Below are 1,119,079 nucleotides of genomic sequence, written 5' to 3'. Positions count from 1 at the left end.
TCGCTAAATGTCCGCAATAGTCACTTATTCTGGTTTGTTTTTCCTCACGTTGCGCCCCCCCGAAGAACTCCGGCGCCCCCTAGGGGAGGCGCGCCCCACACTTTGAAAAGCCCTGTTTTAGTCTAAACACAAGCGATTATTTTAAAAAAAATGTAAATAAATTGTGTTCAAAAAAATTTTTTTTCAAACTTCAAAAGCAGCATCTACAGTGCCTTGCAAAAGTATTCATACCCCTTGAACTTTTTCACATTTTTCCACCTTACAACCACAAACTTAAAAGTTTTTGATTGAGATTTTATGTGATAGACCAACACAGAGTAGCACATAAGTGTGAAGTGAAACGAAAATGATAAATGGTCTTCAAAATTTTAAACAAATAAAAATCTGAAAAATGTGGTGTGCATTAGTATTCAGCCCCCCTGCGGCAATACTTTGTATAGCCCCCTTTTGCTGCAATTACAGCTGCAAGTCTTTTGTGGTATGTCTCTACCAGCTTTGCACATCTAGACACTGAAATTTTTGCCCATTCTTCTTTGCAAAATAGCTCAAGCTCAGCCAGATTGGATGGAGAGCGTCTGTGAACAGCAATTTTCAAGTCTTGCCACAGATGCTCAATGGGATTTAGGTCTGGACTTTGACTGGGCCATTCTAACACATGAATATTCTTTGATCTAAACCATTCCATTGTAGCTCTGGCTGTATGTTTAGGGTCATTGTCTTGCTGGAAGGTGAATCTCCTTCCCAGTCTCAAGTCTTTTGCAGCCTCCAGCAGGTTTTCTTCCAGGATTGCCCTGTATTTAGCTCCATCCATCTTCCCATCAACTCTGACCAGCTTCCCTGTCCCTGCTGAAGAAAAGCATCCCCATAGCATGATGCTGCCACCACCATGTTTCACAGTGGGGATGGTGTGTGCAGGGTGATGAGCAGTGTTAGTTTTCCGCCACACATAGCGCTTTGCATTTAGGCCAAAAAGTTCAACTTTGGTCTCATCTGACCAAAGCACCTTCTTCCACATGTTTGCTGTGTCCCCTACATGGCTTCTTATGCCTGTCTTTCAACAATGGCTTTCTTCTTGCCACTCTTCCAAAAAGGCCAGATTTGTGGAGTGTACGACTTCTAGTTGTCCTGTGCACAGATTCTCCCACCTGAGCTGTGGATTTCTGCAGCTCCTCCAGAGTGATCATGGGCCGCTTGGCTGCTTCTCTGACCAGTGCTCTCCTTGCTCGCGCTGTCAGTTTAGGTGGACGGCCATGTCTTGGTAGGTTTGCAGTTGTGCCGTACTTTTTCCATTTTTGAATGATGGATTGAACAGTGCTTCTTGAGATGTTCAGAGCTTGGGATATTTGTTTATAACCTAACCCTGCTTTAAACTTCTCCAGAACTTTATCCCTGACCTGTCTGGTGAGTTCTTTGGTCTTCATGATGCTGTTTGTTCTTCAGTGTTCTCTAACAAACCACTGAGGCCTTCACAGAACAAGTGTATTTATGCTGAGAGTAAATTACACACAGTAGGACTCTTAACTAATTAGACGACTTCTGAAGGAAATTGATTGCACTGGATTGTATTTAGAGGTATCAGAGTACAGGGGGCTGAATACTAATGCACACCACATTTTTCAGATTTTTATTTGTTTAAAATTTTGAAGACCATTTATCATTTTCGTTTCACTTCACAATTATGTGCTACTCTGTGTTGGTCTATCACATAAAATCTCAATCAAAAACTTTGTAAGGTGGAAAAATGTGAAAAAGTTCAAGGGGTATGAATACTTTTGCAAGGCACTGTAGATATAATAAAGGTGCGGCGCAGACTTGTGTCTCTTATCTACATCGACTCACATCAAATAAATCCCAGTTCCATCTTCCTGTGGATAGTTTTAGAGCATCTTTAGGAACAGCATTCTCGTTCATCTTCATCACTTACAGTGACGAAGCGATCGGACGCCATTTTGCCGAGTCACTCAGCGATCATCGAGGAATAGTCCGAATGTCTCGAGCAGTCAGCCCAGCGCACACGATTCCCTATAATCACCTGCGTATTTATACTAGTTATTCTGAACCATGTTGTGGAGTACCTTTGTGCCGTTTGCTGTGGCAGTGTTGTTGCTGCTCGTATCTGAAGTGCTCACAGGGGACGTCTTGGTCTTTAATCAGGTCTTGACAAGTTCCTGCTTTTTGCCCGAAGGACGGACATCCGTCGGATCAGCTTCGACACCGAGGACAAATCGGACGACGTTGTCCCTCTGGCGGACGTTCGGAACGCCGTGGCGCTCGACTGGGATGCCAAAGATGGAAAAATATACTGGACCGACGTCACCACAGATTCCGTCGTCCGCGCGCTGTGGAACGGATCAGAACAGGAAGTTAGTGACCGTTCGCTACTCTGAGACTATAATCACATTCTGTCACCCTCTACTTGTTTTTATTCACGTATGATTGGCTAACAAACCAGACACTCTTGGTGTGTGTCATTTTGCACCTAGTGGCTAAGGCAGCTGGGCCATAGAAGGTTCACGCTGCATGCTGCACGCTACACGCTACACGTTCACGTGAAGAACCGGACCCTGGGCCATTAAACTTCATGCTTGGATGTTCACGTGTTGCGTCTGTTCTACTTTGACCGAGTAATACAACAATAACCAACAATATGGACTCTTCGGATGACGACGATTGCCTCATTCTGCTTTTACTGAGACAGAGGAAGAGAAAAAGGAACAGAATTTGGAGCCGAGAACACTTCCTTCTGAGAGAAACCCGTGGTGAATTTCACCGAACATTCTATAATCTGCTTGACAATCCCGATGAAGAACTATTTTTCAATTATACCATTCAATTATATTTTTTCTGAAGTTTTCCCCTGAAAGCATAGAGTTATCTCCCTAGACCCGTTCTGATTGGCTGGCGCGGCGGTGACCGCATGCATTGACTGGAATTTCCATCTTCACGCCTAGAAAAAAGTGTGCATGTTCATTTCACGCTTCACGCGTGAAGTGTGCAGCGTGCAACGTGAACGCCGTTCTATGGCCCAGAGCAAGTCATGCTACGTTTGTCCACTTTTCTTTACACGCGTGTAGCGTGCAGCGTGCAGCGTGAACCTTCTATGGCCCAGCTGCCTAACAGGTGTGTGTGTGTGTTTCTCTGTACTGCCTTTAAAACTCGATCAGGTGAAAGCGAGTCACTCATTACTGTGCGTTTTATTTACAGATCTTTGTGTTTTATTCCTTTGACCTGTTTAATTATCCTGCCAACAGCTTCACGGGTCTTTTTCTGTACTTTATAATCAATCCGTAAAAAATATCTTCAGGCACAAAAGCTCGAGTCGTGTCCCAAACCGCATTCTGCCCGAGGCCCGCTGGTGTCCCTGTACTACAGTGTCGTAGTCTGCTATCGTGTGTTGTATCCTGCAGCGATGCTGTGCTTAAAGGGACGCGTTTAATGGTGCTGAATGGATCTTCAGATACACCTGTGTGTGTGTGTGTGTGAACAGATAGCAGGGTTCAGTTAAAGGATATGGGACATGGATTTTTTTCTGTGTATAATTATGTATAAAGGACATAAGAAATGCCATCTAAATCACTGCAGGACGTCAAAAATGTGAAAATCATCACATTATTCAACTTTTTTATACATCAGCGTAAAACAATGATTCATTAATTAGCTAGGTGGTCACGTGACCCGTGATGTCACAAAAACTTTCCAAGGAGCCAGCGCTTGGGAATCTAATGTAAACAGGTTACCAAAATGGACACCATCGACAGTGACATTCCCGATGTTTCACAGAGATGTGAAGTTAGACCCTGTCAATTCGAACCGATAGCTGGAAATTCACATGAACATAGATCTTGTCTTTACTCTGACGGGTCAGATGATTCTGAGAGTGAGAGTTCATTCAGCCCTCATGAAACTGAAAGCGGTCGGCTCGATAACACTTCCTGGTAAGTTAAAAACAATTCTGCTCAAAGGCTAATGATCTGTTGAAAGAAGTATTATTTTTGTATCATACATTGAAAGTTCATCATAGATCTAGCTAAAGTCCGTTGCAAGCTAGTTTTTTTTTTGCTGATATTTTTCGAGATTGATTGAGATACAATGCTTCCAGAGTCCGAGATGAAAACATTCAAAATGGCAAAACAAGTCAGAATTATGATAATCAATAATTGATACACCCAAAATTATAATACTAATCCTTACCGCATGAGGCCCATGGTAAAACCACACTTCCAGGAGGGGCTGCCGTCTGCCTCCCAAGCCGGCCGAGAGCGCTCCTCGTCGGGCGCGGCCAGGCGGGCGAATGCCCTGGTCCGTCCGCCCTGTCTAAAAAATAATGGTACAACTCCGAGTGCAGGTATCAATGCGCTGCCGAAGCGCGCAGAAGGTGTTAGTACGCCTGTCATTATAGTGCAGACTTTCCATAGCATAGAAAATCGCCACGTTTCAATTTGTGTAACTGAACTTGTTTCATATCACTGGTCATATAAACCTATGTAAACAGGAAAAACGCGGAAGAGTTTGGTCGCATCTAACTACAGCCCCAAAAAATACCATTGGCCATGCTGAGCCTAGCTACATTGCTAACAGGAGTAACAGCGCGTCTGACTGACTGGGAGGTCGCAATACACCATGATGTTCAATGTACGTTAAACACTCTAAAAACGAAACAATTTTCTTGTCATCCAAGACACAAAAACTATTTTGTCGCATTCATCATCATCACGATTCACACTTCTCCATATTCATCTACCCGCTTGTGCTGTACCCGAAAGTTTTTGTGACGTATGATCACGTGACAGCGGCTCTTCCGGATGTAAAATATGCATATCGGAGCTCGAGCAGAAATGCCATATAATCATCACGAATATAACGATTTTGCTGAATTTAATACATAATTTTGTATTTGTTGATGCAATTATTTCATAGTTTTAATGGAAAGAAACTGATATAGCATGCATTTATGTTTCATGTCCCATATCCTTTAACTGTGGCGGCGCTTTCTACTCCAGCCGGTGCTGTCGTGACTGTTATAAAACACTGCCCCCTGCTGTAGGACATGCAGAAGTGCAGCCTGCACATTTCTCGGGTGGTTTTCTTTTCTTTTTTTTTTTGTTTAATTATTTAGTTCATTCATTATTACATTTCCTCTCAGGTTCACTGAATGTCTCTGTTCAGAGATTTTTTTATATCCACCTGCTTATCTTTTTCTTTTTTTCCCCCCATCTGTCTTTCTTTTCTCCTTTCTTCTCAGGTTGTAGTGGACACCAGTCTGGAAAGCCCTGCAGGTCTCGCTATTGACTGGCTCACACACAAACTCTACTGGACTGATGCAGGTACTCACTAATCGCATACTCATTACTCAACAGCTGCTGGGATTTGAACTCGCAACCTTCTGATCAGTAGCCCCCACCACTGTCATAACAAACACACCAACGAATAAACACCAATCCTCGCCCGTCAGCTCGGATCGTCAACATCACAGCCATTTGTGTTGAGTTTGTGGAGGTCATGTGATCACTCTCATCATGTTCCTTGGTGTCTCTCAGCAAATAAAATCCAAACGCAGACTCGGTTTTATTCCACCAGCGTTTATTTTATACTCCTGATGTCTTAGAAAGGAACCAAATGTTTGTTTTCCAGGTACCGATCGCATCGAGGTGTCCAACACGGACGGCAGCATGCGCACCGTGCTCATCTGGGAAAACCTGGATCGCCCTCGAGACATCGTGGTGGATCCTATCGGAGGGTGAGGAACCTGAGATGCACTCATGGTGTTCGGGTCGATCTCAACCGAGAGCAAATCCAGAATATCTGGCTCGTATAAACGTGAGGGCGAAAATGTGATATGGGGGACTCTGAGGCTCCATTTTCCATCCGGACTGTTTATATTCATCATTACCGAGATCGTGTCATCGAACCTACTGCGTTTTAAATGGGGTTCCAGGTATATTGTTGTAAAATCTACTGAAAGACGCATCATATTTATTTTGCTCACATTCTTCAAGCAATAAAGTAGTGTTGCATTTTTTCAAGAAAAGAAATTGTTTATATTACTGAAAAAAATGTACAGGTCGTCGTCGACTTACGACTGCGTTTGGTTACGACTGGCCGGTCGTAAACCGATCTGGTCGTAAGTCGGCTGCTGTTAAATGAACGTAAGTATATTGTGATGTGTAATGATATTGTAATCATCTTAAAGTCTTATTTTATCAATATTTTTTTATTTCATTACCTTGGCTCACTGCATGCTACACTGCGTACAGTACAATTCGTTTAATATGTGCAAAACAAAAAATACGAAATACAGGTGTGAAAATTAGAAAACATACCAAAATACAAATGTAAAACAGCAAAATACAAAACTTAGTGACCGCTGGCATCACTGATGCTTGGCTGTGGGTCGTCTACGTCATCATCAGCTGTTGCAGCGCTCGGGCTGGCGGGAGGATTTGCTCGTTTCATAAACCAGGAGCTGGGGCGGAAACTGTCGTACGCTCAGCTAGCTCAGCTGGGAAACACTTGCCAGTCGTAACCAGACGGTCGTAAAGTCGATCAGTCGTAAGTCGCATAGGTTGTAAGTAGGGATGTTAACCGATGACCGTTTGACCGGTGGTTGACCGAATCAACGTCAACCGGTTAATTTTTTTTTTTTGTTGTCGGTTAAAAAAAAAAAATAAATAAATTGTTTTGAAGCTGCTGATTTTGGAGCGGAGGACTTGGAATTGTGTGTTGTAAACGCTTGGGGCATGCCATGCGGTGTAAGGACGACAGCTGACGAATCAGAAACACCTATTCAGTCATGTCCCGCCCTCCCGCCCCAGTTAAAGACAGCTAACAAATCAGAAACACCCATTCAGTCATGTCCCGCCCCAGTTGAACACAGCTGCCACTCAGCGAAAGAAAAAAAAGTGTAGACACAGGCTTTTTAGCTTACAAATTACTATTTTTTTTTAATTATTATTAGAAGGCACATGGAGTTTAGTCCTGCCTTGGCCAGTGCATTCTGAAAGTATGTTTCGGTCTGTAGCCAACAATGCATGTTACTGCAGATCATATCTCTCCACACAAACTAAAGGCTCAGATGCCGACTTTTTCATGGCTGAATCGTGCAGATCTGATTGCTTTCCTTTGAGCATACAGAATTTACTCTGATGAAATTATTCAGACACTCCAACACCCCCCCTAAAAAAAAAAAAATCGGATCTGCACGATTCAGCCGTGAAAAAGTCGGCATCCGCTAAAAGGCGCGCCATTTGCATCCCTGATTAAACTCATAGGTTAACCGACTTTAACCGGCTAATGAGGCTCGGTGGTCGGTCAAGATTTTTTTTAGTTTTCGCCATCCCTAGTTGTAAGTCGATGACTACCTGTGTAATCATTGTTTTTTTTTTTCAGATTCAAAACATTAATTTTGGTATATTTATTTGTATAAAATATTTAAAATAGAAACGTCTTTAAACAATTTAAAAGATTTTAACATCGCATGCTACCCGTCAGAGGTGTAATTATTTTTGAAAAAATATATCATTTAATTTGAAAAAATCACGATATCCATAATATCTCAGAAAAGCTTTCTGTGACAAAATGTATCACGATACTGATATTATCTCACCGTATCACCCAGCTCCGGCAGTGAACACGACCTGATGTATAAACAGAGCTGTCGTCTCCCTCCGTTAGATTCATGTACTGGACAGATTGGGGAGCGAACCCGAAGATCGAGCGAGCCGGAATGGATGCGTCCAATCGCATCGTTATCATCTCTACCAATCTAACGTGGCCCAATGGATTAGCGATCGATTACGAGACTCAGCGGCTTTACTGGGCCGACGCCGGCATGAAGACCATCGAGTTCGGCAACTTCGACGGCTCGGACAGACAGGTATGTGCAAGCTAATGCTAATTAAAACATCCAAGAGTATTTTGTGTAAAATGGAGACGGACCTATTTTAGACTGAAGGCAAATACTTAAGACATTTTTTTTTCGTATTATCTGATTGTAGGTGTGTAACGATGTATTGTGATGTGCATCATGAGAATGTGTGATTCACATGGCGGGGTCAACATTTTATTGATTCTGCAGTTTGAGCAGCTGAACCCACAGAGTTAAAGTTTATACAGAGTACACTTGGGCCCGAGAACACATGCTATAGATCACGCAGTCACACCATCACGTTAAAAAGAGCTCTTCAGTAGCTTTCAAATCACACCAGACCCGCGGCGCTGTGACGAACAGTGTTCGAGAGTGAGCTCGCTGAAAACGGTCACTTTAGCCGACTCTGGAGCTCTGTTTCTGATCTAAATGAAGTCTCCGTTGCTGCTCTGGACCTTATTATGTTTCCGTCGATGTTTCAGTTTTCCCCAGGCCTGAGACTTTGTTTAATAAATCACATTTGGGTGAATTTATGAATATATATATATGTATGTTATTGGGAGGTCCGTATGGTGAAATACCGTGACCGAGGTCTTGAAAGTACTGAGCAAGGCCCTCTGGGTTGAGGTCAGTATTCAAGGCCGAGGTCACGGTATTTCACCATACAGACCGACCTTAAGCTTATAATATATTTACTTTTTTCTTTACCAAATTCTAACAGAAAACGAGAGCGCCCAAAAGGGAAAACTGAGCCAAGCCGCCATTTTGAATCCTCATTCACGGCTGTAATGCAAATGGCTTCCTCCTCGGTATACAAGTGCACTTCCATGGCAGGAAAAAAACTACATTTTGCTCCCTATGTAGTCCCCTATTTATACAAATAGGAGTCATTCAGGATTCAGCCATGTTTTTGCTCGGCGTTAGCAACAGTTACAGGTTTATAGCTTTCTCCTGAAATGTTTTCTTTTATTTCTCCTTCCTCAGGGTAGTAAAACTCGCTCTCGCTGTGAACGCTGTCGTTATCGCTATCCATGCTGTAAAATTAATGCTATTCTCCTGAGAAATGCTGGCAAACATTTATAAGATTTTTGATAATCTTATAAAGAAGAAAAGATAAATGTTGGCAAAAAATGCTACTACGTTTGTTGTTGTTGTGAACGAGCGACTCGCCAGAGGTCCGTAACCGCCAGCCAATCAGAGCGCAGGATTTGATGGAAACCGGACTTATTTATTTTGAATATATACGGTGACCCGTGAGGCTGTAGTACATTGTGTTTACAGTATTGACTGATTTATTTAGATTTCTGCAGATAAAAATGCAGATTGTTTTGCCCTGTTTATCAGGGGTCGAAATTAACTTCTGAATGTACTCGCCCTCAGGGCAGCCAACCCCAAACATGTACTCGCCCGCGTGCGTGTATCAGTCGCCCTACTTTTTTGCAGGTTGGCTGGGTAAGTAATTTGCATAAAAAGCAATCTGGATGTATATTATAGAGAATGCAGTAAAATATTTCAGCTTGTTTTGCCATTGTTTGATTACTGACTGATAGAAATAAAGTTAGAACACTGGTCTGTGTTCGGTGTTTATTTCATCATGATGAACAGTAAAACGACTCGGTGTAACTACCAGCATCTTCTATTAAACATGTTCCACAGTCAGAGAACATCAGGTCATCATGGTCAAGTGGAACTGATCAAATCAGAATTAAAATCAGTCCAAAAAGACGCTTCGTTCGTTCTAGCCTGCGCGACAGCGGCGCCTCGTGTGAATAATCAGAATATCATGTAGCGCCATCTCGCGAATGGAAGTGTCAACGACCGCGACGGACCAAAGTCAAGGACAAACGAAAGAGAAGACGGGAAAAATAAAGCTTTCGTTCTGTTTGTTATACGGAAGCCGAGAGAGGCCCTTCATATAATCTTTTTCTATTCACCTTGTTATCCCGAGATAACGACATAATTAATTCAGGGTGTCGAGAAAACAACACAACTAATTCGAGATCGCGAGAAAACAAAACAATTATTTCGAGATCTCGAGAAAACAGCTGAGATTTCTAGCAGAGCTGCGCCCCCTGTGGGTCAGACAGCGAAGACTTAGAAATTGTCGGACATGTAACAGAGCAGAAATGGCTTTTTACGATGCCTTGGGGGGGGGGCAGTCTTCTGCAGAGGTGCCGCGGACTAATTTTGAAATGATCCCTTATTAAAAGACTTAATGCAATCTCTCCCTGTGTCAACCCCTGATCAAAATATTACCTTATTAGGTGATCGATTATTCCAGACATTCTAATGACCAAAGTTGCGTCTATACAGAATGAGAAATAGCCCCAAAGTCAGCATATCACAAGTCTCTTGGCGCACCTGAATGAACCATTTCTCAGCTGTTTACTTGAGATCATCAAATAATTGTTTTGCTTTCTCAAGATCTCGAAATAACGGTTTTGTTTTCTCAAGATCATGAAATAATTGTTTTGTTTTCTCGAGATCTCGAAATAACGGTTTTGTTTTCTCGAGATCTCGAAGTAATGGTTTTGTTTTCTCGAGATCTTGAATTAACGATTTTGTTTTCTCGAGATCATGAAATAACAGTTTTGTTTTCTCGAGATCATGAAATAATTGTTTTGTTTTCTCGAGATCTCAAAATAACGGTTTTGTTTTCTCGAGATCTTGAAATAACGGTTTTGTTTTCTCGAGATCTTGAAATAATTGTTTTGTTTTTCTCGAGATCTCGAAATAACGGTTTTGTTTTCTCGAGATCATGAAATAATTGTTTTGTTTTCTCGAGATCTCAAAATAACGGTTTTGTTTTCTCGAGATCTTGAAATAACGGTTTTGTTTTCTCGAGATCTTGAAATAACGGTTTTGTTTTCTCGAGATCTTGAAATAACGGTTTTGTTTTCTCGAGATCTTGAAATAATTGTTTTGTTTTCTGGAGATCATGAAATAATTGTTTTGTTTTTCTCGAGATCTTGAAATAACGGTTTTGTTTTCTCGAGATCTCAAAATAACGGTTTTGTTTTCTCGAGATCTCAAAATAACGGTTTTGTTTTCTCGAGATCTCGAAATAACAGTTTTGTTTTCTCGAGATCATGAAATAACAGTTTTGTTTTCTCGAGATCATGAAATAATTTTGTTTTCTCAAGATCTCAAAATAACGTTTTTGTTTTCTCGAGATCTTGAAATAACAGTTTTGTTTTCTCGAGATCATGAAATAATTGTTTTGTTTTCTCGAGATCTCAAAATAACGGTTTTGTTTTCTCGAGATCTTGAAGTAATTGTTTTGTTTTCTCAAGATCTTGAAATAACGGTTTTGTTTTCTCGAGATCTCAAAATAACGGTTTTGTTTTCTCGAGATCTTGAAATAATTGTTTTGTTTTCTCGAGATCTTGAAATAACGGTTTTGTTTTCTCGAGATCTCGAATTAGTTGTGTTGTTTTCTCAAGATCCTGAATTAATTATGTCGTTATCTCGGGATAACAAGGTGAATTAAAAAAAGGATTATATGAAGGGCCTCTCTCGGCTTCCGTACTGTTAGGAATCACAACAACTTAATTTTTCTTGGTAAAACAGACATTCAGACACGGGTGTCTGACGGATAGCTAGTGATAATTGTATTGTTGCCCGAGTATGAGAAGGACTTGCCCGTGTCCGTCGGTACATGCTTCATTTCGACCCCTGGTTTATGATTCAGGAATAAAATGAGTCTTTTCAGTTGTCGTTTGTTTTTCATTGAACTCGAAACAAATCAAAAGAAATCTTGATCATGAATCGCATCGAATCAGAGTGCATCGTCACCCCCCGAGCTGACTGGGTATAAAACGCACGGTGTTTGTGGATTTGGATTCACTCTGTCTTTTAAGCTACAAATTGTCTGCTTTGAGGAAAAATCGATAGCTCTGTTTACTTTAGCAAATCGTTTTCATCAGCATTTTCTGTAACGTTTGTGAAGTGGTGCTTCAGTCCGGAGAGTGTTGCCGGAGTTCTGCTCCGAATCGTTCCCAGGTAGTCCCGATCTGGGAATCACATGAAGGAGTTCAAATATTGAGTCATATTTGTGTTGTTATTATTTGCTCCCTGTTTCCTTGTTGATGATGTGGATCCTCCAGATTAAAGTAAACGTCAGAGCTTTTTTTTTCCCCTGTGAAGGTGCTGATTGGCAGTCAGCTGCCCCATCCGTTTGGCCTCACACTGCACGAAGACAAGATCTACTGGACAGACTGGCAGTCCAAGAGCATCGAAAGTGCTGACAAACTGACCGGTTTGGGACGAAGCACATTAGCGGACAATCTGGAGAACCTCATGGACATCCACATGTTCCACAGACACCGAGAAGCAGGTCAGGATCACAGCCATGATCTCCAGAGTCAAGGTTGGAATGTGCTGAGGGATGAACTAGATGACGTTAGCTGTGATTAGTGTCTGTCCATTCCAGATTATCACTTCTTCTCCTTATACACACACCACAATCTCGGATACAAGGAATTTTTTTCCTCATGGGTGAACACGTACCGACAGGAAGCCAGTGTTCAGGTTGTGTATCTGTGTGTTCCTCCGTTCAGAGGAGTGTACGAGTGACCTCAGTGCCTCGCAGCGGTCGCGCTGACGGCCCTTTGTGGCATTCGGTGTCTCATTTCTTTTCAGAAACAAGGATCAAGTGATCCTGTGTAACTAATCCCCACTCAGTGGCTCCGGGAAAAGAAATGGATCAGATCCTTTCCTGCTTTCGAAGTATCTGTTGTTCTGTGGTGGTGCACGCGGGTCAGAAAGAAGTCAAGCGATCGGGGGGGGGGAGACACGAAGGAAGACGTAGAAACCATGAACGTGTGAAGAACATTAAAGCATTTAGACTTTACAAGTGTCAACCAGTTGGTGTTTTTTTTGTAATTTCCAAAGTTTCTCTTACAGTAATCTAATTTATTAATTAGTTTATTTGTTTGTTTATTTGTTTTCCTCTCTCCAGTCCAGACCGCGTGCGCGGTGAATAATGGCGGCTGTAGTCATCTGTGTTTACTGGCTCCTGAAGGCTCCAGCTGTGCCTGTCCTACTGGAATAAACCTACAGGTGGACGGAAAAACCTGCACTCCAGGTCAGATTCTGTTTGTGTTTTGGGTTTTTTTTTTCTTGGATGAAGCTCTGAAGATCCTACAGGGTTCCCACGCGTCCTGGAAAACCTGGAAATTTAGAGCGTCATTTTCCAGTCATGGAAATGATCTGGAAATTGATAGAAATGGCCAAATGTCCTGGAAATAAATTTTCTTGTCCTGGAATTTTATTTCTGTGTTTTCGCTTTTTAATTTTTCTGTTTGAAACCGCTCGCTGGTCGTAGTCTAGATATAAGGACAGCTGAGCTCCATCGTAGCTCGATCTGCTGCGCTATGTCTCCACCGGTTGCCTATACTGAGCAGGGATGAGAGTTTTCCGCTTTTCGGCGGATTTCCGCTTTTTCTGAGCAAAAATCGATATTATGCCAAATCTGTTGAGTTTTTTTTTTTCATTGAGGGGGGTTGGGGTGTGTTCCTTCGTGATACTCAAGCGTACAATGATGTTACATGTTTACATTTTCGCCATCTTTAGTCTCGCGGTAGAATACGTGTTATCTACAATGTCATTGGCCAAAACATCGCTGGCGAGAGCATGATAGCCAATCATAACAGTTCTTACAAAAGTACCCGCATCTGTTCTGTTTTATCGAAACTTGCACATGTTCATCGTCGCTGCGCTTCAAAAATACGTTTCTCTTTCGTATCGGCTTTTTTACTCAAAATGCCGAATATAATTGACAAGCGAGACGAAGCGAAGGTACGTGAAATCGATGCTGGTATAAAAAACAGAGAGACGACTGACAAGGTTTTGTCTTCGGCCAAAAGGCTGAAGAAGTCGTCGAAATGATTAAATGAAAATGAGAAGTGACTGTGAACTATAAATAATTGTATAAAGTGTACACAGACATTATCCCATAAACTTAGCATTCGTTTGATTTAATACACTGAACATGTATATGATGGTCAGTAAATCTGAATTAATGCTGACAGTTTTGAAAACTTAAATATTTCAAAAGACTTTGAAATCATATGCAACTAATGAGGACACAGGGAGACTGACCTTTTCTCCCTAAGAAATTTTATTTAATATATGAACATTTTGATAATTAATAAAACTTACGTTTAATGTGAATTTAGTTTGTCATTTTTGTTGATCATAAATTACAACCCCGATTCCAAAAAAGTTGGGACAAAGTACAAATTGTAAATAAAAACAGAATGCAAATTAGGTGATTTTAAATTTCATGACAACAACACATCTCAAAAAAGTTGGGACAAGGCCATGTTTCCCACTGTGAGACATCCCCTTTTCTCTTTACAACAGTCTGTAAACGTCTGGGGACTGAGGAGACAAGTTGCTCAAGTTTAGGGATAGGAATGTTAACCCATTCTTGTCTAATGTAGGATTCTAGTTGCTCAACTGTCTTAGGTCTTTTTTGTCATATCTTCCGTTTTATGATGCGCCAAATGTTTTCTATGTGTGAAAGATCTGGACTGCAGGCTGGCCAGTTCAGTACCCGGACCCTTCTTCTACGCAGCCATGATGCTGTAATTGATGCAGTATGTGGTTTGGCATTGTCATGTTGGAAAATGCAAGGTCTTCCCTGAAAGAGACGTCGTCTGGATGGGAGCATATGTTGCTCTAGAACCTGGATATACCTTTCAGCATTGATGGTGTCTTTCCAGATGTGTAAGCTGCCCATGCCACACGCACTAATGCAACCCCATACCATCAGAGATGCAGGCTTCTGAACTGAGCGCTGATAACAACTTGGGTCGTCCTTCTCCTCTTTAGTCCGAATGACACGGCGTCCCTGATTTCCATAAAGAACTTCACATTTTGATTCGTCTGACCACAGAACAGTTTTCCACTTTGCCACAGTCCATTTTAAATGAGCCTTGGCCCAGAGAAGACGTCTGCGCTTCTGGATCGTGTTTAGATACGGCTTCTTCTTTGAACTATAGAGTTTTAGCTGGCAACGGCGGATGGCACGGTGAATTGTGTTCACAGATAATGTTCTCTGGAAATATTCCTGAGCCCATTTTGTGATTTCCAATACAGAAGCATGCCTGTATGTGATGCAGTGCCGTCTAAGGGCCCGAAGATCACGGGCACCCGGTATGGTTTCCGGCCTTGACCCTTACGCACAGAGATTCTTCCAGATTCTCTGAATCTTTTGATGATATTATGCACTGTAGATGATGATATGTTCAAACTCTTTGCAATTTTACACTGTCGAACTCCTTTCTGATATTGCTCCACTATTTGTCGGCGCAGAATTAGGGGGATTGGTGATCCTCTTCCCATCTTTACTTCTGAGAGCCGCTGCCACTCCAAGATGCTCTTTTTATACCCAGTCATGTTAATGACCTATTGCCAATTGACCTAATGAGTTGCAATTTGGTCCTCCAGCTGTTCCTTTTTTGTACCTTTAACTTTTCCAGCCTCTTATTGCCCCTGTCCCAACTTTTTTGAGATGTGTTGCTGTCATGAAATTTCAAAATGTCTCACTTTCGACATTTGATATGTTGTCTATGTTCTATTGTGAATACAATATCAGTTTTTGAGATTTGTAAATTATTGCATTCCGTTTTTATTTGCAATTTGTACGTTGTCCCAACTTTTTTGGAATCGGGGTTGTATAACCATACCCTTGAATGTAGAATGTGATTTTATTTTGAATCCAAACAGTACTCCTATTGATTTGAAACATATTTTCATGTAAATATATAAAAAAGACAACAGATTTTTTTATCTACTACAGCTCAGATTGCAGGAAAAGTGGTTTGTAAGGCCTTATTTTTCAAAAGTTTCCTGGGGGGTATCCCTCCCAGACCCCCGGCTTCGGGCGCCATCTTGTCTTCTGCTTTTTTGGTGACCACCCACTCTCATCCCTGACTGAGGCGTGTATAAGCAATTTACATTTGAGTTTTGACCCTCTGAGGTTGCTCTAGCTTGTCATGACAGGAGAACAAGGGAATAAAAAAGTTTAAAGCAGCACGTAACAAAAAGAGGTCAAACAGCTGCATTATACAATTTGCATCGATGTTGCCTTGATGTAATTTAGCACATCAGAGACGCTACGCCCCTGCATATTAAAAAATAAATTAAAATGGTGTTAAGCCTGCGACTAAAGTGCATGACCGTATGACCAAATCCTGTCATGAATTACCTAAAAAAGCTCCTGGAAAATGATTCCTTAAAAAGAGTGGGAACCCTGTAATTATCATTTAATCCTAAATTGCCAGAAGGCAGAAATCTCTTAATCTCTTAAACCATAAGAGATTTTTTTTTCTCGCGACGTTCACGTTTTGTTAAACATCCAGCGGTGAGGTCGCGGTGCGCGGCGTACCGTACGTGCTGCTTTAATCCCATCCCTAGTCTGTGGCTTTGTTTTGCTTCTTCTGTCAGACTCGTATTTTCTTTGAAACGTGACACGTGTTAGAAATCTCCCTAAAGGCGAAGGGTTTACAGTGATCTCTTAATCCCGCCGTCTTTTAACCTGTTAGCTTCTCATGTAGAAGTGCTCCATGCTGGTGTAACAGTGAAGACAAAATGCATCTCAATCAGTAAAAAATGAATCTTGTTCACGTAATTTAATTCCTGCAATAAGACAGTGTGAGATGAAATCAGATGAGCTTTGTGTGACATGAATACACTGAAATTTACACATAAATGACACTATAATTAACAATTAACGGTTTTGTAGTTGTACCTGAATGAAGCTCGCTGTTAAACACACTGCAGTTTCTCTCTCATCTTCCTTTACACGGCAGGAATGAACAGTTTCCTAATCTTCGCACGGAGGACAGACATCCGGATGGTTTCTCTTGACATCCCGTATTTTGCTGACGTGGTTTTGGCTGTTAACGGGTCCATGAAGAACACCATCGCCATCGGCGTGGATCCCAGAGAGGGTACGGCCCGTCCTCTTTACCTCACCAGGGCTCGGAATTCTTTTTTTTTTCCCTTCCAAAGTAACTCACTAAACAGAAAATCAACTCGCCAAAATTTGTTCATGTATGAATTTTATTTCTGTCAGAAATAACGCAAAAGAGAGTCGTTCCCATTGTTCATGACTAATGTGCGTTTATTTCAAGACCCGAGTATTTTGATCCTGTTGTTAAATGCATAATATAATATCAACAAATAATAATCTATTGGAAAACTTGGTGTGTGAGTATTGAAAGCAAATCTACTGACTATCATGACTATCGCACCCAAAATACGTCCAACATGCTTTCTGTATTTAACCGTTTATGAGAGAGAAAGCATTCGGAGCTCCATACTGACGAGGAATCAACCTGAAAAAAATTAATTATTCCATAAAAATCGTATCGCCGCCGAGGCCGACCCCGCTCCCACGCTTGCTTAGAAGTCCTTTGTCGTTTCTCCTCTTCAGACCGAGGTCGCTTTGTCCCCGTCTCTGGCGGTTTCTGTACACCTTTCAGAAAATTCCACATCGCAACGGAGCTTTGGCAGATGTAGATGTAAACAACAACAAAAACACATGTTTAAATGGGCGATAATGTGGCCACATCTATTGAATCTGATAACGTGATGTGGCAGCGGGGGCGTGGCCAAGCGTCGGTCTGTGAATGGAGGGCGGAGTCAGGGAAGGTAAGTGGTGGGATCATTGCACCTGATGGGGATTAACCTGTGTTTGTGCGTCTTCCCCAGTGACCGCGCCCTTTAAAAGGAGAGGAGAGCAGAGAAAGGGAGCTCTCTCTCTCTCTCTCTCTCTCTCCAACCAGAACACGCAGCTGGGAAGTGATAAAAGGCTGAAAAGCGAGCAATAAATAGTTCATTGAGAACTCAGTTCTGGCCTGCCGTGCTTCTGTGCTCCGCCCACCTGGTCCAATACGACACGTGATTACCACGATATTCAGCAAGATGCGTTATATCAGACCTGGGCATTTTCCGGCCCGCGGGCCGCATCCGGCCCTTCGGTTCATTCTGACCGGCCCGCGTAAGGTTAATTAGAAATTACAAAATAAACGTATTTTCTAATTTTACCTCATGCATGGACTGAATGTGCATTGCTTTTATTTTGAAGTTGTGTTCAACAAAAACGCAATGCGCGCGACATGAACATGACATGAAATCCCACGAAACCTAATCCTGCGATAACTACTGCCGTAATTTGTCCAGACCAACCACAAACTTGCACGTCATCCTTCAAACGGTCCAGCCAGCAGGCGCCGGAGCCCGAGCCGATCTGTAGATCTGATTCCTACACCGAATCGACTGATGATCATCTGTCAGCTGTGCTTCGCATCTCCACCTCAGACATTCAACCTGACTCTGATGCACTCGTTAAAGACCAACAGAGACGAGATTTCTCTCACTGAACAAATAAAAAACTGAAAAACACCAAATGAGGTGATTAGACTACAAATGTGGGCATCATTATTATAATATGATGTATCTTGCTTGATATTTGGAGTAGAAAGACAATACTGTGATGTCTTTATTGTGTTTTGGGCTGAATATGACTGGAAAAAAAGTACAAACGTTCACATTGTTAACCATCGTTTTGGGGAATTTGATTGAATAAATGACATTTTTTGTAAGGCAACCTCGTTTTTTCCAGACTCTTACCAGTCTTAGCAGCTTGTAAAAACAAATGTTATTTATTGCTTTATATAAAGAAATACACTTACCATTATGCAGAATTTAGTTCAGCGTTTTGGTCCGGCCCTCCACAAAATTTTCTGTTTCTCATGTGGCCCTATGGAAAAAAATAATTGCCCACCCCTGCGTTATATGCATGCGCAGTAGTGAAAAAACCGACAGCCTGACTCGCACACGATATGATTCGGAATTCTTCGGTAGTTTCTGTCCTGCCGATAAACACATCGATTAACACAGACACGGCACGCGCTTAATATATGGCGGCTTTAGTTGACGGCGTGTCTGAATCTTCGCTTCATATACACTACTGTTCAAAAGTTTGGGGTCACTTTGAAATGTGCTTATTTTTGAAAGAAAAGCACTGTTCTTTTCAATGCAGATCACTTTAAACTAATCAGAAATCCACTCTATACATTGCTAATGTGGTAAATGACTATTCTAGCTGCAAATGTGTGGTTTTTGGTGCAATATCTCCATAGGTGTATAGAGGCCCATTTCCAGCAACTCTCACTCCAGTGTTCTAATGGTACAATGTGTTTGCTCATTGCCTCAGAAGGCTAATGGATGATTAGAAAACCCTTGTACAATCATGTTAGCACAGCTGAAAACAGTTGAGCTCTTTAGAGAAGCTATAAAACTGACCTTCCTTTGAGCAGATTGAGTTTCTGGAGCATCACATTTGTGGGGTCGATTAAATGCTCAAAATGGCCAGAAAAATGTCTTGACTATATTTTCTATTCATTTTACAACTTATGGTGGGAAATAAAAGTGTGACTTTTCATGGAAAACAAAATTGTCTGGGTGACCCCAAACTTTTGAACGGTAGTGTATGTTTTTTATTTCCAACTAGCCAGCCGGGCTGCCTAGTGACAGGAATTACCCGCCAAATGACAAATTAAGGCGACCGGACCACCGCGAATTTTGAGCCCTGCTCACTACTACACGTTTCCTCGAAGGCTAGCGGAGCGCTGATGTAGCGAACTCACTCAGTGAAACAGTGCAAGCTGAAATTCTGCCGTGTGTGTGTGTGTGTGTGTGTGTGTGTGTGTGTGTGTGTGTGTACAGGTAAAGTGTATTGGTCAGACAGCACTCTGAAGAAGATCAGCAGAGCCAACATGAACGGCTCAGGACACGAGGACGTCATTTCCACCGGTACGGAGCTCACACTCTGTTGCACTTTGACTCCTAACTGGTAGTAACTGGCAGCTAATGCACTTCCTTCAGCTGTCGTGAATGAATCAGAGGGAGAAAACACAGAAAAATCGAAAGTTATACTTTTGAAATATTAAGAAATTGTTATACATGTATGAACAGCTTGATTTTTTTTCCCAACATTTGGTGTTAAAATGGCTAACCTGCCGTCACTGGTGCTCTAAAGTACGGTAATGAAACGGGTTCAGGCAAATCTAGGGAAAGCTGAGGGAACGTTAAAAGCCTGCGCTACGTTCATTTCCTGTTCCGCGCTCTGGTTTTAGGTTTGGTGACGACCGATGGTCTTGCTGTCGACTCAGTCGGAAGGAAAATCTACTGGACGGACACGGGAACGAACCGCATAGAAGTGGCCAATCTGAACGGCTCCATGCGGAAAGTTCTGGTGTGGAGAAACCTGGACAGCCCTCGTGCCATCGCTCTGTACCATGAAATGGGGTAAATAAGCTCAGGGAGCGTGCTCCTGCCTCTCCTCGTTTCAGTCCCTTTAAAGCGTCTGTATGGCGTTAAACAAGGTAGCAACAGTAACCATGACAATTACTAATTCGAAATAAATCTGACGTGCGGTTTATCGTGTACATGATGTGCATAACTGGTGTTTTTAGCTACATGTACTGGACAGACTGGGGTGAACATGCCAAGCTGGAGCGAGCGGCGATGGACGGGTCCGGCCGCGTGGTTCTGATCAATAATAATCTGGGCTGGCCAAACGGACTCGCCATAGACAAGGCTGGGTCACAGCTACTCTGGGCCGACGCCCACACAGAGGTGAGGGGAAAAATCTTTGTTGATCCATTGTTCGTCGTGGATAAAAGCTTGACCGACACGGAGCTCAGTGTTTGAATCGAAATTAGTCCTCGTGTTTCCGTCTCATAGCGAATCGAAGCAGCGGATCTGAATGGGTCGAACCGCAGGACGCTGGTTTCTCCGGTTCAGCACCCGTACGGCCTTACGCTGCTCGGGCCGCACATCTACTGGACCGACTGGCAGAGTCGCAGCATCCAGAGAGCTGACAAGAACACAGGAGACAACATCATCACCGTCCGCTCCAACCTGCCCGGACTCATGGACATCCAGGCCATGGAGAGGGACAGGCCTCTGGGTACGCTTCCATTCGATTTGGGTCATGTGACCAATCTGAATACGTAACGTAATTACGACTTCTGGAGCACATTTCATGCATGGCCGATGTACTTCCAGTGCCTTGCAAAAGTATTCATACCCCTTGAACTTTTTCACATTTTTCCACCTTACAAAGTTTTTTTGATTGAGATTTTATGTGATAGACCAACACAGAGTAGCACATAATTATGAAGTGAAACAAAAATGATAAATGGTCTTCAAAATTTTAAACAAATAAAAATCTGAAAAATGTGGTGTGCATTAGTATTCAGCCCCCTGTACTCTGATACCTCTAAATACAATCCAGTGCAATCAATTGCCTTCAGAAGTCATCTAATTAGTTAATAGTGTCCTACTGTGTGTAATTTACTCTCAGCATAAATACACTTGTTCTGTGAAGGCCTCAGTGGTTTGTTAGAGAACACTGAAGAACAAACAGCATCATGAAGACCAAAGAACTCACCAGACAGGTCAGGGATAAAGTTCTGGAGAAGTTTAAAGCAGGGTTAGGTTATAAAAAAATATCCCAAGCTCTGAACATCTCAAGAAGCACTGTTCAATCCATCATTCAAAAATGGAAAAAGTACGGCACAACTGCAAACCTACCAAGACATGGCCGTCCACCTAAACTGACAGAGCGAGCAAGGAGAGCACTGGTCAGAGAAGCAGCCAAGAGGCCCATGATCACTCTGGAGGAGCTGCAGAAATCCACAGCTCAGGTGGGAGAATCTGTGCACAGGACAACTAGAAGTCGTACACTCCACAAATCTGGCCTTTTTGGAAGAGTGGCAAGAAGAAAGCCATTGTTGAAAGACAGGCATAAGAAGCCATGTAGGGGACACAGCAAACATGTGGAAGAAGGTGCTTTGGTCAGATGAGACCAAAGTTGAACTTTTTGGCCTAAATGCAAAGCGCTATGTGTGGCGGAAAACTAACACTGCTCATCACCCTGCACACACCATCCCCACTGTGAAACATGGTGGTGGCAGCATCATGCTATGGGGATGCTTTTCTTCAGCAGGGACAGGGAAGCTGGTCAGAGTTGATGGGAAGATGGATGGAGCTAAATACAGGGCAATCCTGGAAGAAAACCTGTTGGAGGCTGCAAAAGACTTGAGACTGGGAAGGAGATTCACCTTCCAGCAAGACAGTGACCCTAAACATACAGCCAGAGCTACAATGGAATGGTTTAGATCAAAGAATATTCATGTGTTAGAATGGCCCAGTCAAAGTCCAGACCTAAATCCCATTGAGCATCTGTGGCAAGACTTGAAAATTGCTGTTCACAGACGCTCTCCATCCAATCCGGCTGAGCTTGAGCTATTTTGCAGAGAAGAATGGGCAAAAATTTCAGTGTCTAGATGTGCAAAGCTGGTAGAGACATACCACAAAAGACTTGCAGCTGTAATTGCAGCAAAAGGTGGCTTTACAAAGTATTGCCGCAGGGGGGCTGAATACTAATGCACACCACATTTTTCAGATTTTTATTTGTTTAAAATTTTGAAGACCATTTATCATTTTCATTTCACTTCACACTTATGTGCTACTCTGTGTTGGTCTATCACATAAAATCTCAATCAAAAACTTTTAAGTTCGTGGCTGTAAGGTGGAAAAATGTGAAAAAGTTCAAGGGGTATGAATACTTTTGCAAGGCACTGTATTTATAACTTTCAGTGCATCTGCGATTATCAGTGAAATACGATTTAGAACAGAACACCACCTTACTGAAGAGGCGTGTTCTTTTCATCGTTGTTGTTGTTGTTATTATTTCAGTAATTTAAGCCTTCTGTTTGTCAGGCTTTAATCGTTGTGGTCGGAATAACGGCGGCTGTACCCACCTGTGTCTGCCACGTCCGAACGGCACGTCGTGCGCTTGTCCTACAGGCGTTGTACTGAAGAGTGATGGCAGGTCATGTGACGACATTCCTGAGTCTTACCTGCTCTTCTCAAACCGCGTCAGCGTGCGGCGTATCTCCCTGGACACCAGCGACCACACAGACGTCCACGTCCCCGTCCCTGAGCTGCACAACGTCATCTCGCTCGACTATGACAGCGTCCAGGGCAAACTGTACTACACCGACGTCTCCCTGGATGTCATTAGGTGCTTAAAAATCGAACATGCTAACGTTAATTCCTCGGCTAATTGAACAGTATTAAAGGACCCGTCAGGAACATGGCAACCTCTGCAACACCAGATTCTCTAGTCATCATCAGATGATCAAAAACCATGTCGGTAATTTATGTTGGTTTTCAGACGGGTGAATCTGGACGGGAGCGGGATGGAGACGGTGATCAGTCAGGGTCTGAAGACTACAGACGGACTTGCCGTCGACTGGGTGGCCAGAAACATGTACTGGACCGACACGGGTCGAAACACCATTGAGGTTTCCAGACTGGACGGATCAGCACGGAAAATCCTGATCAACAACAGCCTGGATGAGCCGAGAGCCATCGCCGTGTTCCCCAGTAAAGGGTGAGGACTTCAGTGTGTGTCCTGCGTTTGTCACCTGATATTCACTCAGTTGTCTTCCCTGTTGCTGTCAGAACCATGAAAGCCCTGACTGCTAAATATGAAAAGTAAAAAATGTCAGTACTGTATGGATAGTGCGAGTATGCTACAGAGTATGCTGTGCGTACAGTACGAGTGTGCCCGTACTCGTCTGAATTTAGACCTGGTGTTGTGCCTCGAATGCTGACTGATTCATTTCTCTGACTCTTTTTAGGTATTTGTTCTGGACAGACTGGGGTCATATCGCTAAAATCGAGCGCGCTAATCTGGACGGTTCCGACCGCAAAGTTCTGATCAACACGGACCTCGGGTGGCCGAACGGACTCACGCTCGATTACGACACGCGCAGGTGGAGAACAGGAAGAGAACGGCGTGCACACTTAATCATTTATGCAACATGCCACAGTGTTCAGATCGACATGATGTGGCGTTTTAGAAAGAAAGCGTTTCAGTAGCAGCAGCTCGGCGGCGTTATTCAGTGTTTGCTATCAGAGCTAACTGTGTTTATATCTAGCTGAGAAGCCATGAAGGAAACTAAAGGTATCTCACAATCTGCTCCCATTGTTACATTTAGCACCATTAGAGCATCTGAAGTAGTCAGGCAGTCAGTGAGTCAGGCAATCAGTGAGTCAGGCAATCAGTGAGTCAGTTGGTCCAGTTATCAGTGAGTAAATGAATCAGGGAGTCAGTTGGCCAGGTCGTCAGTGAGTCTGGTAATAAGTGAGTCAGTTGGTCCAGTAATCAGCGAGTCAGGGAATCAGTGAGTCAGGTGGTCCAGTAATCAGTGAGTCACTGAGTCAGGTAATCAGTGAGTCAGTTGGTCCAGGCATCAGTGAGTCAGGCAATCAGTGAGTCAGTTGGTCCAGTCATCAATGTGTCAGGGAATCAGTGAGTCAGTTGGTCCAGTAATCAGTCAGTCAGTTGGTCCAGTAATCAGTGAGTCAGTGAATCAGTTGGCCAGGTAGTCAGTGAGTCAGGTAATCAGTGATTCAATGAGTCAGGTGATCCAGTAATCAGTGAGTCAGATAATCAATGATTCAGGGAGTCAGGTAATCATTGATTCAGTGAGTCGGGTAACCAGTCATTCAGTGAGTCAGGTAATCATTGATTCAGTGAGTCGGGTAACCAGTGATTCAGTGAGTTAGGTAATCAGTGAGTCAGGTAATTAATGATTCAGTGAGTCAAGTAATCTATGATTCATTGAGTCAGGTAATCAATGATTTAGTGAGTCAGGTAATCATTGAGTCAGGTAATCAATGATTCTATGAGTCAGGCAATCAGTGAGTCAGGTAATCAATGATTCATTGAGTCAGGTAATCAGTGAGTCAGGTAATCATTGAGTAAGGTAATCAATGATTCAGTGAGTCAGGTAATCAATGATTCATTGAGTCAGGTAATTAATGATTCAGTGAGTCAGGTAATCAGTGAGTCAGGTAATCAATGATTCATTGAGTCAGGTAATCAGTGATTCAGTGAGTCAGGTAATCATTGAGTAAGGTAATCAATGATTCAATGAGTCAGGTAATCAATGATTCAGGGAGTCAGGTAATCATTGATTCAGTGAGTCGGGTAACCAATCATTCAGTGAGTCAGGTAATCATTGATTCAGTGAGTCGGGTAACCAGTGATTCAGTGAGTTAGGTAATCAGTGAGTCAGGTAATTAATGATTCAGTGAGTCAAGTAATCTATGATTCATTGAGTCAGGTAATCAATGATTTAGTGAGTCAGGTAATCATTGAGTCAGGTAATCAATGATTCTATGAGTCAGGCAATCAGTGAGTCAGGTAATCAATGATTCATTGAGTCAGGTAATCAGTGAGTCAGGTAATCATTGAGTAAGGTAATCAATGATTCAGTGAGTCAGGTAATCAATGATTCATTGAGTCAGGTAATTAATGATTCAGTGAGTCAGGTAATCAGTGAGTCAGGTAATCAATGATTCATTGAGTCAGGTAATCAGTGATTCAGTGAGTCAGGTAATCATTGAGTAAGGTAATCAATGATTCAGTGAGTCAGGTAATCAGTGAGTCAGTTGGTCAGCAAGTCCTTTAATGAGATGGAAGCATCTCTTACCGTGTGTGTGTGTATGTGTGTGTGTAGGATCTTCTGGGTGGACGCCCACCTGGATCGCATCGAAAGTTCGGACCTGAGTGGCAAACTGCGCCAAGTTCTCGTCACGCCTGTATCACATCCGTTTGCTCTCACTCAGGTAGCTGAGGTTCTTCTTGATCTTCGCCTCCCTCCCACTCACTCACTCCTCAGCAGTCCTCCCTCAGACCCACTCATTCTTCTCATTTTTCACCTCTAACATTTACTGTCTCCTTCATCCACACCCTTCCATCTCTGACCCTCGTATTTCCTCCCCCTCCTTTATCTCCCTCCTCCCTTTCCCTCCATTTTCCTCTCTCCTCTGTACCCAGCTGAAGCCGGTTTCCTCCCCTCTAATTCGTTTCTCCCGCATCTCGCAGCAAGACCGCTGGATCTACTGGACAGATTGGCAAACCAAGTCAATCCAGAGAGTGGACAAACACACGGGCCGCAACAAAGAGACCGTCCTTGCTAACGTCGAGGGGTTAATGGACATTATAGTGGTGGCACCCAACCGGCAGTCTGGTAAGGGCAGTGCGAGAAGTTCACACGTTTTTCTCTTCATTGCTTTGCTTTTATAATGTGCTGCAATATTACTTTAACACTCGTTCCTTTCACGTACATTACGGCTCTTAATGGTTTAGAACAGATGGGTCCAGTAACCTGGGCTCAGTAGAACTCCATTAGGACGAACAAAAACCGTTCAGCTGTGTGCACTATTCAGTTATTATACTGAGTAAACTTTTGATTTTTTATAGGCTTTCCAAATATCTAGAATATATAACGGTAATCAGTAGATGTAAAAAGATCGTACACTCCATGTCTTTAGTCTCCCATCTGTCTTGTGTTCGTGCTTCATCGTCTTTTCCTTTTTTCCAACACACCTGTGATGCATTTTGGACTAAAATGAATTAATCATCAGCGTGTCCTGTCTTCTCTCAGGCACTAATCACTGTGGGGTGAATAACGGAGGCTGTACACACCTGTGCTTCGCCAAGTCAAATGGGTTTGTGTGCGCGTGTCCTGATGAGCCTGACGAGCGGCCGTGCTCCACCAGTGAGTTTAACACATACGCACACACGTTAGAGTAATAATGGTAAGGACGGGCCATACAGTTAGGTCCATATATATTTGGACACTGACACAAATGTTGTTTTTTTACCTGTTTACTGAAACATATTCAAGTTATAGTTATATAATGGACATGGACATAAAGTCCAGACTTTCAGCTTTCATTTGAGGGAATCCACATTAAAATTGGATGAAGGGTTTAGGAGTTTCAGCTCCTTAACATGTGCCACCCTGTTTTTAAAGGGACCAAAAGTAATTGGACAATTGACTCAAAGGCTATTTCATGGGCAGGTGTGGGCAATTCCTTCGTTATGTCATTCTCAATTAAGCAGATAAAAGGCCTGGAGTTGATTTGAGGTGTGGTGCTTGCATTTGGAAGATTTTGCTGTGAAGAAAACATGCGGTCAAAGGAGCTCTCCATGCAGGTGAAACAAGCCATCCTTAAGCTGCGAAAACAGAAAAAACCCATCCGAGAAATTGCTACAATATTAGGAGTGGCAAAATCTACAGTTTGGTACATCCTGAGAAAGAAAGAAAGCACTGGTGAACTCATCAATGCAAAAAGACCTGGACGCCCACAGAAGACAGCAGTGGTGGATGATCGCAGAATAATTTCCATGGTGAAGAGAAACCCCTTCACAACAGCCAACCAAGTGAACAACACTCTCCAGGAGGTGGGCGTATCAATATCCAAATCTACCATAAAGAGAAGACTGCATGAAAGTAAATACAGAGGGTTCACTGCACGGTGCAAGCCACTCATAAGCCTCAAGAATAAAAAGGCTAGATTGGACTTTGCTAAAAAACATCTAAAAAAGCCAGCACAGTTCTGGAAGAACATTCTTTGGACAGATGAAACCAAGATCAACCTCTACCAGAATGATGGAAAGAAAAAAGTATGGCGAAGGCGTGGTACAGCTCATGATCCAAAGCATACCACATCATCTGTAAAGCACGGCGGAGGCAGTGTGATGGCTTGGGCATGCATGGCTGCCAGTGGCACTGGGTCACTAGTGTTTATTGATGATGTGACACAGGGCAGAAGCAGCCGGATGAATTCCGAGGTATTCAGAGACATACTGTGTGCTCAAATCCAGCCAAACGGATTGGTCGACGTTTCATAATACAGATGGACAATGACCCAAAACATAAAGGCAAAGCAACCCAGGAGTTTATTAAAGCAAAGAAGTGGAATATTCTTGAATGGCCAAGTCAGTCACCTGATCTCAACCCAATTGAGCAGCATTTCACTTGTTAAAGACTAAACTTCAGACAGAAAGGCCCACAAACAAACAGCAACTGAAAACCGGTGCAGTAAAGGCCTGGCAGAGCATTAAAAAGGAGGAAACACAGCGTCTGGTGATGTCCATGAGTTCAAGACTTCAGGCAGTCATTGCCAACAAAGGGTTTTCAACCAAGTATTAGAAATGATTACAATTATTTAATTTGTCCAATTACTTTTGAGCCCCTGAAATGAAGGGATTGTGTTTAAAAAATGCTTTAGTTCCTCACATTTTTATGCTATCATTTTGTTCAACCCACTGAATTAAAGCTGAAAGTCTGAACTTCAACTGCATCTGAATTGTTTTGTTCAAAATTCATTGTGGTAATGTACAGAACCAAAATTAGAAAAATGTTGCCTCTGTCCAAATATTTATGGACCTAACTGTACAGCTCCTTTCCCCTGTGTAACAGAGTCATGCGTTCAGGAGTGCCTGATGTTTTTATTTCAATGTTTCTGTCTCTTAAAGTTGCTGGTTTTGTTCCTGTCGTGCCAGACAAAGTGACCGCCGGCACTCAAGCTCCGAACAGACGAGTAAAACTGCCGACAGACAGACCACAGCAGGGCCGACCTGCACAGAAGTGAGTATTTAAAAACTAAAACGCTGACACTTTGGGGTTTGAAGTATAAAATCACCGGTTGTGTATATTTATATTTATTCATATACATACACACAGAGTGAACTGCTCGTACATTGGAGTTACTGCACTCGTTCACTAACACACTCGATTGCTGTTCCAGCTGCACAGAGAAGAGCGGCGCTGTGGACGGCTGTGTTCAGAGCAACGTGGTGTCTGCGCCTCACGGTACGAGATTTACTGGCACAGTAAACGGTGTTTAATTCGCTGCTCGACGGAGGAGAGTAAACCATGTGAGAGATCTCACTCCGTCACCTCTTTTCTCTTTATTACTGAAAAGGTGAAGGCCTTCACATCAGCTATGTGATTGGAGGAGCGCTGACGGTGCTGGCCATCCTCATCCTCATCGCCGTCTTCATCATTTACAGGTACATCAGTGCACATTTAAAATACCTGCTGCCTCACACTCATCACCAGCCTGACCAGGACAAAGCCGATTAACCTGGTTTTCATGATTATTACAGGTACAATACAATACGTTATGGATGTTCGCGAGCCTTTCTTATCAGAGACGGCGCTGACTCAGGGCGCTGAGCACGTACCAGCAAAAAAACAGTGGGAAAAACCCACATGAATCCATTCTGATCCCGTGACCAATGGAAAATTGGGAGAAAATAATCAGAACTGGAAATGTTATAGCTGTATCAAGAGAGTTGACTGTACGTTTTTGTTAGGATAGATTTAAAGTTTAAGGGATTTTTATGCAGAAGAGGTAAACAGAATAAAAAAGCAGCAGTTTTGTGTAAATCATGTTTTTGTACAGTGGGGCAAAAAAGTATTTAGTCAGTCACCAATTGTGCAAGTTCTCCCACTTAAAAAGATGAGAGAGGCCTGTAATTTTCATCATAGGTATACCTCAACTATGAGAGACAGAATGAGAAAAAAAATCCAGAAAATCACATTATCTGATTTTTAAAGAATTTATTTGCAAATTATGGTGGAAAATAAGTATTTGGTCAATAACAAAAGTTCATCTCAATACTTTGTTATATACCCTTTGTTGGCAATGACAGAGGTCAAACGTTTTCTGTAAGTCTTCACAAGGTTTTCACACACTGTTGCTGGTATTTTGGCCCATTCCTCCATGCAGATCTCCTCTAGAGCAGTGATGTTTTGGGGCTGTCGCTGGGCAACACGGACTTTCAACTCCCTCCAAAGATTTTCTATGGGGTTGAGATCTGGAGACTGGCTAGGCCACTCCAGGACCTTGAAATGCTTCTTACGAAGCCACTCCTTCGTTGCCCGGGCGGTGTGTTTGGGATCATTGTCATGCTGAAAGACCCAGCCACGTTTCATCTTCAGTGCCCTTGCTGATGGAAGGAGGTTTTCACTCAAAATCTCACGATACATGGCCCCATTCATTCTTTCCTTTACACGGATCAGTCGTCCTGGTCCCTTTGCAGAAAAACAGCCCCAAAGCATGATGTTTCCACCCCCATGCTTCACAGTAGGTATGGTGTTCTTTGGATGCAACTAAGCATTCTTTCTCCTCCAAACACGACAAGTTGAGTTTTTACCAAAAAGTTCTATTTTGGTTTCATCTGACCATATGACATTCTCCCAATCCTCTTCTGGATCATCCAAATGCTCTCTAGCAAACTTCAGACGGGCCTGGACATGTACTGGCTTAAGCAGGGGGACACGTCTGGCACTGCAGGATTTGAGTCCCTGGCGGCGTAGTGTGTTACTGATGGTAGCCTTTGTTACTTTGGTCCCAGCTCTCTGCAGGTCATTCACTAGGTCCCCCCGTGTGGTTCTGGGATTTTTGCTCACCGTTCTTGTGATCATTTTGACCCCACGGGGTGAGATCTTGCGTGGAGCCCCAGATCGAAGGAGATTATCAGTGGTCTTGTATGTCTTCCATTTTCTAATAATTGCTCCCACAGTTGATTTCTTCACACCAAGCTGCTTACCTATCGCAGATTCAGTCTTCCCAGCCTGGTGCAGGTCTACAATTTTGTTTCTGGTGTCCTTTGACAGCTCTTTGGTCTTGGCCATAGTGGAGTTTGGAGTGTGACTGTTTGAGGTTGTGGACAGGTGTCTTTTATACTGATAACGAGTTCAAACAGGTGCCATTAATACAGGTAACGAGTGGAGGACAGAGGAGCCTCTTAAAGAAGAAGTTACAGGTCTGTGAGAGCCAGAAATTTTGCTTGTTTGTAGGTGACCAAATACTTATTTTACCGAGGAATTTACCAATTAATTCATTAAAAATCCTACAATGTGATTTCCTGGATTCTTTCCCCCCATTCTGTCTCTCATAGTTGAAGTGTACCTATGATGAAAATTACAGGCCTCTCTCATCTTTTTAAGTGGGAGAACTTGCACAATTGGTGGCTGACTAAATACTTTTTGCCCCACTGTATTTGTCTTGTGTTTTTTTATTCATGGCTTAGTAATAGCGTTTACAGGAAAAACTATCGGCTGGGTATCGAAAAAGTGGTGTTGCATCATCGCTAATCATTATAACACGGCATTGTGACCACTCCTCATAACAGTATTGTTCTTCTGCTACTTTTTTAAATGACTGTATTGTTATTATTTTTGTGATCATTACTTCAGAAATGAGGAAATTAACATGAGCCTTCTGTCGTCCATTTCCTCCCTTAGCAGATCCCAATTAACACAAACCTGTCAGTTCTCGTAAAAAGATGGAGAAATTTAACATGAAAGGAAACCGTACTGTCTCCGAGACTCCTTTTCTAACACTCATGTGACACAATCAGGTCTGGAAAAGCCTTGAAGAGAGACAGGAGATCTGGAGAAGGGGACTTGCTGATGAGGGTCTGTTAAGTTCCTGGAACGCAGCCGTGTTGAGATTGTTGTGGTTATCCTTTTGTCCTCAGGCACAAAAAGTCCAAGTTTGCTGATCCTGGAGTGAGCAACCTAACGTACAGTAATCCTTCCTACCGAACCTCAACACAGGAAGTGAAAATAGAAACGGTGCAGAAACCACCGATATACAACCAGCTACGATATAAAAAAGAGGTACGCTTATTGCTTCGTCTTTTCTTGTGACCTGTTTTGTTTCATCACGTTAAACAGTGTAAATTTGTCACTTTTGAAATGAACATAAACACGTCAGAGTAAAAAGAGCCTCTGTGGCCATTTATTTTGACTAACCTATCCCATCATGCATCACTGCACTCAGTGAGCAGCGCGTAACAGATAAACAAGTCTGAAATAAAAACCGGTAGTCATGGTGATGATCAGTAACGCGTGGAGATTTTCATCTATCGTTCTTTTCTCAGCACAGTTTACTTTGTTTCGACTCTCACTCTCTGCCTCTCATCTGATTGGCTGCTGCCTCCTGGCCCTCACCGTGTACTCAGAGTGTTTTGTGCTGTGCGTTAGGGCACGACGTGTTTGACACATCTGAGCTGACGGATGATGTACAGTGGTGCTTGAAAGTTTGTGAACCCTTTAGAATTTTCTATATTTCTGCATAAATATGACCCAAAACATCATCAGATTTTCACACAAGTCCTAAAAGTAGATAAAGAGAACCCAGTTAAACAAATGAGAAAAATATTATACTTGGTCATTTATTTATTGAGGAAAATGATCCAGTATTACATATCTGTGAGTGGCAAAAGTATGTGAACCTTTGCTTTCAGTATCTGGTGTGACCCCCTTGTGCAGCAATAACTGCAACTAAACGTTTGCGGTAACTGTTGATCAGTCCTGCACACCGGCTTGGAGGAATTTTAGCCCGTTCCTCCGTACAGAACAGCTTCAACTCTGGGATGTTGGTGGGTTTCCTCACATGAACTGCTCACTTCAGGTCCTTCCACAACATTTCCATTGGATTAAGGTCAGGACTTTGACTTGGCCATTCCAAAACATTCACTTTATAGACCCCTTCGCATGTTTGTGAGTCCAGGATGCGCGCGCAGCCTGGACTCAGAAACAATGGCGCTGCCCATAGACCGGCATTATGAGCTGTCAGATTATGCAAAACAATTGTCGTTACAAGATCGAGAATGCTACATAAATAAGTTAACTCTAACAAGTGGACATCGCCTACTGGATCCGTATTTAATTAAAGAGTGGACGGACGATGTTAGTAAGTTCCCTGGTATACAATGGCCAGATATATACTCGTACCTTATTGACAGGACTTCAGTGTACACCCACGGAAAACTTCGTGTCTACAAGTCTTTAGACGCAGATGATTATGTTATGTGCGGGCATGTACAACTTGATTAACAATGGGACATTCATATTCATTTTGTTTTAATCAAATGATGCCAGTGATGTGATGGCAATGTGGCTTTAGCTACAACAGCAAATCCCAACACTAAACAGCAATTTGCAGGAGGTGATGGCATGAAAGGAACGATAGTGTAAAGAGTGCAGCTAAGAGAAATCAGAGCTGCGTAAAAAGCGAGGGGCAGAGAGCAGAAATGAAACTGAACGGGGCGGGAGCTCGGTTAGAGCAGTCAACGTAAGTTGGCATTTAGAGCGAGGGCACACAATTTTACCTTTCCATCCTTGCTTTAAAATTGTGATTTTCGGCATACACAAATAATGATGGCACAAAATCTGGACTGCTTGAGTCAAGCGAGACCTCTCCTACAAACAAAACTGCATGCGAAGCTAAGCTAACATGCTAACAATATTCATTACATTGTGTAACTATGACCCAGCGAATCAGACAAACGTTACCAAAGTATTTTGCTACATCAATAAACGAAGACTAGAAAGAATAAAAAAGAAAGATTTAATAAATAGCCTGATCTTACCTGTGATGAAGTGGGCGCTGCAAACCCACACATTTTTGATGGTGCTTTCATCCCAGTCTACACGTTTGATGGCTTGTAGCCATAGACGTCGGTGATTTTTTGGAATGGGTGAGATCCTGCTGGAATTCTGAACATTTTAACCCCATCACTGCTCCGATTCTGACACCCGACAACACAACAACTAGGCATTTCTTCCAAATATTTCTTCTCGTCTCTACCGTCGCGGAGTCTTTTTTGGGTCCAGGCTGCACACGCAATTTCCTCTTACGTATGAATGACGTTTACTGCGAAGGGGTCTATTCTTCTTTAACCATTCTTTGGTAGAATGACTTGTGTGCTTAGGGTCGTTGTCTTGCTGCATGACCCACCTTCTCTTGAGATTCAGTTCATGGACAGATGTCCTGACATTTTCCTTTAGAATTCGCTGGTATAATTCAGAATTCATTGTTCCATCAATGATGGCAAGCCGTCCTGGCCCAGATGCAGCAAAACAGGCCCAAACCATGATACTACCACCACCATGTTTCACAGATGGGATAAGGTTCTTATGCTGGAATGCAGTGTTTTCCTTTCTCCAAACATAACACTTCTCATTTAAACCAAAAAGTTCTATTTTGGTCTCATCAGTCCACAAAACATTTTTCCAATAGCCTTCTGGCTTGTCCACGTGATCTTTAGCAAACTGCAGACGAGCAGCAATGTTCTTTTTGGAGAGCAGTGGCTTTCTCCTTGCAACCCTGCCATGCACACCATTGTTGTTCAGTGTTCTCCTGATGGTGGACTCATGAACATTAACATTAGCCAATGTGAGAGAGGCCTTCAGTTGCTTAGAAGTTACCCTGGGGTCCTTTGTGACCTCGCCGACTATTACACGCCTTGCTCTTGGAGTGATCTTTGTTGGTCGACCACTCCTGGGGAGGGTAACAATGGTCTTAAATTTCCTCCATTTGTACACAATCTGTCTGACTGTGGATTGGTGGAGTCCAAACTCTTTAGAGATGGTTTTGAAACCTTTTCCAGCCTGATGAGCATCAACAACGCTTTTTCTGAGGTCCTCAGAAATCTCCTTTGTTCGTGCCATGATACACTTCCACAAACATGTGTTGTGAAGATCAGACTTTGATAGATCCCTGTTCTTTAAATAAAACAGGGTGCCCACTCACACCTGATTGTCATCCCACTGATTGAAAACACCTGACTCTAATTTCACCTTCAAATTCACCGCTAATCCTAGGGGTTCACATACTTTTGCCACTCACAGATATGTAATATTGGATCATTTTCCTCAATAAATAAATAAATGAGCAAGTATAATATTTTTGTCTCATTTGTTTAACTGGGTTCTCTTTATCTACTTTTAGGACTTGTGTGAAAATCTGATGATGTTTTCGGTCATATTTATGCAGAAATCTAGAAAATTCCACAAACATCATCGCAGCAGCTCACGAGTCTCGTCACGTTACGTCAGTGTGTTTTAGTCCAGAGACTCAGCCATCATGTTTATTTTACTTCAGCTTTAAGTCACGTAAATCCGGTACTGTAGTCGAGTTTGTTGTGTGTTTTCTCATAAAATTTCTCACAAATTCTTTTTATTCTTCTCGTACTGTAAAACTGTCTTAACAAAACACAATAATACAGCTGTCAGTGCACTGAGATTTCTCAACCCTACAGTCATCATTTTTATTTCATCTGTTTTTCTTTCCTCCCCTCTTCCTTCACTACAGCTTTCTCACCCGTACAACTCCCTCTCTCCTTTCATCTTCTAATTCACTCTTTCCGTTTCGCCAGAATGGCCAAATGAAGGTAGTTGAACAGCATGACGGGGTGTTTGGATTGAAACAGAGAGTGTGCTCCAGAGATCAATATAATGAGCTCGAAATCACTCACATGCACGTGTGTGTGTGTGTGTTTAATGATATTCACTGCTTCTGTAAATAAGACTTTATCGATACAAAGGAGAGAGTTTTATGAGCAGACGGATTAAATAGCTTGCTGTCTGCTGTACGTTCAGCGTTTTTGATGCTGGTGTCGCTGAACACGTCTGCATGATGTGTGTGCGGCTTTTCCCTGCGGTGTGGAGTCGAGTTGGACGCGTCACACTGCGTGGCCTCGTTCCTCAAACTACGCAAATATGAAGTTGTGTTGAATTTGCAGTCCTTATCCTAACTGATGAACTCTGTGTGTGTGTGTGTGTGTGTGTGTGTGTCAGCAGGAGAGTAGTTATACCAACGAGAAGATCCGTATCGTGGAGGGGGTGTGTCTGCTCTCAGGGGAGGAGCTTTACTGGGAGGATCTGAAGCAGCTGAAAGTGTGTCGAGGAGGCACCTTTAAAACCTGCATGCGCACCGACACGGTGTCCTTACAGGCGAGCTCCGCCTCCCTTCAGGCAAGCTCCGCCTCCTTAGATGACACCGAGACCGAACAGCTGCTTCAGGGTGACCAATCAGAATGCTCGAGTCTGAACACTGCTCCCGTGGTCACGCCCAAACGCCACAGCATGCTCCCGGACACGGGCTGGGTCCCAAATCGCAAACCCTCCACTGAGAGCGAAGTGTGAAGCTCAGTCACACACACACACACACACACACACACACACACACACACACACACTGCACTGGCTCACCATCCAGTATCTTCAGTGGACGAACAATGCTACTATTACATCGTATATTGTTTGTTTGTTTTCAGAGAAATACGATCAGACCCGGCGCAAAAGAACAACAGACAATTTAAGAAACACTAAAATATTGATCTATCAGTATCCTGGGCACTGTTGTTGTTGTTGTTGTTGTTGTTGTTTTAAAAACAGATTATTGTGTGTAAAATTAGTTGTTTTTTTTCCTGATTCGATGGTAACCACCAGACGGTTTTTAACAGGAGGCTCCGCCCCTTGCCCGGCCCCCTTCATCACTCATCTTTCCTTTATGGACTTTATTTCTCTGGAAATCTTTCCTCAGTATAAAGTGCTGAAACTGCTCAAGGCCTCACCGGACTCGGATGGCTGACGGCGCGGCGCACACGTCCAGAGCTCCGTCGCGGCTCTTTCTCAGCCTCGTGACAGATAAACAGCCTCATGATGGAAACACGCCTTCCGTTCCTCACCGTCTGTCTCTCAGCTCCAACGTTTTACTCCCTTCTTCTCCTTCTTTTGTAAATGTAGACAGTATCGGCATCATGTACTTGATTGACAGCTCAGTCAGAAATCACACACGCCCCTTTTCCACCAAAGCAGTTCCAGGGCTGGTTCGGGGCCAGTGCTTAGTTTGGAACCGGGTTTTCTGTTTCCACTGACAAAGAACTGGCTCTGGGCCAGAAAAACCGGTTCCAGGCTAGCACCAACTCTCTGCTGGGCCAGAGGAAAGAACCGCTTACGTCAGCGGGGGTCGGAGTTGTTAAGACCAACAACAATAACAAGACGGCGAAAGATCGCCATTTTTAAGCGACGAGAAGTCATCCATTATTATTATTATTATTGTTGTTGCTGCTGCTGCTTCTTCCGTGTTGTTTTCGCTTCGATATTCGTGCCAAGGTTTATGCAAACGTAGCGACGTAACTGACGTATACAGCGACGTAATGACGTGGCTTCCCTTAGCACCGCGAGCTATGGAAAAGCAAACTGGTTCTCAGCTGGCTCGCAAGTTGAACGAGTTGTGAACCAGCACCGGCACTGGCCCTGAACCAGCCCTGGAACTGATTTGGTGGAAAAGAGGAAACATGCACGCACACACGCGTTCCTCTTCACCCAAATGTAGCTGTTCAGTCCAGACGCTGAGTGGTTTTTGCTTCTTTGCCGTTTTTTCCACATCACAACGGAACAAAACTTCTATCCTGAGATCGTGTAGCATACAACCACGACAGCGGTTCGAGTTGTGATTTACCATCTCACTGAAAATAAGAAAGCAAACGAAAAAAGCAAAAGTATTGGTACTCTTACCCCGTAGTCCTGAATGTGATTCCTGACCCGCTCCTCTCTCTCTCTCTCTCTCTCTCTCTCTCTCTCATCTCCTAACCGGATTGGACTCGTTCAGGGCAGCGTCAGAACGCGCCGGTGTTTTTCTCCTCCTGTGTTCTTGCGTGCGTTTTGCTGATGTTTATCCTGCTGAAGGCCCATGGCCTGTTTCTGACACTGAGCTTCAGAACGCCTTGATAAATCTTCTGACTTCCCGGCGATCTTCGAGCCTTCACGCTGTTCTTCCTCCCCCCTCAGACCCTTCTCTGATTTTCCTTCTGTTTGCCCGTTCAGCAGCGAGAAGCGGAACTCCATCCATTCCAGCTGGCTGCCTGACTCGTTCTAAGCTTAATAACGATTGTGCTAGTCATGTCGATCTGAACAGTCTGCGCAAACTATCACCACAGGTCAGGTTTTATTTCTTACAACTTTTCAAAGGGTACCAATAATTTTATCCGGTGAAAACCAAAGAGAAAATTTTTTCTTGACACAAAATCAAGCAGAGGGGTGCCAATATTTTTCGGCCACGTCTGTGTTTCCTCTTGTATCAGTCGCAAACAGATTCATTCATCCAGCATGCATGCCTGTTATCAGAAGAAAATAGAAATAACTCCGTAATGACTTCCTTAGCTGTTTTTTTTTTTCTGCTCCCCGGGTCGTCCTGGGTGTTTGGCGTAAGAGCTCGTTTTTAACCAAACTGTTCCTTAATCCACGGAGTCTTTTACCACAACTAAATCATCACGACGCGCCTCGATCATGAAACTGTTTTAAGTATCGCGATATGATGTTTTAAGCGTATCGCTCAGCCCATATTCAGAAGACTGAATTCCTCACAAGGCGAAAGCGTTTTTAAAAAAAAATAACCGTATGAATGAAGTGGAAGTGCCAAATGGTGTGATGTTTTCTTCACTGCATACTGTATTTATATTTCTGGAGGTGTGTCTGGATTTTTTTGCCTTTTTTTTTCTTCACATTTTTGAGTCAGTCCATGGTCGAAAACCTCTTGATTTCAGTGAATGGACACACACACACACACACACACACACACACACACACACACACACAGAGCGCTATAGATCAGTTAACTTCTCAAGTTTCAGCACAATGCTGATTTGCTGCTAACACACACACACACACACACACACAGGGCATGTGTCGATAATTGGTGTTCCAGTATATTTATCATATCGTACCGTACGATATCCACAGTATTTCAGTATAAACAATTCGACTTGCTGCCCCAGCGTGCTTTACTCAGGGCAGGCGGTGTGGACCGGCGACGCCTTAAGGGGCAGTGGTGTGAGGAACACGCAGGAACAGAGCGGCAGTGATGTAATGACCAGAGAAATTTGGCGACCTGTAGCAAAGACGTGTGAAATAACCGCTGGCCATGCAAGTGAAACTAATCAGAACTTTGAGGCGACGACCAGCGGGACTGAAGGATACCACTGACCAACCAATAAATATACAAGAGGGTTACCGACGCAACCAGAGCCTGGACTGTCCCCAAGCAACCAACTGCCAGTTACAGTAAAGTGTCAGCAAGGTTTCTGTCTGCCTGTGAACTGCGGTGATGACGTCACCACGGTTCACTCAGCGCGACGGTGATGATGTGTCTAAATCGGCTGATGTTCTTCTCACGGTTACATTTAGCTCGAGAACGAGCAGGAATCACCTGTCCGTTTGCTTCTTGCTCCATGAGCTGCCTCAGAGTCTGAGCAGTGACTTGATTAGCGGTTCAGCTTGCGGAGGTGTGTGTGAGACTGCTGGAATAAACATCAAGAAAAATCCCAAATCAGACGAAGGCCTTTGTTAGGAACACAATCAGAACAGGCAGTCATGGAAACTTCAGTTCAGAATTTTTCTTTAAAAAAAAAAAAGTGAAGAGTTAATATCGGCACATGCCTGCCACACACGCTAGGGTGCATCCGTCGCCCTCACTTTCATAAAACCTGATGCGTTTTTGTTCGGGTGTTCCTTTTCACCAGTAAAGACATCCTGTAGAATTTTTGGGCCATATTCAAAAGTCTAATGGTGGCACCATGAGGTTCATTTTTTGCCAAAAAACACTTAAGGCCCCGGTCACACCGCCCGAACTTTGCTGGCGCGTTCCTTGAACGGTAGGGAGGGGGGGCCGAATTTCGACAACGCTTGTCACCGCGCACAAAATGGGAAAAAAAATCGAAAACACTGGCGTTTGCTTAGCGGTGCACCACTGAAGCCGGCGTTGGTTTAGCGGTAGCGAGCGTTGGTTTAGCGGTGACGCGAGCATTGGTACAGCGGCGTTCTGCGCATGTGGGCTTTGGCTCGGTGGGGGTATAAAGTTGGTTTAGCACCAATCATAGCAAGTCTCTCAGCATCCATGGTGATACAGTTTTACTGTAACTTTGAGCAAATTCGATATAGATGAGGTCTGAACTCAACGGCAGCTCGATTCCAAATGAGCTCCTGGTCCATTTCTCCCCGTATTTATAGCCAAATTCTGGTCCCGCTCCGACACCTCTATACCAACGCCAAACCAAAGTTCATCGCCGCCATGGATAGCTGCTTCAACGCCCGACACCGTTCCAGCAACCCCGTGTCCGCTCGTAAAACGCTTACAACCGCTCCACCGAAGTTTGTGCAACGTTTAATCGCCGCCCGGGCAACGCTGGCGAAGCAGCGGTGGTCCAGCGTTCAAGATTTCTGCGTTGGCCTAGCGGACCCAAGCGTCCACGAACTTGCGTCTAGCGGTGCCAAACTTTGACTGGGTGTTGGTGGAGCGGGGGTGAACTTTGCCGGGGCGGAAAATTGCCCCCTCCTCGCCGCTCGCAATATTTTGTGCAGCTCAAAACTTTCGGAGCGGTAGGAGGGCCCCTCGAGAAACATCAGTGGTGGCCGAGCGTATACGGCGTTGCTTTAACGGGGGCCAACTTTTGTTAAACGGTGGTGAACGGTTACGAGCGGTGATGAATTTTTTTCACCGCTCCAGCAAAGTTTGGGCGGTGTGACCGGGGCCTAATGTTTTCGCGTAAGGTTTGAATCACAATGTTGGACTCCGTTTATTGATTTCTTGTGACCCAGAGATCGTGTTAAGAACCTTTGCAAGGGATTGAGAAGCATTAATGTGATATATCTGATGATCATCTGCTCTCAGCACCAGTGTCACAGTGGGATGGCTTGGCATCTTAGCAGAGGATAAAGGCAACACTCTCAAACTTCATTGTGACAAATGATGTGGCAGCGCGTGGCGTTAAACTAACCCAGGAGAAAGTTGGTTCTGCCACAGTAGAAGAAAGATTCCAGAACATTGTGCAAGTTGTATCTTCAGTTGTCTTCAAAACAGGTAATCCAGCAGCATTATAACGTTAATAGGGGCTCGCATACCGTATGCATAGGCGGCAAGCTTAAAACCAGGCTTACAGCATTGATAGATAATGCTAGTGACACCCTAAAATAAACCTCCAAATATTTTTAGACATACTGTCTACAGTATCTAAGATATTTGGTATACTCTATAAGGTGCCATAATGTTTCATGAAAAGTGATTGAAATTTTGTCATAAAAGTTGTAAAATAGCAGCTTTTTCCATAACTTTGAGCTCCTGGTGCCGCCATTAAACTTTAGAATTGTGTCAAAATATTTCACCCAGTGTGTTTTCTCACCAAAAGGAGCATAAAAACAAAAATGCATCATGATCGGAGGAACTTTTCATTTTTAGGGGGCAACTGATGCACCCTAACACACACACACACACACACACACACACACACAGCGAGGCCAATAATCCGGCCAGATGGACTCGGCAGCTACTTCAGCCTCCGCTCTCGGCTTTCTCTAACACGTCCATGTAACCCGCTTCCTGTTTGACCGACAGATTTCAAGATGACTGACGCAAAACCAGTTGTACAGAGTTTAAACTGCAGAGATGCATTTCTGTCTGTTAAAATAAGTTTTATTGTTGTTGTATAGTTCCTTTTTTGTACAAAGGGATTTTTTTCTTTTTTCTTTTTTTTTTTTACTCGTGTTAAAGGGATTGTGAGCATTTTTCTAATTTATTCACACAAAGTCAGACGGATTCAGCTTCGTTTTATGTTTTATTTTCTTCTCTGTGTCCAGGTTTAATAGCATCAATAATAATAATAATAATAATGTTTTATATTTTAGAGATGGTGTTAAGTGTTTTAGCAGCTCTGCTTGTCTTCATTAATCCATTTTCATAAACTTTTAAAAAAAATACTAAATTAGCTATGAGTTCCGCGCAGCAAAACTCAGAAGTGTCCAGCATGTCACTGACCTCACAGCTCTTCATGTACTCGCTTCAAATCATGGCAGTTTTAAATAAGTGATTTTTGTACGGTAAAATAGCTGTTATAACAGAGTTATTACTGTACTCTATTGGGGTTTATAAAAACGAACCACGAAGGCAGTTTGTGACGGCTATTTAAACCAAAAACTCGGGTACGTTTTTGTTTAAAAATGAACATTATGACTGGTTCTGTGATGATTTGATGCACGAGCTGTAGGAAAGCTGTGTTTATCAGGATTTTAAATCCCGTGAGCTGTTTCTAAACACGGACTGAACAGCAGCTTCTGCACTCGGAGAAGAAATAAAACGGTGAATCGCTCCTCCTGACTTTGTGAAAGCAGATTTAAAAAAAAAAAACATTTAATTGCCAGAACGCTCGACAGTCCCTTTATCTTGACTCACTGGAAAGGATTTAATGAACCACTTTCTCTCTTTGTTTTTTTTTATTGTCCACGCCATGTTGATGATGTGCCAGTTATTTAACAGAGTGCTCTTTTATGTCTCAGAAAGATCAGTACACATGTAACTGTTGTAAAGTTAATTAAGAGATATTTATAATTCCTTTGTTTGGATGTCACTTGGATGTAAATATGAAAAATCTGTATATGAATTTTCTGCTTTGCGATACTAACAAGCCGTGTTGCGTGACCGTGAATTACTTCTTTCCTATCTTTTAATATAAAACTGCATTTGCATTTGAATAGAAATGTAGTGCTTTGTTTTGTTTTGGGGTTTGTGTGTGTACCAAACTGTGCATTTCTGAAATGTGATTTAATAATAATAATAATAATAGACCTGATTTTTATGAATTAAATAATCCACAGATTGAACCAACAACCGAAACAACCCTGTACTCCTCCTCATCTGCAACGTGCATTTCTTTCAATACACACAAACTTTTCATCTCAGTCCAGCCTGAAAGCCAGAGCCTGAGTTTCTGGATGAATCGTTATCAGCATATCTCCGTATTAGTAACGCAAAATGTCATCTGAATCAGTGAGTGCGTTTACATGCACATAGAGAAAATCGAATTTCTGCCGTAGCTCGACTGAAATCGAAGTTCTAAATGCCATGGAAACACCTTAGCTCGGCTGAAATCGAAACGAACTGGATTTCTCGTAATCGAGCTACGCGACCTAGATTATGCGATTGTAGCCGAGCTACTTAGTGCATGTAAACCCTATCGAGCTACGGAGTCGAGCTACTTACTTCCCTTCCGGGAGTGACGAGACCACAAGCGGGAAACACAACAGCCTCGGTCGGCATGACGAGCAGCAGAAGAGGTCAGGAGGAACAAGGAGACAAAAAACAAAAACAATTGAACTTTTTGTGTGTTTATTAAGACATAAGTTAAATTGTAAGCAAAAAATGGACTTTAGAAAAATATACAATTGTGCAAAATAAGTTGTCTTACAAAACAGTGGTCTGTGCAGGACAGTTTGTAGCCAACAGGTGGCAATGACACGTGGTGTGAATGTAAAGTGGAAATCACTCCTCTTCTTCATGACGACAACCGGAAGTGTACCAACACGATGGGGCGTGTAGCGCCACCTGTGGCTCGGGTGCACAATGTACCTCACACCATAGATTTACATAGAAGACTAGATGCCTCGTCAACGAAGTCAAACGTCCGCACATGGCGGCCATCTTACCTCAGACAGCTGGCTTACCCATTACATTGTGTTGGTAGCGATATGTACTTTTCAGATGACCGTAACTTCCTCAAATTTCAATCGATATTCAAACGGTTGGGTTTGTTATATAAAAAAACCAAACGGAAGTATGTATTTATGATATTAATGATGAATAATCATTTTATGTTTTAAAAAAATACGCATAGCTTGGCGAAAATATTTCAGTATACTACAGACTGTAAGACAGGATGCATGCTGAAATTCCTGTGCTGTGAGAAGCCGAACACTGCATACTTATGGATAACTGCGGCCTTAGGACAAATAACCATACAATTTATTTCCAATTTTTAGTGAAAATATTTTTACATGTGATAGGGCCGTAGGGGAAGCTAAAGTTAAATAAACAGCTTACTCACTTCTGAAACTTCAGAAATACTTCATCCACCTCAAAAACCTAATGCACTCACAGCATAGCATAATAACAAATGTAAACCCACATCATAGCATAGAGTAGAGTGGGGGGGGGGGGAAGCCCCCCTTAAGGAAAATTCAGTTTTTCTCCAAGTTGAAATGAACCATGTGTTTAGTTTAATCATAGTTTTTGACAACAGTGACATGAACAATAATGCCACCTAAAGTTAATACTTAATTTTTTTTTTCTAACAAAAACAAACATTGTGCCAAGGGGGCCTTTTACCCCCCCCCAGTGGGGTAAAAGGCCCCCTGAGGTGGGGCAATAGGCCCCCTCACTCAAAAAAAGCTGTTTGGATAGCAAAAGTGTTTACTTAAGCCTATAATGTGAAAGAAACAAGAAAATATCCCTGAATTAATGAATAGATGCATTATTTTATTATATTTCACATTTTAATTTCATTTTTTTTAAAATTTCAATTATTTTTAATATCAAGTTCAAATTACTTGCTTTACTCAACCAGGTAAGCGAGATGTTATTAAAAACTATGTATCTGCTATTCAGAAATGTATGAAATACAGTAATTATGATAAAGGAAACGATGCCCCCTGGGGGCCATTTACCCCGCCATTAAGGGGGCGTTTTACCCCACAAACTACACTTTTACAAAAAAGCGTCTTACTTTCAAAATGTGATTCAACTTTTTATACCTAATGTATTTTTTTTAACGTACTGACTTGTCTACTCATACCACATACACAGCTGTGATATCTGATGAAATAGCAGCTATCTAAATACAGTTTTACTGATATCTGAAAATTATATCACTTACCATGAAATTTGATTTCTCTCCGCTGCGTTGCTGATATGCGATCCACAGTGGATATTTGTATATCCCCGTTGTCAAGCCAGTCCATAGCAACAATAGAAATGTAACTTTGCGCCATCTGGTGGTTATTTTGGGTAAAACAGGCTGGGGGCGTATTACCCCACAGGGGCGTATTACCCCACTCTACTCTAATAACAAATGCACTGCCCGAGTAAGTAATAGTATAAAACAGTGACAGCGACTCACGGTAGTTTGTGACAAGAAAAAGCATTTCATTAATCACATGTGGTTATACTTCCAAGGATAAAAAGATATCTTTACATTTACAAAAAGAACATTCAAAGCTGATTATCATGTCAAAGTCAATATATGTTAGCACAGAAGATTGAAATTTCATTTGACCAGGCTCCAATGTGCAGTTAAAATAAAACTAAACATACGGATATAAACATCTACAATTAAAACACACACATCATCTTGTCATCAAAGTCAGTACTTTGATTTCCTGTAAATCATAATGTGAGTGCTGGGCTGTGCTGTGCTTGCGTAAGTCTTCATACCCCTTGTCTGTGGTAAGATGGCCGCCCTGTGCGGACGTTCTGGAATACGCGGTGAGGAATCTAGTCTTCTGTGTAAATCTATGCTTCACACAATAGCTCGATTTCCTTGTGTGCATGTAGGATTGGATTTCTCTGGCACCCCTGCTGGGACCCTTAGCTCGATTACCGACAGTAGCTCGATTTGGATGTGCATGTAAACGCACTGAGTGTTGCAGTCGAGTCACTAAACCTCGAGTCCGAGTCCAGTCTCGAGTCCCCACTGTTCAAGTCCGAGTCATTAAAAAAAATTTGAGTTGAGTCCAAGTCCAAGACTCCGACTGCACCATGTGACGGTGTCTGTTTCAGCACCATTATCATGAGTTTGATCCTGAACATGGCGTATGAACAGGTGAATGTGCTTCTCTTTATCAGGGAGTGTGAAGTATTCTGTCAGAGATGGTTGGGAGACGGATGGAAGTGCAGAAGGTGTGAAAAATCGTCAAAGAACATGGTTGATGTAAGACCATTCTTTTTAGAAGGAGGAGGTCTATAGATGGATATAAAGCGAAGAGATTTATTTCCAGCACTAACATTGATGTCAAGACACTCCATAGCAGTAAATTTACACAATGGCTCGTTCTCAGTAATACTGAGGCCTTTCCATGTTATCACTGCAATTCCACCGCCAGTTCTATTTAATCTAGGTAGATGAGTGATTACATGAGTAGGTAATGCATTCATAAAATCAGCGATAGTCCGGTCGTCTCGACCATCACCGTTCAGCCAGGTCTCAATTATAACCATAACATCAATTTGGCGGGAAATTATAAAATCACACAAACTGGTTGATTTGTTCTTCATGGAACGAGCATTCCAAAAAGCGAAACGAACTTTAGGACTATACGAAGTTGGAATCGTTTTAAAGATGTTCAGATCTGTTCTTTCTGTGATTCTTGAATTAGTTGGAATGTGTATCAAGTTTTGAGAACCAAAACAATGCTGATAATTATATGCAAAATCACGATGAGGCCGTTGAGCCGTAACACGTGAAGCAATATTACTGTATGAGAGTTAAAGGAGCCAGGCATTGAGACCACTAGAACTAGAGGCAGAAATTGTTGCCTGGGCCAAAGCGGGAGCTAAACAGCTGAATTGAGTCCGACGGCAAAATCAGGATAAATACTCCAAGGGCGAGGCCAAAAACAACCAAGATAGATAGATATCAAAAAACGGATATCTAATATTAAATTCAAATTAATAATGATAAACATGAGTGCATAAAATCCAAAATAATGAACGACTAAAAACCAGTGCAGCCTTGCTCATCGACGCATAACAATGACGTCACCAACAAACAACATTAAAAAAAATTTGAGTTGAGTCCGAGTCCAAGACTCCAACTGCACCATGTGATGGTGTCTGTTTCAGCGCCATTATCATGAGTTTGATCCTGAACATGGCGTATGAACAGGTGAATGTGCTTCTCTTTATCAGGGAGTGTGAAGTATTCTGTCAGAGGTGGTTGGGAGACGGATGGAAGTGCAGAAGGTGTGTTTATTAATACAAGTGAAGACGGCAAACAATCCAGAACGGCAGGCAAAATCGTAAAACAATGAAACAGGCGATAGAGGCCCAAACAGGCTATCGTAGACTCAGCAGGATCAAAGACGAGAAACAGGAAATCGGGGATCAGGAACCCAAACAAGGAAATAAGGCTCAGTAACATGTCAGCAACACAACTCAATACTTCGCAAAGTATGTGCGTTTTCACAGTCTTTATATCGGCGCGCTGATTGCATCTTAATCCTGTGCAGGTGTGAGTTGTTTCCAGCAAGCGTGCGAGAGTCCGCTTGGTGCCCGTGCGCTGTCCGGAGCGCGCCCGAGAGTCAGTCTGATGCATGTGCCAAGGCGCGCAGGTGTGACACTCTTACACAAAATTAGTATAAAAATTAATGTAGATATAAATATCTTAAGCCAAATTATTATGGCATGTTACAAAAAAATAAAGAAAAAAATCCGAGTCTCCAATTTACGAGTCCGAATGCAGTTAACGTACGAGTCCGAGTCATCAGTGCGCAAGTCTGAGTCCTTAAAATTAGGGCACGAGTCAGGCTCGAGTACCACAAGCCTGATCTGAATTAAAGTTACTCCTCCATCATACACCATGTAAGGAGTAAAAACCTTTACAGGACATTAAACTTTCAGGAGACTCGAACTTCCTCCTCTCACCCTACTGTATTTAATTCAAGGGCTCTGACTGACTCAAACTGCAAAATCAATAAAATTACATACGCTGATAGATTTAAAGGACCCATGGCATGGTGGTTTGTTGATGCTTTAAACGGGCTCGTGGAGGTTTCCGGATGTTATATCCGCAGCCTTTCTTGAAATGAATCCTCGGCACGTAAATATAGCCTCCTGGGAGAAAGCCCCATTTCAGCGCTTTTCCCAGTGCGTTGTTTTGCTAATGAGAAGCAGGAGGCGGGGAAGGGTAGAGGGTGGGGGCGGGCCATGGGGGGAGGGGGAGGGGCTTGACCAAGCTGCGCACACACATACTCGCTGCTATCAGCGCCTGTAGCCACGCTGCTAAGACAAAACCCCGTTCTCCCTCGGACTCCTTTCGTAAACTCAACGTGACACAGAGAGTGAGAGTGTTCGGAGTGGTAGTTTACGAACATATAATACCCTAGGCTTGAACACGCACTCCATAACCAAAGAGGATAGAAGCAGCAACTACAGCAACATATCGCTTATCCAACAGAAGACATGCATTGCGGAGCAATAGTCAAACATAAGCTCATAAATTACAGTCAATTTCCAGACTAAACTCAGTTTAACAGAGCATGCTGCATGCTCTTTAGTTTTGTAGCGCAGATTACCTGGCTAACTGCAGGAAGCGGTTAGCTGCACAGCTAATGTAGCCATTGCTAGGCTAACGCACCGATTTTAAAACACGGCAAAACGACCAGTTATACACTTACTTGTTGGGTGTTTGTGGCTGATGCGGCAGGGATGCTTGGTACGGACCCAGGCTTCAGTGACAGTTGATGTGCAAAACCTGCCCTGTACTGTCCCAAGTTGTGGAAACATTCCTCAGGAAAATGCTTCCGACAAACATGCACCGTCTTAGGTAGACTCGACAGCGTATTATTGAAGTAAATAAAACTAAGCCACTGCGTCTTCAGGGGCTCTCCCGTCGGCAGTAAAAACAGACTCTTTTCTGTGTTGTCACATCCATGTACAGCGCAACTTCCATGTTTCGCTTGCTTAGGTGATGCCATGTTGTTGTGTCCTCTATGGTCTCCTCACTACAACTGGGCGGGGCAATCCATACAGTGGGTGGGAATCCAGAGGGGGGGCGTGGGGATCATCTCCCTTGCTGATGTAGTAAAGGGAAGAGCTTATCAACGCGCCGTTTTGACGTGCCATTCTCAAATGTTGGGCATAGTTTGGTTTACACATTATGAAATTTCTAGCCACTGGGGTGACTTAAGAAGGTCAGAGGAACTCATTTTAATGTTAAAAAACCTCAGAAAGTGAAAATTTCATGCCATGGGACCTTTAACAAAAACAGTACCAAGTGTGCATTAAGAAAATAAAATTGTTTTTCAGCGCGACTCTGCTGGAGAAAATGCTGCAGGTATTTGTGAGGTAACTGACTTCAGAAAGCCCACCGGACATCACATTACACACTTCTTTTTTTGGGCGGGGTCCGTCCTCCTTCAGTCCTCTGCTTTTATTAATCAGAGCCTAAAAAATAGTTGTGTTGTTTTTGGTCACCAAATTCTATAAACAAACAAATAAGCTCAGGTGACAACAAAAACACAACAGATTTCAATATGTAGTCATTTATTTCCCAAAAGGTAAAAAATAAGTACACCCTGTAATTCAGTAAAATGTACGTAGCACCACTTTTAGCAACAATAACCTGAAGTAAATGCTTTCTGAAGGAGTTTATCAGTCTCTCACATCATTCTGGAGAAAATTTGTCCCAGTCTTCTTTACAACATTGCATCAGTTCCTTGATGTTTGAGGACATTCATTTATGCACCGCTCTGAAGATCCCACTGCAGCATCTCAATGGGGTTGAGGTCTGGACTTTGACTTGGTGGTTCCAACACCTTGACTTTTTTCTTCTTTGGTTATTCAGATGTTTGATTTGCTGGTGTTCTTGGGATAATTGTCCTGGAGCATGATTCAATTTCAGCCCAGCTTAATCTGCTGGACAGATGGCCTCCCATTTTTCTCAAGAATATTCTGGTATAAAATGGAGTTCATCATCGTTGTCCCAGTGAAAGTTTGTGAACCCTTTAGAATTTTCTATATTTCTGCATAAATATGACCTAAAACATCATCAGATTTTCACAAAAGTCCTAAAAGTAGATAAAGAGAACCCAGTTAATTTGGTGACTGACCCCTTGAAAATGGTTCCTCCAGGAACGATGACTTTTCAGTTGTCAAGACAACGGAAAAACTAAAATACAAAAACAGAAAGATACGTCACAATACTTTTGTGCACAAAACAAAATGCTCTTGTATTTTAGTTTTTCCGTTGTCTTGACAACTGAAATGTCATCGTTCCTGGAGGAACCATTTTCAAGGGGTCAGTCACCAAAGGGTTAAACAAATGAGACAAAAATATTATACTTGGTCATTTATTTATTGAGGAAAATGATCCAATATTACATATGTGAGTGGCAAAAGTATGTGAACCTTTGGTTTCAGTATCTGGTGTGACCCCCTTGTGCAGCAATAACTGCAACTAAACATTTGCGGTAACTGTTGATCAGTCCTGCACACCGGCTTGGAGGAATTTTAGCCCGTTCCTCCGTACAGAACAGCTTCAACTCTGGGATGTTGGTGGGTTTCCTCACATGAACTGCTCGCTTCAGGTCCTTCCACAACATTTCCATTGGATTAAGGTCAGGACTTTGACTTGGCCATTCCAAAACATTCACTTTATTCTTCTTTAACCATTCTTTGGTAGAACGACTTGTGTGCTTAGGGTCGTTGTCTTGCTGCATGACCCACCTTCTCTTGAGATTCAGTTCATGGACAGATGTCCTGACATTTTCCTTTAGAATTCGCTGGTATAATTCAGAATTCATTGTTCCATCAATGATGGCAAGCCGTCCTGGCCCAGATGCAGCAAAACAGGCCCAAACCATGATACTACCACCACCATGTTTCACAGATGGGATAAGGTTCTTATGCTGGAATGCAGTGTTTTCCTTTCTCCAAACATAATGCTTCTCATTGAAACCAAAAAGTTCTATTTTGGTCTCATCCGTCCACAAAACATTTTTCCAATAGCCTTCTGGCTTGTCCACGTGATCTTTAGCAAACTGCAGACGAGCAGCAATGCTCTTTTTGGAGAGCAGTGGCTTTCTCCTTGCAACCCTGCCATGCACACCATTGTTGTTCAGTGTTCTCCTGATGGTGGACTCATGAACATTAACATTAGCCAGTGTGAGAGAGGCCTTCAGTTGCTTAGAAGTTACCCTGGGGTCCTTTGTGACCTCGCCGACTATTACACACCTTGCTCTTGGAGTGATCTTTGTTGGTTGACCACTCCTGGGGAGGGTAACAATGGTCTTGAATTTCCTCCATTTGTACACAATCTGTCTGACTGTGGATTGGTGGAGTCCAAACTCTTTAGAGATGGTTTTGTAACCTTTTCCAGCCTGATGAGCATCAACAACGCTTTTTCTGAGGTCCTCAGAAATCTCCTTTGTTCGTGCCATGATGCATTTCCACAAACGTGTTGTGAAGATCAGACTTTGATAGATCCCTGTTCTTTAAATAAAACAGGGTGCCCACTCACACCTGATTGTCATCCCATTGATTGGAAACACCTGACTCTAATTTCACCTTCAAATTAACTGCTAATCCTAGAGGTTCACTTACTTTTGCCACTCACAAATCTGTAATATTGGATCATTTTCCTCAATAAATAAATGACCAAGTATAATATTTTTGTCTCATTTGTTTAACTGGGTTCTCTTTATCTACTTTTCAGGCTTGTGTGAAAATCTGATGATGTTTTTGGTCATATTTATGCAGAAATCTAGAAAATTCTAAAGGGTTCACAAACTTTCAAGCACCGCTGTATATCTCTCAGCTTTAAACAGTCCAACCTTGGACTGAGTGTACTGGGATGTTCAGCTCCTTAGAGGATTGACAACCATCTTGAAGGCTCTCCATTTTTAAACAGTCCTTCTGGCTGTCAGATGGTGAATCTCACATTGTTTGGAGATGGCCTTATAACCCTCCCAGACTGATAAGCAACAACAGTTGCTTCTCTGAGGTCATGGCTTATCTCCAAGATGTAGACACACACCTGAGTGCTCCAGAACACCAAACTGCCAAAAGTTCTGCTTTTATAGAGGTATCATTTCTTGATGATTAACAAATCTTAATCTCACTTCATTTGTAACACCTGGCTGCTAATTACGCTAAGTGTGAGTGTGGAAGTATGAAGGGTGTACTTCTTTTTGAAAAAATGACTTATTTTGTCAGTTTAACTTATTTGTTTATAGAAGTCGGTGAGGATCATACAACTGTTGTTGAATGAAAACATAGAATTAAAGAAGGGTGTACTTTTTCCCCATGACTGTATATGGCCAAAAGTATGTACACTGACCATCTCACCCAGAGGTGGTTCTTCTCCAAACTGTTGCCACACGGTTGGAAGCACTAAATTCATTTGAGAAAATCTTTGTATGCTGTAGCTTCACAGTTTCCCTTCACAGCATGACAATGCCCCTGTGCCCCTGGAGTGGAAGAATTCAAATGTCCTGCACAGAGCCCTGACTGAACTCAACCCCACCGAACACTTTGGTTTCTGTATAAACACCTACCTGTTCTGGGAATAATTAGAAGTACAATGTCAAAAGGCATAATGTGTGTCAATTTGAAGTGGATATTTGGATGAGAAGTTTATGAAATAACAAAAACGAAAGTGTCTGAATACTTATTTCCCCTCAGTGTAGATGAGGTAGTATGACCAATTAGGAGGACAAGCTGAACGGCATGAATGTAGGACTTAGTAAGGCCCTTGATATGATTGTATTGTTTCTGGTGTAAGTGTGTGTGTGGGTGAGTGCTCAGCAAGACCTAGCTGTTATACAACCCCAATTCCAAAAAAGCTAGGACACTGTGCAAAACATAAATAAAAACAGAATGTGAAGATTTGCAAATCATGGAAACCCTATATTTCATAGAAATTAGTACAAAGACAACATATCAAGGGCGGCACGGTGGTGTAGTGGTTAGCGCTGTCGCCTCACAGCAAGAAGGTCCTGGGTTCGAGCCCCGTGGCCGGCGAGGGCCTTTCTGTGTGGAGTTTGCATGTTCTCCCCGTGTCCGTGTGGGTTTCCTCCGGGTGCTCCGGTTTCCCCCACAGTCCAAAGACATGCAGGTTAGGTTAACTGGTGACTCTAAATTGAGCGTAGGTGTGAATGTGAGTGTGAATGGTTGTCTGTGTCTATGTGTCAGCCCTGTGATGACCTGGCGACTTGTCCAGGGTGTACCCCGCCTTTCGCCCGTAGTCAGCTGGGATAGGCTCCAGCTTGCCTGCGACCCTGTAGAAGGATAAAGTGGCTAGATATAATGAGATGAGATGAGACAACATATCAAACGTTGAAACTGAGAAATTTTATTGTGTTTTGAAAAATATATGCTCATTTTGAATTTGATGTCAGCAACATGTTTCAGAAAAGTTGAGACGGGGCAACAAAAGACTGAAAAAGTTGTGTAATTCTAAAAGAACTAATTTGGTTAATTGTCAACAGGTCAGTAAGATGATTGGGTATAAAAAGAGCATCCCAGAGAGGCGGAGTCTCTCAGAAGTAAAGATGGGGCGGGGTTCACTGCTCTGTGAAAGACTGCGTGGGCAAACAGTGCAACAATTTTTTTTTCTCTGATTATCTTTCTATTATAGTTTTCAAAAAGGGCACATCAAAGACAAATGTACAGATACTATAAGGATGGAGCATAAATGAAAGTAACAAGAAATACAAATAATAAAAAAGAAAGAAAAAAATTATACACACACATACATACACACATATACAATTATAAAATAATATAAAAACACAGAACACAACACAGAACTCATGCTGGCAGCAAACCCAGACAAAACTATTCATAGAAGCTCTTCATAGAAGGGCAGCAGCTATGTTCATCCATGTGTTCACAGTGGTTTCCTTTGCCTTGTTCATTTTTGCAGTTGTACCCTCTAAACAAACAATATAATGGAACGAGACTATCCAAAATTGTCTAAGGTTGGTATCTGGGTGTATCCATTGACGTAATATAGTTTTTTTAGCAGCGGTGAACCCTGCCATTAACACCCTTTTATCACACAGCGAGAACTGGTACATTGAGTCATCATTAAGTAAAAGTAAGCAAGGGTTCAAGTCAAAGTGTAGACCTGTGAGATCATATAACGTATGAATGACAAACATCCAGAAAGTTTTGGACAGTCCCAGAACATGTGTAGAAATGTACCAGTAGTTCCTGTGTTACAGATACTGCAGTATGGATGGGGAACAAGTTTCATGAGATATCGTTTGTAGGGTGTATAATAGAAATGATGGATAGTCTTAAAATGAATAAGTGCATGGCTAAGGTTTTTAGAAGTAAGGCAAAGGTTTGACCACACTGTTTCCCAATCCGGGTGGAATCCTAACCAGGAAAGTTCTACCTCCCATTTTGATAGAATCTGTAGAGGCTTTTGAATACTAATGAGTAAATTATTGTAAATTATTCTGACTACACCCCTAGAAGACTTAACAGGATCAATCCAGCTAAACATTGGGTGGTTACATAAAGCAGAATTCCATGGGACACCATAGGCTTTCATTGCAGATTGTAACCTGAGGTATAAGAAGAATGAGAAGCCAGGTAGACTGTGTTCATTTTGGATATCCTGGAATGTGCGCAAACCATTTGCATCAAATATATTAGAAAAGGTGAAAAAAAAACCTGGATGACCACAGAGGATAAGCAAAAGGTTTATGATCTGATAGGAAGCGGGAATTATACCATAGAGGAGATTGTTGAAAGAATTTCTTTGAAAGGCCTGTTGCTTTTTCAGCACTATACCATGCAGCTAAGGTTGACGAAACAATATTACCAAATTTAGGGTTGGGTTTATGCTTCCCCACCCCTGTGAAAGGCAAATCTTGGAGTCTGTGGGGGTGCACTATAGCTGATTCTATACTTCTCCATGGCACTACACTTTCAGTGTCTGTCCAGGTGCGCATAGCCCTGATCTGAAATGCCCAGTAATAGAGCTTAAAATTAGGGAGGGCAAGCCCCCCCTTCTGACTTTGTGCGTTGCAAAACTGAAAAACGTATCCTGGGTTGCCTCCCAATCCAGATAAAATTGGATACTGCTGAATTCAAATCTTCAAAATATTTTGGAGGTGGTATGCATGGGATCATAAAAGATAAAAAGTTAAGTCTAGGTAAGACATTCATCTTTACTGTACTGATTCTGGCTTGCATTGAGATTTTAAGATTAGTCCATCTTTGTAGATCAAGTTTTAATTTCTGGCCAATTTCGCTAAAATTAATATGAATGATCCTTGACAGAGAATCTGTTATTTTAATTCCAAGATATGTGAATGATTTAGTGAATGCAATGTTCCTAGGGAGGATGATGTGTTGAGAAATGGTATTAAGGGCCATCAAAGATGACTTATCCCAATTTATCTTGTATCCTGACATATTGCTAAATTGTTTGAACAACTGTAACACCTTTGGTATAGATATGTTTAAGTCTGACAAGTACAAAATTATGTCGTCCGCATACAATGATATGTGATGTTGAGAGCCAAATAATGAAACTGGGGAGATAACTGGGCTTTGCCTAATGGCCTGGGCTAAGGGTTCCAATGAGAGAGCAAAGTTGGGGTGATAGAGGACAGCCTTGGCGACAGCCTCTCTGTAATGGAAAGGGTAGAGACTGGGAAGTACCTGTTGAGATAGAAGCTGTAGGATGTTTGTAAAGGGTCTGAATGATATTTATAAATTTAGGACCAAAACCAAAGTGAGTCAATACAACCCATAGGTAGTCCCATTCAAGTCTATCAAAAGCCTTGAGTGCATCAAGAGAGAAGGCTGCGCAGGTGTCAGGATATGTATGAGCATGTTCAATAATGTATAGCAGGCACCGCATGTTATCTGAGGCTAGCCGCCCTCTAAGAAACCCAGTTTGATCAAAGTGAATCAGATTGTCCATTACGGGCTCGACACGGGAAACCAAGACCTTAGCTAGAATTTTTACATCACTATTAATTAAAGAGATACGACAATAACTAGAGCAATCTAATGGGTCTTTATGTTTCGTCTGTAACAGAATAATAAGTGCTGTGTTTTGATCTCGATGAAGAGTACCATGTTTGATTGCATAGATCATTGAGTCCTGTATTAGGGGCCCGACCACATCCCAGACAGCTAAGTATAATTCTGGGGGAATGCCATCAGGACCTGGGGATTTACCTTTTTTGAGTGACTTGGCTGCCTTATAAAATTCCTCCAGGGTTAATGGCTCCTCTAGAAGTTCTCTATCCTGTGCTGAAAGGACTGGTAGGTTAAGGTTCTCTAAAAATGTTTTGCATGAGTCTATGTCAGGGACCACCTCTGAAGAATACAATGTGGAATAAAATTCTTTAAAGGTGTTATTAATAGCACTAGGATTGGTGAGAATTTTGCCGTCTCTGTTTCGTATTAAATCTATATTAGTTTTGGACTCTGTTTCTTTCACCCTCAAAGTAATAATATTGAAAATAATATTTCTGTTTAGTTTTGTGAATAATAAACTCAGCTTTGGACATTGATAGACGGTTGTATTCTAATTTCAATGCCAAAAGTCTCTGACAAGCTTCTTCTGAGAAAGACTGGGTCTGCTGGTGTTCCAAACACTTTATTTCCTGTTCCAGATCAGTGAAGCGTTTGTTTTTAAGACTCTTAGCATTTGAGGAAAAAGCAATACAGTTCCCTCGTATATAGCATTTTGTAACTTCCCAAAGCACCTGTGGGTTTGGGCAATGGTCCATGTTATGTTCCAGAAATTCCATAAGCCCTGTTCTGAGTTGATCTAAAAATGACACATCATATAGCAATGAATCATTAAAGTGCCATCTACAGGATTTGACAAGTGTGGACACAGGGGTGATATTACAGATAATGGGAGAGTGGTCTGAAATCAAGATAGGCAATATATCAATAGGGGACATGCACTGAAGTAAGGGTGCGCTAACAAAAATCTAATCAATTCTAGAGAATGATTTGTGTCTTGGAGAATAAAATGTGCATCCTTTCACATGGGGATTATGCACACGCCATGGGTCAGTTAGATTCAATTCTGTAATAAAGCTATTAAGCAAAGATGAAGACATAGAGGTAGAGGAGTTAGGTATAATAGATGAACGATCCAACCCTAAATTAATGGATGCATTAAAGTCTCCCCCTATAATGGTATTGTGGTCACTGAATTCTAATAATTTGTCTGTGATATTGTGAAAAAATTGTTGATCAGGTTCGTTTGGGGCATAAATGGATGTCAACAGGAGTTTGGTATGATTTACTGTGACCGCTGCATAGACAAAACGGCCAAGGTCATCTCCTCCCACTAAGTTCACGGTTAAACGTAAAGACCTCTTAGCCAATATCGGTACGCCTTTGGATTTATTAGAAGCACAGGAGTGCGCTAGTAACTTATAGTTCTTGTTTTGGAAGCGATTTACATCCTCCTCTTTCAAGTGAGTTTCTTGCACAAATGCTATGGATATCGCTTTGCGGTTCAGAAACTCTAAGTTCGCTTTACAGGTGTATTAAGGCCACACACATTTCAGGATATAAAGTTTAGACTAGACATGGTTACTTAGGTAGAAGAGACGCAGGATTGAGAAACAATATTTCTTAACAATCGCCCTATGAGTCAAATTCCATACCCAGACAAGAGAAAAGTTAACAGCTGCCAGCGAAACTATACAAATAACTGCAATCTTAACTATATACAAATACTTTACAAGCCGCAAGGAGTTCGTCAGAAAAGCCCCTTTGGCTAGCAAAAAAAAAGACAATTTCAGAGTCGTGGCTCTTCCCAGCAATGCAACCCCCTACCCGATTCGATTCTTGGACCATTACTATTCAACCTTTATATGCTCCCACTTGGGCAAATTATCAAGAACAATTCAATTTTATATCACTGCTATGCAGATGATACCCAAATTTATTTTGCTCTATCACCTAATGATTATGCCCTCCTTGAATGTCTCTGCCAGTGTATCGACCAAATCAACAACTGGATGTCACAAAATTTTCTTCAGCTGAACACAGATAAAACAGAAGTAATTCTATTTGGAAAAAAGATGAAAGACTCAGGATTACCACTATTCTTGACACAAAGGGGATTAAAACTAAAGAAATGGTTAAAAATCTTGGTGTTTTCATTGACAGCGAGCTAAACTTTGACAGGCACATGAAAGCAATCACTAAAACGGCATTTTGTCACCTAAAAAACATTTCCAAACTAAGAGGACTTATGTCAAAAAATGATCTGGAAAAACTGATACATGCCTTCATCTCTAGTAGGGTTGATTACTGCAATGGCCTTTTCACAGGCCTGCCAAAAAAGACCATCAAACGACTTCAGCTGGTTCAAAATGCAGCGGCTAGGGTTCTCACACGAACAAAAAGAACAGAACACATTACTCCAATTCTAAGGTCCCTTCACTGGCTTCCAGTAAGCTACAGAATTGACTTTAAAGCATTGCTGCTGGTGTACAAATCTCTAAATGGTACAGGGCCCGATTACCTCTCTGATATGTTGCAGCGGCCTAACCCAATCAGATCTACCAGATCGCAGCAGAAAAATTTACTGTTAAAACCAGTTGTTAAAACAAAGTGTGGTGAAGCAGCTTTTAGCTCCTATGCAGTGCAGCTATGGAACCAACTGCCAGAGGACATCAAAAATGCTCCTGCTGTTGGCAGCTTCAAATCTAGACTAAAGACCAAGCTGTTCTCAGATGCTTTCTGCTAAATTATTAATATTGCCATCTCTACATGTTTTAAACTCTTTACTTTTACATCTCTACGTTTTAAATTTTACTTAACTTTTATTCTATTTTATTCTGCTGTTTTTTTAATTGAACTTTTATCTCATTTTATTATTTTATTTCTACTATTGTTTAATTCTTATTAATTTTCTTCCCCATTTATTTTATGTAATTTTATTTTCTATTGTTTACTGTTTTGCTTTTACTTCTGTAAAGCACATTGAACTGCCACTGTGTATGAAATGTGCTATAGAAATAAACTTGCCTTGCCTTGTCTTACCCACCCCACTCGTTACAGTGACATGAATAAATAAAGTAGAGCAAAATATTGCTAGCTCTTTGATCAGAGTAAAGGTTTAAAGAAATCCATGCAGCAAACTACTGCATTAACCAACCTAGAAGTCCATCAATACCTTTCAAATTATGAGAATGTTAATGCACGCAACACTAACGTTACAGGAAGTCAGAGGGCTCTGCTATCAAAATCATGTCACCAATGCAAAAGAACTATGGATGCATTAGAGTTAGCTACACAAGACAGCTTCTTCAATCAGTACTTGCAGTGAGCGCAGGTTGTTCTAGCGTATCCATCTGGAGTTCTGCAGAGACCTCGCCGTCCACTTCAGGTATTCGGTCGACCCCCGAAGCCTCTCTTTCTCCCCCCGGTATAGAGCCAATGGCCTCCCTGGGGGTAAGGTTGTTAGCCATGAGGAACTGCTCTGCTTCAGCCGGTGATCGACACAGAATTTGCCAGCCACGGTGAGTGATCTTCAGTGTAGCAGGGAACAGGAGAAACATCTGAATCCCGTATGCCTCTATCCGCTTTCTGGCTTCAGCAAAGGCCTTTCGTTTCTTGGTGGTGTCTGCACTGAAGTCCGGAAAGAAACGTAGAGTATCCATACCATGTTTAATCGGATGCACTGCTCTTGCACCGCTTAGGATGGCTTGTCTGTCGGTGTAATCTAGCAGTTTAAATATGATTGTGTGTGGGCAGCTAGCATTACTGGACTTGTCAGAGTACAAGCGATGGGCTCGTTCTATCCTGATGTCTCGTCCCACAACAGCAGGGATCCATGTAGGCAGGTTTGCCTTTAAGAATGTGATGCAGTTCTCACCTTCCACTCCTTCGCTCAGGCCAACTAAACATAAATTGGATCTTCTGCTTCGGTCTTCCATGTCAGCCATTTTGATGTGCAATTCGTCGATTTTCAGCCTCATAGCAGTGACCTGGTCTCTATCATGTCTAGCCGCTGCCTGTGTAGAATCACACCTTGACTGAAGACGTTTAACCGTTTTCCCTAGTTGTTCAATTTGGCCTGTTGCTGTTGTTATAGTATCCGTAGTGTGTGGTGCCGAAGTTTTAGAGGTTTTAACGTAGTTCAGCATAATTTGCTTCCAGAAAATGTAAAAGTAACGAGTGGTAAGTGGAGCTCGACAAATTTATGACTGCACCGCCATGAACGTCACGTGACTCCACAGTGCAACAATTTAAGAATAACGTTCCTCAATGTAAAACTGCAAAGAATTTGGGGATCACATCATCTATGGTCCATAATATCATTAAAAAATTCAGAGAATCTGGAGAAATCTCTGTATGCGAGAGACAAGGCTGAAAACTGACAGTAGATGCCTGTGATCTTCAGGCCCTCAGGAGACACTGCATTAAAAGCAGACACGTGTCTGTAGTGGAAATCACTGTATGGGATCAGGAACACTTCAGAAAACCATCGTCTGTGAAAACACTTCATCACTGCATCCACAAACGCAAGTTAAAACCAGATATAAACAACATCCAGAAACACCGCCACCTTCTCTGGGCCTGAGCTCCTCTACGATGGACTGAGGCGAAGTGGAAAACTGTCCTAAGGTCTGACGAATCAAAAGTATAAATTCTTTTTAGAAATCATGGACCCCACGTCCTCCAGGCTAAAGAGGAGAGGGACCATCCGACTTGTTATCAGTGCAAAACTCAAAAGCTGCATCTGTGATGGTATGAGGGGGCATTAGTGCACCTGACATGGGTAGCTTGTACATCTGGGAAGGCATCATTAATGCTGAATGATATAAACACGTTTCAGAGCAATATGCTGCCATCCAGACAAAATCTTTTTCAGGGAAGGCCTTCCTCCTTTCAGCAAGACAATGCCAAACCGCTTTCTGCACATATTAAAATTGCATGGCTCTCTAGTAAAAGAGTCCGGGCGCTAAACTGGCCTGCCTGCACTCCAGACCTGTCTCCCATTTAAAACATTTGAAGTGCAAAATATGACAAAGGAGACCCCGAACTGTTGAGCAGCTGAAATTGTACATCTTGAGCAGTCAAATTTTTGGATCTTTCTCTAGTCCTGTCTTTATTGTCAGATTATAAAGAGTAAAGTTTTACATTAAGGTTCCTTTAATGGACATTATTTACCAAATGAGTTAGCGTGAACACACCATTCTTCATACTTCAAGTCAAGTCAAGTTTATTTGTATAGCGCTTTTAACAATAAACATTGTCGCAAAGCAGCTTCACAGAATTTGAACGACTTAAAATATGAGCTAATTTTATCCCTAATCTATCCCCAGTGATGAAGCCTGTGGCGATGGTGGCAAGGAAAAACTCCCTCAGACGACATGAGGAAGAAACCTCGAGAGGAACCAGACTCAAAAGGGAACCCAACATCATTTGGGCAACAACAGACATTAACAGTTTTAACATGAAGTCAGCTTCGTTGATGTTATAAACTCTTCATTGATGGAAACTTGAGTGCAAAACTGTTCATGACAACTGCAGTCCTAAAGTTAGCAAGTCAACTGTAGTCCTCAGCCATAAAAGCATTACTGTAAGAGTCCAGAGCGTCCTCCAAGTGTGACTTTCAACTGTCCACATGGGGCCGTCCTCCACAGGAGCGATGCGATGAGACTCCAACCAGACACAGGGCACCAGGATGGATCAGGCAGGTCTGAGGAGCAGAAGAGGTTCAGCATCTCGATCCCAGGACTGACATGGAACTCAGAGGGACAGATGGGGGGGGGGGGGAGAAAACACAGGTGGTTAGGTATGCCCAATGTCACCTGAATAAGTAGGAACAGTATACATATTGCACTGAGTACAAGCAGGGACTCCGGCAACTAACTATGACAGCATAACTAAAAGGGGAGAGCCAGAAGGTAACACAGGCATGAGGGAGCCCTGGGACATAAAGCAGCAGCCACTATACCGTCAACAAACTCGAGTGAGCAAGTGAGTGGGGACTGACAGCATCCATACATCCCAGTTTACCAAAACACTCTGTCTGAGGACCCTCCAGATTTTACCTTTACCTCATAAACACCATTAACACAAGGCTTGACTAAACAGATATGTTTTCAGCCAAGACTTAAACGCTGAGACTGTGTCTGATTCCCGAACACTACTTGGAAGGCTGTTCCATAACTGTGGGGATTTGTAAGAAAAGGCTCCGCCCCCTGATGTAGCCTTCACTATACGAGGTACCAGCAGATAGCCTGTACCTTTTGATCTAAGTAGGCGTGGCGGGTCATAGAGGAGCAGAAGTTCACTCAGGTACTGTGGTGCGAGACCATTCAGTGCTTTAAAGGTCAATAGTAGTATTTTATAAACAATATGAAATTTGATTGGGAGCCAATGCAGTGTGGATAAGACAGGGGTGATGTGGTCATATTTTCTAGTTCCCATAAGGACTCTTGCTGCTGCATTTTGAACTAACTGGAGCTTGTTTATGCACTTATTGGAACATCCAGACAGTAAGGCATTACAATAATCCAACCTGGAGGGAACAAAAGCATGAACTAGTTTTTCCGTGTCATGTAGTGACATTAAATTTCTTATCTTAGCAATATTTCTGAGATAAAAGAAAGCTATCTGGATAATGTTATCAATGTGAGTTTCGAATGAAAGACTGGGGTCAATAATCACTCCGAGGTCTTTTACTGCTGCATGTGAAGAAACAGAAAGGCCATCCAGAGTTACTGTGTAATCAGAAAACTTACTTCTAGCTGCATGTGGTCCTAGGACAAGTACTTCAGTCTTGTCAGAGTTAAGCAGAAGGAAGTTAATAAGCATCCAGTGTCTAAAGTCCTTAACACATTCCTCAATTCTATTAAGCTGGTGTCTCTCATCAGGTTTTGCAGAAACATACAACTGTGTGTCATCAGCATAACAGTGGAAACTAATACAATGTTTGTGAATAATATCACCCAGAGGTAACATATATAGAGAAAAAAGCAGTGGACCCAAGACAGAACCTTGTGGAACACCAAACTTTACCTCAGTACGTCTAGAAATATCACCATTTATATCAACATACTGATAGCGATCAGTTAAATAAGACCTGAGCCAGGAGAGGGACGTTCCCTTAACTCCCACAACATTTTTGAGTCTATCCAGAAGAATGGAATGATCAATGGTATCAAATGCTGCACTAAGGTCAAGCAACACAAGTAGCGAGACACAGCCCTGATCAGACGCCAACAGTAGGTCGTTTACTACTTTAACCAGAGCTGTCTCTGTGCTATGATGAGGTCTAAATCCTGACTGATACATTTCATGGATGTTATTCCTCTGTAAATATGAGCATAACTGCTGTGGCACAGCTTTTTCAAGGATCTTGGAGATAAAGGGGAGGTTTGATATTGGCCGATAATTGGACAGATGACAGGGATCAAGGTCAGGTTTTTTAATCAAGGGTTTGATAACTGCTAGTTTAAAGGATTTGGGTACATAGCCGATCCTAAGAGAAGAATTTATTATTTTTAGAAGTGGTTCAATTACTTCAGGTATTATCTGTTTGAATAGATGTGTCGGTAAGGGATCTAGTACGCAAGTTGAGGCTTTTGATGCCGAGATTAATGAAAGTAATTAAATTTCTCTAAAGGGAGTAAAACATTCTAATTGCTGATCTGATACAGTTATATTGTTAACTACAGGGTCATTTACATTGTCTGACCTTAAATTAGTAGTTTGAATTTTTTGTCGGATATTCTCAATTTTGTCATTAAAAAAATTCATGAAGTCGTTGCTACTACATACTGCAGGTGTGCATGTGTCTATAGTGGACTTATTCCTGGTTAATTTTGCTACAGTATTAAATAGGAATCTAGGATTATTTTTGTTATCTTCTATTAGGGAGGAGAGATATGTTGATCTCGCAGCACTAAGAGCTTTTCTGTACTTCAGGAAGCTCTCCTTCCACACTAATTTGAACACTACCAATTTTGTTTGATGCCATTTACGTTCCAATTTTCGAGTGGTCTGTTTTAATGTGCGAATGTCATCATTATACCAGGGTGCTAATGAATACTTCAGCATTAATAACATTGATTAAGCAACTACCCTTTGTCTGATGTTATTAACTGGCAAAATGCAGAATTTTGTGGAAAGAGAAAGCATACATGTAAAAGTACTGAAACTGTAGAAATACACTCCCCGGCCACTTTAATAGGAACTTGTTGGTTCTAAGATCCCTGTTCTTGGCTGCAGGAGTGGAACCCAATGTGTTCTTCTTTCTGCTGTTGCATGCTGAGATGCTTTTCTGCTCACCACGGTTGTAAAGAGTGATTATATGAGTTACTATATCCTTCCTGGCAGCTCAAACTAATCTGTCCATTTCCCTCTGACCCTCTCTTATCAACAAGGCGTTTGTTTCCACCCACAGAACTGTCGCTCACTCACTCAGTGTTTTTTGTTTTCCGCGCCATTCTGTGTAAACTCTAGAGACTGTTGTGTGTGAAAACCCCAGGAGGAGATCAGCAGTTTCTGAAATACTCAAACCACCAACCGGCTCAAACCAACACCCATACCACAGTGAAAGAAAGAAAATCACACTTCACTGTGAGATAATAATTTTTCCCATTCTGATTTTTTTAAACATTGTGAACGTTAACTGAAGCTCTTGATTTGTATCCGTATGATTTGATGCACCGTGCTGCTGCCGAGGGATCGGCTGATTAAAGAACTGCAGAAAACAGCAGGCGGATGTAGGGGTATTCCTAATAAAGTGGCCGGTGAGTGGAATTAATCCAAAAGTGAATGTTGTGATCAAGATAAAGACTCGAGTAAATAAGTCCACTGGTGAAAAACTACCACAAATGACTTCTTCATATGTTGACAACTGACGCAACTAATCTAAAAACATTCCATTTTCTTTTCTGATCAGTTTTCCTTCTTACCCTACTGAGCTGTTCTGAGTCAGACTGCACTTACACTAAGCCGTGTAATTATGCGACGACAGATGTTATTGACTTGGGTCTCTAAATGTTGCTGCTTGGAAATATGGGACAATATTATTTCCTTTCCATTCATTAAGGATGGTCCAGTGTGCCCTGTGCTAATGGAGATAAGAAAGGAAGCACTGAAGCACATTTTCCTTAAAGAATCCAAACACCTCGCGTCACTGATGGCTGCCACTGAGATACTTCCAGGTCATTTCACTCAGGAACCTTCCTCAGAAAAAAATAAATCAATACTATCCCACCAGAGCCTATGGCTCCAAATTTGACAACATGGTGGACGAAGAATTTTGGCTTCGTTTCTATAGAACAGAAGGGCATTGAGCCAGGCCGCCCATGCGTTTACAGTCACTGACCTCAACAAACTGACAGTGAGACTTCAGGTCTCCAAGGCCATAACAGTGCTAATGGATCTTGATGAAATCTTTGATGAAAGCAAAGTCTGAAGCACTAAACTCTTATTCTAATCTTTATTTCTAACCTCATCAAGGTCTTTGCTAGATTTTCTATTCGGTTTGCGGGATAAAATTATCATAATAAAATTATTATTTGATGAATAAAAGTGTGAGTTTTTGTGGAAAATGTACATTTTTCCCGATGTTTGAACAGTAGTGTACTGGATAACTGCAGTGTGGGAAATAAGGCTGGATGGGCAGACACTGACCGGTAATTTTCGTGTTTGTCCGCCTGTATTTTTTTTTTTTTGTATTTACTCTATTTTTACATTAATCTTTTATTCTTATCCCTTACTTATTAAAGGTCTTTTAGTATTTTGTTGCCATGCTTCTTATCGTCTATGCATAGGTTTCCATTGTCTGTGCTTTCAATGTTTATTGTAAATGTGTGATTTTACTGGAGGTCTGGGTTTTTTTTTCCTCTGTAAAGCACATTGAAATGCCTTGATGTAAGAAATGCGCTATACACATAAAACTGCCTTGCCTTGTATTTCAAAAGCATCAAACCGGATGGCCCATGAAAAATTGGAAAGATGTATGTCTAATCTACAACCCCGATTCCAAAAAAGTTGGGACAAAGTACAAATTGTAAATAAAAACGGAATGCAATGATGTGGAAGTTTCAAAATTCCATATTTTATTCAGAATAGAACATAGATGACATATCAAATGTTTAAACTGAGAAAATGTATCATTTAAAGAGAAAAATTAGGTGATTTTAAATTTCATGACAACACCACATCTCAAAAAAGTTGGGACAAGGCCATGTTTCCCACTGTGAGACATCCCCTTTTCTCTTTACAACAGTCTGTAAACGTCTGGGGACTGAGGAGACAAGTTGCTCAAGTTTAGGGATAGGAATGTTAACCCATTCTTGTCTAATGTAGGATTCTAGTTGCTCAACTGTCTTAGGTCTTTTTTGTTGTAGCTTCTGTTTTATGATGCGCCAAATGTTTTCTATGGGTGAAAGATCTGGACTGCAGGCTGGCCAGTTCAGTACCCGGACCCTTCTTCTACGCAGCCATGATGCTGTAATTGATGCAGTATGTGGTTTGGCATTGTCATGTTGGAAAATGCAAGGTCTTCCCTGAAAGAGACGTCGTCTGGATGGGAGCATATGTTGCTCTAGAACCTGGATATACCTTTCAGCATTGATGGTGTCTTTCCAGATGTGTAAGCTGCCCATGCCACACGCGCTAATGCAACCCCATACCATCAGAGATGCAGGCTTCTGAACTGAGCGCTGATAATAACTCGGGTCGTCCTTCTCCTCTTTAGTCCGAATAACACACCTTTTTTGTACCTTTAACTTTTCCAGCCTCTTATTGCCCCTGTCCCAACTTTTTTGAGATGTGTTGCTGTCATGAAATTTCAAATGAGCCAATATTTGGCATGAAATTTCAAAATGTCTCACTTTCGACATTTGATATGTTGTCTATGTTCTATTGTGAATACAATATCAGTTTTTGAGATTTGTAAATTATTGCATTCTGTTTTTATTTACAATTTGTATTTTGTCCCAACTTTTTTGGAATCGGGGTTGTACTTCTAATTTTCTTCCAAACATTACACTGGGTGAATCCATTACGTTGTAACACGGCCAGTGATTGGCGGATTGCGGATGCTCTCGATGAATGACAAGTTGCCTCTCATCAGTGAGTAGGACCACATTCTGGCCTGACACCACGCCACACTGTTATCAGCCAGGTAGGTTTACCACTAACAGTAAAAGAAAATAGACTACTACAGGTTTTGGACCCTGACAAAGTGTTTTTTTCCATCGTATTTTAACCCTCTGGGGTTGAGAGCTTCACCGGCGAAGCTCGGCAGGTTTAGAATGAGTCGGTCATGGATTTAGATAAATATCTTTGTGAGTTTTTATCATACAAGCATGATAAACATATTGACAGAAATTTTATACTTTACACTTTCCTATGTGCCCACTGGCAAATAATATTATAGTTTTTAAATTACTTAAATTAGATGAAACATAAATCTTAGCCAGATGTAAAACATCTCTGCGAACTCCCCTGCAAAGACACCATCTATGTCCTGTTTTATTTGGCAGCCCGTCATATGCTGCCTATTTGCCATATGGATCAGAAGCCTTCTTCACTTTGGCTCTCCGCCGTCAATCGGCCATTTTGGATTCATTGTCACTCAATTCAAGATCTTGTGCTCTTAAGTTATTCGCTAGTGGCGTGCTTTTGCTCAGAGGAGACGTGAGCCTCAACCCTGGCCCATCTAATGCTCCATCTGAGCGTGGTTTAAATGCGCTATATTTAAATGCCTGAAGTGTCAAGGCTCTCATTCCACTCGAAGAGAACCCTTCGCGTAAAGTATGCAAACTAGCCATTCTGCAAGAGTTGGTCTACCGAAATTCGTATGACGTGGTTTGCATTAGTGAAACATGGCTGGTTGAGTCAGTTTTATCTTCGGAGATTTTTACAGGATGCACTATCTTTCGCAAGGATTGAGTAAACAAAACTGGCGGAGGCGTACTTATTGCAGTTAAGCCCGAAATCAAGACTCGATGCCAGCAAGAACTAGAGAGAGACAATGATGAGTTTATAGTCGTTGAGCTCTACAAGGACAATAATTCACCGGTTATTCTTTATACATTTTATCATCCTGAACCAGGGCCTGAAGATCTACATGAGCTCAACCTCTCTTTGCAAGAGTCACCCGAGACAGCTTGTTTTGTTCTCGTCAGAGACTTCAATCTTCATTCTGTCATCTGGTCTCCGGACGAATCTACTCCAGCAAACACGGGCGTATCTTCAGTAGACGAGGCGTTTCGTACTCTTATGGAGGATAATTTCTTTCGTCAATTCATTCAGGGACCAACTCACATAGCGGGAAACAAATTAGATCTGTGGAGGTTATTGAAGATGTAACGACATACACTCCAGCTGAAAGCGGATTTCCCTTGGATCACTATCTGATAGAGTTCGTCATAAGACTAAAATTTACACGATCTAAAACTGTGCGCCGTAAGACGTACAACTACAGTAAAGCCGATTTTGATGATCTCAGAAGACGCCTGGAACTGGTCTCATTTGAATTATCTCTATCGGACGATGCCGATAATTCCTGGACTCAGTGGAAAGATTTGTTTCTAGCTGCGGTAGAAGAGTGTGTGCCGGTTAAAATCATACGCGATACAAACACTCCGCCTTGGATTGACGGTGAGGTCAGGTATCTTATGCGGAAGAAATATCAAGCGCTAAAAAACTTTAGGAAAAACAAAGCGTCCAAACGGGGTGGCACGGTGGTGTAGTGGTTAGCGCTGTCGCCTCACAGAAAGAAGGTCCGGGTTCGAGCCCCGTGGCCGGCGAGGGCCTTTCTGTGCGGAGTTTGCATGTTCTCCCCGTGTCCGCGTGGGTTTCCTCCGGGTGCTCCGGTTTCCCCCACAGTCCAAAGACATGCAGGTTAGGTTAACTGGTGACTCTAAATTGAGCGTAGGTGTGAATGTGAGTGTGAATGGTTGTCTGTGTCTATGTGTCAGCCCTGTGATGACCTGGCGACTTGTCCAGGGTGTACCCCGCCTTTCACCCATAGTCAGCTGGGATAGGATCCAGCTCGCCTGTGACCCTGTAGAACAGGATAAAGCGGCTAGAGATAATGAGATGAGATGAGATGAGAAAACGTCTGAACGTAAACAAAAACTTTGAAATATTAGGAACGATCTCAAGACCCTAGTTAAATGTAAGCATCGTGACTATTTGGCTAGGATTGAAGGATCTCTTACAGACAACCCAAAACTGTTTTGGAGCTATCACAAAGCAATTCTGCACCATCGCTCAAATACAGACGCTGTGATTACTCACAACGGTCAAAGTGCTAGTAAGCCCGCAGATAAAGCGGAAATGTTTAACAACTATTTCTGTTCCGTTTTCACTTCTCCCAGCTCAGACAAGGCGTTTTGTGGTTATTCATGTCCCTTGAGATCAGATGAAAAAATATCTAAAATAACGCTAACCGTTGACGAAGTGCGTGACTGTCTATCAAATCTAGATGTAACAAAAGCCACTGGTCCCGATGGAATTCCTGCTCGTATTCTAAAGGAGTGTAGCTCACAAATAGCTCCAAGTCTTTGTGATTTATTTAATCGCTCCTTAAAAACTGGGTGCTTTCCTTCAAACTGGAAATGTGCCGATGTCACTCCTGTTCACGAGAAGGACTCAAAGGAGCCTGCTGCAAATTATAGCCCTATCTCTTTGCTTCCAGTTGTAAGTAAAGTTTTGGAGCGCTGTGTTTGCAACAGACTTTATGATCACATCTCGCGACTAATAACATCACTCCAGCATGGCTTTGTGCGCAGTCGCTCGTGCGTCACACAACTTCTGTCCGTACTTCACAAAATCGGTGAAGCTCTAGACAAAAACAAACAATCGGACATTTTATATCTGGACTTCGCAAAAGCTTTTGACTGTGTCGACCATACTATCCTGGTTGAAAAGCTGAAATGGTACGGTATCGATGGGTGTCTGCGAGAGTGGTTTCGAGATTATCTTGGGGGAAGAACACAGAGTGTTAGTTGATGGCGCGGTTTCTAAGTCTCTGCCTGTGACCGCCGGTGTGCCTCAGGGCAGCCTGGTCGGTCCTGTGCTTTTCATTATTTTTATCAACGATCTTCCCGAGGTCGTGGATAAAGAAACTGGAGTCGCTTTATATGCAGACGACACAAAATTTTTTCGCACTATCTTGACACCTGAAGACAGCGAGCAATTACAGCGCGATCTAGCTAATGCCGAGGGGTGGAGTTGTGAATCAAACATGCAGTATAATGCCAATAAGTGCAAAATATTGACCGTCACGCGGAAAAAAACTCCAATCATTCACGACTACCACCTGGGCAGTACGTGCCTTCAACGAGTTGACGAAGAAAAAGACCTGGGCGTGGTTATTTCAAGTAATTTAAAATAGGATTCGCACGTCTGTTCAATAGTCAATAAGGCTAACCGGATGCTTGGCTTTCTAAAAAGATCTTGTCCCTTGCTGACGGAAATTCAAGTGAGGAGGACTTTATATTTGTCGCTCGTTAAGTCACAGCTCTGTTACGCGTCTGAAGTATGGTCCCCTGCTAATGTCAACCTTAGAAGCCTGTTAGAGAGAGTCCAACGACGTGCAACGCGCTGGATACTACAACAGCGTATTGGGGATGCTACTTACTCAGACAGACTCAGAAGCCTGCACTCGCTTCCTCTGATTTATGACAGGGAGATTAGAGACTTCGTCTTTGTATATAAATGCATTAATGGCCAAACAGATTTGAACATAAACTATTACGTGTCTTTTATAACTCATGATTGGTCTAGGGCCCAAAATCCGAAATTAATTTTAAAACCTGCATATTGCAGAACCTCAATTTATCAGGACTCATTCTTCAATAGGATTGTTAAACCATGGAACTATGGATGTAAATATTTTTCCCCAGATAAATTCCATAGCCTCCCTGTTTTCAAATCATCCCTGTTAGAGCTGTACTTTGAATTACTGACCTCCACCTATAATACGGACTTTTCATGTACTTGGTCTGTGTACCGTGATTGTGGTTGCCACAGATCATCTCATCTCATCTCATCTCATCTCATCTCATCTCATCTCATCTCATCTCATCTCATCTCATTATCTGTAGCCGCTTTATCCTGTTCTACAGGGTCGCAGGCAAGCTGGAGCCTATCCCAGCTGACTACGGGCGAAAGGCAGGGTACACCCTGGACAAGTCGCCAGGTCATCACAGGGCTGACACATAGACACAGACAACCATTCACACTCACATTCACACCTACGGTCAATTTAGAGTCACCAGTTAACCTAACCTGCATGTCTTTGGACTGTGGGGGAAACCGGAGCACCCGGAGGAAACCCACGCGGACACAGGGAGAACATGCAAACTCCACACAGAAAGGCCCTCGCCGGCCACAGGGCTCGAACCCGGACCTTCTTGCTGTGAGGCGACAGTGCTCACCACTACACCACTGTGCCGCCCTGCCACAGATCAATTTAGTCTAATTTTAATTGTATGATTTTTCTTTTTTACATCTTTGGGGAAATGCCTCGCATGGGTTGCCCGTTCCCATTCTCCCCTTTGGGCTGATTTATTTTTTTATGTTTGTTTTGTAACAGTCCAATAAAGTTGGTAGAAAAAAAAGACTTGTCCCCTTCCTCAGTCACACCGGAGTCAGAGCGCTGAGCGTGCAATTACACGTTCATAAAAGCCTATTCACATGGAAATGCCATGATAATCACTTTCACTCTTTTGGTTTCCACTGGTCTCTCTTTCGCCGTGCTTTCTTCTATTTTCTAAGCTCAGCAGATTTTTGTCTGAATGCCAAATGATTTGACCCTGTCTAGTTTTGAGTCATTTTAAAAGTCATTTTGTTACAAAGTTACTTGGAATCTTGTCCTCAAAAATGTAAACTATTATGTAAAAAGAGTTGTATTGTAGCCCTGCGATGACCTGGCGACTTGTCCAGGGTGAACCCCGCCTCTCGCCCATAGTCAGCTGGGATACAGTAGGCTCCAGCTTGCCTGCGACCCTGTAGAACAGGATAAGCATCTGCAGATAATGGATGGATGGAGTTGTATTGTTAATTACTAAATTTCTTATAGATTTATTATAATCATAGTATAAAAATAGTCATCTCATCTCTCATCTCGTTATCTCTAGCCGCTTTATCCTTCTACAGGGTCGCAGGCAAGCTGGAGCCTATCCCAGCTGACTACGGGCGAAAGGCGGGGTACACCCTGGACAAGTCGCCAGGTCATCACAGGGCTTAAAAATAGTCATGGTTGACATAATGTTTAATGAGTGTTCTTATAGTACTGATATATGAGTACCAGTAAGTTGTAACCAACTGGAACATCCTTCCCCCTCTGTACCTTTTTCTAGACATGGAACTGACCTGTGTGTGCTACTGTTTTCTTGAATCTTCTGACATTTTCCTGTAAATTGTATTCGATTTGTAGTGAAATTAGCAACTAGTGTAATTTGGCCTTTGAAGATCATAAAAATGTGCCTGGAAATAGCTGAGAAACATCTCCAGCCTGACTCCAGGCATCCAAAGCCCTTCAGGTTACAGAGCCCTAAGGCGGGCCGCATTGCTCTGGTAGGGTGACCAAACGTCCGGTTTTCCCCGGACATGTCCGTTTTTCACGTCCTGTCCGGGGCGTCCGGGTTTCTTTTTAGAAAGTGGGGAAATGTCCTGTTTTTTATTACCTTTCATTGGACCATTAAATTGCCCGGCACTAGGGCACTGTGCACGGCGCTGCGTGTGACGTAATCCCTGAGCCGCATCAGTGCGATCAGCTTTTTATAATCAGAAGACAGCGTGGCTGTCAGTACGCCAGCAACATGCCGAAGCGCAAATGCACGTTTACAGACGACTTACAAAAGAAGTTCCCCGCTTTCAGACCGGGTCGAGACAAGTGGGAAGCTTTGTGCACAGTGTGCAAAGCAGGTACATATGTCTCGGTGTCCAGTGGAGGTGCCAGGGATCTAAAATTCCACCTGGATACCGAGAAACACAAAAAAGCTGTTCGAGGCGAGAGTACCTCAAAGTCGATAACAGAGTACTTTGTGAAACCAGGGAACGAGGATGCCGTGAATGCAGCGGAGGGTGCCTGGTCATTTCACACAGTGAAACAGTTATCATAGCAGTGCCACAGTTATCATAACAGTTATCGGTCTATGGACTGCACAAGTTCATTGTTGAAAAAGACCCTCCCTGATTCTGACACGGCCAAAAAGTTCAGTTGTGCCCGTACTAAGACGGAGGCAATTGTTAATGGTGTTCTGGCACCTCACTCTGTCGAATTGGCGCACGAAGCGCCCAAAGATATCCCATTCTGTGGTGTTAGTACTGACGGGAGTAATCACGGTGCAGTAAAAATCTTCCCCATAATTATCCAATACTTTGATTGGAAGGAGGGTGGTGTGCAAACCAAATTAATTGAAGTGAAAGATACACCAAATGAGACCGCAACCACCATTGCAAACTACCTAATGGAAACATTGGCAAAGAACAATTTGTCTTCCAAATGCATCGCATTTACTGGGGACAATTGTAACACTAATTTTGGTGGAACCCAGCGTGATGAAGGGGGAAACAATGTATTTGCGAATTTGAAAAGATTGCTGCAAAACAAAACACTGATTGGCGTGGGTTGCCCAGCGCATATACTGAACAATTGTGTCCATCACAGGGCAGACACACTTGATGTGGACCTTGAAAATCTCATCTCATCATCTCTAGCCGCTTTATCCTGTCCTACAGGGTCGCAGGCAAGCTGGAGCCTATCCCAGCTGACTACGGGCGAAAGGCGGGGTACACCCTGGACAAGTCGCCAAGTCATCACAGGGCTGACACATAGACACAGACAACCATTCACACTCACATTCACACCTACGGTCAATTTAGAGTCACCAGTTAACCTAACCTGCATGTCTTTGGACTGTGGGGGAAACCGGAGCACCCAGAGGAAACCCACACGGACACGGGGAGAACATGCAAACTCCGCACAGAAAGGCCCTCGCCGGCCATGGGGCTCGAACCCGGACCTTCTTGCTGTGAGGCGACAGCGCTAACCACTACACCACCGTGCCGCCCGACCTTGAAAATGTAATTTTTAAAATATACCAGTATTTCCACATTTACACCGTGCGTACTGAGTCCCTCAAAGAGTACTGTGATTTTGCTGACATTGAGTACAGGAGGATGCTTTCACACAGCAAGACAAGGTGGCTCTCTCTGTTCCCAGGCATAGAGAGGATGCTACAGATGTTCCCTGCTTTAAAAGCATTCTTTATGTCTCAGCAAAAGCCACCCATGGTGATCAAGGCGTTTTTTGAAAACCCATTTAGTGAGATATACTTGTGGCACATGCACTCACTCATGTCCATCTTCCACAATCACATTCAAGAAATGGAAAGGGAGAATAACTCCATCATGGAGGTTAAGAAAATATTGAGCAGCATCCACAACATTCTTCTTGAACGGAAGAACAACAATTTCATGTCCCTCAAAGTTAAGGGACTGCTGACCAAAAATCGCAGAGATGGACTTGAAGGGGGCTGTGACAAGTTCATGGCTGATGCGCTCGGCATGTACAGTTCATGTTTAGAGTATCTGGAGAAGTGGATGACTCCCATGGAAGAGTTCTCACCATTCATGTGGATGGACATGAGTGAGCCACCAAAGTGGAATGATGTGGAGGCCTGCATCAAGTACCTTGGAGAGAAGGGGGTGCCAATTGATGACGTTAAATGTTTTGACCAGGTTGCCAATCTGAAGAAATTCATTGAAAGCTGCAGTGACGATGAGTTCATGGGCCTGCATGTGCACCAGAAGTGGACCAAATACTTTGAGAAGGCCAAAAACATTGCATGCTACTCAGAACTGCTGAAGATTGCACAGTTTGTCTTTGCACTTCCTTCTCACAATGCAAATGTGGAGAGAGTTTTTTCACTGATGCAGAGCCAGTGGACAAAGGAGAGGAACCAGCTCTCTGTTGAATCATTGAAAGGGATTCTATTTGTGCAATACAATTTCAAAGATATGTCTTGCAAAGACTTTCATGCTTATTTGTTGAGCAACAAAAAACTGCTAAGAAAGATCAGCTCTACAGCAAAATATCAATGGGCAAACAAGGAGGATGAGGAAGAAAAAACAGACGAAGAGGAGGAAAAACCAGACGAAGAGGAAGATGAGGATTAAGCAGGAAACTAAAGATAGACTATTGATATTTTTTGTTAGTTTTTTTTACATTTTTGAGTTATTTTTAAAGTAAATATACAAGAGGTATTTTTGTTAATTAGCTAATTTGTTAATTTATATTTTCCAATAGCCTACAGATCAGACAGTATTTCTTTCATTACTGAAATTGAGGCTAACTGAGTATCAGTATATTTGTTATTGGGAGTTGAGAGTTATTGTTAACTTTTATTGTTAATATGAGTGAGTGTGGTTTAGATGAGACATTATTTCTTTCATTGTGTCATTCATTCATTACAGAAATTGTAAAGCATTTTTGAATACATTTTAAATATCATTTGTTATTGGAGTTATTGTTGTTGACTTTTATGAAAAGCATTTTTAATAAACCAACTTTAAATATAATTTTATTTGTATGTTTGTTAAGTGAGTGCATGTGCCATAAGTATATCTCACTAAATGGGTTTTCAAAAAACACCTTGATCACCATGGGTGGCTTTTGCTGAGACATAAAAAATGCTTTTAAAGCAGGGAACATCTGTAGCATCCTCTCTGTGCCTGGGAACAGAGAGATCCACCTTGTCTTGCTGTGTGAAAGCATCTTCCTGTACTCCGTGTCAACAAAATCACAGTACTCTTTGAGGGACTCAGTACGCACGGTGTAAATGTGGAAGTACTGGTATATTTTTAAAATGATATTTTCAAGGTCCACATCAAGTGTGTCTGCCCCATGATGGACACAATTGTTCAGTATGTGTACTGGGCAACCCACACCAATGAGTGTTTTGTTCTGCATTTGGAAGACAAATAGTTTTTTACCAATGTTTCCATTAGGTAGTTTGCGATGGTGGTTGCTGTCTCATTTGGTGTATCTTTCACCTCAATTAATTTGGTCTGCACACCACCCTTCTTCTTCCAATCAAAGTGATTACTCCAGTCAGTACTAACACCACAGAATGGGACACCTCAACAGAGTGAGGCAAGTTTGTAGTTTGATATTGTTACTAACACTACTACCCCCCCGCACTAAGGTGTCCTGGTTTTCCCAAATCAAAATATGGTCACCCTAGCTCTGGGCCTTGGACAGACAGGCAACGTTTGAGACTCGTCTGTCCTGTGAGAGTCTGATTAAAATTGCTTGTGTCCCTCTCACACTGTAACTGTGGATTATATCTTGTAAGTAACCAGGCTGTGTGGAAGGGCTTCCTCAGGAGGACTGGGTTATTTTATTTTATTGGTACAAAGATTACAGTATTGGCACTGGAACGCACACTGCAGTGTAAAAAAAAAAAGTGCTGAAAATCATTTCTCACACAGGAATTCGTGAATATAAAGTGACGTCATTACTAACAACAATAAACGTTGAGCAAATTTGATGTAAATTCTCTTCCGCCTTCAGTGCGCCATGTGATCCTCGGTCCCGTTTGAACTGACCTATCAAGGCCCTTCTTGAGAGCACGTGATCCGACCCAGGAGAAGCGCCGCGCGCATGATCTAGCCAATCAGAACCGACCTTTCTGTTGAGTACAAACTTTAAAAGAAGCTCGCGAGGGTGAGAGAGAGAGAGAGGCTGATGCTAAGCTAAGCTAACGCAGGCTCTGCAGCTGCTCGGGAGAGGTGTGGGATTTAACCGCGGTACAGCTGCTCGGGAGAGGCGTGGAGTAGGTTTTGTGGTAAGTTTTTTTTTAAGTCTAAATAGTACAGTTTTTAAAAGTTATTTTGTCCAGGTTTTTGTTTTGAAGCCTTCTCCAGTGCGCATGCGCAGTGTGGCTGTGAGGAGTTGAGGAGTTTGGGATTCGAACCCTCACACAGCTGTGTGTGTGAGTGCAGCAGTAATGAACAGGGGCTGGAGCTTCTCTAGTGTCCTGTCCTGCTGCTGTTTGCTTTGGGGCTCAGTAATAATAAACCGGGTTACAGTCAGCTGACCAGCTTTACTGTCTGAGGAGAACCGGGACACTTCCGGTTCGGCGGGGAAAAGGTCGCGAAATAAAACCTCCTGCTTTCTTCTCTGGAATAATAATAAAAAGGGATATTTCTGGTTTTCATGTATCTTGATCATGCATGTGCATAAAGTGTGATTTTCCTCACTGAGTGCACTGTAGGCCTGTTCTAAAGACTGGGAGAAACTCTGTGGGCTGGGAGACTGGGCTCACTGAAATACAGCTTTTAGACCCATGTATTAAACTACCATATATATATACTAGTGCATCTCAAAATTAGAATACCATGAAAACGTTCATCTCATTATCTCTAGCCGCTTTATCCTGTTCTACAGGGTCGCAGGCGAGCTGGAGCCTATCCCAGCTGACTACGGGCGAAAGGCGGGGTTCACCCTGGACAAGTCGCCAGGTCATCACAGGGCTGACACACAGACACAGACAACCATTCACATTCACACCTACGCTCAATTTAGAGTCACCAGTTAACCTAACCTGCATGTCTTTGGACTGTGGGGGAAACCGGAGCACCCGGAGGAAACCCACACGGACACGGGGAGAACATGCAAACTCCGCACAGAAAGGCCCTCGCCGGCCACGGGGCTCGAACCCGGACCTTCTTGCTGTGAGGTGACAGTGCTAACCACTACACCACCGTGCCTCCTCCTTTTTTTCATAATTTAATTAAAAAAAGGTAAACTTCCATATATTCTATATTCATTACATGTAAAGTGAAATATTTAAATCCTTTTTTGTTTTAATTTCGATGATTATGGCTTATAGCTCATGAAAATCAGAAATCCAGTATCTCAAATTATTAGAATATTCCCTAAGATCAATCAAAAAAAGGATTTACAATACAGAAATGTCCAACTTCTGAAAAGTATATTCATTTATACACTCAATACTTGGTTGGGGCTCCTTTACCATAAATTACTGTATCAATGCGGTGTGGCATGGAGGTGATCAGTCTGTGGCACTGCTGAGGTGTTATTGAAGCCCAGGTTGCTTTGATAGTGGCCTTCAGCGTGTCTGTATTTTTGGGTCGGGTCTTTCTTCCTCTTGACAATACCCCATAGATTCTCTATGGGGTTCAGGTCAGGCAAGTTGGCTGGCCAATCAAACAGTAATATCATGGTCAGCAAACCATTTGGTAGTAGTTTTGGCACTGTGGGTAGGTGCTAAGTCCTGCTGGAAAAGGAAATCAGCATCTCCAAAAAGCTCATCAGCAGAGGGAAGCATGAAGTGCTCTAAAATCTCCTGGTAGATGGCTGTGTTGACTTTGGACTTGATAAAATACAGTGGACCAACACCAGCAGATGACATGGCACCCCAAATCATCACAGACTGTGGAAACTTCACACTGGGCTTCAAACACCTTGGATTCTGTGCCTCTCCACTCTTCCTCCAGACTCTAGAACCGTGATTTCCAAATTAAATGCAAAATGTACTTTCATCTGAAAAGAGGACTTTGGACCACTGAGCAACAGTCCATTTCTTTCTCTCCTTAGCCCAGATAAGACACTTCTGACATTGTCTCTGGCTCAGGAGAGGCTTGATATTAGGAATGCCAACCCGGAGGAAACCCACACGGACACGGGGAGAACATGCAAACTCCGCACAGAAAGGCCCTCGCTGGCCACGGGGCTCGAACCCGGACCTTCTTGCTGTGAGGCGACAGCACTAACCGCTACACCACTGTGCCGCCCTGATTAAAAATATACAAAACACTATTTAAATCAGTTTAATACTTCAATCCAAGCAATTTCAAGGTGTGGTAATGCTGTTACGAATAATCCCAGTCTCCTAGCCTAGTAAAGTAGACCCAACCGCCTAGCGGCCAAAAATATTTTTGCCTAGCAAGTGGGTCTAGCCTCGCACCATATCAACAAAAACACCCCGGGCATCAAATCGTGCCCGTCAATCACAACGCAAGGTTTTTGTTTGGATTCTTTGGGCGGGCTTTTGCAGGAGTGACGACAAAGCTGCGCAACGCTGGAGAAAGCGCAACAGGAAAGATGGCTACGGCTAGTGAACAGCGCGCGTTTGACTCCGCTTTGGAATCAGTCTTAGAAGAATTAGACTTGGAGTTTTCGTTGAAACATGAGCAGGAAGAGGCTCTCCGCTCATTCCTTTTCAAGAAGGACGTTTTCGCTGTTTTGCCGACCGGCTATGGCAAAAGTCTGATCTACCAGCTGGCCCCGCTCGTAGCCAAAAGGATGGGGCTAGTTTGTGCAGTACGAAGAATTTAATAAACAGCTTTGAAACATTACTTTTTGATTGTTTCTTATTTTCCCGTTTATTTTAAATTTAAGGGAAATTATTTCACCAAACACCACTAAATAAAAACTCTCACAGTTTAAGCAAACACTTGGAAAAAAATGTGTATGTGGTACAGACTCCAAACTTGTGGTCATTATCTCCAAACTTATTAATATCTAGAACCTGTTTATTAATTTAATACGCATTTTGAAAAATTTTCAAGGCCTCCTCCACTGCTTTCTGTCGCTCTGACTACGTCACTGTTGCGCTGATTGGTCAGAGCGTTGGCCTATACGCACAGACAGTTTGAAAGACGGCGGGTTGTTCCTCCTACCCGCTTCGGAAATGTCTACGGATCGAGGCCAGACTAAATATTCACATTTAGTCTGGCTTGCCAGGCTACCAGTCTCCCACAGCCTCCTCAACTGTAGCCATAGCTGACTTGATGATGGGCCTAAATGTGTAACGTGTTCCACATCACAGCTAATTAATTATACAGATTACTGACACTCTGGTAACATTACCATAAACCCACAGGCAGCTACTCTGTGGGAAAATGCACCAGTTTGTGTGTCAGTTAGTTTATGCTGTTGAACTGTCTCAATTTTGCCTCGGCTGGGTTTCTGTTACAGCAATGCTACGTCTCCGTACGGTGTGACAACGTCATGTCATATACAACCTCTCAAAATGGAGCTTGCACATTTAACTAAATAACATTGATGATCAATATCACTTAGGCCTACAAGAAAAGACTATGGTTCACCTGTCCAGGAGTGGATGAAGTGATCTGTCAAAGCTGAATGACTTGGTTTAGGTGAAGATTCTAGCGCAGGGATGGATCCAGGAAAATGGGAAGGGAACGCATCAACCCAGGGTCCCCCAGGAAACTCTGCAGTTTCTAAATGCCTGGAGGTGCATTGTGAAGTCAGGGACATGATGTAAATGAAATCTCTTCAAGAAAATTATGGTATCGACGATGTTTTACAAGTATGAACTTTCAACCATTTTATTAGTTGCTGAAAATGATAGTTGCAGGTAAATGCACAGACCGTAACTACAACTGATGTATGGTCATTTATGAAAGTTGCATTACCATGACACTACAGTGTAGTACACTGACCACAAAACCCCTATCAATAAACTTATTACTGTTTTAGCCACTGCACTCTGAGCTTCTGCTCAGGACATTCAATGTACATATTCTTACATGCATTCCTATAAGAATACAAGAATAAGAATACTTGTAAGAATACAACCCCAATTCCAAAAAAGTTGGAACGCTGTGTAAACTGTAGATTAAGTCAGAATGTGATAATTTGCAAAACATGGAAACCCTATTTTTCATTGAACATGGTACAAAGACAACATTTTCACATGTTGAAACTGAGATTTCATTTGTTTTTTGAAATATATGCTCATTTTGAATTTGACGTCAGCAACACATTTCAAAAAAGTTGGGACAGGGCATATTTACCACTGTGTTGCATCACACATCTACTTTTAACAACACCTGGTAAACGTTTGGGAACTGAGACCAATTGCTGTAGGTTTGAAAGAAATGTTGTCCCATTCTTGCCTCATGTACAGTTTCAGTTGCTCAACAGTTCGGGGTCTCCTTTGTCTTATTTTTGCACTTCATACTGTAATACACCAAATGTTTTAAATGGGAGACGGGTCTGGACTGCAGGCAGGCCAGTTTAGCACCTGGACTCTCTTACTATGGAGCCATGCAGTTTTAATATGTGCAGAAAGCAGTTTGGCATTGTCTTGCTGAAAGAAGGAAGGCCTTCCCTGAAAGATTTAGTCTGGATGGTAGCATATTGCTCTGAAACGTGTTTATATCATTCAGCATTAATGATGCCTTCCCAGATCCACAAGCTAGCTATCCATGTCATGTGCACTAATGCCTCCTCATACCATCACAGATGCTGGATTTTGAACTGTGCACTGATGATAAGCTGGATGGTCCCTCTCCTCTTTAGCCTGGAGGATGTGGTGTCCATTATTTCTAAAAAGAATTTCTACTTTTGATTCGTCAGACCTCGGGGCAGTTTTCCACTTCACCTCAGTCCATTGTAAAAGAGCTCGGGCCCAGAGAAGATGGCAGTGTTTCTGGATATCATTTATCTGGTTTAACTTGCATTTGTGGAAGCAGTAATAGTGTTTTCACAGACGGTGGTTTTCTGAAGTGTTCCTGAGCCCATACAGTGATTTCCACTACAGACATGTGTCTGCTTTTAACGCCGTGTCTCCTGAGGGCCGGAAGATCACAGGCATCCAGTGTCAGTTTTCAGCCTTGTCTCTTGCATACAGAGATTTCTCCAGATTCTCTGAATCTTTTAATATTATGGACCATAGATGATGTGATCCCCAAATTCTTTGCGGTTTTACATTGAGGAACATTATTCTTAAATTGTTGCACTGTTTGCCCACGCAGTCTTTCACAGAGCAGTGAACCCCACCCCATCTTTACTTCTGAGAAACTCCGCCTCTCTGGGATGCTCTTTTTATACCCAATCATCTTACTGACCTGTTGACAATTAACCAAATTAGTTCTTTTAGAATTGCACAACTTTTTCAGTCTTTTGTTGCCCCGTCTCAACTTTTCTGAAACATGTTGCTGACATCAAATTCAAAATGAGCATATATTTTTCAAAACCAATAATTTCAGTTTCAACATTTGTACTATTTTCAATGAAATAGTGTGGGTTTTTTTTTTTTTTTAAACAAATCTTCATTGTTTTTATGTACAGTTTACACAGCGTCCCAACGTTTTTGGAATTGGGGTTGTATATGTAATTCACTGAATATACTCAGGTAAAGTGAGGGAATGGCAGTGGCCACGTAATACCGACAGAACTATAAACACAAAGAGCTGCACATCTGTAATACGAAGTCAGTAAGTGCAGTCTGAGCTCCTGAGTCGAACAGACTGAGAGAACAATACAATAATTGAGCTGCATGTGAAAGTCTTACAAGAAGTCTTATTTCCTAAGACCCAGGGCATTTCAAGCAGGTTTTCTTCAGAGCTGTTGCAAAAATCTGACTGATCCAGCCACTGCTGTAGAAATCAGTGAGGCTCCACCCCAAAATGGCACGTGTCCCATGTGCGTACGCAGGGTGTAGTGAGTACAGGGACACTGTTAATGAATCCGGGCAGGAGCGGGACAGCATTAAGCCTGCTGCAGCATATCATTTTGGTTTGTGAACGCGCGTGCTAATGATGCCATAAACATGAGGATGGTGTGCACCCTTTACACAGTCTACAGGGCAGTCTGGGAATACAGTATGTTATGTCGATGCATGAAGTTCTGGCACCCTGTTCAAACGCAACAGGGCTCACTTTTCACTGCATTCGTGTAACAAACAAAAAAACCTAAGGTAGGACCTACTGTTAAATATATACCATAAACTTTTTAGCTCAATCCCACAACCGTTTATTTTTTAAACCTTATTAATTAAAAGGTGGGCATACAGTGGGGCAAAAAAGTATTTAGTCAGCCACCAATTGTGCAAGTTCTCCCACTTAAAGATGAGAGAGGCCTGTAATTTTCATCATACGTACACTTCAACTATGAGAGACAGAATGGGGGGAAAGAATCCAGGAAATCACATTGTAGGATTTTTAATGAATTAATTGGTAAATTCCTCAGTAAAATAAGTATTTGGTCGCCTACAAACAAGCAAGATTTCTGTCTCTCACAGACCTGTAACTTCTTTAAGAGGCTCCTCTATCCTCCACTCATTACCTGTATTAATGGCACCTGTTTGAACTCGTTATCAGTATAAGACACCTGTCCACAACCTCAAACAGTCACACTCCAAACTCCACTATGGCCAAGACCAAAGAGCTGTCAAAGGACACCAGAAACAAAACTGTAGACCTGCACCAGGCTGGGAAGACTGAATCTGCAATAGGTAAGCAGCTTGGTGTGAAGAAATCAACTGTGGGAGCAATTATTAGAAAATGGAAGACATACAAGACCACTGATAATCTCCCTCGATCTGGGGCTCCACGCAAGATCTCACCCCGTGGGGTCAAAATGATCACAAGAACGGTGAGCAAAAATCCCAGAACCACACGGGGGGACCTAGTGAATGACCTGCAGAGAGCTGGGACCAAAGTAACAAAGGCTACCATCAGTAACACACTACGCCGCCAGGGACTCAAATCCTGCAGTGCCAGACGTGTCCCCCTGCTTAAGCCAGTACATGTCCAGGCCCGTCTGAAGTTTGCTAGAGAGCATTTGGATGATCCAGAAGAGGATTGGGAGAATGTCATATGGTCAGATGAAACCAAAATAGAACTTTTTGGTAAAAACTCAACTTGTCGTGTTTGGAGGAGAAAGAATGCTGAGTTGCATCCAAAGAACACCATACCTACTGTGAAGCATGGGGGTGGAAACATCATGCTTTGGGGCTGTTTTTCTGCAAAGGGACCAGGACGACTGATCCGTGTAAAAGAAACAATGCATGGCCCCATTCATTCTGAGATTCTGAGTGAAAATCTCCTTCCATCAGCAAGGGCATTGAAGATGAAACATGGCTGGGTCTTTCAGCATGACAATGATCCCAAACACACCACCCGGGCAATGAAGGAGTGGCTTCGTAAGAAGCATTTCAAGGTCCTGGAGTGGCCTAGCCAGTCTCCAGATCTCAACCCCATAGAAAATCTTTGGAGGGAGTTGAAAGTCCGTGTTGCCCAGCGACAGCCCCAAAACATCACTGCTCTAGAGGAGATCTGCATGGAGGAATGGGCCAAAATACCAGCAACAGTGTGTGAAAACCTTGTGAAGACTTACAGAAAACGTTTGACCTCTGTCATTGCCAACAAAGGGTATATAACAAAGTATTGAGATGAACTTTTGTTATTGACCAAATACTTTATTTTCCACCATAATTTGCAAATAAATTCTTTAAAAATCAGACAATGTGATTTTCTGGATTTTTTTTTTATTTTTTTTTTCTTCTCATTTTGTCTCTCATAGTTGCAGTGTACCTATGATGAAAATTACAGGCCTCTCATCTTTTTAAGTGGGAGAACTTGCACAACTGGTGACTGACTAAATACTTTTTTGCCCCACTGTATCTCAGTATCTGCAATACAAACACTTATTTTTTTTGCAGAACATCTCTGCTATTGGCCTGAGCCCGTCTTGGTGATTCACAAAACAATACGCGAGGTGTCTATCTGGTAGATGTTTTGGGCTGGGGTCTGGTCACCCTTTGTTAAAGTAAAACATGGAGCACATAAGCTTCTGTTTATTCCTGTTTCTTTAACCAACATGGCAGAGAGAAACAGGATTTTTTTTTTTTCCCCCCCTCCCTCCCTCCTTCCTTTCTCTAAAGTCGTAACTCCTAAAGGCTGTGATCTGTACAGCATAAGTAACACTCCTGAATGTACGGAGATCTGCTGCTGCCTGAAAAGCTGAGTCAGTAAATGAGTGATGGAGGTTTTGTGACCTCTTGCTCCAGCAGCCACTATCGAGCAAACCCCGGGGAGTGTTTTAAGGCTTTTAAGTTTAGTTTGGGTCTACAAGGGTGGCACTGTGGTGTAGTGGTTAGCGCTGTCTCCTCCCAGCAAGAAGGTTCTGGGGCCTTTCTGTGTGGAGTTTGCATGTTCTCACCGTGTCTGTGTGGGTTTCCCCCACAGTCCAAAGACATGCAGGTTAGGATAATTGGTGGCTCTAAATTGACCGTAGGTGTGAATGGTTGTCGTCTGTCTGTGTGTCAGCCCTGTGATGACCTGGCGACTTGTCCAGGGTGAACCCCGCCTCTCACCCATAGTCAGCTGGGATAGGCTCCAGCCTGCCTGTGACCCTGTAGAACAGGATAAGCAGCTACAGATGATGGATGGGTCTAAAAGTGGATTATTAATGCAATTTTATATCCTGTATTTCGTAAGACCACACAGACTTTCATACGGAGTTGGACGAAACGGACCATCATGGGAGACGACAGCGAATGGATGAAGCTTCCTACAGACCAGAAATGTGAGCATAAGGTAACGTAATCTCACAGAGTTCTGGAATGGCAGGGATTAATTTGTGGCTCTGCACGGTTGAGCCTGAGCTCATGCATCCAGCACGGCCGGAGTCTGAGCTATACAGTCTTCTTAAAATGTCCTTTTTAAACTCCAGGTTTGGAAAGCGAGGTTAAGCGGCTACACCGAGGCTCTGCAGCACTTCCAGAGGATTCCAGATGAGAAGAGTCCAGAGTGGAGCAAATACCAAGGACTGATCAAGAGATTTGTGACCGATTCGAATGCAGTGGCACAACTTAAAGGACTAGAGGCAGCTCTGGTTTATGTTGAAAAAGCACATGTAGCATCGAGGTAATCTTGCGCTTTTTTTTTTTTGTGCTTTTCCACCAGATTGGAAGTTCTCAAAAGTGGAAGTAATTTTGATTCCTATGTACAGTACACAAATGTTTAGCAGTGGAAGAGCATCCGAGAAGGTTGGAACCAGGAAATAAATGAAGACCAAAATTGGTTGAGGTGAAAAGTTTGATATGATTAAAGGAGGATTTAAAAAAAAAAATCTATAACAGAATATTTAGTCCAGGGGGCGTCGTGGCTCAGGTGGATAAGGCTCCATACCATAAATCCGGGGACCCGGGTTTGATTCCGGCCCGAGGTCGTTTTCCGATCCCTCCCCGTCTCTCTCTCCCGCTCATTTCCTGTCTCTACACTGTCCTATCCAATAAAGGTGAAAAAAGCCCAAAAGAAATCTTTAAAAAAAATTTAGTCCAGATCAGTTGGTTGGACGAGTTTGCAGTATCCACGGCTCTTGTATGATTTAAGACTCGCGTATTCCAAACTTGTTTAAATTCTCTTATACCCTGTCCACACTAGGGATTCTGTACCGATACGATACTACTTTCGTACCGCAACACCTGCCCACACTAGCAACTATACCGGTACTGTAGCGGTATAACTGTATCAGTACGAAACCCACACATGTATGGGTTTCGTATCGGTACTGTAGCGCTTCGCTGTAGTGTGGACCGATGAAGCGGTTCTGTATCGATACAAATATAATGCGCAAAGTCACACACCTCAATCGATGTCTTCACTGAATAAAATAGTGAAGAACGGCAATTTTGTTTTCTTTTTCTTTCTCAACTGCCTCGCGTGTTTTATACGATTCGACTGAATAAATGACCACCAGAAATAGACTGTACATTGACAAAAAGCACACATGCTGTTTCATCCACCATATTCTCAGAAGGAAGTTACTCGGTAACCACGGAAACATTTCGCGCACGCGCATTTCAACTACCGTGAAAGAAAACCGCAAACATTTCTTGCTAGTGTGGACAGATGCACTAAACTGTACCGGTGTACTTTGTATCGATACAGTTATACCACTATCGTACCGGTGTGTGTATATATGTGAACACAGCGTTACAGATGTTCATGAATACATTTCATTGTTGGCCTGAGTGCTAACATCAGGAACAATTCAACACTGGATTGTTCTGCTCGTTTCCTCACACTGATGGCTGCGTACAGCTTCATCGCCATCCAGACCAAACTGATGAGAGTAGAGCTAATGAAAAAGCAGACGTTACACAATCGGCTCTAATCTCTTAGGGGATGTGTTTTGTTTAAACTTCCACAGTAATTTTTCTGTGTTTTAGAACGGTTGGTGAGGTGGTGTCCGGAGTGGTGTGTAAAGTCTTTAACCAGCCGAAAGCACGTGCTAAAGAGCTCGGCTCTGATATCTGCCTGATGTACGTGGAGATTGAGAAAGGAGACCCGGTTCAGGAAGAACTTCTCAAAGGCCTCGACAATAAGAACCCGAAAATCGCGCTGGCCTGTGTGGAGGTGTTGAGACGGGCGCTGAGGTGAGTGAGGAGAATCCTGAGCCGATGGAGTTTATATCGGATTCTAATAAAATGGGCCACACTTTATCTCGTAATGCACACTGCACTCGCACCTACTGGTTTCTGACCTCAGAGCTGACTGGAGCTTAACTTTAGCCAGCACTGTTTCAGTCAGCGAAGGTTATTTGTAAAGTGACAGTGTAATCCTCCCCGTAGTGAATTTGGAGCAAAGATCATCACCTTGAAGCCGGTAGTGAAGGTGCTGCCAAAGCTCTTTGAGTCCCGGGAGAAGGCAATTCGGGACGAGGCCAAACTGCTCGCCGTCGAGGTTTACAGATGGATCCGTGATGCGCTGCGTCCTCCGCTTCAGAATATTAACTCCGTCCTGGTAAGGAAGAGACGCGCCATGGCAACCTCACTGAAGGCTGTTGTTGAATTTATGTAACTTAAAGCTAGTTTGTGTGTGTGCGCGCGCGCCAGCTGAAAGAGCTGGAGGACGAGTGGGCGAAGGCATCAGCACCTCGACAGAGTCGCTTCCTGCGATCACAGCAGGACCTTCGAGTCAAGTTTGAGCAGCAGCAGGACAACGGAGACGAGGAAGGAGACGGTACTGTAGTGTTCTTTATAAAGTGCACTCCTCCTGTAGAGTCTGTCTTCATGGAAATGACCCGGTCTTTCTCCTGCGTTTCAGGCGACGTAGAGGAAGCCGTTCCTGCCGTCGACACTTATGAGCTTCTGGAAGCAGTGGAAATCCTCTCGAAGTTACCTAAAGACTTCTTTGAGAAGATCGTAAGGAGATCTTGGTCCTGCTGTGTTTAATCATCAGCACACATTTGAATGAGTTGAATATGAATCTTGCTGTGTTGTAAACAAGGCTGGAGTTGGTGATCAGTATGAAACTGTATTTGCTCAGTTATTTTAGTAATTTGTGGAAGTGGCTGACTTGGCAGTAGAGGACAAGTGGTTTTCTTTGTAAACTGTTGTCTGTATGCCATGATTTTAATGGAACATGATTTAAGTGGCGTCTTTTTTTGTATGTTTTTTTATGTAGGAGGCGAAGAAATGGCAGGAGAGGAAGGAGGTGCTGGAAGCTCTGGAAGCTTTAACCAAAAACCCAAAACTAGAGGCTGGGGATTATGGAGATCTCATCAAAGCACTGAACAAGGTAAAAACTAAAGTGGATGGGGGCATCGTGGCTCAGGTGTATAAGGCGCCATGCCATAAATCCGGGGACCCGGGTTCGATTCCGACCCGAGGTCATTTCCTGATCCCTCCCCATCTCTCTCTCCCGCTCATTTCCTGTCTCTACACTGTCCTATCCAATAAAGGTGAAAAAGCCCCAAAAAAATCTTAACCTAAAGTGGATAAATATCTCCGCGTGAGGATTTTCAGTTTGTGCTTGGTGTATGTAATGCTTTAAAATGAATATACAGTTAGGCCCAAAAATATTTGGACAGTGACTAGTTTTATTTTAGCTGTTTATGAAAACATTCAGGATACAATTCTATAAGGGTTGTTTTACAATCAGGGTACAAAGTTTGTCACCAGGGTCCAAAATTCAAACTGGTTTAAAAAAAACAAACTATCAAATCTGCACTTTTGGAAATTAATATACATATTAACATAGGCATGTGTAATAGTTTGTATTACAAGATGATGAAGTGTAGCTTTAAGCAGGGCTGGGAGAAACAAATGAAGTGATTCTCGGAGAGGACTTTTTTTTTTTTTGAACAATTCAGAATCCACGACTTCCATAGTGCTTTTAAATATAAGGCTGTAAAGGGTGTATCTCGCCAACGGAGACGTCGCCGTGACGTCTCCAACATACCAGTCGCAGCAGTCACGGAGACGTTTCCAACACAAAAATGGCTTGCGCTCTCACCAAGGAGACGTCTCAATATATGGTACAAGAGAGTACTTACTGAATGAGTCTCATGCCCAAGATGCCGGTGTCCCTCAATATGCTTCCGCAGAAAGGTATACCTGTTTACGATGAAGGTTTCCTTTGCAGTGTAGGTGTGTGCTGGCTGTCCCGACTTTTTTTTTTCATGCATCTGTTGAACCTTGTACACATGTTGTGAAGATGTCCTATGAACTGTGTATCTGGAAATAGTAATATTACAATTCTATCGAACTACTCACTTCATAAGGTTCATAAGATGTGTTTATTGTCCTCATTACATAACATGGAAATTTGTTGAATATACATGGTATTGAAATGTATGCAATAATTCATAGAATGGAATGCATAAAAATATTTTTCTATATAAAAACCCTTATGTGAAATATTTATTCTAATGCAGTAGAATGTATGGAATTAAGTGTACACTCAAGTGGGTAGCGGCTTCTGTTCTTCAAAGATAGTTTTCTGATCGCAAAGGAAGGATTCAACAGCTGCTTTCTTGTACATATCTTTAAATTTTTCGTGGGATTTATCGTAAAATTCAGGATGATCCTCCCAAAACTCCGCCATTATCTGCTGATGTTCCTGTTTCCAGTCAAATTGTTTGGTGTCTTTGGTCATGTTGGCATCGGTTGCCTCAGCAGCCACAGCTGCTTCAACAGCTAAAGCATCCTTCTTGCGGCCCCCACTGCCCTTGGGTGGCATGTTGGTGGTAGTAGTGGCTGCAACAAGTTTCTAAATCTGATGGAGACTTTTGCAGGCTTCTGCACCTCACTTGGACCAGGAGGGATGTCAATATGCGTTCAGCCACATGGTTTCTGTAGTGGGTCAAACAGCGTGAAGTAGTCTCCGCGACATCTCCGCAACATGTCATCAGTCTTTCTGGTCTCCAGCAGGTCTCCGCAACATCGCGGAGATGTCTCAGCAGTCACTGAAATAAGTCTCCGCGACGTCGCCGCAACTGATGGAAACGTCTCGGACGTCGCGGAGACTGGAAAAAGTCTCCCAAAAAATCGAACATGTTCAAATTTCTTGCGACTCCTCGGAAACTCCGTAATTTTCAGGAGGCGTCTCTGAGACGTCGCGGAGACATCTCTGCAACTAGCAAAATCTGTAGTCGTGAACTAGTTTCATGTTCGGTGAGATACACCCTTAAGCTTTGTGTTCGTTGTCTCTAATATTTATGTCCCAATATCTTGACCACATTTTAGGATGAAAATAATCATTTTAGATATGTTATTTTATATTGAAAAATGAGCTGTCTCGGAGAGGACTTTTTTTTGACAGAATTACAGACTAATTTAATCAAAATAGTCTGAAAACTTACTGGCATTCAACATTAAAACTTAACTATGTTTCCAATGATATGGAACCAAATATGTGTGTTATGGTATAGAGAATGATGTAAGTGCATCCCTTTTGGAGCTACCTGTGGTCAAAAAAGCACTTTTTCTAAATGACACGAGTAATTTTGCTAAATATGACACACATTGCCATACATTCACCAAAAATAACGTTATCACCAAATCTTTTTTTTTTTTTTTGCATGGTAAATAGAGCGATCACACGGCTACAATAAACAACCAAGTTTTAGTCAAGCCTTTTGATATTGAAGATAAGTGTTAAATGTGATTTTTAGCTTGTGTACCCTGATTGTAAAACAACCCATAATCAATATGGGCTTAAAGTGCAGACTCTCAGCTGTAATTTGAGAGTATTCACATCCAACTTGGAGCAAGGGTTTAGGAATTACAGCTCTTTAATATGTAGCCGCCTCTTTTTCAAGGGACCAAAAGTAATTGGACAATTGACTCAGAAGGCTGCAAAAAAAAAAAAGCCAAGGCTGCATGGGCTCTTCCCTCGTTAAGCTGTCATCAATTAAGCAGTTAAAAGGTCTGGAGTTGATTCCAGGTGTGGCGTTTGCATTTGGAAGCTGTTGCTGTGAACACACACATGCAGTCAAAGGAGCTCTCAGTGGAGGTGAAACGGACCATCCTGAGGCTGAAGAAAAAAAAAAAAAGAAATCCATCAGAGAGATGGCAGATATGTTAGGAGTGGCCAAATCAACAGTTTGGTACATTCTGAGAGTGTGCACTGGTGAGCTTGGGAACTCAAAGGCCTGGACGTCCACGGAAGACAACAGTGGCAGATGATCGCAGAATCCTTGCCGTGGTGAAGAAAAACCCCTTCACAACATCCACTCAAGTGAAGCACACTCTCCAGGAAGTAGGTGTATCAGTATCCAAGTCTATCATAAAGAAGACTTCATGAGCGTAAATACAAAGGATTCACCACAAGGTGCAAACCATTAATCAGCCTCAAAAAAAGAAAGGCCAGACTTGACTTTGCCAAAAAACACCTGAAGAAGCCAGCCCAGTTCTGGAGCAGCGTTCTTTGGACAGATGAGACTAAGATCAACCTGTACCAGAATGATGGGAAGAAGAAAGTTTGGAGAAGAATTGGAACAGCTCATGATCCAAAGCACACCACATCTTCTGTAAAACATGGCGGAGGCAGTGTGATGGCATGGGCATGCATGGCTTCCAATGGCACTGAGTCACTTGTGTTTATTGATGATGTGACAAAAGACAGAAGCAGCCGGGTGAATTCTGAAGTGTATAGGGATTACTTTCTGCTCAGATTCAGCCGAATGTAGTAAAGTTGATTGGACGGCGCTTCACAGTACAGATGGACAGTGATCCAGAACGTACTGCAAAAGCAACCCAGGAGGTTTTTAAAGCAGTGAAGTGGAATATTTTTCAATGGCTGAGTCAATCACCAGATCTCAACCCAATCGAGCATGCATTTCACTTGCTCAAGACAAAACTTAAGGCAGAAAGACCCACAAACAAGTAACAACTGAAGATGGTTGCAGTAAAGGCCTGGCAAAGCATCACAAAGGAGGAAACCCAGCGTTTGGTGATGTCCATGGGTTCCAGACTTCAGGGGGTCATTGCCTGCAAAGGATTCTCAACAAAATATTGAAAAGTAACATTTTACTTGGGGTTGTTTATTTGTCCAATTACTTTTGAGCCCCTGAAACGGAGCGTTTTGTATAAAAATAGCTACAGTTCCTACATGTTTAATCATATATTTTTGTTCAACCCCTTGAATTAAACCTTAAAGTCTGCACTGCAATTCTGTTTCATTTCAAATCCAATGTGGTGGCATGCAGAGCCCAAATCATGAAGATTGTGTCCCTGTCCAAATATTTCTGGGCCTAACTGTACGGTATATCATTAGTTACAACACAAATGAATTTATAAAGCAGGGGGGAAAATTTTTATTTTTTAAAGTACAAAACTATTGATAAATCATGGCTTCTGGATCTCAGAAAAAGGCAGCCTTGCCCCAGGTTTCATCTCACATGACCTTGCACACAGAACCCTGGTTATCTGGGTCACCTTCTGTTCATCTGACTCCGTTTGTTTACTCACTGAAATTGGATATTGTTGGAATCTTGCAGAAGTAACGCTGGGAAAGCACGGAGTTGTGTTTTGGATGTTCAAATTCAGGGCCCGTTTACATGAGGACGCTGTCGGGTAAAAACGACTAAATATTTTATCAGAAGTGCCTTTCGTCTCCACGGGGACGGCGTTTCTGAGGCTGAAAAACGGAAAAAATTGAAACGCCTTCCAGAGTGGATAAGTTAAAAACAGCCCCCGTTGCATATCCATCTAAACTACCCAATACGCCAAACTCTGCTCGGATCTGCTCACGTCGGGTACGCGTTTGTCATATACTGTACATGCCAGCCCAGGAAGTAAGAAAGTAAGAGCATGTCTGATTACATCGATCCAACGGACCTTCAAGCTGCTCTGGCAGCTTTAATAAACGTCCAGGAGTCCTTCGAACATCTATACCGAATCTGCACATATACTGTTAATGAACAGAGGCGGGTATAGTATGCTCTTACTTTTCTTACTTACCATAGCCAGAGCAGTCAAAGTTTTCGCGGCGCAGATGTGCAGATCAGACAAGACGGAAGACGTTGCGCATGCGTGCAGACATAGCGGAGGTCTTTCACAGCACCACCTAGCTGCCTGGCATGCACATCCAATTGAATTCCACACATTTATGCGTCACCGTATAGACGCAGATTTCCTCCTTGAAAACGGTCGTGTAGACGCGGAAAAAAGTGAGAACGAAAACGGACTTTTGCGTTTTTGTTTCAGACCGTCCCTGTGTAAAGTGGGCGTCATATACAAGATACTCGGTTCACAAATTTCCAAGGAATGACCCTAATCTCAAGCGACAGGTTTGTGCAAACGAAGTAGGTAGATCTTGTCACCTAGTAATAAATCTGATTCATCAAGTGTTCATCACCACCAGAATGACCACATGGGAATTACTGGAGCAGAAAGAAACCCATTTATTTAAAAAGTGACCTTTTGATCTGACATTTGGACAGTTTGTCGATTCCCCTGTGGTCACCTACTTATTTTCTTTCAGTAGTTACATTGTGTATTTTAAAAATTTATATTTCTGCATTTATTAAGGTGTAAATATTGTCCCTATAGTTTTGCAGTGCCCAGCTTAGAATAAAAATCCACAAACCAGTGTGTTTCCAGTTCTCTCTGGTTGGTGGTGTGCTATCAGCGGTGAGTGGGACTGTCGTGAACTGGCAGTTTCTCATCTTGGGCTCAAAAAGGGAACTATTTACTCTGGAGTATCCTTGATCTTCTGCCCCTTCATCTGACATTTATAAGAATCCCAATCACTATCAGAATTCTCTCCAAAACATGATTCCATATCGAGACTGAGCCGCGCACATGAACGAAATCGATCCCTGGATTGTTGCGTGTGACATCACGCACCCCTTCAGGACCTTCCGGTTCAGTCTCAGCAGATTCCGTGAAAATCTGCTGATCTTATTGATTTTACATTAATTTATGGCCTTTTGGATCAGCTATGGTTTGAAAACACATGGTCAATCAACAAAGATTGCTTTGTGCAAGAAAGAGTGGGGTTTAGGGGCATTACATTCACTTTAAAACTCTTAGTGGTTTCTTAACACTTAAACCGATCCCAAGATCATGATGGCTGTAAGGAGTTAAACCACTACACCATCTCTACTGATGGAAATGATCCTGAGTTCAGCTGTATCTCTCTACAGCCCTGATCAGCTTCACATGCACGGTGTTGTAGCTTTATTGCACATTAGAGAAGTGGGGGATTTACTTCTGTCATGTGTGGGGTTTGTTAATCAGTCCATGGATTTTCTTGCAGGTCATCGGAAAGGATTCGAACGTCATGCTGGTGACGCTCGCCGCTAAATGTGTAGCTGGACTTGCTGCTGGTCTCCGGAAAAAATTTGGCACCTATGCTGGTCATGTAAGTTCTTATATACTAGGAGTGTGTGACCTGCTACTTGTGACGTCTCTCATGCTTATTTGGTGTGTGTGTAGTTGGTGCCAACCATTTTGGAGAAGTTCAAAGAGAAGAAGGCTCAGGTGGTTCAGGCGCTGCAAGAAGCATTAGATGCAGTGTTTCTTTCTGTGAGTAGCTTAAAAAGTCATTTGATGCAGTTATTTTCCAATCGTTTCATTTTAAAATGGTGTGTTGATGAGGTGAGGTTTGGTTAACGTGTAGCCAGAAATCGCTGACTTTCTGCTCCAATGTAAAGTGAAAAATTTAAAAACTGATTTTCTTTCAGACAACGCTTGAAAAAGTAAGCGAGGACGTGTTGGCTGTGATGGACAACAAAAATCCATCCATCAAGCAGCAGGCTTCTCTGTTCCTTGCCAGAAGTTTCCGCCATTGTTCTCCCACTACGCTGCCGAAAAACCTTCTCAAACCGTTCTGTGTTGCTCTGCTGAAGGTAAAACTCCAGATCAATGCTGATGCCTGCCGAACACTCATTAACCCTCGTCCTTAGTGTTGGCTGCAAGTGATAAAGAACAAGCTCGGCTGGCTCATTAAATGGATCTAGTAAACTAGTATTGTGATCCAGATCACTTCGAATTAAACAGAGATGAGAATTTTCTGCGGAATTCCGAGTTTTTCCTGCTGAAAAGGTCATTTTTGTGAAACGTGTAAATCCGTTGAGAATTTCGGGGGGGTAGGGGTCGGCACGAGGCGAGGCTTGTGGTGGCACAAGCAGGCAGGACCGCCCGCCAGCATCTTTCAGCAACGCTCATCGCAAAATTAGTTGCAGCTGTGATAACGGAAATCGTCACTGCTTTCTTCAATATTTATGCTAACGACAACTCATGATGATTTCCAGCAACGTTTTGGCGCTAGTTTCAGCTCACTTCTACAATTCATGGAGAAACGAGCTATACGTACGCGGTTTTGATCACTTCTTAAGTTCTAGTTATTTTGGTTAGTTTTCAAAGTTACTTCGCCAATATGGCGGAAGTTTTGGACCGCAAAAATGAGGATCGTGCCAGGGAAATCGATAAATTGAACGGGATAAAGAACTGTTTCCGATGGGCATGGCTCGATAGTAGCGTTACCGTGCAGATAGGGACACAAACTGTGACGACGTGCCTGACGGAACATATCCGAAAAGTGGGCGTGCCGGGAAAGGTTCTGTGTATTCTGTGCTCAGATACGATCAATTATGGAAACAGAGGAGCTAAAAACATCCAGGAGCACATCAAAACAAAAAAGCACAAAGGTACGTTTTACTGAAATTGTCAGATAGACAGGAGGAATCTAGTATGTCGTTACGGTTACCGCCATTATTGCTCACGATATATATATTGGTGCACCCCCCCCCCCCCCCCCCCCCCCCCCCCCAATGTATGCTTTGCGTGCATTATGTCTGCCCTTGGCAGACTTTTATTTAAAAAAAAAAAAAAAGTCCCATTCTCATCCCTGGTTAAAACCTTTTGCGCTAGTGTTTTTCTCTGCAGATAAACATGATGAATAACCAGCTGGAAGTGACTGTGTAAAGTGTGACTGTTTCTTGTTCCTGTAGCAAGTGAACGATTCTGCTCCTGAGGTTCGAGACGCAGCTTTTGAAGCTTTGGGCACGGCGCTCAGGGTGGTGGGTGAGAGGGCCGTTAACCCTTTCCTGACCGATGTGGATAAACTAAAAGTTGACAAGGTTTGTCCGAAAGTTAATGCTTTTCCACTTGCAAATAACTTCCTGAATATTTACCATGTTAAGACTTTTTGTGCCTAAAATGGTTTGCGTGTTTGTAGATTAAGGAGTTTGCTGAGAGAGTGGAGCTGCCTGGAGGAAAGAGAACTGCAGGCCAGGTGAAGGAGAAAAGTGCTCCGAAAGCCCAGCCCGCAACAGCAGCTCCAGCGAAAACCTCTGCTCCTGCCAAGAAAACGCCTGCAGCCACTGCTGCAAAGGTAATGAAGGGTTTTTGTTCTAAAGTGTTTGGTTTTTCTTTCCTGATAAAGGAAAGCTTTATGTAATTAAAGGACAGACAGGACATGAAGTGGGTTTTTTAAATATGTATGCAGTTCTAAGGCAATGAAAAACCAGACAGTCTTAAATTTAAAGAAGTTAAAAAGGCTGGAAACTGACTTTTGTTGAATAAGAGAACCTGGTTGTGCAGAAAGGTCAAGGTGCAAAAGGTTTTCTGATCCTATATCCAAGGATGTTGCACTTAAGGATCTACACTGCAATGCTCTTTTAATGTCTGATTGTGGTTGGTGTCTCAGTAACTTCCAAGGGTTTTTTTTTTTTTTTTTTAAAGCCATCTGCCTCCAACAAGAAGAGCAAACCCTCTGCTCCTGCCAAAGCTAAGAAACTCGAGACCAAGGACATGACTGAAGCTGAGCTCTCGGTAAATAAACCTCAAGTTTGTGCCCCCTCCAATATGTGGTTGGGTTGTTTATGAAATGACGTTTGACTTTGCTCAGCCTGAGGTGTGTGAAGAGAGAGCTGCTGCTGTTCTGCCAGCGTCCTGCATCCAGATGTTGGAGAGTGCAAACTGGAAGGAAAGGCTGGCTGCCATGGAGGAGTTTCTTAAGGTAATGTGTGTAGGGTCCGTACATACAAAACTGCTCAAGGGAACTTTGGTCTCAGGTTCCTGGAAATCAGGAAATTTATTCCTACACTTGGGCCTAAAAATAAGGGCTGCATATTTATTTAAAAAAAAAAAGGCTGCGTGAGTATTTGAGTGCTTCAGAAGCATTTCAAGCTCTAGTTTGGCAAAAAGTGGTGGTGCAGAGATGAGACTCGTACCCAGTCTCACCTTGTGCTTGGAATAATCTACTGCAGTTGATGGAGTTCATAAAGATGACCCTGATCAGCTATGAGTTTGGGGGGCGGGGGTTAAATTAGAAGTGCATTAGTTGATTTTGATTTAAGACTAATTGGAGTCTTGGTAGTAATTGTTAGAAGTAGGTATATGATTTGGCCAGTTCACAATTAGACTTTCCTGTGATATTTGGGGGAATAAAATTTTACCAAAGTAAATGAATTAATCGATTATTTGCATGATTTCTAACGCCGGAGTCCGGTAAGATTCATTTTGAATGAATTGTTTAGGAACAACTCGTCACTACCCCGCTCAGTTAATGTTACGGTTATCGCTGGTACCTTGATCAACTACTACCAGAAAAAGGAAAAGTTAATTGTACTAATTACAAAACATGAACAGACTGAGAATTTGAGTTTTAGTATTGATTCACACGTGGACCTGTTTTTTGTTCTGCTCTATTTGCTTCATGTGAGCAGATCAGCCATGTTCTTCCGGTCTTGTGACTGCAGGTCCATGGTTTGGCCACGCCACTGTACTTTTACAGACCAATCAGGACAGCCCTAATTTACATATTAGAATCCTATTCATTGTCAGTGTAATGTAAATTGAAATACATTTTATAATAAATTGACGCATCAAGTTATTTGATTGGGTTGATGTCAGCTCTCCATACTTCCATGTGTAGTCGGTGTTCGTCACCCCAGCACTCTCGGTTTTCAAAAGTTCAGTGCTTGAAAAACCTTATGTCCGAGATGACTATAGTCTGTGCAAGGACTAGTAAGACTTTAATGGCAATTGTCCTATCGGACAGCAAAAGTTAGTGCTGGCAACCTTAACAACACCGGCGCTAAGAGCAGGGAACCAGTCTAAAGTAGCTCGTCTTGTTTCACAGGAAATGCATGGTTTTGTTCATCAACACAATGTAGAAGTACAAAAATATTTTGAGAATTATTCAAATTTCCTTGTTTTTGATTATAATTCGAAGTTTGAGTGTACTGGAAAAGCTCGGCTCAGAAAGGTCCACGCAATGATGTAATTATACCAATTGGCTAAGGGCAATAAGGGTCAAGGACATTGTGCCAGCAGCACGGTTGAAGCGGGCAGGTGTCAAACTTGGAACTTTTAGATCACGATTGGAGTTAATGATAAGCGATATCACTGAATAATGTTCCTGACCTCTAACCTGTGTATGACTTTTTTTTTTTTTTAAATGGTTTCATATATTTCATCACTTTATCTTCTAAATATTTAATCAACATACTGCCATTATGGCATGGGAGCCTGTGATTGGTGGACAGCTGACAAAGGGGGTCTCCTATTGGTTGTAAATCGTGACCTCATAAACACGTACGGGACCTGCTGATTGGCTGTTCACATACTGAACCCAAGTGAAGATGTCCAGCATCTGTTGCTGTTTGAAGAAAACTACAGCTAAAGCTCTACTACCGGATTACTCAGACAATCTTGGTCAGAAAGAAGCACAGGGTAGATGTACACGGAAATTTATGCCCAATTCTAATTTCTTCCCCTTGGCCCTTCCCCTTGAAACTGAGCTACAAGGGATAGGGCTTGAAATTCAACCCTTACGTATTGGGATAGCCCTTCAACGATCGCATACGTCATCACGTACCTCCGTCAGCGTTTACGTTAGCAAAACGCGACCATTGGCTGCGACCAGCCGCTACAGTCAGAGGCAGAACCAGAAATTTCTGCTGGCAGGGTGTGATTTGTTAACTAACACCACTGAATGGGATATCTTTGGCGCTTCGTGCACCACATCCGACAGAATGAGGTGTCAGAACACTCATGTAAACAAAGCGAGAATAACAGAACAAAACGTATGCAGTCAAGCAACCGAAAACAATACTCACTCCCAAAGCTTTTTAGCAGCAGCTTGGATTTCAGAAATCGCTGCTCATTCTCAGCTCGAAAGCGAATCAAGCAGCGTGTTTCCTCTGGATAACAACTTAAAACACGTAAATAATGGAGAAAATACATTTATGACAATCTTTCGCCGCGGGAACCGCCATCTGTCTGAAATCCGCATGAAATCTCGCTGAAATCCGCATGGCATTGTGGGAAATCACTCAAACCCCTTCGTTCAGAGTCAGCTCCAGGAAAATCTCCGTTTGGAGGGGTACAGAAGCCCTACCCCTTCCCCTACCCCTCCGCGTTAACTGGGATTGGGATACCCCTACCCCTTCACGTGAACGCGCAAAATGGAGGGGAAGGGCCAAGGGGTTGGTTCAAGGGGTGAAATGGGATTCGGCCTAAGTTTATTAGCAGTTCTGATCCATGCAAAACTCCTCAATGACTGGAGTGATGGTGCAGATTTGTGGCCTAGTGTTAGCATTAGCTACATGTTGGAATGTACATTCTTTTTCCTGAAGAGGCCTGATATGGAAGAACAAAACTTTTGCGTAAAGATTTTTTTTTTTTTCCCCCCCATGACCTCAGCTTTTGGGAACAGAATGTTGTGAAAGCTCTAAAGGCTCTGACCTGAACTGTGGGCTCGATGGTATCCCCACCCCTCCGTGTCTCAACTCCAAGGACATGTAGTTACACAGCTATCTGCGCACTCATTCATACAGTGGTGCTTATTGTTAAAACAATATCCTGAAGTGTTTTGTGAGATATATTGCTCTAGACTTTCAAACAATATTGTAAGATTTTAATTTTGTTAGTGGTCAGTGCAATAATTATAAGGCCAAAAAAAGTGTTTCTCCGGTTACGTAGATTTCAAAACTAGGGTCGGTAGGCAGGCTTTTTTTTTTTTTTTTTTTTTTTTTTTTAATTTTGAATTTTAAGATGGCTGCCATAACCTATATTTAGACAGGAATAATTTCACAAAATATAATTTCTTTGCAGGTCACCTGAGTTACCACCTTCTGATGAATCTGATGCAGCATGAGACACCTTTTAACATGAATTTTTCTGTAAATATAACAGCTCAATACACCATGAGAGAGAGAGAGAGCAGCCCCGCCCCTCTCTGCTCCCTGAGTGCAGCTCGTCGCCTTGGTAACGGTGCAGGGAAAAGACACAATATAACAAGCAAAGAGCGCTTTTTCTGAGTTCCCTCTCCTCGAACAACGCTGATTTACATGGAAACGAAAGGAGCTATTCACAAAATTCTTTCACATTGAGTGCTACAAGGCTCCCATGAACACACTTTTTTTTTTTTTGGTCCCTAGTGTAAAAAATGTGGACACTAGAGCGAGTTAACAAGTGACTTTTCTGATTTTGCAGTAAAAGTGCTGCCACGTTTATAATGTGAGTCTATGGGAGAGCGCGGCTGTCCTCTCCTTACTTTCAGGCTTCTCATTCAAAAACTGTAAATCCTATCGCTCAGGGAGGCACATTGTGTGAATCAGGACAAGTGTGACTACAACTTTTTTGAGAAAATTGTGTGTGTAGAGTGAAAATTGTGGCTGAGAAAACAGTTTAAATGAGAAAGTTAGAGCTTTTTTTTTTTTTTTTTTTTTTTCTTTCAAGCTGCCTACACTCTAAACTCCTGAGCTCCACTGGTGTGTAACGCAATAGACACCCATTATAAAGCCTGAATTTCTCCAGATTTGCTCATGGTGTTTGATCTGTGACTGATCAAAAAGTATAGAACCTAGCAAAAAAGTTGAATGCCAGATCCACACAAGAGAATTTTGTCTCCGTTTTAAAGTTTGAATCATGTCTCTCGGTGAAAGACAAAATAAGCGTTATCTCTGCTTCTGTTCCCTCCGCTGGCCCCGACACACTACTGCCTCCGCAGAGTGCACGCGCACACCATGTCGGGGCGGCGGATGAGTTACTCTCCCCTGATCAATGAAGTCGGCGGGGAATTTGTGGTTATTATCGGTACAAACAGCGCGAATCACAACTTAAATGAGTGCAGTTCAATTTGACATTGTCAGTCCGTTAGATAAACATTTTAATTTTATTAAAATCGAAAATTAATATTTAGAGCCTGTAGGCTACAAAAATAAGTCATTAAAGTAGCCGGCTGGACTTAATTGTGTAGTTGGCTGTATGGCCGGCAGCCGGCGCTTGTGGAAAGCCCTTTTTTTTTCCCCAGTGAGTGACAAAAACTTCCGGTTCACGCGGTTGGGTTATATGTAAAAGTCGCGACTGGGAAAAAAACGAAAAAAAAGTTTAGGGTCGGGCGGTACGGATTAGGGTCGGTCGGGTAACCGGAAAAAAACACTTTTTTTTTTTTTTTTTTTTTTGTCTAAACACTAACAGAATCAGCAAATTCCCGTTGTAGCTGTAGTTATACAGTAACTATATAATCATTCTTGTAGTAATAATTTCAATAAATGGTTAATGTTCAGTTCCCTTTTCATGTATTCTCAATTCAGAGACAAAGCTGATTCACACAGGTTGATCAGTGTGTAACGGACAATTTTATCATTGTTTTTACACTCAGTCTGGTTCCACAGTGACATTTTGCACAGGACTGTGTTCCTTTGATAACAGAAACAAGGCTCCAGCATTATACTCCTTCAGTACTCTACAGCTTAATATGCCCTGAATTATTCATTCCTCTGCTACTAGAACTTCTCTTTCTGAATGTGTCTGCATATATTGGTGTTATGGCTTTGTGGATTTATGATAATTATGCTGCTTCACCTATTTAAAAATAAAATCAACTGCATCCTGTCCTCTCCAAAATAAAATAAAGCTCTGGGTGAGTGGAGTTTTTTGGGTGAGCGTTTGAGGTGCTGCTTGTCCATTGGGCAGGTAAGGTTGGGAGTTTTTTTTTTTTTTTGAGGAATGAAGTTTCTTGAAAAGCACACATTTGTAATACTTCAGAGTGCTTTTTGTAAATTTGGTGTGGAAGTAAAATTAGGGTTTATTTTCCAGGCCATAGATCTCCTGGACAGTAAAGAGATGCCCTGCCAGGCTCTTGTCCGGATGCTGGCGAAGAAACCTGGCTGGAAAGAGACAAACTTCCAGGTAAGTGTCGTCTTTTTCTTCAAATAGTGCCTTGGTTGCAGCCCTTATTCGTTTCAACATCTCCTCCTTTCTGCTGTACGTTCTGAGCTCTCTGGTGATTTTGATGCACACTTGGGTTTGTTTATAGGTGATGCAGCTGAAGCTGCAGGTCGTGTCTGCCGTGGCTCAGAGAGGCTCGTTTTTCTCCAGAACGTCAGCCCTGTTTGTGCTGGACGCTGTGGTGGATAAAGCTGGAGATGTGAAGTGTGGTGTGAGGGCTCGGGAGGCTCTGACGGCCATCGCTGAAGCCTGCACTCTTCCGTGGACTGCAGAACAGGTTAGTGGTGTAGAATATAATCAGCAGACCGAGCAGATTGGTTCTTTTGCTGAGATGAGACTTGTTTGTTGTTAAATGCCAGGTTCTGTCCCTGGCCTTTGGTCAGAAGAACCCTAAGAACCAGGCTGAAGCTCTGAACTGGCTTTGTGGTGCTATAAAGGAGTTTGGGTTCACAGGGTAGGTCACTTTCAACATCTGGACACTTCACTGATCTGTGCTTTTAGATGGTATGTTGTGTAAAAGCAAAGTGTTCCAGCTAATATTTTTTGTTTTTCCCCACAGAATAAACGTAAAGGCGTGTATTAATAACGTAAAGACTGCCTTGGCTGCAACCAGTCCAGTGAGTGTCTTCTAAACATTTCTCTTGTATGCTCGCATGCAGGGTTTGTAATGTGTTTTTGCTCACTTCACGTTTATGAACCCTTCTCTTACTCAGTCAAGTGATTTATGGCATCGTTTTCCTTTGCTTTGTCAAGTGCCTAAGCAAACGTAATGAGTTTGTGTGTAAGTTTTAATGTGTGTCCTCGTTAGGCTGTGAGAACTGCTGCCGTGTCTCTCCTGGCTGTGATGTACCTGTACATGGGCGCTCCTCTGCGTGTGTTTTTCGAGGATGAGAAAGCTGCGCTGCTTTCACAAATAGACGCGGAGTTCGAGAAGGTCTGTGTGGCATTTATTTATTTTTATTTTTGTTTTTTAAGCTGCAGCAGTAGGATATTAAGTGGCGCTACAGCTCATTTTAACACTTTCCAGAAAGTCAAATATTCTAGAATAGTTTTACATTTTTAATGACACCCCCTCCCCCCCAAAAAAAAAATCAGATGAAGGGCCAAATGCCGCCGCCTCCGATAAGAGGTTTATCAAAAACGTCTGGGGTAGGAGAGGAGGAAGGTGATGATGAGGAAGAAAATGACAGAGGTGCAGATGTTGTGGATCTTCTACCTCGGACAGACATCAGGTGAAACAGTCCTCCATGCACACTTGTCCTTTTTGAACATTTTACATTTTTCCCTGTCTTTTTGCTGTGACTTTTTTTTTTTTTTTTGTTCTAATAGATAAGGAAGTGCAGAATGTTTACACATTGTATATCTTAATGCTTTTCCAGCGACAAAATCACCTCCAACATGGTGTCGAAAATTGCTGACAAGAACTGGAAGATTAGGAAAGAAGGACTGGAGGAAGTTACTGCTGTAATTTCTGAGGCTAAATTCCTCAAACCCAACATTGGGGAACTTCCTGTGGCGCTAAAGGCTCGCCTTACAGACTCCAATAAAATACTGGTGAGCCTATTGTCCTGGGGCTGGGGGTTAAATGCACATCTAGATTCTGACTGGAGGGGGAAAGGGTTTGTGTTTCTCTGCAAAGTGTTTGTGTGTGTGTGTGTTTCTTAGGTCCAGCAGACTCTCTCCATCCTCCAACAGATGGCCACAGCAATGGGTCCTGCCCTCAAGCAGCATGTGAGAGGTCTCGGCTTCCCGATCATCTCCGTACTCGCTGACAGCAAGGTGAGCTACAGAAGTGCTCAGTGAATTCCTGTTAGACTTGCTGTTTAAATCTTTCCATGCCTTCTTGCACCTGTCCTAATGTTAAAAAAAAAAAAAAAGACGGATTATGTGACAAATACCCTCCACAGTTACTTTATACAATCCAACGATGTATAGAGATCTTGCAGTCACGTGACCGGAAAGTACACAGCTGCCATCTTGTCGGTAAAAAAAAAACACCGCTGAATACTGCTGCACTCGTGTACAAAATGGATCAATTTCAACCGACGGACTACACGGCTCATTTTTCTAATGAACAGATAACTAGATATATGTCTAAAATAAACGACCTACGGATTAGTGACCCTTATGGCTTACCGGACGTAGTTTTCACGACCGTGTCAGTGGACATTGAACTGCCAGAGGTGGAATACCCAGATGTGTATAATTACCTCATTAACTTTCTCTCGCTGTTCAGTGGTGAAGCACTGCGTGCTTATAAATCTCTGGACAGTTATCTTTACAGAAATTCAGGATTTGTCAGCGACTCACATGTGGCATCTTGTAAACAAGAAAATAACAATCCTCATTGGACGGGTAAGTCACTTAAGTATTGAGTACTAGTATTGATACTAGAGATATTAGTAGTATCTAGTATAGCACTGACCAGCCAATTATAGAATAAGGTAATTCCATTTGTAATTCCAAATCGTCCGTCTTGTTTACATGGATCTGGCGTTGGAGAGGTAGAGGCTTAGCAGTGGAGATTTGAGTGGCTGTTTTCTGAGCTTAGTCAACAGGCCGGCTCTGCCTGCAGCCTCGCTTTTGCTTCCTCTCCCGACGCCGCCTCCTTCGCCTGCCAGACCCGATAACAATCCACGGAGACCCCGCTGGTCTCGCTATCTCGTCCGGAATGTTGTGCATGCGATGGAAATCGCTACAAACCGTCATTTTCTGCTGGAAACCAATATCCAGTAAGTCCATACGGTTGTAGTGGATATTGAAGTCCGGTACACACGAACAACACGCAAAAATACACACAAACATAAACGTGCACAGGTAGGGAGAGCTTGTAGCCGCAGCCGTTGTAGTAGAATTGTATATAGTAGGGTTTTCCAGAAGAAAAGGTAGAACCAGAATGAAGTAGAAGGCGGAAATATGGCGTTTGACCGACAAGATGGCGTCTGTTACAATCTGGATCGGCTGTGACGTCACATGCAAGATCTGTATCGGTTTGCTAACAGGCAGGAGTGGGGTTTCAGTAGCGCTGTCTAAAACCCTATGAAATGCCGGGTTCTATATTCCTCTTAATACTGAAAATAAATTGCACTCTTACCCACTGAAATCCTATCAGCGTATTGATGGAATTGTTGTCCTTCCCAGAATGCTGTGCGTGCAGCAGGTTTGGCTACACTGAACGCATGGGTGGCTCAGACCGGGATGAAGGAGTGGTTGGAGGGAGAGGACTTGGCTGAGGAGCTGAAGAAGGAAAATCCATTCCTGAGACAAGAGGTTTGTTTGGATGCTTTATTTACCCAAAAGTCTCAGAGAGGCCTTTGACTTTTTTTTTAAATTAAAATATAAAGTTCACCTGCAGTCTGGTGCTTCACGGTTTGCTGCAGTGACCAGGCTTACCAAAGTCTCACAATTTAACCCTTAAGAGTCCAAGGCTTCATTTAAGTGACTTAACAGACATGACTTTTTATAAACACAAAAATTATGCACCACCTCACTGTAATTAAACTCAGTCTTTGAGAGTTGACCTTTCTTTCCTGTACTTGTCTAGCTGTTGGGTTGGCTAGCTGAGAAATTACCCACCTTGCGCTCTGTTCCCTCGGATTTCGCACTGTGTGTTCCTCATCTCTACTCCTGCTTGGAGGATCGTAACGCAGATGTGAGGAAGAAAGCCCAGGAAGCACTTCCAGTGTTTATGATGCACCTGGGTTATGACAAGATGAACAAAGCTGCTGCGAAGCTGAAGGTGTGGGGTTTTAAATTACATCGTTAATACACATGGCTGGCTTTCCTGCAAACAGATTTTGATTTAAGAAGTGGTTATCTGAAGTTATTTTAATAAAAGTTTTGAACTTGATGTTTTGTCTTGTAGCCTGCATCTAAAGATCAGGTGGTTGGCTTGCTGGAAAAAGCTCGAACTGCCATCCCTGCTAAACCTGCAGCTCCGAGTAAAGCAGCACCTGCTGCTGCCAGCAGTGTAAAACCTGCTGCTGCAGCTCCACCAGGTTAGTGGTTTTACGCTACCCACCCGCTGAAGCTCTGGTTTTGATGAGTGCACCAGTCAGGGCCGGTCTCATGAAGGTTTGAGCTGTGTGATGCATGGTGGAATTTAAACTGCAGCAAAATCCATCAAGGATGTAATATCCTCTCTGCAGAAGTTCTGGAGCTAGCAAATGAAAGACTTCTGGTTCATGAGGTTTTGTTATAAACAGTACAGGTTTTATCAGGTTTAAAGCTTTGAGCAGCATTAGTTAGACTCAATGTGATTTTTAAATGCACAGAGCTCATTTGTGTGTGTATAGCTCCAGACAAAACTGTTCCAGTGAGCGAACCACCACCACCAGCAGCAGCAGAATCCAAAAAGACCAAACCAGCAGCTGCACCTAAAACAAAGGTGAGTTTCTGCCTTTGGCATGGCCGAGAGAGAAGTGTTGCAGTTAAAGTCTTAAAGGAACAGTCCACCGTACTTCCATAATGAAATATGCTCTTATCTGAATTGAGACGAGCTGCTCCGTACCTCTCCGAGCTTTGCGCGACCTCCCAGTCAGTCAGACGCGCTGTCACTCCTGTTAGCAATGTAGCTAGGCTCAGCATGGCCAATGGTATTTTTTGGGGCTGTAGTTAGATGCGACCAAACTCTTCTGCGTTTTTCCTGTTTACATAGGTTTATATGATCAGTGACATGAAACAAAAAGTTCAGTTACACAAATTGAAACGTGGCGATTTTCTATGCTATGGAAAGTCCGCACTATGACAGGCGTACTAACACCTTCTGCGCGCTTCGGCAGCGCATTGATGCCTTCACTCCTCTTCGGGCACGGCCAGGCGGGCGAATGCCCTGGTCTGTCCACCCTGTCTAAAAAAAAAATGGTACAACTCGAGCCCCATGGTAAAACCACACTTCCAGGAGGGGCTGCCGTCTGCCTCCCAAGCCGGCCGAGAGCACTCCTCGTCGCTCACGGCCAGGCGGGCGAATGCCCTGGTCCGTCTGCCCGCCCTGTCAAAAAAAATAAAAAGGTACAACTCCGAGTGAAGGTATCAATGCGCTGCCGAAGCGCGCAGAAGGTGTTGGTACGCCTGTCATTATAGTGCAGACTTTCCATAGCATAGAAAATCGCCACGTTTCAATTTGTGTAACTGAACTTTGTTTCATGTCACTGGTCATATAAACCTATGTAAACAGGAAAAACGCAGAAGAGTTTGGTCGCATCTAACTACAGCCCCAAAAAATACCATTGGCCATGCTGAGCCTAGCTACATTGCTAACAGGAGTGACAGCGCGTCTGACTGACTGGGAGGTCGCGCAAAGCTCGGAGAGGTACGGAGCAGCTCGTCTCAATTCAGAGAAGAACATATTTCATTATGGAAGTACGGTGGACTGTTCCTTTAATCTTTGTTCCCTTTACTTTCTGGCTCCACCCATCTTATGTCTGACGACCTTTTTTTAAGAAAAGGGAGAGCTCTTCACTTGGGTTTATTTTTCACTTTTCCAGACTGTTATGAAGAAAGCTCCTGGCAAAGTTGAAGAGCAGAATGGTCCCATCTTCATCCTTGTTCCCAACGGGAAAGAGCAACGGATGAAGGAGGAGAAAAGTCAAAAGGCATGTTGCAGTGTTCAGGTTACTATGGGATTAACCAGTAGAAACTGTGCACCAGTAAGTGCACTTGCATAACTAATTGTACTTGGGTTTGTTGGTGCCATGCGGGCTGGTGTGATCTTGACCGTTCCTTGCTCATTCACAAGCACAATGTTATCTGTTCAGAACCAAATAAAACAGGGCAGTCAGGAACTGCTTGCTGGCAGTGTTGCCAGATGCTGCTGACGTTTTCCAGCCCAAAATATGTTCAAAATGCACTTAAAACTGCCCAATCTGGCAACACTGCTTGCTGGCAGTGGGGATTGTGGAAACTTGGCTGGGGCATGGATTTTGTGGAACACTCCCCAATAAATAAATGATGCTCAGTAAAAACCTGGTGTTTCGATGACTTTTACAAATCCGTTGTCTGATCCACATGGCCAACAGTTTTGGGTCAGCCCAAAGTTTTTGATTGTGTCTGCGGTCTGCCCAGTGTGGCTTTACCAGGGATTCAGTGTTGACCTGCGCAGTCACATTCCCCATGTGTATGCTGTTTGCAGGTGTTGAAGTGGAACTTTTTAACACCACGTGAGGAGTTTGTTGACCAGCTGAAGAATCAGATGGCAGTCTGTGTAGCCAAATGGCTGATGGAAGACCTCTTTCACATGGACTTCCAAAAACACATTAAGGCAATCAACACCATGATGGAGGTGAGTCCCAGTCCTGTGGAACTCTTCCACTGTGTCTCGTTGAATCCCTGCCACTATGTCCACACTGTTCAGAGCTTTCAGCTGCATTTTATATGGACTTTGGCTGCCATAACATGTTCTGGTGGGGTGGTTCTCTTCTCCCCCCTCCCTTTTCCCATTGTCTTAGCACCTGGAGATGGGGTCTGAGGCCACAGTCAGCTGTTTAGATCTGATCCTGAAGTGGTTCACCCTGCGCTTCTTTGATACGAACACTAGTGTGCTGATGAAGGCTCTGGAGTATCTCAAGCTCCTGTTTGTCACACTCTGTAACCAGGACTACCATCTCACGGAGCACGAAGCCACACTGTTCATCCCTTACTTCATCCTGAAGGTGCTTTGAGCATTTCCCATGAATTATTTTCAGCTGCTGTTACTTGCACAGTTTGCACACAGTCAGGCCTTGGAAATGTAGAGGGTTTTTATTGTGAATTGATGCGTAGCTTTGTAACTCTAACGAACCGGATGAAACCGATTTTAGTACTACTGCATGCAAAAAGTTTAACTCTGCTCTTCATACTGCTGTCTGTGCATCACATTTTAAAAGGAGCATTTATTAAAGCAGTGCTGGTTGAGTTTCAACACTGAGGTCCTGGGCATGTCAGGCACTCTGTGGCAGTCTGATAAACCCTGACATTTAAGTATTTTTCACCTAACTAAAAGCATCCATGCAACAATGACACACATGGTTATATTCTGGACACCCTCAGCATAGGGATGGCGAAAACTAAAAAAAAATCTTGACCGACCACTGAGCCTCATTAGCCGGTTAAAGTTGGTTAACCTATGAGTTTAAACAGGGATGCAAACGGCACGCCTTTTGGCGGATGCCGCCTTTTTCATGGCTGAATCGTGCAGATTTTTTTTTTTTTTTTTTAGGGGGGGGGCGTTGGAGTGTCTGAATAATTTCAGAGTAAATTCTGTATTAAAAATACTAAATGAGCAAATGTAATCTTAATACAGAATTAACTCTGAAAATTATTCAGACACTCCAACGCCCCCCCCCCCCCCCAAAAAAAAAAAAAAAAAAATCGGATCTGCACGATTCAGCCGTGAAAAAGTCGGCATCTGCGCCTTTAGTTTGTGTGGAGAGATCTGATCTGCAGTAACATGCATTGTTGGCTACAGACCGAAACATACTTTCAGAATGCACTGGCCAAGGCAGGACTAAACTCCATGTGCCTTCTAATAATTAAAAAAAAAAAAAAAAATAGTAATTTGTAAGCTAAAAAGCCTGTGTCTACACCCCCCCCTTTGCCGAGTGGCAGCTGTGTTCAACTAGGGCGGGCCATGACTGAATGGGTGTTTCTGATTTGTCAGCTGTCTTCAACTAGGGCGGGACATGACTGAATGGGTGTTTGATTTGTCAGCTGTTGTCCTTGCACCACATGGCATGCCCCAAGCATTTACAACACAGAATTCCAGGTTCTCTGCTCCAAAATCGTCAGCTTCAAAACGAATTTATTTATTTTTTAAACAGACAACCAAAAAAAAATTAACTGGTTGATGTTGATTCAGTGACTTCGTACAGTGCTTTCATTTTTGGCTTAAACATTCACAATGAGCAATACACTTGGTCTTGGCCTCTAGTTCCTGTTTTTGAGCTGAGGTAATCTGTAGGTGCTAAAGAAGGCAACTGGACTTGCTTGAAATCCTTGATGTTTCACCTCTCATCCAAAAGGCTTCAGTTCTGTCTGACTAGTGGAGAGTTCTAGCTAATCATCTCATGGGTATTCTGTCCTTGGGGTGGACCAATATTTATTTTATTAGTCCACCCCAAGGAATATCCAGACAAACAGGACAATGTAGTGTATGCAGTGAGGAATACACATCTGTATATTGGGGGGGGAATGAATCAACTGCTTCATAAGGGCTCAACACAGGAGACCCAGTTCCTCAGGCCAGGACTCTGCAGAGGAGTAAAAGAAGCCATCTTTGTCAGCCTGGAATGACAATCACGGAGCAGAGGAGGTGGTCTGAGATCACTTCTCAGCAGTCCTTGGCACACTTCCCAGAAAACTGAATATACATCCACACCAAGACTCTGCTGACTTAATGACTCTCATGATGGCAGAGAGGGTTAACGACCCACAGATCATCCGAACAACCCTCTAGGCCAGTATTTCTCAACCTCTTTTCAGTCACAGCACCGTTCAGAAGTATGCAAATTCTCAAGGCACCCCCATATAAAATGTACGCAGTCACACTGACCCCAGCAGTGATGTGACCTGGGAAAGGGGGCCGTGAGACACATTTTGATGCATGAGGTGGCGATGATCTGCATTAGATCATGTTGATCCTGGGATTGAGATGCTGGCCTCTTCTGCCCCTCGGACCTGCTTGATCCATCCTGGTGCCCTGTGTCTGGTCGGAGTTTTATCGCCCCACTCCTGTGAAGGACGGCCCCATGAGGACAGTTGAGGGTTATACCTGTTAAAACTGTTAATATTATAGTCAGGCTGTCTGTTGTTGCCCAAATGAGGATGGGTTCCCTTTTGAGTCTGGTTCCTCTCGAGGTTTCTTCCTCATGTCGTCTGAGGGAGTTTTTCCTTGCCACCGTCGCCACAGGCTTGCTCATTGGGGATAGATTAGGGATAAAATTAGCTCATGTTTTAAGTCGTTCAAATTCTGTAAAGCTGCTTTGCGACAATGTTTATTGTGAAAAGCGCTGTACAAATAAACTTGATTTGATTAGTGTAACTAAATTCATTTTATTTATTTCAATGTTAGAATTTATTTTTTGATGGCACCCCGGTTGAGAGAGGCTGCTCTAGGCTACTAACGCTGTTCACACCCAGCCTCCAGTGATCTGAACACCTACTGAGGTTTTTCACCTGACGCCACAGGGTCACGTGATGCCCCGGTGTCCGCCATTTTGAACGTCAAGCTAGCTAATGTCAACATAGTACCTAGTATGTTACTGTAGCAGCGTTTACGTTCAGTCATTTGGATGACTGTTAAAACCTTTCAGTCTCAAGTTTTTCCTTTACTGTATTTACTAGTTTACTGAGCTAGAGCGCTCCGGGGCAGGCTGGCGCTAGCCTGCCCCAGAGCGCGCTAGCTCAGTAAACTAGTAAATACAGTAAAGGAAAAACTTATAACGGGCCATGTCTCAACAGACTAAAGTTATTTCAATGACATTTTAATAACATTTTGTTTTTCCTGAGGACCGAAAGTAAATGAAAATGTGAACAAACCTTAGCTGTCGGTGAACAATCCTGGTGGAAGCAGGTAAATGTCGTTCTCTAAGCCTGCTAACCTCAATTTTTGCAAATACCTCTCCTTCTGCTCGCCCTGTAAATGCCCTACATCGCTGGATAGTGAAGGTGTTTTCTGCATCTCGCTCCTTTTTCTTTTATGTTTTTCGTTTGTCGCCTTCTTCGCATTCAAACTGATTCGAGCCGTGAAGTCCAAAATGGCAGCCTCACATGACTTGGTCACGTGGGTGAAAAACCTCAACAGGATGACTTGAGAGGGTCGACAACCCATGTGACCTCAATGACTCCTTAGGGTTGCTTTTGGTCCACTAGAGGATAAATACCTGGAACTTTCCCCTAGCCAGACAGAACTGAAGAAGCCTTTTGGATGGGAGGTGAAACGTCTTCAAGAATTTCCAACAAGTCCAGTTGCCTTCCTTAGCACCTACAGTTTATGACCAACCTTCAGACATAGAGCTGAGGTAATGCATGTGTGTGGTGAGCAGTCACATTCGTGGTCTATGGATTACAGGCACAGAATACTTTTCTGAGTACATGTGCATGTTTTCAGATGGGTGAGCCGAAAGATGTCGTGCGTAAAGATGTGCGCCACATCTTTAGCCTTTTGCGCAAAGTTTACCCAGCGAGCAGAATCTTCCCCTTCCTCATGGATGGAACAAAGTCCAAAAACTCCAAACAGAGAGCTGGTAAGTAAACTCGGATTACATCCTCAATCATGTTGGGTGGAATGCAGTCGCAGTTCTTACTTGTTGCTCAGGTGTGGGGGTTTTAAATTGCATCAACAGTTGATTAGATTCATTTGATCGGTGGAAAGGGAAGATGGGTTTACTGCACCTTCAGTGTCCTAGTGCTATTCTGGAAGATGATCTGAAACTGTTATGTCCAGCTTAATTTATAAGCACATAACAGGAGTGAGGGGGGGAGAGAGAAATGTTTCGTTCCCTTAGATCAAGTCAGCTGGTGAATTGCTCCTAATTAGCTTATGCAGCTGTTTTTGCTAAAAAAAACTTTTATAAATGTGGCGCTTTACCAGTTGATCCTGTTCTCATTCATCTGCAGAGTGTCTGGAGGAGCTCTGCTGTCTTGTTAGACTGTGTGGAATGTCGGTCTTGCAGCAGACGGCAGCAAAATCCTTGCGTGAAATTGCTGTTCACATCGGTGATCGAGACACGGCTGTTCGTAACGCTGCTTTAAACACAGTAGTGGCAGCTTATAACGTCTGTGGAGAACAAGTGTACAAACTCATTGGCCAGGTAGGTCACTGCATGAGTCTGTGCACAGGGTTTCTTTTTTAAAATCGAGCACTTGCAGTATAATGTTTTATTTTCTGCAGCTGTCAGAAAAGGACATGAGCATGTTGGAAGAGAGGATCAAGCGTTCTGTGAAGAAACCCTCAGCTCTCGCTGCTCCTATTAAACTTCAGCCAGAGGAGAGAACTTCTGGAGCAGCTAATGCGAACCTGCAACGCAAACCAACCTCTGAAACCACAGCAGCACTTCCTAAGCTGAGGTAGGCTCATCAGCATGTTTAGTTGTGTGTGTGTGTGTGAGACCTGGTATGATGAGGTGGTGATCTTCAGTGCTGGCTGGAATCTCCACACAGACTCCAGATGTGAGACAGGGGCCATCTGTGTGTACACGTACCACACCCTTCTGTAGTGTGGCTTTTTTTTTTCTAAATTTTATTAAATTTAAAAACTTTTTTTATTTTGGCTCCAAGACTAAAATTATACTGTATTTACCACCACTTGAGGCCCCCATGCATGAAATTTAATGTGATCTTTCAAAGCACTCTCGAAGAAATACTATAGTTTCAAGTATTTCAATGCAGTATTTTGTCACTTTAATGAACATTTGTTCCTTGTCAAAGATTACTTTATTAATCCCAGAGGGAAATTCAAGGTATCAGTAACATTTCTGCGTTCCACAAGATCAATACAAAAACTAATTAGCATTATATGTTAAAAACAAATACCAAAATAAATAAAACATTACCAATAAGAGTAAGTAATAGAATATACATCTCTGTGTGGGAGGTAGTGAGGTCATGCAGTTGGCAGTAACCAGTCACAGTGCAAATAAGTGTAATGAGCAGTGCAAATACTTTGTGGACAGTTACGTACGTGTGCAGTGTGTTTAGTGGTATATGATGGATAAAAAGCATAGCATATTACATGATGGGCATCTATGCGTATAATGTACATCTATGTAAGCAGCAGAAAAGAGCAGTGTAACTAGTCCTGAGTACAGCAGAGTCGGTCTTATTTTTGCTGAGCCAGGAGGAGTTGAACAGTAATGGCCTGAGGGACAAAAAACTTCCTGAATCTGTCTGTGGTGCAGGGCAGGGACTATGGTCTGCCTCTGCCTGATGGTGCAGTGCAGAGGGTGGTGAATGTTGTCCATGATTTGAGAGCAATTTGCTCAGGGCCCTTTGCTCTGCCACTGATGTAAGGGACTCCAGCTCGGTTCCCAGCACAGAGCCAGCTTTCCTTACCAGCCTGTCAAGCTGTCCAGCATCTCTTAATGCTGCTTCCCCAACACACCACAGCACAGAAGGACACTGGCTACTACAGACTGGTAGAACAGCAGTTTTCGGCAGATCCTGAAGGACCCAGCCTCCTCAGGAAGTAGTCTGCTGACCCTTCCTGTAGAGGGTGTCAGTGTTCACTGTCCAGTCCAGCTTTTCGTCCAGATGTACACCCAGGTATTTGTAGGGCCTGCCCGTCTCCACATCGACCTCCTCAACAGAGATCGGCTGCAGAGTCAGCTTGGACCTTTTAAAGTCCACAAGCATTTTTGTTTTGCCAGTGTTCAGCTGCAGGTGGTTAGATTTACGCCATAACAGTCCTGTATCAGGCTCCGTACTCCTCCTGTCCATCATGAACACATCCCACAATCAGTATCATCCGAGAACTGCATGTGGCAAGACTCTGCGTTGTATTTGAAGTCTGATGTGTAGAGTGAACAGAACTGGAGAGGGCACAGTCCCCTGTGGTGCTCCCATGCTGCTGATCACTGTCAATGCTGTTCCTGATCCTGACATGTCTCCTGGTGAGGTGGTCTAGGAGACTAGATGTGTGTCCACCTCCATCTCCTCCTGCAGCTTATCTCTCAGTAGAAGGGGCTGGATGGTGTTAAAGGTGCTGGAGAAGTCAAAAAACATGATCCTCACTGCACTGCTCCCCTTGTCCAGATGAAGGAGTCCTTTGCAGAAGATGGAGGGTGGCATCATCCACTCCCACCTTCTCCTACGTGAACTGCAGTGGGTCCTCCGCATGGTAGGCCTGGGATCTGAAGTTCAGCAGCAGTCGCTCCATGGTCTTAATCATGTGATGTCAAGGTGACCGGCCTGTAGTCATTCAGTTCCTTTGGATGTGTCTTCTTAGGAACTGGAATGAGGCACGACATCTTCCGCATGACCGGAACTCTCCCGAGGCGAAGGCTCAGGTTAAAGACGTGTTGGAGGGGCTCCCCCAGTTGGGCAGCGCAGGCCTTCAGCATCCTGGGACATGCCTTGTCTGTGCCTGCTGCCTTCCTGGGGTGGAGTCTCTTCAGCTCTCTCCTGACTTGGTCTGCAGTGAAGATGGGGGAGTGGATGTGTATTCCGTCTGTAGGTGTTGATTGCTCTAATGCTGATATTGGTGGTGAGGGCTGATGTGACGAGGTGATAACTGCTGCAGGAGGAGGGGGCAGCAGGAGCAGGACAACCAAACCTGTTGAAGTAATTAAACTGGTTTGCCCTGTCCATGCCCCCATCTGCTGAGCTGCTGCTGTTCTTGTAGCCTGTGACGGTCTTCATCCCATCCCAGACCTCCATGTTTTCTGTTCCACCTTTTTCCTGTATGACTTCTTGGCCTCTTTTAGCCAAACTGAGTTCCCCCTGTACACACTTCAGCTCTGACCTGTCTCCATCTTTGAACACCCTCTTTTGGTTGAGGAGGCCTTTAACTTCACTGGTAATCCAGGGCTGCTTGTTTGGAAAGCAGTGTACAGTTTTTGTGGGAACAACGTCCCTGCAAAAGTTCAAGTAGTCCGTTGTCACCTCCTCAATGTCCTCCCCATGCGGGTCTAACGGTACATTTCCATTCGGTTGTCCTTGAAGCAGTCCTTAAGAGTTTCCTCTGCCTCGGGAGACCAGGCCCTGAATAAATGCATGGCGGTGGGCTGCCTCAGAACCATTGGCTTGTACGGAGGCTGTAGGAGAACCAGATTATGGTCAGATCTCCCCAGCGGCAGTAGTGGGATTGCCCTGTATGCATTCCTTACATTGGCATACAATGGGTCTATGGTCCTGTTTTTCCTAGTGGGACAGTCCACAAACTGATGAAAGGCAGGGAGGGTGGAGTCCAGAGTGACGTGGTTAAAATCCCCAGAGATCGCAGAGAGCCTCAGGGTGTTGTCTGCAGTGCTGCTATGGTGGAGTGAATGACGTCACACTCCGCCTGCGTGTCTGCATGCAGATGAATGTAAACACGGGTGAAAATGGCATGTGTAAACTCCCAAGGTACGTAATACGGTCAGAGACTCTCTGCTAACAGTTCCATGTCCTGGCAGCAGATCACCTTAACATTTACGTGTCCCAGGTTGCACCATCTGGTGTTGGTGCAAGTCCCCCACCTTTGCGCTTGCTGCTCAGCTTTGCATCCCTGTCCGCTCTTACTGTAGTGAATCCAGGTAGCTCCACGTTAAAATCTGGTGTGTTGCTGTTAAGCCACATCTCTGTGAAACACAAACTACACTCCCTGTAGAGCCTCTGGGTTTTCACCAGTCCTGCCAGCTCATCAGTTTTGTTGGTTAGCGAGTTCACATTCCCCATAAGCACCGACAGAACCGAGGGTTTGTACCTCCACTGCCCCTCTATCTTCACCTTGCACTTGGCCCCGGCTCTGCAGCCATGGTACCTCCTTAGTTCTGCAGGTATAGAATGGACAATGCCCTCGCATCCCCTCGGTCGTAGGGCGAGCAGTTGTTCCCAAGTAGAACCACGAAAATCTCCGTTGCACTGCATGTTGACTCCAGAAATATCTATAGAATATAAATACACACCAGAAAGACTCTAATTTAAAAAAAAAAATCCACTAAAGTCAAAGGCGATACGGACGGAGCTACTGGAGAAGCTGCCGCTATGTCAGGATTTATCCACGGAGCTTAACAGGAGCCATACCTGATTCCACTTATTGAACTGGGGGTTTTTTTTTTTTTGGGTCTTCATGCATTGTTGTGGCTTCCCGTTTCTGTATTCCTGGGGTCTTAATCATAAACGGTGCCTAATTTTTCATTCCTCAGTGAGAATGCAGCAGTTCAGCAGCAGAGCCCTGTGGTGCCACGCCAGTTTCAGCTCGACCCAAATTTCATTGTGGATCTCCCCAAAGCCATCATGCCAGAACTTCTGGTGCTGGAGACGACCGACTCGCCTCTGGATGTACCGGAGTTCAAGTACAAGTAGGAATTCTCTTGAAATAAAACTAACGAATCATGTGTCTCTCTATAGCACTTAACAGTGTTGCAAAGCAGCTTTTACAGAAATATTTTAAACCTCCACCCCCTAATGAGCGAGCCTGAGGTGGCGATGGCCAAGAGGAACCAGGCTGAAGGGAGCCCATCCTCATCTGGGTGATAACTCGCTGGGATTTATAAATGCCTAGCTTTGAAGTGTCCTATATGATCAACAAAAGACTTCAGGTTGAAACCAATATTTTTCTGGTTACACAATTTAACTTTCTGAAGTTAAACTGTTCATTGATGGAGACTTGAGTGCAAAACTGTTCATGACAACTGCAGTCCTAAAGTTATATCAATTGTAGCAAAACTGCGAGTGTCGGAGCAATCTTCCAAGCGCGACTTTTAGCTATCCATATGGGTCCGTCCTCCACGTGAGCAATGTGATGAGACTCCAGCCAGAAGTAGGGCGTCAGGATGGATCAGGCAGGCCTGATTTTGTTTAGTACTTTTTTTTATAATCCATGTGAAACTTGATTTGAGAGACAACGCAGTGTGGATAAGGGAGGGGTAATGGTCATGTCTTCTAGTAAGGACCCTTTTCTGCTGCGTTTTGGACTAAATAGAGCTTGTTATCGAGAAGGTGTGACAGGCATGAACTAGTTTTTCTGCACCTTGTAGTGACATTTTCTCATCTTGGCAGCATTTGAGATGAAAGAAGGCTATTCTCATCTACAAGAGTTTGGAAAGACCGTATGGCCTTTGTTTCATGTGCAGCAGTAAAAGACCTGAGGGTGATCATTGACTGACTAGAGCGACCTATGTAATTAAACTAGCTGCATGTGGTCCTAATCCTCTTATCAGAATTGAGTAAAAGGAAGTTACTTTTCATCAGTTTATTTTTAAAAGCTTCCATCTCTGTAAACTCTTAAGATTTTTTTTTAACTGAATTTGAACTGGTTAAACCCATAGTGTTTTTTTTTTTTTTGTTTTAAATTTACTTTTTTTCCTCTATAGACAAAGTCCACCTCTCCACATGGCTTGCTTTGTCTTGTGTGTTTGTCTGAATAAGACGAGATGTTATTTTTAAACATCTATAGTCTCAATCATGCAGCAATTTTTTTCCTTCCACTTCAATCTCCTGCACTTGCAGGATTTCATCTGTCTCCCTTAATGAGCGTGACTGGTGCTGTCGGTCATTGCCTGCCTGCAGGGTAGCGTCTAGGTCTGATTACTTTCAACGTGGGTGTTCAAAAATCATTAAATTCCGTCCCTTGCCCATGTCTGCCATCTCACATGGAAATCCATGTTATGGAGGAGTGTTTGAATTCCTCAATATTAACTCATGGCTGTCAGGCCTGTGTGAGGTTTTAAATATCCTGTTAGTAAGCGTGAGACGTGAGTTTTGATTCTCTGAGCTGTATCATGTATACTGGAGTCCTGACTGACGTGTCCTCTTGCACACTAGGTGGCAGCACCAGAAGTAACAGCATACCGAGCATGAAGTCTGAGTAGGAACTGAACTGCATCGAGGCATGCTTAAATAATGGTCCGAAAAAGTTAAGCGAATGAGAAGGAAGTGTTATGGCACACATGTCGACCACTAGGCCTGCAGCCTCGTTTCACTGTGTGGTTCACTACTGCTCAGAATTCACAGCAGATTCGTACTGTAGTTATTGGACAGTTTCTGTAAATCTGGCTGATTTGGTCTAAACACTGGTTCAGAATCGGCACCTGTGGAGTGATCAGGAGTTAACTGAAGAAATGTCTGAAGGAAACCTACAAAATAAAACTGTGCTCGTGTGTTTCAGGTGGCTGTCACAGCTGTAGGAGGGGTGATGACCCTGATTTACTGTTTAGACTCCTCATTTAAGGCTCAATCTATTGTTGAACTATTTCCAGATTAACGATGTTGCCATGAAATATTTACAACACTGCAAAAGACTAAAATGACCCCTAATAGGGGAAAATTGCACCATAAATCCTGATCTTTTCTTACAAGGTATAGATATTGCAGTGGTCCTTACAAAATTTTTGTATTAAAATGTTATGAAGCCTGTTGCAGTATATATCTCCCGGCTTTAGCGCATCATGTCTCTGCCCATTGGCTAAGAATTGAAGACTAAAGCCTTGCCCCTTATTTATCATCTCAAACCACATCTGTTCTTAAAGACTTTGATTTCTCAAGTTGCTAAAGATTTGTTGTTTCAAGCACTACCAGAAATCCTTTACACTGCAAAAAATGGCCTTTCAAAAATAAGAAAAGATTAAAACAGCCTATTTGCTTGAATCAGGTGAAAAAAATCTGCCAATGGAACTCGTCAAATTTGACTTGGTAAGATTTCTTAAAATAAGATGAAAAATCTAACCTGTTTTTAGATTAAATAATTCCAAAATAAGATTGGGGAACTTGTTATGCGAGATCTGATTAACTCAAAATAGTTCTTATAACAAGATCGTACTTACATTTAGCCATTCGAGTCATTTTTATTTATTTCATTTTAAGGGTATTTCACTTAAATTCATGAGTCTTAGCAGTAAAAACTGAATTTAAGATAAATATACTAATATTAGGATTGTTAAATTCTACAACTAAGCATTGCTAGCTTAAGATTCTCCTTTTGTGACCTGTAATTAGTAAAATACTCTAGATATGGGACCAGAGACTATCTTGAATCAAGTTGACGACATGTGTAGCATTGCAACAAGTTTGTTTATTATTATTATTATTATTATTTTATTTATTTTTTTTTCCCCATTTCAATATTAAAACATCTCTTAAGATTCCACTTCCCCAGGACCTCAGGCACCAAAAAAAGTCTACGCATTTTGACTTGCAGTGCTTACACAACGCCAAAGCAACAGTGCATTTTGGGGGCACTGACTATTCATGTGTACGAGGGGTTTACAAGATCAGGCACAAAAAACACTGAACTTAACTCGAAGCATTCCAAAAAGACCTCACTAAAACGCCCTCCACTCACTCATAGCCTTTTTGAAGGCACTTGTCTGGTCTAGAGTCTGTACAGCATCTAGAAGGAGCTCACTCTGAATGACTGAGTAAACAGTCATAGTATTTAGTAAATACTATAGTAAACTTGGGATCTGAAAGGTGACCCAAACGTCTGTGCATTTTGACTTGTGCCGCTTTTCCACTACCAACGCGGCTGAGTCGTGTCGGGCTGAATCGAGCTGAGTGGGGCTGTTGGAGTTGCATCTCGACTACAACCGCGCTGAACCGTGCTGGCTGGAAGTGGGTGGATACATTGGGTGGAGTTAGCGAAAGTGGGTGGACGTCACGTGATGTCGTTAGGCGGCGCAAACAGTGACATCAGTGATCTTTTAAGCCGTAGTCTCACGACCCGGATAGTAAACAATAAACATGGAGGACATGTAGTCGTTAGTGTTGCTGGTCTTGGTGCTGTGGCTTGTTGTCACCGACAACGCCAACAGATACTGGCAAGTAGGGTATTAGGCAGAAAAAGAAATTTACCAGTCAAAAATAATATTTTATATAATCCTGATAAGCGCCGCAGGTGCGAAGACGAGCGCCGCAGGCGCGAAGTCCCTCTAGGGGGGTCTGGGGGCATGCCCCCCCAGAAAATTTTTGAAATTTAGACTTCATTTCCTGCATTCTAGGACATTTTCAGGGTGAAATGACGTGTAATTTTTGATCAGAAATATTGCATATTTTTACTTTGTATTTTTTTCAGTTTCACTCCTGAATGTATCAGATGTATGTATGGTGTTTGATTTGGTAACAAAAGTGAAAAGAAAATAAACAACAATGAATTGTATATAATCTTTTGATCTAGTTACAGTATTTAATAAAAAAAAAAACCAACAGTATTCTATTTTACCATACCCCAATGAAACCCCCTTGTTAATCAATGTATCACACATACCTTTTCTGTCTTTTTGTGGAAAAACGAATCAGTTTTTGTCACATTCAATTTGGGGCGTTTGTTGGGATTCATCTTGATCCAGAAGAGTGAGTCAGCAAAAAAAAAAATGCGGTTCTCCCGCCAAGAAAGAGGAAACTACAACGCAGGGTGTTTGGCAATTTTCGACCAATCAGAATTCGCGATTTATTCAGTCCGCATGTTACAAGATTCAGTGCGGGCCAAAATGGCGGAAACGATGAAATATTCTGATTTTTCATTTCAAGTTTTCAGTATTTTTCGTATTAAACTGTGTTTCTTACGATTTGTAAATGATGGCGGAACCACACACGGACTGGCCATCGGGAGTAGCGGGAGTTTTCCCAGTGGGCCGGTGGTTCAGTGTGGGCCAGCGGAGAAAAAAAAAAAAAAACAGTTGCGCGCTGGCCTTTAATATGATAAGCAATGTTAACAGTTTCTTTAACAAACTGTTAACATTGCTTATATTAAAGGCCAGCGCGCAACTGTAATAAGCAATGTTAACAGTTTGTTAAAGAAACTGTTAACATTGCTTATCATATTAAAGGCCAGCGCGCAACTGTTTTTTTTTTTTTTTTTTTTTTTTTTTTTTCTCCGCCGGCCCACGCTGAACCACCAGCCCACCGGGAAAACTCCCGCTACTCCCGATGGCCAGTCCGTGTGTGGGCGGAACATAACTGGATTTATCGGATGACATGTGGGAGTATTCATGTGCGAAAATTTTCGGCATTATCGTCCGTTTCAGTATCCGTCTGTGTGTATACTTGCCCGTTGAAATCGGCAATTGCCCGTCAAATTTACGGGTGGACGGGTCTCTGCCTAATACCTTACTGGCAAGAGCATATAGATGAGGCGAGGCGCATAAGGCTTCAGAAATTCTCGTAATTTGTAATTCTTCTTCCGGGTTTATGGTGTTTACAGATCCCAGCGTGCTCACGGGGCGTGTGGGGGCATGTGAGGACACTCCTCCTCACCAATCAGTGCACAGGAGAGTGTCTGCTCACGCCCCTAGCCCCACTCGGCTCGGTTTGGCTCGCTTCAGCCCCACTCCAAAACCGTGCGAGTTTTGGGTGCTGAGCAGGGCTGAAGCGAGCTGAGTCGTGCTGCTCTGAGGTAGTCGAAACGCGAGCCGTGTCGGGCTGAAGTGAGCTGAAAAAGGGTAGTGGAAAAGGGCCAATAGTGCTTGCACAACGCCAAAGCAACAATGCATTTTGGGGGCATTGACTATTTGTGTGTGTTTTTGTTTGGTGCTTGATTTCAGTAAAGTTAATTTATTCCCAAAACAAGGATACTTTTTCTTGAAACAAGATGAACAGCATTTGACAAATGTCCAGAGTGTACGTACTTTTTTTTTTTTTTTTTTAAACTTGTTTTATTTTCAAAGATGCTCCAAATAAGACTTTTTTGAAGACATTTTGTCTATACAAGATTTTCAAGATGGACTGTCTAAAAACTAGCCTTTCCAGCTAAATGAGGTTTTGCTTGTTAGGCAATTATGCCTTTATAATAAGGGTGGCGAGATGTTTTGACTTGAAAATAGACAAACTTCCTAAGATTTTTATTCTTTGCAGTGTAACTTTTTCTGGTTTGTTCTCTCTAGGTTCTCTGCCTTCAGCAGTCTTGAAGAATCTGCAGCCAGCATTAGTTTGGTGATTTCGCAGGTTGCCAGCTCTGACATGGAAACCAGCATGCAGGGTCTGGCTAAGGTACAGCACGGTGTCTAATCCTGTGGAATGTATAGAGCTGGATTTTTGTACGCAGAGAAAATAACTGAACAATTTTCCTTAGTGCTGTGGGGGTTTCAACAAACCCCAGGGGACGTCTGCAAGGGCACGATAAAATACACTTTATGACCAGCTGATGTACTGGTTGAACTAAGAGCTGTTCCTTTCCTCTCCTGTCAAACCTTAATCTCAGATAATGGAGATTTTGCATAAGGAGAGCGAATGGAAGTTGATGTCTGGTCACGTGGAGGAGTTCATCGTGGCAGCACTGCTGCAACTCGGCTTACAGGCCAGCAGGCGCATGGGGAATGGAGGAGCGCAGCACGCAGAGAAACTCTACGCCTCTGTTATCAGCTCGCTGAACTCGGTGAGGATGCTGCACTCCTTTTCCACCCAGTCGTCTCTTTTTAGCCTCCAAGCTAGAAATGTCAGATTTAAGGACTGGACAGATGAATTCTGTTTTTCTTTGGTAGACTTTAAAGTAACTTTTTTTACTCTGGATTTGTGTAGCTGGTTCTGGCAGGGAAACTGTCTCATGAAGCCTCTCCAGGTGTGTTGAAGAATCTGGTTCAGACTCTGCTCTCTATTGCGCTGGATCCTCGGCATCAGCAGAGCGCCGGAGAATCTCAGCTCATCCGCTCTGTTCATATCCTGCTCACAACTTTATTCAAGACTGCTGATCCCACCAGCACACTCAGGTACAGTACTGTGTATGAGGAGTGTAAGGGTTTTTATCCCCCTCCAAAAAAATTAATATATTTTACAAAGATTTATAGCTATGCTTCAAGTCAGTCAATTTCACATAGCAACATCTTCCATTACTGCAGATAATGTTCACTGGCTTTGGAAAGAATCTATTCATCAGTTCTTTTCTTTACCCTCCACCCCAGTGCTTTGCTGATGCTGTTACAGGAGGCCATCAACTCCACTGCATCTGTGGAGTTTTCTGAAATGGTCATGAAGGTAACGTCTGCATTCTGTGAATTCATCTTTTTTTTTTTTTCCCCCCCCTAATGAGTTCAACCGTTTGAGTAAAAGATTCAGCTGTTGATCATCCATATGTTGGAGTATAAAGGTGTAGGTCATTTACAATGGAGATTTTTAGCAGAGGCTCCACTAGCTTTAGTGCAGGGGTGGGCAGTTATTTTTTCCATGGGGCCACATGAGAAACAGAATTTTGTGGAGGGCCGGACCAAAAGGCTGATCTAAATTCTACATAATATTAATTATATTTCTTTATATAAAGCAGTAAATATCATTGTTTTTACAAGCTGCTAAGACTGGTAAGAGTCTGGAAAAAACGAGATTGCCTTACAAAAAATGCCATGTATTCGATCAAATTTCCCAAAACAATGGTTAACAATGTGAACGTTTGTACTTTTTTTTTTTTTTCAGTCATATTCAGCCCAAAACACAATAAAGACGTCACAATATTGTCTTTCTACCCCAAATATCAAGCAAGATACATCCTATTATAATAATGATGCCCACATTTGTAGTCTAATCACCTCATTTGGTGCTTTTCAGTTTTTTTATTTGTTCAGTGAGAAATCTCGTCTCTGTTGGTCTTTAACGAGCGCATCAGAGTCAGGTTGAATGTCTGAGGTGGAGATGCGAAGCACAGCTGACAGATGATCATCAGTCGATTCGGTGTAGGTATCAGATCGACAGATCGGCTCGGGCTCCGGCGCCTGCTGGCTGGACCGTTTGAAGGATGACGTGCAAGTTTGTGGTTGGTCTGGACAAATTACGGAAGTAGTTATCACGGGATTAGGTTTCATGGGATTTCATGTGATGTTCATGTCACGCGCATTGCATTTTTGTTGAACACAACTTCAAAATAAAAGCAATGCACATTCAGTCCATGCATGAGGTAAAATTAGAAAATGTTTATTTTGTAATTTCTAATTAACCTTACGCGGGCCGGTCAGAATGAACCAAAGGGCCGGATGCGGCCCGCGGGCCGGAAAATGCCCAGGTCTGGTTTAGTGTAAAACTGAAGAACCTAAGCTGTCCTGGGTGATGGACTGTATCTGCACTAGGAGGAACTCCTCTGGAAGAGGATCACATCGATGTAGGAACGAGTTTCACTCCCTTTTGTTTGCGGTTTATCCCGTTCAGTGTCACTGGCGTATGATAAAGCTGCTTCCAGAGAAGATCGAGTCGGTCTACCTGGACAGAGTTCTTCTGGACATCCATAACTTCATGAAGGCTTTTCCCAAGGAGTGGCTGAAACAGAAACCCAATGATATGGCTCACCGCACCGTCAAAACACTGCTGCACACGCTGTACAGGCTTGTCGGCCCCAAGGTACAGCACTTCCTGTGTGTGCGCACAGGTGTTTGGCCACTTTAAATGATGGGTATGGGGGTGTTTATTCGGTTTTCCTGTGACTACTACTTCTGATTTGACAGATTATGAATCATCTGAGTCTGATTGAGAGCAGCAGCGAGTCAGAAGTTGAAGCTCATCTGAAGAGAGCGATGAAGCACTCCGTCTCCGCACCATCTCAGACTGTAAGTCTTAATGTTTCAGGATTCCTCCCCCTGATGTAAATCTGTGTAAACTCCACTCTTGTTACAAGTTGCAGTAAAATCCTCCATTAATTTGCGCATCCTGGTGACGGGCAATGAGCTTATGGCATTGTGTTGTCCACATTTCACGAAAATCACTTCTCAGTTCGGGTTTTTATTCTTTTTGGCAAGAAGGTAGGTCTGCCTGGGGTGCATTATAGCTTCTACACAAATTGGCATAATTGCAGTTAATAATGAAGGTATGGAGTAATTAAACCCTAACGAGCAGTTTCCACACGCATCACTCCTCCTTCTCCGTCAGTTCTTCAGATTTTGATTCTGGCATGAAGTTCACGGTGCATAGTGTGTATAGCTTGCAACAGTTATTGCACACTTTAGATCGTTCCTTCTGCACTAGACGGGGCCGGAGTGAGCTGCAGTCATTGACTCGTTCTTAAATACCTGCAAAGTAAATGAATCTTTAGTCATGATTATGGTTATTAATCATGATTTATCTGAATAATATTCCTGATTTAACTGCAGTACATTTTTCCTTGAGTCAGTTGAGGATGAGTCTGGTCTCTTCTCTCCCCTTTCCAGTCACAGAACCCAGAAAATGCTACTAAAATGAAGGTCCAGGCTTCTGCAGGTTGGTCTTTTTGCTTCTACACTCAGAACGAATGCTGTAAAAGGTGGTGAGCAAACAAGTTTGTGTTAAACGCACAGATGCTGAGAGAGGTGTGAAACCAGCAGCAGGATCGTGTCCCCGTGCTGAACCTCTGAACATCGCTCACTTTCAGGAGAAACTGCGGGCTCTGAAACAGATCCATGGGTTTCACAGCAACATGGAGGTACTCTTCACTGTCTCTTCATGGTACATTATTAGACTGTCTGGCTGTGTAGCTAAACGTAAAATCATACAAGTCATTAACTGCTGACATTCTGTTGAATAGATGTTGATTGCTAATGGTCTGTTTGGCAAAGTGAATCAGTGAATGATGAGATGATGCTGAGGATATTCACAGAGCCTGAGGGATAATTTAGTACAAATACACAGGTGACTTTTAAAAAAAATCAATTTTCAAAAGTGGCATGCGAATGTAATGTGTGCAGACTTGTCACTTATCTACACTTTGTTCTGAAATAAGTTACAGTTCCACCTTTGAATAGTTTCAGACCAAACTTCGGCACATGTTTAGTGTCTAGGATCAGCGGTTTTGTTTGTATTTCTTCATCACCTTAGTGACGAAGCGATTGTCTGCCCTTTTGCCGAGTCACTCAGCGATTGTCGAGAGTCTGAATTTCTCAACCAATCAGTGCACGATTTTCCAGAATCACCGCTTTAAAGTAGTTCAACACCACAGTAAACTTCAGACATTTCAGTCAAGGATTTGCGGGCAGAGGAAACGTCCTTTGGTTGCTATTAAGCATCTTCAACCTTACCGTTATGGTCCCATGGCGAAAGCATGAGTCTTCAACACCGGTACAGTCAGCTCCAGAATTATTGGCACCTTTTGGTAAATAAAGGGGGTGGCTTATGAAACTGAGGCCAATTAGTTTAAATGAGCTGTAAACTAAATGACTGTACTGTGATAACTATTTATTACATGGATGCAAACGGTGCACCTTTTGGCAGATGCTGCCTTTTTCACGGCTGTCTGCAAGCGTGCAAACGGTGTGCTTTTTGGCGCATTCCGCTTTTTCCCTGGCATTTTGGGCGACTTGTGTAATTCATGCAGATCCGAAGAGGTGGTTTTTTTTTTTTTGGGGGGGGGTTGCTCTCCGGTAATCCACTCTGGTAGTAATGATGGACCCGAGTACTGTGCAGACCATACAACGTTTGGTTCCCCCTGGTGGATATATGGAACCATTGCCAGCAGAGATAGTAAGATTGACAGTGTAGCTGCTGGCTGCTATTATAATATTCAACAGCGTTCCGTTACAAACTGCGAGCTGCTACACTGTCAGTGGATGGAACTGATGGCTGGGCAATCTGGTTGCTAAGGAATGTGACTCCTGGGCTTTTCCTCAGATCGGTGTGTTCATTTATCAACTTGCTGAATTTCATCTACTAGTGTGTATTTCTTTGGAGCCTCAGTGACTGGGAGTAAACGATCAGCGTTGAAGTGGAAGTCATTTACTCGTCTACAATCAAAGCGTATGTGTTAAAATAACTGATTTTATATATATATTGTGTCTCGTAATCTAGCCTCCTTCATCTAACCATATTAGCCATGACCTATCCTTGGGGTAAAAAACGCCTGAAAAACGTAATGTTATTTGAGGAGTTGCATGATGACTGTATATGTTCTCAGCGTAGTGTCTACATGGGTTAATGACTATTGTTTTTTGTTCCTAGATAATATTTAAGTGCCGTAATACCGTTCTATACGTGCAAGAATTGGTCTTATTAAAGCTTGTGGCTGTCTGGCTTAGTTAAAATGCTAACCGTTAGCACCCGACTAGCTGCTATTTTAGAATATTGAGTGATCGAACAGTAATGTGTAACCCATGTGTGTGTTATAAATTCGTGGTGCATACATCCATCCGTGGTAGCCACAACATTAGTCACTTAGGCTGTCTAAATTAAATTAAGCAAAAACATTGGCGAATTTCGCCTCCTTTCAAAGTCCGTGAGAGCGAAGCGAAATTCGTTTGTGTTGGGATGGACCGTAATTAAGTCTTTATTTAAACATAACGTTCCTTGATGAGTGTCATTCCGTTTCATGTGTTTGCTGGGTGGGCCGTGAGTGCGGCCTAATGTTAAACTGATTAAGATTTGGCCACCGACTTGGCTATATTTACAGTGTCAGTGTTGGGTAATTTGGCTTCAGTTACAATCCTGCACACACGGTGTTGCTATGTTGACAACTAGTTTACTTCTAAACTATTAAAAAGCTTGACATGATTCAGAAGAAAAAGGAGTAAAGATGGACTGACTTTGGGGTGGGGAACTGAAGATGGATTGGGAACTGAATTAATAAATAATAGTAATTAATGTTCTGTTTTGTTGAAACTGTTGTCTGACTGATATTTTGTGTGTGTGTGGTGGTGGGGTCCGCGTCGCCGCGCTACTTCACCCTCTTTTTTGACCATGGTTGTGTTTGCATCCCTGTGTCTGGGGGACTTGTGTGAATCGCGCAGATCCGATGAGGGTTTTTTTTTGGGGGGGGGAGGCACGTTGGAGTGTCTTATAATTTCATCAAAGTAAATCTATATTAGTTACTAAATAAGCAAATGCCGTTACAGTCCATGAAACATAAGTATGAGAAGAAAACAGTAAATCAGAAAGCTGTGCATGTAAAGCCAATTATGTAACTTGCATAACTTGCGTTGGACTGATGGAAATCCTGGCGCGTGCAGCCAGCAGCAGATAATGGCACGCAGCCAATTGGCTTTACGTGCGCAGCTTTCTGATTTTACTGTTTTCTTCTCATACTTGTACTTCCTGTTTCATGGACTGTAACGGCATTTGCTTATTTAATAATTTTAATACAGAATTTACTTTGATGAAATTATAATCACACTCCAACCCCCCCCCCCCCCCCCCCCCAAAAAAAAACCTCATCAGATCTGCGCGATTCACGCAAGTCCCCCAGACAGCCGTGAAAAAGGCAGCATCCACCAAAAGACGCGCCGTTTGCGTCCATGTTATTAATAGCGGTGCTGATGGTAAACACTTTACAATTTTTAAAAATGGGTTAAATGGTTCAGATCGCCAGCTGTTTAAAATGATCCTTAATCTTGCAGGGCTGATGCTGATGTAGAGTTGACTGTTTCTTTGACATTTTTCATCCACAAAGTTGCAGCTTCTTGGACCAAGATTAAGTGACGATCTCCTGGTATCCTAACAATATTGGACAAATTTCCAGAAATATCGCCAACACTGGTGCTTACTTTTGTGGATTTGATGGGGGGCATGCGTTTGTTCCCCTGATATTTATACCCCAGTGAAACAGGAAGCCATGGATGACCCTTTCATCTGGACAAAATCTAAACAGTCATCACTGGTGTGCCAATTATTAAGGGTTTACTTTCTTGGAAATAAACCAAGAACATTCTTTTTAAAGGTTATTCTATGGAAGGTTAACTTTCATGGATATTCAGTATCTTATGCACATTTGGAACTTTGTTAAACACTCTGTAATTTTCTTCTGGTCCCAAGAAGTATTAAGTACTAATTAAAATAAGTTAGTGCGGCTCGTGGTGAATTTCTGTTCGGCTATTTTCGTGACCACTCAGCGTGTGATGTCATTCAAGACGAACAAATCACTTGAGTTGAGTCCACTTCCGTTTACTTGCATTGCCGTTCGGTTTGAGTGCAGGTCTGCGTTCAGGAATTTCCAAAGAAAAACCCCCATGCCTTATTGTGCCGTGAACTGTAACAGGACCGGTTCAGGAAGAAGTTTTTACCTTTTTCCGGAAGAGGTGGGTTTACTTTTTCCGGAAGAGGTGGGTTTACTTTTTCCGGAAGAGGAGGGTTTACTTTTTCCGGAAGAGGAGATGAGGTGGGGAGGGTGGATTGTGAGCGTGAAACAAAATCGGTGAAGGAAGAAACTGAGCAGCAACACTCAAGCAAAAAGATTGGAGGTAAACATTTTTACCTTTGCCTGCAATTGACAAGAATCCTGAGGGATCCTGTATAATCATTGTGGAAATGAGACAAAGGGATATTTCCTCGCTTCGAGTCGGCTATAAATAGTATAATGCCGCGGATGGCAGGCTAATGTGGCCTCCTGGCGCACTATCCAGTAATCGTTCCCTATATCCACTAGTGAGGGCGGTTTAATTATTCTTCAAAAAGGCTCTTGTTTAGTATTACGGCGAAAGTAGGAATTTATCATAACTACCAGGATAAATCGTTTGGGTGCGAGTCTTGTTGAGGTCCGGGGTCACCGTGATCAGAGTCGGCCGAGTCGCTGTCGGATTCCGAGGCTGCACGGTCAAACCAGTGAACCACATTCACCGATTGCTTCACAACAGCCATAGGTTCATACATATACGGCTTCACCTCTCGATATTCAATTTGGAGAGTTCCTACTTCAAAATCGCTATCAGACATTTTACACAACCTCTCACGACCGTCCGTACACGTGTGCTCGGTTTGCATGCAAACGCAGAGCTGCTCCCGATCTGTTTGGCTTGAATGACGTTACGATGACGGTCCCCTGGCGGTGAAAGTGCGCATAAATGAGCTGTAAACAAACCTTCGGAAACTGGGCAAAACGGTACATTTTAAGCACTTTTATTCAATTTTAGGATGCAAATTAGACACCAGGAAGATTTAACTTGCTTTTTGGGTTGTTCTTCTAGACAAAAGTTGATATTCTACATTTCGCCTATGACCTTTAAAGTGCCATTCCACCATTGGATGTATTTTTTGGCATAAAATACAATATATTTTGACAACATATATAAATGGTATCACTAGATAGAGAAATCTTTTAGCTTCAAAATGATATATCAAACATAATTTTTTGACAACGACAAGTATATTAATTTTGCGACCAAAGTCACCTACCCTTTTAATTTCCGCGCGCGATGTCATCGGCAGGTTCCCCTTGTGTACCGTGTGACGTGGCACATATCAGCAATGGCGGATAGAACGCGATAATACCAATAAATCTAGCTAATACCAATAAATCTAGTTAACTGAAAGATTAACGCAATTTTTTGCAATTTTTTTGGCCCCCATGTACGAGGAGAAATGACTCTCTCACTTTGGGGGTTTCCTGGTCTAAAAATAGACCGACACGTGGTACACAAGAAGGGGAACCTGCTGATGACATCACGTTTCACTACTGCATGGAAATTAAAAGGGTAGGTGACTTTGGTCGCAAAATTAATATACTTGTCGTTGTCAAATTGAGTGATTCCACGCTTATGGGTACTGAAATGGGGACATGAACTTATTTTTAAAAATTCACCTAAAACCATTTTTTTTTTTTTTTTACCATCAGGTCACAAAACATGTAATCTTTAATGAATGATATGTTAAAAGATAACTTTAATTTTCTGAGATGTAATAAAAACATTTATATGCCAAAGTCAGAACGTAACAGAAGTGTTGTGGACATATAGATTCTCAATTTTAACAATGTAGAATTACTTTTTGAAACATAGGAAGGTGATGTTTTAGCAAATATAATTAATAAACATGTGTAGTAGAATAAACATACACATTCTTTCAATAAGATTAACATGGTATAGAGCGAGATTGTAATTAATTTGTAACAGACGCGAGATGGACAATCGTAACAGAAGTAATGGAACAGACATCATTTTGGAACTCATAGGCTTGACTTTGGCATATAAATGTTTTTATTACATCTCAGAAAATTAAAGTTATCTTTTAACATATCATTCATTAAAGATTACATGTTTTGTGACCTGATGGTAAAAAAAAGAAATGGTTTTAGGTGAATAAGTTCATGTCCCCATTTCAGTACCCATAAGCGTGGGATCACTCGTATATCATTTTGAAGCTAAAATTTCTATCAATCAATCAAGTTTATTTGTACAGCGCTTTTAACAATAAACATTGCCGCAAAGCAGCTTTACAGAATTTGAACGACTTAAAACATGAGCTAATTTTATCCCTAATCTATCCCCAATGAGCAAGCCTGTGGCGACGGTGGCAAGGAAAAACTCCCTCAGAATTTCTCTGTCTAGTCATAAAATATATTGTATTTTATGCCAAAGAATACATCCAGTGGTGGAATGGCACTTTAAGCTAATTAACCTTTTATTTTTTAATAAAACAGTTTGTTCATACCAGTAATTCTGGAGCTGACCATCTGCACAGAAGTGATGAAGGGAAACTGAGTATCTGATTAAACTTTTCCAGAGGCTCCTCCTTCAGTGTTCTGATGACTGGTTCAGGTTCTCCACAACTCTTCAGTCAGGTGCCCTGAAGACCATGGTGTACAAGTTAAATCACCTTTTTATGCTCCTGAAATTGCTTGTGTGTGGGGGGCGGGGTTGTACTGGAAGAGACCACACCCATCAGGACAGAGCTTCCATGGGAGAAGAGCTCAGAATGGCTGTGCCAGTAAAATAAATGCTCCCACACCATAACCAAGCTGCCAGTTTTCCTTTCATTTGTCAGCCATCTTGCTTTATACATGCACCATAGCAAGGAAAAGTGTTTTCCAGAAGGGAAATCTTTAATCTTTCTGCTCATTTCCTGTGTCCCCCTCTTTCCTCAGGTGAAGGAGGACAAGTCCAGCCTCCCTGTAGTGAGCGTTAACCCAGCTGTCCCCTCTTCAATGGACATGCTGCGCTCTCAGATGGCTAAACTGCGCGAGTCTCGGGAACAGCAGGGCAGTGAGAACGTCAGGCCTCGCAGTCCTCCTCGGGATATTAACGAATTGCGAGCAAGACTGGAGAAGATTAAAGCCAACCTGCGTTGATGCGCGTCTGAACATTTCCTGTGTTTGTCTGAAGGCTGTGTCTTCTGCAGCCAGCCGTCTTGCACGTCGCTGTATTTACGTATGTGTGTTCCTGTACAGATTTGAACTTGCCTTGTTAGATTTTTCAGTAATGGCTTCTATATCAGTGTTTGATGCTTTTACTTGTGCCTTTTCATGATTAAAAATTTTTCAAGATTTTCATCTGACTTTTTTTTTTTTTTTTTCTCCCCCAGAAGGTTTTCAGATGAAAATGTAGTTTGTAGTAGCCAGGTCTGTGGATCACGATGGTTCTGTTTAAACCCTCTGAACTGGTCTTGTACACAGGCCAAACGTAGTGTTTAAATACAGGTTGCACTGTGATGTAGAACAAGTCCGACATGTTTTCAGCTTGGCATTCGCCACATGGAGCGTTTATAACTGAACTTTCAATTCACTTCAAGTTGTTGCCTTGTCAGCGTTACCAGCTTGGATTGTTGGCGATCTGCCATTGTGACCTTTGCAAAAATTGCATTGTGGTAGGTTTATTTTCCTCTTGTTTCTTCCTTGAAGGATTGTGTGGCCTGCTGATTTGGGCGGCACAGTGGCGTAGTGGTTAGCACTGTCTCCTCACAGCAAGAAGGTTCTGGGTTTGAGTCCAGTGGCTGATTGGGGGGGGGCGCCTTTCTGTGTGGAGTCGGAGTTTCTCCTGCAGTTTACACACTCCATCCAGAAGAGTAATTTTGCACAAGGCCGTCTGTCTACAGCAGAAAAAAAAGCACGTCTGGAAAAATCCCAAGGGAGTCTGGAGCCAGATTCGTGACGTCACCTGCGGAAGCGCCAGCAGGCTGCGAGAGGTTTCAGTGCACAGCCTGTGGAGACCAAGCGCTCCCATTTCTCTCTCATTGTCCGGTCTTTTGCAAAACGATGAGTACTAATCCCATCATGATTGGTGTTGCTACACCCTCCTACGATACATCTGTTAACCATTTTAATAATTACGTGATAACTTTGAAGAAATTTGCAGAAAACCACCAGGTCGTTTTCTCAAACAAGCCAGCGCTGATGTAGGATGCAGAAGGAGGCGTCCACGAAAATCAATGTTCGCCGGGAAATCCAAATGCAAAGTTTTTTCAGAGGTGGACCAATTCGCCTCAAATGGCTCGATTTCAACTGAATTTTTGATATTGCGCAAGGTACAAAAAATTCCAGAGAATGCGGAATGTTAGATATTTGATAAGTCTAATATAAAATAGAATTACATTGATCTTGCTCCTGAATTTACCCGTGATGTGCACTTTCACATGGAGTGCCCTTGAGTAAGGCCTCCCAAACATGTGTTCTCTGCTTCAGTGGAGTTAATTTCAGAGGATGAATCCGTGTGTGTGTGTGTGGTGCTGATGGGATGAGTGAGTGAGTGCTCATGAGGAATAGAAACAGTAAATACACTTAAATCCTGGAGTTTGATTTGGAGTCCGCTCTTCCGGTTTATTGCCTTCACTGTGGTTTGTTCCTCCTTCCTTGATTTTCCCAGGATGGTCTCCAGGTTCACTGCCACCCTGATCAGAATAAAGCAGTTACTCGATCAGTGACTAAAATACTAATTATTAGCAGTCGTGGACGATCCTGAAACCCTCAGCATTCCCACTTTTCAAGAATTATGTTTTGGGGTGGTTTTTTTATTATTTTTATTCAATAAAGGGGAACTCCAACCCATCATGGTTACGCTGTTTTACATCACTGCAAAGTCAACCTTGCAATGGATCAATACACTTTTTTTTTTTTTTTTTTTTTTTTTTTTTTTAAATAAAAAGTGATCTATTGGGTCTGCTCTGCTCTGATCACCTTTTGAAAGGAAATGGTATGATTTCTCCATCAGATGAGACAAATCTGCACTGTTTCACTGAAGGGCCTCAGGAATGCGAAACAGGATTCCAGGTCAAAGTTGTTTCCTACAACAATCATCTGTATAAAATTGTGCGTATCCAATCAACACTCCGTGGTAAGTGCGTTCAGGAAGGTCTGAGGTTTATGTACTGTGTGTGGGGGTGTTTTTTCCTTCCCCACACTGAAGTGGAGCTGCTTGGTTCAGAAACATGAAGCCTTTCAGGTCTTTCCTGGTGTTTGTCCTATAATTAAAAAAAACTTTTTTTTTTAAATTAACGTAATTTATATTGACCGTGGAGTGGAATTTTTTATTTTTTTAAATTGTAGTCCGCTCAGGTCTTGGTGTGTCAACCAGCAGAGTGCGCCTTCGTCTCAGAAACAAATCCTGAGTGATCCACAGGACCCGTATTCGATTAGAGAGAACAACTTGGTTTCCCAGAGCTGCTTGTTGGGTTTTTAGACAGCAGTTTGGTCGTCTAAAATTTTCTTTATCTTGCTTATGGCATGTTTCAGTGTTCATGCTCAAACACTTTACCTGCTCTGTATGCCGTGAGTTGTAAATGTGTAGTTCCCCATTTCCATCAGCTTGATGGTACTAATCACTGTTTTGAGAAGGGAATAATCACTGACATGACTGTTAGACGGCTAGCTTGTTGCTAAGGTTAGTCATCGTAACAGTAGCCACTTGGGCCTGTTACTGTTGAAACAAGGTCAGAGTAGAAGCTTTATAAGCTTTGACCGGGCGAACAAATGTGCTTTCTCATCTCGTTGTAATGACATCATTACAACTTTGAGCATTAGCATGAGATTGCGCATAAATTCTCCCAAGAAACCTGGCTGCACAGTTGACATGCTCCAAACCAAGCACCAGCTTAGAGTTAGCTTTAAAAGCAACACGGCGTTAGAGTGATCTGCTTGCTAAAATAATGCTAGGAGAGCGTTACAGTACTTTATAGCAGTGGTTTTCAAAGTGGGGGGCGCTAGGGGGGCCTCAAAGTTGGAGGAATAACGAAAAAATATATACTTTTTAAAATAATTATTAAATATATTGTAATTAGTTTTTTAATCGTTATAAAATATAATACATCATATCGAAACGTTGTTTGCCATGCTCATCTCTCCGATTGCCTGTGACGTTGCGGTTTGCGCTATTTATCAAGCTGCTTTGCTCCTCAAGCTAGCGTATTGCTAGCGCAAAATGGACAGGTTTTTGAAGAAGAGACCGAAGGAACAAACCAACAGCCCTGCTGTGGAGAACACTGCTGCGAAATAAACTAAAGTCCTGGCCAACTAAAATCTGAAAATATGAGGCAGCATACATTAAGTATGGCTTTACAGCCATACAGAAAAATGCCCATGATTGCCCGAAATGCGTCCTCTGTCTGGAGACCCTGTCAAACGAGTGCTTAAAATCTTCGAAACTTCAGCGTCACTTGGTACAAAAACATCCGACAGATGCCGAAAAAACAGTAGATTTCTTCAGACGCAAAGAAGAGCATTTGGTCAGGCAATCTGATGCATTCACCCAGCAAGCTACTGTCCCCGAGCGGGCCCTGAAGGCATCATTTTTAGCCTCGTACCACATTGCTCGTGCTAAAAAACCTCACTCAATTGGAGAAGATTTGATTTTACCAGCCACCAAAGACATTGTCTGAGAATTGCTTGGTGAGGATGCTGCCAAAAAAAAAAAATCGATGCTGTCCCACTCTGATAACACCGTGAGCTGACGGGTTGGTGACATGGCTCAAGACGTATCTGCTCAGCTGTTGGAGCAGGTGAGAGCCAGCGAATACTTCGCACTTCAGCTGGATGAGAGCACAGATTTATCCAATGAGCAGGGCTCTACAGTGCCCACATTTCACTCGCATTTGCGAGCGAATTTTTCGGCATGCGAACGAAGGGAAAAAACGCTCATTGATATTGATAGTTGATAAAATACGGCAGAATATTGCTCATAATATACCTCAGTTGCAAAAAATTGAAATACTGCAATCACCAATGACACAGATAGATAACTTAAACACACTGTCAGAATTTTAATTGATTGAGACGCTTGAAAAAACTGTACAAAATCTCAGTTCCTCAACATCTGAATTGGACATTCTGCCCACCAACTTTTTTAAGTCTGTTCTTCATCTTATAATTACAGATGTGCTTCAAATTATAAATACATCCCTAGAGACTGGCGTTGTTCCTGTGTCCCTAAAAAAGCCGTTGTAAAGCCCCTACTTAAAAAAATAATAATCTGGATCCTTCAGTATTAAATAACTACAGGCCAATATCAAATTTACCATTCATTGGGAAAATCCTTGAAAAAATTGTCTTCAATCAATTAACTGCCTTCTTGATATCAAACAGCCGTTTTGATAATTTTCAGTCAGGATTTCGTGCCAATCATAGCACTGAAACAGAGCTGATTAAAGTTATAAATGACATACGTCTTAATACTGATGCAGGCAAAACATCGGTCCTGGTATTACTGGACCTCAGTGCAGCTTTTGATACTGTTGATCACAACATACTGCTATATCGACTTGAACACTGGGTTGGGTTGACTGGTAAAGTTATCAATTGGTTAAAATCATACTTAAAAGAAGCTTCTTTGTTACCATGGGAAATTGTTCCTCAATGTCAATGTCCTTGACCTGTGGTGTCCCCCAGGGGTCGATTCTTGGACCATTACTATTCAACCTTTTTATATGCTCCCACTTGAACAAATTATCAATAACAATTCAATTTTGTATCACTGCTATGCAGATGACACTCAAATTTATTTTGCTTTATCACCTAATGATTATGCCCCCCTTGAATGTCTCTACCAGTGTATCGACCAAATCAACAACTGGATGTCACAATTTTCTTCAGCTGAACACAGATAAAACAGAAGTAATTCTATTTGGGGAAAAAAGATGAAAGACTCAGGATTACCACTATTCTTGACACAAAGGGGATTAAAACTAAAGAAATGGTTAAAAATCTTGGTGTTTTCATTGACAGCGAGCTAAACTTTGACAGTCACATGAAAGCAATCACTAAAATGGCATTTTATCACCTAAAAAACATTTCCAAACTAAGAGGACTTATGTCAAAAAATGATCTGGAAAAACTGATACATGCCTTCATCTCTAGTAGGGTTGATTACTGCAATGGCCTTTTCACAGGCCTGCCAAAAAAAAACATCAAACGACTTCAGCTGGTTCAAAATGCAGCAGCGAGGGTTCTCACACGAACAAAAAGAACAGAGCACATTACCCCAATTCTAAGGTCCCTTCACTGGCTTCCAGTAAGCTACAGAATTGACTTTAAAGCATTGCTGCTGGTGTACAAATCTCTAAATGGTACAGGGCCCAATTACCTCTCTGATAAGTTGCAGCGGCCTAACCCAATCAGATCTACCAGATCAAAACAGAAAAATTTACTGGTAAAACCTGTTGTTAAAACAAAGTGTGGTGAAGCAGCTTTTAGCTACTATGCAGTACAGCTATGGAACCAACTGCCAGAGGACATTAAAAATGCTCCTGCTGTTGGCAGCTTCAAATCTAGGTTAAAGACCAAGCTGTTTTCAGATGCTTTCTGTTAAATAATTAATATTGTCTTCTTTACATGTTTTATAATCTTTACTTTTACAGTCTCTGCATGTTTCAAATTTTACTTAACTTTTATTCTATTTTATTCTGCTGGGTTTTTTTTTCTTTCCCCTCTTTGAACTTCTACTTCATTTTATTTTATTTCTACTATTGTTTAATTTTTATTATATTTCTTCCCATTTATTTTATGTAATTTTATTCTCTATTGTTTACTGTTTTGCTTTTACTTCTGTAAAGCACATTGAACTACCACTGTGTATGAAATGTGCTATAGAAATAAACTTGCCTTGCCTTGCATTCGTGCGAGGACTTCTTGCGGCCAACAATTTAGGAAAGCACAGACGCGACGAGTTTAACATTCTAAAATGTATCAAACGTTAAACTGCAAAGTATGTAAATCCAGTGCTGGATAGCCTACCTAATATCATATTTTTTACACTAGAGACAAGAAAATTACATCAATGTGTTCAGGAGAGTCTTGTAGTGCTCAATGTGAAAGAATTTTGTGAATATCTCCTTCCGTTTTCGTGTAAATCCCCATTGTTTGGAGGGTGCCCTCTGAGAAAATCTTACACTTTCTGTGCAGTGTTGCCAGATTTGTTGAGGTTTTAAGTGCATTTTGGCGGGTTTTGAACATATTTTGGGCTGGAAAACGTCAGCAGTATCTGGCAACACTACTGTGTGACACTCTGTGTCTCTGCTCGCAGTGCGCGGGTGGGGGAGGGGCTGCTCTCTCTCTCTCTCACACACACACACACACACACACACACACACACACAGGAGGGAGGGGCTGCTCCCTCTCAGAGACACACAGGCCAGAGGTCTGCGCGGGACAGAATTTTCAGTCCTGCCCACGCCTGCCATATTTTGTCCCGCTCCCACCCGCAAATCCCGCATGATGCAGACGTTTGCGTTATTTCTCACGAAAGTTCTTGTCATTGGCTTGGGGAATTAAACATGCTGAGCTCTCCACTGACCGATCCTTCATTTATTGTAAGTTTATTGTTTAGACTCTGACATTCTGCTGACACATTCCAAGTTGAGCGCTGCATGCGCTCATGATTAACAGCTCTCGCTTTGATTGACAGCTCTCGCTTTGCACACTCGCACTCCCACTTCCGAGTCTGTGGCGTTATGATTCCAACCGCGATTTCATTCTCCTCTCATATGAAGTGCTGCGCAACCACAACCAGCTCCTCAGATTATACACTGTCTCTTTCTAGCTTTATATTGAACAATCTGTGTGATACACAGTCCTTTTTAATACTAGTTAATACTTTTTAATACTTAGGACTAATACTCTTGACTTTTTAACGGTAAATGTACCTCTTTTTAAAGCAGCACTTACTTCTGAAGCACTGTGAGCTTCACTAGAGGAGCTCTGCTCTTCTGCCATGATCGGAGATCTCAAACACGGAAGAACGGAAAGGAATCGGAAACGTACGCGAGATTAGCCCACATCCGCAAATTTAGGCATCTTAAAATGGTTTTATTAATTCCAAATAAAATATCCAGCACAAATTATATACGATAGACATAAATTAATAATTTTATAAATTTTATTTTAAACACGTTTTTAGTTAGCGGGACTACAGCTTATCACCTCTCCCGCCCACATTGTGCACTCCCGCCCGCGCCCGCAATGAGCTTTCAAAATTTGTCCCGCGCCGCACTGCTTTGCGTCGGGTCCCGCGGGAGTGCAGGGCTCTAACACAGGCTTGTAGCATCAGGGCAAGTCACACATTCACACAGTTCAGTGCAGCTCCTGCAATAGCGACTGCTGCGCGCACTGCATCACTCTCACAATTTCCCACAGGGGAATTGTCTCTAGTTAGTTATAGAAACTCAGTTCAGCTACAAAACTCAGGATATTGCACTGTATTTGGTATTGCATTGTATTGGGTATGGATGTAAAAGTGTAGAAATATAAATATAAAATATACAAAAGCTCTAAAAGCTAAAAAGTTGCTCTGTGAGGTTGCACTGTAATAAGTATTGCACTGCATCAGGTAAGTGTGAGAATATTGTCCTTTTAGGTCCTTGTTGGTGCATTGTTGCACCTGCCAGAAGTGGCGTCAGTCAGTGCATGTAATTAGCCTTTTTCACATTACGTCACTTGCAGAAGAACCTCACATCCATTTTCAGCCTTTTGAATGGAAGAAGAGGCGGCATGCTAATCTGCTGGCTAGCAAGTAGCAACCATAGAAAGTCAGTAAACTTCCTTTCCAAAACAAGGCAGATAGGTGACTGGAATGGTCGCTAACAATACGTAATGATAAACAACAATGCACAATATTATCAATCTTATCTGTGAATGACACAGTTTTGTTAACATATGTTGCCACCGTATACCTCTTCTTCCATTCAAAAGGCTGAAAACGGATACGAGTTCCCCTGCAAGTGACGTAATGTGAAAAAGGCTAATTGTTCAAGGTGGTTATGGCCTGTGGGAAAAAACTGTTTTTGAGCCTGTTGGTCCTTGCTTTGATGCACCTGTAACGCCTGCCTGAGGGCAGCAAGTCAAAGAACTCAGAGCCAGGGTGGGAGCTGTCCTTGATGATGTTGTTAGCTCTGCTGAGCTCTGCTCTCTGTTTAGCTACTGTTTGTTCATTCATTCGTTCGTTCATTCATTCATTCTCAATTGAATTTTGCGTTTTGTGTGTTGGTGTGTCTAAGGTCTGCGCTGCAATAAACCTTTAAAATGAAAACCTGCTTGTGCCCCCATTTTTTTCCCTGTGCTCCTAAAATTTTTAACTTGGGAGCACGTGTGCTCCTGAAAAAAAAAAGTTAGTGTAGAGCCCTGCCAATGAGGCCCAACTGCTTGTGTACATCAGATTTATTTCACAGGAAAGATTTGTGGAGGAAATACTATTTTGTAAAGCACTTGAAAGAAGAACTACTGGGAAAGACATTTTTCAAGTTTTGGACGATTACATCAAGTCTAACGGATTGGACCGGACCCATTGTGTGGGGGTGTGTTCGGACGGAGCCGCGGCAATGACCGGGAAGATCAGTGGAGTGACCGCGCTCATTACGCAGAAGGCCCCGCATGTAGTGGCCACACACTGCACGCTCCAATGCGAGGCACTGGTCGCAAAAAGGATGGATAACGAGTTGAATCAGGTACTACAGGAGGTTATACAGTTTATTGTTCAGTGCGAAAATATTTGTGTTGAAAACATGTTAGTTAATAATATTCTTATGCTAAACAAATGTAACAATTATTGAATAAAAGTAAGAGAAAACATTCTAAAAGTTGATGTTTCTTTACATATTTTGTAGCACTGTCTGTGGGTCCCCGGCCAGAAGCTAATGCTGTTTGGGGGGCCTTGGCATGGAAAAGTTTGGGAACCCCTGCTTTATAGCATCACCTAGAATTTTCTCATTTTAAAAAGTTCAATATCACAAAGTAAACTTGTGCAAAAACGTGCGTTAGTGCAAGGCGGGGTTTTGTTGGAGCTCTGCGCTGTGAGATTTGACACTTTCATGGACTGTGCTTGCGTTGCCTGTCTGTAGCTACATCTCTCTTAACCAGTCAAAGGTGTTATCGCAAACAGGAAATGAGGTCATCCAGGGACTCTGCTCTAATACACCAATGGAGGTCTGTATTCTTTGGTTATTAAGTTCTCAGCCTCTTAATCACTGCTGGCAGCTATTGTTAACATTATTACTCAACTTCCTCTCTGTGTGTTACAGATCTAATTGGATTAGTTAGAAGCTTAATGAGAAGTCTGTGTAAACTCTATCACATGCAATTACTGTTCCTTTGTAATCTTCAGACTTCATATGACTCTGTAGAGACTTTATGCAGCCAAGTTTTCTGAAACGTCCAATCCTGGCCTCGTTACTGGATTGATGTGGTTCTCGAGGTGTGTGTGTGTTCCACCACACACCCCTGTCCCAAATCTCATGGGTGACACATTGACCTAATGTCTTGTCTTTTATCAAAATATCTCCCTTGTGCACAATAAAATGGAGATGTACGGAATGTGTGTCATTTTTAAACCGTCCAGTTTTTCCATGAATGAAATCTGCTGCCTCTACAGTTCGTCCCACTTGGTTGCTTTGTGATTTCAACACTCAGAACTCCGACTACAGGATGTGTGAAAGCCACAATCCTAACACGTCTGTGTAGCGAGAGTAACTGTGTAGTTAGTTTAACCTCAGTCAGTTACATTCACAGCTGATGGGTTCGTCAGGGTCTGAAAAGAGATTTTAGCAAGTTAGAACAAGTAAATGCAAAACTAACTTCTCTTTTAAAAAATAATAATTTCAGGTTAAATCTGCACAATGATTAATTACTATGATGTAGTATAATCTGAGTAAATGTGGACAGTATGTTCATGTAGGAATAATCAAATCTTTGTCGTCATCTTCCGGCTGTTCCTGTTAGGGGTCGCGACAGCAGATAATGTCCCTCCATCTCCTCCTGTCCGCTGTAGCTTTGTCTGTCCCACCGACCGTCCTCATGTCCTCCTTCACCACATCCATAAATTTCATCTTTGGTCTTCCTCGTTTCCTTCTACCTGCCAGCTCCATCTCCGGCGTTCTTTTCCCAACAGACCCTGGATCTCTCCTCTGGATGTCCAACGTGTGCTGTCCGTCTAATATTCAATAATCAAATTATATATCACATAAACCTTGCTGAAAGACACACTTTAATTCATAAGAAATAAAAGAAAACGATGACATTACCTTTTAATTACAGATCTCAAATCAGTTTCTGTATCATTTATGACTTACTGTATACAATATCAAAAATAAGAACTTTATTGCACTGATCATGAAAAAAAAAACCAATCATGGTTGAGTTTCTGTGAGAACCTGGGGATGAGTTACTGCACTCTCTGTCAGTCATCGCTGCTGAGCTGAATATGCATGAAATGAAATGACTAACGCTGATGAATAAATCACACCGGACATCGACACACCTGTAAAGCGTTCAGAAGAGCTGCAGCGTTTCTGACACCGAGAAAGGAGAGTAAATCATTTCACACTCAATTTTATTGTCTGATCTCTGCTTATGTTTATTTTTAAACAGCTCATGAGTAATCCCCATTCTCACACCCATGGAAACAAAAAAAAGGATAAAAATTCAGTGTCCATTTATTTTTTGTATTGTATGTTGCAGCCAGGGCAGCACGGTGGTGTAGTGGTTAGCGCTGTCGCCTCACAGCAAGAAGGTCCTGGGTTCGAGCCCCGTGGCCGGCGAGGGCCTTTCTGTGCGGAGTTTGCATGTTCTCCCCGTGTCCGCGTGGGTTTCCTCCGGGTGCTCCGGTTTCCCCCACAGTCCAAAGACATGCAGGTTAGGTTAACTGGTGACTCTAAATTGAGCGTAGGTGTGAATGTGAGTGTGAATGGTTGTCTGTGTCTATGTGTCAGCCCTGTGATGACCTGGCGACTTGTCCAGGGTGTACCCCGCCTTTCACCCGTAGTCAGCTGGGATAGGCTCCAGCTTGCCTGCGACCCTGTAGAAGGATAAAGCGGCTACAGATAATGAGATGAGATGAAGGGCCTGGTTTCCACCTATGAGGCCATTATACTGTTACCTAGTGGTGGCAGAAGAGTATAACACATTACAGGTTAGATTCAAGATGGCTGACAACACACCCAGAAGTTCAGATGGCAACTCCTGATCCAAACATCGACCAGGTAAAAAAATTGATCAGATTTTGTGGCTGATTCTTGTTCAGATATGTATAAAAGTGTTCAGTGTTTGTTATGGAAGTCAAATTTTACAAAAGTTAGTCACTGTAATGATTTACTATGTCGCTAAACATGATGCACACGTATGTGGACTTGCAGACTTAGTTTTATTAGTTTGTTGACAATGTCCACAAATGTGGACAGAGGGAGTCATATTATGCTAGCAACAACATAACATAAATCTGCATAATTTTTAATTTGATTTTTCTCGTGATGCATTTTTCCAGAGCGTTATTCTCTGTCAAAAGCACTGGAGTTACTGGGGTTAATTGGTGGAGACAGCTCAGAGGTGGAAGATTTGTCAGACATCGATGATCCTGTAGGGGATGCTGAATATCAACCCCCACGACAGGAGCCAAGCAGCAGTGAGGAGGACAGTAGTGGGTATGAGGACCCCATTCCACAGCCCTCTCAGCTTATCAGGGGACATAAACATCTCCGTGATGAATATGAAGGATAGCGTTCAGATCGTGACATTGCCAGATCACGCACTCCTAGACGTCGCTCTCGGACACAGCAAGATGAGGCTGATGTCTCAAACAATGTCCCTGAAGAAACAACACCAGGACCAAGCCATCAAGAACAGTCCAAGAAAGGGTGTGGGATGCGATGGAGGGCTTCTTCACTAACACCAAATCAAGCCCAGTTTGAGCATGAGGAGGAAACTGTGCAGGACAGAGAGAACTGGACCCTACTGGACTATATAGAACAGTATATTGATAAAGATTTGATGAAAATGATTGCAGATTGCTCTAATGCTACATCACTGGCTAGAAGTGGGAACCCACTCAACACATCCACTGATGAAATATATAATTTTTTGGTGCCTGTATTTTGATGTCTTGCGTACCGTATCCTGCAATCAGGATGCACTGGTCCAAAACCTTTTAAATTCCCTGCCATCACTGACAAGTTCACACGTGACCGATTCTTCAGACTGAGGAGATCACTCAAAGTGCTCATTGATGATGATGTTCCAGAGGATCTGAGAGAGTGTGATAAATTCTGGGAGGTGAGGCCGTTTCTGAACCGCATTCTGAAAGGCTGCAAATCTCAGGCTCGACCAGAATGCGTTTCCACTGATGAGCAGACGATTCCATTCACAGGAGCTTGTCTGTGCTGACAATATCTGCCAATGAAACCAAGTCCAGTTGGCATGAAAAACTTTGTTTGTGCAACAGCAGATGGTATTGTGCTGGATTTTGACATTTATCAAGGTGCAGATGCACTCCTTGTGCAGGTTGAAGAACCAGGGGATCTGGGTTTGGGAGGCTTGGTTATAGATCGTCTGTCTCAAACTCTGCATCCTAATACAAATATCTATTGTGATCGGTTCTTCACGTCCATCCAAGGTGTGGAACACATGATGAAGAAGCAGATGTATGTAACTGGTACAGTTATGAAGAATCGGGTCGCTGCAGCAGTACAGAAGCTACCAACTGACAAAAGGATGGAAGAGGTACCTCAGCACAAGTTACCACTGAGGATGGAAAGATTTGCATGGTGAAGTGGTATGACAATAAACCGGTATTGATGTCTGCTGTTCATGATAGAGAGCCAGAAGACTACTGCCAGAGATGGGATAAAAAGCTGAAACGATATGTGACCATCTCGAGACCAAATATCATCCATGCAGTGGTGGCTGGTAGTCTTTCAAACAGGGGAGGCTGGTCGGTTACGATATTTCCAGATTTTAAAAGAAAAAACCTCAATTTTGCCCATATTCTTGCCTCTGATCTGGCTGATTGTTGGCAGGGTCACAAACTGTGAAATAACAGGTTCTTTTGGCCCATTAGCCTACTGTCCAATATACATGATGGTGGTGTTGGGGGGGAGGGGTATATTTTAACATTTTATATTTTAAAATTGTGGCATGTTGTTTAAAAATTGATCATTATTGAAAGCAGCTCTTTGTCAGGAACCTCAGCAGTAACAGCAGAGTGTTCTGGAATAGGCACAAGCACTGACCTTGGGGAGCCAAACATAGAGCTGGGTGCCACACATTTCATTCAATGACACTTTCCCTATATTTTACTTATTTTGACTGAGAAACGTTTTATTGACAATTTTGATAACCCTTCACTTTTAATCCAGGTCTGTAGTGTGAAATGTTCTCGGCTGTGTTTTTGTTTAAAAATGTTTTCCAAATTGTAGCTGTGTTTAATTCATATCCAGAAAAATATATATTCCAATATGTCAAGTCAAGTTTGTCAAATATGCTATACATGCTCGACATACAGCACAGATGAAATATCAGCATAATAAATATAAAATAAATAATATAATATAAAATAAATAATTATATATGTATATATATAAAATAAACTAATATTAAATAAATTATATACTCAGCATAAACATTTTAAATAGATTCTATATTTTTGGTCCATCCATGACATATTACTAAAGTAGCCTATTTACTGTTGTTGATGTGGGTCACTTGCTGTTAGCCAATTCACTTTCTCGTACCAGGAGAGCTGAAAGGAACGAGTATTATTCCCTACCTTTTTCACCAAGTCAATTTGAGGCGTTGGTCTACCCTGCTCTTTAATTTTAATTTTTTCCTCGAAAGGAAGACTGGCAAATGGCTTCGCCAAAATTAAATCAGCAATGCTTGGCATCCGTGCGCAGCTTTCTTGCTAGCTGACTAGCCCCCTCAAGTTCAAGTTCAGTCACTCAAATAAACGACATTTCTGGAACTAAGATAGCAAACTTGACAACACTATATTTACACTTTATTTACAATGAAAATATATACAAACTAAAAAAGCTGGTAGAAACCGTATGTAATGAATGAAATCGAAATGTAAGCTGATCTCTTACAATACACCACAGCACTTGCAAATCCGTATGGGACTGAACTGAGATTCACCGCTACCTGTCTATATTTGAAACGAGCTGTCAATCAAAGAAAATATCCGGCCGCTTTCACCAATCACCAGTCTCCTCGCGGAAAGCTTTGCCATGTCCCTCCCACTGTGAGGCTGGGAGTCCATGGGCAGGCATTTTTGCAATATTTGTCCAATAATCGCCTTGCATTTTGATATTGAAAAGCGCAGAGCTCCCAAATGCCATTGAAGTCCACTGAGGCTGGGAGTCCGTGGGAGTCCGTGGGCGGGCATTTTTGCAATATTTGTCCAATAATCGTCTTGCATTTTGAGATTGAAAGCGCAGAGCTCCCAAATGCCATTGAAGTCCACTGAGGCTGGGCTGCATCGCGCTGTCACGAGGGGAAAAAAACTCACGCACACATTAGGCGAACTGGGGAAAGTTATAACGGAATGATTTCGCACTGTAGTGGGTTGAGCACATATATTTCTATGATTCTGGATCTGAAATAGCAATGTTATAAGGTCGGCTATAACATAAGCCTAGCGCAATTCATCCTACACGATGTTCGTCATTTTTAGAGGAGGCTGAGCCTCCCTCGTTGTCTAAGAGCAATCGCCCGTGCATCCATGAATACAACTCCAAGATGGGTGGAGTAGACCTTGTCGATAGAATGATGAGTTACTATTGCATGAGTGGCCGTACAAAGAAATGGACGCTGCGGATGCTAATGCATGGAGTTTATTGAAATCTAAAACGAAAGTCCTCATATGTGGACATAATTTTTCTCAGAAACTACATCATGTAAAAAGATAATTCTTTGTTTTTACACTCATCAGGTGCCAATCAGCCCAAATAGCAATGAGAAATTAAAAATACATGCTATACAAGAGTTCGGGTCTTAGAGGTTAAAAATCAGAAGCATCTTCTCTTCCTTCTAGCATTTAAAGTGAGCAGAAATGAAATGAAGTCTTGAAGTACTGTGGACATGCAGGATTTTCAAATCCTGTCATTACTGTCATCATAACTTCTTGATTAACGTAAATTCAATTCAGTTAAATTCTCCATTGTGACTGTGCACACATTATGGACCAATGCCTTTCTGTTGTATATTTCCCTTTACTTTTTAACTACTAAGCTTAAAAATGAGCAATTTTTATTTGAAGCACTTGATTTAAGATGGCCATCTGAAAAAACAAACAAACTGCTGACTGTACAGGAAGAAATACACGAGTAATGACATAACCCGGAAGCCTTTTACTCAACTAATGGGCCAAATTAGAGAATCTCACTGGTCTTAATGTATCTTACAGTGGTGCTTGAAAGTTTGTGAACCTTTTAGAATTTTCTATATTTTTGCATCAATATGACCAAAACCAGGGTGGCATGGTGGTGTAGTGGTTAGCGCTGTCGCCTCACAGCAAGAAGGTCCGGGTTCGAGCCCCGTGGCCGGCGAGGGCTTTTCTGTGTGGAGTTTGCATGTTCTCCCCGTGTCCGCGTGGGTTTTCTCTGGGTTTTCCCCACAGTCCAAAGACTCTAAATTGACCATAGGTGTGAATGGTTGTCTGTGTCTATGTGTCAGCCCTGTGATGACCTGGCGACTTGTCCAGGGTGAACCCCGCCTTTCACCCGTAGTCAGCTGGGATAGACTGCAGCTTGCCTGCGACCCTGTAGAACAGGATAAAGCGGCTAGAGATAATGAGATGAGATGACTTAAACCATCACATTTTCACACAAGTCCTAGATAAAGAGAACCCAGTTAAACAAATGAGACCAAAATATTATACTTGGTCATTTATTTATTGAGGAAAATGATCCAATATTACATATCTGTGAGTGGCAAAAGTATGTGAACCTCTAGGATTAGCAGTTAATTTGAAGGTGAAATTAGAGTCAGGTGTTTTCAATCAATGGGATGACAATCAGGTGTGAGTGGGCACCCTGTTTTATTTAAAGAACAGGGATCTATCAAAGTCTGATCTTCACAACACATGTTTGTGGAAGTGTATCATGGCACGAACAAAGGAGATTTCTGAGGACCTCAGAAAAAGCATTGTTGATGCTCATCAGGCTGAAAAAGGTTATAAAACCATCTCTAAAGAGTTTGGACTCCACCAATCCACAGTCAGACAGATTGTGTACAAATGGAGGAAATTCAAGACCATTGTTAACCTCCCCAGATGTGGTCGACCAACAAAGATCACTCCAAGAGCAAGGTGTGTAATAGTAGGTGAGGTCACAAAGGACCCCAGGGGAACTTCTAAGCAACTGAAGGCCTCGCTTACATTGGCTAATGTTAATGTTCATGAGTCCACCATCAGGAGAACACTGAACAACAATGGTGTGCATGGCAGGGTTGCAAGGAGAAAGCCACTGCTCTCCAAAAAGAACATTGCTGTTCGTCTGCAGTTTGCTAAAGATCACGTGGACAAGTCAGAAGGCTATTGGAAAAATGTTTTGTGGACAGATGAGACCAAAATAGAACTTTTTGGTTTAAATGAGAAGCATTATGTTTGGAGAAAGGAAAACACTGCATTCCAGCATAAGAACCTTATCCCATCTGTGAAACATGGTGGTGGTAGCATCATGGTTTGGGCCTGCTTTGCTGCATCTGGGCCAGGATGGCTTGCCATCATTGACGGAACAATGAATTCTGAACTATACCAGTGAATTCTAAATGAAAAGGTCAGGACATCTGTCCATGAACTGAATCTCAAGAGAAGGTGGATCATGCAGCAAGACAACGACCCTAAGCACACAAGTCGTTCTACCAAAGAATGGTTAAAGAAGAATAAAGTTAATGTTTTGGAATGGCCAAGTCAAAGTCCTGACCTTAATCCAATGGAAATGTTGTGGAAGGACCTGAAGCGAGCAGTTCATGTGCGGAAACCCACCAACATCCCAGAGTTGAAGCTGTTCTGTACGGAGGAACGGGCTAAAATTCCTCCAAGCCGGTGTGCAGGACTGATCAACAGTTACCGCAAACGTTTAGTTGCAGTTATTGCTGCACAAGGGGGTCACACCAGATACTGAAAGCAAAGGTTCACATACTTTTGCCCCTCACAGATATGTAGTACTGGATCATTTTCCTCAATAAATAAATGACCAAGTATAATATTTTGGTCTCATTTGTTTAACTGGGTTCTCTTTATCTACTTTTAGGACATGTGTGAAAATCTGATGATGTTTTAGGTCATATTTATGCAGAAATATAGAAAATTCTAAAGGGTTCACAAACTTTCAAGCACCACTGTAATCAGGTGGAACTGCTTCCATGGCCGGCTTCACATAACCGATCACATAACACCACTGCATCAAAGGTAAGGGTTTATATGAACCACCTTCACAGAAATGTCTGTAATGCTAGCTAAGTCCCATGCAGCTAACAATGCTACAAAAAAAAAAAAAACAGGAAACACTTCCTACAGCACCAAACCGGGATAAGTTGACTTGATCAGGGATTCATGCTAAATCCCTGTTACGGAGGTTTGTACTGTACAGAACAAAAAGAAAAAAGTTTTTATTTTTTATTATATAGATGTACCTACCTGTACCTGTAGAATCCTCCACAAAATGGACGTTGCTGTTACAGGGGCGACCTGAAACATTTCCTTATTGAGTCGGCGAACCCATTTGTGACTGGGTCATACTTTTCGCCTGGTCACCGGAAACTCTACGGAGCTTGGATATCTTCACCGAGTACTTTCTTTCCGGTTTTGCAAATAGTAATATTTTAGTTAGTGCTGTGTTTTCTGCACAACAAACATGGCCGATGTACTTCCAGTGCCTTGCAAAAGTATTCATACCCCTTGAACGTTTTCACATTTTTCCACCTTACAACCACAAACTTAAGTTTTTTTTATTGAGATTTTATGTGATAGACCAACACAGAGTAGCACATAATTGTGAAGTGAAATGAAAATGATAAATGGTCTTCAAAATTTTAAACAAATAAAAATCTGAAAAACGTGGTGTGCATTAGTATTCAGCCCCCTGTACTCTGATACCTCTAAATACAATCCAGTGCAATCAATTGCCTTCAGAAGTCATCTAATTAGTTAATAGTGTCCTACTGTGTGTAATTTACTCTCAACATAAATACACTTGTCAGGGGCGATTCTAGCATCTGATCTTTGGGGGTGCTTAGCCCCCAGAGCTGACAGAGGCACCTGGCTTGAATGACAGTGTTTCCACGTTTATTCTGCATTTAGACAGACTTAACTAGACAAGAAGACTAGACTAGCAATTCTGCAATGTTTTAACAGAAGCTGACCCAATAAACTATGATATCTACACATTTAAAACCACTGACACAAATATTTACGTTATATTTTTAACAAGACGTACTACTGCATTTGTAATGTTGGAGCTATTCATTTTTTAACAGTGGTAATTGTTAATTAATGTGTTGTTGTGTATTGTGTAATAATAGTGTGTATTATTATGATTTTACATTAGTAAACGCTATGTTACATTAAATAAAATTGACTAACACACGGTGGTCTAGCACCGTAGGACTTGTACAGCTCTGCACAAAAGTATCTCGATATGGATGATAAATGTCGTTTTTATCATTCTGTTCATAGACCAGGGAACATCAATATTGCATTATGCATATTATTGTGTTGTGTTTAACAATTGTAACTCCAGTCCGTACCTTCACATCTCGCTATGCCAGTAATACTCAGGTGCTACTTCGAGTTCCTCATCGGCGTGGAATCCAGTTAAAAAAACACCATGTCGTAGCAAGCACTCGCACGGACAGGCAACCCAATCAGAGGGGACGCAAGGAGGAGAGGGATTTTACTGCTCATAGAACTATCACGTAACAGGTGAATTCAAGAACACACACACGCCCGCGCACACATTCATTGCGCAGTGCGCAAGGGCACTTATTTCTGAAAATTACATCCAAAAGCAGTGTTTTTGAGGGTGCTGAGCTAGGGGGTGCTCAGCTCGTTTTGGGGGGTGCTTGAGCACCCCCAAAAATAGGCTAAACACGCCCCTGACACTTGTTCTGTGAAGGCCTCAGTGGTTTGTTAGAGAACACTGAAGAACAAACAGCATCATGAAGACCAAAGAACTCACCAGACAGGTCAGGGATAAAGTTCTGGAGAAGTTTAAAGCAGGGTTAGGTTATAAACAAATATCCCAAGCTCTGAACATCTCAAGAAGCACTGTTCAATCTATCATTCAAAAATGGAAAAAGTATGGCACAACTGCAAACCTACCAAGACATGGCCGTCCACCTAAACTGACAGAGCGAGCAAGGAGAGCACTGGTCAGAGAAGCAGCCGAGAGGCCCATGATCACTCTGGAGGAGCTGCAGAAATCCACAGCTCAGGTGGGAGAATCTGTGCACAGGACAACTAGAAGTCGTACACTCCACAAATCTGGCCTTTTTGGAAGAGTGGCAAGAAGAAAGCCATTGTTGAAAGACAGGCATAAGAAGTCCTGTTTGCAGTTTGCCAGAAGCCATGTAGGGGACACAGCAAACATGTGGAAGAAGGTGCTTTGGTCAGATGAGACCAAAGTTGAACTTTTTGGCCTAAATGCAAAGCGCTATGTGTGGCGAAAAACTAACACTGCTCATCACCCTGCACACACCATCCCCACTGTGAAACATGGTGGTGGCAGCATCATGCTGTGGGGATGCTTTTCTTCAGCAGGGACAGGGAAGCTGGTCAGAGTTGATGGGAAGATGGATGGAGCTAAATACAGGGCAATCCTGGAAGAAAACCTGTTGGAGGCTGCAAAAGACTTGAGACTGGGAAGGAGATTCACCTTCCAGCAAGACAATGACCCTAAACATACAGCCAGAGCTACAATGGAATGGTTTAGATCAAAGAATATTCATGTGTTAGAATGGCCCAGTCAAAGTCCAGATCTAAATCCCATTGAGCATCTGTGGCAAGACTTGAAAATTGCTGTTCACAGACGCTCTCCATCCAATCTGGCTGAGCTTGAGCTATTTTGCAAAGAAGAATGGGCAAAAATTTCAGTGTCTAGATGTGCAAAGCTGGTAGAGACATACCACAAAAGACTTGCAGCTGTAATTGCAGCAAAAGGTGGCTCTACAAAGTATTGACGCAGGGGGGCTGAATACTAATGCACACCACATTTTTCAGATTTTTATTTGTTCAAAATTTTGAAGACCATTTATCATTTTCATTTCACTTCACAATTATGTGCTACTCTGTGTTGGTCTATCACATAAAATCTCAATCAAAAACTTTTAAGTTCGTGGCTGTAAGGTGGAAAAATGTGAAAAAGTTCAAGGGGTATGAATACTTTTGCAAGGCACTGTAAGGTATTGGCTATAAATGACGTCACATCTGGGTGTTTTGAGAATCTTCTTGATCCGCTCATTCATATAAATGAAGGCATAATCTGTCTCTTCATCGTCACGTCCTGTAATGTGCCTTTGTTTCCATTCATCTTTTACCATACTTCGTAGACATTGATTCCAACATGCCTCCAGCTTCTTAAGCTCTTGTTCATTTGAAAGTGAAGCAGCTGTTCCATACGCAAGCCTCTAAGTCAGACCTGGGCATTTTCCGGCCCGCGGGCCGCATCCGGCCCTTTGGTTCATTCTGACCGGCCTGCGTAAGGTTAATTAGAAATTACAAAATAAACGTATTTTCTAATTTTACCTCATGCATGGACTGAATGTGCATTGCTTTTATTTTGAAGTTGTGTTCAACAAAAACGCAATGCGCGCGACATGAACATGACATGAAATCCCACGAAACCTAATCCCGTGATAACTACTTCTGTAATTTGTCCAGACCAACCACAAACTTGTACATCATCCTTCAAACGGTCCAGCCAATCACATAGTGTGATGTCACCAGTAGGCGCCGGAGCCCGAGCCGATCTGTAGATCTGATACCTACACCGAATCGACTGATGATCATCTGTCAGCTGTGCTTCGCATCTCCACCTCAGACATTCAACCTGACTCTGATGCGCTCGTTAAAGACCAACAGAGACGAGATTTCTCTCACTGAACAAATAAAAAACTGAAAAACACCAAATGAGGTGATTAGACTACAAATGTGGGCATCATTATTATAATATGATGTATCTTGCTTGATATTTGGAGTAGAAAGACAATACTGTGATGTCTTTATTGTGTTTTGGGGTGAATGTGACTGAAAAAAAAAGTACAAACGTTCACATTTTGTTAACCATTGTTTTGGGAAATTTGATTGAATAAATGACATTTTTTGTAAGGCAACCTCGTTTTTTCCAGACTCTTACCAGTCTTAGTAGCTTATAAAAACAATGTTATTTATTGCTTTATATAAAGAAATACACTTACCATTATGCAGAATTTAGTTCAGCGTTTTGGTCCGGCCCTCCACAAAATTTTCTGTTTCTCATGTGGCCCCATGGAAAAAATAATTGCCCACCCCTGCTCTAAGATCTTGCGCCTTGTACGTAGATTGACATTTGTATCACATAGTACAGCTTTAAACTCATGAAACTTCACTACTCACTCACTCACTCACTCAGCTCCGCACGCTCCCAGAGGGAGCGTGGCGCCTCTGCATATGGCTCTCCAGATGGATCTGTTCCTGGCAGCCTCCCAGGTGGTGGCGATGTTGAGGCCAGCAGCTTGCAGGTCGTCGCTCAGCTGGTCGGACCATCTGCGTCTGGGTCGGCCTCTGGGACGGGACCAGGTGGTGGGGGTCGGTTCCCTCAGTAGGGCAGCTGGTTCCAGGGGTGGCTCCGCCCTGGCGATGTGGCCAAATAGGTGGAGACGGGCCGAGTGGATCTTGTTGATCTCACGCAGGGTGGCATTGGAAATGTGGTCATGCCACCTGACCCCCAAGATCCTTCATTGGACTTGGTGTCGAAGGCATCCAGGCAGTGTTCCTGGGCAGCTGTTAGAGTCCAGGTCTCGGCTCCATACATAAGGATGGACAGCACGAGGCTGTTATACAGCCTGATATTAGTTTGGACCGAGAGTTTCCTGTTGGACCATACGCTGTCAAGGCTTGCCATTGCAGAGGCGGCATAACCGATGCGGAGCTGGATGTCAGAGCTGCTCTTGCAGTCAGACGTTATCATGCCTCCGAGGTAGCAAAACCTGTCGACAGCTTCAACGGGGTGGGAGTTAATCACCAGTCCTGCTTGGGATGTCTCTTAGTCTTCGCTACAGCTCTCTCAATTCTATGTTGTGCAAAGCATTCATTAACATCATTAGTTATTACTTGTCCAGGGTGCATAAAGGATCGTACAGTCTCTATTTCTTGTGATTCAATGCTAAACAGAGTTTCCTGCTTTGCCAGTTCTTCATTATTGAACACTTGTGTCTTGGTCTTCTTGAAGGAGACAGTCAGTCCGAATCTTTTTTACACGTATCATTTAGGATGTCAAATATATCTTCTGCATCGTGGACTGCTTTACAAAATAGAACACCATCATTAGCATACAATATCCATCTTATAATTTCAGTTCCAGATATTTTCCATTCCTTCATTGGTTTCTATTTGTACAGTAGTGTGGAACATTTGTACTGAATTGGAACTCCCCAACCCTCAGGAAATGCTTTATCAATCTCGTGTGCAGCAACTTTGAGAACATAATCAAAGTAATAATTGAAAATGCATGGCGATTTCTGTCCTTCCTGATGACAACCAACCGGACATCGAAAGTGGTATTCATCCCTCTTACTGAGGCTGTTGTTCCTTCATACATTTTCTTCAGTACGTTAATGAGATGGCTTGCTCCTGTACGCATGGTTAGGATCTTGAAAAGGAAATCACGCGGAACATGATCATATGCCGCAGTTAGATGTACAGTATATATATAGCTATTAACGTTCCCTTGCATTTCTCAATTATCATCTTTGTTATGAAAATCGCATCTGATGTTGATCTATTCTCTCTGAAACCGAATTGTTCCTTCCCAATATGTAATTCATATGCATGCTTCAATCAGTCCATAATAAGCTTTGGCAGGATTTGACTCATGTTGGCACCAATGGAAATACCTTGGTACTTTGCAGCAACACTCATAAGAGCTTTCTTCAAAAGGCATGTGATGCTGCAGTGCAACCAACTGCTAGGAACTTTGACAAGTGTCCATATCAGCATCATAAGGGCCAAAATTGCAGTTATCAAGTTGTTATTGTCGTTATACTTTAGCCCTTCAGTTTGTAACTTATCCGTTCCTGCACTTTTGTTGTTCTTGAAGTTGTTGACAACCTTCTTCACTTCCTCAACAGTGGGAATACTTTCATCTACTGGAATAATCTCATCTATCAGAGATGCAAATTGATGAGGATTCTCAATTTCTAGACGAGTTGGTAATTTGCATGGAGCAAAATGTTAATGATGTGAAATGATGCAAAAAAGTGCAAGTTGAAGAGTTTGTTGAAGATATAGGACTTTAGCCTTCAATGGAGGGCCAAGGGACATTCATTCCACCATCTGGGTGCCAGAGCAGAGAAGAGTCTGTGAAAACCTGTTTTCTCTTTCCTCCCCCTCTCTTTCTCTGCCTCTCCCTCTGTCTATCCTTCTCTGTCGAGTTACATGTCGATCCTGAGACACCAGTGATGCTGACCTCTCTTTTTCTATTCGGACCTGCCTGATCCATCCTGATGCCCTACATCTGGCTGGAGTCTCATCTCATCGCTCCTGTGTAGGACGGCTCCACATGGACAGTCGAAAGTCGCACTTGGAAGACGCTCTGGACACTTACAGTAATACATTTATGTCTGAGGATTACAGTTAACTTGCTAACTTTAGGACTGCAGTTGTCATGAAAAGTTTTGCACTCAAGTTTCCATCAATAAGCAGTTTTAACTTCAACAAAACAGACTTCATGTTAAAACTAGGCGGTACGGTGGTGTAGTGGTGAGCGCTGTCGCCTCACAGCAAGAAGGTTCTGGGTTCGAGTCCAGCGGCCGGCGAGGGCCTTTCTGTGTTTTCCCTGTGTCCGCGTGGGTTTCCTCCGGGTGCTCCGGTTTCCCCCACAGTCCAAAGACATGCAGGTTAGGTTAACTGGTGACTCTAAATTGAGCGTAGGTGTGAATGTGAGTGTGAATGGTTGTCTGTGTCTATGTGTCAGCCCTGTGATGACCTGGTGACTTGTCCAGGGTGTACCCCGCCTTTCGCCCGTAGTCAGCTGGGATAGGCTCCAGCTTGCCTGCGACCCTGTAGAACAAGATAAGCGGCTACAGATAATGGATGGATGGATGTTAAAACTATACAAATAAACTGACTTGACGAGTCATGATGCACATCTTCCATGTTCTTTGAGCTCCAGTGGGTCCGATCGAGCCATGCTGGAACCATAATGAATGTTCACAGGAAGTAACATGGTCTAAGGTACGTTTTTGACTTTTAAATCTGAAGCAGCAGCCAATAAAGGAAGCGTAGCAATGGGGTGGTGTGGGAGACTTTGGGGAAGTTGAAAACAAGTCATGTAGCTGAATTGTGCCCACTCGAGATGTCTTTAGATAATGAGACATTGAGTCAGGATGGTGATGTGAGGCGAGCAGGACAGTAATCGTTTGTCCAGAACACCTCCAAAGATCGAGTGTCAGATCGAGTGACCTAAAGATTGTCGACGGAGATCATAAAATCTTGATGTTGTAAAAATCATGCTTGGGTTTAGTTTCAAAAGATGATTATGATGATTATTATTTAACTTGAAGCAGTCAGTATTTTGTGGGTGTGACTTACTGCTTATTGCTGCATACTGTATGTTGCATTCGAAGCAGAAATCAGTAACGTGGTTTATAATAACTGTGTTATCCTGCAGGCTCAGACGTGTTCTCCTTTAATCAGTTTAACAATGAAGTCACTGTGAATGATGCTGTGATTCAGCGTGGAGCAGAGAGCTGAGCTCTATTATATTATTCACTTGTCAGGCTTGCTCTTCCTTTCTTCCTTCTTCTGCTTCCTCTCTTCTCCCATAATGTCAGCACATTGTTGGATGTCACAGCCTCAAAAGGCTGTTCATCTACTTTGGCTGTTGTCTGCTGTGACCTGATTTCTCACCCCTCTTCCCTCCCACGAGCTCCTCCTTCCCCTTTCAGAATGAATATAGGAGGGGTTTTTTCTCTTATCTTTCTTTTCATCACAGGTTATTAAATAAGGTTCTGAGATGATGAGACAGCTGGGTGGAAATGAAGATCACCCAAACTCATTAGCGCATGTGTTTGTGTTGAGCCCATCACAGGGACAACATCCTGTTCATACCATGGCCTCATGAGAACGTAGTAATAAAACCCAAACACAGCAACGTTGTTTTATTTCCCTCTGTGTGCAAGTCCATACTGACCAGGAAGTCGCTGCACGCAGAGTTTAAAGCTGAAATCTCCTGATTCATATATCAATAATAAGGATTGTTTATTTGTTTTAGTGGTATTTTTAGGGTTACGCCAGCACCAAGCTCACAGTAGTATAACTTCTCAATCTGGATTAAAAAAAAAAATCTGTCAGATGAGTAAAATACACAGTTGTGGTCAGAAGTTTACATACAGTGACATGAATGCCATCTTGGATATGAAGGTCACGGCAATATTTGGGCTTTCAGTCATTTCTCTGAACTGTTCTTTTTCTGTGGCAGAATGATTGTACAGCATACAGCTTTAATAAAATAAAAACCCACTAGAATTTGGTGCACGAGTTTTAATTTTCTTTGGGTTTTCTGAAATCAACACAGGGTCAAAAATATACATACAGCACACCTAATATTTGGGTAAAATGTCTTTGCAAGATTCACCTTGACCAAACATTTTTGTTTACCATGAACAAGCTTCTGGCAGAATTCTGGTTGGATATTTCACTACTCTTCATGGTAGAATTGCTAGAGTTCAATTAATTTTTTTTTTCTTGGCATGGACTCGACTTATAAGCATGGTCCATATATTTTCAATAGGGTTGAAATCAGGACTTGTTTTAAGCTTAATGTTTGCCTGCTTTATCCTCCACAACCAGCTCTGATGCGTGTTTGTCTTGTTGTAAGTCCCAAGTTGTGTTCAAGTTTCTAATGGTTTATGCTGAAGAATTCTGAGGTAGTCCTCCTCCTTCATTATTCCATCCACTTTGTGTAATGAACCAGTTCTACTGGCAGCAAAACAGCCCCAGAGCGTGATGATCCTACCGCCACCACCAGCTGGTACAGTGTTCCTCTGTACATGGTGGTCATTGTGGCCAAACAACTCAATCTTTGTCTCATCTGACCATACAGCTATCCTTCAGAAGGCTTTTTTCTTTGTCCGTGTGGTCAGCTTCAAACTTCTTTAATTAAGTTTGAAGGTGTCAGTTTTGGAGCAGGGGGTTATTTCTTGGATAGCAGCCTCTTAGTCCATGGTGATCTGAACTGTAGATAGTGATCCATCAGCTTTCAGTTCATGGTGGTTCCCAGGTTGTTCCTGACTGTCCAAACCAATTTCCTTTCAGCTGAGGGTGACAGTTTGGGTTTTCTTGAAGCAAAGTAGCTTGGCAAAGTGACGACACCTCACAATAACTTGGATACAATTGTTTGAACTGATCTTGGAATTTGCAGTTGTTTAGAAATGGCTCCAAGAGACATTCCAGAGTTGTGTACATCTGTGATCCTCTTTCTCAGATCTGCACTGAGCTCCTTGGACTTTCCCATTTTACTGTGTGTTGGTCAATCCAATGAGTGCTGTAAACAAACCCTTTTTATGAAGGCACAGAGAAGCTACCAGCTGTAGTCAATCATGATCACTAACAGGAAGTCAAGAGACCTCGGCCTTGGCAAGATAAGAAACGTTTTGGAAGTTTCAGCCCCTCTGAATTAATAATCTAGGTGAGTATATTTTTGACCCTGTATTTATAATTTTGACCCTGTGTTGATCTCAGAAAACCCAGAGAAAATAAACTTGTGCACCAAATTCGAGTGTTTCTTTTTTATTAAAGCTGTATGCTGTACAATCATTCTGCCACAGAAAAAGAACAGTTCAGAGAAATGACTGAAAGCCCAAATATTGCCGTGACCTTCATATCCAAGATGACATTCATGTCACTGTATGTAAACTTCTGACCACAACTGTAAAATGTGAAATGTCTTAATGATCCTTTAAAGTAAAATCACCAACAAACAGGCATGTCATAACTTGTCTAAACACTTAAATCACACATCATGTCACTGCTAGCTGCAGCACATATTATATTAGTATTTTACGATGATATAATCTGACAAATGCCATGTCAGGGGTAATGCAGTAGTAATATAGTTTGTGTTTTGTCAAGATACCTGACGTATGAATATAAATAACAGCAGGATCTGGGAAAAGTCATTCATTAGCTGGGCCTCAGTGAAGATACTTCTGTACAATGCATGATTGTCCATAACAGTCTCACCAGTTCACTGATAAATATTTATCATTGTACAAAAGATCTAATCTTTTTTTTTTTGTCTGAAGGAGTGTGCAACAGCAACAGACACATTTCCTATCATGCACCTCGAATAAAAAGAGGAGGAGCTTGAGTCAGATCGTTGTTCTGTGTCTTTGAAACGATGTACGTTTCATGCTTGTTTCGTGTCCTTGTCTCAACAGGACACTTCTCACACATGCACGTCCTCACACTGCTTTTTAAAGCAAAAGAACTGAAGTGCCCTCATTTCCCCTTTAACGTATGGCCCAGGTGGTCAGAAGAAGTTTCCTGAAGAGTGAAAAAGTAATTTGTCTTTCAACAGCAGGTCCTTCTCTGCTTTCTCATGCCGTCTGTTCATCATTTCTGCTGATCACCCAGAGCGAGGGCCAAGACTCCCTTATTGTGTAGTGTTCGCACTCTAAAGCTGTTTCGCCAGCACAGCGAAAAACATGGGAATGTGCTTTCTTTGCATTTTACATTGTACGTGGTGTAATGGGGAATAAGAGTGTTCAAGCCAAAAGCAACAAACATAACCAGTACTCTGGATTTTGAACACAGTTGGAAATGATTTAGTATTGTTTCTATTCCAACTGAACTGTCAGGTTGTGTACGGGTAAAAGTGGCTAATTTTCAGCTAATTTCATGTTTTTTTTTTTTTATATATAAAAATACCCATTTGAATTTAATTACATAGAATGTAATTAATTCCATTCTATCCTGATGGGAGCGCGCTTCAGGATTACAATACACATTCTCAGCCTACGCAGTCACCGGTAGCAGTTTAGGAATTACAGCCATTTTTATAGTCCCTCCATTTTACAGGCTCAAAAGTAATTGAACAAACTAACATTATAAGAATTATTTTCAATACTTGGATGCAAATCCTGCATGTTCTCCCCGTGTCTGCGTGGGTTTCCTTTGGGTGCTCCGGTTTCCCCCACAGTCCAAAGACATGCAGGTTAGGTTAACTGGTGACTCTAAATTGACCGTAGGTGTGAATGTGAGTGTGAATGGTTGTCTGTGTCTATGTGTCAGCCCTGTGATGACCTGGCGACTTGTCCAGGGTGTACCCCGCCTTTCACCCGTAGTCAGCTGGGATAGGCTCCTGTGACCCTGCACAGGATAAGTGGTAATGGATGGCTGGATGGATGGATGCAAATCCTTTGCAGACAGTGACTGCCTGAACTCTGGAACCCATTAACATCACCAAATGGTGAAAAGTCACCCAACTGGGTTGTCTGACTTGGCCATTCCATTTCTTTGCCTTAAGAAGCTCTTGGGTTGTTATCCATCTGCACTGTGAAGAATTGCACTATTGGTTTTTCAGCATTTGACTGAATCTGAGCAGAAAGGAAAAGCTCTGTACACTTCAGAATTCATCCTGCTCCTTCTATCAGCAGTCACATCATCAATAAATGCCAGTGACCCAGTTCCACTGGCAGCCGTGCACACCCACGTCCACCATTTTTAACATAGGATGTGACGTGCTTTGGATCATGAGTCCTTCCTTTCCTTCTCCACACTCTTTTCTTCCTATAATTGTGGTACAAGTTAATCTTGGTTTTATTTGTCCAAAGGATCATGTTCCAGACCTGGGCAGGCTTTCTAGTGACATCTCATCTGGCCTTTTTGTTCTTGAGCGTTACCAGTGGACGGTATTTACATTCATGAAGGCATCTCTTGATTGTAAACTGTGATGGTGATAGGCTGACCTCCGTGAGAGTGTTCTTAACTTGGCTAGATGCTGTGAAGTGGCTTTTCTTTGATCATTCACTTTACAGTGTCTTGCAAAAGTATTCATCCCCCTTGGTGTTTGCCTTACCACATGCCTACCACTTTAAAGGTGCAATTTTTAAAAACTGACACAAAACATAATTAAGATAAAAAAAAAAAAACAAATAAAAAAAACCAAACAACTCCCCCCCCCCCCCCCCCCCCGAAATCTGGAGTGTGCATAGTTATTCACCCCCCACCCGCCCCCCAAAGTCAATACTTTGTCTCTTGGGGTATGTCTCTGTTAGCTTAGCACATCTAGCCACTGGGATTTCTGCCCATTCCTCAAGGCAAAACTGCTCCAACTCCTTCAAGTTAGATGGGTTGCGTTGGTGTACAGCAATCTTCAAGTTATGCCACAGATTCTCAATTGGATTGAGGCCTGGGCTTTGACTCGGCCATTCCAAGACATTTAAATGTTTCCCTTTAAACCACTCCAGTATAGCTTTAGCAGTATGTTTAGGGTCATTGTCCTGCTGTAATGTGAACCTTCATCCCAGTCTCAAACCTCTGGCCGACTCCAACAGGTTTTCCTCCAGAATTGCCCTGTATTTAGTGCCATCCATCTTTCCTTCAGTCCTGACCAGCTTTCCTGTCCCTGCAGATGAAAAACATCCCCACAGCATGATGCTGCCACCACCATGCTTCACTGTAGGAATGGTGTTCTCAGGGTGTTGGGTTTGCACTACACATGGCGTTTCCCATGATGGCCAAAAAGATCAGTTTTAGTCTCACCTGACCAGAGAATCTTCTTCCATGTGTTTGGGGAGTCTGCCACATACTGTTGGGCAAACTCCAAAAGTGATTTTCTTTAAGCAATGGCTTTTTTTTTTCTGGCCACTCTTCCATAAAGCCCCTCCCACTCTGTGGAGTGTCCGGCTTAAAGTGGTCCTATGGACAGATACTCCCATCTGCGCTGTGGATCTTTGCAGCTCCTTGTGTTGTCTTTGTTGCATCTCTGATTAATGCCCTCCTTGCCCGGTCTGTGAGTTTTGGTGGGCGGGGCCTTCTCTTGTCAGGTTTGTAGTGACGCCATATTCTTTCCATTTTGCTATAATGGATTTAATGGAGCTCTGTGGGATATTCAAAGTTTGGGATATTTTTTATAACCCAACCCTGATCTATACTTCTCCACAACTTTGTCTCTGACCTGTTTGGAGGCTCCTTGGTTTTCATGTTGCTTGCTTAGTCGTGTTGCAGAGTCAGGGTCCTTCCAGAACAGGTTGCTTTATACAGACATCATGTGACAGATCATGTGACACTTTGATTGCACACAGGTGGATCTTAATCAACTAATTATGTGACTTATGAAGTGAATTGGTTGGAGCAGCTCTTATTTAGGGGTTTCATACGAAAGGGGATGAATACTTATGCACACTCCAGATTTCTGTTTTTTCATCTTAATTATTGTTTGTGTCAAAATAAAACAACAATTTTCACCTTTAAAGTGGTCGGCATGTTGTGTAAATCAAATGGTGCTAACCCTCTAAAACCCCATTTTAATTCCAGCTTGTAATGTGACAAAACAGGACAAACACCAAGAGGGATGAATACTTTTGCAAGACACAATAGTTGTCTTCTGTGGTCCTCCAGGGCTTTTGGTGTTCTTGAGTGCATTCTTTCTTTTTAAGAACGTACCACATTATTTATTTGGCCACTGCTGAAGTCTCTGCTATCGCTCTGAGAGGTCTGTTTTGTTTTTCCGCCTTCACTTCTCTTTGCACTGCATATTGAGAGTTCCGACGAACAGCTGCCAAATGCAAATTCAGCACTTGGAATCAACTCCAGACCTTTTATCTCCTTAATCTGACGTGAAATAATGAGGAAACAGGTCACACTTGGCCATGAAACCGCTTATCAGTTAATTGTCCAATTAATTTTGAGGCTGTGAAAATGAAGGACTGTGCTACAAATGGCTGTAATTCCTAAATGGTCAATGTGATATTTTTGTGAAACACCTTGAATTAAAGCTGAATGTCTACACTTCACTCACATATTGATTGCTTCATTTCAAATCCATTGTGGTGGTGCACAGAAGCAAAATTATGGAAATTGTGTCGCTGTCCACATACTTATGGACCTGACTGTATGGTAACATATCTCATCTCATTATCTGTAGCCGCTTTATCCTTCTACAGGGTTGCAGGCAAGCTGGAGCCTATCCCAGCTGACTACGGGCGAAAGGCGGGGTACACCCTGGACAAGTCGCCAGGTCATCACAGGGCTGACACATAGACACAGACAACCATTCACACTCACATTCACACCTACGCTCAATTTAGAGTCACCAGTTAACCTAACCTGCATGTCTTTGGACTGTGGGGGAAACCGGAGCACCCGGAGGAAACCCACGCGGACACGGGGAGAACATGCAAACTCCGCACAGAAAGGCCCTCGCCGGCCCTGGGGCTCGAACCCAGACCTTCTTGCTGTGAGGCGACAGCGCTAACCACTACACCACCATGCCACCAAGTTACCATCTGATAAATAAAATAAAAACACTGTTAAACAGTTAAAAACACAATCATCATTGGATTCATACAATGACAAGGTTTATTTATTAAAAACATCCTCTAGTCCATGACAAGCATATAAAATAAGCACAGGCTACAACAATCACTGGTACCTTAACCCTTAGTGATAATATTCCAGGTTCTGAGCCATAGCGCCATGTTGCTGCTCATCATTAGCATCAGTATGTTCTGGCCCAGTTTTGGCCTCAGGTATGTCGATGCTTTTGATGTTCAAAAAGAATTTGAGATTGATCTGGTTTGCTGTTTCTTGAGTGTGACAGCTGTTTTGAACTCCACCTCAGGCCCGACTAAACATATCAGATTGAACACGGTCATTAGGCACTGTTCTTCCAGACCTTTCCATTAACATTAATGAGGTGAAAGTCCAGTCCTCCCTTTTAGTGCATATAACCTTCAAATTGACTCTTACATTAAAGAACGTTCCAGAAATCAAACACTGGCTTAGCATTCATCTGGGACTTTTTTTATATGCTTTGTTTTTTTTTTTTAAGCTCATGAATGTATTCATTTGAACATACCAAATCAAATGTATGTTCATGAATAGATTTTATTTTACATTAATGCATTCAAAACATTTTCCACTTACCTTGATAGAAAGCGAGGATGCTGCATGAGCAGGTTGAAAGATGAAAGAGTATTAATGTAAGATAGAAGGAAAGGGGTGGGGCTTCCAGACTGCCAATGCCACTCAAAACACCAATGCAACTGTCAGGCCTTCTAGATTTACATGTCAGTTGGTTCATCTGTCATTTTTATTGAGGAAAAAGAAGATGAAATTTTTTGCATATTTTTGAGTGAAAACTCATAGCAGCATACCTAGATGATAAAATGTGGAGTTCCTGTGCATAATGCATAAAGAATAAAGGTCAGCAGGTCTCTAATGAAATATAAGACCAAATAAAAATTAATAAATACAGTGGTGCTTGAAAGTTTGTGAACCCTTTAGAATTTTCTATATTTCTGCATAAATATGACCTAAAACATCAGATTTTCACACAAGTCCTAAAAGTAGATAAAGAGAACCCAGTTAAACAAATGAGACAAAAATATTATACTTGGGGGGCGGCACGGTGGTGTAGTGGTTAGCGCTGTCGCCTCACAGCAAGAAGGTTCTGGGTTCGAGCCCCGGGGCCGGCGAGGGCCTTTCTGTGTGGAGTTTGCATGTTCTCCCCGTGTCCGCGTGGGTTTCCTCCGGGTGCTCCGGTTTCCCCCACAGTCCAAAGACATGCAGGTTAGGTTAACTGGTGACTCTAAATTGACCGTAGGTGTGAATGTGAGTGTGAATGGTTGTCTGTGTCTATGTGTCAGCCCTGTGATGACCTGGTGACTTGTCCAGGGTGTACCCCGCCTTTCGCCCGTAGTCAGCTGGGATAGGCTCCAGCTTGCCTGCGACCCTGTAGAAGGATAAAGCGGCTAGAGATAATGAGATGAGATATTATACTTGGTCATTTATTTATTGAGGAAAATCATCCAATATTACATATCTGTGAGTGGCAAAAGTATGTGAACCTTTGCTTGCAGTATCTGGTGTGACCCCCTTGTGCAGCAATAACTGCAACTAAACGTTTGCGGTAACTGTTGATCAGTCCTGCACACCGGCTTGGAGGAATTTTAGCCCGTTCCTCCGTACAGAACAGCTTCAACTCTGGGATGTTGGTGGGTTTCCTCACATGAACTGCTCGCTTCAGGTCCTTCCGCAACATTTCCATTGGATTAAGGTCAGGACTTTGACTTGGCCATTCCAAAACATTAACTTTATTCTTCTTTAACCATTCTTTGGTAGAATGACTTGTGTGCTTAGGGTCGTTGTCTTGCTGCATGACCCACCTTCTCTTGAGATTCAGTTCATGGACAGATGTCCTGACATTTTCCTTTAGAATTCGCTGGTATAATTCACAATTCATTGTTCCATCAATGATGGCAAGCCGTCCTGGCCCAGATGCAGCAAAGCAGGCCCAAACCATGATACTACCACCACCATGTTTCACAGATGGGTTAAGGTTCTTATGCTGGAATGCAGGGTTTTCCTTTCTCCAAACATAACGCTTCTCATTTAAACCAAAAAGTTCTATTTTGGTCTCATCCGTCCACAAAACATTTTTCCAATAGGCTTCTGGCTTGTCCACATGATCTTTAGCAAACTGCAGACGAGCAGCAATGTTCTTTTTGGAGAGCAGTGGCTTTCTCCTTGCAATCCTGCCATGCACACCATTGTTGTTCAGTGTTTTTCCTGATGGTGGACTCATGAATATTAACATTAGCCAATGTAAGCGAGGCCTTCAGTTGCTTAGAAGTTACCCTGGGGTTCTTTGTGACCTCGCCGACTATTACACGCCTTGCTTTTGGAGTGATCTTTGTTGGTTGACCACTCCTGGGGAGGGTAACAATGGTCTTGAATTTCCTCCAGTTGTACACAATTTATCTGACTGTGGATTGGTGGAGTCCAAAGTCTTTAGAGATGGTTTTGTAACCTTTTCCAGCCTGATGACCATCAGCAACGCTTTTTCTGAGGTCCTCAGAAATCTCCTTTGTTCTTGCCATGATACACTTCCACAAACATGTGTTGTGAAGATCAGACTTTGATAGATCCCTGTTCTTTAAATAAAACAGGGTGCCCACTCACACCTGATTGTCATCCCATTGATTTAAAACACCTGACTCTAATTTCACCTTCAAATTAACTGCTAATCCTAGAGGTTCACATGCTTTTTCCAGTCACAGATATGTAATATTGGATCATTTTCCTCAATAAATAAATGACCAAGTATAATATTTTTGTCTCATTTGTTTAATTGGGTTCTCTTTATCTACTTTTAGGACTTGTGTGAAAACCTGATGATGTTTTTGGTCATATTTATGCAGAAATATAGAATATTCTAAAGGGTTCACAAACTTTTAAGCACCACTGTAAATACATTCATGTTTGATGATTGATACAGTTCCTGGTCGTGCTCGAAGATATTTGGTCTCAAGCAGTAGGTATGTTAATGATAATGCAGAGAGAGGAGACGTCACTGTAGAGATTGTCCTGGTTTTTAGGACATGGTGGATCTCACAGGATTGCTCTCTGGGCATCTGGGTATTGATTAATGCATGTTTGGATTAAAAAAAAAAATCACACAGACATAGTTTCTCTCATGCCTCCAATGTCACCTTGGCACTGAAGGGTCACAGCAGGAATCCGCCATATGTTCTCGCTCACTACCGGTACATATCAACGTTGTCCTATTGCCCCGGTCCAACATTTTAGATTTTACAGCAATGATTGTTTTTCCATCCCCAAGTCTATCTTCATTTATCTCAGTGATGATCAAATTAAGCAGTACTTATGACAATGGAGCCCCAAAAGTCCTTCCTTTGTATGCTAAGATGTGGGTATAAAGTTAAGAGATTTTAATGTTTAACACTCTCGGCTTAAAGTTTTTCTTTCCTTAGTATTTTATTGTCGCTAATTTACTCTGAAAAAGATGGCAGACGTAGCTGATTTCTTGAAAGCTTGATTTCAGTTATATCTGGCTGGTGATATTTGGAAAGGTTTCATGGCAATTTGTACAACTTCAAAAAATGCTTCCATCCTTCGTAATTATGATATACACAACACTATATATAATTGTATTTATTATAAATACGCAAATAACACAGATGATTGTTTATTTAAATTTATGGTGTGTCTTGGAGGTAAAAATTTTCTTTACCATTCTAATCACAAAGTTTCTGTTTATCGATTAATGGAGGTTGAGCCTTCAGGTACATTTAGCTGGCGAACATAAAGTGACCCCATAGAAACTGCACATAATATGGTGAATGAGTTAGTCAGCCAGACTGTCAGTATAGAAGCTGTTTAAAAATTATTAAACTATTTTATTGAAAGTGCTGTCCGATGGGATATGTGTATATCTACCATCACCATCCAGAATGCATGTAAGCGAAAGCACAACTAAATATGACCTAAAGCCCCACTTCAATTTAGAGTCGATCGAGTAGAAAATTAAATCTTACCCATTTGCTTTATTTATAACCTGAACCGCTCAGTCCTTACTCACACTCTACACTCAACCCAATGTGCGTGAGAAATATAAAACACAACAGCTGAGATGGAAAGGGATCATTGAGAAATAGTCAGGGAATTATTGTTACATGAATGTAAATGAGATCAAAAGCAGTGAATAATCATCCAGAACACATCTATCAGTCATGTCCCTCAAAAAGTGTCCGTGTTTTGTGAGGCTTCTGCGCAATAGATCATTAAATATAAGAGACATAGCAGTGTACAGAAACTCTCTATCGCTGGAAACCCCAAAAGCTGTATCTTTTCTCAAGAGAAGAGCTGTTCATCACAGTAGATATAGCAGAACACTGTATCCACATGAGTTTCAAATTACAAACCAGCTTCAACATTCATACCAAAGTCTTTTCTCATGATGTAACTGCAAGATCACTGGGAGATACTACGGTACATAATCAAAAACGTTACGTCTAGCTCCCTAGTAGAAATCCTTGTCTTGTTGGGAATGTCCAGATGTAGGAGGAACATCTGGAGATTCCCAAAACCCTCGTGGGTTTTTAGGAGGTAGTAGTGGCTCAGTGTTTAAAAACTCTGGGCTACTGATCAGCAGATCATGAATTCAAGCTCCAGTGCTACAAAGAAAACACTGGCCCTTAGACAAGGCCTTTACCCCTTTCTGCTCCAGGGGGCTGTATGATGCTAAGGAGCTGGGGTGAGTTAAAAAGAAGAGAAAGGAGGAGGACATAATCTAGGATCCAATATCTAATATCCTTAATACATTAATCAAATTTATTATCTCTTTTGGCTGACACATACGAATGCATGTCATCAACATAGCAGTGGAAGCTTCTACCATGATTAAGAATCTAGAAGTAGAATATATAATTAAGTAAGCAGTGGCCCTAGAGCAATAGCTTTGAGGAACATCAAATGTTACCCTGTCATACATAGAGAAGTCACCATTAACATTTACAATCCATAGTGCAACCCTATGGCGATTAGCAGGTCATTTACTACTTTAACCAGCACTGTTTTAGCACTAGCCCTGCAATGACCTGGCGACTTGTTCAGGGTGTACCCCGCCTTTTGCCCATAGTCAGCTGGGATAGGCTCCAGCTTGCCTGCGAGCCTGAACAGGATAAGCGGTTACAGATAATGGATGGGTGGATGGATGGATGTTTTAGTGCTGTGGTGGAAAAAGTACAGAGAAATTATACTTCAGTTAGTGAAAGTATAGATAATGTCCAAAAATCTTACCTGACTAAAAGTGGACATACCCCTTGAACTTTTTCACATTTTTCCACCTTACAGCCACGAACTTAAAAGTTTTTTATTGAGATTTTATGTGATAGACCAACACAGAGTAGCACATAATTGTGAAGTGAAATGAAAATGATAAATGGTCTTCAAAAATTTAAACAAATAAAAATCTGAAAAATGTGGTGTGCATTAGCGATAAAATTTCGGTCCCTCTCACTATAAATCAAAATCTGATTAGTTACTAAATCATCTGTCACTTCCGACATAAACATACACTGCCATGGCCTTCTGTCCCGGTAATGAAGTCCTAACCAATGAGTGAGCAGCTCTAAACTCTTCTCAGCCTAGACACAACAATCTCATTGGAGAACTCGATTTTAATGTTTTCAGGACAGTAACCCTTTCATTTCTGAAGCACATTTGATAGAACATGAGGCCAAATTAGAAGTAGAAGAGAATAATTATCGTGAAATTATGAAAGAAATTGAATATAACATTTGAAATGCTGAGATGTTTGGGCTTCTCTGAATGCATAGAAGGCCCTGACGGTTCCCTTCTGTACTCAAGTATTAAAAAGGTATAAAGTTAATGTTTTTACCTGATGAAATTAAGTTAGTGGGTTTTTTTTATGTGAAATGTAAATTTTATTATTTATCTGAAACTGTTAGGAGATGCTTTTGATTTTAAAATAATTATGCCAAGCTGTTTTCAGATGCTTTCTGTTAAATAATTAATATTTTTACATTTTTTATAATCTTTACTTTTTCTGCATGTTTTAAATTTACTTTAATTTTATTCTATTTTATTCCGCTGGTTTCTTTTTCTTTTTCTCCTTTTTTCTTTTTGGCATTTTATTATTTTAGTTCTACTGTTGTTTAATTCTTATTTTCTTTTAATTCTTTTAATTAATTGTTTTAGATTAAAAATAAAATTATTTTATGTAATTTTATTTCTCTATTGTTTACTGTTTTTGTTTTTGCTTCTGTAAAGCACATTGAACTGCCATTGTGTATGAAATGTGCTATATAAATAAACTTGCCTTGCCTTGCCTTTTTGCATGAATCTCTGTACGTTTGCTGATCATGTGCAAAGCTAACAATTAGTTTGATAGTGAGTTAATTAGAAATAAAATATCATGTAATTAAACAAGAATTAACACTCGCTACAATTTGACTTGCTGCCTCGTAAATTCATGTTCGCTACTGCACTCAGTGCTAGTACCTCATGCCTTATGTGGTGAGTCGCATTGCTGCCTCACAGCTCCTGAGCTTGGGTTACTGTCTGTGAGGAGTTTCACACGTTTTCCCCATGTTTGCATGAGTTTCCTCTGGGTTGTTCAGTTTCCTCCCACTGGGCAAAAACATGCCAGTGGACTGGCTATGCTAAACAGTCCCTAGGTGTGAATCAGTGTGTGGGTGGTGCCGTGGGAAGGATCGGTGTCCCATCTGTGTTGAATTCTCCTGCCTCGCCCTTAACGTTCCTGAGATTGGCTCCAGACTGACCAGGATAGAATGATTACTGAAGAATGAATGAATAATGTGAGGAAATTAGCAAAATTAGTTCATGCCTTCTCGAAAGACAAAGCAGATGACTCATTTTATAGCAGACTTTGTTTATTCCAGCACTGAAACATTTTAGTGAGGTAGAGCCGGGGGTGATCATCGTCAAGACAGTGCAGTCTATTCGTTTATCCACATTAAAACATATGGATAGTTGGAGCATTGAACACACTACTGGAGCTGATAATGAATTAGCAGCATTCTTGATTTTTCTACACTGTTGAAACAATTGGATGCTAAGCTACACTGAGCTTTGACAAGATTGACATCTTAACTTTGGAGTAGGTTTATGTGTATAAAGTGCAAGTGTCCTCGTTATACCAGAGTGCTCGCTTTTCCCCCATATGAAATATTATCAACTATTGCTGTACATTCAGTAACTTCATTCAATTCTATGGGCTCAAAGGACATCAAATTAGATTTGATTATTTTCAATTAGATTTGAATTACATTTTCAATAAAGCTGGGTCTCAATAAAGTTGATATGACTTTACACATAATGCTGTACAAGCTAAAATGCAAATATTTTGACTGAGACACAATTAAAATGAAATGAGGTTGTGATCAAACTGGGGAGAACAAGAGCGCTTTCTGCATTTAAAGGCCAAAACACATGATTAAATCAAGGGTGTTTAATATGTAGTGAACAGGTCCAGTATGATATCGAAATGTGCTCAGTGTTATAGTTATTGCTTTTTACTACTAGATTCAGGAGTCTGAACATTCATGAGGAAATTCATAAGTTATTTATTAATTAGTGGAAATAACCAAGTACATTTATTTTACTTGCTTGCTGATTTAAGGGGAAAAAAAGACCCTACTCTATTTTGTCAGGCATCAGATAAACGGTGCCGTAAAAAACCTGCTTTGATGACTGAGTTCACACAAAGCTAGAGGTAGAATACAGAACTATTCTTTTATCACAAGTGATTATATTCCTAATCATTATTTACTTCTGCATTTACTCTCTGCTCCTGATTAAGTTCGATTTCTGTTTAACACTCTCACTTTCAAAAAAGACTTTCAATGCCAATAGCATTCAAACACTTACTTCTTCTTTCAGCTGCTCTCGTTAGGGGTCACCACAGCAGATCCGTTCTGCATATTTTGATTTGGCCTAAGTTTTACACCGGATACCCTTCCTGACGCAACCCTCCCCAACCTATCCGGGCTTGGGACCAGCACTAAGCACGCATTGGCTTGTGCAACCCCTGGGTATTTTACCTAATCTGCATGTCTTTGAACTGTGGGAGGAAACTGGAGCACCCGGAGGAAACCCACGCAGACATGGAGAGAACATACAAACTCCACACAGAAAGGCCCTCGTCAGCTGTGAGGTTTAAACCCGAAACTAGTGCTGTCGTCGAGTCACTAAACCTCAAGCCCGAGTCCAGTCTCGAGTCCCCAGTGTTCATCTCATCTTATTATCTGTAGCCGCTTTATCCTGTTCTACAGGGTCGCAGGCAAGCTGGAGCCTATCCCAGCTGACTATGGGCGAAAGGCGGGGTACACCCTGGACAAGTCGCCAGGTCATCACAGGGCTGACAGACAACCATTCACACTCACATTCACACCTACGCTCAATTTAGAGTCACCAGTTAACCTAACCTGCATGTCTTTGGACTGTGGGGGAAACCGGAGCACCCGGAGGAAAGACACGGGGAGAACATGCAAACTCCACACAGAAAGGCCCTCGCCGGCCACGGGGCTCAAACCCGGACGTTCTTGCTGTGAGGCGACAGCGCTAACCACTACACCACCGTGCCGCCCCAAGTCCAAGTCATTAAAAAAAAAAATTTGAGTCGAGTCCAACTGCACCATTTGACGGTGGCTGTTTTAGTGCCATTAACATTAGTTTGTTCCTGAATATGACGTCCTGGACTCGAGTACTCCAAGCCTGCCCAGAACCTTCTTGTTGTGAGGCAGCAGCGATAATCACTGCACCACCGTGCAATGGCATTCAAACAGATCCTCTGAAAAGGTTTTTCGGAATGTAAACTTTATAAACAGATTTCACAGTCTTGTCTACAATTTTACATTTGCATCATATTTCAAGCCTTTCTTTCCTGTACATCTTGTCATCTGCAAACAGGCATTATTGAAGCTGCGCTCTGTGTGTAAGCTAGTACAGTAATTACCTAACTACACTGCCCTGCGGAAAAAAAAGTTGCACACTAATATTTGGTTGTACCACCTTTAGCTTTGATTACAGCATGTGTTCACTGTGGCACTGTTTTGGTAAGCTGAGGCAAAGTCACAACATTTATTTCAGTCCAGATTTGTATTATGTTTTCACTGAGATCTTGTCTTGGTGACAGGAGAGTTGAACCACTGCGTAACGTCTTCTCTAGTACATCCCAAAGGTTCTCAGTGGGGTTAAGGTTGGGAATCTGGGGGTTAATTCATGTGTGAAAATGATTCCTCATGCTCCACACTTTCACAATCTGAGGCATGAAATTAGGGCTCAGATTGGGCTCATATCTTTTCCATGAGCACGGAATCCGTCTTCCAACATGGTAGTTTAAGGAATGAGAAGCTACTCACTGCATCAGTTAGGGTTAAAAGAATTGTTGCAGCTGAAATGCATTAATCACTGCAGTAATTATCCAATCAAACGCTCTTATGTATTTGCTTATTTAAATCCTAATGGTAACTTTTTTTTGGGGGGGGGGGCGGGCAGTGTAATTGACATTAATGCCGATGTTCATAATACACTACTGTTCAAAAGTTTGGGGTCACTTTGAAATGTCCTTATTTTTGAAAGAAAAGCACTGTTCTTTTCAATGAAGATCACTTTAAACTAATCAGAAATCCACTCTATACATTGCTAATGTGGTAAATGACTATTCTAGCTGCAAATGTCTGGTTTTTGGTGCAATATCTCCATAGGTGTATAGAGGCCCATTTCCAGCAACTCTCACTCCAGTGTTCTAATGGTACAATGTGTTTGCTCATTGCCTCAGAAGGCTAATGGATGATTAGAAAACCCTTGTACAATCATGTTAGCACAGCTGAAAACAGTTGAGCTCTTTAGAGAAGCTATAAAACTGACCTTCCTTTGAGCAGATTGAGTTTCTGGAGCATCACATTTGTGGGGTCGATTAAATGCTCAAAATGGCCAGAAAAATGTCTCGACTATATTTTCTATTCATTTTACAACTTATGGCGGTAAATAAAAGTGTGACTTTTCATGGAAAACACTAAATTGTCTGGGTGACCCCAAACTTTTGAACGATAGTGTATGACTAGAAGAAGATTAATGAAAGGGAAATAATTAAAGACAATACAAAGGGTTTACAACCGTTTTGTTCAGTTATTAAGTTTCAATTATCATGCAAAATCAGACTGCTAATTAGAAAAAGAGAGACATTATATACCATTACATCACATGTCAGGATCATAGTCTAATGAAAAGAAGAAAAACATTACTGGTCAATAAAACCTTCATTAAGCAGAGAGCAGAATGTGTGAGCGAAGATAAATCTCAAGGATTTAACTAACCAAAACACGTAGCAATCAGACCAACCTATACCAGTTCAATCATGCCAAACATATATTTTTCTCAATGCCCTCTTAGATCCTGAAAGGATCTGATACATGCTTGATCACACTGGACTTTCCTTGTCTTTAAGTTTGAGGTCTTGCAATGGTACGGCCATTCACAAGTGGCATTCACAAGTCGTGCCAGCATACGGGTCATAAGTGAGTGTTATGAGAAAGCTAAAACAAAGATTATATGTGTATGTGAAAAAGTGAGATGAGAAGTGGTCCCCTAAGGACTTCTTGATTGCTGTATTTCTCCTGTCAAAGGTGAAATGAGAGGAGTCAGGGATGCTGGAGGGCACCTTTTCAGACGACTGGTGCGTATCCACTGCGGCTGGGTGTCAGTGAGGGTGGCTATTCTTGTCAGCTGTTCTTGTTCAGGCTGTGGACTAGAAAGAAATGTGTGAGTAGGCTTTTCTGCAGGCAGAGAGAGAGACACAGGGACATCAAGTATACTGTTCAAGTTTTCAATCAAAGCTTAAAAAATCGCCAACAAGTTACTTTTGGTCCAAGGGGTTGGAAATGGTCGGCCCATAATTACCTCAAAAGGAGACAATTTGGATTTCGAATTGGGAGTTATTCTAATTTTGCAAGGGATGGACGGTAGGAGGTCAATTCGGCCTCAGTAGCCTGAGTCTGTAGAAAAGCTTTGTCTAGTCTGTCATGAGACAAAAGAAAAATGAGAAAACATCGGATAAATGGGTGATTCAGAAACATTTGGGCAAGGTTTGCTCTCTTTGACTGTCCGCTTATTGATTTGGTCTGTTAAGTGAAGTCAAGTTTATTTTTACAGCGCTTTTAACAATAGACATTGTCGCAAAGCAGCTTTACAGAATTTTAAGAACTTTAAACATGAGCTAATTTTATCCCCAATGATGAAGCCTGTGGCCACAGTGGTAAGGAAAATCTCCCTCAGATGACACGAGGAAGAAACCTTGAGAGGAACCAGACTCAAAAGGGAACCCATCCTCATTTGGGTGATAACAGACAACATGATAACATTTTTAACAGTTTTAACATAAGAAAGAGAGAGAAAACACAGGTTGTTAGGTATGCCCAATGTCACCTGAATAAATAGGAACAGTATACAGTGGTGCTTGAAAGTTTGTGAACCCTTTAGAATTTTCTATATTTCTGCATAAATATGACCTAAAACATCATCAGATTTTCACACAAGTCCTAAAAGTAGATAAAGAGAACCCAGTTAAACAAATGAGACAAAAATATTATACTTGCTCATTTATTTATTGAGGAAAATGGTCCAATATTACATATCTGTGCGTGGCAAAAGTATGTGAACCTCTAGGATTAGCAGTTAATTTGAAGGTGAAATTAGAGTCAGGTGTTTTCAATCAATGGGATGACAATCAGGTGTGAGTGGGCACCCTGTTTTATTTAAAGAACAGGGATCTATCAAAGTCTGATCTTCACAACACATGCTTGTGGAAGTGCATCATGGCACGAACAAAGGAGATTTCTGAGGACCTCAGAAAAAGTGTTGTTGATGCTCATCCGGCTGGAAAAAGTTACAAAACCATCTCTAAAGAGTTTGGACTCCACCAATCCACAGTCAGACAGACTGTGTACAAATGGAGGAAATTCAAGACCATTGTTACCCTCCCCAGGAGTGGTCGACCAACAAAGATCACTCCAAGAGCAAGGAGTGTAATAGTCGACAAGGTCACAAAGGACCCCAGGGTAACTTCTAAACAACTGAACGCCTCTCTCACATTGGCTAATGTTAATGTTCATGAGTCCATCATCAAGAAAACACTGAACAAGAATGGTGTGCATGGCAGGGTTGCAAGGAGAAAGCCACTGCTCTCCAAAAAGAACATTGCTGCTCGTCTGCAGTTTGCTAAAGATCATGTGGACAAGCCAGAAGGCTATTGGAAAAATGTTTTGTGGATGGATGAGACCAAAATAGAACTTTTTGGTTTAAATGTGAAGCGTTATGTTTGGAGAAAGGAAAACACTGCATTCCAGCATAAGAACCTTATCCCATCTGTGAAACATGGTGGTGGTAGTATCATGGTTTGGGCCTGTTTTGCTGCATCTGGACCAGGACGGCTTGCCATCATTGATGGAACAATGAATTGTGAATTATACCAGCAAATTCTAAAGGAAAATGTCAGGACATCTGTCCATGAACTGAATCTCAAGAGAAGGTGGGTCATGCAGCAAGATAACAACCCTAAGCACACAAGTCATTCTACCAAAGAATGGTTAAAGAAGAATAAAGTGAATGTTTTGGAATGGCCAAGTCAAAGTCCTGACCTTAATCCAATGGAAATGTTGTGGAAAGACCTGAAGCGAGCAGTTCATGTGAGGAAACCCACCAACATCTCAGAGTTGAAGCTGTTCTGTACGGAGGAACGGGCTAAAATTCCTCCAAGCCGGTGTGCAGGACTGATCAACAGTTACCGCAAACGTTTAGTTGCAGTTATTGCTGCACAAGGGGGTCACACCAGATACTGAAAGCAAAGGTTCACATACTTTTGCCACTCACAGATATGTAATATTGGATCATTTTCCTCAATAAATAAATAAATATTTTTGTCTGATTTGTTTAACTGGGTTCTCTTTATCTACTTTTAGGACTTGTGTGAAAATCTGATGATGTTTTAGGTCATATTTATGCAGAAATCTAGAAAATTCTAAAGGGTTCACAAACTTTCAAGCACCACTGTACATATTGCACTGAGTACAAGCAGGGACTCCGGCAACTAACTATGACAGCATAACTAAAAGGGGAGAGCCAGAAGGTAACACAGGCATGAGGGGCCCCGGGACATAAAGCAGCAGCCGCTACACCGTTAACAAACTTGAGTGAGCAAGCGAGTGGGGACTGACAGCATCCAAACATCCCAGTTTACCAAAACGCTCTGTCTGAGGACCCTCCAGATCTACACCTTTACCTCATAAACACCATTAACAAAAGGTTTGACTAAACAGATATATTTCCAGCCGAGACTTAAACACTGAGACTGTGTCTGATTCCCGAACACTACTTGGAAGGCTGTTCCATAACTGTGGGGATTTGTAAGAAAAGGCTCCGCACCCTGATGTAGCCTTCACTATACGAGGTACCAGCAGATAGCCTGCACCTTTTGATCTAAAAAGCTAAGTGGTTTCCACTGACCTCACTCGAGTCACCAGAGTCATGACCTTTGGTTAATTTGGATAATTATTTTGGGCAGGGAACATGCTTCCAAAAGATCCATGACAAGTGAGCCATGTGATATGTTTACCATCAGTGGCCTTAAAGCCTGAAATCACAGGTTCAGTGTCCTTCTCCTTTTCAGGGGACAGTGGATATTGTTTACAGTAAACAGGGACAGATGTTTTCAAACTGGCAGTGTATAAAGGTACCTGTACATATACAGCCTCATTGGAGTGTGACGCCCAGAGAGTTTGAGGCACCTGATTCAAAGTCTGAAGAGCAGAGACTTCAGTGCCTGTGGCTTCCTCCAGGTCTGATTCTGAGAAAACAACAGAAGCAAAAGATTATCTGGTGTAAACAGAACAGTACAGCCTTGTTCAAAAGAAATACAACAACTGAGTTTAGTCAAAATATCGTGGCCTAATAGATTAAAAGGGGAGCTAGGAATGACAACAAAGCAATGCATGGAATGCAGTTTAGGATCATGTGGCATGGTCACAAGTAGGGGAAAAGTCTTAGGGCATCTAACAGGATCCCCATTTATTCTGGGTTAATAGTGGCCCCTGATACTGGCCCATTGTAAGATTTCCCACTAAAAGATGATCTAGTGGCACTTGTGTCCACCATAAAGAGATAAGTGTTACCATCTACACAAAAATCGATTATGGACAGTGTGCTGGAATCAGTAGCAAGAATCAGGGACAACATATTGGGCTTAGTGTCACCCTGTGGGCAGCCCCATTGCTGTGTAAACTCCAAAGCAGTGGGATACTTGGGGGGGGGTTGGCTAGATTAGGCAGACTACGATGTTCAAAGCGAGTGTTACCTTTTCTCTTGTCACGTGCTTTTTTCCAGCATTCACGTTCCCAGTGACTAACTTTGCCACAGTAGCGGCATTGGCCAGGCTTAAGGTCGAACTTCCAGTCACCTGGAAACGGTTTCAACATTGTGGAATCCACCAATGATTTACGCTCACTTGTCAGAGATTTGGGCTTAATCATAGGGTCAAAGGCACCAGCGGAATCCAAGTTTTGAGTCTGACAACTCGCTTCCTCAATACTCATGTCATTTAGGGCACCTGCAGTAAAATTCTCAAAACATGAGTATTTTCAGGAAGCAGATTATTCAGAAAAGCTGTTATGAAAAGCACAGTGAAATGCCTACTGTCTGCAGGATTAGAGGGAAGCCCTGCATGCTCGTTCCATGCAGTTTTAAAACGTGAAAAAGGCAGTAAAATTCTCAAAACATAAGCAGATTATTCAGAAAAGCTGTTATGAAAAGCACAGTGAAAACTGAAAACTACCATGGGGTGACACTAAGCCCAATATGTTGTCCCTGATTCTTGCTACTGATTCCAGCACACTGTCCATAATTGATACTCACGTTTTGAGAATTTTACTGCCTTTTTCACATTCTGATGTTGTTTAACACCTGTTACCTGAGCGAGATCAAAAGCAGATTGAAATTTACAACCCCAATTCCAAAAAAGCTGTGTAAACTGTAAATAAAAACAGAATGCGATAATTTGCAAATATCACATTGTCTTTGTAGTATTTTAACTGAAAATAGTACAAAGACAACATATCAAATGTTGAAACTGAAAAAATTTATTGTTTTTTGAAAAATATATGCTCATTTTGAACTTGGTGTCAGCAATATGTTTAAAAAAAGCTGGGACAGAGGCATGTTTACCATTGTATTGTATCTCCTCTACTTTTAACAACGCTCTATAAACCATGGGGAAGCCATGGCCTAAAGGTTAGAGAAGCAGCTTTGGGACTAAAAGGTCACTGGTTTGATTCCCTGGACCAGCAGGAATGGCTGAAATGCCCTTAAGCAAGGCACCTAATCTCCAACTGCTCCCCAGGAGGCTCTGGGTATGTTGTACATCGCTCTGGATAAGAGTATCTGCTAAATGCCATTAATGTAAACATTTGGGAAATGAGGAGACCAATTGCTGTAGTTTTGAAAGAGAAATGTTGTCCCATTCTTGCCTGATATACTGTACAGCAGTTCAGGATCTCCTTTTGTGCTTCATAATGCACCAAATGTTTTAAATGGGAGACAGGTCTGGACTGTAGGCAGGCCAGTTTAGCACGTGGACTCTTTTACTAGAGAGCCATGCAGTTTTAATATGTGCAGAAAGCAGTTTAGCATTGCCCTGCTGAAAGAAGGAAGGCCTTTCCTGAAAAAAGATTTTGTCTGGATGGCAGCATATTGCTCTGAAATGTGTTTATATCATTCAGCATTAATGATGCCTTTCCAGATGTATAAGCTACCCATGTCATGTGCACTAATGCACCCTCATACCATCACAGATGAACTGTGAACTGCGCACTGATAACAAGCCGTATGGTCCTGCTCCTCTTTAGCCTGAAGGATGTGGGGTCCATGATTTCTAAAAATAATTTCTACTTTTGGCTCGTCAGACCTCGGGACAGTTTTCCACTTCACCTCAGTCCATTGTAAAAGAGCTCTGGCCCAGAGAAGGTGATGTTGTTTCTGGATATTGTTACCTTGCCCAGGACGGAGTCCACCAGGGGGCGAGATATTGTTTTCGGTGGGGTTTGTTTGTTTTGTTAATGAAATTACAGGAAAACGGCTGAACAAATCTTCATGAAACTTTCAGGATAGATGGGCATTGGTCTCAAATAGAACTTCCAACATTTTGAGGGTCATCCGGTCAAGGTCACCAAAAAGGTCAAAATTGATTTTTTGTGATCTCTTCCTTCATATTCATCATAAGTGCTACCGGGTGAGGTTTGTTTTGTCTGGCAACACTTGTTTAGATCTGGTTTTAACTTGCATTTGTGGAAGCAGTAATAAAGTGTTTTCACAGACGGTGGTTTTCTGAAGTGTTCCTGAGCCCATACAGTGATTTCCACTACAGACACGTGTCTGCTTTTAACGCAGCGTCTCCTGAGGGCCTGAAGATCACAGGCATCCAGTGTCAGTTTTCAGCCTTGTCTCTTGCATAAAGAGATTTCTCCAGATTCTCTGAATCTTTTAATGATATTATGGACCATAGATGATGTGGTCCACAAATTCTTTGCAGTTTTACATTGAGGAACGTTATTCTTAAATTGTTGCACTGTTTGCCCACGCAGTCTTTCACAGAGCGGTGAACCCCGCCCCATCTTTACTTCTGAGAGACTCCGCCTCTCTGGGATGCTCTTTTTATATCCAATCATCTTACTACCCAAATTAGGTTTTTTAGCATTACACAATATTTATTTCAGTCTTTTGTTGCCCCATCTCAACTTTTTTGAAAGATGTTGCTGACATCAAATTCAAAATGAGCATATATTTTTTAAAACACAATAAAATTTCTCAGTTTCAACATTTGATATGTTGTCTTTGTTCTATATTCAATGCAATATAGGGTTTCCATGATTTGCAAATCTTCACATTCTGTTTTTATTTGTTTTACACAGTGTCCCAATTTTTGTGGAATTGGGGTTGTATTCTTCAGAAACCCGGTCAACTGTTCAAGCACACTTGTGATGGGTTTTGCATCAGACCATACAAAATAGTACTCCCAATTGTCCTCTGACCCCTGTGTAGGTTCGAGAGGCATGTCATAGTAATCACTTAAAGCTCTCACCTCCTCCTGTAACATAGCATCAGTGACCTCCAGACCCAAAATACTTGTGAGAATCCAGTGATTAATCAGCACCAGTGAGTTGACCATAAATAAATTTATTAATTTTACCAGCCTTTTTTCCATGAGCATGGGCACGGTCTCAATTATGTTTCTGATTACACCAAGCATTCAAAGTATGCTTCATGTAGTCAAAATCCCAGCTGGGATCTCCCAGCTTATCATATACCATTAAACCAGTGCTTAACAAATGGTTCTCATCAAAAGTACCATCTCTAGGATAAGATTTCCATTGTGGTTGAGTCCATCTGGCCAAATTATCAATGAAAGTTTGCACAAACTAACCAAAGCCCTTATCACACATGAACTGATTTGGAGTCCGATCTTCAGTCTTAGACTGACCACTTCCACTCATTTTGACACACACAAAGCACACATGAGGAGAATTTCCTAGGCAGAGGAAGGTGAAATTTCAACAAATTATAGTCTTGGGAAATAATTTTCAGGTTAGAGTGTGTAGACCTCTCAACCTGTCTCTGGGAACACCATTGAGAACATGTCCACACAGTAAAGGGCAGCTTTAGAACATACATGGTTGAGTAAGACTCAATGACACTCTTATTCCCTAGAAACACTTGGACAAATCAAACTAATCAAATCAGACAGATCAAAACGCAGCGTCTTACAGTCGGCCCTAGGAAACACCACTGGACTATTTACACTATGCATGTATGTGTTCGATTGGGATAACCAAAAACTACTTCATCCAGTCAGCCCTCAGAAACACCACAGGACTATTTATACAATCAACGCATGTGTGTGATTGGGATAACCAGATTTTAAATCTCTAGATGGAAGAAGAGAACCCAATGTACTTTAAAAAAAAAATCTCTTACCTTCTGCGTGGAGATCCCGGACATGAGCCCCCAGAAAACTGTTAGGTTTTGATCTGTCTGTAGCAAAGGTGGTTGACTTGACAAAGTATGGTCTAGACCTCTGCCATAGAAGAATCAGAAGCACTTTATTAACCCCGCCGACAGTAGCCGGAGGGGTTATTATTTTCACCTGCGTCAGTCTGTGTGTGTGTGTATCTGTCTGTCTGTCTGTCTGTCTGTGTGTCTGCAAGATATCTCAAGAACCAATGGATCGATTTGGACCAAATTTTGTACGTGTTGCCAATCACCCAGGAAGGAAACCATTAAATTTTGGAGGTCAAAGGTCATGGCAGAACTTCGAAATTTTCGCCCAATGTATTTTAATAGGGAAAAGGCGGGGTTTGCACTCGTTAGAGTGTCCCTGTCTAGTTGCCAGGTATGTTACACACATGAGGAATTTGACTCTGGTTCGACTTAGCTTTCATAGTACAGACAGAAAGAAAGTATAGGAAAACACACACACACACACACACACACACACACACACACACACACAGAGTCTCACTGCAGTGAACTCCAGGGGGAGAATCGTGTTTCTACAGCGACGGCCTTGAAGGCAGTGCTGGCTAGGAGAGCCAAGATAAGATTGGAATTTGTTTAGACTTAAGATGGGTAGACGTGTCCTTTTTCGCTTAACCTGCTTGTCCATTCTGGCCACCAAAATGATCCATTTCTCTTTGCAAAGTCATCAACTTCTCCATGATGTTATCAATGTTGCGACTCAAGTTCTGAATAGCTACAGTCTGAGTGCTAACAGCTCTGCCCACCACCTCAATCATGTCGGGCAGCTTTGTGGGGCTTTGAACAGCTGCCACCGTTAACTGATTTCCTCGTTACACCAGGGCAATGCCAAGTCCAATCAGCAAAAATCCTGTGATCATGGTTCTGAATAGGTACTTTATCCTCAATGTCCTCCACGGAAAGAATCGCCAAGCACACCACACACCACTTCTCCCAGGCATCCATGGTGTATCCGGCTGCAAACGTTCTGGCAGGACAGGCAGGTTCCCCCAAACCCAGACTTCTAGTCAAGAAGATTGTGTCAATTGCGTGAAGTGACCAGTTGATCAAATCCATAATTTCGATTCGGAGAACAGTGCAGGAAGGGTCTCTCAGACAAGACGAGTCCGCAGAAGCAAAGCAGGAGAGAGGCTTGTCAGGAAGGGAGAGGCTGAGAAATGAGAGATGAGAGGAAAAAACACCCACACATTTCGCTCCTATCAGGACCGGAATGTGTAGGCATTAAAAAAAACCCTCAGCGCAGCATTCCGTGAAGCACGGAGAAGAATTAACACAACAATTACACAAAAACATAGAAAGTACGAGAGAGCAAAGTCCCGTGGCAGCCGTCTGTGGCGCCATCTTGGATGAAAAACAAATTCACCTGCTCTAGTTTGTATGTTTAGCTAAGAACTGTTGCTGTTATCATCCCAGGACTCGTTTTCACAGTAAGTTTGAACTGAACATCCATTCATCACACTATAGAGACTGTTTGTCTCTTCTGATTGATGAACTTATTAGCTGCATGTGAACAGATTTGTTTGTAAATCATTAGTATGAGCTTTTACACAGATAATTTGGTATTTGTAAAAATAATTTCAGGAAAAAACTTCATATCCTGCTCGTGCCAGAGATATTATAGTTTTGAAGTTTTCATTAGCTTTTATTTTTATTGAGTTTTTCAGTTTTTTTTAAAAACTCTATTTAGTTTTAGTTAGTTTTACAAGTGCATGAGTACTTTTAATTTTATTTTGAGGAATGGACTAGTTTTAGTTTAATTTTCATGAGTGTTAGTTTTAGTTTTTCAGTGGGCAGCATGGTGGTGTAGTGGTTAGCGCTGTTGCCTCACAGCAAGAAGGTCCGGGTTTGAGCCCCGTGGCCGGTGAGGGCCTTTCTGTGTGGAGTTTGCATGTTCTCCCCGTGTCTGTGTGGGTTTCCTCCGGGTGCTCCAGTTTCCCCCACAGTCCAAAGACATGCAGGTTAGGATAATTGGTGGCTCTAAATTGACCGTAGGTGTGAATGTGAGTGTGAATGGTTGTCTGTGTCTATGGCTACATCCACACGACAACGGCAACGAGATGTTATTTAAAAATATATCGCGTCCAAATGGGCAACAATCAGTAAAATATCAGGTCCATATGGCAACGCAACGCAACGCTTGCTGAAAACGATGAAATACACATGCCACACCTCTAGGGGCGCTGTAAGACGGTCCCTTCGGAGACACCAGAACAATAGAAGAAGTAAGAACGCATGCGCATAAACTATTATGCGCGAGACTTCATATTAGCCACAAAGTCAGGAAAATCTGTTCGTAAAATTACATTATAATGACCAAATACAATGAAAAGTATTTTTCCAGTCTCACCTGTGAAAGGTAATCCCATGTGATCTCGTTTGGATGGCAAACCTGTTGGTACAGTTAAACGCAGCTAATCTTTATTCTCCACTTTGACCTCTCCAATATGGCGGCGAGGATGACGTATGATTCTACGCGGAAGGCGGCGTCTTTAATGGTCCGGAATAAATTGAATGCTACACGTTGATGGATTAATTTGTTGTTTCTCACCTGTGAAAGGTAATCCCATGTGATCTCGTTTGGACGGTAAACCTGTTGGTACAGTTAAAGGCAGCGCATGAATCTTTATTCTCCACTTTGACCTATCCAATATGGCGGTAAGGATGACGTATGATTCTACGCGGAAGGCGGCGTCTTTAATGGTCCGGAATAAATTGAATGCTACACGTTGATGGATTAATTTGCTCCTCTACGCCCTTTTTGAGGAATGTATTGTAGGACTAAAACCAACATCTGAAGAGGTGAGATCGCTCCTTTTTTTTCCCTATTTTTGCTGGCGGGATTGACTCTGCCCTAAGGGCAGAGTCTCTCTCTCTCTCTCTCTCTCTCTCTCTCTCTCTCTCACTTTGCACCATTACACAATAAATATTCACAGTGAAAATATTTTGTAAGCGCGTTTCATGAACCAAGTTATAGGATTTGTTGACAACTCGCATCGCATCGCAATGAGAAGATCATTGGCACTACTGGTGTTAAGAATCAGACCATTTCATAAATGAATATTTTGCTGTAGAGCTGCAGTGTTTGTACAATTGCATGTTTTTGCTTCACTATTACTGTCACTATTCTGCTTCTTGCATTACTACTGTGAACTAACACTGAACATAATAATAATAATAATAATAATAATAATATCCAAGCTCGTGTTTCACTCTCACTAGTGCTCTGTAAGGCTTTTTCCTGGTGATATTCGTTACACTTCTACCCGGCGTGAAGCACTCACAGTCATGTGGTTGTGACGTCATCGTAAACAAATCCGTTCTACTCATCCAGATGACTTCACAACGGCAACGTTGCCAGATCTTTCCACTCTGGAACCCGTTCTCAAAGAGATTGCGTTTTGGGCACCCAAAACGCCGGTGCCGTGTGGACGCCAGGCCTAAACGATAAGCAATTGTATCGGAGTCACCTGAATCCGTTGCCGTGTGGACAGGGCCTATGTGTATCGCTCTGCAATGATCTGGCGACTTGTCCAGGGTGAACCCCGCCTCTCACCCATAGTCAGCTGGGATAGGCTCTAGCTCACCCGCAACCCTGCACAGGATAAGCGGCTACAGATAATGGATTAGTTTTTCAGGTATTACACAGCAAGAATCTTCTTCTTCTTTGGACTTTTACAGAAACCTGCATTACATTACTGCCACCTTCTGGATCTAGTCTGTTACTGTCTCAAGGGTGAAAACAATGAAAACAAAGCTGATTTTACCTGTAATTCAATTTCATTTTAGTTTGTCTTGCATTGTTCACTGTAGTTTTTCATTACTTTTCATTTTTTAAACTCTCATTTTTATTTTAATTTTAGTTAACAAAATATATTTCACTGCCAGTTTTAGTCTTAGTCTTAGTTTTTGTTCACTGTACTGTATTAACCCTGGCTCGTTCTCCTCAGTGTGTGTAAACATATCCGTAAGAAGATAAACTGAAACCTCAGCTGATTTGATTTGGAGCCAATAATTTGCAAATGAGTTCCTGAATTTTAACATCCAGATTAATTGGTCAGGCTTTCATCAATTATTTATTTCAATTACACACAAATGTAATATTTTTGTATAGGTTTGTATATGTATTTGTAAATGTAATACTTTTTCTTTTTTTTTGTCGTGAATGTCAAATTTGCCAATCACGTTTCTTAGATTTGCTGCATTGTCCTTCACCGCTCTGATCATAACGTCTTGCTTTTCCAAGACGGCATGAGTGAGGACTATTAGTTTCGCCTTTTCAGTTGCCATGACTTCGCTACTTAGCAATGCAGCTAAATACTTTTTTCTTGTAGACGTGAGCGTAAATTACTGGGCGTGTACACAGCACATAATATGGCTGTCACTAAATGCAAACGACTGTGAAGTGCAACTGAATTTTCTGGCGACTGTTGGACAGTGGACAGGTTTAGTCTACAATGGACAGAGTAGCGTAAGGACGACTTTTTTTTTTGCAAAAACACATGCTCAAAGAGTAATAACTACACACACACACACACACACACCAAAAAAAAAAACAAAAAACGTCGTGCTTTCAGTGTGTTGTGGTGTGAGTGGTGCACTTTGAAGCCATGTGTGATTTAGTCTTTTGCTCTGCCCTTTATCAGAAGAGAAATCGATTGCAATGGCATGGTTTGTGCTTTGTTTGTTCCTTCCTTCATCTATGCAGAAGCAGCAACGTTTCCTGTGTTGAATAATGAACACTACAGAGCAGGGCAGGACAAATACAGATGGAAGAAAACTTCCAGTTCAGCAAAGCACAACACACAGTGTGGAAAATATGGAGTGAAATATGAAGTGCAGGTCTTGCTATGACCTACAGACGTCCATTATCAAACCATGTTACTAATCAAGAAAGGGCTTTGTCGAGGTAGTGCTTGGATCACTGGGATAGCCGACTTCATCTCATCTCATTATCTCTAGCCGCTTTATCCTGTTCTACAGGGTCACAGGCAAGCTGGAGCCTATCCCAGCTGACTACGGGCGAAAGGCGGGGTACACCCTGGACAAGTCGCCAGGTCATCACAGGGCTGACACATAGACACAGACAACCATTCACACTCACATTCACACCTACGGTCAATTTAGAGTCACCAGTTAACCTAACCTGCATGTCTTTGGACTGTGGGGGAAACCGGAGCACCCGGAGGAAACCCACGCGGACACGGGGAGAACATGCAAACTCCACACAGAAAGGCCCTCGCCGGTCACGGGGCTCGAACCCGGACCTTCTTGCTGTGAGGCGACAGCGCTAACCACTACACCACCGTGCTGCCCGGATAGCTGACTTCTTAGATATAATTTTACACCCTACTCTGAATTTATGAAATTCTATTACCATATCTTTAACTTCTTTAAGATGCTCCTTTGTCTTCATTTTCACTCTATTCCTCAGACTGACAGTCTCTTCCAGGACAATTGAACCGAGGTGATTTTTATTCAGAAAATGGGAGCTGCGGCATGGACGCTTTTATTATTTCACAGGTGAAGACCAATTAAAAGTCAGTTGTGCCCTTGTTACGACAATATGTTTCATGTGGAGCTTCCAGAACCTGGAGGGGGCGGTTTAATACTTATCCAAGTTGCATTTTTCAGTTTTTGATTCAAATCTGATCAATTCCAGGGGGCTGAATACTAAAATTCATTGACATTCATCTTCAGGAGCATCTTGCAGACACTGACTGTGAAATATCGCCATTAGTGGGTGTAGTGAAAGAGCTGGAAATGCAGGAGCAGTACTGCAAAGAAGCTGGAAGTGTCTGTGCACTGAGTGCATAGCCAAAGGCTTTTCTCTCTCCACTGTTTAGTGGTCTATTTATGCAGGAGATTAGTTACTGATGCAACCCCTGCTCCTGCTATCGGTTCTTCTGAACTGTTCTCCAGGACAACTCCAACCCCCACAGATAAACTCTTTTCGGTTGGGTGGGACAGTGGTGTGGTGGTAATCACTGTCACATCACAGCAAGAAGGTTCTGGGTTTAAACTTCATGGCTGACTGGAGACTTTCTGAGTGGAATTTGCATGTTCTTCTCATGCCTGCGTGGGTTTCCTCATGGGTGCTCCGGTTTCCTCCCAAAGACATGCGCATTGGGTCAACTGGCTACTCTAAATTGCCCATGAGTGTGATGGCTGTTCGTCTCTGTGTTAGCCCTGTGATAGCTTGGTGATCTGTCCAGGGTGAACTCCACCTCTCACCCTCACTCAGGTGGTATTAGCTTCAGTTTCCCCTGTGACTCTCAATGGATAAGTGGCATAGATGATGGATGGATGAATTTTCAGTTTGAAAGAATTAGAACAGCAGCTCCAAAACTACTGTTGGAACTACAACACCCACCAGTTGGGCATGTTTAACCTCATATTTGTAATAACCATGTTTTAAAAAAATAACTATTTTATAATTGACAAAGAAATAGAAAATGGTCAACAGATACAGTTAAGTGTGGCTGAGTAATTATTAGCAATAATGTCATAAATGATGTGCTAATCCATGATAGGTTGCAAGATTGATAATGCTGTTCCAATCTTCAACCTTATTGACCTTGTGTAGATTATACTCTCTCTCCTCTTTATTATTGTCAGGGTTGCAATAGATCCAGAGCTGCAGGAACACTGTGTATCGGATGCTCTATGACATTTTTTGATGTTTGAATATATTCAGAAGAGTTGATTCAAAACAACAATATTGTGCATCTTATCTACAGCAGGCGTTATCAACCTTTTCTACTTTAAGGCCCAGCTATTCATACTTGTAACGAGTCGGGGCCCATTAAAAAAGATCCCCAAATATTTTGGCTCATCTATTCTATTAGAATCTAATAATCTACTGTAAAGTGTATTAATGGCATGTGACATCACTCCCTGTTACAGATGGGAGCCCAGGAATTAAATAAATGCAGTAAAAACAAACTGTTTTTAATTATAGGTATGGAGCACTTGCATGTGACGTCACAGCCGATCCAGATTGTGACAGACGCCATCTTGTCGGTCAAACGCCATATTTCCGCCTTCTACTTCTACTTCTGGTTCTACTTCTGCTTTTACTTCTACCTTTTCTTCTGGTAAACCCTACTATATACAATTCTACTACAACGGCTGCGGCTACAAGCTCTCCCTACCTGTGCACGTTTTTTGTGTTTTTTGTGTGTATTTTTGCGTGTTGTTCGTCTGTACCGGACTTCAATATCCACTACAACCGTATGGACTTACTGGACATTGGTTTCCAGCAGAAAATGACGGTTTGTAGCGATTTCCATCACATGCACAACATTCCGGACGAGAAAAAAAAAAAAAAACATTCCGGACGAGATAGCGAGACCAGCGGGGTCTCCGTGGATTGTTATCGGAAGCAAAGCGAAGGAGGCGGCGCCGGAAGCAAAAGCGAGGCTGCAGAGCCGGCCTGTTGACTAAGCTCAGAAAACAGTTACTCAAATCTCCTCTACCTCTCCAACGCCAGATCCATGTAAACAAGATGGATGATTTGGAATTACAGCTGGAATTACCTTATTCTATTCTATAATCGGCTGGTCAGTGCTATACTCAATACTTAAGTGACTTACCCGTCCAATGAGGATTCTTGTTTACAAGATGCCACATCTGAGTCACTGACAAATCCTGAATTTCTGTAAAGATAACTGTCCAGAGATTTATAAGCACGCAGTGCTTCACCACTGAACAGCGAGAGAAAGTTAATGAGGTAATTATACACGTCCGGGTATTCCACTGGCAGTTCAAAATCTGGTCGTGAAAACTCCGTCCGGTAAGCCATAAGGGTCACTAATCTGTAGATCGTTTATTTTAGACATATATCTAGTTATCTGTTCATTAGAAAAATGAGCCGTGTAGTCCGTCGGTTGAAATTGATCCATTCTGTACACGAGTGCAGCAGTATTCAGCGGTGTTTTTGACCAACAAGATGGCGGTTGTGTACTTTCCAGTCACGTGACTGCAAGATCTCTATTGGATTTAAAACTGTATGGATGTACCAGAAGCCAACATAAACCCATGCATGCGGAACATTCGCAGTCAAAAGGGATTAATGATCCAAAAGTGGAGTCTGGTCCATTAACACAAGAACTTTATTGCCATGTTTGTGTTCAGCAAACAAGCAAGTTATTAAAACCAAGAAGGTCACTCAAAAGAAGTGGATATAGAACCCACTCGATGGGATTAGATCCTTACACGCTAACAAAGAAGGATTGTTCCTCATCTCACCTCATTATCTCTAGCCGCTTTATCCTGTTCTACAGGGTCGCAGGCAAGCTGGAGCCTATCCCAGCTGACTACAGGTGAAAGGCGGGGTACACCCTGGACAAGTCGCCAGGTCATCACAGGGCGACAATAGTTATGCAAACTATTAATTAACTTAATGTGAAGATAATCAACAGATTTTAAAGTTTTTTTTTTAAAGATTGTGTATATTTTTAGTCCTTTGTATTTATAATTATTTGTATCTGTCCATGCATGACCCCACCAGCTCTGCTGATCAACTCATCGTGTTTCAATAAAGTAATTAATTCATTCATTCATTAGGAGTTAAAAAATGATCCATCCATTGAGTTCCCGACGTCTCAAACTACCTGGTGCTGCAGACATCGTTCTACACGGGGACACAGATGAAAACCTGGAAGAGCATGGAGGAGAACAACTTTTTATATGTGGCTGGGTTAAAGATCTGGGGATCAGGACACTCCAAGATGAATCCTGGATTGTTTCTGCCTGGGTAAGGAGGAGTTTCTGGGCTTTTTGTCCACGTCTTTGAGAAGGTTGCTAGGACGCTACAAGTTTTAGTATCAGGTGTAAACAAACCACAGCTGCTCGATTCTCAATCCTCCCTGCTCTTCTCTTCCAGCAGGCATCACAGATCCATATAATTTACCCACAAATGTATTTATTTATTCAGTCCACTGCTCTCTCTCTCTCTCTCTCTGTGTGTGCAGGTTAAATGTGACAAAATATTGGCTTGTTCTTCTTACTTTACCCGGTAAATATATTTATTCCACTTGAAAAGTATACGACAAACAAGCTACCGAATTTGGGAACCTATGACATCCTGAACTATTTAGTATTTGGCTTCAAACTTGAAAAAATTTCGCGGCCCGCTAGATGGTGCTTCACAGCCACAGCCCAGTGGTTGAGAAACACTGGTTTAGAACATATCACTCATATCCTTAAATTCTTACACTGGACTCATTCTGAATTATTACTTTTTTTGATCGACATGGTTATCTCTTTTGGCGGCACTGTGGTGTAGCGGTTAGCACTGTCGCCTCACAGCAAGAAGGTTCTGGGTTTGAACCCAGCGGCCAGCGAAGGCCTTTCTGTGCAGAGTTTGCATGTTCTCCCCATGTCTGTGTGGGTTTCCTTTGGGTGCTCTGGTTTCCCCCACAGTCCAAAGACATGCAGGTTAGGTTAACTGGTGGCTCTAAATTGACCATAAGTATGAATAGTTGTTTGTCTCTGTGTGTCAGCCCTGCGATGACCTGGCGACTTGTCCAGGGTGTACCCTGCCTCTCACCCATAGTCAGCTGGGATAGGCTCCAGCTTGTCCGCCACCCTGCACAGGATAAGCTGCTACAGATAATGGATGGATGGTTATCTCTTTCACCAGTCAATGGCCCCCAAAAGATCAAAACTATCAGATATTTCTCTCTCCCACCCATATCCCATACACATCTCTGGTCATTAATTTGTTCTACACCAGTGGGACACATGCTGTTGTTTGTTATAGTAGCTACTGCTTTGTGTCATCGCAGCCTTCCTTCTTTCTAATTGGAGGGCCGGAACAATGGCCCCGTACGCATTATTTGGCTATGTTCTAATTTAGAACATTTGTACATTTATCTACTTAAGAGGACAATAACTAAGAATGAGAGGGAAAATAAAGATGGATGGCAAATTAAATGTCAAACAGACCAGCAAATTGTTGGGCCACCACAAGAGCGCTGTGTTCTTCCAGTTCAAACCTTCTCACAGGTGCTCAGTGAGGTTGAGATCTGATTACTTTGAAGGCCACAGCATACGGTCATCATTTTCATTCTCATTAAACCATTTGGTGAGGCCTTGTACCCTGTTCATGGAGCATGGAGTCATTTGGTAAAGACCACTCCAATTAGGAAAACAGTGAGTCTTGCTTCTATGGGGAATCGTGGACCCAAAATGGCACCCACAGCTTAACAAAGACACTACTTTTCCCTTTGTCACCTTTCTCTAAGTATACTGTATGTTGCATATGATTGCGCTGCATGGTACCATGGGTGAAGTATTTTAGGAAACCAGGAGAGTAGCTCTTTCTCCAGACTAGGACACTGCGCCCTTTCTCTGTATGGTGCATAAAGGCAGTGGCACGCCCTGACTGATGTTACACACAATGAGAGAGGCATTTAGAAGCAAAAGAGAGACAAGAACATCAGGCTTCCAAAGGCAAGGCAAGGCAAGTTTATTTATATAGCACATTTCATACACAATGGCAGTTCAATGTGCTTTACAGAAATAAAAACAAAAACAGTAAACAATAGAGAAATAAAATTACATAAAATAATTTTATTTTATTCTAAAACAATTAATTAAAAGAATTAAAAGAAAATAAGAATTAAACAATAGTAGAAATAAAATAATAAAATGAAGTAGAAATAGGAGGAGAAAAAAAGAAACCAGCAGAATAGAATAAAGAATAAAATAGAATAAAGTTAAAATTAAAGTAAATTTAAAACATGCAGAGAAAGTAAAAATTATAAAAAAAAAAGACGACAATATTAATTATTTAACAGAAAGCATCTGAAAACAGCTTGGTCTTTAACCTAGATTTAAAACTGCCAACAGCAGGAGCATTTTTAATGTCCTCTGGCAGTTGGTTCCATAGCTGTACTGCATAGTAGCTAAAAGCTGCTTCACCACACTTTGTTTTAACAACAGGTTTTAACAGTAAATTTTTCTGTTTTGATCTGGTAGATCTGATTGGGTTAGGCCGCTGCAACATATCAGAGAGGTAATTGGGCCCTGTACCATTTAGAGATTTGTACACCAGCAGCAATGCTTTAAAGTCAATTCTGTAGCTTCCAAAGACTTCCTGTCACCAATAGATAGGTAAGGATTATGAGAAACATGATTATGAGTTCATTTATAAGTAAACACAAGTCTGTTGTCTGAATCATTCCCTTTGCTTTCATTAGTGGTAGTCATCATTTTTATGTTTCTCTTTATTGATGAAGTAATTGGTTAGTTAAAATCTGACATTCTGTATCAAATGTCTTTGAGTATTGCATCTCGTCTTTTAATTTTAACACTCCAAAGCCACTACCACTGTTGAATGAAATGACCAGTGAGTGTAAATACCAGCCTTCTTCTCCCCTGATTGTTTCCGCTTCATTTGTTAACTGTCTTGAGAATGTGACCTAAGTAACTCTGTATGATTAGCATACACCATGTTGCAACATGCAGTACACACACTCATTAATTTGTCCTGTTAAGCTATTTTTGACTGGCTCATGAATTATTGAGGGAGGACGTGTCCCTTTTTAAATATTCTCTGAGCATACAACCTGTTCTATTTAAAGTGTGCTTCTTTGCCATCAATTTTTCTCTTTACCTGTTTTTTTGCATCCTTCTGTTTCCTCTTGTTCTAATTATAGTGTTTGATGACTGAGCATCACTCAGCAGAGGAGCAAGAGTTTGACCTCAGATAACCTCGAATTAAGAAAGGAACATCAACTCTGGTAATTAGTGCACTCATTCCTTCTTAACAAACGAGACTTCATGTTAAAACTATAATGAATTTCCTGGTTTCACAGTTCTACTTTGCGGCTATATAGGATACAGTTATAGAAGTGAGTTATTTATAATCACACTGTCTGTTATCACCCAAATGAGGATGGGTTCCCTTTTGAGTCTGGTTCCTCTTGAGGTTTCTTCCTCATGTCACCTGAGGGAGGTTTTCCTTGCCACTGTAGCCACAGGCTTGATCATTGGGGATAAAAGTAGCTCATGTTTAAAGTCTTTAATTTTTTGTAAAGCTGCTTTGTGACAATGTCTCATCTCATCTCATTATCTCTAGCCACTTTATCCTGTTCTACAGGGTCGCAGGCAAGCTGGAGCCTATCCCAGCTGACTACGGGCGAAAGGCGGGGTTCACCCTGGACAAGTCGCCAGGTCATCACAGGGCTGACACATAGACACAGACAACCATTCACACTCACATTCACACCTACGCTCAATTTAGAGTCACCAGTTAACCTAACCTGCATGTCTTTGGACTGTGGGGGAAACCGGAGCACCCGGAGGAAACCCACGCAGACACGGGGAGAACATGCAAACTCCAAAGCGACTTCAAAGCATGCTGCTCACCCTTCAGGGCTACTGCCTGAATGTGGTGTACAAACCAGGTCCAGAGATGTTTTTAAGTGACACACTGAGCAGAGCCACAACACCCCCCCACAGTTCGGACCAGCCTTACATACGACATTCAGTATGCACAGTGGCACAGCAGGAATGGATGGAAGCTGAACAAGTTGACCAAACTGATTACCTCAATATCACAAGTCAGCGCCTAGCTCAGATCATACAGTACACAGAGACTGACGACCACCTTCAGGCCCTGAAGTCAACAGTACTGGAGGGCTGGCCAGACCTGAGAGGACAGACACCAATTGCCATCAGAGAATACTGGGCCTTCAGGGACGAAATAAGCGTGCAGAATGGGGTCCTCTTCAAAAGCGACAGAGTCATTGTCCCCAAGAAGCTGCGTCCTGAAATGCTGCGCCGCATCCACTGGAGTCACACAGGAGCAGAGGCTTGCTACCGACAGGCTCGTCAAACACTCTTCTGGCCCAACATGCAAGGAGAGATTAAAGATTTTGTGGGCCAATGTGGCGTATGCAATGAGTATGCACACGACCAGCAAAAGGAAACAATGATGTTGCACCCCCTCCCAAAGCGGCCCTGGCAGATCGTGAGCATGGATCTATTTAACCATGCGGGGAAGGATTTCCTGTTGATTGTGGATCACTATTCAGACTTCTGGGAAATAGAAAACCTTCCTGACCTGTCAGCAGAGACTGCAATCAGAAGATGCAAGGCCCAGTTTGCCAGATATGGACAACCTGATCGTGTTATCACCGACTGTGGCCCACAGTTTGACTGTGGCCTCTTTCGTCAGTTTTCCCTAGACTGGGGCTTTCAGCATTTCACCTCATCCCCACGCCACCCAAAGGCCAATGGCAAGACCGAATCGGCGGTGAAAATTGCAAAGAACATCTGTAAACGTGCCTCACGAGCAGGAGAGGACCCATGGAGGGCTATCCTCCTTTGGAGAAATACGCCCACAGCAGGCATGGATAGCAGCCCAGCACAGCGGCTCATGGCACGCAGACTTAAGACACCTCTTCCAGTGTCGGACTCATTACTCGAGCCATCTGTTGTGCCAAGTGTACCTGAGAAAATACAGAGCAAAAGACAGGCTGCTAAACATTACTATGACAGATCTGCTAAGGACCTTCCGAAGCTGCAGGTTGGACAGGGTGTCAGGATGAAGCCTCTTCCTGGTGATAGGACTGGGAGATGGCGCCCAGGCGTATGCCTTCAGCAGGTAGCACCACGTTCATATCTTGTGGAAGTGGAAGGTGCCACATATCGCCGTAACCGGGTAGACCTGTGGCCAGCTGAGCAAGCTCCCCCTGAGACCGGTGTGCAGCCAGAACACACCACCGCTGATAGAATGCCCAAGGAGAGCAGCATTCATCCCCAGGAGGATCAACGGGAGCCTCCCTGCATGCCAGCCAGCCCCCCAACACCTCCGCCACCCGCTCAGCAGACCCTGGACCGTGCAAGTCTGAGCCCTGCACAGGCGCCTGTGCAGCCTGTGACCCATACAAGGAGTGGCAGTCACAAGACCCCCACTGAGACTCAATTTATGAACTCACACTATGTACTATGGGTAAAAAAAAAAAAAAAAAGTATGTACACCGGTCCCATGTTAATGTCTCATGAAAATGCTCAGATGTTGTTAGGATGGCCAGTTAAGGTAATTATTCAGTTTAGTGGTTAGCAATGGAATTAGAGATTGCCATAGTACAGTTATGTTTGAAATGTTTATTTCAGAACAGTAAGGTTTCAAAGAAACTGTTAAAAAAAAAAAGGGGAGATGTTATGAGGTAAGCTGCGCCACCTGTTGGTGGCTCGCGTAACCGATGAGAAACCTAGTACACAGCATGACAACATGTTCTCTCGTTGTACAGTTGTATTTGCAACAGGCCATTAAACCTGTGCTTGGGTAAAGCGGTTTCCCTGACTCTGTGTGTCAAGCATTACACACAAACACTCCTGGCCTCTGGACGAGATTTAACTTCCTCATCGTCTTTGTTTGAAATCATTTCTTTCTCTGTCATTTTCTTTTCAACTCATTTCATCTTCATACAGTTCCTCTAGCACCCATAATTCTTGATTTTAAAACTGCACCACGTGCTGTAGATCTTTACAAATGAGTGTTTTCCAAAAGTTGATGAAAGTTTCCACTTGATGTCAGGTTGCTGCAGATTCAGACAACGTTAAAATGTGGTACATCTTGTTGTCGGATCATTCCAGAGCTGATTTTAAAACTCAAATCCACCACCTGAGCATCTGCAGCATATCAACATTCTCTGTTGGTGTGAGCCATTTTGAAACAATCAAACCATGGTGGTGTCTGATACTTGCACTTATACAGATCACACCACAACTACGGAGTGCAAAAAGCATCCAGCATCCCAGTGGTACTGAGAACAACATCTACGACCAATACGTACAGCATACAGAAATATGTTATTATTACAAAACAGATTAGTATTTTAGCTAAAACAGTTTTTAGGATGAGTCTGTTCCAGGTCAACTTTGTGTGTGTGTTGGTCCTTCAGTCATTGATAACACAACTTGATAATGCAAGGCCAGAAAATATAAAATGGCATGTTGATGCTGCTGCTTTCCACCAATTTTGGGCTCAAAATTCTCCAAAAGCCACTTAACCCTCACATTTTGTTTGGCCTACTTTAAAATTCGTCCCAGAAGTGGGTCACTACTAAAATACTTTTTCCAACATAAAACCATGAGCTGTATACAGTGGTGCTTGAAAGTTTGTGAACCCTTTAAAATGTTCTATATTTCTGCATGAATATGACCTAAAACAACATCAGATTTTCACACAAGTCCTAAAAGTAGATGAGCTCAAACTGCAGACTTTCAGCTTTCCAAATCAGGCGAGCGGTGCAGGAATTAAAGCTGTGGGTTTCTTCCAAAGTATGCTTCAGGTTATTGTACATCTGCACTGTGAATCTTCACTGTGGTGAACCTTCTGTGTTCTCTCTGGTGAAGTCTTCTCTTGATTATGGACTTTGACACAGATTCACCTTTCTCCTGGAGTGTGTTCTTGATCTGGCTGACTGTTGTGAAGAGGTTGTTTTTTTTTCACCAGGGAAAAGAATTGTTGTCATCCCACGCAGTTGTTTTCTGTGGTCTTCAGGGCCTTTTGGTTTTCCTGAGCTCAACAATACATTCTTTCTTTTTAAGAATGTACCAAACAATTGATTTGGCCACACCGAATGTTTATGGGACATTCCACCAAATGGGTGCCATTTGTTTGTTGTACCACTCCCAAATTAAACTTAATTTGTTATATCTTTTCAACACTGATTATAATAACACACATATTTAACTATTCAAAATGTGTATTGGTCAACCTCAGGCTACGTTACAAGGTTTGGAAGTCAAAGATGGCTGCATTTTTTTCAGTCCTGTTACCAAAACTCTCAAAGTAACAGGACTAAGTTTTTAGTCTAGGATTAGCTAATACATGGAATTAAGCCACATGGCATCATCGCTAATAGCATGACCACACTTAGCACATTCTACTGATTTACCAAAAATCTGTATTTTTAAAATAAACAAATATCATCTAAGAAATAATTTAAGTAACAGGACAATATGTTGACATTTACCTTATCAGTCAAAGTTAAAAAAAATCATCAAATATACAGAAAAGTAAATGAGAGAACTAACTTTTGGTCTTCCCATGGCCTTCAGAAGACACAACTAATGTAACTTCCTGTTGAGCATGTGATTTATGGAATGTTCCAAATTTGTCAGATGGGGTAATATGTTTGGGTAACAGGACTGAGTGAAAACCCAGGGACACGACTAAAATGTGTATTTTAACTAAGATATTGTGGATTTCTTATGAAAAAAATATATTTAAACCATGGATAGGATATGGAGTCACACAACAGTGCAAAAGAAATACTGTTTCTGAAGGATTTTAATCATAATATTTCATAGTTAAGTATAGAGTGTGGGGACAGGTAACACATGCTATTTTTCAGTGTTTTAGGTAGTTTTTATTAATCCTTACAATTCTATATCTTAAATTTGAAATCAGATCAATGTACAGGACATTCTGCGTAATAAGGAAATGTATTTTAAAGTACATTTTTATGTGCATTTATACATATAATTTTCTAGGGACGGAAATAGCACCGATTCGGTGGAATGGCTCTTATACTGTCTCTCTGATGGGTTTGTTTTGATTTTTCAGCCTAATTATGGTTTGCTTCACTGGCAGCGACAGCTATTTGGACTTCCTATTGAGAGTTCACAGCGACAAATTTCCAAATGCAAATGGAACATTTCATTAACTTTTATGTGCTTACTTGTAAGTGAAATATCAAGGGAATAATTCACACCTTGCCTTGGAACACCAGAGCATCCGATTGTCCAATTACTTTTGGTCCTTTCAGAAAGGGAGGCCCACATATAAAAAGTGTTGTAACCCAGTGTGTGTGTGTGTGTAGAGAGAGAGCTGAGCAGTAAAGGGTTAAAGGCCCTTTTCCCAATACACACCACTAGGACTCTCAGTCCTTTGATTTAAAATTTCCAGTCATTAGTGTAGAACATAAACTGCTAAAGCATGACTGGTTGGAGCGCTTAAATTGGACTTGTTAGCTAGAATTCATGCCACAGCAAGCAGCGGTGCTAAGGTGCAGGGTGATATTGTAATTTATTACATTTTTGAATGCTTGGAAAGGACGATTAAGGAGGTCTATGGTTGGAGAAACAGAGCAAGGCGAAGAACTGGACAAGAGAAAGGATTCACACACACACACACACACACGTCAATAGTGGAAACTGTTCAAATACGGGCAACCATTTTACATGACCATAAATTCTGCATTTTCCAAAATGGACACTAACACTTTGCTGAAGACATTTTTCAGGGTCAGAGTGCCAATTTCTGTTGCTCCACCACTGAATGTATTTTGCATTAAATCTGGGGGAAAAAAGGAAATGAGAGAATATATATATATATATATATATATATATATATATATATATATATATATATATAAATATAAAATTTGAGCGAAATGCTGAAATACCTGAGGCATTTTTCTCTAATACATGCCTTGTATTTGTAACCTTATATTTCTGAGGTTACAAACCTCATTTGCTCCATAGCTGCTCTTCATTATGCAAAAACAGCATCTCAGATCCAAGAACATGAGATATTGGAAATAGGCTTCACTGGGAGAAATCTGCTCTATTACATTATCTCTCGCAAAGCCTCACAGTTAGAGTACAGCTTCCCAGTGAGTGTTCAGACTCAGACAGTCTCAGGGTTTAAGTCTGGGCTGAAACACGTTTGTTTAGTCGAGCTTTTTATCAGGTAAAGGTGCAGATATGGGTGTAGAGTGTTTAATTAAACTGGGATGTTTGGATCCAACATGTATGAGGGTTAGAAGAGGATCCTATACCTCCATATGTCATCTCATTCTCATCTGTAGCCGCTTTATCCTGTTCTACAGGGTCGCAGGCAAGCTGGAGCCTATCCCAGCTGACTATGGGCGAAAGGCGGGGTACACCCTGGACAAGTCGCCAGGTCATCACAGGGCTGACACATAGACACAGACAACCATTCACACTCACATTCACACCTACGGTCAATTTAGAGTCACCAGTTAACCTAACCTGCATGTCTTTGGACTGTGGGGGAAACCGGAGCACCCGGAGGAAACCCACGCGGACACGGGGAGAACATGCAAACTCCACACAGAAAGGTCCTCGCCGGCCACAGGGCTCGAACCCGGACCTTCTTGCTGTGAGGCGACAGCGCTAACCACTACACCACCGTGCCGCCCTATACCTCCATATTTTTTGCAATATCGTCTTTTTTAGTTATATTCCAAATAATATACTCCAAGCACTCCTGAAACCCTGTGGCTGTGTGAGGTATCATTGAGCAGTCACTGTTGAGCGGAGGTGCGTAGCAGCAGGAGTTTCTATCTCAGTCTGTTAGAGTGCAGCCAAAAAGCAGAAATATGTCTCAATTCTTTGACTATTGTCTCATTTCCAGGTTAAGTGTGCATATGTGTGTCTGTGAGAGTGTGTGAGTGAGTGAGTGAGTGAGTGAGTGAGTGAGTGAGTGTGTGTTGTCCATTTGACGCCTGAAGGTGAGATTTATTTTCGAGCCCCATTGTCCTCATCAAAAGATGAAAGGGATGTTATCAGTGGGCGACAGACACGTTCATCTCTCTGTCTCACGCTTGCCTTCTCTTTCCCCACATAATGCTTCCATTACTCTTTACTCACCGTCCTCCCCAGCTGGAGTTTATTACTGCCTCTTTACGCTTTATCTCATCAGACTAAGCCATATTACAGTCCAGAACACATGACCACATCACAAGAGCATTTGTGTGTGTGTGTGTGTGTGTGTGTACATTTTGACAAGCTGAAGAGTGTAAATGAGAGTGAAGTTGGAGATAACACGCTGCACCCCGTTAGAGGAGTCACTGTAGCTGGTACACTGCAACCCCACTATAACGAACTCCTTGTTGGGCGTCCAAATAGTTTGTTATACTGAAAAGTATGTAATCCTGAAATGGACCCACCTGTCACAGCACACACTCACTCTTACGTAAAATTAGACCAACTGTGTTTTTATTTATATTTACACTTAATTCACTTCCATATTTACGAAATAAAGGAAGTAAGTCACTCTCGCTGTCATTTGTTTGCTGAAGTCTTGGTGCTCTTTTTCTTTAAAAGTTGAAATTGAATTTTTCAGGATGCCGTAGTCTTTAGACAAATTCAGTGCTTTCTTACCATGCTTTAGATGCTCCAGGATATGAAGTTTGTCTTCGACAATGTCACACCTGTGCACACGCAGTAGCCCGCCTCGAACTGCTATTCACATACACACACACAGCGCCATTAGGACTAATTACCACATACCTGTTCCAGATTAGAGTGCAATCACAGCACATGGACTCTCAGTATACACAGACTTTGTGAAGTATACACGCTCTGTACTCGAGTTGAGGGGGGATGGGGGGGATGCCATCCCCCCTGGAATAAAAAAATGGTCAAAATCATCCCCCCTCCCTTCCCTTGAGCAATTTTATCAATAAATGTGGACATTACTTCTATTTAACATTGGAATTAGAAATGCCATTCCACGTAGCTTTGCTGAAACTGAGCATACAATAAGCTACCGCGAGAGAGGGCACGCGCAAGCGAAGCGTTTGAGGAGGTGACATTCAGTTGGGGTTCCGTTATTTTTTATTTCATTCGGCGTCAGTGACAGCAGCGGATTGCAGCATCATGGCCAAGCAGAGTGGACAGCAAGACCTAAGCAAGTTCGGATTTAAGGTTGCAAGAAAAAACATTTCAGGAGGTAAGTCAAGAGTTACGAATATCAGTCACACTTTCTGTGAGCCCACTATCATGCTGTAAAGTTCCCGATATGGAGCCTAATTTGTGGGTGGCGGAAAACAACACAGCTATCGTAATGAATGTTAGTTTGGAGTCTATCCAGCTATTGATAGCTTACTCAGGTTCATGTTAGCTTTGATTTCTTGTATAAGGCCATTAATTTAATCAGCCTGGACGTTCGTTTGTTATTCTTCAGGCAACAAAAAGTGTTATTAAAGACAGGAAGGCTAAAATAAACGACACTAGCAGTTTTGAAGGCTTCATTGCCTCATTAGAGAGTCGGTCACAACATGTAAGGCAGAGCAGGATTGGTGTAGGACTCGACAAAGTGTCTGCTAAAATGCAGCTTTCTTTTTCTTCGTCATAGGCTCTTCTTCTGTCTCCTCAATGGGCCTTTTCCCCTTTCCACAGAAACTTTCCAAAGATGCCTGCTTTTAACTCATTTTGCTAGCTTGTATCCAGTATGTATCAAAGTGCTGCTATGTATCGAAGCAAAGTATCAAAGTATCCAAGGCAGCTCCTTGGTAACCGTCAACGTTAAGGTGTCACGTGACCTAGATAACAGCGGGAATGAACGTTACAGAAAGAATCCGGTCATTTTTCAAAGCTCAAATCCTCGTTCAGATAATAAATAAATCAGAAATAACATTATAAGTACTTTTCTTTCCATTAAAATAATAACTGCTATGGACATGTATAATTTGCATTACTCATAAGAATAAACACAATAATAACAAAAAGGAAAAAACAAAAAAATGCATAATGCCTCAAACATCTTTTAGGAAGTTTAGTCTGATTTACAATTTACTGTTGCTTGTTTTAGCTTATTGGTTCCCTACCTACCTCTGTATTTAACTCAATGTTCCCAATGTTCAGTTTTGAATAAAAATTCTATTGACTTGATATGAAAAGATTCAGTTGTTCATTTACATTGCCTGCTGAGGTTTTAATAAATTATTTACCAAACGATTTAAAAGGAGCCTACCGTGACTATGAAGTTACACTTCAAATTTGTCCTCTGCATTTCACCCTAATATGGAGAATGTGGTCGGTATGTCAGCCAGGAGACTGACTAAATATGACACATGACATCCACACTGTGCATGTTTTACAGTAAAATACCAGTGTATTATGTTTTTTACAACAATAAAAAGGGTACACAGTGTGTACTACACACTTTATCAGCACAAAATACTGTATGTCTGGTAAATGAACAAGGTCCACAGACCTACGTTGTGTGCAAACCCTCCTAAAAGCAAACCAGTTTCCCACCGACGGACCGACCGATGGGTCGACACGCGACTAAAAATTTCACCTTCCCCCCGGTTTGATTTTACAACTCGACCACTGTACACGCTGTACTTTGTGTCTCATGTTACGAAGTGTTTTGTAGCTCGGTGGCGATGTTCTGGTTTCCGACTCTGTGTTTTGGATTTTGTCCTTTGTGTCTGCCTTTGATATCCTGTCCATGCCTCGCCTGACCATTGCCTGTTTCTCAACTCTGATTTTTGATCACTGATTTGGATCTGTTTGCCAGCATTTTTAAATAAAACTCTTCCAGTGATTGCGCATACATTTTATGACAGACACAGAGTATCTTACATTTGAGTAGCCATGACAACAATGTTTACGCAGTAAAGACTCGAGTAAAACTGCTTTTTAAGGGTTTTTTTGAAGTCAGTGATTAAGGTTCTCAATAATTGTTTGTCTCTGGTGGGAAGAGGAGCACAGTCCTGTTTTTTTTTTTTTGAAGACTCAGACTCATTGTCACTAAAGGCCAGGGACACAAATTTAGTTTTTTATATGCGAAAGTTCATAGTAAAAGAGTTCATTATAGTGGGGTTGCAGTGTATTACTGAACGCAGTGTTGATTGTTAGTCTGCTCCTTTTTCTGTTTAGCACAGCTATTGACAGCATGGTGTGCATTCAATATGGTTTTGTATTAATATTTAGAAAGTCAAATACAACTCCACCTTAAATAGTAGTAAGAAGCGTGTCAGTGTTTAATTCCTTTCAGTTTGATCAGGTCAGTTTAACACCACAGCTCCATACGCTGTTATGTACTACAGGAATCCAACACAGACACATCAGTGAAACTTATTTTAAGCGCCAAGCAAGAATTTTGCACATTTTGAGCGACTCACTACCTGTTTCAGCATTCACTTACTGATCTGTGTAAAAACATAAAAATAAGTGTGAAAAAGCACATGAATAGGAATGAAATGTGCTCATGTGTCTGTAACGTTCACATTAACATTGATTCATTCTGCTCTGGACATGCAAGCATGTAAGCGCTTGTTATTGTTGTTATTGCGGAATAAGTTATTATGGCACTCCCAATTTTTCACATCCAACAAACACATAATCTGGTAAACACTGAATGTACAAAATATGCACAGTCCTTCACAGCTTTTTATTTATTTATTTATTTATTTTTGCTTGCTTGGTCTTTTCAGACCAGAAGAGCTCAAGGTGTTAAAACATGACCAACCCCAACCTTCCCCAGCGCACACACACACACACACACACACACACACACACACACGCTTTTGCCTGGGTTTCATCTTCACTTCTTCATCTTCTTCGTGCCAGACCTTTAAAAAAAAAAGATAAGACACACAATCTACTGTACTTAAAAAAAAAGATTATTTAAACTCAATTTATAGTATGAAAAAGAGCTTTAATAATCAACTTTAGTGTTTTAGTTCCTTAATAACAATAATAACAGTACGGTGGTGTAGTGGTTAGCACTGTCGCCTCACAGCAAGAAGGTTCTGAGTTTGAGCCCAGCGGCCGACAGGGGTCTTTCTGTGTGGAGTTTGCATGTTCTCCCTGTGGGTTTCCTCCGGGTGCTCCGGTTTCCCCCACAGTCCAAAGACATGCAGGTTAGGATAATCGGTGGCTCTAAAATACAGTTATGCACTATACATACATACATACAAATACTCACTTTTTATATAATATATCCGTATGTACCCATACCCACATATATACACTCATATTATCAATAGCATGTTCCTATACCTTTTTTTGAACTGGTTTATAGTTGTACATTTCATGAGCTCCACATTCAAACTGTTCCATAGCTTTACTCCACAAATACTGAACATTTTTAACGTTGTCCTAGCACTGCAAATTTTAAATTTCAATTTCCCCCTAAAATTATAGCCCCCCTCTCTATCCGAGAACATCATTTGGATATTCCTTGGTACTTTATAATTCCTTACTTTGTACATTACTAATGCAGTTTTATATTCTATAATATCCCTGAATTTTAAACATTTTGAATTTAAGAATAGTGAATTAGTATGATCTCAGTAACCAGTAGTTATTGCATGAAGTGAACATTTATACGTATTTCCCCATACCACTACATTATGCAGAATTTAGTTCAGCCTTTTGGTCCGGCCCTCCACAAAATTTTCTGTTTCTCATGTGGCCCCATGGAAAAAGTAATTGCCCACCCCTGCTCTAAATTGACCGTAGGTGTGAATGTGAGTGTGAATGGTTGTTTGTCTCTATGTGCAGCCCTGAGATGATCTGGCGACTTGTCCAGGGTGAACCCCAGGGTGAACCCCATTTCGCCTCCCAGGGCGAAAGCCCATAGTCAGCTGGGATAGGATCCAGTTTGCCCGCGACCCTGCACAGGATAAGTGGCTACAGATAATGGATGGATGGATGGATGGATGGCTAGTAGTTCACCGTATACATTGCACATATTTCGTGAAAATAAATTGGGAGAAAAAAGCATAACTGTGCTGTCCAACACTGAATCATTTGGGTGGCATGGTGGTGTAGTGGTGAGCACTGTCGCCTCACAGCAAAAAGGTTCTGGGTTCGAGCCCAGCGGCCGACAGGAGCCTTTCTGTGTGGAGTTTGCATGTTCTCCCTGTGGGTTTCCTCCGGGTGCTCCGGTTTCCCCCACAATCCAAAGACATGCAGTTAGGTTGATGTGGGGTGGCCTTGGGCTGAGGTGCCCTTGAGCGGGGTACCGAACCCCTGACTGCTCTCCGGGCGCTCTGGTGTGGCTGCCCACTGCTCTGAGTGTGTGCGCGTGTGTTCACTGCTTCAGATGGGTTAAACGCAGAGGATGAATTTCACTGTGCTTGAAGTGTGCATGTGATGAATAAAGGTTTCTTTTTTTCTTTAGAATCATTTGATTTAATGTATGCATGCTCTGATAATCATTCATACTGTCATGTGCAATTGTGAGGAGTGTTCTGTCACTAATCCTCACTAATCTGTCTTTTTATCCTTCCATCTGTTCCCTCTGTGCATCTGCTTATTAGTGTGACAGAAATAAGAGGCCAGAGAACATTTTCCAGATGTTGGCTGCACCACTGTTTTGCTCATGGTTTGCTGGATTAAACCTCTGAGTCATGATGAAATCACTCACGTTCAATTGACTGTAAAGTTGATTAAAAAAGCCTTCTGGAAACCAGAGGCTTGGTTGTGCTTCCGGTGAATACAGGTGTCTTTTTTTTATCTTTAATCTAACAATTTATCAAACAGATGGACACAATGTTCCCCTTATCCTTAACATGTACAAGGTGAATGTGTCTCACAAGTAAGTGAAGTATATAGCAACCAGATTAACACACGTCAGGGAAGCTTAGGGGAGAGCGGGGTAAGATGAGCCACTTTTTACATTTTTCATCATAACTACATGTTAAAGCCATTTTTGCTTCCAGTCTACACATCATACCAAATTTCAAAGTGTACTGTTACTATCTGAGCAAAAAAAAATTGATAAGCTCTTATGGTTAGAGTGATATTACCTCTTGAAAAAAAAATGTCAAGTGGCTCAACTTACCCCATGCACGGGGTAAGATGAGCCACTGTGTGGGGTAAATTGAGCCAACACAAAACATGTTAGGTTAACAAAGTAAACAACTTTTATTATTAGAAATGCAATCAATGAATCAAGTCAAGTCAATCAAGTGGGGGATGGGGCCGTTGCATAGAGAAGGGGAGATGAAGAGAGAGGTGATAGAACGAGATGGGATAGGGAGGGATAGATAGATGGATAGAGAGAGAGAGAGAGAGATGCATAGATAGATAGAAAGAGGGATGGTTAGAGAGGGAATGAGAGATATACTATATTATAGAAATTACTAAAACAGTAGAACAGTGCCAAAAAATCTTATTTCTTTCAGTAGGTTAAAACATTGCTAAAACATGCAGCAATCATTCCATCAATCATTTCATCATTATTCAATGTTCCAAGCGTTCAAATTGCAAGGGAACACCATTTGCCTCTCCCTCCGTGCTGTCCCCCCAACAGTAAAGGGGTGGGGCAATTTTTTCACAATATCCTGTCTTGACAGGACAGCCTCATCTTTCTCTTTGAAGACAAAGGTCGGCTTTCTTGCAGAGCCATGGCATGACCGGCTTCTTTTGACAAATCTTGCCTCTATTTCGAAGACATCTAACAACTGGTCTTCCTCATCTGATGTCATATATATATATATATATATATATATATATATATAAAATGTTGTTGTCATATATGACCAGTAAATGTGAAAACTTAAGTGTCATCCATATTGGGTAAGCTCAGCCACCAATGGGGTAAGTTGAGCCAGTGGCTCAACTTGCCCCACATCTAATGGCTCGTCTTACCCCGTGGCCACCATTTTGTAGAAAAATGCTAATAAAGGGGATTAGGCTAATCAAAATTATTTTTATTAGCATTCATATCATAGCTTAGAAAGCCACTAACTTAACCCTAATGTGTCTAAATATTATTCTACTTTTGTCTTCTCTAAATCATCTTCACTGTGGACAAACATGGAATTGACTTAGAAAGCACAAAAACACATTTTTATAAATATCTCCCTCACCTAGTTTGACATGTGGTGCTCCTCTCCACAAGTGTAAGTAAATGGTCCCGCCCCCCTTTGAATGTGGTCACATGATCACATTTGTTTACTGTTTCTTAGAAACAGGGGGTGGCTCATCTTACCCTCTGGCTCATCTTACCCCGCTCTCCCCTACTGTGTCTTGCAAAAGTATTCCCCCCCCCTTGGTGTTTGTCCTGTTTTGTCGCATTACAAGCTGGAATTAAAATGGATTTGGGGGGGGGGGGGGGGGTTAGCACCATTTGATTTACACAACATGCCGACCACTTTAAAGCTGGAAATTGTTGTTTTATTATGACACAAACAATAATTAAGATGAAAAAAACCCCAGAAATCTTGTGTGCATAAGTATTCACCCTCCAAAGTCAATACTTTGTAGAGCCACCTATTGCTGCAATTACAGTTGCAAGTCTCTTAGGGTATGTCTCTATTCCTCTAGTCCTGACCAGCTTTCCTGTCCCTGCAGATGAAAAACATCCCCACAGCATGATGCTGCCACCACCATGCTTCACTGTAGGAATGGTGTTCTCAGGATGTTGGATTTGCACCACACATGGCGTTTCCCATGATGGCCAAAAAGATCAGTTTTAGTCTCATTTGACCAGAGAATCTTCTTCCATGTGTTTGGGGAGTCTGCCACATGCTGTTGGGCAAACTCCAAACATGATTTCTTTAAGCAATGATTTTTTTTTCTGGCCACTCTTCCATAAAGCCCCGCCCACTCTGTGGAGTGTATGGGTTAAAGTGGTCCTATGGACAGATACTCCCAACTCCGCTGTGGATCTTTGCAGCTCCTTCAGTGTTATCTTTAGTGTCTTTGTTGCATCTCTGATTAATGCCCTCCTTGCCCGGTCTGTGAGTTTTGGTGGGCGGGGCCTTCTCTTGTCAGGTTTGTAGTGGTGCCATATTCTTTCCATTTTGCTATAATGGATTTAATGGAGCTCTGTGGGATATTCAAAGTTTGGGATATTTTTTATAACCCAACCCTGATCTATACTTCTCCACAACTTTGTCTCTGACCTGTTTGGAGGCTCCTTGGTTTTCATGTTGCTTGCTTAGTCGTGTTGCAGAGTCAGGGTCCTTCCAGAACAGGTTGCTTTATACAGACATCATGTGACAGATCATGTGACACTTTGATTGCACACAGGTGGATCTTCATCAACTAATTATGTGACTTCTGAAGTGAATTGGTTGGAGCAGCTCTTATTTAGGGGTTTCATAAGAAAGGGGGCGAATACTTATGCACACTCCAGATTTCTGTTTCTTCATCTTAATTATTGCTTGTGTCACAGTAAAAAAATAATAATAATAAATTACACATTTAAAGTGGTCGGCATGTTGTGTAAATCAAATGGTGCTAACCCTCCAAAAGTCCACTTTAATTCCAGCTTGTAATGCGACAAAACAGGACAAACACCAAGGGGGATGAATACTTTTGCAAGGCACTGTATAGCATGTAGCTACCAGTTTAGACTGAAGTGGAAGAAAGTTGGAGCAGCAATAATATTTAATGATTTACAGTCTGAGGAATGTATTGCATTAGAAATAAAATGTTTTACAGAAATGTTATAATTAGTGCTACACACCCATCAAAAAGCAGATCGCTGCTCACACTGGAGTTCATCAACGTTTGCGTTTTATACAAACTGACAGGTTGTGTCGAGCAGCTACTGGAACTTTTTTAATGTTGCACAATGTTGAAGTCAATAATAAAAATAATATATTTATTATTGATATAATAAATATATCTGTAACAGTAAAGAGTGAACAGCCACACTGCACATTGTGCGTCCTGGTACTGATTTTAAACACATCCTGGATTAGTTTCCATTTGCTTGAATCCTCAAGCAATTCAAGCAAACAGAATTGCTTTCTTATCCTGCCATCTTACTCCAGGATAAGAAGAAGAAGACTTTATTTGTCACATGGATACTCAAGCACAGTGAAATTCCTCCTCTGCATTTAACCCATCTGAAGCAGTGACCACGTGCACGCTGAAGCATTGAGCGCACACACATACCCAGGGCAGTGGGCAACTATACAACAGCGCCTGGGGAGCAGTTGGGGGTTAGGTGCCTTGCTCAAGGGCACTTCAGCCATGATGCAGAGGGAGAGGAAAGTGCTGTTCGTTCATTCATTCAACTCCCCTCACATTTTCCCTGCCGGTCCCAGGAATAAAACCGGCAACCCTTTGGGCCCAAGGCTGCTTCTCTAACCTTCAGGCCATGGCTGCCCCAGCTCAAGTCAAGTGTCTTGGCATCAGCATCACTACAGACCTGAGGAGCCAAACTTACTCAGAAGGCTTTACTCAGTTTCTGATGGTTGCTGGTGACCAGAAGAAATGAAACACTCACACTCACCTGTGATGGAACTGCACTGTTTTACTCATCTCGCGGGTTACGGAACTGCTGCTGGACAGAGTGAGCTGCATGTGGACACTGATGTAGAAGATACACACTTCAAATAGCGTGTTAAACAGTACTGGAGCACAGAGCAGGACGCAGGAGTGTCTGAAAGGTCTTTGAAATAAACAGGGCTGTGTACTATAGACCAGGGGTTCCCAAACTTTTCCATGCCAAGGCCTGCCAAACAGCATTAGCTTCTGGCCGGGGACCCCCTTTGCAAACCCACAGACAATGCTACAAAATATGTAAAGAAACATCAACTTTTAGAATGTTTTGTCTTACTTTTATTCAATATTCAATAATTGTTACATTTGTTTAGCATAAGAATATTATTAACTAACATGTCTCATCTCATCTCATTATCTCTAGCCGCTTTATCCTTCTACAGGGTCGCAGGCAAGCTGGAGCCTATCCCAGCTGACTACGGGCAAAAGGCAGGGTACACCCTGGACAAGTCGCCAGGTCATCACAGGGCTGACACATAGACACAGACAACCATTCACACTCACATTCACACCTACGGTCAATTTAGAGTCACCAGTTAACCTAACCTGCATGTCTTTGGACTGTGGGGGAAACCGGAGCACCTGGAGGAAACCCACGCAGACACGGGGAGAACATGCAAACTCCACACAGAAAGGCCCTCGCCGGCCCCGGGGCTCGAACCCAGGACCTTCTTGCTGTGAGGCAACAGCGCTAACCACTACACCACCGTGCCGCCCTAACTAACATGTTTTCAACACAAATATTTTCGCACTGAACAATAAACTGTATAACCTCCTGTAATGATTCAACTCATTATCCATCCTTTTTGCGACCAGTGCCTCGCGATGGAGCATGCAGTGTGTGGCCACTACATGCGGGGCCTTCTGCTTAATGAGCGCGGTCACTCCGCTGATCTTCCCGGTCATTGCCGCGGCTCCATCCGAACACACCCCCACACAACGAGTCCAGTCCAGTCTGTTAGACTCGAGGTAATCATCCAAAACTTGAAAAATGTCTTTCCCAGTAGTTCTTCTTTCAAGTGCTTTACAAAATAGTATTTCCTCACAAATCTTTCCTGTGAAATAAATCTGATGTACACAAGCAGTTGGGCCTCATTGGATAAATCTGTGCTCTCATCCAGCTGAAGTGCGACGTATTCGCTGGTTCTCACCTGCTCCAACAGCTGAGCAGATACGTCTTGAGCCATGTCACCAACCCGTCAGCTCACGGTGTTATCAGAGTGGGACAGCATCGATTTTTTTTTGGCAGCATCCTCACCAAGCAATTCTCGGACAATGTCTTTGGTGGCTGGTAAAATCAAATCTTCTCCAATTGAGTGAGGTTTTTTAGCACGAGCAATGTGGTACGAGGCTAAAAATGATGCCTTCAGGGCCCGCTCGGGGACAGTAGCTTGCTGGGTGAATGCATCAGATTGCCTGACCAAATGCTCTTCTTTGCGTCTGAAGAAATCTACTGTTTTTTCGGCATCTGTCGGATGTTTTTGTACCAAGTGACGCTGAAGTTTTGAAGATTTTAAGCACTCGTTTGACAGGGTCTCCAGACAGAGGACGCATTTCGGGCAATCATGGCCATTTTTCTGTATGGCTGTAAAGCCATACTTAATGTATGCTGCCTCATATTTTCGGATTTTAGTTGGCCAGGACTTCTTAGTTTTTTTCGCAGCAGTGTTCTCCACAGCAGGGCTGTTGGTTTGTTCCTTCGGTCTCTTCTTCAAAAACCTGTCCATTTTGCGCTAGCAATACGCTAGATTGAGGAGCAAAGCAGCTTGATAAATGGCGCAAACTGCAACGTCACAGGCAATCAGAGAGATGAGCATGGCAAACAACGTTTCGATATGATGTATTATTATTAATAATTATATTTTATAATAATTATTAAAAAACTAATTACAATATATTTAATAATAATTATTTTAAAAAAGTATATATTCTTTTTCGCAATTTTTTTGTAATCGTCCCTCCAACTTTCTGAGGCCCCCCTAGCGCCCCTTGGCGGCCCCCACTTTGAAAACCACTGCTATAGACACTGGTTTTCTACACCATTTCCGATAATAATGTTAACTTTATAAAGTTTACACATTGGCCTTCTATCACGACCCACTCCAGGAAAAAAATAAATGAAACTAAAAAAAACCCCAATTAAATTTCACCTGCAGGCTTGCAAATAGTTATACACTGGTGACTACAAATTCACACAACTTAACATGCATAATGCTAATTGGTAGCCAGTAGCTGAAACAAATTGGTGTCCTCAGTAGAAAAGCAAACAAAGAAACAAACAAACAAAAAAACCCAGTGTATAATGTACAGGGAAGGATCACATCCACACAGTATTTCTTTTCTTACTGTATTTACAAGGTGGACATCCATATAAACAAACCAAATACACAGATAATAAATTTAATTGAATACAGCATCTTTCTGAAGCCTGAAGATGCTACACAAAGTCAGACAAGTCATTAAAGAACAGAACAGAACAGACATCCAAAAATAAATACACATATGAGAGCATTCTGAGGACATTTTAGAAGACAACACGTATAGTTACACACTAGTGTCAAGAGCAGGGAGGAAAAACATGTTTATTTGTTTATTTAAAATCCGATAGATCTAAATGATGCTCGCTAGCTTGGGTTACCTTGCTTTTAAATAAGCTAACTAGCATTATAATGAAGGGCTGTGTGCGAACATGCTAACTTGCTAGCTAGCTGGCAAGTTTTACACCAAGTGGCTGTCACTCGAGTAACTAAACATGGATAACTCAATGGCTAACTAGCTCATCTCATCTCATTATCTCTAGCCGCTTTATCCTTCTACAGGGTCGCAGGCGAGCTGGATCCTATCCCAGCTGACTACGGGCGAAAGGCAGGGTACACCCTGGACAAGTCGCCAGGTCATCACAGGGCTGACACATAGACACAGACAACCATTCACACTCACATTCACACCTACGCTCAATTTAGAGTCACCAGGCTAACTAGCTTAGTAGTTTTTTTTATTTATTTTACATTATCATAAACAGTAGTGTTTTAGTATAGAGTGCTTGTTGTGTACTTAAACACATGAGAGTTGTGAGAAAAGTGGATTTCAGAACATTTAATCAGTCGTAGCCTACCGGTAGGTAATCGATAAGCTAAATAACCATACGCAGCCATATGAGGCAACATAATACTAATGATAGAAGAATATAAAGCTTAACAGGGTAACAGGTAAAATAGTTCTTAATACCTGATGTTTAATGTTATAAAACTTCAATGCATGCTTGCAGTGCGTTCTGGAATGATGAGGAGATGTTTGTTTTTGCTTACTTGAGACCTTCATAACATTCACAAAGCCGTATTTTTTTTTAATTGACCTATGATGAATTGAATCAGTGACTTTTTTAATGAACAGAACATGCTGACTGAATAAAATGACACTGAGGCTTTATTACTGTCAACAATAAAAAAAATTGAGCTGTTTTCATAACAGCATTAGAGCTGTGTTACTTCTGCCGACAATGAAGTCATGTGTATTCCTGCTATTTTATGTTATTGTGCCCTCCGCTGTCTAAACAATGCAATTATAGATAGGAAAAGTGAAGAGATTATGCAGCCTGATAATAATCATAATTCATTTTTTATTTCATCAATACGAATCCTTATATATTTGTATTGCAATTTATCATCACACGGTATATCGTTACATGCCTAGTAGGTAATGTTTAACTACTGCCAGCTAAATGGCAGTTACGAACTACAGTGGTGCTTGAAAGTTTGTGAACCCTTTAGAATTTTCTATATTTCTGCATAAATATGACCTAAAACAATATCAGATTTTCACACAAATCCTAAAAGTAGACAAAGAGAACCCAGTTAAACAAATGAGACAAAAATATTATACTTGGTCATTTATTTATTGAGGAAAATGATCCAATATTACATATCTGTGAGTGGCAAAAGTATGTGAACCTCTAGGATTAGCAGTTAATTTGAAGGTGAAATTAGAGTCAGGTGTTTTCAATCAATGGGATGACAATCAGGTGTGAGTGGGCACCCTGTTTTATTTAAAGAACAGGGATCTATCAAAGTCTGATCTTCACAACACATGTTTGTGGAAGTGTATCATGGCACGAACAAAGGAGATTTCTGAGGACCTCAGAAAAAGCATTATTGATGCTCATCAGGCTGGAAAAGGTTACAAAACCATCTCTAAAGAGTTTGGACTCCACCAATCCACAGTCAGACAGATTGTGTACAAATGGAGGAAATTCAAGACCATTGTTACCCTCCCCAGGAGTGGTCAGCCAACAAAGATCGCTCCAAGAGCAAGGTGTGTAATAGTCGGCGAGGTCACAAAGGACCCCAGGGTAACTTCTAAGCAACATGGCAGGGTTGCAAGGAGAAAGCCACTGCTCTCCAAAAAGAACATTGCTGCTCGTCTGCAGTTTGCTAAAGATCACGTGGACAAGCCAGACGGCTTTTGGAAAAATGTTTCGTGGATGGATGAGACCAAAATAGAACTTTTTGGTTTAAATGAGAAGCGTTATGTTTGGAGAAAGGAAAACCCTGCATTCCAGCATAAGAACTTTATCCCATCTGTGAAACATGGTGGTGGTAGTATCATGGTTTGGGCCTGTTTTGCTGCATCTGGGCCAGGATGGCTTGCCATCATTGATGGAACAATGAATTCTGAATTATACCAGCGAATTCTAAAGGAAAATGTCAGGACATCTGTCCATGAACTGAATCTCAAGAGAAGGTGGGTCATGCAGCAAGACAATGACCCTAAGCACACAAGTCGTTCTAACAAAGAATGGTTAAAGAAGAATAAAGTTAATGTTTTGGAATGGCCAAGTCAAAGTCCTGACCTTAATCCAATGGAAATGTTGTGGAAGGACCTGAAGCGAGCAGTTCATGTGAGGAAACCCACCAACATCCCAGAGTTGAAGCTGTTCTGTACGGAGGAACGGGATAAAATTCCTCCAAGCCGGTGTGCAGGACTGATCAACAGTTACCGCAAATGTTTAGTTGCAGTTATTGCTGCACAAGGGGGTCACACCAGATACTGAAAGCAAAGGTTCACATACTTTTGCCACTCACAGCTATGTAATATTGGATGATTTTCCTCAATAAATAAATCTAATCTCATTATCTCTAGCCGCTTTATCCTTCTACAGGGTCGCAGGCAAGCTGGAGCCTATCCCAGCTGACTATGGGCGAAAGGCAGGGTACACCCTGGACAAGTCGCCAGGTCATCACAGGGCTGACACATAGACACAGACAACCATTCAGACTCACATTCACACCTACGGTCAATTTAGAGTCACCAGTTAACCTAACCTGCATGTCTTTGGACTGTGGGGGAAACCGGAGCAAACCCACACGGACACGGGGAGAACATGCAAACTCCACACAGAAAGGCCCTCGCCGGCCCCGGGGCTCGAACCCAGGACCTTCTTGCTGTGAGGCGACAGCGCTAACCACTACACCACTGTGCTGCCTCAATAAATGAATGAGCAAGTATAATATTTTTGTCTCATTTGTTTAACTGGGTTCTCTTTATCTACTTTTAGGACTTGTGTGAAAATCTGATGATGTTTTAGGTCATATTTATGCAGAGATCTAGAAAATTCTAAAGGCTTCACAAACTTTCAAGCACCACTGTAACAGACTAGTTAGCTCGTTATCATTTAGCTACTCCAATGACCACCCCTTGGTATAACACTAACCAGGTAGCTTTAATACTTTATTTTAAGTCATCGTTAGCTAGCTAGCTCACTAAAATATTTAGCTAATTTACTCAAACCACTTTTGCCTGATTTTCCCAGAAATTTGAAAAGTCTGGTTGTCCACTCTATAATACATGTGCACAGTATCTGAAGCATGCACACACTATATGACATGTTCCAGAAATATCAGCACTGTACTGATCATATGTATTTATTTTACAGCAGAAAGAGTGTGTCGTGTTTTCATTGAGTGATTGAGTGTTTTATGTTGTGGTTATAGGACTAGTTAACTGGTTTTGGTTGAAGATGGAAATTTAACTTGTGAGATATTTTGTATAGTTATGTGTGTTTTTTTTATTAGCATTTAGTTTGTACCTGGCATTATTAAATAGCCTGGCTAGAACTATAAGTTCGATTAATTATTCAGTATCGTGAAGCATGAATATTTTTTTCCTTCTTGCTAACTATCAATCTTTGCTGTCTCACTAACTCCGATGTACCTCATACAGCCACGGCTAGCTTAATCCAATTATCTCCCCATAACAGCAATCCTTTTCATACAACCCCGATTCCAAAAAAGTTGGGACAAAGTCCAAATTGTAAATAAAAACGGAATGGAATAATTTACAAATCTCAAAAACTGATATTGTATTCACAATAGAACATAGACAACATATCAAATGTTGAAAGTGAGACATTTTGAAATTTCATGCCAAATATTGTCTCATTTGAAATTTCATGACAGCAACACATCTCAAAAAAGTTGGGACAGGGGCAATAAGAGGCTGGAAAAGTTAAAGGTACAAAAAAGGAACAGCTGGAGGACCAAATTGCAACTCATTAGGTCAATTGGCAATAGGTCATTAACATGACTGGGTATAAAAAGAGCATCTTGGAGTGGCAGCGGCTCTCAGAAGTAAAGATGGGAAGAGGATCACCAATCCCCCTAATTCTGCACCGACAAATAGTGGAGCAATATCAGAAAGGAGTTCGACAGTGTAAAATTGCAAAGAGTTTGAACAGATCATCATCTACAGTGCATAATATCATCAAAAGATTCAGAGAATCTGGAAGAATCTCTGTGTGTAAGGGTCAAGCCCGGAAAACCATACTGGGTGCCCGTGATCTTCGGGCCCTTAGACGGCACTGCATCACATACAGGCATGCTTCTGTATTGGAAATCACAAAATGGGCTCAGGAATATTTCCAGAGAACATTATCTGTGAACACAATTCACCGTGCCCTGTGATGACCTGGTGACTTGTCCAGGGTGTACCCCGCCTTTCGCCCATAGTTAGCTGGGATAGGCTCCAGCTTGCCTGCAACCCTGTAGAAGGATAAAGCGGCTAGAGATAATGAGATGATGAGATGAGACAATTCACCGTGCCATCCGCCGTTGCCAGCTAAAACTCTATAGTTCAAAGAAGAAGCCGTATCTAAACATGATCCAGAAGCACAGACGTCTTCTCTGGGCCAAGGCTCATTTAAAATGGACTGTGGCAAAGTGGAAAACTGTTCTGTGGTCAGACGAATCAAAATGTGAAGTTCTTTATGGAAATCAGGGACGCCGTGTCATTCGGACTAAAGAGGAGAAGGACGACCCAAGTTGTTATCAGCGCTCAGTTCAGAAGCCTGCATCTCTGATGGTATGGGGTTGCATTAGTGCGTGTGGCATGGGCAGCTTACACATCTGGAAAGACACCGTCAATGCTGAAAGGTATATCCAGGTTCTAGAGCAACATATGCTCCCATCCAGACGACGTCTCTTTCAGGGAAGACCTTGCATTTTCCAACATGACAATGCCAAACCACATACTGCATCATTTACAGCATCATGGCTGCGCAGAAGAAGGGTCCGGGTACTGAACTGGCCAGCCTGCAGTCCAGATCTTTCACCCATAGAAAACATTTGGCGCATCATAAAACGAAAGATACGACAAAAAAGACCTAAGACAGTTGAGCAACTCGAATCCTACATTAGACAAGAATGGGTTAACATTCCTATCCCTAAACTTGAGCAACTTGTCTCCTCAGTCCCCAGACGTTTACAGACTGTTGTAAAGAGAAAAGGGGATGTCTCACAGTGGGAAACATGGCCTTGTCCCAACTTTTTTGAGATGTGTTGTTGTCATGAAATTTAAAATCACCTAATTTTTCTCTTTAAATGATACATTTTCTCAGTTTAAACATTTGATATGTCATCTATGTTCTATTCTGAACAAAATATGGAATTTTGAAACTTCCACATCATTGCATTCCATTTTTATTTACAATTTGTACTTTGTCCCAACTTTTTTGGAATCGGGGTTGTACAAATACATTTAAGGAAATCTGTTGTTCAGATCTGTGTGAATGTTGGTATATGAATGTGGAGCTGCAGCCTCACGTTACTTAACATGAAGTGTAGAGATTTTTTTTTTTGGGGGGGGGAATGAGCTGTGATATCAGCTAATGCTTTGCGTAAAAATATTGTTTAAAAAAGTGTCTGCCCCAGTATGTGTCTAAATGTTAACATTTTATTAATTTATTATTCAATTAAATTTATTATTCAATAAAAACAGCTGTCAGACCTAAGTCAACAAAAATTGTGTTCCCTAGTGTAATCAGATGTACATCAACTCAAGATACAAAGTTTTAAAATAAGTGACATGTACAAGGCGGGGTCATGTTGCCTAATGAAATTGGAAAAAGAACGGTTTTGTCGTATGTTGAACATTTTCCTTTATTACTGCTGAAATTCTATTCTATGAGTTTGTATTGTGGTTGGTGCAGTGGTTATCAGGTTATCAGTTCAAACCTCATAGCCAACTGGGGTCTCTCTGTACGGAGTTTGCATGTTCTTCTTATGCCTGTATGGGTTTCCTCCGGGTGCTCTGGTTTCCTCCAACAGTCCAGAGACATGTGGATTTGGACAACTGGCTCCTCTAACCTGCCCAGAGGTGTGGATGTGAGTGTGAGTGGCTGTTCGTCTCTGTGTTGGTCCCGCAATGGATTGGTGATCTGCCTCTCGCCTGATATCAGTTGGGATTGGCTCCAGCTTCCCCGCAACCCATAAAGGATAAGTGGTGTAGGAAATGAATTTGTATTGTTATATTCTGCAGTGTGATTTCTACTTCATGATAATACATGTGGAGGCATGGTGGTGTAGTGGTTAGCGCTGTCGCCTCACAGCAAGAAGGTCCGGGTTCGAGCCCCGTGGCCGGCGAGGGCCTTTCTGTGCGGAGTTTGCATGTTCTCCTTGTGTCCATGTGGGTTTCCTCCGGGTGCTCCGGTTTCCCCCACAGTCCAAAGACATGCAGGTTAGGTTAACTGGTGACTCTAAATTGACCGTAGGTGTGAATGTGAGTGTGAATGGTTGTCTGTGTCTATGTGTCAGCCCTGTGATGACCTGGCGACTTGTCCAGGGTGTACCCCGCCTTTCACCCGTAGTCAGCTGGGATAGGCTCCAGCTTGCCTGCGACCCTGTAGAACAGGATAAAGCGGCTAGAGATAATGAGATGAGATGAGATAATACATGTGTTGAAGTCATAAATAGTGTTTTATTGTCATTAACTAATTTTGTGTCAAATAACACTTTTTTTGTGTCGGGTTTTAGGCACGTTTTTTTAACAGTGTGTGTAGCCAAGGATAGCACATGATGTGTCAATATTATGTGTTTACACATTGTTATGTCCGTGTGCATTTGTGCTCAGTGTGTGCACTGCAAAGACTGATAATGACATACACCTGTTCCCAATCAGAGTGCAATCACAGCGCACAAATAAGGACTCTGGGAACTCAAAGACTTGGCAAAGTATACGTTCAGTACCCTGTGTCTGACTATTCCAAGCCTTGTATCTCTGTGCTTTTAACTTTGTTCTGCTCATCTCGCCTTGCCTCTTATACTCCGCTTACGCCTTGTATGACCCTTGCCTCTGCCTTTGCCTCATGCTATTGTGTTGTTTGCCTGCTTGTAAATAAATCTTCCTGTGATTATATCCCTTTGCAGTCCTCCATACATGACACACATCATGTTAATCTTCCTGACACATTCACTGTGTTCAATCATGAAATTAACAGAAGTGCTGTCCCAAAACTCACCCACTGATGTGTAAGAACTTAATACAATGTGTGTCAGTCCTTTCTAACACATCCTTTCTTACAGTGTATTTGCGAGAACTGTCCATTCTTACGTCACAATGAATACACGCTGAAAGTGACTTAAGTTTCTTTGATTTTTGAAACAGACTGCTCATGTGTGTTCCAGATCAGGAAGTCCCTTGTTGCGATGCTAGCGAGCTTATTTAATGCCAAATTCTGGTTCGCTTTTTTAAATAATTTTTTAATGGCTACAACATTTTTCACTTCATTCCAAACTCTTATTGGCTCTCCTGCAGCAGCGACGTGTACGGATTAAACGAGGCAGTGTTACACCGAGAGCATACTCGGTACAGTCGTAGCTAAACATTATCTGTATAACTAGCGATCTAACTAAGCAGGCTCTTTTATAAGGATTCCAGGGACGACAACAACAATCCAGCTTGATTTTTTTTTCATTCAGAGTGAGACACCGTTAATGTTAACTCACTCTGCTGAGGATGATAAGCTAATGATAAAAATATTTCAAATTTTTTTTTATTACAAAAAAAGCTTCAGTTTCCACAATTAGCATGCTTCAGGAGGAGCTTGATAAAAAAAAAAAAAACTGGTAAAAACAAAGAAAGAAAGAAGGAAACAAGCAAAGTCTGACATATGGTTACACCGTCATTTTTTATTGATTTATTTTAAGTCTCAGCAGAAAAAAATGCCAAATTGTGCAACACTTTCTTCAGAAATCATCCAGTACATCACAATCATGTACGGGGAATTTACTATTATTATTATTATTATTATTATTTTCTTTTTTTTTTTACATATAATCTTTTCTTTCTTTCTTTCTTTTTTATTTCAGACAAGATGATCTACAAGCCACTTTACAATTCTCCTTAAAATTTCACAGCCCGGTGCTTACTTAGGTCCAGAGGGCTTAGTCCTATTTTAGGGGACACACACACACACACACACACACACACACTTTGAGATTTGGAGAGAAAAATGTGTCTCTCGTGGGTTAATAAGTTTCTTCAGTCTGACGAAGTTCACTGGGTCACCAGTCCCGTGTATATGTGGGCGGAGCTTTGTGAGTGAGAAAGATGGGTAGGTTGGTGCTGAAGTGGCATCTGAGAGGAAACAAGTAAATCAGTCTGAAGCTCTGAGACCATGTGGACGGGTTAAATAAGGGTTTTCAAGCTAAAACACCTTTTTTTTTTTTTTACAGTTTGTAACTTGTACAGTGACACATTACAAGCAGGCGAATGCACAAATCATATTTTATATGCAATAAATATAAAAAATTTGACTGCACATAAGCTCTTTATTAGCCCCCACACAGGCACACTAGAGGAAATAAACATTATTATAAAGTCAAACGTTTCAGAGTTAAACACTGCTCTGTAACAGCCTCTTGGATGAAGTGATGGACAGATTTGGAACAGGACTCTCAGCTCAGGAAACAAGACGGAGCTGAACTACAGCAACACTAATGGGACAAAATCTATTCTACACATTCTTCACATTTTAGAGTCGATTTTAGATTTGATATACATTGTTTTCCTTTTAAGCAGACAAACGTAGACATGTTATGTCTTGCCCTCGGGAGCAACTAATCGTCCGGGGGAAATACAGTCGTGTACAGTATTGCAGGCTGCATTTGTCTTTTTGCTAAGAAGAAGCTGTAAACCCAGAATATTGTTCTGCAGCACGTGAAGGTCAGCGCCACAGATGGGATCCAGAAGGAGAAAAGAGCATTTTATATTTCTTGCAAGACTTCTGAAAATCTGGCTGGTCCAGGAGGAGGGGAAATAAAATCTTGCCGATGACAAGGTGACATGTTTAATTGTTCTGGATGCAGTCCAAATCGACAGAGCAGCAGATTTTCCCATTCTGCAGGAGACCAGAGTGTGACATTATTTATTACCCATAACACACCACAAAAAAAAAATCAAAATGCTAATCATCAGCAGCTTTATTCAGCATGCTGTAAAACATGCCTTCCAGCCAAGTCCATCCTGTTGTGTTGACTGTTTATAATCTACTACACTCACAGAACACTAATCAGTTTTATTTACCAGATCGTTATGGCTGCTGGAATCAAGATCATCTGTTTCCTCAGAGGCAACATGAAAATCACACGACATTATGCATGCTAAGCATTACGGTGTCTATTCACTTGTATTATCACTCCACTAGCGATTGTATAGTCACTTATACACACACACACTAGTCCCTCTCAGAAAATTAGAATATCATGAAAAAAGTTCATTTTTTAAATTATTTAATTAAAAAAAACAACTTTCATATATTCTATATTCATTACATCTAAAGTGAAATATTTCAAGCCTTTTTTGCTTTAATTTTGATGATTATGGCATATAGCTGATGAAAATCAGAAATCCAGGATCTCAATTTATTAGAATATTTCATTGCAAGTTTAAATAAAACAGTATAAATGCCGTGTATCTCTCAGTCTAGTTCAGTACACACAACCACAATCATGGGGAAGACTGCTGACTTGACCATTGTCCAGAAGATGATCATCGCCCCCCTCTACAAGGAGAGTAAACCACACAAGGTCGTTGTTGAAAAGGCTGGCTGGAAAAGGTGCACAATCAACAGGGATGAGTGCAGCCTTGAGAGGATTGTCAAGAAAAGTTGATTCAAGAACTTGGGAGAGCTCCACAAGGAGTGGACTGAGGCTGGTGTCAGTGCATTAAGAGCCACCACGCACAGACGTCTTCAGAAAAGGGACTACAACTGTCATATTTCTAATATCAAGCCTCTCCTGAACCAGAGACAACATCAGAAGCATCTTACCTGGGCTAAGGAGAGAAAGAACTGGACTGTTGCTCAGTGGTCCAAAGTCCTCTTTTCAGATGAAAGTAAATTTAGCATTTCATTTGGAAGTCAAGGTCCTAAAGGCTGATGGAAGAGTGGAGAGGTACAGAATCCAACATGTTTGAAGTCCACTGTGACGTTTCCACAGTCTGTGATGATTTGCGGTGCCATGCCATCTGCTGGTGTTGGTCCACTGAGTTTTATCAAGACCCAGCGTCTACCAGGAGATTTTAGAGCACTTTGTGCTTCCATCTGCTGACAAGCTTTATGGAGATGCCGATTTCCTTTTCCAGCAGGATTCAGCACCTGCCCACAGTGCCAAAACTACTACCAAATGGTTTGCTGACCATGATGTTACTGTGCTTGATTGGCCAGCCAACTCAACTGAACCCCAGAGTGAATCTATGGGCTATTGTCAAGACGAAGATGAGAAACATCCGACCCAAAAATACAGACGAGCTGAAGGCCGTGATCAAAGCAACCTGGGCTTCAGTAACACCTCAGCAGTGCCACAGGCTGATCGGCTCCATGCCACGCCCCATTGATGCAGTAGTTCATGCTAAAGGAGCTCCAACCAAGTACTGAATATAAATGAACAGACTTTTCAGAAGTTGGACATTTCTGCATTATAAATTCTTTTTTGATTGATCTTAGGAAATATTCTAATAATTTGAGATACTGGATTTCTGATATTCATGAATGATATGCCAGAATCATCAAAATTAAAACAAAAAAGGCTTGAAATATTTCACTTTATGTATAATGAAGATAGAATATATGAACATTTATCTTTTTGAAATAAATTATGAAAAAAGAGCTTTTTCACAATGTTCCAATATTTTGAGATGGAGTAGTGTGTGTGTGTGTGTGTGTGTATAGATATACAGTGGGGCAAAAAAGTATTTAGTCAGCCACCAATTGTGCAAGTTCTCCCACTTAAAAAGATGAGAGAGGCCTGTAATTTTCATCATAGGTACACTTCAACTATGAGAGACAGAATGGGGGGAAAGAATCCAGGAAATCACATTGTAGGATTTTTAATGAATTAATTGGTAAATTCCTCGGTAAAATAAGTATTTGGTCACCTACAAACAAGCAAGATTTCTGGCTCTCACAGACCTGTAACAACTTCTTTAAGAGGCTCCTCTGTCCTCCACTCGTTACCTGTATTAATGGCACCTGTTTGAACTCGTTATCAGTATAAAAGACACCTGTCCACAACCTCAAACAGTCACACTCCAAACTCCACTATGGCCAAGACCAAAGAGCTGTCAAAGGACACCAGAAACAAAATTGTAGACCTGCACCAGGCTGGGAAGACTGAATCTGCAATAGGTAAGCAGCTTGGTGTGAAGAAATCAACTGTGGGAGCAATTATTAGAAAATGGAAGACATAAAAGACCACTGATAATCTCCCTCGATCTGGGGCTCCACGCAAGATCTCACCCCGTGGGGTCAAAATGATCACAAGAACGGTGAGCAAAAATCCCAGAACCACACGGGGGGACCTAGTGAATGACCTGCAGAGAGCTGGGACCAAAGTAACAAAGGCTACCATCAGTAACACACTACGCCGCCAGGGACTCAAATCCTGCAGTGCCAGACGTGTCCCCCTGCTTAAGCCCGTACATGTCCAGGCCCGTCTGAAGTTTGCTAGAGAGCATTTGGATGATCCAGAAGAGGATTGGGAGAATGTCATATGGTCAGATGAAACCAAAATAGAACTTTTTGGTAAAAACTCAACTTGTCGTGTTTGGAGGAGAAAGAATGCTGAGTTGCATCCAAAGAACACCATACCTACTGTGAAGCATGGGGGTGGAAACATCATGCTTTGGGGCTGTTTTTCTGCAAAGGGACCAGGACGACTGATCCGTGTAAAGGAAAGAATGAATGGGGCCATGTATCGTGAGATTTTGAGTGAAAACCTCCTTCCATCAGCAAGGGCACTGAAGATGAAACGTGGCTGGGTCTTTCAGCATGACAATGATCCCAAACACACCGCCCGGGCAACGAAGGAGTGGCTTCGTAAAAAGCATTTCAAGGTCCTGGAGTGGCCTAGCCAGTCTCCAGATCTCAACCCCATAGAAAATCTTTGGAGGGAGTTGAAAGTCCGTGTTGCCCAGCGACAGTCCCAAAACATCACTGCTCTAGAGGAGATCTGCATGGAGGAATGGGCCAAAATACCAGCAACAGTGTGTGAAAACCTTGTGAAGACTTACAGAAAACGTTTGACCTCTGTCATTGCCAACAAAGGGTATATAACAAAGTATTGAGATGAACTTTTGTTATTGACCAAATACTTATTTTCCACCATAATTTGCAAATAAATTCTTTAAAAATCAGACAGACAATGTGATTTTCTGGATTTTTTTTCTCATTCTGTCTCTCATAGTTGAAGTGTACCTATGATGAAAATTACAGGCCTCTCTCATCTTTTTAAGTGGGAGAACTTGCACAATTGGTGACTGACTAAATACTTTTTTGCCCCACTGTATATATGAATGATATTCACTTTGAGAGGAACTGGGTAGCTTGTATGTGTGGAGTGTCAAGAAAATACGGTGAGGCTTGGTATAAATTCTGTTTTACTGGATGAACATTTAAAAACAGAATGTAAACATTTATTAATTATAAGTTTCGTAGCGAGCAATTTATTTCTTGTTCCTCACATGGTTAAATTTAGACAGCTAACACGACAAGCTGTGTATGAATGCTGCTAATGTTTGTTAATTTGTGAATTATTACATGAAGTACAGTTATAGACCTGTTTTTACACAGCTGCACTACACATAGGTTTGAATGAAAGTTTTAGTGTGTTGGAGTGGTAAAGCAATGTGTGTGTGTGTGTGTGTGTGTGTGTACCTTGCATGTGCAGGTGGTGCATGGTGCATTGGGGTCGTGCCAAATGATTCCGCTGAGGCGGGTGATGCCGTCAGGGTCATGACACGTCTGCCTGGGGTCAGAGGTCTCAATGTCATTGATACAGGGGTCAGAAATGCAGCGTGGACAACATTCTCCCTCCATCACGGTCGAGTGATTACACAGCAGGACAGGACAGGAGAGGGATACACACCCCACCTCTCCCTCCTATACCCATGAGAGAGAGAGATCGAGATCAGAGTGATGCACATGGAATGCAGATATTTTCAATGCTTTTCTTTCTGACATGTTGGATAAGAGCAATGCAGCAAGATTAATCCGTGAGAAACAAAAGAGTTTCTTCAAATCTGTTTAAGACTAGAGAATAAACTCATTCTTATTCTTCCAACGATAATTCTTATCTTGCACTCGTCTCACGCCGTTGTGTATTCGCTCTTTATGCAGTCTCGCATACTGTTATGTGTCGTGTTGCACCACCGTCCTGGAGAAATGACACTTCATTCTCATGTATACAAGCTCGACAGAGGAGTGCCAGTGAAAACCCACTTGACTTGGAACTCTTTTGAAGGAAAATGCATGGACACGGCCATGCTCCTGCCTTGCTCTTAGTCACCATGTTCAAAAAGAACATCATCAAAGAAACAGAACAAGAGATGGCTGTGGGGAAAATGGATGATCAGTCAGTGTGTTTCGTACACTGCCGAAGATAAACCACAGAAAATAATTAGCCATTATAATGCCTCAGTGATGCGAGAAAAATACTCCATTAAATAATCTTGAGGTGCCAATTCATGTATAGTGAATGAGACAGAGTGCAGCTCAATCGTGAATGATCATGTCTTTAGAAGGCTGCACAATCAATCATTTGTTCTTTGGGGATACTAGAGCTGTACAGTTTCATTTTACCGTCATTTTAACAGTAATATTATTTGAACTTGTCCCTGCAGCCATTTTTCCATTCAGAGTGCACTGCAAAGTCTTTTGGGAGCGATGTGTCCATCACTCAGTCTCTTCATCAGTAATAAAAGGGTATTTTAAAGTAATAGTTTGGACTCTGCGTAGGATTTATTTACTTCATTTGTACTATGCAGAGATAGAGGGAAACGTAGTGTATGAAAGAATTAATCGTCTCCGAGCAGAGCATTTTTTAACATATTGGTCTCCTAGTCAATGCCAAACCAGCTTCACTGGGAGACCAAATTTTAAACCGTTATGTCTTATCATTTGGTTCAATCAGTTGCAATTAATTAACCAAGTACCATGTAAGTATACATTTAACAAGGAAAACGAAGATCTATGTTATAAGATATACACACAAGATCATGTTGGTTAAGAAAAACAAAACTAAAATTTGGTTACTGAGATGGCTGATGTCAGAATCCGATGTCATTACTGTGTAACTTTGAGTGTCTTTGACATAACATTTCTGTGAAGATTCTCAATCATCCAGGTCATAGTAAACTGTGGGTGGTAGAAATGGGCAACTGAACTTGCTTGAAGATTCTTGAAAACGTTTCACCTCTCGTCCAAAAGGCTTCCTCAGTTCTGTCTGACTAATAGGGAGTATCAGATATTTATCCTCTCCTGGCTCAGAATCAGAATTCTGATGACCAGCTCATCTAAGGTGTCATTGAGGCATCATGTTGGTGTGGGTCGCTGGAGGCTGGGTGTGAACTTCACACCCAGCCTCCAGCGACCCACACCAACATGATGCCTCAATGACACCTTAGATGAGCTGGTCATCAGAATTCTGATTCTGATTTTGGACTCTGCGTAGGATTTATTTACTTCATTTGTACTATGCAGAGATAGAGGGAAACGTAGTGTATGAAAGAATGATTCCTATTAGTCAGACAGAACTGAGGAAGCCTTTTGGACGAGAGGTGAAATGTTTTCAAGAATCTTCAAGCAAGTCCAGTTGCCCATTTCTACCACCCACAGCTTACTATGACCTGGATGATTGAGATCATTAGATGAGCTGGTCATTGAGGCATCATGTTGGTGTGGGTCGCTGGAGGCTGGGTGTGAACTTCACACCCAGCCTCCAGCGACCCACACCAACATGATGCCTCAATGACACCTTAGATGAGCTGGTCATCAGAATTCTGATTCTGATTCTGAGCCAGGAGAGGATAAATATCTGATACTCCCTATTAGTCAGACAGAACTGAGGAAGCCTTTTGGACGAGAGGTGAAACGTTTTCAAGAATCTTCAAGCAAGTCCAGTTGCCCATTTCTACCACCCACAGTTTTCTTTGACATAACATTTGTGCTTGGTAATTGCTCTTGATAGCTGTGTAGTCACTGTAGTGTGTTTGTCTGGATGGTGATTGGTGAACCACTTTGCATCACAGAATATGCCGCAGCGGTGCAGCCGCATGGACTCTGGGGCCTGTGATTGTATTGCCCAGACCAGTTGGTCTCCTAGTGGAAAATCCTTAAAAAATGCTCTGTCTCCGAGGGCTCCAACTAGACACTTCTGGACTGTTTTAGCTTATCACGTGGCCCTTGTCCTTATCTACAGGAAGAGCATGTTCCATCGTTTAACAATTTTTTTGACAGTTATTTTGCAGTGTATGTACAGTAAGTATACTGCATGCACAGTCAGCTCCAAAATTATTGGCGACCTTGGTAAACATGGGTAAAAATAGGTTAGAAAAAATCTTTTGTCGCATTTCATTTGTGTATTCTTTACTCTCCGTCACGTTCATGAGTGTCTTGGGATTTTATGTTACCTCACAAATATACTTTTCGTACTGTATTTTCATATTTGCAAAAAAACCAACAATATTTACAGAGACATTTTCTTTAATCTTTACCAAGGGTGCCAACTGACTACAGTATATATACTGTATAAGGTGCACCCTAAATTGTGATTGGGCAACCGACATTCCAAGAGTGCTAATATTTAGTTTAACAGCACTGTGTGTACCACTCCATTTGTCTTGGTGACTACATACAATTTCCAATTCAATGGAATTCTAGTGAAATTGACAACATGTGACTCTCTATGGCTTCTTTGGGGACTATTTTCTTTGATAGAATATTAAAACAAACCAGAATATTTCTTTTCAAACTGCTGCTCAAGCTGCATCATGGAGCAGTGTGACACTTGGAGGAAGGTGCTATCTACCCTCTTCCACATACATGAGCTGACAGCCAAGCTGTGATTGGCTAGCGTCACTGTGATTGACAGGGGAGAGAGTGTATGTCCGTCTGCTGTCTTGGATGCCCAGCCACAGATTTTATATTTACCAAATATTTATGCACCAACAGGCATGGAAAACATTTCCAAAGTGTAAGCAACATAACAGAAAAAAACCTCTCTGTTCATTTTCTCTGCATTGTAAAGTTCATGTCTGATATCTGGCTGCATTGATGGTTTGTTCTTCTACTCATCAAAGGCATAAAGTGGCTTGCAATGATTTTGCATTCAGCCCCATTTATACTTCAGTTCAGAAAACTTCAGACACATCAAATATAAATTACATCATCCATATCCCAGCACATAACCACTCCGCGTGATCCCTGTGGATTCTCAGCTTGGGCTGCTGTCTGACCAAACATTGACATAATTACACATCTCTAAATCTTTTACAATCTAGGCTAGTTTAAATTACAGCATGACTTTTAACTGCTCGTCTTATTTATAAAACCAGCACTAAGCCTCGTCTCGTCTCGTCTCGTCTCGTCTCCTTCCGCTTATCCAGGACCGGGTCGCGGAGGCAGCAGTCTAAGCATGGAAGCCCAAACTTCCCTTTCCCCAGACACCTCGGCCAGCTCCTCGGGAAGAACACCGAGGCGTTCCCAGGCCAGCCGAGAGACATAGTCCCTCCAGCGTGTCCTGGGTCTTCCCCGGGGCCTCCTCCCGGGGGGACATGCCTGGAACACCTCCCCAGGGAGGCGTCCAGGAGGCATCCGAAAAAGATGCCCGAGCCACCTCAGCTGGTTCCTCTCGATGTGGAGGAGCAGCGGCTCTACTCCGAGCTCCTCCCGAGTGACTGTGCTTCTCACCCTATCTCTAAGGGAGCGCCCAGCCACCCTGCGAAGGAAACTCATTTCAGCCGCTTGTATCCGCGATCTTGTTCTTTCTGTCATTACCCAAAGCTCATGACCATAGGTGAGAGTCGGAACGTAGATCGACCGGTAAATTGAGAGCTTCGCCTTTTGGCTCAGCTCCTTCTTCACCACGACGGACCGGTAAAGCGACCGCATCACTGCGGAGGCTGCACCGATCCGCCTGTCGATCTCACGCTCCATCCTTCCCTCACTCGTGAACAAGATCCCGAGATACTTAAACTCCTCCACTTGAGGCAGGACTTCTCCACCAACCTGGAGAGGGCAAGCCACCCTTTTCCGGTCGAGAACCATGGCCTCGGACTTGGAGGTGCTGATTCTCATCCCAGCCGCTTCACACTCGACTGCAAACCGCCCCAGTGCATGCTGAAGGTCCTGGTTTGAAGAAGCCAACAGGACAACATCATCCGCAAAAAGCAGAGATGAAATCCTGTGGTTCCCAAACAGGATTCCTTCCGGCCCCTGGCTGCGCCTAGAAATTCTGTCCATAAAAATTATGAACAGAACCGGTGACAAAGGGCAGCCCTGCCGGAGTCCAACATGCACTGGGAACAGGTCTGACTTACTGCCGGCAATGCGAACCAGACTCCTGCTCCGTTCGTACAGGGACCGGACAGCCCTTAGCAAAGAGCCCCGAACCCCATACTCCCGAAGCACCCCCCACAGAATACCACGGGGGACACGGTCGAATGCCTTCTCCAGATCCACAAAGCACATGTGGACTGGTTGGGCAAACTCCCATGAACCCTCGAGCACCCTATGAAGGGTATAGAGCTGGTCCAGTGTTCCGCGACCAGGACGAAAACCGCATTGTTCCTCCTGGATCCGAGGTTCGACTATCGGTCGAATTCTCCTCTCCAGTACCCTGGAGTAAACTTTCCCTGGGAGGCTGAGAAGTGTGATTCCCCTATAATTGGAGCACACTCTCCGGTCCCCTTTCTTAAAAAGAGGGACCACCACCCCAGTCTGCCACTCCAGAGGCACTGTCCCTGACCGCCACGCGATGTTGCAGAGGCGTGTCAACCAAGACAGCCCCACAACATCCAGAGACTTGAGATACTCAGGGCGGATCTCATCCACCCCCGGTGCCTTGCCACCGAGGAGCTTGCAAACCACCTCAGTGACTTCGGCTTGGGTAATGGACGAGTCCACCTCTGAGTCATCAGCCTCAGTCTCCTCAGTGGAAGACATGGCGGTGGGATTGAGGAGATCCTCAAAGTATTCCTTCCACCGCCCGACAATGTCCCCAGTCGAGGTCAACAGCTCCCCACCCGCACTGTAAACAGTGTTGGCAGAGTACTGCTTCCCCCTCCTGAGGCGCCGGACGGTTTGCCAGAATTTCTTCGAGGCCGACCGATAGTCCTTCTCCATGGCCTCCCCGAACTCCTCCCAGTTCCGAGTTTTTGCCTCCGCAACTGCCCGAGCTGCAGCACGCCTGGCCTGCCGATACCCGTCGGCTGCCTCAGGAGTCCCGGAGGTCAACATGGCCCGATAGGACTCCTTCTTCAGCTTGACGGCATCCCTTACTTCCGGTGTCCACCACCGGGTTCGGGGATTGCCGCCACGACAGGCACCGGAGACCTTGCGGCCACAGCTCCGAACAGCTGCGTCCACAATGGAGGTAGAGAACATGGTCCACTCAGACTCAATGTCCCCCGCCTCCCTCGGAAGCTGGGAAAAGCTCTCCCGGAGGTGGGAGTTAAAGACCTCCCCAACAGAGTGCTCGGCCAGACGTTCCCAGCAGACCCTCACCATACGTTTGGGCCTGCCAGGTCTGTCCAGCTTCCTCCTCCGCCAGCGGATCCAACTCACCACCAGGTGGTGATCAGTTGACAACTCAGCCCCTCTCTTCACCCGAGTGTCCAAGACATAGGGTCGGAGATCAGATGACACGACTACAAAGTCGATCATCGACCTCCGACCTAAGGTGTCCTGGTGCCACGTGCACTTATGGACACCCCTATGCTCGAACATGGTGTTCGTTATGGACAAACTGTGACTAGCACAGAAGTCCAATAACAAAACACCACTCGGGTTCAGATCGGGGAGGCCGTTCCTCCCAACCACGCCCCTCCAGGTGTCACTGTCATCGCCCACGTGAGCATTGAAGTCCCCCAGTAGCACAATGGAGTCCCCAGTCTGAGCACCCCTCAGTACCTCTCCCAGGGACTCCAAGAAGGCCGGATACTCTATACTGCTATTTGGCCCGTAGGCACAAACAACAGCAAGAGCCCTCTCCCCAATCCGAAGGCGCAGAGAGGCGACCCTCTCGTTCACTGGGGTAAACTCCAACACATGGCGGCTGAGCTGGGGAGCTATAAGGAAGCCCACACCAGCCCGCCGCCGCTCACCATGGGCGACTCCAGAGAAGTGGAAAGTCCAGCCCCTCTCGAGGAGCTGGGTTCCAGAGCCCAAGCTGTGCGTGGAGGTGAGCCCGACTATCTCTAGCCGGTACCTCTCAACCTCCCGCACAAGCTCAGGCTCCTTCCCCCCCAGCGAAGTGACATTCCATGTCCCAACAGCCAGCCGCTGTGTCCGGGGGTCAGGTCGTCGAGGCCCCTGCCTTCGACTGCCACCCAATCCACACTGCACCAAACCCCTACTGCTACCTCTGTGGGTGGTGAACCCACAGGAGGTCGGGCCCACGTCGCCTCTTCGGGCTGAGCCCGGCCGGGCCCCATGGGCAAAGGCCCGACCACCAAGCGCTCGCATACGAGCCCCAACCCCGGGCCTGGCTCCAGGGTGGGGCCCCGGCTGCGTCCTACCGGGCGACGTCACGGTCCTGGATTTTTTCTCCATAGGGGTTTTTTGGTGAACTGCTCTTGGTCTGGCCTGTCACCTAGGACCTGTCTGCCTTGGGAAACCCTAACAGGGGCATAATGCCCCCGACAACATAGCTCCTAGGATCATTCAAGCACACAAACCCCTCCACCACAATAAGGTGGCAGTTCTAGGAGGGGCAGCACTAAGCCAGTGTTGGTTTCTCTCACAAGTGTGTTTCTGTTTGGGTGACTGAGTGTTAGAGCCTGGAATTGTTCCACATTTCCCAATCAGCATAGTTGGAGGTTTGCTCCTAGAGTGACATCAGTAGCTGGCTACACTGATAAAGATTGAGCCCTAATCATTTTTAATTAAAGCTGCATGCAGACATTCGTCAGCTAGTCGAGAAAAACCTCTGCCATCAAACCAAAGCTCACGGGTTCTTCAATTAGCTCAATGTGGAGATGTCTACTGACAGTGTTGTCCTTTGAGGGTTCCTGGCTTCTGCAGATGAAACGTCTCGAAAGTGAATGTGAATGTGCGACTACATGAACAGGATATAGTAAATGGCATGTCAGCCTTGGATTTTGAAGATAACTATGAGTGCTCGGCTTGAAGCTCCATTTCCATTACTGCTACACTGTGCTACATGTGAGGGTGAGGAAACTGGACAGACAGGCGTCTGTCTCTCTGAGTGAGGCGAGTGAGAATGGAGAATGAGTGCGTAGAATAGATGGATATGGAGAAAATGTGGCCAGTGTGGTTTTCGCTGTGTTTTGTACATTGAGCTGTGAAACACTTCTTGATGAAAAAATACCTCACTGCACTAGTTCACCTACTTACTCATAATGGCTCTGCTCTCAGAAAGGTAGCAGCAATTAGAGGAGCTTTTCCTTTATCCTGCTGTGCATTGCAGCAGTCATATAACAGAATTAATTGCAAAATCTGGCAGCCCTCCATGACGCCCTGACCAACCCTGCCAGCTGCAATGAACTCTGGCAGAAAGACCATGGCAGAAAAGAGATAGCAGCTTTCAGGATCAGATGAAGTGCAGAAATGGGGTTTTCCTTTTTTTAAAAAAATTTAATTAATTTACAATATTCATTATTATTAAGATCAATATTCTGCACAATAAATCCGGTCAATAAACCCTGCACTGATGAGCCGTTAGCACCTTAGTAAACAAAAATAAACAATTGGTATTTGGGTCAAGGGAATTTCTAATTCCTGTGATTAAGATTGGTACTGATGTAGAATCATGCTGCAGTGAATGATGCGCTGAAGTATAATTTATAGGGAGGAAATTCCAACTGTGTAAGCAGCCAGGTGAATATTATTTTGATTATTTTACAGCATAGTGCAAATTTAATTATGTAATGATAATTCAGAAAAAAAACACCAAGAATGTTAAACAGGGAAGAAAATTAAATTCTTCTTAACTGCTATCAGTAAGAAAACATGTCTTTTTCTTTTCAGCTCATGGTGGGCGTGACCCTTAAATCACCTGACGTGAAGGTAATTTCAGTTTTAAATTATTGCCATTTTTGTGTGTACAATCCCTAGTGAATGTTAGTGGATAATTAACACACTGCAGATGGACTTTATATTCTTCCTACTTTCATCTTACTTCCTGTTCTCGTCTTGTCGAGGAGGAAAGGGTTAAAATCTGTGATGGTCCTTCTAGTACTACTTACTACTTACTACTAATTTCACCACAGTGTGTTGCTGAATAAGAAACGTGACCCATGATTTGACATGTAGAAGCGCATGTGCTGGAGATGCAGAGTAACTAATATTAAAATCTTAAATGGTCCATGAAATTATAGTTTGTTGGAATTATTGAAACATGTGCCTTTTGTGTATTTCAGGGCAGGATGGAAGTTGTTTGCTCTGCCTCGCTGCACAATGGACATGACCCAATTGTTTGGGACCTGAACATCTGTGGCACGCTTACAGAGCCCTGACCCAACTACAGCGCAATGCCATTCGCAACATGCAAAGTGGCCGGCTATGAAGATGTTGCTGGTGAGATGGCTATGAAGATGTTGCTGGTGAGCATTACCTTGCTTTGGCAATAGGTTGAAACAAACAGCAGATATCATGGCTGAAGAGCCCACTAGGAAGGAAAAGGTAGCTCTGTCATGCTCCGCCCCGGACATGCACTCTGGAGATTACGGCTCTCCCATGCCAGTGCCGATCTGGATCCGGAACGGGAATTCCATCTCACCTGAACTCACGTCCTGTTTTTCACCGCTGCATATTTAAAGGCCATTCTCAGAGTCTGACTTTGCCAGAATGTCTTGTTTTGCTACTCTAGCCATTTCTGTGCCTCATTGCGTTTCATGGGTTTTCTCTCTAGCTTATTTTTCTAGTTCATGGTTTTTTGCACTAAGGTTTTTCTTGTTCATGGTTTTTTGCTCTAGTGTTTTTGTCCTTACCTGTCTCGTGTTTTTGTCAAGTTTTTTGTCTCTTTTTACCCGGACTATTTTTGCCATTTGTGTTTTTGTCCTGTTTGTTTACCTTTTTGCCATGCCCTTTTTTTCCCTGGATTAAATCACCTTATTTATTGGATTACTGTCTGTGTTCTGCTTTTGGATCCTTATCTCACCACACCTCCACCACCCCTAACAGTACGTTCTGGCCAACATGGATCCAGCAGAACTCACCTGTCTGAGAATGGCCATCCAGCAGCAAGGGACTCTCCTCGGGGCCCATCAACAAGACCTCCAGCAGATCACCCAGAACCTTGCCACCCTGTCTAACTCACTCTACCTCCTCACCACATAGATGCAGCGCTATTGAGCCATGCTTACCCCTGCCCATCCGCCTCCTACTTCAGCTCCTGCCACTGCTTTTCTCCATGAGCCGAGACTCCCAGCGCCTCAGCCCTATGATGGAGAGCCAGGTACTTGCAGATCATTCCTATCTCAATGCTCATTGACCATGGAGCTGCAACCTCTGACCTTCCCCACAGAATGCTCCCGGGTGGCATATATCATCACGCTCCTCACCGGCAAGGCCAGGGAGTGGGGAATAGCGGTCTGGGACGCCAATGCTCCCTGTCGCTCCAGTTTCAAAGATTTCTCCAAGGAGATGGGGTGAATTTTTGACTGCTCTCTGTCCGGCTGGGAGGCGGCTAGGGAACTCCTGGAGCTGCGGCAGGGATCCCGGTCTACGCCATCGAGTTCTGGATGTTGGTGGCATTGTATGGTTGGAATGATAGCGCCCAGGTCAACACATTCCTGCATGGCTTGTCTGATGCCAATAAGGATGAACTGGTATCGTGGGAACTGCTGTCGGATCTCTCCAGTCTCATGGACCTCGCCAATCGTATAGACACCCGGTTCCAGCAATGGAGGAGAGAGGAGACCTGCCCCAGCTTCACCTCCTCTCCTACCTCCCGCCTCATCCGTCGAACCCATGCAGGTAGACCGGGTACGGGTGTTAGTGGAGGAACAACAGCGCCGGCGGAGCACAGGGGCCTGTTTCTACTGCAGTCAACGAGGACACATCTGCCAAGCCTGCCTGCTAAAGGGAACGCGACCACCAGTGAATCGAGGGGCCCTGGTGGACAATGCTCGGAACCAGCCCCCTGCTGATCGACCGTTACTCCCTGTCATCATCCACAACAACCAGTATCACCATCTCCAGGCCCTCCTCGACTCGGGGGCAGACAGGAACCTGATCTGCTCTGCCACCACCAAGCATCTGGGAATTCCGCTACTCGCCCTTGACGTTCCTCTCACAGTCCTGACACTCAGTGGCACCCGCTTGACCACCATCACCCACCTTACGGCCCCCTCACCCTGAGGATTTCCAGTAACCACTCAGAAACCATCCAATTCCATGTCATGAATGACCCCCACGTACCCATCATGCTAGGATTACCCTGGTTAACGCAGCACAACCCCCACCTGAACTGGACTGACAACACCATCCTAGGCTGGAGCCATTCCTGCCTAGCTTCCTGCCTGAACTCTGCTCTGCCCCCCACCAAATCACCGCAGCCTTCAGCCAGCGAGTTTCCCGACCTCTCTCATGTGCCTCTGGAATACCTGGACTTAAGACTCATCTTCAGCAAGACCCAAACAGTGTTCCTCCCTCCTCACAGACCCTATGACTGTGGAATCGACCTCCTGCCTGGGATGGCGCCACTCAAAGGGTGACTCTACTCTCTCTCTCTCTCTCTCTCTCCTGTCAAAAGGCAAGCCATGGAGAAGTACAAGTCTCTGGCAGCTGGGATCATCTGCCTTTCCTCCTCCCCAGCAGGGGCAGGATTCTTCTTTGTGGAGAAGGACAAGTCACTCCGTCCCTGTATTGACTATTGAGGTCTCAACGCCATCACGGTCAAGAACCGCTACCCACTACTGCTCATGACCATGGCCTTTGAACTACTCCAGGGAGCCAAGATATTTTCCAAGTTGGACTTATGCAATGCCTACCATCTCATCAGGATCAGGGAGGGGGACGAGTGGAAGATGGCCTTTAACGCCACCACTGGCCACTACGAGTACCTCGTGGTCCCTTTCGGCCTGATCAAAGCGCCCACAATCTTCCAGGCACTCATCAACGACGTCCTAAGGGACTTTCTTAACATCTTCATTTTTGTGTACCTGGATGACATCCTGATCTTCTCTCGCTCCCTGGAGGAACATCGGGGCCACGTCTGGCAGGTCCTCCAGTGCTTGTTAGAAAATAAGCAGTTTGTCAAGGCGGAAAGGAACAAATTCCACCAGAGCTCTGTCTTGTTTCTGGGGTTCATCTCCCTGGCTAGGATCCAGATAGACCCCCTCAAGCTTGAGGCAGTTGCTGACTGGCCCACCCCATCCTCGTGATGAGAGCTCCAGTGTTTCCTGGGATTTGCTAATTTCTACAGGCGCTTCATCTGCGACTTCAGCATGGTGGCTGGACTTCTTACTGCATTGACCTTGATTAAGACCTCATTCAAGTGGGGGGGAGGAAGCAGAGAAAGCCTTCTCCATGCTCAAGCGCAAGTTCACCACAGCACCCATTCTCACCATACCCGATCCAACCAAACAGTTCATCACGGAGGTCGATGCTTCTGAGTCCGGGGTCGGAGCCATTCTCTCCCAGAGGGCCAACAATAACAAGGTCCACCCCTGCTCCTTCTCTCGCCGGCTGTCCCCTGCTCAACGAAATTATGACATTGGCGACAGAGAGTTGTTGGCCATCAAGCTAGCCTTGGAGGAGTGGAGGCACTGGCTCGAGGGGTCGGATTTCCCCTTCCTTGTCTGGACCGACCACAAAAACCTAGAATACCTCAAGTCCGCCAAATGCCTTAACTCATGGCAAGCCTTCCCGGTTCCGATTCACGCTCTCCTACCGCCCAGGCTCCAAGAACAGCTAACCCGACGCCCTGTCCAGGATATTCTCTGCCCACCAGGAGGAGTCTACACTCTAAGAAATGATTCATGGGGTTAGTAAGTATAGCTCAAAATCAAGAGCTTTATCTGCATAAAAAAATAAGTTTGTGTATGTATTATAATGAGTTGATAATTTAATAAGTTGTTCTAAATGAAAGTAAATAATAGTCTTAACTCAGTAATACATGAATTTTCAACAGATATTTCTGCCTTAACTCAACATAGAGGTGTATTCAGGCAGCACAACTTAAAAATCTGTGTCCGTGTTTGTTAAAAGCTGAGTACAAGGCTGACCTGCTTGGACATGTTTAGCATGAACAGAGCATGCACAATGACTGTTGGAAGCATGAGGCTGGAAGACACGACTGAGCAGAGCACAGAGTTGAAGAAATGCGTTTGCAAACTTTACGGCTTGGTGAGTACAATTTTGACTTGTTTTATTCACAACAGCTAATAACTGCATCAGCAGACAGTACGACAGTACAAGAAATAATTTTACACAACACTAGATGCTTTTTCTCGGTCAGCAATGGTAATGTGTAAGCTAGCAGTAATGGTAGTAATTCAGTCTAACATTAGTGTTTGTTTTGTTTTACGGTGGCAGGTTTTAATTGGCACTGGTTTGCCGTACTTGTAACTTTGTTTCTTTCAAATTTATTTAAAATTTGTAGCAGTGTTGAAGTTTTGAGCGGCAATAGCTTCATGGCTAGGCCGTTGTAAGTGACTGAGCACACATTTGGTTTGTTAGTCAGCCATTGCAGCAGTAAGTGCCAAGTCTAAACACCGCGGCGACGAAGCGAATATTGTTGGGACACTGCAGGAGTGGTCATACCATTAAGCTAGTTGTTATAACAGCACAAGTGTGCAATTGCTCACTGCCCATTTCTTTGCAGTAGTTTGCGTGCATTTTCTCATTTTTCATCTTTAATAGTCAAAAACTGTTAAATAAAATTTACTGTACTTAAGTTGCACAAGTTGTAGCACCACAGCCTTCTGAGTGACCTAAATTCAAGAAATTTAAACAGAACCGCTTTTAAATGAAGTGGGCCTGTAAAATTTGCAAATTTGAAACACCAAGAAAGACAGATCTGTTAAAACATTATCGACTTAGACATGGTCATGGTGGAGAATCTCTCCCTTGTCTTTATTGGGAGTGCACATGGGGCAGCCTGCGAACCCACCTGTCAAGAAGTCACTCCACCCGTGAGACAGTGACATTGCCCACTGTACTGTCCATGTTGCCCCTTAAACACTATTTCCACAGAAAGAGAATACTTTGAGCATATTGGCCATCATTTAAAGAAACAGGAAACTGTTGTGTTTTTGAAAATTGTCCTTTCAAAACAAATGTTTATGGAACATTTGCTTCTCATAGGAGCCGGAAACACACTCCTCACACCACACCACACATCACACTTTTGATACCTCTTCAAAAGCTCAGGCTTGAAGTTGTCAATCCCCTAAATGCAGGGGACAATCCTGTGGATGAGGGTGATACTGAGGGTGCAGTGAATGAAGATGCTGAAGATAATGAAATGAGAGAATTGCCTAATTTTAATAGAAAAACATGTAGCCCACCTGCTGCTTAAATTGCAAAGCATATTCAATGTACCACAACGGTGTATTGATGAGTTATTTGCAATGTGTTGTTAACATACTGTATAGTCGGTGTACTGTTGAGTTTATTAACTACACCTAGTTCAAAGTAATGTACTTTTATACAAAAGAACTCCAATCAGTCTCAAGAGCATGACTGTCAATATGTTCAATCTTTCTGAGACAGTTTTACAGAGCAATGTTATGTTGCAAGTTTCCTGATTTATTTTATGAAGGCTACATTTGTGTACTATTAATGTCAATATACACTCAGTCTTGTTACTGTAAGTGAGATGCTGACTGGTGTTTTAAATAAACAGATCATAAAACTGGAATTTAAATGTGTGATTTATTCTGATTTAGATAAATAAGTTCTTGTACTAAAAAATTAAGGTAACAATTTGCATGGACATTTCTGAGTAGAATGAAAGGAAAAGAAATAAGTTAGAATAACTAAAAGGAGTAATTTTAACACAATTAAAATTAAGTCAGTTCAACTTAAATAAGCTTGTAAACGACAAGGCAAATCATGTTGCTTGTACTAAAGTAGTTGAGTTGGCCTAACTAGAGAAGTCTTGTGGCATGTACTCAATACTAGGTAAGTTGAAATAACTTGAAAATATCCATGCAAATTGTTACATCAACTTTTTACGTTGAGCCAGCACATTTGTTAGTGTAGTATGCCTGAAACCATCCTTCCTCCACACTGGTGGGGGCCACCCTACTTGAGATGGAGACATTAGTGCAGAAGGCCCTGGAGCAGGACCCCGGAGAAGGTAACTCAAGTAACATGCCACCTAACCTTCTGTTTGTTTCCTGTTCTGAGCAAACCCAAGTGCTGCAGTGGGGTCATGGCTCCAAGTTGGCTTGTCACCCGGGAGCTGCTTGAACCCTGGCACTTGTCCAACAGTGCTTCTGGTGGCCATCCATCAAGGAAGACATCCAGGAGTTCGTGGCAGCCTGCGACACATGTGCCCAGAACAAGACAGCCAATTGACCCCCTGCTGGCTTGCTAAGATCCCTCCCGACTCCTCATCAACCCTGGTCTCACATTGCCCTGGACTTCGTCACAGGACTCCCCAACTCAGGTGGCAACACATGTATCCTCATGGTTATTGACTGGTTCTCCAAGATGGTCCATTTCATCCCTCTGCCCAAGCTTCCCACAGCTAAAGAAACCGCCGAATTATTCATCCTTCACATTTTCCACCTACATGGACTCACCACTGACTCCGACCGGGGTCCTCAGTTCACTGCGCAGTTCTGGAGGGCCTTCTGCAAACTCACTGGGGCCTTCTGTAGTCTCTCCTCAGGGTTCCATCCTCAAACCAATGGCCAGGCGGAATGAGCGAACCAAGATTTGGAGGTGGCACTCCGGTGGGGCAGAGAATCATGCTCTCCACGTGCCATCTGCCACTCAGAACCGTCTCCCATAAGCTGGCCCCCAGATACCTAGGATCAGCAAGGTAATTAATCCATGTTCCGTCAGACTGGCATTACCACTCACCATGCGATGTATTCACCCCACTTTCCATGTCACAGCTCAAACCTCTGGTCTCTAGTTCTTTGTTCCCACCCTCCAAACCACCTCCTCCTCCCAGGCTCATTGATGGCGGCGAAGCCTACATGGTCAAAAAGCTGCTGAAGGTGTGGTGGTGAGGCAGAAGACTCCAGTACCTGGTGGACTGGGAAGGTTATGGTCCCGAGGAGAGAAGTTGGGTCCCTGCCAGGTTCATCTTGGACCCAACCCTCATCTCCGACTTCTACTGGCAACACCCCGACGCTCTTCCTAAAGCGCCTGGAGACACTCATTGAAGGGGGGGTACTGTCATGCTCCGCCCCGGACATCCACTCCGGAGATTACGGATCTTCCATGCCACCACGGATCCGGGACGGGAATTCCATCTCACCTGAACTCACTTCCTGGTTTTCACTGCTGCATATTTAAAGGCCATTCTCAGACTCTGACTTTGCCAGAACGTCTCGTTTTGCTACTCTAGCCATTTCTGTGCCTCATTGTGTTTCATGGTTTTTTCTCTCTAGCTTATTTTTCTAGTTCATAGTGCAAAAAAACAAGGTTTTTTCTTGTTCATGTTTTTTTGCTCTAGCATTTTTGTTCTTACCTGTCTTGTTTTTGTCGAGGTTTTTTTTTTTTTGTCTCTTTTTACCTGGACTATTTTTGCCATTTGTGTTTTTGTCCTGTTTGTTTACCTTTTTGCCATGCCCTTTTTTTCCCTGGATTAAATCACCTTATTTATTGGATTACTGTCTGTGTTCTGCTTTTGGATCCTTCTCACCACACCTCCACCACCCCTAACAAGCTCAACTTTGAAGTAGACTGAAAATTGGAATGAAAAGCATAGGCATGGCACTGAAAGGCCTACGGACTGAGGTGAAGCCTGTCTTGGCAAAATTAAAGTTGAATTCCCCAAACAAGATGGCTGGATGTATGCCTTATTCATTTTGGGGTATATACACCCATGCAAGTGGTGGAGCTATTCCATTCCAAAAGGTATATGGATTTCTTTGACAGATGTGCCAGCATTCAAAGCCTATGGTACACTGGCTTGTTGTCACAATGCCACATTCGCCACTTGCCTCAAGCAATGTGATGGGCACAGAGAGATTATGGGAGACATGGCAAAAAAGCAGATTCGGAGACATGTTTGGCTGGCTCAAATGTCAGTCACCGTCAGAGCCTGGTCAAAACATGCTGCATCAGCTGCCATTGGCACCTGGACAGCGCTTTGGTGCATAGGCCTTGAAGCATTAAACCATCACCTCCTTTTACCTGAGACAAGACCAAACATGAAGAAACAGGCTTAGGCACTATGTCTGTTCTGGAGTTGGGTTTCAAAGACAGCACGTACCACATTGGTGCCAACCACAAAGATGGCTTCATGCTTCTACAAGGTGTGATCAAGGCTAATGCATGATTTGATCAAACCTGCCAGGGGATCTTGGTGAAATCACAGGCCTGATGATGGGATAGTTCCCCTCCTCTGTAACTAGAACATTTGAGTTGAATAAGAACAGACCAGTGACTACTGAGCACACTGCCCATGGGGCAGTGTTGTTAAGTCACTAAACCTTGAGTCTGACTCCAGTCTTGAGTCCCCAGTGTTCAAGTCTGAGTCAAGGCTTAGGCACCGTCATTCAAAGCCTATGGTACACTGGTGAGTCTAAGTTGTCACAATGCCACATTTGCCACTTGCCTTATAAAATGCGATGGGCACAGAGAGCTTCTGGGAGTCAAGGCAAAAAAGCAGATTAGGAGACATGTTTCAAAGACAGCAGGTACCACACTGGTGCCAACCACAAAGATAGCTTCATGCTTCTACAAGGTGTGATCAAGGCTCTAATGCATAATTGATCAAAACTGCCAGGGGATCTTGGTGTTGGTTCTGAGTACCATAGGCTTTGAATGACATAGTGCCTAAGCCTTGACTCAGACTTGAACACTGGGATTCAAGACTGGAGTCAGACTTGAGGTTTAGTGACTCGACTACAACACTGCCCCATGGACAGTGTGCTCAGTAGTCACTGGTCTGTTCTTATTAAACTCAAATGCTCTAGTTACAGAGGAGGGGAACCATCCTACCATCAGACCTGTGATTTCTTTGTGGTTGGCACCAATGTGGTACCTGCTGTCTTTGAAACCCAACTCCAGAACAGACATAGTGCCTAAGCCTTGACTCATTCCAAAAGGTATATGGATTTCTTTGACAGATGTGCCAGCATTCACAGCCTAAGCTTAATCATTAAATTTCAAGTCAAGTCTGAGTAGAGTCCGAGAACAAGACTCCAACCGCACCATGTGACGGTGTCTGTTACTGCCTTTATGTGAAAGTGTCTCTGTTACTGTGTTGGACTAACGTTACTGCTCGACTGCCCCATTTTAGTTAATAGGCTCTGTAGCCTATTAACTAAAATGGGGCAGTCGAGCAGTAACGTTAGTCCAACACAGTAACAGAGACACTTTCACATAAAGGCAGTAACAGACACCGTTATTTGCCCTGTTGATAGTGGGCGGGGCTTGCTGAGTGATGAACAAGCTTTTTATCTGTATAAAAAGCTTGTTCATCACTCAGCAAGCCTCGCCCACTATCAACAGGGCAAATAACTTGAGAGAGGGTTAACACTAGCTAGTTCATCTCTCAGCAAGCAAGCCCTGCCCACTATCAACAAAGCAATGAACATAGCGTGTCACTTCCTTCTCTGGATGGAGTCTTGCCAAATGACGATTGAAGTGCGAGGTTGTCCCCGTCGTCTCTTCGATAGTTCTTCTACATATGGAACACATAGCAGTTTATTTTTTCCCACTGCAAGAGAAGTCTGTATAAGCAAAGCCGACAATCCTCGGGGCGTTCTCTCCAGGTGTTTTAGCGCCAATAACATTAGTTTGTTCCTGAACATGATATACTGTGAGTTGGCCTAGTGGTTAGCATATCTGCCTCTTGATCAGGAGATCGTGAGTTCTGTTCATGGTTGTGTCATACCAAAGACCATTGTAAAAATGGTACCTGCTGGCAAGGCATGCTGCAATACAGATGCGAGTGGGGAGTCAAACTCTTGTGGTTACCAGAGGACTAGCCCCCACTATAACCCTAGCTATGTGAGATGCCGAGGGCTACAGAGATTGGTGCCGCCACATAGCATGGGAAGGACTTTGATTTGTTCCTGAACAGGTAAATGTGTGTTCTCTTGCACAAAATTAGTATAAAAAATAATGTAGATATAAATATCTTATGCCAAATTATGGCATGTTACAAAAAAAAGAAAAAATCCGAGTCCTTGTCTCCAATTTATGAGTCCGAATGCAGTTAATGCACGAGTCAGAGTCCGAGTCATCAGTGCTCAAGTCCAAGTCGAGTCACAAGTCCTTAAAATTAGGGCACGAGTCAGACTCGAGTACTACAAGCCTGCCATCATTTACAGTTTCACTGTTGAACACTGCCTAACACAGGCATCTACCACATACAGGTTCGATACTAATGCAAATTTGCCTGAATGTTGTAGCTGTATGGAACAGACGCAGACAGCTTTCCACTCGATTTTGGCTATACTGACTGTGAAAGTGCAGTCAATACTCGATGGGGACTAGATGGACCAGAAAGCCTCAGTTTCTTTTTCCAAGATATTTTCTCATTCCAATAAAAGAAAACAATCATCTCAATCTTTTGATCTGAGAGATTTAAATATCTGCTAAGCTGTATACACATACAGTATCTGGCCAAAAGTATGTGGATGCCTGACCATCACACCCATACGTACTTGCTCAACATCCGATTCCAGGGTTAGTCCTCCCTTTTGCTGTTTTAACAAGCTCCACTCTTGTAGGAAGGCATTCCACTAGATTTTGGGGTGTGGCTGTTGGGATTTGTGTTCATTCAGCTACAAGAGCATTCATGAGCTCAGACACTGATGTTGAGTGAGAAGGTCTGGGGTGCAGTCGGTGTTCCAGTTCGTCCCACAGGTCTGAGCTCATGAATGCTCTTGTAGCTTAACCACTTTGTGCATGGGGCATCGTTATGCTGGAACGGGTTTGGGCCTCTTAGTTCAAGAGAAGGGAAATTGTAATGCCACAGCATACAGAGACATTCTATACAATTGTTTACCTCCAGCTTTGTGGCAAGAAACACATATGGGTGTGATGGTTAGGTGTCAACAAACCACATAATGCATTAGATGTGATGCAAACTGAAAACAACTATGACTGGTTTGTAACCATAGATCTCAAGGATGCATATTTCCTCATTCCTACTGTTGTTGAGCACAGCCGATTCCTCTGCTTCCACACAGGCAGACTGATGCATCTCTCAAGAGCCATTGCTGTGGGTTAATTTTGGTACTTTGGCATGTCTAACTTGAGAAATGAAAGTCAGTTATGAGGAAAATGTGTAGAAAAACCTCCAAGAGAAAGCTGGTGAATATGACAACATTTTCAGGAACCCCAAACCTCCTAAAATGTACTAGCGTTGAAAAACAAACACCATGGTGGTATTTTACATGGTACAAAATCACAAGCTATGTTGAAGTGGGCAAACAAGCTGTGGAAAGGGGCAGATGCACACCTCCTGCCATTAAGACTGGGTCAATAAAATCAGGCAGTGGATGAGCCGTCTCGCAGCAAGCCTGTACCTGGGGACTGGCGGATCTACACGAAGGTAGTGGGATTCATTTTGAACAACTGTGGAAGTTTGAGCTATTTGTGAACAGACAGCAATTCACTGCCCAATGCGGTTCACGGACAGGGCAGGGAGAGGCTGTGGGCCTGGCTGCACTGTCATATGACTGGTTAAGTGTCACATGAATGGATGTACTTGTCCGACTCTCCAAGATGAATGGTTCACTGTGGCACAGCAGACCTTGAAGTTGCGCCCAGTTACAAAGCTGTGCCACTCAATGCCACTGCTGTGCTGAAATGATCTACTGTAGAAGATCAAGTCAGATCTGCTCAGCTCTCTATTAATGAGCATGGTCGAGAGGAACTGACAAACTGTGCAGAACATCAGGGCTACTTCTAGTAACTGTACACACACATCTGTAAAGCACAACAAAAGTGACTTCTCAAATCTGATTGGTCAGAAGGTGTGTATTATTGTGGTATAACTGCTCGGCTTGGACACTAGATCTGACTGTAACATGAACAACAGGTTTATATTTAAGCACTCCAACTAATACGTTATCATTACTAGCTCTTACACAGGGACCTGTACTGCGGACTAACGACTGTTTTATTGCAGCTATAACGTAAGCGAGAACAAACTAACTTGTCCCTTGGACATTTTTACAGCATTATATCTTAACTATAACACGTGAGATGTCGTTCTGTGTTTAATTTAACACTAACTGTTGGTAAAATGCTATGCTACAAGCGGAACAGCACACTCCTTGTGGTATGCTGCATAGTTATTTTGTTTAAATCTATGAAATAAGCATTATGTTTTATTGTGGTTGTAATGAATAGTGGCTTTATTGAATGTGTGATTTATGTTTATATTAATATAGAAACTCTTGTGGGGTCCCTCCCCCCGGAATGTTGCACCTCCTTGCAGCTCTATTTTACTCTCCTGTAACCCGCCCATTGTACAGCATTTACATAACACAGAATTCATATTCTGTCAATTCACAGTCAAGCTCTGATAATACATACAGTAAAGGACTATTATTTTTCATACCAGGAAAGGCCACTGAAATTTGAGAAAGGTGTGTGTGTGTATACCAGGCATTGACATTGCTGGCAATTATAGATCCAGGATTCTCCGCTGTGGTAAAGTGTGTGTCCGTTCTGATGAACACAATGACTGCTCTGGCGCGTGTCACACTCTGGACAGCAGGACAGATCCAGGTCAGGAGCGGCACAGTCACACACTATCCGCCTGCAAAACACTCTGCCATCCTACACACACAAACACACACACACACATTATTTAGATATATCCTGGAAACCAGTCACATGATGTATCACAATATTCAATGCACATGATATTCTCGGTGTTGTGAATTTTAATGATCTTCTCGAAAATAATTCCTGAGGCTGTGTTTGTGCTCCTAATTGGTGTGTGTGAATACCTTGCAGGTGCACGCAGTGCAGCGATCGTGGTTGAGGCTCCACTCTTCTCCATTGTGTTTTAGCTCGTCACCTTGCATGCAGTCCCCAGTGCATTCTGGGCCGTTCATACACACACAGTCGAAGGTTCCTGGCAGGTTCACACACACCGAGTCGTTCCAGCATGTGTGTGTGTGCATGGTACACTCGTCAATATCTACAACACAAAACCATGTTCACACACAAATGACCCCCAAATAGTGCACTAGTGCACAGCAGGTTATCACTCACTGGTCACATTTCACCAGTTATATCAGTCAATGCAAAAAACATCTTTCTTAACAAATGCATTTGATACTGAGCAGAATCCAATGTTTCACTCTGAGAGAAATGCAATATGTCGTCGCTGTTAGGTCAAAACCTGCTACCTGCTTTTTCCTTTTTTACAGGAGATGTAAAAAACTGAATAAAACTCTGAAATAACAAGCTGAGAAGCCAGTAAAAGTTTACTTGTTCTATTATTAGCTTTTCTAATTAGCATAAATGGAAGCACGAGGTCAAAATTGACCAATCAGCATAGAGAACCCAATTTGACCTAAACTGTCACATAGCAGGTTTTGAACTGACAGCGATGATGTATTTATCTGAATATTGTATTCATGCCTTTTTTCAGATAGTTGTTATGCCATAGAGCTCATTTACAGAAACACACATGCACTTTTTCTACAGAATACAGTACGCATCACTGACACGACATCAGAGAGGTAGATGAAGCCTCCTGAGATGATGATAAATAACGTCAATCCGTTACAGCTGTATTGGATTTATTTTTAAAAAAAGGAGAAATATATTGTGCTTGACAAGGTACTGAGACTTTAAACATATGAAGGAGATGAGATTAAACGTACACTGTGTGCTGTAATTATAAACATAATACAATTAAATATGAGCAGAGATAAATAACTGTCACTGTTGATTCAATGCTGATAATAAATGATGAAATACAACTCAAAAGTAGAAAATGTCACATTTATGTATCAAACACATCAACACAGGACTTGGTGATTAGTTCTAACTTCTTTTTATGTCCACAACAATTGAAGACTGTCGTCACCATGGCACCAAAACGCATTTTAATTCCAGCTTGTAATGTGACAAAACAGGACAAACACCAAGGGGGATGAATACTTTTACAAGACACTGTAGTCCACTCGCTTGTTGGACAGTTGACAGTTTCTGTCATGTAGAGGTGATAGATGGATGTAAGTGCAGGAAGGGTTTTATTGAAAACACACTAACAAACAGGTCCAAAACGGAGACAAAGACAGAGTGGAAAAACAGGCAGTGGTGGAGTGAGACACAGACAGGATATCAAAGGGAATACAATACTCACAGTCCAAAAGCACAAACGGTCAAAACCAGAAAAGTGATAAAAAATACAAGGCTTTCACAAAGTCTCTGTTACTGAGAGTCCTGATATGTACGCGCTGTGATTGAGCTCTAATCAGGAACAGGTGCATGGTCATTAGTCCTAATGGTGTGCGCACTTTACAGTCTGCGGCTGCACTCTAAGTTCCAACACACGTGGACGTGACAGATGTAGGCAGATAAATGTTTGACGTATCGAGTGTGATATTGGATGGTGACTATATAGTGATGATGTAAAGTGAAAGTGCTGGTTCACTGCTGTCCCCCAGGCACCCAGCAGAGTCACACCATAATAAATGTGTTAGTGGTGTTTCTGGTGCATGGCATGCGGTGTCAAAGAAAGGAATAAATATGTATCGTAACTGTGATGTGTATCTCATTATTGGTCTCACTGTTACAAGAGAATGCAGTGATTTATGACGTGAAATAGATGACACAATTTGACGGTTCATATGCTGTAATATTTTTATTCTATTCAGGTTGATTTTATGCCCTTGCAAATATTTTGCTCTTCAACTCATCAGGAACTCCACACTTAGGCACTGACTAAATATTGTATATCACAGTAGATTGTAATTATAACACTCACATTAGAACAACTCAATGAGATCTATAAGTCTCTCTCTCTCTCTCTCTCTCTCTCTCTCTCTCTCTCTCTCTCTCTCAGTAATATTATGACCATTCAGATTGTTAATATGAAAGATGCAAACATGGGTATTTAGCCCTTCAGAAGATCATTAAAACATTTTTAATTTGTTCTCTGAATTTTTTTTCAGCAACATGCACGTTGTGCACCAATCCGAATGCAGACTGTGTTAGAGCCCGCCCTCCCAACTCTGAGAAATTTAAATCTAAAGTGTAATGTCCATATAGATGTATGTTTCTTATCCTTTGGCACCTTGATGGCATACTGAAATACGCATCGTGGCTTGAAGAGAAGAGAAAACACACACTCCTAGTAGTTACCACTCCACACACAGCAGTAGAACATCTGTCACCCAGCATGATCCAAACAGGAATAAATAAATAAAATGTCATGTTTGACAAGCCGCAAAGTGCACAACACGACTTTATCATGCAGTATAGAAATACAGATGTGACAGTTCAGCTGTGAAAGAGGAAAGCTGTTTATAGAGCCAAGAGAAAGAAAAAGGGAGGCTTGTACAGTAGGTTTTTAAAGAGAAAGAAACATAAGAAGGAGGACAGGGAACAAAGAAAGGAAAGGTGTTGGACGACTTCTTCAGCATTCTGCCTGATGGCAGGTCCACTTTGACAGCTCCAGCCATCAAAGTTATGAGGAAAGAATTATAGTAGTGGTTTCCTGTTACTGGATTTAGAGGTTTTCTCCTCTCAACCATTCACATTCAAACTCACGGTCCATTTAGAGTCACCAGTTAGCCTAACCTGCATGTCTTTGGGGGAAACCCACACGGACAACATGCAAACGCCACACAGAAAGACCCTCGTCAGCCACTGGGCTCGAACCCAGAACCTTCTTGCTGTGAAGCGACAGTGCTAACCACTACACCACCGTGCCATCTGGTGTTGTACTTTGTTTTGGTCAATTCATAAGAAACATGATTATGCATTGCAGTAGTATTTTTTAAAATTCTGCATGTGTGTGCATCACCTGCATCATCCAAGCACGTCCTTGCAGCACAACAAACTGAAGCATATGCAAAGATTTTTCAGCAGGAACATATTCAACATCTGCACACCTGTATTTAGCTGTACAGAGCTGCACTGGTTTGCTATAGACCTAGCATCTTGAGTCATCATCGTCTTTAAAAAAATGATGCAATAGCTGGAATAAAAACATGGCACGTATTACAGAAAGTCACATGAGATATCACTTTTGAAATATTAAATATTTTATTGCTCCTTGTTACTGCTTCTGCCATCATTCTGAAAGGAGAAGTGTGCCAGAAATCGAGAAATGCCTTCTGGCTAACTCACTGAATCGATTGGAAAGTAGAATAAAGGAAGAGCGAACTTTTAACGAAGAGGAAAAAACAGGCAAGGATGCATTAAAACAAGATTTTTAAGTGGCTGTCCAACATGAGCTGTTTAAAGGGTATCTGCAGTGGAAAAAAAAAATAGGCGAGACATATTACACATTTTGCACAAATGCAATTTGCCTCCCCTGTATTGTCAGACTGTGTTGCATAAAGCAGTGCTTTAAAATTCTTTTGTATTCATGCTCACTAAAGGGTGCAGCCATATTGGCATTTTGTGGGCAGAGTCTGTTGAGGTATCATTTAGAAACACTCTCCTTTCGTCAAAATTCTGTTGTTTGCGAGGACCATTTTGAGCCCAATTGCTTTGAAAGGAATCTACAGGCTGAGCTTTTGGGTTACACAGGTCACCTTAGACTCAAACCCAGTGCTGTGCCAACAATATTCAAACACCGTCCACAGAAAAGGGATTCAGGCCATGCAAGCTCATCTCATCTCATCTCATTATCTCTAGCCGCTTTATCCTTCTACAGGGTCGCAGGCAAGCTGGAGCCTATCCCAGCTGACTATGGGCGAAAGGCGGGGTACACCCTGGACAAGTCGCCAGGTCATCACAGGGCTGACACATAGACACAGACAACCATTCACACTCACATTCACACCTACGGTCAATTTAGAGTCACCAGTTAACCTAACCTGCATGTCTTTGGACTGTGGGGGAAACCGGAGCACCCGGAGGAAACCCACGCGGACACGGGGAGAACATGCAAACTCCACACAGAAAGGCCCTCGCCGGCCCCGGGGCTCGAACCCAGGACCTTCTTGCTGTGAGGCGACAGCGCTAACCACTACACCACCGTGCCGCCGCCATGCAAGCTGATTAGCTAAAATAGCATAAACATTCAAAGCTAATATATATATATATAAAACATAGGCCATATATGTGCACTGCCTAAAAGCAGAGTTCCTGATGAGTGTAAAATGCTAATAAATAATCACGTTATTTTTTTAAAAGCAACTTAAAAATAAGCATTGGATAAAAACCCATTTATCTTGTGCACACTGCATATCTATACCTGTATTCACACAATCACTCACTCAGTAAACAAACAAATAAATAAATTTTATAGCCAGTATTGACACACACAGCGGCACGGTGGTGTAGTGGTTAGCGCTGTCGCCTCACAGCAAGAAGGTCCGGGCTCGAGCCCTGTGGCCGACGAGGGCCTTTCTGTGTGGAGTTTGCATGTTGTCTGCATGGGTTTCCTCCGGGTGCTCCGGTTTCCCCCACAGTCCAAAGACATGCAGGTTAGGTTAACTGGTGACTCTAAATTGAGCGTAGGTGTGAATGTGAGTGTGAATGGTTGTCTGTGTCTATGTGTCAGCCCTGTGATGACCTGGCGACTTGTCCAGGGTGAACCCCGCCTTTCGCCCGTAGTCAGCTGGGATAGGCTCCAGCTCGCCTGCGACCCTGTAGAACAGGATAAAGCGGCTACAGATGATGAGATGAGATGGACACACACAGATACAGTGGTGCTTGAAAGTTTGTGAACCCTTTAGAATTTTCTATATTTCTGTATAAATATGACCTAAAACAACATCATTTTCACACAAGTTCTAAAAGTAGATAAAGAGAACCCAGTTAAACAAATGAGACAAAAAATATTATACTTGGTCATTTATTTATTGAGGAAAATGATCCAATATTACATATCTGTGAGTGGCAAAAGTATGTGAACCTCTAGGATTAGCAGTTAATTTGAAGGTGAAATTAGAGTCAGGTGTTTTCAATCAATGGGATGACAATCAGGTGTGAGTGGGTACCCTGTTTTATTTAAAGAACAGGGATCTATCAAAGTCTGATCTTCACAACACATGTTTGTGGAAGTGTATCATGGCACGAACAAAGGAGTTCTCTGAGGACCTCAGAAAAAGCGTTGTTGATGCTCATCAGGCTGGAAAAGGTTACAAAACCATCTCTAAAGAGTTTGGACTCCACCAATCCACAGTCAGACAGATTGTGTACAAATGGAGGAAATTCAAGACCATTGTTACCCTCCCCAGGAGTGGTCGACCAACAAAGATCACTCCAAGAGCAAGGCGTGTAATAGTCGGCAAGGTCACAAAGGACCCCAGGGTAACTTCTAAGCAACATGGCAGGGTTGCAAGGAGAAAGCCACTGCTCTCCAAAAATAACATTGCTGATTGTCTGCAGTTTGCTAAAGATCACGTGGACAAGCCAGAAGGCTATTGGAAAAATGTTTTGTGGACGGATGAGACCAAAATAGAACTTTTTGGTTTAAATGAGAAGCGTTATGTTTGGAGAAAGGAATACACTGCATTCCAGCATAAGAACCTTATCCCATCTGTAAAACATGGTGGTGGTAGTATCATGGTTTGGGCCTGTTTTGCTGCATCTGGGCCAGGATGGCTTGCCATCATTGATGGAACAATGAATTCTGAATTATACCAGCGAATTCTAAAGGAAAATGTCAGGACATCTGTTCATGAACTGAATCTCAAGAGAAGGTGGGTCATGCAGCAAGACAACGACCCTAAGCACACAAGTCGTTCTACCAAAGAATGGTTAAAGAAGAATAAAGTTAATGTTTTGGAATGGCCAAGTCAAAGTCCTGACCTTAATCCAATGGAAATGTTGTGGAAGGACCTGAAGCGAGCAGTTCATGTGAGGAAACCCACCAACATCCCAGAGTTGAAGCTGTTCTGTACGGCAGAATGAGCTAAAATTCCTCCAAGCCGGTGTGCAGGACTGATCAACAGTTACCGCAAATGTTTAGTTGCAGTTATTGCTGCACAAGGGGGTCACACCAGATACTGAAAGCAGAGGTTCACATACTTTTGCCACTCACAGATATGCAATATTGGATCATTTTCCTCAATAAATAAATGACCAAGTGTAATATTTTTGTCTCATTTGTTTAACTGGGTTCTCTTTATCTACTTTTAGGACTTGTGTGAAAATCTGATGATGTTTTAGGTCATATTTATGCAGAAATATAGAAAATTCTAAAGGGTTCACAAACTTTCAAGCACCACTGTAAGTAAGCCGTACTGTGCAAAAGTCTTAGGCACATGTAAAGAAATGCTGTCAATCAAAAATGGCTTAAAAATAATGAAATGAAATGTTTCAACATTAAAAAAAAATACTATTAACAGTAATCAGTGAGCCATAATAAATGAAACAAAGTCAGTATTTGGTGTGAGACGACCCTTTGCTTTAAAAAAAAAATCTGTCTCAGGTCCAGTGAGAGCCCTGTGATGACCTGGCGACTTGTCCAGGGTGTACCCCGCCTCTCGCCCATAGTCGGCTGGGATAGGCTCCAGCTTGCCTGCGACTCTGTAGAACAGGATAAGTGGCTACAGATGATGGATGGATGGATGGATGGATGGATGGATGGATGGAAGGTCCAGTGAGTGCAGTTTTATGTGGAAATGATCTGTAGGTTTTCCTGAGCATCTTACAGAACCAGCCACAGTTCTTCTGGACACTTTGACTGTCACACTCGCTTCTTCATTTTGCACCAAAACCCAGTAGCCTTCATTAGGTTTTCTTTTTTAATCTGAAAAGTGCGCTCTTATGGAATATGCTGCTCAGATACAAACTTTTTTTCTGTAACATTTAATTTTGTGCTGGAAAAAAATGAACATTTGGACTCTAAAATGTTTTTGTAATGACTCAATAATGTAGAAGGCATAAAATAGAACTCTATAACAAAGTTTATGTGAAAACAAATATAGGGTGCCTAAGACTTTTGCACAGAACTGTACATAAATACGAGCGTGCACACACACACACACACACACACACACACGAGTTTCTATATAAAGAGTTTCTGTATAAAATAGGCTACTTACTGATTTATGAGTTCTCCATCTGGTGCTCTCCCTCTCACATCAGGCTACACACAGGATATCATGGTCTGTATATAGTCCATTTCCAACGCAGGCTTGTGTGTGACATACGTTTCCAACAGAAGTGGAGAGTAACGAAGTACTTTTACTTGAGTACTGTACTTAAATACACTTTTTGAGTATCTGTACTTTACTTGAGTATTTTTTTTGGAAACGTATGACTTTTACTCCACTACATTTGAAAGACAAATATTGTACTTTTTACTCCACTATGTTTCTATCAAGGCCCTCGTTACTATGAAGCGACTTTGAAAGTGGATGTTTTTTTTCTTTGCTTTTCTAAAACATGATTATTTTTTTCGCAGGTGACACTGAGGCAGTCTATTAGCAATCACTAGAGTCACGTCACATCCATAGACTGGATAAAATCAAGTTCAGTGATTTCTCAGCAGCTTTATTTAACACAATCAGTTGATGGCAGAATGAAAGGAGGCGGTTCTTCCGGGGAATTCACACACCCATGGTTCTATACTGTAGCTAGAACCCATGGTTCAGTTTTCTGAAAGGAATGATAAGTCGTTTTGTTTTAAATGTTTGCTTTGTTTGCCTAAAACGGAGCAAATCGCAGCCTACAAAAACCTGCGGGAGCATACTGAGGTCTGTAAAAGTTTTATTCCAAGAGAAAGCTTGTCATGAAGTTGTCTGTGCTTTTAGAGCTAGCGATAATGTTGTAATACCTATGCAGTCTGGTTCGTCAAACGACTTTCTATGGATTTTCCCACCAAGTCACCATCGCCTTGTCCACGGCTAATGTTTACTCATAGCTAGTTAACTTGGACACTGTTAGTTAGCATGTAAAAACTGAGTTACACTAACATGAATAAAATTAACTTATCTGAAGTCCTTTCAGAAATGTTTTAGCATAATCTTGCCAAATAAACAAAATGTAGAACTCTTTCTTTTCTAGTAACGTTAGCTACCCAATATGATTTTGAGTTTGAAAAGATTTTGCTAGCATGTCAGGTGGCGCTTCACTGACTAGCTCGCTTAACATTAAACCACCATGATTCCACAGGCAGATTCATACGTATATGAATACATACACTTACACGCATGCACATGAGACCTGTGAGATGGACAGTACTGTACTAGTCAGTCACAACAAATTGCTGGAATTTTTTGCTTTGATGTCAGATGATCGTCTTGCACTTTTTCGTCTTGCTTAAAGCAGTGCTGCTGTTGGGCTGTTATTAAGCTCGAGGTGTGGATCTGGGTTTTAAATCAGGTTGGATTGTCAGTTTTATTTTCTGAACAAGCTGCATTTACCGTACAGCTATTCCACTGTCTTCCTGATTAACATACAGATACATGTGTGCACTACCACAGCTGGGTCAGAACACAACCATGCTGCTTTGTGGGGGTGGGGAGGAGGGTTACAATTTAAAAAAATGAAAATGGTCCTTTTTCAGTTCAGTTGTGTTTCATTTTGTAACGTTCTACCAGGTGTTTATTCTACAGGTTCTACAAGTTATTCAGTAAATCCAGTTGGTTGCTTCAGAGGCATTAGGTTTCGTAAGTGTTGTGGCAATAATACAACAATGCACTGACAGAAAATGTACTTTTAATATTTAAGTATTTTTAAAAGCAAGTACTTCAGTACTTTAACTTAAGTAAAAATTTGACTGGGGCGGCACGGTGGTGTAGTGGTTAGCGCTGTCGCCTCACAGCAAGAAGGTCCTGGGTTCGAGCCCCGTGGCCGGCGAGGGTCTTTCTGTGTGGAGTTTGCATGTTCTCCCCGTGTCCGCGTGGGTTTCCTCCGGGTGCTCCAGTTTCCCCCACAGTCCAAAGACATGCAGGTTAGGTTAACTGGTGACTCTAAATTGACCGTAGGTGTGAATGTGAGTGTGAATGGTTGTCTGTGTCTATGTGTCAGCCCTATGATGACCTGGCAACTTGTCCAGGGTGTACCCCGCCTTTCGCCCGTAGTCAGCTGGGATAGGCTCCAGCTTGCCTGCGACCCTGTAGAACAGGATAAAGCGGCTAGAGATAATGAGATGAGATGAAAAATTTGACTGGACAACTTTCACTTGTATTGGAGTAACATTTGACCAGTGGGATCTGTACTTGACTTAAATAATGAAGTTGGGTACTTTGTCCACTTCTGGTTTCCAAACCAGGTTTATCCATGAAACAGTTCAATGACTGTGCCTGTATTATATCACAAAAGTTTGTGCTCTTTACAACAAACACATTTAGTGTCATTTTCTGCTTGGCGCACTTTCCACATCAGCACCCGATAGCTGCCGAACCCTTTTTCCTGCCTTCCTGACTTTGCACTTGTAAAGCACTTCATCATTAGAATCATCTGATGATTCTCTGCTGAGATCATTTCCCAGATGTGGATAGTCTTTTTTCTGAGGTTCATACAGATATCTGGTTTCTCCGCGATCCATACTGATTTGAAGATAACTCTTTTTTCTTCTGACTAAATCCAGGCTAACAAGTATATTTACATCAGCTCCACTTAACTTCCGCTACCTGGCTATTAATTAATTTACGTCACATCCTGGACGCCATATTGGTTACTCATGTGCAATAAAACTTGATGTGCTTTTGGACTTTTAAACTTATGATAGCTAATCAGGTGGCTGCACTTGTGCATTTTTATAATCAGGGCTTGTAGTATCGATATCAATCATATTTAAATGTTGTACCCGGGCCCTTTAAATAATTAAAAGGTTTAAAAAAAAAAAACTTACACACAGGTACTTGATAATTTCGAGAACACCTGTCTCATGAATAAACAGAGTGACTGCTGCTGTTGATGTGTGTATATGGTGTGTTAGCATGAATGTAAATAAATATTACTTAGTACATGTACAAGTCTAGGAGAGAGAGAGAGAGAGAGAGGTCCCAATTCCGCACTCGACTCAGGTGAGTTGATAGCGTTTGACTTCTCTTCTGATGGCAGTTTAATTTAGTTTATGTAAATGAACCTGTCACATCATTTCCTGGCTTTCTCCCAATCACTTTCAAAAGAAGGTTTATTCAGGAACTAATTAAAATTGGGGACGTTAGCTGAGAGACCAGCTGGGAGGAAACCTCGCTTTCCTCTTTCTTTATCCCATTCTTTTTGTTCTCTCTCTCTATCTCTCTCTGTACTGCAGAAGGAAATCCAGGCATGCTGGACAGCCTGGGAAAACCCTTCACAAGGTCAGATTTGGACATTTTCTATGATATAAAGTTTGAAATCTACGGAACTAATATGTGTTTTTCTTCTGCATGCACTTTACTACCTTACATGTGTCACATCTACTTGCTCTAGAGATTTCATAACCATATTTTATCTCTTGAACAGCAGCAGTGACATCAGCACTAGGCTGGAGGCTCACACTGTACTCGAGTTGAGGGGGGATGGGGGGGATGCCATCCCCCCTGGAATAAAAAATGGTCAAAATCATCCCCCCTCCCTTCCCTTGAGCAATTTTATCAATAAATGTGGACATTACTTCTATTTAACATTGGAATTAGAAATGCCATTCCACGTAGCTTTGCTGAAACTGAGCATACAGTAAGCTACCGCGAGAGAGGGCACGCGCAAGCGAAGCATTTGAGGAGGTGACATTCAGTTGGGGTTCCGTTATTTTTTTATTTCATTCGGCGTCAGTGACAGCAGCGGATTGCAGCATCATGGCCAAGCAGAGTGGACAGCAAGACCTAAGCAAGTTCGGATTTAAGATAACGTGACCAGACGTCCCGGTTTGACCGGGACAGTCCCGATTTTGAGTCGCATGTCCCCAGTCCCGACAAAGGTCCGTCAGGACGCTGAAATGTCCCGGTTTACACCAAACACTAACAAACTGTCCCGGTTACAGCGATCCTATATAGCCAACGAGATGTCAATAAAGCTTCTAGCAATTCAGCATCAATGTGCGTGTGTGCGCAGTCAACCTTACAATGTATCTATTTGTACCATCTTGCAATATAGAGGCTGCGTCATAACGTTTTTTTTCGCTAGCGACAGTGCCGAATGGATGAGCGCTGGGTGGAGATGTTCGCGCACTTCAAAAGTAGGGAGATTCCTTACAGCAATGTCAGCCAGCTTTGCCAGTTTGCCATGTGCCTACCTGGCACCAATGTTCCAGTTGAGCGAATATTTTCACTCATGAGTAACACCTGACTGACGAGAGGAATCGCGTGACTGTGCCTCCTCTCGAAGCCTTGCTCATTACCCAGGCCAATTTCGCCGATACTTACTCGCAGTTTCACAGCAGGCTCTCGGGCAATAAAGCGCTACTGGAGCAAATTCACTCATCATGTAAATATATGCAATAAAATGGCATCTTCTTTAGCGTGGGTGGCTGTGTTTCTAAAACATTTTTTGTTGTCTTTCATCTGTTTCATGTGTCTTTAATCTGTCTTGACTTGTTTGATGCTGTTGTCAACTCAGGGTTCACATTTTCAAAATAGTTAATAGCCGACACTGGTTAAGATTAAACAGAGGCATTTTGGGTAAACGTTTGGAGGTGATAACGATTAGGCTCATGCGCTCATTCCTGTTACAATGCATAGCCTATTGTTTAAAAAAAAGTTTATTGCATAAAATGTTGACGTTAATATGCAAGCAATGCATTTTCTTGGCGTTTTCACAAAGGTGAAATAAATCAGTTGAAGTTTAGGCTGTTGGCCTACTGTATTCCCTATCATCACATCTGCTGTCTGATTTTCTTACTTTAACTGAATTGTGATAGAAGTGCATGTAGATAACAAGAAAATACTTGATTATTCTCTGAAATGTTGATAAAAGTGAGCTTCTACAAAATGATAAAAGCACCTGTCTGAGCCATGGTTTGAGCCGGCGCATGTTTACATCAAAACGCGTGTGCGTGCACGAGTATCACGGTCACGCGCAAAGTGTCCTGGTTTTAGACTCGAGAAATCTGGTCACCATAATTTAAGGTCGCAAGAAAAAAAATTTCAGGAGGTAAGTCAAGAGTTACGAATATCAGTCACACTTTCTGTGAGCCCACTATCATGCTGTAAAGTTCCCGATATGGAGCCTAATTTGTGGGCGGCGGATAACAACACAGCTATCGTAATGAATGTTAGTTTAGAGTCTAGCCAGCTATCGATAGCTCACTCAGGTTCATGTTAGCTTTGATTTCTTGTATAAGGCCATTAATTTAATCAGCCTGGACGTTCGTTTGTTATTCTTCAGGCAACAAAAAGTGTTATTCAAGACAGGAAGACTAAAATAAACGACAATAGCAGTTTTGAAGGCTTCATTGCCTCATTAGAGAGCCGGTCACAACATGTAAAGCTTATTTACAATTTACTGTTGCTTGTTTTAGCTTATTGGTTCCCTACCTACCTCTGTATTTAACTCAATGTTCCCAATGTTCAACTTTGAATAAAAATTCTATTGACTTGATATGAAAAGATTCAGTTGTTCATTTACATTGCCTGCTGAGGTTTTAATAAATTATTTACCAAACGATTTAAAAGGAGCCTACCATGACTATGAAGTTACACTTCAAATTTGTCATCTGCATTTCACCCTAATATGGAGAATGTGGTAGGTATGTCAGCCAGGAGACTGACTAAATATGACACATGACATCCACACTGTGCATGTTTTACAGTAAAATACCAGTGTATTATGTTTTTTACAACAATAAAAAGGGTACACAGTGTGTACTACACACTTTATCAGCACAAAATACTGTATGTCTGGTAAATGAACAAGGTCCACAGACCTACGTTGTGTGCAAACCCTCCTAAAAGCAAACCAGTTTCCCACCGACGGACCGACCGATGGGTCGACACGTGACTAAAAATTTCACCATCCCCCCCGGTTTGATTTTACAACTCGACCACTGGGCTCACAGGTCACTGATGTCACTGTTTAGCAGGGTGAGCATCCTATCTTTGTTCATCGAAGGTGCTCTTGTTTATCCCTGAATGAGAAGCCTTGACGATAGTGATAGCGAAAAGGTTCCGGGCTTGAATCTCACGGCCGATGGGGGCCTTTCTGTTTGGAATTTGCATGTTCTATAGACCCCTTCGCAGTAAACGTCATTCATACGGAAATTGCGCACGCAGCCTGGACCCAAAAAAGACTCCGCGACGGTAGAGACGAGAAGAAATATTTGGAAGAAATGCCTAGTTGTTGTGTTGTCGGGTGTCAGAATCGTAGCAGTGATGGGGTTAAAATGTACAGAATTCCAGCAGGATCTCACCCATTCCAAAAAAATCGCCGACGTCTATGGCTACAAGCCATCAAACGTGTAGACTGGGATGAAAGCACCATCAAAAATGCGCGGGTTTGCAGCGCCCACTTCATCACAGGTAAGATCAGGCTATTTATTAAATCTTTCTTTTTTATTCTTTCTAGTCTTCGTTTATTGATGTAGCAAAATACTTTGGTAGCGTTTGTCTGATTAGCTGGTCATAGTTACACAATGTAATGAATATTCTTTGCATGCAGTTTTGTTTGTAGGAGAGGTCTCGCTTGACTCAAGCAGTCCAGATTTTGTGCCATCATTATTTGTGTCTGCCGAAAATCACAATTTTAAAGCAAGGATGGAAAGGTAAAATTGTGTGCCCTCACTCTAAATGCCAACTTACGCTGACTGCTCTAACCTAGCTCCCGCCCCGTTCAGTTTCATTTCTGCTCTCTGCCTCTCGCTTTTTACGCAGCTCTGATTTCTCTTAGCTGCACTCTTTACACTATCATTCCTTTCATGCCATCACCTCCTGCAAATTGCTGTTTAGTGTTGGTATTTGCTGTTGTAGCTAAAGCCACATTGCCATCACATCACTGGCATAATTTGATTAAAACAAAATGAATATGAATGTCCCATTGTTAATCAAGTTGTAGTCTCGCTGTAACCAGAATGTTGATGGCAGGCTACTTTTGTAAATATATATATATTTTTTTGAGTTTGACATTTTTTGTAAATAGTATGACCGCCTTCAGGTATCAGAGGAAAACTTACTAACATCGTCCGTCCACTCTTTAATTAAATGCGGATCCGGTAGGCGATGTCCACTTGTTAGAGTTAACTTATTTATGTAGCGTTCTCGATCTTGTAACGACAATTGATTTGCATAATCTGACAGCTCATAATGCCGGTCTATAGGCAGCGCCATTGTTTCTGAGTCCAGGCTGCGCGCGCATCCTGGCAACAGTTTACAAACATGCGAGGGGGTCTATAACTGACATGCGAGAAGAAGATGATTGCTGGCTATTATCTGCTTGGAGGTTTACTTTGAAATGAGATTCGCATTACTCTATCGGTACATCTGGCTGCTAATGTCACTGTAGCAGACAACAATTAACTTCGATGGCTGGTAAAGAAGGAAAAAATGCAGCCTTCATCAATCAAAAACAGATTGTGCTTCACAGAGTCTTAATCAATTGCTAATTTCTTTATCAAGTGGTCAAAAGTAACCTTTCTTTCAGTGGGACTGATGTATCTCATCTATTCCACATGAACTGAAAGCTCCTTAAAGGGCTGATGACACGAACATGACTCTATGCAATTTCTTAAATAAACTATACAACATGGCAAACATGTTAGATTTCTGTTATAATTACGTGAAAAGAAGCTGTTGTTACGCGAATATCCAACTTTTAATTGCACAGCGCAAGAAAACTGGGTCCGTGGCTTGCGGCCATGTTGTGACGTCAGCGGGAGAACACGCTGCGGTTCACTGGCTGTTCTACTCTGGTTCTACTCAATGGAAATGGCGCATGAAAACGCCGGTGAACTCTCTAGTGCTAGCTCTTCCTCTTCTGGGAGTCTATAATTGTGTTGATCTCTTCCGAATAGAATCTATGATAGCCTACCCTCTTTACCCTTTGCCTCTCGTTGCTAGGTGGCAGTTACATGAAAGCCGCAAGCTTTCACAAGCAAATACATGACTGATATCACGCCGACTTTATGATTACATTTATGATTATCATGTAAAATCTATAGCTCTACGTACCTTTATTTTATGTCATTTCACAACACATGTTCTGACAGGAGGACTGTCTTTGGATCCGGCATAGCTACTAGTAGACCCCCTCCGGAATACTGGCAGTGTTGCCAGATTGGAAGGTTTCCCGCCCAGTTGGGCGGTTTCAAGTGCATTTTGGTGGGTTTTGAACATATTTTGGGCTGGAAAACTTCAGCAGTATCTGGCAACAGATACTGGCAACAGATACTGCTGACATTTTCCAGCCCAAAATATGTTCAAAACCCACCAAAATGCACTTGAAGCCGCCCAACTGGGTGGGAAACCTCCCAATCTGGCAACACTGTGTAGGCACTGCTGATGGTAGTAACACACGTTTGTGCTGAACTGAACACCCAAGAGATTCTTTTAAGCTGGGAAGGGTGTCAAAACAATCCAAATCGAAGTGTTCAGAGCACAGGACAGATGTTGGTGAGGGCTCCCACTTGTCACGAGTGTGCCTGACTTGCTTCACCCACTTCGCATGCAGCTTGGGATCTCTGGTAAACTTGAATAAACTTACCCCATCCTTGTGGGTTTTGGAGCAAAAGCTGGCAACACAACGCGAAGGCATAATATATATATATATATATATATATATATATATATATATATATATATATATATATATATAAAATGTATAATAATGTCTAATAAAAATACTAATAATGATAAACTGAACACCTGTCGCATCAACAACAAACTGGTAAGTTAGGAGGAAGGTTCTTTCGCTGATGTCATATAGCTCCTCCTCCTCCTTCGTCTCCTGGGTGCTGCAGCCCCGTCAAATTTGCCCAAATAGCCGTGTTTTTTATCATAACTTGTAAAATAGGCGCCTTCGTGAATTAATATATGGATCATCGGGAATTACTTTTTATGTTATAAAACATCGCCAAAGATGTCAAAAACGTGTCATCAGCACTTTAAGGTGAAAATCAAATGTTATTTTATCACTGGACAAGAATTCAGAAACAATGGATAGTATTTTGATTATAGGGTAGGTGGATATATTCTGTGGATTTATGTCCACATTTCCCCCCAAAAGTAAACCTACATTCAGAAACTACAGTAGGTGAAAAAAAAGTGAACCATTCCTACATGAGATTTGTTAATCATCAACAAGTGCGACTCCCTCTATAGTAGCATAACTTTTGGTAGTTTGGTGTTCTTGAGCACTCAGGTGTGTGTCTACATCATGCCAAGAAGACAGGACATCAGCCATGACCTCAGAGAAGCAACTGTTGCTGCTTATCAATCTAGAAGGGTTATAAGGCCATCTCCATGCAATTTGAAATTTACCATTCTAGAGTGAGAAGGACTGTTCAGAATTGGAGAGCCTTCAAGACAGTTGTCAATCTTCCCAGGAGTGAGCATCCCAACACACTCAGTCCAAGATCAGCTCATTTAACACTCAGAGATGTATAGAAAAACCCAAAGCTACAGCTTGTGAGCTACAGTTCTCTGTACACACACTATTATACCTGGGCTGCCAACTCTCATGCAATGAGCGTGAGACACACGCATTTGATTGTCTTCACACGCTCACACGCCATACCTCCGATTTCTCACGCTAGAAAAAAATCTAGTTTATCTGTCTGATCTAGGCTACCCATTGCGTCGCGCCAACCACTTGCGATCGATCAATTACACCTTACACACGGCTAAACAGGCAGAGCGGTGTTCCCTTCTGTACACACTCCCCTATGGTAGGTGGCGCATCTAATGATGCTGCACTCGCCGGAAGTTGGATAATTGCCTACCGTCAAGAGGAAGAGGAGAGAGAAGAAGGTATCCGAGTTGAAGACGGGTGTCTCAGACAGGTTTGTACATATGCACGCCAATGTGTGGCGTTACTGGCGTAATTATGAACTTATATAAAGTTTCTTAATCGTTTTAGCCTATAAGTGTTGTGAGAATATTTAATGGCATATCGAGAGCTGTGTACTAGGCATGCTATTGTATCATTATATCATAAATCATTATAGGCCAACTGTCATGCCACAGCCTCTATCTTCCCCAACAAGCAGCACGGGAGAGCACCTCCTTAGCACACGGTTATTAAGGCGCATTTTTAGTTTGTTTACTGTATGTTATCATACTTTATGACTTTATTTGAAGCCATACTGGAAATGTTGTAAAATAAAGCAAGTAAGAGATAATATTACAAATGCAAGAAGAGCCATTAGCCACCATACCTATTGTTTATTTACAGGGTATTTATTTTTAATTATTTATGATGTATGTAATTGCTCAGTTAAAGTAAATAAAGCATGGTCACCTGTAATATCAAAGAACTTCAACTTGTGAATAATTAAAAAAAAAAGACAGAGAACAATATACTGAGGAGACAGGGTTTCAAAGAGGGCAAGACAGGTAGAGAATATTTGTCAGATAACAGGCCCTGATGAATGCTCTATTACTAATAAGAAACATAGATAAGAAATAAATTAATAAGAAATATATTAACATAGCTTATTTAAGTATGACCAAAATTTTTAAGCCCAACTTTGTGTGCACAGTCCCACCTATGGCCAAGGTTCAGCTTTTTGTGTTTCAATACTGTTCAAACTTAATCATTTTAATGTTTCTTGTAGCACATGCACATTTTGCTTACTGTTTAAGCATTTTATTTGTTCTTTTGCTGTTGATATTTTTCCCCGTGCCAATCTTCTGCTGAACCCAGTGGTGGGGAAAGCCCTTAAATGCATAATGAATAGTCAGTGAGGGACAATCTTATTTTTTGCAACAGTTATTAAAAACTTAACATTTAGTTTCAGTTCAGAAGGTGTTTAGGCTTAGCTGATGTAATATTTTCAAACATGAACTTGCCTTTAAATCTGAAACACAGGTCTATAGGGCTACAGGAACATTGGCAGTCATCTGTAGTTTTCTAGTGTGGGGGCTTTTAAGCCAAAACTTGGTGCTTTTGTTGGCCACAAGCTGAAGGCCTGGCAAGTCAGGATGTGTAAGAATATAGGTATGGCACAGCAGGCCACTCCAAAAATCCACCAGAATGCAGGAACATCTACTAAATCCAAAATCTCAACACCCCCCCTTCATTGTCCATCTCCAGCTGGACGACCCACAAACAAAACACCAGAATGCAGGGGGACAAGTGAATATCAAACTGAATACAAAATTCCCACTTACTGCGTGGTGTGCGGAAAAATTTTGCCGTTGACCCCCCCCCCCCCCCCCAAAAAAAAAAACCTCACTCCAAGGAATTTTGAAAAGTTGGCAGCCCTGATTATACACAGTGCCTTGCAAAAGTATTCATCCCCCTTGGTGTTTGTCCTGTTTTGCTGCATTACAAGCTGAAATTAAAATGGATTTTTGGAGGGTTAGAACCATTTGATTTACACAACATGCCGACCACTTTAAAGGTGCACATTGTTTTTTTATTGTGACACAAAAAATAATTAAGATGAAAATACAGAAATCTGGAGTGTGCATAAGTATTCACCCCTCAAAGTCAATACTTTATTGAATACCTATGCACACTCCAGATTTCTGTTTTTTTTTCATCTTAATTATTGTTTGTGTCACAATAAAAAAACAAAACAAAACATTGTGCACGTTTAAAGTGGTAGGCATGTTGTGTAAATCAAATGGTGCTAACCCTCCAAAATCCATTTTAATTCCAGCTTGTAATGCGACAAAACAGGACAAACACCAAGGGGGTGAATACTTTTGAAAGGCACTGTACACTGTTATGACAGCACCATCAGGAAAAAAAAAAGAATATGCAGCTTGACTTAGGTTTGCGGGGCGGCGCGGTGGTGTAGTGGTTAGCACTGTCGCCTCACAGCAAGAAGGTCCGGGTTCGAGCCCCGTGGCCGGCGAGGGCCTTTCTGTGTGGAGTTTGCATGTTCTCCCCGTGTCCGCGAGGGTTTCCTCCGGGTGCTCCGGTTTCCCCCACAGTCCAAAGACATGCAGGTTAGGTTAACTGGTGACTCTAAATTGACCGTAGGTGTGAATGTGAGTGTGAATGGTTGTCTGTGTCTATGTGTCAGCCCTGTGATGACCTGGTGACTTGTCCAGGGTGAACCCCGCCTTTCGCCCGTAGTCAGCTGGGATAGACTCCAGCTTGCCTGCGACCCTGTAGAACAGGATAAAGCGGCTACAGATAATGAGATGAGATGAGACTTAGGTTTGCAAAATTACATCCTAACAAACCACAGAAGTTCCTTTGGACTGATGAGACCAAGGTCATCATGCACAGGATCTTTTACTGTCTTATACTGTGTAGTTCTAAAAGCTACATATTTTACTGAACCGACCTCCAAAGGTAAAAAGGAGAAAACTGTTTTTAAAGATTTCCTTCTCATCCCACTGCATACCTCTACATTTCTAACCTCAATGCACTCAGTGATGCCAAATTTGAGGAACGATAAGTTTATGATGGGAAGTCTGTTCTCACTTTGATGATCATCTTCATCATCTACATCTGCCTCCATCTCCTCACCTGTGGTAAGTCACTCCAGACATTTAAAAATGAGCCTCATCATTAACACGAACATCCGCGGGAAAATAAAAGCTGATTCATTCACTCATTGCTATTCTGTTGACTAAGTTTCTTGTTGTTAAATATCTTATGTGGTGATTTAAACATTTTAAAAGTTTGCTGATGTGTTAAGTGTGTTAACAAAGTGTGTTAACGAACTTTTTCTCCATTTGGATGTGCAGTCATTTTGACAGCCTCTGTCTGATTTACATTTGTAATTTTAACAGAATTATATTAAAATTTCTTTATGGCCATATCAATCTAACAACAATCAAATCATGACATTTGTAATCAAGGTTTTAATCTGTACGCAAAGTTACAGCTGTTGAAAAATGATCTGTGTTGGAAGAACGCCTAAGGCAAGATCAGAAAATAGCCTCCACACAAACAGCTCCAAGTCGTTTTGTTGAAAATCTGATACACCACCGTTCAAAAGTTTAGAATCACTCAGAAAATTTCACATTTTCCACAAAAGCTTATCAAATACGTTGCAAATTGAACAGAACATATAGACAATCAAAGAATCCTCCATTTGCACTATTACAACCTCGGAGTCCTTCGGCAGTCTGGCTGTCAGTTTGTTGAGGTAATCTGCAGAAAAGTCACACCTTGCTTTCTGAAGCACCTCCCACAAGTCTGGCTTAATGGATGCTTTTTCATCTGGTCAATCTGCTCCCACAACAGTTCAATACATAGTTTTCACATGATGTCACAGAGTTGGGGATTCCCTAGTGACGGCCATCTTGTGGGTCAAGCTTACCGTACGGGTCACTGAGCACACATTGTAACGCGTGAGTACAAAGTCTTCAAAAGAACCCAAGCAGGCTATTTAAAGCTAGCAATGGTGCACACCTGTTGTATTCATGGCTGTCGTAATAGGTCAGATGATGACGTCAAGCGGAGCTTTTATGGAATTCCCACTGTACAGGAGCACGAAGGCGAGCAAACAAAGAAGCTCAGCATACAAAGGAGAAATCTATGGCTTGCGAGAATCAACCGCAAGGATTATCAGCCTTCCAAACACAGCAAAGTCTGCTCCGATCATTTTATAAGTGGTAAGTTGTTTAAATAAACAATCAATTGTGTTTAAGTATAAGGATGAGAAAAAACAGTTTAAATCGGAAAGCTGCGCACATTTGCGCAGCTTCGTGCAAATGTGCGCAGCTTTCCGATTTAAACTGTTTTTTCTCATCCTTATACTTCCTATGTTTCATGGACTGTAACGGATTTGCTTATTTAGTAATTTTAATACAGAATTTACTTTGAAATTATAATCAGACACTCCAACGCCCCCCCCCCTAAAAAAAAAAAATCGGATCTGCGTGATTCAGCCGTGAAAAAGGCGGCATCTGACAAAAGGCGCGCTGTAGAATATATAAAGTTGTATATATCAGACAGCCTTTAAAGTTTGATGAAGTCAGTTTCAGGCTTTGGAGCAGGCTTTGGCAGTTTCAGGCTTTGGCAGCCCTGCATAGTCACTTGAAAATGCATCTTTGTCCACTTTGTAGGGGTCAATTCCCCCAATCAAGGCCAGTTTGGCTGCATACCGTTGTCGTGAGATGTCGTCTAATGTATCTATATACTTCTGTTTGCTTGATTTTGCCGACATTGATCTTTATTTTAGAAAACTGACTATATAACTTCATAAATTCGTCCGAGATAATGTAGCCGGTAATGGCGATGGTCCGTTTTGTTTGCCCCACAAGATGGCGGCTGGAGGGCGTTCCCCGGAATGCCGTGACGTCAGTGAAAACTATGTATAGGGTTGAGATCTGATGACCCATCCATTACGGACAGAACTCCAGCTCACCGCTTCTTCCTTAAACAGGTCTTGCATAATTTGCAGCAGTGCTTTGGGTCATTGTCCTGTTGCAGGATGGAATGAGCTCCAATCAAGCACCATCCACAGGGTATGGCATGGTGTTGCAAAATGGAGTGAAATGTCCTTGTTCACGATTTCTTTTGCCCTGTATAAATATCCCACTTTACCAGCACCAAAGCCCATGACCATCACATTTCCTCCAAACGGAGTTAAGCTCTCGTCCAGCATCTTTTATTTGTTCTCTGTTATCCAAACACATCCAACTTAGATTCGCTTGGCAGAAGACCTTTTCTCAATCATCCTCCATTCAATGTGTCTGTTCTTTTGCCCATTTGAATCTTTTCCTTTTCTTGGCCAGTCACAGATACGGCTTCTTCTTTGTCAACTCTGCCAAGAAGCCCAGCATCCTGGAGTCACCTCTTCATTGTTGATCAGACTAAAACTGCTGGCTGAGGACCTGTGAGGTGTCTGTTTCTCAAACTAGAAACTAGAGACCTAGTTGTGCACCAGGAACTCAGCTGCAGTCACACCTGATGGGTTTTTCTCAGACCACCACACATAAGACGTTTTTATGAGGTACGCCTGCTGTGATTTTATAAAACCAAAATGGTGTATACTTGTGTATCACCACTATATGAGCAGACATAGCTATGTGTGTGTGAAAGAGAGAGAATTTATGTATCTATGTATGTACGTGGAATTTGTATGACTGCATCACTAAAACAACACTGAATTTTAAGATACTGAAAATGTCACACTTGATGTCTGTGTTATTTTTAACACTGGTCATGTTGTTCCACCGTGTCGGTGCACAGTCAGAGGCTGCAGCCATGTTTTCATGCAGTGCCTGTCCTTCCTCAGTGCCAGTTTGTGGTCACAGCACCAGTTTGGCTGGATATTTTTGGTTTTGGACTCCATTCAGCACAGCAGTGACACTGAGTTGCTTACACACACACACACACACACACACACACACATATATAAATACCAATATTGTACCTGATACACTTTTCCCCATGCCACACACACAATGCCAGTGTCACTGCTGTGCTGGAAATGATCCACCACCAACATAATGTCTGCTCAGTGGAGGTCCGATGGTGATCTCTGTATACTGATGAACAGGGGAGGGTGGAGTTTACAAACTGAATAGCACAAAACATCAGCTGTGGGCAGTAATTGTGCACCTTGGGTGCTGTATTTCTCTTCAATCTCTCTCTCTCTCTCTCTCTCTCTCTCTCTCTAAGTTCACTGTCCCTCAGGCCTTGACACACTTTTTCCCTTTTTTGTAACAAGGATTTTTTGTATCTGACTTCTCCAGTGGCTATCCAGATCACATTTATTTGAAATTATGACTGTTATACATTGTATGTCTAATGAATTGTGGAATACACTCCTCTTCTTCTTTTGGGTTTTACAGTAGCTGGCATCCACAGTGTTGCATTACTGCCATCTACAGGTTTCCCTTTGAGCGTGCGCTGACAGTGCCATCATTCTGTCGCTAAACGAACAGCTGATCACACCGAGGTGCTCGCTGAGCGCCCATATTTATTAGTTTGGTCCTGCGTTTCCTTTTCTTCGTATAGAACATAACGTCTTTTCTTCTTGCTTTCTTTCCGTTACTGTAGTCACTCTTTCACGTTTCATTCCTCCATTTTTCTCTCCTGTTTCAGATTTGTATCCCACAATGCCTTGCGTGAACGGGGAAAGCCCACCACGGGATGTGATGCACGGCGTAGTACCTTGAATTGGGTCATGGTGAAGCAGGAAAAAACAGTGGAGAATTTAGAACCATGTGGCTCTAAATTCATTAATTGTTCCATTTAAAAAAAACTAATAAAATTGAAAGTCTGCGATTCGAATTCAGTAGCTTTCGGTCACTAAACAAAAATAATTGGATGTCGGGGAAAATTCTTTTTATGACCTACACTTGAAAAATCTGAAAGGCAGTCTAGCTTTAATTTTTTAAGTGAATTGAATTTTATTTGTGTATTTTGTTTGAACAGATTAATTACAGTAAGATTTACGGAATCTTGTCTGCATTAGAATTATTTCTTTATGAAGGACACAACAATATCTTTCTTCGCTTAATAAATTTAATAAAATCTATTCAATAAAAAAGCAAATCTATCTATTTATTTCTGACTGTCCTACTCCTGTTGAATCAAAGCCAAGGGGCAAGGAGAAGAAGGCACTTCTGAGAATTGGGACCAAGCCACGGAGTCATAAATATATGGGTAACCCAGTTTCAGAAGTGAGAAAGTTTCACAAAGGCTCTCAGTGGGAATAACACGCATGGCTCTGCATGAAAAGTTGTGTTCGTCAGTCTGAGTACACTACCAAGAACTGTTCCACTAACAGCCCTTTTCCACTGACGCGGTGCCGGAGTCTAACGTAGAGCCAGGTCCACACATTTTGTCCCCAAAAAAGACCAAGACGTTCACACCGGCGTGCCACCACAAAATCACTGGTCCAAAAGTTGGAATCACTGATGTCAGTTCCTATGGGAGGGGCCACTGCAAGAAATTCACCGCATAACCATCAAGTAGAACACAACCATCATCTGTTATGGATGCTGTTCGGGGTCACTACACGCAGGCAACCTTCAAATGCAAGCAAAGCAGAAGGAAAGCTGATTGGACTCAAGTGTTCAATGTTGTCATGGTAATGTCGACAAGAACACACACCATGCACAGGAAATAAGATTGCCTGCAGCGCGAAAACTCAGTCCATTATGTTCATTATTATTTATCTGTTACTCACAAAACGTTCTCATTATTCATACTTATTTGCCAAAATGGGTCTCTAAAATATTCTATGGTGATAATTTATACACAGGGCCCTCCACAATTATTGGCGCCCCTTGTAAAGATCAGTAAAAAGGGTTAGAAAATATCCACGTTTTGGTCAAGTTGCTTCATCTCATGCTGAAAAATTGAGAAAAATCCAACCTTTAATTGAAATAAACTGATTCAGAGAAAAACAAATCCCTCATCAAGAAATAGTTGTTTTCAACAAAAACATGTCATTATTATTGGCGCCCCTGCATTTAATACTTTCTACAACCCCCTTTGCCAGTCAAACAGCACTGATTCTCTCCTATAGCATTGAATAAGGTTGGAGATACAGAGCAGGGCATCTGAAACCATTCCACTTTACACAATCTTTCCAGATCATCCAGGGTTCTCGACCCTCTCTTGTGCTCTCTCCTCTTCAGCTCAGCCCACAGGTTTTCACTGGGGTTCAGCTCAGGGGACTGAGATGTTCAGGGCAGAAGCTCGATTCTGTGCTCAGTGACCATTTTAGTGTTGATTTGGACATCGGATCATTGTCCTGCTGGAAGATCCAGTGATGGCCCAGTTTTAGCTTCCTGGCAGAGGAGCCAGGTTCTGATTTAAAATATCCTGGTATTTCATGGAGTCCATGATGCCATTTAGGTTTCCATGGCCTTTGGAGGAAAAACAGCCCCAAAACATCACAGAACCCCCATCATATTTTACAGCTGGAGTCATGTTCTTTTCATTATAGCCATCCTTCTTTTTACACCAAACTTGCCGCGAGTGTTTATTGCCAAAGATTTTTGTTTCATCAGACCAGAGAACACAGTTCCAGTCAAAGTTGTTGTGGCATTTCACAAACTTCAGGTGCTTATGTTTCTGGTTAACTGACAGAAAAGGCTTTGTTCTGGCAAACCTTCCAAATAATCTGTTGGCATGGAGGTGGAGTCTGATGGTGGTTTTGGAGACTTGGAAATCCCAATATTTTACTTTTTCACCAACAGTGATCCTCGGGGACTTTTTTTTTTGCCTCTCTTACCCTCTTCCTCACTGTACATGGGGGTAAAATAAACTTGGGTTCTCTTCCAGTTAAATTTGTAACAGCTCCAGTTGGTGTCCACTTTTTTATTTTTGCCCTAGCAGTAGAAATGGACATTTTCAGGTGAAGAGCTATTTTTTTTATAACTGTTCCCTGACTTATGAAGATCAACACACTTCTCTCTCATTTGGTTTGTGTGTTGTCTTCTCTGATCTTTCTCATGTTGAGGGAATTTGGCCTTTGTGCCATCTCGTATTTGTTCCCCAGTTAATCAGGAAGTCATGGATTACAGCTTGAAAGTTCCTACACACGCCAATCAACTCCAACATGTACAAGTTAAATGGAGAACATGCTTCAGGTACAGTGTGTTCACTATCATTTCCAGAAGTGCCAGTAATACAGTAGTGCTCCAAGTGTTTTTGTTGAAAATAATTGTTTCTTGATGAGGGATTTGTTTTTTCTCTGAATAACTTAATTTCAATTAAAAGTTGGATTTTTCAGTGTGAGATGAAGTGACTTCACCAAAAGTTGGATTTTTTTCTATCCTTTTTTACTAACCTTTCTGGGGGGGGGGGGGGGGGGGAGAGAGAGAGAGAGAAAGAGAGAGGGAGGGATAACTGTGAAGGGCCCTGTACCTGGGCTGGCCACCCAAGTAAAGTCTGCATGTGGGAAACACTGACCCAACTTCTGCTATGTAACATTCACTTCTCAAATCTGTCGAAATGCGAACCAGTTCTGAAAAGGCGCCGAGGCAGAACTGGCTCCGCACCGCACCGGCACCGTTCTGGTGGAAAAGCGCGATAACAGATCTAACACAATAAGATTCTGTAATGTTTCGCTGTGAGAACAGTGCAGTGAGTTCTTATTGGCTGAAAGCAGTAGGAACCATAACACAGAACACAGAGCTGAACAAAAACAACAATCCTGCTCCTCCATCCCTCCATCTCCACTCTTTCACCATGCATCTCTCTATCCTCCCATTTATCTATGTATTTCTCTTGTCTCCATCCTTCCACTTTCTATCTTCTGTCCTGATCCTTCAATCACCTGTCCCTGTTCCTTCACGTCTCTAACCTCCTCATCCTCTTTCCCCATCCCTCCATATCCCTAACCCCAAATCTGTCTCCCTCTTCAATTTCCACACAAACCTGAGAACTCTCTCTCTCTCTCTCTCTCTCTCTAATTAAGGAAGCTGAAAGCTGAATGTTCATGTGAACATATCAGAGTATAATTAAAGTGAAAGGGGGAGAGAACTTGAGATGGACAGAAAGAGAATGTGAGAGAGTGAAGAAAAGTAGGATACAAAGCACAAGAGAAAGAACATAAAGAGATGGAAAGACAGATGGTGAGAAAGGAAGAAATAAGTAGGAAGATGGATTTATGAATACATAGATAAACGCTGGTGAGATACAAGTGATAAGTGAACGGTAGGGTAGAGACGTGGAGGAACAGATAGAGGAAAGAGAGACGAGTGAATGGCGCTAAAGAGAAAGAAAAGCATGATGGGATGACAGTGAGAGATGGAGTGATGAACGGAGGAGAGAAATGTGGAGAGGATGTGTGATTAATAAATTAACTGAGTGATGGCGTGATTGTGAATGAGAGAAATGTGGAGAGACAGAGCGAGAGTAACAGGATGTTTATTTGTACAGTGTCTTGCCCAGACCCAAGGACACACATCAGTCAAGAAAAAGATGGAGTGATGAAGAAATGGAGTGATTAACAACAGTGCCAGTGAGAAAAAAGAGATAATGAGTGACGAAGGAAAGGAAAGTGTAAGAGAGAGAAAAAAATATGGCTAGAGAAATGTGAAAAAGAAACAAAAAATGGATGGACTATGAAGATATAGAGGGATAAAAGTTGAGAGGTTGAGGTGAGAGAAGGAGGAAAGAGAGAGGGAACAGCAAGGGGGAAAAAAGAAAGGAAAGTGATAGAAAAATGAGAAACGAACCATGGAAGGATAGCAAGGAGGAATAGAGAGCAGAGAGATGAAAGTGTGCAAGAAGAGCGAAAGGGAAGCGAGAAGGACGCGGATGAGGGATTAAATGGCAGGAAGTGATGATGTAAGCGTGACCCACCCACGCAGGAGCTGCCGTTGGGCAGGTGAGAGCCGTCGTCATGGAAACCGCTCCGACACTGACAGTGGTACCATCCAGGCAGATTGGCACATAGAGAGTGTGTGTGGCACTGAGCAAAACCTTCCACACACTCGTCAACATCTATACAAACACACACACACACACACAATTACAAAAGTAGTATGCTGTTGGGGAAGCAGAAAGGTGTCACAGTAACAAGGACATAATAATAATAATAATAATAATAATAATAATAATATCTCAATTGTGTTAGGATTTCATAATCATGCAGCTGAATTTGGACAGACTTTATTTAATGCTCAATGAAACAATTAAAAATAATAAACACACAGACATTAAACAGTACTATGTTCCAGAAATCAAAACCACTGCTTGGGAAAAAATATTTTATTGTGTGTGTGTGTGTGTGTGTGTGTGTGTGTGTGTGTGTGTGTGTGTTGAATCTCAATGTGGAACCACGAAATTAAGAAATTTTATATTCAATATAATTTATTTTTAAATATATCATACTATTTTTCCCCTTGAATGCCTTCCATTCTCTCTCTCTCTCTCTCTCACACACACACACACACGCACACAGAATCTAAAACTGTGACAGCACACACTGTCTAATTGAACCACCCATGCTGGCATAATAATCAAAGCTTCCCCTCCCATTTAGATTCTTTATTTGATGCTAAATCAGAGGAAAACATGTAAATATGTAATTTCCCCTTCAGCTGTATCACACTTTTCCGACTCGATAGTGTGATTTGCTTTCCAGTTTGGTTTTCCTTTTTCTGATGCCACAGTAATTAAGAAAGATGCCTATGCTAACGAAGGTCCATCACAGCAGATAATTAGCTTCAAGCGCTTATTTCAGAGCAATGCGTTTACAGACATCGTTTACAGTGGATTCTCAAAATCAGTGAAATTCAAAGAGAAAATGCTGACTGGCATCTCTGATTTCTGTTACAGTCCCAAAGGATGTAGTGTAATGTACAGTTCTGAAAAAATTAAGAACCCACTTTGATTTTTTCTTAAATCAGCATCCCTATTTCATTCCAGTGTCTGTACTGGGGTTCCAACACAAGCACATCTCATTTTACTTACTGAGGGACTGAGATAATCATCTGAACCAAATCTTATTTAACGAGGAAAAGTATAAAAACCACTGCTGTGGTCATCACTATCCTCTTGCAATAGGACCAGTTTGGATGGCGAAAACAGTGCGAGTAGTACCTTAAATTTAATGGGAATTAAAAAATATCGATTCATCATGCCAAAAGAGTTAAAAAGAACAGTTTTGAGTAAGAAAAAGAAGGGTTCAATTCTGTCTTTACTGGCAGAGGGATACAGTGAGCGTCAGGTTGCTTCCATCCTCAAAATTTCAAAGATGGCAGTTCATAAGAACAAGGTCAAGCAGGAGAAAAGCCAGGCTGAGGTTTGCTAAAGACCATAAAGATTGGACTGTCTGGGACTGGAGTATGCTCATCTTCTCTGATTAGTCCAATTTTCAGCTTTTCCCATCACCTGGTCACCTAATGGTTAGCAGAACAATGCTCCATATCACACAGCCAGGTGTGGATGGAGGACCACAAGATCAAGACCCTGTCATGGCCAGCCCAATCTCCAGACCTGAACCCCACTGAAAACCTCTGCCATGTGATGAAGAGGAAGATGCATGGCCACAAGCCATCAAACAAAGCTGAGCTGATTGAAATTTTCAACCAGGAGTGGCATAAAACCACTTGCAATGTGAAAGACTGGTGGAGAGCATGCCAAGATGCATGAATACTGTGATTAAATGTCAGGGTTATTCCACCAAATACTGATTTCTGAACTCATCCTAAGTTCTAACATTAGTAGTATGCTGTTTAAAATTTAATATGATCTTGATTTTTACAGGGTCTTGCAAAAGTATTCATCCCCCTTGGTGTTTGTCCTGTTTTGCCGCATTACAAGCTGGAATTAAAATGGATTTTTGGAGGGTTAGCACCATTTGATTTACACAACATGCCGACCACTTTAAAGGTGCACAATGTTTTTTTTACTGTGACACAAACAATAATTAAGATGATAAAACAGAAATCTGGAGTGTGCATAGGTATTCACCCCTCAAAGTCAATACTTTATTGAGCCACATTTTGCTACAATTCCAGCTGCAAGTCTCTTGGGGTATGTCTCTATTAGCTTAGCACATCTAGCCACTGGGATTTTTGCCCATTCCTCAAGGCAAAACTGCTCCAACTCCTTCAAGTTAGATGGGTTGTGTCGGTGTACAGCAATCTTCAAGTTATGCTACAGATTCTCAATTGGATTGAGGTCTGGGCTTTGATTAGGCCATTCCAAGACATTTAAATGTTTCCCTTTAAACCACTCCAGTATAGCTTTAGCAGTATGTTTAGGGTCATTGTCCTGCTGGACCCTGAACCTTCATCCCAGTCTCAAACCTCTGACCGACTCAAACAGGTTTTCCTCCAGAATTGCCCTGTATTTAGTGCCATCCATCTTTCCTTCAGTCCTGACCAGCTTTCCTGTCCCTGCAGATGAAAAACATCCCCACAGCATGATGCTGCCACCACCATGCTTCACTGTAGGAATGGCGTTCTCAGGGTGTTGGATTTGCGCCACACATGGCGTTTCCCATGATGGCCAAAAAGATCAGTTTTAGTCTCATTTGACCAGAGAATCTTCTTCCATGTGTTTGGGGAGTCTGCCACATGCTGTTGGGTGAACTCAAAATGTGATTTTTTAAGCAATGGCTTTTTTCTGGCCACTCTTCCATAAAGCCCCGCCCACTCTGTGGAGTGTACGGCTTAAAGTGGTCCTATGGACAGATACTCCCATCTGCGCTGTGGATCTTTGCAGCTCCTTCAGTGTTATCGTTGGTGTCTTTGTTGCATCTCTGATTAATGCCCTCCTTGCCCGGTCTGTGAGTTTTGGTGGGCGGGGCCTTCTCTTGTCAGGTTGTAGTGGTGCCATATTCTTTCCATTTTGCTATAATGGATTTAATGGAGCTCCGTGGGATATTCAAAGTTTGGGATATTTTTTATAACCCAACCCTGATCTATACTTCTCCACAACTTTGTCTCTGACCTGTTTGGAGGCTCCTTGGTTTTCATGTTGCTTGCTTAGTAGTGTTGCAGAGTCAGGGTCCTTCCAGAACAGGTTGATTTATACAGACATCATGTGACTGATCATGTGACACTTTGATTGCACACAGGTGGATCTTAATCAACTAATTATGTGACTTATGAAGTGAATTGGTTGGAGCAGCTCTTATTTAGGGGTTTCATACGAAAGGGGGTGAATACTTATGCACACTCCAGATTTCTGTTTTTTCATCTTAATTATTGTTTGTGTCAAAATAAATAACAAAACAAAACAACAATTTTTACCTTTAAAGTGGTCGGCATGTTGTGTAAATCAAATGGTTCTAACCCTCCAAAAATCCATTTTACTTCCAGCTTATAATGTGACAAAACAGGACAAACACCAAGGGGGGGGGGTGAATACTTTTGCAAGACACAGTATGCATTATTCGATGTCTGAAAACACTTCATCTTTTTTTGTTATTTTGACCAGTTGTCGTTTTCTGCAATGACCTGCTCTGAGTAACAACATATTTATGTGGAATTTGGGGGAATTGTTTTCAGTAGTTTACGGAATAAAACAGAAATATTCACGTTCCTCAAACACACACACACACTGATAAATAGTAAAACCAGAGAAACTGATAATTTTGCAGTGGTCAATTTTTTTTTCCAGAGGTGTATATTAAAAATGTTGAGTGCTATATTAAACATCCAGGAATTTGGTAATAGTAATAAATTAATGTAAACTTCTATAGCTCTCTTCACTAACTTTCTAAACAAAAACAAACAAAACACAAAACTAAAGTCGAAATATTTGTGTCAGACACCACAAAAACTTACATTTTTAAAACTTTCCTTCCTTCCTTCCTTCCTTCCTTCCTTCCTTCCTTCCTTCCTTCCTTTCTTTCTTTTTTAACTCATTAATTTTTGATACTGAGACAGAATCAAAATTCATATATCGCGCAATTTTAAATAAAAAAAATAAAATATCTACAGAATCTGGATATGTGTGCAAATAATTTATGCGTGAAAGGGTTAATATAAGTACAAGTGGCCTAATATAAATCCTGCTAATTTGGTGAAACCATCATAGTGGTAGTTCATTACTGAAGGACAAAAAAAAAAGTATTAGGAGTACACTACTCTTATTCTTGGTTCATGCCAGCGCTGGAATCCGTCCAAAACTCCACTTCCCAATACACACCATGACCTACAAACATGGCTGCCATGGGCTACAATCCCCAGCACAACACTCCACTCGCTCGCCTGAGCTCTAACCATGAACACCTGTTACCAATCACCCACATACCCGATTATAAACACAGACCCTACGTCCGAAGTCACTCACTACTCACTATATAGTGGACTGTATAGAGAGTTTGCCATGTTGTCATGCTGTCTGAATGTATAGTGAGAATTATTACACCCTATATAGTGGACTCATAGTATCCCCCATAATGCACCGTAAAAAGGAGTGAACAACTGATGGTCATTAACCAAGCGATATATACCATCACGCATTGTGGTCACGCTGAAAGAAAAAAAGTGTTGGGGTGAATGGACGGAGGAATAAACGGACATTCAAGTACAATTAAAAATAGTAAGAGAATAAAAAAAATAGAATAAGACAAATAAAATACAAGAATAAAAGTTACAGTGCAAAGCAAAGAATTAATCAAAAGCCTCAAATTTGATTGAATAAAAGGCAGCAGCAAAGAAGAACGTATTCAGCCTTGATTTAAAAGAACTGAAAGCTGCAGCAGACACAAAGTACTTTGTATTTATTAATGTGGGACATTTGCTCAGTATAATATGGACTTATTATTTTGAAAACCCACCAGCCGACTGCTCTGGCACGTTTTAATTGTGCAACAGTAATGATGTAAATAACGACGCGGTGGAGTAGTGTCCGAAAGTGTGTTTTCATTTTATCAATGAGATCACTATATAGTCCTCTATATAGAATTCCCTCGATAGTGAGTAGGGAGTAGTGAATGAGTGAGTGATTTCAGACACAGCCAGACTCTCACAAGGACTCTTCGTGAAGTAAAGCTTGGTGTGTTTGGACCTGACTTACCAAGCCTCGCATTTTTGTCACAATATTCTGATATTTGATCTCACATTTTTGTCACACTTTTGGATTTGCCGAAGTTGTTCTGTTTGCTAATCGCCTGACCTAAAGCCTGTACCTGATTCATGAGTCTGCTTTATGATTTGGAACGGTTGGCTTGTGATTTTTAATAAAAACATCAAACCTGCATTTGCATCCATCTTTGGCTCAGTTGTCTGACAGATTACTTCACCATCTCCATGGATGCAGCAGGAGACATGAACTGGCAAAGCACCATGACAGCCCAAGGGAAGCTGATAGGAGAACAGTGTCTGGGTGAGCTGGACGTCAAGCTTAACATCCTCACCAACGCAATGTCCTCCACCTTCATCTCACACCGAACCCTGGCTACAAATACCAGTTCACTCAGCTCACATCCCTAAACGTATTCAGGAGAATGCACCCACAAGCTAATGGACAGGTGGAACAGGCTAATCAGGAGGTCGGTTGTTTTCGGAGAACTTTTTGCTCAGAAAATCAGGATATCCTGTAGGCCAAGTCTGCCCAAAACTCACTGCACCACTCAGCCTCTCAAACTCTGTGCTAAAGTTAATGCTGACACCTTTCTGTTTTCACCAGCATTAACTTTTTTAGCAGTTTGTTCTACAGTAGCTCTTCTGTGGGATTGACCATATAAGCTAGCCTTCGTGCCCCATGCGAATCAATGTGCCATCGACACCCATAACCCTGTCGCTGGTTCACCTACCTTGGACCATTTTGGTAGGTACAAACAACTGCATATTGGGAACACTCCACAAGATGTTCCATTTTGGAGATGCTCAGACCCAGTCATCTCGCCATTATAATTTGGCCCTTGTCAAAGTTGCTCGGATCCTTACACTTGCCCATTTTTCCTGCTTCCAACACATCAACTTCAAGAACTGACTGTTCTCTTGCTGCCTAATACAGTGCCTTACAAAAGTATTCACCCCCTTTGGTGTTTGTCCCGCTTTGTCGCATTACAAGCTGGAATTAAAATGGATTTTTGGGGGGTTAGAACCATTTGATTTACACAACATGCCGACCACTTTAAAGGTAAAAATTGTTTTATTGTGACACAAACAATAATTAAGATGAAAAAAAAAACAGAAATCTAGAGCGTGCATAAGTATTCACCCCCTTTTGTATGAAACCCCTAAATAAGAGCTGGTACAACCAATTCACTTCATAAGTCACATAATTAGTTGATTAAGCTCCACCTGTGTGCAATCAAAGTGCCACATGATGTCTGTATAAAGCAACCTGTTCTGGAAGGACCCTGACTCTGCAACACGACTAAACAAGCAACATGAAAACCAAGGAGCCTCCAAACAGGTCAGAGACAAAGTTGTGGAGAAGTATAGATCAGGGTTGGGTTATAAAAAATATCCCAAACTTTGAATATCCCACGGAGCTCCATTAAATCCATTATAGCAAAATGGAAAGAACATGGCACCACTACAAACCTGACAAGAGAAGGCCCCGCCCACCAAAACTCACAGACCGGGCAAGGAGGGCATTAATCAGAGATGCAACAAAGACACTAAAGAGAACACTGAAGGAGCTGCAAAGATCCACAGCGGAGATGGGAGTATCTGTCCATAGGACCACTTTAAGCTGGACACTCCACAGAGTGGGCGGGGCTTTATGGAAGAGTGGCCAGAAAAAAGCCATTGCTTAAAAAATCACATTTTGAGTTCACCCAACAGCATGTGGCAGACTCCCCAAACACATGGAAGAAGATCCTCTGGTCAAATGAGAAAAAAATTGAACTTTTTGGCCATTATGGGAAACGCCATGTGTAGAGCAAACCCAACATACTGAGAACACCATTCCTACAATGAAGCATGGTGGAGGCAGCATCATGCTGTGGGGATGTTTTTCATCTGCAGGGACAGGAAAGCTGGTCAGGACTGAAGGAAAGATGGATGGCACTAAATACAGGGCAGTTCTGGAGGAAAACCTGTTGGAGTCGGCCAGAGGTTTGAGACTGGGATGAAGGTTCACATTCCAGCAGGACAATGAACCTAAACATACTGCTAAAGCTATACTGGAGTGGTTTAAAGGGAAACATTTAAATGCCTTGGAATGGCCTAATCAAAGCCCAGACCTCAATCCAATTGAGAATCTGTGGCATAACTTGAAGATTGCTGTACACCGACACAACCCATCTAACTTGAAGGAGTTGGAGCAGTTTTGCCTTGAGGAATGGGCAGAAATCCCAGTGGCTAGATGTGCTAAGCTAATAGAGACATACCCCAAGAGACTTGCAGCTGTAATTGTAGCAAAAGGTGGCTCTACAAAGTATTGACTTTTGGGGTGAATACCTATGCACACTCCAGATTTCTGTTTTTTCATCTTAATTATTGTTTGTGTCACAATAAAACAACATTGTGCACCTTTAAAGTGGTCGGCATGTTGTGTAAATCAGATGGTTCTAACCCTCCAAAAATCCATTTTAATTCCAGCTTGTAATGCAGCAAAACAGGACAAACACCAAGGGGGATGAATACTTTTGCAAGGCACTGTATATCCCACCCCTTGACAGGTGCCACTGTAATGAGATAATCAATGTAATTCACTTCATCTGTCAGTGTTTTTAATTTTATAGCTGATCAGTGTATGTATGCATAACTAACATAACATTTGTACCAACTAACCAAGTTAAAAAAATCAAGAAAAAAACTTGTATCTGGCAGTGATGTGGCAGTGAAAAAGTGATCAAATTGTTGTTGCCATTGACTACAGTTATGTTTCCTATCCATGCACCCTGAAATAATAAAAATCACAAATAGAAAGCAATCTGTTCTTCCAATGTGAGGTGTGCAATGGGACTGGGATCTGACTGGACCCAACAAAAATTCATGAGTGGGTAATTTTTATTCTTGTAAAGGTCATGTGCTTTATCCTGGTTAAAAATTACTGATTTGTTAATATTTTTTGGGAACCAACTGATGGAGCTCACTAGAAAATCTCAGACGGGTAAATTCAGAACTGATTGCAGGAGAAATTGGGGTTGGTCAAACTGAGTGGAACACTTTAGATCTTGCATGTCAGTTGAGACACTTACCGTAAATTATTTTAAAACAGTTTCCCTGTGTGACGTGGCCATACTTCCCTGGGAAGAGTGTACTGTAGATTGTTTTTATCTCCTTCTTTTTCATATCACCATTTTTTTCTTGTCAACTCAATTAATTCACCCCAATTCACCTTTTCTGTAATTTGTCCCTAATATTTCTAATGGCACAGAAGTGACTAAAAATATCTTCCATTTCTGCCTTTGCACCAGTTACAGTGGTGCTTGAAAGTTTGTGAACACTTTAGAATTTTCTATATTTCTGCATAAATATGACCGAAAACATCATCAGATTTTCACACAAGTCCTAAAAGTAGATAAAGAGAACCCAGTTAAGCAAATGAGATAAAAATATTATACTTGGTCATTTATTTATTGAGGAAAATGGTCCAATATTACATATCTGTGAGTGGCAAAAGTATGTGAACCTTTGCTTTCAGTATCTGGTGTGACCCCCTTGTGCAGCAATAACTGCAACTAAACGTTTGCGGTAACTGTTGATCAGTCCTGCACACCGGCTTGGAGGAATTTTAGCCCGTTCCTCCGTACAGAACAGCTTCAACTCTGGGATGTTGGTGGGTTTTCCTCAATAAATAAATGACAAAGTATAATATTTTTGTCTCATTTGTTGAACTGGGTTCTCTTTATCTACTTTTAGTTTTTACGTGAAAATCTGATGATGTTTTAGGTCATATTTATGCAGAAATATAGAAAATTCTAAAGGGTTCACAAACTTTCAAGCACCACTGCAGTAGTCATTTCGTGCCCCAACCTCATGGCCTTTTCTCATCTCATCTCATCTCATCTCATTATCTCTAGCCGCGTTATCCTTCTACAGGGTCGCAGGCAAGCTGGAGCCTATCCCAGCTGACTACGGGCGAAAGGCGGGGTACACCCTGGACAAGTCGCCAGGTCATCACAGGGCTGACACATAGACACAGACAACCATTCACACTCACATTCACACCTACGCTCAATTTAGAGTCACCAGTTAACCTAACCTGCATGTCTTTGGACTGTGGGGGAAACCGGAGCACCCGGAGGAAACCCACGCGGACACGGGGAGAACATGCAAACTCCACACAGAAAGGCCCTCGCCGGCCACGGGGCTCGAACCCAGACCTTCTTGCTGTGAGGCGACAGCGCTAACCACTACACCACCGTGCCGCCCCTCATGGCCTTTTAATTGAGTTGTTTTTTTCAGACTCATTAAATGCAAATGTGCTGCGTCAGGATGTGCTTTGTACTTGACGGGTGATCAGTGTACTGTACACATGCGAGTACAAAGAAAATCAGCCTCGCTGAAACTTTTGTAAATCTGACAGAAAATGTTAAATGAACTATGTGGAAGAGTTAAAGTCGCTGTCTATGTCCAGAATTTTAAAGTGATGAACAAGCATACACAAATTCTTAGCTGCTAAATATTCATGGTAAGTCTCATTTTGGCTAAACATTTCCTTTAAAAAGGGGATTTTAAAATGTACTCGATTTAAATGCTCATGGTGGTGATAACACGGTAACAGCTGATCTGCTGAATGAACGGGTTCACCAACGGACTGATGTTTTAGCATTCATAAAATACAACCCCGATTCCAAAAAAGTTGGGACAAAGTACAAATTGTAAATAAAAACAGAATGCAATAATTTACAAATCTCAAAAACTGATACTGTATTCACAATAGAACATAGACAACATATCAAATGTCGAAAGTGAGGCATTTTGAAATTTCATGCCAAATATCGGCTCATTTGAAATTTCATGACAGCAACACATCTCAAAAAAGTTGGGACAGGGGCAATAAGAGGCTGGAAAAGTTAAAGGTACAAAAAAGGAACAGCTGGAGGACCAAATTGCAACTCATTAGGTCAATTGGCAATAGGTCATTAACATGACTGGGTATAAAAAGAGCATCTTGGAGTGGCAGCGGCTCTCAGAAGTAAAGATGGGAAGAGGATCACCAATCCCCCTAATTCTGCGCTGACAAATAGTGGAGCAATATCAGAAAGGAGTTCGACAGTGTAAAATTGCAAAGAGTTTGAACATATCATCATCTACAGTGCATAATATCATCAAAAGATTCAGAGAATCTGGAAGAATCTCTGTGTGTACGGGTCAAGGCTGGAAAACCATACTGGGTGCCCGTGATCTTCGGGCCCTTAGACAGCACTGCATCACATACAGGCATGCTTCTGTATTGGAAATCACAAAATGGGCTCAGGAATATTTCCAGAGAACATTATCTGTGAACACAATTCACCGTGCTATCCACCGTTGCCAGCTAAAACTCTATAGTTCAAAGAAGAAGCCGTATCTAAACACGATCCAGAAGCGCAGACGTCTTCTCTGGGCCAAGGCTCATTTAAAATGGACTGTGGCAAAGTGGAAAACTGTTCTGTGGTCAGACGAATCAAAATTTGAAGTTCTTTATGGAAATCAGGGACGCCGTCTCATTCGGACTAAAGAGGAGAAGGACGACCCGAGTTGTTATCAGCGCTCAGTTCAGAAGCCTGCATCTCTGATGGTATGGGGTTGCATTAGTGCGTGTGGCATGGGCAGCTTACACATCTGGAAAGACACCATCAATGCTGAAAGGTATATCCAGGTTCTAGAGCAACATATGCTCCCATCCAGACGACGTCTCTTTCAGGGAAGACCTTGCATTTTCCAACATGACAATGCCAAACCACATACTGCATCAATTACAGCATCATGGCTGCGTAGAAGAAGGGTCCGGGTACTGAACTGGCCAGCCTGCAGTCCAGATCTTTCACACATAGAAAACATTTGGCGCATCATAAAACGGAAGATACGACAAAAAAGACCTAAGACAGTTGAGCAACTAGAATCCTACATTAGACAAGAATGGGTTAACATTCCTATCCCTAAACTTGAGCAACTTGTCTCCTCAGTCCCCAGACGTTTACAGACTGTTGTAAAGAGAAAAGGGGATGTCTCACAGTGGGAAACATGGCCTTGTCCCAACTTTTTTGAGATGTGTTGTTGTCATGAAATTTAAAATCACCTAATTTTTCTCTTTAAATGATACATTTTCTCAGTTTAAACATTTGATATGTCATCTATGTTCTATTCTGAATAAAATATGGAATTTTGAAACTTCCACATCATTGCATTCCGTTTTTATTTACAATTTGTACTTTGTCCCAACTTTTTTGGAATCGGGGTTGTAATTGCTTAATTTGAGCATATTCATATTCATAACGAAGTTTATATAACACACACATACAAACATTATTCATGGGTTTATACTCACTGTGCTAAATATGAGAGTGAGTGAGTGAGTGAGTGAGTGAGCAAGAGAGAGAGACTAAAAAACAATAAGGTCCTTGGCAGGAGGGTAACAGATGAAGTATGTAAACTCCATTTGCCACCAGGCATTTCATAGTGTGCACTAAGATAAAAATCTGCTTCTTTCATCACAGTAGAAGAGACAGATGGAGGTCCTGCCTCACTTCCAGAATGAACATTTACACACTGAAGGGCTTCATGTGTCTCTGAAACACCGCCAAGAGGTCTGCAGGGAGGAAACTCATTACCGAGATGACGTTTTTTATTTGCAACATACAAGCAATGTTTTTTTTTTCCTTTAGAAATTGAAGCACCTCCAACTGCCTCAGTTCCCTTGCTAGGATGTAATCGAGTGTGTATGATCCTCCGTATCAGAGATATGACACGCCAGCTGTGTGATTATGAAAAATTACAGGTGGAATTAATGTGTTTTAGGCTGGGCTCAAATGGTGTTTACAAGAATTAAGGCATCTGATAGAAATGGAGGGAGACTACACCATTCCTACCAGTGTGGTGATGACGACGACAACAACAACAACACATTACACAATAGAATAGAATGCCTTTATTGTCACTGCACAAATGTACAACAAAATTTTGTTCATCATAGGAGAGCAAAGCCGCTGCATACGTGCATGCCGCCACTCTTGGGCACTTCACCCCAAGGCCGTCCCATGATAACTGCATGTCTATGAACAATTCCTACCAGTGTGACAACAAAACACTAGGTAAGGACTGTGAAGTTATAAGTTACTCTACAAAACATTGCTCAACTAGATTCAAGCTCTTCTCCAGAGAATTTTAGCTGCTACACCACAACCTATGTAGCTAAAGTAGCTTAACTACACTGAAGTAGCAATGTGAAGGAAAAGTGGTGAGACACCGGCTCACAAATTCAAGAGGTTGACCATGGAATGTCCTCAGCGCCCTCATTCATTATGACATTACTGTCATTCTGCACTTGCTCAAGATGCTAAATCCTGAAGTTCACAGCACACTTCAAACATGGACTACAATCATCAACAAGCACCGCACTGCCGTCCCTCCCTCCCAGAATTCTGATCAGCGCTACACCTGTTCCACATTTCAGCCAATCACCACACACTAGTTAAGGACTCTCATTCATTCAGTTTACTGTGAAGTAATAAGTGTTCAGTGTTCTTGCCTGACTTTACCAAGGCTTTATTCTCCGTATTGATTTCCTGGCTTGATTTCATTCACACATTTTTGACTTTGTCTTCTGCTCTGCCTCTGATATTCTGTCTGTGCCTCACTTGACCCTTGCTACACCTTGACTTTTGCTTTTGGATTATGATTTGGATTTGTCTGCAAGTTTGCTGCATCAAGTCTCTCGCTTTTACAGCCATCTGTAGTCTGAGTTTCTGACACTGACTGGAAATCACAGAGGCACCAGGGGTGGGAAATTTGGAGATGTTGAAAAGGAGAAGGTCAGCACTTTTTGACTGAGAAAAATCCAACTCAACTGGTACACAATCAAAGCTCTCAAAGCAACAGCAGCCCAAACTACTGTACAGCACTAACCAGAGACTATTTTAGCTGCCTCATGCTAGTGAGGAAGGGTCTGAGATGGGTTTCCCTGAAATGGTCTTTGTCATTCAAAAGAACATTATTTAATGAACAAGTGTTTCCTGAAAGCATTTGAAAATGAATGAGTAACCTGACCCACTCATTATTCACGCAGTAATTTAGTATTCAGAACTTGAGCGTGCAGGTCTACCTCAAAAAGGCAGAGGCTGTGAATTTCTATACAAAAATCATCACACACAGAGTGAGTGAGATCCTTTGCCTTTGTGTCAGCTTCATTAGTAGAAGTGTCCAGGATACGGTGATTAAGGCATCAGCTTTGGTAACTGCCTGTGTACAAAAACAAATTAACTAACAAAATATTACTGTATGTCCCTAACAAATTGTTGATTATGCTTGTCTATTTTCCACTATTTGTAAATACTATCTATTTGCCCATCAGTTTCTGCTCTTTAAGTCATTGATTCATCTATTAAATTTATCTCCCGACTGTGAACTGATTGCTTGACTGTAGTGTCGTGTTGCTTTTGCTAGACTTGGGCTGACTTCATCATGATCCGGAAACCCACTCTTGGGCAGTAGCAGTGCCAAAATTATGCAAAATGCACCCAGTGCCTTGATGGTGTAGTGGCTGCTGCTTTATGTCCCAGAGCTCCCTCATGTCTGTGTTACCTTCTGACTCTCCCGTTTAGTTATGCTGTCATAGTTAGTCTCGCCAGAGTACCTGCTTGCACTCAGTACACAATGTACACTGTTCTTAACCTTTAGGTGACAATGGGTATATCTAATAATCTGTTTCTCTCTCTCTCTCTCTCTCTCTCTCTATCTCTCTCACACACACGCGCTTGGAGTTACAGTGGTGCTTGAAAGTTTGTGAACCCTTTAGAATTTTCTATATTTCTGCATAAATATGACATCATCAGATTTTCACACAAGTCCTAAAAATAGATAAACAGAACCCAGTTAAACAAATGAGACAAAAATATTACACTTGGTCATTTATTTATTGAGGAAAATGATCCAATATTACATATCTGTGAGTGGCAAAAGTATGTGAACCCTTGTGCAACAATAACTCTACAACTAAACGTTTGCGGTAACTGTTGATCAGTCCTGCACACCGGCTTGGAGGAATTTTAGCCCGTTCCTCCATACAGAACAGCTTCAACTCTGGGATGTTGGTGGGTTTCCGCACATGAACTGCTCGCTTCAGGTCCTTCCACAACATTTCCATTGGATTAAGGTCAGGACTTTGACTTGGCCATTCCAAAACATTAACTTTATTCTTCTTTAACCATTCTTTGGTAGAACGACTTCTGTGCTTAGGGCCGTTGTGTTGCTGCATGACCCACCTTCTCTTGAGATTCAGTTGTCCTTTAGAATTCGCTGGTATAATTCAGAATTCATTGTTCCATCAATGATGGCAAGCCATCCTGGCCCAGATGCAGCAAAACAGGCCCAAACCATGAGACTACCACCACCATGTTTCACAGATGGGATAAGGTTCTTATGCTGGAATGCAGGGTTTTCCTTTCTCCAAACATAACGCTTCTCATTTAAACCAAAAAGTTCTATTTTGCTCACATCCATCCATGAAACATTTTTCAAGCCTTCTGGCTTGTCCACGTGATCTTCAGCAAACTGCAGACGAGCAGCAATGTTCTTTTTGGAGAGCAGTGGCTTTCTCCTTGCAACCCTGTCATGCACACCATTGTTGTTCAGTGTTCTCCTGATGGTGGACTCATGAACATTAACATTAGCCAATGTGAGAGAGGCCTTCAGTTGCTTAGAAGTTACCCTGGGGACCTTTGTGACCTCGCCGACTATTACACGCCTTGCTCTTGGAGTGATCTTTGTTGGTCGACCACTCCTGGGGAGAGTAACAATGGTCTTGAATTTCCTCCATTTGTACACAATCTGTCTGACTGTGGATTGGTGGAGTCCAAACTCTTTAGAGATGGTTTTATAACCTTTTCCAGCCTGATGAGCATCAACAACGCTTTTTATGAGGTCCTCAGAATCTCCTTTGTTCGTGCCATGATACATTTCCACAAACGTGTTGTGAAGATCAGACTTTGATAGATCCCTGTTCTTTAAATAAAACAGGGTGCCCACTCACACCTGATTGTCATCCCATTGATTGAAAACATCTGACTCTAATTTCACCTTCAAATTAACTGCTAATCCTAGAGGTTCACATACTTTTACCACTCACAGATATGTAATATTGGATCATTTTCCTCAATAAATAAATGACCAAGTATAATATTTTTGTCTCATTTGTTTAACTGGGTTCTTTTAATCTACTTTTAGGACTTGTGTGAAAATCTGATGATGTTTTAGGACATATTTATGCAGAAATATAGAAAATTCTAAAGGGTTCACAAACTTTCAAGCACCACTGTACACATGTCGCTCCTGAGACACCAGTGATGCTGAACCTTTCCTTCTCTTTGGACCTGCCTGATCCATCCTGATGCCCTACTTCTGGCTGGAGTCTCATCATATCACTCCTGTGGAAGACAGCCCCATATGGACAGTTGAAAGTCACACTTGGAAGACGCTCTGGACTCTTACAGTAATGCTTTTATGGCTGAGGACTACAGTTGACTTGCTAACTTTAGGACTGCAGTTGCCATGAACAGTTTTGCACTCAAGTTTCCATCAATGAGCAGCTGATAACTTCAACAAAACAGACCTCAAGTTAAAACTATTATGAATTTCCTGGTTACACAGTTATACTTTGTGACTACTGTATATAGGACACAATTATAGACACAAGTTATTTATCATCATGCTGTCTGTTATCACCCAAATGTGGATGGGTTCCTTTTGAGTCTGGTTCCTCTCAAGGGTTCTTCCTCATGCCATCTCATGAAGTTTTTCCTTGCCACAGTCACCTCAGGCTTGCTAAGTAGAGATAAGTTTATTAATTCATATATTTTAAATCTATATTTTTCTGTAAAGCTGCCTTTAAACACGCTATACAAATAAATGGACTTGACATCAACTGGAACTGTTACAAATTTGCCTGGAAGAGGACCCAAGTTCATTTGCCCCCATGTGCAGTGAAGAGGAGGGTAAGAGAGGCAAAAAAAAAAAAATCCAAGGATCACTGCTGGTGAATTACAAGAAAAAGTAAAATCTTGGGGTTTCTAAGTCTCCAAAACCACCAACAGACTCCACCTCCATACCAACAAATTATTTGGAAGGTCTGAGAGAAAAGAAGCCTTTTCTGTCAGTTAACCACAAATGCCTGGAGTTTGTGAAATGCTACCACAACTTTGACTGGAACCATGTTCTCTGGTCTGGTGGAACAAAAATGGAGCTTTTTGGCAAAAAACACTCAAGGTGGATTAGGTGAAAAAGAAGGATGGTGATAATGAAGAACAATACGCGTAAGCCCTTTGATTTATCACATGTACACTCAAGCACAGACTTAAGCACACAATCCCTCCTCTGCATTTAACCCAGCCCTGCGATGATCTGGAGAATTGTCCAGGGTGTACCCCACCTCTTGCTCATAGTCAGCTGGGATAGGCTCCAGCTTGCCCGTGACCCTGCACAGAATAAGTGGTTATGGATAATGGATGGATGGCATTTAACCCATCTGAAGCAGTGAATACACACATGCACACACAAGTGAGCAATGAGCACACATACATACCCAGAGCACCCAGGGAGCAGTTGGGGGTTAGGTGCCTTGCTCAAGGGCACTTCGGAGCGCAGGTGGCCAAGTGGTTAGAGCGCTTGACCGCTAAGCGAATGGTCCCTGGTTCGAGCCTCGGCTCGACAGGGATCTGGGGCTCGCTCCCTGTCCACCCAGCAGTGAATGGGGACCTGGTGGAAACACTGGGGAAGTAAAGGCGGCGAGGAAAGGAACTGGCCACCCTACCTCACTATGCCGATGGCCCAGGACAAGTGCGCTCTCTAACAGGCACTCCCCCAATGTACGAAAACGTATATGGGACTCTCTTTGCTTTGCAAGGGCACTTCAGCCCATGGCCGCCCCATGTTAACCTAACAGCATGTCTTTGGACTGTGGGGGAAACCAGAGCACCCAGAGGAAACCCACGCAGACTAGAGTGTGGATCGGGCCGATTTTTTCTGTCCGAGACCGGCCCGCATCCGACAGAGCGATGCTCGAAACCGACCCGAGTCCGAAAGGAATTGAGATATTTGTGCCCGAGCCCGACCGAAGCCCGAAGCCATTTAAATCACACTATTTTCATTAGCCTACTAAAGACCCACGTATGATATTTTGTGTGGAAAGTTTGTGTGGTTTTATCAACAAACTGAAAAGGGCATTTTGAGTCATCAACACCGGCGAGCGCTCTAAGCGCACGCTTGGAGCAAGTCTGCCAGGCTCATGTAGCCTACTCACTTAACCTAAGCAAACCAAAAATAATGGAACAGCAGAACAAATCCACAACATTCAGACAAAGGGTTCTGTTGACCTAATAAACACTAGGCCATTTAATGAAATTCAACAAATAATTGAAATGAAAATCCCGCTGTCTGTCTGCACACGTCATAAACACACACTCGCGTGTGCACCAAAATAACATAGCCACAATATTGCTGTAAAGCCATCACATAACCTACAAATAGGCCTAACCAAGATATTATATGGGCCTAAGTCTGTAAATTAAATTAACTTCTGCTCCCAGCACGGTAACAATAGCCTATTGGCCAAACATAAATGGTTTAGGGGGATTAACAAAAACACTCACCATTCAAACAGGGAATTGTTTACATTTACATGAGTCCATCCAAAGATTATGCTAATCCATATGCTTGTGGAGAAAAAGGATTGCATCAACGGTGGATGGCTTCAAGGCTGTCCTCCTCTGCTCAATTGTCCCGCCAGCAGCGCTGAAGTTGCGCTCACTGCTGCTGCTGCTGCTGCTGGCTGGTACGGCAAGGATGCCGTGGGCAAGAACGCTGAGCTTCGGGTATTTATGTTGCTGATCTCTCCACCAGCCCAAAAGATCTCTCTCGTCCTGCATTGCATGATTTTCAGTTGAGTACATTTCGACTTCGTCCCTGCCCTCTGCCATGGGTACATTTTCCCAGTCCTCAAATTCACATGCCGCTTTCTTGGGTGCTGCTGGTCCTTCAGAGGCGGCCTCGTCAGTGCGGAGCTCACTGACTTGTCTGCGAACCTCCAGGTGAAGATTGTCTCTGTCCGAGGCGGACAACATGCGGAGCTGACTAAATTTAGGCCAAAGGAAAGTTGCGATTTTGTGGAGTTCTTGGATCTCCACTTTACGCAAAATCCATGTGAGATGTCGCTCGCAGATGGTGACTTGATAGGGGATGTCAGTTGTCTTTCTGTTGCAGTGGCGCTTCAGTCGCTCGAACCACAAAAACACCAGGTTAATTGTTGGGTACTGGTCCCCTTCCAGTTCACGCTGGGCATCATAGAATGGTTGCAGAAACTCGATAAGAAAGTCAAGGACATCTAGGGATATGCCATCGAGCCGCCAGCTCTCTGCACGGTCATCCAGTTTCCCGCGCAGTTCTTGATACACTGAGCGGACAGAGTTCAAGGTGAGATAGACTGTGCTAAATCTTGTGTCTGCCATTTGCGTCACTGTTTTTGACAGTAAAGCTGCGATGCCTGACTTTTTCACATATTTCACAAGTGCCTTGGTAGCTTGCAAAGTCTCTGAAACCGTCGGAGCATATTCGGCCAGTTCTGTGAGGTCCAGGGCGTGCCTCATCACTGTGTTGTACAGGTGGTCTTGAAAATCAAGTCTCCGGTATGGTCTGAGGGCACTAATGATGTTAGAGCCTTGGTCTGTCACCCAGACCACTTTGTTCAGCAAACTCATGTCTAGGCCATACCCTGTCAGAAGTCGGATGATTTCTCTCCTGATATTCTCCCCCGTTTTAGCATCTTCCAGTGGGAATGCTGCTGTTGTCAGCACGGCGCTTGTCAATATAAATCCCCTCGTCACAAAATGGCAAGTAATGGTGATGTAGCTTAATTTGTGGTAGTCTTCTGTCCAGATGTCCGTTGTCATGCCAATTAAATTCACCTCGGCCAGAACGGCATTTAAATGCTCTACCAGATTTGCACGTTTCTCTGTTGCTAGCGATTGGCACCGTTTCGATACGGTGGTGGGGTCAGGCAGTATGTCCTGTGCTGCCAGTGAACCATACGTAGCACCAACATTGATAAGTTGCTGGGCCAATTCCATGAAACCCCTTCCTTTGATAGAATGAAATGGCTGTATATCTTTGCAGCAGAACTCGACACATTTTTCAATCACTTTCTCCTTAGCCTGCATTGGTATTTTTCTTGAGGTAGCAAATGTGGTGATATTCGGCTGCAATGGCCCATGCGACTTGCAACCTCTGTCCACGTGTCTCTGCAGCTGGGAATTTCCCGTTTTTTTGCTGTCATACTTCAAGATGGTTCCGCACATCTTACACTGAACACGTCCGACAAATTCGTTACTCTTGGCTCCAACGATCATGTTGAAATGTTTCCACACAGTGGATTTGCCCTTATCATTTTCAGTGGTTTTCAATTCTCTGGAGTGTAACTTCTTTTTGATGTCAGCTTCCATTGCACACTCAACTGCGCTGACCACGCTTTGTCGCTACATCAAATCCCGCGCACAGCTATGACGCGTATGAAGCGAAACTGGTTTAAAGTGACTGCTTTTAAATTTACACATTAATTTTACACAAAGTCTTATCGTGAGCATACAGTATGTCCAAGCCCGACCCAAGCCCGAGCATAATTTCTAAATATTTGTTCGAGTCCGACCGAGCCCGTCAGGTTCCGACGGGTCCCGACGGGCTTCGATCGGGTTTCCATGCCTTGACGCAGACACAGGGAGAACATGCAAACTCCATACAGGAAGGCCCCTGTCGGCCACTGGGCTCGAACCCAACTGCACCACCGTGATGCCCGGTGAAAAGAACCCTGTCCCATCTGTAAAGTATAGTGGAAGTCCTGTGATGTTCTGGTGCTGTTTTTCCTCCAAAGGCCCTGGAAACCTTGTTAAGGTACATGGCATTCATGACTTCATGAAATACTAGGACATTTTAAATCAACATCTGGCTGCCTCTGCCAGGAAACTAAAACTGGATCATCAGCAGGACAGTGATCCGAAGCATATGCCTTGGGTGGGTGTCCTGCATTAATAGTCGTACTAGCAAATTGTTTTCAAGGTGCAGATCTCAGCCAGTGAGAACATGGAAAATGTAGCATGGATTTGCTTTACTGAAAACAGTGCTGGGCCAAATCCTCTTGTTTGATGATATCATTGTGACAGACAAGAATTATGCAGAACACATCCTTGGCAAAATGTTAACCAAAATGGGAGAGTCAGATGAACTGTTCATTATGAACCATCTCATCCCATCACACCATCAGGTGTGCAGTGCATCCCCTTGCAGCAATGGTGCTGTTTTTTCATCCAGTACGAATGACGGTTCTGAATGTCCAGCTGTGTTTGCTTTAAGATCACTGACGAGCACAACGTAAGTATGAACAGATTGGCCAAACAGTCTTTCGTCTAGTACGGGGAATGAAGTTGGAGCTACATGTGGTGAACAGGAAGAGATAGACAGCTTGAAAACATGACCAAAAGCTGTTCAGAATGGTAAGTGCACACTGATGAACTTCATGTTTCTGACTGCTGTGAAGTCAACCACAAAATTGCTTTGAGGACTATCTTCTCTAGAAATAGCCTACCACAACAAATTGGACCACAAGTCAGCTCTTCATCACCCAGCAATGAATGGGTTAGTTGAAAGGTTTGTCCTCAAGAAGTCCAAAACTATTCATCAATACGAGATGGAGAACTTCTTTCATTGGATTTTGGAACTCATTTCATGTAACAGCAAACTACATTCAAGCACGCTTCATGTATGGATATCATAGATCTTCTACAACCAGTTCTATGGAGGAAAGTGAAGAGTAAACACCTGGCAAGTAAAATAGCATGGAGCTTTGAGGTTGGACAGGAGGTCTTAGGATATAATGGCCATGAGGACAAGCAAAGGCTGGGAAGGATGGTCAAAAGACTGGACCACAGAAGTACACAGTGTATGCTTGCAGTACATGGATAGATGGAGAGTCAGCTGAAGAACACACGTGAGTCGTCTCACATCCAAAAAGACAGACACAGTGCATCTACCAGGCTAACCTTGCAGTGATGTTATTAGATGTCTCTACTAGTAATATGACATACCAAATGCAGAAGGCTGTCTCTGATAAGACACCTGCTAAACCTGCTGTCATTGCACAGGTCCAGAGGTGCTATCCTCATAGAACAGAGCACCATGCAAAAGACTGAATCTTATGTAGAAAAGGTGGTTAGGAGAGCAGGTAGATGGGTAAGGGAAACTACCTGTTCTGGTACACAAGTGGAGGAAGTTTAGTGAATCTCTTGGTGTAGTGGCTCTAGTTTGGGGTAATGAATCTGTACAACATAGTACTGATTGCTGTTTGGTAACTTGCCTGTGCACACTGATATGTTGTTCTCTCTGTAAAGCTAATACAGAGAGCTAATTTCACCTTTATTAAGTGTTAGTTGTACAGACAATACAGATATGGATCTGGTTGACCTGGACTGTCAGAGGCACTCGATCATTTACATTCATTTTTATGGTGGTTTACAAAGATGCATAGCATATGTTAAGGAAGTTAAACGTCAACATGTTTTCGCACCACTTCACTCCCCGTGTGACAATGAAACCTTGCTACTTCAATGTAACTTAGAGCTTAATTACTTGTAGTGTCTGATATTGTACACAGGGATTCTGTGTACATTGTGTTTTGCTTTCTGCTCCCAGTCCTCCATGGTCCCTCTTCCAGCTCCATGCTTGGTTATGGTCTGGTTGTTCATTTCATAACAATTGGCCCATTTGTCAGTGTATCATATTTACTTCTGTTTGTGGGGTTTGCGAAGTGTTGCACATTGCCACAGCAATTCCATTTCCACAGCTACGTTTCCTTTCTGACTGCGTCTGATTCCATACTCTTACATTAAGTGCTTGTTATGAGAGTTTCCCATCAGTTTATGTAATGTTATCAGAAGTGGCAGTCATAAGGTACAGTTTTTATGGTCTGTTTAGAACATCTCCTCTGACATCTTGTTTGCAACATAATCATAATCAATGTCGAATCTGAATTCCATGAATTCTTTAAAACACCCACAGCTGATTGAGTGTGAGTGTCATGTAGTTTATAGTGTATCACCTATAGCATTATGCATTAACATGAATTTCAGCTGAAGAGTTTAATGTAAGAATGACTGAGATCTGATAAACTACGCAGTAGTTTGTAGCCAGCTGGATTTGTAGCCATCTGTGAAATGCTGAATGCAAGACTGTTTCTAAGTGGTACAAGGGGTCACTTAGGGCCTCTGGACTATCAGGGGCCGCAATTATTTTTACACTAGGTATGCCAAAAGGCACACTGGTTAAAAAACAAACAAACAACACACACACAAAAAAAACCCCCCCTAAAAACAACAACAAAAAAAACATGTACCGTATGTATCAGGAGCCAATTTGCGGTGTGATGAGAATAGAAATGGCAATTTGTGTAACTAAATTATGTAAGTTCCATAACTAACGTCAAAAGATCATGAAGAAGTGGTGATCATGAGGTGTTAAAATCAAATTGGGGTGGAAAAATGCAAAAAGAAAAAAAAAACCTAAATGAGGTGAAATGGACCCAATATGCCAGTAAGAAAATAATGCTAAATGTAGCTGCAAGCAATGATGAGGGGGCCAAGTAGCCCAGCAGTGCATAGTTGCCATGGAAACCTCATGTCATTTTGTATGCACTAACAGCAAGTTTGATGTCAATTTACCAAAGACTGGCTGAGATATGAGCTCTCTTCCTGTTTGGCGGCTTTGCTGTTGAACTTGTGAGGCTCTAATAGTTGAACGGTTTTGAAAAAAAAATCTGTCAGATCAGTTTTGTAAGGGTTTGGCTGAAGACCATCTGTGCCAAATTTGGTGAAGATTGGACAAAATTTGTGCCCTGTGAAAAATTTAAACAGTTTGATAAAATCCAGAAAGGCAGAAAATCCAGTATGGTTGAAATTGATGTTATGGGGTGTGTTGAACTGAGCTTGAGCCAAGGAATCCAGTGGTATTTTTGAAAATAAGACATGTGGTTCAAAAGTTACATGTATAAATGTGCCCCTAACCTTGACCCACTGGTGGCGCTAGGTGCAAAGAAGTATCAAAACTTTTTACCATACGGTTCTATGGGCTGCCATAGACACTTTAGCCAGAAGATGATGAAACACAATGGGCGCCTAGCTAGTATCCAGAGTAAGAAGTTTTAGGCTAACCCATGTTAAGTTGCTGGGCTTGCTAATGCAACAACTGTTTTAAAGATGATCAGACTTTAAAGATAATCGCTGCTCAGGTCGTCAAAACGTCAATCACTTACAAAACTACAGCACTTCAGATGGTCTTAATCAATGAAGAACTGATTTCCCCGAGTTCAGACCTTTCACTCTGAATAACGTCAGTAGTATAATGCTCTAGTGGTCATTTTTCATGTGCTGTAAAGAAATATTCTGAAGCACTTCGTGAATGTTAGAATCAACTGGAAGTCATACAGGTACATTTTTTTTTAGGTGAAATTCAACTTGACTATATATAAAACGAGCTAATTTCCCTTTCTGTTATGTCTAAGTTATGGTCTAAGGTTAAGTGAGTGAGCATTTTAAAGCAGATTATTACAATCTTGGGCTGTATCTCCTGAGCAGAACTTTCACATTCAAGTTCCAAATGCTTAAATATCATGTGTGAGAGAAAACGCTGAGATTAGGACACTTAGGAGGCCAATATGTTCAGAAAAGGACCTCAAGATTTGGTATAGATGTAATTTCAAGAGGACATGTTTACCTGTCTCACAGAGGCGTCCAGTGAAGCCTGAAGGACACACACATGTGTTTGGAGATGCACACGTTCCTCCGTTGAGACAGGCATCCTTACAAAATGCTGGTGGAAGGAAACAGACACGAGTCAGTCCCGGGATTTTTTTGTCCTTGCTAGTGTAAAGGGTTTTAGCAAGACTATATATACAGTGCCTTGCAAAAGTATTCACCCCCCCTTGGTGTTTGTCCTGTTTTGTCGCATTACAAGCTGGAATTAAAATGGATTTTTGGAGGGTTAGCACCATTTGATTTACACAACATGCCGACCACTTTAAAGGTGCAAATTGTTTTATTGTGACACAAACAATAATTAAGATGAAAAAAAAACCCAGAAATCTGGAGCGTGCATAAGTATTCACCCCCTTTCGTATGAAACCCCTAAATAAGAGCTGGTCCAACCAATTCACTTCATAAGTCACATAATTAGTTGATTAAGATCCACCTTTGTGCAATCAAAGTGTCACATGATCTGTCACATGATGTCTGTATAAATCAACCTGTTCTGGAAGGACCCTGACTCTGCAACACGATGAAGCAAGCAACATGAAAACCAAGGAGCCTCCAAACAGGTCAGAGACAAAGTTGTGGAGAAGTATAGATCAGGGTTGGGTTATAAAACATATCCCAAACTTTGAATATCCCACGGAGCTCCATTAAATCCATTATAGCAAAATGGAAATAATATGGCACCACTACAAACCTGACAAAGCCCCGCCCACCAAAACTCACAGACCGGGCAAGGAGGGCATTAATCAAAGATGCAACAAAGACACCAACGATAACACTGAAGGAGCTATAAAGATCCAAAGTGGAGATGAGAGTATCTGTCCATAGGACCACTTTAAGCCGTACACTCCACAGAGTGGGGCTTTATGGAAGAGTGGCCAAAAAAAGTCATTGCTTAAAATAAATTGAACTTTTTGGCCATCATGGGAAATACCATGTGTAGCACAAACCCAACACCCTGAGAACACCATTCCTACAATGGAGCATAGTGGTGGCAGCATCATGCTGTGGGGATGTTTTTCATCTGCAGGGACAGGAAAGCTGGTCAGGACTGAAGGAAAGATGGATGGCACTAAATACAGGGCAGTTCTGGAGGAAAACCTGTTTGAGTCGGTCAGAGGTTTGAGACTGGGATGAAAGTTCATGGTCTAGCAGGATAATGACCCTAAAAATATTGCTAAAGCTATGATGGAGTGGTTTAAAGGGAAACATTTAAATGTCTTGGAATGGCCAAATCAAAGCCCAGGCCTCAATCCAATTGAGAATCTGTGGCATAACTTGAAGATTGCTGTACACCAACGCAACCCATCTAACTTGAAGGAGTTGGAGCAGTTTTGCCTTGAGGAATGGGCAGAAATCCCAGTGGCTAGATGTGCTAAGCTAATGGAGACATACCCCAAGAGACTTGCAGCTGTAATTGTAGCAAAAGGTGGCTCTACAAAGTATTGACTTTTGGGGTGAATACTTATGCACACTCCAGATTTCTGTTTTTTCATCTTAATTATTGTTTGTGTCACAGTAAAAAAAACAATGTGCACCTTTAAAGTGGTCAGCATGTTGTGTAAATCAAATGGTGCTAACCCTCCAAAAACCCATTTTAATTCCAGCTTGTAATGCAGCAAAACAGGACAAATACCAAGGGGGGTGAATACTTTTGCAAGACACTGTACATAAGTCCAAGGCTAACTTTCAGCCAATAAAAAAAAAAAATCAGCAAAACTGATAAAAACAACAACAACAGAAAAACACAGACATGATATGTTTTTAGTCATCTTATAACAAACAGACGTTTGGTAGATTTGAGAAAATTAACTTTGTCATCTCAAGGCAGCGAGGTCATACATCAGAATGTGCATGAAAAGCAATAAACGTTTAATCCTCCAACATGTGCTGTTCTATAAAATCTCCATCATGCCACTTTTTTTTTTTAATGAAAAACATGTCAGAAGATCGCTTTTAATATTTTACTGTCTAAACACACTGCTTCAGAAAACAAGCTCCGAACCATTGATACACTGTTCACTTCTTCCTGGCTCTCAGCATTAAGACACTCTCGGGAGGAAACAGACAGGACGTGTGAAAAAAGGGAGGACTTAAAGGCAAAAAACAAAAAAGGAATGTCAATGCAGTTTTACTAACAATGCTCTTCAACTGCTATGAATCTCAACATTAACATCAAGCACGTCTTTTGGTCATATGGCAGAATTGCCTGATGTTGACCTTATTATCCATTTTTTTTCATACAAACCCCATTTCCGGAAAAGTTGGGATATTTTCCAAAATGCAATAAAAACAGTCTGTGATTTGTTAATTCACATGAACCTTTATTTAACTGATGAAAGAACAAAGGAAAGATTTTCAATAGTTTTACTGACCAACTTAACTGTATTTTGTAAATATAAACGAAGTTAGAATTTGTTGCGAGGGCGGCACGGTGGTGTAGTGATTAGCGCTGTCGTCTCACAGCAAGAAGGTCCTGGGTTCGAGCCCCGTGGCCGGCGAGGGCCTTTCTGTGCGGAGTTTGCATGTTCTCCCCGTGTCCGCGTGGGTTTCCTCCGGGTGCTCCGGTTTCCCCCACAGTCCAAAGACATGCAGGTTAGGTTAACTGGTGACTCTAAATTGAGCGTAGGTGTGAATGTGAGTGTGAATGGTTGTCTGTGTCTATGTGTCAGCCCTGTGATGACCTGGCGACTTGTCCAGGGTGTACCCCGCCTTTCGCCCATAGTCAGCTGGGATAGGCTCCAGCTCGCCTGCGACCCTGTAGAACAGGATAAAGCGGCTAGAGATAATGAGATGAGATGAGAATTTGTTGCCTGTAACACACTCAAAAAAGGCCTTGAGCATGACTTCAGTTCACTTGTCTCCTGCATTCATCATAAGCAAATGTTCTTGATTTTATTTTTTTAGATTATGGCGTGCTCTTTTTCCAATGGTTTAGAGTCTTTTTTTAGGTTTGGGTGCTCTTTAATCCAAGGTATTCTAGATCCACAGCCAAAAAAGAGAAAAAAATCTCTGACTAAGGCTACGTTTACACTAGACCGTATCTGTCTCGTTTTCTTCGCGGATGCACTGTCCGTTTACATTAACCCCCCTGAAAAAGCGGGGAAACGGGAATCCGCCAGCATCCACGTATTCAATCCAGATCGTGTCAGCTCCGGTGCTGTGTAAACATTGAGAATACGCGAATACGCTGTGCTGAGCTCTAGCTGGCGTCTCATTGGACAACGTCACTGTGACATCCACCTTCCTGATTCGCTGGCGTTGGTCATGTGACGCGACTGCTGAAAAACGGCGCAGACTTCCGCCTTGTATCACCTTTCATTAAAGAGTATAAAAGTATGAAAATACTGCAAATACTGATGCAAATACTGCCCATTGTGTAGTTATGATTGTCTTTAGGCTTGCCATCCTTCCACTTGCAAGTAATAAGTGATATGCGCTGGGATCTCACACACAGCGGCTCAGTCCCGAATCGTGGCTTGTTCACTTCACTCGCGCGCTCTGTGAGCTGCGCAGGGCCGGAGTGCACACCCTCCAGAGGGCACTCGCTGTTCAGGGCGGAGTGATTTGGAGCGCAGGATGCCTGCGGAGCCGAGCGTATCCGCGTATTGGTGTTGCTGTGTGCACGGCTAACGGTTTTAGTGTAAACGCGAATCATTTTAAGAACATTAATCTGATGATCCGCTGATTCGACGTAATGTAAACGTAGCCTAAGGCACTCCAGATTAAAATGTCTTTAATATTTTAGACAAGTCCTACATGGACAAATTAAAAACAAAGCCCACGCGTAGCGGCATGGGTGCCTTCTTCAGGGCAATATCACAAAGGAACAAGGTAGCTTTGTTCAAGATGTAGAAAAGGACAGGTGAAGACAATTGGATAATAAGAGTTCAGAATGAGGATTATCCTATGGCCAAGCATTATAAAGATGCACATCACAGTGACCCTTCAAGCCTGAAAATCCAAGGCATTGAAATTGTAAAAACATCAATCTGTGGAGGTGACAAACTGAAGTTACTATTACAACGGGAAACTTTTTGGATTTGGAAGTTAAAAGCAATGGAGTTTCCAGGCTTGAATGAGGAAATAGACTACACACCTTTTTTGTGATGGTTTTTGGCTTTGCATGGTTCTATCTGAAAGAAAAGACTTTTATATTTTTTTCTCTCTCTCTGTACCCTTTGTGCATGTATGTGGGTTGTGTATACTTGCAGTGACTGGAATATATGTGTATTTTTGATGTTTTTGCAATATTTTGAATGATGGCTATCTTGGATTGGGAGCCGTGTGAGAGGCGGGCCCAAGCCATTGATTGACAGTTTTTGATGGAAAACTTTTTAGTGCTGGGAGCTGTGTGAGGGGCGGACTCAGCAATGTGTAGAGCTTCAGGACTAATTATCCAATTGTCTTCACCTGTCCTTTTCTACATCTTGAACAAAGCTACCTTGTTCCTTTGTGATATTGCCCTGAAGAAGGCACCCATGCCGCTACGCGTGGGCTTTGTTTTTAATTTGTCCATGTAGGACTTGTCTAAAATATTAAAGACATTTTAATCTGGAGTGCCTTAGTCAGAGATTTTTTTCTCTTTTTTGGCTGTGGTTCTTGATTTTATATTAGAATTAACAATTATTCACTGAAGGCGAAGTGCATATCGGTGAATAATAACCAAGACGAAGTTGAGGATATTCACAGAGCCTGAGGCGGATCATTGTTTTAGTATAAATACGCGGGTGAGTATTTAAAAAAAAATTGTATTGCAAAATAATTTATTTCAAACTTCAAAAGCGACGTGCAAGCGTCGCAGACTTGTGTCACTTATCTACACCGATTCACATAAAGTACTTTGTTTTGAAATCGATAAAATAAATCCCAAATTCCACCTCACCTTTGAATAGTTTTAGACCAAACTTCGGAGCATCTTTAGTGTTTTTAGGCACAGCATTTTCTTTCATCATTTGTAATTCTTCCTCACTTACGGTGATGAAGCGATCGGCCGCCATTTTGCCGCGTCGCTCGAGGTGATTATCGAGAAATAGTCCGAATTTCTCAACCAGTCAGCATGCATGATTTCCTGTAATCACCTGCGTATTTATACTATGTACTGCGTATTTATCACCGTACTTTACTGTAAATACATTTTACATTGTTGACTGTAAATTTGTAGAACTGTGTTGCCAGTAAATCAATGTAAAATTTACAATAACTTTTGTTAGTTTTTTTTTTTTTCATTCCACAGAGGGCTTTCTATTAAAAAGAAAAAAAAAACACTATCCATAAGGCTAGGGTTAACAACTTTCATCTGCAGAGAAATCTATGATAAAATGAGACAAAATCCAGATCAAAGATGAAACGTCCTCTTGAAGTCAACACTCTTAGGATTATCACAGATCCGTCAAACTCGGCACACGACGAATTCACCGCAAGATATCTGAACTCGGCCAACACCTCAGACAGCAGGCGGCTTCCTTCCTACTGCTGCTCTTCAGTTAGTGCTAATCCCATCATGCCCAGCCATGCACTCAGGCCTTATATTACACAGACACTCTTCTGATTATGTTTATAAGATTGCACTTCCCAAATCTATCATTTGTAATGCATGGAGTTATAATCCCATTATCTGGAGTCACGCATAAACAGATGGGACTCCTTTTGAGTTTGGTTCCTGGTTCCTCTCAAGGAAGCTATAAATCTACACCTGGGTTTGAATTTGCTCTAAAAGTTTTGCATTCAATGTTCCTCTGTAATTGTAAAGAAATCTATGTATGCTGTACTTTGTGCATGGTCTGGATTCACAGTGTATTGATTGTTCTCTCCTTACAGTAAACCTATTTCCTGGAATCAAACATTTTAAATATTTTTAAGCCCCTAGTTTGTAAACAATAAGGTTTAATTTAACGAGAGCTTTGAGAGAAAGTAAAGAAGGCAATAACAATGCTAAACACGTCTCGGTGCAGAACTAATAATTCTGATATGCACAAATAATTACTAACGTGGGCTTGTGAGGCCAGACAGAGACCAGATAGAGCACCAAAAACAAACCAATTACAAAATAATAATAATAGAGAAAGAAGAACTTTACAAATGGGAACGAGAACTCCGGTTGAGTATGAGGAGGAGCCAGATTATCACCTCATTACTGCAGAAGCAGCAGGACGAAACCACACAGTCAGATTATAGAAGAGAAATGATAATATCGAGTAAACATGAGATTAACACAAAGCTCACGCAGAGCAAAGGCTGCTGTGATACAACAGGGGCTGGTGTTAGATAAAACGTTTCTACAAACAGAACAGTAACTGGTACACTGCCCTCCAGAATTATAGACATGTGAAGAAAAGGATTTCAATGTACTCTCATGTATACATGATAAAATAAAAGGAGGGTGAAGGAAGAAAAAAAAAGAGTCCAAAGATCAGTTTAACAGCTGCACTGTTTAGTTTGCTGTAAAATTATAACCCACTGCTAAAAATACCATTTTCATAAGAAGCTGCTTGGAAGCATTTTTTATTTACTATTATTTAAATTTTACTTAAATATTGGTACAAGTGGGGCGGCACGGTGGTGTAGTGGTTAGCGCTGTCGCCTCACAGCAAGAAGGTCCAGGTTCGAGCCCCGTGGCCGGCGAGGGCCTTTCTGTGCGGAGTTTGCATGTTCTCCCCGTGTCCGCATGGGTTTCCTCCGGGTGCTCCGGTTTCCCCTACAGTCCAAAGACATGCAGGTTAGGTTAACTGGTGACTCTAAATTGAGCGTAGGTGTGAATGTGAGTGTGAATGGTTGTCTGTGTCTATGTGTCAGCCCTGTGATGACCTGGCGACTTGTCCAGGGTGAACCCCGCCTTTCACCCGTAGTCAGCTGGGATAGGCTCCAGCTTGCCTGCGACTCTGTAGAACAGGATAAAGCAGCTCGAGATAATGAGATGAGATGAGATTGGTACAAGTGTCTACCAATCAGGCCAAGAGTCACAAAATAAGAAATGTACACTCATTGGCCACTTTATTAGAAACACCCATACACCTGCTGTTTTCTGCAGTTCTCTAATCAGCCGATCCCTCGACAGCATCACGGTGCATCAAATCACGCAGATACAAATCAAGAGCTTCAGTTAATGTTCACAATGTTCAAACATCAGAATGGGAAAAATTGTGATCTCACACTGAAGTGTGACTTTCTTTCGTTCACTGTGGTATGGGTGTTGGTTTGATCCAGATGAGTATTTTTGGTTTGAGTATTTCAGAAGCTGCTGATCTCCTCCTGGGGTTTTCACACACAACAGTCTCTAGAGTTTACACAGAATGGTGCGGAAAACAAAAAACACTGAGTGAGTGAGCGACAGTTCTGTGGGTGGAAACAAACGCCTTGTTGATAAGAGAGGGTCAGAGATCAGAAAATGGCCAGATTGGGTCGAGCTTTTCTGCCAGGAAGGATATAGCAAATCATATAATCACTCTTTACAACCGTGGTGAGCAGAAAACCATGGTCTCAGCATGCAATAGCAGAAAGAAGAACACACTGGGTTCCACTCCTGCAGCCAAGGACAGGGATCTTAGAACCAAGAACAAGTTCCTATTAAAGTGGCCGGTGAGTGCAAAGGTGCTAATAATTTTGAAGTATACATTTTACAGGAAAAACAAACAAACAAACAAACAAACAAAAACAAAAATTTTCTCTTGAGGGAAAAAAACCCCCAACATTTTAAAATAAAACCGTCTGTGCTGCTGTCAGGCTGGGGCTCGAGTCGGAACTGGCTTGTGTGCTGAAACCATCCTCCCTGATGGCAGCTTGATTGGATCACGCAGCCTGGAACGTAGATTTCTACGCCCATGGTTACACACACCTGTCCTTAGTTTGTATGGTAATTAGTTTTCAGATAAAAAGCCTCAGTTGGATAAGTTTCCTTTGTCAGGCTTTAAACTAATGCCATGTTTCTACATCACTCGCCCAGGTTCATGGTTTTGGTCTTTCCACCTCCAGTGCCCTTCTGTGAGAACTGCCCCTGTATTTTTGAGCTCAACATATTGCTTGTAATCTATTTTATGTATTTATTTTTGTTCAGTTTCATGAATAGTGCCAGTAATCATGGAGGTCACTGTGTAAATATAATAGGTACGATGTGCTGACTGAACAGAAACAGAATGAATCTCGTCCAATGAACAGCAGCAAAGGTAAGGCAGAGCTTTGGCAGACATCTGTATTTGTGCATCTGTGTGTTCATTTTCCATAATTTAGTGTTATTGGGGGTAAAAGCGTCAAACCTCACACTGTATGTGAGTGCAGTGTGAAAGATCGTCTCTCCAGAAATTTGGACAGTTACAGTTAGGTCCATATATATTTGGACACTGACACAAATTTTGTTTTTTTACCTGTTTACTGAAACATATTCAGGTTTTGGGCAATTCCATGTAAATGTCAACCTCACCATGCAAAAATAAAGCAACATGTAATACATCAAAACCACTCCCAGAGATATCATCTAGGCCTGTATTTTACAGATGTGAATAAGTTGAACCAATTTGTAACCAACCTAATGTGTCACTGTCAGTCTTTCTTTCTTATAATGTAAACCCCAAGCTAAAATCAACTTTGATCATGTACAATTCTATATTATTGCCACAAGCCACAGAAATGTATGCTAAAATCCACAAAACAGCAAAACAATAGCCATCCTAAATATTATTTAAGAACTTTGATAGTTTTAGCTGATATTTAGAGAGCTTTTCAAAGGGTTATGGTGGTTAAATTGCTGATTTTCTAAACATATGCCATGTCTATTTCAGACGCGTCACATCCATAACGGAATTTCGTCACATCCATAACGCTGACTTTTCCTTCCGAAACTCTGCATGAAATACAAAATATTTTAAACAAAGATTTTTTTAATATTCACCTTGGACCCCTCTATCAAATAGATATCTCCATTTCGACATTAGGTTTACGATTTCACAGAGTTTGATAAAAATGTACAGTCACCCAAGAAAAGTGATACTTTTTCTGTCACATCCATAACGCATCTTTTATTGGCATTTTCTGGCATGCCCTAGATGTACTATGGGAATTGTTCTTGTTCTATCACTTCTCCAGTATGGTACAGCCTTAAAATATGCAACACCTGTTTAAATACCGGGAGACAATAAAACATGCACTGGGTCATTTGTTGCCATTTTGAGTTCAAGTGTCACGTCCATAACGCTGGAATTGCTCTTATAGTAATATAATGGACATGGACATAAAGTCCAGACTTTCAGCTTTCATTTGAGGGAATCCACATTAAAATTGGATGAAGGGTTTAGGAGTTTCAGCTCCTTAACATGTGCCACCCTGTTTTAAAGGGACCAAAAGTAATTGGACAATTGACTCAAAGGCTATTTCATGGGCAGGTGTGGGCAATTCCTTCGTTATGTCACTCAATTAAGCAGATAAAAGGCCTGGAGTTGATTTGAGGTGTGGTGCTTGCATTTGGAAGATTTTGCTGTGAAGAAAATATGCGGTCAAAGGAGCTCTCCATGCAGGTGAAACAAGCCATCCTTAAGCTGCGAAAACAGAAAAAACCCATCCGAGAAATTGCTACAATATTAGGAGTGGCAAAATCTACAGTTTGGTACATCCTGAGAACGAAAGAAAGCACTGGTGAACTCATCAATGCAAAAAGACCTGGACGCCCACAGACGACAACAGTGATGGATGATCGCAGAATAATTTCCATGGTGAAGAGAAACCCCTTCACAACAGCCAACCAAGTGAACAACACTCTCCAGGAGGTCGGCGTATCAATATCCAAATCTACCATAAAGAGAAGACTGCATGAAAGTAAATACAGAGGGTTCACTGCACGGTGCAAGCCACTCATAAGCCTCAAGAATAAAAAGGCTAGATTGGACTTTGCTAAAAAACATCTAAAAAAGCCAGCACAGTTCTGGAAGAGCATTCTTTGGACAGATGAAACCAAGATCAACCTCTACCAGAATGATGGAAAGAAAAAAGTATGGCGAAGGCGTGGTACAGCTCATGATCCAAAGCATACCACATCATCTGTAAAGCACGGCGGAGGCAGTGTGATGGCTTGGGCATGCATGGCTGCCAGTGGCACTGGGTCACTAGTGTTTATTGATGATGTGACGCAGGACAGAAGCAGCCGGATGAATTCTGAGGTATTCAGAGACATACTGTGTGCTCAAATCCAGCGAAACTGATTGGTCGGCGTTTCATAATACAGATGGACAATGACCCAAAACAAAGCCAAAGCAACCCAGGAGTTTATTAAAGCAAAGAAGTGGAATATTCTTGAATGGCCAAGTCAGTCACCTGATCTCAACCCAATTGAGCAGCATTTCACTTGTTAAAGACTAAACTTCAGACAGAAAGGCCCACAAACAAACAGCAACTGAAACCCGCTGCAGTAAAGGCCTGGCAGAGCATTAAAAAGGAGGAAACACAGCGTCTGGTGATGTCCATGAGTTCAAGACTTCAGGCAGTCATTGCCAACAAAGGGTTTTCAACCAAGTATTAGAAATGAACATTTTATTTACAATTATTTAATTTGTCCAATTACTTTTGAGCCCCTGAAATGAAGGGATTGTGTTTAAAAAATGCTTTAGTTCCTCACATTTTTATGCAATCATTTTGTTCAACCCACTGAATTAAAGCTGAAAGTCTGAACTTCAACTGCATCTGAATTGTTTTGTTCACAATTCATTGTGGTAATGTACAGAACCAAAATGAGAAAAATGTTGTCTCTGTCCAAATATTTATGGACCTAACTGTAAGAAATGATTCAGTTTGAACTATACACAATGTGCACAACTGTCCAATTGTCTTCTCAGGCCTGATGGGAAGGCACCTGATGCCTCCTGGAAGGGTAGAATGGTGTAAAGAGAAAGTGATCTGAGGTCTTTCCTTCTCTTTCCCTTCCTGATTAAAAACTTAAAGCTGTGATTATTGCGTGACAACTTACTGCAGGACTGACAGAGCAATCAGCACTTTATCACACAGCAATGTTCAGACAATGAAGGTGCAATTCGAATAGAAAGGGATGAAGGATAAAGATGTCAAGGAGAAAGATGATGTATGGGACACACACAGGGAAGTTCTATGGATTCGCATCTGTGATTTGTCCTTCTATTCCCTGACTGCCTGTGGGCCTTTAATAAACAGACCTTTAACAGCCCTGTGTTTATGTTGGATTCTGATCTGCTGATTGACCAAATAATAAGATGCTCTGATCACTACTCCTGGCTTCCATCGGTTACATTTACAAGCAATTTTCTTTGAGAAATTGTAAGTCATAACTCAAACTATATTTTCTTTTCATTTTGCTTTCATTCTATTATCGGTATTTATGGCAATTTCTTTAACATTGCTTCTGTTTTATTTAACAGATATATATGATATTGCACGAAGATATAAAGTTTATCTTCAAGTAGTGAACATATCACGAGTGAGTGAAGCAAATGTGATATTTTTCAACACAAGAGAATAAATTTCATATCTTCACGCAACTCTGTAATGATCTTTATATTATATGGATACATCCACAAAAATACACACGTTAATCAAAAGAATTTTAATTTTTAACTGGTTCACCATTTTGACAACACACACCGAGTCAGCATGAAAACACTAGGAGTAACGTCATCAGAGTGAAACATCAGGAATTATTATATATCGGGGCCACTTTTTCCATGGAATAAAAACATGTTCTATTCCCTTTTAGTGGGTTTATTGATGGCATGCAATATTGTTATCATATCGCTTATCTTCCCTGTATTACGCCACTCTCCCCAATGGAGAATGAGTGTGCAATATTGTTATAATATTGCATGTTGTCAAGACAGCACAATGTCACACTTTGGAGCTCATGCGAAGATCCAATGACAAAACTTTTCTGTTGCACATGCGCACAATCCTTTCTTTGTTGGCCAGGAAAGAGAGAAGATGGGGTTAATTCAGTGCTCGGTTTAAGTATTAAATAAATAAACTGAAACTAAAGATGCGCTGAACACCCGAAAGGCTACCAAAACTTCATTATATATTCTTCACGCATATTTACAAAAGAAAACCATACCAACGGACATTGAAAAACTGGAAAAGAGATGTCGGAGATGTAAAACTTTTGTGCTGTGACTGTGACAGTTTGCACACAAACATGGCCGTGAGGTTTGCTTCATTAAAAGCCAAAGATTTAAAGAGAAAGACACGCTGAACACCCAAAAGGCTACCAAAACTTCATTATATATTCTTCACACATATTTACAAGAGAAAAAAACATACCAATGGACATCGAAAAACTGGAAAAGAGAGCAATAGCGGAAATATTGTCAAAGTTCTACTTGAAGGTGAGGAAAAGTGACGGAGACTTTTACAAGAGGACTTCACTCGTGGACTTCACTCAGCAAAGCCCTTTTGTTTTGAACAACTGCAATGGAACAATTAAGTTCAACCAAAAGTAACTTTGAACTTGAACTGTCAACCTGGATATAGCTTGTCGGGTTGTTGAGGGTTTTTGGACTTGTACCATTTTTATTGTTAGAACTTTGACTTTGTACATTGGATTGACAGAACATTGAATTACATTCAGTCAGAATCAGCATTCAATATTGGTAAGTTACCGCCCTGTTCTTAACTTTTTGTAAAATCTGTAATTGTTCCATCGAGTGTGTATGTTTAATAATAATATTGTCTGGCTTTTTTTCGTGGTCTATCAGATATATTCCATTCAGCTACATACATGTCAACCTTTGGTCAAACAAACCTGTATAACCAACCCCCAAAATCCGTATTTCCCTTATAAAATCAGTATAAGATGCAAATTAAAATAATTTACCTAAAATTTGTTTATTATCATTAACAATGATGTATCCCAGTTACTTTTTATTCAATAACAATAAACCTTCAGAATGAATACAAAGCTCCAATGTTTGACAAAAACACAAAGTGTTATTAGCGTAGTTACGAAGGAAATACTTCGTTGTCTGGAGACAGGTTTCACCGAGCGGCTATTATGCGCGAGACTTCATATTAGCCACAAAGTCAGGAAAATCTGTTCGTAAAATTACGTTATAATGACCAAATACAATGAAAAGTATTTTTCCAGTCTCACCTGTGAAAGGTAATCCCATGTGATCTCGTTTGGACGGTAAACCTGTTGGCACAGTTAAACGCAGCACATGAATGAGGCGTCTTTATTCTCGGCTACTGTCTAGACACTATACCAGAGACGATTGAAGAATCTCCACTTTGCCACATCCAATATGGCGGCGAGGATGACGTATGATTCTACGCAGAAGGCGGCGCCTATGTTTATATGTCTATGACTTCACGGTTGGCGGGATTCTCGCAATGCGGTGTGCGCATGATCAAAAGTGGAACGAAGTCTCGCTACCACAAGATAACGCGCGATTTCAAAAGACTTTTTACTGGCTGTCCGTGGTGTACAGTACGTTTGTAAATGTTATGCGCTCTTTTATCATCGTGGGAATTGATTATAGCTCTAAATAAATATTTAAGTTTTTTTAAAGAATCCATATAACTTTATTTATACGCCCGTATACTACGTTTATTGAATCAAATCCGTATAAAATACGGACATTCCGTATAGGTTGACATGTATGCAGCTATTCGTCTTTGACTTGTTCAGTATCATGCTAGCTGAATGGAATATATCTGATAGACCACGAAAAAAGCCAACCAATATAATTTAAATATGTCACTCAGATCTGTGATATATTTCGTATGAAAAATGCAAGTTTTTCAACATGAGAAGATAAACTTCAGATCTTCAAGCCAACATGTGATTTTCTTTTAATTATATCGACACATTCACAAAGTAAATGTACCAAAATTTATCAAAACAATTCATCAATTTCCTCACGAGTAAGGAAATTAAAAAAAAAAAACATGCCATGGTTGTAGTTCTCCATGTCCCGGATGCTGAAAAAGTTAATGCTGGTTAAAACAGAAAGGTGTCAGCATGAACTTTTTCAGCAGTTTATGCTACAGACGCTCTTCCGTGGGATTGGACCATATGGGCTAGCCTTCATGCCCCGTGTGAATCAACAAGCCTTCGACACCCATGACCCTGCCGCCGAACCTTGAGAGGAGAAGTCGATTAGGCCATGATTAAAAGAAGACTGGAACTAACACCAAAAGTAAATAGAATTAGAGGCAAACAAAGGACGAGTTGACAAAATTAATGGATGAGCTCCATATCAAGTGACTGCTCACGCATTTTAAATCGGATAGATTAACTCGAGTCTGACAAGATTTATAGTCAAGCTGGAGAAAATGCAGTTTTGTTTCCATGTAACATTTACAAAGTGTTTTAAGAAGCATATATTCACAAATAAATAAAACTGGACTTATAATTATCTGCTGTCAATCACAATAATCTTTATATGCATTACCAAATCCAGCAATAATAATAATAATAATACAGTATTATTTATATATGTGTAGTACTATCACAAATATTATTATGCATACCTTTTAATACAATGTACGATATTTAACAATGTAATGCTTCTACCTATAAATAAGTATTATTCATAGTTAATATCAGTAATTATACTAGAGTGGTGGCTACAATTATCGACGCCTTAACGATCTTTTAGCCGTTGCAAAAGTACAAAAGACTTTCAATACGTAAATTGTGTATGAATAATTACTGAAACTTCCACTGGAAAAAAAAAGAGTTGATTCCTGATTACTTAATGTATCAGATCACGTGACACTATTCCACAATTATCGACACCTTTGTCCACAGTTATCAACACCATTCCACAATTATCGACACCCAGATGATCATTTCTAAAAAAAGAATCGGTATGTGGTATTAATTTAGCAAAACAGTTTTTATTTAAAATTTGGTTTACATAGACTTATATTTAGTACAAAATATCTTTTATATAAATATATCGATGTCATTGTTTACGTAAATGAGGAAGTAATTCCAATATTTGAAACAAATGAACTGATAATGTTTAACCTGCGTTGGAAAATCCTTTTGTTCCACTTTCGAAGTATTTTCCTAGATCACATTTTGTTAATCATTCGTTGTTGTTTGTATTAATTTCTAGTTTTGTAGTTTACCAATAAATGTCAACAGGGACTCGACATTATAACCACATGAACATCCAGGTCAAAGGTCGCATCTCATTCCTCGAACCAGAATTCTAGGTGCCTTGTTGTCAATCGAGGTCATCCTAAACTTGTTCTGCTCTACTTTGGTACATTTTTATAGTGTTAAAATAGATCTATTAAATCTGAATATTTCAAGCATGTACTTTTTTATATGCTCGGAATTTAATTCTGGTCTAATTCTATTCAGACTCCAAATACTCTATAAACATTCCACTCTGTTATGAATCAGAAAAAAAAATCTTATAAATCACAGCACTTTTATTTTTTTAAAGTACTTCATCTACTTCAACAATGTTACACAAAGATCGATCCATAACAGTTGTAAATGTCACTTAATTCCACAGGGTGTCGATAATGGTGGAGACCGGTGAAAATGATCACTATTATCGACACCTCACGCGACTTCTCAAACGCACGTTTAGATACAAAATGGCGACTGTCAAATGAAAGAATAAGAAACAACAAGGAGATCATGAAATTTTGGTGAATTTGATCAGTAAAAACATGTACATGATCTTTCCACCATGCTTACCTGCGATGATAACGTACGGGTTTTCTGAAAAATTGCTGATCGTGCTAAAACAATTCCATCTCAGGTAACGAACTGTGTCATCAGACGACGAGATCAAAGGGCGAGGCGGGTCTTCCGGTTAATTAATTAAGCAATAATAACTGTTGTGACTGAAACTCACCTTTGTAAAATTGTTTTTTATTGGTAAATCTGAAAAGGTGTCGATAATTATGGACTGTTGATAACTGTAGCCGCTGCTGTAGTAGTGGTTGGAAGGGTCTTGATGTAATGTTAGAATGTTATTTTCTGCACTGTTACGTCTCCCAAAATACTTTAACACAGTTTAAACTAAAGAATGAATCGAATCGCAAACAAGGAAGTAGATGTATAAACTGAAAGGCTTATTGTATACATCAAAAGTTCAAAGAAAAGATGCCGAAACACCGGCCCAAAACTAAAGAGAACCGAAACTGAAGAAAATCTGCCAAACAAATAAACACTCTCCCAACCGGGAGCAATGCCGACCCCGGCACCCACTGTAGACGCGCCGCATGCACACACTACACAGTCAGAATAACACACAGCAAAAATACTGCCAACACACCGGACACGCTCAACAACACACAAGAGCTCCAACACAACACACCACACAGATAAACTGTACGCTCTCGTCTGGCCCACTGGCCTTGTCAGTAGGTTTGGTCCGGCCTTTTAACCCCTGCAGTCCTGCCAGGCAAATTAAAAACCGGTGTGTTCAATCACCCGCTTCCATGGTAACAAAGGAGGAGGGCGGTACCTGGGCAAAAACACAAGTAGAGAAACACGCGCACACCACAGCTGTAACATGCACCATGAAAGGTTCTTGGTAACATGGAATTATACAGAATAGAGCGCTATATACATGTATACACTATGTATACTGTGTACTAGTTACAATAATAATGTTTAATAATTATGCATGAGGCATTAGGTAGACTAATAGTTATATGTGTGTGTGTCCCCATGTAAATTGTCCCCAGGTGTGAAGGAGGGTGTGAAGCACGGGCGATTGCTCTAAGACAGCGAGGGAGGCTCAGCCTCCTCTAAAAATGACGAACATCGTGTAGGATGAATTGCGCTAGGCTTATGTTATAGGCGACCTTATAACATTGCTATTTCAGATCCAGAATCATAGAAATATATGTGCTCAACCCAACTACAGTGCGAAATCATTCCGTTATAACTTTCCCCAGTTCACCTAATGTGTGCGTGAGTTTTTCCCCCTCGTGACAGCACGATGCAGCGCAGCCTCAGTGGACTTCAATGGCATTTGGGAGCTCTGCGCTTTCAATCTCAAAATGCAAGACGATTATTGGACAAATACTGCGAAAACGCCCACCCATGGACTCCCAGCCTCACAGTGGGAGGGACATGGCAGTTTCCGCGAGGAGACTGGTGATTGGTGAAAGCGGCCGGATATTTTCTTTGATTGACAGCTCGTTTCAAATATAGACAGGTAGCGGTGAATCTCAGTTCAGTCCCATGCGGATTCGCAAGTGCTGTGGTGTACTGTAAGAGATCAGCTTACATTTCGATTTCATTCATTACATACGGTTTCTACCAGCTTTTTTAGTTTGTATATATTTTCATTGTAAATAAAATGTAAATATAGTGTTGTCAAGTTTGCTATCTTAGTTCCAGAAATTTAGTTTATTTGAGTGACTGAACTTGAACTTGAGGGGGCTAGTCAGCTAGCAAGAAAGCTGCGCACGGATGCCAAGCATTGCTGATTTAATTTTGGCGAAGCCATTTGCCAGTCTTCCTTTCGAGGAAAAAATTAAAATTAAGGAGCAGGGTAGACCAACGCCTCAAATTGACTTGGTGAAAAAGGTAGGGAATAATACTCGTTCCTTTCAGCTCTCCTGGTACGAGAAAGTGAATTGGCTAACAGCAAGTGACCCACATCAACAACAGTAAATAGGCTACTTTAGTAATATGTCATGGATGGACCAAAAATATAGAATCTATGTAAAATGTTTATGCTGAGTATATTATATTGGAATATATATTTCTCTGGATATGAATTAAACACAGCTACAATTTGGAAAACATTTTTAAACAAAAACACAGCCGAGAACATTTCACACTACAGACCTGGATTAAAAGTGAAGGGTTATCAAAATTGTCAATAAAACGTTTCTCAGTCAAAATAAGTAAAATATAGGGAAAGTGTCATTGAATGAAATGTGTGGCCCCCAGCTCCATGTTTGGCTCCCCAAGGTCAGTGCTTGTGCCGATTCCAGAACACTCTGCTGTTACTGCTGAGGTTCCTGACAAAAAGCTGCTTTCAATAATGATCAATTTTTAAACAACATGCCACAATTTTAAAATATAAAATGTTAAAATATACCCCCCCCAACACCACCATCATGTATATTGGACAGTAGGCTAATGGGCCAAAAGAACCTGTTATTTCACAGTTTGTGACGCTGCCAACAATCAGCCAGATCAGAGGCAAGAGTGTGGGCAAAATTGATGTGTTTTTTCTTTTTTCTTTTAAAATCTGGAAATATCGTAACCGACCAGCCTCCCCTGTTTGAAAGACTACCAGCCGCCACTGGTGTGAAGGTATTCCTGTGTTGTATCCATTGTTCTCGGGACACACTCTGGATCCAACGTGACTCTGACCAGGATAATGCACTTAATGAAGATGAACGAATGAACAGTATCGTGCGTAGAGTGTAATAACGGTAACATGTACAGTAATAAAGCACCAGGTAAGGTATCAGTTCGAGTAATGGGTATTCCAACACTGAGAGTCCCTGAATACTGTTTACTCACAATATACATCCTTTTAAACCTCTACAAGACACGAGCATACCTAATAATCTGCTCTATCTCCTGAAACTCACCCGCTGCTCCTGAGGATGGTCCCACATGACCAGTCTAAAGACTGCACTTTGACTTTTGCACTTATAAAAGCAGTTTATAGCCACGTGTCTCTCCTGTCCTTCAGTGGATAATGTCACTCAAATACTGGAGATTTGAAGCTAAAAAATTGTTCATTAAAAAAAACAAAAACAAACAAACAAAAAAAAAAAACGCTGATGCTCTTACTGAAGCTTCTTTCAACACATTTAATACTGTTTGACTTTACACTATACACTTATAACAGAGTCATAATTTATAATCCTCTACCACCCAATATCACCCAGAAGAGGATGAGTTCCCTTTGGAATCTGGTTTCTCTCAAGGTTTCTTCTTCATGGCATCTGTTCCTTAGCAAAGCAAAAGCTATAAGTGTCATTAATGAATCTTGGTCGTTGCGCTGAACTCGTCTAATTCTTAATTTAGAGTCTGATTTCTTCTCTACTGATAAACTGCACACATGGAAATTAACTACACTTACACTGATGAAATTTGGCTGTGAGACTCCCACAGTCTTCAATCAACCCAGTTTAATCTGGTTTCGAATTACAGCAAAAAGGAAAAAAAAATCATATCAAATTTATATCAGACTTAATCCATTTCTGGATCTTTATAACCCTGTTCAATGCTGTTACCCCTTTCAGCTAAAGCTACTCTCTTTGACAGTGAGAAGAACTTCATTCTGCCATCTGTATGAGAAGTTGCTTTGTGAGAAACTCACCCATTACTTGTTTTCCTCTCATTCTTTTCAGGAATTTCAGGCAGCTTATTATTTGAGATTGTCTCATTACTCTATGATATGTGATTCTAGTTGCTTCAGTGTTTCGCTGCATTCTACACTTTTGGCTGAATTCCTGAGTTACATTACATCATACACTCAAGCTGGCATAGTTTGGATGAACATTAAATGAGGGATTGAGTTGACAGTTAGCCAGAAGGGATTGTTCTCGTCGAATGCAGTTTCATTCGCAGTCAGTTCAACAATTACTGCAAGATTAGAGAATACACACTTGAAATGAGACAACAGTGTGTTGACCTCCACAAATCAGTTAGTGACTATAAAAATAGTTACAGTTAGAAATTTGCAGAAGATTGGTGTCACCAAGGGCAGCACAGTGGTGTAATGGTTAGCACTATCACCTCACAGCAAGAAGGTTCTGGGTTCGAGTCCACTGGCCAACGGGGGCCTTTCTGTGTGGAGTTTGCATGTTCTCCCTGTGTCTACGTGGGTTTCCTCCAGGTGCTCTGGTTTCCCCAACAGTTAGGCTAATTGGTGGCTCTAAATTGACCATGAGTATGAACAGTTGTTTGTCTCTATGTGTCAGCCCTGCGATGACCTGGCGACTTGTCCAGGGTGTACCCTGCCTCTTGCCCATAGTCAGCTGGGATAGGATCCTGCGACCCTGCACAAGATAAGCGCTTACAGATAATGGATGGATGGTGTCACCAAGTCTCTAAAGCTACAATATATTTAAATAAAAATCATTCAGAAGTTGTGACAGAACAATGCCTTTTTTTGTATCGGACCACAAATTTATGCATCTGGAGTTCGCAGCATACTACTGGAACTCTGGTTGGAACTGGGTTCTGTGGTCAGAGGAGACAAAAATATATCTTGTTGGCAACAAATAAGCAGTATGAAGGTACACTTAGTGTAAAAAAGAAGGATGGGTATACAGAAGAGAAATCAAACCTCTCTGTTAAGTATGTCATGGGCCTGTTTTTTTTCTCAAAAGACCCTCAAAAGGCATCACAGACTTCATGAAGTACTAGGAGATTTTAAATGAACGTCTGGCTGCCTTTCCCAAGGAGACACAACTAGGTTATGGTCATATCTTCTAGCAGGATAATGATCCAAAACCTAAGTCCAAATCTCAGTTCCCTCATGCAAATCCAACTGAAAATCTGTGGGGAGCTGAAGAGACAAGTCACAAGACATGACTAAGGACCCTGGAGGATCCAGAGAGGTTCTGTCCTGAGCAATGCTCTCACTTTCCCTGCTCTGTACTCCTCAGATTAATCAAGCATTATAAGAAAAGACTCAGTGCTGTTGGAAAGGGAGGCTGCACAAAGTACTAAACACAGGGAGCCATTAATTGTGGCCAATAGCTGTCATAAGGGATTTTTTTCCTCCTTAAAATAAAATGATTTCAAGTAAAGGCTTGATTCGCATCACACCTTTAGTGTGAAATTAAGGTAATCACAAAGACTAAGTTCCAATATGAACTGAAATTCTTTTGAAGCCCCACCCCTTCCTACCATTTCACAATACTCAGTGGATAAACAAATTGAACTTGAGGTGGTGTACTTTACACTATACTGCACAAGCGAGATAAACAAATTAATAAATATAATATTGGCCACCGCTGAATAAGACTTGCAAGCTGAAGCATTATGACAGCGCCTGAAGGCCAATTTCGAAAAGGTTTCATGGACAGATGACGTGAGAGTGACTCGAGATGGATCAGAGGAGTGGGCCCGTAGGTGGATCACTAATGGGCACAGAACATTTGAGCGAGTTTGAGCGAAACACCAGCATGGTGGAGGAGGGGTTCTGTTGTGGGTTCATTAATGATGAGCTAGTTGGACCTTTTTGGGTTGAAGATGGACTTAAAATTAACTCCCAAACCTTCTGCCAGTTTATAGAAGACACTTTCTTCAAGCAGTGATACAGGAAGAAGTCAGAAACATTCAAGAAGCCCATGATCTTTATGCAGAACAACACATCGTCACATCCATCAAGGTACACCACCACATAGCTCGCCAGCAAAGGCATTGAAGATGACAGAATAATGACCTTGCCCCCTTCCTCACCTGACTTAAATCCTATTGAGAACTTCTGGGCCATTCTCAGGCACGAGATTTACAATTCACCTCTCTGAAGAGCATCTGGGAGGCTGTGGTGGCTGCCTCATCTAAAACCCATCATCAACGGATCAAGAAACTGACAGGTTCAGTGGATGGAAGGTTTCATGGTGGTTATTGGGGAGGTTACTATATATTCATTAGTGAATTGTTCTATGTTATTTATTATGGGTTATTTTACGTTAGTTATTTGTTAAATAATACTTTAAGACTGAAGAATAAATGTAAAGTGACAAAAAGGATAATTTATTTGCCTAAAAGTTGTGCATGCTAATGATTTCCCTCGAGAAAGAAACACTGCATGTTTTCTTTGTTAAACACTTTATTTTGATGGGAAATAAACTTTTAGGATCAACTGAGGCCACTGTATTTGCTCACCAATAAAATGAAGCTGTGCCTAATAACTGTGCACCCAGTGTAGAGTGCAAGGAGGGCATCTTTTTCATGTAACGACACAAAGAATAGCTTTTTGCAAAATATGCAAAGGAAAGCCTCGCATTGAGAAACAAACTTTATGTGAAAACATGTAAGAGCTGAAAATGCATCACTGATGCCATGACATTTTACCTGGCCAAGGAAATTAATATGTATTCATTCATTCAGTACTTAGCTGTACAGAGCTAACCACATAAAATGCCTTCAATAAAACCGCATACATACAAAACAGATGCTGAGCTGAGGGAGGATAAGCTAATTTTACAGTAAATCCTTAGACATATTTTCAGGTTTTCTCCTGAAACTAGACTGATACGAGTGCTCGAGACAGAATGTGGCAAAAGAAAGATTAAAAATATGTTCTGTGATTGTTAGAGCTGAGAAAGAAGAGACTGCGTTTGTTTAGATTGCATTAGTAGCAACACAGTGTGAGAAAATATGGAGTGTGAAGTGAGGCAGGAGTGTATAATATTTATTAAAAGCTGTTTTGAGTCACAAATCACACAGTCATCAAGTGTGACATGAGGAGGAATAAAAAAAACCAACAACTTCTGGATCATGTAGTATCACTCAGTATTAGTTTGGTCAGGATGGCCAACACGAATACTAATACTACTACTTCTTGCTGTTATTATTATTATCTCATCTCATCTCATTATCTCTAGCCGCTTTATCCTGTTCTACAGTGTCGCAGGCAAGCTGGAGCCTATCCCAGTTGACTACGGGCGAGAGGCGGGGTACACCCTGGACAAGTCGCCAGGTCATCACAGGGCTGACACATAGACACAGACAACCATTCACACTCACATTCACACCTACGCTCAATTTAGAGTCACCAGTTAAAGGAACAGTCCACCGTACTTCCATAATGAAATATGTTGTTCTCTGAATTGAGACAAGCTGATCCGTACCTCTCCGAGCTTTGCGCGACCTCCCAGTCAGTCAGACGCGCTGTTACTCCTGTTAGCAATGTAGCTAGGCTCAGCATGGCCAATGGTATTTTTTGGGGCTGTAGTTAGATGCGACCAAACTCTTCCGCGTTTTTCCTGTTTACATAGGTTTATATGACCAGTGACATGAAACAAAGTTCAGTTACACAAATTGAAACATGGCAATTTTCTATGCTATGGAAAGTCCGCACTATAATGACAGGTGTACTAACACCTTCTGCGCACTTCGCTTCCAAGGAGTGCAGGCTACTTGTCTTGGTGGTCACGTTGGTTGTATTGACGGAAGTTGGGGGGCCGGGGGAGAGAAAAAAAAACAGGAGTGAAGGTATCAATGTGCTGTCGAAGCGCGCAGAAGGTGTTAGTACGCCTGTCATTATAGTGCGGACTTTCCATAGCATAGAAAATCGCCACGTTTCAATTTGTGTAACTGAACTTTGTTTCATGTCACTGGTCAAATAAACCTATGTAAACAGGAAAAACGCGGAAGAGTTTAGTCGCATCTAACTACAGCCCCAAAAAATACCATTGGCCATGCTGAGCCTAGCTACATTGCTAACAGGAGTAACAGTGCGTCTGACTGACTGGGAGGTCGCGCAAAGCTCGGAAAGGTATGGATCAGCTCATCTCAATTCAGATAAGAACATATTTCATTATGGAAGTACGGTGGACTGTTCCTTTAACCTAACCTGTATGTCTTTGGACTGTGGGGGAAACCGGAGCACCCGGAGGAAACCCACGCAGACACGAGGAGAACATGCAAACTCCGCACAGAAAGGCCCTCGCCGGCCACGGGGCTCGAACCCGGACCTTCTTGCTGTGAGGCGACAGCGCTAACCACTACACCACCGTGCCGCCCCATTATTATTATTATTATTATTATTATTTAATAAGTAAAAATGCAGATACTTCTATGACCTTTGATCAAATCAGCATTACCGTGAATTATTCATGACATTTCTAACCACAGAAATAACTTAATGACAGTTTATCAGATTTATGTGTTACACAGCTGCATCCAGTACAAAGTACACGGGGGGGAAAAAAAATCACAAAATCTTCAAAACCAACAGGACAGCACATACCAATGAGAAAAAAAAAAAATCATGTAACATCAAGCCAAATGCTAAAGTGAGCAAATTAGCTTATCTTCCCTCAGCTCAGCATCTGTGCCTAGCATCTGTTTTGTATGCATGCAGTTTTATTGAGGACATTCTGTGTGGTTAGCTCTGTAATAATCTCTCACACAGTAATCCAGTCTGACCTGCTTGATGCGCACTCACATATCGATACAGAGTACTGTGCAAAAATCTCCAGAACTGCAGCAGTTTCTCCAGGATGCTCAGAAAAACAGTGAATTTCCTTATACGGTAAAACTGAGGAACTGAGATGATTTTTAGGCTAAGGTTTGTCACACTAAACATTACCTTCCCTAGTTTATTACACAGTTAACTGCTGTTTATAGCATTGTAGAAATGTGATTAATAATTTCATTACTTTTGAAGCCATCCTGGCTTTATGGCATTTCTTTGCATGTACTTAAAATGTTTGCACAGTACTATATGTACACGTTACCCCATTTGCTGCATCTTAGTAAAAAAACACCACCACAATACCATTTCACCTAACTGAGTATGCTGGACTGAATCATTATTTTTCCTGTAAGGGAACAAAGTTATCTGTTCTGCCACACATTATTTTTACCCACCAGTATTTTGGCAAATTGCACCTCCTGAAATATGGCTCATAATTCACCCTTGTAAGTGCTTTATCATTATCGTTAATATGCAGAGAATAACCACCCACGCAAAAGAAAAAAGAAAAACAATGAAAAACTGGACTGTACAAGCAAGAAAACTCTAAGACTAAAAGACCAGTTAGCAATAATAAAGCAGGATTAGTACAGCAAAGTGACAGAGCAACAAGCAAAAAGACATTTAATTAAAAACAAGCAAAAAAGATTTAGGCATTTTAGAAACTGATACACTTTTCCAACTTTCTGTCTGTTTGGTAACGCTCTCTCAAAACAGTTAAATAAATAGGAGATAGTTCTGTCCAAAGTGTGATGGGTGTGCAGATTCAATTGTTGTTGGCTCCGTCAGTCTTAGTAGACCATGAATGTACCCATTTGAGGTCTCAGTCAAACATAGAGCATCATTGGCTGTGGCTAAACAAGCCAATGCGTGAGTGACAATCCTTTGCACCTGAAGGCTGATGGTTCTGGCTGGGTGGCTGCTGCTGCAGCTTTCCTTCTCTCTCTCTCTTCTGTCTGAGCAGAGAGTTTGATTTGCTTTTCATCAGCGGTGGTGATGCCTGTGCATACAGCCTGTCACCATGCACAATGGCTTGTAGCTGTCTCTTCCCACGTGTTCACATTGATGTTGGCAGACTTCAGGTCACACTTGCAAACATCCCTATATCATAGTAGTGGGTGCCCTGTGGGCTGGGATGCCATGGTGAGCTCTCTGTACAGGATGTCTTTGGGTATCCAGGCATCCTACATGCGACAAACATGGCTGAGCCAACGTAGTGGTTGCTGTGTGAGAAGGGCATACATGCTTGGTATGCTGACCTGGTCCAGGATGTTCTTGTTTGGCACACAGTCCTTCCAGGAGATGCCAAGGATCTGGCGCAAGCACCACATGTGGAAACTGTTGAGGCAGTGCTCTTGGTGCTTGTTGGCTGTCCAACTCTCGCTGCCATAGAGGAGAGTACTCAGTACACAGGCTCTGTGTAATGTGATCTTCATGGCTGTGATGGGCTTCTTGTTTTCCCACACTCTCTTAGACAGCTTGACCGTGGCGGCAGCAGCTTTTCCTATCTGCTTGTTGAGCTCAGGGTTGAGGGATAGGTTGCTGGAGACTGTTGTTCCTAGGTAGGTGAACTCATCCACCACTTGCAGGGTGTGATTGCTGATGCTGAGTGCTTTTGCTGATATCCTGGACCACGATCTCCATCTTCTTCAAACTGATGGTGAGGCCAAATTCCTGAGACGCATGTGCAAGGGAGCTGACCAGCCTCTGGAGACCAGCTTGTGCGTGGGACATGAGGGCAGCATCGTCAGCAAATAGGAGTTCCTGGATCAGGACTGGGTAAACTTTAGTCTTTGCTCTGAGGTGTGCAAGATTAAAGAGCTTGCCATTGGACCGAGTGTGTAGGTAAACTCCATTGTCAGATGCCCTGAAGGTGTACAACAGTACAAGGAAGAAGAAGATCCCAAAAAGCATTGGGGTGAGGACACAGCCCTGCTTCACACTGCTTTGGATGGAGAAAGCCTCTGAGGAAGAACTGTCAAACTGCACTATCCTCTGCATGCCATCATGAAAGGAGGTGATAAGTTTCAGCAGCTTTGGTGGACATCCAAGCTTCTTCAGGAGTGAGAATAGGCCTGTTCTGCTCACCAAGTTGAAGGCCTTGGTCAGGTCGATGAAGGCAACATATAAAGGCTGCCTCTGTTCTCAGCTCTTCTCCTGTAGCTACCTCAGTGAAAAGATCATGGCAACAGTAGATCTCTCTGCCCTGAAACCACACTGAGACTCAGAATAGATGTGCTCTGCTAGTGTCTCTTCAGAACCACTCGGGTGAGTGCCTTGCCAACACCACTGAGCAGGGATATGCCTCTGTAGTTACTGCAATCACTGTGGTCTCCCTTGTTTTTATACGGTAAAGTGTGACGATCTTTGCATCTTGCATGTTTTGGGGAACTGACCCCTCCTCCCAGCACTGGCAGAGCAGTTCATGAAGGTGGCTCAGTAGCACTGGTTTCTCACACTGGATCACTTCAGTAGGGATGCCATCCATGCCTTGCCATGAGCCAGTGAGTCAACGGCCTTGTTGAGTTCATCCACTGAAGGGAGTATGTCCAATTCTACCATGACAGGCATAGTGGGGATGCTGGCAAGGGCAGGCTTAGCGACCACATTCTCAGTGGAGTACAGGTTCTGGTAGTTCTCAGCCCACTTCTCCATCTGCCTGGCATGGTCTTTGAGGACTTCACCATCCTTGGATTTCAGTGGCGTGATCTTGCAAGCAGTGGGTCCATAGGCTTTCTTCATCCCCTCATACATGCCTTGCACATTGCTATTGTCAGTGCAGGACTGGATGTTCCGGCAAAGGTTCTGCCAATACTCACTTGTGCAATGTCTATCCATCCTTTGGGCATTGCTTCATGCTGTTCTTAATGCAGCAAGGTTCTTCTCTGATGGGTCTCTCTTGTAGTCGATCAGGGCTTCTCTCTTGGCACAGGTTCCATTTCTGATAAGTTGGCTACAAACCAATGTTGGTTTTTCCTCTCCTTCCCAAGGGAAGCCATGGCCATGTTGTAGATGGTGTCACAGATGAGTTGCCACCTCTCCTCCATGGACGTGGCTGTGTGTTCTTTAAAGGCCTGTTCCATCTGACTGTTGAGTGCTGGGTGATGCTCTGGATTGGCTGCCCTAGTGGTATTGATGCATGGGCATCCTTTTTGCTTGGTGTGGTGGATCTTCTTAGGTTTCAGTCAGACTTTGCTGCACACCGTGGAGTGGTCTGTGTCACAGTCGGCACTGTGAAAGCTCTGTGTGAGAAGCATGCTGCTGAGAACAGCTCTTCTGGTGATGATCATGTCCAGCTCATACTAATGTCCAGAACTTGGGTGTCTCCAGGAGACTCTGTGGTGAGACCTTGTCTTGAAGAATGTGTTGGTGATGCACAGCTTGCAGTAAGAGCAGAGTTTCAGCAGCCTCTGGCCATTATCATTCATCTTGCCAATACCAAATTGTTCGAGACAATCTGGCCACGAGCTGTGGTCTGATCTGACTCTAGTGGTGAAATCACCAAGCAGAATGATGTGTTCTGATTCTGGTATCTTGCTAATGGTAGTGTCAAGGTCCTCATAAAACTGATCTTTTGTCTCTTGAGGTGAGGACAGCACTGGGGCATAGACACACAGAATGTTCACTTTGCCTATCGATGTTGAAAGGCTGAGGGATAGGATGTGTTCTGAACCATCAGTAGGAGGAACTACCATGGGTAGCAGGCTGTTCTTGACTGCGAGTCCAACATCATGCAAGTTGGGTTCCTAAGGGGGTCTGCCCTGTCAGAAGAAGGTATAGTCCTTCTCTCACAACATGCCGTCTGCAGCAAGCCTGTTTTTTTTTTTTGCAATGCTACAATGTCTATGTCCAATCTCCTCAGTTCAGAGTTAATGACTGCCATTTTTCTACTGTCATCAAGCTGCTGCAGGTCATCTGAGAGGTCAGGACACATAGTCCTGACATTCCAAGTGGCCAGTTGCATAACTTGTGCTTTCTCCTTTCTTCTTTGTAGTTTGCCTGGTATAGAGATAGCTGTCTACTTGTCAATGAAAATCTAAGCTTCAAGCACCCATTGAAGCAGGCAGGCAGTGGCAGATCAGCACCTTACTGTCTGAGGGCTGCCCAGATTGAGGCAGGCAGTAGCCGATCAATGAGATTCGATGACCTCCCACCGACAGAGGCAACCCATAGCACCCATACCTTATGCCAATCAGATTGGACTTATAACTTGTAACTGCTGCCTCCCGTGTTGATTATGCCACTTTGCAGCAGCACCGAAGTGACCTCTCCAGAGTGCAAACCTGGGTGGTGAATGTGGAGATCCTAAGCTGCCCATACATAGAAGATCCCCCTCTTGGCCTTGCAGATGTGATCCAAAAGAATGCCTAGCAGTACATTTGGCATCAGCTTGGCTGCAGGAGTTGTCGGAAGGAGATGTCATATGTCATCCTACTGCCTTAGGGGCTTCACTCTGGATTTCTGTAGGGTTTAGTCCTTAGCCTTCTCTTCTCCTGAAGAGAATGAGAGTTTGAATCAGAGTTTTCCTTCTCCTAGATGGTTTGCATTCCCATGCTAATGAGTACCATCTACCCAAAGCAGCTGGTTTTGAGGCACCAGAAGCTCCCCTTCTCCTGTTAGTAAAAGCAGTTCTGCTGAGCTTAAGAGCTAAGCCACATGTGCAGTCCAGGAGCTGGACTTGGTTGTCAGAGGCTGTTAGAGACACAAGCCTTGTGGGAGTGCTTTATGAGAAGTGGGAGCTTATCCCCGCTACCACTCCTGGCTTTAACAACCATTTGGAACTGCAAATTCAATAGCACACATAATAATGAGTCCCTGAACAGAAATTACTATGCATTTATAAACTTGTAAACACAATGGATCTCATTGATGAAACAAATGTACAACAGAAAACTGGGCATATGGTCATGTCCATAAAAAGCTCAGCCGTTAGCAATCCTGAGTGTGTGTAAATTTATGCATAAGAAGACTAAATAATATACATCTACTGAATGGCTTCAAATCATATCACATAAATTGAGTTACTGCAATTACGTATATAGTCATGGGCAAATGACAGTATACCCAAATTAATTCTATGTTTTTATTTATCAGAGCCTGAATAACAACTGTGTGATCCTCACCAACTTCTATAAACTAACAGACAAACAAGCAATAAATAGCCTCAGGTCACAACAAAAATACAACAGATTGTAGTCCTTTTCCCCCCAAAAAATATGTAGTCCTTTTTCCCCAAAAAAATAAACCAATATTAAAAAAAAAGTACAAAAAAAAGAAAAAAATAAGACCTTTCCTAATCCAACACTCATTAAGAAGGTAATTAGCATTCAATTGTTAGTAATGAAATGCACAAGATTAAAAGTAGATGGGCTTTCGATTTCATAAAATCTGTAAATTTTTGTTCCCTCTGAAATTTGGTCATTCTGATATATGTTTATTTCTGTAATATCTAATGATAATATTAAAAAAAAAACAACCCGAGGCCATTCTGTGGCTGGCCTGTGATGATCTGGCGACTTGTCCAGGGTGTACCCCACCTCTCGCCCATAGTCAGCTGGGATAGGCTCCAGCTTGCTCATGACCCTGCACAAGATAAGCAGTTATGGATAATGGCTAATGGAAAATTCTGTGGCTGGGAAGTTATTTAATTTGAGGGGATGCCCTAGCAAATAATGTGCATGAAATTGCTCACTTCATGCAGTCAAGCCGACAGAGGAAGTCCATGTGTGCATGCGCAGGTTTACCTTTGAGCGTGCACTGACAGTTACATCATCTTGTCGCTAAACAAACAGCTGATCACACCGAGGTGCTCGCTGAGCACCGATATTTATTAGTTTGGTCCTGCGGTTCCTTTCCTTCGTATATAACATAACGTCTTTTCTTATCGCTTTCCATTACTGTAGTTGGTCTTTCACATTTCATTTGCACACTCACATCCTCCATTTTTCTCTCCTGCTTCAAATTTGTATCCCACAATGCCTTACATGAACGGGAAAATCCCACCACGTGATGCATAACATAGTCTCTTGTTTTGCATCATGCTGAAGCAGGAAAAAATAGAGGAGAATTTAGGGCCACTTGGCCCTAAATTCATTAATTGTTCTATATAAAATAAATAAAAATGTATATATATTTGGAAGTCTGTGATTTGAATTCAGTAGCTTTTGGTCCACTAAACAAAAATAATTGGGTGTCGGGGAAAATTCTTTTTATGACCTACACTTGAAAAATCGGAAAGGCAGTACAGCTTTAATTACTCATCAAAAAGTGTGACTACCTCTGTAAAAGAACTTTTGGCAGTTTGGCATTCTTGAGCACTCAGGTGCATGTCTACATCATGCCAAGAAGAAAAATCATCAGCCATGACCTCAGAGAAGCAACTGTTGTTACACACATACATGCATCTCAACGTTCATTAACGCACTGAACTCAGGGACCGCACATCTCACTTTACCTCGCTCATTTGCACTATTCCGCACTACCTCACCTTAACAGCTGCTAGTTTGTTTATACTGCTTATTTCATGTTTACCTGCTATACCTCAAGTGCCCTTGACTGTTTATTTGCACCAATTTACGTGTGTGTGTGTGTATATGTATATATGAGTGTTTAGTCTAAGTCTAGTTCTTAGAGTGTTTATACTGTTTATATTGTTTGTTTGAATGCTTAGTCTGTCTAGTTCTTATCTAGTGTTTATACTGTTTATATTGTCTGTTTGAGTGTTTAGTCTTTGTCTAGTTCTTATCTAATATTTCCCATCTCATCTCATTATCTCTAGCCGCTTTATCCTGTTCTACAGGGTCGCAGGCAAGCTGGAGCCTATCCCAGCTGACTATGGGCGAAAGGCGGGGTTCACCCTGGACAAGTCGCCAGGTCATCGCAGGGCTGACACAGACATAGACAACCATTCACACTCACATTCACACCTACGCTCAATTTAGAGTCACCAGTTAACCTAACCTGCTTGTCTTTGGACTGTGGGGGAAACCGGAGCACCCGGAGGAAACCCACGCGGACACAGGGAGAACATGCAAACTCCACACAGAAAGGGCCTCGCCGGCCACGGGGCTCGAACCCGGACCTTCTTGCTGTGAGGCGACAGCGCTAACCACTACACCACCGTGCCGCCCCTATCTAGTGTTTATACTGTTTATATTGTCTGAGTGTTTAGTCTGTCTAGTTCTTATCTAGAGTGTTTATACTGTTTATATTGTTTTTGTTTTTTCAATTATTCTATTTTTATTTATTGCATTGCCTGTTTGCACCGTGGGTCAGAGAGGACTGAGATTTCATCTGTGCTGTATGTCAACCATGTATAGCATATCTGACAATAAAGTTGACTTGACTTATCAGTCTGGGAGGGTTATAAGGCCATCTCCAAACAATGCGAAATTCACCATCTGACAGTGAGAAGGACTGTTTAGAAATGGGCAGCCTTCAAGACAGTTGTCAATCTTCTCAGGAGTTGAGCATCCCAATATACTCAGTCCAAGGTTTGACTGTTTAAAGCTCAGAGATATAAAGAAACTCCCAAGAGCTACGTCATGTGACCTACAGACCTCTGTACGTGCATTAAATGTTTGTTTATGTGTGTGTTAAATAAACTTGACTTGACGATGTTCTTGACAGCACATTCAGAGAAAGACTGAACAAGTATGGCTTTCATGGCAGGATAACTATGAAAAAGCTCCTTTTGTCCAAAAAGAAAATGGTGCATGGCTTAGATCTGCAAAATTGTATTAGAATAAACCACAAAAGTTCTGGAACAGTATCCTTTGCACTGATGAGACCAAGGTGGAGATGGTTAGTCCTCATGCACAGTGCCATGTTTGGTGAAAACTGAACACCACGTATCACCACAAACACTTCACACCAACTGTGAAGCATGGTGATGGAGGGGTGATGATTTGGTCTTGCTGTGCAGCCACAGGACCTGGGAAATTTGCAGTCATTGGGACAACGATGATGAACTCCATTTTATACCAGAATATTCTTGAGAAAAATGGCAGGCCATCTGTCCAGCAGATTAAGCTGGGCTGAAACTGAATCATGCAACAGGACAATTATCCCAAGAACACCAGCAAATCAAACATCTGAATAACCAAAGAAGAAAAAAGTCAAGGTGTTGGAACCACCAAGTCAAAGTCCAGACCTCAACCCCATTGAGATGCTGCAGTGGGATCTTCAGAGCGGTGCATAAATGAATGTCCTCAAACATCAAGGAACTGATCAAAGTCCTTCCCACACCATTCATGGGACGTTTGGTGGCACCAATCTCCGTTTCATAGCCCTCGGCCTCTCGCCTATATTACATAGCTAGGGTTACAGTGGGGGGCTAGTCCTCTGGTAACCACGAGAGTTTGGCCCAATCCTAATTCTAATTTCTACCCCTCCCCCTTCCCCTCCCCCTTCCCCTTGGCCCTTCCCCTTGAAACTGAGCTACAAGGGATAGGGCTTGAAATTCAACCCTTACGTATTGGGATAGCCCTTCAACGATCGCATACGTCATCGCGTACCTCCGTCAGCGTTTACGTTAGCAAAACGTGACCAAATGCGTCATTGGCTGCGACCAGCCGCTACAGTCAGAGGCAGAACCAGAAATCTCTGCTGGCAGGGTGTGATTTGTTAACTAACACCACTGAATGGGATATCTTTGGCGCTTCGTGCACCACATCCGACAGAATGAGGTGTCAGAACACTCATGTAAACAATAAAAGCGAGAATAACAGAACAAAACGTACGCAGTCAAGCAACCGAAAACAATACTCACTCCCAAAGCTTTTTAGCAGCAGCTTGGATTTCAGAAATCGCTGCTCATTCTCAGCTCGAAAGCGAATCAAGCGGCATGTTTCCTCTGGATAACAACTTAAAACACGTAAATAATGGAGAAAATACATTTATGACAATCTTTCGCCGCGGGAACCGCCATCTTTCTGAAATCCGCATGAAATCTCGCTGAAATCCGCATGGCATTGTGGGAAATCACTCAAACCCCTTCGTTCGGAGTCAGCTCCAGGAAAATCTCCGTTTGGAGGGGTACAGAAGCCCTACCCCTTCCCCTACCCCTCCGCGTTAACTGGGATTGGGATACCCCTACCCCTTCACGTGAACGCGCAAAATGGAGGGGAAGGGCCAAGGGGTTGGTCCAAGGGGTGAAATGGGATTCGGCCTTTGACTCCCCACTCGCATCTGTATTGCAGCGTGCCTTGCCAGATGGCAGTAGGCACCATTTTTATGACGGTCTTTGGTATGACCAAACTGTGAGTAAAACTCGTGAGCTCCTGATTGAGAGGCAGACATGCTAACCACTAGGCCACTCACCGCTAGTGCATCAAGGAACTGATGCAATCTTGTAAAGAAGACTGGGACAAATTTTCTCCAGAATGATGCGAGAGACTGATAAAATCCTTCAGAAAATATTTACTTCAGGTTATTGTTGTTAAAAGTGGTGCTACATGTTACTGAATTATAGGGTGTACTTATTTTTTCCTCACCTGGAATCTGAATGTTGGCTTACTTTTTTGAAAAAAAAAAAAAGACCACATATTGAAATCTGTTATGTTTTTTTTTCTTCGTCACCTGAGCTTAAATCTTTGTTTACATAAGTTGGCGAAGGTCACACAACTGTTACTGAGGCCCTGATAAATAAAAAAAATACAGAACTGAAGATGGGTGTACTTTCTTTTTCCCCATGACTGTATATGGATTATGTTGATTAGTGTAAATAGCTTGTGTATTTTTAGATACACACACGTTTCATGAACCGTTTGTAAAACCCAGTGGTTTTAACTAAAGGAATAATAAATATGAAAAAATAATAAAAAGACTAGTGATTTAATGAAGAATATTGCTGTATAAACATCAGTCAGACTCGGGTGGTGTATACGTCGGTTCCATTTGCCACGACATCATCTATTAATGCGATGCAGCACCTTATGGCGACTGATAAGTGACAGATCTGGTGTGTCTCAAGCCGCAATGCTTCATACACTGCCTAGTGTACTGCACTGTATTCACTTCCTGCGGACACAGGCCCTTCTGCTTTTCTAACATGGCGTGAGGAAGGGTGCGAAAGCTATCTGACTGAAAAAAAGCAACACCAAATGTAAATCAGCCGTGTCGTGCGCACGCCTGCTGAATAACAATCACCTGTAAATTATTAATTTATACGCTTCAGCATGAAGAAAATCAGCATTTCAGAAACTTTTAGAACACACACACGGGTCTAAAACCTGATTTAAAGTCAGAGGTAACGCATTTCCTGGGCGGTGTCACTCTGTTCTGTAAATTGCCCGTTGCTCCACAATCACTGCAGGCTCACTGCCGCTTTCTTTACCTCACTGTAGTCAAGTCCGAGCCAAATCTATACATATAACAACAAAAATGGGGAAAAAACACATAGAAAAATGAGAAATTTGGTCACACAATCTTGTCTTTATCTGAGATCTCATCTCATCTCGTTATCTGTAGCCGCTTTATCCTTCTACAGGGTCACAGGCAAGCTGGAGCCTATCCCAGCTGACTACGGGTGAAAGGCGGGGTACACCCTGGACAAGTCGCCAGGTCATCACAGGGCTGACACATAGACACAGACAACCATTCACACTCACATTCACACCTACGCTCAATTTAGAGTCACCAGTTAACCTAACCTGCATGTCTTTGGACTGTGGGGGAAACCGGAGCACCCGGAGGAAACCCACGCGGACACGGGGAGAACATGCAAACTCCGCACAGAAAGGCCCTCGCCGGCCACGGGGCTCGAACCCGGACCTTCTTGCTGTGAGGCGACAGCGCTAACCACTACACCACTGTGCCACCCTTATCTGAGATCATTAGATAATAAATGGTTATTCCATGAAATCGAGTTGTACATAAGCTGATAAGCGACGAGGCGCGTAGCACCGAGTTGTCTATAATCCATGTACGACGAGATTGAGTGGAATAACTGTTTTATTCTATCCACATTCACTGGATTTTGAGAAACAGAGCTTTTTTATTTTAATTTTTTGCAAATTCAATAAATAAAATCTTAATACAAAACGTCCGACAAAATAATTTTCGCTTAGAACGTAAACAAACCGGAGAAATGACAGGAGCAATTTGTGAAAAATGCGATAACAATAATAATTCTTGAAAAATAAAAAAAGATATGTTCTTACCATCAAAATACTTTTATTCCATATTTTGTTGCTTTTTATCGTTTTTGAGTAGAGTTTTTATTTTGTCCTTGGTTGGTTCAGCAACACGCTCTGCCATTTTGTTTTTCTTCTTTTTTAGGGTTTTTTTGGCGGTTGGCAAACCGACTTAAAGGTGCCCTACCGCCACCGACTGGGCTGGAGTGTGGAACAGGAGATATTGGGGGGTGGGTGGGGGGTATGTTCTTTTAGCTATTTCTGTTTCTTTTAAATACTTGATAAGAAAGTTATATATCTGACTTGATGGGCTCCACTATTTTGTTTTTCTCTACTCATGGTATATGAGCTGATGTCCTAATAGTAGAGTAGCCAATCAGAGCACGCGATTGCTCATATCCAGTGAATGTGGATAGAATCAATAATATTTTAGGTGCTATTCGAGCAGGGCCACATTTCCAGATGTTCATCTGTTCGGTGATGGAGGACGTCTGCAGTAATTCTCATCCATCACAGAGATGGGCGTGTCTTCATATAATGATGCGGTTGATCATTAATAGGTCACATGTCCAGTCTGTAAGATGTCCAGCTTCACCTGTGCTAGGAATGAAATAACTTGCCTTTGGTGGTGTTGTTTTTCTAACAGTATATTTTATTGATCTGTGTTTTATACTCAAAGCCAATACTTGGTTTGGTTTCTTTTGTAGATGAGAGAAAAGAACATTTCCTGGAATGTCTTTGTACTGATGAAAAAGCATGAGATATACAATATTTTCAGACTTGTTGACGTTCAGTCAGTAAATATGACGGACATGGGCGCCGCCAGGGGGGGAAAGGTTAGAACAATTCTAGGGGCCCAGCACTGCCATGGGGCCCTTTAAGGGGCTGATAATATGCTTTTAATGATTTTAATAAGACTTTTGAAATAACAACAATGCAATATTCCATCTGGTAAAATGAGCTAATTGAACAAGGTTGTCTATTTCTTGAGTTCTTCAACATATTGTCATTTAACCCTCCCCCTTTTGCGAAATGGTACGGTCCAGTTCTGGTAGAAGCGCGATGCGTTAAATCTGTGTGCTGATCAGTGCAACGCTACTTGCTGCTGTGTCGCGGTGCAGCAGCCAGCCAGCCAGCAGTGGAGTGCGTACAGTCTATCATCGCTAAATATGAAGAGTGGCTGTCAAAAACGTAAAGAAAGGCAGCTGAAAGCTGAGAGGGACCGGAGAGGCAGGCAACTGGTCACTCGGTTTTTCCCAAAGAAAGGTAGCTATCGCTCACATGTGTTCAAAATATTAGCGAATGGTAAATGAACAGTATGAACGTGGTTGGATTAGCCTATCGAGAACACTTTTACAGTTTGTACAGTGACATTTTTTCCATTTTAATAACTGAACTGACTTGTGTGATAAACAAGATGAAATATTATGTTATGCTGGTGCTAATAACTAGTGCTAATAACCAGTTTCATAACTAATGGGGTGCCCTAAGTATGCACAGATTCAGCCTCAGGGGGACCTCCGCCCTACCAAACCACTGAACCCCCCTTTGGAGAAGGAGGTAAGCAGCAATACAACCCATAAATGCTTTAAGATTGCTGCTTTTGTTGAAAGTTGGGGGGCCCAAAATTCTAATCTTTCATGGGGCCCAAAATTTCTGGCGGCGCCCCTGATGACGGACATGACAGATTTGGGTGTGACTAAAATCCTTAGTGAAACATGGATCATTGTGAAAATCCTGGAAAACTAGTCCAATCTGAATAGGCCTCTGCTTGCCTCGTTGCTTGGCTGTTGCAACGACTTCAACATTTTTTTTTTTTTTTTGCCTTGATGTTTTGTTTTCCTCCAACATGTCTTTAATATTTGAGCAGAATCGAGAACATGCCCATGTGCTTTCACAGTTCAGGGTACTTCAGTACTGGGAGTGAAGTCAACATGACGTGAGGATAAAAAAAAGCTCTGGTGCTCTTGGGATTTGTGGGGTTTCCATTTCACTGGGTCTTTTGAAAAAAAAAATCACATGGCAGCATGACACGCTACCTGAGTCAGAGTGAATATGATTATCCACAGAGCAGCAGACCTTCACTCGTTCGACACATCCACCATCCACATGGGAGCATTTACAGCTGAGTGCTCGTAATGGAACGCCATCCAGTTTCTGAAATTCCGACAATTTCTTCATATGAGCGCAGATGTCAAGCTCTCTCCCTCACACACACACACACACACACACACACACCCCCTGCCAGAGACATTACTCATTGTGTCATGCCCATCTTAGTTCTGATTATGTTGGGTAAAACTTTTAGAAATCCTGAAAGTAACACGAGTACAGAGAATTCTCCTTGGGGAAATTACAGGATGTGGACATAGTAAAGAGTGACACACAGTCCTCGTTACCAGCACACAGCTTCTCAACAAGCGCTAAATCGGCAATTTGTCCATAAATCACCTGCAAACATGACAGTTTGAGTGTTTCTTGTGTATTTCTGTTTTCGCTGAACTCCCTAGAGAATAAACACAGGAGTGTGACACGTCAGTTGTCAACCACACACACACACAAACACACACACACACTTTCTCTTCGTGGGTGAAGTGATCGATTAGCAGTGAAATGAGCTGTTCTGCTTTCAGAGCTTCATGGACCGATAATGATGCTACTGACTTTCTCTCTCTCTCTCTCTCTCTCTCTCTCACATTTTGATTTAAAAACAAACAGAAACCCAAATACTTATCAATACTAATTTAGCAGTTATTCAAGAAATATTAGCAATACAAATAGTTACAAAAACTCTGATCAGAATGTCGTGGGCATGTCAGATCAGCATCATCGCTGACAGTGGCGTCTCCCTGGCAACATGAAGTGCCCGTGCCAGAGAAGTGCGTAGAAAAGAAAGCAGTTTTGTTCCTGCACACAAACATTTTATTGTCTGTTGGTGTATTTTGTGCATCTTTCTAGCACTGTAATGCAGCTAAACCAACTTAAAAAAAAAAGAAGCTGCCAAGGCAACACACAGCTCTCAGCCGGTTTAATAAGAAAAGATGAAAATCAACTTTACTGTCCTTTGCCCTGCCTGTAAACACACAACAGCAAACAGCTTATCAACAGATTCGCTTTGTTCTGTTTTTCCGCTTATTGTCGCTGTGTGATTTTGTTCTCAAAACAAACAAACACTTTCAGAATGAGTCCACAATATTCAGGATTTAACATTGCAGAAAATGTTAACCATCCTGTTGTGTTTCAGTCAAATTTATGACGGCATATTAGGGCTGTTGTAGGAAAACAAAAAGGAGCTGAGGGAGGGGTAATATTCATCTCATTATCTCTAGCCACTTTATCCTGTTCTACAGGGTCGCAGGCAAGCTGGAGCCTATCCCAGCTGACTAGGGGCGAAAGGCGGGGTTCACCCTGGACAAGTCGCCAGGTCATCACAGGGCTGACACATAGACACAGACAACCATTCACACTCACATTCACACCTACGCTCAATTTAGAGTCACCAGTTAACCTAACCTGCATGTCTTTGGACTGTGGGGGAAACCGGAGCACCCGGAGGAAACCCACGCGGACACGGGGAGAACATGCAAACTCCACACAGAAAGGCCCTCGCCGGCCACGGGGCTCGAACCCGGACCTTCTTGCTGTGAGGCGACAGCGCTAACCACTACACCACCGTGCCACCCTAGGGGTAATATTCTGAAAGAAAAACTGAAATTACTGTAAGAAATGTATGAGAAAAAACTTGGAAAAACAGCCTTTTCTCTGAGATCATAAAATCTTAAATTTGTGAAAAAACCCTAAAAAATTCCAAGATTAAAAAAAAAAAAAAATCACAAATTTACAAAGAACATTGGAAAAATAGTGGGGTTTTTTTGGTCAAAGAACCAGATTACTTCACTTTCCAAGGTTGGATCCACACCACAGATGCCACGGCTGAGCCGAGAGTTTTCGGAAATACAGTCTTTCCTCCTGAATTACGCACCAAATAAAGCGCTGAGATTTTCAACTACATTTCCCAGAATGCACTGCAGCCAGGAAGCCGGAAAGCATGAGAGTTTTATTTTCCCTTCTTTCTCAAAAATACATTTGTGACGTCTTCATCTTGGAAATTCTGACTTGTTCCTCAAATTTATGAGTTCTTTCTCACAAATTCATGACTTAACTCAAGATACTCTGAGAGTATCAGAGTTTTTTTCATAAATGTACGACTTTTTCTCTCTCTCGCTCTCTCTTATTTTATTTTTATCTACAGTGTCCCTAATATACCAAATACAAATTTGAGCCATTTACTATTTTCCTCGAACATAACACAGGACAAAGATTAATAAGATTACACATTTTAACTTTTTAAACAAAAACAGGCTCCGGACTTCTGCTCAAAAGAGAAAAAGAAAAAGGACATCTCAGTCAGCCATTAAATTTCACTCGGTTAAGAGTTAATAATCCTGCACTGAATCAGAACATCATAATCACTTCTCAGGAAGACATAAGGGACTGTGAGCTTCTTTATTCGGAGAGACAGAGAGAGAGAGAGAATGAGGTAATTACTGTAGTCTGGCTCCCGATCTCACGGCACGACGTGCTTGAGAAAATTGCATTGTTTTTTCCTTAACGCACCATCACATCCTATTCAGAGAATCACACACACGTCTCCACACAGCAGTGGAAGGCGGCCACTTCCACACATCCACTTCCCGCATGCTCACTTCCGCACGTTCACTTCTTGCAAGTTCACTTACACACATTCACTTCCACAAGTTCACTTCCGCATGGTCACGTCTACATGTTCATGTACACATGTTCACTTCTCACACGTTCATTTCCGCACGTTCACTGCTGCATGCCAGTGTTGCAGTCGAGTCACTAAACCTCGAGTCCGAGTCCAGTCTCGAGTCCCCAGTGTTCAAGTCTGAGTCAAGTCCAAGCCATTAAAGAAAAAGATTTGAGTCGAGTCAAGTCCAAGAACAAGACTCCAACCGCACCATTTGATGGTAGCTGTTTTAGCATCATTAGTTTGATCCTGAACATGGTGTATGAACAGGTGAATGTGCTTCTCTTTATCAGGGAGTGTGAAGTATTCTGTCAGCGACGGTTGGGAGATGGATGGAAGTGCAGAAGGTGTGTTTAATAATACAAGTGAAGACGGTAAACAATCCAGAATGGCAGGCAAAATCGTAAAACAGTGAAACAGGCCCAAACAGGCTATCGTAGACTCGGCAGGATCAAAGACGAGAAACAGGAAATCAGGGATCAGGAAACCAAACAAGGAAATGAGGCTTGGTAATGTATCAGCAACGCAACTCAATACTTCGCAAAGTAAGTGTGTTTTCACAGTTTTTATATCGGCGCGCTGATTGTGCCTTAATCCTGTGCAGATACCCGTACGAGTCGTTTACGGTGTGCGTGCGAGAGTCCGCTTGGCGCACGTGCGCTGTCCGGAGCGCACCTGAGAGTCTATCTGATGCACATGCCAAGGCACATAGGTGTGACACTCTTACACAAAATTAGTACAAAAAATAATGTAGATATAAATATCTTATGCCAAATTATTATGGCATGTTACAAAAAATAAAGAAAAAATCTGAGTCCAAATGCAGTTAATGCACAAGTCACGAGTCCAAGTCCAAGTCATCAGTGCTCAAGTCCAAGTCAAGTCACAAGTCCTTAAAATTAGGGCACGAGTCAGACTCGAGCATTGCAAGCCTGCCGCATGCTCACTTCCCACGTGTTCACTTCTGCACATTCACGTCCACACACTCCCTTCCGCAGTAACTCTCTTCAGCTCTCTGACTGTCTGCTCTTGTCCTTTCTGTCCTGCTCAGTTAGAAAGCAGCCGTATGCGGAAAGCAAACAGGTTATGAAATGATACAGAATTATGAAAAGAAATATATAATACAAAAATGACATGGAATTGTGGTTTTTGTTTTATTCTTATTATTTAATTTTCTAACCTTGCAGTCTACTTGCAAAGATCTCACTGGTTCAGGAACGCACAGGCACTTAAAACAAATCTCAGGCATAAAGCTCGTTTAAAAAGCATGTTATTAACCAGTGGGTTTGAGATTATTTCCTTGATTTTATTTGACTTGTTGCTGTGGTGATAAAATCTGAAGGCTGAAATGTAAATGGATGAACCCTCTCGCTAAGATTAGCCAACGAGACACGCTGGCAGTTTCTGTAACCGGCTAGTTTTCTTAGACAGTATATGGTGAGATGAATGGCTCGCGTTATTTCCTGTGTGCACTACACTGTAGTTTTCTATGCTAGCTATCTTTCAAGCAAACATGGCCACTGATTTATCACCTAGTATAATATTTATCCTAATTTGTCCTCATTTGCTAGTGAACATGGCTTCTAGATTCTATTAGTTTATTTCAACTTGCTTATCTAATGTTAGCTTACTTGCTAGCAATGATCGACAGCTACGTAACATCGTATTGTTACTGCTGAAGAGAAAAGGTTTTAGTTAACGATTAACATCAGCTAACTACTTAACCAGGCAGCAACCGATACATTCGTCAGTACGCTTGGTGAAATGACACCATGGCTGCTGTGATTCGGTTGTGCGTGCTGTACTGGTTTACAGGAACCAGTACAGCACGCCTTCTGATGACACACTTCAGCAGTGACTGAGCTGTTTGTGACATTCCGCTTCAAACTTGTTTTCCCAGGTTTTTTTTTTTACAGCACCAGACGAGGATGAAGGCAAGGTTTAGATTTACGTAACTTTCCCTACGTCATCATTCCCACCTGATACAGTGCCTTGCAAAAGTATTCATACCCCTTGAACTTTTTCACATTTTTCCACCTTACAACCACAAACTTAAAAGTTTTTGACTGAGATTTTATGTGATAGACCAACACAGAGTAGCACATAATTGTAAAGTGAAATGAAAATGATAAATGGTCTTCAAAATTTTAAACAAATAAAAATCTGAAAAATGTGGTGTGCATTAGTATTCAGCCCTCTGTACTCTGATACCTCTAAATACAATCCAGTGCAATCAATTGCCTTCAGAAGTCATCTAATTAGTTAATCGAGTCCTACTGTGTGTAATTTACTCTCAGCATAAATACACTTGTTCTGTGAAGGCCTCAGTGGTCTGTTAGAGAACACTGAAGAACAAACAGCATCATGAAGACCAAAGAACTCACCAGACAGGTCAGGGATAAAGTTCTGGAGAAGTTTAAAGCAGGGTTAGGTTATAAAAAATATCCCAAGCTCTGAACATCTCAAGAAGCACTGTTCAATCCATCATTCAAAAATGGAAAAAGTACGGCACAACTGCAAACCTACCAAGACATGGCCATCCACCTAAACTGACAGAGCGAGCAAGGAGAGCACTGGTCAGAGAAGCAGCCAAGAGGCCCATGATCACTCTGGAGGAGCTGCAGAAATCCACAGCTCAGGTGGGAGAATCTGTGCACAGGAAAACTATAAGTCGTACACTCCACAAATCTGGCCTTTTTGGAAGAGTGGCAAGAAGAAAGCCATCGTTGAAAGACAGGCATAAGAAGCCATGTAGGGGACACAGCAAACATGTGGAAGAAGGTGCTTTGGTCAGATGAGACCAAAGTTGAACATTTTGGCCTAAATGCAAAGCGCTATGTGTGGCAGAAAACTAACACCGCTCATCACCCTGCACACACCATCCCCACTGTGAAACACGGTGGTGGCAGCATCATGCTATGGGGATGCTTTTCTTCAGCAGGGACAGGGAAGCTGGTCAGAGTTGATGGGAAGACGGATGGAGCTAAATACAGGGCAATCCTGGAAGAAAACCTGTTGGAGGCTGCAAAAGACTTGAGACTGGGAAGGAGATTCACCTTCCAGCAAGACAATGACCCTAAACATACAGCCAGAGCTACAATGGAATGGTTTAGATCAAAGAATATTCATGTGTTAGAATGGCCCAGTCAAAGTCCAGACCTAAATCCCATTGAGCATCTGTGGCAAGACTTGAAAATTGCTGTTCACAGACGCTCTCCATCCAATCTGGCTGAGCTTGAGCTATTTTGCAAAGGAGAATGGGCAAAAATTTCAGTGTCTAGATGTGCAAAGCTGGTAGAGACATACCACAAAAGACTTGCAGCTGTAATTGCAGCAAAAGGTGGCTCTACAAAGTATTGACGCAGGGGGGCTGAATACTAATGCACATCACATTTTTCAGATTTTTATTTGTTTAAAATTTTGAAGACCATTTATCATTTTCGTTTCACTTCACAATTATGTGCTACTCTGTGTTGGTCTATCACATAAAATCTCAATAAAAAAAACTTTTAAGTTTGTGGTGGGCGGCACGGTGGTGTAGTGGTTAGCGCTGTCGCCTCACAGCAAGAAGGTCCTGGGTTCGAGCCCCGGGGGCGGCGAGGGCCTTTCTGTGTGGAGTTTGCATGTTCTCCCCGTGTCCGCGTGGGTTTCCTCCGGGTGCTCCGGTTTCCCCCACAGTCCAAAGACATGCAGGTTAGGTTAACTGGTGACTCTAAATTGAGCGTAGGTGTGAATGTGAGTGTGAATGGTTGTCTGTGTCTATGTGTCAGCCCTGTGATGACCTGGCGACTTGTCCAGGGTGTACCCCGCCTTTCGCCCGTAGTCAGCTGGGATAGGCTCCAGCTTGCCTGCGACCCTGTAGAACAGGATAAAGCGGCTAGAGATAATGAGATGAGATAATGATGAGTTTGTGGTTGTAAGGTGGAAAAATGTGAAAAAGTTCAAGGGATATGAATACTTTTGCAAGGCACTGGAGCTACCAGTTATGCTAATTAGCAAAACGCTACACACAGCTGAGTCAGAATGTTATAATTCTGAAACTGTAACCTGCATTTGCAAGTCTTCTGCTCCGGTTGGCTTTTTGGAGAAGGGAAATCAGATCACAGCTCCTCTTTGTTATGTGTCAGAGATGTCCATGCAATTCCGCGAGGTCGTCTAACCAACTCCGCTTCACCTGATAAACCAGGGAAGGCCTTAAAATTGCAACCAAGGGCATATTGGAATGCAGCACAGAAAACACAGCACCTCCAATCTCCAGTGGGCTTAAAAAAACAAAAAGCTTTTCCCTGAGCTAATAGCAGCAGCCAGGCGAAACGATTGCTTTGCGGAACTGACAAAACCCCCAATCAGCTCCTCCAATCAGCTCGGACTGTGAGATGCTGTAGGAAAGAAGGTCAGGAAGGGAACGAGCAGAAATCAAAATCAATTCTCATCATCTCCAAGCTGCTGCATGTGTGCGTGTGTGTGTGTGTGTGTGTGAAGATTGAGGGCTCTACCTGTGCAGATGGTGCCGTTACCCATGAATCCTGGCTTGCAGGTGCACAAGTGGCCGTGGATGGTGTTAGTGCAGATGGCATTGTCGTCACACGAACTCTGACCGCTAACACACTCGTCACGCTCTGAAAGGAAATGGGAAGTGTGTGTGTGTGTGTGTGTGTGTGTGTGTGTGTGTGTGTGTGTGTGTTAGTGCATGAGAGCGATTCAGAACAATGTTTTCCAAATGCCTGAGGAGCCATTATTTTAGATTAGTCTTGCACTTTCTATGAAGCCCATAATTCATTACAACATATTTAAAAGTGTCAGGTCATTAATTTTGGCACCCTACTGGAGCTAACTGTTAGAGTAAAAATCCAATTACAGTCATTTTACTCGAATGCGGGTTTTGTAGAAGAGAACAATTTTCTTTTCGGTCTCTCTTCTGCTTGGATATGTTAAAGTTCTGTAATAAATAGACATCGTGTTGACTGGTTTGTTTTCACGGCGCTGCTGGATGTTTCATTCTCATTGCTCACAATTCATTTTCTATAACAGTGTGAATCTGACAGCAGTGTGCTTGTTCTATCCTTTGTTTCCCTAGTAACAAATAACACACACACTTGTACGGTGGATGGTCTAAATCATATTTAGATTAAAAAAAGAGTGTAGAATTATTGATAGGGTGATATGAAGTTTTCTGTTAGGAGACGTTTATTTCACGTTTTCTGGAAGGTTGAATGCTTTGCAAGTCGAACCTTCAGTCTTATTACTTTCTAAAGAAAGAGAAAAATGTGCCCCTCCTAGAACTGCCACCTTATTGTGGTGGAGGGGTTTGTGTGCTTGAATGATCCTAGGAGCTATGTTGTCGGGGGCATTATGCCCCTGTTAGGGTTTCCCAAGGCAGACAGGTCCTAGGTGACAGGCCAGACCAAGAGCAGTTCACCAAAAAACCCCTATGGAGAAAAAATCCAGGACCGTGACGTCGCCCGGTAGGACGCAGCCGGGGCCCCACCCTGGAGCCAGGCCCGGGGTTGGGGCTCGTATGCGAGCGCTTGGTGGTCGGGCCTTTGCCCATGGGGCCCGGCCGGGCTCAGCCCGAAGAGGCGACGTGGGCCCGACCTCCTGTGGGTTCACCACCCACAGAGGTAGCAGTAGGGGTTTGGTGCAGTGTGGATTGGGTGGCAGTCGAAGGCAGGGGCCTCGACGACCTGACCCCCGGACACAGCGGCTGGCTGTTGGGACATGGAATGTCACTTCACTGGGGGGGAAGGAGCCTGAGCTTGTGCGGGAGGTTGAGAGGTACCGGCTAGAGATAGTCGGGCTCACCTCCACGCACAGCTTGGGCTCTGGAACCCAGCTCCTCGAGAGGGGCTGGACTTTCCACTTCTCTGGAGTCGCCCATGGTGAGCGGCGGCGGGCTGGTGTGGGCTTCCTTATAGCTCCCCAGCTCAGCCGCCATGTGTTGGAGTTTACCCCAGTGAACGAGAGGGTCGCCTCTCTGCGCCTTCGGATTGGGGAGAGGGCTCTTGCTGTTGTTTGTGCCTACGGGCCAAATAGCAGTATAGAGTATCCGGCCTTCTTGGAGTCCCTGGGAGAGGTACTGAGGGGTGCTCAGACTGGGGACTCCATTGTGCTACTGGGGGACTTCAATGCTCACGTGGGCGATGACAGTGACACCTGGAGGGGCGTGGTTGGGAGGAACGGCCTCCCCGATCTGAACCCGAGTGGTGTTTTGTTATTGGACTTCTGTGCTAGTCACAGTTTGTCCATAACGAACACCATGTTCGAGCATAGGGGTGTCCATAAGTGCACGTGGCACCAGGACACCTTAGGTCGGAGGTCGATGATCGACTTTGTAGTCGTGTCATCTGATCTCCGACCCTATGTCTTGGACACTCGGGTGAAGAGAGGGGCTGAGTTGTCAACTGATCACCACCTGGTGGTGAGTTGGATCCGCTGGCGGAGGAGGAAGCTGGACAGACCTGGCAGGCCCAAACGTATGGTGAGGGTCTGCTGGGAACGTCTGGCCGAGCACTCTGTTGGGGAGGTCTTTAACTCCCACCTCCGGGAGAGCTTTTCCCAGCTTCCGAGGGAGGCGGGGGACATTGAGTCTGAGTGGACCATGTTCTCTACCTCCATTGTGGACGCAGCTGTTCGGAGCTGTGGCCGCAAGGTCTCCGGTGCCTGTCGTGGCGGCAATCCCCGAACCCGGTGGTGGACACCGGAAGTAAGGGATGCCGTCAAGCTGAAGAAGGAGTCCTATCGGGCCATGTTGACCTCCGGGACTCCTGAGGCAGCCGACGGGTATCGGCAGGCCAGGCGTGCTGCAGCTCGGGCAGTTGCGGAGGCAAAAACTCGGAACTGGGAGGAGTTCGGGGAGGCCATGGAGAAGGACTATCGGTCGGCCTCGAAGAAATTCTGGCAAACCGTCCGGCGCCTCAGGAGGGGGAAGCAGTACTCTGCCAACACTGTTTACAGTGCGGGTGGGGAGCTGTTGACCTCGACTGGGGACATTGTCGGGCGGTGGAAGGAATACTTTGAGGATCTCCTCAATCCCACCGTCATGTCTTCCACTGAGGAGACTGAGGCTGATGACTCAGAGGTGGACTCGTCCATTACCCAAGCCGAAGTCACTGAGGTGGTTTGCAAGCTCCTCGGTGGCAAGGCACCGGGGGTGGATGAGATCCGCCCTGAGTATCTCAAGTCTCTGGATGTTGTGGGGCTGTCTTGGTTGACACGCCTCTGCAACATCGCGTGGCGGTCGGGGACAGTGCCTCTGGAGTGGCAGACTGGGGTGGTGGTCCCTCTTTTTAAGAAAGGGGACCGGAGAGTGTGCTCCAATTATAGGGGAATCACACTTCTCAGCCTCCCAGGGAAAGTTTACTCCAGGGTACTGGAGAGGAGAATTCGACCGATAGTCGAACCTCGGATCCAGGAGGAACAATGCGGTTTTCGTCCTGGTCGCGGAACACTGGACCAGCTCTATACCCTTCATAGGGTGCTCGAGGGTTCATGGGAGTTTGCCCAACCAGTCCACATGTGCTTTGTGGATCTGGAGAAGGCATTCGACCGTGTCCCCCGTGGTATTCTGTGGGGGGTGCTTCGGGAGTATGGGGTTCGGGGCTCTTTGCTAAGGGCTGTCCGGTCCCTGTACGAACGGAGCAGGAGTCTGGTTCGCATTGCCGGCAGTAAGTCAGACCTGTTCCCAGTGCATGTTGGACTCCGTCAGGGCTGCCCTTTGTCACCGGTTCTGTTCATAATTTTTATGGACAGAATTTCTAGGCGCAGCCAGGGGCCGGAAGGAATCCTGTTTGGGAACCACAGGATTTCATCTCTGCTTTTTGCGGATGATGTTGTCCTGTTGGCTTCTTCAAACCAGGACCTTCAGCATGCACTGGGGCGGTTTGCAGTCGAGTGTGAAGCGGCTGGGATGAGAATCAGCACCTCCAAGTCCGAGGCCATGGTTCTCGACCGGAAAAGGGTGGCTTGCCCTCTCCAGGTTGGTGGAGAAGTCCTGCCTCAAGTGGAGGAGTTTAAGTATCTCGGGATCTTGTTCACGAGTGAGGGAAGGATGGAGCGTGAGATCGACAGGCGGATCGGTGCAGCCTCCGCAGTGATGCGGTCGCTTTACCGGTCCGTCGTGGTGAAGAAGGAGCTGAGCCAAAAGGCGAAGCTCTCAATTTACCGGTCGATCTACGTTCCGACTCTCACCTATGGTCATGAGCTTTGGGTAATGACAGAAAGAACAAGATCGCGGATACAAGCGGCTGAAATGAGTTTCCTTCGCAGGGTGGCTGGGCGCTCCCTTAGAGATAGGGTGAGAAGCACAGTCACTCGGGAGGAGCTCGGAGTAGAGCCGCTGCTCCTCCACATCGAGAGGAACCAGCTGAGGTGGCTCGGGCATCTTTTTCGGATGCCTCCTGGACGCCTCCCTGGGGAGGTGTTCCAGGCATGTCCCCCCGGGAGGAGGCCCCGGGGAAGACCCAGGACACGCTGGAGGGACTATGTCTCTCGGCTGGCCTGGGAACGCCTCGGTGTTCTTCCCGAGGAGCTGGCCGAGGTGTCTGGGGAAAGGGAAGTTTGGGCTTCCATGCTTAGACTGCTGCCTCCGCGACCCGGTCCTGGATAAGCGGAAGAAGACGAGACGAGACGAGACGAGAAAAATGTGACTGGTGAGGTGATGCCTGTTTATTTATAGCTACGAAAATATTAAATGTAATAGAAATTAATAAAACGGGGCGTCACGGTGGTGTAGTGGTTAGCGCTGTCGCCTCACAGCAAGAAGGTCCTGGGTTCGAGCCCCGTGGCCAGCGAGGGCCTTTCTGTGTGGAGTTTGCATGTTCTCCCCGTGTCCGCGTGGGTTTCCTCCGGGTGCTCCGGTTTCCCCCACAGTCCAAAGACATGCAGGTTAGGTTAACTGGTGACTCTAAATTGAGCGTAGGTGTGAATGTGAGTGTGAATGGTTGTCTGTGTCTATGTGTCAGCCCTGTGATGATCTGGCGACTTGTCCAGGGTGAACCCCGCCTTTCGCCCGTAGTCAGCTGGGATAGGCTCCAGCTTGCCTGCGACCCTGTAGAACAGGATAAAGCGGTTAGAGATAATGAGATGAGAATGAGAAATTAATAAAACATAGGTTTTGTTTCATTCTTTAGGCTATGGACACACTCCAGTTCACGATGCTGTGCGATGGGTTATTGATGAAAATGAAGCGTTTTGGTGGCGATGCTTGGCGATGTGTACTTCGTACAGATGAGTTAAAAGTTGTGGTCACACAGCAGGCGAACACTTGGCCCTTTTCTTTTGAGGAGACGAGGTGTTTTTCCTCAGAGGCATGCTCGAGAGTTTTGTTCGTATCGGCGTCTGGCAGGAGAATGATCGCCGATGCCTTGCTCAATAGATTCCAACAATGCGTGACATCAGCACCAATCAATCAGCGACGATCACAAACGCGTCATCTGTCACTGAACATTTGCTGAATATTCATGAATCCTTCACCCAACTTAGTGAAGGATCGCAGAATGTAAATGCACTTTTCAAGTCTCGGTGAACCCTTACAAAAAAGAAGTTTATTCAAGTGTGCTTCTAGTATACTTCTTTTAACCTAAAAATAAGAGAGTATGCTTTCAGTTTACTTTTTATTTACTTATCAGAGATATACACTACCGTTCAAAAGTTTGGGGTCACTTTGAAATGTCCTTATTTTTGAAAGAAAAGCACTGTTCTTTTCAATGAAGATCACTTTAAACTAATCAGAAATCCACTCTATACATTGCTAATGTGCTAAATGACTATTCTAGCTGCAAATGTCTGGTTTTTGGTGCAATATCTCCATAGGTGTATAGAGGCCCATTTCCAGCAACTCTCACTCCAGTGTTCTAATGGTACAATGTGTTTGCTCATTGCCTCAGAAGGCTAATGGATGATTAGAAAACCCTTGTACAATCATGTTAGCACAGCTGAAAACAGTTTAGCTCTTTAGAGAAGCTATAAAACTGACCTTCCTTTGAGCAGATTGAGTTTCTGGAGCATCACATTTGTGGGGTCGATTAAATGCTCAAAATGGCCAGAAAAATGTCTCGACTATATTTTCTATTCATTTTACAACTTATGGTGGGAAATAAAAGTGTGACTTTTCATGGAAAACACAAAATTGTCTGGGTGACCCCAAACTTTTGAACGGTAGTGTACTTAATAAAGTTATACATAAGTATACTTGGATTATACTGTAAATATAGAAAAGTCTAAGTATATTAAGCTTATGCTTAAACTTTTGATCAAAATATACTTAACAAAAGTGTAATAAAGTATTAAAATACTTGTGCCTTATAGACAGCATTGTTGACTCTTAGCTATGTCTGTGGTTCCATATAAGTTTTTTTTTTTATTGCTCCTGAGTGGGATAATTAAATTTTCTTTCTTTCTTTTTCTTTAGCGCTTGGATGTCAATTTCAGTTGTCACTGCCATGTTTTTATACTTTGGAATTTAACACAATGCTGCTTTAAATTTAGATTTTTAAAGAACATATTCATTTTCTTAATCCTGAGTATCTGTTGTTATTTTGTGAATTCTTACCTTTATAACTTCATTGTAACTTAAGGTACAAAACACTTAAGTTGTCTCCTGGTAGTGTGCATGAGGTAAGCGTTAGGGCTCGAAAACTAATAATATACCTAGAAGGGTAATTGCAGTAAACTTCAAAACTAAAAAGTGGACTAGAAGTATAAAACAAGTAAACTCATAGTATACAGCACCCTCCACAATTATTGGCACCCCTGGTTAAGATGTGTTAAAAGCCTTAAAATAAATTCAATTTTTATTGCAGAAGCATAATCTCACACTGAAAATTGTAGAAAAATGTAACCCTTAACTCAAGTGAATTAAAAAAAAATCCCTGACTAAGAAATAATTATTTTTCATAAAATCACCTGTTCCACAATTATTGGCACCCATAACAATTCCTAGAAAATAAATGTAATTGAAGCATTTCTGTCATTTCTACTGTAGTTTATAAAGTTGATCAGAGTATCTAGGAACCTTTAATTAGTAATTCATCACATCCTGGGTGGCACGGTGGTGTAGTGGTTAGTGCTGTCGCCTCACAGCAAGAAGGTCCTGGGTTCGAGCCCCATGGCCGGCGAGGGCCTTTCTGTGTGGAGTTTGCATGTTCTCCCCATGTCCGCATGGGTTTCCTCCGGGTGCTCCGGTTTCCCCCACAGTCCAAAGACATGCAGGTTAGGTTAACTGGTGACTCTAAATTGAGTGTAGGTGTGAATGTGAGTGTGAATGGTTGTCTGTGTCTATGTGTCAGCCCTGTGATGACCTGGCGACTTGTCCAGGGTGTACCCAGCCTTTCACCCGTAGTCAGCTGGGATAGGCTCCAGCTTGCCTGCGACCCTGTAGAAGGATAAAGCGGCTAGAGATAATGAGATGAGAGATGAGATCACATCCTGTTTCCCTGGGGTATAAATATGATGTGACACAGAGGCCTATTTCTCTTATCCACTCTTCAACATGGGAAAGACAAAAGAACACACCATTCAAGTAAGGCAGATGTGTGTCGACCTTCATAAGTCAGACAATGGCTACAAGAAAATAGCCGCTCGCCTACACCTGCCCATATCTACAGTCAGAGGAATCATCAAGAAGTTTAAAACAACTGGAACAGTGGCAAACAAGCCTGGACGAGGATGCAAGTTTATCTTGCCACCACGCACAGTGAGGAGGATGGGAAGAGAAGTAAAAGGTTCTCCAAAGCTCACTGTTAGAGAATTGCATCAAAGAGGAGCATCTTGGGGTCACAAAGTCTCCATAACAACCATCAGGCGCTATCTACATGCCAACAAGCTGTTTGGGAGGCATGCACGGAAAAAGCCTTTTTTCACTTACAAGCATAAATGTAAACGTCTGGAGTTCGCTAAGCGGTACTGGGATTTCAACTGGGACCGTGTGCTTTGGTCAGATGAGACCAAGATAGAGCTTTTTGGCAACAAACACTCTAATACATCACAAAAGATGAGTATGTGGAAAAGCACCTCATGCCCACTGTGAAGTATGGCAGAGGACCGGTGATGCTGTGGGCCTGTTTCTCTTCCAAAGGCCCCGGGAACCTTGTTAAGGTGCATGGCATCATGAACTCTTTGAAATACCAGGACATTTAAAATCAAAATCTGGTGGCCTCTGCCCGAAAGCTGAAGATGGGTCATCAGTGGATCTTTCAGCAAGATAACGACCCTAAACATGTGGCCAAATCTACACAAAAATGGTTCACCAGACACAAAATCAAGCTCCTCCCATGGCCATCTCAGTCCCCAGACCTCAACCCAATTGAAAACCTGTGGGGTGAGCTGAAGAGGAGAGTGCATACGAGAGGACCCAGGACTCTGGACGATTTAGAGAGATTGTGCAAAGAGGAATGGTCGAAGAGCCCTCTCTCTGTATTCTCCCATCTTGTGAAATGTTATAGGAGAATATTAAGTGCTGTCTTGTTGGCAAAAGGGAGTTGTACAAAGTATTAACATCAGGGGTGCCAATAATTGTGGCACACATGAGTTCATGTAAAAGAATTATTTCTTAATGTGGGAATTTTTTTCCTACTGAATAAATGTACTTGAATTAAAGGTTGGATTTTTCTCTTTTGTTTGCATTGTTGTCCTATATTATTAAAAAAAAAAGAATTTATTAGAAGCCTAAGGGTACGCTGACACTTGCACGATTCCGTGGCACGCATTGGCACGACTCGAGTCGTGCCAGTGCGCAAACTAGTCGTAAACTGGCGTGAAGTGTGCGTAAACCCGTCGTGACTGCGTGCCATGTCGGGACGAGAATTTTGAAATGTTCAAAATTTTGGTCACGACAAAATTTCGCGACCGGGTCGTGAACTATGCGCAAACTGTTCGTGATCTCGTCGTGAACTCGTCAGGACGATGCGGGAGGATGCGTGCCAGTGCGTGGAAGTGCGCGCCATGCCACGACTGTCACGAACTGCCACGAATAGTTCACGAACAGCTCACGTCGAGTTTACGAATTGGTGCGCGTCGCAGCGTGGCCATGCCTTCCCACTGACATGGTCACGCATTGATGGCAAGAGCAGTTCACGACTAGTTTACGCACTTCACGAACAGTTTGCGCATGGCACGAGCAGTTCACGACGAGTTCACGAGCAGTTCACGACTACTGCGTGACAGTGGCGCTCGTGTCGGTGCGGGGGTATATATAGGGCTTCCCGGACACTTCTCGCCATTCGCAATTTTTTTTCTTGCTTTTTTCTTTAATGTCTTTTATTTTCTATTCCTTCATGACTTTTTTTTTTGGGGGGGGAGTTTTGTTTCTTTTATTTCAAAAATGGAACAACTGTGGATGCAGCTCATGAAGCTACTACCATTCTTTCTTGCCAAGGGACAGCACCAGCAGGGGACATGCAGTAATGTGACAGGTAGTCTCGCTGATCCTTTGCATCCTTCTGGGTATGATGGCCGGTTAGAGGCAGCAGCCCCTGCAGGTGTCGGTCAGTCCTCCATCCACCAGGGATCATGTGTGTCCGGATCTTCACAGTCCACTTCTGAAATTGTGTGTGGGTATCTGATGAGGATGAGGTTGTGCATGACACAGGCATGCCCAAGTCGGCACGACACCGTCCGAATTGCGCAAACTCGTCGTGCCAATGCGGGAAGTGCGTAAACTATGCGCAAACTATGCGTGAACTCGTCGTGCCAGTTCGTGAATGTGGACGGGCACGCATTCGTGAACTCGTCGTGAACTATGCGTGAACTAGTCGTGAACAGTGCGGGAGCCTCCCAGTTCGTGCCCCAAAATGGCACGACTTGCCACGACAAAATCATGGCCAAAAGTCGTGCAAGTGTCAGCCTAGGGTTAGAACATATCTTACAAGGGATGCCAATAATTGTGGAGGGCACTGTATTTCCAGTATACTATGAAGTAGGCTCTTGTAAACTAAAGATTGGACTACAAGTATAGAACTATTAAACTATTAGTATATAAGCTTACTTGTGGTCTACTTGCATCATCGGAGTGAAATATCGGGAATTATTATACTAGTTGTATACTCAGAGTTTACTTCTCTTAGACTTAAAGTATACTTTTTATAAACTAAAGTGGGCCAATTTAGTCCCAAGAAGTATTAGATTAGTTTACTTACAAGTATACTGTAAGTACATTGATATCAGTATACTTGGTACACAAAGGTATACTTAAGGAAATATACTTTAACTTTACTTAAGTATACTTAATAAAATTAATTTGAAGTATACTTCTTTTTGATAAAGGAAGGTTAGGCTACGTCTCGCCGCTGTGTCACTGAGGCTCCTGCGAGATATAGAGTCGAGACAAATACATCTCAAGAGGCCAGGTGAAGGTTCCCTGAGCTTCAGGAAGTATTCCCAAACCCATCTGTGAGGATTCGCTGCTTAGTTAATTATCTGAACCTGCATGTCTTTGGACTATGGGGGAAACCGGAGCACCCGGAGGAAACCCAGGACCTTCTTGCTGTGAGGCGACAGTGCTGGTGAAAATATTGCCACCAAATTTTAGTGCATGCATTGAAATTTTTAATGAAGCAGAGAAACACCACAAAACAATGCGCGAAACTCGGACGACATTTGCCGTGCATCGCACAATTGGTGGCAATGCTACCAGTTTTTCATCGCCAAGTATTCGCAAACCCATCGCGAGCTCCAGTGTGACCAGGGCCTTAATAAATAAACTGTCACTGATGGTAAACTGCTGTGGTATAAGAGCAATAAAACACTTTTAGGATGCTATTGAAAAATAATCACCTTTAGGGTCACAATAGTGATTACACTACCTTGGCCAGTGAGTTTTACAGTGGTGCTTGAAAGTTTGTGAACCCTTTAGAATTTTCTATATTTCTGCATAAATATGGCCTAAAATATCATCAGATTTTCACACAAGCCTGAAAAGTAGATAAAGAGAACCCAGTTAAACAAATGAGACAAAAATATTATACTTGCTCATTTATTTATTGAGGAAAATGATCCAATATTGCATATCGGTGAGTGGCAAAAGTATGTGAACCTCTAGGATTAGCAGTTAATTTGAAGGTGAAATTAGAGTCAGGTGTTTTCAATCAATGGGATGACAATCAGGTGTGAGTGGGCACCCTGTTTTATTTAAAGAACAGGGATCTATCAAAGTCTGATCTTCACAACACATGTTTGTGGAAGTGTATCATAGAACGAACAAAGGAGATTTCTGAGGACCTCAGAAAAAGCGTTGTTGATGCTCATCAGGCTGGAAAAGGTTACAAAACCATCTCTAAAGAGTTTGGACTCCACCAATCCACAGTCAGACAGATTGTGTACAAGTGGAGAAAATTAAAGACCATTGTTACCCTCCCCAGGAGTGGTCAACCAACAAAGATCACTCCAAGAGCAAGGCGTGTAATAGTCGGCGAGGTCCCAAAGGACCCCAGGGTAACTTCTACGCAACTGAAGGCTTCTCTCACATTAGCTAATGTTAATGTTCATGAGTCCACCATCAGGAGAACACTGAACAACAATGGTGTGCATGGCAGGGTTGCAAGGAGAAAGCCACTGCTCTCCAAAAAGAACATTGCTGCTCGTCTGCAGTTTGCTAAAGATCACGTGGACAAGCCAGAAGCCTATTGGAAAAATGTTTTGTGGATGGATGAGACCAAAATAGAACTTTTTGGTTTAAATGAGAAGCGTTATGTTTGGAGAAAGGAAAACACTGCATTCCAGCATAAGAACCTTATCCCATCTGTGAAACATGGTGGTGGTAGTATCATGGTTTGGGCCTTTTTTGCTGCATCTGGGCCAGGATGGCTTGTCATCATTGATGGAACAATGAATTCTGAATTATACCAGCGAATTCTAAAGGAAAATGTCAGGACATCTGTCCATGAACTGAATCTCAAGAGAAGGTGGGTCATGCAGCAAGATAACGACCCTAAGCACACAAGTCGTTCTACCAAAGAATGGTTAAAGAAGAATAAAGTGAATGTTTTGGAATGGCCAAGTCAAAGTCCTGACCTTAATCCAATGGAAATGTTGTGGAAGAACCTGAAGCGAGCAGTTCATGTGAGGAAACCCACCAACATCCCAGAGTTGAAGCTGTTCTGTACGGAGGAACGGGCTAAAATTCCTCCAAGCCGGTGTGCAGCACTGATCAACAGTTACCGCAAACGTTTAGTTGCAGTTATTGCTGCACAAGGGGGTCACACCAGATACTGAAAGCAAAGGTTCACATACTTTTGCCACTCACAGAAATATAATATTGGATCATTTTCCTCAATAAATAAATGACCAAGTATAATATTTTTGTCTCATTTGTTTAACTGGGTTCTCTTTATCTACTTTTAGGACTTGTGTGAAAATCTGATGATGTTTTAGGTCATATTTATGCAGAAATACAGAAAATTCTAAAGGGTTCACAGACTTTTGAGCACCACTGTATTTATTTTTACAGCATGTCTGGTTGTATTTTATTCTACTTTATTTCAAACACATATTCTGATACCTTGTTTTTCCTTTACCAGAGCTAAAATGAAATTCAGCCAGAAGCGAGAGAACTTACAGTCAATCAATGAAGAGAGGTTTGGTGTCTGATGCAGATCCAAAGTCAAATAAAAAACTTAAATGGTGCATAAATGTTTAAACCACCCTTAAGCATATCATGCCCTTTTGACCCTTTTCCAGCATGACGATGTTTTAATTGAGCCCTATCGAATGTGCCCTACGGTGGCAGGAGACGAGGTGGCCATGTCATGATTCATAACCGATGACTAATGATGGAGATTAATCTAATAAATATTTCAGACACCTGCACTCAAACGTGAAATTAGCATTGCTCGTGCTGTGTGCCCTCAACTCTGCTGGCCTTCGGTGTGTTCAGGAAATTGATCTCTCTTTTTTTTGTTGCTGTGAACAGTGTATTTAGCACGTGTGCTAGTTTTTGAAATGAACCACGTAATCAGGTTTATATCACTATAACAACATGGCAGGTTCCTCATGCAGGCTTTATATTAACACGCTTCCTGAAACATTACTGTATCTGTTGTACATATGACAGGCACTCCGAAAACTAATGTGCGGTTGTTAATCTGGTGAAGTTTTCTGTAAGGAGGGGTCTATTTGGCCTTTTTAGAAGGAGTCTCCAGTGTCAGTGTAACAGCCAGAAATAAAGCTGTTCGTTTATGTTTTCCGACACAAGCTGGAGGACTGTGCAGTTTCTTGGGAACATGAAATAAAAAAAAAAAAACACAACAACAACGAAAGGCTGGTGAGGGCGGTAACAGGAAGTAATAACAGGAAGTACTTTTATAAATGCACCATAGCATTAAAGCTAGACTGCCTTTCAGATTTTTCAAGTGTAGGTCATAAAAATAATTTTCCCCGACAAGCAATTATTTTTGTTTTGTGACCGAAAGCTACTGAATTCGAATCACAGACTTCCAATTTTATTATTATTATTTTTAACAGAACAATTAATGAATTTATCTCCATGTGTCCTGAAATTCTCCGCTATTTTTTCCTGCTTCACCATGACCCAATTCAAGATACTACGTCATGCATCACATCACGTGGTGGGCTTTCCCAGTTCACGCAAGGCATTGTGGGATACAAATTTGAAACAGGAGAAAAAAATGGAGGAATGAAAAGTGAAAGAGCGACTACAGTAACAGAAAGCGAGAAGAAAAGACGTTATGTTATATACGAAGGAAAGGAAACGCAGGACCAAACTAATAAATATAGGCTCTCAGCGAGCACCTCGGTGTGATCAGCTGTTCGTTTAGCGACAGAATGATGGAACTGTCAGTGCACGCTCAAAGGGAAACCCGCGCATGCACAGACACACACAGACGGACTTCCTCTGTCTGCTCGACTGCACGAAGCAAGCAATTTCATGCACATTATTTGCTTTAATCCCCTCAAATTAAATAACTTCCCAGCCACAGAATGGCCTGGGTTTTTTTTTAGATATTGCAGAAATAAACATACATCATAATGACCAAATTTCAGAGGGAACTCAATAATATCTGGAACGGTACTTGGTGGGGCGGCACGGTGGTGTAGTGGTTAGCGCTGTCGCCTCACAGCAAGAAGGTCCGGGTTCGAGCCACGTGGCCGGCGAGGGCCTTTCTGTGTGGAGTTTGCATGTTCTCCCCGTGTCCGTGTGGGTTTCCTCCGGGTGCTCCGGTTTCCCCCACAGTCCAAAGACATGCAGGTTAGGTTAACTGGTGACTCTAAATTGAGCGTAGGTGTGAATGTGAGTGTGAATGGTTGTCTGTGTCTATGTGTCAGCCCTGTGATGACCTGGCGACTTGTCCAGGGTGTACCCCACCTTTCGCCCATAGTCAGCTGGGATAGGCTCCAGCTTGCCTGCGACCCTGTAGAAGGATAAAGCGGCTAGAGATAATGAGATGAGATGAGATGAGATGAGATGAGATGAGATGGGTACTTGGTGGGGAGCGAGGAGGAACTGTTGAAGTACGTCGCTAGGGTGGAACAAGTAAAGAAGGATGAGGTTGAATCCAAAGCAGATTTTAAGAACAGGACTGAAAGAGAGAAGGAAGAGAACGTGATGGATAAGATGCTGCATTGGCAGTTCCACGAAGATACTATGGAAATAAAAGATCCTGAAGCATCATGGCTATGGTTAAGTAAAGGTGATCTTAAAAAGAAGCTTACTCATTGCCGCTCAGGATCAAGCACTTAACACCAATTCTGTGAAGTGCGACATATATCATACTAGCGCCACCAGCCTATGCCAGTTGTGTGGAGTTCCTGTAGAAAATATCACGCGCATAGTAAGTGCATGCAAGTGCCTTGCACAGAAAGAAAACAGGTGTCAGCATGATAAGGTCTGCTTGAAGCTCCACTGGCTTTTGTGCAGAAAGTATGGCTATGCCATGGAAGACAAGTGGCACCAACATACACCTGAGAAAGTCCTAGATGAGGCAGGGAAGCCCAAGATCCTTTGGGACTTTGAGTTCCAAACTGACCATGTAAATGAAGCTCGAAAACCTGACTTGGTGGTCTTTAAGAAGGAGCAGAAGGAATGCCTGATAATTGATGTCGCAATACCAGGTGACCATAACATTGTCACCAAACAGGCAGATAAGATCACCAAGTATACTACTGAAAGTCGAGATCTCAAAAATGTGGGACCTGCCAGAATCAAAGATCAAGGTCGTTCCAGTTGTTATTAGCACCTTGAGTTCAATTCCAAGGATGTTAAAAACATACTTCAACATTTTGGATGTGAAGTATGACACATTATGACCCTACAAAAATCAGTTGTGCTCAGAACCACCCACATATTGCGAAAGGCGCTGTCTGTCTGAGGTCCTTGTTCCGACTTGACAGATAGCTGAAAACTCCAGGACACCAATGTCACCACAATTTTGTACTGTGCAACAATGCAATAATAATAATAATAATAATAATAATAATAATAATAATAATAAACCCTGGTTGAAATCAGTATTTAGAACTCCATACAACTTTTACTGTTTATAACTTTTGGCACCCATGAAAGAAGTCGGGCTCCTATGTGCAATCTCCTGTATATTCTCTGAAGTGTGATCAGAAAGTTCTGTTCCTGTTGCGAACAAGCGGAGTGCACCATGGTCATCTGCCTCAGCAGGAGCGAGCAGTAACCCTCATTAGGAGTCAATACGCCACGTGATGTCACGCTGTCAGCATCGGGACCTTTGTTACACGTGTGTTTGTTCAACGTGCACATGCGCATTTGCGATTTTACTGTGTCAAATTCTGTGTCAAACTCGCTCGGGGAATCAGCAACAAGGAGCCTGGAAATGTTTCAGCAAGCCAACGGCGATTGAGCAAAGATCCGGGAGAGGTGTATTGAGTGGCATTTGTGCATCAAGAAGGACAGAACTTCATTCTTCAGACAAATCAGGAGAGTTACTACCCACTCCTGCTGCATGTGCATGATCTCGCTGCGCTCCGTTCGTTCACAACAGGAACAGCACTGGAACTTTTTGATCACACTTTATAATTAATGTAGCAGTATTTCCTATTCCATAATGATCAATATTTTTAGTAAACAAAAAAATATATCACACGTTTACTAACACAACATACTGTAGACAGCTGACTCACACTTTTGTGTGCGTTCCTCTGAGTCAGGTTTTTCCAGACTCTTCCGAACCTCTGTCTGGTGAACTGAATTATGGGACTGCCTTCTCCAAGAAGGACTTGTGATTGATAGATAGATAGATAGATAGATAGATAGATAGATAGATAGATAGATAGATAGATAGATAGATAGAACCCTGATTCCAAAAAAGTTGGGACAAAGTACAAATTGTAAATAAAAACGGAATGGAATAATTTACAAATCTCAAAAACTGATATTGTATTCACAATAGAACATAGACAACATATCAAATGTCGAAAGTGAGACATTTTGAAATTTCATGCCAAATATTGGCTCATTTGAAATTTCATGATAGCAACACATCTCAAAAAAGTTGGGACAGGGACAATAAGAGGCTGGAAAAGTTAAAGGCACAAAAAAGGAACAGCTGGAGGACCAAATTGCAACTCATTAGGTCAGTTGGCAATAGGTCATTAACATGACTGGGTATAAAAAGAGCATCTTGGCGTGGCAGCGGCTCTCAGAAGTAAAGATGGGAAGAGGATCATCAATCCCCCTAATTCTGCACCGACAAATAGTGGAGCAATATCAGAAAGGAGTTCAACAGTGTAAAATTGCAAAGAGTTTGAGCATATCATCATCTACAGTGCATAATATCATCAAAAGATTCAGAGGATCTGGAAGAATCTCTGTGCGTAAGGGTCAAGGCCGGAAAACCATACTGGGCGCCCGTGATCTTCGGGCCCTTAGACGGCACTGCATCACATACAGGCATGCTTCTGTATTGGAAATCACAAAATGGGCTCAGGAATATTTCCAGAGAACATTATCTGTGAACACAATTCACCGTGATCCGCCGTTGCCAGCTAAAACTCTATAGTTCAAAGAAGAAGCCGTATCTAAACATGATCCAGAAGCGCAGACGTCTTCTCTGGACCAAGGCTCATTTAAAATGGACTGTGGCAAAGTGGAAAACTGTTCTGTGGTCAGACGAATCAAAATTGGAAGTTCTTTATGGAAATCAGGGACGCCGTGTCATTCGGACTAAAGAGGAGAAGGACGACCCAAGTTGTTATCAGCGCTCAGTTCAGAAGCCTGCATCTCTGATGGTATGGGGTTGCATTAGTGCGTGTGGCATGGGCAGCTTACACATCTGGAAAGACACCATCAATGCTGAAAGGTATATCCAGGTTCTAGAGCAACATATGCTCCCATCCAGACGACGTCTCTTTCAGGGAAGACCTTGCATTTTCCAACATGACAATGCCAAACCACATACTGCATCAATTACAGCATCATGGCTGCGTAGAAGAAGGGTCCGGGTACTGAACTGGCCAGCCTGCAGTCCAGATCTTTCACCCATAGAAAACATTTGGCACATCATAAAACGGAAGATACGACAAAAAAGACCTAAGACAGTTGAGCAACTCGAATCCTACATTGGACAAGAATGGGTTAACATTCCTCTCCCTAAACTTGAGCAACTTGTCTCCTCAGTCCCCAGACGTTTACAGACTGTTGTAAAGAGAAAAGGGGATGTCTCACAGTGGGAAACATGGCCTTGTCCCAACTTTTTTGAGATGTGTTGTTGTCATGAAATTTAAAATCACCTAATTTTTCTCTTTAAATGATACATTTTCTCAGTTTAAACATTTGATATGTCATCTGTGTTCTATTCTGAATAAAATATGGAATTTTGAAACTTCCACATCATTGCATTCCGTTTTTATTTACAATTTGTACTTTGTCCCAACTTTTTTGGAATCGGGGTTATAGATAGATAGATAGATAGATAGATAGATAGATAGATAGATAGATAGATAGATGTCCTTATGCAACACAACAATGATGAACAAGCATGATGTCTACAATTGCCCCCCTCCTCACGCATATTGTTTATGCTGAATTGTGCTTTGGAGACAGTAATGCCGCTTTTCCACTACAAACGCGGCTGAGCCGTGCCGTGCCGTGCCGAGTCGAGCTGAGTCGAGCTGAGTGGGGCTGTTGGAGTTGCATTTCGACTACAACCGCGCTGAACCGTGCTGGCTGGAAGTGGGTGGACACATTGGGTGGAGTTAGCGAAAGTGGGTGGACGTCACGTGATGTCGTTAAGCAGCGCAAACAGTGACATCAGTGACAGTGGCGGAACAAGTCAGAGCCGGGCCGGGGGCGGGGCAAATGACCGGGCCCTTTATTAAAGCTTATCATAACATCATTTTAGGCTACAAAATGTCCGCAACTGCGGTGTTTACCAATTTCAACACTACCGGGTGCAACTATGTTATTTAGTACATCAAGTCCTTCAAACGAACATGTAACTCAGAAACAAAAAACATTAGGATACTGTACATGGCTCATAATAAAACAGCAATAGCCTATACTGCGCACATTATTTGAAGGGCATACGAATGAGCGCTCAGAGTGGTGACAGGAAGAGTCAGAAATAAAAGGAGGGCGGTGCAAACCTCACTGAATGCACTGTGTTTACCAATTTCAACACTACGGGGTGCAACTATGTTATTTTGTACATTAAGTCCTTCAAACGAACATGTAACTCAGAAACAAAAAAACATTAGGTGACATACTGTACATGGCTCATAATAAAACATCAATAGCCTACTGCGCGCATTATTTGAAGGGCATACGGCGAGCCTTGCGCTCCGCGAACTCGTCCACGATGCTCTGTATGTCACTGATTCAGTGATCTTTTAAGCGGTAGTCTCACGACCCGAATAGTAAACAATAAACATGGAGGACATGGAGTCGTTAGTGTTGCTGGTCTTGGTGCTGTGGCTTGTTGTCACCGACAACGCGGACAGATACTGGCAAGAGCGTATAGATGAGGCGAGGCGCATAAGGCTTCAGAAATTCTCGTAATTCGTAATTCTTCTCCTTCCGGGTTTGCGGTGTTTACAGATCCCAGCGCGCTCGCGGGGCGTGTGTGGGCATGTGAGGACACGCCTCCTAACCAATCAGTGCACAGGGGAGTGTCTGCTCACGCCCCCAACCTCAGTCGGCACGGTTTGGCTCGCTTCAGCCCCACTCCAAAACGGTGCGAGTTTTAGGGGCTAAGCAGGGCTGAAACGAGCTGAGTCGTGCTGGTTTTTGGTAGTCGAAACGCGAGCCGTGTCGGGCTGAAGTGAGCTGAAGCGAGCTGAAGTGAGCTGAAAAAGGGTAGTGGAAAAGGGCCATAAGTGATTATCAGCAGCAAACCTGCTCGTAGTAAGACAATGTTAGATGAAGACAGCTTTTTTTAATAAATAAGGAAAACTGAACTTATTAGCATAGACGTTGTTCATCAATATGCAAAAGACATCTTAATCATGACTAATGCATTTCCTCCTTAATTAATGACTCCTGCTTATTGAGACTTTAAGCAGATTAAACACATTATTCAACATTTTTTCCCTCTCAAGATGTGTGTGTGTGTGTGTGTGTGTGTGTAAGTAAATTTCACAGACATTGATATGATGTGCAAATTGTCCGGGAAGGGAGGACAAGTGGTGAGACACAGACACACTAATTAGGATTTAAATCCCAATAAGCTAAGATTTATTCCCTTCGGAAATGCTCTCATGAGACCTGTACAAATTTAATATATAAAATTAATAACACTGCCTTGCAGTTTCTGGAACTTTTTGAATTTTTTTTTTTTAAATTAAGCAACAGAATATTTAACCTGAGCCTTATTTAATGTTTACATAATGCATGTTACATTTGCATGAATTTATCCTCTTCAATTGAATTACTGAATAAAACTACAAGCTGAAAAAAAAACCCAGACCAAAAGTCGAATAAGGATGAGAAATGAGAAGCTTTTCATCCTCTCGCCACAATCAGAGCAGTAATGAAACAGGAAGTTAAATCCACACAGGAAACGGCTGAAGTTAGCACTCTCAGGTCTGAGTGGAGATGAACAGAAAGTAGATGCGAAGCGGATGTTGATCTCGAGTCTCAGACATTTACAGGATCGTTGACACTGTGAGCTGTGAACCGGTTCGAAAGTGGAGTGGATGAAACCGGCTCCAAAAGTGAGTCTCATAAGCGTTTCTGTTGTCTGTTTTTCAGCAACTTCTGCTGAATCGGATGAGAATTCTTCAAAAAATGAAAGGGATAGCGATTGAACTTCATTCATTAACATTTCTATACAAATACAGTGGTGCTTGAAAGTTTGTGAACCCTTTAGAATTTTCTATATTTCTGCATAAATATGGCCTAAAACTAGCCTAGTAAACTAGACCCACCCGCCTAGCGGCCAAAAATATTTTTGCCTAGCGAGTGGGTCTAGCCTCGCACCATATAAACAAAAACACCCCGGGCATCAAATCGTGCCCGCCAATCACAACGCAAGGTTTTTGTTTGGATTCTTTGGGCGGGCTTTTGCAGGAGTGACGACAAAGCTGCGCGACGCTGGAGAAAGCACAACAGGAAAGATGGCTACGGCTAGTGAACAGCGCGCGTTTGACTCCGCTTTGGAATCAGTTTTAGAAGAATTAGACTTGGAGTTTTGGTTGAAACATGAGCAGGAAGAGGCTCTCCGCTCATTCCTTTTCAAGAAGGACGTTTTCGCCGTTTTGCCGACCGGCTATGGCAAAAGTCTGATCTACCAGCTGGCTCCACTCATAGCCAAAAGGATGGGGCTAGTTTGTGCAGTACGAAGAATTAATAAACAGCTTTGAAACATTACTTTTTGATTGTTTATTATTTTCCCATTATTTTAAATTTAAGGGAAATTATTTCACCAAACACCACTAAATAAAAATAAAAACTCTCAAAAACAGTTTAAGCAAACCCTTGAAAAAAATAAGAGTGTATGTTAAGTATGTGGTACAGACTCCAAACTTGTGGTCATTATCTCCAAACTTCTTAATATCTAGAACCTGTTTATTAATTAATACGCATTTTGAAAAATTATTTATTTCAAGGTCTCCCCCACTGCTTTCTGTCACTCTGACTATGTCACAGTCACTGTTGCGCTGACTGGTCAGAGCATTGTCCTATACGCACAGAGACAGTTTGAAAGACAGCGGTTTGTTCCTCCCACACCCGTCGGAAATGTCTGCGGATCGAGGCCAGACTAAATATTCACATTTCGTCTGGCTTGCCAGGCTAGCCTAAAACGTCATCAGATTTTCACACAAGTCATAAAAGTAGACAAAGAGAACCCAGTTAAACAAATGAGACAAAAATATTATACTTGCTCATTTATTTATTGAGGAAAATGATCCAATATTACATATCTGTGAGTGGCAAAAGTATGTGAACCTCTAGGATTAGCAGTTAATTTGAAGGTGAAATTAGAGTCAGGTGTTTTCAATCAATGGGATGACAATCAGGTGTGAGTGGGCACCCTGTTTTATTTAAAGAACAGGGATCTATCAAAGTCTGATCTTCACAACACATGTTTGTGGAAGTGTATCATGGCACAAACAAAGGAGATTTCTGAGGACCTCAGAAAAAGCATTGTTGATGCTCATCAGGCTGAAAAAAGTTAGAAAACCATCTCTAAAGAGTTTGGACTCCACCAATCCACAGTCAGACAGACTGTGTACAACTGGAGGAAATTCAAGACCATTGTTACCCTCCCCAGGAGTGGTCGACCAACAAAGATCACTCCAAGAGCAAAGTGTGTAATAGTCGGCGAGGTCACAAAGGACCCCAGGGTAACTTCTAAGCAACTGAAGGCCTCTCTCACATTGGCTAATGTTAATGTTCATGAGTCCACCATCAGGAGAACACTGAACAACAATGGTGTGCATGGCAGGGTTGCAAAGAGAAAGCCACTGCTCTCCAAAAAGAACATTGCTGCTCATCTGCAGTTTGCTAAAGATTACGTGGACAAGCCAGAAGGCTATTGGAAAAATGTTTTGTGGACGGATGAGACCAAAATAGAACTTTTTGGTTTAAATGAGAAATGTTATGTTTGGAGAAAGGAAAACACTGCATTCCAGCATAAGAACCTTATCCCATCTGTGAAACATGGTGGTGGTAGTATCATGGTTTGGGCCTGTTTTGCTGCATCTGGGCCAGGACGGCTTGCCATCATTGATGGAACAATGAATTCTGAATTATACCAGCAAATTCTAAAGGAAAATGTCAGGACATCTGTCCATGAACTGAATCTCAAGAGAAGGTGGGTCATGCAGCAAGACAACAACCCTAAGCACACAAGTCATTCTACCAAAGAATGGTTAAAGAAGAATAAAGTTAATGTTTTGGAATGGCCAAGTCAAAGTCCTGACCTTAATCCAATGGAAATGTTGTGGAAGGACCTGAAGCGAGCAGTTCATGTGAGGAAACCCACCAACATCCCAGAGTTGAAGTTGTTCTGTACAGAGGAACGGGCTAAAATTCCTCCAAGCTGGTGTGCAGGACTGATCAACAGTTACCAGAAATGTTTGGTTGCAGATCTGTTTCGACCTCGCTCTGACCGTCACTACGGTCTAAAAAAAGAATGATCACCTTTGTTCTGCCTATCACCGAGACCATGTGTCATCAAAGTCATGTCCATGACCTCCGGAAGCAGAACGACTCGCGTTATAAATAGCAGAGATTGCTCCTGGTTCAGTCTCTCACCTTGATCGCCTCGTACGAGACCGTAAGTAAGAGACCCGTAAGGTAAGAAATCCTGATTCCTTTGCTTCACATTCCACTAATTCGTTACCTGCGTGGTACAGGAGCCTTGTGTCCCTGAGGATTGTTGTGGTTTGTGTATTTCTGAGCTAATTGCTTTGCTTAATTTGCCAGTAGGCTGTAAGCTTGTTTTTTCAGGTATCCTTTTTGTTTGACGTTATATGCGCTAGATTTCTGGGTAATCTGAGTTTGTTACCACTGTGTGCCTATACCGCTGTTCGCAGCCGTGGGCTTAGTGCGAGCCCACTAAGTGCGTTCGCGCGCTGGTGTGGGCCACCCTAATACCTATGTTCTGGGTTTTTTACTGCTGTTGTCGCAGCCGGAAATTGTGTGAGCCTGTCAGACTGCTGTTACAGGCCACCTAGTGCTATACTTGTTTGAATTGTTATTATAATGCATTGAATTGTTTGGATTTGTAATATACTCTTGCTATTGTGTTGTTGTTCACTGGTGTAGCCTGCTAGGTGTGTTTGCACACTGTGCAGACCTCGGCAGTGTTCCCGTGCCACACCCTATACCCCTGTCTGCAGCTGGTGGGGCTAGTGTGCGCCCACTAAGTGCATTCGTGCGCTGGTGAAGGCCATCATAATACCGTGTGCTGTGTTTTTCCTATTTCCATCAGGTGCACTCAGCTGCAGGCCGCAACAGTGCTCCTCTGTGACGCTCTCCTCTGCCACGCCCTAGACCCCTGTTCGCAGCTGGTGGGGCTAGTGTGCGCCCGCTAAGGGCATTCGCACGCTGGTGCGGACCACCATCGTGATCCTGTGGCATACCCTATACCGCTGTTCGCAGCCAGTGGGGCTAGTGTGCGCCTGCTAAGTGCATTCGTGCACTGGTGCGGGCCATCATAATACTGTGTGCTGTGCTTTTCCTATTTCTATCAGGTGCATTCAGGTGCAGACTGCGACAGTGCTCCTCTGTGACGTCCTCCTCTGCCACGCCCTATACCCCTGTTCACAGCTGGTGGGGCTAGTGTGTGCCCGCTAAGTGCATTTGTGTGCTGGTGCGGACCACCATCGTGACCCTGTGGCATATCCTATACCGCTGTTCGCAGCCGATGGGGCTAGTGTGCGCCTGCTAAGTGCATTCGCGCGCTGGTGCAGGCCACCATAATACCTTGGTGGACTATTCGAGGAGGACTCCAGACTTCAGACCGTCTAGGCCTCTGTGTGGCTACAATGGCTTCCCACTACTGCAGGATTTGCAGGGTCTCAATGAGTTTCAGAGATGGGCACAGGGAGTGTCCAATGTGCCTTGGAGCTGCCCATGTGCTGGAGGACGTGGACAACCCCTGCATCACGGCCTGCGACCTCTCCAGGGGGGAAAGACAGCGCCGGGCCAGCCAGGTAGGTGGCCATGTGCGCGAGAGCCGGAGAGAGAGGCAACGCTCCCCCAACCAGCCATCCCTCTCCAGTAAGCATGGGCATAAGCACAAACGCAAGCATTCATGTGACCGGCAGCAGGAGTCCCCCCACAGGCCTGCCCAAAGAGAGGCGCCCAGACCTGCTAAGCACCCTGCCTCAGCTACGGTGATGGAGAGTGGTAACATGGAGTCGCTCCAGATCCTCTCAGTTCTCCAGGCTCTGTCACAGAGGATGGACAGGCTGGAAGGTCACCAGGGCTTGTCATCTACTTCCCTGCACCTGGGCCAGGGGGGTACCCTCTCATCCAGGCCTGAGAGCTATGGTTAGGAGGATGGGCGGGGCGATGTGGATGTGCTATCCCTCTAAGCTCCCCACACAGCGACAGACAACACAACAGGTAGGGACGGCCTTGGGGGAGACCTGCATTCTGGCTCTGCAGAGCTGGCTGACGGCTCCCCGGGGACGGAAGAGGTCCCTGTCAGCTCCCTGGTGTCACGGGTGCTGAGTGCTGCCAAGGTCTTGGGCTTTCAGGCGCCTGCACCTGCCCTGGCTCCTTTGGGAGGAGTTTGGGAGGGCGTCTCTCACGCTACCCGACCACCTTCTATACCTCTGGCGGATGATTACGCAGCAATGCTCAAGTCAACATGGGGTAAGTTGTCGCAATGCCCCCGGTTTCATGCAGGCTGCCGCCAGCTGGCAACAGCTGGTTAGCTGGTTGAGACTGGACTGGGGAACATGCCACCAGTTGAGCCATCAATGGCTGCATTGACATCCCTGGGCCTTGCCCGTGTATCCCCCAATCCATGTTGCCCTCATAAGGAGTCCGCCAAGATGGACCGCCTGGCCACTCCCTCTTTTAATGCATTGGCACGAGTGGCCCGAATGGGTAACACTCTAGCCATCACCCTGGCAGCTCTACAGAAGACACTGAGCCCAGACGATCAGGACACCAGGGCCCTGGTGGACACAGCTCTTTCTTCCCACTCCCAGCTGACACAAGATGTGGGGGACGCTATGGCCTCTGCAGTGCTGTGCCGCAGACAGGTTTGGCTGGCACAAACCTCCCTGCTGGAAGCCATCAAGCAGAAGCTGCTGAGCCTCCCCGTGGTGCCTGGGCACGTCTTTCACCCAGGATCCCAGGAGGTGCTTGATCGCGCTGAGCACACTGCGGCATCTAGGGAAGCTGTCCAGCGTGTGTGCCGTAAGTCAGCTTCAACTGCCAGCCAGGCACCTATGGGTAGGTATAGGCTGCGGCAGCCCACCTGGCCTCCACCGGCGGGCAATGACCCGGTGGCCCCATGGGACTGGCGATTTCGTTCACCCGACTGAAGTATGGCCCCAAATCCCTGACCCAGGGGAAGAAGAGGACTGCAGCAGGGCACAGGCAGGGGTGCAGGCTGCGTAGGAGTCTTGGGTAGCCTGTTGATTGTCCTTCCCAGCTGTCACTGACCTCCTGGGAGGGGATTGCGCCAGACCCTTGGGTCATGGCTACAGTGGCTTGTGGCTACCGATTGCAATTTCGACAGCAACCCCCTACATTTTCAGGGGTCAGGGTAACATCCGTAAAAGATCCGGCTTTGATGTCCGTACTCATCAAGGAGGTTCAAGAGTTACTTCTAAAAGGGGCCATCTCAGAAGTACTGCCAGCACACAGCTCACTGGGTTCTACTCCAAGTATTTTATTGCTCCTAAGAAAGACGGTGGTCATCGGCCTGTTCTCGACCTCAGGCCCTTGAACCGATATCTCAAGGTGCTGCCTTTCAAGATGGTCCACACAAGAGTGGTGATGCAGTCCATCCAGCAGGGGGAGTGGTTCACATTTCTGGACCTAAAGGACATGTATTTCCACATCCCAATCTGCCCAGAACACAGGCCCTTCCCATGCTTTGCCTTCCAGGGCAGGGTGTTCCAGTTCCAGGTCCTTCCTTTTGACCTTTCCCTGGCCCCAAGAGTTTTTACTTGTGTGGTGTCAGTCGCGCTGTCCCCCCCTCCAGGCTTGAGGTCTGAAAATCCTACCCTACCTGGATGATTGGCTCATCTGCGCCCCCTCCTGAGATCAGGTAGTGCGTGACACAGACACAGTTCTGGCCCACATCCAATCCTTGGGCTTCACTATCAACCACAAGAATAGCAACCTGCAACCCTGCCAACAGGTGGAATTCCTTGGCATCTTCCTCGACTCAGTGGGCATGACGGCGTCTCTCACTCCACGGAGAGCGGACAGCTTGATCAAAATGCTGAAGTATTTCCACTTGGGCAGTCTTGTTATGGCTCACAGAGTCCAGAAGCTGCTGGGTTTGATGGCTGTGGCAGCAGCAGTAATTCCTCTTGGCCTGCTGAGGCCATGCCCCCTGCAGTGCTGGTTCAATGCTTTCCATCTCCATCTGAAAGATGACAGGCAGGTGAGGCTGTGTGTGTCTTGGGCTTGCATCCAAGCTCTACGTCCTTGGAGGGACCAGGAGTTCCTGCGCCGAGGTGTCCCACTGGGGGGCCTTCCCCACAGGAGACAGGTCATCTCGATGTATGTGTCCCTGACAGGCTGGGGAGCTGTCTGGGAAGGACGGTCAGTGAGGGGCATGTAGCAACCCCCATGGAGGTTGGAGCACATAAACATCTTGCTCTTCGAAGATTCCTGCCAGTGTTGCAATACCAACATGTTCTTGTGAGAACAGACAGCACCTCGGGGGTGTATCATGTGAATCACCAAGGGGGCACGAGGTCCCAGTGGTGCCTCCAGGTGGTGGAGGAGTTGCTGACATGGGCATGGCCACAACTCTCTTCACTGAGGGCAGTGCACATCCCGAGTGTGGAGAACAGAGCGGCCGACATTCTCTCCACGACGGGGCCACTCCCGGGAGAATGGAGACTGAACACAGACGTCATCGGCCAGATCTGAATGCGGTACGGTGTTGCACAAGTGGATCTCTTTGCATCAGCAGAGACAACACACTGGCCGGAATGGTACTCCCTCATGGGGCAGGGCGGCAGTCTGGGCCTGGATGCTCTGTCACAAGAATGGCCAACAAGTTTGTTGTATGCTTTTCCTCCACTCCCTCTCATAGCTCAGGTCCTCCGGAGGATCGGAGAGGGCCAACACTCAGTCCTGCTGGTTGATGGTCCATGATGGTCCATGATGGACCATCATGGACCATCCATGATGGTCGTCGAGGCCTTGGTTCCTGGACCTGCTCTGGCTACTGCAGGGTCAGCCATGGCAGTTACCGTGCAGAGCGGATCTTCTGTCACAGGCAGACTGGTGGATCTGTTATCTGAACCCAGGTGCCCTACTGCTATGGGTCTGGCCCCTGCAGAGTCCATCACTGAGCGGCTAGACGAGTCTGTTCAAGAGACACTCGATAACACCAGGGCTCCATCTACTAGAGCTTGCTATGCACTCAAATGGAGGATCTTTTCAGATTAGTGTGCCGGCATGGGTCTTGAGCCAGCAGTTTGCCCTGTGCCACATGTTTTACACTTCTTGCAGTCCCATTTGGATCAAGGCAAGGCAGTCAGTACAGTAAAGGTCTATGCTTCGGCCATTTTAGCCTTTCACCAGGGCACAGACAACAGACCCCTGGGTAGGCATCCTTTGATTGGCCAGTTCTTGAAGGGAGCCCACCGGTTGCGTCCAGGTCACACCTTGCGGGCGCCGAGCTGGGACCTGCCCACAGTCGTAACATCACTCACTGAAGGTCCGTATGAGCCTATTTCAGATGCAGATTTGTGATATTTGTCCCTTAAGACTGCTTTTCTCTGGGCACTCTGTTCAGCAAAGCGGGTCGGAGAGCTGTGTGCTCTCTCCATTAGCGACAACTGTCTAAGGTGGCAGGCAGGAGGCACTGGCGTGTCGCTTTGGCCAAATCCAGCTTTTCTACCAAAGGTTCTTAATCAGCAGTCCATCAACCAGGTTCTGGAGGTGTCCCAATTCCAGCTTTCCTCTGCCTCGCAGGCAGAGCAGGACAAGTTGCTCACTTTGTGCCCAGTCAGGGCCTTGAGGGCTTATCTGGCCCATACACAGTCCTTAAGGAGAATGCACTCTCAACTTTTTGTCTGTTATGGGGCGGCGAAGCGCGGGCTGCTGCTTTGCAAACAGAGGCTGTCTCATTGGCTGGTGGAGGTTATTTCCCACGCTTACAGGGCTCAGGGGATACCGGTCCCTTCGGGTATGAGGGCTCACTCTACCAGAAGTGTAGCTACGTCTTGGGCTGCCCTTAGGGGTGTGGCAGCAGGCAATATCTGTGCAGCGGCTTCATGGGCTATGCCATGCACTTTTACCAGATTTTACAGGGCGGATGATGCCGCCCTCATGTCCATGACCGAGCGAGGTTCTAATGATTAATTCTGGGTTCCTCGTGACTCTTTTGGTATGTGTCATCCCTTTTTTAGACTGTAGTGACGGTCAGAGCAAGGTTGAAACAGATCGTAAGTTACAAAGGTAACTATGGATCTGTGAGACCAAGGGATGACCGTCACTATCCTTGTCGCTCGGACCATCCTGAGGCGCTCAAGGTAGGAAACGGAACCAGGAGCAATCTCTGCTATTTAAAACGCGAGTCGTTCTGCTTCCGGAGGTCATGGACATGACTTTGTTGACATATGGTCTTAGTGATAGGCAGAACGAAGGTGATCATTCCTTTTTTAGACTGTAGTGACGGTCATCCCTCGGTCTCACAGATCCATAGTTACCTTCGTAACTTATGTTATTGCTGCACAAGAGGGTCACACCAGATACTGAAAGCAAAGGTTCACATACTTTTGCCACTCACAGATATGTAATATTGGATCATTTTCCTCAATAAATAAATGACCAAGTATAATATTTTTGTCTCATTTGTTTAACTGGGTTCTCTTTATCTACTTTTAGGACTTGTGTGAAAATCTGATGATGTTTTAGGTCATATTTATGCAGAAATATAGAAAATTCTAAAGGCTTCACAAACTTTCAAGCACCACTGTAAATAAATATATAAATAATGAATTAAATGAAAAAGTGGTTTGAATGGAAGCCCTGAACTGTAGCTGATGAAAAATAGTTGAAGTGTGATGTCTTATTTTAACAAAATCTCTTATGTCAATGTAATCAAAACTTATTTCAAGATATTGCTATTAATTAAAAACTTATGTTATTTCTACAAATATCATTATCTTGATTCAAACTTAACTCGTTATTCTGAATTAAGCTCTCGATATTTTGATTTTACTCGTTATTTCATGATATTATGTGCACGCCTAACTCTGTTTCCACAGCATATTGTTGTTCTGTTGTTGTTGTTGTTGTTTTTTTTGACATTGCTTGTTCTCTAGATTTTGTATTTTGATATTGTCCTCTGCCTGATGTTTGCTGATCGCCTGAACTATTTCCTGCTTCTGATATTCTAAGATAATATTAATAGCATAATATCCTGAAATAAAGACGAGTGATAGAGTCATACACAGAAATAAGACTGATAAGAATGATAAGGTTTCGTCCAAAATCAGTCAGTCAATGTTATTTATAGATATTATTTATTGACTTTGTAAGTTATATACTGCTTTAGGAGCTAAAGGCTTTGGATTCCTGGGACGTCTGAATCACTGTGTGTCTTTAAAGGAAGATGGATGACCCACTTCTTCACCAAGCACTTAACTGAGCATTAAATTGCTTTCTTGTTGTTGTACTAACTCCTGTCTAACACGATTCCAGCTTCATGGTGTCCTTACAGCCCGACGTGTGCATCTTTCACGTCTGTAAGTCCCTCTGGACAAGGATGCTAAATGGTATGAATGGAAATGTACAGCATGTGTGGCAAGTTGCTTTCAAACGCAACATAAAATTAAAAAGTCATTGTGCTTTGACTGATTATGGTGCAATTTTAAGGTGAAAGAAAACACAGAAACTCAGAATTTAGAGATGTCAAGATGTCATGTAACCTGCTTTACTGTGTGCAGGAGCAGCAGAAGCACAGGAACATGTGAATTGAATTCAACACATTATGACAGAACGCACCCTTTGAATTGTTACGAAACCTGTGGAAAGGTGTGAGTTTTAGTGCAGCTCTGATTACACAGCGGCACGTGCAGAAGCAGAGGTGATGTGAGCTGCAGTACGCACACACTCACCTGCGTATCTTGTTTATTATTAAAGCTAGACGGCCTTTCGATTTCATAAAATCTGTGAAATTTAGTTCCCTCTGAAATGTGCTCATTGTGATATCTGTTTATTTCTGTAATATCTCACAAAATATCTGGCCATTCTGTGGCTGGGATGTTATTTAATTTGAGGGGATTAAAGCAAATAATGTGCATGAAATTGCTTGCTTCGTGCAGTCGAGCAGACAGAGGAAGTCCATTTGTGTGCGCATGCGCAGGTTTACCTTTGAGCGTGCACTGACAGTTTCAACATTCTGTTGCTAAATGAACAGCTGACCACACCGAGGTGCTCGCTGAGCACCGATATTTATTAGTTTGGTCCTGCATTTCCTTTCCTTCGTATATAACATAACGTCTTTTCTTCTCGCTTTCTGTTACTGTAGTCGCTCTTTCACGTTTCATTCACACACTCACATCCTCCATTTTTCTCTCCTGTTTCAGATTTGTATCCCACAGTCCCTTGTGTGAACGGGGAAAGCCCACCACGTGATGTGATGCATGACGTAGTATCTTGAATTGGGTCATGATAAAGCAGGAAAAAATAGCGGAGAATTTAGGGCCACGTGGAAATAAATTCATTAATTGTTCTATTTAAAAACACCTAAATAAATTAGAAGTCTGTGATTCGAATTCAGTAGCTTTCGGTCACTAAACAAAAATAATTATGTGTTGGGAAAATTATTTTAATGACCTACACTTGAAAAATCTGAAAAGTAGTCTAGCTTTAAGATTTCAAAGCAGCATGGTATGTCAGAGCCAAAACATTCCTGTCCATCAGGTTTCCAAGTGGAACTATAAAATATTTAATGATTTTACACACAGCGATGTTTCTGGTGAGTTCTGTCTCCCTTAAAACTTTCCGCTGTTGTCGTGACTGTTGCCATGAACTCCGTCTCAAATTGAAAAGTCTGATCTTAGATTGAAAAGTGTTTCCTAATGCTTTTATACATTTGTGCTGCTCTTCACTAGATTTCCACCTGCACAGAAATCTGTAGACTAAACGACGCTTACACCTTATTTTTAGCTCTTGAGCAAAGAAAATTCAGGAAATATGCTGTTAATTAGGTACAATGTTAACATAAAGGCATCTTATTAACTCTGATAACCACTGATTTGAAAGATCAATGCAAAAACATCCTTTACACACACACACACATTTCAGTTGCACCTTGTCTACGTTAATAGACGTAACCATGTGAATTTGAGAAGGAGAAAATGCCTGCAACATCACACTCACTTTATTCCTGCTATTTATTTTTACACATTTAATTTTGATGACGTGCTTTCACAGATTGTTCTTCTACTTGGTCCTCTGTCTCGCTTCCCTTTCACCTGTTTTATTGGCACTTTCTCATCTCTCATTCTCATCTCATCTCATTATCTCTAGCCGCTTTATCCTGTTCTACAGGGTCGCAGGCAAGCTGGAGCCTATCCCAGCTGACTACGGGTGAAAGGCGGGGTTCACCCTGGACAAGTCGCCAGGTCATCACAGGGCTGACACATAGACACAGACAACCATTCACACTCACACCTACGGTCAATTTAGAGTCACCAGTTAACCTAACCTGCATGTCTTTGGACTGTGGGAGAAACCGGAGCACCCGGAGGAAACCCACGCGGACACGGGGAGAACATGCAAACTCCGCACAGAAAGGCCCTCGCCGGCCACGGGGCTCGAACCCAGGACCTTCTTGCTGTGAGGCGACAGCGCTAACCACTACACCACCGTGATTGGCACTTTAGATGTTTTGATATTTAGCAGATGATCTTATCCAGGCTGATTTAGAACAAGTACTTTGTAAGATTAACATTAAGCTAAAACCCTGTTCGAAAGGAGGTACGACAGCAAATCGAAGCGTTTACACGCTCGACATGAACTCTTTAATCCACTGGTCCAGTCGGACAAGCAGCAAGATTTTTCACTTTTCTTGACCAGAACCTTTTTATTCCTGTGTATTTACGAATTCAATGAAAGGAAAGTGATTAACAAAGTTTATCAAAAAGCAGGTATAGTTATGATAATCCTTATGCTTTAATTATTTAGAATTTTTCAATAAAACTCAAACTTTAACTGTAACAAAACAGAAACTATTCAAAGCCCCATTATGGTGTGTGTGTGTTGTTCTAACCCATGACCTGATCTGCAGTTTTATGAGTTAGACTCGCCCAAATTCAAAGCTTCTGGGGGAAATAAAGTTACATCCTGATTAATCCAGTAAAACTTGGCGTATAAATTAATTTAAAGAAATGAAACCAAAAGAAAATGAGTTGGACATGATAAGGGGGACAGAATCATATGGTGAATGAAAACAAACTGAGTTCGGCACTGTCGTAAAATTCCCATGAAATCTCATCTCATCTCATTATCTCTAGCCGCTTTATCCTTCTACAGGGTCGCAGGCAAGCTGGAGCCTATCCCAGCTGACTACGGGCGAAAGGCGGGGTACACCCTGGACAAGTCGCCAGGTCATCACAGGGCTGACACATAGACACAGACAACCATTCACACTCACATTCACACCTACGCTCAATTTAGAGTCACCAGTTAACCTAACCTGCATGTCTTTGGACTGTGGGGGAAACCGGAGCACCCGGAGGAAACCCACGCGGACACGGGGATAACATGCAAACTCCGCACAGAAAGGCCCTCGCCGGCCCCGGGGCTCGAACCCAGGACCTTCTTGCTGTGAGGCGACAGCGCTAACCACTACACCACCGTGCCGCCCATTCCCATGAAATATTCTGCAATAATGTGTTAATGTGTACCATAAAAAAGGAAAAATGTAATAAAAAGTCCAAATGAAATGAAGATTCACCACAGATATTTATTTTATTGAAGTATTTGATCCCCGTTTTGATGAATTCAGAGTCTAATAGCCTATAATTAGATATTACAGCATGGTTGTTTTTACACACACACACACACACACACACACACACACACACACACACACACACACACCTACCTGCTGGACTCGGCTTTCCCGGAGTTTCGTAAACAGTAACATGGCTGGGTCACTGAGGGGATTGAACTGGTTTTGTTGGAACTTTATTGATGTGACTCTGGAATAATTTCTATTAATTTTTTGGGTGATTTTAGACAATCCCTAAAAGATGTCGTCCCTAAAAGCTATAAAAGCAAAAGGTATCATTACTAATTGTCTGGAGCAGTTATATGTAACACTCTGAGTGATTTTCTCTCGTCTGTGAACCAAATTAGATCGGCCTGTATGTAGAAATGTGCAATGGTTAGCACTGTCGTTTTGCAGCAAGAAGGTTCTGGGCTCGAACCCTGTGGCCGACGGGGGCCTTTCTTCTTTCTGTGTGGAGTTTGCATGTTCTCCCTGTGTCTGTGTGGGTTTCCTCCGGGTGCTCTGGTTTCCTCCACAGTCCAAAGACAAGCAGGTTAGGATAATTATAGGCTCTAAATTGTCCATACACTGGTGCTTGAAAGTTTGTGAACCCTTTAGAATTTTCTATATTTCTGCATAAATATGACCTAAAACATCATCAGATTTTCACACAAGTCCTAAAAGTAGATAAAGAGAACCCAGTTAAACAAATGAGGCAAAAATATTATACTTGGTCATTTATTTATTGAGGAAAATGATCTAATATTACATATCTGTGAGTGGCAAAAGTATGTGAACCTTTGCTTTCAGTATCTGGTGTGACCCCCTTGTGCAGCAATAACTGCAACTAAACGTTTGCGGTAACTGTTGATCAGTCCTGCACACCGGCTTGGAGGAATTTTAGCCCGTTCCTCCGTACAGAACAGCTTCAACTCTGGGATGTTGGTGGGTTTCCTCACATGAACTGCTCGCTTCAGGTCCTTCCACAACATTTCCATTGGATTATGGTCAGGACTTTGACTTGGCCATTCCAAAACAAACATTCACTTTATTCTTCTTTAACCATTCTTTGGTAGAACGACTTGTGTGCTTAGGGTCGTTGTCTTGCTGCATGACCCACCTTCTCTTGAGATTCAGTTCATGGACAGATGTCCTGACATTTTCCTTTAGAATTTGCTGGTATAATTCAGAATTCATTGTTCCATCAATGATGGCAAGCCGTCCTGGCCCAGATGCAGCAAAACAGGCCCAAACCATAATACTATTACTGGAAACCACTACTGTAATGTTCCCTAGAGACTCTGATGGTTGAAGCCGTCAGAGCAGACCTGACATCAGGCAGAACACCGAAGAAGAAGAAGATATGCAAACTACATATAATATTTATGTAAACTGCTTATTACTATTATTTAACTAATTTTTATATTTGATTGCGACTTTAAAGTAAGTCTTCAAGGAGTTTGGCCTTATCGTGTAGCCTTAGCTGCAAGTCAGCGAGTATAAATAATATGCACATGAACAAAGGACACTGTTAAACTCACCTCAACATGTCTTTTACAATCATGGGCAATGCTAAAGTCACTGTTACAAAGAGTACATTGCACAACACCTTCATTATTTTACCCCATTAGGTAAGGGGACACTTTCGTGTAGTCTGAGGTGAAGTGGGTTTTGTATTTCCAACTTTTGGGGCATTCAGGCATGATGTCCCTGGATATACTGAACTGATGGGCTCTCGGTCTGGGAGAGAAGACATAAAAGCCCACCCACACAGAACACTGATTGGTCTACTTAGCAAGACAGAGCAATCAGGATGTGAGAATCTCTCTCTCTCTCTCTCTCTCTCTCTCTCGGACACTCTTGCTCACTTGCTCTAGATTTTGGGATATTGTATCTAATTTGTGGGCGTCAGGGAGCCACTACAAGGAAGACTCCCAGAACTTCTGGGAGATTTGGGAATAATTCATCTTGTCCCGTTGGACAAGCGGATGCACACCAAACATTTATGGCCCTTTTCCACTACCCTTTTTCAGCTCACTTCAGCTCGCTTCAGCTCACTTCAGCCCGACACGGCTCGCGTTTTGACTACCAAAGAACAGCACGACTCGGCTCGCTTCAGCCCTGCTTAGCCCCTAAAACTCGCACCGTTTTGAAGTGGGGCTGAAGCGAGCCAAAGCGAGCCGAGTGAGGCTGGGGGCGTGAGCAGACACTCCCCTGTGCACTGATTGGTGAGGAGGAGTGTCCTCACATGCCCACACACGCCCCGCGAGCACGCTGGGATCTGTAAACACCGTAAACCCGGAAGAAGAATAATTACGAATTACGAGAATTTCTGAAGCCTTATGCGCCTCGCCTCATCTATACGCTCTTGCCAGTATCTGTTGGCGTTGTCGGTGACAAGCCACAGCACCAAGACCAGCAACACTAACGACTCCATGTTTATTGTTTACTATCCGGGTCGTGAGACTACCGCTTAAAAGCTCACTGATGTCACTGTTTGCGCTGCTTAACGACATCACGTGACGTCCACCCACTTTCGCTAACTCCACCCAATGTGTCCACCCACTTCCAGCCAGCACAGTTCAGCACGGTGGTAGTCGAAATGCAACTCCAACAGCCCCGCTCAGCTCGACTCAGCCCAACTCAGCACGGCACGGCTCAGCCCGACTCAGCCGCGTTTGTAGTGGAAAAGCGGCAATAGTTGTCCCGGGCAGTCGGACAACCATTAAATGTCGAGCCCTGGTTTAGCGCTCCACAGGCTATATCATTTCAACCAAAACCATTCTGCAAAATAAAGCACTTTGTCTGATTAATTAAAGCAAATTCACTGTCAGTATTTAATAACAGTTCTGTCTACAGCACATACAGCAGGTACTACAATTACAGAGCTGGAAAAATAGCTGGCTCTTTATGGGTAAGACGTTTTTAAACTCAGTTTGTTCAGGTACCCTGAACAGTGGTTGACGCTGGTGTCTACAGTCTGACTACTGTGCAAAAAAATAAAAAAGCTTTCATATAAAAGAAAATAGTGACAATATCAACTAAAGCTGCATGCCATCTTTTAAAGTAATGAATTATCGAACAGCATGAATTGAAATTGGAGCTCTCTCTGTATGTATGCTGAGGAGCACTCGATAACTGGACCGACATGTCGCCTTATGTGATGTAACATGGCCAAGTATTTGGGACATCACATTACAAATCAAATACTTTTACCCCAAAATCCTCTTCCAACAAGATAACAGTGAGATATAGCTGACAGGAAGAAATAACACTCATCTCGTAGTTTATTTAGCCATTGTAGGTTATACACCATAAATACACCATCATAGCAGTGCTTAAAGTGTGGGACAATAAGATTTAAACTGAAAAAAGAAAAAAAAAACCTTGTCTCCATTTTGCTGAGAATCTTTCCCCCATCAGGTGTAACATAAATTTCAAAATGAGATGTCATGCACGCTTTTGTAACCTACCCTTGTTGTAGCTAATGAACAGAGCACTTGTGAGCATGAGAGAATTGTCACACTTGGAGCCTTTGCACCTCTGAGGTCTGTATTCACAGCTCGTATAATTGGACTTGTATTTTAATTAAACTTTCACTCTGGCCATGTCTATGAAGGAAGACGAGATGTTCCTCCTCCACTGTCACTCAAATACCTACAGGACGTTTTCCAACGCTTAACCTGAATTAGAAATGTAGTTTGATAATTACTGTCTCTCTCTCTCTCTCTCTCTCTCTCTCTCACACACACACACACACACACACACACACACACACACGTCTCAGAATTTCATATCTCAACCCAGAAACGTTTGTAAATTTGGTGTGCTTTCATGCCATATGTTGCTTTCTTTCTTCATATACACACTTTTTTTTTCTCAAACATTAAATTTTTTATTGGAAAAGTAATGTTCGGAACTTTTTTTAAGAACCCCAATAATCAAGCAATGCAGATTTTTATGTAAATCAGGCCAAATTTGAAGCATCTAGGGAAAACAGGACGCTTCCAGAGTGGTTAAAAAGTATTCTACTCAAATAGCGAGTTTTCTACACTTCGTATAAACACCTGATGATTAATATCTGCCTACTTTGACTGTTAACTAGTTTGTCTGTGATATACGTGCTGTATAATGTTAACTTGCTGCTGATTGTTAGCTGCATTGTCTTACTTTGAATGTGTTCTACATCTGAAAAATATTCCTCTGTGTAACTTTCTTTCACTGTGGCATAGGTGTTGGTTTGAGATGGATGGACTGGTTTGAGTATTTCAGAAACTGCTGATCTCCTCCTGGGGTTTTCACACACAACAGTCTCTAGAGTTTACACAGAATGGTGCGAAAAACAAAAAACACCGAGTGAGTGAGCGACAGTTCTGTAGGTGGAAACAAACGCCTTGTTGATAAGAGAGGGTCAGAGAGAAATGGCCAGATTGGTTTGAACTTTTCTGTCAGGAAGGATATATGTATGTGAATCTCTAGGATTAGCAGTTAATTTGAAGGTGAAATTAGAGTCAGGTGTTTTCAATCAATGGGATGACAATCAGGTGTGAGTGGGCACCCTGTTTTATTTAAAGAACAGAGATCTATCAAAGTCTGATCTTCACAACACGTTTGTGGAAGTGTATCATGGCACGAACAAAGGAGATTTCTGAGGACCTCAGAAAAAGCATTGTTGATGCTCATCAGGCTGGAAAAGGTTACAAAACCATCTCTAAAGAGTTTGGACTCTACCAATCCACAGTCAGACAGACTGTGTACAAATGGAGGAAATTCAAGACCATTGTTACCCTCCCCAGGAGTGGTCGACCAACAAAGATCACACCAAGAGCAAGGCGTGTAATAGTTGGCGAGGTCACGAAGGACCCCAGGGTAACTTCTAAGCAACTGAAGGCCTCTCTCACATTGGCTAATGTTAATGTTCATGAGTCCACCATCAGGAGAACACTGAACAACAATGATGTGCATGGCAGGGTTGCAAGGAGAAAGCCACTGCTCTCCAAAAAGAACGTTGCTGCTCATCTGCAGTTTGCTAAAGATCACGTGGACAAGCCAGAAGCCTATTAGAAAAATGTTTTGTGGATGGATGAGACCAAAATAGAACTTTTTTGGTTTAAATGTGAAGCGTTATGTTTGGAGAAAGGAAAATACTGCATTCCAGCATAAGAACCTTATCCCATCTGTGAAACATGGTGGCGGTAGTATCATGGTTTGGGCCTGTTTTGCTGCATCTGGGCCAGGACGGCTTGCCATCATTGATGGAACAATGAATTCTGAATTATATCAGCAAATTCTAAAGGAAAATGTCAGGACATCTGTCCATGAACTGAATCTCAAGAGAAGGTGGGTCATGCAGCAAGACAACGACCCTAAGCACACAAGTCATTCTACCAAAGAATGGTTAAAGAAGAATAAAGTTAAGGTTTTGGAATGGCCAAGTCAAAGTCTTGACCTTAATCCAATGGAAATGTTGTGGAAGGACCTGAAGCAAGCAGTTCATGTGAGGAAACCCACCAACATCCCAGAGTTGAAGCTGTTCTGTATGGAGGAATGGGCTAAAATTCCTCCAAGCCGGTGTGCAGGACTGATCAACAGTTACCGGAAATGTTTGGTTTCAGTTGTTGCTGCACAAGGGGGTCACACCAGATACTGAAAGCAAAGGTTCACATACTTTTGCCACTCACAGATATGTAATATTGGATCATTTTCCTCAATAAATAAATGACCAAGTATAATATTTTTGTCTCATTTGTTTAACTGGGTTCTCTTTATCTACTTTTAGGACTTGTGTGAAAATCTGATGATGTTTTAGGTCATATTTATGCAGAAATATAGAAAATTCTAAAGGGTTCACAATCTTTCAAGCACCACTGTATTAAAGTGGCCAGGGAGTCTATAAAGTGGACTGACTGAATGAAGAAAACATCAACATAATGTTGCAAGACTTTTCACACCAAAGATAGAAAGTGCGGCTGTGCGAGGTGGCTGGTCTGCTCTTTCTGCTCATGTGCTGCAGACTTTATTCTTGTGACATTGTATATACAGTCTTCATTTTATCGTGGGCAGGTAGATAGACTGGTGACCCTAAATTGCCCCCAGGTGTGCATATGTGAATATGAGACATTAATGAATTCCTTGTGTTTTTTGTACACCAGTTCAAAACGGACATTTCTTATGAAAAGCCCACTCATAATTATAATCTAACCTCCGGCATCATCCATGCAGACCTGACATTTTATCATCATTACTCTGCATAAATCTTTTTATTGTAATTGTAGACCTTCATTATGTGAATATCGCCATGTGATATGAGACATGGCTTCAGGACAATGGAGGGAAGCATTAATTAAGCTGCAAGCTAAGACTCACATCTGCAGCATTGGAGTGTATCAGGTCCTCGTTAGCTTTTCCACGAACTAATAGCAATAGGCTATTTTTAGCTGCTGCAAGGACATTGCAGCCATGTTTCTGATGAGGGTTGGAAGAGTCACATCCCCAACAGCATCGTGAGTGTAATAGAAGACAATCAAATTAAAGCATGATTTAAATTGACCTTAGAAGTTTTATGAGGGATAAAAAAAACCCCTGCTTTGTAAAAAATGAATCATCAGCTTTGCACAAGTGTAAAAAACTGGCTGTGAGCTTTAGGCAGGATGGATGTCATACTCTCTCTAATCCTGCTAATCATAGCGATACGAGCCAGTCGTGTGTGTCTGTGAGTTCATGTATGCAGAAGAGGGTAGACAGTTAGCCTGGGCCCGCCCATCCTAAGCGTGACGCAACATGATGGCCTGTTGCGAGCTTAGTCTGGCCAGGCAAGCTATCTACAGCTCTTCCAAGCTCCCGAAAAATCGGGAACCAATCAACTTTGAGCATCTCCAACAGCCCTGGGTAGAGGCGTGTTCAAGGCACTGACGTAGTAGAACTGCGACCGGAAGCCATAGATTGCTTACAGAATCTATGCCGGAAGCGCTTCATTCACGCTTCCGCATCTATTACGCATAGATGCTGTATTGAAAGCATTCAACGGGAAGTTCTCATTGAAAAAAGAGCAAAAAGCAGCCCTGGAGGTATTTATTGAAAGGAAGGACGTTTTCGCCTTGCTCCCGACCGGCTTCGGTAAGAGTTTAATTTACCAGTTAGCCCCGTCGCGTCGCATACGTCAGAGGAAAGAGTGATGTGATTGGTTTAAGCTTTGTCACAGCCTTTTCTGGCTTCAACCAGTAGCAAACTGAGGCATTTCAGGGAGGCGGGTCAACCACGGGCTCTGGGAAATGGTTGGGCTTAATATCTTGGCCAGACCAATAGCTCGGAGAGCTTTGCAGTCGCGTTAGCCAGACTAGTAGACAGTGCTCAACTTGTCTGACACAGTAAAAGCAGCAGCTCAATAAAATACTTTAATTTCCTCACATCTCGCAGTGAAATTCAATACACAGGTATTTCAAGACATTGCCATTGACGCTGTAAATCACGCAGGTTGCATGTCCGCTTACTTTGTGTGACGGAATAGAGCCGTAGTAAACTGAACATTATTTCAACATTATTTAGACAGAGAGAAAAGAGGCACATGGAGGTATTCATCTGGGAATGTTCCTCTTTAGGGTTCTATGCTAAATTATGCCTCTGTAGCACGATGATGGCGACCTTTGGAGCTGACGTTCTAATTTTACACCAGCCGAATTGACCTCGTTCTGTCTGGACTGTTCAGAGTCTTGGGAGAAAGAACACTTTCCTTCCCAAATGTAGAATATTCTCAAGAAAAGACTGCCCTCTAAAATAGACAAAAGTTCTTGAGCTTTTCTTTTATTACACAGACGTCTAGACTAAAGGCTAATTTATGTTGACAACCCAGTCCTCGCAGATAGCATCGCAGACAGTGTCTGCGTAGCCCCCCCACCTTCGCAGATGCTCTGCGCGCACCTCCCAAAAATTGTGACCACCGCAGAAGCCTTGCAGACAGCGCCGCAGACAAGAGGGCTCTGATTGGTCCACTCTACATCCGCTGTACACGCACTTCCGCTTCCCTACTTTCCCGGTTTGGTTTGTTTTCACGACCGCCATTTTTAAAAACACGAGCAAAGATGGAGCAGCACGAAGAGCGGTTGATTGAGGAAGTACGGACATCTATACGACTCCAGTTCTAGTCATTATAAGTAACCGGAGGATAAACACTCCACTAACCACACCCACCAACTACTCCTAGCGACTTCGCGCCCCCTTGCGTTGTGCCGGTGAATAACATCGCGCACGCCTATTACTCCCCGCTCAACAATAAATTACAACTGTCTGCGAAAAGCTATCTGCGAAAGCCTTGTCGCAAGAGCATGCAGAGGCCTTAAGCGTCCTCAGTCATGTTTATGTTTGTGGGCTATTGGTGTAGTCACACTTTAACTGTGTTCCAATCAGACAGTAGCTCCCCAGATAGGCGGCTTCGTGTGGATCGCATTTGTGTGCTGTCCCATTTGGAAGGCAGATGCTCTCTGAGCTCCTTATTTTGTCCACATTTGAGAGAGTACCTTTCTTGGTTTAGGCAATCCCATCATTCAGTTCACTGGACCAGACTGGAGCACCATGTATGTGTAGACAAACGTGGTAGAACAGGAACACATCTGACCTCAGCAGCAATAACAACATGGCTCAAATGATTTCCTTAGAGATTTGCACTCTCGTCTGCAAAACCTGTGGGGCTTTTTTGGCCATGCAACATGAATGAGTACGGTCAGATCGGGATTCAGGTGGCTTTTTCAGCTTCTTGACCTGATCATGTGCAGCTGATGAACTGTTTCCTGTCCTCCAGTGCAAACTATGATGCATACATTAACCACTAGGGCATCCATTTATTTGCTTTTAATACTGTGAGTCGTCTCACAAATATAATATTTTTTGTTAGTGGTGATGGAGATAATTTGTACAAAAATGTATCAATGTGTGCATGCATGCCATTTCGGAGGAGCGATGCGTTCACATTACGGTTGTCTATAGATCACTTGTCATTATGAATATGTACCTTCAAGACAGGCAAATCTGATCTGAGAAAAAAAAATCAGAATTGAACAATGAAGCTTGTAATGTGAACGTAGCCTTAATTCTGGTTCACTAATCTGATTGGATGAATGGCGTTCCAAAAGTGCTTCTATTTCATATAACCACTCTGGGACGTTTCCCTGTGTGTCTCACTCCCTCAGCTCTCTGTTAGTCATGTAAAATTCCACTTCTAGTAACATTCCCACTAAAACCATTACTTTAGGAGAGTTAAGCCCGGTGCACACGGGCAACTTCTCGTCGCAAGCGTATTGCGATTTTTAGACGCAAGTTTCCCCTCTCGGGTAGCTGCGTGTGCGCGTTATCTGCGACCAGTGGGCTATTTGGGGAGGGGGATGCAAGTCACGTGGAAATCACGTGACTACTTCACAGGCGAGGATTGGCTTAATCTTTGGAGGTGATCGCTTCGTTATCGTTAAGACACACACACGTGGCGATATCTCTGTAACAAGTCAGCTCTGGCGATTTTTTGTCACAGAATATCAAGCATGTTTGATACCTGCGATCTGTCGCAAAGCAACAAAAAAATTGCCGTTGCAAATATCCGCACAGGAAGCAATTTTTGCTTGCGTCAAAAAGTTGCCGACCAAGCGACGGAAAATCACCCATGTGCGCCGGGCTTTATCAAAATCATAGCAAGCGAGACATTTTTCATGAATATAACTTTGAATTTAATATGAAAGCTCATCAGATGAAGATAAAGATCATGCACCTTTAACAGGAATATACAAATCAAACTAGGCCCAACGAGCAGCAAGCTATCAGTGGGTGTGGCTTCTTCAGGAGCAAAAATAAACAAAACATTTGGTCATACTGTGTCTCCGAAATGTCAGTTACTCAATATTAATTTCTTGTTATATAAAACAATCTTACACTGAATATTGGCATGGCTGATAGTGACACATATTCAGTTTATAACTGCACTCTTGCTTGTGCGTTAGAGACTCAAATTAAATATTTAGTCAAAAAGCAGGTGCCGGAGTGATTTTTACATAGTTTTGCAACAAACAGAAATTTTGTCTGACAATTTAGAAATTAAACAGCCTGAGTATATTGCAGCAATGCTTCCTCCAAATGTCGACAGTGATCAGCCTTCATGTGGACGTGAGCAAGCGGTGAGATATTACGATGAAATAAAGACCATGTTTGGAAACATCAACATGTGATGGTCATAAGCGGTAGTTTAAATCATGCTATACATTTGCTTATAATTTAGGAAAAAGAGCCAATCAAAGTCATTCAAATATATTGCAGAGAGGTACAAACAGAAATAACTACATGAGAGGGATGTTTTTTAAACCAGTCACGCATCTCTAATTAAAAACTTGATGGAAGTGATGATGAGGAATGAGTGAGGAGGATTCACACACCATAATGACAGTGCTGGCATTTCTACCATTTTTTTTCCCAACGTTTCCATGGGCATAGTGGAAGATTTCAACAACAACAACAACCACTACTACTACTACTTCAGGTTTAGGCCACACCCCGCTCAGGTTTAAATCAGATTACAGATAGAATATAGGGATAATCTGAACACTAAACTGATACAGATAGAGTGGCATTGTGTTACAACCCCACCATATAGCCATACTCTAGATCAGTTTTTCCTGATAATCAGACAACGAACAATATGAAGAGCTGAAGCTCGAACTAACACTGTCACAATCAAGGTCAGGTACCTTCAGGAATGCATTCCTAAATATGATCTTCCCTTCTTGATTTACACTCATTTTTTTGCCCTTGGCAGCTGAAATGTTCTTATGGTGAGGAAAATGACAGAATAATTAGCTTAGCTGAAGTAACGCTGCTTTTTTTTCCCCGATGTAATCATGCGGAACTTCACATGAAGACTTCAAATGTATGTGTCATAACTGGACTTTCATACAGTAAAGTCTCTGTACTAATGAAAATGTTCTTCTTGTTATCTGTACAAGTACAAAAAAATGCGAGTTGGCCCAGTGGTTAGCGTGTCCGCCTCTTGACCGGGAGATCGTAAGTTCTACTTGCGGTTGGGTCATACCAAAGCCTATCATAAAAACGGTACCTTCTGGCAAGGCACGCTGCAATACAGATGCGAGTGGGGAGTCAAACTCTCGCGTTTACCAGAGGACTAGCTCCCCACTGTAACCCTAGCTGTACAGGCAAAAGGCCGAAAGCAATGGAAATGGAGATCGGTGCCGCACCCATGCACCTCAAAAGAGGTGGTTAGTACTGGGACAGGAGACTGCCTGGGAAGACCAGATCCCGGTGTGGAAGGGACTTTGACAAGTACAAAAAGAAAGAATGTTAGCCTGATTAAAGTTAACAGACTTTCTTAACTGTTTCTCAGCAAAGCTTTTTAACCACTTAACCTTTTGTACAGTTTTTAAGAGGCTGATAACTTGTCTAGATATGCAGTAATGTGTAACTATTAGTGATTAGTTTATACTAATAAATAGAATGATTCTAAGTTGTTATTACTTCTGTCTAGCAGGGTGGAGTCTGAAGAGATGACCTCTAGTTTGAATATGATGAATGACGAATGATGAATAAACCTACTTCATTCATCATTCGGCATTTTATTTAGAACATGTCATGGTGTCTGTTTGCTTATCAGACCAGGGTGGGTAAATAAAAATGGAAAAAAACTAGATAGAACTCGACGCCAACGGTGTCGATGGGGACGCCTCCACCCAGTAGACTACATGCCTTATTAAGTTGTGATTTAGGGATGGACATTTGACCTCGCAGTAATCTTGACCTGGTGAAATTACTTGTATCAGCCTTGGAGATATTGTGTTCACAAGGTTTTCGGACAGACATTTGACCTCACAGTGACCTTGACCTTAGACCTTTTGATCTCAAAATCTAATCAGTTCATGTTTGTCCCAAAGTGCACAAATGGTGAAAGGTTGGTGAAATTCCTTTCATTAGCCTTTGAGATATCGCGTTCACAAGGTTTCGGGATGGACGCACGCACGCACGGACGGACGGACAACCCAAAAACATAATGCCTCCTGCACCTTACAGTGGCGGAGGCATAAAAAAATCTGCTCTTTCTAACTATAGCCCTGTACTTTAATCTCTGGTCAGATGAGCTGTCTTCAGTGCAATAAATGACACAAAGGCAAAAAACATTAAATTTATGCAATTTTTAAAAATCTTTTTTTTTATGCCTCCACCACTGTAAGGTGCAGGAGGCATTATGTTTTTGGGTTGTCCGTCTGTCTGTGCGTCCGTCCGTGCGTGCATCTGTGCGTCCGTCCCGAAACCTTGTGAACGCGATATCTCAAAGGCTAATGAAAGGAATTTCACCAAACTTTCACCATTTGTGCGCTTTGGGACAAACATGAACTGATTAGATTTTGAGATCAAAAGGTCTAAGGTCAAGGTCACTGTGAGGTCAAATGTCTGTCCAAAAAACCTTGTGAACACAATATCTCCAAGGCTGATGAAAGGAATTTCACCAAACTTTCACCATTTGTGCATTTGGGGACAAAGATAAAATGATTAGATTTTCAGATCAAAAGGTCTAAGGTCAAGGTCACTGTGAGGTCAAATGTCTGTCCGCATGCGTCCATCCCAAAACCTTGTGAACACAATATCTCAAAGGCTAATGAAAGGAATTTCACCAAACTTTCACCATTTGTGCGCTTTGGGACAAACATGAACTGATTAGATTTTGAGATCAAAAGATCTAAGCTCAAGGTCACTGTGAGATCAAATGTCTGTCCGAAAACTTTGTGAATACAATATCTCCAAGGCAGATGAAAGGAATTTCACCAAACTTTCACCATTTGTGCATTTGGGCAGAAAGATAAACTGATTAGATTTTGATATCAAAAAGTCTAAGGTCAAGGTCACTGTGAGGTCAAATGTCTGTCCGAGAATCTTGTGAACACAATATCTCCAAGGCAAATTAAAGGAATTTCACCAAACTTTCACCATTTGTGCATTTCGGGACAAAGATAAACTCATTAGATTTTGATATCAAATGGTCTAAGGTCAAGGTCACTGTGAGGTCAAATGTCTGTCCGAAAACCTTGTGAACACAATATCTCCAAGGTTGATACAAGTAATTTCACCAGGTCAAGATTACTGTGAGGTCAAATGTCCATCCCTAAATCACAACTTAATAAGGCATGTAGTCTACCGGGCGGAGGCATCCCCATCGACGCCGTTGGCGTCGAGTTCTATCTAGTTTGGTTACTACTCTGTTAATATTGGTTCCTTCTGACATTCCACACAGGCATTGATGCAGCAAAGTAGAATCAACATTCAGATATAATGGTGCTTGAAAGTTTGTGAACCCTTTAGAATTCTCTATATTTCTGCATAAATATGGCCTAAAACATCATCAGATTTTCACACAAGTCCTAAAAGTAGATAAAGAGAACCCAGTTAAACAAATGAGACAAAATATTATACTTGGTCATTTATTTATTGAGGAAAATGATCCAATATTACATATCTGTGAGTGGCAAAAGTATGTGAACCTCTAGGATTAGCAGTTAATTTGAAGGTGAAATTAGAGTCAGGTGTTTTCAATCAATGGGATGACAATCAGGTGTGAGTGGGCACCCTGTTTTATTTAAAGAACAGGGCTCTATCAAAGTCTGATCTTCACAACACATGTTTGTGGAAGTGTATCATGGCACGAACAAAGGAGATTTCTGAGGACCTCAGAAAAAGTGTTGTTGATGCTCATCAGGCTGGAAAAGGTTACAAAACCATCTCTAAAGAATTTGGACTCCACCAATCCACAGTCAGACAGATTGTGTACAAATGAAGGAGATTCAAAACCATTGTTACCCTCCCCAGGAGTGGTCGACCAACAAAGATCATTCCACGAGCAAGGCGTGTAACAGTTGGCGAAGTCACAAAGGACCCCAGGGTAACTTCTAAGCAACTGAACGCCTCTCTCACATTGGCTAATGTTAATGTTCATGAGTCCACCATCAGGAGAACACTGAACAACAATGGTGTGCATGGCAGGGTTGCAAGGAGAAAGCCACTGCTCTCCAAAAAGAACATTGCTGCTCGTCCGCAGGTTGCTAAATATCATGTGGACAAACCAGAAGGCTATTGGAAAAATGTTTTGTCGACAGATGAGACCAAAATAGAAATTTTTGGTTTAAATGTGAATCGTTATGTTTGGAGAAAGGAAAACACTGCATTCCAGCATAAGAACCTTATCCCATCTGTGAAACATGGTGGTGGTAGTATCATGGTTTGGGCCTGTTTTGCTTCATCTGAACCAGGATGGCTTGCCATCTGTGGCAGTGGGGGCATGGTCAAGCGTCGGTCTGTGACCAGAGGGCGGAGTCAGGGAAGGTAAGTGGCAGAATCACTACACCTGATGTGAATTAACCTGTGTTTGTGTGTCTTCCCAGCAACCACGCCCTATATAAGGAGAGAGAGAGAGAGAGAGCAGAGGAAGTGAGCTCTCTCCCGAACCAGATGATTGATGTGTGTGTATATGCATGTGGCTGGGAGAGTGTACGTTTGCGACTGTAAAGTGCAAATAAAAAGAGTTTTTGGAACTCAGTTCTGGCCTGCCGTACTTCTTGCTCCACCCACCCACTCTGACTTCTACACCATCATTAATGGAACAATGAATTCTGAATTATACCAGCAAATTCTAAAGGAAAATGTCAGGACATCTGTCCATGAACTGAATCTCAAGAGAAGGTGGGTCATGCAGCAAGACAATGACCCTAAGCACACAAGTCGTTCTACCAAAGAATGGTTAAAGAAGAATAAAGTGAATGTTTTGGAATGGCCAAGTCAAAGTCCTGACCTTAATCCAATGGAAATGTTGTGGAAGGACCTGAAGCGAGCAGTTCATGTGAGGAAACCCACCAACATTCTAGAGTTGAAGCTGCTCTGTACAGAGGAATGGGCTAAAATTCCTCCAAGCCGGTGTGCAGGACTGATCAACAGTTACCGCAAACATTTAGTTGCAATTATTGCTGCACAAGGGGGTCACACCAGATACCGAAAGCAAAGGTTCACATACTTTTTGCCACTCACAGATGTGTAATATTGGATCATTTTCCTCTGTAAATAAATGACCAAGTTTAATATTTTTGTCTCATTTGTTTAACTGGGTTCTCTTTATCTACTTTTAGGACTTGTGTGAAAATCTGATGATGTTTTAGGCCATATTTATGCAGAAATATAGAAAATTCTAAAGGGTTCACAAACTTTCAAGCACCACTGTGTTACTGAGTTTTACTACAAATGTTGTATCTCAAATATTATCATAAAAAAAAAACTTTCGTGTTCACATTGTTGAAATACTTTAGTTTGTATTGTGGTGTCTTACAACAGATAACAAATAACAATCCAGTCGATATCCTCATTCTTTCTTTTTTCTCTCTCTTTCTTTCCCATTTACAGATGTCTGTTTATTACTGCCTACATGGCATTAACACAGCTTACACACAAACAAACACACTCATAAGCTATACTTCAGCACCTTCCTGAACAAAAATCTGTATGGAAGAAGGTCCTGACAGGAACAGAACCAGCACAATTATTCTCTCCAACCAGCATCCATCTAAGAAACCTTTATTTGTCACATGCACACTTCAAGCACAGTGAAATTCATCCTCTGCGTTTAACCCATCTGAAGCAGTGAACACACGCACACACCCAGAGCAGTGGGCAGCCACACCAGAGCGACCGGGGAGCAGTCAGGGGTTAGGTACCTTGCTCAAGGGCACCTCAGCCCAAGGCCGCCCCATGTCAACCTAACTGCATGTCTTTGGATTGTGGGGGAAACCGGAGCACCCGGAGGAAACCCATGCAGACACAGGGAGAACATGCAAACTCCACACAGAAAGGCCCTTCCTGAAGAGCAGAAAAAGGAACATAATGGACAAGAATGACAACAGGAACAAATGCAAGAACATTGTCATTCCCTACATTTCTGGTCTATCTGAGAAACTCAGGAGGATCTTCTACAAACACAACATTCCGGTATATTTCAGACCCAGTAACACCCTGAAGCAGAAACTGGTCCACCCTAAGGACAGAATACCCAGACACAAACAGGACAACGTAGTGTATGCAATTCAGCGCAGTGAGGAATGCACGGACTCGTATATTGGGGAAACAAAACAACCGCTTTACAGGCGCATGGCTCAACACAGGAGAGCCAGCTCCTCAGGTCAGGACTCTGCTGTCTACATTCATCTTAACAACAAAGGACACTCATTTCAGGATTGTAACGTATGCATTTTAGCCAGAGAGGACCATTGGTACCGTATGAGCGAGGAGTTAAAGAAGCCATTTTTGTCAACCTGGAATGGCCATCTCTGAACAGAGGTGGGGGTCTGAGACATCATTTATCAACGATCTACAATGCGGTCTTGGGCACACTTCCCAGACGGCTGGGTGCATGCCAAGACCCAGCTGTTTTCTGTGACTCACAGGAGGACAGAGAAAGTCAGCTTTCCATTGATCACCCTAACGGGCAATCCGTTGATCACCCTAATGACTCGTCGTTCACACCCAGCCTCCAGTGACCCACACCAACATGATGCCTCAACGACACCTTAGATGAGCTTGTCATCAGAATTCTGATTCTGATCCATGAGAGGATAAATATCTGATACTCCTTATTAGTCAGACAGAACTGAAGAAGCCTTTCGGATGAGAGGTGAAACATTTTCAAGAATCTTCAAGCAAGTCCAGTTGCTCTTTTCTACCACCCACAGTTTACTATGACCTGGATGACTGAGAATCTTCACAGACAGGCAATGCAATAAATAAAAAATAGAATAATTGAAATAATAAACAATACAAACAGTATAAACACTCTAGATAAGAAATAGACATAGACTAAACACACACACACACACACACACAATAAACTAATAGCTGTTAAGGTGAGGTAGTGCGGAATAGTGCAAATGAGCGAGGTAAAGTGAAATGTGCAGTCCCTGAGTTCAGTGTGCGAATGAATGTTGAGAGTATGTGTGTATGTGTGTGTGTGTTGGGGGGGAGGGACTGTGAAGGTGACATGATGTCAGATGCTGAAGGGGGGGCAGGGGGTTGTGCGGGCAGAATCTGTGGCAGGGGGCAAAGGGGGGAGGAGGGGCAGAACAGGGAGGGAGTTGAGCCTCCTGACTGCCTGGTGAAAGAAACTGTCCTTGAGCCTGCTGGTTTTGGCTTGGACACTCCGCAGTTTCCTCCCCAACGGCATCAGGCTGAAGAGGCTGTGAGATGGGTGGGTGGGGTCACCTGCAATCCTGATGGCTTTGCGGGTGAGGCGGGAGTTATAGATTTCCATAAGAGAAGGGAGAGAGACACCAATGATCCTCTCAGCTGCTCTCACGATGTGCTGCAGAGACTTGCAGCAGGACACGGTGCAGGCGCCGTACCACACGGTGATGCAGCTGGTCAGGATGTTCTCAATGGTGCCTCTGTAGAATGTGTGCATGATGGGGGCCGGGGCTCTTGCTCTCCTCAGTTTGTGGAGGAAGTACAGACGCTGTTGGGCTTTTTTGGCCAGTGATGCAGTGTTGTTGCTCCAGGACAGGTCTTCAGAGATGTGCACACCCAGAAACTTGGTGCTGCTCACCCTCTCCACTACAGCACCGTTGATAGTTAGTGGAGCATACTGGGTGTGCGCTCTCCTGAAGTCCACAACAATCTCCTTCATCTTCTCCACATTCAGGTGGAGATTGTTGTCTTTGTACCACATGGCCAAGCGGCTCACCTCACTCCTGTAGATTGTCTCATCGCCACTGTTGATGAGACCCACCACAGTCGTGTCTTCTGCAAACTTAATGAAGTGGTTGGAGCTGGATGTTGGTGTGCAGTTGTGGGTCAGTAGAGTGAAGAGGAGGGGGCTCAGCACACATCCTTGGGGGGCCCCCGTGTTCAATGTGATGGTGCTGGAGGAGTTGCTGCCGGCCCGTACAGACTGTGGTCTCCCCGTCAGGAAGTCCAGCAGCCAGTTGCACAGGGAGGTGTTGAGTCCCAGCTGGTCCAGTTTATGAATGAGCTGCTGAGGAATGATTGTGTTGAATGCTGAGCTAAAGTCTATGAACAACATTCTGATGTATGAGTCTTTTGTCTGCAGGTGGGTGAGGGCTGAGTGGAGGGCAGTGGAGATGGCATCATTGGTCGAACGGTTGGACTGATATGCAAACTGGAAAGGGTCCAGGGCAGGGGGGAGGGCAGACTTGATATGCCGCATGACTAGCCACTCGAAGCACTTCATGAGGATGGGAGTGAGTGCAACCGGGCGGTAGTCATTGAAGCAGGAGGGAGACGGCTTCTTCGGGACCAGGATGATGGTGGGGGCTTTGAGGCACGTGGGGACAACAGCCTGGCTCAACGAGATGTTGAAGATGTCTGTAAAGACATCTGTGAGCTCCTCGGCACAGTCTCTCAGGACACGACCAGGAATGTTATCAGGACCCAGGGCTTTCCATGCATTTGTCATCCTGAGAGCTCTCCTCACGCTGTCTGGGGACAGCATCAACACCTGGTCACCAGAAGGTGGTGGGGTCTTCTGTGCCATGGTGCTGTTGTCTGCCTCAAAGCGAGCGAAGAAGTCATTCAACTGATTCAGCAGAGAGGTGGAGTTATCACAGGTCTGCGGCAAGGGCTTGTAGTCTGTGATGGTCTGAATCCTCTGCCACAGGTTCCTGGTGTCTCTGCTGTTGTTGAAGTAGACAGCAATGTTCCTGGAATACTGTCTCTTGGCCACCCTGATGCCTCGTGATAGGTTGGCCCTAGCTGTCCTCAGGCCCACCTTGTCCCCAGCTCTGAAGGCAGCATTCCGAGCCCTCAGGAGCCTGTGGACTTCCCCTGTCAGCCATGACTTCTGATTTGCCCGAATGGAGATGGTTCTGGTGACTGTAACGTCGTCCATGCACTTCCTCATGTAGGCAGTGATGGTCTCCGTGTACTCCTGGAGATCTGTAGTGTTGTTGTAGGTGGCCGCCTGTCTGAACATGCTCCAGTCAGTGGTGGAAAAACAGTCCTGGAGTGCCTCTGAGGACCCCTCTGGCCACACACGTACCTGCTTTGTAGCTGGTTTGGTGACTCCAGTGGCCTGTATGCTGGCATTAGCATAACAGTGGAGTGATCTGAGGCCCCAAGGTGGGGGAGGGGGAGGGCTTTGTAGGTGCCTTTGTGCATGGTGTAAACATCTCATCTCATCTCATTATCTCTAGCCGCTTTATCCTTCTACAGGGTCGCAGGCAAGCTGGAGCCTATCCCAGCTGACTACGGGCGAAAGGCGGGGTACACCCTGGACAAGTCGCCAGGTCATCACAGGGCTGACACATAGACACAGACAACCATTCACACTCACACCTACGGTCAATTTAGAGTCACCAGTTAACCTAACCTGCATGTCTTTGGACTGTGGGGGAAACCGGAGCACCCGGAGGAAACCCACGCGGACACGGGGAGAACATGCAAACTCCACACAGAAAGGCCCTCGCCGGCCCCGGGGCTCGAACCCAGGACCTTCTTGCTGTGAGGCGACAGCGCTAACCACTACACCACCGTGCCGCCCTGGTGTAAACATCATCCAGAGTATTGTTTCCATGTGTGGGAAAGTGGATATGGACTCAGGTATTAGCATGGGCATGGAATCAGGCATGACTCTGGGCTTGAACTCTGACCTTGGCATGGACATGGACTTAGATCTTGGCATGGGTATTGGTGTTAGCATGGGCATGGACTTGGACATGGGCTTGGATCCTCACATGGGCACTGGAGTTACAGTTACAACATCCACCCTGAAATCTGGCAGTGGACCAAGGACCTTGTCCTCCCTGAAGCCTGGCAGTGAAGCGAAGAGCTCATCCCTGTCGATTCCATGTAGCAGAACAAAGAGCTCATCCCCATAAAAGACTGGTGGTGGACCAATGACATCTTCAGAGCCAAGCCGTGGAGCTAGCAGTGGAGCAGAGGCTGCCCCGTTGGCATCTGGTGCAGGCTCTGGAGCGGGCAGTGGAATGGAAGCTGTCCTGTCTATCTCTCGTGCAGGCTCTGGAGCAGGCAGTGGGGCTGAGGCTGCGCTGTCAGCCTCTGGTGCAGGCTCTGGAGTGGGCAGTGGAGTGGAGGCCACCCTGTCAGCCTCTAGCGCAGGCTCTGGAGCAGGCAGTGGAGCAGAGGCCGCGCTGTTGGCCTCTGGTTCAGGCTCTGGAGCGGGCAGTGGGGCAGAGGCCGATCTGTCGACCTCTAGTGCAGGCTCTGGAGCAGGCAGTGGAGCGAAGGCCACCCCGTCAGCCTCTGCTCTGGTGCAAACAGCAGGGCAGAGGCAGCCCTGTCAGCCTCCCGACTCGCAGCGCCCCCCCCAAAATTTTATGGGGTTCCCCTTCCTGGAGGACTGGAACCAGGACTTGAACTCCTCCCCAAATGACTGGGAGCTCTGGAAGCATGGGTGCTGCAGTCTCACTAGGCATTTAGCCCACCGGCGTGGTGATCTGGTGAGCCATCAGATCATGCATCTGACCCACAAGCACTCCAGAGGTTTGGGCTCCACCAAGTCCTCGTGAAAGAAGTGAGACTGCAGTAAAAATCCATTGGGTGTCTACTCCACCCTGTCATATTGAACTGGAATGTTCAGCCCTAGCCGCTGAAGGAAGATAACAGATCCCGGGTTCAGTAATGTGACTTTAGCATGGAACTGTGCGGTGTGCCTGCATCTTCCTGCTACATCCATTGTGAAGTATTCTGTCAGGTGAATGACACTGAGGTGGATGTACAAGCCCAATTCCAAAAAAAGTTGGGACAAAGTGCAAATTGTAAATAAAAACGGAATGCAATGATGTGGAAGTTTCAAAATTCCATATTTTATTCAGAATAGAACATAGATGACATATCAAATGTTTAAACTGAGAAAATGTATCATTTAAAGAGAAAAATTAGGTGATTTTAAATTTCATGACAACAACACATCTCAAAAAAGTTGGGACAAGGCCATGTTTCCCACTGTGAGACATCCCCTTTTCTCTTTACAACAGTCTGTAAACGTCTGGTGACTGAGGAGACAAGTTGCTCAAGTTTAGGGATAGGAATGTTAACCCATTCTTCTCTAATGTAGGATTCTAGTTGCTCAACTGTCTTAGGTCTTTTTTCTCATATCTTCCGTTTTATGATGTGCCAAATGTTTTCTATGGGTGAAAGATGTGGACTGCAGGCTGGCCAGTTCAGTACCCGGACCCTTCTTCTACACAGCCATGATGCTGTAATTGATGCAGTATGTGGTTTGGCATTGTCATGTTGGAAAATGCAAGGTCTTCCCTGAAAGAGACGTCGTCTGGATGGGAGCATGTTGCTCTAGAACCTGGATATACCTTTCAGCATTGATGGTGTCTTTCCAGATGTGTAAGCTGCCCATGCCACACGCACTAATGCAACCCCATACCATCAGAGATGCAGGCTTCTGAACTGAGCGCCGATAACAACTTGGGTCGTCCTTCTCCTCTTTAGTCCGAATGACACGGTGTCCCTGATTTCCATAAAGAATTTCAAATTTTGATTTGTCTGACCACAGAACAGTTTTCCACTTTGCCACAGTCCATTTTAAATGAGCCTTGGCCCAGAGAAGACGTCTGCGCTTCTGGATCATGTTTAGATACGGCTTCTTCTTTGAACTATAGAGTTTTAGCTGGCAACGGTGGATGGCACGTTGAATTGTGTTCACAGATAATGTTCTCTGGAAATATTCCTGAGCCCATTTTGTGATTTCCAATACAGAAGCATGCCTGTATGTGATCCAGTGCCGTCTAAGGGCCCGAAGATCACAGGCACCCAGTATGGTTTTCCGGCCTTGACCCTTATGCACAGAGATTCTTCCAGATTCTCTGAATCTTGTGATGATATTATGCACTGTGGATGATGATATGTTCAAACTCTTTGCAATTTTACACTGTCGAACTCCTTTCTGATATTGCTCCACTATTTGTTGGTGCAGAATTAGGGGGATTGGTGATCCTCTTCCCATCTTTACTCCTGAGAGCCGCTGCCACTCCAAGATGCTCTTTTTATACCCAGTCATGTTAATGACCTATTGCCAATTGACCTAATGAGTTGCAATTTGGTCCTCCAGCTGTTCCTTTTTTGTACCTTTAACTTTTCCAGCCTCTTATTGCCGCTGTCCCAACTTTTTTGAGATGTGTTGCTGGCATGAAATTTCAAAATGTCTCACTTTCGACATTTGATATGTTGTCTATGTTCTATTGTGAATACAATATCAGTTTTTGAGATTTGTAAATTATTGCATTCCGTTTTTATTTACAATTTGTACTTTGTCCCAACTTTTTTGGAATCGGGGTTGTAAGTGCAGGAAGGTTTTTATTAATAAGCGTGCTATATTCAACTGTGAGGCAAGGTCAGAGTAACAAAACTAAAACAAATAAAACTGACAGCAAAAAGAAAGCAGAGTCGTCAAACAAAGTCACTAAAGAGAGTCATAAACATCACTAGAAACAAACGTGGCAAGGAGAATCATGATAAGCAAGATAGAAATAATACTTTGTGAAGTGTTTGTGAAGACAACTTCCTTATATGCGCATGCTGATTGTGCTCCAAATCAGCAACATGTGTATGCAATGATCAAATATCTCAAGGACGCGTACAATGTATGAGTGGACACGCACAGCCGCTCGAGCTGCACCAGGCTCAAGCACACGAAGGCATGACACCGTCACGATACAGATCAAAATAATGTGCTGTTAAATGATCAAGCTTCAAAATGGATTTTGCTTTCAATTGAAAAGAATTTTGTCTTTTCAAGTGGGAAGCTGGAGCTCGCAATGATGTCATTTTCGACCACCAAGCATTCTAGTAGTCGAAGAAAACAAAACAAAACAGAACATGGACACCCCCATGTGTTAGCGACTGTTAGCAACAAGCCAGCCAGCTAACTGTGATGAGTGGTGTATATTTACTTTACAAGATTTAATAAGTAAATGTGTGTATGTTGATTGCTCAAAAGCTAATATTTTATTTATACAGTTTTCAGGTCATTTAAAAAGTGCTATTGCTGATTCTTTGAGTGGCCATGTTGATTTGATGTCACTTGCTGAATTTGGATGAACTCAGCGTTGAGAAGAGTTCCTGAGTAGGAGTTTTGATGTGAGGAGGGTTTTCTCCTTTAATTTTTCTGATTGGAGGTTGGAAATTACAAGTTCCAACCTCTAATCAAATGCAGCATTATTACAATTAATGTTTATCACACAAAAACAACAACAACAGCAACAACAAACCAAAAAAAATAGAGGACTAGACATTTTGTAAAGCTTTCTGACACACGTCCCCAGTTTAAATGTGATCATGCAGTATATAATACTGAAACAAGTTCTATTATGAACATACTGTACATTAGGTATGAACCAATTCACCCAATTCACGATTCGGTTTTCCCGTGATATTTTTGGAAAAAAATTAAATGAAGAAAATCTCTCATTCTCTCTCTCTCATTATCTCTAGCCGCTTTATCCTTCTACAGGGTCGCAGGCAAGCTGGAGCCCATCCCAGCTGACCACGGGCGAAAGGCAGGGTACACCCTGGACAAGTCGCCAGGTCATCACAGGGCTGACACATAGACACAGACAACCATTCCCACTCACATTCACACCTACGCTCAATTTAGAGTCACCAGTTAACCTAACCTGCATGTCTTTGGACTGTGGGGGAAACCGGAGCACCTGGAGGAAACCCACGCGGACACGGGGAGAACATGCAAACTCCACACAGAAAGGCCCTCGCCGGCCCCGGGGCTCGAACCCAGGACCTTCTTGCTGTGAGGCGACAGCGCTAACCACTACACCACCGTACCGCCATGAAGAAAATCTTATTACCAAAAATGCAACATTTATTTTCGCATTCTGTCAACTGAAAAAAAAAAATTGTTGAATAAAAAACAAATACTTTTGATCACCAATAATTATTTACCCACATTCACATTCAAAAAGGTTGGAGTAAAATACACTCACCAGCCACTTTATTAGGAACATCCATCCACCTGCTGTTTTATGCAGTTCACTAATCAGCCGATCCCTTGACAGCAGCACAATGCATCAAATCATGCAGATACAAATCAAGAGCTTCAGTTAATGTTCACTTCAAACATCAGAATGGGAAAAATTATGATCTGAAAGTGTGACTTTCTTTCACTGTGGCATGGGTGTTGGTTTGAGCCAGATGGTGGTTGGTGGTTCGAGTATTTCAAGAACTGCTGATCTCCTGGGGTTTTTACACACAACAGTCTCTAGAGTTTACACAGAATGGTGTCAAAAACAAAAACCATCGTATAAGTGAGCAACAGTTCTGTGGGTGGTAACAAACACCTTGTTGATAAGAGAGGGTCAGAGGGAAATGGCCAGATTGGTTCAAGCTGCCAGGAAGGATATAGTAACTCATATAATCACTCTTTACAACCATGGTGAGCAGAAAAGCATCTCAGCATGCAACAGCAGAAAGAAGAACACATTGGGTTCCACTCCTGCAGCCAAGAACAGGGATCTTAGAATCAACAACATGTTCCTATTAAAGTAGCCGGTGAGCATACTATAGCCTATTAACTGAAATATTCCTTTTATTAAAAATTAAAAAGTTAAGAATAAATAGGCATTTTCTTAACAAACTTTTATGAACATTTATACTGCCTCTATTTGCTTCTCTTTTCTTTATCTTTCAGCAGTCTGTAAAAAGAGAGCTCTGCTTTCATTTTAAATCTATTTGTACAGTCACACAACAGCTCTTTCCCATTTTAGATTTTGTGTGTGTGTGTGTCCATTTTTGTGGCATTAAAGCTGTGTTACTTCGACCGAGGGTGCAGTCATGTGCCCTCTGCTGTCTGAACAATGCAATTACAGCTAGGAAAAACTAAGAGATTATACAGCCTGATAATAATCGCCATTCATTTTTTAATTTTCTCGATTTGAATCATCATAAATTTGTATCAAAATTTATCATCACATGATACATCTTTACATGCCTACTTGACACCGTGTCATCAGATACTTTGAGTAGATTAATTGTTGGTTACGTTAAACTTCATCTTACACCATTTAGGAGAGTTTTTTTTAATTATTCATTATGACCATTGGGCACTTGGGTACACCACTGTCAGTTCATCACTGTTATTTTACAAAACAGAGACGCAGCGTTTTCAGCACTGCACTGCAGGCTGTGTTTCTGAGGCTCAGCTACAAAATGAAAGCATGCAGTTTCTTTCCTGAGCTTCAGAAATGTGTCACTGAACTTTTGTTTGAAATATGCCATTTGAAATGATCTCTGCAAAATCACTTCACTGAAAATATTTCCATCAAACAGTAGTCTGACAACGGCACAAAAGCAATCAGAATGTTTTGTTCATAAAATTATAGTTTTGATAAAAAATGAATTATGTGAAGATAAACAGAAAGCAAACAGTGAAGGCAAAACAGTGATTTCCTGACTTTACACCCCAAACCAAACTGTAATTGGTCACGTTATTCTTAAATATGTCTTTCTTTCTTTTTTTCTTTCTTTCTAAGCTGATAACATTGGTAACACAGATAGTAAATCTAGTGCAGCCATAAAACCATGGCATCTGTACGAAATCTCACCTCCAACTGAGGCTCAGTGACACTTCTCTTATTTGCAGAGGTGATAAATAACAAAGCATAAATACTTAATTAGATTTTTATTTTGCATCATTGCACACTTCCCCAACGTCAGATAAATGGGGTTGTGGATGGATGTAATCGCAGAAAGGTGTTTATTTACAGACTTGCATATATAACAAACAGTGAAGAAAAGACAGAGTTCCAAAATAAACAAAACAGAAAACACAGTCATAAACCACACTGTAAAAAAAAATTAGTCAAGCCAACTTAAAAATGTAACGCAACCTGCTGCCAAAGGATTTTGAGTAAACTCAACTCCGGGCCAAATAGTTGTGCTGACTTGCTCTTTTAAGTCGACACAGATGAGTATTTTATGTTGACCTTACTTTATTTAGCGAGTTCAGTGCCTTCAAATTGTGATGTTGAAATAAATTGAAATAATCATTCCAATTAACTTGGAAAAGGAAGTTGGCACAAAAAACATTAACTTATCCTAAATTATTCTTTTTTTTAAAGATTTTTTTGGGGCTTTTTCCACCTTTATTGGATAGGACAGTGTAGAGACAGGAAATGAGCAGGAGAGAGACAGGAAGGGATGGGGAAATGACCTCGAGTCAGAATCGAACCCGGGTCCCCGGATTTATGGTATGGCGTCTTATCCACCTAAGCCATGACGCCCCAAAACGGTCTTTTTAGTTCACATAGAAGAGTATTTTATGTTGAGTTGACTTGCCTTGCCTTTAGAAGTTCAGTCCAACAAATTGTTTAGTTGAAATAAATTGAAATAATAATGCCAATTAGCTCAGAAGAGCAAGTTGGCACATCATGGTTCTAAGTTGAGTTTACTCAAAATCCTTTGGCAGCAGGTTGCGTTACATTTTTAAGTTGGCTTGACTATTTTTTTTTTTACAATGGCTTAGTGTGCATTTCATTTTTTAGTTAACACAAACCTCTCAACACTTAAGTTCTACTTCACTTTGCCTATTAGTACACAAACAGAAACAAATACCGACATACAAGGAAGGAATTCCCTGGCCTCTGTTGAGGAAAGCTTAGTCTATACTCCTATAGAGATCTTGCAGTCACGTGACCGGAAAGTACACAACCGCCATCTTGTCGGTCAAAAACACCGCTGAATACTGCTGCACTCGTGTACAGAATGGATCAATTTCAACCGACGGACTACACGGCTCATTTTTCTAATGAACAGATAACTAGATATATGTCTAAAATAAACGATCTACAGATTTGTGACCCTTATGGCTTACCGGACGGAGTTTTCACGACCAGATTTTGAACTGCCAGCGGAATACCCGGACGTGTATAATTACCTCATTAACTTTCCCTCGCTGTTCAGTGGTGAAGCACTGCGTGCTTATAAATCTCTGGACAGTTATCTTTACAGAAATTCAGGATTTGTCAGCGACTCAGATGTGGCATATTGTAAACAAGAATCCTCATTGGACGGGTAAGTCACTTAAGTATTGAGTATAGCACTGACCAGCTGATTATAGAATAGAATAAGGTAATTCCAGCTGTAATTCCAAATCGTCCGTCTTGTTTACATGCATCTGGCGTTGGAGAGGTAGAGGCTTAGCAGTGGAGATTTGAGTAACTGTTTTCTGAGCTTAGTCAACAGGCCGGCTCTGCAGCCTCACGTTTGCTTCCGCTACCGGCGCCGCCTCCTTCGCTTTGCTTCCGATAACAATCCACGGAGACCCCGCTGGTCTCGCTATCTCGTCCGGAATGTTTTTTTTTTCTCGTCCGGAATGTTGTGCATGCGATGGAAATCGCTACAAACCATCATTTTCTGCTGGAAACCAATGTCCAGTAAGTCCATACGGTTGTAGTGGATATTGAAGTCCGGTACAGACGAACAACATGCAAAAATACACACAAAAAACATAAAAAACGTGCACAGGTAGGGAGAGCTTGTAGCCGCAGCCGTTGTAGTAGAATTGTATATAGTAGGGTTTTCCAGAAGAAAAGGTAGAAGTAAAAGCAGAAGTAGAACCAGAAGTAGAAGTAGAAGGCGGAAATATGGCGTTTGACCGACAAGATGGCGTCTGTCACAATCTGGATCGGCTGTGACGTCACATGCAAGTGCTCCATACAACGTCTTGTGTCAGTTTCCACGGACTTCTCACTCCACCCGACCATTGAAACATTCAAACTTGTGAAGTGCGCATGCACAGTGGCATTGGTTAAGGGGCGTCAATCAGCACTTGAATATATAAGTTCACTTAACTTAATTTTCCACTTCCTACGAACTTGTGGTGAAGGAAAGGTGTCTCAACTATTTTTTTTAGTTACTTGAACAATTAGAAGGGAAATTTGTTAATTCAACTTAGAATCCTTTTTTCACTCAACAATTTTGCAAGTTACATTTTTTACAGTGCAGAGTAACATAAGCATGGCTTGATGAAGTGGTCACACCATAATGATAATGGTGATAATACTTCACAGAGTTCTGTGTGCTGTCTGTGTCCTTATATGGGCATGCTGATTGTGCTCAAAACAGCAACAGCTGTTTCTAATCCTAATTGTTCCTTAAGGTGCGTGCAGTGTACACCATGCATGTGGATGAGCACAGCCGCTCATGCTGAGCCAAGCTTGAGTGCACATGCAGATGTGACAGACCCCCCCCCCCCCCCCCCCCCAAAAAAAAGCTCCCTCTGGGGGCTAAAACCCTCCTTGGTTAGCCCCGGGGTTCAAGACCTGGCACTAGAACACGGCCCCTCGGAGCCCCACTCTAGCTCTGGATGGATGTGCCACTGGAACTTGGGCTTAGGCCAAGGCTTTGGGTCCAGTTGGGCCTTAAACAGGGGTAAGGACACAGGTAAAGGCTTTGGTTTGGGGTTTGATGCAAATAAGGACATGAGGATGGTCGGGGGCTCAGGGATAGATATGGGCTCAGGCATAGATTCAGACATGGCCATGGGCTCTGCCATGAGCTCAGGCATAGGCCTGGATGTAGGCTCAGGTATAGACTTGGGCATCGACATGGGCTTAGACATAGGCCCTGACATGGGCCTCAGGCATAGACTTGGGCATAGACATCAACTCAGGCATAGACTTGGGTATGGATGTGGGCTCAGGCATAGCCCCAGACATGGGCTCCAGATGAGACATGGGCTCCGGACTAGACTCAGATTCAGGCACAGACATGGATTCAGGCTTGGACGTGGGCTCTGGACTAGACATGGATTCAGGTATTGGCCTGGGTTTGGGCCTGGGCATGGTCTCTGACATGGATATGAACTTGACCATGGACATGGACTCAAGTGTCAGCATGGGCATGGACTCAGGCATGAACCTGGGCTTGAGCATGGGCATGGACTTGAACATGGGCATGGACTCAGGTGTCAGCATGGGCATGGACTCAGGCATGGACATGAGTTTGAGCATGGGCATGGACTTTGATCTTGGCAAGGGCCCTGATATTAGCATGGACTTGGGCATGAACTTGGCATGGACTCTGGCACTAGCATGGGCATTATACTTGGACATGGCCTTGGGTTTTAATCTTAGCATGGGCTTGGCTTAATTTGAGTAATGATGTCCTTGCTAAAGCCAGGTGGTGGTGTGATGACATCTTTGAAGCTAGGTGGCAGAGTGAAGAGCTTGTCCCCATTGAAGCCTGGAGCAAAGGCTGCCTTGTCAGTCTCTGGAGCAAGCAATGGCGTGGAGGCTGCCCTGTTGGCCTCTGGAGCGAGCAGTGGAGCAAAGGCTGCCCTGTTGGCCTCTGGAACAAGCAGTGGAGTGGAGGCCACCCTGTCGGCCTCCATCAGCCCCCCCAATTTTTTTGGGGGGTTCTCCCTCTTGGAAGACTGGAACCAGGACTTGAGCTTCTTGCTGAACAGCTTCGAGCTCCGGAGGCATGGGTGCTGCACTCAGACTAGCCCTTCAGCCCACTAGAATGTTGGTCCAACCCAATTATGCATCCCACCCACAAGCTCTCCAGAGGTTTGGGCTCCACCAAGTCCTCATAACAGAAATGGCACTGCAGTAGAAATCCATTGGGCGGCTCCTCCACTCTTTCATATGGAGCCAGTATATACAGCCCTAGCCGCTGAAAAAAAAACCCATCAATCATGGCTTAGGCACTGTGACCTTAGCACGGGATTGCACGACATGCCTGTAACTTCCTGCTACATCCATGGTTTCAGCAAAGCATTCTGTCAGATAAATGTGGTTGTGGATGGATGTAATTGCAGGAAGGTGTTTATTTACAGGTTTGGATATATAATACAAAATGTTGGGCAAAGACAGAGTCTCAAAATAAACAAAACAGAAAACAGAGTCATAAACCAGAGTAACTCCATCATAAAGTTTGCAGACGACATCACAGTGATTGGACTAATCAGCAACAATGACGAGTCGGCGTACAGGTCAGAGGTTAAACACCTTGCTGCTTGGTGTGCGGACAACAACCTGCTCCTTAACACCAGCAAAACAAAAGAAATCATCGTGGACTTTAGGAAGGAGAAGGGAGGCACCCACACCCCCCTCCACATCAATGGCATGGAGGTGGAACGTGTCTCCAGCTTCAAATTCCTGGGGACCCACATCTCAGAGAACCTGACCTGGTCTACCAACACCTCCCACCTCATCAAGAAGGTCCATCAGCGTCTCTTCTTCCTAAGAACACTGAAGAGAAACCACCTGTCTGCTGTCATCCTGGGCAACTTCTACCGCTGCACAGTAGAGAGTATCCTGACTAACTGTGTTACAGTGTGGTATGGAAACTGCTCTGCTGCTGACCGCAAAGCACTCCAGAGGGTGATGAAAACTGCCCAACGCATTATAGGTGCTCCACTTCCGGACATTGAGGGAGTCTACAAGAAGAGATGCGTGCGCCGGGCACATAGCATCCTCAGAGACTCTTCCCACCCAGCCAACAGACTCTTTCAGCTCCTCCCATCCAGGAGGCGATTCAGGAGTCTGCAGACCAAAACAAGCAGATACAGGAACAGCTTCTTCCCCACAGCCGTCACCCTACTGAACTCTGCCAGCAGGTGATCCCACACCCTCCTTCTACCTGTATTGACTCTTGTTGCACTTGATAACTGCACATCTGGTTCCATAGCTGTACATATTCATCAATATTCTCTACTGTTGGATCTATTTACACAGCCAGTCTTGCATATGTGTGTATATATGTATATGCTTACATCCACACTTGAGTTTAGGTGTGCATGTATAGGTATATATATGTATGTATGTATGTATGTATGTATGTATGTATGTATATGTGTATATTCTGAATGCCTATTTAACTTTTATTGTTTGTATATTCACTAGATATCTGTATTGCAAGTTAGTTCTTCAGTATATAGCCTTAAGGATAATTATAACCACCCCTTTTTTATAGCCATACCTGTACATACTTCTCCCATAACTTTTGTACATATACTGCATAGATGTATATGTGTATATTCTGTATGCCTATTCAACTCTTATTCTTTTATATTCACAAGACATCTGCATAGCAAGTTAGCTACTTCTGTATATAGCCCTAAGGATAATTATAATTATAACCACCCTTTTTTATAGCCCTACCTGTAGTTACTTCTCCCTTAACTACCGTACATATACTGCACAGAACTATTGAACATCCTATTTATTTATCTGTACATTCTCTACTCACTATAACCGTCTCATTTGCACTAGCTGTACATAACTGCATTCATCTATACCTGTACATATTGCTTATCTGCACATACTGTATTTATTTGTATTATACTGCATTTCTGCTATTTGCACTTCTGATTAGATGCTAACTGCATTTCGTTACCCTGTATTTATACTGAGTAATGACAATAAAGTTGAATCTAATCTAATCTCATCTAATCTAACATAAACATGACTTGATAGCGTGGTCACACTGTGATGATAATCATGATAATACTTCGAAGAGTTCTGTGTGCAGTCTGAGTCCTTATATGAGCGTGCTGTTTGCGCTCAAACCAGCAACAGGTGTTTCTCTTTCTAATTGGTCCTTAAAGTGCGTGCAACGTACACCGTGTGCGTGGACGAGCGCAGTCGCTCATGCCAAGCCAGGCTCGAGTGAATCTGTTGAATAAGATGTCCATGACAGGAAACACTAGGAACAACATGAATGAAAGTGAACCAGGCAACATTGCTGATGGAGCAGATTCAGATCAGCAAGACAGCCCTCATCTATGGCCTGATTTCAGAGAAATGTTTGAAGTTGTCATCTTTAAAAATGACATTCTTGGTGAATGTGTTATGTCTCATATTATCTCATCTCATCTCATTATCTGTAGCCACTTTATCCTTCTACAGGGTCGCAGGCAAGCTGGAGCCTATCCCAGCTGACTACGGGCGAAAGGCGGGGTACACCCTGGACAAGTCGCCAGGTCATCACAGGGCTGACACATAGACACAGACAACCATTCACACTCACATTCACACCTACGCTCAATTTAGAGTCACCAGTTAACCTAACCTGCATGTCTTTGGACTGTGGGGGAAACCGGAGCACCCGGAGGAAACCCACGCGGACACGGGGAGAACATGCAAACTCCACACAGAAAGGCCCTCGCCAGCCACGGGGCTCGAACCCAGGACCTTCTTGCTGTGAGGCGACAGCGCTAACCACTACACCACTGTGCCGTCCTGTCTCATATTATATTATATAATAATATATTATACAGGGTTAGTCAAAATTATATTAACACTAATGGATTATTTTTCTCCTGCAGATAGACGTACGCCATGGGTGACAGATTAACACTGGAGCAAAGAAGAATGGTTGCAAGCTTGATGGAAGTGTATGGTTCGCCAACCATAGTCCGTCGCAAGTTTGCAGAACGACTTGCAGGACGAGACCGAATAAATGGTTTCAACCATTTAAGTGTTAACATAATTTTGACTAACCCTGTATTATATTATGTGAGGTTCAGTTAGTTTTGCACAGCAACAGCTGGTAGAAATGTCCTTCAAAGGGCTACTTTTTACTTTCAGTATATTTCAGAGCCTTTTGTACCTTTGTACTTTCATTTGAAAAAAAGAAGTTGAATCAGTACTTTTACCAGAGTCTTTTTTATGCAAGTATTTGGATTTCTACTTGAGTAAAGAATGTGTGTACTTTTGACACTTCTGCTTATTTGCACTCCATTTTAGAGAATTTAGTTACATATTAGTAAAAAAAAATCAAACAAACAAACAAACAAACAAACAAACAAACAAACAAACAAAAGGCTTTATGGGCTGAATTTAGCATCATGTGCGTACAGAGAAAAGTAAGTGTGTGTGTGTGTGTGTGTCTGTGACTGACCTGTGCAGGAGAAGTCATCTACTCTGGAGAATCCTGGAAGGCAGTCACATCGATGTCCTCCGGGCAAATTAACACACACTGTGTTGGCCTGACAGTAGTGCATCTGTGTGGAACACTCATCTATGTCTGAGCAAAGAAAAAGCAAAAACAAACCACAAAGAGGAAAGGGCAAAGGTCAGACACGTTGCCATCACTGTGACCTACATTTTAACTTCAGCAGACTGCAATACAGTCGGAGACACGAGATCTAATTCTGATTATCATCTTTGTAATTTAGTTGTGTTTGTGCACGTTTGGTAAATGTGATTTATTCGATTACGTGGTACACAAATTAGAAAAATTACTAGTCATGAGGAAACACTACCAGTCATACATTAGCACACACCTGCTCATAAGGTATGAAATAAAACATGGCCTTCATTTCTTACCAGTATTTGTGATAAAGCTTTGGCTTTTTCTCAGCAAGCACCCAGGAGGTTTCTCTTAATATTTTGAAAACTACTGTGTCTTTGCAGAAACAATTATATTTTCAGTAAAAAGCACTTGTTTTAGGTATACCCCACTTATTAAAAATGCATCATAAATTGTGAATATATTTTACATGGATGTTAAGCTCAGTACTTACATTTCTGAGTAGGGAATATTTTTCAGACACTTACCAATGTAAAACCACTTCTATGGAAATTAAATTCAAGAGAAAAGTGGCTCTAAGCAATTACCATTCACTTGGAAGATGACTACTGTCATTACAGCGAATATTAAAGCAGCATTGAGGATCAATAAAATAGCCATTATAGTGATCACAGCAGCTCTATAGAGGAATGAGCAGGCGAATGTGACGATCTGAGCAGTCAGGAGACCATACAAGACCGTGAAAATGATTTAGTATTAAAAAAAAAAAAATTTGTATTAAAAAAAAATGTCAGACATAATTGAAGCATAAAAATAAACGCATCTAAGAAAGAGCTATAATCATTGCTATGGTGAAACCAAGCACTTGACTCATGAACGTTTCACAAGGTAAAACGTAACTATAATGGTTTAAAGTGTTATGTTATGTTATGATTTCCCTGTAACATCATACCCTGTCGTGTTTTATTCTTTCCGAAGTGTGTAACCTGTATTTGCCCTATAAAAGGAATAACTGAGAATATTCCGACTCCAGTGGCTTTAATGGAAATGTGGAGGTTGCTTAATCATACTGTAATTTTCATGTTGGAAATATTCAGACATTTTTAATTGGAGGTTTTGAGAAAGCCTTTGTTATTTCTTCTTATGCTCTACCTTTAAGAGATCCCTGTTGAAAGTAACTCTGTATGAGTTATAATCACCAGTCTGCGAAGACAGAATTTCTAATCAAGTCCCACTTTCTGGAACATTATATTTCACTCGGTTTTCCTTCCAACTCACCATATTCTCAATTAAGTCTTACACTGACTCATATCTACTGTATGAATCACCTATAATTAGAAGCTAGATAATCAAACTGTGGGGTTATAATGTTGGAAGTATTCAATCATGTTTAAGTGGATTCTACTCTTAAAGCAATACTACGATTGATTTATTAGCACTATATAGTTTATTATTAACAGATAATATATTGGCGGAAGTGTAATAGTTTAGTAACCAGTCTAAAGCGCTAGAACAAGTTGCCCCGGTGCAACTGCCCATCTAAACATGATTTATTCTAGAAAAAGTTGACATCGGTGGGTGCAACTTGCTCCACTTTACAAGGCGGTGCAACTTGTTCTGGAACATCTTGTTCTGGGTGCAACTTGTTCCCACTTACTGTCTAAACACAATCGATGGCAAATAGGGGGCTTACACATGCACGGTAGCGTTCATCTGGGTCATTTATCATTCGGACGAGACCACTTTATGGCAAATTCAGTGGTCAGTTCTTCTCAAGTGCTTTTCCTTTGCAAACTTCTCCGGCTTTAAACGACGGCGTCAAGTGATTCCCAAGCCAATCGCAGTGATAACTGGACTAAAGAAAAGTTCTCACCCTCCTCTACGTGTGAGGAGATGCAGATCATTGTTTGCATTTTCAATTTAAAATTTATCCAAAAGAGTTAACCCAAAAAGTCAATTCATTCCCTGAATAACAAATCACTTGGAGTGAATCAGTTTCCCAGAAGTGAAAGTTGGATTTGTCACCGAATCACTGAGCGGTAAATAAAAACGAGCAGCGACAGGACAATAAAGAAAGTTAAAAATGCGCTTCTGATCATTGATTTGTGCATGCACACGTTTGCGTTTACCTTTCTAACCTCCAATTTGCCACTGATAGAGAGTGAGCGTGTAAAAATGAAGAAAAGGGGTGCAACTTGTTCCTGGTGCACACGTAAAAAGCGCATAAAAGGGTTGTGGCTCAAGTTACTCTTTCCTACGTATATGTGACTCAGGTGTTTACAGACATCTTTATAATGATCAGTGTCCATTCTGTGTTAGAGAAGTCGGGATGTAAAACAAACATCATTAAAAGGAAAACTGAAAAAAAAAATAAGTCAAGCAGATGAATATGACTGCACAAGCTGATTCAGCAAATGGAAACATTTTCAACTCAGGCACTCGGTAGCGTGCATACCTACACCAAGCCACATGTTAGAATATCCAGATGTTTACTAATCTGGGATGTGGATCACTTCCAAAAGTTAACTAATACTAAGTTGGGTCAGAAAAAAGCTACATACCAAATTTCATCAAAATCCATCCATCACTTTTTGATTAATCTTGAGAACAAAAAGTTGATACGGATCCTAAATATAGATCCTAATCTGAATCAACATCAAAATCAAACTACTTGAACCACGGATAATACTAAAGTTGTACACCAAATTTCATCAAAATGCGTGCATTACTTTCAGAGTTACGTTGGAAAAAGACAAAAAAAATCCTGGCTCCAGATACAGTGGTGCTTGAAAGTTTGTGAACCCTTTAGAATTTTCTATATTTCTGCATAAATATGACCTAAAACATCATCAGATTTTCACACAAATCCTAAAAGTAGATAAAGAGAACCCAGTTAAACAAATCAGACAAAAATATTATACTTGGTCATTTATTTCTTGAGGAAAATGAGCCAGTATTACATATCTGTGAGTGGCAAAAGTATGTGAACCTTTGCTTTCAGTATCTGGTGTGACCCCCTTGTGCAGCAATAACTGCAACTAAACGTTTGCGGTAACTGTTGATCAGTCCTGCACACCGGCTTGGAGGAATTTTAGCCCGTTCCCCCATACAGAACAGCTTCAACTCTGGGATGTTGGTGGGTTTCCACACATGAACTGCTCGCTTCAGGTCCTTCCACAACATTTCGATTGGATTAAGATCAGGACTTTGACTTGGCCATTCCAAAACATTAACTTTATTCTTCTTTAACCATTCTTTGGTAGAACGACTTGTGTGCTTAGGGTCGTTTTCTTGCTGCATGATCCACCTTCTCTTGAGATTCAATTCATGGACAGATGTCCTGACATTTTCCTTTAGAATTCGCTGGTATAATTCAGAATTCATTGTTCCATCAATGATGACAAGCCGTCCTGGCCCAGATGCAGCAAAACAGGTCCAAACCATGATACTACCACCACCATGTTTCACAGATGGGATAAGGTTCTTATGCTGGAATGCAGTGTTTTCCTTTCTCCAAACATAACGCTTCACATTTAAACCAAAAAAGTTCTATTTTTGTCTCATCTGTCCACAAAACATTTTTCCAATAGCCTTCTGGCTTGTCCACGTGATCTATAGCAAATTGCAGATCAGCAGCAATGTTCTTTTTGTAGAGCAGTGGCTTTCTCCATGCAACCCTGCCATGCACATCATTGTTGTTCAGTGTTCTCCTGATGGTGGACTCATGAACATTAACATTAGCCAATGTGAGAGAGGCCTTCAGTTGCTTAGAAGTTACCCTGGGGTCCTTTGTGACCTCGCCGACTATTACACGCCTTGCTCTTGGAGTGATCTTTGTTGGTCGACCACTCCTGGGGAGGGTAACAATGGTCTTGAATTTCCTTCATTTGTACACAATCTGTCTGACTGTGGATTGGTAGAGTCCAAACTCTTTAGAGATGGTTTGTAACCTTTTCCAGCCTGATGAGCATCAACAACGCTTTTTCTGAGGTCCTCAGAAATCTCCTTTGTTCGTGCCATGATACACTTCCACAAACATGTGTTGTGAAGATCAGACTTTGATAGATCCTTGTTCTTTAAATAAAACAGGGTGCCCACTCACACCTGATTGTCATCCCATTGATTGAAAACACCTGACTCTATTTTCACCTTCAAATTAACTGCTAATCCTAGAGGTTCACATACTTTTGCCACTCACAGATATGTAATATTGGATCATTTTCCTCAATAAATAAATAAATGACCAAGTATAATATTTTTGTCTCATTTGTTTAACTGGGTTCTCTTTATCTACGTTTAGGACTTGTGTGAAAATCTGATGATGTTTTAGGTCATATTTATGCAGAAATATAGAAAATTCTAAAGGGTTCACAAACTTTCAAGCACCACTGTACAGGAACATTTTAAAGGGTACTTGAGAAATGATAAATCTGTCATGAAGAGGTTCAGCTGTTGATAACGGTAGGGAACCCCGACTACAGGGCACAGTGTCAGGAAGCCTGTAGTGTTCTCATGATTCAGTGATATCACAGTAAGTGATGGAAACATCTGGACATTGGAGAAGAAACCTGATGGACACTAAATCCAAATCCAAACCCATCAAATATTTTATTCCAGACACCACTCTGAGAAAATAATGCCACCTGAATACAAAACAGAGACACTACAGTGTATCCGATAGCACATTAGGTTGGTCAATCCACATCCCAGTGAGCATTCGCTCACAAAATGAGCTCAAGCAGCTGCGAAGCCAGTGTTAATTCACTTGCAATCAATGTTTGCTTTTTCTGGCGACATGCTCCAGCTTGCACATCAAGAGGACACATTTTATTATCCCTAACACCTTCTCATTCATCTTATGTAGTCTTTAATCAGCAGATTGTAGTTGTGTTGGATTAGAATAACTTTCTCTTCGAAAATGGCACATGCTGATTAGTTGTCAGGATTTCAGGTGAACATGAGTCAGAAGGAAAGATTTCCGAACAATGTTTACTCAGGATGAAGCTTCATTTCTCATAATAATGTTGGACAAAAATGGATGCGTAAAAGCACTTTACAAAAAAAAGACAAGGAATCCCTACATAAGGCTTATATGATACGTTCATAAGCTACGTATAAATCTTTTAGAAAGGAATGATGGATGAATTTATGAAAGGCTTTATCAAAATCTACTGAGATGACAAAGGTTTGATGTGACTTTACATGAAAAAAAGGCTCTGTTCATTTTTTAAAGGTTTATATTAAAATGACATTCATGAAGCTTTAAGAGAATTGTAGAAGGTCTATGTAGCGCTTCACTACAGCATTATAAATGTAAATTTGTTTACTACTCGAGTTTGAGGACATTAAAAAATATCACATTAAATTTAATTCATTCTTTTTATGCAAAATAGTTTAATGTATTTAATTTCTCTAAAAGCAGATGCACAGTATGTTTGCAGTAACAGTTACTCATTGTTGGGTTTTTTTTTGTCATTTGAGCTTAATATTCTGCCTGGCCAAAAAAAAAAAAAATAGTGCTTGCACATGAATATTTCACTTGATCGCTTGTAGCTATGAGTGCAGTCCGCATTTGTTATGGCGTTTTGTTACGCCAACCTGATGCAACATCACAGCATTTATTTCAGTCCAGAGTTGCATTAATTTTTCACTGAGATCTCGTCTTGATGACTGGAGAGTTGGACCACTTCATAAAGTCTTCTCCAGCATTCCAAAGACTTTAAATGGGGTTAAGGTCGGGACTGTGTTGTGGTTAATTCATGCCTGAAAATGATTCCTCATGCTCCCTGAGCCACTCTTTCACAGTCTGAGCCCTAATTTTATTCCCGTGCCATCAGGGAAGAAAAACCCCATTAATGTGACAATAATGTGGTCATTCAGTTCATTCAGGTCGTCAGTTGACTTCATTTTATTGCCCCATAACATTGCTGAGCCTCGACCTGAACAACTGAATCAACCCCAGATCATCACACTGCCTCCAGAGGCTTGGACAGTGGACACTATGCATGACGGGGCATCGCTTCATGAGCTTCTCTTCTTACCCTGACACGCCCATCACTCAGGAATAGGGTCAATCTGGACTCATCAGATCACATGACCCTTTTCTATCGCTCCAGAGTCCAATCTTGATGCTCCTGAGCAAAATGAAGTCTTTGCTCCTGATTAGTCTCACTAACAAGTGTTTTCTTACGGACACACAGCTGTTTAGTCCCAATCCTGAGAGTTCTCGTCACACTGTGAGTGTGGAAATGATCTGACTTTCACTATTAAACAGCGGTGAGTTCTGCTGTCAATTTTTTTAATTTTAAAAAACTTGTAAGTGATCTTCAATTCAGTCAGGATTTTTTTTCCGACCACGCTTCTTCCCTGAAGTTGACGGTTCATCACTGTCCTCCCAGGTTTTAATAACGTGTTGGTCGGTTCTTAACCCAATTCCAGTAACTTCAGTTCAAACCTCCTTAGTTGTTTTCTTTGCTTGATTCAGGTCAATAATTTGAGCACAAGCTCTGTCTTCCAACATGGTAGTTTAAGAAATGAGAAGCTACTCACTGCATCAATTAGGGTTAAAAGATTTGTTGCAGCTGAAACACATTAATCACTGCAGTAATTATCTAATCAAAGGCTCTTAAGGATTTGCTTATTTAAATCCTAATGATGACTATTGTTAGCCAGACAGTGTATATCATATCAAATCAAATAGAGTTCACTTCAAGTGAGTAATTCCAACTACATTCAATCGTGTTCCATCTCCATGAATAAATTATAGAAATGAAGTCACACATAAACTGTCATGATTAAAGTTAATCTTAATTAAAAAAAAACAAAAACAAAAAAACCCCGTCCTCATCTGATGAGGAGTGTCTGTCGCTCGAGTAATCCGTGCTCTCCACTTGAACAAATTTAAAAAAAAAAAAAGTTTGTCAAATGATACGATTTTAATAAAATGATTGCCTTCCTTATGCATTAGAGGAACACCAATACCATATTTTCACACTGGCAGAGTTTAGTCTCGATGGAAAAAGACAAGCTCATTACATTACAGGCATTTAGCAGACACTCATCCAGAGCAACATACAACAAGTCCTTGACACACCCTTAGCATTGGGCAGCCCTGGGAGCAGCTGCCTTGCTCAAGGGCACTTCACTCATTCCTGCTGGTCCAGGGAATCAAACCAGTGACCTTTTGGTCCCAAAGCTGCTTCTATAACCTTTAGGCCATGGTTTCCCCGTTCAGCCTTACATTCACTCTGTAAACAAGCACTAGACTGTTCGCTTTCTGGCTTTTCATTTCAGCAAAATAAAACTCTGTTAAGACGAAAGAGTCTTTTATCAGTAGACAATCTTGGTATAAATGTAACTAGCACCAATATTACAATCATTTAAAATAAAATGTACAAACAACTTCCAGAAAAGCGATATTTCGTCGTTTAATAACAATAATTGTGAGAACTGGACGTTTCTCACTTTTCAGCTACAACACACATCTCTTTATACAGCTTTTATGACTTTACCCTGGATTTAGCTATTGTGGGAAATTAGATGTTTAAATGCAGGACTGAACAGTTGACTGTAAATTCCTCTATGATTGTTATGAGGCTTCAAGCCATAGCTATACATCTGAGTAGATAAGACAGAAATATGTGCTGAAATCCCAGATCTCATTTACAGCATTGCTTCAAAGAAACAGCTTCAATAAAACTCGTCCTCTGAAAAGTAAATAACTGCAGAGCGCTTGAGCAATAAATGCTGGGGTAATAAAATTCTAGCAAAGGTAGACAAAGGTTCAACGTTTCAAAACTCTGTGTGCTACTCTGAATTTTTTTCTCTCAAGTCCAGCCTATGCTTGAATCCTGCTGCTACGCTGGTCTGATGTTAACTCGTGTATGTCCTTCTCAAATGTTTGCTAAGTCAAACATACATTTATATACTTCATTTCATGTTAACAAAGTCAAACCATTCCTCACTTCACCTTGAGAGAAAGTGAAGGCACTGCACATCTTTCAAGAGGACAAACTGAGATAAGATGAGACTAATGTGAGCTGGGACGAAGGGGCGGGGCTTCCAGCATGTCAGTTCATATCAGAGAGATCAAAAGACCTATGCAACTGTCAATCATTCCAGATTCCAGATACCGATTGGATCATCTACCAGTTTTATCGTGGGGCAGACTATGTATTTTTGAGTGATAATTCGTAGCTGCCATTCTGATGTTAATCTGTGGTGTTCCTGTGTAAAATGCATAAAGGTCAGCTGGTCTGGATCTGAATCTGCATGGTTTTATCCACTACGCTGCTGCTAAACTGATTGTTTTCATATACACATACATAACATATATAGAATTTTACTTATTAATATACTCACACAGTTCACTTTATTAGGAACACCCATACATCCACCTTTTGTTTTCTGCAGTTCTCTGATCAGCCGATCCCTCGGCAGCAGCACGATGCATCAATCACACAGATACGAATCAAGAGCTTCGGTTAATGTTCAAACATCAGAATGGGAAACATTGTGATCTCACAGTGAAGTGTGACTTTCTTTCTTTCACTGTGGTATGGGTGTTGGTTTGACCCAGATGGTGGCTGGTGGTTTGAGTATTTCAGAAGCTGCTGATCTCCTCCTGGGGTTTTCACGCACAACAGTCTCTAGAGTTTACACAGAATGGTGCGGAAAACAAAAAACACTAAGTGAGCGAGCAACAGTTCTGTGGGTGGAAACAAACGCCTTGTTGATAAGAGAGGGTCAGAGGGAAATGGACAGATTTGAGGTGGTTCAAGCTTTTTTTCCAGGAAGGATATAGTAACTCATATAATCACTCTTTACAACCGTGGTGAGCAAAAAAGCATCTCAGCATGCAACAGCAGAACAGAAGAACACATTGGGTTCCACTCCTGCAGCCAAGAACAGGGATCTTACAATCAACAACAAGTTCCTATTAAAGTGGCCGGGGAGTGCACAGCTTAATAGGTTTTTTTAGCTGTTTTGTATGAAAATATGAATGAATGAAAGGTATGAAATCTGTATCTTCAAAATAAACCTAGTTTTGTCTTCAAATATGGAGAGTTATTCAAACCTGATACACTTATCTATTCATCACACACACTAAAAATCTAAAAATGTGTTCCCAAACCTCATAACGTGCAGGATGTGTATGCAACGTTGCAGACAGGACTCCTGTCTATCAGTACTGGCTAACAAAAGTACGGAAATTGGATGAATGTTCTATGGTTTAGTTTATTTTTTTGATAATTTTTATAAAAAATTCCCCAGAGCTTGTCATGCCCTTTTGCACTCGGAAAGGTGCAAAACAAAAAGGAGAGAACTGTTCTGTAATATTGTCCTATAGTATTTTGTGAGGGGTGGCACGGCGGTGTAGTGGTTAGCGCTGTCGCCTCACAGCAAGAAGGTCTGGGTTCGAGCCCTGTGGCCAGCGAGGGCCTTTCTGTGCGGAGTTTGCATGTTGTCCCCGTGTCCGCGTGGGTTTCCTCCGGGTGCTCCGGTTTCCCCCACAGTCCAAAGACATGCAGGTTAGGTTAACTGGTGACTCTAAATTGACCGTAGGTGTGAATGTGAGTGTGAATGGTTGTCTGTGTCTATGTGTCAGCTCTGTGATGACCTGGTGACTTGTCCAGGGTGAACCCCGCCTTTCGCCCGTAGTCAGCTGGGATAGGCTCCAGCTTGCCTGCGACCCTGTAGGACAGGACAAAGCGACTACAGATAATGAGAGAGAGAGTATTTTGTGAGCTTATGCAACATTGTATGTAAATAGCATTGTTTGTCTTTCTACACAGGTTGACGTGAGTAGATGGCCGTCTCCTGCAGCTGACACTCTCTGACTATCCCATAGTCACACTGATTCATCATCGAAACAGAAAATGGACATTATAAATTATTCACTGAGAGCTTAACTCTATGAAAGTGTTCATGTAGAGATGGGTGAAGGTGCATCACCCTGAATTATGAGTGCACTATAACTACTGCACCTCTGCTTAATGTAGCAAATTTAAACACAATATAAAAATGAAATTCACCCCAAAAGATTGAAGAATATGTAGGAAAAGAGCTGATAATGACTGTATGTAAAAATCTACAACAAGACTACAGAGACACCCAGGACAAGAAACACTAACTCAGGCTCTCTCGCTTTGTATGAAGGCAAATGGAGAATATTTAAGTTCATTAACATGAAATAAAATCTGTCAGTATCATGTTGAACTTAGCTATCATTAGAAAGGTAGATACTGTATTTAATATCAGCTTAGCTTTGCTTAGTCCTCTTCGTCCCTTGAGGGGCCATAAGGCATCGACGATCTTCCTCCATCTGGACCTGTCCTGGGCTACGTGTTGGGCCTCACCTCATGTCAGAGCCATGTCTTTCAGCTCAGTCGTCACGGTTCATTGCCATGATATTTTAGGCCAACCTGGTTTAGGTTTTCCAGGTGGTGTCTGTCTTAGTGCAGCCTTTGCTATATGGTATACAGAGGACATTCCCAAGCCATCATATGTGCTGGCATATAATCTCTAGCGCCATACTCTGGCTCTTAGTCTTCTTATAGAGCTCTTTATTTGAGATCTTTTTAGGCCAGAAGATGTGATATAAGGCATTGATCTCATTCATGTCACCTTTTACGATGTGCCAGCATTCGAAGCCATAAAGGAGAACAGGTTGGACATTGCTGTTGTAGAGTCTGACCTTTGTTCTCAGGCTGCACTGCTTTGACTTCCAGATGGGCTGGAGTTTTGCAAATGCTTGACGAGCTTTCCCAAACCTTGCTTTGATGCCCTTTTGTACTGTATTGTCCTTGTTGACAAGGCTGGCAAGGTATATTTAATATCACTTTACTGTATCCATTAGAAATACTACACAAATATCTTGACTAAAAATGATCAAAAACATACGATGGCGTATTAGAGCCACTGAAAGTAAAAAACAAACAAACAAAAAACCCACACACAGCTGAGGGAGGGAGGGAGTAATATTCCAAAGGGGGAGAAAACCCCTCAGAACTTCAGAGATTAAAGCTGGAAACTGACAAGAAAATCTCAGATATTCTCTTAGATTATACAGTGGTGCTTGAAAGTTTGTGAACCCTTTAGAATTTTCTATATTTCTGCATAAATATGACCTAAAACATCATCAGATTTTCACACAAGTCCTAAACGTAGATAAAGAGAACCCACTTAAACAAATGAGACAAAAATATTATACTTGGTCATTTATTTATTTATTGAGGAAAATGATCCAATATTACATATCTGTGAGTGGCAAAAGTATGTGAACCTCTAGGATTAGCAGTTAATTTGAAGGTGAAATTAGAGTCAGGTGTTTTCAATCAATGGGATGACAATCAGGTGTGAGTGGGCACCCTGTTTTATTTAAAGAACAGGGATCTATCAAAGTCTGATCTTCACAACACATGTTTGTGGAAGTGTGTCATGGCACAAACAAAGGAGATTTCTGAGGACCTGAGACAAAGCGTTGTTGATGCTCATCAGGCTGGAAAAGGTTATAAAACTATCTCTAAATAGTTTGGACTCCACCAATTCACAGTCAGTCAGATTGTGTACAAATGGAGGAAATTCAAGACCATTGTTACCCTCCCCAGGAGTGGTCGACCAACAAAGATCACTCCAAGAGCAAGGTATGTAATAGTCGGCGAGATCACAAAGGACCCCAGGGTAACTTCTAAGCAACTGAAGGCCTCTCTCACATTGGCTAATGTTAATGTTCATGAGTTCACCATCAGGAGAACACTGAACAACAATGGTGTGCATGGCAGGGTTGCAAGGAGAAAGCCACTGCTCTCCAAAAAGAACTTTGCTGCTCGTCTGCAGTTTGCTCAAGATCATGTGGACCAGCCAGAAAGCTATTGGAAAAATGTTTTGTGGATGGATGAGACCAAAATAGAACTTTTTGGTTTAAATGAGAAGCGTTATGTTTGGAGAAAGGAAAACACTGCATTCCAGCATAAGAACCTTATCCCATCTGTGAAACATGGTGGTGGTAGTATCATGGTTTGGGCCTGTTTTGCTGCATCTGGGCCAGGACGGCTTGCCATCATTGATGGAACAATGAATTCTGAATTATACCAGTGAATTCTAAAGGAAAATGTCAGGACATCTGTACATGAACTGAATCTCAAGAGAAGGTGGGTCATGCAGCAAGACAACGACCCTAAGCACACAAGTCATTCTACCAAAGAATGGTTAAAGAAGAATAAAGTTAATGTTTTGGAATGGCCAAGTCAAAGTCCTGACCTTAATCCAATGGAAATGTTGTGGAAGGACCTGAAGCGAGCAGTTCATGTGAGGAAACCCACCAACATCCCAGAGTTGAAACTGTTCTGTACGGAGGAACGGGCTAAAATTCCTCCAAGCCGGTGTGCAGGACTGATCAACAGTTACCGCAAACGTTTAGTTGCAGTTATTGCTGCACAAGGGGGTCACACCAGATACTGAAAGCAAAGGTTCACATACTTTTGCCACTCACAGATATGTAATATTGGATCATTTTCCTCAATAAATAAATGACCAAGTATAATATTTTTGTCTCATTTGTTTAACTGGGTTCTCTTTATCTACTTTTAGAACTTGTGTGAAAATCTGATGATCTTTTAGGTCATATTTTTGCAGAAGTATCAAAAATTCTAAAGGGTTCACAAACTTTCAAGCACCACTGTACGTCACTCTACCCAATATAGAATGAGTGTTAAATATGGTTCACGATATTGCATTGTTTGTTGGTTGTCAAGTCAACATGATGTCACACTGCGGTGCTGATGCAAATATTCAATGAGGAAGTTTTCTGCTGCACGTGCGCACAAGCATTTCTTTGTTCGCCGGTGGTGCCCACAGTAAACTGTCATAGAGAATTGAAAATGCTATAAGATGCATATTACACATAAAACTTCTGCATGAGTGAGTGACTGTGACAATTAGTAAACAAACAATTACATCGTTCCATTGAATGTGGATGTATAATAATAATAATAATAATGTCTGGCTTTTTTTGTGGTATATCAGATATACTCCATTCAGCTAGCATGATCTTGAACTCATCTTCGACTCATTTAGTCTCATGCTCACTGAATGGAAAATATCTGATATACCACCCAACGCCAGCCAATATTATTTAAATAAAACGCGAAGAGATTTTCAACAACATTTCCCAGAATGCAGCTCAGCCGGGAAGTCGAGAAGCATGAGAGTTTTTTTACCTAAATTTGTGGCTTCTTAATGTTGGGATTTCTGATTTTTTTTCTCACACGTTTTCAAGTTTAATCTTAGAAATTTGGAGTTTTTTCTTGGAATATTGCTCTCCTCCCCCCAGATCCATTTTCATACAATACAGCATCGTAAAAGCAGCTCTTGCATTAAAAAATAAATAAATAAATAAATAAATAAATAAAAGGAAACTGTTGACCCAAACATTATAATAATGTTAATGATGATGATAATTAGAAATTATTTAAATACTCTGTTGTTGTTTTTCTTCTTCTTCTTCTACTTCTTGTTTTTTTTCTACTGGAGCTCTCCCGCTCGACAATCGGCAACATCACCACAGGAGACGTCAGTCATGCGAACATTAGACAAGTAATTTCTAAGAGGATTATATCAGTTTTTTTTAACAGGTTACTGTGTAATAATGCAGAATCGCTTAATCCACCAACCAGTTGAGTTCTTGTGATTGCCGCAGTTCCAGGTCACTGTTTCCACATGAGTAAATCTTTTATCTTTTTAATGTGATCTTTTTAATGATTAAATCATGACCAGGGGAAATCTGTTTCATAAAGGTATATGTAATATATGGCTTGACCTTCAGAACCCTCGAGAAACTGAAAACCTCTCAGTCATTTGGTTTGAAATGTAGCTGCCATTACCCAAACGCCTGGACTGTGCATTAGTAAGAAAGTTATGAAGATGTGGATGGCAGCTTTCTCTTGTTCTTATTCCTAAGTAATAATTTAATCAATTATTTTTCTATACCAGTTGTAACTGAGTGCGTTTGTGTTTTGCATTCTGGTCTGGTGTGACCATGCTCAGAAACCACATTTTGTTTTTTGGTTTTTTTTTCCAGTTTAGAGTGTGTAGTGGTGACCCAGCACTCAAGATGCTGACAATGATATACTTTTTTTTTAAGTTTTACTTATACTTATAAACGCCTGCAGCAAGAAATCCAGACTGAATCTCAAGTTCCAGCCAGACATCATCAGAAATGTCCCCTTAAGTATTTTACACCAGTTTTCCTGACACATTTCCAGAACTAAAGGACTTGATTGGTAAATCATCATGTACAGGATGATCCCAGCAGTGTTGCAGTTGAGTCACTAAACCTCGAGTCTGAGTCCAGTCTCGAATCCCCAGTGTTCAAGTTCAAGTCATTAAAGAAAATTTCGAGTTGAGTCCGAGTCCACTAGTGATCCAAGTTGAGTCCGAGAACAAGACTCCAACTGCACCATTTGACGGTGACTGTTTCAGCACCATTAACATGAGTTTGATCCTGAACATGGTGTATGAACAGGTGAATGTGCTTCCCTTTATCAGGGAGTGTGAAGTATTCTGTCAGAGATGGTTGGGAGACGGATGTAAGTGCAGAAGGTGTGTTTATTAATACAAGTGGAGACATGTAAACAATCCAGAATGGCAGGCAAAATCGTAAAACAGTGAAACAGGCGATAGAGGCCCAAACAGGTTATCGTAGACTCGGCAGAATCAAAGATGAGAAACAGGAAATCAGGGACCAGGAAACCAAATGAGGAAATAAGGCTTGGTAACATGTCAGCAGTGCAACTCAATACTTCGCAAAGTAAGTCCATTTTCACAGTTTTTATATCAGGGCACTGATTGAACCTTAATCCTGTGCAGGTGTGAGTCATTTATGGCAGGTGCGTGAGAGTCCACTTGGAGTGCGCGCTGTCCGGAGCGCACCCAAGAGTCTATCTCATGCACGTGCCAAGGCGCGCAGGTGTGACACTCTTACACAAAATTAGTACAAAAATTAATGTAGATATAAATATCTTAAGCCAAATTATTATGGCATGTTACAAAAAAATAAAGAAAAAATCCGAGTCCTCATCTCCAATTTACAAGTCTGAATGCAGTTAACGTACGAGTTCGAGTCCAAGTCCAAGTCATTAGTGCTCAAGTCTGAGTCAAGTCAGGAGTCCTTAAAATTAGGGCACAAGTCAGACTCGAGTATTGCAAGCCTGGATCCCAGGATCCCAGCACAACCAAACAGACTCACCGTCACTGCAGCTCTCTGTGGCGAAGCATAACCAAACACAATGGCTTCACTTTTCACTTTACTTCCTCTCTAACCTTCTTGCTCATGCTGTCTCAGGGAGTTTTTCTGCCACTGTTGCCTCTGGCTTACGTAAAGGAATCTACATCTAAATCCAGATTCAGATTTCTCGAAAGTGCTTTGTGACACTGTCCATTGTTAAAAGTCCTTAGAAATAAATTTGAATTGAATTGAACTGAATTGAACAGACTGCTCGGTCAGGACTCACCACTGTATGCAATTTCAGTACAAATGCTGATTCTGCACAGAATTCAATCACAGAGACCTTGATTTCGACTGATACTCTGGGGACATGTCAATGTTAATGCTGTCAAGAAAGCAGCCCATGCTGGTGGTGGACGGATTATTGTGTGTTTGTGTGTGTGTGTGTCAGAAAGAGAGAGAGAGAGAGGATATTACACATTGTTAGTTTTTTCTTTTTTATCAGACATCTAATTTTTTAGGTTTGTTTACCTGACATGTTTCGACGTACTGTTTTCGACGTTCAGCTGATAAAAGATGTGTCACCAATAACATCCGGTGACACTCTGAGGAAGACGACAGTCGTACGTCGAAACATGTCAGGTAAACAAACCTAAAAAATTAGATGTCTGATAAAAAAGAAAAAACTAACAATATTCAATATAAGACATAATGAACGTAATTGAAAGGATATTACACAGCTGCAAAAAAATATGAAGTTTATTTTCAAGCGGTGAATGGATATATCATGAATGAGTGAGCATAGCAGAATAGTGCTATAGTTTTCAACATGAGAAGATAAATTTCAGGTGGCACGGTGGTGTAGTGGTTTGCACTGTCGCCTCACAGCAAGAACTGTAAAGGAAAGGGGCTTTTCTGGGTTCAAGCCCAGTGACTGGTGGGGCCTTTCTGTGTGGAGTTTGCATGTTCTCCCCGTGTCTGTGAGGGGTTCCTCCAGGTGCTCCAGTTTCCCCCACAGTCCAAAGACATGCACATTAGGAATAGAATGGTATAGACATGCATTCTAAATTGTCTATAGGTGTGTGAATGGTTGTTTCCCAAGCCTGGAAATGGGAGGGCATCTGGCATAAAACTATGTTCCAATTAATATGATATGTGGGTCAATAAAGTCCACATGGCAGTGACCCCACACACATAAGCGGGACAAGCTGGAAGAAGTGAGTGAGAAGATAAAATTCATATTTTGCACCACTGTGTATCCATCCATCATCTGTAACCGTTTATCCTGTGCAGGGTCGCAAGCAAGCTGGAGCCTATCCCAGCTGACTATGGGTGAGAGGCGGGGTACACCCTGGACAAGTCGCCAGGTCATCACAGGGCTGACACACAGAGACACACAACCATTCACACTCATATTCACTCAATTTAGAGTCACCAGTTAACCTAACCTGCATGTCTTTGGACTGTGGGGGAAACCGGAGCACCCGGAGGAAACCCACGCAGACACAGGGAGAACATGCGAACTCCGCACAGAAAGGCCCCCATTGGCCACTGGGCTCGAACCCAGAACCTTCTTGCTGTGAGGCGACAGTGCAAACCACTACACCACTGTGTAATGTTCTTTATATTATATGGACACATCCACAAAAAACACCCAAGTTTCCCATCTCATCTCATTATCTGTAGCCGCTTTATCCTGTTCTACAGGGTCGCAGGCAAGCTGGAGCCTATCCCAGCTGACTACGGGCGAAAGGCAGGGTACACCCTGGACAAGTCGCCAGGTCATCACAGGGCTGACACATAGACACAGACAACCATTCACACTCACATTCACACCTACGCTCAATTTAGAGTCACCAGTTAACCTAACCTGCATGTCTTTGGACTGTGGGGGAAACCGGAGCACCCAGAGGAAAACCACGCGGACACGGGGGGAACATGCAAACACCGCACAGAAAGGCCCTCGCCGGCCACAGGAGTCGAACCCAGGACCTTCTTGCTGTGAGGCGACAGTGCAAACCACTACACCACTGTGTAATGTTCTTTATATTATATGGACACATCCACAAAAAACACACAAGTTCTTGTCTCGTCTCGTCTCGTCTCGTCTTCTTCCGCTTATCCGGGACCGGGTCGCGGAGGCAGGAGTCTAAGCATGGAAGCCCAAACTTCCCTTTCCCTAGACACCTCGGCCAGCTCCTCAGGAAGAACACCGAGGCGTTCCCAGGCCAGCCGAGATACATAGTCTCTCCAGCGTGTCCTGGGTCTTCCCCGGGGCCTCTTCCCAGGGGGACATGCCTGGAACACCTTCCCAGGGAGGCGTCCAGGAGGCATCCGAAAAAGATGCCCAAGCCACCTCAGCTGATTCCTCTCGAGGAATCAGCTCTCGACACACAAGTTTATCAAAAATAATTTTAATTTTGAACCGGTTCATCATTTTGACAACACACACCAAGTCAGCGGGAAAACACTGGGAGTGACATCATCGGAGTGAAATACCGGGAATTATGTCATTCAGATCTGTGATGTATTTTGTATGAAAAATACAAGTTTTTCAACACGAGAAGATAAACTTCATATCTTCAAGCCAATGTGTGATTTTCTTTTTATTATACTGACACATTCACAAACAAAAAGTCCCCAACTTTATCAAAACAATTTATTGATTTCCTCACAAGTGACATAGAAATGCTCACGAGTCTGAGCATCTCCAAAATGGCACATCTAGTGAGGTGTTCCCAGTATGCTTCTTTGGACCACAAAAGTGGTCCAAAGAAGGACAACCAGTGAACCGGCAACAGCGTCATGGGTGTCGAAGGCTCATTGATTCGCATAGGGCACGAAGGCTAGCCCATATGGTCCAATCCTACAGAAGAGCTACTGTAACACAAACTGCTGAAAAAGGTAATGCTGGATAAAACAGAAAGGTGTCAGCATTAACTCTCAGCAGTTTGTGCAAGAGTAGCTCTTCTGTGGGATTGGAACATATGGGCTAGCCTTCGTGACCCATGTGAAGTCACTCAGATCCTTACACTCGCCCATTTTTCCTGCTTCCAACACATCAACTTCAAGAACTGACTGTTCTCTTGCTGCCTAATAAACCCCACCCCTTGACCGGTGTCACTCAGCGCGTTTACATGCACATCCAAATCGAGCTACTGTCGGTAATCGAGCTAAGGGTCCCAGCAGGGGTGCCAGAGAAATCCAATCCTACATGCACACAAGGAAATCGAGCTATTGTGTGGGGTACATTGTGCACCCGAGCCACAGGTGGCGCTACACGCCCCATCATGTTGGTACACTTCTGGTTGTCGTCATGAAGAAGAGGAGTGATTTCCACTTTACATTCACACCACAGGGCGGCACGGTGGTGTAGTGGTTAGCGCTGTCGCCTCACAGCAAGAAGGTCCTGGGTTCGAGCCCCGGGGCCGGCGAGGGCCTTCCTGTGCGGAGTTTGCATGTTCTCCCCGTGTCCGCGTGGGTTTCCTCCGGGTGCTCCGGTTTCCCCCACAGTCCAAAGACATGCAGGTTAGGTTAACTGGTGACTCTAAATTGAGCGTAGGTGTGAATGTGAGTGTGAATGGTTGTCTGTGTCTATGTGCAGCCCTGTGATGACCTGGCGACTTGTCCAGGGTGTACCCCGCCTTTCGCCCGTAGTCAGCTGGGATAGGCTCCAGCTCGCCTGCGACCCTGTAGAAGGATAAAGCGGCTAGAGATAATGAGATGAGATTCACACCACGTGTCATTGCCACCTGTTGGCTACAAACTGTCCTGCGCAGACCACTGTTTTGTAAGACAACTTATTTTGCACAATTGTATATTTTTCTAAAGTCCATTTTTTGCTTACAATTTAACTTATGTCTTAATAAACACACAAAAAGTTCAATTGTTTTTGTTTTTTGTCTCCTTTTTCCTCCTGACCTCTTCTGCTGCTCGCTACTACTACTGTTGTCATGCCGACCGAGGCTGTTGTTTTTCCCGCTTGTGGTCTCGTCACTCGTCACTTCCGGAAGGGGCAGTGCTGAAGTAAGTAGCTCGACTACGTAGCTCGATAGGGTTTACATGCACTAAGTAGCTCGGCTACAATCGCATAATCTAGGTCGCGTAGCTCGATTACGAGAAATCCAGTTCGTTTCGATTTCAGCCGAGCTAAGGTGTTTCCATGGCATTTAGAACTTCGATTTCAGTCGAGCTACGGCAGAAATTTGATTTTCTCTATGTGCATGTAAACGCACTCACTGTAATGAGATAATCAGTGTTATTCATGTCACCTGTCAGTGGTCAGAATGTTATGGCTGATCGGTGTGCATATTGTAAGACCGGGTTGATTGTGGCGTATTTTTGTGTTCCAGCTACGTTAAAATCATAAAACTTTTGACTGAAACAGTGGTTGTACAGGCCAGAAAAAATATTTATTTTATTTTTTTCTGTTGTGTTCCAACAATTGTGTACACCATTTGATGAAGTCATAAGATGTTCATTTGGGGTCATAAAAAAGGAATCTGTGCACACAGTATGTGTTGTAGAAGTGAACTGTGGATGCCGAGGTGACATAAGACTCAGTATTTTAATTCGCCTGCAGGGTGTCTGATTTATTACAGTATGTTGTGACAAGTATGCAGAGTGATGTGACAAGATTAAGGACTATTAAGCTGTGTGTGTGTATGTGTGTGTGTGTGTGTGTGTGTGTGTGTGAGAGAGAGAGAATGTTCATTACAGCAACAGGGTCACAAGTTGCCACGGAGCATGACATGACCTGGCTTCTCTCAGACACTTCCTCACTCTCTAGGTCATAATTTCTTTTTCTCTGCCTCTCTGATTCTCTCCATTTCATTTCTCTCGGTCTTTGTTTGTCTCCATCTCCCTGTTTTGCCCCTCCGTTCCTCTCTCTGTTTATCTCTCTGTCTATCTTTCTGATGGCGTCCCTGGCTAAGCTCTTGAACCTGATTTGTCAAATTGCAAAGTTGCAATCGCCCACAAGAGAAAAGTTTATAAGAGCAAAATACAGAGCAGTTTCAGTGCAAGTGAATGTAGCACACAGTGTGATTTATTTGAAGAACACTGAATGCTTGTGCTAATTAATATGACCGACGGGCAAGTACTAATCTTGTGTAACGCTGCAGAAGCAGCAACAAGATTGAGAATCATTTAGCCCAGCAGGATGATAGTCATTTTCGTTATGTGTGTATAACCATCGTTCTTGTTACGCCACCGATGACACAATAAAAATATCCTTGTCGTGCTTTTGATCGAGATCAGATTTTAAACTTCCATTCTAACATCACGACCACCTGTGATGGATCTGCAGGTTTCATTAACAAACTGTAAATTAATTTTGAGGGATTTGAGGGTTACCTCAAAATCTGAGGTCAGGTTAGGAATTGGAATCTGGACCTGCTTTAAAATGCAGTGTGAAGTTGTTCCTCTAAATTAAACATTCCCGACCCAGCTAACAGATTTAACACTGAATGTTCACACATTGCTCACAAGGAGTTTGAGCTGAAAAAGAAAAGTGTGAGTGGTGCAAACAAACCCAGAAAGTGAAGAATTATGAATTGATCACACACACAAAGCTATGTGTGAGTGTGAAGGAGTGAATGGAGTGTGAAGAGAAGCTTCCACATACTACAGTCTTGAAATAAGATGGGAATAAGACACAGTTCCCAATGCTGTGATCAGCCACCGACAAATAATCCCCTTTCTTCCAAGAACAATTATTGATCTTTGTGCGTGTGTATGTGTGTGTATGTCTATATATATATATATATATATATATATATAGATATAGATAGATAGATAGATAGATAGATAGATAGATAGATAGATACACACACACACACACACACACACACACACACACAGAGTCTCTTGGGGTATGTCACTATTAGCTTAGCACATCTAGCCACTGGGATTTTTGCCCATTCCTCAAGGCAAAACTGCTCCGACTCCTTCAAGTTAGATGGGTTACGTTGGTGGACAGCAATCTTCAAGTTATGCCACAGATTCTCAATTGGATTGAGGTCTGGGCTTTGATTAGGCCATTCCAAGACATTTAAATGTTTCCCTTTAAACCACTCCAGTGTAGCTTTAGCAGTATGTTTAGGGTCATTGTCCTGCTGGACCCTGAACCTTCATCCCAGTCTCAAACCTCTGGCTGACTCGAACAGGTTTTCCTCCAGAACTGCCCTGTATTTAGTGCCATCCATCTTTCCTTCAGTCCTGATATCAGCTCATATACCGTGAGTAGAGAAAAAGAAAATGGTGGCGTGTGTTGCTGAACCAACTGAGGACAAAATAAAAACTACTCGAAAATAAAACCCCCAAAAATACAAAAAAGCAACAAAATATGGAATAAAAGTATTTGATGGTAGAATGTATCTTTTTTTAATTTTTCAAGAATTATTATTATCATATTTTTCACAAATTGCCAATATCAGAAAATGCCAGTTTGTTTACATTTTAAGCGGAAATGATTTTGTCGGACGTTTTGTATGAAGTTTTTATTTATTGAATTTGCAAAAATTAAAAATGTTCCTCGTCGGCCATCAGCTCATGTACGATTCCATTTTGTGGAAGAACTGTGTATATATATATATATATATATATATATATATATATATATATATATATATATATATATATATCCATCCATCTATTATCTGTAACCGCTTATCCTGTCCTTCAGGGTCGCGGGCAAGCTGGAGCCTATCCCAGCTGACTCTGGGTGAGAGGCGGGGTACACCCTGGACAAGTCGCCAGGTCATCACAGGGCTGACACATAGACACAGACAACCATTCACACTCACATTCACACCTACGCTCAATTTAGAGTCACCAGTTAACCTAACCTGCATGTCTTTGGACTGTGGGGGAAACCGGAAAACATGTATGGAATAATGTGATAAACAAAAAAAAAGTGTTAAAGAAACAAAATACGTTTGATATTTTAGAATCTTCAGCGTATCCAGTGTTTACCTTGATGGCGCTTTACACACTATCGGCATTATCTTAACCAGGTTCATGAGGTCGTCACCTGGAATGCTTTTCAATTAACAAATGTGCCTCGTCAAAAGTTAATTAGTGGACAAGTTTTTTGCCTTTTTAATGCATTTGAGATGAAACAGTAAATAGTAAATAATAAAATACAGTAAACAGCCCTATTCCACAACCGTAGTAATCCATATTATGTCAAGAACTGAAAAACTAAGTAAAGAGAAACAACATCCATCATTACTTTAAGACATGAAGTGACTTCATTAATAAAAATAAAGAAAAAAATTCCCACTGTATTAAAAGGTGTGTCCAAACTTTGGACTGGTACTGAAGATATATCGGATTGATTTTAGTTCTCCTAAATATTTAAAATCACATTACGAGCCTCAGAGTAATTGAGTGAAATGTGACTCAAGCCTCATCTGATGCTATTTTTCTCGTTTCTCTCACGATCCAATTACAACCGTCTCATAATTTCTTTTTGCTTCATCAGAAAAGTGACTTTCTTTTGTTGTCAGCTCTGTCAGAGTGCAGCATCCATCCTCAAGCCCTCTATATTAATGACGGCAAGAGCAGCGTGACAAACTGTCAACAATGCAATCATTCAAATCTGCTTCTCAAGCAGTTTTTTAGAATAACAATCAGTAAAGAGACATTCTCCTTTTGCACTTGATTTCAAAGACAAAGTCACTGTGAAACTTGTTACTGTTCTCTGTCTCAGCCTTTTTAGGTGAATGAAACATTTTCTAAGGACTTCTAAAAATTTCTAAAATCTTATTATTGAAGATTTTTTTTTCTCCACATAGAATTAAAAGGTCTACAGTATGTTACATCCATAATACAGGGCCATCAAGGCAAAAAAAAAAAAAGGTCTTATCTCTGATTAATACAACAGCGATAAAGCATGAAATAAACATGTAAATTCATTAATCATGTAACAGCTAGAATATGAGACATGCACATATTGCAGTCTTGGTGCCTTCACGGGTCTGCAGAAATCATGTACTGCATACTAACGACATTTAGATGATTAATTCATGTGCGGTAATTTGCATTTCATAATCTATCACAGTTATTAATGCATTTATTAGCTGTTGTCCCATAGCACTTATGAACCAGTCAAAATGCTTATGATCTAAGACTAATTCACAGAGAATAAATCATTTACAAGTGTTTCACTTGGTGTTTATTGAATAGAGAACGACCTTAATGTTTCCACTCCAAAGTGTCGTGTCTTATCCTTCTGACTAATTTCAGTGTTTCAGATGGAGCCTTTGTTTTATCAGTCAAATAAAAGTCTACTTTATTATGAACACAGAACATGTCTTCAAGTAGTAGTAACTTATTGAACTCTTATGAGCTCTAAAGTAATAAAGTGCAGCTTATGCTTTATAGGAACAGAATAGTGGAGTTTTAAAAATGTTTATTGTGCATTACAACAACTAATAATTTAATTATTACTCATTTTTTATATCACAGGTGCCCATGTGCTAATGTAGGAGATAATGAATGAAGCTTAATGCCTTATAAATGACCCATGTACATATAAATGTCTAATTTGAACTTCACTCAATAAAAAATCAAGGCCATAACTAATCCCTGTTTATGCTGCATAAAATAAAGCGTTAAAGTGTCTAATACGGTACGTAGATCAGTGAGGTTTTTTTTTTCTCTAACAGGTTTCTAGCTGGCGGCACGGTGGTGTAGTGGTTAGCGCTGTCGCCTCACAGCAAGAAGGTCCTGGGTTCGAGCCCCGTGGCCGGCGAGGGCCTTTCTGTGAGGAGTTTGCATGTTCTCCCCGTGTCCGTGTGGGTTTCCTCCGGGTGCTCCGGTTTCCCCCACAGTCCAAAGACATGCAGGTTAGGTTAACTGGTGACTCTAAATTGACCGTAGGTGTGAATGTGAGTGGGAATGGTTGTCTGTGTCTATGTGTCAGCCCTGTGATGACCTGGCGACTTGTCCAGGGTGTACCCCGCCTTTCGCCCGTAGTCAGCTGGGATAGGCTCCAGCTTGCCTGCGACCCTGTAGAAGGATAAAGCGGCTAGAGATAATGAGATGAGATGAGGTTTCTAGCTGTTCTAGTTATTTTAATAAAATCATTTCCATATGCTGTGCTTGCTGCATGGTTCAAATTTCTGCTTTAACTCCAACCTATTAAAAGTTCAACATACTGCACAGAGGTTCCAGACAAAGTGGATGTTTCTGACAAAAGTGCATCACTGATCCTAAGAGCTTCTGAGGCTGTGAGACACAAAGCCAGATGATATTTGAAATGGTTGATGATGTAATAATGTGTCAATCCACAGGGCTCCGGAGTTCTGAGAGTATAAATGTGCTTCTGCATGCGGCTTTTCTTTCTTTCTAGAGTGCCTATTATACTGACTAGGGGAAAACGCAAACAGCGTACACACTGTAACCATAACAGCACTCCTTCAAGTCCTAGTTCATATTGGCCTAACTAACTAACTAACTAACTAACTAACTAACTAACTAACTAACTAACTAACTAACTAACTAACTAACTAACTAAACATTTCTTACTATCTAAAAGACCTATCTAAAGGCTGGTTTAACTCAAAGATGAGGTGGTTTGTTTTCGCGATAGCATTGCAGGCTGAAAATCAAGAGAAGAGACTTGACTGTATGCAGTTAAAATTAGCACCATGTCATATCTTTTTTCGGATATTTCTTTTCACAGGCACTCAGTTATTCAAGTTTGTTTTTCTCCCTGCCGATCTAATCAAGAGTCATTTCAGCTTTAACCTCCTAAGGCCCAAGCTGTTTTTTTATATGCATTTTTTATTTCTCTTTGCTATTTGGGCTTATTAGAACCTGATTAGAATAAAAACTAAGCATCATCTTTGATAAGATGTACTTTTAGAGAAAAAGTATGTCCACATATGTGGATTCTTGTTCCGAATTTCTAAAAAGTGCTGTCCACGTATGTGACCGCTAAGCCCTAGGAGGTTAAAAGAGCTCAACTGTCAAGAAAAAAACCCCATAGATAGCAGTGCTTTTTTGAAAGCGTCCGTATTCTGCATGCCTTGCGGCCATTTCTTTTAAGATGTAGGATATAAAATGTGTGCTGCAGGTTGAGAAAAAAAAAAAAGCCTGTGTGTGAAAGCTGCCTAATATTTCTTCACATCATTGCTTACAACTAGCAATGCAAACTGAGATGTCATGAACGGACCATAGCAGGCGCCTGAGCGCCTCTCATTCACCCTGTGGGTGAAGTCTGAGGAAACATCCTCTCCATCATTATAGTGCCCTACACAGCATGCCCATGAAAACAGTGGCCAGTTTGGATCAATGGATCCTGACAATAATGCAAGTGATACAAGCTTTAGTTCCACTGTTAGCACCCAGAGCTCAGGGCCTCGCTGATGTCACTAGCGCTTTTGGATGACTGACTGACTCACGTGGGCCACCTTGCTGACATTATGGCACTTAGTCTCACAGTGAAGCCAGAAAAGAGCTGCCAAACATCAGAACAGGTCACACAACTCGTCAGTAGGAAGATGCGTGTGACAGACACTATTGCACCAGACAGTTAGACACATGTGATTCTGGCTCGTGCTGAGAATGCTCAGACTGCTGACAGCAGCGACAGTGGCAGCTCCCTTGGGCTTGCTGTAACTAAGAGATTTGCAGGTGTGAGTGATCAGCCCGAGACTCGACCACAAATCTCAAACACAGTTCTGTTTGACATCTCAGCAAGAAACACAGGCTCTAGCCTGCTGATGATGCAAGGCCCTCCTGATAAAAGGAGTCTGATTGGGATTTGTCCCGCACTGGAGAGAGAAAATCACCAGGAACACCTTCCTCACTGACTGGGGGGTAGTGCGACACCTCTCTAGAGGCTCGGAAGCTTATTCCAACTTTTTTAAAAAGGGCCATGTGCTTCCGTCCTCCATGATACCCCAAGAGACCAGATTGGGATCTCTCCCTGTTACTGGAGCCCCTTAGAGGAAAATCTCATCTCATTATCTCTAGCTGCTTTATCCTGTTCTACAGGGTCGCAGGCAAGCTGGAGCCTATCCCAGCTGACTACGGGCGAAAGGCAGGGTTCACCCTGGACAAGTCGCCAGGTCATCACAGGGCTGACACAGACATAGACAACCATTCACACTCACACCTATGGTCAATTAACACTACGTTCACACTGCAGGCTGAAGTGACTCAAATCCGATTTTTTCGCCCATATGTGACCTGTATCCGATCTTTTATTGACAATATGAACGACACAGATCCGATTTTTTCAAATCCGACCCAGGCCGTTTGGATATGTGGTCCTAATTCTGATTCCTATCCGATCTTTTCATATGCGACTTCAGTCTGAACCGCCAGGTCGCATTCATCCAACTTACATGTCATCAACAAGCCACAAACGTCACTATTCTGCGCTGAAGTAGGCGGCGGGTCTCTCAAAAAAAGTTACAACAACATGGCGCATGACATCAATGCGACTCCGCACCCACACGTTCCTTTGAACGGAGGTTGCAGTCACTACCCTGCAGAACGCCTGAGCCAAAACCCTTGCCCTCTTCCTTCTCAACCTCCTCCTTAACATCAGGCTATTGTGCATGTTCTGGCTCCGTCGCAACAACAACTGCATCATCGCCAGGTACTCCATGCTGGCTACTGTCATACACAGGAAACTTTAGGTTACTTCCGTAAACATTGGCCATGCTCACTGCGTGTGACGTCGTCATATCCTGCAATGCGCATGCGGAACATTTTTAGGTCGCTTTTCATTCATACTGAGGATCACATACAAGTCGCATATATATTTTGTTAATGTGAACGACCTCACAAAAAAATCGGATTTCTCAAAAAAATCGGAATTGAGCATTAAGCCTTGCAGTGTGAATGTAGTGTTAGAGTCACCAGAAAGGCCCTCACCGGCCACGGGGCTCAAACCTGGACCTTCTTACTGTGAGGCGACAGCGCTAACCACTACACCACCGTGCCGCCCAGGAAAATCTAGGATTTTAAATTTTTTTTTAACCAGGGTCCTATTTTTCCATCTCTTTGGATCCAAATATTTACTTGGGACAAAAACAATTGAAATTGATCAAGTATTGAGTTTGAATACTATAACCGTGAACCGCAAAATGGCTCTACAGTGTAATCCTGTGGGGCAGTCATTCACATCAAACTGCTTGTTTTCACCACTGACAAGTTCATAATGTTGTTATAAATGTCTGACAGCATGGAAAGGATCCCTACAGAGATACACCTGTGTCTGTCTACCTCAATAAAGTAAAGAAAGGATTTGTGAAAAAGTTTATTTCCAAAGTAATTACAGTATGAATGAGTGTCTGACAACATGGAAAGGATCCTTTTCGTAAACATAAATTTGGGGGCAGTGGTGGGTCAATGGTTAAGACTCTGACTTACTGCTCAGAAGGGCAGCAGTTCAAGACCCAGCACTGCCAAGCTGCCACTGTTGGGCTCTTAACCCTCGCTGCTCCAGGGGTGCTGTATTGTGCCTGACCTCAGCATCCTAACAAGTTGGGATATGTAAAGAAAAAAATTCCAGAGCTTTCTTTTAGAGTCCGTCCTATGCAAGATGATGAACTGCAGTGTGTGTCTTTAAAAATTATTTTTGCTGATGATCATTTTACATTAATAAGAATTATGTAGATACCATGCATCCATTTTTATTAAAGCCCGACAGTTATGAACAGCCTTCCAAGTAGTGTTCGGGACTCAGACACAGTCTCAGTGTTTAAGTTTCAGCTGAAAACATATTTGTTTAGTCAAGCCTTTTGTTAATAGTGTTTATGCGGTAAAGGAGTAGATCTGGAGGGTCCTCAGGCATAGAGTGTTTTGGCAAACTGGAATGTATGGATGCTGTCTCCCCATTCACTCAGATTTGTTGACGGTGTAGCAACTGCTGCTTTATGTCCCGGGGCACCCTCATATCTGTGTTACCTTCTGGCTCTCCCCTTTTAGTTATGATGTCATAGTTAGTTTTGCCAGCATCCCTGCTTGCATGCAGCGCAAAATGTATACTGTTCCTACTCATCAGGTGACACTGGGCATACCTAACAACCTGTGTTTTCTCCCCCCTCCCCTGAGATCCTGAGATCGAGATGCTGACCTCTTCTCGGACCTGCCTGATCCATCCTGATGCCCTATGTCTGGCTGGAGTCTCATCACATCCTGTGGAAGACAGCCCCATATGGACAGTTGAAAGTCGCACTTGGAAGACGCTCTGGACTCTTACAGTAATGCTTTTATTCCTGAGGACTACAGTTGACTTGCTAACTTTAGGACTGCAGTTGTCATGAACAGTTTTGCACTGAAGTCTCCATCAATGAACAGTTTATAACTTCAACAAAATAGACTTCATATTAAAACTATAATGAATTTCCTGGTTTCACAGTTTGCGACTATATAGGACACAGTTATAGAAGTGAGTTATTTATAATCACGTTGTCTGTTGTCACCCAAATGAGGATGGGTTCCCTTTTGAGTCTGGTTCCTCTCAAGGTTTCTTCCTCATGTAGTCTGAGGGAGTTTTTCCTTGCAACCATCGCCACAGGCTTCATCATTGGGGATAGATTAGGGATAAAATTAGTTCATGTTTAAAGTCTTTAAATTTCTGTAAAGCCGCTTTGCGACAATGTCTATTGTTAAAAGCGCCATAAAATAAACTTGATTTGACTATTTCAGAACACCTGGAAATACATAAAACAAGTAGATGATATCTCCAAAGAACCTTCAAAAGATCTTCACCAAGATTTGTTCACTTCACTCTCTCTGGGTCTGACTGGCATCTGTCTTACATTGATCGTCATCCACAAGCTATAAACATCAATAACCAGTTCCCCTACAACTATAATGACTCATTTAAATAAAATTATGAATTATCTCTTTTGAACATAGAGATTCTGTTAAAGGGGCAGTGTGCCCTCACTTTTTTTTTTGGAAACCCAAAAATAAGGTGAGAACAGAAATCCAAGATGTCAATAAGTGTAATTCAGGACATTTCTACTTTCAGCATAAACTAAAATCCCTTCAGAAAGAAGAGAAGCACAAATATGTGACCAGTCATTTTAGTCTTTTTTTCTAATAATGGATATGAGACTTCTTCTCAAAAGTAGAGTGTTGCTATCGCTTCCCTGCACACTTATTATTCCCTTCTGTGATGAAAATCACCTCATTTAGCCTTCACGTTCACACTCATTTTTCAACGGCTTCAGGGGAAAAAAGTAATTCTCCAACAGGCAGCTGAGTGAATACAGCTCGTTTGAAGGAAGATGTGTGTGGAGACGCTTCGGCAAATCTAAGACACATACACACACACACACATACCAAAATACAGTGGTGCTTGAAAGTTTGTGAACCCTTTAGAATTTTCTATATTTCTGCATAAATATGACCTAAAACATCATCAGATTTTCACACAAGTCCTAAAAGTAGATAAAGAGAACCCAGTTAAACAAATGAGACAAAAATATTATACTTGGTCATTTATTTATTGAGGAAAATGGTCCAATATTACATATCTGTGAGTGGCAAAAGTATGTGAACCTTTGCTTTCAGTATCTGGTGTGACCCTGACAGAGAGCTGGAATGGACAAACATGAACCTCTTGGTGGAGGCAACCTGAAATAACCTGTACTTACAGTGGTGCTTGAAAAATGTGTTATTTATTGAGGAAAATGATCAAATATTACATATCTGTGATTGGCAAAAGTATGTGAACCACTAGGATTAGCATTTGATTAGAATTTAAAGGTGAAAATAGAGTCAGGTGTTTTCAATCAATGGGATGACAATCAGGTGTGAGTGGGCACCCTGTTTTATTTAAAGAACAGGGATCTATCAAAGTCTGATCTTCACAACACATGTTTGTGGAAGTGTATCATGGCACGAACAAAGGAGATTTCTGAGGACCTCAGAAAAAAACATTGTTGATGCTCATCAGACTGGAAAAGGTTACAAAACCATCTCTAAGGAGTTTGGACTCCACCAATCCACAGTCAGACAGATTGTGTACAAATGGAGGAAATTCAAGACCATTGTTACCCTCCCCAGGAGTGGTCGACCAACAAAGATCACTCCAAGAGCAAGGCGTGTAACAGTCGGCGAGGTCACAAAGGACCCCAGGGTAATTTCTAAGCAACTGAAGGCCTCTCTCACATTGGCTAATGTTAATGTTCATGAGTCCACCATCAGGAGAACACTGAACAACAATGGTGTGCATGGCAGGGTTGCAAGGAGAAAGCCACTGCTCTCCAAAAAGAACATTGCTGCTCATCTGCAGTTTGCTAAAGATCACGTGGACAAACCAGAAGGCTATTGGAAAAATGTTTTGTGGATGGATGAGACCAAAATAGAACTTTTTATTTTAAATGAGAAGCATTATTTTGGAGAAAGGAAAACACTGCATTCCAGCAAAAGAACCTTATCCCATCTGTGAAACATGGTGGTGGTAGTATCATGGTTTGGGCCTGTTTTGCTGCATCTGGGCCAGGATGGCTTGCCATCATTGATAGAACAATGAATTCTGAATTATACCAGCAAATTCTAAAGGAAAATGTCAGGACATCTGTCCATGAACTGAATCTCAAGACAAGGTGGGTCATGCAGCAAGACAATGACCCTAAGCAGACAAGTTGTTCTACCAAAGAATGGTTAAAGAAGAATAAAGTTAATGTTTTGGAATGGCCAAGTCAAAGTCCTGACCTTAATCCAATGGAAATGTTGTGGAAGGACCTGAAGCGAGCAGTTCATGTGAGGAAACCCACCAACATCCCAGAGTTGAAGCTGTTCTGTATGGAGGAATGGGCTAAAATTCCTCCAAGCCGGTGTGCAGGACTGATCAACAGTTATCGCAAACGTTTAGTTGCAGTTATTGCTGCACAAGGGGGTCACACCAGATACTGAAAGCAAAGGTTCACATACTTTTGCCACTCACAGATATGTAATATTGGATCATTTTCCTCAATAAATAAATGACCAAGTATAATATTTTTGTCTGATTTGTTTAACTGGGTTCTCTTTATCTACTTTTAGGAATTGTGTGAAAATCTGATGATGTTTTAGGTCATATTTATACAGAAATATACAACCTGATTCCAAGAAAGTTGGGACAAAGAACAAATTGTAAATAAAAATGGAAAGCAATAATTTACAAATCTCAAAAACTGATATTGTATTCACAGTAGAACATAGACAACATATCAAATGTCGAAAGTGAGAGATTTTGAAATTTCATGACAGCAACACATCTCAAAAAAGTTGGGACAGCGGCAATAAGAGGCTGGAAAAGTTAAAGGTACAAAAAAGGAACAGCTGGAGGACCAAATTGCAACTCGTTAGGTCAATTGGCAATAGGTCATTAACATGACTGGGTATAAAAAGAGCATCTTGGAGTGGCAGCGGCTCTCACAAGTAAAGATGGGAAGAGGATCGCCAATCCCTCTAATTCTGCACCGACAAATAGTGGAGCAATATCAGAAAGGAGTTCGACAGTGTAAAATTGCAAAGAGTTTGAACATATCATCATCTACAGTGGTGCTTGAAAGTTTGTGAACCCTTTAGAATTTTCTATATTTCCGCATAAATATGACCTAAAACATCATCAGATTTTCACACAAGTCCTAAAAGTAGATAAAGAGAACCCAGTTAAACAAATGAGACAAAAATATTATACTTGATCATTTATTTATTGAGGAAAATGATCCAATATTACATATCTGTGAGTGGCAAAAGTATGTGAACCTCTAGGATTAGCAGTTAATTTGAAGGTGAAATTAGAGTCAGGTGTTTTCAATCAATGGGATGACAATCAGGTGTGAGTGGGCACCCTGTTTTATTTAAAGAACAGGTATCTATCAAAGTCTGATCTTCACAACACATGTTTGTAGAAGTGTATCATGGCACGAACAAAGGAGATTTCTGAGGACCTCAGAAAAAGTGTTGTTGATGCTCATCAGGCTGGAAAAGGTTACAAAACCATCTCTAAAGAGTTTGGACTCCACCAATCCACAGTCAGACAAACTGTATACAAATGGAGGAAATTCAAGACCATTGTTACGCTCCCCAGGAGTGGCCGACCAACAAAGATCACTCCAAGAGCAAGGTGTGTAATAGTTGGCGAGGTCACAAAGGACCCCAGGGTAACTTCTAAGCAACTGAAGGCCTCTCTCACATTGGCTAATGCTAATGTTCATGAGTCCACCATCAGGAGAACACTGAACAACAATGGTGTGCATGGCAAGGTTGCAAGGAGTAAGCCACTGCTCTCCAAAAAGAACATTGCTGCTCATCTGCAGTTTGCTAAAGATCATGTGGACAAGCCAGAAGGCTATTGGAAAAATGTTTTGGGATGGATGAGACCAAAATAGACCTTTTTGGTTTAATGAGAAGCGTTATGTTTGAAGAAAGGAAAATACTGCATTCCAGCATAAGAACCTTATCCCATCTGTGAAACATGGTGGTGGTAGTATCATGGTTTGGGCCTGTTTTGCTGCATCTGGACCAGGACGGCTTGCCATCATTGATGGAACAATGAATTCTGAATTATGCCAGCGAATTCTAAAGGAAAATGTCAGGCCATCTGTTCATGAACTGAATCTCAAGAGAAGTTGGGTCATGCAGCAAGACAACGACCCTAAGCACACAAGTCGTTCTACCAAAGAATGGTTAAAGAAGAATAAAGTTAATGTTTTGGAATGGCCAAGTCAAAGTCCTGACCTTAATCCAATGGAAATGTTGTGGAAGGACCTGAAGCGAGCAGTTCATGTGAGGAAACCCACCAACATCCCAGAGTTGAAGCTGTTCTGTACGGAGGAATGGGCTAAAATTCCTCCAGGCCGGTGTGCAGGACTGATCAACAGTTACCGCAAACGTTTAGTTGCAGTTATTGCTGCACAAGGGGGTCACACCAGATAATGAAAGCAAAGGTTCACATACTTTTGTCACTCACAGATATGCAATATTGGATCATTTTCCTCAATAAATAAATGACCAAGTATAATATTTTTGTCTCATTTGTTTAACTGGGTTCTCTTTATCTACTTTTAGGACTTGTGTGAAAATCTGATGATGTTTTAGGTCATATTTATGCAGAAATATAGAAAATTCTAAAGGGTTCACAAACTTTCAAGCACCACTGTACAGTGCATAATATCATCAAAAGATTCAGAGAATCTGGAAGAATCTCTGTGCATAAGGGTCAAGGCCGGAAAACCATACTGGGTGCCCCTGATCTTCGGGCCCTTAGACGGCACTGCATCACATACAGGCATGCTTCTGTATTGGAAATCACAAAATGGGCTCAGGAATATTTCCAGAGAACATTATCTGTGAACACAATTCACCGTGCCATCGGCCGTTGCCAGCTAAAACTCTATAGTTCAAAGAAGCAGCCGTATCTAAACATGATCCAGAAGCGCAGACGTCTTCTCTGGGCCAACGCTCATTTAAAATGGACTGTGGCAAAGTGGAAAACTGTTCTGTGGTCAGACGAATCAAAATTAGAAGTTCTTTATGGAAATCAGGGACGCCATGTCATTCGGACTAAAGAGGAGAAGGACGACCCGAGTTGTTATCAGCGCTCAGTTCAGAAGCCTGCATCTCTGATGGTATGGGGTTGTATTAGTGCGTGTGGCATGGGCAGCTTACACATCTGGAAAGACACCGTCAATGCTGAAAGGTATATCCAGGTTCTAGAGCAACATATGCTCCCATCCAGACGACGTCTCTTTCAGGGAAGACCTTGCATTTTCCAACATGACAATGCCAAACCACATACTGCATCAATTACAGCATCATGGCTGCGTAGAAGAAGGGTCCGGGAACTGAACTGGCCAGCCTGCAGTCCAGATCTTTCACCCATAGAAAACATTTGGCGCATCATAAAACGGAAGATACGACAAAAAAGACCTAAGACAGTTGAGCAACTAGAATCCTACATTAGACAAGAATGGGTTAACATTCCTCTCCCTAAACTTGAGCAGCTTGTCTCCTCAGTCCCCAGACGTTTACAGACTGTTGTAAAGAGAAAAGGGGATGTCTCACAGTGGTAAACATGACCTTGTCCCAACTTTTTTGAGATGTGGTGTTGTCATGAAATTTAAAATCACCTAATTTTTCTCTTTAAATGATACATTTTCTCAGTTTAAACATTTGATATGTCATCTATGTTCTATTCTGAATAAAATATGGAATTTTGAAACTTCCACATCATTGCATTCCATTTTTATTTACAATTTGTACTTTGTCCCAACTTTTTTGGAACCAGGTTTTAGAAATTTCTAAAGGGTTCATAAACTTTCAAGCACCACTGTACAAACAAAAATAAATTAAACAAAAAAAAAAAAGCCCTGAGAAACACTTCTGTCTATGCTAAAGTTTTACACCTCAGCATATTACCTTCACTGAGACTGCAACAAGATGCCATCTTTTCATCTTTCTTACAAATGAACCATTGGCATGGCATTGGTGAATACATGCCAATATGTCACGACATACATTTTTTGAAAAAAACAAAAAAAAAACCCAAAACTGAATATTCTAATAATCTGGCTTGTTATAATCTTAGAAATGTTCATTAATATGTGATGAATTTAAGAGGAGAAAGAGGAAGAGATTTTATACAGTGATACAATCTATATCTATTTAGTGATCCAAATATTCATAGCTGTATCGGTGGGTTGCATCTTTCACATCCACATCATTAGATATGTGAGACATGAAGTGGTGGTCAGCTGAGTTCACCATTCACAAAGCGTTCCTATCGCGGGGGTGCCTTGCCGGTCGCTAAAATGCCCTGCGCTTGCATTGTTTTTGGTGTGAATCGACTAAACCATGAAACTGATAAAGTTTCTTCTGGGTTGATGAAGGGTGAAAGAGCAAATGATTTTACTAAAAGACGATGAGAAAGTTGAAGAACACTCGAGTTTGCAGTGATCACTTCAGGAAAGGTTTGTAAATTCCTCTCATTTATTTCATTTGTATTTGTAAATCACTTTTCTCTCCATTTTCTGTTATTTCATGATGTTCTGAAGTTCAGGAGATGTTCAGGTCCTCAGATGGGTTTTTGTTTCCTGTTTGATCGCCATATTGTAAACTAATGCATATGTTTTCAGTTTATTTATCAGGATGTCTGAGCAATCTTTACAATATGCTACATTTATTTATTCTCACTGTATTTTCTCAGTTTTTTTGAAAACAACAACGTATTGTTTGCTGGAAGAGAAGAGCAGGGAGGACTAAGAATCGAGTGGCTGTCATTTGTTTACACCCGATACTAAAACTTGTAGCATCTTGGCAACCATCACAAAGATACGTACAAAAAGCCCCAAACTGCCTCCTTACTCAAAACATAAAGGATCCAGGATGTATCTTGGAGTGTCCTGATCCTCAGATCTTTAACCCAGTCACGTATAAAAAGTTGTTCTCCTCCATGCTCTTCCAGGTTTTCATCTGCGTGTCCGTGTAGAACGATGTCTGCAGCACCTGGTAGTTTGGGAAGTCCGGAACTCAACAGGTGGATAATTTTCCAACTCATAGGAAAAATCCTTCTTTACTAGCATGTGAGGATCTAATCCCATTACAAAGAGCAACTTTCTGAAGGGATCTTGACTGTGCATTGGCCTCTAAACTGCGAGAGGGTTTCACTAGCTCTCTGCACAACGGCAGCCGAATCGGTTTACCTGACCACCACTTCATTCACCGGAAATGAACTCGCAAGTAAAAGTCACGTGACTGAATACAGCCTAATAAACAGCGTTAAGCCCAAAGTGGGTGTGGCCTAAACCAGAAGATTGTTTTTTTTTCAAAAAAGGTATGCATGCAGCTTTTCTTAATACATCCTGGCATCAATTTCTGACTAATATATTTACCAAAATAGTCGCCACCATGATCATGATGAGGCACTTACTAAGCATGAATGAATGAATGAATGTAAATCTTCCTGTTAATAAATACAGCCTCTCTTTGCCTCCAGAGCTTCATATCTGACCATTTACATGCCCCCTGAGGGTCATGTCTGATCCATGAGCGTCACAGCAGGGCCATAGCAAATTTTATTTTATTTTTTGCATGAACCAAGTATGCCATAATAATGTTATATGAACATTTCTAACAAGCTTTATTTATTAAACAAACAAACAAACAAACAAACAAACAAACAAACAACCATGCACCTCCTTTTTGTATATATTCTTGAAAGCTCTCATAAGCTGAACTGCTTGAAAGAGTCAGTGTTCATGATGTATGCTAGTCATTGAGTACTATCAACGGTCTGTTTAACATTATTGTGCATGAAATCACTAAACATTACAATTCGTCTTGGAAAACAGATGGACAGGATGTTTTGGCTCTGACGTACCAATTAGTAGATGTTGCTTTTAATCCTATATACACAAGCATATTGCCGGTTGTGTAGCAGCTGCATGTGCACATGGACGTATCTGTGAAGATACTCAGTCATCCAGGTACATAGTAATCTGTGGTTGGTAGAAGAGAGCAACTGGACTTGCTTGAAAAGTCTTGAAGACGTTTCGCCTCTCGTCCAAAAGGCATCCTCAGTTCTGTCTGTCTAATAGGGAGTATCAAGTATTTATCCTCTCATGGATCATCATAGAATCTGAATCAGAATGCTGATGGCTGCATTGTAGGTGGCTGATAGATGTCATAGACACCCACCTCTGTTCAGTGATGGTCGTTCCAGGTTCACATGGACGTGTCATGAAAGTGAAGTATGTTTGTGTCTTAACAGTTTTTTACAAATATAGGAGTGGATAAATTATCATCAATGACCGTTAGCTAGGTGCTGTAAGATTATTTTACACCTCAAGATTGCTGCTGACAGCTTCAGAATGTGTTCGGATTCCTGTTTCTGTGGTCAAAGTTATCTTTCGTGCCAGGCTCTGTATTACAAGGATCACTTTTAACAACAGACATTGTCGCAAAGCAGCTTTACAGAAATTTAAAGACTTTAAACATGAGCTAATTTTACCCCTAATTTATCCCCAGTGATGAAGCCTGTGGCAACGGTGGCAAGAAAAAACTCCCTCAGACAACATGAGGAAGAAACCTCAAGAGGAACCAGACTCAAAAGGGAACCCATCCTCATTTGGGTGACAACAGACAACATGATTTTAAAATTTTAACAGTTTGAACATGAGGTCTGTTTTGTTGAAGTTATAAACTGTTCATTGATGGAAACTTGAGTGCAAAACTGTTCATGACGACGGCAGTCCTAAAGTTAGCAAGTCAACTGTAGTCTTCAGCCATAAAAGCACTACTGTAAGAGTCCAGAGCGTCTTCCAAGTGCCTACATGTCAAGTTATATGGTTTCCCCATATTTTGTACGTGAAAATGCAATTTTTTGGCTAATACGGCGTACACTGATTTTCATACGGAAAAATTACGTTTTGCATCGTCCGAGATTTTTTCCCTTATTCTGAGAAAATTTTCTTAGCATCCCCCATTTATTTTTTCAAACACGCATGCCCAATGAAACGGAACTATTTTCGATTTATGGTTTTCTAGTTGCACGTGGTTTTCTCAGTCATTTGTGGTTGAGCAGTCCTCATGTGCACATCAAATTTTAAGACAAGTTTTATCTTTTAAAAATGGCATCTGGAAACGCAATGGCAAAGAGAAAACGTGCTGGAACTGGACATCTGAAGGAATGGGAAACTCTGGATGGAAAGTACAAAGGCTGGATCCAGGCGTCTTCGAATGGCCCCCAATATTCACTCTGTGTTCCGTGCAGAAAGCACATTAAAGTGGCAGCTTCAGGTTTTTATGACCTGAAATTGCATTTCCAAACCAAGGCACATAAAGACTGCGTCGTTAAATGCAGGACCTTCAAGTCTATTGAGCAGCATTTTTGCGCAAGTCCATCGTCTCGGACTGCCCAGACTTCTGTGACGGCTGCAGAAGTTATGTTCTGCCAATTTCTCGTGGAACACAACATCCCCCTGACTGTGGCAGACTATTTTTGGAGCTAGCGAAAAAAACGTTTCCCGATTCAAAAAGACTGCACAGGTAAGCATTTGTGTTTGTATTTTTTAAAAAAGTTTTTACTGTTTGCATGTAGGAAAGCTTCCTCCATTATCATGATAATTTAGGGAAGCGATACTGGGAGTCGCCGTTTATACAACGGCAACTGTAGTTACCTGGCGATTTCGCTTCCCTAAACATTTTAATTGCTGATAGACATTTTATCCTCCTGAGAACCAACCCATAGACTTGTGTCCTCTGTAGTTGACATCTGTTTTACGTGCACACCCGCTTACTCTTTCAAGCTATTCACTTGAATCCTGGTGTCTTGTAAAGAGTACATCCTTTTAAAAAAAAAAAAAAATCTAAATTGTAAGTTGTTTTTTAACCCTACCTAGTAAGGAAATCACAACAGAAGAGAAATTGAGAGACACATTTTTTCTTGGTTCCCAGGAGGATATGTAGACACAGATGACCAACACTCGTTACGACCATCAGTCGTCAGTAAACTGTAAAAGTATTGAATGAAGAATAATGGTGGTAATGACCATTGGTAACCTGTCTCTTAAATGTGTAGTAGGGGATGGAAGCAATTTAACACCATCTACATGTTTGCTGTGCTCTGATTTTCTTTTATTGACCAGGAAAATAATCTGTACTTGCCAGTTATATACGTACGGGTAGACCTAAACTTTTATTCATTTGTTGTTCACCCAGGAGTTTGCATGCAAACGAACGAAGACGACCATGGTCGTCAAAGGAAGTTTAGCCCCTGCTTATATAAATCCTGTCATCGAAAAAATGCGCCAGCAGCCGTTTAGCCTTATGATAGATGAGAGCAACGACAGAAACAGCACCAAGCGCTTGGCCATTCTGGCACACATTTTTGAAGATGTCTGTGTAAAAACCAGAATGCTGGATTTACCAGAACTTGCTTCTGGTAAAGCTTCAGCGATATTTGAAGCTGTTGACAGCTTCATGAGGTAAGAATTTATTCTTTAAATTGTAAAACAGTGTGCCAGTTTGCTGAATCTGTATACCTGTTTAACAATCTAGACAAGTGTGTAGTAATATATATATATATATATATATATATATATATATATATATATATATATATATATATATATATATATATATAAAATATTATAAATACCTTTGTAACTTTTATAATTACAAAATGAGCACTAATGCATATTTTCGGTGAAAATGACATCCCCTGGGCCAACATGGTTGGGTTTGCAAGTGACAACTGCAACACCATGATTGGCAGGAAAGATTCTGTTTTGACCAGGCTCCAAGCAAAAAGTCCAAAGATTTTTAGGTATGTTTCATGTGTCATAAGTTGATATATAACATATGTATATATAATAATATGCACCAAAATTTTATCAGAATAGTACTCCAGTACTGTAGTTATTCTACTGTTATTTCTGTTTCAGCATTGGCTGCATTTGCCACTTGGCAAATCTTTGTGTGAAGGCTGGTGTGAAGGCGCTGCCATTTAAAGTAGATGACCTTCTGGTGGATGTGTTCTACTTTTTCCACCACAGCTCAAAGTGCATTCAGGACTTCAAAGAATTTCAGCAGTTTACAGAGGTTAGCTAACGGACCTACTGTATCACTAAAACATAAGGAGTCTTTGAGATTCTCTTCTGGTAGTCTTCCAGCTTTTCATCAATTAATTGTTCTACATTAAATTCTAGGTAGAGGAGCAGCAGATCTTGAAGCACTGTCCTACCCATTGGCTGTCCCTAGAGAAAGTCTGCAACCGCCTGCTGAGCCAACTGCCAGCCTTGCGAAGCTATTTTGCCAGTCATAAAGGTGCTGAGAAACCGGGCAAAGTCAAGTCGATAAATGACAGGCTACAGGAACCCCTGACTGAGCTGATACTGTTGTTCCTGCAGTACATTATGCCAGTGCTCAATCAGCATAACATCCTTTTTCAAGGGGAGGATTGCATGGTTGGCACTCTCCTCCCTGAGATGGACAGGCTTCTACAGAAGTTTGCTGTGAAGTTCTTGGAGCTGAAGCATGTCAAGTCCTGCAGGAACCTTAGGAATTTGATGTGGGCAACCAAGAGCTGCAGCAGTCCGATGACAAGCTGGCAGTGGGGCCTGCAGTCAGAGCTCGCCTGGTGGAGCTAAAGGAAGACCTGGACACAAAAACTGTCCAGGTCTTCTTCTCCTCTGTCAGAGGATTTTATGAGGCTGCTGCCAGGAAGATGATGGATAAATTTTCATTTGACAATGAAGTGTTGGTCAATCTTGCAGTGTTAGATCCATCTAAAAAGGATGGCCTGGGCTATAGTGTTGTTGTCAATTTAACTTCCTCTTTTGGCTTTTACCTGGACCTGGAGCAGTTGAAGGAGGAGTGGGAGGACTTTCAGGTTATTCCAGATGATGTTGTGCCATGCAGGGTAAATGATGGCAAAAAAGTACCAATAGATGTATATTGGTGAAAGGTCTTCGATGTAAAAACTGCTCTGGGTGTTGCCAGGTTTCCAATGCTGAAACAACTTTTTACTGCTTTGCTGTGCCTCCCACAGAGCAATGCAAATAGCGAAAGGGCTTTTTCATTGGTTAGAAAAATTCATACTGAGTACAGAAAAAATATGGCTGCAGACACATTAACTGCATATCTGCGAATTAAAATGAAGTGTGATGAGGAGCTACAACTGCTACCCAAGCAGTGATATTACAGCTAGTGCCAAATCTGCAACATCTTTGTACAACAAAGAACATTCCAAAAAGGAATAAGATTTAAAATCTTGTTATAAATTACTGGGAAGATTTTCAATTTACAGTGGTGCTTGAAAGTTTGTGAACCCTTTAGAATTTTCTATATTTCTGCATAAATATGACCTAAAACATCATCAGATTTTCACACAAGTCCTAAACGTAGATAAAGAGAACCCAGTTAAACAAATGAGACAAAAATATTATACTTGGTCATTTATTTATTGAGGAAAATGATCCAATATTACATATCTGTGAGTGGCAAAAGTATGTGAACCTTTGCTTTCAGTATCTGGTGTGACCCCCTTGTGCAGCAATAACTGCAACTAAACGTTTGTGGTAACTGTTGGTCAGTCCTGCACACCGGCTTGAAGGAATTTTAGCCCGTTCCTCCGTACAGAACAGCTTCAGCTCTGGGATGTTGGTGGGTTTCCTCACATGAACCGCTCGCTTCAGGTCCTTCCACAACATTTCCATTGGATTAAGGTCAGGACTTTGACTTGGCCATTCCAAAACATTCACTTTATTCTTCTTTAACCATTCTTTGGTAGAATGACTTGTGTGCTTAGGGTCATTGTCTTGCTGCATGACCCACCTTCTCTTGAGATTCAGTTCATGGACAGATGTCCTGACATTTTCCTTTAGAATTTGCTGGTATAATTCAGAATTCATTGTTCCATCAATGATGGCCAGCCGTCCTGGCCCAGATGCAGCAAAACAGGCCCAAACCATGATACTACCACTACCATGTTTCACAGATGGGATAAGGTTCTTATGCTGGAATGCAGTGTTTTCCTTTCTCCAAACATAACGCTTCTCATTTAAACCAAAAAGTTCTATTTTGGTCTCATCCATCCACAAAACATTTTTCCAGTAGCCTTCTGGCTTGTCCACATGATCTTTAGCAAACTGCAGATGAGCAGCAATGTTCTTTTTGGAGAGCAGTGGCTTTCTCCTTGCAACCCTGCCATGCACACCATTGTTGTTCAGTGTTCTCCTGATGGTGGACTCATGAACATTAACATTAGCCAATGTGAGAGAGGCCTTCAGTTGCTTAGAAGTTACCCTGGGGTCCTTTGTGACCTCGCCAACCATTACACTCCTTGCTTTTGGAGTGATCTTTGTTGGTCAACCACTCCTGGGGAGGGGAACAATGGTCTTGAATTTCCTCCATTTGTACACAATCTGTCTGACTGTGGATTGGTGGAGTCCAAACTCTTTAGAGATGGTTTTGAAACCTTTTCCAGCCTGATGAGTATCAACAATGCTTTTTCTGAGGTCCTCAGAAATCTCCTTTGTTCGTGCCATGATACACTTCCACAAACATGTGTTGTGAAGATCAGACTTTGATGGATCCCTGTTCTTTAAATAAAACAGGGTGCCCACTCACACCTGATTGTCATCCCATTGATTGAAAACACCTGACTCTAATTTCACCTTCAAATTAACTGCTAATCCTAGAGGTTCACATACTTTTGCCACTCACAGATATGTAATATTGGATTATTTTCCTCAATAAATAAATGACCAAGTATAATATTTTTGTCTCATTTGTTTAACTGGGTTCTCTTTATCTACTTTTAGGACTTGTGTGAAAATCTGATGATGTTTTAGGTCATATTTATGCAGAAATATAGAAAATTCTAAAGGGTTCACAAACTTTCAAGCACCACTGTAACTTCATAATTTATTAATATTTCACTTATCCTCATTCATCTCATCTCATTATCTCTAGCCGCTTTATCCTGTTCTACAGGGTCGCAGGCAAGCTGGAGCCTATCCCAGATGACTACAGGCGACAGGCGGGGTACACCCTGGACAAGTCGCCAGGTTGGAGAAATTATGTTGTGTTATTTAACCTGAATTTAGGATATTGTACTGAGGAGGTTTTCTGACACTAGGCTCTATTATACTGAGCCTAGGAACAATTTATGAGGTTAAATGTTTAGAGGGTCTTGTGTGTAACCATCTTGTGTTTCTTCACCACTGATTGTTAGGGTATTTCGCATGACAAGCAGATTTGCCATTGTGCTGTTAAAACCTTAAAATGTCAGATGGTAGGAAATAGGAGCGGATCTGTTTTATTTTAAAGATAGCAGAAGGTATGTTTTAGCCAATCAGAAGTCTGTGTTCAAACAAAGAAAAGTCCTTTTTAAAATTATTTTAATAAGAGCTGCCATTTTGTTTTGGGGTGTTTCTAGGGTTCAATGTTGGGTCCCTCAAAGTGGGACACAATTTAAAAGCCAGTGGTAGAACTTTAGACACCAGTGTGTATTCTGGGTATCGCTCAGTGCTGGATTGCGAAGGCAATAAATGCACTTTTGCAGGTAACTTCTTTTGTGTAAGTGCCACTTTTGAGGTTCAGATCTCCACGACAGTGACTTTTTTGTTAAGCTAATATTGTGCAGGTTAGTATGACGGCAAATTAGGGCTATTGTAGGTTAAAAAAAAAGAGCTGAGGCAGGGGGTAATATTCTGAGAAAAAAAAAACCTTAGAATTTTCAAGATTAAATGTGTACATTTATGAGGAAAAAATTGGATATTCTTTGAGATCATAAACTCATAAATTTGTGAGAAAAAAACCCCTCAGAAATTCCGAGATTAAGAAGTCAGAAATTTACGAGAAATAAAACTTTGAACTTCATAAAAATAAATAATTCAACCTAGCATGCTAACATACCCAGTTAATTCTTATAGAAAATACTGGTTAGTGAACTCGGTGACTGACTCTCTGAGTAATGTAAGGCATGTAATAGCTAACATACACAAGCTAACATTACACCTGAGTGTTTTTATTCTGTATCATTAGGGAATCTTTTGAGCATGTTCACAGACAACATTGTGGAGCATTAGGAGCCGAAACGCATCACGGTACTTTATACAGAATGATGTTATTAAATATCTCACTCTCTCAAGTCTAATCTCAACAGTCTAATACTATTGAGAATAAAAGAGAACATAGTAAGTGCATGTTGCTGTTCCTGCATGTTATTCATGATGCCATCTTGTTGCACTTATTCAAACATATAAATACATTTTTATAGCATGTTCCACCTGGGCAGGAACTCTGAATCGCTTTCAGAGCAATCATTTTCTTTTCCACCTTATAAATGTTTTGTCGTGTGTGAGCTTTCACTGGAGAATTGCCCTTAATAAAGCTTCAGCAAGAAAGTGAGGCCCGGTGGCACCAAGGTATTTTATTCTCCATCTCCCCGTCTTTACAGCTTCCCCATCACGTCCTTCTCTGAAAATAGTCCATCTGGGATTGAGGCGTATTAACATTTCTTGCAATGACAGAAAGTGGAAAGTGCTAATGATGATGATGATGATGATGGCTTTTATATGTATAATCCCTGTCACACACTCAATGACACTTTATGAATAATACAAACATACAGACAAAACACTCAGACACTTTATACAGTGTCTTGCAAAAGTATTCCCCCCCCCCCGGTGTTTGTCCTGTTTTGTCGCATTACAAGCTGGAATTAAAATGGATTTTTAGAGGGTTAGAGCCATTTGATTTACACAACATGCCGACCACTTTAAAGGTAAAAATTGTTGTTTTATTGTGACACAAACAATACTTAAGATGAAAAAACAGAAATCTGGAGTGTGCATAAGTATTCACCCCCTTTCGTATGAAACCCCTAAATAAGAGCTGCTCCAACCAATTCATTTCATAAGTCACATAATTAGTTGATTAAGATCCACCTGTGTGCAATCAAAGTGTCACATGATCTGTCACATGATGTCTGTATAAATCAACCTGTTCTGGAAGGACCCTGACTCTGTAACACGACTAAGCAAGCAACATGAAAACCAAGGAGCCTCCAAACAGGTCAGAGACAAAGTTGTGGAGAAGTATAGATCAGGGTTGGGTTATAAAAAATATCCCAAACTTTGAATATCCCACAGAGCTCCATTAAATCCATTATAGCAAAATGGAAAGAATATGGCACCACTACAAACCTGACAAGAGAAGGCCCCGCCCACCAAAACTCACAGACCAGGCAAAGAGGGCATTAATCAGAGATCCAACAAAGACACCAAAGAGAACACTGAAGGAGCTGCAAAGATCCACAGTGGAGATGGGAGTATCTGTCCATAGGACCACTTTAAGCCGTACACTCCACAGAGTGGGGCTTTATGGAAGAGTGGCCAGAAAAAAGTTATTGCTTCACCCTCTGGGGTCTGAAGGTATTTTCTGGCACTCTAATGATTTTGGCATCTCTGATTTTGTCAATTTCAACAAATCTAAGCAGTATTTTCAAAGTCATATGACTTTTTTGTATTCAGCACAAGTTCAGCTACAATAATATCCATGTAGTATGTATGCCATGATTGTACTTAAAAATAATAACAGATAAATGAAGATGTTGTACAAAGCAGTTTTAGAACTGTGTTGGAAAATACTTTTAACTCTGGAGAAATTGCTGTTGTTTTTCCTGTGTATGCACGACATTGCATGCATATCAACTGATACGCTCAGAATAAATAGAAGAAATATTTACACTTCTTCGAGTTGATCTTTGGCTGGATCAAGTTGAAAAAAAAAAGGCACTGCTCATCATCAATGTCGCAGTTCTCAAGATTGAACCAAATCGCTGTCCTGAAATATCTGAAGTGCATAAAATCCGCGTGCCATCTCACAACAAGTTTTACCTCCAAATAACCTGAACTCTGGCAGATTTTATCCTGTTTATGGTGGGCATTCCCAGTGCGAAAGAAAAACCAATCGAAACCAAATGAAAGTGATTATCAGGCCGTTACCATGGGAACAGTCTTTTATGAAGGTGTAAGTGTGCGCGCAGCTCTCTGAATCTGGTGTGACTGAGTAAGGTGACAAGTTTTATGTTTCATCTAATTTAGATAATTTAAAAACTATAATATTACTGGGCAGTGGGCACGTGGGAAAGTGTAAAGTATAAAGTTTCTGTCAATATGTTTATCATGCTTGTATGATAATCTTCGCGAGTTTATTTATCTAAATACATTCTCAACCTGTCGAGCTTCACTGGCAAAGCTCTTGACCCCAAAGGGTTAAAGAAAAAAATAAGAAAACATGTTTGTAGTTTGCCCAGCAGCATATGGTAGACTCCCCAAACACATGGAAGAAGATTCTCTGGTCAAAATGAGACTAAAACTGATCTTTTTGGCCATCATGGGAAACACCATGTGTAGCACAAACCCAACACCCTGAGAACACCATTCCTACAGTGAAGCATGGTGGTGGCAGCATCATGCTGTGGGGATGTTTTTCATCTGCAGGGACAGGAAAGCTGGTCAGGACTGAAGGAAAGATGGATGGCACTAAATACAGGGCAATTCTGGAGGAAAACCTGTTTGAGTCAGCCAGAGGTTTGAGACTGGGATGAAGGTTCACATTCCAGCAGGACAATGAACCTAAAAATACTCCTAAAGCTACACTGGAATGGTTTAAAGAGAAACATTTAAATGTCTTGGAATGGCCCAATCAAAGCCCAGACCTCAATCCAATTGAGAATCTGTGGCATAACTTGAAGATTGCTGTACACCAACGCAACCCATCTAACTTGAAGGAGTTGGAGCAGTTTTGCCTTGAGGAATGGGCAAAAATTTCAGTGGTGAGATATGCTAAGCTAATAGAGACATACCCCAAGAGACTTGTGGCTGTAATTGCAGCAAAAGGTGGCTCTACAAAGTATTGACTTTGGGGGGTGAATAACTATGCACACTCCAGATTTCTGTTTTTTCATCTAAATTATTGTTTGTGTCACAATAAAACAACAATTTGCATCTTTAAAGTGGTCGGCATGTTGTGTAAATCAAATGGCGCTAACCCTCCAAAAATCCATTTTAATTCCAGCGTGTAATGTGACAAAACATGACAAACACCAGGGGGGATGAATACTTTTGCAAGACACTGTATTTTGAGATTGCAGTCTGCAGGTAGAAGGAATTTAATAGAAGTCAAATGATATTACAGAAATCTGAGACAGCGTATTAGGTCCTTCTTATCATTGTAGGTAATATTCCTCGAAAAAACCCATCAGAATGTCTGAGATTAAAGTCAGAAATTTCTGAGAATAAGCTGAGATATTCTCGAAGATTAAAAAGTCGTAAATTTGCAAAAAAAGACTCAGCAATCCTGAGATTAAAAAGTCACAAATAAACGTGAAAAAAATGGATTTTTTTTTTTGATAAAGAACCAGATCGCTTCCTTTTGCAAGACTGGATCAACATTATCACACCATAGATACCACGGCTGAGCTGAGAGTTATAGAAAATTCAGTCTTTCCAACAAAATCGTGCAATATAAAAGAATAAAGCACAAATAAATTTTCAACTACATTTCTCCAAATGCACTGCAGCCGGGGAGTCCGGAAGCATGATAGTTTTTTTTTTTTTTTGCAGTAAATTTGCGACTTCTTAATCTTGGAATTTCTGACTTTTTAATCTCTGCTTTTTTTTCTCTCAGAATATTACTGCACACCTCAATTCTGTATTTTTTTAAATTATTACTTACAACAGCTGTAATACATAGCTGTAGAAACATCACTTCATTTTAATGTAATATTGCTCAATTTTACCGTTATTGTCCCTCTTACTCCCATTTTTATATTAAGAAACATTTTCCTTTTGCAACTGAAAAAAACAAACACTTTTTTCATTACTTTTTATGCACTGTGATGAGCTTGACGGCAGATAAACGCAAACAGCTAAACAGTTGTATGTGAAATGGAGAAGTGTGCAGATCTTTGACAAGAATTGTACTCATACGAGCATGTACTTGGCAGATCTGGGACCCACAGGACAGATTATTTTAGAGGATATCTTGTATATTTGGGGTTCTTCTTGCTTTTCTAGTTCTCTTTCAATTCTATTTTCTCTCTAGAGGAAATAAAGCTCTCGCTCTGTCGTTCTGCGGGGCTACATGGTCGGGTGCTTTCAGAAAGTATGAGATGATTAAATGAGGGAGGACTGGGCTTACTTCAGTGATTGGCTGTATGTGAGATCTTGGCTCCAGTATAACACCACATTGTGCTACATTTGATGCTTTATAGTGACGTGCATCATTTGTACATTGTGCAGAACTTTGTAGATTTCAAACTAATTAGTGCGTGTGTGTGTGTGTGTGTGTGTGTGTGTGTGTGTGTGTGTGTGTGTGGTACAGTATACAGTGGTGCTTCAAGGTTTGTGAACCCTTTAGAATTTTCTATATTTCTGCATAAATATGACCTAAAATATCATCAGATTTTCACACAAGTCCTAAAAGTAGATAAAGAGAACCCAGTTAAACAAATGAGACAAAAATATTATACTTGGTCATTTATTTATTGGGAAAAATGATCCAATATTACAAATCAGTGAGTGGCAAAAGTATGTGAACCTCTAGGATTAGCAGTTAATTTGAAGGTGAAATTAGAGTCAGGTGTTTTCAATCAATGGGATGACAATCAGGTGTGAGTGGGCACCCTGTTTTATTTAAAGAACAGGGATCTATCAAAGTCTGATCTTCACAACACATGTTTGTGGAAGTGTATCATGGCACGAACAAAGGAGATTTCTGAGGACCTCAGAAAAAGCGTTGTTGATGCTCATGAGGCTGGAAAAGGTTACAAAACCATCTCTAAAGAGTTTGGACTCCACCAATCCACAGTCAGACAGATTGTGTACAACTGGAGGAAATTCAAGACCATTGTTACCCTCCCCAGGAGTGGTCGACCAACAAAGATCACTCCAAGAGCAAGGCGTGTAATAGTCGGCGAGGTCACAAAGGACCCCAGGGTAACTTCTAAGCAACTGAAGGCCTCTCTCACATTGGCTAATGTTAATGTTCATGAGTCCACCATCAGCAGAACACTGAACAAAAATGGTGTGCATGGCAGGGTTGCAAGGAGAAAGCCACTGCTCTCCAAAAAGAACATCGTCTGCAGTTTGCTAAAGATCACGTGGACAAGCCAGAAGGCTATTGGAAAAAATGTTTTGTGGATGGATGAGACCAAAATAGAACTTTTTGGTTTAAATGAGAAGCGTTATGTTTGGAGAAAGGAAAGCACTGCATTTCAGCATAAGAACCTTATCCCATCTGTGAAACATGGTGGTGACAGTATCATGGTTTGGGCCTGTTTTGCTGCATCTGGGCCAGGACGGCTTGCCATCAATGATGGAACAATGAATTCTGAATTATACCAGCGAATTCTAAAGGAAAATGTCAGGACATCTGTCCATGAACTGAATCTCAAGAGAAGGTGGGTCATGCAGCAAGACAATGACCCTAAGCACACAAGTCGTTCTACCAAAAAATGGTTAAAGAAGAATAAAGTGAATGTTTTGGAATGGCCAAGTCAAAGTCCTGACCTTAATCCAATGGAAATGTTGTGGAAGGACCTGAAGCGAGCAGTTCATGTGAGGAAACCCACCAACATCCCAGAGTTGAAGCTGTTCTGTACGGGGGAACGGGCTAAAATTCCTCCAAGCCGGTGTGCAGGACTGATCAACAGTTACCGCAAATGTTTAGTTGCAGTTATTGCTGCACAAGGGGGTCACACCAGATACTGAAAGCAAAGGTTCACATATTTTTGCCACTCACAGATATGTAATATTGGATCATTTTCCTCAAGAAATAAATGACCAAGTATAATATTTTTGTCTGATTTGTTTAACTGGGTTCTCTTTATCTACTTTTAGGACTTGTGTGAAAATCTGATGATGTTTTAGGTCATATTTATGCAGAAATATAGAAAATTCTAAAAGGTTCACAAACTTTCAAGCACCACTGTATTTGCTGTTTTTTTTTCTATATTTTGATGCATGTCTTTTTCTTGTGCAGAGACATTGACATGCTCGTTATTTTCATGTTACAGTTGAAACATTCCGCCAGGATGATATGGCATGTGGCAGGTTTATGACTCTGTCTGTATGCTGGATTTTAGAACCGGGTATTGCACAAGAATCTTCTTTGGTCAATTAAAATACCTGAGAAGACGTGCTGCACTTGGCATTTCATGAAATGCTCGCTGTGCTTTGTGTGCTTATGTGTGTTTCATTGATCGTGTTTAGCTGTGAACGATGTGGTCTGGATGGTTATTTATCTTTTGATGAGTAGCGTGATAGCTCTCTCAGTAATGGCTTTCATACAAATTCAGGCCTGTGTGATGTTTATTGTTCTTCATTTGTCCTGATAAGGAAAGTCTTTAACTTCCTGCCAATCACGGCTAGTACACAAAGTCTGGCGCGCAGCTAAAAAGTGGATTCATTTTTATTTTTTCTGAAGTTTAATATACAGTACATATTTGTAAAACATGGGCCATTTATGCAGCTGTGTCCTTGGGCAACAGAATTACGACCAAGGACACCAACAGATTCAACGAGATCATTTGGACTCAGGGGTACGGTAGAATACATCTACAGAGCTGTGTGATTAAGATGACTTTTGCTTAGGTACTATTGTGTACAGGTACGCACTGTATAATTACACAGATCTGTTTACCTGTATCTATGGAACACTTTCATTTCCAACTTATTTTCTTTATCCTATCCTATCTGGCCAAACGTATGTAGACACCTGACCATCACATCACCCATATGCCCTTGTTGAACATCCCTTTTGAGATTTATTCCCCTTTTGCTGTTATAATAAGCTCCACTCTTCTAGGAAGGCTTTCCACTAGATTTTGGGGCGTGGCTGCAGGGATTTGTGTTCACTCAGTTCAGCTACAAGAGCATTAATGAGATCAGACTCCGATGTTGGGATGTTGAAGAAGCTCCAGTTTATCCCAAAGATGTTCAGTGGGGTTGAGTTCAGTCAGGGCTCAGTGCAGGAGACTCCAGTTCTTCCACTCCAACCTTCACACACCGGAGCTCACTTTGTGCACAGAGGCACTGTCATGGGTTTGGGCCTCTGAGTTCCAGTGAAGCAAAATTTTAATGCAACATACAAAGACATTCAACACAATTACGTGCTTCAGACTTTGTGGGAACAGTTTGGAGAAGAACCACATGTGGGTGTGATGGTCAGGTGTCCACAAACTTTTTGCTGTATAGTTTTATTCGGCTCTGACTTTATATAATATATTTAATATGATATAAAAAATAAAAATAAGATATTTATATAAAATATAAACAAATAAAATATAATGTATTAAAATTTTCATAGATTTTTCTGTATTGTGACTATTCTCTACATTGTAGAACAATACTGAAGACATCAAAACTATGAAATAACATCTGGAATTATGTGGTAAACAATAAACTGTTAAAAAAAAACAAAATATGTTTGATATTTTAGATTCTTCAGCGTATCCGGTGTTTTCCTTGATGACACTTTACGCACTATTGGGACTATCTTAACCAGCTTCATTAGGTCATCACCTGGAACGCTTTTCAATTAATAGCTGTGCCTCGTCAAAAGGTAATTTGTGGACGAGTTTTTTACCTTCTTAATGCATTTGAGATCAAACAGTAAATAATAAAAATACAATAAATAGCGGTGGCACGGTGGTGTAGTGGTTAGCGCTGTCGCCTCACAGCAAGAAGGTTCTGGGTTCGAGCCCCGTGGCCGGCGAGGGCCTTTCTGTGCGGAGTTTGCATGTTCTCCCCGTGTCCGCGTGGGTTTCCTCCGGGTGCTCCGGTTTCCCCCACAGTCCAAAGACATGCAGGTTAGGTTAACTGGTGACTCTAAATTGAGCGTAGGTGTGAATGTGAGTGTGAATGGTTGTCTGTGTCTATGTGTCAGCCCTGTGATGACCTGGCGACTTGTCCAGGGTGTACCCCGCCTTTCGCCCGTAGTCAGCTGGGATAGGCTCCAGCTTGCCTGCAACCCTGTAGAACAGGATAAAGTGGCTAGAGATAACGAGATGAGATAACGAGATAACAATAAATAGCCCAATTCCACAACTGTAGTAATCCATATTATGTCAAGAACCAAACAACTAAGTAAAGAGAAACAACATCCATCATTACTTTAAGACATGAAGTGACTTTTAATTCATAAAAATAAAGACAAACCACTGAATTAGAAGGTGTGTCCAGACTTTTGTCTGGTACTGTATACATGAAAGAGTTTTACCTAAAACCCAATGTCTTGGGTTGTCTAAAAACAGATTTATAGGAACATATGAAAGTGATTTAAATAGACGAGTAGAATTATATTCACACCAATGCATCATGCCCTAACACCTGTTTTGAGAAGTATTATGTTTTGTTGTCTTTCGCTACATGAGAGAAATGCGATCTGAAATGATCAAACTAAGTGATGAGACAGTTCAAGACATTTTGATGACATTTTTCAGGAAAGTCATTGGACCTGCATAGATTTTTCAGCATTCAACAGTTTCTTCTTTCTTCTTCAAAATATGCAGCACAAGATACTGTACTGAATAGCGTATAGACTAAACGATTTTCGATCATCAACAAATTAGTGGCAGTTGGTCGGCTGAGCTGCACAGCATGGTGGGATATGGCAGCATGGGCAACAAGTGAATTAAAACCGTGTGAAAGTAAGTTACGCTATTCCAGATATGGTCACTCGATACGACTTCTGTTAACGAGCACTAGTTTCAGTGTTCTGACTGTGGAGCTGAGATCCAGTAGTTGTGCTGTCATGCTGTATGTCAGGAGAGAAGCGCAGTGCTGTGTGTTCAGGCTTCTGACAGCTTCATGTACAGAACCAAAGAGTTTTCTCAGACACTGCGGTCTAATTGCACCTGAAAATCTGACTCTGTCTTTTTCTGCTGTTGTAGATGGCCCAACATGAAGCACTAAAAATACACATTTCCAGGGAAAATAAATAAATAAATACATACAAACACCTTATTTAATTCAGTGCTGTGTGGGTTACAGTTATAGAGTAATGATTTATAATTTTGTGACACCTAAAGAATGCCTGGTTCTTCCTCATGTCATCTCAGGAAGTTTCTACTTGCATCTGTCACTTCTAGATCGTTCAGGGGCTTATAACTACAGTGGTGCTTGAAAGTTTGTGAACCCTTTAGAATTTTCTATATTTCTGCATAAATGTGACCTAAAACATCATCAGATTTTCACACAAGTCCTAAAAGTAGATAAAGAGAACCCAGTTAAACAAATGAGACAAAAATATTATACTTGGTCATTTATTTATTGAGGAAAATGATCCAATATTACATATCTGTGAGTGGCAAAAGTATGTGAACCTTTGCTTTCAGTATCTGGTGTGACCCCCTTGTGCAGCAATAACTGCAACTAAACGTTTGCGGTAACTGTTGATCAGTCCTGCACACCGGCTTGGAGGAATTTTAGCCCGTTCCTCCGTACAGAACAGCTTCAACTCTGGGATGTTGGTGGGTTTCCTCACATGAACTGCTCGCTTCAGGTCCTTCCACAACATTTCCATTGGATTAAGGTCAGGACTTTGACTTGGCCATTCCAAAACATTAACTTTATTCTTCTTTAACCATTCTTTGGTAGAATGACTTGTGTGCTTAGGGTCGTTGTCTTGCTGCATGACCCACCTTCTCTTGAGATTCAGTTCATGGACAGATGTCCTGACATTTTCCTTTAGAATTCGCTGGTATAATTCAGAATTCATTGTTCCATCAATGATGGCAAGCCGTCCTGGCCCAGATGCAGCAAAACAGGCCCAAACCATGACACTACCACCACCATGTTTCACAGATGGGATAAGGTTCTTATGCTGGAATGCAGTGCTTTCCTTTCTCCAAACATAACGCTTCTCATTTAAACCACAAAGTTCTATTTTGGTCTCATCTGTCCACAAAACATTTTTCCAATAGCCTTCTGGCTTGTCCACGTGATCTTTAGCAAACTGCAGACGATGTTCTTTTTGGAGAGCAGTGGCTTTCTCCTTGCAACCCTGCCATGCACACCATTATTGTTCAGTGTTCTTCTGATGGTGGACTCATGAACATTAACATTAGCCAATGTGAGAGAGGCCTTCAGTTGCTTAGAAGTTACCCTGGGGTCCTTTGTGACCTTGCCGACTATTACATGCCTTGCTCTTCTCCAAGATCTTTGTTGGTCGACCACTCCTGTGGAGGGTAACAATGGTCTTGAATTTCCTCCATTTGTACACAATCTGTCTGACTGTAGATTGGTGGAGTCCAAACTCTTTAGAGATGGTTTTGTAACCTTTTCCAGCCTGATGAGCATTAACAAAGCTTTTTCTGAGGTCCTCAGAAATCTCCTTTGTTCGTGCCATGATACACTTCCACAAACATGTGTTGTGAAGACCAGACTTTGATAGATCCCTGTTCTTTAAATAAAACAGGGTGCCCACTCACACCTGATTGTCATCCCATTGATTGAAAACACCTGACTCTAATTTCACCTTCAAATTAACTGCTAACAAGGACGCGTTATCCTAATGGGCTTCATGGGCAGTTGCCCAAGGCCTTGGCCACTAGGGGGCCTCGGAGGTAGCGAGATCGGAAAATATGAAACGATATTTTCAGAAGTTTTGATCATATTGATAACATTTTTGATGCATTTCGCCACCCGTAAGGAAGCCCACCTTGTCCCGTTGCATAAATCACCCATTTGGGTGTTGATCACTGTCCACTATGTCTTCACACGCTACGCCAGCTTGAGTTCAATGATTTAATTAATGACTTCGCTTTCCAGAAAAGTAGGAAAGTGCCCTTGTAAGTTGACCCATGGCTGTCAAACTGAATGTGCAAAGCTGTGTGCCACTGCTGTTTGGGACATTACGTGTGTGAAAGGATGAAATGTTTCACACAGCCTAACATTTTGAGATTTATTTCTGAGAAGCAAGATATTTTTCTTTCTTTGTTATCGCTCTTTGTTTTCACAAGTTAAAAGTCGCCTGGATTCCAAAGTGAAACGAACAGTTATATACCAAATGAATGTTCTTGTTCTGAATACTAAAGAAACTGTTGTAGGCCTCGGTTATGTTCTTGACATGTTGTTCATTGACTCACTCATTCAAAGGCTTCTTGAGGCTAAACTTTAGTTACCCAGACTTGTTAACCGTGATGTCTGATGGATTTTTTCACCATGCAGTTGCCTATTTCACCATTGCTTTTTCTCCATTAAATAGGTGTTGATGGATATAAAGTTTTATTGTTCAATAGCATTTCTAATTGTGCCACTGTCATTATTTAAGTTTCTGTGTCTAGTTAGACAGGCACGTCTGAGGGGGTGAATTTGCTGAGCGCAGTTGACAACAGGCGGGGGTGGGGCCTCGGGGGGGTGCCTGCCCAGGGCCTCGGCAAGGGTTAACGCGGCCCTGACTGCTAATCCTAGAGGTTCACATACTTTTGCCACTCACAGATATGTGATATTGGATCATATATCAGGGAAAGAAAATATAAGGAGAATACATGAACTTTTCATTTGCAGAATATCATCATGTGTCAAAATGTCTACTACGAGAAAAAATTTACCATGGTCTTTTCACTAGTGACAGCGGTAAGCCAAGTTTATCAAGCTATGAAAAAAAACATGATATATCTCACCTGTGTCTACATTCTCCTTGCACTTTCTCTCACGCAACACATTTCAGCTTCAGCAGCAACACAGTCGGCACAGGGTTGTTGTTTTTTTTAACAGTACTAGTTTTTTTTTTCTTTTTCCCTCCTGGGGGAATTGCACTGGGCAAAGCACCAACAGTTTCTAAACTGGCAATCTAACTTCGAAAAGTCTCGTCAGCTCGAGGGATCCTGTGATTTAATCGCGCTGCTGAAGTGGCTACAGCTTGCAGTGGCACTAAGAATCAATATCTGATTAAAGACGAGATAATGAGATACTACTGAGATAATAAGAGAAAAGGAAAATGATCAAAACAGTGTTTGCAATCACACTTTATGTTTATCTGAAAATTTTTATCGGGAGAAAATTAAGAAATCATAACAGAAGGCAGTTTTCACACTCAGTACGTTTACATGCACACTAATATTCCACTATTATTCACAATTTGATGCTGGTCATGTAAATAGCACAATCCGTGTGGATATTCCGAATTTCACCTTCATCCGAATTTAGTGTTTTCCGACTAAGGCCTGCTGAATTTAGTGTATTCCATGGACGGTGCGGTGGTGTAGTGGTTAGCACTGTCACCTCACAGTAAGAAGGTTCTGAGTTTGAGACCAGCAGCCGACGAGGGCCTTTCTCTGTGGAGTTTGCATGTTCTCCTCATGTCTGCGTGGGTTTCCTCCGGGTGCTCCGGTTTCCCACAAAGACAAGTGGTTAGGTTAACATGGGGCAGCCTTGGGCTGAAGTGCCCTTGAGTGAGGCACCTAACCCCCAACTGCTCCCCGGGCGCTGTCGCATAGCTGCCCACTGCTCTGTGTGTGTGTGTGTGTGTGTGTGTGTTCGTTTACAAGCTTCAGATGGGTTAAATGCAGAGGAGCAATTTCACTGTGCTTGAGTGTGCGTATGACAAATAAAGGCTTCTTATTCTGAAGATGCATCTCAATTTTTTTTTTTTCTAGCAGTTTTTGCCCCACAGCGTCTTGTCTGTTTATGGTCAGCTCTGGCGTCATACACAAACTAACTAGACAGTGGTTTGCAATGTAAATGCATGTAAACAGGAATATTAGCTATTATTTATATTGGTCATGTAAACAGCTTAGTAGGAATACTGTCTTTTTCACAATAAGGACAAAAACCAGAATATTCTGCACATGAAAACATAATGAGTGTTACATCCTATGATGAAGTGATGTCTGATTGGTCACATGGTTTTGCACTGTAAATGCATATTCGTTATTTTTTAAAGAATACTTAAACACGGAGATGCAGCATGCTATACAGTATGTAAGCCCTGGTTACTGTTTATTTCACTTTAAAGAAATATTTGACATGAAGGAGAATTTTGTAGTTCCCGAGTTCTGAACGCTATCCTGCTTTGCTCTGTTTGCTTAAGCATGTTGGCTTGGTTTGACAAGCTTCTAGGGCTCTAGTGGAGACTCATCAAGTTAAACTCCTTTCAGGCTGAATTCGTTTTACTCCTACAGAATGTCACGCACATAAGCTGTCTAAAGCAGCACCAGAGACTCCTGACCTGCTTTTTTATCTAATTCAGAAAGAAATGAACATTTTCTCCACCTTCATAAGCACGACTTGGCCACGCTTCAGTAATCAACATATAAATTCAGCATTTATAGAGACGCACTGAGCTCAGAGAGGCTAATGTCCCAAAGAAATATAAGGCTGCAATGCACTTCAAATTGGGTATTGCATCCCCAGACTGAAAATGGTTTCAGTGATAAAATTCAGATGTGCTCAGATTCCAATAACCATCCCATACACACACACACACACACACACACACATCACACACATCACATTTAAAGATAAATTCTATTATTCAGGATGGAACAAAATAAGTAATTCACACAAATCACACAAAATTAAGGTGCGTAATATTTCTGTGTTTGGTGTCACAGTCAGTTTAATGTAATGGACAAGCAAATGAAGCTTACAGGCACAGAGTTAGAACTGTGCAAATATTATGCCTAAATCATGACTCGCTCATTACATGGCCTTATTCAGTATTCATTCATCCAAAAAGAGTTTCTGTTTCTGACACTGTCAAGGTGGAGCTAAAACAGTGGGAGTGGCCAAATCACTTTCTTCCTCAGCACATAGCTTGTTATCAGGTTAAGGTATTGACTTACGATACACTCCGGACATGATTCGATTCAATTCCATTCCGATACTGGCTTCACGATTCGATTCAATTCGCATCATGATTCATTCAAAATTTGAATGAGGAAACATTATGACTGAAAAGACTCTGAAATATTAATCAGTGCAAAGCAATGTGCATTTTTGTCTGTATGAAACGAACTAAATTAAAAGAAGCTACAAGCAGAGTTTAATATTGTAAACAAAATATACTGCAGGTTCACCGTATCTTAAAAACAAATATGTAAATTTAATTCACCCAAAGATTTGACTGAATAAACAGTCTCAGACCTGGAGCAAATAATCAATTGAACATAATGAGCTCTTCAGCACCAGCTGTGGTGTCATTTAACTAGAAATAGAGCTACAAAGTCGGCTAAAGTGCCCGACTTCCAGGACCTCTTTCGCTGTCAATGTGGATCACAGCAGCATAGGGCTGGTGTCATTTTAAAACTACTGAAGATGATATAATGTATTTGTGTAAATGTATAACCTGTCATACATGTCATTCGTTATGATCTGGGGCTATCGGTCTGTGTGCTCTGTATATATTTTAATTGGTGTTCAAACAGTGCAATGACATTCGATGCATAATTAAGAGAATGCTGATCCCTACAATGTAGATGTTCATGATTCACATTGTTAAATGTTTGCATCATCATACATTGCTACACTCCTACTTCCACTGATGCATTTACGCAAGCCAACACTAATGCTGACATTGTAAATTTAATGTTTACTTTGTACTATGTCTAACTGCATTTTTTTATTTAGTGACTCATGAATCATAAAACTGGAGTGATGTATCTGTGATTCTAACCGTAACCCGATACAGGGACATGAAAGCCATGGTAGTATTGAGCTTTTAATGATTTCTTTGAAAACTTGTGCACCAAATTCTTTTTATTTTTTGGTCTATTAATTTATTCATTTCACCACAAACAAAGAACAGTTCATAGAAATTATATAAAGCCCAATATTGCCATGACATTCCCATCCATGATGACCTTCATCTCTGTGTATGTATCTTTTGACCACAACCGTATTTTGTATTTGAACCCTGCTCAGTTGTGACAACTCTGTGATCAAACATTATTTGTGAGGTCACACTATAGTTTCCCACAACACTTGAATCACTGCTGAAAAATAATTTCAGTGGTCAAAAGGGGAATTTGTGTTTATAAATAACTGCCATTCCCAGCACATATATTCTTTGCAAAATCACACACACACACACACACACACACACACACACACACACACACACACACACACGTACAAAATCTGTCTTACCTTCACAGTATGTTGAGTCTCCATGGATAGATGTGTATCCACTCTTGCATTCACATTCCGCTTTGTTATTCTGATTTTTGCAAACAGAGTTTTCTCCACAAAGAACTCCTTCTGCACAGAAATCATGACCTACAACAAAAGAGAGGCAAGGAAGAGCTTTAGGGCCTGGTCCCACAACACCAATAACTATACCTATAACTATAGCGATAACTATAAATAAATCAGTCCCCTGCAGTTTATGTGGTTGATGCTCACACCAGACCGATAACGATACCTATAGCCCAGGCCTGGGTTTATCAGGATCAGAGAGATTGCTTCTGGAGCGATTTTTCCAAATCTGATAAAACATCTCACCTACAGTGGTGCTTGAAAGTTTGTGAACCCTTTAGAATTTTCTATATTTCTGCATAAATATGACCTAAAACATCATCAGATGTTCACACAAGTCCTAAAAGTAGATAAAGAGAACCCAGTTAAACAAATGAAACAAAAATATTCAACTTGGTCATTTATTTATTGAGGAAAATGATCCAATATTACATATTTGTGAGTGGCAAAAGTATGTGAACCTTTGCTTTCAGTATCTGGTGTGACCCCCTTGTGCAGCAATAACTGCAACTAAATGTTTGCGGTAACTGTTGATCAGTCCTGCACACCGGCTTGGAGGAATTTTAGCCCATTCCTCCGTACAGAACAGCTTCAACTCTGGGATGTTGGTGGGTTTCCTCACATGAACTGCTCGCTTCAGGTCCTTCCACAACATTTCCATTGGATTAAGGTCAGGACTTTGACTTGGCCATTCCAAAACATTCACTTTATTCTTCTTTAACCATTCTTTGGTAGAACGACTTGTGTGCTTAGGGTCGTTTTCTTGCTGCATGACCCACCTTCTCTTGAGATTCAGTTCATGGACAGATGTCTTGACATTTTCCTTTAGAATTCGCTGGTATAATTCAGAATTCATCGTTCCATCAATGATGACAAGCCGTCCTGGGCAGATGCAGCAAAACAGAACCAAACCATGATACTACCACCACCATGTCTCACAGATGGAATAAGGTTCTTATGCTGTAATGCAGTGTTTTCCTTTCTCCAAACATAATGTTTCTCATTTAAACCAAAAAGTTCTATTTTGGTCTCATCCGTCCACAAAACATTTTTCCAATATCCTTCTGGCTTGTCCACGTGATCTTTAGCAAACTGCAGATGAACAGCAATGTACTTTTTGGAGAGCAGTGGCTTTCTCCTTCCAACCCTGCCATGCACACCATTGTTGTTCAGTGTTTTCCTGAAGGTGGACTCATGAACATTAACATTAGCCAATGTGAGAGAGGCCTTCAGTTACTTAGAAGTTACCCTGGGGTCCTTTGTGACCTCGCTAACTATTACACGTCTTGCTCTTGGAGTGATCTTTGTTGGTCAACCACTCCTGGGGAGGCTCATAGTGGTCTTGAATTTCCACTATTTCTACACTATCTGTCTGACTGTGGATTGGTGGAGTCCAAACTCTTTAGAGATGGTTTTGTAACCTTTTCCAGCCCTGATGAGCATCAACAACGCTTTTTCTGAGGTCCTCAGAAATCTCCTTTGTTCATGCCATGATACACTTCCACAAACATGTGTTATGAAGATCAGACTTTGATAGATCCCTGTTCTTTAAATAAAACAGGGTGCCCACTCACGCCTGATTGGCATCCCATTGATTGAAAACACCTGACTCTGATTTCACCTTCAAATTAACTGCTAATCCTAGAGGTTCACATACTTTTGCCACTCACAGATATGTAATATTGGATCATTTTCCTCAATAAATAAATGGCCAAGTATAATATTTTTGTCTCATTTGTTTAACTGGATTCTCTTTATCTACTTTTAGGACTTGTGTGAAAATCTGATGATGTTTTAGCTCATATTTATGCAGAAATGTAGAAAATTCTAAAGGGTTCACAAACTTTCAAGCACCACTGTATCAGGTAACTGTTTGCAGGTGACGTTGTCTGAGCATGTGCTATTTCTCTCGGGCATCTTTGTACATTCTTGTTGCATCAATGGAGGAGAAGCTGATTATAGAAGTGTCGAAGAACCCCATGCTTTATGACAAAAAAACACAAGCTGTACACACCCTTAAACTAATACTTTGTTGAAGCCCCTTTTGATTTAATCATGACATTCAGTCTTTTTGGGTTCACACCTGCCATCAATTAAAATGACTCTGATTAACTCCAAATAAAGTTCAGACATTTACTCAGTTGCATCCTCCAGCAAAAGCCAGGGTTCACAGAGAACTTACAAAGCATCAAAGGGATCTCACTGTTGAAAGGTATCAGTCAGGAGAAGGGTACAAAAACATTTCCATGGCATTAGATATACCATGGAGCACAGTGAAGACCGTCATCAAGAAGTGGAGAAAATATGGGACAACAGTGACGTTACTGAGAGCTGGACATCCCTCCAAAATTGATGAAAAGACTAGATGAAAACTGGTCAGGGAGGCTGCCGAGAGGCCTACAGCAACACTGAAGGAGCTGCAGGAATTTCTGGCAAGTGCTGGTTGTGTACTACATGTGACAACAATCTCCCGTATTCTCTGTATGTCTGGACTATGAGGTAGGGTCAAAGAAAAACATCCAGGCCCGGCTACATTTTGCAAAAAAAAAAAAAATCAACTCTCCCAAAAGCATGTGGGAAAATGTGTTATGGTCTGATGAAACCAAGATTGAACTTTTTGGCCACAATTCCAAAAGGTATGTTTGGTGCAAAAACAACACTGCGCATCACCAAAAGAACACCATACCCACGGTGAAGCATGGTGGTGGCAGCATCATGTTCTGGGGTTCTTTTTCTTCAGCTGGAACAGGGGCTTTAGTCAAAGTGGAGGGAATTATCAACAGTTCTAAATACCAGTCAATTTTGGCCCCAAACCTTCAGGTGTCTGCTAGAAAGCTGATGATGGAGAGGAATTTCATCTTTCAGCATGACAATGACCCCAAAAGAGTTTTGGAACGGCCCAGCCAGAGCCCAGACCTAAATCCAATTGAAAATCTGTGGGGTGACCTGAAGAGGGCTGTGCACAAGAGATGCCCTCGCAGTCTGACAGATCTGGAGCGCTTTTTCAAGGAAGAGTGGGCAAATATTGCCAAGTCTAGATGTGGCAGGCTGATAGACTCTGACCCAAAAAGACTGAATGCTGTAATTAAATCAAAAGGTGCTTCAACAAAGTATTAGTTTAAGGGTGTGCACACTTATGCAACCAGCTTATTGTACATTATTTTTAATTTTTTGTTTTTCCCTTAACAGATTTGTTTATTTTTCAGTTGAATTGTACAGGTTATAGGTCACATTAAAGGTGGGAAAAGTTTTGAAATTATTTATCGTGGTCTCATTTTTTTTTACATCAGAAAAACCTATCATTTTAACAGGGTGTATACACTTTTTATATCCACTGTACTATCTGTGGAGCATGTAAAAAAGATTTTGCAGTGCAAGGTCTCAAGTCTGATACACTTTCCGATGTGCCCACTGCCAAATAATATTATATATTTTTTAAATTACCCAAATTAGATGAAACATAAAACTTGTCACCTTATTCACACCTGAGTCAGAGCGCTGAGCTCCATTCACAAAAGAATATTCCCATGGTAACGCCATGATAATCACTTTCACTCTTTCAGTTTTGATTGGTTTCTCTTTTGTGGTGGGAACGCCCACCGTAAACAGGATATCAGCCACAGTTTTGGCTACCTGTTTATGTTAAAGGTTCATTTATTAGCCCTCTCAGAGCAAAACACACAGGCATGTGCCTTATGTATGTCCAGTGTATAGTCAGGTCAAGTCAAGTTTATTTTTATAGCACTTTTAACAATAGACATTGTCGCAAAGCAGCTTTACAGAATTTAAATGACTTTAAACATGAGATGTCTGTGAAGATTCTCAATCATCCAGGTCATAGTAAACTGTGGGTGGTAGAAAAAGGGCAACTGGACTTGCTTGAAGATTCTTGAAAACGTTTCACCTCTCGTCCAAAAGGCTTCCTCAGTTCTGTCTGACTAATAGGGAGTGAACTGTCATTCTGTCACTCCCTATTAGTCAGACAGAACTGAGGAAGCCTTTTGGACGAGAGGTGAAACGTTTTCAAGAATCTTCAAGCAAGTCCAGTTGCCCTTTTTCTACCACCCACAGTTTAAACATGAGTTAATTTTATCCCTAATTTATCCCCAATGAGCAAGCCTATGGCGATGGTGGCAAGGAAATCTCCCTCAAACGACATGAGGAAGAAACCTTGAGAGGAACCAGACTCAAAAGGGAACCCATCTTCATTTGGGTGATAACAGACAACATGATTATAACATTAACAGTTTTAACATGAAGCCAGTTTCGTTGATGTTATAACTCTTCATTGATGGAAACTTGAGTGCAAAACTGTTCATGACAACTGCAGTCCTAAAGTTAGCAAGTCAACTGTAGTCCTCAGCCATCAAAGCATTACTGTAAGAGTCCAGAGCGTCCTCCAGGTGTGACTTTCAACTATCCATATGGGGCCACCCTCCACAGGAGCGATGCGATGAGACTCCAACCAGACACAGGGCACTAGGATGGATCAGGCAGGTCTGAGGAGCAGAAGAGGTTTAGCATCTCGATCTCAGGATTAACATGTAACTCATGTCATACTGTAGGACATGTATAGCTGCGTGTGTCATGCCACTGACTGTCCGAGTGGCTCTGTTACATGTGGGAGTGCCAGGAGTCTGAGATTAGCAGTCATCTAATTAGCAATGCTGCAGCATTTCATGCACCCAGATTCTCCTTTTCTTCTTCTTTCGGCTTTGCCTTCTGTGCAAAATGAGCATCAAAAGCAACTCTTCCTCGCCGTCACTGTCAGTCACTGTGTGCTGCTGAGTGCACTGGGTGTGCACACAAACAATACACAACCGCTACATTTTCCCACGGAAACCAACAACCGATAGGATTGCAGTTGTGGTGTGACTGCTTCAGACTGGGACTAAATTTGTGTAAAGGAATAGTTATCGTTACAGTTATAGGTATAGTTATCAGTGTTGTGGGACCGGGGCTTTACTCTTAATTGCAGTTCCATCTGCCATGAGTACCTGCATTTTAATTGTTGTAACCTTTAACCACCATTCAATGTGTGTATCAGTTTTTCTCCTCGAGTTCTCTCACTTTTTGTTGTTCAACAGTAAGAGCGACGTTTGGTATTAGTCTATTGTTATTGATGTCTCTCAAGCTAATCATTAAAATCAGGGGCATTATTTATTGGTTTATATTTATTGACAGTATATTTTGTGAAACTAAACAAAATAACAATAAAAATGCTAGAGTTTAATCCAGTAAACAGTATACACAATAGGTTCACCATATCTTAAAAATAAATAGGTAAATTTAATTCTCCCAAATATTTGACTGAGTAAACAATCTGGGCAAAATGATCACTTGAACATAATGAGCTCAGTAGCAGCACATGAAGGGTCATTTTAACTGGAAATAGAGATACAAAGTCAGCTAAAGTGACTGGTTTTCACAACATATCACAGCAGCGTAGAGCTGGTGTCGTCTGACACTAGAAGAGGATATAATGTATTTGTACAAACATGTAACCTAAAATACATGTCAGTTATTATGATGTGGAGCTATTGATCTGTGTGGGCTCTATAAAGTTTCACTGTTGTGTTTTTGTTTTGTTTTTTTCATATATAGAAAGCCTCGTCTCATCTCGTCTCGTCTTGTCTCGTCTTCTTCCGCTTTATCTGGGACCGGGTCGCGGAGGCAGCAGTCTAAGCATGGAAGCCCAAACTTCCCTTTCCCCAGACACCTCGGCCAGCTCCTCGGGAAGAACACCGAGGCGTTCCCAGGCCAGCCGAGAGACATAGTCCCTCCAGCGTGTCCTGGGTCTTCCCCGGGGCCTCCTCCCAAGGGGACATGCCTGGAACACCTCCCCAGGGAGGCGTCCAGGAGGCATCCAAAAAAGATGCCCGAGCCACCTCAGCTGATTCCTCTCGATGTGGAGGAGCAACGGCTCTACTCCGAGCTCCTCCCGAGTGACTGTGCTTCTCACCCTATCTCTAAGGGAGCACCCAGCCACCCTGCGAAGGAAACTCATTTCGGCCGCTTGTATCCGCGATCTTGTTCTTTCGGTCATTACCCAAAGCTCATGACCATAGGTGAGAGTCGGAACGTAGATCAACCGGTAAATTGAGAGCTTCGCCTTTTGGCTCAGCTCCTTCTTCACCACGACGGACCGGTAAAGCGACCGCATCACTGCAGAGGCTGCACCAATCCGCCTGTCGATCTCATGTTCCATCCTTCCCTTACTCGTGAACAAGATCCTGAGATACTTAAACTCTTCCACTTGACGCAGGACTTCTCCACCAACCTGGAGAGGGCAAGCCACCCTTTTCCGGTCGAGAACCATGGCCTCGGACTTGGAGGTGCTGATTCTCATCCCAGCCGCTTCACACTCGACTGCAAACCGCCCCAGTGCATGCTGAAGGTACTGGTTTGAAGAAGCCAACAGGACAACATCATCCGCAAAAAGCAGAGATGAAATCCTATGGTTCCCAAACAGGATTCCTTCTGGCCCATGGCTGCGCCTAGAAATTCTGTCCATAAAAATTATGAACAGAACCGGTGACAAAGGGCAGCCCTGCCGGAGTCCAACATGCACTGGGAACAGGTCTGACTTACTGCCGGCAATGTGAACCAGACTCCTGCTCCGTTCGTACAGGGACCGGACAGCCCTTAGCAAAGAGCCCTGAACCCCATACTCCCGAAGCACCCCCCACAGAATACCACAGGGGACAGGGTTGAATGCCTTCTCCAGATCCACAAAGCACATGTGGACTGGTTGGGCAAACTCCCATGAACCCTCGAGCACCCTATGAAGGGTATAGAGCTAGTCCAGTGTTTCGCGACCAGGACGAAAACCGCATTGTTCCTCCTGGATCCGAGGTTCGACTATTGGTCGAATTCTCCTCTCCAGTACCCTGGAGTAAACCTTCCCCGGGAGGCTGAGAAGTGTGATTCCCCTATAACTGGAGCACACTCTCCGGTCCCCTTTCTTAAAAAGAGGGACCACCACCCCAGTCTGCCACTCCAGAGGCACTGTCCCCGACCGCCACGCGATGTTGCAGAGGCATGTTGACCAAGACAGCCCCACAACATCCAGAGACTTGAGATACTCAGGGCGGATATCATCCACCCCCGGTGCCTTGCCACTGAGGAGCTTGCAAACCACCTCAGTGACTTCGGCTTGGGTAATGGACGAGTCCACCTCTGAGTCATCAGTCTCAGTCTCCTCAATGGAAGACATGACGGTGGGATTGAGGAGATCCTCAAAGTATTCCTTCCACTGCCCAACAATGTCCCCAGTCGAGGTCAACAGCTCCCCACCCGCACTGTAAACAGTGTTGGCAGAGTACTGCTTCCCCCTCCTGAGGTGCCGGACAGTTTGCCAGAATTTCTTTGAGGCCGACCGATAGTCTTTCTCCATGGCCTCTCCAAACTCCTCCCAGTTCCGAGTTTTTGCCTCTGCAACTGCCCGAGCTGCAGCACGCCTGGCCTGCCGATACCCGTCAGCTGCCTCAGGAGTCCCAGAGGTCAACATGGCCCAATAGGGCTCCTTCTTCAGCTTGACGGCATCCCTTACTTCTGGTGTCCACCACCGGGTTCGGGGATTGCCGCCACGACAGGCACCAGAGACCTTGCGGCCACAGCTCCAAACAGCTGCGTCCACAATGGAGGTAGAGAACATGGTCCACTCAGAGTCAATGTCCCCCGCCTCCCTTGGAAGCTGGGAAAAGCTCTCCCGGAGGTGGGAGTTAAAGACCTCCCCAACAGAGTGCTCGGCCAGACGTTCCCAGCAGACCCTCACCATATGTTTGGGCCTGCCAGATCTGTCCAGCTTCCTCCTCTGCCAGCGGATCCAACTCACCACCAGGTGGTGATCAGTTGACAGCTCAGCCCCTCTCTTCATCCGAGTGTCCAAGACATAGGGCCGGAAATCAGATGAAATGACAACAAAGTCTATAATCGACCTCCGACCTAAGGTGTCCTGGTGCCATGTGCACTTATGGACACCCCTATGCTCGAACATGGTGTTTGTTATGGCAAACCGTGACTAGCACAGAAGTCCAATAACAAAACACCACTCGGGTTCAGATCGGGGAGGCTGTTCCTCCCAACCATGCCTCTCCAGGTGTCACTGTCATCGCCCACGTGAGCATTGAAGTCCCCCAGTAGCACAATGGAGTCCCTAGTCTGAGCACCCCTCAGTACCTCTCCCAGGGACTCCAAGAAGGCCGGATACTCTATACTGCTATTCGGCCCGTAGGCACAAACAACAGCAAGAGCCCTCTCCCCAATCCGAAGGCGCAGAGAGGTACCTCATGTTCACTGGGGTAAACTCCAACACATGGCGGCTGAGTTAGGGAGCTATAAGCAAACCCACACCAGCCTGCCGCCGCTCACCATGGGCAACTCCAAAGAAGTGGAGTGTCTAGCCCCTCTCAAGGAGCTGGGTTCCAGAGCCCAAGCTGTGCGTGGAGGTGAGCCCGACTATCTCTAGCCGGTACCTCTCAACCTCCCGCAAAAGCTCAGGCTCTTTCCCCCCCAGCAAAGTGACATTCCATGTCCCAACAGCTAGCTGCTGTGTCCGGGGATCAGGTCGTCGAGGCCCTTGCCTTCGACTGCCACCCAATCCACACTGCACCAGTCCCCTACTGCTACCTCTGTGGGTGGTGAACCCACAGGAGGTCGGGCCCATGTCACCTCTTCGGGCTAAGCCCGGCCGGGCCCCATGGGCAAAGGCCCGGCCACCAATCGCTCGCATACGAGCCCCAACCCCAGGCCTGGCTCCAGGGTGGGGCCCCGGCTGCGCCATACCGGGCGACGTCACGGTCCTCGATGGTTTCTCCATAAGGGTTTTGGTGAACTGCTCTTGGTCTGGCTTGTCACCTAGGACATGTCTGCCTTGGGAAACCCTGACAGGGGCATAATGCCCCCGACAACATAGCTCCTAGGATCATTCAAGCACACAAATAAATAAATATATATATATATATATATATATATATATATATATATATATATATTAGTGCTGTCAAAAATGTCACGTTATTAACGCATTAACTTGACTCAATTTTAACGGCGATAATTTTTTTATCGCAAGATTAACGCTCTGTGACATGATGTAGGTTTTTCATAAGCTTTTGAAACTGCCAGGAACTTGGAACAGAGACTTTGCTTAGAAAACCGATAGCAGCTAGACTGTAATGCCATGCCCCACACAGCCAGAGTCCTCTGCCCTCCCCCCAAAAGAACCAGCGTGGGCAGGGCGCGCTAGTAGAGATGGGATTTATGGCTCTTTGATGGGATCCGCATCTTTGTGATCCGTTCTTTGAAAAGAGCCATTCAAAAGACTGGCTCATTTGGCTCTTTTTAAATATTTATTCAGTTTTAAGAAGACAGCGTCTAAAGAAGCCAGATCCCTCTGAACTGTAAACTCAATGCTATCCCAGAAATCCTTCCTGTAATATGCAAATTTGGCCGCCTCTGATTGGACAGCGCGACGCATCAACAGGCAGAAAGTGTAAAAGTACAAAATGTGTTAAGTGAGCTGAAACAGTAAAGATCAGATTCAATGCAATATTTATCAATGAACAACTTAAACTTAATATAATAGTGTACTTTATATTATAATCAAGCATGTCAAGCCTACCGTCACTGTGTAACCTATCTCTCTAATTAGAGTTGTAGACTAACTCAAACCCTACTGGTCATTTCACTCATGGTTCTCTTGCTAGTCCCGCGCCGGGGCTCGGCTTAGGTTTCACTTTGCAGTGGCTGTGTCAAGACATGTTATGCTTTGCAATAAAAAAAAACGTTGGTACAAGGCAAGCCCATTCACTTTTTTATGCTGATAAGAAAATTACAATGTTTTTTTATGTGACAAAAATGTGCGATTAAATTGCGATTAATCGCAAGTTAACTATGACTGTCGCGACATTAATCGCGATTAAATATTTTAATCGCTTGACAGCACTAATATATATATATATATATATATATATATATATAAAGCAGGGGCGGCACGGTGGTGTAGTGGTTAGCGCTGTCGCCTCACAGCAAGAAGGTCTGGGTTCGAGCCCCGTGGCCGGCGAGGGCCCTTCTGTGCGGAGTTTGCATGTTCTCCCCGTGTCCGCGTGGGTTTCCTCCGGGTGCTCCGGTTTCCCCCACAGTCCAAAGACATGCAGGTTAGGTTAACTGGTGACTCTAGATTGACCGTAGGTGTGAATGTGAGTGTGAATGGTTGTCTGTGTCTATGTGTCGGCCCTGTGATGACCTGGCGACTTGTCCGGGGTGTACCCCGCCTTTCGCCCGTGGTCAGCTGGGATAGGCTCCAGCTTGCCTGCGACCCTGTAGAAGGATAAAGCGGCTAGAGATAATGTGATGTGATGTGATGTGATATATAAAGCAAAATTCTTAAATCTTACAACCACAATTCCAAAAAAGTTGGGACAAGGTATAAATTGTAAATAAAAATGGAATGCAATGATGTGGAAGTTTCAAAAAATTCCATATTTTATTCAGAATAGAGCATAGATGACATATCAAATGTTTAAACTGAGAAAATGGATCATTTAAAGAGAAAAATTAGGTGATTTTAAATTTCATGACAACAACACATCTCAAAAAAGTTGGGACAAGGCCATGTTTACCACTGTGAGACATCCCCTTTTCTCTTTACAACAGTCTGTAAACGTCTGGGGACTGAGGAGACAAGTTGCTCAAGTTTAGGGATAGGAATGTTAACCCATTCTTGTCTAATGTAGGATTCGAGTTGCTCAACTGTCTTAGGTCTTTTTTGTCGTATCTTCCATTTTATGATGAGCCAAATGTTTTCTATGGGTGAAAGATCTGGACTGCAGGCTGGCCAGTTCAGTACCCGGACCCTTCTTCTACGCAGCCATGATGCTGTAATTGATGCAGTATGTGGTTTGGCATTGTCATGTTGGAAAATGCAAGGTCTTCCCTGAAAGAGACGTCGTCTGGATGGGAGCATATGTTGCTCTAGAACCTGGATATACCTTTCAGCATTGATGGTGTCTTTCCAGATGTGTAAGCTGCCCATGGCACATGCACTAATGAAACCCCATACCATCAGAGATGCAGGCTTCTGAACTGAACACTGATAACAACTTAGGTCGTCCTTCTCCTCTTTAGTCCGAATGACACGGCATCCCTGATTTCCATAAAGAACTTCAAATTTTGATTCGTCTGACCACAGAACAGTTTTCCACTTTGCCACAGTCCATTTTAAATGAGCCTTGGCCCAGAGAAGACGTCTGCGCTTCTGGATCATGTTTAGATACGGCTTCTTCTTTGAACTATAGAGTTTTAGCTGGCAACGGCGGATGGCACGGTGAATTGTGTTCACAGATAATGTTCTCTGGAAATATTCCTGAGCCCATTTTGTGATTTCCAATACAGAAGCATGCCTGTATGTGATGCAGTGCCGTCTAAGGGCCCAAAGATCACGGGCACCCAGTATGGTTTTCCGGCCTTGACCCTTAGGCACAGAGATTCTTCCAGGTTCTCTGAATCTTTTGATGATATTATGCACTGTAGATGATGATATGTTCAAACTCTTTGCAATTTTACACTGTCGAACTCCTTTCTGATATTGCTCCACTATTTGTCGGCGCAGAATTAGGGGGATTGGTGATCCTCTTCCCATCTTTACTTCTGAGAGCCGCTGCCACTCCAAGATGCTCTTTTTATACCCAGTCATGTTAATGACCTATTGCCAATTGACCTAATGAGTTGCAATTTGGTCCTCCAGCTGTTCCTTTTTTGTACCTTTAACTTTTCCAGCCTCTTACTGCCCCTGTCCCAACTTTTTTGAGATGTGTTGCTGTCATGAAATTTCAAATGAACCAATATTTGGTAAGAAATTTCAAAATGTCTCACTTTCAACATTTGATATGTTGTCTATGTTCTATTGTGAATACAATATCAGTTTTTGAGATTTGTAAATTATTGCATTCCGTTTTTATTTACAATTTGTACTTTGTCCCAATTTTTTTGGAATCGGGGTTGTACATGGAACAGCATTAAATATAAAACATATGGCACATTTTGTGCAATCAGAACTTTTCAGCTGAACATGTAACAGTCACAAAGCAGATGATTTTCTCAGGTTAATATAACAGAACTGTAAAAAGCTGTTCATAAGTGATAGATCTCAGTCCAGTTTTAAACACGACTGCTTCAGGTTCACACGTAACTGAACATTCTCTGACAGTGGCTTGCCATATTTTAATTGATTTACAGGCCAAGTGCGATCAAAGTGACAGCCTGAGCAAGTCAAACATCAATCTTGTTAAAATAAATAATGATTTGGTTTCCTTCACCTTAGTGGCATTTTATACACCATGCTTATGAGTCTGTTCTTATACGGTACACCGCATGTAAGGAGGTAAACGGTAAATAAATAAATATTCCTAATAAGTCCTTACTTTAGGGCGGCACGGTGGTGTAGTGGTTAGCGCTGTTGTCTCACAGCAAGAAGGTCTGGGTTCGAGCCCCGTGGCCGGCGAGGGCCTTTCTGTGTGGAGTTTGCATGTTCTCCCCAGCCTATCCCAGCTGACTACGGGCGAAAGGCGGGGTACACCCTGGACAAGTCGCCAGGTCATCACAGGGCTGACACATAGACACAGACAACCATTCACACTCACACCTACGGTCAATTTAGAGTCACCAGTTAACCTAACCTGCATGTCTTTGGACTGTGGGGGAAACCGGAGCACCCGGAGGAAACCCACGCGGACACGGGGAGAACATGCAAACTCCACACAGAAAGGCCCTCGCCGGCCACGGGGCTCGAACCCGGACCTTCTTGCTGTGAGGCGACAGCGCTAACCACTACACCACCGTGCTGCCCTGGCCGGGGAGTATTTACTTAAATATATAAATATATATCGGGCTTCAGAGAGTTTTTTCAACATGCAGTACTTTTACTTTTCAATGATCAGCATGAACTGAGAAGACTTATGCTTCCTGCTTCCCTTACCTGTCAGCGCACATTAGCCTTGTATCCAGCGCTGTGAATTTGGAGGTCACAAATTTTACAATATTTGAATTACCTAATCAAACTCAACATATTTATCCAACAGAACCAAGCGGAACTGGCTGAATTACTCAGCAATCATTTCAGCAGCACTGTTCTGCTAGATGGACAGGACTTCTGAAAAGCCTGTGAATCTGGAGGATATGAATAACGGCTGAGAGGAAAATCAGCAGTTTTCGTGAGTAAATTTGTGATTTTGTAATCTTATTTATTACATCCATCCATCCATTATCTCTAGCCGCTTAATCCTGTTCTACAGGGTCGCAGGTGAGCTGGAGCCTATCCCAGCTGACTATGGGTGAGAGGCGGGGTTCACCCTGGACAAGTCGCCAGGTCATCACAGGGCTGACACACAGACACACAACCATTCACACTCACATTCACACCTACGGTCAATTTAGAGCCACCAGTTAACCTAACCTGCATGTCTTTGGACTGTGGGGGAAACCGGAGCACCCGGAGGAAACCCACGCGGACATGGGGAGAACATGCAAACTCCACATAGAAAGGCCCCTGACAGCCACTGGGCTCAAACCCAAGACCTTCTTGCTGTGAGGCGACAGTACTCACCACTACACCACCGTGCCACCCTATTTATTATGTATTCAATGCAAATCAAATGAATGATAAACTCCATCTGTTATAAGGTTTCATTTTTGCAAGCACATCAAATTATTTGTACATGTGGATTATTTTGGACGCTTGTTGAAGCAAGCACAAGAAATTGTGAGAAAAATGAAACAACACTGTTTGTTTCATTGCTGTACGTTCCTGCAATCCATCAGTGACCTTCATGTCAGATGATTAGACAGCGTGATGCCCTCCGCTGCCATGTCACACACTCTGCATCGGTGTAATGAACAAGTGGAAAATTGACTCTATCATTCTTTTTCTCTTAAATCCATTTGGAGGAGAAACTAAATGTTGTCGGACTGAGCACACACTGTCCCATAGGTGCAAACTGCACAAAAGGATAAATGTCAGAAGAATAAATTCTGTGGGTTTTTTTTTTTGGTTTAAACAAAAGTCTCAGAGGTTTCTGATTACTGTGTTTGGCCTTTAAAGGAAACACAGCATAAAACCAGTTGAGTCCAGCTCTTGATCTGTGTGTTTAATTGTGAAATGTGTGTGTCTATAATACTTCACCCCAATATTATTATTATTATTATTATTATACGCCCTCGTGATATATTGCACTGTTCAACACTAACAGCTTCACTGATGAGATATTGACACATGTTAGAGTTTAGCCTCTCATCTAATATCTCCACCAGCCATTACTGACAATTAGTGATTGCTTTTAGGTAATACATGCATTGCTGGACCACAGAATGGAACATTTCCATGCAGGTTTGTCCCTCTGGCGGACAACCAGACTTTAAAATACTAGAGCTTCACTCACTCACTGACTCATTGACTCGCAATGGATCTGGAGCTTATCCCAGGAACACTGGTCGTGAGCAGGGGTGGGACACCAGTCCATCCCATGGCACCATGCACACATTCATTTACACACACTCATTCCCAACTACGGCCAATTTATTTTAGCCAATTCATCTTCTGCCATGATTTTGGGAACCCAGAGGAAACCCACGTGGACACAGACAGAAACCTGAGGTCAGGAACAAACCAGGTGACCAGGTAGCTCAGAGACAGCACTAGAACTTTACTCCTGGTTGAAATGGATGCAAAAGAGAAGTATAGTCCAGCTCTGGAATGCCTGTAGCTTTCAAAACTATATAAAGTAAAACATATTTTTAAAGATTCACCATGTTAAGGGTTTTATTTTCAGGCATTGATAAGTTTGCAGTCAGGCGACATTTCCTGAAAACAAAAAAAGGTGCCAGATTGGTCAGTGAAATAAATAAACGAGTTGTTACCGATCCGGAGTTCATGGACATGCTGTATGGATGTGATGCTGAGGTGTCCGTATATGTTTGGCTATATAGCATATATTCACACATTAATGAGCACATTACAGCACATTTGCAGGTTGTTTTGGTTGAATGTATGGTTTTGTTAAAGTCGAGGTGCAGATTCAGGCTGAAAATAACAGTCTGAAAGTTTACAGCAACCATCTGGAAACCATCTGGGCCGAGTGAACAAGCAGGAGTACACAAGCTGAGACACTGTATTCATAGATTGTTGCTTGTTTTTATCTTATCAGCTGTGCTGATACTGCAGAAATCCACAAATTACAACCACCCACCCCCCACACACACATAAATACACATCTCAGAATAGCAGATTAACAAAGTCAATTTGTTCTGCGTCAGACCATGAGATTAGACGAATCATCCACAGGGAGAAAAAAGAGAGATTTCTTAAAATGTGGCTTGACAAAATGGAAAACAGCATTAGCCTCATCACACACGGAACAATACAATAATGAAAAATAACAATCACCTCTGCAGACGTTGCAACATCTGTTCTCTGGCAAAATCTGATCGTTTATTGTGCAGTTGAGACTCGGGCAGCTTTCATTCACTGACTCCATCATGCCATTCTACAAAAAAAAAAGAATAAAACAAGTAAAGGAATGTGTTCGTAATGTATTAGTTAAAATGACAAATTGCTTGAGTGAAAAAAAATGGAGAAAAAGCATCATATAAAAATGCACGAGAAAAGTCTGGATATGAAACTGCGACATAAATTATTAAAAATAAAAATTCATTAAAGCAGACTGATGCATTTCAGATCCTTTCAGTTCCTCAAATGAGGATAAAGCTGGAAATAAGGAGAAGGAAACAGTGATGAAACACAGTGCAATTATACAAGATGAATACTGGCTTGTGTACGTGCTAAATGTGTGTTTATCCTCTCACTACACAACACATTAAATATCTTTAACAAACCTTTTACATTTGAACCATTTGTGTTCATATTTATTTATTTCTATTCACAGCTTTTGTTTCGTTCGGGAGGAGTGCAAACATTCGATGCTATTACATGCCGCTATATAAATTGCACATGATATAAATCCTGCATTCAGTTAGTCTCATCTCATCTCATTATCTCTAGCCGCTTTATCCTGTTCTACAGGGTCGCAGGCAAGCTGGAGCCTATCCCAGCTGACTACGGGTGAAAGGCGGGGTACACCCTGGACAAGTCGCCAGGTCATCACAGGGCTGACACATAGACACAGACAACCATTCACACTCACATCTACGGTCAATTTAAAGTCACCAGTTAGCCTAACCTGCATGTCTTTGGACTGTGGGGGAAACCGGAGCACCCGGAGGAAACCCACGCGGACACGGGGAGAACATGCAAACTCCACACAGAAAGGCCCTCGCCGGCCATGGGGCTCGAACCCAGAACCTTCTTGCTGTGAGGTGACAGCGCTAACCACTACACCACCGTGCCGCCCGCATTCAGTTAGTAATTTGTAAATTATGATGGTTGAGCTTATAATCCTGTATATATTGCTAACATTCTTTATCTCATCTCATCTCATTATCTCTAGCCGCTTTATCCTGTTCTACAGGGTCGCAGGCGAGCTGGAGCCTATCCCAGCTGACTACGGGTGAAAGGCGGGGTACACCCTGGACAAGTCGCCAGGTCATCACAGGGCTGACACATAGACACAGACAACCATTCACACTCACATTCACACCTACGGTCAATTTAGAGTCACCAGTTAACCTAACCTACATGTCTTTGGACTGTGGGGGAAACCGGAGCACCCGGAGGAAACCCACGCGGACACGGGGAGAACATGCAAACTCCACACAGAAAGGCCCTCGCCGGCCACGGGGCTCGAACCCGGACCTTCTTGCTGTGAGGCGACAGCGCTAACCACTACACCACCGCGCCGCCCAGTTTCATTCATTACAAAAACAAATGATTATCAGTAAAAACTGCAGCCCAGATGCATAATTAATGTCACCGTTAATTAATGGGGGGGGGGGGGACTGACAACATTACATGCGATAATGAAAGTTTTCCACTCAAACAAGATGAGAAAGATTTTGCGTTTGTTCCGTGGTTGCTGGTTCAGGCTCCCATGTGAATACTGATAACACTGCGAATTCTCATACAGTGGTGCTTGAAAGTTTGTGAAGCCTTTAGAATTTTCTATATTTCTGCATAAATGTGACCTAAAACATCATCAGATTTGCACACAAGTCCTAAAAGTAGATAAAGAGAACCCAGTTAAACAAATGAGACAAAAATATTATACTTGCTCATTTATTTATTGAGGAAAATGATCCAATATTACATATCTGTTAGTGGCAAAAGTATGTGCACCTTTGCTTTCAGTATCTGGTGTGACCCCCTTGTGCAGCAATAACGGCAACTAAACGTTTACGGTAACTGTTGATCAGTCCTGCACACCGGCTTGGAGGAATTTTAGCCCGTTCCTCTGTACAGAACAGCTTCAACTCTGGGATGCTGGTGGATTTCCTCACATGAACTGCTTGCTTCAGGTCCTTCCACAACATTTCCATTGGATTAAGGTCAGGACTTTGACTTGGCCATTCCAAAACATTAACTTTATTCTTCTTTAACCATTCTTTGGTAGAACAACTTGTGTGCTTAGGGTCATTGTCTTGCTGCATTACCCACCTTCTCTTGAGATTCAGTTCATGGACAGATGTCCTGACATTTTCCTTTAGAATTTGCTGGTATAATTCAGAATTCATTGTTCCATCAATGATGGCAAGCCATCCTGGCCCAGATGCAGCAAAACAGGCCCAAGCCATGATACTACCACCACCATGTTTCACAGATGGGATAAGGTTCTTATGCTGGAATGCAGTGTTTTCCTTTCTCCAAACATAACGCTTCTCATTTAAACCAAAAAGTTCTATTTTGTTCTCATCCATCCACAAAACATTTGTCCAATATCCTTCTGGCTTGTCCACATGATGCTTAGCAAACTGCAGACGAGCAGCAATGTTATTTTTGGAGAGCAGTGGCTTTCTCCTTGCAACCCTGCCATGCACACCATTGTTGTTCAGTGTTCTCCTGATGGTGGACTCGTGAACATTAGCCAATGTGAGAAAGGCCTTCAGTTGCTTAGAAGTTACCCTGGGGTCCTTTGTGACTTCACCGACTATTACACACATTGCTCTTGGAGTGATCTTTGTTGGTCGACCACTCCTGGGGAGGGTAACAATGGTCTTGAATTTCCTCCATTTGTACACAATCTGTCTGACTGTGGATTGGTGGAGTCCAAACTCTTTAGAGATGGTTTTGTAACCTTTTCCAGCCTGATGAGCATCAACAACGCTTTTTCTCAGGTCCTCAGAAATCTCCTTCGTTCGTGCCATGATACACTTCCACAAACATGTGTTGTGAAGATCAGACTTTGATAGATCCCTGTTCTTTAAATAAAACAGGGTGCCCACTCACACCTGATTGTCATCCCATTGATTGAAAACACCTGACTCTAATTTCACCTTCAAATTAACTGCTAACCCTAGAGGTTCACATACTTTTGCCACTCACCGATATGTAATATTGGATCATTTTCCTCAATAAATAACACATTTTTCAAGCACCACTGTAAGTACAGGGTATTTCAGGTTGCCTCAACCAGGAGGTTCATGTTTGTCCATTACAGCTCTGTCAAATAACAGGCAAAACATGCTCCCAAATGAGTAAAGAAACACAAGAATATAAAGAAAATGTTCTTCATGGAGGAGTGAATCATGATCCCTCCAACCTTCTTAGATATTACCAGACACAGACTCTGTGTTTTTATTCTCTCTAGCTGTGGAAGGAGCCACAAAACATTATTTGTATGATTGTTGATTATTTTAAATTCAGAGTTTTGTAAGGGGGGAAAAAATGGCTGAATATTGGAACTCAAAACTATGACTTCTTGACACACTGAGAAAGTATCAGATTTTCACTTCCAACATTATTTCAAGAAATGTTATTTATTTAAGATTAAATAAGATACAGTACATATTAAAGCGGGCAGCACGGTGGTGTAGTGGTTAGCACTGTCGCCTCACCGCAAGAAGGTCCTGGGTTCGAGCCCCGGGGCCGGCGAGGGCCTCTCTGTGTGGAGTTTGCATGTTCTCCCCGTGTCCGCGTGGGTTTCCTCCGGGTGCTCCAGTTTCCCCCACAGTCCAAAGACATGCAGGTTAGGTTAACTGGTGACTCTAAATTGACCGTAGGTGTGAGTGTGAATGGTTGTCTGTGTCTATGTGTCGGCCCTGTGATGACCTGGCGACTTGTCCAGGGTGTACCCCACCTTTCGCCCGTAGTTAGCTGGGATAGGCTCCAGCTTGCCTGCGACCCTGTAGAAGGATAAAGCGGCTAGAGATAATGAGATGAGATGAGATGAGATAATTAAGCAACAGAATACATTTCAAACAATCATCTTGAGAAATAACACACAAACGCAGCTACAAACCTTGTTTCAAATATTTGTTCTTAATATCTTCTGCCACAAAGTAGGTCCGCTAGCAGGTAGTGTTTCTGCCTCGTATGTCCAGGGTCCCTGGCTCAAACCTGAGCTAAGGTGACTTCCACATCCCAAAAAACTGTTGGTAGGTTTTACTAGCTACTCTAAATTGCCCCGAGGTGTCAATCAGTATGCAAACGTGTGTATGGTGTTCTGTCATGATTGCTTTTAATCCATATGAGGCTGGTAGGATTTTCCTGTTAGAGCTGTTTTTGCATTATCGATCGATCTAACAAGCATCAGTCATTACTTGGAGCTCAGTTAACATTCAGTTGAATAATCTTAAAAGATCACATTACACACTATAAATCTCTGGCATGCCATGCAATTAGAACGGTGCGTTTTACTGACCTTGCACTCTTTGCAGCTCTGTAGGAAAATGCGCTGACCCTCTGAAAGAGTTTGGCCCAGATAGTTGCATTTAGCTGCAAAAAGAGAAATTGAGAAATAATTAATTTGCACTGAATATCATCCCAATATCACGCCTAAAAAGAGCCAAACAATTAAGCAAATATTAAAAAAAAAAAAAAACTGTGGCGTTCCCATGAATAGCCTCAATTCTATTAGCTATGGCTCCCAGCACACTGACAGCAATCTGCACAACAGCAAAATGTAGATAAGAGCCATCTTGCACTAAAATGACCTTTAAAGCTTTCAATAATGAGATTATTTCAATAAAGCTGACCAAATTCATCAAATGAGTCTCATTCAAATTTTCATTCCTGAATTAATGCCCAATACATTCATCACACCAAAATTTCTCACTGCATACATACAGTTCACACTAGAACAGGCTCACTCATCATTAACAATCCTTTCTTTCCTCTAAATAACAGCTCTCCTTAGGCTGTGGACATCTATCAAGTACCGACGTCATACTTCACATGGAGATGAACCTGAATCGTTTGTGGAGAATGATGAGGTTTTTTTTTAAACCAAATCTGAATATGAAATCATTTCTAAAAATACACTGCAGAGTGAATAACTTAATATTTAATTTAAGGTTCCCTTTACAGCATTAATTAGCAACAAACCATGAACTTCAGCAAGTACTTACAATTAACATGTTCAGTGATGTATGAGTGTTAAATATGTAGGCATGGAACAATATATCGTGCCATGATAAATTACGATACAAATTTATGATGATTCAAATTGATGAAATAAAAAAATTAATGGTGATTATTATCAGGCTGCATTTTTCCTGACTGTAATTGTGCTGTTTGGACAGCAGAGGGAGGAATAACGGAAAATAGTACGAAGGCGTGTGGCTTCACCCTAGGCGGAAGTAACACAGCTCAAATGGCAGAAAAACAGAAAAAAAAACCATAAATATCTAAAATGTGAAAGAGCTGCTGTGTGATTGTGGACAAATAGAAACAAGAAAGCAGAGCTCTCTCTCTTTTTACAGAAGAGAAGCAAATAGAGGCAGTACAAATGTTCATAAAAGTTTATTAAGAACAGGCCGATTTATTACTAACTTTTTTCATTTTTAATAAAAGGAATATTTTAGTTAATAGGCTATACATTACTCCAACTTTTACAAATGTGGCAAAATAATTATTGTTGGTTATTAAAGAAATTAAACATTTTTAATTAACAAAAGGTATATTTAATATGATCAAGAATGGGAAAATAAATGTTGCATTTTGTTGGCAATAAAATTTTCTTTGTGTTTTCTTTCACCCCAAAATATCATGAATAGAATCAAATTGTGAATTGGGTGAATCATTACATGCCTATAAATAATCAATTAACACCTGCATCAGCTGATGTTTATTACATCAATAATTAAAAATGAATCCAATATATCAACTGATGCCTTTATTAATTAACATGTTCTTATAACGTACAGTCATTGTTTTCTGCAAATCACTTCTACAGTCATGGACAAAACATTTGATTTGATCAGGGTCATCTGAGTTATTAATAAGTGAGGGTTTCAGGCAAATCTCATCCCTTTTTTTCATGTGTTCGGGGAAAAAACCTCCAGTTCCACTTACATCTGCATTTCTTACAGCACGTTCCATCCACATGAACAGGTAACGAATCCTCTGAACAGTTCACAGGGGGGCAAAATATTCTCCGACACTCAACAGCACCATTCTGAAACGTGGAACATATGAGAAGATTGTGTGGAGTCATGTACAGTATACAACTATCACTATTATACTGGTTTTTTTTACATAAGCATATAATTCAATAATGCACTAAAGACAAAACTCATGCAGTACTGTATATACAAACCAAAATAAGATATTAGATCTAAATTTATAAGCGAAGATGGTCCATGAGAAAATAATGTATAATTACATTATATTCTGTGTAACTTCCACAGTCATAGAAGTCAAATTTATCATGTATTTTGAATAGGGTTCAAGTTCACAACCAAGAACTGTTTTAATTCAGTCAATAAGCTTGTAGTCAACAGTTTCAATTCAGTGTATGACAAGCAATACATTTATTGTTCATGTCATGTGCTTTAGTTTGTCATGTAATTACGTCTGAACATACAGTAATGCATTTTATTCGGGCTCTTGTCTCCACCTCTGTCCTGTCATTGGTGTGTTTCACAATTTAGTCCTTGATTACTCTGTCTCTTAGTTGTGAAGCTACAGTAACCACCAAAAACCTGAGTCCAGAGCAGCCTCCAAACATTTCCCAAGTGCCACAGCGCCCCTCATCTCCTGAATATGAGGAAGTGCACCTGTTTCCCATTCCCTCAGTAATCACCGCTCTGTAGAAGCTCAGCAAACACTCATGATAGTTGCGAAGTATTGTTCTGTGTCCTCATGCCTTATTTACCATTTCTGACCTTAGTTTCCTGTTGTTACTTTGACTCTGTTTTCCTGCCTGATCTCTGAAACAGCATTTGCACATTGACCGACCCATAACTATGTTTTCTGTTTGCCGATTTGGATTTCGTTTCCAGTTTGCAACGAACCCACTCTCCACTGCGTTTGCATCCATAAGTGCCTGCACCCTGACAGAAGCCAAAAGGTCACTCGCTGCTGCGTCTGATCCAGCCCCACCACCCAGTCACCCCTACAAAGAGCTCTTGCGCCGGAGAGAAAAACTCCACTCAGCCACCCCCTCTCTCTTTCAGTGCCGATGTGTGAGTCAGTGGAACTCGCGCTGTTGGGCCCCGTAGCTACACCTACTCTCTACGATGGTATCGAGTCCCAGAGTTTCATTATGCAGCATGAATATTATCTCATGAACCAAAAGCCTGAGGATGAAGAGAGGGTGAGATTTGTTATCCCAGTGTCATTTTTTTTTGTCAGTATGGAGATACCCCAGGAAGCACGGTCTGATGTCGTGTCCTGTCGAGTTTAAAACACATGATGGAGTGTTAAAAAAAAAAAAGTGACGTTTCTCAGGGGGTCGGGTATGTTATTGAGTTCCTCACACAGGCTTGTTACAGGCATGTGATGTTACAATAAGCTGATAATAAAGGTCAAAACAAGCTGTTTGAATTAAACATATGAGGTGTGCATTGTATTGTGAGGATCAGGCACACATTGTGAAGACACTCCCATCTCCATGATTTATACACGGATCGCTTATTTCATGCGATGCAATTAGAATGATTGTAGATGCCCTACAGGAACATATGACCAGAAACCTTACACTTTATTATTATTATTTCATCTTACCATGCAAGCACAGGTTCTGCAGTTTTCTGCTTCAGTCCAGAGTTCTTTATCCCGATACACCACATCGTTCACACTGCACGTCCTTTCACAGTGACAACTTTCCAACTGACTCAGCCTGGATTCAGCATAGTTCAACTGCAACACACACACACACACACACACACACACACACACACACACACACACACACACACACACGCAGCAAGAGGGAAGAGACAAAGGACAAACACTCCTTAGCATTTCATTTGAAAACACTGATTGCTATTCCTCTCGTTTATTTTCTGCACCAAAATAGATGACAATGTGATTAAGGCCTGGCACTGAGATGATCAAACACCTCACACATTTCATCTCAGATTCACAAGCAGGTAAACTGCTCATTTTTCTCAGGTCTGCACATCCATACCCATGCTTACATTAGCTAATATATTATAAAGACGCATATTATAAACCTTCTGCAGTTCATGCCTTTCTACTCAAACATTCTTGCACACAAATCTGAAGGTAGGTGGATGGAGACGCCCCCATTCGAGTGACATCATTATGTTTTGGCTTTTTTTTTTTTTTTTCATTGCTGGCCTCCAAATTGTCTCAGCAAGGAAATGCGTGTTCAGGTTTGGACTGTGAGTGGATTAATCCTTTCAAGCTCCTGTGCTACCTGCAGCCTAAAAGCATGACATACTGTTTCAAAGTGTTTTCTACTGATCACTGGAAAGGTCGAACAGGAAGAAATATTCTCTGGGCTGCCCTTTAGGGCACTTCTCACCTCCACAGGACTCAAAGTTATTCGTCACCTCGACGCAATATCAGAGCTCTCGGTGTGTTGAGATATAAAGGTATGATATACTGTACAATGCTGAATATCAGTCTTCTAACAAACGATTAGCTGGAGACATAAAGACACATCTGTCATACAGAGACTGGAGCGTCAGAACAAGCCTTATGTACTTCCAGTGAAACTGGTTTTAGTTTAATTTAGTATGTAGTAGTTTCAGATGAAGGCATCATTAGAGCTACAGCCACGTGACGTTTTTTTTTCACATTCTTATTACAATTTGAAACTGAACAGTTAAAGTGTTGTCTATGACCAATAACTTTGCAATTGTGTGTTTATTTGAAAAAGGAACTTGTATAATAGTGTAAAAAAAAAAAAACAAGCAGCCCATATCATCGGTTTCTGAGGATTGTTTGAGCTTCCAGTCATCACTGATGCAGCACAGTATGGTTTATGTCACATGCGAGCAAAAGCCCAAAATTAAAATATATTAGCCTGTTCCTTTTATTCAACATGGAAAAAGTTAATAACAAATTAATAAAGTTTTCTGAATAAACTTTTATGAACATTTGTACTACCTGTATTTGCTTCTCTTTTCTTTATCTTTCAGCAGTCTGTAAAAAGAGAGCTCTGATTTCTTGTTAAATCTAGCTGGACAGTCACATAACAGAGAATCTGTACCAACCTTATAAAGTATAATAATATATTTGTACAGATGCTTATATTGTGCAACTATATGTCTATACATCCTTCTCCATCAATGAATATATTATTGTTAAGATATTTTACAGACATTTCTTGTAAGAAAAGTTCAAATGATATTTGGCAAAATACAAAAAAAAAGATAAATAAAGACCATGACTTTCCATTGCACTATTATTCCCACTATGCTGACAATCACACAGGTCAACACACTGTCCAACTTAAAACTGCTGTCTCTTTGTAAGTGACTAAAGTCGTAGTAAGCATAGTCACAGCTATAATTATAGTAATTATCTTCATTCATGATGAAGTAGAGTTCAGAAAGAAAGTTCTTAAATAAGAGAATGTCATTTAACTCACATACAGTACATGAGTGCAGTTTATTCCATACTAGTCAACCCCAAGAGAATGAAAAGTTTGTGTGGTGCAGTCGCACCCTTCTTGGGGGTGAGTCCAGGGGCATGACCCCCTGGAAATTTTCCAAAAAACAAAATGGTGTAAAATGGTGCATTCTCCTGCAGTCTGATTGCCAAATTTGATGAAATTTGATTGGGAAATCGGACTGACGTACTTCACAAAATGCTGCTTCTCGCCTCGTCTTAATACTTTAATGCTGGATGATCTGACGACCAATTCGCCTTGAACTTGTCATAGAGAATCTTTTTTCTTCAGCATTTTCAATGTTTAAGATGACCAGAGTGTGTTTGTTTTTTAAAAATACTGGCATGATTTGTTTTAGTATTTTTCATTGCTTACTGATGATTTGCTAGAACCATAACGAGAACCAATGGAATGATGTGATAGAGTGATACAGTTTAGATTCAACATCATTATTGTGCCGTTCCATGGGCTCTGGGCTTCATTTAATGACAGTTTGACGCTATGTAGCATGCCCTGTGCCGAAAACAGCTGAAGCAAGATCAGAAGAGTGAATCCAACAGTGTTCACTGATTATTTTGTAATGTAGTATTTTTTAGAACTAAAAGTGGAAGGCAGTAGACTGCTATGTGAATTGGTAGAGCTGGTAAGTTTGGTATTCTTATATATTCTATCAAGTTTAATTGATTTTCATTACTTTTTTCATTCCATTATAGATTCCCAGATTCCAAACTGCACCCTCAGTTCCAAACCTGCTATGACTACTCCTTCCAACTGCTCCCGTTAAGGGTCACCACAGCAGATCTGTTCTGCATATTTGATTTGGCATAGGTTTTTTGCCCTTCCTGACACAACCCTCCCCAATCTATCCGGGTTTGGGACTGGCACTAAGCATGCACTGACTTGTACAATCCCACTGGCTGGGTATTTCACCTAACCTGCATGTCTTTGGAATGTGAGGGAAAACAGAGCACCCGGAGGACACAGGGAGAACATGCAAACTCCATACACAAAGGCCCCTGTTGGCCAATGGGCTCAAACCTAGAACCTTCTTGCTGTGAGGCTACAGTGCTAACCACTGCACCTCCGTGCTGCCCGTCCAAACCCGCTGCAACTCCCACAGTCAAAAAGTATACACAGACATGTTAGCTTTTGGTATTAATGTGACTGTAATATAGTCATTTTTATGCTATAATATTCCTGTATTCAGAGCTGTATGTCCACTTTTAAGGGATTTTAGCTTTAACTGCTTCCATGATCCTGAAAAATTCAGTAATGATAACTGATGTACGTAGCACTAACGGGACAAACATTCAACGAGACCACAATAGTTGGGGTGATAATAACCTTTCAGAGCCAATGCACGCATTATGCAAATGCCTGCTACATTAATGCCACGTACACAGCACTTACACTCCCAATTACAGTCTGGGTTATTTTCTAGATTTTTTCTGGCAATTTTGAAAAAAAAATGCAGCTGTGTTTTTGCAGGTTAAAATACTACAGGGGTAGCAGTGCCATTTTTATAGTGATCAATCTACTACCAATCCCAAAGCTACCATTGTGAACTGATATCCTTTTAGTGACCAAGGTTACTTTCTCTCCAATATTCTGTTGACATGTTATGCAAAACCTGTGTCATCAAACACCCACCATCTAAAATATTAAAGCCTGGGATCAGAAAATGCCAGTATGGAGCCCAACAGGCATTTGGAGGACTACTGCTCCATTCTTTCCTAACCTTAAACACTGCAAATTTACACACAGCGGGACATTGTTTAGCCCAATGTTGTCTCGTTCAGCCAAAAGCCAGTGAGTGTTTGCATTCTAGGCATGTAACGACCTACAAAGCAGAAAGGAACAATGCCTCAGTTGATTAAAATGGAGCATGGCACTGGATAATGTGGCTCATTTCAGGACAGTTTTCATGGGCTGATGCATTTTCAACAGCCAGGTGAGAGAGACGCTTCCTGCTGAGAGGAATCAGAAAAAGGACACTGAGACACTCGACACAAGCGCATGACTCTCAATATCACCTTCTGTGACTCTGTGAGGGAAGAGTGGAAGAAATTATCGAGTGTACGGCCAAGAACAAAAATGCACGATGAGAAGCAGAAGATTTTTTTTGTAAATAATATTATATTTTTAAAATTATATCTAAAAAAATGTTAGTGGGTTTAAAGTGTCTGGTCACTGATTCTTATTTGCAAAGATGACAATATGCTACATAACACTACAGCTGCAGAGTGAAGGTATTAGTTAGAATATCATATATTCTATGATATTCTTATTTTTTTTTAAAAAAAAGCTAATTTCTCTCATTCTTCGAATTTTATTTTTTAATCTTGTAGCAGATGTAAAGTGATTAGCCATACCTAGAAATAATGGTTCTATTGATACATCATAATGTTCATTTTAGAAAGAGAGAGAGAGTGAGATGTGTAAGGGGATGGAGTCTCACCTTCAATGTCATTTTAGTCAAAAGCTCCTGCAGATCCATTATTCCTTGCACGAGGCTGAGAAAATCACTGCATGTTGGACATGCTTAATGAAGACGCAGAATCCGAGCGAGAAGAGGAAAATGGAAAGAGAATCACACAAAAGTCACAAGGTTAAGATACAGATTTAAGGGGAATGTTGTGAACCAACATGAAAAAAAATCAACATAAAAAATATAGGGGCTGCAGAAAAAAGTCTACTTTCACTCACAAATTAAAACACCACCACATGCCAAACGTTCCTCAGTTCCTGAACCTGAGGCCCTGTGGAACTTTCTGGTAAGATTTCAATCTTCTGTGTAATTACTCGAGTAAACAAGTTAGATACATTTCAAAACAACAGCGATGCCTTTCCCAAATCAAGAAAACCTTATTTACAGTTGGCAGCGATAGCCACGAGGTACTATTTTATTAGATTTAGTACAGTTCTGGGTTACATTCCAGAAATAAAATAGTAGACACACTATCGAAGTCTAGTATAAAGCTGAGACACTCTCTCAGTCCTCTGTGCACAGAGTGCAGTCGGTGTGAGCTGTATGAAGCAATAGGTCAATAAATGAAAGAATATTTCTTTTGTTCTTTTGAACAACTACAGACTATTGAAGGAAAACACTGAGGGGGAAAAAAACTGCATTTCTCTTAACTGTATATCCTCCAGTATCTACCGCCAGGTTCAGTGGATAATGGCTGCATCGTTCAGAAGTGAGATAAAGAACAACAAAATATACAAAAAATTAAGGAAAAGAGCGTGATGTATCAGGGCCGCTCGGACACCATTATCAAGCAAGTGTTCGTAAGCTAAGTCAATGTCAAAACATACAAAATAGATTAGCATAATGCTAAACAAAAAGTTTGGCCTGTAAGGAGTCCGAGGGTCCGGTGAGAGTCGGTCTTCCTTCTCTAATGTATAGCATTTCGTACAACAAACAGTCGAATTTACTCTGACACTTTCTTAAGACAACAAAGTTCTTATGAATGTTTTTAGGTGCAATCCTGTATGTTGTCCTATAGTGTTTACCAATGCTTGAAGACACGCCTTTGTGCTCTTTGACACGCTCATGTCAGTGTCTACAGGTATAACCAATATAACTCTCATCACAAGAGTCACATTTGAACCTATACACCACCTGTTGATTTATAATCGGTGGTTTTTCCTTTCGCAGTTTCAGTGCATCGTTTAGTTTTTGGCTCACAAATACCGGTTGAAATCTAATACTTATCTTGTTACCCAAGTCCTTCTGACAACATTAGCTGAACATTGGTCCTTGAATGGTACGGTGATTCTGATGTTGTCTGCTTCTTTAACTTCTGGTGTACCAGGAGGTTTACAAAGCTTAGAATTGACAAATCCTTTGATGTTATTGTCATTTAAGACTTGTGGGTACTTCAGGTGTAGGAACACTTTCCTTAAACAATCACATTCACCATTAAAATAGGACGATAAAGATGATAGTTGATAGGTTTTGTCCAGCATTGTTTTAAATAAGCCTTGTTTATAGCGGTCATCCACTTGACTTTCGTAGTGTAGGAGGAGGCCGGTGTTTGTTGGCTTGACGTATACTTTAGTTTCGATATGACAGGACTTACTGAGGAGTTGTAAGCCCAGAAAGGGAAACATGCCATCTTTCTCAGTTTCCATGGTAAACTTTAAAGAGGCATGGCAATGATTTAGGTCAGCCAGAAATTTCGAGGCTTCCACTTTATTAGGCATTATTATGTGTCATCAGCATACCTCCGATACTATCCTGGCATTTGACCTTCTTGTTAAGGAGTATTCTCAACTGAGCACATAAGCATGTTGACTAGCAGAGGCCTCAGTGGGGAACCCATAGCGACGCCATCAATCTGTTCATATAGTGTTCCGTTAAACTGAAACAGTTGATGTTTGGTTGCTATACTAAGAAGACTGATGAGGTCCGATCTGCTTAATTGTAGGCAATACATGTCATTGAACCAGTTTCTTTCAAATGCTTTGTTTACAAGAATCTCTATAGTTTCATCCAGCGAGATGTTGGCGAACAATTAAGCAACGTCATACAAAACTAGTACATCACCAATATTGATTGTTAGAGTACGGATCTCCTCTACAAGTTTAAAAATATAATTCATTGTGTATTGATTGTAGGACAATGGTTTTAACCTCTCTTCAAGCCACATAGCCAAGGCAAAATTATACTGTAAGTAGATGTAGCTGATAATATTGGATGCAGAGCCAGGGTCTCCATGTGGATTTTTGGCAGGCTGTAAAGATGTGCAAGCCTAGAACCTTTAACACAAACAGAATCTGCAATCGGTTTGGGTAGAATTTTACACACGATGGACTCAAGACTCTTTTCTTTCTCTAACATGGAAAGGATGGAAATATTTAGGTGGTTTGCCTCTGGTCTGAGGTCTCTCAAGGCTGACAACTCTGAACTTCACGGTGTCGCCCACAGAGGCACTCATCAACAAATGCAAGTATTCAGACTTGTCTAAAACTACTACTCCAAATCTTTTATCAGGCTTAGTAATGATGATGTCATGCTTTTTCACTTGGTTTATGGCTTTGATAAGGGACTTAGGTGGTTTAGGACCCTTATGTTGGATATAGTTAAGCACTATAGATTTTAAAGTAGCAACAGGCGGTTCTTTAGAATCGTAACTGATCAGTTTAGGCTCAAGTTTCCAGTAAGCCTTTTCAAAGCTGGCCTTGATGTCGATGGAAGAGACTGGTTCAGGAATGGAAAATTGAAGACCTCGGCCAGTTTCTGAAAGAAGGTAATTTATACAAAGAAAGATTCAACACATGTTCATCGATGTCAGTCTCTCTGTTTAGTAGTTGTGAAATCTTCCTTGTGTGGTTGGACATGACATGACGGCATTACACCTAAATACATTAATAAGAACTTTGTTGTCTTAAGAAAGTGTCAGAGTAAATCTGTATCCCTGCAATGGAATCAAGAATTCTTCAAAAAACCCAAATAAAAAGCCTTTGCATTTACATCTAAGCCTTGGCCTCTGGCGGTACAGTTCCAAGCACTGCATATAATGTCTGGTTTGAGGAGACTGTAAAGCAGACAGCTATGGCAATTTAAACTGAAGTGAAAGAGTGAAACAGAGAACTCTGGCTCGATTCACTCAGGCAAAGACGAGTCGTTTCACTTGGTTTGAGATATGACAATATGAAAGCTGCACTTTTGTATTTTATGCCTCTGAATAAGTAAAGTATTGATTTTGCTGACCCTCATCACAAACCCCAAAACTTCCTCTGCCTCATAGACTGAGGTATGTTTGTGAAGATTCTCGGTCATCCAGGTCATAGTAAACCATGGTTGGTAAAGAAGGCAACTGGACTTGCTTGAAATTCTTGAAGATGTTTCACCTCTCATCTGAAAGGCTTCTTCAGTTCTGTCTGACTAGTGGGGAGTTCCAGGTATTTATCCTCTAGTGGATCAAAAACAACCCTAAGGAGAGTCATTGAGGTCACCTAGGTTGTTGAGTCATTCTATAGGTGTAGGTCCCTGGGGGCCAGGTGTGAATGGTGTTAACAGCCTAGAGAGTTGTTAGGGTGATCTGTGCCTTTGGCTGTCTTTGCCATCATGTGAGTCATTGAAGTCAGCTGAGTCTTGGTGTGGATGTGTGTTCAGTTTTCTGGGAAGTGTGCCAAGGACTGCATTGTAGGTGTCTGATAAGTGGTGTCTCAGACCACCTCCTCTGTTCAGTGATGGTTGTTCCAAAGTTTGGCATGTAAGGACTCCAAGTGCTTGGTGAGAGTTGATTGTCTTTCTCTAATGTACAGCATTTCGTACAACAAGCAGTCGAATTTACTCTGACACTTTCTTTAAACAACAAAGTTCTTATTAATGTCTTTAGGTGCAATCCAGTCATGTCATGTCCAACCACTCAAAGAAGATTTCATGACTACAAAACAGAGAGACTGACATCGATGATTGTTCCAAACATCACTGAACAGAGGAGGTGGTCTGAGACATCACTTATCATCCACCTACAAGTCAAGTCAAGTTCATTTGTATAGTGCTTTTAACAATAAACATTGTCGCAAAGCAGCTTTACAGAATTTGAACAACTTAAAACATGAGCTAATTTTATCCCTAATCTATCCCCATGCAATGCAGTCCTTGGCACACTTCCCAGAAAACTGAACATACATCCACATCGAGACTCAGCTGACTTCAATGACTCATATGATGGCAGAAAGAGCCAACAACCCACAGATCACCCTAACGACTCTCTAGGCTGCTAACACCGTTCACATCCGGCCTCCAGGAACCTACACTTACAGGATGACTCAACGACCCATGTGATCTCACTGACGCTCCTTAGGGTTGCTTTTGGTTCACTAGAGGATAAATACCTGGAACTCCCCACTAGTCAGACAGAACTGAAGAAGCCTTTCGGATGAGAGGTGAAACGTCTTCAAGGATTTCAAGCAAGTCAAGTTGCCTTCTTTACCAACCATGTAGATCGAGGTATTAAACTCCTTTTATCCAGGCAGGACAAATATTAGTATAATAGGAAATGAGGCTGTAGAGAAAATTCCTATAGTAATTATTTGTGAAGGACACTCACTGATATTAAGAGAGCTGGATAGTAATATCGGCGACACGGTGGTGTAGTGGTTAGCGCTGTCGCCTCAGAGCAAGAAGGTCCTGGGTTCGAGCCCAGCAGCCGACAGGGGCCTTTCTGTGTGGAGTTTGCATGCTCTCCCCGTGTCCGCGTGGGTTTCCTCTGGGTGCTCCGGTTTCCCCCACAGTCCAAAGGCATGCACGTTAGGCAAATTGGTGGCTCTATATTGACTGTAGGTGTGAATGTGAGTGTGAATGGTTGTCTGTGTCTATGCATCGGCCCTGTGATGACGTGGCAACTTGTCCAGGGTGTACCCCGCCTCTCGCCCATAGTCAGCTGGGATAGGCACCAGCTTGCCTGCGACCCTGTAGGACAGGATAAGCGGCGACAGATAATGGATGGATGGATAGTAATATCGACAGCACGATGGTGTAGTGGTTAGCACTGTCGCCTCACAGCAAGAAGGTCCTGGGTTTGAGGCCAGCGAGGGCCTTTCTGTGTGGAGTTTGTATGCTCTCCCCATCTCTGTGTGGGTTTCCTCCGGGTGCTCCGGTTTCCCCCACAGTCCAAAGACATGCATGTTAGGCTAATTGGTGGCTCTAAATTGACCATGAGTGTGAATGGTTGTGTGTCTCTGTGTCAGCCCTGCTATAACCTTGTCCACCTAGACTTGTCCAGGGTGTACCCCACCTCTCGCCCATAGTCAGCTGGGATAGGCTCCAGCTTGCCTGTAACCCTGTAGAACAGGATAAGCAGCTACAGATAATGGATGGGTGGATGGATAGTAATATCAGTTTGTGGCAGCGGGGGCGTGGTCAAGCACCGGTCTGTGACAGGAGGGCGGAGTCAGGGAAGGTAAGTGGCAGATTCACTTCACCTGAGAGCAATTAACCTGTGTTTGTGTGTCTTCCCAGGGACCGCGCCCTATTTAGGGAGGGAGAGCGAGAGCAGAGGAGATCTCTCCCGAACCAGACACCTGATGTGTGTGTGTGCGTGTGTCTGCGTCAAACCTATTGTGTCCCCTGAAAAGTGGAACAATAAAACCATTTGTTGAACCTGATTTCTGTCCTGCCGTCCTCTGTGCTCCACCCACACCTAGGGAAAGCTACAGTGGTGCTGAAACCCGGGAAATGGAGCACCAACCCAGCAGCCCCATGGAATCCTCCCCGTTCACCAACCTGGTCCACGCCCTCACCACGGCTCAGCAAAGCCAGCACCAGGCGCTCGTCACACTCCGAAAGGAACAAGAGCGGCGCTTCGATGCCCTGGTGCTGGCCCAGCAAGAAGATCGCAAGGCGTTCCGGCGTCTCCTCGCGTCGGCGGGGCCCACCAGCGCTCCGGCCGCGGGCCCGTCTCCCCTCACCTTAACTAAGATGGGCCCGCAGGATGACCCCGAGGCTTTCTTCACGTTATTCGAGCAGGTCGCTGAAGCCTCGGGGTGGCCGATGGAGCAGCGCGTGGCGCGCCTCCTCCCCCTCCTGACGGGAGAGGCGCAGCTGGCTGCACTACAGCTCCCCGCCGATCGCCGGCTGGCCTACGCCGACCTTCGCCGGGCTGTCCTTCAGCGCGTGGGGCGCACGCCGGAGCAGCAGCGCCAGCGCTTCCGCGCGCTGCGGATGGAGGAAGTCGGCAGCCCGTTCGCGTTCGGCCAGCAGCTCCGGGACGCCTGCTGGCGGTGGCTGAGGGCCGAAGATCGCGACGCCGAGGGAATCGTCGATCAGGTGGTACTGGAACAGTTCATCGCCCGCTTACCAGCAGGAGCCGCGGAGTGGGTCCAGTGCCACCGCCCGGCGTCGCTGGATCAGGCAGTCGAGCTGGCGGAGGATCATCTGGCGGCGGTCTCGGCGGCAGGACAGCAGATGTCGACATCTCTTCTCTCCTCTTCTCTTTCTCTCTCTCTCTCCCCTCCTTCTGTGTCCCGTCCTCGCCCCATTCCCCCACCGCGGAGGCGGGGGCCGGCACCACCCCTGCCGGCCCGCCGCACCCGCGGTGCCCTCCCGTTTCTCCCTTCTGTGTCTGTCTCTCCCCCACCTCAGGTGAGTGAGCCCCAGAGCACCGGTGCAGAGGGGAAGCCCGGGCCGGTTTGCTGGCGCTGCGGGGAACCGGACCACCTTCAACAGCAGTGCACAGCAATGGAAGTGGGCGCGGTGGTTCGGATCCCCGACGCGCCAGAGGCCGCCCTCGATCGGGCCGGAGCGTATCGCATACCGGTGAGTATCCAAGGGGCTACATATCAGGCATTGGTGGATTCTGGTTGTAATCAGACCTCAATTCGCCAAAGCCTGGTTCAAAACGAGGCATTGGGGGGAGCACAAGGGGTGAAGGTTTTGTGTGTGCACGGGGATGTTCACAGCTACCCTTTGGTGTCGGTCCATATTATTTTCAGAGGGGAAAAATTTATAGTGAAGGCGGCGGTTAATCCTCGCCTTACCCACTCGTTAATTTTGGGGACGGATTGGCCGGGATTTCGGGGTTTAATGACGCGCCTAGTAGAGAGTGGGTCCTGCCAGTTGACAGGGGGAGGTCCCGGTGTCATTTTGGCGGGAGCAGCTGTCGCGGAGCCGTCTACGTCATCTCCGCGTCAGGGTGAGGAGCCACCGGCTCCTCCTCTCTCTATTGGGGAATCCCTCGCGGATTTCCCATTAGAGCAGTCGCAAGACGAGACTCTGCGGCATGCGTTTGACCAAGTGAGAGTAATCGATGGTCAAACGCTCCCGCCGAACGCCACCCCGTCCTTCCCCTACTTCGCGATTATGAAGGATAGGTTATACCGAGTGACGCAGGACACTCAAACTAAAGAGCGAGTCACGCAGCTTTTGATTCCAAAGAGCCGCCGGGAATTGGTATTCCAGGCGGCTCACTTTAATCCCATGGCTGGACACTTAGGGCAGGATAAAACACTAGCCCGAATAATGGCCCGATTCTATTGGCCGGGGATTCGCGGCGATGTCCGTAGGTGGTGTACGGCATGCCGCGAATGCCAGTTAGTAAATCCAGCGGCCATTCCAAAAGCGCCATTGCGCCCTCTACCGTTAATCGAGACCCCGTTTGAAAGAATTGGGATGGATCTCGTCGGGCCATTAGATCGGTCAGCACGAGGGTACCGCTTTATATTAGTTCTAGTGGACTATGCAACGCGATACCCGGAAGCAGTGCCTCTGCGCAATATCTCAGCACGCAGTATTGCAGAGGCACTCTTCCGCGTCATCTCCCGAGTTGGAATCCCGAAAGAGATTCTGACTGATCAAGGCACTACGTTTATGTCACGAACACTACGCGAACTGTATGGGTTATTGGGGATCAAGCCGATCCGCACCAGTGTATATCACCCACAAACGGACGGTTTAGTAGAACGGTTCAACCGCACCCTCAAAAATATCATTAAAAAATTCGTAAGTGAGGACGCACGTAATTGGGATAAGTGGCTCGAACCCTTGCTGTTCTCAGTGCGAGAGGTCCCTCAAGCCTCCACGGGGTTCTCCCCGTTCGAATTATTATATGGGCGTAAGCCGCGCGGCATCCTGGACGTGCTGCGGGAAAATTGGGAGGAGGGACCTTCACAAAGTAAGAATGAAATTCAGTACGTTATGGACCTGCGCGCAAAACTCCACACGCTCACCCACCTAACTCAGGAGAATTTGCGGCGGGCCCAGGAACGGCAAGCCCGCCTGTACAACAAGGGTACGCGCCTTAGAGAGTTCACACCGGGAGATAAAGTACTCGTACTCTTGCCCACGTCGAGCTCCAAATTAATCGCCAAGTGGCAAGGACCCTTTGAGGTCACACGGCGAGTCGGGGACGTCGACTATGAGGTGAGGCGAACAGACAGGGGTGGGGCGCTACAGATTTACCACCTCAATCTGCTCAAACTCTGGAACGAGGAGGTCCCCGTGGCGTTGGTGTCGGTAGTTCCGGAGAAGGCGGAGCTGGGGCCGGAGGTTCAAAAAGGGAATTTGGCATCACGTACCTCTCCGGTCCCCTGTGGAGACCACCTCTCCCCGACCCAACTCACGGAGGTCGCCCAGTTGCAGGCCGAGTTTTCGGATGTGTTCTCGCCCCTGCCCGGTCGCACTAACCTCATAGAACACCACATAGAGACACCCCCGGGGGTGGTAGTGCGTAGCCGCCCTTATAGACTACCCGAACACAAAATAAGGTGGTTCGGGAAGAACTTCAGGCCATGCTCGAAATGGGCATCGTCGAGGAGTCCCACAGCGACTGGAGCAGCCCGGTGGTCTTGGTTCCCAAGGCCGACGGCTCGGTCCGGTTCTGTGTGGACTATAGAAAAGTCAACGCGGTGTCTAAATTCGATGCGTACCCAATGCCTCGTATTGATGAGCTGCTCGATCGACTAGGCACGGCTCGCTTTTACTCGACACTGGATTTAACGAAGGGATATTGGCAGATCCCCTTGACTCCATTATCCCGGGAGAAAACGGCCTTTTCCACACCGTTCGGCTTACACCAGTTCGTCACACTTCCGTTTGGGCTGTTTGGGGCGCCCGCTACGTTTCAGCGGCTGATGGACCGGGTCCTCCGGCCCCACGCCACCTATGCGGCCGCCTACCTGGACGACATTATCGTTTATAGTAACGACTGGCAGCGGCACCTGCAACACCTAAGGGCCGTCCTTAGGTCGCTGAGACGGGCGGGACTCACGGCCAACCCAAAGAAGTGTGCGATTGGGCGGGTGGAAGTACGGTATCTGGGCTTCCACTTGGGCAACGGGCAGGTGCGTCCCCAAATTAATAAGACAGCAGCGATTGCGGCCTGCCCGAGGCCCAAGACCAAAAAGGGGGTGAGACAGTTCCTGGGGCTGGCTGGCTACTATCGTAGGTTTATACCTAATTATTCGGACGTCACCAGCCCACTGACTGACCTCACTAAAAAGGGGGCGCCAGATCCGGTCCAGTGGACGGAGCAGTGCCAGCGGGCTTTCTCTGAGGTAAAGGCTGCACTGTGTGGGGGGCCACTTTTACACTCCCCTGACTTCTCTCTCCCTTTTATGTTACAGACGGATGCGTTGGACAGAGGGCTGGGGGCCGTTTTGTCCCAGCAGGTGGAGGGGGAGGATCGCCCGGTCCTATACATCAGCCGGAAGCTGTCAGTGCGTGAGGGGCGCTACAGCACGATTGAGAAGGAGTGCCTGGCGATCAAATGGGCGGTCCTCGCCCTCCGGTACTACCTGCTGGGGCGCTCTTTCACCCTCTGTTCGGACCACGCGCCCCTCCAGTGGCTCCACCGCATGAAAGATGCCAACGCGCGGATCACCCGTTGGTATCTGGCGCTCCAACCCTTTAATTTCAAGGTGGTCCACAGGCCGGGGGCGCAGATGGTCGTGGCGGACTTCCTCTCCCGTCAAGGGGGGGGGGAGTCGGCTGCGGGCCGGACGGCTGCCCGGCCTGAGTCGGGCGGTGGGGGTATGTGGCAGCGGGGGCGTGGTCAAGCACCGGTCTGTGACAGGAGGGCGGAGTCAGGGAAGGTAAGTGGCAGATTCACTTCACCTGAGAGCAATTAACCTGTGTTTGTGTGTCTTCCCAGGGACTGCGCCCTATTTAGGGAGGGAGAGCGAGAGCAGAGGAGATCTCTCCCGAACCAGACACCTGATGTGTGTGTGTGCATGTGTCTGCGTCAAACCTATTGTGTCCCCTGAAAAGTGGAACAATAAAACCATTTGTTGAACCTGATTTCTGTCCTGCCGTCCTCTGTGCTCCACCCACACCTAGGGAAAGCTACACAGTTATAAATCAAGCATTTCAAAAAATAAAAATCAGTGACTGTGTGTATTTTGACCTGGCAGTTGATTGGACATATAGATTCATGACATGCACAATTTACATCTTAACCATGTTGCATTTTTATTATTATTTTCAGGAATCCTTGAGTCCATCCATTATCTGTAGCCACTGTGCAGGGTCACAGGCAAGCTGGAGCCAATCTCAGCTGACTATGGGTGAGAGGCGGGGTACACCCTGGACAAGTCCCCAGGTCATCACAGGGCTGACACATACAGACAAACAACCATTCACACCTATGATCAATTTAGAGCCACCAATTAGCCTAACCTGCATGTCTTTGGACTGTGGGGGAAATCGGAGCACCCAGATGAAACCCACACAGACAACATACAAACCCCACACAGAAAGGCCCTTGTCGGCCACTGGACTTGAACCCAGAACTTTCTTGCTGTGAGGCAACAGTGCTAACCACTACACTACCATGCCACCCAGTCACTAAAGATCCATTTACGCAATTGATTTCCATTCTTCATGGGCTTATGTTACTTTTTAGGGGCATTGTTTAGCACTGAAGTCAATAACTGAATGAATATTCTAACGTCGAAAGCTATAAAAAGTAGAATATCCAGAACATGCATGAATAGTGAGTGTGCTATGACTTGTATGCATTATGGGGTGATATCCATTACAATAATTCTTTAATCACAGGAAATTAACCTGCTGTATGAACACACTTGACTTAGCTAGAAAGCCCAGCCATAACAGTCTGCAGCTGTAGACTATCAAGCTAGCCTACTGTTTTGTGTGTCTATACTTTATCACTGAGCTCAGGTACAGTGACAAGAGCCCGAGTATATTGTGCACTCAAATAGTGAATAAAAAGAGTGAGAGAGAAAGCAGAGAGGCAGAGGGAAAGGCAAAGGAGGAACATAAACACTGGTAATGGATGCACCTGTGGCTCTGCGAACACCAGATAACTGCCAGGGACAAAGAACATCACCTGGAAACATTCTTGTGCAGACTCCAACATGTCCCTGTTTCAATATGATTTATCTGATATAAATCCTGCTGTTGTACAGCCAGTGTTTCCCTGCATACTTTTCACCAGTCACTGATGTTACGAATCCCTCTCTGATCCCAAACAGACGACACGTTGATTTTCTTATAGTCACCTTTATTCAACCCTTGCGTTTCCACCTGTTACTTGTTTAGTTTCCTGATTACTATGTGTATTTATACCCTCACGTTACTCTGTATCTTTGTCAAATTTCTTTCACATTAATGCCTGGTTCTCTTCTTGACTACAGATAATCTGTTTATAATGCTGCCTGCTTGTGTACTGGCTCTTGCTCTGGATTTGGATGATGATTCGTGATTAACCCCAAACAGACGATACGTTGATTTTCAGCACTTAGACCCTGCTGTTTCTACATGCACTTTCCAGAAAACTTCACCGATTAAGGATGCAGTGAATCAATGTGTGCAGCACCAGAGCTTTTAACCCATTTAACCATCACCAATAAACCCAGGTGTCCCCAAGATTACAGAAATGCTGATCAGTGACATGAACTTAATCATGTAGCTGATGGACTTCAATGAAATAACTGCATCTGTTTAGCATTGCCAGCTGGTGCTTACGGCGAGCAGAACATTTCCTGCTCTTGATTCAACTCCTTGTAATAAATCATTTTAATTTAGTCATGCAATGCATCGACCTGCTAAATAATCAGCGCAAACACTTTGGGAGCTCCTTCAGCCACAAGCCGCATCAAACGGTTTAACATTTGCTTGTGGTCCACTGATTAGAAGCCACACATGCAGTTCACTTGTGTCTTTATTGGGAGCTGGAAACATTGATCTCTAATTGAGCTTTCATGAGCAACAGTCATAATTTTGTACAGTGATACGTTCAGAATTTTACCGACACATCATATGATTTCAGTTTTACTCCTGCAGTAGTAAACAGATCAACCCTTTATTCAGTGATACAGTATGGCTGAAAATATAAATAATTAATAAAAGTGTGTGTGTGTGAGAGAGAGAGAGAGAGAGAGAGAGAGAGAGAGAGAGAGAGAAAGAGAGAGAGAGATGTTGGTTTCAGTCTCTTTTAATTTCGACCGGATGTATACTGAATGCAGGAACAGATTGCTGCACCTTCAGCTCCTCACAGTAATAATGATGACACAGAGTGAATAATTTTTTATTATTATTATTATAAGTCAGTTTCATGAAGACCAGGGTTGGTGAGAGCGGAGAGAAATGTGAGCTTGTAATTGCTGTAAAGCCAAAAGTGCACTTACTGCGATTGAGGCTGGGGCACTGCATAATGTAGCCATTGGAAGAAAAGATTAATTTGGCGTCTTGCATAGAACCCTGCACAGACAGTGAGACAGAAAGACAGACGGAGAAAGGATTAAGTCTCATTCTTGAAAATTAAACTGTGATCACATTTAAAATAATTTCCATCACATTTCCTAATATACATTTTTAAAGATGTGTTTTATTGAGGAGGAGGAGGAGGAAGAGGAGAAGAGAAAAATGCTATCAGATATAAACTGTTAAGAGACAACAATTAACTCTGGCAAGTGGACAAGCAATTTATGAAAATAAATAAAATATTTCATAATACGCTATGAAACTACATTTTTTAAAGCCCTGTTCATGCAGCATGCAGAATATCCATCCGATTACAGAAGGGAAAGTGAGGAAATAAGGTGATGAGCATGCTAACAGCTAACATGGAGGTTGACTAGGAATTATGGATAAACTGCTTGAGGATTGTACAGGATGTTACAAAGATGACGATGTAGCCCATACTGATTTACTGGACACCCTGAATGCAAAAGGAAAAAAAGTTGATGCTACAAAACTCTATGATATAAACCGCTAATGATATTAGCAAAAAGAAAAACTTAAGATAAAGGCTCTGTAAGTTGTTTTTAATGTTTTTAAACAACAATCCTAACATCATTCAACATTGTACATGACATGATGATGAATTTAGTCAAGAATTAAATAAAGCACAAAGTGGTTTTCTTCTGAAGAATTTCTCTGTAGATTTCTCTGGAGCTGGGCGGCATGGTGGTGTAGTGGTTAGCGCTGTCGCCTCACAGCAAGAAGGTTCGGGTTCACGGGCGATTGCTCTAAGACAACGAGGGAGGCTCAGCCTCCTCTAAAAATGACGAACATCGTGTAGGATGAATTGCGCTAGGCTTATCTTATAGCCGACCTTATAACATTGCTATTTCAGATCCAGAATCATAGAAATATATGTGCTCAACCCAACTACAGTGTGAAATCATTCCGTTACAACTTTCCCTAGTTCGCCTAATGTGTGCGTGAGTTTTTCCCCCTCGTGACAGCGTGATGCAGCGCAGCCTCAGTGGACTTCAATGGCATTTGGGAGCTCTACACTTTTCAATCTCAAAATGCAAGACGATTATTGGACAAATACTGCGAAAACGCCCGCCCACGGACTCCCACGGACTCCCAGCCTCAGTGGACTTCAATGGCATTTGGGAGCTATGCGCTTTTCAATCTCAAAATGCAAGACGGTAATTGGACAAATACTGCGAAAACGCCCGCCCACCGGACTCCCAGCCTCACAGTGGGAGGGACATGGCAGTTTCCGCGAGGAGACTGGTGATTGGTGAAAGCGATCGGATATTTTCTTTGATTGACAGCTCGTTTCAAATATAGACAGGCAGCGGTGAATCTCAGTTCAGTCCCATGCGGATTCGCAAGTGCTGTGGTGTATTGTAAGAGATCAGCTTACATTTTGATTTCATTCATTACATACGGTTTCTACCAGCTTTTTTAGTTTGTATATATTTTCATTGTAAATAAAGTGTAAATATAGTGTTGTCAAGTTTGCTATCTTAGTTCCAGAAATTTCGTTTGAGTGACTGAATTTGAACTTGAGGGGGCTAGTCAGCTAGCAAGAAAGCTGCGCACGGATGCCAAGCATTGCTGATTTACTTTTGGCGAAGCCATTTGCCAGTCTTCTTTTCGAGGAAAAAATTAAAATTAAAGAGCAGGGTAGACCAATGCCTCAAATTGACTTGGTGAAAAAGGTAGGAAATAATACTCGTTCCTTTCAGCTCTCCTGGTACGAGAAAGTGAATTGGCTAATAGCAAGTGACCCACATCAACAACAGTAAATAGGCTACTTTAGTAATATGTCATGGATGGACCAAAAATCTCATCTCATCTCATCTCATTATCTCTAGCCGCTTTATCCTTCTACAGGGTCGCAGGCAAGCTGGAGCCTATCCCAGCTGACTACGGGAGAAAGGCGGGGTACACCCTGGACAAGTCGCCAGGTCATCACAGGGCTGACACATAGACACAGACAACCATTCACACTCACATTCACACCTACGCTCAATTTAGAGTCACCAGTTAACCTAACCTGCATGTCTTTGGACTGTGGGGGAAACCGGAGCACCCGGAGGAAACCCACGCGGACACGGGGAGAACATGCAAACTCCACACAGAAAGGCCCTCACCGGCCCCGGGGCTCAAACCCAGGACCTTCTTGCTGTGAGGCGACAGCGCTAACCACTACACCACCGTGCTGCCTGGACCAAAAATATAGAATCTATTTAAAATGTTTATGCTGAGTATATTATATTGGAATATATATTTTTCTGGATATGAATTAAACACAGCTACAATTTGGAAAACATTTTTAAACAAAAACACAGCCGAGAACATTTCACACTACAGACCTGGATTAAAAGTGAAGGGTTATCAAAATTGTCAATAAAACGTTTCTCAGTCAAAATAAGTAAAATATAGGGAAAGTGCCATTGAATGAAATGTGTGGCACCCAGCTCTATGTTTGGCTCCCCAAGGTCAGTGCTTGTGCCTATTCCAGAACACTCTGCTGTTACTGCTGAGGTTCCTGACAAAGAGCTGCTTTCAATAATGATCAATTTTTAAACAACATACCACAATTTTAAAATATAAAATGTTAAAATATACCCCTCCCCCCCCAACACCACCATCATGTATATTGGACAGTAGGCTAATGGGCCAAAAGAACCTGTTATTTCACAGTTTGTGACCCTGCCAACAATCAGCCAGATCCAGATCAGAGGCAAGAGTATGGGCAAAATTGATGTGTTTTTTCTTTTAAAATCTGGAAATATCATAACCGACCAGCCTCCCCTGTTTGAAAGACTACCAGCCGCCACTGTCCAGGTTCGAGCCCCGTGGCCGGCGAGGGCCTTTCTGTGTGGAGTTTGCATGTTCTCCGTGTGGGTTTCCTCCGGGTGCTCCAGTTTCCCCCACAGTCCAAAGACATGCAGGTTAGGTTTACTGGTGACTCTAAATTGACCATAGGTGTGAGTGTGAATGGTTGTCCGTGTCTATTGCCGCTTTTCCACTACAAACGCGGCTGAGTCGGGCTGAGCCGTGCCGTGCTGAGTCGAGCTGAGCGGGGCTGTTGGAGTTGCATTTCGACTACAACCGCGCTGAACCGTGCTGGCTGGAAGTGGGTGGACACATTGGGTGGAGTTAGCGAAAGTGGGTGGACGTCAGGTGATGTCGTTAAGCAGCGCAAACAGTGACATCAGTGATCTTTTAAGCAGTAGTCTCACAACCCGAATAGTAAACAATAAACATGGAGGACATGGAGTCGTTAGTGTTGCTGGTCTTGGTGCTGTGGCTTGTTGTCACCGACAACGCGGACAGATACTGGCAAGAGCGTATAGATGAGGCGAGGCGCATAAGGCTTCAGAAATTCTCGTAATTCGTAATTATTCTCCTTCCGGGTTTGCGGTGTTTACAAATCCCAGCGCGCTCGCGGGGCGTGTGTGGGCATGTGAGGACACTCCTCCTCACCAATCAGTGCACAGGGGAGTGTCTGCTCACGCCCCCAGCCTCACTTGGATCGCTTTGGCTCGCTTCAGCCCCACTCCAAAACAATGCGAGTTTAAGGGGCTAAGTAGGGCTGAAGCGAGCTGAGTCGTGCTGGTTTTTGGTAGTCGAAACGCGAGCCGTGTCGGGCTGAAGTGAGCTGAAGCGAGCTGAAGTGAGCTGAAAAAGGGTAGTGGAAAATGGCCATAAGTGTCAGCCCTGTGATGACCTGATAATGTGAACAGATAATGAGATTTCTCTGGAGCCAACACATTCCCTCGCCAACAGCTGTGATCCTCAAAATATATTCTTTGTTAAAAAAGTATTTTTAAATCTGCAGCTGACCCATGTGATGTTTATGTGTAATGTATTAAAGTATGGTGTGATCTCAACTTTGCATCTTCAACATTTTCATTTGCAGAATCAAATGCAGGTTTTATAAAAATAGATTAGATTAGATTCACTTTATTCATCCCACATCGGGGAAATTCACGTGTTACAGTAGCAAGAAAATGTCATACAGATAACAAATAAAACTGAAATAAAAATTAGACAAACGAAAGATTAAATACAGAGGGCTATTTGTATTTTCTACCATGAAAAAGTATAGAAATATTGCCTTATTGAGAGGCTCGGAAAAATTGCACATTACAGGTAGACTCTGTATATATAAGTACAGTGGTGCTTGAAAGTTTGTGAACCCTTTAGAATTTTCTATATTTCTGCATAAATATGACCTAAAACATCATCGGATTTTCACACAAGTCCTAAAAGTAGATAAAGAGAACCCAGTTAAACAAATGAGACAAAAATATTATACTTGGTCATTTATTTATTGAGGAAAATGATCCAATATTACATATCTGTGAGTGGCAAAAGTATGTGAACCTCTAGGATTAGCAGTTAATTTGAAGGTGAAATTAGAGTCAGGTGATTTCAATCAATGGGATGACAATCAGGTGTGAGTGGGCACCCTGTTTTATTGAAAGAACAAGGATCTATCAAAGTCTGATCTTCACAACACATGTTTGTGGAAGTGTATCATGGCACGAACAAAGGAGATTTCTGAGGACCTCAGAAAAAGTGTTGCTGATGCTCATCAGGGTGGAAAACATTACAAAACCATCTCTAAAGAGTTTGGACTCCACCAATCCACAGACAGACAGACAGACTGTGTACAAATGGAGGAAACTCAAGACCATTGTTACCCTCCCCAGGAGTGGGCGACCAACAAAGATCACTCCAAGAGCAAGGCGTGTAATAGTCGGCGAGGTCACAAAGGACCCCAGGGTAACTTCTAAGCAACTGAAGGCCTCTCTCACATTGGCTAATGCTAATGTTCATGAGTCCACCATCAGGAGAACACTGAACAACAATGGTGTGCATGGCAGGGCTGCAAGGAGAAAGCCACTGCTCTCCAAAAAGAACATTGCTGCTTGTCTACAGTCTGCTAAAGATCATGTGGACAAGCCAGAAGGCTATTGGACAAATGTTTTGTGGACGGATGAGACCAAAATAGAACTTTTTGGTTTAAATGAGAAGCGTTATGTTTGGAAAAAGGAGAACACTGCATTCCAGCATAAGAACCTTATCCCATCTGTGAAACATGGTGGTGGTAGTATCATGGTTTGGGCCTGTTTTGCTGCATCTGGGCCAGGATGGCTTGCCATCATTGATGGAACAATGAATTGTGAATTATACCAGCGAATTCTAAAGGAAAATGTCAGGACATCTGTCCATGAACTGAATCTCAAGAGAAGGTGGGCCATGCAGCAAGACAACGGCCCTAAGCACACAAGTCGTTCTACCAAAGAATGGTTAAAGAAGAATAAAGTTAATGTTTTGGAATGGCCAAGTCAAAGTCCTGACTTTAATCCAATCAAAATGTTGTGGAAGGACCTGAAGTGAGCAGTTCATTTGAGGAAACCCACCAACATCCCAGAGTTGAAGCTGTTCTGTACGGAGGAATGGGCTAAAATTCATCCAAGCCGGTGTGCAGGACTGATCAACAGTTACCACAAACATTTAGTTGCAGTTATCGCTGCACAAGGGGGTCACACCAGATACTGAAAGCAAAGGTTCACATACTTTTGCCACTCACAGATACGTAATATTGGATCATTTTCTTCAATAAATAAATGAGCAAGTATAATATTTCTGTCTCATTTGTTTAACTGGGTTCTCTTTCTCTACTTTTAGGACTTGTGTGAAAATCCGATGATGTTTTCGGTCATATTTATGCAGAAATATAGAAAATTCTAAAGGGTTCACAAACTTTCAAGCACCACTGTATGTATAAAAATAGTTTAAGGCCTATATTATTGCACATAATAATTGCATCGATGAGAGATGGCAGAGGTAGTAGTGGTGAAGTAGTGCTTGTGAGACAGCGTGAGAGGCCTCGCTGCTCTGTGCATAGCATGCTTCCTGTACGTGTGATATAAATGTGAACTTTCTGTGGCATGAAAAAACCCCACCTGAAATCCGATCAGAGCAGTCAGATCTAAACTGATTTGCAAAAATGTGAGTTGAATCGTATTTACTTGCTACATATGATCCAATCGGATATGGACGTAAAAGGGGATTTTGATGGAGTTTGAACTCTATGTATGCGCTTCTGACTTATTTCAGTAAAATAAAGAAATAACTAACTTCTGATTGTTTATTTTTATTATTAGTGTGTATATTGCTGAAGTATTAGGGGTGTAATGATGAGCAAAACTCAAAATACAGTATGTCTCGGTACAATATATTTTCAATCCAGTTTTCATTACAGCTTTACCTGAATACAATATGTGTTTTAGGTTTCCAGTTTTAATTGATTCAAACATTCAACATGTATCCTGTAAGTACAGAAATTGATACTGATTAAAAGTGTTTGCGTGATTCATTCAGATTCTTAACAGTGTATAATGATGCATTAGTGCATGTCAACTTTGATGAAATGAAACATTTTGATGCACATCACCAGCATATTTGCAACCAAAAGGAAAGCAGTAATAATAAAAATATAATTCAACATACATCCTTACTGACTAAAGAGCAAATGTGTTTATTTCCCCGTTTACAGCACCAGTTACACACCTGTCAACATACCCAGACCAATAATAATAATAATAATAAAAGTTCAATTTCTATAGTGCCTTTCACAATCCCAAGGTCATTTTACAAAAGGGATGGGAAAAAAGACTAAACAGTAAGAAAGGAAGAGAAATGTTCATAGAAGTAATGTCTTCAAATGAGATTTGAAAGTAGAGAAAAAAGAATAGCAATCATGGAGAGATGATGGACTCTCCCGTCAATTTTGATGTATGAGTGTCCATCAGTCCTTCAGGTTTAGCTTAGTCAGTTAGGCGGATGACTACGTCTGACGTGACACTTAAGTCCCACCAAAGACTTACAAACAAGGCCACATAGGGTGCAAGACTGCGGGTTACGAGATAAGGTAGCTGGTACTAGTGTGGATGCTTTAGTCCTCGCTCTTCCCTCCCTCAGCCGTTGGAGATGGCTGGATTCAAAAGCTTTAATACCATTATGACAACTCACTCTCCACTCCCTTCGGTCCAGGGCCACCTGCTCAAAGGTCTTAAATGGTATGCAGACAGCTTCAAGATTGCTCCTCAGCTTGTCCTTTTCCCTAAGCCATGGCCTTCCTACATTCCTTTTACCACTGTATAGCTGACTGTACATGAGAACCTTAGGTCACTCATTCTGATGACATGGCCAGCCCATCGTAATTAGGATTGCATGAGGAAAGTCTCAATGCTGCCAATTTTGCACTGAGTGAATAGATCAGCATTCGAGATCTTGTCTTCAAGTGGGGACCCACAGATTGTATGAAAGCAACCCTTGTGGAACACATCCAGCTGATTTATGTGTGATATGGAGTCCAGGATTCTGATCCATACAAAAGGGTGGTGAGAACAATGGCTTTATAGACCTTGATTTTAGTTTCTAGACTTATGCCTCTCTCATTCCAGAGATGATGACGGAGTTTGCCAAATGCACTAGAGGCTTTGGCAATTCGATGGACAATCTTGTCATCAAGGGATGTGTTTGAGTTCATTTTGCTGCCCAAGTATGTAAATCACTTCACGTATTTGAGATTCTTTCCCTCTATCTTAATAGGGGTGGATGGAAACTGGTGAAATGATGGTATTTGTTTGACATCTCTTATTTGCTTGGGTGTAGGGGTGGTTGGTGGACAACTTCAGTTTTCTTTAAGCTGATAGTAAGCCTGAAAGTTTTACTAGCGATGGAGAAATGATTTACGAGTTCCTGAGCCTCTTCGAATAATATCACAACAAGTGCTGCTTCATCTGCAAAGAGTAGATCATGAATCATGCTAGATCTCAGAGTGTTTTATCTCAGAACCTCTGGTGGTTAAAAAGTCCACTACTTGTATGAAATTGCATCCTCATACCTTTGTTCATATCACCATAGGCATGCTTCAGCATTGCAGAAAAGAAAATTGCAAAAAGAACCGGAGCCATGACACCACCTTGTTTTATGCCGTTCATGACGTCAAAATAATCTGAAAATTCCCCATCCAACAAAACAGCAGCTTTCATCCCCCAATGAAGGGAAATGATGTTAAGTATTTTGTCGGGTATAACAAAGGTTTCCTGAGTACCTTCCAGACAGCCTCTCAGTTTACAGTGTCAAAGACCTTAGTTAGATAAGATAAGATAGCCTTTTATTATTCCACAAGGGGAAATTTACATTGTTACAGCAGCAAAATATATAAACAGAAAAAGATAAGGCAGTGAAGGAGTAGTGCAAAAGTACTAAGTATACAAAAAAGGATATATATATAAACTACAAATTTAGAGATAAAAAAATTAACAAATTTGCATAAATTAACAGGTTTGCAGATATATAGCTAACATAAGTGTATTACAAAGGTGGTATTGCACGTGTAAGTATGGCGCAGGTATTATTACCAGTAGTACCCAGGTAGTATTGCACAAGTAAGTCGGTATATTGCACAAGAGCCATTTTAACCAGGTGTAGCTAGCAGTTTGCTGTAAGGTACTGATGCTGATAGTCAGTGCACACAGTATACGTTCAGAGGGGTTTCTATGGATGTAGAAGTGATCTGGACAGTATTGTTGATTATTGTGAGGAGTGTCTGGTGCTGTGCTTGGTGAGGTGCCAGTTGTACAGCCTCACAGCAGTAGGGAGGAAGGAGCTGCTATGGTATATCTCTCCTTTACACACCACAGATGGAGGAGCCGGTCACTGAAGGAGCTGCCCAGTGCTGCTACTGTCTCCTGCAGTGGATGGGAGGTGTTCGCCATTAAGGATGACAACTTGGCCAACATTCTTCTCTCCCCCACTACATCCACTGAGTCCAGTGCACAGCCCAGGACAGATCCTGTCTTCCTAATCAGTTTGTTCAGTTTTTTTCCTCTCTGCTGTTGTGATACTGCTTCCCCAACAGACAACTCCATAGAATATGGCTGATGCCACCACAGAGTCATAAAAAGAGTTCAGAAGTGGACCCTTTACTCCAAAGGCCCTGAGCCTCCTCAGCAGGTGGAGTCTGCTCTGACCTTTCTTGTACAGGGCGTGTGTGATCAGTCCAGTCCAGTTAATTATTCAGATGAACACTCAGGTACTTGTAGCTCCTAATGATCTTAATGTCCTTTCCCTGAATGTTCACTGGGGTAGGTGAAGAGAACCTCATCCTGTGGAAATCCACCACCAGTTCTTTGGTTTTACTTGTATTGATCTGGAGGAAGTTCTGTTGGCACCAGACCACAAAGTTCCTTGTCAGTTCTCTGTACTCATCATCATCGCCATCTAGGATATAGCCCACAATAGCAGAGTCATCAGAGAACTTCTGTAGATGACAGGTAGTTGTATTGTATCTAAAGTCCGCAGTGTAAAGTGTGAACAGAAATGGGGCCAGGACTGTCCACTGTGGAGCCCCTGTGCTGCAAAGAATGGTGTCTGACACAGTCCTTTAGTCTCACATACTGTGGTCTGTTTGTGAGATAGTCCATAGTCCACAAGGTAAGATGATGGTCCACCCCTGCGCTCTCCATCTTACTCCTCAGAAGAATTGGCTGGATGGTGTTGAGGGCACTGGATAACTCAAAGAACATGATTCTAACAGTGCGTTCTGCCTTTTCAAGATGAGAGAGAGAGAGATCTATGAAGCAGGTAGATGACCACATCTTCCACCCCAATGCCTGGCTGGTAGGCAAACTGCAGGGGATCCATAGCTGGCCCCACCAGTGTGTGGAGATGTGCCAGAACAAGTCTTTCCAGAGCCTTCATCAGGTGAGAGGTCAGCACCACTAGTCTATATCCGTTTAACTCAGTGGGGTGTGCAGTTTTTGGTATCAGAACTACACACGACATCTTCCAAAGGACCGGCACTCTTTCCTGTTCCAGGCTCAAGTTGAAAATGTCCCTCACTATTCCACACAGCTGGTCAGCACAATGCCTCAGGAGCCCAGGGCTGATGCCATCAGGACCTGCAGCCTTTCTCGCCTTCATCTTACTCAGTACCCTCTTGACTTGTCCTTTGTTGAAGGAGAAAGAAGAGCACAGCTGAGTGCTCTGTGTTATGCATGGAGGTGTGAAGCACTGAGCTGGAGGTTAGGTCAACGAACACCAAATACAATTCCTGATTTCTTTTCCTGACTTTCTCAGCAACCTGATGAAGAGAAAAGATCATGTCTATGGTACTGGGGCCAGACCGAAAGCCACACTGCGATTCTGGATAAATGCCATCAACAATCTCATCTCATCTCATTATCTCTAGCCGCTTTATCCTTCTACAGGGTTGCAGGCAAGCTGGAGCCTATCCCAGCTGACTACGGGCGAAAGGCGGGGTACACCCTGGACAAGTCGCCAGGTCATCACAGGGCTGACACATAGACACAGACAACCATTCACACTCACATTCACACCTACGGTCAATTTAGAGTCACCAGTTAACCTAACCTGCATGTCTTTGGACTGTGGGGGAAACCGGAGCACCCGGAGGAAACCCACGCGGACACGGGGAGAACATGCAAACTCCACACAGAAAGGCCCTCGCCGGCCCCGGGGCTCGAACCCAGGACCTTCTTGCTGTGAGGCGACAGCGCTAACCACTACACCACCGTGCCGCCCGCCATCAACAATATGTTTGATTATTCAATTAAGAATGAGTCTGGCCAAGATCTTACCAGCTGTGGAAAGGAGAGATATTCCACAATGGTTATCACAGACAAGCCGATTTCCTTTGTTTTTGTAAAGATACTTGATAGAGGCATCTTTGTACAACCCTGATTCCAAAAAAGTTGGGACAAAGTACAAATTGTAAATAAAAACAGAATGCAATGATGTGGAAGTTTCAAAATTCCATATTTTATTCAGAATAGAACATAGATGACATATCAAATGTTTAAACTGAGAAAATGTATCATTTAAAGAGAAAAATTAGGTGATTTTAAATTTCATGACAACAACACATCTCAAAAAAGTTGGGACAAGGCCATGTTTACCACTGTGAGACATCCCCTTTTCTCTTTACAACAGTCTGTAAATGTCTGGGGACTGAGGAGACAAGTTGCTCAAGTTTAGGGATAGGAATGTTAACCCATTCTTGCCTAATGTAGGATTCTAGTTGCTCAACTGTCTTAGGTCTTTTTTGTCGTATCTTCTGTTTTATGATGCGCCAAATGTTTTCTATGTGTGAAAGATCTGGACTGCAGGCTGGCCAGTTCAGTACCCGGACCCTTCTTCTACGCGGCCATGATGCTGTAATTGATGCAGTACGTGGTTTGGCATTGTCATGTTGGAAAATGCAAGGTCTTCTCTGAAAGAGAGTTCGTCTGGATGGGAGCATATGTTGCTCTAGAACCTGGATATACCTTTCAGCATTGATGGTGTCTTTCCAGATGTGTAAGCTGCCCATGCCACACGCACTAATGCAACCCTGTACCATCAGAGATGCAGGCTTCTGAACTGAGCGCTGATAACAACTCGGGTCGTCCTTCTCCTCTTTAGTCCGAATGACACGGCGTCCCTGATTTCCATAAAGAACTTCAAATTTTGATTCGTCTGACCACAGAACAGTTTTCCACTTTGCCACAGTCCATTTTAAATGAGCCTTGGCCCAGAGAAGACGTCTGCGCTTCTGGATCATGTTTAGATACGGCTTCTTCTTTGAACTATAGAGTTTTAGCTGGCAACGGTGGATGGCACGGTGAATTGTGTTCACAAATAATGTTCTCTGGAAATATTCCTGAGCCCATTTTGTGATTTCCAATACAGAAGCATGCCTGTATGTGATGCAGTGCCGTCTAAGGGCCCGAAGATCACGGGGACCCAGTATGGCTTTCCGGCCTTGACCCTTACGCACAGAGATTCTTCCAGATTCTCTGAATCTTTTGATGATATTAAGCACTATAGATGATGATATGTTCAAACTCTTTGCAATTTTACACTGTCGAACTCCTTTCTGATATTGCTCTACTATTTGTCAGCGCAGAATTAGGGGGATTGGTGATCCTCTTCCCATCTTTACTTCTGAGAGCCGCTGCCACTCTAAGATGCCCTTTTTATACCCAGTCATGTTAATGACCTATTGCCAATTGACCTACTGAGTTGCAATTTGGTCCTCCAGCTGTTCCTTTTTTGTACCTTTAACTTTTCCAGCCTCTTATTGCCCCTGTCCCAACTTTTTTGAGATGTGTTGCTGTCATGAAATTTCAAATGAGCCAATATTTAGCATGAAATTTCAAAATGTCTCACTTTCGACATTTGATACGTTGTCTATGTTCTATTGTGAATACAATATCAGTTTTTGAGATTTGTAAATTATTGCGTTCCATTTTTATTTACAATTTGTACTTTGTCCCAACTTTTTTGGAATCGGGGTTGTAGTCCTGCAGAATGAACCCAACTCTTCAAATTGCTTTGAAGAGCTCATGCAACTTCTTGACCAACTTTTGTCCCCCATACTTAAAGGGCATATCACGGGTAAATTCAGGAGCAAGATCAATGTAATTCTCCTATTTTATATTAAACTTTGGTCAAATATCTGTCACATTTTGCATTTTGTGCAAGTTTTTTACCTTGCGCTATACCAGAAAAATTCAGTTGAAATCAAGCCATTTGAGGCGAATTTGTCCGCCTCTGAAAAAACTTGGCATTTGGATTTCCCGGGAAACATTGATTTTCGTGACGTCATCTGCGGGACGCCGCCCTCTGAATCCTCTGTCAGCGCTGGTTTGTTTATGAGAAAACAACCTGGTGGTTTTCTGCAAATTTCTTCAACGTTCTCACATAATTATTAAAATGGTTAACAGATGTATCATAGGAGGCTGTAGCAACATGAATCATGATGGGATTAGTACTCATCATTTTCCAAAAGACCGGACAATGAGAGAGAAATGGGAGCGTTTGGTCTACACAGGCTGTGCACTTAAACCGTGCAAAGCTCGCACAGCCTGCTGGCGCTTCCGCAGATAACGTCACAATTCTGGCTCCAGACTCCCTTGGGATTTTTCCAGACGCATTTTGTTATTTTATTTTTTTCTGTTGTACACAGATGGCCTTGTGCAAAATTACCCTTCTGGATGAGTGTGTAAAGGGACATGCTTTCATATAAAAAAAATGAAATTGGTCCAGAATATGCCCTTTAAAAACTTCTGGGGGAATACCAGTTTTACCAAGGGCCTTACCTGATGACATTTGTTTGATGGAATCCTTCACTTCCTTTAGAGTTGATTCAAGAGCAAGCCGGGGAAGTTTAGGACGGAAACTATGACCTCTTCGTCGATAACAGAGGTGGAATTCAGCACAGTTTCAAAATGCTCTTTCTTGCACTTCAAGGTGTCAGTCTTGTCCATTAGAAGTGTTCGGCCATCAGAAGCAAGCACAGGTGATGCTCCACTTTCTTGTGGACCAGACACTTTCTTCAGACCATTGTAGAAGGCATTAGAGTCCTTCTTCTTGGCAGCTTCTTGGAGTTTGGCAGCCTCTTGGAGTTCAGCAGCCTTAATTGACCACCAAGCTTCTTTCATTTGTCTGAGAGCAGTTTCAACCTGGTTTTTACACTTCTTGTATAATTGCTTTTTGATGGAAGAGTTTTGTCATTAATCCAGGTTCTGTGTGAGTCATGCATTTGATGGATTAGTAGCTGAACCTCTGTGTTATTGTCATCAAACCAATCCTGGTGTTTGCAAACTGGTAGACCCAGTACTTCCAGAGAAGTAGCATAAGCTGTTTCTCTTAGAGCTTTTCAGGATGATTCAACGTCACCAGATATCTCAACAGAGTTGAGATAAGATTCAACCTGATTGTAGAGCCCAGTCTTTTTTGCACTGGATTTCATTGACAGCCATGTGATGACCTGGCGACTTGTCCAGGGTGTACCCTGCCTTTTACCCGTAGTCAGCTGGGATAGGCTCCAGCTTGCCTGCGACCCTGTAGAACAGGATAAAGTGGCTAGAGATAATGAGATGAGATGAGATGAGATGAGATGAGATGAGATGATGAGATTTCATTGACAAAATGCTGATGTGATTAGGTATTGATGACTTTTGGAGTCTCTTTCAAGCAAGGTTGAATGTGACCTTACTATGAAGGAGAGCATGATGTGAAAGACAGCAGGTGCTATGGAAGGAATGTGTGATCTTAAAGTCCTTCGAATCCCATTTCTTTGGAATCACAAAGTCTATCATATGCCAGTCCTTGGATCTAGGATGCATCCAGGTGGTCTTGCAAAGTGTAGATTGCTGAAAGAGTGTATTAGTAATAGTGAGGTTGAATTCTCTACAAAGGGAAAGAAGGCGTAGACCATTTGAGTTGTTGAGACTGACGCCATGGTGTCCTAATACACCACTCCATGATTGATGGTCAGTACCAACTTGAGCATTGAAGTCCCCATAAGGATTTGACATTGTGGAGTTGTGGAGAAGTCATCCTTTTCCTACTCAGAGCTGGTCATGGTTGGGGCATAGCAACTAACTAGTGTGGCATTAGCATTGTTTTCTAGGCCAAGTGTCAGTGTCATGATGCAATCTGAGACATCTTTTGGCAGAGAAGTCAAGGATTTGGGTATTTCCGATTTGATGGCAAAACCAATGCCTGATAGGCAGAGCTCTTCCTCAATTTTTCTGATCCAGAAAAAAGCATATCCTCTTCTTACTGCCTCTAACTGCGATGAACCTGCAAGCCGAGTTTCACTGAGTGCAGCGATGTCGATGCTATATTTCTGCAGTGCAAGAGTGCCATTTTGCATTCTGGTGCTGAGTCACTGTCCTGGAGTGTGCATACATTCCAAGATCTCATCTCATCTCATCTCATCTCATCTCATCTCATCTCATTATCTCTAGCCGCTTTATCCTGTTCTACAGGGTCGCAGGCAAGCTGGAGCCTATCCCAGCTGACTACGGGCGAAAGGCGGGGTACACCCTGGACAAGTCGCCAGGTCATCACAGGGCTGACACATAGACACAGACAACCATTCACACTCACATTCACACCTACGGTCAATTTAGAGTCACCAATTAACCTAACCTGCATGTCTTTGGACTGTGGGGGAAACCGGAGCACCCGGAGGAAACCCACGCGGACACGGGGAGAACATGCAAACTCCGCACAGAAAGGCCCTCGCTGGCCACGGGGCTCGAACCCAGACCTTCTTGCTGTGAGGCGACAGCGCTAACCACTACACCACCATGCCGCCCACATTCCAAGATCTGAAATTAAATTTCTTGTTTCTGGTCATGGGACTGCGTTACTGGATAACCAGACAGCTGCAGCGGGCTGCCAAATTGGGGAAATGAGCAAGCAATGTTTAGGGCTCCTTTTCTCGCCCCCTCCCCAGATTGGAGAAAGCAGTGCTACATCTAAAAAGACCTGCTTTGTCACCACTGGAGGACACAGACAGCACAATTGCTCATGGGTTTGAGCTACAGTATACTGTACTTCACCACACATGACCTCAGACAAAGCTAGCTAGCTGAAAGCCAGGCCAGAGAACATAAAGAGAATCCAGTAAGGGGAAAAAAAGATATATTACATAATTGACTGCATGAAGATAATAAAAATACATAACCAGAACATGCCCAAAAATCTTCACACTGTTTCTTTAGTTCTATAAAGCATTAGACAGCTACGTGACTACAGACTCTTGGTCCTGTTTAATGTAGTGCTGCATCAGTCACTGCAACTGCAAAGCACAAAAGTGTTTTAGCTACCTAGCTCTCACACACTGCAGCATGGGATAGCAAGGCAATCAGAGCAAAGTACACACAGCCAACAGAGCAAGATAGGCAGCTAATGTTAGCTAGTTTGCTAAAATACAGTCTTGTTCCCATCAGAACATTACATTACATTACATTACAGGCATTTAGCAGACACTGTTATCCAGAGTGATGTACAACATACCTAGAGCAGCTTAGGGAGCAGTTGGGGGTTAGGTGCCTTGCTCAAGGGCACTTCAGCCATTCCTGCTGGTCCAGGGAATCAAACCAGTGACCTCTTGGTCCCAAAGCTGCTTCTTTAACCATTAGGTTATGGCTTCTCCCTCAAGGAAGCATTTCAAATCTGACATCACACTAAAAGCCCAAATTAAAGCGGTTATTAGTTGGTTACTAGTTGGTACAAGCATGAGTTGATTGTACTGATCCCTCCAAGTCACTCTTCCATCAGCTCTTTACAATAAAATATTTCTACCTGAATAGTTCTGCATCCGACTGCAATGCAATCATTAAACAGAAACCCAAACTTCCACAACAGACAACAGGTGTATCAGCATTTGAATAAAATATATGGTGTTACAACAATCTAAAAACAATTAAAAATTGATATCAAGGAACAATATATTCAGAGATTTCAACTGTACAGAGGCAATTCTGAAACAACTCTCATTTTTTTCCTCACTGTGCTAGAAACACCTCATGGATGCACTGGGACGCATCCTCAGTGATGTATCCTGGGGTCCTCGGGTGTTTCGGGTCTCGCGACATCATACACCCTCACCCAGGTGACCCAGTCGGGGTTGATCAAGCCCCGACTTGCGTCCCAGTAGCAGTCCACGGATCACCCCTTTTAATCCAAAGCCACCGTGTGGCTTTCTCTGTGGCTTCGCTTGCAGATGCAATGGCCCTCTTCTTAGCTGTTCCTACAATGCCCAAGCGGCTCAGGACTTTGCAGAGGGAGCGCCCTGCAAAACCCCTACAGCCGACTTCTATGGGCTCGTAGAAGGTTCTCCAACCTCTCTCCCTGCACTCCTCCACCAGCTCCTGGTACTTGGCTCTTTTCCTCTCATTGGCCTCCTCAAGACGCTCTTCCCAGGGAACTGTTAGTTCCAGAATGATGAGGTGTTTTGAAGCCTCAGATGTTATCACTACGTCTGGACGGAGAGTTGCTGCTGCCACATGTTGGGGAAACCTCAGCTGCTTTCCCAGGTCGGTCTGCAGCTGCCAGTCATTTGCTGTGTGGAGGAGGCCTGTTGTTTTATGTTGGCGTGCTCGGGGTTTCTCTCCAGCTTTTACAAAGGAGACTGCCTTCTTTGGGGCATGATGGTGCTTGCAGGAGCTGATGGCAGAGGTTAAGCTTTCAGCAACTGCCTTAAGCACCTGGTCATGGTGCCACCAGTAGCGGCCATCAGCCAGGGCCTTTGGGCAGCAGCTGAGAAGATGTTCTAAGGAGCCTCTACCAGAGCACAGAAGGCAGGAGAGTGTCTTACTCTTTCCCCAGACATGGAGGTTCGCTGGGCTAGGCAGGACATCATAGACAGCTTGCACTAGGAAATGGACCCGATGGAAGTCTGTCTGCAAGATGTTTGTCCAGGTGATCCTGCACTGTAGTGTGCTCTTCCACCTTGTCCATGCTCCCTGTTGCTGGAGTCCCATCGCCCTGCTCACACGCTCTTCCTCCACGCCTGCTCGAACCTCCTCCTGGATCAGGTGGTGTCTCTCCTTACCATGGGTCTGGCTGATCAGGGTCTTTGAGTAGTAACCCAGGCCTGCTCTTCCTGTTGCCATGGTGCCCACCAGTGCCTTCTGTCTTAGGCGAGACTCTGCCACCTCCACTGCTCTCCCAGCCTTCCACTTCCTTCCTGTCCTTACCTCAATGCCAGCTGCTGACACCTTGCAGTCCCTTGAGTCCCTGTACTGTAAGGCTTCTCTGGTGCATACCACCATGAACTCCTCGGTGAGGTCGCTGAAAGGAAGCTGCAGAGTGTTACTCACCCCATACAGTGCCACACTTGTGAGACTGCATGGGAGGCCTAGCCACTTTCGAAGAAAGCCACTGATCTTCCTTTCTAGGGACTCAACTGCTGTCATTGGGACTGCATAGATTAGCATGGGCCAGAGGATTCGTGGCAAGATAGAATGCTGATAGATCCAGGCTTTAAATCTACCAGGCAAACCAGACTTGTCAACCTTGGTGAGCCAGGTTCCAAGTTCCATGCTGGACTTCTGGATGGCAGCTGAGTCTTTCAGGCTGGAGTCAAAGAGTTTCCCCAAACTCTTGACAGGTTGCTCTGTGATGGTTGGAATGACAGTTCCTGAGATGGAAAACTGGAACTTGTCAATCACTTTCCTCTTCTTCAGCACCATCGATCTTGACTTGGAGGGCTTGAAACTCATCCTTGCCCAGGTAATGAGTCTCTCGAGCCCTTGTAGGATCCACCTGCGCCCTGGGACCGATGTTGTAGTGATGGTCAGGTCATCCATGTAGGCCCTTATCAGGGGCTGCCATACACCTGACTTAGTCAGGGGCCCTCTGCATTCCACCTCGGCTGACTTGACCACCATGTTCATGGCTAGCGTGGAAAGGATAACAGAGATGGTACAGCCTGTTATTATTCCTTTCCCAATGCGATGCTAGTCTGATGTTTCTGACCCAGAAGTGACCCTCATCCTGAAATTGTTGTAGTAATCCAAGATGAGGTCCTTGATCTTAATGGGAACATGATGGAGGTGCAATGCAAGCTCGACCAGCTTATGCGGTATGGACCTGTAGGCGTTGGTCAGGTCCAACCACAAGACTGCTAGGTCGCCTCTGTTCTCGTGAGCCTCTCTAATCAGCTGTGTGACGACTCCAGTATGCTCCAGACAGCCGGGTATTCCAGGGATCCCTCCCTTCTGCACTGATGGGTCGATGTAGTTGTTCTTGAGGAGAAACTCTGTCAGTCTCCGAGAGATGATGCTGAAAAATACCTTCCCTTCAACACTCAGGAGTGAGATGGTCCGAAACTGGTTGATGTTTTTTGAGTTCTCCTCTTTGGGGATCCCTCAGCACACCTCCACTGGTCAGCGACTTTTCCCCTTCTCCAAATCACCTTCAGGATCTTCCACAGGTGCCGTAGAAGCTATTACTCATATTAGTATTACTGAATAATAATAAAGATAAAGCACAACTGAATGTGTATTACATAAAGGATAAAATAAAAAAGCAATTCCTATTAAGAACTTTGTGAGCACAATTTTAATTTCATTCAACCTTTCATTGAAGCATGTAGCTTCTCGACACATCTGTAGAGAAAAGACAATGTGGTCTATTATTACTGTAATGCTCAAAGTTTCTATACAAAAATATCTAGACAATAACAAGTCTTTTTATTGAGCTGGTTCCACAAATTACTTGATGTCATGCAAAAGCAGCTAGTCTCAGCCTCAGATGCTCCGCCCACAACATTACATCGACCATTAAATGGTCACACTTATCAGAATCTTATCGGTTATACTCAATGAGCTTAATTCTACCTGAATGATTACCTACTCTACATATTGCAACAGCACTGAGCCTTTCAGCCACATGCCACCACCATCACTTCTGCTAGCACCCAACACAAACAAGCTTAGCAATAAGTTAGCAATATTTAAAATACGACAATGCAAAGCTACACATTAAAAAAAAAAACAGCCAGAGTCATAGCATTTGTCTAGAGCTTTAATTATTAAATGGCAAATAAAATAAAATAAAATAAAATAGGAACTCATGAAAATAGAGTCTTATAATACAACTGAACTGATAATCTAAAAAAAAGACCAATGCCAAGTCCTGCAATATCGATCTTCACTTAACTAATTAACATTTTATTATAGGTTTCATTAATTTTTTTTGTTCAAATATTCAGCTTTGATCATACAGTTTTTAACCATTTTCAGTGAACTCAAAATATTCTCTGTTTACCTTTACAGAAAATGAGGGAACCTCATTAGTACAACTTTCATGCACCATGAGCAGAGGCCAGAATGTTACGAGTAAGAAATAGCAGGAAGGGGCGGGGCTTCTAAAGAGTATCAGTTAACATCAGGGAGTTCAAAACACTTGTGCAAAGGTCAGCTTGCTGCTTTTACTATTATTAAAAAAGCACAGCGCTTTTGGCGTATCTTAGAGGAAATTCCAGCACACTCTGTTAAAATGTGGAGCTCTTACACCAAACGTGTCAAGCTGGGCAGGTCTGAGACAGCACCTTAAATTTATTTCTTGTTATTTTCCATCTCACGCCTCACCCCACAGTTAACCACTGTTCTAATCTGTCACACAAAACCAATACGAGTTGGTTGGTCCTTTTACATGTCAAGCAAATTACCCCTTGCTGTAAAAGTAGAGTGTTTTTGTTTGCTGAGTGAGGAAATGATTCCAGGATGACCGCCTGAAGTCTTGCAAAGACGAGACAGCAACTAGGTGTCCTCCTCAGGCGTCCATGATTGCCTATTGTCTCTCTGATCAATAAGGCTGAGAGGAAATCCATCCTTTCCATCCAGAAAGCAGGGCATGTTTGAAAAGATGATGTCATATATTTTAGTCTTGTTACTGACTAATACCTGAACTTGGCTCATTTCCAGAACCACGTTACACAATGTAGTGCTGCAGATAATAAAAAAACAACAACAACAATGTGTCAGGGGAATTAACATGGTATTCAAGAGCTGCTGTGAGTCTCATCTCATCTCATCTCATCTCATCTCATCTCATTATCTCTAGCCGCTTTATCCTGTTCTATAGGGTCGCAGGCAAGCTGGAGCCTATCCCAGCTGACTACGGGCGAAAGGCGGGGCACACTCTGGACAAGTCGCCAGGTCATCACAGGGCTGCTGCTGTGAGTCACCAAAAAAAAAAAAAAAAGCTATAACAGTAATTCAGAGTCTGAGCTGTCAGGTTTGATTTGGAAATAATTCAATCCTTCAACTAATACTCTGCAACTGTGATAGTCAAAATGTGGACAGCAATAATCATTTTACAGCACTTCTGTGATAGTGGGAATATGTTCATAACAGCAGTGGATAATTAACTTTATTCTAAAGCTCAAAACACTGGGGCTTTCTAAACTGCATTTAACTATAGAAAATAGCATATCCATATCAATGTTGTCTTTACTATTTAGACATTTTATGTACATGTGTGGCGGCACGGTGGTGTAGTGGTTAGCGCTGTCGCCTCACAGCAAGAAGGTCCTGGGTTCGAGCCCCGGGGCCGGCGAGGGCCTTTCTGTGTGGAGTTTGCATGTTCTCCCCGTGTCCGCGTGGGTTTCCTCCGGGTGCTCCGGTTTCCCCCACAGTCCAAAGACATGCAGGTTAGGTTAACTGGTGACTCTAAATTGAGCGTAGGTGTGAATGTGAGTGTGAATGGTTGTCTGTATCTATGTGTCAGCCCTGTGATGACCTGGCGACTTGTCCAGGGTGTACCCTGCCTTTCGCCCATAGTCAGCTGGGATAGGCTCCAGCTTGCCTGCGACCCTGTAGAAGGATAAAGCTAATGAAGGACAAAGATAATGAGATGAGATGAGATGAGATGTACATGTGTGATGCAGAGCTGTGATTTCAGTCCCATGCCATGTGTGTCATCTGAGGTTTCTCCAGTTTCCCCACTCACACCTTAATTCCTACCCACAATCAGTCCCTATTTACTATCTGATACACAAAAATGGAAGAAAAACTGATTCATCTTACAGTATACTCTCATATAAAGCTGTTCATTAAATGCACATGGAGACATTATGAAGTCACAAAGATTGTTGGTGCCTCTGGTGAGTGCACTTCGGAATTACATCACTTTTTATAAGTGCTCCTCATTTTTAAGTAGCCAAAGGAAATCGGATAATTGGTTGCTCTGCTGTTTTACGGTCAGGTATGAGTTATTCCAACATTATTTCACTTACATTTAAGCAGATAAAAGGTCTAGAGTGAACTAAGTGTGTCATTTCCATTTGGAAATCTGTTCCTGTGAGCTCTCAAAATGAAACAAACCATCATTAGGCTGAAAAATCAAAACAAACCCATCAGATAGATGGGAATGGACATTAGGTGTAGCTGAATCAACTATTTGGTACATTATTAAAAATTAAGAGCTCACTGGTAAGCTCAAGAACATGGAAAGACTACAGAAAACAACTGTGGCAGATGACAAGAAATCTTTCCTCTTCTAACTGATTTATGATTGTTAGTTTGTCCCATTACTTCTGGTCCCTTTAAGGGGGGGAGGCACATATAAAGGCTCATTTATATACTAAAATAAATATGCCCATTAAAAATGATATAACTGTTACTGCAGAAATTCTAACCCACAGAGTTAAAATACAGTGGTGCTTGAAAGTTTGTGAACCCTTTAGAATTTTCTATATTTCTGAATAAATATGACCTAAAACATCATCAGATTTTCACACAAGTCCTAAAAGTAGATAAAGAGAACCCAGTTAAACAAATGAGACAAAAATATTATACTTGGTCATTTATTTATTGAGGAAAATGATCCAATATTACATATCTGTGAGTGGCAAAAGTATATGAACCTCTAGGATTAGCAGTTAATTTGAAGGTGAAATTAGAGTCAGGTGTTTTCAATCAATGGGATGACAATCAGGTGTGAGTGGGCACCCTGTTTTATTTAAAGAACAGGGATCTATCAAAGTCTGATCTTCACAACACATGTTTGTGGAAGTGTATCATGGCACGAACAAAGGAGATTTCTGAGGACCTCAGAAAAAGCATTGTTGATGCTCATCAGGCTGGAAAAGGTTTCAAAACCATCTCTAAAGAGTTTGGACTCCACCAATCCACAGTCAGACAGATTGTGTACAAATGGAGGAAATTCACGACCATTGTTCCCCTTCCAAGGAGTGGTTGACCAACAAAGATCACTCCAAAAGCAAGGAGTGTAATGGTTGGCGAGGTCACAAAGGACCCCAGGGTAACTTCTAAGCAACTGAAGGCCTCTCTCACATTGGCTAATGCTAATGTTCATGAGTCCACCATCAGGAGAACACTGAACAACAATGGTGTGCATGGCAGGGTTGCAAGGAGAAAGCCACTGCTCTCCAAAAAGAACATTGCTGCTCATCTGCAGTTTGCTAAAGATCATGTGGACAAGCCAGAAGGCTATTGGAAAAATGTTTTGTGGACGGATGAGACCAAAATAGAACTTTTTGGTTTAAATGAGAAGCGTTATGTTTGGAGAAAGGAAAACACTGCATTCCAGCATAAGAACCTTATCCCATCTGTGAAGCATGGTGGTAGTAGTATCATGGTTTGGGCCTGTTTTGCTGCACCTGGGCCAGGACGGCTTGCCATCATTGATGGAACAATGAATTGTGAATTATACCAGCAAATTCTAAAGGAAAATGTCAGGACATCTGTCCATGAACTGAATCTCAAGAGAAGGTGGGTCATGCAGCAAGACAATGACCCTAAGCACACAAGTCATTCCACCAAAGAATGGTTAAAGAAGAATAAAGTGAATGTTTTGGAATGGCCAAGTCAAAGTCCTGACCTTAATCCAATGGAAATGTTGTGGAAGGACCTGAAGCGAGCGGTTCATGTGAGGAAACCCACCAACATCCCAGAGTTGAAGCTGTTCTGTACGGAGGAACGGGCTAAAATTCCTTCAAGCCGGTGTGCAGGACTGATCAACAGTTACCACAAACGTTTAGTTGCAGTTATTGCTGCACAAGGGGGTCACACCAGATACTGAAAGCAAAGGTTCACATACTTTTGCCACTCACAGATATGTAATATTGGATCATTTTCCTCAATAAATAAATGATCAAGTATAATATTTTTGTCTCATTTGTTTAACTGGGTTCTCTTTATCTACTTTTAGGACTTGTGTGAAAATCTGATGATGTTTTCGGTCATATTTATGCAGAAATATAGAAAATTCTAAAGGGTTCACAAACTTTCAAGCACCACTGTATACAGAGAGACCACAGGCCATGTGATCACGTGTTACATCACGGAGAACCTGTGACATGTGAAGTGATCAACAGTTCAATGTAGCCAAAACTCTAGGTAGCAATGACAACACACACCATGCTATCACTGTTAAAAAAAAAAAAAGGCCATAGATATCAGGCAGTTTAGCCGACTTTAGAGCTCTATTTCTGGCTAAAATGACACCTCAGGTGCTGCCACAGACCTCATTTTGCTTCAGTCCCGTGGTCAGAGACTTTGTTTATTCAATCAACTGAATTTTTGGAGAACCCGAGTGTGGCAGCGGGGGTGTGGTCAAGCACCGGTCTGTGACCGGAAGGCGGAGTCAGGGAAGGTAAGTGGCAGAATCACTACACCTGATGTCAATTAACCTGTGTTTGTGTGTCTTCCCAGTGACTGCGCCCTATATAAGGAGAGAGAGAGCAGAGGAAGAGAGCTCTCTCCTGAACCAGACGACTTGTGTGTGTGCTTGTGTGTGTGTGTGTGTGTGTGTGTGTGTGCACGTGCGTGTGCGTGCGCACGCGCGCCTGGAAGAGAGTAAATATTGCGTCTGAAAAGAGCAATAAAAGAGTTATTGAACTTTATTCTGGCCTGCCGTCTTTCTGTGCTCCTCCCCCTCCTATGAACTGCTACACCGCGTATGGAAGCCTGGGAGGCCAACTGCTTGGTGTCCTCTCCAGGGCTTTCTCTCTCACCTCGCTTTCATTGTAAACATGCTTCTGGATCAGTACTCAGCAGTAGCTACCAGTATGAGTGCTAATTTGAAGTTATTATTAATGTCTATGGTCACACAAATCCCAAAAATACTGTATACATGCTTAATATTTCTACACAGTGTGTACACTGTCAGTCTGTTCTACACACTGTAATAGGTTACCATTTCCCTTTTGGACGCTATATTGGGAACACCATGATGGCAATGATGGTATAAGAGAGGATGGCGGAAGTGTGTATTCTTTATATTTTAACCTATGTTCTAACAGAAGCTCTACAGTTTATTCTAATTTGCATAGTTCTGGAATGAAGAACTTTTTAAAGTGTAATATGAAGCTTTACCTTGAAGAGTCCGTGTCTGTGGCTGTGCTGTCCGAGCCAAATCCCACTTCCTGCAGACAAATCCATCTCAGAAGCATCTATCTCTCTCTCGTATATCCTGTCAACCAAACACACACACACAGATCTAAAATGGGAAAGAGCTGTTGTGTGATTGACTGTACAAACAGATTTAACAAGAAGTCAGAGATCTCTTTGCTGACATTGGAGGGGTTTCGAGTGTGAACTGCTTGATTACCCCTAATGTGGCAGGAACAGTGATCAAATAAGTGTAAATAACAAATCCACTAGCAAAGGAAGAATGTGTTTACACATCAGTTTTTCCTCAGTCCTTCCCTCAGATGAAGTAGAATTGAAAGGTCCAAAAATTCTCTCTCTCTCTCTCTCTCTCTCTCTCTCTCTCTCTCACACAGGACTACATGAGACGGCAGTGGGGGGGGAGGGAGGGGAGGGTGGTGATGGTGGTGTGTTCATGCTGACTGACTGCAAAAAAAAAAAAAAAATCACCAAGACACAAAGCACAAAGCAGAAATCAATGTTTCACCTGCCAGATCTCAGTCTTCCAGCTCACTGAATCCTTCTGTAAATCCTCTACAAAAACTAGTCAGCAGAAACACACTCTCATCCACCCAACGCCCACTTTGCTAAAGGAGAAATGTATACTTTTCTCAAGGTACAACACTTTTCCTTCTGCTAGGTTAGGAAGCTAAAACTGGGGCATGAAAAGAATGATAATGAGCAGATTTGTCTAAGTAAATAGATGTCTTTCAAACACATTCACAAAGCAACTCAGTGATAGTTCACTGAGTTGAAATGGTATTCATATTTGCAATGAATACCATTTTTCCTTGGAAACTTCTCAAGCAACTCCTGCCATGTCAGTGCTGTTTCTGAATAATTATTATAGAACCACTGTTATTGAGATAGCTAGTGTCCTATATCACCCTTTAGAAAGCCTTTCTAATGACTAATCAAGGTGACAGTCATATCACATGAAGACCCAACACCCCATAGAACTGGACATGTTTTCAATGACACTCGTGAACTCATGGGAAGGGACATGCTATCTTTGTAGAACATGGGAAAGGTACATGGTGATGCCTTGGTAGCAGAAGCACAGATTTCCTGGACCAGTACTCCTCCCATGAAGATGACACACCGTTTGTAGAATAGCATGCCATGGTAGGGCTAAAGCCTCTGGCCAACTTGTAGGTCAGTCTCTGCACAAGGGAGCTCCCTGAAACTTTCTTCCATAACAGATGATCAGATAGCCAGAATTGGGTCTAAATAGTAATAGGGTGCATACTGAACAAATTCTGCAGTGTCAGCCTCACAGAACTCTGCAACCAACTTCTTAGACCAATTGATTAAAATAAATGGGTGAAATGACCTTGGACAGAAACTCCAGGTTTAACCACAAGGTCACTCTGGAATCGTCTGGCCATCAAAGCATGCATGGAGAAATTACCACCAAGGCATGCAGTTCTCCCATGCCCCTTTTCCACCAAAGCAGTTCCAGGGCTGGTTCGGGGCCAGCCATTACGTCATTACGTCGATAGGTCATTACGTCGCTGTATACGTCAGTTACGTCGCTACGTTTGCATAAACCTTGGCATGAATATCGAAGCAAAAACAACACGGAAGAAGAAGAAGCAGCAGCAGCAGCAACAATAATAATAATGGATGACTTCGCGTTTGTACAGCTGCGGCTTCTCGTCGCTTAAAAATGGCGATCTTTCGCAGTCTTTTTATTGTTGTTGGTCTTAACAACTCTGCCCCCCCCGCTGACGTAAGCGGTTCTTTCCTCTGGCCCAGCAGAGAGTTGGTGCTAGCCTGGAACCGGTTTTTCTGGCCCCAGAGCCAGTTCTTTGTCAGTGGAAACAGAAAACCTGGTTCCAAACTAAGCACTGGCCCCGAACCAGCCCTGGAACTGCTTTGGTGGAAAAGGGGCAGAAGAGATCCTACACAAGGCTCTTGGTGGAGCGTGGTGAAAGGAGGAGTCTTGATCAGTTCAGACAAGTACAACATTTATCAGTTTATTAGCCCCCAGCAAGACACTGTGATGCACTACAAAGGGCCATGACACACCCCTTTAGCTTAGACAAGGACTCACTCTAAGGCTCAAATTCAGAGAAGTGTGTGACCTGGTTGAAGATGCTAAATCTCTGCTAAAGATATCCACACGACAGTGATATTTGCTGCAAATACATCACAATTTCATAACTTCACATGAACACAAGAAGGTATTCAGAACCACTGAAGAACCATTTTTTTAAAGTATATGGAATATATTCGGGCCAATCCAAAAAAAAATAGTGGTGTCTTACAAGCATCAGGGGTCAAAATATTACATTACATTACATTAAAGGCATTTAGCAGATGCTCTTATCCAGAGCGACGTACAGCATGTGCAAAAGTCAGGTGCAAGAAGTGCTGAACTTCTAGACAAGAGGGTTCTAGTGCCAACTGAACAAATGACAGAATAATATGACACGTAATATTCCAATGAAGTACCAACAATCAGAAACCAGCCAAGGAAAACTAAACAATTCAACCATACATATGAGCTGACAAAGTACAACTAAATAGAGAAAAATAAAACTCCAATGGCTATCCCCAGGCTCAACAGTACACAGTCTGGGTTGGTTTAGACCAAAACATGGTTACACAGTAGGCAGGGAAGAAGGGGAGAGATGAAGCCTGAAAGGTGGGTCTTCAGTGTGCGCTTGAAGGTGGTCAGGGAGTTGGTAGTTCTGATCTCAATGAGAAGGTCATTCTAACAACGGAGAACCAGGACAGACAGTAGTTTTGAGTGGGCTGGGCAGGAGCGGAGAGGAGGAGGGGCCTGGTGACCAGTAGTAGTAGAGCATAGGGATCTGGCTGGTATGTTGGGTTGGATCAGACTCTGGAGATATGCTGAACCTGACCCCTTGACTGCCTGGTAAGCTAGCACCAATGTCTTAAATTTGATGTGAGCTGCAACAGGCAGCCAGTGAAGTGCAGTGAACAGAGGGGTGACGTGCGAGGAGTGAGAATACAGTCAGGGAAGACAATTACAGGTTTATCCATCATCAGGTACTGAAACCACTACTCCAACCTCAAAAAGAGCCATCCATCCAAATGTAGAACTTTACTTTTGGGCTTGAAAGAGAAAAGCAGTGTCACATCCTACAATGTGTGTCTCATTATTATGTTCAAAACAGTGACACCATTTAAGGTGAATGGGACACAACTATTAGCATGCTAATGCAATTAGACTAGTGGCATACACAGATGCGATGATCTGAAGATGCAGCCATTAAGAGCTCATTTCAGTTATAGACAATAAACAGATTATTTATACACAACAACAGCAAAAACAAACAAACAATTTCATGCACAAGAACACAAAAAAAATCCCTAAAACTACAAGTGCATGATTCTCACAGTCTCATTATTGTAAATAAAAAATAATAATATAAGTAGGTAGAATGATGTGCATATTTGTGATTTGCCATTGAGTAATGTAGTTTTAGTTGTGTACAGAGTAATTGTGCTATAACGATGTTCATAAAGTGTGTATACTGTATAATGAGTTGTGCAGTATGTGTGCTATGTTAAATATCCACGAGCAAGCATTTGGAATTGGAATTATTTCAGTGAGGTTACAAACCTGAAAACTTCCCCAAGCTAATGTGTTTAATTAATATTTTAACACATATTACATTGCTTGATATTCTTTGTTTTTTTTCATAGTGATGGATAAATCAATCAGTTAACTGGTAGAGTGATTCATTAATTAATAATTTTACACGTAGAAATGTATAGCACAATTACTGACAAGTTGCTATGGTCCATAACATTTATTCATGGTAAAATAAAATGAATTAGCATTTGTTATTGAAAGTTTAAGGAAAAATACTCCAGTGATATAGGTTTTTACAGCTCAGATATACTGCAGGACTGCTCTGCTCTTTGTGTTGGAGAAGCATTAACATCACACTGTTGTTGAAGTGCTGAAAAAAAAACGAAGCCTCTCGCTTGCTGACCCTTGCTGAAGGGAACACTTGTCACCTGGTAAAATCAGGACTTTTTAAAGCATCTAAAATCCTTCCCTAATATCTGTAATGCAATAGATTTATACTGAGCCCATCTACAGTGGTGCTTGAAAGTTTGTGAACCCTTTAGAATTTTCTATATTTCTGCATAAATATGACCTAAAACAACATCAGATTTTCACAAAAGTCCTAAAAGTAGATAAAGAGAACCCAGTTAAACAAATCAGATGAAAATATTATACTTGGTCATTTATTTATTGAGGAAAATGATCCAATATTACATATCTGTGAGTGGAAAAAGTACAGTGGTGCTTGAAAGTTTGTGAACCCTTTAGAATTTTCTATATTTCTGCATAAATATGACTGAAAACATCATCAAATTTTCACACAAGTCCTAAAAGTAGATAAAGAGAACCCAGTTAAACAAATGAGACAAAAATATTATACTTGGCCATTTATTTATTGAGGAAAATGATCCAATATTACATATCAGTGAGTGGCAAAAGTATGTGAACCTTTGCTTTCAGTATCTGGTGTGACCCCCTTGAACAGCAATAACTGCAACTAAATGTTTCCAGTAACTGCTGATCGGTCCTGCACACCAGCTTGGAGGAATTTTAGCCCATTCCTCCATAAAGAACAGCTTCAACTCTGGGATGTTGGTGGGTTTCCTCACATGAACTGTTCGCTCCAGGTCCTTCCACAACATTTCCATTGGATTAAGGTCAGGACTTTGACTTGGCCATTCCAAAACATTAACTTTATTCTTCTTTAACCATTCTTTGGTAGAACGACTTGTGTGCTTAGGGTCGTTGTCTTGCTGCATGACCCACCTTCTCTTGAGATTCAGTTCATGAATTTCCTCCATTAACTGCTAACCCTAGAGGTTCACATACTTTTGCCACTCACCGATATGTAATATTGGATCATTTTCCTCAATAAATAAATGGCCAAGTATAATATTTTTGTCTCATTTATTTAACTGGGTTCTCTTTATCTACTTTTAGGATTTGTGTGAAAATCTGATGATGTTTTAGGTCATATTTATGCAGAAATATAGAAAATTCTAAAGGGTTCACAAGCTTTCAAGCACCACTGTATGTGAACCTTTGCTTTCAGTATCTGGTGTGACCCCCTTGTGCAGCAATAACTGCAACTAAACATTTGCGGTAACTGTTGATCAGCCCTGCACACTGGCTTGGAGGAATTTTAGCCCATTCCTCTGTACAGAACAGCTTCAACTCTGGGATGTTGGTGGGTTTCCTCACATGAACTGCTTGCTTCAGGTCCTTCCACAACATTTCCATTGGATTAAGGTCAGGACTTTGACTTGGCCATTCCAGAACATTCACTTTATTCTTCTTTAACCATTCTTTGGTAGAACGATTTGTGTGCTTAGGGTCGTTGTCTTGTTGCATGACCCACCTTCTCTTGAGATTCAGTTCATGGACAGATGTCCTGACATTTTCCTTTAGAATTCGCTGGTATAATTCACAATTCATTGTTCCATCAATGATGGCAAGCTGTCATTGTCATCCCACTGATTGAAAACACCTGACTCTAATTTCACCTTCAAATTAACTGCTAATCCTAGAGGTTCACATACTTTTGTCATTCACAGTATGTAATACTGGATCATTTTCCCCAAAAACTAAATGACCAAGAATAATATTTTTGTCTCATTTGTTTAACTGGGTTCTCTTTATCTACTTTTAGGACTTGTGTGAAAATCCGATGATGTTTTCGGTCATATTTATGCAGAAATATAGAAAATTCTAAAGGGTTCACAAACTTTCAAGCACCACTGTATTTATTTGTTGAACGGCACTTGCATGTTTGTGACACTATCCATAAAGGGTATTTATTAATTTGGAATTTTATTACAAGAAGAGACATCTCAAGATGGCAGTGAGGCAGGAGCACACAGTGGCCTCTCTGGATCCAAAATGGTGCTTTCTTGTGTCATTTTGTTCCTTTGCCTGACCTTGTACAGGACATCGAATCAACTGGCGTTCATGTCTACCATCACCAGACACTATCGCAGTACAGAAATTGTGCAGAAAACATCATTAAAAATGATCTGCTGGAGAAGCTACGCAACCTCAGACTGCTGCAAGGAACAGGCATCCAGTCCTCAGCCTCACCTGAGGCCGGTGACCTGGGGAGGAGCCATCGAAAGCAGAGTGCAAGGAGGCAAAACCTTGGAAAGTGAGGGGGTGTCCATGCTAAGCTAACAGCTAACGCTAGCCAGCTGGCTCTCCCATCCATTCTCCTCTCCAATGTTTGCTCCCTGGAAAATATATTGGACTATGTCCGACTCCACCAGACTACCCAGCATGAGTTTAGAGATTGCTGCATTCTTGTTTTCATGGAGATGTGGCTCAGCATCCAAGTTCCAGACAATACCATTCAGCTGGGTGGGCTAGCTTCATTCTGAACCAACAGAAATGCAGCTCTGTGCAGTAAGACTCGTGACTTGTGTAGGCTTGTGTACAGTGTCTTGCAAAAGTATTCATCCCCCTTGGTGTTTGTCCTGTTTTGTCGCATTACAAGATGGAACTAAAATGGATTTTTGGAGGGTTAGCACCATTTGATTTACACAACATGCCTACCACTTTAGAAGTGCAAATTATTGTTTTATTGTGACAAAAACAAGATGAAAAAACAGAAATCTGGAGTGTGCATAGGTATCCACTGCAAAGTCAATACTTTGTAGAGCCACCTTTTGCTGCAATTACAGCTGCAAGTCTCTTGGGGTATGTCTCTATTAGCTTAGCACATCTAGCCACTGGGATTTTTGCCCATTCCTCAAGGCAAAACTGCTCCAACTCCTTCAAGTTAGATGGGTTGTGTTGATATACAGCAATCTTCAAGTTATGCCACAGATTCTCAACTGGATTGAGGTCTGGGCTTTGACTAGGCCATTCCAAGACATTTAAATGTTTCCCTTTAAACCACTTCAGTGTAGCTTTAGCAGTATGTTTAGGGTCATTGTCCTGCTGGACCGTGAACCTTCATCTCAGTCTGAAACCTTTGGCTGATTCAAACAGGTTTTCCTCCAGAATTGCCCTGTATTTAGTGCCATCCATCTTTCCTTCCTAAATAAGAGCTGGTCAATTCACTTCATAAGTCACATAATTAGTTGATTAAGATCCACCTGTGTGCAATAAAAGTGTCACATGATCTGGCACATGAGGTCTGTATAAATCAACCTGTTCTGGAAGGACCCTGACACTGCAACACCACTAAGCAAGCAACATGCAAACCAAGGAGCCTCCAAACATGTCAGAGACAAAGTTGTGAATAAGTATAGATCAGGGTTGGGTTATAAAAAATATGCCAAACTTTGAATATCCCAGGGAGCACCATTAAATCCATTATAGCAAAATGGAAAGAATATGTCACCACTACAAACCTGACAAGAGAAGGCTGCCCATCAAAACTCATAGACCGGGCAAGGAGGGCATTAATCAGAGATGCAACAAAGATGCCAAAGATAACACTGAAGAAGCTGCAAAGATCCACAGTGGAGATGGGAGAATCTGTCCATAGGACCACTTTAAGCCATACACTCCACAGAGTAGGCAGGGCTTGATGGAAGATTGGCCAGAAAAAAGCCATTGCTTAAGAAAACATGTTTGGAGTTTGCCCCAAAGCATGTGGCAGACTCCCCAAACACATGGAAGAAGATTCTCTGGTCAAATGACATTAAAATTGAACTTTTTGGCCATCATGGGAAACACCATGTGTGGCACAAACCCAACACCCTGAGAACACCATTCCTACAGTGAAGCATGGTGGTGGAAACATCATGCTGTAGGGATATTTTTAATCTGCAGCAACAGGAAAGCTGGTCAGGACTGAAGGAAAGATGGATGGCACTAAATGCAGGGCAACTCTGGAGGAAAACCTGTTTGAGTCAGCCAGAGGTTTGAGACTGGGACAAAGGTTCACATTCCAGCAGGACAATGACCCTAAACATACTGCTAAAGCTACACTGGAGTGGTTTAAAGGGAAACATTTAAATGTCTTGGAATGGCCTAATCAAAGCCCAGACCTCAATCCAATTGAGAATCTGTGGCATAACTTGAAGATTGCTGTACACCAACACTAACTTGTATCATCTAACTTGAAGGAGTTGGAACAGTTTTGCCTTGAGGAATGGGCAGAAATCCCAGTGGCTAGATGTGCTAAGCTAATAGAGACATACCCCAAGAAACTTGCAGCTGTAATTGCAGCAAAAGGTGGCTCAACAAAGTATTGACTATGGGGGGTGAATACCTATGCACACTCCAGATTTCTGTTTTTAGATCCTAATTATTGTTTGTGTCACAATAAAGCAACAATTTTCCCCTTTAATTAAAGTTGTAGGAATGTTCTGTAAATCAAATGGTGCTAACCCCCCAAAATCTATTTTAATTCCAGCTTGTAATATGACAGAACAGGACAAACACCAAGGGGGATGAATACTTTTGCATGACACTGTATATACATCAACACAGAATGGTGCAGGAATTTGATGCTCATCTCTGGTTACTGCTCATCGCTAGTGGAGTTTATGACTGTCAGATGTAGACCATTTTATTTACCGTGGGAATTCACTTCCGCATTCGTAATCGGAGTTTACATTCTTCCTGGTGCTAATGCTGAGGAAGTGCTCTGTGTACTGTAACAGTACTATCAGTGAACTGCATTATGCACACCTACTAGCTCCATCAGGAGGTGGGCCCCTGAAATGGAAGATGCCCTCAGAGACTGCTATGACATCATGGACTGGGATGTGCTGCTTAGCCCACACTGTGAGGACATAGAGGGGCTGACACACTGTCTGACAGATTACCTCAACTTCTGTGCAGACGTGGTCTCCCCCACTAAGATTGTATGGTGTTACCCTAATAACAAGCCATGGGTAACACAGGAAGTGAAAGCTGTCCTCAACAGGAAGAAGGCCGCCTTCAGGAGCAGGGATAGGGAGGTGATGAAAGCAGCACAGCAGGAGGTGAAACGCTGCATGAGGGAAGCTAAGGACAGCTACAGGAGAAAGGTGGAGCAGAACCTGAAGGAGAACAGCATGAGGGAGGTCTGGGAAGGTGTGAAAACCATCACAGGCCACAATACAAAGACCAGAGTCGTTGAGGGGACAGTGGAGAGGGTGAACGAGTTGAATGACTTCTTCAATCGGTTCAACCAGCCCACGTCCCCCCCCACCCTCTCCTTCACTGCAGCCATCTCTCCTTCTTCCCTGAACACACCTCCCCCCAGTCATCACAGCAGCCCCCTCCTCCCCCTCCTCCCCCACCTCAACACAGACTCCTCTATGCATTACTGCAGACCAGGTCAGAGGTCAACTGAGGAAGCTTCACCCCAGGAAAGCAGCAGGCCCGGACAAGGTGTGTTCACGACTACTGAAGACCTGCACTGCTGAAATGGGTGAACCACTCCAACGCATCTTCAACCTCAGCCTGCAGCTGGGGAGAGTGCCAACCCTCTGGAAGACATCATGTATCATTCCAGTTCCCAAAAAGAATCGGCCCAGCGAGCTGAACGACTTCCGACCGGTCTGCACATCTGATGATGACGTTGGAGCGGCTCTTCCTCAGCCTCCTCAGACCCCAGGTACAACATGCCCAGGACTGTCTGCAGTTTGCGTACCGGGAAGGTGTTGGTGTGGAAGACGCCATCCTCTACCTGCTACACCAAGCCCACTCGCATCTGGATAAGGGAAATGGCACAGTGAGGATCCTCTTCTTGGACTTCTCAAGTGCCTTCAACACCATCCAGCCCCTACTGCTTCAGGACAAACTGAACAGGATGCGAGTGGACCCCTGCCTGGTCACCTGGATCTCCAGTGGCCTGTCAGTGTCACTGACAGGCCGCAGTACATCAGGCTGAAGGACATCACGTCTGACACTGTAATTAGCAGCACTGGAGCACCCCAGGGCATGGTGTTGGCCCCTCTTCTCTTCACCCTGTACACCGCGGACTTCTGCTACAACTCGGAGCTATGTCACATTCAGAAGTTTGTTGATGACACAGCCATCGTTGGGTGTATCAGTGATGACAGAGAGGAGGAGTATAGGAGCCTGGTGAGGGACTTTGTTGTGTGGTGCAACAGGAACCATCTGCAGCTCAACACCTCGAAGACCAAGGAGCTGGTCATTGACTTTGGGAGGTCCAGACCAAGGTCACAACCAGTTCTGATCAAGGCTGTGGATTCCTACAAGTACCTTGGGCTGTGGCTGGACAGCAAGCTGGACTGGACTTGTAACACCAATCACTTATACAGGAAGGGACAGAGCAGGCTATACTTCCTTAGGAGGCTGCGGTCCTTTAACATCTGCAGGAAACTCCTGTGGATGTTCTATCAGTCTATGGTCACCAGTGTCCTGTTTTACACCGTGGTGTGCTGGGGGGGCAGCACATCCAAGAAGGACACATCCAGGCTGGACAAACTGATCAGGCGGTCCGGCTCTGTGGTCGGCATGAAGCTGGACTCTCTTGTGATGGTGGCAGAGAAGAGGTCTATGGACAAACTATTGAACATCATGGACAATGCCAGTCACCCTCTGCACACCGTCATCAGCAACCAGAGGAGCCTGTTCAGTGACAGAATGCTCCTTCCCAAGTGCAAGACGAACAGACTCAAAAACTCCTTTGTCCCTCATGCCATCAGACTGTACAACTCCTCTCTGGGGGGGAGGAGGGGTAACAGGAGGACAAAGGACGGGAAGGAGCAGTAGCCTAGCCTAACAATAAGCAATACCGGACAATGTGCAATATAATGTGCAAATATAAAGTGCAATATCTTTCCTGCCCCCCCCCCCCACACACACTTACCCTAACCCCACTTCTCCCCCCTTTCCCTTCCTCTCTTCCCCATATCTTATTCTTTTACATTTGTATATGTAAATACTTAATTTATTTTAATTTATCTAGAAGTTTTTCTCTATTTCTTTTCTCTGTTTATCTGTAATGATGCTGCTGGAATCTTAATTTCCCTGAGAGAACCCTCCCAAAGGAACCAATAAAGTTTTATCTAATCTAATCTCTAATCTAAGATGGACTGTTTATTTTCATTGAAGAGTTCAACCAGGTGAATCTCAGGTCAGTGCTCCCTAAATTCCATCAGTATGTGGACTTTGCAATGAGAGGGGCGAACACTCTGGATCTTGTTCTGGGTGGAGCCCTGCCTCCACCTCGGCTACTCAGACCACATCTCTGTTATGCTAATTTCAGTACACAGACCCCTTGTGAGATGCTCCAAACTGGTTCTAAGGTAGATGAAACCCTGTCCAGAAGGAGCCATCTCTGCTCTCCAGGACTGTTTTGAGAGAACTGACTGGGACATATTTAGGAAGGCTGCAACAAATGGCGACTGCACAAACTTCAAGGAGTACATATCATCAGTGACCAGCTACATTAGCAAGTGCATTGATGATGTTACTGTCTCTAAGACCATCACCATTTGCCCCAACCATAAGCCATGGATTACTGCAGAGGTGCATGCACTACTGAGGATTTGAGATGCTGCCTTCAGAGCAGGTGACAGGGCAGCCCTAAGAGTAGTGAGGGCCAAACTGTCTCAGGCCATCAAAGCAGCAAAGCACGCACACACCCAGAGAATCCACAGCTACTTCCAGGACAGCGGCGACACACAGCGCATGTGGCAGGGCAGCCAGGCAATCACAAACTACAGGACAACACCACCTGCCTGTGACAATGATGCCTCCCTTCCAGAGGCTCTGAGTAGCTTCTATGCACAGTTTGAGGCACAGAACAGCATGACAGTGAGGAAGAACATCTCTCCTCCCAACAACCAGGTGCTGTGTCTGACCACAGTCAATGTGAGGAAAACTCTATGCAGAGTCAACCCATGGAAGGCTGCTGGACCAGACAACATCCCCAGTAAAGTGTGCAGAGGATGTGCTGACCAGCTGGCAGATGTTCTCACTGACACCTTCAGCATCTCCCTGAGCAATGCCATCATTCCAAAGTGCTTCAAGACCTCTACCATTGTCCCTATGCCAAAGAAGTCTTCAGTGTCCTGCCTCAATGACTACCATCCCATTGCACTCATACCCATCATTATGAAGTGCTTTGAGAGGATAATGAGGCACATAAAGACCCTGCTGCCTCCCTCACTGGACTCCCTGCAGCTCATGTATTGCCATAACCTGTCAACAGATAATGCCATAGCCACCACCCTTCATCTGGCCCTTAGCCACCTGGACAAGAAGGACACATATGTATGAATGCTGTTCATAGACTTCAGCATTCAACACAATCATTCCTCAGCAACTAACTGGAAAGCTGAACCTGCTGGGCCTGAACACCTCCCTCTGCAACTGGATCCTAGATTTCCTGACAGAGACCTCAGTCAGTCCAGATTGGGAGCAGAACTTCTAAGCACCACCATACTGAGCACTGGGGCCCCCCAGGGCTGTGTGCTCAGTCCACTACTGTTCATTCTGCTGACTCATGACTGTGCAGCAAGGCACAGTTTGAATCACATCAACAAGTTTGCTGAAGACACGATTGCGGTGGGTCTCATCAGTAAGAATGATGAGTCAGCATACAGAGAGGAGGTGCAACGGCTATCGGACTGGTGCAGAGTCAACAACCTGTCTCTGAATGTGGACAAAACAAAAGAGATAGTTGTTGACTTCAGAAGAACACAGAGTGACTACTCTCCATTGTACATCGATGGCTCACTTGTGGAGAACATCAAGAGCACCAGATTCCTTGGTGTTCATCTGGCAGAGAACCTCACCTGGTCCCTCAACACTAGCTCCATAGCCAAGAAAGCCCAACAGCGTCTCTACTTCCTACGTAGGCTGAGGAAAACCCATCTCCCATCACCCATCCTCACAATATTCTACAGAGGGACTATTGAGAGCATTCTGAGCAGCTGCATCACAGTCTAGTTTGGGAATTGCACCGTCTCGGCTCACAAGCCTCTACAGCGGATAGTGAGGACAGCTGAGAAGATTATTGGAGTCTCCCTTCCCTCCATCAAGGACATTTACACCACACGCTGCATCCGGAAAGCCACCAGCATTGTGGCCGACCCCACACCCCCCTCACACAATCTCTTCACCCTCCTGCCATCTGGAAAAAGGTATCAAAGCATTCAGGCCTTCACAGCCAGACTCTAACAGTTTCTTCCCTTATGCCATCAGACTCCTCAACTCTGAGGGACTGGACTGATATACACAGTCTGTTGATCACACCACTCCCACTGCAGTCTTTGCACAGTACAATAATGCACCATCACTTTTTACAATGCTTACGATTCCTATCACGTGCACACAATGTTTACATTTATTTATTTTGTTTCCATATGGTACCTCAAAATTTCCACACATTATCAGGGACTGGTACTGATTGGCACTCGACTGTCTGGTTGTACTAGTTGTCATTTTTGCACTGTCCTTGTCTGCACTTTATGTTGTCGATGTTTGCACTTTATGTTGTGTGTAGTTTATTGTCTGCAATGTTTGCACTCATTGCACTCTTGCACTTTATGTTGTATTTGTAGATTTGTAGTCCTGTGATGTAGCACAATGGTCATTTTAACTGTGTATTGTACCAACTGTATATGGTTGAAATTACAATGAAAAAGCATTGACCTTGACCTCACCTGCATGACTAACAGTGGTGTTCTGCAGTTATCCAAGAAAGCATCAACAAATGTGGAGTGAAATGGCCCAAATGGCAATGGGAGAACCAATATAGTCTTATCTTTAACAGACTAGGACAAAGTAGGAATGCTGCTACTGCCATTATGTCTTGGTTATAACTTTATTGGTGTATCCATGCTCACAAAACACCATAACACTGAACCAGAGTAACCTTAAAAGGACAAACAATAAATAAGAGCCCTTTAATAAATATTAGGGCCCTTTAGAGAGCAATGGTATCGGCAATACAGTGATGGGCCACATTCATCAACTCAGATGTTTTCTACGATTGGTGTCAATTAAAGAATATGAAAAATAAAGAAAGTGAGTCAATACAAACCCATAAATTAAGACAACTAAAACAATTCATTCAATTATGACAAAAGAAATGGCACTGTTTAAAGGTAGGATGTGCTGACATAAGATTGCTTATGAACGAAGTATGTTTAAGGACTGGTATGAGTTTTTTGTGAGAATGAAAGCTGGCTTATAAATTGGTTGTTTGTCAGTGCATCTTCTTTTAACTCTGTGCATCATTCCAGCACGTCAGCCGAGACACGCAAAACAATTCTAAAATAGCAGCTTCTCTGTGTGACGTGCTTAGTGGTGCAAATAGTGTAGATGAGTAGATGAGTTTTTCCCCTCCCTTTTCATGTCACATTTTCTTTCACACCCAATTCACCTTTTCTTTAATTTGTCTCTAGACTGTAACTTTTTCAGGTGCTGTTGCACTGCTGAATAATACGGTCCTGTGCAAAAGTCTTCGGCACATGTAAAGAAATGATGTAGACCAAAAATGGCTTAAAAATAATGAAATTAAATGTTTCAACATTAAAAAAATATAATAAACAGCAGTAAGCCATAATAAATGAAACAAAGTCAATATTTGGTATGAGACTACACTTTGCTTTAAAAAAAAATAGTACTCTCAGGTACACTGAGTGCTTCAAGGTAGGATGTTGTAAGGAAATGAGATGTAGGTTTTACTGAGCATCTTGCAGAACCAGCCACAGTTCTTCTGGTCACACTCGCTTCTTCATTTTGCACCCAAACCCACTAGCATTCATTATGTTTGCTTTTTTTAATCTGAAAAGTGCTCTCTTATGGAATATGCTGCTCAGATACAAATTTTTTTTGGTAACATTTAATTTTGTGCTGGAAAACGAATGTTTGGACTCTAAAATGTTTTGTACTGACTCAGTAGTGTAGAAGTCATAAAATCAAAATCTATGACAAAGTTTGTATGGAAAAAAAATAGGGTGCCTAAGACTTTTGCACAGAACTGTCCATGTGTTGATTGGTATAGACATGAAAATAACTTGCAGGGTTAATACAGCTAATGAAAACTAAGACTAAATCTAAAACTAGTGAAAAAAATAATTTCGTTAACTGACATAAATATATAAATGACAGTTTAACCCCCTGTAGAAATAGTTCCAGGTGGTTGGAGCACAGAAGCACGGCAGGCCAGAACTGAGTTTTCACAAAACTCTTTATTTGCACTTTTCAGTGTTTTATTTCGCTCGCCCATACACACACACACACACACACACACACACACACAGAGAGAGAGAGAGAGGTGTTAATTCCCGTCAGGTGCAGTGATTCTGCCACTTACCTTCCCTGACTCCACCCTCCATTCACAGACCGACACTTGACCACGCCCCCGCTGCCCCCCCCACCCCCGAAATTAAATAAAATCTACAATGAACAATGCAGCATGAACTAAAACGAAATAGAATTGCAGGTAAAATCAGCTTGGTTTTCATTTCCTTTTCTTGCTCGAAACAGTAATGGACTAGTTCCAGAACATGGTAGGAACGAAATGCAGGCTTCTAGACTGGTACCAAAATCCAGAATTGTGACACCCAAAGGCATTTTTGAGACAAAGTCGGCAAACAGTCTTATTTTGTCAATTTGGGTGTGCCGAATTCAAATCTGCAATATGCCGAGCTCTATCTGACCTCTGTTGACCTCTAGAGGTCATTGAACTTTGGGCCTGTAAACGTCTCAGCTGAACCCAGTTTCTCAGCTTTCTAAGGAATGAAATGTACTAAAATGATTAATGAAGTTAGCAAAGGCCTTGTTTGTTAAATGTTTGGGTGCTGAATTCATTTTTCATTTGTGAAACGACATATGACCTCTGATAACCTCAAGGTCATTAAACTTGGCCTATAGGCCTATGCATTTAACGGCATTTTTAAACTGACTTTACTCCCCCAAAAAGAATATGAACAGACAAAAAACAAATAGAAAGGAACAAATACAACATTAAATGCCAGTCCATGTACATGTGACTTACTTTTCACAATGAGAATGCCTCGGCGATCACCTTACATAACATTGCATTACATTTAGCGGTTATTGTTTATACAAAGCTACTGAAAAAGGACAGATTCAGCAGCATACAAAATGTGGGGGCATACAGGGTACACAGGTTAATCAGGGTTAGTATATATGAGAGTTTTTTTCTTTGTTGTTTGTTTTTTGTTTTGTTTTAAATGGGGTAAAGCCTTTACAAAAAACAAACAACAAAGAAAAAAACTCTCATATATACTAACCCTGATTAACCTGTATACCCTGTATGCCCCCACATTTTGTATGCTGCTGAATCTGTCCTTTTTTCAGTAGCTTTGTATAAACAATAACCGCTAAATGTAATGCAATGTTATGTAAGGTGATCGCCGAGGCATTCTCATTGTGAAAAGTAAGTCACATGTACATGGACTGGCATTTAATGTTGTATTTGTTCCTTTCTATTTGTTTTTTGTCTGTTCATATTCTTTTTGGGGGAGTAAAGTCAGTTTAAAAATGCCGTTAAATGCATAGGCCTATAGGCCAAGTTTAATGACCTTGAGGTTATCAGAGGTCATATGTTGTTTTACAAATGAAAAATGAATTCAGCACCCAAACATTTAACAAACAAGGCCATTTGCTAACTTCATTAATCATTTTAGTACATTTCATTCCTTAGAAAGCTGAGAAACTGGGTTCAGCTGAGACGTTTACAGGCCCAAAGTTCAATGACCTCTAGAGGTCAACAGAGGTCAGATAGAGCTCGGCATATTGCAGATTTGAATTCGGCACACCCAAATTGACAAAATAAGACTGTTTGCCGACTTTGTCTCAAAAATGCCTTTAACTCCTTAAATAAGCACTTTTTTGAATTTTGGTACAGTACCAGTTTATTCCGTAAAACTCCAAAGAAGAAGAATGCTTGCTGTGCAATACCTGAAAACCTAAAACTAACACTAAAACAAAATAAAAACTCAATTAAAACTAGTCAATCCCTTAAAAATAAAACTCCTCATGCCCCTGTAAATCCTGCTAAAACTAAAATAAAAAACTGAAAGACTAAATAAAGATAAAAACTAATGAGATTTTGAAAACTTTAATAACTCTGGTGCATATGTCTGTCAATCATCAACATGTGAGTACAAGGAAAACCAGTGTTTCAAAATGTTCAAAAATGTCTGTTTGGTTGGGCTTACACAAACATTTACCGTACATGCAACTTTACTAAAGGATTGAGAAACAAAGCCCAATGAATGTGAATACAGTATAAAAATGTCTGAAATATATTTTAAGCAGATATACTGTATGGGTGCACATTACACTTCTGAGTAAAGATCCCATACTTCTTGCATATTCAATATTCAAGGAAATCTTGAAAATTCAATTCGAATTAAGGATTGATTTAATAGTAAGCATGAGAATTGCATGTCTGGAGTCTAGGCATGGTTTCAGGAAAACTGCAGGTTATCAGCAAGTCGTAAAACTATTCAACCAGCAGTATATTTTATGAAAACTTCCTGTATCTCAGTACCAAAAGGCATCAGTGTACAACCCTGATTCCAAAAAAATTGGGACAAAGTACAAATTGTAAATAAAAATTGAATGCAATAATTTACAAATCTCAAAAACTGATATTGCATTCACAATAGAACATAGACAACATATCAAATGTCGAAAGTGAGACATTTTGAAATTTCATGCCAAATATTGGCTCATTTGAAATTTCATGACAGCAACACATCTCAAAAAAGTTGGGACAGGGGCAATAAGAGGCTGGAAAAGTTAAAGGTACAAAAAAGGAACAGCTGGAGGACCAAATTGCAACTCATTAGGTCAATTGGCAATAGGTCATTAGCATGACTGGGTATAAAAAGAGCATCTTGGAGTGGCAGCGGCTCTCAGAAGTAAAGATGGGAAGAGGATCACCAATCCCCCTAATTCTGCGCCGACAAATAGTGGAGCAATATCAGAAAGGAGTTCGACAGTGTAAAATTGCAAAGAGTTTGAACATATCATCATCTACAGTGCATAAGATCATCAAAAGATTCAGAGAACCTGGAAGAATCTCTGTGCGTAAGGGTCAAGGCCGGAAAACCATACTGGGTGCCCGTGATCTTTGGGCCCTTAGACGGCACTGCATCACATACAGGCATGCTTCTGTATTGGAAATCACAAAATGGGCTCAGGAATATTTCCAGAGAACATTATCTGTGAACACAATTCACCGTGCCATCTGCCGTTGCCAGCTAAAACTCTATAGTTCAAAGAAGAAGCCATATCTAAACATGATCCAGAAGCACAGATGTCTTCTCTGGGCCAAGGCTCATTTAAAATGGACTGTGGCAAAGTGGAAAACTGTTCTGTGGTCAGACGAATCAAAATTTGAAGTTCTTTATGGAAATCAGGGATGCCGTGTCATTCGGACTAAAGAGGAGAAGGACGACCCAAGTTGTTATCGGCGCTCAGTTCAGAAGCCTGCATCTCTGATGGTATGGGGTTGCATTAGTGCGTGTGGCATGGGCAGCTTACACATCTGGAAAGACCCCATCAATGCTGAAAGGTATATCCAGGTTCTAGAGCAACATATGCTCCCATCCAGACGACGTCTCTTTCAGGGAAGACCTTGCATTTTCCAACATGACAATGCCAAACCACATACTGCATCAATTACAGCATCATGGCTGCGTAGAAGAAGGGTCCGGGTACTGAACTGGCCAGCCTGCAGTCCAGATCTTTCACCCATAGAAAACATTTGGCACATCATAAAACAGAAGATATGACAAAAAAGACCTAAGACAGTTGAGTAACTAGAATCCTACATTAGGCAAGAATGGGTTAACATTCCTATCCCTAAACTTGAGCAACTTGTCTCCTCAGTCCCCAGACGTTTACAGACTGTTGTAAAGAGAAAAGGGGATGTCTCACAGTGGGAAACATGGCCTTGTCCCAACTTTTTTGAGATGTGTTGTTGTCATGAAATTTAAAATCACCTAATTTCTCTCTTTAAATGATACATTTTCTCAGTTTAAACATTTGATATGTCATCTATGTTCTATTCTGAATAAAATGTGGAATTTTGAAACTTCCACATCATTGCATTCCGTTTTTATTTACAATTTGTACTTTGTCCCAACTTTTTTGGAATCGGTGTTGTAGACACCGTCCTCATTACTGTATCTCTGTTGCTCATCTTCATATCATGGTACATCTGTTTCTCTACAGTATTTTTAGCTCAGACTCACAGTAAATGTATAAATAATTCACTGCTGCAAAATAGAGATATTGCCCCCCATGCAAGTACAAACTGAGACTTTTTGCCATTTCTCATAAAGCAGTTTGTCTCAGTGGTTAAAGTAAAGGAAAAAGGTCAAATCTGAGTTTGATTAAACTTCAGTGTAGCTGCAAGGTGTGAAATCTAATCCATGACCGAACTCTCTCATTAGATCCTGTAAATAAACGCTTAGACAGGTAAACTCTGTGGGACAGAGTTACTAAGCCACTATTCTCTGTAAAAACAAAACAAAGCAAAACAAACTAAAAAAAAAACAAAAACCAAAACCTTATTTATTGTGTATGAAACGGGTGCAAGTGTTTTCATCATACATGTCAAGTTATACGGTTTCCCTGTATTTTGTACGGGAAAATGCAATTTTTTGGCTAATATGGCGTACACTGATTTTCATACGGGAAAATTACGTTTTGTATCAGAGATTTTTTTCCATTACTCTGAGAAAATTTTCTTAGCATCCACCATTTATTTTTTCAAACACGCATGCACAATGAAACAGAACTATTTTCGATTTATTTGGTTTTATAGTTGCATGTGGTTTTCTCAGTCATTTCAGTCCATCGGCTCTGACTGCCCAGACTTCTGTGATGGCTGCAGAAGTTATGTTCTGCCAATTTCTCATGGAACACAACATCCCCCCGACTATGGCAGACTATTTTTCGCAGCAAGCGAAAAAATATTTCCATATTCAAAGACTGCACAGGTAAGCATTTGTGGGGTTTTTTTAAAAAGTTTTTATTGTTTGCATGTAGGAAAGCTTCCTCCATTATCATGATAATTTAGGGAGGTGATACTGGGAGTCACCGTTTATACAACGGCAACTGTAGTTACCCGGCCATTTCTGGTTTTGCTTCCGTAAACTTTTTAATTGCTGATAGACATTTGTAGCTTTCTCTAGGTGTGGGTGGAGCACAGAGGACGGCAGGACAGAGATCAGGTTCAACAAACAGTTTTATTGTTCCACTTTTCAGGGGACACAATAGGTTTTATGCAGGCACACACACACACATCAGGTGTCTGGTTCGGGAGCGATCTCTCTGCTCTCGCTCTCCCTCCCTAAATAGGGCGCGGTCCCTGGGAAGACACACAAACACAGGTTAATTGCTCTCAGGTGAAGTGAATCTGCCACTTACCTTCCCTGACTCCGCCCTCCTGTCACAGACCGGTGCTCGACCACGCCCCCGCTGCCACATACCCCCACCGCCCGACTCAGGCCGGGCAGCCGTCCGGCCCGCAGCCGACTCCCCCCCCCCTTGACGGGAGAGGAAGTCCGCCACGACCATCTGCGCCCCCGGCCTGTGGACCACCTTGAAATTAAAGGGTTGGAGCGCCAGATACCAACGGGTGATCCGCGCGTTGGCATCTTTCATGCGGTGGAGCCACTGGAGGGGCGCGTGGTCCGAACAGAGGGTGAAAGAGCGCCCCAGCAGGTAGTACCGGAGGGCGAGGACCGCCCATTTGATCGCCAGGCACTCCTTCTCAATCGTGCTGTAGCGCCCCTCACGCACTGACAGCTTCCGGCTGATGTATAGGACCGGGCGATCCTCCCCCTCCACCTGCTGGGACAAAACGGCCCCCAGCCCTCTGTCCGACGCATCCGTCTGTAACACAAAAGGGAGAGAGAAGTCAGGGGAGTGTAAAAGTGGCCCCCCACACAGTGCAGCCTTTACCTCAGAGAAAGCCCGCTGGCACTGCTCCGTCCACTGGACCGGATCTGGCGCCCCCTTTTTAGTGAGGTCAGTCAGCGGGCTGGTGACGTCCGAATAATTAGGTATAAACCTACGATAGTAGCCAGCCAGCCCCAGGAACTGTCTCACCCCCTTTTTGGTCTTGGGCCTCGGGCAGGCCGCAATCGCTGCTGTCTTATTAATTTGGGGACGCACCTGCCCGTTGCCCAAGTGGAAGCCCAGATACCGTACTTCCACCTGCCCAATCGCACACTTCTTTGGGTTGGCCGTGAGTCCCGCCCGTCTCAGCGACCTAAGGACGGCCCTCAGGTGTTGCAGGTGCCGCTGCCAGTCGTTACTATAAACGATAATGTCGTCCAGGTAGGCGGCCGCATAGGTGGCGTGGGGCCGGAGGACCCGGTCCATCAGCCGCTGAAACGTAGCGGGCGCCCCAAACAGCCCAAACGGAAGTGTGACGAACTGGTGTAAGCCGAACGGTGTGGAAAAGGCCGTTTTCTCCCGGGATAATGGAGTCAAGGGGATCTGCCAATATCCCTTCGTTAAATCCAGTGTCGAGTAAAAGCGAGCCGTGCCTAGTCGATCGAGCAGCTCATCAATACGAGGCATTGGGTACGCGTCGAATTTAGACACCGCGTTGACTTTTCTATAGTCCACACAGAACCGGACCGAGCCGTCGGCCTTGGGAACCAAGACCACCGGGCTGCTCCAGTCGCTGTGGGACTCCTCGACGATGCCCATTTCGAGCATGGCCTGAAGTTCTTCCCGAACCACCTTTTTTTTGTGTTCGGGTAGTCTATAAGGGCGGCTACGCACTACCACCCCCGGGGGTGTCTCTATGTGGTGTTCTATGAGGTTAGTGCGACCGGGCAGGGGCGAGAACACATCCGAAAACTCGGCCTGCAACTGGGCGACCTCCGTGAGTTGGGTCGGGGAGAGGTGGTCTCCACAGGGGACCGGAGAGGTACGTGATGCCAAATTCCCTTTTTGAACCTCCGGCCCCAGCTCCGCCTTCTCCGGAACTACCGACACCAACGCCACGGGGACCTCCTCGTTCCAGAGTTTGAGCAGATTGAGGTGGTAAATCTGTAGCGCCCCACCCCTGTCTGTTCGCCTCACCTCATAGTCGACATCCCCGACTCGCCGTGTGACCTCAAAGGGTCCTTGCCACTTGGCGATTAATTTGGAGCTCGACGTGGGCAAGAGTACAAGTACTTTATCTCCCGGTGTGAACTCTCTAAGGCGCGTACCCTTGTTGTACAGGCGGGCTTGCCGTTCCTGGGCCTGCCGCAAATTCTCCTGAGTTAGGTGGGTGAGCGTGTGGAGTTTTGCGCGCAGGTCCATAACGTACTGAAGTTCATTCTTACTCTGTGAAGGTCCCTCCTCCCAATTTTCCCGCAGCACGTCTAGGATGCCGCGCGGCTTACGCCCATATAATAATTCGAACGGGGAGAACCCCGTGGAGGCTTGAGGGACCTCTCGCACTGAGAACAGCAAGGGTTCGAGCCACTTATCCCAATTACGTGCGTCCTCACTTACGAATTTTTTAATGATATTTTTGAGGGTGCGGTTGAACCGTTCTACTAAACCGTCCGTTTGTGGGTGATATACACTGGTGCGGATCGGCTTAATCCCCAATAACCCATACAGTTCGCGTAGTGTTCGTGACATAAACGTAGTGCCTTGATCAGTCAGAATCTCTTTCGGGATTCCAACTCGGGAGATGACGCGGAAGAGTGCCTCTGCAATACTGCGTGCTGAGATATTGCGCAGAGGCACTGCTTCCGGGTATCGCGTTGCATAGTCCACTAGAACTAATATAAAGCGGTACCCTCGTGCTGACCGATCTAATGGCCCGACGAGATCCATCCCAATTCTTTCAAACGGGGTCTCGATTAACGGTAGAGGGCGCAATGGCGCTTTTGGAATGGCCGCTGGATTTACTAACTGGCATTCGCGGCATGCCGTACACCACCTACGGACATCGCCGCGAATCCCCGGCCAATAGAATCGGGCCATTATTCGGGCTAGTGTTTTATCCTGCCCCAAGTGTCCGGCCATGGGATTAAAGTGAGCCGCCTGGAATACTAATTCCCGGCGGCTCTTTGGAATCAAAAGCTGCGTGACTCGCTCTTTAGTTTGAGTGTCCTGCGTCACTCGGTATAATCTATCCTTCATAATCGCGAAGTAGGGGAAGGACGGGGTGGCGCTCGGCGGGAGCGTTTGACCATCGATTACTCTCACTTGGTCAAACGCATGCCGCAGAGTCTCGTCTCGCGACTGCTCTAATGGAAAATCCGCGAGGGATTCCCCAATAGAGAGAGGAGGAGCCGGTGGCTCCTCACCCTGACGCGGAGATGACGTAGACGGCTCCGCGACAGCTGCTCCCGCCAAAACGACACCGGGACCTCCCCCTGTCAACTGGCAGGACCCACTCTCTACTAGGCGCGTCATTAAACCCCGAAATCCCGGCCAATCAGTCCCCAAAATTAACGAGTGGGTAAGGCGAGGATTAACCGCCGCCTTCACTATAAATTTTTCCCCTCTGAAAATAATATGGACCGACACCAAAGGGTAGCTGTGAACATCCCCGTGCACACACAAAACCTTCACCCCTTGTGCTCCCCCCAATGCCTCGTTTTGAACCAGGCTTTGGCGAATTGAGGTCTGATTACAACCAGAATCCACCAATGCCTGATATGTAGCCCCTTGGATACTCACCGGTATGCGATACGCTCCGGCCCGATCGAGGGCGGCCTCTGGCGCGTCGGGGATCCGAACCACCGCGCCCACTTCCATTGCTGTGCACTGCTGTTGAAGGTGGTCCGGTTCCCCGCAGCGCCAGCAAGCCGGCCCGGGCTTCCCCTCTGCACCGGTGCTCTGGGGCTCACTCACCTGAGGTGGGGGAGAGACAGACACAGAAGGGAGAAACGGGAGGGCACCGCGGGTGCGGCGGGCCGGCAGGGGTGGTGCCGGCCCCCGCCTCCGCGGTGGGGGAATGGGGCGAGGACGGGACACAGAAGGAGGAGAGAGAGAGAGAGAAAGAGAAGAGGAGAGAAGAGATGTCGACATCCGCTGTCCTGCCGCCGAGACAGCCGCCAGATGATCCTCCGCCAGCTCGACTGCCTGATCCAGCGACGCCGGGCGGTGGCACTGGACCCACTCCGCGGCTCCTGCTGGTAAGCGGGCGATGAACTGTTCCAGTACCACCTGATCGACGATTCCCTCGGCGTCGCGATCTTCGGCCCTCAGCCACCGCCAGCAGGCGTCCCGGAGCTGCTGGCCGAACGCGAACGGGCTGCCGACTTCCTCCATCCGCAGCGCGCGGAAGCGCTGGCGCTGCTGCTCCGGCGTGCGCCCCACGCGCTGAAGGACAGCCCGGCGAAGGTCGGCGTAGGCCAGCCGGCGATCGGCGGGGAGCTGTAGTGCAGCCAGCTGCGCCTCTCCCGTCAGGAGGGGGAGGAGGCGCGCCGCGCGCTGCTCCATCGGCCACCCCGAGGCTTCAGCGACCTGCTCGAATAACGTGAAGAAAGCCTCGGGGTCATCCTGCGGGCCCATCTTAGTTAAGGTGAGGGGAGACGGGCCCGCGGCCGGAGCGCTGGTGGGCCCCGCCGACGCGAGGAGACGCCGGAACGCCTTGCGATCTTCTTGCTGGGCCAGCACCAGGGCATCGAAGCGCCGCTCTTGTTCCTTTCGGAGTGCGACGAGCGCCTGGTGCTGGCTTTGCTGAGCCGTGGCGAGGGCGTGGACCAGGTCGGTGAACGGGGAGGATTCCATGGGGCTGCTGGGTTGGTGCTCCATGTCCCGGGTTTCGGCACCACTGTAGCTTTCTCTAGGTGTGGGTGGAGCACAGAGGACGGCAGGACAGAGATCAGGTTCAACAAACAGTTTTATTGTTCCACTTTTCAGGGGACACAATAGGTTTTATGCAGGCACACACACATCAGGTGTCTGGTTCGGGAGCGATCTCTCTGCTCTCGCTCTCCCTCCCTAAATAGGGCGCGGTCCCTGGGAAGACACACAAACACAGGTTAATTGCTCTCAGGTGAAGTGAATCTGCCACTTACCTTCCCTGACTCCGCCCTCCTGTCACAGACCGGTGCTCGACCACGCCCCCGCTGCCACAACATTATATGTAGACACAGATGACCAACACTCGTTACTACTATCAGTCGTCAGTAAACTGGAAAAGTATTGAATTAAGAGTAATGGTGGTAACAACCATTGGTAACCTGTCTCTAAAGTGTGTAGTAGGGGATGGAAGCAAGTTAACACCATCTACATGTTTGCCGTGCTCTGATTTTCTTTTATTGACCAGGAAAATAATAGATGTATATTGGGGAAAGGTCTTCGATGTAAAAGCTGCTCTGGGTGTTGCCAGGTTTCCAACGCTGAAACAACTTTTTACTGCTTTGCTATGCCTCCCATATAGCAATGCAGATAGTGAGAGGGCTTTTTCATTGGTTAGAAAAATTAATTCTGAGTACAGAAAAAATATGGCTGCAGACACATTAACTGCATATCTGCAAATTAAAATGAAGTGTGATGAGGAGCTACAACTGCTACCCAAGCAGTGATATTATAGCTAGTGCCAAATCTGCAACATCTCTGGACAACAAAGAACACTCCAAAAAGGAATAAGATTTAAATTCTTGTTATAAATTACTGGGAAAATTTTCAATTTAACTTCATAATTTATTAATATTTTCACTTATCCCTGTTTACATAATACACTTGATGTGGTTCAGTCATCTTTAGTTGGATCTAACACTGCTTGTGGTGTCAACACGTTTTTCTCAAATGGAACGTTTACTTACCTTCATTTACTGTTTGACATGATTATATATAATTTAGTACATGTAACCTACTGCTGTTATATTTCCATACATGTCAACCTTTAGTTACCCATGCCCTTACAAAATCTGTACTTTTCCCTTACATACACCCATGAGCCCTTATACACGAGAAAAAAAATTCCAATATATAATCCAAAGCACCGATTGTTTTATTCCACATTATACACTCCTATTGTAATAGGCATATTTATCACACTGTATCAAGTTAAAGGGATCAAATAAGCATGTACTGAATAAAAATAAATTTTAGATCCCAGAGAAAACAACTGAATTAAAAAGGACTATATGTACAGTCAAGTAAACAATTATCTACTAAAGAGAATGACTGAACTATAAACTTAATTATTTAATATACATTGTATCAGTAATACCAGAATTACTGATGTATATTTTGCAAATAAAATGTATTAATATTAAATAGTTCATAAAAATTACACAAAGTTCTATTTGACAAGTGTTGACATCACCTACAATATTACATTCCACCAAAGAAAATTACTTGAAATATAACAGCAGTACTAAGTAGGTATGTTAATTAAAATAGTAGGTTACATGTAATAAATTATATATAATCATGTCAAACAGTAAATGAAGGTAAGTAAAAGTTCCATTTGAGAAAAAAAGTGTTGACACCACAAGCAGTGTTCAATCCAACTAAAGATGACTGAACAACATCAAGTATATTATGTAAACAAGGATAAGTGAAAATATTAATAAATCATAAAGTTAAACTGAAAATCTTATCAGTAATTTATAACAAGAATTTAAATTTTATTCCTTTTTGGAGTGTTCTTTGTTGTACAAAGATGTTGCAGATTTGGCACTAGCTATAATATCACTGCTTGGGTAGCAGTTGTAGCTCCTCATCACACTTCATTTTAATTTGCAGATGTGCAGTTAATGTGTCTGCAGCCATATTTTTTCTGTACTCCATCTGAATTTTTCTAACCAATGAAAAAGCCCTCTCACTATCTGCATTGCTATATGGGAGGCACAGCAAAGCAGTAAAAAGTTGTTTCAGCATTGGAAACCTGGCAACACCCAGAGCAGCTTTTACATCGAAGACCTTTCCCCAATATACATCTATTATTTTCCTGGTCAATAAAAGAAAATCAGAGCACGGCAAACATGTAGATGGTGTTAACTTGCTTCCATCCCCTACTACACATTTTAGAGACAGGTTACCAATGGTTGTTACCACCATTACTCTTCATTCAATACTTTTCCAGTTTACTGACGACTGATAGTAGTAACGAGTGTTGGTCATCTGTGTCAGTTTTTACGTCGAAGACCTTTCGGCAATATACATCTATTGGTACTTTTTTGCCAATTGTCTATCAGCAATTAAAAAGTTTAGGGAAGCGAAACCAGAAATCGCTGGGTAACTACAGTTGCCGTTGTATAAACGATGACTCTCAGTATCGCCTCCCTAAACTATCATCATAATGGAGGAAGCTTTCCTACATGCAAACAGTAAAAACTTAAAAATAATAATAATAATTTTTAAAAAACCACAAATGCTTACCTGTGCAGTCTTTGAATCGGGAAACATTTTTTTTTTTTTGCTAGCTGCGATAAATGGTCTGCCACAGTTGGGGGGATGTTGTGTTCCATGAGAAATTGGCAGAACATAACTTCTGCAGCCCTCACAGAAGTCTGGGCAGTCCGAGCCGTTGGACTTGCGCCAAAATGCTGCTCAATAGACTTGAAGGTCCTGCATTTAACGACGCAGTCTTTATGTGCCTTGGTTTGGAAATGCAATTTCAGGTCATAAAAACCTGAAGCTGCCACTTTAATGTGCTTTCTGCACGGAACACAGAGCGAATATTGGGGGCCATTCGAAGATGCCTGGATCTATCCTTTGTACTCTCCATCTAGAGTTTCCCATTCCTTCAGATGTCCAGTTCCAGCACGTTTTCTCTTTGCCATTGTATTTCCAGATGCCATTTTTAAAAGATAAAACTTGTCAAATTTGATGTGCACATGAGGACTGCTCAGCCACAAATGACTGAGAAAACCATGTGCAACTAGAAAACCATAAATCGAAAATAGTTCTGTTTCATTGGGCATGCGTGTTTGAAAAAATAAATGGTGGATGCTAAGAACATTTTCTTGGAATAACGGAAAAAATCTCTGATACAAAACGTAATTTTCCCGTATGAAAATCAGTGTACGCCGTATTAGACAAAAAATTTCATTTTCCCATACAAAATACAGGGAAACCGTATAACCTGACGTATATATTTCAAGTAATTTTCTTTGGTGGAATGTAATATTGTAGGTGATGTCAACACTTGTGAAATAGAACTTTGTGTAATTTTTATGAACTATTTAATATTAATACATTTTATTTGCAAAATTTACATCAATAATTCTGGTATTACTGATAATGTTGTGGCAGTGGGGGCGTGGTCAAGCGTCGGTCTGTGAATGGAGGGCAGAGTCAGGGAAGGTAAGTGGCAGAATCACTGCACCTGATGGGAATTAATCTGTGTTTGTGTGTCTTCCCCAGTGACCGCGCCCTGTAAATGGAGAGGGGGAGCAGAGGAAGGAAGCTCTTCCCCAACCTGGACACTTGGGTTCAGGCAGTCTGTAAGGGCGGCTGCGCACTACCACCCCCGGGGGCATCTCAGTGTGGTGTTCTATGAGGTGGGTGTGGCCAGGCAGGGGTGAGAACATGTCAGAAAATTCTGTCTGTAACTGGGCGACCTCCGTGAGTTGGGTCGGGGAGCAGTGGTCTCCACAGGGGACCAGAGTGGTGGGTGATGTCAACCTCCGGCCCCAGCTCCGCCTTCTCTGGAACCACCGACACCAATGCCATGGGGACCTCCTCGTTCCAAAGTTTTAACAGATTAAGGTGGTAAATCTGTAACGCCCCGCCCCGTCCATTTGTCTCACCTCATAGTCGATGCCCCTGACTCGCCGTGTGACCTCAAAGGGTCCTTGCCACCTGGCGATCAATTTGGAGCTCGACGTGGGCAACAACACGAGTACTTTATCTCCCGGTGTGAATTCCCGTCAGGTGCAGTGATTCTGCCACTTACCTTCCCTGACTCCGCCCTCCATTCACAGACCGACGCTTGACCATGCCCCCGCTTCCACAAACGTATATTAAATAATTAAGTTTATAGTTCAGTCATTCTCTTTAGTAGATAACTGTTTACTTGACTGTACATATAGTCCTTTTTAATTCAGTTGTTTTCTCTGGGATCTAAAATTTATTTTTATTCAGTACATGCTTATTTGATCCCTTTAACTTGATGCAGTGTGATAAATATGCCTATTACAATAGGAGTGTATAATGTGGAATAAAACAATCAGTGCTTTGGATTATATATTGGAATTTTTTTCTCGTGTATAAGGGCTCATGGGTGTATGTAAGGGAAAAGTACAGATTTTGTAAGGGCATGGGTAACTAAAGGTTGACATGTATGTTTCATATTCATTTGAGGGAGGATGGGACAAAAAGTGGGACTGAACAAAAGGGAAATGTGACTGGGAAACACATAATTGTGTGTTTCCTTGAAGGAGTATAGACAGGGTTACCAGGTCACATGGTTTTCCTGGTGAACCTGTAAACTTCATTTAACATTTCGTACCCACACTTTCAGACCACACCATGGAGGGGACAGTCAGTAGGAGATCCTAGTGTGCTGTTTCACACTCCATCTAACCTGTACCTCATGAATGACTTGACTATTTGTAAATTACCAGCTGTTTTCCTGCTTATAAATCTGTCACTCAGTCTCATAGATATCTAACAATGCACATGTTCAGGTTAGATAAAAATAAGAAGCATATGGATAAGAAGCATCTGAATTTCATTTCAAAACAAAAGATTTCTACATAGCACGTCTGTACAAAAGTTATCTTGTTATATAAAAATGCCCAAAATGCCTTATAATAAAACCTTGTATACAGAGCATCTCATAGGAGCAGTTATTCCTGCACTGCTGATTTACTCGATCCTCATCACTTTTACTGCCTCATATAGCAAGACAACTTTTTTTTCCCCCTGAAATTCAGACTACTTACTGTATAGTATTTTGGACAGAGAACGCTAATTACGGGCCTAAATCTTGTGTCCTGTATGAGCAAACAGGGCTGGAGCTCGATAGAGATAAGAGCGGAATATTCCCATTGCAGAGGAGAACATTGCATATATTGTTTTAAAAGTGGGGATTATTTTGAGTTAAAACCATCATTTTGATAAGTTTTGCACTTTCTCTCTCTGTAAGATAACATGTTTATTATATTTTCAATTCAATTTTTTGGATTTGGACTGACTGTTTTGAGATTGTTTTAATCCTTAACTTTAGGTATGTAACAATATATTGTGCGACGATAAATCACGATACAAATTTATGACAATTCGAATCAATGAAATAAAAAATGAACTGTGATTAGTATCAGGCTGCGTAAGCTCTTAATTTTTCCTTGTTGTAATTGCATTATTTAGACAGCAGATAGAGGAATAATGTAAAATTGCAGGAATACACACGACGTCACCATAGGGGGAAGGAACACAGCTCTAATACCACAAAAACACACACAGAAACAGATCTAAAATGGGAACGAGGTGTTGTGTGATTGACTGTACAAATAGATTTAAAAAGGAATCGGAGCTCTCTTTTTACAGACTGTTGAAATCTATAGAAAAGAGAAGCAAATGGAGGCAGTACAAATGTTCCTAAAACTTTTTTAATTTTTAATAAAATTACTATTTCAGTTAGTAGGCTATTATATTTTACTCCAACCTTTACAACTGTTGCCAAATAATTATTCAACCCCAATTCCAAAAAAGTTGGGACACCGTGTAAAACATAAATAAAATCAGAATGTGAAGATTTCCAAATCACTGAAACCCTATATTTCATTGAAAATAGTACAAAGACAACAAACTAAATGTTGAAACTGAGAAAATTTATTGTTTTTTGAAAATATATGCTCAGTTTGAATCTGATGTCAGCAACACTTCTCAGAAAAGTTGGGACAGGGGCAACAAAAGACTGAAAAGTTATGTAATGCTAAAAAAAAACAACCAAACAAAAAACCCTCATTTGGTTAATTGTCAACAGGTCAGTAAAATGACTGGGTATAAAAAGAGCATCCCAGAGAGGCGGAGTCTCTCAGAAGTAAAGATGGGGAGGGGTTCACTGCTCTGTGAAAGACTGCGTGGGCAAACAGTGCAACAATTTAAGAATAATGTTCCTCAATGTAAAACTGCAAAGAATTTGGGGATCACATCATCTATGGTCCATAATATCATTAAAAGATTCAGAGAATCTGGAGAAATCTCTTTATGCAAGAGACAAGGCTGAAAACTGACACTGGATGCCTGTGATCTTCAGGCCCTCAGGCGACACTGAATTAAAAGCAGACACGTGTCTGTAGTGGAAATCACTGTATGGGCTCAGGAACACTTCAGAAAACCACCGTCTGTGAAAACACTTCATTACTGCATCCACAAATGCAAGTTAAAACCAGATATAAACAACATCCAGAAACACCGCCACCTTCTCTGGGCCCGAGCTCTTTTACGATGGACTGAGGTGAAGTGGAAAACTGTCCCGAGGTCTGAAGAATCAAAAGTAGAAATTCTTTTTAGAAATAATGGACACCACATCCTCTAGGCTAAAAAGGAGGGGGACAATCTGGCTTGTTATCAGCGCGCAGCTCAAAAGCCAGCATCTGTGATGGTATGAGGGGGCATTAGTGCACATGACATGGGTAGCTTGTACATCTGGGAAGACATCATTAATGCTGAATGATACACATTTCAGAGCAATATGCTGCCATCCAGACAAAATCTTTTTCAGGGAAGGCCTTCCTTCTTTCAGCAAGACAATGCCAAACCGCTTTCTGCACATTCGGGACAGGCTCAGTTTTGATTGTGTGAGCAATCAGCTGTTTTTCACTTGCTAATTAGCTGGGCTTTTAGTGTGGTTCCAAGCTACTATGGCCCTGTCCACACGGCAACGGATTCAGGTGAATCTGATAAAATTGTTTATCATTTCGGCCTGGCGTCCACACGGCACCGGCGTTTTGGGTGCCCCAAAATGAAATCTTTTGAGAACGGGTTCCAGAGTGAAAAAATTCGCCAATGGCGCCGTTGCGAAGTTGTCTGGATGAGTAGAACGGATTTGTTTACGATGACGTCACAACCACATGACTGTCAGTGCTTCACGCCGGGTAGAAGTGTAACGAACTCGATGCGAGTTGTCAACAAATCCTATAACTTGGTTCATGAAACGCGCTTACAAAATATTTTCACTGTGAATATTTATTGTGTAATGGTGCAAAGTGAGAGAGAGAGAGAGAGAGAGAGAGAGAGAGAGAATAGCCCTTAGGGCAGAGTCTTTAGTCCAAACACTGTGGAAGCAGTACTAAACCGTGCACCGCCCGTGCGCTTTCCAAAAACAAAAACAATCCCGCCAGCAAAAATAGGAAAAAAAAAAAGGAGCAATCTCACCTCTTCAGATGTTGGTTTAAGTCCGACAATACATTCCTCAAAAAGGGCGTAGAAGAACAAAGTAATCCATCAACGTGTAGCATTCAATTTATTCCGGACCATTAAAGAATTCTGGAGGATATTAGAATGTTGGCGTACCGGCTTCCATCTACCCCCATTCATTCCTCTTTCCGCGTCTTTCGTTTTATGCTACTGATTAATAATCAAAACTTTATGTGGCTAATGCTACAGAAGAAGGGGTTTATGCGCATGCGTCTACTTCTTCTATTGTTCTGGTGTCTCCGATGGGACCATCTTACAGCGCATGTAGAGGTGTGGCATGTGTATTGCATTGTTTTCAGCAGGCGTTGCGTTGCCATATGTACCTGAAATTTTACTGATCCGTTGCCCATGTGGACGCGATATTTAAAAAAAAAAATCTCGTTGCCGTTGTCGTGTGGATATAGCCTATATTAGATTGAGCTTACCATTGGAGATCAGTTGAGTGCATTCATGTTGGCTACTGGAGCTTCGGATAACTTCTAGAGCAAGCTAAAGTTTATGTGTTTTGCCAATTGTTTTTTGTGATTTAAATACTTTGTTTTTCTGCTGCTTGTACCTGTCGAATACTCTGCTTATCTGCTGCTTGTTCGGCATGTGCTACTCCTTGTTTACCTTGTGTTTACATCTGGTTTGCTACCCATCAGTTTCGATTGCGCGAACAATTAGCTGTTTTTCACTTGCTAATTAGCTGGGCTTTGAATGTGGTTTCGAGTGAATGCTCCTATCCAAAATCTCTACCCCTTTCCTACATCTCCCATAACCTTCTCATCATGTGTCTTGACTCCATTCCTATTTGTTCTCGCACCCACAAGAAGTGCTTCCATCGTTATAGCCCCCCGTGAGGCCATTTCCTTTCAAACCTCATCTACCCTTCAGCTACCTCCACTGTTACCTTCTGGATCACTGCTGGACTATGGAACTACCTATCTTCCAAATAGAAGGCTGACTTGATCTCTGCCCACACCTCCCTTCTGTCCTTCCACATCCTTGCACTGACAGAGACTTGGATTTCACCTGACAACACCACAACACCTACAGCCCTCTCCACCTCCTTCTCCTTCTCTCACACCCCTCACCTGTCTGGACATCATGGTGGTGGCACAGGTTTGTTGATTTCTCAGTTGTGGAAGTTCTCACCTCTTCCACTCTCCCACCTCTCCATCTCCTCCTTTGAATTTCATTCTGTTTCAGTCTCTTCTCCTATCAGCCTTTTTGTCATTGTTGTTTATCATCCTCCTGGCCCTATGGGATGTTTCTTTGATGAACTGGACATCCTACTCAGCTCCTTCCCAGAAGATGGCACTCCACTGATGCTCCTGGGAGACTTCAATCTCCACCTAGAAGCCTCCCACTCTGCTTCCTTCCTTCCACTACTCCACTCCTTTGATCTCTCCCTGCTGTACTCACCTCCAACCCATAAAGCTGGCAACCTTTTAGACCTGGTCTTTCTCTGAAATGGCTCTGCCTCAGATCCCACAGTTACCCCTCTCCATCTGTCTGACCACCACTTCATTTCATTCTCCCTCCCTCTTCCTCTCTACCCGTCATCCTTCCTCCTATCCCCACTGCTCCAGTTCATCAAGACCTCCACTCCCTCCTCTCTTGCCTCCTTGGTCACTCCCTCTTTCCCCCCACTTGAATCCTTTGCCAGTCTCCTCACTGAATCTGCATCCTCCCTGCTCTCCTCTCTCTCCTCATCACTGGACACATTATCTCCTTTTGTCTCCAGGCCATCAAGATCTTCCCCTCCTAGTCCCTGGATGTCTGAAACACTTAGCTCCTACAGAATCAGTCTCCATACAGCAGAGAGGAAATGGAGAAAATCCAGTGCCCCTGCTGATCTTTCCTGCTACCAGTCCCTCCTTGCTGAGTTCTCAGCCTCACTCAATTCAGCCAAGATGAAGTTTTATCACTCCAAAATTCACACCTCCATCTCCAACCCTCATCAACTGTTTTCTGTTTTATCTTCTCTCCTCAACTCTCCACCACCTGAATCTCAGTCCTTCATCACTGCAGAGGACTTTGTGGCCTTTTTTGAGGAGAAAATTATGACCATCAACAGCTCCTTCACCATGCCTGCCTCATCCTCTCACCCCCTCCCCATCCTCCCTGTCTCTTCCCCCTTGCTCTCTGCTTTTGCCCTTCTTTCCACCTCTGATGTCACCCAGCTCCTGCTCTCTCACCATCCAACCACCTGTGCCCTTAACCTGATCCCCTCATCTCTCCTCCAGACCATCACTCCTGACATCTTCCCATTTATCACCTCCCTCATCAACTCATTCTTGTCCTCTGGATACTTTCCCTCCAACTTCAAATGAGCCCACATCACCCCTCTGCTGAAAAAATCCCACCTTAGACCCCTCTGTCATCCAGAACTCCTGCCCCATTTCCCTTCTCCCCTTCCTGTCAAAGATGCTTGAACATGCTGCTGCTAACCAACTCTCCTCTTTTCTCTCACAGAGCAACCTCCTGGATCATCACCAGTCTGGCTTCCAAGCCGGACATTCAACCAAGACTGTACTTCTCTCAGTTAGTGATGCACTTCATGTAGCATGTGCTGCTTCCCTCTCCTTGGTCTGGATCCTCCTTGATCTCTCTGCTGCATTTGACACTGTTGATCACTCCATCCTCCAGTCATCCTTATCAGCTCTAGGGATAGCCCTAGACTGGTTCAAGTCCTACCTCTCTGGTCACTCCTTCCAGGTTACCTGGTCTGGTACTGTACCAGCACCACACCCACTTACCACTGAAGTCCCTCAAGGTTCAGTCCTTGGTCTGCTTCTCTTCTCCCTCTACACCCAGTCTCTTTGCCCAATTACCTCTGCTCATGGTCTATCCCACCACTGCTATGCCGATGACACCCAATTGTTTCTCTCTTTTCCTCCTTCTGACACACATCTCCACTCACATCTCTGCTTGCCTGTGTGACATCCAGAGCTGGATGGACAACCATCACCTGAAGTTCAACCCAGGCAAGACAGAGGTAATCTACATTCCTGGTCCATCGTCCCCACCCCTGGACATTGTCATCTCCATGGGGACATCTCCACATCTCCTTCACCCAGTGAGAAGAACCAAGGAGTCGTGTTCAACAGCAAACTCTCCTCCACAGCAAACATTGCTGCAGTGATCTAGACTTGTAGATTCCTTCTCTACAACAGCCGAAGGATCTGCCCTTTTCTTACCATCTACTCTACTCAGCTCCTGGTCCAAGTGCTGATCCTCTCCTGCTTGGACTACTGCAACGCGATCCTTGCTGGCATTCCAGCTTCTGCCATTAGACCCCTGCGGCTCATCCAGAACACCGCAGCTTGCCTGGTCTACAACCTTCCTCATTCTTCCCATGTTACCACTCTGCTTGTTGACCTGCACTGACTACCTATCGCAGCTTGCATCAAATTTAAGACATTGGTGCGAGCTTACCAGGCTCTCAAGGGGTTAAGGCCAGCATACCTCCAGAGTCCGATCCCTCCCTACACACCAGCCAGATCCCTATGCTCTGCTACTACTGGTCGCCTGGCCCAACCTCAAGTCAAGTCAAGTTTATTTGTATAGCACTTTTAACAATAAACATTGTCGCAAAGCAGCTTTACACAATTTGAACAACTTAAAACATGAGCTAATTTTATCCCTAATCTATCCCCAGTGAGCAAGCCTGTGGCGACGGTGGCAAGGAAAAACTCCCTCAGACGACATGAGGAAGAACCCTCGAGAGGAACCAGACTCAAAAGGGAACCCATCCTCATTTGGGCAACAACAGCAAACATGACTATAACATTAACAGTTTTAACATGAAGTCAGTTTTGTTGATGTTATAAACTCTTCATTGATGGAAACTTGAGTGCAAAACTGTTCATGACAACTGCAGTCCTAAAGTTAGCAAATCAACTGTAGTCCTCAGCCATAAAAGCATTACTGTAAGTGTCCAGAGCGTCCTCTAAGTGTGACTTTCAACTGTCCACATGGGGCCGTCCTCCACAGGAGCGATGCGATGAGACTGCAACCAGACACAGGGCACCAGGATGGATCAGTCAGGTCCGAGGAGCAGAAGAGGCCAGCATCTCGATCCCAGGACTGACATGTAACTCAGAGGGAAAGATTGGGAGGGGGGGAGAAAACACAGGTTATTAGGTATGCCCAATGTCACCAGTATACATATTGCACTGAGTACAAGCAGGGGCTCCAGCAACTAACTATGACAGCATAACTAAAAGGGGAGAGACAGAAGGTAACACAGGCATGAGGGAGCCCCGGGACATAAAGCAGCAGCCACTACACCATCAACAAACTCAAGTGAGCAAGCGAGTGGGAGACTGACAGCATCCATACATCCCAGTTTACCAAAACACTCTATGTCTGATGACCCTACAGATCTACTCCTTTACCTCATAAACACCATTAACAAATGGCTTGACTAAACAGATATGTTTTCAGCCTAGACTTAAATACTGAGACTGTGTCTGATTCCTGAACATTACTTGGAAGGCTGTTCCATAACTGTGGGGCTTTGTAAGAAAAGGCTCTGCCCCCTGATGTAGCCTTCACTATATGAGGTACCAGCAGATAGCCTGTACCTTTTGATCTAAGTAGGCATGGTGGGTCAAAGAGGACCAGAAGTTCACTCAGGTACTGTGGAGTGAGATCATTCAGTGCTTTGAAGGTCAATAGTAGTATTTTATAATCAATACGAAATTTGATTGGGAGCCAATGCAGTGTGGATAAGACAGGGGCGATGTGGTCATATTTTCTAGTTCTAGTAAGGACTCTTGCTTCTGCATTTTGAACTAACTGGAGCTTGTTTATGCACTTATTGGAACATCCAGACAGTAAGGCATTACAATAATCCAACCTGGAGGTAACAAAAGCATGAACTAGTTTTTCCGCGTCATGTAGTGACATTAAATTTATTATCTTAGCAATAGTTCTGAGATGAAAGAAAGCTATCTGGATAATGTTATCAATGTGAGTTTCGAATGAAAGACTGGGGTCAATAATCACTCTGAGGTCTTTTACTGCTGCACGTGAAGAAAAAGAAAGGCCATCCAGAGTTACTGTGTAATCAGAAAACTTACTTCTAGCTGCATGTGGTCTGAGTACAAGTACTTCAGTCTTGTCAGAGTTAAGCAGAAGGAAGTTAATAAGCATCCAGTGTCTAATGTCCTTCACACATTCCTCAATTCTATTATGCTGGTGTCTCTCATCAGGTTTTGCAGAAACATACAACTGTGTGTTATCAGCATAACAGTGGAAACTAATACAATGATTCCAAATAATATCACCCAGAGATAACATATATAAAGAAAAAAAGCAGTGGACCCAAGACAGAACCTTGTGGAACACCAAACTTTACCTCAGTATGTCTAGAAAAATCACCATTTACATCAACATACTGATAGCGATCAGTTAAATAAGACCTGAGCCAGGAGAGGGCCGTTCCATTAACTCCCACAACATTTTTGAGTCTATCCAGAAGAATGGAATGATTGATGGTATCAAATGCTGCACTAAGGTCAAGCAACACAAGCAGCAAGACGCCCTGATCAGACGCCAACAGTAGGTCGTTTACTACTTTAAACAGAGCTGTCTCTGTGCTATGATTAGGTCTAAATCCTGACTAATATATTTCATGGATGTTATTCCTATGTAAATATGAGCATAACTGCTGTGTCACATCTTTTTCAAGGTTCTTGGAGATAAAGGGGAGGTTTAATATTGGCCGATAATTGGACAGCTGACAGGGATCAAGGTCAGGTTTTTAATCAGGGGTTTGATAACTGCTAGTTTAAAGGATTTGGGTACATAGCCAATCCTAAGAGAAGAATTTATTATTTTTAGAAGTGGTTCAATTACTTCAGGTATTATCTGTTTGAATAGACGTGTAGGTAAGGGATCTAGTACACAAGTTGAGGCTTTTGATGCAGAAATTAATGAAAGTAATAAAATTTCTCTAAAGGGAGTAAAACATTCTAATTGCTGACCTGATACAGTTATATTGTTAACTACAGGGTCACTTACATTGTCTGACCATAAATTAGTACTGTAGTTTGAATTTTTTTCGGATAGTCTCAATTTTGTCGTTAAAAAAATTCATGAAGTTGTTGCAACTACATACTGCAGGTGTGCATGTGTCTATAGTGGACTTATTCCTGGTTAATTTTGCTACAGTATTAAATAGGAATCTAGGATTATTTTTGTTATCTTCTATTAGGGAGGGGAGATACAGTATGTTGATCTAGCAGCACTAAGAGCTTTTCTGTACTTCAGAAAGCTCTCCTTCCATGCTAATTTGAGCACTACCAATTTTGTTTGATGCCATTTATGTTCCAATTTTCGAGTGGTCTGTTTTAAAGTGTGAGTGTCATCATTATACCAGGGTGCTAATTTTTTGTCTCTGACCATTTTCCTTTTAAGAGGAGCTACATTATCTAAAGTATGGCGGAATGTTGACTCTAAGCATTCAGTTGCCTGATCAAGTTCTGTGGGGGCTGACAGTGACCCAGTCAAAGTTGATAACTCTGGGAGATCATTTATAAAGCTCTGTGCAGTAGTTGACGTGAATGTACGTTTCATACAGTAGCGTGGTGAGGTGCATATATTATTACTCATAGTTTGAATGAGATGAGATAATGATCTGAGATAACTTCAGACTGAGGAAGTATGACTATATTTTCTACGTTTAACCCGAATGTTAGTATTAGGTCGAGGGTGTGACCACCATTATGGGTCGGTCCTATGACATTCTGATTAATCCCTACTGAATCTAAAATGGACACAAATGCTGTTTTTAAAGGGTCTTCTGGGTTATTGAAGTGAATATTAAAATCTCCGACAACTAAAGCTTTGTCTAAGGAAATAACCAGATCTGAGATAAAATCTGCAAATTCAGAAAGAAACTCAGAATATGGCTCTGGGGGCCTGTAAATAATAAGTAACGGAATTAACTGGGTAGACTTATTTTTCGAGGCTACATACATTATATGAGTATGAAGAACTTCAAATGTTAATACATTTTTGAGTGGTCTGTTTTAAAGTGCGAGTGTCATCATTATACCAGGGTGCTAATTTTTTGTCTCTGACCATTTTCCTTTTAAGAGGAGCTACATTATCGAAAGTATGGCGGAATGTTGACTCTAAGCATTCAGTTGCCTGATCAAGTTCTGTGGGGGCTGACAGTGACCCAATCAAAGTTGACAGCTCTGGGAGATCATTTATAAAGCTCTGTGCAGTAGTTGACGTGAATGTACGTTTCATACAGTAGCGTGGTGAGGTGCATATATTATTACTCATAGTTTGAATGAGATGAGATAATGATCTGAGATAACTTCAGACTGAGGAAGTATGACTATATTTTCTACGTTTAACCCGAATGTTAGTATTAGTAATTAGTAATTAGTAATTTATAGCCAGGTTTTTGTGTTACACCTAGATAATCATTATAAATAACCGCGACGCCTCCTCCTCTGCCAGTTAGACGAGGCTGGTGTATATAACTGTATCCAGGAGGATTCGCTTCATTTAATGCTATATATTCATTTGGCTTAATCCATGTTTCAGTTAAACAAAGTACATTAAACTCCTGATCAGTAATGAGTTCATTAACCATTAGCGCTTTAGATGCAAGAGATCTAATATTTAATAGCCCCACCTTTAGATCAAAGGTGCTGGCAGCGGCTGTACAGTCAGTATGATCTAATTTTATATTGATTAGGTTACTGGAACAAACTCTCTGAGTATTTCTACTTTTTTGTTGAGCTCGGGGAACAGACACAGTCTCGATGTAGTGGACCCTGAGTGAAGACTCTGTGTAGCTAGCAGACAGTCAGTTTAGCCTGTTCGTCTGCTCCCTGGCCTTGGCTCTGGATTGTCAGAAATTAACTAGGCCTGTTCTGAGACTATGACCTATGCTGCAGGAAATGAGAGCAGCACCTTCCCGAGTGGGATGGATACCGTCCCGCCCTAACAGGCCAGCAGTGCCCTCAGAATTAGCCCAATTATCTATAAAGCCCACACTGTTTTCAGAGCACCACCTGGACAACCAGCAGTTCAGCGACCATAACCTGCTGTAAGCTACATCGCCACACCGCATTGGGATGGGGCCAGAGCATACTACAGCATCGGACATCGCCTTCGCTAATTGAAACACCTCTACAAAGTTACTTTTAGTAACCTCAGACTGACGAAGGCGTATATCATTAGCTCCTGCATGGATAACTATCTTTGAGAAAACTGTGCTTGCCTAGGACCCTAAGATTACCTGCTATGTCTGGCACCCTGGCTCCCGGTATACACCTGACTAAAGCTGCTGGTGCCCCTAAAGGCTGAGCTAATTTCACATGCCATATGATAGAGTCCCCTATAACCAGAGCTCTTTCAGGTTTCTCAGTGGGTGCATCACTAAGGAGAGCAAACCTGTTCGACACGTGATGTGGAGAGGACTGGTGCTCCCATGGGCGAGTCTCAGCAGTAGCTTTCGCTCTACGCTTATGCCGCCGAGCCATCACCCATTTGCCCCACTGTAAGGGCTCTAATGCCAGAGTTGGGGAATTACTAACTCCACCTAGGACATCCAGACTTTCCCCTACAGAAACTACACTGTTCTCATTCTCACTGGCCTTCTCTAAAGCCTGGATATGCACTTCTAACACTGTAATCTTCTCCATCAGAGAGCTAACTAATCTGCACTTATCACAAATAAAGTTATCGCTAGCAACAGAGGAAGAATGACTAAACATCCTGCACTCAGCACACTGAACAGGCTGAAGGTGTGCCATGATGAAAAGATTCACGTACCTTAATCGAAGATCTGTTGATATTAAAGTAGATCCAATGTGGATGGCCTCCACTTGTGGGCTTTACGCAGAAGGATAAAAAAAGAAAGCTTCCGGTCTTGGCGTTCTTCCAAAAAAAAGAGAGAGAAAAAAACAAAAAAGGAAAGCAAAAGTGGAAAGTACAAAAAGGAAAGTGAAAGTACAATAAAAAATGAAGAGGATACTGGAAAATTGTTTGTAGAAAAAATAAAAAAAGATTAGCGATTAATGCCAACACTCGTGGACAAAAGACTCGTCGCAAATAACTTGGGAACCAGGAAGTGCATAGCACAGAATGCGCATGCACAACCCAATCCTCTCCACTCTTGCCCAGCCTGCTCAAGACTACTGTCTGTCCTGGTTCCCCATGGGTGGAATGACCTTCCCATTGAGGTCAGAACTGCTGACTTCCTGACCACCTTCAAGCACAGACTGAAGACTCACCTCTTCAGACTGCACCCCTACCCTTCTTCCCTGCCCAATGTGTAACTGCATTTCAGTCTTGACCAACCTAGGCTGCGTACTGTCTAGCCTGGGGTTAGCTGTTTTGAGCTCTCTATTTAGTGTACTTTATATGATTGTTTTTTTTCCTTGGCTGTTTGAGTATTGGTATTTCAACAGTATATTACACTAAGTATTGCTGTTACTTGTTCAGTTGGCACTAGAACTTTCTTGTCTCAAAATTCAGCACTTCACATACCTGACTTTTGCACTCGTTGTACATCATTCTGGATAAGAGTGTCTGCTAAATGCCATGTAATGTAATGTAATGTAATGTAATGCACATATTAAAACTGAATGGCTCCATAGTAAAAGAGTCTGGGTGCTAAACTGACCTACCTGCAGTCCAGACCTGTCTCCCATTTAAAACATTTGGCGCATTATGAAGCGCAAAATACAACAACTTTTAATACCCTGAACTGTTGAGCAACTGAAATTGTATATCAGGAAAGAATGGGAAAACATTTCTATTTTAAAACAACAGCAATTGGTCTCCTCAGTTCCCGAACATTTAGAGTGTTGGTAAAAGTAGGGGTGATGCAACACAGTAGTAAACATGCCCCTGTCCCAACTTTTTTGAACTGTGCTGCTGACATCAAATTAAAAAATGAGCATTTTTTCAAAAAACACGCAATATTTTTCATATTTTTCAAAAAACAATAAAATTTCTCAGTTTCAACATTTGATATGTTGTCTTTGTACTATTTTCAATGAAATATAGAGTTTCTATGATTTGCAAATTATCACATTCTGTTTTTCTTTACAGTTTACACAGCATCCCAACTGTACTGGAATTGGGGTTGTAACAAAAGGAATATTTAAGTTGATAAAGTATAGGAAAATAAATGTTGTTCTTTTTGGTAAGAAAATTTTCTTCTTTTTTTTTCAAAAATATCATGGGAAAATTCAAAATTGTATGAAAACAATTACACTTCTTTATCTGATATGCTTTTTCGTTTTACACAAGTAGGTGAAATTTCCTTTCAAAATCATATGTAGTGAAAAACAGCTTAAAATGCCTTTAAAATACAGAATGCATTCAGAAAGTGTTCAGACATTTTTCAGTCACAGCCTTACTCTAAAATGAATATATATATATTTTATCAATCTGCAAAAATTATAATGCATAATTATGTCTTCATACCCTTTGCAGACAAGTCTGGTGCTTTCACTTGTGGTAAATTACGTTTGGATATCATTTAGAAAGATGTAGTCTCTGTCTCGATAACTGAAGCTGAATGAAAGAGCCAAAAACATGCCAGAGCGATAATAATAATAATACAACCCCGATTCCAAAAAAGTTAGGACAAAGTCTCATCTCATCTCATTATCTCTAGCCGCTTTATCCTTCTACAGGGTCGCAGGCAAGCTGGAGCCTATCCCAGCTGACTACGGGCGAAAGGCGGGGTACACCCTGGACAAGTCGCCAGGTCATCACAGGGCTGACACAGAGACACAGACAACCATTCACACTCACGGTCAATTTAGAGTCACCAGTTAACCTAACCTGCATGTCTTTGGACTGTGGGGGAAACCGGAGCACCCGGAGGAAACCCACGCGGACACGGGGAGAACATGCAAACTCCGCACAGGAAGGCCCTCGCCGGCCCCGGGGCTCGAACCCAGGACCTTCTTGCTGTGAGGCGACAGTGCTAACCACTACACCACCGTGCCGCCCCGTTAGGACAAAGTACAAATTGTAAATAAAAACAGTTTCATGATGTGGAAGTTTCAAAATTCCATATTTTATTCAGAATAGAACATAGATGACATATCAAATGTTTAAACTGAGAAAATGTATCATTTAAAGAGAAAAATTAGGTGATTTTAAATTTCATGACAACAACACATCTCAAAAAAGTTGGGACAAGGCCATGTTTACCACTGTGAGACATCCCCTTTTCTCTTTACAAAAGTCTGTAAACGTCTGGGGACTGAGGAGACAAGTTGCTCAAGTTTAGGGATAGGAATGTTAACCCATTCTTGTCTAATGTAGGATTCTAGTTACTCAACTGTCTTAGGTCTTTTTTGTCGTATCTTCTGTTTTATGATGCGCCAAATGTTTTCTATGGGTGAAAGATCTGGACTGCAGGCTGGCCAGTTCAGTACCCGGACCCTTCTTCTACGCAGCCATGATGCTGTAATTGATGCAGGATGTGGTTTGGCATTGTCATGTTGGAAAATGCAAGGTCTTCCCTGAAAGAGACGTCGTCTGGATGGGAGCATATGTTGCTCTAGAACCTGGATATACCTTTCAGCATTGATGGGGTCTTTCCAGATGTGTAAGCTGCCCATGCCACACGCACTAATGCAACCCCATACCATCAGAGATGCAGGCTTCTGAACTGAGCGCCGATAACAACTCGGGTCGTCCTTCTCCTCTTTAGTCCGATTGACACGGCGTCCCTGATTTCCATAAAGAACTTCAAATTTTGATTCGTCTGACCACAGAACAGTTTTCCACTTTGCCACAGTCCATTTTAAATGAGCCTTGGCCCAGAGAAGACGTCTGCGCTTCTGGATCATGTTTAGATACGGCTTCTTCTTTGAACTATAGAGTTTTAGCTGGCAACGGCGGATGGCACGGTGAATTGTGTTCACAGGTAATGTTCTCTGGAAATATTCCTGAGCCCATTTTGTGATTTCCAATACAGAAGCATGCCTGTATGTGATGCAGTGCCGTCTAAGGGCTCGAAGATCACGGACACTCGGTATGGTTTTCCGGCCTTGACCCTTACGCACAGAGATTCTTCCAGATTCTCTGACTCTTTTGATGATATTATGCACTGTAGATGATGATATGTTCAAACTCTTTGCAATTTTACACTGTCGAACTCCTTTCTGATATTGCTCCACTATTTGTCGGCGCAGAATTAGGGGGATTGGTGATTCTCTTCCCATCTTTACTTCTGAGAGCCACTGCCACTCCAAGATGCTCTTTTTATACCCAGTCATGTTAATGACCTATTGCCAATTGACCTAATGAGTTGCAATTTGGTCCTCCAGCTGTTCCTTTTTTGTACCTTTAACTTTTCCAGCCTCTTATTGCCCCTGTCCCAACTTTTTTGAGATGTGTTGCTGTCATGAAATTTCAAATGAGCCAATATTTGGCATGAAATTTCAAAATGTCTCACTTTCGACGTTTGATATGTTGTCTATGTTCTATTGTGAATACAATATCAGTTTTTGAGATTTGTAAATTATTGCATTCCGTTTTTATTTACAATTTGTACTTTGTCCCAACTTTTTTGGAATCGGGGTTGTAATAATAATAATAATAATAATAATAATAATAATAATATGTTTATGCTGAAAATATCACTCACTGCATGGTATTCATTTATGTGTTATTTTTTTTTCTTTCTCATGAAGGATACCAATAATGTTAGGATGCTAATAATTCGGAGATAAATTGGCATGAATAGACTCGCAGGGCCCTGGTTTGGGAGGCCGCCTTTTTTTTGTTCAGCAGTCCTTTTAATTCAAATTTTCCTTCATTTCTGCACAAAGTCAAAGTGCAACAAAAGAGTCAACATCCATCAAAACCAAATTTCATGCTTCTTCCAAGACTAAATCTCCATCATCCTGTCATGTCTCACTCGCCTTCCTCACATTAGTGTATTGTGTACAGTGTGTTCAGTATTTAGTGTTCTGTGCCATTATCTTCTTAGTTTTCACAGCAATATAACTGTACCATCAATTTTCACCTCTCCTCAATGATCAGCAATTTAAACACGTCTGATGGAAATGTGAGTCTCCTGTCATGGTTGGGGCTGCAGGTGTGTTTAGAGTAATGGAAATTGGAGAAATTAAGACAACAGCAACATTAGCTTTCTGCTTCACATTTACATTTTAATGTACATTTTAATGAGCATTTATTTCACCATTTCTCTTATCTCTAAAGGAGCTAAACAAGGCGTGTCTGTAATAGAAATATAGCCTTTTACAACCAGATGATTAGACAAACTGAAGAAAATGAGGTTTGTAGCTGAAAAAGTTACAACCAGGGGGCAGTTGCACCAGTAGAATGCAGGTTCAATCATAAGACAGTTTGTAAAGTCAATCCTACACATTTTTAACTGATAGAAAAGTGAACAAAAACATTTGCCAAACGAAAATGCTATGTACAAACATAATGTTATGATATTTTATTACATGGTAATGATATACTATATGGTAATAATAAGTAAGGGATACGTTTAGTCTGAATTTGATGCCTGCAACATGTTCCAAAAAAGTTGGAAGTCAATAGGTAAACAGGTTAATTGGTAATTGGAAAGGCTCAGACATTCACAAGCAAGGATGGGGTGAGGTTCACCATTTTGTGAATAACTGTGTGGGCAAATAGTCCAATGGTTTAAGAACAGCATTTCTCAATGTACAATTACAATGAATTTAGACATTTTACCATCAACAATCCATAATATCATCAAAACATTCAGAGAATTCAGAGAAATCTCTGCACGTAAGGGCATCATTATCATGACTTCCATCACTCGGTGATGATCAGATTCTTTGCATCACATCGCCACTGTCTGGCAATGTGTTGTCTCCGAAGAAGAAGCTCAAAGTTCCTAACAGAACAACCAATGCTGGCACTGGCTGTAGATGTCCAAGCACCTCTGTCAACTGCCAAATGTTCCCATGTATCAGTTGGAATTCCAAAGTCCTTAGGATCACGCTTGATGGAGCCTTTATAGTGTAGACAAGGACAACCAACTGAGCATTTACCAATGGTGAGCTCACCATTGAGGTCAGACTTAAGGCCAATTTATGCTGACAACCCAGTCCTCGCAGATAGCGTCGCAGACAGTGTCTGCGTAGCCCCCCCACCTTCGCAGACGCTCTGCGCACACCTCCCAAAAATTGTGACCACCGCAGAAGCCTCGCAGACAGTGTCGCAGACAAGAGGGCTCTGATTGGTCCACTCTACATCCGCTGTACACGCACTTCCGCTTCCCTACTTTCCCGGTTTGGTTTCACGACCAGCATTTTTAAAAACACGAGCGAAGATGGAGCAGCATGAAGAGCGGTTGATTGAGGAAGTACGTACATCTATACGACTCCAGTTCTAGTCATTATAAGCAACCGGAGGATAAACACTCCACTAACCACACCCACCAACTACTCCTAGCGACTTCGCGCCCCCTTGCGTTGTGCCGGTGAATAACATCGCGCACGCCTATTACTCCCCGCTCAACGATAAATTACAACTGTCTGCAAAAAGCTATCTGCGAAAGCCTTGTCGCAAGAGCATGCAGAGGCCTTTAGGAATTCTGTTCTCATCAATTTTATAGACATGGCCAATCTTTCTCGGATGACACCTTCTAATAGTTGTTGTGAGATTAGTTGAGTACTAGATGTCAAGTATATGAACATCTGGGACCTTATCTTCCCAGGAAACACCAACAATCTTCCTCAAACAACAAAAGTGAAACGTATTTAGATGGCGCTCCTGACGACTATACGTAGGCCATGATTCACAACCATAAAGTAGAATAGAGTGAATGCATGGCTCGTAGATTCTCAATTTTATGTGGAGTGTTAAATTCTTGTTGGACCATGCTCATTCTTGCAGCTTACCAAAAGCTGTTGCAGCTTTGCCTGTCCTTTTTGCAATTTCAACTTCCAAATTAGGCTTGCTAGATATGTACACCCCCCCCCCCATGGACTACCACCTTGTTGTGGCCTCACTTTCGTTTATAAATGCCTTGAGACCTCAAGAATGGCACAGGAATAGTTTTAAGCATTAACAATAAATCTAATAGAGCAATTTTTACAATAAAAGTGATTCATATACTGTAGGTAGTGGTCTGAGTGAATGACCTTGATGTCCATAATGTCACATCAGGAAGTGTATCGGCCATTTCCGCTATCCTAAAAAACAGAACTGACTGCAACTCGGATCCTCCATTTTGAGCTAATTTATCACCATGGCACGTAGATGTGTTGCTGGCAGGTGCAGCCCATATTGAAAGAGGGTGCAGTACCAAAACTACAAGAAAAGGAAAGTATTTATTTTATTATTATTTTTTTAAAGTAAAGTAAGTTCAGTTGCACCACTTCTCCTGGAGTGTGAGCCGAGGGTTGTTGGTAAAACCCGGGATGGAACAGGACGTGACATATCGCTCGGGCAGTGACCTCCCCGCGGTTATTGCTAAAACCGGTGATGTCTCGTCCCGTCCTGGGTTTTAGTAATTGCCTGAGCCGAGCAGTAATGGCGAAGCACTCAGTATGGAGAAAATGGAGAATGAGTGGAGCAGCCATTTGAATTTTCCGCTGGATATGCTTGCCTCAGCAGCAATATCTCGCCCTTACGTGGAAGAAGCAAATGAACAAACAACTGAAAGTCAGATTGTTTCAAAACAATTGGCCACAAGATCGGCCTTCAAGAAGCGAGAACACAGACGGGTAAGCTCTGACTCTCATTAGGATACAAAACAACACTTTGTTTACCTGAATTTAGATTAAAACATGTAACTTATTTTATTTATTTATTTATTTATTTAAAGGTTTAGTTATCAGGGACAATGCACATTAATAAAACATTTAAACAAATGTAAATATGCCAGAATTAGCCAGAAGGCTATTTTGCATCTGCTGTCCCTGGACTGATGTTAAAATAGTCACCCTAAAAGAACAAAAATTAAAATATAATCAAATAAAACATTTCCAAATAAAAAACTAAATCTGAATAAAAATAAAAAAAACAAAACTAAAATACATTTACACACAAGCAAATGTAAACTTGCATTGTGTATTTAAGTTACCGGTCTAAGATTATTTAATTTGCTTCAGAATGTGATTGTCTCAGTTCGTCTGATTATTTAATTAGCATTTTACGTTTTATCAGTGAAAATGCATGCATGTACATGTATGTTGCATAAGTTATAACACCTATCCTGTTTTAATGAGAGTCAACCCACAATCAATGAAGTCAAATCAGTCTTAGTTGAGCAAGCTGGTAACGGTATTTCTTACTTTCACCATAAATTTTTATTGATATGACTTTGGTCTATAGCTGTCAAAGGCCTCAGCCTTAAAACCGGTTCCCGCTGTGACGTCACACACTCAGGGCTGGCTGGCTCAGCAGGGCAGCTCCAGTGACAACTTTGCGGTCGATTTTAACTCTCAAAAATATATATATTTTTATTCCCATTTATACAGCATACAAGAGTCAAGGATGGAGATACTATCCACTCCAGAAATTTATTTAAAAATAAATAAATAAATATCTGCTTTAAAGTCCATCAAGTTCTCATTTGAGAGTTACTGTATGCAAATGATGCAGTCTTATGTGCACACAGTGAGCATGAGCTGCAGTCACAGTGTGATGCCTTTGCCTCTGCTTGCTCTGACTTTGATGCCACTATCAGTAGCTGTAGCTGACAGCATGTAGTTGTGTGACAGGTGGTACTTTTGACAACATGTAAGGGGCAAGGCCAAAAACCAAAATTGAACAACTGTGACCTTTGATCCCTCAGGCAGCACTGGAGAAACATGTGCTGCCATCCAGACAATGTCTTTTTCAGGAACATCCATGCTTATTCCAGCAAAACAATGCCAAGCCACATTCTGCATGTTACAACAGTGTGGATTCATAGTAAAAGAGCGCGGGTGCTAAACTGGCCTGCCTGCCTTCCGTTGAAAATGTGAGGCAGATTATGAAGCGCATAATATGACAACAGAGACCCTGGACTGTTGAGCAACTGAAGTCGTATATCAAGCAAGAATGTTAAAGAATTTCATTTAAAAACTTCAACAATTCGTGTCCTCAGTTCCCAAACATTTACTGAGTGTTGGTAAAAGAAAAGGTGATATAACACAGTGGTGAACATGCCCCTGTCACAGCTTTTTTAGAACATGTTGCAGGCATCAAATTCAGAATGAGTGTATGTTTACAACAAACAATAAAGTTTATCAGTTTGAACATTAGATGTCTTGTCTTTGTATTATAATCTACTGAATACAGGTTGAAAAGGATTTGCAAAGCAATACATTCTGCTTTTATTTACATTTTACACAGTGTCCCAACTGTTTTGGAACCAGAGTTGTATCTAAACATGTTACAGTAGGTTAATCTGAGGTCATGTCTTCACATCATCTCTCATTCCTCAGTGAATGAAGGCAAGGAGATGATCACATTATCCAGTCAGAGCTTTGGAAGTGATTGCGCTCCTACATTACTTATTTTCCTTAACACCATACAATTAATACCTTTGGCATAACTAACTTTGCCAGTGCTTAGATAGCAACAAATAACCAGAAGTCTCACCCATCGTCTGTGGAAGGATTCATGGAAAGCATGAATAAGGTGAATAGTTAAGGTTTGATGTTGCAGAACATCCAAAAGACAAGTTAGTTCCTGTTATCACTTAAGTTATGATAGCTACGATAATCAGTCATTCTTCACCAGTATCTCTCTCTCTCTCTCTCACTCACACACTCAGATGCAGTTTGTCATTTTCATTTGAAAATGGAGAAAATGTGAAGCGTAACTGAGACTGAGAGCACTTACAGCCAAGACTTCTTCCATAAATGTAAAATAAATGTTTCCTCCCCCAAAAAACCTTGACCACATCAACGAGAATAATAATTACTTTATTAAACAGTGGCCCATTTTTAAATCCACTTATTATTAGTCTAAGATTATGTGGAGTGTCCGCCATATGCCCTGTGTACTGTTATTATTGAAACTATAACATATTACAACAAGCACATTAAAGAGGTACTGCACACAAATATGTTTTCTAAGCCGTAAACTAAATGACAACGGTATGCTGGTACACAGCCTCACAGCAAGAAGGTTCTGGGTTTGGGCCCAGTGGTTGACAGAGGCCTTTCTGTGTGGCGTTTGCATGTTCTCCCTGTGTCTGCATGGGTTTCCTCTGGTTTCCCCCACCATCCAAAGACATGCGGTTAGGTTAACTGGCTACTCTAAATTATCTATAGGTGTGAATAGTTGAGAGGAGAAAACCTCTATAATAATCCAGGAAAAGGCAACGATAAACCACTACTGTAATTCTTCCATAGAAACTTTGATGGCTGAAGCCATCAGAGCGGCCAAGTCACTGCAGTGTTATGCCAAAGAGAGAGAAAAACTGAATGACATGACTCTACTGTGATGAACCACATCATTGCTGGTGTTAACACTGACAAAATTAAGATTTTTATAAAAATCAGCATTTTATTGGTTGAAAATGGCTCAAACTGGTTTAATCATCTTATTAATAATTTCAATTTATATAGCACCTTTCTCACACCCAAGGTCACTTTACAATTGCGGGGGGGGGAGTCCACCAAAAGAGGGTCAGGATGTAATTCCAATGGTGTAGCTACCCACAGTCCCACCAAAAGCCGCACAAAGAGAAATCCCAAACCACCTGCACAGCCACTGCAACGCCACTGGGCAACATCACTCGGAACACCGCGCCAAGCACAGAAGCACCGCCACACAGAGTGCTGATGTTAAAAGAGCAACAAGCTCACTGCAGTCCATAGTGAGGAGCACAGGCATCACCCATGGCGGACCAAGGCCTGAAGGGAACCAACGCCCAAAACTGGGTCCGGAGCTACACCACAACCGCCAGACAAAACATTAAAAAAAAAAAACAACAACATCAAACTAGACAAGCATAAAAAGAAAAACAAAGGGAGAAAAAAAGAAAAATAAAAAGCTCCAGTGAGAAGCGGCAGCCAAAATGCGCACAGCATACTCTCAACCAGACTCAAATGACTCAAATCTTGAAACCTGCTAGGCCAATGCTGATGGAGAGTCGACCATTTGATACTTTGGTACTTTTGGTATAAAAAAAACAAGAATATTAAAGCCCTCGAATCAGAGGTGAGCGGCCCACCTCCCCCAGCACCGCCCTTGAGTGAGAGTCTGTGAAACGACACTCCTTTTCATATATCATCTTATCGCCTGCCTCACACATCCAAACCTCCATCCTGACTCCTTTAGAAAGATTGCTTTCTAAGACATCATCCACTGAGACAATACATACTTAAATTATGATGATAAAAAAGCAGTAATTTGTGGGCTCTAACCTTTTTGCGCTCAACATAAGGAAGCAGCTCAATTGCCCAAAACTAAAGCCACAAGCAGCAACAAGTAGGTTTTGGGTTTGACAAAGCCAAGCAAAGTCACTTCAGTGAGTTTAATTCTGTTTAAGGAAGGAGTCAGACCAATCACACACTTGTTTCATCATCACATCCATCCATGTAGTATCCGTAACCACTTATCCTGTACAGGGTTGCGGACAAGCTGGATCCTATCCCAGCTGACTATGGGTGAGAGGCAGGGTACACCCTGGACAAGTCACCAGGTCATCGCAGGGCTGACACACAGAGACAAACAACTATTCACACCCACATTCACACCTACAGCCAATTTAGAGTCACCTATTATCCTAACCTGCATGGCTTTGGACTGTGGGGGAAACTGGAGCACCCAGAGGAAACCCACACAGACACGGAGAGAACATGCAAACTCCACACAGAAAGGCTCCTGTTGGCCACTGAGCTCGAACCCAGACCCTTCTTGCTGTGAGGCTACAGTGCTAACCACTGCACCACCGTGCCACTCTTCATCACCATAATGTATGCAGAAAAATGTTCGAAATTCAACAAAGTGTCCATGTAGTAAATACCATCTTATCCTGTCTACCATACAGCAAATGCATTGGGAGCATATTGATGAAAAAAATAATAATATTCATGCTGCTAATAAACAATTTCCTCCCAAAAATAATTAGCAAAAGCAAATGCCTTATCTGGAGTTAATGACAGACTTAGAAAAGAGAGAAAGGGCAATGCTATTATGATGCTAATTTTTTTTAATTAAACTCTGTTTCAGCTACAGCTGGTCCAGGTTGCATGGTATGTTTGATTTATTTTCACAAGTTTATAACTTAATTATTAAGCATTCATTATTGTTCTGGATGTTCAGGACATCAGTGAGTTTAATCAGACGTGCTCGAAGACAACTTGAGTTATGACCAATTTCCTGCCAAGTCCCAAACTTGGCAACTTTCTTTCTTTCTTTCTTTGATGGCAGCAATATTTTAGGATTGATCTTGCTCATTTATAAAATAATTGCATATCTCAGTCTGACAGGTGGCACGGTGGTGTAGTGGTTGGCAATGTCGCCTCACAGCAAGAAGGTTCTGGGTTTGAGCCCAGTGGCCGACAGGGGCCTTCCTGTGTGGAGTTTGCATGTTCTCCCCGTGTCTGCATGGGTTTCCTCTGGGTGCTCCGGTTTCCCCCACAATCCAAAGACATGCAGGTTAGGCTAATTGGTGGCTCTAAATTGACCGTAGGTGTGAATGTGAGTGTGAATGGTTGTGTGTCTCTAAGTGTCAGCCTTGTGATGATCTGGTGACTTGTCCAGGGTGAACCCCGCCTCTCACCCAGTCAGCTGGGATAGGATCCAGCTTGCCTGCGACCCTGTACAGGATAAGCAGAAATCTGCAATTTTCTGTGTGGAGTTTGCATGTTCTCCCCGTGTCCGTGTGGGTTTCTTCCGGGTGCTCCGGTTTCCCCCACAGTTTAAAGACATGCAGATTCGGTACAATGGGGCCACTGTAATTGGCACAAGCTGTTGTGGTTTCCCATGCCATGATGTATGTACACACATATATATATATATATATATATATATATATATATATATATATATATATATATATATATATATATATATATATCTTCCTATGGCAAAAGCTAAATAAATTATAAATAAATAAATTATAAATTATAAGCGGCTACAGATAATGGATGGATGGATCTCAGTCTGGCAAGGCTGTATACCAAATTTGGTGGTGACAGAGTCAAAATCCAGAAAGTAGATGTCACTTTACACTATGCAAATGAGCAAAAATATATAATGTTTGATTTTTGTGGTCCAAGAGGCTTTGTTGTCAAGCACATTGACCTGGACTTGTGTGTCAAATTTCAAGTCAATTGGACTTACAGCATTAGGGGCATGGCCTTTTCAAAATTGCGTTTTTGGGCCTTAATTACAGCATCACCATCTAGTAGACTGAGGCCATATTTTTTGGTATATTGGCACAGTACAGCTGTGCCAATTCGCTGATTTCTTCTTCACTGCATCCCAGGGATGCCTTAAAGGGTTCAGTTCAAAGGTTTAATTTTCTTAGACAAGGAGACTGGTACGCTTTGGATCATTATTCTGCTGAAAAATCCACTTCTGTCCCTTGAATAATTTCTTCGCTGATTTCTGCAAGTTTGCATCCAGAATGTCTCTGTACATATCTGAGGTCATGATGCCATCAATGAACGCAAGCTCACCAACACCACTGTAGTTAAAACAAACCCAGACTTTGACATTTCCATCACCGTACTTTACAGTACCCTTAGTGCAGTTTGGTTTGAATTCTTCTCCTGGCTTTCTCCCCACAAACATCATATCATCAGACCATCTAAGCTGCTGTCTTTCTGTGCATGCTCTTTTGCAAATATCTTATTCTTGAGCCTGATGAATGGTTTCCACCACTTTACTTTGCCTCTGTACCCCTGCTCGGTGATCCTGTTTGCGCTCTAGTTAGTGTGCTTGCAAAAGCACACTATTGTTCTTCTGTAGTTTTATTTTTATTATTATTATTATTATTATTATTATTATTATTATTATTCCGTTTCACCCATTTTTTGGATCCACTACTGCTCCTAGGCCTTTTGAGATAGAGACACCGTTCCAATGCTGAAACGTAGGCCCCGATCTGGAATGGCGTGCTTGTTAAAATGGTTGCACTACCCCTTGTCGTTCGTTCGGTATTCCCGTTTTTCAGCAAAATTCCGTGCCATTGAAATGAATGGGTAGAACTTTGGAGTGATGTCATAAGGAGCTCCTCCACTCTAGACATTAGAGTGGGAGCAGCAGAAAAAAAAAATTAAAACTGCGATTTTACAGCCAAAATCCATGTTTTAAACCCTGTAAAACCTCTGAATTAAATTGAAAAACATATAAAAGGGTGGAGAGGAGATTTCACTGTGCGAAACGCAGTGAAATCTCCCTTCAAAATGATGTGAAAGAGACTTTGAGCCAGAGAAGAAGTGAGAGCTGTTGACCAAAAAAATTTAAAACAAGGATTTCAGAGCGCGAAGCGCTCTGAAATCCTTCTTTTAAAACATGATACTGTGTGACAATGTGTATTGGTGGGGATAGTGACTGGGTGAGAGAGAGATGTAGAGAAAGAGAGAGAGACACAGACAGAGAGAGGGAGAGAGAGAGAGAGAGAGAGAGAGAGAAGCAGAGAATGTGGCTTCATTTGAGCAAGCACACTCCAGCAGTTTCTGCAGAGAAAATGCAATCTAGTTATATCTGCTAATTCTTACTGATGTTGAAAGAAATGCAGTTTCTCACCCGTCTTCTATAAAATCCTTCATCTTTCATTTTTTCTTTACAAGTTCTGCTGATCTTGTGAATAATGTGGCCTTCTTTGTGCAAATGGATGATGCTAGACCTTTTCTCAAAACTTACTTCCGTTTTCTTAATCATTTTTGGGATTAGTTTTAACCAGCTGCTCCCAGAGTAATTTATATTGGATGTTCAGTATGACGTTAATGATCCTCAATTTCATACAGATGCCCCTAACAGAGTCATCACATGCTGTTGTTCATCACATTAACTATAGGTTAACTGTGATTACCAGAATAATCTTAAATGTTCAAATACTTTTTTGTCTAATTTTTAACTTAAAAAAAAAAATTTAATTTGTACATTTGTAAGAGTGACTTAAGTGTCCAGATACTTTTGGGGGCACTGTGTGGCCATACATGTCACTCTATTATGATCAATTAGATCGAGTTATTTAAAGGAAACTTCTTTTCACATTTACTCATTTTGGACATTAAAACTTGTTTAAAGCTTTTATTCAGCACTGAAACCACAGTGATTATTGCTTTATATATAATGAGCCCTCAGGCCAATTAGTTCATCACAAGCTTCAGATTTAAATATAGTCTGTTTAAATCAAGACCAGATGGCCTGAATATTTTAAACCTTTTTATTCTGCTTCCTATAGGGTTATTGGAGATATAAAATAGGCTACATAAGAATAGTATTGGTGGTGTAGTGGTTAGCGCTGTCACCTCACAGCAAGAAGGTCCTGGGTTCGAGCCCCGTGGCCGGCGAGGGCCTTTCTGTGCGGAGTTTGCATGTTCTCCCCGTGTCCGCGTGGGTTTCCTCCGGGTGCTCCGGTTTCCCCCACAGTCCAAAGACATGCAGGTTAGGTTAACTGGTGACTCTAAATTGACCGTAGGTGTGAATGTGAGTGTGAATGGTTGTCTGTGTCTGTGTGTCAGCCCTGTGATGACCTGGCGACTTGTCCAGGGTGTACCCCGCCTTTCGCCCGTAGTCAGCTGGGATAGGCTCCAGCTTGCCTGTGACCCTGTAGAACAGGATAAAGCGGCTAGAGATAATGAGATGAGATGAATAATAATAATAATAATAAAGTGTGGTAAACAGAATTGTGAGTGAAACGTCACCTTAGAAAGCAACATGTGCAGTTCATAAATCCATGAGAAATCAGTGACGTGTCAGTGATGGATGAGCAAGGAGAGACATGAGGGAGCCTTTTAGAGCCTCACTGATTTTGCAAAGGACTATTTCTCTCAGGTGTCTCTTGAAGAATGAGGATTTACTGACTCTTCCTTACAACACATTGAGTTATTTGTCCCCACTGTGCAAATACAAAATCTCAAAATATTCAGGGTCCTCATGCACATGTAGCCTACAACGAATAAATATTCCTGATTATGAAGATCTTTATTGAGGCTTCTTAGAGCTCTAGACAGACTGTACAGTGTATTTGAATCAGTATTTTGTAATTAAAACGGTTAGTTGGATGTGTGTGTGCTACTGTATATATTTAAAGATTTAGGATGTATTTAAGGATGAAAAAATTCACTCTTGTTGTATTTTTCTCAATTAATTTAACAACACCTGAGATGACCTGGTGACTTGTCCAGGGTGTACCCCGCCTCTCGCCCATAGTCAGCTGGGATAGGCTCCAGCTTGCCTGCGACCCTGTAGGACAGGATAAGTGGCTGCAGATAATGGATGGATGGCTAATTTAACAACATAACCTTGTAACAGCTGAAAAAATAAAATATTGTGTATTCAAATGAGAATCAAAATCTGAAGATCGCTGTTCAGAAATCTTAAGAACATCAGGGTGTTGAACATAAAAATGCAGGTGTATAACACACTGAATAAAAGTAATAAATCACTCACTCGATGTCCAAGATGTGGGGCAGTGAATGATCCTGTGCTTTGTTTTGCATTGTATAAATGGAAAGCTCTGAGATTAAACTGCTGGAATATTGTTCAGTTTTGTTGTTGTTGTTGTTTTTATTTTTTAGAATACTGTGTAATGTGCCCTTAATGTTCTGACTGTGGAATTTCAACTTGAGCCATTATGAAAGCTCAATATTTCAAACTTAATTGTACATTTAAGGCTGTAAATAGACATGAAAAGAAACATATTGAATGCCATTTGAGGCCAAATATTAAATAAATAAAGATGAACATGACTATTAAATTAAAATAAAGGGAAACAGAAGAGATAATCACCTTAATCAGAGACATTACTCCTCTTGACAAGCAAATTTATTTATTTATTTATTTATTTATAATAGATAAGGCACTGAATTAAATTAAAGTGGCTGTCAGCATCACAGATGAATGCTCAGTCAAATTATCATTCAAACAAGGGCTGGGTGATTCAGCAAATTATGATACAACATTTTTTTTTCAGGCTGGATCATGATCACGAGGCTATGTTAATTTATTTAGTTTTGCCATAGCAAGATATATACTGTATGTACACACATTATGGCTGGGAAACCACTACAGCTTGCACCAATTACAGTGACCATGTTGTACTTAATCTGCATGTCTTTGAACTGTGGGAGGAATCCCACGCAGACACGGGGAGAACATACAAACTACACACACACAAAGGCCCCTGTCGGCTGTGAGGTTCAAACCCGGAACCTTCTTGCTGTAAGGCAACAGCGTTAACCACCACACCACCATGCCACTCGTTAACTCTTACAGTGGTGCTTGAAAGTTTGTGAACCCTTTAGAATTTTCTATATTTCTGCATAAATATAGCCTAAAACATCATCAGATTTTCACACAAGTCCTAAAAGTAGATAAAGAGAACCCAGTTAAAGAAATGAGACAAAAATATTATACTTGGTCATTTATTTATTGATGAAAATGATCCAATATTACATATCTGTGAGTGGCAAAAGTATGTGAACCTCTAGGATTAGCAGTTAATTTGAAGGTGAAAATAGAGTCAGGTGTTTTCAATCAATGGGATGACAATCAGGTGTGAGTGGGCACCCTGTTTTATTTAAAGAACAGGGATCTATCAAAGTCTGATCTTCACAACACATGTTTGTGGAAGTGTATCATGGCATGAACAAAGGAGATTTCTGAACGCAAGAAGACCAAATACCTGGAGCTGGTAGAGGCCTACAGAGAGAGTGGCTGGAGGGCCCGCTGTGAGCCAATCGAGGTGGGCTGCAGGGGTTTTCTAGGGCAATCTGTGCACCGGGCATTCAGGCTCCTTGGCATCAGAGGGTTGCTAGAAAGAAGAGCCACCAGAAACATCAGTGAAGCTGCCGAAAAAGCCTCAAGGTGGCTATGGATCAAGAGGGGAGATACATGGAGTAGCACGCTGCTTGGACACAAACCGGGAACTGATCATCCCCGGTTGAGTCGCCCAGATGAGGGTGTCTGATGATGTAAGACCCGAAACTCCCAATGACCCTGGGTTCATCACTGACAATGTGTCCAAGCCGCCCCATCAAGGTATTTCATGGAACTATCATTACTGGCCTGCCAGTGACTTCCAGGAAAGGCTGGATGACAACCATGAATAGTGCGGTGATGACTGGAGAGACAGTGGACAGCAAGGAGAGACAGCAACCAGGGCAGTGAGGGTTAGCACCCCGAGCTGCAGCTCCCGTGAGGGAACCCCTACACTAAGCTACAGAAAGTCCCAAGGAAAGATACCCCCAGGGGTGCCCGAGGGGGGGGGAGAATGAGCATCCCAAATGGATGGATCTCAGGGTACAAAACATGAGTGACAGATTACTGATAACGAGAACAACCTGTTTCTGTGGCAAGGCCTGTAAGAACCTGAGGGGCCTGAGGTAGAGCCCTGCACTCCTGCGGTAGTCCCACGGGACTTGCGGGACCCGCCGCAAAGCAATGCGGCACGGGACAAATTTTGAAAGCTCATTGCGGGCGTGGGCGGGACCGGAAGTGCACATATGCGGGCGCGGGCGGGAGCGGGAGTGCACATATGCAGCGCGGGCGGGAGCGCTGATAAACTGCAGTCCCGCTAACTAAAAACGTGTTTGAAATAAAATGTATAAATTATTAATTTATGTTTATCATATATAATTTGTGCTGGATATTTTATTTGGCATTAATAAAAACATTTTAAGATGCCTAAATTTGCAGAGAGAGTCAGATTGCCAGATTGAGTGAGAAATGGCATCTACCCTAACGGGAAATCCTTTGATCACTCTAATGACTCACCGTTCACACCCAGCTAGCAAGAGAACCACGAGTGAAGTAATTTACTGCTTGAGTTAGTCTACAACTCTAATCAGAGAGACAGGTTAAACAGTGATGGTAGGCTTGACTCAATGCTATCCCAGAAATCCTTCCTGTAATATGAAAATTTGGCTGTCCAATCAGAGGCGGCCAAATTCGCATATTACAGGAAGGATTTCTGGGATAGCATTGAGTCAAGCCTACCGTCACTGTGTAACCTGTCTCTCTGATTAGAGTTGTTCACTCATGGTTCTCTTGCTAGCTCTGCTTTGCAATAAAAAAAAAAAATTGGTACAAAGCAAGCCCATTCACTTTTTTATGCTGATCAAAGAATTACAATGGTGTCTCATGTGACAAAAATGTGCGATTCGCTATTAAATATTTTAATCGCTTGACAGCACTAATTATTATTATTATTATTATTATTAGAGACACTACATGCTGAATTCAGGAACAAGGTAAATAATAACAAACGTGAATGTGAGCTGTAGATATTTATGCTCAAATCCACTCAAAGTAGGGGGCGGGGCACCATCACGCTGTGTCAAGACAAGAACTTTCCTGAGAAATAACGCAAACGTCTGCATTATGCGGGATTTGCGGGCGGGAGCGGGACAAAATATGGCAGGCGCGGGCGGGAGCGGGACTGAAAATCATAATTCTTTGTGGGCGCGGGCGGGACTGAAAATCATAATTCTTTGCGGGCGCGGGCGGGAGTGGGACTGCACAATGCGGGCGTGGGCGGGAGCGGGACTGAAAAATCCAACCCGCACAGACCTCTAGCCTGAGGATCCACCAGGCCAGGATGGGCTGCACAAGGAGAAAGCAAGTCAAGCAACGCACAGAGCCAATGTCTAGCATTGACCCTGGTGAGACGGAGGAGGAGCAGGACCTGGAGCAATCCCACAGTGTCCAGAACCTCCACGCTCTACATGCTGCCCCTATCAAACCATCGGAACATCACCGGATCTTATGGCCTGCTGCACACAAGGAGACTGAGTGGTGCCAGTTGGATGAAGATGTTAATGCTACCCTAGAAGTAGTGTCCGGGGGGAGTCGATCAGCAACTCCAGCTGATGTCTTCTCTGATCATGAGCATTGGTGCTGAGAGATTTGGCATCAAACAACCAAAGGCCAAGAACACCGCCAGGCCAAACCGGCGTGATACCAAGATCTCCCAGCTCAGGAAAGAACTGAAGGCCCTAAAACAGCAATACAGGAAGGCAAGTGAGGAGGAAAGACCAGCCCTTACAGAGCTCTGGAACATCTTAAGACAGAAGCTTATCTCCATCCGACGTGCTGAGTGCCACAGGAAAAGGGGGAGAGAGAGAGAGAGCTCGCAAGCGCACTGCCTTCATAGCAAATCCATTTGCTAAACAACTGCTAGGGCAGAAGCGGAACGGGACCCTGGCCTGCCCAGAAGAGGAGATGAATCAATACCTCTGTGACACATACAGTGACAGCAGGAGAAAGGAAGATCTGCCCCCCTGCAGAGAGCTGATTACACCACCAGAACCCTCCAGCCTGTTCAACATCAAAGAGCCCACCCTGGCAGAAGTCAGGGACACAGTGAGAGCTGCTCAGACCAATGCAGCCCCAGGGCTGAGTGGAGTGCCATACAAAGTCTATAAACATTGTCCGAGACTCCTTGAGAGGCTGTGGAGACTCATCAAGGAAGTATGGTGGAGGGGGAAGATAGCCAAGCAGTGGCGATATGCTGAAGGTGTCTGGATACCTAAGGAGGAGAATGCAAGCAACATCTCACAGTTTCACACCATCTCCCTGCTCAGTGTGGAAGGCAAGATCTTTTTCAAGATTCTTGCTAACCGGCTAACTGAGTACATCCTGAGGAATTCCTATATTGACACAACAGTGCAGAAGGGAGGAGTTCCAGGCATGCCAGGCTGTTTAGAACACGCAGGAGTGGTCACTCAGTTGAGAAGGGAGGCAAGGGAAAACCAAGGGGAAATGGCAGTTATTTGACTTGACCTCGCCACTGCCTATGGATCCATTCCACACAAGCTTGTGTCAACAGCTTTGACAACATACCATGTACCAGAGAAGATCAACAAACTCATTTGGGACTATTACAGCAGTTTTAGTCTGAGATTCACCTCTGGGACAACAACATCAGCATGGCATCGATTAGAGAAAGGCATCATCACTGGTTGCACCATATCAGTGGTGCTGTTTTCCCCTAGCGATGAACATGATGGTCAAAGCAGCAGAAGTGGAATGTAGGGGCCCCCTGTCCAGATCGGGCATTTGCCAACCTCCAATTCGAGCCTTCATGGACAACCTGATGGTCACAGCAACAACAGTGACAGGATGCCATTGGCTCCTGCGTGGACTGGAAAGGATCATCACATGGGCGAGAATGATGTTCAAGCCAGCCAAATCCAGGTATCTGGTCCTGAAGAAAGGTAGAGTGGTGGAAAAGTACCTCTTCAACTTGGATGGAGTCCTCATTCCATCAGTGACAGAGAAGCCCATCAAGAGCCTGGGGAAGACCTTTGACAGCACCCTGAGAGACAAGGCAGCAGTCCAGTCAATGCATGCGGAGCTGAAAATCTGGCTATCAGCAGTGGATAAGTCAGGTCTCCCAGGAAAGTTCAAGGCATGGATATATTAACATGGTATCCTGCTGAGACTACTGTGGCCACTGTTGATATATGAAGTCCCAATAAGCATCGTGGAGGGCTTCGAGTGCAACATCAGCCAGTACCTGCGCAGGTGGCTGGGCCTGCCGAAGAGCCTAAGCAGCATTGCCCTTTATGGGCACACCAACAAGCTGCAGCTTCCTTTTACTGGTCTGACAGAGGAGTTTAAAGTCACCAGAGCCAGGGAGGTGCTACTTTACAGAGACTCAGCCAACTCCTCCGCAGGCATCACTGTCAGAGCAGGAAGGAAGTGGAAGGCGCAGGAGGCGGTCGAACAGGCTGAAGCAAGGCTGAGGCATGGCATCTTGGTTGGCTTGGTGGCAGTCGGACGGGCTGGGCTTGGTAGCTACACAAGACCATGCTATGACAAAGCCCAGGGGAAAGAGAGACGTCAGATGGTCCAGGCAGAGATCCGTGCAGAGGTGGAGGAGGAACACCGCAGCAGGTCCATGGCCATGTGCCAGCAAGGAGCTTGGACTAATTGGAATAATGCATCTACATGGAAGATCACTTGGATAGAGCTTTGGAAGTCAGAGCCAGCAAGACTCAAGTTTCTGATCCAGTCGGTGTATGACGTCCTCCCAAGCCCATCCAACCTGCATTGCTGGGGGCTAGCAGAAACACCAGCATGTCCACTGTGCCTGGGACTAGGCTCCCTATAGCAGATCCTAAGCTGCTGCCCTAAAGCCCTGGGAGAGGGGAGGTACACCTGGCACCATGGCCAGGTGCTGAAGGCAATAGTTGATGCCATCTGCACTGGAATCCAGCAGAGGAAACATCAGCTCCCATCAAGGCACAACATCACCTTTGTTAGGGCAGGGGAGAAACCTCAGGCAACACACAAGATCTCAACTGGGCTACTAGCCACAGCCCATGACTGGCAGTTGAAAGTGGACCTTGGGAGGCAGCTGAAGTTCCCAGAGCGCATTGCAAGCATGTTACTCAGGCCAGACTTGGTCTTAACATCTGAGTTCACTAAGCAAGTAGTGCTGCTGGAGATTACAGTCCCCTGGGAAGACCGGATGGAGGAGGCCCATGAACGCAAGAAGGCAAGGAGCTGGTAGAGGCCTGCAGAGAGAGTGGCTGGAGGGCCCGCTGTGAGCCAATCGAGGTGGGCTGCAGGGGTTTTCTAAGGCAATCTGTACACTGGGCATTCAGGCTCCTTGGCATCAGAGGGTTGCTAGAAAGAAGAGCCACCAGAAACATCAGTGAAGCTGCCGAAAAAGCCTCAAGGTGGCTGTGGATCAAAAGGGGAGATACATAGGGTAGCGCGCTGCTTGGACACAAACCAGGGACTGATCATCCCCGGTTGGGTCACCTAGGTGAGGGTGTCTGATGATGTAAGACCCAAAACACCCAATGACCTTGGGTTCATCACTGACAATGTGTCCAAGCCGCACCATCAAGGAGTTTCATGGAACTGAGGACCTCAGAAAAAGCGTTGTTGATGCTCATCAGGTTGGAAAAGGTTACAAAACCATCGCTAAAGAGTTTGGACTCCACCAATCCACAGTCAGACAGATTGTGTACAAATGGAGGAAATTCAAGACCATTGTTACCCTCCACAGGAGTGGTCAACCAACAAAAATCACTCCAAGAGCAAGGCGTGTAATAGTCGGTGAGGTCACAAAGGACCCCAGGGTAGCTTCTAAGCAACTGAAGGCCTCTCTCACATTGGCTAATGTTAATGTTCATGAGTTCACCATCAGAAGAACACTGAACAACAGTGGTGTGCATGGCAGGGTTGTAAGGAGAAAGCCACTGCTCTCCAAAAAGAACATCATCTGCAGTTTGCTAAAGATCACGTGGACAAGCCAGAAGGCTATTGGAAAAATGTTTTGTGGACGGATGAGATCAAAATAGAACTTTTTGGTTTAAATGAGAACCGTTATGTTTGGAGAAAGGAAAACACTGCAATCCAGCATAAGAACCTTATCCCATCTGTGAAACATGGTGGTGGTAGTATCATGGTTTGGGCCTGTTTTGCTGCATCTTGCTTCCCATCATTGCCATAATTGATGGAACGATAAATTCTGAATTATACCAGCAAATTCTAAAGCAAAATGTCAGGACATCTGTCCATGAACTGAATCTCAAGAGAAGGTGGGTCATGCAGCAAGACAACGACCCTAAGCACACAAGTCGTTCTACCAAAGAATGGTTAAAGAAGAATAAAGTTAATGTTTTGGAATGGCCAAGTCAAAGTCCTGACCTTAATCCAATTGAAATGTTGTGGAAGGACCTGAAGCGAGCAGTTCATGTGAGGAAACCCACCAACATCCCAGAGTTGAAGCTGTTCTGTACGGAGGAATGGGTTAAAATTCCTCCAAGCCGGTGTGCAGGACTGATCAACAGTTACCGCAAACGTTTAGTTGCAGTTATTGCTGCACAAGGGGGTCACACCAGATACTGAAAGCAAAGGCTCACATACTTTTGCCACTCACAGATATGTAATATTGGATCATTTTCCCCAATAAATAAATGACCAAGTATAATATTTTTGTCTCATTTGTTTAAGTGGGTTCTCTTTATCTACTTTTAGGACTTGTGTGAAAATCTGATGATGTCTTAGGTCATATTTATGCAGAAATATAGAAAATTCTAAAGGGTTCACAAACTTTCAAGCACTATTGTATTTCTAGAAGTTGCTTAAAAACCTGTAATTTTCAACCATTTTGTTGGAGATTAAATCCCGTCACCCTGCTATGATTGCGAGTTGGCCTAGTGGTTAGTGTGTCTGCCTCTTGACTGGGAGATTGTGAGTTCTACTTGTGGTCGGGTCATACCAAAGACCATCATAAAAATGGTACCTACTACCGCCTGGCAAGGCATGCTGCAATACAGATGTGAGTGGGGAGTCAAACTCTTGCGGATACCAGAGGACTAGCCCCCCTGTTGTAACACTATTCCCACCTGTATAGGTGAGAGGCCGAGGGCTATCAAAACGGAGACCGGTGCTACACCCGTACACCTTAAAGAGTTGATTAGTACTGGGACAGGAGACTGCCTGGGAAGACCAGATCCTGGTGTGAGAGGGACTTTGACTTGACTTGAGCCTGCTATGCTTTTGGTACACTGTGGCATTTTCTTGGTAGTTAAACAAATTTGTCATGTTTCCTCCCTCGGTGTGTAAATTGGGGAAAAAGGAAACCTTTCCTTTGCATCTTTTGTACCGTGACCATTGTGTAGAATCCAGCAGTTCTTTATAACTGATGTTGAATTTTTTAGGCACTAGCTACTCTGTGCCATGTTGACAAGCAAAAAAATGGGAGAAGCGTAAGCCTATGCTTGGCTATTATTGGTCTGTTTGTGTGTCTATCAGGGAGAATGCTAGCTTGCCAAGCAAACAGAGCAAAGTTTGGTTTATAAAAATGCTTGGGTTGCCTTGTGTGAGTGTTTTCAGCACAAATGACAAAACGTGAGGCATTTTAATCATCCACAATCTAAAAAACTCATCGTCGTATTGCCCAGCCCTAAGGGAAGGGAAGGTGTGTGTTGTGCTAGCATGAGAGCTACATTGCAATGCTACACTTTATTTTGCTTGGTTTCATCATTGTTTCTGGATCCCAGTGTGTTCCTGAGTATGAAAAGGTAATCGGTGCACGCTCATTAATCCACCTGTTAAAACTCATTCCACCTTATGGATTATACCATAAAACTTATGGATTATACCTCAGGTGATGTGTGTAGTGCAGCAGACGGTGGGATTCAAACACAGGCGCTATAGTGGGTGTAAGCAAGTCCGGCTTTGTTAAATGCGTCTCCCAAATGAATGAAATGCTTTTTTTCCTCCCCTCTTTCTTTTATGTCACACACTCATTGTTTTATTCTCTGAGCATTTTGCAGCCTTTCCTGAAAAGGAATAAAGTGCACGATCACTGTGCAATGGTTCATTATACTGTCGCAGTATCTCATTATCCCTACCATCAAAGTGGCACATTGGAACACAATCTCATGTATACATCTGAAAATTACAGAGCAGCACCTGAAATATGGAGAAAATTAATAAAAACACAACAAAGAGCGAGGTAATTACAGAGGTGTATAAAACACTAAGCACAGGTCAAATGAATCAAAGAGTTATAAGTTCCATTTATCCTTGTGTAGCCATGTAAAGACATGGGTTGTATGGATACTTTTTCATGAATTATTTTACAAAATATTCAAACATGATGTAAAACATCAGCAGCATAGCAGATTAAAAAAAAACATACTCGTTAAAACATTTCTTTAAAGCTCAAATCTGAAATCTCAGTAAAGTGCTCACTCTGAGGTATTGATTGTTTCACCTCAACGTTCTGTCTGAAGGCCAAATCTCTCAGAAATGTGATGGCAGCGTCCTCCTGCCACAGTCTGACAGCCAGGGAGAAAATCTCCAGATAAATATTTGTTTGCCTTGATGAAAGAGGTAGAGCTGATCAGTTTTTTCATGGCTGAAATAACTCTTTCACTTGTCACCTCATTCCACGCTGAGCTTGAGCAAATATGACCTCAAAGCACAGACCTGTCTGTCTCAAGTGTGTATTAAAAGTGTGATAGTTCGGTGTTTAAGAATCTGCACCAAGTTCAAATTCCAGCATGACAACAAACTGCCCTGTCAAATGCTCTATTTGCACTATTCAGACTGGCCAATTTAATCGGAACACCTGTACCTTACTCATTCATGCTCCTGTGCAATCATGAGGCAGCAGCGCAATGCATAAAATCATGCAGATACAGGGCAAGAGCTTCAGTTAATGTTAACATAAAACACAACAGTGTCTAGAGTTTCTACAAAATGGTGCAGAAAAAAAAAACAATTACAGCTTTTTGTTCCAGAAGGAATCTCAGCTCGTATATTGGCTAGTATTCCAGGTTCAAGTATTTTCGCAGATCTCCAGGGATTTTGATGCACTGCAGTGTCTTGAGTTTACACATCCATCCATTTTGGCATATCACTACAGTGACATGGCTGCTCTGACGGCTTCAGCCATCAAAGTTTCTAGGGGAACATTACAGTAGTGGTTTCCCGTTGCCTTCGACTGCACTATTATAGAGGTTTTCTCCTCTCAACCATTTACACTCATATTCACACCTACAGCCAATTTAGAACCATCAATTAACCTAACCTTCATGTCTTTGGGGGAAACTGGAGCACCCAGAGGAAACCCACGCAGATACGGGGAGGACATGCAAACTCCACACAGAAAGGCCCCTGTCGACCGCTGGGCTCGAACCCAGAACCTTCTTGCTGTGAGGGGACAGTGCTAACCACTACACCACCATGCTGCCAGAGTTTACAAATAATGGTGCTAAAAACAAACAAAAAAAACATCCAATGAGCAGCAAGTCCGTGGATGGAAAGGCTGATTCGAACTGAGGAAGTCTAGAGTAACTCAAATAACCACTCATTACAACCATGGTGAGTAGGAAAGCATCGCAAAATACACAACACACTGATCCACGCTGAACGTTGATCCACATCATGACAACTTGGGGTGCCTTGTCTGCCATTTTCAGCATCACAGTTCTTGAGATCTCCCTTTAAAAAAACTGAGCAGTTTAAAATAGTTTTTAGATTGTGAATCATTACCTTAGACCTTAGTTCCTCCTGTGCCTTTAGAGGCACATTGGGCAGCAAGCTTCCATGTCCGTTTATCGGCTGCTACTGTCTCCGCTTCCTCCCAGGCGATGTTTGCCCTTTTTCGATCTTCCAGGAATGTCCTTCGCCTGGTGTTTTTTGGCCTTCCTCTCTTTCTTTTGCCATCTGGAGGAACCCAGGTCATGGCTGTTTTGGAATGTCTGTGTCTGGGTAGGCGGAGGATGTGTCCTGCCAGCTGCATCCTCTTGGCTGTAATAAGGTCACTGAGCAGTCTTGATTTAGCCCTTCTGAGGATTTCTTCATTTGTTACGTGCTCTTGCCACCTCACCTTTAAGATCTTCCTTAGGTTTCTCTGGTGGAAGGCATCCAGCTTTTTAGTAATTTTGACAGAACACTTACATGTCTCGCTTGCATATATTGCAGTGGGTAGGACTATGCTGTTATACAGTCGGAGTTTTGTGTCAAGGTTGATGTTGGTTGCTGTCCAGATAGTATTCATCCTTCAGAACACTGAAGTGGCTTTCCCTACTCTGCAGTTGATGTCTGGCTCCACATCGCCTCTGTTGCTGATAACACTGCCAAGGTAAGTAAACAGATCAACTGTCTCCACCTGGCTGCCATTGACAATGATGCTCAGTGGTGTTTGACTGATGTGGTTTCCCACCTTCATTGTCTTGGTCTTCTCGGAGCTCACTCGCAGCCCAGCTTTCCCGGCAAACTCCTCTAGCCTTGTGGTTAGGTGTTGTAGATCCTGGTTGTTTTCAGTCAGCAGGGCTAGGTCATCTGCAAAATCTAGGTCTGCCAGCCTTGCTTCATCCTTCCATTTGATACCCTCTCTGCCCTCTCTGGTAGTCTTCTTCAGAACAAAGTCGATTGTCAGAAGAAAGAGGAAGGGCGAAAGGATGCAGCCTTGTCTGACACCTGTGATGTTGTTGAAGAAATCTGTTGTTCCTTCCTCCGTTCTTATGCAGCACCTTGAGTTTGCATAGAGGCTCTTAAAGATACTGACAAAGCGTTCTGGTATTCCATATGACAGAGCAATGTTCCAGAGAGTCTCCCTGTGTATACTATCGAATGCCTTCTTAAAATCGATGAAATTCAATGCTAATGGTGTTTGATGTTCAAGGCATTGATCAATGATGTTTCTAAGGGCGAATATCTGTTCTGTGCATGAGCGGTTGCTACGAAAACCAGCTTGTTCTTCTCTCAACAGGCAATCAACATCTTTCTTCAACCTCTTCAAGAGCACTGTGCAGAACACCTTCCCAGGGATGGATAAAAGAGTAATTCCCCGCCAATTGTTGCAGTTTGAGAGGTCCCCTTTCTTTGGGAGCTTCACGATCATGCCCTCTTGCCAGTCCCTAGGGACCTGTTTCTCCTGCCAACAGCAGTCCATCAGCCTGGTCAGCATCTCCACTATAGGCTCACCCCCATGCTTCAGCATCTCTGCCAAGATCTCATCCAATCCTGCTGCCTTGTTGTTTTTTATAGCTTTAATGGCTTCTATGGTTTCCTCTGTCCTGTCCTAGGCTCCTCACAGACCTCCAGTGGATCTGGTATTTCTTCTGTTTCAAAGTCGAACAGAGTACCTGGTGTTGGCTGGTTTAGGATTTCCTGGAAATGTTCCATTCACCTTTGGTTTTGTTCTTCTGTAGTCACCAATATCCTCCCATGTTTGTCCTTTACAGGCACGTTTGAGTTGTTGTTCCAGTTTCCAGAGAGCTCTCTGACTAGACGATACAGGGTCCTTGAATTGGTACAAAATTCTTACATTCCAAGTTCCGATCTTCATTTCGCTTTTGCCACTCAGAATCCGGCACATCAGGGCCCTAACTTCCTTGCGGCTTTCATTAGAGTCCGTCACTGTAGGATCTGGTCCACTGCCATCTTCCTTGCGCCGATATCTTCGATTTTCACTTGCTGTTCCTGTAGCGGTTTTTAGGTTTTTACGGGATTGGGGCGCTGACCCAACGCCTAACTCCAGTGTTTATGGAGAGGGCGGAACTGCTAATTAGTACCTCCCTGGTGCCATAAGCCCCCTGAAGGTTACAGGTCTCCCATGCACCAGACCCAGGCATTGAATCATGTGAATCATTAGCTCACTCCTAATCAGGATTAAAACAACAACAACAACAACAACAACAACAAAACAGTGCACATCTCTAGACGAGATTAGTGATGAACTGTTCTGAAGTGTCACAGCCAGAATTCACACACTGTGCTGATAATGCTGGCATTTCTACCTCTCTGCTTTTTTCCCAGTTCATTAAAAAAAAAAAATACAAACATTGGTATCAATGTTTGCCATCAGTTAAATTTGTGCACTTTCTCTGCTTCAAGAAGACTGATCATACAATACTCTCAAGTCAACACTGTTCGCTCTGAGAGGTCTTCACACTGGATTCTCATCACACTATTTTCCTGGTGCTTGTTTCAGGGCCCGTTTACACGAGGACGCTGTCGGGTAAAAACGACCAAATATTTTATCGGAAGTGCCTTTTGTCTACACGGGGATGGCGTTTCCGAGGCTGAAAAACAGAAAAAATTGAAAACACCTTCCAGAGTGGATAAGTTAAAAACAGCCCCCATTGCATATCCATCTAAACTACCCAATACGCGAAACTCTGCTCGGATCTGCTCACGTCGGGTACGCGTTTACGTCATACATATGTCATATACTGTACATGCCAGCCCGGGAAGTAAGAAAGTAAGTAAAAAAGTAAGAGCATGTCTGATTACATCGATCCAACGGACCTTCAAGTTGCTCTGGCAGCTTTAATAAACGTCCAGGAGTCCTTCGAACATCTATACCGAATCTGCACATATACCGTTAATGAACAGAGGCGGGTATCGTATGCTCTTACTTTTTTACTTACTTTCTTACTTACCATAGCCAGAGTAGTCAAAGTTTTCGCGGCGCAGATGTGCAGATCAGACAAGACGGAAGACGTTGCGCATGCGTGCAGACATAGCGGAGGTCTTTCACAGCACCACCTAGCCGCCTGGCATGCACATCCAATTGAATTCCACACATTTATGTGTCACCGTATAGACGCAGATTTCCTCCTTGAAAACGGTCGTGTAGACGCGGAAAAAAGTGAGAACGAAAACGGACTTTTGCATTTTTGTTTCAGACCGTCCCCGTGTAAAGTGGGCCTCAGATGTGCACAATGACAGTAAGAAAACACAAAGCTCTGTGTGACTGCGACTAATTAATATAATCCTCTAATTATTTTTTACTCACTAAAAACTCCACAGCACCATCCAAACTTGACAAGACTTGCATTTTCAGAGCATCACAAATTATTTCATCATTCAGTCTGGGATTATAAACTAGGGCACATGGGTGTCACAGATGTGCTGCAGGATTTCAATGATGTGCCAAATGTTGCAAACAATGCTGAATCTCACTGTCACAGGCACATAACATGAGTGATGCAAAAACAAGCTAAACATCTTCCTGGATGACATCTTTGCAAGAAGAGGAGTTCAATTTAGCAAGCTGAATTAACTCTCTCCTCACTGTACCATATTTCTGTCCATTGATAGAGAGCCGGTTTGTTTGTTTATTTGTTTTTCTAGTTGTCTTCTTTCACATAAAGGGGTCATTTATCTAATCACAAATGATCAACCACAATGTTTTTCAATAACATTTTGGCCAACGAAATGTTCAGTGTCCATGAACAGAACAAATCAGGCTGAAAAAAAAAGTTTGTCGGCAACATTCATGCTGTCTTGAATGAACTTAGAATAATAGACCAAAAATATATGCATCCCTCCTAATTATTGAGTTCAGGTCTTTCAGACACACCCATTACAAACAGGTGAATAAAATGACCATAACCATGCAGTCTCCTTAGACGAACATTGGTAGTCGAATGGGTCGTACCAAAGAGCTCAGTGACTGTCAGTGAATATGGCATTGCTACAAAATGGTTACAGAAATATCCACCTTGCTAGATTTGCTGCATTCAAATGTAAGTGTGATGATTGTGAAATGGAAGCATCTAGGAGCAACAACAGCTCAACCGTGAAGTGGTACACCACGCAAACTCACAAAATGGGGCTGCCGAGTGCCAAGTGCTTCAGATGTGCACAATATGACAGTAAGAAAACACAAAGCTCTGTGTGACTGTGACTAATTAATATAATCCTCTAATTATTTTTTACTCACTAAAAACTCCACAGCACCATCCAAACTTGACAACACTTGCATTTTCAGAGCATCACAAGTGCATAAAAATCTCCTATCCTCTGGTGCATCACTCACTACAGAGTTTGAAACTGCCTCTAGAAGCAACATCAGCACAAGAACTGTGCATCAGGAGCTTCATGAAATGGGTTTCAATGATAGCTGCACACATGCCTGAGATTATTATGCGCATTGCCAAGCGTGGGCTGGAGTGGTGTAAAGCGTCGCCACTGGACTCTGGAGCAGGGCAAATGTGTTCTCTGGAGTGATGAATCATGCTTCACTATCTGGCAGTCTAACGGGTGAATCTGGGTTTGGCGGATGCCAGGAGAACACAATCTACTGGGATGCGTAGTGCCAAAAGTAAAGTTTGGTGGAAGAAGGATAATGGTCAAATAATTACACAATTGTTTGCTCCCATTTTCTGGTAACAGATTGTGGCTGGTGCTTTCATACTGTTCCAGCATGACTCTGCATTGTGCACAAAGCGAGGTCCATGAAGACATACTTGGCCTGCACTGAGCCGTGACCTCAACCCCAGTAAACACCTTTGGGATGAATTGGAATGTCGACTGCAAGCCAGTGGGCACAAAGTTTCACAGACAATCTCCAAAATCTCATAGAAAGCCTTCCCAGAAGATTGGAGGTTGTTGGCAAGAGCAACTCCATATAAACACCCATGTTAATGGATTTGCAATGAGGTGTTCAATAAACCTTATACATGCGTGATGGCTGGGTGTCCACATACTTTTGGCCATATAATGTTAATTAGAGTATAATAATTAAACAACTTGAGCAATGCTTGAATTGCAGTTAAATAATCAAAATCATGAAGTATAGCAAGAAGGCTAGAATAATGTCGATCATTTCGATTGCACATAAATATATAGCTTGTGTAGTTTAGAGGTAACATGCAATTTGTAAATGTGAATTATGCTGATTTTGATGCGAGGATGCAACTTGTAATTACTACTCATCAACTCGTCAACAGAGTGACATCAGATCAACATGGCTACTCACACAATGAACACTGTAAAGTCCCCCTTCTCTACTATTAAATGAGTTTACAGCAGCATTTACTTTAGATCAGTTAATATACAGACACTATGCTTGGTTAAATCTTTATCACTGACGATACTAATCATTGTTTTAGGAAGGTAATAATCAACGTCAGAGTTATCACTACCAGGTAGCTTGTTGTTAATGCTAATCGCTATTGTCTGTTGTTGTTGCTGTGCTGCTACTTCTGTCCAAAATATTGCATGAATATTTGACGTTCACTACAACAGAACAGAACCAGCAGACAGTCAGGCCTGTCAGTGTAAAAGTAAGGTTAGAGTAGATTTTTATGAGCTGTACATACTCTGACAGAGCGAAAAAAATAGACACACTTTCATGTTAGTGTCCATGATAGTTTGCACATTGAACATCCAGAGGAGGGAACTGGCATCATTACAACTTACAAAGCACCACAAATGCAGCATTAAGATGTGCAGACACAGATCATTATTCCTTAAGTTGAATAAATGTCTGTCCCTCTCTGTTGAGTTACATATCGATCCTGAGATACCAGTGATGCTGCCCTCTTCTGCTCTCTGGACCTGATCCATCCTGATGCCCTACGTCTGGCTGGAGTCTCATCGCATCGCTCCTGTGGAGGACGGCCCCATATGGACAATCGAAAGTTGCACTTGGAAGACGCTCTGGACTCTTACAGTAATGCTTTTATGGCTGAGGACTACAGCTGACTTGCTAACTTTAGGACTGCAGTTATGAACAGTTTTGCACTCAAGTTTCCATCAGTGAACAGTTTTAACTTCAACAAAACAGACTTCATGTTAAAACTATAATGAATTTCCTGGTTACACAGTTGTACTTTGTTACTATATAGGACACAGTTATAGAAGTGAGTTATTTATAATCACACTATCTGTTATCACCCAAATGAGGATGGGTTCCCTTTTGAGCCTGGCTCCTCTTGAGGTTTCTTCCTCATGTCATCTGAGGGAGTTTTTCCTTGCCACCATCGCCACAGGCTTGATCATCAGGGATAAATTAAGGATAAAATTCATTCATGTTTAAAGTCTTTAATTTTCTGCTTTGCGACAATGTCTATTGTTAAAAGCGCTATAAAAATAAACTTGACGTGATTGTATACAAGATGCTCCATGAAGCACTGACTGTGATCAGCTGTGGCAGATGGCTATCTGAAGACACTTGTATCCATCCATCCATTATCTGTAGCCACTTATCCTGTTCTACAGAGTTGCAGGCAAGCTGGAGCCTATCCCAGCTGACTATGGGCGGGGTACACCCTGGACAAGTCGCCAGATCATCACAGGGCTGACACAGAGACAAACAACCATTCATACTCATGGTCAATTTAGAGCCACCAATTATCAAAACCTGCATGCCTTTGGACTGTGGGAGAAACCGGAGCACCCGGAGGAAACCCACGCAGACTCCACACAGAAAGGCCCTTGCAGGCCACTGGGCTCGAACCCAGGATCTTCTTGTTGTGAGGCGATAATGCTGACCACTACACCACCGTGCCGCCTTGTATGTCATTGTACATTTTATTCATCTCATCTCATTATCTCTAGCCGCTTTATCCTGTCCTACAGGGTCGCAGGCAAGCTGGAGCCTATCCCAGCTGACTACGGGCGAAAGGCAGGGTTCACCCTGGACAAGTCGCCAGGTCATCACAGGGCTGACACATAGACACAGACAACCATTCACACTCACATTCACACCTACGCTCAATTTAGAGTCACCAGTTAACCTAACCTGCATGTCTTTGGACTGTGGGGGAAACCGGAGCACCCGGAGGAAACCCACGCGGACACGGGGAGAACATGCAAACTCCGCACAGAAAGGCCCTCGCCGGCCACGGGGCTCGAACCCGGACCTTCTTGCTGTGAGGCGACAGCGCTAACCACTACACCACCATGCCACCCCACATTTTATTCATGTTACTCTTAATATTTGGTTACTCAGTATGCAATCGAGCACTCAGTATTCGATTATGTGATTTGGAAGGACATTTATTGGACCATATATTGGCTATATTTATCAATAACACTTTAATTTAACCTGACTTGATGTTCTTGAGCTCTAAAATAAGCAAAAGCCTTGTTATAAAGAGAGTTTACATAACTACCTGATTTGGCTTTCTACCTGATTATGGCCTTGAACATGAAAAAAAGAACTCTTTCATAACTGTTTTCCTCCCGCAGATCTTCCTTTCCTTATTGCTCCTTTTATCTGCTCACTATTGCAGCATAAAGTGTTTCATGTAAATTAGATGTATATGAGGGTAAATTCTGGCATGTCATATGCATATGATGTGTAAAAAAGTGACTAGTGGGTGGGAGCTTGCATCCACGCAGCTGATTCATCATTTGTGCTCAAATCACTGCTTGTTCTGATGTAGTACAACACTGTCCTGAGCTTCAGTTAATGTTCATGTTAAACATTAGAATGGGGGAAAAGTGTGATCTCAGTGACTTTAACTGTGCTGTGGGTGTTGGTACCAGATGGGCTGGTTTGAATGTTTCAGAAACTCCTGATCCACTCACAACAGTCTCTGGAGTGTGATTTCTATCAGCATTGTATATTGACTATAACTTAGCTGGAAAAATAGAACAGTGCTAAATAATGAATAGGAACAGAGGTAGTCTACATGCAGAATGTGACAGTTCTCCTGCTGAGCTTCGCTCTGATGGCAGATATACTACTGTTCCACTGGGAGAAATCACCCACATGGTTATCTATAGTCCTTACATAAAGATCACACACTTGCTATAGTAGCAGTCTTAGGTAGCTGGAGTACACTGTTTGTATCTGTAGAGTAACAAACATAAATAGCTAGCCATAATATTACAAAAATGCATTAAATGAACTGATACCAACTGTGATCTGATACTATCAGTGACGTAGCTGAACATTATCTACCCAAGAGAGTGAATGAGCTATAAGGATGACATCAGAAGGAACTTGCTCAGTAGAGTGATAACAAAGCTTACCTGTTACAGTCCACGTGAAGCAGTAAATGACTGGCGCTAACAGACAAAGCAATTTTATGCCATTGACCATCAGCTAGTCTATATGGGAAAGTCTCAGCTCGCTGTTTTCCTTTGTGGCGGTATTTGTAGCGAATTTCGTCCTGAAGTCCACTACTCTCCAGTTCAAAGTAGCTGGAAGGGGGAAAAAAGCACAGTTTTAAAATGAATCACTGATAATAACCTACATGTTTATTATAGTTTCTTACTAGGGACTACAAACACAAATAGAGTTGCCAGTCAAAATGGGATCAGGACACTTCGTCCAATGCCATTTCGTCCAATAGTTGAGACATTTCATCCAAAGCCTTTTTGATACGCACTATCAATTATTTTATATGTGCGACAAGATCAAGATACAAACCAACCATAATTCATTTAAGGGAGTGCATTAAGTAGGTTTATGACTGCATCTCCCCCTAATAAATGGAAATTAACAAAACATAAAATATAACCCCCCCTCACTAAACTCATGCTTAAATCGCGATTTATATACCTACCTAATAACCTACATGTACGGTACCTCCCACTGTCAGAGAGCAGTAGGAGACGGATGCAAGTGCAGAAGTAATGTTTATTAACAATTGTGAAAACACACAGGCAAACAATCCAAAATGGCAGGCAATCTCGTAAGCGTGAAATTAGCAAAAGGTCGGGGGAGGCACAAACAGGCTAAATCAGGTAAAGACAAAAACAGAAACTAAGAATAGGAAACACGATCAGAAACCCACGGGATCTACATGGGAGAATAAGGCTCCACTGACGTGATGTAATACTTCGCACTGACTTCAGTCTTTATAGGCACACTGATGCCTCTTGATCATGTGCAGGTGAGCCTCTTTAACGGCGTGCGTGCGAGAGTCCGCTCTGTGCGCTCGCAGTCCAGAGTGCACCCAAGCAGACTCTCGCACGTGCGCTGTTAATGAGGCTCACCTCCACATGATCAAGAGGCATCAGCGTACCTATATAAAGACTGAGAAAATGCATGTTTTCTCATATCTGGATATCATATCTCATATCTTGCACTTGCCAAGGATATCTGGCAAGTGTGAGTATAGATTTTCTATGTAATTTGGTATAATAAAAATGATCTCTCCCCACAAGCGGCCCCAGCCGAACGCACCCAAAGTTGATACTCGCTGATTCCCATCATTTCCGGTTTCATTTTCATTTTGCAAAAATGTGATTTGCTTCAGTCAAATTCCATTGAAAATTCATCCTTTTTTCAAAACAAGCAAATACATGAAATATAAAATAATTGATATGAAAAAGGCTTTGGACAAAATGTCTTAACTACTGGATGAAATGGCATTGGACGAAATGGTTGTTGGACGAAATGACCTGTATCTGTCAAAACAGTTGCTATCTGCCAAAACAGCCCCTGCCCCCCAAGGCTAAATAGTAGTATCAGATATGCAGGAGACCGACAGATGAAAATACTTGAGAGTTTTAATCAGCACACTGGCAGAAAAATCCAAATCGTAATCCAAAAAACAAAGTCAAGGTGTAGCAAGGGTCAGGCGAGGCACAGACAGAATATCAGAGGCAGAGCAGAAGACAAAATCCAAAAATACACAAAAAGTCAAACCAAATAATCTACACAGACGTATAAGGTGTGGCTAAGTCAGGCAATAATATTGAGTGTTTACTTCAAATGAACTGAGCGACTGAGAGTCCATAAGTATAGTGTGGTGATTGGCTGTAATGTGAAACAGGTGTAGCACTAATCAAAATTCCAGAGATGGAGGGTGGTGCTGTGCTTGTTGATGATTGTAGTCTGCGGTGGCCATGTTTGAAGGCTGCTGCAAACTTTGGGAGTTGGGGACTTGAATGGGTGCAGATGTGACAAAAAAAAAACCCACCCCCTGACGAGCTCACTCTGGGAGCGCTACTCTTCTTTGGACAGCCCGAAGGGTGTCTTGAGTGGAATTCCTAACAGATCAGTGAGTCCAGGATGTATTTAGCTGGGACCCAACTGCATTCCTTGGGGCCATAACTCTCACAGTCCAGCAGGTACTCAAGATTCCCCTGCCTGCAGTGAGAGTTAACAATCTTGTGCACCAAGTACACTGGCTGTCTCTCCAGCATGAGTAGTGCAGGGAGTGAAGTGACTGGGAGGTTGGAAGCTAAGGGACCCGGAATGACGGAGACATGAAATGTGGGTGAGAGGCAGCTGTGTTGTGGAAGGTGTCGTACAAGATTTCATTCACGCTTTGTAATACCTTGAAGACTTGAGGATCTCGTATGTCCTTTGTGGACAGCCATACTCTGTCACATGGATTCTGTACGGGGGTCTTTCCTTTGTGCTGGTCAGTGCAGTGCTTGTGTCCCTGAGCCACTTGTTCAAGGCACTGGTGGACGGTCTCCCACATTTGCTCACTATGTTTGAACCAGTGGTCCACTGCTGGTATGTCAGTGGGAGAGTCGCACTAAAGGAATAGTGTCGCTTGATATCCCAGAACACACTGGAATGGTGCGAGTTGTGTGGCTGAGTGTCTTATTGAGTTTTGCGCATATTCTGCCCATGGCAGAAACTGAGCCCAGTCCCTCTGATTCTCTGAACAGAACACCATGAGGAAGCATGCTATCTCCTGGTTGGCTTGTTCCACCTGGCCATTCAATTGAGGGTTGTAGTCAGATGTTAAACTCACTGACACCCCCAGTTTTTCCATGAATTTGGCCCAGAGTCATGATGTGAACTGGGAGCCCCGGTCACTGACAATGTCTTCAGGGATGCCAAAATAATGAAAGACATGTGAGATGAGTTCTGCAGTTTCCAGGCCAGGTAATGGGATAAGTCTGAGTGACTTGGAGAAGTGGTCGATGATGACCATAATGGCTGTGTGGTTTTGAGATTTTGTCAGGTCAGTGATAAAGTCAATGGCTATATGGGACCATGGATGTTGGGGTATGGGGAGTGGTATGAGTTTTCCTGGTGGAAAATGCTCAGGGCACCTTAGCCTGGGTACATGCAGAACATGAGGAAATAAACTGGTTGATGTCTGCGAGCATCAGTGATAAAGTCAATGGCTATATGGGACCATGGATGTTAGGGTGTGGGGAGTGGTATGAGTTTTCCTGGTGGAAAATGGCCAGGGCACCTTAGCCTGGGTACACGCAGAACATGAGGAAATAAACTGGTTGATGTCTGCGAGCATGTTCGGCCACCAGTATTTTGCCTTTAGTAGCTGGTAGGATCTTTGGCTTCTTGGGTGTGCAGTAGCTGGGGTGGTATGTACCCATGTGAGAAAGTGGCCTCGGAGGTATGGAGGGACATACTTCAGGTTTGGGGGGCTGTTTCTGGGAATGTGAGAGGGTAAGGTTTGTGCTAGCTATGTCCCACATGAGTGGATTGATGAAGTAAGTGGGTGGTATGATGGGTGCTGCTTCCTGGGCGATATACTGGAGGATATACTCAGGATAGGGTGTCAGAGTTGATATTTTTGGAGTCGGGTCTGTATGCAACAGTGAACTGAAATCTTGTGAAGAAGAGGGCCCAGCAGGCTTGACATAGGTTCAGTCTCTTAACAGACATGAGATACTCCAGGTTTTTATGGTCTGTGTACTAACCCCATTTCCAGAAAAAATTAGGATGTTTTCCAAAATGCAATAAAAACAAAAACCTGTGATTTGTTAATTCACATGAACCTTTATTTAACTGACAAAAGTACAAAGAAAAGATTTTCAATAGTTTTACTGACCAACTTAATTGTATTTTGTCAATATAAACAAAGTTAGAATTTGATGACTGCAACACACTCAAAAAAGTTGGCACAGAGGCATCATTACCATTGTACTAGATCAACTTTCCTTTTAATAACACTTTTTAGTTGTATGAGATCTAAGCTCCTACTGCTGTCTGGCATCCAACTAAAATACATGAATATGTCGCAATTAGATAATCAGAATAGAATAGAAAGCTTATTCCACTTATATTGAACAGAACTTGCTATTTTATTTTTCCCATCAGCATCACGTTTTCCTCAACTTTCCATCCAAACAGCAGGCATTAATATGCATGAAGCCGGAAAGACACACTGCTCAGTGGAATACCAAATACAGCTTCACAAGCAAAGAGATTTTTTTTTTTGTCCTCCACTACTTACTTATTCTGAGAAAGACAGCCAGTAAAAGTGAAAGTTTTCCATGGCGGTGCTGCTAGTTGACTCGGCACGAACACATCAAGGGTAACAGAGATAATATATAATTTAATATCTGAGATAATCAAAACAAAACTAAATAACCTGGAAAGATCCATTCTAAAGTGACCACGTTGTGTACAGGTTGTGCCCAGTGATTTATTTATTTAAATCGAGTGTAACAGCACTGCTAGCTATCGTATATAAACACACACAGAGCCTGCGGGCTAACTGTAACGAGCCCAGTGCTGTAGGCCAGGATCCTCTCTGCTGTAGGTTCATGGAGCCAATCAGTGGCAGCCATGTCATGTGAGTACACAATGTGACACGCCTGCCTAGTTTTGAGCTCCAAAGAACTAATATATTCTAGTCCATGTTGGTAATGTTTCTGCAATACATCACCACAGTAGGCACGTTACAAACTCAGTCACAGGTGTAACTGGGCTGCCAACTCTCACGCAATGAGCGTGAGACACACGCATTTGACTGTCTTCACACGCTCACACGCCATACCTCCGATTTCTCACGCTAGAAAAAAATCTAGTTTATCTATCTGATCTAGGCTACCCATTGCGTCGCGCCAACCACTTGCGATCGATCAATTATGCCTTACGCACGGCTAAACAGGCAGAGAGGTGTTCCCTCTGTACACACTCCCCTATGGTAGGCAGCGCATCTAATGATGTTGCACTCGCCGGAAGTTGGATAATTGCCTACCGTCAATTTAGAGGAAGAGGAGGGAGAAAAAGGTGTCCGAGTTGAAGACGGGTGTCTCAGACAGGTTTGTACATATGTACACCGATATGTGGCGTTACTGGCCTAATTATGAACTTATATAAAGTTTCTTAATCATTTTAGCCTATAAGTGTTGTGAGAATATTTAATGGCATATCGAGAGCTGTGTACTAGGCATGCTAAATCATTATAGGCCGAATGCCGTGCCACAGCCTCTATCTTCCCCAACAAGCAGCACGGGAGAGCACCTCCTTAGCACACGGTTATTAAGCGCATTTTTAGTTTGTTTACTGTATGTTATCATACTTTATGACTTTATTTGAAGCCATATGGGAAATGTTGTAAAATAAAGCAAGTACAGTAAGAGATAATATTACAAATGCAAGAAGAGCCATTAGCCACCATACCTATTGTTTATTTACAGGGTATTTATTTTTAATTATTTATGATGTATGTAATTGCTCAGTTAAAGTAAATAAAGCATGGTCACCTGTAATATCAAAGAACTTGAACTTGTGAATAATTAAAAAAAAAGACAGAACAATATACTGAGGAGACAGGGTTTCAAAGAGGGCAAGACAGGTAGAGAATATTTGTCAGATAACAGGCCCTGATGAATGCTCTATTACTAATAAGAAACATAGATAAGAAATAAATTAATAAGAAATATATTAATATAGCTTATTTAAGTATGACCAAAATTTTTAAGCCCAACTTTGTGTGCACAGTCCCACCTATGGCCAAGGTTCAGCTTTTTGTGTTTCAATACTGTTCAAACTTAATCATTTTAATGTTTCTTGTAGCACATGCACATTTTGCTTACTGTTTAAGCATTTTATTTGTTCTTTTGCTGTTGATATTTTTCCCCATGCCAATCTTCTGCTGAACCCAGTGGTGGGGAAAGCCCTTAAATGCATAATGAATAGTCAGTGAGGGACAATCTTATTTTTGCAACAGTTATTAAAAACTTAACATTTAGTTTCAATTAAGAAGGTGTTTAGGCTTAGCTGATGTAATATTTTCAAACATGAACTTGCCTTTAAATCTGAAACACAGGTCTATAGGGCTACAGGAACATTGGCAGTCATCTGTAGTTTTCTAGTGTGGGGGCTTTTAAGCCAAAACTTGGTGCTTTTGTTGGCCACAAGCTGAAGGCCTGGCAAGTCAGGATGTGTAAGAATGTAGGTATGGCACAGCAGGCCACTCCAAAAATCCACCAGAATGCAGGAACATCTACTAAATCCAAAATCTCACCCCCCCCCCCCCCCCCTTCATTGTCCATCTCCAGCTGGACGACCCACAAACAAAACACCAGAATGCAGGGGGACAAGTGAATATCAAACTGAATACAAAATTCCCCACTTACTGCGTGGTGTGCGGAAAAATGTTGCCATCAACCCCCCCCCCCCCCCAAAAAAAAATATCTCACTCCAAGGAATTTTGAAAAGTTGGCAGCCCTGGGTGTAATGAACGTGAACAAAGTGGACTATTTACTCTATCATTATTTTTTTGCTAAAACATGAGACACTGAAAATTGACAGACTGAGCACACGTCGTCTAATCAAGGTACAAATTACACAAAAGGACAGATGGCAAAACCATAAGTTTAGTGTTTTTTGGTTTGAATGAAATGGTTAAAACATTTCTGTGTACTGTGTTTGTTAATTCAGATGGCATGCTCTTCAGATTCAAATACCAAAAGTTATATATAAACTTTAAAATTTTTATGTGTGTGTTATGTATTATTTACTATTATGTAGTATTAATTATTAGTAATATCACAAATATGATATGTATTATCTCCCCAACCATCAAAAAATAAAAAAAATAAAAATATTGCCAGCCGCCACTGGTAATGAGTGTCCAAACTATTGACTGGGGCTGTACACACATCTGTGGCAGAGATACTGCTGCTGACCCATCTAGCAGTGGTAGTGGTGGATGAGTTAGTGAGTTTAAATCATAAATCAGTGTTCAAATAAAATATTCAAATTAAAATATTTATAAAAGAAAAAACGGGCAGCACGGTGGTGTAGTGGTTAGCGCTGTCGCCTCACAGCAAGAAGGTCCTGGGTTCGAGCCCCGGGGCCGGCGAGAGCCTTTCTGTGTGGAGTTTGCATGTTCTCCCTGTGTCCGCATGGGTTTGCTCCGGTTTCCCCCACAGTCCAAAGACATGCAGGTTAGGTTAACTGGTGACTCTAAATTGACCGTGAGTGTGAATGGTTGTCTGTGTCTATGTGTCGGCCCTGTGATGACCTGGTGACTTGTCCAGGGTGTACCCTGCCTTTCACCCGTAGTCAGCTGGGATAGGATCCAGCTTGCCTGCGACCCTGTAGAAGGATAAAGCGGCTAGAGATAATGAGATGAGATGAGATAAAAGAAAAAACCAACAACAACAACATGTGGAAAAAATGTATCTTAGAAGTATGACAGTGAAGTAATTAAATGTCCACTAGGCACTGTTTTTATTTAGCTGAGTTTTAAATGGAACTCTGTTGGGCAAGTAGGTGACTTGCTGTATCTTTCTGCCCTCATTTTGGGGATCTGTAACCAGTTGCAAGTCCTGGTTTGCCAGAAGGACATCTGGGGGTTAAGGGGCATCAGCCAGTCCTTAAAACAGGGCTTGTGAAGACATAAGGCAAAGTCACTATTATAAATTGTCAGAGGGTTTAGGGCATCTTGACCAGCAGAATATAACTTTCTGGTGATGATTTGGCAGGCACATTTATGAGCATGCTTTGTACTCAATCTGAGCTTGTTTCAAATTCTGTCAATTAAAATGTGAATTCAATTGTAACAGGTTTGAATAGGTTTGACAAAAGATTCAGCTGTGGTATCTTTAATGGCTATAGTATCTCTAAGAGCACAAGGATGGACAGCCTGAGCGCGAATAACAATGTCAGGTAGTGTAGTTATTAAAAGAGAGTACAATGTGCATCAGTGACGCGAGTGTGCAGAGAAGCTTCCACTTGTGAGATCACTTCAGTTTGGCAAGCACTGAGCACTGAGACATGCTTCCATTTTCCCTCACTCACCAGGGCCTACATTGACCTTCAGAATAGAGTTGAATTTTAGGACAGTGGGATGAGGATAAGACATGTATCCTACAATAATTTGTCACTTTCTTGTGGAAACATGGATCCTGATTTGATTAACAGAAAAATTCCTAAGATAATAGGGTCAATAGATTTGTGACTCACAAACTTGGTATTTCATACATTTGACCTTGCTATGACCTTGATCCTGTTTGGATCAATTCCAAAATCAAATAAGTTCATCTGCTGGTTACAACAATAATTCCATATGAATCCTACAAACATTCAACCACTCGTTCTCGAGATATTGCACTAATGGGAACTATTCCACGCTTGTGAATAGCTTTGTGCATGCACCATTTCCGACACTTAATAACCACATTTACTGATCGTGTTCTTCACGCTCATGCCATGATCCTTTGACCTTTTGACCATGCACACACAGCGTTCTTGTTGAAAAAATGGGACCACATACAAGGAAACCCCAAACCACAAAGACCTCAAAACCATGGTGGTGGAATGCTGAAGAAGATTCAGGGCTGTCTGCTGAGCGATCCATGGACTTTTGTACATCATACCATGATATTTTTAGATCCTTCTGCCAGAATATTAGAACCTGCCCATTAGTGGATTTTAACAAGATTATTACACTACACATACATCTAAGGCAACACATTTCCTCCAATTTATTATTGCAAATTTCCACCCATTAGCAAAGTCTCCCCAGGTACCAAGTGGAGATTGTGGGACAAACGCACGCTTCCTCTGCAGCACCTTTCAAATCTTTTTGAACTGCTGTTCATGCTGTGTCACAGGGCAGCATAACATATTCAGAGTTAAGCACTATAAGTCCTCTTCTGCATAACTGGCTAACGCTGCTGTAATTGATGGGGAGACAGAGTCGATTAATTTGATAGCATGGCCAGTTTGGCTCCTGTGGCTCCCACAGATGGCTGTGGCACCATTGGGATTTGAACCAATGAGCTCCTGATCATACATGCAAACTCTTTTAGTGTCACTGGGGAGCTATTCTGGCTCAATTTTGTAAACATGACCAGTAATTCTGCCAAACATAAGTCTTAATGCTAAATGAAAATTTTCATAAAGACACATATTATATCCTATATAGCATTATTATAAATTCTCCATTGAAACTATTCTCAACTCGAGAGAGTCCCACACTACAGCAGGGTCAGTATGAAAGCTGAAAACAATCCCCATTGATCCCACTCACTCAGTGACCACCTGCTCCACAAACTCTTTCTCGCTCTGCATTTGGAAGGACATGAAATACAAGCATTCGCCAAGTGGATAAATGTAACCATGTACATGCCAACTGAAAGTTTTCTTACTTAAAGCAGTATCTTTAACCAAACACTCAAAGGTAGTTGAAGATGGCTTTGCAAATTGTGCCACTTCCACATTTACTCAGCAGTCATTGTCATCTAATGTGTGAGTTTGGGATTGTCATCTCAGTTTAAAAGCAAGGTTACAGGTTAGCCTATGTGAGCTTCTGAGTTGTTAGTGTGTGTTCCTGAGTCACTGATGAGTGATGTCTGAGTATTTTGCATTTCCGATTTGACATAAAAATGGCCAATCTTTTCACAATTTGTTAGGATGTAATACAGCTTATTGTGCAGACACATGACAAACTGTGCTGTATGTCTGGATGCAGTCTGTTAGAACAGGAATCAGATTGCATCAGAACCAGTGTGTGTGTGTGTGTGTGTGTGTGTGTGTGTGTACTGAGACATGGCAGAGTCTCAGCAGTATTACATAAACAGCCCACATGTCTCAGTACTATTTCTAGACCACCAAGACGAGATTTGTAGGACGGGCTAGAAGAAATATGGTAGGTGTAGCCAAACAAGAGTCACACCAGTAATCAGTTTGAGAGCTATAGCTTGTAAGTTACACTAGCAAAATATTTCCCTTATGCATACAATGAATATTAATTTCGTTATTACTGGTGCCTCTCAAAACATTGGAATGTCGTGGAAAAAGTTCAATTTTTTGTAATTGAATTCAAAAAGATAAATGTTCCATATCCATTACATGTAAAGTGAAATATTTCAAGCCTTTTTTGTTTTAATTTTGATGCTTATGGCTTCTAGCTCATGAAAATCAAAAATCCTGTTTTTCAAATTATTAGAATATTTTCTAAGATCAATTAAAAAAGAATTTACAATACAGAAATGTCCAACTTCTGAAAAGTATGTTCATTTATACACTCAGTACTTGGTTGGGGCTCCTTTACCATTAATTACTGCATCAATGGGGTGTGGCACGAAGCTGATCAGCCTGCGGCACTGCTGAGGCGTTACTGAAGCCCACATTGCTTTGATTGCGGTCTTCAGCTCGTCTGTATTTTTGAGTCAGGTGTTTCTCATCTTCCTCTTGACAATAACCCATAGATTCTCTCTAGAGTTCAGGTGAGTTGGCTGGCCAGTCAAGCACAGTAATATCATGGTCAACAAACCATTTGGTAGTTTTGGCACTGTGGGCAGCTGCTAAGTCCTGCTGGAAAAGGAAATCAGCATCTCCATAGAACTTGTCAGTGCTCTAAAATCTCCTGGTAGACACTGCATTGACTTTGGACTTGATAAAACTCAGTGGACCAACACCAGCAGATGACATGGCACCGCAAATCATCACAGACTGTGGAAACTTCACACTGGCCTTCAAACACCTTGGATTCTGTGCCTCTCCACTCTTCCATCAGACTTTAGGACCTTGATTTCCAAATGAAATGCTAAATTTACTTTCATCTGATAAGAGGACTTTGGACCACTGAGCAACAGTCCAGTTCTTTCTCTCCTTAGCCCAGGTAAGATGCTTCTGACACTGTCTCTGGTTCAGGAGGGGCTTGATATTACAAATGTGACAGCTGCAGCCCCTTTTCCTTTTTGAAGCTGTCTGTGCGTGGTGGCTCTTGATGCACTGACACCAGCCTCAGTCCACTCCTTGTGAAGCTCTCCCAAGTCCTTGAATTTACTTTTCTTGACAATCCTCTCAAGGCTGCACTCATCCCTGTTGATTGTGCACCTTTTCCAGCCAGCCTTTTCAGCAATGACCTTCTGTGGCTTACTCTCCTTGTGGAGGGTGTCGATGATCATATTCTGGATAATGGTCAAGTCAGCAGTCTTCCCCATGATTGTAGTTGTGTGTACTGAACTAGACTGACAGATATACGGTATTTATACTGTTTTACTCTACCTTGAAATTAAATGTTCTAATATTTTGAGATTTTTTTTGCACTGTAGGCCTTAATTATCAACATTATTTTGCATTTTAATTTGCATGTAGTGAGTCGATAATATATAAAGCTTTCACTTTCTTAAATAACTGATGGAAAATATTGAACTTTTTCATGATATTCTAATTGTTTGAGATGCACTAGGTAACATTAGTAATCTTCCCAAGCGCTAAGCTACAGTCACACTGTTCAGACTCACACCAGAAATGAGTGAACATTTTTATAATCTGCTGCTTATTATAACATAATAAAGGAGCTAAATACACTTGAATATATTGGAGTTCAGTGAGCTCTACCTTCGTATTGCACTCTCTTGGACTCCCAGCTGTCACCAAGGCCACTTTCAACACTAGTTAATGTTGAATATCATCTTCACACTGTGCTTTATGTAAATCTTAAAGCAATTAACACAATTCAGAGCAATCTCCTTTCAAGGCAAGTGAACATTAACAGTTCCATGAATGATGTCATTACATACATTAGTTGTAGCTTGTCACCATTTGGACATGCACAACATTCACATCGCTTTAGCATTAGCATCGATGTGACGGCTCATTTCTCTGACAGCACAATTTGCATCCCACTGGAGAAAAGTAAATATAGAGTGAAGGGTGAATGAGCACCCAAGTACACGACAACGTAGTTGCTGTAGAACTGCTGTGATTGAGCAATTTTACGTATCATTGATTGAATTTGAGTTTTGATGTGATTAGATTAGATTTAACTTTGTCATTGTGGAGAGTACAGGTACAAAGCTAGTGAAGTATAGTTAGCATCTAACCAGAAGTGCAAAATACGTTATTATTTACAGATAAGTGCCAGAAGTACCGTAAGTACTGCAGCATAGTGATGCTATATGTTACATTACATATAGTGATGGATAGTGACAATATACAGATATGTTTGTAAATATTTAAATTCATATTTACAGAGGGGAAGTGGACAGGATTACAGAGTATATGTACAGTTAGCAGTAATTAACCCATATGTACAGATGTTTATATGTACAATAAAGTGGCAGTGTGTGTAGCAGCAGTATGAACACATGCACAGTTATTTATATGTACAGTAATATTGCATAAGTGGTATAGTTGTGCAACAATTTAAGTGGTCCATTTGGTGCAAAAGATTAATAGTGCAAATGGCAAGTTAAAGTACCGACAGTGTAGGATGAGTGCAATGATGTTAGCAGAGTGGTGGTATGGAATTCAGCATGGTTACTACCTCAGGGAATAAGCTCCTCCTGAGCCTGCTGGTGCGGAATGGAAGCTTTGGTAAAGTTTGCTGGATGGAAGGAGGGAGAAAAGTGCATGGTTAGGGCAGGTGGCATTCTTGATGTTATTTGCACTGCCCAAGCATCGCTTGTGATTAATGCTCTCAGGGGAAGGTAACTGAATGCCGGTAACCCGTTGGGCAGTTTCCACCACCCACTAGAGTGTTTTACGGTCCGATCTGGAGCGGTTGCCATACCATACTGAGACGCAGTTCATGAATATGCTTTTGATGGTACAACAATAGATGTCCACCAGTATCCTGGGACAGAGGTGAGCTTTCTTATAGCTCTGTAGAAAGTACAGATGCTGTTGCACCTTTTTTACCAGAATGGAGGAGTTTAGGGACCAGGTGAGATCATCTGAGATGTGGACACCAAGGAACTTGAAGCTTGACACACGGTCTACGACAGTTCCGTTGATGAAGCTGGGAGTGTGTGCATGGCTCCTTATCTGCCTGAAATCTCTTTGGTCTTCTGTATGTTAAGCACCAGGTTATTATTGTCACACCACGTGACCAGATGCTGGACCTCATCGCGATAGGCTGACTCATCATCACCTCTTATCCAACCCACCACCGTGGTGTTATCTGCAAACTTGATTATGCTTTTACAGCCATGGATAGGAACACAGCCATGGGTGAACAAAGAGAAGAGAAAGGGGCTCAGCACACAGCCTTGTGGCACACCGGTGTTCAGGGTCATAGTGGTGGATGGTTATGGGATGTGATGTGATGTGTGACCATGCTCTAAGAGTTTTTATGGTAAGTCAGCACTGAATCCAAGGACAACATCTACATGAACTCAGGTTCACTGCAAAGCAGCATTGATCCTTATTCAAGAAATACGTGTATTAAATTGTATACATCTGACTCAACCGAAATTTGTCTGAATATACTGTTCACTATATTTTTACAGACTACACTGTTGTGGTATAGAATATTTGTATTCAAACTGGAATATGTACACTTCTATCACACTGTCAATTATCATCTCTTCAGTGATATCATATTATATGGGCCGCACGATGGTGTAGTGGTTAGCGCTGTCACCTCGCAGCAAGAAGGTCCGGGTTTGAGCCCCGTGGCCGATGAAGGCCTTTCTGTGTGGAGTTTGCATGTTCTCCCCGTGTCTGCATGGGTTTCCTCCGGGTGCTCCGGTTTCCCCCACAGTCCAAAGACATGCAGGTTAGGTTAACTGGTGACTCTAAATTGACTGTAGGTGTGAATGTGAATATGAATGGTTGTCTGTGTCTATGTGTCAGCCCTATGATGACCTGGCGACTTGTCCAGGGTGTACCCTGCCTTTCGCCCATAGTCAGCTGGGATAGGCTCCAGCTTGCCTCCGGCCCTGTAGAACAGGATAAAGCAGCTACAGATAATGAGATGAGATTATATATATATATATATATATATATATATATATATATATATATACACACACAGTTGTGGTCAGAAGTTTACATACAGTGACATGAATGTCATCTTGGATATGAATGTCATGGCAATATTTGGGCTTTTAGTAATTGCTTTGAACTGGTCTATTTCTGTGGCAGAATGATTGTACAGCATGCAGCTTTAATAAATAAACCACTAGAATTTGGTGCACAAGTTTTAATTTTCTTTGGGTTTTCTGAAATCAAAACAGGGTCAAAATTATACATACAGCACACCTAATATTTGTGTAAAATGTCTCTTCGCAAGATTCACCTTGACCAAACATTTTTGTTTACCATGAACAAGCTTCTGGCAGAATCCTGGTTGGATATTTCATGACTCTTCATGGTAGAATTGCTAGAGTTCAATTAATTTTTTTTTCTTGGCATGGACTTGACTTATAAGCACGGTCCATATATTTTCAATAGGGTTGAAGTCAGGACTTGTTTTAAGCTTAATGTGAGCCTGCTTTATCCTCCACAACCAGCTCTGATGCGTGTTTGGGTTCATTGTCCTGTTGTAACTCCCATGTCCCAAGTCATGTTCAAGTTTCTGATGGTTTATGCTGAAGAATTCTGAGGTAGTCCTCCTTCTGTTAGGGTTTTGCTGGGATTCGAACCTGGTTCGTTGGTGTGATTATCCAGCAAACCCCCACTAGGCCACCAGGGGGATGACTCAAATGCAGAGGCGTGAGGCGGAAGTAGAAAAAGAATCAAAAGGTTTATTTAAACTATATACACTATATACAGGGCAAAACAAAAGACAAAAAAAAACCAAAGAGTATAATCCAAAAGAAAAGCAAAGTGCAAAAATTCAAAAGCTAAGAAGATCAAAAAACACAGTACAAAGGAAACTGGAGATAAACATAACAGCACAAAGACTCCGTGACAAGAGGACTGAACTCAGGGGTATAAATAGACAAACTAATTAAGGACACAGGTGAAGATAATTAGGCAATTAACACAAACACAAAACACAGGAACAGTGGCGGCCTCTAGAGGCCAAAATAAACACGACACGAAAAGGAAATAACAGCGGCCTCTAGAGGCCAAAACAGTCCTAGTCCTAACAGGACCCCCCCCTCTAGGAGCGTCTCCTGACGTTCCCAGGGCGATCCGGATGGGCCGAATGGAAGTCCCGACATAGTTCTTTATCAAGGACATCCCGAGCAGGAACCCAGCAGCGCTCCTCAGGACCATAGCCCTCCCAGTCCACCAGATATTGCAACCCGCCGCGGACCCGGCGGGAGTCAAGCAGGCGATTCACAGTGAACACAGTCTGCCCCTGGAAGATGCGGGGGGGTGGGGGGTTCCTAGGGGCAGGGGCATACGTAGACGTCAGTACGGGCCGTAACAGGGAAACATGGAAAGTGGGGTTGATCTTCAGAGTCCGGGGCAACTGGAGCCGGTAGGAGACAGGGTTCACCCTGCGCACCACCTTGAAGGGGCCAATGTAGCGAGGAGCAAGCTTGCGGTTCTCCACCCGCAGTGGAAGGTCCTTAGTGGACAGCCAAACACGCTGCCCAGGGCGGAAAGCGTGTGCAGGTCTTCTATGGCGGTTGGCCTGAGTCTGGTTGGTTCTGGAGGTCTGTATGAGGGTCTTCCTGACCTTGCTCCAGGTCTTGCGACACCGTCTCACATATTGGTTGACCGAGGGCACCCCCGCGTCCTCCTCCTGGTCCGGGAACAGAGGTGGCTGGAACCCGAATTGGCACTGGAATGGCGACAGCTTGGTGGCCGATGACTGCAGGGTGTTGTGGGCGTACTCCGCCCATGGCAGCCAGGTGCTCCACGATGTCGGGTTATCCATAGCCAGGCCTCGCAGGGTGGTTTCCAGGTCCTGGTTGAGCCTCTCCGTCTGACCATTGGACTGTGGGTGAAACCCAGAGGAGAGGCTGGCAGTGGCTCCGATGACCTTGCAGAACCCGTGCCACACTCGGGAGGAGAACTGGGGCCCTCGGTCTGAGACGATGTCCTGTGGAAGACCAAAGACTCGGAAGACATGATTAAACAAAAGTTTCGCAGTTTCAAGAGCAGAGGGGAGTTTGCACAGTGGTATGAAGCGGCAGGCCTTGGAGAATCTGTCAACTAAGACCAAAATGACCGTGTTACCTTGTGACTCAGGGAGACCCGTGATAAAGTCGACTGCCACGTGGGACCAGGGACGCCGGGGAATGGTCAGAGGATGCAGGAGACCCTGGGGACGCTGTCGTGGGTTCTTGGTTCTGGTGCAAACCTCACAGGACAGGACAAATGACCTTACTTCCTTCTCCATGTTAGGCCACCAGAAGCGTCTTTTCAGGAAGTCCAGGGTCCTCCGAGCTCCCGGGTGGGCGGTGAGAGGGGAAGAGTGACCCCACTGGAGAACCTTGGCCCGGGCTTGATGTGGGACGTACAAGAGGCCTGGTGGCCCCGTCCCAGGACCGGGGTCCTGGCGTTGGGCTCGTCGGACAGCCTCCTCAATACCCCAGCGGACAGGGGCCACAATCCGGGACACAGGGATAATAGGCCCGACTTCATTCTCCCTGTTAGTGGCAGAGAACAGTCTGGACAGTGCGTCAGGTTTGGTGTTCTTGGAGCCGGGGCGGTATGAGAGGGTGAAGTCAAACCGACTGAAAAACAGGGCCCACCTAGCCTGTCGAGGGTTCAGTCTCTTGGCTTGCTGGAGGTACTCCAGGTTCTTGTGGTCAGTCCAAACCAGGAATGGATGTTGTGCTCCCTCCAGCCAGTGCCTCCACTCCTCAAGGGCCAGTTTGACCGCTAGCAGTTCTCGATCCCCCACATCGTACCGGGACTCAGCAGGACTCAGGCGGTGGGAGAAGTAAGCGCAGGGGTGCAGCTTTCCTTCCGAACGTTGAGAGAGCACCGCGCCGACACCACTGTCCGAGGCGTCCACCTCCACGATGAATGGTTGGGAGGTGTCCGGGAGAACCAGAATGGGTGCCGTGCAGAAGCGGTCCTTGAGGTCTTTGAACGCCTTTTCTGCCTGAGGAGACCAGCCATAAGATCCACCTGTCCCTTTGGTGAGGTCTGACATGGGTGCTGCCACAGAACTGAAGTTCCTGATGAACTTGCGGTAGAAGTTAGCGAATCCTAAGAACCGCTGAACCTCCTTAACGGACTTGGGAGTAGGCCAATCCCGGACGGCCAGGGTCTTGGCAGGGTCCATTTGGAGTTGGCCTGTCCGTACAATAAATCCCAGAAAGGAGACCTCGGGAACATGAAATTCGCATTTCTGGGCCTTGGCGAACAGATTGTTCTGTAGCAGCCTCTGGAGAACCTGGCGGACATGGTGGCGGTGCTCCTGCACGGTCTTGGAAAAGATAAGGATGTCGTCGAGGTAGACAAAAACGTATAGGTTAATCATGTCCCTTAAGACGTCGTTGATTAGGGCCTGAAAAACAGCTGGTGCGTTGGTGAGTCCGAAGGGCATCACCTGGTATTCGTAGTGCCCAGACGGGGTGTTAAAGGCAGTCTTCCACTCGTCTCCCTGTCGGATACGGATGAGGTGGTATGCGTTCCGTAGGTCCAACTTGGTGAAGACGGTGGCGCCTTGGAGCAGGTCGAAAGCTGTGGACATCAGCGGAAGGGGATATCGGTTGCGCACAGTGATCTTATTCAGGCCCCTGTAATCAATACATGGTCGGAGCCCCCCATCCTTCTTGCCGACAAAGAAGAAGCCGGCTCCAGCAGGTGAAGTGGAGGGTCGAATAAACCCAGAGACCAGGGCATCTTTGAGGTATTCCTCCATGGCCTTGCGTTCTGGCTGAGAGAGTGAAAACAGTCTGCCACGAGGAGGGGTAGTCCCAGGGAGCAAGTCGATGGCACAGTCGTAGGCCCGGTGCGGAGGAAGAACGGCGGCCCTGCTCTTGCTGAATACCTCCTTGAGATCCCAGTACTCTGTGGGAACTTGAGATAACTCGGTGAGATCAGGGGGCTCGGCAGGAGACACAGGAGAGCTAGAGAGCAGACAAGAGGCATGGCATGCAGGGCCCCATTCCACAACCTGGCTTGTTACCCAGTCTATGCGAGGGTTGTGGCGAGTAAGCCAAGGAAGGCCTAGAATAACTGGGAACTCAGGTGAAGGAATAAGGTGCAGGGATATTTCTTCCTTGTGACCTTGAGACTGGAGGAAAACTGGAGAAGTAACTTGGGTGACTCTTCCATCACCTAACGCTTGGCCATCGAGGGCAGACACAGACAGTGGGACTTCAAGAGGTGCAGTCGGAATATTGATGCTTTGGGCGAAGTGAATATCCATAAAGTTCCCAGCCGCCCCTGAGTCTATCAAAGCTTGACAAGAGTGGACAGACTCACCCCAGGAGATGGAGACCGGGATGTAGATTCCTTGGCCAGGGAGTCCGGGAGAGAGGGTAGGCCCCGTCACAACCCTCCCTCGGCTGGACGGGGCGGTCCTTTTCCCAAGAGTTCGGGACATGATGCTCGGAAGTGACCAGGCTTGCCACAGTAGATGCAGCACTTGTCCCTCCTTCTGCGCTCCCTCTCAGATGCGGAGAGGCGAGTACGACCCACTTGCATGGGTTCTGGACAGTCACTGAAGGAGGTAGACGGTCTCCAGGTAGAGGTAGGGAGGCTGGGGGGGCTCAAGGCTTGGTGGCGTTCTCTCATCCTGTTGTCCAGACGAATAGCATGTGAGATGAGGGTTTCGAGGTCACTTGGGCATCCAATAGAGGCCAGACCGTCCTTGATGGGGTCAGACAGACCATGGTGGAAGGCTGACACCAGGGCAGTCTCGTTCCATCCACTTACTGCTGCGAGTGTTCGGAACGAGATGGCGTAATCTGCGACGCTTCCTCCTTGCCGGATGGACATGAGCTTTCGGGCTGCGTCGGTACTGATGTCTGCCTGATCGAAGACCCGAAGCATCTCTTCAGAAAACAGCTGGAAATCAAAGCACTCAGGTCCCTGTCTTTGCCAGATAGCAGTAGCCCAGGCTCGCGCCTTACCAGCTAATAAGGTGATCACAAAGGCAATCTTGCGGCGATCCGTAGTGTAGGTGGTAGGCTGAAGCTCAAAGGTGAGTTGACACTGGGTAAGGAACTCTCGGCACTCACTGTGCTTGCCGTCATACCTCTGTGGTGCAGGAAGGCTGGGTTCGCGAGGTGAAGAAGGCAGCATTGCAGGAGGCACTGGAGCAGGAGTGGGAGCTGGATCAGGAGCAGGAACTGGATCAGGAGCAGGAGATGCAGGCAGAGATGTCAGCTGTGCCAGGGTTTTCCCAATTTGCTGAAGCAGTTCCTCGTGGCGAGCGAGGGCCTCACGTTGGCTGGTGAGCGTACGTCCATGAGCGTCCATGGTCGCTCCGAAGCGTGTCAAAGCTGCCATAATTCCCTGAAGGTTGGCCGGGTAGACAGTTGAAGCAGCCTCTGCTGAGTCGGTCATGACGGAGTCTTTCTGTTAGGGTTTTGCTGGGATTCGAACCTGGTTCGTTGGTGTGATTATCCAGCAAACCCCCACTAGGCCACCAGGGGGATGACTCAAATGCAGAGGCGTGAGGCGGAAGTAGAAAAAGAATCAAAAGGTTTATTTAAACTATATACACTATATACAGGGCAAAACAAAAGACAAAAAAAAACCAAAGAGTATAATCCAAAAGAAAAGCAAAGTGCAAAAATTCAAAAGCTAAGAAGATCAAAAAACACAGTACAAAGGAAACTGGAGATAAACATAACAGCACAAAGACTCCGTGACAAGAGGACTGAACTCAGGGGTATAAATAGACAAACTAATTAAGGACACAGGTGAAGATAATTAGGCAATTAACACAAACACAAAACACAGGAACAGTGGCGGCCTCTAGAGGCCAAAATAAACACGACATGAAAAGGAAATAACAGCGGCCTCTAGAGGCCAAAACAGTCCTAGTCCTAACACCTTCTTCATTATTCCATCCACTTTGTGCAATGAACCAGTTCCACTGTCAGCAAAACAGCCCCAAAGCATGATGATCCTACCACCACCACCAGCTGCTACAGTGTCCTTCTGTATATGGTGGTCATTGCCAGTGTTGGGGAGTAACGGAATACATGTACTGGCGTTATGTATTCAGAATACAAATTATGAGTAACTGTATTCTGTTACAGTTACCGTTTAAATGGGTGGTAATTAAAATACAGTTACTTTGTAAAAATAAATGGATTACACGGCGGCATTTTCCAGTTTAACGTGTTTAGCTAGCCCCTCTCTAATTTTGGTAAGTCCACACATTGCCGGAAACCCAAACAATGCGCAATAAGAGCTTCTAATGTAAATGTCCTCCTAATGGTGTCGTCAGTTTGACAATGGACCCGGAGCAAGCACAACAGAGTCAGCAGAACCCAGGCAAGAATGCCTTTCTTACATGGAAATTCAGACACCACTTCACATTCAAAAAAAGGGACGGGCGAAATCTGACCGTGCAATACAAACTCTGTGAACCAGCAACCAAGCAGCTGTCAGCATCGAAAGACTCCACCTCAAACCTAAAGAAACATCTTCAAGTAAGTTATTTTTCTAAATAAAAAAAAACCTGACGCTAGCCTACTGCAACTAGTTGTTTTAGTTGTAGGTATCTCTAGCTACCTGGGTTATGTGCCAATGTTCTATTGCAATGTGATTTATTTAGCCATCGATTACTAAGGCTTCTTGCCATTGAGGTTAGCCAAGTTAGCTAGCTGAAAACCTGCAGCCGACAACCTGCTAGCTGAAATCATGTGCAGTTCTAGTTAACGCCATTTATAAGGCTTAAATCAGAGAGGGCAAATGCGGAGCATTCAATATTCAGTATTCAATTATCTTTGCTTAGGCCTAAATGTTTCTGCAGTTTTCGTCTGGTAATGCTGCTTGGCTAGCAAAACTGTTAAGGATAGTCATAGCTTACTAATAGCTAATGGCAAAGTTTCACTGAATATGCATAGACGTGTTAAATAGGTTGTGGTGGTTATCACTGATTTTTATCATATGTTTAGCTATTGTAGCTTAATCATTATCATACCACTCAATTTTTGTAATATCAAGACAGTGAACTATTACAGGTAGGTTTACTCATGCGACTAAACTGTTTTCATATGATTTTGCACAGTTTTGTTCTAAGCATCAGGCTTCTCTACTGTATTTTTGTGAAGCCAAACAGTCTGCTCTAACCTCCTAAGACCCAAGCTGTTTTTTTACATGCATTTTTTATTTCTTTTTGCTATTTGGGCTTATTAGAACCTGATTAGAATAAAAACTAAGCATCATCTTTGATAAGATGTACTTTTTGAGAAAAAGTATGTCCACATATGTGGATTCTTGTTCTGAATTTCTAAAAAGTGCTGTCCACATATGTGACCGCTAGGCCCTAGGAGGCTAAGAGAGAGAAGTTGGTGTTTTATAAAACCTATTTCATGTCTTTCTGTTGTCCTAATCAGGAAAAGAGTAATTGGAAATGCTGATTTTTTTTTTCCTCGTGCAAGGCTACTTTTTATTTTAACTTAGTGATGGAAAATGTTGCTGACCATAACAGTAAGTACTTTTCAGTGACATATTTTATGTTTGTTTAACACTCTTCCACTTTTCACCTTTGTGAATAAAGAAATGGTTAAGTAAAGCCTGGGCTTTCTTATTATCTTTAAGCAGATAAAACATCTTATGTTAACAAACCCTAATATTTTCTCCTCTACAGCAAATGTATTGGAGACTGGGGCTGAACAGCCAATTTGTAGAGAAAAACAAACAAGAATTTGCAGGATGTGATTGCTACATTCATGTAGTTGTAAAAAGCATGACAATATATTAAGTAATCCAAAGTATTCAGAATAAGTTATTCACATTGAGTAACGTAACGGAATACGTTACAAACTACATTTTGGGGCATGTATTCTGTAATCTGTAATGGAATACATTTTAAAAGCAACCCTCCCAACACTGGTCATTGTGACCAAACAACTCAATCTTTGCCTCATCATCTGACCATACAGCTATCCTCCAGAAGGCTTTTTTTTTGTCCATGTGGTCAGCTTCAAACTTTAGTTAAGCTTGAAGGTGTCAACTTTGGAGTAGGGGGTTATTTCTTGGATAGCAGCCTCTTAGTCCATGGTGATCTGAACTGTAGATAGTGATCCATCAGCTTCCAGTTCATGGTGGTTCCCAGGTTGTTCCTGACCATCCAAACCAATTTCCTTTCAGCTGAGGGTGACAGTTTGGGTTTTCTTGAAGCAAAGTGGCTTGGCAAAGTGACTACACCTCACAATAACTTGGATACAACTGTTTGAACTGATCTTGGAATTTGCAGTTGTTTAGAAATGGCTCCAAGAGACATTCCAGAGTTGTGTATATCTAGGATCCTCTTTCTCAGAGCTCCTTGGACTTTCCCATTTTACTGTGTGTTGGTCAATCCAATGAGTGCTGTAAACAAACCCTTTTTATGAAGGCACAGAGAAGCTACCAGCTGTAGTCAATCATGATCACTAACAGGAAGTTAAGAGACCTTGGCCTTGGCAAGATAAAAGACATTTTGGAAGTTTCAGCACTTCTGAATTAATAAACTAAGTGAATGTACAGTGGGGCAAAAAAGTATTTAGTCAGTCACCAATTGTGCAAGTTCTCCCACTTAAAAAGATGAGAGAGGCCTGTAATTTTCATCATAGGTACTGTATACCTCAACTATGAGAGACAAAATGAGAAAAAAAAATCCAGAAAATCACATTGTCTGGTTTTTAAAGAATTTATTTGCAAATTATGGTGGAAAATAAGTATTTGGTCAATAACAAAAGTTCATCTCAATACTTTGTTATATACCCTTTGTTGGCAATGACAGAGGTCAAATGTTTTCTGTAAGTCTTCACAAGGTTTTCACACACTGTTGCTGGTATTTTGGCCCATTCCTCCATGCAGATCTCCTCTAGAGCAGTGATGTTTTGGGGCTGTCACTGGGCAACCCAGACTTTCAACTCCCACCAAAGATTTTCTATGGGGTTGAGATCTGGAGACTGGCTAGGCCACTCCAGGACCTTGAAATGCTTCTTACGAAGCCACTCCTTCGTTGCCTGGGCGGTGTGTTTGGGATCATTGTCATGCTGAAAGACCCAGCCACGTTTCATCTTCAATGCCCTTGCTGATGGAAGGAGGTTTTCACTCAAAATCTCACGATACATGGCCCCATTCATTCTTTCCTTTACACAGATCAGTCGTCCTAGTCCCTTTGCAGAAAAACAGCCCCAAAGCATGATGTTTCCACCCCCATGCTTCACAGTAGGTATGGTGTTCTTTGGATGCAACTCAGCATTCTTTCTCCTCCAAACACGACAAGTTGAGTTTTTACCAAAAAGTTCTATTTTGGTTTCATCTGACCATATGACATTCTCCCAATCCTCTTCTGGATCATCTAAATGCTCTCTAGCAAACTTCAGATGGGCCTGGACATGTACTGGCTTAAGCAGGGGGACACGTCTGGCACTGCAGGATTTGAGTCCTTGGCGGCGTAGTGTGTTACTGATGGTAGCCTTTGTTACTTTGGTCCCAGCTCTCTGCAGGTCATTCACTAGGTCCCCCCGTGTGGTTCTGGGATTTTTGCTCACCATTCTTGTGATCATTTTGACCCCACGGGATGAGATCTTGCGTGGAGCCCCAGATCGAGGGAGATTATCAGTGGTCTTGTATGTCTTCCATTTTCTAATAATTGCTCCCACAGTTGATTTCTTCACACCAAGCTGCTTACCTATCGCAGATTCAGTCTTCCCAGCCTGGTGCAGGTCTACAATTTTGTTTCTGGTGTCCTTTGACAGCTCTTTGGTCTTGGCCATAGTGGAGTTTGGAGTGTGACTGTTTGAGGTTGTGGACAGGTGTCTTTTATACTGATAACGAGTTCAAACAGGTGCCATTAATACAGGTAACGAGTGGAGGACAGAGGAGCCTCTTAAAGAAGTTGTTACAGGTCTGTGAGAGCCAGAAATCTTGCTTGTTTGTAGGTGACCAAATACTTATTTTACCGAGGAATTTACCAATTAATTCGTTAAAAATCCTACAATGTGATTTCCTGGATTCTTTCCCCCCATTCTGTCTCTCATAGTTGAAGTGTACCTATGATGAAAATTACAGGCCTCTCTCATCTTTTTAAGTGGGAGAACTTGCACAATTGGTGGCTGACTAAATACTTTTTTGCCCCACTGTATGTAAATTTTTGACCCTGTATGTATAATTTCGACCCTGTGTTGATTTCAGAAAACCCAAAGAAAATTAAAATTTGTGCACCAAATTCTAGTGTTTTTTTAATTAAAGTTGTACTGTATACTGTACAATCATTCTGCCACAGAAAAAGAACGGTTCAGAGAAATTACTGAAAGCCCAAATAATGCCATGACATTCATATACAAGATGGCATTCATGTCACTGTATGAAAACTTCTGACCACAACTGTGTATGCTGGAGTTTCTTTTTATTATTTTACAGGGACATACTGGCCCTACCTCCAATATGAATGTCTCTTATAAGTTCTTATGAATATGTTTAAGAGTCAAACGTGGCTCAGGTTTGACCTTGTGCTCATTTCATTTAATTCTACCTTAATTATTACACTTAGATTTTACTGGTTAAAATCAGAATTGCATTTTTTTAGCACTAACTAGGTTTTACTTTGGAACGTCAACTTTCATTCACAATAGAAAGATATTGAAGTGAAAGTGATTTTTTTTTTGTTAACTAAGTGCTTCCGACAGTATCCTTTGTCCATTAAAAGTGTCCTCTCTGGTAATCGCTCACCATATGATGAGGTACTCTGTCATTGCACAGTAAAAAACAAGACTTGGAACAGATGCGAGACACATTTACAGCAGAGCTTCACATGTGGTTGAAATGTGAGTCCGACAAAAAGTGTCCTCTCCGGAAAATCATAAGGATTATCACCACTTCAGCTGTTATTACAGTCACCACCATGTACAAACATCACTGCACAGTACTTGAAAATTTGTACTTAACATACGTCACATACATTTCAACAGTTTTTCACTTTGTATCCCTTACTCTTGTGAACTATAAGAAAGGTGGTCAGTTTTAGAAATACTTTATATGTCTTCTCACACAAGTAACATGACCAGTATATGACCTGTAGCTCTGAAATACTGCACAGTTAATTTCTATCTCAAAAGGTCATTTTTAGCAACAGAGAAACATGAAAATACGAGGATTGATTTTTTTGGACTATTGTGGACCCGAAAAGTAAACCCTGATTTTCAAACAGCCCATCAATTCTTTTTATTTTAATTTATTTTTTTTTATTTCATGCAATTTTTAAAGGTATAAACTTTTAAATTTTTTTAATGAATAGTGAAGAATGAAGAATAAACTGAATTGTGTCTCAACAACAAACATGGCTTTGTTTCTGGGGGAAAAAAACATAAGAAAAAAAAGGTGTTCTGAATGAAGAATCAGAAAGAAAAGCTACGACCAAGGTCCATGTGAGGAGCTTCTCTGTACAGAAACTGGAGATACAACCTAGTATTTTTGTTCGTAAATGAATTTCCCCACAAAGAAGTGTTTTTATTTCAGCATCCTGAAGGCATAGGTCTCCTTGAGCTTATGTTACCTGATCTTGAGTTCACCTTTGAAAAAAATTATCAAAGCTCAAAAGGAAAAAATAAATAAATAAATAAATAAATAAATAAAACCAGAAGTAAAAATATCTCCACACATCACAGAATAGCCATGTTTTCTGTGAAATCAGTACACAAGTGGAAAGAAAGTGCAAGTTTTTCAGGGGTTCTATTGGGAGATTTGCTTTGGTGTAAAATGCTGCCTGTGCAAATAATCACAAAAATACTCCAGTCAGCTGTTACAATCCAGAATGAGGGCTCTTTAACCAGCCATCATTCAGACAGAAAGTCATAAAACCAGCTTAGTCTGCTTTTATAGGTGATACAGATTTAGTCATGCTAAAGAACTGTCGGCTTTATGGTGATCGTGCTCTATTCGTTATTGTTCAGTATCATAGTTTCTATCTGCTAAAGGCTAAGGATGATAAATTACAACCCCAATTCCAAAAAAGCTAGGACACTGTGCAAAACATAAATAAAAACAGAATGCAAATTTGATTTTGCAAATCACAGAAACCCTATATTTCATTGAAAACAGTACAAAGATAACATATCAAATGTTGAAACTGAGAAATTTTATTGTTTTGAAAAAAATATATGCTCATTTTGAATCTGATGTCAGCAACATGTTTCAGAAAAGTTGAGACAGGGGCAACAAAAGACTGAAAAAGTTGTGTAATTCTAAAAAAAAAACTAATTTGGTTAATTGGCAACAGGTCAGTAAGATGATTGGGTAAAAAAAGAGCATCCCAGGGAGGCGGAGTCTCTCAGAAGTAAAGATGGCACGGGGTTCACCGCTCTGTGAAAGACTGCGTGGGCAAACAGTGCAACAATTTAAGAATAATGTTCCTCAATGTAAAACTGCAAAGAATTTGGGGATCACATCATCTATGGTCCATAATATCATTAAAAGATTCAGAGAATCTGGAGAAATCTCTTTATGCAAGAGACAAGGCTGAAAACTGACACTGGATGCCTGTGATCTTCAGGCCCTCAGGAGACACTGCGTTAAAAGCAGACACGTGTCTGTAGTGGAAATCACTGTATGGGCTCAGGAACATTTCAGAAAACCACCGTCTGTGAAAACAGTTCATTACTGCAGCCACAAATGCAAGTTAAAACCAGATATAAACAACATCCAGAAACACCACCACCTTCTCTAGACTTGAGCTTTTTTATGATGGACTGAGGCGAAGTGGAAAACTGTCCCAAAGCCTGATGAATCAAAAGTAGAAATTCTTTTTAGAAATAATGGACACCACGTCTGGATGGCACAGTGGTGTAGTGATTAGCACTGTCGCTTCACAGCAAGAAGATTCTGGGTCCAAGCCCAGCGGCCGACGGGGGCCTTTCTGTGTGGAGTTTGCATGTTCTCCCCGTGTCTGTGTGGGTTTCCTCTGGGTGCTCCGGTTTCCTCCACAGTCCAAAGACATGCAGGTTAGGATAATTGATGTCTCTAAATTGAATTGACTGTAGGTGTGAATGGTTGTTTGTCTCTGTGTGTCAACCCTGAGATGGCCTGGTGACTTATCCCGGGTGTACCCCACCTCTCAGCTGAGACAGGCTCCAGCTTGCCCGCGACCCTGCACAGGATAAGCGGTTACAGATAATGGATGGATGGACACCACATCCTTCAGGCTAAAGAGGAGGGGGATCATCCAGCTTGTTATCAGTGCACAGTTCAAAAGCCAGCATCTGTGATGGTATGAGGAGGCATTAGTGCACATGACATGGGTAGCGTGTACATCTGGGAAGGCATCATTAATGCTTAATGATATAAACACGTTTCAGAGCAATATGCTGCCATCCAGACAAAATCTTTTTCAGGGAAGGTCTTCCTTCTTTCAGCAGGACAATGCCAAGCCACTTTCTGCACATATTAAAACTGCATGGCTCTGTAGTAAAAGAGTCCGGGTGCTAAACTGGCCTGCCTGCAGTCCAGATCTGTCTCCCATTTAAAACATTTGGTGCATTATGAAGCGCAAAATATGACAAAGAAGACCCTGAACTGCTGAGCAACTGAAATTGTATATCAGGCAAGAATGGGACAACATTTCTCTTTTAAAACTACAGCAATTGGTCTCAGTTCCCAAACGTTTATAGAGTGTTGTTAAAAGTAGTGGTGATGCAACACAATGGTAAACATGCCCCTGTCCCAACTTTTTTTGCAATGTTCTGCTGATATCAAATTCAAAATGAGCATACATTTTTCAAAAAACAATAAAAATTTCTGTCTCAACATTTGATATGTTGTCTTTATTTGATTTTCAATGAAAGATAGGGTTTCCATGATTTGCAAATTATCACATTCTCTTTTTATTTACAGTTTACACAGTGTCCCAACTTTTTTGGAATTGGGGTTGTTCATGTGTAGACATGGAAATAGTTTACTAAAACAAATATTTCGTGTTTTTCAAAGGAAGTTTGGTGAAAAGTTTCATCTGCCTTTTATATCACAGCTCAAGTTACACTTACTGATCCAGCGACAGAGAATTAGTCCAAGACTTAATTCCTAATAAGTAATTTGTTTATTGCACACCACTCTGTCACGATTACTGTGTGGCAGGAACAAGCTCATGGAGCATTAGCATTATGGTGGGGTAAGACGCCAAGGGGTTTTGGTAGTCCAGTGGGGAAAAGGAAGATATCTTTATTTATGTAGTTTGTTTTTTCAGACAGCTGGCTAAAATGCATCTCAGCCTTTTTCCGGTGTTTCGAAAGATCTGTTTTAAATGTGCCTTGGGGCGTTGACACATCTGCATTGTAGATGATCTGTTTCTGCAGTAGGCATGTGCTGAATTTTACTATTCAAAAAGCATCTGTCTGTCAGGAAGGGAATGAAACATGATACAGAGTTCTGGTTGTGTTATACAGCCCAATGTGAAGCATATTTTATTTATCTTATACCACAGAAATCTGTCAGCATTAACATTTATTTATTGATTTATTTATGTCAAAAACTTGTAAGTTATTTTTAATTACAGTTCAAGTCTTAACAGACGCCTGTAATACTCAAACAAAGTGGTGTAAGTGGTTAGCACTGTCACCTCACAGCAAGAAGGTCCTGGGTTCGAGCCCAGCAGCCAGTGAGGGCCTTTCTGTGTGGAGTTTGCATGTTCTCCCAGTGTCTGTGTGGGTTTCCTCTGGGTGCTCCGGTTTCCCCCACAGTTCAAAGACATGCAGTTAGGTTAATATGGGACGGCCTTGGGCTGAGGTGCCCTTGAATGAGGTACCGAACTCCCAACTGCTCCCCGGGCACTGTTAGCATGGCTGCCCACTGCTCTGGGTATGTGTGTGTGTGTGTGCATGTGTGTGTTCACTGCTTCAGATGGGTTAAAGGCAGAGAGGAATTTCACAAGTGTGTGATGAATGAAGTTGTTGTTGTTCTTCTTAATACTCAAAGTAAGTTAAAAGAGTGAAAATAAATCTCAGTCAGTGCGTTTACATGCACATAGAGAAAATCGAATTTCTGCCGTAGCTTAACTGAAATCGAAGTTCTAAATGCCATGGAAACACCTTAGCTCGGCTGAAATCGAACCGAACTGGATTTCTCGTAATCGAGCTACGCGACCTAGATTATGCGATTGTAGCCGAGCTACTTAGTGCATGTAAACCCTATCGAGCTACGTAGTCAAGCTACTTACTTCAGCACTGCCCCTTCCAGAAGTGACGAGTGACGAGACCACAAGCGGGAAACACAACAGCCTCGGTCGGCATGACAACATTAGTAGTAGCGAGCAGCAGAAGAGGTCAGGAGGAACAAGGAGAACGAACGTCGTCGTTCTTCTTGTGAACACGGAACTGATAACTTTGTTTATACTCTTGAATAGCTCTTCTTCATGACGACAACCGGAAGTGTACCAACACGATGGGGCGTGTAGCGCCACCTGTGGCTCGGGCGCACAATGTACCTCACACAATAGCTCGATTTCCTTGTGTGCATGTAGGATTGGATTTCTCTGGCACCCCTGCTGGGACCCTTAGCTCGATTACCGACAGTAGCTCGATTTGGATGTGCATGTAAACGCACTGACTGGTTTAACAAATATACTGTAGCAGGGCATGGTTATAATAATCACTCAGTACAGATACAGTATTTGCACATTGTATTCACTAAACCAGTCAATGAAACCTGAACACACCACATGAGGGCAGTTAGGTTATCAGTGACACACATGCAATGTTGCTTTTGCTGTAAAATGGGTTTAATCTGCAACACCAAGTACCTGACTGGAGACATTTAATAGAGTTGTGCTTTAGCTGGTCAATATTTAAAAGCAGGTTGGAAGCTGGGTATTTACTCGATCAATATTTAGAAAGTGAAACAAGTAACCTGCATTTTTTTTGCCCCAGGCATATAATTAGTCCATGTTCTACTGTGTGTACATCTGGACTGTGGTCATGAATAAAATGCATGGAACTGACAGGTCAAATTGTCATCAGTAGAAATGTTAGATGTATTGTATTTTAGAACGACAGTATACGTAACAGCCAGTATGCCTGAAAAGTGGTTTTGTATGGATAGTGTACAGAGTTTAGACACTGAAAATGAAATGTCAAAAGGACTTTGCAGTTGCATTTTAACTTTAGATATCAATCTGAATTTGAATTTTGTTTTAAATTAGGCACACATGAGAAATGCAATTGCAAATACAAGTTTGAACTAGCATTTTCTAATTAGCATTTTCTTTATTTATGACAAGAAAGGATAAATAGTACATACAATATTTTTAAATTAATGAAATACAACAATCAACCAAAACCTAATGTTTTAAGAATTAACAGGTTTATAAAGCAAAATCAAGAGCTGTAAGTACTTCAGGTGTACCTGTACTCAGACTCGTGGATGGAGAAGAGAACTCCAGATGTGGATGCCTTCTGCTGGATGGAAGCCATGAACGTGAATTCATTTTTGTTTCTGAGCAACTCCAGTATTTGTTCTGTGATTTGAGAGGGAACCTGAATGATTCTCTGTGCATCTGCAAACAAAACAGGAACAATGGACAAATGTGAGTCGAGGAGTCTACCAGCAGGAATTGTATTGATTTCAGAAGTTGTCATACCATATTTCTCAAATAAGAAACCATCCCATAAGTTCACAACAGCGTGCGCTACTGGGTCATCAGGTGCTTGTTGGTAATAGATGAGAATATATACAGTGTGCTGTCATTTAAATTATACATATGGTATATAGACAAATAACTTGCAGTTTGAAATGTCCATAATAAGCTTCACATAAAGTAACTCTAGGTAGTGGACTTAGACTCAGACAGCTGTGCTGCACTTCTCCATGCTGACTGCTCCTCTATCGAGACATGACTAATTGGAAGCAGTATTTGAAAACAGAGACAGTCCCTCTGCTAACTCTGCACACTACACTATCTTTTAGCTGTTTTATTCTCATTATAACACAAAACATCATGCTGTATTTCCTCATTTAAACCAATAGTTTTCCCCTTTAATCCAAATGTATGCAATTGACCAAAACATATCTGGTGTCTAGAGTTTGCTTCTTTCGATTTACACTGGAGCTTGAAATGTAAAACAAGTTTATAGATTATAAGGGGCTGTATATTTAAGTCAATACACACTTCCCACAAACAGCTATGTCAGGTTGTTCAATATTTTGTTCAACAGACTTGTTAACCATGACCCACTCTATAAAATGTTCAAAGGGGTGTTGCAATGCTGCAAAGCAAGGCTCTGGGACTCCAGGGGACCACAGTGGGAGCCATTATCTCCACATGGAGAAAACTTGGAACAGAAGTGATCAGCCTACCAAACTTCCTCCAAGCATGTATCAACGACTCCTCAGATAAGATCAGCATTCATGATTCCACCATAAGAAAAAGACTGGCCAAAACTGTGACCGATGCATAAAGGCTCGTCTCACATTTGAAAATTAAAAAACCAACCAACCAACCAACCAACCAACCAACCAACCAACAACCCTTAAGTCTTTTGGGATAATGTTCTGTGAGCTAATGATGATGGCTGACATGGGTCCTGTTACATCTAGTGTAAAGTTAACACAGCATTTCACAATAGGAACATCATACCAAACCACCAAACATGATGGTGGTAGTGTGATGGTGTGGGGATGTTTTGCTGCTTCAGGGCCTGGGCGACTTGCCGTAAGTGATGGAACCATGAATTCGGCTCTCTACCAGAAAATCCTCAATAAAAATGTCTGGTCATCAGTCTGTCATCTGAAGTGCAAGTGCAGTTGGGTTATACAACAACAACACAATGATCCCAAACACTAGCGCAAGTCCACTTAAAAGGACTCAAAAAGGAACAAAATGAACCTCATTAAGATGCAGAAACAGAATGTTAATCAAGCAGTTTACACTCGAAAACCCTCCATTGTCAGCAGTCTGTAAAAAGAGGGCCCTGATTTCTTGTTAAATCTATTTGTACAGTCAATCACACAACAGCTTTCCCATTTTAGATCTAGTGTGTGTGTGTGTGTGTGTGTGTGTGTGTGTGTGTGTGTGTGTGTGTGTGTGCTTTCACTTCATTAGATCTGTGTTACTTCTGCCTATGGTGAAGTCATTTGTATTCTCACTATTGTACATTATTGCGTCCTCTGCTGTCTAAACAATACAAGATCCATTTTTATTATTTCATTGATTCGAATCATCATAAATTTGTATCATAATTTATTGTTGCACAATATATTATCATTACATGCCTATCTGTGATAGAAGAAATTTTACAATCTTCTGATGTTTAATAAAACCATTTATGTGCATGTGATTTTACTGAATCTAATGTCTGTTTGATTGATTGTTTGAAAATAGGGGCACGCATAATGATAAACTGAAGGCGACATGCAGTACGTTCTTTTCTTGTTAGCTACATTAATTTAATATATTTAGTTATACATTACTTGTAATCATAATGTATAACTAAATAAGCAAACTTCAGACACCAGATTGTTCCTGAAGTGACTAACCCCTGATATTGATTTGCCATGCAGTCCTCTATGCATTATCTTCCCCACTGCTTACAGCTAGTAAAAAGACATGGTCCTGGACTTGCTGAAATACACAAACCACCTTCACATGCCCATCAATGTGACTAAATAAATAAATAAATAAAACCTAGCAGACCAAACAGAGCAGCTTTGATACACAGGGGCTATTACTGCACTGACAGGACAAGTGGATTTCAAAATAACCTCAATTGTAAACCTGCTGCTGGTAAACATTGTATTCACTGCTGGATGGTCCTGGTTCTGTCAAGAGCCTTTTTTGTGACAATAAATTATGGTCATGGAAACTTTGCGAAATAATAAGTGAAAGTTAGGAATGTACAGTATAGCAAATAACAGCCAAAGTGTGCCATGCATATGCCTTTACTGTTCGCAAGAAATATTCATTGATCAACACATTCACTTCACACGTGGCTGCACGTAATACACGCCTGTTCCTGTCGTCAAATCTCTTTTACACAACACTTAAGGCAGTCTGGAGTGTAATGCCTCATGTCTTCCACAGTCATTTTTTACACACAGATTTCAGTTTCAAAAGAAAAGCAAACTAACACTTCACATTGTCATCTTTATTTTTTCTTCTTTATTAGCAGCAGGTTTTCCTGAGAAATGTTGTGGGTTTACTCAGCACTTGTAGCTCCAATATTGTGACAGTAATTACAGATTGTCATCAGTTAATGACACAGAAGCTTGCATAAATATTAACTATTTGATTTGCACAATTTGTGTAACATTTATGATCGCACCTTCAAACATTAATTAAAAAAAGTGGACATTTGTTGTTTGCATATATATATATCTAATGACCCTAAGTGTCAACCTTTGGCTGCAATCCTTAATGGATGGTCTCTAATAGCTTTGGGTCCAGATCCAGCACATCTGGATTCAGATCATTTGCTTTTTCTTCTTGGCAAAACTGCTCATCTTTTAAATTTTTTTTCTACAAATAATTTTCCAGTATCATCTTCATTTTTATTGTACTGTCGCTTTCCTTTTTGTACTTTCCACTTTCGATTTCCTTTTTCCATTTTTTTTGGAAGAACGCAGAGACCGGAAGCTTTCTTTCTTTTTTTTTTCACCTCCTGCATAAAGATCACAAGTGGAGGCCATCCACATCAGATCTGCTTTAATATCAACAGATCTTCGATTAAGGTACGTGAATCTTTTCATCATGGCACACCTTCAGCCTGTTCAGTGTGCTGAATGCAGGATGTTTAGTCATTCTTCATCTGTCGCTAGCGATAGCTTTATTTGTGATAAGTGCAGATTAGTTAGCTCTCTGATGGAGAAGATTATAGTGCTAGAAGCGCGTGTCCAGGCTTTAGAGAAGGCTAGTGAGTGTGAGAACAGTGTAGTTTCTGTAGAGGAAAGTCTGGATGCTCTAGGTGGAGTTAATAATCCCCCAACTCCGGCATTAGAGCCCTTACAGTGGGGCAAATGGGTGACGGCTCGGTGGCATAAGCATAGAGCCAAAGCTACCACTGAGGCTCGCCCACGGGAGCACCACTCCTCTCCGCGTCACGTGTCAAACAGGTTTGCTCTCCTTAGTGATGCACCCACTGAGAAACCTGAAAGAGCTCTGGTTATAGGGGACTCTATCATATGGCACGTGAAATTAGCTCAGCCTTTAGGGGCACCAGCAGCTTTAGTCAGGTCTGGAACCAGGGTGCCAGACATAGCAGGTAATCTTAGGGTCCTAGGCAAGCAAAGGTTCTCAAAGATGCAGGAGCTAATGATATATGCCTTTGTCAGTCTGAGGTTACTAAGAGTAACTTTGTAGAGGTGTTTAAATTAGCGAAGGTGATATCCGATGCTGTAGTACGCTCTGGCCTCATCCCAATGCGGCGTGATGATATAGCTTACAGCAGGTTATGGTCGCTGAACTGCTGGCTGTCCAGGTGGTGCTCTGAAAACAGTGTGGGCTTTATAGATAATTGGGCTAATTTTGAGGGCACTGCTGGCCTGTTAGGGCGGGACAGTATCCATCCCACTCGGGAAGGTGCTGCTCTCATTTCCTGCAGTATAGGTCATCAGAACAGGCCTAGTTAATTTCTGACAATCCAGAGCCAAGGCCAGGGAGCAGACGAACAGGCCAAACCAACTGTCTGCTAGCTGCACAGAGTCATCACTCAGGGTCCACTACATCAAGACTGTGTCTGTTCCCCGAGCTCAACAAAAAGGTAGAAATTTTCAGAGAGTTTGTTCCAGTAACCTAGTCAATATAAAATTTAATCATACTGACTCTATAGCTGGGCGGCACGGTGGTGTAGTGGTTAGCGCTGTCGCCTCACAGCAAGAAGGTCCAGGTTCGAGCCCCGTGGCCGGCAAGGGTTTCCTCCGGGTGCTCCGGTTTCCCCCACAGTCCAAAGACATGCAGGTTAGGTTAACTGGTGACTCTAAATTGACCGTAGGTGTGAGTGTGAATGGTTGTCTGTGTCTATGTGTCAGCCCTGTGATGACCTGGCGACTTGTCCAGGGCGTACCCCGCCTTTCGCCCGTAGTCAGCTGGGATAGGCTCCAGCTTGCCTGTGACCCTGTAGAACAGGATAAAGCGGCTAGAGATAATGAGATGACATGAGACTCTACAGCTGCTGCCAGCACCTTTAATCTGAAGGTGGGGCTATTAAATATTAGATCTCTTACATCTAAAGCGCTAATGGTTAATGAACTCATTACTGATCAGGAGTTTAATGTACTTTGTTTAACTGAAACATGGATTAAGCCAAATTCATATATAGCATTAAATGAAGCGAGTCCTCCTGGATACAGTTACGGTATATACACCAGCCTCGTCAAACTGGCAGAGGAGGAGACATCGCGGTTATTTATAATGATTATCTAGGTGTAACACAAAGACCTGGTTATAAATTTAATACATTTTAAGTTCTTCATACTCATATAATGTATGTAGCCTCGAAAAATAAGTCTACCCAGTTAATTCCATTACTTATTATTTACAGGCCCCCAGAGCCATATTCTGAGTTTCTTTCTGAATTTGCAGATTTTATCTCAGATCTGGTTATTTCCTTAGACGAAGCTTTAGTTGCTGAAGATTTTAATATTCACTTTGATAACTTCTTGGAGATTGGAGATAACTTGGAGATTTTAATATTCACTTCGAATGCTCCTTCCCAAGTGCAGGATGAACAGACTTAAAAACTCCTTTGTCCCTCACGCCATCAGACTGTACAACTCCTCTCTGGGGGGGGGGGGGGGGGGGGGGGAGAAGGGGTAACAGGAGGACAGAGGATGGGAAGGGGCAGTAGCCTAGCCTAACAATAAGCAATACCGGACAATGTGCAATATAACGTGCAATATAAAGTGCAATATCTCTCCTGCCGCACCCCCCTTCCCCCCTCCTTCCCCCCCATCTTCCCCATATCTTATTCTTTTTATATTTGTATATGTAAATAATTTATTTTAATTTATCTAGAAGTTTTCTCTATTTATTTTCTCTGTTTATCTTTAATGATGCTGCTAGAATCTTAATTTCCCTGAGGTAATCCACCCAAAGGGATCAATAAAGTTTTATCTAATCTAATCTAACCCAGAAGACCCTTTAAAAACAGCGTTTGTGTCCATTTTAGATTCAGTAGGGATTAATCAGAAGGTCATAGGACCGACCCATAATGGTGGTCACACCCTCGATCTAATACTAACATTCAGGTTAAACGTAGAAAATATAGTTATACTTCCTCAGTCTGAAGTTCTCAGATCATTATCTCATTTCAAACTATGTCTGAGTAATAATATATGCACCTCACCACGCTACTGTATTAAATGTACATTCATGTCAACTACTGCACAGAGCTTTATAAATGATCTCCCAGAGTTATCAACTTTGACTGGCTCACTGTCAGCCCCTGCAGAACTTGATCAGGCAACTGAATGCTTAGAGTCAACATTCCGCCAAACTTGAGATAATGTAGCTCCTCTTAAAAGGAAAATGGTCAGAGACAAAAAAAAATTAGAACCCTGGTATAATGATGACACTCGCACATTAAAACAGACCACTCGAAAATTGAAATGTAAATGGCGTCAAACAAAATTGGTAGCGTTCAAATTAGCGTGGAAGGAGAGCTTCCTGAAGTATAGAAAAGCTCTTAGTGCTGCGAGATCAACATATCTCTCCTCCCTAATAGAAGATAAAAAAAATAATCCTAGATTCCTATTTAATACTGTCGCAAAATTAACCAGGAATAAATCCACTATAGACACATGCATACCTGTAGTATGTAGTAGCAACGATTTCATGAATTTTTTTAAGGATAAAATTGAGAATATCCGACAAAAAATTCAAACTACAGTACTAATTTAAGGTCGGACAATGTAAGGGACCCTGTAGTTAACAATATAACTGTATCAGATCATCAATTAGAATGTTTTACTTCCCTAAAAGAAACTGAATTACTTTCATTAATCTCGGCATCAAAAGCCTCAACTTGTGTACTAAATCCCTTACCTACACGTCTATTCAAACAGATAATACCTGAAGTAATTGAACCACTTCTAAAAATAATAAATTCTTCTCTTAGGATTGGCTATGTACCCAAATCCTTTAAACTAGCAGTTATCAAACCCCTGATTAAAAAACCTGACCTTGATCCCTGTCATCTGTCCAATTATCGGCCAATATCAAATCTCCCCTTTATCTCCAAGATCCTTGAAAAAGCTGTGGCACAGCAGTTATGCTCATATTTACATAGGAATAACATCCATGAAATGTATCAGTCAGGATTTAGACCTCATCATAGCACAGAGACAGCACTGGTTAAAGTAGTAAATGACTTACTGTTGGCATCTGATCAGGGCTGTGTCTCGCTGCTTGTGTTGCTTGACCTTAGTGCTGCATTTGGTACCATTGATCATTCCATTCTTCTGGATAGACTCGAAAATGTTGTGGGAGTTAAGGGAATGGCCCTCTCCTGGCTCAGCTCTTATTTAACTGATCACTATCAGTATGTTGATATAAATGGTGATATTTCTAGACGTACTGAGGTAAAGTTTGGTGTTCCACAAAGTTCTGTCTTGGGTCCACTGCTTTTTTCTTTATATATGTTACCTCTGGGTGATGTTATTTGTAAACATTGTATTAGTTTCCACTGTTATGCTGATGACACACAGTTGTATGTTTCTGCAAAACCTGATGAGAGACACCAGCTTAATAGAATTGAGGAATGCGTGAAGGACATTAGACACTGGATGCTTATTAATTTCCTTCTGCTTAACTCTGACAAAACTGAAGTACTTCTACTAGGACCACATGCAGCTAGAAGTAAGTTTTCTGATTACACAGTAACTCTGGATGGCCTTTCTGTTTCTTCATGTGCAGCAGTAAAAGACCTCAGAGTGATTATTGACCCCAGTCTTTCATTCGAAACTCACATTTATAACATTACCCAGATAGCTTTCTTTCATCTTAGAAATATTGCTAAGATAAGAAATTTAATGTCACTATGTGATGCAGAAAAACTAGTTCATGCTTTCATTACCTCCAGGTTGGATTATTGTAATGCCTTACTGTCTGGATGTTCCAATAAGTGCATAAACGAGCTCCAGTTAGTTCAAAATGCAGCAGCAAGAGTCCTTACTAGAACTAGAAACGATGACCACATCACCCCTGTCTTATCCACACTGCATTGGCTCCCAATCAAATTTCGTATTGATTATAAAGTACTACTATTGACCTTTAAAGCACTGAATGGTCTCACACCACAGTACCTGAGTGAACTTCTGCTCCTCTATGACCCGCCACACCTACTTAGATCAAAAGGTGCAGGCTATCTGCTGGTACCTTGTATAGTGAAGGCTACATCAGGGGGCAGAGCCTTTTCTTACAAAGCCCCACAGTTATGGAACAGCCTTCCAAGTAGTGTTCAGGAATCAGACACAGTCTCAGTGTTTAAGTCTAGGCTGAAAACATATCTGTTTAGTCAAGCCTTTTGTTAATGGTGTTTATGAGGTAAAGGTGTAGATCTTGAGGGTCCTCAGACATAGAGTGTTTTGGTAAACTGGGATGTATGGATGCTGTCAGTCCCCACTCGCTTGCTCACTCGAGTTTGTTGATGGTGTAGTGGCTGGCTGCTTTATGTCCTGGGGCTCCTTCATGCCTGTGTTACCTTCTGGCTCTCCCCTTTTAGTTATGCTGTCATAGTTAGTTGCCGGAGTCCCTGCTTGTACTCAATGCTATATGTATACTGTTCCTACTTATTCAGGTGACATTGGGCATACCGAAGAACCTGTGTTTTCTTTCCCTCTCTCTCTCTCTCCCCCTCCCCCCAAATCTGTCCCTCTGAGTTACATGTTGGTCCTGGGATCGAGATGCTGACCTCTTCTGCTCCTCGGACCTGCCTGATTCATCCTGGTGCCCGGTGTCTGGTTGGAGTCTCATCGCATCGCTCCTGTGGAGGATGGCCCCATGAGGACAGTTGAAGGTCACACTTGGAGGACTCTCTGGATTCTTACAGTAATGCTTTTATGGCTGAGGACTACAGTTGACTTGCTAACTTTAGGACTGCAGTTGTCATGAACAGTTTTGCACTCAAGTTTCCATCAATGAAGAGTTTATAACATCAACGAAACTGACTTCATGTTAAAACTGTTAACATTATAGTCATGCTGTCTGTTGTTGCCCAAATGAGGATGGGTTCCCTTTTGAGTCTGGTTCCCCTTGAGGTTTCTTACTCATGTCATCTGAGGGAGTTTTTCCTTGCCACCATCACCACAGGCTTGTTCACTGGGGATAGATTAGGGATAAAATTAGCTCATGTTTTAAGTTGTTCAAATTCTGTAAAGCTGCTTTGCGACAATGTTTATTGTTAAAAGCGCTATACAAATAAACTTGACTTAACTTGATTCAACCTTGCCACAGATTTTGTATCAGGCTGAGGTCTGGGCTTTCCAAACACATTCAGCATCTTGTTTTTGAGCCACTTTGCTGTAGCTTTGACACTGTGCTTATGGCCATTGTCCTATTAGAAGGTGAACATCACGGATTGGGATGTGCTGCTTAGCCCACACTGTGATGACATAGAGGGGCTGACACACTGTCTGACGGATTATCTCAACTTCTGTGCAGACGTGGTTTCCTCCGCTAAGACTGTACGGTGTTACCCTAGTAACAAGCCATGGGTAACACAGGAAGTCAAAGCTGTCCTCAACAGGAAGTAGGCCACCTTCAGGAGCAGGGACCGGGAGGTGATGAAAGCAGCACAGCAGGAGGTGAAACGCTGCATGAGGGAAGCCAAGGACAGCTACAGGAGAAAGGTGGAGCAGAAGCTGAAGGAGAACAGCATGAGGGAGGTCTGGGAAGGTGTGAAAACCATCACAGCCCACAATACAAAGACCAGAGTCGTTGAGGGGACAGTGGAGAGGACGAACAAGTTGAATGACTTCTTCAACCGGTTCAACCAGCCCACGTCCCCCCCACTCTCCCCCTCACTCTCCCCTTCACCCTGAACACACCTCCCCCCAGTCATCGCAGCAGCCCCCTCCTCCCCCACCTCAACACAGACTCCTCCATGCATTACTGCAGACCAGGTCAGAGGTCAACTGAGGAAGCTTCACGCCAGGAAAGCAGCAGGCCTGGACAAGGTGTGCCCCCAACTACAGAAGACCTGCATTGCTGAACTGGGTGAACCACTCCAACGCATCTTCAACCTCAGCCTGCAGCTGGGGAGAGTGCCAACCCTCTGGAAGACATCATGCATCATTCCAGTCCCCAAAAAGAATTGGCCCAGCGAGCTGAACGACTTCCGACCGGTGGCACTCATTTCACATCTGATGAAGACGTTGGAGTGGCTCTTCCTCAGCCTCCTCAGACCCCAGGTACAACATGCCCAGGACTGTCTGCAGTTTGCGTACCGGGCAGGTGTTGGTGTGGAAGACGCCATCCTCTACCTGCTACACCGAGCCCACTTGCATCTGGATAAGGGAAATGGCACAGTGAGGATCCTCTTCTTGGACTTCTCGAGTGCCTTCAACACCATCCAGCCCCTTCTGCTTCAGGACAAACTGAACAGGATGCGAGTGGACCCCTGCCTGGTCACCTGGATCTCCAGCTACCTCACCGACAGGCCGCAGTATGTCAGGCTGAAGGACATCACATCCGACACTGTGATTAGCAGCACCGGAGCACCCCAGGGCATGGTGCTGGCCCCTCTTCTCTTCACCCTGTACACCGTGGACTTCTGCTACAACTCGGAGCTGTGTCACATTCAGAAGTTCGCCGATGACACAGCCATCGTTGGGTGTATCAGTGACGACAGAGAGGAGGAGTATAGGAGCCTGGTGAGGGACTTTGCTGTGTGGTGCAACAGGAACCATCTGCAGCTCAACACCTCGAAGACCAAGGAGCTGGTCATTGACTTTGGGAGGTCCAGACCAACGTCACGACCAGTTCTGATCGAGGGAGTCGAGGTGGAGGCTGTGGATTCCTACAAGTACCTCGGGCTGTGGCTGGACAGCAAGCTGGACTGGACTTGCAACACCAATCATTTATACTGGAAGGGACAGAGCAGGCTATACTTCCTTAGGAGACTGTGGTCCTTTAACATCTGCAGGAAACTCCTGTGGATGTTCTATCAGTCTGTGGTCACCAGTGTCCTGTTTTACACCATGGTGTGCTGGGGGGGCAGCACATCCAAGAAGGACACATCCAGCATGGACAAACTGATCAGGCGGGCCGGCTCTGTGGTCGGCATGAAGCTGGACTCTCTTGTGACGGTGGCAGAGAAGAGGTCTATGGACAAACTACTGAACATCATGGATGATGCCAGTCGCCCTCTGTACACCGTCATCAGCAACCAGAGGAGCCTGTTCAGTGACAGAATGCTCCTTCCCAAGTGCAGGATGAACAGACTTAAAAACTCCTTTGTCCCTCACGCCATCAGACTGTACAACTCCTCTCTGGGGGGAGAAGGGGTAACAGGAGGACAGAGGATTGGAAGGAGCAGTAGCCTAGCCTAACAATAAGCAATACTGGACAATGTGCAATATAATGTGCAATATAAAGTGCAATATCTCTCCTGCTGGCCCCCCCTTTTTCCCCCCTTCCTCTCTTCCCCATATCTTATTCTTTTTATATTTGTATATGTAAATACTTAATTTATCTAGAAGTTTTTTCTCTATTTTCTATTCTCTGTCTATCCTGTAATGATGCTGCTGGAATCTTAATTTCCCTGAGGGAACCCTCCCAAAGGGATCAATAAAGATCTGATCTGATCTGATCTGATCTGATCTGATCTGATCTAATCTAATCTAATCTAATCTAATCTAATCTAATCTAATCTGCCCCAGTCTCAAGTTTCTTGCAGACTGGAACAGGTTTCTTTCAAGAATTGACCTGTCATTATTTCCATCCTGACCTATTTGGCTCAAGATGGTGGCACACGTGGTTGCAGCGGCTTACGGCTCTCCTTTTCAGTGCTCTTTTGTTTGTTTTTGTATTTCTTTCTTGCTTGTTTGTGCACCATTGGTTCTGCGAACATCCAGTACACCCGCCAGACACTTCTAGCCATCGGTGACCAACACCAGATATGTGACCGCTCACCGAATCCAGGGACACATGTCGGCCGAAACGAATCCGAGATAATCGCAAAAGAAGCATTTTTTTTTCGAAATTTGTGATTTTTGTTTTTTTCCATCATGTGCAAGTTGAGATCTTGAAGAATGCAATCAGTATTTCAGATAATAGATTGTTTTGTTGGAAAAGCATACATTTTTTGTTGCAAATTGTCTTGTTTTTGTCAGGACTGTAGCCTGCTGGGGGGTGTGGGTAAATTACCATATGGGCTATTCACATGAAGATTTAAGTCTTTTGGGTTTTTTTTCCATGAATCAGCTGTATGATGCGGGCTGAGCGCATGGCTACTTAACCTGCATACAGGCGTGTAATTTCACTATGGAATGAGTTACTAAACAGAGCGCAGAGGAGCAAACACTGCGAAGCAAACAGACACTCGGTATTTACATCGGAGATAACCATTTCTAGCAAAAAAAACCGCAACCTCGTTTTCCAGATTGAATGGAATACTTGAATGATCGGATGATACACGGACTGTTCTAGGATTATATTCCATCGGAGGCATTGGTGTGTGCAAGGCACCGTTTCTCTTTCTGATGGGGTGAGTTTATTAATCTAAGGCTGTGTGGTTATTTTTGCATGTAACGGAGAGTGTTGTGGTTTGGTTAAGCCTAGGTCACAACCGGACGTACGATTTTTTGGCCGTGTGATTTTTGGCGTTTCCCAAATCGCTGCGTTTTTTTTTTGTTCACGGAGAAAGACGCGCATTGGCCGCAAGTTTGTCTTGCAACCTGAAAAAAAACGTAAGTGCCTGTAGAGTTTGTTTGACATGACAAAGAACCTCTGCGGCCGGTCTGCGGCTCGAAAATCAGCACATCACACGCGCGCTCTCGTGCTTTTCACACGCGCGCTCTCGTGCGTTTCATGCGCGCTCTCCGTGTGTTTCTTGCGTTTTTTGCGTGTAGACCGTCCGTAGGAGCGTGTACTGTACGGCCGATTGTGACCGAGGCTTTACATGAAACTAGTGTTGTGTTAGTTGTGTCATCATCGTGCTCTCTTTCTTTCTTACGGTGTGAGTAATTTTTTAACCACAAAACGTTAAAGTATACTTTAGGACTTATTTTTGTACTTCATAATTGTGTTGGGCATACTTTGCATGGAAGGAAAATTGACGTGGTGATCTTTGTTTACATGAAAGTAGTATCGTGCTAGCTCGTAGGGGGTAGAGTTTTCCTTAATGTCATGCAAATGAGCACCATTATGTGCCCGCCCTACACCCAGAGTAGCTGAGATGGAAAACTTTGAGGGCGATTTTCTCCCTTTTCTGTTTTAAGAAGTATACACTTTCAAAAGGCCACACATTCTTCAAATATTGTCAGATCTCCACATGGAAGGCATCATTGGAAAGCTTAGAAACTGTACTTTCTGAATCTGTCAATAACTCAAAATGCCCCCGGGCCGACATGTGTCCCTGGATTCTGTGATCTGCCACATATCTGTTTCGAGCGACTTTCTCTTCACGCATAACATCCCAGATGACATAGCGAGACCGCCGGGCTCTCTGTGGATTGTTGTCGGGTCTAGGAGGTGGCACGGACCGAGGAGGGAGAGGAAGCAGAAACGGGGCTGCAGGTCCGGTGCTATGCTAAGGCTAAGAAAACAACCACACAAGCCACCTCTACAGAGCCTGTATCTCTCCAATGCTAGATCCCTGGTACATAAAACAGATGATCTGGAATTACAACTCGCTGGAAATCGCTATGTTCGGGACTGCTGTGTTTTAATTATCACAGAAACCTGGCTTCATCCGGAAATACCCGATGCTAGCTTGCAGCTAGCAGGCCGCACTCTGCTCCGCTGGGATAGAAATGAGAACTCCGGTAAGAGCAGAGGAGGGGGGCTCTGTATTTACGTGCATGAAAATTGGTGTAACAATGGAACAATTATAGATAAACACTGTTCCCCAGACCTCAAGTACATGTCTGTAAGATGCCGGCCTTTTTTTCTACCGAGAGAGCTAACTGTGGTGATTGTCACAGCTGTGTAGCCTGGCAAGCCAGACTAAATGTGAATATTTAGTCTGGCCTCGATCCGTAGACATTTCCGACGGGGGTGGGAGGAACAAACCGCTGTCTTTCAAACTGTCTCTGTGCGTATAGGCCAACGCTCTGACCAATCAACGCAACAGTGACTGTGACGTAGTCAGAGCGCGCAGTGGGGGAGACCTTGAAATAAATAATTTTTCAAAATGCGTATTAATTAATAAACAGGTTCTAGATATTAAGAAGTTTGGAGATAATGACCACAAGTTTGGAGTCTGTACCACATACTTAACATACACTTATTTTTTTCAAGTGTTTTTCAAGGGTTTGCTTAAACTGTTTTTGAGAGTTTTTATTTAGTGGTGTTTGGTGAAATAATTTCCCTTAAATTTAAAATAATGGGAAAATAAGAAAATCAAAAAGTAATGTTTCAAAGCTGTTTATTAATTCTTCGTACTGCACAAACTAGCCCCATCCTTTTGGCTATGAGCGGAGCTAGCTGGTAGATCAGACTTTTGCCATAGCCGGTCGGCAATACAGCGAAAACGTCTTTCTTGAAAAGGAATGAGCGGAGAGCCTCTTCCTGCTCATGTTTCAACGAAAACTCTAAGTCTAATTCTTCTAAAACTGATTCCAAAGCGGAGTCAAACAAGCGCTGCTCACTAGCCGTAGCCATCTTTCCTGTTGCGCTTTCTCCAGCGTCGTGCAGCTTTGTCGTCACTCCTGCAAAAGCCCGCCCAAAGAATCCAAACAAAAACCTTGCGTTGTGATTGGCGGGCACGATTTGATGCCTGGGGTGTTTTTGTTTATATGGTGCGAGGCTAGACCCACGCGCTAGGCAAAAATATTTTTGGCCGCTAGGCGGGTGGGTTTAGTTTACTAGGCTAACAGCTGTGTATATTCCACCTGACGCCAGTGCAAACACAGCACGCTCTCTCCTGCTGAACACTGCTAACAAACAGTAGCGGGCCCACCCTGACAGTGTTCACATAATAGCAGGAGACTTTAATAAGGCCAACTTGAAGACTGTACTGCCGAAGTTTTACCAACATGTTAAGTGTTCTACTAGAGGGGAGAACACTCTGGATCATGTTTACTCCAACATCAAGCATGCATACAGAGCCATACCCCTCCCCCACCTCGGCCAGTCAGACCATCTTTCCCTCCTGCTCTCCCCAGCCTACACCCCCCTCAGACGCAGAGCCAGGCCCACTACAAGGACCATCACAACCTGGCCTGACGACGCACTCTCCAAACTACAGGACTGCTTTAAACAGACAGATTCGGACTTATTTGAACACCAGGAGCTGGAGACATTCACAGGAACGGTGCTGGACTATATCAAGTTCTGCATCGGGAATGTGACAGTGGATAAAAACATCCGGGTCTTCCCAAACCAGAAACCCTGGATGACCAGCCAGGTCCGCTCACTCCTCAGGGCTTGCGATGCTGGCTTCAGGTCAGGTGATAGAGCTCTGTACAGAGCTGCTTGATCTGATCTGAAAAGAGGAATAATTAAAGCCAAGGCGGACCACAGGCTGCGCATAGAATCCCACCTGTCCAGCAACAACACACGGGAGGTGTGGCAGGGCATTCAGGACATCACAAACTTCAGAGACTGTGATGCGCCAACAGGAGACTGGAGTGCACCGCTAGCAGAGGAGCTAAATCGCTTATTTGCTTGCTTTGAAACATCTCAGCAGCACTCATCTGCTCCTGCCCTGCCCCCACCACCACACAGTTCCCACACCACTCCTTTCACTGTACAGGAGCATGATGTCAGACGGGTGCTCCTGGCAGTGAACCCCAAGAAAGCTGCCGGCCCAGATGGTGTACCTGGTAAGGTGCTCAGAGTGTGCGCCCACCAGCTCACCCCTACCTTCACCAGGATCTTTAACCTCTCCCTGGCTCAGGCAGTCATCCCACCCTGCCTAAAATCTGCAACAATAATCCCAGTGCCAAAGAAGTCTCCCGTCACCAGCCTGAATGATTACCGTCCTGTGGCCCTCACCCCGGTAATCATGAAGTGCTTCGAGAGACTAGTTCTTCAGCACATCAAGGACCACCTCCCCCCAGACTTCGACCCCTACCAGTTTGCATATCGCACAAACAGATCCACAGAGGACGCCATCACCGTAGTTCTCCACTCTGTGCTAAATCACCTGGAGCAGCAGCAGAGCTACGTCCACATACTCTTTGTGGATTACAGTTCAGCTTTTAATACAATAATCCCAGACATCCTTATTAGGAAACTGGACACTCTCGGCCTCCCCCCTCTCACATGTGCCTGGTTAAAGGACTTTCTTACTAACCGGCCCCAGACTGTGAGACTTGGCCCCCACTTCTCCTCCACCCGTACGTTGAGCACCGGCTCTCCACAGGGCTGTGTGCTGAGCCCCCTCCTGTACTGCCTCTACACCCACGACTGTAGTTCGACCCACAACAACAACCTCGTCGTCAAGTTTGCTGACGACACCACAGTGGTCAGACTCATCTCAAAGGGAGATGAGGCAGCCTACAGAGAGGAGGTCCTGAAGTTGGCAGCCTGGTGTTCAGAAAATAACCTCGCTCTGAACACCAAGAAAACCAAAGAGCTCATTGTTGACTTCAGGAAGCACAACACCGACCTAGCCCCCCTCTACATCAACAACGTGTATGTGGAGAGGGTCCACACCTTCCGGTTTCTCGGCGTCCTCATCTCCGCCGACATTTCCTGGTCAGTAAACATCACAGCAGTTATTAAGAAGGCTCAGCAGCAGCTACACTTCCTGAGAGTCCTCAGGAAGTACAACCTAAACTCCAACCTGCTGCTGACCTTCTACTGCTCATCCATCGAGAGCCTGCTGACGTACTGTATTACAGTATGGTACAGCAGCTGCACTGCTGTAGACAGGGAGATGCTCCAGAGGGTAGTTAAGGCAGCACAGATCATTGGCTGCCCTCTCCCCTCCCTGATGGACATTTACACCTCCCGCTGCCTTAGCAGAGCTAAAAACATTATCAAGGACCGCTCCCACCCTGGCTTTGATCTGTTTGACCTGTTGCCCTCAGGGAGGTGCGACAGGTGCATCAGGACAAAGACAAACCGATTCAAAAACAGCTTCTTTCCAAAAGCCATAACTGCCCTGAACTTGGATATGCTCTGACTTTATAGTCTATTTATTTTACTATGTGACTCTCCTCGTGCAATAATTTTATAATGTGCAGTACTTTATAAGGGACTCTCTATGTGCAATACTTTTATAATGTGCAATACCTCACTCCATAATGTGAAACACAACTGTGGCAGCGGGGGCGTGGTCAAGCGCCGGTCTGTGACAGGAGGGCAGAGTCAGGGAAGGTAAGTGGCAGAATCACTACACCTGAGAGCAATTAACCTGTTTGTGTGTCTTCCCAGTGACCGCGCCCTACTTAAGGAGGGAGAGCGAGAGCAGAGGAGCTCATCCCTGAACTAGACGCCAGTTGTGTGTGTTGTTTGGTGTTGAAATTGTTCACTGAAAAGTGTGGCAATAAAGCCTATTTTGAACCTGATCTCTGTCCTGCCGTCCTCTGTGCTCCACCCCCGCATACAGAAGTGTTACAACAACACATTCACCTCACCTCAGGACTGTGCACCTTACATACAGCACATGCACCTCAGGACTGTGCACCTTATACACACCTCAAGTCTGTGCACCTACCTTATCTTGCAATACTTCATAAATGTGTAATATTTTATTTTATTTCATAATGTGAATCTCTCGTGCAATAATTTATAATGTGACTCTCTCTGTGCAATAATTTTATATGTGCAATGAGCAATACCTCACTCCATAATGTGTAACACAACACAGCTCAGAACCTCAGGACTGTGCACCTTACCCCCCTGACACACTCCCCCCCCCTTTTTTTTCTCCCCCCCTTCCTCTCTCTCTCAGGCCATGTACACACATAGCCGGGTATTTTTAAAACCGAACATCCCCCCCCCCCGTTTATAAAAATGTTTTATCCACACCACCTCGTCTTCGAAAAAAATCCCTTCCACACATAACCGAACATCTGCATTTTCAATCACATTCATAAGCATTCCAAACCTGTAGATGGCATTATTTCCCCAAATCCTACCCCCTAATCACATCAGAATAGCCCTCTATTGGCGTCACGTCCGCCTAAACATAAAACATGGCGCCAAGCTCGTTCGTCTGGACAGACTCGGAGACAGAATTGCTTCTAAACATAATTTTGGAGTATAAACTTCAAAAGACGCAAGAAAACGTTGATTGGGAATCTTATCAGTAGTTGGGCTTCTAAAATTAAACATGTAAATAGCACCTGCACAATAATTAACGCTTTCAAGGCACTACTCCGATCCATTACTCTTTGTCCATGCTTAATCTGGCTTCTGCAGTTAACAAAGGTCGCACATTTGACGTCAAGGCAGATTTGTTGTCATTTTTTTGGCACAGATTGTGACGTTCTAAAACGCAAAACTCCAGTTATCTCTGTCTACACGAAAAGGCATACACGGAGTTTTCAAAAATCTTCACTTTGCCCGGAGTTTTTTTAAATATTCGTTTTTGATGTGTTTTCATGTGGATGACAGGCCAAAACGTAGAAAAATATCTTCGATTTAGCAGATACCCGGCTACGTGTGGACGGGGTCTCTCTCTCACTCTACACGCTGTTTTGCACTGTTATTGGAGATGCTTTAATTTCATTGTACATGTGTATAGTGACAATAAAGGCATTCTATTCTATTCTATTTGCCAGCCCCTTTGGGTGATGAAAAGCACCCCAGATACATGATGCCACCACTACCATGCTTCACTGTCGGGATAGTGGCATCAGGGTGATGAGCAGCATTGGGTTTCTTCCAAATGTAGAGAGCTGTGGAAAGGCCAAACAGCTCGATGTTGGTCTCATCAGAAAAGAAAACCTTTCTCCACATATGAGCCATGTCTCTAACATGCCTTTTGGCAAATTCCAAATGGTATGGCTTGATTTCAATAATGGTTTTCATCTTTCCATAAAGCCCAGCTTTGCAGAGTGTCTAGCCCCCCTCTACATCAACAACGTGTATGTGGAGAGGGTCCACACCTTCCGGTTTCTCGGCGTCCTCATCTCCGCCGACATTTCCTGGTCAGTAAACATCACAGCAGTTATTAAGAAGGTTCAGCAGCAGCTACACTTCCTGAGAGTCCTCAGGAAGTACAACCTAAACTCCAACCTGCTGCTGACCTTCTACTGCTCATCCATCGAGAGCCTGCTGACGTACTGTATTACAGTATGGTACAGCAGCTGCACTGCTGTAGACAGGGAGAGGCTCCAGAGGGTAGTTAAGGCAGCACAGAAGATCATTGGCTGCCCTCTCCCCTCCCTGATGGATATTTACACCTCCCGCTGCCTTAGCAGAGCTAAAAACATTATCAAGGACCGCTCCCACCCTGGCTTTGATCTGTTCGACCTGTTGCCCTCAGGGAGGCGCGACAGGTGCATCAGGACAAAGACAAACCGATTCAAAAACAGCTTCTTTCCAAAAGCCATAACCGCCCTGAACTTGGATATGCTCTGACTTTATAGTCTATTTATTTTACTATGTGACTCTCCTTGTGCAATAATTTTATAATGTGCAGTACTTTATAAGGGACTCTCTATGTGCAATACTTTTATAATGTGCAATACCTCACTCCATAATGTGAAACACAACTGTGGCAGCGGGGGCGTGGTCAAGCGCCGGTCTGTGACAGGAGGGCAGACTCAGGGAAGGTAAGTGGCAGAATCACTACACCTGAGAGCAATTAACCTCTTTGTGTGTCTTCCCAGTGACTGCGCCCTACTTAAGGAGGGAGAGCGAGAGCAGAGGAGCTCATCCCTGAACTAGACGCCAGTTGTGTGTGTTGTTTGGTGTTGAAATTGTTCACTGAAAAGTGTGGCAATAAAGCCTATTTTGAACCTGATCTCTGTCCTGCCGTCCTCTGTGCTCCACCCCCGCACACAGAAGTGTTACAGTGGTGCTGAAACCCGGGACCTGGAGCACCAGCAGCCTAACAGCCCCATGGAGTCCTCCCCGTTTGCTGAACTGATCCACGCCCTCGCCACGGCCCAGCAAAGCCAGCACCAGGCACTACTCACCCTCCGAAAGGAGCAAGAACAGCGGTTCGAGGCCCTGGTGTTGGCCCAACAAGAAGATTGACAGGCATTCCGGCACCTCCTCGCGTTGGCGGGGTCCACCAACGCTCCCTCTGCGGGCCCGTCCCCCCTCACCCTAACAAAGATGGGCCCGCAGGACGACCCCAAGGCATTCATCACGCTCTTCGAGCAAGTCGCGGAGACCTCAGGGTGGCCAATGGAGCAGTGTGCAGCGCGCCTCCTCCCCCTGCTAACAGGAGAGGCACAGCTGGCCGAGCTACAGCTCCCTGCCGACCGCCAGCTGGCCTACGCGGACCTTCACCGGGCCATCCTCCAGCATGTGAGGCGCACCCCTGATCAGCAGCGTCAGCGCTTCCGCGCGTTGCGCTTGGAGGAAGTCGGCCGGCTGTTTGTGTTTGGCCAGCAACTCCGGGATGCCTGCTGGCGGTGGCTGAGGGCCAATAACCGCGATGCCAAGGAGATCGTCGATCAGGTGGTGCTGGAGCAGTTCGTCGCGCGCTTGCCAACAGGAACCATGGAGGGGGTCCAGTGCCACCGGCCGGCGTCACTGGATCAGGCCATCGAGCTGGCGGAGGACAATTTGGCGGCTGTTCCGGCGGCAGGACAGCAGACAGCCTCTTCTCTTCTCTCTCTCTCCCCCTCCTCCTGTGTCCTGTCCTCGCCCCATTCCCCCACCGCGGAGGTGGAGGCGGAGGCGGAGGCGGGGGCCGGCACCACCCCAGCTGGCCCACTGCACCCACGGTGCCCTCCCGTTTCTCCCTTCTGTGTTTGTCTCTCCCCCACCTCAGGTGAGTGAGCCCCAGATCACCGGTGCAGAGGGAAAGCCTGGGCCGGTTTGCTGGCGCTGTGGGGAACCGGGCCACCTCCAACAGCAGTGCACGGCAACAGAGGTGGGCGCGGTGGTTCAGATCCCCGACGCGCTAGAAGCCGCCCTCGATCAGGCCGGAGCGTATCGCATACCGGTGAGTATCCAAGGGGCTACATATCAGGCGTTGGTGGATTCTGGTTGTAATCAGACCTCAATTCGCCAAAGCCTGGTTCAAAACGAGGCATTGGGGGGAGCACAGGGGGTGAAGGTGTTGTGTGTGCACGGGGATGTTCACAGCTACCCTTTGGTGTCGGTCCACATTTTTTTCAGAGGGGACAAATCTATAGTGAAGGTGGCGGTTAATCCTCGCCTTACCCACTCTTTAATTTTGGAGACTGATTGGCCGGAATTTTGGGGTTTGATGACATGCCTAGTAAGGAGTGGGTCCTGCCATTTGACAGGGGGAGGTCCCGGTGTCGCTTTGGCGGGAGCAGCTGTCACAGAGCCGTCTACGTCATCTCCGCGTCAGAGTGAGGAGCCGCCGGCTCCTCCTCTTTCTATTGGGGAATCCCTTGCGGATTTCCCATTAGAACAATCGCGAGACGAGACTCTGCGACATGCGTTTGACCAAGTGAGAGTAATCGATGGTCAAATGCTCCAGCTGAACGCCACCCCGTCCTTCTCTTACTTCGCGATTATGAAGGATAGATTATATCGAGTGACGCAGGACACTCAAACTAAAGAGCGAGTCACGCAGCTTTTGATTCCAAAGAGCCGCCGGGAATTGGTATTCCAGGCGGCTCACTTTAATCCCATGGCTGGACACTTAGGGCAGGATAAAACACTAGCCCGAATAATGGCCTGATTCTATTGGCCGGGGATTCGCGGTGATGTTCGTAGGTGGTGTACGGCATGCCGCGAATGCCAGTTAGTAAATCCAGCGGCCATTCCAAAAGTTCCTTTGCGCCCTCTTCCGTTGATCGAGACCCCGTTTGAGAGAATTGGGATGGATCTCGTCGGGCCATTAGATCGGTCAGCACGAGGGTACTGCTTTATATTAGTTCTGGTGGACTATGCAACGCGATACCCAGAAGCAGTGCCTCTGCGCAATATCTCAGCACGCAGTATTGCAGAGGCACTCTTCCGCGTCATCTCCCGAGTCGGAATCCCAAAAGAGATTCTGACTGATCAAGACACTACATTTATGTCACGAACACTATGCGAACTGTATGGGTTATTGGGGATTAAGCCGATCCGCACCAGTGTGTATCACCCACAAATGGACGGTTTAGTGGAACGGTTCAACCGCACCCTCAAAAATATCATTAAAAAATTCGTAAGTGAGGACGCACGTAATTGGGATAAGTGGCTCGAACCCTTGTTGTTCTCATGGCGAGAGGTTCCCCAAGCCTCCACGGGGTTCTCCCCGTTCGAATTATTATATGGGCGTAAGCCGCGCTTCATCTTAGACGTGCTGCGGGAAAATTGGGAGGAGGGACCTTCACAAAGCAAGAATGAAATTCAATACGTTATGGACCTGCACGCAAAACTCCAAATGCTCACCCACCTAACCCAGGAGAATTTGCGGCAGGCCCAGGAACGGCAAGCCCGCCTGTACAAGAAGGGTACGCACCTTAGGGAGTTCACCCAGGGAGATAAAGTACTCGTACTGTTGCCCACTTCGAGCTCCAAATTGATTGCCAAGTGGCAAGGTCCCTTTGAGGTCACACGGCGAGTCGGGGACATCGACTATGAGGTGAGGCGAACGGACGGGCGCTACAAATTTACCACCTCAATCTCCTTAAACTCTGGAAGGAGGAGGTCCCCGTGGCGTTGGTGTCGGTGGTTCCAGAGAAGGCGGAGCTGGGGCTGGAGGTTCAAAAAGGGGCATTGACATCACGTACCCCTCCGGTCCCCTGTGGAGACCACCTCTCCCCGACCCAGCTCACGGAGGTCGCCCAGTTGCAGGCCGAGTTTTCGGATGTGTTCTCGCCCCTGCCCGGTTGCACTAACCTCATAGAGCACCACATAGAGACGCCCCCGGGGGTAGTAGTGCATAGCTGCCCTTACAGACTACCCGAGCACAAAAAAAAGGTGGTTCGGGAAGAACTTGAGACCATGCTCGAAATGGGCATCGTCGAGGAGTCCCACAGTGACTGGAGCAGCCCGGTGGTCTTAGTACCCAAGGCCGACGGGTCAGTCCGGTTCTGTGTGGACTACAGAAAAGTCAATGCGGTGTCTAAATTCGACGCGTACCCAATGCCTCGTATTGATGAGTTGCTCGATCGACTCGGCACTGCTGGCTTTTATTCGACGCTGGATTTGACGAAGGGATATTGGCAGATCCCCTTGACTCCACTATCCCGAGAAAAAACGGCCTTTTCCACACCGTTTGGTTTACACCAATTCATCACCCTTCCGTTTGGGCTGTTTGGGGCGCCCGCTACGTTTCAGCGGCTGATGGACAGAGTCCTCCGCCCAAACGTCACTTATGCAGCCGCATATTTAGATGACATCATCATCTATAGTAATGACTGGCAGCGGCACCTCGAACATCTGAGGGCCGTCCTTAGGTCGCTGAGGCAAGCGGGGCTCACAGCCAACCCAAAGAAGTGTGCGATTGGGCGGGTGGAAGTATGGTATCTGGGCTTCCACTTGGGCAACGGGCAGGTGCGTCCCCAAATTAATAAGACGGCAGCAATTGAGGCCTGCCCGAGGCCCAAGACCAAAAAGGGGGTGAGACAGTTCCTGGGGCTGGCTGGCTATTACCGTAGGTTTATATCTAATTATTCGGACGTCACCAGCCCGCTGACTGATCTCACTAAAAAGGGGCACCAGATCCAGTCCAGTGGACGGAGCAATGCCAGCGGGCTTTGTCTGAGGTAAAGGCTGCACTGTGTGGGGGGCCACTTTTACACTCCCCTGACTTTTCTCTCCCCTTTATGTTGCAGACCGATGCGTCGGACAGAGGGCTGGGGGCGGTTTTGTCCCAGGAGGTGGAGGGGGAGGACCGCCCCGTCCTGTACATCAGCAGGAAGCTGTCGGTGCATGAGGGGCGCTACAGCACCATAGAGAAAGAATGTCTGGCCATCAAGTGGGCGGTCCTCACCCTCCGGTACTACCTGCTGGGGCGCCCTTTCACCCTCTGTTCGGACCACGCGCCCCTCCAGTGGCTCCACCGCATGAAGTATGCCAACGCGCGGATCACCTGTTGGTATCTGGCACTCCAACCGTTTAATTTCAAGGTGGTCCACAGGCCGGGGGCACAGATGGTCGTGGCGGACTTCCTCTCCCGTCAAGGGGGGGGGGGGGGGGGGGGAGTCGGCTGCAGGCCGGACGGCCGCCCGGCCTGAGTCGGGTGGTGGGGGTATGTGGCAGCGGGGGTGTGGTCAAGTGCCAGTCTGTGACAGGAGGGCAGAGTCAGGGAAGGTAAGTGGCAGAATCACTACACCTGAGAGCAATTAACCTGTTTGTGTGTCTTCCCAGTGACCGCGCCCTACTTAAGGAGGGAGAGCGAGAGCAGAGGAGCTCATCCCTGAACTAGACGCCAGTTGTGTGTGTTGTTTGGTGTTGAAATTGTTCACTGAAAAGTGTGGCAATAAAGCCTATTTTGAACCTGATCTCTGTCCTGCCGTCCTCTGTGCTCCACCACCGCATACAGAAGTGTTACAACAACACATTCACCTCACCTCAGGACTGTGCACCTTACATACAGCACATGCACCTCAGGACTGTGCACCTTATACACACCAAGTCTGTGCACTTACCTTACCTTGCAATACTTCATAAATGTGTAATATTTTATTTTATTTCATAATGTGAATCTCTCGTGCAATAATTTATAATGTGACTCTCTCTGTGCAATAATTTATATGTGCAATGAGCAATACCTCACTCCATAATGTGTAACACAACACAGCTCAGGACCTCAGGACTGTGCACCTTACCCCCCTGACACACTCCCCCCCCCCTTTTTTTTTCTCCCCCCTTCCTCTCTCTCTCAGGCCATGTACACATGTAGCCGGGTATTTTTAAAACCGAACATTCCCCCCACACCACCTCGTCTTCGAAAAAAATCCCTTCCACACATAACCGAACATCTGCGTTTTCAATCACATTCATAAGCATTCCAAACCTGTAGATGGCATTATTTCCCCAAATCCTACCCCCTAATCACATCAGAATAGCCCTCTATTGGCGTCACTTCCGCCTAAACATAAAACATGGCGCCAAGCTCATTCGTCTGGACAGACTCGGAGACAGAATTGCTTCTAAACATAATTTTGGAGTATAAACTTCAAAAGACGCAAGAAAACGTTGATTGGGAATCTTATCAGTAGTTGGGCTTCTAAAATTAAACATGTAAATAGCACCTGCACAATAATTAACGCTTTCAAGGCACTACTCCGATCCATTACTCTTTGTCCATGCTTAATCTGGCTTCTGCAGTTAACAAAGGTTGCACATTTGATGTCAGGGCAGATTTGTTGTCATTTTTTTGGCGCAGATTGTGACGTTCTAAAACGCAAAACTCCGGTTATCTCTGTCTACACAAAAAGGCATACACGGAGTTTTCAAAAATCTTCACTTTGCCCGGAGTTTTTTTAAATATTCGTTTTTGATGTGTTTTCATGTGGATGACAGGCCAAAACGTAGAAAAATATCTTCGATTTAGCAGATACCCGGCTATGTGTGGACGGGGTCTCTCTCTCACTCTACACGCTGTTTTGCACTGTTATTGGAGATGCTTTAATTTCATTGTACATGTGTATAGTGACAATAAAGGCATTCTATTCTATTCTATTTGCCAGCCCCTTTGGGTGATGAAAAGCACCCCAGATACATGATGCCACCACTACCATGCTTCACTGTCGGGATAGTGGCATCAGGGTGATGAGCAGCATTGGGTTTCTTCCAAATGTAGAGAGCTGTGGAAAGGCCAAACAGCTCGATGTTGGTCTCATCAGAAAAGAAAACCTTTCTCCACATATGAGCCATGTCTCTAACATGCCTTTTGGCAAATTCCAAATGGTATGGCTTGATTTCAATAGTGGTTTTCATCTTTCCATAAAGCCCAGCTTTGCAGAGTGTCTGGCCTATGGTTGTTCTGTAAACAACTTCTCAAATCTCAACATCCATTCTACATTTCAGCACTTAGCTATGGTACATAAGCTCAAATGGCCATGAGCAATCATAAGAAAAACAACAGCTCATGTCAAATCACACACACACACAAAAAAAAAATCTCTGGATAGGAAAAAGGGGATCATGTCACAATACTGCTGATAATGTTGACAAGCAGGATAATCCCTCAAGCAACATGGATGACCTATTCCATAATAAAGTAACAATGATAAAAATAATAAGGAGCACTCTTGTTAAGCACTGCTGAAACAGCTAAATGTTTAGCTAAATGTTTAGAGTCCTGACAGATGTAGAAAAAGCAGAATCTTCATGAAAAGATGAAAGAAGCTTACGTTTGCATGGAGGTATGTGTGCAAGCAAGTGTGAATCGAGACCTCAGGCAAGATCAAGAAGTGCCTGTAAAACTAGATGCTGGAACATGGCAATTACAGGGTGATTTGAAAGCTGTCAGGACAAATTCAGTGCTAATATGAGAAAAGTAACATCAGCAAGATTACAATGAATGTTTAAGTTATAGCACAAACTTATGAAGTTTCCAAGATAAGGGTTTTAAAAGCTTGTGCATTTCAGAATTGTCCACTGAAATAAAAGCATAGTGCATGGCATCTGGAACTTTCAATGACAACAGCAACTATAAGAGATGTGGCCTCTCTGTCAGTTTTTAAAAAGTAGGCGTGGCCTCTGTAACTGTCAGTTTAAATAAAGGAGGTGGGGCCTCTGTAATTGTATTGCAGGTCTGTGGTCCAGAAAGTGGCAATGTGGAAGTGATGATTTTCTTGTTTAAAATCAAGCGGGTCAACTTCTTGTACAGTATATACCGTAATTTCATTCCTACATCTCTTTAGGGTATCATACAGCAGAACCCCAACCAAACTGCATAGTTATTTGTGACCCCTTTTCTGATTTTCATTCTGAAGTAGCTGTTTTAAAATTCATGTTCCCTTTTATAGCTTTGATCACCTCCTCAAATCCTCCATGTTTAAGCAACTATGACATTGGCCCTGTCTCATGCTAGCAATTTCAGATCACCTTCCTGCCTAATGTGGATGTGTGATGTATCCATTGCTGTCTTATCCTGTACACATGCATGAACTTCAACCAACCTGACAGCGCAGACTAAATTACTGAGCAACTAGCAGAAATACCTCATTTCACAGCATTTTTCCTTCATTCTTGTGATAAAAATCATACTCTCTGCATCTTTTGTATTGGAATAGCATTCCTCTACTTGACCAAAAAGTTTTAAAAAATTAGTCAATTTAAAAAAATTGAATTTAAATACATTTTAATATTAATCAATTTCTAATGCTACACTGTTTTAAAAATTATACAATTTTGCTCTACCTGGGACAAAGAAATTCACAATTTCTTGCAAATTATAATGTTTTGGATGTATTTGAACTTTTATACCAGCAGTACGGATCTTTAATGACTGCTAGTTGGCCTAGTGGTTAGTGTGTCTGCCTCTCGACTGGAAGATCGTGAGTTCTACTGGCAGTCGGGTCATACCAAAGCCCATCATAAAAATGGTACCTACTGCCATCTGGCAAGGCACACTGCAATACAGATGCGAATGGGGAACAGTTACCAGAGGACCCCCCCCCCCCAGTTGTATAGACCCTTCCCACTGACGTCACCAGAAACCAGAAGTAAACAGACCCTGCGCCATATTGGAAGACCAACAAACTCGTGATCAGGGGAAAATAACGGCAGCGCGCGGAATTTAAACCCACGAGGCACTTGATTCATCATAAACCTACAATGGTAAACTTTTGTGCTGTGTTAGGGTGTTCCAACAAAGCTGATGGGAAAGGTGAAAAGAAGTCATTCTTCAGAATACCAGCTGTGATTGAGACACAAGGGGAGCAAACTAAGGAGCTTTCAGAAGTTTTCAGAAAAGGAAAGAAAATAAACGCAGGGTCGTAAATACAAAAAAGGAGGCAGAAAATGCAAAACGAGTTTTAAGGTAGGACAAATGGTTACTTTTCTGAGGCAGCCCGCCATGGCTGCAGGCTTTCAGTTGTGTCATTGAATGGTTACTTTTCTGAGGCAGCCCGCCGTGGCTGCCTGCAGGCTTATTTATTATAGCCCATTTAGTTAAAATAGTTGACCTAAAATGTTTATAGTTATAGTTATGTGATAGTTGTCCTCAGTGTTCGAACTATGCCAATATTTTCGGGGGGGTCCCTTTTTTTTCCTGGGGGGTGCTTGCGCTTGTCTCGGAGAGCGGATCTCCAAACACATGAGAAGCCCATCTTACGCACATATCACGCGGACTCCACACCTCCACACACGCATCGCGTCTGAAGTCATAACTCATCAGGGGAAATCGTGTCCGCATTGGCATGTTCAAAAAACAACCTCGCGTCAACAATGATACCACACGCAAGAAAAAAAAAAAACAGTCAGGCTACTCAACAACCAACCTGGCAGCAGCAGTCGTTGTCATATCGGTTTATTTTACCTTTGATGTAAACAACACTTCGGATATGCAAATGCTTCCCGTTACACACGATTGCTATGTCAATAAACATCATTTTGCCAATATTTTAGAGACCCCCCAATATTTCCCAAATCATGTTTTCAAGGGATCTCATGTCTGTTTCAGGGGATCTCGGATCCCCCGAGTACCCCCGTAGTTCGAACACTGGTTGTCCTGATTTAGACTGGTGTGTTTTTTTTTTTTTTTTTGGGGGGGGGGGGGGGGGGGGGGGGGGTTGCGCAATGTTGCACCCGGGTCCAGATTAGGGCAGAACCGGCCCTGGCTACATTTCAGGTGTAGTTTGTTTTATGTATGTATGTACTTGCATAGATGTGTACTTGGTCTTCCAATATGGCGACTACCGAAATCTCGCGGCGCGGTGACGTCATGCGGGATCCCTCTATAGGTGAGAAGCTGAGGGCTATCAAAATGGAGATTGGCGCCACACCCATACACCTTAAAGAGTTGGTTAGTACTGGGACAGGAGACTGCCTGGGAAGACCAGATTCTGGTGTGAGAAAGACTTTGACTTGATTGATCTTTAATAATTTTTTTCCCCTGAACCCTTCTTATGCAGTTAAACCTAAATGGCCTACTGTTTTAACACAATGTGCTCACATCATATTGTAGCTTTGACAACACCATTATGTTCTACACTCTGGAGTGTGTTGCACATGCATTCATCTTCAGGAACTGCTTCATCCTGGTCAGGATCAAAGTGAATCCCAGGAATACCGGACATGAAATTTCATGGAATACCAGACATGAATCCCAGGAATACTGGACTGGAATATAACCAACAGGGACACAGGGAGAACATGCACAGGATCTCTACACAGACAGTAACAGACCTCAACTCTTTTGAACATGTAAGATTTTAATATTCATATCAAAGATAACCAAACTATCACACTTCACGTTGAGTAAGTTTACTTAGCCAGTACTGCGGGCCAATAAACTCCTGATGTCTTATGTTCCAAGTGTATAAAGACACTTGCATTCTTGCTGAGTCTGAGGAAGTGACATATTCATCCAACCACTCTAAGAAGCACCTGTCACATAACTTATAACGAATCAGTGTGTGGAAAGACAAAAAAAGCAGCAGCAAACTGGAGAGCTACACACACCTCCAGGGAGCAGGACATCTACTTTCTAAAGCATTTAACTGGGCAATCATAAAGGTTTTACTCGATAGCAATCATCTAAAATTTGTTACTGTTTTCATAGACGTGACAAAGTCTCATTCATCTCATCTCATTATCTGTAGCCGCTTTATCCTTCTACAGGGTCGCAGGCAAGCTGGAGCCTATCCCAGCTGACTACGGGCAAAAGGCGGGGTACACCCTGGACAAGTCGCCAGGTCATCACAGGGCTGACACATAGACACAGACAACCATTCACACTCAATTTAGAGTCACCAGTTAACCTAACCTGCATGTCTTTGGACTGTGTGGGAAACCGGAGCACCCGGAGGAAACCCACGCGGAGAACATGCAAACTCCGCACAGAAAGGCCCTCGCCGGCCCCGGGGCTCGAACCCAGGACCTTCTTGCTGTGAGGCGACAGCGCTAACCACTACACCACCGTGCCGCCCCACGTGACAAAGTATAAAATTAAAATGAGAACATGTGCAGAATATGTATTAAACTATTATAGAAATAGCATCATATTAGTGATGGCACTTTAATATATTTGTTCTATGTACAAATACCATGGACTCTTATTGTAATCCAGAATAAAATCTAAAACAAGTTTGTTTGTAATTTTGAGAAATACTTTACTACTATTAGAAATAAGTTCTAATAAATGTGCTGTTTTGCATCCTTCACTCCCTTCCTTCAAACATTTCAAACTTTTTTTTTTTCCTGAAGCTGATCTTAGCTCCACCCCCAGCCAGAACAGAGCTGCTATGTTTCACACTTTACGAGGCACAGTGGACAAAATTTACATCATTTCAACAAATAGATTAGAATAGACAGGGGGAAGGGGAAGGCTGATCAATGCATATTCAGTTCATCACACAGGCAAAAGAGGGCTGCAAAGTTTGCTCCTTTAAGTGATTTCACCTTCCAGGTACAGACCATGACTCAGGCTTAGCAGGCGTGAGAAAGTTCTTAACTCATTCACAGTTCTATTAATCACACAAAGCGAAAACAAGTTTCCAAGTCAACTATTCACAAATGTATCAAAAATCAAAGACTAATTCAGCTCAACTGATTGGACATACTGGTAAATTCTGTTACACAGCCAATAAAATATCACATTAAACTGACTAACATTCTGAGGAAGCTTGGCATTAAAGAGTTAAATGACAGATTGAGCATGTGCATGAGGTTTGGTTTCACTCGCAGTGAAACAGTGATGAATGCAATAAAACTAATAAAGAATACAACACTGTTGTGATATCAACAGCAGCCAAAGCACCTTTTACTACAGTAGCAATCCATAGACATATAAACATAGACGCCGCATTGAGCTGGGTGGCCCGTTGCCGGGATACGTCAGAGTGTCCGCCATATTGGATGTGGCAAATCTTCCCCGTAAACCAATGCAAGTAAATGGACTGAACTTCATAAAGCCCCTTTCTACAATAATATTTAACTCCATGCCTTTTATTCACCCATTAAGACACACACGTATATATTTGGGAAACAAACAGGCATCAAAACAACATATATAACTTTTAATGTGATGATTATAAATAGTGTGCGAAATACCCTGTACACTGCAAACTAGCGACAGATACGCGATAGATAGCTCAGGTAAGCTAATCAGTCAGCATACCGTAGCAAGCTACCAAAACCTGAGGCCACAATAACCAACCTACAAGACTGAATATGATAAATGATGGAAATAGTGGAAAAACTGGAAATAGTGAATGAAAATAAAAATGTACTGTTTTATTTATTGAGTCACCACACAGACCTACTCTCGCTGAATAAAGTGAGCTGAATGAGCGCCAAACTGAGTTCGGCCAGGTTCTAACGTCATACCAAAACAAAATACATCACTGATTCCTTCACATTCAGAAAGGTTAAAAACATTCATCATACGTTCAAAAACGTTCATCATAGCGTGGCACTGTATTCTCTAATTCTCACTGCTTATAACTATACACCTACCCGGTGGAGATGAGCTGGGAAACTGAAGACTGAAGGAACAACTCCCTCTCTGATCCTGACTGTCTGACCTGTTCTGTCAAAATCCTCCGTTCTGAAGTGTTCACTGCAGAGCATGGATGACGGAGTAGCAGAAAAGCCTTCCCGTCACACAGCTGTCTCCCACTGCTTTTTTATGTCTTTATTTTTGGGAAACCTACATAGTATGTGAAAAGTTAGCTAAGCAACTAACAACAATCAGCGTAGTTACGAAGGAAATACTTCGTTGTTTGGAGACAGGTTTCACCGAGCAGCTATTATGCGCGAGACTTCATATTAGCCACAAAGTCAGAAAAATCTGTTCGTAAAATTACGTTATAATGACCAAATGCAATGAAAAGTATTTTTCCAGTCTCACCTGTGAAAGGTAATCCCATGTGATCTCGTTTGGATGGCAAACCTGTTGGTACAGTTAAACGCAGCACATGAATGAGGCATCTTTATTCTCGGCTACTGTCTAGACGCTATACCAGAGACGGTTGAAGAATCTCCACTTTGCCACATCCAATATGGTGGCGAGGATGACGTATGATTCTACGCAGAATGCGGCGTCTATGTTTATATGTCTATGGTAGCAATCATTCATTCATCTTCATTAACCGGGTCCCTCGCCTAAATACAACAGGGATTTTTTTTCTTTTTTTTCTTTTCATCTACAACCCCAATTCCAAAAAAGTTGGGACAAAGTACAAATTGTAAATAAAAACGGAATGCAATGATGTGGAAGTTTCAAAATTCCATATTTTATTCAGAATAGAACATAGATGGCATATCAAATGTTTAAACTGAGAAAATGTATCATTTAAAGAGAAAAATTAGGTGATTTTTAAATTTCATGACAACAACACATCTCAAAAAAGTTGAGACAAGGCCATGTTTACCACTGTGAGACATCCCCTTTTCTCTTTACAACAGTCTGTAAACATCTGGGGACTGAGGAGACAAGTTGCTCAAGTTTAGGGATAGGAATGTTAACCCATTCTTGTCTAATGTAGGATTCTAGTTGCTCAACTGTCTTAGGTCTTTTTTGTCGTATCTTCCGTTTTATGATGCGCCAAATGTTTTCTATGGGTGAAAGATCTGGACTGCAGGCTGGCCAGTTCAGTACCCAGACCCTTCTTCTATGCAGCCATGATGCTGTAATTGATGCAGTATGTGGTTTGGCATTGTCATGTTGGAAAATGCAAGGTCGCCCCGAAAGAGACGTCGTCTGGATGGGAGCATATGTTGGTCTAGAACTTGGATATACCTTTCAGCATTGATGGTGTCTTTCCAGATGTGTAAGCTGCTCATGCCACACGCACTAATGCAACCCCATACCATCAGAGATGCAGGCTTCTGAACTGAGCACTGATAACAACTTGGGTCGTCCTTCTCCTCTTTAGTCCGAATGACACGGCGTCCCTGATTTCCATAAAGAACTTCAAATTTTGATTCGTCTGACCACAGAACAATTTTCCACTTTGCCACAGTCCATTTTAAATTACCCTTGGCCCAGAGAAGACGTCTGCGCTTCTGGATCATGTTTAGATACGGCAGCTTCTTTGAACTATAGATTTTTAGCTGGCAACGGCGGATGGCACGGTGAACTGTGTTCACAGATAATGTTCTCTGGAAATATTCCTGAGCCCATTTTGTTATTTCCAATACAGAAGCATGCCTGTATGTGATGCAGTGCCGTCTAAGGGCCCGAAGATCACGGGCACCCAGTATGGTTTTCCGGCCTTGACCCTTACGCACAGAGATTCTTCCAGGTTCTCTGAATCTTTTGATGATATTATGCACGGTAGATGATGATATGTTCAAACTCTTTGCAATTTTACACTGTCGAACTCCTTTCTGATATTGCTCCACAATTTGTCGGGGGATTGGTGATCCTCTTCCCATCTTTACTTCTGAGAGCCGCTGCCACTCCAAGATGCTCTTTTTATACCCAGTCATGTTAATGACCTATTGCCAATTGACCTAATGAGTTGCAATTTGGTCCTCCAGCTGTTCCTTTTTTGTACCTTTAACTTTTCCAGCCTCTTATTGCCCCTGTCCCAACTTTTTTGAGATGTGTTGCTGTCATGAAATTTCAAATGAGCCAATATTTGACATGAAATTTCAAAATGTCTCACTTTCGACATCTGATATGTTGTCTATGTTCTATTGTGAATACAATATCAGTTTTTGAGATTTGTAAATTATTGCAGTCCGTTTTTATTTACAATTTGTACTTTGTCCCAACTTTTTTGGAATCGGGGTTGTACACCCATGTGTCAAATTATTTTCCTCACAATGGGGAGCCAGACAGGAAAATATGCCATGAATTCCATAGGTAGCATTTTTGCCGTTTGATATTTTTTACACATCAGATTAATTATCAGTAGGTTGAATAACCTTAACAAACATTATAAATAGGGGTGCGATCATATTAGCATAATAATCTACTAGGATGAGGAAATTTGAAATAAATTGATTGTTAATGTTATGCATGAATCATTCCAGCCACAAAGGCAATCAAATCAATCAATCAAAGTCCTTCCCACGCCCAGTACCTGGTATTCCTAGGCAGTCTCCCACTCAAGTACTAACCAGGCCCAACTCTGATATGGCGGATCGGGCGGCGCCGATCTCCGTTTCCATAGCCCTCGGCCTCTCGCCTATTACATAGCTAGGGTTACAGTGGGGGGCTAGTCCTCTGGTAACCACGAGAGTTTGACTCCCCACTCACAACTGTATTGCAGTGTGCCTTGCCAGATGGTAGTAGGTACCATTTTTATGATGGTCTTTGGTATGACCCGACCGTGAATAGAACTCCCGATCTCCCGATCGAGAGGCGGACACGCTACCACTAGGCCACTAGCCGGTTCCACAAAGGCAAAGGTTGTCAGTATTTTAATACAGAAAGCAACAGTGTTGGAGCAAGAGAGGTGTATTTGCACACAAAATTACTCTCAGGATAGGGCGTTTATATACTAATATGGGTGGTCAGAGATGAAGCTCATTTACATGAACTCCAACAAAACTATGAAAGTACACTGGATAATGAGATACCAAGAGTTTCCATTTCACACCAAGCAGTGGTTTATTCACCAATTTATTAAATATAACACGCAAATGCTGGCACTGACAGATTTTTAGAAACATCCATCACCACTGTGATCACAAAGTTCATTATTCCAAATTTTATTTTCTACACTCTGTAGCAGTTACAACATTCAGGAAATTTGAATTTAGATCAACAAAACCATTGCATGCTTCTACAGCAGGACTACATGCTGAATTATTGAGCTGACACTGAGTAACGCTTTGTTCTTGCAGTGAATATTTGTTTATTCCTTCTCCATATTCCTTCTGTGAAGCATGAACATGTGCGCTGTCTGTGAGGTGCATGAAAAAATCTTAATAAATTCATGATCTCAGTTTGTTTCTCAAAGAAATTTGATTCAAAAACAGAGCTGATTCTACAGCATTTCCACTTGGCCAACTACTGCATAACACTATTCCACATTATTTTCTGTGACCCATGACCATAGATGCTGTACCAAATTACTTTGGACATTTTAAGCATTTCTAGAAGAAAAATTCTAGAAACATCAGAAAGCAAAACTGTGAAAGAAATTTAATAAAATGACCTTAACATCTGTTTCCCACACTGAAAAGCATGAACTTTGTGGTGGAGTGAAATATATTAAAATAACTGTCATGATTTTTACATTACAATATTATGATTCAGGGATAAACAGAATTTATTATGAAAAAATATGGCGGCATGGCGGTTAGCACTGTCGCCTCACAGCAAGAAGGTTCTGGGTTTGAACCTCACGGCTGATGGGGGCCTTTCTGTGTGGAGTTTCATGTTCTCCCCATGTCTGCATGGGTTTCTGCCGGGTGCTCCGGTTTCCCCCACAGTCCAAAGACATGAAGATTAGGTAAAATACCCAGCCACTGGGGTTGTCCAAGCCAGTGCATACTAATGGCCCTTTTCCACTACCCTTTTTCAGCTCACTTCAGCTCGCTTCAGCTCACTTCAGCCCGACACGGCTCGTGTTTCGACTACCAAAGAGCAGCACGACTCAGCTTGCTTCAGCCCTGCTCAGCCCCTAAAACTCGCACCGTTTTGAAGTGGGGCTGAAGCGAGCCGAGTGAGGCTGGGGGCGTGAGCAGACACTCCCCTGTGCACTGATTGGTGAGGAGGAGTGTCCTCACATGCCCACACACGCCCCGCGAGCACGCTGGGATCTGTAAACACCGTAAACCCAGAAGAAGAATAATTACGAATTACGAGAATTTCTGAAGCCTTATGCGCCTCGCCTCATCTATACGCTCTTGCCAGTATCTGTCCGCGTTGTCGGTGACAACAAGCCACAGCACCAAGACCAGCAACACTAACGACTCCATGTCCTCCATGTTTATTGTTTACTATCCGGGTCGTGAGACTACCGCTTAAAAGGTCACTGATGTCACTGTTTGCGCTGCTTAATGACATCATGTGACGTCCACCCACTTTCGCTAACTCCACCCAATGTGTCCACCCACTTCCAGCCAGCACGGTTCAGCGCGGTTGTAGTCGAAATGCAACTTCAATGGCCCCACTCAGCTCGACTCAGCCCAACACAGCACGGCACGGCTCAGCCCGACTCAGCCGCGTTTGTAGTGGAAAAGCGGCATAAGTGCTGGTCCCAAGCCCAGATAGACTGGGGAGGGTTGTGTCAGGATAGATACTGTATCTGGTGTAAAACCTACACCAAATCAAATATGTGGAAGAGAGCTGCTGTGGTGACCCTGAATGAATGGGAGCTTCGTTAGAAATTTAAATATATACATATTTTATTCACACAATAAATGAATTGTGTGGGAATAGTAAGTATTATTATAGATTTACTCACACTATTTAAACATTTTATAGTCACTGCACATGAACCTAAAGATACTAAGTTAATATTAATCTAAACGTATATTGTGTTTAAATCTGCACATGTGCCTTTGGACAAGACAACTGGCATTTTTTGAATCAATGGCTGCTTCCTTCTTCTGCCTATTTCACTTGGCATAGGTTTTACACTGAATGCAACCCTCCCCAGTCTCAGGACCGACATGAAGTATGCACTGGCTTGTGTAACCTCAGTAACCTACAGGTCTTTGAACCATGGGAGGAAACCCACACAGACACGGGGAGAACATGCAAACCCCCTCCCCCCGGAACCTTCTTGCTGTGAGGTGACACTGCACCATCGTGCCACCCCACTGTTATAGAAAGTATAAGTTACTTCCTTTCTGTTTTATACTTATGATAATATATGGTCCATGTGCATTTCGATAATTTGATTCTTGTTTGCTTGACATCAGTTGTAACATCACCTTAATCTTAGTTTTAACTGCATAACCTCAGTACCATTAATTTAGGGTGATTTCTTCAGTGACGTAACATTTTGTTAAGATGGTGCCACTGTGTCCAGATGCCATTCTGCTTGCTCTGAATCTTGTTAAGGTTATAACTTTTAGCTAGCTAACCTTACCAGATTAGAAAATTAAAAAAAAAACCTACCATGTCCACAGGTAACTAGAAAAGAAAGCTTCATTATTCATTTCACTTCTATAAAACTAAAGGCATAAAAGTTGCCAAAGAGAGGGAATCAAAACCAGAGCAGAGGAGAAGAAATGTAGCTAATGTTAGCCTTGTTTCTGTGGACAAAGTCACCCCGTCAGGTCAAGGGTAAAGTAATTTAACTGGTGATGATTAAGCTCAAGCTGCTTATCTCAGTTGGTAGGTTATTTATTTATGTTCCATATTGAATTTAAATCATGATGGCTAGGTTGCTATGTATGCTAACTTAAAAAGAAAAAAAAACGCGATCAAGCCATTCTTATATCTATTGAATATTTTAAAGGACTGTTGTGTCAGATTTAGGGGGCTCTACTGGCAGAAATTGTGCTTAATATCCTATTCCACAGAGCCCACCATGTTGCACTGCCATGTTTCAGCCCACAACAGACAAAACAAACCAGTGTTCCCCATATAATTTGATTCTATTTTCAAACTTTTTTAAAATTAATTACCAAATGATACCATATATAAGGTGCTTCAGTGTAAAAATGTAACCAGAAGCGCAACCCTTCACAATATAAAGCTTTCTAGTGTGTGTGTGTGTGTGTAATATCTCATCTCATTATCTCTAGCCGGCGGCACGGTGGTGTAGTGGTTAGCGCTGTCGCCTCACAGCAAGAAGGTCCTGGGTTCGAGCCCCGGGGCCGGCGAGGGCCTTTCTGTGCGGAGTTTGCATGTTCTCCCCGTGTCCGCGTGGGTTTCCTCCGGGTGCTCCGGTTTCCCCCACAGTCCAAAGACATGCAGGTTAGGTTAACTGGTGACTCTAAATTGACCGTAGGTGTGAATGTGAGTGTGAATGGTTGTCTGTGTCTATGTGTCAGCCCTGTGATGACTTGGCGACTTGTCCAGGGTGTACCCCGCCTTTCGCCCGTAGTCAGCTGGGATAGGCTCCAGCTTGCCTGCGACCCTGTAGAACAGGATAAAGCGGCTAGAGATAATGAGATGAGATGAGATGAGATTATCTCTAGCCGCTTTATCCTTCTACAGGGTCACAGGCAAGCTGGAGCCTATCCCAGCTGACTACGGGTGAAAGGTGGGGTACACCCTGGACAAGTCGCCAGGTCATCACAGGGCCGACACATAGACACAGACAACCATTCACACTCACATTCACACCTACGCTCAATTTAGAGTCACCAGTTAACCTAACCTGCATGTCTTTGGACTGTGGGGGAAACCGGAGCACCCGGAGGAAACCCACGTGGACACGGGGAGAACATGCAAACTCCGCACAGAAAGGCCCTAGCCGGCCCTGGGGCTCGAACCCAGGACCTTCTTGCTGTGAGGCGACAGCACTAACCACTACACCACCGTGCCGCCCTGTGTATAATAAATATATATATATCTCATTATCTCTAGCCGCTTTATCCTTCCACAGGGTCGCAGGCAAGCTGGAGCCCATCCCAGCTGACCATGGGCGAAAGGCGGGGTACACCCTGGACAAGTCGCCAGGTCATCACAGGGCCGACACATAGACACAGACAACCATTCACACTCACATTCACACCTACGCTCAATTTAGAGTCACCAGTTAACCTAACCTGCATGTCTTTGGACTGTGGGGGAAACCGGAGCACCCGGAGGAAACCCACGTGGACACGGGGAGAACATGCAAACTCCGCACAGAAAGGCCCTCGCCGGCCCTGGGGCTCGAACCCAGGACCTTCTTGCTGTGAGGCGACAGCGCTAACCACTACACCACCGTGCCGCCCTGTGTATAATATATATATATATATATATATAAATAATATTATATACACATACACACATATATACATACACACACAGTGGTGCTTGAAAGTTTGTGAACCCTTTAGAATTTTCTATATTTCTGCATAAATATGACCGAAAACATCATCAGATTTTCACACAAGTCCTAAAAGTAGATAAAGAAAATCCAGTTAAACAAATGAGACAAAAATATTATACTTGGTCCTTTATTTCTTGAGGAAAATGATCCAATATTACATATCTGTGAGTGGCAAAAGTATGTGAACCTCTAGGATTAGCAGTTAATTTGAAGGTGAAATTAGAGTCAGGTGTTTTCAATCAATGGGATGACAATCAGGTGTGAGTGGGCACCCTGTTTTATTTAAAGAACAGGGATCTATCAAAGTCTGATCTTCACAACACATGTTTGTGGAAGTGTATCATGGCATGAACAAAGGAGATTTCTGAGGACCTCAGAAAAAGCGTTGTTGATGCTCATCAGGCTGGAAAAGGTTACAAAACCATCTCTAAAGAGTTTGGACTCCACCAATCCACAGTCAGACAGATTGTGTACAAATGGAGGAAATTCAAGACCATTGTTACCCTCCCCAGGAGTGGTCGACCAACAAAGATCACTCCAAGAGCAAGGTGTGTAATAGTCGGCGAGGTCACAAAGGACCCCAGGGTAACTTCTAAGCAACTGAAGGCCTCTCTCACATTGGCTAATGTTAATGTTCCTGAGTCCACAAGGGCTGCACAAGGGGGTCACACCAGATACTGAAAGCAAAGGTTCACATACTTTTGCCACTCACAGATATGTAATATTGGATCATTTTCTTCAATAAATAAATGACCAAGTATAATATTTTTGTCTCATTTATTTAACTGGGTTCCCTTTATCTACTTTTAGGACTTGTGTGAAAATCTGATGATGGTTTAGGTCAGGGGTGGGCAATTATTTTTTCCATAGGGCCACATGAGAAACAGAAAATTTTGTGGAGGGCCGGACCATAAGGCTGAACTAAATTCTGCATAATATTAATTGTATTTCTTTATATAAAGCAATAAATATCATTGTTTTTACAAGCTGCTAAGACTGGTAAGAGTATGGAAAAAACGAGGTTGCCTTACAAAACATGTCATTTATTCAATCAAATTTCCCAAAACAATGGTTAACAAAATGTGAACATTTGTACCATTTTTTTCAGTCACATTCACCCCAAAACACAATAAAGACATCAAAATATTGTCTTTCTACTCCAAATATCAAACAAGATACATCATATTATAATAATGATGCCCACATTTGTAGTCTAATCACCCCATTTGGTGTTTTTTATTTGTTCAGTGAGAGAAATCTCGTCTCTGTTGGTCTTTAACGAGTGCATCAGAGTCAGGTTGAATGTCTGAGGTGGAGATGCGAAGCACAGCTGACAGATGATCATCAGTCGATTCGGTGTAGGTATCAGATCTACAGATCGGCTCGGGCTCCGGCGCCTGCTGGTGACGTCACACTATGTGATTGGCTGGACCGTTTGAAGGATGACGTACAAGTTTGTGGTTGGTCTGGACAAATTACGGAAGTAGTTATCACGGGATTAGGTTTCATGGGATTTCATGTCATGTTCATGTCGTGTGCATTGCGTTTTTGTTGAACACAACTTCAAAATAAAAGCAATGCACATTCAGTCCATGCATGAGGTAAAATTAGAAAATACGTTTATTTTGTAATTTCTAATTAACCTTACGCGGGCCGGTCAGAATGAACCAAAGGGCCGGATGCGGCCCGCGGGCCGTAAAATGCCCAGGTCTGGTTTAGGTCATATTTATGCAGAAATATAGAAAATTCTAAAGGCTTCACAAACCTTCAACGCACAACTGTGTGTGTGTGTGTGTATCATTTTTTTTCTTTCTTCTTTTTTTCTTGCTTTTTTATCAGATTTGGTTAAGAGCATTTGCACTTAAATCCTCTTAGTGCAGCCTTAAGTGAAGAAGGTCCTCTTGGTACAGCAAACCAGTGAAATAGGTATTTAAAGGAACATTTCTCTCTTGCTGAACCCTTAGATGCAAAAGAAGCAAAGATGTTCCAATATGTACCAATTTTGCAATCCTCGTCACAAATTCTGAAAAATAGTGACATTCAGGAGAAGGCGTTGAAGAGTACAAGATATTGTGGTTCTTCATGCCACTACACTAGTTTTCATGATGGTTCCCACTTCATGGAAAACAAATTTCTAGTTGCAGAGGAGTTCCGACTTTCACTTCTACTTTACACTGATGATTTTGAAATATCTAATCCTTTAGGAACCTCTCGTAAGAAGCACAATGTAACAGGTGTCTACTGGGTGTTAACTGATATTCTGTCTGTCTTTAGATCTACATTATCATCAATTTACTTAGCTGTTTTGTACAAGGTAGATGATTTAGCTATCCTTGAGTGCTCGAGCCATTATTAAATAACTTGAAAAGCTTTGAAGAGGATGGTCTTTTGGTGCCTTGTTTGGGGAAAATCATAAAGGGCACTGTATTTTATGTGATTGCTGACAACTTTGGTGCACACTCAGTCCAAGGGTTTATTGAAAGTTTCAGTGGGTCATACATTTGCAGATATCATGTCGGACAGCGGCCCCAGCTTCAGAAACTTGAAGTCGGGACAGGAGCGTTCCTTGGTAGAGCAGAACAGCAACACCAGTTGGACATTGAAGCAGCACTTGCTAGTAACATACATAGCCATGGAGTTAAAAGGCTTTGTGCAATTATGCAAAGATTAAATAATTTTCATGTGACAGCAGGTTTCCCACCTGATGTACTGCATGATTTATTTGAGGGTATTGTACCTGTAGAATTGGCATTGTGTTTAGATATCTTAAAAAAGAAAAATATTTCTCTCTTGAAGAGCTTAAAAGAATCATTAAACAGTTCCCATATAAGTGGAAAGACAATAAATTGTCCCCAAAGTATACCATAAACCATTGCCTCTCATAAAACCATTGGTTTTAACAGAAATGAAAATTGGTGCTTACTGAGGCTGCATCCACTTATGGTTTGCCCCAAAGTACCAGAAGAGGAACAGACATGGCAGTTGTTGATGAAACACAAAGATGTTGTTAAGTTGGTTATGTCACCTACCCATACAGATGAAAGCCTTGGTCACACTGACAGCCTGATTGTGAGCATAGACATACATTTTTCAGTGTTTTTCCACAAGAGAAACTGACTCCAAAACACCACTTTGTATTACCTACAAATTAGGTTCACATTAGGCTCATTAAAACATTTGGCCCATGAGTGTCCTTATGGACAATGAGGTTTGAAGCTAAGCACCACTATTTTCAGAAGGTAGTGAGACAGACCAGCTGCTTCTGCAACATTTTGAAGTCTATGGCAGCAAAACACCAGTCCATAATTGCAGACCATCTCCATAGTTCAAATGTCAAAAAACCTGCTACCTCTGTTTCAAAGATGTCAAAAGTCCTATCAGAGGTTTTAAATGAGAACATTCAAGAATTTGGATCACAGACATTACCTGAAGAGACAGCTGTTCATTTGACAAATAAGGTGGGCTTTCAGGGCACCAGTAATGGTATTGGCATGATGCTGATATATGGCTCCACTGGTGGGTTGCCCAACTTTGCTGAATTACTACAAACATCATTGTTTATGACAACTTAGTGTTTCTAGTGAAATTGCAAAGTGCATGGTACTGTGAGCATTTTAGAAGTTTCAAGTTGGAGTCCACAAGCATAGTCAAATTAATTGAGCAGTCACAACTTACTGACACAGAGCCATGAAACACCATATCTGCTTGTCAAACTAGGTAAAGTATCACTACCTAATCACAAACATTTAAATAGGTTTTTATATATATATATATATATATATATATATATATATATATATATATAAAATATACAGCTGGGAGGTCCGTATCGTGAAATACTGTGACCAAGGTCTTGAAAGTACTGACCGAGGCCCTCTGGGCCGAGGTCAGTATTTAAGGCTGCAGTCACGGTATTTCACCATACGGACCGACCTTAAGCTGGTAAATAATATATTTTTTTTTATTTACCAAATTCTAACAGAAAACGAGACCGCCCGAAAGGGAAAACCGAGCTGAGGCGAGCCGCCATTTTGAATCCTCATTCACGGCTGTAATGCAAATGGCTTCCTCCTCGGTATACAAGTGCACTTCCATGGCAGGAAAAAAACCCTACATTTTGCCGCCTATGTAGTCCCCTATTTATACACAATTGAGTCATTCAGGATTCAGCCATGTTTTTGCTCAACGTCAGCAACAGTTACAGGTTTTTAGCTTTGTCCTGAAATGTTTTTTTATTTCTTCTTCCTCAGGGTAGTAAAACTCGCTTTCACTGTGAAGACTGTCGTTATCGCTATCCATGCTGTAAAATTAATGCTATTCTCCTGAGAAATGCGAAAATAAATGTTGACAAAAAATGCTACTCTGTTTGTTGTTGTGAACGAGCGAGTCGCCAGAGGTCCGTATCAAGGGTCCGTAACTGGGGTCTGTATCGTAGGATACGGACCCGCTCGCCAGCCAATCAGAGTGCAGGATTTGATGGAAACCGGGCCGCGAAAAAAATAAATATATTTATTTTATACATTTTTCTGATCTGTCAAAATAATGCATTAATCATGGGCTCTTGTGGGGAAATATATCACTTGTTCTTGTTTTCTCAAATCATAACTTTTTCTCTTGCAGTTCTGCTTGCCCATGGCTGTGATGATGTCTGCCCCCATTCAACTACATGTTATTATTGAAGAGACTAAAGTTCACAAGTTAACATTACTAGTTGGAATCCCTAGCACTGTACATGAATTTTCAGCAGCTGCAAAGAATTATTTTCAGCTCCAGGGGAGTTTTACAGCTACAGTGCCCTTAACGATTATGGGCACCCATTGTAAAGATATTAGTAAAAGGATTGGAAAAAAATCCACCTTTTGGTGAAGCAGCTTCATTCACTGAAAAAATGAGAAAAATCCAACCTTTAATTGAAATAAATTTATTCAGAGAAAAACAAATCCCTCATCAATAAATAATTATTTTCAACAAAAACACATGGACCACTATTATTGGCACTTCTGGAAATGATAGTGACCACAATGTAACTGAAGCATGTTCCCCATTTAAATTGTACAGGTTTGAGTTGATTGGAGTGTGTAGGAACTTTCAAGCTGTAACCATGTTTTCCTGATTAACTGGGGTAGAGATACGAGGTAACACACTGGCCAAATTCATCAATCAACATGGGAAAGATAAGAGAACACACAAACCAAATGAAGGAAAAGTGTGTTTGTCACGCCTTCGTGTGCTCGAGCCTGGCACTACTCGAGCAGGAGTGTGTTGCACGCGCCCTTGGGACAAGTGGATCCTTGAAAACACCTGTTGCTTACTGGAGTCCAATCAGCGCATGCATATAAGGATGCTGGTGACACAGACACTTTGTGAAGTATTGTTTATTGTCACGGTTTGTCCCTAGCTCTGTTTAAATGACTCTGGTTTATGTTCTGGATTTATGACTCTGCTTTCTGTTTGTTTTGTTTCAGTTTCATTTGTCTAAGTTTTCATTTCTCTGACCTTACCTCATGATTTCTAAAAAAGCACCTGTAAATAAAAACCTCCCTTACACTTACATCCATCTCTGTGCCACATGTAGCAAGAATCTTCATTTCATTCTCCCTCCCTATTCCTCTCCACCCATCCCCCCTGACCCACACTATTACAGTACACTGTTTATCACTCCAAAATTCATACCTCCATCTCCAACCCTTGTCAACTGTTTTCTCTTCTCTCCTCAGCTCTCCACCGGCTGCACCTCAGTCCTCCATTACTGCAGAGGACTTTGTGGTCTTCTTGAGGAAAAGACCGTGGCCATCCGCAACTCCTTCACCACCCCTGCCTCCCCCTCCCAACCCCTCTCCATCCTTCCTGTCTTTTCCCCCTTGCTCTCTGCTTCCCCCCTCTTTCCACTTCTGATGTCTCCTAGCTCTTGCTCTTTCACTGTCCTACCACCTGTGCCCTTGACGCTATCCCCTCATCTCTCCTACAGACTATCACTCCTGACATCCTCCCATTTATCACCTCCCTTGTCAACTCCTCCTCGTCCTCTGGATACTTTCCCTCCAGCTTCAAATGGGCCCACATCACCCCTCTGCTGGGAAAACCCACCCTAGACTCCTCTGTCATCCAGAACTAATGCCCAGTTTCTCTTCTCCCTTTCCTATCAAAGACATTTGAATGTGTTGTTGTTAACCAACTCTCCTCTTTTCTGTTTCAGAACAACCTCCTGGATCCTCACCAGTCTGACTTCAGGGTCCATGCCCATGAACAAGCCCAGAGTCATGCCTGAAACCATGTTTATGCCCAAGTCCAATCCAGAGCCCAAGTCCACGTCCTGTCCAAAGCCCATGTCCATGTCTGAAACCATGTCTCTGCCCATGTCCAAGTTCAGTCCAAAGTCACAAACTCCACTAGCAATAAGCAATAACTAGAGGCTAGCACCAAATTCCTGCACCATTCTGTGTTGATGTAAATACACAAGCCACCTCCATGAGTCCTACCACACAGAACTGCATTTCTGTCAGCTCGGAACAAAGCTAGCTCATCTAGCTGAATGGCAGTGTCTGGAACTCTGTCATTGAGCTACGTCTTCATGAAAACAAAGACACAGCGGTTTCTAAACTTGTGCTGGGTAGTCCGCTGAAGTCGGATATAGTCCAGTTTATTTTCCCGGGACCAGACATTGGAGAGTAGAATGGATGGGAGATCCAGCTGGCTAGGGTTAGCTGTTAGCCTAGCATGGACACCCCCACACTTGCTGCATATCTGCCTCCTCACACACCACATCTGATGACTCCTCCCTGGGTCACTGACCTCAGGCAAGGCCGAGGACTGGGGGCCTATTCTTCTCAGCAGGCCGAGGTAGCATAGCTTCTCCAGCAGATCATCTTTTATGATGTTTTCTGTACTGAAGTCATGTCTGGCGAGGGTGAGCACAAACACCAGTTGATCCAATGTCCATGTGCTGTACAAGGTCAGGCAAAGGAACAAAATGACACAAGATAACACCATTTTGGATCCGGAGAAGCTGCGGCATGGCACTACAGCACCGCCATCTTGGATTTTCCATGTTCTGTCCGGAGCCCATGTTAATGTATGAGCCCCTGTCCAAGGCTCGACCTGAGCCCAAGCTCCCGCCTAAGCCCAAGTTCCAGTGTTACATCCGCCCAGAGCCACAGTGGAGCTCTGAGTGGACTTTCCTCATGGCAGGCCCTTAACCCTGAGGCAACCCAAAGAAGACTTTAGCCCCCGAAGGGAGCTCTTGGGGGGTCTGTCACGCCTTTGCATGCTTGAGCCTGACTCTGCTGAAGCAGGAGCATATTGCGCGAGCCCTTGGGAAAAGTGGATCATTGCAAACAATAATTTGTTTTTATAATATATATGGAGTTATAATATATACAGAGTTATATATTTATATGTTTTTTTATTATATTGATGGAGGACTGTTCCTGATTTACCACATGAAGATACATAAACTTAAAACACACTTCTCTCAAAGTTAAAACTGGAAGCCAAATTAGTGTTCCTCTATTTGAGTTGATCACTATAAAAAGTGCTCGCTTGTTCAGTCCACTATTAGTATCTGCAGGGTTTAAAATGTCCTGAACAGAATTTACCTTCTCATCATTTTGCATCAAACTATTTCAACCCGTTCCTGATGTTGCATTTGTGATTTTTTTTTTTGTTAATTCAGATGAAGGAGGAATTTAGGAGAATAGCTACAATTTTCCTGGAGCAGAACTTCATGTACTGTACAAACTAGACCACCACACGCCAAAAATCCCTGTCCTAATGAAGGCTAAGGGGGGCGTCATGGGCACCAAACTAGGGCCGTTCCTGTACAGAGTCAAGGGTTTGTTTGTTTTTTTTCCCCCAGAGAGACAGATGTTCTGCCTTACACACACACCGATGTGTATGCATATCCAGCACAAATCCTTGCACTCTGTAGTTTCTATGCCCCTGCATGCTCCATCTTTCCACACATGGCTCTTGCTCTGTGAGCTCAAATCACTGCTCCTTGCACATGTATGCTCCCCCGTGTTCTCACTTGACAGTTCATTGTATATGAATAATGGTTCAGTATTGACAAAGTATTAATTTATTCACAGTTCACAGAGCCAAAGCATTGTGATGAGACATGAAGCTATTATCTGCCGTCTCATACTTTACCTTGGTGAGAAACATGAGGAACTTTTTGAAGATAAACCATAATATTTTTATTAATGGCATGATTTTAAATTTTAATGTGTTATAATTTAAAGTGCAAAGTAAGAGAGAACAGCAGATGAAGGGATGGAAATATTCCACTCAACAATGGCTCAGATGGTACAATGAAAAAGTCAACAAATTCTTAAGCCTGGAAGAACAAACTAAATGGAAATTTTTCAATTATTCAAATTAAGTAAAATCACAAAAATTAAACAAGCTCAGGGGTTACAAAGCCATAGGCTTACCTGGCACTGTAAAAGGTGCAGAGGCACACAGTTTATGGCTTCAACATTCATTCAGTGGCTTCGGTCTGTGGAGTGCGGCCATCTTGCACCATGTTCTACAGATGTTTTACTGATGCTGGCTCAGTGTAAAATAAATTTGACTCAATTTAACATAATCTGTGCTATTTTTAATGATGGTCTTTTTTTAAAGCACATGTGGTTCATTCTGCCCTGATAATGATAACACCCTCAACATATCCTCAAGATCCTGGTCATCCACAGTACTGATGGAGAGCTTCCAGTGGATGGATCCATCCTTCTTGAAGGCAAGAGAATGTTGCCAGGATGTGGCAGTACTGCTAAAGCTTGCATGCTGGTTATAGGGCTGATTTATGCCCTCAACCTTGCATACTCCTCCAATACTGTGCTACATTTTTGAGGTCTCATCTCATTATCTGTAGCTGCTTTATCCTGTCCTACAGGGTCGCAGGCAAGCTGGAGCCTATCCCAGCTGACTACGGGCGAAAGGCGGGGTACACCCTGGACAAGTCGCCAGGTCATCACAGGGCTGACACATAGACACAGACAACCATTCACACTCACATTCACACCTACGCTCAATTTAGAGTCACCAGTTAACCTAACCTGCATGTCTTTGGACTGTGGGGGAAACCGGAGCACCCGGAGGAAACCCACGCGGACACGGGGAGAACATGCAAACTCCACACAGAAAGGCCCTCGCCGGCCACGGGGCTCGAACCCAGAACCTTCTTGCTGTGAGGCGACAGCGCTAACCACTACACCCCCGTGCCGCCACATTTTTGAGGTGTTTCAGAAATTTTTCCTAGAACTATGTAGGTAGGCGGCACGGTGGTGTAGTGGTTAGCGCACACACACGAACATAACAAAACATCAGATAAGAACATTCCAAATTTTATAGCTCCCTCATACACACACACCTTGGCTCAGGCCTAGGGGCCTAACACACACACACACACACACACACACACCACACAAACACACATATATACACACCTCACTGCTTGTATATATTGATTATTATTTTTATCTTTGTATAATAAATTCATTTATTATCAAAGCTGTATGTGTACTCATCTGCTGTTTCGATATTTTGAAGTGGCCCAGTCAAAAGAATTCAAGGAAGGTGTAGACAATTTGTAATATGGTAAGTGATCAATAACAATTTGATAAGATACCATAATCTAGCTGTTTGGTAATTTATCCAGGATTAATGGTACGATTCACTAAATGATTCATTGAACGGTTCACCAAACGATTCACAGATTCATTAAATGATTCCTTGATTCGATTCATTGAATGATTCACTTCAACGATCCAAATGAGACTGATTTTATGTAATTATTAAAGATTGATCACTTATCCAAATCTTAAATACACAAATCCTTAATTACACCTACAACTAGATGCCTTTAAGATGTACAAGCTTTAAAATTGAAATTAAAAGTATGAAAATTTTTAAAAGTACAAGCTTTAAAGTTCAAGTTGCTGTCTTAAATGCTATTGCCATGGCAAGTACTGTACACTGTACACTCTCAGTTGCTGGTACGCACCCACTCACTTTTCCATCTTGCAAATGACTGTAAGAACAACTTGCAAAGACACTTGTCTCCATCAGACCTTGCACTCACATTCAGCATCTTTTGTTCATAGGGACCTTCCACTGTCCAGACACAGACTTGCAGTGGCCTTCTTCAGTTCTGACTCTCCAAAGGACTGTGTTGGATGTGGTCAAATGTGACCAGGACTTGTGGACATTGAAAATGATTTATCTCCTTGTAAGATGGTTTAATGCTAAAATAATACATAGATGCAAAAAAAATGATAATAATAATTGCAGTGGAATAATAATGTATTGTGTGCCAGTGTGAATATTAATATACCTTTCATTATAAACACTTGGCTCCAATATTATGTAAAGCACTTGACAAAAATAGTAATGTGGGGCTTTGAATTAGCACCTTGCCAATGGGTCCAACTTTGCCCTTATTAACTACTTGTGGGATTTTGTCTGGGCGGCAACGGTGATGTAGTGGTTAGCACTGTTGCCTCACAGCAAGAAGGTCCTGGGTTCGAGCCCAGTGGCTGACAGGGGCCTTTGTGTGTGGAGTTTGCATGTTCTCCCTGCGTCTGTGTGGGTTTCCTCTGGGTGCTCCGGTTTCCCCCACAGTCCAAAGACATGCAGGTTAGGATAATTGGTGGCTCTAAATTGATCGTAGGTGTGAATGTGAGTGTGAATGATTGGGTGTCTCTTTGTGTCAGCTCTGCGATGACCTGGCGACTTGTCCAAAGTGTTCCCCGCCTCTCACCCATAGTCAGCTGGGATAGGATCCAGCTTGCCCACAACCATGCACAGGATAAGCGGTTACAGATGATGGATGGATGGATGGATGGATGGATGGATGGAAGGAATATTTTAAAAATTATCAGCATTAACAACCAGTGCCTCTTAAGTGCTTGGTCAAATCCATCTCAGTTCCTAACCCAGCCACTCCCAACCCAACTCACTGTTCTTGTCTCTAAGTATCTGTCTCATTACCTCTAGCCGCTTTATCCTGTTCTACAGGGTCACAAGCAAGCTGGAGCCTATCCCAGCTGACTACGGGCGAAAGGTGGGGTACACCCTGGACAAGTCACCAGGTCATCACAGGGCTGACACATAGACACAGACAACCATTCACACTCACATTCACATCTACGGTCAATTTAGAGTCACCAGTTAACCTAACCTGCATGTCTTTGGACTGTGGGGGAAACCGGAGCACCCGGAGGAAACCCACGCGGACACGGGGAGAACATGCAAACTCCGCACAGAAAGGCCCTCGTTGGCCACGGGGCTCGAACTCAGGACCTTCTTGCTGTGAGGCGACAGCGCTAACCACTACACCACCGTGCCGCCCCCAAGTATCTGCATCGAAGTTAAAACGATCACTGATTGAAAATAAAATAATAAAAAGTAAGGGTTGACTGTCCACAAATGTGCATAAAAGGTTTAAAAACAGGAGGTTGAAAGTTGGTACTGCAAACCGTTATACTGGTTATCATAGTGTGAATTTATCAGACAGGTCCATCCTTTACTGATGATGCATTCCCATAAGACAAATAGATGAAGTTTTCCAGCTGTGTTTTCAACATCTTCTATACTTGTATCTCCTACATTCCTCCCTGACTGAACCTGACAGAATCAAACCACAAAAAGAGGCCACAAAGCCTACAGTAGAGCTGTAATCGCTTTTGCACAACCTGCAATCTGAAATTGATGATTTATAAAGTTCCATCACATGCTACTGTTCGGTCAAGGGGGTACATGTCAAACAGGAACAAGATGGCAGATCCATATGGCCTCTGCTGCAGGATACTATAGTCACAGCCTTCATCCACAATATTAATGATTACTAGCATCAACTACTAATGCTGGAGAAATCGTTATGGGTAAAACTTCCAGGATCTAGCAGAAGTGACCGTAACAGCCGACGTCAGATTGAATGTGTTTTTTTCATACGTGTTGTTGTAAAACTGTGTGGATTGTGAAAATGTCATTACAGAGTTCTGAGAGAACTTGTACTGTCAGCATCTGTGCTTAGGTTCAATAATAATCTGGCTAAGCTAAATCAATGGCTGAAACAGGAGTGTTCTGAACACAAGCATGTTTCTAACAGGAACACATCAACAATGAACTCAGTGAAGTTTTCATCACCTGCAAAAAGAGGACGAACATAACTGAAGGATCTAAACAAAAAGACCTCCTCCAAAACCTCTGTATGTGTGATCATTTCACTTAGTTGCCATGCTGAGGCTACGAGATGCCACCAGTGATGAGACGACGAGTCCTCTAGAGGGGTAAAGTGATGTTTATGGAGCTTTTAGTGGAAAGAAAAAGCCTGTATGTGCAGAATGAGTTCTTTTGTTAGAGGTATTTAAACAAGTAATTCGTGTCTTTTGCTTAAGGTATTATTTGCTGTACTTGTAAAGAAGTATTTTTACTAGTGTTGCCACCTGTCCCGTTTTTTTCCTGATTGTCCCAGATTTTCATGGTCTGTCCCGGAAAAAAAAAAAAAATCCGGGACACTGAATGTCCCGGTTTTTTGTACATGATGGGCAAAACGTGTATTTCAACTTGCGAGCCAGCTGAGAACCAGTTTGCTTTTCCATAGCTCGTCGTGCTAAGCGGAGCCATGTCATTACGTCACTGAATACGTCATTACATCGTTGTATACGTCACTTATGTCGCTGTATACGTCAGTTACGGCGCTACGTTTACATAAACCTTGGCGCGAATATCAAAGCAAAAACAACACGGAAGAAGCAGCAGCAACAACAACAACAACAATAATAATAATGGATGACTTCGCGTTTGTACAGCTGCTGCTTCTCGTCGCTTAAAAATGGCGATCTTTCGCGGTCTTATTGTTGTTGGTCTTAACAACTCCGCCCCCCCCCGCTGACGTAAGCAGTTCTTTCCTCTGGCCCAGCAGAGAGTTGGTGCTAGCCTGGAACCGGTTTTTCTGGCCCCAGAGCCAGTTCTTTGTCAGTGGAAACAGAAAACCCGGTTCCAAACTAAGCACTGGCCCCGAACCAGCCCTGGAACTGCTTTGGTGGAAAAGGGGCAATGGAGGATGCTTGGACTGATAAAAGAAACAGACTCTCTGTTGCAATGGTGAAGGCTGAGCTTCAAGTCAGGCTAAACTTTCAGTTGTCCTGTACTGAGTTCAAGACATTCATTGAAAATCAGCCAGGACTCATAGCAGCAGCAAAGAAAAACACCAAATATAAATGGAAGATTAGATAAGGTTTTGGTGAATTAAATGAAATAGTGTAGTGTAGTACATACTCCTGTATGTACTGTATGTGCCCAGTTATATCAGTTACATGTCCTCCTATGTATTTGTTTAGCGAAGAGCAGCAAGCAGCAGAGGCACAGGCAAGCACAAGCAAAGCACACACCACACTCTAAGCAATCAGGTAAGCTGTTTGACACTACACCTTACATTACACCTCAGGTATTCTTAGATACAATGAAAAATTAGATTATTTTTATTCCACATAAGCAAACAAACAGAACTTAATTATGTATTCCCCTTTTACCTGTGCCCACTGGTGTAGTGGTTAGCGCTGTCGCCTCACAGCAAGAAGGTCCTGGGTTCGAGCCCCGGGGCCGGCGAGGGCCTTTCTGTGTGGAGTTTGCATGTTCTCCCCGTGTCCGTGTGGGTTTCCTCCGGGTGCTCCGGTTTCCCCCACAGTCCAAAGACATGCAGGTTAGGTTAACTGGTGACTCTAAATTGACCGTGAATGTGAGTGTGAATGGTTGTCTGTGTCTATGTGTCAGCCCTGTGATGACCTGGCGACTTGTCCAGGGTGTACCCCGCCTTTCGCCCGTAGTCAGCTGGGATAGGCTCCAGCTTGCCTGCGACCCTGTAGAAGGATAAAGCGGCTAGAGATAATGAGATGAGACCTGTGCCCACTACTGCCCCCAGGTGTCCACAACCAAAAACTGTTGGAAATAAACCAAAATAATGAAGACCTGCTATATTATGTAAAGCAATTAACTAAACAAATAACTAGCAAAAGCGGCATTTTTACTAATTAGAGCAATACAATTTCAGTGTAGAAGGGCGATTTTTGTCTTGGGTTAGATGTGCGAAGGGCGCCGTTGCTTACAAGCAAAAAGGTCGATTGGATGGTCGAAATGTCCAGGATTTTTGTCAGACACAGGTGGCAACCCTAATTTTTACATTGTGCCAGTACTACTTTTACTGATGAAATAATGTACATGCCAGTTTGTGTGTGTGTGTGTGTGTGTGTGTGTGTGTGTGTGTGTGTGTGTGTGTGTGTGTACACATTTCTGATAACATGTACATTTGTTTTATATGTCAGAAGCAACATTAAATGAAGCAGATAAACATGTTGCAGGAGGTTATCTGAGATCACGTCTTCACATCATCTCTCGTTCTTCAGTAAATGAAAGCAGGGAGATGATCACATTATCCAGAGAGATTTGGAAAAGATTGGGCTCCTACATCATTTATTCTCCTTAACACCAAAATATTAATACATTTAGCATAGCCGCTAACTTTGCCATCTGGAGAACAACTAGATGACAACAAGGAACCAAAAGCCTCGCCCACAGTCGATGCAAGGAATCATGTGAAGCAGGAATAAGGTGGATATGCAATATAAAAGTGCACTATATAATGGAAATGTTTAGCCAATGGATATATTGGGTGAAAAACAAACAAACAAATAATAACCAAAGTAACACAATGTATAATAATGGAACATTATCCACATTAAATGCATTTATGTAAAACTCATGTGTACTTCTTGCTTCGTTGTCTATTTGAGGACGCTGCTGTTTTTATCAAAGTGATTGTTACAGAGTGTAACTGTATCGTGTCAGTGCTGGAATCAGCATCACACTCAATTTCCTAGATAACACAATGGGCTTCAAACAGGGCATGGACTACAACCCCCGTCACTTACATCCACTGTCACATTCACAGTCACCTGATTATTGATCATGCACACTTGCATTCAAACAAACGCATACGCATGTGTGCGCGTGCGCACACACACACACACACACACACACACACAGTATTTAAGCACTTTCACAGCACTCACTCGCTGTGAAGTATTGTAATGTACTATTTCCTGCTTTTTGGCTCTGTTCTCGTTTCTTGCTTTTGTGATTTTGCTTTTGCTTTGTCTGTTTGCTGATTGCCTGACTCTGTGCCTGTTTTTGCTTCATGTTTTGGATTTTTCTGGCTGCCTTTCTAATAAAGTGTTTACCTGCAACTACATCTGTCTCTGTCGCCTGACAGAATACTTCGCCTTCGACATGGAGGCAGCAGGTGTGTCAGACCAGCAGCAGGTGCTAGCAGATCTAGGCCGTCTCATTGGGGAATAACAACAGCAGCTAGCCATGATGAAAGCAAGACTCGTGCTGAGTCCGCTGTTAGCTGCCCGAATGACACGTTCACCAGTGGCCTTTTCACTAATAGCATGCCTGAACAAAGACTCCAGGGACTCAGCCCTATGTAAAGGGTTCATGCTACAATGTTCCCTATACTGCACTTATCTAATCAAGCGGAGTGTCTGATCAACATAAAATTGCCCAGCTCATCAGTCTGCTAACTGACAAAGCACTTACCAGGGCTACTGAGGTTTGGTATCAAGGAGGGGAGATGATCACATCACATGACTGCTTCATCAAAGTCTTTCACCAAGTTATCAACTACTCATCAGACTGAAAAGAAGTAGTGCAGCACCTTCTGTTCATTAGACAAGGCAAACACACTGCCATGGAGTTTATGCCAGAATTCAGATTTCTCACCACTGGTAGCGGTGGGAACAATCTAGCACTCAAAGCAGCTTTCCGTCAGGGGCCCAACCCAGATATTTTCACAGAAGTGTCAGGCCAGGACAGCCAAGCTTCACTAGATTCCCTCATCGATCTTTCCATTCATCTTGATCTGACTAGCCCTGTCCTGCTGTTGTTTCATGGGAGCACAAACTTGGGACATTGACCGAGAGCTTGCTCAAACCACACTCCATGAGGTGCCAACAGCATGCCCTTCAGACAAGACTTATATGCCTGCTGCCCAGAGAAGCAAATTCATTACCCGGGCACATTACTCCCCTGCTATGGGACAGCTAGGGGTCAAAAACACACCAACTTCTCAAAGGAAAATATTGATGTCCAAACACACTTTCAGACATCAATGCATTAATCTCCGCATGTTCTTCCTGAATCCAAGCCAAGGTTCCCAGAACTGTTTCTTTCAGGTGATGCTCTGTCAGGGCTTTATCTCAGCTGTCTTCTCTTTCTGCTTATTCTAGGGGCATTTTAGCTTTCAGTTTTGCCTTCAGCAAGTGAAATGCAGCATACCTGTATTTGGATCAGGTGAGTACCTTGGCTATAGCAGAACATCCAACTTCTTTACCTTCTACCATAAAAAGTAATACACATTATTTTATTCAGACTTCAATACACTGTAGTCAGTGTTCGAAATACCCGTCTGCAGTCTGCATTTTGCAGAATGATTTTCAAGATTGCAGAAGAAAAATTAAACAACCTGCAATTTTGCAGAATGAAAAAATCAGGCTCGGTATTCAATGGTTCTCAATTTAGCAAACTAGCGGCACTGTAAATAAACTGAAACCTGCGCCGCGCAAACCTGACAGCGTTTTCCAGGTCAAAGTTGAGCAATATTTACGTAATACCGATGAAAGGCGACAACAACCAAATAAGGGCAGTTGCCATTTTCCGATGTAAGATTTCGTCACTTTTAATACCCGCCGGGAGGACCCGACAACTACCTCGGCAGTGTTCGGCAGTTTCCGCCATGCATCTCCCAGAATTCAATGCGGCACAACAAACATGGCTTCCAAGAAGAGGATTGTTTCTTCGGGGCAAGAGTCCGACAAAAACGCCAAGAAAACAAGGACGATTTTGTCGTATCTCGGCAAAACCGGCAGCCAGCGTGACTCCAACAACAACAGCGACAGATCGCGCGTCCGCGAGGGGGGACAAAAATGAAGACGGTCGCTGCTGACTAGTTCTTATCTTGCATACATATATATTGGTAAATTGTATAGGTTTGTATATATTGTATTGTTGAATCATGCAAAATTATACTGATATTATATCCCTTTTGAAGACAGCAACAGTATTTTACCTTTATTCATAGATACTTTTGAATATTTTGTTTTCTCATACCAAGCTACACTAATACATGTTTTGTGTACATGTTCTATTTTTTTTTTTACTAGTGCTGTGTTGCCTGTGGTGCAGACTAGCACAAAGTAAAACAGTTGCCCTGTAAGACAAAGCTCATAGGCTCAGCTCTGTAGCTCTCAGTAGTTCTGTAGCTCTCAGTTCTGCCATGATTTAGTTTGTACCCAGTTCTCTGTTGTTAGTTTAGAGCAGTGAAGCCCCTGCAGTTGTTCTCCGTTCAGTTCATGACCTTGCACTTTAGAAGCCAGGCAAACACAATGAACCCAAACATCTTTCCATTTGCCAGTTGGGTTTTATTCCATAATGGCATCAATTCTTTGCATCATCGTAAGATGTAACAGAGTGTAGAATTGAAACCTTGCTTTCAATTTAAAACTACAGAATTCAGATGCAAACACTGTGAATGAAGTACATTTTGGGTAACAATCTATTGTCCAAGCTAGAAACTTAATCTTGACAAAATGTAACATGACGTGTAACATGAAAATGAATGTTTTGTTTCTTGAAGAACAGTTGTGTTCTATTTTTTATTGTGGTGATACCTTTTTTAGTATGTTGTGTGGAAGGATAATGTGTGGGTGTGATAACTAGTACATTTATGAATTAGTTGGTATACTTCAAGTTGTAGTAGCCCGTAGTGTCAGGGCGAGGGGGATGAAAGACCTGTGGAGGTATCATGGAATGATAACGTTGCTGCAGAGAAGGATCTGTGAAGACTGAAATTAAAAATGGAGTGAGAGAATAAAGAATTACAGTAATGCTATGAATTGTAAAGCTAGATATGATGTAAATATAGGCATTATTAGGTTGAGAAGGGTGTAGTATGGAGGCTTGTGTACAACCCCGATTCCAAAAAAGTTGGGACAAAGTACAAATTGTAAATAAAAACGGAATGCAATAATTTACAAATCTCAAAAACTGATATTGTATTCACAATAGAACATAGACAACATATCAAATGTCAAAAGTGAGACATTTTGAAATTTCATGCCAAATATTGGCTCATTTGAAATTTCATGACAGCAACACATCTCAAAGTTGGGACAGGGGCAATAAGAGGCTGGAAAAGTTAAAGGTACAAAAAAGGAACAGCTGGAGGACCAAATTGCAACTCATTAGGTCAATTGGTAATAGGTCATTAACATGACTGGGTATAAAAAGAGCATATTGGAGTGGCAGTGGCTCTCAGAAGTAAAGATGGGAAAAGGATCACCAATCCCCCTAATTCTGCGCTGACAAATAGTGGAGCAATATCAGAAAGGAGTTCGACAGTGTAAAATTGCAAAGAGTTTGAACATATCATCATCTACAGTGCATAATATCATCAAAAGATTCAGAGAATCTGGAAGAATCTGTGCGTAAGGGTCAAGGCCGGAAAACCATACTGGGTGCCCGTGATCTTCGGGCCCTTAGACAGCACTGCATCATACAGGCATGCTTCTGTATTGGAAATCACAAAATGGGCTCAGGAATATTTCCAGAGAACATTATCTGTGAACACAATTCACCGTGCCATCCACCGTTGCCAGCTAAAACTCTATAGTTCAAAGAAAAAGCCGTATCTAAACATGATCCAGAAGCGCAGACGTCTTCTCTGGGCCAAGGCTCATTTAAAATGGACTGTGGCAAAGTGGAAAACTGTTCTGTGGTCAGACGAATTGGAAGATTGGAAGTTCTTTATGGAAATCAGGGACGCCGTGTCATTCGGACTAAAGAGGAGAAGGACGACCCAAGTTGTTATCAGCGCTCAGTTCAGAAGCCTGCATCTCTGATGGTATGGGGTTGCATTAGTGCGTGTGGCATGGGCAGCTTACACATCTGGAGAGACACCATCAATGCTGAAAGGTATATCCAGGTTCTAGAGCAACGTATGCTCCCATCCAGACGATGTCTCTTTCAGGGAAGACCTTGCATTTTCCAACAAGACAATGCCAAACCACATACTGCATCAATTACAGCATCATGGCTGCGTAGAAGAAGGGTCCGGGTACTGAACTGGCCAGCCTGCAGTCCAGATCTTTCACCCATAGAAAACATTTGGCGCATCATAAAACGGAAGATACGACAAAAAAGACCTAAGACAGTTGAGCAACTAGAATCCTACATTAGACAAGAATGGGTTAACATTCCTATCCCTAAACTTGAGCAACTTGTCTCTTCAGTCCCCAGACGTTTACAGACTGTTGTAAAGAGAAAAGGGGATGTCTCACAGTGGTAAACATGGCCTTGTCCCAACTTTTTTGAGATGTGTTGTTGTCATTTAAAATCCCCTAATTTTTCTCTTTAAATGATACATTTTCTCAGTTTAAACATTTGATATGTCATCTATGTTCTATTCTGAATAAAATATGGAATTTTGAAACTTCCACATCATTGCATTCCGTTTTTATTTACAATTTGTACTTTTTGTCCCAACTTTTTTGGAATCGGGGATGTATTTGCAGAAAATATTTCCAAATTGCAGAACAAAATTTTGACATTCTGCAATATTGTAGAACACTGGAAAAAAGTATTTCGACCACTGGTAGTAGACAGCTAAAAGAACAATACCTGCCAGTGTTCAAATATTTATGGATCTGACTGTAGATCTGGACCTGTACATGAAAAATAAATAATTTATTTCTGCAGTGAGTGACTGTCAAACATAAATACGTTTACAAGGGGGGCACTTTCAGTCTTTGAAATCAGTATGAAACTCAGATGTTGATATCATCAGCATTACTCTTCCTTCTTCAAGATACCAAGATGTCAAATGTGAATAAAAAGATAAAACATGCGTTGTTTTTGACTTTTCCCTCTAGACATTGTGAAGGTATAATATTACAGTCCTGCTCCTGTATTTATGTGTGAGTTGTGTTAAAACGTGTTATTGTACGGTCACTAAGTCGCTAAACTGAAGTGACTTTAATGCAGCAAGAGTTTACTGCCTTCTGTCACTCAGCTGTGAGCGAGATTTATCAGCAATTTATGAGCATAACGTTTTATCAACATAACTTGTTATTTTACAATAATTATCAAAATAATACATCAAAAAATACAACAATAAATGAGAAACACACACTCATGAACAACAGTTATCAGGGTTCATTACCCATATTTAACAAAAAGAAAAAGCTAAAATGTAGAATAAAGTTCACAACTGTCTGTGCAGGTTATGTAGCATATTCTATTTTGCTGTATTTCTCTGTTTTATAGAAGGTGATATGGTACATTTATTGAAGATGATGATTATGTTTATCAGGTGATAATTTCATATCTAAGCACGTGGAAAATTTTACAATCAATATTCATTAATTTAAAAGGAAAACCATACTACTGGTCCATTATGCTCAATACCTTAAAAAGGCAACTTGCAGTGCTTTGCAAAAGTATTCATCCTCCTTAGTGTTTGTCCCGTTTTGTTGCATTACGAGCTGGAATTAAAATGGATTTTGGGGGGGTTAGAACCATTTGATTTAGACAACATGCCTACCACTTTGAAGGTGCACATTTTTTTTTTTTTATTGTGACACAAACAATAATTAAGATGAAAAAACAGAAATCTGGAGTGTGCATAGGTATTCACCCCCCCCCCCAAAAAAAAAAAGTCAATACTTTGTAGAGCCACCTTTTGCTACAATTATAGCTGCAAGTCTCTTGGCATATGTATCTATTAGCTTAGCACATCTAGCCACTGGGATTTTTGCCCATTCCTCAAGGCAAAACTGCTCCAACTCCTTCAAGTTAGAATGGTTGTGTTGATGTACAGCAATCTTCAAGTTATGCCACAGATTCTCAATTGGATTGAGGTCTGGGCTTTGACTCGGCCATTCCAAGACATTTAAGTGTTTCCCTTTAAACAACTCCAGTATAGCTTTAGCAATATTTTTAGGGTCATTGACCTGCTGGAACGTGAACCTTTGTCCCAGTCTCAAACCTCTGGCTGACCCAAACAGGTTTTCCTCCAGAATTGCCCTGTATTTAGTGCCATCCATCTTTCCTTCAGTCCTGACCAGCTTTCTTGTCCCTGCAGATGAAAAACATCCCCACAGCATGATGCCACCATCACCATGCTTCACTGTAGGAATGGTGTTCTCAGGGTGATGGGTTTGCGCCACACATGGCGTTTCCCATGATGGCCAAAAAGTTCAATTTTTGTCTCATTTGACCAGAGAATCTTCTTCCATGTGTTTGGGGAGTCTGCCACATGCTGTTGGGCAAACTCCAAATGTGATTTCTTTAAGCAATGGCTTTTTTCTGGCCACGCTTCCATAAAGCCCCACTCTGTGGAGTGTATGGCTTAAAGTGGTGCAATGAACAGATACTCCCATCTCCACTGTGGATCTTTGCAGCTCCTTCAGAGTTATAATTGGTGTCTTTGTTGCATCTCTGATTAATGCCCTCCTTGCCCAGTCTGTGAGTTTTGGTAGGTGGGGCCTTCTCTTGTCTGGTTTGTAGTGCTGCCATATTCTTTCCATTTTGCTATAATGGATTTAATGGTGCTCCCTGGGATGTTCAAAGTTTTTTTTTTTTCTTTTTATAACCCAACCCTGATCTATACTTCTCCACAACTTTGTCTCTGACCTGTTTGGAGGCTCCTTGGTTTTCATATTGCTTACTTAGTAGTGTTGCAGAGTCAGGGTCCTTCCAGAACAGATTGATTTATACAGACATCGTGTGACAGATCATGTGACACTTTGATTGCACACAGGTGGAGCTTAATCAACTAATTATGTGATTTATGAAGTGAATTGGTTGGAGCAGCTCTTATTTAGGGGTTTCATACAAAAGGGGGTGAATACTTATGCACACTCCAGATTTCTGTTTTTTCATCTTATTGTTTGTGTCACAATAAAACAACAACGTGCACCTTTAAAGTGGTAGGCATGTTGTGTAAATCAAATGGTTCTAATCCCCCAAAAATCCATTTTAATTCCAGCTTGTAATGTGACAAAACAGGACAAACACTAAGGGGAGTGAATACTTTTGCAAAGGCACTGTAATCAGCCAGTAGAAGTCTAATCTAATGGGTGAATTAGAAACAGAAGTCAGTGAAATTATGTTGAATTGGTAAAAATTAACTGAGTTTTTCATGAGTATTTCATTATGTATTTGTTAAAGTGCATAAAACCCCACATATTTATATTGATGAATATAAACCAGATCTTGCTCAATATAATTATCCTTAAAGCAAGCATCGATCAAACCTGCAACCTCCAAGAAAAGGATGCTTTAGTTACAGGCTTTACCAACCATATTAATAATCATTTAACCTTTATCACTATGTTTCATGATGCAAATACAATAATTATTAGCAATACTGTGGCATTGTAGATAAATGGGGGGCAGCTTAAATTAAATGCCAAAAAAAGCTGTGTAAAAGTCTTAGGCGCATGTAAAGAAATGCTGTCGACCAAAAATGGCTTAAAAATAACAAAATGAAATGTTTCAACATTAAAAAAAAAAAAAAAAAAAAAACATTATAAACAGCAGTAAGCCAGAATAAATGAAACAAAGTCAGTATTTGGTGTGAGACGACCCTTTGCTTTAGAAAAAAAAAATATCCGTCTCCGGTCCAGTGAGTGCAGTTTGATAAGGAAATGAGTTGTAGGTTTTCCTGAGCATCTTACAGAACCAGCCACAGTTCTTCTGGACACTGATTGTCACACTCACTTCTTCATTTTACACCAAAACCCAGCAGCCTTCATTATGTTTTCTTTTTTAATCTGAAAAGTGCTCTCTTGTGGAATATGCTGCTCAGATACAAACTTTTTTTTTCTGTAACATTTAATTTTGTGCTGGGAAACGAATGTTTGAAACTTGAAAATATTTTTGTACTGACTAGATAATGTAGAAGTCATAAAATCAAAATGTAAAACAAAGTTTGTGTGAAAACAAATAGGGGGCCTAATACTTTTCCATATATATATATATATAAGTAAATTTCAGCTGGATAGTACAGTGGTAATGCTCACTGACTACGACGCAGGAGATCGGGGTTCGAATCCCGGTCGGGGCAAAACATCATCCAGTAAGGGTCCTTAGGCAAGACCCCTCATGATATATCAGCCTACCTCAGGAATGTGAAGACATAACTGATAGAGTCATACCGGCTCAGACGTCGCCCGGGTCAACAAGGTCTGCGTCAGTTGCTAGGGAACCAGGGCAAACTGATGAGAAATGGGCTACTGGAACAAGACATCGATGGACGAGGACAGAAAATACGGAATTGCTGGAATGCTACTATACAAGCAATCCCAGAGAGAGGGGATACATGCAGCGAATGTGGGACCATTGGATACTTTGAAACCCACAATCAAGGCTAACAAAGAAACAGCTATTATCCCAGTGTTCCAACATCCGTAATCGAAATCTACTATCACAACTAGAGATTAATGAAATACAACAATGATGCTATGGCAAGGTGGGGCCAGGAAGACAGGTCAGCGGGGAGATGTCATCATCATCCCCACAACCAGAGATTGGGTACCAACAGCTAACAGCCTCAACACAAGAGCTGCTGACCTGAGAAGGAAGATCGTGACCCAACTGGAAACCTGGAGCCCCCGATGAATACCGAAGCTGAGTTGCCAAGTACCTTCAGAAGATCTACTAGTAGATGTGAATGCTGCTCTGAAGACAATCTCCACAAGAACCATCACTGAGACCAACAAGCTGATACACAGTACAGCAACAGTAATCATGGAGATGCTTGGACATAAGGTGGGCTTGGGACATAACAAACAGTATCCACCATGGAAAAGACGATTAGAGACCAAGATAAAGGCAGCACGGAGAGAAGTTAGCCAGCTAGCTGAACTACAGAAAGGGAACATGGTGAATAAAGGGGCACCCAGGAAGTACAACTCACTCTCCATACCAGAGGCACTCGAAACTGCCAAACAGCAACTAACAGCTCTGGCCACCCGGCTGAAGAGATACACCAAGGAAGGAGAGGCCAGGAGAATAAACAAGCTGTTCTCCACTGAACCAGCCAAGGTGTACTCTCAGGGAAACAACAACCGGTCAGACCCACCAAGAGCTGAGGTGAAAAAATACTGGAAAGACATATGGGAAAGAAAGGCATCACACAACACCAATGCCCAATGGTTAGTGGACCTAAGAGCTGACCACAGCAACCTCCCAGAACAAGAACCAGTAACCATCTCAATGGCAGACGTCCAAGAAAGAGTGTCAAAGATGAAGAGCTGGACAGCACCAGGCCCCGATATGATCCATACGTACTGGCTGAAGAAGCTAACTGCACTCCATGAACGCCTAGCAGCACAGATGAACCAGCTGCTGAGGGATGGGACCCACCCAGAATGGCTAACCCAAGGCAGGACAGTCCTAATCATGAAGGACCCCCAGAAGGGACCCATCCCATCCAACTACCGGCCAATTACCTGTCTCTGCACAACATGGAAGGCCCTGTCAGGCATCATTGTGGCAAAAATGAGTAAGCATGTGGCTCAATACATGAGCAAGGCACAGAAAGGAATTGGCAGTAACACCAGAGGAGCCAAGCACCAGCTACTGGTTGATAGAACAGTCGCCCGAGACTGTAAGAAGAGACAGACCAACCTGTGCACTGCCTGGATTGACTACAAGAAAGCCTACGACTCAATGCCACACACATGGATACTGGAATGTCTGGAACTGTATAAGATCAACAGGAACCTAAGGACCTTCATCCAGAACTCAATGGAAATGTGGAAGACAACCCACTGCCCAAGTCAACATCAAGTGCGGCATATACCAAGGAGATGTGCTATCACCACTGCTGTTCTGCATAGGCCTGAACCCCCTCAGTCAGATCATCACGAAGAGCTACGGGTACCGATTCCGTAGTGGGGCAACAATCAGCCACCTGCTCTACATGGATGACATCAAGCTGTATGCCAGGAACGAGCGAGAAATAGACTCGCTGATCCACACCACCCGGATCTACAGCGATGACATAGGGATGTCATTCGGATTGGACAAGTGTGGCCGGATGGTCTCAAAGAGAGGCAAGATGATCCGGACTGAGGGGATTGACCTACCAGAGGGCAACATAGGTGATATCCAAGACAGCTACAAGTACCTTGGCATCCCACAGGCTAATGGAAACCATGAAGAGGCCACAAGGAATTCAACCACAGCCAAATACCTCCAGAGAGTAAGGCAGGTCCTGAAAAGTCAGCTGAATGGTAAGAACAAGGTCCGAACCATCAACATGTACGCACTACCAGTCATCAGATACCCCGCTGGTATCATAAACTGGCCAAAGGAGGAGATAGAAGCCACAGATATCAAGACTAGAAAGCTCCTCACCATGCATGGAGGGTTCCACCCCAAGTCCAGCACCCTGAGACTATACACTAAGCGGAAAGAGGGAGGCCGAGGGCTAGCGAGCATCAAGACCACAGTCCAGGATGAAACATCGAAAATCCGAGAATACATCAGAAAGATGGCCCCAAAGGATGAACTGCTAAGTGAATGTCTCAGGCAGCAGAACCCTGATGAGAGTGCAGAGGAGGAGGAGGAACAGACAACCTGGAGGGACAAACCCCTACATGGCATGTACCACCGTCAGATAGAGGAAGTGGCTGATATCAAGAAATCCTACCAGTGGCTGGATAATGCAGGACTGACAGACAGCACAGAGGCACTAATCATGGCAGCACAAGAACAGGCCATAAGCACAAGAGCCGTAGAGGCCAGGATCTACCAGAGTAGATCAGACCCAAGATGCAGACTGTGCAAAGAAGCTCCTGAAACAGTCCAGCACATAGTAGCAGGGTGTAAGATGCTAGCTGGATCAGCGTACATGGAGAGGCACAACCAAGTGGCTGGGATAGTATACAGGAACATCTGCAACCAGTATGGAATAGAAGTACCCAAGTCCCAATGGGCCATACCACAGAAGGTGGCTGAGAACAACAGGGCCAAGGTTCTGTGGGACTTCAGCTTCCAGACTGACAAACAGATCCTGGCTAACCAACCGGACATAGTGGTGGTGGACAAAGAGCAGAAGAGAGTGGTGGTGATAGATGTGGCGATCCCAGCTGACGCCAACATCAGGAAGAAGGAACATGAGAAACTTGAGAAGTATCAAGGGTTGAAAGAGCAGCTGGAACGGATGTGGAAGGTCAAGGGTTGCGTGGTCCCCGTGGTAGTGGGGGCACTTGGGGCAGTAACCCCCAAACTGGGAGAGTGGCTCCAGCAAATCCCAGGAACAACATCTGAAGCCTCAGTCCAGAAGAGCGCAGTCTTAGGAACATCGAAGATACTGCGCAGAACCCTCAAACTCCCAGGCCTCTGGTAGAGGACCCGAGCTTGAGGATGATATGGATACCACCCCCCCGCCGGGGGTGAGAAGGAGATTTTTTAATTTATTTATTTTTGATCCACATTCACTGGATATGAGCAATTGTGTGCTCTGATTGGCTACTGTATTACTAAGATATCAGCTCATATACCATGAGTAGAGAAAAACAAAATGGCAGAGCGCAAGTCAGATATATAACTTTATCAAGTATTTAAAATAAATAGAAATAGCTAAATAAAAGAATACACACACACACACACACACACACACACCAGTATCTCCTGTTCCACACTCCAGCCCAGTCGATGACAGTAATGCATCTTTCAGTTGGTTTGCCAACTACCAAAATAAGAAGAAAAGAAAATGGCGGACCATGTTTCTAAACCAAGAGAGGATGAAATAAAAACCCTCCTCGAAAACAAAACCCCCAAAAATATATTAAAAAAAGCAACAAAATATGGAATAAAATTATATGAGCATAAAATTATTTGATGGTAAGAATCTTTTTTTTAAGAATTATCATAGCATTTTTCACAAATTGCAACTGTCATTTCACCAGTTTGTTTACATTCTAAGCTGAAATAATTTTGTCAAACGTTTTGTATAAAATTTTTATTTATTGAATTTGCAAAAAATAAAAATGCTCTGTTTCTCAAAATCCAGTGAATGAGGGAATAACTGTTTTATTCTATCCACAATCTCATCATACATGGCTTATAGCCGACTTGGCACACTGCGCCTCGTCGGCTATCACCGCATATCCGACTCAATTTCGTGGTATAATTGTTATATGTGTGTATACACACATACATACAGGCTGTTTCAAAAAATTAGATATTATTTGAGATGTAAATATCCCACAATTATCTCAATTTTTTTGAAACACCCTGTATATACCGGTATGTGTGTGATTGTATATATATGACTATATATAGTCAAAGCCCACACTGCAAAAAAATGATGTCTTAGCAAGTGAAAATATCTTGAAAATAGTTGAAACGATCTAGCATTTCCTATTAGAAGAATACAAGACACCAATTCTGAGATTACTAAACCTAGTTCTAGATTACAACCAACTTATTCCAAGATGTCTTATCAAGTAAAAAAATCTGTCCATGCAGTAAGAATTAAGTCATTTTCTCCTCAAATTCAGTTTTCAATTTTTTTTTTGCAGTGCAGACCTCAATCCAATTGAAAATCTGTGGCCATCTAACTTGAAGGAGCTGGGGCAGTTTTGCCTTGAGGAATGGGCAGAAATCCCAGTGGCTAGATGTGCTAAGCTAATAGAGACATGCCCCAAGAGACTTGCAGCTGTAATTGCAGCAAAAGTTGGCTCTACAAAGTATTGACTTTTGGGGCGTGAATACCTATGTACACTCCCGATTCTGTTGTTGTTGTTTTTTTTAACTATTGTTTGTGTCACAATAAAAAAAAGTATTTTGCACTTTTAAAGTGGTCGGCATGTTGTGTAAATCAAATGGTGCTAACCCTCCAAAAATCCATTTTAATTCCAGCTTGTAATGTGACAAAACAGGACAAACACCAAGGGGGATAAATACTTTTGCAAGACACTGTAATTAATATATATAAAAGCAGTTAGACTGACCATGTCAGATTCAATTTGCTTCAAAGCACCTGTATGGTTATTTTTGTTGCACTGTAGGAGGATGCTAGAAAATACAGAAGGGAGGAATATAAGAGGTAGAGATCACTACTCGAGCTGCCATGTTTTATCAAACAGCATGTCCAGTGCACGAAATCTTCATGACAGACATGTTGTGCTTGTCTAGTCATCTAGTCACATTTATAAGATGCTCTAGTATGTAAACCCTTGACAGCTTTTCTGTGGCAAAAAAAAAAAAAAAACAGCAACCAAAGCAAAACGTAGGCAAACCTAAGTCATGAGGTTTTGACACATTTGTTTTTTCTGTGACAAAATGGGATATATTTCTTATCAACAAAAGTAACTGCACAGTCAATATTTCTTCAACTGTAAAAGAACAAGCCATAATGATGCATTAATCATTCACTAACAAAATATCCCTATACGACATGAAATAAATGTTGCTTCTGTTTTTAAGGTCACGTCTCTTTTACTGGGTCACTTTTCATTAAAAGTACACAGTGTTTATGAATAAAATTATTTTCTTTTTTTTTATAAAAGGGTAAGGAAATGTAGTACAGGTTCCTGTAGTTCTGTTCAGCACATTGGAGGTCCAAGAAAAAATTTAATGGTTGCTTTGATTGAAGCGAGAAAGTTGCGAACTCAGAGTGGAGAAAAAAGAAAAGTGTTTGCCCTCTCAACCAGAGATCCTGAGTATGAATCCTGTTGTGCTCTCAGGGTGGGACAGCATTTCTCTCTCTCCCATATCAACCACAGCAACACTAGCCAATCATGAGCATCTGTGAACTTGTGTACTGTATATGGAAAGGGGGTAAATAGTGCTTTTCTCCAAGTGTGTTACTCCTGCCTGTGACACGGCAGTTTGAAAAGATGCGGTTAGCTGGCTCCAAGTGTCTCAGAAGAACACAGATGTATATTCAATATTAGTGGAAAGATCTCAATTTGCTCAATAATGTTTGAGTAATAAATCTTAATAGTTGTGATTTACTACCTAACCAAATAACTAAGAATTCCTATAGGAGTGACTCAGTATTAAAATTCAGTTATGCCTTCTATCAGTTTCAATATTCAGTCATGATACCTTGCTTTAAAGTGTATGTAATGCCTTACTGTAATGCTTTAAAATGAATATATATCATTAGTAATGACCAAAATGAATTTATAAAGCAGAGGGGAACATCTCATCTCATCTCATTATCTCTAGCTGCTTTATCCTGTTCTACAGGGTCGCAGGCAAGCTGGAGCCTATCCCAGCTGACTACGGGCGAAAGGCGGGGTACACCCTGGACAAGTCGCCAGGTCATCACAGGGCCGACACATAGACACAGACAACCATTCACACTCACGGTCAATTTAGAGTCACCAGTTAACCTAACCTGCATGTCTTTGGACTGTGGGGGAAACCGTAGCACCCGGAGGAAACCCACGCGGACACGGGGAGAACATGCAAATTCCACACAGAAAGGCCCTCGCCGGCCACGGGGCTCGAACCCGGACCTTCTTGCTGTGAGGCAGCAGCGCTAACCACTACACCACCGTGCCGCCCAGAGGGGAACATAATATTAATTATTGGTTATTTATTATCAAGCACAAAACTATCAATAAATTACGGCTTCCGGATCTCGGAAAAAGGCAGCCTTGCCCCAGGGCTTTTCTTGCACGTCACACACGGAACCCTGGTTATCTGGGTCACTTCCATTCATCTGACTCCAAGTTTGTTCATTTGCTGAAATTGGATATTGTTGTTGGAATCTTACAGAAATAATGATGGGAAAGTGCTGAGTTGTTTGAATGTTCAAATTCATATACAACAGGACACTCAGTTCACGAATTTCCGAGGAATGACACTAAATCTCAAGCGACAGGTTTGTGCAAACGAAGCGGGCAGATTTCGTGTCGCCTAGTAATAATAAATCTGATTCATCAAGTGTTCATCACCACCAGAACGACCACGTGGGAATTACTGGAGCAAAAAGAAACCCATTTATTTAATAAATGACATTTGATCTGACATTTGGACAGTTTGTCACTTCCCCTATTATCTTCTACTTCATATTTTCTTTCAGTAATTACACTCAATAAGTGTACGTTTTAAAGATTATATTTCTGCATTTATTGAGGTACGTGTAAATATTTTCCCTATATTTTGCAGTGACCAGCTTAGAATAAAAATCCACAAACCAATCTGCGTTTCCAGTTCTCTCTGGCTGGTGGCGTGCTATGGGCGGTGAGCGGGACTGTCGTGAACTGAGTGAACTGTCAGTTTCTTGTCTTGGGAGATCGAAAAGATAACCATTTACTCCAGAGTATCCTTGATAATCATCTTTCCCTTCATCCGACATATAAGAATCCCAGTCACTATCAGAATTCTCTCCAAAACGTGATTCCATATCGAGACTGGTCTAACCATTTTCGTTCTGCGCACAAGAACGAAATCGATACCTGGATTGTTACACATGTGACGTCACGCACCCCTTCGGGATCTTCCAGTGCAGTCTCGGCAGATTCCGTGAAAATCGGCTGATCTTATTGATTTTCCATCAATTTATGGCCTTTTGGATCAGCTATGGTTCGAAAACACATGGTCAGTCAACATAAAGATTGTTGCTTTATACAAGGAAAAAAGTGTGGTTTAGGGGCATTACATTCACTTAAAAAAAAAAAAATGCCCTCTTGCTTGTCCCTCTCTCAGTAGGTCTGATCAATGAAATTTGCCCAGGGTAGCCAGGTGTTACACACATTTGAGAGAGAAAGAGAGAGAAAGAGAGAGAGAGAACGGTGGTTCACAGAGACAGACTCAGAGGACTTGCTCTAATTTCATCAGCTTCTGACTCAACATGGTTGCTGACTGCCAGTTAGCAAATATGAAGAGTTGGGAAGGAGGAGGAGGAAAAGTGAATGAGGATGAACAGCAGCACGTAAAGCTGAGAATCATGAAAGTGGGCCATAATCAGAGTGAAAATAAATGCCACCTCCTGGCTACTGTACATAATTAGTCAGAAGGACAGAGGCTGTGCCCCCAAAGCTAACTAACAGAAGAGTTCTTATTAGAACTTACTCTTGTGACTGTCCAGTAATGGCTGTATATGTGAAGTACAAAGAGATAATTCTTGGTTTGAAAAAATAAAAAGCTATAACTTTGCACTATCGTAGTGTATTCAGAAGCTACAACCCCGAGTCCAAAAAAGTTGGGACAAAGTACAAATTGTAAATAAAAACGGAATGCAATAATTTACAAATCTCAAAAACTGATACTGTATTCACAATAGAACATAGACAACATATCAAATGTCGAAAGTGAGACATTTTGAAATTTCATGCCAAATATTGGCTCATTTGAAATTTCATGACAGCAACACATCTCAAAAAAGTTGGGACAGGGGCAATAAGAGGCTGGAAAAGTTAAAGGTACAAAAAAGGAACAGTTGGAGGACCAAATTGCAACTCATTAGGTCAATTGGCAATAGGTCATTAACATGACTGGGTATAAAAAGAGCATCTTGGAGTGGCAGCGGCTCTCAGAAGTAAAGATGGGAAGAGGATCACCAATCCCCCTAATTCCGTGCCGACAAATAGTGGAGCAATATCAGAAAGGAGTTCGACAGTGTAAAATTGCAAAGAGTTTGAACATATCATCATCTACAGTGCATAATATCATCAAAAGATTCAGAGAATCTGGAAGAATCTCTGTGCGTAAGGGTCAAGGCCGAAAAACCATACTGGGTGCCCGTGATCTTCGGGCCCTTAGACGGCACTGCGTCACATACAGGCATGCTTCTGTATTGGAAATCACAAAATGGGCTCAGGAATATTTCCAGAGAACATTATCTGTGAACACAGTTCACCGTGCCATCCGCCGTTGCCAGCTAAAACTCTATAGTTCAAAGAAGAAGCCGTATCTAAACATGATCCAGAAGTGCAGACGTCTTCTCTGGGCCAAGGCTCATTTAAAATGGACTGTGGCAAAGTGGAAAACTGTTCTGTGGTCAGACGAATCAAAATTTGAAGTTCTTTATGGAAATTAGGGACGCCGTGTCATTCGGACTAAAGAGGAGAAGGACAACCCAAGTTGTTATCAGCGCTCAGTTCAGAAGCCTGCATCTCTGATGGTATAGCATCACTAATGCTAACAATGCATTAGTGCATGTGGCATGGGCAGCTTACACATCTGGAAAGACACCATCAATGCTGAAAGGTATATCCAGGTTCTAGAGCAACATATGCTCCCATCCAGACGACGTCTCTTTCAGGGAAGACCTTGCATTTTCCAACATGACAATGCCAAACCACATACTGCATCAATTACAGCATCATGGCTGTGTAGAAGAAGGGTCCGGGTACTGAACTGGCCAGCCTGCAGTCCAGATCTTTCACCCATAGAAAACATTTGGCACATCATAAAACGGAAGATACGACAAAAAAGACCTAAGACAGTTGAGCAACTAGAATCCTACATTAGACAAGAATGGGTTAACATTCCTATCCCTAAACTTGAGCAACTTGTCTCCGCAATTCCCAGACGTTTACAGACTGTTGTAAAGAGAAAAGGGGATGTCTCACAGTGGGAAACATGGCCTTGTCCCAACTTTTTTGTGATGTGTTGTTGTCATGAAATTTAAAATCACCTAATTTTTCTCTTTAAATGATACATTTTCTCAGTTTAAACATTTGATATGTCATCTATGTTCTATTCTGAATAAAATATGGAATTTTGAAACTTCCACATCATTGCATTCCGTTTTTATTTACAATTTGTACTTTGTCCCAACTTTTTTGGAATCGGGGCTGTAATAGCCACCACCTGACAGTTAGCAAATATGAGGAGTTGGGAAGGATTTTTGGCATTAATCATGCCACGCTTTCAGTTTGACAATAATAAATATCTATGGAGACTTATAAGAGTTCAACTGAGCAAGTTTTCATCTTCTATGGCTTGAGATCAAATGCCACTGATAGAGCAAATGTCTATCTCTCCTGAAAGATTACTGCTTCTCAAATTCAAATTGACCTCATCTCCAATCATTGCATATTTATAATGTGAAGAAACACAACTTAGTTCTATTCTGACCCATTACCACACATTTTATTATTTTTTCTATGTGCATAGCTAACGTATTTTACAATACTCTAATCCATCTTCTTTTGTCTAGAGAAGAAAGAACATTAATAACAAACTGTCATGATGGAAAACTGGGTCACGTAGTATCTGGGTTATTTTATCATCTGTGGGGTATTTTCCAATAACCCTGCACTCCTGGCTTTGCAGTGCACGTGTTGAAGGAAGCATTCACCTCACGTAATGTCTTGATGCCTTTTTCTACAGCCTCTGCAGGAGTGAGCAAGCCTACGAGCTGAAAAATATATATGGCTATTTTAAAATGTGATATGAAATTAAACAGGGTAGCATGCAGATATACTGTATGCTTTCACTCTATAGTTACTGACATCAGCTGTGTTTAAACTCTGCTTAAAAATGATTTTATTATTGTAAATTCACATTCTCATTGAACTAAAATGTTATGATTCCTCCATATTGTTATTAATACTTAAAGGATTAGCCATCACCTCGCCTAAACCTTGGAAATAGATTGCTTGTAATGAATAGCAGAATATGGCATGAGCATCTGTGCAGTGTGTTGCCAGCTTTCAAACAAGTGCTAAAACTTTAGTTATTTGTCTTTATTGTGAACAAGTTGGGATTAATATGGATTTCCTGACACAAGCTAAATCACCAGGCCTTACCCATTTGTTTTGGCTCTGGGAGATGATTACCGTTACTCCCAGTCCTTTATGCTCATTAACAGACAGGCAGTAGACCACAGCACTCTCCCTGGCACTGTTGACACTGTTTATATCTGATATATACTATCCGCAGCAGTGTGCTCCAGCACGTCAGCTCCTGTAAACTATTGTATTTGTATATTGCTGGCAAGAAGCCTCTAATGGGCATTTATTTTTGTCCCTGAGCTGTAAGAGAACACTGGTGTCAAAGTTATTCTGATTAACTGATTTCTGATCATATCTCGAAAACCATTACCTTAAGAGAAGTCAAACTAGCTCAGTTTTCTGACACTTAGTGGTACTTACACAACTGTACCTACAATAAACTCACACCTTTTTTTTTAATCATTAAAGTATTTGTGGTTAATGCGTTCACTGTCCATCCATCCATCCATTATCTGTAGCCGCTTATCCTGTACAGGGTGAGCTGGAGCCTATCCCAGCTGACTATGGGTGAGAGGCGGGGTTCACCCTGGACAAGTTGCCAGGTCATCACAGGGCTGACACACAGAGACACACAACCATTCACACTCACATTCACACCTACAGTCAATTTAGAGCCACCAGTTAACCTAACCTGCATGTCTTTGGACTGTGGGGAAAACCGGAGCACCCGGAGGAAACCTACACAGACACAGGGAGAACATGCAAACTCCTGTGTTCACTGTGTTGAACTTTATTATTGTAGTATCAGGATTATAGTCCACCCTGTGATGACCTGGCGACTTGTCCAGGGTGTACCCCGCCTTTCGCCTGTAGTCAGCTGGGATAGGCTCCAGCTTGCCTGTGACCCTGTAGAACAGGATAAAGCGGCTAGAGATAATGAGATGAGAGGATTATAGTCCTGGATACTGTGGTTAAAAGATGCTGGGTCAGAAGACCAGCCTAATATCCTGGGTCATTACTACCCAATGCTGTGTTTGTCCAATACTGGCTCAGCACTGTGCGGTGATAATGAACCAATTTGGGTCCATTAAACCCAACTTTTTTAGTGCACATGCTCCAGGCTCATCCTGATGTTTTTGTAAATCTGGTAAAACTCTTCACATGGTTAAACTCTGTCATTTTCTACTTTATGTAGTTCTCCAAAAACAGGTTATGCTAAACCAAAATGTTCCTCTTTGCTATATATCTCAAGCAGAAGTAAAGGTTAGCTTCTTAAATAGTATTTTAAAGTCTGGCTACCCCTCCAAAAGTGAAGAAAGGCAAAATCACATTCAAAGATTCCACAGAAAGACCTCATATAAAGAATAGCCTCATATAACCATGGACAAACACAAGTCTCATCATCGTCTCTTCACTCGAATGAACTCTGTTCAGATGAACATCAGTGGACTAATCATTTTCAAACATTATCCAAACTCTAAAGTGTCTCTTAGCGCTTTTTGTTCTTTTAATGATGTAAGAGCAAAGAAGATCCAGTGACATTTTGACAGTCAGTATCTGATCACAATTTGAATTGATTAGGCTCAAGTTATTTCACTATGGCATGGAATTGTCCAACAATAATCAAATCATAACATTTATTGTGTGAGAAAATCACACTTTATTAGCAAGGCTTTAGACATCTTGAAGTGCATCGTTGGCAATCAAACCCAATTTTGGTCAAAGCCCTTTTTGTTATTTTTGGCCATTCTATTTGTTTCAAAATTAAACCAGAACAATCAGTTTTCCCAGGCCATCACACATTTTCACTACCACCTACACACACACACACACACACACACAACCTTTTTGCTCCACATTAACAAACACCAGCCATTTTTTAAAATTAACACTATTTGCACTTACTACTCTCAGATTTAAAAATTCAACATTGCATTCACACAACCATATCAGATTCTATTACAGAGACAAAGGAATGTTTCACATTGTATTTCCAACATTAAAGCTACGGAAGGCAAGATATTTTAGAAGCATTTTTGCTATATTTCTTGAAATTCTGTTTACATCTAGACAGCAATTAATAAATCAAATGCTCTGACAAGAAAAAGAAAAAAAATCCATTATGTATGGCGGTTACAGGGCTGTAAAAAGCCCATTCGATCATTTATATTTGGTCTGCATGAATTGATTCCATGATTACCTGCCTGTCTACCTATCTACGTACCTGTCTACCGTGCACTCACCAAACGTGACTAGAGTCTTCAAACAAGGTTCAGCAGACATATTGCTAAAGCTAGTGAGTTAGTCGCACAAGAATGGCAGAGAAAGGGTAACAAAAATTTTCAGTTACACCTATTGTTATACCTATAACAGCTTGCACTGCTAAACAAAGCGAGAAAAGAAAGACTGAAGTAGAAATGGCTACTGCCAAAAAGAGTTTGGATAAAGAAAGAAGTCAATCCAGAGTGAACATCAGTGTGGCTTTTCAATGATGGTAACAACTGAGGGAGATGAAGGGCCTGAAAAGTGGATGATTTCTGTTGGACAGGTAATTATCTGCTTTGTTTGCTGTGAGTTCTAACAATAGCCATGTTTGTTGTTGACATTCATTGTGATAATGTTAGGTGCTTTCTTACATGTGAATGAGGTAGTTGGATATTGTGCCATTACTCTGTAAAGCTCTGTAAAGCGTCCTTGGGTTGGTGAAAGGCGCGATATACATCGTTGGTATTGTTGTTGGATATGACAGTGATCCTCCTCCCCCCAGCACTCTCTCTCTCAATGACTCGTCCTTCAGCAGTAGTCAGGCAGTCAGTGTTGTGCATGAATGCGTTCAAAAGAATGCGTTCACTGAACACGCTCGTTTTTCCATGAACTTTGAACTGAACGCAACAACTTTGTAATGAAAGAACTTGAACGTGAATTCGTTCAAATTATGCGACATGAACGACAAACATGAAGATGAACGAAACATGAAACCTGATGAATCGAGTGGCACGTCTACTTGCAAGATATTTTACGTTCTACTACTCCACTGTCAGTCTGATGTTGTTGTCACTCACTGCCCTGAGGTGCCGCGTGTGTGCAATGCATCATGGATAACGTAGTGTGAAGCCGGAGATAGTGGATGGCTCTATGATTTGGCTCCATACTACGTTACCCATGATGCAGCAGAGCAGAGTAGGCGTAACCCAGCGTTCCCTAGCTAAAGGCAGCAGACAGCGCACACACCACAGCCGGCACACACTCACAGCAACATGGCCAGTGAAAGTTCAAGTAGCGGCACGGAGAACACAGATGAGTACAATGCCAAATAATTTTAGAAATTTGATTGTTGTGTGCATACACAGATGTGTACTGAAGAATGAGGCTATCTGAAGTTTTCCTGTTTTGTATTTTGAGAAATAAAAAGCCCTTGAGCATGCATCCCTCTGTCTGATCAATATGGTTGATATGGTCAATGCTGTTGATATGGATCTTAAAATAGCACTCCTTCAGTGTATATACATATTGGCAGTCATCTTTTTAGAAACACACACATTTATGAGGAAGTCTAGTTGTCGTTTATTAGAAGTTACTGTTAGTTGAAACTGAAAGCATTTGTTTGAAGTCACGTGTAACGTTTTGGTAGCAGTGGTTGAGTCAGTGAAGAAATCAAAATATTTTGTCCTTTTTTCCATATATAGTATGTACAATAACTTCCATTTTGTGTGATAGAATATAATATCTATAATATGTGAGCAGTTTTGAGCTAGAATGTAGCATATGATTTTAGTCTTTATTTTCATATCCCACCTAAAAGTAAAATGAACTGAACTTTGAACTAGTTCAGAATTAAAACTGTGAACTATGAACGTGAACAGTTCACTTTTAACATGTTTGAACTGAACTTGAACTAGTTCAAAAAAAAAGTGTGAACTTGCACAACACTGCAGGCAGTGCACATTCATGTATTTTAGAGGAGTGGCTTTGGAGGGAAGCCGGGGGGGGGTTCGATTGGATACATTCAAAATCTAGATTACTCTTGCTGGTTTAATTAATTGATTTGAAATAATTGTTTATTTTTAGCACTCGATCACTTGTAAATAATCCTGCAATTATTTTTTTTAATTATTCCAGGCATTTCAAATGCACCAAGTTTGCTACCAGTTTGGGAATCCAGTTTTCATATACAGTAAGAAGAAAGGTCAACTGTCAGTATCAGTGATAAAAACTGGAGTTAGGAGCGGCATCCAAACATGGCCGCTGTGGACTACACTTCCCAAGTGCCACTGAGCCCCTCCTCTCCGGAACTCTGAAGGCGCACCTGTTCCCCATTGCCTCAGTAATTAGCCCTACTACTTAAACACAGCAAACACACATGCTCACTGTGAAGTATCGTTCTGTGTCTCAGTACCCAATCATACCAAGCCGTTTACTAACTTCCTGACTGCCCATGACTCTGACCTAGTTTCCTGTTTACATCCGACTTTGAACTCTCGTCTTGTCTCTGATAATCTGTGCGCACATCAACCAACCCCTGCTCGACCCTGACTATGTCTTTTGGCTCATGCTTTGGATTTGGTTTCCAGTCTGCAACGCACCCGCTCTCCCCTGCATTTGCATCCGTATGTGCCTGCACCCTGACATCAACAAATAATGGGCACAGTGATGGATGATGTCACTAGTTTTCGGAGTACTGATCTGCTGAAATGGAGTTGTCAGCTTCTGTGAAAAATGGGACATGGCAGATATCGGTTTCTGAAACAAAACCATAAATATAGCAAGATTTTACAATGGAGATGTTTGGTTTTGTGACAAAACAATTCCCAAAAAACATGCTGAACAGAAAGACGGCACCAGCATCACCATCATCTACCAACGCTGATGGCATTGGTTGATTTTTTTTTTCTTTCCAGGCTGGATCTTGTCGGCTTTTGTACTTGAACTCCTCAAATATATATATTTTTTTATAAATACCTCCATTCCTCAGCTGTACCCAGAATGCTGAGCAAAGTGCAATAAAAACCCAGAAAGATGAATTTTAAAAAGTAAACCAGCTTAACTTACTTTACCTGTATATTTAAACATTATTTAAAAGTGCTGACGGCAAAGTCATCTGAAATTTTCTTTTTTTTTTTATTGTGCATGGTATTTTCCTATGTCTTGCAAGAACAATATCATGCGGATGAGATGGGATCATTTTGATGTGCTGAGGGTTGATTTTCTGTGTTATGGGGCCATTTTCCTCCCTCTTGAGGTAAACAGTACGGCCCTATGGAAACAGCCGAATGTAAGGAACTTTAACTAATTAGCATAACTATGGAACTGCGCCACACCAAGATGGCGATGTGCGGAAAACATCATGACTCTACATCGACCTCGGAGAGTTTTGAGTCACAGGGATGTAATTTGTGGTTGCTTTTGTATTCTTGTTTCTTTCTCTGTAAGATCAAAACATTAGGTATATAACTCTATACTTGCTACCGTGGAGTCAAGCCTATGCATTCTAAGGCTAAGATAGCTAAGCACTCGCTAGAATGATTTAGTTATCTGTCCATAAAAATGACACGTCATCTAACCTTGCTCTATCTTGTAGTTGCACTCACTAGGCAGGCTTTCCTTTTCTTTTCTTCTGACTTTTAGTTGGTGAGAGAGCAGAATCCACCATATTTGCCCATGCTGACTTGTTTTAGTTAAAAGTAGGTCAAAAGTAGGTTTTATCTTGATAAAACATTTACACACAAAATACATGGTGCGGGGTGGCACGGTGGTGTAGTGGTTAGCGCTGTCGCCTCACAGCAAGAAGGTCCTGGGTTCGAGCCCCGGGGCCGGCGAGGGCCTTTCTGTGTGGAGTTTGCATGTTCTCCCCGTGTCCGCGTGGGTTTCCTCCGGGTGCTCCGGTTTCCCCCACAGTCCAAAGACATGCAGGTTAGGTTAACTGGTGACTCTAAAATTGACCGTAGGTGTGAATGTGAGTGTGAATGGTTGTCTGTGTCTATGTGTCAGCCCTGTGATGACCTGGCGACTTGTCCAGGGTGTACCCCGCCTTTCGCCCGTAGTCAGCTGGGATAGGCTCCAGCTTGCCTGCGACCCTGTAGAAGGATAAAGCGGCTAGAGATAATGTGATGTGTGTGTGATGTGATTATGGAAGCATAGTTTCTTGGGGTTTTTGCTTAGTGGAAGGATAGTTTTATTTTATTATTTTGTAATGAAATGCATGACAAAATATCACGTTTTTTCGTAACGTGTTCTGTTTTTTTGTGTGTTTTCTGCTCTCTAAACAACACAATCACAGCTAGGAAAAACCAAACAATAACATGATAATTTTTTTTTATTTCATCGATTCAAAGGGTCATAAATTTGCATGACAATTTATCATTGCACAATATATCATTCCAGGCCCTCTATAGATTTTTTTTTGAAAATGTGAAATTTAAAATGTGAATCTCTGAACAGTAGATTACAACTAATTTTAAATTAAAGGAGGCTAATTCAAACATTTGTGGACACCAGACCATCACACATCCATGTAAACTGTGAGCACACAAATGTCTTTGTATGCTGTTGTATTACAGTTTCCCTTCGCTGGAAATAAGGGGACAAAAACCTGCTCCAGAATGACAATGCCACTGTGCACAAATGCCCCTTTTCCACTGCACAGTACCGTCTCGACTTGACTGTACTCATTTTGTTATCAGTAGTTTTCACTACAGCCGGTTGTCATAACTACGACATATAAAACTGTAGTAATGTCATCTTAAACATGACATATAGGAACGTTATTATCTCATCTCATTATCTCTAGCCACTTTATCCTGTTCTACAGGGTCGCAGGCAAGCTGGAGCCTATCCTGGCTGACTACAGGCGAAAGGCGGGGTACACCCTGGACAAGTCGCCAGGTCATCACAGGGCTGACACATAGACACAGACAACCATTCACACTCACATTCACACCTACGGTCAATTTACAGTCACCAGTTAACCTAACCTGCATGTCTTTGGGGGAAACCGGAGCACCCGGAGGAAACCCACGCGGACACGGGGAGAACATGCAAACTCCACACAGAAAGGCCCTCGCCAGCCACGGGGCTCGAACCCAGACCTTCTTGCTGTGAGGCGACAACGCTAACCACTACATCACCGTGCCACCCAACATTATTATTATTATTATGTAATATTATTAATACTACTTATTGCATGCAAGTTTTTGTGTGTACGTGTGTGCACGCAAAATGGTGTTATGTCAAGCAGAATTTGCCACAATTCATGAGGTTTCTAATATGTTTTGTTCAATAAACAAGCAAACAAAAAAAAAAAACTGCGTTCAAACTGTCAGGACATAACGGTAGCAGCATAAAATGTGCCATCAGTTTAAAATAAATAAATAAATAAAAACCAACCCACAGTGTTAAAATGGCATAATGGTTAAAGCACAGTTTTACTCAGCGAACATGGGTTCACATCCCTGCTTGGTGTATTTTATTTGGTATACATTTTGCTGCAGGTAACTTATTTAAATTTAGCCACCCTGTAGTGATATTTTACAAACAGAGGGTTCGACAAAATGTCAGTACAGACTGGCTAATTTTAAATGAGGTACCTGCAGCAAAACTTTCCCCAAATAAAATATGCCCAGCAGGGATGTGAACCAGCATTCGCCAAGGGAAAGCCCTGTGCCTTAATGATATGAGCAACACAAGTCACAAGCATAGCCATATAATGAAACACAGAAGCCTGCAATCATTTCCATGGAGAGCTGCCACTTTATAGAAACAGTAAAGCAATGTGCTGCTTCGCATCCCAGGCTGAAAGTGTCAAGTGAGAAAAAATGGAGTATTATGATCAGACAAGTTGATAAGGTGAAGGTGAAAGACAGCTGGGAAGGAAACAATGGGCTCAGTGCTCTCTCAATTTGTAATAGTGTTTGTGTCTCATCATTTCTCCACTGTACAGGGTTCATACACTTTAACCAGCTTCTGGGAATTTTCATGATTTATCCAGAAAAAAAATCCAGTATCAATAGTACAGAAATATCCACAGTATGGTACAGACACAATATATTCTTACGTACGCTTATGATGATTGAAAAGTGGGTGTGTCCCGTGAACTGGGAGCTAAACTCTTGCTATGACATCACGGACTGGGATGTGCTGCTTAGCCCACACTGTGAGGACATAGAGGGGCTGACACACTGTCTGACAGATTACCTCAACTTCTGTGCAGACGTGGTCTCCCCCACTAAAGGACAATTTATGCTGACAACGCAGTCCTCGCAGATGGCGTCGCAGATGGCGTCTGCGTAGCCCCCCCCTTCGCAGATGCTCTGCGCGCACCTCCCAAAAATTGTGACCACCGCAGAAGCCTCGCAGACAGCGTCGCAGACAAGAGGGCTCTGATTGGTCCACTCTACATCCACTGTACACGCACTTCCGCTTCCCTACTTTCCCGGTTTGGTTTGTTTTCACTACCGCCATTTTTAAAAACACGAGCGAAGATGGAGCAGCACGAAGAGCGGTTGATCGAGGAAGTGAGGAAGTACATACATCTATACGACTCCAGTTCTAGTCATTATAAGTAACCGGAGGATAAACACTCCACTAACCACACCCACCAACTACTCCTAGCGATTTCGTGACTTCGCGCCCCCTTGCGTTGTGGCGGTGAATAACATCGCGCACGCCTATTACTCCCCGCTCAACGATAAATTACAACTGTCTGCGAAAAGCTATCTGCGAAAGCCTTGTCGCAAGAGCATGCAGAGGCCCTAAGACTGTATGGTGTTACCCTAATAACAAGCCATGGGTAACACAGGAAGTCAAAGCTGTCCTCAACAGGAAGAAGGCCGCCTTCAGGAGCAGGGATAGGGAGGCGATGAAAGCAGCACAGCAGGAGGTGAAACGCTGTGTGAGGGAAGCTAAGGATAGCTACAGGAGAAAGGTGGAGCAGAAGCTGAAGGAGAACAGCATGAGGGAGGTCTGGGAAGGTTTGAAAACCATCACAGGCCACAATACAAAGACCAGAGTCGTTGAGGGGACAGTGGAGAGGGCGAACGAGTTAAATGACTTCTTCAATCGGTTCAACCAGCCCACGTCCCCCCCACCCTCTCCCTCACTGCAGCCATCTCTCCTTCTTCCCTGAACACACCTCCCCCCAGTCATCACAGCAGCCCCCTCCTCCCCCACCTCAATACAGACTCCTCTATGCATTACTGCAGACCAGGTCAGAGGTCAACTGAGGAAGCTTCACCCCAGGAAAGCAGCAGCCCGGACAAGGTGTGTCCACGACTACTGAAGACCTGCGCTGCTGAACTGGGTGAACCACTCCAACGCATCTTCAACCTCAGCCTACAGCTGGGGAGAGTGCCAACCCTCTGGAAGACATCATGTATCGTTCCAGTTCCCAAAAAGAATCGGCCCAGCGAGCTGAACGACTTCCAACCGGTGGCACTCACTTCACATTTGATGAAGACGTTGGAGCGGTTCTTCCTCAGCCTCCTCAGACCCCAGGTACAACATGCCCAGGACTGTCTGCAGTTTGCGTACTGGGCAGGTGTTGGTGTGGAAGACGTCATCCTCTACCTGCTACACTGAGCCCACTCACATCTGGATAAGGGAAATGGCACAGTGAGGATCCTCTTCTTGGACTTCTCAAGTGCCTTCAACACCATCCAACCCCTACTGCTTCAGGACAAACTGAACAGGATGCGAGTGGACCCCTGCCTGGTCACCTGGATCTCCAGCTACCTGACTGACAGGCTGCAGTACGTCAGGCTGAAGGACATCACGTCTGACACTGTAATTAGCAGCACCGGAGCACCCCAGGGCATGGTGCTGGCCCCTCTTCTCTTCACCCTGTACACCGCGGACTTCTGCTACAACTCGGAGCTGTGTCACATTCAGAAGTGTGCCGATGACACAGCCATCGTTGGGTGTATCAGTGACGACAGAGAGGAGGAGTATAGGAGCCTGGTGAGGGACTTTGCTGTGTGGTGCAACAGGAACCATCTGCAGCTCAACACCTCGAAGACCAAGGAGCTGGTCATTGACTGTGGGAGGTCCAGACCAAGGTCATGACCAGTTCTGATCGAGGGAGTTGAGGTGGAGGCTGTGGATTCTTACAAGTACCTCGGGCTGTGGCTGGACAGCAAGCTGGACTGAACTTGCAACACCAATCACTTATACAGGAAGGGACAGAACAGGCTATACTTCCTTAGGAGGCTGCGGTCCTTTAACATCTGCAGGAAACTCCTGTGGATGTTCTATCAGTCTGTGGTCACCAGTGTCCTGTTTTACACAGTGGTGTGCTGGGGGGGCAGCACATCCAAGAAGGACACATCCAGGCTGAACAAACTGATCAGGCGGGCTGGCTCTGTGGTCGGCATGAAGCTGGACTCTCTGGTGACGGTGGCAGAGAAGAGGTCTATGGACAAACTATTGAACATCATGGACAATGCCAGTCACCCTCTGCACACCGTCATCAGCAACCAGAGGAGTCTGTTCAGCGACAGAATGCTCCTTCCCAAGTGCAGGACGAACAGACTCAAAAACTCCTTTGTCCCTCACACCATCAGACTGTACAACTCCTCTCTGGGGGGGAGGAGGGGTAACAGGAGGACAGAGGATGGGAAGGAGCAGTAGCCTAGCCTAACAATAAGCAATACCGGACAATGTGCAATATAAAGTGCAATATCTTTCCTGCTCCCACCCCCCACCCCCACCCCCCACACACTTACCCTAACCCCCCTGTGACGGTCATGAAGTGACCGCACAGAGAAGCCTCCATCGAGATTGTTCTACACACAAATGCACACACGGACATTCGCATACAGTATATACACACGCATATAATCGTACATGGACTTTTTACATTTGCGTTCGTATATGACATTATGGAACAGACATTGGACTGGTGCTCAAATGCATTGTTGTAGACAGAAACACGCAAGACTATTTTATTATGCTGTGAACATTTATTGTACTTTAGTAGGTGCACACACTTGGGTTCAAAACAAATGTTGTTGGCATAAAATGATTACCAGTTTAGCGGTGAATGTTTGTTGCAGTCTTCGGTCTGGCAGCATCTGTCCGGCGGCAAAAGAGTGCCAACTGGAAACGTCATGTTATTTATTTGTTCCGGGCCTAATTGGGCTAGTTCATCCTGGTTGTGGCCATGGGGATGCCGGAGGCGGCCCTCATCAAGCCTCCTCCGTTTTGTGTCTTTTCATGTGCTATTAGGATTGAATGTTTATTGTGTTTATTTTGTAAATCTGCTTGTTTGCATGTATACAAACTTGTGCTTTTGTCTCAGAGTCTCTTTTGTTGTTTATGTGTTAATTGATATGTGTTCACCTTTGTTTGTAAATGGCGCCGTCACTTGGTATATATGTGCTTGTCTAGTCTTATGTCTTCAGTCTTGATTGTCATGTGTTTCATGAGCACTGAGGCTCTGTAAGTACTGTGAGTTGTCCTCTGCAATTTAGAGGCTAGCAGATTTAGAATTTTGAAGTATTTTGAACGTTTCTGACTTTTGACTTTGTTTGAATTTTGGATTTTTGTTTTTTTTGTCTTCATAATCCTATTGCTATTTTGAAATTCTTCTTATGGACACTTCTTGATTGATTTACATTTTTTAAAGCCTGAAATTAAAATTTTATTGTTTATTCTCACTCACTGACTGATTTTTGTGGCCAAATCTACTCCCACTAACAGCGTCCGCTCCGCTACCTTTACAACTGGTGTCAGAAGTGAGATGGCCATTAGAGGGCAGTAGTGAGTAGTTTATTCCCCCCTCCCCCCAATTTTTTTTTTTTGCATCTTTGGAAATTTTCTGCCTTTCTCTCCTGCACCGCCTTGCCTTCAGTTGTTAAAATGGCTCCAAAGAAGAAAGCCGTCCAGCCAGAGACCGGGGCCATTGGCAGTGAGGAAGATGATGGTCCTGAGCCAGAACTGGCCAGTGTGGCTGAAGATGCTTCCCTGCAGGCGCTGCAGGACATGTTCTGTACCCACCTGGCAATGCAACAGGCACGAGAGGCTCGGCTGGAGCAAGAAGCAGCACATCAGGAGGCATGTTGAAAGACGTTACAACATCAATTTAGTCTCCTACAGCAGGAGGTACATGTCAGAACCACACCAGATCCTGGCGGTGCTGCTAATGTCATTGGTGGATCTGAGGCACCAGAGAGGGCATCAGCTATGAGCAGCCGTCCATCACCACCAGCTGAGGTACCACGGGCAAGTAGTCAAGCTAGAGTTCATGTAGAGAGGGAACCTAGACTGCAATGTCTGAGTGAGACTGACAACGTTGAACACTATTTAGTGATGTTTGAAAGAATTGCGGTGGCGTGTCAGTGGCCGACAACTGACTGGGCAGTTAGATTAGCACCCCTCCTGACAGGCAAGGCTAGGGCTGCCTATGTCAACATGGACCAGGATGACTCCCTCAATTATGCACGGTTGAAGGAGGCCATCTTGGAGAAATATGACATCAACCAGGAGACCTACCATCTGCAGTTCCGAGGAGCAGAGGTGGGCAGAGAGGTGATCCCAAAGGAGCTGTACATCCATCTGCGCGATCTGTACCAGAGATGGGTTCAGCCACAACGTCACACCAAAGAGGAGATTGGAGAGACAATCATTATGGAACAATTCCTGCGTTTGGTCTCTCCAGAACTTCAAGTGTGGATTAAGGAACGTAACCCTACATCTGCAGTTGATGCTGCTGCTCTGGCGGATGTCTTTGTGGCAGCCCGACAGAAAGCCCAGCCTTGGACGTATGCTCAGTGTAGAGGGGCTAAAGATTCCAACAGACTCCGGCAGCCTCTACCTCCCAAGAAGATCAGCAATGAGGGTAAGTCTGTGGCTGATAGGGGTGGTCCGTCCAAACAGAGCCCTGGGTTGAAGACTAGTGGCCCCAAACCACCTGTGTGTTATCAGTGCAGACAGGAGGGTCACATAAAACCAAAATGCCCCAATAACCCAGCCAGCCAATCCTGTATATGTACAGTCCCTAGGCTTAGTTCCCCGAAGAAGTCTGTAGCTCTCCATTGCCATATTGTGGTCATGAATGGGCGGGAGGTTAGGGCACTGATAGATACTGGCAGTATGCAGTCTTTAGTGTCTTCTGACTTAGTCCCAATACAGTTAAGGAACTACTCTGTGATGACCCAACTGAAGTGTGTTCATGGGGAGGAGAGAGGGTATCCCACGGCAAGTGTGTATGTGCAGGTTTTGGGACAGACTTACTTACTTGAGGTTGGGGTGGTGGATCAGTTGTTGTATCAGATGATTTTAGGCCAAGACTTTCCCCTTTTGCTTGATTTAGTACCTGGAGGTGGGGAGTGTAATATGACAGTGATGAGGGCCATGTCCAAGAAGAGTGAGGAAGAAGTACCACTTTCTGTATTACCTTTTCATAATGCAGACATTGAAGGTCAGCCTGGGAAGACCAGGAAGACAAAAGGACAGAGGAGGCAGGAAAAGTTTCAGTTTGGGGTGGCTCAGGGTCGAGAGGAGATTTGTCCAGAGCTATTAGAGGTCCCTTTAGAGATTCTTCAAGATATGGGTTTAATGCAGCAGCAAGACTCAGATACTGGCCCCTTATATCAGCAGGCAGAGCAGTTTAGTGGTGAAGTGGGAGAGACTTCTGGACAGGGGTTTGCCATTAAGAATGGGGTGCTGTTTAAAGTGGGAGGGGCAGAGGCAAGGATGGTGGTCCCGCAGAAAGTTAGGGGGGTAGTCCTTGACCTAGGCCATTCTATTCCATGGGCAGGCCATTTAGGCCAACACAAGACTATCTCCTGAGTCAGCCACTACTTTTATTGGCCAAATATGGCTAAAGATATTGCTGAGTTTTGTCAAACATGTCCAGAATGCCAGAAAACCGCTAGCCGATGTCCCCCAAAGGTCCCCTTAGAACCCCTTCCGGTGGTAGGGACACCTTTTGAGCAGTTGGGGATGGATGTGGTAGGCCCCCTTGAGCACAGTAAAGCAGGGAACAGGTTTATGTTGGTCATAACCGATTACGCCACTAGGTACCCTGAGGTCTTTGCTTTGAAAGCAGTGAAGACTAGAACTGTAGCTACCTGTCTTGTACAGTTGTTTTCAAGGGTGGGGTTTCCTAGGGCTATAATTACTGATCAGGGGTCCAATTTTATGTCCAAGCTTCTTAAGCAGGCCTACTTGTTGTTAGGGATAAAGGGCTTATGGACTACACCCTATCATCCGCAGACTGATGGTCTGACCGAGCGGTTTAACCAGACTCTTAAGCAAATGTTACAGAAGTTTGTTAGCAAGACCGGTGCAGACTGGGACAACTGGCTCCCCTATTTTCTTTTTGCATACAGTGAAGTCCCGCAAGCTTCAACTGGATTTTCACCCTTCGAGTTGTTATATGGCCGTGATGTGCGGGGACCCCTGGCATTGTTAAAGGAGACCTGGATGCAAGATGAGGACCTGCCACAGCCTCAGAACATCCTCTTGTATGTTTTGCAGATGAGAGAAAGGCTGAAGAGCATGGCTGAACTAGCACAACAGAACCTCGAACAGGTCCAGCTGCGTCAAAAGTCCTATTATGACCAGAGAGCTTGTTCCCAGAGTTTTGTGGAAGGTGATAAGGTGCTGGTGATGTTGCCAAGTGACTCCAGCAAATTGCTTGTGGAATGGCAAGGCCCTTTCCAGGTCACTCGCAAGCTGGGGTCTACAACGTATGAGGTTGTTAAGCCCGGGCAGAAGCACTCAAGATGGGTCTTGCATATTAACCTCCTGAAATGGTGGAGGGAGAGACCAGGTTCGGCTGCAGAGGTCTATATAATAATAATAATAATAATAATAATAATAAGTTAAATGTATATAGCGCCTTTCAAAAAACCCAAGGACGCTTTACAATTAGACAAAGAAAAAAAATAACAATAAAAAATAAATAAATAAATGAATAATAATAAAAAATAAAAGTCCACCAAGTAGGGGTCAAGATGTAATTCCCGTGGTGTAGCAGCCACAGTCCCACCAAAAGGTGCATGAAAACGAGTCCCACATCTCCAGCACAGCCGCTGTGACGCCGTCAGCCACATCGCTCAAACACCACGCCATGGATCCACAAAGCGAGCAGAGAAGCTTCACCATGCAGAGCGCTGGTGTGTCCCAGACCACCTGCACAGCCGCCGCGATGCCACCGAGCAACATCGCTCAGAACATCACGCCAAGCGTCAAAGCGCAGAGCGCTGGACAACCACGATGTAAAATGAGCAGGGAGCTCACTGCAGTCCACAGCCGGGAGCGCAGGCATCACCTACGGCAAACCAAGGCCTGGAGGGAACCGACGCCCCAAACTGGGTCCGGAGCTACACCACCACCGGTGGACAAAACACTCAAACAAACATCAAACTACACAAACACAAAAAAACAACAAATAAAATGAAAATTGAAAAAGAAAGAAAAAAAAAGTCCGACGTGCTAGAGGAGGATGAGGTCGAGGAGCAGTACCTACCTTTACCAACAGAGGGCACCCTTGATCTCAGCCATCTCTCCCATGCTCAGCAGGTGGACATCAACTGTCTCTGTGGTCCAGCCCTGTTCAAGGAGCAGCCAGGGCACACCACGCTGGTCACCCACCACATCACCCTGGGTGAGAGCGCAGCACCTCAATGGAGGAGCTGCTGTATACCTGAATGGCTCTTTGCTGGTTTGAGGAAGGAGGTCGATCAGATGCTGGCCATGGGCATTATTCAAAGATCAAGGAGTGAATGGTGCAGCCCAGTGGTGTTGGTACCCAAGAAAGAAGGGACCCTTCGGTTCTGCATTGACTTTAGGTACTTAAATTCTGTCTCTAAATTCGATTCGTATCCAACCCCCCGAATTGATGACCTCATCGACTCTTTAGGACCTGCAAATTGGGTAACCACCTCGGACCTGGCAAAAGGTTACTGGCAGGTACCCCTTAGTGACTCTTCCAAGGAGCTGACTGTGTTCCGGACGCCCTGGGGTCTCTTCCATTTCTCTAAAATGTCATTTGGGCTACATGGAGCCCCCACTACATTTCAGAGATTAATGGACCAGGTGTTGGCCAGCACCAATGGCTAAGCGGCAGCATATCTCGATGATGTCATTATATACAGAGCATCATGGGAAGACCATGTTCGGCATTTGAGAGATGTTCTGGGCAGGATTGAGTCTGCAGGCCTTACCATCAACCCTGCCAAATGTGCTATTGCCAAGAGGGAGGCTGAGTACCTGGGCTATGTGATTGGTGGGGGTATCATCAAGCCACAGGTCCAGAAGCTGGAGGCTATCCAGAGGTGTCCTATGCCTCAGACTAAGACTCAGGTGCGGTCATTTCTGGGCATGGCTGGATGGTACAGGAGGTTTGTACTGAACTTTTATGTTTGAGCAGCTGCCCTTACGGATTTGACGCATAAGAATTCTCCAGTCCAGGTGCAGTGGTCTGAAAAGGCCAGGAAGGCTTTTGAGGACATACAGAATGCACTGTGTAATGAGCCTGTACTGTATTGTCCTGATTTTACAGAACAATTTGTGTTGCAGACTGATGCCTCGGACACAGGTATAGGTGCGGTGTTACTCCAGGGTGAACTGGACCAGAGGCATCCAGTGGCGTACATTAGCCGCAAACTGTATCCAAGAGAAGTGCGATACTCGACGATCGAGAAGGAGTGCTTGGCGGTGAAGTGGGCCTTCGACGCTTTCAGGTACTGCCTCCTAGGCCGCGAGTTTCTCTTGGAGACGGATCATCGGCTTCTGCAATGGATGGACCGCATGCGGGACTCCAACGCGCGGATTACCCGCTGGTACCTGTCCATGCAGCCGTATTGTTTCACCATCAGCCATATCCCTGGGCAGAGCAATGCTACAGCTGACTTTCTCTCTTGCCTGCCGGCATGAGACCTGAGGTGGGGGGGGTAACGGTCATGAAGTGACCGCACAGAGAAGCCCTCCATCGAGATTGTTCTACACACAAATGCACACACGGACATTCGCGTATATACACATGCATATAATCGTACATGGACTTTTTACATTTGCGTTCGTATATGACATTATGGAACGGACATTGGACTGGTGCTCAAATGCATTGTTGTAGACAGAAACATGCAAGACTATTTTATTATGCTGTGAACATTTATTGTACTTAAGTAAGTGCACACACTTGGGTTCAAAACAAATGTTGTTGGCATAAAATGATTACCGGTTTAGCGGTGAACGTTTGTTGCAGTCTTCGGTCTGGCAGCATCTGTCCGGCGGCAAAAGAGTGCCGACTGGAAACGTCATGTTATTTATTTGTTCTGGGCCTAATTGGGCTAGTTCATCCTGGTTGTGGCCATGGGGATGCCGGAGGCGGCCCTCATCAAGCCACCTCCGTTTTGTGTCTTTTCATGTGCTATTAGGATTGAATGTTTATTGTGTTTATTTTGTAAATCTGCTTTTTTGCATGTATACAAACTTGTGCTTTTGTCTCAGACTCTCTTTTGTTGTTTGTATTAATTGATTTTGTTATGTGCTCACCTTTATTTGTAAATGGCGCCGTCACTTGGTATATATGTGCTTGTCTAGTCTTATGTCTTCAGTCTTGATTGTCATGTGTTTCGTGAGCACTAAGGCTCTGTAAGTACTGCGAGTTGTCCTCTGCAATTTAGAGGCTAGCAGATTTAGAATTTTGAAGTATTTTGAACGTTTCTGACTTTTGACTTTGTTTGAATTTTGGATTTTTTTTTTGTCTTCATAATGCTATGGCTATTTTGAAATTCTGCTTATGGACACTTCTTGCTTGATTTACATTTTTTAAGCCTGAAATTAAAATTTTATTGTTTATTCTCACTCACTGACTGATTTTTTTGGCCAAATCTACTCCCACTAACAGCGTCCGCTCCGCTACCTTTACAACCCCTTTCCCCCTCTTCCCCATATCTTATTCTTTTATATTTGTATATGTAAATACTTTATTTTAATTTATTTAGAAGTTTTCTCTATTTCTTTTCTCTGTTTATCTGTAATGATGCTGCTGGGATCTTAATTTCCCTGAGGGAACCTGCCCAAAGGGATCAATAAAGTTTTATCTAATCTAATCTAATCTAATCTAATCTAATCTAATCTAATCTAAAATATCACACAGTGATTCTAGCACCTCCCCAAAGTCTAACTTGAGCATTTGTGCTAGGATTTGTGGTTTCAGCTTCCATCATAAACCAGCACAGATTCATTAACTTTCAGCACTTTCTGTACGAGCACTGACATAAACGAGCACTGACTCATGCTCCCCACATGGAAATGACTTGACTATCATGATATGGTAACATCTCACATGACTTGTATGAACAATGTTTGTCCATCACACGTAACAGCCAGAGGATTTTGAATTATTGTTCAGATCCCTATTATGCTGTTTATCACATAAGAACACACAAGATGGCGGGGCTGAAGCAGGACCACTAAACAAACAAGTTTAACTAAATTCAATATGACTGTGACTGATATTTAGTGTAAGCTACTTGCTAATACACGAGACAGGATAAACGGTAACAAATAAGGGAACACGAGGTTCTTGACCACGTGGAAAATCTAATGAGACTCCTATTAAAGTTTGGTGATGTCATGAAATAAAACAATCACAGGACCTTTTGACAATTTCCATGACTTAAGTATGTTTTTAGATTTTATTATTCATCAAGAACAGTTAAATCCTGGAATTTTCCAGGACCTTATACGGTAGGTTTTCCAGGACCAAATCATTTTTCTGTGTGGCAGTGTTAATGTACTGCTCTTAGACCCATAAGGATAGAAAATCAAACACACACACACACACAAACCAAGATGAACAGGCTGGTGTTAATGAGGGCTGATATCGGATTGGTACAGTACCTTCTGTGTGGCGTGTTCATACACAAAAAGACAACATTTCTGATAGTTTTGCTCGCATAGGTTTTGTAGGTCTGGTTCAGTCTGGTTCAAAACATGGGGTTTTGAGTTAACTTTAAAATCTAAATAAATAATCAATCAATCTGCAAACTTGACGTGCTGGATGTAATAAATACCAGAAGAGTGATTTCAGTACTTGAATATTGTCACTTCAAAACAGCAAACCAGGTATTCAAATACTGTACACACAGCCTCTCAATCTTCAAAACAAATACTATACTATGGCAATAATGATGCATCATAGGTATTTTGTACCCTGAACACTCATCTGTTTATGAAAAAAATGCAATCACATTATTAACTAAATTAATTTAATGAAGAAATTACTATTTTATCCCTATACTAGGTCAACTTTATTATACTTGTAAATAACTAATTGCCAAGTGACAAACATCTATTCAAGGTAGAAACTTTAATTACTTCATCATCGTCTTGACGGGCTAAACTGTGGTGGGTTTTCCAAAGCCTCTTAACACTAAGAGCATCTTCACTAGGAGAAAGAGAGAGTGTTCATTGTGCTGCTCGCTCTACTATTTAACAATGATCTTTGTGCTGCGATGCTTTTGGGAAACTCACCCCTGTACATTTCTCTTGTCACTGAAATCCTTTGTACCTTTAGTGTGTCTTTTATTAAAGGTGACACATTATACCCTTTTTCCACAAGGTGACACAGTTCCCTGAGGTCATGATGAAATGTCTGTGACACACATTGGTCAAAATACCACAAGGATGAAGCACCACAGCTCCTTCTCACCCTGTCTAAATAGCCCTGTTCAAAATGGCTGGTTTGAGTGCCTGTTCCTTCAAATGATAAGGAGCTCACTCCATGCCCCTCTTCCGCTGGCCAATCAAGTAGCACTTTCCTCATGAGTATACATTCACAAAGGCAGTTCTCAAGCCATAAGTGGCAATACACAGATGAGGGAGTGGCAAAATTCTAATGAGTTCCCCTTGTAATGTAGAAAGGGAAGACAAATCTGAACGGCTTGTTGAATCACATGCTTTCTGAAATAGGCAGCTCAAAAGAGCCTGACCGGGTCGTCTTATTTCAGAGTTTATGGGTTGGAAGACACTCCAGATACCCAAATGTGTGTGCCCAAGCACTGAAAAAAGTGAGCTTTTCCTAATGTCTCTTTAAAAAGCGTACCTAAGGTAGATGTACAGTGGTGCTTGAAAGTTTGTGAACCCTTTAGAATTTTCTATATTTCTGCATAAATATGACCTAAAACATCATCAGATTTTCACACAAGTCCTAAAAGTAGATAAAGAGAACCCAGTTAAACAAATGAGACAAAAATATTATACTTGCTCATTTATTTATTGAGGGAAATGATCCAATATTACATATCTGTGAGTGGCAAAAGTATGTGAACCTTTGCTTTCACTATCTAGTGTGACCCCCTTGTGCAGCAATAACTGCAACTAAACATTTCTGGTAACTGTTGATCAGTCCTGCACACCGGCTTGGAGGAATTTTAGCCCGTTCCTCTGTACAGAACAGCTTCAACTCTGGGATGTTGGTGGGTTTCCTCACATGAACTGCTCGCTTCAGGTCCTTCCACAACATTTCGATTGGATTAAGGTCAGGACTTTGACATGGCCATTCCAAAACATTAACTTTATTCTTCTTTAACCATTGTTTGGTAGAACGACTTGTGTGCTTAGGGTCATTGTCTTGCTGCATGACCCACCTTCTCTTGAGATTCAGTTCATGGACGGATGTCCTGACATTTTCCTTTAGAATTCACTGGTATAATTCAGAATTCATTGTTCCATCAATGATGGCAAGCCGTCCTGGCACAGATACAGCAAAACAGGCCCAAACCATGATACTACCACCACCATGTTTCACAGATGGAATAAGGTTCTTATGCTGGAATGCAGTGTTTTCCTTTCTCCAAATATAATGCTTCTCATTTAAACCAAAAAGTTCTATTTTGGTCTCATCCGTCCACAAAACATTTTTCCAATAGCCTTCTGGCTTGTCCACGTGATCTTTAGCAAACTGCAGACGAGCAGCAATGTTCTTTTTGGAGAGCAGTGGCTTTATCCTTGCAACCCTGCCATGCACACCATTGTTGTTCAGTGTTCTCCTGATGGTGGACTCATGAACATTAACATTAGCCAATGTGAGAGAGGCCTTCAGTTGCTTAGAAGTTACCCTGGGGTCCTTTGTGACCTTGCCAACTATTACACGCCTTGCTCTTGGAGTGATCTTTGTTGGTTGACCACTCCTGGGGAGGGTAACAATGGTCTTGAATTTCCTCCATTTGTACACAATCTGTCTGACTGTGGATTGGTGGAGTCCAAACTCTTTAGAGATGGTTTTATAACCTTTTCCAGCCTGATGAGCATCAACAACACTTTTTCTGAGGTCCTCAGAAATCTCCTTTGTTCGTGCCATGATACACTTCCACAAACGTGTTGTGAAGATCAGACTTTGATAGATCCCTGTTCTTTAAATAAAACGAGATGCCCACTCACACCTGATTGTCATCCCATTGATTGAAAACACCTGACTCTAATTTCACCTTCAAATTAACCGCTAATCCTAGAGGTTCACATACTTTTGCCACTCACAGATATGTAATATTGGATCATTTTCCTCAATAAATAAATGAGCAAGTGTAATATTTTTGTCTCATTTGTTTAACTGCGTTCTCTTTATCTACTTTTAGGACTTGTGTGAAAATCTGATGATGTTTTAGGTCATATTTATGCAGAAATATAGAAAATTCTAAAGGGTTCACAAACTTTCAAGCACCACTGTAGTGTACCTTAAAAATACTATTCTAAGGCCCTGTTTACATTATTTCGAATCAGCGGATCATCAGATTAACGTTTTTAAAACGATTCGCGTACACACAAAAAATTTCTGTGCCCGCAACAAAACCGTTCCCCGTGCACACAGCAACGCCAATACATGGATACGCTAATCACATGACTAATTAGACGGCACGTCACATGTCCACGAAGTTGTCCCACCAAGCGCTGCTTCTTCCCGGTCTAACCCAAAACCGGCGCTCCATGTACGGCTTCCGTTGCCGCAGTTGCAGGGTATTCACATCGCAGAAGGCTTGCAGAATCTCGCGCCTCCTCGCCAAGTACTTCTGGGCAAACTGTACTGCCAGCAGTAGGACAGAGAGCAGGTTCTGAAGATTCTGAATGCGACCGTCATTGTCCATGTTGTTTTCCATGCTGTATTTCCATCGACAAATAGCAGGAAGTGAAGTCCGCGCCGTTTTTCAGCAGTCGCGTCACATGACCAACGTGGCATGACCAACGCCAGCGAATCAGGAAGGTGGATGTCACAGTGACGTTGTCCAATGACGACGTCAGCTAGAGCTCAGCACTGCGTATCCTCGTTCCTCAATGTTTACACAGCACCAGATCAGATACGTACTGGGTTGAATATGTGGGCCCTGGCGGATTCAAATTGTTCTGCCTGTGGAGTCGTTTCCCGGCGTTTCAATGTGCACGGACAGTGCATCCGCAACAAAAACCATACGGATACGGTCTAATGTAAACACCACCTAAAACATTTAATGTAGTCCTTTAGGTCCTGTTATGTACCATAAATCATTTTAAATCTACATTCTAACTGGTGAGTTGGCTGAGTGGTTAGCTTGTCCTCCTCTCAACCAGGAAATCGCGAGTTCTACTTGATTGATTTATTCCGAACAGTAAAGAAGAAAAAAAAAATGCAATAATCAAAACATCGTCATGAACAAACAGAATAGCGTAGCCACAAGGCAATAACATAATAATGTTCGGAAAGGATTAGGAAGAAGTAAATAACATCAAATCCTAACCCTCTATGCCACCGCTAACCAAACGTCACTTTCCGCCATAATAAAAATATATATAAAAGAAAACAAAAGCAACAAACAAAAAAGAAAACACACCAACATACCAAGACATACCAACATGGTATAATATAGACCAAATCAAATCATATATACAGATACTTATGTTACATACACACATACAGTACAATACATATATACAGTACATACATATAGACATACATATAACTATACACATATCCATATGTACACATTATCAACAGAATGTTATTGTAATTCCTCCTCCCTATACCTCATAAAGATCTGTTCCTTATACCTTTTTTTGAACTGGTTTATAGTTGTACATTTCATGAGCTCCACATTCAAACTGTTCCATAGCTTTACTCCACAAATAGAAATACTGAACATTTTTAATGTTGTCCTAGCACTACGAATTTTAAATTTCAATTTCCCCCTAAAATTATAGCCCTCCTCTCTATCCAAGAACATTGTTTGGATATTCCTTGGTACTTTATAATTCATACCAAGGACCATCATAAAAATGGTACCTACTGGCGAAGCATGCCACAATACAGATGTGAGAAGGGCATCAAACTCTCACAGTTACCAGAGAACCAGCCCCCCACTGTAACCCTAGCTATGTAATAGGTGAGAGGCCGAAGGGCTATCGAAATGGAGATCAGTGTGCTGTTCGTACTTGATGGGAGACTGCCTGGGAATACCTGCAGCTGGTACGGGAGGGGCTTTGACTTCTTTATGACACATTCTCATTAAAGGTAGATACTAAAAATAAAATAGATGTACCAGTGATTTTTAATAGAATTGTGCACAGTTGTGCTGGGGAACATAGTGTTATCATGTTTCTGTGTTGTCTGGCTTCCTGAGGTTGTGTTTTTCTTGTGCAATGTGCTAAATCAAATCCTGCAGCAAAGACTGAGGTGTCTTTACTGCATTCCTGCTCAATTTTAATCATGCTTGTTTAAATGTACATGGAAATTTTAAAACAGTTATTGAGAATAAATGCTTACATTTTCTAATCCATTCAAAAGTGATAAACAAGAATAATGAGTCACTCTACCAAATTATAATGGAGATGAAGTTTGTGATAGCAGTGTGCACTACCTCAAAAGGGCTATAATGCAGAATTTTTTCATGAGTAGTGTTAGAAAAGCTAGTCTAACATTCAGGGGATTTCCTATTAAACATGTTCATCATAATGAAAGCTTATACAGGACACTTAGCTAATCTGTCAACTTTTGAGGTCTCTTTGAAGGTTGGGACATTTCTCAGCAAAGACATTTTGACATGTATGAGGTGTTCTTTTCTTTTGGATCACCCTGGTCATCTGCAAGACCGACAGAATATTCCAACACCTCACTCATAGAGAATCTGGATGTGTGAAAGGAACCCAGGTGAGATCAAGACATGAAGATAGAACAGAATTTCAGCTTTCATTACCTGATATTTACATCTTGACATAGTAAACAACTGAAAATATGGTACCTATTGTTTGAACCCACCCATTTTTCAAGTGATCAAAAATATTACGAACATATGTGTTTCTTATTGCCCAGGTGTGCCCTGGTAGGTTGACTGGTTAAACAATTAATAGCTCTGAATTTTTTACTCTTGATTTGGGCCCTGGGTTTCACCTATGAAGACTGCATTTGTTGTTAAAAAGGATAAACCAACATGAAGACCAGTGAGCTGTCTATGGGACAAAAACAAGCCATTCTGAAGCTGAGAAGAGGGAAAACTGAAAAAGCATCACTGCACAAGCATTGGGCATGTGAGAGATGTGAAGAAAAACCCCAAAACAACAGTGAGTGACATTACCAACAACCTCCACAAGGCAGGAGTGAAGGTATCACAATCCAACATTCAAGGAAGATTTTGAGAGCTGAAATACAGAGGTCATACAACAAAATGCAAACCACTGACTGGCAGTAAGAATCAAGATAAACCTCTACCAAAGTGATGGAAAGGCCAAAGTGTGGAAAAAGAAAGGATCTGTTCATATGACCTGTTGGGTCAAGCACAGTGGTCGTAGTGTCATGGCTTGGGCTTGCATGGCTGCTTCTGGAACAAACTCAATCTTTATTGATGATGGAACTCATGACAGAGTAACAGAATGAATTCAGAAGTCTACAGAAACATTGTCTGACCATTTACAGAGAAATGCATCCAATCTAATTGGAAGGAACTTTGTCATGCAGCAAGACAATGACCAAAAACACACTGCAGCACAACAAAGGACTTTATCAGGGGATAAAGTGGAAGGTTTTAGACTGGACAAGTCAATCACCAGACCTTCCCCCAATTGAGCAACATTTCACCTCCTGAAGAGGAGACTGAAGGGAGAAACTCCCTAAAACAAACAAACAAAAACTGAAAGAAGCTGTTCTATAAGCCTGGAAAAGCATCACAAAAGAGAAATGTACGTATCATATTCTCATATTTTTTTGATCTCAAACACAAACATCTTCAGTATGTTGCAGAAACAAAAGAATTTGCCTTAGGCAATTGGACAGCACAGTGGTGCAATGGTTAGTACTGTCATCTCGTAGCAAGGCTACACACTAATATATATATATATATATATATATATATATATATATATATATATATATATATAAAATACACACACACAGGGTGTTTCAAAAAATTTTATATCATTTCACAATTTAATAACTTTGCCAATTCTGACCTCAAATTTTAACAGCATGTGTGGAAACAGGTTAAAATTTTATGTTTAATGCTTTTTAAAAAAAATCTTTTTAGGTATGGAAATGCCATTCACTGGAAAAGAAAAGGTGTTTTGTGTGTTAGAGTACACTCAAACGCAGTCGAACAAGACTGTAGAGCATGCATTTATGAGAGAATTCTCAAAAATGCACCGACTGCAATGCAGATTTGGACATGGCACAAAAAGTTCAAAGAGGAAGGCTGTCTGTCTGTGTCTCAGGTTGCGCGCATATTGAAAATTTGTGAAACTGTTCATGGAATCCACAAACCTTTGAATTTCTCATTCATATTTTGAGGAATAAATATTATATTGCTCAACATTAAGCATTTTCAGTTTCATTTGCCTAGACTATGTAGTTACTGGGATATTTACATCTCATAATATCACATTTTTTGAAACACCCTGTGTGTGTGTGTGTGTGTGTGTGTGTGTGTGTGTGTGTGTGTGTGTGTGTGCGCGCACAAAACTCTTAGGCACCCTTTTTTTCATACAAACTTTGTTATAGATTTCTATTTTATGACGTCTACATTATTGAGTCAGTAAAAAAAACATTTTAGAGTCCAAACATTCATTTTCCAGCCCAAAATTAAATGTTACAGAAAATAAGTTTGCATCTGACCAGCATAAGAGAGCACTTTTCAGATTAAAAAAGAAAACATAATAAAGGCTACTGGGTTTTGCTGCAAAATTAAGAAGCAAATGTGACAGTCAAAGTGTCCAGAAGAACTGTGGCTGGTTCTGTAAGATGCTCAGTAAAACCTACAGCTCATTTCCTTATAAAACTGCACTCACTGGACCCGAGAATCCTTTTTTTTTTCTTAAAGCAAAGAGTCATCGCACACCAAAAATTGACCTTCTTTCATGTATTATGGCTTACTGGTGTTTATAGTATTTTTTTAATGTTGAAAAATTTCATGTAATTTTTTTACTGTATTCCTATACACACACACACATATATATATATATATATATATATATATATATATATATATATATATATACATATATATATATATATATATATATATATATATATATATATATATACACAGTATATATATATATATATATATATATATATATATATATATATAGTGTGTGTGTGTGTGTGTGTGTGTGTGTACACGTGTGTGTGTGTATATATATACACTGTATATATAAAAGCAACACCAACCGAAAAATATCAGTCACATTGCTGCAGTTCCCAACTGCACACCTTGTAATATTATGCTAATATTATGCTTTCCTTACTCTCCTTGGAAGAAATGCTGGCTTTCATGTCTTTTATAGGCTACTGGGTCTGATTAAATTGCTTATTGTGATATTTTAAATTGAAAATCGTGATCAAAGAAAAATCAATATTGCACAAGTCTAGCCCTAAAGGATTATGCAGATAACCTCGTATTTTATAAACATTATTTTTCCAAATTAATACTACATTAAAATCAAGGTATACTTGTTTTAATTTTTGTTTCTCCCATCTGGTCTTGTTCTTTATATAAACTTAAACTCACAAATGAGCATGCAGGTAAAACAAGCCAGAAAATTGAGCTATATTTAATGCAAATCAGGCCTGATGAATGGTACTGCCTTAAGACTGCATCAGTGTGATAATATCCTGAATATACAGTTTATGCCTTATCCCAAGGCAATTAATCCAACATTCCCATTTACATGTAAAGCAGTTACTCTCATTAAAAACACATCTTGCTTTGAATATTTCAATAATTCTGGGTAAGTATAACCCAAAAATTCATACCAGCTTTTCTTGTGCTCGTCAGTTGAAATATATATGAAGAACTATAATTAGTAACTAGATTGAAATCCATTGTTTAACCCTGTATGAGTATAATTAAATTTATCTTACTCTATTACAAGAATTATCACAGTCTATCACAGTAAGGACTCTAGCACTATTTTTTTTTAACAAAGTTCTTATTATTCATCGACCAAGATGGCGGCGCATACGAACGCAGCAGCTCGAGGCTCTCTAATCACAATTTCATTGTACCCCACTGTGCAATGACAATAAAAGTCTATTCTATTATATTAGCGTCCTTGCAAATAGTAACGGTCATCACCAAAATTTAAAGGCCCATGTTGTTTAGGATGGTGTACAGAAACAAGATGGTGCACCACAAACAAGAGCCACTCAAAGAGAAAACGCCAGGCTTCAGGCAAATCATGTTTGATTGACTTGGCCAAAAATTGCAGCAGTAGGGTGGCCAGTTCCTTTCTACACACTCACACCTATGGGCAATTTAGAGTAGCCGGTTAACCTACTGCATGTCTTTAGACTGTGGGGGAAACTGGAGCACCCAGAGGAAACCCACATAGACACAGGGAGAACATGAAAACTCCACACAGAAAATACCCCGTTGGCCACTGAGCTCAAACCCAGAACCTTCTTGCTGTGTGGCGATAGTGCTAACCACTACACCACCTTGCTGCCTCAAACAATGCTTTATTGGTGGTTAAAAATATAAAAAGTGGGCTCCTGAGTGTCACAGCAGAAAGTTTACCATGTCTTCAGGAAATTGCAGTCCCAGAGATGGCACAGCTACCCATGTCTAGGTGCCAAGGAAGTCAACTTAGTTATGTTCTCTGTAAGGGAAGGGTATACCCTCAATCCTCTGTCAATCACAATGACACTAGCCAATTATGTCTATCTGTAAGTGCATGTACATATGATATACAGTGGTGCTTGAAAGTTTGTGAACCCTTTAGAATTTTCTATATTTCTGCATAAATATGACCTAAAACATCATCAGATTTTCACACAAGTCCTAAAAGTAGATAAAGAGAACCCAGTTAAACAAATGAGACAAAAATATTATACTTGGTCATTTATTTATTGAGGAAAATGATCCAATATTACATATCTGTGAGTGGCAAAAGTATGTGAACCTCTAGGATTAGCAGTTGTTTTGAAGGTGAAATTTGAGTCAGGTGTTTTCAATCAATGGGATGACAATCAGGTGTGAGTTGGCACCCTGTTTTATTTAAAGAACAGGGATCTATCAAAGTCTGATCTTCACAACACATGTTTGTGGAAGTGCATCATGGCACGAACAAAGGAGATTTCTAAGGACCTCAGAAAAAGCACTGTTGATGCTTATCAGGCTGGAAAAGGTTACAAAACCATCTCTAAAGAGTTTGGACTCCACCAATCCACAGTCAGACAGATTGTGTACAAATGGAGGAAATTCAAGACCATTGTTACCCTCCCCAGGAGTGGTTGACCAACAAAGATCACTCCAAGAGCAAGGCATGTAATAGTCAGTGAGGTCACAAAGGAACCCAGGTAACTTCTGAGCAACTGAAGGCCTCTCTCACATTGGCTAATGTTAATGTTCATGAGTCCACCATCAGGAGAACACTGAACAACAATGGTGTGCATGGCAGGGTTGCAAGGAGAAAGCCACTGCTCTCCAGAAAGAACATTGCTGCTCGTCTGCAGTTTGCTAAAGATCACATGGACAAGCCAGAAGACTATTGGAAAAATGTTCTGTGGACGGATGAGATCAAAATAGAATTTTTGGTTTCAATGAGAAGCGTTATGTTTGGAGAAAGGAAAACACTGCATTCAAGCATAAGAACCTTATCCCATCTGTGAAACATGGTGATGATAGTATCATGGTTTGGGCCTGTTTTGCTGCATCTGGGCCAGGACGATTTGCCATCATTGATGGAACAATTACTTCTGAATTATACCAGCAAATTCTAAAGGAAAATGTCAGGACATCTGTCCATGAACTGAATCTCAAGAGAAGGTGGGTCATGCAGCAAGACAACGACCCTAAGCACACAAGTCGTTCTACCAAAGAATAGTTAAAGAAGAATAAAGTTAATGTTTTGGAATGGCCAAGTCAAAGTCCTGACCTTAATCCAATCGAAACGTTGTGGAAGGACCTGAAGCGAGCAGTTCATGTGAGGAAACCCACCAACATCCCAGAGTTGAAGCTGTTCTGTACAAAGGAATGGACTAAAATTCCTCCAAGCCGGTGTGCAGGACTGATCAACAGTTACCGCAAACGTTTAGTTGCAGTTATTACTTCACAAGGGGGTCACACCAGATACTGAAAGCAAAGGTTCACATACTTTTGCCACTCACAGATATGTAATATTGGATCATTTTCCTCAATAAATAAATGACCAAGTATAATATTTTTGTCTCATTTGTTTAACTGGGTTCTCTTTATCTACTTTTAAGACTTGTGTGAAAATCTGATGATGTTTTAGGTCGTATTTATGCAGAAATATAGAAAATTCTAAAGGGTTCACAAGCTTTCAAGCACCACTGTATATGCATTATTACACCGTGCAAAAAGATGGCAATGCACATCATGAAAATCAGCATTCTGTTAATTATGCACGCAATGCAGTTGTGCTGAATGAAGACCAGAGGTCTCAATCTCCACAACCAATAAAGTTAAAATATATACAGAGCGCTCTGGTTATGTGATCATATTCTTTCATGGAGATCTGCTATGGAGCTAATTATATTTCAGTTGATCATTTTCAAAGTCTGCAGGTGACACACTTTGTTTATACCAATATATTTATAAAAATACAGAGTCTTACCTGTTATTTTGTGCTTATACACATTAGTATGTTCTAGTAACTGGTGTAAGAAGTCATTAAAAGTGATGATTCATTCAAAGCTAATGAGAGCTCACACTGTAACTATCTGATTTCATGTTGAAATATTTCTCTACCAATGGCTCATGTTTATCCTTTTATGTTGAATAATAACACAATATCAGGGCGGCACGGTGGTGTAGTGGTTAGCGCTGTCGCCTCACAGCAAGAAGGTCCGGGTTCGAGCCCCATGGCCGGCGAGGGCCTTTCTGTGCAGAGTTTGCATGTTCTCCCCGTGTCCGCGTGGGTTTCCTCCGGGTGCTCCGGTTTCCCCCACAGTCCAAAGACATGCAGGTTAGGTTAACTGGTGACTCTAAATTGAGCGTAGGTGTGAATGTGAGTGTGAATGGTTGTCTGTGTCTATGTGTCAGCCCTGTGATGACCTGGCGACTTGTCCAGGGTGTACCCCGCCTTTCGCCCGTGGTCAGCTGGAATAGGCTCCAGCTTGCCTGCGACCCTGTAGAACAGGATAAAGCGACTAGAGATAATGAGATGAGATAACACAATACCCATAATTTTACTATTTTTTATGTGATATTACTGTTTTATGCTTTTGCCATATTGCCCACCATGTCGTTGCCAAAGGAAATGATTATCCATTTCCATAATTTTCCTTTTCAAATGTATGATCAAATAATAATATCACCAGATGTGTGCATCCTGAAAAACAGGGCATAACAGGTCACACTGGACTTCATTTAACAAGAAGTAAAGCTAACCTGACTCGTGCCAACCCTGGAGACCAAGATTTTCTTCCATGCACATGAAGCCATCAAACTCGGTGGCCTGAATCCAGGCCCCAAGAGAAAAGAGAAAAAAAAATCATCACACTGCTCATTTTTATTTATGGATCCAGCTATAGAGGCTCTGACAGTCAACTTTTCAGAAATCAGAGGAGAACATGAGTCCTGAAGTGTTCAATTAGCCACACAAGATTTTTCTGTACAATCATGAGTGACGGCAGCACTGAAGTAAAGACAGTTAACAGCTCCTCAAGACATTCCTGACAAAAGAATCCCAAACATCTTTGGTTGTAACCTACAAAAATATTTTTATTTATTAAAGAAATCTGTATAAAACTTTAATGAATACAAATAATCCGATGGTGTCACTGCTTCAGTCTGTACTCACAAAAGGGTAAAGGGCAATTCCTTTAATAATCCCTGGAAAGAATTTATTTTCTTTAGTAATTGTTTGGAATCCTAAACGGCAACCATACCATGAAAATTTTAAACTTTAAAAATCAGGTTTATATTTAACCGCTTTGTTGTCTGTTAAAGGAAACTGCATGATTTCTCCAATTGTCATATGGAACTGCCACAACAGTTTACTTAAAAATCTACAAAATACAAAGATCGATACTTTTTGAAAAGGTCATCTCCCAAAAGCCTCCATCAATGTGAGGTTACAACCACAAAGCTGAAGGATATCTGCAGAGTGTATCAAAATATCTTATAGATATTGATCTGAATTTGTCCTGACATATCACATGACTGAGTCTGCACTAATGTGGGGCACTGATGTTGGAGATGCCCTGTATTAGTGCTCAATAACTGAGACAAGTAAAGCAGTTCTGGATACCGCTGTATGTAATGGCAGGAGTCAGTTATCTAAAATGTCACTGAGACGAGAAAGCAGTCTAAAGTAGAAAAGAAATTTAGTTCATATTAAAGAATTCATAAAAGGATCCATGACTCAGAGGAATGCAAAAACCACAGATCTACTGTATGTACAGTGTCATGCAAAAGTATTTATCCCCTTTAGTGTTTGTCCTGTTTTGTCGCATTACAAGCTGGAAATAAAATGGATGGGGGGTTACCACCAAAAATTTGATTTACACAACATGCCTACAACTTCAAAGGTGCAAAATTTTTTAATTGTGACAAACAATAATTAAGATGAAAAACCAGAAATCTGGAGTGTGCACAGGTTTCCCCTTATTGAGGGGTTTCATACCCCCTTTCATATGAAACCCCTCAATAAGAGCTGGTCCAACCAATTAACTTCATAAGTCACATAGCTAGTTGATTAAGATCCACCTGTGTGCAATCAAAGTCTCACATGATGTCTGTCACGTGATGATCTGTCACATTATCTGTCACATTATGTCTGTAAAAATCAATCTGTTCTGGAAGGACCCTGACTCTGCAACACTACTAAGCAAGCAACATGAAAACCAAGGAGCCTCCAAACTGGTCAGAAACAAAGTTGTGGAGAAGTATAGATCAGGGTTGGGTCATAAAAAATATCCCAAACTTTGAATATCCCACGGAGCTCCATTAAATCCATTATAGCAAAATGGAAAGAATATGGCACCACTACAAACCTGACAAGAGAAGGCCCTGCCCACCAAAACTTACAGACCGGGCAAGGAGGGCATTAATCAGAGACACCAAAGATAACACTGAAGGAGCTGCAAAGATCCACAGTGGAGATGGGAGTATCTGTCCATAGGACCACTTTAAGCCATACACTCCACAGAGTGGGGCTTTATGGAAGAGTGGCCAGAAAAAAGTCATTGCTTAAAAAAAATAAATAAATAAAATAAAATAAAATATATATATATATAAGAAAACATGTTTAGAAGTTGCCCAACAGCATGTGGCAGACTCCCCAAACACATGGAAGAAGATTCTCTGGTCAAATGAGACTAAAATTGATCATGGGAAACATTATGTGTGGTGCAAACCCAATGCTTCCCATCACCCTGAGAACACCAATCCTACAGTGAAGCATGGTGGTGGCAGCATCATGCTGTGGGGATGTTTTTCATCTGCAGGGACAGGAAAGCTGGTCAGGACTGAAGGAAAGATGGATGGCACTAAATACAGGGCAATTCTGGAGGAAAACCTGTTTGAGTCGGCCAGAGGTTTGAGACTGGGATGAAGGTTCACATTACAGCAGGACAATGACCCTAAACATACTGCTAAAGCTACACTGGAGTGGTTTAAAGGGAAACATTTAAATGTCTTGGAATGGCCTAGTCAAAGCCCAGGCCTCAATCCAATTGAGAATCTGTGGCATAACTTGAAGATTGCTGTACACCAACACAACCCATCTAACTTGAAGGAGTTTTGCCTTGAGGAATGGGCAGAAATCCCAGTGGCTAGATGTGCTAAGCTAATAGAGACATACCCCAAGAGACTTGCAGCTGTAATTGCAGCAAAAGGTGGCTCTACAAAGTATTGACTTTGGGGGGTGAATACCTTGGCACACTCCAGATTTCTGTTTTTTTTTTCATCTTAATTATTGTTTGTGTCACAATAAAACAACAATTTTCACCTTTAAAGTGGTAGGCATGTTGTGTAAATCAAATGGTGCTAACCCTCCAAATATCCATTTTAATTCCAGCTTGTAATACAACAAAACAGGACAAACACCAAGGGGGATGAATACTTTTGCAAGACACTGTACGTGTACATACTACTTCCAGTGTGTTATACTACACACATGCGCGTGCGCACACACAACTTTCATTTCATTTTATTAAGCTTCTGAGTAAGAAATCAGGCTTAAGCTTTTTTTTTTTCAAGCCCAAATAGAATTCAAAAAGGTTTAACCAAAATAGCACTTTACTTTACTTTTATATACATGAAGCTAAAGAAAAAATGTTTTTAAACTAAGGAATAAGCCCATCCAATCTTTCCATCAAAGCAAACCACCCTGCAGTGAAAGGAACTGCTCAATGCAAGGCAATTTCCATGTTTACAGGGTAACTAAATCCCTGTTGAATAAAATGCAATCGTTTCCTATTATAAATGAATTAAGCACTCAGAGAAATATGCAGCCATGGCACAATTAAACATATTAAGGTGTCATAAACTGCAGTATGCAATTACTGAACAGCAATGCAGCAACAAACAATGAGGAGAAATACTCCTGATGTTAAACGCTGCCTATTGTCACAGAGAAGCCAGTGTTGGTCCTTTGGCCATAATACACAGGAGTGGACCATTCATCAGCGTGGGTCTGTGGGACAAGCAAATTTTGTGACGGGGTTAAAATTTAAGACTTTTTATCATAACAAAATACCAGAAGCTGGTAACAAGTCAGGTATAGCAATAATCAGTTCATTCATGTTCAGTCAGGGTTTTTTTTTTAAATACCGATTACAAGGTCAGAAATGCTCGCAAAATTCTCATCTCATCTCATTCATCTCATCTCATTATCTCTAGCCGCTTTATCCTTCTACAGGGTCGCAGGCAAGCTGGAGCCTATCCCAGCTGACTATGGGTGAAAGGCGGGGTACACCCTGGACAAGTCGCCAGGTCATCACAGGGGCTCGCAAAATTCATCTCATCTCATCATCTCTAGCCGCTTTATCCTGTTCTACAGGGTCGCAGGCAAGCTGGATCCTATCCCAGCTGACTACGGGCGAAAGGCAGGGTACACCCTGGACAAGTCGCCAGGTCATCACAGGGCTGACACATAGACACAGACAACCATTCACACTCACATTCACACCTACGGTCAATTTAGAGTCACCAGTTAACCTAACCTGCATGTCTTTGGACTGTGGGGGAAACCGGAGCACCCGGAGGAAACCCACGCGGACACGGGGAGAACATGCAAACTCCGCACAGAAAGGCCCTCGCCGGCCACGGGGCTCGAACCCGGACCTTCTTGCTGTGAGGCGACAGCGCTAACCACTACACCACCGTGCCGCGCTCGCAAAATTGAAGACTGTAAATAAATGTAATGTGTTATCAACTATAACTAAGTTCATTATGAAACAGAAATAAAATTAGATAAAATATGCATGCATGTGGGCGGCACGCTGGTGTAATGGTTAGAGCTGTCACCTCACAGCAAGAAAGTCCGGGTTCGAGCCCCGTGGCCGACGAGGGCCTTTCTGTGCGGAGTTTGCATGTTCTCCCCGTGTCCGCATGGGTTTCCTCCGGGTGCTCCGGTTTCCCCCACAGTCCAAAGACATGCAGGTTAGGTTAACTGGTGACTCTAAATTGAGCGTAGGTGTGAATGTGAGTGTGAATGGTTGTCTGTGTCTATGTGTCAGCCCTGTGATGACCTGGTGACTTGTCCAGGGTGTACCCCGCCTTTCACCCGTAGTCAGCTGGGATAGGCTCCAGCTTGCCTGCGACCCTGTAGAACAGGATAAAGCGGCTAGAGATAATGAGATGAGATGAGATGAGATGAGATGAGATGAGATGAGATGCATGCATGTGCTTGTGTTGAACAGCAGCAGAGGTTCTTGTGTAGTGAAGCTGAGGGTGTTTTCACACCTGAAAGTCCAGACCAAGGTTCATGTTTTTGTTACGTTATATACATTTGATCCGTTTAGTTTTCTAGCCTGCATTTTCCCTACACATGATGTTTGATTGGTTTATAGATGGCCGTGCGTCTGACCTTGACATGTCAATTTGGTGGGTTGTCTTTTCTGTTTGAAAGGAGAAAAATGAATTAATTTCATTGCCACTTTACTATTATCTCATCTCATCTCATTATCTCTAGCCGCTTTATCCTTCTACAGGGTTGCAGGCAAGCTGGAGCCTATCCCAGCTGACTACGGGCGAAAGGCGGGGTACACCCTGGACAAGTCGCCAGGTCATCACAGGGCTGACACATAGACACAGACAACCATTCACACTCACATTCACACCTACGGTCAATTTAGAGTCACCAGTTAACCTAACCTGCATGTCTTTGGACTGTGGGGGAAACCGGAGCACCCGGAGGAAACCCACGTGGACACGGGGAGAACATGCAAACTCCGCACAGAAAGGCCCTCGCCGGCCACAGGGCTCGAACCCGGACCTTCTTGCTGTGAGGCGACAGCGCTAACCACTACACCACCGTGCCGCGCTCGCAAAATTGAAGACTGTAAATAAATGTAATGTGTTATCAACTATAAGTTCATTATGAAACAGAAATAAAATTAGATAAAATATGCATGCATGTGGGCGGCACGCTGGTGTAATGGTTAGTGCTGTCACCTCACAGCAAGAAAGTCCGGGTTCGAGCCCCATGGCCGACGAGGGCCTTTCTGTGCGGAGTTTGCATGTTCTCCCCGTGTCCGCGTGGGTTTCCTCCGGGTGCTCCGGTTTACCCCACAGTCCAAAGACATGCAGGTTAAGTTAACTGGTGACTCTAAATTGACTGTAGGTGTGAACATGAGTGTGAATGGTTGTCTGTGTCTATGTGTCAGCCCTGTGATGACCTGGTGACTTGTCCAGGGTGTACCCCGCCTTTCGCCTGTAGTCAGCTGGGATAGGCTCCAGCTTGCCTGCGACCCTGTAGAACAGGATAAAGCAGCTAGAGATAATGAGATGAGATGAGATGAGATGAGATGAGATGAGATGAGATGAGATGAGATGAGATGAGATGAGATGCATGCATGTGCTTGTGTTGAACAGCAGCAGAGGTTCTTGTGTAGTGAAGCTGAGGGTGTTTTCACACCTGAAAGTCCAGACCAAGGTTCATGTTTTTGTTACGTTATATACATTTGATCCGGTTAGTTTTCTAGCCTGCATTTTCCCTACACATGATGTTTGATTGGTTTATAGATGGCCGTGCGTCTGACCTTGACACGTCAATTTGGTGGGTTGTCTTTTCTGTTTGAAAGGAGAAAAATGAATTAATTTCATTGCCACTTTACTATTATTATTATTGAATTACTCCCAGCAGCACCAACTTCAAATGCAGTACTCAAGAATAGTTCAAATTTACCAAAGTAAAGTCTTCATAACGTAAAAATTATAATTAAAAATTAATGCAAGCAATCCTACGAGACTTGTAACAGTATTTCATTTCTCTTGTATTCACTTTTTTCATCACACACTGCTGGATGATTAATCCACTCATGTACTCACACTTATCATTATATAATCATTTTTACCGACATTATTGGTGCTTTTTGGAAGCTGTGTGTATTGCCGAGCCAGCTGCACCATCCGCAACCACCTCCATGGTACCACCAGTGGATGGATCACAACAGTTATAGCATTGTCATATCACCCAGGTCTACTAAAAATGTGCCTGCTTTAGCTGTTTAAGCACTAACTGAGAAAAATCAGCCAACTTTTCACAAGATCTGGTGATGCAGTCTAGACAACTACTATTTTAAAACACAGCACGAACCAATCCTATATACGACCATGAAAAAATGAAACCTGATGGTCCATTCAATAGCAAAAATTCTACAACAGATTTTCAGAAACATCTGTTGTATAACAATTAGGACTGATAAGATAATCAGATCTTTTCACCCAACAGATGGTGTAATTGTTTCACACCAGTGAGGATGTTGGTTTCCCGATAGGAAAAACTTCAGTACCACTGTCACTGAGACATGTGCATGCAAACCAAAGCATATATAAAATAAAGTCAGCATTCATACATTTAATCATTCATTTTAAGAATATATTCAGCAGTACTCATTTTGCATTAGCAAAAGAAAAAAAAGTCTATGACAATACTATTCTTTGTAGGGAGTAAAGTACAGAAACTGATGTTTGCACTATAATTATGAAATCTAGTGCCATCCATTTACATTTGAAAAGATATTTAGATATCATAGGTTATTTCAATAATTGTATTTTAAAGAAATGGCCAGCTGATATATGCATTAAGATACTAATACATATTACATATTGTACAACACATAACACAAATACGCATAAGCATTAAACATCTGCAGAATACATATCCACAATATTTTAAAGCTGTTTTTGGTTAGTTCCCTATGCAGTTTGAGTCTGACAGTCTAATCTGAGGCATGTGGTGAAAAACATGATATTTAACCAATGTTTCATATCATATTCATAGCTGTATATAAAAACACGCATTCCTAGGTTATAACTGAAGATGTTAAGTCAAAGCTTTCACTAGTCATCCTAAATCACATCCACTTTGAGGGTTCAATGAAAGCATCTATTTCTCCTCAAGACTCCATGAACATTCAACCAGATCTGGAAAGAAAATTACTCCTTCTTGGATGCTATTCACTGTTTTTGCAATTTATTTCACATTTGCTCAAGAACTATTGCACTAATCTCGTCTACACTTTCAGCAAAAGCAGAGCTAAAGTTCACAGTGAAAAACGAAAGAAGCTTTTTGTTACTGTTTGTTTTTACCTCGAAAGAGAAAGGCTTTGCTGCTGTTGTGAAGACCTGCAGTTTGAATTATTCCATGTGTCGCATTGGCCAAATCCAACTCTCTGATCAGATCAACCTGAAAATCAGGATCTAATCCAAACACTGGAAAGAGAGAGAGAGAGAGAGTCCTTAAACACATAAAATGATGTGTTTAAGTTTTAAAGTCGCTGGTCACAATATCAAATGTTACATTAATTCATTTAATTCAGCTCTTACATAAGTTAGTTTGTTATTTTCGAAAAGTATTTTAGAGAAAAAAAGTACTCTCATATATATATATATATATATATATATATATATATATATATATATACACACACAGTGGTGCTTGAAAGTTTGTGAACCCTTTAGAATTTTCTATATTTCTGCATAAATATGACCTAAAACATCATACATCATCAGATTTTCACATTAGTCTTAAAGTAACCCAGTTAAACAAATGAGACAAAAATATTATACTTGGTCATATATTTTATATATATATATATATATATATATATATATATATATATATATATATATATGAGACTTCATGAACTGTATAAAAATGTAAAAAAGTAATCAATTAATCAGTTAATCAATCAATCAATCAAAGTTTATCTGTATAGTGCTTTTAACAGACATTGTCGCAAATCAGCAGAAAAATAAAGACTTTAAATATATTAACTAATTTTATCCCTAATAAATGTATTTATCCCTGAATAATAATAAACACCTGAGATCATCTTAGAATTATGAATGACACCTGATATTCCTTTCCACCCTGTGCATGGCACTCTGATTAACCCAGGGAGGAAAATAAATAAATAAATAATAAATTTCGTAGTTATAATTTGCTTTAATGCTTATTGATAGAGACTCCAGGTGAGGATGATGATGATGATGATCTGCCATCCCGCGGCTCTGAGACGGAAACAGCAGCCGCCCAAACGCGCTGCGCTCAACTCCACTCTCTCCCATTCAGCTCTAATCCCTCCAGCCTCAGACCTCAGCCCTGCGCACAGCCTACCTGCTGTCATCGCGATCACAGCCCCGAGAAAAACTGCCACAACAGCCATTTTCCTCAGAGTTTATCCTCCTGCACTCAGGTCAGAAATCCAGAAGCGAACCCGGTGCCGCAGCCGTGAGACTGAAGCGCAAGCAGCTGCGCTCGCAGGAGTTTTATCACCCGAGCGGCTTTTCAGCGCACACTGGATGGCGATTGGCTGCAAATCGAAGCCAACAACCAGTGAAACCAGAGACACGGGCGGGGTTTAAGGTACCTGCGCACGGAACCTCTCAGACAGAAATCTGAACAGGGTTGGACTGAAGAAGAATTTCTGATGGTCAGGGTCATTTAGGAGAATTATAGTCTGGGCCCTTTGGGGGATTTATCCCTAATCACACACCAAGTTTGCCCAATGAATGGCACACATGGCAGTAACCCATCTATTTCATTCAAATTTAAGGAACTTAAATTTTAACACAATTCGGGAAAATTGATGTGTTATTATTTATAACACTCTAAAAATACAGATTAAATGTAAAATAGTCTGGGTCATATGCATTCACCAGCCAGGAACAAATCTACTCATTCATGCAATCATCAGGCAATCAGGTAACATACAGTGGTGCTTGAAAGTTTGTGAACCCTTTAGAATTTTCTATATTTCTGCATAAATATGACCATCATATTTTCACACAAGTCCTAAAAGTAGATAAAGAGAACCCAGTTAAACAAATGAGACAAAAATATTATACTTGGTCATTTATTTATTGAGGAAAATGATCCAATATTACATGTCTCTGAGTGGCAAAAGTATGTGAACCTCTAGGATTAGCAGTTAATTTGAAGGTGAAATTAGAGTCAGGTGTGAGTGGGCACCCTGTTTTACTTAAAGAACAGGGATCTATCAAAGTCTGATCTTCACAACACGTTTGTGGAAGTGTATCATGGCACGAACAAAGGAGATTCTGAGGACCTCAGAAAAAGCGTCGTTGATGCTCATCAGACTGGAAAAGATTACAAAGCCATCTCTAAATAGTTTGGACTCCACCAATCCACAGTCAGACAGATTGTCTACAAATGGAGGAAATTCAAGACCATTGTTACCCTCCCCAGGAGTGGTCGACCAACAAAGATCACTCCAAGAGCAAGGTGTGTAATAGTCAGCGAGGTCACAAAGCACCCCAGGGTAACTTCTAAGCAACTGAAGGCCTCTCTCACATTGGCTAATGTTAATGTTCATGAGTCCACCATCAGGAGAACACTGAACAACAATGGTGTGCATGGCAGGGTTGCAAGGAGAAAGCCACTGCTCTCCAAAAAGAACATTGCTGCTCATCTGCAGTTTGCTAAAGATCACGTGGACAAGCCAGAAGGCTATTGGTAAAATGTTTTGTGGACAGACGTGACCAAAATAGAACTTTTTGGTTTAAATGAGAAAAGTGTTAAGTTTGGAGAAAGGAAAACACTACATTCCAGCATAAGAACCTTATCCCATTTGTGAAACATGTGGTGGTAGTATCATGGTTTGGGTCTGTTTTGCTGCATCTGTGCCAGGACGGCTTGCCATCATTGATGGAACAATGAATTGTGAATCATACCAGCGAATTCTAAAGGAAAATGTCAGGACATCTGTCCATGAACTGAATCTCAAGAGAAGGTGGGTCATGCAGCAAGACATCGACCCTAAGCACACAAGTCATTCTACCAAAGAATGGTTAAAGAAGAATAAAGTCAATGTTTTGGAATGGCCAAGTCAAAGTCCTGACCTTAATCCCATCGAAATGTTGTGGAAGGACCTGAAGCGAGCAGTTCATGTGAGGAAACCCACCAACATCCCAGAGTTGAAGCTGTTCTGTACGGAGGAATGGGTTAAAATTCCTCCAAGCCGGTGTGCAGGACTGATCAACAGTTACCGCAAACGTTTAGTTGCAGTTATTGCTGCACAAGGGGGTCACACCAGATACTGAAAGCAAAGGTTCACATACTTTTGCCACTCACAGATATGTACACTACCGTTCAAAAGTTTGGGGTCACCCAGACAATTTTGTGCTTTCCATGAAAAGTCACACTTTTATTTACCACCATAAGTTGTAAAATGAATAGAAAATATAGTCAAGACATTTTTCTGGCCATTTGGAGCATTTAATCGACCCCACAAATGTGATGCTCCAGAAACTCAATCTGCTCAAAGGAAGATCAGTTTTATAGCTTCTCTAAAGAGCTAAACTGTTTTCAGCTGTGCTAACATGATTGTACAAGGGTTTTCTAATCATCCATTAGCCTTCTGAGGCAATGAGCAAACACATTGTACCATTAGAACACTGGAGTGATAGTTGCTGGAAATGGGCCTCTATACACCTATGGAGATATTGCACCAAAAACCAGACATTTGCAGCTAGAAATTAAGAATAGTCATTTACCACATTAGCAATGTATGGAGTGTATTTCTGATTAGTTTAAAGTGATCTTCATTGAAAAGAACAGTGCTTTTCTTTCAAAAATAAGGAAATTTCAAAGTGACCCCAAACTTTTGAACGGTAGTGTAAGTGGATCATTTTCCTCAATCAATAAATGACCAAGTACAATATTTTTGTCTCATTTGTTTAACTGGGTTCTCTTTATCTACTTTTAGGACTTGTGTGAAAATCTGATGATGTTTTATGTCATATTTATGCAGAAATATAGAAAATTCTAAAGGGTTCACAAACTTTCAAGCACCACTTTACTTAAAATCATCCAGATACAGGTCAAGAGCTTCAATTAATGTTCACAGCAAATATTATAATAACAACAACAACAAGTGATCTTGAGTTGATTTCATTGTGTCATGGTTGTTGGTGTTCACAACAAGCCTCACTCAAATAACGAGTCTTTCCAACTGTGGTGAGCAGAAAAGTATCTTAATACAGTCCATACAGCATGCCAAACCTTGAAGGATATGCGCTACAACATCAATCAGAGGGATGTACCAGAATGTTTCAGAATGACAGCCGGCTTCACTTAAACAAACATTCACACTCTGGATTAATCTGTACTTGTTTAAGTTTAACCAAGTTTTCCTCATCAAGTCCTACACTTTAAAAATCTCACACTGGCTCAAGTGCTTTTGAGAAATGCTGAAGGTGGAGAGGATTAAGGCAATATACAAACCCCATTTCTAGAAAAGTTGGGATATTTTCCAAAATGCAATAAAAACAAAAATCTGTCATTTGTTAATTCACATGAAACTTTATTTAACTGACAAAAGTGCAAAGTAAAGTGTAGTGCTTCGTGTGGGTGGGTGGAGCACAGAAGGACGGCAGGCCAGAACGGAGTTCACAAAACTCTTTTATTTTCACTTTTCAGTGGAATTTAACTCTCCCAGCCACACACGCACGCACACACACAAGCTGTCTGGTTGGGGAGAGAGCTCTCTTCCTCTGCTCTCTCTCTCCTTATATAGGGCGTGGTCACTGGGAAGACACACAAACACAGGTTAATTGACATCAGGTGCAGTGATTCTGCCACTTACCTTCTCTGACTCCGCCCTCTGGTCACAGACCAGCACTTGACCATGCCCCCGCTGCCACATAGCCCCACCACCTGACTCAGGCCAGGCAGCCGTCCGGCCTGCAGCCAACTCCCCCCTTGACGGGAGAAAAAGTCCGCCACAACCATCTGCGCCCCCGGCCTGTGGATCACCTTGAAGTTAAAGGGCTGGAGTGCCAGATACCAACGGGTGATCTGCACGTTGGCATCCTTTATGCAGTGGAGCCACTGTAGGGGCGCGTGGTCCGAACAGAGGGTGAAAGGGTGTCCCAGCAGGTAGTAGCAGAGGGGGAGGACCGCCCAATTGATGGCAAGGCACTCTTTCTCAATGGTGCTGTAGCACCCCTCATGCACCGACAGCTTCCTGCTGATATACAGCACTGGACGGTCCTCCCCCTCCACCTCCTGGGACAAAACAGCCCCCAGCCCTCTGTCCAACGCATCCGTCTGTAACATAAAGGGGAGAGAAAAGTCAGGTGAGTGTAACAGTGGCCCCCCACACAGTGCAGCTTTCACCTCAGAGAAAGCCCACTGGCATTGCTCCGTCCACTGGACCGGATCTGGTGCCCCCTTTTTAGTGAGATCAGTCAGTGGGCTGGTGACGTCCGAATAATTAGGTATAAACCTACTATAGTAGCCAGCCAGCCCCAGGAACTGTCTCACCCCCTTTTTGGTCTTGGGCCTCGGGCAGGCCGCAATCGCTGCAGTCTTGTTAATTTGGGGACGCACCTGCCCATTGCCCAAGTGGAAGCCCAGATACCGTACTTCCACCCGCCCAATCGCACACTTCTTCGGGTTGGCCGTGAGACCCGCTTGCCTCCGCGACCTAAGGATGGCCCTCAGGTGTTGCAGATGCTGCGGCCAGTCATTACTATAGATTATTATGTCATCTAAGTATGCAGCCACGTAGGTGGCGTGGGGGTGGAGGACCCTGTCCATAAGCCGCTGGAACATAGCGGGCACCCCAAACAGCCCAAAAGGAAGTGTAACAAATTGCTGTAAGCCAAACGGTGTCAAACAGGCCGTTTTTTCTCAGGATAGTGGAGTCAAGGGGATCTGCCAATAACCCTTTGTCAAATCCAGTGTAGAGTAAAAGCGAGCCATGCCTAGTTGATCCAGCAACTCATCAATACGAGGCATTGGGTGCGCATTGAATTTAGACACTGCGTTGACTTTTCTATAGTCTACACAGAACCGGACCGACCCGTCGGCCTTGGGCACCAAGACCACTGGGCTGCTCCAGTCACTGTGGGACTCCTTGATGATGCCCATTTCGAGCATGGCCTCGAGGTCGTCCCGAACCACTTTTTTCTTGTGTTCGGGTCGCCTGTAAGGGCGGCTGTGCTCTACCCCCCCAGGGGGTGTCTCGATGTGGTGTTCTATGAGGTCGGTGCAGCCGGGCAGGGATGAGAACACGTCTGAAAATTTGGTCTGCAACTGGGCAACCTCCGAGAGTTGGGTCAGGGAGAGGTGGTCTCCACAGGGGACCGGAGAGGTATGCGATGTCAATGTTCCCTTTTGAGCCTCCGGCCCCAGCTCCGCCTTCTCCGGAACCACCGACACCAATGCCACGGGGACCTCCTCATTCCAGAGTTTGAGCAGATTGAGGTGGTAAATCTGTAGCGCCCCACCCCTGTCCATTCGCCTCACCTCATAGTCGACATCCCTGACTCACCGTGTGACCTCAAAGGGTCCTTGCCACTTGGCGATCAATTGGGAGCTCGATGTGGGCAACAGTACAAGTACTTTATCTCCCGGTACGAACTCCCTAAGGTGCGTACCCCTGTTGTACAGGCGGGTTTGCTGTTCTTGGGCCTGCTGCAAATTCTCCTGGGTTAGGTGTGTGAGTGTGTGGAGTTTTGCACGCAGGTCAATAACGTATTGAATTTCATTTTTGCTCGGGGAAGGTCCCTCCTCCCAATTTTCTCGCAGTACATCTAGGATGCCGCATGGCTTACGCCCATATAATAATTCAAATGGGGAGAACCGTGGAGGCTTGTGGGACCTCTCACACTGCAAATAACAAGGGTTCGAGCCATTTAATTTTTGAATTTATTTATTTTATTTTGAATTTATTTATTTATTTCAAACATGTATAAAAAAAATGTAACTATTTGTACATACAAAAGAAAGAACATGAGAAAGTGACAAAAAAAACCTAATAAATACATAAAGAGCTAAGACATTACAATACACCGCACATTGTTCGAAAAAGGAGTACAATACTTTTTTAATTTCCCACCCCTTTTTAACTACCCTGAAATCCAAACTTCATTAATACACCTATAAAAATGTATACCATATATACACTTCATGAATATCTTTATAATTACAAAAATAAATAAATAAATATATACTACACACCATATATATACACACTTCCTAAATATCTATATAAATATTTAATTACAAAATAAATATATACACTACATTCCATATATACACTTCACAAATATCTATATAAATATATAATTACAAAAATAAATATCTACTACATACCTATCCCTGTAAATATGAATATATAAACTATCCCCATAAATAAATACATACCATATACTAAGTTAGTTCTAATATAACAATCAACTCTATTATATTTATCCCTCATCATCCTCCATTGACATACTTCCTCTTCTATATACTTATTTTAAAATATTTTTTGTATCTTTTTTAAAACAGATTTATATTTGCACTTTGTTTTATTTCTGTCTCCAGTCTGTTCCATAAAGTCACCCCACAGCTCGATACGCACATGTTTTTCATATTTGCTTGAACCTTTGGTTTTTTAAAATTTAGGTCTCCCCTTAAATTATATCCCCCCTCTCTCTCACTAAACATTCCTTGTATATTTTTTGGCAATAGATTATTTCTCACTTTATACATTATTTGTGCTGTTCTGAATTTGACCAGATCCATAAATTTCAACATGTGTGCTTTTATGAATAGTGAGTTTGTGTGATCTCTGTATCCTGTTTTGTTTATTGTCCTTATTGCTCTTTTCTGTATTGTACATATCGGCTGCAGAGTGGTTTTGTAGGTGTTTCCCCAGACTTCGACACAGTAAGTCAGATATGGCAAAAATAATGAGTAATATAGAGTATACAAAGATTTGCAATCAAGAATATGTTTTGTTTTCCACAGAATTGCCGAGCACTTTGCCAGTTTTGCTCATACGTATCCTACATGAGGTTTCCAGCAGACTTTATGATCCAAAATCACACCAAGAAATTTAATTTCCTGTACCATTTCTATCTTAGTATTGTCTATTATCAATTCTACATTACAATCTATTTTGTGTCTCCCAAACAACATGATCTTTGTTTTGCTTAGATTTAATGATAATTTATTTTTGTCAAACCATAGTTTTAGTTTATTTATTTCAGTTGTGATTGTCTCTAAAGTCCGCTGCAAATTCTCACCAGAACAAAAAATATTGGTGTCATCTGCAAACAAAACAAATTTCAGTACTTGCGAAATTCTACATATGTCATTAATATATAATATGAATAATTTCGGACCTAATATTGACCCCTGTGGTACCCCGCATGTAATGTTCATGAAATGAGATTTATGGTCACCTATCTGCACAAACTGTTGCCTGTTTCTTAGATAGCTCGACAGCCAGCTCCACCCCACTCCCCTAACACCACACTTTTCTAGTTTACTTAATAATATACTATGATCAATGGTATCGAATGCTTTTTTTTAGGTCCACAAATACTCCAATTGCTATTTTTTAATTGTCTATACATTTTGTGATTTCCTCTATTAGTTCCATTAGTGCCATCGATGTTGATCTGTCCGTTCTGAATCCATATTGACTGTCTGTAAGGAGATTGTGTTTTTCAATGAATTTGTCCAATCTATCTGAAAAAAGTTTTTTGAGTATTTTGGAGAATTGGGGGAGTAAAGAAACAGGCCTGTAGTTTGTGAAATGGTGTCTATCTCCGGTTTTAAACAATGGTATCACTTTTGCAATTTTCATTTTGTCTGGAAATGTACCTGATTGAAAAGATAAATTGCAGATGTGGGTGAGTGGTTTCACAATTCCCTCAATAACTGTCTTTACTGTTAACATGTCTATATCATTCCAGTCTGCAGAGGTTTTGTTTTTACATTTTCTTACAATTTGGATAATTTCTTCCTCATCAGTTGCAGTTAGAAAAGTTGTACTTGGATTTCTATCCCCCATATCTTCTATGTCCCCACATTGTGTTGTCTCGGGTTCCTTTATTTTTGCCACTAAATTTGGTCCCACATTTACAAAGAATTGGTTAAAACCATTCACCACATCCTCCATATTTTTTATGGTCTTATCATTTTCAGTGTAGTACTCCGGGTAATTTGTAATTTTGGATCCATTTCTCACAATACCATTTAGTACAGTCCATATACCTTTAATATTGTTTTTATTTTCTCCACTAATTTATTATAATAGTCTTTCTTACATATCCTCATAATATTAGTTAATTTATTTTTATATTTTTTATATTTTTCCTCTGCCTCTATAGTTCGATGCTTTAAGAATTGTCTGTATAATATATTTTTCTTTTTGCAGGCATTTTGTAGCCCCTTGGTGACCCACGGACTATTTATATATTTATGTATATTACTGTATTTCTTTATAGGACAATTTTTATTATATAGTTCATTGAATATTATTAAAAATTCCTCATATGCTTTATCAACATCTTTTTCTTTATAAACTACATTCCAGTCCTGTATCATTAAGTCATTTTTTAGTGCAATCATGGTTTCTTCAGTTTTCACTCTTATATATTTATAATTTTTAGTATCCTTTTTCTTGTTATAATTACAGTAATATACATTAAAAATAGGTAGGTGGTCACTGATATCTGTTAATAGTAGTCCACTCTCTATATTATTTTCCAAGATATTAGTAAATATATTATCTATTATAGTGGTGCTGTGAGACGTGATCCTGCTTGGTCTGGTAATAGTTGGATACAGTCCCATACTGAACATTGAGTTAATGAACTCTTTTGTCATTTTATGTTTTTTATGATTTAAGAGGTCGATGTTAAAATCACCACAGATGTACATGACCTTCTGTGTTGATTTTATAAACATACTTTCCATCCAATCTATAAAAACGTCTATGCTTGATCCAGGAGATCTGTATATACAGCTCACTGTTATATTTTTCATTTTTTCACAACATATTTCTACTGTAATACACTCCATCCAATCATCAACAGCTACCGTCATTTTGTTATTAATTTTATATTCCAAACTATTATCAACATATATTGCCACTCCCCCTTCGCTTCTGTTCTTTCTATTTATATAATTAAATTCATACCCGTTCAGCTCAAAATCTACTCCCATCTCATCATTAATCCAAGTTTCTGATATGGCTATTATATTGAATGGAGTATTGAACTGACTGAGATATTCCTTCATTTTATGGAAATTGGCATACAGACTTCTGGTATTGAAATGAATAATTGATATCTTATTTCCTTCTCTGGTTGTTGCATTGTATTGATTTTCAGTATAATACCGGCAGCTGATATTCATGTTGCTGAAAAGATTATTTTCCGGATCAATATTATTTTCCATATCTTGTGTTTTATGCTCTGTATAAAGGAAAGTGTCCAGTTCTTGTGTACAGTGTCCAGTCCTTGTGTCATGATTGTAAATTGCTTTGATTGGCTCCCTCAGAATTTGTCCAGTTCCCCAATATCTCGGATGACCAGGATCTTGGCCTCTTCTGGAGATCCCTTCAGCTTTATGAAAATCTTACAGTTTTGTGTCCAAGTGTTCTAGATTTTACCCTGTTTCCTGAGGAGTCTCGCCTTTTTTGCAATGTCTGCATTTTTTTTTTGTTAAGTGCTCATTCAGAAAAACATCTGAGCCTTTCAGTTTCCTCCCTTAATTTAATAGTTGCATCTTATACTTTCTATTGGCAAATCGTATTATTACAGCTGGTTTTTCTGTGTTGCTTCTCCGTGGGAGAGGGTGACATGCTTCGATGTTAGTATTTTTTACCAATATACCCTTGGAGTGCAGGAATGCTAACATCTGTTGCTCCACATAATTAGCATCTTCCTCTTTCTGCTCCTCTCCATTTCCTATCGCCACTGCTCCAGCATATGTCCAGGGTTTTATCTGCAGTCCGGTCACAATGATGTTGTTTACCCGGGTGTACTGCTCCAGCTCCTCCACTCGGTTCTCGAGAAAGGCAATCCTCTTTGCCTTCTCTGTGTTCTGCAGCCGCAGAGCTCTGACCTCTTCCACCAAGTCCAGGATGGTCTTCTGCTGCATCCTGACAGCAGAGATTTCTTCACCCAAAAAGTTGAGGGATTTTTTAATGTCATCAATCTCCTCGACCGTAGGAGCTCTCTTCGGGGGCATTGCGTTGTTTGTTGTTACTCGGCCCGTTCCTGCGAAGCCTCTCGGCTTTCTTTCTCGCAGCCTCGCTCCCGCGCAACCTCTCGGTCCGCTCTCATGCAGCCCCGCTCCCGCGCAACCTCTCGGTCCGCTCTCACACAGCCTCGCTCCCGCGCAACCTCTCAGTCCCAATTATGTGCATCCTCGCAAACAAATTTTAAATTATATTCTTGAGTGTGCGATTGAACCGTTCGACTAAACCATCCGTTTGTGGGTTATAAATGCTGGTGCGGATTGGCTTAATTCCCAATAACCCATACAGTTCGCTCAGTGTGCATGACATAAACAAGGTGCCTTGATCAGTCAGAATCTCTTTGGGGATTCCGACTCGGGAGATGACACAGAAGAGCACCTCCACAATACTGTGTGCTGAGATATTGTGAAGAGGCACTGCTTCCAGGTATCGCATTGCATAGTCCACTAGAACTAAAATAAAGTGGTACCCTCGTGTTGACCAATCTAATGGCCCGACGAGATCCATCCAATTCTTTCGAATGGGGTCCCGATTAATGGTAGAGGGTGCAAAGGCGCTTTTGGAATGGCCACTGGATTTACTAACTGGCATTCGCAGCATGCCGTACACCACCTACGGACATCGCTGCGAATCCCTGGCCAATAAAACCGGGCCATTATTCGGGCTAGTGTCTTATCCTGCCCCAAGTATCCAGCCATGGGATTAAAGTGAGCCGCCTGGAATACTAATTCCTGGCAGCTCTTTGGAATCAAAAGCTGTGTAATCGGCTCCTTAGTCTGAGTGTCCTGCGTCACTCGGTATATTCTATCCCTCATAATGGAGAAATAGGGGAAGGACAGGGTGGCATTTGGCTGGAGCATTTGACCATCAATTACTCTCACTTGGTCAAACACATGCCGCAGAGTCTTGTCTCGCGACTGTTCTAACGGGAAATCCGCAAGGGATTCCCCGAGAGATGGAGGAGGAGCCTGTGGCTCCTCCCTCTGACATGGTGATGACGTAGACAGCTCTGTGACAGCTGCTCCTGCCAATGCCACACCAGGACCTCCCTCTGCTGAACTACGGCAGGACCCACTCTTCACTAAATGCCTCATTAACTCCCGAAATCCCGGCCAATCAGTCCCCCAAATTATCGAGTGGGTAAGGCGAGGATTAACCGCTCCCTTTACACTACATTTTTCCCCTCAAAAAAGAATGTGGACCGACACTAAAGGGTAGTTGTGAACATCCCCATGCACACACAACACCTTCACTAATTGTGCTCTCCTCAATGCCTCGTCTTGCACCAGGCTTTGGTGGATTGAGGTCTGATTACAGCCGGAGTCCACCAACGCCTGATATGTATCCCCTTGGACACTCACTGGTATGCGATACGCTCCAGCCCGATTGAGGGTGGCTCCTGGCGCGTCAGGGATCTGAACCACTGCGCTCACCTCCATTGCTGAGCACTGCTGCTGGAGGTGGCCCGGCTCCCTGCAGCTCCAGCAAACCGGCCCGGGCTTTCTCTCTGCACCGACGCTCTGGAGCTCAATCACCTGAGGGGGGGAAGAGACAGACACAGGCGTGGGAAATGGGAGGGCACCGCGGGTGCGGCGGGCCTGCTGGGGTGGAGCCAACCCCCGCCTATGTGGTGGGGGAACGGGGCGAGGATGAGACACAGAAGGGGAGGGGGCGAGAGAGAGAGGAGAGGGGAGAAGAGGAGATCTGCTGTCCTGCCGTCAGAACAGCCGCCAAATGGTCCTCCGCCAGCTCGATGGCCTGATCCAGTGACGCCGGGCGATGGCACTGGACCCACTCCATGGTCCCTTTGGGTAGTCAGGCGATGAACTGTTCCAGTACCACCTGATCAACGATTCCCTCGGCGTCGCGGTTGTCAGCCCTCAGCCACCGCCAGCAGGCATCCCAGAGTTGCTGGCCAAACACAAACGGCCGGCCGACTTCCTCCAGGCGCAGAGCACGGAAGCGCTGTTGGTGTAGTTTGGGGGTATGCCCCACACGCTGGAGGACGGCCTGGTGGAGGTCCACATAGACCATCCGGCTGTCGGCGGGGAGCTGTAGCATGGCCAGCTGCACCTCACCCGTTAGCAGGGGGAGGAGGTGCGCCGCGCGATGTTCCACCGGCCAGCCTGAGGCCTCTGCTGCCTGCTTGAGGAAGAGCGTGAGGAAGGCCTCGGGGTCATCATGCGGGCCCATCTTCGTTAGGGTGAGGTAGGAAGGGCCCGTGGTGGTGGAGGTGGTGGACCCCGCCGATGCGAGGAGGTGCCAGAACATCTGTCGATCTTCCTGCTGTGCCAGCACCAGGGCATCGAGCCTTTGCTCCTGCTTCTTCTGGAGGGCGATTAGCACCTGGTGCTGGCTCTGCTGGGCCGTGGTGAGGGCATGGATCAGGTCCGCGAAGGGGGAGGATTCCATGGGGCTGTTCTTCTCTGTGCTCCGTCCCGGGTTTCGGCACCACTGTAGCACTTCGTATGGGTGGGTGGAGCACAGAAAGATGGCAGGCCAGAACTGAGTTCACAAAACTCTTTCACTTTTCAGTGGAATTTAACTCTCCCAGCCACACACGCATGCACGCACACAAGCCGTCTGGTTGGGGAGAGAGTTCTCTTCCTCTGCTCTCTCTCTCTCTCTCTCTCCTTATATAGGGCATGGTCACTGGGAAGACACACAAACACAGGTTAATTGACATTAGATGTAGTGATTCTGCCACTTACCTTCCCTGACTCCGCCCTCCGGTCACAGACTGGCACTTGACCACGCCCCCGCTGCCACATAAAGATTTTCAATAGTTTTACTGACCAACTTAAATTTATTTTTGAAAATATAAACAAAGTTAGAATTTGATGCCTGCAACCCATCCATCTCCGCTTATCCTGTACAGAGTCGCAGGCAAGCTGGAGCCTATCCCAGCTGACTATGGGTGAGAGGCGGGGTACACCCTGGACAAGTCACCAGATCATAGCAGGGCTGACACACAGAGACACACAACCATTCACACTCACATTCACACCTACAGTCAATTTAGAGCCACCAATTATCTTAACCTGCATGTCTTTGGACCGTGGGGGAAACCGGAGCACCCGGAGGAAACCCACGCAGACATGGGGAGAGCATGCAAACTCCACACAGAAAAGCCCACACAAAAAATTTGGGAGAGACACAATTTTAACTTTGTTTTATATCACCTTTCCTTTTAATACCACTTTTTAATCATATGGGAACTGAGGATACTAATTGTTGCAGTTTTACAATTGGAATTTTTGTGCAATCTTGCTTGCTTCAGTTGCTCAACTGTCCATGGTCTCCATTGTCTGATTCTCTTCTTCATAACGCGCCATACATTCCCAGTAGGAGACAGATCTGGACTGGCAACAGACCAGTCAAGCACATGCACTCTGTGTCTATGAAGCCACACTGTTGTAGCCCATGGAGAATGAGGCCTGGCATTGTCCTGCTCAAATAAGCATGGACTTCCCAGGAAGAGACATTGCCTTTATGGCAACATATGTCTCCCTAAAATCCCAATATATGCCTCCATGTCAATGGTACCTTCACACACATGCCCACATATCCATGCCATGGGCAGTGATGCCCCCCATACCATCACAGATGCTGGCTTTTGCTCCTGTCTCTGATAACAAACTGGATGGTCATGTTCACCTTTGGTATGGAGAACTCAGTGTCCGGTTTTCCCAAAAACAAGCTGAAATGTGGACTCATTTGATCACAGTGCACATTTCCACTGTCTTTCAGTCCATCTGAGATTTGTTCAGGCCCAGAGAAATCTGCAGCATTTCTGCATAGGATTGATGAATGGCTTCCTCCTTGCATTATACAGTTTCAGGTTGCAGTTCTGGATGCAGAAGCCGACTGTGTTCTGTGACGATGGTTTTCCAAAGTACTTCAGAGCGCATGTCACATTATTTGTCACATTAGTATGACAGTTTCTCAGGCAGTGCCACCTGAGGGCTCGATTGTCACACACATTCAACAGGAGTTTCAACCTTGCTCTTTATGCACTGAGAGGTCTCCCCTGAATGTTTTCACAATATTATGTACTGTAGACTCCAAAAGACCTAAAAACCTTGCAATGAGAAATGTTCTTTTTGATTTGACTAACAATTCTCTCATGAATTTTGGCACAATGGGGTGAGCCTCGCCCCATCCTTGCTTGCAAAGACTGAGCCTTTGGTGCTGCTCCTTTTATACCCAATCATGACACCCTCACCTGTTACTAATTAATGTGCTTATTGTGGAATCTTCCAAAATGGTGTTAGTTGAATATCCTATAAACTTTTCAGTCTTATTTTGCCTCTGTCTCAAAATTTTTGAGTGTGTTACAGGCATCAAATTCTATCTTCGTTTATATTTACAAAATACAATTAAGTTGGTCAGTAAAACTATTGAAAATCTTTTCTTTGTATTTTTGTCAGTTAAATAAACGCTCACATAAATTAACAAATCCCAGATTATCAGGGTCATTATTGCATTTTGGAAAATCTTGAAATATATACAGTATAATATGCTAGCGAACACATATCCAATATTACTACTGGGCTGCCAACTCTCACACAATGAGCGTGAGACACACGCATTTGACTGTCTTCACACACTCACACGCCATACCTTCAATTTCTCACGCTAGAAAAAAATCTAGTTTATCTATCTGGTCTAGGCTACCCATTGTGTCGCGCCAACCGCTTGTGAAAAACCACTTGTAGGGAAAAATTTTGCCGTCGACCCCCCCCCCCCCCCCAAAAAAAAAAAATCTCACTCCAAGGAATTTTGAAAAGTTGGCAGCCCTGACTACTAGCAGTTTTAATTACAAACTATTCATTCCAGTACACTGTACAGTCTCTCTAGATCTCTAAGATGCTTAAATACTTCCACACATACATACATACAGGGTGTCCGATAAGTCAGGAACAACTGGGAATATGTTGAGCAAATATGTCAATCCAAATTTGTTGAGCAAAATCCACAAAAAACAGGATATAGCAGCTGAGAAAATGTATAGAGTGTAAGATTGAACATGTAGAGCATATGCTGTAAATAATAAATACAAAATTAAGTACATGTAGTTTTGCAGATAATTTGTCTGCGTCATGAGGTACCTTGTCCAGTGTAGAAGACAGAATCAGAGAGGAAATGTGATAATTTGAAGGCACTTTAGGTGGTGTGATACATGTAATTTGTCTTAATATGTATCTAAAGGGGCCTGTATATGTATCACTTAACTTCAGCATTGTTAACCACGCCATCTGTCTTAAATACAAGTGAGGTCTGCTTGCTTTTTCTGATGTCAGTTGGCTTAGTGGAGGAGGATATGAGCAGCTGCCCATGTCTTCTTTTCATTCACTCATTTATTGCCATTACATCTGAATGTTTTCCTGACCAGGGAAAATATGGGGGCAGATATCCTAAAATGGGATCAGTCCAGTGGATGCATTGTTAAATAAAATTGTGCATGTGTGTGTCTTTCCCAGGGTACATGGTGGTTCCAGCCATTGTTTGAAATGCTACTTTGTGAACATAGAGATCTTCCTATTTCCTATTTGAGGCATCATTTGTGACAATTGACATGTGAAGTAAAATTTATTGTGATTGATATTTAACAGCTTGCTGAATGATTTGCATGCATGCAGTGTTAAGTATCAACTCCTGTGAGAAAAATCTTCAGGTAATCTGTTCAGTCAAAGCACAATTAAATTATGGTTACAGGGTTTCAGCCCTATATTACATTGAGAAGGAGGAGCATTAAGGGCATTTTCACATCACCAAGGTGAAACACAGCAGCTTCATATCATCACCTGGGTTAGAATAAAACTCAAACTCAGTGGTTAAAAAAAAATGGAAAGTTAACCTCAGTGGTCCACAATTTTGTTGTACCCCACTGTGCAATGACAATAAAAAGTATATTCTCTAGTCTCTTGAGTTTGTTACTTCCTCAGTTCTTCAGGGCCTTAGGAAAGTGGAAAAAGAAACAGAAGTAAAGCAAAATAATATCTAACATAAGTGCAAATATATCCACCATAAAACTTAAATACTGTGATAAATTCCTAGTATGATTATTGACCAGTTCAGTGTCACAGTTTTCAGTGCAGTGAGTCAGCGGTTCTCAAAGCGGGGAACCCCCAAGAGTCTGTTTTTTTTGTTGTTGTTGTTCTTTTTACATGAATCACTACCATTGCCATTATTATTTACTGAGTTTTAATTCTTATAGTATAGTCTGTTTGAATAGTCACTTGAACTGAATGGGTTTGATACAAACCTCAACAACTCAAAAACTAGCCAGCCTGTGAATAATGTCAGTGGAAACTTCTGGAATGTGGCCTCGATAAATAGTCTGATTTTATTGTACACATTTAAATACTAGTGCATCTCAAAAATTTTAATATTGTGAAAAAGTTTTTTTTCATAATTTAATTCAAAAAGGTCATATATTTCATATATTCTATATTCACTACACATAACGTGAAATATTTCAAGCCTTTTTTGTTTTGCTTTTGATGATTATGGCACATAGCTCATAAAAATCAGAAATCCAGTATCTCAAATTATTAGAATATTTCTTAAGATCAATCAAAAATGAATTTACAATACAGGAATGTATTGAAAATGTAAACTTTTGAAAAGTTTGTTCATGTGTACACTCAATATTTGGTTGGAGCTCCTTTAGCATGAATTATTGCATCAATGTGGCATGGCATGGAGGCAATCAGCCTGTAGCACTGTTGAGGTGTTATCAAAGCCCAGGTTGCTTTGATAGTGGCCTTCAGCATGTCTGTATTTTTTGGGCCAGGTGTTTCTCATCTTCCTGTTGACAAAACCCTATAGATAAGGCATCTCCTCTTCCACATCTGGGTCAGTCTAACCACATCTCCCTGTTCTTAACTCCAGCACATATACCCATTATCAACACAGTTAAACCAACAACTAAAGTTATACAAGTGCAGCCTTGTGGAGCTTCTGAACAACTTCAGTTGCACTGACTGGACCATATTTGAGGATGAGGTCATTGACACCTACACTTCCACTATCCTGCTTTACTTAAATAGCTGCATGGACACTGTGACTACTACAAAACAAATTTGTGTCTTCCCCAATGACAAGTAATCGATCACAAAATATGTCTCATTACTGCTAAAGGCCCACAACAGGGCTTTCAAGGCCAGGGACACACAGCAGTACAGTGTTGCCACGTCAGAACTGGGAAGAGGTATCAGAGATGCCAAAGCAGCCTACAGAAAGAGGATTGAGGGCCACTTTGATAACTCAGACCCCCATCAGGCATGGCAAGGTATATGCCACATGACAAAAAGAAGAAGAAGAAGAAGAAGAAGCCTTTATTTGTCACACACACACACTCAAACATGGTGAAATTCATTCTCTGCATTTAACTCACCTGAAGCAGTGAACACACACACATACACATGCACACACAAGTGAGCAATGAGCGCACACACATACCCAGAGCAGTGGTCAGCCATGCTATGGCACCCAGGGAACAGTTGAGGGTTAGGTACCTTGCTCAAGGACACTTTGGCCCAAAGCCACCCCATGTTAACCTAACTGCATGTCTTTGAACTGTGGGAGAAACTGGAGCACCCGGGGGAAACCCACGCAGACACAGGGAGAACATGCAAACTCCACACAGAAAGGCTCCTGTCTGCCACTAGGCTTGAACCCAGAATCTTCTTGCTGTGAGGAGACACTGCGAACCACTACGCCACTGTGTTGCCCAACAGAAGCAACTCCCTGACCACCACCAGCAGCAGTGCCTCACTAGCAGAGCAGCTCAACCACTTCTTTGGTCATCATGAGAGGGACAGCACAAGGACTATCACAACCACTGCTCCAGCCACAGACACAAGTTGCCTCATCATACAGAGTGTGGATGTCACACACACACACACACACACACACAGTAAAATAAACATATGGCCCAGATTGTGTCCCAGGACAGGCCTTCAGAGACTGTGCTATGGAATTAACTAAGCTATTTACAAACATCTTCAACCTTTCCCTGTCACAGTGCACTGTCCCCACCTGCCTGAAGACATCCACCATCGTGCCAGTTCCCAAGCAGTCTGTAATAACCTGCGTCAACAATTACAGGCCAGCAGCTCTGACCCCTATACTCATGAAGTGCATAGAGAGGCTAGTCCTCAAATATATCAAGGATGCTTTCCCACCTACTCTGGACCATCATCAGTTCACATACAGAACCAACAGATCAATAGATGACGCCATCTCCATTGCCCTCCACACTGTACTGCATCACCTAGAACAACAAGGAGCATATGCACAACTGTTGCTTGTGGATGACCACTCTGTATTTAATACAATCATCCCCAGAAGACTGTTCCACAAACTGTCCAACCTAGGCCTCAATCATAACATCTGCCTGTGGATACTGGACTTTTTAAGTTCTGGCCACAATCAGTCAGTCACTCCCCTCCTTCAGGGGAGTGTAAAAGTGCCCCCCCACACAGTGCAGCTTTTACTTTAGTGAAGGCCTGTTGGCACTGCTCTGTTCACTGGACCGGATCTGGTGCTCCCATTTTAGTGAGATCAGTCAGTGGGCTGGTGATGTCCAAATAGTTAGGTATGAACCTGTGGTAGTGGCCAGCCAGCCCCAGGAACTGTTTCACCCCCTTTTTGGTCTTGGGCCTCGGGCAGGCTGCAATTGCTGTGGTCTTGTCAATTTGGGGATGGACTTGCCCATGACCCAAGTGGAAACCCAGATACCGCCCAATTGCACACTTTTTCGGGTTAGCTGTGAGGCCCGTATGCCTCAGCAACTCCAGGACAGCCCTGAGGTTTTCTAGATGCCATGGCTAATCATTACTATATATAATGATGTCGTCTAAATAGGCCACAGTGTGCAGGCATAGGATTTTGTCCATGAGCCACTGGAACATAGTGAGAGTGCCAAATAATCTGAAAGAAAGAGTGACAAATTGGTGTCAGCCAAACAATGTGGAAAATGCCATTTTCTCATGGGATAGAGGAGTCAAGAGGATCTGACAGTATACCTTTGTCAAATCCAGTATCAAATAAAAGCAAGCTGTGCCTAATCAATAGAGCAATTCATCAATGTGGGACATTGGGTACGAATCAAATTTAGACACTGCATTTTCTTTTCTGTAGTCTACACAGAACAGGACCGATCCATTGGTCTTGGGGACCAAGACCACCAAGCTGCTCCAATTATTCCCATTTCGAGCATAGCCTTGAGTTTACCCCAAACCACTGCTTTCTTGTGTTTGGGCAAGAGGTATGGGTGGCTATGCACCACCACTCCTGGAGGCATCTTGATGTGGTGTTCTATGAGGTGAGTGCAGCCAGGAAGGGGCGAGAACATGTCAGAAAACTTTGCTTGTGACCTGGCAACCTCCGTGAGTTGGGCTGGTGAGAGATGGTCTCCACAGGGGACCAGAGTGGTTTGAGTGGTTACTTTCATTTTTACCTTCAGCCCCAGTTCTGCCATCTCCGGAACTACTGATGCCAATGCCACAGGGACCCCTTATTCCAAGTTTTTAGTAGGTTGAGGTGATATATTTGTCATGCCTCGCCCCATCCATTTGCCTCACCTCATAGTCGACATTCCCAATTCACCGTGTGACCTCGAAGGGCCCTTGCCACTTAGCGATTAATTTTGAGCTCGAAGTGAGCAATAATATGAGCACTTTATCTCATGGTGTGAGCTCACTAAGGTGCGCACACCTGTTGTACAGCTGGGCTTGATGTTCTTGCTGTGAGGTTTATGCCCATACAATAATTCGAATGGGGAGAATCCCATGGAGACTTGCGAGACCTCTCATACTGCGAATAATGGGGGCTTGAGCAATTTATCCAAATTAAGTGTGTCTTCACTTACAAATTTCCAAATTAAAGTTTTAAAAGTTTGGTTAAATCGTTCCACCAAGCTGTCTGTTTGCAGGTGATAAACACTGGTGCAAATGGATTTAATCCCCAATAACTCATAAAGCTTGTGAAGTGTGCATGACATGAATGTAGTGCCTCAGTCAGTCAGGATTTCCTTGGGAGTCCGAACTCGGGAGATAATTTTAAACAGTACCTCTGCTACATTGCATGCAGAAATGTTACACAATGGGACTGCTTTCAGGTATTGCATTGCATAGTTCACTAGGACTAAAATAAAGCAATATCCTCATGCCAACTGATCTAATGGCCCAATGAGATCCAAAGTAATTCTTTCAAAGAGGGTCTTGATCAGTGGGCAAGGGCACTTTTTGAGTGGCCACTGGAAGAAGAAGAAACCTTTATTCGTCACATGCACACTTCAAGCACAGTGAAATTCATCCTCTGCATTTAACCCATCTGAAGCAGTGAACACATGCACACACTCAGAGCAGTGGGCAGCCACACCAGAGTGCCCGGGGAGCAGTCAGGGATTAGGTACCTTGCTAAAGGGCACCTCAGCCCAAGGCCACCCCATGTTAACCTAACTACATGTCTTTGGATTGTGGGGAAAACTGGAGCACCCAGAGGAAACCCACACAGACACGGGGAGAACATGCAAACTCCACACAGAAAGGCCCTTGCCAGCCGCTGGGTTTGAACCCGTAACCTTCTTGCTGTGAGGCGACCGTGCTAACCACTACACCACCGTGCTGCTTCACCAGCTGGCATTCACTGCACATTGCACACCACCTACTGACAACCTCGTGAATCCCTGGCCAATAAAACCAGTCCATTATTTGGGCTAGTGTCTTATCCTGATCTAAGTGTCCAGCCATAGTGTTAAAATGAGCTGCATGGAATATGAGTTCCCTATGGCTCTTTGGGATTAACAATTGGGTCATTTGCTCACAAGCTTGAGTGTCCTGCATCACTTGGTATAACCTATCTTTAATAATTACAAAGTACAGGAAGGAGAGTGTTGCATTTGGCTGGAGAATCTGACCATTGATTACTCTCACCTGGTCAAAAGCATGACACAGAGTCTCATCTCACATTTGTTCTAAAGGGAAATCCTTGAGGGAATGCCCAAGAGATAGAGGGAAGGGGCAGGCTGCTCCCCTCTCCTTGTACCACTTCAATGCGGTGTTGATGTGGACAACTCTGAGATGGCTTCCCCAGTCAACGCCACACCAGAATCCCTCCATGACGTGTTACCACAGGACCTGCTCACTACTACATGCTACATTAAACCTTTAAACCCTGGCCAATCTGTCCCCAGAATTAGCTGGTGGGTGAGGTGTGGGCTAACCACCGCCTCTACACTATGTTTTTCTCTCCCTGAAATAGAATGTGGACAGACACTAGCAGATATTCATGAACATCCCCATGTGCACACAAAACCTTCACCACTTGTGCTTCCCCAATGCCTCACCTTGAACCAGGCTTTGGTAGATTGAGGTCTGGTTACAGTTGGAATACAGCTGGTTACATGTGATATGTATCCCCTTGAATACTCACTGGTATGTGATATGCTCTGGCCCAATTGAGGGCAGTCTCTGGTGTGTTGGGGATCCAGACCAAGGCTCCTACTTCCATCACAGAGCACTGGTCCTGGAGATGTCTGGGTTTCCTGCAGGGCCAGCATACCGGCCCAGGCTTCACCTCTGCATGGGCATTTTGGGGATCACTCACCTGAGGGGGAGAAGAAACAGACACCGAAGGGAAAGGAGGGAGGGGGCACCACAGGCTCGGCGAGTCAGCTGTGGGAGGGTTGGCCCTCATTTCTGTGGTGGGGGGGTGGGGTGGGGATGGGAAGAGGAGAGAGTGAGAAGGGGAGAAAGAGAGAGGAGAAGCATGATATCCACCTGCCACTGGTACTGCCACCAAATGGTCCTCCACCAACTTGATCGCATGATCCAGCAACATCGGGCAATGGCACTGGACCCACTCTGCTGTCCCTTCTGGCAACCACATGGTAAACTGCTCTAGTGCTACCACGTCAATGATCCCTTCGGCATCCCAGTCTTCCACCCTCAGCCATCACTGGCAGGAATCCTGGAGCTGTTGGCTGAAAGCAAATGGCCGGCCGACTGACTTCCTCCAGTGTCAGTGTGCAGAAGCTGTAACAGTGTTATTCCATGGAGCGTCCGACATGCTGCAGGATGGCTTGCTTCAAGTCAGCGTAGTTGAGCTGACTGTTGACAGGGAGCTGGTTCGTGGCGAGCTGGGCTTCTCCAGACAGGAACGGCAGCAGACAAGCCGCACATTGCTCAACTGGCCACCCCCACCTCTGCCGCTTGCTCAAAGAGTGTGATGAAGGCTTCTGGGTCATAATGTGGCCCTATCTTCACTAGGGTGATGTGGGGGGGCTCAGCAGCTGTAGTGGTTGAGAACCCCTGCTGACACCAGCAGGTGCCAGAATATCTGGCAATCTTCCTGCTGGGCCAGGAGCAAGGCTTCAAAGCACTGCTCTTGTTCCTTGCAGAGGGCAATCAGTGCTTGGTGCTGGCTTTGTTGGGCAGTGCCAAGGGCATGGATGAGGTCTGTGAGCAGGGAGGACTCCATGGGTGGTTTTCTTCAGTATTCCCGGGTTTCAGTACCACTGTAGCACATCCCTGAGGTGGGTGGAATACTGAAGTGCAGGCAGGTGGGTAATGATGTTCAAACACCATTCTTTTATTGTGGAAATAGCTTTTCAGCATTACTTTAATCTTTAACCATAATGGATATCAAAATCAATGCGGAGGATATCAAAATCAAGTTCACTCAGGAGGATGTCAGTGGAAACAACCTAGCCTTTTTGGACTGCAGCATACACACTGAACAAGACAGAAGCCTTAGCATCAAGGTCTGCCAGAAACCCCCACACACAGACCAGTACCTACTGTTTGACTCTTACCACCCACTGGAACACAAATTGTGGGTCATTAGGACCTTACATCACAGGAGTCAGACTATTCCTACAATGGTAGAGGGAAAAGAGAAGGAGCAAAAACACATCAAGGAAGCACTTCAGAAGTGTGGGTATCCCAACTGGGCTTTTGTCAAGACCAGAAAAAGAAACATAATGGACAGAGAAGAAGTACATTTCTGGACTATCTGAGAAACTCAGGAGGAACTTCTACAAACACAACATCCCTGTACACTTCAGACCCAGTAACACTCTGAGGCAGAAATTGGTCCACCCTAAGGACAGAATACCCAGACACAAACAGGACAATGTAGTGTATGCAATTCAATGTAGTGAGGAATGCAAAGACCTGTACACTGGGGAAACAAAACAACTGCTTCACAAGCACATGGCTCAGCACAGGACAGCCAGTTCCTCAGGCCAGGACTCTGCAGTCTATCTTCATCTCAATAACAAAGGACACTCATTTCAGGACTGCAATGTATGCATTCTAGCCAGAGAAGACCGGTGGTTTGAAAGAGGAGTAAAAGAAGCCATCTTTGTCAAACTGGAATGATGATCACTGAACAGAGGAGGTAGTCTGAGATACCACTTATCAACTACATACCATGCAGTCCTTGGCACACTTCCCAGAAAACTGAATACATATCCACATCAAGACGCATCTGACTTCAAAGATGGCACTCCCCACTAGTCAGTCAGAACTGAAGAAGTCTTTCGGATGAGAGGTGAAACGTCTTCAAGAATTTCAATCACGTCTGGTTGTCTTCTTTAGCACCTATGGTTTATGATGACCTGGATGACTGAGAACCTTCACAGACATTACTTTAATCTACACACACGCTCTGGTCAGGAGACACCTCTTCTCTGCTCTCCCTCTCCTTATCAACACTCGGCCATCACTGAAACAGACACACACACACAACATCAATTAACAACAGGTGAGATCACTTTGCCACTCACCTTCCCTGGCCCCACCCTCCACTCACAAACTGATGCTTGACCAGGCCTCTGCTGCCACAATATATTATGTGAATGTTTGTACATTAGTGAATCTTTCATGTTTGTAAATTTTGTCTATATCCTTGTAAATTTGTAAACACTTACTGTATGTCTGTACATCTTTCATGATTGTAGATCTTGACTCTTTTATGTATATACTGTAACTGAGGACCATTTTGTAAGGCAGTGCAATAAATTTCATTATGTGTCTTAGACAATGACAATAAAGCAAACTTGAATCTTGATGCACTGACACCAGCCTCAGTCCACTCCTTATGAAGCTCTCCCAAGTTTTTGAATTGACTTTTTCTTGACGATCCTCTCAAGGCTGTGGTCATCCCTGTTGCTTGTGCACCTTTTCCAGACAGCCTTTTCAGCAATGACCTTCTGTGTCTTTCCCTCCTTGTGGAGGATGTTGATAGATTAGATTAGATTAGATTAGATTAGATTAGATTAGATTAGATTAGATTAGATTAGGATTAGATAAAACTTTATTGATCCCTTTGGGCGGGTTCCCTCAGGGAAATTAAGATTTCAGCAGCATCATTACAGATAAATAGAGAAAATAAATAGAGAAAACTTCGAGATAAATTAAAATAAATTAAGTATTTACATATAGAAATATTAAAAGAATAAGATATGGGGAAGAGAGGAAGGGGGAAGGGGGGAAGGTGGGGAGAGAAGGGGGGGTGGCAGCAGGAGAGATATTGCACATTATATTGCACATTGTCCAGTATTGCTTATTGTTATGCTAGGCTACTGCTCCTTCCCATCCTCTGTCCTCCTGTTACCCCCCCCCCCCCCCAGAGAGGAGTTGTACAGCCTGATGGCATGAGGGACAAAGGAGTTTTTAAGTCTGTTCATCCTGCACTTGGGAAGGAGCATTCTGTCACTGAACAGGCTCCTCTGGTTGCTGATGACGGTGTGCAGAGGGTGACTGGCATCATCCATGATGTTCAATAGTTTGCCCATAGACCTCTTCTCTGCCACTGTCACCAGAGAGTCCAGTTTCATGCTGACCACAGAGCTGGCCCGCCTGATCAGTTTGTTCAGCCTGGATGTGTCCTTCTTGGATGTGCTGCCCCCCCCAGCACACCATGGTGTAAAACAGGACGGATAGAACATCCACAGGAGTTTCTGCAGATGTTAAAGGACCGCAGCCTCCTAAGGAAGTATAGCCTGCTCTGTCCCTTCCTGTATAATTGATTGGTGTTGCAAGTCCAGTCCAGCTTGCTGTCCAGCCACAGCCTGAGGTACTTGTAGGAATCCACAGCCTCCACCTCGACTCCCTCAATCAGAACTGGTCATGACCTTGGTCTGGACCTCCCAAAGTCAATGACCAGCTTCTTGGTCTTCGAGGTGTTGAGCTGCAGATGGTTCCTGTTGCACCACACAGCAAAGTCCCTCACCAGGCTCCTATATGCCTCCTCTCTGTCATCACTGATACACCCAACGATGGCTGTGCCATCGGCAAACTTCTGAATGTGACACAGCTCCAAGTTGTAGCAGAAGTCCGTGATGTACAGGGTGAAGAGAAGAGGGGCCAGCACCATGCCCTGGGGTGCTCCAGTGCTGCTAATCACAGTGTCAGACATGATGTCCTTCAGCCTGACATACTGCAGCCTGTCATTGAGGTAGCTGGAGATCCAGGTGACCAGGCAGGGGTCCACTCACATCCTGTTCAGTTTGTCCTGAAGCAATAGGGGCTGGATGGTGTTGAAGGCACTTGAGAAGTCCAAGAAGAGGATCCTCACTGTGCCATTTCCCTTATCCAGATGCGAGTGGGCTCGGTGTAGCAGGTAGAGGATGGTGTCTTCCACACCGACACCTGCCCGGCACGCAAACTGCAGACAGTCTTGGGCATGTTGTACCTGGGGCCTGAGGAGGCTGAGGAAGAGCTGCTCCAACGTCTTCATCAGATGTGAAGTGAGTGCCACTGGTCGGAAGTCGTTCAGCTTGCTGGGCCGATACTTTTTGGGAACTGGAATGATACATGATGTCTTCCAGAGGGTGGGCACTCTCCCCAGCTGCAGGCTAAGGTTGAAGATGCGTTGGAGTGGTTCATCCAGTTCAGCAGCACAGGTCTTCAGTAGTCGGGGACACACCTTGTCCGGGCCTGCTGCTTTCCTGGGGTGAAGCTTCCTCAGTTGACCTCTGACCTGGTCTGCAGTAATGCATGGAGGAGTCTGTGTTGAGGTGGGGGAGGAGGGGGTTGCTGTGATGACTGGAGGGAAGTGTGTTGAGGGAAGAAGGAGAGATGGCTGCAGTGAGGGAGAGGATGTGGGGGATGTGGGCCGGTTGAACCAATTGAAAAAGTCATTCAACTCATTCGCCCTCTCCACTGTCCCCTCAACGACTCTGGTCTTTGTATTGTTGCCTGTGATGGTTTTCACACCTTCCCAGACCTCCCTCATGCTGTTCTCCTTCAGGTTCTGCTCCACCTTTCTCCTGTAGCTGTCCTTAGCTTTCCTCATGCAGTGTTTTACCTCCTGCTGTGCTGCTTTCATTGCCTCCCTATCCCTGCTCCTGAAGGCGGCCTTCTTCCTGTTGAGGACAGCTTTCACTTCCTGTGTTACCCATGGCTTGTTATTAGGGTAACACTGTACAGTCTTAGCAGGAGAGACCACATCTGCACAGAAGTTAAGGTAATCCGTCAGACAGTGTGTCAGCCCCTCTATGTCCTCACAGTGTCTTCTAAGCAGCACATCCCAGTCCATGATGTCATAACAGTCCCTGAGGGCATCTTCCATTTCAGGGGACCACCTCCTGATGGAGCTAGTTGTTGCAGGCTGCCTTTGAACCAGAGGGGTGTACTTCGGCTGTAGAAGAACCAGGTTGTGGTCAAACCTCCCTAGTGGGGGGAGGGGTGTGACTCTGTATGCATCCCTCACATTAGCATACAGCAAGTCAATTGTCCTGTTGTTCCTTGTTGGACAATCCACAGCCTGGTAAAAAGCAGCCAAAGTAGAGTCCAAAGTACCATGATTAAAGTCCCCAGAAATGTTCATAAATGCCTCAGGGTGCTGTGTCTGCAGCCTTTCTGTGACAGAGTGAATCTTCTTACATGCAGCGGCTGCGGCTGCCCTTGGAGGGATGTAAACACAGATGGTGATCATGTGACTCAACTCCCTCGGCAGATAATATGGCCACAGGCTAACGGCTAGCAGCTCCAAGTCCGGGCAACATAAAACTATCTTTATGGAGATATGTCCTGGGTTACACCAGCGGTTGTTAACATAAATGATGAGTCCCCCACCTTTGCTTTTCCCGCATGTGTTAGTGTCTCTGTCGGCTCTCACAGCAGTGAATCACCACAGGTCCACGTTAGGATCCGGTACAAGGTGTGTTAGCCATGTCTCCGTAAAGATAAATAAGTTGCTCTCCCAGTAAATCTGTTGGTTGTTCAGAGTGGAAAGCTTGTCAACTTTATTCGGCAGCGAGTTCACATTCCCCATGATAACGGAGGGAATGGATGGTTTGTAACGCCACCAGTTGTCTGCTAGCCTAGCCTTTAGCTTAGCTCCAGCCTTGCAGCCCCTGGGTTTTCTCCTCAGCTCGGCCGGGATGGGGTGTCGTATCCTGGCTCGTCACATAGTTTTCAGGGCCAGCAGCTCCTCTCTCGAATAAGAGAGAAAAGTGGCTCCTGGTTGCGTGTTAAAGTTAAATATATCCATGTTATATAGGAAAACACACTATGTCTTCGTAAGAAGAGCAGAAAAGTAAAAAAAGGTGGAAAAAGAGGTTTAAAGAGCTAAAAACTACAGAGCTACTGGAGAGGCAGCCATCTCACACAGCGCCCATACAGAATAATCATCTTTTGGACAACTGTCAAGTCAGCAGACTTCCCCATAATTGTAGTTGCATGAACTGAACTAGGCCGAGATGTACCCGGTATTTATACTGTTTTACTCAAACTCAAAATGAAATATTCTAATAATTTGAGATGCTGGATTTCTGATTTTCATGAGCTATAAGCCATAATCATCAAAATTAAAACAAAACAAAAAACTTGAAATATTTTTCACTTTAATAAATATAGATGTGGAAATCAGAGCAGGTGGGTGGAGCACAGAAGTACGGCAGGCCAGAACTGAGTTCCAAAAACTCTTTATTCGCACTTTTCAGTCGCAAACACACTCTCCCAGCCACACGCATACACACACACATAAGTCATCTGGTTGGGGAGAGAGCTCTCTTCCTCTGCTCTCTCTCTCTCCTTATATAGGGCGCGGTCACTGGGGAAGACACACAAAAACAGGTTAACTAACATCAGGTGTAGTGATTCTGCCACTTGCCTTCCCTGACTCCGCCCTCCTGTCACAGACCGATGCTTGACCACGCCCCCACTGCCACATACCCCCATCGCCCGACTCAGGCCGGGCAGCCATCTGGCCCACAGCCGATTCCCCCCCCCCTTGATGGGAGAGGAAGTCCACCATGACCATCCGCGCCCCCGGCCTGTGGACCACCTTGAAGTTAAAGGGTTGGAATGCCAGATACCAACGGGTGATCCGCGCATTGGCATCCTTCATGCGGTGGAGCCACTGGAGGGGCACGTGGTCCGAACAGAGGGTGAAAGGGCGTCCCAGCAGATAGTAGCGGAGGGCAATGACTGCCCACTTGATGGCCAGCCACTCCTTCTCTATGGTGGTGTAGTGCCCCTCACGCACTTACAGCTTCCGGCTTATGTACAGCACTGGGCGATCCTCCCCCTCCACCTCCTGGGACAAAACAGCCCCCAGCCCTCTGTCCGACGCGTCCGTCTGCAATATAAAGGGGAGAGAAAAGTCAGGGGAGTGTAACAGTGGCCCCCCCACACAGTGCAGCCTTTACCTCAGAAAAAGCCTGCTGGCATTGCTCCGTCTGGTGGACCGGATCTGGTGCCCCCTTTTTAGTGAGATCAGTCAGCGGGCTGGGGACATCCGAATAATTAGGTATAAACCTACGATAGTAGCCAGCCAGCCAGCCCCAGGAACTGTCTCACCCCCTTTTTGGTCTTGGGCCTCGGGCAGGCCGCAATCGCTGCTGTCTTTTTAATTTGGGGACGCACCTGCCCATTGCCCAAGTGGAAGCCCAGATACCGTCCTTCCACCCACCCAATCGCACACTTCTTCGGGTTGGCTGTGAGACCCGCTCACCTCAGCGACCTAAGAATGGCCCTCAGGTGTTGCATGTGTCACGGCCAGTCATTTCTATAGATAATAATATCATCGAGGTATGCGGCCGTATAGGTGGCGTGGGGGCAGAGGACCCTATCCATCAGCCGCTGGAACATAGTGGGTGCCCCAAACAGCCCAAAAGGAAGTGTGACATACTGGTGTAAGCCAAACGGTGTGGAAAAGGCCGTTTTTTCTCAGGATAATGGAGTCAAGAGGATCTGCCAATATCCCTTTGTCAAATCCAGTGTCGAATAAAAACGAGCTGTGCCTAGTCGATCAAGCCACTCGTCAATACGAGGCACTGGGTAGGCGTCGAATTTCGGCACCGCATTGAATTTTCTATAGTCCACACAGAACCGGACCGACCCGTTGGCCTTGGGAACCAAGACCACCAGACTGCTCCAGTCACTGTTGGACTCCTCGACGATGCCCATGTCGAGCATGGCCTTGAGTTCTTCCCGAACCACCTTTTTTTTGGTGGTCGGGCAGCCTGTAAGGGCAGCTGTGCACTACCACCCCCAGGGGCCTCTCAATGTGGTGTTCTATGAGGCGGGTGTGGCCGGGCGGGGGTGAGAACACGTCCGAAAATTCGGCTTGCAACTGGGCAACCTCTGTGAGTTGGGTTGAGGAGAGGTGGTCTCCACAGGGGACCGGAGTGGTAGTCAATGTTCCCTTTTGAACCTCCGGCCCCAGCTCCACCTTCTCTGGAACCAGCGACACCAATGCCACGGGGACCTCCCTCGTTCCAGAGTTTTAACAGATTGAGGTAGTAAATCTGTAATGCCCCACCCCTGTCGGTTCGCCTCACCTCATAGTCGACGTTCCCGACTTGCCGTGTGACCTCAAAGGGTCCTTGTCACTTGGCGACCAATTTGGAGCTTGACGTGGGCAACAGCACGAGCACTTTATCTCCCAGTGCGAACTTCCTAAGGCACGTGCCCCTGTCGTACAGGTGGATTTGCCGTTCTTGGGCCTGCCGCAAATTCTCCTGGGTTAGGTGCGTGAGAGTGTGTAGTTTTGCGCGCAAGTCGAGAACGTATTGAATTGTATTTTTGTTGGTTGAAGGTCCCTCCTCCCAATTTTCCCGCAGCACATCTAGGATGCCACGTGGCTTATGCCCATATAATAATTCGGAACCCCATGGAGGCTTGTGGGACCTCTTGCACTGCGAAAAGCAGGGGTTCGAGCCATTTATCCCAATTACGTGCGTCCTCGCTTACAAATTTTTTAATTATGTTTTTGAGGGTGCGATTAAACTGTTCGACTAAACCGTCCGTTTGTGGGTGATAAATGCTGGTGTGGATCAGCTTGATTCCCAATAACCCATACAATTCGCTCAGTGTGCGTGACATAAACGAGGTGCCTTGATCAGTCAGACTCTCTTTGGGGATTCCAACTCGGGAGATGACGTGGAAGAGCGCTTCCGCAATACTGCGTGCTGAGATATTGTGCAGAGGCACTGCTTCTGAGTATCGCATTGCATAGTCCACCAGGACTAAAATAAAGCGGTACCCTTGTGTTGACCGATCTAATGGCCTGACGAGATCCATCCAATTCTTTCGAATGGGGTCTCGATTAATGGTAGAGGGCGCACAGGCGCTTTTGGAATGGCCGCTGGATTTACTAACTGGCATTCGCGGCACGCCGTACACCACTTACAGACATCGCTGTGAATCCCTGGCCAATAGAACCGGGCCATTATTCAGGCTAGTGTCTTATCCTGCCCCAAGTGTCCAGCCATGGGATTAAAGTGAGCCTCCTGGAATACTAATTCCTGGCGGCTCTTTGGAATCAAAAGCTGCGTGATCTGCTCTTTAGTCTGAGTGTCCTGCATCACTCGGTATAATCTATCTTTCATAATAGAGAAATAGGGGAAGGACGGGGTGGCGTTTGGCTGGAGCATTTTACCATCGATTACTCTCACTTGGTCAAACACATGCCACAGAGTCTCATCTCGCAACTGCTCTAATGGGAAATCCTCTAGGGATTCCCTGAGAGAGGGAGGAGGAGCCTGCTGCTCCTCAATCTGATGCAGCGATGACGTAGATGGCTCTGTGACAGCTGCTCCTGCCAATGCGACACCGGGACCTCCCCCTGCTGAACTATGGCAGGACCCACTCTTTACTAAATGACTCATTAACTCCCCAAATCCCGGCCAATCAGTCCCCAGAATTATCGAGTGGGTAAGGCGAGGATTAACCGCCGCCTTTACACTAAATTTCTCCCCTCGAAATAGAATGTGGATCGACACTAAAGGGTAGTTGTGAACATCCCCGTGCGCACGCAACACCTTCACCAATTGTGCTCCCCCCAATGCCATGTCTTGCACCAGGCTTTGGTGGCTTGAGGTCTGATTACAGCCGGAGTCCACCAAAGCCTGATATGTATCCCCTTGGATACTCACCGGTATGCGATACACTTCGGCCCGATCGAGGGCGGCTCCTGGCGCATCGGGGATCCAGACCACCGCGCCCACCTCCTTTGCCGAGCATTGATGCTGGAGGTGGCCTGGCTCCCTGCAGCGCCAGCAAACCGGCCCGGGCATTCTCTCTGCACCAGTACTCTGGGGCTCACCCACCTGAGGGGGGTGAGAGACAGACACGGAAGCAGGAAATGGGAGGGCACCGCGGGTGCAGCGGACCGGCTGTGAGGGAGCCGGCCCCCTCCTCCGCGGTGGGGGAACGGGGCGAGGATGAGACACAGAAGGGGAGGGGGAGAGAGAGAGAGAGAGAGAGGAGAGAAGTGAAGAGGGGATCTGTGATCCTGCCATGGGAACAGCCGCCAAATGATCCTCCGCCAACTCGATGGTCTGATCCAGTGACGCCAGGCGATGGCACTGGACCCACTCCGCCATTCCTTTGGGAAGTTGCACAATGAACTGCTCCAGTGCCACCAGGTCGATGACTCCCTCGGCATCGCGGTTGTCAGCCCTCAGCCACCGCCTGCAGGCGTCCCAGAGTTGCTGGCCAAACGCGAACGGGCAGCCGACCTCCTCTAGGCGCAGAGCACGGAAGCACTGACGATGTTGTTTGGGGGTGCGCCCCACACGCTGGAGGATGGCCCGGTGCAGGTCTGCGTAGACCAGCCAGCTGTCGGCAGGGAGCTGTAGCGCGGCCAGCTGCGCCTCGCCCGTTAGCAGGGGGAGGAGGCGCGCCGTGCCCTGTTCCACAGGCCACCCCGAGGCATCTGCTGCTTGTTCAAATAGCGTGAGGATGGCCTCGGGGTTGTCATGTAGGCCCATCTTCGTTAGGGTGAGGTGAAGTGGGCCCGCAGCAGTGGAGATGGTGGACCCTGCCGACACGAGGTGCCGGAACGCCTGATGATCTTCCTGTTGCATCAGCACCAGGGCCTTGAACCGTTGTTCTTGCTCCTTTCGGAGGGCGAGCAGCGCCTGGTGCTGGCTCTGTTGGGCCGTGGTGAGGGTGTGGATCAGGTCTGCAAAGGGGGAGGACTCCATGGGGCTGTTCTCCTCTGTGTTCCGTCCCGGGTTTTGGCACCACTGTGGAAATCAGAGCGGATGGGTGGAGCACAGAAGTACGGCAGGCCAGAACTGAGTTCCAAAAACTCTTTTTATTTGCACTTTTCAGTTGCAAACACACTCTCCCAGCCACACACATACACACACACATAAGTCAACTGGTTGGGGAGAGAGCTCTCTTCCTCTGCTTTCTCCTTATATAGGGCACGGTCACTGGGGAAGACACACAAACACAGATTAATTAACATCAGGTGTAGTGATTCTGCCACTTACCTTCCCTGACTCCGCCCTCCTGTCACAGACTGATGCTTGACCACGCCCCCGCTGCCACAATAGAATATATGAAAGTTTAGCTTTTTGAATTAAATTACAGAAAAAAACTTTATGATATTCTAATTGTTTGAGTTGCACTAGTAATAAAGAGTTAGATTATGTTCAGATGGAATTCCTGGCTAAGAATACCTGCATCATTACATCTTCCTTCTCACTATTTTAGAGATCACTATATACCATATATTTCAGATTTCCCTATCATAATAATATCATATGAATATGTGGTTTGCGCAGTCGCCTCACAGCAAAAAGGTTCTGGGTTTGAGCCCAGCGGCCAATGGGGATTTTTGTGTGGATTTTGCACATTCTCCCTGTGTCTGCATGGGTTTCCTCCAAGTGCTCTGGTATCCCCAAAGTCCAAAGACATGTAGTTAGGTTAAATAGCTACTCTAAATTACCCATAGGTGTGAATATCTGAGCTGCATTCTGTGGTCAGATATGAGTAGTATGGTGGCTGCTAGTGGTACCCTTATATGCCTTTGACTTGGCCATGTTGACCAGTGTCTTTCATAATTCAGCTGCAAGAAAGGATGATTAGCCACTTCAATACTAATACAAACCACTGACAGAAAAATATTCTAATTGCATATATTGAATTTTTTATTTATCATTTACAGCATATGCTCTATCTTATACTCTATATATTTTCTCAGCCACTATATCCTATTTTTGTGGATTTTGTTCAGCATATTCAGATTGACATATTTGCTCAACATACATACATACATACAACCCCAACTCCAAAAAAGTTGGGATGCTGTGTAAACTATAAATAAAAACAGAATGTGATAATTTGCAAATCATGGAAACCCTGTTGTAATGTTTCCCTGATTATGATGGATGCTGAATGAACTGGCAGGCAGGTTCAGGTTCACATTTCCATCCATCCATGATCCATAATCGCTTATCCTGTGCAGGCAAGTTGGAGCCTATCCCAGCTGACTACAGAAGTGATGCCATTGTTGCTATGGGGAGTGGCTGACTAGTTGTTGGATTGCATGCTTCAGGTCTGCATAGTCCAGCCGGTTATCTGCGGGCAGTTGCTGAGCCATGACCTGTGCTTTGCCAGTCAGGAGTGGTAACAGGTGGGCAGCTCGCTGCTCATCCAGCCACCCCCATGCCTCTGCTGCTCACTCGAAGATCTCCAGAAAAGCCTCCAGGTTGTCATGTGTCCCTATCTTTTTGAGGGTGACATGGGGGAACTCCACAGACTCAGGCTGGTGCAGCTGCTGGAGTGAAGAGGCGCAGGAGCGCCTAGTGGTCCTCTTGCTGGGCCTGCAGCAGGGCCTTGAAGTGCCACTCCTGCTCCGTTCGCATTGTGACCAGCGCCTGATGCTGTTTTGTTTGGGTGGTGGTGAATGCATGAACCAGCTTTTTACATGGGGAGGACTCTATAGCGACGGTCCTCTTACAGCGTCCCGGGTTTCAGCACCAGTGTAACATTTCCTGGATTCTGGTGGACACTGAATGAGCTGGGAGGCTGGTTCATATACATACATACACTGGTGCTTGAAAGTTTGTGAACCCTTTAGAATTTTCTATATTTCTGCATAAATATGACATAAAACATCATCAGATTTTCAAACAAGTCCTAAAAGTAGATAAAGAGAACCCAGTTAAACAAATGAGACAAAAAATACTATACTCGGTCATTTATTTATTGAGGAAAATTATCCAATATTACATATCTGTGAGTGGCAAAATGGGCGCTGTGTGAGACATCTGCCTCTCCAGTAGCTCTGTAGTTTTTAGCTTTTTAAACCTCTTTTTTTCACCTTTTTTACTTTTCTGCTCTTCTTACGAAGACATAGTGTGTTTTACTTATATCATATGGATATTTTTAACTTTAACATGCAACCAGGAGCCAGCTTTCTCACTTATTTGAGAGAGGAGCTGCTGGCCCTGAAAACAATGGGACAAGCCAGGATACAACACCCCATCCCGACCAAGTTGAGGAGGAATCCCAGGGGCTGCAAAGCCGGACCTAAGCTACAGGCTAGGCTAGCGGACAACCGGCGGCACTACAAACCATCCATTCCCTCCGTTATCATGGGGAATGCGAACTCGCTGCTGAATAAAGTCGACGAGCTATCTGCACTGAACAACCAGCAGATTTATCGGGAGAACAGCTTATTAATCTTTATGGAGACATAGCTAACACACCTTGTACCAGATGCTAACGTGGACCTGTGGGGATTCACTGCTGTGAGAGCCGACAGAGACACTAACACATGCGGGAAAAGCAAAGGTGGGCGACTCATCATTTATGTTAACAACCACTGGTGTAACCCGGGACATATCTCCATAAAGACAGTTTTATTCTGCCCAGACTTGGAGCTGTTAGCTGTTAGCCTGCGGCCATATTATCTGCCGAGGGAGTTCAGTCACCATCTGTGTTTACATCCTTCCGAGGGCTGACACAGCCGCTGCATGTGAGAGGATTCACTCTGTCACAGCAAGGCTGCAGACACAGCACCCTGAGGCATTTATGATAATTTCTGGGGACTTTAATCATGGTACTTTGGACTCTACTTTGGCTGTTTTTTACCAGGCTGTGGATTGTCTAACAAGGAACAACAGGACAATTGACTTGCTGTATGCTAATGTGAGGAATGCATACAGAGTCACACCCCTCCCCCCACTAGGGAGGTTTGACCACAACCTGGTTCTTCTACAGCCAAAGTACACCCCCCTGGTTCAAAGGCAGCCTGCAACAACTAGCTCCATCAGGAGGTGGTCCCCTGAAATGGAAGATGCCCTCAGAGACTGCTATGACGTCACAGACTGGGATGTGCTGCTTAGCCCACACTGTGAGGACATAGAGGGGCTGACACACTGTCTGACGGATTACCTCAACTTTTGTACAGACGTGGTCTCCCCGGCGAAGACTGTATGGTGTTACCCTAATAACAAGCCATGGGTAACACAGGAAGTGAAAGCTGTCCTCAACAGGAAGAAGGCTGCCTTCAGGAGCAGGGATAGGGAGGCAATGAAAGCAGCACAGCAGGAGGTGAAACACTGCGTGAGGGAAGCTAAGGACAGCTACAGGAGAAAGGTGGAGCAGAAGCTGAAGGAGAACAGCATGAGGGAGGTCTGGGAAGGTGTGAAAACCATCACAGTCCACAATACAAAGACCAGAGTCATTGAGGGGACAGTGGAGAGGGCAAATGAGTTGAATGACTTCTTCAACCGGTTCAACCAGCCCACGTCCCCCCCACCCTCCCCCTCACTTCAGCCATCTCTCCTTCTTCACTTAACACACCTCCCCCCCAGTCATCACAGCAGCCCCCTCCTCCCCCTCCTCCCCCACCTCAACACAGACTCCTCCATGCATTGCTGCAGACCAGGTCAGAGGTCAACTAAGGAAGCTTCACCCCAGGAAAGCAGCAGGCCCGGACAATCTGATGATGTTTTTGGTCATATTTATACAGAAATCAAGAAAATTCTAAAGGGTTCACAAACTTTCAAGCACCACTGTACGTACATACATACACACACACACATTTTATATATATATATGTGTGTGTGTGTGTGTGTGTGTGTGTGTGTGTACGTACAGTGAATGTGGAGATATATATATATATATATATATATATATATATATATATATATATATATATTTCTATCCACATTCACTGGATATGACCAATCACACACTCTAATTGGCTACTCTACTACCAGGATATCCGTTCATATAATGTGAGTGTCACACCCACGTGTTTTGACTGACTCTCATGCGTGCTCTGGACAGTGCGCACTAGGAAATGACTCACATCAATAGTGGATTAAGGTGCAATCAGCACACATAGTATATAAGGATGCCTAAGACTGACTCACTTTACGAAGTATTAGTTGTTTTTGACACCTTACTGAGTCTTGTGTTTGATTGTTCTCCTGGTTTCCTCATACTGTTCCTGTATTCCTGTTCCTCATCTTTGATTCTGCTTTTGGCTGTTATAGTCTGTTTGTGCCTCACTTGACCTACTGCTTGTTTACCATTCATTATTTATGCCTGCCATTTTGGATTGTTTGGCTGATTGTCTTTTTTTTAATAAATATATTCTGCACCTACATCCGTCTCCGCCACCCATCCCTGAAAGAATACTTCACCCTCTGACAGAATACTTTGCCACTACATGGATTTAGCAGAAGATAACAAGCACACCCCTCTATGCCATGCCTGGGTTTCCATGCCTCAACCCGTAACTGTATTTTTCTGGCAGCAAATTGGGACAGACACCCTGGCACCCTGTGATGGAGTGGGATATCACCCCAAGGAGTTCATGTTGTAATGTGCCTTATTTTATGCTGACCTGGAGGAGCCCAAGCCTACAGAACCAGTCTGGGTCAGCTGCATGATTAACTGACTCATGGGACAAGCACACCAATTGGCTGATTACCTTGTGTGAGTGGAACATCCGTGCCTCCGTAGCTTGCAGTCTTTTCATGTAATGCTTTGGTACCTGTATGAAGCTTTAGAGCCAGAGGCAAAGCCAGAGCCAGCAACAGTGGTAACACCAGCACCAGCACAAGAGCCAGAGCCAGTGCCAGAACCAGCACCAGAGCCAGCACCAGAGCAAGAGCCAGAGCCAGCATCAGAGCCATTCCCAGAGCCAGCTGCAGAGCCTATTCTAGAACCAGTGACAGAGGCAGATGGAGCGGCCTCTGCCCCAGACTTCAGTAAAGATGTCATCCTCCCACCACCACCCAGCTTTGAAGACATCATCATCCCACCACCACCTGGCTTTGAAGATGTCGTCATCCTGCCACCACTCGGCTTTGAAAACATTGTCATCCAGCCACCACCCAGCTTTGAAGACGCCGTCGTCCTGCCACTGCCTGGCTTTGAAGATGTCATTCCCTCACTGGGTCATGAGGATGTCGCCGCTGTGCCACCAAGTTTTGACAAGGACAAGAGCAGTGCTCAGACAGAGCCCTGTCTGGAGCCCATGTCCAGTTCAGAGCTCAAGTCCTGCCCAAAGCCCATATCCAGGTCCTGCCCAGAACCCACATCCAGTCCGGAGCCCAAGCCCGGTCCAGAGCCCAAGTCCAGGTCCTCTCCAGAGCCCAGGCTTAGGCTCAAGCCCATGGCCAGTCCAGAATTCAGGTCCTGTCTAGAGCCTGAGCCCAAGCCCTCCACCTGGGCCAAGAATCCGGTGCCACATTGGCCCAGAGCAGAGCACTGATGGCACAGCATCCAGCGTCAGGCCCTCATCCCTGGGGCCATTGAAGATGGATTTAAGCTTGGGTGGGGGGGTCTGTCACATCCATGTGCATTGGATGACTGTTATGACAGTCATCCAACGTGTAAAGTCATGTCTGGACAGCTTGCACTATGAACTGTCTCATGCGTGCATGCCACTAATGACTCACACCAGCAGTGGATTAAGGTGCAATTAGCGTGGATATATAAGGACACCTAAGACTGACTCACTTTGCAAAGTACTGAGTTGTTTGTGACATTTCCAAGCCTTGTTTCTGATTGTTCTCCTGGTTTCCTGACCCTGATTCCTGTTCTTCGTCTTTGATTCTGCTTTTACTGTTATATTCTGTTTGTGCCTTGCCCAACTTATCACTTGTTTACCATTCATGATTTATGCCTACCATTTTGGATTGTTTGCCTGATTTTTTTCTTAAGAAATATCTTCTGCACCTACATCCATCTCCACCACCCTTCCCTGAGAATGAGCGAAGAAAAATAAAATGGCAGAGCATTTTGCTGAACCAACCGAGGATGAAATAAAACTCTATTTGAAAACAACCCCCCAAATAGCAAAAAAGGAAACAAATTAAAAGTATTTGATGGTAAGAACTTATCTTTTTTATTTTTCAAGAATTATGATGCCAGCATTTTTTGCAAATTGCTACTGTCTTTTTGCTGGTTTGTTTACATTCTAAGTGGAAATTATTTTGTCCAATGTTTTGTATTGTCGGAGTGCAGGCACTTACTGATGCATGTGCAGGGGAGAGCGGGTGCATCACAAACTGGCAGCCAAATCCAAATCGTGATCCGGAAGTCATAGTCAAAGTCAGACAAGGGTCAATCGATATAATATCAGTGCGTATATCAGAACATAATATCAAAGGGTACACAAAAGTTGAGGTCAGAAACAAACAGAAACAAGGAAAACTAATACTATAGTAAACGTATCGCAAGAGCTGACACATTCGCTGACTACCTGGATGTCCTGTCACTGGGGATGAATGGGCCCAGGTGATGAGCTTTCCTCAAAACTGTGGAGGTACATATGTGAGACCTGAAGGGTGTTACGGTTTTGCTGGGATTCGAACCCGGGTCGCTGGTGTGATAATCCAGCAAACCCCCACTAGGCCACCAGGGGGATGACGCAAGTGCAGAGGCGTGAGGCAAAAGTAGAGTATCAAAAACAGTTTATTTACACTATATACAGTCCAAAGGAAAAAACAAAAGGAAAATCCAAAAGCTCAGATGTACAAAAAACAAAAATATCCAAAGGGTCAAAGTCCAAAATCCAACTAAGAAAAGAAGAGGCAAAAACTCAAACACTCAGAAGATCAAAAGGTCAAAACAAAATCCACAAAGTCCAAAAGAAAGAAGCAAAAACCAAGAATACAAAGACACAGGCAAGGTACATGGGACAGAGGGAACTAGCACTAACAGCATAGCATAGGAAAAAGACTCCGTGACAAGGGAACAAACAGAGGGGTATTTATACACACACTAAAATAGGACACAGGTGACACTAATGAGGACTAGGAGGGGCACAAGACACATGGAAAACATAAAACACAGAAACAGTTGCGGCCTCTAGAGGCCAAAACAAACATGACAAGAAAAGGAAATAACAGCGGCCTCTAGAGGCCAAAACAGTCCCAGTCCTAACAGAGGGCAGGTGTCTGGGAGTTCATGGGGCTGGGCCTGGGCTATGTCTTTATCCATCTCCCAGGTGATAGCATTGACAAAACAGTTTGGGGTTAAGATAAGCCTAGGTTTGCTGTGAGTGCTGGAATTTGTGTGAAGTCAGGAAAGAGCGTCAGCCTTAGTATTCTTAAAATTAGGATGATAGGAGATGGTGAACTGAAAACAGGTGAAGAACAGCACCCGTCTGGCCTGACAGGGATTCAATCATTTGGCAGTCTTGAGGTACTCTAGATTTTTATGGTCCATAAGAATAGTGAAAGGATGGTTGGTGCCCTCTAGCCAATGTCTCTATTCCTCCAGGGCTAGCTTGATGGCAAGAAGTTCTCTGTTGCTGATGTCATAATTTTGTTTGGCTGGTGACATTTTTTGGAAAAGAAGCTTATGGGGTGCAGCTTCAGTTTTTTTTCTCTGAAGCACTGGGATAATACTCCTCCTACTCCAGTTTCTGAAGCATCCACTTCTACAATGAAAGGTTTGGTGGGATCAGGGTGTCAGAGGATGGGTGCTGAGGTGAATGCGGCCTTGAGATGCTTGGTTCCACTGTAGGCATCTAGGTCCCTTTATCAGGGAGGTTAGAGGAGTTGTGATGGCAATAAACCCGATGATGAATCTATGGTAGAAGTTTGAGAACCCCAGGAAACATTGTAACTCCTTAACAGTGGAGGGTGTAGGCCAGGAAGTGACTGCTGTGACCTTATTTTTGTCCATGCTTTCCCCTTCAGCACTGATAGTGTACCCCAGGAAAGAAATCCAAGCCACATGAAACTCACACTTCTTTGCCTTAACATAAAGTTGGTTCTCAAGGAGCATGGTGAGCACTGAGGTGACATGTTGACAGTGAGCGACCTCATCAGGGGAGTAGATGAGAATGTCATCAATGTATCTTCCTAGCATATCATGAAGGATGTCATTGATTAGGCACTGGAACACCCTTGGAGTGCACGAAAGCCAATATGGCATTACCAAATATTTGAAGTGCCCTGAGGTGGTGCTGAAGGCAGTCTTCCACTCATCATCCTCATGAATTCTGACCAGGTTTTAGGCACTCCTCAGGTCCAGTCTAGTGAAGATGCAGGCTTCTCTAAGCTGCTCTAAGGCCGATGGTACAAGTGGAAGTGGATAGGGGTACTTAAGGGAGACTTGATTTAACCCTCCCCAGATAGCAAATGATGTTATTTCAATGTTGATATTTGGTCAAGATGGTTGATTTACAGTTATAGTTGAACACTGATGGTGGATCAACCATTAATCAACCACTGATAAAATAAAAAGTTGAAAAAATGTGTTCGAATCAATGTAATGGTTGAAGGAAACATTTGATCAATGTTGAATATATGTTGATTTTGTTGTCATCATACACTGCACCACTGGACAGGAGCCTGGGGTGCACTCTGGGTGAGACCATTTTGTGGGAGGGGGTTTCCTATATTTCATTGAATTTCATTTATTTAATTTAGAATTTTAATAGAGCACAAGGAACTATGAAGAATAGATTATTATTTATCTCATCTCATCTCATTATCTCTAGCCGCTTTATCCTTCTACAGGGTCGCAGGCAAGCTGGAGCCTATCCCAGCTGACTATGGGCGAAAGGCGGGGTACACCCTGGACAAGTCGCCAGGTCATCACAGGGCTGACACATAAACACAGACAACCATTCACACTCACATTCACACCTATGGTTAATTTAGAGTCACCAGTTAACCTAACCTGCATATCTTTGGACTGTGGGGGAAACCGGAGCAAATATTCAAATATTTTGTTAGTCAGGCAGTTATTTGAATTGTACAGTAAGTTTAACTGCTAGTACTGTATTTAGGCAATATTTTATTGTCCAGGTAAAGACTGTATAATCCTTTCTGGTTCATATCATATCTGGTTCATGTCCACAGACAGGCCTTTCCATCATTGTGTATGGTGAAACATCAATGTCAACCCAATTTCTCACGGTGGTGCAGTAGTTAGCACGGTCACCTCACAGCAAGAAGGTTCCAGGTTCGAACCCAGCGGCCGGCGAGGGCCTTTCTGTTTGGAGTTTGCACGTTCTGTCTGTGTGGGTTTCCTCCACAGTCCAAAGATGTGCAGTTAGGTTGACGTGGGGCGGCCTTAGGCTGAGGTGCCCTTGAGCAATTCCCAAATAGCAAAAATCAGTTGAATCAACATTGAAATAGTGTTTGGCAGAAAACATTGAAATGATATTGAAAGTGTCCCCTTGAATTTGGGTTGAATCAAAGTTGAGTTTTCAACCCTATCAGAATTGAATCAATAGTGATTCAACCATCATCTAAATAGAATTAGATGATGGTTGAATCACTATTGATTCAATGCTGATAGGGTTGAAAATTCAACGTTGATTCAACCCAAATTCAAGGGGACACTTTCAATATCATTTCAACATTATTTCAATGTTTTCTGCCAAACGCTATTTCAATGTTGATTCAACTGATTTTTGCTATCTGGGTCAGTAGTCAATACATGGCCGCAGACCCCCTCCTTTCTTTTCTACAAAGAAGAAGCTGTCAGAAGCTGGAGAAGTGGATGGACAGATATAACCTTGTTTCAATGCCTCTTGAACGTATTCTTCCATGGCTCCCTGCTCCTTAATGGATAGCGTGCAATCCATGCAATTGATGCAATTGCATCAAGGGGTCTTACCCAGGAGGAGGTCTATGGCACAGTTGTATTGGCAGTGAGGTGGTAGGCCACTGTATTTACCCTTGCTGAATACTTCTTTGAGCTTATGATAACAGATAGGAACATGCTCAATGCCCCCAGGCAAGGGGCTCTCCATGGACATGGATGCCAGGGTGACTCGTGGAAGTTGCAGGCACTAGTAGAAACAGGAAGGTGACCACTGCAGGATTTCTCAATGTTGCCAGGAGATGAGGGGGTCATGTCCTTGTAGCCAGGGAAACCCCAGAACCACAGCTTGATGAGCAGTATGGGTGACAAACCGAGAAATCTGTTCAACATTTAGGGCACCGACTTGAATTTTTACAGGTGTGGTGTGTGAGGTGATGAGCCCTTCCCCTATGGGTCCACCATCAATAGGCTTAGTGGTCATGGGAGTCCTTCTGTGGGCAGGTTGAGGCTCTGGATGACCTCATGATCGATGAAATTTCCCTCTGCCCTGGAGTCTATGAAGGCAGAAAGGACATGGGTGAAGTCTGAGAGTCTCAATAAAACATGAAGCTTGAGAGATTGTGGAATATGTGTTAGGCTGTGACTCACCAGGCTGTTGGGGCTGGATTCAGGTCCACGGTTTCTGGCAAACTGGACACAGTGCCAGGAAATGACCCTGTCCTCCACAGTAGAAACATAATCCCTCCTTCCACCTTTTCTCTCCCTCCGAGCACGGCATGCAAGTGTTGGAGACTTCCATTGGCATGGGGTTTTGTGAAGGTAGTGATGGAACTAGTTTGTGCTGTGGGGATGGTCGGTGGAGGAGCAGATGGTCCAGTCTAATCGCCAGGTCGATCAAGGAGGCTAGAGACAACTGTTCATCATGACATGCCAATTCGGTGAGGATTTTGGGGTTCAGGCCCTGGTGGAATGTGGCTTTAAGTGCTGGGTCATTCCAGCCACTTCCTGCTGCTAGCATGCAGAATTCCAGCGCATACTCAGCCACTATCCTCTCTTCTTGCCGGATTGTGAGTAACTTCTCTCCCACTTCTACTCTGTCAGACTGATCATCAAAGACCCTCTTAAATAGCTCAATGAAACAATCCTAAGAGGTGGTCTGCTCACTGCCATGCTCCCATATGGCACTAGCCCACCTCATAGCTTTGCTGATGTGAAGGTTAACACATTGGGCAATTTTGTGTTCTTCAGTGGTGCCTGTAACGGTAGTGAAGTACAATGAACATTGGAAGAGAAAGCCTTTACATTCTAATACCTCTCCAGAGAATTTCTCTGGTCAAGAAACCATCATTGCGGTACTGGCTGATGATGTGGGATATGTCAGGAGGATGTGTGAGACAACAGTTGTTAATTGTTACATTTGAGTATTGAGTTCACTTAACATCTGCTGGTGTTCTTCCAACAATTGTCCCTCCACATTCATAGCAGTTTACTTTGCTGCATCCGTAACAGTGAAATACAGTGGTGCTTGAAAGTTTGTGAACCCTTTAGAATTTCACTTAACATCTGCTGGTGTTCTCCCAACAATCGTCCCTCCACATTCATAGCAGTTTGCTTTGCTTACTTTGCTGCATCCATAACAGTGAAATACAGTGGTGCTTGAAAGTTTGTGAACCCTTTAGAATGTTCTATATTTCTGCATAAATATGACCTAAAACATCATCAGATTTTCACACAAGTCTTAAAGTAGATAAAGAGAACCCAGTTAAACAAATGAGACAAAAATATTATACTTGGTCATTTATTTATTGAGGAAAATGAACCAATATTACATATCTGTGAGTGGCAAAAGTATGTGAACCTTTGCTTTCAGTATCTGGTGTGACCCCCTTGTGCAGCAATAACTGCAACTAAACATTTCCAGTAACTGTTGATCAGTCCTGCACACCGGCTTGGAGGAATTTTAGCCCATTCCTCCATACAGAACAGCTTCAACTCTGGGATGTTGGTGGGTTTCCTCACATGAACTGCTCGCTTCAGGTCCTTCCACAACATTTCGATTGGATTAAGGTCAGGACTTTGACTTGGCCATTCCAAAACATTAAATTTATTTTTCTTTAACCATTCTTTGGTAGAATGACTTGTGTGCTTAGGGTCATTGTCTTGCTGCATGACCCACCTTCTCTTGAGATTCAGTTCATGGACAGATGTCCTGACATTTTTCTTTAGAATTCGCTGGTATAATTCAGAATTCATTGTTCCATCAATGATGGCAAGCCATACTGGCCCAGATGCAGCAAAACAGGCCCAAACCATGATACTACCACCACCATGTTTCACAGATGGGATAAGGTTCTTATGCTGGAATGCAGTGTTTTCCTTTCTCCAAACATAATGCTCCTCATTTTAACCAAAAAGTTCTATTTTGGTCTCATCCATCCACAAAACATTTTTCCAATAGCCTTCTGGCTTGTCCACGTGATCTTAAGTAAACTGCAGATAAACAGCAATGTTCTTTTTGGAGAGCAGTGGCTTTCTCCTTGCAACCCTGCCATGCACACCATTGCTGTTCAGTGTTCTCCTGATGGTGGACTCATGAACATTAACATTAGCCAATGTGAGAGAGGCCTTCAGTTGCTTAGAAGTTACCCTGGGGTCCTTTGTGACCTCGCTGACTATTACACGCCTTGCTCTTGGAGTGATCTTTGTTGGTCGACCACTCCTGGAGAGGGAAACAATGGTCTTGAATTTCCTCCATTTGTACACAATCTGTCTGACTGTGGATTAACACTTTAGAGATGGTTTTGTAACCTTTTCCAGCCTGATGAGCATCAACAAAAAAGTCGCAGTCAAATTCAGGTAAGGGTTGATCAATGTGCGAATGTAATACCATAGGGTACACAAAAGTCGAGGTCAAAAACAAACAGAAACAAGGTCACAAACACGGGAAACCAACACTGGAGTAAATGGCTCAGTATAATCAGGTGTAGAACGCAGAGCAATACTTCACAAAGTCTATCTGTCAGACTCATGTTTATATAGGTGTGCTGATTAGTGGGAAACTAGGAACCAGGGTGTCATCAGTACTTAGGGGCACTGTGGCACTTGGGAATTGTAGTCCATTGTGACCATGTATGGAGACCGCTATAGACTGAGATCCTCTGTGCTGTTACTGACATGTATAAAGTTTTTGTTTATCGAATTTGTAAAAAATAAAAATGCTCTGTTTCTCAAAATCTAGTGGTCTGGAAAAATCAGTCCAGAAGCAATCTCACTGATACTGATAAACCCAGGCCTGGGCTATAGGTATCATTGTCAGTCTGGTGTGACCACCAACCACATAAACTGCAGGGGACTGATTTATTTATAGTTATTGTTATAGTTGTAGTTATAGGTATAGTTATCGATGTTGTGGGACCGGGCCTTAAGACATTGCGCATTAGCCTTAAAAGGCATTGCCTTATAACACTAATTGACTATCAACTTTTTTGAAATTAGAATAGTACAATATATTCATATTAAAAAATAAATTTAATTGGAAGCTATATTCCTTTTTTCCTCTTTCATATAGATACGGTAAGTGTCACAGTATGTCAGAAACCACTTCAACAAAGCAATTTAATAGCAAATTGAAAAGCTGTTTTTTTTATATGTGAGTATGATGATTAACACTTGCAGTTTCTATGGTTCTTAACTGGAGACTAGAATGCTTCTATATTTGTTAGTTTCATTAGTCTTATAGTTTCAGTATAAAACTAAAGAAGTGAAGTTGAGACACGAAACATATCTTGGATAACTACATTTGGGATGAGAAAGACACTGTGTATATTTAATTTGCTGCCCAAGGAAAGTGATGTCTCTATATTGTTCTGATGAATTGCTAACAGCTAAGAGCCATTCTCTTAATAAGTCTGCTTTGAGCAATATTCTTGCAGGTGTTCTAATCCAATAGCTGAACACTTGCACTGCTACTGCAGTGTTGTATCACTTGATGTCAATGGGAAGCTGTAAGCCAATGCTGTGATGTACTGAAAATTATCTTAAGCTGCCAAAGTTGTAATTTAACTGTCCAATCATTCATAAAATCAGAAATCAAATAGTATAAGTGTCACATCTATCTGGAACATTTCACTGCCATACACCAGAGGGCATGATCCCTTGAATTCTAACAGCTCTTACTAGGTTATTATTCCCACTTCCTGTCACTAGCATATGTATCATGAACATGGATACTTTACATAACTGTGAAGCCTTAGTGATTACTCATAATAAGTTCTGAGCTGTTTGTGCCATTATCTATTTTCTGCATATGACCCTAAACCCCTGTTCTGGTTATTTCATTTTTGGATTATCCTCTTATTTCAATTTTCTGAGCATTTTCTATGTGTTGACCTCTGCTTGGCTTTTGACTCTGATTTGGATCACCCTCATCTCATCTCATTATCTCTAGCCGCTTTATCCTTCTACAAGGTCGCAGGCAAGCTGGAGCCTATCCCAGCTGACTATGGGCGAAAGGCAGGGTATACCCTGGACAAGTCGCCAGGTCATCACAGGGCTGACACATAGACACAGACAACCATTCACACTCACACCTACGGTCAATTTAGAGTCACCAGTTAACCTAACCTGCATGTCTTTGGACTGTGGGGGAAACCGGAGCACCTGGAGGAAACCCACGCAGACATGGGGAGAACATGCAAACTCCGCACAGAAAGGCCCTCGCCGGCCCCGGGGCTCGAACCCAGGACCTTCTTGCTGTGAGGCGACAGCGCTAACCACTACACCACCGTGCCGCCCTGGATCACCCTTGGATTTGGAAATCATTGTGCCTTTCCTTTTATTTATGACCCTGGACTGTCATTATGTAAGTGATGGATTATGAAAACCTTGTGTACACCCTGGGCTTGTTGCTTGAGGGCGGCACGATGGTGTAGTGGTTAGCGCTGTCGCCTCACAGCAAGAAGGTCCAGGTTCGAGCCCCGTGGCCGGCGAGGGCCTTTCTGTGCGGAGTTTGCATGTTCTGTCCATGTGGGTTTCCTCCGGGTGCTCCGGTTTCCCCCACAGTCCAAAGACATGCAGGTTAGACTAACTGGTGACTCTAAATTGACCGTAGGTGTGAATGGTTGTCTGTGTCTATGTGTCAGCCCTGTGATGACCTGGTGACTTGTCCAGGGTGTACCCCGTGCCTAACCTCATGCCTATGGATCCTAATATTCTCTTTGAACCCTGTTCATTACAAACTGAACTCTGGCCCACTTTTATGTCTAACATGAGTTATTAGGTCACTAGGACAACATCAGGGAACATGAACTAATAATGTGGATTCTTCATAATGTAGTTTTATTACAGCTAGTTTTGGTCCACTTCCAATGCCGATTACCTCATCATTTAAAATATAAATGTAGAGCATGTAGAGCATGACCGTGATTATGGGAATAATTACTATAGTCATTGTCAAAGATTCAATTTGAAAGTGTTATTTGTGATTTGAACATTATTTAATATAAAAATATCACAATGAATGCTATTGTCAGGATCAGAAGCTGCTTAACACTAGTATCACAGAAAAAAAAACCCCACCAAGAATAAATGTATGAAAAGTTTCTTAATGATGTTGCTTGAGGGCGGCACGATGGTGTAATGGTTAGCACTGTCGCCTCACAGCAAGAAGGTCCAGGTTCGAGCCCCGTGGCCGGCGAGGGCCTTTCTGTGCGGAGTTTGCATGTTCTGTCCATGTGGGTCCCCTCCGGGTGCTCCGGTTTCCCCCACAGTCCAAAGACATGCAGGTTAGACTAACTGGTGACTCTAAATTGACCGTAGGTGTGAATGGTTGTCTGTGTCTATGTGTCAGCCCTGTGATGACCTGGTGACCCTTGTCCAGGGTGTACCCCGTCTTTTGCCCATAGTCAGCTGGGATAGGTTCCAGCTTGCCTGCGACCCTGTAGAACAGGATAAAGCGGCTAGAGATAATGAGATGAGATGTTGTCTGATAGGCCTGCCTTCCTTGTACCTTGGATGGTAAGATGCTGCAGAGAGGGGTTTGATAAGTGCCTTCATGCAGGTAGGGGCTGGTCTGTTTATAGCATTGCATATTATTATTTATTTATTTATTTATTTATTTATTTTAAATGTGGGCAGGTACAGGAAGCCAGTGGAGGGAACAATGCAATGGAGTTATGTGTTCAAAGACTGAAATCTGCAGCTATATTCTGGATCAGTTGCTAGGGTCGGATGGCACTTGTGGAAAGACATGGCAGGAGCAAGTTGCAGTAGTCCAATCGTGAGACTGAAACAAGCTCCTGGGTGGCCTTTGTGGAGAGAAATGGCCATATCCTCTTGATATTGTAAAGAAGACCTGCCTAAATACTGTAAGTCAGGTTAGCAACATGATAGTTGGTTGTCTAAAACTACACCAATGTTGCAAGTGTTGTCAGGTGGTGTATTTTGCAGGAGATCACAGATCTTGACATAGGGACTATCACGCTTGCCTTCCTCCTATAGTGAATTCTGGTGGTATCTCTTCCCCAGGTAAGCAATGCATATGCAACTGGCCATCCACATAATGTAAAAGAAAACATGGTTCCTTAGACCAGTTCACCTTCTTCCATTGTTCCATGGTCCAGGTCTGATGCTCATGTGCCCACTGTAGGCACTTTTGGTGGTTGACAGAGGTCAGCATGGGCACTTTGACCAGTCTGCAGCTATGCAACCCCATGCACAGCAAGTTGCAATGCACTGTGCATCCTGACACCTTTCTGTCATAGCTGAAATTTGCCTTTACAGCAATTTGTGCTGCAGTAGCTCTTCTGTGAGCACAGAGTATTATTCCTTGGACCACATTTGGTAGGTACTAACCACTGCATACCGGGAACACCCCACAAGACCTGCTGTTTTGGAGATGTCAAGGTCAGTTTATTTGTCTTCTTGGTAGTTCATCGGTTTAGATGATGACAGCTTGCACAGCTCATCTGTTGTGGACTCACAGGTGGCTGTGGAGTCCAATTCTTCAACGGCATAATCATTTGCAGTGGGGGCAAGGGAACTGTCCTGGTTCAGCTGGCACAGTTGCTGCTAACTTCCTCCTCTCACAGGCCGCCGTAATGCTTGCACAGCATCCTTCTACAAAGCTGTCATGTGCCTTCCTTGAAAGAGCTTGCCAGCCAAGCCTGTCCTGCACACAATGCTTGAGCTGCTTTGGAGTGATCCCGGCAAGGACTGCGTTGGCCTTCACACAGTATTTGAACCTCTTGCATGGCCTGCCTTCATACTGCTTGCCTGAGCAAAGCTTGCCATACAGCAGCTGCTTAGGCATCCTGGAGTCTTCCATTCGAATGATGTGCCCCACCCATTGAAGCTGGGTTTGCAAAACCATGGCTTCAATGTTGGTTGTCTCAGCTCTGTCGAGGACCTCCAAGTTTGTGATTCAGTCCTGCCAGCAGATGTCGAGTATTGACCTCAGGCTGCACATGTGGAACTGTTGCAGCTGTTTCAGGTGCCTTCTGTACAGAGTCCATGTCTCACATCCATATAAGAGACTGGTGAGAATGATGACCTTGTATACCTTGAGCTTCGTGCACTGCCTGATGTTGTGCTGGTTCAGGATGCGTGTTCTCAAATGACAAGAGCTTGGTTCACTTTGCAGATCCTAGCATTGACTTCTCTGTCCAGGGTTACATCACTGGAAATGATGCTGCCAAGGTACTTGAATTCTTCTACTGTCCTCAGCTCTGTCCCTTCAATGGAAATAGAAGGGTAATGAGCAGTGGAAGTGGGGGCAGGTTGTAGCAGGATCTCTATCTTGCCAAGGCTGATGGTGAGACCAAAGAGACCGGAGGCTTCAGCAAACTTGTTGATGATGAGCTGGAGGTCAGACTCCTTATGTGCCATAAGGGCACAGTCATCAGCAAAGAGTGCTTCCAAGATGATCCTCTCCATTATCTTGGTTTTGGTGCTCAAACGATGAAGATCAAAAAGAGATCTGTCGAACCTATACCTCAGGTACACCCCAAGTTCAAGGTCCCTGACAGCATGGTTGACCACACAGGTAAAGAAGAGATTGAAGAGAACAGGAGCCAGAACACATCCTTGCTTGATACATTTGTGATGCTGAATGGCTCTGACACTTCTCCACCAGAGAGTACCAGTCTAGTCATGTCATCATTGAACAGACGAATCCGGTTGACGAACCTGTTTGGACATCCAAACTTTGACAGGATTGTCCAGAGGGCATCCCTATTTTGTTTTCTCCAAGATGGCGGCGCGCACACACGCAGCGGCTCCTCTCTGTCCCAACAGAATGGTGTTTTCGTGTTTTTTGTGTTTTAAAACAGTGTGTATCTGTTTGTCTTTGTCACATCCATCAGTCTCAAGGCGCACATACTCCCGTGAGTTTCTGCTCGACATCCGCAGAACTATATTCACGGATATAAATCCAGCAGACACGGAAGTGCTATGCGGCTACGGTTTGCTCCGGAGGCCTGCTCAATCACCAACCCCCACTCCTGCATCCAGCCCACAGTAGAAGCGCCACAGGCGGAACATGCAGAAGCAGAAGAGAGGCAAGCATGGAGGTATCTGAGCTAGGCTAGCGGCTAGCCCTCACCAGCCAGCTATCCCTACCATCACTCTGGCCAACGGACGCTCGCTGGACAACAAGCTGGATTATGTCCACCTGCTCTGCTCATCTTTTAAATCTGTGAGTGAGTGCTGTGTCCTTGTGTTTGTTGACAGTGTCTCAGACTGTGCCATTCAGCTAGCCTGGCTAACATGTTACTGGTCAGACAGAGCGCTAGTCGAGGGGGGGGAGACTCATGGTGGAGGACTCTGTGTTTACATCAGTGATGCCTGGTGCCATGATGCTGTTGTGGTCTGCAAACACTGCTCACCACTGGTGGAGTTTATGATTATTAAGTGCCGGCCATTCTACCTGCCAAGGGAATTTACAGCCATATTGCTGGTAGCAATATACATCCCTCCCGGCTCCAATAACAGGAGTGAAGCACTGAATGAACTCTATCTGCACATCAGTGAGCAGCAGACAGCCCACCCAGATGCTTTCCTCATCCTGGCTGGGGACTTCAATCATGCAAACCCCAAGAGCATGTTTCCAAAACTCTATGGACATATCAACTTTCCCACACGTGGAAACAGTACTCTGGACAATGTTTACATCATGCATAAAGACACCTACAAAGCCCTACTCCTCCCCCACCTTGGGGCCTCAGATCACTCCACTGTTACGCTAATGCCAGCATACAGGCCGCTGGTTAAAGTCACCAAACCAGCTACAAAACAGATACATGTGTGGTCAGAGGGGTCCTCAGAGGCAGTCCAGGACTGTTTTTCCACCACTGACTAGAGCATGTTCAGACAGGCAGCCACCTACAGCAACATCACAGATCTCCAGGAGTACACGGAGACCGTCACTGCCTACATGAGGAAGTGCATGGACGACGTTACGGTTACCAGAACCATCTCCATTCAGGCCAATCAGAAGCCATGGCTGACAGGGGAAGTCCACAGGCTCCTGTGTGCTCAGAATGCCGCCTTCAGAGCTGGGGACGAGGTGGGTCTGAGGACAGCTAGGGCCAATCTGTCATGAGGCATCAGGGTGGCCAAGAGACAGTATTCCAGGTACATTGCTGACCATTTCAATGACAGCAGAGACACCAGGAACCTGTGGCAGGGGATTCAGACCATCACAGACTACAAGCCCTCACCGCAGACCTGTGACAACTCCACGTCTCTGCTGAATCAGTTGAACAACTTCTTCACTCGCTTTGAGGCAGACAACAGCACCATGGCACAGAAGACCCCACCACCTCCTGGCAACCAGGTGTTGACGCTGTCCCCAGACAGCGTGAGGAGTGCTCTCAGGATGACAAATGTATGAAAAGCCCCGGGTCCTGATAACATTCCTGGTCATGTCCTGAGAGACTGCGCCGAGGAGCTCACAGATGTCTTTACAGACATCTTCAACATCTCGTTGAGCCAGGCTGTTGTCCTCATGTGCCTCAAAACCACCACCATCATCCCGGTCCCGAAGAAGCCATCTCCCTCCTGCTTCAATGACTACCGCCCTGTCGCACTCACTCCCATCCTCATGAAGTGCTTTGAGTGGCTAGTCATGCGGCATATCAAGTCTGCCCTCCCCTCCGCCCTGGACCCTTTCCAGTTTGCATATCAGTCCAACCGTTCGACCGATGATGCCATCTCCACTGCCCTCCACTCAGCCCTCACCCACCTGGAGACAAAAGACTCATACGTCAGAATACTGTTCATAGACTTTAGCTCAGCATTCAACACAATCATTCCTCAGCAGCTCATTCATAAACTGGACCAGCTGGGACTCAACACCTCCCTGTGCAACTGGCTGCTGGACTTCCTGACGGGAAGACCACAGACTGTACGCGTCCTCCAGCACCATCACATTGAACACGGGGGCCCCCCAAGGATGTGTGCTGAGCCCCCTCCTCTTCACTCTGCTGATCCACAACTGCACACCAACATCCAACTCTAATCTCTTCATTAAGTTTGCGGATGACATGACTGTGGTGGGTCTCATCAACAATGGCGATGAGACAATCTACAGGAGTGAGGTGAGCAACTTGGCCATGTGGTGCAAGGACAACAATCTCCGTCTGAACGTGGAGAAGACAAAGGAGATTGTTGTGGACTTCAGGAGAGAGCACACCCAGCATGCTCCACTATCTATCGACAGTACTGCAGTGGAGAGGGTGAGCAGCACCAAGTTTCTGGGTGTACACATCTCTGAAGACCTGTCCTGGAGCAACAACACTGCATCACTGGCCAAAAAAGCCCAACAGCATCTGTACTTCCTCCGCAAACTGAGGAGAGCAAGAGCCCCGGCCCCCATCATGCACACTTTCTACAGAGGCACCATCGAGAACATCCTGACTAGCTGCATCACCGTGTGGTACGGCGCCTGCACCGTGTCCTGCTGCAAGTCTCTGCAGCGCATCGTGAGAGCACCTGAGAGGATTGGTGTCTCTCTCCTTTCTCTAATGGATATTTATAACTCCTGTCTCGCCCGCAAAGCCATCAGGATTGCAGGTGACCCCACCCACCCATCTCACAGCCTCTTCAGTCTGCTGCCGTTGGGGAGGAGACTGCGGAGTCTCCGGGCCAAAACCAGCAGGCTCAAGAACAGTTTCTTTCACCAGGTGGTCAGGAGGCTCAACTCCCTCCCTGTTCTGCCCCTCCTCCCCCCTCTGCCCCCTGCCACAGATTCTGCTCGCACACCCCCCTGCCCCCCCTTCAGCATCTGACATGTCATCCTCACAGTTCCCCCCCCAAACACACACACACACACTCACACACACACATCTCATTGTTCATTAACACACTGAACTCAGGGACCGCACATCTCACTTTACCTCGCTCATTTGCACTATTCCACACTACCTCACCTTAACAGCTGCTAGTTTGTTTATACTGCTTATTTCATGTTTACCTGCTATACCCCAAGTGCCCTTGACTGTTTGTTTATTTGCACCAATTTACGTGTGTGTGTGTGTGTATATATATATATATGCATGTATATATGAGTGTTTAGTCTATGTCTAGTTCTTATCTAGAGTGTTTATACTGTTTAGTCTGTCCAGTTCTTATCTAGAGTATTTATACTGTTTATATTGTCTGTTTATGAGTGTTTAGTCTTTGTCTAGTTCTTATCTAGTGTTTATGCTGTTTATTTTTATACTGTTTATATTGTTTGTCTGAGTGTTTAGTCTATGTCTAGTTCTTATCTAGAGTGTTTATACTGTTTATATTGTTTGTTTTTTCAATTATTATATTTTTATTTTTATTTATTGCATTGCCTGTTTGCACCGTGGGTCAGAGAGGACTGAAATTTCATCTGTGCTGTATGTCGAGCATGTATAGCATATTTGACAATAAAGTTGACTTGACTTGACTATTGACAGTATCAAACGCCTTGGTTTAGTCTATGAAGACAGCATAGAAGTCCATATCTGCTCAATACATTTCTCTTGAACTTAACGGACTGTGAATATCATGTCAATGGTGCTGTGACCTGGACAGAATCCATACTGTGCCTTTGGCAGGTTTTTCTCTGATATGTTGGTGATCAGATGGTTGAGAATGACCCAATCCAAAATGTTCCCAGCAATTGACCGGAGGGAGACACCCTGGTAGTTGCCACAGTCAGCTTTGCTGCCCTTATTCTTGAACAGTGAGATGACTATGGCAACCCTAAAGTCCTTGGGCATGTCTTCCTCCTCCCAGATGCTGGTCAGGAGGGCATGGAAGGCTTCAAGAGCCACCGGACTGACAGAATTGAAGATCTCTGCAGGAATTCTGTCCATCCCAGGGGCTTTACCTGAGCTAGTCTACTTAATTGCCTTCATGACCTCATCCATTGTGGGAGAAAGGTCAAGGCTGTTGAGTATGGATTGTTGGGGGATCTGGTCCAGGGCAGTAGGAACAACAGTGGAGAGCCTGTTGAGTAGGTTGTTGAAATGTTCTCTCCACCTCAAGCTGATACTGTTCTTCTCCTTCAGCAATGTAGAACTGTCTGCCAACAGAAGTGGTGTGGTGCATAGCTTGGCTGGTCCATAGACTTCCTTGATAGCACTGAAGAACATCTTTGCGTTCTTAGTGTCCGAGTACCTCTGGACTTCATCAGCTTTTCTCTCCCACCATTCATCCTGCATTCTCTGTGGTCTGTGCCTGTTTCTGGAGATCCTTAAAGAAATCACACTTAGAGATGGAGGAGCTATCATTCTGCCACTCAAGGTAGGCCTTCTGCTTTTCCCCCAGAAGGTGTCTAATGCACTCATCATTCTCACCAAACCAGTCCTGATGGACTAGTTTTTTTTGGTCCACTGGTGGACTTTGCTGACTCCTTCACCAGAGTTTTGGACTGTTCCCACTTTTGTGTTGTGCTTCCAGTCACTGGTCCATGAGAGGTCAGCCTGTTGTCCAGGTCATCAGCAAACTCCTGACATCACCTCATTTGCTTCAGCTTTGCAACATTGAAGGCTAGTCTGATGTCTTTTGGCTTCTTACGGTGTGTCAGGGCAATGTGCACTGACAGGATGGACCTGACCAAACGGTGGTCAGTCCAGCACTCTGCTCCATGCATGGTCTTGTTGATCTTCACATCACAGATGTCTTTCCTATGACAGATGGCAAAGTCAATCAGATGCCACTGGGATGCATCCATGTTGTTTTGTACTTGTCCACCTGCCTAAAGCGTGTGTTGGTGATTGTCAAGTCATTCTCTGCACACCGACTCAAAAGCCTTAGGCCAATGAAATTCATTTTACCAATGCCGTGATGTCCCAATATCCCTTTCCAGTTCCTGTGGTCATTGACAACTCTGGCATTGAAGTCACCCAGCAGGAGAAGCTTGTCATTTAGGGGAGTGGCTTTCACAAGGCAATCTAGGTCACTGTAGAAGCTATCCTTCACTTCATCACTGCTCGTCAGGGTGGGCACATAGGCACAGATGACAGTGGTGTGGTGGTGGAGATTGAGGGGGAAGTGGAGTTTAATCAGACGCTTGCTGATGTAAGTAGGAAGGTCTGGGAATTGATTCAAGAGGCCAGATCTGATGGCAAAGCCAACTCCGTGGATTCTGTCTTCATTCTCTGCCTTGCCTTTCCAGAAAAAGGTGTAGCATCCCTTGAGTTTGGCTACTGATCCTTCTCCTGCAAGCCGGGTTTCAGTCAGGACAGCTATGTCAATGCGATAGCAAGCCAGTTCTCTTGCGATGAGAGCTGTTCTCCTCTCTGGTCTCATGGAGATCTCTCTGTCCATGAGCATTTGAACATTCCATACTCCAAAAATCATCTTTCTGTTTACTGTTTTTCAACCGTAGGGGTAAACTGCCAACTGCAGTATGCCAGCCAGTTCTGTTAGGACAAGCAATGTTTGGGACACCTTTTCTAGTCCCCTCCTTCATATGAAGGTGAGCAGTGCTGTCCCTGAAGAGGGCTGCTCAGTTGCCCGGAAGGCTGCCGAATATGTCTGTTGTCCTAGGTCAGAGATGAGCGACCACTGGTCCGCAGGCCACCTATGTGCAGGTTTGATGCTATGACTCCTAGTGGTTACCTCCATCTGTCATTTTGCCCCTCCCCATCGCCATAGGGCTTGTAGAAAATGAGATGAGTTTGTGCAAAGTACCTATGCAGGAAAGCTTTTAAAGCGGAAAGGCCATTGCACTGGGGCAGTTCCACTCTCTCGGCCTCAGAAGCTGAGGTCCAGTGGTACGAAGAACCATCATGACTGGAGACTTCCATGGCTGCAGTGGATGGCCATGACATCTCGAGTGCCTGGTCATGCTCTGAGCTCTCCCCAGAGCCCTGCAGCACCGCCTTCCTGGCCATTGGATCTCACTATTGATTTCATCCACCCAGGCCACTGGAGCCGTCTTTGCATGCTAGGGTAGGTATATCCCTAACTCACAGAGTTACAGACCCATCGGCTACCCTCACTTAGTTTAGCTGGTCCATTAAAGCTGTTGCCCGGGGTTGGGCGCTGCAGTATGCAAGCAGCTTCTAGGACCTATAGGTGAGAGCTGGATGCCAGGTGAGGACCAATAGAGGATGAGATACTCCTAAGGGGTGTGATGAGCCCACCCCTCTAGAGGTACTACCCCTCCCGTACAACCCTGTACCCCCAGTTTATTTGTATAGCACTTTCAACAACAGACATTGTCACAAAGTGGCTTTACAGAAAAACAAAGACTTTAAACGTATAAACTAATTTTATAACTAAAAAACTTATTTATCCCAGGGCCCAGATGCTCTGATCCAGTCATCTAGCGATCACAATGTGGCCCTTGTCAAAGTCGCTCAGATCCTTATGCTTGCCCATTTTTCCTGATTCCAACACATCAACTTTGAGATCTCACTTGCTGCCTAGACAATGCTATTCACTTCACCGGTCAGTGATTTTAATATTATGGCTGATCAGTGTATATAAAATTGTAAATAGGGTAGGGTATTTTAAAATTAAGTCTTATAGTGAACTTTTTTAAAATCAATTAAATGTTTTAATTAGAGAAGTTGAAGCAAAATTTGTAAAATTAATTTTCACTCTTGTTCCAAATCACTGTGATCCTGAGAAAGCAGAAGGGTTAAAGGAAATATAGCAGAGAGAGATGTGGAAATAAGGGAATAATCATGTATCAATCCAACATAGAAAACAGCACAGATCCAAGTACAGAAACCATCATATTACAGTGTTCATGTGTGATTCATGAAATATTCATATCTCACCAGTTACAGCATAAGAATGATCAAGTGTTGATAAATGTGGTGGCTGAAAACCATCATCATTTACATATGACACCCTTAAATATTCTCTTGGTTTAGAGGCCCTGCACCTTGACTTCACAACATGGAGAGACATAATATGGCCAAGAAGAGAAACTTCTCCACCCTCAAACTAGAAGCTCTATCATTACAAGTCCAACCGAATGAATTATTTCTGTTTGGCAGCCTGAAAAGTATTAGCATAGGATGTCAGAAAAATGCAGTATGGAAAGAAAGCACTGCTGCAGTCAGCAGCATTGCCGTCCAACTGTCCATTCAAACTCCAGGTAATATTTGAATATTTAATTTATAAATCTGCAATATGTATAGCCTATATAATGTTTATAATAGTAATATAATAACATTTACTATATAGACACAAGTGTTTTACTGGGAAATATGCCACTCATGTTTTTCGTATGAACTACAACCAGGACATGGAGAACCGGGATGTTGACTAACATATTTTCCAATATTCTCCCTCATGAGGATATCAATAAATTGTTTTGATAAATTTGTGTACTTTGTTTGTGAATGTGTCTATATAATAAAAAGAAAATTACACACTGACTTGAACATATGAAGTTTTATGTTGAAAAAAATCATATTTTTCATATGAACTACATCCTGGACCTGAATGACATATTTCTCAATATTTTCACCTCCGATGATGCCACTCCCAAACACAGTGCAGGAGGAGAAACACAGTGCACCAAAATGGCGCTAGGAATTTTTCCAGTTGTTGTCCTCATTATTTTTATTATTTTAATGAGTTTATCTTTAAAAAACTCAACTGAGATTTACTCCAGCGGTAAAATAAGATTTATTTATAGATTTATAGATCACAGAGAAAGGTTATTAATGCAGGATGATGACCATTTAGTGATGATATCGTGGATGAAAAAGTGGTTGGCAGGCACACTGGTGTTGACAGGAAGTGACCTTGACCTTCGCAGGCAGACTAAATGGAAACAAACCAAATGGAAGAGAACTATTAAATCTGGATTATATTTGTTTGTATTGTTAATCCTCATGTCAGGAGATGTCCAGATTCAACCAGGTCCACTCGATCAAGCTACTAAAATCACAGCCATTGAATTTCCACATGGAATATGTGAAAAGAATGTCAAGAGTAACCAAGCAGCCCTGCAGTGTGATAGTTGTGACATATGGACTCATTGTAAGTGTTTGAATATGCTCCACTCAGAATATTATCATCTTGGTAAATCAGATGATGACTGGATCTATGACCCATGTTCACTCCCTGGGTATTCGGAGTCATTTTTTGAAGAAGACGTCCCTGAGCTTGATGTAGCTTCACTCTCTGATGGACATCCTCTTGAATTTGAGTGTTTTAAAACTAAAGGGCTTACCTTCATCCATTTGTATACCCATAGTCTCCTACCAAAAATTGATGAGCTCTGTATACTCGCAGAGAACACCAAGGTAACAGTGACTGGCATAACTGAGATGCTGCTCAATGCAACTATCAATGATGCAGAGGTAGAAATATAAGGATATCTGATTGTACAATGGGACTGCAACCAAAATGGAGAAGGCATCTCTATGTACATCAGATTGGATGTACAGTGGTGCTTAAAAGTTTGTGACCCCTTTAGGATTTTCTATATTTCTGCATAAATATGACCTAAAACATCATCAGATTTTCATACAAGTCCTAAAAGTAGATACAGAGAACCCAGTTAAACAAATGAGACAAAAATATTATACTTGTGTCATGGAACAGACAGGAGAGGAGATCAAATGTGCTCAAACCACAGTTTATTAATAATAGGGGAAAGGAAAAATGTGTGTGGGTGAAGTCCAGTGGCAGGAGAACTGAGAGGCAGGGATGGCTGGTGGTGACATCGGAGGTCTCCCATCCAAGTACTGACCAGGCCTGACCCTGCTTAGCAGCAGAGATGAGACAGGACCAGGTGTAGTCAGAGAGGTATGGCTGTAGGGCTGAGCAAGCTGGAGATCAGGTGAAGGTACAGGAGGAGCAGGCAAGCGGCAGAGTCGACAGAACAGAAGGCAGATCAGGTTACCAGGGCTGGAGAGCAGACAGAGTCAGACGGAACAGGAAATCTTCAGGAGTCAGAGTAGTAGGAACACAGAGCAGGTTATCAGGCTGAGAGTTGCAGACGATCTGACACTGAGGCTAGGGAGAACTGCAGCTTAAATACACCCAGGGGGAAGCAGGTGATTGGCAACAGCCAATGACAGTCACTGAAAGTTAATAAGAGGAAGCGAGTGCGGGCGTAACCGGTAATGCTGAGTGGAGATGTACCTGAAGAGAGAAGCCCACAGGTAGGACCATGACAGAACCCCCCCTCAAGGGACGGCCCCAGAAGTCCCTAGCCACAGATCACCAAAGACGGGCGGGAGGAGGGGGAATACCAGTGAAGGGTTAGAACTCCTCAGACCGGTCAGTGTCCATAGCCTCTGCACCCTCTTCACCGTCAGAAGAATCGTCATCCCAGGACCCCCACCCAGGATTCGGTTCGGTGTCAGGCTCAGGCGTTGGAGCAGGGGCAGGGTCTGGGAGTGGATCCGCATGGTGAGAACCCCTACGTCGGCCCTGTCGGATGGAGGGCTGGTCGGGGTGTAGCCGATGGAAGTCGGCGATGAGGGCCGGATCCAGAATCCTTCCAGCAGGAACCCACATCCTCTCCTCAGGACCATAGCCCTCCCAATCCACCAGGTATTGGAGGCCCCTGCCCCTGCATCGTGACTTCAGCAGTCGCCGGACAGAGTAGACCGGGCCACCAACGAGGAGGAGGAGGAGGTGCAGCTGGGACCTGAGAGCTGGGGCTCTCATGTACTGGCTTGATCTTAGAGACGTGGAAGGTGGGGTGCACTCTCATGGACTTGGGCAGTCGGAGCCGGACAGCAGACTGGCTGATTATCCTCTGGACCGGGAGTGGTCCGACGAACCAAGGTGCTAGCTTACGAGACTCCACCTGGAGGGGCAGGTCCTTGGAGGGGGCAGAGCTGGCAGGTGGAGTACGGGGGGTTAGAGTGGTGGCCCGTAAGCAGGTCCGGTGGCAGACCTTGCCCCATTCACTTATCGCGCCAGTGGCCCAGTCGAGGTGAGGACTGTGTTGGCGGAGCCATGGATAGCCCAGGATGAGAGGTTGGTTGGGGGAATGGAGCAGGTGAAACTGGATGGTTTCATGGTGGTTGCCTGACAGAGTCATCGGGACAGGGGCAGTGAGACGGGCGACGGTGCCAAGAAGATGGCCATCCAGTGCCCTGGCTGGAACGGGAGAGGATAAGTGAAGGCTTTGCAGACCCAACTGGTGCACAAGCTCGGTGTCCATGATGTTAGCCTTGGTGCCAGAGTCGACCAGGGCGGTCAGGGTGTGGGTGGAATCCAACAGGTGAAGATGAACTTGGAGCATAGGGCTCTGGCTGGTGGAGGACTGGAAGATCATTGAGCCCAGCCGGACCCCTCCCATGTCCAGTGAGCTTGTCACTTTTACTGGGAAAGAGGCGACACGGTGACCGTCACCCCCACAGTACAGGCACAGATTGGAGGTGATCCGACGCTGGCGCTCTGCCAGGCTGAGGGAAGCACGGCCGATCTCCATGGGCTCTGCCTGGTCCAGAAGGTTCAGTGGAGAAGCAGCAGGAGACGTAGAAGGGGCTGGGTTTCTCCGTGCGCTGGTGACTGACTGATTCTGGCGGGCTCTCTCTCGTCGACGGGTCTGGACCCGGCGGTCAATGCGGACGGCCAGGGCAATGGCCTCATCGAGTGTCGATGGTTATTCATGCGAGACCAATTTGTCCTTAATGTAGTCGGCCAGGCTGTGCAGAAAGGCATCCACCAGCGCCTGCGTGCCCCACTTGCTGCGCCGGGCCAAGGTCTGGAAATCGATCGAGTAGTCAGCCACTGTTTGTCTGCCTTGGCGAATACTCATCAGTCCTCCGGATGCCTCTACTGACAATGAGCCCAGGTCGAAGACCTTAGTCATTTCCGCTGAAAACAAGGTGAAGGAGGCACACGCCGGTGTCCGGCGTTCATACTCAGCAGTCCCCCACAGGCGGGCGCGGCCAGTCAAACGAGTGATGACGAAGGCCATCTTCGCTGCCTCCAACGCGAAGGTTCTGGGCTGCAGGTCGAACAGCAACTGGTCAGGAAGGCACGGACTTGGGAGGGGTCACCGTCAAAATGCTCCGGACTGCCAACCTTGGGTTCCGGGGCCTCGAGTGTAGCAGGAGCCCCTCCCAGAGCTGGCACGTCAGCAGCGGGTATGACAAGGGCTGATGCAACGAAGGACTGCAGTGATTGGGCGGTGAGCAGCTGGAGTGCTTGGTCCAGTCGTTGTTGCTGCTGATGACCAAACTGGATCAGGGCTGAAATGTCGGCAGACATGCGACTGACATCTTCTTCGACGTGCTGCAGCTGGTCTAGGGCAGAGGGTTCGGGCGCTGACTCCATGTTGTGGTCAGATCATTCTGTCACGGAACAGACAGGAGAGGAGATCAAATGTGCTCAAACCACAGTTTATTAATAATAGGGGAGTTGGAAGAATGTGTGTGGGTGAAGTCCAGTGGCAGGAGAACTGAGAGGCAGAGATGGCTGGTGGTGACGTCTGAGGTCTCCCATCCAAGTACTGACCAGGCCTGACCCTGCTTAGCTTCAGAGATGAGATGGGACCAGGTGTAGTCAGAGAGGTGTGGCTGTAGGGCTGAGTGAGCTGGAGATCAGGTGAAGGTACAGGAGGAGCAGGCAAGAGGCAGAGTCGACTGAACAGAAGGCAGATCAGGTTACCGGGGCTGGAGAGCAGACAGAGTCAGACGGAACAGGAAATCTTCAGGAGTCAGAGTAGTAGGAACACAGAGCAGGTTATCAGGCTGAGAGTTGCAGACGATCTGACACTGAGGCTAGGGAGAACTGCAGCTTAAATACACCCAGGGGGAAGCAGGTGATCGGCAACAGCCAATGACAGTCACTGAAAGTTAATAAGAGGAAGTGAGTGCAGGCGTGGCCGGTAATGCTGAGTGGAGATGTACCTGAAGAGAGAAGCCCACAGGTAGGACCATGACAACTTGGTCATTTATTCATTGAGGAAAATGATCCAATATTACATATCTGTGAGTGGCAAAAGTATGTGAACATCTAGGATTAGCAGTTAATTTGAAGGTGAAATTAGAGTCAGGTGTTTTCAATCAATGGGATGACAATTGGATATTTTAACAATATCTATTGTTAAAAGTGCTATAAAAATAAACTTGTCTTGACAAACAGACTATCCAAGACAAAAGCATAAACCAAAAGGCCAAGAACAGAAATCAGGAAACTTGGAGAACAATACAAGAATACGGCTTGATAATGTGTCACTAAACAACTCAATACTTTACAAACTGAGTGTGTATTCAGAGTCCTTGTATAAGCATGCTGTTTGCACCTTAATCTGCAGCAGGTGTGTGTCATTAGTGGCATGCGCTGTTCAGAGCACGCACAAGAGTAAGTTCATAGCATGCGCTGTCCAGAGCATGCATGAAAGGAAGTCTACTGAACCCCACCCTGAAGAGCTCCAGGATCTTCAGTGGCCCTAGAGATGAGGGCCTGGTGCTGGAAGTCATGCCATCGGCCCTCTGCTCTGGGCAGACAGGGCTCTGGATTCATGGCTCAGGTGGGGGCTTAGGCTTGAGCTCCGGACAGGACTTGGGCTCCAGACTGGACAGGGGCTCGAGCTCTGGACAGGACTTGGGCTCCAGATTGGACATGGGCTTGAGCTCTGGACAGGACTTGGGCTCTAGACAGGGCTCTGTCTGAGCACCGCTCTTGTCCTTGTTGAAACTAGGTGGCACGGCGGTGATGTCCTCAAGACCCAGCAGTGGACTGATGTCTCCAAAGCCAGGTGGTGGCGGGGCGACAGGGCGACAGCGTCTTTGAAGCCGGACAGCGGCAGGACAACAACATCTTCGAAGCCAGGCAGTGGCACGATGGTGAGCTCATCTTCACTGAAGTCTGAGCCAGAGGCCACCCTGTCGGCCTCTGGTGTGAGCTCATGAACTAGCAGTGGGGCAAAGGCTACCCTGTTGACCTCTGGCACCGGTTCTGGAACTGGCTTGGTTGCTGGCTCTGATTCTTGTCCTGGTGCAGGTTCTGAGACTGGCTCTGGCTCTTGCACTGGCACTGGCTCTGGGGCTGGTTCGGGCACTGGCTCTGGAATTTCTTCTCGAACTGAGGCCTCTGGAAGGGGCTCTGGGGTGACGGCCTCCTCTGCTGCCACTGCGTCAGCCATTGGAAGGAGATCTGGGGTGATGGCCTCCTTTGCTGCCAATGTGTCAGCCATTGGAAGGAGCTCTGGAGCGATGGCCTCCTCCACTGCTGCTCTGTCAGCATCTAACATCATAGTGCCCGCCCCCCCCAAAAAAATCGTGGGGGTCCTCCTTCTCCAGAGCCTCATACAGGTACCAGAACATGACATGAAATGACCGGGGGTTTCATAGGCAAGGGTGTTCCACTCTAAGCAGGTAATCGGCCTGTCAGCATGTTCGTCCCGTGAGCCAGTGTATCATACAGCTGACCCAGACTGGCTCTGGGGGCTTGGGCTTCTCCAGGTCAGCATAAAAAAAGGCACATTGCAAGGTGAATCCCATTGGGTGATATTCCACCCCATCATAGGGTGCCGGGGTGTCCATCCCAATTTGCTGCCAGAAAAATATGGCTAGGGGTTGAGGCACGGAAACCCAGGCATGGCGTTGAAAGGTGTGCCAGTTATCTTTTGCTACATCCATGTAGGGGCAAAGTATTCTGTCAGAGATGGGTGGTGAAGGTGGCTGAATGTGCAGAACAGTTTTATTAATTAAAAAAACAATCAGGCATACAGTCTGAAATGGTAGGCAGAAATTGTAAACAGTAAACAAGAAATGGGTTGGGTGAGGCACAGACAAAATCAAGAAAACAAAAGACCAGGAACAGGAATTAGGAAACCCGGAGAATAATATGAGAATAAGGTTCGGTAATGTGACACTAAACAACTCAATACTTTGCAAACTGAGTTGGTATTCAGAGTCCTTATATAAGCACTCTGATTGCACCTTAATCTGTGGCAGGTGTATGTCATTAACAGTGCACACTGTTCAGAGCACGTGCAAGAGTCAGTTCATAGCGCTCGCTGTTCAGAGCACGCATGAGAAGTTTGTTGCATGCACCAGTGTGCATGGGTGTGACACCAGTCATGTTTATGTTGATAAATCTAAACACAGTTTTATTGTATATTTGTTTCATAAATGAGGGACAAAGTGTTATTTTCCTTGAAAACTAGGGATGTTTTTGAACCCATCTGGGTTGATGTGTGTGACTTCAGGCATACTGTGTGTGAAGGCCCAGCAGGGAGTGTGTTTTACCTACTGATGTTTGTTATACTCACAGCAGAGGAAAGGCTCTCTTACTCTGTCTCTCTGTTTCTCCACAGTAACTGCATGACCTACTGTGTAAAAATAACTCATCTCTCCACTCCTCTACATTCACAGACTTTAATTCTTATCCCTATGAATTTGTACTCTTTCTCTTCTGAAAGCAACTAACTTTATTTTCCTTCACTTCCTTTCTTTATTACTTTGATAAATAATTTATTTAATATTTTGACTTGTTCAGATGATTTTATTTATTTATTTATTTATTTTTTACAGTGAAACTAAAGGACTGCATCAGCTGCAGACTCAAAGAATATCACTGTCTTAATGACAACTGTGATGCTGAGCCTCTCACAAGGGTTCCATCATGCCCAGAGCACCACTGGCAAAAAGGGATAAACACCATGGGGACCCAGAAACAAACAAAGGCATATGAAGCAGAGCCGGGGCAGAATTCAGCCTTGCATGGCTGGAGAAAGATAATTACTTTGATCACTCAATTGGGCACGTTACATGATTTCTGGTATGTATAATTGTCAGAAATGGCAAGCTGAGGTGAAGTGAGGACCCAAGAGCAGACTCAAGACAGGCAGTGTACAGAGAATACTTCTTTAATGAAGTAGAGGGCAGAGGTACAGTAGGGCTCAGGCAAAAATCAGTGGTCAAAGAATGGGCCAGGAGGTCAAAAACACAGAGGAGCAGGTAGGTATGGTCAGGGACAAAAACCGAAGAACACAGGGACAAGGGAAATCCAGGCAGAGGAAGCAAAAACACAATCCAAAAGAACAGGCAGGTAAAACAGGAGCAAAAACTGGACAGAAAACTAGACAAAAAAAAAGGAACAATTCAGGCAGGGGGAATCTAGAAGACACAATACAAAAGAGCTGTAGCAAGGCGAGGAAAGTCTACAAGAGACAGTCTGGCAACTGGAGTAGCTCCAAACAGTTCTTAAAAAGGCCCTGGCTGATGGGAGAGGAGTGGTCGCAGGTGTGGGAGTGCCGCTTCAGGAAAATGGCCTTCGGCAAGGCAGGACTGAATTCCTGTCCCAGATCCGGCCTGGAGCCAGCCTGGAAGTCCCACAAACTCAGGCATGGATGGACTGGACCGGACTGTGACAATAATAGCAGGACAATGAACTGCATTTACCAAGCAAATGAACTGAGGGCTGAAAGGCACTTTTTTCAGGAACTCAAACAAAGGTAAAGCAGATCATGAATGGTGTCTACTGAATTCAAGGGTATACAGAAATTTGTTTCCAATTTAGTTTGAAAACCAGGGACCCAAAACTACACTACCCATAGTCCTCTTGATCTCTGAAGTACAACTAAGGGTTGCTAAATAGCTCAACTACTCTCCAATACACTATATCTGTTCCCTCATGCAACAGAAGATTAGGGCTAGACAGAAGGTAAAAGATATAGACTTTCCTTTTAATTAAAAAAAAAGACAACCAACACCCCCCCCCCCCATTTTCCTTTTAAATTAAGTTTAAGCAGAATAATGAATTATTCATTTGAGTGCCTCAGGGATTCTAGGAGCTATGTTGTCAGGGCAATTGCCACAGGTAGGGTCTCCCAAGGCAAACAGGTCCTAGATGAGAGGTCAGATGAAGAGCGGTTCAAAAAGGACCCTTATGAAAGAAAAAACTTCCCAGACCAGGGATACCGGGGCCCCACCCTGGAGCTAGGCCTGGGGGAGGGGCTCGTCGGCGAATGCCTGGTGGTCGGGCCTAGATCTGTGGGACCTGGCTGGGCCCAGCCTGAATGAGCAACATGGAACCACTCTCCTGTGGACCCACCACCCGCAGGAGGTGCCGTAAGGGTCCGGTGCATTGTGGATCAGGTGGCAGCCAAAGGCAGAGGCCCTGGCATACTGATCCCTGGCTGACAAAACTGGCTTTTGGGACATGGAATGTCACCTCTCTGGTGGGAAAGGAGCCTGAGCTTGTGCGTGAGGTTGAGCAGTACTGAGTAGATATAGTTGGGCTCATTTCAACACATAGCTTGGGCTCTGGAACCAATTTCCTGGAAAGGGGTTGGACTCTCTTCTATGCTGGAGTTGCCAAGGGTGAGCGGCGCTGGGCAGGGGTGGGGCTATTGGTAGCCCCCCAGTTTGGCACGCTAACATCGGAGTTCTCCCCAGTGAATGAGAGGGTCGTTTCCCTGTGCCTTCGGGTTGGAGAACAGTCACTGACTATCATTTGCGCTTATGCGCCAAATGGTAGCTCAGAGTACCTGACCTTCTTGGAGTCCTTGAGTGGGGTGCTAGACAGTGCACCACGAGGGGACTCCATTGTTTTACTGGGGGATTTCAGTGCTCACGTGGGCAATGACAGTGAGACCTGGAGGGGTGTGATTGGGAGGAATGGCCTGCCTGATCTGAACCCGAGTATTCAGTTGTTGGACTTTTGTGCCATGCATGGTTTGGCCATAATGAACACCATGTTCGAGCATAAGGGTGTCCATAAGTGCACGTGGCACAAGGACACCCTAGGCTGCAGATCGATGATTGACTTTGTCATTGTTTCATCTGATCTACGACCATATGTCTTGAACACTCGGGTGAAGAGAGGAGCAGAGCTGTCAACTGATCACTACCTGGTGGCAAGCTGGATCAGATGGCAGGGGAGGAGGCCAGACAGACCAGGCAGGCCTAAACGAGTAGTGAGGGTATGCTGGGAATGTCTGGCAGAGGCTCCCGTCCATTGAATCTTCAACTGTCACATCCGGCAGAGCTTCAACTGCATACCGGGGGAGGATGGAGACATTGAGTCCGAGTGGACCATGTTCCACACCTCCATTGCTGAGGCAGCCGTGCAGAGCTATGGCTGCAAGGTTGTTGGTGTCTGTTGTTGTAGTAATCCCCAAACATGCTGGTGGACACCTGTGGTGAGGGGAACCGTCAAGCTGAAGAAGGAGTCCTATCAGGCTTGATTAGCCTGTGAGTCTCCAGAGGCAGCTGACAGATACCAACGGGCCAAGCGGAATACGGCTCTGGCAGTCACTAAAGAAAAAACCTCGGGTGTGGGAGGAGTTCGGAGAGGCCATGGAAAGTGACTTTCAGTCAGCCTCAAAGAGATTCTGGCAAACCGTCCAGTGGCTCAGGAAAGGAAAACAGTGCACTGTCCCTATTGTTGACAGCGAGGATGGAGTGCTGTTGACCTCAACTGGGGACATCATCCAATGGTGGAAAGAATACTTTGAGGATCTCCTCAATCCCACCTTCATGTTGGCCGAGGAGAACGCAGAGTCTAAGGGTGCTTGGGAGGACTCGCCTATCACAGGGGCTGAGGTTGCCGAGGTGGTTAAAAAGCTCCTCGGTGGCCAGGCTCCGGGGGTGGGTGAGATTTGTCCTGAGTTCCTGAAGGCACTACTCGGAGTAGAACCGCTGCTCCTCCACATTGAAAGAAGGAGTCAGTTGAGGTGGTTTGGGCACCTTGTTAGGATGTTCCCTGGATACCTCCCAAGGGAGGTTTTCTGGGCATGCCCCACCGGGAGGAGACCCCGGGGCAGACCCAGGACACGCTGGAGAGATTACATCTCTTGTCTGGCCTGGGAACGCCTCGGTAATCCCACAGAAGAGCTGGTGGAGGTGGCCAGGGAGAGGGAAGTCTGGGCTGCACTGCTTAGGCTGCTACCCCCGTGACCTGGATCCAGATAAGCGGTAGAAGATGGATGGATGAATTATTCATTGAATATTAATTAAGTAGCTATAAGTTAATTAAAATTGGTCCATGCTAATTTGACTTTATTTTGAAGAAATATGCGGTGTTTAGTGGACACAGAAGCAGCTTTTAGTGGCTTGGAGTACAGTCATTGTTCAATCTCTTAATATCACTCTGAATTTGTCTTACCAGACTGAGTCTTAGAATTTGCCAATTTTTATTTCCATTTTCAATTCCACATTAAAAGATAAATAGAACAAAGGGAAAAATCTGCTTATTTCTAATACTATCATCATATCATTTACAAAGTATCACAAATCTGACATATGAAATCACATATGATATACAGTGTAACACTTCCTCAATACTCAAATACAGGAAAGGTAACTTTGTCTCTTATTATCATATTTGTGAAAGACTTTGAAAGTGAGGATATAATAGCATAGATTTTTCATGGCAGAAGTCTCATCTCATCTCATTATCTCTAGCCGCTTTATCCTGTTCTACAGGGTCGCAGGCAAGCTGGAGCCTATCCCAGCTGACTACGGGCGAAAGGCAGGGTACACCCTGGACAAGTTGCCAGGTCATCACAGGGCTGACACATAGACACAGACAACCATTCACACATGGCAGAAGTTTTCACACAAAAATAAATAAATAAAAAATTCAGCATATGAGCCAGTTGGACTACCAACAGACCAGAATTTACTAGCCCAAATGAAGTTTTAGTAGCCTGAACCTGTCATCAGTCATTTGTACACTTATGACCTAATACAAATGTTATTTTTAACACTGGTATAATTGAACAAACGCCAGCTGTCATTAAATCAATACACTTTTTATTTCATTTGTATCAAAGGATTGTTTGACAGTATTCCTAGGTATCTATTGAGCATGTCATTCACAAAATCCTCGCTCATTTCACTGTCAGATTCATCTGATGAATATCCATCATCAGCATCATCAAAGTCAGGTACAGTAGGTTCTGGCCTGTGGCATGATCATCCATCAACTAAAAGAAAATCATAAAACACAGGTTGATTTCTGCACAAAATATATATTTTGTTTTAATAATAAATTATGGGTAGCACGGTGGTGTAGTGGTTAGCGTGGTTGCCTCACAGCAAGAAGGTCTGGCGAGGGCCTTTCTGTGCGGAGTTTGCATGTTCTCCCCATGTCTGCGTGGGTTTCCTCTGGGTGCTCCGGTTTCCCCCACAGTCCAAAGATATGCAGGTTAGGTTAACTGGTGACTCTAAATTGACCGTAGGTGTGAATGTGAGTGTGAATGCTTGTCTGTGTCTATGTGTCAGCCCTGTGATGACCTGGCAACTTGTCCAAGGTGTACCCTGCCTTTCGCCCGTAGTCAGCTGGGATAGGCTCCAGCTTGCCTGCGACCCTGTAGGACAGGATAAAGTGGCTAGAGATAATGAGATGAGATAATAAATTATGAACTAGAATTTCCCCTTGCATTAATATTCATAACTCTGTCACTTTAACTCATTATCTAATATTATTGTTGTTGAAATTCATGAATGTTTATTTATTTACCTTCAAAAGTAACAAGAAAATAATGACGTCACCATCAGAGGCCAATTTAGCTAGTCCTTCTGCCTTGGTGTTGATATGTGAAGCATTTTCTAGTTGAGTCCTGATGGCATGATATCCACTAACAAACTCATTAAGTGACCTCTCCATGTGGGGCAGCCATGTCGTGCCTCCAATGCGGGTAGGCAGAATCTGCTTTTTCTTCAAACTTTCCAATGCACATTTCAACTGTTTCTTCATCTTTGGACTTCTCCGGTACAAACAGTAGAGACCAATGAGTAAAGTCAGAGTTCGGCAATATTCGTATGGCATGAAAAAGACACGCAATCTTTAGAAAAAAATTACCATTGGTCAAAGAGTTCACCATGAACCAATCAATCATGCTTGAGGTTAAAAATAGCAAATGTCAAAAGTTGACACTAATAGACCCCTTGCGCATGACATCACACATCACGTGATAATTACACCTGGGTCAAACAGACACAGTCTTTTGTGTAAGCAAGGCTTAATTTGTCTTCAATATGGTTCATTTTTGCACTGTTTTTGGTTGTTCAGATTGAGAAATAGATAAAAGGTATTACTGTCTCCCCACAATCAAGAAAAATATTAACAAAGAGAAGCAAATGCTTCAAGAACAATGAAGAAATGAGTGGTTAAAGAGAATATGACAAGAGGAGCTAAGCCTGAAAACTCCAGAGAAATTTGTGATTGTATTTAAAATGTATTTTTAAATAATAGAAAGTTGGAAGTGAGTGTGGAAAAGTTTGCTTAAGGCTCTCGTTTTAATTTTTCTGCTTGCATTCGAGTTTGGGTCTTCATGAAAGTGTTTGATTTTCTTACAGGTGAAGCAGCTTCCTTATTCGACACAGACAACCCAGATTGTTTTCACACAACTTGGACATAACTCAGTAAAAAAGGCAACAAGGAGCGACATGCGCAATATATCTGGAAAGAATAGAAAAGATTAAGAGCAAAGAGCACTGAAGCTTTGTTTCTGTTATCAGAGGAACCCAGTCCTGTGCAAAACATCACCATGGAGCCAGAGTGTAGTAATGAACCCACAATTTGAGAGAGTTCTACACAAACACACTGAACTTTACAACAGCTGAATGCATGTGAAATGGAAATAAATTGACTATGGCAGGAAAACCTATTCCAGATAAAATTGATGATTGTCTTCACTGTGCTCCATGGAATATCTAATGCCATGGAAAAAAATTTGTACCCTTCTCCTGACTGATACCTTTCAATAATGAGATCCCTTTGATGCTTTGAAAGCTCTCTGTGAACCATAGGTTTTGCTGGAGGATGCAACTGAGTAAATGTCTGAACTTTATTTGGGGTTAATCAGAGTCATTTTAATTGATGGCAGGTGTGAACCCAAAAAGACTGAATGCTGTAATTAAATCAAAAGGGACTTCAACAAAGTAATATAAAATTAGGTCTTACCTAATAGCGGAGCTTCCATTCAAATGAAAACAAGCATGCAACAGATGAAGTACTTTGATGTGTTTCAATTTTACCACGAGAAGATAAATTTCTCCAAACTCACATGCATATTATTATTTTTATTACTATAAACTACAGTGTGCTTTAGGGATTTATAGCAAAATGATTTGAAAACAAAAAGATACACGATTCATGAAAACACTGAGTGGATTCAGGTCAACTTGTCAGATCCCAAAGGATTTCGCAGTGATTTCAAAATCAACATCACTATTTAGAATTAAATTCCTACAACTCATCATTTCTATTAATTAATTTTTGACGTTTTCTTTCTCTTTCAGCTTGTTGCTTTTCTTGTGAAAGATTTCTTCACCTTTATCAAGCTCTTTCACTGCTTCTTTCCTTTTCTTCCTTTGTCAAAACTCTCTTTCTCTTCCTGGTTTTGACTTCATCTTTCTCTCCTTGGTTCACTTGTTCTGACATCTTTTTAAAGTTTGTATTAAAGTTTGTAAAAATGATTATTATTTTGTTGCGCTGTTTAAGTTGTTCTTGGTGGAAAAACCTGATAAATATGAAATTATCTGTAGACAAAAATAAGTTATGTAGGCACGCTCGCACTTCTAGTTCCCGCCAAAATCAAACAGCCAATCAGAACTGTGAGGGGCACAGACGTACACGGCTGGGATCCCTGTGTGTCCATGAAAAATCAACTCGATGGGTTACCATATTTTCTTAAGTATGGAGCTCCGCTATTAGTTTAAGGGTGTGCACACTTATGCAACCAGCTTATTGTACATTTTTTTATTTTTTATGTTTTTCCCCCTAACAGATTTGTTTGTTTTTCAATTGAATTGTACAGGTTATAGGTCACATTAAAGGTGTGAAAAATTTTGAAATTATTTATCGTGGTCTCATTTTTTTACATCAGAAAAACTAAAAACATTTTAATGGTGTGTGTACATTTTATATCCACTGTAGCTCTGTACCTAGATGTCCTTGGGGTTGTTGTGACATGGAGGGCAGGGAATACCATCTAGCCCACAGATCAGGTCAGAGTCCTTTGAGAGTAAATGCTTTGGCTTTTGCAACACTCTGTACCCAAAAGCTGATGCTAAGAAAAATTCTTCACACAAAGAAGGTTTTTTTGCTTTTGTAGTTAGTTTTTTAACTGTTCTTCTGCGTTGGGACTCTTCAGGGAAAAAAGGTACAGTGGTGCTTGAAAGTTTGTGAACCCTTTAGAATTTTCTATATTTCTGCATAAATATGACCTAAAACATCATCATGTTTGTGACCTTGTTTCTGTTTTGTTTTTGACCTCGACTTTTGTGTACCCTATGGTATTACATTCGCACATTGATCAACCCTTGCCTGAATTTGACTACGACTTTCAGATCACAATTTGGATTTGGCTGCTAGTTTGCGACGCACCTGCTCTCCCCTGTGCATGCATCAGTAAGTGCCTGCACCCTGACAGGATACAGTGGTGCTTGAAAGTTTGTGAACCCTTTAGAATTTTCTATATTTCTTCATAAATATGACATAAAACATCATCAGATTTTCACACAAGTCCTAAAAGTAGATAAAGAGAACCCAGTTAAACAAATGAGACAAAAATATTATACTTGGTAATTTATTTATTGAGGAAAATGATCCAATATTACATATCTGTGAGTGGCAAAAGTATGTGAACCTTTAGGATTAGCAGTTAATTTGAAGGTGAAATTAGAGTCCGGTGTTTTCAATCAATGGGATGACAATCAGGTGTGAGTGAGCACCCTGTTTTATTTAAAGAACAGGGATCTATCAAAGTCTGATCTTCACAACACTTGTTTGTGGAAGTGTATCATGGCACAAAGAAAGGAGATTTTTGAAGACCTCAGAAAAAGCATTGTTGATGCTCATCAGGCTGGAAAAGGTTACAAAACAATCTCTAAAGAGTTTGGACTCCACCAATCCACAGTCAGACAGATTGTGTACAAATGGAGGAAATTCAAGACCATTGTTTCCCTCTCCAGAAGTGGTTGACCAACAAAAATCACTCTAAGAGCAAGGCGTGTAATAGTTGGCGAAGTCATAAAGGACCCCAGGGTAACTTCTAAGCAACTGAAGGCCTCTCTCACATTGGCTAATGTTAATGTTCATGAGTCCACCATCAGAACACTGAACAGCAATGGTGTGCATGGCAGGGTTGCAAGGAGAAAGCCACTGCTCTCCAAAAAGAACATTGCTGTTTGTCTGCAGTTTACTCAAGATCACATGGACAAGCCAGAAGGCTATTGGAAAAATGTTTTGTGGATGGATGAGACCAAAATAGAACTTTTTGGTTAAAATGAGAAGCATTATGTTTGGAGAAAGGAAAACACTGCATTCCAGCATAAGAACCTTATCCCATCCATGGTGGTGGTAGTATCATGGTTTAGGCCTGTTTTGCTGCTGCATCTGGGCCAGGATGGCTTGCCATCATTGATGGAACAATGAATTCTGAATTATACCAGTGAATTCTAAAGGAAAATGTCAGGACATCTGTCCATGAACTGAATCTCAAGAGAAGGTGGGTCATGCAGCAAGACAACAACCCTTAGCACACAAGTCATTCTACCAAAGAATGGCTAAAGAAGAATAAAGTTAATGTTTTGGAATGGCCAAGTCAAAGTCCTGGCCTTAATCCAATTGAAATGTTGTGGAAGGACCTGAAGCGAGCAGTTCATGTGAGGAAATCCACCAACATCCCAGAGTTGAAGCTGTTCTGTACGGAGGAATGGGCTAAAATTCTTCCAAGCCGGTGTGCAGGACTGATCAACAGTTACTGGAAACATTTAGTTGCAGTTATGGCTACACAAGGGGGTCACACCAGATACTGAAGCAAAGGTTCACAGACTTTTGCCACTCACAGGTATGTAATATTGGATAATTTTCCTCAATAAATAAATTACCAAGTATCATATTTTTGTCTCACTTGTTTAACTGGGTTCTCTTTATCTACTTTCAGGACTTGTGTGAAAATCTGATGATGTTTTAGGTCATATTTATGCAGAAATATAGAAAATTCTAAAGGGTTCACAAACTTTCAAGCACCACTGTATATTCCAACACATAGCTAATGCTAGGCCATTAAATCTGCACCATCATGCCAGTCATTTCGAGGAATTTTGTATGGAGCATAACCGCTAATAAACTCCAGTATTCACGTATATCTATCATTCTCTTCTTTCTGACTAAGATTATCCAAGTAATCCAGTAGTAGAGCTTTTTTAGCTGTAGTTTTCTTTGGACAATGGCAACAGATGCTGGGCATCTTTGCTTGGCTTCAGTATGTGAACAGTATATAAACAACGTTTGCTTGTCCCCCAGGCATAGGGTAGTGACAGTTGCTAAAGTAAATGTGATGTCAGTGCAAGGGGTCTATAGTGGAAACAGCCAGGAAAACACGAGTGCATCATGTACAGTATGTGACTATTTTTTGTACAGTTGGCTTTTCCAAAGTAGATCGATGTCAAGTTTCATTTTGACAAATACTGATTTTCGGAACAAATTATTACACTATTTTCGGAGACTATTTTCACACCAGCCCATCAGACTAGTGACCTAAATAAATCCACTAGATTGATACAAGTGTTCAACCAGCCTCGGGCTTCAGACTACCAGCTAAGTTCAAAGTCTGTCGCAAATTTTTTTTTCTTTCTTTCTTTAGTTTACATGATTGTGTAGCCTACGATGACCTGGCAGCTTGTCCAGGGTGTACCCCTTTGATGCTTATCCAGAAGTTAAGCACCAAAGGACTAAACTTCGTTGATGTGAATGCTAGGAGTCTACTACCCAAGCTAGAAGAACTCCAAGACCTGGCAAGTAAGACCAAACTAGCTGTGATTGGCATAACTGAAACCTGGTTGGATGACTCGATATCTGATGCAGAAATCAAAATCACTGGATTCCTCATTGTTCATCGTGATCACAATTGTGAGGGTGGTGGAGTATCCCTGTATGTGAACAATGACATTGAGTTCACTCACCATGAGGACATAATCAATAACATGGAAGCAGTTTGGATTGATCTCTGTCTCCCCAAGACCCATCCAATACTTGTTGGTATGTGCTACAGACCTCCTAAACATAGCGACTTTATTTAATCAACTTGGACAGTCTTTGATGAATATTGATTCTTTTACAGGTCAAGAGTGTTTTATGCTTGGTGCTTTTAATGTGGACTGTTCAAGCAATAACAAAGTAACTAGTCTGTAGAAGTCTTTTAGTGATATCAACTTTTGATTTAAACCAGTTAATAACAGAACCAACACATATCACAAAGTGTACCTCAACATTATTAGATCTAGTTCTGGTATCAGATCCCAGTAAAATATGTTCATCTGGTGTTTTGGATTACAGTTTGAGTGACCACCAATAAATTTTTTGTACAAGAAAGTGTAAACATAATCCGGTTAATATGCACAAAACTGTTACATTTAGATCTTGTAGGAATTATTCAAAAGAAGTGTTTAATGGTATGTTGAGGGAAGCGGATTGGAATTCTGTATATGAATGTCAAGATGTCAATATTGCTTCGTCAATTTTCAAATGTAAATTTCTTGGCATTATTGATGAAATATCACCAATGGTAACAAAACATGTGAAGCAAAGGAGTGTTCCTTGGATGACTGGTGAATTGTTACAGTTGATAAATGAGCGTGATAAGGTGTTTCGGAAGTTTAAAAGAACGAAAAATCCTGAGTACTCTGAATTGTATATCAAACTTCGTAATCATGTTCAATATAGTAAGACTACTGCCAAAACTGATTTTGTAAATAGAAAACTTGAGGACTTTAAAGATCAACCAAGGAAAATGTGGCAGATCTTAAAGGGTCTTGGTACCTCAGGTTTATGTAAAACTAAACCTAGGGACATTGGCCTTGATATAGATGGAGAATTGTGTTTTGACAAGTCTGGGGTGTCAAATGCTTTTAACAAATTCTTTACAACTGTAGCCACTCAACTTGTTGACAAACTTCCTGTACATATTGGCAAATATGGAAAGAGTCAGGTGTTAGAATATTATCGGTCAACAAATGTAATGCCTAATTCTTTCTGTTTTGCAGAGGTGTCTGTGGAAGAGGTTCATAAGATCTTGTGTAATCTAAATTCGAGCAAGGCTACCGGTTTAGATCAGCTGTCCCCTCATTTTGTTAAAGATGGTGCTGAGCTCATTTCATCTCCCCTTGCCTTTATTCTGAATTTGTCTCTGTCTTCTGGCATTTTTCCTGATGATTTTAAAGTGGCAAGGGTAACTCCTCTTTACAAGAAAAATTGTAAATCGGATCCTGGCAATTACAGACTGGTATCAATTCTCAGTATCTTACCCAAATTATTTGAGAGAGTGGTGTATGATCAACTGAATCACTACCTCTCTGATAGTGCTTTCCTATATGAGTATCAGTCAGGTTTTCAATTAACGTTTTCGACTGAGACCTGTTTGGTTCACCTTTTGGATTACAACCCCGATTCCAAAAAAGTTGGGACAATGTACAAATTGTAAATAAAAATGGAATGCAATGATATGGAAGTTTCAAAATTCCATATTTTATTCAGAATAGGACATAGATGACATCAAATATTTAAACTGAGAAAATTTATCATTTAAAGAGAAAAATTAGGTGATTTTAAATTTCATGACAACAACACATCTCAAAAAAGCTGGGACAAGGCCATGTTTCCCACTGTGAGACATCCCCTTTTCTCTTTACAACAGTCTGTAAACGTCTGGGGACTGAGGAGACAAGTTGCTCAAGTTTAGGAATAGGAATGTTAACCCATTCTTGTCTAATGTAGGATTCTAGTTGCTCAACTGTCTTAGGTCTTTTTTGTCGTATCTTCCGTTTTATGATGCGCCAAATGTTTTCTATGGGTGAAAGATCTGGACTGCAGGCTGGCCAGTTCAGTACCCAGACCCTTCTTCTACGCAGCCATGATGCTGTAATTGATGCAGTATGTGGTTTGGCATTGTCATGTTGGAAAATGCAAGGTCTTCCCTGAAAGAGATGTCATCTGGATGGGAGCATATGTTGCTCTAGAACCTGGATATACCTTTCAGCATTGATGGTGTCTTTCCAGATGTGTAAGCTGCCCATGCCACATGCACTAATGCAACCCCATACCATCAGAGATGCAGGCTTCTGAACTGAGCGCTGATAACAACTTGGGTCGTCCTTCTCCTCTTTAGTCCAAATGACACGGCGTCCCTGATTTCCATAAAGAACTTCAAATTTTGATTTGTCTGACCAAAGAACAGTTTTCCACTTTTCCACAGTCCATTTTAAATGAGCCTTGGCCCAGAGAAGACGTCTGTGCTTCTGGATCATGTTTAGATATGGCTTCTTCTTTGAACTATAGAGTTTTAGCTGGCAACGGCAGATGGCACAGTGAATTGTGTTCACAGATAATGTTCTCTGGAAATATTCCTGAGCCCATTTTGTGATTTCCAATACAGAAGCATGCCTGTATGTGATGCAGTGCCGTCTAAGGGCCCGAAGATCACAGGCACCCAGTATGGTTTTCCGGCCTTGACCCTTACACACAGAGATTCTTCCAGATTCTCTGAATCTTTTGATGATATTATGCACTGTAGATGATGATATGTTCAAATGCTTTGCAATTTTACACTGTCGAACTCCTTTCTGATATTGCTCCACTATTTGTTGGCGCAGAATTAGGGGGATTGGTGATCCTCTTCCCATCTTTACTTCTGAGAGCTGCTGCCACTCCAAGATGCTCTTTTTATACCCAGTCATGTTAATGACCTATTGCCAATTGACCTAATGAGTTGCAATTTGGTCCTCCAGCTGTTCCTTTTTTGTACCTTTAACTTTTCCAGCCTCTTATTGCCCCTGTCCCAACTTTTTTGAGATGTGTTGCTGTCATGAAATTTCAAATGAGCCAATATTTGGCATGAAATTTCAAAATGTCTCACTTTCGACATTTGATATGTTGTCTATGTTCTATTGTGAATACAATATCAGTTTTTGAGATTTGTAAATTATTGCATTCCATTTTTATTTACAATTTGTACTTTGTCCCAACTTTTTTGGAATCGGGGTTGTATATACTGTAAAGCTTGAACAGGACAAAGGCAACTACTAGTATATAGGGATGGTGCTGCTGGATCTCCAGAAAGCCTTTGATACGGTGGACCACAATATACTCTTGATGAAGCTGGAATCAATGGGTCTTCTTCAACAGACTGTGGATTGGTTTAGATCTTACCTTAGCAACTGCCAACAGGTAGTTGATATTGGGGGTACGCCTTCAGATCCAGCAGACATTTCTTGTGGAGTACCTCAAGGGTCGATATTGGGCCCTTTGTTATTTTTGATCTATGTTAATGATATTACCTCTTCTGTTAGCTGTAAATTACTGCTCTATGCTGATGACTCTGCCCTGATTGTGGCTGATAAGAGTCCAGAGGTAATTCAACATAGACTATCGATGGAGTTGGAGTCAATCAAGGAATGGCTGATTGATAATAGGCTACCACTTCATTTAGGCAAGACTGAATCTATTCTCTTTGCTTCGAAGAGAAAACTCAATAAAACGAAATCCATTCAGGTGCACTGTGGTGACAAAGAACTTGCTTGTTGTTCACAGGTCAAGTACTTGGGCCTAACTTTAGATCAGTCCTTTGTTGGTGAGAGCATTGTGGACAAGATAGTAAAAAAGTCCAATGCTAAAATAAAGTTTCTTTATCAGCATGCTAACGGTGTTAGCCAAGAAACAAAGAAAACATTAGTATCGGCCCTTATACAATGTCATTATAACTATGCTTGCATGGCTTGGTATTCTGGGTTGACTAAAAAGTTCAAGCAAAAATTGCAAGTTGCACAGAATTGGATTGTACATTTCATTTTGAATACACCGGCCAGAACACATATAGGGGATGAAGAATTTAAGCAGGTAAATATGTTGCCAGTTGAAGTGCAAAATATCCAGCTAAAGCTGAACCTAACCTTCAAAATTATCCATGGTAATGCACCAAATTTTCTTTCAGGCCAGTTCAGCTTTGTACAAAATTCTCATTCTTTTAACACAAGGTCAAGTGGTACTTCTCTGCAGATACCTCACATAGGTCCTTATGGTGCTTCCACTTTTATGTACATGGGTATCAAGGCCTGGAATGCTCTTCTAGGCCATATTAAATCCATAAATAGTTTAGTCAATTTTAAGTCTGCAGTTAAATTTTATCTTTTTTAATCAACTCGTACACCAGGAAAATAACATATATTTTTAGTTTTTGTTCTCTTTTATAACTTTTGGTCTTTTTTTTTTTGTAGTAATGTGTCCATGTTAGTTATGTGATTGACCACACTGAAAATAAGTGTTTTCACTTTCATATGTTACCCTGGTTCTTAATGTCTTTCATACACATATTTGTATTTGTTATATGTTTTACATTATTTACAGAATAAATCAAATCAAATCAAAAATACCCTGCCTCTCGCCCATAGTCAGCTGGGATAGGCTCCAGCTTGCCTGCGACCCAACACAGGATAAGCGGTTACAGATAATGGATAGATGGATGGATGATCATGTAGTGATCATGAGAAAGGAGGAAGATCTAAAAATGCTGAAACAAAACCTCAAGAATCAGCCAGACAGTTAAAATTTGGTTGCAACTGGGCAAGAGGTTGGATGGCACTTGGATGGCACTCAGTGAAGGACCTGGCAGGACAATAATCTTGCTTTTGATACCTCCAAAGTTTGAACAAAATGCCTGAAAGACAACTAAATGAATGTACAGAAGTGATCATCACAAGTCTCTCTCTCTCTCTCTCTCTCTCTCTCTCTCACACACACACACACACACACACACACACCAAAATTAACCTGGGAGAAAATTCGAAGGGATCATGGACTCATTGCACTCTTTCACAGATCTTGATGGAGTACTTTGGAGCACAGCAACCCACAATTCTGTAAATAAAACCCCCTCTGGGCCTCAAAGATCCTTCAGTGCGTGTGTGTGTGTGGGGGGGGGGTTCAGGTTCAGGTTGTGATGTTTGCATCATACAGCCTACTTGCCACAAATACCAAACAGTAGAATCACAACCAACTACACAAAACCACAACACACATGCCTTACATTTCAAAATCATTACTGCCTAAACAAACAAGACATCAGATTAGATTACTTTCCACAGGATTACATGATGGCCATAGAATGGGTGTGATGGAGGAAACGTCTATTAATTTCATAAATGTACCCCATGTACTGATTTGCTATGTATGTTGATATAGTTGGTGTGTTCTTATCAGAAGGCAGCTGCTTCATTAGGCAGCATTTTAACTGAAAAGGATCCTTAAGAAGCCATACATTTGTGACAGCCTTCAGAGTCATTATACATCACATTTCGAGTGCTTTGCTTGGAATATTTGTTTCTGTACTGTCAATTACTAATTTACCTCAGGATGGAGCATAAACTACTGGCAGCTAATTTCCTAGTTTAGCTTCTTTTGGGAATTAACCAAGGGACAAAGAATGGGATACTTCCAGAAGGAGGGGGATCCACAGGTTTTTTTTTCTTTATGCACTCATAAATATTACAGGAAACAATTCCAGTCACTTTATATTTTTTTAATTTCCTCAACTCCCACACAAGCACTTCCACTTAAACCATAATACAAGTACTTTACTTAAGTAAAAGGTACTTAAGTAAAGGTTAACAAAACCCAAAAAATAAACTCCTTTATACCTACAGATAATATGGGTTATCTTGACATGCTTGACTGTTCACTTGTTCATATTTGTCCCTGTATACTGTGTACAGATTTTATTTTAAAATAAAAACAATGTCTCTGGGCGCTGCCATCTTACTCTCTCTAAGGTTCAAATATCACGCTCTGAGTACAATTCATGAAGCCACTTACATGGCTTACCGAGGCTAGTGGATCTCGTGGATTTTTAGGGTAAACAACCCTAAAGATACCCGAGTGACAAGCATTTGGCTTTAAATATAAGCCCACTCACTGCTCACTTCACATGCAGTGAAGAAAAAGTGATCTTTTTAGATGACAAGTGTTGTGAAGTGATATTTCAGATATCACTACTCCCCAGAGCCAGTAGGGGGCGTTGGTAATGTTGACCCTGTGTGTTGTATCTGACTGCCGGGGATGAAGCTGCTCTCTGCCATGACTGGCTGTATATACCGGTGCTAATAATAAAAGCGGTTCCAGAAAAGAAACCAGCTCCTTTTATTGCTGATATATTGAAGATATCACATATGGCGACGAGGATAAAAGCACCGAGAGGTCAAGTGCCGGTCTGCTTAGCAAGTAAGCAAAGTTGTTGATGGTCCTGTAGTGTTTGCTAGCTAAGAAGAGCTAGTGAGGAACAATGGCGGCTGCAATGGTGGGTGCGGTGGCACCATTTGACAGCAATTTGCAGATGTGGGAAGAGTACTGTTCAGTTTTGGACCACTTTTTTTTCGCAAATAACATAATGGAGGCAGAACGGAAAAGAGCTGTGCTACTGAGCAGTGTGGGAGCACAGACCTATGCCTTGATGAGGAACCTGCTAAGCCTGGATAAGCCAGGAGACCGCTCCTATGAGGATCTGGTAGAGTTGTTAAACCATCATTTTCACCCCAAGACCAGGGAGATAATGCAGAGGTGGAAATTTAATACAAGGAACAGGATGCCAGATGAGTGTGTTAGTGACTATGTGGCAGAACTGAGAAAGCTCGTGCAGGACTGTAACTTCGGTGATACGCTGACGGTGATGTTGAGGGATCGTCTTGTTTGCGGCATAAATGATGACGGCATACAGCGGAGGCTGCTGTCGGAGGACAAGTTAACCTTTGACAAGGCATTGAAGTTTGTGCAGGCAATGGAGGCGGCAAACAGAGACATTGTGGATTTGCAGGGAGCCAGAGAGCATGCAAAATGGAACCGAGCATCAGGGTCGGTGCACAAGGTGAACAATGTCCGCGCCAGGATGCAGCAGGATGTGAGGACATGCTACAGATGCAAGGGAGACAACCACTTGGCAATGGACTGCAGGTTTGCCAAAGAAAAGTGTCATAACCGCGGGAAAGTGGAACACATAAAAAGGGCCTGCAAAATGAAGGACATGGGAAAAGGAAAGACTAAGCATGTACAAGGGGAGTCAGGAAAATTTAACAAAAGAGCTAATTTCATGCAGGAGGAAGGGGAGGATAGTGATAAGGAGGAAGTTTTCACTATGTACCACATAAAAGGTAATAATATTACCATACACAACATGCAGGAAGAAATAGTCATTCCCAGAGAAGAACCAATAAGACAAGTATTGAAAGTAAATGGACAGGATGTAACCTATGAAGTAGACACAGGCTGTGGCTATACAATAATGTCAGAGAAGGCATTTTACAGGTTATTCCGTAGTGTTAAAAAACCCAGGTTGCTCCAGTGCAAGATAAAACTGAAAACATATGGTGGTCATGTAGTACCAGTGTTAGGAGCAGCAAAAGTCAAAGTGGAACATGAAAGCAGTGCTAAGATGTTAGCAGTAGTGGTCGTCAAAGGTTCAGGGACCAGTTTACTGGGGCGAGGGTGGATGAAAGCTCTCCAGATAGATTGGAAAACTGTACATAAGATAGAAGACCGAGAAGAACCACTGCAAGAAGTACTTTTGAGACATGACACAGTATTTAAGGATGAGCTAGGGACGTTAAAAGGCTTTGCAGCAAAGATATATGTAGCGAGTGATGCAAAGCCCTGCTTCTACAAGCCAAGGTCAGTTCCCTTTGCAATGAAAAAGAAAGTAGAGCAAGAACTAGAGAGGCTTTTAGAGGAGAAAATCATTGAACCAGTGAAATTTTCAGACTGGGCAGCGCCTATGGTACCAGTTCTAAAACCAGACTCCAGAGTCAGGATTTGTGGGGACTATAAGCTAACAGTAAACAAAGTGTCACCAGTTGAGCAGTACCCCATTCCTAGAATGGAGGATATGATAGCTTGTCTTACTGGGGGTGAGAAATACACCAAGTTAGACATAAGCCATGCGTATCAACAGATAGTATTAGATGAAGATTCAAGAAAATATGTCACTGTGAATACACACAAGGGACTTTTCACATACACAAGACTACCCTTTGGTGTGAGCTCCAGCCCAGCTATATTCCAGCACATGATGGAGGGTGTGCTACAAGGAATCGAGAATGTAGCAGTATACCTTGATGACATCATTCTGACCGGAAAGAATGACAAGGATCATCTGCAGACATTGGATCAAGTGCTGCAATGACTGCAAGATGCTGGACTATGCTTAAAAAGGAGCAAGTGTCAGTTCATGGAAACTGAAGTGACATTTTTGGGACACAAAGTGGACAAGACAGAGTTGCACCCACTGCCAGCCAAGGTGAAAGCAGTGCAGGAGGCTCCCGCACCTACATCAGTGACTGAGCTTAAAGCTTATTTGGGACTATTGAACTTTTATAATAAGTTTCTGCCTAACTTGTCTACTGTACTAGCACCTATGCATAAGTTACTCAGAAAAGATGAAACATGGGTATGGGGGCAAGAACAAAAAAAAGCTTTCAAAGAGTCAAAGGAGCTCTTACAATCAAGCAGTGTGCTAGTGCATTATGAGGAGAAGAAAGAACTGATACTTTCCTGTGATGCCTCTCCATATGGAGTCGGAGCGGTACTAGCTCACCGTATTGCAGATGGTGAGGAGAAACCTATAGGGTTTGCATCACGCACACTCACCGCTGCTGAAAAGAACTATTCCCAACTTGATAAAGAGGGATTAGCTGTCATTTTTGGAGTGCAGTATTTTCATAAGTATCTGTATGGTAGAAAGTTTGTGATTTGTACAGATCATAAGCCATTGATAAGTTTATTCAACGAGATGAAAGCGGTCCCACAGATGGCGTCTCAAAGAATAATGAGATGGGCTGTGCTGTTGAGAGCATATGAGTATGTTATATGTTACAGGGCCGGTAAAAACCATGGTAATGCTGATGCTCTCAGTCGACTTCCTCTGCCAGAGAAACCCAAGGAGACAGAACCAGAGGAACATGTACTGATGCTGGACCGAGAACAGAGCCCTCTGACAACATCAAAACAGCTGCGCCAATGGACAACTAAGGATCCTATACTCTCAAGAGTCCGTGAGTATGTTCTCAGAGGATGGCCTGATAATGTGGACAGTAACTACAGTATATGCCTTACAAACAGAGACAACATGAGCTCAGTGTACAGGATGGCTGTGTGCTGTGGGGAGCTCGCATCGTGATCCCAGAGAAGGGACAAGCTCCTCTGATGGAACAACTACATCAGTCACACCCAGGCATGAGCCGCATGAAAGGACTAACCAGAGGCTACATGTGGTGGCCCAATATGGACATGGACATTGAGAAAAAGGTAAAGGCATGTCACACATGTCAGGAACACAGAAAGGCACCTGCCTGTGCACCACTCCACCCCTGGGAGTGGCCTGAAAAGCCATGGAGAAGGCTACGCATAGACTATGTTTTTGATTTTATTTGATTTTATTTATTGACACTGCTCAAGGTTGATACAAAAATAAATAAATAAATAAATAAATAAATAAATGAATGGTGCAGGGCGGCACGGTGGTGTAGTGGTTAGCGCTGTCGCCTCACAGCAAGAAGGTCCTGGGTTCGAGCCCCGGGGCCGGCGAGGGCCTTTCTGTGCGGAGTTTGCATGTTCTCCCCGTGTCCGCGTGGGTTTCCTCCGGGTGCTCCGGTTTCCCCCACAGTCCAAAGACATGCAGGTTAGGTTAACTGGTGACTCTAAATTGACCGTAGCTGTGAATGTGAGTGTGAATGGTTGTCTGTGTCTATGTGTCAGCCCTGTGATGACCTGGCGACTTGTCCAGGGTGTACCCCGCCTTTCGCCCATAGTCAGCTGGGATAGGCTCCAGCTTGCCTGCAACCCTGTAGAAGGATAAAGCGGCTAGAGATAATGAGATGAGATGAGATAAATGGTGCTTATGTACCTTGCACATATGTCAAAAGGATAACACAAAAAAGCTCAGATGAACTTATTTCCATTGTGGTCCTTATGCATAAAAAATAAAAAAAATAAAAAAATATTAAAATGTATATCTAAAAGTGTACAACTAAAATCAATATGGTGTACAATGTATGTGTAAAAAAAAAATAACACATGCAATACATACAAACATAACAAAGACAATAAATAAGTACATTTGAATTACCTTTATGCCATTTTGCTAGACAACCACTTTTTTAATGCTAACTTAAAGGTACTATTGGATGCCATGTTTTTAATATGGTCAGGTAGGTTGTTCCATAGGACTGCCCCTAAATATAAAAAAGAACTTTTACCCATTCGCGTATTGAATCTATGCAAAACAAGATCAGTGGAGCTTCTCCTTGTGGAGTAGCTATGCACCTCATTTACTCTGTTAAAATAATTAAGATAGATTGGGGTCTCACTGTTGATAATTCTATGTACCATATTGAGGTTAAAATATGTTACTCTATCCTCTACGGTTAGCCATTTAAGGCTTCTGAAATGGCAAGGTAAAAGATGGGTGCGTGGGTGTAGATTAAGAATCAACCTGATTAATTTGTTTTGAGAGGTTTGTAACTTCTTTTTAAGTAATTTAGGCAAGTTGTTGTACCAGGAGATGCAGGCATAGTCAAAGTGTCCTTGAACTAAGGCCCCTGCCAGAATCTCCATGGCTTCCCTGTTGATAAAATTAGTTATTCTTGCCAGGAATTTAATTTTCTGATTTAATTTTGTAATAACCCTGGATGCCATACCCTCTCCTGTCATTTTGCTGTCAAGAACACATCCTAAATACAACACAGTGTCCTTGGATAAAATTTCAATATTACCTACTTTAATGTTCAGACCTGGTGATCTCCGTAATTTTACACAGGATCCAAACAAGATTGATTCAGTTTTGCCTAGATGAAGGGACAATTTATTTTCAGCTAGCCATATACTTACTTTCTGTAGTTCAGAACTAAGTGTTCGCTCAACTTCTTCTTTATTATGATGGGATACCAAGAGAGCTGAATCATCTGCATAAAGTAACAAATTGCAGTCGCAAGCTGCCTTCATATGCAGGACCTTTCATGGAGAAAATCTCATCTCATTATCTCTAGCCGCTTTATCCTTCTACAGGGTCGCAGGCAAGCTGGAGCCTATCCCAGCTGACTACGGGCGAAAGGCGGGGTTCACCCTGGACAAGTCGCCAGGTCATCACAGGGCTGACACATAGACACAGACAACCATTCACACTCACATTCACACCTACGGTCAATTTAGAGTCACCAGTTAACCTAACCTGCATGTCTTTGGACTGTGGGGGAAACCGGAGCACCCGGAGGAAACCCACGCGGACAACATGCAAACTCCACACAGAAAGGCCCTCACCGGCCCCGGGGCTCGAACCCAGGACCTTCTTGCTGTGAGGCGACAGCGCTAACCACTACACCACCATGCCGCCCATGGAGAAAATGTTCTTAGTAATTGTGGATGTTCATTTGAAATGGTTAGATGTCTACCCAGTAACTTCATCTACTTCAGCAACCACAATAAACTGTCTTAGGAACAGTTTTAGCACACATGGTATTCCAGAGATGATTGTCTCAGACAACACACAGTGTTTTGTCAGTGAACAAACCAGAGAGTTCATGACACGAAATGGAATAACACATGTCACATCAGCACTGTATCACCCATCATCTAACGGGTTAGCTGAACGAGCGGTGCAAACTTTCAAAGAGCTCATGAAAAAGAGTAGTAGGGATACAGTAGAGACAAAGTTAAATAGGGCACTGTTTAACTATTGTATCACTCCACAGTCAACAACTGGACTGTCACCCACTGAAATGTTAATGGGTAGAAAATTGAGACGTACACTTGATCTCATACACCCAGATCTTAAAAAGAAGGTGGAAGCAAAACAAACAAGTCAGAAAGCATATCATGACAAACATGCTAGAGAACGCAACTTTGTGGCAGGAGATTCCATCTATACAAAGAACTATGGATATGGACCAAAATGGGTACCAGGACTGATACATAAGACTACAGGACCAGTTTCTTACACGGTGTTGCTAGGAGATGGAAAGCTGGTCAGATGACACATCGATCAGCTGTTCAGCAGACAGGAGTCAGAGCTGTCAGTTTTGAGTACAGATCCGGTGCCAGTGGAGGAGTTTGGGACACCCACACCACTGCCAAAAATGCTAGGACAAGATATAGGTCCTGGGCAAGAAGGAGACAGAGTCTTGCCTACAACAGAGCAAGTGGACAGTGCACCGGCTGGTGCTCCAACAACAAAATTGTTCCGTTCTCACAGGATCAGGAAACCACCAGCATACATGAAGGACTTTGTTCAGTGAGTGGATGTGGTTGAACATGCACCAATTATTAAAAAAAAAAAACAAGAGGAACTTTGTTTGAATTATAGGGCTGTGAACATGATTTTTGTTGGTTAACATGTTAGAACCAAAAAGGGGGAAAAGATTGACAGTGGTGTATTCTGTTGAAAAAATGATATGCATGTTTATACATGAATGTTCAGGGTTGTGTCAGTGTAACTGAAAATTTCACAACTGTTGTTTTGTTTGGACCAGATTTTTGTGGTTATTGTTGTGAATGTGAACTAAGGAATAGTTTCAATTTAAGAAGGGAGGTATGTTGTGAAGTGATCTTTCAGATATCACTACTCCCCAGAGCCAGTAGGGGGCGTTGTTAATGTTGACCCTGTGTGTTGTATCTGACTGCCGGGGATGAAGCTGCTCTCCGCCATGACTGTCTGTATATACCGGTGCTAATAATAAAAGCGGTTCCAGAAAAGAAACCAGCTCCTTTTATTGCTGATATATTGAAGATATTACAACAAGAATCGCTTTGCTATGGCAACAGGATTGTTTACTAGCATCTGTGTCAGTACTGCATATGCATTATCTAGCCAAGTGAGATTTAAACTACATTAAAGTGAAGTCTGTTGATTTGTGCATTTTGTTAACAGTGAATATCACATGGTTACAGAACATAACCATGACATAATATGAAGGGGCTATGGAATGTACTGAATAGTATTATTAGGAATAGAGCTAAAAACAAAAACACAAGCTACCCTGATCATTATATTGAGAATGACAGATCAATAAATAATATGGAGGAAGTGGTAAATGGTTTTAATAGATTCTTTGTAAATGTGGGATCAGATTTGGCAGAAAAGATTCAAGATACAGACACACCTGGAGGGGCGGAGGCTGCTCGATGGGAGAGAAATCCTAAATCTATATTCCTTGGTGCAGTTGGCATAAAAGAGGTCATAGACATTGTAAGGAGAAGTGAAAGTAAAACCTCCACTTACTGGAATGATATTGATATGAGTTTAATAAAAAAAAGTTATTGAAGAAATTGCAGAACCATTTACTCATATATGTAATATGTCTTTTCAATCTGGTAAATTTCCAAACAACATGAAAATAGCTAAAGTTATACCTTTATATAAATGTGGAGATAGACACCATTACACAAATTACAGGCCAGTTTCTTTACTCTCTCAGTTCTCCAAGATCCTCGAAAAACTGTTCACAGCAAAACTAGACAATTTCATTGAAAAATATAAACTTTTAGCTGACAGTCAATACGGATTCCAGAAAGACAGATCAACAACCCTGGCATTAATGGAACTTATCGAGAAAATCACAAATGGTATAGACAATAAAAAACATGTTATGGGAATTTTCATTGATCTAAAGAAAGCATTTGATACAATAAATCACGACATTCTATTCAAAAAATTAGAGAGGTATGGTATCAGAGGGGTTGGTTTGGACTGGGTGAGGAGCTACTTAAGTAACAGGCAACAATTTGTAAAAATTGGAGATCACACATCTGAGTATTTGCCCATAACATGTGGAGTACCGCAAGGGTCTGTCTTAGGTCCTAAACTGTTTATATTGTACATTAATGATTTATGTAATGTATCAAGTATAATGAAATGCATATTGTTTGCTGATGATACAAACATCTTTTGCTCCGGGGACAATGCACAGCAGCTTATGGAAACAATCACAACCGAAATGAATAAATTAAAAAGGTGGTTTAACGTAAACAAATTGTCATTGAATTTGAGTAAAACAAAGATTATGTTATTTGGAAAATATAAGTCGAACCCTCAAGTTGAATTGAAAATTGACAACATAACCATAGAAAGAGTGTATGAAATAAAATTTCTGGGTGTGATTGTTGATCATAAAGTCTGCTGGAAACCGCATATTAATCATGTTAAAGCAAAAATAGCAAAGATTACTGCAATTTTGGGGAAATCAAGACACATTCTGGACTATAAATCACTACATACTCTGTATAATGCACTCATACTTCCATATTTGAGCTACTGTGTGGAGATATGGGGTAATACCTACAAATCTAACCTGCAGCTGTTATGCACATTACAAAAAAGAGCAATAAGAATTGTCAATAATACGGGATATCTTGAGCATACAAATGCATTATTCGTAAAAGAACACACTCTGAAATTCACTGATCTGGTTAAACACAAGACTGCACAAATTATGTATAAAGCAAGACATAACCTTCTTCCGGGTGAGGTACAAAATACGTTTATGGAAAGGCAGGGTGGGTATAACCTGAGAGGGGAAATGAATTTTAAGAGAGTAAATGTTAGAACAACTATGAAAAGTATGTGCATAACAGTCTGTGGGGTGAAATTGTGGAATGGTCTGGATAATGAGCTCAAAAATAGCACCAACATAAAACTGTTTAAAAAATTATATAAAAACATGTTAATAAAAATATATGAGAATGAGGACAGGCAGACTATATAGGTGATGATGAAATTGAGAGTAAGTCTGTGACTGGTCTTCTTGTATTTAGTGTATAGTTATAGGTATGTGTATATGTATGTACTGTATATATGTATTGTATGTATGTGCGTCTATATGCATAACATAAGTATCTGTATATATGATTTGATTTGGTCAATATTATACCATGTCAGTATGTTTTGATATGTTGGTATGTTTTCTTTTTTGTTTATTGCTTTTGTTTTCTTTTGTATATATAGTTTATTATGGTGGAAAGTGACATTTGATTAGCGGTGGTATAGAGGGTTAGGATTGGATAAGTTATTACTTCTTCCTAATCCTTTCTGAACATTGTTATGTTATTGCCTTGTGGCTATGCTATTCTGTTTGTTTATGATGATGTTTTGATTATTGTATTTTTTATTTAAATTTTTATTTTTATATCTTTCTTCTTTATTGTTCAGAATAAAGTAATCAATCAATCAATCAATCAATCAATCAATCATTTCTGATTAGATTTTTAGAATTAGAAGTCTTTGTCTGTCACATATACATTACAGTACAGTGAAGTTCGTTATGTGTATTCAACCCATCTGAAGCAGTAAAAATGCACATGCACACACACACACGTGATGCCTGATGATTTTTTTTTTTTTTTGCTAGAATTAGAAGCCTTGATTTGATAGCTCTGTGTAATGAAGATACACAGTATACTAATGTGCCATACTACGTGTTCCCTCTGGAGTCTCAGGGTCAAGCCTTGGGCAAGCATGAGAATCCCTTTAGCCTCCCGTGCCAGGGAACAGTGAAGAGTTGGGAGCAGGATGTCAGATGGCTTATGGGGCAGAAGAATCCTTTTGGATCAGTGGTCAGCCACAGTGAACAGGCAGAAGATCCTTTTCTGAGAGGACAACGGCTGGACACAAACACCACTGGAAATGTGGTACTGCAAAAGTGGAAAGTAATGGTGGCCTACCACTCCTTTTTTTCACCTACACACTTGGCACATGACAGCATGAAACCAATTTTTTTCTGATATGAGGGTGGATGGTGGACCCACCAGGTTTGAAACCCTCCAAATTGCTACTGGCGAAGAGTCCAATTCGGGTGAGAATAGAAGTGTTACATATGATGGGCATGGATCAAAGCCGAAGGGAGGTCCATGAGCTGAAGAAGGCATTTCTGAAATCACACGAATGCAACTATGAAACACCATAAGAATAGCAACATGGAAGGTCTAAAGTATGTACTCTGTGAAAATAAAAATGGTGATAAATTAAGTTAAGTGAGTTAACATTGGTATATTAGGCATTGCTGAACACAGGTGGGCTGGACGAGGGCATTTTTGAACAGATGAAGGTGGAATCTTTGTTTTCTCAGGATGCAAGCAATTGGGGCAAGGTGGCATCAGAATATATCTCAGCGAGAATGCCTCAAAATCATTGATGGGATACAATCCTGTAAGTGATAGAGTCCTATCAGTCAGACTCCAGGGCACACCAACAAACATCACAGTCATGCAAGTATATGTGCCAACAACTTATGCAACTGATGAAGAGGTTGATCAGTTCTATGAAGCTATTCAGAAGACAATAGATGCAACCCCAGCAGGAGAGATGTTGGTATTGATGGGAGACTTCAATGCAAATATCGGTGAAGGTTTAAACCCAGGAGAAGAATCTATAATTGAATGTTTTGGGATAGGTCATCTAAATGAGAGAGGAGAACAGCTGGCCTCTTTTGCAGCTGAAAATGACCCAATTGTGTGCAATACAATATTCAAACACCACAAACGATGACCGTACACGTGGACAGCCGCAGATGGTAAAACCCGAAACCAGATTGACTACATCTTGGTTCAAAAAAGTAAAAGAACAAACGTGAAAAATATGTGCACCTTCCCAGGGGCAGACTGTGGATCAGATCACCAGCTACTGAGTATGGACATGTGCTACAAAGTCAAGACTAGAAGAACAGAGCAACCAATGAAGAGGTTTGATGTGGATCAAATACCACATACATACTCAGTAGAGATTAAGAATAGTTATGAAGAATAGCAGACGAGATGACACCAAATGAGTTATGGGAAACTACAAAAGAAACGACACTATCAGTGGCTGAAACCCATGTTCTAAAAAAGATAAGACAAAAAGGACCATGGATGACAGAAACGACAAGAGAACTCATCGAGAAAAGGAGAAAGATGAAAGCAACAGGTACCAGTATTGCAAGCACAGAATACAGGGCAGCAACAGCAGAAGTGCGACGGGCATGCCGGAAAGACAAAAAACAACATTTTCTGGACTGGTGCACCAATATTGAAACATACTACCAAACAGGCAACAGTAAATCTATGTACAAGGAGATAAAGCAATTGACCAGGAAGTTCTCACCCAGTTTAAATGTCATCAAGAGTAAGGATGGCAAAGTGCTAACTGAAACAACTGACATTCTTGGTCGGTGGCATGAGTACTGCAGCAATCTGTATGCTGACAACAATGACACTGATGACCCACAAGAGACAGACAATGAAAGAACAGAGGACAGTGATCTAACACCTCTACAAACTGAAGCTGAACAAGCCATGAAGGCATTAAAGTGCGGAAAATCCCCAGGGAGTGATGGAATCCCGGCCGAGCTTCTATTGGCTGGTGGTGATGCTGCAGTCACATTGATGCACAAACTATGTATCAAGATTTGGCAGATGACAGAGTGGCCAATAGACTGGTGTCGAGCACTCTTCATACCACTACCCAAAAAAGGTGACCTTCAACTGTGTAAAAACTACAGAACAAACCGCTTTAATCTGTCACGCAAGCAAAATTATGCTCAAAATTATACTAGGTAGAATGAAGAGAAAGCTGAGAGAAGAAATCTCAGTGGCACAGGCTGGTTTCATGGAACACTGGGGCACACGAGACCACATATTTAACCTACAAATGCTTATACACAAATGTCATGAAATGCAGCAAGACCTGTTCATTTGTTTTGTTGATGACATTGTCTTTGACAATGCAAGATACCAGGAACTGTGGTTTGTTATGCTAAAGATGGGTTTCCCACCCCATGTGATCAAGCTGATAAGAAGCTTGTATAAAGATCAGCAATCCGCAGTCAGGTTAGAAAACAATGTAACTGAGTGGTTTGGCATCCAGAATGGCATTCAGCAAATTTGTATACTCTCTCCTGCACTGTTCAACATATACACAGAAAATATCATGAGAGAGTTAATGGATTATGATCCTGTAGGTAATTATGACCTTCTTTGCATTGGTGGAACAATTCTGGGTGATCTGCGCTATGCAGATGGTACTGTTTTGCTTTCCAAGTCCTGAACTAGCTTAGCCACCTATGTTGATATGATGAACGAGTGAAGTGGGGCATATGGACTGAAGATGAATACAAAAAAGACAAAGGTAATGGCTGTAGCAGGAGGCCAAGACAACCAAAATGTGACAAACCTTTCGATAGAAGGCTCTAGACTAAATGAAGTCAACCATTTTACATACCTTGGCATCAGGATTGAAAGTAAAGGAGATAACAGCAGTGAAATTAATGTAGACTCATGATAGGACTCAGGGCTTTGAATGATATGAAGAAGCTGTGGCAAGGCCAAGACAAGTGGACAAAGTCGCAAATGCTTAGGGCTTGTGTTTTTCCGGTAGCCACATATGCGTGTGAGACTTAGGTGCTGCGCAAATCAGATGAGAAATGTATAGCAGCATTCGAGAACAAGAGCTATCGGAAGATAATTCATGTCTCCTGGCTACAAAGAACAACAAATGATAGCATTAGGGTGGAGCTAAAAATGAAAGATGACTGACTACTGCATTATATAAAGAAGCAGAAGCTAACATACTTCAGCCACATCAAACGCCATGATAGCATAGAGAAGACCGTTCTAGAGGCACATATCCCAGGAAAGAGACAGAGAAAGACCACCACTGAGATGGAAAAAGACTGGTCACAGATGCTCTAGGACCGATAGATCAAGCTGGAAGAATGTCAATGGATAGGGAGAGGTTTCGTGCTGCTGTGCAAGCAGCCATGCTCTGAGAAGAGTTTGCTTTTGATGATGATGAGTGTGCCATTAATAGTCACAGCCAGATATGCAGTTTCAGTGCAAATGCTTCTGTCCAAGTAAACCTATTTTAACAATATTATCACTTTTGAAATGGATAAATTGTTGTTCTAAAGTTCATTTCTAATTTAAATGCATGGAGAACACATCAGGGCACTTGCTGTGATTGGCAAACAATGTTTATTTTGGGGTTTTGTTTGACTTTGAGAAATATTGATCAATCAATCCATACTTGCAGAAGCTTCTTTATAAATTATTACATTTTTACAACACAAAAATCAGAAAAAATTGGGATGGTATGTTGAAATTGAAATTAAAAGTGAAAACAATGATTTGTAAATTCTCTTTGACCTGCATTGCACTCAAAACAAAACAACACATTATTTGATGTTTTACCTTGCAACACATTTTTAAAAAGTAGGGACAATAAAGTGTTTCCCACTTTATCATGCTGCCATTCCTTCTCACAACACTAAAAAGATGTTTAGGGACTGAAGGCACCAAGTGATGAAAGGTTTCAGGTGTTATTTTGTCCCATTCTTCCTGCAAACAGGTCTTAAGGTCTGTAACAGTACGGGGTCATCACGGTCATTTTTAATTTCTAAATTCTCCACACATTCTCTACTGGAGACAGAGGGGACACACCCTCTTCTTTCATAGCCACGCATTTGTAATGTGTGCAGAATGTAGTTTTGCATTGTCTTGTTGAAATCTCCCTGGAGAAGATGTTGTCTTGAAGGCAGCATATGTTGCTCAAAAATCTCAGTGTACTTTTCTGCATTAATGCTCCATCACAGAAGCGTAAGTTACCTTTGCCAAGAGCACTGACACTACCTCATACCATGACAGACCCTAGCTTTTAGACTTGCTGCTGGTAACAGTCTAGACAGTACTTGACAAAGGTTTGCCAAAGTAATCCTGAGCCCATGTGGTTATATCAGGTGAAATATCCAAATCCCTTTCTGTCTTTCTTTGAGGAACATTGTTTTAAAAATATTTAGATAATTTATTATACATTTGTTGACAAACTGGCCCATCTTTGCTCCTCAATTTCTGGATATTGCTTCTCAATTCCTCCTAAATTATATTGCTTCTCAATTCCTGGATACTGATTTTGTACCAAATTGTGATTACAATCACCTGTTGATATCACCTGTTTCAAATCACATTATTTAATTGTTTTCTCATTACTAGCCCTAAATTACTGCCTGCAATGAAATACAAGTCAAAGTAAATTTAGATATCACTGCTTTCTTTCTTTTTTTTAATTTGCATTTTCCATCCCATCCCAAGTTTTTTTTTTTCTGATTTGGGGTTGTACATTGAATTACACAGAGCTATCAAATAAAGGCTTCAAATTCTTGGAAAAAAAAAAACTTCCCTGGGCATCACTCTCTTTCTCTCTCTGCTTCAGATGGGTTAAATATAGAGAAAGAACTTCACTGTGCTGTAATGTATGTGACAGAAAGACTTCTAATTCTAAAACTAATCAGTAATTTTCTATAACCAATTGATTTTTACTGGCAACAAAACGAGGGTTATGTATATAACCACGGTTCTATGAGTTTCGGATGACTGCCAGAGGCGGTGCTTTCAGCACATGGATATCCATCACACGAACGTGCAGGTCGAGTAATAGTAACAACAAAGTCACGTGTGACCTGGATGACGTCACCCCGTGACCCCGGCACAAAAGACCGGTGAACCCAGGAAGTGACCTCTTGCAAATCTTCTCGTGTACACTCCGAGTGACTGCCAAGCTCTGGCGGTCATCCGAAACTCATAGAACCGCGGTTATATACATAACCCTTGTTCTATTTCGTTTCTCCTGACCGCCAGAGGCGGTGCTTTCAGCACATGGATGACTAATACCAACCAGGTCATGAGGAGTGCCTACCCGTACTCAGTGCTGCTGCGACGGGCCTGGAATGACGGCCGTCGCCACAGGATTATGTGGGACGACATTAAGACAGTAAAACCTGGTGAAGGTGCAGCTGAAAGCCCAGGAGGCTGCGCTGCATATGTCTGAAAGGGGTACGCCCTTCAGTGATGCCCATGAGGCCGCCACGCCCTGTGCAGAGTGCGCCCTGACAGCCGGAGGAATCGGGGAGCCACTGTGCCTGTAGGCATGTAATATGGCCTCGACTATCCACTTGGATAGCCTCTGTTTAGAGAGCGCCAGACCCCTCCTCGGCCCTGTGTGGCACAGAAACAGGGCGTCACCCCTACAGAAGCCCTCCGTATGGGACACGTACACCCTGAGGGCGCGAACTGGGCACAAAAGTTCCGACCTCTCACCATGGCCCGCCTCGAATGCCGCAACGCTAAGGGGCTGGTTGACGAAGGTAGCAGAGAGGGTCTTCGGGAAGAAAGAGGGGTTAGGCCACAGAGTGACCCCACTGTCGCCGGAGTGCCACTGCAGGCACTCCCCACTGACTGACAGCGCGTGTAATTCCCCGACGCGCCTTGTCGATGTAATGGCCAGAAGAAAAGCAGTCTTCAGGGAGAGCCATGAAATGTCTGCCGTGAGCAGGGGCTCAAACGGTGCGTCGCAGAGAGCCTGCAGCACCAAGTGAAGATCCCATTTGGGTACCTGGCTCCGTCGGGGGGGTCTCAACCGGAGAGCACCCTTCAAGAAACGTGCCACCAAGGGGTGGGACCCCACAGTCCTTCCCCCAACTCTGGCATGCTGAGCAGAGATGGCAGCTGCATAGACCTTGATGGTGGAAGGAGTAAGACCCTTGTCAAACAGAGATTGGAGGAACAGTAGAATGGTCGGCAGGGGGCAGCATGTAGGCTCCTCCCCCCGAGTCAAGCACCAGTTGGAGAAAAGCCTCCATCTGTTGGCGTAGAGGGCATTGGTGGAGGGTGCCCGAGAGCTTGCAATGGTGTTGACCACTGCCGGCTCACAAAGACCTAGCAGGGGGTCCGGCCCTTCAGCGGCCACACCCAGAGCTGCAGACGGGCTGGATCTGGGTGCCAGATCTGCCCTCCCAGCTGTGATAGCAGGTCCGTCCTCACTGGCAGGCACCAGGGGTCGCCGTTCAGAAGTTGCAGCAACTTGGGAAACCACACTCGGCCCGGCCACTGAGGGGCGACAAGCAGCAGCCCGTGGTGGTCCATCGCAACCCTGTGTAGGGTCGGCACGATCAGCGGCAGAGGGGGGAAGGCATACAGCAGTTGCCTCGGCCAAGCATGCGCCAGCGCGTCCTGACCCAGGGAGCTGGGGCCGTGGAGGCTGAACCACAGAGGGCAGTGTGCCGACTCCTGGCAGGCAAAGAGGTCCACCTCTGCCCTGCCAAAATGTTCCCAGATGGCAAGAACCACCACTGGGTTGAGTCTCCATTCCCCGGGATCGGGGTCCTGGCGGGACAGCAGATCTGCTGCCCTGTTGGCAGTGCCTGGCAAGTACATGGCATGCAGGCTCAAGAGATGTCGATGGGCCCACCGCAGAAGTTGGCCGGCCACTTCCAAGCACTGGAGGGACTTGGTGTCTCCCTGGTGGTTGATGTAGTACACTACCGTAGCGTTGTCCGTCCGCACCAGAACGTGTCTGCCGGCCAGGCCTGGGAGGAAGTGCTGTAGGCCGAGGAACACAGCCCGTAGCTCCAGCACGTTGATGTGCTGCTGTCGCTGCCCTGGACTCCAGCAGCCTCTGACGGTCCGGCATTGCCAGACTGCACCCCAACCTCCCAGGGAAGCATCCGTGGTGATGACCTACCTCCGGGAGGGGATAGCCGCCAGCGGAACACCCTGCAGAAGGTAAGCCCTCCTCCTCCATGGATGGAGGAGCCTGCAAAAAGTATCCATCACCTTCACAAGCCTGTGCCCGTGCAGCGCCGGGTGAAGGTGGAGACCGTTGAGCCACCTCTGAAGCGGACGTAAGTCCAGGAGCCCCAGCGGGACCAGAGAGGAGGCTGCCGTAAGCATGCCCAGCAGGCGCTGAAAGGTCTTCAGGGTGAGTGACCTGCCCCGTCAGAAGCGGCCAAGCAGCAGGCGGATGTTGTGGATCCTGGTCTGGGAGGGGGTTGCCATCAACGACCTCGAATCCAGGTGCATGCCCAAGAAAATCGTCTCCTGGCTGGGCACCAGCGAGCTCTTCTTGTAATTCACCCTGAGCCCCAGCTCTGCGACATGTGAGAGCACAGTCGCGATGTCTGTGTGGGCCTGACCTGCTGATCGTGAACAGACGAGCCAGTCGTCCAGGTAAGGCAGGACACGCAAACCCCGTGCCTGAAGTGGTGCCAATGCCGCTGCCACACACCTGGTGAACACACGGGGTGCCAGCGATATCCCAAAGGGCAGAACATTGAACTCGAAAGCCTGGCCCTCGAAGGCAAACCGCAGGAACTGCCTGTGGTGTGGCGCAATGGGAACATGGAAGTAGGCATCTTTCAGGTCGACAGTGGCAAACCAGTCGCCCGCCTGGATGTGGTGTAAGACATCCACTGTACGCAGCATGCGGAATCTCATGGTCTTCAAGTAGGAGTTGAGGGACCTCAGGTCGAGGATCGGGCGGATACCGCCGTCCTTCTTCGGAACCAGAAAATACCTGGAGTAGAACCCACCTTGCTGTCTCTGCCTGTCAACGGGAGAGATTGCTCCTTTCTCCAGGAGGGTGGCGATTTCCTGCAGGAGGACGAGGGACTTCCCCGGATGGCTCACGGTGGTGTGTTTGACCCCATGAAAACGCAGCGGTCGGCGGCAGAACTGGATGCGGTAACCCTTGGTGAGGGTCACCAGCACCCAGGGGTCTGGGGTCAACGCTCTCCAGCGTTGGAGCTGTTCGCTGGAAAAGCAGCCGACCGCCGGCGCGCTGATGTCAGCGCCGCTCAGACCGCCCCCGTTGGTCACCAGGGGGGCGACAAGGAGCGGACTGGGTGTAGGGGGTGGCGCTGCGGGTCCGGGAGGTGGTGGGGTGACGAAAGTCATCAACCCGTCTGGTCTCCTGGCGGGTGCGTGGCCGAGACGGAGTCGGTGTGGGCAACCTGAAGGACTGGGCAGTGTTGCCGTGGTGGTAGACCTGGCGGAGGCCAGCGAACTGCTGTCGCGCCTGGACGACCTGGGCACTCCGGTCCAGGGCTTGTTGAGTGGCCTCACCAAACAGCTCCCCGGGGACAACAGGGAGAGAGCGCAGCACACGCCAGTCGGGCTCGGCCAGAGGGGACTGCGCCAGCCATATCTGCCGGCGGGCGAGGGTGAGATACGACATCAGCCGGCCCAGTTCCCGCGACAAGTAGGCAAAAGCCTGGAGACCCACGTCGCACAGCTCCCGTGATGCCGCGCTCGTCCCCTCCAGCGTCTGGGCAAGGGCCAGCAGCAGGTGGGACATGGAATTGTCGATACGACCCATTCATGCTGCCATGTCGTATCCCCGCACGATGAGGTCGTCGGTCACACGGCATTGAGTGCAGGGGCATCGGGCGTCAGGCCGCAGAGCCTCATTGGGCGAAAGGACGAGGGCAGCCACGGAGGGCTCAATGTTGGGCATCTGCTGGAGGCCATAGGTAGGGGTGTCCTGCATTGCTTCCAGGGCCCTGCAGTCACTAGGAGGTGGGAAAGGCGTCTGGGGTCCGCCCAACACCTCTGTAACTCCTCGATGTATGGGGCCAAGGGCAGAACAGACAACGAGGAAGGCTGTGTGGAGCCTCTGAAAAAAGCACTCTGATGCTGGGCCACCAGGGGCGTGTCCAAACCCAGACGGGCCAATGCAGCCCTCAGCGTTGGCTGGATGGATGAGCGTCCGCCTTCCGACGCTGCCACGGTGCCATGGCTGGTGGCCTGGGAACCGGCCAGAGAGGTGGAGTCGTGACCGTCAGACCCACCGCAGTCAAAGCTCTCCGACGCCTGGATCGACAGCTCATCCAGGCCGCGTGCATCAACGGCCGGTGGCAGAAGCGGTGGTGATGGTGAACGGTCGGGCTGCCAGGCAGATGGGGTGGCTGCGGGAACACTGCTGCCCTGTGGCGGAGGCTGGAGATTCGCCAGCAGGGCCTTCATCTCCTCCAGCTCGGCGGACATCACCTCCACCTTCCGAGCCAAATCGCCCGAGCGCTTCTTTTTCGCCTTGGAAGCGGAGACACGTGGGGGAGCCCCACGGCGCTTGCTGGGCCCCGCTGCTGCAGCCGGCACCATGTCCTGTCCCTCCGAGGCCCGGGGGATGTCAGACGGAGGATCCATCCGAGCCAGCCTGGCAGTCCGCGCAGCCACGCTCAGGCACATGCAGTCTGCGCAGGCCATGTCCGTCAGCCCCTGCCACAGGTGATCAATAACCAGGCACGAGGGGCACTCGCGGTGGCCGTCCTCTGGTTCGAGGGGGGCCCGGCAGTTGGCACAGCAAGAGAATAGGTCCATGACACCTGGCTGGCAGAAGGGAACTTAAAAATAGGGCGAGAACACCCCAATAATTAGTAAGTAACACAAAATAAACAATCAGGTGGCAACGAAAAACGACCGGGCAAACACACTCGTGGTCGGAAGAAAATGGTGCGAGGGCCTAAGCGGGAGCACCCGGACCTCGCAAACCGCGAGCCTACTGCCGCGGGTTTAAAAGACTGCCGCAACTAAACAGTCACTCACTAGCGTGAGAAGACATCATACACCGCTAAAACACACAAGACAGCCAGCCCGTGAACAGGCCGGAGGCAAGGCTACACAAAACAAGGCGGTCGATAATACTAACAAAAATAGGCGCCGTGCGCCACAGAACTGATAACAAAACAGCACGAGAAACACCGCTTTAATTCAAATGAAATGAAAACCACTTACCTGAACGAAAACAAGCTGGCCTCCAGCGGTGAGGACACCGCCTCGGAGGGCTAGTCAGCTAACTCCACCGAGCGAGAGCACTCAGCTAACGGAGTAACAAAACAATACGAATACAATGACAAGAGAAAAAAGAATTGATGGACTTAACGCAGTTTCTTGGGGGATGCGTAAGCACAGCCCCAACCCCACGGGTAATGAAACTAACATGGCGCTTTGTCCAAATTCCCAAATTCCAATCCAACTCGCAACCTGCAAAATGCGAGAAGATGCAAGAGGTCACTTCCTGGGTTCACCGGTCTTTTGTGCCGGGGTCACAGGGTGACGTCACCCAGGTCACACGTGACTTTGTTGTTACTATTACTCGACCTGCACGTTCGTGTGATGGATATCCATGTGCTGAAAGCACCGCCTCTGGCGGTCAGGAGAAACGAAATAGAACATGAATCAACAGACTTCACATTTATGAAATTTACTAGTGCATCTCAAGCAATTAGAATATCATGACAAAATTCAGTATTTTCCATGATTTATTTAAGAAAGTGAAAATTTAATATATTCTAGACTCATTACATGTAAAGTACAATATTTCAAGTATTTTTCTACAACCCCAGTTCCATAAAAGTTAGGATGCTGTGTAAACTGTAAATAAAAACAGAATGTGATAATTTGCTAATCATGGAAACCCTATATTTAATTGAAAATATTATAAAGACAAAATATCAAATGTTGAAACTGAGAAATTGTATTGCTTCTTTTGAAAAATATATGCTCATTTTGAATTTGATGTCAGCAACACATTTCAAAAAAGTTGGGACAGGGGCATGTTTACCACTGTGTTGCATCACCTCTACTTTTACCAACACTCTTTAAATGTTTGGGAACTGTGGAAACCAGTTGCTGTAGTTTTGAAAGCTGAGCTAATAGCTTACGTATATGGGCTGGCTTGGAATCAGCTGCAGTCAGCTGATGTAGCTGGGACTGAGGCCTGAGCTTGACTTTGTGGTCTGCCAGAACTACATTATGCTTGATTTTTGAAAAATAAATGTTGTCACATTCTTACCTGATATACAATTTCAGTTGCTCAAAATTTCAGGGTCTCTTTTGTCATATTTTGCGCTTCATAATGCACCAGATGTTTTAAATGGGAGACAGGTCTTGACTGCAGGCAGGCCAGTTTAGCACCCGGACTCTTTTACTATGGAGCCATGCAGTTTTAATACGTGCAGAAAGCAGTTTGGCATTGTCTTGCTGAAAGAAGGAAGGCCTTCCCTGAAAAAGATTTTATCTGGATGGCAGCATATTGCTCTGAAATGCATATCATTGAGCATTAATGATGCCTTCCCAGATGTACAAACTACCCATGTCATGTGCACTAATGCCCCCTCATACCACCAAAAATGCTGGCTTTTGAACTGTGCACTGCTAACAAGCCAGATGGTCCCTCTCCTCTTTAGCCTGGAGGATGTGGTGTCCATGATTTCTAAAAATAATTTCTACTTTTGATTCGTCAGACCTCGGGACAGTTTTCCACTTCACCTCAGTCCATTGTAAAAGAGCTCGGGCCCAGAGAAGGTGGCAGTGTTTCTGGATATTGTTTTAACTTGCATTTGTGGATGCAGCAATGAACTGTTTTCACAGACAATGGTTTTCTGAAGTGTTCCTGAGCTCATACAGTGATTTCCACTACAGACACGTGTTTGCTTTTAATGCAGTGTCTCCTGAGGGCCTGAAGATCACAGGCATCCAATGTCAGTTTTCAGCCTTGTCTCTTGCATACAGAGATTTCTCCAGATTCTCTGACTCTTTTAATGATATTATGGACCATAGATGATGTGATCCCCACCATTATTCTTAAATTGTTCCACTGTTTGCCCACACAGTCTTTCACTCTCCATTCAGTCACCTCCTATGCAGTGAACCCCTCCCCATCTTTGCTTCTGAGAGAATCTGCCTCTCTGGGATGCTCTTTTTATCATGTTACTGGCCTGTTGCCAGTTAACCAAATTAGATTTTTTAGCATTACACATTTTTTCAGTCTTTTGTTGCACCACCCCAACTTTTCTGAAACATGTTGCTGACATCAAATTCAAAATGAACATATATTTTTCAAAACACAATAAAATTTCTCAGTTTCAACATTTGAGATATTGTCTTTGTGCTATTTTCAATGAAATATAGAGTTTCCATGATTAGCAAATCTTCACATGTGAAGACCAGATGTCCCACTTTGTAACAGCTAGCACAAATCACTGTGACTTTAGGTCACAGACTATCTAGTTATTATTCTCTTAACATTTTTAGGATGCTATTTCTCCCTCAGTTTTCAACAAATCACCACCAAATTTCACATGCAGAATACCTCTGGGCTCACATAAGTTGCTATGACTTTTGGTGCTGATCTGGATCACTGAACTGAAATGATTCATGACTTTTTTCAATCACCCATTTCTCCCTCAGTTTTCAACCAATCATCACCAAATTTCATAGGCAGAATAACTCTGAGCTGACATAAGTTGCTATAACTTTTGGTGCTGATCCGGATCACTGATCCAGAATGATCCATGAAAAACAGGATTTTTTTTAGTCACTTATAACTCTGTCAATTTTCATGATTTTTTATCATTCCTTTTATTTTGTTCAGCAGAATGACCTATACCTTGACCTTCAATTGACAAAGGTCAGCCGGTGCAAATTACTGCGACTTTAGTCACAGTCTATCTAGTTATTATTATTATTATTATTATTATTATTATTCTCCTAGCATTTTTAGGACACTCGTTCTTCCTCAGTTTTCAACCAATCATGACCAAATTTCACATGAAGAATACCTCTGGGCTGAATTAGATTGCTTTGACTTTTGTTGGTGATCCGGATCACTGATCCAGAATGATCCATGAAAAACGGGATTTTTTTCAATCACATATAACTCTGTCAATTTTCATGTTTTTTTTAATCATCTCACCTGGGACGGAGTCCACTAGGGGGCGAGGTATTGTTTTTGTTCGCGTTTCTTCGTTTCTTGTTTGTTTTTTTGTAAACTATGTTACAGGAAAACAGCTGGACCAATCTTCATGAAACTTTCAGGACAGATGGGCACTGGTCTCAAATAGAACCTCCAAAATTTGGGGGATCATCCAGCCAAAATCAAGGGCATGGTGACCAAAAAGGTAGAAAAAAAAAGCTCTGAGCTCAGACTGCAGGAGCACTGCCTCAGAAAGACTCTGCCCACAAACATGCTGATTGGATCACTACCTGCTTCATTTGCATTCACTGCTGTCATTGGATGGTGTAACAGTTCCTGATGTGGATGGAGCACAGAAGCATGGCAGGCGAGAGTTGATGTTCACATACATGCTCTTTATTTTCCCTTATTTCAGCTTTTCAGCTTGCTGCATTCATTCATTCATTCATTCATTCAGTCCCACACATGCATTGGGGTCTCTGCTCAATCCATGCAACAAACAAACAAACAAACACACCCACACACATTAATGGACACCAGGTGTAATGACTTAGCCACTTACCTTCCCTGACCCTGCCCTCCATTCACAAACTGCCGCTTGGTCACGCCCCCATTGCCACATACCCCCACCACCTGACTCAGGCTGGGGAGCCATCTGGCCTGAAGCAGACTCCCCCCCCTGATGGGACAGGAAGTCTGCCACCACCATCTGTGCCCCCGGCCTGTGGACCACCTTGAACTTAAACATCTGGAGGGTGAGATACCAATGGGTGATCAGTGCATTGGCATCCTTCATGCAGTGGAGCCACTGGAGGGACGCATGGTCTGAACAGAGAGTGAAAGGGCACCCCAGCAGGTAGTATCGGCGGGCAAGGACCACCCACTTGATGACAAGGCACTCTTTTTCAATGGTGCTGTATTGCTTTCACACATCAAGAGTTTACAGCTGATGTACAGCACGGGGTGCTCCTTGCCCTCCACCTTCTGGGACAAAATTTCCCAGCCCTCTGTCCGATGCATCAGTCTGTAAAATAAAGGGGAGAGAGAAGTCAGGGGAGTGCAAAAGTGGCCCCCACACAGTGCAGCTTTTACCTTAGAGAATGCCTGTTGGCACTGCTCTGTCCACTGGACCAGACCTGGAGCCCCCTTTTTAGTGAGATTGGTTAAAGGGCTGGTGACATCCAAATAATTAGGTATAAACCTATGAAAATAGCCAGCCAGCCCCAGGAACTGTCTCACCCCCGTTTTGGTCTTGGGCCTCGGGCAGGCTGCAATCATTGCAGTCTTGTTAATTCGGGGACGCACCTGCCCATGAGCCAAGTGGAACCCCAGATACCATACTTCCACCTGCCCAATTGCACACTTTTTCGGGTTAGCTGTGAGGTCCACATGCCTCAGCAGCTTTAGAACAGCCCTCAGATGTTCTAGGTGCCACCGCCAATCATGGCTGTAGATTATTATATCATCGAGATACGTGGCTGCGTAGGCAGCATGAGGGTGGAGGACCCCGTCCATGAGCCGCTGGAATGTAGCAGGTGCCCCAAATAACCCAAAAGGGAGTGTGACAAATTGGTGTAATCCAAAAGGTGTGGAAAAGGCCGTTTTCTCTCGGGATAGAGGAGTCAAGGGGATCTGCCAATATCCCTTTGTTAGATCCAGTGTCGAATAAAAGCGAGCCGCGCCTAACCGATCAAGCAACTCATCAATGCGAGGCATTGGGTATGCATGAAATTTAGACACCACGTTGACCTTTCGATAGTCTACACAGAACCGAACCATCGGTCTTGGGAACCAGGACCACTGGGCTGCTCCAGCCACTGTGGGACTCCTCGATTATGCCCATCTCGAGCATGGCCTTGTGTTCATACCGGACCACTTTTTTTTTGTGTTTGGGTAGGCCATAAGGGCAGCTACGCACTACCACCCCCGGGGGCATCTCAATGTGGTGTTCTATGAGGTGAGTGCAGCTAGGTAGGGGTGAGAACATGTTGGAAAATACCTCCTGCAACTGGGCTACCTCTGTGAGTTGGGGTCGGGGAGCTCCTCTTCTCTGCTCTCCCCCTCCTTTTATGCTTGATCCCTGTGACAAACACCCACACCCACACACATTAATGGACACCAGGTGTAATGACTAGCCACTTACCTTCCCCGACCCCACCCTCCATTCACAAACTGCCGCTTGGCCACACCCCCGTTGCCACAGATGGTTTCTTGGTTCATTTACATAGGCAAAGAAAGGGGTTTTGGCCCTTCTACTCTTCTAGAAGTGGGCCACGCCCACTTTTAAACCCCATTAATAAAAACTTCCCTGCTCTGTTATTACTATAAATATAAATTATAAATAAAAGAACTAGAAACCAGAGTTTTAAGCTGTGACACATGGAACGTGGGGTGGATGCGTCGTATGGTGAGTGGTACCATAGTGCCAGTCTGACAGAACATGGGTTGATTACCTTTTTGATGAGGAAGGGTCCTAGGTACCTGGGAGCCAGCTTGCGGGAGACGGTTCTAAGTGGCAGATGGCGTGTGGAGAGCATGACTCGTTGCCCCACCTGGTAAGTGGGCGCCTTAGAGCGCTGTTTGTTGGCCTGCCTCTTGGATGCTAGGGCGGAGCAAATGAGCCTTCTCCGAGCCAATGCCCACGCCCTCCTGCAGTGGCATATGAAGGTCTGGGCTGAGGGTACAGCGACCTCCTCCTCTTGGTTGGGGAAGGGTGGTGGTTGGTAATCTAGGGAGCACTGGAAGGGTGAGAGATCTTTGGCAGATGAAGGAAGAGTGATATGAGTGTACTCAATCCAGGGTTACTTACTCCAAGAACTGGCATCCTTGGACGCCATGCACCTGAGTGCAACCTCCAAAGCCTGGTTCGCCTGTTCTGCCTGGCCATTGGTCTGTGGGTGGAAGCCTGAGGTGAGACTACAGGTGGCCCCAATGAGTTTGCAGAAGATCCTCCAGAACTGTGCAGTGAACTGAGGGCCCCGGTCAGAAACAATGTTGGTAGGTAGTCCATGTAGGCGGAAGATGTGGTGGACGAGTAATTCTATGGTTTCTTTGGCTGAGAGGAGCTTGGGCAAAGGAATGGAATGGACAGTCTTGGAGAAACAGTCAATGACAGTGAGGATGCATGTGTTGCCACCTGAGTTGGGGAGTCCTGTGATGAGGTCCAGGGCGATGTGAGACCAAGGTTGATGTGGAATCAGGAGGGGTCTTAGCAAGCCGGCAGGGGGTCGATTGGTTGTCTTGTTCTGGGAGCATGTGTCGTAGGCTGCCACAAACTTCTGGATGTCCTCCTTGATAGATGGCCACCAAAAGCGCTGCTGGATGAGTGCCAGGGTTTGGGCGGCTCCCGGATGACAGGCCAGCTTGGAGCCATGACCCCACTGCAGCACCTGGGTTCACACAGGACAGGGAACAAACAGATGGTTAGGAGGAATGTTGTTGGGGTTACCTTCACTGGACTCCTGCTCCAGGGCTTTCTGCACGAGCATCTCAACCTCTAGAATGGCGGCTCCCACCAGGCAGCATGGAGGGAGGATGTTCTCGGGCGGCTTAGACTCCTCTTGGTGGGAAGAAAACATCCTGGACAGGGCATCGGGTTTGCTGTTCTTGGAGCCTGGGTGGTAGGAGAGCATGAAGTTGAACCAGGGAGAGACCAACGGGCTTGACAGGAATTAAGGCATTTGGCGGACTTGAGATACTCCAGATTCTTATGGTGAGTTCAGACTATGAAGGGAGCTCCGACCCCTCGAGCCAGTGCCTTCACTCCTCCAAGGCTAGTTTAACAGCCAATAGTTCTCAGTCACCAATATCATTATCCCGTTTGGCTGGGGATAGCCGGCGGGAGAAGGAGCATGGGTGGACCTTGTCGTCACTGGCCCTCTGGGATAGTATACTGTAGCTCTGACCCTGGAAGCATTGACCTCGATAATAAACTGCTTGGTAGGATCGGGTATGGTGAGAATGGGTGCTGTGGTAAACCTGTGCTTGAGCATGGAAAAGGCTTTCTCTCCTTCCTCCCCCCACTTGAATTAGGTCTTGGTCGAGGTCAGGGCTGAGAGAGGTCTGGCCACCATGCTGAAGTTGTGGATGAAGCGCCTGTAGAAGTTGGCGAATCCTAGGAAGCGCTGAAGCTCTCATCTCAAAGATGGGGTGGGCCAATCGGCAACTGCCTTGAGCTTGAGGGGGTCCATCTGGATCCTTGCCAGAGAGATGATGAATCCCAGAAACGACACAGAGCTCTGGTGAAATTCGCTCTTTTCAGCCTTGAAGAACAACTTGTTCTCTAGCAGGCATTGGAGGACCTGCCGGACGTGGCCCAATGTTCCTCCAGGGAGCAGGAGAAGATCAGGATGTCATCCAGGTACATGAAAACAAAGATGTTTAGGAAGTCCCTTAAGACGTCATTAACGAGTGCCTGGAAGACTTCGGGCGCGTTGGTCAGGCCAAAAGGGACCACAAGGTACTCGTAGTGACCAGTGGTGGTGTTAAAGGTCATCTTCCACTCGTCCCCCTCCCTGATCCTGACGAGATGGTATGCATTGCATAGATCTAGCTTGGTGAATACCTTGGCTCCCTGGAGTAGTTCAAAGGCCATGGTCATGAGCGGTAGTGGGTAGCGGTTCTTGACCATGATGGCATTGAGACCCTGATAGTCAATGCAGGGGCGGAACAACTTGTCATTTTCCATGAAGAAGAATCCCGCCCCTGCTGGGGAAGAGGAAAAACAGATGATCCCAGCTGCCAAAGATTCAGAGATGTACTTCTCCATGGCTTGCCTTTTGATGGAAGAGAGAGAGTGGAGTCATCCTTTGTGTGGTGCTGTCCTGGGTAGGAGGTCAATTCCACAGTCATAGGGTCTGTGAGGAGGAAGGGACACTGCTCGGGTCTTGCTGAAAACAAGTTTGAGATCCAGATATTCCAAAAGGCACGTGAGAGAGGGCGGGGAACTCGCTGGCTGAAGGCTGCGGTGGTTTGGCAGGAGGTAGAGTGGAGTTCAGACAGGAAGCTAGGCAGGACTGGCTCCAGCCTAGGATGGTGTTGTCAGCCCAGTTAAGGTGGGGGTTGTGCTGCATTAACCATGGTAATCCTAGGACAATGGGTATGTGGGGGTTGTTCATGACGTGAAGCTGGATGGTTTCTGAGTGGTTACTGGAAATCCTTAGGGTGAGTGGGGTGGTAAGGTGGATGATGCTGGTCAAGCCAGTGCCATTGAGTGTCAGGACAGCGAGAGGGATGTCAAGAGCAAGTGGCGGGATTCCCAGACGCTTGGCAGTGGCGGAGCAGATCAGGTTCCTGTCTGCCCCTGAGTCAACAAGGGCCTGGAGGTGGTGATGCAGGTTGTCACGGATAATGATGACAGGAAGTAAAGGACGATTAGCGGGGGACTGGTTCCGAGCATTGCCTACCAGGGCCCCTTGATTCACTGGTGGGCTCATCCTTTTAGCGGGCAGGCTCAGCAGATGTGTCCCAGCTGACCGCAGTAGAAGCAGGCCCCCATGCTCCGCTGGCAATGTCGTTCTTCTGTTGACACCCAAACCTGGTCTACCTGCATGGGTTCAATGGACACGGCGGGAGCTGGAGAGGAGGTGAATCTGGGGCGGTTCGTCTCTCTTCTCTGTTGCTGGATCCAAGCGTCGATGCAGTTGGCGAGGTCCATGAGGCTGGAGAGGTCTGATGGCAGTTCCTGTGATACCAACTCATCCTTGATGGCATCAGACAAGCCGTGCAGGAACACATCGCTCTGGGCATTCTTGCTCCAACCACACGAAGCTGCTAACGTCTGGAACTCGATGGCGTAATCCGAGGTAGACCGGGACCCCTGCCGCAGCTCCATGAGCTCTCTGGCTGCCTCCCGGCCAGACAGAGAGCAATCGAAAGTTTGCCTCATCTCCTCGGAGAAATCCTTGAAACTGGAACAAAAGGGTGCATTGGCATCCCAGACCGCAGTTCCCCACTCTCTGGCCTTGCCAGTGAGGAGCATTATTGTATATGCTACCTGGGAGCATTCTGTGGGGAAGGCCAGAGGTTGCAGTTCTAGGATCAACAAACATTGAGATAAAAACAATTTGCAAGTACCTGGTTCTCCATTGTAGGGCTGAGGTGCTGGAAGTCTCGGTTTGTGGAGAAAGGCGGTGACAGGAGCTGAAGTAGGAGACAGCTGAGCAGGGGTAGGCACAGCTTGACAGTGCTGCATCTGAGTGGTGAGAAGGTTGAGTGCATTGGACAGGGTGGCGAGGTTCTGGGTAATTTGTTGTAGGTTTTGTTGGTGGGTCCCGAGGAGAGTCTCTTGCTGCTTGATGGCCGTTCTCAGATGGGTGAGTTCCGCTGGATCCATATTGGCCAGAATGTACTGTTAGGGCTGGTGGAGGTATGGTGAAGTTAGGATTCAAAAACAGAACATACAGTAGACAGTAATCCAATAAATAAGATGATTTAATACAGGGAAGAAAGGGTGTGGCAAAAGATAAACAAACAGGATGAAAAACAAATAGCAAAAATAGTCCGGGCAAAATGAGAACAAACAACTTAACAAAAACATGAGACAGGCAAAAACAAAAATGCTAGTGCAAAAAACCATAAACAAGAAAAGACCCTTAGTGCAAGAAACCATGAACCAGAAATAATCCTTAGTGCAAAAAAACAAGAACCAGAAAAACACTAGTGCAAAAACCATGAACAAGAGAAAATTGCTAGAGAGAAAAAACATGAGGAGTAAGAGAGGCACAGAAACTGCTAGAGAAGCAAAGAATGACCATTCTCATCTCCACCTTGGGCGCACTGTTCATTGGTTGCACTACTCACTAGATGCCATTGCTGCTATATCTTGCTGGCTGGAGTTGACGAGGTCCAGAGGTAGAAGAAAGTCAAAGTCCAACAAATGGTGTTTAAAGCTCATAATGAACTTTACCAATGTCCAGAAGTTCTTTCCTGCTATACCTTACTGTCACATACATCAGCTGTGCATTTAGGGCATGTAGTAAAACTACTATACATGCAAAGCTATGTTGGTGTTGGGAGAGCGAGACAAATACATCAGCCATTGCAGGTGCCTTATTGTATTATTTATTCATTGTGCTTGTATTGGAATTCCAGCACAGACACTGGAATGAAATGGTTGTCATACATAGAAATGCTGATTTAAGAAAAAAATGAAGTAGGTGGAGAGAAAGAGATTCATGTGAAAAAATAAGTACAGCCCATGGAAGGTGTAAACTTTTCTCAACATATTTAAACAAGCAAAGATTTCACCCTTTTGAGACAGTGCCTTCAGATAAAAAAGTGATAAAGAAAACAAGGAAAATCTGCTCTTTCAATCATTTATTCAACAAAAATATCAATAGATGTAACATTATTATGTTTAAGAAGTAAGTACACCCTTGGCTTCAGAAGCCTCATCAAAGCCCAGATTTGAACCCCACTGAAATGTTGTGGAAAGATTTGAAAAGGGCAGTACATGCAAGAAAACCTCAAACATCTTGCAACTGAAAGAATTTTGCATGGAAGTGGTCAAAAATTTCAGCAAGCTGATGTCAGAGACTGGTGGACAATTATGCAAAACACCTACAAGAAGTTATTTCTGTTAAAGGGGGTAATGCATAACCCTCCATTTCTTCTTTTTGAGCCATTACTTGGTGGATTTGTTCATGTGCTTAGGATCATTATCTTGTTGAAAGGTCCACCTCCTGTTCAACTTTTGAACAGATGTCCTCACATTCTTCTATAGCAGTCTTTGATTTGATTCAGAATTCATAGTTGAATCAGTGAACGCAATCTTCCCAGTCCCTGAGGCAGCAAAGCAACCCCAAACCATAACATTTCCAACACCATGCATCACAGTTGGTATGAGGTTCTTCTCCTGAAAAGCTAATTTTGGTCTGTGCCACATGTGTACTCTTGCTGTCTGTCCAGAGCATGTTATCCCAAAAGGCCTGGTCTTTGCCTGTATGTTCACTGGCAAACTGTAGTCTTGCTTTAACATTCCTTTTGGACAGCAAAAGCTTTTTCTTGACCCCCTCTGTAGTTCAAATCTGTCCAATCTCTTCCTGATTCACACCAACAGTTGCAAGAGTTACCTGCCGATCCTGTGATGAAAGCGGTTCTTTGAGACTTCTTTTAGCATCAAATGGTCTGCTCTGGGGCTGAATTTGCTGTGGCAGCCAATCCTGGACAACTTGGCAGTTGTTTGAAATCTATGCCACTTGTAGATGATTTTCCTGACAGTGTAATTATTTCTTTCTAATAATTTTGAGATGTTTTTAAACACCTTGGCATGTTCACTAGCATCCACAACTTTTTTTTTTTCCTGAGGTCCTTAGAGAGCTCTTTTGAGCTTGGCATGATGACACAAAACACTTCAATAGCAAAGAGAACACCAGACCCTAGATGTCCGGTTTAAAAAAGATGAACCCATCTCCACCTGCAGGAGCTTCTAATCAACAGCACCTAATCTGGAACACTTAAGTCTACTTTTATGAGATTTAAAGTGTGATAAATGTAAGGGTATACTTACTTTTTCCATGGTGACCTTACTTTTTTACCTGATTTTTTTTAGTTAAATTATGAAAATGACTACAAAATTTTAGTGTTATGTGTCATTTGTTGGAACATATCACCTGTATCAGAGGTACTGTATCAGAGAGGTACTGTAGGTACTATATGAGAGAAAGTGAAATGTTCCATCCATTATCTGTAACCACTTGTCCTGTGCAGGGTTGCAGGCAAGCTGGAGCCTATCCCAGCTGATGATGGGTGAGAGGCAGGGTACACCCTGAACAAGTCGCCAGATCATTGCAGGGCTGACACAGAGAGACAAACAACCATTCACACTCATTCACACCTACCGTCAATTTAGAGCCACCAATTAGCCTAACGTGCATGTCTTTGAACTGTGGGGGAAACCGGAGCACCCAGAGGAAACCCACAGGGATATGGGGAGAACATGCAAACTCCACACAGAAAGGCCCCGGTCAGCCACTGGGCTTAAGCCCAGAACCTTCTTGCTGTGAGGTGACAGTGCTAACCACTATACCACCGTGCCACCCCAACTTTTTCATATTATTATTATTATTATTATTATTAATCATCATATCTTATCATGCCACCACTGTATCCACACTAGGGCAGTTTTGTTAGCTTCCAGAAGGTCTTGGTCAGAGCAGCTTGGGCCCAATGGGCATCCTCAGAGTAAGTGATTCATGTTTTGGGCAGGTTCACCACAGGGGCATGCAGTGCTTGCAGCAAGTCCCTACTTCAGAAGGTTGTCTCCTGTTTTGCCAACCTTGGCTCTCGCACAATTTAATGTGACACAGTCTTTCCTGCAGATGGAAGTTCCATTGGGAAGATCCTCACTGGGTTTGAGGACAGCCTCGTTATGGTGGGATTGGTCATTCACCATCCATTCCCTGAGTCTGTACTCTGATGACTTCATGTTCTCTAAACCAGTTACTGTTGCAAAGCTCTTCTGTAACTGGAATCTTCTTGTTACTCCGTGATAATTGTAAAGTGGGTGTTTATTGTCAGTCATTTGCTTGTCTCTTTCAGTCTTGCTGATAGTGTCACGCCTGACTGAAGGTGGTGAGATGCTTGCTAGCTTGTAGAGAACTGGCAAGGGTGTTGGTGTAAGGTTCCCAGTGATAGTGCAACATGCTTTGTGTAGTTCTGGGTCGATCTTCTTTGTGTGGCATGATCTAGCCCACACAGGCACACAGTATTTGGCTGTTGAGTAACACAGTGCTAAAGCAGTCTGCTTAAGTGTGGTTGGGTCTGCTCCCCAGTGAGTGTTGGCAAGCTTGCCAAGTAGGTTGTTGCGACTTGAAAGCTTGTTCTTCAGCTGGTCTACGTGCTTTATGAATGAAGGAGTCCTGTCCAGGGTTACTCCCAGGTACACTGGGAACTTATGTGTTTCCAGCACTTTGTTTTCTTGTTTGATTTTTAGTGCCCTATTTGCTAGATGGTTATTAAGGTGAAAAGTGCACATCTGTGTCTTTCCAGGGTTAACATTAAGGAACCATGCTTCATAATATGCTGAAAGATCTTTAAGTGCACTGGTTAGTCTCTTTTCTCATCTCATCTCATCTCATTATCTCTAGCCGCTTTATCCTTCTACAGGGTCGCAGGCAAGCTGGAGCCTATCCCAGCTGACTATGAGCGAAAGGCGGGGTACACCCTGGACAAGTCGCCAGGTCATCACAGGGCTGACACATAGACACAGACAACCATTCACACTCACACCTATGGTCAATTTAGAGTCACCAGTTAACCTAACCTGCATGTCTTTGGACTGTGGGGGGAAACCGGAGCACCCGGAGGAAACCCACGCGGACACGGGGAGAACATGCAAACTCCACACAGAAAGGCCCTTGCCGGCCACGGGGCTTGAACCCGGGCCTTCTTGCTGTGAGGCGACAGCGCTAACCACTACACCACCGTGCTGCCCTAGTCTCTTTTCTATGGTGGAGAAAGTCTTTGCTTGAATAGTGATACATAGGTCACCAGTGTAGATGAATCTCCGGATGTTTTGGAAGCAAGGTTGGTATATATATAAATAAAACAACATGGGTGCGAGAACAGATCCCTGGGGCAATCCATTCTTTTGAAGTCTCCATCGGCTATGCTTGCCCTCCATCTCCACAAAGAATTGGCTGTTTGTAAGTAGTGATTCAATTATCTTAACAAGAGTGGTGTTCACTGTTTTGGCTACTTTGAGGAGTAGTGTTCAGTGGTTCACAGTATTGTAGGTGGCAGTTAGATCAACGAACACTGCACCTGTTATTAACTTACTTTCTAATCCATCTTCTATGAACTGCATGAGTATCAGAACCTCTCTGCAGCAAGCTTGCCCTGGTCTGAAACCTGCCTGATCTGGCAGTAGTTGTTCATCCATAGTTACTTGAATACGGGTCATCATCAATCGTTTGTACAGTTTATACAGGATACAAAGCAAGAATATTGGTCTGTAGCTCTTTGCCAACTTTGGGTCTTTCCCTGGCTTCAGTCGGGCCACTACTTTAGCTTTCTTCCATATTTTTGGGATCCTGAATGTTGTTGCACAGTTGTAAAATAATGCAAGGAGCCACTCTCGGGTTTTTATGCCAAAATGTTTTATCATTTTGGCATTATTCCATCAAGGCCCACAGCTTTGCCAGGTTTGATGGTCTTGATGGCCTCATCTAGTTCCTCCATGGTGAAAGGAAGGAACATCTCATCACTGCTCTGCATAACTTGATCCATTGTGTCCATCTTCTTTAGGTACCCCCGTTTTTTTTGTTCATTTTCTGTTTAGTAGCAATTGATTAGCTACCTTATTTGGGGTAACTGCTGCTATTCTTGTTCAAAGTTAAATTTCTTTATTGTTTTCCATGCCATTTTGCTATTATGGATCATATCTATGTTAGTTACCATTTCTTTCCAATGTTCCTTTCTCCCCTGGTGGACCGCGGCAAGTAGGGCTTCGCCAAGTTCTAAGGTGCTGTCAGCAAAAGGATCATCATTGTGTAATCGTGTATACTCTTGGTATAGTTCCTTATTCTCATCAGTAAGAGAAGGGATGTATGCTTTTTGGCAGCCTCTGGGGATGTTTTGCTTTGCTACCTTCCATACTAGATCTTGAAAGTTATTGTATTTATTTGGGTCTGTGTTAATGTGGCCAATTTCAGCATCCAGTTTGGTTGTAAAGTTTTCCCATTTGGTCTTCCGGAAGTTAAATATGAGGATAGGCTTGGTGTTGATCGGACTAATGACAGGTTTGGCTTGGATGACAATTGGTCGATATTGTGACCTTGGGATAGGTTCTGCAACGAGTTTTACAAAGTTACTGAGATGTCTGGATGACACAAAGTGTAGGTATTATGCCGCCATCTTGTGTCAGAACTACAATTCCCAGGCAACTTCCATGTGACCTACGTCACGCGTGGGCGGGATCATCTACGTCAGTCCGCCATGCACGCATAAGTCCAAGCGGGAGCTCCACCATTTTGTCTCTCGCGGCCGGATTTCAACGAGTCTAGACGCACCAAAGAGATGCTCTCCACCAGAAAGACGTCTTCTTTCTTGCAAGATCCATCACTCAGCGCGATTTTCTTTCTTACCCTTGGCAAAGGTAAACTCTAGAGTCACGCGATCTATAAACTCAACCTGAGTTACAACCGGTTTACTTGTATTAGAAGTGACGTCACGACTGCAGCCCAGGCAGTTAAAAGTTAAGAAGCGATTGAATCCTTTTTAACTCAAAAGCGCTGTGCATCTTATTCTGATCAGAGACTTTTCCTCACGAATGCTGAGGTTCGGACCAAGAATCCTCTGCTTTCCACGGGAACCACCCAAGTGCTCCGCTGGACCCGAAAGTTTTCTACGCCTCCATCACGAGCGGCTCACGTGCTCCCACGGCGAGGCCCGAAACTACACCGGCCAATAGTTCTTCATATCTTGCTAAAGGCAGGATTAAGTAAGATTTTGGCATTTGGGTATAATTAAGATAGTCTTAGGAATTTGCTTTTATTGGAATAGTGTGAATTTAAAACCAGGTTTACATGTTACACTGTTAGACACGCAGCGTGTTGATTTATTTTGGTTCTATGTTCTCTCAATTGTTTGTTTAATAGGTGTGCATGCTCCTCCCTGACTAACACTAATTTCCTTCTCATACATTTTGACCTTATCAAGGTTTCAGTGAGTTTGGTAATGTTATGAGTGTGGAATCTTTTTGTTACTGAGAAAACACATGCTCAACAGGCCTGACCAGGCCTGATACACTTTAGACAGCTTCCCTTTGTCTTTAGCAACACGTGCTCAGTAGGCCTCACCAGGCCTAACAAACACACTTTAGCTAGGCCATAGGGCCTTTCACAAACACATTAGCAACACAAGGCTAATCTAGGCCTCAACCACGTGTAGTTAGCTACACGAGGCTAAACACATGGTCAAGTCCTTCACACACACACACACACACACACACACAAGCACACATTAGCAACAGAGCTAATCCTTTGTTCTATTTAGATAACATTCCTTTGTTTTAGCTAGCAACAAGCTAGGCCATACACACACACCACACATGTATATACACACCTCACTGCTTGTATATATTGATTTATTATTTTTATCTTTGTTATAATAAATTCATTTATTAAACAAACTGTGTTTATTTGTGTGAACAATATCTGAAGTCCCCAATCTCCCTCGAATTCAAAAGGGTGCATATAAAAGTTATGTAATGTGGTAAGTGATTGTAATAATTTGGAAATATACCATAATCTAGCTGTTGATAATTTATTATTAAGCACCAGGATTAATGGTATGATTCACTAAATGATTCATTGAACGATTCACTAAATGATTCAATGAACAATTCACTGAACGATTCACTTCAAATGAGACTGATTCTATGGTATGATTCAATTCAAATGAGTCAAAGTAAACGATTCAATGGGATTGATTCATTTTAATTATTAACCTTCAAAATTTAATGAGACTGATTTAACAAGATTGATCACTTAATTTCAATAATTAACTGATTGCACCCACAGTTAAATTGGTGCCCCGTGTGAGGAAGATTGGTTTGTTGACTTCTGGAATATTGTTCAACAACAAATAAACTATCAGTTTAATTCAGCAACTGCTAAGGTATATCCCCAGGTGTGCTAAAACGGTTAACAGTAGCGTGATAACCATATCACAAATACTCATAACCTCTTTAACTTAGGATAAGAGAGCATTTCCAAATAAACCTTATTAATTAATTACATAGTTAATCTTAATTAATAATGATTAAATTAATAATTAACTTGATTAATTATCTAGTATCCAGCCTAAGTAAAATGGCATCCCCTCGTATCTCAAAAATGGAAGACAATGCTCAAGACGTGTCTCTCCTTGAGGTCATCGCAGGCCTCATTCACTGCTCTGCCTCCGAAAAGGCAAACATTAGGAACATGAGTAAGTGTGAATGCCAAAACAACTTAGATAATTCAAACAAACACATGAGAGATCCAAAAAGAGCAACTTTTCGTGTCCAAGCGGCACTAGGTAAGCTATTCCTATCATACTTCCAAGATGCTGATTCAGAAATCAGGCGCCTTCGCGGAGAGGTTGAAAGGCTGACCACCAGCAACACCAAGCTGACAGCCGATAATAATGATTTACATAGGGAGCGTGAGCTCTTGAAGACCTCCCTTGATGATTGCACCGAATGGCTAGAGAAAGCCGAAATGGTTGCTAAGAGGGCTGCCCAGGAGCAGACCCCCCAAGAGCAGCGCGAGGGGCGTGAAAGACCCCCAACAATGCGCCAAAGCTCAGAGCGGGAAGAGGCGTCCGAACCGGACACCGTAAATTATCTGGTCAAGAACCAGACATCCCGCCAAACTCCATCAACTCGCTACACGACTCCATCATCGTCTAGCCAGGATGGAGCCGCCCTGCGCTCATCCCGAGCCCAGGCCCGTAGCACACATGGGTCAGTGCGCTTCAGTTTCCCTGATCCATCTTCAGATGAATCAGACTATGAATCTAGTGCGAAACGGGAACAACACCAGAGTAGCTTAGATAGTGAGTGCTCAGAAGAGCCAAGAAGGTCGCACAAGGACGTGCACCAAACCCTTCGCTTACGGCAAATTGACCTACTTGCCAAAGATGTCGAACAATTCGATCCCGACAATCAAAGAACTAATGTAAATAACTATTTACGAGAAATTGATCGATGCCTGATGGACCTGCCAAACGCCACAACACGTGAAAAACTTAGACTAATCTGGAAGACCTCCAGTAGTAGCGTTCGTGCCTTTTTAGAAACACTACCCCCAAACATTCGCGATAGTTATTCGAAACTTCGCAATTACATGAGGGAAGAATATGCGCCATACATGGACGAAACCTCTACGACATTGTGTGCATTACAAATCAAACAAAAACGGTCTGAGGCACCTCGTGAATATTACAGACGGCTACGTACTGCCTATTTCCAAAGTAGTAGCGCACCAGGGTTGGAAGAAGATAGACGTTTCATATCTCTCTTCTTACATAACCTCCACCCAAGCGTGCGGACCCATGTCACACTGACGTGTCGACGAGGTCGCTATTCGATGAGGGAAATTAGGCGACTAGCCCAAATGACCTGGGAGACCATTGTCAAAACCGCAAACGGAAATGATGATGACCCCAGAGTCCTTAGGCTCCAGGATGCAAATGGGCCCCCGCTAACCTTAGAAGGAGGCGAAGCTCCAAAAGGGGGACCCACCTGGAAAAATTCTGGTCCAGCCCGATCCTTGCCGAGCCATCACAAGGGTGAGTGGAAAAATCGACAAGGTAAGGCCAGGAGGGACCGAGGGCGAGTCCACAGTGACAATGGCAATCGCCCATCACATGAAAAGGGTCGTAGGGAACAAAACGGTTGGCAGCAAAACCGTCATCCCCGCTCTGACCAGAAACGGCAGAAGCGTTCCGACCGTAGCTCTAAACGTAAGGGTAGAGACGACCAACACAGTGACTCAGACCAACCTGGTGAGTTCCCCTCAGAGCTGGACTCTTTAAAAGCCCAGTTGGCTGAGATTAAAGAACTGTTACAGGAGACCTCAGACCCCTCAACAGATAAAACAAAAGAGCTCAAGAAAAATGACAAAAAGCTATTCGCTGGCATGACTAGGCCAGGAACCACGGGTATATCTCGTGAAAGGGGGAGGAGATCCCTCTGAAACAGCAGGCGACAGTCAGGATGTAGGGCCCCCCCCCCCCCCCCGGTGGCGAAGGCAAACACACAAAACGCACCTCTCATGTGCGCTAAAGTCTTCACCACCATCTCTCAGACACACGGCTCTCACAAGGCGACCCAATCCCAACCAAGCCCTGCGACATAAACTTAGTCAACTTCACACAAAACAAAACCCCACAGTCGTTGGATCCCACAAAATATGCACAAAACCGTTGCGACGAGATTAGTGCGAATACTGATCAACCAAGTGCTACGCGAGATCAAATTTCTGATGAACTTCAGTTCATGTCTTTGCACACCGAGTCCGATGTCTAGACACCTGACATTGCGACTCCCCCTAGTGGCAAAAATCTCCCTCTATCCATCGACTCAGGCACAGACACCCATTTCACCGCTGGTGTAATGGCTGCGCTGTGGAACATGTTAGGCGTCGAGGCGAAATTCCATATCGCATACCACCCTCAATTCTCTGGTCAGGCTGAACGAGCCATTCAAACCATTGTGAGCATGCTGCGAAAGTATATCACAAACCATGGTAAAACTTGGGACGTGAAACTTCCCTTGGTGCTAAGGGCCATTCGGCCCACCCCTCATTGCGCCACTGAAGTCACACCCTTTGGGATGATGACTGGGCGAGAGTCGGTTCTTCCCCCGCATCTCCTATACAAACCAGAGGCCATGAGCGTCGCGATTGCATACACCGCACATCAACATGTCGCCGACCTACGACGCCACCTACAGTCAACCTTTACAGGTGCCCAAAGGAATCTCGATTCGAGAGTAGGACACAAAGCCTACTATGCCCGAATCTCAGAGAAGTTCCTACCACCCTGGTCGAGACCTTTCGATCGTGGGAAAACCGTTCCCCGTCGCGTATCACATTAGGACATCTAGGCCTAATCAAACGCTTTCATATCAATTTCCATGATAATCGAATCAAACCTTTTGAACAGTCCTCACTCCAAAAGGGGGTGGATGATAGCTAGGCCCATCATGTCCACCTAGCCTGTACGCATCACTCAACCATAAGCATACACTAACATTCCCGGTCAGACTTCACCAACCCAATGAAGTAATAACCCTTCAGTATAACATGGTAGATAAAATACTAAAATCCGCTATTATTACTAGTGTGTATTTATCACAAATACACCTGGCATATAGTCTTGGCAGTGCTATCCTCATTTTTTTTGTGAATCCACAAAACTTAGAGATGTGCACCTTCACTAAAGACATCCACTGGGTCTGCCCAGGCAACCCATACATAATACATGCCAAGCTAGATAAGATGGTCTGTGTCCCTGACAGCTTTAGCCGCAGTAGCGCACGCTCTCTGACCAGACCACCCACTGCTATTACCAAACACAGAAGATTTCTAGAAGATTAGGTTTGCCAACCCAAACACTAACACTTCTTTTCTTCCTTCATTTCTTCTCTTTTCTTGTTTTTTTATGCATAAGAAATTAAACACTACATGTTTCATGTTCAATGTTTAATTTTTTTTTGATGTGGTTTTGATCTAGTTAGTTAGTGATTATATGCCCAAAATGCCCATAGTGATTTGTATGCCCAAAATGCCTCTGTCTCCAACTGTCTTACTGGAACTCACAAGTTTACACAGTCTTCACAGGACACCATGGACTGTGCAGAGCAAGGCTACCTCAAGGACTATGGACACGGCGATGATACGATACGGTGCTCTCAGTGCTACGACTCCATCATACCCCTGAGACCAAAAGGGGGACTGTAGGTATTATGCCGCCATCTTGTGTCAGAGCTACAATTCCCAGGCAACTTCCGTGTGACCTACGTCACGCGTGGGCGGGATCATCTACGTCAGTCCGCCATGCGCGCATAAGTCCAAGCGGAAGCTCCACCATTTTGTCTCTCGCGGCCGGATTTCAACGAGTCTAGATGCACCAAAGAGATGCTCTCCACCAGAAAGACGTCTTCTTTCTTGCAAGATCCATCACTCAGCGCGATTTTCTTTCTTACCCTTGACAAAGGTAAACTCTAGAGTCGCGCGATCTATAAACTCAACCTGAGTTACAACCGGTTTACTTGTATTAGAAGTGACGTCACGACTGCAGCCCAGGCAGTTAAAAGTTAAGAAGCGATTGAATCCTTTTTAACTCAAAAGCGCTGTGCATCTGATTCTGATCAGAGACTTTTCCTCACGAACGCTGAGGTTCGGACCAAGAATCCTCTGCTTTCCACGGGAACCACCCAAGTGCTCCGCTGGACCTGAAAGTTTTCTACGCCTCCATCACGAGCGGCTCACGTGCTCCCACGGCGAGGCCCGAAACTACACCGGCCAATAGTTCTTCATATCTTGCTAAAGGCAGGATTAAGTAAGATTTTGGCATTTGGGCATAATTAAGATAGTCTTAGGAATTTGCTTTTATTGGAATAGTGTGAATTTAAACCCAGGTTTATCTGTTACACTGTTAGACACGCAGCGTGTTGATTTATTTTGGTTCTATGTTCTCTCAATTGTTTGTTTAATAGGTTGTGCATGCTCCTCCCTGACTAACACTAATTTCCTTCTCATACATTTTGACCTTATCAAGGTTTCAGTGAGTTTGGTAATGTTATGAGTGTGGAATCTTTTTGTTACTGAGAAAACACGTGCTCAACAGGCCTGACCAGGCCTGATACACTTTAGACAGCTTCCCTTTGTCTTTAGCAACACGTGCTCAGTAGGCCTCACCAGGCCTAACAAACACACTTTAGCTAGGCCATAGGGCCTTTCACAAACACACTAGCAACACAAGGCTAATCTAGGCCTCCACCACGTGTAGTTAGCTACACGAGGCTAAACACATGGTCAAGTCCTTCACACACACACACACACACACACAAGCACACATTAGCAACAGAGCTAATCCTTTGTTCTATTTAGATAACATTCCTTTGTTTTAGCTAGCAACAAGCTAGGCCATACACACACACCACACATGTATATACACACCTCACTGCTTGTATATATTGATTTATTATTTTTATCTTTGTTATAATAAATTCATTTATTAAACAAACTGTGTTTATTTGTGTGAACAATATCTGAAGTCCCCAATCTCCCTCGAATTCAAAAGGGTGCATATAAAAGTTATGTAATGTGGTGATTGTAATAATTTGGAAATATACCATAATCTAGCTGTTGATAATTTATTATTAAGCACCAGGATTAATGGTATGATTCACTAAATGATTCATTGAACGATTCACTAAATGATTCATTGAACGATTCACTAAATGATTCATTGAACAATTCACTAAATGATTCAATGAACGATTCACTGAATGATTCACTTCAAATGAGACTGATTCTATGGTATGATTCAATTCAAATGAGTCAAAGTAAACGATTCAATGGGATTGATTCATTTTAATTATTAACCTTCAAATTTAATGAGACTGATTTAACGAGATTGATCACTTAATTTCAATAATTAACTGATTGTACCCACACAAAGACAAGGTCAGGATTATAGCCCCTTCGTCATCGTGCACTCTGCAGTGATGGTTTATCTTTTGCATTGTGGAGGAGGGTCAGGTTTTGGGCCAGAGCCCATGTCTCTACTGCATCGCCATCACTGTTGGTTTGGCTAGATCCCCAAGCGGTGTTATGGCTATTGAAATCGCCCATGATGAGCCATGCTTTATTGTCAAAGTTGTGGTTAAGAGGCCATCTGAATGGAAGAGATGGAGGTTTATACACAGATATGATGGAGATCAGTGGGTTTTTACTTGGAGGATCTTGATTCCATTCTCTGATAAATCATCACTTTGGAGAATGGTTAATTTATCTTGTGCATATATTGCACTTCCATGAACAGGGCTTGGGTGATGGATAATGAGGTGCATTCCAGGTATGTCATGTGGCACCAAGTTCTTATGGGTCTCCTGTAGACAGATTATGTCAGCATTTAGGGTAGCAAGTAATTTTGCTTTGGTAGTCAAGAGTCCTTCAGCATTGAAGCTGATGATCTTTAGTGGGGACATCTCTGAGGGTTTATCCTTTTACCACCCTAGAGAGAGATAGTGGCTTTATGTGTTGCAGCAGTTGATCCCCGTGAAGGGTTAACAGGGGCACCATGGGAAGGTCTGATACTTGCCCCCATTATTACACACAAACTAAAGGATAAGTTCCTTTGCTCATTTGAGATTTGGAGCAGTTAAATATGGAATTGTAAATATGGTAGGGTGACTTCACCTTTTATGAACATCATTACAGCATTTGATCGTTTTATGCAATAATTTTGCTATAATGTTCATATTTTATATCATAGATAGATAGATAGATCGATCGATCGATCGATCGATCGATCTGTGCTGCATGTCCTGGTCAGAGTTGCTGTGAATTCAGAGCCAGTCCACAGAGCAATGTGGGAGAATACAATCTAGATGAGACACCAGACAATTTCAGGGAACCATGCAGAAACACACATTCGTGTATTCTTTCACACCTAGCAGCAATTTAGTATCTATCTGCATGTTTCTGTAGAACGGAAGGAAACTGGAGAACCCATGGACATGGGGAGAACATCCACAGAAACTCCACACAGTAACCCAAGCTCCACATTGACCTGGTGACTGTGGAGCTGTGAGGCAGTAATGCCATCCACTGCATCACTCTGCCATCCCTGAGAATTTCAATATTACCTAATAACAATAACGTGAATTTAAAAAAAATCCATGCTGATGACTCGTCACTTAGACAACAGTACATCTTTTTGAAACATCAGTTGCTGGCTTTACTAAATTGCACCATCTACTGTCGTGCATAGGAAATACATTTATTTAATTCAGTATGATGAAGCAGGGATAAACAGTTTCTCCACCAGAGATAAAACTAAGAAACAGAGTGGAGAACAACCAAATCAGAGATGGATAAATCTTCCCATTGCCACTGGCAATTCTCATCCAGCTTATTAGTTACATTAACCTCATATCTGCCACTGATGTACAAAAAATGACAAAATCAGCTAAAGCATGGCTTCTAATACCATTCTGTGCATCATTATAATGCCATTGTGAGCCACATTATCCACATTAAGTAAAAATCGTAATTGTTTTAGAGTAGCCAACAGTCATTTTGAATGAAGATCTTCAAATCCTGAAAACTATTGAGGGTTGAAACTCAGATAAAAATTAGATTTGGGCCAAAAAATAGCATGAGATGCAGATATTTTTAGAGGCCTAAAGAAGATCAATGCATTAATATAGTGGCCTAAATGAGAGCAATACATTAATAAAGAACAGGCTATGCTATTCAGAACAAATTATTAAAATGTGGTCACGACTAGTAAAACGTGGACAGAAAGTAATAAAATAATGGAACAAATATAAATAAATAAAAACACACACCCCACTCACCCTTCCTTCGGGTGGTCTTTTTTCCCCCCTCAAGCCTGGGTCATCTACCAGAGGCCTGGGAGTTTGAGGGTCCTGTGCAGTATCTTAGCTGTTGCTATAGCCGCACTTTTCTGTACAGAGATCTCCGATGTTTTTCCTGGGATCTGTTGGAGCCATTCTTCCAGTTTGGAGGTCACTGCACCAAGGGCTCCTATCACCATGGAGACCACTGTTGTCTTCATCTTACACATCTTTTCTCGCTCTTCTTTCAACCCTTGATACTTCAAGCTTCTCAAGTTCCTTTTTCCTGAGGTCATTGTCACTTGGTATTGCCACATCTATCACCACAGCCTTGTTCTCCTGTTTGACCACCACTACCATGTTTGATTGTTTTGACATTACCAGTTTGTCCGTCTGTATCTGGAAGTCCCACAGGATATAAGCTTGGTCATTCTCAACCACCTTTGTAGCTGTGTCCCACTTTGACCTTGGGACTTCCAATCCATACTCAGCACAGATGTTTCTGAACACAATGCCAGCCACTCGGTTATGGTATTCCATGTACGCTTTTCCTGCTAGCATCTGCCACCCTGCTGTTATGTGCTAGACTGTCTCGGGGGCATCTTTGAATAGTCTGCACCTGGGGTCTTGCCTCATGTGGTAGACCCCGGGCTCTATCAATCTTGTGCTTAGGGCCTGTTCCTGTGCAGCTATGATTAGTGCCTCTGTGCCGTCTTCCAGTCCAGCTTTTTCCAGCCACTGGTAGAATTTTTCAATGTCAGCCACTTCTTCTATCTGCCAGTGGTACATCCCGTGCAGTGGTTTGTCTTTCCATGATAGTTCCTCTTGCACTTCTTTCTTGGGTTTTTGGTGCCTGAAGTATTCACTAAGCACTTCATCATTCAGGGCCATCTCCCCAATGCACTTGTGGATCTTGGTTGTTTCATCCTGGATAGTGGCTCTGATGCTCACTAGTCCTCTGCCTCCTTCATTCCTCTTAGCGTACAGCCTCAGGATGCTGGACTTGGGGGCTGCCTCACCCCCTTTTCACAGGCAGGCTGCAATCACTGCAGTCTTATCAGTCTGGAGACACACTTGCCCAAGTGGAAGCCCAGATACCATACTTCCACCTGTCCAACCGCACACTTCTTTGGGTTGGTTGTGAGTCCAGTGTGCCTCAGTGACCTCAGGACCAGCCTAAGATGCTGTAAATGCTGCTCCCAATCATTACTATAAATGATTGCCATCTAGTTAAGCCACCGCATATGCATTGGGGGGGCGGAGAATTTGGTCCATGAGACGCTGAAATGTCACCAGAGCCCCAGACAACCCGAAAAGAAGGGTGACAAATTGGTGCAAGCCACACAGAGTGGAAAAGGCCATTTTCTCACAAGAAAATGGAGTCAAGGGGATCAGCCAATATCCCTCTGTTAAATCCAGTGTCGAGTAAAAGCAAGCATCGCCTAACCAGTTGAGCAGTTCATCAATGCAAGGCATCAGGTATGCATCAAATTTAGACACCACATTGACTTTTCTATAGTCCACACAGAACCGGACTGAAATGTCGGTGTTGGGAACTAAGACCACCAGGCTGCTCCAGTCGCTGTGAGACTCCTCAATTACTTCCATCTTAAGCATAGTGTGGAGTTCGTCCCAAACTACATTTTTCTTGTGTTCAGGGAGCCGATATGGGTAGCTGCGCCCCACCACCCCTAGGGGAGTCTCAGTGTGGTGTTCTATGAGGTTAGTGTGACCAGGGACGGGCGAGAACACATCAGAGAACTCCTCCTGCAACCTAATCACCTGTGCTCTCTGGGACGGTGAAAGGTGGTCTCCACAGGGGACCAGGGTGAATTGGGCCACACTTTTTAGATTTCCCTCCGGTCCAATCTCCACCCTCTCTGGAACTACCATCGGCAGAGCCACAGGAACCTCCTCTCTCCACGTTTTCAGGAGATTGAGGTGATAAATTTGATGCATCACCCCATTGAGCCATTTGACCTCATAGTTGACTTCCCCAATTTGCTGTGTGACTTCAAAGGGCCCTTGCCGCTTGGTGAGTAATTTTGAACTTGAGGTGGGCAGTAAAATGAGGACTTTATCTCCTAGTGCAAATTCCCTTAGCCATGCCCCTCTGTTGTAGAGGCGAGCTTGATGTTCTTGGGCCTGTAGCAAATTCTCCTGGGTTATGTGACTCAGTGCATGGAGTTTTGCTCTCAGGTCAAGAATGTATTGAATTTCATTTTTGTTTTGAAAAGTTCCCTCCTCCCAGTTTTCCTCCCATTTCTTGGGTTTCTGGTGCCTGAAGTATTCACTAAGCACTTCATCATTCAGGGCCATCTCCCCAATGCACTTGTGGATCTTGGTTGTTTCATCCTGGATAGTGGCTCTGATGCTCACTAGTCCTCTACCTCCTTCATTCCTCTTAGCGTACAGCCTCAGGATGCTGGACTTGGGGGCTGCCTCACCCCCTTTTCACAGGCAGGGTGAATTGGGCCACACTTTTTAGATTTACCTCCAGTCCAATCTCCACCCTCTCTGGAACTACCATTGGCAGAGCCACAGGAACCTCCTCTCTCCACGTTTTCAGGAGATTGAGGTGATAAATTTGATGCATCACCCCATTGAGCCATTTGACCTCATAGTTGACTTCCCCAATTTGCTGTGTGACTTCAAAGGGCCCTTGCCGCTTGGTGAGTAATTTTGAACTTGAGGTGGGCAGTAAAATGAGGACTTTATCTCCTGGTGCAAATTCCCTTAGCCATGCCCCTCTGTTGTAGAGGCGAGCTTGATGTTCTTGGGCCTGTAGCAAATTCTCCTGGGTTATGTGACTCAGTGCATGGAGTTTTGCTCTCAGGTCAAGAATGTATTGAATTTCATTTTTGTTTTGAAAAGTTCCCTCCTCCCAGTTTTCTCTAATGATGTCTAATATACCACGGGACTTGTGGGACATCGTACACTGCAAACAACAGAGGGTCAAACCATCTGTCCCAATTTTTAGCATCCCTGTTAACGAACTTACAAATCATGTTCTTAAGTGTTTGGTTAAATCGTTCAACCAGTCTGCCTGTTTGCAGAAGATAAACACTAGTATGAATCTATTTAATCCCCAATAATTCGTACAATTCATGCAATGTGCATGACATAAAAGTAGTGCCCTGATCAGTCAGGATTTCCTTTGGAATCCTGACCTGGGAGATAAACGCAGAAGAGTGCCTTTGCAACACTATGTGCTGAAATATTGCAGAGAGGCACTGCTTCTGGATATCATGTTGTATAATCCACTATGACTAACACAAAGTGATACACACATGCAGATTGATCTAATGGCCTGATGAGATCCATACCAATTCTTTTGAAGGGGATCTCCATCAATGGCAATGGGCATAATAATGCTTTTGGTGTGCTCGCTGGATTCACTGGCTGGCATTCGCTACATGCTGCACATCACCTGTGGACATCAGCACAAATCCCTTGCCAATAGAAACAAGCCATGAGATGATTTAGTGTCTTGTCATGCCCCATATGCCCAGCCATAGGATTATGATGAGCCGCATGGAATAAAAGTTCCCTACAGCTCTCTGGGACCAACAACTGTGTCATCTTTTCTTTCATTTGAGGTTCCTGCATCACTCGATACAGTCCATCCTTAATAACAGAAAGCTACGGGAAGGAAAGCGCAACATTAGGCTGGAGGATTTGGCCATCAATTACTTTCACTTGGTCAAAAGCGTGTCTCAGAGACTCGTCACGCACCTGCTCTAATGGGAAGTCTCCGAAGGGATTCCCCAGAAAGGGAGGAGGGCTCTCCCCACTCTCTGTGTCATCATGACATGGCACTGATGTGGACAGCCCTGGGACCACCTCCCCAGCTAATGTTGTAGTAGGATTCCCCCGTGACAAGCTACTGAAGGACCCACCCGGCAAAGCTCGGCAGGTTTAGAATCATACCTGTCAACCCTCCCGTTTTTCCCGGGAAATCCCTTATTTTGACTTATTTCCCGCTGTCTTCCCGTTTTTTTATTTTCCCGAAAATATTCCGTATTTTGACATTATATAAAAGTCCTGTATTTTCACAATATAAAAAAGTCGGTAGGTCCAGAATTCATGACGCGCCTCTGACAGGAGTTTACAGCAGGAAGTCGCGCCATGAATTCACGTCCCCGCCCTCTCAGGCATCAGTAATTACAGAACTCCGTCCGGAGCCGAGGCTGAACAAGTGATTAGGTCCAGTGTTGCCAGATTGGGCGGTTTCCCACCCAAGTTGGGCGGTTTCAAGTGCATTTTGGCGGGTTTTGAACATATTTTGGGTTGGAAAACGTCAGCAGTATCTGGCAACACTGATTAGGTCTGAGGTGAAGATGGCGATGCTAATAGCTAAGAAAAACATTAGCCTCTCTTTCTTTGATGATTTCAACAAGTGCATGGCTGGAATGTTCCCAGACTCTTCCATTGCAAAGAAATTTTCCATGAGGAAAACAAAAGCCTCCCAAATAATCAAAGGTAAGCTACACATATTTACATTAAGTATGTCCTGGCTAAGACCTCATAAATAGCCTAGTGTAAACTAATTGGTGTATTAACTGTTTTATACACTCATTGTCTATTTTATTTTCTATCTGAAACTTACCCATTTTAAATCACTCTTGGTTTAATATTTTATATTACTCTTTATTACTCTATCTATTTATCTATCTATCTAGTGTTCCGAGGCCATGATTATGGTAAAACCATAATAAATTGCAATGGAATTGAATTTATTGACTGGTTATATAATAACCTTTCTTATTTTAACATAAGATACGTATTTTAGCCCTTAATTTGGGAAATAACTGGTACCACTGAAAGCAAATAAAAATAAATGTATAGTTTATTCACAAATGCACTCTATAAACCATAAGCATATTGAGTTTGGGTCTTGGCTATCACCAACATGCACCAGAGTACAGGAAATCACAAATACTAGATAGAAAATTGCCCTCCATTCAACTACACACCCACTTTTGGTGAAGGATATGACTTTCCGAAATTTTCCCTTATTTTGAGTTAAAAATCTGGGAACTATCCCTTTTTTTTCAAACCTCAAAGTTGACAGGTATGTTTAGAATGAGTAATATTTAGATAAATATCTGAGTTTTTAAACATACAAGCATGATAAACATATTAACAGAAATGTTATACTTTACACTTTCCTAAGTGCCCACTGCCAAATAATATATTTTTTAAAATGACCTAAATTAGATGAAACATAAAACCTGTCACCTTACTCAATCACACGAGTCAAAATGCAGAGCACTCACTTACACATTCATAAAAGACTGTTCACATAGTAATGCCATGATGATCACTTTCAGTCTTTCGGTTTGTTTCTCTTTTGTGGTGGGAACGCCCACCATAAACAGGATAAAATCTGTCAGATATAGTTTAGGCTATTTGGAGGTAAAACGTGTTGCGAGATGGCACACAGATTTTATCTGCTTCAGATGATTCGGGGCAGTGATTCAATTTCAGCACAGCGAATCAATTCATGATTCAGGACAGCGATTCAATTCAATCTTGAGAACTGCGACATTGATGAGCAGTGCTTTGTTTTAATTTGACTCAATCCAGCCAAATTTCAACTCAGTGTAAATATTTCTTCTATTTATGAGCATATTGGTTGATATGCGTGCGGTATAGTGCATACACAGGAAAAATGACTGAGCAGTTTTTCCCAGAGTTAAAAGTATTTTCCTCAAAAATAGTTAATTTTGCTCTATTTTGAGTTTAGAGAGTAAAATTTGGAGTTAGAGCAAAATTACAGAGTAATTGTGTAACAGAGTAGGTTGTGGCTCTGAACTGAGTAAAATAGTACAAGAGTTCATTTCAAGACACACTGAATCGAGTCATATACCAAAATAAAGTCAAATACCAGATAAATGAAGCTGTTGTAAAAAGCAGTTTTATAACCGTGTTGGAATTTGTGAAAAAATATTGCCTTACCCATTATGACTTGAACTGATGGGATTAAGAAATGTCAGTGGGAGGGGTTTTCACTCTTCTCACCCTGGTGAAAAATAAATGTGCTAAGTGTACTAAAATTTAGCATACTTTTGTGTACTTGAAGCCACACTAATCATCAATATACTTCAAGTGTGTTTATGATTAGTTAACTTGAGGCATGCTATTTTGGAACAACTAATTTTGTACTAAATATAGTTTAATTGTAATTAAATTGTAGAAAAGTGCAACTTGAAGTGTATTTAGTGTACTTTTATGTGCTAAATTACACATAACTTTCACTTAAAGTATATTTTAGTATAATATATTTCTATAAAGTGTAATATAGTATAATTATTTTAAAGTGTGTTAAAAGTGTTAGTGTGAAAGCGTAATGTTAGTATACTTTTTATATATTTACAAAAAGTACAATTTGTGTAAGTACATTTTCAATATACTATTGAAAATATGAATATACTTTAAATACAATAAAGTACATTTATTTTTCACTAGGGCATTGAATGGAATGGAAATTTTTACCCTTCTCATTGAATACCCCTCCCACTACCAACCTTTTATCCCAAAACAATAGGACATAAATGTTTTGATGGTCAGTTAATTGTCCAAATCATTGGAGCAGATTTAAGTTTTTATGCTTGATACATTCCTAAGACTGAACAGAATCCCCTCAAGTGACCAAAACGATTTCTCACAATGGGTAAGGTAATGTTTTTTTGACACATTCCAACACAGTTCTAAAACTGCTTTTTACAACATTTTCATTTATCTGTTATTTTTTTAAAGAATAATCATGATATACATACTATACAGATATTATTGTAGCTGAATTTGTGCTGAATACAAAAAAAAGTCACAAGACTTTGAAAATGCTGCTTAGATTTGTTGAAATTGACGACAAAATCAGAGCATGCCAAAAATCATTAGAGTGCCAGAAAATACCCTCAGACCTCAGAGGGTTAAAGGTCAATAGTAGTATTTTATAATCAATATGAAATTTGATTGAGAGCCAATGCAATGTGGATAAGATAGGGGTGATGTGGTCATATCTTCTAGTTCTAGTAAGGACTCTTGCTGCTGCATTTTGAACTAACTGGAGCTTATTTATGAACTTATTGGAACATCCAGACAGTAAGGTATTACAATAATCCAACCTAGAGGTAAGAAAAGCATGAACTAGTTTTTCTGCATCATGTAGTGGCAATATATTTCTTATCTTAGCAATATTTCTGAGATGAAAGAAAGCTATCCGGGTAATATTCTCAATATGAGTTTCAAATAAAAGACTGGAGTCAATGATCACACAGAGGTCTTTTAGTGCTGCACGTGAGGAAACAAAGGCCATCCAGAGTTACTGTGTAATCAGAAAATCTACTTCAAGGGTCGTCCTGCGGCCCCATCTTAACCAGCTGGATGGACACACTAGCAGCAGGAACAACGACTGGAGTACCCCCAGACTACAGCTCCGAATCACCTGCCAGTCCTCTGCCTGGCCTTCAAGCAGAGCCTGGAAGCACCGGCCCTGATCTACGGACAGCATGTTGAGGGCGTGCTGCTGGCGCTGGAGGTCGTTAGTGAGCATTTGGTGGAGCGCTGACTGGTTCGGACTCCATGGCAGCGTTTGTTCCTCAGTCCCAGGTTTCAGCACCAGTGTAACACCTCTTTAACTTGGGGAAAACAGAGGAATGGGAAGGAAGCTTCAGAACAGGTGACATCTCTTTATTTTTACACTTTTCAGTGATGATTAATATGTAAGCTTTTCCACAGACACACACGTGGGGTGACACAGTGCGCACTCGCTCTCTCTCTCTCTCTCTCTCTCTCTCATTCCTGGCTGTCTGAAAGACACACAGACACAGGTTAATAGACAGCCAGCAATTGGACACAGGTGCACTTCATCACATTACCTGCTGGTTCAACCTGCCTCCTCGCTGTTCACAGCCAATGCTCAATCACGCCCCCACTGCCACAATTTCATTTTGAGTAAAATAGTATACATACTGTGTATCTCTTGGTCTAGTTCAGTCCATGCAACCACAATCATGTGGAAGACTGCTGACTTGATACTTGTCCAGAAGACAATCATCAACACTGTCCACAAGGAGATTAAGCCACAGAAGGTCGTTGCTGATTGCTGAAAAGACTGGCTGGAAAAGGTGCACAAGCAACAGGGATGACCACTCCTGAATCAGAGACAATGTTAGAAGTGTCCTACCTGGGCTAAGGACAGAAAGAACTGGACTGCTGCTCAGTGGTCCAAAGTCCTCTTTTCAGATGAAAGTAAATTTTGCATTTCATTTGAAAATCAAGGTACTGGAGTCTGGAGGAAGAGTGGAGAGGCAGATAATCCAAGGCATTTAAAGTCCAGTGTGAGGTTTCTGCAGTCTATTTTGGTCCACTGTGTTTTCTCACTTCCAAAGTCAACACAGCTGTCTACCAAGAGATTTTAGAGCACTTCTATCTGCTGCCAAGTTTGATGGAGATGCCAATTTCTTTTTTCAGCAGGACTTAACACCTGCCCACAGTACCAAAACTACTACCAAATGGTTTGCTGACCATGATATTACTGTGCTTGATTGGCCAGCCAGCTCACCTGACCTGGACCCCACAGAGAATCTTTGGGGTATTGTCAAGAGAAAGATGAGAGAAACTTGACCCAAAAATACAGATGAGCTGAAGGCCACTATCAAAGCAACCTGGGCTTCAATAACACCTCAGCAGTGTCACAGGCTGATTGCCTCCATGCCATGCCACCTTGATGCAGTACTTCATGATAAAGGAGCCCCAACCAAGTACTGAGTGTATAAATGGACATACTTTTCAGAAGTTGGACATTTCTGTAATGTAAATCCTTTAGTTGGAGATGCACATGTATATAATACAAGGTGCTTCAAAAAATGTTATATTATTTGAGACATAAATATCCCAGAAACTACATAGTCTAGGCAAATGAAACTGAACAGGCTTAAATGTTGAGCAATACAAGATTTACTCCTCAAAATCTGAATGATAAATTCAAAAGGTATGTAGATTTCATGAACGATTTCACAAATTTTCAATATTCGCACCACCTGAGACATAGATACACAGACAGCCTTCCTCTTTGAACTTTTTGTGCCATGTCCAAACCTGCATTGCAGTTGGTGCATTTTTAGAGAATTATCTTATAAATACATGCTGCACACTCTTGTTTGACTGTGTTCGACCGTACTCTAACACACAAAACGCTTTTTCTTTTCCAGTGGATGGCATTTCTAGACCTAAAAAGATTTTAAAAAAAACATTAAACATAAAATTTTGACCTGTTTCCACACATACTGTTAAATTTTTAGGTCAACTGAACGAGAATTGGCAAAAGTTATTAGATTGTGAAAGATCACATTTTTTTAAACACCCTGTATATTAGGCAATTTTTTTTTTAATTTCACTTGAATTTAACATGAAATTTTTTATAGCTTTCATGCGTTCTCACCTTCCACTTTATTAGGAATACTTGTACACCTGCTCATTTATGCAGTTATCCAATCAGCCAAGCATGTAATAGCACAACTTCATGTAGGTACAAGTCTTCAGTTAATGTTCACATCAAACAACAGAATTAAAAAAAAAAAAATGTGATCTCTGTGATTTTAACCATAGCATGGTTTTGGTGCCAGATGAGCTGGTTTGAGTATTTCAGAAACTGCTGATCTCCTGTGATTTGCATACACAACAGTCTCTAGAGTTTACACAGAATGGTGAAAAAAAGAAAAAGAAAAAAAATCTTGTAAGCAGAGGGTATGCAAGCTAAAACACCTTGTTGATGAAAAGAGATCAGAGGAGGATACACAGACTGGTCTGAGCTGATAGGAAGGATATAGTAACTCAAATAATCACTCTTTACAACTGTGGTGAGCAGAAAAGTATCTAAGAATGCACAACATATCAAACCTTGAGGTGGATGAGCTACAACAGCAGAAGACCACATCAGGTTTCACTCCTGTCAGCCAAGCACAGGAATCTGAAGCTATAATGAACATAGACTCACCCAAACTGGACATTTGAAGACTGAAAAAGACCAAGTGACTCCCCCCCCCCCAATATTTAATTATCTAGTTTGGTTGAGTCTGTGCCCATGATCGCCTCAGATTCCTGTTCTGGGTTGACAGAGGTGGAACCTAATGTGGTCTTCTGCTTTTGTTAATGCTGTAAGGAAAATGTGTCTTTAGGCTCCCAGCCAATCTCCCAGGGAAAAAAAACAAAGAAGATAGCCCCTGCCTTAACAAAAGCAAAAATAGGATGAGAGGGCAGAAGAGATGGAAAAAAAGAAACTCATGCGCCTGCATCTCAAGCTTGATCAGCTAGACAACAAAAACAGGGAACTATGTATCATGCATCACGTAGCTCACCTCCTGTCTAAACTGCAAAATGTCACCCTGACAGGAGGGGAGACCGCAGAGAATGACTGAACTAAACCAACAATGCAAGAGAATTTGGGTTGTCTTTTAAGTATTGTCTGTCTTTTAAACAAAGACTGTTTTTAGTAAGTTTTATTTGCTTGCACTTCAGTATTAAATCGTTAAGTCCAGCAGTGTTGACTTGCTCACTTTTTAGTGCAGACACTCTGGCAAGAGTAATTGAGTTTGGTTCCAAAACACAAAGTGTGATAAACTTGACAAATTTATTTTCTTTACCAGTAAATTAGTAGTGGTAAATTGGTACTAAACCAATGCTCAACATGGGAATCATCAAGGAGTTGCAGAGTGACTGGAACAGCTCTGTGGTCCCCAAAACTGACAGGTCAGTCCGGTTCTGTGTAGACTTTAGAAAAGTCAATGCGGTGTCTACATTCGACGCGTACCCAATGCCTCACATTGATGAGCTGCTAAATCGGTTAGGCACAGCTTGCTTTTATTCAACACTAGATCTGACAAAAGGATACTGGCAGATCCCTATAATTCCATTCTCCTGTGAAAAAAGGCCTTTTCCACCACATTCCATTTCCACCAATTTGTCTCCCTTCTGTTCAGGTTAGCTGGGGCCCTTGTGGTATTCCAATGGCTTGTGGACAGAATCCTCTGTCCATGTACCATCTATGTTGCAGCCCATCTTGATGACTTTATAATGTATAGTAATGATTAGCAGCATCAAATGCAACATCGGAGAATGGTTCTGAAGTTGCTGAGGCATGCAGGGCTCATAGTGAACCCAAAGAAGTGTGTGATTGGGCAGGGGCAAGTATGGTATCTGGGCGGGTCACGGGCGGGTGCATCCCCAAATTGACAAGACTGCAGTAATTGTTACCTGTCTGAGACCCAAGACCATAAAGGGGGTGAGACAGTTGGCTGGCTATTATTGTAGGTTTGTGCCTAACTATTCAGATGTCACCAGCCTGCTGACTGATCTCACTAAAAAGGGGGCACCAGATCTGCTCCAGTGATCAGAGCAGCCTTTTACCTGGGTAAAAGACTGCACTGTGTGGTGGGCCACTATTACACTCCCCCAATTTGACAGCCCTTCAAGTTCGAGGTACTCCACAGGCCGGGGGCGCAAATGGTGGTGGCAGATTACCTTGCCTGCTAGGGAGGGGAGACAGCTGCAGGCCGGATGGCTCCCTGGCCTGAGTCAGGTGGTGGGGGCATGTGGCAGCAGGGGTGTGACAGAGCACCAGTTTGTGAATGGAGGGAGAGGCTGGGGAGTGGCAAAGTGATCACACATGTCTCATTAAATGTGTGTGTGTGTGTGTGTGTGTGTGTGTGTGTGTGTGTGTGTGTGTGTGGTGTATGTATATTGCAGTGATGGCTGAGGGATTATATGGAGGGAGGAAGCAGAGAGGAGGGAAGCTTCCCTGCATGTCATGTTTTAGTGTGTGTGTGTGTGTGTGTGTGTGTGTGTGTGTGTGTGTGTGTGTGTGTGTGTACACACATATACACGTGTGTGAGAAAGTGCTTTCACTATCAGCTGAAAAGCTAAAAATAAAAGTTACCAGAGTAAATAACCCACCTGTCCCAGTGCTTCAGTATTTGACCACTCCCAAGAAAGGTGCTACAGCAGGATAATCTAAAATAATAATAATAATAATAATAATAATAATAATAATAATAATAATAATAATAATAATGAATAGATACTTACACATGACCTACCACTGAAATTTTACTTTTCCAACATTCAGCAATTGTAGTGTGAAAAAGTATATAAATCAAGTACACCACCGTGTTTTACTAATATGTTAGACTGTTTACTAATATGTTATACTGCAAAGGAACTGCTGTGAATTTAATCAGTACTGCATTGCTAAGTACATATTGCTCATTTATCCTGTAGGAGCTAAAAAAGTATCCTTCAACTGGGACCAGCACTGATAATGGTACCTCATGGCCATGGCACTCTGCCATGGATGAGCTTCTGAGCCAGAGGCATTCCATCTCACCACCCTTGGTGTGTGTCTTAATGGCCCTAGGTCTATTCATCACATAGGAACCAAAATCCTCAGGCGCCATGTCCTCCCCACTGCCACAAGCTCCGGGGGGGCAAGGACAAACATCACCCCAGCTTCACTGCTTTCCTGAAAGAGCAGAGGGAGGAGGTCAGGGAAGATGAGAAGCTGAGAAAGGTTGATGGACAAATTGAATGTCTTTGGGCTGTTCTGGAGAAAATAGCAGAAGAAAATTGGGAAAAACAGAACAATTAATGAAAATGATTGATTTGAAATTATTATTTAAATAAAAAAAATCTTTGGTTAATTTCAACAGTGGACACATTTCATGCACCACACAGATGGAAGGAGTGCTTTCAAATGTAGGCATGTTCAAATCTTGTCCATTTTGTTATGTACACTTAGTGGGAATATCTACATAAAATTTAAAAAGTGATGTTTTTTTGTTTTGAGAAATGATGGGACACAACAGAGTTTAGATTTGTTAAAATACCTTTAATTTTTCAAATCTCCCCAAGCAAGCCAAAATAATTCCATGAAAGGGGTAATGTTTGTGTCATTGAGTACGAATAAGATTTACCTGTCAACTATTTTTGTACAACTAAATAATATTGAAATATCAATTCTTTGATCACACAAACAGTACCAATTTCATGGAATGCACCGAGTTAAAACTCTGGGCAGTGGTGGGGAAGAAAAACTCCCACATGAGAAGAAATGTTAGGACTAGGACTGTTTTGGCCTCTAGAGGCCGCTGTTATTTCCTTTTCATGTCGTGTTTATTTTGGCCTCTAGAGGCCGCCACTGTTCCTGTGTTTTGTGTTTGTGTTAATTGCCTAATTAGTGTCACCTGTGGCCTATTTTAGTTTGTGTATTTATACCCCTGAGTTCAGTCCTCTTGTCACGGAGTCTTTGTGCTGTTATGTTTATCTCCAGTTTCCTTTGTACTGTGTTTTTTGATCTTCTTAGCTTTTGAATTTTTGCACTTTGCTTTTCTTTTGGATTATACTCTTTGGTTTTTTTTTGCCCTGTATATAGTGTATATAGTTTAAATAAACCTTTTGATTCTTTTTCTACTTCCGCCTCACGCCTCTGCATTTGAGTCATCCCCCTGGTGGCCTAGTGGGGGTTTGCTGGATTATCACACCAACGAACCAGGTTCGAATCCCAGCAAAACCCTAACAGAAAGACTCCGTCATGACCGACTCAGCAGAGGCTGCTTCAACTGTCTACCCGGCCAACCTTCAGGGAATTATGGCAGCTTTGACACGCTTCGGAGCGACCATGGACGCTCATGGACGTACGCTCACCAGCCAACGTGAGGCCCTCGCTCGCCACGAGGAACTGCTTCAGCAAATTGGGAAAACCCTGGCACAGCTGACATCTCTGCCTGCATCTCCTGCTCCTGATCCAGTTCCTGCTCCTGATCCAGCTTCCACTCCTGCTCCAGTGCCTCCTGCAATGCTGCCTTCTTCACCTCGCGAACCCAGCCTTCCTGCACCACAGAGGTATGACGGCAAGCACAGTGAGTGCCGAGAGTTCCTTACCCAGTGTCAACTCACCTTTGAGCTTCAGCCTACCACCTACACTACGGATCGCCGCAAGATTGCCTTTGTGATCACCTTATTAGCTGGTAAGGCGCGAGCCTGGGCTACTGCTATCTGGCAAAGACAGGGACCTGAGTGCTTTGATTTCCAGCTGTTTTCTGAAGAGATGCTTTGGGTCTTCGATCAGGCAGACATCAGTACCGACGCAGCCCGAAAGCTCATGTCCATCCGGCAAGGAGGAAGCGTCGCAGATTACGCCATCTCGTTCCGAACACTCGCAGCAGTAAGTGGATGGAACGAGACTGCCCTGGTGTCAGCCTTCCACCATGGTCTGTCTGACCCCATCAAGGACGGTCTGGCCTCTATTGGATGCCCAAGTGACCTCGAAACCCTCATCTCACATGCTATTCGTCTGGACAACAGGATGAGAGAACGCCACCAAGCCTTGAGCCCCCCCAGCCTCCCTACCTCTACCTGGAGACCGTCTACCTCCTTCAGTGACTGTCCAGAACCCATGCAAGTGGGTCGTACTCGCCTCTCCGCATCTGAGAGGGAGCGCAGAAGGAGGGACAAGTGCTGCATCTACTGTGGCAAGCCTGGTCACTTCCGAGCATCATGTCCCGAACTCTTGGGAAAAGGACCGCCCCGTCCAGCCGAGGGAGGGTTGTGACGGGGCCCACCCTCTCTCCCGGACTCCCTGGCCAAGGAATCTACATCCCGGTCTCCATCTCCTGGGGTGAGTCTGTCCACTCTTGTCAAGCTTTGATAGACTCAGGGGCGGCTGGGAACTTTATGGATATTCACTTCGCCCAAAGCATCAATATTCCGACTGCACCTCTTGAAGTCCCACTGTCTGTGTCTGCCCTCGATGGCCAAGCGTTAGGTGATGGAAGAGTCACCCAAGTTACTTCTCCAGTTTTCCTCCAGTCTCAAGGTCACAAGGAAGAAATATCCCTGCACCTGATTCCTTCACCTGAGTTCCCAGTTATTCTAGGCCTTCCTTGGCTTACTCGCCACAACCCTCGCATAGACTGGGTAACAAGCCAGGTTGTGGAATGGGGCCCTGCATGCCATGCCTCTTGTCTGCTCTCTAGCTCTCCTGTGTCTCCTGCCGAGCCCCCTGATCTCACCGAGTTATCTCAAGTTCCCACAGAGTACTGGGATCTCAAGGAGGTATTCAGCAAGAGCAGGGCTGCCGTTCTTCCTCCGCACCGGGCCTACGACTGTGCCATCGACTTGCTCCCTGGGACTACCCCTCCTCGTGGCAGACTGTTTTCACTCTCTCAGCCAGAACGCAAGGCCATGGAGGAATACCTCAAAGATGCCCTGGTCTCTGGGTTTATTCGACCCTCCACTTCACCTGCTGGAGCCGGCTTCTTCTTTGTCGGCAAGAAGGATGGGGGGCTCCGACCATGTATTGATTACAGGGGCCTGAATAAGATCACTGTGCGCAACCGATATCCCCTTCCGCTGATGTCCACAGCTTTCGACCTGCTCCAAGGCGCCACCATCTTCACCAAGTTGGACCTACGGAACGCATACCACCTCATCCGTATCCGACAGGGAGACGAGTGGAAGACTGCCTTTAACACCCCGTCTGGGCACTACAAATACCAGGTGATGCCCTTCGGACTCACCAACGCACCAGCTGTTTTTCAGGCCCTAATCAACGACGTCTTAAGGGACATGATTAACCTATACGTTTTTGTCTACCTCGACGACATCCTTATCTTTTCCAAGACCGTGCAGGAGCACCGCCACCATGTCCGCCAGGTTCTCCAGAGGCTGCTACAGAACAATCTGTTCGCCAAGGCCCAGAAATGCGAATTTCATGTTCCCGAGGTCTCCTTTCTGGGATTTATTGTACGGACAGGCCAACTCCAAATGGACCCTGCCAAGACCCTGGCCGTCTGGGATTGGCCTACTCCCAAGTCCGTTAAGGAGGTTCAGCGGTTCTTAGGATTCGCTAACTTCTACCGCAAGTTCATCAGGAACTTCAGTTCTGTGGCAGCACCCATGTCAGACCTCACCAAAGGGACAGGTGGATCTTATGGCTGGTCTCCTCAGGCAGAAAAGGTGTTCAAAGACCTCAAGGACCGCTTCTGCACGGCACCCATTCTGGTTCTCCCGGACACCTCCCAACCATTCATCGTGGAGGTGGACGCCTCGGACAGTGGTGTCGGCGCAGTGCTCTCTCAACGTTCGGAAGGAAAGCTGCACCCCTGCGCTTACTTCTCCCACCGCCTGAGTCCTGCTGAGTCCCGGTACGATGTGGGGGATCGAGAACTGCTAGCGGTCAAACTGGCCCTTGAGGAGTGGAGGCACTGGCTGGAGGGAGCACAACATCCATTCCTGGTTTGGACTGACCACAAGAACCTGGAGTACCTCCAGCAAGCCAAGAGACTGAACCCTCGACAGGCTAGGTGGGCCCTGTTTTTCAGTCGGTTTGACTTCACCCTCTCATACCGCCCCGGCTCCAAGAACACCAAACCTGACGCACTGTCCAGACTGTTCTCTGCCACTAACAGGGAGAATGAAGTCGGGCCTATTATCCCTGTGTCCCGGATTGTGGCCCCTGTCCGCTGGGGTATTGAGGAGGCTGTCCGACGAGCCCAACGCCAGGACCCCGGTCCTGGGACGGGGCCACCAGGCCTCTTGTACGTCCCACATCAAGCCCGGGCCAAGGTTCTCCAGTGGGGTCACTCTTCCCCTCTCACCGCCCACCCGGGAGCTCGGAGGACCCTGGACTTCCTGAAAAGACGCTTCTGGTGGCCTAACATGGAGAAGGAAGTAAGGTCATTTGTCCTGTCCTGTGAGGTTTGCACCAGAACCAAGAACCCACGACAGCGTCCCCAGGGTCTCCTGCATCCTCTGACCATTCCCCGGCGTCCCTGGTCCCACGTGGCAGTCGACTTTATCACGGGTCTCCCTGAGTCACAAGGTAACACGGTCATTTTGGTCTTAGTTGACAGATTCTCCAAGGCCTGCCGCTTCATACCACTGTGCAAACTCCCCTCTGCTCTTGAAACTGCGAAACTTTTGTTTAATCATGTCTTCCGAGTCTTTGGTCTTCCACAGGACATCGTCTCAGACCGAGGGCCCCAGTTCTCCTCCCGAGTGTGGCACGGGTTCTGCAAGGTCATCGGAGCCACTGCCAGCCTCTCCTCTGGGTTTCACCCACAGTCCAATGGTCAGACGGAGAGGCTCAACCAGGACCTGGAAACCACCCTGCGAGGCCTGGCTATGGATAACCCGACATCGTGGAGCACCTGGCTGCCATGGGCGGAGTACGCCCACAACACCCTGCAGTCATCGGCCACCAAGCTGTCGCCATTCCAGTGCCAATTCGGGTTCCAGCCACCTCTGTTCCCGGACCAGGAGGAGGACGCGGGGGTGCCCTCGGTCAACCAATATGTGAGACGGTGTCGCAAGACCTGGAGCAAGGTCAGGAAGACCCTCATACAGACCTCCAGAACCAACCAGACTCAGGCCAACCGCCATAGAAGACCTGCACACGCTTTCCGCCCTGGGCAGCGTGTTTGGCTGTCCACTAAGGACCTTCCACTGCGGGTGGAGAACCGCAAGCTTGCTCCTCGCTACATTGGCCCCTTCAAGGTGGTGCGCAGGGTGAACCCTGTCTCCTACCGGCTCCAGTTGCCCCGGACTCTGAGGATCAACCCCACTTTCCATGTTTCCCTGTTACGGCCCGTACTGACGTCTATGTATGCCCCTGCCCCTAGGAACCCCCCACCCCCCCGCATCTTCCAGGGGCAGACTGTGTTCACTGTGAATCGCCTGCTTGACTCCCGCCGGGTCCGCGGCGGGTTGCAATATCTGGTGGACTGGGAGGGCTATGGTCCTGAGGAGCGCTGCTGGGTTCCTGCTCGGGATGTCCTTGATAAAGAACTATGTCGGGACTTCCATTCGGCCCATCCGGATCGCCCTGGGAACGTCAGGAGACGCTCCTAGAGGGGGGGGTCCTGTTAGGACTAGGACTGTTTTGGCCTCTAGAGGCCGCTGTTATTTCCTTTTCATGTCGTGTTTATTTTGGCCTCTAGAGGCTGCCACTGTTCCTGTGTTTTGTGTTTGTGTTAATTGCCTAATTAGTGTCACCTGTGGCCTATTTTAGTTTGTGTATTTATACCCCTGAGTTCAGTCCTCTTGTCACGGAGTCTTTGTGCTGTTATGTTTATCTCCAGTTTCCTTTGTACTGTGTTTTTTGATCTTCTTAGCTTTTGAATTTTTGCACTTTGCTTTTCTTTTGGATTATACTCTTTGGTTTTTTTTTGCCCTGTATATAGTGTATATAGTTTAAATAAACCTTTTGATTCTTTTTCTACTCACGCCTCTGCATTTGAGTCATCCCCCTGGTGGCCTAGTGGGGGTTTGCTGGATTATCACACCAACGAACCAGGTTCGAATCCCAGCAAAACCCTAACAAGAAACCCCAGGCGTGTCCAGGCTCAGGTGGCAACCACCCTCTGTAGCAATTCTTTAGAAAGTAAACTGTGAACATGAGGTGATGAAGGCAAATTACACACACACACACAAAGAACAGACCCCCTACACTTGCACCTATAAAATGTTAACAAAATTGGTTAACCATTTATACGAAGCCCATTTCCAGTATATTTGGGATACTTTCCAAAACACAATAAAAACAAAAATCTATGATTTGTTAATCCACATGAAACTTTATTTAACTGACAGAAATACAAAAAAGATTTTCAATAGTTTTACTGACCAACTTAACTGTATTTTGTAAAGAAGTTAGAATTTGATGCCTGCAACAACACACAAAAAGTTGTTTTTCAGGCTGGCAGAGGTTGTGAGAAACTGAAATAGATAACAGAGATGGAAAAAAAAGTTGAAACTGTATCTCCCCATTAAATATTCTTTTAGACAACCTAAATATTTGGTTGTTAGAAGAAGAAATCTTTGTCACATGCACACTCAAGCACAGTGAAATTCATCCTCTGCATTTAACCCATCTGAAGCAGTGAACACATGCGCACACACACACACACACACACACACACACACACACACACACAGAGAGCAGTAGACAGCTATGCTATAGCACCCAGGGAGCAGTTGGGGGTTAGGTGCCTTGCTCAAGGGCACGTCAACCCAAGGCCACCCCCTGTTAACCAAACTGCGAGTCTTTGAACTGTGGGGGAAAACAGAGTACCCGGAGGAAACCCACGCAAACACAGGGAAAACATGCAAACTCCACACATAAAGGCTCCCTTTGGCCACTGGACTCGAGCCCAGAATCATCTTGCTGTGAGGAGACAGTGCTAACCACTGCACTACTGTACCATCCTTGTTATGTATTGACACACAATTCAAGTACGGGTCATAATAGTTATAAGCTTGTATAATTAATGTGCTGTGTGTGTGTTTACCCAGTGATGAGGGGCAGATAAGAGGGTGGAGAGGAGAGAAGGAAGATAGAGCTTCCATGTATGCTGTGGGTTTGTTCTTTTTGGGGGGGTTGTGTGTGTGAAGTCAAGTCAAGTCTATTTGTATAGCACTTTTAACAATAAACATTGTCGCAAAGCAGCTTTACAGAATTTGAACAACTTAAAATTAGTGCTGTCAAGCGATTAAAATATTTAATCGCGATTAATGTCACGACTGTCATAGTTAACTCGCGATTAATCGCAGTTTACTCGCACATTTTTGTCACATGAAAAACCATTGTAATTCTCTTATCAGCATAAAAAAGTGAATGGGCTTGCTTTGTACCAATGTTTTTTTTTTATTGCAAAGCATAACACGTCTTGACACAGCCACTGCAAAGTGAAACCTAAGCCAAGCACCGGTGCTAGCAAAAAAACCATGAGTGAAGTGATCTACTGCTTGAGTTAGTCTACAACTCTAATCAGAGAGACAGGTTACACAGTGAGGGTAGGCTTGACATGCTTGATTATAATATAAAGTACACTATTATATTAACTTTAAGTTGTTCGTTGATAAATATTGCATTGAATCTGATCTTTACTGTTTCAGCTTACTTAACACATTTTGTACTTTTACACTTTCTGCCTGTTGATGCGTCGCGCTGTCCAATCAGAGGCAGCCAAATTTGCATATTACAGGAAGGATTTCTGGGATAGCATTGAGTTTACAGTTCAGAGGGATCTGGCTTCTTTAGACGCTGTCTTCTTAAAACTGAATAAATATTTAAAAAGAGCCAAATGAGCCAGTCTTTTGAATGGCTCGTTTCAAAGAACGGATCACAAAGATGCGGATCCCATCAAAGAGCCATAAATCCCATCTATACTAGCGCGCCCTGCCCGCGCTGGTTCTTTTGGGGGGGAGGAGGGCAGAGGACTCTGGCTGTGCAGGGCGTGGCATTACAGTCTAGCTGCTATCGTTTTTCTAAGCAAAGTCTCTGTTCCAAGTTCCTGGCAGTTTCAAAAGCTTATGAAAAACCTACATCATGTCACAGAGCGTTAATCTCGCAATAAAAAAATTATCGCAGTTAAAATTGAGTCAAGTTAACGCATTAATAACACGACATTTTTGACAGCACTACTTAAAATATGAGTTAATTTTATCCCTAATGAGCAAGCCTGTGGCGATGGTGGCAAGGAAAAACTCCCTCAGATGACATGAGGAAGAAACTTCGAGAGGAACCAGACCCAAAAGGGAACCCACCCCCATCTGGGCAACAACAGACAACATGACTATAACATTAACAGTCTTAACATAAAGTCAGCTTCGTTGATGCTATAAACTCCCCACCAACGGAAACCCGAGCGCAAAACCGTTCACGACAACCATAGTCCCAAAGTCAGCAAGTCAACTGCAGTCCCCAGCCACAAAAGCACCACAGCAAGAGTCCAGTATCCTCCAGGCACGACCCCCAACTGTTCACATGGGGGTGCCCTCCACAGGAATGATGCGATGAGACTCCAACCAGACACAGTGCACCAGGATGGATCAGGCAGGTCCGAGGAGCAGAAGAGGTCAGCATCTCGATCCCAGGACCAACATGTAACTCAGAGAGATAGATTTGGGGGGGGAGAAGAGAGAGAAAACACAGGTTGTTAGGTATGCCCAATGTCACCTGAATAAGTAGGAACAGTATACATATTGCACTGAGTACACGCAGGGACTCCGGCAACTAACTATGACAGCATAACTAAAAGGGTAGAGCCAGACGGTAACACAGGCATGAGGGAGCCCCAGGACATAAAGCAGCCAGCCACTACACCATCAACAAACTCGAGTGAGCAAGCGAATGGGGACTGACAGCATCCATACATCCCAGTTTACCAAAACACTCTACATCTGAGGACCCTCCAGATCTACACCTTTACCTCATAAACACCATTAACAAAAGGCTTGACTTGACAGATATGTTTTCAGCCTCGATTTAAACACTGAGACTGTGTCTGATTCCCGAACACTATTTGGAAGGCTGTTCCATAACTGTGTGTGTGTGTGTGTGTGTGTGAGAGAGAGAGAGAGAGAGAGAGAGAAAGAGCTTGGTGCAAGGTGAGGCATTGGGTATAGCACATTTGGTGAAGGTTGTGTGTGTGCATGGGGAATGTTCACAAGTACCCACTGGTGGCTGTCCAGATCCAATTCTGGGGGCAAAAGTATAATGTGGAGGTAGCATTTAGCCCGCACCTCACTCACCCACTAATTCTGGGAATAGATTAGCTGGGGTTTAAGTATTTAATGGAGTGAGTGGTGGTGGATGGGTCCTGCAGTAATGCATCATGGGGGATCCTAGTGTAGCTTTGACTGGGAAGGCTATCCCCAAGCCATCTATGTCAGCTCCATATCATAATGGCACAGGGAGTGGGGAACGCCCTGGCCCTTCTGTCCCTCTCTCTCGGGGATTTCCCTCTTGAGCAAGAGTGGGATGAGAGTTTGCAACATGCTTTTGACCAAGTCAGAGTCATTGATGGTCAAACCCTTGAGCCCAATGTTGTGCTCGCCTGCCCATACTTTTCAATAATTAATGATGGACTGTATCAAGTGACACAGGACACTCAGACTGGACACACAGCTGTTGATCCCGAAGAGCTGCAGGGAACTCATACTTCATGCAGCTCATTATAACCTTATGGCAGGACACCTACGACAAGATAAAACATTAGCCCATCTCATGGCTTGTTTCTACTGGCCAGGGATTCGTGGGGCTGTCCGCAGGTAGCGTGCAGCATGTTGGGAATGCCAGTGGTGAATTCAGCGGCCATTCCAAAAACACCATTTCACCCTCATCCCCTAATCAAGACCCCCTTTGAAAGAATTGGGATGGACCGCTGCATAGCATTTCCACATGTAATGTTGCAGAGGCACTGTTTAAAATCATCTCCCAAGTCATGATTCCAAAAGAAATCCTGACTGACCAAGGCACTACATTTATATCATGCACCCTTCATGAATATTATGATTTATTGGGGGTTAAATCAATCTGCACAAGTATTTATCATCCACAGACAAACAGATTGGTCAAGTGATTTAAACAAACCCAAAATAACTTAATGTGCAAGTTTGTGCATGAAAACACTCGTAATTGGGATAAATGGCTCGAACCCATGTTGTTTGCAGTGCTGGAGGTCTCCACAGGGTTTTCCCCATTTGAATTACTTTATGTGCACAAGCCTCGGGACACCCTAAATGTCATCTGGGAAAATTGGGAGGAAGGGCCATCTGACAGTGAGGATGAAATTCAATATGTTCTTGACCTGCATGCAAAACTCCACACACTCTGTCACCTAACCCAGAAGAATTTGGGGCAGGTGCAGGAATGTCAGTCCCAGCTATACAACAGGGGAGACATGCCTTAGAGAATTCACACTGGGAGATAAAAGTTCTCATATTATTGCCCACGTTAAGCTCTAAATTACTTGCCAAGTGGCAAGGGCCCTTTGAGATCACACGGAGGGTTGGGGACACTGACTATGAGATGAAGCGAATCGATAGAAGTGGGGCACAGCAGATATACCACCTCAATCTGCTCAAACTATGGAATGAAGGAGTCCCCATGGCATTGGCAATGGTAATTCTGGAGAGGGAGGAGCTGGGGCTGGAGATAAAAACAAAATCTGACATACCATCCATCTTGGTCCCTTGTGGAGACCACCTCTCACCAGTCCAACTTGCAGAGGTTTCCAGATTGCAAATGGAATTTTCCAACATGTTCTTTCCTCTTCCTGGTCACACTCACCTCATAGAACACCACATCAAGACGCCTCCGGGGTGGTGGTGCGCAGCCACCCCTACTGCTTACCCAAATACAAAAAAATAGTTGGGAATAATCAAGGAGTTGCACAGTGACTGGAGCAGCCTGGTAGTTCTGGTTCCCACAACTGACAGGTTGGTGAGTGGGCAGTGCTCACCTTCTGCTTGAATCACACCCCACTCCAGTGGCTCTACCACATGAAGGATGGCAATGTGCGGATCAATTGTTAATATCTAGATCTGCAGCCCTTTAACTTTGAGGTGGTCCACAGGCTGGGGGTGCAAATGGTGGTGGACTACATCTCCCATCCGGGGGGGGATCAGCTGCAAGCCAGACAGCTCCCCAGCCTGAGTTGGGTGGTGGGGGTATGTAGCAGCAGGGGCATGGCCGAGCACTGGTTTGTGAATAGAGAGCAAAGCCAGGGAAGGTGAGTGGGAGAGTGATTGCACCGGTGTGTAATTAATGTGCTGTGTGTGTTTTCCTAGTGATGGGGAGCAGAGAAGATAGGGAGACCTTCCCTGCACGCTGTGTTTTGTTTCTGTGCATGTGTGAGAGTGAGACTTTATTTTTGAATCATTGAAAGCTGAAAAGCTAAAATAAAAGGTGCCAAAATACAGAACCCACCTGTCTAAGTGCTTCAGTGTTCCACCACTCCTAATAAGAGTATTACACTTACATTGATGACATTTTGATTTATTCCCCATCTCTGGAAATTCATGTTTGTCACATCAAGCTAGTCCTGTCCTGCCTCTTAAATAACCAGCTATAAATTAAGGGTGAGAATTGAGAGTTCAGGGTGTCCACCATCTCACCATGGACTAGGACAAGGTGGCAGCAGGTCACAGAATGGCCCACTCCCAAGACGGTCAAGCTTCACAGATTCCTAGGTTTTGAAAACTTCTATCCAAAGTTCATCAGAGGCTTAGTTCCATTGCTAGTCACCTAATGTCTCTATTGAATAAGGGACATAAGCATCTGGTGAGGAACACAGCAGCAGATAAAGCCTTCAAGAAGCTCAAAACTACCTTCATCACTGCTCCCATCCTGAAACACCCAGACCCAACCAAGCCTGTCATTGTAGAAGTGGATGCCTCAGAATCTGGAGTAGGAGCAGTGCTATCCTAAAGGTTTGGAGAAAAACCAAAGTTCCATCCAGTGGCTTTCTACTCTAAGGAGGTTTCACCAGCTGAGATGAACTACAATATAGGAAATTGAGAATTGCTGGCAGGAAAGCTCACACTAGAAGAGTGGTGTCACTGGCTGGAGGGAGCAGATCCATGCACAATATTCACTGACCACAAGAACCTTGAATATGAACCTCAATCCATTGTAAACAAGCTCAGGCTCAGAGAAGGTGGTGGTATTTCTGGATATTGTTTTGTTTATATATGGTTTTAACTTGCATTTGTGGATGCAGTGATGAACACACATTATGGTTTTCAGAAATGTTCCTGAGCCCATGCACCAAGTTCCACTGCAGAATCATGTCTGTTTTTAATGCAGTGCTGCTTGAGGGGCCAAAGATCATGGATATCCAGTGTTGGTTTTTGGCCTTGTCTCTTGCACACAAAGATTAAAAGATTCAGAGAATCTGGAGAAATTATACCATGTACCATAGATGATGTGATCGCCAAATTCTTTGCAAGTTTACATCGAGGAATGTTATTCATAAATTGTTGCACTATTTGCCCACACGGTCTTTTCCAGAATGGTGAACCCCACCCCATCTTCTGAATGACTCCACATCTCTGGGATGCTCATTTTATACCAAATAATGTTACTGACATGTTAACAATTATCTTAATTAGTTTTTAACATTATACGATTTTTCTCTTCTTTTGTTGCAACCATCCCAACTTTTTTGAAATGTGTTGCTGGCACTAAATTCAGTATAAGCATATATTTTTCAAAAACAATAAGATTCCTCAGTTTCAGCATTTGATATGTTGTCCTTGTACAATTTCCCATGAAATATAGGGTTTCCATGACTTCCAAATGACTGCATTTTTTTTTTATTTACATTGTACATAGCGTCCCAACTTTTTTGGAATTGGGGTTGTAAATTACTACAAACTACACTTACAGGACTCCCAGAGCAACTCACAACAGCTCCTCTGACACAATTATTTTTTTGTTAACAAAATATCTTCTACACAGTAACTTTACTTGTTAATTATATATTCTGAAGATACTTCATACTATGGTAGCAGCTTTCCATGTGTTACTTTAATATTTCCCCTTTTAAGCCTATTATGGATGCATGCTTTATAAATAATATTGAACACCTTAATATTCTCATATACTTTCTCAAAAGCAATCTGTCAGGTCTAATGTCTTTCTAAGACATTACTTGAGTTGAAAGGAAAACATAACAGCACTAACAGACATACAGTATGTGGCAGTTATGCTATTTCAGGGGATTTCCACCATCTCTCACACTGTAATCTAACAATATCCCAGTGCTGGATTAAGCATAGGATTCAAATAAATGAACAGTAGGATCTACAAATAACTGGCAAGCTTTCTTTTAATTAATTGTTTAATGCTGAGGTACTTCCTTAGAGAAAATCTAAACAGTGTGTTCAAACACCATTTGCTTAATTTAAAAGTTAAAGTCCTTCCCGCACCATGTGGCGCCGATCTCCGTTTCCGCAGCCCTTGGCCTTTCACCTATTACATAGCTAGGGTTACAGTGGGGGGCTAGTCCTCTGGTAACCACAAGAGTTTAACTCCCCACTTGCATCTGTATTGCAGCATGCCTTACCAGATGGTAGTAGGTACCATGTTTATGATGGTCTTTGGTATGACCCAACCGTGAATAGAACTCACGATCTCCTGATCAAGGGGCGGACACGCTACCACTAGGCCACTAGCTGGTTTTGCTTAAGTTACTCCTATTATTTTAATACCACATTTGTCATCACTTCTAAGACAGACAGTATGTTGCATTCTGAAGTATAGGCTGCAGCTCAGATTTGCTTTGCTGTTTCAGCTTATTTGGGTAGGTTATTTTCAGTTTATTTTTGTGTGGTTTCATAAAACAATTACGCAGGAGATGGCTGTGGGGCCACCATAGATTTTAACTGGGTATGTGCCACATTTAGGCCACACATTTAAAAACATTTGAATAACACCAGCTTCAATGGCCAGTGCCAGTTCTGATTGACCGAAACCATGGTGGTTATATAGGGTTGACAGAATTGCATTTGCATATGTAGCTAGGGCTCCATTTCACACCACCATGCCACCAGAGGTGGTGTCGAACAACTGGATAATATCAAGTTATTCTGACTTGACTCAATTTGTTTTTTTTAAGTATGGAAACTAGAATATAACAGATTAACAACACTAACAGTTTACATTTTGGGTATTAGTGTGTCCATGTGGAGCAAAAATAAACTGTTGTATTTGTTATTGACATTAATGACCATGGCATATAAAATGAAATAGATTGTGAAAATTTAGTTTAGCATCATGGACTCTCCAAATTTTATGCACCGAAATGTTACTCAATAATGATGTGTATATCCAGTACCAGTCGAGTTTGGACACACCTTCTAATTCAATTGTTTTTTTTCTTTATTAAGACAATTCATGTCCCAAAGTAATGATGGATAGTTGAGCAGTTCTTGACATAACATGGACAGTTGTAGAATAGGGCTATTTACTGTATTTTTATTATTTACTATTGATGGTTTGATGGTCTCAAAACACAAAGTCAAGAAATTCCACTAATTAACATTTGACGAGGCACACCCATTAATTGAAAAGCATTCCAGGTGACTACCTCATGAAGCTGGTTAAGATAATGCCAATAGTGTGTAAAGCTGTCATGAAGGTTAACGCTGGCTATTTTGAAGAATGTAAAATATGGACCATATTTTGGTTTTTTTAACACTTTTTTATTTACCATATAATTGCATGTGTGTTCCATACACTATTTCAGGTGTGTCCAAGCTTTTGATTGGTATTATACACATTATATCTGCTTATATTAGGTTTTACTACTTTCATATCTGTCACTTTTCATTTCTGTCACTCTTCTTTTTCTTACTTTGAAAGTTTAAATCCATTTAGGCATGTAATTTTGTTTAATCACTTACTCACTCACTCTGTGCTTGGAATAGGAAACCACAGGGACAGCGGTTGCTTCATGTACACACAATCAGCTCCTGGTGCCCAAAGATATATACCGCTTTGCAGAATGTGCTTCAATATTCCTGAAGAACTGCTGAGACTGTACAGACGATGCAGTACCGGATCCAAAAGGAAGACCTTTCATCATCACCTTTCATCATCATGGGAAATGTTAGGCTTCTTTGCAATAAGATGGACAAGCTCAGCATACTGATAGGGACCCAGAGAGTATTGGGAGTGCAGGATGCTGTTTCAATGAGACCTGGCTGCATGACCACCGATATTCCTTGATGCCTTGAGTTCTGTAAATTACTGAGAATTCCAGCTAAGAACAGCAGAGTCAGTAGTAAACTGTGTGATGTTTAATAGCAAATGTTAACTTGCTAAAGGAGAGTGTGGTTAACTAGCAAAACCCTCTAGGTTACAAAACACATTAAAGGAAAAATCACAGAGGGAGGACCAGCTTGGCAGGAAAAATTAGCTGTATTGTCCTGCTTAGCTCCATCCAAGTTGAACAAGGTATAATAATGTGCTTAAAAACAAAGAACCAACTCAGTGAAGATATGCATTAAATATTCACATAGCAGCAGCAAGGTCAAGGTCTCTGCAGAGAAAGCTTTTAACTATCTTGAACTCATATAAAAACACACTAACCAATGTAGACTGGAAATAAGAAAGGGGTTTGGAGGACAGGACGCCTATTGCTCTGCCATCTGACAGCAATAAAATGGAGAAATTCAACATATACAGGCCCCTTAAGCACTGCTCCAACTTTTATTATGCCAAGAAGGAATAAAGGTATGATAAAGTTTTAATAACTGCACTAGCCAGAAGAGAAAGCAGGGCAAGCAAGGCTGACATATTGACACTTAAGGGCATCTGTCATTTCTAATGGGAGTAATAGAAGTAGCAAGGAAGAAGGAAAAGAGGTGTGCGTGTGTATGGGGGGGGTTGGCATGTTTTTCACCCTCATTGTTATCACAAGCACCATTTATGTTGGGAAACCTGCCATGAAATTCTATTCAGAGAAACTCTTGGGAGGATGTAGCTGCATAATATGGAGAAATATGGACTCTGGGGACTTAAAATTCAAGGCCAGTTGCTTTTAAAACAAGTGTCACTCGCTTATATATATTCCATTTCAGCTTGCATGATATTGAATGAGTCAAAGATGAGTAGCTGAATGGAATATATCTGATACACCACAAAAAAAGGCCAGGCCAGACTAAGAGCAGTTCACCAAAACCCCTTATGGGTAACAATCTATCAAGGACCGTAACATCACCTGGTATGGTGCAGCTGGGGCCCCACCCTGGAGCCAGGCCTGGGGTTGGGGCTCGTATGCGAGCGCTTGGTGGCCGGGCCTTTGTCCACGGGGCCTGTCCAGGCTCAACCCGAAGCGGTGACGTGGGCCCGACCTCCTGTGGGTTCACCACCCACAGAGGTAGCCATAGGGGGCTGGTGCAGTGTGGATTGGGCGGCAATCAAAGGCAGGGACCTCGACGACCTGATCCCCAAACACAGCAGCTAGCTGTTGGGACATGGAATGTCACTTCGTTGGGGGGAAAAGCCTGAGCTTGTGTGGGAGGTTGAGAGGTACCGGCTAGAGATAGTCGGGCTCACCTCCACGCACAGCTTGGGCTCTGGAACCCAGTTCCTCGAGATGGGCTGGACTCTCCACTTCTCTGGAGTCACCCATGGTGAATGGCGGCGGGCTGGTGTGGGCTTGCTTATAGCTCCCCAGCTCAGCCGCCATGTGTTGGAGTTTACCCCAGTGAACGAGAGGGTCGCCTCTCTGCGCCTTAGGATTGGGGAGAGGGCTCTTGCTGTTGTTTGTGCCTATGGGGCCAAATAGCAGTATAGAGTATCCAGCCTTCTTGGAGTCCCTGGGAGAGGTACTGAGAGGTGCTCAGACTGGGGACTCCATTGTTCTACTGGGGGACTTCAACGCTGGGTGATGACAGTGAAACCTGGAGGGGCATGATTGGGAGGAACGGCCTCTCCGATCTGAACCCGAGAGGTGTTTTGTTATTGGACTTCTGTGCTAGTCACGGTTTGTCCATAACGAACACCACGTTCGAGCATAGGGGTGTCCATAAGTGCACGTGGCACCAGGACACCTTAGGTAGGAGGTCGATGATCGACTTTGATGTCGTTTCATCGGATCTCCGACCCTATGTCTTGGACACTCGGGTGAAGAGAGGGGCTGAGCTGTCAACTGATCACCACCTGGTGGGGAGTTGGATCCGCTGGCGGAGGAGGAAGCCGGACAGACCTGGCAGGCCCAAACGTATGATGAGGGTCTGCTGGGAACATCTGGCCGAGCACTCTGTCAAGGAGGTCTTTAACTCCCACCCCTGGGAGAGCTTTTCCCAGCTTCTGAGGGAGGTGGGGGACATTGAGTCTGAGTGGACCATGTTCTCTGCCTCCATTGTCGACATGGCTGCTTGAAGCTGTGGCCGCAAGGTCTCCGGTGCCTGTCATGGCGGCAATCCCCGAACCTGGTGGTGGACACCAGAAGTAAGGGATGCCGTCAAGCTGAAGAAGGAGTCCTATCAGGCCATGTTGGCCTCCGGGACCCCTGAGGCAGCTGATGGGTATCGGCAGGCCAGGCGTGCCGCAGCTCGGGCAGTTGCGGAGGCAAAAACTCGGAACTGGGAGGAGTTCGGTGAGGCCATGGAGGAGGACTATTGGTCAGCCTCGAAGAAATTCTGGCAAACCGTCCAGCGCCTCAAGAGGGGGAAGCAGTACTCTGCCAACACTGTTTACAGTGCGGGTGGGGAGCTGTTGACCTCGATTGGGGACATTGTCAGGTGGTGGAAGGAATACTTCGAGGATCTCCTCAATCCCACTGTCACATCTTCCATTGAGGAAGTGGAGGCTGATGACTCAGAGGTGGACTCGTCCATTACCCAAGCCGAAGTCACTGAGGTGGTTAGCAAGCTCCTTGGTGGCAGGGCACCGGGGGTGGATGAGATCTGCCCCAAGTATCTCAAGTCTCTGGATGTTGTGGGGCTGTCTTGGCCGACATGCCTCTGCAACATTGCATGGCAGTCGGGGACAGTGGCTCCGGAGTGGCAGACTGGGTTGGTGGTCCCTCTTTTTAAGAAAGGGGACTGGAGAGTGTGCTCCAATTATAGGGGAAATCACACTTCTCAGCCTCCCAGGGAAGGTTTACTCCAGGGTACTGGAGAGGATAATTCAACCAATAGTCGAACCTCGGATCCAGGAGGAACAATACGGTTTTTGTCCTGGTCGTAGAACACTGGACCAGCTCTATACCCTTCATAGGGTGCTCGAGGGTTCATGGGAGTTTGCCCAACCAGTCCACATGTGCTTTGTGGATTTGGAGAAGGCGTTCGACCGTGTCCCTCATGGTATTCTGTGGGGGGTGCTTCGGGAGTATGGGGTTCGGGGCTCTTTGCTAAGGGCTGTCCGGTCCCTATACGAACGGAGCAGGAGTCTGGTTCGCATTGCCGGCAGTAAGTCAGACCTTTTCCCAGTGCATGTTGGACTCCGGCAGGGCTGCCCTTTGTCACTGGTTCTGTTCATAATCTTTATGGACAGAATTTCTAGGTGCGGCCAGGGGCTGAAAGGAATCCTGTTTGGGAACCACAGGATTTCATCTCTGCTTTTCGCAGATGATGTTGTCCTGTTGGCTTCTTCAAACCAGGACCTTCAGCATGCACTGGGGCGGTTTGCAGGTGAGTGTGAAGTGGCTGGGATGAGAATCAGCATCTCCAAGTCAGAGGCCATGGTTCTTGACCAGAAAAGGGTGGCTTGCCCTCTCCAGGTTGGTGGAGAAGTCCTGCCTCAAGTGGAGGAGTTTAAGTATCTCGGGATCTTGTTCAAGAGTGAGGGAAGGATAGAGCATGAGATCGACAGGCGGATTGGTGCGGCCTCCGCAGTGATGCAGTCGCTTTACCGATCCATCGTGGTGAAGAAGGAGCTGAGCCAAAAGGTGAAGCTCTCGATTTACCAGTCGATCTACGTTCCGACTCTCACCTATGGTCATGAGCTTTGGGTAATGACCGAAAGAACAAGATTGCGGATACAAACGGCCAAAATGAGTTTCCTTCGCAGGGTGGCTGGACGCTCCCTTAGAGATAGGGTGAGAATCACAGTCACTCGGGAGGAGCTCGGAGTAGAGCCGCTGCTCCTCCACATCGAGAGGAATCAGCTGAGGTGGCTTAGGCATCTCTTTCGGATGCCTCCTGGATGCCTCCCTGGGGAGGTGTTCCAGGCATGTCCCCCCGGGAGGAGGCCCTGAGGAAGACCCAGGACACGCTGGAGGGACTATGTCTCTTGGCTGGCCTGGGAATGCCTCGGTGTTCTTCCCGAGGAGCTGGCCGAGGTGTCTGGGGAAAGGGAAGTTTGGGCTTCCATGCTCAGAAGAAGACAAGACGAGACGAGACACCACAAGAAAAGCCAGCCAATATTATTATTATTATTATTATTATTATTATTATTATTATTCATACACATTCATTGGAACAATTTTAGATTTTACAAAAAGTTAAGAACGGGGGGGTAACTTACCAATATCGAATGCTGATTCTGATTGAATGTAATTCAATGTTCTGTCAATCCAATGTACATGCACAAAGTCCAAGTTTTAGCAATAAAAATGGTACAAGTCCAAAAAGCCTGAACAACTTATATACAAGCTATGTACAGGCTGACAGTTCAAGTTCAAAGTTACTTTTGGTCGTAGTTAATTGTTACATTGCAATTGTTCAAAACAAAAGGGCTTTGCTGAGTGAATTCCTCTTGTAAAAGTCTCCGTCACTTTTCCTCACCTCCAAGTAGAACTTTATATTTCCGCTCTTGCTCTCTTTTCTAATTTTTCAATGTCTGTTGGTATGTTTTTCTCTTGTAAATATGCGTGAAGAATATCCAGTGAAGTTTTTGTAGCCTTTCGGGTGTTCAGCGCGTCTGTCTCTTTAAATCTTCAGCTTTTAATGAAGCAAACCTTGCAGTCATTTTTGTGAACAAACTGTCAGTCATTTGTTAGCGTGGAAGTTTTACATCTCCAATGTGTGTCTTTTCCTGTTTTTCCATATATTTAATGCGGAAGATTAAATGCGTGAAGAATATCCAGGTAAGTTTTGGTAGCCTTTCAAGTGTTCAGCACGTCTTTGATTTCAGTTTATTTATTTAGTGCTTAAACCTAGCACTGAATTAACCCCATCATCTTTCTCTCAGCTGACAAAGAAATAATTGTGCACATGCACAACAGAAAAGTTTTGTCATTGGATCTTCGCATATGACGTCATGTTATCTTGACAACATGCAATATTAACAATATTGCATGCTCATTCTCCATTGGGGAGAGTGGCATAATACATGGAGAATAAGCGATATGATAATATTGCATGCCATAAAAAACCCCACTAAAGGGGACTAGAATACGTATATGTTATTTACCAGCTGGGAGGTCTGTATCGTGAAATACCGTGACTGAGGTCTTGAAAGTACTGACCGAGGCCCTCTGGGCCGAGGTCAGTATTTAAAGGAATAATCCAGAGTGATATGCTTTCTAGGTCTATTTTCGCATTATTGGGAGTGCATACGTTGAGTTGCTACCACAATCACGTCAATCGGATGTGTTTTGAGACAGTTCATTTTTTGCGATTTCAACCGGAAAGCACTAACACGGCAGTGAGAGGGGCATGTCTTTTTGCCAATACAAAACACTAGTTTTAAAACTATTGCAAAGCTCAAAACAACATGACAGTTCTGTAGCAGTGAGTAGAGGGTTCCTACAAACAAAACGAAGTGTCCCTAGCTCTGCAAGTGCATGGACAGAGTGTGTAGAAGAGTAAATACAAAGCCAGTACCTTACCTGAAGTTGTTCTTCTCCAGACGCCATCTTCAGGGGAAAGTCCGTAAAAGTCGAGTGCCGAGTGCACTTCCAGTGGGATGGGCTCTGCACTCGACTTTGATTAGTCGATTTCTTTGATTAGTCAGTATCCTGCGTCACTCAATACAGCCCATCCTTAATAATAGAAAAGTATGGGAAGGTAAGCGCAATGTCAGGCTGAAGGATTTGGCTCTCAATTACTTTCACTTGGTCAAAGGTGTGTTTCAGAGACTGGTCACGTGCCTGCTCCAATGGGAAGTCCCCTAATAGATTCCCCAGAGAGGGAGGAGGGCTCTCCCCACTCTCTGTCTCATCATGATGCAAAGCTGATGCGGGCATGCCTGAGACCACCTCTCCAGCCAATGTTGCACACGGATTCCCTTGTGACGTGCTACTGCAGGACTCACCCACTATTATTTGCTTCATTAAATGTTTTAAAGCCAAGCCAATCACTTCCCAGGATCAGTGGGTGAGTGAGCTGGGCTTCTCCCAACAGGAGCAGCAGTTGGCGAGCTGCCCACTGAGAGGTTGGCCACGAGCTTGCCTCTGCAACACGTTCAAACAGCTCGAGGAAGGCATCGGGGTCATCCTGCAGGCTGATCTTCACCAGCTGGACGGGCAGGCTGGGTGCAAAAATGACTGCTGGAGCACCCACAGACTAGCTCCAACTCCGTATCACCTGCCGGTCCTCTGCCTGGGTTTTAAACAGAGCCTGGAAGCATCGGCCCTAATCTACTGTCAGCATGACGAAGGCATGCTGCTGGTGCTGGAGGTTGTCGGTGAGCATTTGGAGGAGCTCTTTGACTGGTTCAGATCCCATGGCGGTGTACGTTCCTCAGTCCCAGGTTTTGGTACCAGTGTACCAACTTTCTAACTTTGGGAAACAGAGGAACAGGAAGCAGGCTTCAGAACAGGTGAGTTCTTTTATTTTAGAATACTTTAAAAATGATCATTCACTGAACAAAAACACACACACACACACACACACACACACACAACGGGGGTGTCACAGCTTTTGCTCTCTCATTCCTGACTGTCTGAAAGACACACAGACACAAGTTAATAGACAGTCAGTAATTTGACACAGGTGCACCTCATCACATGTTACCTGCTGGTTCAACCTGCCTCCTCGCCATTCACAGCTGACGCCTGACCACGCCCCCACTGCCACACCAATCTTTTAAAAGCAATATTGTCTTTGATCGTCTTGGTTTTCAAGAATTGAGCAGCAGGGCTTGAGTAATAGTGGAAGATAGAGACATGGAAAATGCCATGACATTTGAAAATGAGTGTGAATTAAAAGTCTGAGAGCTCTTGATTTATTGAGTTGGTGTGCACTTTTTTCAATTGCTATGTCATTATTTTGACTAAACACCAAGTCAAAATAAAAAGTTATCAAACAAAAATAATGATATTGCAATTTGAAAAATGTTCACACATTGTATTTCCAGGCTTGTGTCATGATGTGATATGTATTTTGCATTTAAAAAAATAAAAGCAAGGTTTTTTGTTTGTTTGAAGTTGAGTATCTTATTTGTGTTTCTTCCAACGGGACATTTTATTGCCTATCAAATTTCATATTCATACTCCATATTCAAATAAGAGCATATTCTCAAAAGATATGTAATTATTTATGGTTAAAATGGTTTGTGCTAAAATGATCCTGATGTTCCCAGAGAGACTAATTGGTCCTTTTCCTTTTTCTTGACTGAGATAAAAAAGGTCAGAACCTATAATTATCCCTGAGCCTGGAAACAAACAGTCCTGCAGGATTTATTTCAGCTAAAGAATTACAGTGGGCAATGTGCAGAGCACACTAGTGTAGGATTCATATTTTCTTTGCTGGGTTATAACACAGTGTTCACACTTAATCTCTCCTTTATCAGACACACCTTTCTTATAGCCATGTCGATAAAAACATTTTCCATGCATAGAATGTGGTAATGTAACCTTCACCACTGCCAGTTTCAGACCACCCAGACAAATACATTGATTGTGGTCCTCTGTCTCAGTTACCCAGTCGTCATTCCACATTAACACAAGTACAGTATGCATTAATCACACCACAGATGGTATTGCTGAAATAAAGACAGGCTACTGTTACAGTAAGCATTGTACTGCTAACCCAAAATAATGAATATTTTCCCTCAATACAACCTAACCAAAACATGTGACCAACACAAACTCCATCCAAATTTCTATCTGCTTGTAAACTGTCAAAATATATAAACACTGCGAAAATATATGTAAATATTAATAAATGATGAACTTAAATGTTATGCTCACATACCAACGATGCTTTCAAAGACCTGAACAGCCAGATGATAACAGGTGAAAACATGACAGCTGTCACTATCCTGAGACATGAACTGCCATGAGGCCTGCTGATGTCGTCACAGGTCACATGAGCTTAAAGAGCATATCCTGGACCAAGTTCGTGTTTTTATATGAAAGTATGTCCCTTTACGCACTCATCCAGAAGGGTAATTTTGCACAAGGCCATCTGTCTACAGCAGAAAAAAATAAAATAACAAAACACCTCTGGAAAAATCCCAAGGGAGTCTGGAGCCAGATTCGTGACGTCACGTGCGGATCCGCCAGCAGGCTGAGAGAGCTTGCATGGGTTCAGTGCACAGTCTGTGTAGACCATGTTTAGTAGCTAGTGATTTTGCATTGAAATATGGAATTGTCGCCTGAGCTTCTAAACCCATGGATTCATGTATCAATGTTCATCTATCTATTGTTACATAAATCATATTTTTTCTAATCACTATTATGTATTAATATATTTATTCATTTAGAAGAGTAATGGCTACTGTAGGAGAAAGATTTCATAAGCTACACACATAGAATCGGCTAAGCAGGGTTGTATGTGTTTGACAGGTCCCAAGATCTCAAGCCCTGACATGCAGATCCCTTGATACATGTGAAGTAAAATGTAAAGAAAACATGACCTTGGGCGCTGTGTGAGACGGCTGCCTCTCCAGTAGCTCTGTAGTTTTTAGCTCTTTAAACCTCTTTTTTCCACCTTTTTACTTTTCTGCTCTTCTTACAAAGATATAGTGTGTTTTCCGTCATATCCCATGGATATTTTTAACTTTAACATGCAACCAGGAGCCAGTTTTCTAACTTATTCGAGAGAGGAGCTGCTGGCCCTGAAAATAATGGGACGAGCTGGGATACAGCACCCCAATCCTGGCTGAGCTGAGGAGGAAACCCAGGGGCTGCAAAGCCAGAGCTAAGTAGGCTAGGCTAGTGGCACTACAAACCATCCATTCTTTCCGTTATCATGGGGAATTTGAACTCGCTGCTGAATAAGGTCGACGAGCTATCCGCACTGAACAACCAACGGATTTACCGGGAGAGCAGCTTATTTATTTTTACAGAGACATGGCTAACACACCTTGTACCAGATGCTAACGTGGACTGCTAGCTGCTAGCATCACCATCTGTATTTACATCCCTCTGAGGGCAAACACAGCCACTGCATGTGAGGGGATTCACTCTGTCACAGCAAGGCTACTTAGATACTTTGGCTGCTTTTTACCAGGCTGTGGATGGTATCTTTTTAATTTCCCTGGGGGAACCCTCCCAAAGGGATCAATAAAGTTCTATCTAATCTAATCTAATCTAATCTAATCTAATCTAATCTAATCTAATCTAAGTAAGTGTATTATTGCCCAGCGCTTTCGTGTTGTTTACTTTTGTGTGTGTCAATAAATAACATTATCTGTGTACCACACAAACACAGGAACACCTAATTTAGAGTATAGTCTCTCTTATTTCTTACCCTGGCAACAATCAACTTGTGAATCACTGATTTTGTTGGTCCTCAGCTCTGTTGGTCATCGGCTGCTTCCGGGTGCCTCGCACGAAGTGCTCCCATTTCTCTCTCATTGTCCAGTCTTTTGGAAAATGATGAGTACTAATCCCATCATGATTGGTGTTGTTACACCCTCCTACAATATATCTGTTAACCATTTTAAGAATTACGTGATAACATTGAAGAAATTTGCAGAAAACAAACAGGTCGTTTCCTCATAAACAAACCAGCACTGACATAGGATTCAAAGGGAGGCATCCCACACGTGACGTCATGAAAATCAATGTTTGCCGGGAAATCCAAATGACAAGTTTTTTCAGAGGTGGACCAATTAGCCTCAAATGGCTTGATTTCAACTGAATTTTTCTGGTATTGCGCAAGGTAAAAAAAATTGCACAAACTGCAAAATGTGACAGATATTTGACCAAAGTTTAATATAAAATAGGAAAATTACATTGATCTTGCTCCTGAATTTACCCGCGATATGTCCTTTAATAACACTATGCAATGCACTATACAAACTCACCAACAGGAGGTGCTAATTTATAAAACAATACAACTGACTGACAAGGCAACACACTCCCTGTCTGGTATCTCTAGATACCACATTTACTTTACAATTAACCTCTGAAAGACAAAGTCACTCTAGTCCTCAGGGGCTAACAGTAGGACCACTTCAGCTACAAGCCTAAGAAACAGCTTTGTTCCATCCCCTCTGTCAAGCTTCACCTAGATCTTATGGACTCTTCTGTCCTTGCTGGGGAAAACTTGTGTGATGACCCCTAATGGCCAGTCGTTTCTCTTGGACTGATAGTCCCTCATGAGCATCATGGATCCTGGTGTAATGTTTGGCCTACTGGACATCCGTTTCCTTCGTGACTGTAGAGTGGACAAGTATTGCTTGCACATCTGTCCCAGAAGGTATTGGCAAGGCTTTGTACCTGCTGCCACTGTCACTTGTACAAGTCCTTGCTGTCGAAATCCCCTGAAGGAATTGGCTGAGGGCCACTTTTCTGTGTTAGCAGTGTGGCAGGAGAGAGGATGAATGGATCCTCTGCATCTGTAGACACAGACACTAGAGGTCTATTGTTCATAATGGCCATCATGGTGATGAGCACCTCATGGGTAAGTCTAGGCCCTGGCTGGAGGAGCATAGAATCCAAGATCTTGCGGGTGGTGCCAATCATTCTTTCCCATGTCCCTCCCATATGGGAGGCATGGGGAAGATAAAATGTCTAGGTACAGCCCTTTTCTGACAGGTACCACCTCACCACATCTTCATTGACAGTGGAGAAGATCCCTAGATCCTTCGATGCGCCGATGAAATTTGTTCCCCGGTCAGAACAGAATTGCTTTACTGGCCCACGGATTGTGAGGAACCTTCTCAGAGCATTTATAAAACTCGAGCTGTCCATGGAATCTATGACATCAAGATGGATGGGTCTAATGCTTAGACAGGTAAATAAGATTGCCCATTTTTTGCTTTCTGCATGGCCACCCCTTGTATAGCATGCTGAGATGGACCAAGGTCCAAATACATCAACCCCAACATGCGTGAAAGACGGGTCCATGTCGAGTCTATGGGGGGGGGGGGGTAAGTCGACCATTTTCTGGACTTCGCACATCCCCCAAAGCTTACTGCAGGTAACACACTAAGATGAAGCTGCTTATGGCACCCACAATCCAGTAGCCCGCTAAGCAGACAGCACCTTCCGTAAAATGGCATCCTTGGTGCTTACACTCCACATGGTAATGTTGCACAAGGAGGGCTGTAACATGATGCCATCCAAGCATAATGAGAGGCCTCTTCTCTTCCTGTCTCATCTGTGCTTCCTGTATGCATCCCCTAACTCTCAATAGACCATCCCCATCAATGAATAGGACTAGACTCCTCAGAGGACTGTTCCTGGGGATATCTCTTTGGACCCTGATGCATACTATTTCTTCAACATATGTTTCCTCCTGCACTGATCAAATGATGTTTTTGCTTTGATTTAGTTCCTCTACTGTGTATAGTCTCTCACAATGATGCCATCCCTTACAACTCTTTGTTGTGTCTTCTGAAGTCTTCCTGAAGGTGCACACAAGATGTCGGAAACAACATAGGGCATGATTAAGAGCTTTCCAGGTAGAAAAGTGCTCAAAGCACTGAGAACCAAGTTGGCTGTCACTGGTAGAAGAGGTGAACACTGACACTTGTGCATGAATTTCTTTATCTTGTTCTGGGTCCACTAATTCAAAGGCATCTGTCTTGGCAGACATTTTCTCTGGACAATATAAGAAATCAGGCTCAATAAAATCAGGTGGTGTCTTTCAGATGGGCTGCAGGGATGGACATCATGCCATGGTCTGCGGGGTTGTGTTCAGTGGACATGTAATGCCATTGTTGTGGCTGTGTGACCTTCCTGAGCCACTGGATCTGATTGTGGATGTAAACATAGAATCTCTGCTTTTTGTTATGAATGTAGCCTAAAACTACCTTGCTATCTGTATAGAATGAGACAGCATCACATTCAATGTCAATCTCAGAGGTAATGCAGTCTGCCATGTTCACAGCCATCACCGCAATGCACAACTCTACCCGAGGTATGGTTTGTTCTGGACGTGGAGATAATCTTGCCTTGCCCAAAACAAACCTGACATGGCAGTTCCCTTCTGCATCCACAATCTTCAGATAGGCAACTGCTGCTATCGCTCAGATTCTCAAGTTCTTTTACAGATTCTCACCACCTTTCCCATTGTTCATCCTTGTCTGGGGGTAATGGGGCATCCCAATCACTCGTGGCTGTTGAGAGTTCTCACAGCAAGGCTTTGCATAGTGATGAGTGCTGCAAAACCCAAAGGATCATACAAGCTGTTGACTGTTGATAATACTCCCCAGTGAGTGAAAGGCTTTCTTTTGTCCAACACCTGGAACAGGAAAGTGTCTGTCTTCAAGTCCCAACAGAGCCTGAGGCTCCGCTGTGTGGGTAGGGAGTCGTTACCAAGATCTAGATCTTTTAGGTCATTGGTGTGATCCTCAGGCGGGAATGCCTCCATAACCTCTCTGCTGTTAGAGGCTATTTTATGTAGCCGGAGATTGGGGCAAGCCAGCATGTTTTGCGTTCATTTAAGCAAGTTGATAGCGGTCTCAGTTGTGGGTAGGGACTTATGCCCATCGTCAACATAAAGGTCTCTCTTGACGAACTGCCTTGCATCCTTGTCAAACTCTCTTTCCCCTTCCACAGCAGCTAACCTGAGACAGTGAATGGTGACTGCAGGCAATGGACCGTTTCCAAAGACATGCACTTTCATGTAATATTCTGTGATGTTATTCTCCAGGTGGTTGTCTCCATACCAAAGAAATCTCAGAAAGTTTCTATTTTCTGGCCTGACAACAAAACAGTAGAACATCTGTTGGATGTTCCCTGTGATGGCAATGGCATCCTTCTGAAAGTGGAAAATTAATCCAAGAAGACTGTTGTTAAGGTCTGGGCCAGTCAGGAGGACCTGAATCAGTGAGACTCCTTTGTGTTGTGCACTTGAATCAAAGACCACTCGAATTTGGCCAGGTTTCCTGGGATAGTAAACTCCAAAGGAAGGGAGGTACCAACAATCTTCATCCTTTTCAAGGGGAGGAGCCACCTCAGCATGGTTGTTTTGGAATATCTTTTCCATAAAAGAGATTAAATGCTCCTTCATCTCAGGCTTCTTGTTGAAAGAGCGGTATAGTGAGGAGAGATTGTCTGCTGCTTGTGACCTGTTGTTGGGAAGGTGAGGTCATGGTTCTCTGAATGGAAGGGGCTATTACCCAGCTATTATCTTTTTATAGGCTCCTTGTTCCATAATCCTGAGAAAAGTGTAAGTCCTCTACCAAAGGGCCCATTTTGTTGTCATCCTTTGTCTGTAGAAAGACATTGCATTCCAGGTGCTCTTTGTAGTCCTCAAATGTGGGACCCTCCACATGGATAAGTGCAGGACGACCTGGGACCTTGTTGCTATAGCACTTTTTCCTTTATGACATAACAATTAAGACATGGTGTGAAGACAGAGTGATGACCATTTCCCAGAGTATTGGTGTAATAGGAGCTTACAGTAGCTGGTGTGTGGACCTTTCCTATACAGACATTGCCAACAATCACCCACCCTAAGTCCAGCTGTTGAGCGTAGGGTGAGTCGTGTGGTCCATTTTTCTGTTTCCTCACTCTGTGGATCCTTATGCTGTCTCTGCCAAGCAGGATCATGATAGAAGCTTGAGGATCTAGCTTTGGGATCTTTTGTGCCAGTGGTTTCAAATGCGCATGATGCATCACTGCTTCGGGTGTGGGGATTTCAAAGCAATTCTTTGGAATTGCATTACACTCAATTAGAGTTGGTAGAGAGAGGACAACCTGCCCGTCTATAGACTCCACCTGAAAGCCATGCACTCTTATGCCTTCTGTTTCCACAGCACCAGCACACATCCTGAGGGAGTAAGGAAAGCTGTGGCCTTTGATGTTGAACAAGTCAAAGAACTCAGACCTTAACAACAAGTGATTGCTCTGATCATCCAGTATGGCATATACATGGATTGCCTTTTCCTGTTGGCCAGCTGACTGGAATGATATTGATATGAGTTTAATAAAAAAAGTTATTGAAGAAATTGCAGAACCATTTACTCACATATGTAATATGTCTTTTCAATCTGGTAAATTTCCAAACAACATGAAAATAGCTAAAGTTATACCTTTATATAAATGTGGAGATAGACACCATTACACAAATTACAGGCCAGTTTCTTTACTCTCTCAGTTCTCCAAGATCCTCGAAAAACTGTTCACAGCAAAACTAGACAACTTCATTGAAAAATATAAACTTTTAGCTGACAGTCAATACGGATTCCGGAAAGACAGATCAACAACCCTGGCATTAATGGAACTTATCGAGAAAATCACAAATGGTATAGACAATAAAAAACATGTTATGGGAATTTTCATAGATTTAAAGAAAGCATTTGATACAATAAATCACGACATTCTATTCAAAAAATTAGAGAGGTATGGTATCAGAGGGGTTGGTTTGGACTGGGTGAGGAGCTACTTAAGTAACAGGCAACAATTTGTAAAAATTGGAGATCACACATCTGAGTATTTGCCCATAACATGTGGAGTACCGCAAGGGTCTGTCTTAGGTCCTAAACTGTTTATATTGTACATTAATGATTTATGTAATGTATCAAGTATAATGAAATGCATATTATTTGCTGATGATACAAACATCTTTTGCGCCGGGGACAATGCACAGCAGCTTATGGAAACAATCACAACCGAAATGAATAAATTAAAAAGGTGGTTTAACGTAAACAAATTGTCATTGAATTTGAGTAAAACAAAGATTATGTTATTTGGAAAATATAAGTCGAACCCTCAAGTTGAATTGAAAATTGACAACATAACCATAGAAAGAGTGTATGAAATAAAATTTCTGGGTGTGATTGTTGATCATAAAGTCTGCTGGAAACCGCATATTAATCATGTTAAAGCAAAAATAGCAAAGATTACTGCAATTTTGGGGAAATCAAGACACATTCTGGACTATAAATCACTACATACTCTGTATAATGCACTCATACTTCCATATTTGAGCTACTGTGTGGAGATATGGGGTAATACCTACAAATCTAACCTGCAGCCGTTATGCACATTACAAAAAAGAGCAATAAGAATTGTCAATAATACGGGATATCTTGAGCATACAAACACATTATTCGTAAAAGCACACACTCTGAAATTCACTGATCTGGTTAAACACAAGACTGCACAAATTATGTATAAAGCAAGACATAACCTTCTTCCGGGTGAGGTACAAAATATGTTTATGGAAAGGCAGGGTGGGTATAACCTGAGAGGGGAAATGAATTTTAAGAGAGTAAATGTTAGAACAACTATGAAAAGTATGTGCATAACAGTCTGTGGGGTGAAATTGTGGAATGGTCTGGATAATGAGCTCAAAAATAGCACCAACATAAAACTGTTTAAAAAATTATATAAAAACATGTTAATAAAAATATATGAGAATGAGGACAGGCAGACTATATAGGTGATGATGAAATTGAGAGTAAGTCTGTGACTGGTCTTCTTGTATTTAGTGTATAGTTATAGGTATGTGTATATGTATGTACTGTATATATGTATTGTATGTGTGTATATATGCATAACATAAGTATCTGTATATATGATTTGATGTGGTCGATATTATACCATGTCGGTATGTTTTGATATGTTGGTATGTTTTCTTTTTTGTTTATTGCTTTTGTTTTCTTTTGTATATATAGTTTATTATGGTGGAAAGTGACATTTGATTAGCGGTGGTATAGAGGGTTAGGATTGGATAAGTTATTACTTCTTCCTAATCCTTTCTGAACATTATGTTATTGCCTTGTGGCTACGCTATTCTGTTTGTTTATGATGATGTTTTGATTATTGTATTTTTTATTTAAATTTTTATTTTTATATCTATGGGCGGCACGGTGGTGTAGTGGTTAGCGCTGTCGCCTCACAGCAAGAAGGTCCTGGGTTCGAGCCCCAGGGCCGGTGAGGGCCTTTCTGTGTGGAGTTTGCATGTTCTCCCCGTGTCCGCGTGGGTTTCCTCCGGGTGCTCCGGTTTCCCCCACAGTCCAAAGACATGCAGGTTAGGTTAACTGGTGGCTCTAAATTGACCGTAGGTGTGAATGTGAGTGTGAATGGTTGTCTGTGTCTATGTGTCAGCCCTGTGATGACCTGGCGACTTGTCCAGGGTGTACCCCGCCTTTCGCCCGTAGTCAGCTGGGATAGGCTCCAGCTTGCCTGCGACCCTGTAGAAGGATAAAGCAGCTAGAGATAATGAATGAATGAATGAATGAATGAATTTTTATATCTTTCTTCTTTATTGTTCAGAATAAAGTAATCAATCAATCAATCAATCAATCAATCAATCAAAAAGCTGGGTAAACTTTCACTAGATAAATCTTTAAGAATGACCTTCTGGCAAAGTCTCCCCCACAGACCTGTGTATAACTGGAGGAAATGGTGACTTCTTCACTGTTTGTCCCTACCTCCCTGCCATCCTCAGGTGCAGGGGTTTGGGACTCAGAGGACCAAGGAGCAGGTCCAGGATGGAGGACTGAGGTGTGACTATCGCTTTCACATTCAGCACACTTTATGGTGCTGTCACAATTTTTAGCTAGATGCACTGATGAAGCCACACATTTGTAGCAGATACCATGCTGCTTTGAAAGGGCTTTCCTATCCTGAATTGACTTCTCCCTAAATCCACAGCATTTTTGGACAGGATGCAGTTTGTTGTGGAGGGGCATTGCTTAGCAGGATCCACTTTACTTTGGTGTGCTGTGTCAGCCATAGAAAAGGTAGAAGGAGACACTTCAGTTTTGTGGACTGAGACTGGAGGTCTCTGACTGCTGTGCTTGGGAGCTGACTTTCCCCATCAGTGGAGGGTCAGTACTGCCTGCAATGAGGGTGAAGCTAGGATCATTTTGCATCCTGGGGTACTGGTTAATGAACTCCATGAAAAAGTCAAATGGTGGGAAAGGAATGTTATATTCCTGCTTGAATTTAAAACCTTGTGTGAGCCATGCAAATTGTATGGCAATTTCTGCACAATGGGGTTGATACCACAGGCGGTGTCTAAACAAGCGAGTTCTGGAAGGTCCCCACCAAATTTAACTGCTTCAACCTCCATTAATAAGTCACCTAGCTCTCTTCATTGCTTGTGTTCCTTGTTAGAAATCTTAGGGAAGCTATCCAGTCTTTTGAACAGCGAATTTTCAATGACTTCTAGCAACCCGTAAAGTCTGTCCCAAGCCATTTTGAGCTCTCTATGCAGATGGTGTGTAATAGTTGTCAAGGTCACAAAGGACCCCAGGGTAACTTTCAAGCAACTGAAGGCCTCTCTCACATTAACATTAGCCAATGTTCATGAGTCCACCATCAGGAGAACACTGAACAACAATGGCGTGCATGGCAGGATTGCAAGGAGATAGCCACTGCTCTCCAGAAAGAACATTGCTGCTCATCTCCAGTTTGCTAAAGATCACATGGACAAGCCAGAAGGCTATTGGAAAAATGTTTTGTGGATGGATGAGACCAAAATAGAACTTTTTGGTTTCAATTAGAAGCGTTATGTTTGGAGAAAGGAAAACACTGCATTCCAGCATAAGAGCCTTATCACATCTGTGAAACATGGTGGTGGTAGTATCATGGTTTGGGCCTGTTTTGCTGCATCTGGATCAGGATGGCTTGCCATCATTGATGGAACAATGAATTCTGAATTATACCAGCGAATTCTAAAGGAAAATGTCAGGACATCTGTCCATGAACTGAATCTCAAGAGAAGGTGGGTCATGCAGCACAAGAATGACCCTAAGCACACAAGTCGTTCTACCAAAGAATGGTTAAAAAAGAATATGTAAAAAGTTAATGTTTTGGAATGGCCAAGTCAAAGTCCTGACCTTAATCCAATTGAAATGTTGTGGAAGGACCTGAAGTGAGCAGTTCATGTGAAGAAACCCACCAACATCCCAGAGTTGAAGCTGTTCTGTGGGCTATAATTCCTCCAAGCCAGTGTGCAGGATTGATCAACATTTACTGGAAATGTTTAGGTGCAGTTATTGCTGCCCAAGAGGTTAACATACTTTTGCCACTCACAGATATGTAATATTGGATCATTTTCCTCAATAAATAAATGACCAAGTATAATATTTTTGTCTCATTTGTTTAACTGGGTTCTCTTTATCTACTTTTAGGACTTGTGTGAAAATCTGATGCTGTTTTAGGTCATATTTATGCAGAAATATAGAAAATTCTAAAGGGTTCACAAACTTTCAAGCACCACTGTATGTACTGTAATGTCTGAGACCCTGATGATTTTTTCCCCCGACATTTTGCCAAGAGAACTGTGTCATATTCAGTACACTTGGGATCGTAGTGCAGTACATTCCTGTTCATCGCAGTTCGGTCTGCCAAAAAGCATTGTTTTACTGTCCTGATCTCTTTACACACCTTGCATGGATTACCAGGCAGATAAACTCTATCTCCAATTACTATGCAGACAAGATGTTCCAGGTTAACCTTTCTTTAATGTAGCAACCAGCAGTAGGGTAAAACTGACAAAGAGCAAATATACATACATTCACAAAATGACCATATTCCACATTAACATAAGTACAGTATGCATTAATCACACCACAGATGGTAAAGTATTGCTGAAATAAAGACAGGCTACTATTACAGTAAGCATTGTATTGCTAACCCAAAATCATGAATATTTTCCCTCAATACAACCTAACCAAAACATGTGACCAACACAAACTCCATCCAAATTTCTATCTGCTCATAAACTGCCAAAATATATAAACACTGCAAAAATATATGTAAATTTTAATAAATGATAAATGTTATTCTTACATACCAACAATGCTTTCAAAGACCTGAACAGCCGGATAATAACAGATGAAAACATGACAGCTATCACTATCCTCAGACATGGAGAACTGCCATGAGGCCTGCTGATGAGGTCACAGGGTGCAGGTCACATGAGCTTAATAACATGATGCAATGCATTATACAAACCCGCCAACAGGAGGTGCTAATTTATGAAACAGTACAACTGACTGACAAGGTAGCACAGTTATGATTATTATCTCATCTCATTATCTCTAGCCGCTTTATCCTGTTCTACAGGGTCGCAGGCAAGCTAGAGCCTATCCCAGCTGACTACGGGTGAAAGGCGGGGTACACCCTGGACAAGTCACCAGGTCATCACAGGGCTGACACATAGACACAGACAACCATTCACACTCACATTCACGTTCACACCCTATGGTCAATTTAGAGTCACCAGTTAACCTAACCTGCATGTCTTTGGACTGTGGGGGAAACTGGAGCACCAGGAGGAAATCCATACGGACACAGGGAGAACATGCAAACTCCACACAGAAAGGCCCTTGCCGGCCACGGGGCTCGAACCTAGACCTTCTTGCTGTGAGGCGACAGCGCTAACCACTACACCACCGTGCCGCCCATTATTATTATTATTATTATTATTAAACATTTTTATCTTCTTCTTCTTCTTCTTTTGGCTGCTCCTGATTGGGGTCACCACAGCGGATCTTTAGTCTCCATTGCTCCCTGCCTTCTGCATCCTTCTCTACCACACCTGCCACTTTCATGTCCTCTCTCACCACATCCATGTATCTCCTTTTTGGCCTTCCTCGTTTTCGTTTGCCTGGCAGCTCCATCCTCAACATTCTCCTTCCAACATGCTCTGCATCTCTTCTCAGGATGTGCCCATACCATCTCAGTCTCATCTCTCTTAGCTTAATTCCCAAGCTCTCCACATGTGCTGTCCCTCTGATATGCTCGTTCCTTATCCTCTCCAACCTTGTCACCCCCATTGCAAACCTTAACATCCTCAACTCTGCCACCTCCAACTTTGCCTCCTGTCTCTTCATTAAGGGTACTGTCTCCAATCCATACATCACAGCTGGTCTCACTACAGTCTTATACAGCTTACCTTTCACTTTTGCTAGGACTTTCCTATCACAAATGACTCCAGAAATCCTTCTCCAACTGCTCCACCCTGCCTGCACTATCTTTCTCACCTCACCATCGCAGCCCCCATTTTCCCACACAGTTGACCCCAGGCACTTGAATTCACCAACCTTCTTTACATCTACTCCTTGCATCTTCACTACACTCTCATCCCCATTCTCAGTGATGCACATGTATTCTGTTTTGCTACTGCTCACCTTCATTCCTCTTCGTTCCAATGCATACCTCCATCTCTCCAAACCCAACTCAACCTCCTTTCTACTTTTACCCCATATCACAGTATTATCCGCAAACATCATGTTCCATGCACCCAGTGTTTAATGTTCTTGAAACAGTCCTCATTCCATCTCATCTCATTATCTCTAGCTGCTTTATCCTATTCTACAGGGTCGCAGGCAAGCTGGAGCCTATCCCAGCTGACTACGGGCGAGAGGTGGGGTACACCCTGGACAAGTCGCCAGGTCATCACAGGGCTGACACACAGACACAGACAACCATTCACACCTACGGTCAATTTAGAGTCACCAGTTAACCTAACCTGCATGTCTTTGGACTGTGGGGGAAACCGGAGCACCCGGAGGAAACCCACGCGGACACGGGGAGAACATGCAAACTCCACACAGAAAGGCCCTCGCCGGCCACGGGGCTCGAACCTGGGCCTTCTTGCTGTGAGGCGATAGAGCTAACCACTACACCACCGTGCCGCCTGAAACAGTCTTCAACTTTTTTAATCTGGTGTTTTTTATATATATATATATATATATTGCTCAGCATAAATGAGTACACCCCCTTTGAAAAGTAACATTTTAAACAATATCTCAATGAACACAAGCAGTTTCCAAAATGTTGACAAGACAAAACTTAATATACCATCTGTTTAACTTATAACGTGAAAGTAAGGTTAATAATATAACTTAGATTACACATTTTTTCAGTTTTACTCAAATTAGGGTGGTGCAAAAATGAGTACACCCCACAAGAAAAACTACTACATCTAGTACTTTGTATGGCCTCCATGATTTTTAATGACAGCACCAAGTCTTCTAGGCATGGAATGAACAAGTTGGCGACATTTTGCAACATCAATCTTTTTCCATTCTTCATCAATGACCTCTTTTAGTGACTGGATGCTGGATGGAGAGTGATGCTCAACTTGTCTCTTCAGAATTCCCCATTTTTAGGCAGACAGCCTAAACTGGCAGACAGCCAAGGAAAGATTAGAAGGTCAATAAAAATGTTTCCACTTCATTTTGGTTGAAATATATTTATGGGATCTTAAAGCAGAAGTGTCAGATGTAAAGGCCCGGTCCCACTGCACTTACGGATGCAAAGAGGATGTAAAACGTAAAAAAATCTTTGCCATCCGTTGGAAAACGCTATGCATCCGTTGTGTACTCATTGCATACGTGCTTCATACGCTCTATCCATTGAGCATCCGTCCACTGTGATTTCATCCGCGCAAAAAGTTTTGAGCTGCACAAAACTTTTAGAACGGATGAACTTTCCGCCGTGTACGATGTAAATCCACGACATATACGAGCAACAAACGTTCTATGTCCATCATCATCCGTTAAACGTCTGCTGTATCCTCTCTGCATCCTCGCAACTCACATCCGCTGCAGCTGAAAACGGAAAGAGGGAGGAAAGATAAGGTACATGAAACGTCTATTCATCGTTAGTAGCACGGAAATAGAAAGGATATAAGCGTATGCATCTCGTATATAAAGTATTCAAAACGGACAAAGCGTTTATATCTGGGATGTATCTCATATATTTAGGATGTCTGGAGTATGTCTAGAGTATGTAGAAGGACACCTAGCGGACAATCGATATTTTGTATAAAAAGGGGGAGAAAATCATCTAGTAGTAGAGATGTATCGATGTAGCCGCCAGCACGTCTTTCGCTTTATGCTGACGGCGTGCGTGCTGCATCCCTTTATATCCGCGGAGCAGACGCAATTCATACCCCCCGCATGCGCAGTGAACGGTCTGCATCCGATATACATCCGCGCAACATCCCCTTTGTTTCCGTTAGGCGTACGTGATGCATCCCCTTCATCTGCTATGCATCCGCTCTTTCTGCTATGCGTCCGCTTCTCAGTTATCACCGGTAACCCCTTCGGAGCTGTCATCCACTTCCATCCGCTTTCATCCGCTAGGCTTCCTATGAACATGCGTTTAACATCCCCGCTATATACTACCCACGTCCGTTCTTTTCCGTTCTGTTTTCGCAAATTTTCGCCAATTTTGTCCATTTCTGGAGCGGATGAAAACGGATAGAGCCACCCCCGAAATTTTGCTCGTCCGCTGTGTCCTTTTTGCATACGTTTTGTGTCCATCGGCCAGTGGGACCGGGCCTTTATAGCCCAACTGTGATCAATACAGATATTTTCATCATTTGTTTCTGTTTTCCAGAATTTAGCCATATCTGTCATCCAGTGGGTTTTCCAAAACCACCACACAACTATGCAATTATAGAAAGAGAAAATGTTGGTAAAGTTAAGGGAACAGCCATCTCCTGGCTTAGGTCTTATTTGACCTCATCTGTTTGTAGATGTAAATTGTGATTTCTTTGTGCATACTTAGATAAAGTTTGGTGTTCCACAAAGTTATATATATATATAACCACACCAGATTAAAATAGTTGAGGACTGTTTCAAGAACATTAAACACTGGGTGTTTATTAACTTCCTTCTACTTAATACTGACAAGACAAGAGTTCTTGTACATGCAGCTACAGTAGACGCAAGCTTTTTGAGTATATAGTAACTCTGGATAGCTTTTCAGTTACATCATGTGCAGCAGTAAAAGTTTGGTTTGAATATTGACTCCAGTCTCACATTTGAAGCTCATGTGGACAATATTATTAGGATAGCCTTCTTTCATCTCAGAAATATTCCTAAGATAAGAAATATAATATCACTACATGATGCAGACAAACTAGTTAATGCATTTGTTATCTCTAGGTTGAATTATTGTAATGGCTTGCTTTCTGGAAGTTCCAGTAAATACAGATACAACCTCGAGTTATTCCAGAATGCAGCAGCCAGGGTCCTGTTGACCTATAAACACTGAATGGTCTCACATTGCAATACCTGAGCAAATATCTGGTCTGTTATGATCTGCCATGCCTACTTTGAACAAAAGGTACAGGCTCTTTCTTGGTATCTAGAATAATGAAGGCTACAGCAGGGGGCAGAGCTTTGTCTTGCATAGCCACACAGTTATTGAACAGCTTTCCAGTTAGTGTTCAGACTCTGACACAGTCTCATTGTTGAAAGTCTAGGCTGAAAATATATTTGTTTAGTCAAGTTTTTTGCGGCTCCCCACTCTCACATGTTCAGTCAGGTCTAATGACAGTGGAGAGGCTGAACACTGTCTCAGTGCACCCTCATGTCTGTATTACCTTCTGGCTTTCTCTTTTAGTTTTGCTGTCATTGCTAGTCTTCCTGGAGTCTCTGCTTTCACTCTGTGCAAAAAATTGTACTCTTTTCAAACTTTACCATGTAAGCTGTTTTTGTGGGGAAAATAAATAAATAAATCACAGTGGGTAATGTGCTACAGTTTTTTGTTGTTATTTAATATGTCGAGACATCAGCAGTCACGTCAAACCATCAGTGATTTGTTAATGATACACAAAGCAGGTCTTTTCGGCTACTTGGCCGCCCAAAAGGAGTAGAGAACTGAAATGACAGGGTGCATAATTCATATCATCTGCTGCCAAATGACAAGCTCAGCAGTTACTAGCTCCCCACTCTCACAAGTTCAGTCAGGTCTATTGACAGTGGAGAGGCTGAACACTTTGTCTCAGTGCACCCTCATATCTGAATTAACTTCTGGCTTTCTCTTTTAGTTTTGCTGTCATCGCTAGTCTTCCCAAAGTCCTTGCTTTTACTCTGTGCAAAAAAATTTTACTCATTTCAAACTTTACTGTGATAAGCTGTTTTTGTGGGGGGAAAAAACTAAATTACAGTGGGTGATGTTCTACTTTAAAAAAAAAAATACAGTGGTGCTTGAAAGTTTGTGAAGCCTTTAGAATTTTCTATATTTCTGCATAAATATGACCTAAAACATCATCAGATTTTCACACAAGTCATAAAAGTAGATAAAGGGAATCCAGTTAAACAAATGAGACAAAAATATTATACTTGGTTATTTATTTATTGAAGAAAATGATCCAATATTACATATCTGTGAGTGGCAAAAGTATGTAAACCTTTCCTTTCAGTATCTGGTGTGACCCCCTTGTGCAGCAATAACTGCAACTATACATTTCTGGTAACTATTGATCAGTCCTGCACACTGGCTTGGAGGAATTTTAACCCGTTCCTCCATTCAGAACAGCTTCAACTCTGGGATGTTGGTGGGTTTCCTCACATGAACTGCTCACTTCAGGTCCTTCCACAACATTTCCATTGGATTAAGGTCAGGACTTTGACTTGGCCATTCCAAAACATTCACTTTATTCTTCTTTAACCATTCTTTGGAAGAACAACTTGTGTGCTTAGGGTCGTTGTCTTGCTGCATGACCCACCTTCTCTTGAGATTCAGTTCATGGACAGATGTCCTGACATTTTCCTTTAGAATTCGCTGGTATAATTCAGAATTCATTGTTCCATCAATGATGGCAAGCCGTCCTGGCCCAGATGCAGTAAAACAGGCCCAAACCATGATACTACCACCACCATGTTTCACAGATGGGATAAGGTTCTTATGCTGGAATGCAGTGTTTTCCTTTCTCCAAACATAACGCTTCTTATTTAAACTAAAACTTTCCATTTTGGTCTCATCCATTCACAAAACATTTTTCCAATAGCCTTCTGGCTTGTCCACGTGATCTTTAGCAGACTGCAGACAAGCAGCAATGTTCTTTTGGAGAGCAGTGGCTTTCTCCTTGCAACCCTGCCATGCACACCATTGTTGTTCAGTGTTCTCCTGATGGTGAACTCATGAACATTAACATTAGCCAAAGTGAGAGAGGCCTTCAGTTGCTTAGAAGTTACCCAGGGGTCCTTTGTGACCTTGCCGCCTATTACACGCCTTGCTCTTGGAGTGATCTTTGTTGGTTGACCACTCCTGGGGAGGGTAACAATGGTTCTGAATTTCCTCCATTTGTAGACAATCTGTCTGACTGTGGATTGGTGGAGTCCAAACTCTTTAGAGATGGTTTTGTAACCTTTTCCAGCCTGATGAGCATCAACAATGCTTTTTCTGAGGTCCTCAGAAATCTCTTTTGTTCATTTTCCTTTAGAATGGGACTCAGAACACAGGCTAGACCCACCTAGATTAGAATATCAGCCTCATACTCTATAACAAGGCCTACTCTACATTCCAGCCCTGAAGGTTACAGGGAAAGGTGAAGAGTTGCTTTCTCTGTGTGGTTCCTCCAGGCCTATTACAGTAGGTTCAGGCAGCTTCTTCACCACATCACCTTTTCGAACATGTGCAAGGCCTTGGAACTGGTCAGCTAGTTGTTTCAAGTGTTTGGCAAGTTCCTCCTCCATCTCATCTGTGAATATTCTCTTTGCCTCAGCTACTGCACCCCAGGCTACTGATTTTACTTCCCCTTTCTCTTTTTTCTTTATGAATCTTTGTAGGGTTGTCTTGTCAATATTTCTATCCCTTCCAGCTTTTCTTAAGGAATTCTTTCCTTGCATGATCTCAGCGGCTGCACTCTCCATCTTTGCAAAGGGTGTTTGGCCCCAGGTTGTCTTCCTGGTGTAGTTTCTTGGCATGATGGCTTTTCTACAATGTTTATGACATTAAAACTAAAACATATGTAATGTAATATTACACTAAATATGTTTAAGACTGGGCGGCACGGTGGTGTAGTGGTTAGCGCTGTCGCCTCACAGCAAGAAGGTCCGGGTTCAAGCCCCGTGGCCGGCGAGGGCCTTTCTGTGTGGAGTTTGCATGTTCTCCCCATGTCCATGTGGGTTTCCTCTGGGTGCTCCGGTTTCCCCCACAGTCCAAAGACATGCAGGTTAGGTTAACTGGTGACTCTAAATTGACCGTAGGTGTGAGTGTGAATGGTTGTCTGTGTCTATTGGCCCTTTTCCACTACCCTTTTTCAGCTCACTTCAGCCCGACACGGCTCGCGTTTCGACTGCCTCAGAGTAGCATGACTCAGCTCGCTTCAGCCCTACTCAGCACCCAAAACTCGCACAGTTTTGGAGTAGGGCTGAAGCAAGCCAAACCGAGCCGAGTGGGGCTAGGGGCGTGAGGAGACACTCCCCTGTGCACTGATTGGTGAGGAGGAGTGTCCTCACATGCCCACACACACCCCGCGAGCATGCTGGTATCTGTAAACACCGCAAACCCGGAAGAAGAAGAATTACGAATTACGAGAATTTCTGAAGCCTTATGTGCCTCGCCTCATCTATACGCTCTTGCCAGTATCTGTTGGCATTGTCGGTGACAACAAGCCACAGCACCAAGACTAGCAACACTAATGACTCCATGTCCTCCATGTTTATTGTTTACGATCCGGGTCGTGAGACTACTGCTTAAAAGGTCACTGATGTCACTGTTTGCGCCACCTAACGACATCACGTGACGTCCACCCACTTTCGCTAACTCCACCCAATGTGTCCACCCATTTCCAGCCAGCACGGTTCAGCGCAGTTGTAGTCGAAATGCAACTCCAACAGCCCCACTCAGCTCGACTCAGCCCAACTCAGCACGGCACGACTCAGCCCAACTCAGCCGCGTTGGTAGTGGAAAAGCGGCATATGTGTCAGCCCTGTGATGACCTGGCGACTTGTCCAGGGTGTACCCCGCCTTTCGCCCATAGTCAGCTGGGATAGGCTCCAGATTGCCTGCGACCCTGTAGAAGGATAAAGCGGCTAGAGATAATGAGATGAGAATGAGATGAGATGTTTAAGACTAAATATGTTTAAGACTAAACAGTGTCTCACTTTACCCCACAGCATTTGTCTCACTTAACCCCACAGCCACCATTTTAGAAAATCAACATTTCTAGCAATTCAGGCTAATCTTCAACTAGCATCAATCACATGGTTTTATATGTTGGAAGTTCATCAACATGTATGATATAAGTTTTTCTACCTGAATCAATTTGCTTTGACACAATAGTTGATTACGTTCATAGCAAGAAAATTTACTTTTACATGCAAAAAACACATTTTTGTGAAAAAAAACATACCACAGCACCAGCACCAACTTCACCTGCCTGGCAAGGGGGGAATGGGAGGGGCTTGAAAACATAATGGTCACATGACCACAATTGTGTTTCGTTGCCTAGATACAGGGGGTGTCTCACATTACCCAATGTCTCACATTACCCTGCTCTCCCCCACTTCCACAAACGTGTTGTGAAGATCAGACTTTGATAGATCCCTATTCTTTAAACAAAACAGGGTGCCCACTCACACCCAATTGTCATCCCATTGATTGAAAACACCTGACTCTAATTTCACCTTCAAATTAACTGCTAATCCTAGAGGTTCACATACTTTTGCTACTCACAGAAATTCTAAAGGGTTCACAAACTTTCAAGCACCACTGTATGTCAAGACATCAGCAGTCACTTCGAACCATCATCGATTTGTTAATGATGCACAAGGCAGGTCTTTTTGGCTACTTGGCCACCCAAAAGAAGCAGAGAAGAACTGAAATGACAGGGTGCATAATTAATATCTTCTGCACCAAATGACAAGCTCAGCAATTACTAGTGACCTCTTAATAACAGGAAAATGTTGGCAGAAATGTAAATGCCTTCATCAACATGCAGAAGCAAAGGGAAGCAAAAAAAGAAGAAGCATATTTTCATCAGTATCTATCCCAACTGCTTGAACCAGTGTTTCACTTGCCATTTGAGTGGTTAAAGTTGAGAAATCACTGTTGCAAGACAATGGGCTACATAGACTCCAAAAGGCTCCTTGCTGTTACAGGAAATATAGCTATGTATTTTTAGACAGTGTAAAAGAACAAAAACAGTGGAAATGAAAAACTCATGTAAAATATTAACTTTTCGTTAGATGTGATTATATATTTCCAAGAAAAGACTTACACTGTAATTACACTTAGTATTGGTCAGCAACCATACAGAGATATTGTACAACCCCGATTCCAAAAAAGTTGGGACAAAGTACTAATTGTAAATAAAAATGGAATGCAATAATCTACAAATCTCAAAAACTCATATTGTATTCACAATAGAACATAGACAACATATCAAATGTCGAAAGTGAGACATTTTGAAATTTCATGCCAAATATTGGCTCATTTGAAATTTCATGACAGCAATACATCTCAAAAAAGTTGGGACAGGGGCAATAAGAGGCTGGAAAAGTTAAAGGTACAAAAAAGGAACAGCTGGAGGACCAAATTGCAACTCATTAGGTCAACTGGCAATAGGTCATTAACATGACTGGGTATAAAAAGAGCATCTTGGAGTGGCAGCGGCTCTCAGAAGTAAAGATGGAAAGAGGATCACCAATCCCCCTAATTCTGCGCCGACAAATAGTGGAGCAATATCAGAAAGGAGTTCGACAGTGTAAAATTGCAAAGAGTTTGAACATATCGTCATCTACAGTGCATAATATCATCAAAAGATTCAGAGAATCTGGAAGAATCTCTGTGCGTAAGGGTCAAAGCCGGAAAACCATACTGGGTGCCCGTGATCTTCGGGCCCTTAGACGGCACTGCATCACATACAGGCATGCTTCTGTATTGGAAATCACAAAATGGGCTCAGGAATATTTCCAGAGAACATTATCTGTGAACACAATTCACCGTGCCATCTGCCATTGCCAGCTAAAACTCTATAGTTCAAAGAAGAAGCCGTATCTAAACATGATCCAGAAGCACAGACATTTTCTCTGGGCCAAGGCTCATTTAAAATGGACTGTGGCAAAGTGGAAAACTGTTCTGTGGTCAGACGAATCAAAATTTGAAGTTCTTTATGGAAATCAGGAACGCCGTGTCATTCGGACTAAAGAGGAGAAGTTAGTTTTTTGTTTCTTTTTTATCAGACATCTAGTTTTTGGGTTTGTTTACCTGACATGTTTCGACGTACGACTGTCGTCTTCCTCAGAGTGTCACCGGATGTTATTGGTGATGCATCTTTTATCAGCTGATGATTCCGAAGGCGTGGCTTTCCTGTCTGGATTGACAGGTCGGTCACGCCTTCTACTGTCAGTTCGTCCCCTGCAAGATGGCACTCCAGGTATGGGAGAGCATGTATGCTACCTCATCTCGGTTGATGGTCCTCGGGCTTCGCTTACGGATCTCTATGGCCTCCCTGATCCAGCGCTGATGTTTATTATCTTCTGTGCGGATGACTCTGGCATTCCCCCAGTCCATAATATGATTTTCCCTTTTGCAATGATCTTTTATGGCTGACTTATAATTTTCCTGTTGTGCCTTTTCTTTTATTGTTCGGGTTTGTCTTATAGCTGTCTCCTTTTCGCACTCTTTCTTATGTTCATTTTTTCTTGTGTTGAAACTCAAGACACCACTCAGCTCCTTCAATTCATCACCACATCCACATACTTTCAGTTCAGGAATACAATTTACAGACAAAAGGAAGGTTTTGCCATGGGAGACCCACTATCAGCCATCATGTGCGGCTTTTTCATGGAAGATCTGGAACAGAAAGCACTCACTACAATACCAGCAGAATACAGGCCAACACTCTGGAAACGTTACGTGGATGACATATTAGAAAAAGTTAAGAGGGGACACACTCAACAACTCACCAACCATCTCAACACCATAGATAATACCGGTAATATAAAATTCACACATGAAGAAGAAACGGAGCAGTCAATAGCATTTTTGGATTTAAAAATACATCACACAGAAGATGGGGACATCAAAATAAAAGTACACAGAAAACCCACACACACCGACCAATATTTAAACTGGACTTCCGAACACCCCATAATGCACAAAATATCAGTAGTCAGAACATTACATGAACGCACAGCAATAATTACAGATCCACAGGACAAAGAACAGGAGGAACAACATATACAACACGCACTGAAGGCATGTCAATATCCACAATGGGCAATATCCAAAGGGGTGGAACAGGTTAAGAACAACAAAACACAGAAGAAAGAGAAAAAACAAACTAACAAACAAGAACACAGGGGAGTAGTTACATTACCATACATTAGGGGAATAACGGAACACATTCAAAGAGCAATGAGGAAACACAACATTAACACACCTGTCAAACCATACACAACACTCCGTCAGATCCTGGTTCATCCCAAAGACAGAATACATCCGGACAACAGATGCAACACCATATATGAGATTCCATTTCAATTATGCAATAAAACTTACATTGGGGAGACAGGAAGGAGTTTCAACACAAGAAAAAAATGAACATAAGAAAGAGTGCGAAAAGGAGACAGCTATAAGACAAACACGAACAATAAAAGAAAAGGCACAACAGGAAAATTATAAGTCAGCCATAACAGATCATTGCAAAAGGGAAAATCATATTATGGACTGGGGGAATGCCAGAATCATCCGCACAGAAGATAATAAACATCAGCGCTGGATCAGGGAGGCCATAGAGATCCGTAAGCGAAGCCCGAGGACCATCAACCGAGATGAGGGAGCATACATGCTCTCCCATACCTGGAGTGCCATCTTGCAGGGGACGAACTGACAGTAGAAGGTGTGACTGACCTGTCAATCCAGACAGAAAGGCCACGCCTTCGGAATCATCAGCTGATAAAAGATGCGTCACCAATAACATCCGGTGACACTCTGAGGAAGACGACAGTCGTACGTCGAAACATGTCAGGTAAACAAACCCAAAAACTAGATGTCTGATAAAAAAGAAACAAAAAACTAACTATATTTAATATAAGATATAATGAACGTAATCGAAAGATAAAGAGTCTCCTCTTTATCTTTCGATTACGTTCATTATATCTTATATTAAATATAGTTAGTTTTTTGTTTCTTTTTTATCAGACATCTAGTTTTTGGGACAACCCAAGTTGTTATCAGTGCTCAGTTCAGAAGCCTGCATCTCTGATGGTATGGGGTTGCATTAGTGCGTGTGGCATGGGCAGCTTACACCTCTGGAAAGACACCATCAATGCTGAAAGGTATATCCAGGTTCTAGAGCAACATATGCTCCCATCCAGACGACATCTACATGGACGTCGTTAGGTCCATTTTAGGGGGGCTTAAGCCCCCCTAAAATGTTCCCAAGCCCCTATATATAAAATAGTGCAGACTTGCACATAACACAAACCAGCAAGAAAACAAGTCAAACAATATGTCTACAAGTTCTAGCTATGACATGAATAAAATTATCGTTATGTTTCCCAGCATAGCCAGGTAGGCGTGCATGCACGGTTCAGGCGGGAGCTGTATGTTATTAGGCCTACTTGCTGTAATGTTACTTTCCTGAGGCCAGCAGAGTTGTTAAGAGAATAATGCCGCTTTTCCACTACAAACGCGGCTGAGTCGGGCTGAGCCGTGCCGTGCTGAGTCGGGCTGAGCGGGGCTGTTGGAGTTGCATTTTGACTACAACCGCGCTGAACCGTGCTGGCTGGAAGTGGGTGGACACATTGGGTGGAGTTAGCGAAAGTGGGTGGACGTCAGGTGATGTCGTTAAGCAGCGCAAACAGTGACATCATTGATCTTTTAAGCGGTAGTCTCACGACCCGGAGAGTAAACAATAAACATGGAGGACATGGAGTCGTTAGTGTTGCTGGTCTTGGTGCTGTGGCTTGTTGTCACCGACAACACGGACAGATACTGGCAAGAGCATATAGATGAGGCGAGGCGCATAAGGCTCCAGAAATTCTCGTAATTCGTAATTATTCTCCTTCCGGGTTTGCGGTGTTTACAGATCCCAGTGCGCTCGCGGGGCGTGTGTGGGCATGTGAGGACACTCCTCCTCACCAATCAGTGCACAGGGGAGTGTCTGCTCACGCCCCCAACCTCACTCGGCACGGTTTGGCTCGCTTCAGCCCCACTCCAAAACGGTGCGAGTTTTAGGGGCTAAGCAGGGCTGAAGCGAGCTGAGTCGTGCTGGTTTTTGGTAGTCGAAACGTGAGCCGTGTCGGGCTGAAGTGAGCTGAAGCGAGCTGAAGTGAGCTGAAAAAGGGTAGTGGAAAAGGGCCATAAGAGGACTTAATTCGCAGTGAATGATACAGTGAACAAGAGATTGTAAGTTGATTTCAATCACTGTTAATTGCTTAACGTTACCTACGTTTATCTAAGGGGAAGAAACTGTGATGTTGTAGGCTACTTGTCCCTTTTAACATTATGGCAGCTAAATTGAACTTTATGGAAAATGTTAGCCAATATTAGCGTGAACAGTTAAACTTGACAGCTTTCTATATTCTGTCCCATCTGTGTATTGGTATGTTCTTCAACTATTGCGAGTGAAAACTAAATGCCATTAGTAGCAATAGTTATGGCGAGAGAAGATTTAATGTGTCCTTTCAATTCATTGGCTAGATGGATATACAATGATTTTTTAAGAGAGTGAGTGAGGAACAGGAGAGTGACAAGGGAGCTGATGCTGAAGAGGTCTGCGTCATCAAGGTCAGTAAATGTCAACAGAGAAAACAGGGCTGAGTTCAACCAACGCACCGTTTTGAGATGGTTTAGCTACGGTTTGATCTAGGCCACTAATTGAACGAGGTAGCCTATTTGGCCGCAATGTAGTCGCCCACAACGCTTTCTGCGAGTTAAAGATGACAACACGTTGCATAAGAATGGAAACTGTAGGAAAACATTTCAAAACATTGTGACCGTATTGGCCTTTGCAATAGGCTTCTGAGTTTGTTTTCTTTCGTTTGGTGGGTGTGTCAGAAGTCACCATATCAGCACTGATGTGCAGGCTATCAAAAACCCACCAAATTAAAAAGAAAAAAGACAACATGCACAGTAGACTATCCACCTCCAGTTGAATGATAAAAGAGTGAAAATAAAGTGATCCCCATATTTATATGCCTTAATCAAGCTTGGATAAAAGCAAATGGCAAGCGATGGCCCACTCAGCTGCTCCTGTCTGATCAACGCCTTTAGTGCACCTCTGTTTCTGTTGAATTAACCGTCTTGCATGGCATAAACTAGCCCCTTATTTCATATTCAGTTCACAACAGTGATAAGAATGGATAGTTGACTTTCTGTATTATAAGTTCTTCTACTTAGTTATATACTGTAATTTTGTCTTTAATTGTTGATTTAAAGACATTTCCTCCTCTGTTCTCTAACATATCACTGTTCCTTACATTAAAACTCTGTTATGTAAGACTCAGTCAGACATACACATTGAGTTTATAAGAATGTAGCTGCATACTGTGAAATAGTCTCAAGGATGTTCATCTTTCCTGTGATGTTGTTGTACAACTTGACAACTTATATTTTGGGCTAAACTAAGGAAGACCAAGTAAGACCTTAGTTATTTTCTTTGTGTTTTAGCCCATCTCGTAAAGTAACTCAAGCTAGCACTTAAATAATGAAAGCTGTTTTTGAGATAGGACAGAAATGGTGAGCAAATTTTCTTTCTAAACTTCACTATCAGTTTAAGCTTATTTATTTGTTTGATATCTGCTCTGAAAACTAAGTGTCCCCCAAAGGGTTAAGGTATACTGTATTCTTATTTGGCAGAATAACTGTTTGAGAAACATTCATATTTGTCTGTATTGTCAGATTTCACAAGGATTTTGAACTAAGCTAGGTGTAACTAAACTAATTAAATAAAGCACCACACCATTATGTTGTCTCCTGTTCAGTGCATCAGACTGAAATAAATAGCTTTATTTGGAATATAACCTAATTAATTTTTACCAAATGCATTGATGGAGATATTTGCAAACATCTTTCTTCATAAACATAGCCCCAGCCTCTAATTAACTGATTTAGACTTATTTTGTTAATATAAAGAAGATATCCTGAAGACTTAGGAGAGGAATAGCAGGGTAGAAAAAGAAAGTGATCCAGATAACAGATAACAGATTCTGATAAATGTTCTTCAAATAATGAAGAAATCACCTAATTTTTAGCTTTAAATGATACATTTTCTCAGTTTAAACATTTGATATGTCATCTATGTTCTATTCTGAATAAAATATGGAATTTTGAAACTTCCACATCATTGCATTCTGTTTTTATTTGCAATTTGTACTTTGTCCCAACTTTTTTGGAATCGGGGTTGTATGTTACATCACAACTTGCATTCAAAGAAGTCAAAGCATTGTTTGAAAGATTTTTCTTCAAAACAGTTAGGCTACTATTTTTATCTACTGGTCTCAGTTCAAGTAAGATATAGGAGACAAGAATACAAATTTTTCATATTACCATTGCATTCTTGGATGTTATAATGTGATAATTGTGGCAGAATTTGTGGCATGGGAAGCCATGGCCGAAAGGTTAAAGAAGCAGATTTCGTACCAAAAGGTCACTGTAGGAATAGTTGAAGGTGGGTGGAGCACAGAAGCACGGCAGTCTAGAACTGAGTTCTTACAAATACTTTTATTTTGCACTTTTCAGCGGCTTACTTTGCTCACCCACACACATGCACACGAGTGTCCAAGTGGGGGGGAGTTCCCTTTCTCTGCTCCCTCTCTCCTCTTATAGGGCACGGTCACTGGGGGAGACACACAAACACAGGTTAATTCACATCAGGTGCAGTGATTATGCCACTTACCTTCCCTGACTCCGCCCTCCATTCACAGACCGATGCTTGACCATGCCCCCACTGCCACATACTCCCACCGCCCGACTCAGGCTGGGGAGCCGTCCGGCCTGCAGCTGACTCCCCCCCTCCCATGACGGGGGAGGAAATCCACCATGACCATCTGCGCCCCCGGACTGTGGACCACCTCAAACTTAAACGGCTGGAGTGCCAGATACCAATGGGTGATCCGCGCGTTGGCATCCTTTATGCGGTGGAGCCACTGCAGGGGCACGTGGTCCGAACAGAGGGTGAAAGGGCGCCCCAGCAGGTAGCAGCGGAGGATGAGGACCACCCACTTGATGGCGAGGCATTCCTTTTCTATTGTGCTGTACCTGCCCTCTCACACCGACATCTTCCAGCTGATGTACAGCACTGGACGGTCCTCCCCCTCCACCTCCTGGGACAGAACAGCCCCCAGCCCTCTGTCCGACGTGTCCGTCTGCAAAACAAAGGGAAGAGAAAAGTCAGGGGAGTGTAATAGTGGCCCCCCACACAGTGCAGCCTTTATCTCAGAGAAAGCCCGCTGGCATTGCTCCATCCACTGGACCAGATCTGGTGCCCCCTTTGTAGTGAGATCAGTCAGCGGGCTGGTGACGTCCGAATAATTAGGTATAAACCTACGATAGTAGCCAGCCGGCTCCAGGAACTGTCTCACCCCCTTTTTGGTCTTGGGCCTCGGGCAGGCCACAATCACTGCTGTCTTATTAATTTGGGGATGCACCTGCCCATTGCCCAAGTGGAAACGCAGATACCATACTTCCACCCACCCAATCGCACACTTCTTCGGGTTGGCTGTGAGACCCGCTCACCTCAGTGACCTAAGGATGGTCCTTAGATGTTCCATGTGCCGCGGCCAGTCATTACTATAAATAATGATATCGTCCAAGTATGCGGCCGCATAGGTGGCGTGGGGGCGGAGGATCCTATCAATAAGCCGCTGGAACGTAGCGGGTGCCCCAAACAGCCCAAAAGGAAGTGTGATGAACTGGTGTAAGCCAAACAGTGTGGAAAAGGCCATTTTCTCTCGGGATAGTGGAGTCAAGGGGATCTGCCAATATCCCTTTGTCAAATCCAGTGTCAAATAAAAAGAGCCGTGCCTAGTCAATTGAGCAACTCATCAGTACGAGGCATTGGGTACGCATCGAATTTAGACACCGCATTGACTTTTCTATAGTCCACACAGAACTGGACTGACCCATCAGCCTTGGGAACCAAGACCACCGGGCTGCTCCAGTCACTGTGGGACTCCTTGACGATGCCCATTTCGAGCAAGGCCTAAAGTTCTTCCCGAACCACCTTTTTTGTGTGTTTGGGCAGTCTGTAAGGGTGGCTGTGCATTACGACCCCCAGGAGTGTCTCAATGTGGTGTTCTATGAGGTGCGTGCAGCCGGGCAGGGGCGAGAACACGTCAGAAAATTCTGTCTGCAACTGGGCGACCTCCGTGAGTTGGGTCGGGGAGAGGTGGTCTCCACAGGGGACCAGAGCGGTGAGCGATGTCAATTTTCCTTTTTGAACCTCTGGCCCCAGCTCCGCCTTCTCTGGAACTACTGATACCAATGCCATGAGGACCTCCTCGTTCCAAAGCTTTAACAGATTGAGGTGGTAAATCTGTAACGCCCCACCCCTATCCATTCACCTCACCTCATAGTCGATGTCCCCGACTCGCTATGTGACCTCAAAGGGTCCTTGCCACCTGGCAATCAAATTGGAGCTCGACATGGGCAACAACACGAGTACTTTATCTCCCGGTGTGAATTCCCTAAGGCGCATGTCCCTGGCGTACAGACGGACTTGACGTTCTTGGGCCTGCCGCAAATTCTCCTGGGTTAGGTGCGTGAGTGTGTGGAGATTGGCGCTCAGGTCGATAACGTATTGAATTTCATTTTTACTTGTTGAAGGTCCCTCCTCCCAATTTTCACGCAGCACATCGAGAATGCCATGCGGCTTATGCCAGTATCATAATTCGAACGGGGAGAACCCTGTGGAGGCTTGTGGGACCTCTCGCACTGCAAATAACAGGGGCTCAAGCCATTTATCCCAGTTGCGCGTGTCCTCGCTTACAAATTTCCGAATTATGTTCTTGAGGGTCCAATTGAACTGTTCAACTAAGCCATCTATTTGTGGGTGATAAATGCTGGTGCGGATAGGCTTAATTCCCAGTGACCTATACAGTTTGCGCAGTGTGTGTGATATAAACGTAGTGCCTTGATCAGTCAGAATCTCTTTGGGGATTCCGACTCGGGAGATGACACGGAAGAGTGCTTCTGCAATACTACATGCTGAGATATTCCGAAGAGGCACTGCTTCTGGATATCGCGTTGCATAGTCCACCAGAACTAAAATAAAGCGATATCCTTGTGTTGACCGATCTAATGGCCTGGCAAGATCCATTTCAATTCTTTTGAATGGGGTCTCGATTAATGGCAGAGGGCGCAAAGGCGCTTTTGGAATGGCCGCGGGATTTACTAACTGCCATTCGCGGCACGCTGTACACCACCTACGGACATTGCCGCGAATTCCTGGCCAGTAGAACAGGGCCATTATTCAGGCTAGTGTCTTATCCTGCCCCAAGTATCTGGCCATGGGATTAAAGTGAGCCGCCTGGAATATAAATTCCCGGTGGCTCTTTGGGATCAAAAGCTGTGTTATCGGTTCCTTAGTCTGAGTGTCCTGCGTCACTTGGTATAACCTATCCTTAATAATGAAAAAATAGGGGAAGGACAGGGTGGCGTTTGGCTGGAGCATTTGACCATCAATTATTCTCACTTGGTCAAACGCATGCCGCAGTGTTTCATCTCGCGACTGCTCTAATGGGAAACCTGCGAGGGATTCCCCGAAAGAGGGAGGAGGACCCTGCTGCTCCTCACTCTGACGTGGTGATGACTCCGATGCGGTGATTAACCGCCACCTTTACTCTAAATTTCTCCCTTCGAAATAGAATGGGGACCGACACTAAAGGGTAGTTGTGAACATCCCCGTGCACACACACAACACCTTCACCAATTGTGCTCTCCCCAATGCCTCGTCTTGCACCAGGCTTTGGTGGATTGAGGTCTGATTACAGCCGGAGTCCACCAAAGCCTGATACGTATCCCCTTGGATACTCACCAGTATGCGATATGCTCCGGCCCGATCGAGGGCGGTCCCAGGCGTGTCGGGGATCCGGAATACTGCACCCACCTCCATCGCTGAGCACTGATGCTGGAGGTCCCCCGGCTCCCCACAGCGCTAGCATACTGGCCCAGGCTCTCCCTCTGCACCGGTGTTCCGGATCTCACTCACCTGAAGGGGGGAAGACACAGACAAGGAAGTAGGAAACGGTAGGGCACCACGGGTGTGGAGGGCCGGCTGGGGTGGAGCCGGCCCCCGCCTCTGCGGTGGGGGAATGGGGTGAGGACATGGAACAGAAGGAGAGAGAGAGAGAGAGAGAAGAGGGGAGAAGAGGAGACATGCTGTCCTGCCATTGGAACAGCTGCCATATGGTCCTCTGCCAGCATGATGGCCTGATCCAGTGACGCCGGGCGATGGGAGTGAACCCACTCTGCTGTTCCTTCCGGAAGTCAGGTGATGAATTGTTCCAGTGCCACCAGGTTGATGATTCCCTTGGCGTCGCGGTTGTCGGCCCTCAGCCACCGCCAGCAGGTGTCCCGGAGTTGCTGGCCAAATGCGAACAGCCAACCGGCCTCCTCCAGGTGCAGTGCGCGGAAGCACTGCCCTTGCTGCTCCGGGGTGCACCCCACACGTTGGAGGACGGCCCTGCGGAGGTCAGCGTAGACCAGCCGGCTGTCGGCGGGGAGCTGTAGCGCAGCCAGCTGCGCCTTGCCCATTAGCAGGGGGAGGAGGCGCACCGCATGCTGTTCCACTGGCCAACCCCATGCCTCTGCTGCCTGCTCAGAAAGGGAGAGGAAGGTTTTGGGGTCGTCCTGCAGACCCATCTTCGTTAGAGTGAGGTGGGGCGGGTCCGCGGCGGTGGTGATGGTGGACCCCGCTGACATGAGTAGTTGCCGGAACACCTGGTGATCTTCCTGCTGCGCCAGCACCAGGGCTTCGAACCGTTGTTCCTGCTCCTTACAGAGGACGACCATCGCCTGGTGCTGGCTCTGTTGGGCCGTGGCGAGGGCATGGACCAGGTCCTTGAAGGGGGAGGGCTCCATGAGGCTGTTCTCTTCTGTGCTCCATCCTGGGTTTTGGCACCACTGTAGGAATAGTTGAAGGTGGGTGGAGCACAGAAGCACAGCAGGCCAGAACTGAGTTCTTGCAAACACTTTTATTTTGCGCTTTTCAGTGGCTTACTTTGCTTGCCCACACACATGCACACAAGTGTCTAGGTTGGGGAGAGTTCCCTTTCTCTGCTCTCTCTCTCTCCTTTTATAGGGTGCAGTCACTGGGGGAGACACACAAACACAGGTTAATTCACGTCAGGTGTAGTGATTCTGTCACTTACCTTCCCTGACTCTGCCCTCCATTCACAGACCGGCGCTTGACCACGCCCCCACTGCCACAGTCACCCATTTGATTCCCTGGGCCAGCATTAAAATGTGTGGGTGGGTGGAGTGAAGGAACAGAATGTTATCCTCCCTCTACATCCATGGCTGTAGTGTATTTGAACCTAACCCCCAACTGCTCCCCAGGTGCTGTACAACTGCTCACTGCTCTTAATTTCATAATGAATTTTTTTTAAAAAAAGAACTTTTTCATAATATTCTAATTGGTTGAGATGCACAAGTATACACTGAAATGTGATCTTTGGCCACCTTTCATGGGCCCAGTCCATGCTTTGACGTTATCATAGTAACTCTTTAGAGTTGGCAAAATTTCGATGACAGCATGAGAACTATAAAGCCTTATTTGTATCATTATGGTGGTGGGACTACACACAAATTTTGTATTTAAACTCAAAAACCAAACTGTAATGTTTGACTACTGAGTTAAGACTCAAGTTGCTTGGTAATCATGAGTAAATTGTCAATGCAAAATAGCATATGATTGACTGACTACACAGTTACTGGAGTAATTTAGCAGCTAGGCTAATGTTACTAAAGATGAAAAATGTATGCTTCACATAACATGGTAAATAGCTTTCTCTGAGCATCAAAGACATTTCAGTTGAGATTAAGGCAGAAAGAACATGAGGATTTAATGCAGGGGATTCGGCTGCTGTGAGTTGCATAGCTGCAATTATGGAAAACCTGATCAAATCTCTTGTGGCCCTTTTGATATGCTTGATGAAGCCATTATACTATAAGGTTGCAGTATAGAAGCATCAGGTTCTGCTCAAGGTTCTACTTCCCTGCCCTAAGCATGGCCCATAACCATCACTGCCCTTAACCCCACACCATAACTCAATGTACCATTAGTCTACTATAAGGCAGGCCAGCCATTAAGATTATGGAAATGGGGACAATATTTGGGCACCTCATGCACACCCACTTCAGTACCACCAGTAGGCCATAGACCTTTGCATGCCCCCCACCTGACCTTTGGTTGGTGTCATCTGTAAGTTACTCTTTGCCACCACCACCCTCCACGTAGCCCTTACAGCAGGCCTGCATAATGTGCCAGTCATGTGTCTTATTTCAGCTACTATGGCCAAGCCAAACAGGGATTATTGAATGAATTCTTAAAGGCTACAACGAAGTCTGCTATTTATGGACTGATATATGATTATGGATATAAGCCTATAAAAAATAAAATGAACTGTGACATACAATGATTGTCCAGGGTGTACCCCGCCTCTCGCTCATAGTCAGCTGGGATATGCTCCAGCTTGCCTGTGGCCCTGCACAGGATAAGCAGTTATGGATAATAGATGGATGGATGGATGGATGGATGGATGGATGGATGGACATATGGTACAATGAAATCTGAAAAATGGAATTAATTCTGATATCTAGCTACAATTGTGATTGGATTTTCATTGTAACTCTTGGGTTTGCTCAATTTTCATGGAATCATGCTTGAGAAGACCATTTTAAGCTACAAACTGCAATGCCCTCCATATTTATTGGCACCCCTTATAAAGATTAGAAAATTCCATCTGTGATGACCTGGCGACTTGTCCAGGGTGTACCCCGCCTCTCGCCCATAGTCAGTTGGGATAGGCTCCAGCTTCCCTGCAACCCTGTATGGGATAAGCAGCTACAGATAATGGATGGATAGAAAATTCCATCTTTTGGTTAAGTAACTTCATCTTACAGTGAAAAAACTGAGAAAAATCCAACCTTTAATTGAAATAAATTTATTCAGTGAAAAACAAATCCCTCATCAAGAAATAATTATTTTCAACAAAAACACGTGCCATTATTATTGGCACCCCTGGAAATTATAGTGAACACAATGTAACTGAAGCATGTTTCCCATTTAAAGTGTACATGTTTGAGTTGATTGGAGTGTGTAGGAACTTTCCAGCTGTAATCCATGACTTCCTGATGAACTGGGGTACAAATATGAGATGACACAGAGGACAACTTCCCTTAGTCAACCATCAACATGGGAATGAAAAGAGAACACACAAACCAAATGAGGGAGAAGTGTGTTGATCTTCATAAATCAGGAAATTATTATAAAAATAGCTACTTACCTGAAAATGTCCATTATTACTGTTAGGGCAATAATAAAAAAAAAATGAACACCAACTGGAACTGTTACAAACTCACCTGGAAGAGGACCAAGTTTATTTTATCCCCATGCACAGTTAGGAGGATGGGAAGAGAGGCAAAGAAATTCCCAAGGATCACCAAGAATTACAAGAAAAAAGTAGAATCTTAGGGTTTTGAAATCTCCAAAACCATCATCAAACACCACCTCCATGCCAACACATTTTTTGGAAGGTATGCAGAAAAAAGCCTTTTCTGTCAGTTCACCACAAAACAGTGGCGGGTCCTGAAAATTCTCTCAGGAGGGGCAAATTATCCAATAATGTCATAAGGTGACTCATTCAACAGGTACATTATAGGTAGCCAGACATTATTGACTCTTTTTTGTTTTCTCTCTGCATATCACAGTTCCATGCCACTTCTGTCCACTAGATGTCAGCACATTACAGAAATCTTTTCCCTGTAGCTACCTAAGTTATAGAGGGTTCCCGCATGACGTCACCACGCCGCGAGATTTCGGTAGTTGCCATATTGGAAGACCAAGTACACATCTATGCAAGTACCGTACATACATACATAAAACAAACTACACCTGAAATATAGCCAGGGCCGGTTCTGCCCTAATCTGGACCCGGGTGCAACATCGCACAACCCCCCCCCCCAAAAAAAAAACACACCAGTCTAAATCAGGACAACCAGTGTTCGAACTACGGGGGGTACTCGGGGGATCCTTCCATGTTTGTCTCTCCCCCCCCCCAGGTGAGTGAGCTCCAGAACACCGGTGCAGAGAGAGAGCCCGGGCCGGTTTGATGGCGCTGCGGGAAGCCAGGGCACCTCCAGCATCAGTGCTCAGCGATGGTGGTCCGGATCCCCGACGCGCCAGGAACCGCCCTTGATCGGGCTGGAGCATATCGCATACCAGTGAGTATCCAAGGGGATACGTATCAGGCTTTGGTGGACTCCGGCTGTAATCAGACCTCAATCCACCAAAGCCTGGTGCAAGACGAGGCATTGGGGAAAGCACAATTGGTGAAGATGTTGTGTGTGCACGGGGATGTTCACAACTACCCTTTAGCGTCAGTCCCCATTTTATTTAGAGGGGAGAAATTTAGTGTAAAGGTGGCGGTTAATCCTCGCCTTACCCACTCGATAATTTTGGGGACTGATTGGCCGGGATTTCGGGAATTAATGACTCATTTAGTGAAGAGTGGGTCCTGCCGTAGTTCAGCAGGGGGAGGTCCCGGTGTGGCATTGGCAGGAGCAGATGTCACAGAGCCGTCTATGTCATCACCGCATCAGAGTGAGGAGCAGCAGGCTCCTCTTCCCTCTCTCAGGGATTCCCTCGCGGATTTCCCATTAGAGCAGTCGCGAGACGAGACTCTGCGGCATGCGTTTGACCAAGTGAGAGTAATCAATGGTCAAATGCTCCAGCCAAACGCCACCCTGTCGTTCCCCTACTTTTCCATTATGAAAGATAGATTATACCAAGTGACACAGGACACTCAGACTAAGGAGCCAATAACACAACTTTTGATCCCAAAGAGCCGTCGGGAATTGGTATTCCAGGTGGCTCACTTTAATCCCATGGCTGGACACTTGGGGCAGGATAAGACACTAGCCCGAATAATGGCCCGGTTCTATTGGTCAGGGATTCGTGATGATGTCCGTAGGTGGTGTACGGCGTGCCGCGAATGCCAGTTAGTGAATCCAGCAGCCATTCCAAAAGTGCCTTTGCGCCCTCTGCCATTAATCGAGACCCCGTTTGAAAGAATTGGGATGGATCTCGTTGGGCCATTAGATCGGTCAACATGAGGGTATTGCTTTATTTTAGTTCTGGTGGACTATGCAACGCAATACCCAGAAGCAGTGCCGCTTCGCAATATCTCAGCACATAGTATTGCGGAAGCACTCTTCCACATCATTTCCCAAGTTGGAATCCCCAAAGAGATTCTGACTGATCAAGGCACCCTCAAAAACATAATTAAAAAATTTGTAAGCGAGGACGCACGTAACAGGGATAAATGGCTCGAGTCCCTGCTTTTCACAGAGCGAGAGGTCCCACAAGCCTCCACAGGGTTCTCCCCATTCGAATTATTATATGGGCATAAGCCACGTCACATTCTAGATGTGCTGAGGGAAAATTGGGAGGAGGGACCTTCAACAAGCAAGAATGCAATTCAACATGTTATCGACCTGCGCGCAAAACTCCATGCACTCACACACCTAACCCAGGAGAATTTGTGGCAGACCCAAGAACGGCAAATCTGCCAGTACGACAGGGGCGTGCGCCTTAGGGAGTTCGCACTGGGAGATAAAGTGCTCGTGCTGTTGCCCACGTCGAGCTCCAAATTGATCGCCAAGTGGCAAGGACCCTTTGAGGTCACACGGTGAGTCGGGGATGTCGACTATGAGGTGAGGCGAATGGACAGGGGAGGGGCGTTACAGATTTACCACCTCAATCTGTTAAAACTTTGGAACGAGGAGGTCTCCGTGGCGTTGGTGTCGTTGGTTCCAGAGAAGGCAGAGCTGGGGCCGGAGGTTCAAAGGGGAACATTGGCATCGCTTACCACTGTGGAGACCACCTCTCCTCGACCCAACTCACGGAGGTTGCCCAGTTGCAAGCCAAATTTTCGGACGTATTGTCACCCCTGCCCGGCCGCACCCGCCTCATAGAACACCACATTGAGACACCCCTGGGGGTGGTAGTGTGCAGCTGCCCTTACAGGCCGCCCGAACACAAGAAAAAGGTGGTTCGGGAAGAACTCGAGGCCTTGCTCGACATGGGCATCGTTGAGGAGTCCCACAGTGACTGGATCAGCCCGGTGGTCTTGGTTCCCAAGGCCGACGGGTCGGTCCGGTTCTGTGTGGACTATAGAAAAGTCAACGTGGTGTCTAAATTCGATGCGTACCCAATGCCTCGTATTGATGAGTTGCTTGATCGACTAGGCACGGCTCGTTTTTTTTCAACACTGGATTTGACAAAGGGATATTGGCAGATCCCCTTGACTCCGTTATCCCAAGAGAAAACAGCCTTTTCCACACCGTTTGGCTTACACCAGTTTGTCACACTTCCTTTTGGGCTGTTTGGGGCACCTGCTACGTTCCAGCGGCTTATGGATAGGGTCCTCCACCCCCATGCCACCTATGCGGCCGCATATTTGGACGATATTATAATCTATAGTAATAACTGGCCACAGCATCTACAACACCTGAGGGCCGTCCTTGGGTCGCTGAGGCGAGCGGCTCTCACAGCCAACCCGAAGAAGTGTGCAATTGGGCGGGTGGAAGTACAGTATCCGAGCTTCCACTTGAGCAATGGGCAGGTGTGTCCCCAAATTAATAAGACGGCAGCGATTGCGGCCTGCCCAAGGCCCAAGACCAAAAAGGGGGTGAGACAGTTCCTGGGGCTGGCTGGCTACTATCGTAGGTTTCTACCTAATTATTCGGACATCACCAGCCCGCTGACTGATCTCACTAAAAAGGGGGCACCAGATCTGGTCCAGTGGATGGAGCAATGCCAGTGGGCTTTCTCTGAGGTAAAGGCTGCACTGTGTGGGGGGCCACTGTTACACTCACCTGACTTCACTCTCCCCTTTGTTTTGCAGACAGATGCGTCGGACAGGGGGCTGGGGGCTGTTCTGTCCCAGGAGGTGGAGGGGGAGGATCGCCCAGTGCTGTACATCAGCAGGAAGCTGTCGGTGCATGAGGGCCGCTACAGCACTATAGAGAAGGAGTTCCTTGCGATCAAGTGGGCAGTCCTTGTCCTCCACTACTACCTACTGGGACGCCCTTTCACCCTCTGTTCAGACCACACACCCCTCCAGTGGCTCCACCGCATGAAGGATGCCAACGCGCAGATCACCTGTTGGTACCTGGCACTCCAGCCGTTTAAATTCAAGGTGATCCACAGGCTGGGGGCGCAGATGGTCGTGGCAGATTTCCTCTCCCATTGGGGGGGGGGAGTCGGCTGCAGGCCGGACGGCTCCCTGGCCTGAGTTGGGCAGTGGGGGTATGTGGCAACGGGGGCGTGGTCAAGCGTCGGTCTGTGAACGGAGGGCGGAGTCAGGGAAGGTAAGTGGCAGAATCACTACACCTGATGTTAGTTAACCTGTGTTTGTGTGTCTTCCCCAGTGACCACGCCCTATAAAAGGAGACAGAGAGAGAGCAGAGGAAGGGAGCTCTCTCCCCAACCAGACGACTTGTGTGTGTGTATGCATGTGTGGCTGGGAGAGTGAAAATTAGACACTGAAAAGTGCAGAAATAAAGAGTTTTTGGAACTCAGTTCTGGCCTGCCGTACTTCTGTGCTCCACCCACCCGCTCTCATTCCTGCAGTCGCTTATAGTCATCTCGGTGCTATGCACCTCGTTGGCCATCGGCTCATGTACAATTCAATTTCGTGGAACAACTTAAATATATATTTAAACTAGACAGGGACACTCTAACGAGTGCAAACCCCGCCTTTTCCCTATTAAAATACATTGGGCGAAAATTTCGAAGTTCTGCCATGACCTTGACCTTTGACCTCCAAAATTTAATGGTTTCCTTCCTGGGTGATTGGCAACACATGTACAAAATTTGGTCCAAATCGATCCATTGGTTCTTGAGATATCTTGCAGACACACAGACAGACAGACAGACAGACAGACAGATACACACACACACAGACTGACGCAGGTGAAAATAATAACCCCTCTGACTACTGTTGGCGGGGTTAATAATGTTGGTTGGCTTTGAGTGTTCTATCAGATATATTCCATTCAGTGAGAGTGATATTGAACGAGTGGAAGACAAGTACTGTAGCTGAATGGAATATGGAATGGAATGGAATCTGATATACCAAAAAAAGCCAGCCAATATTATTATTATTATCTCATTCTCATCTCATTATCTCTAGCTGCTTTATCCTTCTACAGGGTCGCAGGCAAGCTGGAGCCTATCCCAGCTGACTACGGGCGAAAGGCGGGGTACACCCTGGACAAGTCGCCAGGTCATCACAAGGCTGACACATAGACACAGACAACCATTCACACTCACATTCACACCTACGGTCAATTTAGAGTCACCAGTTAACCTAACCTGCATGTCTTTGGACTGTGGGGGAAACCGGAGCACCCGGAGGAAACCCACGCAGACACGGGGAGAACATGCAAACTCCACACAGAAAGGCCCTCGCCGGCCCCAGGGCTCGAACCCAGGACCTTCTTGCTGTGAGGCGACAGCGCTAACCACTACACCACCGTGCCGCATTATTATTATTATTATAATATACACATACACTCTTAATATCAGCATTCTCAAAGGCCAATGCTACCTTACCTGCGACTAGGTGCTGTTCGCATGGCAGTCCAGTAACCTTCCAGCCAATGTAGCATTCACCAAAAGTGTTAGCGAAGGCCAATGCTAGCACAGTCAAACCAGTGCTACTAAGAGTTACTAGCACAGGCTATCAACTGAGAAACTAAGATTTCTGTCTCCAGACTCTTCTTCCACACACACTCACCACAGTATTTTTCACTCATACTTAAGTATTCATTTCCCTGTGTAATTTACTTAGTTACTTTTAAAATCATCATCAAAACCTACACACAGTGGCGCGACCTGGCAACCAAAATTCTCTCAAAATCTTCAGTTTTTAATGAAGTAAACTTGGCGGCAATGTTCGTTTACAAATTGTCACAGTTGCTTGCTAGCATGGAAGTTTTATGTCTCTGACATGTGACGTCATGTTGTTTTGACAATGTGCAGTATTGTAACAATATTGCATGCTCATTCTCCATTGGATAGAGTGCCATAATACATGTAGAATAAGCGATATGCTAACAATATTGCATGCTATTGAACCAAATTAATGAAACCCACTAGAAGGGAATAGAACACATGTTTTTATTCCATGGAAAAAGTGGCCTGTATGTATAATAATAATAATAATAATAATAATAATAATAATAATAGATGATATTACATGAATGCGTGAAGATATGAACTTTATCTTCAAGTGGTGAGGTGAGTATTCATGAGTGAGCGGAACAAATGAGAGAAAATATTTTCAACACAAGATAAACTTCATATATTCATGTCACCGTGCAATGTTCTTTATATTGTATGGACACATCCACAAAAAAAAGCAAGTTAATCAAAAGAATTTTAATTTTGAACTGATTCACCATTTTGACAATATGCATTGAGTCAGCATGAAAACAGTGGGAGTGATGTCATCGGTGTGAAACATCAGAAATTATTATGCATACAAGCCACTTTTTCCATGGAATAAAAACACACATTCTCTTCCCTTCTAGCAGGTTTATTGATGGCATGCTATATTGTTATCATATCGCTTATCCTCCATGTATTATGCCACTCTCCCCAATGGAGAATGAGCATGCAATATTGTTATAATATTGCACGTTGTCAAGACAACATAACGTCACACGTCACAGCTCATGCGAAGATTCAATGACAAAACTTTGCTGCTGCGCATGCGCACAATCATTTCTTTGTTGGCCAGGAGAGAGAGAAGACAGGGTTAATTCAGTGCTTGGTTTAAGCATGAAATAAATAAACTGAAAAGGGAAACTAAAGACAGGCTGAACACCCGAAAGGCTACCAAAACTTCATTATATATTCTTCATGCATATTTACAAAACATACCAACAGACATCAAAAAACTGGAAAAGAGACACGTCGGAGATGTAAAACTTCCATGCTAGTGAGTGACTGTGACAGTTTGTACACAAACATGGCCACAAGGTTTGCTTCATTAAAAGCCGAAGATTTAAAAAGAAAGACGCACTGGACACCCGAAAGGCTACCAAAATTTCACTGGATATTCTTCACGTGTATTTACCACAGAAAAACATGCCAACAGACATCAAAAAACTGGAAAAGAGAGCAGTAGCGGAAATGTTGTCAAAGTTCTACTTGGAGGTGAGGAAAAGTGATGGAGACTTTTACAAGAGGATTTCACTCATGGACTTCACTCAGCAAAGCCCTTTTGTTTTGAGCAACTGCAGTGTAACAGTTAACTCCTACCAAAAGTAACTTTGAACTTGAATTGTCAACCTGGATAAAGCTTTTACATAAGTTGGGCTGTTGTTCAGGTTTTTTAAACTTGTACCATTTCTATTGTTAGAACTTTGACATTGTACTTGTATGTTGGATTGACAAAACATTGGGTCCATTCAGCTAGCATGATATTGAACTCATCTTTGACTCGTTCACTATCATGCTAGCTGAATGGAATATATATGATATACCACTCAAAGACAGCCAATATTATTTAAATATGGTATGTCACTCGGATCCGCCAACATGTGATGTTGTTTATATTATATAGACACATTCACAAAAAAGTACCCAAATTTATCAAAACAATTCACTGATTTCCTCACAAGTAACATATAGAGATTTATGTCATGGTTTTGGTTCTTCATGTCCCGGATGTAGTTCGTATGAAAAATATGAGTGCCGTAACAGATAGGACCCAATATACAGCTACAGGAAATGACCGGAAGCATACCTGATGAGTGGGCTCATGAAGAGAGCAGGCAGGAGGCAGGTGCAGCAGCACAAACCAAAACTCACTCAACGAAATCCAAGAAGATGGCGCAAGGGCAGAGTGACTGATGATAATAATCCCAGGGAGAAAAGTGAAGCCAGAAAAAATAACAGAGTCCCAAATCAAAGTCACAGCAACAAGTCTCAAAAAATGGCAGGCAAATTCGCAACCCAGAAACACAATCCAAGAGCCGAAAAAAATAACAGAGTCCCGAATCAGAGTCACAGCAACAAGTCCTAAAGACACAATCCAAGTCAGGAAACAGAGCGTGAGCATGACCTTGAACTAAACAAAACTAATGGTGAGTATTTATCTGTGTTGAATGATTCTGCTTGGTGTGTTAATATAGAGTGGCTGATAGCTGATAGCAGGCATGCTAATGCAGCACGGGGAGAACAGGGAAAAACGCAGCGTATTGGAGCAATATATATATATATATATATATATATATATATATATATATAAATTCCCCACTTGCCCCTCCTTCGGGCGGTCTTTTTTCCCCTCAAGCTCGGATTCTCCTGGGAGTTTGAGAGTACTGCACGGTATCTTAGCTGTTCCTAGGACTGCATTTTTCTGGACAGAGATCTCAGGTGTTATTTCTGGGATCTGTTGGAGCCACTCTCCCAGTTTGGGGTCACTACACTGAGGAACCACTGTTGTTTTCATCTTCCACATCTTTTCTCACTCTTCTTTCAGCCCTTGATACTTCAAGCTTCTCAAGTTCCTTTTTCCTGATATTAGTGTCACTTGGTATTGCCACATCTATCACCACAGCCTTGTTCTCCCATTTGTCCAGCACTACCGTATCTGATTGGTTAGCCATTACCAGTTTGTCCATCTGTATCTTGAGGTCCCACAGCATCTTAGTTTGGTCATTTTCAACCACCTTCGGAGGTGTGTCCCACTTTGACCTTGGGACTTCCAGTCCATATTCAGCACAGATATTTCTGCACACAGTGCCAGCCACTTGGTTATGTTGTTCCATGTACGCTTTTCCTGCTAGCATCTTACACCCTGCTGTTATGTGCTGGATTTTCTCGGAGACATCTTTGCATAGTCTGCACCTGGGGTCCTGCCTTGTGTGTAGACCCCAGGCTCTATCAATCTTGTGCATAGGACCTGTTCCTGTGCAGCTATGATTAGTGCCTCTGTACCATCTTCCAGTCCAGCTTTAACCAGCCACTGGTAGGATGTTTCAGTTTCAGCCACTTCTTCTATATGTTGATGGTACATCCTGTGCAGTGGCTTGTCTTTCCATGATGGTTACTCTTGCACTTCCTTCTTGGATTCCTGCTGCCTGAGATATTCTCTAAGCACTTCATCATTCGAGACCATCTCCCTGATGTACTTGTGGATCTTTGTTGTTTCATCCTTGATAGTGGCTCTGATGCTCACTAGTCCTCAACCTCCTTTATTCCTCTTAGTGTACAGCCTCAGGATGCTGGACTTGGGGTGAAACCCTCTGTGCATTGTCAGGAGTTTTCTTCTCCTGATGTTGGTGGCTTCTATCTCCTCTTTTGGCCAGTTTAATATGCCAGCAGGGTATCTGATGACCAGCAGGGCATACCGTAGGTGTTGATGGCCTGGACCTTGTTCTTCCCATTCAGCTGACTTTTCAGGACTTGCCTTACCTTCTGTAGGTATTTGGCTGTTGCTGCTTTCCTAGCAGCCTCTTCATGGTTGCCATTTGCCTGCAAGATTCCAAGGTACTTGTAGCTGTCTTCCACATCTCCTATTATGCTATCTGGTAGCACCACCCCCTCAGTTCTGACTGCCTTCCTTCTTGTTATCATCTGGGCACACTTATCTAGTCCGAATGACATTCCGATGACATTGCTATAGATCCTGGTGGTGTGGATCAGTGAGTCAATGTCTCCCTCAGACCTGGCATACAGCTTTATGTCATCCATGTAGAAGAGGTGACTGATGGTTGCCCCATTTCATAGTCTGTATCTATAGCCGCTCTTGGTGATGATCTGGCTGAGAGCATTTAGTCATATGCAGAACAGCAGCGGGGACAAGGCATCTCCTTGGTATATGCCACACTTGATGGTGACCTGTGTTATTGGCGAGAAGTTGGCCTCTAGGGTTGTATTCCACAGTCTCATTGAGTTCTTGATGAAGGTTCTGAGAGTCCTGTTGATGTTATACAGTTTCAAACATTCCAGGATCCATGTGTGAGGAATCAAGTCATCAGCTTTCTTGTAGTCAATGCAGGCGGTGCACAGATTGGTATGTCTGGTTGGATAGGACTTTTCCCTTCTGTGGGTCCTTCAGGATCAGGACTGTCCGACCTTCAGTCAGCCATTTGGGGTGAGTCTCATCCACAAGCAGCTGGTTCATCTGTACTGCCAGGCACTCATGTAGTGAGGTTTTGCTTCTTTATAGCCAGTAGGTGTAAACCATATCTGGACCTGGTGCTGTCCATTTCTTCATTTTTGAGACTCTTACTTGGATGTCTGCCACAGTGATGGTTACTGGGTCTCATTCAGGGAGATTGCTGTGTTTGGCTCTCAGGTCTATTAGCCATTGAGCATTGTTGTTAGGTGATTTTTCCTTCTCCCCTATCCCTTTCCAGTATTGTTCAGTCTCCAGCCTTGGTGGATCAGGGACCATGTTGTTATTACCATGCCACTGGGTGTACACCTTTGATGTTTGAGTGGAGATCATCTGATTTATTCTCCTGGCTTTAGCTTTGCTTGTATACCTCCTTAGATGGGTAGCCAGGGTGGGGAGTCTTTCTTTGGCAGTCTCTAGGGCAGGGATCGGCAACCCGCGGCTCCGGAGCCGCATGCGGCTCTTTCATCCTTATGCTGCGGCTCTGTGCGGCTTGGGGAAGTAAATTTTATAAGTATCCAATTAAAGTGCATTTTATTTTTGCTAGTTCATTTTTTATTGTAGTTCTAAATTGGAACATTATTGTGATCTTGAAATATTAAAATAAAATAATTTTTTTTTCGTCTCTCAATATATGCGTCACTCGCGGAAGCCGGTAGCCTGTATACCCGCCAAAACGCTGTGCATCTATTGAGACTTTCAACCCCAGGTAGGCTAAGCAGGGCTCGAAATTCATATTTTTTCACCAGCCAGCCGGACTAGTTACCTTCCAAAGCAACTCGCCAAAATTTGTTCATGTATGAATTTTACTTCTGTCAAACATAACACAAAAGAGAGTAGTTACCATTGTTCATGACTAATGTGCATTTATTTCAAGACCCAAGTATTTTGATACTGTTGTTTTTTTTTTTGCACACTTTACAAACTGGCATTTGCTGTTCCATGTCCCCTTCGCGATATCCAAAAAAATGCCAGATGACTGACCCCTTACTCATTCTGTTAGGAACCAATTCGTCCACTTCCATTTTTAATTTGTCACTGAAATTGACTGAGCTTACACGGTAGCCTATGCAGCACCAGCGATTGCACGAACTGAGTCAGCGTTGTGTTGCGTTGCCAGATACTGCTGACGTTTTCCAGCCCAAAATATGTTCAAAACCCGCCAAAATGCACTTGAAACCGCCCAATCTGGCAACACTTTCCTTTCAGCACCGAAATGTCACCCGGGATTGGTTGGCAAGTGCATGCCGTTATTATTTATTTATTTTAATTTTTTTTTTTTAAAACCCTTAGGCAGCCTCTCACGTTACTGCCTGAGGGACAGGGAGAAAACCACCGGAAAAGGTTTTAAACAAACGCAACAAACACGAAACAAACGCAAGTCGGCAGATGACCATAAAATACTCGATAGTTATGATATAATAATTATATGTATCTCACACAGAATTTTCGGAGATATATTGAGTATATTCGATATATCGCACAGCCCTAGTCTGAATCTTCGCTTCATATATAGATTTTTTTTATTTTCAACTAGTGACAGGAATTACCCGCCAAATGGCAAATTAAGTCTCCTCGTTAAGTCTCCTCGGGCGACCGGACCACCACGAATTTCGAGCCCTGCTGAGTATGGAGAAATGTAATCCCTGACACCTACATAAACATGAAGAAATATGCATTTGGAGTCCTGTCGATCTTCGGATCTACATACGTATGTGAGCAGCTATTCTCCACCATGAACTTTGTTAAAATCAAACATCACTCGCGCCTCCCAGATGACCGCTTACAGTCCTGCGGAAAGATGAAAGTGACTTCCTACAGCCCTGATTTGCAGACAGTGTGCACAGAGGTTCAGGAGCAGAAGTCCCATTAACCAGGTAAAATAAATATTTATGCAGATAGTTTACAAATATTTAATTTTCATTGTTCAGTGAAAGTGCTCTTTTTTTCCAATTTATTTTTTAAATTCAGGTCAAGGCTCCGCGCCCCAAAAGCCCAAAGGCGATATGAGGATGACGGCTCACGGCATTTTTTGTTTGCTACATGTATAATTTAAGTTCAACTTTTTAATTCATTTGAAAGAGACCCTTAACTTGGTGTTTTTTTTAAAATAGTTTTTTTAAGAGTCCAAAATGTCTTCATTACATGAATAAAATTCCATTTTCTCTGTAGCACTTCATGGATTTCATAAGCAACACACTATACTTGTTTATACAAAGCGTAAAGGTAAAATAATAATAATAACAAAAACTTATATATATATATATATTCATTCATTATCTTTAGCCGCTTTATCCTTCTACAGGGTCGCAGGCAAGCTGGAGCCTATCCCAGCTGACTATGGGCGAAAGGCGGGGTACACCCTGGACAAGTCTCCAGGTCATCACAGGGCTGACACATAGACACAGACAACCATTCACACTCACACCTACGGTCAATTTAGAGTCACCAGTTAACCTAACCTGCATGTCTTTGGACTGTGGGGGAAACCGGAGCACCCGGAGGAAACCCACGCGGACACGGGGAGAACATGCAAACTCCACACAGAAAGGCCCTCGCCGGCCCCGGGGCTCGAACCCAGGACCTTCTTGCTGTGAGGCGACAGCGCTAACCACTACACCACCGTGCCGCCTATATATATATGTGTGTGTGTGTGTGTGTGTGTTATTTGCGGCTCTCAGTGTTTTCTTTTCCGTGGAAACCGGGTCCAAATGGCTCTTTGAGTGTTAAAGGTTGCCGACCCCTGCTCTAGGGTCTCAGGTATGGACAGCTTGCTGTATTTCTTAGGTGGCCCTTTCCTTTTCTGGAGTTCTGATAGTTAGCTAACTTCTCTCTGGGTCGCCTTGGTCTTAGGCTCCAACCTTCTCTTCCATGGTGAATGGTTAGTGTCCTTATGGTTAGTGTCCATCTTATAGCCAAGCATTTCCAGGATCACTGTTCCTGTGATGTATATCAGCTTGTTGAGCTCAGTGATGGTCGTAGTAGGGATTGTTCATACCACTGCATTCATATCTTCTCAGAGACTTTCAGGAGGTACTTCACTCAGTCTTGGTTGTCAGGCAGGGTGGTTCCAGGTGTTCAGCTTTGTTACCATCTTCAATTTCAGGTCAGCTGCTCATGCTTTAAGTTCTTGCTCAAAAGGGTTTGTTGCTGGGGGGTCCCTAGTCTCAATGTCTGAGTGTGGAAATGATGACCCACCCCCCTGACCTGGAATCCTGACTCCTCCTTGCCATAGCATTTGTGATGTATCTCATCAATTTTTCATTCTGATAGCAGTTGCTGTTTGTGGATATTGGAACAATGAGTTACTTGTTTTGGTGTTACTGTAGATGTTGGGTATCAAAGCATCCACTGGTCTCACATCCTTCACATATAACCCCTCTCACTGGGATTACTTGCATAGTAGCATTCCAACAGTCCATTCTTCTCAGTTCTTGTTCATGACTGTCTTGCTCTTATTCCAGTAGCTCATTTCTCATCAGGTTGCCCTGGTTTTTCAACAGCTGACACAGACCTTGTTAGACCAGGCGACATCCAAGCCGGCATGGCTCTAGTTTTTCTATCTCTCATTGATGAGGTAGGCAGGTAGCATTACTACACCAGAGTGCACTAAGTCAGTGATGTTATCAACTGAGCTCAAAATGCATTTTTGAAAAATGTGTAGCATTTCTAGGCTATGTTTATTTTTCGGTGCAGGTACCCTTGAAAGGATGTAGGTGTTAGCATGATGTTATGCTATCCCCATGACTATATGCATCTAGTCTGGTAGACTGTCATAGACTGTTGGATTTCTGGTTTACAACAGGGCCCTTGTCTTACTGCTTGTCTTCTCATCAGAGGGAACAAATCTCTAGTGAACTCATAGGTTCAAGACATTTCATTCTCATGGATTTTGCTCATAAATTCAGGAGGTTTTCAGAAAGGCTGAGGTGGAAAGCCACAGAGTTGCAACAATTCTTGATGTGCACAAAGCCAATGTTTTTCTTCAATGTGTTGTCAACTTCGGTCTATAACAACTTCATGTTGTTATTTGTTGCCATTTTCAAGTCCCTCATTGTCCATACAGTAGTTCTTCATGACGTTGCATATACATCAATTATGTAACTTTTGTTACACATTTCAGTGAATTGGATGGTCTTGATTTTTTTTTTATTACAATGTTGATGGACTAAATCATCTTACTGAGGATGTTCAATTATATGGTACAGTTACATTGCATCTAGATTTAATATCTGGATTTCTATTTGGGGATTATTTAGGTAAGATGAAAAAAATTGTAAGAATTCTGCACTATCCACTGACTCAGGTTATTCAGTGAATATCTGAAATGGGCCTTTTCACAAAGAATGAGGCTTTATATGGAATGAGAGACTTGTTCAGTTTCAGGAGCTTGTTATTAATGCTACCAAAATTAATGTATGAGAACAGATGTGTAAAAATTGGTGGCCAGATTGCATTGATTGAAACCATCCTTCAGCCTCTGTACGAGATTTACACTATCTTCTGGAAATATGAATTGATGGAATCTTTTTATGAATATATCTTGTTCAGCCACTAAGCAGAAAAGCAATGCTAAGGGATTACATGATACACAATTTAATTATGAAATTATACCACACCATACCAAAATGCAATAGGCATCTTTGGCTCCTTTTCTTTTTCGAATGATGGCTTATTTTCCTTTTCAAAAAGTACCGTACATGCTGAAATCATGCCACCAGGAACTGAAAATCACTGTCAAGCACAGCTTTCTAGCAAATGGGGGCATGGTTAAAGAAAAAAGCCTTAGATATTCGCTCAAGATTTACTTGATTAGTCAGCAGGGCAGGCGTTGTCATACTGTGCTATCCAGATGAACACTGAATGCTGACATGGCTGAAAAGCATTCCAGGTGTCTACCATATGAAACTGGATAATGCCAATAGTGTGCAAAGGTGTCATCAAGGTAAATGATGGCTACTTTGAATAATTTAAAATATCACACATTTTGTTTTTAACACTTTTTTGTTTACCACATCTCATCTCATTATCTCTAGCCGCTTCATCCTGTTCTACAGGGTCACAGGCAAGCTGGAGCCTATCCCAGCTGACTACGGGCGAAAGGTGGGGTACATCCTGGACAAGTCGCCAGGTCATCACAGGGCTGACACACAGACAACCATTCACACTCACACCTACAGTCAATTTAGAGTCACCAGTTAACATAACCTGCATGTCTTTGGACTGTGGGGGAAACCGGAGCACCCGGAGGAAACCCACGTGGACACAGGGAGAACATGCAAACTCCACACAGAAAGGCCCTCACTGGCCATGGGGCTCGAACCTGGACCTTCTTGCTGTGAGGTGACAGTGCTAACCACTACACCACCGTACCACCCTGTTTACCACATAATTCCATATATGTTCCTTATGTTATTTCATAGTTTTGATGTTGTAGCAGTTCGTAGGGGTGGAGCACAGAAAAGATGGCAGGCCAGAACTAAGTTCCCCAAGAAAACTCTTTTATTATAGCTTTTCAGCTTTAAACTAAACACACACACAAGCCTCCTGGCTGGAGAGAGTCTCCTTCCTCTGCTCTCTCTGTCCTTACATGGTCACTGGGGAAGACACAAACAGATTAACCAACATCAGGTGCAGTGATTCTGCTACTTACCTTCCCTGACTCCACCCTCCGGTCAAAGACCAAAGCTTGACCATGGCCCGCTGCCACATACCCCCACCGCCCGACTCAGGCCAGGCAGCCGTACGGCCTGCAGCCAACTCCCCCCCCCCCTTGACGGGAGAGGAAGGCCGAATCCCATTTCACCCCTTGGACCAACCCCTTGGCCCTTCCCCTCCATTTTGCGCGTTCACGTGAAGGGGTAGGGGTATCCCAATCCCAGTTAACGCGGAGGGGTAGGGGAAGGGGTAGGGCTTCTGTACCCCTCCAAACGGAGATTTTCCTGGAGCTGACTCCGAACGAAGGGGTTTGAGTGATTTCCCACAATGCCATGCGGATTTCAGCGAGATTTCATGCGGATTTCAGAAAGATGGCAGTTCCCGCGGCAAAAGATTGTCATAAATGTATTTTCTCCATTATTTACGTGTTTTAAGTTGTTATCCAGAGGAAACACGCCGCTTGATTCGCTTTCGAGCTGAGAATGAGCAGTGATTTCTGAAATCCAAGCTGCTGCTAAAAAGCTTTGGGAGTGAGTATTGTTTTCGGTTGCTTTACTGCGTACGTTTTGTTCTGTTATTCTCGCTTTTATTGTTTACATGAGTGTTCTGACACCTCATTCTGTCGGATGTGGTGCACGAAGCGCCAAAGATATCCCATTCAGTGGTGTTAGTTAACAAATTACACCCTGCCAGCAGAGATTTCTGCCTCTGTCTCTGACTGTAGCGGCTGGTCGCAGCCAATGACGCATTTGGTCGCGTTTTGCTAACGTAAACGCTGACGGAGGTACGCGATGACGTATGCGATCGTTGAAGGGCTATCCCAATACGTAAGGGTTGAATTTCAAGCCCTATCCCTTGTAGCTCAGTTTCAAGGGGAAGGGCCAAGGGGAAGGCGGAGGGGAAGGGGGAGGGGTAGGGGTAGAAATTAGAATTGGGATTGGGCCGAAGTCTGCCACGACCATCTGCACCCCTGGTCTGTGGACCACCTTGAAATTAAAGGGCTGGAGTGCCGATACCAATGGGTGATCCGCATATTGGCATCCTTCATGTGGTGGAGCCACTGGAGGGGCACGTGGTCCGAACAGAGGATGAAAAAGCGCCCCAGGAGGTAGTAGCGGAGGGCGAGGATCACCCACTTGATCGCCAGGCACTCTTTTTCGATGGTGCTGTAGCGCCCCTCAAGCACCGACAGCTTCCTGCTTATGTACAGGACGGGGCGGTCCTCCCCCTCCATCTCCTGGGACAGAACGGACCCCAGCCCTCTGTCCGACGCATCCGTCTGCAACATAAAGGGGAGAGAAAAGTCAGGGGAGTGTAACAGTGGCCCCCCACACAGTGCAGCCTTCACCTCAGAGAAAGCCCTCTGGCATTGCTCCGTCCACTGGACTGGATCTGGTGCCCCCTTTTTAGTGAGATCAGTCAGCAGGCTGGTGACGTCCGAATAATTAGGTATAAACCTACGATAATAGCCAGCCAGCCCCAGGAACTGTCTCACCCCCTTTTTGGTCTTGGGCCTCGGGCAGGCCGCAATCGCTGCCGTCTTGTTAATTTGAGGATGCACCTGCCCGTTGCCCAAGTGGAAGCCCAGATACTGTACTTCCACCCGCCCAATCGCACACTTCTTCGGGTTGGCTGTGAGACCCGCCCGCCTCACCGACCTAAGGACGGCCCTCAGGTGTTGTAGGTGCCACGGCCAGTCATTACTATAAATAATTATGTCGTCGAGGTATGCGGCCGCATAGGTGGCGTGGGGGCGGAGGATCCTATCCATCAGCCGCTGAAAAATAGCGGGCGCCCCAAACAGCCCAAAAGGAAGTGTGACAAACTGGTGTAAACCGAACGGCGTGGAAAAGGCCATTTTTTCTCGGGATAATGGAGTCAAGGGGATCTGCCAATAATCCTTTGTCAAATCCAGTGTCGAGTAAAAGCGAGCCGTGCCTAGTCGATCGAGCAACTCATCAATACGAGGCATTGGGTACGCATCGAATTTAGACACCGCATTGACTTTTCTTTTGTCCACACAGAATCGGACCGACCCGTCGGTCTTGGGTACCAAGACCACCGGGCTGCTCCAGTCACTGTGGGACTCATTGACGATGCCCATTTCGAGCATGGCCTCGAGTTCTTCCCAAACCACTTTTTTCTTGTGTTCAGGTAACCTGTAAGGGCGGCTGCGCACTACCACCCCCGGGGGCGTCTCAATGTGGTGCTCTATGAGGTCGGTGCAGCCGGGCAGGGGCGAGAACACATCCAAAAACTCGGTCTGCAACTGGGCGACCTCCACTAGTTGGGTCGGGGAGAGGTGGTCTCCACAGGGGACTGGAGGTGTACGCGATGCCAATGTTCCCTTTTGAACCTCCGGCCCCAGCTCTGCCTTCTCCAGCACCACCGACACCAACGCCACGGGGACCTCCTCGTTCCAGAGTTTGAGCAGATTGAGGTGGTAAACCTGTAGCGCCCCACCCCTGTTCGTTCACCTCACCTCGTAATCAACGTCCCCGATTCACCGTGTGACCTCAAAGGGTCCTTGCCACTTGGCGATTAATTTGGAGCTCGATGTGGGCAACAGTACGAGGACTTTATCTCCTGGTGCGAACTCCCTAAGGCACGTACCCCTGTCGTACAGATGGGTTTGCCATTATTGGGCCTGCCGCGAATTCTCCTGGGTTAGGTGTGTGAGTGTGTGAAGTTTTGCGCTCAGGTCCATAACGTATTGAATTTGATTTTTATTGGGCAAAGGTCCCTCCTCCCAATTTTCTCCCAGCACATCTAGAATGCTGCGCGGCTTATGCCCATATAATAATTTGAATGGGGAGAACCCTGTGGAGGCTTGGGGGACCTCTCGCACTGCAAATAACAAGGGTTCGAGCCATTTATCCCAATTACGTGCGTCCTCACTTACGAATTTTTAAATTATATTTTGAGGGTGCAATTAAACCATTCAACTAAACCATCCGTTTGTGGGTGATAAACGCTGGTGTGGATCAGCTTAATACCTAATAACCCATACAGTTCATGCAGTGTACGTGACATAAACGAGGTGCCTTGGTCAGTCAGAATCTCTTTCGGGATTCCAACTCGAAGATTACGTGGAAGAGTGCTTCCGCAATACTGCGTGCTGAGATATTGCGAAGAGGCACTGCTTCTGGGTATCACGTTGCATAGTCCACCAGAACTAAAATAAAGCGGTACCCTCATGTTGACCGATCTAATGGCCCGACGAGATCCATCCCAATTCTTTCAAATAGGGTCTCGATTAATGGGAGAGGGTGCAAAGGCGCTTTTGGAATGGCCGCTGGATTTACTAACTGGCATTCGCGGCACGCTGTACACCACCTACGGACATCGCCGCAAATCCCTGGCCAATAGAACTGGGCCATTAGTCGGGCTAGTGTTTTATCCTGCCCTAAGTGTCCAGCCATGGGATTAAAGTGAGCCACCTGGAATACCAATTCCCGGAGGCTCTTTGGAATCAAAAGCTGCGTGACTTGCTCTTTAGTCTGAGTGTCCTGCGTCACTCAGTATAACCTATCCTTCATAATAGAAAAATAGGGGAAGGACGGGGTGGCGTTTGGCTGGAGTGTTTGACCATCGATTACTCTCACTTGGTCAAACGCATACCGCAGAGACTCGTCTCACGATTGCTCGAATGGGAAATCCCCAAGGGATTCCCCAAGAGAGGGAGGAGGAGCCTGCTGCTCCTCACTCTGACGCGGAGATCACGTAGACAGCTCTGTGACAGCTGCTCCCACCAAAGCGACACCGGGACCTCCCCCTGTTGAATTACGGCAGGACCCACTCTTCACTAGATGGCTTATTAATTACCCGAATCCCGGCCAATCAGTCCCCAAAATTATAGAGTGGGTGAGGTGAGGATTAACCACTGCCTTTACTCTAAATTTTTCCCCTCGGAAAAGAATGTGGACTGACACTAAAGGGTAGCTGTGAACATCCCCATGCACACACAACACCTTCACCCCCTGTGCTCCCCCCAATGCCTCGTCTTGCACCAGGCTTTGGTAAATTGAGGTCTGATTACAGCCAGAGTCCACCAAAGCCTGATGTGTATCCCCTTGGATACTCACCAGTATGCGATATGCTCCGGCCCGATCGAGGGCAGCTCCGGGAGCGTCGGGGATCCGAACCACCGCGCCCACTTCCATTGCCGAGCACTGCTGTTGGAGGTGGCCCGGCTCCCCGCAGTGCCAGCAAACCGGCCCGGGTTTCCTCTCTGCACTGGTGCTCTGGGGCTCACTCACCTGAGGGGGGGGAGAAACAGACACAGAAGGGAAAAATGGGAGGGCACTGCGGGTGCGATGGGCCGGCTGGGGTGGGGCCGGCCCCCGCCTCCGCGGTGGGGGAATGGGGCGAGGACGAGACACAGAAGGAGAGGGGGAGAGAGAGAGAGAAGAGGGAAGAAGAGGATGTCTGCTGTCCTGCCGTCGGAACAGCCGCCAAATGGTCCTCCACCAACTCGATGTCCTGATCCAGCGACGCCGGGCAGTGGCACTGGACCCACTCCGCAGTTCCCTCTGGTAGGCGGGTGATGAACTGCTCCAGTACCACCTGATCAATGATCCCCTCGGCATCGCGGTTGTCGGCCCTCAACCACCGCCAGCAGGTGTCCCGGAGCTGCTGGCCAAACGTGAATGGCTGGCCGACTTCCTCCAGACACAGAGCGCGAAAGCACTGACGCTGTTGTTCAGGGGTGCACCCCACCCGCTGGAGGATGGCCCAGCGAAGGTCCGTGTAGACCAGCCGGTGGTCGGTGGGGAGCTGTAGCGCGGCCAGCTGTGCCTCACCCGTTAGCAGGGGGAGGAGGCGTGCCGCGCACTGTTCCACCGGCCAGCCCGAGGCCTCTGCTGCCTGCTCGAAGAGCGTGATGAAGGCCTCAGGGTAGTCATGCGGGCCCATCTTAGTGAGGGTGAGGGGAGAAGGGCCCGCGGTGGTGGAGGTGATGGACCCCGCCACTGTGAGGAGGTGCCGGAACGCCTGTCGGTCTTCTTGCTGCACCAGCACCAGGGCCTCGAACCGGTGCTCCTGCTCCTTTTGGAGGGTGACTAGCGCCTGGTGCTGGCTCTGCTGGGCCATGGCGAGGGCATGGACCAGGTCTGCAAAGGGGGAGGACTCCATGGGGCTGTTCTTTTTCCTGTGCTCGAGTCCCAGGTTTCAGTACCACTGTAGCAGTTCGTAGGGGTGGAGCACAGAAAAGATGGCAGGCCAGAACTAAGTTCCCCAAGAAAACTCTTTTATTATAGCTTTTCAGCTTTAAACTAAACACACACACAAGCCTCCTGGCTGGAGAGAGTCTCCTTCCTCTGCTCTCTCTGTCCTTATATAGGGCGTGGTCACTGGGGAAGACACACAAACACAGATTAACCAACATCAGGTGCAGTGATTCTGCCACTTACCTTCCCTGACTCCGCCCTCCGGTCACAGACCGATGCTTGACCACGCCCCTGCTGCCACAGATGTCTTCAGTATTATTCTACAATGTAGAGAATGCTCACTCACTCACTCACTCACTCCAATCCTTGTCGCTGGCGACAATAGGGAACTCTGTCATGGCGCTTCTGGCGGCGCTGGGTGGCAAGGGTTGTCAGTTGGGCCTCTGAGGTGGTCTTGCCCCGTCTTAGGTTGTGATGCCACTTGTCTCGGTCTGCGGTCTCCTGGAACCAGGATGAGGGGCTGATGCCATAACACTTGATGTCATCTTTGGCACAGTCTTTCCATCTTTTTAGGGGTCTGCTGCGGTTTCAGTAGCCATTCTTGAGTTCTCCGAACAGAAGTTGTTTGGGGATACGATGTTCTTCCATCCTACACACATGTCCCAACCATCTCAGCCTGTCTCCTCTTAGTATAGTTTCTACTGTGGTGGTCTTTGCTCTGGACAGGACCTCCTGGTTTGTGACATGCTGCCAGCACCTGATATTCATAATGCACTGGAGGGACTGCTGATGGAATACCGCAAGCCTGTGGATGTGCTTGGCAAGGGTGGCCCATGATTCACTACCACAGAGGAGTGTTGGGAGGACGACAGCTTGATAGACTGTGAGCGTTGTTGTAATAGATAGCCCTGATTTGTCCTAGCACCTGGATTTGAGGGACTTGTATGCAGCTGCAGCCCTTGATATTCTCCTGCTGATTTCATTATCTAGTGATGCATCATCAGTCATTACACTACCCAAGTAGGTGAACTTGTTGGCCCTCTTGAGCTGATGGTCATCAAGCATGACTGGAGGAGGGTCCGCACAGTTTTGATGTAATACCTCTGTCTTTGGCTTGCTGATTGTTAGTCCCCAACTGTTGTATGCACTGTTTAGTGAGTTAGTGGCTGTCTGGAGATCTTCAACATTATCAGTAGCAACAGCTGCATCATCAGCATATAGAAATACTCCCATGGTGGTGGTGGGCACTGACTTGTTCTTCAGGCATCTGGTATTAAACAGTTTGCCATCCTGCTTCTGCTTGATGGCCACCCCAAAACCTGGCAGCTCCTTGAAGGCGTGCCTGAGTACAAAGGTGAAGAACAGGATAAACAAGGTTGGTGCAAGAATGCTGTCTGCTGAACCCTGTCTGAGCCCGGCTGTTACTTCAAATGGGTCTGTGAATTCTCCATTTATTGAGACTCTTGCTTTCATGCCATCATGGAAGCTGCGGATGATGTTAACTACCTTGGCTGGGATCCCAATTTTTAACAGCAACTTCAGGTAGATGTCGTTTGACCAAGGGCTGGATTCTGTTCAGTATGACTCTAGCGTAAAGCTTGCCTACCATAGCCAGTAAGGTGATACCTCGAGAGTTACTACATGTGAAGCGACACTCCTTTTTGTAGAGGGTAACAATGTCTCCGTCTTTAAAGTCCTGAGGGACCCTTTCCTCTTCCCAGATGGTAGTTAGGAGTGAGTGCAGCTCTCGGAGTAGGGGTTCTCCACCAGCCTTGAGGACATCACTGGGGATGGAATCAGATCCTGGGGCTTTGTCTGGGGCCAGCTGCTTGAGGGCCTTTACAAGTTCTTTTATCATGGGGACTTCTTCCAGACTGGTGATCACTTCCTCTTGTGGAATGTTGTCAAGAGCAGCGGGGTCAGCAGTGCTTTGCTGGTTCAGAAGATTGCTGAAGTGCTCCTGCCATCGGCCGAGAATGTCACTCTTCTCTGTGAGGCGGTTGCCCAAGTTGTCATTGATAGGGCTGAGGCCAGATGTTATTCTCTGCGTGACTAATTTGATTGCCTTGAAAAACCCTTTGGAGTCATGACACTCAGCACAGGATTCAATATCTTTGGCTTGGTCAAGCCACCATTTGTTTTTCATGTTGCACAGTTCTTTCTGGCACTTGTTCCTAGCTAGTTGGTATCTGCATTTAGACTTTGGGCTGTTTTCACTGAGGTATGCTTTGAAAGCTTGGTGTTTCTCCTCAAGTAGTGTCTTGGTGGTGTGGTCATTTTCATCAAACCAGTTGCAATGCCTCCTTTTCTGGATGCCTAAAGTTTCCTTGGATGTGTTGTAAATGGTGTTCTTTAGTATACCCCAGTGCTCATCAAGGTCTGAGTGATCGATGTTGGTAAGATCATTGGCAAACTTCTCTTGGAGCTTTTGTCTGGTGTCCGGGTCTTTTAGAGCATTGGTGTTCAGTCTCTTCGGACCTGCATTTCTTCTAGCTTGTCTTGAGATTTGGAATTTGAGTTTGAGACGTGCCCAGACCAGCCTGTGGTCCATCCAACAATCAGCACTGCGCCACACACGAGAGTCAATAACAATACTCTTGAAGTGGTGGCTGACAATGATGAAGTCGATCATATGCCATCTGTTGGATCGGGGGTGCTTCCAGGTGCCCTTGTGGATGTTGGGATGGGCAAACAAGGTGTTAGTGATGGTAAGTCCAAACCTGGTACACAACTCAAGAAGCATGTGGCCCTGTGAGTTAGCATCTCCAAGACCGTGCAGACCGATGGTGTTTGGCCATGTCGCTATGTCAGATCCTACTCTGGCATTGAAATCACCCAGCAGAAATAATCTATCACCTTTGGGGACTTTTAACAGCAGAGTTGACAGTTGATCGTAAAAGAGGATCTCTTCCATGGGTCTCTTGAAGGTGGGGGCATAGACACTTATAATGGTGGCACTGCAGTGTCTTCCAAGTTTAACTAGCATGGTCATCATCCTCAAGTTGACACCAGACCAGCTGATGATAGAGGGACACAACTTTGTCTTCATAACAATAGCAACTCCTTCCATTTTTGGCTGTTCACAACTACAACCAGAGTGGTAAAATGAGTAGTTGCCATCGCTAAACTCTCCTTCTCCCAGGATGCGGCACTCGCTCAAGCAGGCAATGTCGATGTTTAGTCGCTCTAGCTCAGTTGCAACAAGAGCTGATCTTCGCTCTGGGGCCTGATGGCGTGACGTAGAAGCGTCTGATAGTGTATGCACATTCCAAGATGCAAGTTTGACCTGAGATATGATATTATGTGCACATCTGGGTGTGTCAGAGACAGGGGTTCCAGGAGGATTTGCCCAAGGCTCGTCATAAATGCTGGACGGCTGCCCAAGCGTGCAACATGGAGGTTGTTGTCATTGTCTTTGTGTAGAGTTCGTAGCAGGTTTCAGGTTTCATGAGCCGAGGTTGCTGGCCTTTGCTCATGAGCAAGCAGGCTGCCCACTTCCGTGCTTGCGTCCTTCACTGGTATTGTCACAGAGTGGAACTACGAGAGCCGCATATCACTGTGGCATATATGTAGAGAATGCAAAATACAGAAAAAAAAAAAAGAATGAGTAGGGGTGTACAAACTTTTGACTGGTACTGTACAGTATGTATATGTTTTATAGAATATTATAAAGGAAACTTAATTCACTCATTAACGCTGTATTCTTTTGTAGCGCTGCCCAGTTATCAGACCTTCAGGTGGGCTGTGGGAAGTAAGGGTGCTGTGGGTGCTGCAGCAGCCCCTGTTGGAAAAGGCAGATATCAGAGTACTCTCTGCCACATGCAAAAAAGTTTGAAAAGATTTAAAATAATTCTCCTGTTTTTATTTGTGTAAGAATTTAATGCTTGGGGAAGTTTTGAGAAATAATTTGCAATATTAAATAATTCTTCATTATATCATTTTGACATCAATGCCCTCATGAGGGACTTTATCTCCTCAACCCCTGAGGATCAACCCACATTTGGAGTAATATAAATAGAACACCTAGCTCAAGGTAAAGCGTTACATAACAATATGCATACAGATATTATTAAACAGTAATTTCACACTGATAGGCTACTTTTGATGAAAAACTGTTGTTATGTGCTGTGCACAATGGACCTGTTGAAATATGTGTAGGCTATTTGTATGTTTCTGTTTTCTGTGTGTTTGTGTGTGCGCACTTGATGTCTGTGCCCTCTCAAAGGGCCAGAGGTTTAAATAATGTAACGTGTTGTTAAAATATTTTGAGTATGTTGATATGTTCTTGTCCACTTTTCATGACAGCCTTTTGGACCTGTTTAACTAGCTTTGTCTTAGCTATTAGTATTCCTGTCTGCTGTGTGCAGTGGGGTCTGGTATTTGCAAGACTGGCATATATTTGACTCAGTGGCCGCTCCTGAATTTTTTTTCAGGGGAGGCAATTTTCCCCCGTTATGTCTACAAGGACCATAAATGTCCACAGGACTGAAGTAAATTGACCTAGGTAGCAAATCAATTGGCCGAACTTGTTTTTGCCTGGTAAATTCAGATATCAATTTCAACAATATCTCTTCTTTCCACTAGGTGGCAACACTGAACAAGTTAAAGGTGGCAAACTAAGGTAGCCTAGTAAACTAGACCCACCCGCCTAGCGGCCAAAAATATTTTTGCCTACGAGTGGCAAATATTCACATTTAGTCTGGCTTGCCAGGCTAAAACTAAGGAAGATTCATTGTGAAGCCTTCAAAGCAAAATATTTGGCATCACAATCAATTAATATTACATTACTCATTTATTTTCTCATATTTTTCCAGTATTCTATAATAAGTAGACACAAATTCTTAATTATAAACATATTCTAATTTCTTCATTCTAAAGAATGCAGTTAAAGTGGCAGGATATAAATCCAAAACAAGTGTTTATTTAAGTTTTGAAAAAGATGAAGAAAAGCATAACCATCAAACAAACATGTGCAGCTTAATTATGTGTTTTTTTAATATGGAATTGCACCATTTTAACACCAACTAAATAATTCTAAATAAATTCTGCAGTTTTTTTTCCCAAGAATTCCTCCAGAAAGACATGCCTTAAAAGGAATTTTAAAGTATTACAAGCATGTCAATGAACACAAAAGGCTTTAGTTATTTAGCTATATACACACAAGGTTACACAAGGTTTTGTAGTCAGTGCAACTTGGCTTAACAAGTTGGAAAAAAGGTAAGGTGCTGCTGGCTCCAATGAACACATACTGTACAATATATAAAAACTGAAAATATGCTTAATTTACACCAAGTCAGAGAGAACTTGAGGCTACTGAAATATTCCAAGCATGGCAATGTTAAACTGCCATTGGTAAAACAACTGCCATTGGTAACACACACACACACACACACACACAAAAAAAAAAAACCTTTTGCCTAGTAAATTCAAATATCAGATATCACTGTACCGTCTGCTGTGCTACTTCCAGGGTGGAAGAGAACACAAGGGTAGCAAAAAAGAGCACTGACTACATCACAGCCAGCTAGCCAAGTTTTCCGGTGGTACCAGTTCTTGTTAAAACTTCTTAAGTAGGTCTTCTCCCCCTTCATAGACACTTGCTTGATGTTTAAATTCGGTCTAGGAGGTCCTAGCTGTTTGATTGCCGTTTTCTCCTCATTGGTACGACGACTAAAGGGAACTTCTTTCAGAGACGCTATCATATTGTTGCACTCAACACTCGCCATCTTCTTCATAGAATGTTCACATATTTCCCGCGCAAGTTGGTTTTCCAGCCCAAAATTATGTTCAAAACCCGACAAAATGCACTTAAATCTGCCCAATCTGGCAACACTTGCGCAGCGCAACAGGCGTATGACGTAAGCACGCTGCTTGTGCGAGCACATAAAACCTAATAGAAAATGCATTGGGAGCATGATTTTTTTTAAAAACGTACGTACCATTACGGTCAATGGGAGATTTTGGGGCAAATCTGAACCTGACAGAAATCGCCCCAAAAGGGCGTGGCTACACCAGGCGTGACCTTAGCCTGATTGGACAATGACATTACTGTTGCCATGGTAGTAGGAGTAGATAAAAAAAAATCTCCCTCCCTGTTTGGGAGTGCGTCGCCCAAATCGCCCCTATTAACGAGCCGCCAGTGATTTGACTCATACTATAGTGGCATGTGTGATATATACATACACCAGGCTAGACATGCAAAAAAAAAATGTACCTCCCATTAAAGCACCTGCAAATTAAATCCTCTTCCCACAACCTTGTTGAGTGGGAATAGTGATTTCCACTCAACCATTTTCGAAGTATTTTTCCATGGTAGGACTAAAGCTATGGTCAGACAACGGACAGGCTAGCCTGCTAGCATTGTCCAACATTACATTAAACAATCTTAAACTATATACATACAAGAAATAACATTCATCTTGGCTACTACAATCCCAAATCAGAAAAAGCTGGGATAGTATGTTGAAATTAAAACAATGATTTGTAAATAATCTTTGACCTGTATTATTATATAGTATATATAATTATATGTATAGTATATATAATATGTATGTATATGTATAGTATATATAATAATATAATATAATTATATGTATAGTAGCACATTATTTGATGTTTTACTTCATGAATTCTATTGTTGTTGTTGTTGTTTCAAAATAAAAACATTTCAATTTTGATTCTTGCAATACATTTTTAAAAAAAGTCGTGACAGTAAAGCATTTACCACTTTATAATGTTGCCATTTCTTCTCAAAACAATTAAGCTACTTAGGGACTGAAAACACCAGTGATGAAGTGTTTCAGGTGTTATTTTGTCCCATTCTTCCTGCAAATAAGTCTGATGGTGTGCATTATTATGGGATCATCACTGTCATATTTTTCATTTAAAAATTCTCCACATATTCTCTATTGGGGACAGAGAGGACACGCCCTCTTCTTCCACAGCCACGCCTTTGTAATGTGTGCAGACTGTGGTTTTGCATTGTCTTGTTGAAATCTCCCTGGAAAAGACGTCGTCTTGAAGGCAGTACATGTTGCTCCAAAATCTCAGTGTACTTTTCTGCATTAATGCTCCATCACAGAAGTGTAAGTTACCTTTACCAAGGGCACTGACCCAACACTATACCATGACACACCCTGGCTTTTGGACTTGTTGCCGGATGGTTCTTTTCCTCTTTGGTCCAGAGCACACAATGCCCATTTCTCCTTAAAAAAGACCTGGAATACTTATTTTTCTGACAAGAATACATGTTCCCACTGTGTGATGGTCCATCCCAGACGCCTCCAAGCCCAGAGACATTGGTGGCACTTCTGGACACAGTTAATATAAGGCTTCATTTTTGCACAGTCAGGTTTTAACTGGCATTTGTGGATGTAACTCTGTATTGTTATGCTTGTCAAAGGTTTGCCAAAGTAATCCTGAGCCCATGTGGTTCTATCAGCTGTAGATGAATGACAGTTCTTGATGCACTGAGGGATCGGAGATCACAGGTGTTCAGATTAGGCTTGCCTTCTTGCCCTTTACACATTGAAATTCCTCTAGATTCTTTGAATCATTTAATATTATGCACCTTAGAGACTGAAATATCCAAATCCCTTCCTATCTTTCTTTGAGGAACATTGTTTTTAAACATTTCAATAATTTTTCTCACACATTTGTTGACATACTGGAGATCCTCAGCCCATCTTTGCTCTTTAAAGATTATGCCTTTCCTGGTGACATTGATTTTGTCCCAAATCATGAATACAATCATCTGTTTCAAATCACATCATTATTTAATTGCGTCACCTCATTACTAGCCCTACATTGCCCTGTCCCAAGGTTTTTTTGTTTGTTTGTTTTTTTGTTTTAATGTGTTGCAGGACTGAAACGCAGGAATGGATGCATATTAACAAATGAAATGAAGTGGACCAACAAAACATGAAATATCTTAGGTTCATTCTGTCTGTAATGAAATACAAGCCAAAGTCAATTTCTAAATTACTGCTTTCTTTTATTTGCATTTTCCATACCATCCCTGCTTTTTCTAATTTGGGGTTGTAGCTTATTTTAGTAAGTCTAAATAACTGAGAACAAATACCAACAACTGACAACTCTCTGTAAAATTGCTGGTCAGTGCTTCATGCTATTCTCTGTGAATAGCACAAACCTCTCAGCAGTACAAAGCACACCACTGCCACCCACTGACCAATAGTTGTACCTGCTTGTGAAAACTACTTAGTATTAATATAATGACTTATCAGCACATCTTGAATGTTCCCAGGAAAACATTTACATGCTCTTTTTATATTTATCTAGTCAATTATATTGACTGGTTGTGATATACACACTATTCAGTGAATCACAGGGAATAAGGTAGATCACTGAGACAAAGCCCAGCTAACAATCACCATGGATGACTTTGTGTTGTTTGGGATTGCAGTAATTCTTACTTACCAATCAATTGTCTAACATTAGTGGGTAGCCCATCAGCTAGCTCAAACGTTTGAGTGCTTAAATGAAGACTTACAGACCTTCTGCCTAATGTAATGTAACATATAAACAGTAGTCAGTGTTGACATAGATTACGGATGTGTCATGATTTTCAAATATTCAAAAAGTCATTAAATTAAAATATCAAATAATTTGTCATCTTGTCTTAAATATATTTTCCCTTGTCTCTTGTACCAAGGTGCCTGGTCATAAGTAATGTGTTACTACTGCCAGAAGGTGGCGGTAATGTATCTAAAAGTTGGATGCCAACCACTATGAATCAACAGAAGACATTTTGTGTTACTAGTAGGCACTGGTAATAAAACATGTGTAGGGCTGTGAGCAGAGGGGAGCCATCAGGGCCTTCTAGGCCTTCAGAGAAGGCCCAAACATATCAGCATTTCAAATGTTATATTTAATTTATTTCATTCTTTAACTTCTTTCATAATTTCATTGTAATTATTCTCTTCTAATTTTAATTTGGCCTCATTTTCTATTATTACTGTCCTGAAAACATTAAAATGTAGTTGTCCAATGAGATTTTTTTGTTTGTTGTCTCTAGACAGAGAAGGGTTTAGAGCTGGTTACTCATTGGTTAGGACTTCATTGTTGGGACAGAAGGTCATGGCAGTGTATGTTTATTTAAGAAGTGACAGATGAATTAACCAATCAGATTTTGATTTATAGTGGACGGGACCAAAAATTTATCACCTTCTTGAAGGCCAATGCTAGCTTAATTTCCCTGAGGGAACCCTCCCAAAGGGATCAATAAAGTTTTATCTAATCTAATCTAATCTAATCTAATCTAATCTAATCTAATCTAATCTAATCTAATCTAATCTAATCTAACCTAACCATGAACTGATGCTGTTAGCACGGCAGTGAAGTCACCTTCCAGCTGGTGTAGCATTCATCAGTAGTGTTAGTGAATGTTAATAAAGCAGTCAAGCCAGTGCTATCAAGAGCAAGTAGCACAGGTTAACGACCGAGAAACTAAGATTTCTGTCTCCAGACTCTGCTACCATGCACATGTAGCAATGTCATAATTTCATATGAATAAAGGTTTTTGTTGTTGTTGTTGCTGTTTGTGAACTTCCCCAAATCCCTCTATTTCCCAAGTCCTTCTATCTATATGTTAATTCGTTGGGTTCTGTTAATGGTTCCACTATTGTTTCTGATGGGGTGTTAATTACTGTAAGGGCCTCTGCATGCTCCTGCGACAAGGCTTTCGCAGATAGCTTTTCGCAGACAGTTGTAATTTATTGTTGCGCGGGGAGTAATAGGCATGCGCGATGTTATTCACCGCCACAACGCAAGGGGGCACAAAGTTGCGAAATCGCTAGGAGTAGTTGGTGGGTGTGGTTAGTGGAGTGTTTCCTCCAACAGGTCATTCAACACCAACAACAATGGCGGCTGGACGAGTCCGCACTTTGATCGAGATGCAGCTGAAGGATCTAGAAATCGAAACACTCCTGGTGCAGGAGCTGGCAGAGAGGTGAAGGAAGCGCCGTAGAAGGTGGGCTGTACGCCCTTTGAATGAGGAGTGATGGCCCTCATAAATGACCTCAACTTTAATATTCTTTGTATGATGTTACAGAAAAGACTGTTCTGATGTTCAAATGTGATAACATTTCCGTGGGTTGACTTTTACAAATTTGTATTTCAGAATAATGAAGACACCTTTTCCAAAAATATTTGTTTTTATTTTCCAAAGAGCAATGACTAGGAGTAAAAAGGCAAATATAACAATAACAAAATATAACAATGTACAACAATGACAAGGTGTGAAAATACAAAATGCAAATAGAAATTCTGAACATGTAAATAGATTAAAAAAAAAAGGAAAATAGAAATAAAGTGGCAAGGTGTAAAAAGGCAAATAGAACAGTAACAACAAAATATAACAAACTATAACAAACTATAATGTATAACTTAGGTGTAAAAGGGGAAATAATATTGCAAATGCAAATAAATTCTGAACATGTAAATAGATGAAAATAGAAATAAAGTGGCAAGGTGTAAAAAGGCAAATAGAACAGTAACAACAAAATATAACAAACTATAACAATGTATAACTTAGATGTAAAAAGGCAAATGACAATATTGAACATGCACATAAATTCTGAATATGTAAGTAGATGAAAATAGAAATAAAGTGGCATGGTGTAAAAAGGCAAATACAGTAGAACAGTAACAAAATATAACAACAAACTATAATGTATAACTTAGGTGTAAAAAGGGAAATAACAATATTGCAAATGCAAATAAATTCTGAACATGTAAATAGATGAAAATAGAAATAAAGTGGCAAGGGGTAAAAAGGCAAATAGAACAGTAACAACAAAATATAACAATGTATAACTAAGGTTTAAAAAGGCAAATGACAATGTTGAAAATGCAAATAAATTCTGAACATGTAAATAGATGAAAATAAAGTGGCATGGTGTAAAAATGGTGAAAAAATGTAAACACAGATCCTGTCTGCCACCCGGATCCCCGCTCTTTTTGGCCATCATTGCCTTTCACCGCCGAACAAACTTGTCGCGCAGGTTCTTCCGCCTCCTCGCGCACTCGATCGAATCCATGCCCAGATTCTGCGATATCTCCCTCCACGAATTATTGGAGTATGCGCTGTCCTTATAATGACTAGAACTGGAGTCGTATAGATGTACGTACTTCCTCAATCAACCGCTCTTCGTGCTGCTCCATCTTCGCTCGTGTTTTTAAAAATGGCGGTCTTGAAAACAAAACAAACCTAAGCGGAAGTGCGTGTACAGCGGGTAGAGTGGACCAATCAGAGCCTTCTTGTCTGCGACGCTGTCTGCAGTGGTCACAATTTTTGGGAGGTGCGCGCAGAGCGTCTGCGAAGGTGGGAGGGCTTCGCAGACGCCATCTGCGACGCCATCTGTGAGGACTGGGTTGTCAGCATAAATTGGCCTTAACACACCTGTGGACATTCTCGTGCATGGGATGTCTGGAAAGGGCTAAGCTGGCTTTGTGAATCCTGCATGGACAATATTCATGAATACAGTATATTTTCCCCAAGATATGATGTTTATTTTCTGATGTAAGAATGTTTTGACACACATCCGCTGTTTGTATCGGATCAAATATGTAAATTAGCATGGTAAAATTCCATGTGAAAAGTCGAGTGTTTATCTGAGTAGCCATTTGGCTAGGTGCTCACTGGTGTATTATGTTATAGGGATGCCAGAATTCTTTCCCCTGTCTCTGTGTGTTGATCACCCTGTCATTCATTGTTTTTCAGGTATGTTTGCCTGACTATGTTAAGAAAACTTTTAAGATCTGTCAAATATTTTATTCATTACTGTATGGTTTTCCATTTATAGTTCATTGTAAACTACACTGTATGATCAATATTAAGTGCACAACTATTATAGTTTTATCTCATTTATTTATCTCATTTATCTATTATTATATGTTTTATCTCACACAGTGTAATGTAGCCAGCCTACTGAACAGTATGTACCCTACAGTATGTACATTTATTATTATTATTATTATTATTATTATTATTATTGTTGTTGTGCTTGGGATGTCTGGAAAGGGAGATGCCAGAATTCTTTAGAAGAAGAAGAATTTGTCACACGTACACTCAAGCACTTTATTTGTCACACTTTATCACACATACACTCAAGCACACAGTGAAATTCCTCCTCTGCATTTAACCCATCTGAAGCAGTGAACACACACATGCGCACACAAGTAAGTAATGAGCACACACACATACTCAGAGCAGTGGGCAGCTATGCTACACTGCCCGGGGAGCAGTTGGGAGTTAGGTGCCTTGCTCCCCAGGCACTTCAGCCCAAACTCAGGCCGTGGCTGTCCCATGTTAAGCTAACTGTATGACTTTGAACTGTGGGGGAAACCCATGCAGACATGGGGAGAACATGCAAACTCCACACAGAAAGGCCCTCATCAGCCACTGGGCTTGAACTCAGAACCTTCTTGCTGTGAGGTGACAGTGCTAACCACAGTGCCCCGTCTCCATATGTTGATAGCCCTGTCATTCATTGTTTTCCAGAATAATTATAATTCTGGAATAATAATAATAATTGTTTTCCATCTATTAGCCACACAGAGACTTTTAGTTATTATTAGAGTAACTGACTGGTTATATTCAGTTCCACACACTTGCTCCAGGATTTTTCACTCAGACTTAAGTATGCATTTCCCTGTATAATTTACTGAGTTACTTTTAAAATCAAGATTGAAAACTACACACAACAGAGCTACCTGGCACTCTGCCACTCATCCCTGTTGCTTTTTTTTGGGGGGCTGAACTGAAGTCCCAGTTCTAATAGTAATGGTTTGCCACTGGCTGTGAGACTGGATGCTGTAGTACAAACAGGAGAAACATGCAAAGCCAATGACTACTACACCCGTCAAAATACAGAGCACTGGAAGGGACAAGGAGGGGAAAACAAATGGCCCCCATTTAACTTTCCATCAAATACTGTAAATGTTTTCACGCTGTATGTTGCCAAGCCTTTATCCTCCATCACCTTGGCCAGACTTTTTACTCCCCCCTTCTATATATCCATTGGCCCACCAGGGACACACAATGTAAGTAATGTATTCAGTACAAGTGAATGGATTTTGTTGCAATTTTGTTTGCCTAGACATTGCTGGTTTGACCATACTCTAAAGGCCCGGTCCCACTGCACTTACGGATGCAAAGAGGATGTAAAATGTAAAAAAATCTTTGCCATCCGTTGGAAAACGCTATGCATCCGTTGTGTACTCATTGCATACGTGCTTCATACGCTCTCTCCATTGAGCATCCGTCCACTGTGATTTCATCCGCGCAAAAAGTTTTGAGCTGCACAAAACTTTTAGAACGGATGAACTTTCTGCCGTGTATGATGTAAATCCGCGACATATACAAGCAACAAACGTTCTATGTCCGTCATCATCCGTTAAACGTCTGCTGTATCCTCTCTGCATCCTCTGGGCATCCTCGCAACTCACATCCGCTGCAGCTGAAAATGGAAAGAGGGAGGAAAGATAAGGTACATGAAACGTCTATTCATCGTTAGTAGCACGGAAATAGAAAGGATTTAAGCGTATGCATCTCGTATATAAAGTATTCAAAACGGACAAAGCGTTTATATCTGGGATGTATCTTGTATATTTAGGATGTCTGGAGTATGTCTAGAGTATGTAGAAGGACACCTAGTGGACAATCGATATTTTGTATAAAAAGGGGGAGAAAATCATCTAGTAGTAGAGATGTATCGATGTAGCCGCCAGCACGTCTTTCCGCTTTATGCTGACGGCGTGCGTGCTGCATCCCTTTATATCCGCGGAGCAGACGCAATTCATACCCCCCGCATGCGCAGTGAACGGTCTGCATCCGATATACATCCGCGCAACATCCTCTTTGTTTCCGTTAGGCGTACGTGATGCATCCCCTTCATCTGCTATGCATCCGCTCTTTCTGCTATGCGTCCGCTTCTCAGTTATCACCGGTAACCCCTTCGGAGCTGTCATCCACTTCCATCCGCTTTCATCCGCTAGGCTTCCTATGAACATGCGTTTAACATCCCCGCTATATACTACCCACGTCCGTTCTTTTCCGTTCTGTTTTCGCAAATTTTCGCCAATTTTGTCCATTTCTGGAGCGGATGAAAACGGATAGAGCCACCCCCGAAATTTTGCTCGTCCGCTGTGTCCTTTTTGCATACGTTTTGTGTCCATCGGCCAGTGGGACCGGGCCTTTAAGAAGACTCCCAAGCCTGCCTTGCCTGGCTTAACAGGCACTACCAAATTTTTTAATCAAGCAAAAGTCTTTGGTCCGACCACGGACAGAAAAACAGATAGTTTCTTTTTTTCTCCAGTGCCATTTACTTTGAAAAATTGTTGAAGCCTCTCCTCATACGTTTCGAAATCTTCTACTGTTTGGTTGAAAACTAGGCCTGTTTCACTACTATACAGCACCATTTTCAATTTCAGTCGTTAACTTGCTAGCTAGTGACTTGCTTTTGATAACCACGGGCACTACCTACAGGTGCTAATTAAATGGAGAGCCTATCCTCATCACCGGTTGTCATGTAAAAAAAAAGAAACCCACAAAATACAGTTTATAGTACGTCCCTGATGTGGGTGGAATACTGAAGCGTGGCAGGTGGGAGATGATGTTCACATACAGCTTTATTTTTTTGGATTCTGCTGCTTGTCAGCTTCACGAAGCACACACAGACACACACGTACGCGCGCACACACACACACACACACACACACACACACACACACACACACACACACACGTGTTTTGGTTGGGAGAGATCCTCTCTCGTCGCTCTCTCCCTCCTTTTCTACCTTCCATCCTCACTGCTAAACACACAGACACAACATTAATTGACCAAAGGTGTACTTACTTTGCCACTCACCTTCTCTGACCCCACCCTCCATTCACAAACCGATGCTTGGCCGCGCCCCTGCTGCCACACAGAGACCATTAACACACACACCAAGGTATTTATACAATTTCCATTAACTAATCAGGTGTGTTTATCTTACATTGGCTATAACTGCACAAGCAACAAAGTGGTCCGTCAAGCTGACCTCCAATAAAATTGCAGAATACTGCTTTTACTGTGTAACTATACACAACAGATATCTTCAGTATTGTTCTACAATGTAGAAAATAGTCAAAATACAGAAAAACCTATGAATGAGCAGGCATGTCAAAAGTTCTGACTGGTACTCTATAATATTAAATTTTAAAAAACTTTCTAAAGTACCGTTTGGAGGTAGAATCACAGGCTGTACATACTTTTACTTTAGGAATCTGGTTGTGAGCGAGTGCGCAAGCCACCAATCTCCCATTCTCGCTTAGTAGGTGTGATAACGTGTACTAAATTATAAAATCACTCAGTGGATCCAAGGCCTGTTGTTTGTCTCTTTATTGCACACGAACACAACTACTCACATACATGTTCCCTGTCTCATCTAGTTATTCTCTTATCTGACTCTAAGTGTATTTACTCCATGGTCCAACAGGTATTATACCCTCTGGTGGCATGGGGTGGTAATGCATGTCACTATAATTATTCAGGATACCACATCCCTCCCCTCTTAAGTTTAAACTGCTCAGGTGAAAGTACCCATTAACTGCCACCTTAACATTAACCTTACTTTTGACTTTAACAGTAAAGTTGTAAATATGCCATACTATCAAGAACTAAGAATGTCTTAAAAGAATTAAACACTGTTATGCTCTACTCTCTCATAAAAGGCTAAATGCCAAAATCTAACTCAAAAATCTCTATGGCAATATAGGTTTACAAATAGTTTTTTTTTCCTTTTAAAACAACAAAAGAACTAGCTAGGAAGGTGGGTAGACTGCCATCCTTCCAGTGAATCCCAGAGCGCATTCTTGCTCTTGCTTGAGGGATGTCACTTACTATCTAACAAAGTCTCTCAGATAAGCAGGAGTCTGTCTGGTACGCTCAGATCTTCGCAGTACAGGTGATGGTTCAGCTCCTGCCTCTGGCATGAATTCAGCTTGAGGATGAACCTGGGCTGGCTCAGCAGGCTGCTCAGCCACTCCCTCTCCTACTGAAGTCGGAATGGCCGGGTCTGCAGGCACGAACTCCAGTGCTCGCTCTGGCAACTGAAGGCTGTCAGGCTCCCCTGTCACCTCAGGACTGGACATGTCGCTTGATGATGATGCATGACGCTTACGAATCTGGTCGACATGACGTCTCATCACGCATCCATCCCCTGTCTGTACCGTGTAGGATACAGGTCCGGTGTTCTCGTCTACCACGGCTGGTATCCACTTTGGTCCATGACTGTAGTTACGAACGTAAACGTCATCTCCAGAATTAAAACTCCTCCCCTTACTGCGTGTGTCGTGATGTTCTTTTTGCTTGAGTTGTTTCTTACGAATCTTGGATTTCACATCAGGCAGTAAAAGATCCAGTGTGGAGCGCAATCTTCTGGACATGAGCATTTCAGCCGGTGATAAGCCAGTAGTACTTTGTGGTGTAATTCTGTAGTTGAACAGAAATCTGGCTATTTTTGTTTCCAGTGTGTCTCCTTTTGTTTTCTTGATTCCTTGTTTGAATGTCTGAACAGCTCTTTCCACGAGGCCGTTGGATGCCGGGTGGAAAGGTGCGGATGTTTTCTGCTGTATTCCATTCTGCTTCAGGAATGTCTCAAACTCTTGACTTGTAAAGCATGTTCCATTGTCAGATACTATTGTCTGGGGCAGACCATGTGTGCTAAAGCACTGTCTCAGCTTCTCAATAGTCACCTGACTTGTTGCACTATTTGTTGGGTATACATCAATCCATTTGGAATGTGCATCGACAATGATCAGGAACATCTTGCCTAGGTAAGGACTGGCATAGTCAATATGCAGTCTGCTCCAGGGTGTTTCAGGCCACTCCCAGGGATGAAGCGGCGCCCCTGCAGGACACTTCCTGTTTTCTTGGCAGGTGTGGCAAGACTGAACTTCCTTCTCGATGTCGGAGTCCATCCCTGGCCACCACACATACGAGCGTGCCAAACCCTTGATCCTGGATATGCCCGGATGCGTGGCATGCAGCTGTCTCAGTATGATACTCCTTCCTTTCGTCGGGACTACCACTCTTGACCCCCAGAGTACACATCCATCTTTCACGCTAAGTTCCAACTTCCTCTGGCTGTATGGTTTCAACGCTGTATCCACCTCCTTTGGCCATGCTTTCAGACACCAGAGTAACACTTGGGAAAGTGTGTCATCCTTCGCTGTCCACTGCTTCACCTGAGCTGTGGTGATTGGTGGATCTTCCATCACGTCTAGCATTAGGACTTGGTCTGTGTCGTCCTCTTTCTCTGTATGTGGCAGAGGCAACCGGCTCAGCGCGTCCACATTTGCGTGTTCTTTTCCTGGGTTGTATACGATTTTGTATTCATACGCTCGGAGCAAGGTTGCCCATCGCTGCACTCTCGGTGACCCCATCTGAGGCACCGGCTTCTTCTCATGGAAAAGCGAGATCAGCGGTTTGTGGTCAGTGCTGATTGTAAACATTCATCCATAGAGGTACTTATGGAACCGCTTAATTCCAAACATGATGGCTAAACCCTCTTTGTCGAGTTGCGAGTAGCGCTTCTTGGCTGGTGTCAGCATGCGCGACATAAAGCCTAATGGCTTCTCGCTGCCATCCTCCATGACCTGAGACAATACGGCACCTATTCCGTATGGTGAGGCGTCGCATGCCAGTACCAACTCTTTGTCTGCTGAGTAATGACTCAGAACTTTGGCTGATTTTAACATCTTCTTGGACACTCGAAAAGCATCTTCCTGCTCTTTGTTCCACATCCACTGGGTCTCTTTTCTCAACAATTGATGGAGCGGAGCTAAGCATGTGGCTAGGTTAGGGAGGAACTTGTTATAATAATTCAGAAGACCAAGGTAAGCTTTCAATTCAGTCACATTGGTTGGCTGTGGAGCATCTTCAATGGCTGTCACTTTGCTTTGCACTGGGTGCAGGCCTTCTGCATTGATAATATGACCTAAGTACTCCACCTCATTTCTTAAGAACGCACACTTGCCTCTGTGAAGCCGCAGGCCAGCTTCCTTCAATCTCCTCAGTACCTCGTCCAACGTGCGTAGATGCTCGGCTTCATCTCTCCCTGTTAATAATATGTCATCTAGATACACCGCTACTCTAGGCAGGCCCTGTAGCAAGCTTTCCATGGTTCGCTGGAAAATTGCTGGAGCAGATGACACTCCAAAGGCGAGCCTATTGTAAGTAAACAGGCCACGATGTGTGTTGACCGTTAGGTATTTCTTGGACTCCTCGTCCATCACAATCTGCTGATAAGCATGACTTAGATCTAATTTGGAGAACTGTTTCCCTCCTGCCAGTGTATTAAACAAATCTTCGACGTGGGGAATGGGGTATTGCTCTAGTGAGGAGGCCCTGTTAACTGTTAGTTTATAATCGCCGCAGATCCTGACAGAACCATCTGGCTTCAGAACAGGTACGATGGGTGCTGCCCACTCAGCATACTTAACTGGTTCTATGACGCCTTCTCTCTGTAGTCTCTCTAGCTCCTCTTCTACCTTTGTTCTCATGGCATACGGGACTGAGCGGGGTCTGTAGAACTTGGGACAGGCTTCAGCTGACACTCGAATTGTTGCTTTCATGCCTTTTAGCATGCTTAGCTCTTCTTTAAAAACATCTTCATGCTTTGAGAGCACTTGCTGTAGCCCTTGTGTCTCTGTTCTGGCATGTTTTATCTCATCCCATTTCAGCTTTAGTGTCTCCAGCCATGCTCTTCCTAGCAAACTAGGTCCAGTACCCTTCACCACCACTAGGGGCAATGTCTTCACTTGCTGGGCATATGTTACTTCCACATCCGCTACTCCTACAACTTTAATTTTCTCTCCTGTGTACGATTTCAGTGCGAGTTGGGTTTGTTTTAGATGTGGGCGCTTGTTCCCTTTCCACGTTTCATTAAATTTTGTCTCATTCATCACACTTACACTACATCCAGTGTCAATTTCAAAGCTTACTTCCTTCCTATTCACTTCCACATTTACTTCAAACGGCTTAATTCCCCTAATTGAGGTTTCTGCTTTAATGCAAGGTAATGTGAATGCTTCTTCTTGCTCTGAAGAACTACCACCATCTTGCCTCTCACATACCTTGTGTGCTTTCTGTGGATGCACGCGCCGCTCTTCTCTGTTTGGATTCCTTTCATCTGGTCGCGAGCTCCCTTTACTTTTATTTCTACATGCCTTGGCGATGTGTCCTACTTTTCCGCAGCAGTGGCACTTTACTTCTTTAAATCTGCACTCGGCTGCACTGTGTTGTTTTCCGTTGCATCTGTAGCATTGTTTCTTTTTCCAATCTCCCCTTCTCTCCTTTCCCTCCGTTCTAAGGCTGTTGCAGGCTTTGGTCTGTAGGTCTTGGACATTTTTACTGGCAGCTTCGGCAGCTACGGCAATCTGAAATTCCTTCTCAAATGTTAAGTCGGTTTCAGACAATAAACGTCTCCCTTAACATTTGCTCCAGAGTAGTGCTAAAGTTACAATCCTGAGCTAGCCATCGCAGGTCTGCTACGTATGCACTCACAGTTTCACCAGGCTGACGGGAACGAGAGTCAAATTTGTATCTCTGCACAATCTCGCTCGGTTTAGGATTGAAGTGGGCTTTCATCATAGTTACTATCTGGTCATATGTTTTCGAACTGGGCTTATCCGGACTCACCAGGTTCCTTATGAGCTTGTATGTGGCTGGTCCCACAACGCTAATGAGGATAGCTCTTTGCTTGTCTCCATCATTAATTCCATTAGCTTCAAAAAACTGATCCAGAATCTCGCAGTACTCTTCCCAAGTCTGGTCTTTCGCATCAAATGCTGACAGGTTTCCTACCGTCAGATTCATGTTCGCTTTTCATGTGCTCACCGCCTGATCCTGTGTTCGCCCTTTAGCCAGTTTTGTCCTTTTTTTTATTTTTTTTTACCGTCCGCCCCGTGTTTCAATCCACTGTCCATCTTCAGCCAAGCACTTGTCTTTGTACGTCCAGTATCCTCGTCGCCAATATGTGATAACGTGTACTAAATTATAAAATCACTCAGTGGATCCAAGGCCTGTTGTTTGTCTCTTTATTGCACACGAACACAACCACTCGCATACACGTTCCCTGTCTCGTCTAGTTATTCTCTTATCTGACTCTAAGTGTATTTACTCAATGGTCCAACAGGTATTATACCCTCTGGTGGCATGGGTTGGTAATGCATGTCACTATAATTATTCAGGATACCACAGTAGGCTACACTTCTGAATAGCTTTCAGTAGCCTTTGTTTGTTTGACAATATAATCTTTTAATAAAGGGTTATAACAGAACCTACATCATTTTTATGAGTACCTGGTACTTGGCATTTTGGCTTTGGTTCAAATTTGGAACTGAATTTCTGTTTTCAATCCTACCCATTACCAGAGACAAATAGTTTGACCGCAACTGCAAAGAGCTAGGCTCATTAGCATGGTAGAGTGCACACTTAACAGTAGTAATGCTACCTTCCTAACACAGTTGATGACAAACAGTTTATGTTATTTTGTTTTCTTTTAAAGTCTGTTTTACATAAACTTCTTGGGGCTTATTGGTGGGGGTGATGTGCGTGACTGTGCATGGTGTGTTTTAAAAAAGTAGTTGTCTGTCATGCTGGCAAGGAAGTTCAACTGGAGGGAGGACAATAAAAAGACTTCTTTGGACACCCTCCAACTGAGAGAGGTAGTGATCTTTGTGTGGGCATACAGATTTACTCTCTCAGGTGACACAATGATCATTAAGATACTAAAGATGTCGGACTTCCGGTTGAGTGATGAGAGGAATGGCGGCGTAGCTTGAAGCTCCCACCAGTCGGAGATAATTAAATCTCCCCCCCAACTAACGAAAAACCAAATTCAAATAGAAGCTACGAGGGATGAGCGGGGGGACACGCCAGAAAGGCCGAAAAACTCTGAAAACACAGGAAAAGACTAACGTAATGGAGGTAAGCGGTGAAACAGGGGATAATGGCGGCGAGGCAGCAACCGAAGACGTTACGCCAGCACTACACAAATACTTATCGGACATGACTAAAGAAATCCGTGAACTCAAAAACGACATAACAGCACTCAACACGAGTTTTAAACAGGAGTTTGCTAATTTTAAAGAAGAAGTTTACAACAAGCTTAAGGTAAACAAAGACGAACTACAAGATCAGAAAAAAAGTCTCAGCGAGGCGCAAACACGCATCGAGGAGCTAGAGGCATATAACTTGGAAGCTAAAGACGCTCTGTTGACAACACTGCGTGAGCAGAGAAAGCTACAGGATAAGCTAACCGATCTCGAGGGAAGGTCCAGGAGGAACAATGTACGGATATTTGGAGTCCCGGAGGGCATGGAGGGGGACTCGGTCACCCGCTTTGTCGAGGAGCTACTACAGAGGGAGCTGGCTCTGCCAGAGGGAACGAGTCTGCTGATCCAACGAGCACACCGAGCGGCAGCGAGGAGACCCGGTCCCGGGGAGACTCCCCGGTCCATAATCATAAACTTTCTCCAGTTTGACACAAAGGAGATGATATTAAAGAAAGCCTGGCAAAAGCGGGTAAAAATTGACAACTCGTCTCTGTACTTTGACAACGACTATGCGGCCGAGGTGGTACAGCAACGCAGAGCGTATATGGAGATCAAAAAGACCCTCAAGGCCAAAGGCATCCGGTTCCAAACGCCCCTGACCAAGATCAGGATCCACTGGACCGATGGGCCTCGGCTCTACAACAGTGCGCAAGAATCAGCGAAAGAGATGAGGAAAAGGGGAATGGATGTACAGATGAAGGAAACTGGTGAGGAGCGCACGATGGAGCAGCGGATTCAGGCGGCATGGTCATGGCAATGCATCGGGGAACCAGGGGCGTGTGGAGGATTAACGCAACGCACCAAAGGAAGGCTGCAGGAGTTCAGGAGAGCTGAAGATGGAGGAAACATCTGATTGAAATGGGAGATCCGGATGGGCATAAAGTCTCATCTCAAAATAAGTGATCCATCACCATATCTTAGCTATATAGTACAGTACGTTAATGAGCAGACCTGGATATTTATGAGTAAAAGAGAGGTAATATGTTCCTGGGATAACGTCGGGGTTGGGGGGGGAAAGATGGGGAAATAGAGACAAAGTCATTTCAATACCCCAGGAGATAATCTTTGTTTATCCATTTGTTTATTGTTAAATACAGAGTTTAAATGCAAATTTACTACTATATACTACTAGGCCTTTTATACTTTTCATTTTGACTGGTGGAGTGGGAACACAGAGAAATGTTGGACACTACTAGAAGGCAAGAGGGTCTATATGCAGGACCTCTATCCACCTCTAGTGAGGGGCCCCCCCACTACTGGGGGACCTTCCCCTCTCCTACCAACAGGGGCACGGGCATGATTGAAGAGGCCCGTTGTTATCGGAAGCATTGTTCTGGAGTTAGAGTTCTTATTGTTGTTTGAGTTAAAAGTGTCAGTGGGAGAGAAGAGGGAAACTTAAAGAGTGGAGATGATGCAACATAGCCAGCTTAAAGTGGTGTCTCTGAATGTGAACGGGTTAAGTAACCCAATGAAAAGAGGGAAGGTAATAGCAAAACTAAAAAAAGAAAGAGCACAGGTTAATTTTCTACAGGAAACACATTTGTCAGATCAAGAGCATGAAAAATATAAAAGACTGGGATTTAAAAATACATACTATAGCTCAGGGGTTCTCAACCTTTTGCAACCTGGGCCCCACCAAAGCTGGTTCATTGCAGTTGGGGGCCCCTCTTCTCGCCCCGCCCCCATCCCCCCCCCCAAACACACTCACCCGCAGTGACGCCACCCGACCTACAGCACCTTATATCGACAGATAGATAGATAGATAGATAGATAGATAGATAGATAGATAGATAGATAGATAGATAGATAGATAGATAGATAGCTAGCTAGCTAGCTAGCCCTGGGCTAGATTATTATTATTATTATTAGTAGTAGTAGTAGTAGTAGTAGTAGTAGTAGCAGTAGCAGCAGTAGTAGCATTATCCATTCCATAGAAATACATAGGCCTATTATCATTATTAGGCTATTGTTATAATTGGCAGTAGCACCACATTTCTAATCTGCTTTCGGGCATTATTATAATTATAATTATTATAATTATGGCCTATTATCATTACTAAGCTGTTGGCAGTAGTACAAGACTTATGTTCTTTCAGGCATTATTATTATTATTGGGCCTATTATTATTATTATTATTATTATTATTATTATTATTATTATTATTCCTGTTGTTGGTTGTTGATATTATTATTATTATTATTATTATTATTATGCTATTATTATTAATAGGCATTATTATTATTATTATTATTATTATTATTATTATTATTATTATTATTATTGTTTTTATTAGGTATTTTATTAGGCTTATCATTAGCTGGCTATTGATATCATTGGGAATTGGGACCAGGCGTGAATTTAGGTTTTACTTTTTACTGTGCCTTTGTGATCTGCATTTGCGTTAATGCGAGACCTGAGCCTGCTTTGCCTTACAAAGATCCTCGATTCTTGGCGAAATGTTTGACAAGCACAGTCTCAAGTCATCCTCAATTTGCGCACGATTGCGATATTTCGTTTTGAGCGCAGTCATTTTTGAAAATCCTGCCTCACACAAGTAGGTCGATGCGAATGGGATGAGCAGTTTCAAGGCTACGTCACACAGTTGCGGGTACTCCTGCGTCAATGCTGCCCAGAATGTCGAAAGAGGGCATGAGGTGAAGACTGCCTTAAGTCTACTGTCACTCTTCAGCTCAATAAGCTGTTCCTGCATGTCAACTGGAAGTTCGTCAGCAGTACACACAAATGGATCTCGAACCCACGCAAAAGAGCGATAATCCTCTGTGAAGTATGCCGCAAACTGTTTTCTCATTACCGACAGGTGCTCTGACGCTGCTTGAAAGACAGATGAGAAATCGTGGGAAGTGCCTGCATTACTGATAAAGTCTGCAAGGCTTGGGAACATATCACAGTTCCCCCGACTGATGCGGCCACACACACAAGATTTTATGATAGATTGATGATAGATTTTATAATAGTATTGATTTGTATGTAATAGTCCAATGTCCTGCATTTTGACATGGGTAAATGTGTTGCATCTGCTTAGCTACTATAGCCTGTTAGCCCCAGATTTTTTTTTTCCTCCATACATGAAGCCTACTCGCGACCCCCCTGGAGTACCTCCGCGCCCCACCAGGGGGGCGCGCCCCCCCGGTTGAGAACCACTAGCTCATTCAAAAATGGGAGGAAAAGGGGGGTTTTGATATTGATACCGAATGGAGCAAAATTTGAGACCTTAAAGGAAATTAAAGATAAGGAAGGAAGATACATTTTGGTTAAAGGGAAAATTGGAAATCAATTAGTTACACTCGTCAATGTCTACGCACCTCTGGACAGTGATAAGAGTTTTTTCAAGAACTTATTTGAAGTTGTTGTTCAGGAAATAGAAGGGATACTGATATGTGGAGGGGATTTTAACAATACACTGAATCAGGATTTGGACACAACTAGTGCAAAGAAAAATAGCAAAACTCAAGTGTCCCGATACTTAAATACTGTATTAACAGAGCTGGGAATTTCAGATGTCTGGAGGGAACTACATCCATTCGAAAGGGACTTCACATACTTCTCAGCTCCCCACTCAGTCTATTCAAGGATAGATTATTTTTTTATGAATGCAGCAGATAGATTTAGAATAGAAGAGTGTAAGATTGGAGTAGCAGACCTGTCAGATCATTGTATTCTGCACCTGACACTGAATATGATCAGCAGGAGACGGAATACAATATGGAGAATGAACGTTGGTGTACTAAACAATCCAGGATTCGTTGAGGACATCAAAAGAGAAATAAATACATACAAGGAAGAGAACGACAATGGGGAGGTAGACTTTACTACTCTATGGGATGCCATGAAAGCAGTTATGCGGGGAAAACTAATATCTCAAGCAGCATTTAATAAGAAAGATAGGTGGAAATTATATCAGATGAAGATTGAAAAGCTGAAAAAATTAGAGCAACAACATAAAGACTCGAATGATACAGGTTTACTTCAACAAATCAAGGAAGTGAGGACAAAAGTGAATGAGATACTAGGAGACGAAGTGGAAAAGAAATCCAGATTTCTAAAACAGACTTATTATGAATCAGGCCCTAAAGCTTCAAAATTACTAGCTAGGAGACTAAGGAAACAGCAACTCATGAATACAATTCATAAAATCAGAGATCCCATAACCAATTCATTAGAATTTGAACCAGGAAAAATAGAAAATGTCTTTGAAAAGTACTACAAAAAACTATATACACAACCACAATCAGAGGATGAGGAAGTAATAAGAAACTTTTTAAGTTCGTTAGACTTACCAACAATAGGAGAGAAACAGAATGAAAGTTTAAATTCATGTATCACAGTAAAGGAACTGGAAGAAGCCATTAATAAGTTGAAATCAAATAAAGCTCCGGGGAGTGACGGCTTCCCGGCAGAATGGTACAAAATGTTTAAAAAGGAATTGGGCCCAATGTTATTAGCAGCCTTCAATGAAACCTTAAAAAAAGGCAAGATCCCCCCCTCTTGGAAAGAAGCGATAATTACGGTGATACCCAAGGAGGGAAAAGATACGGAATTCTGTGAAAACTATAGGCCTATATCAATATTAAACTGTGATTACAAGATATACACAACCATCCTAGCTAAAAGAATCGAAACTTTTATGGCAGAACTAATTAATGAAGATCAATGTGGCTTTATCAAGGGACGCCAAACACAGGACAATATAAGGAGGACTTTACATATAATTGAAGAAGTACAAAAAAAGGGAGAAAGTGCACTGCTGCTCAGTTTGGACACAGAAAAAGCTTTCGATAGCGTCAGTTGGAAATTTTTATATCTTACTCTAGAAAGATTCGGCTTTAATGCAGACTCCGTTAACATTATTAGAACACTTTATCAGGACCCGAAGGCTAGAATTAAAATAAATGGTAACCTCACTAACTGGTTCAAACTGGAAAGATCTACTAGACAGGGCTGTTGCTTATCGCCAACTCTCTTTGCAATTTACATAGAACCTTTGGCCCAGGCAATAAGAGAAGATGATGATATAGCAGGGATAGAGGTAAAGGGCACAGAACATAAAATTGGTCTATTTGCAGATGATGTTATAATCAGTCTAAAACAACCAGATGTCTGTCTTCCAAGACTTATGGAAAGATTGGATTCATTTTATTACTTGTCGGGATATAAACTCAATGTGACAAAAACACAGGTACTACCCATTAACTATAACCCACCCCAAGCCATTCAACAAACATATAAATTCAAATGGAAAGCAAAAACAATGAAATATCTAGGTGTAAATATTAGTGGAAACTTAACAAAACTGTACGAAATTAATTATGGGACTCTAAATCAAGAAATTCAAAAAGATATAGAAAGATGGAAGGCGCTAACATTGGATTTTAGCTCCAGAATAGAAATCATGAAGATGAATGTTTTACCGAGGATATTATACTTATTCCAATCATTACCAACAGAAATCCCCACATCACAATTCAGAGAATGGAACAAAAAAATCTCACGATTCATCTGGGCAGGGAAAAGACCAAGGATAAAATATGCAACTCTTCAGATTCCCAAGGACAAAGGCAGGTTAGCCCTACCAAACCTCTTAGAATATTATTATGCTGCCCAAACTCGGCCTTTGGTGTATTGGTGTGACCCTGAGTATACTGCAAGGTGGAAAGAAATAGAATTAAAAAGAGAGGGATACCACATCCAAAGTATGATTGCAAACAGGGACATGTTTAAAAAATATAAGAATATGCTTGATCCAATTACTAGATTCACTCTGGAAATCTGGTTCACAGTGATTAGGAAATACAAGTTAGAAATTGAAACAAAAATTTTGAGCTGGCTGATTGGTGACTCTAAATTTAAACCAGGGGTAATGGATAGTAGCTATGAACAATGGATAGACAAGGGGATTACAGCAATTTGTACAATAATGGATCGGGGTAAAATTAAAAGTTTCCAAAAACTGAAGAGGGAATATGGACTGGAGGATTGCGACCTGTTTAGATATTACCAAGTTAGAGACTTCTTTGACAAAGAGATAAAACCAGATCTTCCCCAGGAGTTGAATAAAGTAACTATAACACTGTGTAATGCATATAGAAACATCACTGGAAGAGTGGTCTCGGCACTGTACCAAGGGCTAGAGAGGAGCAGAGGAACTACTACACTGTATGTGAGAGACAGATGGGTGAAAGAAAGTAAAATGCTGTTAACTGAAGAGGACTGGCTTAACATATGTGATGTACAGCGAACCACCACCAGCTCCAGGATGTGGAAGGAATTCTGTTGGAAAAATATGATCAGGTTCTTTATCACTCCCAAAAGAAAGAACAAAATTACAACTACACAACAAACATGCTGGAGACGGTGTGGAGAGCAGAATGCAGGTCACACTCATGTTTTTTGGGAATGTACTAAAATAAGAAACTATTGGAATGATGTGTGGGCAGAATTGAAAACGATACTGGGATATGAATTACCAAAGACATGTGAGATATTATACCTGTGTAACCTGACAAAGGAAAATGTACAATACGAAGATGGATATCTGGCAAAAATTCTATTGGCTGCGGCCAAGAAAGCAATTACCAGGAAATGGTGTAGAGAGGACCCTCCTACTCGGAGGAACTGGCTGGACATAGTGGAGGAGATAATCAACATGGAAAAATTTACTTATATATTGAGACTTCAACAAACAAAATTTGATAAGAAATGCGAGAAATGGATGGATTATAAAACCCAAAGCAGAGGCACCACTGAAAACTTGGACTGATGTCAGAGACAATTGAGGACTATTAATAACATGTACCCCACTGACCCTGTAATATGTTCTGTAATGTTGTGTTGTTTTGTTTTGTCTTTGTTTTTTTTTGCCAAAAATTAATAAAATTTGAGTTAAAAAAAAAAAAGATACTAAAGATGTCCATAATGACCATACTGGATATATCCATTTATAGCTCAGCTGCAATTTGGAGAAACCCTGTGCTGCTGAAACTGTGGTAAAGGCATTAATGAAGTGGTGGCCCCAGCTGACAGAGAGAACAGGTGGAAAAGGAGGCTACTGCCGAAAGAAAGTTGTGTGTGTGTGTGTGTGTGTGTGTGTGTGTGTGTGTGTGTGTGTGTGTGTGTGTGTGTGCGCACGCGCATGTACGGTAATGTGAGAGCATTTTGTCTCTAGGTTGCAGTTTAGAGCTTGAGAATGTGTTGGGATTCCTGTAGACCAGTAGTCTGGTTAACACCAGACCATATCACAAGTGAAATATGTCTTTTCAGATCGGAACGATTGTGCAAAGCAGCATGGGATTTCCCAGGCTAGTAGACCAGGGGTGTCAAACTCATTTTGGTTCAGGGGCCACATACAGTCCATCTGATCTCAAGTGGGCCGGACCAGTAAAATAATTGCAAAATAACCTTCGTCAACTCCAAATCTTTAGCATTGTTTTTTCAGTAGGCTATACTTTATGCTTCAGCCTACATTTGTAGCCTACATAATCACAAGGGATCTAGATTATTACATATTTATTCACAGAGAGGCCAATGGATTTGAAATAAAATGCATTTCACTCTCAAACAACTGGTTTATTTTTATACAGTTGAGTGAATACATTTTTACATCTGACAACCTGGACCAACTCCCCACACTAATGTTGGCAAAGGCAGATTGCTTTTCAGGGCACACGACTTCTGCAGCCTTCAGCATGCATTTTTTCACAAGTTCACCATCAGAAAATGGCTTGGATGCTTGCACCAACTCGTTTGCAGTAAGGTAGCTAGCTTTCACTGCTCCATCACTGACCTCACGGCTGCGAGTAAATGCAGACTGCTGTTTCTTCAGACCAGCTAACAATTCGTTTATCTTCTCTTTTCTTAATTGTCCATACAAATTGTTAAATTTTTCTTTATGATGAGTCTCATAGAGGCGCTGAATATTATATTCTTTGAGCACTGCAACCTGTTAATTACATACCAAGCACACTGGTTTTGTATTCACCTCTGTGAATAAATAATACTCAGTCCATTTTTCCTGGAAAACTCTGCACTCTACGTCAACTTTTCTTCTTTTTGACAAAGACATTTTGGTAATGGGGGTATCACTCTTGATAATTTTGATAGCAACTTAATAGTGGTGAGGCAAGACTGCCATTCATGGAATCAGACAGCATATCTGGGCACGTTGCTAAAATGTGCTGTTTATTTCCTGATCTCTTGTTATGTCAGTGCTGCTTTTTTTGGCTGCCCCTAGCGGCTGAATTGAGCATTTCAGTTATTTCTTTAAAAATTCATAAGTCGTCACACGAATGGGCTAAAGATTTACTTTTTTTTTTTGACATCCTTAGAAATTTTTTCTCTACAAGTCTGGGGCCAGATTAAACCATCTATCGGGCCGGATCCAGCCCGCGGGCCAGATGTTTGACACCCCTGCGTAGACTTTCTGTCTCTGGAAGCAATAAAAGGTGTAAAGATTTCCGTCTCTGTAGCCACAGTTATCTTTTTGATCTGTTGTTGACTGGTTTAGAAAGACTTCTCTCCCATTTCAGTATTTTATAGGCCTCACACACCCACTCTCATTCTCTCTCTCTCTCTCACACACACGCACACACAACACACACAAACAACACAACTGTTTTAGCTTGCTACAATTATTTTTGAGATCGTGGTGAAATGGTTGTATTATTTAGCATTAATTTATGATTGTTATACTTAGGAGGTATTTTAACATTAAACTCTTTTAAGCTGAGCCTAAGCACACTTTTTGAGTTTAAATGTTTAGAGAACCTCATACAGTGGTGCTTGAAAGTTTGTGAACCCTTTAGAATTTTCTATACTTTTGTATAAATATGACCTAAAACATCATCGGATTTTCACACAAGTCCTAAAAGTAGATAAAGAGAACCCAGTTAAACAAATGAAACAAAAATATTATACTTGGTCATTTATTTATTGAGGAAAATGATCCAATATTACATATCTGTGAGTGGCAAAAGTATGTGAACCTTTAGGATTAGCAGTTAATTTGAAGGTGAAATTAGAGTCAGGTGTTTTCAATCAATGAGATGACAATCAGGTGTGAGTGGGCACCCTGTTTTATTTAAAGAACAGAGATCTATCAAAGTCTGATCTTCACAACACATGTTTGTGGAAGTGTATCATGGCACGAACAAAGGAGATTTCTGAAGACCTAAGAAAAAGCATTGTTGATGCTCATCAGGCTGGAAAAGGTTACAAATCCATCTCTAAAGAGTTTGGACTCCACCAATCCACAGTCAGACAGATTGTGTACAAATGGAGGAAATTCAAGACCATTGTTACCCTCCCCAGGAGTGGTCGACCAACAAAGATCACCCCCAGGGGAACTTCTAAGCAACTGAAGGCCTCTCTCACACTGGCCGTTTGCTAAAGATCATGTGGACAAGCCAGAAGGCTATTGGAAAAATGTTTTGTGGACAGATGAGACCAAAATAGAACTTTTTGATTTTAATGAGAAGCGTTATATTTGGAGAAAGGAAAACACTGCATTCCAGCATAAGAACCTTATCCCATCTGTGAAATATGGTGGTGGTGAGAAAGGAAAACACTGCATTCCAGCATAAGAACCTTATCCCATCTGTGAAATATGGTGGTGGTAGTATCATGGTTTGGGCCTGTTTTGCTGCATCTGGGCCAGGACTGCTTGCCAACATTGATGTAACAATGAATTCTGAATTATACCAGCGAATTCTAAAGGAAAATGTCAGGACATCTGTCCATGAACTGAATCTCAGGAGAAGGTGGGTCATGCAGCAAGACAATGACCCTAAGCACACAAGTCATTCTACCAAAGAATAGTTGAAAAAGAATAAAGTGAATGTTTTGGAATGGCCAAGTCAAAGTCCTGACCTTAATCCAAATGAAATGTTGTGGAAGGACCTGAAGTGAGCAGTTCATGTGAGGAAACCCACCAACATCCCAGAGTTGAAGCTGTTCTGAATGGAGGAATGGGCTAAAATTCCTCCAAGCCAGTGTGCAGGACTGATCAACAGTTACTGTAAACGTTTAGTTGCAGTTATTGCTGCACAAGAGGGTCACACCAGATACTGAAGCAAAGGTTCACATACTTTTGCCACTCACAAATATGTAATATTGGATCATTTTCCTCAATAAATAAATGACCAAGTCTCATATTTTTGTCTCATTTATTTAACTGGGTTCTCTTTATCTACTTTTAGGACTTGTGTGAAAATCTGATGATGTTTTAGGTCATATTTATGCAGAAATATAGAAAATTCTAAAGGGTTCACAAACTTTCAAGCACCACTGTAGGTATAGCTCGCCATAAATATTTTGGGGAAAGAGAGGGGAAAAAAGGGGGGAAAAGCCTAATAATCAATTTATCTGCTCCTCATATTGACAAACCTTAAAGCATCAATAGTCCCATTCAAGTCATGCTTTATTCCCTTCACATTGGCATTTATTTGGCTAAATAGGATGTATTTCTCAGTCAGGCTCACCTTTGGTTGTTGCAGCAGCCCAAAAATTTTTGACAACTCATCAAAGGTTCTTTCCTGGACCCTCCTTAACAACTGTAAACTGCTTTCTTGCTTCATCTCTTACAGTAGATGACTTTTGCTAGTGGGCTACCCAATTCAAAGTCAGACTGATGTATCTCACAGCTCAAACATATATTTACAAATTGGGTTTTCCTCTATCTGAACAGAAAGCATCAGGTCCTCTCCAGACTATAGAATTTCTCGGCATCACTTTAGACAGCAACCTGATTCAAGCTTCACTGCCTCTCAAAAAAAAAAAAAATTGCACCAGAGAGGTCATGAGAAGTGCAGGAGACAATAGCAATTTCAAAAAGGGGATTGTTTCTATGTTTGTGCATCTTAATTACACATGTGTTATTCCCCAGGGATGCTCCTTTATATGCAGGCTTCTCAACCTCTCTAAATCTGTAGAGAACTCCATGATAGGGTGAACTTGGATACAGGCTGCAGATCTAAACTCCAGTTCTGGTCTCCTTCTGTTGGGTAAATGGAACGGTATTTCATTCTTCTCTAATGAAAACCTGGAATCTCCGTTAGCAATTAAGTTGTTCACAGATGCAGCCCCTTCCATTGGTTGAGAGGGGGTTTCAATAATCAGTGGTTCACTGATGCATGGCCAAAAGAACAGTCATCCTTGTGAGCTAACACTTCTTCCACTCTTCTAATGGAAATCTACCCAAGTGTGTAGCTCTTGTTCTGTGGGGTAAACACTACTCAAGAAGCAAATCCTGTTTTGTGACAATGAGGCAGCTGTAAACGTCATTAACAAAGGGCACTCCTCAGTTCTGTTTATGAATAAATATGTGACGTGCCTCACATGGTCCTCTGCACTGGGTAATTTCATCGTTTGAACAGCCCATATTCCAGGCTTGGACAATAAATGGCCGATTCTTTGTCTCACTTCAAACTTTGGAAATTTTGCCAACTGTGCCTGGAGGCAGCGGCATCCAGCCTGACCTGCCCCTGTTTATTCAAACTCCATGAGATTAAACAACAAATTTTATTGCTTATTAGCTGCTCAGGCTCTCTGTATAAACTTACTACCTATGTTATCCCAACTAGCAATCTGTGAAGCTTCAACTCGCCTCACTGTATTTCATCTTGGTTTAATTGCTCCTACTTAATAGTTCAGCTAGATACTCCTGCTGACTCTTCCATGAAAGCACATGGAAGGCCAGCGAGGTTTGCTTGGTGTGGTGGTTTTGCTGCTGCTCTCCCTGCTTTAGCCTTTACATGTAGGCACATGGTAGGGCAGGGAGATGTGCTCTCCGGGCCCCAAGGCTTTCCACATATGCACGTGGAAGGGCAGGGAGGTCCCAGAACACGGCCACCCACCAACTACAACTTGCTGTAAATATTGCAAATGTAAATAAAGTTTCTTTGACAAAAGTGGTCCTGACAGAATTCGAGCATAGTGTAGTTCTGGCAGGCCATGATGTCAAGCTCAGCCCTCAATCCCAGCTACATTAGCTGACTGCAGCTGACCTCAAGCCAGCCCACATCAGCTGTCAGCTCAGCTGATTCCCTTCTATGCATTCTATTGCTATATCTCTCATAAGGCTCCTTATCAGAATCAGAATTACTTTATTAATCCCCGGACAGAAATTCAAATTTGCTACAAAGCTCCTGAATCAGCGAAGTAGTAAACATGTCTAAAAATAGAAGATAAAATCGTCTGAAAAAAGAATAAAAAATAAAATAAATTTAAATAAGTTCAATAACTTCAAGTTAAAGCAAAATGAAGTGATTCTATATGCAATGATTCCTCTATACATATATTGAATATTATTTAAGTTGTTTTAACCTGCCTACCTTTGCTGTTTCCTCTCCAAGCCATTTTGTAATCCACCTCCACCCCAGCTCCTCTCCTTTTATGCTGTCTGGCATTAATCAATGTCATTTCTGTATCACTGATGCCTGTTCACAACCCTGTATCTTGCATGCTCTCTGCTGCTCACTATACGCAATCTGGGTTAGCGAAGTCCACATTAAAAATGTATGACTCTGCATGGTCTTACTTCACTTCCTTTTGTGCCACCTTCTCTCTAATTATTCTGCCTGTCAATATTTCCATCATAGTATCTATTCGTAAGACCACTGCATGTATAATTATGCATTATTTATGTGACATTTTGAAGTCATATACTGTAAACTTTTTGCAGTGTGGCAGGGTGCATTATCCTGCTGAAAGAGGCCAGTGCCATTAGAGAATAATGTTGCCTTGAAAGAGTGTACTAGTCTACACCATGTTTAGGTAGGTGGTATATGTCAAAGTAACATCCACATGAATGCCAAGACCTACAATTTCCCAGCAGAACATTGCTCAGTGCATCACACTGCGTCTGCCACATGCCTTCTTCCCATAGTGCATCCTGGCACCATTTCTTCCCCAGATAAGTGACACACAGGTGCCCCGCCGGCCACATATAAAAGAAAATGGGATCACCAGTCTGGGCCACTTTTTCCATTACTCCATGGTCCAGTTCTGATGCTCACATGCCTATTGTAGGCACTTTCTTTGGTGGACAGGAATCAGCATGAGCGCTCTAATGAGTCCACAGCTACTCAGCCCATACAAAGCAAGCTGTGATGCATCGTGTGTTCCGACACCTTTCTATCATAGCCAGCATTAACATTTTCAGCAATTTGTGCTACAGTTGGTCTTCTGTGGTTCGCTGACTTTCCTTCCTTGGACCACTTTCTGATAGATAATAATCACTGCATACTGGGAACATCCCCATGACCTACAATTTTAGAGATATGCTGACCCAGTCATTTAACCATTGCAATTTGGCCCTAGTCAAAGATCCTTACGCTTGTCCATTTTTCTGCTTCCAACACATCAACTTCGAGAACTGAACATTCACTTACTGCCTCATATATCCCACCCCTTGATAGGTGTCATTGTAACAATATAATCAATGTTGTTCACTCCACATCTCAGTGCCTTTATAGTTCACTGTTTCGAATCTCGCAAAGGCAGCCATCCTCCATTAAAGGACTTGTCACAGGAATTCAATTCCATCCACACTTTTTGGATCAATCCACCTTCGGCCTACTTGAAAACCCATCTATTCATCTCCCACTAAATGGCCTTGAGAGAGAAACCACAAGGTAATGATGTACGTCTCCCTTTCACTATCTCACTTCTGCATAAATTAATCTTATAATTAAGGGGTTGTGGCGAAATACATTCTGTCCCAGAGACATAACATTTTCCCCTGTGACTGTCACTTTAAAGGCACACTAATGCCGCTTTTCCACTACAAACGCGGCTGAGCCGTGCCGTGCCGAGTCGAGCTGAGTCGGGCTGAGCGGGGCTGTTGGAGTTGCATTTCGACTACAACCGCGCTGAACCGCGCTGAACCGTGCTGGCTGGAAGTGGGTGGACACATTGGGTGGAGTTAGCGAAAGTGGGTGGACGTCACGTGATGTCGTTAAGCAGCGCAAACAGTGACATCAGTGACAGTGGCGGAACAAGTCAGAGCCGGGCCGGGGGCGGGGCAAATGACCGGGCATTTTATTAGAACATCATTTTAGGCTACAAAATGTCCGCAACTGCGGTGTTTACCAATTTCAACACTACCGGGTGCAACTATGTTATTTAGTACATCAAGTCCTTCAAACGAACATGTAACTCAGAAACAAAAAACATTAGGATACTGTACATGGCTCATAATAAAACATCAATAGCCTATACTGCGCACATTATTTGAAGGGCATACGAATGAGCGCTCAGAGGCTGCAACGGTGACAGGAAGAGTCAGAAATAAAAGGAGGGCGGTGCAAACCTCACTGAATGCACTGTGTTTACCAATTTCAACACTACGGGGTGCAACTATGTTATTTTGTACATTAAGTCCTTCAAACGAACATGTAACTCAAACAAAAAAACATTAGGCGACATACTGTACATGGCTCATAATAAAACATCAATAGCCTACTGCGCGCATTATTTGAAGGGCATACGACGAGCCTTGCGCTCCGCGAACTCGTCCACGATGCTCTGTATGTCACTGATTCAGTGAGCTTTTAAGCGGTAGTCTCACGACCCGGAGAGTAAACAATAAACATGGAGGACATGGAGTCGTTAGTGTTGCTGGTCTTGGTGCTGTGGCTTGTTGTCACCGACAACGCGGACAGATACTGGCAAGAGCGTATAGATGAGGCGAGGCGCATAAAGCTTCAGAAATTCTCGTAATTCGTAATTATTATTCTTCCGGGTTTACGGTGTTTACAGATCCCAGCGCGCTCGCGGGGCGTGTGTGGGCGTGTGAGGACACTCCTCCTCACCAATCAGTGCACAGGGGAGTGTCTGCTCACGCCCCCAACCTCACTCAGCACGGCTTGGCTCGCTTCAGCCCCACTCCAAAACGGTGCGAGTTTTAGGGGCTAAGCAGGGCTGAAGCGAGCTGAGTCGTGCTGGTTTTTGGTAGTCGAAACGCGAGCCGTGTCGGGCTGAAGCGAGCTGAAGCGAGCTGAAGTGAGCTGAGAAAGGGTAGTGGAAAAGGGCCATTAAACTACACAGCACTCACCTCATTAACATAACATGCAACACCTGTGAACGCTGATTGGGGGAGTGGTCACGCCTGATTGATGAAGCGCTTCCTTTAAAGTGCTGATGACACGAACATGACTCTATGCAATTTCTTAAATAAACTATACAACATGGCAAACATGTTAGATTTCTGTTATAATTACGTGAAAAGAAGCTGTTGTTACGCGAATATCCAACTTTTAATTGCACAGCGCAAGAAAACTGGGTCTGTGGCTCGCGGCCATGTTGTGACATCAGCGGAAGAACACGCTGCGGTTCACTGGCTGTTCTACTCAATGGAAATGGCGCATGAAAACGCCAGTGAACTCTCTAGTGCTAGCTCTTCAACAACCAAATACTGGTACTTTAAGCAGTGATCATGATGGCATGATTTTATCTGATTTTAAATAAATGAGATTGATAATAATGTGAATGTTCACAACTAGTACATACAAACTCTGCAGCTTCTGATTCAGCAGCTGCGTCATACTCCGCAAAAACATCAGCAAGAACCTACAATATAAATGGAAATGCAATACACTAAGCTCAAATGACTTTTGGAAAGTATAATTTCTAAATTTTTTCTACATATTCTTGAAGTTGGTCATCGGGGTACTTGCTACCGTTCCCTAACAACGCATGGCAAAGGGTAAAGTGTAGTGTTGCTACGAGTACTTGCTAAAGCCTCCGGTGGAAGATCCTCGATGTGCTGATAAGACATACAGTTCTATATAACACACAAGTGTCACGATAATCACAAAACAGATGCAAATTGTTAAAATACCTAATTTTTAAGCAATCATGTATTGATCTCTTCCGAATAGAATCTATGATAGCCTACCCTCTTTACCCTTTGCCTCTCGTTGCTAGGCGGCAGTTACATGAAACCCGCAAGCTTTCACAAGTAAATACATGACTGATATCACGCCGACTTTATGATTACATTTATGATTATCATGAATGTGTACTCTATGATGTGTACTCTGTGAGCGCTCTGGAGTGAGTCACTTCCAAGATGGCCATGCAGACCGCAGTGTTACTATTTTTAGCATCATGTCGGAGCACTCTATAGCTCTACATACCTTTATCTTATGTCGTTTCTCAACACATGTTCTGACAGGAGGACTGTCTTTGGAGGAGTCGCCTTGTCCCAGGCGACTGCTGGATCTGGCATAACTACTAGTAGACCCCCTCCGGAATACTGTAGGCACTGCTGATGGTAGTAACACACGTTTGTGCTGAACTGAACACCCAAGAGATTCCTTTAAGCTGGGAAGGGTGTCAAAACAATCCAAATCGAAGTGTTCAGAGCACAGGACGGATGTTGGTGAGGGCTCCCACTTGTCACGAGTGCACCTGACTTGCTTCACCCACTTCGCATGCAGCTCGGGATCTCTGGGAAACTTGAATAAACTTACCCCATCCTTGTGGGTTTTGGAGCAAAAGCCGGCAACACAACGTGAAGGCATAATAACTATATATATATATATATATATATATATCTCAGCTGGATAGTACAGTGGTAATACTCACTGACTGCGACGCAGGAGATCGGGGTTCGAATCCCGGTCGGGGCAAAACATCATCCAGTAAGGGTCCTTAGGCAAGACCCCTCATGATATATCAGCCTACAGATAGATTCTACAGTATGATAGAGTCATACTGGCTCAGACGTCGCCCGGGTCAACAAGGTCTGCATCAGTTGCTAGGGAACCAGGGCAAACTGATGAGAAATGGGCTACTGGAACAAGACATCAATGGACGAGGACAGAAAATATGGAATTGCTGGAATGCTACTATACAAGCAATCCCAGAGAGAGGGGATACATGCAGCGAATGTGGGACCATTGGATACTTCGAAACCCACAATCAAGGCTAACAAAGAAACAGCTATTAGCCCAGTGTTCCAACATCTGTAATCGAAATCTACTATCACAACTAGAGATTAATGAAATACAACAACGATGCTATGGCAAGGGGGAGCCAGGAAGACAGGTCAGCAGGGAGATGTTGTCATCCCCACAACCAGAGATTGGGTACCAAGCCCCAACAGCTAACAGCCTCAACACAAGAGCTGCTGACCTGAGAAGGAAGATCGTGACCCAACTGGAAACCTGGAGCCCCTGACGAATACCGAAGCTGAGTTGCCAAGTACCTTCAGAAGATCTACTAGTAGATGTGAATGCTGCTCTGAAGACAATCTCCACAAGAACCATCACTGAGACCAACAAGCTGATACACAGTACAGCAACAGTAATCATGGAGATGCTTGGACACAAGGTGGGCTCGGGACATAACAAACAGTATCCACCATGGAAGAGACGATTAGAGGCCAAGATAAAGGCAGCACGGAGAGAAGTTAGCCAGCTAGCTGAACTACAGAAAGGGAACATGGTGAATAAAGGGGCACCCAGGAAGTACAACTCACTCTCCATACCAGAGGCACTCGAAACTGCCAAACAGCGACTAACAGCTCTGGCTACCCGGTTGAAGAGATACACCAAGGAGGGAGAGGCCAGGAGAATAAACAAGCTGTTCTCCACTGAACCAGCCATGGTGTACTCTCAGTGGCAGGGGAACAACAACCGGTCAGACCCACCAAGAAGGTGGAAAAATACTGGAAAGAAAGGCATCACACAACACCGATGCCCAATGGTTAGTGGACCTAAGAGCTGACCACAGCAACCTCCCAGAACAAGAACCAGTAACCATCTCAATGGCAGATGTCCAAGAAAGAGTGTCAAAGATGAAGAGCTGGACAGCACCAGGCCCCGATATGATCCATACGTACTGGCTGAAGAAGCTAACTGCACTCCATGAACGCCTAGCAGCACAGATGAACCAGCTGCTGAGGGATGAGACCCACCCAGAATGGCTAACCCAAGGCAGGACAGTCCTAATCATGAAGGACCCCCAGAAGGGACCCATCCCATCCAACTACCGGCCAATTACCTGTCTCTGCACAACATGGAAGGCCCTGTCAGGCATCATTGCGGCAAAAATGAGTAAGCATGTGGCTCAATACATGAGCGAGGCACAGAAAGGAATTGGCAGTAACACCAGAGGAGCCAAGCACCAGCTACTGGTTGATAGAACAGTCACCCGAGACTGTAAGAAGAGACAGACCAACCTGTGCACTGCCTGGATTGACTACAAGAAAGCCTATGACTCAATGCCACACACATGGATACTGGAATGTCTGGAACTGTATAAGATCAACAGGAACCTAAGGACCTTCATCCAGAACTCAATGGAAATGTGGAAGACAACCCTAGAGGCCAACTCAAAACCCATTGCCCAAGTCAACATCAAGTGCAGCATATACCAAGGAGATGCGCTATCACCACTGCTGTTCTGCATAGGCCTGAACCCCCTCAGTCAGATCATCACGAAGAGCAGCTACGGGTACCGATTCCGTAGTGGGGCAACAATCAGCCACCTGCTCTACATGGATGACATCAAGCTGTATGCCAGGAACGAGCAAGAAATAGACTCACTGATCCACACCACCCGGATCTACAGTGATGACATAGGGATGTCATTCGGATTGGACAAGTGTGGCCGGATGGTCTCAAAGAGAGGCAAGATGATCCGGACTGAGGGGATTGACCTACCAGAGGGCAACATAGGTGATATCCAAGACAGCTACAAGTACCTTGGCATCCCACAGGCTAATGGAAACCATGAAGAGGCCACAAGGAAGTCAACCACAGCCAAATACCTCCAGAGAGTAAGGCAGGTCCTGAAAAGTCAGCTGAATGGTAAGAACAAGGTCCGAGCCATCAACATGTACGCGCTACCAGTCATCAGATACCCCGCTGGTATCATAAACTGGCCAAAGGAGGAGATAGAAGCCACAGATATCAAGACTAGAAGGCTCCTCACCATGCATGGAGGGTTCCACCCCAAGTCCAGCACCCTGAGACTATACACTAAGCGGAAAGAGGGAGGCCGAGGGCTAGTGAGCATCAAGGCCACGGTCCAGGATGGAACATTGAAAATCCGAGAATACATCAGAAAGATGGCCCCAAAGGATGAACTGCTAAGTGAATGTCTCAGGCAGCAGAACCCTGATGAGAGTGCAGAGGAGGAGGAGGAACAGACAACCTGGAGGGACAAACCCCTACATGGCATGTACCACCGTCAGATAGAGGAAGTGGCTGATATCAAGAAATCCTACCAGTGGCTGGATAATGCAGGACTGACAGACAGCACAGAGGCACTAATCATGGCAGCACAAGAACAGGCCATAAGCACAAGAGCCATAGAGGCCAGGATCTACCAGATTAGATCAGACCCAAGATGCAGACTGTGCAAAGAAGCCCCTGAAACAGTCCAGCACATAGTAGCAGGGTGTAAGATGCTAGCTGGATCAGCGTACATGGAGAGGCACAACCAAGTGGCTGGGATAGTATACAGGAACATCTGCAACCAGTATGGAATAGAAGTACCCAAGTCCCAATGGGCCATACCACAGAAGGTGGCTGAGAACAACAGGGCCAAGGTTCTGTGGGACTTCAGCTTCCAGACTGACAAACAGATCCTGGCTAACCAACCGGACATAGTGCGCCATCCCAATGCGGCGTGGCAATGTAGCTTACAGCAGGTTATGGTCGCTGAACTGCTGGCTGTCCAGGTGGTGCTCTGAAAACAGTGTGGGCTTTATAGATAATTGGGCTAATTTTGAGGGCACTGCTGGCCTGTTAGGGCGGGACGGTATCCATCCCACTCGGGAAGGTGCTGCTCTCATTTCCTGCAGCATAGGTCATAGTCTCAGAACAGGCCTAGTTCATTTCTGACAATCCAGAGTCAAGGCCAGGGAGCAGATGAACAGGCTAAACCGACTGTCTGCTAGCTGCACAGAGTTGTCACTCAGGGCCCACTACATCGAGACTGTGTTTGTTCCCCGAGCTCAACAAAAAGGTAGAAATTTTCAGAGAGTTTGTTCCAGTAACCTAATCAATATAAAATTAGATCAGACTGACTGTACAGCTGCTGCCAGCACCTTTGATCTAAAGGTGGGGCTATTAAATATTAGATCTCTTACATCTAAAGCGCTAATGGTTAATGAACTCATTACTGATCAGGAGTTTAATGTACTGTGTTTAACAGAAACATGGATTAAGCCAAATGAATATATAGCATTAAATGAAGCGAGTCCTCCTGGATACAGTTATATACACCAGCCTCGTCTAACTGGCAGAGGAGGAGGCATCGCGGTTATTTATAATGATTATCTAGGTGTAACACACAAACCTGGTTATAAATTTAATACATTTGAAGTTCTTCATACTCATATAATGTATGTAGCCTCGAAAAATAAGTCTACCCAGTTAATTCCATTGCTTATTATTTACAGGCCCCCGGGGCCATATTCTGAGTTTCTTTCTGAATTTGCAGATTTTATCTCAGATTTGGTTATTTCCTTAGACAAAGCTTTAGTTGTCGGAGATTTTAATATTCACTTCGATAACCCAGAAGACCCTTTAAAAACAGCGTTTGTGTCCATCTTAGATTCAGTCGGGATTAAGCAGAATGTCATAGGACCGACCCATAATGGTGGTCACACCCTTGATCTAATACTAACATTCAGATTAAACGTAGACAATATAGTCATACTTCCACAGTCTGAAGTTATCTCAGATCATTGTCTCATCTCATTCAAAATATGTCTGAGTAATAATATATGCACCTCACCACGCTACTGTATTAAACGTACTTTCACGTCAACTACTGCACAGAGCTTTATAAATGATCTCCCAGAGCTGTCAACTTTGATTGGGTCACTGTCAGCCCCTGCAGAACTTGATCAGGCAACTGAATGCTTAGAGTCAACATTCCGCCATACTTTAGATAATGTAGCTCCTCTAAAAAGGAAAATGGTCAGAGACAAAAAATTAGCACCCTGGTATAATGATGACACTCGCACATTAAAACAGACCACTCGAAAATTGGAACGTAAATGGCGTCAAACAAAATTGGTAGTGTTCAAATTAGCTTGGAAGGAGAGCTTCCTGAAGTATAGAAAAGCTCTTAGTGCTGCGAGATCAACATATTTCTCCTCCCTAATAGAAGATAACAAAAATAATCCTAGATTCCTATTTAATACTGTAGCAAAATTAACCAGGAATAAGTCCACTATCAACACATGCACACCTGCAGTATGTAGTAGCAACGACTTCATGAATTTTTTTAATGACAAAATTGAGAATATCCGACAAAAAATTCAAACTACTAATTTAAGGTTAGACAATGAAAGTGACCTTGTAGTTAACAATATAACTGTATCAGATCATCAGTTAGAATGTTTTACTCCCCTAAAAGAAACTGAATTACTTTCATTAATCTCTACATCAAAAGCCTCAACTTGCATACTAGATCCCTTACCGACACATCTATTCAAACAGATAATGCCTGGAGTAATTGAACCGCTCCTAAAAATAATAAATTCTTCTCTTATGATTGGCTATGTACCCAAATCCTTTAAACTAGCAGTTATCAAACCCCTGATTAAAAAACCTGACCTTGATCCCTGTCAGCTGTCCAATTATCGGCCAATATCAAACCTCCCCTTCATCTCCAAGATCCTTGAAAAAGCTGTGGCACAGCAGTTATGCTCATATTTACATAGGAATAACATCCATGAAATGTATCAGTCAGGATTTAGACCTCATCATAGCACAGAGACAGCACTGGTTAAAGTAGTAAACGACCTACTGTTGGCGTCTGATCAGGGCTGTGTCTCGCTACTTGTGTTGCTTGACCTTAGTGCAGCATTTGATACCATTGATCATTCCATTCTTCTGGATAGACTAGAAAATGTTGTGGGAGTTAAGGGAATGGCCCTCTCCTGGCTCAGGTCTTATCTAACTGATCGTTATCAGTATGTTGATATAAATGGTGATATTTCTAGACGTACCGAGGTAAAGTTTGGTGTTCCACAAGGTTCTGTCTTGGGTCCACTGCTTTTTTCTCTATATATGTTACCTCTGGGTGATATTATTCGTAAACATTGTATTAGTTTCCACTGTTATGCTGATGACACACAGTTGTATGTCTCTGCAAAACCTGATGAGAGACACCAGCTTAATAAAATTGAGGAATGTGTTAAGGACATTAGACACTGGATGCTTATAAATTTCCTTCTGCTTAACTCTGACAAGACTGAAGTACTTGTGCTAGGACCACATACAGCTAGAAGTAAGTTTTCTGATTACACAGTAACTCTGGATGGCCTTTCTGTTTCTTCACGTGCAGCAGTAAAAGACCTCGGAGTGATTATTGACCCCAGTCTTTCATTCGAAACTCACATTGATAACATCACCCGGATAGCTTTCTTTCATCTCAGAAATATTGCAAAGATAAGAAATTTAATGTCATTGCATGATGCAGAAAAACTAGTCCATGCTTTCGTTACCTCCAGGTTGGATTATTGTAATGCCTTACTGTCTGGATGTTCCAATAAGTGCATAAACAAGCTCCAGTTAGTTCAAAATGCCGCAGCAAGAGTCCTTACTAGAACTAGAAAATATGACCACATCACGCCTGTCTTATCCACACTGCATTGGCTCCCAATCAAATTTCGTATTGATTATAAAATACTACTATTGACCTTTAAAGCACTAAATGGTCTCGCACCACAGTACCTGAGTGAACTTCTGCTCCTCTATGACCTGCCACGCCTACTTAGATCAAAAGGTGCAGGCTATCTGCTGGTACCTCGTATAGTGAAGGCTACATCAGGGGGCAGAGCCTTTTCTTACAAAGCCCCACTGTTATGGAACAGCCTTCCAAGTAATGTTCGGGAATCAGACACAGTCTCAGCATTTAAGTCTAGGCTGAAAACATATCTGTTTAGTCAAGCCTTTTGTTAATAGTGTTCATGAGGTAAAGGAGTAGATCTGGAGGGTCCTCAGACATAGAGTGTTTTGGTAAACTGGGATGTATGGATGCTGTCAGTCCCCACTCGCTTGCTCACTCGAGTTTGTTGACGGTGTAGTGGCTGGCTGCTTTATGTCCCAGGGCTCCCTCATGCCTGTGTTACCTTCTGGCTCTCTCCTTTTAGTTATGCTGTCATAGTTAGTTGCTGGAGTCCCTGCTTGTACTCGGTGCAATATGTATACTGTTCCTACTTATTCAGGTGACATTGGGCATACCTAACCACCTGTGTTTTCTTTCCCTCCCCCCCACCCCAAATCTGTCCCTCTGAGTTACATGGAGTCAACAGGAAATCTTTTGGTGGAGACGGTGGGGACCTCGACTGGCTATCGTAGCCTGCAGGGAATCGGCCGTCAGACATTCTGTCGCATGTCCCAGACCCGGTGAAATGTAACTGAATTGTCTTGGCCAGGCCTAAGGGTCCCATCTGCATCTCATCATTGCTGAGGAGTGTGCTCCCATCACCCAATCAAGCATCCAGCCAGAGCAGGTCATGATATATTTTTTACCATATTAACATGCCATTGTGTGTTATGCCTGATGTAAAGACTCTCGTCTCTGCGAGCCTACCACACAGATTTATTACTTGTCATTTTTAGGGCATACCTAACAACGTGTTTTCTTTCTCTCTCTTCTCCCCCCCCCCAATCTGTCCCTCTGAGTTACATGTTGATCCTGGGATTGAGATGCTGGCCTCTTCTGCCCCTCGGACCTGCTTGATCCATCCTGGTGCCCTGTGTCTGGTCGGAGTTTTATCGCCCCACTCCTGTGAAGGACGGCCCCATGAGGACAGTTGAGGGTTATACCTGTTAAAACTGTTAATATTATAGTCAGGCTGTCTGTTGTTGCCCAAATGAGGATGGGTTCCCTTTTGAGTCTGGTTCCTCTCGAGGTTTCTTCCTCATGTCGTCTGAGGGAGTTTTTCCTTGCCACCGTCGCCACAGGCTTGCTCATTGGGGATAGATTAGGGATAAAATTAGCTCATGTTTTAAGTCGTTCAAATTCTGTAAAGCTGCTTTGCGACAATGTTTATTGTTAAAAGCGCTGTACAAATAAACTTGATTTGATTTGATAGTGGTGGTGGACAAAGAGTAGAAGAGGGTGGTGGTGATAGATGTGGCGATCCCAGCTGACGCCAACATCAGGAAGAAGGAACATGAGAAACTTGAGAAGTATCAAGGGTTGAAAGGGCAGCTGGAACAGATGTGGAAGGTCAAGGGTTGCGTGGTCCCCATGGTAGTGGGGGCACTTGGGGCAGTAACCCCCAAACTGGGAGAGTGGCTCCAGCAAATCCCAGGAACAACATCTGAAGCCTCAGTCCAGAAGAGCGCAGTCTTAGGAACATCGAAGATACTGCGCAGAACCCTCAAACTCCCAGGCCTCTGGTAGAGGACCCGAGCTTGAGGATGACATGGATACCACCCCCACCCCCCCACCCCCCCGCCGGGGGTGAGAAGGAGATTTTATATATATATATATATATATATATATATATATATATATATATAAAATAATGTATAATAATGTATAATAAAAATATTAACAGGGCCGTCGACAGGGGGGGACAACCGGGTATTTTGTCCCAGGCCCAGGTATGAGGGGGGGCCAGAACTGGTCCCTTATGAAGATGCCATTAATCATTCTGTTTCATTTCAAAATGTGTTGATTTGGGGGAGAAAAATGTGCTATATTTGCATTCAATGAATGATTTCTGGTTCTTTTGCCTTTATTGTCTTCGAAAATAGATTCAAGAACCCACCTACCACCCCTAATGCAGAAATGGTTTGGTCTTTGATTAAGGTGCCAAATAACACGGCACTATTCCATCATAACGCTTCGACAATAAGCGTGCGAGCCCGTTTGCCAACATGCACAAGTCAGGAGCAAAGAAAAGAAAAGAGAAAAAGAGATGAAGAAGCCAAGAGCCTCAGGGGCTCACTGCATAGATATTTTAGAAAAGATTCAGATGATGCAGCAGGTGGTGAAGGCAGTGGGGCAGCTGAGCCAGGTAAGACACAGATAACTTTTTTCCAGCCCCGTAATGTAACCCCAGCATGCGCGACACGCCATTCATAATTATAAAGTAGGGGATAGCAGGGTACACTGAGTGAACACTGAAATGCACAGGGCATTGAATTATTTCATAAACATATCGGTTTAATAACACTGTGTTGCATATATCTCAATGAAGCAAAGAATAGCACATTGGCCCGCAATCATATCCAAATGTTTTAGGCACGCTTGCTGAGCTGCGCTGAGCTGGACTCCGGTTAGCTGAAAGCCCGTGGAACGCTGCCTCTTGTTAATTAAACCTTATTTTGTTGGAAATCATCCCGTGTAGATACGACGGCATGTGAAATTGCCAGCTAGATAGAGTTTAATGTAACGAATGGGCTATAAATGGGGTGTTTTGAGGTTAGTCTGTTGCAAAACATTAAACTTTCGCTTAGACTGGATACTCTTCAAACAATTCCCTTGCTCAAGTGAAAAATGATAGGCCTGTATGAAAAGCGCAATTAATGAAAGTAGCCTAATAAGCCCTAAATGAATAAAACAACCTCTGTTTTATTGTTGTTGCTTACACGTTAAGATTTTGAAATCTTCTCGGTCCAGTTCTATATCCAGGGAATGTTGTAATCCTTTTGGTTTATCCGTAATAAACGTGTCAGCCCCCAGGTCAGATAGGCTAATGTTACGTGGTTGGGAGGGTGTCAATTTTTTTTGTAACATTCTAAATCGAGTACGGAAAGGACGTTTATGAAAAACAAGACAAAAAAATACACTGAAAAACTCACTGTACACATCACTAGTGGTGATGCTTCTATGTTCAGATTTTGGGAAAGCCATAACTCCGTTCTCATTGAGGCCCAGTTCCATCCCATAAACAATCATTTTGGTTTATCAACTACCTGCGCTCAAACATGTCACAGGAGAGGCTCAATGGGCTGGCTATGCTCTCTATAGAGCGTGAACTTGCAAAGAAGCTGGACTTCAATGACCTTATTGACGACTTTGCCACAGCAAAAGTCCGGCACATTGCATTTCACACCTGAATAGTTGCAGACTAAGGAAATGTTCAAACTGTAAATATGTTGAAATGTTGAAATAAAATGGTTGACTGTTATAATGAGCTTGGAATACCTGTTATTTAAGGGTTGGAGTGAATGGAGACTGTGAAAAGAGGGGTTGGGTGTGGGTGGTTGCTGTGTGGCGATGTGCGTGCACGCGTATGTGTGTGTGTGGGGGGGCACTCAGATTATTTTGTCCCGGGCCCAGCCAAAGCTGTCAATGGCCCTGAATACTAATAATGATAAACTGAACACCTGCCGCATCAACAACAAACTGGTAAGTTAGGAGGAAGGTTCTTTCACTGACGTCATATAGCTCCTCCTCCTCTTTCGTCTCCTGGGTGCTGCAGCCCCATCAAATTTGCCCAAATAGCCGCGTTTTTTATCATAACTTGTAAAATAGGTGCCTTCGTGAACTAATATATGGATCATCGGGAATTACTTTTTATGTTATAAAACATCGCCAAAGATGTCAAAAACGTGTCATCAGCACTTTAAATGTCACTATGTTGCATCCGTAGTAGGGGAAAGGAAGTGTAGCGCAGCAGAGCTCCGTCTGGTTCCTGTACGAGCAAGCGTGAAGGTGCGATTCTGGAGTGGATGCTAAAACCCGGTGGAAGACTTGTACATTGTTGCCGACGACAGAATCTGCGGCAGAAATTTGCAAGCCGACCCAAGCAAGATTTCCGTGACGGAGGTACATCGTAAGCCACAGGTGAGAGGAGCTTTTGAGAGGAGCTACTTCAAGCCCGATGCGGGAAGCGGATGGCTAAGGACTGTTGAAGCTTCAGATCCAGGACAGTCCAGTTTACACAGCCAGCACCAGAACTGTGAGTTGAAGCGTTTATCCACACGCCTCTTGCTGCTCATTTACCAAGCGCTACTGGAACTACAAACTCTGTCTCCCTCCACACACGCTAACATCCATAAACACACACACCCACACACACACGAGCACTGGGTTTACACAACTTTTTTTTTTATTATTATTATTTGCCCCTTTCGCTGCATTGGGAGCATAAGAACATTATGGGGTTGTATTGATGCCATTTTTTTTTTTGTGAAAAAGTAAACATATGCACGTTTAAAACCTACTTTTGTTATTGTTTTTTATTATTGCTGGCGGTGGTTACTTTTAGTTAATTGGCAGGATTTTGGGCCTGCCTGGCACCCGAACAAAAAATTTATACTTGAACCTTGGGTAACACCGTTACAGAATTGGCACCCAAACAGGGACATGAACTGTAATTAACAGGGACATGAACTAGAATTAACAGGACATGAACTGTAAATAACAAGGGACTTGAACTGCTTAGTGACTGCTCCTTGGACTTTTTGGACTTGTGGGACACTTAAAAAAAAAAGAAAAAAACTATTGTTGAATTGAGTGCTGTATTGATGGTGGTGTGTATGCTATATTGTGCTGATATTGGTGTTTTGAACCTGTGCTCAGGTCTGTGTTAAATTTTCATCACATTGCTGAATTTTCTTTATGTAATAATTGTCCGGGTATTTCTCTATTGGTTTACATGTCTCTTTGATAACTGTGTAACTTGTTACTTTTCAAGTGGGGTACATTTTGTTACAAACATACAGACACACAAAAAACACTAACATTTAAAACATCATTTTTCACATCATTTAATAATCAATAACACAACCCATGCCACAACCTAAAGCCACAATGTCAGAACGGGAGAGCCACACAGATGTCCATAAACATCCATAAACACACACACCCACACACACACGAGCACTGGGTTTACACGACTTTTTTTTTATTATTATTATTTGCCCCTTTCGCTGCATTGGGAGCATAAGAACATTATGGGGTTGTATTGATGCCATTTTTTTTGTGAAAAAGTAAACATATGCACATTTAAAACCTACTTTTGTTATTGTTTTTTATTATTGCTGGCAGTGGTTACTTTTAGTTAATTGGCAGGATTTTGGGCCTGCCTGGCACCCGAACAAAAAATTTATACTTGAACCTTGGGTAACACCGTTACAGAATTGGCACCCAAACAGGGACATGAACTGTAATTAACAGGGACATGAACTAGAATTAACAGGACATGAACTGTAAATAACAAGGGACTTGAACTGCTTAGTGACTGCTCCTTGGACTTTTTGGACTTGTGGGACACTTAAAAAAAAAAAGAAAAAAACTATTGTTGAATTGAGTGCTGTATTGATGGTGGTGTGTATGCTATATTGTGCTGATATTGGTGTTTTGAACCTGTGCTCAGGTCTGTGTTAAATTTTCATCACACTGCTGAATTTTCTTTATGTAATAATTGTCTGGGTATTTCTCTATTGGTTTACATGTCTCTTTGATAACGGTGTAACTTGTTACTTTTCAAGTGGGGTACATTTTGTTACAAACATACAGACACACAAAAAACACAAACATTTCAAACATCATTTTTCACATCATTTAATAATCAATAACACAACCCATGTCACAACCTAAAGCCGCAATGTCAGAACGGGAGAGCCACACAGATGTCTCCACGTCTCCTGACACAGAAACCTCACCACCTGACATAAGCACACCTCAAATTGAGCATCGGGTGTTCCTCCATCCTCCTTTTCATAGAGATACCTCTTTCATTCTTACTCGCCCTGGACTTCTTGGTACTACTACTGCAGACCAGCTGCCTACTGTGTCTACAGCGCCCCCTTCATTGTCTGCTGAACCGTCCAACCTGCTTACAGATGCACTACAGACTACTGGTTCGGACTACACTCAGGCCGCAGCTGCCTCTCCATTAGATATGGATTTGGACCCTTCTCCATCATGGTCTTCAGACACCTCATTGCAGCGTGCCTTGCCTATGGAGCTCCCAACACCAGCACGAAAGCTCGGTGCACTAGCGCTAAAAACTCCTGACAACTGGGCCCTGATATTTCAGAAACTGGAACAACAGGACGCTCAACTCAGTAAGGTCACTAAACTAGTGGCCAGGAGCCATTTTCACTTGGAGGCCAAGTTGGAGGTAGTATCTGAAATGGCAAAAACAGAATTCACAAAACTCAGTGCAGCACTCACAGCTAGTACTCAGAAAACAGAGAATGAATGGGATAAGTTGCTGAAGGCCATTAAAACCATTATCACAGAAGAAGTTAAAAACCAAAGTATTACACAACTGGAAGAAATCCATTTCATGGTCGAACAGTTACAAGCCGAGGTACAGCAGGAGATCTTGTCCCAGAAGAGGGCTGTTGCAGCAGACTGTGGACACTTGTCACAGAACATGGACAACTGTGTTAGAATTATCAACCAAATAAACACATCTTTAGGACATCTACCAGCACACATAAAAGAGTACAACATACTTACCAACAAGATAACAGAGTTAGAGAAAAAGATTGAGCAACATGTCTCAACCATATCTCCTCTTACTGGCATGAGGCCATCAGTAACCCCACATACTACAGCTACAGCCACTCCAGCTTCACTGCCCAGCCACTCCAGCTTCATGCCCACCACGCCACTTACTGGAACAAAGTCTGGTCATCTAAAAGTTCTAAAACTGTCATTTCCTACCTTTGGCAAGGCAAGCGACGATCCAGACCCTGTCCTTTACCTCTCTAAGTGCCATGACTTTCTAGCCATTCACCCTCTGTCTGACGCAGAGATTCTGGCTACCTTTCGAACTGTCCTGCACGGCACAGCCAGAGATTGGTGGGAGATTGCCATGACTGAGGTCCTTACCTGGGCCCAGTTCCAGAAAAAGTTTCTGTCAGCGTTCCTGTCTGAGGATTATGAAGAGGAGCTCACAGACCAAGTACGAAACCAACAGCAGAAAGAAAACGAGTCCATTCATGATTTTGCCTTCTCTCACTGTGCCCTTTGTAAACAATGGAAACCTACCATCACTGAGGCTTAGATAGTGAAACTCATTCTAAAAAATGTCAAACCACGGCTGGCTACCTACCTATGGGGTCGGGCTCAGAATGTTGAAGAGTTGGTGAAACTCAGCCATCAGCTGGAAAAAGACTTAGAACAACAGTCCTTGTATGAAACACAGTATGGTACGCATGACAAAAGTGCACAGAGGGTGAAAAACACTCCCAAATCTACAGACTTGGACACACCTTCTATTACATGCTGGCGCTGTAAAGGTCAACATCCACCTGGTTCTTGCCCTCAATACCAACCATCTCCTGGAAGCCGTCAGTCCACACAACACCGTCCCAAGAACACGTCTCGACCATCTAAGCCAGCACAGCAGGGCAAAGGCAACATCAACCTTACCACTACAAAGAGTTCAAAAAACCAGATCAAAGGTATGTCTACCACAACACCGGGAAGCACCTTCAATATTCCCCAGCAGCTGGTAGTCACAGTCAACATCGGCCCTTGGAATGGCAGGGCTATCATTGATACTGGGGCAAGCTACACACTCATCCACGAACAGGTCTGGAAAGCTCTCAAAAGGCCCAAGGAAGACCTGGAGCCTTGGACAAGCGGACCTCTCTTCCTTGCTAATGGAGAGACTGAGATGCCCCTTGGAAAGGCTGAAGTAACCATCAACTTGAGTGAGGTTTCCTGCACGTATGAGGTGGCAGTCCTGTCCCCAAAAGCTTTGGCCTACAAAGCAGTTCTTGGCCTTGATTACTTGTATCACAGCGGACTGCAAATCCATGCAGCTGACTGTCAGTACAGTTTCAAGGGGAGACCAGAGAGATATCTGTTCCAGCAGAATGATGAACAAACCACCCTTTACACTGCACCACTCGGGGCTACTCTTATGTCTTGCATACTCCCTCCTTGCTTGGCCCCACAGCCTGTGGCACTCACCGCTCAAGACTACATCGATCTTGCAGTAGAAAATGCTGAGGTGAAAGAGTGGGAGAAGGCTGGTCTTAGACAACTTCTGGAGTCCAAACCAGATCTATGTTCTTTGAAGCCAGGAAGGACTGATGTGTTAAAGCACCACATCCATACCACCAGTGAAGTGCCGATCAAGCAAAAACCCTATAGGATGTCTGTGCAAAAACGTCAAGTCATGGAGCAGCATCTGAAGGACATGCTTGATCAAGGTTTGATCGAACCATCCTATTCTGGGTGGACCTCACCTGTCGTCCTTGTCCCAAAGAAATGTGGAACACTCAGGTTCTGTGTTGATTACAGGAAGTTAAATGCAGTCACAGAAACCGACGCATGCCCACTGCCCAACATCAACAAACTTCTAGAGTCACTTGCCGGCTCCACGGTCTTCACCACTCTAGACCTAAACAGTGGCTATTGGCAGGTCGCCATGGATGCCACAAGTGTGGCCAAGACAGCTTTTGTGACCCACATGGGCACTTTCCAGTTCAGAGTCATGCCTTTTGGACTCAAAAACGCCCCAGCCAGTTTCCAACGCTTAATGGATCTGGTGTTGGCTGAACTTCCTTTCTTCGTCTACACAGACGCCAGTGACTTGGGGCTTGGTGCCATCTTGGCACAAAAGAAGGGGATCGGCTATGAAGAGGTCATTGCTTTCGCAAGCAGAAGCTTAAACAAGGCTGAAAGGAACTACTCTGCAATGGAGAAGGAATGTCTCACGGTCGTCTGGGCGCTGGAAAAATGGCAGCACTACCTGAAACCCAAACTGTTCACAGTAGTGACTGACCATGCCTCCTTGCAGTGGGTATTCAGCAGCACCAAGACCTCCAGTCGTCTCTTCCATTGGGCCCTTCACCTTCAGAAGTTCAACTTTATCATTGAATACCGCAAAGGGAAACTCAATGTAGCACCGGACGCCCTTTCTCGATGTCCTGTGGGGCCTTCGTGCATGTTGGCTGTGAGCCAAAAGAATCCACAAGATTTTCCCTTCTCCACCATGACCTTGTGGGAGTAACAGCACAAAGACCCCCAGATAGAGAAAGTCATGAAAGATCTGGCTGAAGGCTGTGAAGACGTCGGAGAGAACTACACCGTGGTTGATGATCTGCTTTACAGAATGATCAAGCTGGATGACAATGACAAGAAGCATCACTTTCGTGTGTGGATACCAAAGACACTAATACCTCCACTCCTGGCAGCATACCATGACTCCCCCTGGTTTGGACACCAAGGTATGTTCGAGACCTACAAACATATTCACAACATGGCTTTCTGGCCTAAGATGTGGGATGAAGTGCGGAGCTATGTTCGTGCCTGTACAGTTTGCCAGACACGCAAAGGAGACAACCAGAAGCCATGTGGGAAACTCCAACAAACCACTGTGAGCTATCCCAATGAGATGCTTGGAGTTGACCTCATGGGACCTCTACCCCGCAGTTCAGACAGACATGAATATCTACTTGTCCTCGTTGATTATTACACCCGCTGGGTAGAGTTATTTCCCCTCCATACAGCGTCCTCTGCCGTGGTAGCTCGCATCATCCGTAATGAAATACTTACCCGCTGGGGCGTACCCGATTATATTCTGTCTGATAGAGGGCCTCAGTTTGTGTCCAGCTTGTCCAAGGAACTCTTTCACACCTGGTCAGTCACCCCCAAACTTACCACAACATACCATCCACAAACCAACCTGACTAAAGGAATCTCAAATCCATGATCGCATCCTATGTCTCAGATAACCATCGAAAATGGGACCAGTACTTACCTGAATTCCGATTTGCCCTCAATTCCGCTGTTCATGAGACGACTGGGACTACTCCAGCTGAGCTGCACCTTGGGAGGAAGCTGCATAGTCCCATGGACAAACTCCTCAGAGGACAAAACCTTACCCCTGATGATGCTGGATACAATGTTGTGCGACACCTAAAAGACCTACAAAAGAAGGCACACATTAGCAGTAAGAAAGCAAAGGCAAGACAATTTAGGAACTACGACAAGAACAGAAAAGAAGTTCAGTACGTACCTAAGGACAGAGTGTGGGTGTGCAACCATGCTCAGTCATCTAAGGCCAAACACTTTTCTGCAAAGCTGGCACCAAAGCGGAAGGGACCCTACAGAGTCTTGTGGCAGTTGGGCCCTGTGAACTTTGAGGTGGTACGGGAAGACTCTGGGGAAGACCTGAGCAATGTCCACATCAACAACCTCAAACCCTGCTTTCCCACAGCAGCTGAGATTGAGAGACAAGAAATGGAGGCACTGTCTAAAGTCTTTGAGGACGACTCCAATGATGAAGACTTTCTTGGTTTCACTTAGTCTCATGTCTCTTGCCAACCATGGGTTGTCTTCCCGTGGAGGGGGGGAATGTGGCAAAATACATTCTGTCCCAGAGACATAACGTTTTCCCCTGTGACTGTCACTTTAAAGGCACACTAAAACTACACAGCACTCACCTCATTAACATAACACGCAACACCTGTGAACGCTGATTGGGGGAGTGGTCACGCCTGATTGATGAAACGCTTCCTTTAAATGTCACTATGTTGCATCTGTAGTAGAGGAGAGAAAGTGTAGCGCAGCAGAGCTCCGTTTGGTTCCTGTACGAGCAAGCATGAAGGTGCAATTCTGGAGTGGATGCTAAAACCTGGTGGAAGACTTGTACATTGTTGCCGACGACGGAATCTGCGGTGGAAATTTGCAAGCCGACCCAAGCAAGATTTCCGTGACGGAGGTACATCGCAAGCCACAGGTGAGAAGAGCGCATAGCTACTTCAAGCCTGATGCGGGAAGCGGATGGCTAAGGACTGTTGAAGCTTCAGTTCCAGGACAGTCCAGTTTACACAGCCAGCTCCAGAACTGTGAGTTGAAGCGTTTATCCACACGCCCCTTGCTGCTCGTTTACCAAGCGCTACTGGAACTACAAACTCTGTCTCCCTCCACACACGCTAACATCCATAAACACACACACACCCACACACATGAGCACTGGGTTTACACGACTTTTTTTTTTTGCCCCTTTCGCTGCATTGGGAGCATAAGAACATTATGGGGTTGTATTGATGCCATTATTTTTTTTTTGTGAAAAAGTAAACATATGCACGTTTAAAACCTACTTTTGTTATTGTTTTTTATTATTGCTGGCGGTGGTTACTTTTAGTTAATTGGCAGGATTTTGGGCCTGCCTGGCACCCGAACAAAAAATTTATACTTGAACCTTGGGTAACACCGTTACAGGGTGGGTGCTTCGGTCTTATACAGACCTTCTAATAGAAACAGTCTTTACTGCTGCTCTCCCTTCTTTAGCCTTTCCATGTAGGCACATGGAAGGGCAGGGAGGTGTGCTCTTCCTGTCTCAAGGCTTTCCACATAAGCATGTGGAAGGGCAGGGAGGTCCCTTAATCAATGCCATTTCTGTGTTTAACTGCCAATTCAATTAAACCTCACTACTTCTCCATATTTTTAAAACATCAAAGACTGATAGGAATAAGGAAGGAATATCAATTTTGATTCTACTTGTCTCTTGTCATCCATGACTCATTATCTGAAAAGATGACCATCATCCAGCCATCCAGATGGCCAGCCATCAAGAGCCCCTCTTTGTTCAGAGGAGGGGAAATCCATGTCCTGAGCTTGGTTGTCACTTGCCTTCGCCTCCTCTGCCAATCCTGTGGGCTCTCACCTGAACATTACACTGTTCATCCTCTCTGTATAGGGGCAGCAACAACAGCAGCATCTATAACTCCCATTTCAGCGTTCAAGACTATGGGTCGATGATCATCAGCTGCGAACGTTACCTTCAGCCCGAGATTCAAGCCATCCTAGATGCTCAAAAGCTATGGGTGCATCATGATCTGCTGGCATACTGTTCTGTGTCACATACATGGTCTTTGCTGCTGCTCTCCCTGCCTTTCCAAGCAGGCACATGGAAAGGCGTGCTCTCCTTGCCTCAAGGCTTTCCATGTAGGCATGTGGAAGGGCAGGGAGGTCCCTTAATTAATACCATTTCTGTATCATTGATACCTGTTCTGTCCTGTACCCCATGTGGGGTCTTTGCTACTGCTCTCCCTGCTTTTGCCTTTCCATGCAGGTACATGGAAGGGCAGGGAGGTGTGCTCTCCCTGCCTCAAGGTTTTCCACATAGGCAGAGAGGCCCCTTAATCAATGCAATTTCTGTGTCATTTATGCCTGCTGTGTTCTGTACCCTATGCAGGGTCTTTGCTGCTTTTCTCCCTGCTTTAGCCTTTCCATGTACTGTAGGTACATGGAGGGCAGGGAGGTGTGCTCTCCCTACTTCAAGGCTTTCCATGTAGGCACGTGGAATAGAATAGAATAGAATAGAATAGAATAGAATAGAATGCCTTTATTGTAACTATACACATGTACAATAAGATTAAAAGCAACTCCAATAACAGTGCAAACAGTGTGTAGAGAAAAAAAAAGAGGAAAGGGTGTAAGGGGGGGTAAGGTAAGGTGCACAGTCCTGAGGTGTATGTGTTGTGTTTCACATTATGGAGTGAGGTATTGCACATTATAAAGTACTGCACAGAGAGAGCCACATTATAAAGTATTGCACATTATAAATTATTGCATAAAGAGAGTCACATTATAAAATAAAATATAACACATTATGAAGTATTGCAAGGTAAGGTAAGGTGCACAGTCCTGAGGTGTGTGTGTTGTATGTAAGGTGCACAGTCCTGAGGTGTATGTGTTGTGTGTAGGGTGCACAGTCCTGAGGTGTATGTGTTGTGTGTAGGGTGCACAGTCCTGAGGTGTATGTGTTGCGTTTCACATTATGGAGTGAGGTATTGCACATTATAAAGTATTGCACAAAGAGTCAACTTATAAAGTATTGCACATTATAAATTATTGCACGAAGAGAGTCACATTGTAAAATAAAATATTGCACATTATGAAGTATTGCACAGGGGGGTTAGACTATAAAGTCAGAGCATATCCGAGTTCAGGGCGGTTATGGCTTTTGGAAAGAAGCTGTTTTTGAATCTATTTGTTTTTGTCCTGATGCACCTGTAGCACCTCCCTGAGGGCAACAGGTCAACCAGATCAAAGCCAGGGTGGGAGCTGTCCCTGATAATGTTCTTAGCTCTGCTAAGGCAGCGGGAGGTGTAAATGTCCATCAGGGAGGGGAGAGAGCAGCCAATGATCTTCTGTGCTGCCTTTACTATTCTCTGGAGCCTCTCCTTGTCTACAGCAGTGCAGCTGCCGTACCATACTGTGATACAGTATGTCAACAGGCTCTCGATGGATGAGTGGTAGAAGGTCAGCAGCAGGTTGGAGTTTAGGTTGTGCTTCCTGAGGACTCTCAGGAAGTGTAGCCGCTGCTGAGCCTTCTTAATGACTGCTGTAATGTTTTCTGACCAGGAGATGTCGGCGGAGATGAGGACGCCAAGAAACCTGAAGGTGTGGACCCTCTCCACATACTCGTTGTTGATGTAAAGGGGGGGCTAGGTCGGTGCTGTACTTCCTGAAGTCAACAATGAGCTCTTTGGTTTTCTTGGTGTTCAGAGCAAGGTTATTCTCTGAACACCAGGCTGCCAACTTCAGGACCTCCTCTCTGTAGGCTGCCTTGTCTCCCTTTGAGATGAGACCGACCACTGTGGTGTCATCAGCAAACTTGACGATGCTGTTGTTATTGTTGTGGGTCGAACTACAGTCGTGGGTGTAGAGGCAGTACAGGAGGGGGCTCAGCACACAGCCCTGTGGAGAGCCAGTGCTCAACGTGCAGGTGGAGAAGAAGTGGGGTCCAAGTCTCACAGTCTGGGGCCGGTTGGTAAGAAAGTCCTTTATCCAGGCACATGTGAGGGGGGGGAGGCCGAGAGTGTCCAGTTTACTGATGAGGATGTCCAGGATTATTGTGTTGAAAGCTGAACTGTAATCCACAGAGAGTATGCAGACGTAGCTCTGCTGCTGCTCCAGATGGTTCAGCGCAGAGTGTAGAGCTACGGCGATGGTGTCCTCTGTGGATCTGTTCACGTGATATCCGAACTGGTAGAGGTCGAAGTCTAGGGGGAGGTGGTCCTTGATGTGCTGAAGAACTAGTCTCTCGAAGCACTTCATGATTACCGGAGTGAGGGCCACAGGACGGTAATCATTCAGGCTGGTGACGGGAGACTTCTTTGGCACTGGGATTATTGTAGCTGATTTTAGGCAGGGCGGGATGACTGCCTGAGCCAGGGAGAGGTTAAAGATCCTGGTGAAGGTAGGGGCGAGCTGGTGGGCGCACACTCTGAGCACCTTACCAGGTACTCCATCTGAGCCAGCAGCTTTCTTGGGGTTCACTGCCAGGAGCACCGTCTTACATAATGCTCCTGTACAGTGAATAGAGTGGTGTAGGAACTGTGTGGTGGTGGGGGCAGGGCTGGAGTAGATGAGTGCTGCTGAGATGTTTCAAAGCGAGCAAAGAAGCAATTTAGCTCCTCTGCCAGCAGCACACTCCAGTCTCCTGTTGACGCATCACAGTCTCTGAAGTTTGTGATGTCTTGTATGCCCTGCCACACCTCCCGTGTGTTGTTGTTGGACAGGTGGGACTCTATACGCAGCCTATGGTCCGCCTTGGCTTTTTTAATTTCTCTTTTCAGATCAGCTCAAGTGGCTCTGTACAGAGCTCTGTCACCTGACCTGAAGGCAGCGTCGCGAGCCCTGAGGAGTGAGCAGACCTGGCTGGTCATCCAGGGTTTCTGGTTTGGGAAAACCCGGATGTTTTTATCCACTATCACATTTCCGATACAGAACTTGATATAGTCCAGTACCATTCCTGTGAATGTTTCCAACTCCTGGTGTTCAAATAAGTCCCAGTCTGTCCATTTAAAGCAGTCCTGTAGTTTGGAGAGTGCATTGTCAGGGCAGGTTGTGATAGTCCTTGTGGTGGGCCTGGCTCTGCGTCTGAGAGGGGTGTAGGCTGGGGAGAGCAGGAGGGAAAGATGGTCTGACTGGCCGAGGTGGGGGAGGGGTATGGGTCTGTACGCGTGCTTGATGTTGGAGTAAACATGATCCAAAGTGTTCTCCCCTCTAGTAGAACAATTAACATGTTGGTAAAACATCGGCAGTACAGTCTTTAAGTTGGCCTTATTAAAGTCTCCTGCGATTATGTGAACACCGTCAGGGTGGGCCCGCTGCTGTTTGTTTACGGTGTTCAGCAGGAGAGAGAGCGCTGTGTTAACACTGGCATCAGGTGGAATATACACAGCTGTGACAATCACCACAGATAGCTCTCTCGGTAGAATAAAAGGCCAGCATCTTACAGACATGTACTCGAGGTCTGGGGAACAGTGTTTGTCTATAATTGTTCCGTTGTTACACCAATTGTCATGCATGTAAATACAGAGCCCCCCTCCTCTGCTCTTACCGGAGTCCTCAGTCCTGTCCCAGCGGAGCAGAGAGCGACCTGCTAGCTGCAAGCTAGCATTGGGTATTTCCGGATGAAGCCAGGTTTCGGTGATAATTAAAACACAGCAGTCATGAACATAGCAATTTCCAGCAAGTTGTAATTCCAGATCATCCGTTTTATGCACCAGGGACCTGGCATTGGAGAGATACAGGCTCGGTAGAGGTGGCTTGTGTGGTTGTTTTCATAACCTTAGCATAGCACCGGACCTTTGCACTATTCTGAAAAACCACTACTATATTCTAGAATCTTTTATTACATTCGGGAATCACACAATTGTTACCTTTTTGGAGGAGGAGGGGAGTTTTTATTACATTCTGCTATCACATGATTATTGTATTTCATTCTGCAATTGTATTTCAATAGTCTTTGTAACTTTGTCATTAAAAGCATTTTTCTTCAGGTAAGAAAGTGATTAGGCCAAATTGTAACCCCCATTGATTAAATGTTAGTCTGTAACACACACAAAGATTTCATTAGTGATAAAGTAACTCAGTGTGATGTAGGAAAATTGCTTTATTCATCAAACTCCAGGGCTTGAGAGACTCCTTCAGCATGTATTAGATGTGTGGTGTTTTACTGTTACAGAGATAAAGCACCATGAGAATTAAAAAAAAAAATAAAAAAAAATTCACTTTTCCAGATGGAAGTAGCGAAGCGAATTATTCAACTGGCAAACAGAAAATCAGTTATGCACTCTTCAGTGAAACAATCGTGCCTCTGATTGCAGTGGAATAGTCCTGTGAGAGAGATTAAAATACATGTCCTGCCTATAGAGTCATAGGAGTGCCATGAAAAAAAAGACAAAATCCGTAGAATAAGATGATGTTGAATAAGAAAATAAAAGAAATAAAAAGGATAAAATAAATGCAGAAATAAAAATTTAAATAAAAGCTCATGTGAATGTTCATAACTCATTAATAAATGGTAATGTTACACATGTCAATCCTGAGACACCAGTGATGCAGGCCTCTCCTGCTCTTCGAACCAGCCTGATGCCCTTTTTCTGGCGAGAGTTCTCATCACTTCAGTTCTGCGAGGATGGGCTAGCCTCTGATCCATCCTTATGTTCTACTTTTGGCTGAGGTCCTCATTGCTTCACGTCTGTGCAGGATGGTTCTGGACACTTACCGTATTGTTATGATGGCTTAGGACTACAATTGCCATGATAACTTTAGGACTGCAGTTGTGATAAACAGTCTTAAGTCACCATCAATGATAGTTGATAACTTTAACAAAATAGACATCATGTTAATACTATAATGAATTTCCTGGTTAAATAGTTGCACTTTTTGACCATAAGACACACTTTGTGATATCACGAGAGGTTGACTGGCTCTCAGCAGGACCCTTCAATTAGTGCAAGGACACGAAAGTTAAAATAAATCAAGATTTTTAATGTGATGCTAGGAGATTAAACAGAAAAGGTATCTCAAATTCCCATGCTCAAATGAGGATTGATTCCCAAAAGTCAAACTCAAACAATGTCTCTGGCTTTAGAATAGCAAAATTGTCGGCAGGTTTCCTTCAGTCCAATATCCTTTTCCCAGAACAAGCAAAATCTTCTGCCTTACTTTGAGTCCAGTCAACAATCCCTGTAGTCTTCAGCCCGGTGGCAGTCCAGTAGCAGGCATTCATAACCCAGGTATGTATTTCAGATAAGCATTTCCATGCATACTCCACCCAGCAGGATCCACTCAGCAAAGAGAGTCCATGAACCTCTCTCCTCTTTCTTCTTCTTCTTCTTTGTTTATTGGCGGTTGGCATCCAACATGGTGCATTACCGCCACCAACTGTTATGGGTGTGGAGCATCAATGGGGATTTCAACGCTTAGTCCTACTTTACTATGTGTGAAAAAAAAAAAAGGTGAAATTAAATTCTCTCAAATAACCTAGTAGCCTTTAGGAATGTCATAATATGTATCCATGCTAATGGTTTAACTGTGGAAAAGGAAAGTAAATCTATTGTTAATGTTGTGTATCCTAATGCTTTGACCCTTTCTAGTAGGATTTCTCTTTCTGTATTGTAAGCTTGACACTGTAGCAAAACATGTTCCACTGTTTCTATTTGGTTGCATGATGCACATTGACCAGTATTATGTTTTCCTACTACATAGAGACCATGGTTAAGGCCGGTGTGTCCTATTCTTAACCTTGTAATTATTGTTTCCCCCCTTCTGTTCCAGTTACCCTGCCTTTTTGAAGGGACTACCTGCTGAATCTTGTGAAGAAATCTCCCCTTTGTGTTTGTATGCCATTGTTTTTGCCATAACTTGCTTACTTTAGTTTTGATTATGGTTTTAACTTCGTATCTACTTAATGGCACACCTAAATCACCCAAACTCAATTTAAGGGCTTTTTTGGCCAGAGAGTCCACTACTTCATTGCCATGTATTTCTACATGTGCTGGAACCCAAATGAAACTTACAGCTATATCCCTATGATTTAAACGGTATAAACTCTGATAAATTTCATATATTAAGTCAAGCCTGCAAGAAGACTGAAAGTTTAGAATACTGACCAAAGCTGCCATGGAATCTGAACATATAACAAAACTGTTTGGCTTAGAATCTTCTATCCAGACCAGTGCAAATAAAATAGCTAACAGCTCCACAGAATAGACTGCCAGGTTGTCTGATGTTCTACGCTTAAGTGATGTTTCAAACTCCGGTATGTATACTGATGCTCCTGTCTTTCCTGTGTCTGGATCTTTTGAACCATCAGTGTATACTTGAACCATTCCATTATATTTAGTGCTTAAGTACTGTTGCACCATAGCATTCATCCCACCATATTCGTTACTGTGCTTTGACAGCTTAGCAATTTCAAAATCTACTGTAGGCATGGGGAATAACCAAGGAGGAGTAGCTGGTAATGCTACTGTGCAGCTCAGAGATATTTTTGTCAAGCCCAACTTCTCAGCTTCACCATCTCCTATCCATCCAAAACTATTATATTGCTTGTGCCCATGTTCCCAACACTTTTCTAGGACTGCTTTAGTTGGGTGATCCTGTCTGTGTCCCTGCAATGTGGCCCAGTAAGTCATGTTTAGCTGTAGACGTCGCAGTGAAAGTGGCATTTCACCAACCTCTACCTGCAGTGCCGGAACTGGTGAAGTCTTAAAAGCCCCACAACATAAACGTAAAGCCTGTGCCTGAATAACATCCAGTTTCTGCAAATGGGATTTTGCAGCTGACCCATATGTAATACATGCATAATCTAGGGCTGACCTAATTAAAGCAGTATAGATGTGCTTAAGAGACCTCATACTTGCACCCCAGCTACTTCCTATGAGACATCTCATAATATTTACTGCCTTTTTGCACTTGGTTATGACCTTCTGGATATGTTCTCCATAAGTTAATTTATAATCCATCCACACACCTAGAAATCTAATACATAAGACTTGCTTAATTGGCTGCCCATAAAGAGTAATCTGAACATTAGGGTTAACTCGCTTTTTGGAGAAACACATTACTTGGGTTTTATCAACAGAGAAACGAAAACCCCATTTATTACCCCACTCTTCCACATTATTGACAGCTACTTGTAATTTCTTTTGCACAAATGCTGCATTACGGCCTCTGACCCATAGCGCCCCATCATCTGCATATAATGACCTACCAAGACTAGCATCAACTCCAGAAAAAACATCATTAATCATAATCTTAAAAAGAATAGGACTACATATACTGCCTTGGGGAGTTCCATTTTCTATGGAGTAAGTATTAGAATGAGATGCCCCAACCCTTACTTCTATACTCCTGTCCCTTAAAAAAATCCATCACCCAGTTATACATTCTCCCACCTATGCCCAAGGAATCTAACTTGATGAGAAGACCCTCTTTCCACAGCATATCATATGCCTTCTCCACATCAAAGAATACTGCATTCACTTGCTCCTTGTTGGCCTGAGCCTTCCTGATCTCATTTTCTAGACATACAACTGGGTCCATGGTGGTCCTTCCTTTCCTAAATCCACTCTGATGGCAAGTAAACAAGTTTCTGCTTTCCACCACATAGTCTGTCTGTAACCATACGTTCCATAATTTTACACATATTTGATGTTAAGGCAATGGGTCTATAGCTACTTGCCTCACACTTATCTTTACCAGGTTTTCCAATAGGTATAATAACTGAGTGCTTCCAAGCCAGTGGTAGGGTCCCTGATTCCCATACCCTATTATATAGTTTTAAAATTATCTCCTGAGCTTCAGGGGTTAAACACTCCACCATCTTATAACATATTTCATCCTTACCAGGGGATGTTGCTCTAACCCCAGCCAAGGCTCTTTTCAGCTCAAATAAGGAAAAAGGAACATCCAATGCTCCATTACCATCATTCTTTTTATCAAATATGTTAGGGTGATCTCTTAACATTTCATTTCTAGTTGCTCTTGTTTCTGGAGTCAAATTCTCAGAGCTATGAACTCTTACAAATGTTTTAGCTAATGCTTCAGCCTTGTCTTCGTTGCTGATCATGACTTCATCCTTATACCTTATAGCTGGTAGTGTGAACTCCCTTCTAATACCACCCATCTTCCTTATCATACTCCACACATCATTAATTTGAATATCCCTTCCTATTTTACTACAGAAATGTTGCCACTGTTGTCGCTTGGCTTGTCTAACTACTCTCCTAACAACTGCTTGGGCCTTCTTGTATGCCACTAAGTCTCATCTCATCTCATTATCTCTAGCCGCTTTATCCTTCTACAGGGTCGCAGGCAAGCTGGAGCCTATCCCAGCTGACTATGGGCGAAAGGCGGGGTACACCCTGGACAAGTCGCCAGGTCATCACAGGGCTGACACATAGACACAGACAACCATTCACACCTACGGTCAATTTAGAGTCACCAGTTAACCTAACCTGCATGTCTTTGGACTGTGGGGGAAACCGGAGCACCCGGAGGAAACCCACGCGGACACGGGGAGAACATGCAAACTCCACACAGAAAGGCCCTCGCCGGCCCCGGGGCTCGAACCCAGGACCTTCTTGCTGTGAGGCGACAGCGCTAACCACTACACCACCGTGCCGCCCCTGCCACTAAGTCATTAAAAGAAAATGTAGCTTTAACCTTCTTAAAAGCTTTGTTCCTTTCCTGTATAGCCTTTTTGCAGTCATCTGTCCACCAAGGAACCATTTTACGTTGTCCATGACCATTGCCCTTACCAATAATCTGTAATGCAGTAGAATGCATAACTTCTGTTATTATTCCATTAAAATCATCCACGCTATCACAATTGTCTGTGTTTATTCCTTCCAACTTAACACTACTGAACATAGTGTATGCTGTCCAGTTAGCATTCTTTAATTTCCATCTAGGGGAGCCTACCTCCTCCAGTCGAACATGCCCCACTCCAATTTCACACATAATTGGATAGTGGTCACTACCTATAGTGGTATCTCCAAACACTTCCCATTTAGTGACACTGGCTATTGGTTCAGATACCAAAGTAAGGTCAATTGGGGATTCCAATCCTCTTGCCACATCTACTCTAGTTCCCCTTCCATCATTCACACACACCAAGCCCCTATCCTCTAGGAATTCCTCGACCATATTACCATTGTGATCTGTGTGTGTACTACCCCAAAGAGTGCTGTGCGCATTAAAATCCCCACACCATACCATCTTATTAGTTACTTCTCCAATGATACTATCAAAGATCTCTCTACTTAATTTCTTACATGGGTTGTAAAAATTCACTATCCACACATTTGAGTTGCCTATCCATACCTCTACTACTATTGCTTCTGATTCTTTTCTTACACTTATAACCCTATAGCCTAGCCCCTGTTGGATAAAGGTAACTATGCCACCTCCAGTACCACCTTCCCTGTCCCTTCGAATAGCAACATACTCATATAATACAAAATCTAACTGTGATTTGAGCCAAGTTTCTTGTATACATATTACTTGAGGTTTCTCATTCATTTCTTCAATGAAACTCTTGAACTCTTGCCCATTAGCACAAAGACTATGGGCATTCCGTTGTAGAATCATAAAGACCATTACAAACCAGTACATGATGACTGTGTATCTTGTAATCCAGCAGTGAGTGTCTCATTTATCATTTCTACAGTTATCTCCCCCACATCAAGATATTTTTTTGCTGCCCTTATGATAATTTTGATCCTGTCTGTTCTGCTCTGAGTTTGGGCTGAACAGTTAATTATTTCGGCAAGGAAGGCCACAAACTTAACCTTATCCACTCCCACATTTATCTTATCTGCTGTATGGCCATTTGCATGATTTAGATTCTGCTCCATCACTCTCCTCATTGGTGGTTGTTGTACCATAACATTGTCTCTCTTTGTAGCTCTATTACTTTTTTGATAGCCTCAGCATATGTGAGCTTCTCCTCCACTTTAACTCTTTGTACCTCAGCTGCTCGTTTGTGTGCCTCACATCCCTTATATGCTGCGCTATGCTCACCACCACAGTTACAACATTTGATTTTTGTTCCCTCATTACATTTGCCATATTCATGACCTTCCTCCCCACATTTGCCACAATGCTGTTTACCTCTACACACTGCTGCCACATGCCCAAATCTCTGACATTTGAAACATCTTAACGGTGGTGGAATGTACGGCCTCACCTGATAGCTTAAATATCCTACCTTGACTCGAACTGGCAGCACTTCTTCACTGAATTGTAGCATAATAGATAAGCTTTCCTGCTTGCCTCCATTCCTAGTATACATCAACCGTTTTGCTTTCACTACTTTTGCTCCTGTTACATTACTCAAAACATCTTCAATTGGTATGTCAGTTGCTACCCCTGTGATTACCCCTTGTACTGTTCTCTTTCCTCCCCAAGCAAAACACTTCACTCTCTTTCCATCTAAGGATGTTAGTTTAATTACACGCTCTTGCTGCTCAATGTCCTTACATATAATCAGTAGATTTCCATCTCTAAGGGGTTTAACACTCACTTCTCCAATACTATCATTCAAAGCTTTAGTCAGCTTCAATGGATTGACAGAACCGGGAGAATCAAACTGGAGCTTTACCTTAAAACCTTCCGGTTTTCTCACACTGATAACACTATCCACATCCGAATTCCAAGAACCTTCTGAGTTGTTTTTCTTTCGTTTAGTTCTACTTCTATGTTTCACTTGCCATCCATCATTACTGTTCATTTCTCCCGTGTCCTCTCCCTCCATCTCCACCTCACTCTCTACTCCTGCATCATTTCCTGCCATCTCTGCTCCACACCCCAAAAAAAAAAAGCATCGGACCATTACAATAAATTCACTCCGGCTGGAAACTGGGGACAGAAGAAGAGTTCCCCCTCTCTCCTCCACATTCACACTGAGAGTTTTGAGCTCTCACAAAGCCCTCTTGCTCATTAGGCCCTCACTGGCCACAGGTGTGTTGCCTTGTTGTTTGCTGAGGGGTGAGGTTCCCAACTCCACCACCAGATGGAGTTATAGCTGCTTGTTGTTGGAGCCATCTACGTGGAATATAGCGCCCCTCCAAGATGCAGCCTCTCGGGATGTCACAACTTACAGAAGTGAGTCTTACTTATAGAAGTGAGTTATTTATAATTATGCTATCACCCAAATGAGGATGGGTTCCCTTTTGAGTCTGGTTCCTGTCAAGATTTCTTCCTCATGTCATATGCAGGAGTTTTTCATCCCACTGTCATCACAGGCTTGCTCATCAGGGATAAATTTATTAGTTCATATGTTTAAAATCTTTATTTTTCTGTAAAACTGCTTTGTGACAATGTCTGTTGTTAAAAGTGCAATGCAAACTAGATAGAAACTGTGACTAAAGTCACAGCAATTTGCACTAGCTGATCTTTGTCACTTGAGGGTCAAGGTGAAGGTCACTTTGTGTCCTTGAGTTGGATATCTCATGATGTGCTGATGACAACATACAGATATCATGCAAACCATAAAGATGATTATCAAGGTCAAATTTAAAGGGTATGGTCAGTCAAGTTCAAGGTCACATAAAAGGCCAGTTGATGAGCTTCACATGCACATTTTATTCTCATGAAAGAATGATGGATTAGTTATTATATACAGTCAAATTTTAAGGCTATTAAGTAGCTATGGAATAGTCCTTTGGTAGCTTCACTAGCCCAAATTAATAATAAACTTAGATTCCTGTAGCGCAAGATTTGTTAGAGATAGGACTTTCATGTAACATATGTTAATAGAATACTTTTAGGCAAGCAAGAAGCAAAACTTTACACAATATCTTGAATATCTTAATATCATGCACAAGGGTTTGTGAATGGAGAGCAAAGCCAGGGAAGGTGAGTGGCAAAGTGGAAGCAACTTGTGGCAGCGGGGGCATGGTCAAGCATCGGTCTGTGACCGGACGGCAGAGTCAGGGAAGGTAAGTGGCAGAATCACTGCACTTGATGTTGATTAACGTGTGTTTGTGTGTCTTCCCCAGTGACCGCGCCCTATTTAAGGAGAGAGCGAGAGCAGAGGAGAGCTCTCTCCCGAACCAGACACCAGATGTGTGTGTGCACGAGTGTCTGTCTATGTGGTTTTTGAGAGACCACTGAAAAGTGTGAAAAATAAAAAGGTTTATGAAACTTAGTTCTGCCCTGCCATCTTCTGTGCTCCTCCCACTCTTACGAACTGCTACAGTGGTGCCGAAACCCAGGACGTGGAGTGCAGAAGAAAGAACAGCCCCATGGAGTCCTCCCCTTTCGCCGACCTGGTCCACGCCGTTGACATGGCCCAGCAGAGCCAGCGCCAGGTGCTAGTCGCCCTCCGGAAGGAGCAAGAGCAACGGTTCGAGGCCCTGGTGCTGGCACAGCAGGAAGATCGACAGGTGTTCCAGCACCTCCTCGCGGCGGCAGGGTCCACCACCTCCACCGGCGCGGGCCTGTCCCCCCTCACCCTAATGAAGATGGGCCCGCAGGACGACCCCGAGGCCTTCCTCATGCTCTTTGAGCAGGTAGCAGAGACCTTGGGCTGGCCGGTGGAACAGCGTGCAGCGCACCTCCTCCCCCTGCTAATGGGTGAGGCGCAGCTGGCCATGCTACAGCTCCCCGCAGACCTTCGCCGGGCCGTCCTCCAGCGTGTGGGGTGCACCCCTGAACAACTGCGACAGCACTTCCACGCTTTGCGCTTGGAGGAAGTCAGCTGGCCGTTCGCATTTGGCCAGCAACTCCGGGACGCCTGCTGGCGGTGGTTGAGGGCCGACAACCATGACGCCGAGGGAATCATCAATCAGGTGGTACTGGAGCAGTTCATCGCTCGCCTACCAGCAGGAACTGCAGAGTGGGCCCAGTGCCACCGCCCGGCGTCGCTGGATCAGGCAATCGAGCTGGCAGAGGACCATTTGGCAGCTGTCCTGATGGCAGGACAGCAGACAACCTCTTCTTCCCTCTCTCTCTCTCTCTCTCTCTCTCCCTCTCCTCCTGTGTCTCATCCTTGCCCCGTTCCCCCACCACAGAGGCGGGGGCCAGCGCCACCCCAGCTGGCCCGCCACACCCACGGTGCCCTCCCATTTCTCCCTTCTGTGTCTGTCTCTCCCCCCCCTCAGGTGAGTGAGCACCAGAGCACCAGTGCAGAGAGGAAGCCCAGGCCGGTTTGCTGGCGCTGTGGGGAGCCGGGCCACCTCCAACAGCAGTGCTCGGTAATGAAGGTGGGCGCGGTGGTTCGGTTCCCTGACACGCCAGGAGCCGCCCTTGATCGGGCCAGAGCGTATCGTGTACCGGTGAGTGTCCAAGGGGATACATATCAGCCGTTGGTGGACTCTGGCTGTAATCAGACCTCAATCCACCAAAGCCTGGTGCAAGACGAGGCATTGGGAGGAGCACAGGGGGTGAAGGTGTTGTGTATGCACAGGGATCTTCACAACTACCCTTTAGTGTTGGTCCACATTCCTTTTCGAGGGGAAAAATTTAGAGTAAAGGCATCGGTTAATCCTCGCCTTACCCACTCGATAATTTTGGGGACTGATTGGCCGGGATTTGGGGAATTAAGGAGTCATTTAGTGAAGAGTGAGTCCTGCCGTAGTTTAGCAGGGGGAGGTCCCGGTGTCGCATTGGCGGGAGCAGCTGTCACAGAGCCGTATACGTCATCTCCGCGTCAGAGTGAGGAGCCGCCGGCTCCTCCTCCTTCTATTGGGGAATCCCTTGCGGATTTTCCATTAGAGCAGTCGCGAGAAGAGACTCTGCAGTATGCGTTTGACCAAGTGAGAATAATCGATGGTCAAACGCTCCAGCCAAACGCCACCCCGTCCTTCCCCTACTTCGCAATTATAAAGGATAGATTATACCGAGTGACGCAGGACACTCAGACTCAAGAGCAAGTCACACAGCTTTTGATTCCAAAGAGCCGCTGGGAATTGGTATTCCAGGCGGCTCACTTTAATCCCATGGCTGGACACTTAGGGCAGGATAAGACACTAGCCCGAATAATGGCCCGGTTCTATTGGCCAGGGATTCGTGGCGATGTCCGTAGGTGGTGTACGGCGTGCCGCGAATGCCAGTTAGTAAATCCAGTGGCCATTCCAAAAGCACCTTTGCGCCCTCTCCCATTAATCGAGACCCTGTTCGAAAGAATTGGGATGGATCTCGTCGGGCCATTAGATCGGTCAACACAAGGGTACCGCTTTATTTTAGTTCTGGTGGACTATGCAATGTGATACCTGGAAGCAGTGTCTCTTCGCAATAACTCAGCACGCAGTATTGCGGAAGCGCTCTTCCGCATCATCCCCCAAGTTGGAATCCCGAAAGAGATCCTGACTGACTAAGGCACCTTGTTTATGTCACGTACACTGAACGAACTGTACTGTATGGGTTGTTGGGTATTAAGCCGATCCACACCAGCGTGTATCACCCACAAACGGACGGTTTAGTTGAATGGTTCAATCGCACCCTTAAGAATATAATTAAAAAATTCATAAGTGAGGACGCACGTAATTGGGATAAATGGCTTGAACCCTTGTTATTTGCAGTGCGAGAGGTCCCCCAAGCCTCCACAGGGTTCTCCCCATTTGAATTGTTATATGGGTGTAAGCCATGCGGCATTCTAGATGTGCTGCAAGAAAATTGGGAGGAGGGACCTTCACCAAGTAAAAATGAAATTCAATACGTTATGGACCTGCGTGCAAAACTCCACACACTCACACACCTAACCCAGGAGAATTTGCAGCAGGCCCAAGAACGGCAAACCCGCCTGTACGACAGGGGTACATGCCTTAGGGAGTTCGCACCAGGAGATAAAGTACTCGTACTGTTGCCCACATCGAGCTCCAAATTGATCGCCAAGTGGCAAGGGCCCTTTGAGGTCACACAGCGAGTCGGGGACGTTGACTATGAGGTGAGGCGAACGGACAGGGGTGGGGCACTACAGATTTACCACCTCAATCTGCTCAAACTCTGGAACGAGGAGGTCCCCGTGGCGTTGGTGTCGGTGGTTCCGGAGAAGGCGGAGCTGGGGCCGGAGGTTCAAAAGGGAGCATTGGCATCACGTACCTCTCCGGTCCCCTGTGGAGACCACCTCTCCTCAACCCAACTCGTGGAGGTTGCCCAGTTGCAGACCGAGTTTTTGGACGTGTTCTCGCCCCTGCCCGGCTGCACTGACCTCATAGAGCACCACATTGAGACGCCCCCAGGGGTGGTAGTGCGTAGCTGCCCTTACAGGCTACCCGAACACAAGAAAAAAGTGGTTCGGGAAGAACTCGAGGCCATGCTCGAAATGGGCATCGTCGAAGAGTCCCACAGTGACTGGAGCAGCCCAGTGGTCTTGGTACCCAAGGCCGACAGGTCGGTCCGGTTCTGTGTAGACTATAGAAAAGTCAACGCGGTGTCTAAATTTGATGTGTACCCAATGCCTCGTATTGATGAGTTGCTCGATCAACTAGGCACGGCTTGCTTTTACTCAACACTGGATTTGACAAAGGGTTATTGGCAGATCCCCTTGACTCCATTATCCCAAGAAAAAACGGCCTTTTCCACACCGTTCGGCTTATGCCAGTTTGTCACACTTCCTTTTGGGCTGTTTGGGGCACCCGCTACGTTTCAGCGGCTAATGGATAGGATCCTCCGCCCCCATGCCACCTATGCGGCAGCATACCTTGACGACATCATTATTTATAGTAATGACTGGCCGCGGCACCTACAACACCTGAGGGCCATCCTTAGGTTGCTGAGGGGAGCGGGTCTCACAGCCAACCCGAAGAAGTGTGCGATTGGGCGGGTGGAAGTATGGTATCTGGACTTCCACTTGGGCAATGGGCAGGTGCATCCCCAAATTAATAAGATGGCAGCGATTGCGGCCTGCCTGAGGCCCAAGACCAAAAAGGGGGTGAGACAGTTCCTGGGGCTGGCTGGCTACTATTGTAGGTTTATACCTAATTATTCGGATGTCACCAGCCCACTGACTGATCTGACTAAAAAGGGGGCACCAGATCCGGTCCAGTGGATGGAGCAATGCCAGCGGGCTTTTTCTGAGGTGAAGGCTGCACTGTGTGGGGGGGCCACTGTTACACTCCCCTGACTTTTCTCTCCCCTTTATGTTACAGACGGATGCGTTGGACAGAGGGCTGGGGGCTGTTTTGTCTCAGGAGGTGGAGGGGGAGGACCGCCCCATGCTGTATATCAGTAGGAAGCTGTCGGTGCATGAGGGGCGCTACAGCACTATTGAGAAGGAGTGCCTGGCAATCAAGTGGGTGGTCCTCGCCCTCCGTTACTACCTGCTGGGACGCCCTTTCACCCTCTATTCGGACCACGCACCCCTCCAGTGGCTCCACCACATGAAGGATGCCAACGTGCGGATCACCCGTTGGTATCTGGCACTCCAACCCTTTAACTTCAAGGTGATCCACAGGCCGGGGGTGCAGATGGTCATGGCGGACTTCCTCTCCCATCAAGGTGGGGGGGGAGTCGGCTGGGGGAGTCGGCTGCAAGCCAGACGGCCACCCAGCCTGAGTCAGGCGGTGGGGGTATGTGGCAGTGGGGGTGTGGTCAAGCATCGGTCTGTGACCGGAGGGCAGAGTCAGGGAAGGTAAGTGGCAGAATCACTGCACCTGATGTTGATTAACGTGTGTTTGTGTGTCTTCCCCAGTGACCACACCCTATTAAGGAGAGAGCGAGAGCAGAGGAGCGCTCTCTCCCGAACCAGACACCAGATGTGCGTGCTCAAGTGTCTGTCTATGTGGTTTTTGAGAGACCACTGAAAAGTGTGAAAAATAAAAAGGTTTACGAAACTTAGTTCTGTCCTGCCGTCTTCTGTGCTCCTCCCACTCTTACGAACTGCTACACACCTGTTGTGAATTAATGTGCTGTGTTTGTGTGTTTGTGTGCAGTGAGAGGGATACAGATAAAAGGGGGAGAGGAGCAGATTGTCTTCGTCTTCCCTGGGTTGAAGTCATGCTGGTGCATTGATACACAATTATTTATTTAAGTCAGCTAAAAAGCATGTTTGTTTTGAGTTGTGGTTTTAAATAAAACCCAAAAAGTGAACCTGGTCCCACCTGCCTGTTATTCAGCATCCAGAGTAATCAGGGAAGTGTTACACTTGTGCCGAAGCCTAGGACACTGAAAGAAAACTGTCACCATGGAGTCCTCCCCATTTAAAGAGTTGGTCCATGCCTTTGCTGCTGTCCAACAGAACCAGCAACAGGTGCTGGTCACAATGAGGATGGAGCAGAAGCAGCACTTCGAGGCTCTGCTGCAGGCTCAGCAAGAAGACTACCAAGTGCTCCTGCGCCTCATCACTCCAGCAGGTGCACAAGCCCCGGAGTCCACGGGATTCCCCCGCATCATCCTCACAAAAATGGGGCCACATGATGACCCAGAGGCCTTCATGGAGCTCTTTGAGTGAACTGCAGAGGTGTGGGGGTGGCTGGATGAGCAGCAAGTGGACCACCTGTTACTGCTCCTGACCGGCGAAGTGCAGCTTATGGCTCACCAATTGCCAGCAAAGAACTGGCTGGAGTGCGCAATCCTCCAGCGAATTGGCCACTCCCCAGAGCTACACTGGTACTGCTTCCATGCAAAGAGGCTGGAGGAGGTCGGCTGACCATTCGCCTATGGCCAGCAGCTGCGGGACACTTGCCAGTGGTGGTTGAGGGCAGAGGACCATGACATTGAGGGAGTCATCAATGTGGTGGTGCTGAAGCAATTCATCACTTGGCTGCTGAGGGGGACAGAAGAATGGGTCCAGTGCCATTGCTTGGCATCAGTGGATCGGGCCATTGAGCTGACAGAGGACCATCTGGCAGTGGTTCCAGTGGCAGGCAGACATCTGGCTTCTTCTTCTCTCTCTCTCTCGCTCTCATTATGTGCCCCCTCTTGTTCCTCCCCTCTCTCCCATCCCCTCCCCATACCATGGAAGCAGGGGCCGATTCCCCTGCCAGCAGCTCCCAGAGCCTGTGGTTCCCCTTCCCCCTCTTCCCCTTATGTTTCTGTGTCTTACCCACAGGTCAGTGCTCCTTGCCCCAGCAGTGCAGAGGTGAGGCCTGGGCCGGTGTGCTGGTGCTGTAGGGAGCCTGGGCACTTCCAGGACCAGTGCCAGGTAATAGTGGTGGAGGCAGTGGTCCAGATCCCCAACATGCCAGAAGCCACCCTGATTGAGCTGGGATATATCACATACCAGTGAGTATTCAAGGGGGTACACATCAGGCGTTGGTGGATTCGGGTTGTAATCAGACCACCATACGTCAAAGCCTGATTCAATGTGGGGCACTGGGAAATGCACGTTTGGTGAAGGTTAAGTGTGTGCACAGTGATATACAGTACATAAATATCCTCTAATGCTCATCACTATTCATTTCTAGGGAGAAAAGCATAGTGTGGAGGCAGTGGTTAGTCTGAGCCTTGCCCATCCACTGATCTTGGGAACAGATTGGCCAGGGTTTAAAACCTTAATGAAACAGATAGTTGTGGGTGGGTCCTGCAGTAGCACATCACAGGGGAATCTTGCTGCAACATTGTACTTTCCATCTCATACTTTTGTATTATTAAGGATAGGCTATATAGAGTGATGCAGGACACTCAAACAAAAGAAAAGATGACACAGTTGTTAGTCCCGAAGAGCCGATGCGGCTCATCATAATCCTATGGCTGGGCATTTGGGGCAGGATAAAACACTAAATCGTCTCATGGCCCATTTCTATTGGCCAGGGATTCACGCTGATGTCTGCAGGTGGTGTGCGGCATGTAGCAAATGTCAGCTGGTAAATCCAGTGGCCACACCAAAAATCCCATTGAGCCCACCACCATTAATGGAGATCCCCTTTGAAAGAATTGGCAGGGATCTCATCGGGCCATTAGATCAATCTGCACTAGGGTGTTGCTTTGTGTTAGTCATAGTGAATTATGCAATGCGATATCCGGAAGCCTCTCCGCAATATGTCAGCATGCAGTGTTGTGGAGGCACTCTTCTGTGTTCTCTCCAGAGTTGGGATTCTGAAAGAAATTCTGATTGATCAAGACACTACTTTTATGTCACACACACTGTGCGAATTGTATGAATTATTGGGGATTAAATCGATTTATACTAGTATTCATCATTTGCAAATGGACAGGTTGGTCAAACGATTTAACCAAACACTTAAAAATATGATTCATACTGTAAGTTCATTCACGGGGATGCTAAAAACTGGGACAGGTGGCTAGGCCCTCTGTTATTTGCAGTGCATGAGGTCCCACAAGCCTCCACCAGCTTTTCCCCATTTGAATTGCTGTATGAGCGCAAGCCCCGTGGTGTCTTAGATATCATTAGAGAAAATTGGGAGGAGGGGCCTACTCAAAGCAAGAACGAAATTCAATACAATCTTGACATGAGAACAAAATTCTATGCACTGAGTCACATAACCCAGGAGAATTTGCTATAGGCCCAAGAATGTCAATCTCACCTGTACAACAGAGGGACATGGCTAAGGGAATTTGCACATGGGAGATAAAGTCCTCAAAAAGGGAAGAGGAGCAGAGAGTCTTTGTCTTCCCTGGGCTGAAGTCATGCTGGTGCATTGATACACAATCATTTATTTAAGTCAGCTGAAAAGCGTACTTGTTTTGAGTTGTGGTTTTAAATAAAACCCAAAAAGTTAACCTGATCCTGGGAAGTGTTACAATCTTATTTATGATTAATTGTATTAATGATATGTATTTTTCCTTATGCATTTCCTTATTATTTCCTTTTTAGTTAATTCACGGCTCAACACTTCGCATTCTCTACCAGCATCAATATGATGTATCCATGTATGTGTCTTTTTGTCTGTGACTTTTTTTTGTATTCTTCATGTGTTATCTGTATAAAATAGTTCAATCATCAAAATATTTCCCTTGATATTAAATGATTGTTACCAGCTGTTCTACAAGAATTATCAAGGTCAAAAATGATTAAAAAAAGAAACTATTGAAAAAGGCAATGTTTCCTGCTTCACTTTCATCACAAATTATAGTATTATTAACATTCATCATAGTTTTGAATATCATAAACGCAAGTTTACTAGCAAAAGTATGGCAAAAACATGCTGTATCACTATACAATTGATGTATATAACTTCACTTTTTTTTTATGTAAACGACAACACCAAAGCCTTTCATATGGAAATTTTTTATATTTCTACAGTTCTTTCAAACATGTACTGTATTTACCTTGACAGCAAATGGTTACTTGAAAATGTTCAGTACAACCTGGAACTGACTGGAACTGAAGCCATATAAAAGTTATGTATTTTAAGTATTATACACTCAGCAAATGCTCTGATGAAATTTAAAAATTTAAAACTGGACATAACAGATGTGGTACTTGGCTGCATTATTTATTTTTATTATTATTTATTTTAATCCGGGTTTTGATCTGAAAATTGTTGAAGTGCTGAAGTGTTGAATGTAGTAGAATTTAATGCTTTATATTTCTTATTCACACAGTGATAATTTCCATCTTCTCCTGAGAGTGAAAAAGTGCTTAACACCAACAAACAAAAAAAGTTTCAAAAATTTCATGATTTTTCTTTTAATGTGCAAATGAAGTGCATATATGAAGATTATATCCTTCCACTTATTTCAATAAACAGTTCAGAAATGTATTGTATGTGCTCCTCTTATCCCACATGTATTTGTTGAACTAAGACATGTTGAGTGTATGTCTTTATTTTTGCTTTAAGCTATGAGGATAATGTAGGTAACAATTAGAAATTTGTAGCTACCAGTTTACTACTGTGCAAACTGTATGCCTAAACCAGGTCTCAAACAATGTTAAGTTATTCATTATCTTAAACTGATTTTTTTTTTTTTATGTGATGTTTGGCATTGAACTGTTGTTTTAAAAATTGACAAAAAATATTGCTTAAAAGGGGTGGCATGGTGGTGTAGTGGTTAGTGCTGTTGCCTCACAGCAAGAAGGTCCGGGTTCGAGCCCCATGGCCGGCGAGGGCCTTTCTGTGCAGAGTTTGCATGTTCTCCCCATGTCCACATGGGTTTCCTCTGAGTGCTCCGGTTTCCCCCACAGTCCAAAGACATGCAGGTTAGGTTAACTGGTGACTCTAAATTGACTGTGAGTGTGAATGGTTGTCTGTGTCTATGTGTCAACCCTGTGATGACCTGGCGACTTGTCCAGGGTGTACCCCGCCTTTCGCCTGTAGTCAGCTGGGATAGACTCCAGCTTGCCTGCGACCCTGTAGAACAGGATAAAGCGGCTAGAGATTATGAGATGAGATGTTTTATATTTGCATTTTACCTTGAATCCAAATTCCTGTTTAACAGTGTCTGAAACGGGGAAAAATGCAACTGAATAATCAGAAAATGTTATATTTAATGTAGGTGTAAATGTGGATATTTAGAAGTGATCAGCATTTCACACCTTTTAACATGTAGGACACAGTCTCAGATTTTTCCTTTACCAAAGATTTGAAGCTGCTTTTCCATTTCCCTCTGTGTGTGTGTGTGTGTGTGTATATATATATATATATATATATATATATATATATATATATATATATATATATATATATACACTAGGTGCGATTTGCTGGGGGGGATGGTGGGGATCATCCCCCCCCTCTGGTTTTTATCTCTGCTGAAAAAAAATCGTCGGGGACAACCCCGTCAATAAAACAAACAAACCAAAAAAAAAGTTGACATGACAGGCATGTTGTGAAACAGTTTTCTATGGTCTACACCCACGTGCAATGAACCGGTGCTACAGGTGCTCTAGCCCCTGCCCCTTTTCTGTTTGCTGTCCAAAGTGCCCTTTTCATAGGGACTGTTTTGTTGTTTTGTTTTGTTTTTTTAATATTTGTAAAAGATAAGTTAGCTCCAACATCAATATTCTCTACAATTTGACAATAATATATGAAATTATAGATTTATAAAATAACGTTTTTCTATGTAAATGCGGGCATCAATCCGTGATGTCATGCATTCAGTGAGCCTCCGTGCAGAAAGCGCATGCAGGCGGTTGGCAGTGGGAGACAGTGCGAGGAACGGCATGGTAAGGTCACACTGAAAGTCTCCTTTCATTTCTTATCTGAACATGCAATATTGTGCAGCTTAGAACACAACAGTAAATGCGTAGGGTTGTTTATCATTTAATGAAGTCGCCTAGGCTATATTTAAACCGTTTGCTCCATCCATTTCATTAACGTGGCAGAGTCGGAAACTTTAGTTTGAACGACGGCGTTAATAACATATTCTAGCAGCTTCGAAAGCTTAAGGCTGAATGACGACGTCCACAACATATTCTATCAAGACTATTATGTTATAGTAGCTTAGGTTAGTTGAGTTAAAACATAGGGAAACGTTTTCTAAATAAGTGAAAGCCTGCATTATGCAAAGATGCCAAGGAAAGAGAGGATAAAGAAGCAGAAAGAGAAGGAGCTGCGGGAGGCAGCAAAAGGCAGTGGATCTCTGTCCAGTTGGGTCAGAAAGAAAACTACAGGTCAGACTAATCTTCACTTAGTGAAGATATCCATATTGAATACAGTGTTGTCATAGACATTTTCAAGAACATGGCAAACCGAAGACTGCTGCTTTGAAGAATACTGCAGCATTTAGATGGATCACACACACACACACACACACACACACACACACACACACACACACAGAATGTTCAGTTGCAATTGAAATTTAGTTTTGAATAAAGTTAAAAACTTGTGTGAAAAATTTGTTCCAAGTGCCCTTTTTTGAATGTTGAGCCCCTGCCCCTCCAAAGGTCTTTGCACGGCCCTGATGGTCTACATTGCCCGAAGTGGCAGCTTTGATGTTCACGACCATCCCCAGCAAATAGATACATTGTAGATAATAACAATATCTTTGCGTTCTATGCAGGGATGCAAACAACGCACCTTTTGGCGGATGCCGCCTTTTTCACGGCTGAGTTTTTTTTTTAGGGGGGGCGTTGGAGTGTCTGATTATAATTTCAAAGTAAATTCTGTATTAAAATTACTAAATAAGCAAATCCGTTACAGTCCATGAAACAGGAAGTATAAGGATGAGAAAAAAAAACAGTTTAAATCGGAAAGCTGCGCACAATGTGAACTGCGCCATCAGAGCAAACTGTTCATTTAGTATTCATGTATTTTAGTGATTTTCGAGTCACTGTCCATTTAATCCGGAGGGAGAGAAACATCACAGCAACGCGACAAGCAATGCGAACTTTGTTGTGTGTTAGTGTTCATGTATTTAGTCAGAGAGATAGGAAGATGAATTTACTATCTCTGGTTTAGTGTTCGTTTTCATTTAGTGTTATTCATTTGATATCATCGGATGTTACTGAGCTGTTAGCCTATTGTTACCTTAATTTTGTGACGTTTCATGATAAAAAAAAAACATCCCCCCTTCTGGTTTTTTGACAAATCGCACCCTGTATATATATATATATATATATATATATACTACCGTTCAAAAGTTTGGGGTCACCCAGACAATTTTGTGTTTTCCATGAAAAGTCACACTTTTATTTCCCACCATAAGTTGTAAAATGAATAGAAAATATAGTCGAGACATTTTTCTGGCCATTTTGAGCATTTAATCGACCCCACAAATGTGATGCTCCAGAAACTCAATCTGCTCAAAGGAAGGTCAGTTTTATAGCTTCTCTAAAGAGCTCAACTGTTTTCAGCTGTGCTAACATGATTGTACAAGGGTTTTCTAATCATCCATTAGCCTTCTGAGGCAATGAGCAAACACATTGTACCATTAGAACACTGGAGTGAGAGTTGCTGGAAATGGGCCTCTATACACCTATGGAGATATTGCACCAAAAACCAGACATTTGCAGCTAGAATAGTCATTTACCACATTAGCAATGTATAGAGTGGATTTCTGATTAGTTTAAAGTGATCTTCATTGAAAAGAACAGTGCTTTTCTTTCAGAAATAAGGACATTTCAAAGTGACCCCAAACTTTTGAACAGTAGTGTATAGCCCTGTGATGACCTGGCGACTTGTCCAGGGTGTACCCTGGCTTTCACCCGTAGTCAGCTGGGATAGGCTCCAGCTTGCCTACGACCCTGTAAAACAGGATAAAGCGGCTAGAGATAATGAGATGAGATGATTATTTATATATATATATATATATGTGTGTGTGTGTGTGTGTGTGTGTGTGTGTGTGTGTGTGTGTGAGAAGAGACACCTTTGAACATGTACTTGACCTCAGTCTGCTCTACACAGAGTGCACTTTACTGGGGGTTAAATTTGAGGATTTTACCCACACAGGATTCACACCTTTTAACACGCAGAACACAGTCTCACATTTTCCCCTTACCTTATAATCAGTAGACCTTTATTCAGCTAAACTGCGAAAATATTTTCCTTAATTACCTGTCCTGGGGCGTTAAAGCATTGTAATCACTGATCACAAAGATATTTTGCTTTAGGGGTTATATTAGTTGTTTCGTAGCAGTTTAATTGCAATCATTAATACTGTAAATGTAGACAAAGAAGGAAAATATATCTTGACAGTGGTGCTTGAAAGTTTGTGAACCCTTTAGAATTTTCTATTTTTCTGCATAAATATGACCTAAAGCATCATCAGATTTTCACACAAGTCCTAAAAGTAGATAAAGAGAACCCAGTTAAACAAATGCGACAAAAATATTATACTTGGTCATTTATTTATTGAGGAAAATGATCCAATATTACATATCTGTGAGTGGCAAAAGTATGTGAACCTTTGCTTTCAGTATCTGGTGTGACCCCCTTGTGCAGCAATAACTGCAACTAAACGTTTGCGGTAACTGTTGATCAGTCCTGCACACCAGCTTGGAGGAATTTTAGCCCATTCCTCCGTACAGAACAGCTTCAACTCTGGGATGTTGGTGGGTTTCCTCACATGAACTGCTCACTTCAGGTCCTTCCACAACAATTCAATTGGATTAAGGTCAGAACTTTGACTTGGCCATTCCAAAACATTCACTTTATTCTTCTTTAACCATTCTTTGGTAGAACAACTTATGTGCTTAGGGCCGTTGTCTTGCTGCATGACCCACCTTCTCTTGAGATTCAGTTCATGGACAGATGTCCTGACATTTTCCTTTAGAATTCGCTGGTCTCATTCTCATCTCATTATCTCTAGCCGCTTTATCCTGTTCTACAGGGTCGCAAGCAAGCTGGAGCCTATCCCAGCTGACTACGGGCGAAAGGCGGGGTACACCTTGGACAAGTTGCCAGGTCATCACAGGGCTGACACATAGACACAGACAACCATTCACACTCACATTCACACCTACGGTCAATTTAGAGTCACCAGTTAACCTAACCTGCATGTCTTTGGACTGTGGGGGAAACCGGAGCACCCGGAGGAAAGCCACACGGACACGGGGAGAACATGCAAACTCCGCACAGAAAGGCCCTCGCCGGCCACGGGGCTCGAACCCGGACCTTCTTGCTGTGAGGCGACAGCGCTAACCACTACACCACCGTGCCGCCCAGAATTCGCTGGTATAATTTACAATTCATTGTTCCATCAATGACGGCAAGCCGTCCTGGCCCAGATGAAGCAAAACAAGCCCAAACCATGATACTACCACCACCATGTTTCACAGATGGGATAAGGTTCTTATGCTGGAATGCAGTGTTTTCCTTTCTCCAAACATAACGCTTCTCATTTAAACCAAAAAGTTCTATTTTGGTCTCATCTGTCCACAAAACATTTTTCCAGTAGCCTTCTGGCTTGTCCACATGATCTTTAGCAAACTGCAGATGAGCAGCAATGTTCTTTTTGGAGAGCAGAAGCTTTCTCCTTGCAACCCTGCCATGCAAACCATTGTTGTTCAGTGTTCTCCTGATGATGGACTCATGAACATTAACATTAGCCAATGTGAGAGAGGCCTTCAGTTGCTTAGAAGTTACCCTGGGGTCCTTTGTGACCTTGCCGACTATTACACACTCTTGGAGTGATCTTTGTTGGTCGACCACTCCTGGGGAGGGTAACAATGGTCTTGAATTTCCTCCGTTTGTACACAATCTGTCTGACTGTGGATTGGTGGAGTCCAAACTCTTTAGAAATGTTTTTATAACCTTTTCCAGCCTGATGAGCATCAACAACACTTTTTCTGAGGTCCTCAGAAATCTCCTTTGTTCGTGCCACTCACACCTGATTGTCATCCCATTGATTGAAAACACCTGACTCTAATTTCACCTTCAAATTAACTGCTAATCCGAGAGGTTCACATACTTTTGCCACTCACAGACATGTAATCTCATCTCATCTCATTATCTCTAGCCGCTTTATCCTGTTCTACAGGGTCGCAGGCAAGCTGGAGCCTATCCCAGCTGACTACAGGCGAAAGGTGGGGTACACCCTGGACAAGATGCCAGGTCATCACAGGGCTGACACATAGACACAGACAACCATTCACACTCACATTCACACCTACGGTCAATTTAGAGTCACCAGTTAACCTAACCTGCATGTCTTTGGACTGTGGGGGAAACCGGAGCACCTGGAGGAAACCCACGCGGACACGGGGAGAACATGCATACTCCGCATAGAAAGGCCCTCATCAGCCACGGGGCTCGAACCCAGACCTTCTTGCTGTGAGGTGACAGCGCTAACCACTACACCACGGTGCCGCCCACAGACATGTAATATTGGATCATCTTCCTCAATAAATAAATGACCAAGTATAATATTTTTGTCTCATTTGTTTAACTGGGTTCTCTTTGTCTACTTTTAGGACTTGTATGAAAATCTGATGATGTTTTAGGCCATATTTATGCAGAAATATAAAAAATTCTAAAGGGTTTTCAAAATTTCTAGCACCACTGTATATGATGTAACCAATCTATTTTGATTTTTAATGTGATAGATAGATAGATAGATAGATAGATAGATAGATAGATAGATAGATAGATAGATAGATAGATAGATAGATAGATTGTAAATTTCATAAAATCTGATGAGGGTGTAGGAGTGAAGTGCAGTCAACGTTGTGTGTGCTCCAAATGTGTATCAGCATTGCTGTTGAGGGGTCCAAACACAGGTTGAGAAACACACTATAGGGCAGTCCCTAATTAATGACAGGCAACTCAGTTGGATGCTTTGTTTTGGAGAAGAGGGCAGCAAAGATTATCTGTTCTGCAAAGAGAACTGGAGGTTTGATCAGTTCAGAGAAACTTAAGTTATTTTATACTGTGGCATAATGACAGGAATCATGTCATCTTGTCATTTTTTTTTGTTCTTCCTAACAATCATCTGGGTATAACCTGCCAAATGATTTCTTATAGAAGCAATATTATTGTGCTTACATTTTACTCTCGTGCTCCCACACAAATTGATAAATAAATTAGCTACTTCTCATCAATTTTCTTGTAATGTGTGTGTGCTAAGAATATGCATGCATGTATGCATGCTCAGAAAATATCAGAGCATCTGCAACAACTGAGAAAATTGTGTGGTGCTCCCACTACTCAAGCAGCCAATAGGGGGCTGCACAGTCTCATCTCATCTCATTATCTCTAGCCGCTTTATCCTTCTACAGGGTCGCAGGCAAGCTGGAGCCCATCCCAGCTGACTACGGGCGAAAGGCGGGGTACACCCTGGACAAGTCGCCAGGTCATCACAGGGCTGACACATAGACACAGACAACCATTCACACTCACATTCACACCTACGCTCAATTTAGAGTCACCAGTTAACCTAACCTGCATGTCTTTGGACTGCGAGGGAAACCGGAGCACCCAGAGGAAACCCACGCGGACACAGGGAGAACATGCAAACTCCGCACAGAAAGGCCCTCGCCGGCCCCGGGGCTCGAACCCAGGACCTTCTTGCTGTGAGGCGACAGCGCTAACCACTACACCACCGGGGCTGCACAGTGTGTTTGCTAAAGCCCGAGTACACTTCAGCGGATGCGGTCCACGCAACGTGCGTGCCAGTTACATTATCGAGGCAGTCAAGTACATTTATCTATTACAGTAATGTAACATCTCAGGTGTTAAGAAGTTTCATAAATCTTGACTTTTGGAGTGCTTTGTTTTCTTGATTGCTGTAAGGAAGATTTCAAAGATTCGGTGCAAATTGCTTATTTTGCTTACTCTTCAAGACAATGTTTGAATTAAATAATAAATAAAGCAGACATTCATCTTTAATGTGAGGGTATTTACACCCACATTGGGAGAATGGTGTAGGAATTACAGCATTATTTCTTCATGGAGCTCGCTTTGTGCATAGGGCCAATGTCTTGCTGGAACAGGTTTGGGTCTTGTAGTTCCAGTGAAGGGAAACTACAGTACACAGAGCTGTCCTATACAGTTGTGTGCTTCCAACTTTGTGGAAACAGTTTGAGGATGAACCACATATGGGTGTGATGGTCAGGTGTCCACAAACCTTTGGCCATATAGTGTCCATTTTCAAGTCAATTTTGACAAATAAAAGTCAGAATACTCTTGAAGTTGAAAACACTGACATTTATTTCTCAGTTCGGAGCTTATACATTTTCTGATTACTCTGGTTTTTATTACATTATTGGCAAAGATACTACTGTCGCATTTTTATACATAAATACAAAAATCTGAGGTAGGGCCTCCATGACATTTAAAATAAATTTTCACATACATGATATTACTTTATGGCACATGATTTTAAACCTTGACATATATATATATATATCTTTTTCATTTATACATATATATTTATATTTTTAAACCAATATTATGACATGTTGGAGGTACATATCTGTATCCATAGGCAGATTTCCCTCTCTTTAATAAAACACACAGAAATATATATATTACATAAGTAATTAGAGATTTTACCTATGCAATGATAGGTCCACAATAAAGTGCCAAAAGACACAACAGACATTACATTAGAGATCTATATGGAGATATATGACTGACTAGAAGCTACTTGGTATTGATATTTTTGAAATACATTTGATATATATGTATTTTTTTATTATCTATAAGGCTGATTGATCTGAACATACATCAGTGAGCACTACATGAAAAATGAGTGGCAGTATATCTGTCTCCTAAACACATAGCTTAATATTGTCTTCTTTATGTAGGCTATTTATATAGTTTATATGTAGATATTATCTTTTATTTCATAAATATTTAACAAAATTCTCCTTCTTTGGTTACCTACTGGCCCTTGTTGGACCGTAGGCATTTATTTATTTAATTTTTTGTTTGTCTTTTTTTTTAAGAAGGGGGGAAAGCTATTAAAAAATTAAAGCCATTTTGTCCTGATGAGAGGAATGCATGCAAAGGAGAGAAAGAAGGAGAAATGGAGAGAGAAGCGGAGATAAAGAAGAGGACAAAAGAACACTGGAATAACAGAGATAAACACAAACAGTACATGCAATTCAGTCAGCTAGCTATTTGTCTAGTGTCCTCATACTTTTATTTTTCAGGTGGGCTTCAGAGAACGGAGAGACGTTAGGCCTAGAGAAAGTGAAATTTTATGCTTGAATATTACATCACTGCTCAACGAAACAATTACAAGTCATAGTCTCCATTCTAAGCTCTTAATTATCTTGCAGGCTATGACAATCTTTTCTAATAAGTGTAATAGGCTACTTAATAGGCTACAGCAAATTCTCTACAGTAAGAGATGATGTTCATATTGTATCCTCGTGTTTGGGACACTGCATATGGAGATGAATATTATGAACCATGTTTATTTCCTCTGCTTTCTGCACTGTTGTGTTTAGTTATGGCATTCAGACATCTGAAATGAATTTATGAAATAACTGAAATTTGGAAGAAAGAGCATGTCTAGTTGGCTACCTATAAATTTCCATGACTCCCTTTCTTTATGTGTGCCAAAGTTTCTGCACCCCCTACCTCCTCCATACTATTTAACACCTCCTACCCAAGACTTTTCACTGGGGTGGGAGTGACCATCTAGCAGCTCAAAGCAGAAGTTGTCCAGATCTCCAGCTCACGTTCTCAGAGTTGTCAATCATTGTTACAGTTCTACAGTTACTCTCTGTGGCATTTAATTGAATACCTCATCTTAAAGTCATAAATATATGAAGCAGTTCTTACACAATCTCTTGAGTCTTGAGTCATCTACTAAAACGTGGTTTCTAAGAAATGTGAACTTTGCATTATGGGGGAAAACAGACATTTAAAGATGACATCTTTGCACTATACAGGTAGTGACACACTGAGTGTCATCAAAGATATTTTTCATTTTCAGAACATTTCGCTAGAACACTGTATTTTAGTCCTGATTTCAGGACTCTCTTCACAGTCAACTATTTATATTAAACATCATGAAGGGGATTTATATTGTTTAGATTTTGTTTAACGTTGCAGCTGTATTTTTATAAACAAATAAATCAACAAACAAACAAATAAATAAATAGATTATAGGACAGGACATTGCATTAAATTCCCGAGGTTGTGATTTAACTGATCATTAATGTTGATATTTCTTTTACTATATACCCTATAATGATCTATAATAATGATCCAGTGTCTACAAGTAGAAGTTTGCCCTAACGTTACTTGAGTAATCATGGGTAAACATTGCTTAATCATGATCCTCACCAATCACAAGGCTGATGTTGCTTGTAATTTTCACATTGTGTACCTGCATAAATGGTCTCTCTGAGTCTGAGCAATCATGCAACTAAAAGTCACATCCAGGTACTTCTCAGGTCAGTCTGTTCAGTGAGTTCATTACGAGATGTCTGACTCATTGGTACAGTGGTGCTTGAAAGTTTGTGAACCCTTTAGAATTTTCTATATTTCTGCATAAATATGACCTAAAACATCATCAGATTTTCACACAAGTCCTAAACATAAAGAGAACCCAGTTAAACAAATGAGACAAAAATATTATACTTCCTCATTTATTTATTGAGGAAAATGATCCAATATTACATATCTGTGAGTGGCAAAAGTATGTGAACCTCTAGGATTAGCAGTTAATTTGAAGGTGAAATTAGAGTCAGGTGTTTTCAATCAATGGGATGACAATCAGGTGTGAGTGGGCACCCTGTTTTATTTAAAGAACAGGGATCTATCAAAGTCTGATCTTCACAACACGTTTGTGGAAGTGTATCATGGCACAAACAAAGGAGATTTCTGAGGACCTCAGAAAAAGCGTTGTTGATGCTCATCAGGCTGAAAAAGGTTACAAAACCATCTCTAAAGAGTTTGGACTCCACCAATCCACAGGCAGACAGATTGTGTACAAATGGAGGAAATTCAAGACCATTGTTACCCTCCCGGGCAGCACGGTGGTGTAGTGGTTAGTGCTGTCGCCTCACAGCAAGAAGGTCCGGGTTCGAGCCCCATGGCCGGCAAGGGCCTTTCTGTGCAGAGTTTGCATGTTCTCCCCATGTCCGTGTGGGTTACCTCCGGGTGCTCCGGTTTCCCCCACAGTCCAAAGACATGCAGGTTAGGATAACTGGTGACTCTAATGCCGCTTTTCCACTACCAACGCGGCTGAGTCGGGCTGAGCCGTGCCGTGCTGAGTCGAGCTGAGTGGGGCTGTTAGAGTTGCATTTCGACTACAACCGCACTGAACCGTGCTGGCTGGAAGTGGGTGGACACATTGGGTGGAGTTAGCGAAAGTGGGTGGACGTCACATGATGTCGTTAGGCGGCGCAAACAGTGACATCAGTGACCTTTTAAGCGGTAGTTTCACGACCTCAATAGTAAACAATAAACATGGAGTCGTTAGTGTTGCTGGTCTTGGTGCTGTGGCTTGTTGTCACTGACAACGCCAACAGATACTGGCAAGAGCATATAGATGAGGTGAGGCGCATAAGGCTTCGTAATTCTCGTAATTCGTAATTCTTCTTCTTCCGGGTTTACGATGTTTACAGATCCCAGCATGCTCGTGGGGCGTGTGTGGGCATGTGAGGACACTCCTCCTCACCAATCAGTGCACAGGGGAGTGTCTCCTTACGCCCCTAGCCCCACTCGGCTCGGTTTGGCTCGCTTCAGCCCCACTCCAAAACCGTGCGAGTTTTGGGTGCTAAGTAAGGCTGAAGCGAGCTGAGTCGTGCTGCTCTGAGGTAGTCGAAACGCGAGCCGTGTCGGGCTGAAGTGAGCTGAAGTGAGCTGAAAAAGGGTAGTGGAAAAGGGCCATAAATTGACCGTAGGTGCAAATGTGAGTGTGAATGGTTGTCTGTGTCTATGTGTCAGCCCTGTGATGACCTGGCGACTTGGCCAGGGTGTACCCCGCCTTTCGCTCATAGTCAGCTGGGATAGGCTCCAGCTTGCCTGCGACCCTGTAGAACAGGATAAAGCAGCTAGAGATGATGATAATGAGATAATGAGATGTTACCCTCCCCAGGAGTGGTCAACCAACAAAGATCACTCCAAGAGCAAGGCGTGTAATAGTCGGCGAGGTCACAAAGGACCCCAGGGTAACTTCTAAGCAACTGAAGGCCTCTCTCACAGTGGCTAATGTTAATGCTCATGAGTTCACCATCAGGAGAACACTGAACAACAATGGTGTGCATGGCAGGGTTGTAAGGAGAAAGCCAAAAAGAACATTGCTGCTCATCTGCAGTTTGCTGAAGATCATGTGGACAAGCCAGAAGGCTATTAGAAAAATGTTTTGTGGACGGATGAGATGAAAATGGAATTTTTTGGTTTAAATGAGAAGTGTTATGTTTGGAGAAAGGAAAACACTGCATTCCAGCATAAGAACCTTATCCCATCTGTGAAACATGGTGGTGGTAGTATCATGGTTTGGGCCTGTTTTGTTGCATCTGGGCCAGGACGGCTTGCCATCATTGATGGAACCATTAATTCTGAATTATACCAGCAAATTCTAAAGGAAAATGTCAGGACATCTGTCCATGAACTGAATCTCAAGAGAAGGTGGGTCATGCAGCAAGACAATGGCCCTAAGCACATAAGTTGTTCTACCAAAGAATGGTTAAAGAAGAATAAAGTTAATGTTTTGGAATGGCCAAGTCAAAGTCCTGACTTTAATCCAATCGAAATGTTGTGGAAGGACCTGAAGTGAGCAGTTCATGTGAGGAAACCCACCAACATCCCAGAGTTGAAGCTGTTCTGTACGGAGGAATGGGCTAAAATTCCTCCAAGCCGGTGTGCAGGACTGATCAACAGTTACCACAAACGTTTAGTTGCAGTTATTGCTGCACAAGGGGGTCACACCAGATACAGAAAGCAAAGGTTCACATACTTTTGCCACTCACAGATATGTAATATTGGATCATTTTCCTCAATAAATAAATGACCAAGTATAATATTTTTGTCTCATTTGTTTAACTGGGTTCTCTTTATCTACTTTTAGGATTTGTGTGAAAATCTGATGATGTTTTAGGTCATATTTATGCAGAAATATAGAAAATTCTAAAGGGTTCACAAACTTTCAAGCACCACTGTATCATACTAATTCTTTTAACTCTTGCCACATATAACATACTTTTTTATTGCACCCTCTGAGACTTTAATCCACCTGAACTGTGCTTTATATATCTAGACACATTAACATACAAGACATGCTGACCCTATGGGCCATGGCAAAAGCCCTCCACTGTTCACTTGAATGATATACAGTGCATGGCATAACATCAACATGGACACAGGCAGCTATATCTGATTGTATGGATTTAAACTATATTTTACTGTTTTTGCCTATTGTAAGCATGATAAATGGTACATTATCATTGTCGTCTGAGGGAGTTTTTCCTTGCCACCGTCACCACAGGCTTGCTCATTGGGGATAGATTAGGGATAAAATTAGCTCATGTTTTAAGTCGTTCAAATTCTGTAAAGCTGCTTTGCGACAATGTTTATGGTTAAAAGCGCTATACAAATAAACTTGATTTGATTTGATTTGATTTGATTTGATTATCACAGCACTGTGTCATCATAAATTTATAAAAGAGGCCATTTGACTCATGTCCAGTTTCTTGGGAGTTTCTAACAAACCTGCATTTTTTTATTTCCTGAAGGAAAAGCAAATATTTAAACAAGATATTTTTTTTCCACTATATAGCTGACACTGACTGTCAAATATTTTTCATTATCTGCTGTCTATCCCAGGCTGCTAACACTAGATGGCTATTTAGGAACACAGTTACTAAGGAATGTACTTGTATACACACGCAAATACACACTGACACACCTACAAATTTTGTGGTAGTAAATACCAAAAGTAATTCATATACATAGAATATATATATATATATATATATATATATATATATATATATATATATATATATATAATACACTTTTTTTTCTCATGGCATCTCATGTTTAGAGTCTACTAATGACAAATAATTGCAAATCGAACTTCATTTCACGGTGTGAGAAAGCATGCAGCGAATCCGAACGCACTCTTAAATCTCAGTGTTAGACTTCAGCTTTCATAGCATTTCAAGCAACTCACTCAAAGCACCTATAGAGGTCTGTGTGATATTAAGCCAATAATCTTTGATTGCTTTCAAATTAATTACTTTGATTGGTCACTATCACATATACATTTAACTAAAAAAGACATAGATATAGATATATTAAACCTCTGAGTTGTTGTAGAAGGTCATTTTCCTCATGGCTTCAAATATTTAAGAATTGTCCCAAGGTGGGACTATAACTATTGACCAGAGATGATATGGTGGGTGGATGGGTGTGTGTGTGTGTGTGTGTGTGTGTGTGTGTGTGTGTGTGTGTGATTATACATCAGATTTCTTATTAAGACATGGACGTGAATTATGAATTGGGTAAAGAACGTAACCTTCACATGACGTGAAACTCACCTACTTTATCTGTAGCACACTGACGTCATATGTCTTTCATGTCTCTGTGTCCCCATCAGGCTCTGGTATAGTGTGCTGATTTGTTATCAATAATTGACCTATTATTAGCTAGCATGCTACAAGTTAGCTACTTAATAGGCTATAGTACAGTACTCTGTGCACTGTCTGTACAACATAGTTTTAATTATTGTTGGGTTACAGGTACGTTAGTGATGACTACCAGTACGTTAGTTATGACAGGTACATTGTTCTCATTTGTAGCAACTCTCCTGAATTTAAATAAATATTAAAGAAAGAATAAGCCAAATTCACCCTTCAATTATTCACTAAGGAAAAGCACATTATTATCTCACGATACACTTGATTGTAGAGATGGTCATTATCCATCTCTGAATCCTGTCTTTGTTTTAGAAGCATTTGAAAGTCTGAAATAATTTAGTTTTTGCAAATAAAAAGATTAAAGGAATCCACTTCTTCAGAAAAAATAATAATAATAAGGCCAATGACAATTATACCTGAGACCCTGTTTCATGGCAAGGACTTCAACGACAGATGTAAAAGAGAAGGAGAAATATCTCCAAACATCTTATTCAGAGACAAATAACTATTTTTGTAATCTACTGACACTGAAGGGAGGAGATGACATTTAACACATAGCTACAACTCTCTAAAATACATAAAGATCATATTTATCAGCCACACAGCTAACGACACACAGGTTAGCACACATGCCACACTGTCAATTTAGATTTTAGACATGTTTATGGATTTATATCATAAAGATTCTCCTTAAAAAAACACAGCAAGTCCAAGTAAAGATCACGTACATGTAGCGTTAAATATATATGTTTTCACACATAAATGCTACCTGGCCACTGAGTAGTGTTCTAAAGATTATGGCTGCAATTGATTGCTTTTTAATGTGAGAGATTAATGTGCATACAGTTTTGAGAGATTACATACTTGAAAGAAACCAACAACTAGCTTTGTGCTTCTTGTAATGCAAGAATATAGGAATTTGCAGCTAGCATAATGCTGTTCTTCTAGCTTTATATTTATTTTCAATTGTACAGCAACCCTAAATGACAGGAAGGTGCTGCATGAAATATAAACTATTAATGTTATATTCAGAAAAGGTCAGAGGCACAAAGTTACGGATTTAAAGAGCAGGTAAAGAGCAGGAACTAGCCTTTAAATATAAATAAAAGTCCATCTCCCTTATGTGATTTGTGGATTCTTAGGACGTGTTTTGGTACGAGAGGGTGAAAAAGTATGCACAAAGGTGTGCACAAGATCTCCACCACTGAAATAATAGCCAAGAAAAAAGAAAAAGAAGTTGAGATTTTGAGAGAAAAGGGAACAGTGAAGACAAGGAAAGGGGTGGAAAAGTTATCAAAGAAAGATGTTTTTCCTGCTAGGAGGAAGGAATAAGAAGAACTTGAAGGTATAAAATTGAAGTTGAAGAAACAACGGTCAAAGTGGCTGGAAGAGTTTAAACAGAGTTTAAGCCCCCAGTGAGTTCAAGCCAAGTCTGTCGATTAGTGCGTACTGAGGAATTAATAGAAACTGAGGGTAGACAAATGAAGTCAAAAGGTCAGAGGGCAACGGTCATGGATAGAGGTCAAGGGCCAGATAGCTGGAAGTCTTTAGGAGGAAGTTTGAGCCCCAATGAATTTGTTCCAAGTGGATCAATCATGTTTTTATAGCGCTCACCACGATGCTTCATCAAGAACGGACCCCAATCAGGCTGAGGAGAACATACAAGCTTCAATCGCTGTGGAGAGAGAGAGAGAGGGAGGGAGGGAGGGAGGGAGGGAGGGAGGATGGGGGAGAAGAAAGACAGAGTTTAGTTTTATTAATTATTTTTAAAATGTTGAACTCTAAATTCAGTTGGTCCCTATTTATTATTCTCATCCTATAAATCTGGGATTACAAACATTTTATTGTCAATATAGTCAAAAATTAAAATTCAAATTGAAAGAATTATAAATAATATGGGGATACAACCAGTTACCTTAAAAACTATCTGTTTTAGCTCACGCCCCTGATTACACTCACCGGCTACTTTAATAAGAACTTCTTGTTGATTCTAAGGTTCTTGGCTGCAGGAGTGGAACCCAATGTGGTCTTCTGCTGTTGCATGCTGAGATGCTTTTCTTCTCACCACGATTGTAAACAGTTTCTATGACTTGCTATATCCCTCCTGGCAGCTCGAACCAATCTGGCCATTTTCCTCTGACCTCTCTTATCAACAAGGTGTTTCCACCCACATTACCTGAAGATCTTTATTTGTATCTGCATGATTTTATGCATTGTGCTACTGTCAAGGGACTAGCTGATTAGATAACTGCATAAAACAGCAGGTGGATGGGTGTACCTAATAAAGTGGCTGGGGAGTGTATATCTGTATGATTCATTAATATTGAATATTTCAAAAATAAAAGATCATATGACATTAGCCTGACTCTAAATAACCTCTGATGTTTGATTACATCTCCATGTATTCACAGTAAAGCAAACATTTAACTCAGAATATCCTGTTAGATTTCATCCCCGTTTTATTCAGAAATATCATATAGAAGAAAGAAATTACTTGCATGATGTCTTTACATTCAGCATTGTATGTATTGTATACATTCAAAATTGTTTCATGCTTTAAGTTCTTCCTGTATTACTATATTCATATTATTACTGATATTATGCTTATGGGGTGGCATGGTGGTGTAGTGGTTAGCGCTGTCGCCTCACAGCAAGAAGGTCCGGGTTCGAGCCCCGTGGCCGGCGAGGGCCTTTCTGTGTGGAGTTTGCATGTTCTCCCCGTGTCCGCGTGGGTTTCCTCCGGGTGCTCCGGTTTCCCCCACAGTCCAAAGACATGCAGGTTAGGTTAACTGGTGACTCTAAATTGAGCGTAGGTGTGAATGTGAGTGTGAATGGTTGTCTGCATCTATGTGTCAGCCCTGTGATGACCTGGCGACTTGTCCAGGGTGTACCCCGCCTTTCGCCCGTAGTCAGCTGGGATAGGCTCCAGCTTGCCTGCGACCCTGTAGAACAGGATAAAGCGGCTAGAGATAATGAGATGAGATGAGATTATGCTTATGCTAGGTGCAGTGGTTATAACTGTTGCCTCACAGCAAGCAGGTGCTTGGTTCGAACCTCGCAGCCAGCTGGGGTCTTTCTTTTTTTTTTTTTTTTTTTTTAGATATTTTTTTGGGCTTTTTGCACCTTTATTGGATAGGACAGTGTAGAGACAGGAAATGAGCGGGAGAGAGAGAGAGACGGGAAGGGATCGGGAAATGACCTCGGGCCGGAATCGAACCCGGGTCGCCCGCATTCATGGTATGGCGCCTTAACCACCTGAGCCACGACGCCCCCAAGCTGGGGTCTTTCTGCGTGGAGTTTGCATGTTCTCCTCATGCCTGTGTGGGTTTCCTCTCACAGTCCAAAGACATGTGGATTAGGTCAACTGACTACTCTAAATTGCCCATAGGTGTGAAAGTGAGTGTGAATGGTTGTTTGTCTCTGTGTTAGCTCTGTGATAAACTGGCAGCCTGTCCAAGGTGAACCCCACCTCTCACCCGATGTAACCTGGGATTGGCTCCAGCTCACCTGCTAACCACAATGAATTAGCAGTGTATAAGTGATGGAGGAGTATGATTATTATTACCTCGATGATAGTTCCTGGAGCAAGGTGCATTTTGATGACGAACATGATGGGGATCCAGATAACAGAGCAGATGACCATGAGCCAGCCAAGCACCATGGACCAGGTGGGGTAGGTGTAGTCCTCATAGGTCATCACCTTCCACTGGTACAAACTCAGCACCAAAATAAACTACAACACAAAACAGAATAAAAATGAACTAAACAGAGCACTGAATAAATAAATACAACCCGGTGCTGATTAAATCTAAACTACACTCACCATCCACTTTAATAGGAACACTTCTCATTTATGGAATCAGCCAATCATGTGGCAGTGCTATGTATAAATTGATTTTATGTATTGTGCTGCTGCCACATGATTGGCTGATTGGATAACTGCATAAATGAGAAGGTATAGAGGTGTTCCTATTAAAGTGGATGGTGAGTGTAGTTGAGATTTAATCAGCACTGGGTTGTATTTATTTATTCAGTTTTATAAATATTGCATGTTGTCTTTACATTCAACAGTGTTCCTATTAAAGTGGATGGTCAGTGTATATTAAATAAATGAGTAAATAAGCATAGACATAGTACAACCCCGATTCCAAAAAAGTTGGGACAAAGTACAAACTGTAAATAAAAACGGAATGCAATAATTTACAAATCTCAAAAACTGATATTGTATTCACAATAGAACATAGACAACATATCAAATGTCGAAAGTGAGACATTTTGAAATTTCATGCCAAATATTGGCTCATTTGAAATTTCATGACAGCAGCACATCTCAAAAAAGTTGGGACAGGGGCAATAAGAGGCTGGAAAAGTTAAAGGTACAAAAAAGGAACAGCTGGAGGACCAAATTGCAACTCATTAGGTCAATTGGAAATAGGTCATCAACATGACTGGGTATAAAAAGAGCATCTTGGAGTGGCAGCGGCTCTCAGAAGTAAAGATGGGAAGAGGATCACCAATCCCCCTAATTCTGCGCTGACAAATAGTGGAGCAATATCAGAAAGGAGTTCGACAGTGTAAAATTGCAGAGTTTGAACATATCATCATCAAAAGATTCAGAGAATCTGGAAGAATCTCTGTGCGTAAGGGTCAAGGCCGGAAAACCATACTGGGTGCCCGTGATCTTCGGGCCCTTAGACGGCACTGCATCACATACAGGCATGCTTCTGTATTGGAAATCACAAAATGGGCTCAGGAATATTTCCAGAGAACATTATCTGTGAACACAATTCACCGTGCCATCCGCCGTTGCCAGCTAAAACTCTATAGTTCAAAGAAGAAGCCGTATCTAAACACGATCCAGAAGCGCAGACGTCTTCTCTGGGCCAAGGCTCATTTAAAATGGACTGTGGCAAAGTGGAAAACTGTTCTGTGGTCAGACAAATCAAAATTTGAAGTTCTTTATGGAAATCAGGGACGCGTGTCATTCGGACTAAAGAGGAGAAGGACGACCCAAGTTGTTATCAGCGCTCAGTTCAGAAGCCTGCATCTCTGATGGTATGGGGTTGCATTAGTGCGTGTGGCATGGGCAGCTTACACATCTGGAAAGACACCATCAATGCTGAAAGGTATATCCAGGTTCTAGAGCAACATATGCTCCCATCCAGACAACGTCTCTTTCAGGGAAGACCTTGCATTTTCCAACATGACAATGCCAAACCACATACTGCATCAATTACAGTATCTTGGCTGCGTAGAAGAAGGGTCCAGGTACTGAACTGGCCAGCCTGCAGTCCATATCTTTCACCCACAGAAAACATTTGGTGCATCATAAAACAGAAGATATGACAAAAAAGACCTAAGACAGCTGAGCAACTAGAATCCTACATTAGACAAGAATGGGTTAACATTCCTATCCCTAAACTTGAGCAACTTGTCTCCTCAGTCCCCAGACGTTTACAGACTGTTGTAAAGAGAAAAGGGGATGTCTCACAGTGGTAAACATGGCCTTGTCCCAACTTTTTTGAGATGTGTTGTTGTCATGAAATTTAAAATCACCTAATTTTTCTCTTTAAATGATACATTTTCTCAGTTTAAACATTTGATATGTCATCTATGTTCTATTCTGAATAAAATATGGAATTTTGAAACTTCCACATCATTGCATTCCATTTTTATTTACAATTTGTACTTTGTCCCAACTTTTTTGGAATCGGGGTTGTATACATATAAATAGTATATCATTTCAGCACTGGTTCCTTTTTTAGTCTATATGTGTAAATATACACATCTAAATGTGTACACTCACAGCTAACACACTTTATGAAATGTTTCGCAAGTAGTTTGCTTTTTTCAATGAGGCCGAAATTCCAAAATCTTATATCTTGTAGCTTCAACAGGCTGCTGTTGTGTTCAGACTCAAGAGCTGTAATTGTACCAGCAACCATGTTTTCTCTCAGTCTCAGGCAGTCTCTATTATACCGCCAAATTCCAGTCCCAATTTGAGCAAAAATGCTTGGATTACGGACAAAATGAAGACAGAGGGGTCAGGAAAAAGGGCGGAAAACTTGTGTAGAATCAAACATACTGTGAGAATAGTAGGTGTTATAAAAGCCCAACACATCCTCCAGAACCTGTTTGGCTGAAAACCAATCATCATTTCTATGTCCTCACAGAATCGCTGCAAGCCTGCAGAGAGAGACAGAGAGAGACAGACAGACAGACAGAGCCTTGACTTTAATCATAACTTTAATGGTACATTGGTACAAATGATTTCATTTTATTAATGTGTTTTGGTTTACACAAGTTATGAGTCATCTTAAAATAAGCTTGTTCAATTCTAAGACATGTTGCCGCCAGGGTTTTCATCATGAGTTTAGAATCGGCCCCAACAAACCTGACCACTTTGAGTCCTTCAGTCCACTTAGTGAGTAAATGTGTGACTTTGACACAAGTTTGGTTCAAAGTCTTTTTGGATGTTCTCTCAAGATCCAAATGCTGTAGGGCCGTAAAAGAGAGTCGGTCACTATTTTTCTGCAGCTCAGATTTGCTGTCTAGTTCTACTTCACTGAATTTCCTAAGTAGAACTTGGGACAGGTTCATCTCCCTTAGTTTTAATTTTTTTTTTTAATTATTAAAACTAAGGGAGATGAACCTGTCCCAAGTTCTACTTTTATCCCTGAATTTCACAGACAGGTTCATCTCCCTTAGTTTTAATAAAAACACATTTCTGTCATACCCCATGCCTTAAAAGCACACATGCCATTCCAGTCCACATCAGGTCCTACAGTATTGGTACAATAGCTGCTGTGCTGCCTGTATTTGAAAGGCCTTTATCCAGATGTGTAAATCAATTAGACCTTGTCCTCCCTCCTGTGTTGATCAGTAGAGGACAGGAGTTCTGGTCCAATGTTCCCTTGACCAGAAGAATTCCACCAGTTTTCTCTGTACTTCTCCCACTAGGGAGATTGTTGGCCCCAGTGTCATAAACTGTCATAAACACAGCATGATAGCAGTCAGGTTGTTGACAACCAGAACTCTTTCCCTATAGGACAGCTGGAACAGTAGCCATGTCCATTTAGACAACTTGCTGCATAACTTTTCCACTGTTCCCTCCCAGTTCTTTTCCTTATAGCCCTTGGTACCTACAGTGCTCAGCGTAAATGAGTACACCCCCTTTGAAAAGTAACATTTTAAACAATATCTCAGTGAACACAAACAATTTCCAAAATGTTGACAGGACAAAGTTTAATATAACATCTGTTTAACTTATAACAGGAAAGTAAGGTTAATAATATAAACTTAGATTACACACTTTTCAGTTTTACTCAAATTAGGGTGGTGCAAAAATGAGTACACCCCACAACAAAAACTACTACATCTAGTACTTTGTATGGCCTCTATGATTTTTAATGACAGCACCAAGTCTTCTAGGCACGGAATGAACAAGTTGGCGACATTTTGCAACATCAATCTTTTTCCATTCTTCAACAATGACCTCTTTTAGTGACTGGATGCTGGATGGAGAGTGATGCTCAACTTGTCTCTTCAGAATTCCCCATAGGTGTTCGATTGGGTTCAGATCAGGAGACATACTTGGCCACTGAATCACTTTCACCCTGTTCTTCTTCAGAAATCCAACAGTGGCCTTAGATGTGTGTTTAGTCATGTTGGAAAAGTGCACGACGACCAAGGGCACGGAGTGATGGTACCATCTTCTCTTTCAGTATAGATCTGTGAATTCATGATGCCATCAATGAAATGCAGCTCCCCGACACCAGCAGCACTCATGCAGCCCCACATAAGGACGCTGCCACCACCATGTTTCACTGTAGGCACCATGCATTTTTCTTTGTATTCCTCACCTTTGCGACACCATACAGTTTTGAAGCCATCAGTTCCAAAAACATTTATCTTGGTCTCATCACTCCAGAGTATAGAGTCCCAGTAGTCTTCATCTTTGTCAGCATGGGCCCAGGCAAATTCTAGGTGGGCTTTTTGTGCCTGGGCTTTAGGAGAGGCTTCTTTCGGGGACGGCATCCATGCATGCCATTCCTCTACAGTGTACACCATATTGTGTCATGGGAAATAGTCACCCCAGTCTGGCTTTCTACTTCTTTAGATAACTGCAGTGAACTTGCATGCCAATTTTCTTCAACCCTTCTCATCAGAAGATGCTCCTGTCGAGGTGTTAACTTCTGTGGATGACCTGGATGTCTCTGTGAGATGGTTGCAGTTCCAGCTTTCTTAAATTTTTGGACCACTTTTGCTACAGTATTCTGACTGATAAGTAAAGCTTTGCTGATCTTCTTGTAGCCTTCACCTTTGTGGTGTAAAGAAATTATTTTCTTTGGGGAATTCTGAAGAGGCAAGTTGAGCATCACTCTCCATCCAGTATCCAGTCACTACAAGAGGTCATTGTTGAAGAATGGAAAAAGATTGATGTTGCAAAATGTCACCAACTTGTTCATTCCATGCCTAGAAGCCTTGGTGCTGTCATTTAAAATCATGGAGGCCATACAAAGTACTAGATGTAGTAGTTTTTGTTGTGGGGTGTACTCATTTTTGCACCACCCTAATTTGAATAAAACTGAAAAACGTGCAATCTAAGTTTATATTATTAACCTTACTTTTTCCCATTATAAGTTAAACAGATGTTATATTAAACTTTGTCTTGTCAACATTTTGGAAATTGTTTGTGTTCATTGAGATATTGTTTAAAATGTTACTTTTCAAAGGGGGTGTACTCATTTACGCTGAGCACTGTAAATAGACTCCCAGGCATTTCATGCCTGCTTTGCCCCAATGCAAGCCACTTGGTAATCCTAGTGACACCCCCCACTCCCCACCCCCCAGTTTTTGAAAAGCCCAAAATCTTCTTTCTTTTGGAGAAGAGACAACGCTGCTCTCGTTCAACTAGAGGATAAAAATCAGAATTCAAACAAACTTGAAAAACATCCAATAGATCTTGACCAATTAAAACCCAGAACTGCTTATAATATTCTGCTGGCAGCCCATCAATTCCAGGTGCATGACATTCTGGTCAGCTGTGGCCAGCTCCTGAAATTCAATGTCTGAGTTTAACAAATCAGCTTGAGGTGATCCCAGTTTTGGCAAACCATTTAACATGTCCTCAACTCACAATGAGTCACACTCATTTGCACTGTATAAATCTGCATATAAATCCATAGCGATCCTCCTCATCTCCACTGGATCTGTCGTCACATGCCCACTACCATCCTGAAGATGTAGTATCTGTGTCTGTGTCCTTGTTTTCCTCTACAGATTAAAGAAAAAGGAGCTTGGAGAATCCATAATCATAGATCATGAACCTGTGTATAACTTGTATGACTGTGATAGCACTATGTAACTCTGATGCAACCTGCTGCAGAGACACAACATAGTGCAGTACATACAGTATATACATGCAGCACTGATAAATCTTCAAAATTATTGTTGGTGCACTACATTCCTTAATCCAGAATATCCATCCATTATCTGTAGCCACTTATCCTGTGCAGGGTCATGGGGAAGCTGGAGCCCATCCCAGCTGACTACAGGTGAGAGGCAGGGTACACCCTGGACAAGTCAGCAGGTCATCACAGGGCTGACACACAGAGACAAACAACCATTCACACCAACGGTCAACTTAGAGCCACCAATTATCCTAACCTGCATGTCTTTGGACTGTGGGGGAAACCGGAGCAAACCCATGCAGACACGGGGAGAACATGCAAACTCCACACAGAAAGGCCCTCGCCGGCTGCTGGGCTCGAACCCAGAACCTTCTTGCTGTAAGGCGACAGTGCTAACCAATACACCACCGTGCCACCTCCAGATTATCCATGATTGGTTAAATAATACACAATAGTATCTTCTTGAGTACCTGTCCAAGCATTTGAATCAAAAACAGCAACTCTAATAATAATAATAAAGGGCGGCACGGTGGTGTAGTGGTTAGCGCTGTCGCCTCACAGCAAGAAGGTCCAGGTTCGAGCCCCATGGCCGGCAAGGGCCTTTCTGTGTGGAGTTTGCATGTTCTCCCCCTGTCCGCGTGGGTTTCCTCCGGGTGCTCCGGTTTCCCCCACAGTCCAAAGACATGCAGGTTAGGTTAACTGGTGACTCTAAATTGACCGTAGGTGTGAATGTGAGTGTGAATGGTTGTCTGTGTCTATGTGTCAGCCCTGTGATGACCTGGCGACTTGTCCAGGGTGTACCCCGCCTTTCGCCCGTAGTCAGCTGGGATAGGCTCCAGCTTGCCTGCGACCCTGTAGAACAGGATAAAGCGGCTAGAGATAATGAGATGAGATAATAATAAACAGGCTTTTCTTCCACTTTGTACTGCATAAGCTTATATTCTGTCAATTAAAGTAAGGCTGCTCCATAGTCACATTATCTGAGGTCTAATCTTTTAGAAAACAGCAACAGATTTAAGTAAATAAAAATACCAATCCACAGTATAATAATTGTGGTTATCATGTAGCCTATTATGTCTAGTGATCAGCTTTGTCTGAAGTTTTGTCTTTATCTCCATTCTCAGCAGTACATGGAAGCAGACGCCAGCTAATGGTCAGTGAGTGTTCTGATTGGTGGGATACGTTGACCTTTATTGTTTTATATGTTGATTTACTGCAACATCAATAAAATAACCTATCTAATATTAGCTTAGTCACTTTAGCCCTAACTAAGTTCATCTCTCAGTCAATTATGTTTGAGAAAGCCACATTTTATGGTTAGAATTTTAATACAATTCAGTATAAGTAAAATGAGAATAAAATTAATTGTATAGAATTAAAATTAATAAAGAAAATGAATAGGAAGTGGAAATATATTTTAAAATGGTAAAATAATTTCATTCTCATTTCTTTTTTGTTCCTGCCATTTTTTTAACCAGTGTGACATTAATTCCCCATTCATTCATTTATTCTTCATTCATTTGCTCATTTATGTTTTTGAGCCATTAGTTCCGAAAAGTCACACTGAACGATGAAGCTAATGAACTCACCATAGATGTAAGAAACTCCAACTAGCTCAAAGATGGCTATGATGACGAGAGAATAAGAGGCTGCAAAGGTATCAACCAGCTGAAGCATGTACATGCCACTCTGTGGGAGTAAAGTACACGCACACACACACACACACACACACACACCATGCATAGAGTGAAAATGACTGAAAAAAAATCTATACAGAGTTTATTAAAGACTAGTAAACTGAAGGAAAATATGACACAATGCATTTTTTTTAAACTGTATTATCACATTCTTCTCAAGAAGCAATACTTGGGGCATCGTGGCTCAGGTGGATAAGGCGCCATACCATAAATCCGGGCGACCCGGGTTCAATTCCGGCCCGAGGTCATTTCCCAATCCCTCCCTGTCTCTCTCTCCTGCTCATTTCCTGTCTCTACACTGTCCTATCCAATAATAAAAGGTGAAAAAAGCCCAAAAAATATCTTTTAAAAAAAAGAAGCAATATTTGGTTGCTAGCCTATTTTACCAAAAAAAAAAAGTTGTGACTGGAGCTTCATTTCTGTGCTTCATTTCTCAATCACTCACTTTCAGTAATTACTTTATCCTGGTCAGGTTTGCAGTGGATCCAGAGCCTTTTCCAGGAACACTGGGTTTAAAGCAATTAACCAGGAAATTTTTAAATTACGGGGTTATGAAATGTCATCATTATACATTAGTACAAGATGTTCTAGATGAAAAAAAATTAAGCGGACTTTAGCTTAAAAAACATATTAAAGTTGCAACATCAGTCTGTTGGGCCATTTCCCCGGGCGCAGACATACTGGATTAGCCAGATACATGGATGTATTAGGAGACGAAAACAAGGGTGGCTCTGCGTGATGTAGGATTCTGCATGACAGCATACTGTGTCATTGCATCAAACGGATGGAAGATAAGCAAATATTTTTTAAATAAACAAGCAATAAACTAGCCACTACTTTATTTTGATTCCTTTTCTAATACTGTGTTGCCATGATATTTGTGGAGAAATGCAAACAAATTGACTGAGAAGTCATGCTAGACCATAATACTAGACTATAGTCTAGTGGGCACAACAGAAGGACTCTCAGGTGCGTTCTGGACAGCGCATGCTCCGAACTGACTCACATACGTGCTGTGAATGACACACACCTGCACGGGATTAAGGCGCAATCAGCGCACCTAAATAAGGACTCAGAATGCAGACTTACTTTGCGAAGTATTGTGTTGCTGTGACACATTACCGAGCCTTGTTTCCTGACCGGTTTGTCAGGTTTCTGTTTCCTGTTCCTCGTTTTTGACCCTGCTTCTGTCTACGATATTCTGTTTGTGCCTCGCTCGACCATTCACGATCTATGCCTGCTAATTTGGACTGTTTGCCTGTTTTCGCTTTTCTTTATAATAAAGATCTTCTGCACTTACATCCATCTCCAACCATCCATGACAGAATATTTTGCCCTGTGCTTGCGGAAAATTACATCACGCACAATGGAGTTTTGGCGGTCTCCCTGACAAAAAATAGTCCCGTCTATTTTCACCATTTTAGTGGTTATATCGTTAAGAAAAAATTAAACATGCAGCTTTTTTTATTTTTTATAAAGGACAGACGTAAAGACCGACTTTCAACTCAATTTGTTTATTTGCGAGATATTTTCTTTAAGGCAGGACTACACCCTGGATAGAACGTCAATTCACAAGGCACAATGCACACACACACATTCACACCTGGGACAATTTATTTTAGCCAATCCACCTAATGTTTTTTGGAAGTGGGATGAAACTGGAGAACTTGAAAGAACCCACAGAGACATGTGGAGAACATGCACAGAAACTCTGCTGCTATCTGCTGTTCATCTCACAGCCCTGCTTTCTCACTATGTGTAAGTAAATAAATTGTGCACATTGTCTGATTTGGACAGTCAGATTATGATAAACACGTTTTGCCACTGCATATGATTCAATGAAGTTTATTGCCTCTACGAAATGGAGAATAGTGTGATCCAAGCTGCTTTCCATGCCTCAGATTTAAAAGGAACGTTTACTAAAGATATCAGCAAGACACACTGGAGCTAGGCCACTTCGGGCTTTAAATGTCTAAAGCAATACTTGGTAGTCAGTGCAGCACTTTACAGCTCGCCAGTTCAAACTGAACAGGGTAATATGCTCTGACTTTATTTTCCTGGTAAGGATGCAGGCTACTGTGTTCTGAAGCTTATTTGAAGAGACGTCAGAGCAGCCAACCAGCAATAGTGCAGTAATCTAAGGGCACTCTCATACTAGGAACGATCGCTTTGTACCACTCCAGAGAGCAACTGTCCCCCCTCCCAACTCCCGTGCTGGCCTGCACTCACAATGCACTTTATGTTCCGGACCTGAGTGCACTTACGTCCTCACGGTGCAGCTTTATTTGCCAACTACAATTCACATTCATCAATAAGGTGAGAAACAGACCTGTTATTAACACAAATATTTTCCAGTGAATCAAAAGTGTATGCTATAGCATTTTTAGTTAGCGATTACACTGTGCACGAGCCCAAGCACACCTCTTCCAAGGGTGTACTCACACTAGCAAATGCCTAGTGCCGATGCCCGTACCAAGAAGTGCCTGAGCGCATTTGACTCCCAAAGTCTGGTTCGTTTGATTAGTGTGTTCATAGTGAAATGCACTCAGGTGTGCTTCACTTGGATTGTTTGGAAGAGGTGCGCTTGGGCACATGCACAGCGTGATCGCAAACCATGCCCAAGCATGGAACTCGAACGCTATGGCATTGAAATTACTCAACAGAAACAAACATTTGCCCTTTTCAATTCATTTCAGAATTTGGGTTAATGACAGGTCCGGTTCTAACCTTACTGATGACCGTGAATTGTAGGCGGTGAGTAAAACCATAGATTCCTCTTTCACAACATCTGCTGCATCCATAAAAATCTGATTATTGCAGCACGATTTACTGAAAATTGATGACTTGCATAACTGATAAACCTGTGCAGCATATGAGAGGGCCGTGTGTCACTGCACCCAAAATGACTCCAAATAATCTACAATGTAAAAATAGTCATGAAGCAAAAAACATCCATTATGCCATGTGAGAGAGCTTTTCTTCAACACAAAAAGTCACATTGTGATGATGTAAGTTTACTCGGGCATGGGACAATAAGCGCAGTGTGAGTGCAGGCCAGTAGTGAACTGGGGAGGGGAGACAATCGCCCTCAGGTATGGTTCGAGGCAACCGAACATCGTGTGAGTGCACCCCGAACAGGCCCAGTGAACCGCACCTGAGCGCAGTATACACTGATCACACAAGTCTGGACTTTGGGGGTCAAACTCACTCAGGTGAGGTACGGATCACCTAGTGGGAGTGCACACTTTTCAAAATCTAAGGGTTTTGAAAGCAAGTGCTAGTTTCTTAGCATCGTGTATGGTTATCACATGTCTTATTTTGGATATGGTTCTTAAATAATAATATTCAGTATTAGTGATGTTACTTATGTGGAACTCATTTACATTCTACATTTATCCGTTTAGAAGAAGCTTTTATCTAAAGCGACTTACAATTGAGACAGGATACAAGTGAGCAGTTTAGGTTAAGTGTGTCAGCGTAAAATATGACAGTTGATGGAAAAAACACTACAGTGATCACAGTCTTACCAAACACTATAAAATATCTCTCAATGTCTGACTGACTGTGTTCCAAAGCAATCCTGAAGATCATCAACTGCTATCTTAACACTATAAGGCAAGATTTGGGGTGAGATAAACATCAATTACTTGTTAGCTACTTGTTAGCCTTATAGCTCCAGTGCGAAATTGAACCCTTTGATGCAAAACATATGCACACCCCTTCTAATGCACAACATGGGTCAAAAATGACCCGCATTCATTTTCCAGGTTATTTCATGCTGACTGAGTTTTTCTTTGCTCTGTCTTTTAAAATCAATTTATTTTATGATTGAATATTCCAAGTATTCTTTAAATATCTTGTTTTTAATTACCACAAATCATTAATTTAATCTTTTCTTTCCTACTTTATGAACAAAAATACTTTTCATATTACTACACATGGGTCATCCAAGTGTGATTTAAAATTAAATGTCTTAATACTATAATAATAATTTGTTTCAAGTAATTACTTTAGCAGTGAATGGGGCCAGTTATTTATTCATTAACTATGTAGTTAGCTAAGCCAACTACAATAAAATTAGCTAACTAAAGTAGAATATGTCAACAGCTCGGTAGCTAATAGTAATTACAGGGAGTGCAGAATTATTAGGCAAATGAGTATGTTGACCACATTACCCTCTCTATGCATGTTGGCCTACTCCAAGCTGCATAGGCTTGAAAGCCTCTTACCAATTAAGCATACCAGGTGATGTGCATCTCTGTAATGAAAAGGGGTGTGGTCTAATGACATCAACACCCTATATCAGGTGTGCAAAATTATTAGGCAACTTCCTTTCCTTTGGCAAAATGGGTCAGAAGAGGGATTTGACGGACTCAGAAAAGTCAAAAATAGTGACATATATTGCAAAGGGATGGAGCACTCTTAAAATTGCCCAGCTTTTGAAGCGTGACCATCGAACAATCAAGCGCTTCATTCAAAATAGTCAACAGGGTCGCAAGAAGCTCGTTGAAAAAAAAAGGCGCAAACTAACTGCCCGTGAACTGAGGAAAGTCAAGCGTGAAGCTGCCAAGATGCCACTCGCCACCAGTTTTGCCATATTTCAGAGCTGCAACATCACTGGAGTGTCAAAAAGCACAAGGTGTGCAATACTCAGGGACACGGCCAAGGTAACAAAGGCTGAAAAACGACCACCACTGAACAAGACACACAAGATGAAACGTCAAGACTGGGCCAAGAAGTATCACAAGACTGATTTTTCTAAGGTCTTATGGACAGATGAAATGAGAGTGAGTCTTGATGGGCCAGATGGATGGGCTCATGGCTGGATCAGCAAAGGGCAGAGAGCTCCAGTCCGACTCAGACGCCAGCAAGGTGGAGGTGGGGTACTGGTATGGGCTGGTATCATCAAAGATGAGCTTGTGGGACCTTTTCGGGTTGAGGATGGCGTCAAGCTCAACTCCCAGTCCTATTGTCAGTTTTTGGAAGACACCTTCTTCAAGCAGTGGTACAGGAAGACGTCAGCATCCTTCAAGAAAAACATGAATTTCATGCAGGACAATGCTCCATCACACGCATCCAAGTACTCCACGGCATGGCTGGCCAGAAAGGGTCTAAAGGAAGAAAGATTAATGACGTGGCCTCCTTGTTCACCTGATCTGAACCCCATAGAAAACCTGTGGTCCCTCATCAAATGTGAGATCTACAAGGAGGGGAAACAGTACACATCTCTGAACAGTGTCTGGGAGGCTGTGGTTGCTGCTGCACGCAATGTTGATCGCAAACAGATCAAAACACTGACCGAATCCATGGATGGCAGGCTTTTGAGTGTCCTTGTAAAGAAAGGCGGCTATATTAGTCACTGATTTGTTTTTTTTTTTGTTTTTTTGAATGCCAGCAATGTATAGTAGTGAATGTTGAGTTGTTATATTGGTTTCCCTGGTGAAAATAAATGAGTGAAATGGGTTTGTTTTTTGTTAAGTTGCCTAATAATTATGCACAGTTATAGTCACCTGCACACACAGATATCCTCCTAAGATAGCTAAAACTAAGAAAGCCCTAATCCAACTTCCAAAAATACTCAGCTTTGATATTTATGAGTCTTTTGGGTTCATCAAGAACATAGCTGTTTTTCAATAATAAAACTAATCCTCAAAAATACAACTTGCCTAATAATTCTGCACTCCCTGTACTTGTAACTTTCTGACAAGTAATCTACTCACTCTCAAGGTAACCTAAACATAATCAATTTTTTTCTAAGGTAATGTTAGAACAATTGAAAAACATTACTTGCATGTATGAGATGGGCAAAGGGCGCTGTGCTGAGCTGTGAAATGTCTGACACAAGCACAATTCACAGTTCCCACCAAACGCTGGAGTAAATGCATGCGGGTCGGTTCTGACCCATGTGTGTAAACGTGATGTAGAATTACAAAAGCTGTGCTTGTTCATAACTTAAGAAAGGAAAAATAAAAATGATGATTTGTGCCAAACAAAAACAAGATATTTACTGCATATTTGGAAAAGTAAATGACAAAATGAATTTATTTCAAAAGTAGATCATAGAAACACTCAGCCATACATGAAATAACCTGGAAAATGAATGCAGGTCGTTTTTGACCCATGTTGTACATTAGAAGGGTAGTGATACAAAAAGGGGTTTTATTCAAAAAGTAAGAAAGGAAAAAATAAAAATAAGGATGTATGATGATCAAAAACAAGTTAATTGAGGAATACCTTGAATACTGAATGATGGAATTAATTTATTGCAAAGATATAGAAGATAAAAACTCAGCCGGGTTACTTTTGACCCATGTTTTTGCATCAAAGGGTTAAGTGTTTTTCACTGATTAACTACATTCGTTATGAGAGGATATTTAATTTTCCAGTCTTAAGCCTGGGCGGCACGGTGGTGTAGTGGTTAGCGCTGTCGCCTCACAGCAAGAAGGTCCTGGGTTCGAGCCCCGGGGCCGGCGAGGGCCTTTCTGTGTGGAGTTTGCATGTTCTCCCCGTGTCTGCGTGGGTTTCCTCCGGGTGCTCCGGTTTCCCCCACAGTCCAAAGACATGCAGGTTAACTGGTGACTCTAAATTGAGCGTAGGTGTGAATGGTTATCTGTGTCTATGTGTCAGCCCTGTGATGACCTGGCGACTTGTCCAGGGTGTACCCCGCCTTTCACCCGTAGTCAGCTGGGATAGGCTCCAGCTCGCCTGTGACCCTGTAGAAGGATAAAGCGGCTAGAGATAATGAGATGAGATGAGGCAGTCTTAAGCCTTTTAGAATATGCACTAGTGTGGGTTCTCTGTTTTAACATGCCAACTGTATGGTGTACCATTTCAACGGTCATGTTTCAAACCTCAGTTATCATTGGGAAGCCCAGAATATAGAAGGACACACAGCACACAAGGGTGAAGAGAGGCTTGTGCTTTCGCAGATATTTTGGAAATTCATCAGCTACAGACGTCACAATAGTCTCGATGGTTGCAAACTGTAGAGGGAACAAGAGTGTGTGTGTCAATAAAGCACCGACACCAACATAACTGCCTCTCTCTCTTTCTCTCTTACACACACACACACACACACACACACACAGCATAGTTAGTTACCATGGTATCCAGTCCAAGCGTGAGGAGCATAAGAAAGAAAATTATGGCCCAAAATGGAGAGATTGGCAGCCTGGTGAGGGCTTCTGGATAAACCACAAAAGCAATGCCAGGACCTACACAGAGAGAGAGAGAGAGAGAGAGAGAGAGAGAATACAAATATATGTAATGCTCAAATTTACATAAAACATAGGCCAAACCTTCAAATGAAACTGCTTAATTAATAATAAAAGTTGTGCATTAAATATAAAAATTAGCATTAGACATATAAAACTTTTATTAATTTTACTAATAAGCTAAAAACAAGTTTTGTAGCTAGACAACAATGTTAAAGTAAGTAAGATCATTTGTGTACACACAGTATCATAAAATAGCTTAAAGAATTGGTTTATAAAGTTTGTATAGTGCTGCTGTAATAGTCACATAATTTCAAAGTTGCCTCAGACAAACATTAAATCAAAATATAGCCCTACAATTGATTTGGGCTACTTTCTCATTCAGTTCTGTGAACACTTTTCAGGCCATTAACTCCACAGAATGAAACTGAGCTGCTCAGTCTTTATTTAAAGTAGCTAAACGCTTGTTTATAATTCTGTATCAAAGTTTATTTGTGACATTGAGATATTAATATTTAACAGGTTTCATAAGGGCTTCATGTTAATACGTCATCCTGACTACAAATCTGACATCACTTTTCTGCAGCTCTAAAATAAGCAGAAAGCAGCCAAAAGAGCTGTTCAGCAGTGAGATAAGGAGGAAATGCTTCAAGTGTTAATCTGTAGCTCCTCTCTTGATCATGGGCACAAAAGGCATTCTCACATACAATTATATTTTATTTATAATGAGTAACATACACTACCGTTCAAAAGTTTGGGGTCACCCAGACAATTTAGTGTTTTCCATGAAAAGTCACACTTTTATTTCCCACCATAAGTTGTAAAATGAATAGAAAATATAGTCAAGACATTTTTCTGGCCATTTTGAGCATTTAATCGACCCCACAAATGTGATGCTCCAGAAACTCAATCTGCTCAAAGGAAGGTCAGTTTTATAGCTTCTCTAAAGAGCTCAACTGTTTTCAGCTGTGCTAACATGATTGTACAAGGGTTTTCTAATCATCCATTAGCCTTCTGAGGCAATGAGCAAACACATTGTACCATTAGAACACTGGAGTGAGAGTTGCTGGAAATGGGCCTCTATACACCTATGGAGATATTGCACCAAAAACCAGACATTTGCAGCTAGAATAGTCATTTACCACATTAGCAATGTATAGAGTGGATTTCTGATTAGTTTAAAGTGATCTTCATTGAAAAGAACAGTGCTTTTCTTTCAAAAATAAGGACATTTCAAAGTGACCCCAAACTTTTGAACGGTAGTGTAACCATATATAAAACTAAAAATAGTGCATCAGTTCATGTTGGTTAGCTAAAATGCTGGTGTAGTTAACATGGCTGTAAGTTGAAAAACTAAAACAGACATTTATCTTTTAACATTCGATATCCATGCTCATCTTTGACTCGTCTTTTTTGTGAGGAAAAAAAAACAAAAAAATCCCTAGCTGTTCCCTATCTTGTTAACTTTACTACTAAATGTAATATCGCTGATTTAGAACCCACACTGATGCTCTCTTCTCCTTTTTTCTCCATTCAGTCTGCAGTGACATGCCAGACTTTCATTTCATTTCTCATTTCCTGCCCCCTAGTGGGCACTTTCACTTGTATGCAAAAGTATGAAGGGAGACGCCTATGCCACTGCCCATACACAACACCCTCCCATGCTCACAAATCCACGGACGCAGAAGGATAAACCAGCTGTGGGAAAGCATACATAGTTCCAAAAGAAGAGGTGGGAAGGTCTGTCAGTCTTTTGTCTTGCTATTGCCATTTGTATTGCAGGCAGCAGCAGATGCAACACAGCTTAACTGCTCAATAAATAAATCCAAAACCCATAAATGTTTACATATCCAAATCAAGTAACTCCAGATTCAAATTACTTGCCACTAAAGTTACATTTTTTCACCTAGACGTGATGCAATTGTGTCCATTTTCATAGGTGACAGTCAGTGCGTTTACATGCACATCCAAATCGAGCTACTGTCGGTAATTGAGCTAAGGGTCCCAGCAGGGGTGCCAGAGAAATCCAATTCTACATGCACACAAGGAAATCGAGCTATTGTGTGAGGTACATTTAGGGTGACCATTCGTCCGGATTTCGTCCGGACAGTCCGGTTTTAGAGCCGTCTGTCCGGACGTCTGTCACGCGTCCTCACTTTTTACATTTTGTCCTCATTTCGGACCCTCAGCCGCCACCATTGCATCAATCGTCACAAATCCCCGCCCATTATTTACACTTGCTATTCTGCGATGACATACAGGCAAAGATAGCCTACAGGGATTTCTCGTATACAAACATTCGCGCTGCGCACGCAGCTGATGGAGCCTCTGCAGCCTCTGATTGTCTGGAAGCTGCTGTCACTCAGAAGCTGCGCTCACGCGATTGACTGATTTTTGCTCCTCCGAGCTGCGTGCGCAGTGCAAATGTTTGTACGGAAAAACCTATGAATGTTGGCACGCATGCTGTTGAACAATACTCATGCCGAAACGAAAGACATCCTTTAAAAATGCTTGGTGCTTAGAGCATCGTTTTGTTGGCAAGAGCCAAAAAGGAGAACACTTCACCTTCTGCAAGCTCTGTTGCATTGACATTGATGTGGGGAGCAGAGGGAAAGGTGCGATAGACAGACACGCAGACACAGACCGCCACAGAGAGAATGCCAAATGTATTGCCAAGGTTATAGGCCAAATGTAAATGACATGGTTGACTGTCATTTTTCATGTTTTTCTTTTTGATTTTTTTTGGATGAGCATAAATGAACACAACAATGTTTTGTTTTTAGTTTAGTTCCTGTGGATAAGCCGAGGCCAGTATAGCAGGCTAAATGACAGTAGGCCTACATGTTTCTTGACTCATTTTTCGATTTTTCATTCTTTTTTCTTTTTGATGGTCATTTTCAAGTGAATAAATATGTTGGCCTATGGCATGGCAAAGACTGTTTTTTCAGTGTCTATAGATGGACACAACTCTTTACAGTGATGTTTTGTTTCTTGCTGACATGGTCTTGACCATCATTTTCCACATTTCTCTTTTTGATAGGTGTTCCAAGTTAATAAATATATATTGACTTCATACGTTTTTTTATAAGTTTTTCTTACCCCCCCCCCGGAACGCGACGGTGTCCTAACTTTAGGGCCTGTGTCCTCACTTTTGGACACAAGTGTCCTAACTTACAGACCCATGTCGGTGGTCACCCTAGGTACATTGTGCACCCGAGCCACAGGTGGCGCTACACGCCCCATCGTGTTGGTACACTTCCGGTTGTCGTCATGAAGAAGAGCTATTCAAGAGTATAAACAAAGTTCTCAATTCCGTGTTCACAAGAAGAATGACGACGAGGACAGCAACATCGAGAGAGAGAAGATGGACAACAGCGAAGCAGCTCAGCACTTGCTCGCTACTACTACTGTTGTCATGCCGACCGAGGCTGTTGTGTTTCCCGCTTGTGGTCTCGTCACTCGTCACTTCCGGAAGGGGCAGTGCTGAAGTAAGTAGCTTGACTACGTAGCTCGATAGGGTTTACATGCACTAAGTAGCTCGGCTACAATCGCATAATCTAGGTCGCGTAGCTCGATTACGAGAAATCCAGTTCGGTTCGATTTCAGCCGAGCTAAGGTGTTTCCATGGCATTTAGAACTTCAATTTCAGTCGAGCTACGGCAGAAATTCGATTTTCTCTATGTGCATGTAAACGCACTGAGTGTGGCATGCAGTGTCAGAAAGTGAGTTTATGGGCAATATATTTAAATTTTAAACCCAAACTATCCCAAACAGTTAACCAACATACTTAATACCTTATGCATAAACTTGATTTTACACAAGAATGTGACAATTTTGGCACATAATTAACATGAAATTAATTGATAATTTCATACATTATTTGTTAGCTATATGTAGCTCACAATGCAAAATTAATGAAAAATGTTTGTGTTAGTTTTCATGTGTGTGTTTTGTTTTTTAACTAAACTATCCCTTTATTGACCTACCTTCATCTGCCACTCTCTCGATCGGCACCTTAAGCTCATGAGCCATGAAGCCAATGACAGAGAAAATCACAAAACCAGCAAAAATACTGGTAGCACTGTTTGTACATGTCACTATTACAGTGTCCCTGTTGGGAGGAAAAATAAGGATCTATAAGACAAAATAAAATTTTATAAAGCACTTTCCAGAGTCTAAGTATGTAAATAATTACAAAAGTAATACGAGCATCTCAAGACAGATGAACTGCACAATATACACAAAGCTTTGGGAACAAACACCAGCAATTGCCTAAAATGCCTACAAAACCTACAATCAATATCACTAGGCATTTTCAGACCAAACATTTCGAGGGACTTATTGAGAGGAACCATCCCCTGGGAAGCCCCCAAGAACTACATACCTTCAAGGGCTTTTTTCTGTTTGCATTCACACCTCCAGTAGGAATGCTAATGTCATGCTAAGCCAGCTTACTAATGTGATGTTAGCAGGAAATGCTAACAAACATTGTTATATTTCACTTAGACACGTCAAAACTGTGCTGTATTTCCTCCATTGGATAAATGCTCACTAAAGCCTGGACTTCACTGTCAGTCCATTTATCCCTAATCTCATCTCATCTCATCTCATCATCTGTAGCCGCTTTATCCTGTTCTACAGGGTCGCAGGCAAGCTGGAGCCTATCCCAGCTGACTACGGGCGAAAGGTGGGGTACACCCTGGACAAGTCGCCAGGTCATCACAGGGCTGACACATAGACACAGACAACCATTCACACCTACGCTCAATTTAGAGTCACCAGTTAACCTAACCTGCATGTCTTTGGACTGTGGGGGAAACCGGAGCACCCGGAGGAAACCCACGCGGACACAGGGAGAACATGCAAACTCCGCACAGAAAGGCCCTCGCCGGCCATGGGGCTCGAACCCGGACCTTCTTGCTGTGAGGCGACAGCGCTAACCACTACACCACCGTGCCGCCCTCCATTTATCCCTGATTTATTTATTTATTTATTTTCATTTTTAACATGAACATTAAGAGCTGTTGGTTACATGGCTAACATTTTACACAGATTTTTAAAAATAGCACAGAATTGGATGGTGTGTTTCACCTTGCATGAAGATTAGCCTACCCATAATTAGCCACACGGAGAGCACCTCACTTGCCAGTGGTGGTGCAGTGGACCACTATCAAGACAGCCCATGTGCCTACATATGTGGCTTCTGCCCCAGAAGTGGTATCCCAACTTTGTAAAATATTTGGCTGGGTGTTGGTGGGCCAAATACATTCACAGTAAACAGTGATTCTCCCTGGCAGAACTACACTGGCCCACAACTGACCTCACTGCTCACCGTACCCATTTCACTTCTACCACTGATTCTGCCTACAATGCATAGAATTCAGCAATTAGATCACAGACTCCTACTTGTAATCCCAAATAAATACTGTCTTGGGAAGAACAAAGTGTACCCTCCTTCATTTTTATGTTTTTAGCTACCAGAGACCATACTATCCCAGCTGACTACGGGCGAAAGGCGGGGTACACCCTGGACAAGTCGCCAGGTCATCACAGGCAAGGGCGGCTGGTGCATAAGGGCGATTGGGCGACGCACTGCCAAAACGCAAAAAAAAAAAGGTTTTTTTCTTTTTTTAAAACAAACTTTCACCAGCGCTGCTCGAGGCCGTTTTAATCTGTCTCTGGCTATCATTGTCCAATCAGGGTGGTCTTGCTTCTAGAGTACCACCCCTTTGGGGCGATTTCAGTCACACTGAAAATCGCCCAAGAGTTCACTGATAGAGTCCCATGTTAATATATTTTTTTCTCCTCACTGACACTTCAATGCAATCTCTATGGGTTCCGGGGGGGCGTGCCCTAACGTGCTTACGTCACTGCGAAGCGCGGCAAAGTTGCATTCGATCCTCTCAGTTTCTGAGGTGAGATGGATGCGGAAAGCAATTCAGTGCGGTCCTTAAAAGAAGTTCCATTTAGTCAGCGATCAAATCGAGCTAAATTGGCAACAAAACAAGCTGGACCCCCCTCGACCAAATCTAAACATAAAACAAATTTCGACAAGGGGGGGAAATCATATACTCGAGGTTTTACTTCAACATGGTCCCAGCGCAAATCCTGGCGAGCTGGCTGCAAGGACGCCTCAGCGGTTTTCTGCTCCCCCTGCTTACTTTTCCACCCTGGAGGTGGCTCCACAGACAGCACTGCTTGGACAGTCACTGGAGTTTCGGACATGCATCATTTGTCAGAGAAAATAAAAAAAACATGAGTCATCAAAGATTCACATGGGCAGCTGCCTGAAATTTTCGGCTTTTGGGAGAGTGAACATCACTACACAATCGGATGAGGGCTACAAGCTAGCAGTTCGCCGCCACAACGATGAGGTGAGCAAGAACAGGCACATATTAAACCGGCTCACCCAATGCGTGAAATTTTGTGGAGTGTTCGAGTTAGCTCTACGAGGCAAAGACGAAACTGAGGGCTCCAGTCACTGTGGTGTTTTTCTGGGTTTGGTTGACTATTGACTTGCTACCTAGGTCAATTTACTTCTGTCCTGTGGACATTTATGGTCCGTGTAGACATAACGGGGGAAAATTGCCCCCCCTGAAAAAAAATTCAGGAGCCGCCACTGATCACAGGGCTGTAGTATTAATTGTAGTATGTAATTATTTAATATGTATGTAATAGGGTGTTCTCTCCAGGTTCTATAAACAAAGAAATAACCTCAGGTGACAACAACGATAAAACAAAACAGATTTCAATACAAAGTCATTTTTCCCAAAAAGTAAACCAACATTCAGAAACCAGGTGGGGAAAAAATAAGTACCATGTATAAGTAATATTTTAGCAATAATAACTTGAATTAAATGTTTTCTGTGGTAGTTTATCAATGCCTCACTTCATTTTGGAGTAGTTTTGATCTGCTCTGCTTTACAACATTGCTTCATTTCATTGCTGTTTGAGTGCATTCTTTGATGCACAGCTCTCTTAAGATCCTTCCACAGCATTTCAATGGGATTGAGGTCTGGACTTTGACTTGGTCATACCAACACCTTCATTTTTGTCCTCTTTAGTCATTCAGGTTTTGATTTGGGGCGGCACGGTGGTGTAGTGGTTAGCGCTGTCGCCTCACAGCAAGAAGGTCCTGGGTTCGAGCCCCGGGGCCGGCGAGGGCCTTTCTGTGTGGAGTTTGCATGTTCTCCCCGTGTCCGCGTGGGTTTCCTCCGGGTGCTCCGGTTTCCCCCACAGTCCAAAGACATGCAGGTTAGGTTAACTGGTGACTCTAAATTGACCGTAGGTGTGAATGGTTGTCTGTGTCTATGTGTCAGCCCTGTGATGACCTGGCGACTTGTCCAGGGTGTACCCCGCCTTTCGCCCGTAGTCAGCTGGGATAGGCTCCAGCTTGCCTGCGACCCTGTAGAAGGATAAAGCGGCTTGAGATAATGAGATGAGATGAATGAGGTTTTGATTTGATTAAACTGTTGGACAGATGACCTCACATTTGTCTCAAGAATATTCTCATACAAAGTGGAGTTCATCGATGTCTCAAAAGCTGCATGTTTCCTCAGAACCTGTGGCTGCATAACTTGCTCAAATCACCCCTTCTCCACCATGTTTGATAATTGGTATGGGGTTTTGGGGGTGATGTGCTGTGTTTGTTTTTTGCCAAACATGGCACTGTGCATGATGACCAAACATCTCCACCTTGGTCTCATCAGTCCAAAGGATATTATTCCAAAACTTTTATGGTTGGTTGTAGTTGTACTGCCATATTGTTTTTGCAGAGAAGGGTGTTTTTCTAGCCATCCTTCCATGAAAAGCATACCTGTTCAGTCTTCTTCTGATTGTGCAATCATGAACAGAAACATTTTATGTGCTTAAAGGGGCCTGTAGGTCACATGATGTACCTCTTTAGTTATTCTTTATATCTCTGACCATTAAACAGTCTGACCTTGGACTGAATTTGTTGAGATGCCCACTCCTGGGAGCATTTGCAACTGTCTTCACTCAGACTTACAGGCTCTCCAGTCCTTCTCACTGTAAAATGGTGAGTTTCAAAATTGTTTGGAGATCGCCTTATAACCCTTCCAGATTGATGAGCAGCAACAATTGCTTCTTTGAGGTCATAGCTAATGTATTTCTTCTTGACATGATGTAGACACACACCTGAGCACTCCAAAACACTGCCAAAAATTCTGCTTTCATAGAGGTAGTTACACTTTTTGATGATAAACTAATCTTGTGCATTTCTTTAGTAACACCTGGCTGCTAATTACTCTCTTAATGACTGTGGAACTAGGAAGGGTGTACTTATTTTTTCCCACCTGGGTTTATTTATTTGTTTATAGAAGTTGGTGAGAACCACTCAATTGTTATTTAGGTACTGATGAATAAAGCATAGAATTGAAGGAGACAGAAAAAATTTTGCACTCTTGGCCAGGTTTGCTGTGCCTGTGGTTTGCTCCTTGGAGTGAAGAGCAGGTTGAGAATACTACACCCCAGCAGTTCTTTAGTAACATCAAAAACTAGTTCCACATCAAAAAGTGTGACTACCTCTATGAAAGCAAAATGTTTGGCAGTTTTGGCAGTGTTTTGGAGTGTTCAGGTGTGTGTCTACATCATGTCAAGAAGAAATACATTAGCTATGACCTCAAAGAAGCAATTGTTGCTGCTTATCAAGCTGGAAGGGTTATAAGGCCATCTCCATCTGAAATGGAGATTGGCGCCACCAAATGCACCATGAATGGTGCGGGAAGGACTTTGACATTTTTTGACTAGTACATGGGCCTTGTATGCTCTCAGATGGAAACAGTTCTACTAATGGTTTGAACTACATCATTTAGATCCAGTACACTGCATGGTTCCTAGAGTACTACCCTTCCTACAGGGACTGTTTTATATAACATGTAAGAAAAACATGACATGGCAATAGGTTGCATGACAACATATTGTGTGAGCCCAATGTGGCCTTGTGGATGAGTGAGCCAGTGACTATAATCCAGTGATTACTGGATTGAAAAAAGAAAAAAAAACTCACAGCAACCCCATTTAAAAAGGCTGTAGAGTTTTGTTTGAAACACTGAGTGGAACATGAATGACATGATATGCTAGCTTTTTTTGCTAACATGGTGTAAAGAAGCATCTGTGCTTGATCATTTTCATTGGCCTCTTTCTGTGAAAGTAGATGGTTCTTTGCCATGTTTAGTGGGGAAAAGTGTCAAACTCTTGAGCAAAAGCAAGACTTCTTTCAGCTCAAACAAAACACGTGGTAAGTAATTATTCCCTTAGATTAAGATGAGGTTTCCATAACACTAACAACACTAACATGATATTACTTGAATAATATTCCTTTAATGTTAATCTAACAATGATTCCCCGATGCTAACATCAAACTGTACTGTTATATATATATATATATACACAGTGGTGCTTGAAAGTTTGTGAACCCTTTAGAATTTTCTATATTTCTGCGTAAGTATGACCTAAAACATCATTGGATTTTCACACAAGTCCTAAAGGTAGATAAAGAGAACCCAGTTAAACAAATGAGACAAAAATATTATACTTGGTCATTTATTTATTGAGGAAAATGATCCAATATTACATATCTGTGAGTGGCAAAAGTATGTGAACCTCTAGGATTAGCAGTTAATTTGAAGGTGAAATTAGAGTCAGGTGTTTTCAATCAATGGGATGACAATCAGGTGTGAGTGGGCACCCTGTTTTATTTAAAGAACAAGGATCTATCAAAGTCTGAGCTTCACAACACATGTTTGTGGAAGTGTATCATGGCACGAACAAAGGAGATTTCTGAGGACCTCAGAAAAAGTGTTGCTGATGCTCATCAGGCTGGAAAACATTACAAAACCATCTCTAAAGAGTTTGGACTCCACCAATCCACAGACAGACAGACTGTGTACAAATGGAGGAAACTCAAGACCATTGTTACCCTCCCCAGGAGTGGGCGACCAACAAAGATCACTCCAAGAGCAAGGCGTGTAATAGTCGGCGAGGTCACAAAGGACCCCAGGGTAACTTCTAAGCAACTGAAGGCCTCTCTCACATTGGCTAATGTTAATGTTCATGAGTCCACCATCAGGAAAACACTGAACAACAATGGTGTGCATGGCAGGGCTGCAAGGAGAAAGCCACTGCTCTCCAAAAGGAACATTGCTGCTTGTCTACAGTCTGCTAAAGATCATGTTGACAAGCCAGAAGGCTATTGGACAAATGTTTTGTGGACGGATGAGGCCAAAATAGAACTTTTTGGTTTAAATGAGAAGCGTTATGTTTGGAGAAAGGAAAACACTGCATTCCAGCATAAGAACCTTATCCCATCTGTGAAACATGGTGGTGGTAGTATCATGGTTTGGGCCTGTTTTGCTGCATCTGGGCCAGGATGGCTTGCCATCATTGATGGAACAATGAATTCTGAATTATACCAGCGAATTCTAAAGGAAAATGTCAGGACATCTGTCCATGAACTGAATCTCAAGAGAAGGTGGGTCATGCAGCAAGACAATGACCCTAAGCACACAAGTCATTCTACCAAAGAATGGTTAAAGAAGAATAAAGTTAATGTTTTGGAATGGCCAAGTCAAAGTCCTGACTTTAATCCAATCAAAATGTTGTGGAAGGACCTGAAGTGAGCAGTTCATGTGAGGAAACCCACCAACATCCCAGAGTTGAAGCTGTTCTGTATGGAGGAATGGGCTAAAATTCCTCCAAGCCGGTGTGCAGGACTGATCAACAGTTACCGCAAACATTTAGTTGCAGTTATCGCTGCACAAGGGGGTCACACCATATACCGAAAGCAAATGTTCACATACTTTTGCCACTCACAGATATGTAATATTGGATCATTTTCTTCAATAAATAAATGAGCAAGTATAATATTTCTGTCTCATTTGTTTAACTGGGTTCTCTTTCTCTACTTTTAGGACTTGTGTGAAAATCCGATGATGTTTTAGGTCATATTTATGCAGAAATATAGAAAATTCTAAAGGGTTCACAAACTTTCAAGCACCACTGTGTGTATATATATATATATATATATATATATATATATATATATATATATATATATATATAAAAAACATTTTAGTTTGGTTGTCTTATTTTTTCCATTAAATGGATCATCTACAAAAAAGTACTTCAGTCTTAATGGACTGCATATCCAAAACATACAGTTGCATACTGTGGGCTGAAATCAACCAATTAGAATTAATTGGTTAATTAATTACTATCTAATTTAATTAAATTAATCAATAAAACATACCTATAACAGTTGTTATGAAATTTATTGTATGAAGAGAGAGTGATTAATCCTCCCCACGCTGCAGAGAGGGAAAAGAAGATCTGAGTGGCAGCATCCTTCCATACCTGAGAGAGAGAGAGAGAGAGAGAGAGAGAGAGATCATTTATTTATATATTAATAGGGCCATAATGTGCTAACATTCTACTGATGCTGTGAAATTTGTGGCATGTCAGTCTGTCTCTTACTTTGGCATCATTGAGTTTTTCCCATTTCGGTGTAATGAAATAAAGGATACCAGATCCAGCACCAGGCAGCGTCACACCACGGATCAACAAAATCACCAAAACCACATATGGAAAGGTGGCTGTAAAATACACCACCTGTGAAGGAAACACAAAAAGAAACAAATGCTAAACATGTTTAATAATTACCGATTCCTGTTTAGAAATCAACAGGTGAGAAGAGGAAGCTCTTTATTTATCAAATGTGCATAAACTGAAATGTGACTCAGGGTAAGAACATACAACATATATGCAACAATATGCAGCTGACAACTCATAGAGTACATAATAATAAAACACATGCTGATCATATTTTATCATACAGAATAAATAGTGCTTTACAGTCAGGTTCAGTATTATGTCGATCACAAAAATGTTTTTTTCCCCTCAATTATCTACGGTACCACTAATACATTCTAATCCACTATTATTCATAAATCTCTTATATAACTTTTTACCTACTTGAGAGTTTTGAAATTGAAATATGTAATTTCATGAGTCCCATCAGCGGGGTGGTGCATTCTGGCTGTGTGAAAAGATGGCGGCGCCCTTGCGCGAGTGCTTAACAACAATTTGTGTTGGCGAAAGAAAGAGAACCAAAAGTGAGTAATCAAGTTTGCTGCACTTTTATATTCATGGCGCTGGAGACAGAAGACGATGTGAAGGCGAAAGCATGTGGGGACGCATTTATTCGTGCCAGAGTGTTGAGTCTGCGAGAGTCTGAGCGTGAATAAAAATGAAAATAATGTGGAAAGCAAGTGAAGAAACACCGTTCTGGAAACTCTGGAAGACCAACTTGTTTGTCGCTATGTAAAAATCATCATTTTTGACCATTCGCAGCAATGGCCTTTAGAATATCCATCATCACTCTGATACTCGTTTTGACGGTCTTTAAGAACATTTTATGCCTGATGAAGACCCTTCACTTCAAAATTCAAGTATTTTACTTACCAAGATCAAGTTCAAGTCAAGCTCGTTCAAAGTCAGTCAACTGAAGTCAACCATCTTCTTTTTCTTCGCCTGTCCAGTGTATTCTGGGTTGGGTCCCTTTCCTAGGGTTTTTTTGGCTAAGTAAGTACAGCCAGCTAGCCACTCCTCTGCTGCACTGCTTTTGGTCATGGACAATTTAGAGTAGCCAATTAGCCTAACTGTATGTCTTTGGATTTGTGGGGGAAACCAGAGCACCCAGAGGAAACCCACACAGACACAGGGAGAACATGCAAACACCACACAGAAAGGCCCATGAGGTTCGAACCTGGAACCTCTTTGCTGTGAGGCAAAAGTACGAACCACTACACCACCGTGTTGCCCCAAAGGCAACCTATGTATTTGTATATATTAGCTCATTGTCATGTTACTGTCACAGTCTTATGCCTGGCTCAAACCTTGGCTTGTCGCATGGGTCAATCCCGCTATTGTTAATCATTACATCTGATTGTTCTGTTATCAATCCTGGTCCAATTACGAACCCATGCTGTATTTGCAAAAAAGCAGCCAGAAAGCAATCCAACCAGAAAGCCATCCAACGTGACAAGTGTTATAATTGGTTTCATGCTAAATGCATATCAATGTCTGCTCAATCTTATGAAAGATATGGGGACAGTTTGAACTTCATGTGGCTATGTAATTTATGTATTTTCCCCAAATTTTTCCACATTTCTCCTGAATGAAACTGAGATGGCAACAGCTTTTTTCTGCTCGTGAATTGTGACACCAGTAGCAGTGATATTGGATCACCGTTATACACATCCACTCCTATGCTGAAAGCGTAAGCTAAAAATACTCTCTCTGAATTGTAATGGTCTGAAAGGTGTGAACAAGAAAGCCGAGTTCCATTCTATGATTGCACTCCACCAGCCAGATGGTGTGAGTCTAAAATCGACGCCTCAGTGCCTACCTATTCTGTATTTCTTGAAACTTATGAGGCTTACAGAAAAGATTGAACATTGTCAGGAGGTGTTGTTTTTATTGCTGTCAAAAATGATCTGACTGCCTTGGAAGAATGTCTTCTAATGGTTGAGGACGTGAGATTATTTGGGCATCACTGCAATTTGCGAAGTCAAAAAAGCTCTATGTATCAAGCTTCTACCATCCCCCTTCATCCAATACCTAACATCTAGACTTTTTGGATGACTCCTTGGGGAACATCTTCAGTCAAGCTGCTAAGTTCCCTCTTATTGTTCTTTGTGGAGATTTCAACTGTGGGGCTATAAATTGGCCTGAATTATGTCTACACAAGAACTTATGACATAATGTATGTGATTCTCGCCTCTTGGAGATCGCAACCAATTATGGATTAACCCAGTTTGTTAACGGCCAGACAAGAGCAGCTTCTGGATGACTCCTTGATCTTGTATTTTCCTCATATCCTAACACTGTCCAAGTATGCCATACCATCCCAGGCATCCCAGGAGTTATGACACAATGTAGTACAGAGTGATTTCTTTGACATCACTAGTCTATAAAGTCCTTGAGCACATGATATGCAGCCAAGTTTGTGCTTTCTTCTGTTCAAATTCAACCATATCTAAATTTCAGTATGGGTTCCAAAGAGGACTTTCCTGTGAGACTCAATTGATTTCACTGGCTCACGAGTGGTGAAAGGTACTTAACGAGCATGGTCAAACTGATGTTGTTTTTTTAGACTTCGCTAAAGCATTTAATTCTGTTCCACACCAGCGGTTGCTTGGCAAAGCTGATTACGATGAAATTCGTGGTAACCTACAGCTTTGGCTCAAAGATTTCCTTACTGAATGTCATCAGCGTGTAGTAGTCAATGGTACTTGCTCCAACCAGTCTCCGGTCAAGTCTGGCATTCCCCAAGGAACTGTTTTGGGCCTGGTCTTATTTCTCATCTACATAAACAACCTATCAGAAGTTATGCAATCATCGATTAAACTATTTGCTGATGACACAGTTATCTACAAGAAAATCAAAACACCTGATGACCACCTTATCCTCCAGAAAGACCTTCAACTCCTGGAGGCTTGCGCTTCTCGTTGGCAGATGAGATTTGCGCCAAAAAAGTGTCACATTTTACGTATAACATTGAAAAAGAATACATCTGAGTTCACCTACAACCGATGTAATACCAATATAGAAGGAGTTAGATTTCATCAGCACCTTGGGGTATACATATCGTGTACGCTGAACTGGACTAAACAATGTGAGGAAGTACAAAAGACGGCAAATTGCGGGTTTACTGTCTTACAATGTAATATCTACTCTACTCTGTGTAAAGTTAAAGAACATGCATATCAAGCCCTTTTATGACCCATGACTGAGTATGCTTGTACAGCTTGGAGCCCTTATACCGTAAAGGGAATTACAACTGAAGAATCAGTTCAAAAGTGTGCAGCCAGATTCTTGTTCAACGACTGTCAGAGACCTACAAGTGTGTCTTCTTTACTTAACGAGTTTCACTGATCATCACTTCAAGAGTGAAGGACACTGACAGACCTTTCTCTCTTTTAAAAGATCCAGGATAACTTAGTTGATTTACCTTTTCCTAGTGGCATGTCTATTAATACCTCCTGTACCAGAAAGACACACTGGAAGACATACAAGCTTCGACAGTGATGCTTGAAAGTTTGTGAACCCTTTAGAATTTTCTATATTTCTGCATAAATATGACCCAAAACATCATCAGATTTTCACACAAGTCCTAAAAGTAGATAAAGAGAACCCAGTTAAACAAATGAGACAAAAATATGATACTTGGTCATTTATTGATTGAGGAAAATTATCCAATATTACATAGCTGTGAGTGGCAAAAGTATGTGAACCTTTGCTTTCAGTATCTGGTGTGACCCCCTTGTGCAGCAATAACTGCAACTAAACGTTTCCGGTAACTGTTGATCAGTCCTGCACACCAGCTTGGAGGAATTTTAGCCCATTCCTCCATACAGAACAGCTTCAACTCTGGGACGTTGGTGGGTTTCCTCACATGAACTGCTCACTTCAGGTCCTTCCACAACATTTCCATTGGATTAAGGTCAGGACTTTGACTTGGCCATTCCAAAACATTAACTTTATTCTTCTTTAACCATTCTTTGGTAGAATGACTTGTGTGCTTAGGGTCGTTGTCTTGCTGCATGACTCACCTTCTCTTGAGATTTAGTTCATGGACCGATATCCTGACATTTTCCTTTAGAATTCGCTGGTATAATTCAGAATTCATTGTTCCATCAATGATGGCAAGCCGTCCTGGCCCAGATGCAGCAAAACAGGCCCAAACCATGATACTACCACCACCATGTTTCACAGATGGGATAGGGTTCTTATGCTGGAATGCAGTGTTTTCCTTTCTCCAACCATAACGCTTCTCATTTAAACCAAAAAGTTCTATTTTGGTCTCATCCATCCGCAAAACATTTTTCCAGTATACTTCTGGCTTGTCCACGTGATCTTTAGCAAACTGCAGATAAGCAGCAATGTTCTTTTTGGAGAGCAGTGGCTTTCTCCTTGCAACCCTGCCATGCACACCATCATTGTTCAGTGTTCTCCTGATGGTGGACTCATGAACATTAGCCAATGTGAGAGAGGCCTTCAGTTGCTTAGAAGTTACCCTGGGGTCCTTTGTGACCTCACTGACGATTACACGCCTTGCTCTTGGAGTGATCTTTGTTGGTTGAGCACTCCTGAGGGTAACAATGGTCTTGAATGTCCTCCATTTGTACACAGTCTGTCTGACTGTGGATTGGTGGAGTCCAAACTCTTTAGAGATGGTTTTGCAACCTTTTCCAGCCTGATGAGCATCAACAACGCTTCTTCTGAGGTCCTCAGAAATCTCCTTTGTTCATGCCATGATACAGTTCCACAAACATGTGTTGTGAAGATCAGACTTTGATAGATCCCTGTTCTTGAAATAAAACAGGGTGCCCACTCACACCTGATTGTCATCCCATTGATTGAAAACACCTGACTCTAATTTCACCTTCAAATTAACTGCTAATCCTAGAGGTTCACATACCGGTACTTTTGCCACTCACAGATATGTAATATTGGATAATTTTCCTCAATAATTAAATGACCAAGTATAATATTTTTGTCTCATTTGTTTAACTGGGTTCTCTTTATCTACTTTTAGGACTTGTGTGAAAATCTGATGATGTTTTAGGTCATATTTATGCAGAAATATAGAAAATTCTAAAGGGTTCACAAACTTTCAAGCACCACTGTACCTGCTACTATCGACTCGTCCAAGTACTCTTTTTTTGCTCGCTGCATACCAGTGTGGAACTGTCTCCCACCTGACATTGTCAATGCTAGAGCACTAACTTTGTTTAAGGGCCGAGTAAAGAATGCCAACATACCGTACTTGCTGCCAAAGTTTAAACTGACCGCCCATTGGCATGATTAGTATGACTAAAGGCAATTAATGTGATTAAATTTAAAGTTATAATAAAGATATAATAAAGAGTCTGCCAGTGCTAATGCTAACACACCATTCCTTTAGCACCTACCTAACATTGCCTTAAAGGAAATAATATTCTAGAGCTCTAGAATATTCTCTTAACACAATATTAATTTAACACAACATCGCAGTGGATCCAGAACCTCTTCCAGAAACTCAGGACACGTGTTGGAGGCGGGGGCACATCCTGGATGGGATGCCAATCTATTGCCAGGCACCACATACACACATTCACACTTAGGGTAATTTATCATAACCTGCCACCTACTGGCAGCTTTTTTAGACACTGGGATGTCATGCACCAAAACTCCACACAGACAGAGCTCAGGATCAGGCTGGGGATGGTGAAGATGCTCACTAGTAGCCAACTTATATCAAATTAGGCAAAATAAGACCATAAAGTAAGGCCTCAGCTTCTATCTTCTCAAACAAATGACAATGAACAACATAAATAAGCAGCACAGATTTCTTATGTAATGGCTGAGATGCCAAATATTAGAACATTAGAACAGTTGCTTGCTTCTAATGTTCTAATATGGCCATTTATTTCCCACACAGTCCCAAAGTCCTATATTCCAAAAGCACTGACTTTTTTTTTTGTTGTTGTTAAACAGGAATTAAAAATAAGTCTGTGCTTAGAATATATTTTATATTCATCTGTACACATCAACATGTCAGTATTATCATATTTCACAATTGCACATTTCAACCAGGGGTGGCACGGTGGTGTAGTGGTTAGCGCTGTTGCCTCACAGCAAGAAGGTCCGGGTTCGAGCCCCGTGGCCGGAGAGGGTCTTTCTGTGTGGAGTTTGCATGTTCTCCCCGTGTCTGCATGGGTTTCCTCCGGGTGCTCCGGTTTCCCCCACAGTCCAAAGACATGCAGGTTAGGTTAACTGGTGACTCTAAATTGACCGTAGGTGTGAATGTGAGTGTGAATGGTTGTCTGTGTCTATATGTCAGCCCTGTGATGACCTGGCGTCTTGTCCAGGGTGTACCCCGCCTTTCGCCCGTAGTCAGCTGGGATAGGCTCCAGCTTGCCTGCGACCCTGTAGAACAGGATAAAGCGGCTACAGATAATGAGATGAGATGAGTCATTTCAACCATGGGAGTCAGTCACTGCAGTGACACCTAATGGACACAAAGGGGCAGTGTACACCTTGAAAACTATTTATTTACAAATCGCAACTTTGACAGTAATGAAAACTGGCTGTAAAGTAATTAATTAGCAATGAAGACTGATTTAGTGGTTTTAAAGAGAATTAATTGGCTGGCCTTTTTACCTTTCCTGATGACTTGATTCCTTTAGCCAGGGAAGCATACACAATGAGCCATGCCAGAAAAAGACAAGCGGCCAAGGCCCAGCGGATATCTCCTGGATACTCAATCCCTTTGGAAATGTGCAACACATTATATCTAATAGGAGGGGGGGAAATGCAAGGACAATTTCAGCACATACAATTTCAAGAAAACTGTAGCCTACTCCCATGTATTCAAGATTCATACACTGTAAAACATTTCAAATTGGCTTAACTTGGAAATGCAAGTTCACCTGCTGCCTTGAAAATGCAAGTTAACTCAATTTGACAATTATCTTTGTTTCAACTCAGAAAAAGTCTCAATTAGTCAAGACAACTAAGTAATTTAAGTCTAACCTTTGAAAACTTGCACAGATTAGTTCAAATTAAAACACTTTTCAGAGCTCATTGAGTTGAAGAGAAAAAGTAAGTGGACATAACTAAACAAGGCTGAAATATTTTAGAGTGTATAAACATGAGTCCATTTAAGAATTTCACTTCATTCTAATTTTTTACCTACAAATTATTTGTTTGTTTGTTTGTTTTTTAATCCAAAGTGGTTTAACAATCCCTCACTTGAAATATTCTTCACTGGGGCTGACATAAGTTCTGTTTTCCGTGGTGATATTTAACAGCTTGCTTAAACTCCCAGCAGCATTCGCAGATAAACAAAATGTAGTGTTCTTAATGGAGGTGATGTTTCTGTCTCGAATGATACAGGAATCTGTCACACAGGAAAAGCAGAAGAATAAGAACCACCAAAGATATATTATGTGGCTAAAAGAGAGCAGATGGCTGTAAATTTAATATTAGAGCTGGAAAAAAAAAACATGTTGAGTGGTGTTCAATGCTGTCATATAAATAGGGGACTTCAAAAGGGAAAAAGCTTATCATATCCATTTCTAGGACAATACTTCCAAAGACCATTTAAAATGATCAAAAATGGTGCAGGTAAGTGGTGAAGTTATTGATAAAGTGTAGGTCAAATTTAAGTATGAATCATATTAAGAACGCATTAATATGAATGTGTAAATATGATTACATATTTACACATTTACATATTTACTAATAGTGAAACTGTAACTATATAATGACCTAATTCTTCATTTACTTGGAGCTATGAGTCCATCTGTTGGTCTTTTCCTTTCTGCAGTTTTGATAAAAGCAACTAATGTTTAAGTCACAAACATTAGCTATTGACTAATAAACAAATAATTTCAAGTGCACTCCAAATACTTTCAATCTCAAGAAATCATTCTCACTGTGTGCATCTTAACAAGCTTTTTTAATTTCCCTCCCTATATCCTTACTGACTGATATTAACCCGTCACAGATAAGCATATCACTACAGTAGAAGGGATATGATTTACTTAATAATGTTCAAGAAAATGTTATTCATTTGAAATACATGCATTATAGACAGAAATGGCTTAATAACTATCCCTTCCTACAGGTTGAGTACTAATCCTTTCTAATCGATCAGATGTCGATTCAACAAATTGAAAAATAATTAAAAATAAAACAGAAAATATGGCACAATAGCTTTTATATATCATTCATGTTTTACAAACACAGCCACTAAATGTAACACTAAATTTCAAGCTCAACGCAAATTATAAAGATAAAATTACAAATAAAATACACAGAAAATAGTTATAACTGTGTAAAAATGCACGATTATATTCAGCACTTTTTACACTATATACTACTTTATTTATTGCTGAGTGTGGTGCATAAAGCAAATAACAATTCCTGGGTGTAATCCATCTAATAATTCCTATCAATAAACAGTTACGTACTTTATGGCCAAATATTCCTGCAGAAAATGAAGATTTGAAATTTTCCAAATTTTGAAATGTAAGTACAGTGGTGCTTGAAATTTTGTGAACCCTTTAGAATTTTCTATATTTCTGCATAAACATGACCCTAAGCACACAAGTCGTTCTACCAAAGAATGGTTAAAGAAGAATGAAGTTAATGTTTTGGAATGGCCAAGTCAAAGTCCTGACTTTAATCCAATTGAAATGTTGTGGAAGGACCTGAAGCGAGCAGTTCATGTGAGGAAACCCACCAACATCCCAGAGTTGAAGCTGTTCTGTACGGAGGAACGGGCTAAAATTCCTCCAAGCTGGTGTGCAGGACTGATCAACAGTTACCGCAAACGTTTAGTTGCGGTTATTGCTGCACAAGGGGGTCACACCAGATACTGAAAGCAAAGGTTCACATACTTTTGCCACTCACAGATATGTAATATTGGATGATTTTCCTCAATAAATAAATGACCAAGTATAATATCTTTGTCTCATTTGTTTAACTGGGTTCTCTTTATCTACTTTTAGGACTTGTGTGAAAATCTGATGATGTTTTGGGTCATATTTATGCAGAAATATAGAAAATTCTAAAGGGTTCACAAACTTTCAAGCACCACTGTAGGTGTATCTCAGAAGGTTTCTATCAAACAGCCTAGTGCTTCACATACTACTGTGGTCCTTGGTGTCATTTATAAACTATCAACATTAATTTGTTTGCTTTAAAAATGATCATGCTAATTATTAACGCCAAATGAAATTGAAACAAAGTCAGTAAAATTGCAAATCTGGCCGGTTTTAGGTGCAAATCCCCGGTTTGACATCAGATGTCGCCAATGGCACTGATTTTGAGCTGCAGTTCTCCAAATGACCGCTAGAAGGCGCATGACTCTCACTGCAGCTTCACTAAATACACTCACCAACCACTTTAATAGGAACTTCTTGTTGGTTCTAAGATCCCTGTTCTTGGCTGAAGGAGTGGAACTCAGTGTGTTCTTCTGATGTTGCATGCTCTAATGCTTTTCTGCTCACCACGGTTGTAAAAAGTTACTTATATGAGTTACTACACTACCGTTCAAAAGTTTGGGGTCACCCAGACAATTTTGTGTTTTCCATGAAAAGTCACACTTTTATTTCCCACCATAAGTTGTAAAATGAATAGAAAATATAGTCGAGACATTTTTCTGGCCATTTTGAGCATTTAATCGACCCCACAAATGTGATGCTCCAGAAACTCAATCTGCTCAAAGGAAGGTCAGTTTTATAGCTTCTCTAAAGAGCTCAACTGTTTTCAGCTGTGCTAACATGATTGTACAAGGGTTTTCTAATCATCCATTAGCCTTCTGAGGCAATGAGCAAACACATTGTACCATTAGAACACTGGAGTGAGAGTTGCTGGAAATGGGCCTCTATACACCTATGGAGATATTGCACCAAAAACCACACATTTGCAGCTAGAATAGTCATTTACCACATTAGCAATGTATAGAGTGGATTTCTGATTAGTTTAAAGTGATCTTCATTGAAAAGAACAGTGCTTTTCTTTCAAAAATAAGGACATTTCAAAGTGACCCCAAACTTTTGAACGATAGTGTTTTTCCTTCCTGGCAAAAAAAGCTCAAACCAATCTGTCCATTTTCCTTTGGCAAGGCGTTCGTTTCCGCCCACAGAACTGTCGCTCACTCACTCAGTGATGGTTTTTGTTTTCTGCACCATTCTGTGTAAACTCTAGAGACTGTTGTGTGTGAAAACCCCAGGAGGAGATCAACAGTTTCTGAAATACTCAAACCAAAAATACTCATCTGACTCAAACCAACTCCCATACCACAGTGAAAGAAAGAAAGTCACACTTCACTCTGAGATCACAATTTTTCCCATTCTGATGTTTGAACATTGTGAACATTAACCGAAGCTCTTGATTTGTATCTGCGTGATTGGATGCATCGTGCTGCTGTCGAGGGATCGGCTGATTACAGAACAGCAGGTGGATGGATGGGTGTTCCTAATAAAGTGGCCAGTGAATGTATGTCCACTGAGCAGCTTTTATTGCTGAATCCACTAAAAAAAAAATCACACAATCAAATACGTCACTCTTTTTACATTCCATTTCACCATTTTAGAGAGATTATTTAATTAATAATACACTACTGTTCAAAAGTTTGGGGTCACTTTGAAATGTCCTTATTTTTGAAAGAAAAGCACTGTTCTTTTCAATGAAGATCACTTTAAACTAATCAGAAATCCACTCTATACATTGCTAATGTGCTAAATGACTATTCTAGCTGCAAATGTGTGGTTTTTGGTGCAATATCTCCATAGGTGTATAGAGGCCCATTTCCAGCAACTCTCACTCCAGTGTTCTAATGGTACAATGTGTTTGCTCATTGCCTCAGAAGGCTAATGGATGATTAGAAAACCCTTGTACAATCATGTTAGCACAGCTGAAAACAGTTTAGCTCTTTAGAGAAGCTATAAAACTGACCTTCCTTTGAGCAGATTGAGTTTCTGGAGCATCACATTTGTGGGGTCGATTAAATGCTCAAAATGGCCAGAAAAATGTCTTGACTATATTTTCTATTCATTTTACAACTTATGGTGGGAAATAAAAGTGTGACTTTTCATGGAAAACACAAAATTGTCTGGGTGACCCCAAACTTTTGAACGGTAGTGTATATTATGAAATTTAAGGGAAAAAAATTATATGTAGTCAAAATGTAAATAATGAGCCTAGTAATGATGGGCAGTGTGTATGTGTGTGTGTGGGGGGGGGGGGGGGGGGGGCTGCTACACACTGCACATCACGTTGAAAAGGGGGAAGAGGTGAACGGAGAAACACACTTTTGACTTTAAAAGCCCTTTATTAGTCCTTGGTTACACGTTTTTCTGCATCCACTTCATGTGTCTGTGTCTTTCCAAAACTAGATAATTAAAACAATAATGATTAAATTCTGCTGTTATGGATTGGAATGAAAGAAAAAAGAGGAAAGAGAAATAGAGAGAAAAATAAATGGGAAGGGTTGATTTGGGCATAAAACTCAGGCAGAGTGAAAAAGAAAATACTGAAAATTTACCCCAATACATTTATTAGGGATAAAATTAGCTCAAATGTTTAAAGTCTTTAATTTTCTGTATGTTATTAAAAGTGTGTTACAAATAAACAGACTTGACTTGAAATGGATAGATAAACTAAAACAGAGAGACATAGCAGATTGGACAAGAAGATAAATTATGTTAAGCAGAAAAACAATAGACATTAATTAAACTGCATTTATAGATAGATAGATAGATAGATAGATAGATAGATAGATAGATAGATAGATAGATAGATAGACTGATGATCCTTACCTAGCTGCAGCATGCCTTTGTCTTTGCACTCAGCTGTGTTCCATTCGTTTGTACAGTAAGACCATGGCAATAAGCCCTTCAACGAAGTGAACGAAGCGAACAGGTAGTACAGAGTCCAGCACATTATTATATTATAGTATATGGCTATCAAGACTGATATAATCAACATGGCAATCCCGCAACCTAAAATAAATAAACGAGATGAGATACAGTACATTACTGACCGACAGGCAAACACAACAACTGACTGAAACATGAAATCACTGCATATTATTTATATTAGCAACAAGATCCTCTTTGTGATGATATACTGTTATGATATATATTATGATGGTGGTGTCTTATTGTTATATAAAACGATGTAAAAGGTAAATGCATATGTAAAGTTAAATCGACTAACTGTTTAACATAAAGACAAGTGCACGTTACAATTATACATGTGAATGTAAAGGTATAAAGTGTGTATTTTCATATTTGGTTATACACTGTATTGTATAGAAGTGCTGTATGTTTTTATGTTTATTGATGATGTCTGATACCCACTGTGAATTAAAAAAAGAGAGATTCAGATTTGATTCAGTAGAAAACACATTCTACTAGCTTGATGAAAGAATCTGAAGAAAGATAAAAGAAACTGTAGGTGCAAAAATTAAAGACAATGTTTAAATATAATATTTAAAAAGTAAAGTTTAAAAATGAAAATTAAAGTGTGGGTGTAAGGTTTAAATGTGTAAATGTGAATGAATAATTGAATGTGTAAAGTTTAAAGACGTACTGCAAACTTAAACGAGCTGTAAGGTTGAAAATGGCTCAGAATTTTGTCTACTGGTTAAAATCATCCTGAGCCTTGCAAGGCCAATGAAGATTAATTTTTTAATTTAAAAAAAAAAGAAAAAAGAATGGTCATCAGATATTAACGTCTAATCAGAGGTGGGCGGGTCCCACCACCCCAGCCACGCCTTCAAGAGGGAGTCTGTGAAACAGCTCTTATTTTCAAAAATATGTTGATTGAGACTCATTGAGCAACTCCTACCTCACACATCCGTGTCCCACCCTCCCCACTCTTGCCCACTTTTTAGCATTCTATAAAATGTTGCAGTGGGTGGATTTAGGCTCAGAGCTGGGGTGAACGTACACTTTTTAGTGATGTAAAGATAATTATGATTGTAGTGTGTGTAAATGTAATTGTGTAAGTTTACCTTGTAAAGCTGGAATGGCCTTCCATACTGAAACGGGTCCTTGACTGGCAAATTGGCCCAAAGAAACTTCCAGAAGGAAGATGGGAATTCCAGCAAGACTCAGCATGATCAGGTACGGGATCAAAAATGCACCTGCAAATGGAACACACATACACACACACACACACACACAATAAGTACTATGTGTTATCGAGGTAAAAGTGGAAAGTAAATGTTTACATACTAACATGTACAAGCTATTAAGAAAAGGAAACTTCATCAGACCTCAAAGACTTCTGACTATTAACCTAGTAAAGTATGCCAATGGTGATTCAACTACAGCAAAAGCACACACCTTTATACATAATAAAACCCCCAGCACTAGTCCAGTATTATATGTTTTTTACACTTTAAACCAAGTTGGACTTACACACTGTGTAAATCAGTATATGCAGTGGTTCATACCTACCAAAAGCGGTCCAAGGAAGGACAACCGGTGAACCGGCGACAGCATCGTGGGTGTCAAAGGCTCATTGATTCGCATGGGGCACGAAGGCTCGCCCATATGGTCCAATCCCATAGAAGAGCTACTGTAGCACGAACTGCTGGAAAAGTTAATGCTGGTTAAAACAGAAAGGTGTCAGCATTAACTTTTTAGTATTGGACCATATGGGCTAGCCTTCGTGCCCCATGCGAATCAATGAGCCTTCGACACCCATGACGCTGTCGCCAGTTCACCGGTTGTCCTTCCTTGGACCACTTTTGTTCGGTACTAACCACTGCATACCAGGAACACCCCACAACAAGTTCCATTTTGGAGATGCTCAGACCCAGTCAGCTAGCCATCACAATTTGTCAAAGTCACTCGGATCCTTACACTCGCCCATTTTTCCTGCTTCCAACACATCAACTTCAAGAACTGACTGTTCTCTTGCTGCCTAATATATCACTGTAATAAGATAATCAGTGTTATTCACTTCACCTGTCAGTGGTCACAATGTTATGGCTGATTGGTGTGTGTGGAGTTGTTTAGGTTTCTGCACAGAAATCTAACTTTAAGCAATAATGTGTTATGGAAATATTAATGCTAAATATTTTATCTATAGTTGATTAATCTGTTCTTTTTTTTTTGCAGTGTCACACTTGTTTCTCTCACCTCCTCCATTTTGAAAGGCAAGATACGGAAACCTCCACACGTTTCCCAAACCCACAGCATAACCAACCATAGAGAGAATAAAATCCAGCTTATTGGACCAGTTTCCTCTCGCTTTATTCTCATCACCTTCTTCATCATCATCATCTTGCTCCTCCTGTACAGAGAAGAGAACATTATAATAATAATAATAATAATAATAATAATAATAATAATAATAATAAATCACTATCATTGTTGATGGTGAAACATTTCTATCTTAATTGGAGCGGTCTTCTCCAGAATGGCAGTGCCCACAACAGCACGTAGTGTTCCTAAATGGGTTTATGAAGATGCTGCAGATCATGCACTATGGCCTTCACAGACAGAACTCTACACAGTCACTATGCAGAGTTTGGCATGTCCTCCTTGTGTCTCTATGGTTTCCCACTGTCTTCAAAAACACTCCAGGATGTGGATTATGTGCATGGTGTAATCCCACCTCATGACCAGCGTTCCTGGGATAAGCTCTGGAACCATCATGACCCCAACAAGGCTAAAGCAGTCGCTACAAATGAATGAATGAATGAATGAATGAATGATGGTGGAGAGCGCTGTCTAACACATTAGATCCAATAAATGTTCAGTTATATTGAGACTGAGTGTCTGTCCAAGCTCAGGTCTGAAAAACTGCTGTAAAATGTGGAAAAATTCCACAGGAAATTAAAAAGGAGATTCCACTTTCACTGAAAGGTCAGTGCTATTCACACTGATTACATGCAATCTGTAATGGAGACGGCATCACAGTCTGCAAGCATCAAGAGACTGACAGGAATGGTATTGAGGGAAAAGCAAATCTCAACCTTCTGGAGGCTCAGAAAAGACCTGGAATGATAATCATTCAGTGAGAGAGTTTCAATCTGGTCACAATATGTTATTACTGTTGCCATCATTGTCCCAGCAAGATTCTGGTTAAGTGCCAAGATCCAAGGTGGTAATAAAGATGCGGCTTACAACATATGAGGGTTTGCATCCTAGGAAAGTTAAAAGGGCAGAGACCTATGACCCTTATGAAAGCCTAGAAGGACATTGAGAGGAACACGGAGACCTGACTGGAGCCTAGAAGGTATATTTGTCTCAACTTAAGGGCAATTGATAAGTAAAATTAAAAAGCTGATTTGCACAGGTCCCATTGACCTTAATTTTAGATCAAGATGGCAAGAGGAAAAATTAAAGTGCCATTCCACCATTGGATGTATTTTTTTGGCATAAAATACAATATATTTTATGACAACATGACTAGACAGAGAAATCTTTTAGCTTCAAAATGATATATCAAACATAATTTTTTGACAACGACAAGTATATTAATTTTACGACCAAAGTCACCTACCCTTTTAATTTCCGCGCGGTAGTGAAACATGATGTCATCGGCAGGTTACCCTTCTTGTGTACCATGTCACGTGTGACGTGGCACAGATTATCAGCAATGGCGGATAGAACGCGATTGTCAGCTTCGGAAAAGAAGCGAAGGAAAATAGCAAGTGATGCCCAAAGGAGACGGTCGATGGTGAATATCGGCACAGCGATCGACAAGTGGAAATCGCGTTCTATCCGCCATTGCTGATAATCTGTGCCACGTCACACGTGACATGGTACACAAGAAGGGGAACCTGCCGATGACATCACGTTTCACTACCGCGCGGAAATTAAAAGGGTAGGTGACTTTGGTCGCAAAATTAATATACTTGTCGTTGTCAAAAAATTACGTTTGATATATCATTTGGAAGCTAAAAGATTTCTCTGTCTAGTCATGTTGTCATAAAATATATTGTATTTTATGCCAAAGAATACATCCAATGGTGGAATGGCACTTTAAGTGATACAAGTAATCCTTCACTGTATTCTCAATAAGTGGGGAAGTGCACACGTGACATACACCAAGAGAATGGTAAAGGTCTGAATGCCTGACCCCTAGAGCGAAGGAGTCCAGTGCATCTGCTATGCTGTGTTGCTGGCCTAGTTTGGGTCCATTTGTTCACTTAGAGGACTAACAACAAACTAATTAAAGCTATTTGTGTGGTGGGACTTTTGTACTGATGCTACATGCTAAGTCAAATTTCAACATGCAGGTTAAATGACACATTTACTAGCCTTGGTCTTTAATTAACATTACTTTGTGTGTAGGGGAAATGCACCACTGCAATTATTAATTTATCCTGCATTGTACTTGGGAACAGTTTGAACAGAACCAAAATTTGCACAGCTGTGTTCTCTAGTATTCTTTAGAGTGTAGGATTTCTAAATTACGATTGGTTGCTGCCAAACCATGTCATAGCTCATCTCATCTCATCCTCATTATCTCTAGCCGCTTTATCCTGTTCTACAGGGTCGCAGGCAAGCTGGAGCCTATCCCAGCTGACTACGGGCGAAAGGCGGGGTACACCCTGGACAAGTCGCCAGGTCATCACAGGGCTGACACATAGACACAGACAACCATTCACACTCACATTCACACCTACGGTCAATTTAGAGTCACCAGTTAACCTAACCTGCATGTCTTTGGACTGTGGGGGAAACCGGAGCACCCGGAGGAAACCCACGCGGACACGGGGAGAACATGCAAACTCCGCACAGAAAGGCCCTCGCTGGCCACGGGGCTCGAACCCGGACCTTCTTGCTGTGAGGCAACAGCGCTAACCACTACACCACTGTGCCGCCCCATGTCATAGCTCATTATCATAAAAGTTGCCTGGACTTCAACTTTATTCTGATGCCCCACTGCCCAAGGTATGCCACCAATGCTCATACCACTGCTCGCAACTGAAGGGTGCTGACTCACATAGAAAATGAACGATGTCCAGTTGCTTTGACACTCTGTTTTTGGTCTGAACACAACATGACTGATCGCCTTTATCCTATGATTAAACATTTCTAGCCCAAAAGGAAAGGTCTCATTTCAACCTTTATCTGCATGGAGGACTCGCTGAATGGTTTGCTGAGGATGAAAATAATCATCCTGTCAAATCATATGCCATGGCCTTCAAAGTCACCAGATCTCAACCCAGTTGAACACCAAAGTGTTAGATACTGTCTTCCAGCACCATCACGAAAAAAAATATCCAGGAAGGTTCCAGTGGAATCTTTGCGCAGGCTCACTGAAGCTGTTCTAGCAGCTCGTCATTTGGTCAAATTGACATTCTGAGAAGACAGCTGATGAATTTTACCACACTAACACACCTGAAAATAGAGACTTGAGCCAGAACCATATCCAGCAGTCCAGAAAAATGGAAAACGATAGATATCACAGTAGGAAGAGAAAAAAAGAACTCGCAGAAGCAGAAATCACAGCTACATTTTTGTTATGCAGATATGCAATAAAGGCTGATCATAAATCATATAACAAAATAGGCCAAACTTTGCCATTCACAACACAAAGGTGATCGTAAAGTAACCAGCAATAGCATCCTGGAGGAAAAGCTCTATATGAAAATCATGCAGCTTGATGTACCAATAGACACATAGACATATTGTGCAAAATAATCATATCTGATTATCGCAATATATACAGTATATTGTGAAAATTGCAGTTCAATATGCAGCATCTTTCATGATTTATTTTTTCCTGGCTCAATGGTGATTCGTTTACCACAACTGCAAATCACACACTGCAAATCACACACTTCGATCAGCGTAATCAGTCAGAGCTGCTTTTGTGTGTGTGTGTGTAGCATAAGTGTATTTCATCTGTGGAAAGACAATAGTAATTATACTGCAGTGTCACACAAGCACCGTCACAAATGGTTGGCTCCGTCCCAAACCGCAGTGCACTAAACTGCAGCACTGTAATTTAGTGTTAAGCCTGCAGTGCAGTGCAGTGTTAAGGCTGCTGTACACAAGAGTCGTACATTATTAAGCATGCTGTATAGTACAGTGTTTCAGCTTTAACCCGAATGCACTAAAGTAATGTAGTACAGCCGTGCAATATTCAAGTTGCAGTAAGGAAGTGCAGTGTTAAGGCTTCAGAACAGTAGTGTAGTATTAAAACTGCAGCATATTTATATAGTTTTAAACCTGATGTAGTGTAGTTCTGAGCTGCGGTACAGCACGGCTCTGTTAAACCTGCAGTATTGAGGTACAGTAGTGAAATATTTGGACCTTGGTACAGTTGTGCAGTGTTGAGGCTGCAGTACTGAGGTATGTTACTGCAGTGTTAAAGCTGCAGTGCAGAGTTAAGAGCACTAGGTTTCATTTGTTGCCACAAACTGCCTCTATGGAACCACAATTTCCAAATGCATTACTAAATATTGTCCAGATATTCAAGAATCATAATCCCCCCAAGGCTACACACACACACACACACACCTTCCACGACCTTCCATTGACATAATTATGAATGCAGATAATTAAAGCTATGCTCCACTTAGCTAAAAATAATTTAAAAAGAAATAAAACATAAAAATAATGAAAGCTGCAGGTCTTGGGGGGGGGGGGGGGGGGGGGGACAAGAGGAGAGGGTGGTGTAGTCCCTACAAGGTTCAAACTGTCAGATTTTTTTTCCCTCTCTTGGATAGAATACCAAGATATAACATCATATAAAAACTTACTGTGATAAGTTTAAAGTCTTTAAAATGGAGATCCAGTTTGAGTTTGATGCAGAGGAACAGACTCGGTTTAAGACTGCAGGTGCTAATTAATCACTGTGGGCATTAATTCAATGCTGAACAAATTAATTAAACACTATGTGTTCATTCAACATGGTGAATGTTTTTGAATTAATCCCCTGTGTGCGTATTCTGTATTGTCCTCAGTCACAAATCATCGACTAAAGGTGAGATTTTTCTGTACGTTTGCTGAGCTCAGCAGTAAAGAACAGACTGACAGGCATCATTTTCAGTGTTCGTTCTCTGAACCAGTGCTTTAGGGGTTAATTCAACACTGTAGTACCTTTGTGTGAATTAAAACACTCTCTCTCTCTCTCTCTCTCTCTCATATGCTGACTTCAGCAACATAGAAATGATTGCAGCAACAGTGTGATGACCTTAACACTACAGCCATCCATTTGTTATTATTTGTAATTGTTAAATTTCACCCCAGAGGATTTCCTGTTTTGTGAATAAACACTCTGAGATTTTTTTTTCTTCCCCACATGCTGAGCTCAGCAGTGATGAACACACTGCAGGTAACTGACAGTCTTAACACTGTGAGTGTTATACGTTATTGAATGAGCTAATGCATCACTGTAGGTGTTAATTTGCGACTCTTGGTTATCATTTCAAAGGGCCTATTTATATTCCTGTAGATTGAGACTCTACGCAAAGCTGAGAAAAATGCTGATCTCGGCACTATATCACACTTGACAGGTGTATTTTAACAATACTTTTGTTGATTTGATTTTGGAGGTGATAAAACCCAACAAAGCAGATTTCTTTCTCTTCCCCCCCCCTTTTTTTGTGAATAAAAACTTCTTATTTTTACACTCTCCTGTTATGCACATGCACATTTTTCTTCGTGTTCATTAACTACTGTAATACTTTTTTTTTCCCCTTCTGCATTGTGTGTGTTAATTTGAGACTGCGGATTTCTTTACCTGTGCACACACATCTGACATTATTCATGTTGCTGTTGAGATCTAGCATCCTTGCACACACACACACACACACACACACACTGATCTCAGCAGTACAGAACAGATTGCCAGGTGTGGTTGACTTTCCTAATTCTGTGTTAATTATCTGTTAATTCAGGATACAGTGTTAAGAGCTCATGCTACATTACAGCATTTATGTTCACTCTTGATGAACAGACTGCAGGTGAAGTGAAACTGACCTCAGCACTGCAGGTGTTTGGGTATAATGATAAATGTCACTTTGAGGTTTTTTTTTTTAATTATACTGTATGTAATAAAATTATTATTTGTATTCAGATCTGACCATCCAGGCTGATCTCAACACTGTTAATGCATTCCTTCTACACTGCATGTTTTGTGTTTCCATGCTGATCTCAGCAGTACAGAACAGACTGCCAGGTGTAGCTCTCCCACCTCTAATGCCCCTCAAGCTTTGTTCTCGCCCCACATGTTTTAGCCCACCACTCAAGATCCCCAAGAGGTTAATTCGGGCTTAATTGTCCATAAATGCCTCTCTTTTGAGTTACAAAAAGTGAATTTGACATCCACTTACCCGGCTGAGCTGAACAGACGCAGTGCCATCTGTGCCCAGAACCACCATTGCGCCCTGTCTGGCGGAGGAGGGGCAGTTATTCTGCGACATGGCTTTATCCGTTTGGGGTAAAAACGGCCCGGAGGCATCCTGATGAGGGCCAGGAGCCCCGCTCGGAAACGTCCCGTACACTTTATTGGAATCCGTTTCTCCGGATTTCTTTTCCGCAGGGCAGAAGGTTTTGCGCTCGGTGGCATCAGGGGGCAACTGAACCGCGTCCCCTGGGACCCGAGGGGCCCCTCCGACCGCGCCCTCGTGCAGCTGCCTCTGCATGTCTCTCTGCTCCTGGAAAAGCGCCGGAAATACATCAAGCTCCGTGCACGCGCGCTCACAAGAGCCACACGCGCCTGAGAGCCAAATAATAATAATGACTGCAATAATTCCATAATCTAACCGACACATCCTTATAATAATAATAATAATAATAATAATAATAATAATAATAATAAGCCCAGGTTTGTTTGTTTGTTTTTTTAAGAAGGAAAAAATAGCATTTTAACGATTAAAAGCAAAATCCACAAGGCTCTTTAATCATCTTTTTTTTTTTTTCGTTTTGGGCTTCCTTTTTATCTCTCCTGAGCTTCCGTACAGTTTGATCCGCGTAATATTACACATTAAAAAAAAATAAAATACAAAAACAGTAAAGCATCAAGCGCTGCACCCTGGAAAGAAAAAATATATATATATATATACAGTATATATATACCGATGTTTTGAGAGAAATCTGCAGTATTTGAGCTGGTTTTCTGAGCACGTGCTCCTCTCCTTGTTGTTTTTTACCCCTTAGAGAAAGATGCTTTAATTTTCCGGCCCATTTGCGCCGCTGTCACTCAGCGCGCGCTGCGTTTTATGGGCAGCAAAGGAGCGCGAGCGCGCGGGGATCCGGGGTTCTCCCCCCTCAACCCCCACCGGCATTAATGCACCGCGGGGGGAAAACAACAACAACAACAACAACAAAAACGCAACAATAATTCCAGCACTGAATGAAGATCAAACGGAATCGGACTCACGCGCATTTCAAACTTTATTAATAAAGCGGCTGGCTGGCAGGCATTCAGCGAAACTTCTTTCAAATAACTACATCTAAAATTAAATATGTATATGTACAGAACGAAAAAACATGTATATGACAGGTTTGGGTGCAGATAAAAAGCCTGACAGTAGCCTAAATATTTCTGACTGGAGTGAAAAGTTAAAGTTAGACATTCAGTGCTATAATACAGAGGGGTTTTTTTTTTTTACGAAATAAATACGAAATACGAAGAAAATAATAGCATGCACCGAGCAAGAAGAAACAAAAGAGAAGCGCGCAGTGCACGCGCTCGACTCACCATGTGCGCACCGGTGCAGGCGGAATGCGGAGACACGGGCAGGAAATAAATAATAAAAGGCCGGCCGGATGGGGAGCAGCACGCGGGCGGGCGGGCGGACAGGAGTGAATTCGGTTTGTGCAAAGTGTGCAAAGCTTTCTATAAGTGTGTGGGTTTGCGTCAGTGCACAGCAAGGTGCCCTTCACCTCGTCATACATTTCCTTCAGCACCGAGTTTGATAAATCATCAGCCTTCATATGCAGTGCGCTTTTTTTTTTTTTTTTTACAGGGGGAGTGGAAACTGGACTTTTTTCACAGTTTGACAAATAAACCATAAACTTCATCTGTGCCTTTGTTACTGTTAGTTTAAAAAAAAAAAAAGCTGTGCCCTTTTCTTTAGGTGTAGTAGGATGTGGTTAAAGGAAGGAAACCTTGAGCACAGAAACAAACCCCTGCATTGCGCACCGTGTCCATGTCCATCAGGTCCACAGACACATTTATCAATTTCCGGTTGAATCTGCAGAAGTGCACTTTATATTTACTGCACTGATGAATAACTCTTTTAAAAACGTCCATCTGATGTTTGTTTGTTTGTTTGTTTGTTTACCTCATTTTACCCTGTGTGAAGGGTTCAGTGAGGTGCTCAAACAATGCAAATTCTCCACTGGTTTGCCCTGAGACTGGAATGGAGACATCACATAGGACTATTCTTAATTTCCACACATACATACGGTAACAGCAAGGAGAACTTTCAAAATGCATTGTAGGGAAAGTGACCATAGTGCACCTTTAAACCTCATTTAGGCACAAAGTTGGACCTTAGGGACCTTAGAACCTGTACAGTGTCGCACATGAAGTATTAAACAGTAAAGTAAGTAACTAACCGGATGTGTGATGCATCATGTCCAGCCTGCAGTGTTGCACCACGGCAGCAATGCATTAATAAACGTCTTTAAGATTCCCTGCTTTCACAAGCCTTTACTCTATTGGTCTGTATTTTCGGACAAGGGTGTGTAATCTATTAGGACTGCACCTGATTCGTTATAATAAAGCTTAATCTGAAGCGCTTGTCTATTTTTCTAGGCTCAGTGAGCCCCATGCATCTTTCTTCAAGTGTATTTAGATAAAACCTAAAGAAAGGGTTGTTTTTTTTTAAACGATGATGATGATAATCCCTGCACTGAGATTAAACTCCACAATACCATTTAAAAACATTATACAACTCCATGATCCCATCTTTATCTAATTCCACATCACTTTTGTCTTATATCTGCTCTCACTCGTTACATACAAAAGCAATAATAATAATAATAATAATAATAATAATAATAATAATAATAATAATAATTGTCTGTATTCTTTATTATGTCCTGCACATTTGTTATGCAACGCTGTTTTTGCATCAAGAAAAGTAAAATATTGCGATTTGTTTAAAAGTGGACGAATAACCTCGTGATTAAAATGAAATTAGGTTTAAAAATAATACATTATTTATTTGCCTCAAACGAAAGACTATTTTTCTCCACATTTAGGTTTTGTTTTTGAAACAAACATGCAGGTATTTTTCATTCACTGTCATGTAAAACGTGTCTCATGCTGTGCATGATATTGGGTTATATCCCATTCATACTCCTACTTTATATATAAAGTGTATGAATAAAATCAGATTTATTCTGATGCTAAATCTACTGTTCTGGTGTAGAAGTGATCCCACACCGTCTTTGGAGTCAAATACAAAATGACTGGGAAGAGAAAGTGAAGTTACTGTCTTACGGGTGGTGTCTTTTTTTTTTCTTTCTTTTCCTTTTTGGACTCAGTAACCCCGCCCCTTTCACTGTTTCATTAGAAAAAGCATGGACGCCTAAAACCTAATCTTCTGGATAGTTCACTGCATCTGTTAAACTTCATTTCTTCTTTGTGCGTCATTCTGTGTGTTAGAGGATTCTGCTCCATTCCCCTCCCCGGACTGCGGGGTGTGTGCGTGTGTGTGTGTGTGTGTGTGTGTGTGTGTGATCCCATCTGAAAGTGTGTGTCAGGGAGGATTCAGGTAGGATTGTGTGTATTAGTCCTGTATTGGTTATATAAATGCTTTTGTGTGTTTTGGGTCTATCACTGCAGTGTGTGTGTGTGTGTGTGTGTGTGTGGTGAGGATGATAATCACTCAGGCAGTACAATGTCGTAAATCAGAGATAAAGCCACTCCGCCTTTAATTACACTGTCAACACAGAATAACTGTAATTGATTTCTGCTTCTCCATCCCTCCATCCATCCCTCTAGTCATGCTCCTTACAGCCCCTATGTTCATCCCTTTAGAGTGTCTGTATGTATTTGTCTTTCTAAACTGTGCTTCTTTTATCCCTTTACTCATCCCCCTAACACTGATTCTATTTATCCATACACAGTGAATATTTAAAAAAAAAAAAAGTCTGCACAAGGTTTTTGTAACACATAAAATGAAACCAAGATAAAGCATATCAGATTTTTCCCATCCATCATTTGTACCATTTATGTGTCAGGATCACATCGGAAGCTGGAGGAAATCACAGTTGACTTCAAGCAAGAGGTAGGGTCCACCCTGGGAAGGGCTAAGACAGAGACAAACATCTATTCACACCTCACATTTATGGGCAATTTAGAGAAGTACATGCCTTTGGACTGTGGGAGGAAACATGCAAACTCCATACAGAAAGGATCCAGTTGGCGATGAGGTTCAAACCCAGAAGCTTCTTACTGCAAGGCGACAGTGCTAACCACTGCACCACCATGCCACCCCAACCAACAACCTTCAAGTGAAAAACAAATAGAAACATTTTGGGTGTAAAAAGGTTTTTGTACCAACTTAGCACATCCTGATTTGGTAATTTTATTCCATTCTTCCTCATGAAAATGCTCCAGATCTATCAAATTGTGAGAGGATCTCCTGTGCACAGCCTTCAAGTCATTCGAGGGGTTTTTATTTATTTATCTTTTTTATAGGATTTATAGGAGCTGGCCGTTGACTGGGCCATTCCAAAATGTTGATTGTTTTCTTCTTAGCCATTCCGTTGTTGACTCAGATTAGTGCTTTGAGTCATTAGAGTCCTGGAAGGTGCTTTTTATTTTCTTCATCTTCAGCTGTCTTACAGAGGCCTGCCAAAATAGATTGGCATTTGGAGCTATCCTTAACTCCCTCTGTACTGTCTAGGGCACCAGTTCTAGCTAAACAGAAGCCGCCCCATTGCATGATGCTGCCACCACCACGTTTCACTTTGGCTATGGTGTTTTTGGGTGATAAGCTGTCTTGTTTTTGCACCAAACATATCTTGTAGTGTTTGTTTGTTTTGTGGAAAAGGGCTATTCTCTAGCGATCCTTCCCCATAGGCCAGACATGTTGAGAATACAAGAGATTGTTGTCACATGCAGTGCTTGTCAGATATCCCTGAAGCTTCGTTAATGTTACTGCAGGTCTGTTGGCAGCCTCCCTGATAAGTTTTCTTCTTGTTCTGTCATCGATTTTGGAGGGATGTCCTGTTCATGGTAATGTCACTGTAGTTCACGACAGTGTTCCATGGTACATCTAATGTTTTGGAAATTATTTTGTACTCCTCTCCTGAGCGATATCTTTTGACAATGAGATCCCATACACACTTTGTAAGCTCTTTGAGGACCACAGCTACAGTGGTGCTTGAAAGTTTGTGAACCCTTTAGAATTTTCTATATTTCTGCATAAATATGACCTAAAACATCATTGGATTTTCACACAAGTCCTAAAAGTAGATAAAGAGAACCCAGTTAAACAAATGAGACAAAAATATTATACTCTCCAAAAAGAATATTTGCTCTCCAAAAAGAACATTGCTGCAGTTTGCTAAAGATCACGTGGACAAGCCAGAAAGCTATTGGAAAAATGTTTTGTGGACGGATGAGACCAAAATAGAACTTTTTGGTTTAAATGAGAAGCGTTATGTTTGGAGAAAGGAAAACACTGCATTCCAGCATAAGAACCTTATCCCATCTGTGAAACATGGTGGTGGTAGTATCATGGTTTGGGCCTGTTTTGCTGCATCTGGGCCAGGATGGCTTGCTATCATTGATGGAACAATGAATTCTGAATTATACCAGCGAATTGTAAAGGAAAATGTCAGGACTTCTGTCCATGAACTGAATCTCAAGAGAAAGTGGGTCATGCAGCAAGACAACGACCCTAAGCACACAAGTCGTTCTACCAAAGAATGGTTAAAGAAAAATAAAGTTAATGTTTTGGAATGGCCAAGTCAAAGTCCCGACCTTAATCCAATGGAAATGTTGTGGAAGGACCTGAAGCGAGCAGTTCATGTGCGGAAACCCACCAACATCCCAGAGTTGAAGCTGTTCTGTACGGAGGAACGGGCTAAAATTCCTCCAAGCCGGTGTGCAGGACTGATCAACAGTTACCACAAACGTTTAGTTGCAGTTATTGCTGCACGGGGGGGGGGGTCACACAGGGCGGCACGGTGGTGTAGTGGTTAGCACTGTCGTCTCACAGCAAGAAGGTCCTGGGTTCGAGCCCAGCAGCCGTCGAGGGCCTTTCTGTGTGGAGTTTGCATGCTCTCCTCGTGTTCGCATGGGTTTCCTCCGGGTGCTCCGGTTTCCCCAACAATCCAAAGGTTACGCTAATTGATGGCTCTAAATTGACCGTAGGTGTGAATGTGAGTGTGAATGGTTGTCTGTGTCTATGTGTCAGCCCTGTGATGACCTGCCGACTTGTCCAGGGTGTACCCCGCCTTTCGCCCATAGTCAGCTGGGATAGGCTCCAGCTTGCCTGCGACCCTGTAGAACAGGATAAAGCGGCTACAGATAATGGATGGATGGAGTCACACCAGATACTGAAAGCAAAGGTTCACATACTTTTGCCACTCACAGATATGCAATATTGGATCATTTTCCTCAATAAATAAATGACCAAGTATAATATTTTTGTCTCATTTGTTTAACTGAGTTCTCTTTATCTACTTCTAGGACTTGTGTGAAAATCTGATGATGTTTTAGGTCATATTTATGCAGAAATATAGAAAATTCTGAAGGGTTCACAAACTTTCTTGCACCACTGTAGATGGAATTAAAGGATTCTACTGATGTGGTCATACTGGTCTCTACACTATAGATTTGATACATCATTATTGATTGGTCTATAACTATGTATCAAATTGTCTGACCTTTCAGTCAATACTCTGAATTCTCAGTCCTTGTTTTGCATTAGAATGACAATGAAACTACCTACAAACAACACTATCAATCCTGTCATGGAAAAGTAATTGCTACCACATCCTGTTGGTATTTGTGCTTCTGTGGTGGTCTTGTTCCTAGCTACCTTTGCTACTGTATTCAATAAGAATCTCGGATTATTAAAGTTCTCTTCTTTTAGAGTTGAGAGATATGCTGATCTAGCATCAGTAAGAGCCTTTCTATAGTTATGAAGGCTCTTTTCATGAAATGTGGAAAACCACCAGTTTAGTTTGACATTATTTACATTCTAACTTTTGGTCTGTTTAAAGTGTGTGTGATAATTATACCAGGGTGCTTCTCATCTCATTATCTGTAGCCGCTTTATCCTGTTCTACAGGGTCGCAGGCAAGCTGGAGCCTATCCCAGCTGACTACGGGTGAAAGGCGGGGTACACCCTGGACAAGTTGCCAGGTCATCACAGGGCTGACACATAGACACAGACAACCATTCACACTCACATTCACACCTACGCTCAATTTAGAGTCACCAGTTAACCTAACCTGCATGTCTTTGGACTGTGGGGGAAACCGGAGCACCCGGAGGAAACCCACGCGGACACGGGGAGAACATGCAAACTCCATACAGAAAGGCCCTCACCGGCCATGGGGCTCAAACCCGGACCTTCTTGCTGTGAGGCGACAGCGCTAACCACTACACCACTGTGCCACCTGTAAACATGAAATAAGCAGTATAAACAAACTAGCAGCTGTTAAGGTGAGGTAGTGCGGAATAGTGCAAATGAGCGAGGTAAAGTGAGATGTGCGGTCCCTGAGTTCAGTGTGTTAATGAACGATGAGATGTACAGTACTGTATGTATGTATGTGTGTGTGTGTGTGTGTGCGTGTGTTTGGGGGGGACTGTGAGGATGACATGTCAGATGCTGAAGGGGGGGGCAGGGGTGTGTGTGGGCAGAATCTGTGGCAGGGGGCAGAGGGGGGAGGAGGGGCAGAACAGGGAGGGAGTTGAGCCTCCTGACCGCCTGGTGAAAGAAACTGTCCTTGAGCCTGCTGGTTTTGGCCCGGAGACTCCGCAGTCTCCTCCCCGACGGCAGCAGGCTGAAGAGGCTGTGAGATGGGTGGGTGGGGTCACCTGCGATCCTGATGGCTTTGCGGGTGAGGCGGGAGTTATAAATATCCATTAGAGAAGGGAGAGCGACACCAATGATCCTCTCAGCTGCTCTCACGATGCGCTGCAGAGACTTGCCGCAGGACACGGTGCAGGCGCCGTACCACACGGTGATGCAGCTGGTCAGGATGTTCTTGATGGTGCCTCTGTAGAAAGAGTGCATGATGGGGGCCGGGGCTCTTGCTCTCCTCAGTTTGCGGAGGAAGTACAGGCGCTGTTGGGCTTTTTTGGCCAGTGATGCAGTGTTGTTGCTCCAGGACAGGTCTTCAGAGATGTGTACACCCAGAAACTTGGTGCTGCTCACCCTCTCCACTGCAGCACCGTCGATAGATAGTGGAGCATGCTGGGTGTGCTCTCTCCTGAAGTCCACAACAATCTCCTTCATCTTCTCCACATTCAGACAGAGATTGTTGTCCTTGCACCACATGTCCAAGTGGCTCACCTCACTCCTGTAGATTGTCTCATCGCCATTGTTGATGAGACCCACCACAGTCGTGTCATCTGCAAACTTAATGAAGAGATTAGAGTTTGATGTTGGTGTGCAGTCGTGGGTCAGCAGAGTGAAGAGGAGGGGGCTCAGCACACATCCTTGGGGGGCCCCCGTGTTCAATGTGATGGTGCTGGAGGAGTTGCTGCCAATCCGTACAGTCTGTGGTCTTCCCGTCAGGAAGTCCAGCAGCCAGTTGCACAAGAAGGTGTTGAGTCCCAGCTGGTCCAGTTTATGAATGAGCTGCTGAGGAATGATTGTGTTGAATGCTGAGCTAAAGTCTATGAACAGCATTCTGACATACGAGTCTTTTGTCTCCAGGTGGGTGAGGGCTGAGTGGAGGGCAGTGGAGATGGCATCATCGGTCAAACGGTTGGACTGATATGCAAACTGGAAAGGGTCCAGGGTGGGGGGGAGGGCAGACTTGATATGCTGCATGACTAGCCGCTTGAAGCACTTCATGAGGATGGGAGTGACTGCGACAGGGCGGTAGTCATTGAAGCAGGAGGGAGACGGCTTCTTCGGGACCGGGATGATGGTGGTGGTTTTGAGGCACGTGGGGACAACAGCCTGGCTCAACGAGATGTTGAAGATGTCTGTAAAGACATCTGTGAGCTCCTTGGCACAGTCTCTCAGGACACAACCAGGAATGTTATCAGGACCCGGGGCTTTTCATGCATTTGTTGTCCTGAGAGCTCTCCTCACGCTGTCTGGGGACAGCGTCAACACCTGGTCGCCGGGAGGTGGTGGGGTCTTCTGTGCCATGGTGCTGTTGTCTGCCTCAAAGCGAGCGAAGAAGTCATTCAACTGATTCAGCAGAGATGTGGAGTTGTCACAGGTCTGCGGCGAGGGCTTGTAGTCTGTGATGGTCTGAATCCCCCGCCACAGGTTCCTGGTGTCTCTGCTGTCATTGAAATGGTCAGCAATGTGCCTGGAATACTGTCTCTTGGCCACCCTGATGCCTCATGACAGATTGGCCCTAGCTGTCCTCAGGCCCACCTCGTCCCCAGCTCTGAAGGCGGCGTTCCGAGCCCCGTTCCGAAATGTCCAACTTCTGAAAAGTATATTCATTTATACACTCAATACTTGGTTGGGGCTCCTTTACCATGAATTACTGTATCAGTGCGGTGTGGCATGGAGGTGATCAGTCTGTGGCACTGCTGAGGTGTTATTGAAGCCCAGGTTGCTTTGATAGTGGCCTTCAGCGTGTCTGTATTTTTGGGTCGGGTGTTTCTCATCTTCCTCTTGACAATACCCCATAGATTCTCTATGGGGTTCAGGTCAGGCAAGTTGGCTGGCCAATCAAACACAGTAATGGTCAGCAAACCATTTGGTAGTAGTTTTGGCACTGTGGGTAGGTGCTAAGTCCTGCTGGAAAAGGAAATCAGCATCTCCAAAAAGCTCGTCAGCAGATGGAAGCATGAAGTGCTCTAAAATCTCCTGGTAGATGGCTGTGTTGACTTTGGACTTGATAAAATACAGTGGACCAACACCAGCAGATGACATGGCACCCCAAATCATCATAGACTGTGGAAACTTCACACTGGACTTCAAACACCTTGGATTCTGTGCCTCTCCACTCTTCCTCCAGACTCTAGAACCGTGATTTCCATTATTAAATGCAAAATGTACTTTCATTTGAAAAGAGGACTTTGGACCACTGAGCAACAGTCCATTTCTTTCTCTCCTTAGCCCAGATAAGACACTTCTGACATTGTCTCTGGCTCATGAGTAGCTTGATATTAGGAATGCGAAAGTTGTATCCCCTTTCTTGAAGATGTCTGTTCGTGATGGGTCTTGATACACTGACACCAGCCTCAGTCCACTCCTTGTGAAGCTCTCCCAAGTTCTTGAATCAACTTTTCTTGACAATCCTCTCAAGACTGCGGCCATCCCTGTTGCTTGTGCACCTTTTCCAGCCACCCTTTTCAGCAATGACCTTTTGTGGCTTACCCTCCTTGTGGAGGGCATCAGTGATCATCTTCTGGACAACAGTCAAGTCAGCAGTCTTCCCCATGATTGTGGTTGTGTGTACTGAACTAGACCAAGAGATACACTGTGTTCATATTGTTTTACTCAAACTCGAAATGAAATATTATAATATTTTGAGATGGGTTTTTTTATGTTTTTGTACTGTATGCCATACTGATTAAAATTAAAATAGAAAAATGTTTGAAACATTTTAGTTTATGTGTAATGAGTCTATAATATATTACATTTTCACTTTCTTAAATAACTGATGGGAAATATTGAACTTTTTCAGAATATTCTAATTTTTTGAGATGCACTAGTATATCTGTGTAACATAATTTAAATTTGGAGTTATTATACTGGTATTACAGTGTACAACATGATTATATCATTATTTCTTGATGAGAAATTTGTTTTTCTCTGAATAAATTTACTTCAATTAAATAGTGGATTATTTTTTTTTCCATTATGAGATGAAGCTAGTTCACAAAAAGGTGGATTTTTTTTTCTAACCTTATCTTTACAAGGGGTGCCAATAATTATGAAGGGCACTGTATGTTATAGTGGTATAGGCTGTGGGCCAGGTGAATGGCTCCATTGAGCTGATAGGGTGGGGATTATGGAATGTTGTAAACAAACACTTCGATAAGTTACAACTCAATACTCTGCAATAAATCATACTTTTTTTTAATTTTGCATGATTTAATGTAAACTGGTGTCACAAAAGTATAGCATTTTCTACATTATCTCCATTCAATACAAGTGTTTTTCATTCAATACCAGTGTTCCAGCATCTCACCCAAACACAGTGGTGAGTTTCCCGAAAGCCTCTTAAGGCCAAGAGAGTCTTAAATTACCTCTTAAGCTCCATCGTCAAGCTAACGTGGTTTTCCCGAACATCATCATAGCCCAAGTAGTCCTTTAGTTTGCTCGGAATTTGTGAAGGACCTGGACCACTCGTTCAAAACAAAGAGCGTCTCACTCACAGCCAATTCAACCTCCGCAGGTACACACAACACAGATCCTTCCCCCCCAGCGCACACTTATAAGGGAGAGCATTGCCCACTTGGCATTGTGGATGAGTTGAAATAATCCTGACTGTATTTTTGGGTAACAGTGAAATGAGCAGGCATGGGGAACACATTTACTTAATTATTTAGCTTATTATTTGCTCATTCTTTCGTGTGAACATGTATTCGTTTAATTAGAAAACATACTTGGAATAAAAAAATATTGCCCAAAAAATGTAAAATAGTTTCAATGATTAATTACCACATTATATCTGTAAATGCTTCATGACGATACAGTATATTAACATATTTTAAACACTTTATATTTCATTGTTTTTTGGTAAAAAACGAACGCCATGTGACCTCATCAACTGGACTTAGCAACTACTAATGCCTATATCAGGGGCACGCATTGCAAAGAAGCTCTTTGTCCTGTTGCTCTTTAGACTCCTTCTTACGAGTGAGTTCTGGAAAACCACGTCCAGAGACAACGTTCGTTGCTGAATTGAGTCTCTCAACTCGCTCTTTAGCTCTAAACGGCAATGTTATTGGGAAACCCACCGCAGTTTGGTGGAGTCTGTGCCCATGATGGCCACAGATTCCTGTTCTTGTCTGACAGAAGTGGAACCTGATGTGAGCTTCTGCTGTTGTAGTTCATCCACCTTAAGAGCCGACATGTGGCGTATTCTGAGATGCTTTTCTGCTCGTAAAGAGTGAATATTTGAGTTGCTATAGGCTTCCTATCAGCTCAAACCAGTCTGTGTATCCTCCTCTGATCTCTCCTCAATAAGGGGTTTTTGGTATTTCACACCATTCTGTGTAAACTCAAGGTGACAAATTAAAGGAACAGCCATGCTACAGTGCTTTGCAAAAGTATTCACCCCCTTGGTGTTTGTCCTGTTTTGTCGCATTACAAGCTGGAATTAAAATGGATTTTTGGAGGGTTAGAACCATTTGATTTACACAACATGCCGACCACTTTAAAGGTGCACATTGTTTTTTTTTATCGTGATACAAACAAGATGAAAAAACAGAAATCTGGAGCGTGCATAAGTATTCACCCCCTTTCGTATGAAACCCCTAATAAGAGCTGCTCCAACCAATTCACTTCATAAGTCACATAATTAGTTGATTAAGATCCACCTGTGTGCAATCAAAGTGTCACATGATCTGTCACATGATGTCTGTATAAATCAACCTGTTCTGGAAGGACCCTGACTCTGCAACACGACTAAGCAAGCAACATGAAAACCAATGAGCCTCCAAACAGGTCAGAGACAAAGTTGTGGAGAAGTATAGATCAGGGTTGGGTTATAAAAAATATCCCAAACTTTGAATATCCCACGGAGCTCCATTAAATCCATTATAGCAAAATGGAAAGAATATGGTGTCACTACAAACCTGACAAGAGAAGGCCCCGCCCACCAAAACTCACAGACCGGGCAAGGAGGGCATTAATCAGAGATGCAACAAAGACACCAAAGATAACACTGACGGAGCTGCAAAGATCCACAGCGGAGATGGGAGTATCTGTCCATTGCACCACTTTAAGCCATACACTCCACAGAGCGGGCGGGGCTTTATGGAAGAGTGGCCAGAAAAAAAGTCATTGCTTAAAAAAAAAAAAATCACGTTTAGAGTTTGCCCATGTGGCAGACTCCCCAAACACATGGAAGAAGATTCTCTGGTCAAATGAGACAAAAACTGATCTTTTTGGCCATCATGGGAAACACCATGTGTGGTGCAAACCCAACACCCTAAGAACACCATTCCTACAGTGAAGCATGGTGGTGGCAGCATCATGCTGTGGGGATGTTTTTCATCTGCAGGGACAGGAAAGCTGGTCAGGACTGAAGGAAAGATGGATGGCACTAAATACAGGGCAATTCTGGAGGAAAACTTGTTTGAGTCAGCCAGAGGTTTGAGACTGGGATGAAGGTTCACGGTCCAGCAGGACAATGAACCTAAACATACTGCTAAAGCTACACTGGAGTGGCTTAAAGGGAAACATTTAAATGTCTTGGAATGGCCTAGTCAAAGCCCAGACCTCAATCCAATTAAGAGTCTGTGGCATAACTTGAAGATTGCTGTACACCAATGCAACCCATCTTCCTTGGAGTTGGAGCAGTTTTGCCTTGAGGAATGGGCAAAAATCCCAGTGGCTAGATGCGCTAAGCTAATAGAGACATACCCCAAGAGACTTGCAGCTGTAATTGTAGCAAAAGGTGGCTCTACAAAGTATTGACTTTTTTTTTTGGGGGGGGGGGGGTACTTATGC

The 1,119,079-nt window shown here is 43.1% G+C and overlaps 4 protein-coding genes and 1 pseudogene across 11 annotated transcripts in view; 2 read left to right on the top strand and 3 right to left on the bottom strand.

Moving 5' to 3' along the window:
* Positions 1-42,150, top strand: part of lrp4 (low density lipoprotein receptor-related protein 4) — a 195,944-nt gene extending 153,794 nt beyond the window's left edge. For 2 of the 8 annotated variants that reach the window (XM_060941861.1, XM_060941860.1), the window contains exons 17-38: positions 2,155-2,363; positions 5,243-5,324; positions 5,632-5,737; positions 7,672-7,873; positions 12,011-12,200; positions 12,825-12,950; positions 16,684-16,824; positions 19,607-19,693; positions 20,017-20,188; positions 20,356-20,518; positions 20,627-20,852; positions 22,670-22,973; positions 23,127-23,345; positions 23,596-23,730; positions 25,483-25,591; positions 25,851-25,995; positions 26,413-26,526; positions 28,293-28,404; positions 28,565-28,629; positions 28,742-28,829; positions 31,308-31,449; positions 35,416-42,150. In XM_060941861.1, coding sequence (XP_060797844.1) covers positions 2,155-2,363; positions 5,243-5,324; positions 5,632-5,737; positions 7,672-7,873; positions 12,011-12,200; positions 12,825-12,950; positions 16,684-16,824; positions 19,607-19,693; positions 20,017-20,188; positions 20,356-20,518; positions 20,627-20,852; positions 22,670-22,973; positions 23,127-23,345; positions 23,596-23,730; positions 25,483-25,591; positions 25,851-25,995; positions 26,413-26,526; positions 28,293-28,404; positions 28,565-28,629; positions 28,742-28,829; positions 31,308-31,449; positions 35,416-35,763 — 3,485 coding nt within the window. In that variant the 3' untranslated portion in view covers positions 35,764-42,150. Of the gene's footprint in view, positions 1-2,154; positions 2,364-5,242; positions 5,325-5,631; positions 5,738-7,671; positions 7,874-12,010; positions 12,201-12,824; positions 12,951-16,683; positions 16,825-19,606; positions 19,694-20,016; positions 20,189-20,355; positions 20,519-20,626; positions 20,853-22,669; positions 22,974-23,126; positions 23,346-23,595; positions 23,731-25,482; positions 25,592-25,802; positions 25,996-26,412; positions 26,527-28,292; positions 28,405-28,564; positions 28,630-28,741; positions 28,830-31,307; positions 31,450-34,930; positions 35,010-35,415 lie in introns of all 8 variants that reach the window. The other 6 variants (XM_060941859.1, XM_060941858.1, XM_060941857.1 and 3 more) reach the window with 4 other exon arrangements.
* Positions 42,151-75,842: 33,692 nt separating this feature from the next.
* Positions 75,843-132,158, top strand: LOC132899745 (cytoskeleton-associated protein 5-like). The gene is made up of 43 exons (XM_060941855.1): positions 75,843-76,005; positions 84,437-84,535; positions 84,672-84,865; positions 86,173-86,379; positions 86,575-86,746; positions 86,839-86,965; positions 87,050-87,147; positions 87,410-87,523; positions 93,491-93,595; positions 93,670-93,759; positions 93,918-94,082; positions 95,187-95,315; positions 95,414-95,569; positions 95,920-96,009; positions 96,086-96,196; positions 101,287-101,379; positions 101,507-101,695; positions 101,778-101,872; positions 101,978-102,035; positions 102,227-102,352; positions 102,514-102,650; positions 102,798-102,972; positions 103,084-103,197; positions 104,560-104,688; positions 104,963-105,157; positions 105,284-105,416; positions 105,714-105,805; positions 106,905-107,012; positions 107,549-107,698; positions 107,865-108,068; positions 111,503-111,638; positions 112,012-112,205; positions 112,286-112,461; positions 116,238-116,393; positions 121,911-122,016; positions 122,228-122,401; positions 122,545-122,732; positions 122,925-122,997; positions 124,156-124,344; positions 124,449-124,550; positions 125,148-125,196; positions 125,274-125,398; positions 131,756-132,158. Exons 2-43 carry the CDS (start codon positions 84,479-84,481, stop codon positions 131,957-131,959), a joined length of 5,685 nt encoding a protein of 1,894 aa, XP_060797838.1. The 5' UTR covers positions 75,843-76,005; positions 84,437-84,478; the 3' UTR covers positions 131,960-132,158.
* An 89,073-nt stretch (positions 132,159-221,231) lies between these two features.
* LOC132899744 (protein kinase C-binding protein NELL1-like) lies at positions 221,232-750,005 on the bottom strand. The gene is made up of 20 exons (XM_060941854.1): positions 749,964-750,005; positions 748,934-749,056; positions 638,116-638,266; positions 607,815-607,985; positions 532,097-532,193; positions 507,302-507,374; positions 494,661-494,743; positions 490,345-490,479; positions 488,692-488,794; positions 487,040-487,113; positions 482,674-482,773; positions 467,127-467,255; positions 408,138-408,263; positions 342,642-342,764; positions 298,092-298,187; positions 274,084-274,224; positions 246,630-246,823; positions 246,280-246,456; positions 225,220-225,444; positions 221,232-221,406 (listed from the first exon to the last, which is right to left on the bottom strand). Exons 1-20 carry the CDS (start codon positions 749,971-749,973, stop codon positions 221,356-221,358), a joined length of 2,382 nt encoding a protein of 793 aa, XP_060797837.1. The 5' UTR covers positions 749,974-750,005; the 3' UTR covers positions 221,232-221,355.
* A 230,625-nt stretch (positions 750,006-980,630) lies between these two features.
* Positions 980,631-983,393, bottom strand: LOC132899064 (uncharacterized protein K02A2.6-like; annotated as a pseudogene).
* A 73,535-nt stretch (positions 983,394-1,056,928) lies between these two features.
* slc6a5 (solute carrier family 6 member 5) lies at positions 1,056,929-1,106,056 on the bottom strand. Its single transcript, XM_060940704.1, has 15 exons — positions 1,105,616-1,106,056; positions 1,099,458-1,099,611; positions 1,098,323-1,098,454; positions 1,097,124-1,097,306; positions 1,092,547-1,092,694; positions 1,091,956-1,092,088; positions 1,085,224-1,085,358; positions 1,085,000-1,085,103; positions 1,077,717-1,077,841; positions 1,073,618-1,073,730; positions 1,073,368-1,073,499; positions 1,066,409-1,066,508; positions 1,061,492-1,061,592; positions 1,058,972-1,059,139; positions 1,056,929-1,057,081 (listed from the first exon to the last, which is right to left on the bottom strand). The coding sequence occupies exons 1-15, from the start codon at positions 1,106,054-1,106,056 to the stop codon at positions 1,056,929-1,056,931; spliced, it is 2,322 nt and encodes a 773-aa protein (XP_060796687.1).
* Between the last annotated feature and the right edge of the window lie 13,023 nt (positions 1,106,057-1,119,079).

This window comes from Neoarius graeffei, chromosome 15 (genome assembly GCF_027579695.1).
Source record: "Neoarius graeffei isolate fNeoGra1 chromosome 15, fNeoGra1.pri, whole genome shotgun sequence".
NCBI classification, from domain to species: Eukaryota; Metazoa; Chordata; class Actinopteri; order Siluriformes; family Ariidae; genus Neoarius; species Neoarius graeffei.
This window is presented reverse-complemented; position numbering and strand designations above follow the sequence as displayed.

What these genes read in the sequence shown, in the direction of transcription:
- LOC132899745 (XM_060941855.1), top strand. Translation starts at nt 84,479, where the DNA reads ATGGGAGACGACAGCGAATGGATGAAGCTTCCTACAGACCAGAAATGT. An exon ending in AAGACTTCTTTGAGAAGATC is followed by an intron (nt 87,148 to 87,409) that starts GTAAGGAGATCT and finishes TTTTTTATGTAG; the next exon opens with GAGGCGAAGAAATGGCAGGA. An exon ending in TCATCAAAGCACTGAACAAG is followed by an intron (nt 87,524 to 93,490) that starts GTAAAAACTAAA and finishes ATTTTCTTGCAG; the next exon opens with GTCATCGGAAAGGATTCGAA.
- LOC132899744 (XM_060941854.1), bottom strand. An exon ending in CAACGGCAGCTCCTGCGTGG is followed by an intron (nt 246,824 to 274,083) that starts GTGGGTCACGCT and finishes TTTGTGTTGTAG; the next exon opens with ATATTGACGAGTGTACCATG. An exon ending in GCACCACCTGCACATGCAAG is followed by an intron (nt 221,407 to 225,219) that starts GTACACACACAC and finishes GGTCTCCTGCAG; the next exon opens with AATGGGAAAATCTGCTGCTC.
- slc6a5 (XM_060940704.1), bottom strand. Translation starts at nt 1,106,056, where the DNA reads ATGTGTCGGTTAGATTATGGAATTATTGCAGTCATTATTATTATTTGG. An exon ending in CGCTTGGACTGGATACCATG is followed by an intron (nt 1,073,500 to 1,073,617) that starts GTAACTAACTAT and finishes TTCCCTCTACAG; the next exon opens with TTTGCAACCATCGAGACTAT. An exon ending in TAACACCTACTATTCTCACA is followed by an intron (nt 1,059,140 to 1,061,491) that starts GTATGTTTGATT and finishes TTTGTGTTGTAG; the next exon opens with TTTATTTTGGTGCTGAGTTT.